The following is a 1,153,433-nucleotide window of genomic DNA, read 5'->3' as shown; positions in this document are numbered from 1 at the left end:
CTCGTGTCTTGCTTATTAAAGACACATTTGGATTCAATTTTTTTTAAAATTTAAGCTGCTTGTGCCTTTGTGGGCATGGTTAACCCATCACTCAGTCTCCAGGAAAGAGGATTCCTTGTGTGTAAGGAAAAAATATAACAAAGAGCATAGGGTTCAAATGGTCATTTTCCAAGGGAGTGATGTTACTGTATTTTTAAGTTTGATATTTGTATAATTTGATACATGTGGGCTAATTTAATAAATCTATGTGAGATATATGAGGATAAAGAAATAGAGAGAATAAAAGGATCATCATGTCCAAGGAAACATTTTTCCACCAAAATCTACATCTTCAAATTAACAGTTGGAACTACATAAGCTGGAGAAACTCTAGAGTGTTTGAAATTTGACAGACAGCTTCTGATTTTTATCAGCAGGGCAGTGTTTGTCATAATCATATACAGACAAGTTTCTTTTTTCTTTGCATTTTCTAGGTTTCTTAAAGACATCAAATATGATATGAGTTGCTTAGAATAACCTCTCATTAGGAATATCTCCCTAGCTATATATATACACACACGAGTCAACAGAGTAACTTTTGATCTAGGTAAAGGATTAGGACTTGTGAGAGGAGATCCAGCTGTGCCATAGTGTTAGAGGGTAATGTTGTTTAAAATGATGTCTGAAAGCCAATAATTAGTGAGCCAGCAAGGTGCTATGAGGCTATTGAGAAATTTTTCTAAGTCTTGATTTTCTGATTAATTCAAAGAATTGGATGTAGAAAAAGGAAAGAAGAAAGACATATTTTTGTATGGTCTTGAAAGCTCAAGTCATATGAGAGAGCTGTGGTCTTGGTTCCACTGGTAAAAAACAAAACAAAAAAAAATTGTGGCACTGCCTATAATATTTCTCTATTTCTTGTATGACTTTTTAAGAAGAGTTTTATTTTAAAATTAGTTCACTGAAAGTTAATGGAGAATTCCAGGTAACATTCTACCACTGATTTATATAAAGAGCATAACATTAGTCTGCTATAAAGATGAACTGGAAAACTTTTTAAATGTATGTGCCCTTTTTGGTAATATGTAAAGATGGCTTCTAATTTGTTATTCTGGTAGTAGTTGGGGGAAGGGGTGGGGAATTAAATATGTCTCCTGACATCTTCCCTGTTTTGTTTTTTGAGAACTCTCTGGGGGACAGGAGGAAGATGGTGACACCATAATCTGCTGAAAGCTGAGCAGTAAAATGAAGGAGAAGTACACTGCTTCAAGTGACTATCTTAGCTGAGAATATGGGACTAAAAACATGAGTCTGAGCTCTATAATGGATGTGAAACTTCCTGTGGATATTTCTAGAGGTGGATCCATTCTAAAGTTTACCACTGCAGACTTGAGCTGCAGCAGTTTGTGGCACACATGAAGCAATAAATATTATAGAAATTTATTCTGAGTATCTTGTAAGAGGGGAAAAAATCTTTGGACTTCTTTTAGTTGTTTACTTTTTACTGTGCACTGGAAGGGTGTAGAGTTGACAAGTTAAACTCCTAGGTAAAGTGTACCAATTAAGAATTCAGAGTAGCAGCTGTGTTAGTCTGTATTCACAAAAAGAAAAGGAGTACTTGTGGCTCTCCAATTCTTCAACCTCAGCCTGGACCAGTCCACACAAGAGATCCACTGCCTGGACACTATGGTGCTAATAAGCGATGGTCACACAAACACCACCCCATACTGGAAACCTACTGGCCGCTATTCCTACCTACACGCCTCCAGCTTTCATCCAGACCACACCACACGATCCATTGACTGCAGCCAAGCTCTACAATACAACCACATTTGCTCCAACCCCTCAGACAGAGACAAACACCTACAAGATGTCTGTCAAGCATTCTTACAACTACAATACCCACCTGCTGAAATGAAGAAGCAGATTGACAGAGCCAGAAGCGTACCCAGAAGTCACCTACTACAGCACAGGCCCAACAAAGAAAAAAACAGAACGCCACTAGCCATCACCTTCAGCCCCCAACTAAAACCTCTCCAACACATCATCAAGGATCTACAACCTATCCTAAAGGACGACCCATCACTCTCACAGATCTTGGGAGACAGACCAGTCCTTGCTTATAGACAGCCCCCCAACCTGAAGCAAATACTCACCAGCAACCACACACCACACAACAGAACCACTAACCCAGGAACCTATCCTTGCAACAAAGCCCATTGCCCACTGTGTCCACATATCTATTCAGGGGACACCATCATAGGCCCTAATCACATCAGCCACACTATCAGAGGCTCGTTCACCTGCACATCTACCAATGTGATATATGCCATCATGTGCCAGCAATGTCCCTCTGCCATGTACACTGGTCAAACTGGACAGTCTCTACGTAAAAGCATAAATGGACACAAATCAGATGTCAAGAATTATAACATTCAAAAACCAGTCGAAGAACTCTTCAATCTCTTTGGTCACTCGATTACAGACCTAAAAGTTGCAATTCTTCAACAAAAAAACTTCAAAAAACAGACTCCAACGAGAGACTGCTGAATTGGAATTAATTTGCAAACTGGATACAATTAACTTAGGCTTGAATAAAGACTGGGAGTGGATGGGTCATTACACAAAGTAAAACTATTTCCCCATGTTTATCCTCCCCCCACTGTTCCTCAGACGTTCTTGTCTGCTGGAAATGGCCCACCTTGATCATCACTACAAAAGGTTCCCCCCACCCCCGCTCTCCTGCTGATAATAGCTCACCTTAAGTGATCACTCTTTTTACAGCATGTATGGTAACACCCATTGTTTCATGTTCTCTGTGTATATAAATTTCCCCACTGTGTTTTCCACTGAATGCATCTGATGAAGTGAACTGTAGCTCACGAAAGCTTATGCTCAAATAAATTTGTTAGTCTCTAAGGTGCCACAAGTACTCCTTTTCTTTTTGCAATTACAGAATAGGACTCTATTTGGGCAAATTGATAGTACAAATTCTCCAGACATATCCATTGTATTTTTTCTTGTTGCTTATAAGTATTTAACAAATGACAATTTGTTCAAAAGTTATGACAAACAGGCTGGAGTTATAAAAGTGAAGCAATGCTAAATTAAATTGGAAAAATTTAACATCAAGGTAAATTAACATCTGTCTGGTACAATAGTTTTTCTTTACCTTTTTAACACAGCACATCACGAAAAATCAAGTATAAATATTATATTTAAATAAATGACTGTATTTCTAATTCTTAACATTTATGAACTACAGAAGCATCAATTTGCATTATACACTACACAAGAAAATATCAACTGTATATTAATTCATAATTTAAAAAAAACCACCAAACAGCACTTCATTAATTCAACAAATTGGCTGGACTTTTACCCACACACAAGTCATGAAATTCAAAATTTAATTTCCACATGAACCACAACTCAGCCCCCTCACACAATAATGGGCCAAATTCTGTTCTCAGTAACTCATGTTACCCCATACTTTTCATGTCTATTGTTCTGGTCAATTTTTATTAAGATGAAAAAAGCTTATTGTCATATAAGGTAAAAAGCTGGCCCTCACTTCAGTGAGAGTTGTGCATGTAAAACAATACCAGAAATGGGGGCATAGAACATGCACCAGAGGGGATGAAGTCTGCTCTCAGTAAATCCCTGCAACCCCACTGAAGAATATGTATTTGGCTTTGACTTTTCAGCAGCCTTGGAAATGTGCCCAATAAGAGAGAGAGGGAACTGTCCTTGCAGTTTCTGCAGGCTGTTTTTCAAAGGGTCCATCAGTGAAGCTAAATGGCTTTGAAGGATTAAACCAGGTGCAGATGCAGAGGAAGTTTTTTGGACTATTAATTCTTATAATTTAGGGACCAGTACTAGCCCAAACTCCTTAAGATGTTAGAGAATAAACAAAATGGAAAATAATTTAATGATAAATGTGTAAGCCAGCCAGGCTGAAATATTAAAAACAAATAGCCTATGAAAATATGAGGAGCACAATTGGAAGACTGTGAGTACAGAACCCCATTTAGTATTTAAAGTGTAGGTTGGCAAAGATTTGCAATCAACTAGTAGACAGTGCCAGCTGGACTTATACTATACTTGGAAATATGCTCTAACAAATGTTATGAATTGTTTTATGGTGAAAGAGTCCTTCCCTCATACAAATCTCTGCTGTCTTTTACAATAAATGCTCATCTTGGGAAGAATATGAATAAATGTCAATTTTAGGGAATATGAATATGCATAAATCTGTCAATTTTAGGGAAACTTCACAAATTCCACAAAACAATGAAAATCTCATGAATTACATGAGGAAGTTTTCAAGTAACAAAAGAGTCTGCACTCAAACTGAATAGGCTGCAATGTTTCATTGACTCCTCTCTCTAGCAGAAAGGATAGACAGTAGATGAGCAAGTAAAATACTGCAGGTACTGGCTCACACAAAACCACTGACGACTCTCCAATTCAAAATATTATCAGTTTCAGAAGTTAGAGGAATATGAAGCATCTTACCAAAGTACCACTCGCTGTAACAAGACTACACACCGAATTGTATCTGTGCATGAGATAGGAGCAACCTCATATGATATGAGCATGTATAACCACACTGATTTTTTCACCATGGTTTCTAATTGGGGCTGTGCTTAAGAAAAGCTGACATCATTTATCGGTTTTCAATTTCAAATAGAATACATTCCCCAGAGAAATGAGGGAACAGGAAGGATGATGAGTGTTCCAGGAGTCTTCAAGAAAAGAGAGCTGTCAGTATTTATGTAAGTATTAGTTAACAGGTAATAGGTATTAGTGAATACGTAAGGTTCCAGTAGAGGACACTCATGAATATGCAGCATTGTTCCTGGGTTTTGTAGAACCAGTGAAAATTGTATTATGCACTGCAAATGGCTTCTTGTGTCCTGTTCTTTGTATGCAGTTCTTAACGAAGAGGACCTGTCAGGCATTTAGGGAAAGATTTTCAAAGCTATCTAAAATTTTTCTGAAGTCAGTGGAAAATGTGCTCCTAAATCCTTAGATCCTTATGAAAATGTTCCCCTCAGTGCAGAACTCTGGCACTACCAAAAAGGCCTGAGTACTCCATATAGAAATAACTTTGCACAATCATTGTGCAAAGTCATTCTCTAATTACAAAAGAAGATGAGAATGTTGTGCAGGAGGTCAGACTAGGTGATCATAATGGTCCCTTCTGACCTTAAAGTCTATGATTTATATTGCTGAAGAAGGGAAGACAGATTGGAGAACTTCTACATAAAAATAAATATCTGCATAGTTATCTTTGGCCTTAGAAGTATGCAAAGATCTTAGACTAAGTGTGTAAGCACACAAAGGACTAACCTACCTTCCCCTGCAGAGGTAACAATCTCCACCACGTCTCCAGCACTGCCTATTCATTTCTTCGAGATTTAAGCTAAAACCTGGGGATTGATCCTGATGGGTCATACCTCAACCAGTATGGAGGCCACAAAGCAGTTGTATCACCAGAACAAGGGAACCAAAATGTTCTTTTTTTTATCTTTTATGACACCCTTCAGCTTGATTTCCAAAAGTTCCAATTTAGGCATCAAAATATTAGTGGCTATTTGAGCTCTGAGAGTGACTTCCTCAGTGACTTCCTACTAGATAGATTAGGGGTGTCCACCCTGTGGCCCTTGAGGCTCTAACACAGCCACAATTTAAGGAGACAGTTTTTATTTGATTCTGAACAGACAATGTGTTTCCTGAGCCATGCTCTATGATTTTTAAAGTGAAGAATCTGTTACTATCTTCCCCCTCAGACAACTCCCACCACTTCCCATGCAGCCCCACCAGCAGCTTTGATGTGAGCCAGGAGTTCTCTGAGCAGTTGCTAGCTCTCCCCTATGGCAGCTGTTCAGCATCTCTCCTGCTGATTGTCTGGTGTATTGTAGGGGATGGAAGAGGAAGTAGTTCCAGCTGCTCTATTACCTGCTCCCCGACAGGTTGTGGGAGCCCCATGGGGACCAGGTTAGGAGTTGGGTGCCCTTTGCTTGAGCCTACGGAAGCACTTAGCAAAGGAAGGGTATTCTCCCATATACAGCCACCCAAAAAACTCTAGGAGAGAGAAGAAAGGAGAAGTTAAGAATCACAGCTTTTGGATTCTTTGCTCCAGCCCTTGTTCAGGTTAGACCCTGGGGGCTGCTCTAACTTGTGCTAGTTTGCAGTAGTCTCCTAAAGACCATGTCACAGCTCAAAATAGACTGTCCATGCCCCCACCCCACACTCAACACAACCCTGCTCCACAGGCTATGGGGATGAAGGTATAAGTACTGGCTATACCAATTTAATTTCACACCCATTAAAAAGTGGCATTTATCCAACAGCTGGAGCAAATACAATGGGTGCGTGGGTTGCACCCACTGCATTGTTCTTCTCTTGCCACACACAAAGATCTCTGTTGGAATGGAGTTAGTAAGAGCCCCCGAAGCAGTGATCTGGGGTTTAACTCCACATGTACATACAAAAGGCAGTTCTAACCTCTCAGAGCTATTGTTTCAGGATGTATTCTGACTCAGGCAGGCACCACTTCCTCGGTTACGCTTTAGTCACATTTTCAAGCTTTTATTCCACAATCATGAAGGCTAGAGACTTTTTTAAAAAAAAAAATGAAAGTAGAGATTCAGATTTCAGGAAATGACTCCAGGAACTGAGCCTTAACCCTGGGGCTTATGCCTTAATCTTGCTGTCACAGGGCACCTCCACCACTATCCAGTGTATTGCACTGCACTGCTCAGCCAATTCATGTGGTCTCCTGGTCACAAATATACACCAGGTTTTTACTCTTTCACCAAATGTGCATTTAGTCTTCTTTTACAGCACATCACAATGTTATTCAGGCTTACAGCAAGAGGCAGCTTCCCTAGAGCCTTCACTCCTCCCCCTCCAGGCTCACCCTCTCAGCTTCCCCTTGTTTTCTTTTCCTTCCACTCATGTCCTCCTATTCACATCATTAGCCGTGATTACCACCCAGGTGTTTATAATCCCCCATCAGTGTTTAATTGCTCATAGTTGAGCCTGTAACGTTCTTCATGCTTCAGCAGCATCAGTGATCTGGGTGCCACTCATAGTGCCCTGCCACACTGGCCCTGCCCTTTCTCTCCCAAAATATATGTAATGGCTTGTTAGAGATCATAACCAGATGCTTTGCTTGAGAAAAGAAAGAAGGTGAGTTTCGTTCATGTGACATGAAGCTATCCAAGATATTTATTTTTACATAGCATTCATCCATTTTATCTCCACTTCTCAGTTGGCCCACGCCACTATCAAGATCATTCACAAGTCTCCTGTCCTTAACAAAAATGACTGCACCTGCGGGGCCAGGGAGGGTTTGTCTGACTGGCAGAATGGAGGCATCAGTGTTTTATAGCTGGTTGAGGGAGGAAGAGGTCAAATTGCTGCAAAAGGGGACAATGGGACAGCATGGCAACACTGACTCATCCCATTGGAACCAGATGGGCAGAAAGGTTTAAAAGGGGACAACCCTGTACATGAAGCCTCTTTTACACAGAGCAGTCTGAGGCAGCACCCACCCTCCCTCCCTGTTAGGTGGTGAAATACCAGGTGCTGTGGGCATTATGCTAGCTGCTCCCATTTACGGGGGCTGGGAAGGAATTTTTCCCTTACCACCAGATTGGCCTAGGTGGAGTTGGGATTTTTTCACCTTCCCCAGAGCGGTTTCAGGGAAGGCTTTTTTAAGGGAGTTAGGCTATATGTAGCAACTCATTATGTAAGTGTGGGGTGGATGTTCAGTGCAGGTACTCCATGGGAAAGGAATACAGTGACCAGATAAATGGCTTGGAAAAAAGACTTAAAAAGGAGGTGTTGGTTAAAGGAACAGGTGGGGGGTTCCTATGATTGGTACGCCAGGGAGCCAAGCCTTTTTTTATAGCCCATCTTAACCCTCCTATGAGGGGGGATGGAGGGTAAGGTCCCAGCAATGGATTGCCTGGGGCCCTGGATGGAAAAAGGGTGGGGCTGGCGGAAGCCCCCAGGTAGTTATTGAATGAATATCGGGTTACCTGCACTGTACACTTTTATCTGCCAGGAAGTACCAGACATCTAATAATAAAGTTGCAGCTTGATTAAAACCATATCAAATGTCTCCTGTCCTTCTTTCTGTATGGCCGGACAATGTCTTTTTCTACTATGCTCTGTCTGGTTTTTCTACTTCTTTCTTGGCCTGCATCCCAAGCTCATGCATCCTCTCTGCATCACTTTACTTAATTACTTATATTTGATGGCTACCTCTGTCAGCCGCATGACTTATTGTCACTTGTGAACTACTGTGAAATAAGGTGTTTGTCCCTTACCCCAAGGTCATTGCTAGCCCTGTTTTCATTCGGTTGTATTCCCTATCTAGTAATATTAATGATAGTATAATATGAAACATTTTCAGCTCACACTGACCCCATGTGAACAAGCAATGTATATTCCCCTTAAGTTACTTCTGCTGAATAAGCCTTTAGTTCTTAGCAGCGCTGTGCTGAGAATGTTAACTGTAAGTCATCCCAGTGAGCTGTGGAGCCACATAAAACATCAGTTGCTGTAACTTCTGTACCCTAAAAGGTGACATTGGTTGATTTTCCTGAAATTGTTGTTGCTTACTGCTAACCTTTTATTTCCATTGGGTCTTGCAAGTGGAGGTAAAACCATTGTGTCCAGTTCATGAATGGCTTTATGACATAATCCCCTTCCGTTGATCTAAAAGGATATTGCTCACTATTACATCCTAGGGGGTTCATCTTCTTATGTTTGAAGGGTATGAAAATAGTAATTCTACTTTGTCTTTGGCCATCTTAAAAGCTGATTGTTCAGTTTTGGAGACTTAAACTCCCCATAGCAGTCATCTGCTTTTATTCTCTTTCCGCACTCCCTCTGTACTCAGTCCAAGCTGCTTATCTGATTAACCCTGGCATGTCCTTCTTCTGTGTGCATCTGCATTCTGTATTATATGCAGCCTCCTACTCCTGAGACACACATCCTGAATTCACATGCCACGTGTCCACTCTTTCCCTTCTCTAGCCTATCTTCTTCAAGGAGAATTATAAAATGGTAGGCCTGACTCTCCTCAAGCTTCATTTAAACTATTCCTGATTTACACTGATGTAAGTGAGAGAAGAGTCAGGACCACAGTTTTCTGTGTATTAACAAAACAGATAAGGTTTGTAACCCTCAAGATGCATATAATACCCATCCGAGCAATGCTAGGGCCCAGTGGATAACACATTGGACTGGTGCTCAGGAGACTGGAGTTCCTCTTTCAGGCTCTGCCACTGGTTTGCTGGGTGACTTTGGGCCTATCACTTCCCCTTTCTGTGTCTCACAACTGATCTACACTAGAAAATCAGATCAACCCAGCTAAGTCACTCAGGGTGTGTGAAAAATGCACACCTCTGGGCAACATAGTTAAGCTGATTTAAGTCCCCATGTAGACAGCCATAGGTCAATGGAAGAATGCTTCTCAGGGAGGTGGATTAGTTACACCAATAGCAGAGCCACTCCTGCTCGCATAGTTAGTGTCTACAATGAAGGGCTACAGAGGTGCCACTGTAGCATTTTAAGTATAGACAAGCCTTAGTTTCCTCATCTGTAAAATGGGGTGAAAGGTATTGACTGTCTTTGTAAAGCACTGTGAGATCTACAGACAAAAAGTGCTACATAAGAGTTTGGTAGTATTATTGTTTATCATCCCCCACGCACTTCTCCAAGCCCTCCTGATTTTGCAATCTTCTCCGATGATTCTTATCTTACCTTTGGCCTTCTCTACACCTGTGGTAGCATGTAGGGTACATGTAATTACACACCACAGTGAAAGGCAGGCTGTGTCCACACTTTGGTGTCTAGCTACGTGCGGCAGCGAAAGGCTTTGGCAGCCAGGAGCTGTTGGAGCCTTTCCCCACTGCCTTTCTCCTCTATCAGAGCCTTTCACGGCAGCACTGAAAGTTACTGGCAGCCAGGAGAAAGCAGGACACTACACTGCTAAAAATAGCTGTGCAGGTGTGGAAGGCACTGCTTCAGCACATATAGAGACATGTCGGGTATTGTCATAAATATAAATGGAAGGGTAACTACCTTTCTGTATACAGTGCTATAAAATCCCGCCTGGCCAGAGGCAAAACCCTTTCACCTGTAAAGGGTTAAGAAGCTAAGGTAACCTTGCTGGCCCCTGACCCAAAATGACCAATGAGGGGACAAGATACTTTCAAATCTCGAGGGGTGGTGGGAAACAAGGTTTGGGCTGTCTGTGTGATGCTTTTGCTGGGAACAGATCAGGTATGCAAGCCTTACCACTCCTGTAAAGTTAGTAAGTAATCTAGCTAGAAAATGCGTTAGATTTTCTTTTGTTTAATGGCTTGTAAAATAAGCTGTGCTAGAGGGAATGTATATTCCTGGTTTTGTGTATTTTGTAACTTAGGTTTTGCCTAGAGGGATTCTCTATGTTTTGAATCTGATTACCCTGTAAGGTATTTAACATCCTGATTTCACAGAGGTGATTCTTTTATCTTTTCTTTAATTAAAATTCTTCTTTTAAGAACCTGATTGATTTTTCATTGTTCTTAAGATCCAAGGGTTTGGGTCTGTGTTCACCTGTACCAATTGGTGAGGATTCTTATCAAGCCTTCCTCAGGAAACGGGGTGTAGGGCTTGGGGGGATATTTTGGGGGAAGACGTCTCCAAGTGGTCTCTTTCCCTGTTCTTTGTTCAAAACGCTTGGTGGTAAAAGCATATTGTTCAAGGACAAGGCAAAGCTTGTACCTTGGGGAAGTTTTTAACCTAAGCTGGTAAGAATAAGCTTAGGGGGTCTTTCATGCAGGTCCCCACATCTGTACCCTAGAGTTCAGAGTGGGGAAGGAATCTTGACAGGTATGTATCCTAGGGTTCTGGTGTGTCTGTACTCTAGTCACCTAAGCAGTGTCTCACCGTTTACACTGCTATTTATACACATGCAGGCTGGGCTGGCAGTGTCTATACATGCCTTTGTAAGTGTAGGCATACCTTTAGAGTGCAAACATTTTTTTATCAAGGAATCTGTCCAGATTTGTTTTGTAAAGTGCCATGCATATCTATGAAGCTATATATATTAAAGTAAATGTTCTTGGTTATAAGAGGCTCCAGACATATCTAGAGGAGGAATGTTTCACTCTTTTTATGTTAGATGACATTATAATCTTGGCAACATTTGATGTATTCACCACAGCCTTGAGCTCTATGTTCTGTAAATATGGATTACTTCCAGAATATCCCTCAAGTAAATGTATGAAATCATGTTTCACTTAAGACCGTTTTATGTTTTCCATACACAAAAAGCAATTATAAACTTTCAGTCCTAAAGTTCACACCAAATCAAAAATGAGGGGAAGGGAGTATTTCACTGACAGAGCTTAACAGAGTGGGCCCATGATTAGGGCTCCTACATGCTATGGTAATACTACTGCTACTACTAATAGCAATAATAAGAAGAAAAAACTGAACTTCCCAATTAAAAGAAATTGTTTGGGGTTTTTTTGTTTTGTTTTTTTTTTTAATTGTCTGACCAGTTCTACTACTGACATATTTTAGGTAAGGTAAACAACAAAAGAAAACAAGAATGAACAAAGATTAACTCTTTGACACAGCATAAGCTCTGCCTTTAAAAGTGACAGCTAACCCGCTATGGAGCCAGGCACCAGAAATATTTAAAAGTGCAGTACACAGAACACAGCCATACATAACTAAATGTACCAGGAACTGTACCACTTGTAGAATTGCTATCACTTACTAAGTCAATTCCTGCAATTGCCAAAAAATGTGAAGAGCAGTCACTGGAAAAAAAGGGTTTGGATATTTGTATTTTATTTTGGGGGGAAGGAAGGGGAAATAAGGTGCTAATAAAAATAAATATTATCTACCCACCACCTAGGAGGAAAAAGCACCACTACACAGGAGTGACTTCTGTTTGCAAATAGTTCTTGAACAGATTGCTTTTCTAAATGAATGGTTTCTGTTAATAATCTTTGTTTTAGCTCATTTGTGACAGTTACATTCAATATTCAAACTTCAAGCTGTTTGGACTGGACACATCACGACTTTCTTGATTGTGAGTTGCACTCATACTGAAACAAGTTTCTCATGTGTATACTCTCACTGTGAAATTTGCTTTCTGCAACCATTTTGCAGTACTTACTGTTTCAGTGAAGATTCTTGCTACACATGTTGTTGGCAGAAAATGAATGCAAAGTGAATTAATTTAATAAATAAATATTTGCAGAAAATGCATTGCAGTATTTTCCTGACTCAGGAAATTATTATTCCAATTTTAGTGCAGGAGAAAAGATGACAAGAAGGTAAAATAATATGTCTCACACTACAAAAAGAAATGACATCATAGGCAGATTAAAATTCAGGATTCATTGAATTACACTCCCATACTCAGGCCACTAGACCACAACTTTGTTTCTAAAAATGCACTAGGTTCTGTCATAGGTGTATACAATGATTACAGGGAAAAAAAGGTACAAAGGAACCCTAATTCCAGGGTATGCAGTTGATGGTCTTAAGTAATATTGGAAGTGAATTAACCTAAATCACCATAGGCACATGAGTAAGAGAAAATGGAATTGAAGGTTCTGAGAAAAGGTATACATGAAGGCCAACATAACTGAAAAAACGGTGGAGCATCTTTAGAAAATCACACTGGAGATACAATATTAAAAATAATTTTAAAATTTAGGCGGGCCTCTGCCTTCCTTTAACTTCAATCATTGGTTAATATAATTCTCCATTTAATTTGATTAAAATCTCAGCACAAAAATTTTGTGTATTAAAATAACATTCATCTTTTATTTTATCACTTTAGGCAGATATTATTGGATAATTTCATCTCTGCTAGAAAGTTTCCATTTAATTAAGAAGGAAAAATAAAATTCTGAATGAGACAGAAGAAAGGGAAAAAAACTGAAGGTAGGACCAGATTTTTTCCATAAACCTATGGTCCTTCACTTTGCTGTAAGGTGTTTGAAGGTTGGCTTCCCTGCCCACATGGGTCCCCTGTTCAGGAGGGCAAAACTCTCACTCCTGGAAAGAGTGACAAGCATGTTCCATAGAAGGAGGAATTTCTGTGGGAAAAGAGAATTTAGACCACTATTAGCCACCCTAGGAAGACACTATCATGTGCTATGCAATTCGTGATGGGCATCCTAATAGTGATCTAAATTAAAAGATCAGCCATTTCAGCTGAAGTGTAAATTAATTGGTTAAATGACTAGTGAACAGACTTGATGAAAACCAAAGGAATGCTCTGTAACACGGAATGTTATATGTGTATCTGTGGATGCAGAAAAATGTTCTGCAGCTTCTTCATTAGGGTCTAATTCAACACTTCTGGTTACTAACTTTTCATAAAATATATATAATTGCTGACAATAGTAGCCATTTTCTTACATAAGTATTAAAAGAGGGGCTGACAAAGACAAAAAGTTAACCACTGCTCCACTTCCTGTCTGAAGTAAGAAGCAAGGCTGAAGACAATGTACTCTAGAAATCCAAGATGTGGTTTGGCCAACCATCCTGCAGAAGCACACATAGCAGCTAGTAAGGGTGATGGAATAAGCATATATAGACAAGGGCTGTTGGGGAGGGCCAGCGGACAAGAGAGAAAGATGCATAGCTACTATGGTTATGGGACAGAGGCAGGACCTAGAGGGAAAGTGGTGGGAAGACAAATGGAAGAAAGATCAGAGTCTACACTTCAGTGTGACGTCGGTGCAACTGCACCACTGTGGCACTGTCTGCTGAAGACGCATTATGCCAACAGGAAAGTGCTCACCCGACGGCACAATTACTCCACCTTGGCAAGAAGCAGAAGCTTTGTCAAACTCCCTGCTCCAAAGAGTTTACAGTCCAACAAACAGAACACAGATAAACCCTGCATAGTTTCTATTCCTCTCTCCAATTCTTCTTGTGTATTTCAGGGAAATCTAAAGTTTTACTCTCACAGGTTTCACTTGAAACACAAGAGCGTCTCCTGCCAATATAGCACCAGCGTGGCCAGTGCAAAACTTGTCTCTCAGGGGGTCTTTTTCATATCCATGAGCAACATAAGGTAGATCAAATTAAGCGGTAGTGTCAACCTGCCTCCACTGCAATCAGGAGAGAGAAATAGAGGAAAAATAAAATACACAAATGAAAAGAGATAATTGACAGAAAGGAGGGAAAAAATAAATGATATGGAGATAAGAGGTAACTAAAGTAGGAGGTAAAATAAATTAATAAGGATATGGGAAAAGCATTGAAACACATACCACATCAAGGTACATGTATTAATGTATCTACATTTTATTGTATTTCTTTGGTCAAAAAGGAAAACTGAAATGAAAATCAATATGCAAATTAGCTACTGTAACCTGACTCCTGGAAAGTTGCCAATGTTGTCTTCATTGCCACAGGGTTGGACAGCTCTGTTTGGTATTGGTAAACAATTCTGATACAAGTTGCATAAATTACTTCTGTGCATAAATCCATAGCTTGTGGATATGTTTCCTGAGAACCTATTGTATCACATTTGCTGATGTTTCCATTTGAGATTCATTCCCATATTACTCGCTGCTGCACATTTCAAACTGACACATGTATGTAGTGATGTCAATGCCAGTTCCGGTGTTATAAGGAACTGCATGGTGGCTCTGTATTTTTGGATTAAATCAAGACGCAATTACACTTCCCTATCTTAGACCATTACTCCCATTAAGATCTCATTAGTCAATCAATTGCTTCATCCCAGATAATGTATTAAAGAAATGAGTGGGTCATAAAATCATCATAACCATTCATTTGCATAGTATGCCAATGTATCTTTGCAACAGTATAACAGCTTCATCCTCTCTGATTAATATCAGCTCATATTTTAGCTGCACATATTTGCTAATTCAACTAAAACAAGGTCTTTTTAGTTTGAAGTTTATTTCTTACGTCTCCATGAAATTTTAACTAACAGTTTGGACACATTTTAACGTAGCTCTATCCAAGCAATCAGTATTAGGAAACCTGAATGTTTATTTAAAGGAAAGGTAGGTTCAAGGTGTTTCTTTAAACATAAGCCACCTCAAACCAGTGTATTACAAAATGTCAGGAAGCCAATGCACCAAACAACTATTATTCTAATGTATGAGTATACTGTGGTAATACTTAGAGGCTCTAGTTAGGGTCCCATTGTGCTAGGTGCTGTAAACACACACAATGTAAGAGGACACTCCCTGCTCCAAAGAGTTTACAGTCCAACAAACTGAACACAGATAAACCCTGCATAGTTTCTATTCCTCTTTCCAATTCTCCCTGTGTATTTCCAGGAAATCTAAAGTTTTACTCTCACAGGTTTCACTTGAAACACAAGAATCATGTGAATATCTTGCCATAAGAAGTTCCTGCTTGACTGTGGTGTCTGTATAGTATTTTTCAAAACCTTCATCGTTCTAATGATTTATCATTTATAGACCTGATTTTCAGAAGCACTGAGTCCTCAAAATTCAAAATAAAGTTTGTAGGACCTGAGCCTGTAACTTAAACATATCAATTCATCTAGTCCACTAGTCTATCTCCAATACTTATCTATACCAGATGTTCCAGAAGGAAGAGGAAAAGAGTCATGATGTATCCGCACAAGTTAGAAGTAGTACTACACTGTGAAACATAAAAGAGAATGAGAATGGGAAAAGTAGTCAAAAGTAAGGAGGGCAAACGAAAATGAGTTTGAGAAATTAATTAAAGACAAGGGAGTAAAATATGAAAAAGGGGAAGGAAACAGCAAATATCAAAATACAGATAAGATAAGTGTCCCCAGACCTCACCACTTTGAGAACTAAGTGGAAAACCCATTTCTTTGACTAAGCTTTTCCTCAGTAAGTTCCTCAAACACACAGCACACTCTCTCTCACACACATTTTAAAAAACTAATCAAGCCATTCTTCCAACATGCTGTGAATGGAGAAAGATTGTTATTGATATTGATACTTTAAATTTCTTGGGAGGTAATCAGATACCACTGTGATGAGGGCCATGTGAATAACTGAATAGATTAAAATCAGAGGGGAAATATTAACCAGACACAGAAAACATTCTAGCATTCAAAAGCACAAGATATTTTAAAGTTGTTTTTAATTGAAGAGGGTGCCAAATAAACATAGACTAAACCTATGTTGTCACTTCACATAGCGGGGAGGATACAAAAAATACAAGTAATAAAACCTATAGTGGAATAGAGAACCATACAGTCACCATCACTACAGTGGAAAGCCTCCAGGATAACAGCGCTTGCAAAGGGTTAGGCTGTTTGCTTCTAGAACACTCCCATCACCTACCAGAGTGATGACACTCAGAATAAAAACAAACTTATCTATCTTTTATAATAGTGCAGAGCATTGCCAGCTGAGCCAATACGCTGCCAAAGAGGCCACCAGTATGCCAGACTTGTTAAAGATATATTTCTTAACAAACTCTTCTTTCTCTTCTCTATTAAGATTTTACATGTATAGTTCCAGATTTAACCTTGAGACCCAATCTTTTATTCTCTCTTAGCATAACTTCTAGTTAAGCAATATCTCAATGTGTACTTTTGCAACACACTTTAGAGTACTCAAGAAAATATTACAGATTCCAGCAGGTGCAAAATACATTTTTCTAATAAGCATATATCTAATGTTTAGTGCACATTCTAATCAAATATGTTTTAGTTTTATACAAACTGAACTTTCCACAGATCAATAGCAATTTAAATGTCATCCTTTCAAGTAAAAGCACTATTCTTTTTATTTCACTAGTCAAATTATTTTCAAAATGAATGTGGAAAGCAATCCCACTTGTTTCTTTGGAATTAAATGGTACACGTGTGTGCGTGGAGAGGAGGGGGAGAGAAACAGCCTGTCTTTAAACGGTGAATCTGCTAAGATATAGCAAGTCTCACCAAGTTATAGTTTGATGTTGATCTGTTTAGACATGGTTTATAATTTAATTCCACTACAAAATTAACTCTTAATGAGAGATGTTACGAGCAGATGGATAGGCTCACCAAGTTAAACATTCCTATCTGAGAACTACTTTCAGTGATGGTAGAACTATTAAAATGAAAAATAGGAGCATGCGTTTGTAATATAGATATATGCTGAACATATGAATATATCTTATTGCCCTTATCAAAGATCCTCTCATAATATGTATGTGAAAGGGGGGAGAGTTAATGTTACCATAGAAATTGTATCTCTACATTTTCTGACATTTCTGGGTTTAAACTCTCCAAAAATTTTGCATTCACTTAGTTTGTTGCACTGAGATTACATTTTGGTTACAGGAAAAAGGAAAGTAGGTGGGAAAATGATTTTTTTAAAAAAATAGCATTCATAGTTATTATTTTTGGTTCAGAACATATCAGTCCTATATTCCTTATATTGGACTCAACAGTTGGAAATAGTATATAGTTAAAGAGTCAGAAACCTATTTTGTGTGGGAGGTCTTTAAAATCTTCCTCATCTTCATTTAAGACCAAAGATATATTTTCCTGTTTATGTACATATGATATATAGGAAGACAGTATTGCTTTAGCAGATAGAGCACAGGACTAGGGCCCAGGAGATCTGGCTTCTATTCCTGGCTCTACCACTGACCTGCCCGGTAACTTTGGATAAGTCGCTTTGCTGCTCCGTGCCTCAGTTTCCCCATCTGTAAAATGGGGATAGTGATACCCCCTTTGTAAAGCATTTTGAGTTCTACAGATGAAAATTACTGCATCAGAGCTAGGTATTATTATATGGAAAATAATATATACTTGATCTTAAATGAATCTGGATAAATGGAATCTTTCATTTTTGCAGCTGACCTAGACTCTGTTTCTCATTTATTCTCTTTCTAGCACAAGCAGCCATTATTTTATTTATTTATATATATTTTTATTTATTTCTGAACCCTCAACAGTGTGCTGTGCCATGGAATTTGCACCATCAATGGCTGATAATTTGGAGACAGTCCTGAGAAATTCTCCAAAAGCCTGAATCTCAGCCTAAAACAGTGGTTCTCAAACTTTCATCCTGGTGACCCCTTTCACATAGCAAGCCTCTGATTGTGACCCCCTTATAAATTAGAAACACTGTTTTATATATTTAACACCAATGTAATGCTGGAGGCTAAGCGGGATTTGGGGTGGAGGCTGACAACTCACGACCCCCCAAGAAAAAAACCTCACGACCCCCTGAGGGGTCCCGACCCCCAGTTTGAGAACCCCTGACCTAAAAGGAGGAAGCAGGTAAACTGTGGTCTTTCTTTTTTTCTGGAGGAAAAGTTACTGTTAATCGCAAGTCCCTTCCCCCAGCACTCTGCTTCATGTGTTTTTCTATCCCTTGTTCTCAGTGGCTTGAGTGTGTGTTCATTCAGTGTGCTATCCAGCTCTGCACAGGTAGCTAGTTCAGCAGACCTCAATAGTACTAACCAGTGTAGTTAAGTGCCGAAAACTGGATTATTGTTGCCTCAATAACACTGTTCAGTCTGCCAAGGGCTTCTGCCCTTGGACCTCCAAATGTTATCACTTCTAACAGCAGATAAGGCATCTTGCTCATTCAGCAGAGCTAGATATTACTATAAAGAAAGACCACAGGCTCAGTTCAGTGGCAAAGGTGTTTGGCCAGGTTTATTGTCAACAAAGCACGGTACTAGGTCCCTGGATCAATGTCTGCAGTTACACTAACACATGTGTGCTTGTTACAATGGACTCCGCTCAGTCAGTGGCAGAACTTTCTACTGCCCCCTAAGCTGGACAAATTGTTAAGGTGAAGTGCCCTGTCATTTATAGTCTTAGTCAAACAACTGGAATACAAAACTTTCACATCACCTTAAATATTTTATGACATCTCTTTGTTACCTCCCATTGTTCCAAATCTCTTGGACAAAACATTCCTATTCATTATTTTGTCAAAACGTTTTTAGATTAAACTGTATTTACACAAACTAAAAGTTAGGTCGACATAAGCCATGTTAGGTCGATTTAATAATGTATGTGTCTACACTACTGAGTTCATTCCGCTGACCTAAGTGGGCTGTAAAGTCGATTTCTGTACTCTATCTCTGCCAGAGGTATAGTGCTTGATTCAACATCCATGGGTCGACATGGGGATAGTGTTGACACTGCATTGTGTAATCCAAATGAATTGGCCTCTAGGAGGTTTCCCACAGTGCTCCGCTGTGACTGCTCTGGGGAGCACTTTCAACTCCACTGCACATGAGCCAGATACACAGGAAACAGCCGCTCCCCTGTTAAAGCCCCAGGAACTTTCAATTTTTCATTTCCTGTTTGATCAGCATGGAGAGCTCACCAGCACAGCTGATCATGGAGACTTAAGGTGGCAAACGCACTCCAACATGGAGTACAAAAGAGGCGGTGGATCTTATTGCTGTGCGGGGAGAAGAGACTGTGCAGGCAGGGCTCCGATCCAGCAGAAGAAATGCTGACATCTATGTCAAGATCCCACAGGGCATGGGGGAGAAGGGCTACACCAGGGACATGCAGCAGTGCCACATGAAAATAAAGGACCTTCAGCAAGGGTACCAGAAGACAAGGGAGGTGAACAGTTGCTCTGGTTCTGCCCCACAGACTTGCCGCTTTTATGAGGAGCTGCATGCGATTCTTGGCAGCGACCCCACCACTACCCCAAAACGCTCCGTGGATATCTGCCAGGAGCCCCGAGCAACCTTGAGCAACAATGAGGAGGACATTGTTGACAAAGAAGAGGAGGAGGAGGAGAATGTGAGGCAGGCAAGTGGAGGATCCATTCTCCCCAACAGCCAAAAATTATTTTTAACCCTGGAGCCCATCCCTACACAGGACCAGTTGCTGGTGGAGCATGATGCCAGGGATGGCACCTCTGGTGAGTACACCTTTCCAATCAAACTGTAGGGTTACATGCTATTACTTTTTATAGTTAATCTGAACAAAAATGTAGGTGTAGTGGGTATTGGTGGCCACTCCAGATGCAAAGAGGATGCTCTCTGAAAAAGACTGTTTATGTGCAGGAGATGGCCCGCGAATCTGCCATGGAGATCTCAAGGAAGGTTTCATGGAGGTACTCTGCAATCCTTTGCAGAAGGTTTCTGGGAAGGGCTTCCTTATTTCGTCCACCACAGTAGAACTTTCCCACGCTATTCCAGCATTAACTCTGCTGGCATCATTGCAGCACAGAGCATTGCAGCATAAGGCCAGGTCTGTAACCAGACGCTTGCAGCATCTGTTACACTCAGGAGAGTGATAATGCATATGGCCACCTAGGGGAAATGGGGGAAGTTTTCAAAGCTAGTCCTTAAACTGCAAAGTATTCAATAAGTAATCTGCCCCTGTTTGGTGAAATCTGTGTCACACAACCACGCTTTCCCAAATGTGCCATGATTATGGTTGGAAGGGGTCACTGTGTATTGCAACCAGTATTTAAAAAATAAAAGGGGGTGGCTTCCTGTTTGTCTTCCTTCCCCCACAACCCATTGCCGCTTTTGTAAAAAACAAACCATTTGGGGGGCTTTACACTGTGGCCTGTCCTCAAGCACCATCTAGGTGGCTAGGAGAAAAGGGGCTTTTCTGAAGCTCCAACCAGTGATTCCAAGGATGTCTTCACAAAAACTGCAGTTGAAGACTTCTCACCCATGCCTTGTGGCCTTACTCACCATGGCTGAAACAGTAAACCAACCCTTGTAGTAGCCAGCAGCTGTGATTACATTGTGGCTTGCTGTGAAGTACATTGAGGGGTGTTTTTTTAAAAAAAGAATTAACCTTGCACCAGAATCAATGTATGTACTGTCAATGCTACTCTTGTGCTTTGTATTCTTTGCAGTTGAAACCTTGTCCGTCAGCGCATCGTCCACACCGGGACAGAGACTTTCCCAGATTAGAAGGTGGAAAAAGAAGACTCAGGAGGACATGTTCAGTGAGTTAATGCACGTCTCTGAGAGTGACAAGACGGAGCTCAGAGCATAGAGGACACACTGTGTGAGAACCTGGACATGGACAGAGAGGACAGGAGAGCATGCCAAGAACAAGAGTGTGCCATGCAGGAAGAGATGCTGAAGATTATGAAGGAGCAGTTAGACATGTTGAGGCATCTGGTTGTGGTTCAAGAAAGGCAGATTGATGCTAGAGTCCCTCTGCAACCTAGGCTGAACCTGCTGCCATCATCACTAAGTTGCACATCCTCCTCCCCCAAACCTCCTATGAGATGGGGTAGGGTGGGGGAGTCCAGTATCCCTTGCACTCAACCCCAGGAGAGGGTAAAAGAGCCAGAAGGTGCCTATTCTCTCATCTTTATTTGTTGTTGCAGTGCATCTGTAAGCAGGTTGTCCTTGTTTCTCCCCTCACAGAGTTATCAGCCCTTTTGCCCCAGGATATCTTACTTTTCTTTGCTGTTTCTATGTCTTTGTGTGCATAATAAAAATTAATGGATTGAGGAGAAAAGGCTCTTTATTTATTCAACACATGGTGGTTAGTGGGAGTGGAGTTTACAGGGGAGAAAATGCATTGAAGGGGACAGTTTGGTAAGGAACAACACAGATAAGAGTCACATTTCTCTGGCTCATTGCTGAAACTAGTTTTCAAAGCCTCACGGAGACGCAAAGCCCCTTGATGTGCTCTTCTTATTGCCCTATTGTGTGGCTGCTCAAAATTGCCTGCCAGGTGATCTGCCTCAACCCCCCACCTTTCCAGAAACTTTTCTCCCTTTGTTTCACAGATATTATGAAGCATGCAGCAGGCAGCAATAACAATGGGGATATTGCTTTCACTGAGGTCTAATCTAGGAAGCAAACAATGCCAGCGACCTTTTAAATGTCCAAAGGCACATTCCACCACCACTCTGCACTTGCTCAACCTATGGTTAAACCAATCCTTACTGCTGTCCAGGCTGCCTGTGTACAGCTTCATGAGTCATGAGAGCAAGGGGTAGGCCGGGTCTCCCAGGATCACGATTAGCATTTCAACATCACCAATGGTTATTTTGCAGTCTGGAAAGAAAGTCTCTGATTGCAGCTTTCTGAACAGACCTGTGTTCCTAAAAATGCACCCCTCATGCACCTTTCCCAATCATCCCACGTTGATGTTGGGAAAATGGTGTGATGGATTTGGTCACAGAGACCACCTTGGGACTGTCACCTGATGTGCTGAGACTAACTCTGAGCCCATTTTCTCTGCCAGTTTGGGCTTCTAGAACTCTGCCTTGTCAAGTCAGACATGCCAGCTCCAACCCAGACCCAGCGTCTGAACCTCGCCCCAAAGCTGCAGACTTAACTGAAGACAGCTTAAAAAGTGCTCTTGTCTCTAGCACCCAGACACACTGCTCCCAATGGGATCCAAACCCCAAATAAATCCATTTTGCTCTGTATAAGGCTTATACACCATAAACCAGTCAGAGAAGACTTCAATCTCTCCGGACACTCGATTTCTGATCTCAAAGTGGCTATTCTTCAACAAAAAAACTTCGAAAACAGACTCCAACTAGAGACTGCTGAATTGGAATTAATTTGCAAATTGGATACAATTAACTTAGGCTTGAATAGAGACTGGGAGTGGTTGAGTCATTATACTAAGTGAAACTATTTCCCCTAGTTTATTCCTTCCCCCCCTCACAACCCCCTGCCCCCCCCCCCCCCCCCCCCACTGTTCCTCAGACATTCTTGTTAACTCCTGGAAATGTGCTGGAAATGGCCCACCTTGATTATCACTTCAAAAGGTTTTCTCTCCCCCCACCCCACTCTCCTGCTGGTAATAGCTCATCTTAAGTGATCACTCTCCTTACAATGTATATTTTTTCATGGTCTGTGTGTATGTATAAAATCTCCTCACTGTACTTTCCACTTTATGCATCCGATGAAGTGAGCTGTAGCTCACGAAAGCTTATGCTCAAATAAATTGGTTAGTCTCTAAGGTTCCACAAGTACTCCTTTTCTTATTAAGTACTATGGCATCTTTTGAAAGATAAACTTATGACAGAAGAATAGAAGTACATTGATTTGATCACATTTAGTATTTATTTCTTGAGTCAATGCATTAACAGATAATTATGGAATAGAGAGGTACATATGAACTGTATTAATGGTCTGGTGAAATAGTACTTGAGATTCACAGCATTGTACCATGACAATTTTCTGAATTGTATTTCTTTGGTCTGACAAACTGCTTTCTAATTGCCATTTTTTTCCTCCTTTCCAATAGCTCATTCCACTTTTTTCATTGTTTTTGTTCTTTTTTCTGATTTTTCTTAACATTAGGTAGTACATAAATGTAAAATATTATTCTAGGATACAATTAATATAGCTTTGTAATTACCTTCCTTTGTATTTTTTGGTCTTATTTCATTGTGATTGTTATGATTCTTTTTATTTTCCTTATATAAAATATTATTTTAAACAAATGAAATAAAAGCCCCCTGATAAATCAATTTTTTTAAAGTATTATTCTTAATGTTTCTCTTCTTCCTTTTAAATAGACAGTTTGTTATTCATTCATTTAAATAACTTATGTTGGCAATAAAATCAAGAAGTAGAGATGTAAATGCTAGTGTAATGCCCAAGGGAATATCTAGTTCAGTTGTGAAGCAATAAAATTTCTTTCTTTTATAAGACTGAGATTAAAGGTTTGCATGTTTTTGTAAAACAGCCATGAGTAATGCATACAATAATATTTTCACTGCATTAAGATTCTCTTCTAATCCACATCTCTTAATTCTTTTAGATAATTCACTCAATCAGTGTGGCACAGGTAGTAGATCACATCGTTCTTGGTTTTAAACAGATAATCAGTACTTCAAGGCAATAAAATTAAATGTTTTGAGCTTTATTAAACTTTAGAGATTGCTGGTGAATAACCAGAAAATAAAACAACATTAAAATTCAATTAACATAACCATTGCAGCAAAAAACGTGCTTTACGTTCTGCTATTCTGCTATAGTACTGTATTATAAAGCAAAAAAAAAAAACTTGGAATAATGTGAATATTATATATTCATTTAACAGAAAAAGTGATAAGATGCAGAGTAAGGCAATACATACCAAATAAAAATATAGTACTGGTCACATCAATTAATTGAAAAAAAAAACTCAACATGCAACACTGCTTCTCATTCCCCCTTTACATTTTAAAAATTTATAGAAGGCTAGATCTTGCAAGGTACCTAGCTCTTTCATTCTAGTACGACAAATCATGTTGAGTAGTCCCATTGACTTTAATTAGATCATTCAATGTGCTTAAAGTTAAGCACATACTTAAGCACTTTGCTGGATTCTCACCAGTGTTCAGCATTTGTACCTATGAACCCTTAGAGTAGTTACACCTCAGATAACTTTCCTTAGTAGTACTGCAAATTGAAAAATGACAGAATAATATGAGTTTGTGTTAGCATAATGAGTGTGCATTTGTTAGAAATCTGAGGTGAAATTGTGGCTGCACTGAAGTCAATGACAAAACCATCCCACTGTTTTGATTGAAACTGAATCTGAACTGAGTTAGCTGTCTTAGGTTCACAAAGATGAAAACAATCGCTACTAAAAGTTCTGTTATTTATGATTCTGACCTTTAACTTTATTGTCTATTGTGTAGTAAAGCTTTCAAAATAGCAGTAAAATGTCAGAAGACATTTTTAGCAAGTTTACTTCTGCTGTTCACATCCTGAAGAACTGAGGCTTCAGAATGACAAATATTAACCTGAATCAAATAGGATACAGTCCAAAGCCATTGTATTGACAATTTCTTTGCACTTTGTTTGCACATCTAGCTTCTGAAAATGCACAACTGTACAAGAGATATATTTATCCACATCCAGCCTGTGCAATACTGTGTAAATGACGATACTTATAATCCCCAATGAAAAATATGTGTACAGCTCTCAGGAGATGAGAAGTATACAGAGGATTATAGATTCCTGGCTACATTTCACCTAAATTATTATAAAAGCTGAAGTTATTTTCATGTTTTACTTTCTTAGATTAGTTAATAGTTTATGTCACAGGATGAAAGTACAGGGTTAGCTTTAAAAGAACAGTTGAAATACATTCAACTGTCAGATTACATTTAGCACTTGAAAATTTTCCTTCCAAAACATTTGATTATTGCTGTCAAGATAATCATACAGGTTTCAATCCTATTTCCACTAAAGGCAATGGAAGTGTCCAGCACTGACTGTGATGGTAGCAGGATTAGGCTTTAAATCATTTTAGATTTGGACGTCTCTTTTTAAAAATGCAGTTTAACTCAGCACACGTCATTCCATGACAATTCTCCCTATACAACAACCATTTTTATTTAAATGGAGATTTTTGGTGCAGTGAGAATTGTTCAAGCCTGGCAAAGTTTTATTTTTGTCTTTAGTACTGTTTAGAATTTCATTCAAGGGTTTATCAGTTTCATTCATTAGTCATTTCATCAACTCCAGTGTTATAGGTTGATTAGATTGCATTAACCTTAAGCTTGTGATATAGGTCAATCCATGAAAACATTCATTTACCTCAATGTATAAAGTGTTGCTGCAATTTGAAATTGACAAAAATATACGTAGAAAAGTATTGCAAATTAAAAGATATCAGAATCCACTTTGCTTGTACTGCTGTATGGCAGTTAAGAATGTATCAGCCATTCAATACAACATTTCTATTTCTTCAGAGTACAGTATTACATAATGTATGTCCCAGTAGAATAAATATTTAAGCATATACATAATTTTAAGCATATGAGTAGCCCCTTAGCAGCAGGGCTCATTGTAAAAATTTGCACTGACAGTTATTCACTTTTTTCCTGTATTTACTTCATACTGTGGACCTATTGAAATTTAATTTGGGGTTGAAGCAGGAGGAAGAGAGGCAAGGACATATGTACAGTCTGTTTCCCTATTGCGCTTAACAATAAATAAATAAATAAATAAATTCCCACAAGCAGCGGTTTAAAATAAGAGAAACCTCACCAAAAAGAATGGCGCTACAACTTGTTAAGTGATGTAAATGCGTGCTTTTCCCTGCAAATTTTCTCTAAGGAGGGTCTGTCTGACTAAGTCTAACACCTCAGAGCACAGCTCCTTTGTGATGTGATTCAGCACAGCAGTCTGTTCCTAGCTTCTCAAGGGCTGAAGTGCTGTGCTCATACTCTGGCTCTCCTTTCCCTCAGCAAACTGTGACTACTGCATCTTGAGACACAGAACTCTACCTAATTCTCCCATCAAACACTTAATGCACAAGCCAGAATCCCAGGATCTTTTGTTCAGAAAGAACTTTTATTTGCATTTCACACATCAGGTGTAGCTCACTCCACAGTGTAAAGTTTCCCTTTCATTTTTGCCCTGGCTTAGTAGTTCAGAACCTCTTGTTTCAATGGGAATGTGTGTTTCCTTCAGTACCTGGGCTTCAGCCTTCCCTACCCCTGCTCCTCAGTTCTAGGTTTCCCTCCAGTTTTCTGCTGAAGCCCAGGGAGCTCAGCCTCTGTTAGCTAGACACAGGGGTGAAAGTAACTTAAAGGACTTACTGGTACTCCAGAATCCTGAGCAGGGGGGCATGGCCTCGATTGGAAGAGGCATGGCCTCAACTGGAAGAGGTGGGGCCTTTAAATACCGAGGGCCTTTAAATCACCTCCAGAGCTACCAGCTGCAGAGGCAGCTGGGAACCCCAGGGCACAGGGGCGATTTAAAGGGCCACAGGCTCCGGCCGCCACTACCGCAGCGGAGCTCCGGACCCTTTAAATCACTGCCGGAGCCCTGCCGCCGCTACCCCAGGGGCTCCAGCAGCTGGGCTTGGGCGACACTTTAAGGGCCCGGGGCTCCGGCTGCTGCAGGGAGCCCGGGGCCCTTTAAAGTGCCAGCCTGGGGAAGCCGGACTGGTTCGGCACGGCGTACTGGCTCTTGCCGGTACACTATACTGAATTATACCGGCTTACTTTCACCTCTGCCTAGACATGAACTCATGTTAAGTCTCTCAATTACCAAATATTCTCCATCTCTCTCCTCCTGGCTCATCAATGTCAGGTTTCCTTTCAGTTTTCTTTGAGCCTTTCTCTGCTGTAGTTCTCCTCTCAAAGGAGGCAGGTCAATGGCTTGCCTGCCAAAATTCTCCCTCATTAGCTTTCAGGTCCTTCCTACTGCACCACAGAGACATTATGGGTGTTCTCTGTTTTAGAACCCCTCAATCTGTGCCCTAAAACATGCCTTTGAGTTTGTTTTGGGTAGGTTCAAGAAGGGTCTGTAACTCTCCCATCTCAGAATTTGGATTTTCAGCTATTTTGGCCTCCCAGAGGCCAATGGGCTTTACTTTCCATCCTCACAACCCAAGTTTTTCAAAGCCCTCTCTTTACGGAGACCAGTTATCACAGATATTACCCTTCAGGTGTCTTCTCTTCTCCACAGTCTGAGGTCATGCATGAAAAGTTTCCCTGCATCTGTTGACTATGACAAGTTCTGTGAATCAGCCTGACTTGTGAAAAGATGAGACCACCTATGAAAGGAGAAAGGAGACGCTCTTGGGGGTATTTCCACCTCCTGGGGCAAGAGGTTGAAGTGACCACACAGGAAATCTGTGCCATCCTTGCCTCGCACATTCATCACATAACTTAGATGCCAGAGGCAAGCTTAGCTCATAAAATTTTTGAAGGGCCTCTTAGTTAAGCTCCCCTCTTTTTATGGGTCTGCTTGATTGAGTTGAAACTCCCACGGGAGAAGAGAAGAGGTGGCTGAATGACAGGTAATTCAGTCAGGCTTATCCTTTCTCCCCTTATGAAACTGGGGAGTCTATGTAGGAGGGGAATTTTCAGATTTAAATCTAAGTAAAGGGGAGGGAGTGGGAAGGACGTCTGCAATTATTTATCCTCTGCCTTTTTCCCCCCTCCTTTTTTCCCCCTCATAGATGGTGCCATTATGCTTATTGTCTGGAATCTGCCACAGGATGGTGGAGGGGGAACTCTGACAATGTGAATTACCAGTGAACAATTTTTCTTTAAATTTTTTATAAGGGGCTTTTTTTGTTTTGTACCTCTGTTGTTTCCAGCAAGGAAAATTGATTATTAGTTTATGTAGTGAAAATGACTATACTCAAAATAATGTCAAATGCATCACATAAACAAACTAAAAAATGATTGTTCATTTTCTTTGCAGTTTCAATAATCTTAGATGTTACTTGTAACTATAGTGGGTCAGAAAGTTCCAGTCAGAAATTTGATTTGCAAGTTGATAGGTTCCTTTGAATTTACCACAGATGCTCAAGTCCTGCTATCATACACTTCTGTCTATGAGTCACTGTGTGACTGCAGACTATTTAGGAGACATTTCTCAAAAAAAGTCCAACTTCAGACACTGATAGGCCTGACTTTCAGAGACACTGAGAACCCACACTTCCTGCACAGCACCTTTGACAAGTAAGTCGTAGGTGTCTCAAGCTGGTCATTTAGAAAAGGAGGCCCCCAAAATGTGTGGACATTTTTGAAAAGGTAAGCCTTCACTTGTGTCTGAGTTTTTTCTTTTGTAAAACGGGAACAATAATATCTCCCACTGTTACCGGGTTACTAAGTATTAATTATTTCATGACAGGTCTTTACAGATGAATGGGCAGGAGTACGGAACAAGCACACAAGGAGAATTCACTATGATAGCCTGCACAAAGGTCCGTAATAACTGCAGTCCCTGAGTTTTAGGGAGTGAATAGACTGTTCTTGTGTGTGCCTCAAAGCTGGTATAAAAGGGCAGGGAGGAGGCAGGGCCATGGCCTCAATTCCCCCTCCATATTGGTCAGTAGAGCTTACAAACACCTCTCATCTATAATTCATGAATAGTCTGCAGCCATCAAGGCAGGGATATCAAACTTACTCTGTGGAAAGGATCAAGTTCAATTTTTAATTACAGTCCAAGCACCAGGGCATAAAATTAGTCCTCTCATCCCAGAGAAAACCTTGGGCCACAGAGCAAAGACAGGAGTGCACAATGATTAAGGATGGAATGTGGCCATGATAGAGTAAGGAACTTAAGCAGGTGCCTAGCTTTAATAAGTGAGGAGTCCCTTTGACCTGAATCAATCCTGAACCAATGTCCCAGCATGCTGTTAGAGGGGCACTGTCCTTTTTGAGATGGCAACTGTAAGATGAAACATACAATCAAAGTCCTGACCACTTGTGGGCATTAGAGTTATATAAGCATTTCACAACAGTAGGGTACTAAATCCAGTTTATTAGTTATTTCTGACTCGGGTGATTAGATTCTGCCACCCTAAATTGTCCCTGTTTTGTTTTGTTTTTTAATGAAGACTTTTGTTCTATTTTCACTTGACTCTTACGAAGCTCTAAAACTATACCTTTGTTTTACATGTTCCCAAACAAATATTCCTCCCAATTTCTTGTCCTATCCATCTGGGTAAATGGCAGATTCTTGGACACTGAACTATTGGATCATGCACTTTCAAAAGGCAGTAAGAGTAATATCAACTGCATACAGTGTAAGCTATTTAAAATTATATTGATTCTTGTAGCTGGCGATCCAATAGAATTAGGTAGGTGCATGTTACTCCCATGAAGGTACTCAGTGATAGTCCAATTCTGCAATTCTAATGCAAAAAAGCATGCACTATACTTCCCCAGGTAGTCTCAATGAAGTCTGAACTGTCTTGCAAAATTGTGGCTCTGCAAGAAATAATAATATTTAACACTTACGCAGTATTTTACATGTTCAATATTTGACACTTAAGCAGTAATTTACATGTTCAAAGCACTGTCCAAACATTAAAGTTTTTCATATTTGTAACAGTAGATCTCAAAAAGGGACAAAAATAGATCTGAATATTTTTATTTAATTAATTTATTTATTTCACTGTTTGGAATAGGTAGATACTGAACCTATTTATGAATGTAAATTCTGCTGACCTTTCCTGAAATAATTTATGCTCCTGAGCCTTCTCAAATGCATAACCAAGAGGGAGTTATATGGCTACATGAAATTTTAGACATCTAACATAGAGATCAAAATATTAAATTGAGCTTTGAGGGACATATGTGGGCTTGTGATACTCCCTTATGGACTTTGGATCTATAAAACAATTATTAGATTACAGTGATGCATAAATGGAGTATTTTCAGTGGTTCCCCAGTTCATTTCTGCATGAATTTTTAAGTGTTAGTTTTAACCCATGAAACCCTGAATGGTTTGGCTTCTGTCTATAGGCCTGATCGAAGTCAATAGAAAGGCTCCTATTGGTTTCAGTGGTCTCTGGATGAGGATCTTTGAGAAATACCTTCCTGGGTGTTACCACAGCAACTATGATCACTCTCTTGGTTTTAAAAGGAGAGTACTGCTACCAGGGCATAATTGCTAAGGGGTCCTTGGCTCAGAAGTTCCCACATGGGATATACAGAGACAAGATTGGTTGCATATTGCAAAAGTGCCCTCTTCTCCAAGGATTTCTTGGAGGATGCTGTTTGATTGGTGTTATTCTGGGGTGGGTGCTGGGAAAGAATTCATTTTGTTTTAAGACTGGAGAGATTTTTTTGAAGGATATTCCTGATATAATGTCACTGTGTTTGTATTCTATGGCAGCTGCAGCTTCGGGGTAGTTGTTTTGTTTCAGGTCTAGGTAGACTCTTTGGGGAAAATTCTTTTGTTGTCTTTTTTGACATATTTGATTTAAAGTATTTTAGTTGCAGGGGCAGGTGGGAGTTAAAGCATGAAGGGGTAGAGCTGGTCAAAATGCTTAATTTTAAAAAAAATTCACAGTGTTTTGAAATTGTCCAATTTTTCAACAAATAAAAAAAAACATTGTTTGTTTTTCCCTTTCTCTTCTTTTTTTCTTCCCTCCCCCTTTTCAGTAGCAAAATGGGAAAAGGGAAGGGGGAAAGGGAGAGAGAATAAAAAGGGGGAAGGAAAAAAGGGAGAAAAGGTGAGGAAAATGGGAAAGCACTTCAAAAATGTCATTGTTTTGCTTTGCTTTTTTTAAATATAAAAATCAGAATCTTTCAAAAAATGAAAAGGTTACACAGAAAATTCAATTTGGAACAAAAGGCCATTTTCACATTAAAAGGAAATTTCAAATGAAAAAAAAATCAGTCAACTCCATATCGGAACACATTTTGTGAGAGAATACAATAGAAAAGAATCTCCTTATACCAAAAAAAAAAAAAAAAAAGGATTACACATTGGCCAAATATGCAGTATTTTTTGGTTAAATATATTTTATGCTTGCTACGTTCACAACTGAGGTTTGAGAGCTGAAGCAAATGTTCTTCGGAATCTATATCTGTCAATGGTAAGACTTCTACCAACTTAAAAGGATGGTGGTTGAATACACTACAAGACCTTTCCATGTAGTTTATCCAGAACACTTCATTCAGTTCTGGAAGACTACTACATCCAGTTCTCTGGGATCCAAAAACCTCTGATTGACTTCAGCCTGTTGTCATGCTGTCTGGAGTGGTTTACAACAGTGAGTGCCAAACTCAGAGCAAACTGGCAAAAAGCAGGGCAGACAACCCAACTAGTTGCATGTTCTATAATTAGGTTTCACCAACCCAGTAACAAATGTAGCACTGTAGCACTGAAGCACTTTAACAGTCTTACTATGGAGTCACAGACAGTCTTCTTGAGCACTTCAGTCTATCTTGCCATGCAAGCAAGCTGGACTCAGTGATTGATGGTTGCCATACACCAAAGATCAGAAAAGACAGGTTGTTTCCAGTCCCAAGAGACCAGTCACTTATCCCAGGTCAATTTGTATTCAGATCTCACACCAAGACAACACGTGAAGCCAATACTAACCAAGGATTTATTAACTATGAAAAAGAAATGAGAGAGTTATTTGCATGTTAAAGCATACAACATATATACACAAATGAGTTACAGTCTGTGGTTCCAAAAGGTGACAGAGTTGTATTAATCTGTCAGCACTGAATGTGTTTTAGCGCTAATCCAGGTTGACACTGGGGATCTTTGCTTTTGTTTCCTAACTCAGCCCTGTGAGAGTGAGACAGCAAAGAAATATGAAGAATTTTCATGTCAGCTACCTTTATTTCCTTCTTCCAGAATTCAGGCCTATAGGACAAATTTTCTTGGCTGTAGTATCTTCATGGGTGTCTAGGGGGTTGTGGCCGTCCCTCCCCATCAGTCTCAGAGAGAGACCATGTCCCCCCACTATGATGTGACTATAAATGTAAGACTAAATAGGGGGATTAGTGGTCAAAGGGACTCTGGCCCTCTGGCAGGTCAGAGCCATAAGCAGTTTTAGGGGCTCAAGCCCTCTGACAGGGCAGAGCAATAAGTAGTCTATAGCCCAAAGGCTCTTGGTTAGAGCAGACAGCAAACCAACAAAGGCCATTTAGCCTAAGGTGAGCAGGCTTCCACCCCAGGGGGTATCAGCAGCAGGGATAGGGAACCCAGGCCCATCCTATATCAGCAGGTCCCAGCCCAGGGCCCTGACAGTGGTGGAGGGTTCCGCTACTGGGTCAGTAGTGATCCCACCAAAACACACTGACCTGGACTCTGGCAACACAACCAGACTAATGTCTGGTGTCCCTGGGCTACTTCCTACTACCCCTCCTAAGTGTACCTCCATCTCCTGGGGTTCCTCCATCTCCCCGGCATTCACAGACAGCAGCAGTCAGTAGCTCCTCCAGGTACAGGTCAGTTGGCAGTCCCGGCACCTCTTCTGGGTCCTCAGTGCTGTAGAGCTCTGTCTCGGGTGCAGGACTCAGCAGCAGGTGAGAGATGTCTGCTTCCTGCTCTAGCTTTCGCACAACTGAACTGCAGGCCTGCCCTTTAAAACTCCTGTTCCACCCCTCTGCTTCAGGTCGGGAGTGTGGCTTGCCTGGCTTTGCCCACCAGGGGTGGAGAGTGGTTCTCCCTGTCAGTCTCAGAGGGAGCCCACACTCCCTCATTACAGGGTGTAAGAGGGCCATCAACCCAGTCTTTATATTGAGATGTTTCACAATGGCTCACTCAGTTTTGATAGTCTTTCCTGCCTGGGTTCACAAATTCAGAGCAGGCATTTTACAGTTATAAAGCAAAACTTACATATTTCTTTATAGCATATGATGCCTATCTTGAACAATACTAACATACATGTAAGCTGGGCTGGTTTCCAGCTATGAAGTTGTCAATGCTCAGGTGATGCCTGCAGCCTTGGCAAGAGCTGGCACCTGGTCTACCAACCTCACATCTGTCACTCAGGTTACTTTATTAGGCATATAACAGCTCTTTGCCCATGCTGGCTAAGCCCAGAATTAGGTGATTTAGGTACAGGGTGATACCACCATCTCAATTCATGTCAGTACACAGTTTACACACCTCTTTTCTAGCTACTAATATCTCAGGACCAATCACTTTTCAAATTGTGTAAGGCAAACTTATCGTTCAGGGTTTTCCTGCCTAGTTTGTTTACTATAAACATACCCACAATAGTTAGTTTAGTTCATTTCTACCCCCTTTATTTACTATAAACATATTCACAGTTGATTGTTTGGGAAATTACTTGTCTGAGCTTATTCAGCAGTTACTTGTTCAGGCTTATATTGTCTTAACTTGGGCCTGCTCAAGTCAGCTAAGTTAGCCCTACATGTGGCATGTGACAGGGTCGGGCCAGATGGCTACAGGAGAGTAATAGAAGCAGATATATTAGCCCCAGGCTAAGTAGGCCCCTTTTCCCTGGGTAAGGTAAGAGGGAAGGTTCCAGAACAACCAGGAACCTTCTGGAGACAATTAAGACAGGCTGATTAGAACACCTGCAGCCAATCAAGAAGCTGCTAGAATCAATTAAGGCAGGCTAATCAGGGCACCTGGGTTTAAAAAGGAGCTCACTTCAGTTTGTGGTGTGCGTGTGAGGAGCTGGGAGCAAGAGGCACTAGGAGCTGAGAGTGAGAACGCGGACTGTTGGAGGACTGAGGTGTACAAGCATTATCAGACACCAGGAGGAAGGTCCTATGGTGAGAATAAAGAAGGTGTTGGGAGGAGGCCATGGGGAAGTAGCCCAGGGAGTTGTAGCTGTTGCACAGCTGTTCCAGGAGGCACTCTAGACAGCTGCATTCCACAGGGCCCTGGGCTGGAACCCGGAGTACAGCGTGGGCCCGGGTTCCCCCCAAATCCTCCCAACTCCTGGTCAGACACAGGAGTCGTCAACCTGGACTGTGGGTTCATGAAAACGGCCAAGCTGAGGGCTGCTGTGAAGCTCCAAGGCGAAGAAATCCGCCAATCAGCGCAAGACCCACCAAGGTAGAGCAGGAACTTTGTCACAGGCACTAACAAGGTAAATGAAAAATTGCCAAATTTCTTTGTCACAATGTCATTGAGCTCACAGGCAGTAGCAGAGTCATAAATCTCTATACTTGGTCTAGCCATTAGTGGGTAACCAACAGACATTTGTTAGCCTGTGTTACACATTTCTCCCAGTCAGGGGAACCATACCCCAAGCTTCAGGGGGTTTCAGCAATTCAAATTCCCACGCACAGCTTCTGAAATCCTTTAGTGTTCTAGTAAGCAGTATGTCCAATACATTGTGTTGCTCTAAACCCTCTGTTCAATCTGACAGCATGTGTAATGCTATGGGAAAGTTAATGGTAGAAAGGTGTCTTTTGATTAGTCAGAAAATGACAGAATCACAATTTCAATGGGCAGCTTGGCAGAGGACACTCATTGCACTCCGACCCAGTCCCCAGCTCTAGGTCTTCCAGTTGGTGGAATTTTTGTACAATGCCATCAGAAATGGGTCAAATTGGATATCATTCAAAAGCCCTTCCTTCCATGAACACAATGGTACCAAATATGACAAACCTGGAACAATTCTGCAGAGATACACTTGAAACAATGTTTAGAAATCAACATTTTTTAAATACACTTTAACACAGGCATGTCAAACATGCATCTCTCACAAAGTTAAATTGTGGCCCTAAACTGACAGTACTGTGTTATCAGTTAATGCTCAGAACATGATACCTGATTAATTTTTTTAATGTTACAGATTACCATAAATGGAAGGAGTGTTTAAAGTCGATTTGCCATCATCAACTAAAAAGAAGCACTTCAGTGGTATTGGTTATCAGCTTTGTTTACTATGCCAAAAGAATTATAATGAGGTGTAGGCATCAGCATCCAGCCAAAAATTACTGGAATCCATCCACAAATGGTATCTGCAGAGTTATGTAAACAGTGTCTGAATGAGTTCTCCCCTGACATCTAGTGATGAGCCTAGGAAGAGGACTTCAGGAGCCAACCTTGTTTGCATGGGCACACCCAACCTGCCTAGATGCTCAGCGTGATGGGACTGCTTTGGCTGGTGTTGGATAGCAAGTCACTTCATTATTGGGGTGGACTACTAAAGGGTTGTTATCCTTATTGTGTGACTCAAGGGGGGCAGAACTGTGCTTGGCATACCCTGATCGAGGGACTCACTCTCAACTAAATTGCACTTGCTAGTCAGGGGTCATGGATGTCAAAGCCCAGTGGAGTTGAGAAAGGTTGGGGACAGGTACTTATACCTGGTGGTGTGGGCCCTGCCTAAGGGTCCTACACATCATTTGACCCTTCCTCTCTCTCTGTGTAACAACAGAGCTGATTAAGACTCAATTGAGAGTCTTGTTATACACCACACAGCTGAAATCACTGATAACCAGGTCATTAGACCTGCTTTGGGACTGTGTCTCTGAAGCAAGAGGCTGATCAGTGGGCACCAGCAGTGAGGCTCCCCCACTAACAGCTGAAATCAATGAGTGCTGACATCACAGAGCTGAAATCACTGAGAGCTCTGCTAAGTGGTGGGACCTGAAGACATTGTTGAGTAGGGTGGCTGACGGAGAGGCAAGCAGTGAACGAGTGCCCAGACTGTGGAGTGAGCAAGGTACCTTCTCACAGCCTGGGTGGGAGATGAACTCTGAAGATGCACTGACCAAGGAAAACAACTGACCGGGGTGCGAAGAAGGGAGGGACACGTTGAAGGAATATTTAACCTGAGGCAAAAGGATACTGCCCAACATACTCTGGAGTGGTCTTTTTCTCATGGTTTTGTGTTTATGAATCCTGCTTGTGGTGTTTCCCAAATGAATGCCAGGTTACTTCCCTTCTTTTATTAAAAGTGCCTTTTCTACGTTCAGACTCTGTGCTTGCAGGAGGAGAAGTATTGCTTTTTAGAGGTGCCCAGGGGGTGGTGAGTAATTGTCCCAGGTTACTGGGTGGGGGCTCGAGCCAGTTTTGTGTTGTACTGTTAAAAAGGAACCTCTAGATATTGAACCTGGCCCTCATGGCTGACAAACTAATTGGCAGAAGGGCTAGAGCAGGAATCAGCAACCTTTGGCCCGCGGCCCGCCAGAGTAAGCACCCTGGCAGGCTGGGCCTGTTTGTTTACCTGCCGTGTCCGCAGGTTTGGCCGATCACAGCTCCCACAGGCCGCAGTTCACCATTCCAGGACAATGGGGCTGCGGGAAGCAGCATGGGCCGAGGGATGTGCTGGCCGCGGCTTCCCGCAGCCCCGATTGGCCTGGAGCCGCAAACCGCGGCCAGTGGGAGCTGTGATCGGCTGAACCTGCAGATGTGGCGGGTAAACAAACTGGCCCAGCCTTTCAGGGGGCTTACCTTGGCGGGCTGTGTGCCAAAGATTGCCAATCCCTGGGTTAGAGTTTTATAACATACATTGTATAACATAATTAATTAACACCCCAAAGTAATTTTTACACAATCCTTGTTTTTACTTTGGTCTTGATCATTTTTAGGCATCAATAGGGAGACAAAGTATACCGATTAGTAGCTGACTCTTTGGAGAATATCACTGCAGGGGATCTGGTTAAACACAATGCTCGATGGCACCTTATATGCTATAAGAAGTGCACACATAAACTGATTTTGGCAAGGTAGGAAAGGATGTTTCCTTTGTTTCCCATATTGAGCATGAGGAAAAAGCTTAAGATGCCAGAACAAGTGCCAGGGTTGGCAATACTCACCTTATACTAGATCTCTTGACATGTGTTTCAAGAAGAAAACCTGCTTCTTCTGCAGTGAGCTGGAAGCCCAAAGGCATCCATAAAGCATAGTTTCAACACAAGAGAGGTAAGAAACTGTATGAAGCAGTCACTCTTAGAAGGAACTTAGCATGGAAAATAAAGTGGGTGCATTGACCAAAAAGATATGCACAGAATGGGTGACATTGCATATCACATCACGTGCTACACAAAGAAAGGTCAAAAGGTAAAAGCAACAGAAACAAGCACTGTGTGACTCAGCTGGAGTTCATAAATAGCCTCGCAGAAGCTCTAATGCAGTGGTTCCCAAACTTTTTACCTCACACCCACCTTAGCTCTGTCCATGACCCCGGCCCCAGATGGAGCCATGCGGGGCTGTGGCTCGAGGAGGGGATAAGGGGACTGAGTCTGAGTCCACAGCTGGGGGTTTGGGTTGGGAGCGGACCTTCATCCGGGGGTCAAGGCCTGAAGCTGGGGATGGGCATCCGGGACCCTGAGTACAGGGCTGGCAGCCATGGCTTTGAGTGGATCCCCAGGTACGAGGCCGGTAACTGGGATCCCGGGTCCAGGGCAGGCAGCTGGGACCCCAGGCACCGGACAGGCAGCCGGGGCTGAGGCCAAGAGTGAACCTGGGTGGCACTCCCTCCCCACCCCTGTGAGATCTGGTCTTGGCCCCAGCCACGCTTCCAGAACGTTACTCCCACAGATTGAAGATCTCTGATGTAATGGATGGGAGAGTGTTGGTGATGGTCAATGCAGAGGCTAAGTACAGAGAAATATGTACTTTGAATGGGACTGAAGAGGACCAGATGCTTAGTAGAAAAGCTCTTAAAACATTTATTGAAGATGAACTGTGGGATATGGGTGTAGTTTCTGGCAATCCTGTCTACAGAAATTAATCACAGCCCACACCCTCTGAAGCTGCAAAAGATGTGGCACTATCAAAAGCAGAAGACAGCCCTAATATCAACAGTAAGATGAAGACTTTGCTTGCAGATGCTGAATTTTTATGGAAAAACATTTTGTCCTGAAGTATGTGGGAGTTTCAGGGGTCCACAACTGATGCCAAACCTGAAAAAAATAATACCATGTGACATTTACTTCAGTGGTGCATTGGTGGTTGCAGTGATTTCAGCACCAGCACATATGGCAGCAAGCAAATGGAGCATAAGGCTGCCATTTCATCATAATGCCGCATATACGAGTACTTGAATGAAAGGCGGGTTTCCAACACATGCATGACAACTGTGCAGCATACACATACTCAGCCACTACAAATGGCTGTTGGTTTAACAATTCATTCCAAAACCCATAGCAAAATCCTTGTGCAACTTATGCAGAGCATTCGCTTCTTCAATGAGTACAACCATGTATATGTGCTCTGCCTATAGACTGCAATTGCAAGGTAAGTTTTTCACAGCATGGCACTGAAGGACAGGTTGTATGTTTCTTCAGACCTCATCAAGAATAGGTTTATATGTTGTAGTGGCAATAACTTAGACTTCCTTGAAGATACAACTGATGGCAAAGGTTCCATTCATGCTACTGTTATGATCTGCTGTCAGGAGTGTATTAATGGGCACCAGACCTGGCCTCAAGTGTTGTCTGGACCAGCAAAAACTGTTCCTTGAAGGAGCTTTCTGACTTCATGATTCACTTACTTTCTTAGCAAGGACCAAAAATCCTGAAGCCAAGAAGTCCAGATTCCAATGTAGCAGCAGTTAAATCAACTATAGTAGAGCATTCTACATTCACTACCCTTGACCTCATTTGGTTATTGTGCAAAAGTGGAATGCACTCCAGAGGTGAAAAATCACTGAGTGTGGCTTGAGTTGAAGAGATTTGATGATCTGGGCACCATAACATTTCAGGAGAAAGGTCATGGTTCAACAAGCCAGTCTTTAACTCGACACTGCATGAGGTGCTAAAGTGAATGACCCATGTATGCATCCTGCCAATCAGACCTGCTAGCCCCACTGATCACTCAGTTCAGTTAACATTCCTTATGCAGTTGGAATGCATGAACAAATACATCTGTGGAACTGAATCAAAATATGTCATGACACTAGATATGGGCCTTTACAGACCTGTTCAACAGCTAATAATGGCCCATGATCTTCATGGATGGTAGATTTTATGTCCTGGACAACAGCACATTTTCTTTAAAGCAACACATACAATCAGCTGCTTTGTTGATAGCACTGGTATTCTTGAGATCTGGGGTATTTTGTATAGTGACAGTACTGTAAACCAAATTCTTGCAAGGAAAATATTGCAACATGCTATTGAAGCATACACCCAAACACTTGTTGCCCTTCAAACATGCTACCAGATGTCTTCTTTGAAAAGCATATTGATGTGTTTGAATTCATCTCCCAACAGGTCTAAAGGACTTACAAAACCAGTTCCACACATCCAGTGTACATTCTGCTCTCAAAGACTTATTGCACACAATGGAGATCTATAATATCACAGAATGGATCAAGCGATTTGATGAGGTTGAATCAGTGACAAAGCCAACTTTTGGGATGGCACGGTGATACATGAAGATGGCTGCGTCTTTGTTGTTCCTTATTTGATCTGTCAAGACTGCTAATTGGAATTTGAACCTCAGAGCACTGATTTTGTGAAATATTTTTTGCATTAGATGTAGATTTGACTGATACGTCACTGAAATAAGAGGTGTATGGGACATACGGGAGGAATTTAGAAAACAAATCTGGATTTTTAAAAGGTCCCCAGTTCCCTTCCGTGCACATGGTTTGAATGAAGCCCCAGAATATGGTGGGCATAACACAGCATTCAAATGCTCTTTCCTAATTTTTTCCTGACAACCCAAGAGCTCTATCCAGTTTTTAACAAAACATCAAGCATGGCTGGGATCACTTCCCTAGAAGTAACCCAGCACCATCTAGACTGATTAGGTCCTGTTAAATGCCAAGAAGGGGCAATTTTAAAACTAAAGGATGAGCTTATTCCCACTGGCAACCTATTTGTGTATGATGGGCCGGAGTTTATTAATATCATGACAAAAGCAGTCTTCAGTGACGAGATAGCTAAAGTTGTCAGTTGAATTCATACTTTGGGTCATGACCTTTATGAAGCCTTCAGACCCCAAAGAATTATCCAAGACTCCAGTCAAGAAGAACAGACAGAAGTGCTCAAACGCAAAGAATAAAATTAGAGTGAAAGTGGTGGGGACTATTACAGAGCTAACCTCAGACCGGCCATTGTTTGCTTGTCTCTTGGTTGTGTCCAGATCTCATGATGAAGTTGATCTATGTAAGACTTTGGAAAAGTATAAGTTCTCTGTAGTAGTATGATCAATGTTCCAATACAATACACATGTGCCAGGAAAAAAGCAAACTAATGCATATCTGGAATGGTCTTTCTAAGCCAGCACCTACTAACAATGTGACTGCTACTTTCCAGTGTAGCAATCATAGATGGTATGGCTGAGGTAAAAGCTTTCAGCAAACCAGAAACTATTAATACCTGCTGAAATTTGGCTGGACACTTAATTATGAGGCTACAGAGGAAATACTGGACCAATGATGAAGTCTACCTTGTGTTTGACATGTATGCAGAGGAATCAATTAAAAATAATTACCAAAAAAAGAGATTCCATGGTATTGTGCCTGTCCAGTACACACTTATTAAGTCCAAAAACGTTGCCAATGTCACAATCAAGAACTGACTGTCTTATACTCACACAAAGGATGAGTAAACCACATTCCTTGTGGAAAAGGTAATCCAGCATGTGAAGAATTGCTTGAAGAATTTTGTCATTGCATGACATAATGAAGCTGCTGCCTTGCATCATTCAGTAAGGTTTCTTATAGTTCCCCATGATGAGGCTGACACTAAAATTATCTTCCATGTCATCAGTGCCACAGAGAGAGTTGCTATTAAACTCTGGATTTTTGCACAAAACACATATGTTCTAGTGCTGTCTGTGAGATGCTATCCCAGACTTGCACAAGATTCTGGTTTTGTGCCGGCTGCTGGGAAACAGAATCACTGTATATCCCTCAGAGATGTGTTTCTATCACTCAGACCATTAAAAGCTGACACGCTGCCGGGTTTCCATGCCTTTTCAAGATCTGACACTACTGGAAGGCTGGCTGGAAAGTAGGTCTGTCAAGCAATTAAAAAAATTAATCATGATTAATCGTGATGTTAAACAACAATAGAATACCATTTATTTTCAATATTTTGGGTGTTTACTACATTTTCAAATATATTAATTTCAGTTACAACACAGAATACAAAATGTGCAGTGCTCACTTTATATTTATTTCTGATTACAAATATTTGCACTGTAAAAAACAAAACAACTTTTTTTTTCAATTCACCTCAGACAAGTACTGTAGTCCAATCTCTTTATCATGAAAGTTGAACTTACAAATGTAGAATTATGTACAAAAAACTGCATTCAAAAATAAAACAGTGTAAAACTTGAGAGCCTACAAGTCCACTCAGTCTCACTTCTTGGTCAGCCAATCACTCAGACAAACAAGGTTGGTTACAATTTGCAGGAAATAATGCTGCCTGCTTCTTGTTTACAATGGCATCTGAAAGTGAGACCAGGAATTTGCATGGCACTGTTGTAGCTGGTGTTGCAAGATATTTACATGCCAGATGTGCTAAACCCTTCACATGTCCCTTCATGCTTCAACCAGCATTCCAGAGGACATGCTTCCACACTGATGATGGGTTCTGCCTGACAATGATCCAAAGCAATGTGGACTGATGCATGTTTATTTTCATCATCTGAAATGCCAGCAGCAGAAGGCTGGTTCTCTCTTTTGGTGGTTTGGAGTCTGTAATTTCCATAAGAATATAAGAATGGCTCTACTGGGTCAGACCAAGGGTCCATCTAGCCTAGTATCCTGTCTTCCGACAGTGGCCAGTACCAGGTGCCCCAGAGGGAATGAACAGAACAGGTAAACTTCAAGTAATCCATCCCCTGTTGCTCATTCCCAGCTTCTGGCAAACAGAGGCTAGGGACACCATTCCTGCCCATCCTGGCTATTAGCCAATAATGGACCTATCCTTCATGAATTTATCTAGTTCTTTTTTGAAACCTGTTATGGTCTTGGCCTTCACAACATCCTCTGGCAAGGAGTTCCACAGGTTGACTGTGCGTTGTGTGAAGAAATACTTCCTTTTATTTGTTTTAAACCTGCTGCCTATTAATTTCATTTTGTTGACTCCTAGTTCTTGTGTTATGAGAAGGAGTAAACAACAGTTCCTTATCTACTTTCTCTATGCCAGTCATGATTTTATAGACCTCAATCATATTATCCATATGATATCCCCTTATCCATATCTTTTCCAAGCTGAAAAGTCCCAGTCTTATTAATCTCTCCTCATACGGAACCCATTCCATATCAGTAATCATTCTGCATCAGAGTGTTGCTCTTTTGAGACTTCTAAAAGTATGCTCCACACCTCGTCCCTCTCAGATTTTGGATGGCACTTCAGATTCTTAAATCTTGGGTCGAGTGCTGTAGCTATTTTTAGAAATCTCACATTGGTACCTTCTTTGGATTTTGTCAAATCTGCTGCGAAAGTGTTCTTAAAACAAACATGTGCTGGGTCATCATCCAAGATTGCTATAACATGAAATATATGCAGAATGCAGGTAAAACAGAGCAGGAGACATACAATTCTCTCCCCCCGCCCCCACCCCAAGGAGTACAGTCGCAAATTTAATTGATGTATTATCTTTTTAATGAGCATCATCAGCATGGAAGCATGTCCTCTGGAATGGTGGCCAAAGCATGGAAGCGGCATACGAATGTTTAGCATATCTGGCATGTAAATACCTTGCAACACCAGCTACAAAAGTGCCATGTAAATGCCTGTTCTCACTTTCAGGTGACATTGTAAATAAGAAGCAGGCAGCAGTATCTCGCATCAATGTAAACAAACTTGTTTGTCTTAGCGATTGGTAGAATAAGAAGTAGGACTGAGTGGACTTGTAGGCTTTAAAATTTTACATTGTTTTGGTTTTGAGTGCAGTTACGTAAGCAAAAAAAATCAGCATTTGTAAGTTATACTTTCATGATAAAAAGAGTGCACTTCAGTACTTGTATGAGGTGAATTGAAAAATACTATTTCTTTTATCATTTTTACAGTGCAAATATTTGTAATCAACAATAATAATATAAAGTGAGCACTGTGCACTTTGTTTTCTGTGTTGTAATTGTAATCAATACTGAAAGTGTATAAAAACACCCAAAAATATCTAATAAATTTCAACTGGTATTCTATTGTTATAAGTGCAATTAATCGTGATTAATTTTTTTGAGTTACTCGCGTGAGTTAACTGTGATTAATTGACAGCCCTACTAGAAAGACTTTTTAAAATTACCTTACTGGAAGGCATTTGTTCAGCCATCAAAGATTCTCTCCTTACTCTGAAGGTGTCCGGAATGCAGAGGCAATCACTGATGAGGTCATAAATGCACTGGAGGTGTTCATATGCCGAGTTTACCATTTGAAGACCAACATTACAACATTTCCAGAGCTATGTTGCTGGATGTTTTCCAAGAAACAGACAAACAGAGAAAAAATGCCAGCTGCAAGGCATGCATTTATACCTGCTATCAAGAGGGCACATTATTACCCTTTGAGAAGATCAAGTACATCCAAACTACCCTACGCTATTATTCATGGATTGGTCCTGGGAGATCAACTGATCACACCAGTTGTATGTAAAATACCATGCAATTCCAAATCAATCCGTCAGTTAAGAGAGTGCTCATATGCAAAGATCAGATGCTCACCATGCTACAAATGTTTGGCCAGCAGCCTATCTTTTACAGAGATGTGCAAGTGCAGAGAGGATGAAGATCAGTTTGAAAACATGTCTAGCGGTGGTGCCCCTAGGTGAAGATGACACTGATGATGACTTTGATGTATTAATATTTTCTGTCCTTCTTGTCAAGGCTAACTTCACTAGGATTACCAAAGATCAGTGTCTTTTTACGTAAGCAATGCATGCTTGTGTAAAGATATAATTTTTAAAAAATTGGTTTTTAAACACTTTCTCAAATATATATCTACATATTTTTTCTCAATTTGCCATGCTTGATACCATTGTGTTCATGGGAGAAAGAGCTTTCAACTCATGTCCAACTCAACCCATTTCCAATGACCTCGTCTTATCAAAATTTTCACCAACCGGAGGACTGGAAGCTAGGTTGGGGGACAGCAAATCCGCCCTGCCATGCCACAGTGGTGATTAGATTTTTATGAATCAAATTACATCTTCATCATCTTTCTCTAACTAACTTGCCCACAGAATGAAATTTGACTACATTTTGGTCCCAGACTAGTTCTGTTACTAAACTCCTATGCTGTCACCATAGCTTTTCCCATCAGTAGTATCGTGTTGATGTACCCTTTAATCAACACTCAAAATACTAATTTTTAAACCTTAATAACTATTTATAGAAAGCATGTTGCAACTTTTAATAAATATTCATCCCAATTTGTGATAGCAAAACATCACACACATCAATTTCATCTGAAGCTGCTCATGTACATTTTAAAAAGTGGTCTGAAGAAAACAGTGTCTGCTACAAAGTTTTTGATCACATGCTTTCTGAAGTAATTAGTTCTAACCTTGTACTAGGTTGTTTCCCCTTCAAAATGTCCTAGAACATTCAAATTGTTCATAAACTACAATATATATTTCAAATTGATCTTCCAGTTCAAAAACAAGAGATTGAAAATGTTTTAGCCCTATTAAAATAAAAATCTAGGTGCAACCTTAACTATGGTGGTGTTATTATGTCAACATAATACAGACAGATTTTCCTTTCAATATTCCTATTAATATTCTATTAATAATCATTAAGTATAGTTTGAAATTATGTTTATCACTGGATAATTGCCAATATTGCTCCATAAATACTGATATCAAATTTCATTTTCATATTGGTACTGCCAGAATGCTTCATGACTTTTCAGAAATAGTTGTCAGTTGTTAAAGTTAAGTTCATTAACTAATTCCCTTAAGACCCCAAGATGAATATCATCTAGAATTGAAGACTAGTATAGATTCAAGTTTCCTGTGTATTTCATGTCAGCTTTTCAACAGCCTCTCTATTGACAAGATACTACCTCCTATTGATTGTCTGCACCCCTTTTCTGTCTGTTGTCTCTTAAGAACAACTTAAAAAGGAGCTTAGTAACTCAGCCAGTTTAGAATCTTCATGTTTCTCTTCATTTACCAGTGGAACACTTTTCTTTCTAGTGTTTCATTTTCCCCTGCTACATATTTTTAAAAGCCCTTATTCCCTCATTACCTCTTTGGTTAGCACTAACTCATTTTGCTTTTGTCTTCCTTTATCTTTCCTCCCACAAACCTTAACTAACCAGATATTTGATTCTTTCACACTTCTCCACCTTGTATCCATGGTCATTTTTAACTGTGATCTTTGAACATACCTTGTTGCAACACATTGGACTGTCCTTATTACGTGTGTGTGTATTTATTTTTATTTTTTTTTAAATATCTACAGCATAGAGTACCCAATCAAAGCTCAACATTTCCTTGACATACATTTAAAAACACAGTACTAGAGGATTTATGATATAAATAATCCAAAGTGGCACCATTTCTCCTTCACTCTATTCCACCTCAATCACCCGTCAGCAGATCACAGGAACTTAAAACTCTCACAGACTCATGCATTTCCACCACGCAGATGTAAGGAGAGTCAGGATGAGCTCCACCCTGACATCTGGTGGTGAGGTGTGGCAAGTTGTGGAAAAGAACTTCAGGGGCTGATCTCATTTGCATAGGCACACCCACCCTGCCTAGAATGAGGCCACAGCTGCCCAAAGGGTCACTTTGGCTGCTGTGGGATCCCCAGCGTCTCTGTTATTGGAGCAGGAAGAATAAATTGTTATTACCCTGATTATGGGAATCAAGGACAGTGGAACTGGACTTGGCCTTTTGTTATGCCGGAGGGATGCTCCATCAACTAAGTAGCACTTGCTAGGCAAGGCCAAAACTCTGTGAATTGAGAGAGGCTGGGGATAGGTATTAATACTTGGTGGCATGGGCCTCCTGGTGAGGGCCTTACATGCTAATTGCACTTCTTCCTCTCTCCACTGTGGAATATCAGAGCTAATTTTGATTCCATTAGGAGTCTAGTTACAGGCTGCTGAGCTGAATTCACTTGGGGCTAATGGTGCACCACCACTGAGGCTCCCCTACTACAAGCTGCAATCACAAAAGAGCTAAATTTACTAAGAGCTGAAATCACTGAGTGTTGTGTTAAGTAGTGGGGGAGCCTGAAAATATATGGTGGAGCAGTTTGCAGGACGGCGAGCAGAGCAGTTTGCGGGATGGCTGGCAGAGCAGAGCATTGCAGTTTGTGGGACGGCAAGCAGAGCAGCTTCTGGAGCAGAGCAGTTTGTTGGATGCCTAGAGCAGCTCATGGGGCAGCTGGCAGAGCAGAGCCCCATGGAGAGGTGGGGCCATCAGCTTTGGACCACGTAAGGTGCCCCTTAACCCCCACCCCCCAATCTCCATCCAGGTTGGGAGGTAAAGCTCTGCAGATGAACTTTCAAACTCTGGGGCTGCCCTGACCAGGGACAGAGACTTTTAGGTCATTGGACGTTTGGGACTTTGGGTGATTTTGGGTTGCTGGACTCAAGAACCAAAGGGAAAGGACACGCCCCAATTTGCTTGGGGTGGGTTTTTTGCTCATGGGTTGTGTTATGAATCCTGTTGGTGGTGTTTCCTCAACATAATGCCACATTATTTCTCTCTGTTATTAAAAGGCTTTTTGCTACACTCAGACTATGTGCTTGCAAGAGGGGAAGTATTGCCTCTTGGAGGCGCTCAGCGGGGTGGTATATATTTGTCCCATTTCACTGGGTGGAGGCTCGAGCCGGTTTTGCATTGTGTTATTGGAATGGAACCCCTAGATACTGAACCCGGCCCTTGTTGCTGCCAACTCTGACAGGCAGAAGGGTTACACAGAAATCACACCCTCATCTGCTTCAGTCCTCCATTTATTCAGCTTAAACAAATGGTTTTTGCAGCATGCACAGGTCAACACGTTTGGCCTGGGATTTTAAAGGAAAGTGATATCCACAAAGAACACTCAGATTCTCTTAGGTTCCAACAAGATTCCAGCTTGGGAGTCCCCACTGATCTTAGCTACATGACTATGGCATTGGGAGAAAGGCACTCTCTCAGACCAGAAGGTCCCAAGACCCTTTAGGTAGAAACCAACATCTTGATCTCTGTTTGTAGACAATCCAGTACAGATCCCTGCATATAATTCTAATGTGCTCACAGCAGGAAATCAGGTTATCAAGGGTGCTGCTGCATTCTGCACTAGCTGCAGGTTTCAAATAGATTTAAAATGTAACTCCATGTAGAGCACAGGGCACTAGTCCAATATAGAGGTGTCAAAGGCAGGAATCACAGTGACAAGTTCCACATCTGAAAGGAAAATCTCCAGCCTCCTGAGCAGATGCAGATAGAAAAAGCAGTCTTCATTACCTTTGCTATTTGATCATGCACAAGCAGCTAGGGCTATGCACAGTTCCCTCCCTAAATTGTGGACTGTGTCACAAAAGTCAGTCATACACCTTCAGGCGGAGAGCTGATAAAACTTTTCTGACTGCTTCCCCCAATCTACTGCTATTATCTCAGTCTTCTCAGGCAACTCGGCCAACTCACTGTAATCTATACCCCAGTTGCACCCAGACACTGGAAAATTCATTGGACTGTATTCTCTGGACCAGCTGAGATTAAGTGAGAAAGCTGGGTGTTATCAACATTGTCATAAATATAAAGGGAAGGGTAAACCCCTTTAAAATCCCTCCTGGCCAGAGGAAAACTCCTCTCACCTGTAAAGGGTTAAGAAGTTAAATGTAACCTCGCTGGCACCTGACCAAAATGACCCATGAGGAGACAAGATACTTTCAAAAGCTGGGAGGAGGGAGAGAAACAAAGGGTCTGTGTCTGTCTATATGCTGCTTTTGCCGGGGATAGACCAGGAATGGAGTCTTAGAACTTTAGTAAGTAATCTAGCTAGGTATGTGTTAGATTATGATTTCTTTAAATGGCTGAGAAAAGAATTGTGCTGAATAGAATGACTATTTCTGTCTGTGTGTCTTTTTTGTAACTTAAGGTTTTGCCTAGGGGGATTCTCTATGTTTTGAATCTAATTACCCTGTAAGGTATCTACCATCCTGATTTTACAGAGGTGATTCCTTTACTTCTATCTACTTCTATTTCTATTAAAAGTCTTCTTGTAAGAAAACTGAATGCTTCTTCATTGTTCTCAGATCCAAGGATTTGGGTCTGTGGTCACCTATGCAAATTGGTGAGGATTTTTACCAAACCTTTCCCAGGAAGTGGGTGCAAGGGTTGGGAGGATTTTGGGGGGAAAGGCGTGTCCAAACTGCGTTTCCCAGTAAACCCAATTAGAGTTTGGTGGTGGCAGTGGATATTCCAAGGACAAAGGATAAAATTAATTTGTACCTTGGGGAAGTTTTAACCTAAGCTGGTAAAAGTAAGCTTAGGAGGTTTTCATGCAGGTCCCCACATCTGTACCCTAGAGTTCAGAGTGGGGGAGGAACCTTGACAAAAATACTTAATATACTTCATCCCATAGCTCCTCAGTCACTCTCCTATTTAAAGCTGATCAGACATTTTCTGAAAGAAGATTTTTTTCATTGGAAACTGCCAATTCGTTGAAATGGAAACATTTCACGGAAATGAAACCACGCTCCTTGGCAGCCCACCTGGCAGACTGCCACAGAGTTGGAATCCAGGGCTTCCAGGGCCATGCTGCTGGACAGACCATCATACTGATTGCTCTAGGGTCAGGGGACCCAGGACTTCCAGGTTTCTTGCCACAGTGCTAGAAGTGTGGACACCCTGTGGATTGTGAGCTTCCAGGCTTTCTGCCAAGGAGACAGGAGCCCACCAACAGTGAAGCCTTGGGAGCCCCAGCTCGAGCTGTGGTTCTCACAGCTTCTAGGCTCTTTGCCAGCCATCAGGGAGCCTAAAAGATCTGGGAGCTATGGCTGAGCTGGGAGACTCCGAGTTTTATTGCCTAGATGGAATTTAATTTTCAATTTCTCTAAACAAAGTATTTTACTTATTGTGAAACTGTTTTTTTTCAAAATGTCTCTTCCATGAGAAATTTCAAAATATCTATTTTTTTTGTTCCCAAACAAAACCACCTTTTTTCCCCCAACTTTTGACCTGCTCTACTCCTAATGGTCTCATATACACATTGGATAAAAGTGGTGAAAGAGTACATCACCATGGTACTGTATTCTGAAATCATTCATACCAATTGATGGTGGTTGTAAATCAGAATGGTACTGTATTACTTCCACTTTGGACTAGTATATATGATTACACAAGGCAGTGCAGAATGAATGCCTCTATTAGCTGTTACCTTTTAATTGCTCTCATTTTTCATATTTTGACTACCACAAAAATGGTTTATTCAGGTCCTTCCAGTTTCGGAGCTGCATAAACTCATTAAATAATTTTACCTTAAATGTGTACGTATACTGTAAGACCATAAATTATTTTTTCTATTTTTTCTTTTTTTATATATTATGTAACCCATGACTCTAAGACACCTAGTTCTGTTTAATGTGGTGGTGTCCAACTGTAGATTTTGTCTATATGTAGCATTACATTGTACCATTTCCCTTCAGGGTTTCTTCTTAATTTTTCTTTCCCTTCCCCCTTTATTTTCCATTGCACTTTCTGTCAAACCATCACTAGCAGAACTGTCATTTGGGAAAATCTACGAACACAAACTTAGGAACAGGTCCAACAAATCGTATTGGCAGAGCTCCAAGATTCAGTTTTATACTTTGCAACAGTTCTTCTGGTTGATTTATCCAGCAAGATACAGTTGTAGAGATGTTCTTCTGTCACTTCCTTTACAGAATTCAACAGTCTAATATATCTCTCTGTCAGCAGGTTTTAATGATATTCAGTTTAAATAGACCTCTTGTTGGGGCCCTTACTTCCAGGAACAAAGGAAAGTCTTCACTTGTGGAATCCTTGGCTCTGTCTGTGTGGAAGGAGGAAGTTCTGGGAGGGCCAACAATATTCTGCTGAATTCTTCCTTCAAACAACCTAAAAGAACATAGCCAACCAAGCAGGAAAATTGATGACATTATGCATCGAAGGGGCCACAGTGCGGATGCTGCTTGCCTTTGGTGGATCTCCAGGGTTCTGTGAAATTTATGGGCCGAACTTTTTCTATCACTTTGTTGCAGGTGAACAAATCCCATTTCTCCCAGAGAAAAATTAGGAGGAAATGCAGGCCACGATTCAGCAAAGCACATGCATAAATTTTAAATGTGTGAGTACTGTCAGAAACCGAAATATGGAGGGTCAGGTCTAGTGGTCAGTGAGATGAAAGCCAGGCCAGGAACTGCAGCCAGAGGTTGAAACCAGAGTCTGAAGTGGGTTCAGAACAGCAAGAAAAGGACTGAGAGCTGGGCTGGAAACAAGGCTGGAGCAGACTCAGGTCTTTGGATTCGGTCCCCATTATCAGGCCAGGAAGAGTTCCAAGGCATGAAGTGATGTTAGGCAGACTGAGCTCCTGTGAGGCTTAAATGCCTGCCCTGAAAGTCACCAGACTAGTTCCTGGCTTGTGGATTGGCTGTAGATTGGCTGTAGCACAGGAATGATTTATCACCACATGTGGCTTAATCAGGCTCTAGTTCAGGTATAACTCATCACCTCACAAGTAGTACCTGTGAAGTCAATTCATTTCAAGTTATGCATGTGCGTAAGTGAAGTACGGAGTGTAACACTGTCAGATCCATGAAGTTTCCTCTCATCAGAGAAAGCATTCCAATGCTCTAATAAACCAAACAACCAAACAAAAAAACTAAGCACTTCTGTCTACAGCATCACTACAGTCATCATTTGGTCTAGCGTATCAGTCTTCATTTTTCTTTCACTTGCACTTTACATCAAAAAGATGCCAAAGAAGATCACCTGAGCTCACCCCATCTCTTCCCAGGCCCTCAATATTAATCTTTATTCTATTGAATTTTTGTTCACCCATGTTATTGGTAAACAATATAAGTTACATAAGCACTATACTTAACATAATTTGCTGATAATAAGTAATCACACTAATTATTAAAATACTGCCTCATAAAAATATTCTTCTTGGAAAATGAAATAATTTTCATTTGGATCATGCATAAAAGTTTACACTTTGGACATTTCCATACATATGTCATAATTAGTGTCTGACCTAAGCCCAATAAAGTCAAAGGGGAAACATTCTCCCAACTGTAAATCAGGTGCTTACAAGGTGTACATATATTAGGAGAGCGCTGCATTAGGCCACTACTGACTATATTTCATTTCACACAAATTTGTATATAACTGTTTACCTAGCTACCTAGAATTGCATGCTTTACTGATTACGACAAGACAGAAAAACGTAATGCTGATAGATGATGTTCATAGTTTACTTTACAACTTCCACAGATGTTATATGTCGCCAGGAACTACAATAAGGAGTTGTCCTCATGTTCCAAGGACAAGATGGAAATAGGCATCTGTGATAACATACTGACCTTGAAAACTACTCCAAGATGAAAAATTCGAAGATAATTTCCATGAGTAAAAATAATGAAACAAGGAGATTCTTGCACATCTAGAAAATATGAAACTATTGTCTTAGACATTTAAATGTAAGATGTATATTTCAACTCTGAACAATGAGAACTATCATGACGATATATCATTTATACTATTCTTCATGATGGGTATAACATAGGTAAGTGGCAAAACTTTATAATATATATTGTATAAGCATATGCATATAGATATATGTGTATATACACAGAGACGTTATTATACTTGGCGTGTTTTGTTAGTTTAATGGTTCATTTTTATTTATTTATTTATTTGTTCTGCCTGCATCGAGGAATTATCCATAGAGTGATAATTGATCAAGCAATTGCATTTTAACTGTGGTAATAGAGTGATTGTGATTATTTGTGATTCTTCTTTGTTTTGTTTCATTTCAGAGCAATAATATTAGCTCAGATGTTTAACCATCCACCCAGTTTATCTGTTAAACCACTCTCAGAGTTATAATTTGTTAATTCTTACAGAATTCAAAATAGGAATGACAATTTCTTGCTTACACACAGAAATTCCTTAACTATTGTTAGTTACACCATGCTGAATTTGCACATAAAGATTCTGCTATTTTTGTTAAAGCCACAGATAATATAGATTTATTAAAAAATGTCATTGTTGTGTTAAATATAACAGACTTAATTCTGCTCTCACTTAAACTGATAGGAGTATCTTCAGGAGTATCTTCACTGAAGTTATAGGAGTTACACTAGTGGATAACCAATGTAATTGAAAGCAGAATAGCACCCAGACTACTAAATGTTTGCCTTCTTGTGCAACTCCATTGTTTCAGTATGGCTGCATGTAAATGTGGGCAGAATTTGCCCATAGTAACCACTTGTGTACAGTGTTTTTTAAAAAATAATTGATTCACTCTGAATTAGAAACAGACATATTTTTATTTCTTCTCCATAGACTGCTTTCTAATGGCCATGGTATATAACAGATTATACTTGCTACCCCTAATAGAATAATGCATCTGTAAGGTAAGTCTTTTGGATGACATTAAATGTGTTGCTATAAAGGAGACTGTGATTAGAGAAGGATCAAAAAATAGTTTTGACACTGAATATAACTAACTGTATTTTATTAGATGCAGTGTTAGAATAGGGAGACCTACAGTGACAATGAAAATACTACCACAATGGATGCAATACATATACATATTGTGATGAGAACTGCATTAACCTATTTCGCTGTTAATCGGTAACTAGAGATAAAATAAAGCAAGCTGTATTGTATTTGCAAATTGAGCATTAAAAATAAGTAAGTAAATAAATAAATTCACCAACACACAACTCAGAGTATAAACAATTAAATTGTGGTTCCAACAATGACGTAAGCTGTAAGTTAGATTTGAAATTCAGCAATGAGACCTGGCTTTGAAGTAACACTTCAAAGTAACAAGGGTTACTGATGCAAAAAGTACTGATCCTCCACTTCCAAATTAGAGTCCAAAATAATTCAGATAATGTGTTTCAGATACAGTTGATGCTCAAAGTACAAGCTGAATAAAGATAAATTTCTCAGTATTTTCCTTTGTTTTGTTTTCATTTGTTTTGTTTACACATGTCTGTTGAAATTATGGGCTGATTGTTGTTGACCTTATTCTATGCATCACTTTCCAGCATCATTCAACTGTAAACTGCAGACATAATTTGTAATTAAATTCACATTTACAATGATTGTACACAACTGAAGTACAAGGAACATATGTTGTTGCACACTTTGTCATATCAATAAGAATTCTAAATAAGACCTTGTGAAGAGTGTACTCTTGGCCAGAGAGTTCCATCTCTTGTTCAATGGTGGGCCAAGGAATAATTTACAAAGTATTTAGGTCCTTAAATATGCAGTCCCTCAAGACATTAATTAACAGGGTTTCTTTTAATTTTAAAGAAAGCATCCCTTTATTAATAGTCTTTTCTAGAGAACTATTCTTTAAAAATGGAAACATACATTGCTGGAAAAAGCTGGTCACCATACACACAAATAATTTTAAATCTCCTTGATTTGTAATTTGCATGACTAATATGCCAATCTACACTGAAGCTGTTGGGAAGGTAGCATAGTAATTAATTACAAATGTTTAATTTATTGGGACAACGTTAAAATCTTTAACTATTAAAATTATGCTTTCATTTTTAGATTATTTTGGCCTATGTTACTATTTTATTAATACTTAAACTTGTTTTAGCTTTTACAAATCAAATACAGTAAGTCTATTTAGATGTGTTGATGGGTTTGATTTTCAGCTAGGATATATTACTTCAGTGTGTTCATTTCTTCGATCAAATAAGAGAAATAATGAGTACTTAATGAAAAATGAATCAGCAATGTATTTGCATTATAAAATAAGAGCAATTTAAAATTATTTCTTAATTATTGGTATTCTTTATACAAACTAAATCTATTCTTAATTAGCACTTTCAAAGTTAAATTAAGTTATTTTCCTCTGGAGAAAATGTATTTTTTTCCTTCTTGCACAGGGAAACAGATGTGCCTTTTAAAAGCATAGGAAGAGGAAGGCCTGGGTAAGTGGAATTCAACACATAATTGATTAATTCCAGTAAATAATTTTAGCTATTAGGGAACGTATGACTGATGGATAATCTAGACAGGGAAGGGAAAAAATTTCCAACATAAAGCCAACTTGTGTGAATACTTCTCTGCAAATTTTCCTTTGAAATCCAGCAGATTTCCCATACCCATCCTGCACAGTTGTATTGAAAAAGCAGATATGAAAGGGGAGATTGCATGACATCCATTTAATGTGGCTTTTTCTTGGTTAACCATTGCAACACGTATCACAATACCAGAGGTAACGAATCAATTAAACAAGATTCCCCCGCGTCCTCTTCCTCCCCCTTCTCATTCCCCTCCAAATCATTCCTTCCCCAAAGCTGCTTGCATATTGCTGCTGCTTTGTAGTTTCTCAGAGACAGAGCAGTAGGACCCAGGGGCCTTCCACAGCCACCAATAGAAGCTCATACTTGGGTCTATTTGTATGCAATGCCTTCTGCTCTACGCATTAATAGTAATACAGATAACGGGTCTGAAAGAATTCTCTTCTGAAGAAGGATTTGATTTTCCAGAGTCCTGATATTGGGAAGAAATCCGGTTTCATCCCCCTTTATATTTAAAAGTCTCTTGAGCAGCTTGTTTTCTTAAACTCAAAAAAAAAAAAAAAAAAAAAAAAGGTCTTTCTATGCAAGGAAAGTTACAAGGACTGAATCATGGAACTGCTAGTTTTCTGAAAATCTTATCTCACAGGGTAAGTCCCCCAAATAACAAAGCAGCGGATGATATTAAAGACCCGCCTAGAAGTTCAAAAGGGATGCAATTGTTTTGTAGTTATGCTGCATTCAGGAATAGGTTTAAAAGAAGTCAACAGTTTCTAAAAGAATTGGGGAATGATCAAAGAGGGAAACCCTAATGCAAAATGCACAATTAGTACAATGAGCAATCCAACAAGTTTCTTTGCAGGTACTGTAGATTTGTTTATTGTCTCTAAAGTTGTCAGGTTATTGTGGGTTGGGATTCTGCGTTATTGTCACTGTTTTTTACATTATTATTAACAACGAAGTTTTAAAACTGTGCATTCTTCATCCCTTGGTGTGTCTGAGTGGGAGCGCACGGGTTAAAACATCTTTTTAGAGCGATTTCACGGTGCATTTCAGCTTTGCCTTTCGCCTTCATCTCGCTGTTGCTGCAAAACGGGGACCCGATGCCTTGGTTGCTGATTGAGTTACAGGCTCTCTGCGTTTGGCGGGGTAACTTTGCAGAGGTCTGCGCCTGTTTAATGGTTTGTAGGCGAGCGGAGTAAACAAACGGGATTAGCAAAGGAAGGCTAGCACTACTGCAATAGAGCTCTGCAACTTTGAGCAACATTTGGGGGGGGGTGGGGCTTCCTTGTACTTTCCCTATTCGGACAGTTTGGTGTGTGCCCTGTGTGTACGTGAGCAAGAAATTGTCTCTAGTAGGTTTCCACTAATTTCTTTCCTCCTCTTTTGGATGTCAGGTTCGAGGAGAAATACTGTGGTTATAAACTCTGCTTCCCGTCTCCCTGACAGTCCTTGTGCAGTCCGCCGCTTTGTGATGGGCAAGAGGAAAATCATGCAACCCTTTGTAACCCCGCGGGTATAAAAGGAGAGACTCTCTCTACACCCCACACACACTCTCCGCCTTCCCAATTCCCCTTGTGTTGGCTGGGAATAAAACGCTAGGTAGCGTTCAGCTGGGATGGAAGCCCGGCGGCGTCTGAATTATGGATGAAGGGCTGTGAGCTGCTGTCGGGGCAAGCGTCCCCCTCTCTCAGGAGGCCGAGGCGGCTGCGGGTGGCGGGGGCGCTGAGTGCTCCGCTTGGGTCTGCAGTGCGCGCCGCCGCCGCCCGCCGCCGCCACACACAATGGAGAGAGACCCCTCTGGGCTGGCGCGGGGGGAGGGAAGGAGGGAGGGAAGGAGCTCTCCGGCTCCGCTGCTGCAGCTGCTGCCGCCGCCGCTGCTGCAGTGCCGCGAAAGCTCCCCGTGGGAGGCCATCCATTCGCGGCCCTGCCAAGTGCCCCGCGGCGGGCGCTCGCTAGGGAAAGCCGCTCGGCCGGGGCGCGCTGACAGCGTGGGGACGAGGCGCGTGAGGAGAGCGAGAGATGCCGCCTCACGAGGGGTGGGAGCGGCGAGCGCAGGGCGTTTGTGCTCCCCCCCCCCCCCAACCCCGCTGCTTGGCTGATAAAAGTAATTGCCCTAAAACCACCGAGGGCGCAGAGCAGCGCAAGCCCCGCGCTGGAGTCCCCGCACTTTGCACAGGCGCTTGTTCCCCAGGGCGGGCGGGGAGCAGGTGCCGCTCGGGGAGCTCGCGCCGCCTGTGCTAAAGTGGTTGGAAGTTTGTCCTGGTAGCGTCCCTGCTGCGTCTTCCTCTGGGGAAGCAACAGCGTGAGGGGGGCGTCTGCGCCCTGGACTGGGGCACCAGGTAACCGGGGAGCGCGCTTCTCCAGCGAGGGCACTGGCACCTCAGGAAGGTCTCAGAAACGCCCCTTGTTTGTATGCCGAGGCAAAGGAGGACATCAGGGCACCCCCCTAAGCCGCCTTTGTGGCGGGTTGAGTTTAATGAGCAAGAGGCAGGGGAAAGGCGCTGGGGGCTTCTTGCTGCGCGAGCAGGTGCAATGCACCATTTGACAGAGCCTGTGAGGAGGCGAAGGTCCCACCCGAGGCTTCTCGGGATAAGGGGGGCGGGGGCGCAGACTAGCGCTGAGCTCGTTCCCACCACTCTGACCGCAACAGGGGGGTTTGCCACCTGGCGGGGATTTCAGTGGCTGAGGCAGTTTCTCTGTAATAGTTGCAAGCCAATTAAAGCGTAATAGTAAGTATTATGACCTCGTAATTGAATTGCCCTGATTTTAATTTGGCCTTGTTAGTACATGGAAGGGAGGCTTCCCAGGAATGCCGGGGTGCTGTGTGATGACCCTGGCGACTCATGAATGGCATTCTCCCTTAAGGCTGTAGGGAGCCTTTACTGCAGCAAGATAGTGGAGGTTCCACCTTTTGCATAAAGGACAAGTCAGGATCATTTGTTGTCCTTAGAGGTCATATAGTTTTGGGTTGTATTTTTGGGGAGGGGATTGGAATAATCTTAATATTTTGGCCCAACTCAAATTTGAGTAGTTAGAGCAGGGGTTGGCAACCTTTCAGAAGTGGTGTGCCGAGTCTTCATTTATTCACTTTAAGGTTTCATGTGCCAGTAATCTGTAAGTAGTACCATTTAAAAAAAAAAAAAAAGGGGAAATTAACACAACCGTTTGTTATCCTAAGCACTGAAGAGGTTGTGTGGTGTGGTTTTTTTGTTTTGTTTTTTTGTTTTTTTGCAAAGAGAAACAACAACTTCGTATTATGTACTAAGTGCAGGCAATCTCCTAGCGTTCTGCAGATGGAAGGAGTTGGTCATCTGCTCCCAGACTAGCTGGCAGAGGTTAAATCCAGGCCTCTGCAGGCAAAATGCACTGCATTACAAAAGGTTCCTTACATTTAAAGCTCATCTTCTGCCACCTGGGAAGTATAACATTTTGCGGGAACCAGTTTGTAAGTGAAAGAAAATAAAGATTTTCCTGCTGTAAATGGAGGAATTAAGGCTGGCTTACTAACAAACAGCCTGATTCTTTCCTGTGTTACATAAATTTTATACTGGGGTAACGCTATTGAAGTCAGTGGAGTTACACTGGCATAAACCTGGTAGAGAATTAGGCCCAGTGTTTGGAAATGAGGTGGGGGGGAAGGAAGACAATAATGCGGATAAAGCATTGTAAACTGAAGTCTTTGAGTGAGTGAGACTTCATCAGACAAAAGTCTCTCAACAAACAAGATTAGGTTGCAATTCAGACGCTGTTTGTGTGTGCCCAGATACCCTAGAAATACTTACAATAGTAATATGTCATTTAATGTTTGAACAGCAATCTTCATTGATTTCAGTGAGACTGCTAACTAAAAATCAATGACATAAGACCCATAAGAGTCTAGATCCCACAACCAATCTGAAAGACAGTTTAGCTGCTGCTGTTTGACTTTCTAGTTACAAACCAACTTTTTTATTCTTCTTTATAAAGGGGAATAATCACCAGTTGTAAGTTGGCTGAAACCTCCCCCATCTCCAGACATCCCACAGTGCAATCACTGCAATGAGTGCAGGCACCTGTGGTCTGTCTCATGCTGCTGTAGAAAGAGACAAGAGATTTAACCCCCTCTCTGTCAAATACTGGATGAGGTCTACACTCCCTACATGCTGTGTAGAAGGGACTGACTTGATGTCTTAGCAAATGGGAGATTAATTGGATGCTTCCCTATATGGCATGCTTGGCCTTCCCTTGTTGAGTATTATTATTTATTTGTGCACATCCTTTTATTTTTATTTGAGATACACTAAATGTGAGAGTCTCTCTACATAAATTCTTCATAGACTCCTCTATAGATGATCTAAGATGTTCAGCAGGTCGGTGGTGGACAACAGAGTCACAGAAAGGTAGATCCTCACATATATATCTTTTGTTGAAAGGAAGAGAGAGAAATTATTAAAAAGACTAAACATAAGTTTTAGTTTCTAGGGTTGGATAAATCTCCTCCAGAGACTCTGCTTTAGATCTGACTCAGGCCAAAAAAGGAATGTGTTCAGTCAATATCAGTCTGACCATATTTATTAAAATTAGAAAAACATGCATATGGTTTTGCACAATTTAGCAGGCCTGGTCTTTCCTGTTCAGGAGAACCTTAGAATATCAGAGTAGTTGCACTTCAAGACTGGCACAGTTATATTGGCATTGGTGCTCTTTGAGAAAGCTCATCATTGTGTATCAGACTGCTGCCATGTGTTGCTCTTTTATGAGGGTTAAAATGTAATGGTCATGCAAATTTATCTGTCTTTTGGGGAAAACAATTCAGAAAACGTTTGATTCATTTTGAAAATAAGTCCCCATTTTTGGTAAAAATGAGTGTGCACTAACTGGATTGCATTTATAGGTGTCTGACTTTTTTCATGAGATTATGTATTTGAATTCTAACAATGTTTACTAAACATTTTAAAGTAAATAATTATAGGCAAATTACCTATATTCAGTAAAATAGTAGAAATAATAGTATTTTATAAGATTATATTCAAAATCTAGTCATTCATATCCTCCATTGCAAAGTAGTGACTGCACCCCACCATCAGCAGCATCTGAACAAAGAGCCAGTGTATCCAGATCTGGAATGCCCACTCTTCTTGCACAATGTAACGGGAATCTGATGGTGGTATAAACTCAGTGTAGAAGATTCTATGCCATCTTCCACTTTCCTGTTGCCTGTATAAGAGGAAAAAGGGATGTGGCCAGAGGCAAGCTGGAACAGCCATACATAGTAACAATTTCCAGCTGTGGTTTTGTTATTTTAGGGCTGTCAGCAGCTGTCTAAATTAGACCAGCCCCTAAGCAGGTTTAATTTATAGCTGGAGACCATCCCTGCACTCAATGGCATTAAGTTTGAGAAAGCACAAAGATGAGTTTTCTGCTTTGCACTGTCATACTTCAATCCTAACTTGAGCTGCATGCTGCCTGCATAATGGATGGTTTCCCTGAATGGGTAGATACTAAATATTTCTTTATTATCCTCATAATTGAATGTGTGTCCCGATACACTATTTACTCCACACCATTCAAACCCTGCACGGATTACAGAATTATGAATTTCCTCATGGGGTTTACTGTGGCACCCATCTCCATAGTATCTGACTGCTTCACAAACGTTAATGAATTTATCTTTACAACCGCCTTGTAAGGTGAGGTGGTATTGTTGTCTCCATCTCACAAATGAAGAACTGAGGCATTAGGGCCCAGATCCAAAAAAGCATTAGTGTCCTGAAATCCTTAATCCCAGTTTTATGTGCCATTGTGATCCACAAAACTCCTGCTCAGTTGCTGGCTAACCCAGCAGGTACCTTAGACTCAATTAGAGACTAGTTTCCCCCCCCGTAAAAATCCCTAAGTGCCTAAGTTTCTGCTCCTGGACACGTATAACCCACGCATCTCCTGGGTGTGGTGTTCTGTCCCCCTGTAGTGGCACTGAGAGCACCTAGAGATTAATGAGTCTGCTACAGCCTAAGGTAAGAACTATGTGGCTTTTAGCTCATGCAGTACAGGCTCATGCACTAAGCTTCAGAGGTCCCAGGTTCATCCTGCCCACTGATGACCAGGGTATGTGGGTATTACACATGCACACTGCTGCCTCAGTCTAGGTGCCCGGGGACCTGTCTCTCAACAGGGTGATCTTCAAACCGGGGGAAGATACACATTGCCCTGCCTATCTTGCCTATGGGGCCTGTCAAGGTTCCTTCCCCTCTCTGAACTCTAGATGTGAGGACCTGCATGAAAACCTCCTAAGCTTACTTTTACCAGCTTCGGTTAAAACTTCCTCAAGGTACAAACTATTTTACCTTTTGCCCTTGGATTTTATCGCTGCCACCACCAAACATCTAACCGATATTTTACTGGGAAAGAGCCTGTTTGGAAACGACTTTCCCCCCCAAAATCCTCCCTTACCTTTACACCCCCTTTCCTGGGGAAGGCTTGATAAAAATCCTCACCAATTTGCATAGGTGAGCACAGACCCAAACCCTTGGATTTTAAGAACAATGAAAAAGCATTCAGATTCTTAAAATAAGAATTTTAATTGAAGAAACAAGTAAAAGAAATCACCTCTGTAAAATCAGGATGGTAAATACCTTACAGGGTAATCAGATTCAAAACATAGAGAATCCCTCTAGGCAAAACCTTAGGTTACAAAAAGGCACAAAAACAGGAATCTACATTGCATTCAGCACAACTTGTTTTCTCAGCCATTTAAAGGAATCAGAATCTAACGCATATCTAACTAGATTACTTACTAAGTTCTAAGACTCCATTCCTGTTCTGTCTCCGGCAAAAGCATTACACAGACAGAGAGAGGGGGGCTTTGTTTTTCCCTCCCCCCAGCTTTTGAAAGTATCTTGTCTCCTCATTGGTCATTTTGGTCAGGTGCCAGCAAGGTTATCCTGGCTTCTTAACCCTTTACAGGTGAAAGGGTTTTTCCTCTGGCCAGGAGGGATTTTAAAGGTGTTTACCCTTCCCTTTATATTTATGACAGGGCCTGATTCAGTAGACATGCTCTGGGTATGTGTATGCAGTCAGGCTCCATTCATAATCTGGAGGAAGAAAACTTTTAGCTCTTTGGTTAGAGGGCTCACCTAGAATGTGGGAGACTCAGGTTCAATTCCCATCTCTGCTTGATGGGGTGAAAAGAGTTGAACAGGTGTCCCCCTCTTAAGAGAGCGCCCTAATCACTAGGCTGTGGGATATTCTGATGAGGGTCTTTCACTGTCCTTTTGAAGATGTTCCAATTTGGTTAAATAACTAGTCATTAGAGCAGGGGGACTGGGCCCTGGGTCATCCATGTCCCAGGTAGATGCACTAACCATCAGGCTTATAAAGTCATTCTCACTTTCTTTTCTGGCTCAATTACTGTTTAAGTATTTATCCAAAGTGGAATCCATTTCCTAACTTTTGAATGCTTGAGTTTGCAATTTTAATTTTCTTTTTAGTGATATTTAATTATATTTTCATATAACTTACTAGCTTTTAGATATTCAAATTGAATTACATCATGTGATACTCTACTGACCACCATAGGCTTGGAACCTTTAGATCCACAATACTGTCCCATGCCACTGAAGCTAATGAAGTAACTGGTAGCAGTAATAGGTTGTTTATCTGTTATGCAGATCAGCCTCTAAAGGAAGTTGAGAGACACTCTTGGTCAGTGAGGCTCACAGCTATTTTCCAGACAGCAGAAGAATGTTGAGTTTCAGGAATTGTGGGTTTAATATTAGTTTCTGGAGGAGATTGTGCTCTAATGGTTACAAGCCCTTCTGTCCCTGTCTTCAAACTCAACCAAATTTTGGTGAACTTGACGCCTGTCTGACCCCAGGGCTATGTACCTGCCAAATATCAAGTCACTGCTCTGAAGCATGGAGGTGCAACAGCTACTCAATGAAACAGTTATGAGAATCTCTGAATATTGGTTAAATAAAATTTTCTCCATACCTCTTTCTTAGATATAAAACATTTATGCTGAAACTTTCCAAAAAGTTCAGCTGAAGGCAGACATCTGGCATAGAAAATTTCTGCCTGGATGATTAAATTTTGGCCAAGATAGTGAACATAGTCTTATAATAGAAAATGCTGGGCAGTTTTAATTATAGATCTTGCTGTCAGCTCGACCTATAATATGCTGAAAGGATCACTAAGCTGTGAGCTACTGTCTGATCCGTTGTTAAGTGAGGATTCAATAATCCACCGTAATCCATCCTTACTAAGTGGAGAAAAATCAATGATGCTGAAACAGTGGATGGGAAAAGGTATCCTATTCATATCATGTACAAGCCACAATAACATATTAAAGATGTAACAAAAGTTTGGCTGCCAAAAAATAAAAATTCTAGCAACACCTATCAATTAGACATTACGAATAATGCAATTTGATTGACTCCATTAAATTTGTCGGGGTTGGGGGAGGGGAAGTGGAAGAGGATGCCACTTCTCAAATACAAATGGGCAGTCAATCAATTTGACTCCAGAATGTTCAACCTTGGTAAAATTATTAACAAAGTGGGCAGAATGACAGATGTGCCACATCAATATACTTATTTAATGAAGGTCAATGGAAAAAATTATGGAGGCCACCTCACTTTATGCAATAGAGTTCTCCTGGGCCACATCAAACTATAACAAAATTGGTACTCCAGCCATATGTTCAAGGTGGACATTAAAGGTACTCATATGGATTAGAGATAGGGAGAATTTCCTGAAGCTTTGCTACATATTTTACAGTGCCTTTGGGAAGTGGTATATATAAGAATTAATATAATAATAGAGGCTTCTTTTGTTCAAGGCAGTATGTAGAGGGGCGCTCAACAAACCAATGATCAAAATGACTGATTCACAGGAATCCTGGTTCCTATGAACCTTACTGGTATCAAAATATCCCACATTAAAAAATTGAAAATCACTTATAACTCCCAGAATAACTTGTACAATGGATTAAATGACATTTCAGATGCTGAAAGAGTATCCTATGTAAAAAGGAGAGAACTTCACTCATTTAATTATGCTGAACATTCAATTATTAAATTACATTTCCACATCTGATTTTGTCGGCTGTGGGGATGCATGTCCCAGAAAAGACTATGCAACAGTATACTGAGTGTAAAATTTGAATCCTCCAACCTAGACCTATCACTGGGTAACAAAGTTGTGAGGCTCTGAAATGCTGAGGAAAGGCAATAAAAATATGAACAGAGACCTGTGGGTCCTTCCTTAAAATTTGTAAAAAGAAAAGGAGCACTTGTGGCACCTTAGAGACTAACCAATTTATTTGAGCATGAGCTTTCGTGAGCTACAGCTCACTTCATCGGATGCTTATGCTCAAATAAATTGGTTAGTCTCTCAGGTGCCACAAGTGCTCCTTTTCTTTTTACGAATACAGACTAACGCGGCTGCTACTCTGAAACTTAAAATTTGTGACATGCCAAGTGGAATGTCATGTATTTCAAAAGATTTTAGAAAACAGCAAACCAGAAGAACATAAATGGAATTCTACTTGCTATTTATTTGCAGTTCTAGAATAACTGGAGATAAATTTAACACAAATTATGCAATGAAAATTTGAGATTTCAAAACACTGTCATCAAACACACACAGAACTAGAAAAACACTTCACTCCATTCTCCACTCTAAAAATCCATATATCCTCTGTTCCACCTGAACCCTTAATCCATACTGAACATGCCCAGTCCCCTTCATCCATCAATCTCTTATCTGTCCTCTGATCCTCTGTCCCATCAGTTCTGAGCCCCCAATCCATCTATTGCCCCCCAACACCATCAATCCTCTGCCACAATTAATTCTTTCTCCTAGAATCTTCTCCAATTATTTATCTGCCCCAATCCATCCTCTGCCCTACCTTCAACCCCCAGTGGTGCTTCTGCTCTTTCAGCCTTATCAGTCCAGCATTGCTTCCATGAGTCCATCCTCTATTTCCAGTCTTGTATTCTCTCTGCCCACCTCAGGCTCATCACTCAAATGATTCTTCTCCCTTCCCCTACTAGTTCCCAATCAAATTTGTTCCCCAGGCCATCCCTTTACTCTGTCTCCCCAAGCAAATCTCTGATTTTCAATCCATCCTCTGCAAACCCCCTACTATACTCATCCTCTCTCCCCATAGTCAATTCATCCTCTGTCCCCAGCAAACTAATCCACCCATGAAACGATCCTCTTTCTGCAGCAGCCTCCTCCTAGGAAATTGACTTTTTCTGTAATTCCTCTCTCCAGCAGATGGATTTCCTCCTCTCATCCCAAGCAATTTGGGCATCCTCCTCCACCTCTCTGTCCCCTTCCCCACCACGAGCAAATTGGTCCTTCCCAGGCACTCAATTTATCTTCAGTCTACAGTATCCCAAGGCTTTCTCTCATTGGATGGGGGCATCAGGGTGTTTCCCATCTCTACACTCAGTGGCAATGTGAAGAGGTGAGACATTCTGTGTTGGACCCCCCTTCCTTAGTCAGCCAGGTTATATAAGATGCAGTTCTGCACCCCTTCATCCTCCTTTCAATAATTATTGCTGATCAGGGCAGCAGCTCAGGTGGCCATTGAGGCCCCGGTGACCATTTACAACTGGAGAGGTACAGAGTACTCCTTCTCACACAGAGGGATCTTCAGGGAGAGGAACCAAGTGGACGGGAAGCAGTGAGGATGGGATGCAAAGCTGGCATTCCCTACCTCCTTTCCATAGCAACAGGTCTATTCCAACCTTTAAGTTAGCATGTGAAAGAGTCTAAAAGGTCTGGTGACCTAGGTTTCTGCTCCCTACAATAATTTCCTAATGTCTCTTTAGTTCATCATGCTCTCTGAGCTGCAAAACCTAAAAGCAAGAGAAATTCGATTTCTATGTGTGATAAAATTATTATAACTTCAAATAAATACTCTGGTACACTTATATGACTGTGTGATCTCTGGATGTACAGTAGCATACACAAATGTTCAGAGACCTTTTTGCTTCTTTAATTTTAAAAAGAAACCATGGAAATGGAATGCAAAAATGTCATTAATGCAACATACTGGCTGAGACCATACATGCACAAAGTTATTAATATTATTTATTATTGGTATTCCCATAATGCCCATAGTGCCTAGAAGCCCCAGTGTGCCAGACACTGTACAAATGCATTGTAAGAGACAGTCTCTACCCTGAAGAATTTACAGTCTAAAGAGACAAGACAAACTAAGGATGGGAGGAGAAACAGAGATACTGAGAGGTGAAGAGACTTGTCCAAGGCCACGCAGCAGGCCAATTCTCCTGACTGCCAGTACAGTGTGATATCCACTGCGTTGCCTTTTCAAAATAAGAAAATTCAAATTACAATAGCTATAGCATTTGTAACTCATCAATGTTCCATGTATAGTAAGACGTTAAAGTGTGGTTCTACTTTGAATGTTGGTTTGGTAAAAATGGCCTTGTAGGCTCACTCTGATTCCGTATAAAAAGGTCTTAGCCAGTCCTGCACACTCAACCTAGCATCTGAAAGTCAAGCTGTGTCCTTTTCTTTTCAGTAAAACTGATCCAAATCAGATTGTCTGTAAGTGTACATATCAAATGCACCCCAGTTGGGTCAGGAGTATTGGTAATGATGAATGAGAATGAAAGCACACAGCTAACTATGAACCCATGTTGAGTTGTCACAACGGCCTGTTGGAGAGAGAGAGGTTGGTTGTTTTTGGTACATTGAGCAAACTTTCTATGAAGTCAAAAAGAAGTAAATAAGAAACCACATGAAATTAAATTTGCAAACCCACTTTTCATAGTTACACTGTATGTTACAGGTAGTACCATAAAGAGAGAGACAAAAAAACCTTAATCTTATGTGCAAAGGGGCTGGGTTATGGTTGCCATGGAAACCTTAATTTAAATTGCTGACTTTGAGTATAAAAATCTCAACCATAATTGAGCATAAAGCCAAATTATGGTCTCATAAATTCTCATAGCCGTCCTAGTGCAATTAAAGGAAGCTGTAAGAATGTTCTTGAGAGTATCTTTTGGCCAATAGTTTGTGTAATTTTAAAAAGGCAACTTCTGAATATAACATAGCAAAACAAAAGAAAACAAAGACCCTATATTATATTGTTTGCAATATGCACACACGAACTCAAAAGAAAGAAAGCTGAAATGTACCACTGCTTGCAGTTCATGCAGTGAAGGAATCAATCAGTGAACTCCTGCAGGGAATATAGCAAAAATTTGCATTATAATTGTTTCGTGCAGTTTCCGGTTCAGATTAGAGTGTGCAGAATCTGGAAGAAAACAATGCAATTTTTTCAGCTATAGTCATCTATGCACAGATTATGAACAGATAGGAACGTTTCCTCTGAAACTAATAAAAGAAGAGAAGGAGAGAATGGGAAAAAACCCTCAAGATATATCTTATCTTACACCATGATTTTAGACTGCAAGACAGTCTCATATTTGTTCACTGTATTCTTTTGAGTGATTCAGTGTTCACTGTATCTATTATATATTAGTGTGCCTTAATATAGAAGGTAGCTATAGTAACGATAGCATCAATTAGTAAAGATTTTGCAAAAATCTTTTGAAAAACTATGCCAAACTGGAGGAACAGCAGAACTGTGACACATCCCCTTTTTGTTTTTTTCTGTTGAGAAACAATACTGCATTATTTTTCTTAACCACCTAATCAGCAGTACCTTCATGATGACATCCAGAGTGGAACAGAGAGAGACTCCTGATGCCAAATGTTTGAATCCCCTTTTATGTACTATCGAAACCAATCTGTATTTTTTCTTTTCTGATACTGAAACATGGAGGAGAAACTTCTGGCCCTAGCCCTTTTGTAGCAACTCTTTTGGCTATGTCCAACGAACATACTTCATTAGAATGATGGAAGCATCTGCCCTTAAAGAAATCCCAAAATAGTATTTTCTGTAAATGTGCATTTAATGCACCCAGACAACCTTATCACTATCATTTTGTGACACTCTGAGGGAGAAAAACACATTTTTTCAAATGTATCAGAGGAGTAGCTGTGTTAGTTTGTATCCACAAAAACAACAAAGAGTCCAGTGGCACCTTAAAGACTAAGATTTATTTGGGCATAAGCTTTCGTGGGTGAAAAAACACTTTTTTCAGATGCATGAAGTGAAAATTACCAATACAAGCATAAATATACTGGCACATGAAGAGAAGGGAGTTACCTTACAAGTGGAGAACCAGTGATGACAAGGCCAATTCAGTCAGGGTGGATGCAGTCCACTCCCAATAATTGATGAGGAGGTGTCAATACCAAGAGAGGGAAAATGCTTTGGTGGTGAGCCAGCCACTCCCAGTCCCTGTTCAAGCCCAAATTAATGGTGTTAAGTTTGCAAATGAATTGTAGCTCTGCAGTTTCTCTTTGAAGTCTGTTTTTGAAGCTTTTGTCATAGAATCATAGATTATTAGGGTTGGAAGGGACTTCAGGAGGTCATCTAGTCCAACCCCCTGCTCAAAGCGGGACCAATCCCCCACTAAATCTTCCCAGCCAGGGCTTTGTCAAGCCTGACCTTAAAAACCTCTAAAGAAGGAGATTCCACCACCTCCCTAGATAACCCATTCCAGTGCTTCACCACCCTCCTAGGGAAAAAGGTTTTCCTAATATCCAACCAAAAACCTCCCCCACCGCAAATTGAGACCACTATTCCTTGTTCTGTCATCTGGTACCACAGAGAACAGTCTAGATCCATCTTCTTTGAAACCCCCTTTCAGGTAGTTGAAAGCAGCTATCAAATCTCCTCTCATTCTTCTCTTCTGCAGACTAAATAATCCCAGTTCCCTCAGCCTCTCCTCATAAGTCATGTGCTCCAGCCCCCTAATAATTTTTGTTGCCCTGCACTGGACTCTTTCCAATTTTTCCACATCCTTCTTGTTGCAGGATGGCTACTTTTAAATCTGTTTTTGAATGTCCACGGAGATTGAAGTGTTTTCCTACTGGCTTTTGTATGTTACCATTCCTGATGTCTGATTTGTGTCCATGTATTCTTTTATGTAGAGACTGTCCAGTTTGGTCAATGCACATGGCAGAGGGGCGTTGCTGGCACATGATGGCAAACATAACATTAGTCGACGTGCAGGTGAATGAGCCCCGGATGGTGTGGCTGATGTGGTTGGGTCCTATGATGGTGTGACTAGAGTAGATATGGGGACAGAGTAGGCAATGGGGTTTGTTACAAGGATTGGTTCCTAGGTTAGTGTTTTTGTGGTGTGATGTGTAGTTGCTGGTGACTATTTGGTTCAGATTGGGGGGCTGTCTGTAAGCGAGGACTAGCCTGCCTCCCAAGGTCTATGAAGGATCATTTTCCGGGATAGGTTGTGGATCGTTGATGATGTGCTGGAGAGGTTTTAGCTGGGGGCTGTACATGATGGCCAGTGGTTTTCTGTTATTTTCCTGGTGGGCCTGTCCTGCAGTAGCTAACTTCTGTGTACCCATCTCGCTCTGTCAATCTGTTTCCTCACTTCCTCAGGCAAGTATTGTAGTTTTAAGAATGCTTGATAAAGATCTTGTGGGTGTTTGTCTCTGTGTGAGGGATTGGAACAAATACGGTTTTATCTTAGGGCTCGGCTGTAGACAATGGAGCGTGTGATGTGCCCTGGATGGAAGCTGGAGGCATGTAGGTAAGTATAGCGGTCAGTAGGTTTCCGGTATAGGGTGGTGTTTATGTGACCATCACTTATTTGCACTGTAGTGTCCAGGAAGTGGATCTCTTGTGTGGACTGGTCCAGGCTGAGGTTGATGGTAGGGTGGAAATTGTTGAAATCCAGGTGGAATTCTTCAAGGGCCTCCTTCCTGTGGGTCCATATGATGAAGATGGCATCAATGTAGCGCAAGTAGAGGAGGGGCGCTAGGGGACGAGAACTGAGGAAGCGTTGTTCTAAGTCAGCCATAAAAATGTTTGCATACTGTGAGGCCATGCAGGTACCCATAGCAGTGCGGCTGACTTGAAGGTATAAGTTGTCCCCAAATCTGAAATGGTTGTGGACAATGTCACAGAGCTCAGTCACCAGGTGTGCCGTGGTCTCATCAGGGATACTGTTCCTGACAGCTTGTAGTCCATCCTCATGTGGAATATTGGTATAAGGAGCTTCTACATTCATGGTGGCCAGGATGGTGTTTTCAAGAAGATCGCCGATGCATTGTAGTTTCCTCAGAAAGTCTCAAAGATAGCTAGGCATGCTGGTAACGTAGGGTCTGAGGAGAGAGTCTAAATAGCCAGATAAACCTGCTGTCAGGGTGCCAGTGCCTGAGACGATGGGGCATGCAGGATTTCCAGGTTTATGGATCTTGGGTAGCAGATAGAATACCCCTGGCGGGGCTTTAGGGGTGTGTCTGTGTAGATTTGTTCCCATGGTGTAGCAGGGAGTTTGTTGAGCAGATGGTATAGTTTCTTTTGGTACTCCTCAGTGGGATCGGAGGATAGCAGCCTGTAGAATGTGGTGTTGGAGAGTTGCCTGGCAACCTCCTGTTCATAATCCGACCTGTTCAGGATGACTATGGCACCTCCTTTGTCGGCCCCTTTGATTATAATGTCAGAGTTGTTTCTGAGGCTGTGGATGGCGTTGCATTCTGTACGGCTGAGATTATGGGGCAAGTGATGCTGTTTGTTCACAATTTCAGCCTGTGTACCTCTATGGAAGCAGATGTACTTCTATGTAGAAGTCCAATCTGTCATTTTGACAATCAGGAGGAGTCCACACAAAATTCTTCTTCTTGTAGTGTTGGTAGGAGTGTTCCTGTGGATAAGTGTGCTGTTCAGTGGTGTGTTGAAAATATTCCTTGAGTCGGAGATAGCAAAAGTAGGCTTCCAGATCACCGAAGAACTGTATTATGTGTGTGGGGGGTGGTGGGGCAGAAAGAGAGTCCCTGAGATAGGACAGACTATTCTGACGGGCTAAGTGTGTGGTTGGATAGATTAACAGTGTTGCTGGGTGAGTTAAGGGTACCACAGTTGTAGCTCCCTGTGGCATGTAGGAGTTTAGATAGTTTACTGTCCTTTTTCCTCTGTAGAGAAGTAAAGTGTGTGTTGTAAATGGCTTTTCTTGTTTTTGTAAAGTCCAGCCATGTGGAAGGATGATTTTTTATGAAAGTCTCCAGCTTTGAGAGCTCATTATTGATCTTCTCCTGTTTGCTGTACAGGATGCTGATCAGGTGATTCTTCAGTTTCTTTGAGAGTGTGTAGCACAATCTCTCACCATAGTCAGCGTAATATGTTGATTGCAATGGATTTTTACCTTCCATCTATTTGGTATGATATCCATCTGTTTTCACTTGGATAGGAAGATTATGTCTGTCTCTATCTGTGCAAGTTTTTCATGAAGTTCATGGATTTCCACTTCATAAGGCTAAATTCAGTGCCTTGCATGGTGTCAAGTATCAGGGGGTAGCCATGTTAGTCTGTATCCACTAAAACAATGAGGAGTCTGGTGGCACCTTAAAGACTAACAGACTTATTTGGGCATAAGCCTGGACATTCAATAACAGATTTAAAAGTAGCCATCCTGCAACAAAAAAAGTCAAAAACAGACTTCAAAGAGAAACTGCAGAGTACAGTTCATTTGCAAACTTAACACCATTAATTTGGGCATGAACAGGGACTGGGAGTGGCTGGCTCACTACCAAAGCAATTTTCCCTCTCTTGGTATTGACACCTCCTTATCAGTTATTGGGAGTGGACCACATCCACCCTGACTGAATTGGCCTTGTCATCACTGGTTCTCCACTTGTAAGGCAACTCCCTTCTCTTCATGTGCCAGTATATTTATGCTTGTACCTGTAATTTTCACTCCATACATCTGAAGAAGTGTTTTTTTTACCCATGAAAGCTTATGCCCAAATAAATCAGTTAGTCTTTAAGGTTCCACCGGACTCCTCGTTATTTTTTCAGATGAATACTCATGTCAAACACTATAGTGCATTAATAAAAATTGACATCACTACAGGGCAGAGTTAAGGTTGTTTGGGTGCATAAATTGTGCATTCCCCCCCCTTACCATGTTTGAATTTCTTTTAAGTTCAGTCTTAACTTTGATTTTCCTGGGTTTCTATTGCCTGTTCTTGGGTAAGTACAATATTATTTTAAGTTACTGACATGTAGTCTCCCAGGCTAACAGGATTTTTTGTCTGAGATATAACAGAGGGCCTAATCCAGCATCCATTCAGGTCAAAGGCAATACTCCTAAAGTCTTCAAAGGGAGCAGGAACAGGCTGAGCATTAATTATTCCATCAGTAATTCTGTAATTTTTTAATTGATTTTTTTAATTAACTTAAACTACTGTACATTTTTTCTTTGTAAAAGGACTCTTTTACTGTAGTACCACTAAAATCTATACTAAGCCCTATTTATCAGTTACAGTGTTTTATAAATATATTTTTATGGAAAAGCCTACGTTAGCTGCAAATGCTTAGTGTCTCCTAAATTTGTCTAAGATGAAAAAAAAATACTCTCTACAGCATAGCTTTACTTGGGCTATTTTAGTGACTGACATAATCAGTATATATTTGTTTCCTTTCACACATAGCTGTGAATACTATCAAAAACATTCTTCTGCACCTACTTGTTTATTCTACTGCAATAAAATTATTATATTTTATGTATCTACTAACAATAAGCAGCATTTTACAAGGTTATACTAAAGATAAAACATGTCCTGATCTTACCAGTGCTAGACGAGACCAGAATAGACAATGTTATAGAGTTGTCAAGGAGAAATGCATCAATTTCAGTGTTGTACTTTATATAGGGCTAGATTGTGAGTTTACAATCCACGCTGAGTACATTGTTGCACTGCTCCAGAGCATCCCCAGAGGGTTGCCACAGAGAAGGAGTAAACTGTACTGGGTCTAAAACTGGCACAGCTTCTTTGCCAAGTTCACTGAGGGGGGTGGAGACAAGGCTCTGTCCACTTCCAATAGAGCCTGCTTCTCTTCCCAGGTTGTTTTCTTTGATACGAATACCTGGCTCTCCGTACTCTATGCTAGCCAGGCCACAATTTGGACTATACTAAATTGCTGAAAAAGACAAATTACTGAGTGATTTGTGTCTTTTCAAATTGTATATAATCCCCTTATACTTGTTTATAGAAGTGATTATTTTACGGGTATATTATGGAAACTCTGATAGTGACTCCATGGTTAATTGAGCATCAGAATTTTCCCCAATGGGAATCTTTACAGTCTTCTAGTTCTATCTGTCTTGAATATCTTTGGGGGAAAAAGGTATTTGAAATTACAAATCTTAGTATGTTTGAACTGTTTAAGGTACTATTGGGTTGAAAAGTTATATAGTTATTAAATTACAGTGTTCCAAAAATCACTGATTTCAGATAATCTGATAAGGAGTCTCACCTCTTTTGGCACCCTTTTGGCATGCAGATGGCTCAGTATGTACCCACAGCAAAGAATTCAAATTATTTAATACACTTTGTCCCTTTTCATAGCAAATCAATCACAGTCAGAAAGACCACATCAATGAGTAGAACTAATTCACGATGGGAATGGACTGTTTACGGGAACTGACTGTGAGTGTATGTGTAAGAATCTGACATAGGTGAAAGTATGATTATGTGTTTGCATTTATTATCCCTTAGCAACTCACAGGATTTTCAACAAGTGTTTTTTATGTTTGAATAATAAAAAATCAACCAAGAAAGGTCTATGTGAAGGACCATCACCTACTTAGGTCATGTCACCGAGTGGCAAAAACATGGAAACTTTGTATTTTGTAACACTGAAAAGATCCTTCATTCACATTCATTACCATTGACAGTTCACTGATTTTATTAAAACAGTCTGGGAGACCATAGCTGGCCTTTTTGCTATCCATGTTACATAGTTTCTGTAGATTAATGTTCTGTGATGTAGTTTAGCAATAAAATCTTTAATAGATTATGACTTCAGAAGGTGTCCTTCTCAACTAGCTGCACATGTTAAGTCACAATTTTGAACAAGGACATTACATAACAGTAGTGTGGTAAGTAGATTTAACAACACTGGAGGCACAACCTGCACCTCAATACCTTCATGAAATATAGAGAGAGACATTAATAACTTTAAAGTCTATTATTAGTTATTGATTTTGCAAATTGGTCAGTAAAAGTAGTAGAAATACAATAAGAAAGTAAGGCTACTGCATAAAGTGAAATGCATTTTTAAAATTTATTTTAATAACTCTTTTTGCTCTTGGTTTGTTTTATATTGGTATGTGATTAGGTATAATTCCTGTAAAGTGTGCATTGTATCCTCCTCTAGCGGGTGGTTCACACATAGGAAAACAGCCTACTACTGTTGCCAGCTAATGAAATTATTCCTTTAGCTCAGGCAGTAGGGGTCTGCTGGTAACTAGGATAAAAACCCTGCGGATGTCCTGTAGCTGGGATTGTTAAAATATTCTTTACAATATACAGTTAAATATACAATAGTTCAATTTCGTAAAAACAATGCAGCATAAGAAATGTGAGATTTACCTACAGTGTTGTCTGTGCTATTACATTTTTGCTAAGAGGTAGCAAGTATCTGCCAACTTTTGTGCAGATAATAATGTGTACAGATTAATGAGGTTCCACTCTTTTTTTTTTTAAGCCCTGATCTTGCAATTGGCTCGATCTTGACAGACCCCTGTCTCCTTGTGGAGCCATGTTGACTTAAATGGAACTCTGAATGAGCATAGGGATTCATCCAAATGGTCCTTAGTGCAGGATCAGGGCCTTGAATTGTAAGCTCCTTCAGGTCAAAGGACTTTTTCTTCTTATGTCTGTTCTCCACCTAGCACATTTGGAGCACTACCATATTTATTATAGATAATTAATAATATGTCAATGTATCATGTAAATTGATTGAAAAATTAGCAGTAGTCTGATTTGCCATTGCACTGTGTTTATTATATGTATCTCAAAAGAAGACAATTGCAATTCTAACACCTATAGTGTATATCTCTCTGAGTGTAAATGCACCTACAGACCTTTTATTATAGTCTAACTAGAGGACTGGTGAATAATCTCAGCATGGTTGAGCAGCAAATGTTGGAGGATAATTGGATCTGCAGGCTAAGATAGTATGAATGTTGAAAGTATCATGGGGAAGATTGATAGGTAGCTATTTTACATTGTGTTTGAAATCTGCTTTTTGTTTTTGTGTTCCTTTAGTAGACATTTAGTTTTTTAACTTTTAAGGTAACTTTAAAATTTTGGCTTAAATTAAATATTGATGTTAGTGCTTTCTAAATTATGTCTTTATGAGCACATGGGTCAGTAAGTAGAAAGTGTTGAGAAATTAATTGGGGATACATGAGGAATATCTTAAATAATATCCATTTTTAAAAGAGATTCTTTGAACATAAAATTAAGACATTGGATTAAGTCAGATATGTTCTTTACAAATATAAATTATTCAAAGCAGTAAATTAGCTTAGTGTTTTATCGCAATTTTCTGCTAAAGTGCTATTTTTATAAACTTATTGTGTATTAAAGCCTTCCAAAACCCAAGACAATCTCAAAACAAACAAAAAAAAGATGGATCCAATCCTGCATCATTTAAGTAAGCAACACTGCCATTGTCTTCAGTGAGAGCTTTGCCTGATCAAGAACTATTCCATCTCCATTCACTCACTGTTATCCATCCTTCCATTTCTTGTCCTCTCCTGATAAGGTCTTTTTTTTTATTTGTCTGACTTTATTCTTTTGTTATTTATCATAAACACTTCAGACTGAGACCTGTTTTCTTGCTTCCTTGAAAAGTGTCCAATAAACCTCCAGTAAGGCACTGTCTAAGGGCATGTCTACACTACAGACATAAGTTGACCTATTTTAGGTCTCACCAGGAGTGCAAACATCATCTGAAGAGGGACGCTGTGAGGGGATGAGAGCTAGAGCTCTTGGTGCATTTCCCTACTGGAAGCCCAGCTGCCCCCAGGCTCTTGGCTGCCCCCTCCCAGCCAGGAGTGCAAGGCAGCCACCTGAGCGTCTTGCCTCCCCACTGGGACTGGGGGGAAGCTGCCCAGGCTTCTGTGCTCCTTGAGCCGGAATGGGGAGCCAGGTAGGTGCAGCCTGGCTAGGAGTGGGGAGCTGGGCTTTTGCTGCCCAGCTTTCTTGTCAATTTCAGAGCTCTGGCATGGGGGCCCTGAAATTGACAAGACAGCAAACAGCCAGTGTAAATAATGCAGTGTCTATGCAAATGTTGCGTCACCCTAACTATCGACATAAACCCTATGCCTCTTATGGAGGTGGAATTATTGTGCTGGTGTAGTAAGGCATTTACATCTGTGGGAAAAGGCTGCAGTGTGTACATTGACATCATTAGGTGGACATAAGTTGTGTAGCAGGGTGCTGGTGCAAAAGCACCTAATAAGCCCGTGCCCAGTCAGCTCCAATCGGGAAACAGATTGGGGCTGATGGAAAAGGCCTGATGGTGCCCTGAGGATTGGCAACACCTGCTGGCCTGACAAGCCAAGGGCTATAAAGGCTGGGAGGGAGCCAGAAGGCAGTGGGCAGCCAGGGAAAAAATCAGTCAGGGAGCTGGAGGCCTCCTAGCTGAAGGCTGACTCTGCCTGTAAAAGAGGTTGACTAATCCTGCAAGGCTTGTATATAGAGGGAGGGAGAACTGGTGGAGGGAGAACCTTATGTAAATAAAGACATGGGTGTTGCACAACCCTAAAGCCTCTTTGAGCCTTATTGGGGGCAGCAAGCGGGCCACAGGAAGAGGGGCAGGTTGTGAACCCTGTTACATGTGGGGGCTTGTCCGGGATCCTTTGCCAGAGACACAGTTTGGTGACCCGGAGATGGAGGGCACTCTGCAGTGGCTCACAGAACAACATGGGGAGATGCAGAAGACACTGCAAGCCTTTCAGCACCAGCAAACTTTACTGGGTTGGCAGGCTGAGCAACAATGGACTTTGCAGGGCTTTATCAAGGAACAGGCAACACTGCAGCAGCAGCAGCAGCTCCTGTAGAAACTGATGAGTCTTGCGGGGGGAGATGGCACCTGGCCCTTGGTCCTTAGTCTCTGTAAAATGGCCCTGGCGGACAACCCCTACGCATTTTTGGGCACCTTTGAGTGGGTGGCCCTGGGTGCAGGATGGGACAGGACAACCTTGGCCCTGCGGCTAGCTCCATATCTTGCTGGGGATGCGCAAGTGGCGTATATGGCCCTGATGGATGCCCAGACTAGGGACTATGACACAGTGAAGGCAGCCATCTTGGACCACCTGGGGCTTTCGTCAGAGAAATAGCGGCAAAAGTTTTGAGCAGCCCGGTGGGCAGGAAGCATGCGGCCCCAGGCCTTTGCCCAGAGATTAACAGACTGGGCAATGCAGTGGTTGAGGCCTGACACCGAAACAGTGGGGCAGATTATGGATCAGGTGATTCTCGAACAGTTTGTACAGTGCCTCCCAGATAGCATGCGGTCTGGGTGCGGCAACATCAGCCTGCACCGTAGAAGCCGCTGTCAAAAGGATGGAGGAATATACAGAGGCAGACTTCTTGGACCCTGTGAGAGGCAGAGGGAGGCAAGAAATCCCGTGAGCACCCTGCTGGGAAACCGGTAGACAAGCAATGGGAGGAGCCCATGGAAACCTCTAGCCGCCTGGGACAGCTTGCAAGCTGGTGCTGTGAACAGCCGGGGCATAAGAGCTGTGACTGCCCAGTGATGGACTGTGGGGTTGCTGAATTCTGTGGTTGGACCAAGGTTGGGGTGCAGAAGAAGAGGCGTGGAATAGCCACCATCCCCGGGTGGGGAGAGAGCCCCAGAGTGGTCTAGTGGATACAGCCTCAGCCCGCTTCCTCATACAGCGGCGCTTGGTGAAGCCGTATTGGCTTATCCCTGTAGAAAGGATGCTGGTGGAATGCATCCACGGGGATGGGGAGTATTGTCCCGTGGCCCAGGTACCCCTGGAGGTGCAGGGAAGGTTTGCCTAGAAGTGGGTGGAGGTAATAGAGGGGTTGCCCTACCCGGTCGTCCTGGGGTTGGACTGGAACCCTTCCCCAAAAGGGAAAGAGGGCACGGGGAGGAACCAACAGAGAAAGCAAGAGAGAGGACCCTGGAGGGAGGGGTCCAGGCCCCTATGGGGGCTGACCCTGAGAAAGGGGAGTCCCCACAACCTCAAGGGGAGAAAGATACAAACCCTAGACAACACAGTCAGGATAGGGACCCTACGGGAGGGAACTATGAAGGAACAGACATCCCAGGGTGGGACCACCCAGGGGAGGGAATCCCTGTGATAGAGGCAGAGGAGCTAAAGAAAGATCAGAGGGTAGAAACCCAAAACGGGGAGGCCCAAACTCCAAGAGGCAGAGGCCCCAACTGGAGACAGGGGGTAGCCTTGGGGCAGTTGGCTCTGATCCGTCTCCCCCACCAGGGAAGGAAAAAGAGCGTCTGGGGTGACCTGCCCAAGGTTGTGACTGGTGTGACAACCTCTGGGCAGAGATGGACTTGCGGGGTGGCCCACCTCCTACCTAATGCACCTTCTGTGGGTGGGGCATGCCAAAACCCCACAGGGTTCAGCCCAGGGATTACCCCACTGGGCAGGGAGGCCACCCCCAGAGTAAAACCCTAGGCCGAGGAAGATCAGGCCTGGCATCGGCTTAACGGGGGAGGTATGTAGCAGGGTGCTGGTGCAAATCAGATTGGGGGCTGGTGGAAAAGGCCTGATGCTGGCCTGAGGATAGGCAACACCTGCTGGCTTGACAAGCTAAGGGCTATAAAGGCTGGGAGGGAGCCAGAAGGCTGGGGGCAGCCAGGGAGAAGTCAGTCAGGGAGGGAACTGGAGGCCTCCTAGCTGAAGGCTGACTCTGCCTGTAAAAGAGGTTGACTAATCCTGCAGGACTTGTATATAGAGACCCAATGGTGGTGGGAGAACCTTATGTAAATAAAGACAAGGGGGGTTGCCCAACCCTAAAGCATTTCTGAGCCTTATTGGGGGCAGCAAGTGGGCCCCAGGAACAGGGGCGGTTCATGGACCCTGTTACAGTTGCCTTACATCGACCTAACTGTGTAGTGTAAACCAGGTCTAAATAACTCTTCCCCTGTAAGTGTGGGAAACACCTTACACTATTAATGAAAAGTACACTCGAAGCTTTAGGTTCCATTGAGGGAGTCTTATCTAATATATTTTATCTGAGGCAGTAATGCATAAACTTAATGTGGAAGAAGAAAAAAGTGATTTGTAATTTAATAGGACTAGGGAATGATTTAGGCTTTGTTGGTAATGAGCTGGGATTGTCTGTCTGGAATTGAGTCACAATTGCTGTGTTCCTGGTGCAGTGCAGCTATGTGCTGCCTCTTACTTGGGACAGTTTGCAAGGTGCAGTGTACATTAAGGGGTAATGAAATATTTAAAGTGTGACTGGTTAGTTGAATAAAGTGGGCAGGCTTTTGCTTTTAGTACTGCAAGACAAGTGAGATGGAATATAGTTAGCTGTTACTACCCATTATTAGCAGCTTAAATGGGTACAGTGAAACTTAGAGAAATTCCAAAATGAAAGTGTTTCTGAAACTAAGTCAAAATATTTCATTTTGGAAATACTGTACTGAGTCGAACTGTTTTGATATTTCCCAATTCTGAAACTATTTGCCAAAAGCTACCTGAATTTACAAATAGTTTTGGTTGACCAGAATCTGCATATTTTCAACAGAACAAAATACATATGTGAAAAATTTCACCCAGTTCTCCTGAAGACAGTAAAGATAGGCAGGACCTTTCAAGATGTTTATCCGGGAGTTAAACAACCTGGAGGTGTTTAACCAGTAATGTCGTATGAAACTGTTGTGAATCCTTGAAAACCTTTCTGATCTGGTGGTTTGGTATCATGAATAATAAAGGGAAAACTAGGATATCGGACATGATGATTAGAGTGAGGTTAATGGTTTTCATTTTGTTGGTGCAAGATTAAAAGTCTATTCATTTGTGAATTGCTGGGTTAGAAAGGTCCTTTTGGGAAATCTAGCCCATCCCCTGCAACCAGGAGAATATTCATACATTTCTGAGGATTCCCAATGCGTTCTACAAATAACTTTTGTGTTGATACCTCAAAATCCTTTAGGACATTATTCTATTGTCCAAGGCCCAGATCTGGCAAACATCATGTTTAATGAGACTGAGCTTTGCTTTCAGCACACATGTAATGTGTCTATTCATGTGCTTAAAGTTAAACATGTGCTTAAATGTTTGCAAGATTGAGGATGAGGAGAGTTTACTATTATATGATAGTTACTTGTATTTATCCTAACATTTCCCTTTCTTAACTAAAACTCATTGCTACTTTTTGTATTTGTGCGTTCTTGTTAAAATATCACCCCATGACACTTTTTTTTTTTTTTTGTCAGTTTCTCACCCTGAATCTTTATGTGGCCTTTTCTCCATCACAAGTTAAACAGGGAATTTGGTCAGGTAATCTAAGTGATTAGTGGTATTTTGGCATCTGTGCTCCAATTACTGTAACCTTAGGAACTTAAATTTTCTAATTCTTGGATTTCAATCATTTAAACTTTCATGACCAGAAGGGAATTTGGTAACTATATTTGTCTTTGAAAACTCACTTGCACATCTGTATTCACCATCTATCCACAGATACACTGAAGCTAATTGTGCCACCATGAGTAAATCTGTTTGCACTTACTTTGAAATTATTTTGTCTGTGAACTTCTGGTCCTCCCAATATTTATGCTTAAAGACTGACAATTATTTTTTTCTGTATTCATTGCTTACCACACATTATATTTTGACAAAGATAGCTGGGGAAATATTAGCAACTGATAGTTGCTGTCACCTTAAGGAGCCTTTCAATGTATGTCAGCTGGCTTTGTAGATTTATGAAAATTTTAAATTGAGTATTCATTTACTGTTATTGTATTAAATCTGTTTCCTGTGTATGTTGGCCTTTATTAACAGTTCTTTCAGGGAACCAATTCCTAGTTTCATCATCTAAGCAGAAGACTGAAAGCAAGCAAGCATTATTGAGCATTTCAGCCCTCTGTTATTTGAAGGACACAATTGATAAGGTTCTTCAATGCAATCCAGCTGTTTGGATTCAATCAGAATTTCAGCAGAGAACTCCTCTAGTGTTGGGGAAATTCCTGCTCGATGAAACTGGGCTGCAGCTTGGTATGTACTTCTGCCCTACACCTCCCTCAGCATGGAGGGCATGTCACAGGAGAGGACATAATGGGTGCTGGAGGGGTGTAGCTACATCAATCCTTCACTGGTGTAGGATGCATTAAAGGCTGCTTTTAGTGAATAAACTTAGAGCTGCCCAGCAGCAGATGTAAGTGGTATCAGGACAGCTTTCAGAACCAGCTTCTTGATGCCTCTAGATCAATGCGTGCTAAGGGCGAGAAGGAACTGGAAGTTAGAACTCCTACTTTCTATTCCTTAATCTGTCTTGGGCTCAGAATGGGTACATCTACACGTAGGTTAGCGTGTAGAGTAATGCCCAGTTAGCATGGGTAAAAATAGCACTGTAGAAAGTAAGGCATGGCTTAGGTCAGTAGTGTCCTACATGCCTGAACCCCCAGGTTATAATATATATAACAGCTCAAGCAGTGCCTCCTGCAACTATACTACTGTATGTAGCAGCATAGTGTCTTTTCTGGGGAAAGGCTCTAGCAGCGGGAAGCAGCTGCAAAGGGCTCCTGCAGTAGGGGAAGGCTCCAACAGCTTCCCACTTCTGGAGCCTTTTCCAGTTGCCTCTGTTCTCTTGGAGTCTCTTCCCACCACAGTCAAAAGGTATCAGAAGTGGGGAGCTACCGGAGTGTTTCCTTGCTACCTCCTTCCTGCCAGAGCCTCTCCTTTGTCACAGTGAAAGGCTCTGAAAGTGGGGAAATGCTGAAGCCTTTCCCTGCTGGCTTCCCACCAGTGGAGTGGTTCAATGCAGCATGTAGCTACGCTCTGTAGTGACACATAAGGACGCAGGCTGCCTTTCACCCTGATGTGTAGCTACAAGTGAAGTGTTGGTAGTTTGCACACCACCATAAGTGTGAACATAGCCTATGTGACACTAAGCAACTCATTTAACTTGCTCAGTTTGTCCAGCAGTGTAAAGGAAACAATGCTGTTGAGTTTGGTGCCTAAGAGCTTTTGAAAAATACCACCAAGCGGCTTTCTCTATCAGTGCCTACATACCTTTAAAAAGAAAAGGAGTACTCGTGGCACCTGAGAGACTAACAAATTTATTTGAGCATAAGCTTTCGTGAGCTACAGCTCACTTCATCGGATGCATGCAGTGGAAAATACAGTTGGGAGATTTTATATACACAGAGAACATGAAACAATGGGTGTCACCATACAATGGGTGTTACAGTGTGTATGGTAACACCCATTGTTTCATGTTCTCTGTGTATATAAAATCTCTCCACTGTGTTTTCCACTGCATGCATCGGATGAAGTGAGCTGTAGCTGATGAAAACTTATGCTCAAATAAATTTGTTAGTTTCTAAGGTGCCACAAGTCCTCCTTTTCTTTTTGCGGCTACAGACTAATGCAGCTGCTACTCTGAAATCTACATACCTTTACAAATCTTATGGGACTAATTTTCAGAGGTGCTGAGCAACCACCGCTCCCCTTGACTTCAGCTGGAGATGTAGGGAGTCAGTAAGGCTATGCCTACACTACAAAGACTGTGTTAGCATAGGTATGCCAGCATAGTCTCTCAGTGTAGATGCAGCATACTCCCACAGAAGGAGTCATGCCAGTGTGGAAACACCATCTCCCTGAACAATGCTAGCTATGCCAACAGAAGCACTCTTCTATCAGCATAGCTGCGTCTATGCTGGGGGGGGGGAGGGGGTTGTAGGCATAGCTATATCACTGGGAAGTGTGTCCTTCCCCCCCCCGCCCCAACCCTGATCTATATAGCTATGCCAGTATAAGTTTTAAGTGTAGGCCAGGCATAACTTCTGAAAACCATGAGACCTCAAAAGAGTAAGGTATCATTATTTATATGTTGAAACATTTTCCTTGGTATATGCCCCGATACACTTACGTAACCTTATTTTATTTTCTTTGGTAATAGTTTATTATTTAAATCAAGGATCAATAATGAACGTTTTAGCAGATGTTTTATTATAAGCTACTGGGGAAAATAAAACAAAACAAAACGTTTCTGGGTGACCTTTGATTGGTTCCTTTATAAGTTTTTCTGCTACTAACCACTCATGCTTCCTAGGAAGCTAGTTTTCCTTCATATAAGCATTAACTATTTAGTGAATGTTAACTGCACACAGGCTGGGCTCTTCTCCCTTAGTCAGAAATGTCAGTTAACACTATCAACTTTTCCACATGCTGCTGTATGCAATGCAGGACATAATTAAGGCCATGCAATTTGGCTTTGGAGCAACCCTCTTGACCCTGCTGCAGTGCCCTCTATGGACTTCCATTGATGTGTGCAATGCTCATTCACATTGATAATATAATCAGCATCACTCAAGCAGTATTTGAACCTACAACACAAACATTTATAGATTGTATAATCTGATAATGGAGAAGTAAAGTTGGTATGTGATTTGTTAAGAATGAAAATGCAACTGATAATAAGAATAGAGATAGGAGGTGGTCATTAAAAGGACTCCAATGTATAAATCAGATGATACTATTTGAAGGTTTCAGAGTAGCAGCTGTGTTAGTCTGTAGCTGCAGAAAGAAATTAAATTTGCTAGTCTCTAAGGTGCCACAAGAACTCCTTTTCTTTTTACTATTTAAAGGGTACTCTTTCAATTTCAGACAATTCAAGGTGACAAATTTAAATTCGCAAATAAATCTCAAAATTCCTCAACTAACCATTGTAAAAGTAGTTGTCACACATTTGCAGAATCTCTTTGTCTAACAAAAAGATCATAGTTGTTTTAATATTTTTCCTAAATATCAAAAGCTATTAGACTATTTTAGGAAATAATCATTTTACAAATTAGATTTTTAACATTAAAGTAGGCAAATAAAATGGTGCCATAAAATATTTCAGTAGAAAGTCTAACGAGAATTAATCATTACATTTAGTTCAGATGAATATAACACATGACATACTGCAAATACTTATTATTAGGTGCAAACAATTCCATTGTGATAAGCACTCTGGCCAGCAGTGAGTGTGTACAAGTTTGTGCCTTATTTTGTATAGCATCTCTCATATTCCAAACCACTTTACGTAGTTAAAAAATGCAAACTAGTGAACAGTATGTGGTATAAATTACAGGAAACAGTGTAAAGACAATATACTGAAGTCTCAGCTGGTGCAAATAATCATTTGATTTTAATGAAGCTATGTTGATTGACAACAGTTGAGTATCTAGCCCTTTGTATGATCTTTAAATTAAGCTTATATAGGCAAAAACAGACATGGAGCTAAATTAAGAGGCGTAAAGACAATGAATATGGGTTCATCTTAAATCAGCAGAGACAGAGAGATCCAGAGTATTGTTGCAAATGATTGGAGATGCAGCGGAAAAAGCACTTACACCAAGAGTAGTTAGATAGTGGCCCTCATTCTCCAGTGCCTGCCACCTCATATAATCATTCCTGCCTGTGCAAAGTGGGCATAAAATGCTACCAAACTAGAATTATAGTATTTAGCTCCTGACTTACCTAGATGTAAATGACTATACAATGTACAAAGATGTGGAAAATCAGGCCAAAGTCCTCATTATCAGTGACATCTCTAGGAGTATGAGCTGCCTGAAGGTAAGGAATCTTGAACTAGATGCTGAATGAATATGAAGCCTATAGAGGTATTTATGGGTGTATTTTGGCTGTCTGTGCAAAAAGTTGATAGCACTCTATACACACACACACGCTAGTATCTAGAGAGCTGTGACTGGAGGAGGTCCAAGAGAAAAGAGTTGCAATAGTCAAGGTGAAAATTGATAAAGGTTGCTAGCAGGTGTAACAAAAAGACTGATTAAAAATAAACATAGTTACTATTAAAATCCCCTACAGTAAACAATATTGTAAATATAGAATAGATTTGTTGAGCTACTGCAAATCTTATATTTCAAACTATTGTATTAGCAATTATGCGATTTTTGGTTCTGTGACTTTGACCTTTATTTTTGTTTGAGAGCCCCCCAAAAGTTTTTGTTGTCAAGTTACTCTAGTGTAAACAAAAGTATGTATGTGTATGGAGAATCTTTCACTACCCATTTAAGTTGCTGTACTTTTAGCTTCTGTGTCAGTGATGCCAATGAGACCACTCATAAAGCTGAGCGTGTGCATAAGAGTTTGCAATATCTGGACCTAAGTGTCCAAATGTTGTTTTGCAGTATCAAAATATATTGTGTGGTTTAAAGCATCTGTGGAAAAAGTTTTCCAGTTATTTAAATCCAAGGACATATTTAACAGCTGTAGCATAGTACACTAGTTTACACAGAATCTGTTGAAAATTGATCCTAATTATTATAATTAGGATTGAAAGAATAGAAGATAAATATGGTAATTGATTACATTATCTGTATTGACACAAATGGAAAAATCTTAGACTAAATTATTCCACTTTTTCAGGTTTAAAACATGAATAAATGTGAGAGTCAGTTACTTCTTCTGCATTCCCTATGCTGCACCACAGGCTTTATTGATTGGTTTCAATTAATATATGCCAGCAAGCAAATTAACATAGAACCTGAGGCATAATTCTCTTGTGGATCATGTACACTGATTTTTACCATGCTTGCTGTTTAAACTGCTACTGAGCATATTGCTGGGAGGTACAATATTTTTCATTCTGGACACGGACATTGCCCATGACTCTAATGACAGGTCATTTACAGCAAACCCATGTTTCACTCCAAAGATGTCTCTTTAAGTGACATTTTATCAATGGCAATTCAATTAGTCAGCCCTAAGACTTTGAGATGTATCCTGCATTGTGTCACCCAGCACTCTCTGGTTTGCAGTTCAAATGTTAGTTTGTACCATTGTTATACTTTTAATTTTAATATACATGAATACAATTTTTCATCTCTCATGTCTTCAGTAAAACTTGGTGGAAAGCATAGCTCTCCTTACAGTCCATTACCTTCATGTATTATTGTGTATTCATTGTTGTCAGCAAAAGACTGGTGGATTTGTACTGATTGCAGGAATTTTCAGTGAGGACTCCACAGTATATCTGTGTGATTTTTGTAGAACAATCCTTCATGATGATAATGAGGAGAAGAACCTCAGCATAGGCATCTGAATTTTTCAGCTGATTGCACTGACATTGTAAATTGGATGCCATGTGTAGGAATGCATAAATAGAAGAACAAATTTGTTTCTGTTGGTGCTGTTATAAATTAGAAACTAGATTATGTCCAGCTTTGTGTGGATATGCAAGCAGTGAAGACAGCTCAAGAAACCATGGTCTCATATCATATAAGCCAACTGAACGCCTTATGGAAGAGCCCACATTGCACCCCATAAAAAAAGTGGTGCACTCTGTATTCCGAGGACTCCTACAGAAGTCTTTAGGCCCGAGAAAGCATAACCCCTTCTGGAGTGCCTGCTATGGCACTTTGCCCTTACACTGTTCCCCAAGCAGGGCTGCATCTTAAAAATCTCAGCCTGAAGTAATTATCTTGTTCAGAAAAAAAGACTTAAAATGTAAAGACAAGATAACTGTCAGTTTAACATTCTGTGCCACAAAGTACATCTGTAACCTGTCAATATGCATAAAGGTAATGGAAGGAAGATTGTGAGAAACTGTGAGCAACACAACTTCATTTCAAATAAAAAAAAAAAGTTATTACTTAGCAATTACTATAGATGAACATACTTTTCCTGTTAGAAATTAAGCAAAAAGCTCTACTGGAAATGCATTCTTTAGGAAAGATTTATGAATAATATCTCTGAATATGGTTAGCAACGTTAAGAAATTGTTGCAAATTTTCCAAAATGAATGTCAAAATGTTGTTCAAGAGACACACAGATCTCAGAGCTAAGGGAAAGCTTATAAGTCTGTGGGTTCATGTAGGTTTTCAATATGTAGAGGTTTGGTTTCAGAACACTATTCCAATCTTCACCACCACATTTTATTTTTCCTGAATTTCCTAGAATGGGGAAAAGTAAGCTATGGATAGGCTGTTGTATGCTTGCTTGATGCATATGAGTTGGGGTAATCACTGGTGGAGCTGCTTAAGACTTTCTCTATGAAATCGCTTTTCATTAAAAAATGCCAATTAGTCTTCAGCTAAACTTTTTCTGGGAACATGTGTTTCAACAAAAAATCATTAGAGAGGTTCCTTGGCCCAGGATGGAATTTCTGGTTAAAATGAGAGCAATATAGAGGGTGATCTACCTCAGAATAGTAAGAGCACTCACCTGGGATGTCTGAGACCCAGGTTCAAGTCCTTGGTTTGCTTGTGTGTACTTGCTCTCTCTGATTTTTCATGACAAATATTGAAAGAGCATCCTTTTATCTTAATGTGGAATTGACATTTTTTTTGGACAAGAACCCTGTTTCCCACCCAGCTCTGATCTTAGATTCATATACAAGAAGCTTTATTTATCAACAAATATATTATTTCTATCCTGTTTGTTCTGAAAGATTTTCGTAACTGAGAACTGTCAGTCAAGGACAAAATCCTCCTAATTCACCTAGAGTTTTGCCATTGACTTCAGTGAGCTCAGTGTTTCATGACAGCAGTTTTATTACTCACAAGAACCTTTCACTGAACAGAGTTTCAGTGGAGATGTTCAGTGTCATAAATATAAAGGGAAGGGTAAACCCCTTTGAAATCCCTCCTGGCCAGGGGAAAGCTCCTCTCACCTGTAAAGGGTTAAGAAGCTAAAGGTAACCTCGCTGGCACCTGACCAAAATGACCAATGAGGAGACAAGATACTTTCAAAAGCTGGGAGGAGGGAGAGAAACAAAGGGTCTGTGTGTCTGTCTATAGTCTTCTTTGTCGGGGATAGACCAGGAATGGAGTCTTAGAACTTTTAGTAAGTAATCTAGCTAGGTATGTGTTAGATTATGATTTCTTTAAATGGCTGAGAAAAGAATTGTGCTGAATAGAATAACTATTTCTGTCTGTGTATCTTTTTTGTAACTTAAGGTTTTGCCTAGAGGGGTTCTCTATGTTTTTGAATCTAATTACCCTGTAAGATATCTACCATCCTGATTTTACAGGGGGGATTTCTTCATTTCTATTTACTTCTATTTTTATTAAAAGTCTTCTTGTAAGAAACTGAATGCTTTTTCATTGTTCTCAGATCCAAGGGTTTGGGTCTGTGGTCACCTATGCAAATTGGTGAGGCTTTTTATCCAACATTTCCCAGGAAAGGGGGGGTGCAAGTGTTGGGAGGATTGTTCATTGTTCTTAAGATCCAAGGGTCTGGGTCTGTAGTCACCTAGGCAAATTGATGAGGCTTTTTACCAAACCTTGTCCAGGAAGTGGGGTGCAAGGTTTTGGGAAGTATTTTGGGGGGAAGGACGCGTCCAAACAGCTCTTCCCCAGTAACCAGTATTAGTTTGGTGGTGGTAGCGGCCAGTCCAAGGACAACGGGTGGAATATTTTGTACCTTGGGGAAGTTTTGACCTAAGCTGGTAAAGATAAGCTTAGGAGGTTTTTCATGCAGGTCCCCACATCTGTACCCTAGAGTTCAGAGTGCGGGAGGAACCTTGACATTCAGTAAGAGGAAAATTTATGATAAAATTTAGAGGGTGGATTATTTGAATCAACATTTTAAATACTCCAAAGTTATGGGTTTGTAACTAATATCTGGAGGTTTTCATTTGGTATGTTGTAAAATTTGAAGCTATTTCTGAAATTGGGATTTCAAACCCCTTCAACAATAAGAGGTGTTTGGACTGAGGAATTTGATTTGTGCCCATCTCAGAATAAAATATAAATGGCCAGTATATTCAAACCTAGATGTTGTGGAAGTTACATTCTTAAATCCATATTTAAGTACTTAAATCAAAGTGGCCTGATTTTTTGAGGCGTTGAAGCCTCAGCTGGTGTAAATTGGTATAGTTTCACTGAATTCAGTGAAGATAGACACATTTACATCAGCTGGTGATTTGGCTCATCAAGGGTGGTCCCAACAACCCTCCTTGAATTTAATGGGAGCTGCAGGTGTTCAGCACCTTTTGAGAATCAAGGCTTTGATTCCAACATCTAAATTGATTATGGAACCTAATCCAGGTAATGGGTCTAAGATCTAATGTTATATCCAAATTACACAGAGGTGCTTGTCTGCCTTAATTTTAGACTATGAGCTAAATCGACAAAGGGGACTTAGACTCAGTATTACGATGCCAACTTTAAGGCGCCCTATGGCCCAGTGGAATCTGCAGCCCTGACTTGGGTATCCAGGCTCCCTATACAATGCATGGGGAGAATTAAGCACCTAAGAATGAGACTGTCAAAAACCAGCACGTTGAGCAGAGAGCTGCCTAAACTACCCCAGAGGAAATGCTGAGGAGATGGGCCTAAGCCACACCTCTGAATGGGAGTTAGACACCTAATGCAAGGTTCCTCCAGCTGCTTGGGATTCACAGTCATTAACTCTCTCCTGGAGTTAGGCTCATATGCAAGGATGCCCCTTTCTCACAAAAATTAGTGGTGGTGGTGCCCTCATATGCAATAGCTCAGTGGCTAGGGCATTCACCAAGGGTGAGTGAGACCTAATCTCAAATCCCTACTTGGCCTGATGAGGAGCATGAACTTGAGGACCGGTCTCCTATTTCCTATCAGTGAGTGCACTGATATTTGGTTTTGCACTGATATTTTGTTTCGTACTTTGGTGCTTGAGTTCTCTTTTCTCTGGAATTGGTGTATGAAACTTGGTTCTGGATGCCATTGTTCAGCATTCAAAGCTGCCAGAATAATGGAAGATTTTAACTGGAGTCTAATTGTAGTACCACTTTTCTGAGACAAGTTTTTCTGGCAAAGAAAAATTAATCAGTAAAGAGCATTAAAAGATTTTTAGCCTGGTTACACTGAACTATTAAAAGAAAGGTTAACACTTTATCATTGCACTGAACATATTAGTGATCAAAAAATCAGGTGGCCAAATTCATCATGTTGTAACTTCATTGACATTTTGACTAAATGAGTCAGTACTAATGATACAAACCTTGATAAATAAGAAGATGAGTGCATATCAAGAGGGAGGGGATTATTTTTATTTTAGAAACTTACTTTCATTTGAAAATCAGTGGGGACAGTGTTGCTCTAATGTCTTTATTATAGCCTTACAATGTTGATTTTATTTCAAAATGACTGTTTTTTATCCAGTCTCTTCTGATCTGCTTTCGGGTCTGAATTTATAGAGGTCAGAGACAAAATAACTGAGCAATATAAAAAAGAGTAGTTATATTAGCATATGGTGATATGTTTGGGTAAGCATGATAAAGAGGTGCAAACTTCCAAAGTGGGTTTAAATAATATATTTACTTAGTGACACTGAATATAAGCATAAAACACTATGTTGCTGCCCAGGACTGGTCTATGGCAATCAGGCCTATAACTACACAACAACATGGGGCCTCCTGTTGTGCCGTCCCTGCTGTCTGGCCCTGAAATGATGCAATGGCTTCAGGAGCTGGAGCCCTAGGCACAAGCCTAGACCCGTGCTTTGCTCCTTCTCTAGTCCTGCCACCACATTTTACCCTAATGGTCCATCTTGGAAACATATATAGTTATTATTCTTATGTGTGATCCCACTGGGGTCAATAGAACACTATTTGGGAGTACATATGAACCAGCAACCTTAAAATTCCACTTCTACTGCAGACAATTTCCTTCTCTGAAACATGAATTCTATTAATAGAGTTCCACTGTAAAGGACACAAGGTATGTAAGGCTTTCAAGCTGTGTAGGAGCATGAGTTTATCAAGGGAGCAGATCAACTGCAAAGAATTCTTTTTAGATTTTGGTTTAGGTGTTGTGGTTATGGGTGTCTTTTGTTTTTGCTTTTTGCCAGTTTTAAAGTATAGATTGTGTTGCATTTAAACATCTACAAAATGTTATAATTGTTACTGTGCTGGAAAATTCTCTTTTTAGTGAAATCCATTTGATTAAAGCTGGATCCCAGAGGAATATTAACCCACATGACAAAATCATTACTTAGTTTGGCAGAAGTATAGCACAGTTGACAGAATCTGCTTAGGGAGAGCCTCAGGACAAAGCTAACATGGGGAATAAATTCACCTTTGACCTCAAGCAAAAGTGATTCCTTTAGGAGTTCGGAATGAGACCATCGTCATAAAACATTCCATCTGTTCAAACACTGAACATCCTAACATTTGCCAAGAGCATGCTAAAATCTGGAGCTTTGTTAAAGTATGTGATAAATTATAATAGTAATTATATTTTAAAAGAGAAATTATGCAGTTATTCCCCAATCCTGCAAAGATTTGCGCACATGCTTAACTTTGTGCGCCGTGAATAGTCCCACTGATTTCATTGGAATTACTTGCAGTGTAAAAAATTCAGTGTAACTGATGAGTGTGTGTTACAAATGCCCCTGTGCCCTATCACAGATGAGGAGTATGTTAGAGCCCCAGCTGGAGAGCCTTGGTTGTAGCTCAAGTTGTAGCAGCCTAGGCTGTTCATTCTAGAGATCCCTGCTTCAGTCCCTGATATGGTGGTTATTGCATAAGTGCAAGCACAACATTTTGTGGAATCAGAGCCTTAAAGATTGTTATTTACAGTATATATGCATATTTATTCATTATATTGTACTATTAAACATTAAACCAGGGGGAAGGATGTTATCCAGCTCAGTAGTCCACAAAGGGCAGTTCAAGGGACTCGAGTAGCCTTCTAGTTTGTGATGTATCCTTACACAATACTCAGCATTATAATCTCCACATCTGGGCTTTCTACACAGCTTTTGATTCATAGCCTTCCAGACCAATACTTAGTCCTTTCGTGTGTGTATGATTAATATTTTACTGATTTTTATAAATGGACAATGAAGAGTACAAAAAGGTATATGACTTGCAGCTTGCTTATTTTAAATTTCTACTCTCATTGCTGTAAGTAAATAGGGACAAAGTACAGAGAGAAGTCCAAACAGAACAGGGATAATTGTTTCACCCTTAAAGGAAATGTGGGGTGCCAACTACATACAATGTGATGGCAAGTAGAGTCAGTGGCCTGAGGCAGCAGCATGGTGACAGTGAGGAAAATCAGTCTTGAGTCAATTTGTTTTTGTTTTTTGCTTTCCTTTCCTTTTCTGTTTGACTTAGAGTTGTGTTTCTCAAACTTGGGATGCTGCTTGTTCAGGAAAGCCCCTGGTGGGCCGGACCGGTTTGTTTACCTGCTGCGTCCGCTGGTTTGGCCGATCGCGGCTCCCACTGGCCACAGTTCGCTGTGCCCGGCCAATGGGGGCCGCAGGAAGCGGCGGCCAGCACATCCCTTGGCCCGTACTGTTTCCCGCAGCACCCATTGTCCTGGAGCAGCGAACCGTGGCCTGTGGGAGCTGTGATCGGCTGAACCTGCGGACGTGGCAGGTAAACAAACCGGCCCAGCCCGCCAGGGGCTTTCCCTGAACAAGCGGCATCCCAAGTTTGGGAAACCACGACTTAGAGGATTCATTAGGTACTCAAGTGACCACCATAAAGTAAATCTTTTGTTAGTAGCCTCCCATTAGATACTGTTTATTTACAAACTCCTTTGCATGTCTTTGAAGTGCTTGGATGACTCATGATGATTTCCATATGTTTTTTTTTTTTTTTTAAAGGCCCTTCTTAAAGGAAAACTTTTTAACTGGGGTAATCAGTCGTTTCCAGCTCCCTTTATAAACTCATATGCCTGCTGAAAGTCTGAGCTTCTATTAAATCTATTATAATCTTCAAATAATTTCTTTTCCCCGACCTAAATGGATACAGCTCTGGGGGAGATTAAATTGTTTCATGGACCCTCAGAAATTTCTCCAGTATCTGTTTCCATTTGTAGCTCGTATTTTAAACAGAATATGAAACAGCAAATTCTTGCAGGGTGTTTCTAGAATTAATAGTTCACATATTTCATGATGTCTCCTACATATTCTGCCATTTACTTCAAAATCTAGTAATAGGTATTTAGAGCTGGTAGGATGTGAGACTATATTCATTTGGAGAAGGTTGATCTTCAGGTCCCATTTTGAGAGGACATTGTCATGTGAAATACCTATTTTTATATAAAAATTGGGATTATTTGGACAGTGGCCAGAGGTCTAGGACAATGATCAGGTTGTAATAAACTTGTGACCTACTGAGAACAATATCCTAGAAGCTGTATTGCTCTTGTTCAAAGCCCACTTCTAAACCTGGGGATATCCCAACGACTTATTTATTATACACATTCCATTTGCATAACAGATTATCCTCTGCTTATTTCTGTTTTGCACCTGACACTGAAGTTTATAGCTGTAGTTCTGTTTCTTGCCTTTTGTCACCACGTTCCCTGGATGGACACGGTTGGACTCATACCTAAGTCTTCCTCTTCCAAAAATTCCAATCTCCATTTGTGTTTCTTATTCTTGAATATCAAGTAATTTACAGGGGCCACAAAGGCTGTATATACTTGAAGTTAATCCAAACAAATCACTGGGAGTAATTTTATCAAGCTCCAATACCTTCACTACACAGAAATGTATGTAATGGTGTTCCCTCTACAGTACGAAAGCAGCCAGGAAATGCTGCCCATATTAATATGTGTGACAAAGTTCCTGCTCTACCTTGGTGGGTCTTGCACTTATTGGCGGATTTGCTTGCCTTGGAGCTTCACGGAAGCCCTCAGCTTGGCTGTTTTTCTGAACCCACAGTCCAGGTCGACTCCTCCTGTGTCTGACCAGGAGTTGGGAGGATTTGGGGGGAACCCGGGCCCACCCTCTACTCCGGGTTCCAGCCCAGGGCCCTATGGAATGCAGCTGTCTAGAGTACTTCCTGGAACAGCTGTGCGACAGCTACAACTCCCTGGGCTACTTCCCCATGGCCTCCTCCCAACACCTTCTTTATCCTCAGCATAGGACCTTCCTCCTGGTGTCTGATAATGCTTGTACACCTCAGTCCTCCAACAGTCCGCATTTCTCACTCTCAGCTCCTAGTGCCTCTTGCTCCCAGCTCCTCACACACACACCACAAACTGAAGTGAGCTCCTTTTTAAAACCCAGGTTCCCTGATTAGCCTGCCTTAGTTGATTCTAGCAGCTTCTTGATTGGCTGCAGGTATTCTAATCAGCCTGTCTTAATTGTCTCCAGAAGGTTCCTGATTGTTCTGGAACCTTCCCTGTTACCTTACCCAGGGAAAAGGGGCCTACTTACCCTGGGGCTAATATATCTGTTTCTGTTACTCTCCTGTAGCCATCTGGCCCAACCCTGTCACACATGGAATAAAACTACCACTTCATTTCCTTCCTTCACTTTTAAATCTGGTTAAGGAAGAGAGAAAACAGCTGAAGTATCTTATTTTGGAAACAGTCATAGACGATTAAAAAGAGTAAGGATATCCTGTTCTGAGGTTGACCAATCCAAAAAATGTGGACATACTATGGTTGAGATTTTCAAACTGTACACAGGATTTAGCCATAGTTGTTTATTAAAATTATTGCATATTATTGATATAGGTCATGTTAGTGGAAGTATGATCCCCCAATAAGTCTCAAAAAACAGAAAGTTGTTGTTAAAAGAATATTCTCTAGGGCAGTGTTTCCCAAACTTGGGACGCCGCTTGTTCAGGGAAAGCCCCTGGTGGGCCGCGCCAGTTTGTTTACCTGTTGCATCTGCAGGTTCGGCCGATCGCAGCTCCCACTAGCCGCGGTTCACTGTGCCCGGCCCATGGGGGCTGCGGGAAGCGGCGTGGGCCGAGGGACATACTAGCAGCACTTCCCGCAGCCCCCATTGGCCGGCCACAGTGAACCGCGGCTAGTGGGAGCTGCGATCGGCTGAACCTGCGGATGTGGCAGATAAACAAATCAGCCCGGCCCGCCAAGGGCTTTCCCTGAACAAGCGGCGTCCCAAGTTTGGGAAACGCTGCTCTAGGGAAAATAACTTGAGGCTAGATTTTCAGTGGTGTAAATCACCAGATTTATCTTATTCTGTCTAACTAACAACCAGCATATAACAATCACAATGGTATTTTCCTCAGAAATTCTTAAGGAAAACTACCTTTTATTACTCTTAACTGAAGAATAGTTTTATGAAAAATTTCCATTTGTTGATGTTTCCAGTTTTTTTTTCTTGTCAAAAATATTTCAGCAAAAATATTCTGGTTTAAAAAAAAATAAATTCCTTACTGAAAAAAAAATGGTTTTTAATGTAAAAGTGGAAAAATGTGTTATTTTTCATGAAAGCTGATTTTTTCCCCCCTCAAGTTCTATTCCCAAGTCTCAGAGACCCAACATTGAAATCTCTACCTTCTGGCAGCTCTGCAATGCCTATTTAGGCATATGGTACTGTTTTTTGAGCTGATTCTTCAAGGGAATGATATTGGGGGATTCCATGTACCATGCTCAAGGCATCTCAAGCTAGTTGTTCCTTTGCTGACTCAAGGTCTCTGTTTGTGGTTCTCTGATAATTGGATTGACACGGAAGTGGCCCCCCACGTCAAAGATTAATCTTTTGTTTCAGAAATAAGGAGAGTTATAGATGATAAACCATGAAAACATTCCTGAAATATAGGGAGGAAGCTCCTCCCAGCAACTAGCCATTTTACATAAATCAGTAGTGTTGAAACTGTGAGGCTCAGCTGTGCTGAAGTTACTCTAGTCTAAAGATCCATTATTTCATTTTTACTGTTTTGTTTTCATAGTACAAAAGGTGCGCACAGTACTTTGCAAAACACATAGGGCCAAATTCATTGGACTTAAACCTGTTGGTACTAAATTTGGTCCATAGGTTGCAATCAACATTGGACAGGAATAATATAGACCTAGAATAAGCCCCAAGGGTGAGCATGATGGTAGCAAAGAATTCATCTATGGAAGGCTTGACTGAAAAAAAATGGTTAAGTAAAGAGATGGTAAGAAAATAAGGGGTTTTCCCATGGAAAATTGCAACAATTCCTCCTCCCCCCTCCCAATTTTTGTTGAAAAATTTCCATGAAAAACTTTGACTTTTCTGCACAATATCAAAACCCAATATTTTTTATTCAAAATAGTGTCAGTGCCACAAAGGAATTGTAATTTGGGTACTTTATGCCCACTATATTCTCCTCTATGAGTTTTCTACATCTCCAATGATGCTCCACTTTCTCCACATCTTTAGAATTCCTGGACATGATATGTAGTGGGAGTAGTAGTCCAGCCAGAGATTCTGGCCCATACAGAAAAATGAAAGCATAACACACCTAAACTATACGTTCCATGAACCTCCATGGCACCATTTTAAAATAAAATATTTCTGTTCTAGCTAAAAACGTTGTCTCTTTTGGGACACTTTTTGGAGAAAATATTGAAATTATACACACAAAACATAATTGGAAACCTAATTTTCAAAAACAGTTTTGATGGAAAACTTTCAAATAGCCCTGGTTTTAAGGAAAGATTTGCAGGAGGAAATGGAGACTGTTCTAAGTATATGGAATACAAGAAGTTTAGAGTGAGGAGGGACAAAGGAGGAATTAAAGAAAAAAAAACCAAAAACCTGAGGTGAGTATATCACTTGAGCTGGTGTGAAAAAGAAAATGAGAACTGTGATTTAGGCAAGTCCTGCAAAGAACCTGAAAGATAATGAAGAGGAGCTTGAATCTAATATAGAGAAACTTTGAAGGTATTCAAGGAATTTGAGCTGTCAGGTGAAGAGGAAGATGATTCAAGCCTGAGCATTGAGGGGGAAAAAGAACATAACTAACCATAACTTGCTCCCTTATGGGCTCCTCCACTCTCAGTTAACTTTCACTTTCTGCATGATTATTGGTGAAATTTTCCAAAGATTGAGGGCTGGGAGTATTTGAACATAGAATTAAGAAATGAGGTTCACTTTTTGTTCAGGAGTTTGATGAAGGTGAACATTTCATCTGCATAATCAGCTTATACGAAAGAATCTGTTATGGGAGTAGTCAAAAATTGTTTTCAAAATTGTTTTTGATGGGAAAATTTTTCAACTTTTCATCAAAAAAATTCAAACACCTGAAATCCAAATGTACTTCTATCAAAAAAAAAAAAAAGCGGGGGGGGGGGGGAATTATTTCAAAGTCCAACAGCTGTTTCTTTTGCATCTTAAGTGAAAAGGAGAGAGATGTATAGGGAGAGATAACTTGGAGTGGTTTTGCCCCTCGCTTTTATAGTCCAGTCCCTGTTTGAGATTATTTTTCTGAAGGTTACCCATCACAGCAAATTCTATTTAAACCGTAAAAAAGGTGACATGGTATCTGCCTGGTAGTGAAAGGGGATGCATGCTGTCTCTTCCATTTCAGTTTGCTGAAAGGCACATTTTTCTTATCTCTTGTCTTCCCCTTCTTGCTGTCCAAGGACTCTATTTACAACTTTTTATGTAGATTGAGGTAAACACTCCTTTGTTTAAGACCTGCTGGACCAGTTCTGCCTAACTGGGCTATCTGGGTTTGAACATGTGCTACCAACATCATTTAGAGGGAATTCATAACTTTACATATAATGTTGCTGCACCCATTTAATCATGATGCTATTGATCAGTGAGTTACTAGTTTTCAAATGATATCTCACAAGGCATATTTTGCACAAAGTTCGTTACAATGGTGTATAGGGTGTGAATACAAGGGTGCATTCAGTCACAGTGGTATTTCCAAATTTTTAGTTATAAACCAAAATTTTTGCCTAAAAACTGAAAACCAGTTTTTTTGACTTTGCCAAAAAAGCCAAAACTTTCTGTGGAAGCTTGGAAAAAATATTTCAACAAAAATGAGGAAAAATCATTCCCCCGCCCCCCAGCACTATTCTGCAGACTTCCTGTGTTTCTATGGCTTGGAAGACTGCAGACAACAGGTCAAATTCATTGCTGGCATATGCTAGTGCTACTTTATTGAGTGAATGACATATCCTGGTTTGGGCTCCAACTGCATTATATATATATATCCTCTCTGTGCCTGTCTCTGGGATTGGGGTTGAGGATATAGCGAGAGAAAATATTTACAGGCTTTCTAATATCTGTTTTGATATCTAGAAGCTGTTCATGTGTATATATGGGTTATAGAAAACTCTCTCTCTCTTTCTCGAAGGAACCAGTAATTCTCCGTCCTACACTTTTTGGTTTAGTGGTTGTAGGATATATACTAGAATAGTAAAATTTTGGATTCTGCACATTCCATTGGTTAAATTAATAGAAAATTACAGGGGAAACATTTCATAAAAACAATGACATAAATACTTAAAACTGACAGTATACTGAGATCAGCAATGGCTATTCACTCAGATAATAAATATAAAGAGAAACTTTTCAGGTAGCTGGATAATCTGTGCATAGAGATTTTGTGTTCTACTCAGTATGTAATCAGTATATCTGGAGAGACATATTAAGACTTCATGACCTCTTTCCCTGAACATGAGTCAACTTTGATTGGACTAAGCAATATCATCTTCTAACAAAATCAGGGAGTATGCATGGTCTGAAAATACCAAAACAGCATCTGACTGATTTATAATCTTGATCTACATGTATGGTAACTAAGTCTATTTCTCCTCTCAGTCAAATTAGCGTAAATGGGAGATGCACCAGGGTAAAAGAACTGAACTGTGTCCTAGAAACATAAATGCTGATTAGAGCGAAGTAAAAATCACAGTGCTTCTCCAGCAACTAATTCTGATATTTCAACTTTTTATTCTGAATTGGGTTGAAAACATATCTGGGAATATCAATTTTTTTCATGGAAAAAAGTGTGACAAAATTTTAGTTTGGAAATATCAGAATATTTGATTGAAAATATTTCAATATTCACAAATTGAAATGTTTCATTTAGAGTCAGTTCAACATGAAGCTGCATCTAAGGTGCTTCATTGCCTCATGGGAGTTGTAATTCAGGTGTCTGATGCTTCCATTCTCTTCCATTGGCCAGACTATATTTCTCATGATGCAACTGTAGCCAGGTGACTCCCATGACAGGCCACATGATTTGATAGAAGGGAGACTATAGGGCAGCACTGGAAGTGAATGTAGTCTGGACAGTAAATCCAGCCCATAAGAGAAAAGGGGGTACATGAGCCACCTATGCTATAACTCCCATGAGGCATGGTGGCACCAGACTGAGATGGTGTTGAATGTTGAACTGCTTTCGTACTAAATACTTTGGGTCAGTTCAACAAAACAAAATATTTTGATTTGGGCTGAACTGACTGGAAAATAAATGCTTTGTTTTTTCCCCAAAGGAAAAGCAAAAAAGGCAGTGAAATCAAAATTTTCCCATGGAAAAATTGGCTTTTGCAGAAACTGCATTTTCATCAAAAATATTTAAATGGAAAATACCTAAGGTCATCTAATGCTTCTGTTTCTCTAGTTTCATATTTTATTAGGGATTCTCTGTCATAAGATCTCTGCTTCAGCAAAATTTGTCCTTTTTCAGTTTACATTAATATTTTGTTCACTGCAGTATGTCTACAGCTGTATTTGAAGAAGCTAATGTTGTAGAAGCTAAAGTAGTATGTTTGACAGTTCTCCTCCTACTTTTGTGCACTGTGTGAGTTAGCCTCATAACATAGTCACTCAATTTCTGTCACATCAAATGTAATCTATTTACAGTTTGAATTCTCTTTCAGAATGCCCAGGATCTGTCTAATTTTTTCATTTAATATCTAATGTATGCTTTCCTTTTTTTCCTTATGCTATGGATCCTAGTACCTGTTTCAAACGAACAGGCCTGATTTCATAATTCTCACTTGCACAAAGTGTCGAATCAAAGTTAAGGGACTTGTCATGTGAGTAAGGAGTACTTAGTTCAGTAATGGTCAAAGGAGGTATTGATGTATGCCCCTACTGTACTTGCACTTCATTGATGACATCTTCATCATCTGGACTCATGGAAAAGAAGCCCTTGAGGAATTCCACCATGACTTCAACAATTTCCATCCCCCGCATCAACCTCAGCCTGGACCAGTCCACACAGGAGATCCACTTCCTGGACACTATGGTGCTAATAAGCGATGGCCACATAAGCACCACTCTATACCGGAAACCTACTGACTGATATGCCTACTTACCTGGCTCCAGCTTTCATCCAGACCACACCACAAGATCCACTGTCTACAGCCAAGCTCTACGATACAACCACATTTGCTCCAACCCCTCAGACAGAGACAAACACCTACAAGATCTCTATTAAGCATTCTTACAACTACAGTACCCACCTGCTAAAGTGAGGAAACAGATTGACAGAGCCAGAAGAGTACTCAGAAGTTACCTACTACATGACAGGCCTAACAAAGAAAAGAACAGAATGCTACTAGCCGTCACCTTCAGCTCCCAACTAAAACCTCTCCAACGCATCATCAAGGATCTACAACCTATCCTGAAGGACAACCCATCACTCTCGCAGATCTTGGGAGACAGGCCAGTCCTTGCTTACAGACCGCCCTCCCAACCTGAAGCAAATACTCACCAGCAACCACACACCACACAACAGAACCACTAACCCAGGAACCTATCCTTGCAACAAAGCCCGTTGCCCACTGTGTCCACATATCTATTCAGGGGACATCATAGGGCCTAATCACATCACCTACACTATCAGAGGCTCGTTCACCTGCACATCTACCAATGTGATATATGCCATCATGTGCCAGCAATGTCCCTCTATGTACATTGGCCAAACTGGACAGTCTCTACGTAAAAGAATATATGTACACAAATCAGATGTCAAGAATTATAACATTCAAAAACCAGTCGGAGAACACTTCAATCTCTTTGGTCACTCGATTACAGACCTAAAAGTTGCAATTCTTCAACAAAAAAAGTTCAAAAACAGACTCCAAACGAGAGACTGCTGAATTGGAATTAATTTGCAAACTGGTTACAATTAACTTAGGCTTGAATAAAGACTGGGAGTGGATGGGTCATTATACAAAGTAAAACTATTTCTCCATGTTTATCCTCCCTCCCCACTGTTCCTCAGATGTTCTTATCAACTGCTGGAAATGGCCCACCTTGATTATCACTACAAAAGGTCCGCCCCCCCGCTCTCCTGCTGGTAATAGCTCACCTTACCTGATCACTCTCATTACAGTGTGTATGGTAACACCCATTGTTTCATGTTCTCTGTGTATATAAATCTCCCCACTGTATTTTCCACTGAATGCATCCTATGAAGTGAGCTGTAGCTCACAAAAGCTTATGCTCAAATAAATTTGTTAGTCTCTAAGGTGCCACTAGTCCTCCTTTTCTTTTTGCGGATACAGACTAACACGGCTGCTACTCTGAAACCTGTCAGGAAGTATTGTAGTCATCATTGTAGTAACAAAAGACCTGATTCAGCAAAGCATTTAAGCACATGGTAAGTTCTTTGCTCAATTGGGGCTGAAACACTCCTTACAGAATCATATAACTTATATACACATAAGGATCATTATTTCTCTCGCCACCATCATTGGTAAGAGTTTATTTAGTGTGGGAAAGTTAAGCTGAGGTGTATTTTTCTTCTGACTGTAAAAAGGCTGTGAAATAGGTTTCCGGGCAGAATCCTGAGATTTTTCTTTTGAGCACAGTGTATTTACAGTGCAAATTGAACCCACTGGTAAAGTAGTTAAGCAGGAAAATTCTTCCCAGTGGCATAGACACTGAACCAGCATACTTTTGGAGCCAACACCTTGAATTCCCTACAATAATTTTCTGTACGTGCCATATTGTGATTATCTCCAGAGAATATAAAATAAAGAGATAGTGAAACAAGTTCTAATGGCAACCTACCAACTATAATCGCCTGTTCAAATTGCCAATGAAACTTGTGTCCCTGTGAAAACTCTTTTGTATTAAACATATTGAATGTAATTTTAAACAAACTAAACCTTTTTAAAAAGATGCAATACATAACACTCTACCACCACTAGCACTTCTTTGATATCCCCAATAGGTTAGCCTCTTCCTTTACATTAACCACATAAGCATAGTAATGTCACCAGCCTATAACATGGTAGGGCAACACACTGAATCTCAGCAAAAACCAAAACAAAACTGGATTGTAAACCTACTCTGAAAGGGGGAAAGTTTGAAGTCAATCTATATGCTACATTGCTAAATTAGTCTTGCCGTTTGATGTATTCAGCCTTTAAATGTAAAACTGATGCAATTTTTTTATGTTTATTTGAAAATAGCATGAATATAAACTTTTCTGTTACGACAGCCCATACTTTGATCCATTGTAGTTCGAACTCAGGCACAGTAAGCCCCTAGTGTTATGCAAAAATCTTTATGGGAGTATAGTCCTGATGATATTGGTGTAATCTGCTCTCTCTAGCTTGGCAAGAACAGGCATTTTTTTTAAAAAAAAATGTTGGTTAGATTAGAAGACGATGACTCCAGAGTTCTACTGTAGAAAATACTGCAAATTTGGTGTCCCGAGCACCATAAAATGGGACCTCTCATGGTTGTCTAGGAAGCTGCTCACTCTTTCATGTACTTTAATATCTAAAATATATAAAAAACCTTTTTGTCCATCCAAACATTTAAACCGTGTACTACAGCAAAAATGTTGTATCACTTTTATTTACTGCCTGGCTTAATACTACAGGTAAAGCGAATACAGAGGCAAGACTATAAAATTATGTTATCTTCTCCTGCAAAGTGACCACCCATAATTTTTGCTCCAATACCTTATTGTTATAGTTGCTATGAAAGAAAGCGCTGCCTCAGAAGTGCATGGTGGCAACCAGTGTAGCAAAGAGTACTGTGAGAGGGCAAGTGCCTCCCTGAACTTGCTGAATGTAATGATATTTCACACTGAGACATGCTTTTCCCCTGTGCTTGCTATCTTCTCTCTTCCCATCACAGTGCTCCCATATTTTCCAAATTTTACTCAGTCAACCCTCTAATTTTAATCTATCACTATTATGTTTAGGGTTTTTTTTGTTTGTTTGTTTTTCCCATGTCAGATACACTTTTTTTGGTCCTCATTACAGAGTAACTCAAGCTATTGGTTTATGGCACAGTATGTGTGAATTTAAGAGCTGACTCTTCCAGGTATTTAGAAACATGCAAAACTGTACTTATACTTAGTCCCAGTGAAGTCAATGAGGCTACTCACTTGTGAAAGTATCTTGCTGAATCAGGACCTTAATATGAAAACAGAATTGTGAACCTCTTACCACTGGTGAGAAATTACTCACATTAATGGTCCCATTAACATCAATGAAATGGAATATTGATAGTCTGAGTAACTGCTCAATAATGTGAGTCTAGGGCTCAAAATCTAGCCCAGAGCTATGTGTGCGTGTTAAGAAATGTTATGGATCTAAAATGTTTTCTTTTTTTCCTAACTTCACTCATGATTTGTTTTACCCAAATCCAGATGCCCCACGTTCTGTCATTTAGGCACAATTACAAGCAAATATTTATTCATTTTTTCTAAAAAAATCTCCATACTTCCCAGATTTCTCATTTCATCTTAAGCAAATTTCAAATTTGTTAACTTCTTGAAGCAATCTTTAAAAAATGTTCAGGTTGTTTCTAGGGGTCAGTCTTTACACAGGGGAGAAAATGAGAATATACTTAATGGGTTCCTGACTCAGATGTGCAATCTTAAGATGTCATTACCAGTATTTCTAGTAACATCAGTACATCATTGTTTGGAATAGCTTGACTTTCTACATTGCCATTTAGAAATTTTAGGGTTTAATTCAATGATATTTAAGCTAAGACAGGTACTAAGACACCTCCCCCCTGAGTCTTGTCACCATAAATATGGCATGGAACTTTTTATTGATTTAATTTGTATTTGGCACCTACCAAAGATTCTAGCCTACCCACAAATCACACAATTATCTCCCCAAACTGAAGTTTGTTAGGACATAACTTTCAAATGGGAAGGCAGGTAGTTCTGGTGGTTCATTTCAGCATACAAGATGTCAGTTTGCATTTTACTGGGTATTTATTGCAGGTTCTTTTCTGAGTGCTGGTCCCTATGTGTATTCCTATGTGGGCATGCATGCCCCCAGTATGCCCGAGGCCAGAGAATTCTAGCACGTAGTGTCTGTAGGTCCATGCCTGTGCCCTTGCTCTCCAGTTATCCCATGCTGAGGGTATAAAAGGTGGTGCAGACCGATTCCTCTCCAGTTCATTCTTGCCACTACCTGGCCTGCATCAGAATTGCTAGTATCCAGAACTGATCCTCTTCAATATTTTTTTTCCTGTGAGTATTTCAAAGTTTTTGTATAGTTAGTTGCAATAATTGTAAGTTTAGATAGTAGTTAGTTAGAATCTCCACCCCAGGTCATCCACTGCTCTCCTAGTGTGGGACTTAAAAGCCTAGAAGGCTGGGCATAATCTAAGAATTGTTTTTCCTACTCCCACTTCTTTTTGGTCAGCGACAACCACCAGCATTGTCTCTACTGCCTCTGAGAATCTCATATCTGCTAAGTGCAGAATCTGCTGCTCTTTTCCTACCCAAATACAGCAGGTGTAAGAACTGTCATTTTGAAAGCACTCAGTCAGATCAAAGCTGGGGAGACACCTTGTACGTTGGCCTGAGACATGGAGTGCACCTTCTAACTCAAGGTCTGACTCAGAAGCCAGAACAGCTAGACAAAAGGAGCCTTCGTCTGGGCCTTCTCATTAGTCTAAAAAGTACTCGCATAAGCATAAAAACAGATCCCTTCCTAGATTTAGTAAAAGAAGGAATCCCTCCCTGACCCCATTGCAGGCCCTCCAAAGCTTTGTGGCTCTGATCAGAAACCTCATAGGAGCAAAGATCCTTCAGTAATGCAGCCTACCTTATTATTGACACTGACCATGGTACTGACTAAAACAAAGCACTGAGAGCAGAAGGACTGGGTACCGCCAGTACTGATGGTGACCATGTAGTTGGAGGCTCCTTTATTACACCAACTCCAGTGCATGAGGCTATGAGATGTAACCTCCTAAGACTCCTATATCCTACACCACTCCACAGGATATCTTCATCCTCCTAGACCCATATTGTCCCTTCTTGTCATCAAAGACCCTTACCAGGGAGATTCTAACGTTAGGGAGAAGCCCATTTTCCATTCCATCCATTAGCCATAGCTTCTCAATATTGGGACTGATAGAACCAGACCTGATACTCATCATCAAAAGAGATGGACATACCATTGGAACCATCTTCCCATCCACTGAGGGAGTTCAGCCCAGAAAGGGGATCAAGAGTCTTCTACAGCCAGTCTTGTTTGTCCAACTGGGGACCCATTCCTCAGGACTGATGGTACCCAGTGCCTTGGGGACTATCACAACCTACTTTTGACCCCTCATATTGGCTTTACTTGGGGCCATGGGACCCATATGCAATGGTCCATGTCCTCCAATAGGGACTCTTACCACCTCTGCCCTCCAAAAGGGTCAACTAGAGCCTCTGGAGCCTATGCAGAAAGACTAACTGGATATGTTGGTACCACTGGTACAAATAGATATTTCAGCTTCCTCACCCAATGATGCAGTTGCTCCAGCCTGGTCATCTCCTCTGGACAACCACAAATTGTTCCAAGACCTGCTTTGGAGAATAACAGAAGAGCTCTGTAAATGGGACTACAAACACCATACTGAACGTAGACAGAGGGGAAAGAGATTCTCTCCGTTTTACAAACAAGCAGCTTGATCACAACCCCACACAGCTGCCAATCATGGAGACCAGCACCCACACCTGCAACCAATAAAGGAAACACGGTCTGCTATATGTGAAGGGCCGACAGGCTTAATGAAAGGTGAGGGTCCAAGAACTGACCTGATTAAGAGAGAACTTAATCAGAAAAAGATGAGGTTCCTCATGAGAACACCCCAACAGGCAGTGACAAACTCCAGATCCCCTTAGAGAAAGTCCAGGGCTCACAGCACATGCTCCTGGATATTCTACAGTTGATGGGATCTAGCCATATAGAATTCACAATCAACAAAACAATACTGGAAGTGGCAAGAATTGTCTTCTTACAGGCAGGTCATTTCTAGAAGTCCTAAAATTGTCTTTGTCACAGCTCTATCTCCTAGCATCCCTGGTAATAACTGAATATGGAAAAGGCTACTCTGATTCTGACCCAGGCTATAGATATCATAAGAGCAACCTTAGACTCAGTCAGAACAAAGGCTTACCCCCTATGGACAGATTCCAAGTCATAGGCACACTGATAGATCAGGTTATACACAACCCTTGGACACTGGTCTGGATTTGCCTCACTATTGTGGTGACATGGCATCACATATTTATGTAATGCCTTTTGCTAGACTCCTGTTCGGATGACTGCAGCTTAGCTTTGAACAGTGTGTGTATATACACACACCTAGAAAAAAACACAGCATGAACACTGTAGTTCAATCCCTGTCTAGATAAGTGTTCTCTGACTTGCAGGGAAGATCCTGCGCAAGTCTGCTTGGGCATTCCTTTTCTATTCCACTTACCTGACAGGACAATAATCACAGATGCCTATGTTCTAGGTTGTGGGGGCTCACGTGGATGGTCATGCATCTCAGGCTACTTGGATGCCCTCGGAAACCAGGATTCAATCCTCAACCTTGGAGCAGTCCAAGAAGCATTCAAGGCATTCTAACGATTAATCCAATCTCATCCACATTCTTATAATGTCCGGCAATAAAACAATTGTATTCTACATGAACAGGGAGAAGCAAGATCCTCTCTCCTGTGTATAGAAGCAGTCAATTTATGGAACTGAAGCATCAAGAACCACATCAACCTATTGGCAGCTTACCTCCCAGGAACCTGGAATTTGCTGACATACATTCTCATCAGGCACTTCGTAACTTCTACTCATGGTAAGTGGCACAGCCCAGTAGCGAACAGCATGTTTGCTCAGTGGGGAACTCCTATCTGGGATCTGTTTACCTCCCAGGTAAACAGGAAGTACAGCACATACTGTTCCAGGGGAACCCAGTCCAGTTCTGCAGAGACAATGTTCTCCTGTTCCCTTGGATAGGCCTTTTGAATTATGCCTTTTCTCCTATCTCTCTGATTCCTTGAGTACTGCAGAAGATTCGCCAGGAAAGAGCACAAATTATTCTCATTGTGCCCAAATGGTCCAGGCATTTGTAGTTCCTAGGTCTCATGTATATGTCAGCCTGGCCACACATCAGCATTTATCCCTTCCTAGCTCTCTTGACTCAAAAGAATGGCAGGACCTGGCAACCCAACCCAGAAGCTTTTCACCTCACAGCCTGGCATTTTGGTGGGTGTTGGAACTAGAACATTCCTGTTCTAAAATTGTGCAAGTTATTCTTATTAATAACAGGAAGGACTCCATGAGAAAAATGTCATCTAGCAAACTGGAAATGTCACCTAGTCTTCTCTATCAGGGCCCAGGAGCTCCATATGGCTCCAGAAACAATGGGTTTTCCTGATATTTTGGTTTTCTTCCTTACCCTCAAGACAATGGGTATATCTTCCTTTGGCTTGATATGGGTTCACGTGGCAGCAATCAGCATGTGCCACTCTTTAACAGATGGTTACTTTGTCTTTACTCACACAATTACCTCCTAGTTCTTAAACAGCTTAATTGGAAATTTGCCCCTGGCAATAAGACCAATGCCTCAATGAGACTTTAATTTAGTACTTTCAACACTTATCTAGCCACCTTTTGAACTCCTGAAAGCTACCTGTTTGATATTTCAGCGCTCTAGGAAGGTTGCTTTCCTCATTGCCAACACCTTGGCTAGGTGGATAGTAAACTGGGGATGCTAATGGTAGACCCTCTGTATACAATATTTTATAAAGATAAGCTCTCACTACAACTATATCTGAAATTCAACCCAAAGTAGTTTTGGAATTTCACATAAACCAAACTATCCACTCACTTGTGTTCTTCCCAAAGCCCGATGCCTCCATTATAGAGAAGAGTCTTCATTCCCTCTGTGAGATGAGGATTGGCATTTTACCTACAGAGAACAAAAAAGATCAGAAAGTCATCTCATCCGTTTCTGGCTATAGCAGAATGAACTCCAGGACAAGCTATTTCCTCCCAGAGCACCTCCAAGTGACTCTCTGGCTGTGTCCTACTGTCATGTTCACCTTCCTTCTCCAAACAGAGTGTGGGCTTATTCTACAAGAATGGAGGCAGCTTCAGTGCATCACTTCAAGGAGTACCTCTGCTTGTAAGGCAGCAACATGGAGTTCCATCCACACATTCATGAGACTTCATGCCTTGGTCAAACCCTCCTCCTCTGACACATCCTTTGGGGCGGTGGTTCTTCAAGCAGCCATACCATCTACATCCTTACACTCTTTGAGTTTGAGTACTGCCTGTCAGGGACCTGCAGTGGAATACACACAGGTAGTTGAAGAAAGAAAGAAAGTTAGTTACCCTTTGTAACTGGAGTTCAAGATGTGTGGTCCCTATCCATATTCCACTATCTAGTCTCCACCCCTCCGCTTCACATCCTCTCTGATTTGCAGTAAGAGGAGGAACTGGAGAGGTGTCAGTCCACATCACCCCTTATACTTTTGGCATGGAACACCAGGAGAGCAAAAGCACAGGTGTTGACCAATGGTCTGAGGCACATTGTGTGCATGTGTACCCAAAATGGAATACAGGTAGGGAATCACATCTTGAAGAACTACACTTACAAAGGGTAAGTAATTTCCTATTTGGCTCATTGGAAATATTCCTGTGGAGATTTACTCAGAAATCTTCAGTAGGGCCTAGAAAACCATATTCTTCCTTCTCCCTTTTCTTTATGAATATTGTGGGTCTCCCATGAATAATTATTAAAGTATGGTATTAAGGTATTTATGGTTGCTTCAGTGCAAATATTATTAATCCTCATGTTTTTTGATAAGGGAAGAAAAATACCTTCTTGAAAACTACTTATTTTAGATGAACAAATTAAGCTTTCTAAAGACAGCTGGAATGTGTTACCAGCAATTGAAATATTACAGCTAAATGAAGTTCCTAGTGAAGCTAAGTGAAACTGAGATTTTAAATCCCAGGTGTAGTTTTGATTGTCTAAAAAGCAGAGTAAAAATTGTAATCACATTGAATATTAAAGGGGGCACTTTTGTTAAATTCTTCTTAAGTGTTCCTGTAATCTAGTTTACAAAACATGCATGCACATATACACACAAACCCCAGAAAAAAACCCCAAACCTTTAACATCTTAAAGGATAAAACAAACCTAAGACTTTTCTAGGTAATAGTTATGAAGACAGTTGTAGACATTCTTGAAATGTGGACTGTTATGGAATGTATCATCTCTGTACGGTTTCCTTCTTTAGTCCCACATTAGGCAGTAATAGAGGTGAAGAACAACTCAACACAAGGGGAAAAAAGGGCTTGCCACAGTAACGGGTGTATGATTGTATAGCTGTAATAGAATAAATAGAAAGAAAAATGAAAGGGTGGAGAGACATCCCATCATGGCTAGTTAGAACAGTACCCTGTATACTAATGTTATATTTTATGGTTATTTATCCCCTGGCACTATTTAACACCACCAATTTTGAAGATCAATGTAGTAAAAGCATTTTTATCGTGCTGTTATGAAAATGTGCTTTTAATAGATTTAGTTTTTCTCCAGTCATAGGGAGGAAATAGAAAGATTTTTGCAGATTTCTAAAGAACCATATTATTTACAGAGTTTAAAATGTCATAAAGCAATGTGAAACACTATAGGGAGTCTGTGCAGTAATTGGAAAAATGTTTCATGCGAATGTTTGGATTGCATTAGTGTGCCATTAGCATACATTTGGTGATAATAAACAAGTCTTTGCTTAATTGTAATTATAGCACTGGCTTTGGAAAAAGGTACTTTGGTCGGTATGGGTAATGACATTTTAATGCATTTAAGACAAAGAGAGCTGCCCTAATAACTGAATCTAGCTTGGATAGACTGTTAACAGACCAGCTAGATTTTTTATTTTAAAATTACTGTTGCTATAACAAGGTTGATTTTTTTTCCCTTACTGATAAAATACTGTGGTGGCTGTAATTCTTCACTTCTTTACGCAGGCTAAACTCCCACTTGTAGACCGTGCGGTCAGATTCCAATACCCTTACTGAGTTGTACCATGCTCTGACTGGTCTCATTGATTTCAGTGGGGCTGTTCATAGAATAAGGTGTTAATCAACATAATAAGGGTAACAGAATCTGGCCCCCTGGGAATTTTATATGGGTAAGGAATACAAGTTTTTAGACCTAATTATTGTATTTCTTACGTCCTAACCAAAAAAAAAAAAAAATCATAATGAAGTAGATGGTCCTAAGCTATGGAGTTCAGATTTGGATTCAGATATAAATCTAAATTTTCCTAAAGTCCCTGGCTATCTTGTTTCAGCATTCCATTTCAGTGTGTTATAGAATCAGCCTGAATCACAAAGCTCAGATTCTGAGCTGGAAGCAGATGTGAACTCCCCCAGTACTGCTTGGGTGTTTACTGTGAAATCCGAGAAATAACCTACTGTCCTCTTGTTGCTTGCTTACTTTTCGATTTATAGTTTAATCATTTAGTAACAGCACTCCCTCCTTTGATCAGAATCCTGTGGAGCATGATTGGATATGACAACAAATGTATCTGTAGCATGTTTTGGGGGGATGGAATCTGTAAACACCAGAGATCAGTAAATATGAAAAATAAGGTATCTAAAAGTATTTTTTCAGCTGTGATGGATATCAAGTTAGGTTGTGGATGAAATGCAAGAAACTTATCAAATTCTATAGCAGTATGCCAATACACCTCACTACTATATCAGGACATCTCTGAATAGTGGCCTAATCCTGTACTCCATTCAATAGGATTTATACACTGGAACTTGGCCCTAATATGGGGAGAAATTGGGGAATTAATTTACTAATTTGAAGATGGTGCATGGAATTGAAAAATCCTTACAATCTGACTATTTGAGTATGCTTGTCATTGCTGCTAGATAAATAAGAGTTGGCAAGGTCTGACAGAGCATGTGTATGCTTCAGAGAGCCAGGTATTGGAATGGGAAAGATAATGCTAAACGGAAGAAGATCAAACCATCCCTTAGAGGAGCTCCTCAAGAGAAGCAGTTATAGCAGCAGCACTACTTGGACTTAATAAGTAAGGATGTTTAGCGAACTGTTTTGCAGCAATAGAATATTAAGGTACAGGCTTCAACAATGAAATAAGGTGGAAAGTAATGATAGTGGTACTTTGCTTCATAAAGCATAGATTATTTTAATAAGAAAAACGAGACACTGAGCTAAAAACATTCAGCAAGAAAAAGTTAATGTTTCAAATATAACTAACTTAAGTAAAAAAAGTACTCTTTTTAAATGAACAAGCACAGCATTTACTATATGAAAGCAGTAATTGCTATGATTAAGAAACAAAATTACCAATAAAAGTCACAACCATTGTTTAAGACTCAGCAGCCACTGGAACGTATTGCTTTACCTGTGATAGTTTAAAAGGATATCAGCAAAAAAAACTGACTAATTTTAAAAAGAAAACAAGTTTGTAATACACGCTTTAACAAAATGCTCTTTTATTTTTCCTTTTACAAAAAAAAAGTCATTTAAAAAAGAAAAAAAAAGTTAAAAACCACAATAGCACAAAAAACCTCCATCGGGTATTTGTCTGCCTTTTTACTTATATTTTAAGGGACTCTGAGAGTTGGTGGACATAAATGCAATATAACTAAACCTCTCCCTTATCCTGGAATTGCACACACCTGCTATCTGCCTCTTGACTTTCAGCTTTGTCTCTGCTGTTACTGGAGCATAGCTTGCCCATGTGTTTCCATCAGAACAATGTATTAGAGTGATGATGTCATACCAGAGACCAGTGGTGGGCAACCTGTGGCCTGTAATCCACTGATAATAGTAATCCACTGGCAGGCTGCAAGACAGTTTGTTTACGTTGACCAGCAGTTCACTGTTTCTGGCCGATGGGAGCTGTGGGAAGCAGCGGCCAGTATGTCCTGCGGCCTGCGCTGCTTGCGGCCCACCAGTGGGTTACTCTGGTGGGCCGCAGGTTGCTCACCACTTTCATAGACCAGCTACAAAATAGTGAAACTGACTGTACACAAAAGTTTGGATCTACAAACTGACTTAGATGTTGCAATGCCTAATTCTTTTAGAGGCCTAGAAAATCACTGGAACAGCAATATAATCCTAGCCATTATGTAAGGCAGGGAGCCCCCTAAACTAGCTAATGCGAGATGCTGAGGAGAGGTGTGTCCTAAACTCTGCCCCTCTCACTGATGGAGAGAGAGGATTTGAAAAGGGGTCTCCCATTCCAGTCAGGAGAGTGCAGTAACCACTGATCTGGGGGTTTTCTGGTGTTGGGTCTCTCTCAAGATCTCTTGTTGAAGCTGCTGCACTTTGCATAAATACATAAATAGTCACTGGGTGAGAGACTGTGAGTGAGATGGAGTCCATAGTACAGTGGCTAGGGCACTCATGTGGGAGGAGGGAGACCCAAGTTCCAGTCCACTCCTGCTCTTCCAAAGTGGAATAGCTTCAACAGGACGGATTAAGGGGAAAATTCCTACCCCATCATAATGTCTTTTCCCAGTGCCTAGAGCACTCCCCTGAGTTGTGTGGGAGACTTTTATTCATATTTTTTCTCCCCATCAAGTAGAGGCATAATTGAATCCAGGTCTCCCACATCCTGCGTGAGTTCTAACCACTAGATTAGAAGGTGAATGGCAATAGCACCCCCACCTTCTCCTCCTGGATTTAGAATAGGACCAATCTGGTAGGTGTGCTCTAAGCATGTCTATTGGATCAGGCTGTGCAGACAAGAGAAAGTTCTCTGCCCATCTTCATGTTTTTAGTGGATTGTATTGGGACTTAGGCATCTGAGTGACTAGATGAGGCACCAGTGTGCATGCCCAGAGGCAGTATCTTAGCTGCCTAGGGAACACCTACACAGTTTGACAACATCTGAGTGGGGTTTTGTGGATGGCAATGGAGCCTAAACCTAGAACTTTGACCCAGTTCCAAAGGCACTTAAATGCATTAACCCAAGATAGAGGTGCCTAAGTCCTAACAAATGCACAGAATGAAAACTAGAGGATAAAAATGCTGTCTGTCCGTTTTTAGATTTGATGTGGCCTCCCCATCACCATAATATCGGAGTGCAGTCTCAGATTTTGGGCCTTATGTGCTTTCAGATGTTACTTGTAACAATAGTAGGTTCAAAGTTTTTATATGGAGATGTGATTTTTTTTTCAAGTTGGTTGTGTCTTTGACACAAATCAGACTCCAGAGCAACAAATGGGCTCACAAGCTGTTTAACCCTTGTCATTTAGTGAGTACTCATCAAATGAGTACTGCATATCAGAATAATGTTGTCTTAGTGCCATAACCATAGCTAAGTCTGAAATATTTTTATCAAACATCCACAAAAGCACAGATAGGATAATTCAAGTCAGACAAGACAAGCAACTTACATTTGAAGATTAAAGCACATACTAAGAGATCAACCTGAACATGAGATGGGGTTTCACAAACAGATGCTAAGTAGATACTCCAATTAAAACTCTAGGGACTAGTTTGATGGTATCTACTCCCAAACAATTCTAAAACAACTGATTTGATCATTTATTGGTTCCCTGAATCTGAAAATAAAATTTAAAAATAAGGGAAATGTAATAAGCAAAACAGTAAGTGTACAAAGGACCTCAGAGAATTGCTTGAGACCTGCTGTGTGAGGAACTAATAATGTGGAACACATTTCACAAGACCCTACCTTACAATTAACATGTATGTAATGTTATGAGAGGCTCTTTGAAATCCTCTCCTTTCCCTTTAACATTTTGTGCATGACATAAGCTTGGGATTTTATGAAAAATTGTGATTCTAGCAGTGTGAAACCATCTCTGCTTATGTGAACTGGGCCTTAGGTCTCCCAGATGGATGCCCTAATGGAGTCCTTCTCACTTTCTGTCCCAATGACTATTTAAGTATTTATCCACAGTGAATAGTCATTGAACTAGAGAGAGAGAGTGATTCCAAAGTCCAGTGGTAAGGGCACTCAACTGAGAGGTGGGGAACCAAAGTTCAAATCTGTTCTCATTGGGCAGAGTAGGGAAATTAACTAGGGTCTCTCACATTTTGGGCGGGTCACCAAAACACTAAGCTAAAGGTAAAAAAAGGAAGTCTGCTCCGCAGTTTTGTATGGAGTTTTTGGCATGCGTTGCTGCCATTGTTGCAAGAAACAGCTTAGTGTCTCACTAAAGGAGAGGGTTCACACTGGATCCCAAGTTGAGATAGGTGCCTATTTTAGGGGGATGACTAGCTTAAGTGGCTTCCAGCCCAGCCTGCTGGCTTCTGTACATCCCATTCTTTGTCATCTCTTTCTCCCTTTGCACTGAGTAGGGAAACTAGGTGCCTAACCCAGGGTTTATGGATTCCTCTGGGTGGCAAGGTGACTAAAAGTTAGGTGCTGCAACACCTAAGTGTCTTTGTGTATTTGGCCCAGAGATATTAACCAACTTACCCAAGCTCAGAGAAAATCTGTGGCAGAGCCAGGAATAAAATTCCCATGTCCTAAGTCCCAGTACAGTGTCCCAATTACAAGACTATGCTGCTTCCTGTCTTTGCCTGGTGTCATTGCTTTTTGTATCCTGCTTTATCATATCTATCTTAGATTGCTAGGACAGGGACACACATCTTTATTCTCCACGTTAAGTGATATGTGCCCTTATGATACTATACAGAAAAGTTCAATTCAAACTTTGGTGTTTCTGTTCTTGGTAACACCGTTCCAGTGGATGAACCCCAGCTTCTGTATGTTACAACTAATGATTCCTTTCCTTAGTCCCATGTATATGCAGCAGAACACAGGGCCAGTTTATTCAGACTTTGCTCTCTCTTTGAGAATTTCAATAATAATTATGTTCTGCCTGAGTGACAACATGTGGGAGTGTAATCCATCAAGATTAATTGATCGGAGAGGAGAAAAAAAGTATATACTTGGATCCAAATGTGAATTATTAAGTTGTACTCTAATGCACATGCTGTTGACTTTCAGAGCACATAATAAAGTCTCTGTAACAAAGTGCATACTGGTTTTAATATACCAAAAACTAATCTGAGTTTTGAAATGGCAAAACATTTTAAAATCAGTATAGAAGATAAAATAGTACCTTTTGCTTCCTCATTAGTAATCATGACTGTTTAATCAGTATTGGGCACAAGGAAGTAACACAACTTCATGGCTCCTGAAACAGACAGGCAGTGGATGTTTAAATGTGTTTAAAAACCATTTTGCATACTCTTCTCCTTCTTGTATTAAAGGCTTGGGGAAGGCTGTCTTACTGTATAATGATAAGTTTTATTGAAAGGCCACTTAAAATAAAAGCAAACTTAAACTTAGGGTTTTCTTTTTGCCATACACAGGACAGAGATGGGAAGGTGCAGTATATGCCTTGCTCGTATAGACACAATACTAAATCCTCATTTTCCTGTCTGGTCCTGACCCAAATCCCAGGGAAGCCATTGGGGGACTGTCCATAAGCTTTGGATCAGGTTTTAGCCCAGAATTATTGGACAGATAGGTTATCACCATAGTCTCCACAGCAAATATCATGTCTGAGTCTTTCCATCCCAGTGATCTCCCCACTGGGACTACACCATCTAAACCTGGCACTTTATACCAATGCAAATGTCTCCACACAATGGGGTTTACACTGATCTAACTAAATCATTTCTTTTAAATCCATTTAATGAATTGTCCACACACAATAGTTGTACTAAGGCCTTTGAGACTCTAAGGTTCTGTCTATACTGCAGATAAAAATCATGCAGCTGGCCTGTGTCAGCTGACACAGGCTCCTCCTGGGTCTAGGGCTATGGGGTTGTTTAATTGTGATGTAGACTTCCAGGCTTGGGCTGGAACCTGGGCTCTGGAACCCTTCCCTCTTGCAGGATCCCAGGCACAGGCGCTAACTCAAGCATGAATGTCTACACCATAACTAAACAGACCCCTAACCCGAGCCGGAGTCAGCTGACCAGGGCCAGTCACGGCTGTCTAAGTGCAGTATAGACTGCCCTAAGGCACAGTACAGAGCTGAAGAATCAACTGGATAGCTTTATATTTAATTGAAGCTTGAAAAGGATAGATGGACAGATAGTGTGCTGCATCTCTTGAGAGAGAAACAGCACAAAAAGCAAGGCATACCCCAGGGGAAGGAGCAAAGATAGGTTTTTTTTGACATTCCAGGCTACTGCAAGGGCAGATGCAGCCCTTGAACTCAGTTATAGAAACTCCAGGAGCTGCCTTGTTTTATGACATCCTGGGATGTGCTTCCAATGGGTTGCATGACAGCCCAGAATCTCTATACTTCATGCTAGAACTACTCCCTCCCCCACCCCTATGGCTATTGCTACCATGCTAAAAGAATTTTTACCCATCCATTTGTGATACATTTACAGCTCTTATGATGCTCTGGAGTAGACGCCAGAATTGGCCTAACAGTGTGCTGAACAGCTGGAGTCGCTAGTAGCTACTGACATGTTAGAAATTCTGGGACAGTGTACGAGACAGCGGCTGTTCTTGTTGATTTGCATTCCACTGGCATGACAGGGGAAAGAGGCTAATAGACCAGTCTGATAGCTGGTGAGCTAAATAAACTCTAACTAAAAGGAGTCATAGCTTATGATTTGTGGGTTAGCCTTCCCCTGAGAGAGAATATCAGAGTGAAAAGATGAACAGAAGTAACCCCAAAATGGTCAATAGGACAATTGAATATTGCATGATGTGGAAGAGAGGGAGATGCAGAGGCCTGTAACCTGGATGAGAGTAGTGGAAATGGGAAATAATGAGTATCACTCAAGAACTGGGAATTCATGCAACATAAAGCCAAATCACTCAAGAGAAAAACAGGATGTCACTATGTGGAAGGAACTGTCAGGGGGCCAGTGTGAAAAAGGAAGGTGTAATTAAATCTATCCAGGAGAATACTAATTAGAGCATTTTAGTCCCATGCTGGAATTAGGAATGATACCAGGTGGACGCAGCAGGTTTAGACAGCCTAGATACTCCAGCTTAAATAAGGCATTTATTCAGCTTTTAATTTTTATGAAGGGCCTGAAATTGTTTGCTTGTATGTAGCCAAGAGTCAGTACATGCACTGAGTACTTTTCTCACTTTCGCATGTGCCCCATTTGGCATTGTTTGTGCTGTGCACCTATTGGATAGAAATAAATGCAAACAGATTGATATCTTGTTGCAATCTACCTAGTTGATTCTGTGTCTAAATGTGGATACAGAATTGGAGCCTTCTCTCAGCTGCTGAACCAACTAAAAAGGAAAATGTGAAGTTGCATATGTTGGTGTACTGTTTCCTAAACTCTTTTGAAATTTTTAAGTAAAATCACATAAAGAGTCACAGAATGAAAAAGTAAAAAGTTCCAGCAGCAAAATTAATTTAGCCATATTGCTTATCACTTCTGCTTTACAGTACATATTTTAAATACATCAAACTATACAGTTAAGCCTTACTGTGTTGCAAACAATTACGCATAGCTGTAACTTTAAACATGTGAGCGGTCTATTGCCATCGATGGAACTACTTGCGTGTAAAATTAAATATGAGTGCATTTGTGGTGATGGGGTTTCTTTTACATTTTCTCTTCCCTTTTTCTTTTTGACTAATACCTTCCTATTTCATCAGAATATTCTTCAGAGCAACTCCTGTTTGTAAAGCACTTTAAGATCCTTGGGGGGGTGGGGTGGGGGGAGGGAGCCCAATTGAAGGGGAAATTATTTGATTCCTATTATAAACAGTGGTCAAAGTGTTCTATTATTGTTGCTAATATGGCTGTGTGAATTACTCTGAGTGGTTCCCCCCCCCCCTCCTTAACCTAACATTCTCTAGTTTGGGACCATTATGCTGAGTGTACTTTGCCTTATCATGCATTAATGGGTTATAATGCAGTTAGGAATGTAAGAGACTGTGTAACAAGGCTAGGGCAGAAGCCAAAAAGCTCTCCTCTTCCTCCCTGTGCAGGGTGAAGGTTACAGAGGATGAGAGATTTCTCTTATACATTGGTGCTGTGTGGTTTGTTTAGTATTTGATCTGTTTTGTGGCATAGCTGGGTTTTCTTTAACACTGATTCTATTAATTATGGCTTTAACTGTGAGGGATTATTAGAATATAAAAGGCACCTTTTGTGGAGTGTTAAATCCAAATAAATATTAGAAATAGTATACATTGTCTCAGCTGCAACATGGAAAACTGGAATTTGTATTGAGCATTGGAGAAGGACTTAACGTTTAAAATAATTATTCTTGTCTTTTAGATTAGGCTTTTTTTCTTGGTAATGCTCCTCTTTATGAAGGCAAACCTTATGCTAAAGTCAATGGGATCTCAGGAGCAGATCCCAGTTTTGTTGAAGTGGTGGCTTTATTATTTTATTGCTGTAGAAGTGGGGAGGAGGCCACCAGTCACGAGAACTTGATCTGTCATTCCACTTCTCTTATTGGCTTACCTGGGACAAAAGGAGCCTGGACAAGAAGAAAATGTAGTCTGAAAAACGAGAAAGTGTTTAATCTTATTTGATGTTGACTCTTCCAATGCTCAGTCCAAATACTTATATAAAAACAAATTTTGGCTACTTTCTTTTCAAAATCTTTTCTGCTTTGCTTTAACATGTCAGCAGCCAGTTTTATAATGATTTAAAGCCAATCATAATGGTGTCTAAACAAAAAAGTGATCCAGCATTTTTATTTTCCAGAAGCATTTGGGATAGGTTTTCTTTTGTTTCTGTGAGGAGTAGGATATGAAACCAAGAGAAACGTCTAATTTACCAAAACCAGCTGCAGCTTCAGTTTTTCATTTGTAATGTTACTACCTCAGAAACAAACCAACCACCACCACAAACAAGTCTACACTGTTTTAAAGAATATCAAAACATACAAAAGCCAAGTGCACACATTCAGATAAACCACTGCTGTTTCCAGTTGATATCATATTTGTAGTACACTGTATTTATGCTGTGATTTAGTTTGTTTTAATCTGTCTACTTAAAAAAACAACAACCCAAACCAAAAAAGCCTCCCTGCTTTACATATCTGATACCTTTGCTAAGTGTGTGTGGTAGGGTGTGGGAGGGAAAGAGAGAGTGAAACCTACTTATTCAGATGATGTATAGCATCTATAAAAAGAAGGCTAATTAGGATTTGCTAATAAAAATGTGGAGCCTAACCTGTACATTTGACTTTCCAACCCTTCTACACAGCAGTGATGGTTATGGGACTACTTTAATCAATAAGTGCCTATTAGTGCAAATAAGTGTCACGCAATCAGGCCATTGACAATATAAAGTAAAAATAAAATGAATTTGAGTGTTTATAAATTATATCAATACAATGAAATTAAAACTACATTACAGTCTATAAGATTCTTCCTGATATACAAAGTTTGTCTCTTTATGAAAAGCTGTTTTGTCAGTCTGCACTGAAAAGCAAAACAACCCCCTTGGAACTGCCCCTTCCCCCATTGAAGTCAATGAGAGTTTTCTTCAGTGGAAATTAGTCTCCTTGTTTGTGTAAACACCTCAGTCAGGTTAATACTCAAGGCAGTATTATAGTGCTATAGTAATACTAAATATTGACTATAGTTCTGATTTAAAGACGGGGGGGTTCGTTGTAATAGCCAAATATTAGGCAAATGTATGTTCTGTAAAATAACTCTTTTTTGCGTGCAATTTCTCTACTCATTCTTAGCACATGGGTAAGGGTTTTGTTCTGGCCTCTTCTGCCCCCGCTCCTGGGAAGAGAATTTGCTCAGCTACTTTAAATTATCAGGGCATGAAGAATTATGTTCATGCTTTATAAAAAATGTTCAGATATGTATTGTGCTTAGTATAATACTCAAATAACTTACAAATTTACACAGGGCAGATGATGAGCAAATCATAGTCTTCAGTGAGGAATGCTATTTAGCCAGACTCTGAAAGAAAGTATTGCATAAGAAATGAGAAGGTGATAAGCATATGAAAGTCAGGGATATGCACAAAAAAAAACACAAAACAAAAAACCAACCAACTTAGAACTTACACCTGGGACATGATTCCGACAGCAACATAGGAATTTCCATACCTGTTCAGAGGTCCAGCTAAGACTTGTTTACATACACAATTGTGGCGTAAAATTGTTTGGCGTAAAATTGATTTAAAGCCTGATTGAGTTAACCAGTGCAAATGCAAACCTTTCAGTGGATGCACACATTGGTTTTAAACTGATTATAGCTTGTGACTGTCAATTTAACAACACAACCTAAACCAATATAAACCAGAACTAATCCAAATTAAGAGTGTTAATTCGGAGGTTTGCACCAGTTTAACTAAATCAATTTAAAAACACACTTAGTTAAACTGGTGCAACTTTATGTACAGATTAGGGTCTAACCCAGTGTCTTGTCTCCAACAGTGACTAGTAGCATATGTTTCAGAGGAAGGTATGCTATAATCTTCCCCCAAGGAAAGTTTCTTCCTGACCTTTAATACTTAGAGTTTTGATCTCTTTTATTTACAGAAATTCAGGAATAATACCACAGAATTGCCCAGTATAAATTTTGAATCAGACCTCTCAAATCTTTCGTTGTCCTCATAACTAAAGATTTAACGATCTGCTCCTCCGTCTCTCTACTGCACTTCTTTCCTGTTCTTACTACCCACATCCAAGAGTAGGATATCCACTTCTGGGATTCAACCAAGGTCCCCATTGCTACTCTATGGTGTCTTCACAATGACAGTAGAGCAGTCAACTCACTATCATCCAAAGGGGTGATTTTTCTAGCAACTTTTAGTGCTTCCCACCATGGTGCAGCTGGACCCTACTAAGCAAGGCTGCTTCCTGACTGCATCCAAATGTTTTATGTTTGTGTAGTTATACTGAAGAGGGCTGTGGGTTTTTGTGTCATTTTACTAAGGAATCAGTAGCCATTACATGAAATTTAGGTGACAAATTACAATAAAAATAGCAAATACTCAAAGCAAAAACCATTATTAAGATTTTTTAATGTGATTAGTTATTTTGGGTTCCCAGTTTCAGATACTTTAAAGAGGCCTAATTTTCAAAGGCCAGGTGTTCGTCTTTCTCTGAAAATTAGGCTCTTTAAGTAGTAACAATTCAGGCTTTCACAAATTTCCTGAGATCAGTAGTAGATCATATTGACTACTTTATGAGCAACACATAAGAAGAAATATTTGCATAAATTGTTCATTGGATAATTTCAGATGGAAAAAAAGGGGCTAACCTCATCTGATTGATTGCTGCAAATAGCTTGCCCAGCTGTAGTCTGGGGTACTTTAGAGCTCCTACAAAGTACTAGGTTGTTTGTGAACTATGGCATTGATCTTGCAGCTGGAGCAGTGTGGTGAAGCCCTGTGCCTAAGCAGGGCCCCTTTGACTTCAATGGGATTCCACACTGGTGCAGAGGTCTGCCATTGTGGATTGAGTGTCATATTTTGGGGTTCAACTCAGACCAGTTAGAGGTTGTCACCGCTTGTCCTGTAACCCTGAATGCCTTAAAATGCTCTGATGCTGTAGCTCCCTGTCTGGACATTCTCTGCATTCATACAAGCATGCACTGAGTGTCTGTATGGAGCAGTCGTGGATCAGCAACTCTGACTCATGCAGCTTGCTTTTTACACCACAGCCACATTCTGGTCTCCACCAGCCTTGTTTACTATGAGCCCAACACACACCCCAGTCCTGAATTTCCCCAAAACTGTCTGCCCTGAAATGTGCAACCCTCTCCTGGAACATTCAGAGGAGTAATAAGGTCCATTGCTCCTTTCAAGAAACCAAAACACAGCAGCTTAATAATCATTTCACTTCAAACACAGTTTTCGGTTGACTTAGATTAAAAGTAAAACAAGTTTATTAACAGAAGAGAGGTTATATATCATGACAATAGTGTGTTAGGTTGGTGAGTGTGTCAGGCCTAATAAGAGTTTTTGGCACAGAGTAGTGAACCACCAATGGGCCTCTGTGTCACACCTATCACTGCATTATTGACTAAACATGAAACGAAAAGCCCCCATTACTGTAGTGGATGAGCATACCCTATTGTGCAGTAAGGAAGTACTATTACTACAACAGAGAGAATAAGGGCCAAAATATATAATAATAATAATAATAATAAATGCTACTCACTCTTATATAAAGCCATTTTCTATCCTTTTATCAGTAGATTTCAAAGTACTTTACAAAGGAAGGCAGTATTATTCTCATTTTACAGATGGGAAAACTGAGGTGTAGGAAGGTAAAATGACTTGCCTGAGATCTCCCATAGATTTCAATGAGTTAGGTGCCTAATTTACTTAGGTGCTTTTGAAAATCTCAGTAGGTGTTTATCTGTATCTTTAGATACCTAACTATCTTTGACAATATGTCCTTAAGTGACTTAACAAAGGTGACACAGGAAGTCTGTGGAGGAGCAGCTCTCCTAAGTTCCAGGCTAGTGCCCTAACCACTAGCCCATCTTCCTCTCTAAGAAATAAAATGTTCCTTTTAATGTTTTGTCCTTTAGAAGCTAACTGAACAAGACAACAGGAATGCTAGCTCTGAAATAATGGAGAAAAACAATGTTTCATTTTTAAAATTTGGGAGTGATTTAATTTCCTGGACTGGATTATTTTATTAGTTAACAGATAGATTTGTGGTTTGATTATATCATTGCAACTGCCTGTTTCAGTCATTCTGGGCATCATTGCCACACCTGGTTTGAGTGATACTAAACTTAAGCAGACTTGTAAGCAGTTATGAGGAAAAAATGCATTAATAAAGTCAATTCGGAAAGTTCCATAAGACCTCTCAGAGTCCTATGGCCAGTTCCTCATCTAGTGTAAATTGACAAGGCTCCATCAATTTTAATAAAGTGACACTGACTTATACTAGCTAAAAATCAGGACCTTAAAATTCATCAAATGTTTGCTTTCTCTTTTCCCGCCACCCCATATGGACATGTGTGTTTAGGAAAGGAAGTTCAGTAGAAAAGGGAAGAGGACAGCAATTAAGTATATTGCATTACTTAAAGGTGACCTGCAAATCAATTTGACAACATTTTATCAACTTCAGAAATACATGCTTAATGCCCCCAATAATAACCAGATTTCAGTACATTATTATTCAGCCTCACTTGGATCACTGGCTTCCACTCATACAGTAGTCTGCTCACGTTGCATCAACCCTGTTGAACCATGAAACAAGCTAATGGTTGGTCAGGTAAGTGTCTCATTACATTGCACAGTTTTGCAAAGCATTTATTATCTTTATCTAAAAGCTTTGAAAAACTGCACAACATGGAATGAGAGAGGCACTTACTTCTCTCTAGTCCTGCTTGCAAAAGCTACAGATGTAGTCTTTCACACTTAAAAACTGTTTAACTAGTGGAAAATTAGCATATGTATACAATGTAGTTGTCTCAGGAAGCCAAGCAGGACAGGGCAGGTGAGAATTCTGTGCACAAGACCTGAAGTGCAACGGAGGGAGACAGAGTTGTTTTTAACTTATATACTGTTTTGTTATTATCTTTCCTTGTTCTTATAAAGTTTCTTCTTCAAAGATGAAAGAAAGTCTCTCTCTCCCCCTCTCCCCTCCCATTGTCACATGAGATGAAAATACTAGCATGGCCCTGAAAATGGTCTGGGAGTATAATTTAAAATTGGCTTCAATGGGGCCAGGATTTCATCCCAGAGGCTGTGAACCAAGACAAACCAACTTTTAAGAAGACTGTGTTAGGCCAACTCCAGCCTTGTCCTATGCCACTAACTTCAGTGAGAGTTGTTCCCACTGACACCAGCAATGAATTTTATCTGTTTTTCAGACTATCGGTACTCGCGCCATATATTATTTCGTATTAAAGCTTCTTTTCTAATTGTTACATCTGTTAAGAACCTAGGAGGTATTAAGATTATCTTTCTGCAGGTAGCCTTTTATAAATAAAACTGGTAAATCTACTCTTCTAGTTTGCTATTTTCCAAAATCCCTAATCTGAGAAACATTTTATACTCATTAGAAAGTACTAGTACTCTAAATTTTGCACCGACAGAACACAAGACCTGAGTCTGTAACTAATTTTTTCTTTGGAAAAGTTTCAGAGTAACAGCCGTGTTAGTCTGTATTCGCAAAAAGAAAAGGAGTACTAGTGGCACCTTAGAGACTAACCAATTTATTTGAGCATAAGCTTTCGTGAACTACAGTTCAAATAAATTGGTTAGTCTCTAAGGTGCCACTAGTACTCCTTTTCTTCTTTTCAAAAAAGTCTATTGAGAACTAGAAGGAAAGAGATTCATTGCAAGATGGAAGTACTGTTTTATACTAGGAACTTTTGAAACAGAGGTATGTCCTGGAACTGACTCTGTTAAGCTTCACTCAACATTAGCTATAGCTTTTTTCTATTACCTGAAAGCCAGTCTTTGATTAAATTTATACAGCAGGCTCGTGGACTTAGAAATGATATAAAGTGTTGAAGGATCACTGAATGTAGCCTTGAACCTGCTCTTATATTTGGGTCAAACTCTTTGCACCAGGAAATAGGACTGAATTCTTTGTTTGTAGAATTCCATGCACTATAACTCAAATTTATTTGCTTTCCAAATTTTTGCACTCTGTTTCTATTTTTTATTGTATTTAAATTTTTAGTTTTCATCTCAGATTTTAGATCCTTTAATAAGTTAAAACCTAACACTATTTGACTGATCAAATTTGATATTATGCGGTTTATTTATCACAAAGTAAGATGCCCATTCATAATAACAAAGGTTATTAGCTTTATTCAAACACCAATGGGAGTTTTTTCTATTTACTTCAGTGGGTTTTGGATCAGGACCTACAACTGCAGATCAGGCATCTGACTTACCAATCACCTCTGCCCGGGAAACTGTCTGCACTTTGCAGTATGCCTAGAAGGTTAACAAATCTGGGTTCCAGTGGACAAATGAAAATTGAAGTCTAGAGCCTCCCTCACTGAGGATGTCTGGTTAAAAGGCCCCTTGCCCCTCCACCATTTATTCCAAGGAGAATGCACAAATTGCAATAGTGGCAGTATTGCCTAAAAGAAAAGATGTGCAGAATTGTCCATGGATCTGCGTAAGCTCAACTCTCTTTTACCAACAGAAGTCGGTCCAATAAGAAATATTACCTCTCCCACCTTGTCTCTCTAACATCCTGGGACCAACACAGTTACACCAACACTACAATGAACAGAAAAAGTGGTTCTTATTCTTATTTTATCAAGGGTTATCTACCTTCTATACTTGCTTATATGTTGATGGGCAAATAAAACTCTGCTGGCATGTTCTGTGCCTGGAGCAGATATAACCTCCATTTTCTTCTAATTGGATTGTCTGTCTCATAAACCGCTCAGAATGAAAAAGCCTACACATCTGAATTATTAGGGAGGATGCACTGTACTAATGAATACTGTCCTTTCATTTGTATATTCAATATTTCATTTGTATATGCAATGTCTTAAATGTGTAGTTCTGGTATCTCTTCCCCCATCCTCCTTTACATTATTCGTATTGAGCCATTGGTGAAAAAAATAGAATAAGGAACAAATAATCACACTTTTTTTTAATTGTATTTGATCAAAGTCAAGTAGACTTTGATGGGACTTTTTACATAGGTAAGGTTGCTGGATCAGGCTCTTGATCATATGTGATCTGTTACTGAACTAAGGCATGGACCATCTGAATGTTAATATTAGTATGGGAAGCCCAGTTTCTAAACAAAGGCACTTTATTCAAATTTTGCATTTAGATTCTCAAAATAGATACTTGAATGTATAAATGCCCATTGTATGCCCCTAAATACCACTACTAAATAATATGCCCTAAGTACTGATTTGCAGCATTTGGGTATAGTGTAATGATGCCCAGGTGTGAATGTTGAGTTTCAAATGTGTAGTAATACGTTACATATAAAAGTCCTGTAAATATATAGCTGCAAGAGTTAAAATAATACATTTTGTTCAGAATACATGTTATTTCTGAAAATACTAAAGACCTGTGACACCTTATGGAAAATTTAAAACCTTAAATTTAGAAAAACACATAATAGGCAACCAATTGGGGAGGATGGGCTTTTTTGGTTATTGTTTTAATCTCGATACCAAGTATGCCAGGGTTAGAGGGGGAAGGGAAATCACCGTTAGTAGAAACCTTGTATGCAAAGTTTCAGTTTATAGCAACATTTTATAGTCAAGTTTTTAAATTCCTTGACATGTCTGTGTTTTGTAATGGAAATGCTAACATAACTTTAGCTGTTGTAGGGCAAACAGTGTTGCAATAATAAATAGTGGATAAAATGGTTTAATAATTTGAAGCAAAACATTTCATGGGCCCAGTGAAATTTTATGACTAAATTATATGGGCAGGAACCGATCAACAGACATGCTGCATAAATATCATAAATAGATGGACTTGGAATATGTGCTTATGTTGGTGAGACTCAGATTTCTGTGATTCAGAACTAGAGTTGTATGGAACTGTGAGGTGTCAGATGGAACCCTTAAGTAAATTAAAAGGCAGAACAAATGATCAATGTGTTAGTTTTTAATCAATGGCTATTATCTCTAGAGCTAGTGTTCTGTAGAATGTCTCACTAAATCTACTCAGTCTCCGAATATGAATGTTTTGGTTAATGATCCATTATGTGACACACTGTTAAAGCTTTGTTCCTTTTAATTGTAAAACACAGTCATTTTCTCAGTTGTACATGCTGAACTAGGACAATGTAGAATGTACATGTGAATATTTTTAGCTCTTTTTCCTACATAGGAATTGTCATTCTGGATAAGACCCATATAGTCCAGTATCCTGTCTCTCACAATGACATGGAGAAGATACCCCACAGGAAGTGATGTGGGATAATCTGTTCCTCATTTTTAGGGCTCATCATGATTTCTAATACTTGCGCCATAAATTTGTTTTCACAGCTTTTTCCTCAAAATTGGAAGGGGTCTCTGTCTTTATGAAGATTAGACAGCCTGTCTAATTAGAGGCCCGATTCTCAATTACTCCATTCCTGTGCTTAGGACAGGTACAGTGTGTGATGAGCAAGGCTACGATTTAACCACAGGTATTTTTAGTAAAAGTCGTGGACAGATCATGGGAAATAAACAAAAATTCACAGCCCATGACCTGTCCATGACTTTTACTAAAAATACCTGTGGTTAAATCTTGGCGGGGGAGGAGGGCCGAGAAGGGGAGGGAAATGCCCAGGGCCAGTGGTCCCAGCTGCTGCAAACCGCAGCTGTTCTGTCTGTCTGGCCAGGAACTGCTGCCCAGGGCCGCGGTCTGGGACCACTGCCGCGGTACCGCGGCTGCTCCAGCCCGCCGCCGCAGGACCGCTGCCGGGGCCACTGGAGCAGCGGCTGGTGTGACTGTCCTAAGGGCCACCTGAGCAGCCAGCCCCAGAGCCAGCTGATTAGGCAGCTCTGGGGTCAGCCACAATGGCCCCCGCAGAAGTTGCAGAAAGCCATGGAATCAGTGACTTCCACGAACTCCATGACAGACACAGAGCCCTAGCGATGAGGGAAAAGGTAGCTATAAGCCATGTTTTTGTCCCTGTTTTTGGGAGCCCAGAAAGAATCTACAAAGCCTTGGTAAAGCCCCTACGCTAGCAAGAGAAACAGGGACTTTTCTCACGGGCCTCCTTTTGCCCATTCTCATGTCCCTTTATGCTGACAGCGCAGCATGAAGGGATCTTGATGTTGCTGAGAATCAGGGCTTAGCATTGTAATAGCGCCCCCCCTCCACATTTGGGTGATTGTTAGTATCCTGCCATTGTAGGGCCAAGATTTCTAAAATCTTGCTCATATTTTGCAGTCCTATAACGCTCCTCTTTTGAAAATGCCATGAGTGCTAATTGGCCAAAACTGGCCCTGAGCACTCAAGTGGGACATGGTCAAGGACATGGAGGCTTATCTGTCATTTCCATATGCCTCAGAAGATCTCCCAACATGCCTAAACAGATGCTGCACTTCTAGTCATTTCTAACTCAAGAATCTCAATTAACATAACTCACATTCTCCCATAAATTCTCACAGAAGCAACACATCTGCTGACCTCATTGCTGATTACAACCCCCCAGAACATGCTGCAGCATCAAAGATGCACAAAGGAACCACCCAGAATAAGCATGGATTGTAATGTGAGGGAAGGAAGAAGAATGGGTGAAACCAAAGTCCCAGCCGGCAGTGTTCACGCCTGAGGAGAAGAGCCAGTATTTAATGGTCCTGAACCCAGAGACACAAGTGGTGATGGGTTATTCTGTCCCCTCTGTTCTTATGGTGTCTTCTATAAGTCTGTGTGTATTTCCCACTAGTAGCGTCTTCTACCATATTTCTCCATTTGACTTTGAGAATGCTGAGTCATATGTCAAAGTATGTACCACTTTCAGACCAGATTAGCTTTTTCTGAAAAAGCTTTATTCAAGTTGTGCTCATGTCTGGGGCAGGGGAAAAAGAATACGTTGCCAGAGCAAGTTGTGATGCGTCAGACCCCTTGGGAAGCCATCTGATGTGCTGAGATACCACTGAGTCTACCTATTCTGTCATCATAGGCCCCCTTTAACCTGTCTTGCTGAGCCAGACTCTTAAAAACCTCCTCTAACACACACACCCAGGCAGGGCAACACCCAGCTGCATAGAGAGACAGATCTGTTCTGAGAAGGCTCAGCTTAAGAAGCTTGCTACAGCACCCAGATATCCACCCTCCTTTAGAGTACAAACCCAAAATTGTATGAAATCTGCCTTTTTCCTCTATGTGGAGGAGAGCATGCACACTTCTTATCCCCCCCCCCCCCAAGTTAGAAATCACATAAACGGTTTATATTGTAAACCAGAAATAAACATATTAATTAAAACAGGTGCATTTTAAGTGGTTAAGGAGGTAGCAGACAGAAAAAGGCAGATTACTAATAAAATAAAACAGAGCACGCAAATTAAGCTTAATACAGTAAAGAAACTGGTTACATGTAAGTTCTCACCCTACATGTGCTTCTAATAATCTTCTTCACAGGCCAGATGCCCTTCCTGCTGGAGTCTAGTTCTTTTCCCCAGTAGTTTTTTCCAGCAGTCACCTTGGGTGGGGTAGCCAGGGAGAACAGATTACATGGATTACCTCACTCCCCACCCTTAAATAGGATTTGCCCTAGTTTGACACCCCCGCCCCCAGCTTCTGGTGGAAAAGTACAGAATTCTAGATGGGTTCCAGTATCAGGTGAAATGGTCACATGCCTCTATAGGGCCCCTGTAGCCATTCTTCACAGGCTGTTCACAGGAAGACTAAGCTCTTTTTTACAGTCCATTGTCTCTTGCTGATGGAGCATCCGCAGTGTCTGGCTTTTTCATTGTTGTACCTGAAGTATTAGCATGGGTCGTCACCCAAAGTAACATAGTTGAAATACAGATACATAGTCAATATTCCTAATTTCAGATACAGAAATGAAACATGCATACAAATAGGATAATCACATTCAGTAAATCATAACCTTTCCAATGATATCTCACATAAGCCATCTTGCATAATGTATCTGTTATGTCATATTCATATCATAAGCATATTTTCATAAAGAATATGGAATGACATGTCACACAAGTAATGCTGGATATGTATTTTCAAACCCTCTTCTGTGCCCCAGATTCCCTCTGAAAGTTCTTTTCACTTTCACAGGAGCCAAAACAGAACACTTTCCCCTCTCCTCTAACAGAATCTTATCTGCATTGAATATTCCCCTTTTAGATATCTAATAATGAAGCATGGTAAGCATACCATAAGCTGTAAGGCAAGTTCTGGGGGAATTTACAGCATCTGTGTAGTGGATTACTAGTAAACACACACATAGTTAATAGAAAAGGAAACTTTATTGGACCTCTCATAAAGGAAAAAAGGTACAAATATTAAAGACATCAAATATTACAGCCAGTTATAGTAAAGGGTATTCACAGGTTTTTGGTCTAAACTCAAAGCCCCTGAGATAAAATGCAGGAGGGTGCAAGGATAAATTTGCTCCTCAGAAATACTTAGATCTATCAACTGGGATTGCCTTTGAGGAATTAGTGGGGGCTGTGTAACAGGATGTGTTGTCCTGTGTGCTGAAGAGAGACTAGGCTAAGCCAACCTGATTGTAGAATGAGACCCATCTGAGGGGAATCAGACAGTTCTCCATAAAGAACAGAAGATTGCTACAGCAAAGTGTGAAAGGGTTAAGTGGTCATAAAGCCCAGTTAGGGGAAAGAGTGGGGGATAAAACCCAGATTGGAAGCTGAGAGTAGCAAGGAAAGCTCTCGAGGTAGGGAGGCCTAGAAAAAACCCTGATTAAGCAGGGAGGAGACTGGATTGGAGGCAAAAATGGTAACATAGAGGAAGGAGCGGACTTAGCTATTTGGTATAGGGCCTTGGGCCAGGACCCAGAAAAGAGCAGAGCATGGCAGGGGGGCTGTGTCCCCCTACTGACCCTAAAGAAAGGGGTATACTTGCCCATTGCAAGGGTTGTTGAACCTAATACAGGGGCTGCAGATTAAGTCCTGAAGGAATGGCCCCAGAAAGGGCAGAAACATTTTGCTTGTGTCAAAGACCGTTTGGAATTCTTAATTCGGACAGCTATGACCCCAGAAGTGGTGGACTTAAGATGGTGATCTGGCCAGCAGGCTGAGTTACTGGAAGAGGAGCTACTGGAAGTAAGGGGCCGCTATAGAAGTGAGCATGCTTCTAAACCACAGCTGGCCACAAGAGTGCCTAGTGGTGAGTGAACTCTCTTCATGGGCTGTAACTGCATGGTTAGTTGACAGCATTTGTGTGGTGATAGTCAAGTTGGTTCAAAATCACCAATCCTATTGGATTCATTGCTGTTCTAGGAATTCTGTTTAGCAGGGGTCCCCTGAAGTGTTTCTTTTCATCTTTGTGGTGATTCCAGTCCAAATGCAGATTTTTACCATGGTTTCCTATCCCTGTGTAAACTAGATTACAATATTGCTGTTTGCATGGGCTACTTTTGAAAACTCAGAAGTTTCAGTTATAGCAGAATGTTGCTGCTTGTGTTTTATAAGGGTACAGAGATAAAAATATATTACACCAGTGTTTTGTACTCTGTATTGATGTTTTGTTTCCAAGTGTAACTTAGTGTCAGTTGCTATTTAAACAACCTTAGTTGGTCATAAATCATTTATCTCCAAAACCACGCTGCCCCACTTCCAAATATAACAGTTGAAATCTGCTTGGTCACTAGGGTGACCAGATGTCCTGATTTTTATAGGGACAGTCCTGATTTTTGGGGGCTTTTTTTTTTATATAGGCAGCTATTACTCCCCACCCCCTGTCCGGATTTTTCACACTACCTATCTGGTCACACAATTAGTCACTTACGCTGTAGATTACTAGAGGAATGGGCAATTAGTTCTGGAATTCATTTGCACTGGTGGTCTGCCAGACATAAAGACATGCAACTTCTAAGACACAGTGCTGGTATAGATCACTTCTGTCATGCTTTTCTCCTAATACAGCTGTTGGTATCTTCTTGGTCATGTGCTTTCCTTTGCTGGTACTTTTGACATAAAAATGGGTCAGACCAGAGGTCCATCTAGCCCAGTATTCTGTCTTTTGACAGTGACCAATACCAGATGCTTCAAATAGAATAAACTGAACAGGGCAATCATCAAGTAATCCACCCCAGGTTCTCCAGTCTCAGCATCTGGCAGTCAGAGGCTAGGGACACCCAGTGCATGGAGTTGTGCCCCTGACCATCCTGACTGATAGCTATTGGTGGACCTATCCTCCATGGAAATTGTCTATTTTTTTTTTTTTTATCCAGGCACAGTTTTGGCCTTCACAACATTCCCAGGCAATGAGTTCATAGGTTGACTGCACATTGTGTAAAGAATATAAAGAATACTTTTGTTTTTTGGTGGGTTTTTTTTTAAACCTGCTGCCTATTAATTGGGTGACCCTTGGTTCTTGCGTGTTAATGAAAGGTGAATAACGCTTCCTAATTCACTTCACTGTCTTCACACCATTCATGATTTATAGACCCAAACATATCTCTCTCCCCACCCCCTCCCCCAGTAATGTCTTTTCCGAGCTGAAAAGTCCCAGTGTTTTTAATCTCTCCTCATATGGAAGCTGTTCCATATCCTTCGTAATTTTTGTTGCCCTTCTCTTCCTTTTCCCATTTCTAATGTATCTTTTTTGAGATGGTGTGACTAGAACTGCATGCAATATTCAAAGTATCGGCATACCATGGATTTATATAGTGGCATTATAGTATTTGTTGTCTTATTACTTATCCCTTTCCTAAATGTTCCTAACATCCTGTTAGCTTTTTTGACTGCTACTGCTGCACATTGAGCAGATGTTTTCAGAGAACTATCTTTTTCTTGAGTTCAAGTTAATCTTTTTCTTGAGTAGTAACAGCTAATTTGGACCCAATCATTTTTATAAATATAGTTGGGATTGTTTTCCAGTTTACATTCCATTCCATTTATCACATTGAATTGCATCTTTAATTTTGTTGTCCAGTTACCCAGTTTAGTGAGATCCCTTTCCAACTCTTCAGTCTGCTTCGGAACTTTACTGCCTTCAGTAATTTTCTATTGTCTGCAAATTTTGCCACCTCATGTGTTCACCCCTTTTTCCAGGTCCCTTATGAATATGTTGAACAGCACAGGTCCCAGTACAGAGCCCTATGAGACACTAATGTTTACCTTTCACCAGTCTGAAAACTGACAATTCCTACCCTGTGTTTCCTGTCTCTTAACCAATTAATGATCCCTGAGAGTATCTTTCCTTTTGTCCCTTACTAAAAGCTCTTAAGCGGGGTAAGCAGTCCTGGAATCTTGTCAAAGGCTTTCTCAAAGTCCAAGTAAACTATATTCACTGGATCACCCTTGTCCACATGTTTGACTCTCAAACAATTCTAATAGATTGGTGAGGCACAAGCTGTGTTGACTCTTCCCCAACAAATTCATCTATGCGTCTGATCTGTTTTTTACCATAGTTTCAACCAATTTGCCTTGTACCGAAATTAGGCTTACTAGCCTGTTATTGCCAGAATTGCCTCTAGAGCCTTTCCTCAAAATTGGTGTCATATCAGCTGTTGTCCAGTCATCTGGTACAGCAGGTGATTTAAATGATAGGTTACAAACTATACTTAGTAGTTCTGCAATTTCATATTTGAGTTCCTTCGGAACTCTTGGATGAATCCTATCTGGTCCTGGTGACTTATTACTGTTTTAATGTATCAGTTTGTTCTCAAACCTCCTGTACTGACCCCTCAATCTGGGACAGTTCCTCAGAATTGTCCCCTAAAAAAAAAAATGGCTCAGGTGTGGGGAATCTCCCTCACATCCTTTCCAATGAAGAGTGATTTAAAGAATTCACGTAGCTTCTCCACGATGGTCCCGTTTCCCTTTATTGGTTCTTCAGCATGTTCATCATTCAGTGGCCCCCACTGATTGTGTACTTGGCAGGCTTCCGGCTTCTGATGTACGTTTAAAAAAAATGCTGTTAGTTTTTGAATCTTGCTAGTTACTCTTCAAATTCTTTTTTTGACCTGCCTAATTAATCTCTGGCAAGAAAAGTGTAAAGGTACATGCTCCTTCCTATTTTCCTCAGTAGGATTTGACTTCTGATTTTTTTTGAAGGATGCCTTTTTGCCTTATGGTTGAGGGTGACATCTAAAACCATTTGAGTAATATCCTGCCAGTATTCCAACAGAAACCCCTAAAAAGCAAGGCATTACTCAAGTTATGAGTGTCTCTCTTTATTCTACCGTAATGTACACACTGTCCACTTCCATTGATGGTGACCAGAATCACTATATACAACCCACTAATCTTTCACAGTACAACTTGAGTTTAGTTGTGCATTCTGCAACATTAGTAAATAATCAGGGCTAACATGCTCAAGTAGATATTGTCATGTTTGTGGAGGGGAGGTATGAAGGTAGAGTAGGTGGCATAGGCGCTGGCTTCCTCTGGGCCCCAGGGGTGCTCAACCCCCTGCTCCTCCACGCCTCTTCCCACCCAGTTCCATCCCCTTCCCCGAGTGAACCCTGTCACTGCTCTTCCCCTCCTTGCCCAGCGCCTCCTGCACCCTGAGAAACAGTTGGTCGCAATAGGCACTGGGAGAGAGAGGGAGGCAGATTGATCGGCCGGGTGGTGGGCTAGAGGTGCTAGGGTACAGGGAGAGCTGGCGGCTGGTGGGTGCTAAGCACCCACTAATTTTTTTCTATGGGTGCTCCACCCCTAGAGCACCCACAGAATTGGCACCCATGGTAAGCAGACTGAGTGTATGCTATGTGAATCTTTACTCTTGCTAATTGCTGTCACAATGGTGACTGCCTGTAAAGTGCTGTATCTGTCCCATTAGGCAAGCTATGGTTCTTCAGAGCTGAGGAACATCTGGCAAAGCTGCAGTGATTCAACTGAGGCTGGAGAGCTCCCAGCACTAGAGCTTATAATTGTTCTCCTGTGGGAACCCAGGAGCTGCTCACCAATTGAATGACGGTTCACAAAATTTACTATGCTTAACCACAGCGCATAGGAACTGCCCCATGGGTACAGCTTGGGGCTTCAGCACCACTGGAAACAAAAGCCACTTTCATCTAAAACGCAATACCCTTCAGAGCTTTGCATGCATCGTGAATCAGACCTCCAGTTTGAGGGAGAGAGAGGAGGCAAGATCTCTATCAAAATAGCCTAGGGTACTGGGGAGCCTGAGGAATGTGCGCTGAGCTAGGGGATCATGAGCTGAAATTTCACCTGCTCAACTTGCTGCTTTTTATGTTTGTGTACTTCACAGCCTCTATTGAGCATCACATCCTAACATTATCTTTTGGAGGTAGCTCTGAAAGAAGGTCAGACAAAAAAGAAAAGGCTCTTCAGTTCCATTTAAATTTTTTTTCAAACTAAACAAAAATAGCTGAAACTCCCCAGAATATTTAGTCTTTATGCACATTGTGTGCTGTAAATTTGGGGAGTATACACTGAATTATATTTGGGGAATATACACTGAATTAAACCAAAGAGTTCAAATTCTAGCTTTAAGTGGGGGAACAAAAAATGTGCCCAGTCTTATTACAGAGGCATGGTAATACTTCTTAATTTCTACATTCTTATGTGTTAATTATGTCAGAAATAAAATTGGCAATATTGCAAAATATTGTAAATTACATGATCAGCCTGCTGACCTAGGCACTGCTAGGCAAAGTTCTTATATCACGCACCTGTGCATGATAGGAGATCTGTAGTAGAGAGCCCCTTCTCTTGTGCACATTAGTTGTGGTAGCCTATTGCTGCCAATGTGAATGTTTTTGGTTAAGAACAGCAGGAGATCTGAGGGCTACCAGGTGCCTCAGCTGCTAGCCAGTTCTCTACAAGTTCGAATGTGGCTTAGATTTTTTTTTTCTTAGAATGGTAACATGGAGGCAACAGAGGAATGGAAAATTTGCCTAAAATTTGTCAGTGTATGCAGATTCTCAGCTTGGGCGGGGCAGAAAGTTGCTGCTCTTCTCCTGCTGCATCTTTTGTTATCCTCTCACATCTTTCTCTTGTCTGTCATGGCTTCACCGTCTACACCCTTTGATCCTTCTGCCCCAGTGAGTTTACCCTTCTTTCTACCCTATGATATGTAGTCTGATCTCCGTGGTATTCATTTGGGTTTACACCAGTGTAAATGCAATCCAAATGTGGCCCTAAGTATCCTGCAATGTTTCCTCATCTGACCTTGTAACTCCATCCATCTTTCTTTCTCTAATGAGTTTTCTCTGTCAGTTGCTGTGGGTTATTCCCACATATCTTTGTCTGTCCAGCAGTGTGTTTTGCCTTTATGTCCTTTTCCCACCAGTGTCTGTTCTTGGTGTCATGTTGGGGAGAGTGGAGACTCTTGTTGCTTGATGCTGGGCTGGCTGCGTGCTCTCCTCATCCACTCTGAGAGCCTGGTGGATCCATACTTTAATGAGTTTTCTGGTTACATGGTCCAAATGAGACTATTTTTGCCTTACACAGTCTGTGAAGGTACCCAAAACCTGCAAATACATTGCATCTTCCCTTGCGTAATAAACATAGTTCCTCACCAAGCCACACAGCAAGACTCCTTACTAGCAGCAACATAGTATAGTTTTCTAATTGTGGATTTGTAAATACAACCCCTGCCCCATTTTTTTTTTTTAAATATAAAATAATACTCCTATCAAAGCCAACAAACTAGGCCAGAGAGAATCCATTCCACAGGAACACTGTCATCCACCTGAGGGCAGAGTTAAGATTTTCTCAATGTCCTCTTGGTGACAAATTACAATTGATTTTACTAAAGGAATGGCATGCGAGTGAGAAGGTATATATTGCGGCTTTACTTGGTATCCCCTAATCTTAATGTTTACAACATAACCGTTTTAATGACTTTATTTTTAGTGTGTATTTTATATTAGCATACTGTATTTATTATGTGTATTTTTGCACCTTTGAATTCAAAATGTACAATCAAGACAAACAGTCTTGGCCTTCTGAATCTCTTGCCTTTCAAGAAAGCATTTCTTTTTTAGGAACTTCTTTTTTCCACAGAATAATCTGCAAGGAAGAAATGCTGAAAGACCTTGCCATATAGCTAGTCAGTAAATGCGTAGGATTCCCATCCAATAGAATACTTTTTTGGCTTTTCTTCAAAAAACCCAAAACCAATAAACTCTCTCTTTGAGGGGAGGGGGAAGAGAAACAGAACAGTGAAATATTCTGGCCCAAACCAGTTGAAAACTGAGCTTTTGGACAAAACTTGCCAAAAACTAAACAATTTTCAGTGTTCAGGTTTTCTTTCAAAAATTGAAATTTTGAGGCAAGCAGACACTTTTTTTTATCTACATTTTCATTTAATAGAAAATTCAGTTTTCCATTGGTGAGAAAAGTTTGGGTGGAAATGCTACTTTACAGTTCTGGTCCTTTTTTTAAAATGCAGTTTTGATTAATTTAAACATTTTTCTTCTGTTAACAGGTTTCATGTTATACAGGCAGACTGGAAAAAGAGATATAGGAGAGACTCCTTCTCTAAGGCCTTATCCTGTTTCTGTTGAAATCAGGAGTTTTGCCACTAACTTCAATGGGAGCAGGAGCAGACCCTCATTGGATAGGGTCTGATCCAAAGCCCATTGAAGTGATTGGGAGGCTTTACCTTGACTTCAATGGATGTTGGACGAGGCCCATAATGCCCCAGCAGCATCAACAGATGTGATTGTTTACTAAGGAAGCATTTGGCATTGTTTGCTATCAGAGGTAGCTTTGTACCAAAGATATCTTATTTTCTGCCTTCTGCGGGCTGTCACTATAAACTTATATTTAATTGGCACCTATGCACTGCTGAAACTGGCATTCTACCTCATAAATGGGAAAATGCAACAATAACAGATGGGCATGAGCGCTGGCATGCCCGAGAGCCAATATTTGTATCATTTTAGTGTGAGGGGCTAGATTTCCCTGTAGGAATGTTGAACTGGCAAACCTGAAGAATTTTTATGTTTAAGGTGAAGGGAAGATGCCATTGCTTCCCAGCTCAAAGGTGGGTGAAAGTAAAAATACAGTGATAGTATGAAAAATATTTTGTTCTGGTGAAACAGGTTTACTGTTGTGCAGGAGGAGGGGAGAAGGAATATAATAGTTTGCACCGTTGAGCAGCTCTCCATGTGGCACACCTGCAAGTCCCTTTAAAATTATTTCTGTGGAAACTGAAAGCTGACTTCTATTATTTTTCTTGAAAAATTGCTCCCTTGAATATAGAAGCCTGATTTCTGCCCTATGCCTTTTTTGTAGAATCCTGTGTATATCTGTTCCATTTTGAAGAATGGGAATATAATTCAATATCTATTTTAATGTAGGTAAATGGATTTAAAAACCATTTAAAAATCAGTAAATATGTTCTTCTTATGCTGTAGCATTTAATATACATTTCAATACTTCATTTAGTATTGCTCTTCCTTTCTTCAGGCAGTTAGCTGTTAAGATATAAACATAATAAAAGCTCAAGTATACAAGAGAGGGTTTTTTCATCCTTTTGCTAATGCAAGTGCAGACTTTAAATCTAAACCTGAATAGTCTTCACAGATTGACAAGGGATGTATTATTCTAAGTCACTCTGTATTATGTGTGAAGAGTGTCCCAGCTGTGTCATTGGTGAGGTTAAAAGGTGTTAGAGCTTGCATCTTTTAAATGAGAATAGTAAATGAAAGTGAACAATTAAGTAAGAAATTTGGCTTACTATCTGTGCATGCTGTGCTTTATTGTGGTGTTGCCAGCTTCTCTGAATGAAAATACAAGAGCAAATTAAACAGCTTTATGAACTCCAAGGAGGAGCAGTTGTTCTAGTGGCTTTCATACAAATGTCTAATTCTTGAATTAACACAAATTGTCCTTTTGTGATCTGTGAATGGAAATTTGTGAGGGAACCTGTGCAGATGAAACTAAGTGAAGGGAGAACTGGGATTTAATGATTAGCTGGCAGTTTGCCGTTGCTGGGGCCAGCAAATTTTCGTTATTTTTCTCATTAATACTACATTTGTAAATTAATGAAACATTTGGGTGAATATATTATAAGTAATAAAGGCATTAATGTTGTTTTTGAACACATAGTTATGCTAATTGGCATCTGTTAGGTTTTTTTTACCAGTGTATATTTGTTTGAGAAAATCCTAACGTTAAACCTAAAAAGGTTTCAGAGTAGCAGCCATGTTAGTCTGTATTCCCAAAAAGGAAAGGAGTACTTGTGGCACCTTAGAGACTAACAAATTTATTTGAGCATAAGCTTTCATGAGCTACAGCTCACTTCATCGGACCTAGGAAGTAATTTAAAAAAAAAGTCAGTTTCCTAAGCAGTGTTGGATTAAAACTAATTTTGTGATGCCATTTTGTGTCCTTTGGTGATTTCAAGAAAAGTATTTTTACAGCCCTGTCATCCTTGCTTATGATCTCTAGACTTTTTTTATTTTTAAATGGCACAATTTCAGTGCATGCAAACTCACTATTCAGTACAAAAAAAGTATTAAACATTTCTTTAAATATCAATATAAAATGATCACAGCAAAAAATCCATTAAAATTTTCAAAAATGAGCTAAAGTTCATAAATTATCAGTTTATTTTTATGGTGATTGTGTGCCTGTTAAACATTAGCAATATTGGTCTTGACTTGTTAACATGTTACTCCATTGGCAGAAATCTGGATTAACACAGTGAATCAGACCTATAGTATCCATGCAGTTTTATATATACACACACTTATAGTAATCAGTAATATTATTCCTGGGGGAATTGTCACTGTGTAATGCAGAATTTTGCAGAAATTAACGTTGTGTGCACAGAATTTCCTTTTTTCCCCACAGAAGTGGGCTGAAGAAATGTTGGCTGCCATTGGGAGCCCCTGGACGCAGCAGACCCCAGCTTGTAAATAGAAGACAAGGTGGGCGGGGAGTGGGAGGAAGGGAAATGGAGGTTTCCCTGCAGTTGCCAGCACTTCCTGAAGGAAGGAGGCAGCAGCGTGCAGGAAACTCCGTGCAAGCCTGGGACCCACCATCAGGCTGTTTTTTCCCTCTGGATCCCTGGGGTCTAGGAGAGTAGTGTCTGGGTTGGGTGGGGCCTGCAGCTGGCCTCGGGGAAGGATGGCGGGGGTGGGGGAGGAGACTGTCTGGCACCCTGACTGGGCTTGGGTGGGGGTGGGGGCAGAGAAGCAGGAACTGGGGTTATAGGGGTTTCTCCTTGGGGATTTTTGTGTGTATCTGTATTGTTACAGACATGCTGACATTAATTTTGAAATAAATTACTTAAATAATTGAAACTGGCATGATATAATGTTTTGACAAAATTTCCAGAATTTTAAAATGTGTGCAGAATTTTTAAATTTTTGGCACATAATTCCCCCAGGAGTATAATATGTAGACTACTGCACATCATACTATAAAACCACTTCTCTTCTCCTGAATTTTCAATTCTGTCCACTATAAATATAACACATGGTTTATTATTTATGTAGTTCCTTTGATTTCAGAGCACTTTACAAATTACATTTCAAAGAGGCTGGATGTAGATAGCAATCAGCCAGTGTATAGCATGCAGGATAGTCATGGGCTGAAGAGACATCTTGGGAAAGAACATTAGGGTTAAGTTGAAGTCTTATGAAAAGTACTATAAACTGCATGGCTTGTTCATTTTTGGCTTTTCATTTTTTGGCTTGTTCACACATTATCTTTGCTATGAATACTTTCTTGTAGGCTCTGCCTTAAAGGAAAGTGGGTTGAGATTATCTAACCTGCTAACCTAAACTTAGTCTGCACATATGCAAGGAATAAGGTCAACTGCTCATGCCTTGATTCAGGTGATCGAGTTGTAGCCCAGGTTACATTTCATTAGGGCTACATCCATTTTCACCAGCTGAAGATCTGGTCCATAGTGTGGACACAGTTTATCGTTAGAGCATATCTATCCACTTATACAGCAATTTTTAGAATAATCCACATTGCTCCCTTTCCAGATAGAGCCTTTGGGTAGAAACCAAAGCAAATAAATAATTGCTGTACATTTTCCTGGTAATCTCTGGAATGCAGCCCCAAAATAAGATTAAATGTTATAATATTTTTAAACAGGGAAAAAAAAAGAGGAGAAACAGCCATATCTTCGGGAGCAGAGATTTGTTTTTTTGTTTTTCTTTTGGGGGGGGGGGTGTAATTCAATGCTTGAAAAATGAGACCCTGCCCCATGTGTGGGGATTCTAGTGGACACTGTAATACAAATAATGATTTAATAATAATAACTTAACAGGTAGATGGCTTAGAGTATGTGATCATGCATCACAATGTGTAGTGGCTCTCTTCCTCCCCCCCCCCCCCCCACTGTTCATAGACTAATCCTCCCAACATCCCCATGAGGAATTGTAGGGAGTGGCATTATTGCCATTGAAACTGAGATACAGAAGATTTAATCCTCAGAATAAATCTGCATTGCTCTACTGAAGTCAGTGAAGGTACGCTGATTTATACAAGCTAAGGCTCTTCTCTTGAAACATGAAATGTTTGGACAAGGCAACAAACATAGTCTGTTTTAGGACTCGGATTAGACCTCGGGAATTACTCCATTCCCAGGACCGGACCACACATTGTCTGTACTAATAAGATCACCATGTAAATCATGCCAGTATATAACATTTCAATCGAGTATTTTGTTCAGTAAAAGAATTATACCAATGCATAAGGAGCCAAATTACAACTATTCTGACAGTGTAAAACAAATAGGAAGAGAGATTGGGGATTGGTCCTGCTTGGAGCAGTGGGTTGGACTAGATGACCTCCTGAGGTCCCTTTCAACCCTGATATTCTATGATGAGATGCCAGAACTGTGGGTTACATTCATAACCAAAATAAAGATAGACTTAGTTCAGTGTTTGTTGTCAAAACCATAAGAACTTCCTCCGTCTAGTTCAGTGGTTCCCAAACTTTAACAGCCCGCGAACCCCTTTCACTAAATTGTGAAATCTTGTGAACTCCCTCCTAAAAATGAATATTTCCAGGGATTTAAGTTTAAATTTCCTCTGCACTCTGTGGGGCTCCTGCTGCTGGACCCTGTTAACCACCCTGGGCAACTGAGCTCCACTGAGTTTGGGCTGCAGGCCCTGCTGACTGCTGGGGCTTGAGCTGCCAGCCCCAACTGCCCGGCCTCACTCTCCCTGGGGCTCAGGCTGCCAGCCCGTGTGGAGTGCTGGGGTTCAGGCACCTGGCTCCTCCACTGATGGGGGCAGGGCTCGGGCTGCCAGCCCTGCAACCAGGTCCCACCTGCTGCTTCCAATGCCTGGGGTCCTCTGGCCACCATTAGTGAAATCTTTCTGGCGAACTCCCTGTAACATTCTGTGAACCCCCAGGGGTTTGGGAACCACTGGTCTAGTGCCTTTCTGCTACTGGAATGCTGGATGTGAGCAAGAGTGTGACCGTTTAAAAAATTCTGAAAGACAAACACAGAATAATTGAATTTGTGTTCCTTGATTTATGTAAACCTGCTGTTAAGAATGTGCGTGAATTGGCACATAGATGTAATGACTGACTCAAGATGTAGACAGTATTGGGGAGGCTAGGATGTTGTCTAAATCACTGCATCTCCCAGTGTTTAAATCCAGTCTTTCACTTCTTCCTAGGTTGAGGGGGGTGGGGGGAAACATATAGTGCAATGGGTAACAAATTTATAAATAATTGTTTCTATCTCATAGGCTCATATTGGCTGAGTTCTAATGTCAGATGTGCATTCTTAACCCCAATGAAGTCAGTGGGATTTGCCCATACATATCTGAGAGAAGAATTTGGCCCAAATCCTGTAAAGCGAGTCAAAGCAAAAGTTACATTACCCTATAATAGCACTCTGAAAATAGAGGTAATTGTTCCCTGTCACACTGTCATACAAGCAGTACCTTGAAGTTTTGGAGACATCAGAACAGAGATGGTGGTTTTAATATAGTTCAAGGTTTTAGGTTTTTGTTCAGTCATTCTCTGACAAGTACCACCTTATGTGGTATAACTAATTCTATATAACTCCTTCAGTTTGCTGTCAAGTGCTTGCTAATGCACTGTATTATTTTCTGGGACCTGTGATTTGCTTCTGATCTCCCACAGGGCTGTAAGTGACAGCTCTGTAAAGACACTTAATGCTTCCCACAGCTGCAAGTCAGCTATAATGCACTGTTTTGCACTTTTATTCAGTAACTGTGGTGTTATTGCATAGCAACATCACTTTTTACAAGATGTGCAAAAAGTCTGTTGTAGCAACGCCTACTGGGAGCTATTAGGATCTCTTGGAAAGCTTTAGTAAAGGTGCAGGGCACACACAAGCAGTGTTTACAGAGCCTCTGCCATGGCATAGCTGTTTAGTACTGTAATCCCTACTAAACTCTAATAAATATGCTCAAGTATTATCAGCAGTACATATTTTGACAAAATAATCTTTCATGCTGATTAGAAGCCGGTATAAATGGTAACTTGTAATGTAATCAGAGGTATATCCCAAAGTAGCTTCCCTGCCTGGCAACCAAATCAAATCTGATTTGAATGAAAGGTTTCATTATGTAAAAACAGATACCATGCATATTAAGGACAAAGCTTATTGGGCCAAATTCAGACCTAGTGTAAGCAATAGGGCTGTCATACGATTTAATTGTGATTAATCATGCTGTTAATAATAGAATACCATTTATTTAAATATATTTGGATGTTTTCTACATTTTCAAGTATATTGATTTCAATTACAACACCGAATACAAAGTGGACAGCGCTCAGTTTATATTTATTTTGCATTACAAATATTTGCACTGTAAAAAAAATAGTATTTTTCATTTTCCCCCATTGCAAGTAATGTAGTGCATCTCTTTATCATGAAAGTTGAATTTACAAATGTAGAATTGTTTTTTAAAAAAACCCTTCATTGTTTTGTTTTGGAATGTAAAACTTTAGAGCCTACAAGTCCATTCACTCCTACTTCTTGTTCAGCCAATTGCCCAGACAAACAAGCTTGTGTACATTTGCAGGAGATAATGCTGCCCACTCCTTGTTTATGCAGGAGGCATACAGTTCTCCCCCAAAGAGTTCAGTCAAAACTTAATTAACATATTTTTTTTTAACAAGCATGATCAGCATGGAAACATGTCCTCTGGAATGGTGGCCAAAGCATGAAGGGGTATTCGAATGTTTAGCATACCTTGCAGTGCTGGCTACAAAAGTGCGAATGCCTGTTCCTACTTTCAGGTGACATTGTAAATAATAAACAAGCAGCATTAGATCCCATAAATGTAAACAAACTTGTTTGTCTTTGCAATTAGCTGAACAAGAAGGAGGACTGAGTGGACTTGTTGGCTCTAAAGTTTTACGTTGTTTTGGTTTTGAGTGCAGTTGTAACAAATGTAACAAAAATCTACATTTGTAAGTTGCACTTTCATGATAGAGGTTGAGAACCACTGCTGTAGTGCAAACATTTTTTTTTTCCGTGGACCACTTGAAAATTGCTGAGGGTCTCGGAAGACCACTTAATGATCTTTCCGAATGTTGTTTATACCATTAGCTAACTATTGTAAAGCGCTTTGGATAAAAGTGCTATATATTAAAAAAAAACAAAAACAAAACAAAAACAAAAACAAAACTTTTTTTTTTGTGCTACAAATAAAAACACACCACTCATTTTCAAATCAGTAGTTTTACCTTTCTAATGCAATGAATGTGCCCTCTCTCCCCCATCACAGCGGCCCCCAATCTGGGGCTCGGAAGGAGGGAGGGTCTCTCACCAGCGGGGGCAGCCCTGGAACTGGGGAAACTCACCTCTTTCTCTGGACACTGCAGCCCTGTACATCCAAAATCCCCCCGACCCCACCCGACTTCTCACTCCACTGTCCCCTCCCATCTACCCCTATTCTCTCCCCTCCCCTCCCCCCCCCCCAGGCCACCACCTCACCTTACATGTGCGACTTCTCCAGGGTCCAGGCAGCTAGTTAGTGGAGCCATGCCTGCACGACTCCACTAATTAGGTGGGTGGCCCTTCGTTCTCTTGTGTGCAGCTGCCCAGGCATGCACCTTAGAAGGAACTATCTGCAGACCACCTTAATGGTGTTCATGGATCACCGTTTGAGAACCTCTGCACTACAGCACTTGTATGAAGTGAATTGAAAAATACTATTTTATCATTTTTACAGTGCAAATATTAGTGATCAAAAAATATAAAGTGAGCAATGTACACTTCATATTCTGTGTTATAATTAAAATCAATACATTTTGAAAATGTAGAAAAACATCCAAAAATATTTAATACATTTCAATTGGTTATGCTATCGCTTAACAGTGCGATTAAAACTGCAATTAATCATGGTTAATTGTTTAATCCCAATTAATTTGAGTTAATTGCATTTGTTAAATGCGATTAATTGCAAGCCCTAGTAAGCATGATGCATCTGAAGAAGTGGGGTTTTTACCCATGAAAGATTATGCTCAAATAAATGTTAGTCTTTAAGGTGCCACTGGACTCCTTGTTGTTTTTGTGGACTAACACAGCTACCCCCTGATACTAGTAAACATGTGCAACTTCTGAGAGATCAGTGGAGTTATACTCCCTTATGTTTGATCTGAATTTAGTCCCAAGTCTTTGTAAATGGGCATTTCCTTAAATGAAAGAGTACTGGTGGAAGCAGCTGTAACTCCATGGAAGCCAAGGAAGTTCTGCTTGACTATGCCAGGTCTAAACCCTTTTGCAGGAAATTTAAACTAGTGCTCCTGCTTAAGAAGCTGGGCATGACTACACTGCTGAGAGATTAATCGTGAGAAATGATTTGACGTTTTTTGCTGCTCACTATGACCATTTTCAAAACTAAAGTCAAACCTGTTCTAATTCAGAGTTCAGAGAAGTTCCAAAAAACATAAATCATTGCAGTAAGTGTGAGTAATGGTATTCAAGGTTATTTCACAGTAACTTTAAAGGCCACTTTCAATGAGTGAAACAATTAAAGCGTTATCACAAAAATTCTGCCAACTTCATCCCTGTGAGTAGTCCTTAATTGATTCTACACAAATAAATTTTTATAAGATCAGCATGTGGTATCTGAGTTATTCAGTGTGAAATATACTAATTGTCAGTGGAACTTTGTAGTGGTTGCTTTTTTTTCCAAGTTTCTGGGTAACATGGTCACACTAGAAGTATCTGAAACTTCAGTCTGTGAAATGATTTTTATTCAAAGAATAAAATTCACATACAGATCCCAAGGTATCAGGCTCTGTATTGCTGTTCCAGCTTTTACATAAATGGCTTGTAAAGACCCATTTAATAGAGCTGATAATGGGTTTTGAAATCATACAGTAAGGCAGGATGGTGAACTTTTTATGTACCATGTGCCAAGAAATTACACAAACACTCCCCATCACATGGAGGGCTCTAAGTGCAGAGAGAGCTGTCTAACAGTCAGTGAGATTTCTTCTGTTGAAGCTTTTGAAGGCAGATTTTTAACTTTAAGCTTAAATTTTGCAGTTTTCAGTGCCATCCAAGTTTCATTCACAATGTGCACCAGTTGATTCTTGATTTCACACTTGAAGTTAATATTTTGAATACAGTTCACTGTGAAACCATGCTGAAACAAAGACTGCAAGCAAAGTTAGGACTAATTTATTTTCCCCAAGACAAAGATTCAGGTGCTGTGCTTTTCCCCATCTCTTCCTGTCACTTTTTCACTCTTCCCTCTTCAGACTTCTTTCCTATTTCCTCCAGAGATAAGGCCACTTTCATTTAGGTCCATTCTAGAGCTGATATGAAAACTACTATTTCCTAATTCTGATTTTCAATGACCTAATCAGGAGCAAAAGTCAAAATACAGAAATCTTTCATGGAATGAAAAGTTCTGGCACACTTTCATTCGTGAATGTCTAAAGGCTTGTTGCACTTTGGTTCATGATTCTTCATGTCCCTGAGACTCCCATTGTGCATTCTGGTGGTGCAGCCAAGGAGAATACTATGTGGTGTATCATGCAAACTGTAGACCAGGAAGAGAGCTCTGCCCATAGGTGGATTTGAGGTACTCAAACTATAACTCGCATGGGGCAACATGGCAGCTCAGGAGAATGCAGATTCATTTCAAACTGCTCCACAATCAAATGTTTCAATTTGGGGTGACCTACCTGAAATAAAATACTTCTAGTTTACATTTTGGAATGTAAACTAGAAATCTGAAGAAATTCAGCAAAATCAGCACTTTCCTACAGGAAAATATATAAATTTTCTGAAAACCACATTGTCTGATGGGAAAAACATTTTAGTTGGAAAATTCCTGACTGGTTCTATTTCATCTAGCCATTTGCTCTAGGGCCTGCTCCTGCTGCTGGGAAGAGTGAAGGAACAGCTCTGAAAGCGCTAAAGAGGGCAGTGATTTTTAGTCTGCAGTAGTGTGTAAAAGAGTGGAAGCTAGCCATATCTCTGTTGGCAACCTTGGGTTCAACATAGTTTCACAGTCAACTGTAGCATTTTAAAGTGGTTCATCCAGGGGTGAAAGTAAGTTAGAGGACTTACTGGTATGTTGGAGTCCTGAGCAGGGGGTGTGGCCTCAATCGGAAGAGGCAGGGCCCTTTAAATCACCCCCAAGCTACCAGCTGCAGAGGCGGCTTGGAGCCCCAGGGCTCGGGGGCTATTTAAAGAGCCCAGGGCTCCAGCTGCTGCTACCGCAGCAGAGCCCCGGGCCCTTTAAATCACTGAGGAGCCCTGTGGGCTCCTGGCTGCCACCGCTACCCCAGGGCTCTGGGCTACCACAGCGGAGCCCCCAGCCCTTTAAATCCCTGCCCGAGCCCTGGGGTAGCGGTGGCTGGGCTCCATCGGGGATTTAAAGGGCCCTGGGTCTCCAGCTGCCGCTACCACCCCGGCCCTTTAAATGCCCGCCAGAGCCCCAACACCGCTACCCCAGGGCTTTGGCAGCAGGGCTCCAGCAGGGATTTAAAGGGCCGGGGCAGTAGCGGTGGCTTGAGCTTCGGGGCTCTTTAAATCCCCACCAGAGCCCCCACACCCCTACCCCAGGGCTTTGGCAGCAGGGCTCCAGCAGGGATTTAAAGGGCCGGGGCAGTAGCGGTGGCTTGAGCTTCGGGGCTCTTTAAATCCCCACCAGAGCCCCACTGCTGCTACCCCATGGCTTTGGCAGCAGGGCTCCGCCAGGGCTTTAAATTGCCCTCTCGGAAAGCCGATCCTGGTACGACGCACCGGCTCTTACCGGTACACCATACTGGGGTGTACCGGCTTACTTTCACCTCCTGCGTTCGTCCCTTCCTTTTATATAAAAGGCAGCATGGGGGCTGCTTAAGAAAAACAGACCATTCCCCCACTAGGTCCAGTTGCTGCAGGAGGTGTAACTTAAATTTATTGGCACCTTAGAGACTAACCAATTTATTGGAGCATAAGCTTTCGTAAGCTACAGCTCACTTCATCGGATGCTCTAGCTCACAAAAGCTTATGCTCCAATAAATTGGTTAGTCTCTAAGGTGCCACAAGTACTCCTTTTCTTTTTGCGAATACAGACTAACATGGCTGTTACTCTGAAACCTTAAATTTATTGTAGAAGATCTAAGCACAGCCTTAAGAAATGTCTTGTGGACATTGAATACTTCACACCCCATGTCTTTATAAAGTCATGAATCACAATTTAATTCTACTTGGAGTAGAAAAGCAATGTGCCATGCCACTCAATATCACACTACAATTTTTTTTGAACAAACTGGTTCAGCTTTTGTGTTCCTTGAGTCAGCAAATTGAGGGCTGCTGTGTACAAAGCCTTGTACCAAACTAACTAAATGTTTTTAATTCATGCCTCCTTTGTAATTTCAGTGCAAATCTATTTGGAAATGTGCAAATTTAGCCCAGTGGCCCCTCCCCCAGATTTGACCCTGCCACTTCATTATGATGATGTCAGCAAATATGTTTTAAGGCATTTTCTTAGTATATATGCACTTAGTCTCAAACTTAGACAGGAAGGCCCCAATCCACAAAAGGATTTCTTTCCCCTAAATTCTTCTGAGAGAACGGGAGGAGTACAGGATGTTTTTCCATATGCATTTCTTTTAATATAGAATCCTCTTTCAAAATGCCAGGTTAATTGATTAATTCCGGAAAAACATTGCAGTCTTCGCTCTGTTCCTATTCAGGCAAAATTCCCTAAGAAAGGGTTGAGGGTCTGATCTTTCAGTATGCACTTTGCCGAACTGCCATTGACTTCTGTAAGTTGCATGCCTAAGCAAGTGTTTTCAGGATCAGGCTTTGAGTGCAGATATGGCCCAAAGTATTTAGTGACCTATTACACCTAACTACAATATCTGTTTTCCAAGGATTGAAATTTAACTTCATTTGTCTTGGCACATGTAGATTAAGGTGCTCTTTGCTCTGTCAGCCACAAGAAGTAGTGTCATGCAAAGAATGCTGACTCAGCAATTTTAAGGGCATTGGAAGGTACTAGCATCAGTATAAATTTTGTCATAACCTTAAGGTAATTCAGAATGCCAGAGTAAATGAGGGAATCCATGAAAAAGTCTTTAGCTATGGGATGGATTACTTCATCTACTGGGAGAAGAAAGGCAAAAGCATGATGCCAGTATTCCCTATTTTATATCCTCAGTCCATGTGCCTAGAAGACACTTGCCCAGACACACCCTGGTGGGTTTTGCTGAGTCACTGGATTGGGCAATCCCATGGTGTCCTCTTGTGCAACTGACTCATAGAGTTGAGCAGTCTCCATTGTGGGGTGCTTGCTCAATTGTCATTGAATTGTAAATCCCATGATTACAATTTCCCTGCTGATTGATGGTAATTGAACACCTCCTGGTGTGGCGATCACCTCATTTGCTATTGATTTGCGGGCAGGGGGCAGAAGGAGTGAGGGAGGAGAAGGGCAGCAGAAAAATCTAAACTTGAAAGCTTTTTCTGTTTAAGGCAACTAGAAATGTGTTCAGACAAAATAGGTGTTTTCTGTTCCAAACTTATCAATGGAACATTTTCAACCAACTTCAAATATTTCAGTGGATAACAAACATCCGTAAATAAATGAAGTAATTTTTTTGCTTCTTTCAAACATTTGTGCTCTTTTCTGTCCCTATATAAAGTACAATTCCATGCCCATGGAATTTGCTAAAAATCCATCCTTGTTGTGGAATTGTACAGGATTTAATATTTCATCTTAACAAGAGGCCAAATATTTCAAACAAGGGTGACCAAAATGAGACTCCTAAATCCGTAATTAGTCACCTTAAAAAGTAGCTTGTTTTCCAAAAGTGCTAAACTCCCACAGTTCCCATTCACCCGCACTGCCTGTTAATGTCCTCAGCATTTCTGAAAAATAGGCCACAATGCTATACTATTTCCCACATATTCCCAGGTGCCAATAGTCCCAACTGTTCCCTGCACAGCTGCCAAAAACTCATGCTTCCCTCTAACAAATGCAGTGATGCAGCTATTCATTTTCAGTACAACATCCTGCAACACAACACTAAAAAATTAGGGGCAGTGTAAAATTAATTACATTTAATAATATCCACAAGGAATATTGTACTGATTATATTACTCAGCTTCATATTAATATAGTGAAATCCTCTTTTGAACACTTTTTTTTTTTTTTCAGAAACTGCAGCATAATTTTGAATCTGCTGCGCTGGACTGCTGCAGAATCCAGTTCCTGGCCAAAGCTTTTAAATCAAGCTTCTTGCAGAGTAAATGGGCTCTGCTTACTATGGCTGGTTTTCTCCATCAATCTTCCTTCCTTTAGTTTTTGATGTGTTTTCGTCCTTCTTTTTCCTTTGCTGTGCCTATTTGTCTTCCACCTCTCCTAAGGTTAGCCTGACACTGTACAATTTCCCTTCAATAAGAGGCATTGTGGAGTTGCACTGCCCTAGAGGCATAACAGGACTGAACACAGGAGGAAATAAACTTCACCTGCCTTCTTCCTGCTTCAGCTTATTTCCCCCTCCGCACCAGTTTTGTAGCACAGGCACAGGGAAGTGAGGCTCCATCCTGCAACTTGCTTGCAAGAGGAGGAGTAGCAGCCCAGCGGTAGCGGTTCTTCCCTTTATGTAATGTGGATAGTCCATTCAGGGTATTAAAAGGCACCTTCATGCCACCCTAATCTCCTACTTAAACATCTAGGACAGCTCATGGTTGTGCCCACAGGTGTCAAAGTCCTAAGGAAGACTTGGTATAAATTGTTTCCTCTTCATTCTGGCTGTTGGGGTTCCACCATTTTACACCATCTTTGAATTTGTTCCTGACCAACATCTGCTGGTGTTTCTTTATTCTTACCACTTTCCCCTCTTTCTCTCCTGTTTCGTTCTCAGATTGCTTTGCTTTTAAATAGTCTCGTAGCTAGATACCCGCAAAGTACCATGAAGTGAAGTGAGGACCGGGAGAAAGAGGAGGAAATTTCAAATGAAACAACTTTTCCATACAACTAAAAAAGTACAATAAACCTGGGATAAAGAGGCATGAAAGTAAGAATCCTCTTATCTTCAATCTCAGCAAGATATTCAATCTCAGATCTTAGAAAACAACACTTGGGAAGAAATAATTCATATGTATCCCTACAACAAACAGAAAATTGACAATGGAGGTTCAGGCATGGGTATCAAAATAAGGCAATTATCTATGCAATCATGATTGATTAATCAAGAATAATAGTGGGAGCTGTGACCTTAAAATCAATGGGCCAGATCCTCAGCTGGCAACCTTGGTGGAGCTATACTGACTTACACTAGTTTAAGGTCAGGCTTAATATGTTCTTGAAAAATTACCCTGTATATCATATAACATTCCAATCCATTTTTCATCCCGTTCCAAATTCTGCCTCAATTGACATTCAGCTTAAAAATCTATTAAAGATCAGCCGTGGAACAGTGTAAAAGCACAGCTGTAATATGGTAGCTTGAAATGAATTATTTCTATCTCATTTTGTAAGAAAGTGAAATGACAACTCCTTCAAGTCTTTCTGCTGTATCTTTGAGGCTGACATAAAATGGAGCAAAGATGCTTTCCAGCTGCCGAACTTCTTATTGGAATGTTAACACCAGAGGTGTTCTGTGGAAGTGAACAGGTTAACACTGTAGGGATCAAGATTTTTTTTCCACTAGGATATAATGAGAATGTGGATATTCTCAGCATTTCTACATTCAAATCTGCATAATAATAAATTAGCTATTTTATGTACAATTTAATCAGCCTGAGTCAAGAAAAATATAATTATCTAGAGCTCAATCTGTTTTGTCATTTTTATACAGAATTTGATTAAAAAGTATATTCAAAGCTGGATTCTGACACACGCATTCTAATTTAGTCTGACCTACTCCACGATTAGCCCCATGGACTTCATTCAGATTTGTCATGGTATAAGGTACTATTCAACATCCATAAAGCCAACGGAATATGGCTGTCAAGCGAAGGCCAAAGAATTCTAAGATTCAGTATACTGTTATCTCAAAACTGATAGTTTTAAAATGGTAAGACACATTTGAACCATCATTGCTTGGGTATAATATACCTCACTTAGGATCTTTCAAAACCCGGTGCTTCACAGCAATCCTAAATATGTTCATTTAAGCAGAGTGTCTGTATCTCTTTGTCACAATAACTGGTTAAAAATTGGGTTAATATTCTTACCACCTGCAGTTTATTATTCTGTCTATGCAAAGTAGTGAGTTTTGTGGATCAGATGTATAATGAAGTAGAACTCAAACACCATATCTGATTTTTAGGATATGTTTCAGTATTTGGTTTTAGCTTCAAAGATAACTTTTCTCATATTTTATTGCTTTTAAAACGAACAGTTAACATTTTAATTTTATATTAAAGTCTCAGACATTTCACAAGGCATTTAACGCTGATGTGGTGGTCATCCTAAGGGCCCCTTCAGAGAGCTGTCATTAAGAAAATTATTATCTGGTCTTTTGACGGTTTTAAGACCATGTTATCTGCATTCCCATTAAGGCATCTGCTATGAGTAGCAGAGATCAGTTTCTGAGACTTTCAGAAGCCAACAGTAGATCTTTCTTTATGTACTGTCTGCAGCAGGACAGCTAAAAGGCATATCCTAAGGTAAGAGGTTGTTCAGTAATGTCAAATTAATCCCTGGAGTCTTGCACCCTGTCATATTTTCTGCAGATGTTGACACAAATGAAGTGAAGCATTCGTTTTTATTCATATACTTATGATAATAGGATAGTGATGGTAATATATATGAATTGTGTGTGTACACACACACACACACACACACACACACACACACAAATTTACAGTTTTATAAAGATTGCTTTAAACTTGTGGAGTTTGGGTTTCTTTTTCCCAAGATTGCTATAAGGGGCTAAGAAATAAAATTTTGCTTCTTCATGAATATTGGAACTATCAGTTTTAGATTAGACTTTGGAGATATAACCCAGGGGCTATATTCTAATTTTAAGCGTGTGTGTGTGTGTGTGTGTGTGTGTAAAATATAAATCTATGCATATACAGTAACATGGGACAAGCTGTGTGACTAAATCAGATAATTAGTGTTGCAAATGTGTTGAGGCAGGAGCAGAAGACAAGCTACCAGAGAAATGTTCGTATATATTCTGAACTGGATTACTTGAAGTGGTCTTGATACTGGTTACATTAAGTGCGAGAGAGAATTCAGATGCCTGTCTCATAGAGGAAACCTAAGCCCCACAACTCCCATTTCAGTTAAACATGCAAATACTTTATGATCTAGTACCTTCACTCTCTGGGAACACACCTCTGTTTACAGCACTTAGTTCCATATAGACATTAAAATGATTGAGATTGATTTGCAGAAGGTGCCTAGCAGCCATAACCCCCACTTTAGTTATGAGGAGCTGTGGGTGCTCACACCTTTGCAAATCAGGCCTCAAAATTTTAATTTTTTTAAATGTCTTTAATTCATTTTAAAAGTTCTGGTTATTAAAATACTACAGAGTACAGGAGAGTTGTTGATTCCATCTGTACTGGTAGATGTTTTTTGGGGGGGGGCGAAGGCTTTCAATTGTTAGCTAGCAGCTTATAATGGTGTGGGTTGTAACTATTCTGCCTCTGGCTGCCAGCTGCTATTTTGCCTCTCACTTCCATGGAATTGGACAGGCTGGATCTGTTAGATGGGTTAAACTATTTAAATTCAGTTTCCTTTCCTCCCCATCCCACTTTCATAGATGTTTTAATTTGAGGGAGGGTGAATTGGCTAACTAGCTCTGATCCGTGTGCCATTGAACGTTTCAATATCCAAAGGCAGAATATCCCCTATTCAGACTGATGCATTGAGACCCAATGCCCAGTTTATTTACAGGTCTTTAGATCTTTCTCCCTCCCCATCCTGGCTTCACAAGTCTGTTTCAGCCATTCCTTGCCAGCTTGAGAAATAGACAGAAAGTGTACTGTTGCATTCTGTCCTTTTGTATAATTTTCCCTGAAGGTATAGTCCCTGGCACATCTAATCTGGCTATGTTGCAGACAGTAGTATATTTGTTGATCCTCTTTCACACCACTGTGAAACACTGTGGAGCTATTCCATTCATAGTTTCAATAGAGTTTCAGTATAGTGGCATAGGAGTTTGTTTGAGCTTCTTGATGGAACAATTCGTTAAGGATGTTACAGGAGTATGAGAGTAGTAATAGATTGTGAACCTGACTCCCTATTGTGGTGGTCTAGCTTTACTTCTATGTAGCTCCACTGAACTCAATGCATTTTCACCAGCATAAAATTAGAGTAATGCAACAGTGAATCAGACTGTGTTTTTTGTTGGTGGCCTCTGCCAGAGCAAACTATGTAAAAGATGTTGTACCATTCTGGCGTTATTGTCTACACCACAAGTCCTAGTTTTCACATGATCTATAGCTTCCTATGTGACTTAGCAACAAAGCGCAACAAATTTGCTTCTACCTCCTTCAGTAACAGTTGCTATGCTGCAATTAACCATCTCTGCACTGCTAACAATAGATCCTTCATTGTTTGTGCATATGTAAAAATGAGTCACCAGGAAAAAAAGAACTAGCATACTGCGTAATCAACAGAACACATGTTTGTTGACTTGCACAATGAAATAAAGTAGGAAAGATCAGCAGGGACCCAGGGTCTCATGGTGGGGAATGTTAATAAGAGAACGTTTCACTTCTAGGTCATCCGTTCAAATCCAGCCTCGTGCCTTCAGCCAAGGAGATGAAGGGCAGAGTGAGCTGACCACCTGTCCAGTTCCTTCCTTACTTCTGCATGGCCTGGGTTGGAACCTCCAGTGTTCAGAGAATGAAGAATCAGCTTGATTTATTTTGTAAATTATATGTGTATATATTGTAAATACTTTAGAATTTTACTCAGTAGTTTTTAGCTAAAGTTTTTCTTATAGTTAATTTGCCCATCCCATGGCATTTACCACTTCTCTTCCCCCTCCCCGATATCTCCAGAACCCTGTTACAGGTACTGGACTCTGGGCTTCAAAATCTTTGCTTGTCCACACTTTCTCTTTCAGTGACAACCATCAATACTGCCTGTACAGCCTCGGGGAAGCTCACATCATGACAAGGTGCAGCATCTGCTTCTCATTCCCCAGTCATACCTGAGAGGAGCAGAACTTAGTCTTCTCCATCAAGTGCTTCTTAAGGTTATGAGTCTGCAATTAGATCCAAGCCAGGGGAACCACCCCCACCCCTCAACATCTGCCTGAATCAGCAAGAAATGCACCTCCTGCCATGAGATACAATTTAGGAGTGAAGGAATCTACTCCCACAGATTTCCCCTATCAGGGTCTTCTCAGGAGGCAGAGTGCATCCTCAAACACAGGAGCAAATCATCCTCTAAATACCCTTCAAAGAAATAAGAATAAACCCCTGCCTAAGTTGAGCAAGTCTTTGCACCCAGGCTAGAAGTTAGAACACCCTAAGTCGCAGGGCCATGACAAGACAGCCCACACATCTAGGACTCTGTAGATACCAGGATTCATTAAGGCAGCCAATAATGACTCTGGCACCAACTAAGCCTGAACTTCAGAAATTGACAGCACTGACAAAAGGTAAGAAAGAGATGCAGCTAATGGGAGACGTCTCCCTCCCATTCCATTGTCCACTCAGGTTTCCCTCTAGCAGAACTGTCCGTATCACCAGTGGATCCAGAATAAGCACTTTCTGTCTGAGACAGAACCAGTGTTCTCCTCCTCCTCCTAGGTGTGCCTTCTCAGACAGATGACCTCACCCCAGTCTGGACCCAACTTTCACCTCAGCACCTGTCTCAGAACCATTGGCACCCCATGTCATGGAGATCTCCACAACCATCCTTTGACCCATCTTACCGAGGACCATGGGATCTATCCTACCTTTGAGAATCCTCATGATCCTCTAGGTCAGGGGTGGCCAACCTGTGGCTCTGGAGCCACATGTGGCTCTTCAGAGGTTAATATGCGGCTCCTTGTATAGGCTTTGACTCCAGGGCTGGAGCTACAGATGCCAACTTTCCAATGTGCTTAGGGCGGCTCACTGCTCAACTCCATGCTCTGCCCCAGGCCCTGCCCCCACTCCACCCCTTTCCCCAAGGCACCTGCTCCTTCCTCTGAACCTGCCATACCCTCGCTCCTCCCTCCTCCCCTCCTGTGCAGGAGAAACAGCTGATTGCGGGAGGCATGGGGAGGAGGAGGCGGCACTGATTGGTGGGGCTGCTGGTGGGCAGGAGACACTGGGTGGGGGAGCTGATGGGAGGGCTGCTGACATATTACTGAGGCTCTTTGGCAATGTACATTGGTAAATTCTGGCTCCTTCTCTAGCTCAGGTTGGCCACCCCTGCTCTAGGTAGTCTGTCCACCCCTCCTGCAAGAGGACATCCAGAGCTTCCTCCTGAACCCAAGGAGGAGGAAGATTGAGTGAGATTCATCCAGAGGGGCAGAATTTTTCTTTTCTCATCCTGCTCCTAACTCTCTGCTTGTCCATGGTGCCACAGTGAGATCTAGATACAACACTAGATCTACTCTGATTGATTAAAGGTTTTATTAGAAAGAAAAGTTTTCACTTCGACTAAACTTCAAGCACTGTTGGCTAAATAAGACTACCTGGACTATTCCAAACTCATGGACTTAGACAAGGTTCCCCAGCAAGATAGAGCTCAATTTCAGGTTCTCATTGAGGAAGGCAAGTTGGTTGTCAGCACTGCTTTTCAATCAGCGGTAGATGTGGCAGACATATGTAGGGCAATGGCTAGTGCCTTTGATGCACTATGAATCAGGACTTCGCTCTTCGGTGTTTCTCTGTGGGGTCCAGAACACTATGGAGGACATGCCATTAGATAAATTTCTTTTTTTCTCACAGATTGAAATTTTGTACAGTCACACTGGCATCTATAATCCCAGCCCTGGAAAATGGCAAATGATTTACAGTTCTCAATATGAAGGACACATACCTTCACATGGTCATTCACCCAGCTCACAGACTTTCTCTTATTCATGGTGGCTCCTGACCATATCCAATACAGAGTGCTCTCATTCAGCCTTGCTACCTCCTCATCAGTGGTTCAACTCCTGCCTTCCCTAGGGAGTCAATGTCAACTTGGAAAAATCTGTCCTTGCTCCAATGCAGACTTCATTGGAGCATCCCTAAATTCAGTCAAAGCCAGGGCTTATTTGACGATTGACAGGTTCCAAGCAATCAGCTGTCTAATCTTCCTCCCCTACATGGGGTGCAGGCTCATTCTGAAAGATTGCAAGTGATATCAATTGCATTGCTTGGAGTACCACCTGTACTTGACACAGGCAAAATGGCCATGTAGAGTTCCATCTACACATTTCCAAGGCATTATGCTTTAGTACAGAAGTCCTCCACTGATGCCTCCTTTGGGGACAGCAGTTCTTCAAATGCCTCTTTTTTTTGCCTCCATCCTCTTTCCCTCCTACTTCTTGAGTAGTGCTGGTCAGTCACCCACCATGGATTATACCTGGGGACCAGCACTTGAAGAGAAAGTTATGTAACTTGTATAGTAACTGGAGGGTCTTTGAGATGTATGGGCCCTACCTGTATTCCACTCTGTATCCTCTACTACAAATCCAAGAATCAGCTGAAGCAGAGAAGGAGCTGCAGAGGTGGTTGGTCTGCTTTGCCCTTTATCTCCTTGGTTGGAGGCACAAGGAGACAGAGGGCTCCTACAGACCAACAGACACTGCTTCCTAGAATTCTCCAACTGCAGACACTGAGTGCATGCCTACCCACAGTGGAAAACAGATAGGGCCCACACATCTCAAAGACCCTCCATTTAGTGTAAGTTGAGCAACCCTCTCTTCCTGAGAGGGCTCATAGAGAAGCTAGCCAAAGGCTAACTACAAGCTCATCTAATTGAAGCTAACATTCTAGATGTGGCGCAGACTTGATTCAGGCCAGGACATGGAACTACAACTACCTTAGTGTCACTGATGGATGATCTATCAATGGCTAGAAGGGAGACTTGCATTCTCATCCTTTTGAACCTCCCTACAGCCGTCAGTACTGTTGCCAAGAGATTCTTCCAGGTGAGAGGGCAGAAGTGGCAGGGATCCAGGGTAATGCACTAAAGCAGTATGAGTACTTCCTGGAAGGAAACACCAAATTAAACTTCAACTCCACCACTAGACCCCTCACTTGTGGATTTCCACCAGGATCAATTCTGTCTCCAGTCCTTTTCAACATTTATATGCGACCACAAGATAAACTGGTCAGATAATATGGACTCAAGTGCCCGCAATATTTAGATGTTATAGCTTTACCTATCCTTCACCACAGATAACCACACACTACCAATAAAATGGCCCAGTGATTGGGTGAGATCAGCTTATAGGTGAATAGCAGCTGGCTGAAGCTGAACCCACACAAGACAAATCTGATATATGTAGGTGGGCAGAGGATATATTATGAAGAGATTTCAATCATTGTGAGAGTCTCCTTTTGGTTGAATGTATGCACGCAAAATTGGTCAATTCAGTCTGTAGTCTAAGATTACTCTTGGATTACCTGCTGACTCTGAGCTCTCACATAGCAGTATCCATGATTATCACTTTCTACCATCTAGTTGAGTAGGAGACAGTCCCATCCTGGTGGATGAAGACTTGGTCTCAGTTACTCATGCCTTCGTCACCTCTTGGCTGGATTATAGCAAAGCACCTGGGCATGGAACTGTCAGCACTTAGAAAGTCCAGCTAGTACCGAACACTGCAGCACATCTCTCTTCAGCAGTACAGGCTACTGCAAGCACATCAAATCTGTCCTCTGCTCTCTACAGTGGCTTCCCACAGAATTCGCAATAAAGTTCAGTATCAATTTTTTTTATTTTGATTTTTAAAGTGTTCTGTGGCCTGTGCTAGGATAGCTAAAAAGTGTCCAAAAGTTCTAAGGTTCTAACCCATGGTCGATTAAATGCCAGAGGAGTCGAATTACTCTTCATGGTAAGAGTAAAGCTTGTCTGTGTGGGAGACTGAATTTTCTCGGGAGGTGGTCCAAGACTGTGGAATGAACTTCCTGAATAACTGAAGACCATCACAGACTTCACCATCTTGTGCTGCAAGTGCAGGATACGTTTCTTTGACCTCTTCTTCTCTGACATAAACACACAGCAACAGGTATATTTAAAAAAAATATCCCAAAAAATGCACTCCATAGCACACCTTTCTCCTCCTGGGGAAAAGACAAGATAGTAAACGACAACATGTGACAGATGTGTAGTCATGTTGTTTAATGCACTACTGGAAGGAGCTCAGATACTATGGTGATAAGAGTGATACAAGAACCTATATAGAAAAGCCCATAGTTACCAGCAGTGAACTTGTCATTGAGACAGTTGATATTACTGTGTTTATTTTGAGCGATGTATTTTAAGGTAAGGCATACAGTGTCTGAAAGGTCATCCATAGAAGGTGAAATATTTCGTTTGGAAAAACTGAACTCCAAAATATGGTGTTAAAAGTGCTCTGCTTCTGTTTAAATTATAAAATCTAAAGATGAAAAGTCTCAGTTATGTTATCAATAGTCTATTCCATCTCCCAAATCAAGCTAGAACTATGGTTACCTCTTATAGTTGTATTTTATTTTAAAATGTCGAATTTGTCGCAAATCTTTTTACAACTATTTTTCTTGATTATCTGAAGTCATAAGCTCCTGTTTTCAGAGGTGCTGAGCAGCTGTACCTCCAACTGACTTTAGCTGGAGTTGTGAATACTCAGCACCTCTAAGATTGTCCTTTTCTCTGAAGAGCGCTCCATTTTAATCAGTGAGAGTCTATTTTGCTTTTTAGAGCATTTCCTAAAATACTCCTTCAGCTTAATACATTCCCAGCCCAGTTGCTAAATTTAGTAAGGATTATTTTGAAGAGCTTTATGATATGTATAAAACCTAAATGATGCATCTTACAGCAATACTTTAAAGGGAAAGAGCACATTCTGTCTAAAATGGTAGAGTACATTGTAGCAGCTGCTATTTGTATGTAATTAGAAGCCAGCTGTGGTGGAAAGCTGGTCATTTAACAGTAGTTAACAACTGATTTTATTTCCCTCAGCTGAAAATAAAAACTTACTTTGTTAGAGTTAAAATTACAACTAATAAGTTAGCAGAATATGCAAATGATGGGTGAGCATTAACCAAATTTGATTATGATTTTTTTTTTTTAGCTACAGTATATTTTCATTTACCACATTTCATGAACCACAACCATGTTAAAGTGTGAACTCTTACGGTACACTTCAGCTCCGTAACACATTTGCTGAAAGTCTTGGCATAATGAAAATAGTATGTTTTTCTAAATCTGTTTTTTTTATCCTGTGAGTATTTAGATTACCTCTAATTCTTGTACTGTATTTTGCTATGTAAATAAAACTGGCAATGCAGAGTAAACTTAGTCTTAAAACATTTTATTAAAGGTCTTGCTTTTTTTGCATCTGTGCTATAGTAAGTGACCTTTGCCTTCACTTGAAGTTCACCAAAATATACTGCAAATATACATTACATAATTTGGACAGCATAACTGGTTGTTTGTATTTTGATAGTGTTATGGGGGGAGGGAAGGAGGGCTGTTGTCGTCCTATTCACCCAAAAAAGAGATTTACCTTTTGCTGCTGATTCTGGCTGGGTCATCGGAAGTAAATGATGTCTCTTATTGAACTCAGCAGAAGACCATTATAATACACAAATTTGCATATGCAATCTGATAGGTTAATGTTGGTATAGTCTTCAATGTTATGTTGACCTCTGTGGATCTAAAGAAAGTATTGCTTAATCTCTTGACTCTTTAGCTAATTGTGATCAAGGTTTTTTTTCTGGAATTGACCATACTTACACTAATGTTCAACTTTCTTTTAGAAGAAGGTAAAGAAAAAGTTCAAAACAACCACAATCTGCCCTCATATTTTGATGTTTACTTAGTTTTAGTAGAGCACTTGTCTGAGTTTGGAGAATTGGAAGTTGCAAATATAATCAAAATGATAGCATTATGCTATTCAGCACCTTGGAGAAATATCTTAAATAATGTGAGTAACTAGGTTGCACATTCTAAAAGTGTTGAGAATGCAGTTCATAGCCAGTTTGTGAATTACTGTACAATTTTATTTGAATTCTAGAGCAAGTACAGGATTCAGGACTTGAAGTAAGAGATCTTTTCACATACCAGATGCACATCAAATGTTGCAGAATTTCTTTTATTTCAAGTCAGCCTATTTTCTGAGTTCAGGTTGGTAAACAAAATGATTAATAAAGGATAAACTTTCAGGCTTTTTACTTGCAAAGTACAATTGCTCACAAGTATATCAGCTAATTTTAGTGATAGCTTTTATTTGTCGTGGTCCAGTTGTGTTTCTTGTTTTTCTCTGTTCCACATCCCTCAAAGGAACACCAAGGTCTAGCAATCTTCTAATAGTTATAAAACTCTTTAATGCTATCATAACTTAGAATATCAGTTTCCACTAAATATACCTCCCCTCCTCACAAATGTTCAGCAACAGGCTAGCTATTTATATAATTTATTCCTTGTAACATTGTTTTAAAAAGTGTACAATTAGGCAACCTGCTTTTCATACACTCTTAATGTTACACAATTTATACATAATCATATAAAGATTGTTTTGATAGACACTGGATAATTTTTCTGAGAATATTATGCAGAGTGTAGTCCTGAGACCAAAGCAGGTGAAGACATTAAAATGTTAGTACTTTGAGAAAGTTAAAATGAGGAATAGTTTTAAATTCTAAATGAATACTTTTACTAGAAATTAACTCCGTTTTTCTGATTTGCAAAACTTTGCAAGTGACTTTTTTCATGACAGTAAAAATTGACTGCAACCATGAGAATTCTTTATTTGCTTTCTAATTTGGTTAGTGTAACTAACGAATACATTTTTAATCTTCCCTGGTAATGATTCGAAATTCTTGGTGTTTTTTTTCCCAGTATAAACACACACTTTCCCATTGCAACATAACCTCATAAGTCTTAAACATAATATAGCTACAAATTGAAGGATAATGAGGCCATGTAGCTGCTCTTAAAATAAGTAGCACAGGGTTGGAATAGAATATGAATGCAAGATATTCATGTATAAGCCCTAATGATATATAGGGAAACCAGATCAATGGGGCTCTAAAGATTGTTAAAAATGAACACTGGTTTGAAAAATATTCAAAGGTTGTGGGTTTTTGTTCGTTTGTATTTTAAATTGGAATAGACATTTCTTAATATAACCTGTATTTGGCATCCATTGAATATCTAAGACCTTGGATGTGGGTTTTTTGTTTAGTGTAATTGCTATAGTATATCTGCTGAGGGATTGTGGGGAGGGTGTAAGAGATTTTGTATTGCCTCTTTGTAGCTCCTTTACAGCCCCAAAGAGTAGGGAGAAGGGAGGGCAGAATCTGCTCTGAAGTTAATGATTCTGGTTTATTTGGCCCAAGTACTAATGGATGGATAGCTCCTTCTGCATTCAGTTAGCTATGTTGAAACTATTAGGAAGTTACGCTTTAAGTGCCCCTCTAGTGACTCTTCTTCACCTCTGAAAATCAGGACAGTTATTTAGGTGCCTACACAAGGGATCAACAGGCTAAATTTAGGGACCCACATTTGAAAATTTTGGCCTTTTAAAAAATATATATAAATATAAATGTGTTCTATGAACAACAGACATGATTCAGCATTGGTAAACCAAAATAAATACTCAGCCCTATACTCCACATCTGGAGTATTGCATTCAGTTTTGGGGCTCCCACTACAGAAATGATGTGGACAAATTGGAGAGAGTCCAGCAGAGGGCAACAAAAATGGTTAGGGGGTTGGGCACATGACTTATGAGGGGAGGCTGAGGAAACTGGGCTTATTTAGTCTGCAGAAAAGAGTGAGGGGGGATTTGATAGCCACCTTCAACTACCTGAAGGAGGGTTCCAAAGAGGATGGAGCTCAGCTCTTCTCAGTGGTGGCATATGACAGAACAAGAAGCAATGGTCTCAAGTTGCAATTGGGGGAGGTCTAGGTTGGATATTAGGAAAAAACTATTTCACTAGGAGGGTGGTGAAGCACTGGAATGGGTTACATAGGGAGGTGGCGGAATCTCCATCCTTAGAGGTTTTTAAGGCCCAGCTTCACAAAGCCCTGGCTGGGATGATTTAGTTGGGGTTGGTCCTGGTCCTGCTTTTGAGCAGGGGGTTGGACTAGATGACCTCCTGAGGTCTCTTCCAACCCTAATATTCTAGGATTCTCTAATGACTATATACTCTACCAGTCTGGCAAAGGCCTGCATATACAAATGGGCTTTAGACCATGCCATGAAGCTCAACAGACTCGGTTTTTATTTGGATCAAAGGGGAAAGTGAATTACCCATTTGAGAGCCTTCCACCAAAAATGTATAGAAAATACCTTGCCATGAGATCCCTCACATTCAAACCTAGGGAGTACAGGAGCTCGTCAGCTATTCTCCACTTTCACAGCAATTCATGGAGAAAGGGTTTACTTTTCAGGTAGTTAGGAACATGAACATAGCCTGTGCTTTTAAAGATCAATATAAACAGAAGTTGTATTGACTTGTATTTGTTTCCGGGTTTAATTTGTTGCACTCTGTAATATGTTCCCTATGGCCCAACTCACAAAGGACTAACATTACAAGCTTTTTCTAATGTGGTTGAAGATCTTATGTACGCTTCAGTGGGACTGTTCATGTAAGTGCTCACCAACTCATAATCTAGTCCAAAGCAAGCAAGCTTCTGTATTCTGTACTAAATGAAGCTTCTTAGCGGCTTGCAAGGGTAGCTCTTTGCACAGCAGTAATGTAACTAACAAGTCACAAATGCTTGGGTAAGAGTAGCAAAGTCAATATAACAGAATAGTAGTTATGCTAAAAGGAAATGAAAAATGGCACCTCTGGTTATTGGTGCCTGTGCAAGGGCCCTTGAGTTTCAGGGCTCATTGGCAAAGAGGCATGTAAAATATTTTCTAAAGCATTTTAGTGAAAGTTTTGGAAAAAATGCAGTAATTTGAGGATTTTCATATTCATACCCACTTTTTCGCACTCCAGCCATGATACATGAATGAAGCAGGAGTCTGGGTTCGCACACATACATGCAAAGTCAAATTAATACTTTATAATGTGCAACTTGGAAGTAAACCTTGAAAGGGGTTTTGCGTTTGGAATGGGGTGAGCCTGTAGGGTCGTGTGTGAAAGCATGGACTTTGTGGATCTAAAAAAAGGGGCAAAAATGAATGTTGTGGCTTTCATGCTAAAAAAAATAAATAGAACCTTTCTAAAAGGAATGTTGTGTTCCTTTTTAGCATTCATATCAAATGTTTTTAAAAGAACTATAAGTTTTAGATAAGCTATTACCAGCAGGAGAGTGGGGTGGGGGGAGAGAAAACCTTTTGACGTGATAAACACCCATTTTTTCATGGTCTGTGTGTATAAAACATCCTCACTGCATTTTCCACTTTGTGCATCTGATGAAGTGAGCTGTAGCTCACGAAAGCTTATGCTCAAATAAATTGGTTAGTCTCTAAGGTGCCACAAGTACTCCTGTTCTTTTTGCGAATACAGACTAACACGGCTGCTACTTTGAAACCTATAAGTTTAATGTAATAGAACCAAGGTGATACTTCGGACAGGTATGCATCCCGAAATGTTTTTCTGCATTACATTTTTTATAATATATGTACTTATAAAGAGTTTATAGCTCTCTGATTTAAACTTTTTCACTAGTTGACTTAATTAGATTCTTTGCTCCTTAAAATCTGATTTGAAGCTCAGGTATTGACACATTGCTTCAATATTCATGCTAAGGTGATGGAAAGAAGCAGTGAGCCCATTCTGAATGACTTAAGGTGGAGGAAGCCATAAAAATTATCTATCAGTATTGCATGCATTTAATGGAAAACTCCCCTAGTACCAGGATATTGAATGTACTATAGGTAACAGATATATGCAAATGACTAGATAGATACCAGCAGGCATACAGATTGAGGAAGACACAGGATAAGGTAACTTTTATATCTATCATGCAAAGTATACAATATTAAATAGTCTATATACTCTGTGTGTGTGTGTGTGTGTGTGTGTGTGTGTGTGTGTGTGTGTAAAATATATATAAATTAAAATGAGAGAAGTAAGAGTAGCAAGGAAGATAATGTTTAAACCACTTTTAAAGACATGACGAATGAGCATTCGATGGAGCTATTTCAAATGGAGAAAGACGCCTTTCCAAATGTGTGTGACCTATTGACCATACAGCTAAAGAGTAGCACTGTAAAGCAAGATGTCCCTGATGTTACATTAAAAACGATTAATCTTTCTTTGATTGCATTTATTTTTGAGAAAAATGACAAGTGAGGAGGCGTGCAGTGTTGCTGCAGTTAATCTGGCAATAGTTTTCTAGTGCCTAAGACCTTTTGTGGATGCTGTGCCTGTCCGCTTCATACATTCAGTTTCAAGTTATTAGTATTCTCATTCTTTCATGAGCAAACATGAAACAATCTTCTCTCACCCTCACTGGTTTCCCAAGAGTTAGTGACATTCTCATATACATATGGGACTGATCTATAAACCTCGCCCCAGAATAAGATAATGCAAACAGCTAAGTCAAATCCATATATGGTAGCTTTAGCTAAGAGAACCACCATTGCTACAAATGTGATAAACAAATTTGTAAGCACAACGTTTGTATGTATGTTTTATATTTTTTAAAAAAATTAAACATTTAATTTCCCATTCCAGCTGTGATTTCCCCCATCAAAATATGGTGGTAGTGCAAAGCTTCTCAGGTGAGAATTAAACATAGGGGTTGTTCCTCAGCTGCTGTAAATCAGCATAGTGGTGTAAAACGGCCTAATTAGCTCCAGTGATGCCTATTTACACAAGTTAAGGATCTGTGCCATAGTATAGAATGCATGAAGAGTAGAGGAAATTCTTCTGCTTTTCTCCTGGGTAGAAAATGATCCCCTTATTTTAAATATTGTGTAGTATACAGACGTTACCTGTTGAGGTAGGGAGCTTTTTGCTTTTGTTTCTGTTTCAGACATCAGATCTTGAAAAGCTAAAGCCAGCATTTGTTGACTTTATTTGGTCAGGTGAAAAGCTGAGGATGAATAAATTGAAACTGTATGAGGGGCAAGATTACTTTCCTTTATCTTTCTACAAATAATAGCATGTTAGATGAAGCATGCCCAAAATGGGATATTTGGCAACTCTAGTATGTTTGTTTGTTTTTCATTAGAAGCTATTCTAAGTGTCCTTATTTCTCTTGCATGTATATGCCACTGTATAATTTCACTTCTCTCCATTTAAAGCTCAACCATAAACTTTCACTTGGTCTGTGTTCCTGGAAACTTTAGTCTGAATCTAAGGACAAGATTGTGTTTTTAATCTGGAGTGAGCCCTGGTGCTATATAGCTGTGCTGTCCCTGTAACAGTTCAAAGAGGGAATTTTGACAGCCACAATTACTTTCCTAGTTCTTCCCTGGAACAAAGGGGAAATAATCTGCTACTGTCTGAAACCAGTAGCAATTTCACCTCCTTCTGGGCAAATTCAGCTGTGCTCACTGGAAACTTAGAGTAGGTGGAGCCAAGGCTCTGCCCTCTCCTCGTCTCCCCTGTAACCGTGTCTTTGTGGGTCACAACTGAGAATACCGAATTCAGGACAAACTGCTGAGAAACAGGGCAAACACAACAAAAAACTGGTGGTTATTCTTCCATAAGATCTACCAGACCAGCATCAAAAGTAAACTTCTGTTTCACCATGCTGGCTAACAAGAAGTCGTAAAAGCAGTTTCCTTAGGCATTCCAGTCCTTGTATCACCCCCAAAATACTAGACTTTGGTTTTAAAGAACCACCCATCTCAGTCTCGTCAAATAAAAGGTTCATCTGATCCCAAAGGACCAGCCACACACACAGGTCAATATACCACTCGGATCTTACCCAAAAATCACGCTGATGCCAATCCTTTAGTATCTAAAATCTAAAGGTTTATTCATAAAAAGAAAGAAGAGGAGGGGAAAAAGAGGTGAGAAATTGGTTAAAGGATGCAATTATAGTATGTAATAAATTATTGGCTCAGGCTTGTAACAGTGATGGAATATGCTGCTGGCTTAATAAGTCTCTGATTGCTTCGAAATCATTGGAAGAACCTCAGTCCCTTGGTTAGAATGCTCCCATTAGTATAAGTCCATAGTTCAGAGGTTTGAGCAGGAAAGAGGCTGGAGTAGAAAAGAGGCAAAATGGAGGGTTTTCCAGGGCCTTTCATAGCTTCTGCTATGTGGAGGGAAACCCATTGTTTCAAACAAAGCCCTCAGCACAGCTAGTGGAAAATTACAGGTAAAAAGATGGGTGTTTGGAGTCATGGGGCAAGTCACGTGTCTCTGTATAATTTTGCTTGGTCATGGCAGCAAAGTCCATTATCTGTAGATAGGCATCTCCCATAGTCCATTATGAGTTAAGTGCCCCTTGATGAGCCACTTAATTTGAATAGTCCCTTCAAGATGTGCAGGCTATAAACTTTGTGGGCATTACCCCAGGGGCAAACATTTGAAATCCAGGTATAGAGCCAATACTCATAACTTCAAATACAAAATGATACATGCATACAAATAACATAATCATGTTCAGCAAGTCATGACCTTTCTATAGACGTCTCACATGCCGCGTTTTGTACAAGATTTGTGGCAAATATATAACAGTGGTTGAAACAATGATCTATATGGTCATATTTTAATCAGATAACATCACACACACCCTGTATCTGTGGAGGCGACAGGAAAGTACTGGCCTAACAAAGCTTCCTTTGCTCTCTGCATATAGACCAGCAATGCTGGGAGGACACATCAAGAATAAGTATGTACCTTTCAGTCTTGCCTGATTTCCACAACTTGATGTTATGAGAGGGTTTTTAGTCCTTTCCAGAAATGTATGGGATTTTTGTGGTTTCAAGTCATATATGGAGAGACTTAAATATCAAACAAATAAGACCTGTGAGAAAACAACCTTATGCAGATCAAACCAAACAGTGATAATGTGTCGCTTCACTGCTTGTTAGTCATTACATCTTCCAAAGTTGTAGCAATAAAATCTATATATTAACTTATGTTTCTTTCTACAGATCTTTATCTAAGTGAGTTGTATATTTGCCTCACTTTTCCTTCTCCAGTTCATAGCCATACAGCTATCCCAGATTTTAGAGGTGGTTAGTCTATTCTGTTTGATCTGTAAGGCAAGGGAGAAATTCATATGGACTTGAGAGAAAAACAAAAGTTTTCACTCCTGGCAAAGAGAAGAGGTTACTTCTAAATTGGTCAGTCTTGTCCCTGCCAACCGTAAGAGTGGAATATTTTTTGGTTGATACTGAGAAGGTGGCTCTCTATGACTTTTCTAAAATTACTTGATGAATATAGCTTTTTTTTTTTAACCCACACACCTTTTAAAAATATGCACACAGTCCAGAGAGACTGAAGCTTGAACTTCAACTATTGCAGGAAAGGGCCCAACACCTGTACATTCTGCTGCTGGCACTTCAAGCATGATGCCAGTCTCTGCCAGAGCAGTAGTAGACTCAGTCGTTGATCTCACTTGACACTGAATCTTTCTTTCATAACTGAGTATTGAGGTCATATGTAACTTAGTTTTTGCCCAAATCAAGTGATGTAAAATTCAAGTATTCCCCAGCAGATAACTGTTCCATATAGCTTTGTCCTGTTACCTTTTGTGCTCACATTGTCCAGTCTGAGCACAGATATTCTGAAACACCCTAAAATTGAACACCCAGTCAAAACTCCTTTTTGGATTCAGGGTGTTCAGACCAGAAAAAAGATTGTGGATGCAACTTATGCACCATGTTATCTCTTGAATGAGTGTCTGCAAGCGTGAATCCCTGGAAAAACTTGGAGAAGTCTGAAAAAAATATAAATGTCAGTCACATGTATTCCATTAAAATAGCCTTTAACACAGAGCAATACAAGGACTGGCATGCATGCATACATGCAACAGGAAATAAAGACGATAAGCATTTTGCCACATTACAAAATATCCTGGGAGATAATGTTCATACACTGAAAATCTTGGCATCGCATATTAAATTAAGTATTCCAGAAACAGAATATTACCTGGTAGCTTTGCTGTAGGAAGTTCTTTCTCAGAGGCACCATTATTCTGTAATGTGTCTCTGAACTATGCTTTCCCATTTCTTTGATATGGTTGACTCTTTCCAAAGCCCCAATCCCCAGGCATCCATTGCCTCAACTGCAGAGATTCGTTTTCTCTTTCTAGGTGGTAGAAGAGAGGCTATTTCCTCCTCCCCCTTCCAGACTGTTAAATATGCAAACATCTAATTGGCCATTATGGTCTAGGTCTGAACCTCAGATGTTTCTTGCATTATCATAACTTTGTTTCCACAGCATCTCTTTGAAGGTCGGAGTATAAATGCACTTAATTATGTTGCTTTTACTGGTTTGGAGATGGCAAACATTTCTCCCTCTGGTTTTAATCCTTTCACTTTATTCAGTAACTTAATCACTTTTATGTCTTGTATGTGACACTTGTTTGGATTTCTGCCACCGTATTTTAGCATAATCAGTAATATTTGAAACAGAAATGCATATCCAAAATATTGTGAATGAACATGTAAGTATTCACACCTATATATTAATGTTAGGGTTTATCCTCTGAATGTTGCAACCATTAGAAGATTATGGGCCTGCTTCAAAAAATATGAACAAGAGCAAGGGGAGAAGTAGCAAGAAGGGGGGACAACAGCAGGAGCCAAGGATGGGGAAGCATGGGAGTACGGGGTGGGAGGAAGGCCCGAGTCACAGGGAGGAGGATAGATATAGAGGGAGGAGGGCAGGAGCTGGGTACAAGGGCAAGAACAGGGCCAGCAGGTGAGATGGGTAGGAGTTGAGAAGGAAGATGAATGGGACAGAACTAAGAGCGGGGGTTAAGACCGGGAAAGGTTGTGGGTGATGGGAAAGAGACTGTAACCACTAGAGCACGCTCCCCTAGAGAGCCTGGAATTTAACCCATTATTCCTGAGTCTTAACATTCCTTTGGGTGTAGTAAATGGCAAACAGTGGCAAAGTGCATGTCTCCATCCTGCTGTAGAGGCAGATCCATATAGATTACAGCCTTCTACTGTTACTAGTTAGCTCAAGTAGCAGAGCACTATGCTGATGACCTAAAGATCCCAACCTTGCTGATGATTCAAGTGGAACCAAATACCATTTAAAAAGCTATGTTAAAAGAATGTTAAGGTTGAAAATTCAGGCACCCATAAGTTAGGAAATGCCTGTTTTAAAGGTGCCCTAATTCAAGCCATTGTGTATATTCATTATGGTGATTATTATATGTGAGAGATCAGACATAATCTTGTTGGTGGACTCTTTTGCATCTGGGCCAGGAAGCCTTGCATGTGCCAAGCCTGTTCAACTAGCTCCACCTGTGCCATAATTAATGGCATCTTAGCCAGAGGCAGCTGGACTCATTAGGGTCACGTGATAATATGTAACACTTGAGCCTCATGAAAGGGCTAAGAAAACTCAGTTTGAAGTAGGCATCACAGGGAGCAAGCTGGGCTTCTGTGGAAGGTCCTGAAGTAGGGTCTGAGAACTGAGGGAGACTCCAGAGAAGGAACTGGGGAGTCAGGGCTCTATCCCAGAATCAAGGAGACTTATAGGTACTTGGAAGTGGCTGGAAACTGAGCCTAGAGGATGATCTAAAGAGGAGCTTGAGCAAGGTAGAAGACACTAGGGTTTGTGTGAACTTTTGTTTGACTTCTGTTATCCCAGAAGGGATTTGGACTGGATGTGACTTAGCCAGAGGGCTATCATGGACAGAAACAGGTCATCACAGGGTCAAACCCCTGCAATGCCTTACCCTGATACCAAGGAGAGCTTCAGTGCTGAGTGGAACCACTTATAGTCACAAAATAACCCATCAAGTACTGGAAAATCTATTTGATCTGTCTTGAGTTGGATTAGGTGACAAAACTGCTGCGTATAGATGGAAGTATAAGATCATGATGCCTTCACCTGAGGTGGCATGAGCGTTGTAAATGAAAACAGCCTACTTATAATGAAGTTTGTGAGAGTTTCCATGAGCACCACTTCACATTCTGTACACACAAAACCTGTACTGAAAACTGTTGACTAAATGGAGAACGAAGCATATTAAAAGGCTCTAATGTCGGGAAGTGTCGTCAAAATTTAAGATTTTGGAGTAGACAAGTCTTGTGGAAATCCAGCGTTTTTTTGATATAAGAGCCATAGAGGCACCAAACTGGCTTATTGCTTTCAAGCTATAGTATAGCTTGTACAGTGTGACTTACTGCATTTAATAAATATTAACAAAAGAATAGGAAAACTGGAATGAGGGAGGACCTCCTTTATTACTCTTAAAAATATATGCACTAAAAGTGATCTTTCATGCAACCTTTATGTGGAAAATTATGAATGTATTTATTTACTATACTTTGCTTGGATCTTGGTAAATAACATTTTTTTTTGCTTGCTTATGTTTGTGTCATCTCCTATCTTTTAGGTATAGTCTGCAGAAACATGTTTAACATGGTTATTTTTACACTTTCACACAACATTTCAGAACTCTTAAATCCTAAAATGTGTTGCATTGTTTCTTTGAAAACATTAATTCTGATGGTCTTGATATTTATTTATTGGCTTGCCCAAGAGCTGCAGCAGCAGGAGAAAAGCAGCAGGTAACCATAGATTTCTCTGTATTACACATCTCTCTGGTTAGAGTACAATGAGCATGACCACAAGTAGAACCAGAACGGTCACTTGTGCAAGATTGTCATTTGAGTGATAGAATATATCCTGCAAGGAAGTTTGGAAGTGGAAGGACGAAGAAAAGATGAGACATGGGAAATTTTGGAAGGAATGAGTAAATGATGGAGATGGCTAGGGAAAGGGAAACTGAGGGGAGAATGAATTCTAAGAGACAACAGAAAAGAAAGTGAGGTAGCCTGGGTCACAAGGGAATGAATGTGGGTATGAGAGGAGAAGAGTGTGAGAGGGAAAACAATATTTAGATGGGAGGTGATGAGAGTGAAAATAAGATGAAAGTGGGAGAGGAAGGTGACAATGAAGGGAAAGAAAAAGAAAATGTAAGAAAAAACTTATTGACAGGAGTGTTTAAATTATTATATTACTACTGATTTTTCTGATGTAATAGTCTTGGTGTGATGGGAGCAGGCAGGATACGGAAAAATATGGGGGTGTACACTCTGGAGAGAACTGCAGTGGAAAAAATTTGGAATCTGTCTAATTACCCCGAACACATTTTGAAAAGCTCATCTCTTGTTTTTGTGAAGTAAACAGTATAGCTTCATGAGTTTTCATTCAGACTGGTTCTTCCTAATAATGAAAATGTACTCTTTTTGGAGAGTGGCACTTCCACAGCATTGCCTCATTATACTTTTACTGTATAAAATAATGTAATTTCAAAATATAACTTCAGAATTCCTTTCTGAATCCTGCTCTTGATAGCATGACTCCAGTGACTGATGTCCATTTTCCCTGTAATTGAGAACCAAACAGATTATGAATGACAATTTTTTTAAAAAAAATCCTAACAGCTGTAAAACTTCCATGAAAATGAATACAAATCTGGGAGGAAAGAGTAGCAGAAATTGGGCACATCAGAAAATTGGGCAAAGGCAGAAGTGATCACAGTGGGAGGAAAAATCCCCTGAAACCTCTTGTCACGTGCACCAGAATGCAGAAGGAAATGTAGGTGTTACGGGGGCAACTAACTTAAATTAATTTTGAGAGAAAGCTGAACAAATTTGAGAGGGACTGTCTGACTGGGTTACTTGTGATGTTAGGGGGGAGGACTTGGCAGCCCCACATGTCCCTTTTTAGTTTCTCCTAAATCTCTTGCTTCAGGACTGTAGTTGGTCACTTGCAGGAAGGGATTCCTTTACCCTGTCCCTATATAATCTGGGTTTTTTGGTTTTTTTTTTCATTTTGTTCCTCTGAAGCATCATGGCTTGAGGTGGGACACTGGATTGGATAGGTCAGTGATCTGAGGTGGTACCAAACGTTCTCTCCCTTTTAGGTGCTTGGCTGGCTGGTCCTTGCTCGCTTGCCAAGGATCTAAGTGTGGGACCAAGAAGGAATGTCCTCAAGGTCAGACTGGTGGTGACGGTTGTTTGTTTTTGTTTTGCCTTCCTCTGCAGCATGTAGGTACAGGTTACTTGCCAGGATTATCTGGATATATCTAATGTAATCAATTCCCTGCCCTTACAGGGGCCTCGACATTGGTGCATCTTGGTCCCTCCTAGCTCTGCGTGTGGCACGTAATTAGGGCCCTACAAAATTCGTGGCCATGAAAAACGCATCACGGACTGTGAAATCTGGTCTTCCCCTGTGAAATCTGTATAGTATAGGTTAAAAGCACGCAAAATACCAGATTTCACAGGGGAGGCCAGCGTTTCTCCCTGACCTTGACCCAAAAGGGAGTTGTGGGGGAGGGGTGTTTGCTAGGTCATTTTAGGGGGGTTGAGGTATTTGCCCCCCTTATGTCTGCGCTGCCTTCAGAGCTGGGTGGCCAGACAGTGGCGGCTGCTGACTGAGGACCCAGCTCTGCAGGCAGCAGCGCAGAAGTAAGGGTAGCAGTACTGCAACCCCCTCTACAATAACTTTGCACGCTCTCCCCTACACAAATCCTTTTTGGGTCAGGACCCCTACAATTACGGTACTGTGAAATGTCAGACGAAATTTATAATTTTTAAAATGCTATGACTGTGAAATTGACCAAAATGGACTGTGACTTTGGTAGGGCCCCACACATAATAGTCTAGTCTCCTGTGGACTGTAGTGTTTTGGTGATTGGGTTTAGTGTGCAGGTGGAGATGGGACACTGGATGCCGTGGTGGTGGCTTCTAATATATAGAGGGTAAAACTAGATGATCTGGTGATGCATTCTGGTCTTAAACTCTGTGACTCTGTAAAGCTTAGTGTAAAGGAGTGGTCTCATGAGAGACTTCATCTGTGACGCTGGTCAGGAGTGACTAAAAATAGCATTCTCCTCAGTACAAAATGACACCTTCCCATGAAAGTGCTAGAACATTTCTTCATGCTTAAATCGTGTCTTGATGAAAGAAGGATGGGTACCTTTTTTTCTGTGATTCCCCTCTTCTCTCCCCCCCCCCCAGGATGGGATATAAAGATATTTACTGGTCACAAATTGGCATCTAAAATTGATGGGTTGGAGGGAGGCAACCTCTAGGAAGAGTACCTTCAATCTCTGATTGCTCAATCTTGTCTAGTGACATGTTGATACTACTTTTTAGCAGAAATGGAGCTTTCCAGGCAGTGGAGCCAAACTTTGTGCAGGCCTGGGGAGGCAAAAGTGACTGTGCATCATTCTATGGATTTCCTCAGTCCCCAGGTGTTTTGGGATGCTGGTTACATCTTCTGGTCACAATTCCCAGGGAGTGACTGAGCCAGCTGAGTATTGCTGAAGTGCAGCCGCACTCAGGCCCTGCCTCCCCTCTCTTGTGCCAAGGTTTGTCGTAGAGTTGCACTGGCTGTATGCCACCTAGAGATATCTCCCCTTTACGGGAATCCTCAGTTATCTGAGCAGGGGGGCTATCCCCTATGTGTCATCACAGCAGCTCATAAATCATGTCCGTAGTTCCTTCACTATGGTGGTAGTTGTGCACCTGTTTGTTCTCTATGATGGAATGCTCTTTAGACCTGTTGTGGCCACCATTTTGATCAGATTTAGAATAAGAGGTTTTCGAGAAAAATTACCAGTTTTTATCAGGCCATGCATTCATTTTTACAACCTGTACCCAGCTCAACTGTGATTGTCAGCTAGCACAATTGTTTCCCCATTCTTTTTTTTTAATCACACAGGAAAAGCATGCATAGAGACAAATTTCAGCACATTTTCAATGAGGAAATAATTTCCGCCACAAATTTCTTATGCAGTGTTGCTCTAGCCATGTTGGTCCCATGATACTAGAGACGCAAGGTGGAGTGAGGTATTGGTATTTTAGCCTTTAAATTTACCTTGTGTGAACTGTTCTTGTCCGCATTGCTATGTTTTTTCTTGTACAGTATACTTAATGCACATACCAAATAAGACAATTACATATTATTGTTATAAGTAAAGCTCTGAATTCTGAGTTTTGTTTTTCTTTAATCGTATGCAGTAGGTAATGCATGATTTAATAAAATTGCTTCAGCATTCCCTTCTGAGCAAGGATCGTGGTAGAATAATACAAATGATTTATGTTCACTTCCTTTATGGTAAGCTAAAAAACTGATCATGATATCATAAAAATGAAATAGCATTTTATAGCAGCAGTCAAAGTTGAATGAAAGCAAATGAATTGAGGGTAAAAGTTTTTAGTGCACACTTTAAGGAAAATTCCAAGATTTTTATGGTGCGGATTTAGATTGTTTCTAACATAGGGTCCTTTTAAAGTGGTAACTATTATGACAGTTCTTGCTGTCACGTTTAAGGAAAACATAGAAACAACATTCTTCAAAACAGGATTTATTCAATAGGATTTAAAGATTGTGATTAAACAGTGCTTGATTTTCAGGGAAGGTAACCAATATATATAAATTGCAGAATGAATATAATATATATGATTGATATAAATGACACGTGCACTTTCTTTTGAGACACTGCATTATATAAAGGGTCTTGGGAGAATCTGATGGTGCTTGAACTTGCTTCTCTAAAAATGTTTTCACCTATTGTTTTCAGTGTTCCTTTTCTTTTCTTTTTTTTTCCCCTGTAGATTTTTCACACTGGGTTGTAATAAGATTTGTATGAAGTCAGGGGAGCTACACTGATTTATGCTAGCTGAGGATCTGGCTCATATTATTCTAAAATGGAATCTTACTGCAAATTTAGATAGATCTTTAAAAGACCTGTCATATTATATTACACTCTCTTGAGAAAATCGCAAATTCGTGAAACGTACTTTTAGTGTAGTATAAATCTTCTAAATTTAGTGGAAACTCTTCTAGTTTGTTACATAAGAACACTAAACAGAGGTGTAATCAAAACACTCCCCTTTAAAGAAATGAGAGAAAATTAGCATCTTAAACAACCTTTAGAAATGTAGCACCCTCCTAGTTGATCCCAAAGGCCACAGAGTGGTAGAGTCTCCTCACTCTTATATCCTAAATTTCTGTTTGGCCCTCTTTTTTTTGACCAATTGTCATTTGGTCTTAATTTTGTACCTTGTGTTGACTACAAGTCTCAATTGGTAGCCTATCGGCCATCTTGGAACAATCCAGATTCTTGATGTGTGTTACTTCTACCTAATGTTGGATGAATACATGAATACACAATATACCTATCTTCTCTAGGATGATACAAAATCTTATGCTCGCCAGTAGTCAGTGATGAAATGATTGTAAAAAATAAACTAACACTTCATTCAAAAAAATGATAGGGTGAAAAATAAGTTAGGAATCCAGGTAGAAACAAAGGTATAACATGACCTTTAAATAGCTCACTTTGAAAGTTGGGTGCTATATATCTAAGAATTTAGCTTCTTCAGAAAGATAATGCAACAGTTTACTGTTTCAATATTTATATTGCAGAAGCACTCAATAGCTCCAATCAGGATCAGAGTTCAAAGATGCTAGACACTATACATACATAGTTCCTAACCCAAATTCCTTACAATCTAAGAGAATTGGGCTATAATTGGATACATGCAATTCTTATGTACACATATACATTTATTATTACTATTATAAATACAATATCAACTACCCTATACCTAAATCTCATTTTCAAGAGGCTTTAGTCATTTAGGAACTCAAATACCATTAACAGTCAAAGGGATTTAGTCTCCTAAGTACCCAAATCACATTTGAAAAGAGTTTGGGCTTCTGAATTAGTTAGTCATTGCAGTGTTGAATGCAGCAACACTTAAATAGCTTTTAAAAATCTGGGCCTTAGCGTTTAGGTCCTTTTGCAAACGCGATTTAGGGTCTGATTTTTGAAGGTATTTAGGTACCTAAAGTTGCAGATAGGTGTCTAGTGGGATTTTCAGAAGTGCCTAGATCCCTAACTCCCATTGAAATCAATCGCAGGTAGATGTCCAGGCACTCTTGAAAATCCCACTAGGGGCTTATCTGGGCCTTTGTCATTTAAGAGCCTGACTCTTAGGTGGTTTTGACATTGGAGCCTATGTGGTCCGAACATAAGGAAGATGAAAGTAAAAGCTCAATTTTGAATGAGTTGAAAGGGGTAATGTGATGTGAATGAGGCTACAGAGAATGAAATGACAGTAATGAAATGAAAGATGAGCTTAAATAAAGGTATTGATTGTGTAGGCAGAAAGGAGAGGAAATATCTTAAAAGTATGGGGGTGGGGCGTGAGATTTGTATGTCTTGGATATGCAGAGCTAGAAAGAGGAGACAAAGATGACCCCTAGGTCATGGGCTTGAGTGACAGGGAGGCTGCTGGTAGTGGAAGGTTTTGGTGGAAACATAGAGTTCAGTTTTGGCCTATTAAGTTGATGGCTCGCCAGCTAGGAGATGTCTGAGACAGGCTGAGATGTGTTGTGTTTTTTTTTGTTGTTGTTGTTTAAAGGTGGGTGAGGGGAGTCAGGAGTGAAGAGAGATCTGTGATTAATCACTGTAACTTAAGCAATGTAAAAGAAATGTCTTATTAAACATGTTGGACTTATTAAATCAGCAAAAAGAAATGGAAATGCAAAGATTAGTACAAGGAACTAGCTATTTCAGAGAGGGGCTTGCTCCACTTTTATTGCCTTGAGACATATCTGCTGCACTAAGTCACTCTCTTCATGTGCAAGAGGTGTCTTTTCTTACTGTATCAACATGATTGATTTATGTTTGAATAGAGACAGTGATTCATTAAAACAAATTTTCTGTAGTGTTTGCCTGGCAGATCAGATAGTCTGCTTCTCTGTCTTTGATGCATAAAATTTAGTGTTTTTAGACTGTTATACTGACACATTGTGTTAAATGAAACAGCAGTTAAATTGTTTTGTCACTTCTAAGGCTTTGTTACATCTCCCCTTTTTAATATTTTATTTTGATTTTTTTTAATGCCATACTTGCAATACAATGTAGTTTTCTACTACAGATGTTCATACAGGACCTATATTTTTGTGTAATGTATTCCCCTGTTAGCAAAAAACTAAAACAGAAGAGCTTGCCAAGTATGAAAATAAACCATTAAAAGAATGAGATATATTTGGCTTACATTATATGAAAATGTGAGTGGTGCTATTTTAGATTAGTGCAGCTAATTGGTAAAAGGGAAGACTTGTAATATCAGCATTTGAAAATTGGATTCTGAATATTTAAAAGGGGGTATCCACCCATCTGGGAAACTGGGAATATCTGTGTCCACATTGTCCATCATGATTTTCTTATCATAAATTCAATTTAGATTTTTTTTTATTGTAGTCTAATATAACCTTGCCCTGAAGTATATCTGCAACTTGTCAATGAGCAACTGCTTTGTGGGTGTATTTTATGCTTAAACAGAAATGTTTTTTTACAGAGAAAAAATCAGTCTGGGTGCAGTGATCATACCTGAAGGCAGAAATTTGACCCACTGTGTTGAAAAAAGATTTGTTCTCACCTGAAACATGCAGCAACCTGCTCCCTCCCCTCTCCTGGTCTGCATCTGTTGGGGCACTGCAAAAATAAGATGTCAGCAGCATACTATAGAGGACTCCTCCTCCCTGACTGCTATTATCAGAAGTGCCTCTAACTTTAGCTATTTGCTCTTTTCCATTTGCCAATTTCACCTACACTTCTCCTGTTCAGAAAAATCATGGTATGAGATACTGTTGTCTCAAAACATTGATCTTTTCTGATAGCCACTTCATCTGTCTTTGATAGAATAAAAGAAAAAAATGACTAATGGTACATTATTTTAGCTATTTCTATAGGTACAGTTGCTTCAATTGAAAGAAAAAAAGGTTCAAAGAAAAAGATAATGCTACTTATGAAGCAGTCTAAAACTCCAGTGTGTTTAAAAAATAACCCCCAAACCTACTTTTTAACTATTCAGCTAGCCACAGATAGAAACAGCTAAATGAAAAACACTTATTAAAACATAAATGCTCTAACTGAATTTTGGAGTACTGAATATTCCAGTTTTGTGTTACTGAAGAGGAAGGCCTGGAAAACACTTTTCCGAACTTGTTTACAGGTGACAAATTCATCAATAATGTTTTGTGTGTATGCATTTTAAAGTGCCCCTGGTGTAAGTATATCTATAAATTAATTCATGGAAACACAACTTCAAGTGACACAAAGTAATCTGTATATAACATATCTAACCCAAAACCTCAGAAATGAAACAATACATGCTCTATTCTTCCACCCAGAGGCACAAACCTCACAACTAGAACAGTCACCATACACCACAGACTACATACCACCTGAAATCTGACCCACTAGGCCTGTCGGCCTGTCAGCCTTCTAGCATCCACCACCATGGCCACACGATGAGACATCCATTTTTAATATCAGCTATACTCAGTTCCAGAAAATCTCTCATTTGAGGAATTGGATGCTGGAAGAATATGTACTGTTAAGTGCCTTAACACAAACTAAGGAAATTAAAAATTTAGCTATGTGCATAGGCCAGTTTCTGTGTTGTAGATGATGATAAGGTGGTTAGGGAACTAGCTTAGGACTCGAAAGATTTAGATTCAAGTCTCTGCTTCACCAGATTTCCTGTGTAAACCTCAGGCAAATTGCCTATCCTCTCTGTCTCATTTCCCTATTTGTAAAATGGGGATGACAGTACTTCTCTACCTCACAGGGTCTTGGGAAGATAAATACATTAGACTGTGAGGTGCTCAGATACTCTGGTAATGTGGTCCACATTACCAAAATACACCAAATGTAACTGACACAAAATGTAATATTTTGTTTCTGGGTTTTTTTGTTGGTTCATATCCTAGTTATTCTGGATTAAGAAAGGGTCTCCAACACAGTGATGGCTACTTTCATGAAAACCAGATCTTTGTGAAATACATAGCTTGTGAAGAACTTTAACTTAAGATCTTTTTTAGTGAAATTAGCTACTTCTCTGATGAAGATCTTTGTCTACAATTCAACATAACTGGTGCTGCAGCAGGAAAACCTGTTTCCCTCCATTGCATTATGCCCTCCATCCAAAACTAAGGCCTATTACCAAAGTGTGTGCCAATAGGCAAGATGGTACTTCTCTAAAGTGTTCTGAAATAAACAGTTTGACACTTTTCAGATATAAAACTTTTTCATGTTCTCCGTCAACTAACTGTTATACATAAGGATTCAGTTATGGCAAGAAATACTAATGGATTAAGAAAAGCTCTGACAAAGTAGTAGCCCTCTGAGGAGGAGCAGGATCTGTTCCTGAGGTAGGTGGCAATTTCATGTGGACCCTGGCATTTATGATAATATCTGCTTTTTGAAGATGTCATTCTTCATGAAATTAGTGAGCTGGCTACAGCTTTATTCCTGAACTGGATGAACAATTTCAGGGAGCTCCTGTGTCTGTCCAAGCAACAGCTACTGTATAAAACATTCAGGTGTTTCTAAAATGTTTCAGGCCTGAGCTACCTAAACAATTTACAAAATCCTTATTTTTGATAAATTATCCCTTCCTTTGTTCTCCAGTGCCATACAAATGCCTCTGTTATAGCTACCCATTCCATATGTCCCCAATTTCAGAGGCAGCAAACTTTTTACTGTAGGGCATATGGAAATAAACTATGGGAAAGTTCTATTCCTCTACTGTGGGGGGTAAGAATACATACTATGTTGGACAATCACATTCGCTGTTGAATTACAGGAGTACATAAAATCATCATAAGCAAGGCTATATTCCCTGAAAAATCACCAGACACAAGTTTTAAACATTTTAAAAGTTAATTTTAATATAACTCAAAATAATTATTTTATTTAAAATTCTCAGAAAATGCAAATTTAGGTTATGTCCTGAAAATTTGGGGCATATAAAAACACATGTTGGAAATCCCACTTTAAGTGCAAAACATAATGCAACCTTTATTGTGTCACCCTTATCACTCCTCATCCATAATATGGATATTCAATATAAACAATTGAACAATAAAGCACCAGGTCCCAATGGCAAACCATCTGAAGTACTAAAAGTGGGGGGAGAAACACTGACTAACAAGCTTCATTTGCTGCTCCTCAAAATCTGGTGCACCAAAGAAATTCCTGCTGACTACATAATGCTAACAACATTATCATCATTTTCAAAAAGGGAGACAGGGCCAACTATGGCAAGTATCGAGGCATTGCCCTCCTCTCCATTGCTGGGAAGATTCTTGCTAGAATTTTACTGAATCGCCTGCTCCCTCTTGCAGAGGAAGTATTTCCAGAGTCCCAATGTGGCTTCAGACCATCACAAGGCCAAACCAACATGATTTTTGCAGCCAGGCAGATCCAGCAAAAATGTCAAGAACAATACCAGGAACTATATATGGCCATTATCGATCTGACCAAAGCCTTTGACTCTTGTCAACTGTGAGGCTCTGTGGAATCATAGAATCATAGAATATCAGGGTTGGAAGGGACCCCTGAAGGTCATCTAGTCCAACCCCCTGCTCGAAGCAGGACCAATTCCCAGTTAAATCATCCCAGCCAGGGCTTTGTCAAGCCTGACCTTAAAAACTTCCAAGGAAGGAGATTCCACCACCTCCCTAGGCAACGCATTCCAGTGTTTCACCACCCTCTTAGTGAAAAAGTTTTTCCTAATATCCAATCTAAACCTCCCCCACTGCAACTTGAAGCCATTACTCCTCGTTCTGTCATCTGCTACCATTGAGAACAGTCTAGAGCCATCCTCTTTGGAACCCCCTTTCAGGTAGTTGAAAGCAGCTATCAAATCCCCCCTCATTCTTCTCTTCTGCAGGCTAAACAATCCCAGCTCCCTCAGCCTCTCCTCATAAGTCATGTGTTCTAGACCCCTAATCATTTCTGTTGCCCTTCGCTGGACTCTCTCCAATTTATCCACATCCTTCTTGTAGTGTGGGGCCCAAAACTGGACACAGTACTCCAGATGAGGCCTCACCAATGTCGAATAGAGGGGGACGATCACGTCCCTCGATCTGCTCGCTATGCCCCTACGTATACATCCCAAAATGCCATTGGCCTTCTTGGCAACAAGGGCACACTGCTGACTCATATCCAGCTTCTCGTCCACTGTCACCCCTAGGTCCTTTTCCGCAGAACTGCTGCCTAGCCATTCGGTCCCTAGTCTGTAGCGGTGCATTGGATTCTTCCGTCCTAAGTGCAGGACCCTGCACTTATCCTTATTGAACCTCATCAGATTTCTTTTGGCCCAATCCTCCAATTTGTCTAGGTCCTTCTGTATCCTATCCCTCCCCTCCAGCGTATCTACCACTCCTCCCAGTTTAGTATCGTCCGCAAATTTGCTGAGAGTGCAATCCACACCATCCTCCAGATCATTTATGAAGATATTGAACAATCATGAAAATCATGTCAACGTTTGGCTGCCCAAGCAAAGTGATCACCACTGTAAGACTCCTCTGCGATGAGATGACTGCCTCCATCCTGGGCAGTGGCTCTACCTCTGAGCTCTTTGTCATCTGAACTGGTGTAAAGCAGGGCTGTGTACTGGCACCCACTCTTTTTTTTTTTTTTTTCCCCTCCATCTTCTTAGCAGCTATGAAAGCATTAACCCAAGACCATCTACCACAAGGCATTGGCATTCAATATTGGACAGACAGCAACCTCTTCAACCTTTATCTCCGTGCCAGAACTAAAGTAATATCGGCAACAACATCTGAACTCCCGTATGCAGATGATTGTGCAGACTCAAAGGAGGATCTTCAGATAGCCCTTAATTGTTTCTCTGAAGCTTACAAAAGCCTAGGGCTAACTCTGAACATCAGCAAAACAAAAGTTCTCTACCAGCTAGTCCCCGGTCAATCATCAAACCCAGCAAAGAACTGGAAAATGTAGAATACTTTGCCTATCTTGGCAGCCATCTCTCACAGAGGGCAGATATTGATGTAGAGATTCTGCACAGAATTAACTGCGCCAGCCTTACCTTTGGCAGACTGTCTCGTAAGATGTTCAACAACGACAACATCAGAACACATATTAGACTTTCATTTTAGAAAGCAGTGGTAATCCAAGTCTCAAAGCCGTATGGAGAGTTGGGGTGACCAATAGAAAATACCTGAAAAACCTGGAGCACCAGCACTTTCTTTGGAAGATCCTCCACATAAAAAGGGAGGACTGTCGCACTAATATTAGTGTCCACACAGAGACCAACATCTTCAGTGTTGAAGCCCTGATTATCCTGCACCAGCTGAGATGGAGTGAACACTGTGTGCGCGTGCCTGATATATGCTTATCAGAACAACTGCTTTACAACCAACTCAGAAAGGAAACAGGGAGGCCAAAAGGAAATGCTTTAAAGATACCCACAAGTTAAACAGCAAGAGTTGTGGCATTGACATCACACACTGGGAGGCAGCAGCCCAGGACAGGGATAACTGGCAAAGACTTGTCAGAGAGGGAACATCCACTTTTGAGGAAAATTGCCTTACCTTGCTCACAGGAAAAAATGCCATAAAAGAAAGGAAAGACCACTGTCATGCAGCAATCGTAGCCCAACCCTATCTTCCAGCACCACCTGCAATGTTTGCCAACAAGCCTGTGGCTCAAAGATAGGACTCCTCAGTCACCAAAGGACCCATGAAAAATAAAACCTGTGAAAGAGATAATCCTTGACCTCGAGGGATCACCGATGCTGCTGCTATGAGGCCCACTGATTCTGTTAAATTCTCCATCCATCATCCTTAATAGTATCTACTATTTCATGCAAGTTTATTGTTCATGATAAACCACAAAGAAATCAAACTGAAATGTGTCAGGTTATTTTACTTAATATTTGAGGAGGACACAAGTACAAAAGGTCAGTTGCTGATGTGCCTCCCAGTTAGAAAATGACATGTAGGAGATGATTTTCCATTTGAATCACAAGGCAGTATTAATAAACTTCTTGAAGAAAACTGTGTCACTTAAAAGGACAGTAAAATAGTGATACCCTAGCCAAATTGTTGATTGGAAAGCTGCTGTTTTCAGGATTTTAGTTGGAAAGAATGTCAGTGCAGTTCTGAATATCTTAGTCAGTTTGGGCAATATGCAGGTTTGACTGAAGTTCCCTCAGTCCATTTTAACTTCTCAAAGCAGCCTTGAAAGTAGATTAATTGGAAGGTATTCTGACTTGAGACCAGTATCCATAGTTGATAAGGAAAATGACTACCAATAGGTTAAAAGCTTGTCTACTCTTAAAATGTGGCAGTGGTGCAGCTACATGGCTGTAGCACTTCAGTGAAGATGCTACCTATGCCAATGGGAAGGGTTCTCCCATTGGCATAGGTAATCCACCTCCCTGAGAGGTGGTAGCTAGAGTTGACTGGGGTGGGATAGGTTGGTTTAACTGCATCGCTCAAGGATGTGGATTTTTTACACTTCTGAGTGACCGTTACACCAACCGAATTTCCTACTGTAGGCCAGGCCTGACATCTTACAACAGTAACTAAAGATTTCACTTTGATTGTTTTTAAGATGGTTTGTTAGTTAACATTGGAAAATTCCAGCTCTGTCAAACTCAAGAAAGTTGAATAGCTTAAGCTTTAGTCCTTGAGGGTGTAAGGTCTATGAGTTTAGCTAGTTGACCTGTTTAGATTCTTGCTTCTGTGACTCGAATTCAGTGCTTCAGTATGCTGCCTGGGTGTGGGGTTTATGTGCACATGCACAACTCACTGGTTATACAGCAGTTCCTTCATTAAGAAAGGCCTCCCAGTTATGACAGGCGCATGCATAACTTAAAAAAAATCTGTTTCATAGATGTCCATTATATTTCTAGGGAATGGCAGACTTGTGAGCATGTGACTATGCATCTGACAGATGTAAATAGGGGTGAGAATCAGCACTGGAATTAGAGCTGTCCAAATGCTGCCCAGTGAGTCTTCATTTTAATGTAAAATTTACTTTGACAGAAAAAAAACAAATCTGATTTTTTCTTCTTTTAAGCACGTTTCCAAAAGGTAACAGGAAAATGTGAATAGGCTGTAGTGTTTGTTAGGCTGTCTGAAGAGTTGCTAATGTGAGTGGTTGTGGGTTTTTTTTGTTGTTGTTGTTGTTTTGGTTTTTTTGGTTGTTCCTGTATAGAAAATGTTAGTTTCAGGTTTTCATAAGTATTTAACTCAGGTTACATATCCAATGGAAAAGTACTCTGTGGGACATGAAATCTGTGCATGCTAACTGTCCCTATTTGGCCTCCTTCCGTTCGGTTTGTTGAAAATACTGATAAAATGCCTCGATTTTAAATGAAGCTTCTGTCTGTTTTTAAAGAGATGGTAAAAAAATCAGGAACCTAGGGAAATTGTTAGGAGACAAATTTTCAAGTGGAAAGCTCCAAATGTTATCAATAAACTAGAGTTCTTTAGTGTTAGCTCTCTAACAGGCAACTTCAGGCATTAGTTTATGCTTCAGATCGGCTGAGAAGATGAAAACCATACTGCAAGGGATTTCCTCTCTGAAAGAAATCAAGATAGAAAGAGTGAGCGTGTGTGACAGAGAGTGTGTGTGGGTTGGTTTGTTTTTAAAAAGTAGTTGTGTATTATTTTACCTCTTGAGGATGCAGGAATCTGACCTCTCCTGTCCTTGGTAAGATTTTTTTTTTTAAAGAAGTTATCTGACACTTTACAGAACAATGATTATCAGAATAAAAAGAGGTTTCAAAAGCTTGCATTCTTACCAGGATCTTAGCCCAAATTTCGTCTTACAGGGAATATACTTTCATACTTGCTATAGTGCCATGCAAATGACCACAATGAAGGAAGTAACTTATCAGAGATGTCTAATTTACTTGTAGTTTTTTTAACCATGTAGGTTAAGTAAACTGCTTTCTTCTCCCGTGATGTAGAGAGAGAATAGGATTGATTCAGAGGTGATAGAGTAGCATTTTTTTTATGTAAAATTCCATGAGACTTGTTTTTTTTTTTTTCTTTTTGGATACTCTGTCTGGGGAAGGCTGCAGTTTAAAATATTTGTCCAACAAAAAACATTTGCTCTTGGAAAGGGTCAGAGACAATAGAATTCCCTTTACTTGGGGAGCACAAGGGCTGCTCCCTGTAAGGTGTGGGGAAGCCAGGGTTTTCATACAGCACAATCCTTCCCCAGACACCCCTTGCAATGGCATGGCTCCACAGTGCTCCCTGCTCAGGACTATGAATAAATGCAAGAGTCTAGGCAAAGAAAGCAGATGAAAGGGTTGCTATTAACAACCACAGTGACTTTATCAGATCAATCTGACTTTCAAAGGGATTATGCCACTCTTCCAGTCTCATTATGAAAGCTGGAATTCTCTTCAGCCCTCTCCCTTCCTTTTCCCCAAGGAGTTAAGGTTTTCACAGGACTCTACTAGGGACGGGGGAAAAAAAGAATAGATAATGTGTGAAGTACTTATTGTTAGTTTACCCTTTACAGGCAACTCTGTCAGGAGGAGAACTGCTTTATCTTTTTGGAGATTAATATATATTGTTGTGGTTGAGTGTGGTCACTGGTGGTGGGGCCATGTTTGCAAGTACAAAGAAATAGGCTTTTGTATCTCCCTGCTTATTGAGGGCAGAAAATAAACCTTTCCTCTCCTCCTCAGGGCTAAGTCTTTCCCCAGGAAAGGCCTGTGAAACATTCATTTTGCTCTAACACTTTATTCTTCAATGAACTTTTTGTCTCCCTCCTCACTGTTTCTAACTGTCTGCCCAAATGTATCACTACAGGATAGCTCCACTTGCGGGGTCACACACACATCTCCTTAGGATGCTGCTGCAGTGGCTACCTTCATGAAGTGTCATGCCCTCCAGCTTGAAAATGTGGGGAGTGCTAAGCAGGAACAGTACCCCTCCATCTCAAGTGACACAGGCAAAGCTGCTACCAGGCTTAATATGATGGAGCCTGCACCCAAGGAAAAGTTGTCCTTTACAGGAGGATGTGTTCATTGGCCCTTCCCATCCTTAGTGTCAGTAAATTGAAGTTCTTTTTGGAGTGATATTTCAAAGATATGGCAGCCTCCTTTTCAAGGCATCAGTAGTATTGACATGCTTTGCCAAAGGAATTCTGGCCTGGAGAGAGGACCTTTTCAAAGGTCAAACATTTTAATATCCATATTTAAGAAGTCTTGCTCTGGATACCTCTCTCATTCTTATGCGCAAAGTCTTATGAATCCATACAAGCAATGGCTTGCAATGCTGTCTCAAGAAGATACCTATTGCCAGTTACTGGCTAAGGAGGCAGTGAGTCTCTCTCATGTTTGCCAGACCATTCTACAGCACCAACAATCTATTCCCCTGTGGGAAAGGGCCTACTTGGCAAGGACCCAGTGTTGTATCCAAAGCTTGCTCATCTCTAACTAATAGGTTGGAAGCTGAACAGAAACTAATAGACAAGGATAGCTGATTTTTCCATGTTACCACAATGCTACTTTATCCAAAGAAGAAATTCACAACAGGTCTTATTCTAGGACTTATTCTTATTTTGGAGGAAGTTAATTTATTACAAATACTGTCACTATTAGCAAAAAGAAATGGAGTACTTGTGGCACCTTAGAGACTAACCAATTTATTTGAGCATGAGCCTTCGTGAGCTACAGCTCACTTCATCAGATGCATACTGTGGAAACTGCAGCAGACTTTATATATACACAGAGAATATGAAACAATACCTCCTCCCACCCCACTGTCCTGTTTTGCGAATACAGACTAACACGGCTGTTACTCTGAAACCTGTCACTATTAGCAACATTTCCATGAGGGATAGATTTTCTTCAAGATGACCTTCTCTTGGTTTAATACCCAGTTTATTATAGTGATATCAGAACAAAAGGTTTAATTTAATCCCAAACCCTTGTGAAATAATTGTTAAAGTGGTAAAAACCAACCTAAACTCCATAGACTCTGTGGAATCTAAATGTAGCCATTTAGGGTTTAGTCCATGCAAGTTAGACTTGTATTGGAGAGAGCACATTTTCTCAGCACCACCCCTTGCTCTTCTCTTAGAATTTTGTTTGAAATCTTAAGGTGAGGTAATAGTGCTTAACGTTGTATTACTTCCCTCAGAATTACCTCAGCACATGCGACTCCATAGCTCATAGGTGAGCCAACCAATGGCAGTACAGCTTCTGCTGAAACTATACTGCTGAGCAAAGGCAGATGATGCAATCCAAGAAGCATCTACAAGGCCAGTCCCTAACAGAGTTCAGAAAAGGCTTCCCAGCTCTGTGGGTCCAAATAATTTGGAGGTGATGTGGCCTCCAAGCATGGAGCTCAAGGAAAATTCTATGAGGAAAATTTAACAGACTTTTCCCTGTACCCTCTTCCACAAAAAGATGGCAATCTGGCTCACACAGCATAAATGCGCCAGGTTTACATTAGCAACGTTGACTAAGCTATATCACATGTAGTGTTTTGTATCCTTGCTTTTGGATAAGGGTGATATTTTCAAAAACACTCAACACTGACCTAACTCCACTGCCAAATGAAGTCAATGGTAAAATTTCCAAATGACTTCAATGGGAGCACTTGAGTCAGCCTGTGTCCAATTGAAAATAGCATTAGGAATGTTGCTTAATATATTTGTTTGTTCTGTTAAAGAACTTCCGTAAAACATGTGAGATATGTAACTTGTTCAGTTTAATATTGTTGGAACCTTACCATTAACTTTACTGTTTCTTCTCTGACACTTAACTCTGCATTCTTAATGTAATGTATTATGCCCTTTCTGCCTCCATTCAATATGTGTATTATTGGCTCACTTCTGTCAATCCTCCATGCACAAAAGAGCCATTAAAATCAATGGGAATTTTGGGTGCAGCAAGATTAAAGGATTGACCCACAGTTTGTGTCTGGATGGAATTTTCAGCACCAAAGATACTATATAAAAAGTATATTTTGAATAAAAGATTGTAATTTAACTTTTGGATAATATGGGGTTTTATTTGAGAAGTGACTGCTTTACAAACACAGTTTCCCCATGAGATTTTCCAATAATTTCTTGATTCATGGCCTGTGAGTACACTTTGGGAAAAAAAAAAAAAGGATTACTGCTTCTAGTGGTATTCCCCAATCAGCTGATACCTGCAATATTCATTATACTTAAAATTGGGAACTTCCCTGGGAATGGTAATAACTCTAAATCTAGAATTAAGTTTTAAGTGTACAACTAGGCTGTGATGTTGATTATAAAACTTTCTGAGGGGAGAGTTATAACTGGAAATGGATATTATTCAAGGTGCACAGAAGTAAAGTAGTAACTGAATTAGAATGAAGCCATGTAAACTTGGTCCAGTTTTGAAAACTGTAGTATACTTTCAAAGTATTTCATACTGTAGACTTTGGAAAGTAATTGTTTGTACTAATCAGTCTTGTTTGCAAACAAACGTTGTTTGAAATTGCAACCTTTTATTAATATTTTGTTTTCTCCAGACGTTCCATGCACTACGTCAGCTGAATACATGAAGTAATTCACAATCCTACTGGCTTAACTATATTGATAGCTTTAGGGGACCTTGTCATTCCCTGTAGCCTTCTCTCAAGCCCAGCTGTGTGGCTCTGAAATCACTTGGCTGGTAATTAGGTATTTATCAGATTGTTCTGAAAAGGGCTGAGACAGTTATCTGACACAATTATCTTTGAAAATTGAATCCCCCCCTTTCTGGTCCTGCTGAGGACATTCAAAGGTGCTGTGACTGTTTAAAGCTAAATGCCTTTGAAAAACCCTCGCCTTTTTATATCCTATATAACAGGAGTCAAAATGCAGTCAAAGTGATTTTTTTTTAACCTTTCAGTGGCTGGACTTTCTTCTCTTTAGTTCTGCAGTGATAAGATGATGTTTCGTTATCCATCTGGCTCTGTATTTGGAAGTACTTTTAACCATAAGCGCTTTACTTTGTCCAATATCCACAAGCTAATAGCTTTCTAACAGTGACAGGAATTCTTAAGAATAATTCCTGCAATGTAAATTTAATATTTTGGTCTCTATGGGGGATTATTCATGAATTAATAATAAATAGGTGATGGGTTTTTGTCCCAGTTTTAACTTTCTATGTAAGGAAATATCAAAAATATGTTTTCTTTCCAAGAATCTTAGCTAAGATTTTCAGAAGTGACTGGTGATTTTGGGTGTCCATTTTGAATCCTCAGCTAGAGACACTTGCAAGGTTTTACCCAGCTCATAACAATATATATCTAGCCCAGTACATAAGAGCTGTTCATCAAAAACTAAATGTCTGATCCAACTGTCATTGCAGTTAATGGGAGTTGATAACTAACTTAAATTGGAGCAGGATTAGACTCCAGGTTTTCAGTGGTTTATGTTGAAATGAAACTACATATTTGTAGTGAGGGGCATGTTCTTCAAAAACATAGCTGTCAGCAGGATTCAAACTATGTGAACTATGTTACTTAAACAGATGATACTTCATTCTCAAAACAGCTTATCCACTTGAAAAAAGAAGGTTCTTACTACTTACACAAATCTCATTGCAAATTAAATGAGAGGAAAGAATCCTTTGGTGTGGCAGGATTAAGATACTGTTTATTATCCCCTTCTAATTGCATTATGCAATAATTCCATACTGAAGGGAGCCTTACTTTTCTTCAGTTTGTTCTGGTAATTCTTTTGAGTCTTGGTCTATACTAAAAAGATAGATCGAAGGAAACCACCTTAAGTTGACCTGTTAATGTATGTGTCCACACTACTGGGTCCTTTACGCTGACCTAAATCGCCTCTAATGTTCGCTTCTATAATGCGCCTCTGCCAGAGGCATAGCCAGAGGTGAAAGTAAGGCAGTCTGGTATGGTACGGTGTACCGGTAAGAGCCAGTACACAGCCAACCATACCGGCAGCGATGATGTAAAGAGCCTGGGGCTCCCGGCCGCCACTACCCCTCCAGCAGGCGGTGCCCTGGGCCCTTTAAATCCCCGCTGGAGGCCCAGGGTAGCGGAGGCAGTGGCCAGGAGCCCCGGGCCCTTTAAATCGCTGCCAGGCTGTGCTGAAGGGCGGGCTGGCTGGGGGAGTCTGGCCCCATCCCTACCCCTTCTGGTTAAGCCACCCCCTGACACACCTTGCTCAGGACCCCGGCCACCCTGAGTAACTTGCACCCTTGGGCACAGTGCTTAATTCGATTTTCATGGGTTGACTGCGAGGTAGTGCAGATGCAGCATTCTGTAATTTGACTTAATTGACCATCAGGTGGTGTCCCACAATGCTCATCTGTGACTGCTCTGGAGATCATTCTCAACTGTGCTGCACTGCAGCCAGGTACACAGGCTCCTCCCTGTGCCCCTCCCCTGCTAAAGCCCCAGGAATTTTTGATTTCCTATTTTGATCAGCACTGGGAGCATGCCAGCTTGAGCACAGCTGATCATGGAGACTACACGCCCCAAACGCGCTCCAGCCTCGCTCCTGAGGAGGAGGAGAATGGGAGACAGGTGAGCAGTGGATCCGTTCTCCCTGAGAGCCAGGAAGTATTTTTAACCCTGGAGCCCTGTGGGTTGCAGAACATCACGGTGGCCAACTGTGATGCTGGGGAAGGCACCTCTGGTGAGTATACAATTACAATGAAAGTCCAGTTAAACTTTAGCGGGCATACACATTCAGTGGTATTGCATGTTTACTGTGAGGAAAAAGTGAGGTGCTGTGGTTTTCTGCTTACAAGAGGCCACTCAAGCTACGCAGTGGGTGGCCTCTGGAGAAAGACTGTTTATGGGGACTGGGATAGCCTGGGAATCCTCCATGGATATCTCTGGGAAACTTTCCTGGAGGCCCTTTGCAGAAGGTTTCTGGGCAGGGCAGCCATATTTCTTCCACCATGGTAGGACGCTTTCCCATGCAACTCCTCAATTAATTCTGTTGGCATCATTGTGGTACACAGCATAGCAGCATAAGGACCAGGTCTCAACTCAGATGCTTGCTGCATCTCCTTCCTTTCCGCTCCTGTTACCCTCAGGAGACTGATACCACATAGAATCGCCATGGGGAAATGGGGGAAGTTTTTCATTAAAAGTGCTCTTTAAAATGGCATGCAGACCCCCCGCCGCCCCCGCCACACATCTGGATCACCAAACCACGCAGCCGCTAATCTGCCTTTACTGTGCTCAACATGGGTCGGCAAGTACTTAAAAGTGGCTGATAGGGGACTAGGGCCCCACATGAGAGATTCCACAATTTAGGAATGAAAACTCCCCCCTCCGCCCCTCTCGTAAACTGCTTCCTGTGGTGCTATGGAGAAGGGCCATTGTTTGATTCTGCTCCCGACATGAGCCTGCCATAAACGTCATTAAAAGTGTGGTCACCAGGAGGGCATACTCACCATGGCTGGAGCAGCAAAACGGCAGAGTGAACAGTTATGGATTCTGATTATGTTATGGCTTGCACCTAGTATAATCTGTTTTCTTTATGAAAACAGCCTTGCTATGAAAACATTTTATTAATGTACAATGTCTCCTTTATTTTTTCCCATGACTGAGATCTGGAAATTTGTCCTTCAGCATGTCACCAACATCTGAAAGCAGATTTTCACTGATTAGTAGGAGAAAGAGAACGCGGGAGGACATGTTCACGGAGATAATGAATGCCTCTGGGACAGCTGACACAGAGCTGTGAGCGTGGAGGATTTCACTGTCCAAGAAGTTAGACATGGACATGGAGAGCAGGAAAGCTTCCAATGGGCAAGAGTGTATGGCGCAGGATGATATGCTTTGGATTATGAGGGATTAAGCAGGCATGTTGAGCATCTGGTTGAACTGCAGGAACAGAAGCAGAAGAGTAGAATCCCTCTGCAGACCCTGGTGGACAGCCAGCCAGCATCACCTGGTGCAGAATCACCCTCCCTAAAACATTCCCTGAGGCATGGGCAAAAAGTCCATTATCCCTTTCACTTAACTCAGGGGGAGGGTACAAGGAACAGAAGATGCCCATTCAGACCTTTGATGGTCTGGAATGCAGTGTTATGTTACACAGCTGAAAATGTTTCTCCCGTTCCAACTTTACAACCCCTTTTCCCCAAGGTTGCCTTTTATTCTGTTCTCCTTTACCTATGTTTGTTAAATAAAGTAAATAGATTTGAGAAGTAAATGTTCTTTGAGTAGATGCAGTGGGCTTGGGTGGGGGGTTGGCTTTACAGGGACCATGATACAAGGCAGGTGAAGGTTTCGGAAAGCACAATGCAGACAAGCAGCTCACATTACTGTGCCTCATTACTGAAACAGCTTTTCAAAGGCCCACAGATATGCAGCGCCCCTTGCTGTGCTCTTCTTATTGCCCTGGTGTCTGGCTGCTCAAAATTGACTGCCCCTTTTTTTCACAAATATTATGGAGCACACAGCAGGAAGCTATAACCATGGGACGTTCTCTTCACTAAGGTCCAGACTTGTTAGTAAACTTCTGCAGCGCCCTTTCAAATGACCAAAGGCACATTCAACCACCATTCAGCGCTTGCTGAGCCTATAGTTGAACCATTCCTTACTGTTGGTGTCCAGACGGCTGGTGTATGGCTTCATGAGCCATAGGAGCAAGAGGTAGGCTGAGTCCCCCAGGATAACTATAGGCATCTCAGTGTTACCAATGTTTATTTTGCAGTCTGGAAAGAAAGTTGTGGATTGCAGCTTTTTGAACAGACCCGAGTCATGAACCTTTCCTGACCATGCTATGTTGATGAAACACCCTATAATCCACCAGGGCTTGCAATACCATTGAAAAGTATCCCTTTTGGTTTATGTGGTTGGCTATTTGGCAAGGTGGTCTGGTGCCAAGATGGGGATATGGGTGCTATCTATTGCCCCACTAGGAAACCTCATTGGGGCATAACCATCCACTATGTCCTGCGCATTTCCCAGAATCACTACCCTTCATAGCAGAAGTCGATTAATGGCCCTGCACGCTTGGAGCACAGCAGCTCCCATGATTGATTTACCTATTCCAATTTGATTCCCCACTGACTGGTAACTGTCTGGTGTTGCAAGCATCCAAATAGCGAGTGCCACTTGCTTCACCATGGTCAGAGCAGCTCTCATTCTTGTGTTGCTGAACTGCAGGGCAGGGGAAAGCATTTGAAAGTTCTGCAGCCACTGCTAGTCATCCTATACTGGTGGGACTGCATCAATTTTCAGGTCAGTGCTTATTTCACCAGAAACGGCGCTCAACAGAGTGCAGCTGCTCTCTGACTGCCAGCAGCAACTGTGAATTGATTTTTTTTTATTTTGTTTTTTGAATGGCTTGCAGCAGGGCTGCTTGCATGAAATCGCTATGTTCTGCTCAGCGGACCCTACTTTGGCTCTGGAAATACTGCAGGAGAAAGTGCAAGGTGTTTGAGATCCTCACAGCAAGAGTGCACAACTGAGCAGGCTCCATGCTTCTGGGGTTATGGCATACGCGCAGTGGTTTTAAGGCACGAAAACCACGGGGTTGGATGCCGATGCAATGTTCCCATTCTCCCCTGTGACAATGTTTTTGTCCCATGAGGCATTGCACAAATTTCCAAAACACATTGCGGCAAGTTGCACTTTGGGATTGCGACCCAAGATGCACTGCTAGCGAGGATGCACTCCATCGAGACAATGAGCATGATGTGGCCACACACAATTGACTTAATTCAGAGGCTCAAGGTCAAATTAGATAAAGTCAACTTAATTTTGTAGTGTAGACGAGCCTTGACTTTTGAAAAGAATGGAAGAAATAACACTGGTGGTGATGAAAACTTGTTGCTTTCTTTCAAGCACAGAGCAGTCAAGTGTAGTACTTGATGTTTAACGGCATTGCACATTTCGGTTTAGTGTCAGAGAATTTCAAAGTTACTTTACTATAGTCTAGCTACCACGTGTTAAAGTTTGGCAAAGCGACAAGGAACTGAAAATAGGATCTTGTAATGGAAAATGTCAGGAAACCTTATCCATAGCTGGTACTACCAGCTCTGCTTATAATAAATATAGGCACTTTTATCACTTCTCCATAGAATCAGTGCCATTCCAGATTTAGTTATAAAACTGATTGGTGCCTTTGTGTCAGAACACTGGTATCTCAACTGCCTCCTCTGTTTATGCAACTGAAGGGGGTAATCTTTTCCTGAGGAACTCTCCTGGTGAGTGTGAAATGGGGCAAAGGCCACCTTTATGGAATCATGACCACTTCCTCCCTAGGGCTGTATGGAAGTCCATCTCCTCTATTCCTAAAAGTTCAGTGTTCCATAGAATTTTGGGTCAGAGCCAGAAGTGGGAGGGATGGAGCAGAGGACTATCTTCCTACTCTGATAAAGAATCACAGGAAGCGTAATTTTATTCTCCAGTTGAACTTGATTGGACTAAAGAAAATAGAATTGTTCCTAAAACCCCTCCTCCTCACCCTCCCCTCTCTGCTGCACTGTAGAACTTCTGCTTAGGACCTCTCCTGGTTGACTTCTTACTCGCCTTCTAAAGAGACCATAGAAGACCTTCATATCTTCCCTCCACTTTCCCCATGTTTTCCCATGTAAGAAATATTTCAACAAGAATTAATATAGAACAAATTATAGATTCAGACAATGCTTCCCCACTCATCATCTGTACTTGAGTAGGGTTTTGTCCAATTGATTCACTTATAGTGACTCTTGCAAAGTGTCTGTTGCCTCTTTTGGGTATCTTATGTTCAAATAGCCAACAAAAGCTGCCTTCTAATCTAATGCAATACTATAATCTTCTGTGAACATTTTTTGCATGTTAAACTCTCAAATGTTATACCTAATTTTATCAGGATTAATTCACCAGGACCTATGATGAGATCAGGCAATCTACAATACTGCATGGCATAATTTAGGACTATTCCATCTGCAAATGCTGCTCAATAATCAGATTATTACAGCAGTCTCTCTTCTTTCTTTGAATTCTGTATACAATATGTGTTCAGTCCATCTAGCTGTTACTGGAGCAGTGAAGTAACAGCGATATAGGCTGCATGAGCCTGTCCAGAAACCTGGATAATTATTTGGGTGACTATCCCTTATTGAAGCCTGTGCTGTCGTAGCTTCACTACTCTTGAGCTACCTAGATTAAAGCTGGCTAGGGTATGTCCCATTCTGCGATAGGGTAGGTCTACAATCCAAAGTGAGTCATTAACAGAGGTTTTTGGGCCACCGCTAAGTGAACAAATATTCCAAATAGAGAAGCAACCCACTTGATCTAGTGAAGCCACGAAAGCTATAATTAATTTAAACAGTGTGGTCACCACATCAAAACAATGGGAAGAGATTTCTAAAAATAAAAATGAATGGAGTTTCATAAGAGTTTTCCCCCCTCTATTATTTTCATTGCTAACTTCTACTACAAGAGCATTTAACTGGTTTCCAAAGTGAAACATAAATTCATATAATCTTAGATTCCAACTGGAGTGCTGCTATAGGAATTCTTATGCTAGTCATAAAATAGGAAAATATTTTCAGTGCAATTTGAAGGGGCAATGAAGTGAACTTTAATAGGTGCCATGTGTCTGCTTCCAAGAATTGCATGCTGAAAATATCCCCCAAGAAATTCTGGACCAGATCCTCAGCTGATGTAAAATCAGTGTAGCTACCTTCATATCAATGAAACTACCAGTTTATATCAGCTGAGGATCTTGTTGCATTTCTTTTTCAAAATGATATTAACCATGTATCATACCTGGCCCTTGAAGAGAGAGAACTGAGTCAACGCACAGAGATGTTTTCTTCTATGTCTCTAGAACTCTAAAATAAATCAAGCCTATCCAAGGCAAGAATTAAGTTTTAAAGTAGTACAGTATGGTGATTCATTTTGTGTTGTATAACTTTCAAGATGGTACTGTACAGGAAGAACAAGTCCAGAAATAGTGTTAGTTTAAACTGAGATTACCTGATACCCTGAGTCCCACTAATTTTCATCAAATGCTGAAATGAAATGATTGAAAGTCTAGTAAGTTTCACTGGATATTAGAAGGCTTAATAGTTCTCCCTTCCCCTGCCCGCCACCATTGGGGAGTACACATGAATTGCTACTCCACGGGCCAGTTACTCTGCTGGTGTAAATTGGTGTAGCTCCATTGGCTTCAATGGAATTATGCCAATTTATACCATCTGGGTCTTGGAGCTAAAATAGGCAGCATGTCAAAACTGGCTCTTATCTCTGTAGATAAGGTTGATGGTATTATGCAGCAGCTTATTTGCCAAAGTTCACAGCTCTTATGAAAAGAGGTTACATCATCTTATGAATCTTATGAGTCCCTTAATTTCCTTATCTTTTGAAGCCCTCTCTCTATTCAGCATGCTGTAAAGTATACATTTTATTATCTTGAAAGGCTGGTTGCTAGCTCTGAGGCAGACTACAATAATAATTTAAAAAATAAAGAAAGGAAAAAAGTAACTCGGGTAAAATCAGCATTGATTTTTGTTTTTTGTCCTGATGTCTTTACCTCTGCAGCTGCTTGCTGCATTAGCCATATGGATAAATAGCAGTACACTTAAGGTTCGAATCATTTTTTTTCTCTGCATTTACTGCACTGTTTCTTCCCCCTCTGGGTTTGTGCAGTTTAATTTGCCATTGATTCTTTAATGATTATAATGCAGTAGACAAAGTAGTGTTTATCTTCATCATGCCCTGTGGATGACACATGGGGCCTAAATTCTTCTCACTCTTACTGGTGTAAATTAGCAGTAATTTCATGGCAGACAATGGAGTTTAACTGGTATAAAGAAGAGGGGACCATTAGGCTTACTTTTTAATGTTTGTTTGCTGTTCAATCATTCTGATGACATAGTATAGCCAGTGGGGATCAATCCCCTTCCTGCGTCATTTATTTCTCTATCAGAGCACTTCACAAAGGTGGATAAATGTAAAGTGCTATCTTTAAGCAGCTGCTATCAGTAAGTAAACATGAAAACTCCCCAGCCTGGGGTTCATCACAGTCCTATGAGACTTAGTTTGGGGCGCTACTTGGCAAGTAGTCTACCCCTTTCTTCCCCCAAGCAGCCTCATCACCCTTTCCCTGATAACTTGTGCAAGACAAAAGGGGATCTTGCGCTGGAATTAACCCTTGTTTACTGGGAAGCAGGTAGCTTGTCCCTGTCATTATGCAGTTGAGGCTGGCTTCACATTTGTACTTGTTCGTTACCAATTGGTCTCTGCTGGAGGTAGTACAGCCAGGTGGGAGAGGGACTGAGGAGTAGGCGTAGTCCCGTGACTAGTTGTCATGGCAGTGATGGAGAAGGTGGGGAGGGAAGTGGAGGAACGTTTTTGTGTTCAGCTCAGAAGACAGAGGATGAGTATTGCCTGTGGTTGTGATAGCAGGACCATAGCGAGCACTTCTGCCATAGGTGGGGGAAGGGCAGGAGCGAAAGGGAGGAACAGGATTGCTGTCGCTGCTGGCTGTCATGGTAGCAGCAGCGCAGTTAGAGCAAATGTAAGAAAGAGGGAGGCAAACTGGAAATATTCATATTTTTAAAAAAAAAACCTTTTCAGTTTTTTTGGTAATATCGTCAGATAAGATTATAGTGAATATTCCCAGTGCTGGACTGGCTATTTTTCAGGCTTTGACTATTCATTAAATATATATTCATTGGATTGAGGCTAGTAATGGAAAATAATGGCTCTGCAGATTGAAAAAGTGACTTACAGAAAGGTCTCTTTTTTTTCCTGTGTAATGATTGTAGGCCTGTGTTTGTATAGTTTCTTTTTGAGTGAAAAATCTGAGATTAAAAAATGCATGTAACTACCAGAATTGACAATATTGTCAGAAAAGTAAGAAGTGAACTAACATAATTAAGAGATCACAAGCCCCACTTACTGGTTGAGCATGATATTCCTGTCTACTTCAGCTCCGCTGGTACATTTTACATTTGGGCACCATCCTGCTCCCACTAAAGGCAATGATTGACAAGAATTAAGCAAATGTGGACATTTTTTACAACTTGCAAAATGCCTAAAACATGGCACCCCTGGTCACAAAGGGAACAGCCCTTCTCTCAGAAATAATGCAATATATGATATAAAAGATTCAAACAAAGAATTGATTTGGTCAGCATGGGATACTTGAAAAAAAATCCTCATTTTTAAGAAGGGATTTGAAAGAGATGAAGTGTTACTTGGTGATCAGGAAGTAAAAGTTCCTGCTAAAAAAGGGCTTGGTGTGAAAAGGGGCACAAAAGGGTGAGTGAGATGTAGGAAAAAATGCTATGGAGTGAGAACACAAGCTTAAGATTGACTAGGATTGTAGACTGAGCGAGATTCAAGATACTAAGGTCAGAAGGGACCATTATGATCATCTAGTCTGGCCTCCTGCACAACACAGGCCACAGAATCTCACTCACCCACTCCTGCAAGAAACCTCTCACCTATGTCTGAGCTATTGAAGTCCTCAAATCATGGTTTAAAGACTTCAAGGAGCAGAGAATCCTCCAGCAAGTGACCCATGCCCCATGCTACAGAGGAAGGTGAAAAACCTCCAGGGCCTCTTCAATCTGCCCTGGAGGAAAATTCCTTCCCAACCCCAAATGTGGCGATCAGCTAAACCCTGAGCATATGGGCAAGATTCACCAGCCAGATACCCAGGAAAGAATTTTCTGTATTAACTTAGTTCCTACCCCATTTAACATCACAGGCCATTGGACTTATTTACCATGAATATTTAAAGATCAATTAATTACCAAAATCATGTTATCCCATCATACCATCTCCTCCATAAGCTTATCGAGTTGAATCTTAAAGCCAGATAGGTCTTTTGCCCCCACTGCTTCCCTTGAGATAATTTTAAGAAGGGGATGGGGTTGTGAACAGCCTTGAACTTGTAGTTAACGTTAAAAAAAAAAAAAAGTGGAGCTAAAATGTGTACATTTTTACTCAACGGATCTGCTCCCTACAAACAGGCTTCACGGAATTTGTTTTTTTTTTTTCCGTTTTGTGATGGGTTGTCACCTCTCGGGTGCAGTTTGGGAGCTGTGGGAACCGGTGTGTCCCTTTAATCGCCCAGCTGGGCTGGCCTTTCCTGACACTGCTCTATTGGTGACCCCCCAACCTCTTCAGGCCCTGTGGTCACTCAACATGACAGCACGTGGCACCACACACCCAAACTGAGCTACCTGAGTGCCTTACTCCAAGAGAGGAAGGAGACAACCTCCGATTTCCCAGCTCCTCCACCCTGTAGCCTTGCTGGGTATAAACCCCAAATTGTACAGTCTTGCACTGCACAGGGATCTGTACAATGTAAGTTCATAAAGTTCGTCCTCCCCTTGATGTGGGAAGGGTATGCACATGATGCACAAGGGTATGCTTGTGTTAACCAAATTGAGATTTTTCCCCAGATGCTTCACTCAAAGGTGCACTAGCTTAGATAAAGCAACAACAAGTTTAACAACTACAGAAAGATAGCTCTTAAGTAACTATAAGTGATAGCAGACAGATCAAAGCAGATTACCTAGTAAATAAACAAAACCGCAAACTAAGCCTAAAATACTAGAAAGACTGGCTATGAATTGGCAATTTCTCACCCTGACTGATGATACAATCAGGCTTACAGATTCTCAAGGCACAAGCTGCATTTGCTTTGCAGATTGGGCTCCCCACCCGTGTTCCAAGTCCTTTTTCTTTTGGAGCTTCTCTCAGGTTTTGAGTTGTGGGGGAGTGATTAACAACAGATGATGTCACTTCCTGTCTTATATAGCTTTTCCATATGGCAGGAACCCTTTGTTTCAAACCTGATTCCCAGTTTGTGGAAAAATATTGGTACACAAATGGAGCTCAGAGCCATGTGGTCTAGTCACATGTCTTTGCAGAGTCATAGCAGCCATTACTTACAGGCTAGCTGAAATGTTTACAGCCCATTATCTTTGTTGATAAACCATTAGCACTGTCTGGCTTCTTCATTGTTGTGCCTGAAAGGCTGGCTGTGGGTTTTTTCCAGAGTAAGCTGATTTGAAATACAGATCCATAGTCAATATTTATAATATCAGATACAAAAATGATATATGTATACATGCAGGATATTCATAGTCAGTAAATCATAACTTTTCCAATGACACCTTACATGACCCATTGTGTACATAATGCATCAAAATTATGCCACAATCATATCATATATATAACATTACTATGATGAATATGGGATGTAGTCACCTGTTTTTATAATTTTGACAGATGATATCAATGTTTACTTTAAGCATTTTCTTAGATTTTAAATTATTTACATTTTCACAGTTGCAAGAAATTATTGGAGGGGGGAAGAGACTCAGAAAACTATTTAATGACAGAGTTGAGATTCAAAATGTTAAAGCTTTATAAATGGTGAAAACACAAATTGTATATTTTGACATGTGATGACAAGGAAAAGATCCTTAAGTCAACAAGTCATGACTGTTTTTACTGTTCATTCATGAGTCCATTTGTAACCAACCTAATTCAAAAGTCTAAATCACTGAACTTTTTCTCTAAGTTCTTAAGCAGTATTTTTCTTGCTTTGTCTATCTTTACATGTTGATAGTCAATGGAAATATATTTTCATCCATTTGTGGATATGTGTAAGTGATTTAACAGGTTATCTCGGAATTACCCTTGAATAAGTGGTATAGATTGGGTGGAATAGATTAACAAAATCTCTACACTACTTTCATATTGCTCCTCAGCACAGGGAGCATAGCTCAGGAAAAGGGTATGGCTGAGCCACCTCTGGCTATTCCTGACATATAGAATGACCCTTTAGGGGGTTGTGGGTGCCTTTTGGGCTGCTGTAACTTATGCCAGTACTGGACTAATTCCCCATGAGCCCCAGAATTTTGGAGGAACAAAGCTCAACACTCTTAACACTGGAGACCCAAGTGAACTATAGGAAAGTGAGCTGGATTCTTTTCTGGCTAATACATCAATAAAGTTGTTAAAATTTTAGTTTTAGCATCTTTTATTCCTGGTGAAGATGTACAAACCAGAGAGAAGAGAGTTTGACTTTCAGATACTGGATTGAATTTACAGTGTAGTTGATCCAACTAATTCAGAACTCAAGTTTTGCACTTATTTGGTTCCTTTTCAGTTAATCTCAGGCTTTGAACATAAAAAAATGTTTCAATGGGAGAGGTAGAACAACATTATCAGGTGGCTTACCATTGGCACTGTAAGTGAATGGAGTTCCCACCCTGCTCAGAATCTACACAGAATGGATGTGATTCTACACTGCTTTGCACCCTGAATGCTCATTCTGATTGGGTAGCATTTTTCATTAATTTTGCTCAGGTGTTAATTGCAAGGTAGTGGAGAACAAGTCTTGGTTTATTTAGTGCAAACTACCCCATTCCTACAGTTTTGGGCTCTACTGGTAAATAACATAAAACTTTTTAGCCCAAGGATTCTCCATACATGTGGTCATTTGGAGAATTCCCCTGGGAAGACCTTTTGTTCTAACCCCTAATACCTCCATAGAAGGAAGCTCCTAGCTCCGTTTTGTTGAGGATGGAGCCTCATCAAACACAATGAGACAGAATCCTAAAAACAGCTAACACCTGCCAACAGGGTGGTAATAAGAAAATCTTGGCATTCCCATGCAAGCAAGTGTACTTTTGAACCAGTGTTGCCTAAAGTTATAAACATGCAACCTCCCTTCTTATTCTGAAACTTACTTGGTACAGAATATTTATCAACCAAACAAGAAAGAATTGTGCACTGAGGAATTTCCTCCCTGTTGTGTGCCTAAATGGCGTGTGTGTGGCTTTTTTAATATAGTGATATTTTTCTGTGCAAATAATGGGATTCCTCTAAAGTTACTTTGCGGTGTATTAGCTTTTTCTTTAACCAGTGCTTTGGTGTGATATTCACACTCAAGGCCAATTGTGTTATTACAAATCTGATTTTTTTTTTAAATATCTTTGTTTCCTTTGTGTATTTGCTATTGTAAAACTGAAAAGGTCCTGAGAACAGCATCAAAAAGATTAGAGGCAAGGAAAGAATTCATTATGAAAAAAGATTTAAAAGATTAGGGCTTCTGTGGTATGCCAAAGAAGAAGAAGACTTGTTGAACTATGTAAAAGAATGGACAATACAGAGAAGGTCATTTGTGCTTTTCTGTTTACCAAAATGTAAGAAAGCATTGCTTTTTATCAAGGAACCTGGATATCTCATTGCCACAAGACAATGAGACCAAGAGTTTAGCAAGATTCAGAAAAGGAATAGGCATACACATTAATAAGAGGATCATAGGCTCTTGCAAAGGATGAGGAAGTACCGCATACCCCGGTAGGATAGTAACGAAGCTATGTGGAGCAGAGCCTGCAGCTGGGCTCTGGGGGAGGAGGGGTTTCAGGTGTCTAGACCAGGGAGGGGCCTTCAACATCTTCCAAATACCTCTTCCCAGTACATACACACGTGCCCCTCCAGCACTCCTAAATACTCCCTCCACACCCCCTAACTGTACCCCTCCATCCAGGTCCCCTTCCCTCTCACCCTACCTGCAGTAGTGTCCTCTGAGAACCTGAAATATAGTAATCCTATGGGGACACGGCAAAAAACCCAAGAATCTACTAAAAGACCAGAGTGGCCAAATTTTCCCTGCATGATTTGCCCAGCTGGCACATATGACACATCCAGACTGAGGCACCTAATAAAAGCGTAACAGAGAAACAGGAACTGGGTTGTCGTGGGGGTTTCTTTCACTCTCTACTCTTGGGGGAATCTTTTTTTGTTGTCTATTGTTAGACATACTTGCTGACAGATATTTTGAAATAATAAATTACCAAAATAATTGAAACTGGTGTGATTATATTGTGTTATATGGACAAATTATGCAGAAATACATAAAATACTGTGTGCAGAATTCTTAATTTTTTTTAGCACAGAATTCCACCAGGAGTGGATCCTGCACCATAGAAGCCAATGAGAGTTTTGCCTTTTCATAATGAAATGGTTTGCTGAATCCAGTCAGAGTGCTCAGTACCTTGGCAAGATTGATCCCTACAGCCCTTATTCAACAAACCGTACCTAAGAAAAGCAGTATGTGTTACTCTAGGGATTTAAGTATATGCTTAAAGTTAAGCATGTGTTTTAAGTGCTTTCCTGAGCAGGGATTGTTTTAAACCTCAATTCAGAAAGATTTTTAAGTATGTGCTTAAGTTCTCATATACAGTTTACATGTTAGCTCAGCCAGCCAACAGCATTAAATAATCATACATTGTCTATAATGGGGTTTCTCATTCCTTCCTTCAATGCATCTGCCACTGTTGGTGCCTGGTCTGCTGTAGTATGGGGATTCAGGTTTGTTCGTATTTGACAACCAACTACTTATTACAAAGAATCAAAAGTGCTTGAATAAAGAACTATATTGAAATCCGTGAATTTGACAGAGATGTACTAAGCTAAAAGTGTTTTAAAGCTCTTCCAAATTGCCAATGACTATAACCTGTCATCTTAGTCTACCTTCTTTCCACTTTTGTTGCAGATAACACTTAAATGCTGCTGAGCTGGTGTAATGCAAGGAAGGAAACATCATGAAATGGGAACATTATCCTTTTTTTGTCATTGTAGCTGTACTCAGCCTGTCCAGGTCCCACCAGTTACTGGGTCAGCTTATTCCAGGTAGGTACTTACTTATTTTAATTTACTCTGAATATGCATCTTTGTTCTTCAGAGTTTATTTTATGTTGGTATGAATGCTTCTCTGTGCATGCGCATGTTTCTAAAGTTCAGGGTTTAGTGAGAACTCTAGGGTCTACGTGGCATGGAATTGCTCTTTTTGAATATGAAAGAAAATATGTAAGGAGTGGCTTTAAGATATAGTTACTAGAAGGTTAAGGAGGCTTGGTAAAGGATTCCTTTGTTAACACTGCTGGGGCGGTGGGGAAAGAAAAAAAAATACAAAATGCAAAAATGAACTTGAAGATCAAAGAGAATACTAAATCCATAGAAAACATCACTGAAGAAAGGAAATAGCAAAATACTGAAAGTATGAAATAGCTGAAATACAAATATATACTATAAGTGAATTGCCAAAATGCACTGTGCTTGCACTCCATCTAGTTACCATTGTTTTCAGTGACGTTAGAAACATTTTCTTCTGATAGCTGCATAAGTCTCCTAAAGAGAATATATAACAGTTAAGCATCCTTGGGAATGGAGTTTGTTCGTAATTCCTAACAAAACATTATGGTGGTTCTTTAAAAGTTTACAACTGAATATTGACTTAATACAGCTTTGAAACTACTATGCAAAAGAAAAATGCTGCTTTTAACCATCTTAATTTAAATGAAACAAGCACACAACCATTTTCTTTCTCTTGTCAAATATTTTTTTAACTTTCCCTTTATTTTTTAGTAGTTTACATTTAAACACAGTACTGTACTGCATTTGCTTTTATTTGTTTGTTTGTCTCTGCTACTGCCTGATTGGGTACTTCCGATTCCAAATGAGGTGTGTGGTTGACTGATCAGTTTGTAACTGAGGTTCTACTATACTCTTTAGCACAGTTACAAAAATACAGTTTATTTTGTGAGAGCTCAGTAAATCCTGTGCTGTCATACTTGGTTAAATACTCCACATAAGCCTTAAATTTTGGATGGGACAATGAATATAAAGCAAAATCTAGCAAATGAGATTCAGACCATCTGCATTGTTAGAAGCTGTTCTTACTGGTATACTCTTTTTCTTCAATGTGCAACATTATAAATAAAATTAAATAAACATATGGTATTGAACTTTACTATAAATAGTAGTGGCACCAACAGTAGTTCACAAAGTAATAGTGATGCTTTTTTAAATTTTATTTTACTGATAAACGATAAATTACACTGGTTCTGACAGTTCTATACTGAATATGATTGCTAATATTACTATATTAGGCATGTGATATTATGGTGCCTGCACAATGCACGCAGGACCAGATTCAAAGTCAATGAAATTAAAAATGGGAACATCTCTCAGGAAATTCCTAACCTTATGAAAAACATTTATAATAGTACAACAAAACTGCAATATTTCCCTTTGTTCATTTTTATGCCATACACGGTTACATAGGCAAACTCCTTGTTAGATAATCTGTTTCTAGATACTAATGACAAGCGAATGAGCTGAATAACCACATTGGCTCCTTTTAAGCTAATCAGAGTTCTTGCAATGTATCATGATTATTTTTTACATTTTCAACTTAAGAGGTCAATGATTCAATTCTGGATTATTGCTGAGATTGTTGCAGTTGGACAACTATTTCTATAGCAACCTACTCCAATGTAGACCCCCTCAGTGGGAGAAAAAAAAAGACAGTAGGGAAAAAAAAAAACCTCTTTATAAGTTTCTTGACCTATAGTGCATATGGTGTATGGAGAGGAAATGAAGAAATGTAGATTACTTTTGTTTGGTACATATTGCATAGTCTAGCAAGTGAATAAAGACTCCAGCAAAAGTATATTAGTTTAAAATTCTTGTCTTAAAAAGTTTGACCTCAGATTTCAAACATCATTTCAGAGCAATTTACCTGTCAGACACAGACCGCCAGTTTTAAAAAGAACATCTGCAGAGCCCAACTTATTTTCACAATACCAATCTCTGTCTTTTGACATTGGTTTCAATCTAGTCAGACTTTAGACTCTGTTAAAGAGGCTGTTTGCATTGTGTTGCTCTTTCCATCAAATTAGTTTTAGCATAAAATCACAGGTGGCATTTTGATTTTGTCACTGCTTTGTAATTTTCATCAGACTTCAGATCTGAACCAAGAGATTACTTTACTTGGCCAGACATCATAGCGTGTTCAGCCTCACTGGCAGCAGGCCAGATTTGCAATTATCGCAGAGGATCAAAAAAAAAGCAAGATTTTTCTTCTAGTAGTTCATCCCATTCATTTTGCTTTGCTTCAGATCTTTTAGATTTTTTTTAAATGATTTGAAGAAAGAGATCGGTAGAAAATCACAAACTTACCCTGTCATTTAAAAAAGGGGGGGAATAAAAGCAATAATTCTTCTCTGGAACTCTGCTTCATATTTCAACACTGCTAGAACCATAGATAACTGCTCTTTTTTGAGGATTGCTAAAAAGCACATAATAAAGGATAGCAATTAAAACTGCCATTACCCTGGAGATTACAAAATCAAGTGGGTTATTCATTATATCGAAATAAAAATCAAACCACACTTTCAAAATAACAGGAGCAATGAAATTACTTTTAGACAAATGCTAACCACACCGTTTTAATTGCCTTATAATATGTACAACTATTTTTAAAGGAAATAACTTTTTAAATTGAGCCCTTCAGTTCTTTATCCTGTAGTACTTTATATCACAAGAGAGGAAATTGTTCTAGATATTTTTTGTTGTAATGGCATGTGATAAACTCACAGAAATGTTAGTCTTGAAGTTAGAATTCTCTACTACAATAAAATGCAGATGAATTTTAATAGAAATCTCACAACTTTGAAACATGTATTCCTGCTTTTTGTTGAATCTTTTCACATATTCTAGTTGAGTCCCACTCCTTTGCATATAGAGTCCACAGGGAAGTACTGTCTCCTGCCTTTATTAAAATCACTGCTGAGCCTTTCATCCTGTGTCATTACATCTTACCTCTAATTCACACACAAAATATACTCTCAATTCCACTCTGGTTGTCTCCTGAGGCATATAGGATCTCTGCCATGCCACCTCTTCACTGAACATAGGCTTGAAAATTATATGACAAAGATGTGGTTTTTTTTCTCTTAAGTGCTGTATTTGTTTAATAATTGGATAACTTTACCTGTTCATTTGTAAGTGCATTGATCTAGGAAAACTAGATATTTACTAATTTTATGATGTGTGTTGTTGTTCTCCTTTACGTTTTGTTTTACTTAAGTCACTGAAATGTTTTAAAGTTACCAGATATTACATTAGCAAGACAGCTTCAACAAAACACTGAAATGATCTAAAAAGGACAAAAAAAAACCCTCCTATTGTAGTAGGCTATTAATAATTTAAGGCTAAATGCTACTATCAGTTTTTGTCCAGAGGGGATCAAAAAGCTGCAGATTTAGGGCCTGATCCAAAATCCGTTAAGTCAATGAAAACACTCCAATTGACTTCACTGGGTTTTGCATCTGACCCTTACCACAGGGAGTTGTGGAAGGAGGGATGCCTGTTCCTTGGCATGCTCCTTCTTTCCTTCAGATGCTGCAGAACACTTTCTGCTGTGTGGGGTTTAAGCTCTGTGCGGGCTGCACAGACCACTACTGTTCCCGATGACATTCTTTCCTACCTGCATCCAGCATAGAGACACAGGACTTTGTGGATTGCTACTTGCTTCTAATGGCTCCTATGACCGGTGGAGTTTTGTAGTTGAATTCCCTGTAGCTTTTAATGAGGGCAGGAGGGAGAGAGAGAATCCCCTTGCCTCTACCCCCTCAATAGAAGAAATGGGAGGAAATAAAGCCAAGGGCACGTTGAGTAGTTTTTGTTGAAGTCTCCAGACACGTACGATAACTAAGCAAATTGAAACATTTTTTTTAAAAATTGTAATTCTGATTTTCATTGCCCTCAAAAAGGTAGTGTTGCTTTGGAATTTTCTTTATAATGTGTAAATAGACACACCAGTCCATTATTTCGGCTGGACAATAGCTTTTGTTCTGGAGAAGCCAGGCAAAACAACAAAATATGACACTGTGAAATGTGTCCCACTGGGGTGAGTGTGAGCCACATACGTGTTCTAGGTTATCTTGAAAAATGTATCCGTGACATAAGATCTCTATCTACCTCTTTTATAGAAATTGACATTGTAAATTGTTTTATAAAAAGTGACACTTACTTCACACTTGCTTGGCTTTAAAATGACTGAACAGATTTTTATCAAACTTTCCAAATTACCTCAGTGCTGAGATTTGAGCATGAAATAGTTCAAGGTAAGAGTTTATTTTGAGAGGGAAGGTTAAAAATGAAATGGCTACCCCTTGGCCTGAACCATAGCTTTACCTCTGTATCTGTGTACACTTCTTGTCCTGGTGACTCTCTCCAATCTGTAGTAAAGAGCTGAAGCATCCAAGTGAAGATACCTTAACTGAGGCCTCCTCTTAATGCTTTATGAATTCCTTGAGATGGAGGTCTTTATCGTGTGATGCTTACATGTTGAGCAAGCTAGGTGGTGGAATAGAGAATCATCATTATGAGTGTTAGAAAATGCATCCCTGTGACAATTTGGATAATAAACCTTAAGAGCAGGAGACCCTAATGTCTATAATGGATGTGGATTTTTTTTTACCAACATAATGTCGTCTTATTTTACTACGATATAACTAGCTCAAATACATGGGATACCAAGGACCATCTTAGAAAACCTCACTGTGTCTGTCAGTGAGATCCTTGGCTTTCAGAAAGTTGATGGTCCATCCTCCTTTTCCCCAATAGGGAATTACCCTTTCTTAGGATCCTTTCACCTCATGGTTTCCTGCTAGCTGGTCCTTTTAAATATGGAGAAAGAAGCAGCACCTCCAGAAGGGCCACCTTAATATGGCTGTACTGTTGGCAAGTTCCACCTGGAAAGTATTCAATTTGTTTTTCCATGAATTTTACTCTTTTGAGTGAGGTACATCTTCATAATCCCAAACTAAAGCATTTTTAACAAACTTCTTTACAAGTTGTTTTATAAAGTGGTAGGAGTTTAATGTTCCAAGTATCCTAACTTTAAAAGTACTGATCTGATTTTCTTCAAACTTAGCTAGCTTATCAAGGTTCTATAATACCTACAAAGCAAGTCAAATTTGAAGATTCTACCATTCAGCATTCAATTGTCAGAGAAATCCTGCTCCTATTGAAGTCAATAGGAGTTTTGCCTTTGATTTTAGTGGGGCCAGGATTTCATCCCAGATTACAATAGAATAGCGAAGTGTGGGGTTCCTCCCCCTTCGCCCCTTAAACAGCTCAGAGTTGTCCGATAAATTATTTTCAAATTGCTAAATATAGTCATATTCTGGCTTTGACCTATGAGGGAGAATTTTATCTGAAAACAAACTTTTTTTTTTAGAAGATTGAATAATTGAGGTGGAGCAAGGGTAGGGAATTGACAAAGGAAGCTGTTTTAATTGTTTAGGTACTTCATATGTGCATATAGGTGAATGATGACTTGACTGCAGAAATATTCTCATGAAAGGGTGTTTCCTTCTTAGTTGCAAGATAGTCAGGTTATGACTGTTAGCATTTTTAACAAAATACCTTTAAATATTTTGCATTTATTTGAACTGTGTTATTTAGTCACCAGGTTTAAATTATGAACGTTATATTTTTCCATAATGCAATGCAATCTGTGCCATCAAGTAAACATCATATGTCATTCTGCATCATTCATGTGATGCTGGCTTTGCAGTCAAGAGCAGAAGAGATGATGATTTCATACCATTAGAAAATATAAGCTATGTAATAAATGTCTTGTATATTATGCAGTGGTTAGCTAAAATTCACCAAATTCTAAACATCTGCATAGTAGATTTTGTTGGATGAACTGGGATTTTTTTTCTCACTGACCCGAACTCAGTATTCTACCTACTGATCTCTCTCTTTCTAGTCAGCCCTGTTGACAGAGGTAGAAATATGTAGCTCTAATTGCTGCTTTGGAATAACATTTTTAAACTAGAACTTTATCTGACACATGCAAGATCATTTTTTCAGGAGTAGTTTTGCTACTCACTTTTTTTTTTTGATTGACACAAACAATTTTTCAAAGTTTGTTGATTGTTTTATGTTTCTTAGCTTTAAGAGGTGACCTTTGTTTATTCTTTGCCTTTTTGTGTGGATGACAAAGGTTTGGAAATCCTATTGGTGAAATGTCATCCCTTGAAAGAGGACAAATATTAAAAAAAAAAAAATCCCAGCAAGTGCCTTGCCTTCTAGAGATTGTCACAGTGTACACTGAGTACTTAATAACTAAAAAGATTGCCAGCTGTACTTCAATTTACGGTTCTTTTATTAGCTTTGGTTTTCCAGCACGAGGCTTTATTTAATTGTCTGAATAGATGGTGACAAACCAGGAGGCACAGTCAGCTTCAAGACACTTAATGAAGAAATCTGTATTTTTAATCTAGCTGTAGAGCACATAACTATTCTGCTTTGATGATCTGGCCTTTGTGATGAACTTGACTAGAAAACCACATGTGCTACACTATCTACCTAATTAAGTCATCAGAATGCATTGGAGCAAGCTGAGTGACTCACATACACTAGTGTAAGTAATTTTAGTTCCTCTATTGCTTAGTTAATAGAAAGTGGCACTGTTCTAGATTATGACTGATAGAGGTTAGGTGGTACAGCTGCTATAATAGTGACTCCAGGTACAGCTCTTGAAAACAGACATCTCTTTTCCTACAAGAAACGTGGTGTTGCTTTTGTTTTGTCACTTTTCATTTCTCTACTTTATTAGGAAGGGATCTTATAGACATCTTGCTCCAGGTGCTTCTTTGCCAGATCCTGCATGCCCCTACCTTACATTCTTTATTTTAAGTGCACAGTATAGAGGCTTAAATAAAATGATTTAACAATTCTTCAAAACTGGTCTTGTACTTGAAAGGATACGGGGGGTTGGCTTAATTGCTACAGATTAAAAATAAAAACACTCCAAATAGGCAGTACCAATGACAATTAATGTTCAAAAAGAATCTGATAGGAATCCTCCTAACACACTTCTGAAATGAACTAGATTTGTCTTTGTTTTGTCCGCTGTGGGCCAGATCCTGACATCTTTACTCCTGTGGTGTAGTCCCTCACCTCCTGAGCAGTCCCAATCAAATCAATGGGACTACTTGAAACTATTTAATGGGAGTAGCAGAATCTGGCCCTAAATATTTAGCAGTACCCTGGTATAATCTTACGTAATTGTGTAAACTAAATCCTACTTCAGTAAGCTTGTTGGCATTGCAGAATTGATATGAGGTAATTTGACTGATTTTCACCTAAAAATGAGTAATGAAATTTATAATATTGCTTTTCTTTTTACATTGAGGTCATGGTCATTTTGTGTGGTAAATGAAAAGATTGGGATAAATGCTGTGGGTGTGCACAATAAAACATTTACAAATAACGTGGACACAATTTGGACATTTGTAGTTGTGCATCACTTAAAACTAATAAGAATAAGTGTTTCTCTGCTGTTCCACATTTTAGTAATTGTCTTGCGGTCTCTCTCCATAGAGAGAGTTACAGCTCAAATGTGCAGATTTTTCTATAGAAACTAACATTTATTTGGAAGGATGAATAAGTTAAGGCCAAAAAACTATTTTTGTTTTTGTACTTGATGTTAAAGAGATTAATTTCAGAAACACAAATGAACAAACTATCACTTACAAGAAAGTGTCTTTGTAATGGGGTGGGACTCACCCCCGTGGTACCTCCTGCTGGCCATCCTGGGAATTAACTCTCATTTCAGCAGAGTGCTCTAGTGGTGTCTTGCCAGTCATTGCTCTCACCTCCACCTCTAGGACCCACGTTGCTCCCCAGACCACAGTGTCCTCTTCTGGACACAGCCCTCTGGTTGTGCCCCACTCCGTTCTCCCCAACCCCTTCATGGGGACCTTACAGTCCTCGGTCCCACCACTCGCCTCAGTGGCAAACTATAGTCCATGCACTGGACTCCCCTCAGTGGTGAGTGGAGGGGGGCAAAAGGGAAAGGACCCAGGCCCACCTGCTACTCCAGTGACCAGCCCAGGGACCCTATAGCTAGCAGCCACATACTGACCCTCCTCCTACTCCCCCATCTGTTTCCCTGGGCCACTTCCCTGTAGCCCTAGCACCTTCTCCACCCTTGTATCAAGGCTTCAGTCTGAAAATGGTCAGTCTGGAGTTCCCTCTTGCTCCCTGACACTGCTCAGCACTGCTCTGTCCATGGTGCTGTCTCACTCAACCCTCTTACAGGGCAGCCAGTCCTTCTCCCTTGGTCTCCAGGGAGAGACTGCCTCTGTTCTGCTTAGCATCCCTTCTTACAGGGGCCAGCCTGGCCCTGATTGGCTGCTCAACTAAGCCTTTTCCCTATTGGCTGGCTCAATAAGTCTTCTTCTAATTGGCTGGGTTCTCAGCAGCCTCTCTAAGGCTGCTTTAAACCTTCTGCCTGTGTGGGGTAGCTGCACTACCACAGACTTACATTTACAGCTTCTCAAAAGGTTAGGATTGGGATATTAATATGCAAGGGCACATGCTAATTTATTATTGATACTGTAAATTTGGGTATCTAAGATTTTTGTTACCAGAATGTTTAACAGGTTTCAAACAGATCTTAGTTTTGATGTTTTCATACACAAATTTTATGTTTAATTTAAGAAAATATATATACTATATTAAATAGTATCCTTTTGAGTCTATTGGATTTATGTTTGTTTATATGTTTTTGCTCTATTTATATCACATGCAAATGAACAAAAATAAGATACAGTTTTTAACTTAAAGTCAGATTTGTGTGTGTGTGTCCATGCATTATATTTAATGGTTGCCCTACTTTTTCTCAAGCTTCATGGGGAACTTTGGGCTGAGTGAATCTTCAGCCTCAAAGGAAAAGCTTTGGAAATTTTATGAGCCCCAAAACAGGTTTAGATTTAAAGTGCCTTCTAACCTAGTGATATAGGCTCTTACACTGTGCCTATCACCTGAGCACTTGTATGGGATCTCATTAATTTTGTTACAGGTGATGATTAAGATGAAAGATCCTCCAAGGAGCATTGCAAAACACATCTGGTTAGCCTTTCACTATGTCTCTGGGATTCTGTCTCTTCCCCCCCCCCCCGAAAAGTAATCAGTTTTGCTTATTAGGATTTTCTTCATCCACAATATACCCTATAGAGAGATTCCTAGTAATATTAACCAGTTCCTAATGTACTGCACTTCCATTTTGAACTGTATAGTTTGTTTACATATATAGGGCTAAAAATGGTGATCTTGTTTATACATACAACGAGTTTGGAACATATATTCTCGTATATTAACACACATGGAAATCTATCGTCAATACTTTAATAATTAGGATCCTAAAACTTAGGCTTCTAAATCCCTCATGAAGGCATATAAGCACATGCCTAATTTTAAGTACATGTGAGTGGTTCTACTGAAATCACTGGGACAGCTTACATGCTTAAAGTTAATCGGGTGCTTATGTTCCTTGCTGAAGTGGGACCTTAGTCACCTAAATAAATGGCTGATTTTCAAAAGCGCTGAGCACCTATCAGCTCTTACTGACCTCTCAGGCATTTTATTGTGAGTTTTGTTAGCTGCATCATCATCTCCAAGGAGTCCAGAGTTGTCTTGAGTTGTGAATGGTCACTGATGTAGCTGGGTTCTGACCAATTAATGAACTCAAAGTATTTGTGATATGCTTTGCTATGAATGGTTTGTTTTCCTGGGTGCAGATTTCTGCACCAAAAATCACCTATTTTTAAACTTAATAAGAACGTCATTAGATCTAATCTAAGGCAACATTTGGTTTTGTCTGCTTGCTTTAATCAGATCTCTGGTTACTGAAGAGAGAGAGGTTTTATGTATGGTGTCTTTCACATTAGCATTTGTTTTGAATGAGGTAGTTAGGATTCAGATCATCAGTTAATCCTCATATAGTCTGAGTTACATTTACCTCTCGCTGTGCTTTTTAGATTACAGGATGCTGATCATCTCATAAAATTCTTGCTCTCTTTAGCAGGCTTTTATCGGTCTTCACTGTTATGTTGTAAACCACTTGCTTTTCCATTTGAGCTATAGAATTTTATATCAGCTTACTAGAGCTGTTCCAAATTTTGATTATGTTTTCTAAAGGAGGGAGGGGGGAAATTACAAAATGATTGATTGCAATATTACCCCATCTCCTTATTTTCATCAGGTCTAGAATTGTGCAAACTCTGATTCCTCACTTAGAATTATCAACTGTGTGATTCTTATCCAGGATCTCTGTTATGGGGAAAGCTGGAATAAAATTCCCAAGGAAAGGCTTACTGGTTCTCATAGGTTTCTTGTGTGGCAAGTCAGAAATTCTGTGTCAAATTTAAAGAAAATTCAAAAGTGGAGGTTTTCTTGATGAAACTGTATAATGCAATCAGTAAAATAGGCTCTGCATTATCTCTATACCTCTGCTGGGAGAGAGAAAAGTGGTCTTTCCAGTTCTAAATATGTTTCTTCTGCACTTAGACCAATCATCTCCTCCTCCAGACAATTAGCATTTTTTCATGCTAGAATTCAAGTAGGAAGATAGGTCAAGAGAAAACTGAGAGTGGATCTACCTTTTAACTCTTGATTTCTCACAGAACTCCTTAACAAAGAGAAAAAATGGCCACCAGAGTAAAAAAAAAAAAAAAAATGCTCGCTCTTGGACTTGAGGTTGTTTCTCCCCCCTCTGCCCACCCCAGTCTTCGGTAGAGAAATTGAGGACACTGAACTATACCTTATAGTAGTTTCCAGAAGGCTCTCTTACTGTAACCGCCCAATTTGCTAGATTTTGGTTTCTATGGAAAGTACTTGTAACTTGATTAATATTTAGTTACTTCAAAAGGCCTTTTTACATATACAGCATGAACATTAATCTTCATCCATCTTCTTTCAAGCACTGAAGCAATTTTCACAGTATCTTTGCTGTCTTGAATTGGTGGAATTGCTTCTCTTTGGAAGATTGACTTCTCATTCCTCTGTAGTGAATTATAAAGAAATGTGATAAAATTAGCTTCCATCTCTTGTGCCGCAAATACTTCAATACTTGTTGTTCTTTCCTGTGTTCTGTGAGCTATTGTATAAAGTCTTTCTAAAGAAAGCTGAAGCTATTTAATAAATAAAACTGAAAGGACTAAAAACAAAAATATAAAGAAGAAATTGTTGCATCTTAGCAGGAAAGTGTGGATCATTTAGTATTTCAACGTAATTAATCTCAGTGAGAAAAAAGGATGGTCTGAGATCAATCACAACTTAAAGTATTCAGTCTCCAGTCTGGGATTCAGCTCTGGTTTGAAATATTTAACCTTTCTATTATTGCAGAAACTCCAATCAATCTGTTACAGTTACCTTGCAAGAAATAAGTGAAATCTGTCGGTCAGCATTTAATTTGGATAAGGTGACAATTTTGGCAGTGGAAACAACAATCTTAAAGTCTATCCTGCAGACGCAATAACTTGTGTTTTTGGTTTTTTTTTTAAGAAGTGCACAAACAGTGCATGCACCTGTTAAATTTGTCCTTTCATTGATGTTAAGATACCTTTCCTCTCCACACATTTTCTTTAACAAATGGCTGGAATATGTGAAGTGTATTAACTGCTCCATTCGAGGTCCATTATATAAAAATCTGTTTCTGATTGATAATGATATGAGCTCAGGTGCTTAATCTATGTGACAAATCATACTCAATGTCTTACTGTTATAGTGCCCAGGTAGCAAATGTCTTATTTAATCAGGAGGCCACAGTACACTCCTAGGCACCATTAGAACTTCGTAATGAATTGACTCCTGTCAGTTTAAAGAGTTGAGTGATCTGACTTTTCATATATGGTAATTCTTAATAAACTTACACTTTTTTCCTTTGACATTTCATGTAGATTTATTCAATTTAACATAATTAGTTGCCTGATGTACTTGGTCCATCCTTTCTCACTCATACTCCACAAAAGAGTTGTAGCCTTCTCGCTGCAGATTCCCGCACTGCTGTATGGTGGTTAGTTTTTGCCTGTTTGCTGTAATGTTTAATTAGGTCTTCCTTCATCTCCAGCAAGCTTCACGTATGTGTATAAAAGTAACCTCTTCAGCAGTAGTCTGTGTGCCATTCTAATTACTTGCGTTCTTAACATCTTTTGTGTCCTTTTCAGCTTTAGACACTTTCAGTAGTATAATGAATTTCTTTGATCACTCTGCCTTTTTACCTCAACCTTTAAGCAATGATTATGCAGGTAGCAATGCCTATAATTAAACTTTCCCAACACTTCCCATTAAAACCCTATTTTTCAGTTGCTCATATAATTTGCCAGACTGTTTGGGATGAAATTAACTATACAGGGAGTTTACCTCAGGCTCAATTTTTAGGAAAACTTGAAACAAAATGGTTCAGCCATTTCTCAGAATGAGGTTTAGGGAGGATATGTTGCTTTACCCATGATAACAAATTATTTAAATTGTTTTTGTGAACTCGAATGTGTCCATGTGAATAGGGACTTGAAATTTGATGCTATCACTGTTGCTATTCCTGTGAAAATCTGCCCACACTTTGGCCAAGTTATGAACCCTAGAACCTCATTTTGCATATGTTTGGTAGAAATTTGTCAGGATTTAGCACTAAATTCTCCAAAGATTCAGTCTGTATTTGAGTATGCTCCAGCCCAAAGTTTCAAGGACGAAGTAGGACTTTCCCTGCAACCCTCCTTTTGGGTGCCAGAGGCCAGGCACAGGTAGTGAGAATAGGGAGACTCTCTTCTGTGTCCTCATTGCTCCCGCTGCTAGTGTCCTGGCAGTGAAGAGGAGGTGGTGGTGAAAGCTCTCTGATTCAAATGCAGGTTGGTGAGGCATTGGGCCTGAAGGAGCAGGAATTCTGGATCAAAGAGATGGGCAGACTGCGGCAAAGAGCTGAGCAGGGTGAGGATTAAGATGAGGAGCTCGAATGCAGATCAGGGGACATGAAAGGACTGCCACTGAGCTGGGAAGCCAGGGTGGTGTGGAGATATGGGGATAGGAGAAGGACAGACTGAAGAGGATGGGCAGAGGGATTTGTAATCACAAGAGTATAGGTCCCTCAAAAACTGGAGTTTTAACCCAGTTTTGAGTCTTACCAATTCCTCTGCTGTGAAAGTGCGTGAAAATATCATTTTTCTTGAGTGACTGGCCTCTTAGAGAATGACAAACCTGCAACTGCTGTCAGTTATGCCATTAGCTCAAGTGGTAGAGGACCGACTCTGCTATGCATCTCACCCTGGTTCTAATTCTGTATGAATCAATGTAGTTCCACATAGCTGGCATTTCTGTTGTCTTCAGTTTTTTAAGAAAATTTTAGATTGCACATAAATTATAAAAACATTGTTTGTGAAGGAAGGCGTTCAAAAGTTAGGAAATACCAGCTATGAGAATGCTCTGTGCCACTTAAATTCACCCCTTTTGGACAAATACTTTGTGATGGTCTTTAATTGCATGATCATGTTCTAATTTTTCCTCACTGCCTCAGCTCCAGTGCACAGGCAGATGGTGCTCTGGGCATGAATCGGTTGTATAGTGAATGAGATTGTCTATAGGGCCATTGCCTCATTTGTTGCAGCAGCTGGAAGATGTGTATCATGCTGCCTAGAGAGACGCTCACAGTCGTGAACCAAAAACAGGGCAGACACCTCAAACTGGTGAGATGTTCTGTAATTAGATTTCACCAACTCAGTAACAAATGTGAACTCATGGATCACTAGAACAGTCTTACCATAGAGTCACAGACAGTCCCCTTGGGCACTCCGGTCTATCTTGCCATCCAGGCAAGCTGGACTTAGTGTTAAATGGTCACACCAAAAATCACAAAATATTCAGGTTGTTTCCAGTCCCAAGAGACCAGTTACTTAGCCCAGATCAGTTGGTACCCTAGTTCTTACACCAAATACAATGCCTGTAACCAATTCTGTAATAAACTTTCTAAAGCTTTAACAGCTAGGAAAAATAAATGAATAATTTACAGGTTAAAGCAAGCAAACATACCCACACAAATGAGTTACCATCCCTGATTCCTAAAGATGTCAGACAGGTGGTAGTCTGTCAATTCAAAATTTCTTTCAGGATGGAGTCAGAGGTAATCCCTGGGGATCTCTGCCTTACTTTAGTGTCTCTGGCCCTCTGAGAGTTCAGACAACAAAGAGATGACAAATTTTCTTGTGACCTTGTTTTTATCTTTTCAGTTTGACCTTCCAGTCCATGAGACAAGCTCCATTGCAGGTAGCATTTCCAAAGTGTGTGATAGGGCCACTCACCAATCCGTTGTATTATGATGTTTCTTAATTGTCCTTCCTTAATAGTGGGTTGCGGGGACAATTCCTCTCCCTGGGTTCACAAGTTCAGAGCAAACATTTTCAAAGTTATAAAGCAAAACTTGCATATTTCTTTATAGCATGAGATACAGACATTACAAGTGAGATTAATGCGTGCAGCAACTTACAGGCATTTTATAGAATCTAAACACTAAATACAGTCTTAGAAGACTAATAGCTATTTTGAACAAAACGAGCATATGGGTGAGCTGGTTTGGTTTCCAGCTGTGAGTTTCAGTTCTTAGCTAACACTACAGCCTTGGCCAGAGCTGGCACTTGGTTTACCATCACAATGTGTAATGAATAAGGCAAGGGGTTGCAGGAAAAGACAGGATGGTCTCATGGCTCAGGCAGTTGAATGGTACCCTGCAAAACTGGACTCGCTTTCTGCCTCTGCCACAAAGTTCCTATGTGATACTGGGTAAGAGACTTTAAGCAAAATTTTGGCAGATGGAAACTAACTGTGAGTGCCTCATTTTTCTGGGTTGCCTAATTTGACCCTGAGCCCAGATTTTCAGAAGTGCTGAGTGCTCACAATGGCAACCACAGTCAATTGGAGATCTGCTTCAAACTACTGTTTATAAAAGTGCTAAGTACTCTGAAAAATCAAGAGCTCCATGTCTCAAATTGGACACCCAAAATTAGTAACTGTTTTGAACCATTTTGGCTTTGATCTCTCTGTGAATCAGAGACCCCCACCTGCAATATGGGGATAATACTACCTTATCCCACAGCAGTGTTGTGCAGATGAATGTATTAATGGTCCATGAGGAAGTTCAGATACTCTGTAAGAGTGTGGTAATATTATGTAGCATTCCTTTCTTTCCTGCATCTTACCTTACCTCTCTGTAGAACCAGAGGGCAAAGTTTTGTTGTTTCAAGGGAAAAAAAGTATTACAAAGTTAAACCTTAGAGCTATGATCTGCAAACCCCTGAATATAAGTGTTAATAACAGCTGCCAGTGAGGCTCAGAGAGAGAGATAGAGTGAGACTAGCATACAATTTCCTAGTGAACAAACATTTAATACATACACAAACATTTTCAAACAGTATTAGGAATACTTTGAATAGTTTTTTCAACTAAACTGTTACATGGTAAATCTTCTGGTGTTCTTTTTACAAATGTCCCCGCTTTGTTGCTGTTACATATATTTTAGCACAATGTTTCAACAGAGCATATGCATTTTCATACTTTAGTGCACACACAGATATATTTCCTTCTGATCTTCTCCTAGAGGCAATTTCTTAGGCCATGTCTACACTAGTGAGCTTATAGCTGCACAGCTGTACCTATGCAGCTGGGCCACTGTAAGATCACTCGTGTAGCTTTTCCTTCAACATAGTGCTGTGCACACAGCCACTTAATTTTTGCTGGCATATGTTGTTCAGGTGGGTGGGTTTTTTCCACATATTTTTGCCAATATAAGGGGTGATATAGACATGGCCTTAGTGTCTACCGAGGTGTAGACATGGCCTTAGTCTCTACCATGTATGGATGTGTCACTTGTGGAGAATGGCAGCCTCTTAGTTCTGCTCCAGAAATCTCCAAAGATCAGCAAACAGTTCAAAGATCCTTTCAGGCAGAAGCAGTTGGAGTTCCCAAGCCAATAGCTAAGTCTGCTCACTTTCTAGCAAGTTCAGAAATCTGTAGGCTTTATTTAAAACTGTGCAGGTATTGGGGGAAAGCCTTCACAGTAGATGCATCATCTCTTAGTCTTGTGTGGATCAGCTGCTGAGTCCACAAGGCTGTCTACAACTCTGCTGTTTATAACCTTTCCCGCTTGAGTTCCCGTTGGCTCAGCTCTCAGACTGTGAATGTGAGGAATCTGAAAGACTGCTTTTTTCTGAATGGAAACTGCACAGCTAACAGACAGCTACTGAGCATGTCCAGTACAAGCTACCTTTCCCATCTTCAAGATTTCTCTGTGCCCTTCTCTGTCTTTTTTTTATTTCAGGCAGTCCAAGTTTCCCCATACTACATCTCCTTTTCGTATATTGCTCCTTCCCCCCCTTTCCCCTGTTCAGCTCTCCCACTGCTTCCCAACCGCCCCTTGTCCAGCCAGTCCCAGCTCTCCCTTCTCTCCAGCTACTCTGGTCTCTCTCTCTCTTGTGTAGCTTCTATGTCAGAAAGCGGGAGAACGGAGTGCTGCAGCACTAGGAAATAACTTTTCCTCTTAAACTGCTTTTTGTTCTACAAAAGTATAGTTATTTTTGGTTTTCTTTAAAACAAGCAAAAATTAATTCTTTTGTTTTAGAATGGCATTTTAGTTCTATTGCGTTCATTGAAAAAAAATGCAATTCTGATGTTTTGAAGAAAGTGTGTGTGTGAGGCTTATGTATACCTGCTGTGGTCATATCAAGATTGGTGCTCCAGGGAAGAACTCCAAAGAGAGCTGAGAAAGAAATAAAAACATTTGGATATAGTAATTAGAAGCTGCACACCTAATTTAAAACACTGCATAATTGATTCAATTTAAATTGCAACTGAGACAGAACACACAGGAAATATTATTCTGCTGTGTGATGTCTCACATTCCCATGGCAGAAATGACATCCTTCTAATTTCAAAAACATGGAATGCAGCGACATGATATTTATAAATTTAAAAAATCAGATTATGTCCACATTTTGGGCAAGTGAGAGGATTCTCTTGCATAATTTTATTTGTTGACAGTGCATTCACATAGCAGGTTCTCTTATATCACTTTATCGTGCACTTTTCTTTTTTATTTTTTTCCTTTGCAAGCAATCTCTAAAACATTGACATATTCTCAAAATTCCCCATCGTCCCAGGTTGATTTCTCAGATGGATTATCAGAGGTCTACAATCCTTTACAAAACCCACTTTTGTAGAGATATTCTTTTCAGTGGCTCATGAAAGTGAACTGGAGCTCATAAATCTATTACCTTTCAATAGTTGATTTTGATAAACGTTTCATTCCATCAGGAAACATACAAATAGACAGTGGCTTATCCCTAGAATTACTGTGTACTCAAGGAAGGTCACAATCCTTTACAAGTTATTGCTAGTCATAAATTGATCTCATCTTCTGAATAATGGTTCAACATGTTGATCAATATTTTATTGCTGCTTCATTTTTTAAAATCACACTGAATTATACAGTCATTATCACCCAACATTGCAAGAATATATACATATTATTGCTCTGTGATACTCTTTATGAAACAAGCCTCTGTATGAATGATTTTATTTCTGTGTTATTAAAAGCCTTTTTAATTTATAGGTGGAACAGCCATTGCCCTGGTATGGTTCACATATTATCTGTTCCAGGCCAGGGTTGTAACTCAGTGTAGTAGTTCACTGTAGCAATGACCTTCCATATCTAAGGATAACAAATCTGAATTTGTTAATGATTCTGGGAGCCAGCCTGCACAATTGATATGTCAAATTTCAAAATCTCATTTGAATAAGAGAAGGAAGATAGCCAGTTATCAGAAAGACTTTGCTAGTACTGAACGAGAAAAGATAGTTCAATGTCAGTGTGGATGATTTGCCAATTTCAAAACCACCCAGTAGCCCTTCTCTCTATCCTTCTGGTTTTAGTATAATAGGCATATATGAACATTGGCTCTGCTGCTTTGTTATTAAATGCAATGCATAAGCATAAAATGTACTATTTAAACCTCATGATGAGTTGCATGGGTGAGTGAGAGCAGAGCAACTGTAGGCACGAGCTTCGTTCATTTGGTGAATCTTTACGAAGATCCAGTGGTGGAAAAAAACGCTACTACACATGGTAAGGGGAAATATGCTGGATGATGAAGTGACTGTATAGCAACCCCGTCACCTTCTCTTAGGAGCGTGTGGTCAATCACATCTCATGTACTTATTTCCCTACACACATCCCAGTTCCTGAGGCTTTGTTTGAGAGGTTGTGAAGAACCAAAATACAATGTAATGGTAACTCTCAGATGATGAAAACAGAGTTAATCTTGGCACCTCCGTGCCACATGGCAAAAGGTGTTTGGAGCAATCAACAGGCATTGAGCTTAGCACATGTAGGAATATGTTCACAGTATTTATCATCCACTTGAAAATTATAGATGTAAATGTGCCAGTTTTTCTTAGGGTTGCCAGTTGTGGTTAGACGTATTCCTGGAGGTTTCATCACATGACATAATCTTTAATTAAAGATTAATTTTTAATTCTTGGAGACTCCAGCACTACTCCTACTATAGCAGGAGCCTGCTGCCTGTTTGTTGATAAAGTTAATCCTGTAGGGTTGCAACCCTAGTTTTTCTTCAGAACAAGACCTGACTCTCCACTTGTGAGAATTAGGTACTCTTTTTGCTGATACCTGTAACTGTTTTTCTCTTTCCTAAGAAAGTAAAGAATCTGGAAAAGGAACTCATTAAAGAACATATAAGAGAGTGCATGGACTACTCTTTATGCTGTAGGAAATTTAAAAGCCACTTCAAATCAGGAATGGCAGGAAATGCAAAATGTTAAGGCGGCATGTCTCTTTAAAGTGCTTTCACAATTACAAACTCCAGGATCAGGTTGAAAACCTGCTGAAAGGCGAATCTCCTTGATGGACAAGCGGGTTCATACAAGCTATATCAGGGCCTGGGCAAAGTGGTAATGGAAGTAGAGATGAGAAAGGGAATATGAAACAAGTACAATTTTTTAAAAGACTCTAGAGGTGACCCTGACAATTACAGGCTTGCAAGCCTAACTTCAGTACCAGTCAAATTGGTTGAAAACTATAGTAAAGAACAAAATTATCAGACACATAGATGGACATGAGATGGTGGGGAAGAATCAAGATGGCTTTTGAAAAAGGAAATCATGCCTCGTCCATCTGTTCTGACTCTTTGAGGGAGTCAACAAGCATGGACAAGTGTGATCCAGTAGATATAGTGTACTTGCACTTTGAGAGAGCATTTGATCAGGGCCCACAACAAAGTAAGCAGTCATGGGGTAAAAGGAACAGTCCTCTTGTGGATTAGTAACTGGTTAAAAGACAGGAAACAAAGGGTAAGAGTAAATGTTCAATTTTCATAGTGGAGAGGGAAATAGTGGGGTTCCCCAATGACCTGAATGGGACCAATGGTGTTCATCTTATTCATAAATTATCTGGAAAAAGGGGTAAACAGTGAGGGAGCAAAGTTGGCAGATGATACAAAATTACTCAAGATAGTTTAGTCCAAAGCAGACTGAACAGTTACAAAGGGATCTCACAAAACTGGGTGACTGGATAACAAAATGGCAAATTAAATTCAATGTTGATAAGTACAAAGTAATACACATTTGAAAACATAATCCCAACTAAAATACAAAATGATGGGGTCTAAATTAGCTGTTACCACTCAAGAACAAGATCTTGGAGTCATTGTGGATAGTTCTATAAAAATATCCATTCAGTGTGTGGCAAGAGTGTTTTAAAAAAAAAAGTTGACAGTGTTAGGAACAATTAGGAAAGGGATATAAAATACCACAATGCCACTATATAATGCCACACCTTGAATTCTGCATGCACTTCTGGTCGGCCTATCTCAAAAAAGATATATTATTATTATTGGAGAAAGTGCAGTGAAGGGCAACAAAAATGATTTGGGGTCTAGAACAGCTTCCATAGGAGGAGAGATTAAAAAGACTGTGATTGCTCATTTTGGAAAAGAGACAACCAATGGGGATGTGATATAATGAGATCTATAAAATCATGATGATGGGGGCGGGGGAGAGTCAACAGGCAAGTGTTACTTCACATAACACAAGGCTGCTTCACATAACACATGATATTAATAGACAACAGGTTTGAAACAAACATAAAGAAATACTTTACAGAATGTATAGTCAACCTGTGGAACTCATTGTCAAGGGATGTAGTGAAGGCCAAAAATATAACTGGGTTCAAAAACTAATTAGATAATTTCATGGAGGATTAATTCATCAATGGCTGTTAGCTAAGATGTTTAGGGATATAACCGTATGCTCTTGGTGTCCCTAGCATCTGACTGCCATAAACTGGGACTGGTTGACAGGGAGTGGATCACTTGATAATTGCTCTGTTCTGTTCATTCCCTCTGAAGCATCTGGCACCGGCCACTGGCAAAAGACAGGATGCTGGGCTAGATGACCATTGATGTGACTCAGTATGTCCATTTTTATGTTCTTGTGTAACACAAGTACTGGGAGGTTTGGTCAATAGTAGCATGGTAAAGAAGCAGTAAGGAGGAAGTATAGGGGTGTTAATGAAAAGTCTGGAGGAGAAGAGGAAATCCTATTAAAAGGGGGAAAGGACGGTTGCAGAGATGGAAGCTGGGAGTTTGTAGCTAGGAGAAAACAGTGCCTGTAAGAAGGTGTCAAGCATGACATTTAGAGCAGAGGCCTGCTGGAGTGATTCTGTAGCGAAATGAGAATCCTAGCACTAGGGAGACAGAAAAGAGAGATGGAGCCAATGAATCAAACATTTGTTTTGCTATGAAAAAAACTAGGCAAAAGAGCCTTACTAAAGAATTCAGCTTTGAATGGTGATGTATGTTGGAGACGTGATTTAACCTCCTGCTTGCCTATGAGACAGATTGGAGCATAACACAGTACAATTCAGCTGTCACTCAGCTCAGTAGAATGACTGTCTTACAAATCATTATTTTTTTTCATATTGTACATCAGAAAGGTAATGCACATTAACTCAAGCAACTACTGTACACCCAGGCAAGTGAGGACATAGAGAAAGTAAGTCTGAGGTGTTTGTGTGGCTACTTCACTAAACATTGTTTAGGAGAAAAGCATATTTGTTACAATTCAGGCTAAATTATGTACTATGCTCAAAACACATTTACTACAGACATGAGGGACATATTAAGTTCCAAACCTGATAAATGGCTAATATTAAAACCAATGTGTTTCATGTTTACAATGGTACCATGCAATGCTAGATGCCAGTTCAATGAGAAACAAGATGATACATGACCTCACTGTAATTCTACTTGGTTACATGTTGAATTATAAAAAGAAACTAACGATTCTTTGCCCTAGGGGCTGATAACTAGACCTGGGAATGTTTATGGAAAAATTGCCATACTGCCAAAGGATTATTCCTTGTTTTAAAACAAACAAGCAAGTTGATTAATTGATAAGCTTAGGGAGATATTAATATGTAAATGTGTAGCCCAAGGTCCAGTGTGCTTCAGCAGCAGTCACGGGAACTACAAATTGTGAACTACAGACTGCTGCATGTTGGGAGAACTTCCTTGGTCATTCAAAGAAATACTTTCTTCCCTCTCAATGGGAAGTTTTTAGCAGTGAAGATGGGAGCATGAGGCAAGCAGAGAGGTTGCCACTTAACTGTAATCCTGTTCTGTTTCCTTACTCAATATGACTTTGTTACTGATTGTTGGTCTGAGTGGGTCTGGGCTTAGGTGAATACGTACTGGCACACAATGCAGAGCAAAGGGAAGAACTTCAGGTCCAGTCCCCCAAAGTTGTGAGAAGAGCCACAAGGCAGATCTACCCGTCTTTAACAACCTCACAAAGGGATGGGGAACTAAAGGAGGGTTACAAGTAAATATCCAAGAAAGTCGAATATCACTTTAAAGGAGCTAACTTCAGTTTTGGATTCACAAACTCCAATACCTTCTACACTTCAGTTTTCATGCCATGGTAAGGGTCTGCTCCAAAATCCATTGAAGTAGATGGTTGTTGCTTTTCCCGCTGCCTTTAATGCATATTGGATCAGACTGTGAATCTGTAAATTTTTACAAGTGAACTGTCTAGAGTGTGTTTACCAGATCTCAAAGCTTTGATAAACAGTGAGGCTGGTTGGAAAAAATCCAACTAAACATTTCTTTACAGGAATTTGCCAACTCATTGAAATCTTGTTGAGATGTTTTAGAGTAGCAGCCGTGTTAGTCTGTATCCACAAAAAGAAAAGGAGGACTTGTGGCACCTGAGAGACTAACACATTTATTTGAGCGTAAGCTTTAGTGAGCTACAACTCACTTCATCAGATGCATGCAGTGGAAAATACAGTGGGGAGATTTTATATAGACAGAGAACATGAAGCAATGGGTGTTACCATACACACTGTAATGAGAGTGATCAGGTAAAGTGAGCTATTACGAGCAGGAGAGAAAAAAAACCTTTTTGTAGTGATAACCAAGGTGGGCAATTTCCAGCAGTTGACAAGAACGTCTGAGGAACTGTGTGGGGGTGGTGGTGGTGGAAATAAACATGGGGAAATAGTTCAACTTTGTGTAATGACACATCCACTCCCAGTCTTGGAGTCTGTTCTTGACGTCTGATTTGTGTCCATTTATTCTTTTACGTACAGACTGTCCAGTTTGACCAATGTACATGGCAGAGGCGCATTGCTGGCACATGATGGCATATATCACTTTGGTAGATGTGCAGGTGAATGAGCCTCTGATAGTGTGGCTGATGTGATTAGGCCCTATGATGGTGTCCCCTGAATAGATACGTAAAAGAATAAATGGACACAAATCAGACGTCAAGAATTATAACATTCAAAAACTAGTCGGAGAACACTTAAATCTCTCTGGTCACTCGATTACAGACCTAAAAGTTGCCATTCTTCAACAAAAAAAAATTCAAAAACAGACTCCAACGAGAGAGCGCTGAATTGGAATTAATTTGCAAACGGAACACCATTAAATTAGGCTTGAATAAAGACTGGGAGTGGATGTGTCATTACAAAAAGTAGAACTATTTCCCAATGTTTATTTCACACACATTTCCCTCCCCCCACTGTTCCTCGCACGTTTTTGTCAACTGCTGGAAATTGCCCACCTTGATTATCACTAAAAAGGTTTTTTTCCTCTCCTGCTGGCAATAACTCACCTTACCTGATCACTCTCATTACAGTGTGTATGGTAACACCCATTATATCATGTTCTCCGCGTATATAAAATCTCCCCACTGTATTTTCCACTGAATGCATCCGATGAAGTGAGCTGTAGCTCATGAAAGCTTATGCTCAAATAAATTTGTTAGTCTCTAAGGTGCCACAAGTACTCCTTTTCTTTTTGTTGAGATGTTGTCTCTGACGGAAAACAGGATGGGGGGTCCAATGGAAACCTGCCTCGTATCCTGTAGGCTTGTCTACCCAGGCTTTCAGGGTCTGTGGCTCTGGGGTAGTCTGCTAGGTAGAGTGCCCTGGAGCAGCAGCTCCATTCCTTTTTTTAGAGACTTTTTTGAAAATTTGGGGATTTGTTCCCAACTGAGCTGAAGCCAAATTTTGAAATATCAAAATCGTTGTGAAATAGAATTACCTTTACTCTGCAGAGCTCTAATAAATACCATGTTGGAGCTTAGTGTTCATCCATAGCAGAGTAGGCATAAGGGTGAAGTGTATCTCATTGATTCCTGTACAACAGTAATACCATAAATATTTCTGGAATATGTTGTTTGTGTATTACATTGTATTTGTGTTGGTAATGAAACAGCATCCTATGTTCAACTTTGCATTCATACGATTAGTGGTGATGGTGGGACATTTTCCAAGATTATTTGAAAAGCATTATCCATCATATTTTAAAATAATTGGTTTTTGTATTACCTGCATCTGCAAAGGGCATTTCGTTGCTACTTTAATTTATGGATATTCCTTCAAGTGCAATGATGCTACTTACTTATTCCATTTTTGTGGGTTTATGTGTTTTATATTCTTTGATCCGCTCGTTGTATAGATTATGCAGTATCTGAAAAATACAAAAAAACAAAACCTCAAAATGGGCAGACCACAGAATTCACCATGGATGCACTATACAATTCCCTTTTATTTAACTACACAGAAATAGCTCCTGACATAAGGAACAGAGGAAAGGAGATTATGATGAAGTATTATGATTATGATGCAGACCCAGTATTAAAAAGCACAAAGTACGAAATAATTTGATGAATCACACTAACTTGAAAGGAAGGTTTTTGAAACACTTACAAAATTGCCAACATCATCAACTCTATAGAAGAATACCATTTTATAATAAATCAAACACAAGTAGTACCTTTTGTTTATTTTGCATATAAACTGACTTGGCTTTTAGATTTTACTCCTCTGTGCTTATATTTCAACCTTCAATCTAATTTCAGGGCCAGAATCTGTAGAAGACTATTCACTTAGTGAAGTACACCTGAGAAAGGATATCAGAATTTGGCCCATTGGTTCTAGTCTGCCTCTTTTGGCAATGTTGAGACATCCTCTGTGAGAGGATCATACCTCTTAGATGCTTTTCCATCTTTAGGATACATTATTCATTATGCAAAAAGAAAAAGAGGACTTGTGGCACCTTAGAGACGAACAAATTTATTTGAGTATAAGCTTTCGTGAGCTTCAGCTCACTTCATCAGATGCATTCAGTGGAAAATACAGTGGGGAGATTTATATACACAGAGAACATGAAACAATGGGTGTTACCATACAGACTGTAACGAGAGTGATCAGGTAAGGTGAGCTATTACCAGCAGGAGAGCGGTGGGGGGAAAAAGCCTTTTGTAGGGGTAATCAAGGTGGGCCATTTCCAGCAGTTGACAAGAAGGTCTGAGGAACAGCGGGGGGATGGGGGGGAATAAACATGGGGAAATAGTTTTACTTTGTGTAATGACCCATCCACACCCAGTCTTTATTCAAGCCTAATTTAATGGTGTTCAGTTTGCAAATTAATTCCAATTCAGCAGTCTCTCGTTGGAGTCTGTTTTTGAACCCCGACCAGGGGTATTCTAACTGCTACCCAAGATCCATAAACCTGGAAATCCTGGACGCCCCATCATCTCAGGCATTGGCACCCTGACAGCAGGATTGTCTAGCTATGTTGACTCCCTCCTCAGGCCTGACGCTCCCAGCACTCCCAGCTATCTTCGAGATGCCACTGACTTCCTGAGGAAACTACAATCCATCGGTGATCTTCCTGAAAACACCATCCTGGCCACTATGGATGTAGAAGCCCCCTACACCAACATTCCACACAAAGATGGACTACAAGCCGTCAAGAACAGTATCCCTGATACTGTCACGGCAAACCTGGTGGCTGAACTTTGTGTCTTTGTCCTCACCCATAACTATTTCACATTTGGGAACAATGTATACTTTCAAATCAGCGGCACTGCTATGGGTACCCGCATGGCCCCGCAGTATGCCAACATTTTTATGGCTGTCTTAGAACAACGCTTCCTTAGCTCTCGTCCCCTAATGCCCTTACTCTACTTGCGCTACATTGATGACATCTTGATCATCTGGACCCATGGAAAAGAAGCCCTTGAGGAATTCCACCATGATTTTCAACAATTTCCATCCCACCATCAACCTCAGCCTGGACCAGTCCACACAAGAGATCCACTTCCTGGACATTACAGCGCTAATAAGCAATGGTCACATAAACACCACCCTATACTGGAAACCTACTGACTGCTATGCCTACCTACATGCCTCCAGCTTTCATCCAGACCACACCACACCATTGACTACAGCCAAGCTCTACAATACAACAGCATTTGCTCCAACCCCTCAGACAAACACCTACAAGATCTCTATTAAGCATACTTACAACTACAATACCCACCTGCTGAAGTGAAGAAACAGATTGACAGAGCCAGAAGCGTACCCAGAAGTCACCTACTACAGGACAGGCCCAACAAAGAAAATAACAGAACGCCACTAGCCATCACCTTCAGCCCCCAACTAAAACCTCTCCAATGCATCATCAAGGATCCACAACCTATCGTGAAGGACGACCCATCACTCTCACAAATCTTGGGAGACAGGCCAGTCCTTGCTTACAGATGGCCCCCCAACCTCAAGCAAATACTCACCAGCAACCACACACCACACAACAGAACCACTAACCCAGGAACCTATCCTTGCAACAAAGCCCGTTGCCAGCTGTGCCCACATATCTATTCAGGGGACACCATCATAGGGCCTAATCACATCAGCCACACTATCAGAGGCTCGTTCACCTGCACATCTACCAATGTGATATATGCCATCATGTGCCAGCAATGTCCCGCTGCCATGTACATCGGTCAAACTGGATAGTCTCTACGTAAAAGAATAAATGGACACAAATCAGACGTCAAGAATTATAACATTCAAAAACCAGTCGGAGGACACTTCAGTCTCTTTGATCACTCGATTACAGACCTAAAAGTGGCAATTCTTCAACAAAAAAACTTCAAAAACAGACTCCAATGAGGGACTGCTGCTTGGAATTAATTTACAAACGGGATACAATTAACTTAGGCTTGAATAAAAACTGGGGGTGGCTGTGTCATTACACAAAGTAAAGCTATTTCCCCATGTTTATTCCTCCCCAATCCCCCGCTGTTCCTTAGACCTTCTTGTCAACTGCTGGAAATGGCTCACCTCGATTATCACTACAAAAGGATTTTTCCCCCATCGCTCTCCTGCTGGTAATAGCTCACCTTACCTGATCACTCTCATTACAGTGTGTATGGTAATACCCATTGTTTCATGTTCTTTGTGTATATAAATCTCCCCACTGTATTTTCCACTGAATGCATCTGATGAAGTGAGCTGTAGCTCACGAAAGCTTATGCTCAAATAAATTTGTTAGTCCCTAAGGTGCCACAAGTACTCCGTTTCTTTTTGCGGATACAGAATAACATGGCTGCTACTCTGAAAATTATTCATTATGATATAAGATGAAACCAAGCATTAAAAAAACACCTAATGGAAGTCCAGTGATGGTAAACTGAGAAAAGGATGAAGGGGCAGAAGGTTACAAGCACAGAGCAGCTAAAATAACTTTATCTACCACAACCCAAACAATGTTTAACTAGCTATGACTTGACGTGCCTTGGGTAGTGCACACTGAGAATGCCAAGATCAGGGCAGGCTGCAAAAAGGAGAGCAGGTTCTCCCCAAACTGCTCGTTAACGCTGTAGTTAGATTCACCAACTAGTCACAAAATGTGCTTCTGATTTCTCGCACTGGTTGTCAAGAAGCTGGAGAAAAGAAATCCCACAGCCTCCTGTATTGCATTCTACTCTCTGGCTCCCAATCAGCTCGTAGGTACAGTAAAATGAGAAGTTATTTAAAACTCTGTTCATTATACAAAATGTTCTTCTCATTCCCAAAGGGCCAGCCACATTACCAGATCAATATAGTTTGGCCCTTACCCAAAATACCATGCTGCCAGCCAATTCTTTAGTACCTAAAACTAAAGTTTTTATTATAAAAGAAGAGAAAGGGAAGAGAGTTGTTAAATGGTCAAAGCAATCAGATACGTGCATATGATTTCAGAATCCATATATTAGGTTCTTAGCAGCATTTGTGAGTTTGCTGGCTTGTAAAGTCCCTCTGGAGCACATCCAAAGCTTAGATGGGTCTATCGGTCCTTTGTTCAAAGCTTCAGTCTGTAGAGAAGTTACTCCAGAGGTGAGAAACAGGATTGAAGACAAAATTGAGAAGATGAAGCTGCCTTTTTATATCCTTTGCCATGTGGCTTGTACATCCTTTGTCCCAAACGCAAGCTCACAGCACATGGGCATGGAAAAGGTCTTGGAGTCCCCTGTCCACGGACATGTCCCTGGCTTCTCTCATTGGGTTCATTGTAAAAGCTGATTGCCCTTGATGGGCCATTAAGCAGCCTGAATAGTGCTGATGCCAATCTGTAAGGGGGTGTCACCCAGAAACACAGCACAAGTTTGATATACAACTATACCACACATTTATAATTCACAATACAAAGATGATACATACATATAAATATTATTATATTTAGAAAATCATAACTTTCTACTGATACCTTAAATAGCATATCTTGTAAGACTCATGGTGATTCTATAATATTGGTATCTATAATATAAATGTTCACCCATATTCCATACAGCATCACACTAGCCTTCAGACTCCTCAAATGTGGATGTATCTTTCGGGCATAGGGGAAGGGGTTTGCTTGTGAAACCTGCTTTATAGTTGCGTGGCTGACTGTTGAGATGGTGCTCACCTTTGCCATGAATGGTCCATCAGCTGTTTGGCTCTGTTTCCACCAGTAAAGCTTTCCTCAGACTGGCAGGGCTGACCTGTAAGATGGTTTGATGAGGTTTTGTGATTATGGAGCAGCAGGAGGAGAGGCCTGGGTGGAGACACTGGGATCTTTTCCTAAATAACATTCCAGGCCCTAGATTCATAATAGAATCTGAAACTCAATGGAAAACTTCGGGGAAGGAAACCCACTCTCATAGATACCAATGTGCAGGTTGATATGGACCCCTGTAATACTTACTTGCACTGCATTTATGTTTTTTAACTTAAAGGTCTGGGGATAGAGAATTTAATTGAGAGTTGTAACGCATACAAATATTATCACTGGGGAAAATGAGGTCACTCCCTAACATCTGCTTCCCAGTGAGCACATAGGGGAATAAAAGAGGGGAGGCCCCCTTGAATACAGCACCACAGAGGGGAAAGATAGGGGAAATTAATCTATCGAAAGAATAGTTTGCAATATTGGAATAGAATCAAGAACACCAAGGAAGAGATGGGTTCAAGATGTGGCTGGTCAGTGGTGAATCTCTCTGTGCTGTGTGTCCTCAGGGGTGTGAAAAATCTACATCCCTGAGAACTGTAGATATGCTGACCTATCCCCTGGTGTAGACAGTACTATGTCGACAGAAGAATTCTTCTGTTGACTTAGCTGCTGCTTCTTGGGGAGGTGGATTAACTACAGTGACAGGAGAACTCTTCCAATTTCTGAAGTGAGTGTCTACACTGAAGTGCTTCAGCTGTGCTGCTGTTGTGTTTTAAATGTATACATACCCTCAGTTTGAACTTTTCATATAAACAGAAGCATCTTCCCAGCAGGAATAAGCCATTTCATTGAGTATATTGATATTCAAACAATTCCTGAAAGACACCAATCATAATAAAGGTATGCGCTTAGCTGCATGTCTTTTAGAGACATGTCTGTACAATCTTTCCATCTTCTTAAAACTGTTAAGACCCTGTTAATATCCTACTGTAGGTAACTGAAAACCACCTGAGTGACTTTTTGGGACCATTTTATTTCCTTAATGAACCTACACACCACAGGTGACAACCCTCTAACTTACTTGCACTAGCAAATGAAATTACAGGGGTAATTGAATATTACAGTTCACCTATGCTGTATAGCTCAAACAAAAATTTAATTAAGGATTTAATATCTGTTTGCATGGGATCTAGCTCTCCTCAGTTACATGCAAAACTGCATGCATGGCAAGGTCTTACAGACCTTTCTGGTTTCAGAATCCCTGAATAAAAGGGGAAATCCAAATGACAGCATTAGCCCAGATAGTCCACACATCTCTAGTACTGCAAGTTGCATGGATCCCTCCACCAAGAGAGACGGTAAACTGCCCTGTGTGTGTTGAGATGCAAAAGGTGGGTGAAGTAATATCTTTTACTGGACCAACTTCTGTTGGTGAGAGAGACAAGCTTTCAAGCTACACAGAGCTCCTCTTCTGGTCTAGAAAAGGTAATAAGAGTGTAACAGCTAAATACAAGATTGAACAGATAGCATAAGGAGTTAGCATGTATTGCAAGGGACCATTCAAAGTAAAGTGGCCCATTAACACCCCTTTTAGTCATCAGACAAAAAGGGGTCAGTGGATTACAGATTGTTATAAAAGCCATACGTCCAGTGTCTTTATTAAGACCTGATTTTTAATGTCTACAAAGTTATGAATTTAAACTCCCTGCCTCATCTTTTGAAAGTGTTGTGCAGGTTTCCTTTGAGAATGAGGAATATTATGTCAGATATCAAGTGATCACTTTGTAAAAATTGTTCACCCACAGGTGATAGGGTGTCTTTGTCTTTTATCATTTTCCTGTGTTAGTTCATTCAAGAGTGTGGTGATTGATTTCACTCATATAATTGTTATTGGGCATTTAGTGCACTGGATGCGGTACACCACAAGTTGTAATAGATATGTGTAGGACCTTGCAAGGCATAGTGTTGATCACTGTAGCAATGGTGATATGTTTGCAGGTTTTGCACCTTCAGTTCTGGCAGGGTCTGGTGCTGATTTGAGTTGGTGTGTACTGATCTATGGGGAGCTTGCTTCTGATGATGAGGATTGTGGGGTGGGGGGCATGTTTGAAGGGCAGGGGATATCTCAGATGGGTTCCAGTGTGGGGTTGTAGGTGACAGACAGAGCGTGCAGACAGAGGGTGTTTTATTTCTATTTGGGGTGGTTACTGGTCTATGAAGATATGTATGGTGATATGTGGATTTCTTGTGTATGGGTTGCCTGTGTAGGGTTCCATTATTGAAGCTGATCATGGTGTCCAGGAAGTTGATGCTCGTGTAGGAATGTTCCAGAAAGAGTTTAATGGACAGGTGGTTTGTTGAAGTTGTGGTGGGTGTGGTAGAAAGCTATGAGGCAGTTTGTTGCCTGTCCAGAGGATGAAAATATCATTGATGTGACTCAGGTATATCATTGGTTGCCTAGTGCATTTGTTGAGATGGGCAGAATTAGTGGTTAAAGACGTGCCACTTTCTATGTCTATATTGTTCGTGTTGCAGTTACCAGTATGATGATGGGCACTTGTTTTTCTCCTCTCACAATGATGGTATATACAGTGGCTCCGGTAAAAGAGTAAAATTTCTATTAGTTCATCCAGGACTCTGGGAGTGCATGCTTCATTGACATCTCTGAATCTAGCCCCACACTGAAGAACTGCTCAAACTGGCAGTATATCGAAAAGACTAACAGACATAATCTTACAGGGTCCTGTTCTTGCCTGATATTTCAGAAGATTGCCCTGTTTAAAGCCCAGTCACTGAATTTCTTCACGTACCTGAAGCTCAAATGAAGAGCTGCTTGTGTTAGAGGTCTCTGCTAGTCTGAGATTTGGTACTGGACTGAAAATTTATTTTGCCAATGTTCCCAGTACCTCTGATCTGGGCCAACCGAGCTTGTATACACTTTGACCTGCATTTAATACTGAATTTGACATTGCTGCCGTGATTACTGAATAGACCATATAATAAGCCTCTGAATATTTTATATAAAATCAGAATGCTTTAGACTTCAAAGGAAAACCAGACAGGCATGTCCTGTACTGCTCCTCATAATAACCATTTAACCATTTGCTGGAATGATAACTGTATGGGGCTATTAAGAAGACAGCAGTCTTAATTTTTAATTGTACTTTAATATTTGCTGGTCAGCTGTCTCCATTTTGAATAATCTCCAACTCTTCTTGGAATTTGACAGGTTCTCGGGTTTTCACAGATAAAACCAGACTTATCTTTGGTAATATTAAAAAGAGCCTTCATGGGACTAAAGAAAACCTTCCTAGTTTTACAGTTAGTGGAGTAGTGTTTCAGATCTTTGGAATTTCAGACCACAAGCAATGGGATGAACCTTCTGAAGAAAGTGTCATTAATGTAATTGATTTTTAAGAAAAAGTAGAGCATATGTTGATATGGAACCATGTGGTCTAGTTTCGTAGATTTGATTATAATGGGAAGATTTTTTTCCCTAGGCACAGGTACCCGTTTTAGGTTTTATCTATTAAAATTCCCCACTATATTTTTTTGCTTTGAAACAGAATATTTTTAAGTTCAGATGAGCAGGAGGAAGTGCTAAATTTAAGATAGATATTCTGATCCAACTCAAAGAAAAAGGTGGTATAGACCTTTTTCATATCACTTTATATGACTCAGCTACTGACACTAAATGGCTAAGTGACTGATCTGCAATTGCAAGGAAAAAAACTGGATTGAAATTGAAAACTAGAATCTTAGCAAGATATTTTAACAAAACTTACTTACCAGTTAAATTTCCCATATCCCAATCTGCATCTAACTCATATATTCACTAGAGACATCATGGTTACAATAATCGGTGTTTTGCAACAGATTCTCAGATGTAGTAAATTGATTCAGTTCCACTGACTTCAATTAAACTACATCACTATACACCAACTGAGAATCTGGCTCTTTAAGTTTATATATGATGATAAACTGTCCTGTCTTTAAAAATCAAAGCAAACTTTAACTGAGATTTGAGTACAGGTGATTTAGTCAATAGAACAAATTAGTAATAAAAGGCAATTTTATTATTAGTAAACACCTTCAAAAATATCCAACCTGTAATATTTTCTGGTAAGAGTATTTTCAAGTTAGGCAAAAAGAGAACTTAAACAATAGTTCTTTTTTCTACATTAAGGAAGGACCTCAGTGCTAGACATTACAATGCATAAAGGACTTCTGATTATGTGGCCTGATTAAAAGGCAAGTTGTTTTTCCAGTCCCCAACTCATCACCTGCTTTTAGTACAGAATACACAGTCATTATGGAACTAATTTACGGAGTGATGTCTTCAAGGTGCTAAGTGCCTCCTGAGATGGGAGGACCTTCAATCTGATTTAAGTTATCTGGGTATCATTGTCTTCTCTCATTTGTTAGGCGTTCCTCTCCCTCACCCCTCCAGGTCCAGCTACAACATTGTAATTAATTATTTCTTTGTACGGTATATTGTTACCTAGAAGCCCGAGCTGAGATCAGGGCCCCATTGTACATGTTTGCACGATACAAACATAAAGTAAAAGAGACTCCCTGAGCTGACGAGTTTACAGTTCAAACAGACAATAATAAATAATAGGGGAAAGCATTATTTATTGTCCCCATTTTTACACTAGAGGAACTGAGGCACAGAGAGATTAAGTGGCTTGCTCAGAGTGAATGCCTGTGGCTGAGTCAGGAGCTGAATCCAGACATTCTGAATCCCAATTAAGTGTCCTTGTCACAAAATCTTCCTTTCTCTCTCAATTTACACCTCCCAGTGACCGAATCAAATCTAAACTACTTCAAGTAAGTATTTCAGTACATGTAAGTGTCAGTATAAATAAGAAACATTATTGTGGTGGCAGTAATGTACGTTACTGTGTGAATGACATATGCCCTACAATTGCGGTTTGCAAACTGCACAATTGACACCCTTCAGGAGCATACATATAGGGGGAAAGTGGAGTTCAAGATGTGCTGGAACCAGCCATAATCTCAGTTCTCACACTCCCTACAAGGTAATATATTGTGATTGGGGATGGGAAGGCGGGCTCAAGCTGAGCTGAGCCACTGAAGGGAGAGAACATAAATACGCTTTTCCAAAAGGTTTTGGAGCTGCTGCTCTAATATGCATACCACCATAAGTCTCTCAAGGAATTCTGGGTCTCCCATTGCATCATGAACCATGACTAATCCACACAAATGAGACCTGGTTTAAAGCTACAATCTGGATCAAAGAGTGTAAACTGGATAATTACATCCTATTATTACTATCCTGGTGCATGTAGGCAGATAAACATCCCATATGACGTTTATGAGTCAGTTGAACATTTCTATTGATAATACATGTTTTGTGATGTAAAAATAGTAGTCTATCAAAATATGGCCAGTAGTCACACATGGTCTTTTCAGAACAAGAATATAATTTACCAAAAGGCTCATGATATATTAGTAGCTAATCCAGGCATTTTTGATTAAAAAATAAGTAACAAGCATAATATCTGTGGATAACAACTACATTTTGATATACAGGATTATCACAGTATATAGTATTTGTACATCAGAATGAACTGAGGGTATAGCGGCTTACTACTCAGTTACCATGAATCACTTTCTTTTGTTCATGCTGTGAAATTAATTGGTGCAATACCACATCCTTTAGTCTACCTAGTGTGGCCACTCTCACATACTGTGTGTGGGGGCGGGGGAGGGAGTTCTTTTCATCCTTTCCTCTTTCTTTTCATGCTTTCAAGGATATTTTGAGTAAGAGATGCGTTTGTTGGTTGCTCACAAGCCCCAGTCTGTGGCTGTTGACAGTAAAGGAAATTGCTGTTGCTGCTTTTTCAACCGCACTATATTTTATTGTAGACCTGAATGTGGTTATTTTTGATATTATTCTCCTTCAAAATGCATCTATTTTTATCACTAATTAATTAGAATTCCAAATAGCTGTGTTTAGTCTTATTTGTGTTGCATTTTGTTCTCTTTCCTGTGACTTTTCATGCAAACAGATTTTGTTTTCATGCAGATTTAAGGAAAGTATCCTCTTCATCGAATACCTATGTTCACACATCTATCCACTATTTGTACTAAAAGTGCTCTCCTCCCATTTATAAAGTTTTAATGATCCAATCAATGGGCATAAACAATACTGTGCAATTTAGGTGACATAAATAATAGCTGAAAAAAAATGGTGAGCAAACAACCTGTAAGCTAAAATGTTTGCTTATTATTTGTTTGTTTGTTATTTACTTTAGAATCAGATTTTCAAAGGTATTTAGGCACCTAAAAATTCAGACAGGGATTTTAAAAAACAGTTAAGCCTAAATGCTTAATATCGGTTGGGATTCGGCACCCTGCTTAGGCATTTTGAAAGTCCCACTAGGTGCCTATCTGGCGTGATAGGTGCCTAAATATCATTGAAAATCGGGCCCTTACTGTTTAAAGGTCCCGGTCAGGATAGGGGCCACTGTAGTCATGGAACATTCTGGAGGGACTGTGAAAATGTACCTTATCTGTATATATGGTGTTTAGTTCTGCATGAATCCTATGATAAATCATCAAGATATAATTGACAGCTCTAAATTGTTAGTGTTTATTCCATGGTCTGAATAACTTTCTACTATTGATCTGACAGAAAATCAGCATGACTGTTTACTGTTACTCTGGGAAAATCTGCTGGCAGGTGCCGTCCAGTTAATAAATTAAAAAACTATATTCTCAAATATTTGGAGTTGGGTGTGCAGGAGTGGTTAAGGATGGATATATATGAAACATCGGGATGTAGTGTTTACATCCACAATGTGCCTTGGGGAATAGAGAATATGAACATCACAGGACCTGTTACAACATGCATAACTAATATTTATAGTGTTGGGTGTTTTTTGTAATGGTTGTGAGGTAGGGAACTGCAATTGAAATAATTAAATTCAACACACAATCTTAGCCTCATCTGAGAGGTGGTGAAATGTCTAATGCTAACCGTGTTGTGAACTACCCAAATCTATGAGTTATTGCTACATTGTTTACAGTAATACTAAAACTACAAATCACCTCCTATGTTATAGTGGATTGAATTGACAAGCAGCATCAGACAGTATTAATCTGTTTTATTTGGTGGGGGGAAATTTTCCTGCCCTGTTATAGGTAATAATTTCAATATTGCTGATGTTTAATACAAACCATTGCTTTCTGAAATAGTTAGCTAGACACATTTTTCATTATTTTATTTTTATTTTTGTAAAATGGTCAAAAATTATGACTTGATTCAACACCACCTGATTTGGATTATAACTGCCTCAACAAAAGAAGGCTGCCAATGGATGCATCATAGAGAGAAAGTGGAATCTGACCTCAGGGATGGTAGAGGTAGGAATAGGTAACATCTTGGGCAGAAGGTTTCTTCATGAAGGAGTCTGTTGGTGTTGTGTGTTTTTTTGTTTTTGTTTTTTGTCCCTGAACAGTGCCATAGAGGGGCCTTCAAGGGACATTGTACACATTTTTTAAAAAAAAAATTGAATAATCCTGGAAAGTACAAGTCATTTCTCACCTTTCCCTCAATGTGAAGGACACCTTCAGTAAAGCTATGAAGTAACAGATTTAAAATATTTGTAAAACACTAATAACTTATTTTAAATATATATTATCATCTGGATACAGAATTTTTTATATCTGATCATTTTCTATATCTTGTATATTTGCTTTATTTTAAGGTTTATCATTTCTAATAATATATTGTTAATGTGGGCTTCATTATTGTCTTTTTTGTTTTGTTTTGTTTTGTTTCTGTTTAATTTAAATTGAAAGCAGTTTTATTTGAATTATTATTATTGACTGGTAAATATTAAATTTAAAAATGGAAGAGGGGGCAATGGCACACAAGTTATGGTTACAGTAGCAAACTATTGATTAGCGCCTGCAAACAGCTATACACAGACCACATAAGCCAGCGAACTAGTGGATTTGTCTGTTTTGTCTATATAGACCCCAGTCTTGGAAACACTTACGCATATGCTTAATTTTGTTACAATGAATAGACTCCTTGAAGTCAAGGGGACAACTTGTGGTACTGAAGTTAAGTACATGCATAAACATTTGCAGGATTTCAGGTTTAGACTGAAAGTTCTTTATGGCTGGGACTGTTTCTTATGGGTGCCTACCACAATGAGGCACTGATTTTAGCAGGGTCCTTTACTATAATAAAAGGGCCCCAGTGAGGAGGCCACAATGACAGCTGATCTTCCATGTCGCAGAAAAAGGAAGCGAATAGTAGTGGAGGTTGATTAGAATATGAGACGGGGAAGGAAGTGTGATTACTTAACCAAATGATTCAAAAAGTTGAGGTTCGGTTCCTGTTTTGCCTGAATCTGCTCACACCTATGTAATTGGGACTTGGGTTGCTAGCATCTGCAGAGTGGGGAACAGATATGCTGTTTTTTGACATTCCAAAGAAGAGTAACCAAGAATTTCAATACTAACAGGAACAAAACAGATGCTGCACTATTCTTTATTTTTATGAAAGATCATAGTATATAATTTAGCATAATGTGCTTTTTCAATTTAATCTTTGGTGGTAATAAACAAGAGTATAATTGATAATCACAATGAAGTAAATGACAATGCAGAAAACCCAGAAATCCTCCAATAATAACTATTATTCAATTATTCAATAACTACTCATGTAGAGACAAAAACAGACATTAATACTAAATACCACAAAGGTTTATTAGGGCTCAAATGGTATTAGATTTTCTAGTTTCAAGATATATATTAGATTGTATAAAACTAATAAATGGTGCCCAAAGGCAAGATAATATGGATTTTTTTTTTTTTACTTCAGGCCATAAGTATCTTCATTTTAAGGAAGCTCCATGCTTTAGTGAACCAGATTCTCATATGTAGTCTGAACCCAATGCCCATTTAAGTCAGCAGGAATCATTCCACTGACTTCAGTGAGCTTTGTGTCAGTCCCAGAAAAAAAAATGGAGTTTATGGGCTAGATTATAAAGTTACAATCTGCCCATCATAGGAGGAAGTGCATAGTTGTAACCCCAGAAGCTCTTTCCTTGCTCTACAGAACTGGGGAGGAAGTAGATTACTTCATACTTTCTCATGGAGCAGTTGAATTACTGCTGTGCCCCTAGCTAGTTACACTGGCTACTGAGTTGGGGGGCAGGAGAGGGTGAATCAACGATGAATCCTCTTTGCTCCCCCCACTCATTTGTTTTTATCTGGGAGGCACTGCTTGAGCAGCCCCTGAATTCCCCATCTCTGTTGCCAGAATCACTGCCTGAGCTGGGGAGTAAAGTGCGGGGAGGCCACTTACTTCCCCATGAAGCCAGGTGAGGTCTGTGACAATCTAGCCTGTTGTGACTGGGCAGAAGTAGAAAGTCTCACAACTGTAAAAATAAAACCAAAGGAGGGGGCAGTCATTTTTTAACAGAAATATTGCAATCATCATTTTATGAATGTGTCTGTTGTAGTGTATGTACGTATTTGCATACACAATACATTCCATAGTGAAATTATTCAAAATATTCACATAGGTTGTCATAAACATCTATATATTGCAGCTGCAGTTAGCTTACTTTAAAAGGAAATACAGATGGAGTAATAGAAGGAGTGATTGACACTGAGTATAACTCCTTTTAAGAATCTGGCAAGGCATTTGGTGGAAAAAAAATATGATCTGTGTTGACACAACACTTAGTTTCCCATTGAATAAATATCCCAAATTCTTGACATAACAGCAGATTACAGCTGGTCTCAATCATTCTTTGGCTCATTAATTCTGACAATGCTATTTCATTTTATGTATTCAACTGATGTACCTGAAATGTGTTGTGTTTCTTCTGTAAAAGTTTACAGAGCCAAGCTTCCACTGGAACATGTACATTTGCCTTCTCTGGGTTAGGTTTATTTACATGTTTATGTCAGCAGTGTAAACAAGATTCATAGTTCTACTCACATGGAACTAGTCTAATGCTAATTGTAGATAATTTTGCTTTTCATTGTGTTGTGTTAACGTATGTTCACACCTCCCTGGAATTTCATATGTAGATGTTGAGGATTTCCTCTTCTTGGGGGGAAAAAAAATAGACAAGCAAGGCAAACCAAAACTGTGGGTAGGATAGATTAAATCTTCTGCCACAAATGGGGGAGGGAAAAACTCTGCTATATTTCTAAATTTTAAGAGAAATGTCTGTTATTAAAATAAAAACAAATTGGTTTTATGCTAATATCAAGAATAGTTATTTCTAGTGTTAAATTATATAAAATATTTGAAACTAGCATCTGCCAAGTTCTTAGTCACAGAAGAAAGTTTATAACAATGATTCTGAAACTGCTGGCCCATTAAGCACTTGCTGCTAGTCTTCAGAGAGCTGGCAGATCACCTGTTACTTGTTCTTTTCCTTTTTTTTTCAGATCTTAAATTGAATTACCAGAGGCTCAAAATTATCACGCATTCTTGAAAATATTTGCATTGAAGTTAGGATTTATATTGCTAGTAAGGCACCAAAATAAAGTACCTGTTTTGTTTTTTTTTTGTTTGTTTGTTTGTTGTTTTGTTTGTTTGTTTTCAGTACAACTCCCATTGGCGGGAGTTGTGAGGTGCTCAGTACATTTGAAAATTGGGAAATCATAGGGTTTATGTTAGGCTCCTAAATCATTATTTGAACTATTTATTTTATTTCTTATGGTTTTATAAAAGTGGTACTGAGATGTTGTACTTGGTAAATCCCAATAATTTAAAAGATCTTTAGTGGGAGGTGGTAATGTTAATACAAAGCATTTAAGAATAGAATTTGAAAGATGACACATTTATTATTCTGTATGTCTCTAATTATCTGACCCAATCCCAGCATATGCCAACTTAAAAAACTGGAAATGTCTCCACTTATACCATTCTTCTTAGGGCTAGGAACTTTCAAGTTATTAAAAATAAATAAGAAATTAATGCACTCCCATCACTCAACCTCAGAGGGCTACACACTTTACAGCAGTTTATACCAAGTATGCTTGTGTGTGTGTGTGTGTGTGTGTGTGTGTATATATATATGCATGTTTATATAAAGAGAGAGAGGAAAAATTATTGTAAACATAAAAATGTTAGTTGGATATTTTTTACAGTGATTCACATATGAAATCTTGACGCTTTGTCACAGGAAGCTATATAATCATTTCAATTTTTTTATAGATAGGTATCTTCACTTATTTGATTATAGAGAAGCCTATATTTACTGTAAGAATTAAAAGATTAACGAGGCAGCAGGCTAAAAGTTTTTTTTTTAATTGTTAATTAAAACCAATAGGATGATATATAAATATTAGTTTATTTCTGTTACACCAAACCTGTTAAAATGAGCTGGAAAATAAAAAAGTGATAAGTTGAACTGATGTCTTTATCTGAATGAGCCACATGTGTAGAGCTTCTGATGCCAGAGAGATAAAAAGTAAGGGCACTTTTCACTTACAGGACATTAATCCTAATCATACAGGCATACGGTTTTTGCTCAGCTGCAAAACATAACCTAGCAACTCCAGGAGTCACCTTTCTCTTCTCCCCTTCCCCCCCATCTCCCATACTGGTTTGTTGTAGCTGAGTAGCAGTTTTTCAGAATTTAGTGGCTACTATGGTATTATATAGCATTGTGTATATCCTACTGTAGCAGCGTTTCATTGCTTTACAATGGATCTGAATTTACACTTGCCAATTTCTTCATTTTTCAGTATTTTCCACTAGTTTCATGTATATGCGTATTCAAGATATTTATAAGCAAAATACTTATGCCATTGGCAAAACTCGTATTTACTTTTGTGACTCGAGTAAGACCAAAATTTGGCCCAAAAGTTACAGTGCTAAACTGAAGACTAAACTGATCATCAGCAGGCAAGAGCAAATGGAACAAATGCCCAGTTTTGCCAAAAAAGTGGGGTGTACTCCCTTTAGGCATGGAGGAATTTCATGGGGTGAGTGTCGATGTGAGGTGCAGGGTGGCAGGCTCGGGTGGTCAGCCCTTGAGCAATGCCAGGTTGCTCGGGTGGCCAGCCCCGTGCAGTGGGCTTAGGCATGTGGCAACGCCAGGCAGCTCAGGCCAGCACTGCACCGTGTCCCATTTTTTACTTTGGGAAATAGGGTGACCATAGCTCCACGTGAATGGTCTAATGTGTACTTAATCTTGTAAAAATAGCATTTAGGAATTTGTAAATGTCTGATTTGTGTCCTTTTGTAGCATTGACATCATTCTGAAGAGCTCATATTTGAAAACTGGGTTTTGTATGGGACTCAGTAGGTTATATTGTTGTTCCAGGAGACCAAAAAAATGGGTCCTTGCACTTTGGGATAGAAGTTTTCTGTGAATTTAAAGTTAAAGATGTGTAGAAGAACCCCTCTTGCCTCAAAAAACAAAAGCAGAACAACAACAAAATGTCATATCAAAACGTAACTCCACTGCATGCTCTTCTCCCTCTGGGAAGGAGATGAGAGAACAAACACCACATGGCTGATGTTCGTTGCGTTGCTTAATGGACTATTGGAAGGAGCTCAGATATAGCAGTGTTGATCCCAGTATAAGAACCTGAATAGAAGAGTTGTCTTTTTTTTTCCAAAGAGCAACAGATAGGTATTAAGGGGAATATGTCTGAAAAAGCCATTTCAGAAATTAAACTGCAGTATATATTTGAAGACCGTGTGGTGGGTTACACAATAAAATTCTTGTGATTTTTTTTTTTTTAAGTTTTCTATTTTGCTGCACTTTTAAGGAATACACAGTTGTTCATTTTTGGAGAATGAGATCATTTTTACTTCAGATTTTTAAATATGTAAGCTCCGATGAATCTATGAAAACTTGCTTTGACTTTCTGAATTCAGTTTCACTTTCTGAATTAGTTTACTCTTGTTAAGTAAATCAGATGGAATTTAACCTAACATCCATCTAAAATAATCACAGAAAATTAAATAATACCTATTTAGACTTTAAGTAAACTAAGCTTCTCATATAATTGCACCAAAATAGATCTGAATAAAGATCTTGCTAAATATTTTTACCATTTCTTAATAAATAATAATCAGAAAATAATGTCTATATAAGATCATTGACACTTTCTTCAGATAAATTTTAGCCTCCAGGATATAAATGATGAATACTGCTACATATTGAATTTGACAAGTGAAAGGCAGTTAATATAATAATGTTGTGTCCTACATGTTTCAGCAGACTGAAAACAGTGGGAGTTTTTCCATTAATTTCAGTGGACTTTGGATCAGGCCCTTATTTATCATGTATCACATTTTCAGTGGAACTAATTAATAGCCAATGGCTATCAAGCATGAACAAGTAGATTTTCCACTGAATTCTACTTTTTCCCATCAATGAAGACATGCAATGTTTTTAAATGGTTATCATAACTGCTACCAGTTTGTTTAAGGAGTTAACCTTGCATTTGTTAATAATAATAAAAAAAATTCTAATTAGAATCCTTTTGTTGTACGTTTCCTGGTGTCCTCCTCCTCCCCTCCAAAAATAAAAAAGCACATCAAGCACCCATGAATGAAAAATGCATACGTACGTAAAATGTTTTGGAACTAATGTAAATTATGTAACGAATTTTGCACAAACAGCCAGTAGCTGTATAACCAACCATGGCTATGGTAGAAAAGATCGTCCAGTGGTTAGGGCTTTGCCTTCAAGTCCTTACTCCATCACAGAGTTCCTGTGTGACCCTGGGCAAGTCACTTAGTCTCTCCCAGCTTCAGTTCCTCATCTGTGAAAAGCGGATAATAGCACTCCCCTATTTCACATGGGTGTTGTAAGGATAAACACATTAAAACATGTGTGGCATGCTCAAATACTACAAAAATGTGGGCCATATAAATACCTTGCACAGACATTCACTTTCCTTGTGTATTATATTGTACATGCACTCTTTATATTGGCTATTTCAACCCTAATCTTGCAGTCAAGTCAGTATAAGAACCCATATAGCCCCACAGAGGGCCTGTGACATCAGTGAAGTTCAAATTGGGTACAAGGGTCTGGCTACACAGATCCAGTTTCAAGATTGGGGCCATAGACTGGAAGTTCTTTATGACCGAACCTGTCTTACTATCTCTTTGTTGCTCCTGTCACACTTTGAGGCATTGCATAGATAAATACCAAACAGAGGAATTTTTAAGATCCAACAGTAGTTTCAGAATAGGTATAAAGTGGTAAGTTCATGGAGGTGAATAGTTGCACTATACATTTTTAGAGAAGCAAGCATTAATCAATATAGAATTCTGTAAATCAGCTCTTAAAGGTGCAATTTGCTCACTTGACATCTATGACAGATGGAATTTATTTTTCTATACTCTAAATGAGGAGTTAAGCTTCCTGGAGTAAGAAAGACATGCAAAAGCTTTTGTACCTTAGTAGCCCTATAAATCTGTATATTTTAAAGTCTTGCTAACATTTTGTCCTTGACAGATTTCTACATATTGTACTTCAGCTTCCAAAAGTGAAGCTTGTAACTCAGGACTAAAATAAATAATAAAATAAAGAGACCCCTCATTGCAACAGGTAAGTTGTCAGCATCCAACTTAAAATTTTACATTAAGAAGAAATGTATTTGAACACCAAATCATTAAATGTCAACGTGTCTTGGATTTATTTCTCACCTACCTGAAAGATGGAGAGAGCACTCATAAAATCAGTGAGGAAGGAATACAAATCAGTTATAGTCTGAGAAAATGGGTTATCAGGACTTGGAAAGTTAATTTATAGTTGTGAACAACCTATTTCAAAAAGGACAGTAGGTAAAATCTACCAATGTATATTTTTTTTAACTCTTTTTTTGAAACCCTCTTTTTAAATTGTTTTGGTCCAGGTCCAAAGCTGGTGTAAATCCACGTAGCTTCATTGATACAAATGGATCTATGCAGATTTTACACCAGCTGAGGATGTGACTCGTCATATTTAGCCTTATTTTTTATGGCTCCTTCTTAGAGGAAAACACTCCATTCTCAACTGTAGTTACTTTGTATCATGCACGAACTCCTGACAGCAATGAAATTATCTCAATAGCCTGTTGTTTGTTTATTGGAAGGATGTCTAGTGAGGCCCTAACAAAAAGGTCCGTTGAAGTCAGTGAAAGCTATAGATGCTCAGCACTTTTAAAGATTTGGCTACTTATATAGGTGCCTAAACAAGGATTTAGGAGCCTTACTTTTGTAAATTTTGCTCCTAATATTGGGTAATTTTAAAGTGAAACTTATTAAAAACAAAGTATTTAAAATATAATCATAACATACCAGCTGAATAAAGATTTCACCTAAGGTACTCACAATTAACTAGTGATTTTGAATTCCTTGGTTTTAGCGTGCTTAACGCAAGACCCATCCCAGGCATAGATGTTTTGGTGGGTGGGTGCTCAGTGCTTTCTAAAAAGCAGGCCCCCTGTAAATGTGTCTCAAGTTGTGCACCCAATCACTAGTCACTTCTGAAAATCTTGGGCTTCATCTATTTAAATGGATATATTATTAAATGTAATAATGATATGGAAGTATACTGCAGGTAGAGGGGCCTTGAATGCTTGGAAAACTCTATGAATGATTTTATGATTGTCTGTTAAATTTTCAGAGGGGGATTTAATTTTAAACACACCTGATCTTTATCAAGGAACTAATTTACGCCATTTAGACGTACATAATCATAAAAGAAGTAAAGATGTATAATTTCTAAATAATGATGTTAACCATCAGAACACATTTTAAAATTTTTTAAGAGTAAAATGTTTTCTTGAATGATAGACTACTTTGTAATTATCATGCAAGTTTTTTATTTCAAGCTGATACTGAAAAGCATTAGCTCTGTGTTCATATTAATAAAAGTCCCATAAATTTCTTACCGCATTCCCTATTCAAATTCATTATTACACAATGACAGCGAATCAACCATTGATTGGACACTTGAATGAAGCACTCACAAATCTATTAAACTTTATAGATGCAAAATGCTAAAGCCCAAGATTGCTTATCAAAGATGAAATTTAACAGACCTTTATGTCAGTGTCATTTGTCATGCTGTCACCATTTGTATAACCCTGGAAAAATAATGTTACATAGGAAAAGCAATACAGTCCTTTGAAGTTAAATGGTTCCATAAAACCACCTAGAGAAAACAACACTGAAAATCAATGTTTGATCATTTAAAAAATATATTTTTGTTTTCTTTATACTCAAGTTGGTAAAAATGACAGAAGAGTTTCCCATCAAAGTCTGTTCAACAGAAATTTAAATGTAATGAGGAATCAAGTACTTTTTGATTAAATTTGATGGGAAAGTTTTGAATCAATTCATTTTGATTTTTTCATTGTAGTAATTTTTTTTTGCTTTTCTAATTTTATACATTTCAATAATCTTGAAACAAAACACTTTCAATGTTAACAAATCAAAATATTTCAGAATTCTGTGAAATATTTTGAGGTTCTCTTATTGTCCTGATTCAGGATGAAGATATTTTAAAAATGTCAGTATTTCCCGCAGGATAGAAATTATATTTTCTGGACAGCTCTACCTAATTATGAAACCAATGAATAGTGTTGTTAGTTGGTCATTGTATTTCATGCATCTTAAAAATGACTTAAGTAATTCACCATCAATTGAAAATGACACTAAGGCAAGGTCTGGGTATAGTAAGTCTGTTACAAAACCTGCTATATTGTGGTGCCTATTAATAAATAATAATAGTGTGGTAGTACCTAGAGACTCAGAACAGAGCCCCATTGTGCTAGGCTCTCAACACATATAATACAACTACAGCTGAATAACAGTCAGTGACCTGCAGTGGATCATTCTCCATAGAAATAACAGGAGTTCCAGTTTACAGAATAGCTGTTACACTTCTGTAAGCAGAAACTCCTAGGGTTTGTCTACCTGAAAAAGTTGCACCAGTTTAACTTAAGTTGTGATTTAAAAAAATAATCAGCTTAGTCAAACTAGTACGAACATATGTGTGGGTATTCTTATTTTGGTTCAAACCAGGAGTATTCCAGTTTAACTTAAGTCAATTAAGTTTTAAAAAACTTCAAGTTATACTGGTGCAACATCAGTGATAAGACAAGGCCCTAGATGTATCAAATCATGGACATAAGGAATACGTAAAAACTATATTTTTCATGTCAGCCAGGGTTATCTTTGTGTGCATGCGTGTGCACATGCAACTCAGGCATATGGGAAATAGTGCAAGGAGCTTTCCTGTCTCCACTCCACTTGCACACCCAATGCATCGGCCAGAGGAGTCTCAGGCCCTATGTTCTGCTTGCAAATTGCCCCAAGTAGTGGGGTGGTGCAGAAAAAAGACAATACTATGTTCCTTCCTTCTGTGCCACCCCACAGCACTTTCTCAGGGGGCTGTCTGACCACAAATTGTGGAGCATTCTGCCATGGGCTGTGTAGTGTCCCTGTACTCCCTAGAGCTCAAGGTAAGAATTGTGCTGAGGTACAGTCCTTCCCAGAGCTTCCCTAGGTATGGGTGGCTGCTGCCTACCACTCAAGGTGGTGGCTGAAAGTCAGAATCTAGCCCTAAATTAGGTAGAGCCAGATTTGTAAAGGTATTTAGGTGCCTAAACATGGGATTTTTCAAAAGCACCTAAATGCCTATCGTGATGGGTTCTCTCCCAGGTGCCACTTGGAACTGGGGTATCAGTGAGTCCCCTGACCTACCACCCTGGGCTCCCTTTACACTGTACTGCTGTGACAGGCCTGCACTTTCACCAGCACACATATAGATAAGAACACACTCAGCTGCAGTTACATGCAGACACTGTGATCAGCTCTGCATGGGAGGGCTCCAGCAAAGGAACTTCCCAGCTACTCAGGCATATCTCCCCTCCCCCAGAGTGTAAACCCAAAATTATATCGTCTTGTGCTGCACAGGGAACTGTAAAGCATAAACTCATGAAATTCATTCCCTCCCCCAAGGTAGAGAGGACATATACAACAGCTTTCTGCCCCGAGTTATAAGTCCCACATACACTAGTTTTAGATAAAGCAAAAACAAGTGTATTAACTAAAAAGATAGATTTTATATTAGATTTTAGATTATAAGTGATAGTAAACAAATCAAAGCAGATTATCTAGCAAATAAACAAAACGCGCAATCTAAGTTTAATATACTAAAGAGATTGGATCTGCTGCAGATTCTTAAGGCGAAAGCTGTACTGGCTTGCAGCTTAGAAACCCCAGGTGTTCCATTCTTCACAGGCTAAAAAATCCCTTTAGCCTGGGTCCAGCACTTCCCCCAGTTCAGTCTTTGTTCCTCAAGGGTTTCCAAGTGTCTCTTTGGCTGGGGAGTCAGGGAAGAACCATGATGATGTCACTCCTCTGCCATAAATAGCTTTTGCATAGGGCGGGAACCCTTTGTTTCAAAGCTTGGTTCCTATGCCAGTCAGTGGAAAAACACTGATATACCAAGATGCAGTCCAGCACCAGGTGACCTGGTCACATGTTCCTGTAGTGTCACAGCACCCATGAGTCGGAGGCTGTTTATAGCGCCCTCAGGAAGCCTGCCCCTCCTCTGCCCCCTCGTGGGAGTTAAGCTTCTTCTAAAGCCTACTGTTTTTTCCTAATGGCTCATTAACTCGAATGGTCCCTTGCCAGCGAGCCAGCCAGCTAGACTGAGAGCCTTTTGCCTAGTGCGCATTTCCCAGGTGTAAACACATTTATAATACAGATATATAGTAAATATTCCTAATTTCAGGTACAAAAGTGGTACATGCCTACAAATAGGATGATCATATTCATTAAATCATATCCTTCCCAATGACATCTCACATGACTTATCTTGCATAAAATACATTATGATTATGTCATAATTATATCATAGTATTACTGCGAAGAATATGGGGTACAGTGTCACACCCATCTGTTTCTTTATACCTTTAAAAATCTGGCCCATAGTTCTCAAAGAGTAAGTGTTGCAGTTATATTTTTCATGGGTTTCAGTGACTTCTGACCTAGGCTGCCCTTGGACAAGTAGCTTATCGCTGGAAGGCTTTAGAGCCTGAGCATTTTGGTTCCTCACTACAGAAGATCTATTCTTATATTCATATTATATTCATTGTGGACCCCAAAATCTGAAACAAACATGAATAGTAGTCTCTGTCACCGTTTGTGTACCACCCTAGTAAAGTGGTAATATTGACTCGCATGCGCATCATGAGAATGCCATCATAGACCCATGAAGGGGAAGTGAAAAGAGGCTAAGTAGGTGGTGATCTGCACCCTGGAGCTGCTTCCCTCCTCTGCAAAATATCTGAGTCCTAGGGCCATGCAGAAGAAGTGTTGTGACAATGGTCAGAATAATAGGCAAGCAAAGTGATCTTTGCAACTATAGTTAGAATGGACTCCAGGAGGGTCAGGAGGTTTGTTTTGTTAATTTGTTTTTGTTTTGTTCTTGTTTTGTCTTCATTTTTAGGCAAAAGAATATTAAGTGAAAATGGTTCATATTATTCATTTCTGATGCTAACAAAAACATATTTTTTTTATAAAAAAGAATTCATGTGGTAAAGAGTAACCAAATTTCCTCTTACTAGTTTTTATTTTAAAAGACACATTCTCTTCTTGATGTATGGACCAGAATTCCCATAGGAAGTAAGAGTAGCGGTTGTGTTTAAGGCAGTAGACTGAAAAGACCTGTGCTTGTTTCCTGGTGTGACATTGGGCAAAGTCATATAATATCTCTGTGCTGCAAATCCTCTTCTGTAAAGTAGGTCATTTTGTTGGGACTAATTCAGTCTGTCTCCCTTTTGCACCTTTTTACATCACATTTATTGTTACATGTAATTGGAACATTTTGTGAACTTTTATCCACTTTTGCACAGTTGAGCACACAATTAGGGTAAATTTGTAGGCCCTGTTATTACAACATGCCCAAACCCTGTTCCCCTTGAAGTTAATGGAAAAACTCATTGACTTCTGTGATGGTGGATCACGACCTAGGAAAAGAGCTCAAGATAGTTAACTCCCAGGCAGATTGCGAAGAGCTACAAAAGGATCTCTCAAAACTGGGTGACTGGGCAACAAAATGGCACATGAATTTCAATGTTGATAAATGCAAAGTAATGCACATTGGAAAACCTATATCCCAACTATAGATATAAAATGATGGAGTCTAAATTAGCTGTTACCACTCAAGAAAGAGATCCTGGAGTCATTGTGGATAGTTCTCTGAAAACACCCACTCAATGTGCAGTGCAATCAAAAAAACGAACAGAATGTTGTGTATCATTAGGAAAGGGATATATAATAAGACAGAAAATATATTTCCTCTATATAAATCCAACTTCTTGAATACTGTGTGAAGATCTGGTCACCCCATCTCAAAAAGAGAGATATTGAAATTGGAAAAGGTACAGAAAGGGCAACAAAAATGAATAGGAGTATGGAACAGCTTCCATATGAAGAGAGATTACTAAAACTGGGACTTTTCAGCTTGGAAAAGAGATGACTAAAGGTGGGGATAGGATAGAGGTCTATAAAATCAGACTCGTGTTAAGAAAGTAAATAAGCAAGTGTTACTTCTCATAACACAAGAACTAGGAGTCACCAAATGAAATTATTAGGCAGCAGGTTTAAAACAAAAGGATGTATTTTTTCATACAATGCACAGTCAACCTGTGGAACTCTTTGCCAGAGGATGATGTGAAGGCCAAGACTATTACAGGGTTCAAAAAAGAACTAGATAAGTTCATGGAGGATAGGTCCATCAATGGCTATTAGCCAGGATGAACAGGAATGCAAAACAGCGCTTGGAGGTATCCCTAGCCTCTGTTGCCAGAAGCTGAGAATGGGTGACAGTGGCTGGATCACTTGATGATTACCTGTTCTGTTCATTCCTTCTGAAACCCCTGGCATCAGCCACTGTCGGAAGACAGGATACTGATCTAGATGGACCTTTGGTCTGACCCAGTGTGGCTGTTCTTATTCCATTTCTGGAGATGGATCAATGTCTGGAAGAGAGTATTGTCAAGTGGTTAGAGTAAGAACATTGCAGCCAGAAGACATGAGTTTTGTCTCTCACTTTGTCACTGGTTCACTACGTGACCTTTGGCAAGCGTTGTAATTTCTCTGTTTATATGTTTCCCCATCTATAAAATGGACATAATACATAATCATCTTTGAGATCCTCAGTTAAGTTTTCATATTTTGATACCTGTTTGGTCAAACACAGAGTTGAATTTACTGTTTTGTTACATGATCTAAGAATATATTAAAATGTTCTTTCTCCTATTGTTGTTGAACATAAGTGTATGTCTGTAAATGGATTTCAAGGATGGGATTTTGAAAAGTGCTACCTGAGTATTTTAACACTTTTCTTCCTTACTGTTCAGAATAAGGTATAACCACCATTCAAAACAGCACCTTGTAATAGTTCTGTTATATATTGTGCCTTTTCTAGCTGGATGTAGAAACTCAACTACTTATTTAAGTGCGAAATACTTATTTAACACTCTTATTTTGTTGTTTTTGTGATATTGAATGTACATCATTGAATAAGGTGCTTATGAACTCCGTAATGGAAAGAAAACAGCTATTTTAATCTGATGAGAAGAAATAATCTGAACTGATGAAGCTGTATACATGCTGTTTGCTCAGTATAAATTCAGTATCTGTGTCAGAATTACTAAGCTTGAAATCTGATGAAAGATGAGAATTATTGAAAGATGGTGTGTTAGGAGTGGAATTTCTTCTTTGACAAGTCAAGACAAGATTGCAATAACCTTGACTTGGCCGAGGAATCAGCATGATTACAGCCAGTGGAAATTTCAAATCCACTGCCTGACAATAAATAAATGGAGGTGTCGAGTCCCATTTTGATCACCTTCAGTAATGACCTTGAATGCATGCAAATGTGAAATTTACTCAATGGGGACTCTCTGGTTATTCTGTGATTCAACTGTGAAATTACAGTAGCATGTACTTAAAATGGAATTTCACACCCGCTGAACCAGCAGAGTTTATATCTGAGTTACAGTAGCTAACCATTTTCTAAGGCTATATTTGCCTTTGTTTATATGAAATAACCATTTCATTGGAATATGCTTTGTTTATGTACTAATTAAATCAATTAATGACAATACTAACAACCAAACTCAGTTATAGGTACTACTCCAAATAACAGGACTGCTGGATTTTATTTGAGAAGTTTCTTCATTGTAAATATTTTTCTGACATTTCTTTAGAAATAAGTATTGAAATCTACAGTGAATGCTATGAAGATGAACATTATGAAAATCAGCTAAAATTATAAAAATAGCCCTTTGTGCTGTGCTTTTTTCAAAAACCAAAAACCTGCTCTACCATGACTGGTGCGTTCAGAGCTAAAGGGATTATATAAAGATTAAGAATGTTTTGTTGCTGAGGTTGAGAGTGGCAACAGCATATTTAATTTAATATGTTGGTTCTAAGTATTTTTCCATAAGCTGCTTGGTTGCTGTGGTATAGATGGAACATACTGTACAGTACAAGATGATACCATACTGTATAATGGAAGACTGATATAGTGCCATTCATCCCTGGAATATCCCAGAGAGCTTTGCAGAGTAATCAATTAAATATTAGCTGTATAGACAAACATGGCAGCCAGTGTTATAATGGCTGTCGATTACAAATAAAACTGGACATCAGAAATTGTTTTATTCGGAGGTAAAAATGACACTTTCTGGTTACATAAACCATTCTGGAATTATATCATAGGAATAGTAACTTCAAACTTGATCACCACTAGAAAAGGGCAAAATGTCTCATTCAAAGCTCCCCATCCAGTCCACCTCATATGTATGGATAAATTACAAAAATTAAAACTACAATGGGTTTTAACTAAACAACAGCAACAACAACCAACCTTGTGGCCAGTCTCCCTAGAGAGACAACAGGTTTCATTGACCCTAGAAAAAAAATCTATTCTTTCATAAGAGATTGGTCCACAAATTAAATCTGGATCTGAACTTCACCAAAGTTTGGGGGAGGAATTCCATTCACTGCCACCTTCCACTCCCATCTCTGATGTTAAATCCTTCAGGGTTGTAGTGGAGGTACATTGATCGTACAGTTCACGGATGTTTGAATTGCTCCTGCCCATGCTGTCTATGGCTTATGAATAAAGAGAAGACTTCTATCCTCAGGTCTATCAATCATCTTTAAATGATGCACACAAAGCAGTTGATTAACAAAAACGATAATTGAGAAATGGATCACATTTCATAAGGTCCATATTCCTTTAAAAACTTAATAGGTTGATGAAGTTTCCCTCACAAATAACTGGATCTAAATAGTGCATGCAGCTTTTCCTCCTTATGGAGACTTTTGTTGGAAATAAGTAGATTACTCCACTGTGGACTTTTCACACTGACAGGGGGATACATTTATAAAGATGTTAATTGCTGAAGTGTCTACCTGGAAAGCGCCAGAATAGTAATCTTCCTTGTGAGACTTCAAAATCTCACATTATGGAAGTGATAAAGGCTGAGCTAGTATGTGGAATGGCCCCACTAGTGCCACAGGATGGTTCTCTGTATATTTTGGGGTGGGAAGTTATAGAATGGGGAGGTAGGCTGAGAAAAGAAGCAAATTGTTAGGAGGCAGTTTGAAGTCTGTTACAGCCAGGAAAGAATGTGTTTTGTTCTGAGCCCTAAATAAGGAAAATGATGATCCATCTGCTCCCTACAGCAACTCTGTAGGCCTGTAGTAAGGTGAAAGCACTTTGAAGAAGGCGTGTGAAGGTGAATGTGCTGAATAATTTCTCGTTTCCAGAGACTGAACAAGAACCTGAACATATTAGGGTACTGAATACATATTTTATCTTTTTCATAATTGGTTACAGAGCTAGTTCATCTTCTCTGGTCGTCTGTCTGAGTTTGATGTGTATGGTGATAGACTTTTGTTCCTTTTTTATTGTGTGCAGATTAATCACTCTTGTTTTATATTACTGCGTATTGGAGCTTTGTATGTATGGAATTATACAAAACATGAAAATACTATTTTCTCTATGCTAGAGACATGCTACCTTAAAAACAAAAACTTGAGAGCTATTTTGGAGGTCCACGGTGCTTTGAAAAGTTAGAGCAGAAGATGACTGCTGATGTAATGGTTGCACTTAAAGTTAATTCTGTTTGTACAGTTATGAAAGGTTTCAGATTCCCTGTGTTTAAAATGATGACTACTGCTAGGTACAGTAATATCTCTAGAAACTGAAATACATTTTTAAGCATTTCCACTGTAATATACCGGCGATCTGGCCCATAAGCAGATTTTGGACAGTTTCCTTTGTTACCAAGATCTCATGGTGGGTCAGTGGGTAGATAGGTGAGCATTCTCTTTTTTCTTGTCAGTTTTTCAATCACTACTCTCATATCCACATATACAAGAGTGGTGATTGAGCAATTCCCAATCAGAAAGTGGAGAAGGACAGTTTAAATTCACAACCCAACTTTGCAATTAATTTTTATTCTGAATTTGTGACACTATTTAAAAATATGTACAGTACAAGTAATTCTAAACTGGGACATCGCAAAATCTAAATCTGCTGTTCTTGTAGAATGCACATAGTGATCAGGGCTGTGGTGCATATTTACATGAATTTCTCATTAAGAATAAATATGGAAATGTGATCATTTAAAGTTATTTTTTCCTACTGTGCAAGAATGGCTGTTGAGTGTAATCTGTATAGTTAGGCTGATTTAATAAAGAGAGTAATCGCTTGCAAATTGAATTATTTTCCATTAGAGAACTGTTAGGGATAATTTAGCTGTAAAGGTACATTGTTGGTAAATACATTAAAGACAACTAAAGGGGAAATGTGGCCAACCACTTCAGAGTGTATTTAAAATATGAGCAAAATGGAACTTTTTTGGACATTGTGAACTAAATAGCAGTATCGCATCCCACAGATTCTCCATCAGAACATAACAGATGGGAATAGATTGATGATATAGCACAGTGTGATAGAACTGCTTAAAGATAATCCATTTTGTTGTTGTTTTTGAAGCTACCATTTACAGTATGCTGCACTAACATCTGCTATTTTTGCTATGTATTCCAAAACAATTTACATTCCTCCCGCCCCTCCCCCGAATTAGTAAGACAAGTGCACTTAACACTATCAGGTTTATGTCTGCAGTTATTTTAGAGCTGCTGCAAAAACAAAAATGAAAACTGTAGTCGGAGAATCAATTATGGAAACCCTTAATACCTAAGTATCTAATATTTCGGTAGTGGGTTTGCGTACCCTTTCTTTTGCCATTCAATGATCCTCTAATTATTAGCTATGTATATAATTCATCTCAAGATGAATCTATTGTGTTTAGTTACCTATGATTCATTGCCCCAGTCTAGCAAAGTACTTAAGCATATGCTTAACTTTAGGCACATGACTAAGCCTATTGACTTCAATGAGACTACACATATGCTTAAGTGATTTGCTGGATTGAGGCCATAGACTATCATTGAGTTTGATTGTTATCTTTAATCATTCTTTCATTCATTTAAATTTTTCAAGCATTTTGTTCTTTTATGCATAATTATCTTTGTTTAGTGCCATTAGTGTCCTAACATAATTATCTTTCATACTTCATTAATAACATTTTAAATGCATTCAGATATTCCTGCATAATTTCTGCATGTTAATTTAACTTCTCCTGGTTATTTGAATTCATTTGATATGCTTAGATGTGTTATCTTTATGTATGTCTGTTAATTATAGAATCAAATCAGAAGATTATTTTATAAATATGCATATGTTTGTATAGTACCTAGTTATAGGGAGTAGTGTAGCGCTTACTTGTTTCAGTGACACCTTTGGATACTGTCTGTGTTGTAAAGATAGAGAAATAATTATGAATGAAACTTGTCTATTGAAACCTGTCTTTCTGAAATATTTTTCTAAACTACAGTAGATTGTTATGTCCTATTGACTTTTACTGAAGACTTTAGTTTGCATCAAGATCTGTTGTGACATGAAGGAAAAATCAATCAACCAGTGATGGCTAGGCTAAGCAGCAGTTAGTAACTTGATGTTGTTTATGTACAAAAGGGTAAAGAAAAAGTTATCTGGACTTTCCAAGGTGTGCACTAATTTTTGTAACCATGCAGTCATGTATCATTTTCATCCCTTTCCTCTTATTTGTTATAATCACTTGCCTCTTGTTTCCAGTTAGTTTGTAAACTCTTTGTATATCTATTTGTACAACACCTAAAAAGAGGGTTCTAATCCTGATCAAGGTCTGTGGCTGCTACCTGCAAACAAATAATTGCATCAGAAAATTGAACACAGTTCAGTGTAATCAGCAATTTCTTCTTAAGAGACTGAATATTATGAACACTCTGGTCCGGGATTTAGGTATACAAGCTTTGATCTAGCACTGTTAACGTCAGTGGGAGCTTTGCTATTAACTGCAATTAATATAGGATTAAGCCCAGAGTCTGGCTGGAAAATGAAAATGTATTTTAATGAGAAGAATTGACATGTTGAAATTTGTTTCCATTTCAAAGTGTTTGAAGTGGCCTATTTTCTATTTTTTATTTTTTTTATAGAAAACATTATTGATAATATTACTGAAATGTGCAGAACTTACTTTGAAATTGTGTTAGTAATTTAGTTGTTGTCAACCTTTTTTGTGTTTAAGTATTTGCAATCTCATCAACTTCCTCAACTCTCATTGGTCCTGCTCCTTTCTCTAACCATCACACCTAACCCTGGCCCAAATTCTTGTATGGTCACACTTTTATAGGTTAATCAGTTGTAAATAACTGCAGTTAAACATTTTTCTAATAGTCCTAGTGCCTACATTTCTGGAGCATTGTGAGCCGCTTCCCCCACCCTCCAGATTGGGACATGCTCATAAGGGCAGCCATACTGATTCAGAAGCAAGTTGCTATAACTGTCTGGAACCTGGCTATCCCAGACTGCTACAAGTCCATTGCTAACCAGTTCAGAACTGGAAAATCACCCACATGTAAAGTGGTTGCAAAAGTTTTGGAGGCAATCAGTCAGTCATATATTTTACCAATGTATTTGAGAAATTCCTCATATGCTCGTAACATATCTCTTCCAGCACTCTTTAAAAATACTTACCAGGTCTTGCATTTTTCAGGTTCTTCAGCTGAATAAATACAGATGTAGATCCAAATCCTAGCTTCAGGCTGTGTGTTTACATATGTCCCAGGAGGAAGAAGGTGGGACACAAATGTCCATGTAATGAGCCACTGAAGGGTGTTCTGAAGCTTAGAGTTCAGAGGGCACGGGGCCAACAATTTAATATCTTTTCCCTGTTCTCCTCTCAGCCTCTACAAACTGCTCATTCAAGTTACTTGGGTTCCTGATATGGGAAATCTGAGTGGGCAACTGTACAGGGCTTTGTAAAATAGTCACTTTCGGCTGACTAAAGTATGCACACAAAAATGCTCTCTTCACGGTTTTTATTTGCATACATTTTGGGGCTGAACTCAAAAACAGCTAGAATTTGACCCATACTGAGTTGTTCTGTCAATCAAATATAAAATGCCCATAAAGAGGAAACATTTTTGGTGTTTCTTTTACTTCACCTGAATTATAAATATGCCTGGGCAAATGGCTCGTCTCTTCAAATCTGAACCCAGGTAATAAAAATGAGGTTGTTTCTGTTCAAATAATACTAATGCCTTTGCATGGATTAAGTTCAGGCTTTTTCTGCTGAACTGTTCACTCACTTTAATCGTAAATCAATTTGGTGACAGTCTAAACATATCAGCAACTTTTCTGTGGCACTGGTATCCTCTCTTTCATAGCAAAGATAAAATATTTTACAGTGCTGCTTTCTGTTTGTATCTTCTATCCTCCCTTCATCTTATGAATTTAAAGGTACATGGTCAACCAGTAGTAATAGAGTGTTTCAGTGTACCTCATAAATCAACTTGAAGGCATTATATGTCCCGTTTACTGCCAGAGGATTGTGCAGATGGAAGACAGCAGTGGTTGTTGGGTGTAAGGCTGAAAAGTGCCAAAAAACCCATAGTTTTGAGTTTTGTTTAGTGTCAGTGTCTATATTGCCTGTTATCTCTGTTAATATGGTAAGCAAAGCACCAGATCAATATTGTTCCATGGACTTCAGTGGAGCTACACCTATTTATATGAGCTAGACCTGGCCCCAAAATGTTTTCACAGTTCTACAATAAGATGCTCTTTCATGGAATTATAATCAAAGACTCTTATTTTTCTGCTTCATTCTAGTATTGTCTAGGCATTTTCTTTTTATATTTTCATTTTGAAAATACTCTCCAGTAGGAAACAGAAAGGCAGGAGGTGAAAGTTTGGCCAGAGGTGGCATGGTGGGTAGAGGGGAAGTGACAGCGGATTAGGTGTGCTACTATTAGAGCTGTTGTTAAAGAGGAATGGAGGCAGATGCGTAAGACTGTGAAAGAGAGAGAAGCAGTAGTTACAGCAGTGGGTCTGAAGATATGGTGGGTCTTTATACTTGTCATTGGTACAAGATTAAATATTGCCCTGCTGGGTCTTGGGACAGTATTATATGTAAAGGAAGAAGGCCTGTGCAATTGTATTCATGTTCATTTCCAAGTCATAGACAGATTAAATTCAGTTGGGGCGATACTTAGAATAGTACCAGTAAAAACTTCTAAAATGCTTCTCAAATATTTTTATTATTCTGTATTCATTCTATACAGAATACATGATGGGTTGTCAGAAAGGTTTACTCACACTTCTATGGAATTATCTGCACAACTCATTGAATTAGATACCTGTGACTAATGTGACAATCCTAAATTCATGCTCATAAACCTATGTGTCAAACCATGCTATCATATGTCCTGTCTCCCCTCCCACCTGCCCTCTGGGTACATATGGAGATGATGTCAGTGTGATCAAATGTAGAACCCTGGGAAAAACTAAAGAACCACGTGTCACAGAGCAAGTCAGGTGTCCCATTATTGACCAACCACTGGACTGAGGAGAGGGAAACCCAAGCTTTTGAGTCCCTGGATTCCTGGCAGTTTTAAGTATCTGGGGCCTGGATGGAGTCCAGCCACTGATCCAGTTTTGGAGTCCTTAGGAACGCTGTCTGAGTGAAGACTTTCTATCTGGCATTCCCCTGGGAGAGCTAGAAACCGCTGTCCAGCTGCCTAACCTCTGAGCACACTGGTGACCCTTCATGCTCCCCCATACTTAAACACACTTCCTCCCAGAACTCCACCCCAAAGGTTGGAGCCTTCTGGTTTACAATTTAATGCTCTCCAGAGGCACACACTAGTTGTGAAACTTGTAACAAACACACACGCTTTTTGGCACAAAAGTCAAACATATTTGCTCTTTATTTATTCATATAAAGCACAAGAGAGTACAGACTATAGACAATAATAAAACCTACATGCATTTCCCTGCCTCAGTTTCCTCACCACTCCAGTACATTCTTTGGGCTGAGGTCAGAGACATGTTTCAATGCCTGGCTTGTGGGCTGAAACACGGAGCCTTTTTCCCCTAGCCCAGCTTATTTCTTTTGCTCTTGACCATTCTAACTCCTTTCTTCTTCCTGCCCCCATCTGCTTTCTGCTCCTGTGTGGCTCTTTGTTTAAACCCCACTTCCAACACCTGGCTTCCTTTGCTCTGTCTTTTGGGTAACTTTCCACTGCTCTCTTTTTCTTTCAGAGAGTTATGATAAAACTGGTTTTCCAAGGATGCAGCCACAAAGAAGCAGTTCTGATACAGCAGTTTTGTTAGTAACACTTTGTGATAACGGCACAATATCAACCAGAATTTATAGGCTGTGTGGACAGGTTTCCAAATCATCCCACAGTGATAAATTGCGCGTGTGCGCACACACACACGCACCATAAAAGCAATGCATTCAGAGCATAAGATGGAGAGTGCTTCTATAATGTGCATCCATTCAATATTCTGCTTTCCCCTAGTTTTTGAATGGGTGGCCCTATGCCTTATTTACTGCACACTATTCAAACCCTGCTTTGCCAACAGAATTATTAATTTCTTCCTGTGCTTTTCTATGGTGTTCATCTCTGTGCTAGCTGAGTGCTTCTCAAATATGAATGAATTTATTTTCACAACAACCCTGTGAAATGAAGAGGTATTATTCTTCCCATTTTATAGAAAATTTTAAGGACAAAAGTGTCATCTAAATTTGGTTGTCCCATTTAAGACATGTAGGATCTGATTTTTTCAGAGTACTTGGCATTATGTGGAACTTAATATGTTCAAAGCACAGCTGTCCTTGACTTCAGCCATTGCTACAATCCCTGAGTTTCAAGTTAGGCATCTCTAAAATGAAGAACACAGTTAGCGACAGCCTGTGAAAAGTTTTGGTTTAAGTGATTTGACTAGAATCACATAGGAAGTCTGTGAGAAAGGCAGTGATAGAAACCAGTTTCCCAGGAGAATATTCAACTGCCTTAACCATGATTTTTTTTCTCTTCCTGCAGTACCCTGACTCATTCCCTGCACGCTTCCAACTTCTGCAAAAGATGGACAACCGCGTCCTTACATTGCTACAGACAACAGCGTCCTTAATTACACAATTCAGATTCACCCCTAGAGCAATTCCATTCTGCCAATGAATGAGGCAGGGGTCAAATGAAAAAACAGTATGTGATCATATAATTAAAAACTGCATCATAACGTACACACACAAGGGGGAAAATTAAGGTTGCGTAGTTTTCCAGTGGGGTTGACAAATCATTGTTGACAGCAGAAGAAAGATGAGGCTCAGCAATCTTACATTCCATTCCAGGCTCTGGAGGGGAGTGTACTAGTCTAGTGGTTCTCAACCAGGCGTACACATATCCCTGGGGGGCACATAGAGGTCTTCCAGGGGTTACATCAACTCATTTAAATATTTGCCTAATTTTACAACAGGCTACATAAAAAGCACTAACAAAGTCTGTACAGACTGAAATTTCATACAGACAAATGAGAAAGTAAGGAATTTTTCAGTAATAGTGTGCTTTGACACTTTTTTGCATTTTTATGTCTGATTTTGTTAGCAAGTAGTTTTTAAGTGAGGTGCAACTTGAGATACACAACACAGATCACACTCCTGAAAGGGGTACAGTAGCCTGGAAAGGTTGAGAACCACTGCTGTAGTGGGCACAGACTCTTCTGCCCATTCCCCCCAAGCGTGACTCCTGTCATCTTCCTTCCAGTCTAGACCTGTCTCAGTTTTCTCTTCCCCAACCCTGGCTGCTTGTCCCAGTTCTATTCTCCTCACCTAGCCAGTGTCAGTCCTTTTGCAGGTTCCCCATCTGGTCCCTCACCCCCTGCCTTCCAGAAGGTCATTGTCCCAAGTCTCCTTGCCCAGTCAGTCTCTGTTCCACCCATTCCAGATCCTATCTATCTCTCTCCCACACCCCGGCCTTCAGTCTCCCAACCACCCACATTTCCTGTTCTACTGGCTTCCAGTCCCAACGTTCCTCTCCAGATTCCTCATCCAATCTGTGTTCCTCCCCAGCTCTCAGGACCAATCTCCTCTCCACCCCAATTCCAACCCTCTTCTCCTCCCTGCCAGCCTCCAGTCTCAGTTTTCACCCCTTCCCCCAATCCACCTCCTTTCCCCCATAGGTACAGCTCTTGTTCCTTCTTCATTTCAGTCAGGAAGTTTCCTTCTCCACAACATTTGTCCTAGGAGGGGAGGGCAGGTCATTGACAGCACAAGAGATACAGGCATCATGCTCTTGGTTCTGGACCCAGCACTGCAATTGCAGGGAAAGTTCTTCTCAGCACCATGCTAGAGCATTCCCAGTGTTGATGATTTTTTCTGTGAATTTAGCTGCTATAATCTAAAATTTGTCTCCTGAGCATGTGCAAACTGAGATTTTTTTTTAAAGTTTATAACTTGACCAAATTTAGGAAGAAAATTATTGCCAGAGGTCTTTCCCTAGTTTTGTTCTTGGAAATGATTGTACCATTTTGGCTGAAAGTTTCTATTGGCTCATGCTGAATATGAGTCAATAATATGAAACTGTCACAAGGAAGGCAAATTTCATTCTGGGATATACTAACAGGAGTGTCATACGTAAGACACAGGAGGTAATTGTTCTGCTCTACTTGGCACTGAGGAAACCTCAGCAGTGGAATACTGAGCCCAGTTTTCATCACCACATAAGAAAGATGTGAAAAAACTGGAGATAGTTCAGAGCAGAACAACAAAAGTGCTAAGAGGTTTAGAAAACCTGAGCTATGGAGGAAAAGTTGAAAAACGGGGCATGTTTAGCCTGGAGACAAGAAGGCTAAGGGAAGACATAAGTCTTCAAATTTGCAAAAGGTTATTATAAAGAGGATGGTGATCAATTGTTCTCCATGTCCACCAAGGGTAGGACATGAAGTAATCAGTTTAGTCTGCATCTAAGGAGACTTAGGTTAGATATTGGGGGGAAAGTTTTCTAACTATAGAGAGAGTTAAGCACTGGAATAGGTTACTTAGTGACTTTGTGGAATACCAGAAATTGAAGGTTTCTAAGAACAAGTTAGACAAACATCTTTCTGGCATGGTCTAGGTATACTTAATCCTGCCTCAGTGTGGGGTATGGTCCTCCCAGTTCTACATTTCAGTGATTCTATATTGCAACCAACACATAGCTTGTGGAGGGAGGTGAAATTTCTAGTCAAGGACATTATGGAGACTCCCACTCAAGACAAAGGCTATGGGCTATTTTAATGTCCATCCACCCACGCATGGAGACACAGAGTTCATTCGCTTTTAAGGTCTTATCCAACTAAAGGAGGCTGTAATTGTGGTGGTATCATTAAACTGAAAACTAAATGAGGGAGTTTGTGTAACAGATTGTCTTTCTGCAAATTATGTTGTTTGTACTCTCTCCTTTGGGGGAAAAAAATCTATCTCTTTTTTTTTTTTTCTTGTGGGGCTTTGCCAGTTTCTGCTAGACTGAGAAAACAGGGGTGGGGCATCCTTGTCCTTTTTTGTTTAGTTCATACTTACAAAGACAGAAGAGAGCCTAGATAAAAAGCATGCATTAAGCATAGTGTTGCCAGGGCAACTAATGTATTATATACAGCTGCACCCCTAGGTTAAGTCTGTCTGAAATGGATGTGGTGCCATTTCGTGGGAGCAGGTTTTCTAACACACCTGAAGCAGGAAATTAGTAAGAAGCAGTAATTCTAGTAACTTTGATAATTAAGATAACTAATTAACAATCCCACATAGGAGGAGGAGGCAGCGGCATGGCAATGAGGGAATACAGAACAATATTCTCTTCAGTTCTGGACTATGTTTGGTTAAGCAGTAGTGTGTCTTAGAAACAATACTCCTTGCTTCTGGGTGTCTATGTATCATTGTTTTAAATAGCAAAATTATAAGGTATGTTAAGGAGATTAATTGATAAATTGCACAACAGTGCGAATGGAGTGGCAACTGTCTATTTCAAAAGACAATGGTGTAAATGCCACAGCAGTTCACTTACTATGTGTCATGCTGCAGCACCATGAGTAGCTGAAAAATCCAGTTCTTGGAGTCCTTGCCACAGATAATGCAGATGCAAAGCGCAGGGCCAGAAGATGAAGTCAGAGCACTAGTTGTGCTTGAGTCCTGCGGCACTTTGCTCTCTTCACTCTCAGCCACCTCCCATCAGACAGACTCCCTGGTACACCACAGTGCCCAAGTGTAGCCTGTTGCTAGCCACATCTTCTCAGCTTGTGGGGTCAGGGTTGAAAGTTTTCATGTCCCTCTTACAAACATTCTTGAACCCGAGTCTAGGTCAGCTCAGTGCCCTTGCAGCAACCATACTTTCTCAGTACAGGAGATACTTTGGAATGAGTCCATCATCCATACAGTGCAGATGACCAAGCCAATGGAGATGTCTGTTTTTGAGAAGAGTGATTAGACTTGGTAATTTCACTTTCTCAAGTACTTTTGTGTCAGGAACTTTGGTTTCCCACTTGTTATATAACTGTGAAGACAGCATGTGTGAAGGGTGTTTAGCATTCTCTCGTGTAGGTGATTCAGGTCTCATCTCCATACAGCGGCTTGCTCAAAATGCACATCTTATAGACCCCTATCTTGGTGTTCAGTGTCAGTTTCCTGTTAACTGACATGTACTTGATCAGTTGGCTGCATGTGGTGGCTGCCTTTCTGATGTGAGCTCATTGTCAAGAGATAGCACAACTTCTAGCATGGTGCTAGCTGTTAAATCTTCTGATGCAGTCAACACGCCTTGTGCCATAATCGTCTTATTTAGACTGATGGTTAGTCCAAATTCATCACCAACTAGTGCAAAGCTATTGCAAAGTTGCTGGAGGTCCTTTTTTACTGTGTGCAATACGCATTGTGTTATCAGTGAAAAGAAGATGTCTTATCAACAGGTCTTTGCATACTTCAGATCAAAAAGTAAAGTCAATCTTGTAGAGTTTTCCATCTGATCTTGTGTGGAGTTATACATTCTCAGTACTATCTGAGAAAGCCTGATGAAGCAGCAGAGAGAAGAATATTCTGAAGAGTATTGGTGACAAAACACGTCCCTGTTTGACACTACTGTGGATTTCAAAACTATCAAATTGATCACCATCATATGGGAATGTATTCTTCATGTCAACATGGAAGGATCGAATTAAACTGAGGAGGACTGGGGGCAACGAAAAGTCTGCTTCTGCTGACCAGGTCAAAAGCCTTTGTATGATCTATGAAGGCCATGTAGAGAATTTACAAGCCTTATGCTGCAAGTAACAGTGCAAAGAATCGCTCTTGAAGTCTGATAATTGAAGGTGTAGAGGATTTTCATGTAACTTGACATAGTTATGCCAAAGAACTCGTCCTTCTATGAATATTGAATAACTTGGAACAGAGGAAGCAGAAAACATGAAGATAGATTATAGGAGCCTGCAGTATGGTCAACCGCAAGCCTTAAAAAACCCATGAGACAGGCTCAACAAAATCATGAGAGTTTTTAAGAAGATTTAGATTCTTTTTATTTGCCTTCTCATTTTGAGCATTTGGAGTTCATATTTTCAAGCTTTTCTTTACAACCAAGAGGGTTAGATGTATTTAAAAAAAAAAAAAGCTGACATTCTCATGTAATCACCTTACTGCAGAAGCTGAGGCTTTAAAGAAAAGACTATTTTTTGACTAGTGATAAAATTACAAGAGTTGAAAATGCTGAGCCTGAATCTCCTCTGATTCACACTAATGTAATATCATTTATTTCAGTGGCTTTTCTCATAACTTATGCTTACCTCAGTAAGAGAAATATCAGGCCCAGAGGCGGAAGTGTTGTTGTGGAAAGTCTGGTGAGAGTGGGTAATAGAATCAGTTTTGGATGTGAGGATCGTGGGGTACTCTGTAGAAGATGTAGATTGAAATATAGCTGAAATCAGGTCTAGGGAAGGAGTTGGGACAGGAACATGCAAAGGCATTCCTGTAAAGTTTGAACCCAGTTTTATCAAATATGAAGCTTCTCCCACTCAAATCTCACAGATTCTCTGCAAGTGTGTCAGATTTCTGCCTGAAAGGAGTGTACCCACCAAACTCATAAGCAACTGAAAACAAGAGTTGGTATTTTGAAAGTTCCATCTCAGCCTTAACTTAATGCATTGTTCTTACTGTGATAACAGCATGATGGTAATTGCTGATTTAAAGTAATGGTTAGATGCTGAAAAGCAAGGTAGCTGGTATTTGCATCTACCACAGTCCATTTAACTTATGACTATGTGTTTGCATTCCAATGGCACAAAGTGGATGCTGAAATGTAACTTTGATTTTCTGTGCAGATTGCTTTGGGTAAGAGACCAATTTCTTGAACTGTTCCTCTCAAGAAGAGAGAAAATAGAGGGATAAAATTCCAATGTAGTGTTAGTCAGGCAGCTATCTCATCACACCAGAATAACAATTGCAATTGGTTTGGGATTCATTTTACCATATAGAAGACTATTCAATCATAATTTCCTAGTTTCTACAAAACTAGTCTCCAAATCCTTCAGTAAAAAGAAGTCTGTAGCTCAGGCAAAAGCAACTCAAAAGGAGAAAATGGGTAATATATCAAAAGGGTTATTTTTTTTCCTGGGAGACACATGAAACATGTTAACAAGAAGTTAATCCATGAATTCTCTGTAACCAGAGTCATCATATGGGCTAAATCCAACACGATGGCATGTATGTACATGCTATAAGGGCCGTCAAAATGGATTGCTATAATAATTTTCTTTGGGGGATCTTTCAGCTGTTCTCCAAGTGAAATCACAATTTCTTCTGAGTTATGAAAATGATACCCATATCAAGAGATTTACTTTGCTATAGTTTGTTTATTTATTTATTTATATTTTATCTAACAGCTCCTACAATATTCCTTCTGCAATTTATCAAAAGTTGTTTGAATCACCAAAAAAAAAAAAAAAAAAAAAAAGAATTTCAGTAACCTCAGTGAGCTGGAACTACAGCAAATAACCAAAATGTCGAGTGACCCATTACAACTTTTGAATCTGGGTTCTACTCCATCTCAGTGCCAAACCAGAAATCTTGTGATATTAGCTGATACCTGTAAATCAGCAGTCATAGAATCATAGAATATCAGGGTTGGAAGGGACCTCAGGAAGTCATCTAGTCCAACCCCCTGCTCAAAGCAGGACCAATCCCCAATTTTTGCCAAGAAGAATCATAAGAAATACAGTTGCATCACTCAGTAGATTTGGTGCATAGAAGATCTTTTTTTCCATCTCTCTGAACCATTAGGCCCTGGCCACTTACAGAATGTCAGAATAGTTTGGTCTGATGCAGCATGGGAAATCTTGCGGCCTGGAAATTACTTTCAGGCAGGCTTTTCAAGATAGAAACAGGAATAGTCTGAGTGTTCCTTGTGTTGGGAGCAGGGTTTGCCCCTTTGCAGGATGTTCAGGCCCTGAACACAGGGACTCTTTAAAGCCCTGTGCCATTCAAGTAGAGATGCTGTTTCTTAGCTCTTCCTGTTGACCCTATGGCTGCATGAGTGATGTGAAACTGTACTTGCATGAGTTGTCCTACATGTCTCCTGTGGGATGTAATGAGGGTCCATAGGTGCAGAGGGAGCAGGGGCGCGTGCACGTGTATATACACACACACCCCTGCTCCCTCTGCACCTTCGGAATTAATAACACTCCGAATTCCCTCAGGCTTGAGGCAGTGGGACAAAGCCACGGGAAATGGACAGCTCCCTGGCTTATCCTAGCTCAGCCCACTTGCTTTCAGCCCTGTCCCCAAGATGCACCATGGAGTTGGTGAGAGTATGCTAAAGATCTGGCACTTCATCTTTGTTGTCTCTCACTTCATATCAGCTGATTTGCCTTACCTCCTGCTTTCAGAAACAGAAGGTAGCATATGGCTCTTTGTTCTTAGGGAGGGCTAAAGGAATATAGATTCCCAGACCCAATTCTTCTTAAATCACAATTGATTAAAATTAGTAAAGTGCTGGTCCTACTTCCCCAGGCATAAAATTAATCAAATAAAGAATAAGATGTCTTTATTTTGTTTTTCATTTCAATCTAGAGCCTGAAAATTGTACTTTTTATATAAAGTCATTTATATTTGGATTTTGGTCTGTATTGCATTGGTCTGGCAATTACTACTAAAAATTTGGAATATATTATGTCTCTTTCTTAATATTTATCACCAAGCGAATCTCTTGTAGAAAGAACAAAATTTGTCTTTAGCTTAAAAAATATGATAAACCTGTCTACACATCCTAGACGTAGACAAATATCATCAATATTTAGAAATAGTCCTCTCACTAACAAGTTTAAAAAAAACCCAAAAGCACAGCTGGCAATGAAGCCTATTTCCACACTGGAGTAATTGATAATTTGTGAAATCTTTTTTGTGATGCTTGCAAGACAGGCAATTCCTTGGCGTATTGCAGTGGTATGCAGTACAGATGTAAGGGAAATCTTAAGTGTCACTCAGTAAGGAATCTGTTGGTATGATTGACACACAAAGCAAGATCTTTTGCCATTCTGATGTGTGCTTTCTTGTGGAGGGATATCTCAGAGCCAAATCTTTGGAGTAATCCCTCCCTATTGTCATCTGTTAAGGAGATTTTTATTCTAATGAAAGCAATCTGTCTTGTGTGCAAATACTAGCCTTTGCTGTTTGATATGCACAGAAATTCAATCAGATGCTTAATTACATCTTAACATGGGTTCCAAACAGCTGGCTAATTCCCTTGTTTCTGATTAAATAGATTACAAAAATAAAATTTAACATTGCATTTACATACAGCTCTAAAAGGAAACATTTGCACATAAGATTTAGTCATTTAGGAAATTCATGTCTGTTCAGCACTAGGGATCAAAGCTTTTAGTGTGATGAATCACAGAGTGACAGAGATTAAAAAAAGAAAATAGCAAATGGAATGTGTCAAATGTTCTGCTTGCTGATTATGGCAGGCTTTAGCTACAAATTGTAGGACCATAGACTTCTGCTGGTTTTAGAAATATTGTTTCATACTTGTTGTAATGCTATAGGAATTGAGTTTAGTTACTAAATCTTCACATGTTCAATGAACTCTGAGATGATGTCTTTTTAAACAGATTCCATTTGGAATAGACACTATTTTTAAAAAGTTGATTTGTTAATATACACAGAAGAAGGATTTAACATTTTTCACCCTTTCCCTAAATTTCAACTGGATTAACAATTCCATTTTGTATTGAAGAGTATTAAAAGTAGGGATAAATGGTCATTTCAATGCTTCAAGGTTCTATACTAGTCCCAGCGTTGTTGAATATATGTATTAGCAATCTAAACAGGGGAATGAACAGTGGGGATGACAACTAATTTTGTGTCATCTATAAAATTTTAAGTCCAGAAAAGATTGTGAGGAACTTCAGAGCTACTTGACTAGGCTGTGTGAATGGGCAGCACAAGGCAGATAAGTCAGTGTTGATAAATGCAAAGTAATGCACGCTGAAATTTAAACTACTCACACACTTCACAGAATTCTAAATGAACTGTATCAATTCAGGAAAAGGGCTTGGACTTGACTATAGGCAGCTCCGTGAAGACCTCTGCTCAGTGTGCAGCTGTGGTCAAACCCATAAACAAGATATTAGGATGCATAAGGAATGTAGTGGAGAATAATACTGAAAATATTATAACTCCATTATGTCAATAAAATATTAACCCTAACATGGAACACTGTCTGCTGTACTGCTCATCTCAACAAGGATTGCAGAAATAGAGTATTCAGAGAAGAGCAACGAGACTGCTTAGGGACATTGACAGACTCTCAGACAAAGGAAGTTTTTGAAAAGATTGAGTTTGATCATCGAAAGGAGACAAATCAGAGGTGTCATGATAGAAGTCTGTGAAGTAATGAATTATATAGAAAAAGTAGATTGTAAGCTTCTGTTCTCCCTGTCTCATAACTAGAAATGGTCAAAGCTTGGAATTTACATTCCATGGGGATCTGACATCAAAATTTCCTTTCATCCTGAATCTGAATAAAAAGTCAATTTCAAAAATTGCCATTAGAAGAACTTCTGAAAAAAAATGTTTAGAAAAGATCAAAATGGTCTTAAGTGCATCGTTTTGAATTCTATTTTAATTACAAGTATATGAAAGTCAAAACAATAAAGCTGAAGCAAAGTGCTGTGACTTTGTTGAAATAAAGTGCTTTGATATTTTTGTCAAAAAATAACAAAATGATTGGTTCCTATGATCCATTGCAGTATAGCCAGATAAGCATTTTATCACAGAAAACTCTTCTATCTGGAAAAATTCCAATGAGCTCTATTCAGAACACATGAAGGCAAGAGATATGCAACTGAATTGAAAGAAAGGAAATTCAGAACTGATGGAAAGGAAATGCTTTTCCAACAGCATGTATTTAGAACTCATTGCCAGAGGATTTTGTTGAGGACAAGAATTTAGCAAGATTTAGAAAGGGATTGGACATCGTATAGATAACAAGAATGTCAAGGTATAGTAGTTCATGCTTTTAAAAAGTTTTGGAAGGTATATAAACTCTTACCCTTTCAGGTTAAAATTCTCTCTCGCTATTTAGGGATTAGGATGAGACTTTCATGGGGGACTGTTTACTCTACATCTGCCTACTCTGGAATTTCTGTGAAGCTCCTTGCACTGGAATCTTTCAGAGTTGAACTACATGGCCCATGAGTCTGAACCAGTATGACCTTTCCTAACCTGAGAATACAGTATTTAGGCAGGTAAAACATCCAGTGAGGTCCCATTTTTGTTGAAGCAATGAGAGTTTTGCTGTTTTAGGAATGCACAATTGGGCACATTAAATTTGTCTTTATCAGGTATGGCGGGAGGGAGGGTGCCTTTTCCTAGGGTGAATTCAGAAATCTTCAGGATGGTTATTATGATGCTACCCATCTCTCAAACCAAACCCAGGCTGAAATACATTTGAAGAACAGGAAGGATTTGTTTAAATGGTAGGTTTCAGAGTAACAGCCGTGCTAGTCTGTATTTGCAAAAAGAAAAGGAGTACTTGTGGCACCTTAGAGGCTGTTTAAATGGTAGGCATACATATTTTGTAGTTCCACACACCAGTGACTGCTCACCCCATCACACCTACAGGGCAGTATGTCTGTAGAAGCAGCTGGTCACTACCTCTGCTGAGAAGGGTAACTTAAGGAGGAGATCTGTTTTGCCTTTGATGAGGGCAAGTGGGCAAAAGGGGGCAGCTTGATAGCTTTTTACTCTCCTATTGAGAGTCAAAGGGAGTAAAGAGGAAGGAAGTAGAGGGTGGAAAGTTTAATTTCAGCTTCTTGTGCTGCATCTGTTCACTTGCCTGCTCATAGCACAGCCACTGCTTTGGTTTGGTCTTTCAAGGTTTTGTTGACAATGTCCATGAACTCATAAATATGTTAATCCAAAACATTTTTTTACAAAAAATACTAATATGTTGTCAGATGAATTATATCTTTGCATAAAATGGAAATTATTCCTTATATTTGATGTCAGAGTTTCTTCGTGAAAGTCAGTTTCTTTGTAAACTGATGGGATATTTGAGAAATAAAATAAAAAGAGAGATCTTTTTAGCCTGGGAAAGATGTGCCATATATTTTTGCACCAACCAGAGACTACAGCTAAATTTTGTTTCTAAAATGGTTGTGTGATTAAAATGTTCTATAAAAAATAGTTCTCCAACAATTCTGAGTTATGCTCATAATGAACAAAGGGCTTCCAAATATGCTCAACTCTGCACATGTTGCTCTGTAGCTAATACATTAGTCTCCTGTGTTGGTACCCTGGAAAATTCAGTCATTGTTGGCTTGTCTTACAGACATCAATCGTGTTCTACTGCACTGGATATACCTCCTAACTAGGGATGATGTGTAATTGCATATGCAAACTGGCATAGTTACTGCTATTGTGATTAGTGTAGAGCAGCAGCTAATAGGTGTATGTCATTGAAAAATGTTTTGGGAAAAAATGTATTTATTGAGTCCTGAATAATCACAGCCTTCACTGAGAGCCTCGTGAAGCTACTGTTTCTGTACAAGTTACTTCCCTTGAAATTACAACTCGAAGAATAGTCCCAAGCATTAGATAATGATCATTGTAATTATTTAACGGAGGCCCTGTAAAAATAAATTACAGCATAACTAGTGCAACTGTATAGTTCTGGTTGAGAAAACATTTCTATTATGAGCCCCTGTTTTTGCAGAATAAGTGAAATTAAAGATGGAAAAAACATGGTCATCTAGCTTGTCCAATGGGAGTCAGTGCAGCATCGTGCCCCACATAGCATTTTCTAGTTATTTTTTCAAGTGCTAATAAAAATTTCAGATAAAATAATAATAATGATTAATAATTACCCCAGGCAAAAATGTCTCATGCTCAAATTTGATTACAGAGTGAGGGGGGATAGACTTTTTTTGTTGCTAGTATTGGCTAGCTGGAACAAGGAACCTGTTCCATTAAAATAGTCTGGTGTTAAGAAACTTATTTCTAGCCTGACAAACTTTACATCCTAGTAAAGCTAATGATGATAACTAATGCCTCTGGTGCTTAGTACGGAGGGTTCAAAAGAATGTCCTCTCTAATCCTGCTGTGTAATTAATAGATTGAAAATCATCAGCTATTTGTATGAACAGCACTAGGTTGGGAGTAAATAGTTTGTAGAATTTTTATAAAAAATTTGCTCCAAAACTACATTTGTTTAGTATGGTACATAAGCACCCTAAACTATTAGACTTTTTTTTTTCCAAACATCTAGGGATTTGGCAGGGGGTGGTCCAGTTCCTCTACAATGAATGCTTCAGCTTCAGTACTGCTAAACTGAGAAAGTTACTGTGTGCTTCAGAATCAGTTAATGGTATATTAATAAATTGCTTGCCATGTAGTTCAGTTACAGTACACTAGGTAGTCATTGGACTTGGCTTGATTTTTAAGGTTTAATGAGATCTACAAAACAAGTCAAGTATGAGTATAATGAACAGGGAAAAGTATGGATAGCGGCAAGTGTCAAAATCTTGCTCCATCTGAACTACATGAGAGGTTTGCCATTGACTTAATTGGAACTTGGATTTGGCCAAAGAGAAAAGCTGGAGCAAGGTCCTTCAGAATCAAAAGAGGAAGTTTTGAACTCTGTTTGGAAATGAATTGGGAAGGGTGAGGGAATAGTCAATTTGACTGGGGAAGTGAAGGATATGGCTGAAATTCTTTGGATAACATTTCAGTTTCAAGAGTTTTAAATTAGAAAATGACTAGTTTGTGAAATGGTCCCACACAATGTGCACTCTAAAGATCTGATAACCTAAAACTAAGAAAAATTAAATTGATTGCATTTTCAGTGTTCTTACTCTGAATATAGAAAAATATACCACAAACACTGCATGACAGTGATAAATGCCATCACTTTAGAGGCATCCATTATAGTTTGTGGTGTTATACAAGACAAAATTCAAAAATAGTAAAGATAATGAATCTTTAAAATTGCACACTAAACTCTCTCTCTCGCTGTCTATCTTTAATTCTGAAATTTCCTAAGCAATTTGGACTTGCTGCAACTCCCATTGTAATCAATAGAACAGTTTTCTTGTATATTTGTGTAATCTATATGGACAATTGAAATTTCTGTAACTGCACTAGAAGTATCATGATTGATTGGCTAAAAATGTACTTTAAAAAAAACCCACATGATAGATGGTCAATCAAATAATCATATACTTTCTTAAAACTAGTATAAAATACAAAAATGCCTGATCCAAAGCCCACTGAAGTCAGAGAGTCCTTCTGCCAATCTCAATGGGCTTTGCATCAGGCCCCAAATACATTTCAGAGATTTTTTTTAAATCCCCTGATAAAGGATTCAAACTAAAGGATTATGTTGAAGTAGTTTGTATATCATCATGTCTGAGTGTTGACAAGCAGTCAAGGAAGCAGGAACACTGGAAACATAAATTAGACTACTTGAATCAAGCAGGTTACAAAGTACACCCAAACATATTGTATTCTGTAGCTGTATAATTTCAACCATATGCTACAGTACACGAGGCAAAGTGGTATTTTCTATTGTTAATTGTTTTAAACATTTTTAAAAGGTTATTCTGATAAGAGATTGCAGTATTGCCATACGGCTATAGAACTACTGGGGAATAGCACAAAAACATTTAAAGAGTTTATACCTTTAACAGTTTGTATTTTATTGTAATTATCATATCATATATATATATAAAGTAAAAGCTTTAAAACTCTATTTATAACATAAATCGCACCAAAATGACTGCCCTACACCTTTAAGTGTGGGGGGAGGGGTGTAATTTGGCTGACGGGCCAAATGAAGGGAACAGTGCTTTATGGCTGGGACAGGGGGAGAGATGAAAACTGCAGCACAAGGGGTCAGCATGGTCACTGACTCATCCCCTAAGAATGCAGGGTTTAAAAGAGGCAGCCCTGCACTTGAAGCCTCGTAGGACCCACCCTCCCTCCCCTTTATGTGTTCAAATACCAGGTTTGGTCGAGACCTGCTGTGGGCATTATGCTAGCTGTCCCCTTTTTAGTGGGGCCAGGAAGGAATTTTTTCCCTTACAACCAGATTGGCTTGGGTGCCTTCCCCACAATAGGTTCAGGAAGGGCTTTGTTCATGCATGGTGTGAAGGGCAATAGTCGTATGTCGGAACTCATTATTTAAGTGTAAGGCGGATGTTCAGTGCAGGTACTCCATAGGAAAGGAATACAGTGACCAGATAAATGGCTTGGAAAAGGACTTAAAAAGAGGAGTTTGTTAAAGAATCGAATGGTGGGGGGGTAGGGCTTGTGGATTCCTGTGATACGTATGGCAGGGCCCCAACCCCCCATTCTTATAGCTCACCTTAGCCCTCCTACGAGGGGGGTGGATGGTATGGTCCCAGCTATGGATTTGCTGGATGGACCTGGATGGAAAAAGAGGGGGAGCTGGTAAAAGCCCCCCAGGTAATTATGGAATAAATGTGGACTTACCTGCACTGTATATTTTTATCTGCCAGGTAGTCCCAGACATCTATGTAATAAAGTTGTGGCCTGATTAAACCCATGTCAAATGTCTCCTGTCCTTCTTTTGGTATAGCCAGAAAATGTTATCAAGTGCTCTATACACTTCAGGAAGGAACTTAAGTCTGGTAATGTGTTAAGCTGAAGTCCTGACCCTCATGAAGTTTTGCCATTGACTTCATAGCAGCCAGGATTTCACCCTCAAGTTAGCCTTATTTCATGTTTGGCCTCTTTATTGTTTGTCCTATTTTTATTACCTAGCATTCCCTTCCACCTTTACTTACTTACACAGTCCTTCAGGTTCACCAAACCAGTAGTTCAGTATATGTGGGCTCAAGAATATTTTCTCTAGCAGCATCATTTTAATAATGGAAAATGTTAAGAATTATGCATTATGTACCCAACCCATCCTAGTCTAACTTCTTGGACTGACCCTTCTGTCAGATAGGTCATGTAGCATCTCTCAGGCAATGCATATACTGACCTCTTTATGTGTTATGGGAGTTCTGGTGACATTTTAAGCCAAGACTATAATAAATAAATACCAATAAGTTGTTTTGCCAAGGGCTCAGTCAGCAGTCTTCAGAAGTACAGAAAATTAAATTAGAAACTATGAATAATATGTTCTTAAAATCGTATCCAGTAAAATACATGTACTATCCTATTTTTCTGAAGGAAGCCAGTAGTTTTAGAAGTTAGAATACAAATCCTTAACATGATTATAAGCAGTATAGTGCAGTTTTGTCAAAGATGTAAATGATAAAATATTATCTAGGCTTCTTTGTATCACAGTAATACTTTTACTTAGAAATATTTTAAGCTTTAATATAAAAACGTGGGAATCTCATTCCATTGAGAGTCAAACAGTTACTCATAAAATGACTCTAATACTGCAAGGTAATCTAAAAAACTGGAAAGCAACAAAAGTGATTAGAAATTAAAGCATTCTATTATTATGATGTATTTCCTCAAGCAGGAATCAAATGTATGCAGAGGGAAAGGCATCATCTAAGGCAGTGATTCTCAACCAGGGTACATGTACTCCTGGGGGTATATGGAGGTCTTTCAGGAGTACTTCAACTCATCTAGATATTTGCCTAGTTTTAAAACAAGCTACATAAAAAGCACTAGTGAAGTCAGTACAAACTAAAATTTCATATAGACAACTTGCTTATATTGCTCTATATACTACACACTGAAATGTAAATACAATATTTATGTTCCAATTAACTTTTTATAATTAGATAATAAAAATGAGAAAGTAAGGAATTTTTCAGTAATAGTGTTGTGACAATTTTGTATTTTTTGTCCGGTTTTGTAAGCAAGTAGTTTTTAAGTGAAGTGAAACTTGGGAGTATACAAGACAAATCAGACTCCTAAAAGGGATACAGTAGTCTGGAAAGGTTGAGTGTCACTGATCCAAGGGTCTCAGGTGAAGGTGGACTCTAGGGACAGTCATATATCCAGTTTGGACATAATTTCCACTATGGCTTTTGGCAAGTAATTTCACATTTCTACCTCATGTCTCCCTATCTATAAATGAAGATTATAAAAATACCTACTTACCTTATAGAGTGTTGAGGATTAATTATTGTTTGTGGAGTGCTTTGCAAATGGTGGGTGTGGTATGTGTTAAATGGTAGTATAATAATAAATAATCTTACTGCTAAGAGATTTGATTTGCAAGAAGGATATGGTGAGAGTCTATGCTTTGTGCCTTTTGTCCTTAGTCAAATCTCAAAAGATTATGACATGCTCTGCCACTGAAGGAGAAGAATAAGGTCCTATGGGTAGGAGATAAGAGAGCATATGTTTCTTTACCCTATATGGCTAATACAGATATGAGGTATCTGCCCCCACTCCATTCTTGCTGCAGATGTAGCCACTTGTGCACCTCATTATAGAAAATCTCTTAGTCTTGTCATTTTCAGCTCTCCTGTCACTTGTGGATAACTATCCGCCTCTATTTCTGAAGCACTAAACTACCCCATTACTCCTTTTGTTAAGCTTTGTCTCCTTGGCTTTTATGAGGATGCCCATTTCTTCCTATCTTTAAAAAAAAATGGGTCCACATTTATTTAAACAAAACAGTTCTACTGAGACACTGGAAATATCTATAGCCCTCCAAAACTGAGGAATGGAAATCATATTTAACATTTACCCTGATAATGGGGTAGGGGGGAATGCAGAAGCAGCCTAGACATGTTCTCCCAGGGCATGATCCAAAGCCTATTAAAGTCAATGGAAAGAATCCCATTTACTTCAAGAGATTTTTGATCAATTTACCAGTACTTGAAAAATCTGCAAAATATTATCATATTATAATAGCACTTCTGAGCTCACATCTCAGTGTAGAGTTACATCACATACATTTGAGGGTTCTTATCCCCATCCCGCTATGCCGCATTCTATTCTTTCAATTCTCTTCCTTTCTGCCTCAGTCTTCATTTCCCTCTTGTTCTCTTCATTCTTATTTTTAGTTTCACACACTTTAACAAAGTGTTCATTAATTAGTATGAATCTGCAGTCCAAGATTTCTTTCTTTCTTTCTTATAATGACATGCACTTTCAAAGACATTGTAACTATTAGTTTCCCCATAGTTATGTACACATGTTCTGAGAGAATTTTCTGTGTATGGATTTTTTTATCCCACAATCCATTTCCTTTGTATATTCCATTTGTATATTTTACAGTGTGTTTGACAAAATAATAATAAAACAAAAATATACAGAAGAAATCTGAGGTAAAATTTTCAGAAGTGTCCAAGAGACTGGGGAGTTTAAGTCCCTCTGATGTTCAGTGAGACTTAAGCTTTTAAAGGTCTCAAGACCACATTCTTCAAGGTATTTAGGGGCCTAAATACCTTGGAGGATCTGACCTTTAGACCTTTAGGTGCCTAAGGACTTGTCCACACAGTGGGGTAATGGGCACTATGGAGGTGTGAGTTCTGATGCGCACTAATGAGCTGCGCATTAATTGGTCCATGTAGACCTTTCTGGTGTGTGCTAAAAGATCCCTAGTGTGCTTTAACATAGTATTGTTACTATGTTAATGTTGTAACTATGTTAACATAGATTGTAACTGCATTAAATGCATGAGGAAACTTTTAATGTGCACCAGCAGAGTAGACACAAACTAATTAATGCACAGCACATTAGAAATCACACACCCATAGTGCCCATTTTCCCATTGTGTAGACAAGCTCTAATCAAACTTAACATTGCAAACCCTAATTCACTTAGGGTCCTGAGTGGAGCAACACTTCAATACCTTTAAAAATCTGGGTCTACGTCTCTTTTGAAAATGGGTCTTAAGCTCCTAAGTAGGCACTTAGGTACTTTTGAAGATATTGGTGCAGTAGTCAGAACCAATCAAATTATAATAAAGATCATTCCGTATAGCGGAAGCAGCTTTTAAGTAGTTAACATTAATTAAAATAGTCTAATAGTTAACACAGATAACTATTATCATAGATTAAAGAGAAATAGAACTTCAAATGCATTATGGGGTTGGCTCTTGTGAGGAAAACTCAAGATCTTATGCAGTTTATCTCCCAAGACTATATATTTATTGTGTCTCAGTACTGCCATCTATGTTCTTGCATGTATTTTTGTCATTGGCAAGTATTTGCTTGTACTGAGCAAATAAAGTCTTTATGAGGACACTGTCAATAGGTGCTGAAGTATTCCATTTTACTGATAGAATGTTGAAATGGATCAAGGAGAATAACAGGAAAGCTCAAAGGTTTGCAGGTGGGTTGATTCTATTGTCTGTTTTTGAAGTCACAAATAGGGTACAATCTCTTATTTCCTTCCATGTAGTTGTGTGAATCTATACTCCATATACCTCATGAATCCAGACTCTTAATCTGTGCTAATTGTCCCATTGAACTTAATATAGCTACGGAGGATTAGGGTCAGTACTGAGGCCTTTGTACTACAGGTCAGGCCCACATATGGTAAGAGATCCAGAAACCTGCTTATGTTTGTTAGAGGAGTTTTGTTATGTGAATTAATTAGATACGTGTAGACATACATGAATAGCTGGATTTTATCTCTTTCACTTTTAGAATGTTGTTGTATGAGCAGCTTTGAATTCATGAAGATACTGCATAATTAAGTGGTTTATCTATCTCATTCATGAAAAAAACAGCAACAATAGCAAAAGAGACATCAAATAATAAAAAAAAAATTTGAATTACATGAGTGCCTCACCACCATCACCAAATTGTTCTGGGCATGAATACTACAGAAATTCAATGAGCTAAAACATAACAAAATGCAATCTTCTTAAAATGTAAACCCAGAAGAACAAATCAGGAAGTCCAGTTAAATAAAACATCTAAGAATAGGCTGAGGGGGAACAATAACCAGAAAGAGAGATGGGGGAAAAAATGCGGAGGGAGATAGCTTTTACTTCTTCACAGCCAGAAGGAGAGAGAGGAGTTATACGACGAATGAAGTAACAGTAGGCTGCAGAATCATTGTAATGTTGTATGGCCACTTAAAGACCCAGAGTCAACAAAGCACTTAAGTACACTTGAAGCCAGTGGATTTAATCATGTACTTAAGAGCCCAAGCTGTAATATTGTATTCTAGTATTTCTTCAACTTAGCTGGTATGCTGCTTTACAGACTGGAAAAAAAAAAAGCATAGTTGTTAGATGACTTGACTTGTCCACGGTCACACTAGGGGCTTGATTCTTCACAGCTTTGCACTTTTTGTCATTTACACCTTTGTAAAATGACTGTAAAGTGCTACCTAATCAGAATGTCAGTGGTTTCCACTACTTTGTACAGGTATAAATGGCTACACAAATTACTAGTGGTGAAGAATCTAGTCCAAAGTTATTGGCAGAGTTGAGAATAGAACTAGTTCTTCTAACTCCCACTTCTGTACCACACTGAAAAAGCAAGTAGGTCTTCCAAGGAGAGCAGTGGAGGCAAAAAATCTAGTTGACTTCAAAACTGAACTAGATAAATTATGGAGGGGAGGATAGGACTGCCTACAATGGTGTGTAGCCACTCTGTGACTGCCAGCAGAAAATATCCCCAATGGCTAGTGATGGGACACTAAATAGCAAGAGTTCTGAGTTGCTAAAGAAAATTCTTACCCAGGTGTCTGGCTGGTGGGTCTCGCCCATGTACTCAGGGTCTAACTGATCATCTATTTGGGGTCAGGAAGGAATTTTCTCCTGTGTCAGATTGGCAGAGACCCTAGGAGGTTCTGTAGCGTAGGGCACGTGTCACTTACATGTTTAAACTAGTGTAAATGGTGGATTTTCTGTAACTTTAAGTCTTTAAATCATGATTTGAGGACTTCAATAACTTCAGCCAGAGCTTAGGGGTCTATTACAGGAGTGGATGGGTGAGGTTATGTGGCCTACAATATGCAGGAGGTCAGACAAGATGATCATGGTGGTCTCTTGTGACCTTAAGGTCTACGAGTAGTGTGATAGGGTCGGGCCGGATGGCTATAGGAGAGTAATAGAAGGCAGATATATTAGCCCCAGGTTAAGTAGGTTGCTTTTCCTTGGGTAAGGTAACAGGGAAGGTTCCAGAACAATCAGGAACCTTCTGGAGACCATTAAGACAGACAAGCTGATTAGAACACCTGCAGCCAATCAAGAAGCTGCTAGAATCAATTAAGGCAGGCTAATCAGGGCACCTGGGTTTAAAAAGGAGCTCACTTCAGTTTTTGTGGTGTGCGTGTAAGGAGCTGGGAGCAAGAGGCACTAGGAGCTGAGAGTGAGAACGCATTCTGTTGGAAAACTGAGGAATACAAGCATTATCAGACACCAGGAGGAAGGTCCTATGGTGAGGATAAAGAAGGTGTTGGGAGCAGGCCATGGGGAAGTAGCCCAGGGAGTTGTAGCTGTCGCACAGCTGTTCCAGGAGGCACTCTAGACAGCTGCATTCCATAGGGCCCTGGGCTGGAACCCGGAGTAGAGGGTGGGCCCGGGTTCCCCCCAAATCTCCCAACTCCTGGTCAGACACAAGAGTAGTTGACCTGGACTGTGGGTTCACGAAAATGGGTAAGGGAGGGCTGTCGTGAAGCTCCAAGGCGAGGAAATCCGCCAATAAGCGCAAGACCCACCAAGGTAGAGAAGGAACTTTGTCACAGTAGGTAAGCTTAGAATCCCTGGGCTTGATTCTCCATTGCCTTGAACCTTGTGTAATTAAAGCACATATAAAACACTAACCACTCTGCACTAATTTGGCACACAGATAAATAATGAAGCATGGTTCAAGGCAGTGCAGAAATAGGCCTCCGTGTCTGTTGTATGTATGGTCATTAGAGTGCTGCAAGGATGAATGAAAATTTACAGTAGTATATTTCCCTTAGAGTGAGGAAAACGTTTCTGATATGAAGCCTTTCCCTCAGATAGTTTGGAAAGTGTATCTTGCCCCTCTAGTTTTACCGTCCTGCAGGGGCATTCACTGTCAGATTGTTTACACAATCATCCGACAGAAATTGCTTTTTTTCTTTTTTGTTTCCTTTTGCCTTGAAGTCCACTTCTTGAATATTCTGAAGTCTGACCTGAATATTTATTGTATAGTAACTATTAAAAACTAGGCTATACTGCTTCCTAGTGGCTAGTGATGGAATCAAAAATCCATTCGTATTCTGTGAAACTTATACTTTTTTAAATGTGATCATTCATTTTTAGTATTCTTCAAGCTGGGGCTGTAAAGCTATTTTATGATAATGGTTCCTTGCTTGGTGAATAATCTGCTTCCCAATATGAAATGGCAGATTCTGAGAGAATTATTGTAACTGTGCTGTACATATCAGGCGTCAGAATGACTAGTGACTGGGATATGTTGGTGTTGGTCCTGCTTTGAGCAGGGGGTTGGACTAGATGACCTCCTGAGGTTTCTTCCAACCCTGATATTCTATGATATGTACAGCTGCAGGGCCCTGCAACTGATTTTTAAAGTGAACTTTAATATTTGAGAAAGGGGTTATGTTAGCCCTGGAGGCTGAAATCCTCTATCCATGCTACAGCCCAGGCAATAGCAAGGGTGATACTTTACTGTATACTTTGAGTATAGTTTGGAGGAGGCCACCTCTAAGGAATAGTGAATAGTTGAGCCTCTTTATTAGTTCTCAAGATTTGTCTATGCTTAGAGTTAGCTCTGATTACAGCCATTAGTGTGTACCTGCACCAGTACAAACCTCTAGTATAGAAAAGGAAAGCTGCAGAGGCAGGGCTTACCTCTGCTTGAAACCAGGGTTAAGCTCCTCCAACATGGAATTTATGGCTCTATCTGTCTACACTAGGCTGAAGACTATGGCCGAAATGAAATCGGGACCTGGGGTTTAGTCAAAGCCTTAGTCATGCTGACATTGCCAGCAAACATGCTAGTACTAGTTGTTGTGATGTGAGATAGTCATTTGCTCACATAGGTTCTGAAAGATATTAAGATGGTAAAGAATTTTTGCCACATGAGCTGGATTAGAAGAGGTGGCTTTAATGTCCTTTTATAAAAATACATTTAAAAGTACTGTGCTATTTTGCTCTAGTGGCCGTTAAATGTCTACTACAGATTACAAGAGTGATACTGTAGTGTCTGAAACTATTAGGACCTGATTCTCCTCTTATTAACATTTGCTTTATGCCTGTGTAACTCCTTTGACTGTAGTGGATTCTCCTGATTTACACCAACATAGTTAAGAGACTCAAGCCTTTACTGTCAAATGCTTTTTTTTATAAGAGGTGTCAGCTGACAGGCCACGGTTATAACCCAAACACTGATTACCTTTCTGGAGGCTACAATCTCTCCTGGAGAGGCGGATGTAAAATATTCTCTGCCTTTAAGTTGATGGTAATACAGCTCTCCAGAATATTGGTTCATTCCTTTAGATGAGGAGGGAGAGTAAATAGAGGTAGCCCAGCAAGGACAGAATTTGTTAGGACCTGTTATGAAACAGTTATCACATTAAAATGGGCCTGCAAAAGACAGAGAATGTTGATTTTTGGGTCATTTTATTTTTGGGAGACTGATGAACTCTGAGCTATTCTGGAAAGGGAAGCCTGTGAACTCTGGGAGGAGAAGTGTAAAGATAGTCTTGCAGTTAAGGCACTGGACTGGAACTAGGGAGATCTGGGTGCAATTATCAGCTCTGTTATCAACTCATAAGTTTCCCTTATGAGAACTGGGGAAAATTTATTAAATCCTCCAAGCCTCAGTTTCCCATCTGTAAAACCGAGCTAATGCTGTTTTTTTTTCTCCCACCTGTTGTTCTTGGATGCTTAGGGCTAGATTCTGATACCCTTAACTTATGTCCCATGTTCCATGAGAACTTCCCATTAACTTGAATGGTTCTGCTAATGTAGCAAGGCGTTACTCAGTGAGAGCGTGGAGACCAGAATCCAGAGCTTGGATTGCAAGCTCTTCAGTTCATAACTGCTTCTTCTTATGTGTATAATCAGCATCTAGCACAATGGGGATCATATATTTCTTTTGGAGCCTCTAGATACTACTATGCAACATCATCACAATTCAGCATGATTCTGCAAGATGAACAATTTGTTTTCTCTCGGTCTGTGTGAAACAATCACCTAGAATTTGAATCAAATTCTGAATTCAAATCAAGGTACGTACAAGTTTTAGAATTGTCCACAAGCATCAGCCCAGATACTGTACTACTTTTGAGGCTGTTCACAGATCTTTTCTGTCCCAGCCACTTCCTTTCCCCATACTTTAGCTTCTGGTCCCTCTACCTGGCTATGGACTGGTAAGACTAACATAATTACTACTTCATAATAATTCATCTGAGATAGCTGGCAGTCCACAGACTAGGAAACAGCATGGCTGGTTGCTTCAGGTCAGTAACCTCCTTTTTCAGACCTGTGTAGTAAGCCGGCTTCAGTTTATGGACATAGGATTGGTCCAGACTCACATGTTGAGTTCTGAGACATACTTCCTTGTTTTCTCTGCATAGTCAGTCAGCTGTTAAAATACAAGTAACTATGCCAGACAAAACAGATTTTAGGATATCTTCTACCCTGGGTGCACAGAGGGTTTTGCTCTCACAATTCCCATTACCATTAATGGGAGTTGTATGTTTAACTCCCCTGTGCATTGAGTAGAAAATAGATCCCACTGTGTATAAACAGAGATATATCCAGTAGCAGTGTTACACAGAGCTTAGAATTTCATTATGGGAAACTAATTCAGCCTACAGTGTGTCATATTTTACTGATGTGAGAGTTCAAAATAACCCATGGCATATCTATGATCGTGTATGTATTTGCAGTAGCCCATAAAAATCTTGAAGTAATTCTGGTTTTATATTGAGTGTTAGTAGGCAGTGACTCATGCATTTCCCTCTCCAGAATAATATTTTAATTACATCTTGGCAAAGTGGATTTTGCTGAAGTTATAAGGACATAGATTTTTAAATTTATTTTTGCTGAAAAGCCATATATAGCAAATATTCATCCACACAAAAGATTTTACTGTAGTTTTTCCCCATATATATGGGGAGAATGTGGAGGTGGGGGGAGGTGACAGAGTAGACAACACCAGGGAAATTTGGCTGGCTCGGAGAGAATGTGTTTAGAAGCTCTGGGAAGCAAACAGAAGAACAGGAGCATTTGGCATGCTTGGGAAGGATGTTATGAGCACTTTCTTCTGTCCTGCCTCACTGCTTTGTGTGGTTTGCCACTGCTGCTGACACTAGTCCCTTCTGATCCTTGCTTGCCAGGCATACAGAGAATAAGACTGTGGTAGACTTTGTGTAGAATTCTAAAGGGGATTGGGAGGAAGAGCTTGTGGCAACCTCATCTCCCCCTGCCTTGCAACAGTCTAGCCCTTTATATGAAATTGGAAGTTTCTTCATTACAAGAAGATAATCACCCTGGGTCAGATCCTCCCAGCCTCACTCACTCTGAGTCGTGCTTTATTCTGTGAGTAGTCCCACTGAAACCAGTGGTGCTACTTACGGAATAAGCTATTGACCATCATGAGTAAGACTAGCTGGCGGAATCTGGCCTTTTGTGTTTTCCTGTCTAAGAGCAATAGAAAAGATTTTCTAAGGGATTTGGATTCTTATTATATTTATTTATAGGCACTATTTCTGAAATTTGTTTCAGCCTGAAATTTTCCAACAGAGCTGAAGGCCAGAGGCAATTTCTATAACTACAGGTGAAAAGAGATTTCCTTTCAAAACAGGACAGTGAAACTTCTGTAGGTAAATAAAATGAAAAAATTGCTCTGCTATTTGTCAGAAACTACAAACAGCATCACTGTAGATCTATTGAGTGAATTTTAGTTTAACTAGTTGTGTGTGTGTGTGTGTGTGTGTGTGTGTGTGTGTGTGTGTACAGACATACAGAATTAAAAGAATACAAACTAATTCATACAAGGACCAATTCTGCCAATTTGTATAATACCTTAATCTCTTAGAAGTGTCATTGATTTTAAGGGGACTAGTTATGGTGTATGGTACTGTACAATATGAGTTAGAGTGGCAGAACCTGACCCACAATTACGATTTATTTTAAAAAGGGACATTGGGTTCTATTTCTGGACTGTATATGTATATACCCTACATAAGAATGGCCATATTAGGTCAGACCAATCGTCCATCTAGCACAGTATCCTTTCTTCCGGGAGCAGCTAATGCCAGCTTCTGACTATTACAGGCTTAGGACACCCAGAGCATGGGGTTGCATCCCTGATCATCTTGGTTAATAGCCATTGATGGACCTATTCTCCATGAACTTATCTAATTCTTTTCTGAACTCAGTTATACTTTTTGTCCTTCACAACATTCCCTGGGAATGAGTTCCACAGGTTGACTGTTAGTCGTATGAAGAAGCACTTCCTTTTGTTTGTTTTAAACCAGCTGTCTATTAATTTCATTGGGTGACCCTTGGTTCTTGTGTTATGTGAAGGGGTAAATAACACTTCCTTATTAACTTTCTCCACACCATTCATTATTTTATAGACCTTTAACATATCCCCTGTTTAGTCATATCTTTTCCAAGCTGAACAGTCCCTTTTTACTCTCTCCTCATATGAAAACTGTTTAATCCCCCCTACTCATTTTTGTTGTCCTTTTTTTTAACCCTAATCTTGGGTGTACATTTTGGGTTAAACCCTGTTCTCCTCTTTCATGTCTGTAGTCCTGTTTGCTCACCTTACCCCCATGAAGCTGAATTTAGCTCTAACTGTCCATGCAGTTTTAACCTCTCCCTCTTCACTGTATCTGTTTATATTTCTAAAAGTTTATCAATATTTATTATTTCTATAGCACCATAAAATGGAATAGCCCCTGACAGACAAATAAAATAAAAGGGGATAGAAACTCAGCTGATGTAAATTGTCATAGCCCATGACCACTTGAACCAGCTGAGGATCTGCCTCAAGGTCCCAGTGTTGAGAAGTTTGCAGTCCTGCAAATATTTACTACTAGGTATAGTAAGAGTGCTCCCAGTAGTGAGTACTATGCTTAGTGGGTTAGTGTTTTCAGGAGCAGATGCTAAATGCTGTAAAAATGCACAAAGGATGTGGCAAGGATGAGAGATTTTGCCTGAACTAGCTGGCTAGCTTGAGGGGAACGTTATATTGAAAATTATCTCGAAGAAAATTTTCCTTGAAAATAAATCACCCACATAAAATTGTGTTCCTGTTATTTCTTTCTACCATCAATTTTTTAGCAGTTCACACAAGAAAATACACTGTAGCTTGTATGTATTAGTAATTATAATTACAATTTATTTGTTTCCAGCAGTGCCCAGAGTACTAAGCAGTTTCCAGACATAAAAGATAGCATTGTCTCTGTGTAGGCTTGATGAGCTTTGCACCTCTGCAAACTGAGTGCAAAAGTGTATGTAAAATGCTACCAAATGAGGAACTCCTACTCGCTTTGCAAAGACTATGCAAGAAATAGGGCAGTAGAGAATCATCCCAATATTTCTAGACTCTTCTGCTTTGGTGTTGTGTCCCCTTCTTCCCCATTACCCCTCCATCAAAATGCCATTTCTAGGGGTCTTAGTTTGGCCCATTGTGTAAGATTCAAAATCAGTAAGAGAATATATTTGGAGGTTTATACCTTACCAAACACATTTCACTTTTAAAATAACACATTGGTAGTAAAAGTGAGTCCAGAATTTTACAACAGAACCTGTTTCCATAGAAAATGCTGATTTGTCAAAAATGAAATGCTGGGTGTCAATTTTGATGAAATTTTATTTGTAACAAATTGAAAAAAATCATCATTGCAATAAAGTCAAAACAGACCATTTTGTCTGTATTGGAATGAGACAATTTGTGTTTGTTTTTTTTCTTTGTCTCAAAAAAACGTTTTGTTTTGAAATGTATTTTATTCTACATCAAAGCGGTACATAGAAGTCCAAGTGCTGTTGTGCTAGGCGCTGCACAAATTTATAACAAAAAAAGGCTGCTCTTGTTCTGAAGGAGTTACTATCTAGTATCATGAGAGAAACAGGTGGATACAACACATGGACAAGAAAAGCACAAGGTAACTGAGACAGCTGTAATCAACAGGACAACCAGTGTTCACAGCACACCAGCTGTCTAAAACTCCCCCTACTATAATCTTTGTACAATACACAATAAAGTAAAAGAGGGATTTGAAGTAGGACAATGAAGTGGCTTTGCAAATGTTTATAGGGAGATATTTCCATGCATACTGCTGTGCCAGTATGGGGTGCTGATGGACATGGGTTGCATGTAATGGTGGCTGGGAGAGGCTAAGCCTCCCCAAACACTGCACTGCCAGGAGGAAGCGGTGATGGATTTGGGGCCCCTGAAAAAATCTCCCCCCAGCACAGTCCGGGGGCTTGAAGAGCTCTTGCACAAAGCTTTTCTGGGCTGCAGCAGGGGGTGGGGAAGGAGCGACCGGTGCCATGGGAGAAGGGGAGGACTGGGGCGGGGCCACAGGCATAAGGGGCATAAAGGGGGAAGAGTTCCAGGCTTGGAGCTACAGCCAGGGCTCAGAGCTCTGCCATGGTCCTGGCAGAGGCTAAGAGCTCAAGCCCAGCGGGGGCCGAGGTCTCTGCCCCTACCCCAGCAAGGGCAATGGGGAGGAGACTGAGAGCGGCAAGAAGGGGCATGGCCTCGACCGGAAGAGGCAGGGCAGGGGCTAGTCTCCCCAAGAGGATGCTCCATTTGCCGCCCATGCTGATGGAGGAACTATACTGTAGTACATTTAGTTGTGTGGGAGTCAGTGGTTCTATTACAGACTGTTATTGGTTAAAATCAGGAGAACACCTGGGATGGGTTATAACAGACTATTGGATGACAAATGCGGATTCAGGCCAAAATAGGAGGTGTGAAATTTAATGATTCATCTTTACAGGATCTTCAGTATGTGGATGCTGTTACCTTACTTGGAAAGACTACTGATCAGCTACAACTAATAGTAGAAGATCTGCGTAAAACTGCAGAATCTGTTGGACTTAAGATCAGTAGTAATAAACCCAAACTATGGATGTTTCCTATAAAATGGATATGAATGACCTGCTGACATTGCATGTAGATGGCAGTGACATCAAATGGGTGAAGTTTTATCTGTCTGGGTTATTGGTTGGCAGCAGGAAGTTCTATATCCAAAGTCACATATCTGATTTGTCTTGCATCAGTGGCATTTCAGTACCTTCAGAGGCCTCTGTTTGGGTGGTGGGATGTCTGTGACAAATAAGATACGAGTGTTCAATCCAATAGTGATGACAATTCTGTTATATGATTATTAAAAACAGCTGAGGAGAGGAAACTAAACAGTTTTTATTGTCTAAAGTTATGGCATATTCTTCATGTCCTTTGTTTTGATTGTATCACAAGAAAGGAGATACATACATGATCCTGGCAAGCTGCAGTCTTGCACCAGTTGAGAACTAGATGAGTGCAAGTGTGGGGTTGTGTCCAAAGTGCAAAATAATGTTTTACAGAAGGTTTATAGAGTTGAGGTGGAAGAAAGTAGAGCATGAGGCCAATCACAAATGAGGATGGAAGATGCTTTTTTTGAGGAATTTGAGAAACCTAAATCCTCCCATGCTGATTCTTGGATTAGAAAGAAGATTTGCCAGGGACCGTTCAAGATCGAAGTCCATTCTACATGATACCGTTGCTACATCATAGCCATGTGAATCAGCTGCTGCTTTCTATGCATAAGGGGAGTGTGATGGGTTAGATCAGAAAAATCCCATGGGGGCTGCCATCTGATGTGCCAAGACTACTTTTGCTCCTGCTTTCCTGCCAGGGCACCTTAGGACTTCAGTGCCATGCCTGGTTTGAGCCAGACCCGCTAGCCTGCTCTGAACCCAGACTCCGGTCTGAACCACATCCCCTAACAGCTGTAGGCTTAATTGAAAGCAGCTTACAGAAGTGTGCCTGTCTTTAACACTCAGATGCCCAACTCCCAATGGGGTCCAAACCCTAATAAATCCATTTTACCCTTTTTAAAGCTTATACAGGGTAAACTCATAAATTGTTCGCCCTCTATAACACTGATAGAGAGATATGCACAGCTGTCCTTCCTCTCCCCCCCCCCCCCCCGCCCCAAGTATTAATACTTAACATACTCTGGGTTAATTACAGAAAGTAGGATTTAAGTGGTTCCAAGTAGTAACAGACAGAACAAAGTGAATTACCATCCAAAATAAAATAAAACATGCAAGTCTTTCTCTTGTGGGTGGAGACCCCCTCCTCTCTCCTATGCAAAGTCCAGCTCCAAGATGGAGTTCTGGAGTCACGCTGGCAATTCACATGTCCATGCATGACTCACAGTTTTTACAGGCAGAAGCCATTGTCCACATGGTATGTTGAATGTCTCCAGGAAGTCTTCTTACGTGGATTGGAGCATTCCAAGATGCATTGTTACTAAAGTGCTTTTTGATTGGGCACTTAACTTTGCGAATTCCTTTCTCCAGGAACTGACCAAATGCTCTACTAAGGTTATTTAGAAATCAAGCCAGCACACGGCCAATATTCAGAACTTCAAATACAAAAATGATACATGCATACAAATAGGATTAATAGATTCAGCAGATCATAACCTTTACGTAGATATGTTACATGGTGTATGTAACATAGAACATATTCCAGTTATGTCATATATATTCATAAGCATATTTCCATAAAGCCTTATGAGGGGCACCGTCACAGGGAGACATGGGGTAAAAGGAAGGTGCTTGATGGAAAATTTAACAAAATATTATAAATGCAATTCCTTCTTCACCTACCTGATAAGCCCTGATTTTGAGGTTCTGGGCCATATTTTCCTCTCCCTTACACCAGTTTTACGCCAGTATAATTTTAGTGACTTCAGTGGAGTTACCTCCAATTAACACTAGTGTAAAAGAGAGGCGAATCAGTCCCTCTATATTTGCAGCAATTGCTATTTTACATATTTGTGATTAGGGATGAGTAAATACCATTGTGTTAGTGGGTTTGCAAACTTCCTGAACAGTTTTTATACACACAAACTACTAAGGGTACATCTTCACCGTAGAGTTAGCCTGGGAGATTAGTAACTGGTCTGAGCATCTGGGTTGGCCTGACCAAGGTCTGAGCACCTAGGTTTGAACAACCTAATCCTAAATTCATGTGTCCTCACTGGTATTGGAATCACCCATGTGTGGTGTTGGGACTTCTATTGGCATATCCCCTGGTTCTTAGCACTGCAGTGGGGCTAAAGTAATCTGATTCTTTCCTAGGGAATTATGGGAGACTTGTCCATCCTTCTGGACACAAAGGGGGAATTGTGGGAAGCCACTGGAGGACTATCAGTACTTGAGTGATTTAGCTTGCCTCCTGCAAAGTGTGTAGGTTACCAAATTGAATAAAAGTGGACTCCAAGTTCTAACCCACACCCCAATCGAGCTAACTACCCTGAGTTGAAAGTAGCACGTAACTTAGATGAGAGGTTTTTATGTGTGGCCGGGAGAGGGCCAAGAGCAACACCGGAGTTAAAAGCCTGGGCTAACTCTGCAGTGAAGACATACCCTAAAAGATTGTATGCGCTTCAAGCTGGAAGTGTAATTTCCAGTTCAGATACAAATACTTGCTCGATCTTTGATTGCGCTAACATGCTACAAATAGAAGTGTAGCTGTGGCAGTGCAAATGGCAGGAGGGTGTAACTGCCACCCTGGACCCACCCAGGATCACAGGCACTTACTTGGCTAGCTACCCTGTATTGCCACCTGCACCTCCATGGCTACACTTGTCTGTTTAGCGACCTAGCTTAATCAAAGTTAGCATGTTTACATCTACTCTAAGAGATAACAAACTATTGCTATAGTTTAAACTCATGCTTTTACCCATAAGGATTTTAAAACAAAACAATTTAATCTAGCTAAAGCAGTGATCTCCAGCCTGTAGCCCAGGAACCATCTATGCACCTTGAGATTTGAAACAGAGTTCCTCAAGGAAGACTATGGTAAGAAGAAAATATGTATTTAATTATGAATTGAAGATGTGTTCTGTGAGCCAGACCCTGTGATTTTGAAATGTAGGATTTTGAATCAGCCTTTTTACTACAGGGAAGCCTTAGGGTTCCTGCAGCCCCAGGAGCAGGTCTGGTATGAACTGAGTGCTCTCAGGGTATGTCTACAGTGCAATAGTTAACCTTTTACCCCCAATTGGAGATATTGCAGACTCTGTATTCCTTACGCCATCCGATCCTAAATTGCACTTTGCACCCCTTGATAATCTGTACCTTATTCCCTGATAACCAGAAACTTCTACGCTTAAACTCTGTACCATTTTTTTTATTTTATCATCTTAATAAAATTATTAAATCTGAAAAGCACCCGTGGCTGGCCCATGTCAACTGACTTGGGCTGTGGGGCTATAAAATTGCAATGTAGACAACCAGGCTCGGTCCCAGAGCCCACGCTCCAACCCGAACCTGGATGTCTGCTTCTCTATGAGACCTGCAATGAGTCCGGTGAGACAGACATATACGGAGTTCTGTCAAAAACCAGAAAAACTGAAGTTGCTTAAATATAAATCTAAATAGAAATATGGTCATGTCACATCCTGTCTCAGGTGCAAACTTCTGCAGAAGTTCCAGCCTATGAGACTGTATTACTCCTCTCGGCTGCAATGGATACCATTTTACTAGTGATACATAATATGTTTATGGTGGTGGTTGTTTCTTTATCAGCTACCCAAAATCAATGTACAACATGGGTCAAGTTTGGGCATATTATCTGTATTCCCTAGTTGCCAATGAATGCTGTTTTCCAAGCTTCCATTCACAGTAGCAAACATTGTACAAGCACCTACTCCTGCATAATGCAGCCAGATATGCTGTAAACATGAACCTGAAAGTAGCAATTACAATTACCTTGGGTGGTGATGTGCCTAGAGCAGGCCCTGCTTTCATTATTGTGTTTAGGTGTGTTTTGTTACCTGCATTTTATTATGTCTGATACTGGGCTGTCAAATAGGTGTTCATCTAACCTATTAACTTTCTTTGAAATCAGTGTTGCTTTTGTAAAGAATGATACACAATTTCAGGACAATGAGTAGGTTTCTTGTTTTTTTTTTCTCTGTGCCCTCTTATGTTTGAATATGTAGCATTTGTGTGTCAGTATAGTTTTCCTGTATTTTGCCGTTAGTTACGTTGGTACAATTAGGAGACAAAACCTCCCTCCGTGTGTATTGCAGGCCAAATCCTGAAGTCCACATTCAGTTTTTACTCACTATTGACTCAATCGTAACTCCCTTTGAAGTTAATATGATTTGGCCCTGTGGTTCATTAGTTCACATTGTGCAATAATTCTTGTTGACAGAGCTGGGATTTCTACTCAGGGTTTGTGTGCAGAATATGGAACAGAAATCACCATTGTGAGTAAGAGTTGTACAGAATGAATAAGGCAGAAGAGCTTTGCCCAAATATTTTATTTTTTAAAGTGCATATTTTTATATATATATATGATAAACAATTGTTATAGCATATGCAGATGATTTTTATATGCGCTATCATTACATATTGATATTTTTTCTGTAAAAATACAGTGCAGAGAGTTATTAGTTACCTTTTTAATGTTTACAATATATAAATACACAATCATTTTGTTTTGGATTTGTAGAGACCTTTATAAAACTGTAATTACTGCCTTACTCTGCCATCTAGTGTTTCAAGTATCAAATTTCAACTACACCAACAGCTGATCATTTAAATGTATGTACCTGTTTGGGAGAAAACTTAAAATCTTACATTTCAAAATAAAATAGTATGGTAGGAAAACTACATAGTCTACACAGAAATAAGTACTACATCTAATATAGATATGGGGCACTAAAATAAATTATTATGCAAATATAGTTCTTCACATTTACAAAAAGCCTTAAATATAGCTAGCTAATCCTCTGTTCCTCTGTGAGATGGGTAAAAGTCATTAGCAGAAGTACAGATTTCAGAGTAGCAGCCATGTTAGTCTGGATTCGCAAAAAGAAAAGGAGTACTTGTGGCACCTTAGAGACTAACCAATTTATTTGAGCATAAGCTTTTGTGAGCTACAGCTCACTGCATCTGATGAAGTGAGCTGTAGCTCACGAAAGCTTATGCTCAAATAAATTGGTTAGTCTCTAAGGTGCCACAAGTACTCCTTTTCTATTAGCAGAAGTAGTAGTGATTACAAGCAGTGATTATTATGAGTTTAGACCTCCTTTGGTTGGCTAATTGTTCAAGAACCAGTTCTTTAAATGTATTTGTTATCCATAAGTATTCACTGTTGTTCTTCCAGTGTTTACTTTGACTGTTTGATATTTATTGTTTCTATTGTGTTTGATCATCTAAGGTCAAATGGCATTATTTGTGCACCATGACTGAATGACTAATCCTTTTAAAATAGGATAACCGATAACACTATGGAAATTATTTATGCCTGTATCTCTAATTTTCACTCCATGCATCTGAAGAAGTGGGTTTTTTTTTACCCAGGAAAGCTCATGCCCAAATAAATCTGTTTGTCTTTAAGGAGCCATCAGACTCCTCATTGTTTTCGTGGATACAGACTAACACAGCTACCTCTCTGATGCTATGGAAATTATATATTTACAGGTGAATATTCATTCATGTTGTTCCTCAGTCTTGTCCAAGACACAGAGTAGGGGACATTTGTTAAATGTATATTTTTGGCATTGTATGAATGTAGTTCAAGATAGAGAAGGTGTAGTTTGCACACTGCTGAGTCTTTGGTTTGGTGGGTACTCAGCGGACGTCTGGGAGAGGCAGAACTGAAAGCTGTAGCATTTGGTGTGTACTTTATTTTTTGCTTAGCATTTTATGGATCCTCCTACCCTGCAATTCCAGTATGTTCCTGTGACTGTGAATAAAGAGATAGATGGTTTGGCTTTTTGAAAGCCCTCTTCCTTCTTTGTGCATATGGTGGCCCCTAGCAATGCTGGCATTCATCACAGGTCTTTTATATACAAGACCACAGACTCTAGAGCAATAGCTTATTTTTCTGCCATGGTACTCTGGTCATTTGACTTTAAAGTCTATAAGTCTATGAAGTATGTATAATGCACCAGCAAAGTGCGTGTTGTATTTCCCTCTATTGTCTGGCTCACCAAAAAGATAAGCACTACCAGCAAATGGAGTTACTCTTTTAGCTCAAATAGTAGAAGTCTACACTAGGTACTGAGGTCCCATGTTCAAATCCTCCTTTCAGAGGGTTATTACACACACACAGCCCTAACCAATGTGGCCATCAATAGGTGTCTGCCAACAGATTCCCACCTTCAGTAACAAGCAGTCTTCTGATCAGTGATGGAACAGGAAAGGGATGGGGGGAACCAAGAATAAAAAAAGAACAGAAATAAAACACACCAAGAAAAGGAAAATTATAAAGATGGGAAGGGGAAAACGGATGTTGGGGAGAGGGGAAAAAAGGAGAGGCAATGGCAAATTTGCTAGGACATGTCTTCAAAAGAGATAAGAAGGTGGAAGATAACAGTCACCCAGCCAGCAAAAAGGGTAGTAGATACCAACAAGTACTGATTGGGAACCACATTAGTAACTGGTAATTAAAGGGCTTTCATATGCCTGGTTGGGTAGTTAATATAATGAAACTACTGATACAAAACTTAAATAACCTTTCCCGCAATTTTTTGTGCTATTTTAGTTATGTGTTGAAAATATAACAAGACCTGGATCCTACAAAGACTTATGCATGTGCTTTCCTTTACCTGCTGTGTGTAGTCCTGTTGAGGTCAGTGGGTCTATCTGAGATGTATATGCTTAAGCACATGTTCATGTCTTTGCAGGATCAGGGCCTATTTTGGCTGCTTAAAGGGCATTTCCAATCAGCTGCAGACTTATTCGTAAAATATTCATTTAAAGGGACACATGAAAAATAAAAGGTGTAAGCAAATGCGTTTCTTTGCCTATGGTATTAAAAATGCCTGGGGTTACTGAGAGGGAATACATTTTTAAAATCAAGTTCACTTGCCTCTACTATACTTTTTGTTTGTATTTTTCTGAGCATAGACAATAAAAAATCAATTAATTCAGTTTTATCATGTTTTCAAAGCCTAGTCCTCTGTTGTTATCTACGAGTGCAACTCAACTGACTTCAACAGAAATGTTGATCTGTACCAGCTGACGATCTGGTCCCCAGTTTCTTGGCACTGCAGTGATTGGGTTTCAAATACAGTTCATTTGTTTAAAAAAAATCTGTTATCATTGGTCTTTTCTGTTAGTTGTAAAAACATTTGTATTGCTCTTAGACTTTGCAAAAGCTTTCTTTTCATACATTTAATGGGACATAGCGCCTTTCAAATCAGAAAACCTTGAAAACACAAAGATAATTTTAGTCATAACAAAAGAAATCCCTTGTCATAAATTGTTTTCTTATAAGAGCTCATGCTTTCTCAAAAAGGTGAACGAAGACAGAATGTACTAGCCTTTACAAGAGCAATGCTTCCAAATTGTTAATAACTTTCTCTGAAATATTAGATGTGCAGATCCATTGAACAGTCAGAAAAGATAAAAATTGTATCTTATGCCTCATTTAATTCCATGTTTGGTTTGTTTGCTGATATTTCTTTTCAGGTTATTTGTTATCTTCCATGAAGCTCTTCCACTGTCTATCAGAATTTCACAGATCAGTAATCAGAAATGAGATTTTGATGTTCAACTCTAATTCTGCTGCTAGACATTAAATATTCTATGTGAAGGTCAGGTTAGAGTTGATTCATTGTATCTGATACAAATAATCTTCTATTTCTTTTATTCAGAGGTGTTTTTTTTTTTAATAACTGGTTGTTTATAATGCGGAGATCTGTTTTTCTCCTTACTGCATTCAGGCATAGTATATTTTTTCCTAAGGAACCTCTCTTGAAACATTTAGATTCTGTCTACATGAGGGAAAAGGTACTTTCTCCTCCTTCCCCCTCCTACCCTTCCTAGCTGAGATAGCTGAAGTGAGTTAGCTTAACCCTCCTTAACCACAGAGGCACAGTTTAATGCCTTTTTCATTGTGTTATTAGATCATGTTGTAGCCTACAGTCCCACCTATGCTACAACATGACCAGCTAATAGGATTGTAAAGGCATTAAACTATGTCTTCACCTATGCTGAAAAGGGTTCATGTTAACCTAACTCAGTGGAAGAAAGCACCTCCCCCCCCCCCATTAGAGAGTGTTTTAGATCAAAATCTTGTACTTATAAGGTGCTGAGTAACTGGAATTGAAAGTGTTCAGTACCTTGTGGGAAGCGCTCCATTCAGCACCTTATTGGATACAGTCCTAAACTTGTTTTTATTTTAGATGAAGTGTGAAGTGCAGCACTAAGGTCACAAAAGGGTTTCTATTTGAAGGTGTAATTTTTCGGTTGCTTTTACTTCTTTTCATTTAATGCCTTTCTGACAGCTTTGTTCTCAAAGCTCTGGGAGCAAATTTTTTAGGAAATTTAAGCCAAAATGGCTCAACCATTCTCAAGATCAGAGAGAGTGAAAATAAATATTTCCCATATCCTAAAAGATAAATGTGCTACTTTTAACAGTTCCACCATGCCAAGGTAGATGGTAGAAACTTGAAATCTTGCAGGGGGAGAGACAGATTTTCTTTTTGTTGGTCTGTGATGTTTCAGAGTCCTAGTATTTTTAAAAAATACTCTTTGTGCATGTGCACTGTATTTTGCAATGTGTTACATAAACTGTCTGTCAGTGTTCTGTTGATAGTCTGTATTGTAGCTTGGAAAAGTCCGAAAGCAGTGCTTAGTTTTTCTCTGATTGGTGAAGGTGTAAGGAAGGAGACAGAGCTCTGATGGACTGCTCAAACTTAGCTAGCTGGCCCTCTCCTGAAGAGACTCTTATGCCATCTGAGCATAACCAGGGCTGAGTGGGATATTGGAACAGAAACTGGGTACTCTAGCTGTATGCCAGCAGAGAGTTCCTTCATGATGGGGAACTCATAGCCACATCTAGCTGCCTTCTATTCTTTTTGTGCCTCTTATTAAAAACAGTAAAGAAAGGGATTCCAAAAGGTGTATTAGTATTTACATATTGTTTTCTGTGCTTTCCCCTTCTCCACACCAGTCAACAGAGGCAAAAACGTGCAGACAGAGATCACAGAGAAGGAATATATCTGTTAGCCTTACTGGAAGAGAAGCAGAGCACACAACAACCAAAAGAAATCCAGAGATATCTTTGGGCAAATTTAATATTAAGGTCTATTATGCTGAAGGAGTTTATAAAATACTGAAGAGGGGTTGGAGAGTGTAAGAGTTTATTGTAAATGGTCTCTTTGAGCAATTCTTTTCTTTTTCTTTCCCTTTTGGATTAGCCCATAAAAGATTTGGGTGAAATCCTGGACCCACTGAAGTCAATGGGAGTTTTGCCATTGACTTTCTTAGGATGAAGATTTCACCCTTTATGTTCCCAGGGAGGAGATTTCTATTTTTGAATGAAAACCTTGTCAGAATTCCTCCACCCAGAGAGCACTCAGTGTTGCAAAGCTCCATTAGCAGTCCAGGCTGCTACTCTATTACAATCAACTAAAGTGTCCTGGAACCCTGTTGTGCGGATGATGGTAATTAGCAGGTTGGGGTTATTGCAATCTGTACACATTCACAGTGCTTCTCAGCTAAAGGATTTGTATTGTGTAGCTCACCCTCTCCATGAGTTGAGGCTTTGCTCCCTGTGATGGGATATACCTGCCCTGCACTGGATTGGAAGGGATTAACCCTATACTATGGACTGAGGAGGACAGGCCTCGTCTCCTCTGCTGGGCATGCTCCAGCTGGAACCACAGTATAAAAGGGAGCAGCTTAGCTCAGTCTGCCCTGACCAGAGAGGAGAGAGGACATGCATTCCAGGCTCCTGACTGGGAGCTGTTGAATCCCAGACCGCAGAGGCCAGGCATGCCAAGACTCAGGCGACTCCCTACTGTCTGCAGAAACTCATGAGGGAAAGGACTTGCTAGGAACTTTGCCTGCCTACTACCCCAGAGAACCTGTGGACAATGGAGCAGGAAGACCGGGTAGAAAGTAGCCCAGGGGAACGAGATATGGATCTGGTTGTGGTACCAGGAACAGAGTCAGTGGGTTTCGGAAAGATCCCCGCTGACCCAGTGGTGGATGGGCTCACCGCTGATAGGGCTATGGGCTGCGATGAGTAGAGTAGAGAGGAGTAGGGAGTAGGAATGGAGTAGGGAGGGCCCATGTCCCCCTACCCCTGGGGGGGCACCCCATGTCTGGCCACCAGGCCACACTGCCCTTCACTGAAGGGCAGTCCCGTTGATTCTGTCCGCTAGGCCATAACAACCTGCTTTGAAGGGCAGTCCTACTGACTCCGACCACAAGTCCATGTTGCCTTATGCAGAAGGAAAGTCCTATTGATTCTGGCTGCTTGGATTGAATATCAGGACAGTCCCACTGACTGGCTACTGTGCCATACTGCCCTGATTTACAAGCCCACCTCATAGATGTAGGTCACTAGGCCGTGCTGCCCTGAATCTAAGGACAGCCCCTCTGACTCTGACCATTAGATTCATACTGCTATGAGAAGAAGACTGGTTTATTTGGACTTGACTGCAGGGCCATAATGTCCCAAGGGGTGATGGGGTATACCCATCCTGCGACATTCCCTGAGATTATATGGATATCTGTTGTAAATGATATAAAAGAGCACTTATAGAGCTCTTAGCTGACAAGGGAGGATCAAAGTTGCCCACAGCTGCTGGCAATACGAATATAGCCGGCCAGACCATAAATTATGGTATGCCAGAAATCTCAGATTTCAACCCTCTGAGAAAGGGAAAGAAGGAAGGCAAGTTAACCTTTGAAAGGCAAAGTGCCCTTACAGACTTGCCTCACTCATATCTAAAATACCAATACCCTAAGGATGTGGTTAAACTAAAAGTCCATGTTAAGGAAAACCCTAAGATAAAGAAAGAACTACAAAGGTTCAAAAGGGGTATTGAACAAACTGACCTACAAAATGGTCAATCTAAACAAAAGGCTTGGCATGACAAAAATAATTGTGATTGTACATTTGTGATAGAATTGATGTTAATATTATTGCTAATGTTAACTCTTTTAACTACTTCATGGCTGATGCCAAAAACTGTAAAAATGCACAATGTGTATGACTTATGGGAAAAATCCTCAAACATGCTGGAAATGGTACATGGAAACAAACTATGTCATAGAAACCCATATAATTGTGCTGTTTGGTTCAGGAAGAAAACACTTTGCATTAGAAAGCCTAATAATGTTGAGGTTTTATAGCTAATGCCTATGCACAATCCTGAAACTTTCCACAGCAGAAAAACTGTTACAAGCTTGGACTCCTGTGCAAGGAGGGAAACTGAGGTACAACACCTCCTAGCCTTCATGACTAGATATCAAAGTAAGTGCTCTCTGAAAAACATTGTCTATGTTAAGTTAACATATAGACCAAACCCTGAAATCACTGAAGTGCTTCGCAAAGTATGGACTAAGTTTTAACTTGGGCCAGAGCAAGTAATTTGATCTTACAAAGAATTCAATATAAACACAGCTCATATAAATATAGGGAGGTCCTTGAGGAGTATCCAGGAGCTCTATTTACTCCCTTCTAAACCAATCTCACATTGGGGGAGTGACGTTATCTGATTAAAATATGACCATGCAAGTCATTGTTGCTACCACTGTTATATAATTGCAACAAATCTACAAAGTGTGATCCATGGCCAGAAGGGTTAAGCATCCTGTAGGCTAAATGGCCCAGAGTCAACGTGTAGAGACATGTTAGAAAAGTATATAAATGGTAATTAGGGCCATTCCATGGTAGATAGGCTAGGTCTTTGAAGTGAAAATCTATAGTATTAGAGAATTGGAGATGATGCTAATTGTATGTGCTTACATACATTATGGATTTGATGGAAGAATAATGTACAACCGGAAGGATTATATATTATAGGAGGCACAGGAAGCAATGCTTATAGTTAAGATTTCCCAACAGTTTCCATTTTAAGACCCTGTTTTCAGTTCTTAATATCTTTGTCAAAGTTGGGCTGTTTGGGTTGAAATTTTCTTTCTAGGCCTCTAAGGCTTTATTATTATTATTTATTTGTTATTATATTTATTATTTTGAATAAAATATCAGTTCAATGATTCAGCAGTTCACAAACTCTCTGAAAAATCTCAGTTCACACATGTTCCTAACTCAGAAAGTGTTGCAGCCAACATGGGGAAACTCTGGCCTGGTCTTACACTAGTGAATAATGTAGCTGAAGTCAGCGTACTTAGATCTACTTACCGTGGTGTCTTCACTGCGGTAAGTCAATGACTGATGCTCTCCCGTCAACTTCGTCTGCACCTCTTGCCCTGGTGGAGTACCAGAGTCGATGGGACAACGCTTGGCGGTCGATTTATCGCGTCTAGATTAGACACGATAAATCAACCCCTGCTGGATCGATTGCTGCCCGTCTATCCAGTGGGTAATGTAGACAAGCCCTCCGTATTAAAATTTGTCCTAACAGATAAAGAGGAACTGATCACAGAACTAAAAGTTAATGGTAGCTTAGATACAAGTGATCACATTTATAATGTGCAAATAGAATAAAGTCCAGAGCAGTGACATGGATACTTAGTGCTTTATTAGGGGCAGTTTGACAAAGCTGAAAACAATTATGAGCCAGATCAGCTGGGAGGAAGAATTTAATCAAAAATGAATATTGGGAATCATTTAACACCTTACTATATGCCACAATTGAGGAAGGGGAAGGTTGTGCTAGTTAAAAAACCAACCTGATTTAGAAAGGACGTGAAGGCAGCTGTAAATACATATACACGCAAATGGAAGAAAGTGTAAGTCCATAGTAATGAACACAAATCAGAAATTAAGAATTGTAGAAAAAAAATTAAGGGACGCGCAGGGACACAAAGAAAAGTCTATTGCTAGCAGAGTTAAGGACAATAAGGAGGTGTATTTTTAAATATTAAGAACAAAAAGAAGTCTGACAATGGCACTGGTCCACTGCTAAATGTATGGCAGAATTATCAATAATAATGCAGAAAAGGAAGAGTTCTTCAATAAATATTTTTCTTCTGTATTTGGAAAAAAAACAGATGGTGAAGTCTCATCATATGGTGATAATCTTTCCAACCCACTAGTACCTCTAGAGGATGTTAAACAGAAGCTAGTAAAGTTGGACATTTTTAAAGTCGTAGGTCCAGATAACTTGATTCCAAAAGTTTTAAAAGAGCTGGCTGAGGAGCTTTCTGGACCATTAATGTTGATTTTCAATAAGTTTTGAAGTAATGAGGAAGTTCCGGAAGACTGGAAGAAAGTGAATGTACCAATTTTTAAAAGGGTAAACGGCATGACCTGGGTAATTGTAGCCCCATCTGCCTTACATCGATCCCTAGCAAGATAATGGAACAGCTGATAATGGGAGTCAATTAATAACTAACTAAAGAATGCTAATGTAATTAATGCAAATCAACATGAGTTTATGGATGTGGGAATAGCAGGTTGGATGTGGAGGGGGTTTAGAAGGCAGGGAATGGGGCAGAAGATGGGGGAGGATTGGAACAATGGGGTGAGGCAGAGGGGCAGGAGGTGGGGGATGGGGACAATAGCAGGAGCTGAGCAGTGAAAACAGGCACGATATGGGGGGTAGGAGCAGGAGGGGTCAGGAGAGCCTTGGTGGGATGGGGTAGAATGGTCTGTAACCAATAGAGAATGTTACCCTGCAGTACTGGGAATTGAACCCAACAGGTCACAGTCTCAACATTCTTTTGCATCTAGGAAATAGCTGTGAAACTGATAGCCAAAGTGCATGTCTTAATCACCTTCTAGTGTCAAGGGATCATAGAAGATGATAACCTTGTACTGTTACCTGTTACTCAGTTATCTCAAGAGGTAGAGGACTGTTCTGTGGATCTAAAGATTCCAACTGTGCCGATGGACCCATGTTGGGGCTCAATAGGGTTGCACATGATTAAATTTAATGTCTTTAAGTTTAAATTTGGGGAAAAAAAACACTGTAGGAAATTACACCCAAATAACTGTTGAAACAACTTTAAGGTTATAAATTCAAGAACTTAAAAGTTAGGAAATGCCAGAGATTAGTTTGTCCATGCAACTTTTATTTGGCCTCCTTGTGCATATGTGTTATGATGCAGAACTTAGTTACATGATTACAGGAAATCAACATGCACCCCAGTCATCACAATACTCTATTTTCGTCTTCCCCCTACCACTGTTGGTGGTGGCAGCCTTGTTTGTTTCAAAAGGGAGAAGGTGTGTAGTGAATGAGATAGGGGACTTCAAGAAGAGAAAGGGTGGTCTCATGATGAAGGCACTTGAATGCCATCTTATCGAACTGAAATCGATACTTGCCTATACCAAACAACTCCTTTGTGAAATGACACAAATCTCTTAACCCAGAGTTTCACAGGTGGTCACTCTGTGTTTTCCATTTCTCTTGGTACCCAACTTGACACACCTGATGCCAGATTTAAGGAAGTGCTGAGTGTTCCTGAGTGCAGCTGAGCTCAATGAGAGCTCTGCTCAGAACTTATAATGTATTTTAGGGTGCTAAGTGCTCTTGGAAAAAATCAGGGCCTGGGTGTCTCAGATCAGAGACCCAAAATTAGTTGGCACTTCTGACTTCAATCTGTGTGTTTACATTCCTGATGTGTAAAATAGATGGCAATCTCACCTAACCTCAAAGTGGTAGTGTGATGATAAATTAGTGTTTGTAATGAACTAGGATATTATGATGACACCACTGTAGAAAGGCCCTTAAAGGAATTATTTATTAGTTCTGTATTCAGATCAGAGGAATAGAAAACCTACCTTGTGAGAGGAGACTCAAGGAGCCTGGCTTGTTTAGGCTAACCAACCAAAGGCTCAGGGGAGATATGATTGCTCCATATAAATACATCAGAGGGATAAATACAACGGAAGGAGAGGAGTTATTTAAGTTAAGTGCCAATGAGGACATGAGCAAGTTGATATAAACTATCAACAAGTTTAGGCTTGAAATCATATGACAGTTTCTAACCAGAAGAGGAATGAAGTTCTGGAACAGCCTTCAAAAGGGAGCTGTGGGGGCCAAAATCCTAACTGGCTTTGAGATTGAGCTTGATAAGTTTGTGGAGGAGATGGTATGATGAGACTGTATACTATAGCATGTAGCTGATCTATGCTTGCTAGCAGCAAATATCTCCAGTAGCTCGTGATGGGACATTAGATGGGGAGGGCTCCGAGTTACTACAGAGAATTATTTCCCTGGGGACTGATGGGTCTTGCCAAAATGCTCAGGGTTGAGCTGACCACCATATTTGAGGTCAGGTAGAAATTTTCCCCTAGGTTAGATTGGCAGAGATCCAGGATTTCTTTTTGCCTTCCTCTGCAGCATGGGGCATGGGTCACTCGCAGGTTTAGACTATTGTAAAGGTGGATTCTCTGTAACTTGAAATCTTTAAATCATGTTTTGAGAACTTCGGTAACTCAGCCAGAGGTTAGGGGTCTATTACAGTGATTGGGTAAAATTCTGTGGCCTGCAGTGTGCAGGAGGTCAGACTACGTGATCACGATGGTCCCCTCTGGCCTCAAAGTCTATGAGCAAGGTTTGATCATGTGCAGTAAAAAATGCATGGGGTCATGCATTGAGCAATAAAAATAAGAGATATTGAACAGCTACCCATTCATATTGAGCATTGTCTGCCCTGTGAATTGAATGATGCAGGGATACTATGGAAAATAGCACGGAGTCATGTAATTGAAAACTGTGTCATAATGCAGCATTTCTTTAGCAACCAGAGGACCTCCATTTTGATTTAAAGTTTTTTGGCTCAGGGCTGGGGCAGTGGTTTGGTGTGTGGGTGGGTGTGCGGGTGTAGAATCTGGGAGGTGGCTCAGAGCTGGGGCAGAAGCAGGGAGTTGGGGTGCAGGAGGAGGGTGATGGCTCCGATTGGGGGTGTAGGCTCTGGGGTGGGGCTGGATGAGGGGTTTGAGGTGCCGGAGGGGGCTCCAGGCTGGGCAGGGTGTTGAGGTGTGGGAGCTCTGGGGTGGGGCCAGGGATGAGGGGCTTCAGGTGCAGAAGGGGGCTCCGGGCTGGGCAGGGGGTTGGGGTGCAGTGGTGGGGTGGGTTCTAGGGTGGGGCCAGGGATGAGGGGTTTGGAGTGCAGGAGGGGGTTTGGGGTGTGGGGTCCTGGCATCGCCTATTGTGGCTCCCAAGAAGCGGCTGTCAGGTCCCTGCAGCCCCTAGGCTCATGGGCGGCCAGTGAGGCTCTGCGCGCTGCCCTTGCTCCTGGAGGCTTCACCCCCGTGGCTCCTGTTGGTTGCGGTTCCTGGCCAATGGGAGCTGTGGAGCTGGTACTTGGGCAGAGGAGGGACACGGAGCCTCCCTGTCCGCCCATGTGCCTAGGGGCCTCAGGGGCCTGGTGACCGCTTCTGGGAGCAGCGTGGAACCAGGGCAGGTAGGGAGCCTGCCTTAGCCACAGACCCGTGCTGTGCTAGGAAGGAGAGGGAGGAGTTGATCAGAAGGCCTGGAGTAACCTCATGGACCCCAGTTTTAGAAACGCTGTCATAATGCATATGCATAAGGGGGTTGTATTAAGGTTACATATATAACTTTAATTCTGTCATTTTCTAACTTTTGAGCACTTGACTTTGCAACGTGAACATTTGAATATAGATTTTTTTTAATGAAATTTGGTAAGCACCTTCCCTTTATGTTTTTTTTTTAAATATGGTAGTTTTAAAACCAAGAGAATTAAGGGATTGATAGACATATGAAAGACAAGGCGGAAGTCAGGCTGAAAATCAAACCTAACTCAACTGCAGATTCACTTCTGCTGGATGAAATGAAATTCGATATTAACAAAGTATTAAAATGAGCACCCTTTCATTTTGATCAAACTGAGATCTAAATTAGTTACCACTCAGCAGAAATTAAGATGTTTTTACTACACTAAAATAAAGCAATGTGGAAACCTATGAACAATCTTCTGTTTGTGCATTTGTACAAATGTTGCTTTTTTTGTTTCTCATTTTAAACTTCCAATTTATATTTTTCCAAGATGCTAAAAATTAGAATACACTTAAGTCATTTTAGGTGTACGGAAACATGAATTTTAAGGTAATCATTTTTGTGGAGTCAGCCTAAATATTATTTTTAGCTGTGGCAAAAATCCAAAAAAAAGAAGGAAAAAGAAAATAACATACCTAACCTCTCTCACTCTGTTTTCTCAAGTGAATAATCACTCCCTTCATATTAAACAGAAGTTGATTGTAATATTTTGAATGTTTACATATTTTTCATGATTCATACATTTTCTTTAAAAAACTGTACTCTGAAGCAGCTCTAAATTTAATTAATGAGGATTGTTTTTCAATTCTTGTCTGTTCTAGAAAGCATTTAATTGTTTCTCTGAGAAACTGTTTAAATGGTAAATTTAATAAATCATTACATTCCATGCATTAAAATGTCACTGAAAATTTAAAATCAACCAGATAAAAAGTTGTACTTTTGACAATATTCCACTAGAGGGCAACACGTACCAGGCATTTGACCATAACTGTCTGATTAAAAACCTTTCTCTCTCGCAGACTTGGATGAAGTTCATTGATTTTGTATTTAGCGTTCTTCTATATTAATTTGTACTGTTATCTATACCTTGCACATTGATAAGTGTTAACAGAAACCAATCTGGTTTTATATGGTAGTGAACATGGTTCTTGCTCTGTATACTTTTAATTACCGCGTTATATCCGAATTCATGTTATATCAGGTTGTGTTATATGGTAGAGGTGTATTTGGAAATGTATGAAAACAATCCAAAAATATTTATAATAAATTTAAGTGGGTATTCTATTATTTAACAGTGCAGTTAAAACTGCAATTAATCGCAATTAATTTTTTTTAATCGAGTTAATTTTTTGAGTTAATCCCTTGAGTTAACTGTGACAGCCCTACAAGATAGGTGTAAAATTAATATTTAAAAATTTAGCAGAAGTTGGAAACATATTCCACAGGACCATTCAGGCAAAAAAATTGGAAGTTTGCTAGTTTGCATACAAACTGCCATGTGAACATTTTTTGCAGCTCTTTGTGAAATAATGCATCCCTTTACCACTGTTTTGGTTGGTGCAATACTAGGCCATTGCATCCAATCTAACTTTGAAGTATTTCTATAAAAAATTTTATAAGTTAATGTTGTAGTGAAACAGGATAAATAATGTTATGCACCATGATAATAAAAATAGAATATTCTGAGATTTCAGCCATGACCTTTAGAATTTGTAAAATGTATGTACATTAACATTGTAACTTTGAGGTTCTTACTGTAGAATATTGAAAAAATTACAAATAAATATGAGGTTTTGCAACATATTCATGTTTTTATGGGGGAGAAGTCTGACTTCCTTGATATTTTGCATACGTGTACTGAACAATTTTGCTATAATTTAGACCATCTATGTTCCTTGATGTTTGTAATCAATACTTAGGAAACAAGATATCCTTTTTCCTCCTTCTCTTACCTTACTGCCCCTCCTTCCCTTCTCCCTCTGCCTCCACCCCACATTGACATTTATTGACTTTTGGCCTCAGCACCCAGTAAGAAAAAATCTGAAACCGAAATTAAACCTTTCTATCCATAGCTCTGCAGGGTATCATATCAGGAGTTCTCATTCCTTCTCCTGATCTTCCTCCAGTTTGTCTCTTACTGGCAGTGATCATCATTAAAAAGTCAATATTTACCCAGTTACTATGCAGTAAAACCCGAGATAGCACAAAATGTCCTTATACCCACGATAGGAATTAATTGCTGTGTTTCAGATGCCCGTGCATGCTAACTTTGTTATATTTGACTTTTTGGATCCAATTCTGCTTCACTTGAAAAGAGGTTTGCTGAGTACATTAACGTCAGTGAGAGTAAGATCAGACCATTATTGGCAACTAATGTTACTTCTCTGCATGGGTGTAGACAATTGGGGTCCTGGCATGGCTTTTGCCTTCCTAAACATTTAAGAATTACATTAATAAGTAAAGGAAACAGTGAGATTGGAACAGAAGCTAATTTATCTCACTTTAAATAAAGTGGACAAATTTTAGTTATGGTTCAAAACTACTCATTGAAGTACATTCAATGGCTATATTATTTATTAATTCTAGCCATCCGCTCACTCTCAAATTTTAAAAAAAAGTTATTTATGCCCCTGTCCTCAGGAGACTTGATCTTAAGAGGTGCTGAATGTCATCCAAGTTCCTCCAAGTTTCTGAGTGTTATCAAATCCCATGGGTCCCAGAATCCCTAAAGTAGAAAGTAAGTGCTTCCTCCCCAATTCCCTGAAAGCTGTTCCCTATATGTATTGGTGTCCCTTGCTTTTGAATCTTTTTATCTCAAGGATTGTGGCTGACTCTGTGCCATGACCCGTTACTCTTAAAACTCTTGTCTCCTGAGTCAGGCCTAAGCGTGTGTGTATTTTTAACTTGAATATGAAGATAGGCTTGATGTTTTTGTTATGTTGCGATTAATATTTTTCTGCTCTATGTGTGAGTATTTGTGTGTACTATGGAAGCATCAAATGCAATTCCATAGTTAAGTTTGTGTTGAGTTTTTTACTTAAAGCAGGGATTTAACTACTTGGCTATGAAATGAAAAAAATAAAGTGCCTACTTCCCAAAATTACAGCATTTTTGAACACATAATTGATTTTCAGAGCATTTACAAAGTAAGTTGATTTGATTAATTAGAGTTAAAATTAATAACAAAATGGCGCCCGTACGTTATTTGGCATTGACTGTTTTTGCCTTAATAACAAAATGAAACAGACGTTGCAAACTTCTTTTAAATTCCACGAAATCTTGTGCATAGCCTACATTTGAAGACATTTTATTAGGATTAACGGTAATTTCCCTTGTTGTTCTTCGTAACTGAAAGTGTGTTCTTCAGTGGGGGCTGCTGCTCTGGAGAATTCCATGTGGAAATGCCTTATTTCAAAACAGTTGCCATCTCCCATTGTTCTCAATACCACTGAAATAATATATTGCCCAGAGATAGATGGCCATTTTGAAATGGGTGTTTAGGTTCCATTGTTCTCAAGAGAACTGAGGCCTCATGCTGATCTTAACAAAGATTGCTGCTGTCTTCACTCTCGGTTGAAACAATGGGAGGCAGTGGCTGGTATGGCTTCAATTCCATTGAGAAAAATGGAAGATGGCAGCCATTTTGAAACTGATAACTCCTCAAGATTTTTACTCACCATCGTCTGCTCGCAGATAAGCTTTCAGTTATAAAAATGAATGGTAAAAATTACCATTAATCATAAATATTGCTTTTCAAAAGCTACCTATTATTTTGCTACATGTACTCCACAGGGATGACTGGAGAGGGAAAATAGTGTGAATATGTGGAGGAGAGAGTGTGTGACGTGAGAGAGGGAACTGGTGTGCGTGAATGTGCATACTCAGGAGGGAGGGTGGATTTGGGATGTGTACAGTGGGAAATGAAGGGAGATGCAAGAGAAAGGGGGGGATCAGAGACTAGAAGGGAGGAATGGCTCAGTGGTTAAGGAGTTATGCCAGTTTCCTTTCTCACAGGATTGTTGTGAGGACAAAGGCATTACGGTTTTGAGGTGCTTAGATAATATGATAATAGGGATCCTTAAGAGTACCAAAGATAAATATAATTTTGGAGTGCAGGAAGTAAGGGGAATCTAAAGTATATACTCCAGTTCTATGTGCTGTTCTAGTGATACAAAGCAGGTGTAAACCCAGTTAAAAAGCTAGAATACTTGGGCTTCCCTAGAGTGGCATGAAACAAACAGAGCATGCTGGTGAATATGAATTATCCTCAAACCAAATACAGTTAGGTCACCCACAAAAACTTTACTCTGCCCTTTGGTGACTTAATGCAAGGATGAAAGTAGCAATTTTACTTTTCTTCAGTTTTTAGGTTATTAAATATATTGCACATTGCATGATGCAGAATGTACATTTCTATATCTGAATGAAACTGACAACAATCTTATATTAAAATGCCAACACTGAAAATATGTCTGGATGTAAGAAAATTATTTGTTTTAAGAAATGTCAAAAATAGGGTGTATTTTGACCTAAAAAACCCCAAAAAACAAAACTTGACGGCACACACAGTAAGCATCATTCAAAGCCATTTGCTCAGATACATGTATTAAAATGAGATTCAAAATAAGAACAAATTAATGCGTGCTAACTGTTAATGTTCTTTGAGCTTTTCTGGAAACCTCTGGTCAGAGAAACAATTGCCTCAGCATATTGAACAAAGGATTATCCCATTGTGTACTGTAAATTGCAGTAAGATAGCTGAAAGAGTTCACCCAAGCAGCAAAGGTTGCCACATCCTTGACTATAATCAGTAGGAAGGAAACAGCAGCTAAGAATACATACAAATTTAGCTAGTCTACAGTGAAAAAATCCTGTTAGTAATATTGATTTAGAATATTCAAGGGCAGTCTCTGTTGATTTGGTTGGGGAGTAATCCTGATTTACATGTTGAACTGCTGAGGGTAGCTAATTTGAAGAAAATAAATACATTGTACAGTCCTGAGGTTTACCTTGAAGAATATGCTATATAACTGACAAATAGTAGAGTAGCTCAGAAGAACTAGCATGCCTCTGAATAGTATAACACTTTAGAAATGTTGAATTTGTACATATTTTCAAATAAAATAATAGAGCACCTCCTGTTCCTGTGGTCTAGTGGATTGGGTGCTTCACTGGGAATCAAGTGTTTTGAGTTCCATTCCTGCCTCTGCCACTGACTGACATACTGTGTGTCCTTGAGCAAGTCACTTCCCCTCTCTGCTGCTGTTTCCTCTTCCAGTCTTTGTGGCAGGGACTGTCTCTTCTATGTGTTTTTGCAGTGCCTAGTTCAAAAATCTTGGTTTGGATCTCTAAGTATTCCTGTAAGAAATACATTCATACAACTCACTAACTTTACAGAATTGAAGTCTTTATGGAAAACTGACCCAGATCCTCAGCTGGTGTAAACTGGCTTAGCTCCATCAAAAGTAGCAATAAATTAGCTGTCATTGTTGATGGTTTAGTTGTTAGTGTATAATATAGATTACTGATGGCTTGAAATCTCTCCTCCTGCATTGTTGGATCCAAAAAAGCATATACTTTGGGTCCTAATCATTCAGGTAGGGTCCATCTGTAATTTAAATTCACACTGCAATTTTATTATTTTAAAAGAAGTTCAGGAAGAAAGTAAGCATTTGGACGGGATAGGTTATAACGTTCTGAACATAAACATGTGAAGAAGAAACAGAGTGGTTTCAAAAGGGCCAAGGACTAATTCCATATTCACTGCTGGAATTTTGCTTGTGCTTATCAAGAGTGATAGAGCATTGGTAGAAACCATAGCAGCAATTGGTGGTATAGTAGGAACTACAAAATATAAGATTGTCCTTAATCTTTCTTTTATAATTAAAAAGTATTAACAAGGATAGAAATTAAATCAAACAATAGAAGATAAATAATAAGCTGTTAATTTACTGTGCATTTTCAGGATGAAATATATAAAGCATCATTCAGTTTCAACTTAATACCTTAATTGGAATTGGACCTTTAATTCTTTGTACTGGAATTTTCCTATTAGATTATAAAATAGACACAAATGAGTAGTGTCTCTGGAATTAGTTTATTTGCCATGTGATGTCCAGGTTGTCATTGCAATGGAGAAAAACAGACCGAATAACCACATGCTGTAGAGCCGTCTTTTAGTAAAATGGTTTACTGTAATGCTTTCTGGGGGGTGAGGCACTTTGTTACCAGCTATGCTTCTTGTGAGGGAGTCTTGTCTCTTCCTGCTGTGGATCAGTCTCTGACTCCACCAGTCTCTGACCATACTAGCACGACCTCAGCAGGCCTCACTTTCTCTGTAGAAGTCAGTGATAGGCACAGAGCAACCCCGGAGTCCTCCAAGCAGCCCTCTGGCATTCCCAACCTGTTCCATTGAGCTCTCAGATTTGCTACTCACAAAGGCATAGTACACACCAGTTACTAGATTTAACTCCGGATCACTGCTCTGCTTAACACACAGCACTTTGATAATAAAATTTCTTCTCGTATTTCTATCTAAGTACAGAGATACAAATGATAGTAAGAAAGAATATTGGAAACAAAGGTTACATATGAAATAAAATCACATGCTTTCTCACAGGACCTTCTCCTGTCTGCTACAGGCTAGCTCATCCCAAGTCCTTTCCCCAGTGTTTTCGACCAAGATGACTGAGATTCCCGTTTCATAATGGCAGCTTGTCTTTGCACAATGAAAACCAGGGTTTCTCACTCTACGTCCAGATATACTAGACCAGACCTTTGATCTTCACCTGAACACAGGCTTCCCCTTTGCACACTAATGGTTTACCTCTTCCTGTTAATTTCTTTTTGAAGTCTTTGCAAGCTCTTTGTTAGCATTTGACTTGGCATGCTAATATACTTCTGTTGTGAGACCCACAATACACAGTGGTACACTAGAGAGATAAGTGTGTCTCATCTCCTGTCTGGAGAAGTTTGTCTCAAGGCATACTACCTTTGAGTGACCTACCTTTAACTACAAAGTTTAGAGAGTATAATTTTCAGCATATATACATAACTCCTCACACATTTTCTGTACATACATCTCATAATGATTATGATGACCAGGCTTTCATTAAAGACTTTACATAACACTCTTTTGGTGAACCAAGGGTATTCCTGTACCCCTATGTATCCATATGCCTCTACCAGTTGGCATCAAGAGGTCCTTGGGTAGCAGATTACTGTTCTATATAAGGGTGTTGCAGGGTACTCCACCTTCCTACCTTTGAGAAGATGAAATGGTCATTAGGATATCCTGATATTTTGACAGTATTTCTGCAGAAACACACTAAACACTATTTTGATTATATTATGGAAGGAATACGACATAGTGGATATAGGTGGTAATATTTCTTAGTGTATGCCATTCTACTTTCAAAATCTACTTTTTCTCACCAGAAAACTTATATACAACACACTGGGACATGAAAAAAAACCCACAAAAGAGCAAACCTTGGCATAAGCACGAAACATGATCTAAATCAGATTGCAATTACATCTCCGCTTTCATGATAGTTCTCTCAGAATTTTTCTGTCTCAGTAGTTTTTAAAGGTAGGGAACAAAATGGAAAACAAAACTACTAACATGAAACAGCAATCAGCTCTACCCTGGCACACCGCAATAGGTGTCAGGCTTGAAAGGAGAGATTAAAAGGGGAGAGCCCAGCTCACTTAGGGGCTCACAAGGAAGGAAAGCAGACTTCCATCTCTTTCTGTGAGAGAGTCCTGGCGAGGGCAGATTGAGAGACTGCTGCCTGCCAGAGCCTCCCTGAAGAAAGATAGGTCTGATGTGAGACTACAGTTTGCTACTATTACCTTGCTTATTGCTGTGGGGTAAAACCATGGCAGGTGATGCCTTTCCTGAACAACAAGATAAACCCCTTTTTGTTTTGCTACCCTCACCATGGTGTCCGTAATAGTTTGTCTTGATCGCTGGAGCAACCCTGGTCACAGTAAACATTGTGAAAGTTATGCGAGCCAGATTGACACATTTGTGGGCACTCCCATGGCAAATATCACAGTGAAAGGAAGATGCAGCAAAAGAAAAAAAACACATTCAATTATTCATTCCTTTCCTCAGTCCTCCAATCCATCACCTTGTTATCCAGATCCTTAGTCTCTCTTTTCAGCTTCCATTAATCCCTATCTTTTTTTTAAAATCCCCTTTTTTTTGTCCTTATTCTCTCTCCTCTGCTCCCTCTCACCATTATGTGTTCAGTTTTTTTATGAAAGTTTTATGGACTTGCAGGTGGAGATTGTTTGTTTGTTTTTGACTATAAAACCTAGAACTTGCTTACATGGAAAAATGTCCCCTCTCCTCACAGTTTCCATGTCCTATTGCCAAAATTTAAATCACCTTGCTTGGTGTATAAGAGGAGGAGGAAGATTCTGGCATGGTGTTCTCCAGAAGGACCTCTCAATTTTGGAATTCACTCTCCTGAAATAGCCAGACTGCTGACCTTATCTTTTTAAATAAAGATGTGGAAAAGGCGGGTGTGTGTGTGTGTGCGCATTTTTATTTTTATTTTTCAGAATTTAAGGTTTGGGTAGCAGACATGCCAAACCCATGAAAGAGGGGAAAAAAACAATAACGCAGAAATTGGGCTTGTTTTTGGCTTAATTGGCTTGTGAGTTGCTTGCTGGCTAGTTTTGGGGTTGAAGCTTGTTGCTTGTTTGGCTTGTAGCCTTGTAGCCTTTTTTAAATTGGTTCCCAGCAAGCAGGGGCAAAGGTGGGCCAGCAGGGGCAATGGACAAGCAGGAGCAAGGTGGGGATAGAGTCAGGCGGGGGCCGGGGGGGATCTAGTCACATAGATTGTTGGAGTTCTGAGGGATTGGCTTCTTTTGAAATGGGATTAGCTTGATTTTTGGCTTATTGTGAAAGTTGGGGTGCTTATTTACCATGTGAAAGTTGGCAACTGTGTAGCAGAGATCTACTCGGTAATATTTTCATGCTAACAGGTGGTTGCTTTTAGGGGGATGTGCTGCTGTTTTGTAATACTATTCTATATGGTGTGACAAAGTTCCTGCTCTACCTTGGTGGGTCTTGTGCTTATTGGCAGATTTGCTTGCCTTGGAGCTTCACGGCAGCCCTCAGCTTGGCCGTTTTTTCTGAATTCACAGTCCAGGTCAACTCCTCATGTGTCTGACCAGGAGTTGGGAGGATTTGGGGGGAACCCAGGCCCGCCCTCTACTCCGGGTTCCAGCCCAGGGCCCTGTGGAATGCAGCTGTCTAGAGTGCCTCCTGGAACAGCTGTGCGACAGCTACAACTCCCTGGGCTCCTCCCAACACCTTTTTTATCCTCACCATAGGACCTTTCTCCTAATGTCTGATAATGGTTGTACACCTCAGTCCTCCAACAGTCCGCATTCTCACACTCAGCTCCTAATACCTCTTGCTCCCAGCTCCTCACACACACACCACAAACTGAAGTGAGCTCCTTTTTAAAACCCAGGTGCCCTGATTAGCCTGCCTTAATTGATTCTAGCAGCTTCTTGATTGGCTGCAGGTGTTCTAATCAGCCTGTCTTAATTGTCTCCAGAAGGTTCCTGATTGTTCTGGAACCTTCCCTGTTACCTTACCCAGGGAAAAGGGACCTACTTAGCCTGGGGCTAATATATCTGCCTTCTATTACTCTCCTGTAGCCATCTAGCCCGACCCTGTCACAATGGATTTATTGCTAGTGCATGGCAATGGGGCCTACAGCATGGAGTAGGCATTCTTTGGTTTTATCTTGATATATTTCTGAGTCATGCTGAATGTGAAGTCCCATTCTTCCTTTGCAAATATTGCTCAAGCTTGATAATGAAGTTGGGAGCTGTTAAGCGTAGAAAGGAAAAGTTAATTGACTCTTAAGCATGAATTGTGTACTCAGTACTCTCGGAAAACAGCTCAGTTAGCATTTTGATACAGGTCCATCTTGAAGATATGTCAGAGGAAAGTGGTACTTACAGAGACAATAGCCTGACAGCTATGTACATTTATGGGTGGTGAGAAAACATGTTAGACCAAATTGATATTCAAGTAGGAAATTCTCACCTAGGCTTTAGATTTGCAAGGTCAGAGGTACGATGTAATGCAGTTGTTAACTTCATTTTAATCCTTCAGTTTGAGGCTTGCAAACCAGAGCAGACTTCATAAAAGTAGTCTAGTTAAAAACAGGCTGTGCTGTGGTACACTTTTCTGGGACAATGAACGAAGATATTCTTTGAGCTGTGTGTCAGAGGAGGGAAACAGTTTCTTTGCCAGGGCATAGGTAATACTAGCATATGCTGTAATTTAAATTTTTATCCAGCCTAGTGACATTTTTAGCTATTTCAGTTTAAGGCACACTTGTGCTCAATTTTTATTATTTTTTTCTCTCTCTGTTTTTTTTTTCTTTTAAGACAGCCTGTCTTGGGTCTGTGAATGAAAGGAGAGAATGAAATTGAACTCTACTCTCAGGGAAGTAGGTAACATCTTTAGCATAATGTCGGTGGTATGATTTCACTTCTAAAGATGTGCCAACAGGAGTCTAATCCACACCAAGGATTCTATCCTGTAAATCCTTCCTCACACGTGTGGTCCTTTTACACATTAATAACATTGAAATCAGTGGGACTACATGTATGACTAGATGGATACTCAAGTGATGAGATTCTGTAGGATCTGGCCACTGGCCATCTATTCCTGTTTTGTGATCATACTGTTTATATATCAAACCACTTTGTCATAAGATAAGTAATTGACACTGATTTAAAAAAAACTATTTTAATTTACAGTAACTGTGGGTTAACCCTATGGATATTAAAACATACATAATCACATTCTTACACACCATCCTGAGCATCTGTTTGTATTCCTACTTAAGGGAAACTCCTAGCATCTCTAAAATTAAAGAATGAAAAAGGTTAAATTTGTACTTGTCTATATGTTTTACTTTCCATTTTTAAACGCCCTTTGGCAATTTTAAAACTTAATAGGGAAGACTGATTTTTATGTATGGAATAGATTGATGTGTACTCAGTGAGCTTACTTAGAAATCAGATTCTCTTCCTAATACAAAAATAATAAGACTGAGTACCAACATTCCATCCCTTTCTCTGGGACTTATAGCAGAGCGTGACACAAATGTCTGGCTTTGCTACTAATACAGCAGCTATGAAAATACTTTTACTTGAAATGTATACTGGCTTGCAAAATGTATTGTCATATTTCTCAGTCTTACAGTTGGATTTAAATAGGAGTCATTTTCTCTTTTACCTTTTCATAGGGAAACCATGCTTTATCTCATTAGGCACTACCCATCTCCAAGATGCTTTGGATTGCTTAATCGAGTAATATTATTTCACTGACCTTAACATATTTTTATCTATAAAGCCCTTCAGTTTATTTGTGTTGTGTAGTGGAGTTTTTCAATATTTAAACAGTAAATCCTGTTTGATATATTAGAGGGCAAATAAAATATAATGAAACCTAATGGGACTGTCCCTTTCAATTACAAAGATAAAGGAATCAATGGAGCTCATTTCACAAGTTAAATGAGGTGGTTATTAAACACTATAATGAGGGACAATAATTAATGATAAATTACAAGGGAAGTCCTGTTGGATTATGAATTACCCTACTCATAGGGGTGTTGAGGAATAATTGGTTAGGGCCCAATCCTGAAGGATGCTGAGTGTCTCCTATAAGGTGTTGAGCATCCTCAACTCTGCTAAAAGCATCAACTAGCACCTTATAGGACTGGGCACTTAACATTCACAAAGCACTTGGAAGACAAAAAGTCTTGTAAGTAGTAAAGAGACACGGTGGGTGAGGTAATATCTTTTATTGGACCAACTTTTGTTGGTGAGAGAGAGAAGCTTTCGAGCTTACACAGAGCTGGAAAGCTTGTCTCTCTCACCAATAGAAGTTGGTCCAAAAAAAGATATTACCTCACCCACCTTGTCTCTCCAGTATCCTGGGACCAACAGAGCTACAACAACACTGCAAACAGCAATGGAAGAATTTTAACTACAAGTATGTTTCAATTATTACCCCTGTAAGAAAAATGGATGTGCTGTATATAGATGGATCATCATTTTTTTAGTGCTTCAGCAATACACCAACATTACTATAAAATCAGGAGTTTTATTGTTTGAAGATAGAAGGAGGGCCTACAGCACAGAATATGTATTCTTGTATTTTCTTTATGTTCTGGTGAGTCACTCTGCATGTAAAAGCTGACTTTTCATTTGCAAATATTGCTCAAGCTTGTTAATGAAGTTCAAAGCTGTTAATCGTAGAACTGTAAAATTAGTTTTTTCCGGTTCTCAAAATAAAAGCTCTACCACTTTGTTAAGAAGAGGCATATTCAGTGGAACTATTTATTTTAATGTTTATTGAAGCTTTGGCATTGATAGACTGACCACAGTCACATTTGATTATTTGCACGTTCCTAGCCAACTTCTGCAATTAAATGCTGTTGTTTATCTGTTGTTAGAAATTATTACTATGAATTAATTTTCACTGATCTTACAAAAAGGAATTTTATGAAAATTAATTTACAGCAGATAGTCCTATAGTACTTTACCGACAATGCACAATTTAATCTTTCAAGAAATAGTGTACCATAGTAACTTAATTAAATCAGAGGGTTCAATTCTTATTTACACAGAGCCTGCTTTACATCGCTGTGTCAATGTAAATGATTTACACCCACTTTTAGGCTCTTTTACATGGCCAGAATGTTGTAAAGGAACTTTTAGCCTGTTCTATGTGCAGATTTAAGATAACTATTTAAATTAGGGGATTGATTTTTTTTTTAAACAAAATACTAATACTGGTACAATCCCAAGTGTGAACACAATTGTACATCTATAAAGCTGCCTTATTCTAGTATAGCTTATTTCCTTTCCTGTATGTGAATATATATAACTAAAAGTAGAAAAAAAAACCTTTATCCTGCTATAAGTGCATCCTCACTAAAGGGTAGTACCACTTGAATGTAATGGTTTAGTACAGTGGTAAAACTTGTGTGTGCAAACAAGAAGTCTTCATGTAAATGAGAATCAGATCCAGAAATTCTTACTCATTGAAGGCATGATCCTGCCCCACTGAAGTCAAGTGACAGTTTTTCCATCATCTGTAATAGAAGAAGATAATAATTTTGGAGAATAACTACCAAATGACTTACAGTATTGCCTTCTAATGAGCTTTTACACATTGTTAGGGCCATTTTGAATCTTTACTTTTTCATCTAAAACAATTTTTATCTCCACATCTTCAATATTTTTAATTCGTATTTAACATATATTACACATTCTCTCTATACAGTAATAGTATAATATCGTGGTTTATCTGTTTTTAACTAAAAGCATAATTCCAGAGTATTAAATATCTAATGACTCACCTTAGTAAGGAAAGTTAGAAATCTGGCAATGAGCTAGTGCCACCTCTAGACTAGTCTAATGATAACGGGAGTCAAAACAGATGGTGAATGCCGTAAAATGTTTCCTTTTAAATGACATTTTAACAAAAATGTGACAGGCTCACGGATCCCCTTGGTTCCATGAGACCTAGGCCTGTCCTTATTGAAGTCAATGGGAGATTTACCATTGACTTCAATAGAATCAAGACTTCAGCCCTGGAGTCAGAGGGTCAGGTTCTGTGCTGTCCTTCAAAGGGTATGTCTACACTGCAATTAGATAGCTGCAGCTGGCCTGTGCCAGCTGGCTTGGGCTAAGGGGCTGTTTAATTGTGGTGGAGATGTTTGGGCTCAGGCTGCAGCCCAAGCTCTGAGACCCTCCAATCCTAGAGCCCAGACTCCAGCCCAAGTCCGAATATCTACATCGCAATTAAACAGCCCCTTAGCCCAAGCGCCACAAGTCCAAGTCAGCTGGCATGGGCCAGACACGTGATTTTAATAGCAGTGTAGACTTACCCTAAGAGGCACAGTAAAGAACTTGCAGCCTAGGGAGATAGTGGAGAGCGAGACTAAGTTAGCTTTAAATCACTCTGTGGCCTCAAGTCGTGGTCAGCTCTGGGGGCTGGAAAGCCTTCTGGCGTAATTTAGGCATCCTTTTTAAATTGCAGCAGACTCTTAGGGTCTTCCCTTAGATGCAGCACTTCTTCTAGCACATCTTGTGTGCCAGAGCTTGCAACAGGTCCTCAGAGCAGAAGTCAGCCTTATGGCTGTTTCTCCTGTGCCTGCAACAGTGGAGACCTTCCATGGGTGCAGTTGGGGCTTTTAGGGCCATTTTATACCATTCTGGCCTGTTTATGTGATATGACGAGTCAGAGGGTAAGTATCTTACGTAGAAAGCTCACCTCACAAACAGTTTATTGGTCCATTCGGGAAAGCCAGACACCAAGCAAATATTGAAGCCAACAAATGCCAGTGTAAGCCAGACAGGCTTTGTTTGGGCAAACTCCTCATTACCTCTTTGTTCCATTCAATATATTGCTTGCTCACATAAATGGTCCCATCAGTTGGACTCCTCATGACACTAAAGACTACGTGAGTAAGAGTTTGCAGGATATAGCCTCATCGTTTTCAGAATGATATTCATATATGTGCCTAGAGTCCAGTACATGTGTAGCGAATGGGATTGCTCATATGCTTATGTACTTTCCTGAATTGGGGTCTGAGAACCAAGCCTTTAAATGCACATGCATTACTTTCCTCACATGAGTGGCCCTGTTGTCTTCAGTGGGACTGTTCACATGAGTAAAGTCATATACCTGTCTAAAAATTTGCAGGATCAGGGCCTTAGTCTTCACCTTAGGGTGCTGTATGGTGTTCAGGCATATGTGGGAGATTCCAAATAATATTGCAAATCAAATAGTGTGTCTCCAACACAAATGTGAACCTCCAAAGTCAATGCAATTTTTTTTAATGAATTTAACATTTGAGGGAAGTAATAGCATTTTTGTACAACATCAAGACTTTCATCTTAAAAATATATCTGTTTGGATTTTCCATAGATTGAATCTGTGCCCGAGATCAAGATCAACCACAGTTGACTCAGATCTACTTAATCCCTGAGATTGAAACAGTGCATTTCAACCTTTTCAGAACAGAACATTTCAGTTTTCTGTAATGAAATGACTTTTTCAATTTCCTTATTTATACTATAATATACAATTAGCATATTCTAGGGTGCAATCCAATTCGGCGCAATGTGGGGTTGTTACCACTTGCCCCACAACCTTGGGTGCCTCATGGTGCTTTTGTCATGGAGCTCCCAACCAGGGCCACTCACAAACAGCCTAAAATCATGCAGGTCACATCCTGAGTGTCTGTGTATGGCTGTAGCCATAGTCCCGCAGCTCTGATCCCAGCAGCCTGTCAGTGATGCTCTAGCCACACTCTGGCTTCCAGCAGCCTTGGTTACTACTTGCAGGGTGACCCCAACACACTCCCAGTCCCAGTTTTACCCAAAATATGTGTTCTGCACTGTCCAGTCCTGTTCTGGGCAATTCAGATATCAGAGCTCTGTTGCCCATGTAAAAGGTCAACATGCAAGAGTTTTATGCTTTAACTGGAGTGTTACCAAACAGTTCAGTTTAAACACAGCACTGGATTGATTTAGACTTAAAATAAAATGAATTTATTTAACTATAAAGAGAGAGCTTTTAAGTGAGTACAAGCATAAGGTATTAAAGTCAGAAATGGTTACAAGAGAAATAAAGATAAAACATTTTCTAATAGCTAAAACTTAACAAGCTAGACTTGATTTATGGTAAAATCCTTACCTCAGGTTCTCAGCAACATAGCTGATCTAATCCTCAGGTCAGGATCTCCCCACAAAGACAACAGCCTTGTTCCTTTGTTTTCTTTGGTAATGGAGAGAGAGAGAGATTGGGGTGTTTTTGTCCCTCACTTTTCATAGTCCATTCAACCTTTGAAATGCATTTCCCTAAGGGTTACCGCTAGATAAAATTCCTTCCATCTGTGACATGGAGTCTCATGATAAAAGAGGTTCCACGTTGTTGTTTGCTAAAATGCAGATCAAACTGTTCCTGCCCCCATTTGTTGCCAATCAACTTTGATGACTTCTAGTTAGAAACATCAACTTGTCCTTTGTCTTTGAGAAACCTGTGTACCCCTTCACTAGAGTTGTCTAGCACAGTGGTTCTCAAACTAGGGCCTCCGCTTGTTCAGGGAAAGCCCCTGGTGGGCTGGGACAGTTGTTTACCTGCCGCGTTGACAGGTTTGGCCGATTGCAGCTCCCACTGGTGCAGTTTGCCACTCCAGGCCAATGGGGGCTGCCGGAAGTGGCGTGGGCTGAGGGATGTGCTGGCTGCCCTTCCTGCAGCCCCCATTGGCCTGGAGCGGTGAACCGCGGCCAGTGGGAGCCGCGATCAGCTGAACTGCGGACACGGCAGGTAAGCAAACCGGCCCGGCCCACCAGGGGCTTTCTCTGAACAAGTGGAGGCCCTAGTTTGAGAACCACTGGTCTAGCAAACGCATTTTAGCCATAATTTCACCTTATGTTCATAATTTTTAATACATAGTTGTACATATATTACATAAGTATATTAATTATCAGTGTGTTGTTTTAAAATGATGCCTCACAAAGCATACTTCATATAAAGATTATTACATTATTATTATTATGTGTAGGGTGTGAATACAGTGGTGGCCTTGGTCACTATAAGCATAAAAAGTTGAAATTGGAGCAAAACATTTTGGATTTGTCAAAACAGAACAATTTGGTCAATGCAATTCTTGTTCTAAATATTAGATCCCAGGAAATTTTTTTTTTTGTTTGTTTTCTTTCCATTCTGGAATGGAAGACATTTTTAACATATGAAATACTCTCTGAAATGAAACACCCCGTTCCCACAGAGCTCTAGTCAGAAGGGAATGACCAACCCATCTTTGAGGAGACCATACTTGAAAATCTGGCCTATTGTGGCTCCCAGACAACCTAGTATCTTTTCCCCCATCACCTTGGTGTTCTGTTTTCCCCTTGTGAGTAGCATTGATGATAATGAACTGAAAAGTCACTTCTGTGTGCTGTAGACTTGTGCACTTGCATAAACTGTTCCCAGGCTGTGACAGCTCAGGGAACTGTGATGCTGTGAGGGAGGGAGATTTTAGTGAAACCTAGAACAAAATCCTCTTATCAGAAAAGTAATACTTTAACATCTGCTTTAAAATGAATCCAAATTAGCAAATCATTTGGGCAGCTCTGATGCATTTTGCAACTTTGTAATTTTGCTTTAAAAAATTGGGCATATTGATCTCACTTTGAGTCTCATAAAAGTTTTTAAAGGAAATTGAAGAGCAACTTAGTCATCTAGTCTATAATAAATTATGCTACCCTGAAAAGGACAGACTGATGTTAAGTGTTGCACATTACCCGGTTCTTTGAAATTATTGCTAAATCTGAGAGTATAATTGCAGGTCACATTTATTCTACTAAAGTAGTTTGAAGGAACACCACTTTTCACACTTTTTTTTTTTAGAGTCTAATTGTATTTAATCATGTTCTTCAAGGTAAGATCTGAAAACCATATGGAAAAAAAATCAGCTAAAGGAACGTGTTCTCTATGAATGTTCTTCAATTCCTAATAACATTTGCTTTCCTTTATAGCACAATAATTGTTGCCCAAGTTGCTGAATTGAGGAAAGGGCAAGGAAAGATGATTATTTTGTTTTGAGGTTTTTTTATGCTTACAAAAATATACATAGATGCTCATCTCAAGTTCTGAATGTCCTGACAATTTAATAATTAATTGCACAGTAAAATTTCAAATGTGACAGACCATTCTTACAAATGCAAAATGCAAATGCAAAAATACAACCTGTACCAAACAACAAAACTTCCCCAATTCTCAGCCTTATCCTTCGGGTTGAGAAGACTGGTCTTGCCACCAACCTGAAAGGTTAACAATTCTAAGCTTAGTTGCTAAAGCTGAGTTTCTCCACAGAGAACATCCTAGCAGAAGGCCCTTTTTTCCTTATGATGAGGTATCTTGAGTGATACATCATGAGGGAAAAGCCAGTTTCTCAGTTTACCATGCCCCAAACTATTTAGGCTTTGTAAATTAAAATCAACATCTTGAATTTTACCAGCAGATTCATTGGCCACCAGTGGACTTCGTAGAACACTGGGGTAATGCACACCAGGCATTAAACTTGGTTTAATCAGCTGGCTATGGTATTGTACACTAGCATACTTTTCATTTGGTCTCAAGGTTTAACCTCATAGCAAGCTGATCGTGAAATGACAAAGGCATGAATACTGGTGACAAGCTCTGTATTAACAAGAAAGGGTTGCAATTTTCTGAATATGCACAAACAATTACCAGGGGAATATTTGAAACATGGACTGTTGATCTAAGGCAGGGGTCGGCAACCTTTGGCACATGGCCCATTAGGGTAATCCTCTGGCGGGCCATGAGACATTTTGTTTACATTGACCGTCAGCAGGCACAGCCTCCCCAGAGCTCCCTGTGGCTGCGGTTCACCGTTCCTGGCCAATGGGAGCTGTGGGAAGCATGTCCCTGCAGCCCACTGCTTCCCGCAGCTCCCATTGGCCGAGAATGGCAAACCGCGGCCACTGGGCGCTTATCTACACGGTTCCACAATCTGGACTACAGAGGTGTGACAAGTGGAGCGCTCTAATGTGTTCTGCTTTAACTTCCCTGTGTAGACCCTGCTGGTGTGTTTACATTTCTAGGCCTCCTTCAAGTGATTTGTTTGTTCACAAGAAACTGGGCACCACATTTCAGGAAAGATGTGGACAAATATGGGAAAGTCCAGAGAAGAGCAACAAAAATGATTGAAGGTATAGAAAACATGACCTATGAGGGAAAATTGGAAAAAAATGGGTTTGTTTAGTCTGGAAAAGAAAAGACTGAGGCGGGACTTGATAACGGTTTTCAAGTCCATAAAAGGTTGTAACAAGGAGGAGGGAGAAAAATCGCTGTTCTTAACCTCTGAGGATAGGACAAGAAGCAATGGGCTTAAATTGCAGCGAGGGAGGTTTAGGCTGACAGGAAGTTTTTTCCTAATGTCCAAGGTGGTTAAGCACTGGAATAAATTGCCTAGGGAGGTTGTGGAATCTCTATCATTGGAGATTTTTAAGAGAAGGTTAGACAAACACCCGTTAGGGATGGTCTAGATCAGGGATCGGCAACCTTTGGTATGCAGCCCCCCAGGGTAAGCCCCCTGATAGGCCAGGCTGGTTTGTTTACCTGCCGTGTGTGCAGGTTGGGCCAATTGCGGCTCCCACTGACCGCGATTCACTGCTCCTGGCCAATGGGGGCTGCGGGAAACGGCGGCCAGCATATCCCTTGGCCCATGCCGCTTCCCGCAGCCCCCATTGGCCTGGAGTGGTGAACCATGGCCAGTTGGAGCTGCGATAGGCCAAACCTGCAGACGTGGCAGATAAACAAACCGGCCCGGTCCGCCAGGAGGCTTACCCTGGTGGGCCGCATGCCAAAGGTTGCCGATCCCTAGTCTAGATAATACTTAGTCCTGCCATGAGTACAGGGGACTGGACTAAATGACCTTTTGAGGTCCCTTCCAGTCCTATGATTCTGTGATTCTAAGAATGATTGCAGAAAGTGAAAGTCTCAGGAATCCTTGTGTAAACATGTATTTTGTAGCTTTGTGCCAGAAGTGTTTGCACAGCCATCTTGAAATCTTTTTAAATTTTCCCTCTCCTATTTGCAACAATTTCTCAGTGAATCAGGGGACAGAAACAATGTGTGCCAAACACCAAGAATAATGAATAAGCAAAGATTTGGTTACAATGAAGGAGTTCAATAATCACACACACACAAAATTATCTGTCACCATGGATAATTCACAAACGAAACAGGACAAAATTTGTTGAATAAATTTTACCAATAGTCTACCCAAAAATCAACTAAGCAGTGAGTGAGCAAAATCCTCAGGCAAAGACACAAGATATTCTGTGAGCAGAAGAAAACAAATGGATACAAAGTTGGAGATTTATTAAAGTGATTTGGGCTCAATTATATTAAAGTTAAAATACCAGCTGAAAAATCAAGTACAAAATATTTTGTGCATAGCTCTCTTTCTCGGGCATTACTACATAGGGATTATAGATTCTGACTTCACATTTCAACACACCTTTCTATTTTTTCTTCACCTCTGTGTGACACATCTTTTTATCCACATTGGAACATATTCCAGTGTGCTTGAAATAGCCTGACAGTTGACAGGCAGGTTGAATAAATTGCAGCTGTATGCCTGGAGTCTACATTTCCATATTATTTTATTTTTGCTTTTCATGGGTTTATAGCTGTAAATCAAAGTCTGTGTCAGTTGTTGAAGATCTCACTTTTTAATGTGTAGTATATAATGTGTTTAATAGTTATCCAGACAATATCTTCCTCGTAGTCCTGCTGTGCACTTTACATAGCACCTTTCACCCAAGAAAAAGAATAGTAATTATTATAGAGCAGTTTACAGCTTTAAAATTCTGGGCAAATATTTAGGGTTGTATTCTGAAATTTATTTTCAACGCATCAAACTCTATTCCTTGCATAATCCTATTCATGTCAATAGTACTACTTAAGAAGTAGGGTACGAGTCAACTTCAGCAAGTCTGGTAGAATGGGGCTAATTTATGAATATTTCAGCTCAGCAGTTCTCCTTAGTCCTCTGTATCTGCCTTCTCCACAGACTTTCAGGAAATGTGGGCCAGCTAGGCTGGGTTTGCAAGGAATTTCCCTGAATGGATGTCTAGGACTCCTTGCCCCTTCCAGTCAATCATGGCTTGGCTTTATGCTGGAATGTGTCATTGGTCACACCTCTGGCTTTAAGGGAACCCTTTCTTTGCCAGCAGAAAGGGCACTGAGCTGGAAGGAACAAAGTGCCATTCAGAGTCCCCTCCAGCTTCAATAATTTCTCTCTCACTCACCCATGCACTTGGAGGCAGGTTGAATGGCCATTCCTTGTCCTTGGTAGATTGATTTGGCATGTAATTGCTGAATGTATGTTGTAGTTATGATGATTTACCAGGGCATTTTCTATTCTGTTCAAGTCAATTAGCATGTTCAGGTTTCCACAAGTCCTAGCATATTGTTTGCAACTTTGGGGGTAAACATACGCTTTGCAAAGATGTAATTGATTCAGCTGTTAAATTTATTCACTGTGCTTTAGGGCAATAGGTGGAGAGGGATATATACCTTCTAGAATTGTATGATACCATTGAGTAGCTTGAACAGAGTGACTCACTGGCAAAAACTGTGTGGATTCTTCCCCACTGGCATCTTTAATCCCCTGTAGAGATAGATCATAGTTGGGTAGCCATTTTGATGTTTGGATCCATCATTCAAGATGTACAGTGACTCAGTCATCGCTGTAGCTACTATGTATTGCATAAGGCTATTTTTATAACATTTTTTCCTTTATTTGAATTCCTATTATTTCGGTATTAAACTTTTGGCCTTTGTGTTAGAAATTATCCCTTGCTTTTGAAGTCCTCCAATTCTCACAACACCCACATACGTAAAAAGCGTCCTCCACAAGGTGCCAGAAAACTGTCATAAAATGTTGTGAACAAAATGCAAAAACATTTTTAAGCTCACTTTTTACATAGGGGTAATGTTTACATACTTAGTAATGTGCTTCTGATGGTCCACCATCTCCCATCAGATACTGGAGAATAAGGTATATGTTAATTCTTCATAATTCAGCATGTTAGAAGCTTTCTCTCCAGGGATGCGGAAGATCCCGTCTTTCAAATCCTTTTACACAAGTATTAATTGGCTTTCACTAATAGAGTAGAAATAGCTGAATGATATTCTTTATTATTTCAAGTCTTTAACAGATTTTTATCCCCTCATGTTTCTATTTCATATGATTCTCTGGAAAAAAGGACAAGTGTTGTGAATTAATTATTTTAACTCCTCTTGCATTGAAGATTTTCAAAGGCACATGAGGGAGTTTGGACCCAAATCCGGTTAACTTTCAATGAGACTGGTGTGCCTAAATCACGTATATTTTTATTACTATTACCATTGTGCCTCTGAGCCCTAGTTATGGACTAGGAATCCATTGTGGTGATGTACAGGAACAGAGCAAAAAGATGCTCCCCGCCCCAAAGCGCATAGTCTAAATATAAGACAAGAAAAAAAGTTCAATATAGACAGATTGGGGAGTATAGGGAAATAAGGAGACAATATTGGTCAGTGCATAACAAAATTGGCTGGTGCATAACACCAGCAGCCTAGCCATTGTCTATATTTTTATGCATCCCAGGAAAGGAGAGTTTGAAGGAGGATAACAAGGGAGCATGTTTATGGGTAGTTCTCCCAAGCATGAGGGGCAGTATGGGGAAAGCATGAAGGTGCTTGTTGGAAAATTTTACAAGAGGGTGATGGAGGTTAGCATCATCGGGTGAATGGAGGATGGAGTTAATGTCTTGATAGTGAATGAGAAATGATAGGTAGAATGCGGTTAGGCAGTGGAGACGTGCAGCTTTTGTTTAATAGGATAGAGAAGGAGGAGCCTGTAAAGGGATTCAAAGCAACAGGCTAAGAGAATGATCTTTGCAGCAGCATTCTGAATGGACATGACTGGGGCAAGATAGAATTTGGCAAAGTCAGAGGGAAGTATGAGGGGCTGTAATTGAGATGCAAAAGGATGAGAACTTGGACAAAAGTTTTCAGCTGTACGGATGGACAGGAAAGGCTTAAGGATGTTATGCAGAAAGAATCAGTAAGATTTGAGGTGCTCCTAGGTGTTTAACTTTATGCAGCTATTTTTGAAAATCTTGCTCTTTGTTCATTATGCAGGAAATTTTCCAAGGCATAGGGGAGTGTACCTACTTGTTGTCCTATTCAAGGTCAAAGGGAGTTGGGCACATCTATCCTAGATGTGTTGGTTCCTTTCTCCCATTCAATGACATTTTGGCATCTTTCATTTTCTAAATTCCACATTTTAGCCTGCCGATTACAGATGAGCGCATGGCTTTTCATTTATTGAAGGCTGTTAGGGAATATACTTTATCAGAAGATGCTGGAGTTGGGAAGTGTCCATAGTTCATTTACTTCTTAATTGATGGATTTGAGTCTAAAATATGCATTCATTTGATATTGGAGGGGTGAGTTCATCTTTGAGCATATCATATCCAACTGTGTGAGGCATAATATGGATGAAAGTCATGTAATCATATGGTATTTACTTAAGAACAGTGAATATGTTTGCTTTGTATTTCTTTAGAATCTGATCTTGTGAGCCATTGAATGCTTCCTGCGAAGTGCTGCTGGTGCTCAGCTCTTTACTAGGGTTACCATATTTGAACATTCAAAAATGAGGACACTCCGTTGGGGGAAGGGTATTTGCTCGCACCCCCGGCCCTGCCCCAACTCCACCCCTTCCCTGCCCCATTGGACCCCTTCCCCAAATCCCTGCCCTGGCACCGCCTCCTCCCCTGAATGCGCCGTGTTCCCCCTCCTCCCTCTCCTTCCCAGCTGGGCGAAACAACTGTTTCGCGGTGCAAGCGCTGGGAGATGCGGGATAAAGCGGGCACTCTCTCAAGTGATCAAAATTCATTTTCTTTCTCGAATGATCAACGTTCACTCTCTTTCTTGAATGATCAACTCTTCTTTGGGGAAAAATAATAATGGCAAAATCCCGGACGTTTTTAGATATTTAAAAATTCCTCTGGGACGGCGATTTAAGAACCAAAAACCAGAGTCAATCACAAAGTCTTAAAAGTACTCATTTAAACCCTTCATTAGACCAGCATAGTGCACAATTGGAGCATAGGAGTTATTCTCATGAAGGCTATTTATGGATCCAGTTACTAGCTCTTGAAATATTTAGACTTCTGGGTGAAGAACAGTGGCATTAGCTTCATGCTCGTAAGAGTAATCTTTCTGATTAGGTTGGTCTCATACGTTTTTGTATTTCAGTTTTAGTTCTTGCTGGATTTTGCATCTTGTCTTAGAGACAAAGTACTGGGTTGCCTTTAGTTGATTGTTTCTTTCAGTGTTTCCATGACAATAAATGGTATTCCCCTGAAAAGATGTACAATTGGTTTTGTTTAAAATTGGACTGTCTCTTGCAAACTCCTTTTCACATCTTTTGTTGTTTTTTTCTTTGTTTCTGAAAGTGAATATGTGTGTGTATGTATATGTGTGTATATATATATTTGTGAAATTTGCTTTTCGGTAGATTTTACTTCATATTATTATGACGTTGTACACGTGGGTCATCTGCCAGGACATTTGCACCTTCCCTGTTATTGTTATGGCAAAATTGTATAAAATATAGTAAATAATTTACATAGATTTATATAATCCATTCTCTGGATTGCTATAGAATTGCTATATCATTGCTATAGAATTCTAGAGTGGTTCAAGGAACCCATACACGGTTTACTATTCTTGATAAAAATGCGGTTGGTTTTAGATTAATTTCTATTAGAACCCTATTAGTTTTATCCCTTTATATTGAATAATAATTAAGTTTTAGTTTTAGTTTTATCCCTTTATATTGAATAATAATTAAGTAGATAATATACCGATAGTTTTGAAGTCTTATGGATTTGGTGGTATATAAATCTAATAAAAATGACTTGATGAGTCACGCTTAATTTGCACTGACTGGATTTCAGGATATAATAGTTTAGGATGCATCATCTCTCCTATGTATCTAATCTGTTTTATGCATATCAACTGCACCAATCACTATGGTATCTGATTTATGCTAAAAATTACATTGAACGCCAGCACTATGTCACTTACATTCTGCCATATTAGAATGTAGTGGTGTTTCTAAAGTTATTTCAGATTTCACTAGATATAAAGTCAGACTCTGAATGTTGTGACAGCATTGATGTTTGCCAGTCATTCTGAAGTCTACTTCTAAAACTACTATTCTCCAACAAGAAACATTTGTAGAGTCAAATTTGTTTATATAAATCCTCCACTTCGTTGCTAAGGAATTTAAAAACAGCATGTATTTATATACGGATCTATACCAAAACCATTGTTTTGGGAGCCTTTTTTCCCCATTTAGTCAAATTTGTAATGACTTAGAATGAATTTAATTTCTAATAAAACAGAACTCCAACTCCAAAAATATACTATATGCTACTAGACATCCATCAGTATACAGTTACTGACATTTTATTATCATGTAAGATTGTATTTTGCTGCTGTAATATGTGTATTGTACTCTTCAATAACTAAAATTTAACTTTCTTGTTTTAGAGAAAATAAACATACAATGCATTCTCCTCTTTCTGTATTAAACTTGTTTTTTGATCTTGTTCACGTTTAACAAGATGCCTTGAAGCTTCTTCTAGAAAATGTCAGCTGTAACTTTTTAGTCCTTTTCCTTAAATAGGCACAATAAGTATAGTAAGATATTCTAATTAAAGCAAAATAAAATACTTTCAGCATATTTGAATAATATACTGTAATTTTGATATAATTATGCACATTTTAATGATTCTAGATAGAGAACATTAATTCATTTTATGTTCAACAAATACAAAATTGTTAAACATTACATTATAAATTACATAAGAACATGTGTTTGGTATGCTAATAATATAAGATATCTTCAAAGTGATTAGATATTACTTTAATATGTTTGTTATGCATATTAAAAGAGGGTAAAAATAGTTGGCATTTATTTTTTCAGAAAATGTTTCAAAGTATGTTTTTGTTACTCTGCTGGAAGGGACTAAATATATTTTGGTAACATTATATAATGGTTTTTTAATCAACGCTGCAGGGTTAGTCAGTATTTCTATAGTAGCTGCATAAATTTTCAGAGACGTAACTTTGGGCCAGAACTAGGGGTGTGTGGAGGGTTTTGTTTGGGGTTTTTGGTTTTGTTTTGTTTGTTTTTTTCACTGTTGGTTTAGGATTCTTTTGAACTGATTACACATACTCTTCAAAAGTTTGTTCTATCTCCTCCTAAAGTCAATGATAAAACTTCAATGGGATTGAGCCTCCCAGGAAGTAAGATTTTTGTAACCTTGGACAAGATACTTCACTGATTTGGATGAAGCTACACTGATTTACACCAGCTATGGAGCCAGTTCCTTTAAAAATACTGGTATACCACTTTTAAAGTGAAGCAAATGAGGATTTGCTTCAATGATTTATAATTTACATCTGGTTCAATAGTATGAAGTCAGACATATCTTTTGTAGAACCATTCTCTTTGAAGTTCAAAATTTCTAAAGTTTTATTGTGATTTTATAACTCTGCAAATATTTTAAATTAAAAGAAAAATATGGAATAGTATTCGTTTGTAGCACAGTCAAATTGCTTTTGGTTTTGTGGCGGGGCGGGGGAACAACCTGAAAAAAAATACTGCATATGTGTAGTTGGTGATATTTAAATCTTATCTCAGCTAAAAATTTAATTAGTTTTATTATGTGCCTAAGAGCCATATGATACCAGCAGATCTGCATTTCAGATATTTGATATCTGGCTTCACTTATATGTTTAAGGGGCTGGCAGCAGTTCCCATAGTTAATTGAAGATCTGCCGGTACACTCTCATTTTCCAAAAAAAGGGTGGGCCTTCAGAGCTCCAGGTCTTCTATGATTCTGTTGGAAAAACTTCACAAAACGATGTGGTGTGACCATAGGTCAAAAGAATTAGCCCAAAACAATATTAAGCAATACAAATAGTATTAAAATGAAGGTACATCTGCAGAGAACCATTGGAACACAAGTTAGAACTGGAATAACTTGCCCTCTTCCGCATCCACCACGGGGTACTAGTAAGAAATCTTCATATACTGTTTGTTTTTTTTTTTTAAATAGAGTTTAAAGTCTATATACACTGTCACTCATGTTGAACAGATCTTATTTCATGAACAATTCCATCGAAATCAGTGTATCCATTTGTGGACTCAATATAAGTAAGGATGGCAAATCTGGACTGAAAGCAAGTTCATGGCAAAATGCATCCAATTCTAAAATAAACAAGTTAATAATATTGGGCACACTAAAATTTAGTATACAGCAGAGGCATGTTTAGTGTGAAAGGTCTTACTAGATAACTGTGAAACGTTATAGTATCTAGGGCTGTCAACTGATTAAAATAATCGCAATAGCAAGATTATAAAAATCATGATTTAATCAAAGTTTTAATTGTACTGTTAATAATTGAATACCATTTATTTAACTATTTCTGGATGTTTTTACATTTTCAAATGCATTGTTTTCAATTACAACACAGAATAAAAAGTGTACAGTGTTCACTTTATATTATTATTTTGATTACAAATATTTGCACAGTAAAAAAATAAACAAAAGAAATAGTATTTTTCAGTTCACCTCATACAAGTACTGTAGAGCAATCTCTTTATGGTGAAAGTGCAACTTACAAATGTAGAATTTTTTTTTTTACATAACTGCACTCAAAAACAAAACAATGTAAAACTTTAGCGCCTACAAGTCCACTCAGTCCTGCTTCTTGTTTGGCTAATCGTGAAGACAAACAAGTTTGTTTACATTGATGGGAGATAATGCTGCTTGCTTCGTATTTACTTGTCACCTGAAAGTGAGAACAGTCGTTCGCATGGTACTTTTGTAGTTGGCATTGCAAGGTATTTATGTGCCAGATATGCTGAACATTTGTATGCCCCTTCATGCTTTGGCCACCATTCCAGAGACATAGTTCCATATTGATGACCATTTTTTTAAAAAAAATGTGTTAATTAAATTTGTTACTGAACTCCTTAGGAGAGAGTTGTACATCTCCTGCTCTGTGGTTTTACCTGCATTCTGCCATATATTTTGGATTTTGACAGTCTCGGATGATGACCCAGCACATGTTGTTCAATTTAAGAACAGTTTCACTGCAGATATGACAATACACAAAAAAGATATTAATATGAGATTTCAAAATATAGCTACAGCACTTGAACCAAGGTGTAAGAATCTGAGGTACCTTCCGAAATCTGAGAGGGATGAGCTCTCTTGCTGTCAGAAGTCTTAAAAGAGCAACACTGCAATGCAAACCTACAGAACCTGAACCACCAAAAAAGAAAATCAGCCTTCTATTGGTGGCATATGATGAAAATGAACATGCATCAGTCAGCACTGCTTTGGATCATTATCGAGCAAAACCCATCATCAGCATGGAAGAATGTCCTCTGGAATGGTGGTCAAAGCGTGAAGGGGCATAAAAATGTTTAGCATATCTGGCACATAATACCTTTCAACGCTGGCTACAAAAGTGCCTATTCTCACATTGTAAATAAGAAGCAGGCAGCATTATCTCCTGTAAATGTAAACAAACTTGTTTCTCTTAGCGATTTGCTGAAAAAGAAGTAGAACTTAGTGGACTTGCAGGCTCTAAAGTTTTACATTATTTTATTTTTGAGTGCAATTATGTAAAAAAAAAAATTCTACATTTGTAAGTTACACTTTCACCATAAAATGATTGCACTACAATACTTGTATGAGGTAAATTTAAAAATACTATTTCTTTTGTTTATTTTTTTTACCATGCAAATATTTGTAATCAAAATAATAATATAAAGTGAGCACTGTACACTTTGTATTCTGTGTTGTAATTGAAATCGATATATTTGAAAATGTAGAAAAACATCCAAGTATATTTATAATAAACTTCAATTAGTAATCTTGTTTAACTGTGCGATCAAAATTGCGATTAATCACAATTAATTTTTAATGGAGTTAATTTATTTTGAGTTACCTGCAATTAGTTGACAGCCCTAATATCATCTTGTACCAAGGAAATACCCTAGCGTAATTTTGAGATATTTTGATATTCTGTAGTATATCTCATGCAACTTATTCCTGTCTATTGAGTAAGTTATACACCTAAGTACACAAGCATATAGGTTAATTTGTCAAACATAAATCACTCCAAAGTCCTATCTGTTCCAGTTTGAGTAAATAATAATCCTTTTAAACATTACCCTGGTTCACACAGCTAAAATAGTTAGATGCGTTATTGTGATAACTACAATAGTCAATTGTCACAATATTTCAGAAGGACGTCTTGCTTTGTTATCTCACAATTATGTGAGGGATTATTTTAAAATAAAGCTTTTCTAAACAGTAAACAATAAATATTACGTTAAAGATGTTATGCAAGTTAAATGCCCAAAAAGAGAGACCCATTGTGCAGACTAATCTCCAGGCTTGGCAGTCCTTCAACAAATAAAAACAAAAAATACTGCACACCATAGCTTTTTATCTTCCTTTAATTTACACTCTGATAGAAAGGAGAGAAGCCCAAATCACTGATGGTCTGAGAAGCAGACACAACTCTACTGACTCCACTGGAACTGAGGCCAATTATTGGAGTGGTGAATTGGCATGGAATGTCAGACTAGCATTCGACTTACCTTTGAATGTTTTTGGTTTTGTCTATTCCCCAGCTTTGTGTTCCTCCACCTTTTTAGTTGAAGCGCTTCCCTGGAATGACTTGCCAGATTCACACTCTCCCAACAATGCAAACTGATACCGTGGTGTGACGCAGTTGCCATGGCTCTAATTTTTCAGTCCATTTTCTTCTACTTTTCTATGTTATTTTATGTTGTTGTCTTATCTGTTTGGTGACAAAGGAAGAAAAGTATGACTTTTATTCTCTCTCTCTCCTGTTTCCCTTTTCTGCTCTGGTAGCTACAATGTTCCTCCACGTTCCCTCTGTTTTTGTTCCACTTGTAAAATGTGTTAATAGATTATCAATAAACATATGTTAACTAGCACAACTCTAAATGCTAATGCCAGACGCTTCACAAAAGTTTATTCCAGGACACGTTTGTTTCTCAGCCTAGGGCAAACCACAAGAAGGAACAAATGTTTGTGTCCTGGAACAAACTTTTTCCTAAACATCTGTGTTAATACTTTTGTAAATACTCGCTAAAGTGTTAATAGGCAATCATTATCCTGTGTTGCAACACAACCAAATACTCATCTAGACAAAGACTTTTGTATATCTGATTAATCCTCACTTTCTAAAATGTGTCTAGAAGAGCCATTTAAATGGCAACAGAAAACTAAACAACAAAGCAAAGAGTTAGCAAGAATTTTATGGGGGTTTTAGAGTATTTCAGCACTTTAGGAAGGAAGAGGCAGGGACATTTGTTTTACAGTCTGTAGGTTATATGATCAATCTTAATGTGCTCTCATGCTTTTTAGCATTAATTCCAGCTAAGCGCATGGGTCAGAATGTAGTTTGGTTTATGTGTTTTTTATCCACCAGGTATAGTTGGAAATTGTTTACAGTTCATTCCAAACATTTGTTTGTTAAAGTTTGAGTAGTTGCCTTTTTTGCCAGTATCAGTTAGCATTTGTAATATTTTCTTCTTTGCTATGACAGTTGCAGCAATGGGAAGAACTCACCACCTGTAGTCTTCATGTAGCTCAACCAAGACAAACCAATGTATTCCGCAATACAGTCATTTATCAGTACTGGACTGGTAGGAATCCTACAAACTATTTATTTTTTTTCCTTTCAGGAACAAATGTCCTCCACATTTTTTTTGGAAGTCATCTTTTTAAGCCCAGTGTGATCTGCATGAGTTAAGTCCATGAAATAAAATTTTGACCTCCCCCAGTAGCAGCAAATTTTATGGGCTATTGCATCACTCTGTTAAACTCTGAGCCACTTATGTTGTGGTTACAACTTCAATCAGTTTTGAGGTAATCTCCGTGGTATACATATATGCTTTTAGAGCTTCCTTCCTACTTCAGGCTTTTTTTCTTTTATTATTTTACAGCACAGTTCTACAACATTCTTTAGTGAATCCCAGTTTCTGCACTCTGACATACTGTACAATACGTCCAGCATTAAAGATCCATTTGATAATATATGAAATAATCACCATATTCAATGCATGTCTGAATTGTAATTTAAAGTATATCTTAAAAACAAAACAAACACTAATACATACTGTTAACGTAGTCCTGTTATTAGATGTCATACTGTACTGTCTTGCTGTATAAATGTGCAAACCCTAACTCATCAAACTCAGCAGCTGGTACCACAGAGTGATGTTTCAACCCAACATTGTAAACGTAGAATTATGCCATTTGACATTAAGGCTGATGTGCTAAACTGCAAAGAAATGTTAATAAACCCACATGTAGCTTTATACCTCCAATTTTAAACATTGCTGGTACTCAGAGGAAAAAATGTCACCATGAAGGGATTTTATTTTTCTGTTTTCTCTATTTTTTTAATTAATTTATTTGTTATGACATTGACACCTATGTATGAGATTAAAGAGAAAAAGGTATCAAGTGTCCAAAAGAATCTAGTTCATTATGTTGCACAAGAGTCCCATGAACTTAAGTGTGATTGGAACAGGATCATTAGTTACCCAGGGTTGAAATTTATTGTGAAGATCCCCAGAAAATTAGAACAAAGTGAAAGCTCCCAGCAGGAATGGAAAAGCCTTTAATTCAATTAAGTGACAACCTTCCCTGTGCAGAGAGCCCTTAGAGAACTGAGCCTGGTATGCTCATTTATAACCTGTCAAGCTCATGCTGTACAAATGGGGTACTTTAAATAAACTGAACTGAGAATCCAGAGGTGTCAGATGACTTGTCAGAGATTTCCAGAATGGGGAGGGAAAATGGGGCTTATGGGAGTATATATATAGTGCTCACCAAAAAGAAAACGCCATGTACTTTCTTTTATTGGGATTCTCTCTCCCTCCTAGCCTCCAGATGTCACAATGATTTAATTAGATCCCTTAACAAAAATAGTGTATTTTAAGTGTATCTTTACTATTTCCTTTGTATCTAAGTGTTTGGCATACTCCATTTCACTGTAATCTATTGACAGGTTTCCAATAACATATTCTATGTGGCTTTGTGCTGTAAATAATATGAATAAATATCATGGGTCAAATTCAGATCTAGAGTCAGTGAGCATAATGACATTGACTTCAGTGAATCTCACTTACACCAGAGCTGAATTTGGCCCCATGTCTAAAATCTTCTTTGACTGCATTATAATTATTATATACCTTTTCAATTAATATATTTTTTCTCCTACATATATATATTCAAAACCAATAACAATTTAAAATTATAAACTCTGCCTTCTATGTCTTAAGAGGAGATGTCTATCACATCCACACAGATACCTAACTAAATCCTTACACATCAAAATCAATATATCCCTAAGGCACTCTATATTTCATGTTTATATTATAAATGTTGTTCCTCAAAGGAAAAATAAAAGATTTCACAGTTGATTTTCAACCTACTCAATTCTGTTTTTTTTCCCCTTTGAGCCGAAGTTTGCCACATTTATTTCACACTTAAACAATGACTGTCTGATGTATTTCTCAGATTTCTGCTCTGAGTGAGTAATTTTGGATGCAGTCTGAGATATTTTTAAAGGTGCATATTGTCACTGAGAATTTCTGAGGAAACATGCCTGAATTGTGTTCCCAGACACGAGGAGATAATTTCATGACTAGACCGTGAAATCCCTGTAGAAAAAATACCACTGTTTGTATTTTAACAATATTTTAAAAATTGTAGCATCCACAATAATTTTGGTGCTTTAGAGAACCATATGATACTGGCCTTTCAATACTAGAATTACTACTAATATGACAGAGACTTGAAATCTCAGAATCTTTGCACATTCTGTCATGCAAACTAGAAACTTTAGGGAGAGAGGGAGAATCCCTGAAATTTGCTGATTTTTGAAAATGAGTTCCATGGCACCAGAAAGATTTGAAATCCAAACTGAAGTCACTTCAAAAAGGAGCCCATAAGAACATTCATTATGGCAACCTAGGAGCGTCCACTTGACTCACAAATATAGCACGTTGACTTTCCTGTACAGAAGACAGTGAATATTATTGAGCCGTTTATAGCTCTTAATTAGAGCCTTTTGGGATGGGGAAGGTGAACTCGATGAGTGGCAGTGACTAGAATCATCAAGCGCCCTTAGAAGCCCACAGTCGGCATGATGCCTCCAGATGTACCGGGATACTTGCTGTACTTCAAATAGAGATTGCCAAACTGGATTGAAAAGAAACAAGAACAAGGGTGAATCTTTGCCCATTGCTCAGAAACCTTTTTCACAATTGAATCAATTTTGAAAAGTACCCCTTTCCATAATACTTTCCTTTCCTTGTGCAGTGGACTTCTGGACAGTGGACGTCTGGCTTCCTCTCCCTCATCACAGTCTCTTCTCCCCTCACAACATGCAACTTTCCAACTGGTCTCAGATCCCTCACTCAGACTCTAATTCAGCAAAACACTTATGCATGTGCTTAACTTAAAGCTAACTTATGCTTGTCCAGACAAGCCCAAGGGCAATCTTTGGTGCTGGAACTACGACTCAAACGGTACACGTTATACATGTAGAAGGAAATATACATTCATTGGAAAGGTATATAATAATTTGTCCATTCATGAATTTCAAGGAAGATAAATAATAGTCTGTCTTCTTAGTCCATATCTTTCCATTTCAGCCAGCATCTGGCCACTTACTCCATTACACTAGTCACTGATTTATTAAATGTATTTTGATTTCCACAGTAGCTTTTACAACATTTTCACATTTTTATTTTATGCACATATTAACAAAATAGATATCTATCCATTAACACATTCCTGAGAAATGCTGAGTGCTGCTGTTCCCATTGAATTCAGTGGGAATCAGACTGATACCTAGGTTTGATATCCAACTGTTTTTTTTGTTTTTTTTTTAATGCTGGTTGATGTTAGACAATTTCCTAGTAATGTGAAATCCCAAGTTAAAGCTCCTGAGTCTTAACGGCCCATCAACCGCCCCCACCCTTTCTCTTTCTTCATATCCTTAATGAAAATCATTATCCATGAATATATCTGGTAAATGAGATTTGAATGGTGGCTACTACTACTTGACTTTTTGTCGTACCAAATTCTGTGGTCAGCCTTTCCAGTCTACAGACTGAAACCTTAGTTGAGAACCAGTGTTTCAAATACAGTTCTTGAGACCTTTGGGAAACTGAAGCTGATCCAGAATGAGCTACTAAGAAGAGCTTTATGGTGAGAGAGCCTGGCACCAGTGCTTCTTGTCCTACGCAGGCTGTTTGAGGGTTTCTAGGCAGAGTTTAAGGTGTTGAGTTTTTTGTTTTTTAACAAAGAAAGCCCTAAATGGACCTAGTTACTTGAGAGATTTCCCCATTCCGTTGCAATATCACCCCAATTACAGTCATGATCAGTGGAGTCATGTGACTGAGAATACCCGTGAAGTACCCGGAAGGGTCCACTGGCAGACTTTTACATGAAGAAACTTTGACTCTTAGACCTCCTTTTTCATTGCAGTGTTCAGTGTAGCTGTACCGTCAAATTACTAAAGCACTCCATCACCACTCTTCTTATAAAAGACTGTTTTTTTTTATTTTTTTAAAAATGTCAGTCAAAAACAAAAGTTTTACTGGTGGTGGGTTTTTTTTGTTTTGTTTTGTTTTGTTGTTTTTTTAAAGAACAGCGTCAAGGTTAGTAGCCCCAAATTTTACCTTCAAGAATTATTTCTTTAAAATATTATTTGTGGAGCCCGAATAGTTACTTTTTTAAAAAAATTTCACAAAACAGATTATTCATTGCTGTTTTTAATATTAATTAATGACGAGAGCCCAGGACTCATGATCAACCTTGAAGTTGATCCAGGCACATGAGACTGGAAAATTTTTTTGTTATCAATGTTGGTTGGTCCGTTTGTGTGCCTTCTCTTCCTTGTGCTCCAAATCAAGGGTATAAAGGATAGTTTGCACCAATCTCCTCTCCAGTGTCTTTCTACCACTGCATGGTCTGAGACAGAACCCTTAGGTATCCACTAAGTTGATCTTGAACCCTGTTCCTGTAAATATTGTAAATATAAAAAAAAATCTAATAATAGTGTTAACTTTTATAGTATATAGTTAAGATTTGGGGGTTCCCGCCACTATCCCCTGTCCATCTCATCTCCTCCTTCCAATTCCTCTTATGAGGAAACAATTGTGCCCAAGATCCCGGGCTTCAAAAATTGGACTTCCTGCCCCCATGCTTTCTACGTCATCAGAAGTGCCTCTACTATGGGGTGGGCAAAATTTTTGGCCCGAGGGCCACATCAGGGTTGCAAAACTATATGGAGGGCTGGGTAGGGAAGGCTGTGCCTCCCCAAATAGCCTGGCCCCCAACCCCCCCATACTCCTTGTCCCCTAACCACCCCCTTCCAGACACTGCCCCCTATCCAATGTCCACCCTCTCACGCCTATCCAACCGCCCTGCTCCCTGTGCCCTGACCGCTTCCCCCAAACCTCCACCCCATCCAACTGCTCCCTGTCCCCTGACTGCCCCCCCGGGACCGCCTGCCCCTTATCCAATGCCTTCCCCCTCCAATGAACTCTCTCAGCACCAAAACATACCTCCCTCAGGACAGATATCAGTCCATAAAGAATCTTGCTACTTGACTCAGACTGAGCCCACATACATTGATTCATTCATGCCTCATTCTCCTAGTCTGCATGCTGTCCTGCATCTCCATGACCACTTTTCATAAGACTGCACTGCCACTGCCTACAGCCTTGGCTTTGGATATTCTAGGTACAAAGCAGGCACAGTGTGAGATTTTCTGACTTGATGGGAGAGCAGAGACTTTGTGTGAGTCCCTTTCACTTCTCCTCCAATTGAGAAAAAAATAATCATAGATGCCTCATTGTTGGGGCTGGAGTGTGTTGTGATAACTTGGCCTACCTCAGTCATTAGCCTCACTATAGGAAAGTGGATGGAAGTTTTAAAATGGTTTAGTCAAGTGTTAATAAATGTCGATGGGGAAAAAGGTAACAAAGGTGCAACTCAGACTGTTACATATGATTGTTTGCAAAAATGAAAGACAGAGGCTGAGTTAGTCTACACAAAAGGGCTCTACTGATATAACTCAAGGACTGTGTTGACATGGTAAACAAGGGAAGTATGGGACTGAAACTTAATGGAGTAAAATTGGAATGTTGGACGTTAGGCCTTATTGATGAACAAAATAATGAGATTGTCATAAATATAAAGGGAAGGGTAAACCCCTTTGAAATCCCTCCTGGCCAGGGGAAAGCTCCTCTCACCTGTAAAGGGTTAAGAAGCTAAAGGTAACCTCGCTGGCACCTGACCAAAATGACCAATGAGGAGACAAGATACTTTCAAAAGCTGGGAGGAGGGAGAGAAACAAAGGGTCTGTGTGTCTGTCTATATGCTGGTTTCTGTCAGGGATAGACCAGGAATGGAGTCTTAGAACTTTTAGTAAGTAATCTAGCTAGGTATGTGTTAGATTATGATTTCTTTAAATGGCTGAGGAAAGAATTGTGCTGAATAGAATAACTATTTCTGTCTGTGTATCTTTTTTGTAACTTAAGGTTTTGCCTAGAGGGGTTCTCTATGTTTTTTAATCTAATTACCCTGTAAGATATCTACCATCCTGATTTTACAGGGGGGATTTCTTTATTTCTATTTACTTCTATTTTTATTAAAAGTCTTCTTGTAAGAAAACTGAATGCTTTTTCATTGTTCTCAGATCCAAGGGTTTGGGTCTGTGGTCACCTATGCAAATTGGTGAGGCTTTTTATCCAACATTTCCCAGGAAAAGGGGGGTGCAAGTGTTGGGAGGATTGTTCATTGTTCTTAAGATCCAAGGGTCTGGGTCTGTAGTCACCTAGGCAAATTGGTGAGGCTTTTTACCAAACCTTGTCCAGGAAGTGGGGTGCAAGGTTTTGGGAAGTATTTTGGGGGGAAGGACGCGTCCAAACAGCTCTTCCCCAGTAACCAGTATTAGTTTGGTGGTGGTAGCGGCCAGTCCAAGGACAACGGGTGGAATATTTTGTACCTTGGGGAAGTTTTGACCTAAGCTGGTAAAGGTAAGCTTAGGAGGTTTTTCATGCAGGTCCCCACATCTGTATCCTAGAGTTCAGAGTGGGGGAGGAACCTTGACAGAGATGATGGAGTAGTCTGCCCATCACCCCTCTTTTGAGAGACTTTTGGGAGAGGGACTTCTAAACTCACTCGGGGAATTCCTGGAGCAGGGGGAAGAACTTTCAGGCCTTTGTTTCATTCCACTCCAGAGATTTTGTCCTTTGCCCATGGATCCCAAAGGTAACTGCATGGTCTTGAAGTCCAGACCTCAGCACGCCAGCGGGGATACCTGGTCATCATTGTTGCACCAGTAGCAAACTCCAGCCAGTGACATGTGAGAGACTGCTTTGCCTCCCCTTTCCTCATGTGTTTCTTTCTGCCCCACTTTTTTCCTTCTGTTCTCTCTCTCTCTCTCTCTCTCCGCTTTCCCTCTGATCCTGACGTCAGTTGTATCACATGGCACCAGCATAATGAGACAAGGCAGCCCATCTAGCTCTTCCCAGCTTTACCTAGCCTGCGGGGGCCCAAACAAACCAGATGATGTTCCAGTCCTGGAAATGAGCCAGAGCGCAGAGCACTGCTGTCAATCTAACCTGCCAACCCAGAACATCCATCTGTGACTAACCTGCCACCTGGAATCCCAAGAACCTCAACAAAAGTTGTATTTCCTCCATTTTTACTATCCTGTCTCTTCCCTTTTCCTCCCCCCGCCCCATCCCCCCAGTGTTTCTGGCAAAAGCAGGAAAAGTAACCATCATTTACATCTTGGAACAGAGCAACCGAACCAATCTTTTCCTCCACACTAAGAAGGGTTGCCCTAGGTACTCTAACTGATATCCTATCTTTAATAAGGGACTTTGATAGGTGTTGGTCAAGTTTGTCTCATATAGTTTATTTTCAGTGTTAAACTGCTTATACCTTCTTTTTGTTTTGTTTTTCCCTATCATAGTTAATACATTCCTTAGGTTTGGCATGAATTTCCTAGTGTGCTTACCATGAAACTAACAAAGTGTAGTCTCTGTATATCAAACCTCGTAACTGTTTAATATTGGATGGTTGCAGGGTCATGTTAACAACTTTGATTCTTTGCCCCCCCCCACCTTTGCTCCGTCTAAATTAATACAACAGGCACCCATCTAGACAAATATAAATCACAAGGAACATGGACTTCCTAGGAGTCCACGATGGGCATAAGCCACTTAGAAGTGAGGGTGTTCTGAGAGGCTTGCCAGGCCGCTGATACCACTAATAGAAGCTCAACACATTCAAGTATTGTTGGACAACATGACAACAGTTTTCTTCATCAGCAAGCAATGGAAAACAAGATTTACCAAACACCCCTCTTGCACAGAAGTGTGCCTGTTTTGCTGCTACTGCCACCAGATGGAAAAATACTTTGGCAGTATACTTTGATCTGTGTGTTCATTTTCTGAAGTCTGTTTTACGGCTTGAGATCCATACATTTTTCTAGATCCATGTTATCTTGAGAGTATGAGGAAAGCTGGCAAGATACAGAAGGCACATGGCCTGGAGAAGTTCTGTTATTGCTTCATTAAACAAGTATTGCTTTTAAAGATAAACTTTAAAGAGCACCGTCAGTCTTAATTGTACTGAATAAGGGACTTTAATGCAAGGCTGGTGGAAGTCTGATGGGAGCAGTTACTTAAAAGCTTCCTGAAGAGCAGTTAATGAAAAGCAAGGAGTATTTATTTTGGAAAAATAATTGTTGTAGCATTGGGATCCCTCTCTCTCTGCACATATACATTATATGAATGTGTATTTATGTATGTGTGTATATCTGTGCTACTGTCAATATGTTTATTTTCCTCTAACATTGAGGGACTTTCTGTTAAAAACTTAATACAATCTTAGGTTGGGTATGTAAATGCACAATAGACAGGAATTTTTTAAAAAAACAAATATGGCTCCCACAGCATCATTAACTTAATCATATTGTAAATATATGTTGAGACATAGATGTGATAAGATCCATGTGGACCATAACCCATATCATTTTATATGCTTAGACAGTGATCTGTACAATGTTGGTGTTCAATAAGTAAACAATCAATGCAGTGGATTGAATTATCAGAACTATACCTTTTGTAATTTTCTCTAATTTCATGCCTTTTAATTCTTAGTCTTAATGTTGTATTAACATTGATTGTTGCACTGGCTATTAAAAATTCATTAAGTAAATGACAAGTTTGAATAAAATCTGGTGGGGAGCTCTCTGCGCTGTGTGAAGCTATTCAAGTCTGGGGGTTTGGTTTTGTTGTACACATATATATCAAAGAAAAGGATAAGAAAGCTGACCAAGATGGTCTATGACTTCCAGCATTTCCTCCAGGCTTCAATGGACAAAAATAGTAGGGTTTGGTCTCTAACCGAATTGGGCAAATTATGTGAAACTCAAGCATAGAGTTTAAGTCCAGAAGGAACTGCTGAATCATGTTATCTGACCTCCTCTATATCACAGGCCATTGAATTTCACCCAGCTGCCTCTAAATTAAGTGCAAAGTCTTTAGTTAGACTAAAACAGTTGAGTCCTGAGGATAACTAAACTGTGCGACTGGCAGAGAATGGGGGAAAGCAAGGTGCCATCAGTGGCTGAGAGCCCTGCAATAGCAGGGAATTGGTTAGGTGAAATATGCCCAGATGATCCCAGAAGATGATCCCATGCCCCATACTGAAGACGAAGGCAAAAAAAACCCCCAAAAATAAACAACCCCCATCCCTTCTAATCTGACCTGGTGAAAAATTCCTTCCCAACCTCAAATCTGTCTATCCGTGTGATCTTGAGCAAGAAACGTTAGCTAGGCATCTAGAAATGATACTTTGTGCCTCCTCAAAGTACTGGTCAACCCAGTCTGTTGTCCTGTCTCCACCTTTTGCTAATTTCTGACACTTCAGAGGAAGGTATGTGGAGGGGAAACCCAAAATACATCTAATCAATTGTGAATCAGGGAAAAAATATTCCTTTCTGGCCTCTCTGTGATGACCAGCTGAAGTCCTGAAGCATAAGCTTTGATTATAGTCATCTTAAAGCGTAGCTGCAAGTCTTATGAGCATGTTGAGGGAGGGGAGGAACAGTGGGACTAATAGAGTCACAGACTCGGGTGCCAGAAGGGACCACTTCAGCCACCCACCTACACACAGACAGGAGAATTTCTCTTTGAAACTGGATTAAAGTGTATCTATTTTTTTAAAAAGATATCTAATTTCATTTTAAAGACTCAAAATGATGGTGACTCCCACACCTTCTCTGGTGAGCTCTTCTAAGGTGTGTTTATCCGCACTGCTAGGCAATCATATTATTTCACGGTTGAATTTGTTTAGCTTCAACTTCAAGCCATTGGATCTTGTTATGCCTTTGTCAGCAAGTTTGCAAAGCCCCCCGCTCTATTTTTGCATGTGTAAGTACACATACACCATGATCAAGTCACATCTCCACCTTCTTTCCAATAAGCTGAATAAATTGAGCTCCTGAAGTCTCACGTCATACGGTTTGTTTTTCTGTCCCTGAATGTTCCTTGTGGCTCTCCTTTGAACTCTCTCTAGTATTTCCACATCTCTTGAAGTGTGAACAGTAGACTAATAGCAGTCTTGCCAATGCTGTGTACAGAGACAAGATCACTTCCCAACTTGTACTTGATATTCTCCTTTGTATACATCCAAGGATCACAACCTGTTGTATAATAGCATTCCACTGAAAGCTCAGACTGAGGCTGTTATCTATGATGGCCCCTGAATCCTTCTTTGAGTTGCTGATTTCCAAGAGCCTGCACTGCCTGTAGGTATAACCTGCATTCCGGGTTGTATTACCTTGCATTTGGCTATATTAAAATGCATTTTGTTGTGACCTTGTAACCAAGAGAATCAGATCACTATATAACATAACCTGTCCTCCTCATTATTTACTTCCCAATTTTTGTGTCATTTGGGACTTTAACAGCAAAGATTTTCATGTCTTCTAAATTGCTGGTAATTATTAAATAGATTTGGACCAAGAACCAATGCCGTGGGGCCCCATTCAAAATAGCCCCACTCATTGATATCTCCCAATTAGCAATTTGAGATTTGTCAGTGAGCCAGTCTTTAATACATCTGGTGTGTGCTCTGTTAATTCCATGCAATGCAAAATGTGATGTACAATTAAGTCAAATTCCTTGGACAATCCAAATATACTATATCAATACAGTTGCCTTTTTCAACCAGACCCTGTAATACTCTGTGTGTGTGTGTGTGTGTGTGTGTGTGTGTGTGTGTGTGTACACAATGTTTGACCGGCCCTTAACTTCCATGGAAACATACTGACTGGCATGAATTATATTTTTAGTCTCTAGTTTCTTGTTGGCAGTGTCCAAAATTAATTGGTCTGTTATTTTACCCGAGAGCGATGTCAGGCTAACCAGTCTATAGTTTCTTGGGTAATCCCTTTTACCCTTTTTAATATTGGAACTACGTTGGCAGTCCTCCAATCCTTTGGAATTTACCCAGTTTCCCAAGATTTGTTAAAAATTAACATCAGTGGTTCAGGGAGCTCCTCAGCTATTTCCTTTAAGACTCTTGTTATAAGTTATTTGGGTCTATGGTTTTGAAAATAGTTAATTTTAACAGATGCTGACTCTCATCCTCCTTTGTTACAGATAGTAAACGTTCTATTGCATTCACAATATGTGGGAAGAGTATATCCTCCTGCTTCATTCCAAATACAGAACAGAGATATCTATTAGATATTTCTGCTTTTTCTACATCACTGTTTAAAATTCTGTCATCTGCATCTACAAGTGGACCTAAACCTGATCTAGGGTTTTTCTTTTTCTAATGCGTATTTTAAAATGACTTCTTTTAATCTTTAACCCTATTGGCCATTGATATTTCATTGATTCCTTGGCTTGCTCTGTCAATTGCCTACCTTTTTTTTTTAACTCGTAGCTTACATTCATTGCCATTTTCTTCCTTTTTTTTCAACATTTATTGTGTGTGTGTGTGTGTGTTATCGCTATTATCACATCTTATTTTTAATCAGGATGGCTTCTTGCTCAGTGTATCTTTTTTCATGTCTTAGGAAATCATAGCTTTTTGGGGCCTCCAGGAGAACGTCCTTGAACAATTCCTAGTTTTCATTAATACTTCACATCATAATTGTTTTCACGGCAAGCATTGTTCTGTCTCCAACAGAGCTGAATTGAATTCCCCAGAATTGCTGTCCTCCAGGGTGTGACACACAGTGAAACTCAAACAGGTCCTTAAGACAATGTAATTTGCAGGTTTATAGTAACTATTAACCTGTCGTTCCATGGGGCTCTGTGCAAATCTCTCACAGAAACTCTCCAGCAGACAGTCCATGGAAAATCACAGCAGCCCTGAATCTGCTCTAACATACGTTTGTGTGTGAGCAGGTCCCTATGTAAGGCTAGAGTATGAAAGTCCCTCCTTCCTCACCCCCACTTCTGTGTCGAACATAGCTCAGCCAAAATGGACAATTGGGGCCTTTGTTTTTCTGGTGCTCCTCCTGCTTGTCTGAACACATCTTAATTGTCTGTTTTTGGAGGAATTCTGGATGATAGCTGAGGACCATGGGAATTGCATGCTGCAGTGACAGGCCTGCCACAATTTAAATAGGTGAAGTGTTTGTTCTCCCTGTGTTTAGCCAATGCCATAGAAGCATTGTGGATTTAAGGCCCTCTCTTCCCTCTGCTGCCTCTGGACAGCTAGCATAATTGGGTATGTATACATTGTGATGACAGATGGGCTAGAAACATCAGTATGTATCCAGGGTTCTGAGTGAGCTTGTACTGCCCGCACTGAAGCTTGTGCTACCATGTCTTCACTCCTATTTTTAGCCAGGCTAGATAGATTAAAGCTAGTGCGGGTGTTCCAACCCATGCTTCAATCACACCTCAAACTGCAGTATAGCCATACCCCCTGACAGTAATGGCTCTAAAGTTAAACTGCTTCAGGTGATCAGAATGTATCTGCTTACTATCCAGTATTTTGGTAATATCCACTGATCTCAGACCAAATGACATAAAAGAGGACTGTGACAGCAACCCAGTTATGAACACTCTATAATTGCATGTAGCACTAATAGTTATTATCGGAGACCTCACACAAATATAGGGGGTGTATCTGTGTAAATATAAATGTGTATTATTTAGGTTCAAATGCCTTCTTTTGCCTTGGTCTCTTTGTGTTGTGTTAAATAGTGCCAAAGCATTAAATCTAGTACTTTATTCAAAAATCTGTTTAAATTTTGGTATTAACTGTAGCGTATAACCCAAAGCATAATGCATAAACATCCAATGCAGAAGGTCAGTCTCTTGAATACTAATGCCTGACTCTTCTCCTAGCAAACAAAATATTTTAGAATTGTGTAAGTATTACAATTGTAAACATATTTGAAGCTGATCTTTATAATCCTAAAGGACTAGACTTCTCTGCCAGACTTTATTCTGTAGCACGTGATTTTGGACTTGATCCTGCTAGGCACTGAGCACAAAAATTAGGTGCTGAGTCCTCTCAGCTCTCATTGTCACGTTGGGATTGGAGGGCATCCACTATCGGTTACAACTGCTTCGCAACTTGCCGAAACAAGTCCAAGAAGAATATAGGTCAGGATTGATTTCAATAATATAGTGAGGGTTAAAATCTAATTGTTGCTGAAGTTCTATTCTAAAAATATTTAGCATGGGAGTCTTTAAGGTAGTCAGGATATTCTTAAATTAATACAAGAACAAGTAAAGAGTTAATTGTGAAAACAGTGATGTCCTAGTGGAATGTTGATTTTATTTAGATGTTTTGCTTGCAAGATAAAAAGTCATTACACAACATGCATTATGTACTGAGAAGTGTGGTATGCATTTGCAAAGCTTTTTTTATATATATTGCAGTGTAAATTATCTGTTACATTCTTTCAAGCTCTACGGAATTAGATTTGGGTGGGAGGTGATATTACTCACTGTATATTATATCTCTCCAATGATAGAAACTGTAGACATGTAGGTTAAATAGAAGAAAAGTACAGTTATTTACCATCAACTTTTTAAAAAGGTATTTGCTTCCTTTTTTTTAACCACACCCCTTCTCTGTTGACCTGAATTTAATGAGTTAGTTTAATTGCTCGCCACTCATCGTATGTGACCAGAAGATTTATAGGTTCTTATCCAATTCAGACTACAAAGTTCGAGAACTCATTGAGTTCTATAACGGGAGAGGATTCTCAGGGTGCTTGACAAGAACATGTACACTGAAGACAATACCAAATTGATATAATCTTTATTGGAATTAACATAAAAATAAGAAATGCAACGAAACTTATAACTGCAAAACAGTAAAAGAATTCCAAAACTCCTGGTGGTAACATTTCTAAGTACCTTAACCTAACATACTCACACCCTTCCTTGAGGACACAGTAATAGGAGGTGAAGGATCAGCCTCACTCCTGGCATGCCCAATTATGCGATGGTGCTGGCTTCCCCAATTGTTAGGAATGTTGAGTAGTTATACTATACTGCACAAACTGAGCTAATAGCATGATAGACAATAGAATAGATAGATAGATAGATGAGAAGAGTATAGGATAACTGAATGAATGAATCAAAGGAAGAATTTTAGAATAGAGTCGACTCCCAAAGAGCTCTCTTACAAGGTATTTTACAGCATCCTGACCTATGAAATTTAGGCCCAACTTACTATACCCAAATCTTATTTCTGTACCCTAAGAATTTTATGGGTACCCTTCTTCTATAGATTCATGGATTATGACACTTACTTTCTAAATATATTAATAAGGATTATCTCATTCCGAAAACTGCCAATCTAGGCTCTCTTGATGACCTCAAAGTTGTGGTGTACCCTGCGGTTACCAAGCAGTTGTAGAAGCCAGATAAACCTGTGATGTGATATGATGTGGATAGTTCCTCCCTTTGGTTCCCCAAAGTTCAGGGACCATTCTTATCTGTGCCAAAGGTTGCTAACTTTTATGCTGACATATTTATAACTCATTATACTTTTTGCTATATAGCAGATCTTACCGGATCTTACAGACTGGTAGGCTTCTTGCATTTCAGCAAAACTTATTATTAGGAAATACATGCCTCAACACATCTTAAATTCCAAAGAGTTAATACTGATAAAATATAAGAATGAAAGAGATTAATTTCAGAAAAAGAAACATATTAATTGATACTGCTGGCTGGATTAGTAGGATATAATAGCTAGCAAAATAACCCTATGAGCTACATCTCCTTCAGCTCTCTCCCTAGAGGTGCCACCCCTTTCTTAAATTAGGGGATGAAGATTTATAAATGAGAGTTTGCTCTTATCATAAGACATAGTGAGTTTTGAGTACCAAAATTAAATGTTCCCTTTCAACAGCTCTGGAAATCTGCAGTGAAATCTGCAAGCCAAGGAGTGGTGGGGGGAGAAAGACAAACTCTGAGCCTGGCTCTGTCCTTGTTTTGGTGCTGTGTGGAATTTTGATAAAACATTTGGAGGAACTGAGAGGTGGCAGAAGCAGGTTAGGAACTCGTGGTTGCTTATAGACTAAAGCAGACTAAATTAATCTCTTCTGGCGTCTGAAGGAAGCCTTTACATCGGTTCTATTTTTATATTCTTGGTTACAGCAAATAAAAAAACATGATGGAAATATAATTTTTTGCAAATATTTATAATGAAATATGTTTTACATCTCCCTCTGCTGAATAGAAAGGATTGGCTCCAATTATTCATTCCTAGTGAAAGTAATTCATCTCTATCAGTGCTTCAGGTAGAGGTTGTTTTTTTTTTTTTATTTTTTTTTTTATTTTTTTAAATCTATTATGGTTGTGCTGACACTGGTGCTGCTGCTCTGGCTAGTAGAAATAACTGCTGCTGTGGACATGGCAGCCAGAATAAAAGCAGGGTCAAGGTGGAGAGGAGAAAAGAATCGTGAGTAATCTGGGCTTTTTTTCTCTTCTCTTCTGCACTCTATTTCAGGAAATGTGTTAGGCCTCATTTAGCTCTGTATTTCAACATCTCCGGGAAGTCATTCACTAATATCAACTTAAAACTCATTTAATTTCAGGTATTTAAATATGCATGCAGAAAACATGGTCCATACCGTCTGTATCCTCAATTCAGCTGCAGTAAATTCCTGTATTTCACTGGAAGGTTTTACAACAGCCTGTGACGATTAACTCCTATGCTTCCAGAGAGTTATAAGACTCTTTGTAGACTACAATCTGCTTTGCACTTTATATATCTAGCCTTGGTTATTTGTGTAATATTTCAAATGCTGATATTGATCATAGTGGCATCTCTTTTGAGCATATTGATCATATTATGTAACATTATAGCCACATTGATTATATTAGGTAACTTCATTGATTGTATTTATTGATCATATTAGGTAGTCTTATAATCACAGCAAAAGGGATGTAACGCAACATTGAATGTTTATCAATGTTGTTCTTAAACAGAACATTAATACTCACATAAGAAAATAAAAGTGAATGAGTCCTAACAATTACTATTTGAGTATGAGTGTTGTAGGACTTCAGATGCCTTGTATAGTGGGTTATTGACTTAGATAGCCAGTTGATTTTTCATCATAAAGTGCAAGCATCTAATTCTCTGTTTTTGGCTGACAATTCAAATGCACTTTAGCTCAGTATGAATCATGTACCTGTATTCTGCTTTCAATAAGTGTCATGTTTTGATATACTCCCTCAGAAGTGTGCCAGTGGGGGAGGAGAATGAGAATTGGAGATGGGATGGGGAGGATTTCAGTCTGAATTAAGCTGAACGACCAGAAGGTAAGTGGGGTAGAGGTCATAAAATATTAAATTGTTTTTTGTCAAAGTCTTGTGGATGACTAGCTCTCATTGATATTGTCTGAAAGTTGATCTGCATGGAGGCCCTTGTGAAATAAGGTCTAGTTCAGGGATTGGCAACCTTTGGCACGCAGCCCGTCAGGGAAATCCGCTGATGGGATTTGTTTGCCAGCAGCATCTGCAGGTTTGGCCGATCACAGCTCCCACTTGCCGCGGTTCACTGTTCCAGGCCAATGGGAGCTGTGGGAAGCGATGTGGGCCTAGGGATGTGCTGCCCCCTCCCCCGAATAAACACACACTTACACACTTTTTGCATTGTTTAGTCAACTCCGAGGCAAACCCTGAATTTGGGATGTAGACACAATATCACAAGGGGGAGTTTCAGGACTGAGACATGTATCCCCTCACTATTCATACTAGAATTAAAACTGTACTAATACAATTTAGGATGACTATTAATAACTCTGTAGTCCCTGGTTATAAGACCACACTTCTTCTGTTCTCAGGCTAACTGGTTTCAGATTGCAGGGCTCATAATCCAATCTTTCAAAAGTACTATAATTCTGTTTTTTTTAAAAAAGGCAATATGTTTTTGCAAATGATGTAGACAGAGGTCTGAACAAAATATTTCAAATATTAATATGCTGAATCCTACTTTAATTACTTTGAGAAATGTTGTGGTGGGATGTTTAAGCAGTATGGGTCTGATCTAAAGCCTGTTGAAGGGAGTGGAAAGACTCCCAATGGTCTTTGGATCAGGCCCGATATGTCCATCCTACTTAAGCAGCAGTATGTAGAATTGTTTGCACCAAAGACTAGAGCTGTGTGAATAATGGAGTTTTCAGTTCACTAGCAACTCTGAAAAACTGAGGGAAAAAAATGGGGTCAAACCAAAAGTAGAAAAAAATTGTTTGAATTCAAAATGAAAAATCTTAATTTTTTGTTTCAAAATGTTTAAATGATTTTTTTTTTTCAGAATTTTATTTAGGTGTTTTTGACCAAAACTTATTTGGCAAAACTGACACAAAAATTCACAAAACGTTACATGTTTTGCCAAATCCATGTTCTTTGCAGAATTTTTTTTCAGACAAAACATTTTACATGGCTCTACTGATGACCATATTTGACAAGAGTGACTGTAGGAACTTCCTCTGCAATATATTCCATTTTTGTTTAGTATCCATGACAATGAAGTTTCCTGTAATAGCAAAATGCTTACAGTAATGGCTCAGAATTATCAACAAAGTAAGTGTCAGTATAATATAGAAAGCACATTCCTTCTGAGGAAGGTGGAAGCCAAAATGTTGGGTAACTATAGTTGCTTCATTGTTTAGCAGTTACAATTGGGATCATCTGTCGTACACTGATTTTTATTGTGTTTGAGGATGTACTTGGTTTTACTTATTGCATCTCACTGTGAAACTAACTTTATTTACATTCATATTTATGTGCAAAGAGGGTTGTGAGTTCAATCCTTGAGGGGGCCATTCAGAGATCTGGGGCAAAAATTGGGGATTGGTCCTGCTTTGAGCAGGAGGTTGCACTAGATGACCTCCTGAGGTCCCTTCCAGCCCTGATATTCTATGATCAATATAATTCTGAGCCTTATTGAAAATAAGAAAAAAGTATGCCTAGAGCAGAAAAAGAAAAGAAGAATCATAAAAACTATAAAGCAATCCAAAATCTTTACTTCAGTGTAGAAAGGATTGAAAGATTATGAAGTTCACAAGAGAGTTTATAATACATAGTAGCTTTCTGGTTTCAGTATTATTGAGTAAAGTATATTGTCACTGAATCTGGATAGATTTTCAGAAAATCTATCTGTAATTTGGCTGGGTTATTGATACATTTCCATGAAATGAATACTGACAGTGCAGATTTCAGATGCAACAAAACTGGCTGTCAAGGAACCGTAACTAGAAACAGAGTTGTCTGGCTATCTCTTTCCCTTTATCCCTTTTGCTGACTATACATCATTCATGAAGATTCAGTAGAACTGTCTTTTCAACATATTCAGAATATTAGTTTTAACTTCTCTGGTGAACCCTAGAAGATTGGAACTATATCTTGTGGTCTGATTCCTGCAGAAACCCTGTGCCTGTGTAGAGCCAAGCCCCACATACTTAAGTAGGATTCAAGTGAGTCACAGTCAAGGAGTCCCACGTGGGCATAGGAATTCACACGCAGTAATCAGATTGTGGGATTTGGCCCTAACATATTAGAATTTGGCATCTTACAATGCAGCTCTCAACAGAAGTTCATACAATTTAAAAATGAAAAAGACCTAGATCCTTAAGATATAAACATAAGGGCAGGATAATAGCCCCCAGACAGAGGATGGGTCTAATATTAAATGGATATTGTACATGGCAACTATTACATTACAATATAGCATTTGTTTACCTTTTTAGTTTTTGTTTTGTATTTCATTTTTCATGTTTTTGCTAAGGTATCATTTCAATACCTTCCCTCCCAAATTATAAATATGAAATATAACCTCCAATATGCAGGTTGGGAGTAGAAAGGTTATAGATTATATAGTGTTCCCTAGGGGAATAAATCTTCAGGCATTATGAAAGATAACAAAAACATATATTGTTATGATACCCATCTGTATCACAGGAGTGCAATCTGCAATAAAAAGATATGTAATCTTCCACATCAAATACCTTTTCCCAAAAGAAAAAAAAATAGAAGATAGTCATATTTGAGAAGTTCTGACTTTGGACAAAAATATCCTGTATAACAGAAAATGAAAAGGAAAGACAGCAATGATAGAGCTATCATCTACAGAATAGATTAAGCCAGCAAAGGGGAGGGAAGAATTACTACAATTCTTCCTTCCCTTTGCTGGTGCACATACTCTTGCGCTCTCGCTCTGTATGAGAGCTGTGAAAGACTTATTAGCTAATATAGTCCATCCCTATGCCAGTAAAAAAAAAATGCTCCCTACAGTACATTTTTCTAGTACTGTGTCCATACTCCTTTAAAATCCCAGTTCTTTCTGTGGTGGGGACAAAGAAAACGAGAGAAAAATAAAACATGTGACAAAGTTCCTCCTCTACCTTGGTGGGTCTTGCACTTATTGGCGGATTTGCTCGCCTTGGAGCTTCACGGCAGCCCTCAGTTTGGCCGTTTTCGTGAACCCACAGTCCAGGTCAATTCCTCCTGTGTCTGACCAGGAGTTGGGAGGATTTGGGGGGAACCCGGGCCCGCCCTCTACTCCGGGTTCCAGCCCAGGGCCCTGTGGAATGCAGCTGTCTAGAGTGCCTCCTGGAACAGCTGTGGGACATCTACAACTCCCTGGGCTACTTCCCCATGGCCTCCTCCTCCCAACACCTTCTTTATCCTCGCCATAGGACCTTCCTCCTGGTGTCTGATAATGCTTGTACTCCTCAGTCCTCCAACAGTATGCGTTCTCACTCTCAGCTCCTAGTGCCTCTTGCTCCCAGCTCCTTACACACATGCAACAAACTGAAGTGAGCTCCTTTTTAAATCCAGGTGCCCTGATTAGCCTGCCTTAATTGATTCTAGCAGCTTCTTGAATAGAACAGCTGCAGCCAATCAGCATGTCTGTCTTAATTGTCTCCAGAAGGTTCCTGATTGTTCTGGAACCTTCCCTGTTGGGAAACAGAACGTCCTTTGCTTGCTCCTCAGCTATCTGCTTTCTATTCTTTCCTAAAGCCCCCTGGCCTGGATTTTTCTTACTTTTTGAACCTGCCTTAGTCGTCCGTCCCCTCCCCCGACCGGGCCAGATGCTTTTTGCTTTGTTTTGATTTTTGTTATTTTTTTCTTCTTGCCGTTTACATGCTGGTCGGCCTTCAGCTTGCCGCCAGCACCCGCCCCCCTCCCCCACGCCTGCTTTCGGGCGCAGCTATTTGCCTCAGCTGAGCCCCCCGGAGGAGGGGGAGGAAGATTGCCGATTTTGCTATCCGGAGGGGGGAGTGGAAACCCCCAGACCCAGCCATTTTGCTGGCAGCTCGGATTTTACATTCTCAGCATGCCGGAAGCCTTGGAACACAGCCAACACAGCTGGAGAAGAAGATTTCAGAAGACAGGAGAAATAACCCAGGGAAGCTACAAATCATCGTGAAGGGGGCCGTAAGACTGAGTAATTTTCTGAATTATACTCTCCTGGGGGGGAGTTTCACTGTGGTTTACTTCCGTTTGTGGCGGCACAGGGGGTGTGGTGCGGAGCCCTCCCCCGATCCATCGGTGCCCACCCCCCCACCATTACTACAACTGTCACGGCCCCCCCGCCGTCCGTCCCTGCTGGCAACGTGCCATCTCCCTTCGGATCCAGCTGTTCGCTTTGAACTTTGCCTTTCGGACCGGACATAACAGCCGACCAAACGAGACTCTTTGGATAAACGTGCGTGGGTCTGCACCCCCCCCCCCGGATTGCTTATCCCACAGCTTGCCCCTATTACCGGACCCCGATTTGTCCCCCCCCCCATAGTCCAACCCCTTCGGCATTCCCCCCCCCCCCGCCTGCAGCCCAGCAGGGAGGAGCGGTTACTCTGCTTCCCCCTCCCTCCTCCTCCTTCCGGTGTCTCCCCGTCTCTCCCTGCTCACAATGGCGGGGAATGAGAGGGGCAAGGCCCCTCCAACAAAATCAGTTGTCCCTCCCCCACCTCCCCCCCGCCCGACCCCCAAGGCCCCCCCCCACTATTGTTAAGATACTTGCCACCCCCCCCCGCTGGGGCACCGGCGGCAGGAGGCACCGGGGTGATTGCTGCTGCTGCGCCCACCCCCCCCCCCAGATTTTAGGAACCCCCCCCCAGCTGGCCAGAAGGGCCAGGGCGGGAAGAAAGGAAAGGGCCCCGCTAAAACCACTAAGCCCTCCATGGCAGGGGCTGCCCCCAACGCTGTGGCCTCGTCATCAACCGTGGCGCCCCTCCCTGCATTTCCCTCCACCAGCTCTGCGATTGTCCCTCCCCCGGCTCCCAGGGCGTATGCCCAGGCGGTGACAGGCTCCCCCCTGCCTGCCGCCTCATCATCTCGCCCCCCCCCCACCTCCACTACCATCACCAGCGGCCGGGGCCCTTTCCCCGCCTTGACCAGGAAGCACGGTGTCCGTTGCCTCCTGGTGCCCGCCTCGCCCCATGTGGAGACATACGTGCAGGCGTTGGCGAAGGTGGTAGGACCCACGGCTATTGTGGCAGCCTCCAAGATGTATGGGAAGGTCATTTTTTTCGTAGCTTCGGAGGCTGCCGCCCAGGAGGCGGTGGAGGGGGCCTGGCGGTGGGGGGGGTGTTTGTCCCCCTAGAGCCCCTAGAAGACCTGGGCGTTCGCCTCGTCCTCACCTCCGTTCCTCCCTTCTTACCAATGTTGCCCTGTTACCCGCTCTCTCCACTCTGGGGAAACTTGTCTCTGTCATCAGCCCTCTCCCGTTGGGCTGCAAGGACCCCACCCTCCGTCACATCCTTTCATTCCGCCGGCAAGTGCAGCTTCTACCGCCAGCAGGGGCGCATGACGAAGAGGCGCTCGAGGGGTCTTTTCTAGTCCCCTACCAGGGAGCCCGCTATCGGGTCTTTTACTCCACCGGAGAGGCCCGGTGCTACCTCTGCCGCTCAGCGGGGCATGTCCGCAGAGACTGCCCTTTGGCCCGGGGGGGGAGGGGCATCCGAAACCCCCGAGACCCGGCAGGACATCGGCCCCATCGCTGCTGACGCCCCTGGCTGCCCGGCACCTGAAACCAACCCTCCTCCTACTCGACCCATCGCTGCTCCCGTCCGGGCCCAAGAGATACCTTTCCTACAACACCCGGGCGAGCAAGGGAGTTCCACCCTTGCTATTACCAATCCAGCAGAGCCTATGGAGGAGGGTGTGGCAAGGATATTACCGGGTATAGGAGAGGGCCCACCCCAAGGAGAACCCCCCACCCCTCATGCTGCCTCACCGCTACCCCCCCGAACCCCTGAACCATCGCCTCCGCCCCCGACACGACCCCTGCTAACCAACCCCCAGATGACGCTATGGAGGGCTGGACCCTAGTCCAGGGGAAGCGAGGCAAGCGGAAGGCTCGAGCTCCGCTGCATCCATCTGACACGGAAGTCCCCCGGAAGACCAGGAATGGAGGCACTGATATTGAGCCTCCCACTACGGCCATGAGTGAGATCCATCCGCTGGTGTCGGGAGGGGAAGACGGACTGCCATTGGAGGGCAGAATCCCCCCTCCACGGGAGACCCTCCCCTCCGAGACTCCTGAGGACGCCCCTTCTGCCTGGATACCACCCGAACCCCCCGCGGACCCCGAGGCGACCATTGAGGCGGGCCCTAGAGGAGAGGCCCCCGGGGTGGCAGGAGCTGGCCTCTCCCCCGTGTATGCGGAGATTGAGGCCCTAGATTTGACCCCGGTCACCCAGGGAGAGGATGATCTGCTGGCTGGCCTCGAGCTGGGCAACCTTACCCCAGCCCCCCTTTCCCCATGCTCCCTCCCCCTAATTGCCTTCCCGGGCGAGCACCCTGCAGAAGGTGGTCCACCACCTGATGCCATGGCCGCTAAGACCACCATGGAGCCAGTGCCTAGCATTATTGGGAGCCCCCTCCCTTACCCCTTAACCCTTGACTCTGCTCAGGAGGCACTTTCCTTTAGCTGCTTGCCTCCTGAACCCCAGAGCCTTACCCCTGCCCCTGCCCCCACCCCTGTCCCTGCCCAAGTCCCCTCCTCCTGCAATGCTAATGCCGCCCCTGGGGTTATTTCCTTCCCACCTTTCGCAGATTCCCCCCAGGGAGCAGTCTTTGCACTTTCTAGTTGTGACCCATTAGGAGTTGCAATTTTTTCCCTGCCATCCCCCTCCACCCCAAGGCGTGAAATGAACTTAATAACCCCAGCCTGTCAGACGCCCCGTCGGTGGTCCGCACCCTGTCTACCCGCCTTAGCGGACCACGAGGCTGTATTAAAAGCGCCACCAGCGAATACCCCAGAAATCGTAACCCCACCCCCCCATGAGCTGCGGCATGCACTACGGAAGTTCCTAGAACACACCCGTGGTGCCCGCAATAGGGTACAGCTGGCTCTTCAGCTATGGGGGGACTTTGACCAAATCCTCCAGGCCACAAGGGCCCTTATACAGGAGGGCAGGGGGCAAGGAAGGCGTGGTGCTGCAGCCTACAAGCGAGCCCGCGGCTTCCGACACAATCTACTCATCCACGGGATGGGTCACAGGTTGCTGCGCAACCCGCCGGGGGCCACGAACACCCCCACCAACAAGAAACCCCCACCCCCCCAGCCCTCCGCATGACACCTCTTATTATTGCGACCCTGAATACCAGGGGCTGTAGGATGGCTCTCCGCAGGTCCCAGGTGCTCTCTTACCTTCGGGAAGGGGGGTGCTCTGTAGTTTTCCTGCAGGAGACCCATACGGACCCGACCGCCGAGGACAGGTGGCGGCTGGAGTGGGGGGACGGGGCATACTTCAGCCACTTCACGACTTGGCAAGCTGGAGTGGCGACCCTGTTCTCCCCCAACCTACGGCCCGAGGTGCTAGGGGTCACTGAGGCTGTGCCAGGCCACCTGCTGCACCTTCGAGTCCGTATGGAGGGGCTCGTGGTCAATCTTGTTAACATCTATGCCCCACAAATGAGCTCACGGCGGCCACAATTTTATCAGCAGGTGTCCGACTTTCTTGGCACCCTAGATTCGCACGAGTGCCTGGTCCTGGGAGGGGACTTTAACACCACCCTCGAGGAACGGGACCACTCAGGGGCCGAGCCGAGCCCGGCCGCCGCGAATATTCTCCAAGGGATAGTTGAACATCACTCCCTAGTGGACGTCTGGCGTGACCATCACCCAGATGACACTTCCACGTTCACCTTTGTCCGGGTGGAGGCCCATCGGTCACACCACTCTCGGTTGGACCGTATTTACTTATCCCGTTTCCATCTTTCACAGGCCCACTCCTCCGCCATTCGGCTGGCCCCGTTCTCCGACCATCCTTTAGTCACCATAACGGTCTCCCTCCATGCAGAGAGACCTGGGCCAGCCTACTGGCACTTTAACAACAGCCTGTTGGAGGACGAGAGCTTCGTGACGTCTTTCCGGGAGTTTTGGCTGGCCTGGCGAGAGCAGTGGCGTGCCTTTCCCTCGGTGCGGCGATGGTGGGATCTCGGGAAGGTGCGCGCCAAGCTCTTCTGCCGTGACTACACTCGGGGCACCAGCCGACGGAGAAATGCGGCGATAGAGCAGTTGGAACGGGAGGTCTTAGAGATGGAGAGGCGCCTGGCCGCCAACCCCGAGGACCCGTCCCTCTACGGAGCGTGCCGGGAGAAGCGGGAGGAGCTCCGTGCCCTCGAGGACCACTGGGCCCGAGGTGCCTTCGTTCGGTCCCGCATCCGCCTCCTTTGGGAGATGAACCGCGGCTCCTGCTTCTTCAGTGCCCTGGAGAAAACGAGGGGGGCCAAGAAACACGTCACCTGCCTTCTTGCGGAAGATGGCACCCCCCTCACGGATCCGGAGGAGATGTGTGGGAGGGCCCGTGTCTTCTACACAAGCCTTTTCTTCCTGGATCCGACCGATCCTGGCGCTTGCGGGGTGCTCTGGGAGGAACTCCCCACGGTCAGCGTGGGCGACCGAGACCGACTAGAGCTGCCTCTCACCCTGGCTAAGTTCTCGGAAGCCCTCCGTCGCATGCCCGGGCTGACCGTGGAGTTTTACCGCGCGTTCTGGGACATCCTCAGCCCAGACCTAGTCACCGTCTGGGCTGAGTTCTTGCAGAGCGGGGTCCTCCCTCTGTCGTGCAGGTGAGCGGTGCTCGCCTTGCTGCCGAAGAAGGGGGACCTCCGCGATGTACGAAACTGGCGTCCCGTCTCACTCCTTAGCACGGATTACAAAATCGTAGCGAAAGCAATCTCGCTGCGGCTAGGGTCCGTGATGGCGGACGTGATCCACCCAGACCAGACCTATACTGTCCCGGGTCGCAGCATTTTTGACAACCTATTCCTATCCGAGACCTTTTGGAACTCGGGCGGAGAGATGGTCTGTCGTTCGCTTTCCTGTCTCTTGATCAGGAGAAGGCATTCGATAGAGTAGACCATGGGTACCTCCTGAGCACTCTGCAGGCATTTGGATTTGGACCTCAGTTTGTGAGTTTTTTCCGGGTGCTGTATGCCTCCGCGGAGTGTTTGGTTAGGCTCAACTGGACCCTGACTGAACCGGTCAGCTTCGGGTGAGGAGTGCGGCGGGGTGCCCCCTCTCGGGCCAGTTGTACGCTCTGGCGATCGAGCCTTTCCTCTGTCTCCTCCGCAGGAGGATGACAGGGTTGGTGCTGCGGGAGCCGGAGCTGCGGCTGGTCCTGTCGGCGTACGCCAATGACGTACTCCTCGTGGTCCAGGACCCGGGCGACTTGGCGCGAGTGGAGGCATGCCAGGCCATCTATTCGGCAGCCTCCTCCGCCCGAGTCAACTGGGTCAAGAGCTCTGGCTTGGCGGTGGGGGACTGGCAGCAGGTAAGCTCCCTCCCACCCGCGCTTCAGACCATCCGGTGGAGTGCGGGTCCACTGTTCTATCTCGGCGTTTACCTTTCCGCCACGTACCCTTCCCCGCCGGAGAACTGGCAAAATTTAGAGGGCGGGGTGATACAGCGGATCCGGAAATGGACGAGGCTACTCCGATGTCTCTCCCTCCGAGGGAGAGCACTGGTGCTTAACCAACTAGTCCTGTCCACGCTCTGGTACCGGCTCAACACCCTGGACCCGGCCCCGGGTTTCCTGACCCACCTCCGGAGATTGATTCTAGAGTTCTTCTGGTCAGGAATGCACTGAGCCCCTGTTGGAGTTCTTCATCTACACCTGAAGGAAGGAGGGCAGGGCCTGAAGTGTCTGCACACTCAGGTCCGCGTTTTCCGCCTCCAGGCCCTGCAGAGGCTCTTTTATAGTGCAAGTAGTTCGGCGTGGAGCATACTGGTGCACGCCTTCCTGCGCCACTTCCAAGGGCTCCGATACGACCAGCAGCTCTTTTATCTTTGTCCGAGGGGTTTTCCGCGAGACCTCTCCGGGCTGCCGGTCTTCTACCAGGACCTCCTCCGGACCTGGAAACTGTTTTTAACGACCAGGTCCGTGGCAGCCACCGTGGGAGCAGATCTCCTCACGGAGCCCCTGCTACATAACCCCCAGCTCCATGTGCAGGTGGCGGAGTCCCGCTCGGTGCGCCAGAGGTTGGTCCTGGCGGAAGTCATGAGGGTCGGAGACCTCCTGGACTACGACCGGAGAGACTGGCTGGATCCTCTGACGCTCGCTCGGCGCATGGGGCTCTCCAGCCCCTGCACGCCCCGGCGCGTACTTCAGGAGCTGAAGGCCGCCTTGACCCCTGCTGCTCGGGCTTATGTCAACCGAGCTTTGCGCGAGGGCGCACCCCGCCCATCCTCTACCCAAGGCCCGCCGGACCTTTCCATTGGGCCCTACCCCGTAGATCCCAACAAACCCCTTCACCCTTTCACTGCAAGCCGGATGCATTAACTGCAGCCGGTCAGTTTTCAAATTGCACCACGGAAATATTTATATACACTCACGCTTCACACCCTTCACGCCCACACCCTGGTGTCCCGCCCCAATACAAAGTGGCGGGACCTCCTGCCCCCTTTGGAGGGTGAGCAACCTCGATGGGCCAGCCTGTATTCCACCTTGGTCCCGAGGCCCGTCGGGGACATCAGTTGGCGGCTCCCTCACGGAGCTGTGAGCACGGGCATGTTTCTGACATGGTTTACTCCCATCCCGGATACTTGCCCTTTTTGTAATGTGAGGGAAACCCTGGTGCACGTATATTTAGAGTGTGCCAGATTGCAGCCCCTTTTCTGGCTCCTCACAAATATTCTATTGCGCTTCTGGCTTCATTTCTCCCCTCACCTTTTTATCTATACACTTCCCATCCGTGGCCACACAAAATCGCGAGATCTCCTGGTCAACCTCCTCCTAGCCTTGGCTAAAACAGCCATTTATAAAACCAGAGAGAGGAGGTTGGCCCATGAAACGTCCTGCGATTGTAGGGCCTTTTTCCGATCCTCAGTACATTCACGTATCCAAGCGGAGTTCCTCTGGGCGGTGTCCACCGACTCCCTTGACGCTTTCAAGGAGCGGTGGGCGCTGTCCGGGGTTCTCTGCTCGGTGACCCCGTTCAGTTCCCTCCGTCTGACCCTTTGAGGGGAAGAGCGAGAGACGCCAGCCCCAGCCATTGCCGCTGTGGATACCATCATTCCTGTCATCTAGGAGGGGTCCTATAATACATGGGTGTCTACCCCCCCCACCCCTAAACCGCCCACCCTGCAGCCATGCCCATCTTACCAGGCGCTCTCAGGAGAGGGAGGATCGGTGACACTGGGCGCAGCACTAGGTAACTCAAGGGGGTGGAAGACCACGAGTGTCAAGGAAGTCCCCCCCGCTCTGGGCCCAAGCTAGCCTGAACACTTCTCCCTCCTGAAAGCTACTGTGTTATACCTTCTGTTTGCGTTGTTTTGTTGCATAGCTGTTTTGTTTTCTTTGGTAATTCTTGTAAGTGTTACCAATAAACTTCTTTTCTGTTTCAAAAAAAAACAAAAAAAACCTTCCCTGTTACCTTACCCAGGGAAAAGGGACCTACTTAACCTGGGGCTAATATATCTGCCTTCTATTACTCTCCAGTAGCCATCTGGCCTGACCCTATCACAAACGGGAGAATATTTTTTTGATTTCTAAATTATGTTTGTGAAAGTTAAGCATGGATTAATTTTGTAGATCCACTAAATTACATGTGAATTGATGTAGCAAGCACATTTACAAAACAAAGAAAATACTCAAGTTTCCATTGAGACCTGAAAAAGATTAGGGGAGGGAAAATATCCTTTTCAGAGTCAGTGATACATAGGGAAGAAAGATTAATTATATTAAGGCTTTCTGATATGGATAAAATGATTCCAAAGCTCTCTTTTGTATATCATGGGTTATAATCAAGATTATGGAAATCACCATTTGTCTTAATACTACCAGTATGCAATATTCCTGGACTCTGACTACTGCTTTAGGAACAATGTTGGCAGTCCTCTGTAGTCAGATTTTTGGTTACCAAAGAGTATTTTTTTTCATCAAAGAGTACACACTGCCATTTGAAACCTAGAATATATAGCTAAGACTCAGATAATCAGGCATTCTTAACTTTCATTGTGGATAACATGCAGCACCACTCTACCCTGTTCAAAGCTTTTTGGATATCCAAAGATTATATTGCCAATGGAGCATCAACAACCTTCTTTAATTTAGGCAGTTAGCCACAAGCCTGAAAATGGTCATCATATGTTTTGTATTGAACGAAGCCAGTTTTTCAAGGCACGTTAGCTCTGCCAATATTGCTCTGAGGCTTTATGGCACAGGTTTATCTACTATTCTATTACTGATCTATGTAATTAACTAACAGTAAGTGCTTCCCCATTTTAGAAGGTTAGTGCTAGATATATTGTATAATATATTTAAATATAATGAGAGAAGGGTGTCCCCAGCTGTTAAGAGTTTTACTATATTTTTAATGTATAATTTATTTGTGAGTGTATTTATTAAGGGATTTGATTCTCAAATCACATGAATAACTTCCATTAATAAAGAGACAACCACCTGATTCTGCTAACACACCATTCAATTATCATTTCTTATTGAGTTATCTCAGTGTCAATTTAAGGCAAATCAACATCAGAATGGACATAATATTGCAAGTTACTGTATGGTTCAATATTTGATTATCGAAGAGAATGGACAGTAATGTGTCTTTGAAAAGGCCTGTTGTCAGGAGGAGTAGAAATACATGGTATCTTAAGATGAGGGGACCTGTATTTCTCTGCGGATCCAACTCCTACTCAGATGAAGGATTTGATTACTTGAACCGATGTATCACTGCCTAAATGTAAGCAGCCTAGAATGAAATAAAAATCAAGGATAGTATTATAATCAGTTAATCAAATAATATTGTGCATCTAAAACTCATTTTTGAAAAATAACTATGGCTATTGATAATATGTTAAAGTCAGCTGACATTCCTATTAAAGTCAGAGGGTGCTTTGATGCTGACTTCAGTGGGAGCAGAATAGGTCCCCTAATGAATTAAAATGGCATTTAAAATACTTTCTTCATTTATAATATTTGGTGTTTATATTTCACTCATCATTTACAATGGAAATGGGTCAGTCAGTCAGTTTCATTTAACCTTATAATCCATTTTACTTTCCTAATTTCCTTTATTTTAACACCGTGTTCCTGTTGTTCTCACTCTACTTGGGACCAATTATATTATATAAAAACTCTGCCCATTTGAAATAAACAGAAGATGATGAAAACATTTCTGCCGTATGAAGTTTTGCAGTGGTGCTCCACCTAATGCAGGCTTGCCAACTTTTGCAATTTTATCATAAGTCTCGTGATATTTAGCCCCTGAAGCCTAGATGGTTCTGTGAGAATCAGAACTTTATAAGCAAGTAGCTAGCACTCATGGTTCTGGAGAACAACTTGAAAATGGGACTTGGGTGCACCCTCAAGGCTGGGAAACCAGAAAACAAATTTTAAAAACTTTTTTTAAATCTCATGATTTTTAAGGCAACCTCATGATTTTTGAAAGTTTTGAGGTGGCAGTGCTGCTGTTGGCAGGCAGGCAGGCAGGCTTGGAGACTCAGAAACTATCCAACCTGTTGCTGGCTTCTCATTCTGCACTTGCTTCAGATACACCTGCCTGATGGAGGATTTACTAGCAGTGAAGACACAGGAAGATCCCAACCCCCTATTAAAGGTGAACTCTCCAAGCCCAGGACATAGAGAGGAGGTACCCTCCCTCTGGTTTTAGCAGGGTAGGCATATGTTGCTGCACTCCCACATGTTAATCCTTACTGTAAAAATAGCAGCTAACATAAGCAATTTTTTTAAAAGTGAACTTTCTGGTATATGATATTGATGTGTTACTATAATTCACCAACCTGTTAGATTTAAGTATACTTAAGGAAGAATTTACAAAATCCTTGCTTTAGCAGATGGTATAGGAAGCAGCTCAGGAATTTGAATGCATTTGTCCTCCTATTGGTTCCTCACTCAGGGGCCAGAGGGAAGGAGGCAGAATCTACTAATTCCACCTTTTCTCTTCAGAGAATCCAGGGGAAACATACTGGGTTTGTCAAGTCCCTTTCTCCTCCTGCCTAGGGTTGCCAGACATCCAGTTTTCGACCGGAACACCCGGTCGAAAAGGGACCCTGGCAGCTCTGGTTAGCATCTCTGACTAGGCTACTAAAAGTCCGGTCAATAGTGCAGCGGGGCTAAGGCAGGCTCCCTGCCTGCCCTGGCACTGCGCAGCTCCCTGGAAGTGGCTGGCAAGTCCGGCTCCTAGGCTCCAACTCCACAGCTCCCATTGGCTGGGAACCATGGCCATGACTGCGCTTCCACCTAGGAGCCGGAGAGGGGACATGTTGCTGCTTCCAGGGAGCTGCCTGAGGTAAGTGCCACCCGGAGCCCACACCCCCTCCTGCACCTGAACCCCCTGTCCCAGCCCTGAACCCCATCTCACACCCAAACTCCCTCCTGGAGCCCACACTCTGCACACCCTCCCACTCCCCAACCCCTACCCCAGCTCAGAACCCCCTCCCAAACTCTGAACCTCCTTGGCCCCAGCCCCACCCCAGAGCCTGCACCCCCAGCCAGAGCCTTCACCACACCCTTGCCCCAGTACGGAGCCCCCTCCCACACTCTGAACCCCTCATTTCTGCCCCATCCTGGAGCACACACACCCAGCTGGAGTCCTCACCCCATCCCGCACTCCAACCTCCTGCCCCAGCCTAGCGAAAGTGAGCAAGTGAGTGAGGGTGGGGGAGAGTGAGCAACAGAGGGAGGAGGGACAGAGTGAGTGGGGCCTCAGGGCAGGGATGGGGCAATGATGTTCGTGATTAGAACACTGGCAGCCCTACTTCTGCCACTCTGTGGTGGCAAAGGTAACTGGGAATACAGTGGTATTACACTGATGAACACTCTCATGCATTCACACAAGGCATATTTGTTTGCCTGACTGTGAACTTAATTGGGGATATGGACTACTTTCAAATCTGTTCATTTCCTTTTCTCTACGGTCTTCCTCCTGCCATCATCCATCTGAAAAAATGATGCAATGTCACTTCACAATATAATTTCAACACCCAAGATTACATAGAATCACCCAAACTTGTGAGTTCCCTACCCTATTTTGGTTATGTTAACCATGGGGTTCAAAAGTTTGGTTCAAGCCCGTCCCTGTCATTTACTGAAATTTGTTTCTGGTTGTCATGGGGCAAATACATTCTTAATTCATTTATCATAATAAATTAACATTTAACTTTCAAGGGCACAGGATATTTTTTCCTCTTATCTTTTTCTAAAATGTTTCCATTATATAGGAGATTAGCAATACAATACAAAGCAATACAAAGGTGTGTCCTGAGAAGGCTCACATACAGTTCTTTAGCAGTTTCTATTTCAATCGTAAATTCATTTCTCATTCAAATTCTTCTTCTTAGAAACTATTGCAACTTAAATGCTTGAATCTAATAAAATGTATTATTGCAATTGTTTCTGTTTTACCCACACTGGGAGGCTGAATCCTAGAGCTGTGTTTGGGGTGGTGGCGGTGGTTGGATTACTCTACTTTTATGCCACTGGTTCCTAGATCCAGTTGAGAACTAGGCCCCTGGTGCAAACTAGAAAAGTCAGAGGCCTACTTCAAGTTGAACTGGCGGGCAAAGTCTTCCATGGGGCCATTCCACCTGCCAGGAATCTACCTGGTATAAGCAGTGCACAGAACACTGTCTTTCCTGTGATGCACCCTTAATGCTGGATCAGAGAGATGAGGCACCTCTGCTGCCTCTTTGCTACTGCTACGCTGAGATTCCTCTGTAGAAGGGACGTCCCCAACTGGCTGTTTAATAAGACTTTATGCTGCTTGAGCAGCACAAACCAGTTGGAATAGGAGGCAAGGGTCTAGCCCTAAAATTTAATGAAATGTTAGCTCTGATGTTCATGTATAGACAATGGAGGTATTAATGAAGGTAACATTTGGAAATTGTTTCCTGCATATCCATGCATGGGAGGGTTGAAGTTGGTCACTTCCATGGCACCATTAGTGCAGATTTTGCAGAGTTTACTTCTGTATTCCTCAGCACCAATGGAGCACCCATCACTGGGGATTCCAAGGCAGCCACTCCCAAAAGTAGACCAGGCGATATGATTCCGTGGACAGCCATGTTGGCAGGGAGCAGAGGATGGCTCTGAAGGGCCCTAGAGCCAGTTCAGAGGCACAGGGCCTCCACGAGTATAGACCTGTGCCTCTTCCAGATTCCCTGAGCTCTGAGGGGTTTGGGTTCTAGATCCCCAGTTTTGTCTGTGTCACGGAAAGCCCTGATGAAGGAACTCAGGGGAAAATTCTGTGAGGAGAAACCTGAAAGACTGTTTCGCCTGTGGGCCAATCCAATGGGCTTTACAATAGGAGGTCATAATCTAGCTCATAAGAATGTCGACTGGTCCATCTAGCCACATATTCTTTTTCTTACAGTGGGCAGTACCACATGCTTCAGAGGAAGAAAGTCTCCACAGTGGACAATTATGTAGTACCATGTCCATGAGTGAAATTTTGTCTTAACCTCAATGAGTAAATGGTTGGTTTATGCCCTAGAAAATGAGGGCTTGTGCTGCCTAAATGCTTTTTTCCTAGCCAATATAACTGTAAATAGAAGTATCATTCATATAAATGTCTAGTCCTTTTTTGAATCCTATTGAGACTTTGGACTCAGAAAAAGTACAAATACACGGTAGCTGGAGGTGTAATTTCAAGCTCAGGTAGATATATTTGATCAAGCAAGAGTGCTAAAAATAGTGTTGTGACCCTGGGGATCAGGGTGATGACATGTGCTTGCTGCCCAGTAAATGACAAGTCTGAGCCACTGTAGCTCCAATGCTATACTTCACGTGAGCTAGCATACGTACATCTATCCAAACAGGAAATGACGCCTCCAGCTGCAGTGTAGATGTGTATCCTATAGTTTCTTATAACGGTGGGTTCCACAATTTGTTTTGCATAAACAGTGCTTCCTTTTATAGGTTTTAAATTTGCTGCTTGTTAGTTTTAGTTGATACTCTCTTGTTCTTGCATTACCCTCTCTCGTAAGTAGGAGCTCCTGAATGTCTTTTACAAAATCAAGAAAAGTTTATTCATATGATTGTTTCATAAGAGGAGGGAAACATCTCTCTAGTAGCTGTGACTGAGGGAGATGGCAGAATGAGATGCCCTTAGGAACCACTAATGTCTTTTTTAAGATGGCATGCATACATAAAGATCAGTCCATAAGGTTATTATTTTTGAATTTGTTGATGCAGCAGATTTCTATTTTTTCATCTTATTTTTATCCCCTTTTAGAACCAGATAAACATGCTTGTTTTATAGTTAATTATATGAAATGTTTTAATTTTGATCCTGTTCTGGAATTATGTACATTACATTGAGGGCTGTGGGGTGGGATTTCTGAAGTCATTCACAGAGTTGTGAACGCCAAACACTCAAAAAGTCATGAATTAGGCCACAAAATTATATATTAAAATAAAATAAATATGGGGGCTTTCCCCCCTTTTGTTCTATGAGCCACTAGGGTTCATGCTTTCAGGCTTTTCTCAGCTATTGCAAGGACAAGAAATTTGCGTCTTGTTAAATGGAAGCTGAGATTCCATAATCATCTCACTTCAGGAGCTGGGCCTTTAAAAAGAATGCCAAATATCACAACATTTGTGATAAAATTTCACAAGTTGACAGCACTACAATCGACAAGTTTCTTTTTTTGTGATGGTGTTCCAAAATTAGGAGGAGGATTAAGCCACAATGGCTGCTGGTGTAGAGCTGCCAAATAGTGTTTGTGAACATTACTTTTTCTACATGGCTGTTAGATCTGACTATGTCAATGCCATTTTTTACTTGTTTTTTTGGGCAAAAAAAATATTCAAAGAGTTTTTTTGTTCACATAACAGTTTTTAGGGAATAGCTGTGTTATGAATGAATACTCATAAACACATGCAAACCCAGGGATGTTTGTGTATGAAAAGTACTCACTATTTGTTGTTTGTCATTTGTTATTCTCCTGTTTTTAAAGTTAGTCATCCAGCTAGGGAGCAGAAACAATAATGTGATTGGGTGACAAATCACCAAAATAAATGTTGATTACTTTAAATGAACATTGTGGATTATTATATATAATAAATGCATTTGCTGAAATAAGGATTATTTCCTGAACAGACAAAAGGGACCTGCATCTGATACCTAGTCAAATTATTCATTGTGAATATGTTATCATTTCTGTCGTCTGAAAAAATTGATGCAAAATTCCATAAAACAAAACCTGTATCCTAGTATGGTATGATATCATATATTCTGTTTTTATTCAAAAGTGAATACCACGTCTACAAAACGCTAGAAAGTGTGTAACTTTATAATTTGCCCTGAACTTGTGGTGCTACATAGCTACACTGTCCCAGGGGCAGACCAGGGACCAGTATCTGGATCAGAAGCACAATTCCTCCCCAGCTTCTTGTTTGCTCTATGGGAATAAATTACTCCATACCTTGTCATAGAGCTTACACTATGTACTGACTAGGCTCTGTGGTGGCTGAACTTATACTCCTCCCACTCCTTGCCCCTCGATCTGAAGGGGGAGTTTTGGAAAAATAGCCCCTATTTTCCACTCCTCCCTTCTCTCCCGTCCCCAACCCACATGCACGGGTGGTCAGTCACAGTCTGAACTGGGCTGGGAACTAAGCAGGATGCCTTACTCCCTGTTGCTCTTCTGAATAAGGGCTATAATAATCTAGCTGGAAGACTATTACAAAATATAATACTTCATTTAAGAGCAACATACATTACAATTTAAAACTTATAACACACCAGGAGTTTTCTAGGGATTAGAGTAATTAATGCTCTGGAAAATAGAAAGTGGATTTACAGTGAAGGAAACCCCTTGCATGAGGACACTCACTAATGAATTTAGCAGAGAGATGTGGTCAGTCAACAGAAGGCTTTATTTTGTATGGCTGCAGGATGCAGTGATCTGAATTAACCCTGCTCCCCCAATTGCAAATCTTTGCATCAGCTTCATAGGGCCGTCAGTAGATTCAGCCTCTCCCATGCACTGGATTTGCAGGCTAGGGAGTATGGAGTATTTCCTCTGATATGCTAAACGTTCGGACTCAGGCTTTGCTGAGAACCAGTCTCTCCATTTTTTTCTTACTAGGCCTTACCAAGAAAAATTCCCTCCAAAAAAAGTCTTTTTGGAGGAATTTCTCTCCTTGATCACTTTGTCGTCTGGAGCCTGCTTCAAGTGTCAGCCAAGACTTGCTCTGGCAATCAGTAAAGAGATGCCTAACCCCATCTTCATGGGGTCCCCTTGATATCATTCCCAAGCACTTGATGAGGAGCAATGTGAACTCTGCATACAAAGGTGTACAGAGGAAAAAAAAACCTGTTTTCTAGTAACTGATGATTCTTATTAACAGTGCTGGATCAAAGTCCAGGTGTCCCAGCTAATTTACACGAATCTGTAGTTAGGCAACCCATTTTTATTGAAGAGCCTTGTCTGACAGGAACATAATGTACTAGAAGGGGAAAAAAGGGTATTTAATGAGAAACAGATGTGGTCTGTGTATTACTAATGAACAAAGACTACTGTTTATATAAGGAGAAGCCAGTATGTAAAAAGAGGAGTAAAACTGCATAGATTACAGGACATTTTACTTAGTTTTACAGTCAATATTTTAAATATTGCCTAAATTAATATCATCCACACATAATATATGATGCACTCTGTATGTTTGCTCTTGTGATAAAATCACAGATGCTAATGACTAAACTATTCCAGATTGAATGTTTTAAGTATCTCAATATCCTTTTACGTACATATCCTTTTTCTCCTGAAACATTAGCTGTCTATAACAATATCCAAAGGTAGTATTTTTGCCACAATCAAGCCCTGATTACTTTAACATTTGTTGATATTATTTATTAGTTTTTGGGCACCAAATTAAAGTAATTTTTTTGAATGTTCTAGTAACATGAAAAGGCTCTAGCTGTTTGTTCCCACTAAAACAAAGTCTCACTGACTAAGCCTCTCTCTCTCCTTTCAAGGATCACTGGGAATATTATGGTTTTATATCCAGTATTTGATTTAAAAATTGCATGGCCCTGAATAGCAGTGTTCTGCTAGTTTAGCAGAGCCTGCTTAGCTTCATATAACACTATGACATTAATTTATTCTTTTAATGACTGTAAACATTTTAGTTTGCATTTTATATGCATCACCTTTAACATTAATTGGACACTTGATAGTCTGTGTACATAAGAGTCCAGTAGACAATGTGGAAATTAAGAAACAAGGAGCAATGATACCTTTGTGCTGCTGGGTGCAAATTTCAGCCAGTTTTGTCAGATAGTCTCCCAGAAGTCTCTGCTATTTTTCAGAAACTCTTTTGATGTGAACTGTTAGAGAAATATGATGAATCAGGTGCCAAAGCAAACCTTTGACAAGGTTTGCATCCCACCCATATTGCAAGGTTTTTTTAAAAAAAAGTAGCTAAAATGTTAGAGTTTAACCTTATTATACAAGCCTAAGCTTTTGATATGTATGTTTGAATTCCCAGTTATGCTACAGCTTGTATACTTCATTCTTATGAAGCAGATTCTTAAGGCTACACTAAGATTTACTTTTTTCTGCAGTTTGATCTAGGGACAATCTATATTGTACCTGCTTCCAGAGGAACAAAATCCACTGTTGATTGCATTCATCCCTAGAAGTCTCCATCTCTGTCTCCTTCACTATCTCACTCACTCACATATGTGCTGTCTCTCAGGGCATGTCTACGCTTACCTCCAGAGCGATTGATCCAGCAGGGTTGATTTATCGCGTCTAGTGAAGACGCAATAAATTGACCTCCAAGTGCTCTCCCGTTGACTCCGGTGTAGTCCACCGGAGCGAGAAGCATAGGTGTAGTCGCGGGAGCGTCAGCTGTCAACCTACCGCCATGAAGACACTGTGGTAAGTAGCTCTAAGTATGTCAACTTCAGCTACACTATTTTCATAGCTGAAGTTGTGTAACTTAGACCGACTTAGCTCGCCCCCCCTCCACCCCCCAAGTGTAGACCAAGCCTCACACCCAGTATTCCATCTCTGCTTTACACTTTTTTGTATGTTGAGAACAGAACAGCTGTCCCTTTCTAACTTGTCTTTATCACTCCCTTATTAGCTAGGAGAATCAGCACTGGGCAAGCCTAATGTGGTGAGACAACAAGATGTGTAGAGTTTGTTCCTAGGAATAAAATTTCAGAGGTTACATTCCCACATGCACATTATTAATTTAACACTGATGTAGCACTTTTCAACATGCAATATTTAAATAAGAAACCATTAGTTCATTAATGGTCAAAACATCACTATCAGACTTGTTTTACAATTGAGGATAGACAAAGAGTGTGAAAGACTTGGCCAAGGTCACACAGGAAGTCAGTGGCAGAATCAAGATTAGAACTCAAGGGTTCCTGGCTACTGATTCTCTGAACAGCTCACTATATCATATTGCCTTCAAAGAAATCTCAGATGATTCTATATATTATATAGGTGGTGTGTGTGTACAGGTTCTGTGCTTTACAGGATTTTTTATTTTGTCATTACTAACAAACTTGGGAAAAATATATATAAACCCACAACTGTGTTAAATTTGACAGATTAGTCTTGGAATGCAATGAATATTATTCAGTGCCCCCCACCCCCAAAAGCATTGTACATTGTTTTGAAATGTACCATATTGTGTTTTGTCTTTATTTTTTTCTCAAAAGCTCTTTGCATCATGCTTTGTCATCAGTATACCCTGGGCTGAGAAACTATCTGGCAAAGCCTCTCAAACTGGTTCCATGTTGTTGCATCAGCTGACTTTGCCTGCTTACTAAAAACAGCCATTAACAGCTCTGTTTTCGCTGGTATAAAAGTGGGATAGAAAGTTGTTTTGTTAGGAATCAGCTAGGTCAAATCTCACTATTACCAGTGAGAGTCAGAGTCTAAGGTTTTATGCAACATGTTTTATATCACTTTTAGGATTAGTTGGCCTTTGTGGAAGGATAAACCAGGGAGGCGCGGAATAGTTCATACAGTAGTGTAACATTACAGCTGCTACAAGTGATACCATGTTGTTACATATGGCTCTATTCATCAAAAATTGCTTTTATCCAGCTTCAGCTGTGTAGCCTGTGTGACCTTGGGTTTCCCTGACTTGACTCCCACAGAGACTAAAATCCTGATTTTGGTCACAATGTTGGATAGCCATGGACATTCACCTTAGAGGTTTATTACACCCCTGCAGTAGCATTGAACCGAAAGGCCCAACTCTCTCCTATGTGGGGAGACAGGACCATATGAATGACCCCACATATGCTCCTAATTAGATGCAGAGAACTTGCAAATTGTGTAGTGTTAAAATAGATATTATGTTTTTTAATAAAAATAAAGATTTAAAATATGGTACCCTTATCTGTGATGTACCTCTCTGAGGCATTGAACTTAGTAATTATTAAAACGTACCCAAAAGTAGCTAACTGTGTTAATTATAGCTCTATGAATAAGCCCTTTAAAACTGTTGCTGAGGTTGCATGATTGAGTACTGTAAATTCAGGAAATGCTAGAGTGTAGAGTGCAAACCCAATGTTTACTCTGTTCCTCTATGTGCACGCTTTATCAAATGACATAAATTGCATACTTTTTCTGTATTATGTACACATGTATACTATTTTTTTCATTCTTTTATAGTTGCACTAATAATATTGTCATAAATGTCCAGTACAGCTTATATTTTGACTTGGGCCCAATCCACTCAAAAGCCAGAAAAAGCAGAGATCAGATTAAAAGGAGTATGAGGCTTAATTAATATTTTCAAAGCTCTTTGGGATTCCTGGACATATTTATATAATTTAGGACACTTTTAAATACTCAAAGAAGGTTTTTCTTCAGTCCCAGAATTTTGATTTTAAAGTCAAACAAGTTTGTGAATCTGAAAACTTGGAATGAGAAAATATTTCATCTTAGATCCAGGCCATTCAAGCAGCTGAGTGAGTGTCACTTGCAAGTGTTACGCTGGGGCTTTGAAATTGACTCATCATGCTTCACATATGACAAGACATTCCGCCTAATTTACAAAATGTGCTTGCACAGAATGTGAGTTTGGATTTCAGAGAATTGTTCAAATTAATTTAGATAAGCTTTAATGCACTTAATTAATGCATTCATACTTTTAATGCAGGTTATATGTAATATAAAGTTGCAGTATACATTTCATTTCATATTGGATATGTATTTAAACAGCTCAGTTTAAACATTTGAAATAAAAGGACTTCAAGAACCCTCCTGTTGAAAATCTCTCACTGTGTTTTAGTTTTATGGGAAAGGAGACCAGTGCTTTTATTCAAGAATATTATTGTGTGCGCTAATCTAAAAACGTACAAGGCTACAGATTGTTCTATGTTAGATTATTGTGTGCTACATAATCTAGATAGAATTCAAGTGATCATCCAGTCCTGAATTACGTTTTTGTTTGTTTGTTCTTTTTAAATAGTTGACAGTAATTAAATGTAAAAGTTCTTAGATTTCAATGAGTGGAAAAATCACACAATGCTGTTTATGTACCAATAGGAAAGACTCCTGTTATCCTGTCTGAGAGTGGGATGAGTGTTTTGATACACGTATGTAGTGTATAGAGTCCATCTGTTGTGAGAAATAAGTGTAAAAATATACTTCAACTAAAATATTAAATCTGTTTTTAGAGCCCAAAAGAGGCAGCTGGTCCAAATAGCTGTCTAAAATATTGTCACAGATCTTTGCATATTTCCCTGTTGAACTGCCTTGTAATAAAAAAATATATAAAGTCAAGTGCCATGCAGAGTGGTGGCCATTTATCTGATCAGAAGTTTAAACTTTTCTAGTGTAGAACTTGTTGCATTTTACTTGACAAATGAACAAATTAGTGAAACATACTGTAACTAAGAGCGTGAAAATAAAAGGCAATGGACCACAGTGGCATTGGAACATTTTGTATAATGGGGGTGCTTAGAACCATTGAACAAAACTGTAAACCCTGTATATGATGGAAACCACTTCAAATCAGGGGGTGCTGCCACACCTCCAGCATCCCTAGTTCCAGCACCCTTGATAGACTAGATGTTCAGATGATAGAAATCACCTTAATACTAGACTGATTTGCACTGTTGGAGGGAGCTAGGCTAATAATGTCATAAGAGCATGATTCTATTACATGTATAACAGCGAAATTGTGTAGTGTAATACAAACTAAAGCGTGTGGCACAGTGGCCTCACAACCTACCTTTCAGGCTGAAGGAAAAATGCTAAGGTGGCAAATGCCACAAAGGAGAATGAAGTAGCTAGTAAGAGGGAAGCAGTAGCACCAGATTCAAGTGTGCCCGTTTTGGTGTGTCAATGTATATTATTCAAGAGAGGATGAAAAATAACCATGTATCAGCATCCTAGAACCACTGAATTCTAGAATGTATAATGTGAGTCTATTACACAGTGATAGGGTAGTTGTGAAGAATGTGGGAGATGTCTGTGTTGATTTGGTGGAAAATGTGCATATCTCTATTTTTGTTTGATGATTGCGGTGTGGCTGGCTCTGTGGAACTGTGATGTGGTGTACAAACCTCCCCGCTGGAAAGAAAGAGGTTCAAGACCTACTCTGGACCCAGAAAGTCCCATCACTGCACCTGCAGTGCCTGCACACCCGGGAGGTGGAGCTTAAAAAGGGGAGCAGAGTACTCAGTAGTTGGCAGACAGTGGAGGTGACCTGACTTACATCTGAACTCCTGAGAAGGAGCACTACAGGAGCTTTTGCTGCCTGAGGCTGGTGTGGTGATAGTGACCTGGCCAAGCCAACAAATAGTTATTGAAAATGTATTCAATAGAAAAACTACAGTACAATGTGATGTGCTAAAACTGAATCAGATATTTTTAACTCCCTGGCAAACAAACCCAACTAGGCTGTCATTCATGCATCTAGAGACCTATGTCTCTACTATGTTTTTTACAAGGTTTGTGAATCTTTTAACTTGAGAGACCATATTATTCTGACACAGAGCATGTCATGGAGTCAGTAGAAGGTGAAAAATGAGAACCATAAGGATGGGGCCATTGTGGAGACTGAGAAGGATAGAGAGAATCTGAAGGTAGAATGAGAAGCATGCATGAGTCCTGGCTTGAATAAGAGAGATACTGGACAATAGTAATGGGGGAGCAGTTAATTACCTGATTTTAGGAGCTCTGAATGTGCTTATGCTGGATTTATTAATTCCCCTCTATCAAGAATTCCATGCATTACAACCACTCTGAAAAGTAATATATAAAATATTATCCAATATCCTATAGTTATTTTAAAAAAGAAATGCTTTTCAAATACATACACATTCCTTTCAATTCCCTTTTTGTTTCTCTTATGAATAAGCTTCACTGTAGAATAATGTGGGGATTTTTGGTTAATAGAGAAGCAGTTGAGAGAATATACCCAGCAATTGTAAAATACCATGTATGACCTTCAGTAGCTGCATCCTCACTTTTTGAAGAGTTCTGATTGTCCAGAATCACCATACAGTTTTCAGTCTCTATAAAGAACACTTAGATGTTGTATAAAGATCCTTTCTTGATGTTACACACTAGAGGACAGATTTTCTGGTCAGTTCTACTCCCTTTGCACTTCTCAGTTGATGTAAAGGGAGTGGATACCACTAGCAAATCCCATGCTAGGGATTCCCATGATAAGGGACAGTTCAGGTGTCCTTAGTTGGCTCCTACATCTCCCTCACCATAGCTCCTGGTACAGGGGAATGGGGTAGGGAAGAAGCCAAGGAGGGGGTAGTGCTTTACCTGTCCACCGCTGGCTATGTTCTCTGGTGCAGAGTAGACCAGCGCACAGGGAGCTGTAACTAGTTTGCTGAAAGTCCCTTTCCACTGGGCATAGCAGAGAACTTAACCCTAAGCATTTAGTTTTATAAACATTATGCATGCACTGTTTCCTATTATTAAAGTAGTCTTTTTGATTTCCGTGGGGTTATTCATAGTATAAGCACTACACCCAGGAATGTTTGTAGGACTTGGCCATAATCCTATAAAAGGGAAATTGGTTGTTTTCCCCATGACCATATTTATGACAGTTAAAATGCACGAGTTTAAAATAGCCCTACAAGAGCAGGGGAATACTGGGGGAGCAAAAAGCAGAGCAAGGGGATGGTTGGACGATCCACAGGAAATCTGGAGTTTACGTACTTTAGTGCAGAAAATTGGAATGATGCCCTTAATGTTCAGTTTTCAACCTCAGTTACATGTTCAGGGAGAAAACCTATTTTCTCTTTTTGTTGATTAGAACTGACTTTTTTAAAGAAATGAATTGGTGCGTGATGGACAGAGACCCCTGGAGTCTGAAGTCCTTCATTTCAGTACCATTACAGAAATGGAACGGTTACATCACAGGGTAGCCCCACTCCAAGCTTCTCTTCCTTCACTTTGTTGTTCCCTGATTTCTGAGTGCTTAACCAGGCACCATCAAGATTCTTTTAACATAGATTGTACGACAGAATTGTATTGTACTTGCCTGACAGATCTCTTAAGTCTCCATAACTTTAGTGGAAAATATGGGAAGGATGGCTCAGCTGTTTTAGCACATGCAGTATGCTAATTGTTTTAACATTTCTGGCGATCCTAGATTCCATAGATAAATAATTGAAGAAAAGTAGAGAGAAAAAGAATCTAAAATTTACCAGAATGTGCACACAGTCCCCAGGGGCTGATGGTCTAGTGGCCTCTGGAACTCAGCTTGCTTGCAACATTATCTCTTGATAATTTTGTTTAGATGTTGGCACAAGGAGCACAGCTGTGCTTTTCCAGTACAGAAGGATGACAGTGGTCTCATGAGTCCTACTTCTAACAACATTGATGAGCTGAGTTTGGAAGAACCCAAACAATCAGTTGACTGTCTTTTTCAAAAGTCCTAAAGCCACTTTTCTGCATAGTGAGGTGGTTATGTTGGAGAATTTGCTATATTTGTGGAATGGGGGACAGCATTTTATTCATAGCCCTACCCCCAAATAATAAGGGTAGTTCTAATAGTTGTATTGATTTTTGTGACGTGTCCACCTGTCTGTTAGGAGCTGGACTCAGACTACTGACAGCTATCAGATCTTAGCATTTCTGGTCATTAGGGTTGCTGGACAGATTTGAACTGACAATCTTTAATCAGCTGTAAGTTCTGTAGTTAAAATGCTAAAAGTATTGTCTGAATACCGAGGAATTGTTAATATTCATGTAAAAAATGTCAAGACTATAGCATCTGACAAGTCATTGCATCTGTAATTCTTTATATATCTGCAGAACAGCACCTGTCAGCAGTATGGCATCAATTAAATGTGATCATAAAAGTATTTTTTCACATTTGCCGCTCACTTAAAAATAGCAAAAAATATTTTGGCTGTGCGCCTTATTATCCACTGCATAGAAGAACCTGTTGGAATGACAGAGTAAGTTGTGCTGTTGGGGAAGTAGCACTATATGTGAAAGAAAGCATAAAGTTTAATGAATTCTGAAATGAATTAAACAGTACCATGTAATCTCGATGCATAGGAATTTGATACTTGAATAATAAGAGTATAGCAGAAGGTATATACCCCTGACCAGGACGGTGACAGTGATTGTGAAATGCTCTGGGAGATTAGAGAGGCTACAAAGCCAGAAAATGCAATAAAAATGGGGGATTTCAGCTACCCTCATATTGACTGGGTACATGTCACCTCAGGAAGGAATGCAGAAAGAAAATTTCTAGACACCATAAATGACTGCTTCTTGGAACAGCTTGTCATGCATCTCACAAGGCAATTCTTGATTAAATCCTAAGTGGAGCACAGGATCTGGTCCAAGAGGTAAATATAGCTGAACCCTTGGTAATAGCAGCCATAATGTAATTAAATTTAACATCTTTTGGGAGAGGAGGGGAAACGCCAAATAAACCCACCACAATAGCATTGAACTTCAAAAGGGGGAACTACACAAAAAAATGAGGAAGCTCATTTAATAGAAATTAAAAGGAACAGTCACAAAAGTGAAATACCTGCAAACCACATGGAGACAATGTTAAAACTCCATAATAGAGGCTGAAACTAAATGTTTACCCCCAATAAAAAACACAGTAAGAGGACCAGAAAAATGCCACCATTGCTAAACAGCAGATTAAGAGAGGCAATTATAGGCAAAAAGATATCCTTTCAAAATTGTAAGTCAAGTCATAGTGAGGAAAATAAAGAGGAGCATAATCTCTAACAGTCAAGTGTAAAAGTATAATGAGGCAAGCCACAAAAGAATTTGAAGGGCAGCTGGCTAAGGACACAAACCAACAGCAAAAAATAATTTTTAAATTCACCAGAAAGCTACCAAACAGTCAGTGGGGCCACTGGATGATTAAAGTACTAAAGGAGCACTCAAGGTCATTGTGGAGAAGCAAAATGAATTATTTGCATTGGTCTTCACTGTGGAGGATATGGGGGAGATCCCATACCCAAGCCTTTCTTCTTAGGTGACAAATCTGAGGAACTGTCCCAGATTCAGGTGTTGAAATGTTTTGTTCGGTTCATTCCCTCTGAAGCATCTGGCACTGGCCACTGTCAGAGACAGGATACTGAGCTAGATGGACCATTGGTCTGACTGAGTATGGCCATTCTTGTGTTCTTAAGGGAATAAATGCTTCAGAAAAGATGTGTATTTTTAAAATTTCTTGCAGATTGCTCAGGGTATCAAAACAATGAATGTTTCATTATTACCACAATCGAATAAAACATCTGGAATAAATAATGCTGATGGTTGTTTGTCATGGCATAAAGTGGGTTTGTTACAATAAATGCAGGTTAACTGTCATAAAACAATGATATCATAAAAAAAAGAAGTAGGGTTTCATTTCTCAGAAATGTGAAATCATGCTGGTTGGGAACTTTGAGAAGTTTGTTTTTGCAGCTGGAACTGTCAAGTATCTAGGAATTATCATGTAGCTAGGAATTGTCATTTCTGTGGACAGGAAAAATTAAATGAGCTCTGTTACGCTGTCTTGAGTGGCTCACAACCGAGAGTGCCAACTTCAGGGCAGACTGTTAAAAAGCAGGGCAGAAACCTCAAACTTCTTGTATTTTCTATAATTTAAATTTCACCAACCAAGTAAGATGTGTGAACTCCTAAATCACTATAGCAGTCTTACCAAGGAGTCAGACTGGAAAGCGCAAGGGGACTGTCTATCTTGCCCCCAGGCAAGCTAGACTATGTGATCGATGGTCACTTTACACCAAAAATCAGAACACAATTCAGGTTGCTCCCAGTCACTTACCCCATGTCAGTTTTACTTAGATCTCAAGCCAAAAAAACACCTGCAGTCAATCTTGCAATAAACTAAATATTATTAACAGGAAAAAGAAGTGTGTTATTTACACGGTTAAAACAAGAAACATACACACACAGCTGAGTTACAGGCTTAGATTTAAAAAGTTAATATAAGCAGCTCTATATGTCCGTTAGGGTTGACCCATGCTAAGTAGCATGGGGATTTCTTGCTTATGTCTAGGAATCTTTGCCCCTCAGTCCAGACAGCATAAAAAACCCCAATTCCTTCGGGTCAGGGATTCTTACCACCACCTCCCTGGAGTCCAAGATGATGGGATGATCGCTTCTGCAGGTAACTTCTTTAGGGCTGGGCGGGGGAGCAATTGACAAAGTCTTCGCTCCACAATGGCCCATTTGGATTGAACAGTCCCTCCTGATGGGCAGGAGGTAACACTTACTTTCTGTAGGAATCCAGCATTTTGCATTTGGTGAAGTTTTCTTTTTTCCTGTTTGGTGAGTTAGAGTTTCAGAACAAACATTTTACAGTTAAAAAGCAAACACTTAAGTATGACCTTTATAGCATGGGACACAGCTATTAGAAGTAGGATTAGTACATGCAACATCCTACAAGCATTCCATAAAGTCTAAAGACTAAACATATTGTTATAACACTAATATCTATTTTAACTATACTAACCCACAGGTGATCCAAACTGGTTCCCAGCTATACATTTGTCACTGTTCAGTGAGGCCTAGAGCCTTGGCATGAGGTGGCATCTAGTCTGAAAGCATCACAAGATCTACAAAGAGAAAAAAGTTAGCATCACTAGTAATCTTCTTTCTCCTTGACTTTGAATTGTTCCATTAAGCTCACAAAACACAAGTAATGTTCAACAAGTAGCACAGATAATGTACTTTGTACAAGAATGAGTTTTGCTGACAGCAAAAGATGGTTGTGTGTGAAATACATTCATAGAATCACGTTTTAAGGCCAGAAGAGGCCATTAGATCATGTATTCTAACCTCTTGTATATCACAGACCATAGAATGAGTCCAGTATCTTGTGTTTGACTAAAGAATATCTTCCAGGAAGACATCCACTCTTGAATGCTGTTTGTAGCAGGTTCAACTGTTCCCTACATGGGATCACATCAGTTTTATGTATTTGCCCCAGCTTCGGAGCAGTGAGTTCAGATTTCATGAGTGCGTTATTTTCCCCATTAAAAGATAAATGAGATGGCTTAGCTTTTTGCTATCTCAGTGTTAATTTATTTGTAATAGTTTTAAACAGACTACATAGTAAAAGCAAAATTTCACTTATAAATCAGATATGACATGACTCCTGAAAATAGCACTAGGTTCAGCTTCCCAGCCTGAGTGGTTCTCTTACACTGTCTCAACTGCTGTGTTCAACTCCTCTGACACACTTTAAATCCACCCCAATCAGTCACCTGATTGGGTGTCAGTCAAAATCAGACTAGAGCTGCAGATCAAACAATCTTGGTTTTGTTCTGCAGGTAGGCAAGTGTTTACAGCTGTAGGCAACGCAAAAAAAGCTTGAATTTCGTGTGCCTCGTTCTTAAACACAAGAAGCTGGATTCTGATCTCAGTTACACCAGTGTAAATATGGAAGCACTCCACTAAAGTCACTAAATCTGTGGGGGGTTGGTTTAGTAACTTAATCCCCAAGACAACTCCAATAAATCAATGGAACGACTCCCACTAGGAGTTGTATCAGGTTCTTAGTGTGTGCTCTGTAGAACCCAGACTTGACTCAACCAAATCACCATATTGATCACTTGTATCTGAACAGGGTAATCTAAGTGTCACAATGGCCAGGCAAGTACTGTAATCTGACAGAGGCAGCCAAAGCAGTCTTCTCCTTTTGCTGCCTCGTCCCTTGATTCTGTACACTGAGACTGAGTGTTATTTTGAAATCAGCTGATCAGGAAAACTCTTTTTGATCAAGATGAAACTTGATTGTGAATATTGGGATGTGCAAGTTGTAAAGGCCACCTTAATATTGTTTAAGTGTGACTGTATTCTAAAACTCATACCTGGGTAGGTAAAGGGAGGTCACAGATACCTAGAGAAGGAAATATGCTGGATCTCACCCCCCACCTCCTCTTGCCAGGACACGTGGGAAGATGGTAGGTGGGAAGAAGCAGTGAAGGTTTGTATTTGCCTCTGACAAGGAAAGAACACAAGGGAAAGTTCTGGGCAGCCAGGAAAAGAGAGGCTCTCATTTTGGGGTGGCTTTGTAGAAGTGAGAAGATCTGGCAAGCAGAAGCTGGTTGTCAGTGGTTCTTCCTGTTGATGCTGGTGAGATTACGCTGGTTTCACCTCAGAACTCCTAGCCCCATCACCCCAAGGGTCTGCGACACCTGCCCCCTCCATTCTTGGGCAATGCTTTGATTTCCTTTGTCTTCTGACTTCAGCTGAGCAGTTTCCTCTCAAGCCCTGTTGCAACAGTAAGTGAGCCAGTGCTGGATTCACTACACTCTGTCACAAAACTAAACATTTAAAATGTTAAAACTTAATGAACCTCAACAGAGGTCTGTTTTGCACTAGCCTCAATATCCTCTTTGGTTTCCTGGAAAGCATTTTGCATAAAAAATCTGGTGATATGCATGTTTTAAAGAGAAGGGCAGGAGAAGACAAATTTTAGGACCCTATCTTAGATAATGCTAAGATGCCCTGTTTTTCTGTATGGTGTTCTAATGCTCAGCACATGCTAAATACATAAATTAAATAAAAAGGAAAATAAAATAAAAATGATCTGAGCTAAGTTCTATCCTTCTGAAAATGTAATGTATTTTGCAGACGCATTCATGATGTAAAGGAGGAGTGAAATTTACAGTAAACAGATTCTTGATCTTCAGATCTTTAAATCTAGTTCTGAGTGAGAATTCCTAGTTCACACATCTACCCAACCTGGCTGAAAATCTGTCCGTGCTGATATTCTGCAGTCATTATTGACTCAGTGTCACTTTGTTGTCTAGAGTGTCCACTGAGAACTTCATGGCAACAGCAGAGACTCCTGTTTAAAAACCATTGGAACAAAAGGAGACATTTTTGTAGCTCTAGCAGTATCAGAGGCTATAAAACCTGGCTAAACATTTCTGATTGCATGCAACAGAAGGCACCCCTGTGCACATGGATACATGCGCACACACATACACTCAAGTGGAGCTCAGGATCTGGATTACTATCTGCTTAATCTGTCACAGATGGAAAGACTGGGATACATGGATGAGCGTAACACACTCATAGGTTTGTAGACCCAAAGGCCTCTGGGAAGTATTGCAAATCCATGAGATACTTTTGGTACTAGAGTTTGTGGTTCAATCTCTGATCTAGCTTAAATGTATTGTTATAAGACGGATGGAACCTTGTCATGGATTGAGTTAAAACCCCCACCTAAGACAAATGGAGTCTGTAAACCCACCTGGAGTCTGTGAACCCAGCTCAGAGCTTTTGGCTGAGTGTTGTTTTGAATAGGTATGTGTGGTGGGGGGAAGCAGAACAGAAAAACTGGGGGAGAGACACAGAGAGAGACACAGCCTAAAGAAGTTGAAAGTACAGTGACTGACTTTGGAGGAGGTTTTTTGGTTGGGGAGCAAATTGAAAAGGATGTTCCTGGTGCTGTGAGCAAAAGATGCTTTTCCCTTCTATTTGATTCCTTCTGTGTTCTGAGACAGCACTTCGAACATTCTTTGTCAACAAACAAAACTGAATAAAAGAAAACATCCGATTTCATTGATTTCTACTTCTAACAGGAACATCCGCAGAACCCCAAAACTTTTGACTGGCCACTCAAGTAAAAAATGGGTGACAATATGTTTTTAAAAAAGTACATAGGCCTGCTACCCATTGACTAACTATAATCCTTAATTAGAGTTTGCTGTTGGAAATACAGAATATGTGGATCGGAAGAGAACTTTGATTTTTGTAAAATAGCATGATCTCAGTGAGTCAGCAATTTAACATAAACTCTTCTGGCAACACTTCTCACATACCAGTAAACTCTTCCACATTTAAAAGAAAATCAACCCTATCTCTGTATGCTGTTTCAGCTACTTTTCAGGGACTTTATTTCAGTTGGAATTGGGGATGATAAAGTACATCGTAAGTAACATTTATTATAGGACTTTAGTCTCATACTAAGCAGTCTGAATGATATCTAATGTGTATGTGATGTGCAGACACAACAGTCTGTGTGCATTCTAATACAGCAGGGAGCAAAACCAATTACAGCTAAGGTTGGCTTAGGGCACTCATAACAGGAAGATTCTACTCTGCCTCCCAAAACTGTAAGATTAGTTCTCTGTACTTAAAAAGAAAAGGAGTACTTGTGGCACCTTAGAGACTAACAAATTTATCTGAGCATAAGCTTTCGTGAGCTACAGTTCACTTCATAGGATGCATTTCACTGAATGCATCCGATGAAGTGAGCTGTAGCTCACGAAAGCTTATGCTCAAATAAATTTGTTAGTCTCTAAGGTGCCACAAGTACTCCGTTTCTTTTTGCGAATACAGACTAACACGGCTGCTACTCTGAAACCTGTTCTCTGTACTTGGCTCCCTTGAAAACCATTTCCTGTGATATTTTCAAGATCTAGATAGAAACATTGTATAACAGCTGATTGTACTTTTTTACATAAGACCTCATACTGGGGTCATTTGCAAACCAGACATTTAGAATGAGAACTCTCAGCCTTGGAGAGAGTGGACTACCACAGTTTAAAGTTACCTTTGTGCCCTCCTAGTCCTGGAATGCTTCTGGAGGGAGAAGCCTCTAGATAGCTTTGGGGGCCTGGCTACACTATAAACTTATGTCAGAATAACTAGGTCACTTAGGATTCCATACCCCTGAATGATGCAGTTATACTGACCTAGCAAATGAGAAGGAATTTTCTCAGTGACCTACAGAGGGCAGAGTAATATAACAAATGAGAAATGTGCTTCCAAATTATTTATTAAATACCAGAAGCAGAATATGCTCTTTATTTATGAAGACTGTGGCAAGGCATCTCCTTTGCTTCATCAGCCTGAGCATTTCTTCCTCATGCAGTGCGGGGCCTGAAGTAAATCAGTCCTACTCCCGTGGCTTTTAATTCTTCACATTGGTTTTGTTTTTTCAGTATTTATAAAGTAGGTCTCTTAAGCAAAACAAAAAACAGAAAACCAAACTCAACACAAAATGAATACATTTTGTTGCCCCCTCCCTGAGGTGTTGCCTTAGTACACAGGCTTCTGGTTGCCAGTCCTTCCCCAACAGAAGTTAACCTGATTGTTTCTCCTTTAGGGAGAACAACAGTCTTCTACCTTTTCTCCCTACTGCCCTTAACCTCGCTGCAGCTTGTTTCTCATCCCTCCCTTCACTCTTTCATCAGAAGAGGGGATTTTAAAGGTTTAAGGGAAGCCCGCACTTGGACTCAGGTGTCTCTCATTAACCTGAGGTAACCAGTTTTCAGTTTGCAGAGAAAAGGGCCTTCACCATGCTAGGGCTGATAAACCTGCCTTCCTCCACTCACTCACAGTGGTCAGGTCTGATTTTGTCACAAGACTCACTTGGAAAAACTACTCCAACTGGGTCATCGTAAAAACTGGACAATATTCTGTAGTTTCTCATTCTACTTCAAAATAATGTTTGCGATACTAGTATTAGCTTTCAATTAGTTTTAAAAAAAAATCTGATTCAGGTTGCAGTCAGTACTCCAAGATAACATTCGGTAAAGGATAGCTGCTATGGGACTTATTTTCCCAGTGATGTCATGAGGACTATTGGGACAGATTTTCAAAATTAGTAGTGCACAATAGCACACATACATTTCAATGCAATTAGCTTATGCTTACAAATAATCAACGTTCATATGAAAATGAGGCATAGGTACTCCACTGTTGGGAATCGGAGATGACCTCAAAGACTCAATTTGTTTGCTCAAATTAGATGCATGTAAATGTTTGTGCATGCCTAGCTTTAAAATTTAGGAATAAGAATGTCACTGGGGTTCCTTTGGATAGCTTGTCTATGCAATAACAGGAGGCAACTTCCCTGTATAGATCCCCTATATGGGATCCTCCTCGTGCTGTCAATTGAAGAGGAAAAATGTGGTGTTCGTGCTGTATCAGTTTTTTTTTCTTGTGTATGAATTTCTCACCCATGACAATATACAACATAGTTGATGTACACAGTTTATTATATGAGAGACAAAAAGGAAGTGTCTTTTTGTATAGAAAATGTGAAATGTCTTGAAGAAACCATGAGTTCAAACTGTAACTTCAACTAGAATGCTGATACTGAACAATATAGAAAGAAGTCTGTCACAATCACATAAAATCCTTTATTTACTGGGAATCATACCATGCCGACTACAACCTGTGAGGGGAAGTTACTCCCCTCTCTGCATGGAGTATTTTATAGTAGGACTGACCATAAATAACAATTCAATTTTCCTTAAAAAATGTTGAGTTTTCAGAATTTTTCATTATCACAGGGGTGGGCAAACTTTTTGGCCTGAGGGCTGCATCGGGTTTTGGAAATTGTATGGAGGGCCAGTTAGGGATGCTGTGCCTCCCCAAACAGCCAGGCATGGCCCAGCCCCCACCTCCTATCTGACACCCCCCACTTCTTGCCCGCGGGATCCTCCTGCCCGGCCCCCGAGCTCCTAGCCCAGGAGGCTTGCCCTCAGCCCCTCCCCCGCTGTTTCCCCTCCCCCGCAGCCTCAGTGCACCATGCCGCTGGCACAACATTCTGGGCGGCTGGGCAGCACAGTTACAGAGCTGTAGCCTGGGCCAGTGCTCTGGCTGGCACGGCTGGAGCGCCACCAGCCACCGGTGCTCCAGGCAACGCGGTAAGGGGGCTGGAAGCAGGGGGAGTTGGATAGAGGGCAGGGGAGTTCGGGGGATGGTCAGGGGGTGGGGGTGTGGTTAGGGGTCGGGGAGGTCAGAGGCTGGGGAACAGGGGGGTTGGATGTGGCAGGGGTCCCGGGGGGGGGGAACAGTAAGGGACAGGGGTTCTGGGGGTGGTCAGGGGACAGGGAGAAGAGGTGGTTGGATGGGGCAGGGGCCCCGGGGGAGCTGGAGGGGCAGGAGTCCTGAGGAAGCTGTCAGGGGGCAAAAAGCTGGGGGTGGGGGTCAGATAGGAGGCAAGGGCCAGGCCACGCCTGGCTGTTTGGGGAGACACAGCCTCCCCTAACTGACCCTCTGTACAATTTTGGAAACCCGATGTGGCCCGCAGGCCAAGAAGTTTGCCTGCCCCTGCGTTAGATGACTCCTGAGAAATTTACCTAATCAGAATGCAGAAGTCAAACAAAGAAATTACATGGAATTTTAAAACACTTCATAAAGTTCCAAAATCTCTTTTTACATGATTTGAGCAACTGAGTAATCTAAGGTCGTTGCCACTTTAGCAAGTCCAGCAGAAAACATACAGCCTGATGATGTTGCAAAGACAGGCGGCCGTAGTTAGAGCCATCAGCAATAGTTGATCCCCACTGTTCTTTTAAAGAAAATTGTCCTTTTTTTCAGGGGATGGGGTGGGGTGGTTGGTTTTATGTGGCCCTAGATATTAAACCAAAATACAGACATTACCTAAAATGTTGTTTGTTGGGATACTTTGCTGTTCGCAGTGTCCTATGTTTTTGGGTATAGTTCTGATCACTCTTTCTTGCATCATGAGCTGACAGTATGACTTCATTATTTCATATTTAAGTTTTATATGTGGGACGGTTGGTACAATTAGTATTAATGCCATTAAATTTAATGTTGGATTATATGGTTGGACGTTATTTTATGTTCCATTGCAGTGTTTCTTTAACTGAGAGTTTCATTGTGCTTCTAGGTGTGTGCAAATATAACACACTGTTTAATCCTGTGCCAAAATAGTATCATTTTAATATTTGATTAACAGTCAAAGGAAGATCTGTCTTTTACCTGTAATTGATAAGACTTTGTGTACAAAAAATCAGGATATGAGTAATTTTACAGATGCAGGAAACTAGTTTTGCTACCACTAAGTATCTGGAGTTTCAACTGTTGGCGAGATTGCTTACAATCTACATTCTGATTTATATAAAAAGATACATTGAAACCATAGAAGAAACAGTATTATATATGTATCTGCCTTTGTTATGGAAAATTCAAATATAAGTATATTAAAAAGATGTCACAGCAGGATATAATAATATTTCATAAAAACGTGAATATAGATAAAATATATAGCATGAAAACATTGTCATTCGCTGCTACAGGTAGCCCAAGAACAAGAAAAATAGGTCAGGATTCAGATTCAATGGCATATTTTTGTAAGGAAGTTTGCAGACAGTCTGAACATAATATCCCTCTCTCTAGACACTGCTCATAGTCCCTCACTTCCATAAACACCAAATTCCATCACAAATGTTTCTGAAGAAATTAACACCAATAAGAGATTTTTTTTTGTCCTTTATCTCCAGAAGCTGAATGCATAAGTGTTTAATTGAGTAATTCTTTTGATGTTTCACAATTATGGTGTTAAATTGTATGTCATTTAGTTTCCATTAAGTGTTTTTAGCAGATTAATCTATTTTAACATGCTGAATAGGCAAACAGAGAATTCCCTCATTCCCAGTAGTTTTACAATTACATCAGCAGGATGAATAAGGAAAATAATCTTATACTAACTCAGAGGATACAACCTTCTGGGCATTGGATTGAAAGGGATTGGAAATCATTGTACTGTGTCTCATATACCTCTGTATACAGATTTTTCTATAATATATCCTTGCGTGATCAAAGTTTCGTTCTGGAATATACTACAAGAATCACAGAAGCTTTTCTTGTGTGGCTGTACTATGGTTTTGAAAATGTAATGACAAGGTCAATTTGTATTGTCTTGCATGGTTATAATGTCCTTGAATGTCCAGTTTCAGATATTGCTCTCAAGTGCTATTTCCTGTAGCCGCAGTATTTCTGCACACTTTTAAAGCTACAATTACATAGCATAATGAAATCTAGGAATCTAAAAACTCTTGTTAGGTAATCAGGTCTACCCTATTGGCAGTTCAGTATTGTTCCCTATTGTAAAAAAGTGCCCAGTGATGGAGTTGTTACCACTTTCCTTGGGAGACCATTTCACAGTTTAAAATATCTCACTGTCAGGATGTTTCCCTGGTATTTATCCTAAACTCTTCCTTTTGTAATTCAATCTCATTACTTTGAGTTACACCCTGATTACTGTGATATGTAATTTCTCCTTCTCTCCTTAGTGTTTGCACTCATGAAGTAAGGTGAGATCCTATTCTTGTGGGATCTTGACAGCAGGAACTCTGCTGAAATTTCTCTTTGTCTGCAACTCTGATCTGACTATTCAGATCTTGCTTTGGTAAAAATTTCCCAAGCTGCTCTACTCAGATTGACAGTCAGCTTTCCCCAGTAGATAGCTCCATATCTGTCAGCTGGAACAAAGCACTAACAGTGTGTTCTTAAATCTAGCTCCAAGTATCCGGCCATGTTGTGCCACTGATTTTAACTCTCTGTTGGTTTAAGTATGGTTCATAGAAGGGACTGCATTTTTATTCCCTAATGTGCATGAAATGCCATCCTAATTGGGACAGATTATGTAATGGTTATGTTTGTACTGGAAGGATACAGCAATCACAACAGCTAATGCAAAAGATTTTTTGTTTTTCACAGTGGAATCTCTCTGACCAGAGGTTACCAACTGTAGTCCGTGGACTTCTGGTGGTCCAGATAACATAGGGCTGTGTCTTCAGTTGCTAAATTTCATTAAAGGACAGCTAAAATGATTTAATCCTTTTCTCAGTGTTACTTTTCCATGTCAGCAATAGCTGTAGTTATTGCAGGGATGTTGTCGCACTGTGAATGGGAGAAGACAGGGACTGATCATGGGAAGGGGGAAGTCATTGAAATGGACCTTGGATCAGGGCCTTAGTGAATCATCTCCAGATAGTGTCAAGGGAAAAAAAGTGGTTCTCAGGCTTCAGTTTGGTCACATCCTATTTAATAGAGTGAAATTGGTAGGATAATTAAAATGGACTATCAGTGTAGGGTAAAAAGAACAGCATTTAATGGGCATTTAAAATGGGCCTGATTTTACACAAAGAATTGTTGCTAAATTTGATGCATTAGTCTAGCCTTATCAGATTTTCTGCCAGGTGATTCTCCCAGTCTTATCCCAAAGCATGGCTGAAGATTACATACCTATTTAAAAAAAATGATTAACTCTCCTGCGAAGAATAAATTCATAAATACTTAGGCTCTAGTATGCTAGAATGCAAAATTCTGGAGTTCAGTTTGCCATATTTGAGAATTATTTTAAATCCCTCCAAAACTCATAAACCCTTAGAAAATATATGGTAGAGACCTATACTGTTCTTTCAGGGAAATCCACTGGATTACCTTATAGGGCTTTTTCATCTTCAAATTTTATTATTCTAATTGTAGTTATAGATGCAATTAATATTTTACCAGATAATCTGTCAATCAGAATTATTTTTTTAAATATCCAGTTAATTACTTTGCCCTAAATTTTAGTACAAAATATGTACTAGGAGGGAAACGTTGTTCTTATTTAATCTGAATATTAAGAAGATTGTACAAAATTCCTACCTTCAATCGACATGATGCAAAGTCCATTAAAGTTGATGGGGAGACGTTCATTGACTTCAGTGAGCTTTGAACCAAGACTTAAGGGAGTAGTTCTTTCAAATATATTTAGGATCTTCTACCTTGGAAAGAGAAATAACTAACTTGAAAACTGCATGCAAGCTTTTGTTGGTGTTGTGTTATAGTCAACCATTTGCTTGAGCACCATATTTTCAGAGAACCAAAATCAAAAAGAGAGGGAGAAGAAGGAAAAAAAAGCAATTGGCCCTGCAGACCTCACTTAATAACCATGTATTGTAACAGGAAGCCACTTGCAACTGATGCAGTCTAGCAAGAAGGGGCAGTGCCTGAAGCTGAGATGACCCTATTCATGTGCAGCCACCTGAACCTCTTCCCTCAAATTTGCGGAGTGGGATAAACTAAAAGATAAACTTGATACGTTCAGCAAGATGCTGTGCTATGTCTTCCCCTGAGGTTTGAGAAGGATAAAGATACAGAGGACAGCCAATGGGTCCCTTTTTTTGACCCACAGAGCCCTGACCAGATGGTGGTCTTGTGGAGAGGCTTACACAGACTTCTGGGGGCAGTGTGGGGGGGGAAGCATATTTGGAAGCTATCATTCCTCTATTCCACAACTTTGGGAGCAGGGAGATATATCACTTTCACCTTTGCCATGTGCTCTCCCCACCCCTTGCTTTGTCATCTGACAGTGGAGGGAAACCTACCATATTCTTACAGCATCTCATATTTTCAAGTGCTAAAACAATTCTGTATCTATATTTCCCCAGGGGAAACCATTTCTCCAGAGTAAATATTGTGCTAATACCTGAGTAACCTGACCTACATTTATAAATATACGTACCGTGTGAAGAGGAAGTAGAAATACATTCTTTTTATTATACTGCCAAATGATGACCTTACATATATTATAACTTTTGGAGAGCAATGGAAATAGCATTGCAAGCCAGACAGACCTAAAAATAGTTTGGGTTTTTTGGTTTTGGTTTATTTTTTCTTCATTAAAACTTCATAGAAGCTGTGCTCTTTGGACTAAAGTCTTATGGTATCTAGGTTAAACTAAAATCAGAAATTTAAGTAGTAGGCATATGTCCAAAGTTCTGTAGTGCAGTACTTACTACTTTTACATTCTCGAAGATCTATTACAAAATAAATAAAAATGTAAACTATTCCAGTAAAAAAAAAAGTGAGAAATATACTTTTTATAGTTTTGCTCTCATTGTTTTTAAAAAAAAGCCTTAGAGAATTTTAATTTGTTTTTTGGTTAAATTATTGCTGAGATGGAAAATATAACTTTGGTACATATCTGTGGTTTGTTTTTTCATGAAATAGATGTTATTACATATTTCAGAGAAAAAATAATTCAGTTTATCCCATTCCTAAAATTAAAGGGATTTAAACCTTCAGCCGTTGCTCTAAAACAGCTACTTAAAGCCATAATCTTGAGGATTAAATAGTATGTGAAGGTGATGAAATGGCCTCACCTCATAATCTGGTTAATTTAATATTGATATTGATTAGTTTATCAGTAGCACTTCACTTCCCCTGGATAGAAAAACAGCCGCTTGTGTTCATTAATACAAAGGACTGGTGATTAGAGTACTATGCATTAGTTTTTACTACTAGAAGATAAGATCTCTTTTTTGGTTATTTTGGTCCCATATTTTTTCATGGTTCATTTAATTTACTAGGAAAAATTGTAAGTAACATTCATTAATAAAAGTGGCTGTTGACAGGCACAATGGTCTTGTGGTTAGAACACAGGAGTAGGACTCGGAAACTCTAGGTTCTTTCCTAGGGCAACTCTATTTGTTATGGTGAGATTCTCCAACACAAGACCATCTGAACCAATTAGGGCCTAATGGACAAACGTTGGTCCTACTAAAGAGAACAGAATGAGGATTTGGCCCTTAATGTAGCAACCCGCATTGGACCTGGAGAGAGGCGCATGGTTGCAGAAGGGACGAGCCTGGCAGAGTCAACAGAAAGTCAGCAGGATTGCCAACCCCCAACACTCAAAAATCATGGTTTAAAAAGGGAGACTGGTTTAAAAATGAGACTGTTTTTTAAAACAAAAAATTGGGGTTTTTTTTGGTTTGTTTTTTGTTTTCTTTAATTTACCTTCTGGTTTCTGCCTCAGTATGGTGTACTTGGGTAACGTTTTCAAACTTTTCTCCACAGTCATGAAGTCTAAAACCTTTCTTTTATATATAAGAATTGGCAACACTGAGTCTGTATACTGATTATTTGGAATGTTAAGCTACAGCTGGTGAAGTCCTGAAAGAGCCAGTTATTTTAATAATAATGGCGTCTTCTCATGTTGTTACCCAGCATGCAGTACATGAAACAAATTGGATTTTAAGTGGTGCAGGAAGGCTTTGCATTGGGGTTATAACTGAGTTTACCAGACTTTTAGCAACAGGCCCCATATCCAACATGGTCTGTTTCTAGCTTCCACTCAGAACAGTGGAACTGTGAGAGGAATTGTTCTCTGGGCAACAATGTGGACTACAGGCTTGAGAGCAAAGCCTGCTGGGTAAGTAGGCTGGAATATAAGTATCCATCCTCACTTTTTTTGGTATGGGAGAGACAAAAAACAGTGATGGGTTTTTCTTCTATGTGAACTTGTGAAGAAGCAGGTTATGGGTATTTCTACCAAGTTGGGGGAGACTGGGAAAGGGACAGGAACTCTGACTGCCTCTGTTTAAAGCTTTTATGGGTTTGGGAAGAAGCCTATGAAAGGGCCACAGGAGGAGGCATAATGCATGTGAAAGGGCCAGGTAGAAGACTAGATGGTAGGGTAGGAAACCCTAGGGAGAAAAGAGTTTATGCAGTATATGCAGACCGCAAGCATTCAAAAATCATGAGCTGATTATCCCTTATTTTCCCTTTTTAGGACCCTGTATTCTGCCTAACCCCCTCAGTGTCCTCTTGCCCATCTTTAAACTACTGTCTGCTCACCACATTCTCCAGCAAAACTTTCTTTCTCCCTTCCTGTATTCCACATACAGTTGTAAGCCATGTCAGTCTCTTTCCTGCAACCCGCATTCCTGTGCCCCTCGCTTTTCTGATCATTCCACCTCAGAGTTTCCTGTCCAGACCCCTAACTCTAGGCTGGCAGTCATTTTTCCTTAAGGACAACTTGGCTTTAGTCTCAGTAAAGAAAATGGAAGTTGGTGGTCATCTTTACTAGTGGGAACTGCAGTTCCATATTCAAAGACTAGTGAAATTATGGTCAGTTTAGTACAGCGCTGTTAGCCCTCAGTCCTATTGAAAATAACGGGAGATAGAAGTTTTGAAAATGAGAACATTTTCAATTTGATGCCAAGAATCATGAGATCATGGAAAGCAAACGAGCGTGAGATCACAATAAAATTGCAGGAGTGGTCAATTTTGTTAATGTTCACTGTGGTAAACAGAGTTAAACGATGGTAATGGAGTTAAACTGATGTAAGTGACAAGAGAATCAGGCCCATTCTCACAAAAGATGCCTCATCACTTTAAAGAAATAAATGATTCATGACTATTTTATCCTTTATAAATATTTTTATAAGACCAAATGAGTGTACAAAGCCTTGAATAGACTTGCAACTGTATTTTTACAATTAGTATGATGGCTACTTTGGGAAAAAGATACCAAAGATTTTTGATTTTTTTTTTCATTTGAGAAAAACAATTACATGCCCACATGCTGTTTGGCAATCATATTTGCATTTTGAAGTTATTTATAGCATTTACTCACTTAATAGTACCATGGTTCCCCACGTATTACATATTTATCAATTAAACATTTCTTACAGCCTTTGGTTGGATCTTTTCATATTTAAACATTGTTGTTAATTTCAGAAAAAGCTAGTGGTATAGAGAGGTGGTAACTATTCTGAATAAGGAGGAATGGTGTATGCACTGAAATGACAGCTGTGGGTAGTGATACTATAGTAATGGATCTTCTAAATCATTGTAATACTCATAGGTGTGTGTAAATTACAAAACATGTCAGTGTCTTAAAATGTATTCAGTGACAACTACCAGACTGATTGCTCTACTCACTATATTTGTCTTGTTTTTTCAGGCCAGGAACCCAGGAAGGGTCACGATACCTCATAAAAGTTCAAAACTTTGTTTCTGTTCACTGCAGACGGATTTTCCATTGCCAAAAATCCTAGCAGTGTATTCCTCCAAGGAGTAAACATAGGGGAACTATTAGTGATCCAACAGATAAAAATGCATTTATGAGCTGCAGATAAATTCAGTCTGAGACATTCCTTGATATATGGAGACAAGTCCCGGAGCTCATAAAATTCCCCCAATAGTCACACCGCAAAGTTTAGGAGCACAATCTTTGGACCATTTGATAGCTCAGATGATATCACTTCCTAAGAAGAATTAAGCAGCTAACAGGGACAGCAGCAGTGGGCCTTCTTAACTTTTACCCTTATAGAATACTATGACATGAAGGTGAATGAATTATAGAACTTTTACCTATGGTAACAACTATTGATTCTTGAAGCACGTAGATAGCTATGGACATCTGGGTCACAGATCTGCTCCTAAAGGTGCCATGGCTCTCTCCCCAAGACTGTGATCAGCCTGCCCTACAGGCACAGTATTTTAAATTAATCTCCTTTTTTTTCCAGACAAAATAGGCTCAAATTACTGCTTCCTTCTTACTGATGAAGTGCTATAAAACTTGTGTTCAATTTTTAACTGAATTCTTTGAGTTTCAGTGACCCCTAAAATCTAAACAAATTATAGGAAGAAAAAAAACCACTGGATGATTCACACAACCGAAGTATGATACCAATTTCAGACATAGGATGGACTCTTCTTGTTCAGTACACATAAGGATAGCTTGTCTAGTTTTGTGCAGTACACATAAGAGTAGCTGGGTTGTTTTGTACTTGTACCTCTGTTACTCTCACTGGCCACTAACTTATTACTTGCCCCTAAAATTCAGGATAGAGGATTTTTCAGAATCTAAATGACTTTATCTCAGCTTGGAAATATACTCCATATTAAAATTGAAGTCAGCAGTAAGTGGAAGCACAGATCAAAGTATAAGTAGCTCAACAGATACTTTTAGCGACTATATGAAACGTCTCTGTATTTTCAGCTGATATACTTTGGACCAAATTCTCAGGTGATACCTGTGGCTGATTTGTTCCATGGTGCCAGTGAAATTTGGCTGCAGAAACAATGTAACTGTCCATGAGAGGACTGCTAAAGTGTAGGGTTCTTCTGGTGGTGAGGAGCCAGTGTAGCGGGTATGACCAGAGCTAAGAAAAAGAGGCAGAAACTTTGCTACATGCTACCTATCATGTTTGCTGATTTGGTGCATTGAGTTCATTGACAGCAGATGTGACTTAGAGCAGCTTTTCAGGCTGCTCTAATTTATGCCAAGGGACCAGATTGGCACACAGTGGTTTTAAGAACTGAATAATGCAAAAAGTAGCTTTATATGAGCTTTGCACACAATCCTCAGTTCCCACGATCTGCAGTGTGTGCTATAGGAGAGGATCTAGCCTTCTGTGTTTACAAATAGATTTGAAATTTAGTGTATGACAATACAGAGGCTTATGTAACACACAAATGACTAGATGAAGGAAAACTTTACAACTTTTTGTATTTTGTATCTTCTCAAATTCATTTGTGGATGTTGTTCTCCCAAAGTGTTAATACTGGAGTTCAATAGAAAAAAAGAATAATACAAAGGAAAGTTTAATCCATGAGAGAGAAATACTCATCCCAATGGCCAGTGCTTCTCAAAATGTTGTTAGATGGATTGTAATATCCAGATGTTGCCTCAAGAGTTTATTTAACTTATGTACAAATACTTCCATTAGTAATTTAATATCACAAGAAACCCTCTTAAAAATCCATAAGGTAAGGTCTAGCTCTTCTTTAAGTCCTGTGAGAGGATCAGTTTTTAAACTGTCAGTCCAGAATTCTTCCCCTTGCAGAAATAGAGAATTCAGGTCAGCATGTTTTCCTCCAATGGAAACTTAACTCCTGTGATAGTCATCTAACTTTGTGTTCTTAACTGATGAAGTGTTTAGCCAGGGGACATTTTAACTCTCCCTTCCAATTAGACTATTATATTGTCCAAATCTTATTTTCAGATCTCTTGTAGTATTATATACAATGCTATGCCATTTAGACATTTGTGTATTAAAGTAGCATAATGCAGAAGCATCCTGTTGGAAGTGCCTAAGTTGTTTATGTGTAGGGTGACCTATTTTCCTATGTTGAATATGGGACACCTGGTAAAATTACTCATATTTAAGTGAGTTTAATGGCAATCAATTAGAACTATGCAGTACAAACATTCAAATTAACATCAAGTGGACTGCGCCTCCATTAAAAAGAAATACTGCATAGTTGGATTCTTTTTATTTACCTTCTTATCTTTAAGGATTTAGGGCTCACACAGGGAGAGGTAACACACACACTCCTACCCCCCCACGCACACACCCGGGGAGAGGTGACCCCCGTACACCTCTTTCACCCAGGGGGAGTGAGTGACCGACCTGACTCTCCCTGCCCAGCTCTCTCTGGCCTCCATGCCTAGCTGGGCCCCCGGGACGGATCCGCCTCTCCTGGTACCTGGCACTGCATCTTCCCGAGGCAACACGTGTGTGTGGGGGGAGCAGGTGCCAGGCAGGGTCACATGCCCCCCTCCCCAGATTTCTGCCAGGGTTCACACCAGAATGGGGCCAGCAGCAGTCTTTAGACACTGTGCAGGAGGGAAGGGAACTGCGGGGGGGGAAGACATGATGTGGCTCATGTCTTTGCAGAGCTCATCTCTTCTCCTTTCCCCCTGCCTCCCTTGGCTGGAAGCAGCTTGTCCCTTCTTGCCTGTACAGTGTCAAAAGGCATCTAACACCTCCAGGCTGCTGCTGGCCAAGGACATAACCCAGCCACCTCCTGTCCCCCCAGGCTACAGTGCAGGCAGGAAGGGGTTAAGCCCTAACAATGCATTGTGCACCAGGGCCCAGGGAACCTGGCTGCAGGGGCTTCTGTGAACCAGGCCAGAGAGGTGGCTCAGAAGGGGAGGGTGCCCCAGCTCCCTGCTCCCTGCCAGGACCCAGAGTGGGGGAGGAGGAAGGGGGTTTGAAGAGGATGCTGAGCCCCTGCCGGGGGCTGTTGTGGAGCCTGCAGGTTCAGGGTGTGAACGGATGGACATTGCTTCTCCCCTCCTCTCCCCACCCCCGAGCTTAGCTGAGGGGTGGAGAGGCTTCCCCGGGGCAGTGCTGTGTGGGGCTTTGGCACATGTAGGGCTTGGCTTCTCCTGGCCAGTGTCCAGGGCTGGAGGGTCTTGGGCTTTCCTGGGGCACCAGCCCAGCCAGAGGTGGGGGGGAAGACAGAAACCTGCCAGCCAGGCTGTTGGTGAGCTGAGCACTCTGACTAGGAGCTGGTTCTCTGCACAGCGCTGGGAGTGGGACACACCCTGCGGGGGGGGGAGGGGGGGGAGGGGTTGGGAGAGGGATATGGAGTAGCAGTGGCATTAGAGAGGGCAAAAAGGAAAATCAGGGAGAGGACAGTGAGAGAGGGAGCACTAAAAGGACTGATGGGTGGGCAGCAAAGGTGACACATAACCAACTGTTGCCTGGCGCCTGCCTGCACACGCCAGCTACCACAGCTCGCAGCATGCAGCCAGTGCTGGCTGGAAACGGGTCAAGGGGCCGGGTTCTGCTGTCCAAGAGGCGGCTGCACTGATGGACCAGCAGGGGGAGTGGCCAGCCCCACGCTCTACATCTTTACCCCACCACTAGATTTGCACACCCACCCCCATTGTCGGCTACTGGACTCCCCCCCCCCCCCCGACTCGCTGCTGGTGGGAGGGCTGCTGGTCAGCAGGATCCACCCGTGCTGATGGGGCGGGAGACAGAAAATATGGGACAATTTGCCTGTTTTTAAGAAAAAGTTGGGACACCTGCCAGAGGGCTTAAATACAGGACTGTCCCTTTAAAAATGGGACATCTGGTCAGCTAAATGTGATATGGCATGAAAACTGCTCAGACCACATCATGCTATTTCAGTGCTCACTACATATTGTAAGTGGGATGACTTGCCCAAGGTCACACAGAAAATCTGTAGCAAAGTCAAACGTTAAACCCAGATCTCTTGAACACTAGCCCAGTGGTTTAACCAAAAGACCACTCTTCCTATGACCACATCGGGTTGTGTTACTCCCTCCATGTGATAAGATGTCATTCATATGAAGTAGAAGTGCATTATTGGCCGCTTCTGAGTAGAGAGACAATATTTCCTGCTCATCTTGTAGGTGGCTTTGGGTTTGCTGATGAAATGTGGCTGGCTCTGCTTTAGACTGTTTTATGAAACTATCTTAATGGTTTCCCATAATTTGGTTGCTACATAGTGTCATTTTGTATTCTATGAACTCTGCTGTAGAGAGACTGGCTTAAATGGGTTCTGTTGACCTTATCCCAGTACTGCATCAGAAGGGCATTATTTAAGATACTTTACTGAAGTATTTTTGTCAGTTTCACACTGTATTCTGAACACAAGCTGTAGTGATGTAAAATTTCCAGACCAGGCCAAGCAGCCTCAAAGCCTTATTTGCTTAAACATTTTTTACTCCTACTCATTTTGTCTTCCCGTACACTACTAAGCATTTATTTCTTGTATGTATGACGGTTCATAATACTGATATGTGCAATGTTTATTCATCATGTAATTAGCTGTGCAAATTCTTTTGAGTAAAAGATTAGAAAATAATGCAGGGCTGGAGCAGAGAATGCACATCGACCCTCTTCAGCCAAGTGGAGATGCAGTGGAAATGAAAATACAGGCTTGGGCTGTATTTCCATGGAACTTCACTCCTTATCCTCCCCCCAAACCCCCCCCCCCCCAACCCCTAGCATCTAAAGAAAGCCCGTCCAGAAGGATCCTCTGGTAACATGTCTCCAGTAGACTGATGCTACCAGGAACTCAGGGGACTGCCGAAGAGAATCCCACAAAGTGCAGGCTTTGGGAGCGGATTCTGACTCCCTGTTTGTCATGCCATTCATAGGTGCCGATTTCCCCTCTTTCCCATGGGTGCTCCACACCCCTGCTGCCCCCGGCCCCACCCGCACTCCACTCTTCCATGAGGCCCCACATCTTCCCACCCCTTCCCTGCTCCCATTCCAACCCCTTCCCCAAAATCCCTGCCCCAACTCCGCCCCGTCCCTGCCAATATTCCAACTCCTTCCCCAAATCCCCACCCTGGCCCCGCCTCTTCCCCTGAGTGTGCTACATTCCCGCCTCCCCTCTCCCCCTCCCCCCCCCGAATATGCTAATGCTGCCAAACAGCTGTTTGGCGGCGGCGGACAGGAAACACTGGGATGTAGGCGGAAGAGCTGAGATGCGGCGCCCTCGGGGGAGGAGAAGGAGGTGGAGTGGGAGGTGGGGGGAGCTTAACTGCTGGTGGGTGCAGAGCACCCACTAATTTTTCCCCATGGGTGCTCCGGACCTATGATGCCATTTTATTATGAGGGCTGGGGAGTAATCAGAAATACCCATTCAAGGGATCAAAACTTGTGGATACTGTGAGTAATATGCAATGCACAAAACTGGTAAATGTATGGCAAAGTCTTTGGGATGGGGATATAGAAATTAGAAGAGCTAAATAAAAGAATCTGTAATTGATACATTTCTTATTGAAGATGAAACAGATTTTGTAGAGAAAATGTTCCCAAGTTGAATTCATGCCAAATTTAAGACTGTAGTGAATATTTAAAACTAAGGTATAAATAATTTAACCTTTTACATGGGAGTTAAAAACAAAACAGATTCATCTCTAAATATTGCAGTATTGTTTGGCACAGTCATAAATAATCAGGCAAGCTCATATACACACTTCTGTTCCCAAATACTGCAAAAGAGTGAAATAAATGATATTGTGTGCAAGACCAAATTGTTGGTCTAATGTTAATTTCCCAGTGTATTTAATCTCCCATTAAATTTGGATTTACATTTTTATTGGTTTGGAGGTCATTATGTGTGTATGCTGTGGCATCAGTTTTGTAAATTGCATCTTTGTGCTTTCAAGCATAGCAGTTTTCATTTGAAAGGGGATATACTGATAATACACTGAACAGTGCCAACTGTTCTACAATGCTTTCCAGGACATCTTTTCCAGAAATTAAATGTTAGTCCTTTCATTTGATCTGGAAGAACCAAAGGAGCAAAATGGCAATTTTTTTTGTCTAATTATAGAGCTTTAAATGTTTTGCACACACACAATTTGTATTGTGTGATGTTTTATACTGTTGTGGGGTGGCTTTGAGTAAGATCACTTAAGTTTTAAATCATTGTTTGTATCCCTTACAACCTGAGCCAGATGCAAGCCCCGTGTCTTCAGAGGTGAAAGGCCAGTGTAATAATTTTGCCATTTACGTTCAGACTCCAAATAAATGAATGAGTTTGGATTCACTGGTTTCTATTTGTCCCCTTTGTGCTAGATGTTAAGACTCTGTAACATCCGTTAGTGACCATTAGATCATAGACGGCTGGGATTTGTGGTTTATGTTTAATTTATTATTTCACTATTAATCCACCTGATTGTCAGAGAACTGTCTCCTTCTCATAGTTTCCAGAAGTTCTTATATTTATGGACAGTTTAATTTCCCTCAAGATGAGATCATTTTGCCTTTAGCCGTAAATTTACATAGAAGATGCTTGGCATCAATATTAGGATACTACCACCAGTAACCAGTGTTTATAGTAAAATATGTGCCTATGTTTAAACACATGGATGCTGCCTTTACTGTGGGTTTAACCTGAATATTTTAAATCATCAACAGAAAAAAATAAACAAGTGTTAAAGATATCTTTATGGTGGTAGAATTACTATTGTTATACTATATTATCCTCACCAGTCCATAATATTCATTTCAATGGCTTCTTCATTTAAATGTGTTGTCTTCTGTTATTTTTTCCATCCATTACAATACATATAAATATTGAACAGACATTGTCATCAAGATGGGACATTGCATGCTGTTTGTGTACATTTGGTATCTCTCATTGTAAATACTTTTGACAAATAATATTTTGCTTTATTGACTAAAACCCTAACCCTGAAACCAAGTAATGCCAGTGAAATCCATGGGGCTGCGCACACCTCCCTCTCTGCACCTAGGTCTAGTTTCACAAAGGAATCTATGTGTGGGACACTTAGCATCACCTCACCTAACTTTTAGGTAACTAGAAAATTACTGGGATTCAAGAAGCGTGAGTCAGGTGCCTAGGCTCCCTATACAATGAATTGGGGGCGAGAGATGCCTCAGAAGGGATTCACAAAAGCCAGCATGCTAGATGGCTCCTCTCCTAAATTAGCCAGTGGGAAATGCCAAACTGAGTGGTGTGTGCTAAGCTCTGCCCCTCTTCTGGAGATAGGCACCTAAGTCTGGGCTGCAGGGATGTGCATCCCTCTGCTTAGAAGTCTCAGCTGCAAACCCTCTCTGGTCCCTGTGCCATTTGGACAAGGAGGGGCCCACCTTATAGCTTTTAGCCAAGTGGTTGAGGAACTCACCTGTCATGTAGGAGACACCCCCCCCCCCACCCTCCAGTTCAAGTCCCTGCTCCACCTGAAGGGGAGAAGGGATTTGAACTGGGATCTGTCACCTTTCAGGTGAGTGCCCTAACCACTGGGATATAGAATAGGATGATGTGGGGCACCCTCACTCTCTTTTGTTGCATCTGTTTCACTGTGGATAAATAATGAAAGACTTATTAGGCCAGAAAGAGAGCAAGCATGAGAATGACTCTGTATCCTGGTGGTTAGAGCATTCTCCTGAGAGGGGGCAGATCTCTCAGGTGGAGGATGGACTTGAACTGGGGGTCTCTCACATCCCAGGTGACTGTCTAGTGGGAGGTGGGGCAGGCCCACCCACTATTCTGGGCCTAGGGACCCTGCAAACAGCAGCTTCCTGCTGCCTCTTCCTTTCAGCTCACTATCTCTACTCCCTGGGATGCTGCCCCGCAGCCTCAGTTCCTTCTGCTCCTGCCTCTGGCTCCAGCTCCTTTCCCCCCTTCCCAGGGCCTCAAACCTGTAAGTCCTGGCAGCCCGTTGGGAGCTCTCCCTAGCTCCCCCACCCTGCTAGCACCTGCCCTTCCCCAGGTACTGAATCACAGAATCATAGAATCATAGAATAACAGAGTTGGAAGGGACATCTAGTCCAACCCCCTGCCCAGAGCAGGACCAATCCCAACTAAATCATCCCAGCCAGAGCTTTATCAAGCCGGACCTTAAAAACTTCTAAGGAAGGGGATACCACCACCTCCCTAGGTAACACATTCCAGTGTTTCACCACCCTCCTAGTGAAAAAGTTTTTCCTTATAGCCAACCTAAATCTCCCCCACTGCAACTTGAGACCATTACTCCTTGTCCTGTCATCTGCTATCACTGAGAATAGTCTAGATCCATACTCTTTGGATCCATCTTTCAGGTAGTTAAAAGCAGTTATCAAATCTCCCCTCATTTTTCTCTTCCATAGACTAAACAATCCCAGTTCCCTCAGCCTCTCCTCATAAGTCACGTGTTCCAGACCCCTAATCATTTTTGTTGCCCTTCGCTGGACTCTCTCCAATTTCTCCACATCCTTCTTGTAGTGTGGGGCCCAAAACTGGACACAGTACTCCAGATGAGGCCTCACCAGTGTCGAATAGAGGGGAACGATCACATCCCTCGATCTGCTGGCAGTGCCCCTACTTATACAACCCAAAATGCCATTGGCCTTCTTGGCAACAAGGGCACACTGTTGACTCATATCCAGCTTCTCGTCCACTGTCACCCCTAGGTTCTTCTCTGCAGAACTGCTGCCTAGCCATTTGGTCCCTAGTCAGTGGTGGTGGATTGGATTCTTCCGTCCTAAGTGCAGGACTCTGCACTTGTCCTTGTTGAACCTCATCAGATTTCTTTTGGCCCAATCCTCCAATTTGTTCTAGGTCCCTCTGTATCCTATCCCTACTCTCCAGCGTATCTACCATTCCTCTCAGTTTAGTGTCATCCGCAAACTTGCTGAGAGTGCAATCCACACCATCCTCCAGATCATTTATGAAGATATTGAACAAAACCGGCCCCAGGACCAACCCTTGGGGCACTCCACTAGATACCGGCTGCCAACTAGACACGGAGTTATTGATCACTACCCGTTGAGCCCGACAATCTAGCCAACTTTCTACCCACCTTGTAATGCATCCATCCAGCCCATACTTCTTTAACTTGCTGACAAGAATACTGTGGGAGACCGTGTCAAAAGCTTTGCTAAAGTCGAGGAATAACACATCCGCTGCTTTCCCCTTATCCACAGAACCAGTTGTCTCATCATAGAAGGCAATCAGATTAGTCAGGCATGACTTTCCCTTGGTGAATCCATGCTGACTGTTCCTGATCACTTTCCTCTCGTCTAAGTGCTTCAGAATTGATTCCTTGAGGACATGCTCCATGACTTTTCCGGGGACTGAGGTGAGGCTGACCGGCCTGTAGTTCTCAGGATCCTCCTTCCCTTTTTTAAAGATTGGCATTACATTAGCCTTTTTCCAGTCTTCCGGGACTTCCCCGGATCGCCATGAGTTTTCAAAGATAATGGCCAATGGCTCTGCAATCACATCCACCAATTCCCTTAGCACTCTCGGATGCAACGCATCCAGCCCCATGGATTTGTGCACTGGTCTCTCTATAGCCCTCCAAGAAGCCAGACATCTTCCTAGAGCTGCCTGTAGGAGATCCCTTCCCCCTGGTCTGCAGCTTCCTTTTATATGGGCTGGCTGGGCTCAAGTTGCCTGGTCCAGCCACTGCCCTAATTGGCTGTGCCCCTGCAGCCACTCCTTTGGCTGCCTGCTGCTCAACCTCCCTAGGCTGGTTTTAACCCTTTCTGTGCCAGTACAGGGCAGGCGCCCCATCACACTCACCTACAGGGGCCAATCTGGTAGACAAGGTCTTAGCACGCTTGTCAGACAGGGCTTGCAGGTGAGTTAGGCACAGGAACCACTATCTTCTCCTATTTGCGCATCGCACTGGGACTTAGGCACCTAGATGCCTGGCCTGGGCGTGCAGTGCACTTGGTCAGATGCACAAAACTTAAGCACCTAGGGAATTTTTACAGCAAAAATTCAGGTGCCAAGCAAGTTTAGGCACCTACAGGGTTTGAAGGCAGCGGAGTGGGGGATTTTGTGAATCCCAGTGGGGCCTGATTCTGGGATGTAGAAGCATAAATGGACAATTAGGTGCTTAAATTTTTTGATAAATCTAGCCCCTATCCACACCTTTTAAGGCTGCCAGACATTGCAGAGCAGAAAACTACAGGATTTAACACTGAGGGCCATAGCATGCTGTTGATATTAGAAGCAGAACTCCTTGTTGAAGAAGACAGAGTGATCTGCTTAAAATTGATAACACAATATGACCTAGTGTTAGTATTTAATTCCTGTAGGTAGGGTTTGCACAGGAATTACGCCACCTACAGCAATTGTGGTGTTCATCCGTCACCTTCCCAAAATACTTGCAGAGCTCCAAATGCACATTGTTCATGAGAAGTCGTGTTCATGTGCTTAAAGAACTGCTGATATCCTACTGCACAGAATCCCAGTCCCTTCCCGCTGACAGTTTATGGAGCATGTTAGGAGAATTGCTACTACTTGTGGCCTCTCTGTACCTAAAAGAGGAGGGACTAACTCACTTTCCAGGTGCTAGGTAAATACTGAAGGTATTTATGAATCCTCCATCTCTCTCTATGTTTTAGCAAATGATTACATAAAACACAGAGAAATATTTTTGGGACATGTAGATCCTAGTTTCAGAAATTCAAGGAGGGATGAATTTTCCTTTCTCTCTCTTGCCCCACTCATAAAGAAATCTCTGGGATAGAGTACAAGGCAAGTAAAATAATGCTAGGATACAGACTTAAATCCATTCTCATCTAATAACTGCTATGCATGTGATTAATTTAGTAAAGTGTTTGATGCCAGTCATTTTTTTCATAAAAGCAGAAATTCCTAGATGCATTTCTAACATTGTATTAGTACTGCCAAAGTGCACAATCTGGCATTCGTTTTGTGGCAGAAATTCTGTTGGATCAAGCTCCAGTAGAGGTTCAGGGAAATAATCATAGGGTGATTCTCTCTCTTTTATAGAGGGGCTGGATTACACACTCCAAATACAAATCTTCCTTTCTTGCAAGGGGTCAGGTACCTCCATGATGCCATTCCTCACTAACCCCTGCCCAGGACCTTGCACATGTAAGCCAGGGAATAGTCCCGTTATTGTGGGGAACTTTCCTGGTTTCTGCACTACCCCGGTGAAATGGGCTAGCGAAAGGATTTGAGTCCTTGCTCCCACTTCCTTTACCCAGTGGCCTCCCTGCCCTTGAGGACTCCCCTTCCACTCTCCTGTCTGGCAGAGTCCTCGTAACCCCAACAAGGCTGGGCCCAGGATTCCTGGGGGGCTCAACCCCCAACCCTGCTGTGGTCACCTAGGACAGAGGCTAGGGTGTCCCCACTCTGGGGTACTCTCTCTGCACTGGGCACTTCTCTGACCCACTGACCATTATGTACAATTTAAAGCAAACGCAAGTTATTTAATCAACAATTAATTTTAAAAGAATAAGGAAAAATGGGAAAGGTTAAAGGAAACACATCACCCCGCTCTGAGGCAGGGAACATCACAAACAGTGTCTCTGGAATGTCCGGGCAGTTCAGTCTGTTCCTTGTAAGTCCCAGGCCTCCTTCTCAGGCCCTGGCTATGCTACAGGGATGCTGTGGGTTGGACACTTGCTCTGGTGGTGGCCACACGCTCTCAGGCCCTAAGTGGTAGGACCCTTCTTCCCAGTGTCGCCCCTGCCCTGTCGGGGTTACAATCCAGGCGTGGCCTGCAGAGCCTCTTGGCTGAGGCGTCTCCCTGTGCTGGGCCCGCGGCCCAGGGCCCCCCTCGCTCTCCCCAGCTCCAGACTTCTCCAGCCCCAGCTCCACCACTCTGTCTCTGCACTGCTGCTGCTGCTCTGCCTCCAGCTCCCTGGGCTGCTTCTTTGGCCCCTCTGGCTCTGGTTGCTACAGCTCTGCTCCCAGGACAGGTCTGCTCTGCAGGCTGCTTCTGTGACTCTGCTCCCAGCACTGACCTGCTCCCTGGGCTGCTTTTCTGGCCCCTCTGGCTCTGGTTGCTGCAGCTCTGCTCCCAGGGCAAGTCTGCTCTCCCTGGGCTGAGCCTCTGGCTTTGGGGCTGCAGCTCTGCTCCCAGGACAGGGCCTGCTCTCTCTGGGCTGCTTTTCTGGTCCCTCTGAATCTGGCCCAGCTCTGCTCCCCAGCTTAGCTTGGGCCCCTGCTTTCTCCTTAGCTTGGCCCCACTCTGTCTGACCCAGGCAATTCCAGCTCACATGGAGGACGGGCCCTCCCTGGCCTCCTGACTCGCTGATTAGCCTGCCCATCCTGTCATTCAGGCTGATGTGGAGCATTGGCCTCTCACCATTGTTCCTGGGGGCTGTCAGTCTCAGGGTCCTGATTTCCCATAGACCCTTCCCCTTTTAGTACTGGGAGCTAGCAACTAAAACACCCCCACTGAATGTTAGTAAGGGGGCAACAGTCCCCTTACACACAGAATGGGATGGGACAGGATCAAGATGGGAGGTGGCAAAAACACATACCTGTCTGGCAGCCAGTAGAAACTGGGGCTATGAAAAGATTAAATAGCCCCAGCATATATTACCTTTTCAGTGACCTCCAGGGAGTGAAATATTGCTTCAGGTGGAAGAAACTCTGGCAGTCTGGCTCAGTCTGAGTTTCTGTGCCAAGCAGCTGTCTAGTCAGCAAGATTAGCACCCCCCTTTGATGGATCTCTCAAGATCTAGGGATCTGGGAGGCTGGACCAGCTGCTGCTTTCAGAGACAAGGAAGTAAACCTCACACCAATAGAAGAATTTGGGCAAACAGGGCCTTGTCTGTTAGGTTTTACTGAAGGACATGGCCCAAAATAACGACTTGAGCAAATATTAGCAGCATTGACCAAAGCAAGGTCTAGATGATTACTTTGGTAGAAAGAGACATGCCTGTAATGTTTAGTTGAGAAAGCGGCATAATTTGGGATTTATTTTCCCCTTGAAATTCAAGCATAATCATCACTGATACCAAATGGGAATTACACATGTGCAGTGAAAGGAGAAATCAGCCCACTTGAAAGTAAATCAACATTTTAGTATTGTAAATGTTTTAGATGTGATTTATGAGTGACCACGCATGAAAAGTTTTTATTTCCATTATCTCCCCAAAGGTATTCTACTACGCTCTAATAATTGCCACCTACATAGATAATCAAATAACAATAGTAATCAGTTCCACGTAATTGTGACACAAGTAATATTCAGAACATACCATATTACTGCCTAGAAGTAAGGAAGCTCAAGAGTTAAAATTTCAATTATCTGCTGTGCTTCTGAACTGATTACTTTTATAAGCCAATGCATGCATGGACAAGTGTGCCAACAATTAATCTCTGTGTTGAAATGTATTTTTAGTAAATTAAAGGTATGGTTAATTTCTCATATTAATGGGAAATTAGTGATGATATACTACCTTCACAAATTATGAGTTATTGTACCTTAAAAATCACCAGAACTTTAAGCACTTAAGTATTGTCTCAATTGTATTAAATGATGTAGGAAATAAGGAACGAGTCTAAAACATTACACTGCTGAAATTAAACAGGACCCAAAGGAATGTAAATAAATCAGCTAGAAAACTCCAGTACAATATTATATTCATGCAATAAAACCAAATAAAAAATCGCTGTGATTTATAACTCAGAGACTCATTATTTTTATTTACACTTTTTATTACACACAGCACATTAATCATTGAATACAATTTGCATGAAAGGGCTAGTGTTATGGTGATACAGTATCGCATAAAATATTGAAAAGGGCCCCATCTTATTGCGCCAGCCTCACAGAGTGAGCTCCCACTTTAGTTTGGTAAGTTAGTTATCTTTTGACATTTACTGCTAAATGTTGAAATATCTGTGATCCCTTTGTTCAAAACGTAGTTATGACAAAAACTAGTGAGAATTTACAGTAACTCTTGAAGAGTTTTATAGTGTCCGTGGAAGCTGAGCACTTAGTTACTTATGTGTCTCTATTTTAATTAGGAGCAAACACATCCATTGATGTGTACACACAGAATGATTTGTATTAAAATCTTTGCAGTTTTACTTTTGCAAATAGATAAGATTACTCTGATTCCTTTATTTAATACTTAATAAATATTATAATAAAATTAATTTACTTGCAAAGAAATTTGTGAAGATTTTAGTTGTGCTCACTGTAATACAAGTAGGATTAAATTCTGCCTTAAATTATGCATGTACAACTCCCACTTAAATCAGCAACCAAATTGTAATTACTATTTAATATATCTACAGCACCTGAGATTTCCATAGTTCTTTGCAGACTTACAAGAAGACAAGGTCTCTGTCCCACATATCTCCTTCTTCTGTTCTTTCCTTCTCTGGTGTAACTCCATTGAAGTCAATAGGGTTGTGTAAAGTGAGACCTGAATTTAGCACATAATGTGATAACTTAGTTTTTGCACACAATATTAATGTCTATCCTATGTTTGCACTGAATATCTTTTGTTGCCAGCAAAAGGATGTATCCATTTTCAGTTCTTATAATGTGAGGATCAAATTACTGCAGTCATTAATAAAAGCAGGAAGATGCATGTCGACTAAGACACTTTCTAAAGGAAACAAAACTGTACTGGAGACAGGTCTAACCTTTCTAGTCTGAAGTTTGTTGAAGAAAAAGAATGCACCTCCTATTCCTTTTATTCTTGTCATTTAAACACTAAAAATACACAGAAAGGAAGTCCGGATTTGGAGCCTTAAATATGACACTATCACACCCTGATACAGAAAAAGGTACTATGTAAACCTCAGATAAAACTATGCATTGAATACATGATTCCATCTGCAATGAACTACAGAGGGTGATGAGATCTTAATCACACAAGAGTCAAGATATTCTGAGATAATGTTCCCACAGCAACCATAACTCTATCCTCTTGCCTGTACACAGTTCAATGAGGAATTGATAGGTGCTTGAAAGCCAAAAGCTAGGTTTAAAAAAAGTAAAAGAAAAAAATAGCAGGAGGAAAATACTCTTAAATATTAAGTTTGTTCCCCCCCCCCCATCAACTTTTAAAAAGAGGAAATTAAGGTTTGATGCAGATATTAGAAATGAGCCAAATCCAGACCATGCATCCAACAATCTCAGGGCTCCCACAGCACTTTTGCAGTTTAGATAAAATAGGATCTCTATCGGCGTCACACCTGTTTCTGGCTTTACAAAACCCAAACTTGACTGCAATGGTTTGCAAAATCAACCCATCTTTGGTTTTGGCTATGTCTAGTTCACAGTATTTAATCAAGGGGAGAATTAGATTGTGCATCTTAATCCTTCATTTAAGTCTTCTCATAGACAGATGTCCTAGCAGCCATTTTTCTGATTAGAGTATGACTTTCAGGTGTAAAAACAACATGGGAAGTCTATAAAACTGCTTTTAAAGCTTTTTGAACTAATGGGAGTTTCCAAGATATCATGCTGGCTGGCAGGGCCAGCTCTACACTTTTTGCCGCCCCAAGCAGCGCGCCAAACTGCTGCCTGAAGAAGGGAGCTGCCACCGCAGGTGGCCAAAGAAGGGGGCTGCTGCCGAATTGCTGCGGCGGCAAAAAAACCTGTGCTGCCCTAATGACACATGGACTGCCGCCCCTTTAAGATTGCTGGTGCCTGGAGCCGGCCCTGCTGGCTGGAGTCTCCAGCTCTGTAGAACAATGCATGCTGTTTGGTTCAAGGATCATGTCTTTCTATATGGTTTCTGCTGATCCCTATTATTTTCATTTGGAAAACCAATAGACCTGTTGCTGTATTCTGAAGTCCAGGTTGGCCAATTGAAACTAGTAGGAATCATGTCTGACACTTTCCACTGGAGTTGTGATACTTCTACTGAAATCCCAATCTTTCAGTCTTTGCACACTTTTTTTAGATTGCAGTTTTTATTGATATTTTACTTTTCAATACCATCATTACAATGCAAATGTATAAATAAACTTATAATTATTGCCTGTAACATACAGCATAGTATTAACATACATCTACAAAAACTATTTTTAACAACCTTAATATTAAATCAGTATTTTAAAACTAATAGGGGGATTGCATAGACAAAGTGGTGAGGGCAAGTATAAAAGCAGGGGGCAACATATGGGGGGAGAAATCAAGGAGGTCTGAACAAGCCCTTGGTTGTTCTTCCCTAGTCAAACATGTCTTAAAAATGGAGTCCAGATTTCTTCAAATTGGTGTAGTTGATCCCTGTAACAGAAGGTGATCCTTTCTTTGGTCTCTAGATTGAGAGGTCAGAATACCATTGTTCTAGTCTGTGCATTGATTTACTGTTCAAAGTCACTGAAACGGGGCATGTATAAGTGCTGCAGGAATGGGCAGCACAGCGTATTGATAATGAATTATATTGGACATTCATTTTACTTACCTCCAGATCTTAACACTCCTAAACTATGAGGGAAAACTCAGATCAGATGCAGATCTAAACGCCAAAGCTCAGTCTCTTCTCTTCGCTATTTTAGGGCTCAGTCTCTTCTCTTCGCTGTTTTAGAGCCTTGCCACTATTTTTTTGTGGCCAGATTGCCCTCTCTGCAATAAAGCCCATGGAAGGGAGCCCAAAGGAGCAGAAAAATTCTATCAGGAAATCCTGTTTGCCATGGCTGCTCTGAGGATGACCCCTTAAATCAGGAGTTCCTCACAACCAAGGGAACACCAAAGAATAGGTAAAACTCCTCAAGGCTTTATCAGGTGATCTCTGGGTAGATAAGATAGTGTGGTTGTCCATTGGTTTGGTACAAACCAAATCCAGTGTCAGCCTGCCCATTCACTGCTCCCATCCTTTCCAGTATCTGTATGTACTTCCCAACCCCGTGGTTCACAGGAGAACTGCCTCTTCCATGTAAGAGGAATGAAGACATGAGGGTGTCCTCACTGAGGTCCTTCGAAACCCACTGCTAATACCTGAATTTTCTGACTAAACTGAATAAAGCAGCAAGTTTTCCTCACCGCATTTATTTTGTTCATTTGAATACTCTAATTTTAGTTTGAATAACTTGTAGTAATGCTTCCTGGTATACTCCGGCGATGTACTGCAGCACCTTCAGTAAAGAGTGAGAAAGTCTTAGTAATATGAGATCATGCTATGGTGAGTTAAACTTTGCAGAGAAATTGAGAGAGTATGTGGAAACTATAGGGTATGAGGAGTAGCAAAGTGCAAAATGATGAGGTTAGCTATGACTGAAAATTTTGAAACAAAACCAATCTTTGAAATTACTGTAATGGATTTAGCATTTTAATCCATTCGTTTATGATGTTTTAATATACAGCCCATGAGGAAAAACTGATGCATTGTGTGATTTGAAATACTGGACATGTATGCACCCACACACACACAGAATGTTGGCATTATTTGCTAATAACTCAACCGGTATTCTACTGTACCACTTTAATTTTCTGTAAAGAGAATTAAAGCCACTTGAAAGGCTTTTGTGACATTAAATCCCTTAACTTTTAATGATATTAATCATGTTCAAGTATTCATACATATCATAGGAAGCTCAAGCTGTAGAATATATGTTGATTGATTAATTTTTGAAACCTGCTGTTTGCTGAACGGCAAAGCCAACATTTTTGACTGCATGATTTGAGATATGCGAAGAGTGGTTCTTCTGTAGAAAACCATCCTTGGCACTGCCTTTTTTTGTGCTTTTAGTACCTAGAAGAAAGGAGCTAAAAACCAACATAAGATCAAATTAAACAAGATGGGTGGCTATTTTTATTGCCTTAGGGGGAAAAAGTGTTTTTCCTTCACTGTGGGCCTAAACATGCAGCCCTTACATTGGTAAACCTTTTGTTAACTTCAGCAGAAATTTTGCCTGATGATGTATTACAGGGAATGGCCTTCATCAGCACTATTTTAGTTACTTTGTGTAACAGCAAAATGGCTGAGTTGTCTTTTGAACAGCTGCCCTTTCCCATGTCATTTTGTTTTTGTCTCGCTGTCTGTCAGTGCAGACAATAAGCAATACATTTCCTTGTAATGTGATTTAGCCAGTAGCTGTGGATTTGGCTGTCAAGTTTAGTGTTAACTACTGTTGAAAATAATAGTTAGCAATTTGCATGATTCTCTTTTCTTTCCCCCACTCCTATATTATTTTTAAAAAGATGCAATCAGTAGTCATTGTAGAGTTTTCTTTATGAAATAATGAATAGTATTAATACTCACTACCTAAATGTCATTCATTTTGTCTGTAGATCTCAAAGGACTTTATAAAGATGGGAAAGCATTGCTCTCCCCCCATCCCACTTTATAGACCGAGGCAGAATGTCTAAGGCCAATATTTTCAAGTGCAAATAGACATTTGATTGCCTATCAACTCAGGTGGGAATGGGGTTCCCAAAGGATTCTTCATAGCTATTGTGTAGTCACACCCTACTTGTCTGAAAGCCTGCTGGTGGAGCATTCCAAAGGGATAACCTTGAAGCATGATCAGTGGTTTTCAACTTGTGGTCCATGGACCCCCGGGATTCCACAGACTATGTCTAAGATTTCCAAAGGGGTCTGCACCTCCATTTAAAAATTTTTAGGGGTCCACAAATGAAAAGAAATGTTGGAAACCACTGGAATGGATGCCAAATAGAATTTTTTGAAGTGTACTCATGGGCTGCTCCAGATGCTCAAATGTTAGTCATGCTTCTCAGGAGGGACAGGTTAAAATACCAAGCAGCAGCCCATCACTTACTGGTCTGAAGTCTGTGGACTCTAAAACAGTCAATGCACAGAGTAGAATTGGACCACATACACCACACACATTTGAGCGAGACAGACACATGGGTAGAAAAAAAAAGGAGAGGATTTACTGAAGGTGTATTGAATTAATATAGAGAAGGAGGAGCAAAGCTTAGATTAGAGTAGGTGTGAAGAGAAGCAAGGAGTGGAGAAGATTGGGGCTCACATACCAGGATTTTGGAAGAAAGTGGGAGTGAGAGGAGGAAGGGGCTGCATAAGAAAGAGGCTGTAGTATCTCTCCTGTCCATGTCTCAGAGCAGGAAGGTCTCAGAGCAGGAAGGGCACTCTTACTTTGCTAGCAGAGTATATGAGCCTCAGAGGACCTTCCTGAATCCCCTTGAGGGGGAAGAAGGTGATTCTATTTAGAAATAGGGAGAACAGCTGTATCTGGACAGAATAAAGGGAAGTTTTGGAAATCCCACTGATTGATTATTCACAGAGCTTCAATCTACTACTCAAAGCAGATTTTCAAAAAGCAAGCACCATCTTCATTTTCCTTTGAACATTCTCCACGGTGTTTTAGTGGCCAAATTCTTATCAGAGATCCCAAATGAGGCCTTTGGAAATTCACCTGTAAGTGACTTGCTCAAGGACACAAAATATGTTAATAGCAGAGGCAGGAAAAGAACCCATGTCACATGACTCACAAGTCATTGCTCTAATCCTTTGACCATAATGCATAGCAGAATCTGCCATTAGACCACTACCAATAAACATTCAAGAAGAGAATGTAACATCCTGGAAGAAGGCTAAGAACTCTGAAAGCATAAATGAAATTTTTTTAAAGCTGTATACGATGCCCAGGATTGGCATCCCTTTCAGCAGATTTATGTGGTATCCTCTTTAATAAATGATGATGATGATGGGCGTTCACTCGTTACTGAGTATGATCATCTTCCATGGGAGTTATGGGTCCTTAGGTGGCTAATAAGGCCGATCCTTGAACCACAAGTTCTATTACAATGAGGGCAGATATTTTCAGGCTCAGCAGGAGGCTGTTGACTATGACTGGAAGCCAGTCTCTCCTTCCTCCTGCACCTCTTGTCCTCTTCAGCTTGTCAGCAAACAAGTTCAAAATGCAAAGGACCATCACGCAGGACTTCACTCCATTTTAAGTGATCCTGGGCAAGTGTTTCCCAAGTGTCAATGTCAATATTACACTCTTTTAGGTTGTCCTTCAGCAAGTCCTTATAACACATCCATTGTCCACCCACATTATGTTACCCTTCTTTCAGCTGAGAGAACAGGACCCGTTTTGGGAGGCAATGGTCTGGCATCTGGACAACGTGACCAGTCCAGCGGAATTGCTGACGGATGATCATTGCCTCGATACTGGTGGTCTTTGCCTCTTCCAGAACACTAATGCCCCTGTCTTCGCATTTGATCTTCAGAATCTTATGAAGCCAGCATTGATGGTGCCTCTCAAGGACTTTCAAGTGGTGTCTATAAGTTGTCCAAGTTTTGGACCCATACAACAGTTTTGGGAGAATAACGGCTTGATGAACAAGAAGCTTGGTGTTTGTTCGAATGTCATGATCTTCAAAAACCCTGTGCCGTAAATGAGAAAAAGCTACACTGGCACTGCTCAGGTGATGTTGAATTTCTGCATCAATACCTGCCTTGGATGAAAGATGATTCCAAGGCAGAGGAAATGTTCGACATTCTCCAGTGCACTCCATTGATTTTGATAGATGGGACATGTAATACCTCATTTGAAGAGGGGTGATAGAGCAGTTTAGTCGTCTTGATATTAAGAGTGAAACCAAGACATGCATAAGCATCAGCAAACACATTCAAGATAGTTTGAAGATCTTTCTCAGAGTGGGCAAAGATTGTGTTTTCATCAGCATACTGAAGTTCCACAATAGATGTTGTGGAAATCTTACTCTTGGCTTTCAGCCTGCTTAGCCTAAACAGCTTTCCGTCCAATCTGTAAATGATTTCAATGCCAGCTGTAAACTTCCCAGTAATTAGGTAAAGAATGACGGCAATAAAAAGTGCAAACATGGTTGTAGCAATGATACAGCCCTGTTTGACTCCTGTTTGTACTTTGAAAGCTTCACTCTGGGAGCCAGTGCTGCTCAGAACAGTCGCTTTCATGTTATCGTGAAGCAATTTTAGGACATTGGATGTCCTGATAAATACATCAGTCTTAGAAAGTACAGTCCAGAGGGCACGGCGATTCACTGACTCAAAGGCTTTAGTTAGATCAATAAAAGCCATGTACAGTGATCGATTTTGCTCCCGATACTTTTCTTGCAGCTGCTGTGCTGTGAAGTTCATATCCACAGTTCCACGACATTGTCAGAAACCACTCTGTGATGCCAGTAAAATTTCTTCTGACAGGGGAAGAAGGCGGATTGCAAGGATCCACGCCAAAACTTTGCCTGCAATGGCTAGGAGAGAGATACCAAGATAATTTCCACAATCCACCTTATCCCCTTTCTTGAAGAGGGTGACAATCAGGGCATCCCTCATTTCACTGGGTATCTCCTCCTTTATGCGGATTTTGTATGCTCCAGTATCCTCGTTAGTGGATTAGTAAAATGGTACTTTCCCAGAGGAAGGAACTGATGGCAAAAAAATACCTTCAGTTTTATTCTAAACACATCATATCAAAGGAAAACATAAAGACACAACTATTTCAAATAATGTAGGCTATAACTTTGAACTTCTGTACTCTGACATGGGTGGGGGGAGGGATAGCTCAGTGGTTTGAGGATTGCCCTGCTAAACCCAGGGTTGTGAGTTCAACCCTTGAGGGAGCCATTTAGGGAACTGGGGCAAAAATTGGGGATTGGTCCTGCTTTGAGCTAGATGACCTCCTGAGGTCCCTTCCAACCCTGATATTCTATGATTCTATGATACTTAACTTTCAAACTTGGGATTTAACTCCCTCACTAGGACCATTTTTTGTTTGAGAACCTCTGCTTACAGCTGAAGGTCCATACTGTGGGTTCTCTCTCTTTTATGGAATCATTACCCAACATACCTTTCAGGTAGCACTCCCTTTATACCTCTATATATAGAGAGAGCAGCAGCTGAAGTCCTCAAGTGGCCATTTTGAATGTGGTTGTTGCTTGCTGTATTTCACTTAATTCCAAATGGTAAGTATTCTTAGCTGCTACTGCACTGGGTTTTCCCCTTTCTTCTTTTCTTGAGGAGATGGTATATTCTCACAAAAGGAATCAATAGGAGCTTCAGGCATCTCTGTGAGGACAGAATCTGGGACTTAATTTTTTAAAAAATGTATTATATTCTGTAAGAATTTAAGAACAGCCATTCTGGGTCAGACCAAAGGTCCATCTAGTCCAGTATCCTGTCTTTTGACAATGGCCCATGCCAGGTGCTCCAGAGGTAATGAATAGAATAGGCAATCATATAGTGCTTCAACATTAATACACTTTTTCTCACTATTTTAAATAGCAATGAAACTTTAAAATTAGATTATTTTCCTCCTTTTCACAACCAAGATATTGCAGGAATTACTTGGACATGGGGATAATGTGAAACTGACTAGTCTGTTTTTATTTTACATGCTGAATAAAATGCAACAAGTAAATTGCAATTTTCACATTCTTTTTAAAGTGGTATTAATAAAAAAAGGTTATAGACTGTGGCAGACCCAGACCAGTGGGGTACAGTAGTCTGGAAGAAGGCAAATATACTGGCCACTGGATGAATAGTTTTCTGTTCCGTGGTGACCAGAGCAGGGCCTGCGCTAGAGTAATCAGGAACCTGCTAGAACCAATTAAGAGAGGCAAGCTAATTAAGACACCTGGAGCCAATTAAGAACATACTGGAATCAATTATGGCAGGCAGACTAATCAGGACACCTGGTTTAAAAAGGACCTTCCATCAGTTAGTGGAGGTTGTGCAAGGAGTGAGAAGGCGTGCTGCTAGAGGACTGAGGAGTACAAATGTGATCAGGCTTCAGGAGGGCGATCCTGCAGTGAGGATAAAGAAGGTGCTGGGGGGAGGCCCTGGGGAAGTAGCCCAGGGAGTTGTAGTTGTAGCTGTCATACTGCTGATACAGGAGACGTAGACAGCTGCTATCCGCAGGGCCCTGGGCTGGAACCCGGTGTAGAGGGCAGGCCCGGCTTCCCCCCATCCCTCCACCTCCTGATTGGACACAGGAGGAGTTAACCTGGTCTGTGAGCAACACCAGAAGGGAAGGTCTAATTTGGAAAGGGATCTGACCTGTCCCTGACCCACTAGGTGGGACAACAGAAACTGTGGAGATTGTTCTCCATTTCCCCCACGCTGGCCAGTGATGAGGTTAGCCTAGTGAATGGCAGGTTTGAGCCTCTAGCAGAAGCAGCCAAACTGAGGGCTACCGTCAACCTCTAAGGTAAGCAAATCTGCCAAAAAGTGCAGGACCCACCAAGGCAGAGGAGAAACTTTGGCACAAGACATTTTGGTTTTGGACTTAAGTAATATTTAATCCGATTTTGTCCCTTTATGTTTGTCAAGGTTCCTTCCCCACTCTGAACTCCAGGTACAGATGTGGGGACCTGCATGAAAACCTCCTAAGCTTACTTTTACCAGTTTAGGTTAAAACTTCCCCAAGGTACAAACTATTTTACCCTTTGCCCTTGGACTTCCACTGCCACCACCAAACATTTATCTGGGTTTATTGGGAAAACCTTGTTTGGAAACGTCTTTCCCCCCAAAATCCTCCCAACCCTTGCACCCCACTTCCTGGGGAAGGTTTGGTAAAAATCCTCACCAGTTTGCATAGATGGCCACAGACCAAAACCCTTGGATCTTAGACCAATGAAATAAGCATTCAGTTCTTGAAAAGAAACATTTTAATAGAAGAAACAGTAAAAAGAATCACCTCTGTAAAATCAGGATGGTACTATACCTTACAGGGTAATTGGATTCAAAACATAGAGAATCCCTCTAGGCAAAACCTTAAGTTACAAAAAAGACACACAGACAGGAATATTCATTCTATTCAGCACAACTTAATTTCTCAGCCATTTAAAGAAATCATAATCTAACGCATATCTAGCTAGATTACTTACTAAGTTCTAAGACTCCATTCCTGTTCTGTCCCTGGCAAAAGCATCACACAGACCCTTTGTTTTTCTCCCTCCTCCCAGCTTTTGAAAGTATCTTGTCTCCTCGTTGGTCATTTTGGTCAGGTGCCAGCGAGGTTATCCTAGCTTCTTAACCCCTTACAGGTAAAAGGATTTTTCCTCTGTTATCCTAATAATCCTCATTTGTGTCTTGCATTGCATGTGCTGTTGAGTCCCAGGAATCTGGCTATCTTGCTTACACTGGGCCATACAGAACATTATTTCAAATATACTTGTGTAGTATCTGTGGACATATGGTGGGTGACTATTCCTACAGATATTATCAAGGATGACTAATATTAGTGCTTAAGGTGCTGAGGACCTGCAATTTGCATTGAAGTCAATGAGAGTTGAAAGCCATCAGCATCTCCCTGAAGATGCTCAGCACAAGGCAGATTGATCTCATAGTTTGGGATCAAAATGTGACCTGTGTTGACATAGCTAGAATTTGATGTCAGGCGTCTACTGCAATCAGTCTGTATCTCTCTTTCTCTTATAGACTCACACACACACTGCATGCAATTACAGTTCATAACTCCATCACAAATGTGTTTATTAGGATGCAGTTTTCTGTCCATTTCTAGTGTGGATGTAGCCAGTGTATGACAAACAGTTTCTGAGGTGTCATCTGTGTTGTGGCTTTAGCTAGGAAATTTCAGCTCCAAACTATGCAGCTCTGTTAACTGAGCTAAAGGGAGTATTTCCATCAGTACATGTTGTAGTACTGATAGATTGTTTTCACTCATTGAATTATTTCACAGTGAGACTGTTTAGGGACTAGTCATGTGAGTAAGGGTTGCAGGATAGGGCCATAACTAAAAGAGTCTATTCCCACGGTCCTACTGATAGAATCAATGATGCTGATGTAGCAGAAGCAAGCAAAAAATGAAAGAAAGTCATTTTGTCTTATGCCCCATAAGAATGAGACACACACAAAAAATCAATGTTTGCCAAACAGAAGAGGGCAAAACCAGTAAATGAAGACATTTTTATTTGCAAGCATCAAGGGTGTTTAAAAACACTGGAGATGCACACGCAAATGGATACACACACACTCAGACATACACACACGCTCAACAAAATGTTAAAAATAAGAGGACTTGTCAATGTAATTAAGAGAACATTTCTTAAAGTATATACAAACTGAGTGAAATTCATTTGCAGCTGTAACTTATACTACCAGAGTTACCTTTGAAAATGAATGTAAATTTGCATGGTTTTCTATAAATAATACCAACATATGTGACCTTCTGACATTATTGGTATGTTTTACTGGAATTTTGTATTTTTTCAAGGCGTAATTTACTGCCACAAAGTAAATGTGTATAAAACTATAATTCATTGGATGAATACAATGTGATGTGCTTCCATATTGTCCCTAAAACAGTTAAGATTCACCTTTTTCTCTTTCCCCATCCTGTCAGTAATTACTGTAGCAGCTTGCATTGTTCTGAGAACCAAGTGGGGATACACAGTATTACAAGTCCCAGTGTCCCAAGAGACGAAGGTGTTGCAAGGCACAGCCTTGCAGTCTGATGAATAAGGCTCTACAGTGTCAGCAGCTGCCAAACAGATGAGCAATTTTTAACTGAGTAGGGTTCACAATGAGATTTGGGCCCAGAACTAATCAGATCTAATTAAGACAGACATGTTATGGTCCAGTAGTGTTGACAGGGTCAGTATTCCTGTAGCTCTAAATGGGGCATGTTAAAATGAGCATCTAATTGAAAATCTGGAAGTGCTTCAGAACCTTTACCCTGCAGGGCCTAAAAGAAAAGTTGCTCTTTGGGTCCTGTTGTGTACTTTATTATATTGTTAATGCTCAATTAGACAGTTATATAAAAATTAAGTAAGTATGACAGGAGTTAAACATGGTTCAAAGAATTCCCAACATCTGTTTGGATTTGACTCAAGGAGATATATTAAATCTACATAAATAGGAGTTCACTGTATGTTGCATGTTTGTTGTTCTGTTCAGAGCTTATCTTGATATACAGCAAAGCAATGTAGTCATGGATTATTTTACCATGATTGAAAAGTATAATACAGTTTTTCAAAGTGTCTTCAGTATGGTGTATGAGGTTTGGAGGCCACATTTCCCAGCCCTAATCCGTCACCATCAAGCTATGAAAGGACCGTGGATTGGCTGTCTCATTCTATAGCTGTGGTTCCCCCAGCTTCATTGTGAGTGTGACAGACATGTGGTCTTATCAATTGTCTTTACTCTGTCCCAGAATATTTGTTATATGTATGGTTCCAGTTTGCACTTTCTCTCTAGTCTCTCAATTTTTTTAAGACTCTGTGCTATAATAAATCTTTATTTAAAAAGTAGATCTTCTTGTCCTATCTTTGCATTGTATTGCATTGCCGCTTGTAGAGTCTCTTATCTAAATACAAAGAATGTTGAGTGGAGAATTCTGACTTGATATAGTTTTTTATACACTCTGCACAGGTGTAAAGGACTACATAAACTGCAAGGCTTGCTACATAGTTCCAGCACCTATAACTAAGGCTACATTTATGTCAAGGAGGTCACGGAAGTCACGGAATCTGTGACTTCCAGAAACCTCCATGACATTTTCTGCTTCAGTCCCAGGGGCTACAGGACTGTAGCTGGCAGCCAGCGGGAGCCGTCCTCAGATTCCAGCGAGGGGTGATAGCCTAGCGTGGGGGGAAGGCGAGGCTTGGAGGAGTGGCCGGGGGGTGTCCTGTTTTCTCTTGGGGAAATATGGTTACCTTGCAGCTCCCAGCTGCTGTGGGTGGAGGGCTCCCTGCCCCTACAGCTTCCAGGTGCCACAGACAGAGGGGGAACCCCACAGCTCCTAGCCACCATGGTGGTGGGGGGAAACATGGAGCCGCATCAGCAAAAATCACAGACTGGTCATGGCTTCCATGTATTTTTGTTTATTGCCCATGACTTGTCTGTGACTTTGACTAAAAATAACCACAACAAAATTTTAGCCTTACCTATGAGTATGTTTGATTTTGTGCTAATAGCCATGATTAAACAAAGTTATATAGAGAGTGGTTTTCTGGGCTACAGTGGATAGGGATTATTTTTCTGAGACCTCTTACATTGTCCCTTTTTCTGTATTTTGGCCTGGGTCCAACAAGTAGCAGGGAAGGACCTTTCTAGTATGCCTTTAGGGAGTCTAATGGTGTTGGTGCTAATGTGATCCTCTCCCCCTGTCTTTTCACACCCACACAGAGCAAGCCACAGTCTGACTGTTCAGCTTTGCCTTTTCTCTGTGAAGATGGCCTGTACAAGAAGAAAAAAGAACTAGTGCACAGATTCCTCCTGAAGGCCACAATTTAGCAAAACCTCTAAGCATGTCTTTAAATCCATCCATATTCCTCAAAACACATAAGGATGTGCTTAAGTCCTACAGGAGTGGATAAGATGTAAGCATGTGTCTAAAGTTAAGTATTTGCTTAAGTGCCTTGCTAAACTGGGGGCCAGAGATAAGTCATAGTAGGATGGAGAGAATTCTTTGTCCAGTTATCTTCAATCATTATCATGAAATTCCAAGTGATGGTACTATTCACTTTTGGGGTAGGGGGGAGGTTGGTTGGTTGGCTCAGTTGGTTGGTTGGTTTGTTTCCCAAAATTATCTGAAAGTAGCTTGATTTAAAAACAAAAACAAACAAGCAAAAAAGCCCTATCCATAAAGTATAATTGGAAACTGTGTTTCATTTTCTCGAAAATCCATTAAGGCATACTTTATTGACAGAAATGCTTTTTTTCTGTAAAATATTAATTTAAAAGTAAAACCATAATTAAAGTGGTTTATTAAGAACATTGTTGTATACATCTATAGCTATATATCAATTTGCAGTGTATCATATTAATTGTATGTGGTTCCCAGTTACTTCTATGGAATCATTAACATTTTTTTTTCCAAATGAAGCTCGGTAATTTTTTTCCTTATGCTTAAACTTAACCCCCAGCTAAATAATTTTGTTTAGTAGACTGTGAGGCTATTTTTACCCACTCTGGCAATTTAATAACATAAAAACTTAAAGAATTGCATAAGATGTTTGAAATATAAAGATTTAAATATACAAAAGAAAGGTGAGATACTTTATGTTGTAAACTACACAAGTGATAAGAGTTAGGAGAAAATAATAAAACTATATTAATACAACAAACCAAAGAAAATGTCTAGTCACTTCCTGTAAAATGAATAGATATTTCATATAAGAGACTGGAGGAGAGGGTAAAAGGAATTCTATACTAATAATTCTGTGCAGGGACTTGAAGGCTCAGGTGACTGGCAATGACATGGGGACCCAGTAGGTGGATGGTTCAAAACTTAACTCTGTGTCCAAAAGTCATACTACCTGATGATTGTTCAGTGACCTTTTGTGAAACATGTTGAAGATCTCATTTTAATTCATAGTGAACATCACCAAAACTGACACTCACTGGCACTTTTGTTCAGGGTGAGGTTAAGTTTTCAATGGGTTTGGTGACTGAACTCTTTCAACCCGTGGAGTTGGTTCAATAAGCTCAGGGTTGAGACACACTGCCTGGACAGTGTGGAGGAACTCTGCATGGCTGCTGCCTGTGCTAATCCTTATCTGTCTGTCTGCACTTATCCAGTACCCTCTTCTGGTCACTGAATTCACTAAGGGTCAAATCCAGCCCCCAACTTCAGTGGACACCAAATTGCCCCTAGCAGTGATACTGGTGCAGTTTCACAGCACAAGCTAGGGCAGGGAGAGAGAGGAGGGAAGCTCAGATCCCGAGAGGATTGTGGGGCAGTAGTGCAGAAGAAGTGAATGGGATTGTACATGGGTGATATGGGAGGATCTTCTGGGTGAGTTAGGGATTGAGAGAGCTACTTCATCCACTTGTGAATTGCTTTTTCTCAACCCCTATCCCCCAAGGTTACACAGTTTCCCAGTGATAGTGGGTGCTGGGTATCTCCTCCATAGCAGGCCTTTACCTTCTTTTCATTCTGGGTTTTTTAATGCACTTATGAGTCTTTATGAGACTCATGATGAAGGATCTCTGTGCTGTGCTTTATCACTGAGGTAAGGTTGTGGTGAGAACAAAAATTTGTGCCTAATGTACTGTTTCTTCATTCATTAAAGAAGATACCTTAAAAGGTATTTTAAATAGAAAAGACAAAATAGTTTGTTATATGAAATTATCAAACAATTCATTGTTATACAATACAGAGGACAGTTTGTGTTATGGGCTTTCTCTAATGAAGCCTTGGTGCCTGACAGACTAACAGCTCTTGGCTCAAATATCAGCCATATGCTGCCACATGAAAATGGAGAACACAGATCTTCACAGGTTTTAGGGATAAATGCAGTATAAACCTGTTGACCCAGGTTCATTCAGGTCAGATTTCCTCCATTTCTGTGGCAGCTGGCCCAGCTGTGGAACTCTAGGTAAGGCAGTGGTTGCTCATGTTGGTAGATTCTGTCAAGATGGCCGTCTGAACTGTACTGCATCCTCAACAGCAACCTAGTCACAGACCACATGGGTTCCCTAACACTGCCTTGGACCCAGGCACTCTCAAAGTAATACACTGAACAAATGTATCAATCATGATAAGGCCTCTACAAAGCAGACCTTTTGTCATCTTTTCATTCTGGGTTTTTAAATGCACTTATCAGTCCACAGATCAGTTAAAGGATCTCTGTGCTGTGCTTTATCACTGAAGTAAGGTGAGTACAATAATCTGTGTGTAATGTACTGTTTCTTCATCCATTAAAAAAGACTGGGTTATGCCTAAGGATCGGTCCTTTGCTGACCTCCACATCTCCTGCACCCTTATGGAGCTTCATTGAACTCAATGGGGCTCTCCACATGGAAAACCCTCTACCCCACATGGGGGCAGTTACAAGGCCTTAGTTATGATCTCCTTATCCACTGAGGACAGAACCAGAAGTAATGGGCTTACATTGCAGCAAGGGAGATTTAGGTTGGATATTAGAAAGGATAGTTAAGCACTGGAACAAATTACATAGGAAGATTGTGGATGCTCTCCATCCTTGAAGGTTTTTAAGAACAGGTTAGATAAACACCTGTTAGGGATGGTCTAGATAAAACTACGTCCTGCCTCAGTGCAGGGGACTGGAGGAGAAGACCTATCAAGGTCCATTCCATTCCTACATTTTTATGAATCTGACTTCAGCAGCATCAATTTGAATCTTGTATATAAACCAACACTTACTAGGTTTACTTACAAAAAGAAAAGGAGTACTTGTGGCACCTTAGAGACTAACCAATTTATTTGAGCATAAGTTTTCGTGAGCTACAGCTCACTTCATCGGATGCATTCAGTTCAAAATACAATGAGGAGATTTATATACACACAGAACATGAAAAAATGGGTGTTAACATACACACTGTAAGGAGAGTGATGACTTAAGATGAGCTACTACAAGCCATTACCCTCTGATCCCACTGAGGGTTACCAAAAGAAACCACACCATTTGCTCAAGAAACTCCCTGAAAAAGCACAAGAACAAATCCTCACAGACACACCTCTTGAACCGTGACCTGGGGTATTCTATCTGCTACCCAAGATCCATAAACCTGGAAATCCTGGATGCCGCATCATCTCAGGCATTGGCACGCTGACAGCAGGATTGTCTGGCTATGTAGACTCCCTCCTCAGGCTCTACACTCCCAGCTATCTTCGAGACACCACTGACTTCCTGAGGAAACTACAATCCATCGGTGATCTTCCTGAAAACACCATCCTGGCCACTATGGATGTAGAAGCCCTCTACACCAACATCCCACACAAAGATGGACTACAAGCCGTCAGGAACAGTATCCCCGATAATGTCACGGCAAACCTGGTGGCTGAACTTTGTGACTTTGTCCTTACCCATAACTATTTCACATTTGGGGACAATGTATACCTTCAAATCAGCGGCATTGCTATGGGTACCCGCATGGCCCCACAGTATGCCAACATTTTTATGGCTGACTTAGAAAAACGCTGCCTCAGCTCTCGTCCCCTAATGCCCCTACTCTACTTGCGCTATATTGATGACATTTTCATCATCTGGACCCATGGAAAAGAAGCCTTTGAGGAATTCCACCACGATTTCAACAGTTTCCATCCCACCATCAACCTCAGCCTGGACCAGTCCACACAAGAGATCCACTTCCTGGATACTACAGTGCTAACAAGCGATGGTCACATAAACACCACCCTATACCGGAAACCTACTGATTGCTATTCCTACCTACATGCCTCCAGCTTTCACCCAGACCACACCACAAGATCCTTTGTCTACAGCCAAGCTCTACGATACAACCGCATTTGCTCCAGCCCCTCAGACAGAGACAAACACCTACAAGATCTCTATCAAGCATTCTTACAACTACTATACCCACTTGCTGAAGTGAGGAAACAGATTGACAGAGCCAGAAAAGTACCCGGAAGTCACCTACTACAGCACAGGCCCAACAAAGAAAAGAACAGAACTCCACTAGCCGTCACCTTCAGCCCCCAACTAAAACCTCTCCAACGCATCATCAAGGATCTACAACCTATCCTGAAGGATGACCCATCACTCTCACAGATCTTGGGAGACAGGCTAGTCCTTGCCTACAGACAGCCCCCCAACCTGAAGCAAATACTCACCAGCAACCACATACCACACAACAGAACCACTAACCCAGGAACCTACCCTTGCAACAAAGCCCGTTGCCCACTGTGTCCACATATCTATTCAGGGGACACCATCATAGGGCCTAATCACATCAGCCACACTATCAGAGGCTGCACATCTACCAATGTGATATATGCCATCATGTGCCAGCAATGTCCCTCTGCCATGTACATTGGTCAAACTGGACAGTCTCTACGTAAAAGAATGAATGGACACAAATCAGATGTCAAGAATTATAACATTCATAAACCAGTCGGAGAACACTTCAATCTCTCTGGTCAATCGATTACAGACCTAAAAGTTGCAATATTACAACAACAAGACTTCAAAAACAGACTCCAATGAGAGACTGCTGAATTGGAATTAATTTGCAAACTGGATACAATTAACTTAGGCTTGAATAGAGACTGGGAGTGGATGGGTCATTACACAAAGTAAAACTATTTCCGCATGTGTATTCCCCACCACCACCACCCACTGTTCCTCAGACGTTCCTGTTAACTGCTGGAAATGGCCCACCTTGATTATCACTACAAAAGGTTTTCTCCCCCCCCTCGCCCCCCGCTCTCCTGCTGGTAATAGCTCATCTTAAGTGATCACTCTCCTTACAGTGTGTATGATAACACCCATTTTTTCATGTTATGTGTGTATATAAATCTCCTTACTGTATTTTCCACTGAATGCATCTGATGAAGTGAGCTGTAGCTCACGAAAGCTTATGCTCAAATAAATTGGTTCATTCTAAGGCGCCACAAGTACTCCTTTTCTTTTTGCGAATACAGACTAACATGGCTGCTACTCTGAAACCTAGGTTTACTTAAAAATCCAGACAGATCTCTTAGGTTAAAGTGTGTAAATTCTGTACATTAATTGTCAGTTTGCAGCCTGTAATGGGAGCTCAGTGGAAACTATTATATTGTTTTCTGAAGACAACATAAGCTGTTGGAATTTTGTTTATTGTTGGATGGTGGCTAATATTTCACCAGCTGATAAAGCTGTTGTAGAAATGGAATTGTTTCTGAAGCTTTTGTATTTCATTAAAGAAATAGAGTTGTGTTCACTTGCACCCTTCAGACAGTAGAACTCTCCTCCCAACTCTGTAGAAAGTCCTAATTAATGGTTCATGCTTTATTGATTAATGATTACTGGTTTTCTACGTCATAGCAATTGATAGTCAGGAGGTGCTTTGTGAAGCTCTATCCTTTATAACAAGAAATATAATGCTGAGTTGGGTGGAAATAGAAGGATCCTTCTTCTATGAAAGTCATTCCATATGCTGTTTTGCCAATCTGTTAGTTTTCTATGCACAAGAAATCCTCCTTTCCTCCACTCTCAACAAATTAACCAGAGCCAACTGGATGGTTAGGTAAGTGGGAAACAGGAAAAGGATTGGCTTATTTCACTACCTTAGAAACTGGCAGCTTAAGCTTTGCTGCCTTTCATGCACTTCAAGCTGAGCGACCACCAGCATCTGTACTCTCTGACAGAGTAGCCCTTTGATTTGCCACCAGAAAGGAAGAGGATATATGACTGTGTACTGGCCTACTATCCCTTTGGAGTGATGAGCCTTGCAGAGTGGACCAGAAGGAGAAAATGGTTACATAGTGCCACTGTGGCACCAGTAATAGCAGTAGCAAATTAGTGCTCTAAGAACAAAATAACACACCATGGGTCGAGGAGGCCCCATTTTCTGGCCTCTTTGATTTACTTATTTTTAAAATCTTGAAATTCTGTGCTGCTTTGTGATGTTCCCTGGCTGCAGGGCCAAAGTGTGAGGACCACATAATTTATAGTTTTGCCTGTCTGTCAATAGTAGAAGTGTCTGAAGCTTGTTGTTACATGTGCATTAGGCTTAGAGCTGACCAAAAGGAGGAGGGAGTTTGACTTGAATTATGTCAGAACCTTTGCAGCTGTTTAAGTTTAGTAAATAACTCATGTGCGCTTGTTTTATTTGCCTGATCTGTGCACAAGGAAGGTATTTGTCAGCTGCCCAATATATATGCTGTCCTTAAGTTATTCAGTGGCAGCCTGCTAGGACATGTTTTCTCACAAAGCTGTTTCTGACCACTGTCTCTTTCTACTTTGACAGTCACATGTGACTCATACTTGTTTTCTCCTCTCTCTAACCTACAAGGTACCTCTGCCCGACTTTTCACCACCATTTTCTTCTTTTCTATTTCTGGCCATGACAGTAACAGGATTGCATACCAGCCATCCTTTCTGAAAGCCAAACTTTTCAACAGAGACTAAAAGGATAGTGCATGACTAATTTACTATCCATGTGGCTAATCCTTCAGAGTAGATTTTGAGCTATCTGTCCAACGAAGGATAGTAAAAGTAAAAAAGCACTGCCTCATGTCTCCATGGGCTGCCATGAAAGATTTAAAGTGACCAAGTTTGTAATACATCATTCAATTTTCCTTATCAGAGGCTTGCAGAAAATTTCAGTTTTTCTACTTATTTTTTTTAACTGTTGCCTTAGACATTTTTACCATGTATGAGGCAACAGTTCCACATGGTGATCTCAAATATCTCAGGTATTAATTATGGTACAGCGGGGTGGGTTAAAAACAAACTATGGTATTTCTGACACCATTGTGTGGCAACTGATGATTTTTTAACGGTGAGCATGTTGCCTTTCCTGAGAAAATTATATCAATCTTAGATAAAACTGTTAGGAGATGCAAATTTTCCGATATTCTACATTGCTGTCTGTTCTGCAAACAAAACAGGTAGTTGCATATAGCATCGAAAAGATGATTTCATAAGAGAATATGTACAAGATAGTGTCCTGAGCTTATTATTTTATTTGTATAAATAAATACTTCAGCAGTGTCTGTCATCATTTCCTAAGGCACATTCAGCCATTTTCCTTCATCCTCATTTTAGGACATTAAACTGGTGTGCGGTTTTTCTCTCTCTGCCTCACACACACACAAAAATTTCTAGTATTTTCTAAAAAGTTGTGAAAGTTCTGTTTTACATTCAGTTTTAGAAAGAATGAAATACACTTTCTTTTCACCCTGTCATTTAAAAGAACCCTCTATCTCCTACAAAGTTTAGCATTCTAGAGCCTATTAATTTGCAATATTTTTCTGATTTACAGATTTGGCAATCTCACCTCTTACTAAATGTGCATGTTTTTAAAATGAAGTACAAACCAACCATGAACAGCATCTGATGTAAATACTTTTCTAGTAACTAAAAAATGTTTCATTCTCTTTTTATTTTGAGTCATAATCACTGGAAGCCTGAGTTGTGTTCATTCCCACATTTTCCCCACTCTCATTTGCATCCTACATGTCTCCTGTTTCATTGTTCATCAGGAAAAAAAACTAGAGTTTTGTAGGTGCATATTAAATTATATATTTTAGAAATACACTTTTGCAACCTATTTCATTTTAACCTGGATTAAGATTGCAGTGAAACTGACCCCTGGTGTTGACACAAAATTTTAGTCTGTCAACTACAGTAATTCCTAATTATTCAGCATGTGCATGTGTCAAGTGCTGATAATCTTCAACATTAATTTTTTTTCCACATGAGTTATCATCAGTATTTTGTGTGGGCTGATAGGACATAACATTTGCTTTTCTCATTACCTTTCACTATGGTTTGCCTCACCTCCATGATTAGAGTACAATTTTAAACTACAGGTTGAAGACCTTGACTGACATGAGAAACATCGGAACGTTGCCTATATAATATCTTTTCTGATAAATGAAACTAACATGGTATTCAAGTATGGGCCCTAGCTTTAATGGTGCTGAGCACCTGGGGTGCTGGAACAATTTTTATAGTGGGGATGCTGAGAGCCATTGAACCAAACTGTAAACCCGGTATGTGATAGAAACCACTTCAAGCCAGGGGGTGCAGTAGCACCTCTCGTTCCAGTACCTATGCTGAGAACTTCCTGTGTGGTGGGGAACACCTTCCAGTCGAGCTTCAGCAGGAATTGATTGTATGCAGCGCTTTGCAGAAGTGCAATAAATGGTATAGGATAGTATCTATGTGACTATGAAGTGACATTGCTGCATGTAAGCTAGCCTGGTAGTCTAGCAGCAATTCTCTGTCAGACAGCAGGGACCAGGAGTGTTGCAAGGGTAGCACGCTAAACCCATAAGGATAGATCAGGATAGTACTACATCACATAACTTGCCGACCACCCCCATTGGCCAACACTTGGAACATAGTTAACAGTGTCTGTAAGAAGTCACATCTATCCAATGCTCTTCATCCACAGGAAAGTTTGCCAAAACATAGGGCCATTAAGTGGGATGGCCCTGGTGAATAAATGAAAGAATAGAGGGATCTTAAAATATTTTACCTTACAAAAAGCTTCCTCTGTATTATTTAATTTTTGTGAAATATGCTCTATTTCTATGTCAGCAAAAACATCTGGGATGAATGACTTCAGTTAGATGTGACTGGCCTATTCACTGGGGAACAGTGGAAGCAGAAGTAAAATTACTTTGCTTCCACTATAGTAACTAGTACTGAGTAACAGCAGAATCATAAATATTATTGTAATAGCCAACCTGGGATGGCATGATAAGTAAAATATTGAAAAATTAAGCTACACTCACAATTTAATATATTCCCTCTAAATAAGAAATGGAAGATTTGGACGATACAGAGAAAAATGTCTGATAATCCATGCTTGTTAAAATTCATATAAAATATGCCATGACAATGAGGGAGTGCATGCAAAAATATTGTTTGCTTTTTTCTCTTTTCTTCTTGGAGGAAAAGTGAACATTTTAACACTGACTGTAACTTTAAAAAAATTACAAGCCTTGGCCTGAATAGTGGTATTGATGGTGGCGGTGACATCCTTGGGAGAGTTCAGGAAGGATTCTGTTCTGGGGAGGCAATTGCCTCTCCAAAAAAACAGCTGTGTAGGGGGCTGGATTGTCCTTTAGGATTGTGGTGCATGTTCTCCTGAGCCTAGCCCACACTGCCCCATCCCCACATTCAAGCACATCCACATAACAGCCATTCAAACAGGCTTCTACTGTGTATCAAAGCTCCAGGTTAATAAAGAGAGGTCATGCCCTCTCCTCTTCTTCTTTGAATAAAATCTAGCTGAGTTTGCAATGTTGTTAAACCCAGGCCTTAAATCATTAAAACAGGGAGTTATCTCACTTTCAACAAATCCTGATAGCAGAAGAATGCAAACTCCCCATCACGTTAGTAACACTCAACTTCCTTGTCACAGACAGGGGCCAAATTATAGCAAAAGTTTAAAAGGAGACCACATAACTTTTAACTATTAGTACTGTACTTCTGCTTAAGCCATCTAGGAGCCAGCAAAACAAATGGAAAGTGGAGAGAAGATGTCTCTTAAAAGAAAGCATTTTGGATGCTTAGATTAATCACTAATACTTGTATAATGTTTCGTTCCTGTTCAAGAATTCATTTCCTGGAGTTCTGTCTGGCCCTTTCTTTTCATTCATGATAAACAGAAATAACGCATGTGTAATGTACATTTGCTTCTCTCTGTACTTGCTGTTCACTGTCATCTCTTCTGAGTGGTATCCTGCAGAGTACAAGTGAAGAGCAAGAATATGCACATTATTACATTGCTCAGTGTGTATGTGTGTGTGAGGGAGAGGGAGAGAAAGAGATTCAATTCCTGCTGCATGAAGCTCTAAGATTTAGAGGTTTTACTCTTTGAACTTCAAGATAAATGTGTTTCCCACTGAATCTAATGTACTGCATATTTTGGGCCCATGGTAAATCTAGCATCTTCCCCTGAACAAAATGTGTTGCACTATGTTTTGACTACATTAGCTTAGGAAGCAGACATATCAATCCATTTTTGAATTTGATTCCTTATGATTGCATTATCTGCAAGCACAGGGCTTGCTTTTCCTTACTTATTTTGCTCTGATAATACCCTTTTGTATTTAGCCACTCTAATATCATAGTTCAAGAAAAGATGAACAACAACATGCTGCTGTATATTGGCTCCCCCCATCCCCCAGTTCCCTTGCAGCCAGCAAAAGGATTTGTCTGGGTAATATGCTTTAAGGAGCCCTTGAAGTAAGTATACTGACTATGCACTCAGAATCTAGTTTTCCTTGGCCCCTGAGGAGACAGTCAACGTACATATCATCCCCAGAGTAGTAACAGAAATGTATATAAATAGAAATACATATTAAAAATATGGTCCTGATTTAGGCCTCATTATCCTTTTTCTAAGAACAGCCCTTCCTCTCATCCTTCACATCTGCCAGTGTGTGACACAAGTCATCAAAATGAGTGACAAATGACAGAAAAGTGGAACATATCTGTTTTGTTGTGTATCATGCCATAATTGACAAATTACAATTCCTTTTAATCTATGAAACCTGTTTTAATGATTTTTCTCGATGTTTGGTTTAATAGACCTCTTTTTTTTTAAATAAGAGAGTTGAAAAACTAATTCCGTAATGTGCAACCATAAGGATATGAAAATGTGGTGTTAACAGGGTTCGAACCCTGGACCTTCAAATCCTCAGCACACACCTATAACACATGAGTAATTATCCTCTTTGTGGACCAACTACTAAAATGGACTTGACACAAAAACTTTTCCAGTGGCTTGTGCACTCATTAGCTAAACAGCTAATAGAGGAAAGTCTGACCGTTCTTCTGGTCTGTGGAATATCACCTGCCCTGATGGTGCAGTGGAAAAGGCAGCCAGATTCAGGTAAAATGCAGAATGTCCCTCAAAAACAGGTATATTTGAGGGCTCTAAGAATAGCCCAATATGGGAAGATGAAACATCATGAGATGAAACTCAGTTTCCTAGGAGTTCTTCTGGGGAAAGCAGGAGAAGCACTCCAGATTGGGAAAAAACAAGAGAAGCCTGTGGATCAAACAAGATCTCCATGATTAGGGGATTCCTTAGAGTGCAGGACCATGCCTACTTGAAACCTTGACCATGCCCACTGCAAACCTTGAAAATACTTCCCCACCTCCCTTTCCCCAGGCTGCTCAGTGAAGGGGGGCGGGGGGGCAAATGGAATGAACAGAATACTGTTGTTTTCCCATACATGATGGGAGGGATGTCAGTGTAGTCCCCTGTCCCTTCATGGAATTAGAGCCCCATGGAATCCTCACAGACAGGCTTCTGTAGCATCAGAGGAAAGAGAATTGTGCCACAGAGACAGAACTCTTCTCCTGTACTCTGCAGGCTTAGGCTCCACTCCAGTGTGCAACGTGAGGGAAATGTGTGGATGTTAATTTGTAACCATACTTATTGTAACATCCTTTCTTGAATTTAAATTTAATAATGCATTGTACCAACATAGCATTTCCCATCTAAGGATCTCTAGTCACTTACAGACATTAATGAATGAAATCTCCCAATTCCTGTGTTATGATGTGGAAACTAAGACACAGATATTGAATGACTTTCCCAAGATCACACAGGATGGCTATGACAGAGCTGGAAATTGAACTCGGATCAGTCTTTGTATGGTACTTATATGGCCCCCACTGGTACAGTATCTGAGCAACTTGCTATCTTTTCACGTGTTTTTCTTTTGCAATTCCTGTGTGAGGGAGGGCAGTATTGTTCTCCCCACATGACAGATGGGAACTGAGATACAGAAAGATTCAGTGATCTCTCTGAGGTCACCCAGGAAGTCTGTAGCAGAGCAGGGATCTGAACCTTGGTCTGCCAAGTGCGAGGTTAGTGACCTAATCTTTGAGCCATCCTTCCTCTCAGGCTCATCCCATTCCATCTTCATCTCCTGAGTCCCCATCCTGCTCTTTAGCCACAGGATCGCCCTCCTCCTCAGAAGGTACAGCCACTTTTTAAACAGGTCCAGTGTTTCATTTTTGTATTATTTAGCTTTGCTGATAGCCATTTCCTTTTCCTTTCTTATTTATGTTTGTATTTTGCAAGAAAAGGAAACTAAAACATGCCTCAAGTTCAATTCCCAGTCCCAGTGATTCACAATCTGCATAATTTACTTTAAATCCCAAGACTGCACTAAAGTCTTTAATCTCCTTTAGCACATTGGGGAAGGAGACAATTGCATTAGCAATCATTAATAAAACATCCGCATAAAGTGGTGCCTCCTGCTCCCCTGCCCTCATCCCAGTCCCTTTGATATCTGTATTTTTCTTAATTCTCTATGCAAATGGCTCCAAAGAAGAGAGCAGGAAGAGGACATCTTTGCCTATTACCACTATAGAGGAGTCAAAGGCATCTTTTCAAATCATACTAATCAAACGTGTCAGAAGTTGGGCTCTGTTCAGTTTATCCCTGAAATATTCTCAGAGCAACAAATGGGTTTTGGAACAGAGAGTGCATAAAAAGGTGTGGAATACTGCAGTATTCATAGACCTAATCTACAGATCTATTGGTATGTGGATCTTTATACAGTCTAACACATCTGTATGTTACATAAACTATTAATAATCAAATTGCCAAGGTGCCACATTGTACTATAAGGGCTCCCTCAGAGTCGTTACAATTCATGGTGTTGGTATATTGCAAGGGTTGCCAAATTTACAGACCCTCTGAGCCGCATATGATAATCTTCAGAAGTTTGAGAGCCAGGGCACACCTGCCAGGGCTCAGGGCTTCAGGCCCACTCCTGCTGAAGCCTGAGCCCCAGCAGGCGCACCCTCCTGGGCAGAAGCCCCTACCCCACTGCAAGGCAGAGGTCCCGAGTTCCCCCCACTCCAGACTAGTAGGTGGAGAATGGTGGAAGGGACCTGATGGGAGGGGTGGTGGAGTGCTCCACAAGCTTCACTTTAGAGAGTTTCATGTGGCTCACAAGCCACAATGTGGCCACCCCTGGTATATTACTTAAACACTAGAGACAGTGTTACCATTCATAGAACATTTCTACTAAGCATTGCTTATTCTGATATGAAACCAATCACTGCAGATGCCAACAAAAGTGACATTTACATAAGATAATAAAGGCACTAGCTTGGTTATTTACAGTTTTAGGAGGAGGAAAGAAATAACGTGGGTGAGTGCTTCCTATTTTTGTCTCTTTTTGAAAAGTAACTAATTTGTTTGCTGCAACACAACAGACATATCTTCAATGAAAAATCTTCTTCTTATCTCCTTATGCTTTTGTACCTTTAAAAAAATCGAACTGGTTGAAATTGAAATCCTGTAAATAATTGTTTCCTGAAACTCTGTACTGAAGAACAAAATGCAAAATTTTAACATTACAGGGACATGGTCAGTGATCTTACATTAGTGTCCGTGGCCTCTCAATTATCCCTCTGCAGAGTATTCTGGCAAATGTTTCTTCATAGCTGCAAACTGGTTGATCATGCCCTTATCTCTCCCCAGATCTTGCTTTGCCCCCCCTTCTCTATATACAAATCCTGTAGAGAGAGAGACTTCATGGAGCATTTCTCCATGGCACTCAGTGTGTGCAGAGTTACCCTGAATGTGCTCTCTGCAACCTGCCCGAAACCATGAAGCAGAATCTCTTCAGTTCCCTTGTGTGTAGTGTTCTCCATGCCTATGATACCTGGGTGTTATGATTCTGCCCAGTGACAATTTTTACCATATGCGCTTTCATAAAAATATGCAGCAGAAAGTCAGCAATTATTCAGTCACTGTGACAATGGCTACTAACATACTGTCAGCAATTATTTCAGTCATGCTAATAGATGACTCAGTCAGATGTCATTCATAGTGATGGCAAATACAGCTCTGTATTCTTTTCCCGTTATCCCAGCCCAGGGCCCTTTTGACTGGAATAAGCATCGGGGAGGGATTCTTTTTTCCAAGCCACAGAGCAGCTGTGAAATCTCTCTGTGGAGGCTACTCCAGCCCATTTGCTGACAACATTTTTGGGTACTTTTGCACTGCCTGTAGGGTGTCAACAGAGAGCCTCTGGAGGATATACATGAGGACAGGTCTCAATCTTTCCCAGCTCATCCATGTCTGCCCTACATAAACTCATTTGCGCGCACACACACACCCCTATCTCCCCCCATCCACACACCCCCCATACAATAGAATTGCAACATTTCTGCTGCAAATAATCCCTGTGTGGTCACAGATGAGAGGGCTAGATTTGCCAATAACTGAATATATATATTGTTTTAGTGATTTCTGTTTTTTCCAATATTAAGATATTATGAATATTTTATCATGAGGAGTGGTAAAAAGGTCAGTATATTTTGAAATAGATTTTTTTTAATAGTGCTGAGAGAAATGGTGTCTTTGAAGACAAGTGGTGTTAATTTTTCATGGAGTTGTTCCCACGGGAATTAACATAAATCAGAAGAGCTCAAATGTTCTTAATTTCAGTGTGGGATCAGCAGCTGTTTCCCAGTTGCTAGACATGAGGGACTTTGTGAGTCACAAGTCAGACAAGCAAAGTCAGATATATCCAGTTTCATACCATGATATACTCACTGTACATATGCCCATTAGAGATTATGATAACAAAAGAATTGTGTTGGGCTTCAAGAAGTTATGCATTTAAGTAAACAGTTATGTAATTGTCCCTATAGCACTTCGTAAATCATGATGACCTAAAAATGCAATCCATTAGTGACAAGCTCTTTGGGAATATTCAGTAGTGAAGAGGCATGAACATGAGCTATTGAGCAGCAACCTACTCATGTAGGAAACTTCATGTAGGAAAATTGTTTTATAAAATATTTTAATTGGCCACTCCCCGTCTACCTGCTGCGATTAATATTCAGGCTCCCTTACTCTTGTGTGCTTACAGTTAGGGAAGAAATCCCGGCCCTACTGATATCAGTGAGATTTTATTCTTGATTTCAGTAGGGCCAGGATTTTCACCTGAGGTCTGTGTTGTCCATGCTGAAGGATAAAGGTGTGTGTGTCTTCTTTTCCTTACATCCTTGCCTGGATACGTGTTCTGGCCCCGATTTTAGCCCCATATTTGAGACAAAGAAGGTTCACCTCAATACTTGAATGCCGTGGACTCTCCCAGCTATTTAATATAAGAGATACTGTTTGATGATCTAGTAGGTATTTTAGAAATCACTTCAATTAACAGTGCTTTAGAAAATTCACCATTTGTTTAATATGAACCACACATTTGTTTTGCACAAAATATTTTAAAAATAAAATAACTGAATTTGAAACATCTCTGGAGGCCAGAGTCTTCCTCGCGTGTTGTTCATCTACTGGTAGTCCTTCCCTTGTCACAAAGTGAGGGTAGAATGTGGCTGATGACGTTTGTTTTTAAGTCTTTAGGCCTGACTTAACTTACATGCACAACAGTGCTCTCAAAACTAGGGGATTATCAGAACACCTAGTTGTAACGGGACCCTGGTGGCTCTGGTCAGTAACACGGTCAATGGGAGCTGCGGGGGCAGCGCGTACAGAGCCAGTTGGCCACGCTTCTGCCTAGGAGTCGGAGGAAGACGTCACCGCTTCCAGGAGCCACCTGAGGTCAGCGTGACCTGGAGCCCACAGCCCTCACCCCTTTCTGCACCCCAATCCCCTGTCCCAGCCGTGAGCCCCCTCCCACACCCTGACCCCCTAATTTCTGGCCCCATTCTGGAGCCCTCACCTCCAGCCCAGAGCTCATACCCCCTCCCACACTCCAACCCCTGCCTCAGCCCAGAGCCCCCTGGTGTACCCCAAATGCCTCAGCCTTAGCCCTACCCCCAATCCCGGACCTCCAGCTGGAGCCCTCACCCCCTCCCACACTTCAAACCCTTCGGCCAAACCCCAAGCGCAGAGCCCCATCCCATACCTTGAACCCCTCATTTCTGGCACCACCCCGGAGCCCTCAGCCTCTGCCCCACCCCAGTGAAAATGAGCGAGTGAGTGAGAGTGGAGTGAGCGGGGGTGGGGCCTCAGGGAAGGGGCGGGACAGAGGGCAGGGCAAGGGTGTTTGGTTTTGTGCAATTAGAAAGTTGGCAACCTTAGAGAGACATCAGAACAATTCAGATTTATCGAGATATTAAAACAGTGACACACATTTTTAAAGCGCATCTTAAATTCTGTATCTATTATATTAACATATAATTATATTTAAGAATGACAAATTTAGCTTCTTTAAGTGACTGATCTTTGTTTGCAACCAAAGTTCTCAGATTTTTTCCTTTAAGAACACATTTTACCTCCACTTATAAGGAAAAATTGCTCCCAGTTTCTTACTTCAATCCTAATTGGAATTTACTAAAGATTTACTACATTAGACCAGCAGGTTCCATTTGGCTACTTCATTAATATGTCAGATTTTCCCTTATAGCATGAAATTGTTATTTTACCTTAATTCACTGAATATTTTTCTGGACAGTTGAGCTGCAATGGCTTTCTGTTTTCTAGAAGCGTATGTTTGTGCAATCACCATTTTTATTTTTTGATTTTGTATTCCAAATGCAATTTGCTGCAAGATGTAACTGATTAATATAGGAATAAGGTTAGTCAGACTTCACTTGTACTGACTTTTGCCTTTTGCCTGATAGATAGATAGATAGATATAGATATATAGGGATATTTAGCAATGCAGTTTGGGTCTAAAAATTAATTTTCTTATACTGTTACTTAAATCTCTCTTCCTTTTCCCCTGTCACCATATACCAACATAAACCATTCAGCATTCAGATTTGAGTTATGGTAAACTGAGGGAGGAGATTTAAGCAGTTGATATTATATGGGCAAATTTATCTTGAAAAATCATCTTAGCACAAAGTCTGACTACAACAAGCATACTAAGAGGGTAAACTTTGTGTCATGCTCTTAAAGACAGTAAAAATCCACAATTTGTAAGCATTTTTCAGCTAATTAGAATGAGCAAAGACATAGACATATCTATGTTAGGACAGCAGGTTTATCTACCAGTCTTTTTTTTAAAATAATGACATTTGAAGGGATGAAAATAGTTACTAATGATGACCTTATGTAATATGTAGTTTTATAACACTCTAAATATATATGTTACTTTATAAAAGCAATAAAGATGAAGGGTCAGAACTTCAGTTGGTGTAATTTGACCCAGTTCCATTGCAGTGGAGTTAGACTGTTTTGCTGTAGTTGAGGCTATGACCTAGAATCTCTGCATGTAACCATGAATAGGTTCATGACTAGTCCAAGTAAACCCCAGTCTTCGCAAACTATGTGATTGGGCCCACTAAACGCAAGATCCAGGATTCAGTGTCTCACCTGCCCCCAAGATCCGATTCTATGTCATCCTTGGAGGATAGTCAGGGAAATATTAGGAAACGTTTCCAGAATTGTTTACTATTTATTTCAATTTTGAAAGAGCCTATCCTTACTTCCAGGCATCCTGGCATAAACAAGAGATAGCAAAACCATTCATCTACAGTTAGAACTGAACCCAGCCCTTCCCCATGGGATTTGAAGGTTTCTTTTTTTTTATTTTATTTTGCCTCTTCACATCCCGTTTCTGGCTGTCCCTGGAAATAGGCAAGCTGAAAAAACATGAGAAAAATCGTTCTCCCTACATTTAGCCAGGCCAGTAATATAGAAAGTACCAGATCTCACAGGAAAGTGTTTTCTTATGAGAAATCCAAGTCCATTTTTCCAGACCCAAGAGGTTTGAATATAGTATTTTGGAGAAGGTTGGGGAAAGTATTCAAAGTTCTTGATACCAATCTCCAAATCATATTTTAAAACTGATTGATTTGCTTTTTGCTAATACTAGCCCACAGAGACATCCACATCTATTTCAAAGTTTGAGGTAAATGTTTGGAAGCTGAAAGTTGGTTTCTTTAATTACCTCACTCTAACAATACCAGTTTTTGTAAAGAGTACCATGCTGGTACTTCAGTTTTCTGTCTCAAGGATCTGATCACAACCTCCTTGAAATCTACATTTAAAAAGATGTAGATGTCTCTGTGGGCTAGTATTAGCAAAAAGCAAATCAAAGAGACTTCAATAGGACCAGGATTTTACCTTATTATCATGGTTGCTGGGGTGTCATCAACCATCATTTTTGTCGCCTCCCACAAATCCTGCACCCCTAAAGTCATATTTTTCCACCATTGGATTTATGACGATCTACCTAAAGCCTTAACTGTTGTTAACTATTATTTATAAATAGGGTGACCAGATGTCCTGATTTTATAGGGACAGTCCTGCTTTTGGGGTCTTTTTTTTATATAGGCTCCTATTATCCCCCCACCCCCATCCTGATTTTTCACGTTTGCTATCTGGTCACCCTATTTACAAACACCTTGCTGATTAATTCCAGCTTGTTGTTAACTCTTGTGCAATTCTGTAAAAATAAAAACAGGTACCAGTAACAAGTCTATTTAATATAATATGTTGTATGCATTGCTGCTCTAATAATTTTTTTTCATAGAGTATTGTTGCTATTTTTCCTAAGCATTTCAATAAATGTATACTTTATAAACAGGCAACGTTTTAATACTATAACAATTTTCAAAATAATTATTAAACTCTTGCCTCAATCTTACAAAAATAAGTTCTTATTAAAAAACCTGACAAACTATAACTTTAAAGGGACAATAACAGGTGATAAGAAATGAAGGATGCAGTGTTAAGAATAGTTATAATGCTAAGTAAGGCCGGAGGTTGAAAGTCAGGCTCACAGGGTAGCTGTGAAGTTCGAAAGGAAGCTAGTTCAATAAAAGAGAGAGTGAATGAAAAGAAAGATTGATTGCCAGACAGTAGGATCAAATGGATCTGTGTTTAGTAGCTCATGAATTGTATTAACAATAAACTATTCTATTCTGAACTATTTTGTTTCATTATATCCTATGTGAGTAAAGAATTCACTGGTTTGTAAAACACACACACAGACGCGCAATTATGTATCTATTAATTCCTTGGAATTTTTTCACCCATCCGGATAAAAATTGTTCACAAACAAAATTTTATTTGTGGTGGCTTCCTACTAGCATGTTAGCAACATCACATGTTGGAAGGCAATAGCCTACAATGGACGTGGAGAGTCAAAATGCTGCCTTTGCAGAGTCTCCTGCATGAGGAGTCATCCATCTACCCCAGCAACTTCTGCTGGGGAAATAAGCCAGCCTCTTCCGTAAGCAAGAAGAGCTGGCAATCTGCTCCAAACTCTCTTGCTCTAACAGGAGTTACTTTTACTTGCATGTAAAGACTCCTCCACAGAAATCTTTATGCTGTGAAATCCTATGTTTCTGCACATACACTTAGGTACAGATTTTTTTTTTGAAAAGGATAACAAATATTTACCTTCTCCAGGGGGGTGTTTGTGTGTTTAAAATCTATATCTACCTATTCATGTGTTTTAAAATATAAAAATAGCTATTTATTAGAAAATCCTGAGACTAGAATGTATTTTGCCTAAATTCAAAGGTTGAGACCAAGAGTCAAAGTAGACTGTATGCAAAGCAGTTTAATCTCAGGAACTATTTTTACTTTTGGACAATATTCTACTGCTACTGTCATACAAGTCAGTCAAAAATGTGTGTACAGTTTTATTTGTCAATCTATTCCAGTGCAAAGAATACCAAGACCCTTATTCTCTCCTGGATGATGCTATATATTCAGACATGCAAATGCCAAAATGCAAGAAGTGACCGTTTCTTTCCGTTGTAATTTTAGCAAAATGTGTTAGAACAGAGTTGTGAAGCTGTAACTTGAGTTAATGACAGCAATAGCTAGCACTGAAAGGCAAAGCATTCAGATTTGGTATTTTAAAATATGCTTTGAATTAATGTGGTTTGCTTTTTTTAGTTTTCAAACAAACAATGCTTCCCCTTGAAGATTCCTCAGAATGTTCTATAAAGATATTTGAGCATTCCCAGAAGATTGTTTTGATGATATTTTGCTCTAGGGTTAGCAGGTGTCGGAGAACGAAGTATCCAAGACTTCTGCAATATTAGGTGTGATCCTTTTTAAAGGAGTGAGACTAAAACTAGAATATTCAATACACCTGATCATTTTAAAATGTGGAAATACAAGTTAGCAACAACAAAGAATCAGTAGTATCACCTTGAGATGGTTCCTGTCTGGATTCGACCCGTCCGCATTGCCATCCCCACCATAAACTTTGGGAAAGTTTGGATCCCAGTCAGAACTTCATGTGTTGGGCAGGCTCGGTCTTTGCTAAGAGTGGCTGTGGTATAGACTGAATTAAAAATCCCCATTGTTCATTAAATTTCACATATTTATAGAAACCGTTCTCTTTAACCCTCACATTCCTTCAGTGTCTTGCAAAGGCAGAGCTATGTCACAGTCCAAAGCAATCCTTCACTTGAAGGGTGATGGACTGGGTGATTTAATAGTTATTTTTCAATCTAACCTCAATGAATACTATATATGCAGAATAGTTGTGACAGCCAGGTATTAATTAGTAGCCTCTCCCCTAATTTATTTATCTCTTCATTTAATAGCTACACTGCCATATCATCCAGAAGATTAGGCCCCTGAGATGCCGGCATTGAACAAAATAATACAAAGGCATGGCAACCTTGAACCCAGGATCTTATGGTTGAAGAAAAATGACCCACATAATGTGGGGAAAGGGATGTTATTAAACATATATGTTTTTGATATACTTTTCATTTTTAAAATTAAACATTTTTATAGATGCCAACTATCGCCATCTGGCCATCTCTAGTTGGCTGATTTCCTATAGGAATCATGGCAGAGGTAAATCTTGGAGATATGCTCAGTGTGGAAGAAGGCATAGACATGTTTGTGTGAGACACCAACAAATGAACAGAGGAGGCTGCCTTCCTTGGCATATTGTCTATATATAATGTATCCTATTTATAGAGTATCTATAATGTAGTGCACTCTTTTTTTCATATTATCTTCATAACTTTGAAAATATTGAAGCATTAAAAATAACAGAATTGTTTGCCTGCATGTGTGCTCTGGGCAGGAGTTGGGAAAGGTATTTTTCATTGTGCGTTTAGTCTGTTTCTGTAGCTGTATTGTTGGTTACCTAGCAAATAACCATGGCAAGGGAATTAATTGGTTGTGCTGTCAGATGTAAATAGTAGATTTGTGATTCTGATGCATGCATAAGTAAAAACTTGTCAATCTACATATTTTTAATTTGAAAGATAACATTAGGTTGGTGGAACATCTGTCTTATTTTCACTCTTTGACCAATTGATGGAATCCTGGCTACAGTATTCATGCAGGATATAGGAATCCTAGCTCAGAAATATGAAAAGATGATGTGACCTTTTCATTTTCTATTGATGATATTGATGTATATGATGATAATGATCAGGATGATAATGATATACATACTTGATTGGTGGAGCAACAAGTTGGAAAGTCCCAAAGTAAGACCCCATTCCTTTGTCTAAACAGTTCATGTAACAGACTTTTATTACTGTTTAGTAAATTGACAATAGGTTTAGAATTTTTAAATTTAAGATATTTTCTGGGGATTTTTTACAGCATTATCTTGAGGCCTAGAGTACTCTTTCACTTCTTTTTTAAAAAGGAGGGAGTTCTTATTGCTTGTGTTGACCATACGAATGAATGAAGCTCCCTGTGTATCCAAGCCATAAAAAAAATTACAGTTTAGGAAAAGGTTCTTGCTAGTCTGTTCTGCTGAGATAACCTCTGGGATTGAGAGAAGACTTTGTTCTCTTGGCTTATTTATGGCTTCTCTGAGACAACAATGGTGCCAGCTGCTGCCAATTGTGGTGTTAGTTTTTATGATGTGGACACTAGTTTACTAGAAACCGAAATATAACAGCACCACTACAAGGGGCGCCAAACAGCTGTCATATGCAATAATTTTATATTAACATTTAATAGCAAGAGCTAATATGTTTTTCTTTCTTTATATATATTTTTAATTTATTTTGATTTCAGTGTATCGCTTTTGCAATATCATCCTGTATTTGAAATCTGGTAATCAGGTATTTCCCATATAATATGTGGACCACTTGACTAATGACCCTTTTGCCCAATAGCGGAATCAATTTTCTAGCAATAAAAATGCATTTTACTACTGCAAAAATAAATCATCTTCTGACAGACGACACATGATTTTTAATAATAATAAAAACCCCTCTCTTGATTCCTCTATGCACAAAAGCAGTTACATATTTTACAGAGTATGCTAAAGTGCATGCCCATGTGTCTCAAATTGAAACTGAGTCACTATATAAGCCATCAGTGTGACTGAGTCTTTTTTTATGTCATAGTACTGTACACATATATAAATTTTTTTATGTACTCTATGTGTAATTGTTTTTAAAAAGTACTGTTGCTTTGTTAATTACCTATGAAACATTTGCAATAGGTTATTATAAAGATTTATGAACATTCTTGCCATGAACTAAATTCAGGGACACACGCTAAAAATATTTTTTTTATATTCAGCAAACCCCAAATAAGTATTGCACAAGAAGCTGTTGCCATATATTGGGGAGTGAAGAGGGTTGTTATTATTCTTACTATAATAACAGTTTTCTCCAGGGAAATCTATGGTACTGGGATAGGGTGTCAAACCAATAGTGGATGATGATGTATTTCTAAAATGTTTAAATATATTTTAAAATGTCAAATGATCATCAAGGGTATAGTTTAACACAGAGTAACATATAGTTCCCAATGGAAAAAACAAAAACCAATTATACATGCAATATTACTAAGACACACTGATTCTTCTGGAATAGTAGAACATTTCCACATCCCTCAAGTTTCAGATATATTTGGCAATTATTAGCAGAGCTAAGAAATCAGATGATTCCCAAGTTCTCAATTACACTGCACTTCCTTTGCCATCACTCTAATTATCAAGAGTTCTCTCTTCCCTTCAGGTGGAAGTCAAAGGTGTATAACATGATTGGGTGATTAACATAATTCATAGTGGTGTTTAAATGCTAGCTTCAGTAGTTCATTGATCTTTGGGGAACACTGCCAGGCACATCTATTTGAGTGGGCTGTCATAGAGGATCGGGTTTTGTGGGAGGGCTGTTTTGTATTCTCCTGTCGTCTTCTTTTTATCTGGAAACCTGTAATGTTTGATAGAAGCCCATTTTTACATAAATCAAAATCAACATAAACAGATTTAACAAAGAATTTTGCACTCTAGGCTTATTCTGATTTATGCAGAATAAATTGCATAGTTCTAATCACTTCAGTACTACACTTGGAAATCATAATATATAGGTAAATGAAAAATGTAGTGCATTCATTGTGTTCTCATGATGTCATATTGGCCAGATCCAAATCTCAGTGATGTCAACAGAATCTTTCCATTGACTTCAGTTGGCTTTGGAGCAAACTCATTGGGTCAAGTTACATGTTTCCATAGTCTGTATTATATTCTGTATATGAGCTAACTAGATCTGTAGATGGACTGGTTCAATAAAAACATGTCCTGAATATGGGTTCAAGAGCTGTGCTGCACGTCAAGTGGTACTACGAAAATTGTTAATTATATAGTATTCTTTGCCTTCAAAGCTCTGGCTCATAAGTTGAAAGCAAAGTCTGTCTAATTACTAAATAATGGTGTAAAACAGTGATTTTTTTTTAAAAATGGCACACTGTGTATCAGTTGAACTATAATACAACTGTGGTGGAAAAATACCTTTTAAGAACACTGAGGTATTAGCATCTCCATCGGTGGGGCTTATTTAAAATAGATTATAATGTATATATCATGTTAAAATAACATGTACATTTCTGTGGTAGTGGTGGTGATAAGTTGCATAGGATCATTCATCAGCTCGGTTTATATTTATTTAGCTTTGGGATTTGTTAGATTTTGATGCATGGTACCTTAGGGAGAAGAAGAATGTGCTAGGTGTCCAGTGATGCCATCTTTTCTATTTCAAATAGAGGTTACAGACTCTGGGAAAGGTAGTAGATTGACTCCAAATCACAGAGTTTACTTTGATAGGGCTGGAAATGCCTTTGAATAAACTATACATGACTCAGCCAGTTTTTTCTTTTTATCCCACAATGTTTTAGTGTTAGTTTGAGTCGATTCTAATTCAGTTTTACACAGATTATCCTTTCATAAGCTTAATTACTATTCTTTTCCTAATGTGCCCCCAAGGAGCAGTTATTTTACTGCAATTATAGAAAATGAAAAGCAGAGAAAAATCTAGCTCTACAGAATACTAGTCTCTTCATCTTTACAATTATTTTTTGCTCTGCTGTATGGAAGACAGCTGCAATGATACTGTCATTTAAGTGATATGATCTTAGAAGACATGAGATAAAATTCTTCCTTGGTGTAATTCTATTGACATAATCAGAGTTATACTAGGGTTGTGTTTGACCTGTTTGTTTTTATTTAATATGGTATATGCATGATACCTTTTCAAATACCAAATATTAAGAATGCATATTTGATAATTCATTGTATTGCCTGAGATTTTTCTTAGAAATAATGTAAGTAAAAGATCATAAACTGACATTCGTAATGGTGCATTCATGGAAAAAATATTTAAAATATTTTTATTTAAGGATAACTGGTGGGTGGAGGAGTAGTTTGTAAATGAAAATGGGCATATGTTGCACATGCATAGTTTTTAATCTAACTATTTCTTATGTACTCATTGCTGAGATATCTAGACACTAAATGAAGAATTAAACATCACACTGTATTTGTCAGAAAAAAATCCACTCTCCACTATTGTTTCAGCTGTTATTTAATTTTCATTAGCATTTGTAAGAGATGTGGTCAGACAGTTATTTCTGCCATTGTTACGCAGAGAAGACTTGCATGAAAGAATGGCTCTTGCATTGTGCCCTAAAAATGGTCAAGTTCACACTCCCGATCCCAGATGATAAGGAGTTCCAGAACTGAAGGCCTTCCCACAAGAATAATCTGCTCCTGGTTCCTGAACATTTTACACTCTGCTCAATAAGCAGTAATGTCCCCATGGAGCATAGATATTGTGGTGAATTGCAGACATTGTGAAGGATTCTAGAACCCAGCGTCTTGAAGTGGACCAAGAAACAAACAAGGAGCCAGTGGAATGTGCAGAGCACCATTGTGATATGCTTTGGTGAGTCTTTTCCACCTAATTGGTTGGTCTATGGCATGTTGAAACAGCTGGAGAGTCCATGTGTCCTTCAGCCAAATATATAGCTCATTGCAGAAGTCTAACCTTGAAGATCACTTTGGCTAAGTCCTCATTCAACAGACATAGGGAAATGTCCAGGCCAGCTGGAAACAGAAGAAAACACTTGTGATCTGTATGTGAAATAACACTGATGATGAAACTGTAGCACCCTGATACATAGCAGGAAGTCAATGCCCTAGATCAGTGGTTCTTAATCTTTACTGTAGCTTGCACCCCTTTGGTTCTCAAAATATGTTCTCGCACCCCTTATAAAAAATGATTGAAGTAGGTCAGTTCTTTAAACCTGCTTGTATATTACAGTAATTATTAAAAATGCATAACGTTAATACATAGGTTTGATGAAACAAAGTAGTTGTACTTTCGTGCCTGTGCTTAATTTGTCTTTTTGATGATTTACCTTCTAAAAAAATCTGGCATGTCTCACACCCCCAGAAAGGGCATCTCACACCCCCGGGGGTGCGTGCACCCCAGGTTAAGGACCACTGCCCTAGATAGCTCTCCCTTCCAGCATCACTTGTCTCTTACATGTGTGATGCATAAGCCTGCTGTTTCTCATCTATATGCATATTTCTCTTGTGCATTGGGTCATCTAGAGGATGATATTGATCACATATTTTGAGAAAGAGATCACATCTTTTGAGAATTTTCAGTGAGCCCTCCATAAGTATCTCCATTCTCTGTGCCTAAGATTCTGAAATCTCCTGATCACACGATAACAGTCTTCATTCCATCTAAGGAAAAATGCACCAGTGTTGGCCATTAAGGTAGTTAAAGAGGAAGAGAAGGTTTTACATCCCAGCAGCGAATTAGTACTGGAACTCTTTAAACTGTGCTGCATTTGGTACATGTGATTCACAGACTGAGGCGTGCAGTTTGGTTAGTAAGGGCTGACACCAAAACAATCCTTGCAAATCTGATTAAGTTTCAGGTTGTTCATGAACCAGAATCTCCATGCAAAATGTTCATCCTCTTCCCTTCCAGCATTGGGATTCCTCCAATACCTATTGTTGTCTTCAGAAGGTGAGGATAGCCAGTTATTTCTACCTTTGTCACCAAATAGCTCTCTCTTTTCTACCCTAGACCTTTAAACAGAAATGGATGTGTGCTTTCCTTATCAGTCTTTGGCTGCCTGTTAAGGACAACCAGTTCCTAAGGGGTCTTTTGGGAGCATCTCAACTTCTCATAGGTATTCATTCATCCACATTGTGTCATTAGAGCTTCTGAGGCTATTACAAGTAAAAAATATCTTTCTTTTTGTGGGGTGAGGAGGGAGGGAATCACATGATATGTAGAGAAGATGGCTGCCTAGCTCCTGGCCTCCTCACCGACTAATCTTCATCAATTAAGGGCTCTCGGGTATCTAAACCATAACTTTTCTATCAGAAATTTGCTAATTAGATGAGGGGGACCCTTTCTGTTGTGATGTGATGGATTCTGCTGACAAAAATAGAAACACCAAGCAACCCAAGTCTGAGTCTCCAAAGCAAGGTAAGACTGAGGAAATCCAGCAGTCTCTCACACAGAACTTTGTGGCTATAGAGTACTTTCTAACTACCAAATTTGATCATTTTTCTTAAGAAATCTGTGAGCTCTCTAACAAGGTGGGAGAAGTCAAAGCTCATTTGACCCTATTTAGATATGAAATTATTATGAAAAACTACCACAGAACCAATCTTGAGGTGAAACAAGAAGATCTTGAAAATAGATCACACAGGAATAGTTTGTGATTAGTGCGGGTCCCTGAAGGGCTGGAAATTAAAAACAAAAACAAAAAAAAATAGCAACAACAATTTGCTTTCTCCAGAATACACTCTCTGAGTTACTAGGATTGGATCCCAGTTTGCCTTCCCTGGAGATTGAAAGAGCTCAGAGAGTGGCAGGGAAGAAAGCAATAATAACTACAAACCCATCATCTTCAAATTGCTATGATTTAATGACAAAGTTAAGATGATGTCTGGTGCTAGGCAAAAAGAAGCTCTTAAGTATAAGGCTTTAATTTAAGCAAGAAGACAGCAGCACGTAATGTCATCAAATGAGCTCTTGGTATCAGATATTAAATACAGTCTCAAATACCCTGCAATCTTCCTAATGAAGATGACAGACTCTGTAAAATACTTCAGTACCTTGTCGGATGCTGGCAAGCACTACAGGAATTGAGATCAGATCTCACTAAGGGTAACAGCATGATCTTCTCATAAAGGAAAAGAAAATGGAGAGTATAAGCCCTCAAGAAAAGGATCTGTGATTGAGAAAACCAGGAAACTCATGAACATATATTTTACATATTTGAAATATTTTATAGAGTTATAACATATGAGTACTGTTAGACAAGATATTTAGAATAGCTTGATAATCAATATTTTCAATATATTGAAAAGCCCACATAAATATATCTATATATTTATAATAATTATATGACTCTTATTAGAGAAATAAGGCAGGTCAGGTAATATCTCTCTCACCAACAGAAGTTGGTCCAGTAAATATATTACCTCACCCACTTTGTCTCTCTACTATCCTGGGACCAACATGGCTTCAACAACACTGCACGCAACAGTGGAATATATTACTCTTATAACATTTCTACTTATATTTTATCTATATTTATAAATCTACTTATAGGTTTATAAAATATACATGATGCTAATGTATTTATAATTATTTGTGTGTTATTTGTGACTACCTGAATCATCCTATATGGGCATTTGCATGTTTATTTTTATGTTTCTACCCATACTTAAAGTTTATATATTTATTATATGTGTATGGTGGTGGTAATCATATTTATTTGCATACATATTATCATTTGTGTCACTTTATGTTTACTTTTTTCATTAGTCTATTGGTATAAATATTTACATACCATGTGCTTATTAGAATTTATATACTATACTATTATGCATTCGTATCTATGAAGCAATAGGCTTCATTCATTTATATACATTGGCACAAGGTATTTTGGCAAATATAGGTATATTTCCAACAGATTCATAATAAATGTATATTGTGGAGGGGGAGGATGTGTGCTGGTATACTCCACCTGGGAACTGAATGTGCCCATGTTGGAAGTTCAGGATGTTAATGGTAAAATGGGTGGTATATTTTCCTTTTGCATGAAGAGGTACTTGAAGGCTGTCAATCTATCTAATGTCAATTAGAAGCTGAACAGTCACTGCTTTTTTTCATGACCCCTCCAAGAGAATCAAAACACTGAGGCACTTAAAATCAAATGGATGTCATATAGCTTTACTTCAAGAGACCAAGGAATGAACATGCAGACAGAATTTAAAAACCATGAGTGAGACTTGAATATACCTGCTCTTTAAACTCCAGAAGTAGGAGAATAGCAATACTAATCCACAAGAGCCTAACTTTTCAATGTATTCAGTCATGGTCAGATCCAGAGGGCAGATATATAATAATTGACGGCATGTTCAATACGAAGAGATTAATTTTGGGGAGTGTATATAATCCTAGTGGTAGGAACATACCCTTTATTGAAGAAATAACTGGCATTATTTCCAACAGAGTTGATATGTCCCAGTGGTACTAGGAGGAGATTGGAACACTGTCATTGATGATATCCTAGACAAATCTCAATGTTTTTGGCAAAAATCTCAGGCCTTTGCAAACTACTCACTATCCTTACTGAAGAATATTGGACTGGTGGATATTTGGAGAATAAAGCATCCTTCAAAGCATGACTACACATATTTCTACTTAATTAATGACTAGTATTTCAGGTTAGATTTTTTAGGATATCGAAGATGCTAGTTCCTGCATGTCTGGAGGAGGAAGCTGGTAAATCATCTTTGATCATGCTCCAATTTCTCTTCACATAGAACTTGTCATAGTGCTACAAGATCCTCAAGCTGGAAGTTAAATGCACATCTACTTAGAAACCCTAAATTTCTTCATATTATTGAAGCATCTATTACCAACCTCTTGAAGGAAAATTCAAATACTGTCTTCTCTACTACAACTTTATGGGAAGCACTACATTCAGGAGAGAATGTATACAATTCACATCTGAAAAGAATAAAAAAAAGGAATAAATTACTTAATTCTTTGACGGAGGAGTTTGATAACTTTGGGCGGGGGGAAATAAAGATCCTCAGAATAATGAGCTGATGCACTCTCTCATTATTTCAACATAGAAATACAATGAACATATGAATTTATTGCTTAACAGTTCAACAGAGGAATTATGAATTGTGGGATAAAGCAAGCAAACTCCTAGGGAGGAAAATTAAAATGGCTTCATCCAATGACACTGTATCCTCTTTTCTACAAGACAACTAATTTTCTGTGTACTAGAATCTGTTAAAATTAACAGCCAGTTCAAAGACTTTTATGAATCCCTTTACTTATCTCACGATCAGTTCAATTCCAATATATTTGACCAATTCATGGAGGGACTACCCCTAAATACATTATCAGTACGCCCATCATCATCATCATCTTCAACACTTAGCCAGACAGTCGGCCGTAGTGATCGTTCGCCATTTGGTCTGTTCCTGTGCAGCTGCAAAGACTTGACCATCTCCCCCCTCGGTTGGTGGAATTTTATCCTGGATGTTACAAGTCACCTGGAGAACGGCGTTCACTGGAACGTCTTTGCTGGCATCCTTGCGACATGTCCGAAAAGCATAAGGTGTCACTTGTGGACAATGGCCCGAGTAGTCTGTAGATCCAAATGACCATAAACATCTGCATTCCTGATGAAGTCATTCCACCTTAGGCCCAATATATGACATAGACATTTTGTGTGGAAAGTACCTCCATCTGATTATATGGAATAAGATCTCTCTCTCCAGAAGAAAACTCTCTATTAGAAGTTAAACAGGCAATTGGCTTACTCAACTCAGGCACAGTGCCTAAGTGTGATGGCTTTCCAGCAGAATTTTATAAGACATTTATCAATCAGTTAGTACTGATACAGAAGTCTACAATGAAATAATATCATGAGATATGAGGACGGCAATAATTACCCTAATTCTAAAGAAAGAAATGGACGGTCTTCATTGTGGAGATACCGCCCCATCTCTCTGTCGAACACAGATTATAAAATACTGACAAAGATTCTTGCTTCCCACTTAAGCAACATTGCTCCATCAATCATTCAGGAGGACAGGTGGGTTTTATTTGTACCAGATCAGTGGGAGACAATACTACAAAGGTATTCCACGTAATCTGCCAGGCACAAACAACTGATGCTCCAGCTGCTCGCTTATCCTATTGTTATATGAAAAGGTTTTTGATCAAGTGGAATGGCCACATATACAAGCAATCCTGAGAAAATTTGCATCTAAATTTCTCACCTGGATTAATATTATTTACAAATGATTCCTTGCCTCTCTTCCGACATATAGTTATCTTCTCCACTTTTCAGTTAAATTGAAGAATGCATCAGGGATGCCCTGTATTACCTCTACTATTTGATATAGCCATGGAACTGCTAGCAGCATATATCAGACAGACACCATCCATTGAATGAATTACTATCTGGGATAAAAAGTAAAAGATTAGTCTATACACGGATGACATTCTGTTCACTCTCAAAAATCCCTCATCTTCAATTTCGCTGCTAGGATCTGTGGTAAACTACTTCAGTGAGAGAGCTAGATTTCAGATAAACTGGAATAAGTCTTGATTGATTAATGTTTCTTGTAGACCAAATACATCTCATATACAATCATTGTGCTTTCACAACCTCTTAGGCATCAGGATATGTTTTGATTTATCAAAAATATTATATGAAAACATGTATGTCATACTCTGAGAAGTGCAAATGACATGGAGAAATGGTGTTCACTATCAATATATTTATTGAGAAAGGTAGAAGCTATTAAAATGATTGTAGGACCAAGATGTATGTATATGTTTAGCTTAATTCCACTTAAATTTCCTGCTTCAACTTTCAAAAGAATAAGTAGAGTTGTACAAAATTTTTTATGGATTATGAAGATACCACAGAAATCCCACAAAATATTTAAGAAATCCTGTCCAAATTGGTGAGTAAGATTACCTGATTTGTATTTCTATCACGTGGCTTTTCAGTTAAGATTTTTAATAATTGTCCTACCAACTCTTCTGTCCAACCAACTCTTCCCAAGCCCTAATGTGGTTTGAGATTGAAGAAAAATTAGTTAACCCTGTTGCTCTCTGTCTCTCTGAACTTCCATTTTTAAAATGGTTGCCTGCACCTTTAAGAAAAAAACACAGTATTTACCTCCTCTTGGAGAGTTCTTCAGAAAATCAAGTCAGTTACCACTTCTAATCTCACCAACTCTACTTACATGCCAAAATAATTCCCTATTTAAATTTGGTAATAGCTAGAAACTGAAGGCCACCTGGCTATCCAAGGGCAAATTTAGACTTCTTCACAGACCTTCAAGGTAAATAACAGCAACCAATAGAACAAGGTCCTTTCTTCAGTAAGCTTTAACTCAAAATTATAAAGGAGCTGTGGAACTGTTAGCAGGCCACAAATAACGCTTCACTTGAAAGTGCACTTTAAAAGGTATGTTAACCAAAAAGCATTTTGTGAGTAACACATACAAATGGCTGAACTCCTTGATTTATCTTACTGACTATACCATTAAAAAAAAAAAAGGAGAAGGAGCGAAATAACTCCATTTCCTCTGACAGGTAGGATAATATCTGACACAGTGTATGTAGAACGTCCAGTTCTCTCTCCTTGCTTTTCTTTCAGAGCAAAATTCTAAAAAGATGTTATTGGACTCCTGAGCGAGTGCATAAAGCTGGACTCACCCCTCGTAGTAAATGCTAGAGAAGTGACAGCTTCAATGCAAACCTGTCTCATATAGTGTTTGAATGTCATAAAGTATATCCACATTCTGGAAGGAAGTATGTAGTAACCAGGATAGAGGCATTCCTTACGTCAAGCCTCTAGGTTTTAGGCTTTCTAGATTATGTACCCTGTTGGAGTAATGCCAGGAAATGAATTGTGCAGCACTAACAGTGGACAACACTCATTTGATGAAATTGAAAATCTGCTATTCCCCCCACATTCTTTGATTGACGAACTGGTTAACTAATGGGGAAAACGACAATCTACAGAAGCACAGGATCCAACTATGAAGGTACTTGGTCTTTCATGAGAGCATTACAAATTGACTCCAGGTATATTTGGCTTCTCATGCTTCTCTCTTTTTTATTATTTTTTCTATTTTTTGAAGGGGTGTTGATAAGGAATTATCTATCTTATAACACTCAGGAGTAGTTATCTATGAATATTTCATACTGTGTTATTGTTAAATCCATACTCCTGCTGTGTTTTCTTTGTCATAGTATTTGAATAAGTCTATATGGTTGTATTAAAACTTCTGAAAAATAAAATTAAAAAGTATATCCTTTTCCTAATGCTCAATTTGTGATAGCAACAGTCAAGTCAGGAAACTAAAGTAATAGTCATTTACTGTCTAGTTCATTAATCATTTTGTTGTTCTTATGTGTTTTCCAAAAGGATAGAAATTTTGACTTTGCAAAGCTTTCATTTTCAGTACTTTAATGGCCCAAACAAATTTGTTGAATGATTATTAATAAAACAACAGTAGTTCAAATTCTTCATGATATTTTAGACTCCACTTCAGGAAAGCACGTATGTGCTTAACTCCATCTCTGTTCAAGAAAGTCCTTAGGCACGTGCTTAACTTGTGTGTGTGTGTGTGTGTGTGTGTGTGTGTGTGTGTGCACTCGTATATATACACACAGTAAAGATAAAGATAGATAGATAGATAGATATAAGTTAAACATATGCTTAAGCCCTCATCCTGGATAGAAGTGCTTTCCTGAATCTGGGCCTCAGGGGCTAAACATTTCATAATTCCTTAGAAAACTGTATTGAGTAAAAGGCATTCAAAATAGGAAGATATAGATCTCTTAACTGCATGCAAAATATACAGGGCAGTATTTAAAAAAGTTTATACATTTATTTATGAACTTTACCTGTTCAAATGAAAACCATGGATGAATCAAAATCAACATAAAATTTAGAGTGTCAAAAAACATAATGCTAAGGGGATGGTCTGCATTTTCTCTTCATTACTATGGTTTAAACCATGATTAATATAGTAATAATCTTTACTATTAATATTACTATTAATATTAATCTTTTCCCAGAATGATATCCCCAGTCACACAACAGCTGAAACCTAAAATGTGTTGTTTCATTCACTCACTCTGACTAAATTGTGTGTCTAGAAAGCTGACTGCAAATTTTTTCTACCAGTTCTTGCAGATGCTCCTCTGAGGACCTTGATCGTGAGCATGTGGACTTGAATTCTGTAGTGCTTCTAAGTAAAGTTAACACAGAAGTATCTTTTTTCATTGTCAGAGACTCTTCCATTAAGTAATGACATTTTGTTGTGTTGGTGCCAAATTTAAAATTTGTAAATTTTCCAACTAGAAGTATTAAAAACTACTGTAGTAAAACCCTGGAATGAGAAGCCACAAGTCTCCTTTCTTTGAAGAATATTATATCATCGCTCCTCACTCTGTCTTGGAATGATGCACATGCCATCTGTATTTTTAAGGAAAAAAAATACTGTAAAAGAGAGCAAAGAATAGAGCTTTCAAACATAATGGCTTGTTCATCCTGTGTGCATGGTAAATGGGATATCATTCTGGGAAAAGAACTTCCAGGCCTGTATCTAAAAATCCTGTTTTGTGCAGTGCAAAGCACAATGGGGCTTTGGCCTCCATATTCTTGTGCAAAAGAAAAAATATTGCTCAGGCATGAAGAAGTGAAATCAGGAAGGCCAAATCACACTTGGAGTTCCAGCTAGCAAGAGATCTTAAGAGTAACAAAAAGAGTTTCTTCAGGTATGTTGCAACAAGAAGAAGATCAAAGAAAGAGTGGGCCCCTTCCTGAATGAGGGAGGCAACCTAGTGACAGAGAATGTGGAAAAAGCTAATGTACTCAATGCTTTTTTTGCCTCTGTCTTCACGAACAAGGTCAGCTCCCAGACTACTGCACTGGGCAGCACAGTATGGGGAGGAGGTGACCAGCCCTCTGTGGAAAAAGAAGTGGTTCAAGACTATTTAGAAAAGCTGGATGAACACAAGTCCATGGGGCTGTATGCACTGCATCTGAGGGTGCTAAAGGAGTTGGCGGATGCGATTGCAGAGCCATTGGCCGTTATCTTTGAAAACTCATGGCAATCGGGGGAGGTTCACTCCCTCTGGGGTAACCTGGCATTGTATCCTGTCAGGATACTGGGCTGGATGGACGTTTGGTCTGACCCAGTCTGGCCATTCTTATGTTCTTATGCTCTTATTTATGAGGAGAGGCTGAGGGAACTGGGAATATTTAGTCTGCAGAAGAGAAGAATAAGGGGGGATTTGACAGCTGCTTTGAACTACCTGAAAGGGGGTTCCAAAGAGGATGGATCTAGACTGTTCTCAGTGGTACCAGATGACAGAATGAGGAGTAATGGTGTCAAGTTGCAGTGGGAGAAGTTTAGGTTGGATATTAGGAAAATCTTTTTCATTAGGAGGGTGGTGAAGCACTGGAAAGGGTTACCTAGGGAGGTGATGGAATTTCCTTCCTTTGAGGTTTTTAAGGTCAGGTTTGACAAAGCCCTGGCTGGGATGATTTAGTTGGGGATTGGTCCTGCTTTGAGCAGGGGGTTGGACTAGATGACATCCTGAGGTCCCTTCCAACCCTGAGATTCTATGAAATAAATAATAATAATTGTCCTAAATTTTGTTAAAAAACACTGATAATTATTTTATAAACAGCTACAAAATGCCTCGGGTAAATTCACCAAAGTCCTCAAAGTTCACTTTTTCAAAATGACTGCACTGTACCATTAAGCGAGCGGGGAGGAATCTGTCTGACTGGATGAAGGGAACAGTGCTTTATGGAGGAGGGTGTGGCAGAGAGGTCAAACTGCTGCAAAAGGGGACAAGGAGCCAGCATAGCAACACTGACTCGTCCCCTGGGAACCGGATGGGTGGAAAGGTTTAAAAGGGGCAGCCTTGTGTGTGAAGCCCCTTTTACAACATGGAGCAGGCTGAGGCAGCATCCATCCTCCCCTTTAGGTGGCAAAATACCAGGTGCTGTGAGCATTGTGCTAGACGCCCACTTTTAAAGAGGGGCTGGGAAGTAATTTTTCCCTTACCATCAGATTGGCCTCGGTGGAATTGGGGGGTTTTCATCTTCCCCATAGCAGGTTAAGGGAGGGCTTTGTTGACAGTGTGGCATGAAGGGCAGTAGACTGTATGTCACAACTTGTGTGGGGCGGATGTCCAGTGCACGTACTCCAGAGAAAAGGTATACAGTGACCGGATAAATGGCTTGGAAAGGACTTAAAAAGGAGGTGTTGGGTAAAGGAACAGAACAGACAGTAGTTGGGACTCCAATTAATGGTACACCAGGGAGCCAACCCTCTTTCTTATAGCCCACCTTGACCCTCGTACAACAGGGGTGGATGGTAAGAATGGGGACCTGGATGGAAAAAGAGCTGGTGGAACCCCCCAGGTAATTGACTGAACATGGGGTTACCTGCACTGTATGCTTTTATCTGCCAGATAGTCCCAGACATCTAATAATTAAATCTGATTAAAACCATATCAGACGTTTCCTGTCCTTCTTTCAGTATAGCCGGACAATAAGAAACACAAGTTGAAGTTACAGCTTCCATATTAAAGACATGAGTAACATTTTCAAAATGTGTAATTAACTTAGGAGCCTACATCCTATTTTCAAAAGGACTTGGGCACTTTTGAACTTAAGTATCAAGGTAAATCAACAGTCTTAAGTCCCTTTTGAAAATGTGACGTGGGCTCCTAAGTTAATTAAGCATTTTGAAAATGTTTCTCGTGTCTTTAACGCAATAGATTTTGTATTTCACAGTCAAATACATATCCTGAGTGGTTAAATCTTTAGGTGTGGCTTAGATATGCTTGATACAGCTGTGTTGGTGCAAAGGGGATTTTAAGATACCTTTGCACTTCTCAGAATCTGGGGCCAGACGAGGATCAGTTTTGACCACAGTGTAACTTACAGCAGCCTATGAGTTTCTCTAAGTTCTGCCTGGCTGCCTGGGGCCCCAAGGAGCCATATTGGCAGCCAAGGACTGCTAGGGCATAATGATGCTCCAACACATACCCTTCTCTTCTGGAAGACCCAATACCCTGGGAATCAGTATGAGGGTGGCTAAACTAGCTCTCTACTGTCAAGGGATTCACCTTGCACAAGGGGAAATCCTTTGGGAGTCTTTGCAGCTGCTTTACGCTGCTGGAGAAACCCTTGATTAGCTAAGTATGTGATGAGGAAGTAAAAGTCTGGCAAACACAGAAAACAAAAGGGAAGTTGATGCAAATAAGTAAGACGTGCAAATTAACACGCCAAAGATAACCCTATTTTTCAGAAACTTGTGAATACAAGTTAAAGCTGTTTCTGGACAGTTTTACTTATGTATCTGGTACTTATGGAAAAAAATAATTCAACCTCCAACTCTCCGTGGCAACAAGGCAATCTTTACATAAGGGTGAACTGCTCCTGAACAATTTCTGCAATGTATCGGGGCAAGCTTTTCTGCAAAATCAGGCCTGCGTGTCTTCATATTCCAGTTCTTTGATTCTTGTATAAACATACCAATGTGTGACCAATGTCAAGAAACTCTCACTCTCTGTTTCTGTTTGATTTCTGTTTGATTCCCTCTATAATGTTCCAAGGGATTGATGTAGTGCAAGATTTTGTTCCTAACATATGTTTTGCTCTGATTTGATTGATTTTGAATACCCATAAAACTATACAGACACAGAGCAACTTTATGCTGTTCTTCTTCTAATGATGCAGTTTCTATTGGACATTGAAAATGAATTTCTTTATCTTGCTAGATGACACCCAGACCCAAATTCTCCCCTGCTGTAACTCCATTTCAATCACCCAGGACTACATTTAGCTTCCAGAATTTGTTCTTTGACCCCTGAGAGGGAGAGTGAACTGTTCTTAGGTCATCAAAAATGGCAGCATGAAAAACCTTAACATAAATAGACTTGCATTGGGTCAAGTCAGCAACATATGCCTATGAAACCAACCAAAAGGTTTACTCCCTTATAAAATATAGTCAGTCATCTATCTTAAGGTTTATCTTATATTGTCCTATATGATAAAGAAAGTTAGCTGAAATTTTAACTCTATCCACAATATTCAGAGTGCCAATAAATCATAGTATCTAATTATAAAAAACAAATATTAAATAAGAATGTTTAAAACAGCCATATTTAAACATATTACCCAAATGTCTATAAGCTGCATATTTTGGATACAACCAATGAACATTTCCACTTGCAGAAAAAGGAATGTGTTCAAGAATCCTGTTCTTTGCATCATCTAAAATATTGTATCAATAGTGTACATTCATCCTTAACTTCTACTTGTCTTCCAAACACTACTCCATAAACTTTCTTATACATATGAATGCTGACTGAACTTGGCTTTAACTGTAATTAATAATGAATAATCCAGTCAAACCTTTAAAGATCAAGTGCATGTGGGAAAATATAATCCATAATCACTTTTCAATTAAAAAATAAAACCTAACAAATCTACTTTTGCATTTAGACAAATGTACAAAAAACATATTTATAAAAATAATTGGATTTTTTAAAAAATAACAGGAATATGATTTGTAATGACTTATGCCCCTTTAAAAAAATGATTCTTATTTATGTTTCAGATGTCCAATGCAACATATATGAAAACTATGACAAGCTCAGTCAGTATTTGATGAACGTTTAATGTATTAAATTGTACCTTCTGCCACAAGAGGTAAATTGATACAAAATAAGTGATTAAAATGGCAAATAAAAAGAGGAATATAATTTCATGGTTCAATAGGAATAAAAATATATAGCAAAGAAGAGGTACATAATATGAAAGATACAAAATCAGCACAAAGAAAGATGATTCATGAATTAAAACCTTAAGAAGCATTAGTTTTCAGGATCAGCATTTCTGTGGCAGATTATGAATGTATACAATGGACATATGCTGTTTTATGCAGTGTTACAGAAGTACAGCTATTTGGAAAGTTATAGTTCTGTATAAATGACTATTAAAATTAGATGACAGGTAGACACATATTCATTCTTACAACATCATTCAAGTATATCTTTTACTTCCAGCTATGTTTTTTTTTGTACGTTAGTGGTGAATAAGGCTATTGCTGTCTATTATTCAATCATGGATGAGATTCCTGACATGACATGTGTTAATGAGATCTGCCTGGATGACATTGCAAGAGTAGTTATTATCTAAATTTAACAGACAGTAGTCAGTTAATTATGAGCAGAGAGAGGGACTGAAGGATGTGGTAGCTGCATTGGTTAAATTTGAGTTCAAATGTGCGTACAAGGTCTCCCACTCCAACAAAGGATTGGTCAGAATGTGTGCACACATTGCAGAAGAGTCCAGATAGGGCTAGAAAAGATCAGAGCTAGTATGCAAGAGGCCCCTGATAGCCTGACCGAGTTGACAGTTTGTATCCCTTCTAGTGTTGGACTCACCAACGCTGTTTTCCTTAGCAACTTAAACGTCCACATGGATGCTGACTCTCTAGGTTAGTGCAGAAACTCATAGCCATGATGAAAACTGAGATAATCTCAAATAACTTCAGACTCTGTGCATATAGCAAGTCATGCTGTGGATTGGAATTGGAGACTTAAGTCTAGCTGTGTGAAGATTAAATCCTTACCATGGTTAAACCGTTACCTGTTCTGTTACCTTAAAGTTACGGCACACCTAGGATCCCTTTGGGTGGAGAGACTATTTCATTAATCACACTCAGAGTTTAAAGAGCTGAATGGGTTTCAGAGTATTCTGAGGGGAAACTACTACACATCTAGTAGGAATCTTTGTTGATGACCTCGTAATGTATGACCTCATAATTGTGTGTTCTTCACTGGTCATATGTTGGCTCCTAAACCCTTCCTTAGTAGATTAAGAAAAGTTTGGCTTGGTTGGTTGTTTCTATTTTTTTTTTATGGCGGAGGGAATTTTCTTAGTTTAAAAAAAAAAAACCTTGTTCAATAAATTGCTCAGTGAATGGACCTTGCAAGATGGGCAGTGATGGACCCAATACCTTCCCACCTTGCTTCCTACCACTACGTGTCTTCCTCCCGCACTGTCCAAACCTTATCTCCAGTGTCCCTTTCCCTCTCCTGCTTACAGTTCTCCCAGACCTGATTGATCTATCCAGGCCCCATGTAGCTTCCATAATTGCAGCCCGCAACCCCACAATAGCCATATGCATTACAAAGTGCATGTCAGGCCAAGGACTACTTTATAAAGCAGAAATCAGCCAAACTAGTCAAAGATGTGACATCAACCTCCCAAAAGAATAAAGTAAATTTAGTGCTTCGAGGCCAAGTTATATTGAAGATAAGAGTGCAAAAACAAACACCACTAACACCACCACCCAAAACAACACATAGAAAATCTTCCAAAACTGAAACCCACTTCACCTTTTTGACTACTCAAAGGCATACACTGGAAGTAGCATCATTGCTTGCCGGTCAGTCAACATGTAAACTATTAGGAATTTGTTAAGACTTGCTCTCCCTCCATAGGATGAAAAGAAAGAACAGCTCTTTTCTCATGTTTACAATGCACTCTCTCCAACTTTGCTATAAAAAAAACTAGTGAAGATTCCAATTTGCTGATTCATATTCGGACAGGTTCTTTAATGAATAATAAGCACCTGGCTACGAAGCACTTATGCGGCTGTATGGAAGAAAAGTAAAGCACAGCATCCAGCAGTACAGGATAAATGGATACATACATAAAAACCTTTTACCTAATACAGAACCAAAAGTTCCTTTTGAAAATGCCTGCTTTCAACATCTTCTAAATCTGAATAAATAATGTATGGGCCCTTTTAAAATTTCAATTACTTTACTGGAAATATTCCTGGTTATATAGACTGCCATTTGTAAAAATAAAATAAAAAATTTTAAAAAAATCCTCTCAGAAACTAATGAAGACTCAAAACCAATTATTTCTTTAAATTTGAAAATAGATAAATTAAATTATCTGCTGCTATATTTGTATTATCTGTTTGCATTTATTATTATGTTGCTTTTCTTTTTCTATTCTCTTGAGTTTATTAACTTCTATTGCACGTGTCTAGACCTAAAACATACATTTTAAATTAGATCTGAGTAATGGTAGTTGTCACATTCAATGAAAACTTCAGATGAAATATAGTTAAAACTTGAGATGTGTTTACACAAATACAATAGGGATAACAACTATTTGCAGTCATCAGTAAAGCAATGTATGGGGGCCAATTATCTTTGGAACTTTATCTTAAATTGATTCCAACACATACTATATGCTCTCTTATTCCAATCTACCTATCTGGGGACAAATACTCCAATTGTGCCTTAAAAGGAGTGTTGGGGAGGCCAGATCTACAGGCCCTGGGCACTACCACTTTGGTCCATAGCTCTACCTAGGAGGTGGGGCATGTAACGGAGCAGCATTGGGAAATGTATGAGTCCATTTTTCACTGGCCTTGGATGTGCTGGGTACTTCCTTTGCTTCTCTCCAGGCAACTTGATTCCTGCTGTACCTGATCTCTCTTGTGTACACAGAACCACTCTCTGGCTCAAGTGATATCACTGGAGAGAGAGTCACTGATAATCTTAGCATGGTTTAAGCACCAAGTTCATTCCCAACTGACTTCAAGGATAACATGTATCACAGAATGCTATGGGTACAATTATTCCTTTTGGTCATGTTCCCCATAGATGTGTGTAGTGTGGCTCTATCATAGTGTGGCTCTATCACGCTGTGGTGAGGGTTTTATACCCAGTTGCTGACTTTCTGCTCTATGTCATCCCCCTTGACTGTCTTCCATGAGATCTGGGTCTTTTAGTTCCCGTCACCCTGCTCTATATGTCTGTAACAACTCTGAGGAATGCTGGTAGATCACTGATAAGAGTTAAAGTCAGGAACAGATTTCCAGTGGAAAACAATTATTTTATTAAAACAGTGACCTTATGAACAATTTTACTTAATCTTACATAATAGTAGGTGAGGCTTTTTATATTAGCTATCTACATATATACAAAGATTTCTGTTGTATGTTGCACTCCCATAATATTTTTTCCATTATGTTTTGGTGAAATTCTGACGGACAGTTAGACACAGGCATAACGAACCAGAAAACAGTTGTGTGTATACACAGTGTGATAGTTTGGTGAATCTCTCTGTACAATTCCTGAACTCTGTGTGAGACTATGAATTCTCTGTACATATTATGATAATATGATATTATGATATTATGATAGTAATATGATATTTATGATGATAAAGACTGTATACTTGGCTTCCAACATAATCCTTTGAGGTTCCTTGGTTGTATAATTATGTTAGATATAAATTCGATTTCAGTAAAATCAGATGACTATTTCAATAAAGCAACTAAGGAGAAGGCTACATCAAAAGGCAAGTAGATTATAGACTAGAAGATTATTAAAATTTTGTGTTTGTCTTTTCTAACTATCTATTTTAAAAATCAGTTTACCATGCAATAAATAGGAAAAGGTGGAGATAGGCTGGACAAGCCTTTGACCTGCAGTTGGCTAAACCATGCATTTGCTGACTGTAATAAAGATGGATTACACAATCATTGATGAAGATATTTGAATATTGCACTCTTATTGGATTACTCCTCACTGTGAACATGCCACGGCTGGTTCAAATGTTTAATTATCCAATAGCCAATAAGTACAATAAGTATAAATGTGTTTTAAATAAATCTTTAAAAATGAGTTTCTTAGGTTAAATTAATGGTACAATAGGTGTTTTGGGTTCCAGATTTTAGGTCATGGGAAAGAACAGAGTTATCACAAGTGAGAATTTGCCAAACTAGTTTGAGAGAGTTTTGTACAGTAAAATAGGATTATTTGGAAGCCCATATGTAGATCTGGGGGGTGTGTGTGTGTGTGTGTATTTATCCACTCTTAAGGTGTATTTTTACCTCCACATGGAATTATAACTTTTCTAGTAATATTACCTGCCTCCTGAAGCTTCTGCTGCATGCACTTTCATTGGCAAGCCTACAGCACAGGTTGACTAACACTGTGATATTGTGCCCATGTTTTAAGAGACAAAACTTATTCTGCCATGATAGACAGACATGGTAGGCCATGATTGGCAAATCTAGCAAACTAGGTAATTCCCTCCCAGTCCAACTCTTTTTCAAAAAGGCAGTGAAAATCAACTGTTTGTTCAACACAGACATTACTCTCCACCTTGCTGTATTTGCAGCCCCGATCAGTTTTTCATTCATAAGTGAAGTAGAGTTTCACTCATGTTAAGCTACCTAGATTTAATAACCAATTTATGACATTATAAAAAACACTTCAGATAGTAATCTAGGGGACTTGCAGGTGATACACTGTTAGTCAGCCAAGAAAATATACCCCTCCCTCCAGCACGGCATTAATTGACACAATATCCTCTAGCAGTCCCATGAGCCTCATTGCTCTGTAAAGGCTCTGCCACTAGCAATACACAGCCACCTCAAAGACAAAAATTCATCTTTGTAGGGAGACCAACCTCTCTATTGGCCACCCAGGATCAAAGTGGTAGGGAAAGTTGTGGAACTCTACGAATGAGCCAATCATGTGCTCCCCACTAAAGCCCTGCAATGGGAATGGGACCCCATGGATCCCAGAGGACCCACTGCCAAAATAGCATGAGCAGGTAAAATGTATTTTGTTGCAGGTGGGATTGAGTGGGCAAAAAATCCAGACTATGGTAATTTGCAGGAAAACATAAATCTCTCATCAGTTTGTCATAAATAGAATTTCAGCAAGGTAAAGCAAGTTTTTCTTTTTTTAAAAAATAAAGGTTTTAATACTTAAATTTAAGCAAGTGATAGAAAGAGATTTGATGTCCATTGTAACTGGAGTTAAAGTATTTTTACATGGTTTAGGCAAGATTTGTTTTATTCTAATGGTAGAAAATTATGTCAGAATTCCATTTATTTATATATATATATATATATATATATATATATATATATATATAAACTGACCGGTTGGGGGGGGAGTTGTTCTGTTGTGGGGGTTTTTTTAGTAGTATGGGGGAAAGTGTCTCTCTTGCATGATTTATGGGATCTAAGGTTTTTGTGGGTGAGAGCGGGATTAAAAATGCAAGAAACAGTGGGATTTTTGCCATTGACTTCAATGAGGTCAGGAATTCATACCTGGTGTGTAATTTATGTGAGAGTAACAGGATGAAATTTAAGGAAAGGAACATTTTGTTTGCAAAAATGAAGAATGGTGCCCAACTGTGAGATCTGTTAGTCTCCCAGTGGGAACTTGTGGAAGCCCCCATTGCTTGCACCATGTAAACACAGTCTGACCAAAACACTGGAAAATACGTTGTATGGAGCAATCCTGCAGGAAAAAGGAAATGTATTAGAGTATCTAAAACTTTTCCAACTCTAATTTTCTATCCAAATTAGCCATGGTGGCCTGACAAGATTTAAGAAGCGGTAGAGCTGCTTTCTGCTGGTAGGAGCCTCAGACAGATGTTGTCTTACAGACTTTGTTTTTGGGCGCTTAATTACTTTGTTAAACAAGAATGATTAAATGTTCATTTTTCACTATCAGCATCTATTGACTCTCCTGTCCTTGGGGTAGTGTAAAAATGTACTGCCATTACAAATTAATATTGATCAGAACTAAGGTGGTGGTCAATGAATATTAAATTAAGGAATTTTTATCCTCACAAGGTTAAACTAAGATTTCACCCTGTATAAATTGTTGCATCATCACTATTCTGCTTTGGCTTTGTGCCAGATCTGTTTCATGTTTGCAGACACAGTGCTTTTAAACTACAAGAGCAGATGCAGCTTTCTGCCTGACTTGGGATGTGCTTTAGTGATTGATGTTTCTTTTTGAGCTATTCTAATGAAAACAAAGACTATAGTTATACACACTCTGCCTCTTGTCAGACCACAGCCTGGTCTTCACTTAAAAGGTTTCCTGGAATAGCTATGTTGGTCAGGTTATTAATTTTTTTTCTTACCCCTGACCAACAATAGCTATGCTGGCAAAAGCCATAATGATGTGGATACAGTTAAACCAGCATAAATCCTTTTGCCAGCATAGTTCTCCATTTGGGCAACTGGAAAAGAGCTTTTTTATACCAGCAAAAGAGCTCATTTCTAACAAGGGGTTTGCCAGCATATCTGTATATCTGTACCAGCAAATCATTTCAAGCGTAGACAAGGCCTAACTCTCACCATTCTTGCATGTGTGTTTTCAGCTTTCAACTTCAATACCAGTATTAAGTTGTTGAGATGGGAAGGGGGAAACTGAACAATTTCTGGTAATTTTTGTTTGTTTTTGTTGAGAGAACTAAATCACCACCAGCAAGTGCAGCACTATGTAAGGAAGATTAACTTCATTGTATTATTATGAGCTATTAAATACATTTTGGGTGTAAGCTGAATTTTAGCCTGTTGATTCATGATGTGATATTTTTGGAGGGAGAATAGTGGATGGAAGGGACTGCCATGGCATGTGGGAGCTGCACTGCATTCTCTCCCCTCTATATAGTGTATACTGTACAAGGGGGGAGAGCAGGCAAGAGAGGGCAAGGGGGAGGAAATAATGCAGCATGGCAGGTCAGCACAGTGCGTCCTCTGCTTCTCATCCCCTGCAGGCCAGGCCAGTGAAGGCAGTCCCTGCATTTCCCTCTCTGGGCTCTTTCTCTGAAATGCATGTCATCAAAGGGCCCCCTAGGTGAGGGAAGGAAAAGTGGGCCTCAGCTGTACCATGCAGCTGTGTTGATAGGCTCAGCAGAGAGCGTGCAAATACCTTGATTTAGCACAGTTTTAAGACAGAAATGGCATTCCACTTCTGACAAAATAATTCCCCAAGCACTTTTCTTCCCAGGTTATTTTTGTTGCAGGAGGTTGTTAAGGGTATTTGTAGTTCTTTATGCTGTAACAGGCTACAGCAAATGGAAAGTGCAGCTGTGAATTGCAAGTACTCCCTTAATTTACCTCAGTACAAACTCTTTTTTAAGTGTCTTTATTACAGAAAAATCTGCTGGGTACCATGTAGCAAAATATGAAAATTGCTATAAATAACTATTAATGGCTCATTAGATAATTAGCATGCAAAGGTTATTATATGAATATTTCCTGTAGAAAATGAAGTGCTTTATCCTGCTCAGAAGTAAACGCTACTTTGAGAAGAAATGAAATAGTACAGGCCTGATTCTCCTCTCTTTTTACACCACCATAAATCGGAAATAGCTTCACTGATGTAAGTAGCATCACACTAAGATCAGAAATTGTAAGGTCAGAAATTGACTCTTTTTTTGACAGACTTTATCCACCTAATGTAAAATCCATGTAAGTAGATCACTTACTGGCATACAAGCTTTGTGAAAGCTGTCACTTCTACTGTGAGAAGTGGTAATACAACAGGCTCTATAGTCTGTGCTTCAGACAGAATTGTGCAGCATCCTGTCTTAGTCATGATGGCATCAGAAGTATAATGCTATAAACTTGACTGTGCATTGATATTGAAAGCATGGAATTAGAGAGATGCTCTAGGAGTTATACTTTGGGAAAGTTCTATGGCCTGTGTATTACAAGTCACACTAGATGATGAGAGTGGTGGTCTCTTCTAGCAATGGAATCTATGAATCCTTCCAGATACCACTAGAATGTCTGCATTTGATTTCCAAAGCAATATAATGTTTTTTTTTCTTTTTCTGCAAATAAAATGTAGGGTAAGTGTTTTTATTGTTTTCTTAATATGAGATCCATTATGCCTAACCTTAACTAAAGTACTGAAGATGGTGATTGTTTGCACTTATATACACCAACAGCACTGAGTCTAGGTCTGTGTGTTTTTTACAATATTAAATTTTGCAATGAGGTAAGTACTATCCCCTTTTTATACATAAGTTCACTGAATCACAGACACACTGTGGGCACATTTAAACCAATAACAGAGCTTTGTTCCAACCACTAGGTAAAATTCATAGTGATTTCAGAGACTTTTTAGTTAGCTGGATGATTACAGCCTACATAAATTGTAATTTTGGATAGTACCAGAGCATGTTTCTGCTCTTGCCTCTGGTTCTAAAACTGCACCAGCAGTCTGGTGTCTTACAAAGCCCTACAGTCACAACTGATTTTACTGCATCTGTAATTAGTTCTTGAAATAATGTTTGGAATGCTGTTCATGTTCATCAGTGTTGCTAGGGCATAGTGCAGTTACGGTGATTCCACAGGCCTACTCTCAAAGTCAATTTTTTTTTAAATTTTGATATTTGTCACAGTATCACAAAGTATCTCTAAGACTGGTTCTAACCCAGTTATAACTTCTCCATTGCTCACAAGTTTTTGTATTGCTCTCCCAGGGGTGAAAGTAACTTAAAGGATTTACCGGTACGCAGGGCTGGGGTCCTGAGCAGGGGAGCGGGGCCTCAACCAGAAGAGGCAGGTCCTTTAAACCTCTGGGCCCTTTAAATGGAGATTTAAAGGCCTGGGGCTCTGGCTGCAGTAGCAGTGGCTGGGAACCCTGGCCCTTTAAATCACCGCTGGAGCCCCATGGTAGCAGTAGCTTCAGAGGAAGATGGATGACACCAGACAATAGGCAGTTCTGGCATAAGCTATTCCCAGGGAAAGCTTCCTTCTAATTTGTATTTGTTAGAGTTTGTTTTAAGACTTGAATCATGAAGATTTATATCCCTTTCAAAACTCCTATTTTTTTGTTTTTGGTTGGTTGATACTACACTATTACTATTATAATTCTGGGAATCCTTGTTTATAGTACACACAAAAACTCCAGTAAAGGAATGTTAAGGTTTCAAAATGAAGCACTTCAAATTCAAGAAATGTCAGACATAAAGTTGCCCATGCAACCTGAATTTGCATACATTAGGTGTTTGCATTATGTTACAGACCTTAATTATATGATCACAGTGCACAGGATGGACCATAATCACTGAATGAGCATTATCAAGAATTTATTGTACGTATGGCCCCATGCTTTATTTACTGCACACTATACGTACTCTGCCTTCAAGAGAGATGTATTAATTCCCCCTGGGGTTTTTTCTAAGGTGCTCAGCACTGTAGTATCTGAGGACTTCACAAACATTAATGACATTATTTTCACAGTATTCCTGTGAGGTCAGGTTATATTACTAGCCACATTTTTAGGTGCCCAATTTGAAGCACGTTGGGCCTGATTTTTCAGAGTACTTAGCATTATAGAGTACTTTATAGTCTCGAAGCACAGCTCCCATTGTCATCCGTTGCAGCTGTGAGTGCTCAGCACTGCTGCAAATAAGACCCTGGGGGCTAAGTTTGGACACCTAGAAAAAGAGGAACATGCAGTTAGTGAACACGTGTGAAAAGTTTAGTTTAAGTGACATCACATGAGGAACTCTCTGGCAGAGACACAGTTACAGTGCAATTCTCTAGGGCAGCATTCAACTGCATTAACCATAACTATCCTTTCTGTTACTGCATCAGTCACTACCCACTAAAGCTGAGATCAGAAATTTTCCAATGGAAAGCTTTTCTGTAGGAAAATTCCAATTAATCTAAATTGAAGCATTCCATGAGACTGTGTCGATTTCAACAAATATCCAATGGAAACTAGGCAGGTTTTCAATGGAGCCATTCTTGCTAATCCTCCTGCCCAGCTCCTCAGTAGCCTGCTTTGCAAGGTGCTGGGAAACCTGGGCTCGCAGCACTTCCAAGCTTCCAGCTGCTTGGCAGCCCAAGTGGCAAGCTGATGGAGAGTCAGGAGTCTGGGAGCCCTGGCTGCCAGGATCACAGTTCCTTGGCACTCTTGACTCCCAGTTCCTGAGCTCTGGGACAATCAGCCAGGCAGGCTACCTCAGATCAGGGTTTCCAAGCTCCCAGCTCCTTGGTAGCCTGGAAGCCCTTGGAGCCAGTGCCCAGGCTCTCAGAAACACTTCTAGAAGGTGAAAATAAAATGTCATTTGCATTTTCTAAACAAAATTTTGGGATTCCCTTTCCACAAGAAATTTCAGTTTTCATTCCGTTTTGAAACTATCTATTTTAATTTGGGAATGACAATTCCAGTCTCCAGCCAACTCTACTACAAACCTTTTAACCTCTGCAACACATGAGGCAGGGGTCCTATGGGCATATCTCCTTCACTACATAATCTTGATTCGTCCCAGGAGCATTGTCCACCCTGTGCATTGTGTAATTAATTTTTGTGTGTAATTTCATAGACTTTGAAAGCAAGCAAAGTAAAACAAAACTTCTATTACATGGAGCCATACTGACACTCACACAGAGTCCTTATGAAACTTGCCTTCATCCTGAGGCAGATAATTGGCAAGAAAAATCTTAGCCTGAATGGTTAAAACTTTACTATGTTATAAGCAACTGAAAGCAGGGCCTTACAATGGGAAGCGTCCAGCAGTCTCAACTATAGATGACACTACTAGGTCTGCCGATAATAAAGTACTCCTTTTCCGAACCCTAGTAAACTCAGGGCCTCAATTATATTTTGTGGCAGTGAGATCCACAGTCTGATTATGTATTGTGTGAATAAATATTTTCTTTTGTCAGTTTTGCATTTGCCATCTTTCAATTTCATTGACTGTCTCCTTGTTCTTTTATTATGAGACATGATGAGTAGATCCTACACCACCCTCTCTATACCATTCATTATTTTACGCATTTTCATAATGTCTCCTCTTCTTCCTCTCTTCCCGAAGATAAACAGCCCCATTTTTTTCAATATAATCAAGTTACTGGACACCCTTTTAAAGAAAATGGTACACTTTTTGTTCCACGCAGCCGTCAGTAAACTCTCATGTTAAACTAGTCTCACCATGTATAATAGTAAAAATTACAATAAAAAAAATATAGGGCATCTGGTGTGGGAAGTAGGAGGTGGCTTTATGAAAAAAATTAGCTTCCCAAATTGCAAGCCCCATGCGACTGCCCACATCTGTGCATTGTCAAGGACAGTTGGGTAGTCAGTTGTAATCCTAAGTGTGTAAACACATGCTGGGCAGGGGAAAGAAAGTCTGGTGCATGCTCCAACCTATTCTCCTATATACAGTGGAAATCCTTCTGCATGATTTTGAGGGGAGGCGGCCAGTGGGAGGAAATAGTGATCTCTTTGTGGCATGCTCACTCAGCAGATTTCTGCTTGGAAATGTGCCCTTCAGGAACAAACCTATGTTGGGGAGCATGCAGCCTTAAGAAATTAATTTTCAAATCAGAGTTTTATTATTAAAAGTGGCATTTTGGAATTTTTTGGTGGTGGTGAACATCATGCTGAAAACTCAGATTTTTAAACTCTTCTAGCACTGAAATCCCATTGTAGGAGACTTAAAAAGAAAAGGGGGGGAGGGAGCATGCACACCATTTCTGTCCGGCTCTAGTAAAGGTTGAAGATCAAAATAACATAATGAATGTTTACTGTTGGAAGAGAATCCCGTTTCATTTTGGTAAGTCCTTGTTGGGTAAAAGGATTTGATAATTTGAAGATTTCCAGTAGGGAACCAAATTCCGGTGTTGAACATCTACTCATTGAGTCTATGTATACATTGCTAAGAGAAGCTTATTTACTCAGTGAATGTGGGTTTCCAGTTAAAAATACAGTCTTTCTGCTTCATTACTGTGTCCACTTGTATTTGGTGTACAAATTGTTTTTTCATTGATTCTATGCTTTCACCTATTACTTGAAGAACATGTCACAGGGCTTACAGAAGATTCAGGATGGCTTGTGAGCATTGTAGCGCAAAGTGCTGAATGATTATTTTTCTTTTGGAATCAGTGTTGAAACTTAAAACAAGCTTTCCAGGCATTTATGAGAGTTGTTGAAAAGCTTCTGTTGTGAGCATAGCCTGAAAAAGAAAACATGTCGGTGGTTACTTGAGTTTCTCCATAACTTTTCCCTCTACAACCTACTTTTAACTGTTTATTTTATGCTGGTTAAACAGACTCTTTGTTTTAACTGCACTTCCTTAGATATTGTTTCTTTTGCAAACTTTGCAAGTGCCAAAAATAACGTACTTTCTCCAAACTTTCGGCGAGCACTAACCTGCATTTTTGCTAAGCCATTCCCACATAATCTGTAAGTAATAAATATCAGGTGCCATTAGACTGATCATTCTGGCATACGGGGAAAATATCTGGCCAGCTGGAGCCAGGTTTCCATAATTTGAAGATGAGAAAATAATGGTTTACTGAAAGAAATGACTTCATGATGTGTCCAGCCCACCTCCCTTCTATTTTCCTTATTGTCTCTCTCATCCCCTTCCATATCACAAACCTCATGAAACAAAACAACACACCGGCTGGACTCCTATTGATTGTTTGGTGTCCAAAAAGAGATAAAGAAGCAGAAAGATTTTTATAATGGAAAGTGTTAAGCAGCCTTAACTATATGCAATATTGTCAGTTCCACCTAGAATAGTACATAGGTGAGAGGAACCAGATGATGTGACAATCTGGTTGAAAGTTCTTCAGGACAGGAACAGTCTTTTTGTATATGTTTTATGCAGTGCTTAGGACAACAGGACAACTGTAAAATAAGCATTTAATAAGAAAGGGCCAGATTGTGATCCCGTTGCTCACACTGAGTAGTGCTCATCTCCGTAGGACTGCTGGAGAAGTAAGGAAGGTATTACTCAATGTGAATAAGGAGATCACACTCCAGCTTAAAAGTTTAATTTGGGCTCAACCTGAGAACATGCTGAGCATTCTGATCTAGCCAAGTGGCTGTTTTTAACTGTGAATTAGACGTGCAAAGTTCAGAATTAGAAGCACAAACTAACAAGCAAAATATTAAGCCATTTTAAAGTTATTAACCTCCCCCCCACACACACATTTTTTACTTCTAATGACCGGAAAAGTATATTCCAATCTCCTCAGATCCTCCAATTTCTTAATACCAAAATGGCTGAGCAGGTTTTTCCGTTTACTTTATATATAAATATATCTTTCCCCTTTGAGCTTAGACAAAGCAAGAACTATTTTGGCCCCAAATGATAATTCTTTAAAACCTTCTTAGTCAGAATACAGGAGAATAAAATGAAAGCCAAGTTGTCTGCTTTATTCTACCTACTTTTGGGTGATGCACATTCCTCTGTGCTCACTGAAATTAGTATTTATGTTTATGATATGCCCAACAGAAACCCACACAAGGCTGCAGAAGCCCTGACACATCTTCATTTTTTTCTGGCTTCCACAGCACAGTAGACCAGATTCATTCAACTGTTTGTTTTTTCAACAGCTTCTAAAGCAAGAAATGATATACTTAAATCATTCTTAGAACTGCATGCAAGTAGTGGCTCTCATTCAGATAAGTCAACTGAACTCACTACACAGAGCTTACAAAGTTTAATTTCATTCACTAGTCCAGTCAGAGGGAGACATGCAGTTAAAAGAGATTTGGGATGGAATTTTCAAAAATGTTCCATGTTGGCCTAACTCTTCTCCCATTTTAATCAATAGTCGTGTTACCATCAACTTCAGCTGAAACAATGTTTGGCCAATGTTTGGAGTTCTTTCTAAATTCCCATCAGTCATAACCAGGAAATGAAATATCTCAACTACCAGAAGTTTACCAGGAGTAGTGAATGAAATGGTCAAATTTCTTTGAAAACCTAAAATCACAGGATTGTATACAACCTGTATTTGGTACCATATTCTTTATGATACCATGTTGTACCAGTATCTGGTAACTCCAGGGCTACATCCGTGGTATTCAGTTCCTTCTAATATATAATATGAGAATATTAGTTCTTTTCCACAGAGAGACAATTCATTTATTAGAGTACTTTTTATAGGAGAACCTACTCAGTACAATGTGTGTGTGTGTGTGTATTCATGTAAATATTTCTACTTTACAGAGAGTAGCTAGGATAAATCAAAAGTCAGCACTTTACTATTTGTTTATAACTAGCTATTTGTACAAATGGGAAAGCTGGCATATTTAGAAGCTCAGTTCTTAGAACAATAGATCTTGGAATATTGCAGGAATCCTTTGTTTAAATCTTTCCTTCCCTACCGCTAGCTTGTGGGAAAAGGATTGTTTTTTTTAATTGTCTAAGCCAGAGGTGGCCAACCTGTTGCTCCAGAGCCACATGCGGCTTTTCAGAGGTTAATGTGCGGCTCCTTGCATAGGTGCTAACTCAGGGGCTGGAGCTACAGGTGCCAACTTTCCACTGCTCAACCCCAGACCCTGCCCCCACTCCACCTCTTATCCCAAGCCCCCGCCCCCTGAGCCTCCCTGCCCCCTCCCCTGAGCCTGCTGCACATTGCTCCTCCCACCTCCATCCCAGAGCCTCCTGTACACTGCAAAACAGCTGATTGCAGCGGACAGGAGGCACGGGGAGGGAGGAGGAGGTGCTGATCGGCAGGGCTGCCAGCAGGCAGGAGGTGCTGGGGGAGGGCTGATGGGGACTACTGATGTATTACTGTGGCCCTTTGGCAATATACATTGGTAAATTCTGGCTCCTTCTCAGGCTCAGGTTGGCCACCGCTGGCCTAAGCTCTACAATCCTCCTTTGTATTAATGTGACTATCTAGTCTCTACATTGCACTGAGTAGGCTCTCCTACAGGAAGTACTCTAATAAATGAATTGTGTGTCTGTAGGAAAGAACTAACATTTTCTAATACCACACACAGATGGACTGGCAGACCAAGAGCAGCAGGAGTAGAAATGGTAATAAGAACCCAGCTAGGGAATGTGGATCCTCTGTTCATCTCGGAAGAGGATTGCGGAAGGACTTGTGTTCTTAGGAGTCAGGGCAAGTAGTAACAGGAGCACAGTCAGTACAGGGAGAATCTTAAAATTCCTTGAGGGAGGCAGTGTGGTCCAGTGGATAGGACACTGGACTTGGAGTCAGGCTTTCTAGATTCTATTCTGGCAGTATCCCTGAGCTACTATGTGACGATGGGGAAATCGTTTCACCTCCCTGTGCTTCTCTTTCCTATTTGCAATATAGAAATAATATTTATCCTCCTGTTCAAAGTGTTGTGAGCTCTCCAGGTAGAGTAGTATGGTTATTTTCTCTGAAACTGTCTATACTTCTAGCTGGAGAGGTAAATTCTACCTCAAGGAGACATTTCCATGCTAACTCTGATCAAGCTGGTGCAGTAAAAACAGGATAGCTGCTGCGGTGCAAACAGCAGCAGGGTTTAGCCACCCTGAGTATAGTCTTGGATGGGTAGCTACTTCGGACGGCTTGCCCCACTCACACCACCACTTCTATGATCTATTTTTAGAATGCTAGCTTGCTCACTAGAGCTAGCATGGATATGTCTCCCCAAGATGGGAATCACACCTCCCACTCAATATGTAGACAAAGCCTGAGGGTTTGAGAAGAGGCAAGAGAGGAAGCTTTGAATGTTGTGGATTAGATCTGGGGCTGAGGAGGGACAGCATCATCATCAGCATATATTGGAATGAATGTCTTTTATTCCTCAAGGTATCAAAAAATAACTGCATATCTCAGTATGAAGGATTGTTTTTAACATGCTCAATAATTAAACTATATTGTAAGCACCCTATTGAGAAGATTGTGGTAAGTTAATATTTCTCTGGGGTTTCAAATAGTCTGGATGCAAGACACAAGTATTTTGCTTTACATTCTGAATTTTTTTCTGAAATGCAATATTTTGGAAGAGTTTGCAAAATTCAGGGGAAAACCTGCATTCTATAATTCAGCGTGCTTCTGTGAGTGGAGAAGATCACTGTCCCATTTTTTAGTATAAAATAAATGTCTCAAATATTATTTATATTAGTTGCCGTATTCTAGATGCTGTACAATCATATACAAAGAGATCGTTGCTGTCTTGAAGAGCTTCCAACCAGATTGTTATCACACATTCCCTTTCTTCATTTACTCTTCTGGTCATAGGTTGGGCTGGGCAGTGTTGTCTGTAGTTAAGGCTGCTTAACACTTTCCCTTATAAGACTCTGTTTTTAGTTGAATATAACTTTGCCGGACTTCAACCATTTATATAAATATATCTATCTATATATATTCCTTTTTATATATAGTGTTTTAGAAGTTAGACTCTCTAGCTTCACCAATGATTTGGGATTATTGGGCTAGTAACTTTAGAATAATTTTGGGTCTGACCTCAACTGATGTCAAGGCATGGCTCATTGATCTGAGCCTTTATTCCTTGTTGGATACAATAAAGTAGAAAGGAATGTAGCCAGTTTCTTTAAAAGGTTTGTGAAGTGGAAGAGAATGAGCTAGACAGTGAGGCAAGTAGAAGGAAGGAGTTTTGGAAATACTACCCTCATCTCATGAATTCATTTCTTTCAATAAATTATTGTTTTGGCTTCTCCAAGTTGTACAGCCATGTATGTTCCATTTGATCACTGCCAGCTCTTCTGATAATCAGGCCCAGATTGCTTCCTTCTGCAGAAGAAAATTTGGGGAGGGAGAAAAACTTCAAAAATTAACCTGTGCACTTTCCTCCGAATTCCTCAACTAGATACTCTTGGGGGAATTCTGAGCCAAAAATTTAAAAATTCTTCAACAAAAATATTAAAAAATCTGCACACGATATTTTAATATTCTGCATATTTTATTTGTCAAAATATCACAGTATAATCACAGCAGTTTCCATTATTTTTATCATTTATTTCAAAATACCTTTCAGCGAGTATGTCTGTAACAATACAGACAACCAAAAAGATTCAGGAAATGTTTTTTTGACAAATAGATTCCTTACTAGGCATATTAATAAAGAACTCTGAGTAACAATTCATTTAAACTACAATACAGAACCGTATTTCCTGCACCCCTCAAAAGCTGTGCAAAGGCTGAGGTAAAGGAGGAGCTGAAGGAGAGTGAAGTAAATTGCTGGGAAGGACCTGGGTGTGAACTTGGAGGGTTGTTGAGTATGGGTGGGAAAAGTATGGAACAGGTTTTTTGTGGGGGCAGGGGGAGTTTCCCTCATGCAGACCCTGGCTGACCCCTAGCCTTCCGCATTCATTCAGGCATATCTGCTCCCGTCGCCATGTGTTCCTGCACCCCCATGTGTCTTTGTACCCCCTGTCCACATGTCTCTCCACCTCCACTGAGACACCCACTCCACCATCCCCATGTGGCCCTGCACCCCTCCCCCGTCCCCATGTCACTTTGTACCCCCTCCCCATCCCTATGTCTCTGTGCTTCCACACAGCCACTCCCCTGTCCCTATGTATCTCTCTGCCCCTACCAAGCCACTCCCCTGTCCTGATGTAGCTCTGCATCCCCTCCCCCATCATCATGTGGCCATGCACTCCCTCCCCCCTGTGGCCCTGTGCCTCTACTCCCTTTCAGCCCCAGTCTATCCTCCCCCACAGCACATATGAGCCCATGTCTGACCCCCCCCCCCCCGCCCCAGCACCCCCGCTGTCTGAGCCCCTATCTTCTGACCTGGCCCACTGTGAAGAAGGTTTTGCAGGCTCTTTCTCTTCACTCGCTGGCTGAGAACTGCTGCTATGTTCTATCATCACAGTGCCCTCTGGTGGGCAAAAGGTGGAATTTCAGCAACATTTTGGCAGAAGCTTTTTTCTGCACACAAAATTTAAAATATGCATGGCTCATTAATTTTGCATTGCTCAGTAGTGCAGAGTTCCCCAAAGAGTAACTAGTGGAGTAATGGAAGAATTTTTCCTCCTTTCCTTTCCCCCCATCCCATCACATCATGGAAGAAAGATGGAGTTTGTCCCCCAAACCCCACTATTCCTTTGTGATCTAAAGGGGGCATAGGGAAATCTGTTTGGAAGCCTTATGCACTGCTTTCTTCCCATTCTGCATGATTCCAGTGAAGCATCTGACCCCGTAGGGATCCCATATGCATATAAGCTATGCCATCTTTAACAGAGGATTCCCTCTCTGCATGGATATTGTTGATTGACAGGCACATATATTATATGCAGTGTTATTATAGCCATGTCGGTCCCAGGATATTAGAGAGACAAGGTAGATGAGGTAATAATATCTTTTATCGGACCAACTTCTGTTGGTGAGAGAGACAAGTTTTCAAGCTTACACAAGAGCTACAATAACAATTTGGCCTAACACTCTACTTTACCTATGTAAACTTTATAATTCAGCTCAGAATTTTTATTACAGAATTTTTATTACAAAATTTTATAAAACAGCACTTGTTTTATAATTGTGTGCCCTCCTTTCAAGCTTTTGACCCAATTTACAGCTCAATTGACCATGATACAAATAAGGTCAAGTATCTTGCTCAAGGTCACCATTAGGTACAGCTCATATTAGAACATAAGACTATTTTGACTCCATGTCTTCCTTCGCTTAGTGTTTTGCGTATGGGATGCTTCTGTTTCATCAGTGTTAGAGCTTCTTGAAAAAACGGGGGAGTGGGAATTTCTGCTAAAACTTTCTGTGAAAATGGGAGAAAGTCCATAGTGTTTTATCTAAATTTTTTGTCAAAAAACTGAAAACTGAACATTTTGGCCCAAAATTTTTTTATTTCATCTGGAAAGGTTTCAGTTCTTTGGATTTTTTGATAAACTGGAGACATGTTTCACCAAAAATATTGCTTAACAGAAAATCTAGTTTTCCATAAAAAACAACTTTGATGGAAAATTTTTGACTAGCCCTCCTCCATACAACCACATGCAATACAACATTTCAATGCACCTGCCTATTGACTAGTATTGATTGTGCTGTATTTCTGAAATTCAGGCCAGTTATATTTACGTGCATAAATGTGCTTTCCAGGTTTGAGTTTTTGGCCAGTTTCTTTTAGCCTTCTTTCTCATCCCTCAAACTTTCAGTTATTCAAAATGCCAAATGCTTGTTTATCATGGTTATTAGTATCTTGCTATATACATTAATGTATCTTTATAACATATTTAAAACCATTTTCAGATCATAGATCATGAATGCAATTATTGGATTATGATTTGAGCCTCTCTTTTTATTATCACATTTTACTAGAATAATAGAAACACCTTCTACTGTACCGTAAGATATTTCAGAGAGTTAATAGTTAATGCAGAGAGTCTCTGTAATAAACTGTATTTACTTAATTTCTAGTATTTCGCTGAAGGTGTCAGTATTTTCAAGGAGAATCCAATGAGTTTGAAAATGTGGCAGCTTTATGTGACAATTTTATGCAGCAAATGCAAGGGCTAAATTCACTTACAATAAATTACATTAACTTACGTGTAAAATGATCCTTAAATTAAAGTTAAGCTTGCTTGCCTGAGTTTTCTGTAGGGAGCATATAACTTAGTAATGAAACAATTGTTTCATGTTTCTTTAAATTTAGTTAAAGCTTAGACATTTTGGGCTTGATCCAGCAGCCCCTTAGTTGCATGAGTAAATCTTATTCATGGGAGAGTTCCATTGCTTCAACAGAGCCACTTGCAAGTTTGGGTCCTTAGCTTTTATTCTGTTGTTCTGGTCATTACTGTTCAGAAAGCACTTTGTTGAATATTGAGCTCCTTCTATTGGCCTCAGAATAGACATCTTATTTTTAATTTAGCATTCAAACTTTTTCAGTTGTGGCCTCACTCTCTGTGAAATACATTTGTCTTCATGTTCCTATTTTTTAAACTGTGAGAGACACAATTTCAGTCATTAGGGCTGCTTGCCAAAATCAAATTTCATTGCTGAATACATACTTATTCAATACAAGAATACAAGTTATTCTCCGTACAGGTGTATAATTCAAGAGGAAGCACAATAATGTAAGTCTCTAACATAAAATATTTTAACTTTGCATTTTTACAAGATGTATATGTCCTCAACCCTAGTGCAGTCTAATGATCCACTACAAATCTTATGTCCGGTGGAAACTCTGAGAATGTGGCTACACCCCAAATATTTTCTCCTATGAAAAATATTTTCATTTGAAATTCTGTACTGAAGATTAAGTACAATATCTGGACTAAATTATTGTGGTTGAAATCTGATGTCCTCCCCAGGAGTAAATTTCAAATAAAATGTTTTCACTAAAGAATAACAAAATATGGATTTCCTTTAGAAGGTAGATATTTAAACTTTTACAATTAGTGTTGGGTTGGATTGAAACTTTAATGGTAACTTCAAAACCAAACTTCAAAGCCAACTTCAGAAACCAACTTCAACAAAAACTTTCCAAGACAGTTGCATTCATATTCTAAAAATGAGAATATAAAGTTGAAAGTGAACTGCTTTGCAAAGTTATTCTGTCTCTGATTTTCTCTTAACAGTTATAGGCTCTAATTTAGCAAAGCATTTAAGTAACCGCTAAAATCCCATTGAAGTCGGGGGATTTAAGCACACGCTTAAGTGCTTTGCTGAATTGTGGCCATCAGCAACGAACAGAGCTCTAATGTTAAGAAGTAAAATACAGGAATGAAGACTTTTTGTTGCTCAGAATGATTGCACTATGGTTAGTGATGTTGACGAATCTGATATAAGAAGACAGGAAAATGACATGCACTGATCTGAGTTAGATCAGATCAGTGCTATATAATCCCCATTTTAAAGGTTTTCATAACAAAATGTCAAATTTAGGGTTCAATCAATCTCTCTCTTCATCTCTATGAAGGTTATATAGCCACTTTGTTCCAGAATAGCCTGCCAAAACTTTCTTAATAACGGAAGACATTGAGAATCTACTAGCTCATAGTCACTTAGGACATTTCAGCTCTTATTGGAATCTCTGTGGTTTATCTTCGTGGGTGCGTGAGAGAGAGAGAGAGTGTCTGTGTGTGTGTGCGTGTGCACGTGTGGGAGAGGGAGAGGAGTGGAGAGGCTGGGAGGAGTTCTTTTCTAGTTTATTGAACATCTGTCACTAGGTAAGCCATTTAAAAAGGGACCAAACCTCAAAGTGTTGGTATTTCCCAAGTTGACAACCCCTTTAAAGGGGGAAGCCAGGAACAGGAACAGTGACCATGTAACCAAGATTAACTTACCATTGCCTATTGCCCATAAAGTGTGATGGGAGTGAGAGGCATATTGCCCCACTGACGAAGCTCCATTGGGGTGGCCCGCTGTATACTCAGAGTGTTTCAGAAAAACCATCCTGCCAGACAATAGATTTGCTTTGTGTCATCCATGCATTCAACTGTGCCCGCACCCCACACGCACGACCCGCAGGACACAGAAGGTAGTGTAACCCCAGTGTTGTAGTCACGTGATTTAGTTGGGGACAAATTGTCCAAAGTATCTGGAGTACTGTATCACAGAAGAGTTCCTGTTTACAAGTTTTCCTAGGCATCTTGCTTCTGTGGAACTTTTTGTTTGCCCATTCTTTTATTACTGTCCCCCTGCCATGGATAGATTGGCCAATTGTGGCATCATCCACATCCTTCTGTGGCTTGTGTGGTTTAGAAACCCAGAAATATATTCTGCTGGGCTGAATAATTTATTGTGGCTTTCCATGATGGCTGAGTGTACAGTGTTTAACCCCTCCCCACACCAGGTAATGATTTTGAAAACGTTTAAGAATGGGGATTTCTGGACCTAGAGGCTCCTGGCTTTAATTGGCTTTTCACCAATTTGATTCCTCTATTAGGCATCATACTATGATCAATGAGAGTAGTTTCCATTTGGTCTTGTCCAAATGTCCTCTATTTATTCACCCTTAATATATAAAGGATGTTGATTTTTGAAGATAAATTCCTGATATTGTATTAATAAAGAAATCTGAGTGATCCAAATAATCCATGCAACTACATAGAGAGCCTAAAGCCTCAATCATTGGATCTAGCTGAGCTGGTAGAATGCAAAACAGGGCTCGAGGCCACCTTTGCAGTTCCCTGATTCCTGGGGTTGCTGGGAGCTGGTCCCACAGTAAATTAAAGTATCCTTTCTAAATTGCTTTGGCTGGTAACAGTTCCCAAAAGGCCAAGATCTCCAGAGCACAGCGGCACTCAGGCTACACCTCACAACATGCCCTCTATGGTGGGGATGTTGTAAGAGCAATTAGGCAAACTCTGTCACAAGGGGATTCCTTCATTTGAGGGAATCATCCGCTGCCCAGTTGGACTAGTCTATAATCCCTTGGAGCCTCCAGAGCAGCACAAAATGGCTGCATATTAGGCCATGATCTGGCTGTAAGAGTTCCTGGAGGAAGCCGTCCAGGAGAGATGGGGCTAGAAGAAGGGAGCAAGATGACTGATTTGATGTACAGAGAAGAGCTGACATGCTGACTTTTTCTTTATCGTAAAACTACTTGCTTATATTATATTTTGGGATTTCAACTCCCTAAACACACACAGATGCGACACACAATACTAGTCTTTTCAAGGTTATTTTAGGTCAATGGTCTCAATTACATAAAGGATTTTTAAAAATCTTATCTTATGACCTGTCTGGGAATCTGGCGAAAATGTGCACTTCTTGTAGCTGTTGTTCTCAACTGCAACCCCTGCAGAAAGCTTTGTTTTGCTACCCAGTCATTTTTTTTCACTTTGTTATGCCTGATGGCAGTAGGAGATTGAAAAGAAGCATTTTTATTTTCATGTAATAAAAAGAAATGCAAAAGACACACTTTACTCTGTCCGTTCACAGTCTCAACAAAATAAAAAAGGAATCATACCTTATGTAACTGGGAAACTGGGATCTTTGCTCACAGAAGGATTTACATATAAAACATCTAGCACATCAAGATGAGAATATCACACCAAGTTATAAAATTGCTTGTGAAGAGAGTCGAAGTGTGAAACTTAGAATAAAGGTTAGCAAACTGAAAATTCATGCAGCTGTACATAGAATATTAAAAGTCATTTTTAAGCAGCTATATGACTGGTTCTACAAAAGGGATTATGTAGTTATGTCAGTGAGGTGTCCCCAACAATGGTAAACTCTAGAAATTGACAAAAATTACTTATTTATTTATAAAAGTGAAAGGGAATATATCTTCCTCACCCAGGTATGTTATGCATTTGCCTTTTTTAATACTGACAGTTAGTTGGCCCACACTTCCTATGAATCTAATGTCTGAGAATGATGACAGCTGTTAAAGTATTAGAATGCTCAACCTTCATTGTGAGCAACACTGACCTAAGACCCCAGAGGAGTAAATTAACTATCCTTTGATGCAAGGCAGGTTTTGAAAGAAAACTTCAGCATCTCCTCCTGTTTTTCCTATGTTTTGATATAAAGTGAGATTTATCTGAACTATTTTTATAATAAGTGCGCTTGGCAATTCAACTCATACCAAGCATAGATCAGGACCTTGCCCTAGAAAATCACTTGAAATTCCAGGTGATTATGCATGCAATTATTATGGCATTGGTCTTTGTTAATGCTAGTCAATATGATTGATTGCTTTCTTTCATGGCAGTCAGTTCAGCTTATTGAGTATTTTTAGTCAGTGAGTTATAGCTCAGTAAGAAAAAAAAGTAGTTTAAAATGTCTGCCAGAAACACACTGAAACTGAAATAATGTATATTGAATTTAGCAATTGTATTCAAAAGCCCCGTGAAACAATAAATCATGGCACATTTTTGGGGTGGGACATACTAAAAAATTTAAACATCCTGACTGGAAAAGATTGATTTCTATTTGTGTAATTTATAGGGGGTTTCAATAGACATGATTTTGGTTTTTGAGTACTGGTCTTTTACAGGTTGTGCAGGGTTATAACAAAGTACAAAAAAAAAAGGTTAAACTTTATATAGCACATTTGTTAGGAAAAAAAATATAATATTGTCAGGTAACGTTTTCAAAAGCACCTGAGTAAAATTCACTGGGATTTAGGCACCCAACAGGTATCTGTGCTTTTGGAAAATCTACCCGTTAGGAACTGAAGTTTTGCTGAATTTTGAAAATCAAAGGGAGTAAGAGTGTGTCTATGCCACCCCACTGTTCAGACTATGGGGGTGTGAATAGCAGTGCACACTAAAGCATCATGCTGTAACTCACCTGTGTGGATGCTGCAGGCATGAACGAAAAGGTTCCTAGTTCACATTCATGTAGTGCTTAATTTGTGCCCAGGCTTGCCAGGGTTGAGCCCCGGCACCTCTAGGCTTGCTACATCAGTTATGAATGTAAAAATATTGCTTGAGTCCCAGCATTTTGATCATTACAGTTCAAGCACTGCATTAACATTGTCCTTTTCAAACAGGACTACATTAATGGGAAGTTGGAACCTTTTAGTTCATGCCTGCAGCATCCACACAGGGGAGTTACAATGCACACTGCTATTCACAGTCCCGTAGTCCATGCTGTGAGGTAGTGTAGACATGCCCTAGTGTCCTTAGTGACTTAGGGGTTTAGTGACTTGAAGGGTTTTCCTAAAAGCTGAAGGCTATAATAGTTTCTCTGTTTTGTTGTATGTTTAAAGTAAAGCATTATTCAGTCCATAAGAGAGAGACAAGATGGATGAAGTAATATCTTTTATTGGGCCAATTTCTTTTGGTGAGAGAGAGAGAAGTTGGTCCAATGAAAGATATTACCTCACCCACCTTTTCTCTAATATGCTGGGACTGGGGTGGCTACAACTACACTGTATGCATCAGTCCACAAGTGGTCAGTTTTGGTATCCTTGCAGTCATTTGTTTCTGTATCTCAGATAACTTTAGACTGGTATGTTTTGGGATCCTAAGGTAGTTAGGTGTCCAAATCATATGACATTCAACTCCCTTAGGCTCTTTTGAAAATCCAAGTTTTAATATTTGTTTAGACAGTCCAGGCCAAATTCTCTGCTTGTGTCCTCTGTTCATTGCTATGGAGGGACACCAACAGAGAATTTGCCTCCTCCCACTCTGGAGTGGATAACAATGATTCCACTCAACCTTAGGACTCAGCTGACATAAGAAATGTGAAGTGTAGTGAAGGTTGTAAAGTAATTCATTTTAATTACCTTTAATAAAATGTAATTCATTAATGTATGTAAAATGCTTTGAGGTCCCCATATGCAATAGAAATACAAAGCAGGATATTTGTATGTTGTTATAAATATGCCAACAGTAGCTGCTGTTTCCCTCAGAATTAAAAATGAAGACTCTTTGTTACCTGAGAACTAGTGATATTAGGAAATAGAGAGAGGACAGTCTAGGGAGCACAGTCCCCTATCAGTTTGACTTCAGTGTGCATTATGTGATCTTGTGGATAAGGCACTGGACTTGGATTCTGGACACCTCCACTGAAGTTCTGTTCTGCAGTAAAATAGTAGTATGATCTTAGGAGAGTTACTTTCTCTCTGTGGATCATTTTCCAGTCTGAAAATTGGGGATGACAATATAGTTCTTACTCCACAGGACATTAATGTTTTGTGAGGCGTTCACATACTGTGTTGATGAGGATCATATAAATACCTAGACAGATACTCTGTTCATGGAACATCATCTGGAGGAAATGAAAATCTTTCTACAGAACTCTTAAGATAATTCACATATTGCAAAAATGAATATGTTCAATGTGTTTACCTTTTCTCAGCATTTTTCAAAGGTGAAAGAATGGAAATCTGCCACTCTTATACAAACATACAGTCAAATGAAACCTACAAATCAAGATTAAACTAAATGGGTTCCCTTCCCACATTCATATGCTCTTTTAGCCTCTTCCTAAGTGCCAAAAATTAAACAGACTAATGCACAGTGATGAGCTGCCAAAATCCTAACAACCGGTTCCCTCCTCACCCCACGAGGGGGTCGTTGCCAACCCCCGCCCCCTGGGACTCGTGCCCCATCCAACCCTCCTGCGTTCCTTGACGCCCCCCCCACCAGGACCCCTGCCCCATCCACCCCCCTCCCCTGTCCCCTGACTGCCCCCAGAACCGGGCAGGAGGGTCTCATGGGCCACCGTAGTGGGTGCCAACCCCTAAGAGCCAGAGGCCCCTGTTGGGGGGCGAGGTGGGGAGTCCTGGCAGTGCTTACCTGGGGCAGCTCCCAGGAAGCATCCGGCAGGTCCCTCTGCCTCCTAGGGGAGGGGAAGCATAGCTCGGGGGGGAACAGGGGGAGCGGCCGCTCCCGCACTGATCACATCAAAAGTGGCGCCTTAGGTGCCGACTTCCTGGGTGCTCTGGGGCTGGAGCACCCATGGGGAACATTTGGTGGGTGCAGAGCACCCACTGGCAGCTCCCCACCCTGCGCCTGGCCTCAGCTCACCTCACCTCCACTCCGCTTCCTCTGCTGAACGCGCTGCCCCGCTCTGCTTCTCTGCGCCCCCTCCCCCCCGCTTCCCGCAAATCAGCTGTTTGGCGGGAAGCCGGGGAGGGCTGAGAAGCAGGCAGCAGCTTCCCGCTCAGGCCGAGAGTGGCGGAGGTGTGCTGGGGTGGGGAGTGGTTCCCCTGCCCCCCCCCCCCCCCGCCCTGGGTTACCTGCTGCAGCGTGGGCAGCCCTTCTCATGCCGCCTCACCCCAGCTCACCTCCACTTCCCTGGGCCTGAGCGGGAAGCCGCCGCCTGCTTCTCACCCCACCCCATTTTCCTGCGCAAACAGCTGATTTGCGGGAAGCCGGGGCTGGGGTGAGGAGAAGCAGGGCGGGGCGATGCGTTCAGGGGAGGAGGCGGAGCGGAGGTGAGCTGGGATTGGGGATGGGGCGGGGAGCTGCCGGTGGGTGCTCTGCACCCACCAAATTTTCCCCTTGGGTGCTCCAGGGCTGGAGCACCCACTGAGTTGGCGCCTAAGGTGCCACTTTTGACCAGTTAAATTTAGAAGCCCTTTTAGAACCGGTTGTCCCTCGTGGAACAACCAGTTCTAAAAGGGCTTCTAAATTTAACAACCGGTTCTAGCAAACCGGTTCCAGCTCACCACTGCTAATGCACCAATCATTTCCTTTTTCATAAATTATGGGAAAGTGGTGTGCATATTCATGAAACAGTCTGGGTTGTTCTAGCACCAATTAATATATTTTCCCATATACTTTCCTTTTTAACATCAAACAAAACGAATGAATTTTCTGTTTGGCTCAAGATACACCATTACATGCCAAGACTTGTATTCTCCCTGGACCCTATACCTTCATGTCAAAGATGGGGACATCCAGGGTCTTCATTGTCAAGTTCCACAGTATACACCTTGGTCCCCTGACTTAGATAAGAAACTACCAAAATAGCTGTATATGATTCCAATACATGTGATAATTTCCAATGAGTAAATGTCACATATAATCTTAAATTCTTATAAAAATAAATTCATGTTGTAAATAGATTTATAAAATATGTAGGCAGCTGCTTAATTCTCCTTTTTTTGTATATTATTGCAATGATTCCTAGGTTAGAAGAGGGAGACTACAAGGTTGCATTAGAAAATTCTACATTTTCTCCTCTGATTTAGGCAGAAATGCATGGAGCACTTGTCACTGTTCGATTCTGTAGTTCAATGACCTGTACAAATCAATAGACGCCTGTCCAATAGTTGACAGATAAATATGGATGAGTTATGTGCCATCAGTCAATTGGGCTATTGCTAATGCGTATTTCTGATTGCTAATACATACCATTGAAGAGAGGGACTTACCTCTCAGTACATCCCCAAATTCTTCCTTTCTGTCTCTAATTCCTATATTTCTAGATATATCAGATCCTCTAAACTCAAAGAGAAGCAGGCATGATAGCTTGATGATTTTCTTGTGCCTCCTTTGATGATGAGGCTTGTGATTATACAGCTATAATGAGAGGTGGTGTTAATCTAGAACTGCCTTAAGAGGCAGGGCATGTTTTCAGCTGGAGATATTGCTCTTTTTGTCTCCTTCAAATATTCTTGAGTCCTGACCACCCCTTGCATGCAAACTTGCATGTTCTTGCTAAAAAACTGTGGGACCATGGTGTCTCCTGCTTTTGATGATTACTTTAATTGCAAGTAAAAGGGGTTTATTTACCCTTCCCGGTAATTAAGCCAACATTTTCAAAAGTGGCCTCTGATTTCGTGTGTCCAGGTGAACGCATCCTAGGCTTCATTTTCAGAAATGTTAAATATTTACAACACCATGTGGGAGCTAAGCTTCTGAAAATCAGTTGCAAAGTGTCTCAAATTGGACACCGAACTTTGAAGGGCATTTTTGAACATTTTGACCCTAGTGTTGTGCACAGTACTTAGACAATCTTAAGCACTTTGTAAATGCTAAATACTAAGATGATTGGAACATTTTTTGATTACCAACTCTTCCCCTCTCTGAGTACTGCAATGCTGCTAAGGACAAAGGATTCTGAGACAGAAAGAGGAGAAAAGATTTGGGCTTTACAGTTCTGTCAACCTCTTCCATCTATGAAGGCATATGCACATTTTCTGCAATTGAATTTCCTGGCAAATTTCTACTATATCACTGTATAAAATTATTTGTATTAGTTGCTGCAGGCTATCACGTTCCTGGACTGGTCCTTAAAGACATTCTGTGATTCTGATACTGTGTCTCCTAAAATGTCTTTTGGGCACAAAACGTACTGTATGATGAAAAATAATTCATTTGTGCAAGTACTTCTTTCATATGTCTTAAAAAGAGCAATGTTAGCGGTCCAAGTCTACGTTGGAGATCCAGTTGATTTCTTCAGGTGATGCAGAATGTGTGGCAGAAACACCACCCATATATGATCCTTTGGGACATTGGTTGATGAGTTGTTCTATAGTTTGAAGTCTGCTTCTGCAGTCACTAATAGGATTATGTTTCCATCCCCATTTATGGAGAAGATAGGCACATCTGCCATATGATGTGTGAATGCAGTTCAAAGTGGACCCTGTTTTCACAAAGAGTGAAAAACCACTGGGTTCTTTGGTGGGTCCTTGTTGAGGTGTTTTTATTAGGGACATTGTTGTCCTTCCACATTGCCCACCATTGATCTTTGGGGGAAACCCCTGAGTCATTGAGCACTTGCGCTACAAGCCAAAAAGGTTTTCTAGATTTGAGCTGAAATCTCAATATGTTATTTGTCTTCACATATTGGAAGATCTTTATTCCCTCAAATGTGATGGAATTCCTGAATAATCCTGATGTAGTGACAGATTTGGAGTGGGTGGATGTGTGCCAGTAAACGAAGCCACAGTTGACTTTACTGTGCTTGTAATGATCTGCATGATGGTATAAAGTTGAGAGTCGACAAGCATGTGTGGGAACTGTGTCCAGACAGATGAGCAGTATTCTGAGGCAGAGTAGACGAGGGCCAGTGAGGAGGTACATAGAGTTTTTGCATCAGTTTCCCAGGTTGTTCTTGATGAAGTTTATATGCATCTTTATTTTGTCATGGATTTTTTTCAGATTCTGGTGGTATGTGAGGGTTTGGTCTATTGTCACACCAAGATATTTTGGGTGGGATCATGTCTTATCTGCTGGTCACAGAAAACAATGTGCTTAGATGAAATGCTGGTGTGATAGTCTTAGTGGGGTTTGGTTTTAGCCACCAATTTAAGAAATATTCTGACATGATTTTAGGGTCCTTAGTTAGGATTTGTTCTGTGTTAAGTAAATTCCAGGCCTGTGTGGTCAGAGCAATGTCATCAGCATATACAATATCTGTGGTGAGTGACAGGGTAGGTTATTGGTGTGGATGTTAAACAGGATTGATGCTAGGACTGATCCCTATGTTAGGCCATCACTGAGAGTGCATGGTCTGCTGAGCTGTACTAAAAAGCCAACTTAGAAAAACTAGTTACTCTGGTGTTATAAATGATTGGTTATTTATATAGTGCCATAAAAGTGCATGTGTTTTATGAAGTATGTCAGACTGGTTCCCTGCTTATAATCTAAGCCACGTAAAGACGTGATAACTTAGAAAACAGTCATGCCAGAAAAAGGTTACCTGTTTAAATAGCCAAGTAAAACAAGACCCAGATGGGACTCACCTCCCTTTTTTGGGGGAATTTGGGAGCGGAAGACCAAGCCAGCCATAAGTGTTGGGTTGTTTAACTTGACTGTGTAAAGGGAAAGATCTCCAAAACTTGGGTCCCTTACATATGAAATATTTTGGTTCAGAAATCTTCAATTAATTTTGCTTTATACAAGTGGGGAGAACTAATGCTTTTGTATTTGCATTTATGGAAAGAATGACAAACGACATACAACAAAAACACACAAGACCAGCAAAATTCATGGGAACCTGAGAATGAAAACATCCAGTCACAGACAGTCCATTTCATTGAATGAAAGGGAAGCATTTCCTTTGACATAAAATATGTAACGTTTACTACAATTTCAGAGAGTTAATGTGAATAGTACAATATGTGTATGTACAGAACCTTGAAAATAGCCTCTAGAAGACCCCAAGACAATATTTCATTTAAAGCAGCTTAATCCTCTAGATGCTGCAAAATTATATCCATACATTCTCCAAAGGATTCATTAAATTGGCAAACTGAAAAAACAACAACAGCATTTGAAGGATTAATGCTGCAAAAGTCACCTCAATACGTTCAAATAAGACCAAACATAAGAACAGCCATACGGGCCAGACCAAAGTTCCATCTATGCCAGTATCCTGTCTTCTGACAGTGGCCAATGCCAGGTGCCCCACAGGGAATGAACAGAACAGGCAATCATCAAGTGATCCATCGCCTGTTGCCCATTCCCAGCTTTTGGCAAACAGAGGCGAGGGACACCATCCCATACTAATATGTTTTTAAACTGCCCACCAGTCTGGATGTTTCAGAGTAACAGCCGTGTTAGTCTGTATTCGCAAAAAGAAAAGGAGTCCTTGTGGCACCTTAGAGACTAACCAATTTATTTGAGCATGAGCTTTCGTGAGCTGGATGTTGAATGTAAAGTATTGAGAGAACAGTATAGCAAACATGTTGAGATGACACAGTAACTTGAAGAAGAACTTTGGATCCTCTGTTTGCAAATATATCATACTCTGGGCCCCATACAAACAAGAAATTCAGGCATTTCATGGAGAAATGTTTGACACACACAAACATGGGAAAAAATCATTCCCTTCTTATGTGCCATATCCATGATTTGAAAAGATATACTATGCTTGCAATTGTTATGGCAAGTATGTTTCCTTTTGTATCCAGCACATTAATGAATAGGTATTCAAACGCATTGACCAGCTAAAACCATGCTTGGGAAGTCATGAATGCTTTAATATTTATAACAGGTTTACAGATTTATTTAGGTTGAAAGGAGAATATCCAGACATGCATGCATAATACATATGTGCAGTATAAATATAGGGGTGGGGGAAGAGCAGAGTAGACAATTATAGATATTCTGCTAAATGGTTTATAAATCATCAATGCATAAATTATTGTCTGCTTGCTCTTAAGCTGTAGTAAGATGTCTTCCCCCAAATGGTTCTCCAAATGGATATACATACATGATGAATAAAGGAATACATTTTTACTGAATCTGTTCCTGTTTTGACTTGCATTCCCTAACCTGTACTGTTGACTGGGATCCTTGAGTGGCTTGGAAAATATTTTGTAATGTTGAATAATATATTTCTCATCTTGCTGTATACATAATTTTAAAATCTATATTTCATTTTCCACGCAGATGGCCAAATAATTCAAACATAATAGAACTCATCTCTGTAGGAAAAATAGGCATCATTGGCACTGTCCTTGTTGCTTTGTAGTTAAAGAAATATTTTTTAAGAAATCATCAAGGTTGATGTTGGAGTTTGATGGCATCATGAAAAGTAGCCATTCTGATTAACCATCAGGCCATTTAAAGTGTAATCTTTCAGATCATCTCCCTAAGAACTAGCAGCGCTGAATCATGCAGTCATGAGAAAATGAACAGCACTGTTCAAAAGAGCTGGGCAATTAATTAAATGATACGCTTGTTCGTCTTGCAGGTCAAACACTTAATTGTGCCAAGAATTGCTTTGAAATCATGTATGCTTCAACTTAGACCTCTTGGCTCCCAGGAGAGATCTCAGGTCAGACTACATATTACGCTGCTTCTGGATAGCAGACTAATGCTGGCTAATCCTGTTAGTATACATAATGGATTCAGGGATATCTAGAAATCCACATTTACATGTAGTAATTCTACACAACAAATGAAGGATAAGTTACAATCTTTCTTTACTTTATCTGACTGAAATAGGTTTCATGTTTAATATTAGTGCCCTATGTGCTAAGACTTCATGGGGCAGGGGAAGAGGTGGACATTAGCATTATTGAGTTTTGATCTTTCAACTTTTCCCATTTTATGTATACAATGACATTTTGTTGGACTGATCACCATGCTTGTCAGCATTCAATCTTATATGGATCAAAGCATGCTTTCCCAGTGCCCCAGTGGAATTTTCCTGTTGATTCTGATGTTTTTTTCTCTTTTATACAGATCAGACTGGCATTCTTTTATAAGGATCAGATTAGAAAGTAATTGCTTCATTTTTTGGCATTGTTTGGTAAAATATGAAAGTATTTCAGAGTTTTCTGCATGCCACTCACTTTCAAATAAAGAGAGTTGCAGATGACCTGGCTTAGCCGAAAAAGGCTTGTAAGATTCCTTCATTCCTTTCAAAATAGAGGGCCTTATCCTGACCTCAGAACTCAAGCAGAACTACAGCTCACATGGACATATGAGCTGGGAATCATACCTTCCAGCTCACATGTAGACCTAGTGAGTAACTGACAGCCTGTGCTCCAGAGCCCTGACAAAGCCCTGTATTAACAAAGCATCCAGAGAGTAGGGGCGATTAAACCATGTTGTTGGTAGGAGGTGGCTGAAATATGTCAGATATTTTTCATGGGAAAGGCTTAAAATACATTTTATTCTGAAACTCCTCATGAAAATGAAAATTTGATGTTCAAAAACTGTCTTCAGTTGAAAAAGGTCATTTTTCAATAAAAAAAGTTCAGTTTTTGAAAACGAACACACAAAAATCGTTATCAACACATTCTCTATTTTAATTTTTCATTTAAAAAAACAAGCAAATTTTGAACAAAATGAAATTTTACCAGAAATTGTTCAAAAAACTACTTTTGATTTAAGAAAAACAGTTTTGAGGAAAATATTTCAATCTTCTCTAGTTATCATCCCCATTTTACTGAGGATGAGGCACTGAGGAACTGAGGCACACAGAGATACTAAGTGATTTGTGCATGGTCACACAGAAAGTCGATGTCCAAGCCAAGGATTTAAGGCAGGTCTCATGAGTCCCATTACATGGCCTTAGTCACAAGACTGTCCTCCTTACCTCAGGAACTATTCTCCTAAGTACCCTCCTTATGTCTGCCATCAGCAGAGATAAATTCTGCATAACAACCACTAACCCATTCCACAAGTTTCTGGACATTTGAAGTTGTGTTGCTTACTTCTTTGTTCCCTGTCCCATGTAGCACAGGAGACCATTTGGCTCCAAATTAGTGTGTGCAATGTGACAAACGTTGCCAAGATCATTTAGTGTGTTAGTATATAGGATGCATATTTAGCACTCAAAACATAAGGGAGAAGGTTAGTGTACTGGTGTTCATATAATTTTTTACCCTTTGTTCAACATTTTCAGTGCAGTTGATTGTTATAATAGAGAGCATATTTTGCATTAAGTGCCAGATCAATGGGAGCTTTACTTTTGATTCTGTGGTTACAAGTTCAAGCCCTAAGAGCATCTAATCAGGCATGACCACCTTTGGAGCAGCGTGCTCCTTCTTTGTCATTTGGCTAACAGAATGTGTAGTAGTATCAGACTCAATAGATTATTATTGGGTGTGTCCTCTATCTCTTGCCTTTTTCATCTGTGATGGACTTGATATTATAGGTATTTTCCATCTCTCTATCTTCCTTGTGTGTATCCAAATATATCCCATTTTTGCAGAGGAGAAGGGACTCCAGTCACAATTCATGAAACATTTAAACACATATTTATGTCTTACTGACTTTCATGGGACTTAAGCATATGCTTAAAGTTAAGCATGCACTTAAATGCTTTGCTGAATAGGGAGCATTTCCTCAAATGGGGTCTCATTGAATTACAGTCCCATTCTGTCTGTATTTTGAAAGACTTGCTCACTTCTTCTCTGAATATTTATTCTGTTTTAGTTTTGTTATGAATAGAGCTCTTTGTTTCCTGTGCCTGGAGTTTAGTCTAAATAATGACCTCCAGTGAAGTGCTTCTGTAAGGTCACCAATGCTTTTCAGACACAAGCTAAAATAAACACCCTAAATAATGATATTTTACTTTTTATAGACCTCATATATCATTGACAAATATTGTAAGTTCCCCAGTAAGGGAATGGTAACAGGTTTCAACACCTCAAGTTCATAGACTTGCACCCTGGCCTTGTGAAAGGTTTGTTTAACAGCAAAGGAGAAAGCTGAATTCTGAGCATTCACTCTCAACACATGTAGCTGGCTTAAAGCCAAAGTGTTATGGGTTAAAGATGTTAAAATGTGGCGATTCTGTATTGGTAAAAATTCCTCAACAGAAAAATCTGTAGAGCTTTTAATTTTGAGGAGCTTGCTTCCAGTTCAGCCCTGGAAGAGCTGACGCTAGGCATTAACAGACAAAACAACTGCTTAGGGCCCCAAGCAGCTCGAAGGGGGCCCCCTATTCACTTTTTATTGTGTGTTGTGTGGGGAGGGCAGGGAATATTCCTGCTTAGGGCATCCTATGGGTTAGTACCGGCACTGAGCTCCCTGGGACCTCGTTCCACAGGACCAAATGGAAGAGCTTCCCTTTCCCTTTAGGAAGAAAGATAGGCTGGAATCTTGAACTGAATGTTATCTGATACCATCACTGGGAAGGCCTGCAGCTGTTCATATTTTCTTTCCATAGCACGTGTCACTGTGGCAAATGGAAAATATTTTCATCCTCTAGGATTACAGAGTTGCTGAAAAGCAATAAACAAAAATATAACTAGAATTGTGTATATAATTGACAGTTAATGGGCCCTCTCAAAAGAAAGCAAGGGTGGAAAGGGAGTATTAATTTATACATTCATTTATTCTTTCATTTCAGAAATAATTTCTTAACTATGAGGAGATTATTTAATGTATACATTTATTTCCTTATTTGTTTTCCTTGTTTTTAGCAACAAAAAATCGAGACACTTTGCAAATCTCTCTCTCTCTCTCTGTGTGTGTGTGTGTTTAAAAAATAAAATAAAGAAATCCTTTCTGCTTCAATCTCCAACCACATTGGGCTGTAGTATCTATGTCAGATCCTTATATGGCCCCCACTACCCTCATATCTAAGCATCTCACAACCTTTAAAATGTTGATCCTCACAACACCCCGGTGAGGCACGGAAGTGCTTTTCTCCTTATTTTGCCAATGGGGCCCAGAGTATGTAAGGGTATGTGTACACTGCAATAAATAAATAATGAAATAAATAAATAACCCCATGGTAGCAAGTCTCAGAACCTGGATCACGCTATGGGGCTCAAAATAGCAGTGTAGGTGTTCCTGGTCTGGCTGGAGCCCAGGCTCCAAAATCTGGCAAGTGCGAAAGGTCTCAGAGCCAGTACTCCCACTCGAGCGGGAATGTCTTCATTGCTTTTTTTAGCCCTATAGCATGAGCACGAGTCAGGTGACCTGGGCTCTGAGACTCACTGCCATGTTTTTTGTTTTGTTTTTTTTTTGTGTTGTAGTTTTCAGTATAGATATACCCAAAAGAACTTGCTCAAGGTCATGTAGGAAGACAGTGGCAGATCAGGGACTTGCACATAGAACTCTCAATCTTAGGCTAGTGCCCAGAGCACTTCAACCATCCTTCCTCTCCTATTATGAGGATTAACTAATGTCTAGAAAGTGCTTTGCAACCCTAACAATGCTGTAGCTCTGGTAATCTACAAGACTGCCCATCTTTATCGGGGCTGTTAATGCAACTTGTATATTTGTTGATCTTATATAGCAAAATAAACTAGCAGATCTCATGTGGAAAATCATCTGGATCTGGTTCAGTCATGTGCCCAAAAATATGGATGTTTCCCTGAACTGTCTGAACATCCTGGGACTGAAAACCTGGGCTCATGTTCTCATGGGAAGACTCTGTCTCAGGAGGCATGTTGGGCTTGAGAGATGGAGGAAAATAATCAGACTTTCTCAAAATAATCAGACTTTCTACTTCCAGGCCCCGATGGATCCAAGAATTGCAGAGGTGCTCCATGAACAGAGAACTTAACCAAAATGTTGGGCACCTCAAAGTGTGTTCAGGCAGTGGTTAAAGCAGATTGAAACATAAGAGGGAGTTCACACCACAGCAGCCAAGCACATAGGGGGAACTATAAGAAAGTGCTGCTTACTCAACGTAGGGAGAAGAGGTAGAGCTCTCCCTCTTCTGTTATCAGAGTGTTATCAGAGTTCCTGCCCCGCTGCTTACTTTAAATCCTTTAGGGCAAATATGCTGGTGTGTGTTATTTTCTCCAAACTAATCTGGCATCTCAGCAAGACTGGGCATTTTGACCAGTGCCCCTTAAAAGTGGATTTTCTCAAGATAAAGATCTAGTAGCCTACATTGCCCATTCAGAGCAACCTACCTTTCTGCACTCCCGCTGTGTCAGTCATGTTCAGCAGGGCTGCTTATGGAATTCAGTAGCACAGAAGCTGAGGTAAGGCTGAGCTAGCCTTTCTGTCTTGAGTGCAGTGACTCCTGCACAACATTTATGTAGCAATCTCCCAATAAACCATATCCTAAACCACCTGCCAATGCTCTCTCTTGGAACCAAAGAACCAAGATTTGAGCACTTTGCAGTAGTTGTTCCTGAGAAAGGAACAAATAATGGTTTATCTAGATGCCATGATGATCAAAGATGTCTATAGGTAAAAATATTTCTTACTTTTGTTTGACACTACAGTGCAAAACTACATGGTATGGGGGAGTCAGAAATCAGTAAGCAGCTAATCACAGTATACTATACATTATCTACTGATTTTCTGTCCATCCATAGGCCCAGATATTGGGCTGCATCTGAGCTGTACTCAGTGCAGTTTGGGAGGGCAGGAGAGAATCAAATGTGGCAATAAGCAATCTTTACCGTGCCCCCCCCCCCATTTTCCCCAATACCACCACCACCAATACTAGGGTTATCCTGTGGCTGAGTCTGTTCCTGGTGTGAAGCATAGCAGCTGCCAATAGGCCAACAGCCAGAGATCCCAAGGGTGGAGGGACACCTTAACTGTGCCCGGTTCCCCCAATCATGACCTCATGCTGGGGAAATGTATAGAAGGCTAAATTTGCCAGATTTCTGGCTGCTTTATGTTGGGGAGTTGGCATACATCACACTCGATGGACCCAAGAATTGTGCGCTCTTATGTGTTTTTACGATAGTGATATCAGTTGCAACTATGAATAGCTTGAAAATAATTAGGCCTTTACAGAAAGCCTTATTTATCTTGGCTACATACTGTTTGCTAATGTACTTCTCCTGCCTTTTTTCAATTATTAGCGCTAATCTTTTGAAAATACACTCAAACAGATATCCGGGCACAGAAACAACAGCATCATTTTGGGGGGTAAGACTTTTGGCCTTAACATATAAACTGTTTAATCAACAAAATGTAGTACATCATAATGTTGAGACTGCTTCAAAAATAATCTGATAAATAAGACTTAGTAGCCAGCTGGAACTGAATATTCACTACCTTTTTGGGAGCCCCATAAAAGTAACAAAACTGGAAAGAGGATTTATTTTGCTTTTTGCCTGATTGTAAAGCTATAATCAGCAGGATTAAAAGTGACCATTTCCATCATTTGACAAGCTGTACTTTTAGCATCAATATCTCTCTCCTTCCTAAGGTCATATTTGTGAATACAAGTGTTTGAAAATGCATTTTTATCTGTCAGAAAATGCATTTCTCTGAATAAAAAAAAAGCTTTTTTCAATTGACTTCTTAAAAACAATACAATATTAGCAATGATTTGAAATACGTGAAGTATTGACTACATACTGCACACTGGGATTTTTAACATCTTTACCATTTCTGTTATTCGGGGAGAACTGGAGTGAAAGTAATGCTCACTGAGCTGCCAAGGCGAGGGGCGGGAGGGACAGCAGTGTTACTTCCCATTAGTGAAGTAGGGAGCTTTTAAATCCTACTGCATGTGCTGGAATCACAGAGAAAGGGGAGACTTAAATGTCTAAAGCATGTGAATGGGTGAGGGAGGGATGAGAAACTTGGGACATGTGAGAAAGAACAGTTGCAAGTTCAAAGTTGGGTCACGGAAGGAATTCTCTGTTCCTCTGGTGTACTGGATATCCCTTAGTGTTCACATAGGGTATGTGTCTGTGTTCCACTTATTTACATTAGAATTGTCTTAAATGAAGATGCACTCTGCTCTTCCAGCTTACTATACTGGATCAGTCTCTCTCATGTGCCAGAGCTCCAGTTAGCACAGGCGAGAGGGAGTGCACCGGGGAACCAGTTCCAGGAACTGGCTTCATGATTCTCAGTGCCATCCCCAGTTAGTGCTGCTGCCAAGCCACTTTAAATTCCACTTGCAGGGCAGGTTCCTTTATGGACCCTGCATGAGTGAATGGTTGCCATGGAGGAGATATGCCGCAACCCCTGGTGCCCTCAACACACCCATTATGCTGACACCAGTGGGGCTGGAGCACAGAGCCTAACTGTGATATGGTGCTCAAGCAGGGAGGGCCCATCTAACAAGGGAATTCTCTGTGGGACATTTGCAGCTGGATTACAACCCCTTTATGCCTCCTGATGTCACAAAGGAGGCACAACCTAGCCTGAGAAACTGGCCCATACAATCCAGTGGAAGGGTGAAAACCTTCTGGGCCTAGCGGGAGCAATGCAAGATGTCTGACAGCTAATGACACACTTTCCTCCTCTCCTGTGGGTATTACAAGGATCACACACTCTTTTTTTTTTTTTTTAGGAACTGGCCAGTTTGAATATGGTATTTTGTGACAATTACTAGGGGCAAGTCAAGAAGTAGTACCATCTTCAATAAATACCTGCCGGGTTGGGCTGCTTCCTAATGGCTTTCAAGAAGGTATCCTGGATGTTTGGACTGAGACAAATGGCTCTGATTGTCATTCCTTAGGAAGAGCACAGTCAAGTACAGACAGAGGACTTGTCCTCTGAAGGTGATATCAGTGCAACTACTACTGCAGGGTAGAGCAGTTTGAGGTCATGAAACTCCGGCTATTTTAATGGATATTGGATATTCCCTTTTAGGGGTTAAAAGGCAGTGTGAAGACCACACAGGCCTGGTACTGGCTACTTGCATTGTGCATGGTTTTGTTCAATAAAGATGTGGCCACTTAAAGCCAGTCTTCACCACATTAGATTCTCTTGTGTATTTTTTGCCTGACATAGTTTGTATCCTCAGTGGGTTCACTTCTACCTTCCATTGAAGTCATTTGGGTTTCACAGATTTAACCAAAGACACAATTATGAACCACTGTGTTTGTTCTCATTCAATTGTCGAGGAAAACAGATAAGAAAGTATTGAATCCGGTGTCATGAGAGAATAGTGGGATGGCCAAAAAAACAAATTTTAGGAAACTGTTGTGTCTGATGTATACAATACCTTTCCAGTTCAATAGGAAATTGAACTGGAATTATATATTACAAGCCAAACTATTGTCTACATTTGGTTTGAACAACTTGTCATGCCAGACATCTTTCTGTTTGTCTAAGTGAAGATAATTCTGAAATACGTTTTCCAAACTGCATCCCTCTCCCTCTCTTCTCTTCTTAATATGCAAAATTCGAAACCAAAACAAATTCTCAGGAAACCCCCCAAATTCTAGTTTACATTGATTGCTAGCAGAATGGCACTGAAACTAGAGAACAACTTATCATTTATGTATCCCTTTTGAAATATAGGACCATGCATGCATTTTACACTGAGAAGGGCTAGGCAGACATCTGAAAATACTTACCGAGGTGAGTGAATTTCATGTTCAAAGTTTACATGAGGCTAACATTCATTAAGCTAACAGAACAAATAGACCACTGAAGCAGGTGGTGGTTCACAAGAATTACCCCAGCAGGGCTCAGTTTATATGGAAATAATATCTTGTGCACCATTTTAGTTATGCCTATACAGTTTCATTACAGATGGCAGTAGCAGTTCCCCAGCAAGGCTTTTTAAAGACTTCAATGATTTACCATAAAACAATTGGTTTATGTCTTCCCCAAGGCACAAGAATCAGAACCGTGCCTGAGGAATTTGAGAATTTCTTTATAGTCTCAGAAACATTGGGGTTGTATTGTAATGTATCTAAAATATTGCTTTCCTGTAACTCAAGCCTAATTGGAAATTATTGTCGTATGGTTCAGTCCATTGTGTTTTGGTGCCAAATGCATTAAAATGTGAGCCTTAAACATATTTAATTTTTCTGTTAGTCTATATGATTTACTGCAGCATTTGCTTGGTAGCAAATGCGATAGTTATGTTTGGAAAACAGTTTCTGCTGTAACTCTATCTCTTCGCTCACAACTTTAAAAAAAACAAACCCTACCATTTTCCTATGATACTTGCTTTTCTCATGTCGGTCTCAGGTGAAGATCAAGATTTTCAAAAAAGGTGCTTAAGGCAAGGCCCCTACTTTCGTATTCAGGAACTTTAAAAAGTGGCCTGATTTTCAGAAGTGCTTAATACTCAGCTTTTCCCACTGAAGTCAGCCGTGATATTGGGTGCTTAGCAGTTTTCAAAGTCAGTCTGTTTAGTTAAATATCTGACTTTGGACTTAACTTTAGATATCCATTTTCAAAAATCTTGCTGAAGTTCTTGTGTAAAGTTTGAGGAAGTGATTCAGAAGTTTTTGATGCATGGTCAGGGAGTGGGGCGAGGAAAGAGGGGGAGTTGAATAATAAAGTGGTTTAAGAATACTTCTGAGCGTGACCAGTAAGCATCTGCTAAGATTTTTTTTTTGCAGCACCTAATGAAGCCCCACCTGCTTTGTGAGATCTCTGCACATTCTCTCTGCCCAGGCTGCCTTGCATGAGGGATGTTGCTGAGACAATTTGCACGGGAAGATTGTGACTATTTCACTGAAACTCTCTCATAGTATAGTCCTTCAAGTAAATACTGCCATTGCATCAATTCCTTGTGCCCTCCAGTCCCTTATACAAGTAAGGGCTGGCCAGGTTTTGACCCTCATTAGGAAGAATTCAATGATTACTGAGCTTTATATTTTGTCAAAAAGTGGTTAAAATCCCAATTCTTACTATATTTGTTAAAATTACATTCTATTTAATACTATTTTTGTACTCATGTTATTAAAATGAGTTTTTAGTTAATGGGACAGATATTTAGCTGGTGTAAACCAGAGTATATGTATTATAGACAGTGGACCAATGTCTATTTCTATCAGATGAGGACCTTGATCAGTGCTTTTACGAGCTAAAAATGACTGATTATTTGTGATTAGATATCACATAGTTTTAAAGGAATATATGTGTTTCTTTTACAGTCATTTGAAACTAGCAATGTTTTAGTTTTGTTTATATGGTGACAATTATTTTCAAGCATTTCTCCAGTACTGCGTGGGTTCTAATTGGTGATGTGATTTCACTGAATTGGGTCCTTTGTCAATGTTGCTGGATATCCAGTGACATTCTGTAAATTAGATTAGTGAAACAAAGTAGTCAAAACTGACTGTTTCCCTTGAAACCCAATTTTATCTTCTTCACATGACATGGAAAGAAAAAAATAGTTCCTGTTTCAGTGAGATCATCGTAATGTCATTTGAATTGTTTGAAAAGCACATTCTATCATCCATAACCGCTCTGACTTTGGGAGACAAATCCCTCAGATGAGGCCCCCTGTGTTCCCCTGATGCTTTCCAGGACTCAATGTTAAAGGAATTCTGTGGCAATTTTTTAGTAAATTCAACACCAGTGATAAAATGTAGCTGTCTAGCATCCACAGTTAGCTGCTAAATTCCAGGAGCCTATGGCATGAAATAGTTCTATGTCCATGCTGTTGCTCATGAGATGTACTTGTCCATATGAAAATCGTTGGGTTTACAGTATCTGCTGCAGATGTCTTGACTAAATGTGAAGAGGAATGGTGTGGGGGGAGGATGAGGCGCAGTATTGTGTGTAGCACGCAGCAGCCTAGTGTCTTTTTATGATCTTAAATCCTGGAAAAAAATATAGAATGTACCCAGTATGGCAAGCGCATGAAAAACAGCATTGACATTTAAACTCAAGCTGTGCTGGACTCTTGGTCTGGAATTCTATTATGTTTAGCATTCAGAAAGGGCACACTTAGGCTGAGTGAGTCATTTCCCCGCCCCCCCCCCCACATCCATCACCTCAGCACTAGCTTAGCAACACAAAAATAAAGAATGTACCAGGAGGGTTGAAATAATGCAATCCAGAGCCTCGGGCACACTGCGCATGGGACCCCATAGCCTCACCCTTGCTTAGGGTGGCAGCAGTTTTCACAGTTAAGATGAATGGGGAAGTTTATACCTCCTGGAGCTATTCTTTCAGGCTGTCTGCAGACTCCGGCAGGGATCAGTTATGCTTTTGTTGTATGTTCAAGTTTTTTCTTTGCATTTACGAGGGCCAGAAACGTTTTTTTTTTAATTAAAGCTGAGAGTCCAGATTCATCAAGTGACTCCAGAAGCTGAGATCTTAGGCACTGACCTATAGTATCTATTCCTGTAGATCAACAAAGACACTATTTTGGAGCCATGTGTGAGCATTTCTTAAAATCAGACCAAAGGGTGAAATTGTGGCCCCATCAATTTCAATATGGGCCAGGATGTCACCCTAAGTGTCTATAAACTGGGCATTCAACATTATAAGCTCCTTTCAAAATTTTGGGTTTTGTCATATAAATATATAAGTACACAGCCAAACTTACGTAAGCAAATATCTCCAACGGACAAAGATGGCACATTAGATGGGGAGGGCTTTTCTGAGTGTCTGGCTGGTGGGTTTTGCCCACAAGCTCAGGGTCTAACTGATCACTATATGTAGGGTCAGGAAAAAATTCACCCCCTCCCCCCCACCAGCTCAGAGTGGCAGACTGTTAGGACAATGGAAATAGTGTAAGTATGCCAGAATGAAAATAACTATATACAGTATTTGTATTTAAGGCTTCAGAAGAAAGTGTAGTATTCTTTGATAAATGGAATGTGAACATGTAATTAAAGACTGCATCACAGTGCATCTGTGCATAGGGCAGAGTTAAGCTTGTGTGTGCAAGATTAACTGTGGCAGTTTTTGCCTGGAATGCTTATTTAAGAAATATTAGTGTCCTCAGAGTAGTCTGATGCAACATATATGTGTTTGTTTGTGTGTGTATACACACACCCACACACACACACCCTGTAGAAGCTGCAGAAGCTTTTTTCTGTAAAATATATTTCGTTCAGTCTGTGCTGTACCTCTAACCCTTGAATATACTTGTACACTGGAAAAAGTGCCTTCCCTGACAGCTATTACAGTCTAGTGGAGCTGCCCCCAACACTAGTCTCTCACTAAAACCTGCTCCTTGTGCAAATATTATTGCTTCAGCTAGGACAGCTGAGAATAACACTGAATAGTTTGACACTCTGTGTTTGTGTGTATGCATAGTGGTGTGTGTATGTGTGTGTACACATGTACATAATCTACAGCTGAATGTTATAACAATAAAGGTTAGATGGTAATTTTTAGAAAGAGTTTATAATCCTTTGCTCAGATAACCACATCCAATTGCAGCCTGCACAGTAAAGGTGAACCATCTCATATTACTCCTTGGAGGTGTAGAGAGATTCTTTTTGAGAATTGGGAATTGTTGTGGACAGGCAAGAGAAAGCTCATTTGCACAAGGTCCATAACTCATAGCCTGGGGCCTAAGGATTTTGTTTTGTGTCAGGACATCTCAAGAAGGCTTACCATTCATCTGTGAATTGATTGGCTTGCTGCAAAGCCAAGGTCAGGAGTCCCCTGGGGACTGCTCAACTCACAAGGCTGTGAAGGTATTTGTTGCATTGGTCCCTTATTGCTGCAGTATGGCAATTTACACTCTAGAGTTCTTTTTGTTTGGTTCCCCCCCCCCCCATGAATGCAACAGGTTAACCTTGAACCCGTAGCTGACTGATTCAGACCTGAGGTCAGAGGAGTTCCACCTGCTCACATCAGGACTGAAATTAGCACTCAGCTGTTTCTTCCCAAGCTGGCTCTGTGTTTTGCGCTCTCTGGACAAATGCAGAAGTGGCACAAATTGGTAGGTTGGTGTAGCTATGTGCTAAGGGGTAGAAGGGCAGTGCCATAGCAGGAGGCAGCCAACAGTCAGGTACAGTGTGTGTGGAAGGAGCGTTTTTACATTACACCTTCGTGTTAGCTGCTTTTTCTCTACAGCCACTGCCTGCTGTCCATCTCAATTTGTAACTAGTATCACCTCTGATTATGGCCTATGATATGTATGTTGTTTTTTCTAAATTAGTGCTTTTTTAGAAACTTCATATTCCATATCCTCAAAAGTCTGGACTTATACAAGAATCAAAGATTCATAACATTGATGAACCAGCTGAATCAAAGGCTCTGATATATGTTGAATCATCCATTTATTCTGAATCAGGTTCTCTGAACTTGATGAACTAGAGCAAGTATACTTTTCTATCAGATAATTCTAAAAGTTTAGAGAGAAGTTTTAAAAATTCTGTTTCTTTTACAACCTTATTTTTTTTTTTCATGATGGGATCTTTTGCTAAGGTAGCATTCTTAATATGAAAATGCTGTTGTTTACAAAGCAAACATTTTTTCTGGCTGTCAGATTGTTTGTTGTCCAGGAGGCAAATGTATCCAAGGATATTACATATATTTTGAGTGTATGAAAGCAAAATAAATGAATACATTTAAAAAAGAAGTTCAGACTCTCTGGCGGGAACTCACTTGGGAGCCGTAACACATTTCCAGGACCTCCCCTAGTGAGACTTCTCAGATATCAGAGTAGCAGTGACTCATTGACTGCATGAGAAGCAAATGAATTAAACCTAAAATATTTATGTGTCTGAATCACTCAAATTGCAAAACAAATATGGTCTGATTTGTAGGTGAGATATCTGCATTTCTCAGGGATAGTTGGAGTTGGTGTTTCCAAAGCTTTGACAGTCCAGCAGTGTTTGCATTTAGATTTTGAAAATAGGTCTTTTTTGTTTTCAGACCAAACATTTTTTCGGGGTAGAATTCCCAGATATAGAAATATAGAAGTGGGAATATTTCAATGTAATCTTTTTGTCTGGGCTAGTGTAACTGACTGCATTGCCGCAGAGGGGACCTGGATTAGATAATTAAGCGTGTCCCTCTGCCCCCTGAACCTTTGGTTTCAGATTGCTGTGGAGGCCTGAGGAAAAGGGAACTGTGAACACTGACACACCAGAATGGTAATATTTTATACTGCCTTGGCATAGAAGTGAAGGAATGTGAAGAATCAGGCCAGAAATGGGTGAAGGAAGAGCTGTTGTCACTACTGCTCAGAAGAAGCCAGCTTCTGCCAATCCCAGAGGCCAATAGTAAAAGCCAGCCTGTTGGTGGATTTTTTTCCCCTCTCTCCTCAGCGGAGGATCTGGTTCTCTGCAGCAGGCTGAACCTGATCCTGTGAATTTGTATCTGTATTCCATGGCTTGGCCAAGTTATCCTAAAAGACATGCTTCCTACCCATTCCAGTAGCTGCTCAGACGTCCCGCACCTCTCAATCAGACCCCCTTCATCCTTCCAGAACTCGACAATTGGAAGAGAAGGTTGTGAGGTGAACTTAGCTTAACCCTGGAAATGTTGCAGTAGCTCATGCTTGCTGCTAGATTGAACACTAGCTGTTCTGCTGCTCACCATCCTGGTCTAAACATCCCAACTTCCAACCTACCTTCAAATAAGAAGGGCAGGAACTTTTTGTAAATCAGCAAGGAGTGATATGCTTCATGAGACAGCGTGATGCTGAAATTTAAAGTGTTTTTCTTTTTACCATTGTGATTTAACCCAGATCAGCACTAGCTATATTCACTTGTGGGTCTTGGAAATATTTATAAAGTTGGCCAGAAGGATGACATTGAAGTGTTCCAGTTTAAATTCCACATTGCTTTCTCTTGTATATACAGTTTGTCCAGGTGCAAGTCATAATGTAGTTTTATCATGCTCCGTTTCTGATGCTAAATTGCTCTCTTGTGCATTATATGCTACTCATACCTCTTTTCTGGTTGTGCTACAGATGATCTAGCAATAAAGTATAAAATAAAAGTAAATTAAGTTGGATTTGTGGTAAGTATTATGCTCTTTGAGGAGCTTCAGTTTTGCAAATGCTTTGAATTAAATGCACATGAGAAGTAGACCTCCTGGGTTGTAGTGGTCAGTGTTGCATAGTATGGCACCTAGGATGAAGTGAAATTCATAAGTCATTTTAGCCTGCCAGTTTTTAAACAATCTAAAGTAGATTTTAGGACTAGATGTTGTCAGAATACTCAATCTTATTTCCAATATGGAAATATTTAGAATATAATTTCATAAGAACCCTCTCCCCCCACAAAAATCTTTGACTACTAATTTTCTGAAACTGTTCTTAAAAATGTATTGGTGTACTGATTCCACCATATTATTTATTTTGCTAAATTCTATCATGCTTACTGCTACGCCAGGTAGGTGCTTAACTGTATCATAGTAAAACACAAAACAAGAATAGTTCATCCAGTGCAAAACAGAAAAAAATCTGATTTACAGTTTGCCATGAAGGTCCCAAGAAAGACTCAGGCTTTCCAAAGGGAGCAAATTACAAATACAGCAGAAAGAACAAAGCTACAGATGTGAGATTCATATTAGAGATGAATATCCACAATCTCCTGATTAGACAATCGGTGTAATGTGTTACAGTTCACCAATGTCATCAGATTACCCAAAGTAATAATGGACCCAACAGGACCCCAAGATTGTGTACTATTTGGGCCAAAGTCAGACATGTACTATAATGTATAGATATGGGCTATACCCATCAGAGACCAATACGTGGGTGATTGTGCCCAGTAGTTGGAGCAGGTGTCTGTAGCCAGGAATCAAAGCTCAGAGTCAGATGCCAGAGCACAGGGTCAGAGCTGAAGTCAGGAATCAGAGGCAAGGGTCAGAGCTAGGTTATCTGGAGAGAGGCAAGGCTGGAACAAGGTAGAGCAGGGGTCAGCAACCTATGGCATGGGTGCCAAAGGCAGCACGCGAGCTGATTTTCAGTGTCACTCTGCTGCCAGCCTGGGGTTCTGTCCGCCAGCCCGCTGCCATCCAGGGTCCCGGCCACCAGTCCCGGGGGCTCCGGCCACTAGCCCCTTGCCAGCCGGGGCCCTGGCTGCCTGCCTGGATGGACGGAACCCCAGGCCAGCAGAGGGCTGAGCGGGGCCAGCGGCCCGGACCCTGGCTGGCATTAGCCAGTGAGCAGAACCCCAGACCGGCAGCGGGCTGAGCTGGGTTTCTGTCCACTCGCTCCACTCAGCCCACTGCCAGTCTGGGGTTCCAGCCACTGGCCCCTTGCCAGCCAGGGTCCTGGCCGCCGGTCCCGCTCAGCCTGCTGCCGGCCTGGTATACCAGCCGCTGCCCCCTGCCAGCCGGGATTGGTCTGGAGTTCTGTCCGTCAGCCCCTGCCAGCCGGGGTTCCGGCTGCTGGCCCTGGATAGCCCGCTGCTGGCCTGGGATACTGGCCGCCGGTCCCACTCAGACCGCTGCCTAAAAACGTTAAAATGTATTACTGGCATGCAAAACCTTAAATTACAGTGAATAAATGAAGACTTGGCACACCACTGCTGAAAGGTTGCCAACCCCTGAGGTAGAGGCAAGGCTTGGAACAAGCAGATACAGGAGCTGCCACCACCATAGGTAAATTTCTTGAGAAGCTGTCAAACTGCTGTTGGACTTAAGAGCTGGTCTGTTGACCTGTTCCACTGATCAGGTCATGTAGTCAATCAGGCAGCCTACTACAGGCCAGCTACACTAATTTGGTTGTTTGGGGACCGGCTCTGCTGCAGGCCCTGATTCCTGACAATACCCACCCTTCTGAACACGGTTCCTTTCTGACAAGCATTACTTCTATCTCATCTAGGAAGAGTCACAACCAGTCACCTTTATCCAAATCACTATCATAATCAGACATTGGGAGTGTAATGGGACTGCAGAATCTGAGCTCAGTGTAAGATGGCAAAGATGATTATTATTCATGCCAATAAAGAATAGAATGTTTCACAAATCCCACTGCTGGTTAAGCGCTGCAATTATACCTTTCACCTACAGGGGGCTGTTGTGGCATCAGAAGAGACAGCAGCGGGCTTACCACAAGAGTAGCCAACTGTGGAAAGGGAGGGAGCACTTTGGCCTTGGCCCCACCACTTCTACAAAGGTTCTGGCACCCTCATGCATAAGTGCCCAGAATTATGCTCTGGGACCTCTGAGAAAATGCTCTATTATATGCCACTGAAGTGTCCCTCTCTCTCTTCCCATAAGAGCTCACAGACAAGTCAACATTTCTTTTTTGTCAGTAGCATCAAAAGCAACTGACAGACAATATTCGTGACAGTCTCCCCTTGTCCACTGCTGTAAGGAGATCAACCACTGATATCAAAACTGTTTCAGTTCCATACCCATGTTGGAGCCCAGACCGTTATAGATCAAGTAAAGGTGTGGAATCCAGCTGTTGCTGGAGTTGACCCATCATCATCTTTTCAATGACCTCCTTTAAAATAACTGCTAAGGTTTTTAACATACACAGTATTTTTATTTATTTATTTATTGTTGTTTGAGCAAGGGCCTAATCAGTGCTTGTTTTAACTGTGACTGGAAACTACCTCTCCTTTCCTATAATGCGCCACTACCTCTACCTTGATTTTTATTTTTTTTATTAGCGGTTACAAGTCTACCGGTGAAGCTGGTTTTAATTGACCACTAGAGTAACCAGCCAAAGTTGTTTACTAAAAAGATTTTCTTTAACTAAAGGTCAAATAAAATTATATTAAAAAGCCCTGGGATTAGTTTATAGGGGTTGTTGAAGATGGCAAATTGGGTAGTAGTGGGGGGAATCTTTAATGTACATTTAATTGTTTTATTACAGTGCTGACAAACAAAATAATAATTTTAACAATGATTTCCAAATGAGAAGTTTGCTTCTGAGAGACTGTTGAAAGTGGTCAGAAATTTTTGCCCATATTGTTTTTATGGCTATTTTTTAATGACATAAAGCCATTAGTCTTCTTTAGGGTTGTTGGAAATATAGGTTAGATGAATTGAAGTAATATATGAACTACTAATCTGAATAGATCTCTGAGATTAAATAATAATGCATGTCCAACAGTCATACATCATATTTAAAAATCAACCCACAGATATAAGAAAAGGAAGAGAAATAAATATTTATAACATATATATTTTGTGGAATGACTTGCAAATGTAATTGATTTTTATATATTTGGTCAACTCAGCACTATTAAAAGGTAAATGTCAATTCTTCTGCTCTTCTTGGCAGACATATTTTAGATAATCTATTTTTAGTGCCCTACTAACTTTTGACAGTTCTAAAATTGAAGTTCCTGGATTGATCCACCTAGAAATATAACTTAGTCGTCCATTCTTTAGGCTTCTAAATGTTATGGAATTCTCAGATACTACAGTAAATACATGGAGATATATGTATGTGTAATGTAATGCAAAAAAAAATGGTTTGGTTCCTGTGTAGTGAATATACACTTCTACTATCTGTGCTCTGTCACTGGACTCAACTATCCTCTGGACAAAGTTTACTTGTGAAACCACTCTTTTAGTAAGATCATTTAAATACTTGTGTTTTATCCCATGCTTGCCGTCATTTTTAAACTAACTGACATAAAAACCTGACTAAAATCCCAAAACATGCATGGGGAGGAGGGATTCGGGGAATATTTTTTGCAGCACGCAACTCAGTCAAAGAATAAGGAAAACACAGCAATTGGAACACCTGTGCCCTATGTCCACTGTGTTTTGCTGATGTGTCTGATGTAGTTTCTACAAACTGAAGCAGAGTTTGCGTTTGCCTAACACCGTTTATTATCTCCACTCGGCTGTCTCCTTTTCTGGCACAACCATGTTGAAGCATCTTCCCTTCACAATTTAATGTATACATGTTCATTTTGGGATTTCAGAACAGCTGTCCCATGGGGAGAGTCAACTGTACATGCAAAAGAAGTGGATTTTTGAGAAAGGTCTAGTTCAACAGCCTCATGCTGTCAAAAATAATTTGGGAGTTGCATGAAATTCCAGGAGTTCAGTGATTTTAGAATTCCCCAATTCATATCACAGCCAGTTGCAGAATGAAAAAGCTTGTTTGCCTTACTTGTCCCTTTTATTACTCCATGGGTTGACAAGAAGAGTGCCTGATTGATTCAAAGATAGAGGTAGCAGAGACTCATGAAGGGATTTCTAACCAAGGAAAAGCATGGTAGCATCCCTCCCCAATCAAGAGAATCCATATATTTGGATGGGCCTACCTAGTAATGTGGATCTCTGCATTTCAACCAAATCTCACTCCACACATGGTTGGGAATAAGGTAATGTTTAGAAGCTCAGGTGATGGCAAATGACTGAAGAATTTCTGAATGGAAAAGGCCACTTCATCAAAATGCAGCCCAACAGGAACAGTAGTGATAGTTCCCTGAGTAGCTGTTCCAGAGACTTGTTAAATTAGGGACAGCACTCCAGCTGCAGTTGCGTATTCGGTCCCAGATGGGCCCTGATGGTGACTCTGAGACCTACGATTGAGAGAGTAGCTGCTGTTGCTGCTCAGTGGGAGAAGGAGTTCTGGACAACACTTTCTAGCTCCCTTTTTAAGAAGAGGGGACAAGCTGCATATTGAGTCCTTGTACAGCCGACCATCCAGTCTGGCTGGGGGTTTTCCCAGTGGAAAATCGTTGGCAACCTCTTTTATTAGAGATACAACCATGCACCTTTGACCAGCCATTATCCAATCGGTCAGTTCAGTTGCTCTAGCTGGAATGTCAACCAGTAGGAGAACAGTTAGACTTAATTGTTCTCAAGAAGTTTTTAGGAAATATGCATATGAGGGGTCTATAATATATGGATCGTAAACTGCAGTACCCAGAGCACCTGTTTTAATACATGGTGCCTGTGTTGTAGACTTGCCTATTGGAGGGAAAAGTAGAAGTAATGACCTAAATCCGTTTAACTGGCAAAGATCCCCAATGAGAAGAGAGCATTCTAGAAATGTGCATTCCACATATACTTTATAGCAAGGCAAAATCTTGAGCAAGATGTGATAGTGGGTGTAAATATTCCAACTGCTGAAAGCATGGAGAACCAATACAACAATAGGTAGGAAGAAATAGAGCATAACCAGTGATTGAGCTCTGCCTTTGAGCAAGATGCTGCACCTGAGATAACAATTTGCCATTCAGAAGCCGTCGACACTCCGGAAGGTGAGAGGTGGCCATCTGAGAAACCTGTGTGTGTATAAATATTTTTAGCATAGACAATGGATCCTGTTCATTAGTGCTCTCTACAGAAACATGAAATCTGAGCTATTGTGATCCTAATCGCCATGTAACTTTCACCTATAAACAGACTATTGTATTTGACATCTGTATTAAAATCTGCTTACCACTCTGGCATTCTGTCCCCTTGGTTAAAAGTTACTAAATCATCTCAGCTGGGAAAGTAACTTTAACTGATACAGAATACAAGGCTGAGTCCACAGAGCTTCATTATTATGGGGCTACTAAACAGCCAGGTGTAGTATAAGCCAACATGTTACTATATTTTTTCTAGCAGCAACCAAATATATTCTTGTAGAGAGGAATGAGAACAAAAATATACCAATATGAAATTAAATATAATACATACAAACATACACTGCATCAAAATGAATGACAAATGCGGAACCCCATTCTGGACACTGAAAGTGATGTAAACACCCTCTTCCCACAAATGCAGATACATGGTAAAAGCAGCATTAATATGCAGTTGGATTCTGTCCAGCAGCAGCCTGACACACAATCCGCAACTAATTATTGCAAGTAGCGAGGATAATCAGAGTGGGAGCTGTACACAGAGCCATTGAAAAGTCAGGTTGGTCCATGAGATACACTCACTGATCTGTGGTCACAGTCCAGAAGGGCTTTTGATGATCACTGACACAGAAATCCGCTAGAACAGGCTTTCTCTGAGTTGGAGGTGCTACGTCAGGCCGTCAACTCCTGCCCTGGACTCACCTTGCAGAGTGCAGAATTTCTATTATGCTGGAATCTGACCCTTGGAAAAGGTCTGAGGGTAGCTTTTTTTCATTTTCTTTTCCTTTGTGCTAAAAACAAGTAAGAAATCCCTGTTACTTTATAAAGATGCTCAGTCTGTCTTGTGATTTTCTTAAATCATACTATTTTTTGTGACACTTTCCCATTTTGGGGGCTCATGTCTTTCAGCAGCACAATCCCATGAGGTGGCCACATGTAAAAAGATGTTAGAGTTGGCTGATCTGCAACAGTCCTTCTTGGAGAAATTAGTAAATAAAATTATACATGATACCAAGAAATTAGTTCACTCTGAAAATGGCATAAATCTTGGGTATTAATATTTTATAGACTGGATTCTCACTGTCAAGCTTCACTTAGTTAATGACATACCAACCTCTTCTCATAAATGACAAAGATAATCTAATTAGGTGCCTGGACCCTGGAGAAGATGCACATGTAAGGTAAGGTGGTGGCCTTGGGGTGAATAGAGGGTAGATGGGAGGGGGTAGTGGGGTGAGAAGAAGTGTTGGGGGGAATTTGGGACGTGCAGGGCTGTGGTGGCCAGAGAAAGAGGTGACTTTCTCCAGCTCCAGAGCTGCAGCTGCTGGGCAGAGACAGCCCTCCTTCTCAGCCTCAGCACGGGGGCTGCTGTGGCAGGGGAGAGAGGGAGAAACTCCCCCACCTTCCCAGCCCAAGCTCAGGGGCTGCCACGGCAGGGGAGAGGGCACATCCATCGCGTTAGAAAGGTAAGATTACTGATATTAAAATATGAGTTGTGCGCTTTTATTTGTAGAACCGAAAACCTTAATTATTATTAAGGTTTTATTTAATATAGTGCTTTTATCCAAAGCTCTTTACAATAGTTTTCTAATGGTACAAACATTTGGAAAGATCATTACGGGGTCCGCCAAGACCCTCAGCGATTTTCAAGTGGTCCGCAAAAAAGAAAGTTTGAGAACCACTGTTATGGGGAACTCACGAGAATTTAAAGTAGAGGCAAGGTGTTGTGCTGACCTGTCAGCTACTTTCATAATTGTAAACTAATCTCATGTTTCAGGGCACAAAGAGATGTCTACAAGTTACACAAACTCAATTATGGTTTCCTCCATGTCCAGCATTGTCCAATAGGCTAAATGCATTGAGATCTTCACCTTCCTCTGAACACCTAGTGTGGGCAGAAATCTGGAACTGATGGACCCAGTGGCCAGATCCACTATGGCAAAACTTGTGTTCCAGCATCAATTCTCAGTATGACAGTATGTCAGAGAATAATGTTGTGCTCCATGCTTTATCACTGGCTCACAGAGGAGCAGGTGTTTTGCACCCTCTTCTCCCATCCCTTCTCCTCTGTCCCTGTGCCAGAGATGTATTTAAATTAATTTAATTTGCAATTAGATTGTTCAGTTATGGTAGCTGTGTGTCAGGAGTAACCTTGTCTATTAGTAGTCTGCATAAGCAGCCCATTAATTGCGGCAGTTAACATCTTCTGTCATCAGAGAGGTATCTAGCACTCATTCAGAATCATGCAGCATTGAAGTGGTTTGAGAAGAAATGTTGCCAAGTGCGTGCAACCATTCTGTGTAGCAAAAATAGGCCCCTATTAGCACCACTGGTCACGGGTGGTGGTGCCATTTAGTTTGTCCTTTGTATAACTCCTACTTTGCATTTTTGCTAGCACCTTGTATATCTTTAAGTGCATTACAAATATTTATAAATGGAAACTCAAAGTACCTTGTAAACTATTATTCCCACTTTATAGGTGGGGAAATTGATGGTACAGAGAATGAAAGTGACGTACAAAAGACACACAGGAAAATCACTGACTAACCCAAAAGTAGAACACTGGAGTTGCGTGCTTTAACTCGTAGACCACTGAGGCAACATATGTACTAATCTCCACAGTAATTGAAAAAGAAGACTGCAGCAGCATGGACCACTCAAGCTAGTGCCATATGACTCCAAGTGAGAGGAATAATGGAGTTACTGAGTTGAATGAGGACAGGAAAGTGAAAATCCAGATTAATTAATTCTAGAGGTAAATGGCTGAGATGTCCATAACAAGACACAGAATATAGATGGTTGCATTATATTGTGATAGTGGAAAGTTATGTTGTTATTCATAGGAAGGTAAGGGTCCATAAATATATGGTTAAAAGCCCACTGATGGGTTAATCCAGCTTCAAGAATCAGGAAAGAAGAAGGGAGCTCCTGGCAGGGCTGGATTAATGCATAGATAATCTAGGCAGATGCAGTACACTCCTTCTGGCTGGCCTGGCCATGCTTTGAATCCGCTGGGATTGGCTGCTCATCGTGTTGCTGCTTAGAGTGCCGCTTACTTGTGATGAAGGGCCGCTCAAAAAATACGAGTGGATTAGAAGCCGGTCCCAGTGTATGTACAGCTTGGCCAGCCTGACTGCAGCAAGTGTACTGTATGGCTGTTTGTTGGGCCCCAGGCTACCCCCATGCATTTGGGTTCTAGCCATTTGCCTAGTTTGCATATGCTTCAATCCAGCCCTGCCAGCAGCTCCCTTTTTCTTTGCTGATTCATAAAGCTGGGTTTCTCTTCTCACCCCTCCTCCCTGAATTGTTCCCATGACTGTATGCAGGATCAACACCCACAGCATGTATAACAGGGATAACATTTCCTTGAGTAACAGAAGTAGCCACAGCAAGAATTTTAGATAGTTACTCCTGGGGAGATTCTGTGTGACAGCATGCCCACAGAAAACGCACCGCCCACCCCTTTTCCCCCCACAGATTTCCTGTGTTTCCCTGCAGAAAATGTCAGAGAAGCCGTGTGTGGAGGAGAGGGTGGGGGTGATCATGGGTGCATTTTTTGGGGGGGGATTGCCCCCTCCAAACAGAGGCGAGGAATGGGGGGCACACAGTGTTACATGCCACTGCCCCACCTCATTTTGCAAGCGCAGAGTTGCCCAGTGGAAGGAAGCTGTGTCTTGGCTTCACTGACTCTGCAGCTGAATGCTGCCTCCTGGGTCCTAGTGCCAGTTGTGCTCCCCTTCTGTGTGCTGGGAGCCTACCTGTTTTCTGTGCAACAGGGAGTGCCCGCAGTGGGGCTGGAGAAGTGGGGATGAGGGGTGGGGGAAGAGACAGTGGGGAAGGAATGGGGGGTGGAATAGGGCAGTGGGAGGGGAATGTGGGAATAAAGGGAGAGGGATGGAAAATAAAAGGAGATAGGGGAATCATGGGGGGAAGCAGGAGCCTGGCATGCAGCATTCCCTCGGCAATAGCTGGGGCTCCCCCATTAAGCAGGTCTATCGAACTCTCACCCTGACAAGCCCTACCCCCTACACCTGGACTCCTCTGATGAGCCCCCCACCCCAATGATCCCCAACCAGCTGAACCTGTACCCCTACCCCATCAAGCCCCACTCACCCAGCACCTGGACCCCCTTACTGAGCCTCCCACACCCAGACCCCCCCACCGAGCCCCATTTCCACACACCTAGCTTCCCCCCTCCTGAGCCCCAACCACCTTCACCTGACTCCCCTGCAGTGTCCCATTGCACCTGCACCCGAAACACCGCAACAAGCCCCTGTGCATCCAGATTTCCCACTGAGCCACCCACACCCTGATTGCCCCACACAGAAACCTCTCACCCCACACCTGGATCCCCCACACTAACCCCTCCCCCCCCAGACTTGGATCCTGCTGAGCTGAGCTGAGCCTGTCTGTTCGCACTTGTCTGGCACAGGGGGACAGGGCCCTGGGGTGTTTCTGGGGCAGGCCCAGCCCTTGCACTGTGTTAGTGTCAGGTGCAGCCCCACTGCCGAGTCTCTGTACCGGGGGAGGTGGGGGCTTCAGGGTGATCTCCCACCTCAGTGCAGTCAGTGACCTGTTCTCCCCACTGCCATTTATTGTCAAATAAAATGTGCAGAATTTTAAAATATTATGCACACATTTTTTTAATTTTTTGGTGCAGAATTCCCTCAGGAGTAGAGAGTGGACTCCAGTATGTATGAACTTATGCATATGGGGCATATGGACAATGACTTTAGTAAATGCTCATGCCACATTAGCACTCAAAGACTGAAGGCCCTTTTGTATCCACAGAGAGCTACAACATGGATAAGGCACTGTAAGCTTCCTTACATACTGCCCGGCATGTGCCCTCCCAATACTGCTCTGCAAGAATCCCCTATGTCACTAAGAGAGTAATTCAGTCTCATGCTTATTCTGGCCTGTCTGATGAGAATGCCGTTTGGTTTCCCATTAGGAATTGTTCTGTTTTAGAAGCTGTACTAAGACCTACTCAGGTTACCAAAGAGCCATTGACTTACTTTCACTACAAATCTGATTGAATTTGAACCAGTAAACTATAGGTGAAACATAATGTATTCTATCTCCAATTCTATGAGCTATTTTATCTAGCCACTAGCTAGTGCATATTTATAGGCTAAGGATGAATAAAGATTCTCCATGTGGCATTGGACACTTTTGTATCAAAGTACAAACAAGTGTTTTCATACAACCATTGTGGAGAACTGCAGGTATTTTCCAAATTCCTCTCTCAAACTCTAGCATTACTAAAGTTCCTTAGATCTCGCCTGTGCTTTATTCAGCCTCAAAGCTCCAGGTGACTAGAAATACAACCGTTTTTGTTCCATGGCTGGAGCTGCTCAGTCTGCCTTTAAAGAGACAGGATTTAAACTTTATCAGTATCACTACACTCTATCAAGTACGAATATTGACAGATTAAAATTCCAGGTTGAAATTCTTTGCTTTGCCTCTAAGAGGGCTGCCCAGAGACAGAAAGGCTTCTGGGGGTGCAGTCTTCATCCTCCAATTGTTAAGTGGTCATCATAGAATCATAGAATATCAGGGTTGGAAGGGACCTCAGGAGGTCATCTAGTCCAACCCCCTGCTCAACGCAGGACCAATCCCCAACAAAATCATCCCAGCCAGGGCTTTGTCAAGCCTGACCTTAAAAACTTCTAGGGAAGTAGATTCCACCACCTCCCTAGGTAACACATTCCAGTGTTTCACCCCTCTCCTAGTGAACAAGTTTTTCCTAATATCCAACCTAAACCGCTCTCACTGCATCTTGAGACCATTACTCCTTATTCTGTCATCTGCTACCACTGAGAACAGTCCAGAGCCATCCTCTTTGGAACCTCCTTTCAGGTAGTTGAAAGCAGCTATCAAATCCCCCCTCATTCTTCTCTTCCACAGACTAAACAATCCCAGTTCCCTCAGCCACTCCTCATAAGTCATGTGTTCCAGTCCCCTAATCATTTTGGTTGCCTTCCGCTGGATGGTTTCCAATTTTTCCACATCCTTCTTGTAGTGTGGGGCCCAAAACTGGACACAGTACTCCAGATGAGGCCTCACCAATGTCGAATAGAGGGGAACGATCACGTCCCTCGATCTGCTGGCAATGCCCCTATTATACATCCCAAAATGCCATTGGCCTTCTTGGCAACAAGGGTACGCTGTTCACTCATATCCAGCTTCTCGTCCACTGTCACCCCTAGGTGCTTGTGGCCCAATCCTCTAATTTGTCTAGGTCCCTCTGTATTCTATCCCTACCCTCCAGCGTATCTACCTCTCCTCCCAGTTTAGTGTCATCTGCAAACTTGCTGAGGGTGCAATCCACAACATCCTCCAGATCATTAATGAAGATATTGAACAAAACCAGCCCGAGGACCGACCCTTGGGGCACTCCACTTGATACTGGCTGCCAACTAGACCTGGAGCCATTGATCACTACCCATTGAGCCCGACAATCTAGCCAACTTTCTATCCACCTTCTATCTTCTTCCCCTTGCCTGCCTGATGGCTTTGTTTACCTTACGTTTAAATGTGTCTTTCTTTGTCTTTGGTCATGCTTTGCTTAATTTACATTGGCGACACAGTCAAGCCTGCAAAACAACATTCCTTTGCCTGGGACAGGCTGGGTTTAGGAGCATATTCCCAGAACACATCTATAATTCTTTAGGCACCACCCATACATACATCACACAATAATATTAAAGTCCAGCGTGTTTCCAGTTTGCATATGACATCTTACATGACACCTTTTACATACGGATTATGACAACAGTGAATTGGGCAAATTGGTGCGTCAGGCCTGATGAGAGTTATGGTATGGTGTGCCCTCTGCCATTGCATTGAGGGCTCCCTGGATTACAGGAATTATTAGCACAGTCAAAACTGGTTATAGTGGAATGAAGCTGAACTAAAAACAGAGTGAAAATTTATGAATATGCATTTAAGAAATTTGGCTTTTTGACCGCTCTATACAATAAGTGGAGTTTCACTACAGCAGTTACAAGTGTATTAAGACCGATTCCTAAATCAAGTAGGCACTATTGAAAATCCCATCTTAAGTCTGAAAAACAACCCTCTATCCAATACTAGAAACCTTTGATATGTATACAGTTCATAACTAAAGTTGGTACATGTTTTTGTTCGCTGTAGACTACATTAATTTATTCTGTTATCAAATAACATCATTAATAAATTTACTATAATATTTATACCATTCAGCAGTATATATTTTTCGACCTTGTTTAAAAGATCTTGTATAAAAGGTTTTCCCCCATAAAGTCACTTGAAATGGTGTGATGTGAGACAGTGTGAGACAGTCACACATAACTGTATATTTTGTATATCAAGTTGATTCTAACACAAATACTCAAGGAATGATTCATCAAACAAAGGATCAGGTGAAGCATGTATATCTTAAGTGTTGGCATTTTTCACTGAAGGTGTTGAACTGTGAATGGCTATTATGAGCTCAGTCAATCAGTGTCTTACTGGTGGAGTATTGAAAGAACACCCTCTTGCCTTTAGCTGCCACTTGCTCTTTAATCCGCTCTGAATTCAACTGACATGACAGACGTTAGCCAAAAAAAAACCCAAAAAAAACCCCCACCCACCACCACCACCAACACAAAATTGTGCTTCATGTTTTCTGTGGTTCTACTGGCACAAAATTGGTTGTGGAATGTCTGTTTGGCCACTAGAATTCACAGTTGTCTGTAGAATTGTGGAGAAAAAGAGAGAAAATGGGGTTTATTTATGCTGTCAGCTTCATTCAAAAGGAATCTGACATTTTAACATTAGGATGCAAGATGATTTATTCTGTGCTCCCTTTCAGCAGTAATAGCAGCAAATAACAGTGCAAGATTAAATAATGAGTGTTGGTTGTAAGGATTGGATAAGGATTTAACTAGGATTTCTTGACTTTTGAATGCTTGTGTTGGTAAAATATGTACTTTAGCAACTGTAATTTTTAGCAAAGTTAGCCAAAGAGAATTCCTAAAGTTTCTTAAGAAGTCTGTATCAGTGTTGATAGTTATCTATATGGATACCTATCACTGTTGGTTCACATTCTCCTCCCTTTGCATCTGCTGCATACTACCAATATCCCACCTCTGGTCTTCTGCGCTACTGAAATCATGCCTTATTTCCCCTTGCAAAGTTCCATTTCCCCATGTATTGGCTGGGTTGCCCCATGGCCTTCATAATATTGTAACTGAATACAATAACTTGTAACATTAATATTTTTCATTGATGCATCTCCACCTCTTCTTTTCCCTTACAGTTACCTTGGCTTCCAAATTTGCATTTGTTTTTTACAACTAATTATTGGCTTACACTTTATTGACTGAGCGTATTATAATTAAACAATTATGCTGCATTCAATAGTGGCCAAAATTCAGCTCAATTTTGTAAAAATGAGGTGAAAGAAAACATTTTTTACTAAAAAAACCTCCCGTGGTGTACATATCTTTATTGCAGATCTGAATATACTACTCAGGGTCATCTTGATTAATACACTGTGTCTGAATGACACTTGAACATGTATTGAGACAGAAACCTTCTTACAGGTAAGGATTAGGTACATGTGTAGTTGCAAGCTAAAATGAAATAACCGGTGAGAGAAAGGGGAAACAATCATATTACTGATGGAACCATTCATGAAAGAAAGCAATCTCAGGGGTAGAGTTGTGTAGCATCTGTCTAAAAAGCTGCAAATACTTGGAAAATCAAACATGCCCACTTTAACTGTATTGCATGCATAGTGCTTTATTTGAGCTCGTGCGTCACTGGTTTGTGCCCTTCACATTATGTTAGTCTGTATCATAAATGAAGACAAAAAAGAAGGTAACATCTAGCTGGATATCTGAATTATTGCCTGTAATAAAGCATTTTGCTTTTGTGGTTATACTGCAAGTAAGAGTCTGATCCAAATCCCAGTGAGGTCCGTGGAAGTCTTTCTATTGACTTCAGTAGGCTTTGGGTCAAGCTTGATGTCAGAGTAATATTTAATCTGTATCCTAAAAACTTGTAGCTGTTATCTCATCATTCATGATAACTGCTCATTGTTGATGTGAGAGAGCAAATATCAGACACTTATAGCAGCAGGAAAGTTGCAGCTGATCAAGTCCTAGTCAGTGCTCTCTGAGTATGATTAAGCATAGTGAAAGGAATTTGGTGTGGATTCAGATGATAAGCTAAAAATGGCTGTACAAAAATATTTGGATTTTTTTCCTCATTGAGAACATATTTGAAGGGGGAAAAAAGCACGTAGCCTGATAGCCAGTGGAAATGAGAGTGCTCATTACATTCCAAGATCGGGCCCTGAATGATTTTGTTTTTCATGATTTTCAAACAATACTATTCCTATATTGTCATTCTTTGATGATTATTTTTTTTCACCTCTGCTTTTGAATCACCACTTTGGGAGGAAAAAACATCTGATGTTCTTTGCCTTCTTTGTTGAAGTTCCACTGAGTCATTCTGAGATAAATGGAATTTTCTTCTTCAATCCAGGGCTTAATTATGGTAATTAGTCTGTGCAATTTGTAAAGTTTGGCAGTCAATGCAGCTCCTAATATGCATAAGCCTCTTTCTGTTACAAATTGAGTAGGTTTAATCAGTTTTAAAAAGACAGTGTCTTACTATGCCTGCATGCCATAGCCTTAGATTTTCAGATTGGACGTTATTCCAAACTCTGCTACATCATTAGCAGTTTTGATATTTTTAATATTCATGAAGCTTTCATTTTAGCATTAATCCGCAGCATCTGTGATTAAGATGGGCACTTTTGGGATCTGTCTATTGTGTCTCTACCGAGAGTGAAAGGCTCAGCAATTCCTGGCGGTAAATTAACCCTCACAATGCCAGTTGATGCCAAATGCCTTTTGAAATGTTGCCTTCTGCTGTGTTCCTTTCTGTTCAGATTTCACACTTGCATCTGATTCCCTGAGCACACACAAGCTTCATTTCATTCTGACAGCCATCTGTGGCACTAAGAATTCTTTCCCCTTTTTCATTCAAAGAATGTATCTTTAATCATGTGCCTTTTTTTCTAGAATGAGTATGTTAATAGAATGAGGGGGAAAATAGCCCAAAATACAAATTTGTGATTTGGGAGAGAATATGCAACATGAATGTATTTTTTTTTCAGAGACAGGGAAGAGGGAAAGAACTTCCTATTTCTGCTATTATTGAGAGACTTTTTGTGTGTGTGTGTGGTAATGGAAGAATCCCAGTCTAGTTCTTAAAGGTATCTGATAGCTTTTATTGATACCATTACTGATAGCTAAAAGGTAGTGACAGTGTTGTGTAGTGGGTAGAACACAAGCCTAGACATCAGGAAGGTTAGGTTCTAATCCTGTCTCTGCCATTAATCTTCTGTGCAGTCTATGGCAAATCACTTTACCACTCTGTGTCTGTTTCCCCTCCTATCATTAGTGTGCCTTGTCTATTTAAATTAAAAGCGAGGGGTGGGCAAACTATGGCCCACGGGCCGGATCCGGCCATCATGGCTTTGGATCCGGCCTGCGGGATTGCCAGCCCCATGGCACAGTGAGGCTAAAGCAGGCTCCCTGCCTTCCCTGGCCTTGTGCCACTCCCGGAAGCGGCCAGCACCATGTCCCTGCAGCCCATGGGGAGGGGTAGAGGGCTCTGCGCGCTGCCCTCGCCTGCAGACACCGTCCACTGCAGCTCCCGTTGTCGGGAACGGGGAACTGCGGCCAATGGGAGCTTCGGGGGAGATACCTGCAGGCGAGGGCAGTGCACGGAGCCCTGTGCCCCCCTCTCCTCCAGGGGCCGCAGGGATGTGGTGCCGTCCGCTACCGGGAGCAGCGCGGGGCCAGGGCAGGTAGGGAGCCTGCCTTAGTCTCGCTGCGCGCTGCTGCCACCCTGGAGCTGCTCTAGGTAAGCAGTGCCGGGCCGGAGCCCGCACCCCAAACCCATCCTGCACCCCCACTCCCCTGCCCTGAGCCCCCTGCCACACCCCTCCTGCACCCCAACACCCTGCCCTGAGCCCCCGCCGCACCCCTCCTGCACCTCAACCCCCTGCCCTGAGCCCCGTGCTGTATTCCGCACCCCTCCTGCAACTAACCCCCTGCCCTGAGCCCCCTCCCACACTCTGCACCCCTTCCTGCACCCCAACCTCTTGCCCTGAGCCCCTTCCTGCACACCGCACCCCCTCCCACACTCCCTCCCACACCCCAACCCTACATTCATGGCCCTGCATGCAATTTCCCAACCCAGATATGGCCCTCGGGCCAAAAAGTTTGCCCACCCCTGCTATAAGCTCTGTGGGACAGGAATTGACTCTCACTATCTCAGTGGTCCCCAAAACTTTTTACCTCATGGAGCCAGGAGTGGGGCTATGGCTCTGGGATGGGGACGCTGACATGGGTAAGGGGGCCAAGGCTGGGGCCACAACTAAGGGCAGGGGTGGGAGCAGACCATTGGCCAGGGGCTGAGGCCTGTAGCCATAGTCCTGGGCACAAGGCAGGCAGTTGGGACCCTGGGCACAGTTCCTCAGGCCTGGGGCTGACAACCAGGGCCAGGAGCAGATCCCTGGGTGTGGAGCTGGCAGCTGGGTCTAGGGCCAGGAGTGGAACTGGGCAGCGCTCCCTCCCCGTCCTCTGTGGGGGTTGATCCGGGAAGTGGAGACAGTAATATTGTCAATAGCCATGTAAATCGCATACAGGCTTCCTGCTTTTCAAACAATTATATGATGGGTGATTTAAGACACAATCAGAACTTTCAACAACTTGGTTCAAATGGCTTTCCCTTGCGATCCACACATCCATTTGGCCATTCAGTTGTTCCCCTGATGGATTCCTATGATTTGTTTTCTTATGATGATTTAAGTCATTTATATCCTTATAACCACTCCCCCCCACCAAAAAAAAGTTATTGCAGGCCCCTCTGGGGGGAGGGGAGGTGCCCCACAGATTGAAGACCTCTGCACTATGTGTGCATACAGTGCCTAACACAATGGGGCACCAATCCCAGCTGAGGCCTCTAGGCACTACTGTAATACAAATAACATATCACATACCATAACATTTAAAGTAATGTCCAATGACTTGTCATTTTTTCCGTTAATTGCTTTTTGTGAGTCATTTTTATTCACTGTGGGTCAGATTCACTCCCACAGGTGCACAGGAGAAGTGCACCTGCAAATTGAAGCCTTTGCTCGAGATGTATCATTTCCTGCCTGTCTGGAAGATACAAGCCAGAGAAAAAAAAAACTCCACTGGAGTCCCTCTAGCACAGACTGCCCTGGGTTCCACTGATTCAGTGTTTCTCTGCACTAGCTTGGCTCAGCCTTTGTGGGCTACATGAGCTAGCTGAAGGTCATTTGACAGAGCTGCAGTTTTGCTGTTGCATCCCTTCATCCAGACTGGAATTGGCCTAATGTGCTGTGAGTGAGTTCTTTCCCCTCCTCCATGTTATGAATAAAAGGGATTTCCAGTTATTGCATTCCTGTGTACTTATACCAAATGGCTTTAATGATAGAGTTTTAAAGAAATACAATTGTGGGTAAGCCATTACTCTCAAAGATAATGTGTCCATCATTAAGAGCCATGTACTGCCCTAATTTCTAGTCTAACACCCATTGACTTTAATTGGAGTCGTGAGCTTATATCTGCAACACGGCATAGTCTTAGGCAGTGAGCACTCCCACCGATTAAAATAAAAACAGAAAGCTAGGCAGACAATGCTAAAATAAGTAATGATTTGAATAGACACAGGACTTAGACTGTGATGTCCTGCCTACACGGAGCTTTTTTCGTATATTTTCCCGTCATTGATATAGCCCTGTTGCACCTCCATCAGTGATTGCAATGAAGGGAATGCTACTCTAGACTGTCCACCAGCATTTTTACCACCATTTTGTCCATCTTTGCTAAAAGCAAGGTTAGACATCATGGTGATAAAAATAACAGCCTCTCAATGCAAGCATTCCCACTGTTGCTAGCAATTTTTGGTACTGTTAATAAGTCTTTTTTTTTTTTTTGGCTGTTCAGATATTTAAGTGGAAAGGCATACATAAACAGCTCTGGGCTAGATTGCAGGCTTACTTCAGTAATGTGCTTGTGCTTTCAGAGTCACAACTTGGTCTCTGATTCCTCCCTGGGTCAAGTAAGCACATCAGGCCGTTTCTGAACGCAAGAAATGAACCCACCTTTCCTGTAGCCCAACCTTCTGCCTTAACCACAAGGCCATACTGGCTTTTCATCGTGTTGACTATGATGATAAGAAATGAAACCGGCTTCTTCCAAGTGACACATGCCTTCTAGCACCTTCCTATGTACAAGGTTCTGAGAGGCTAATTTGTTCTCTGGGCTTTCAACGTAGCATTGCTTGCTGTGAGCCTTTCAAAGATAAATATACCCCACTTTCCCTCACTTCTCTCCAAGTTGTCTTTATTTCTTTAACAGGATACCCATTGTGAACTGCTTTAACCCAGTCTTGACTCAAGATTTGCTGATACTTGATCAGACGCACAGAAATCATAAACGTATTAGGTACTTGGAATGGAATTTAGCAGAGGTTCAGTTTTATGACAAAAGGAATGAGAGCCTTGTAATCTTATAAATGAAAGAAAGGTGACAGGACTGGAATTTGATTTAAGGAAGCAAGACTCTAAAACATAAATTCTTTGTGTGTAATTTAATAGCTGTGGTGGAAGTACAGGAACCTACAGCATGAGGTCTGTTAATCTAATTAATCTAAACTGAAGTTTAAGTCATACAAGTGACAGCTATCAGTAGATCAAGTTTTGGTCAAGTTTTACTGGGCCTGTAAAATCTAAAATATAGGAGGATGCCCAGACTTACTTATGTTTGCATTGGAACAATCTCAGCTTTACATAGTGCTAGACAGACACACACACAGAGGAGTACTTCATATAGTATATTTTCATTTCTGTTTGCAAACGTAACACACTGTGGTTCCAATGCTAGTTTTCATGATCCTGAATGTCAGTGATAAAATAAATAAATTGTAATAAATAAGGATAGGCAAAGTGCAGTTTTCTTCCATTAAAGACAGGCTAACACTAGAACCTGGATTCTGTAGCCTTTCAGATTTTGAGGTGGATTTCTTAGGGGACAGGCCTCTCAGTTGTCCCTCATTTTAGGTCTGTGTCATACGTTGTGCCCTACAATGTTGAGAAGTATGGTGAGAGAGGTCCGATTTGAATCCACTTTCTGTTTTGGGGAAGCTCCAAAACCTCTGCTGTCGTCTTTCTTTTCTGTTCTGAGGTGCTGTTTGGTTACAATCAAACTTTTGCAAGAACAGATATTCTTGCAATACTTTGTCCTTCCAAGGACACCTGATCTCACAAGACTTCCTAAAAGAACAGCTCATTAGATCTCCCACCATCCAAATCTAAACCTTGGTCTGACCATGACCCTGAACCCCACACCATGTCCTAAAACTAATCCAAATCTCAACACTACCAGCTCAAACCATATTTAGTTAAAATAAGAACCAATCTGGACCTGTATAAATTTGCCACGCACACGCACACACACACAAAAGTTTGGTTAATGGAGATTTTCCTGCTCAATCTCTATCCCCAGCTTTATCCATCTAAGCCCAGCTCGGCCACCCCAGCTGTGTCCATGGTCTTCACCAAGTCTTCTGCATGTCTAACAAACAACTACGAAATGAACAACAGACATTCCTGATCCCTGCCCTCAGGCTCTTCTCCATTTGAAGGTGCTCACAAATACAGGAGTATTTCTCCTACTGCTACCAATCTGAGAGGGGAATTTCCAGAATGGGCCTAAATATAGAGGAAAAATTTGGGAGGGGAGAGAAAGGGCAGACTGCAAAGGAACTGGTATATTAAATCAGGCTCAGAAGGATCCACAAATTTTTGGTTGCCCTCTCCTTTCTGAGAGTGGGACCCTGTGCTTTTGTTTAAGATGGACTGTGCAACCTAAGACAATTCATTTATCGCTCTGTGCCTCCGTTTCCCCAACTGTAAAGTGAAGATAATGTGAAGCACATTGAGATCTACTGATGAAAAAGCACTATATAAGAGCTAGACTTGTTATTATTTATTATAATTAATATTAAACCATCTCTCAAAATTGAAGTCGGATTCCTCTATTTCCACAGCTCCTAATCCAAGGAGCATGTTTGACTGGAAGAGGGTTTTGAAGCCCAGGATGTGAAAAGGGTATGGCTGCAAGAAGGGGAGGAGAAGGATGAAAGTCAAAGAATGGACAAAGTAGGGATAAACACAAGCTCAAAAATTTCAGATAAGCACTCACATTTTGGGGAAGAGGCTTATTTAAACTGAAGCTATAAAACATTTTCTGGTTCACCCCCTCACTAGCAATACAGTAGATCGTTTTCTCTATGACATTGAATAATGTATTCTTAGTCAGATTAATTTTGATTAGCTGTAGCTTAATGCAAACAGATTTGCAACATATAAAGTGAAAACCTAATTGAGAAATTCAGCAATATTCATAAAATGAGGGACAGGGAACTACCTTCAGTGCACAGACCCTGAAAGTTTTCCTGTAACACAACATGTTGTAAAACTTAGGGCTAGACCCCTGACTATGACAGAGGAGCTTACATAGGAAATTGGGGGTGGGGAAGGTGTGCAAAGGTGGCTACTGAACTGCACTGCTCTGTAAATCAGTGGGGTTAGATACTATAATTGCTGTACTCTCTGGGACCCTCTCATCCTTTAGGGCTTCATGACACAGAGAGAAAACCCATACAAGTTATTACAGACTCAAGGGCTGCTGGCATAAATTGTCAGAGCTCCATTCATTTCAACAGAGCTTCAACAATTTATACTAGCTGAGGATCTGTGCCATGTGTCACTTTGTCTTGGTGGGGTTTTTTGGGGGGAGACTCAAGTGGGAAGTAATAGATCATCTCACCGTCCTGCCCACTTGGATGGATAATTTAACATAGAAAGCAGTAAGGGTCTAATCGAAAGTCCACCGAAATCAATGAGAGGGTTTCCATTGCCTTCAGTGGGATTGGATCAGGACCAAAAATGCACAGGAAAGAGTTAAGTTAGAACGTACTGTGCACTGAAATATTTGGGAAAGCAAATTTTTGAGAGTGCACATGGGCACATATTCTTAATGCATTTGTGGTGTTATTAGAGGTAGGCATTAAAATGAACATAGTAGATATTTATTGGATAACATACTGACTCTACAAATTCAGACTAATAAGTATTTTGGGCTCCCATTGTGTTACTAAACCTTTGGCATAAAATGTTTAGAAAACTTTGTTATGATTTTATGGGTGCATTCACCCGTGTCACTTACAGAAATTGACCTTGCTTTAGCAAATCAACACATTTCTTTCTTCTGCCAAATGTTATTGGCAACACGCGTGGAGCACACAGCAGTCAGGATCCCACTCAAAGGCATCAGATAACTGAATGGGTTGCTTCCTCCATTTAACCCAGCTTGTTGACTTGGCAAAGAGCCTTGGTCAAGTAATACAATCAGTGCTTCTGCCATTTGTTAATTCTACATAATTAAACACCAATTATACAAAGTGTTGTTTTGTAGCAGGCTCCTCAGCTGGCTTTTCTTTATTGTGGTTCCATGCCCATTTACTTCCTTATTACCCAAAATGACTTCTTATTTGTTATTCTAATGAGGAGGTTTAAAAGAAATCATATTTTTCTAAAGAGAGAATAGAAAATGATTATACAAGTTGGTGCTTCATTTCATAGGAGACACATTACATGTAATAGGTGTTTTCCCTCATTTGCCTGAGTGTACAGTGTGAGGACTCTACTATATAATATTAGGGGTGTCCCTAACATGGGTCTAGTAGAGTTCATATACTTATGAGTGCAAGCACATAAAAACCACACTGAGTTAATTATCAGACTTAAGGCTAATATTTTAATAGGCCTTGACTGAGTAGGTCATCCTTATTCAGCAAAACATTTAAACACATCTTTAACTTTAAGCACATGTTTAAGTCCTGTTGATGTCTGTCACAGACTGCATAACAAATGCACCCATTCTAGGTTCCAGGCTCCTTAGCCACACATTCTTGCGGGTGGAAACATTCATTTCTTTCCCTGTTGACCATGTTGTTTCCAATTTTCACAGTTCCTTAACTGCCCGCCGTTACATTACCACATAGCTCTTTCTAAGCAAGCACATCTATTCCTAAGGAAAAAGTATTACAGAGAAAACATATTAAAGCAACAAAAGAACCTGCACACATGCTAACAAACTTACCAGAGATCACCCCTATTCCAACTCCAACAAGGGCTCTGGCCAGTGAACAGTCCTTCAAATGTCACCCAGTGATTTTTCTGTGGTCACAAGTTCATAACAGCTTCAGCTCGGAAGTGGCACCCTCATGAGTAAGCCAGTTACTTCTTTATGCAGTTTGTCTTTGAATTGTCCTCAGGTGATCATCAGACAAAAGGTCTGGGTGAAGCTTCCAAGTGTGAGTCCATAGGAGGAATTTGCAATCCCCTCCTCCCAAGTACTGCCTAGGAATTCAGCTTCACATGTATTGTCCCAAAAGATCATTCCTCTCTGCTACTTGTTCAACACAGTCTTTTGAACCTCACAATACTTTCCAGAGATTGCATTACTCCTGTCTTCCTCCTAAAGAATTTCCATACAATCCCACAATAATACATAAATGTTTGCATTTTTAATACAACAAAGTCCTAAAATACTGAAGCTTAATTCAATAAGGTTTAATTTAATCAGTAAGGTTTGTCCAGGATATTGCAGAACGTTGCCATAACGTCAATACTCAAATTAAGTACTTGCTTCAATGCTTTGCACTATAGAGACAGACTTAAATGTGTCCAAATGCTTTGCTGAACTGGAGTCTTAATGCATTTCATATGGCATGTCAGATTACAGAGTGCTCTGAGACCTCCTAACACAAGAATGTGAGGCTATGCGTGCATTAGACTTTTTTCCACGAAAATATCCCACTGTTGTTATTGCTGATGTTGTTCCACTGGCTGTAGCAATGATGGGGAATTTTAGGGGAAAAGGCCTTGCCTCTCATACTGAGGTGCAGTGGAGTCAGATGAGCAGAGTTGGAGCCCTAACTTTGGGTTTTGTAGTTTTTGAACAGTCCCTTGGTGTTAATGAAGTCATTCGTTGGTAGACACTTCTCATTTGTTTTATTGTTTACTTAAAGATACTAAAAATCATACCTAAAGAGTTCAGACAGTTTGTACAAAGTTTCTTCCCCCACCTTCCGCCCTATGGCTAATATGGTGGTGATATAACCAAAGGATGTCTTATATCTTGCAGTAAAAATATGTATCCAAAGCATCTAGGGATTTAAAAATGAATGTTAAACAACCCATAAACTTTATTGGGGGCTTAAAAATAAATAGAGTACATCTCTGACTTGATAATCATTAGAACTTCACAGCTCAGGGGAGAACTTTATCGTGTCTATAGGCTCCTAATCTGTAGATTATTCAGCTGTCAAACGTGCTTATTAAACCCATATTATGCTGAATATCCTTATGAAAGTTTTACTGAAAAACAATGCTATTTGTGAGCGTTAAGAGCACATTTTCTCAACAAAAAATTGCTTTTTTGCTCTTTCCTTCCTTTTCCATTCTCTCTCTCTCCCCAAACCTCCCACCCCACTCACAGTTATTGCTTCATAGTTTGGACTGCTACCTGGCAATTTTTAATATTACAAATTAAACAGACTTTGAAATGTTCCGCTTTAAACTTGATGTTTCTTGAGTTGCTAGAGCACAAAGATGTCTGATACCACTAACTTCTATTTCAGTAATACTTGACAATATAAGGTTTTGAGAGGCTTATTCACATGCTTAACTTTAAATACCAGGAGGTCCCACTGACCTTTTTGTAGGATCAGGTCCATAGTCTGTTATAGAGGCAGGAATTGAATCATTCTAAATTAGGACTCTCAATAAATCTCAAGACACCTACGGATTGCCTTGTAAAAGAAAAGCAGATGGTAAATTATTTTCTGATTATTAATATGCACTTATACTTTGCAAACCATTTTGATCCATAAACTCAATTAGATAAAGAGTGCAGCTCTGTCTCATCTGAAATTTTCCATTCTGGCATCTTCTCTGGTCCTTCCATTCCTATTTCCATGTTTTCTCTTTCTGTCGCTGTGGCATACATTTTTGTTTTGTTATTTTTAAATGGAGAATCTAGTGATTTGTAATGGTCATTCACAAAAATTCCATTGATGCTGCATCCACCAAGAGCTTGCAGCACTCTGTCTCTGCAGCCACAACAAAAATAATGTATTTAGACACCAGCACAGAATTCATTTCTCACCACAGACTAACTCTGTTTGGTTCTCAAAATGAAGCAACTCTTTAGAGGGAGAGCCACAGGGAACTGTTTCATTGAGCAACAGGAATCTTCACGGGGAACGGGAGATGCGACTAGTGGAAATGAACTCCCACTGAGAAAGAAGGAGGAAATATTTCTGACAGGTTGCTCTTTCCTTCTTTTGCAGGAGCTGTTTGAACCTGCTCATTAGTCTGGAATGTTATTTATTATTGTTCTGACAATTGTGCCCCAAATATGGCAGGTGTTGTACAAAAATTATAGGAAGCCAGGGCCTCTGCCTTGAAATTTTAGCAATAGGTCCAGAGGAGTTGGATTAGTAGTCCCATTGACTTCAGTGGGATTAGTTGCAGGCTTTAAATTAGGCATGTGGTTAAGTATTATGCTGAATCAAGGCATTAAGCAGTTGCTTGAAGTTAAGCACTTAAATCACCCCTGCAATAAGCAGGGTATACATCAGGAGGTCACAGATGCCTGATAAATGCGACTTGTCACAGGGATATCTCCACCACGTGTGTGCATTTTATATATACATTCTAGGTGCATAGTGATATCTCATCGATCAATTTCAGGACAATGTGATAAATTGCATTTATAATGCACCTGGGACTGCCTCCTTGCAGCCTGCCCATTAAAGCAACTCCCCTGATGTTACTGCTAATAGTCTGTCCAGGCTCAGTAAGGGGTTGAAGGTCAGCTATCTAACAAACCATGAAAGTTAGAAATGGAAGCTTTAAACCATGAGAAAGGATTGATTCCCAGCTTTGCATTGGGAGAGCATTTGCCTCTAGCCATGAAAGGTCCCAAGATATTGGACCTTAATAATGTTGTAATTTTACGTACGGAATAGCTATTTCAGATCAACACTAGAGACTTTATCATGATTTTTCTCATCCCTGGACTAAGGACCTGGCTTTACAGGAAAATGACAGGGGGAAAATATACATTTTACAAAGTATGGTATATCTAAAACATTTCTGCAACAGTTTTGCTGTAAACAAGGGACATGCGCAGAATGTACGTGTGCTGTGATATAAAGGTTTTATTGGCACTCATTTGTGCTGACCTGCATAACTTGATGCTTGTGAGTAGCGGAGCTATCCCAAAATTCATGCCAATAATACTTTCAGGCTACACATCTCTCTATATTAGAAATCTCATCTTAAATCTGTTTTGTCCTTGGTTAAACACCAACCACTTTAAAATATTTTGTAATATTTTTCTCAACCAGCAGCCTGTCAGGAGCTCTTTCAACCTCAGCTGGTCCTGGCAGGGGAGGGTTGTCACATGACATAGTGGAAGACACTCTCCCTGCAATAGATTCTTAGGTTAGCCCCAGTTTTATGGAAGAGGTTCTGGAAGAGCATTCAGCCAACAATCCAAAGCAGATGCTGTTGCCTCTCATTAAAATTATGCCCAAGTTGTATGGGTTTTGGTTAACTTAAACTGGTGAGTTTCATTCTCAGGAGTGTGGGGGAACCACTGGGTTTACTGGAAGTTTAAGGTTTTCAGGAACCCAGAATCCCATTGCAAAGTGTTGCAAAATGGGTTGTTCAAATTTATCTGAATAGGAAATCCCACTGTGTTTCTACTGTTTGGGTATCAAAATATTATACTCTACTTGCAGAAATGGCTGTGAGAAAGCCAGGTAGTTAATAAAAAAAGACAATTTAAGAAGCATACTGTTTAGAAAATCCAGTTCAAGCTATTTATCAATATTCTCATTAATTTATACTTTAGGACTCTCTTACTAAGAAAATTAAGTTTCTAAAACTAAACAGAAACTTGTCTGGTGAAGACAACTACAGATAACCTTTTCAGCACCTATCTATTGTTGTTAGCATTTTTCTTCATATTTGGTTATCAAATAACCCACTGTGCCTTTGTTTTGAAATGTGTGCAATGTAACTTGACGCAAATTATTTGTCAGTCAAATTTACGGCTTGTATAAGCATATACAACTCCACTGAAGAGCCGACTTTCATAAGTGGTGGTGAATTTTGATCTAAGTGCAATGTAACTACAATGACAGTAGTTTATGTCTCTAATGTAGGGCTGTCAATTAATCGCAGTTAATTCATGCGATTAACTCAAAAAATTGTGATTAAAAATTAATCGTGATTAATCGCAGTTTTAATCACACTGTTAAATAATAGAATACCAATTGAAATTTATTAAATATTTTGGATGTTTTTCTACATTTTCATATATATATTCTGTGTTGTAATTGAAATCAAATTGTTTATTATTTTTATTACAAATATTTGCACTGTAAAAATGATAAATAAAAGAAATAGTATTTTTCACTTCACCTCCTACAAGTACTGGAATGCAAGCTCTTCATCATGAAGGTGCAACTTACAAATGTAGGGGTTTTTTTGTTACATAACTCCACTCAAAAACAAAACAATGTAAAACTTCAGAGCCTGCAAGTCCACTCAGTCCTACTTCTTGTTCAGCCAATCGCTAAGACAAACAAGTTGGTTTACATTTGCAGGTGATAATTTACAATGTCACCAGAAAGTGAGAACAGGTATTTGCATAGCACTTTTGTAGCTGGCATTGCAAGGTATTTATGTGCCAGAATCGCTAAACATTCATATGCCCCTTCATGCTTTGGCCACCATTTGAGAGGACATGCTTCCATGCTGATGACACTCGTGAAAAAAATAATGCGTTAATTAAATTTGTGACTCCCTGGGGGAGAATTTTATGTCTCCTGCTCTGTTTTACCAACATTCTGCCATATATTTCATGTTATATCAGTCTCGGATGATGACCCAGCACATCTTGTTCATTTTAAGCACACTTTCAATTCAGATTTCACAAAATGCAAAGAAGGTACTAATGTGAGATTTTTAAAGATAGCTACATCCCTGAAATCAAGCTTTAAGAATCTGAGGTGCCTTCAAAAATCTGAGAGGGACGAGGTATGGAGCAGGCTTTCAGAAGTCTTAAAAGCAACTCTCTGATGCAGAAACTACAGAACCTGAACCACTAAAAAAAGAAAATCAACCTTCTGCTGGTGACATCTGACTCAGTCTGCACTGCTTTGGATCATTATCGAATGGAACCTGTCATCAGCATGAACACATGTCCGCTGGAATGGTGGTTGAAGCATGAAGGGACATATAAATGTTTAGTGTATCTGGCACAGGGGGAGTAGGGGGGGTTGGATAGGTCAGGTTGGATAGGGGTGAGGTCCCAGGGGGCAGTTAGGGACAGAGGCTCCCGGGAGAGGGCGGTCAGGGGACAGGTAGCAGTGGGGTTGGATGGTTCAGGGTTCTGAGGGGGGCAGTCAGAGGGTGGGAAATGGGAGGGGGCGGATAGGGGGTAGGGGCCAGGCTGTTTGGGGAGGCACAGCCTTTCCTACCTGGCCCTCCATACAGTTTCTCAACCCCGATGTGGCCCTTGGGCCAAAAAGTTTGCCCACCCCTGATCTAGATAAAGAGATGATCTAGTGAAGGCCCAAATGAATTAATGTTCTAACGTAATACTATCCAAAATCAACAGGCCTGCGAGCTTTAGATGTCATTTGTGGCCTTTTAATTTTAAGGATAGTGATGGTAGCTGACCTGAATTGTGAGGACATTTTTTAATTTGGTTTTTATATTTGGATAATTTTGACAGTTAATATAAATGTTTAGGATTTTTTCTATATTTATCATATACATTTTCACAGTTATGCAAAATTATGGATTTTAAGCATTTGCTTAGATTTTTATCACTTCAAAGTTGCTAGAATTTATCAGGGTGGTGTCAGAAAATAATTATTTAATTATAATAGATGTTGAAGTTTAAAAAGCTGAAGCTTAATAACTATTCAACATAAATTCTCAATATTATCTGTCAAACTCAAGATATACAAAGTAAATAGCTTTAAATCAAATTTGAATAAGTTCTCAAGTGGCATTTTTCCTACTTCGCCTATCTATATATTCGGATTATAATCGATGGAAATATTTGTTTTCTTTAGTTTATGTGTGAATGGTGCAACCTCTATTTATTGACATTTACCAAGAAAAATCTAATCATTCCAAGCCTAGCTATTTTTAATAGTGACAATCAATAGCATCAGTGTATAGATCTGGTGTTGCTCCTCCTCTTATCAATGATTTCGTCTTCTGTGGTTTCTTTTCCACTTATATGTTTATTTAGTTTTTAAATCAAGTGGAGAATCACAGCAAACCAAATTTTCCAATTTTGGCACCTACATCTGATTGCAGGTCCCAAGTGAGCAGCTGGATACCCTAAAAGGTTATTTGGTACCTATGTTCACTTGAGCATGTAAAGTCAGATTTAGGTGCCTAACTATAAGTGCTTAGGGTTCAAAACTGGGACTCTTATGCTAATTGTGGTAATCATCCTTGTTCTGATTGTTGCTGAAGGAATGTTGTTTTATTATTTATATTACAATAGAGCATAGATGCCCTAATGAAATTGGGACCCATCAGGCTAGGCACAGTACATGTAATATATATGGATGTGACTTCTAGTACTGTTAATGATAGAATTATTTCTTATTCCTTGTTTTAAGGTGGCTGATTTTAACCATGATTGATGATTGTTGCAGTGACACAATAAACAGAAGTGAAAACAAACAGAAAAATGGGGCTTGCTAAAGAAATTCCTCCAATTTTGTCCAAGTTCTGTCCCTTTTAATTTCCTGTCCAAAATTATGCTTGAATTCGAGGAACATCATATCTGCTAGTACCATCACTATATTTTGATAGACTCTCCACAGAAATTTATCAGCTCTCTTTGACACCATGTATTCTTAGTGAGCCTGTACTGGAGAGTTGTCTGTGCTTCCATTTCACTTAAATAATGCACTCCTTCATCTCTGATAAATAATTCCAATATTCTTCTTGGCTTAGAAGTCTGATTTATTGGTCTCTAATTAATAACCTCTCCAATGCTACACTTCAAAATAATGGCAGCGTAGCTATCTTCTTCCATTCATTGCTTACCTGCCCTGCATCCAGCAGCACAAAAAATAAATATGTTTTTATTACAAAAATGAGGGACACATTATCTGACACTATGTCTGAGAGGCTCCAATGTGCTTATGACAATTCTGTGGGTGCACATTGTCCTCTGCAAGTTTGCAGTCCAGGCTTTGATTTAGTTGGTATTCTTGACCATGTCTAACATGCTTCATACTTTTAGCCATCAATTTTTGATGGGTTTTTTTGTGTGTGTGCACATTAACTGAACACCTGTATTGTTCTCTTGGTATCCTTGTGTGGTTTAAACCATATCATTTTTCAAATGTTCATACTTTATTGTTTTGGGCTTTGTCTTTGAATGGTGCTCTAATAATTTCTGGGGTTTCCATAGATCTACTGAGGAATCCATTTAGTTTTGAAATTACTGCCTCTGGCTAATAATTCCCATGTTCAGGTTACACAATATTACAAATTGACAATACCCAGAGATATTTGTAGTTCCCGGTAAATCCTGAATGCATCTTGCTGTGTTGCATGATTGCCTATCTGATATTAATTTTGTAGAGCTTGAATTTTGACGAGATAGAACAGTTATTGATTGTTGTTTTCCTTGGCTTTTTCATTTCATTGTGACTTTATTCTTCCTGCTGTTTGAGTTCATAAACTTAGAGTAATTTTTGACCCTGTGCTTTCTTTTGAGGTTCACATTAATCTCACTAAGAAATGAGATCTTGAAATGAAAGATGCTATGGAACTGCTATGAAGTATTACATGAACTTACTACCGTTTGTATGAATCGTTAAAAGTTAAGGCTTGTGGCTTTTAAGTTGGTTGAGATATATGTATCGGTTTCGTCATGGCCTAGATGATTATTGCTAATTCTTCATTAGTCTCTCTTCCTCCCATTTCCCTGAAGCATCTGCAGCTTCACTAATAGAATTCTGAATATGCACAATGTAAGCATTTTGATGATTTATAGAGAGAGGACTTCAGCCTCATACAGAATTTTACCAACAAATGGGTATATGTCCAATAATTTATTGTTTAAGGGATCTGACTTTTACCAGCCAGCCAACCGTTCAGGGAAACACATGAAGTATAAAGTTGCTCCTCTCTCAAATAAATCCCACTAAAAATTCCTCATTTATAGCATACATCTTACTATAGCATATAAAAACCTTTGCTTTTAAGAAGAGTCTTGTGGAAAGAAACACTGTGGCCAGGTCTACACTACAGACTATGTCGGTATAATGACGTCGCTCAAGGGTCTGACAAATCCATGTAGTTATACTGGCCTAACTCCCGCGAGTAGATAGTGCTATGTTGATGGGAGGGCTTCTCCTATCAACATAGCTACCGCCTCTTGGGGGGTGGATTAACTACACTGACAGCAGAAGCTCTCCTGTCAGCATAGTAGCGTCTTCACATACAGCGCTACATGGCACAGCTGCACCGGTGCAGCTATGACGCTGTAGTGCTGTATGTGAAGACAAGCCCTGTTAATAACAGGAGACAAAGAGCCTTTCAGCAGCAATTACCACGGCTTCCTACATTAAGCATGTGGGTGCTTTGTGTGGATACACAGTTTTGCACTAAATGTGAGAATCACTGGATAGCTCTAAGTAATTCACTGTTTTGGAAGCGTCACAGGAAACGTTAGCATGCTCCAACTTTTGAATTGACATGTTCTTGTGGCTTACTGTGAATCTACTCATGGTTGTGATTTACTGATACAGTCCGTACGTGACTGACTTGCTCTTAATGAGGCATCAGTTTGGATGTTTGTTGGCAGCACTCTTTGCCTTTAGTTTGCAGTGCTCACTTTAGAATTGTTACACTGCAGGAATGCATTAAGTTACTTTTCTCTTAGGCACTGGATTGAGTCTTGTGAATGAATTCAAAGCTCTCATTTAACTTGCAAATCATTTTTATATCTTGGAAAGATAAGTCTTGTCCACTTAAAGGCCCACATACTCCTCTCTCAGCTATGTGAGGGAAAGGGGGAGCAGAGAGCAAAAGAATGCATAAAAGACCCCAAATCTATAAAAGAGGGAAGAGGTCCTTCTACAGTCTGCTTTGTCTACTCATCTCCGTGTGATATCTACAAAGCTGGGACTCTGTAGGCCTCTGGGGATATTCTGAATGTGGAGTGGAAAGTAGACATTGAGGAGCAGCCACTGAATCTAGCATATTGCCCTCATATATTGCCCAGAAGAAATTCATATAGTAGAACTAGCAGAAACTCTTCTCCATGCCTGCAGCCCCTCTTGGAGATAGGGATGGGATACTAACACTGAGGCCATAATTGATGGCAACATGGCTCCAAATGGAACTGTGTTACTAGAGGGACGAAGGTGGTCAGAGGCGTATGCTGAAGAAGTGGCTTCAGTTTCTAATGATTTTGCACAGATTTCCCAGCAGGTATATTGGATTAGAAGCCAAATTTAGGCTGGTAGGTAAGAGATTCAAATCTAGGACCTCTATGGTAGCATCCTTTGAAATGAAGTACTGTCCCAAATTGATGTGTCAACAGAAAAGGTTTCAGAGCAAATTCATAAATGAAACAGTTATAAGTCACCAGAACCAGATGGTATTCATCCAAGAGTTCTGAAGGAACTCAAATATAAAATTGTAGAACAACTAATTGTCATATGTAACCTATCACTCAAATCAGACCCCATACCAGATGACTCCAAGGAAACTAATTAACACCATTTTTTTTTAAAAGGGTTCCAGAGGAGATCGTGGCAATTACAGGCTCGTAAGCCTGTAACTTCAATACTGGGCAAATTGGTAGAACCTATAGTTAAGAACAGAATTATCAAACATATAAATGAACATGATTTGTTTGTTACAGCTTTTGTGAAGAGCAGTCATGCCTCACCACTCTATTAGAATTATTTGAGGGACTCAACAAACATGAGGATAAGGTCGATCCAACTGGTATAGTATACTTGGATTTTCAGAAACTCTTTGACAAGGTCCCACACTAAAGGCTCTTACGGGAATTATGTAGCCACAGGGTAAGAGGGAAGGTCCTCTTGGTTGAATGTATCTGGTTGAAAGATTGGAAACAAAGGGTAGGAATAAGTCAGTTTTCACAATGGAGAGGGTTGACCAGTGGGGTTCCCCAAGCATCTGTACTGAGACCTGTACTTTTCAATATATTCATTAATGATCTGGAAAAGGGGTGAACAGTGGACTGGCAATGTTTGCAGATGATACGAAGTTATTCAAGAAAGTTAAGTCCAAAGCTGTCTACAAAGAGTTATAGAGATCTCACAAAACTGGATGACTGGGCAACAAAATAGCAGATGAAATTCAGTGTTGATAAGTGCAAAATAACGCACATTGAAAAAAGTAATCCCAACTATACATATACGATGATGGGTTCTAAATTAGCTATTTAGGAAGAGATCTTGGAGTCACCATGGATAGTTCCCTGGAAACTTCTGCTCAGTGTGCAGCAATGGTCAGAGAAGGCTTAACAATAAGTTAGGGACTATCAGGAAAGAAAGAGAAAATAAGACAGAAATGATCATAATGCCACTATATTAATCCCAGCGTGCCCATACTGTGTTCAGTTCTTGTCTCCCCCTCTCAAAAAGAATATAGTGGAACTGGAAGAGGTTCAGAGAAGGGAAACAAACATGATCAAAGGTGTGGAACATCTTCCATACAAAATGAGACTAAACAGATTGGGGCCGTGTAGCTTAAATAAGAGATGACTAAGGGGGATATGATTGAGTACTATAAAATAATGAATGGCATGGAAAAAGTGAATAAAGAAGTGTTATTTACCCGTACACATAATACAAAAAACAGGGGTCAATCAATGAAATTAATTGGTAGCCTATACTCAGGGCAACCCTAAAGCTTTGACTTCCAGAAGCCAGGAGTGGAAGCCAGGAGCGGATCACTCCATAACTTACCTGTTCTGCACACTCCCCGTGAAGCTCTGGTATGATCCACTGTCAGAGACAGGATACTGGAAAAGTTAGCACGTGGTCTGACCCCATATGGCAGCTCTTATGTTCTTATTTATCAGTCACGCTTGGCTTATGCACAAACATGTTTCTGTGAAAGGGAACATCACCCAAAATGTTCATTTTCATTTTATTTGGAACCACCCAACCATTTGCCTTACATTAATATAATTAATCTATGACACTGTCTAACTTTCACAACTTTTGCAATGTATGTGTGTGTGTGAGTTAACACTTTATTTTTATATTTGTTTTATTGTAGAGTCACTCTGGTGAAAATCCAGTGTCATGGAGTGTTGAATCAGGACAGATATTTTCATTAGCTGTCTGTAAACAATACCATATTATAATGGGAAGTTCATAGGTTTTTCTAATTACACGTGATGAAAAAAAAGAGCTTGCTTAACTGTATAAAAAAACTGAGCGAGGGATGGTTAAGTGGGAGAGTAGATTCAGCAATAGTTCATCTAAGAAGACTTTGGTTCAAGTCATACATTATGTTAAGAGAAACTGAACTTGTTTCCATCTTGCCCTTTAGTGGGCACTTAACCACATAACAAAACAGTCACATAATGCAACTTTGCAACAACACGTTGCTAAAGTAGTAGAAATGGACTCACTCCTATAGCCCTTAATCACAGGAGCAGTCCGTTTGACGGCAGGAGACATGAGTAATGGTTGCAGGAACAAGACAAGTGTGACTGATCAGAATTGCGGTGCACCTGAAGAGAGGAGTAGGGGGAAGCTTGCATAGCACCCTTCCAGAGTACATAGGCTGTAATTGGTATTATTTAACTGTCATTACCAATCATTTTGATTACTGAGGGAATTATCATTTAAAATATATGTAATATAAGGTGATTTTAGGTAATGTTAAAAAAATCCTGAGGTAGGATAGAGAGCTTGTTTTGTTGTATTAACAGCCAAAATAGTAAAGTTAAAAAACCACACAAACTATTGTTATGCATATGATATAATCTGCACATAGTCTAGATGTTTATCATGCACATCACCAAATAGCCTATTTATTTTGTATCTTTGAAGAAATTTTGTTTATCTTAGAGAAGGAAATGCTGTTATAAATCTGTTTGTCCATCCCTAACACATGGTTCCTTGTCCTAATTAATCACGGTGCCTTATGTAGGATAGCAAAGGGGGTCTATCTACCCATGCAACTAAAGCAGCTGGGGCCACCACCTGTTAACTAACTTCAAGCACCACTTAATTAGCTGGAATTGCTGTTACCTCCAGTTTTGTCTGGAAGAGAAAGAAATGGTGGCAGATGCAGAGCATATGAGATCTAAGACTGGTGAATGCCAATGTAAAGGGCTGGGGAGAACAGCTAAGAGAAGTCAAGGGGTAGGGAAGATTAAAGTGACAATTAAATAGGTTAGAAGATATCACAGAGTGTTCTTGCAATTCATGTTTAAAGCAGTGCCCAATATATCACCAAGTGTTGCAATTTAAATCCTTCTATCTGAAATCTTTGCTGTATAATTAAATGTTTACAGTGTTCTTCTCCATGCCAATTGTTTGCAAATAAAACATGAACTTGTAGAATTTTAGAGTGCATAATAAAGAATTTGTTTCCAGAAGAAATATAACTGATGCTGCACAAGTAAGTACCTGGTGAGTATATGATGAAGCTGCTGTCGCCTACAATTAGCCATTATATTTGTATTTAAAAAATTGGATGCAAAGGGATAGCTTGCTGAAAACATGCATTAGCATAACTGGAAACTTCCTCTTCGTTTGTAATTAATTTAAAATCTTTGGCTTGTATTATAATGCGAAATTAAAATGAAGAGGGAAAGGAGTTTAAAATCGTCTCCACCCTAGCAGGATTTTCTTCACATGTCGTAATCTTGTTTTCTAAAAACAAAATATTAAATCTAATAAAAAGCTTTATGGTAGCATGTACTGTTTTAATGGGCCAGATCCTCATCCAGTATACATCAGCCTAGCTCTATTGCCTTCGGTGGAGCTATGTTGAGCAATCTTGTCCTAAGTCTTTTACTGCATTAAACCAATCAATCCTCATCTGAAAATTGGCTGTTCTGTCTGTTCGATAACTTTCCTGTAACTGTGTTTACAGGCATACACATCCACGCAATTTTGATAAATGTACTACTGAGCTGATAGACAATGTTCACTTTAGGTGTTTGTAAAGTTGATTTGTTGCTTTATATATATTTCAGTAGTGCCCAACCTCCCTTTCCCTGTCCCGAAGACACCATTTCAGATACATCTTAGAAAAGGATGCAATCCAAACAGTGTAAACATGCAGGGAGGAAGTTTCCACATAGAGGCAAATCCTCCAGCTGGTGAAAACTGTTGAAGTCTATGGAGCTATGACAATTTACACCAGCTCAGGATCTGACAAATTATAATAGTGTCTTTTGGAACAACTGAACTTCTTTTGTAAATCAATGTTTAATACTATGTCAGCACGGTTAATTAATATGGCAAGTGCATCACGAACTAGACCAATATTTTTAGGTGAAACTGGGTTATAAACAGAGTTTGGGTTTTACGTTAACTTCTTTGTTTTGTGTCATAACCTTACCATTACAAAATGAAATAGAAATATATGATACTTTGGTAATTCCTCATACAGGTCTCAGTTTGATGTACTTAATGCACTTTCTCTCATGCCTCTTCCCTGCATTCCTTTAGATTAGTAGGATGGAATCAATGTGAATTGATCCAATTTGTAGAACACAGTTCTAATATTGATAGTAATTTATATTAATTTGCTTTTGCCTAATCTTTTATTAATAGTCATCTTCAAAATGTCAATTAAGGCTGTTGCCCAGAAATTTTGTAGCACAAGCTTGATAATGATAACACAACTCTACAATAAATAAATAAATTCTAGATGCTGAAAAGAAACTAAAAAAAAACTTTATACGAAGTAAAATGAAGCCATGTGCTTAGTGAAATTTTAGTATACCCTTTTCATTACAGGGGGCTTATAGATACTACTGATATTTAAAATCTCTCCATTCACAAAAAAAAATGTTATTTTTTAACTTTTATCTACTGTGCAAGCTAGCATATAGTGATGGAAAGTGTGGACAGAAACTGATTTGTTTGGTAAATGTAGTCATGCATCTTGAAATAACGTGTATTGTGAAGCAATGACTAAAATGGCATTGCTTTCTGCCATGTTTTACAGTACATTGCTAACATCTATGTTAATTATAAAGTGAATAACAGGCGATAATTGAACTCAGATATCAAAATTGTTTTACATAAAAATAAGTTTGGGATGCACCCAAATGCTTAATTTTGATATATGCCTAAATGTGAGTAATATTCAGCTCAAGCTAAATTAGAAGCCAATTTGTATTTAGAGCAATAGATACAATTCTTAAGGTATTACAGCTTATTGTAATGAATGATGGCTACTCTTTGTGAACAGAGCTTCCCTATAAGCCCTCCCACCTCAGCCCAGTCTTGGGGCCAATCTTAGAAATGGCCCTGCTGTACGTATCACAATACATGACACCTGAGGAGGCAGGACATGATTGGTATTGGGTTGAGGGAGAGGCGGAAGATGGGCAGCAGCATAAGGGCTTTGTGCTTTCAGTGAGAAGGAACAAGGAGAAAAGGGTCTGTCGGTAACTGGCACTGAGGAAGAATGGAAACCAGCAGCTGAGCATTAGAGCAGGTAGCTGGGAGAGAATGAATGTGCCTCTTCCTTACTACCCGGCCTCTTATTTGAACAGCTACTCCCTGTAACATCAGAATGTTGGCTTAATACCTGATCACGGCCTAACTGTTCAACTAAGTAAATATATCTTCAGCAGATCATTGAAATACAGCACACAGAACAGTATAGCTCTTCTGCACTGGGGGGGATCTTACCTTCAGTGAACTGAAAATGGTAGAATTCAACCACACCTGGAACTGAACTTTACTGATCATCATAAGTGAATGGTGATTCCTGCGCAAAGACCATATAGCAGTGGTTCCCAAACTTGTTCCGCCGCTTGTGCAGGGGAAGCCCCTGGCGGGCCGGGCTGGTTTGTTTACCTGCCACATCTGTAGGTTCAGCCGATTGTGGCTCCCAGTGGCCGTGGTTCGCTGCTCCAGGCCAATGGGAGCTGCTGGAAGCAGCACGGGCTGAGGGACGTACTGGCCGCCGCTTCCAGCAGCTCTCATTGTCCTGGAGCAGCGAACCGCGGCCACTGGGAGCCGCGATCGGCCGAACCCGCGGACGTGGCAGGTAAACAAACCAGCCCAGCCCGCCAGGGGCTTTCCTTGCACAAGCAACGGAAGAAGTTTGAGAACCACTGACATACAGTAATCTCCAATGTGTTGATTGAAATACCATGTTCTTTGTGACTAAGTCAAAAAGCTCGCATTTCACAAAAAATGGGATGATGAATAATGTTCATTCTTGTTCATTAATTCAATAATGTTCATTCATTATGAATGGTGATGGCCTAATCATTAAAAAATCTGCTAAATACCACATTGTTTTTTTCTGGTATAACTAGAAAAGAACGCCTAACCCACTCACTTCCACTGGTGAAGATAGATGACTGAGGGCAACATTTTCAAATATGTATGACTAAAGTAATGCCCCTAAATAATGTCAGCCTGGTTATTAGAAGGGGTGGGCCCCCATCTCTCCCCTTTGGTTCATTCAATGCTCAGCACCTCTGAAAGTCAGATTGCTTTTACTTAGGCACCTAACTGAACTCACATTAGTTTAAAAATGTTAGCTTAAGAATTAGCATGTAGTGTTTATTACTGCCCATTTTTAATAGTCTGACATACCATATGTCCTTCTAGAATGGGAAAAAAGTGGTTTAATTATATTGTTTTTCCATATAAAGATGTGTGCTAAATTGAAACATACCTACCCTATAGCTGAATAGTAGCCAGCCGTCCATCACCCACTTCTTTTAATATCACAAATCCTAAGATGACTGTGTTGGATAAATCTCCAAGAAACAATTATTGAAGTGAAAGGAATATCAGCAGGTTGGCTGTGTCAAATCACAGTATGTGTTTATTTTTTGTTTTTTTAGCTGGGTGCAGCTTTTTGCCTGAGCAGGCGCCGTAGGCGTGGAATCTCTGCCTCTTAGTTCATCAAAAAGTGCCATCCTACTGTTCTTTATGGCTATAATGTAAAACTCTGACCTCATCAACCCCTGCATGTAATAAGTGAAGAACCTGGAGCAGTAAAATTTTGATGCTCTCACTGCGCTGCCACTTTCTGAGCAGATTTTAAGTGTACACTTGACATGGGTCATTACTGAGCCAGCAAAGATGAATGGATCAATAAATGAACATATTTTGCCTTTTGCATCTGTTGTTAAAACAAGTTTTATTTAATTATTTATTTCCACTATAGCTGTTTAAAAATGACAATATTTTAATTGATTAATTTTAAAGAAGTCTGATGGAGTACCCTTAAATAGTTTGTCTTCAATTTCATTTTTTAAATTCCTTCTTCAAGATTTTTTTTTTTATCGTCCGTTGCTTATCAGGATCTTTTCAAGAAGAAATTGAGTATCTGTTTTCATTGCATAGCAGAGACATGGCTTTTTAAGAAGTGATATCAAATGAACAAAGTAAACATCCTGAGAAAACAGAGAGAGTATTTTTACTAACATATTTCTGGTTTAGCGATCATAGGTGTTTTCTTGTAACATCAGCAAAATTTTTAGATAGAAATATAATTTTTAAATTAACTGTATCAATCTTATTATATGACAAACTTTAATATCTGCTGACTGTAATAATCCAGGAAGTATGTTAATGGTAAGAAATGTTACTCTTGTTCAAGGTCTTTAAAATACTTAGGTAATTATGATACACCTATCAACAAGTACTTACAGTAGAACACAGAAGAGAACAGTAAGTCAATAGTCAGACATACTTTCTACTGTACTAGTGATATTCCAAGTACAGTATTCACTGATTGTATTCCAGACCTGGCTCCACTTATAAACAGCAACATATTCAATATGTCATTATTTTTAGCCATTCCTAATACTTCTCAATTTGCTATTTATATCAAGAGAATAGAAATAAACCTGCATACCATTTAACATTCTGTATCATGTAGTTGTACATAAAGATGTGATATAATGATATTGATAAAGTAGAGAATTCCTTTGTGTACTGCCAAACCACTATACTGTGTGGTTTTGTTTTCAGAGCTTGTGTGATTCTTTTTATTCCTTCTGTTTTGACTCTTCATTATTATTATACCTTGTGTCATGAAATTTCAGACTACTGATTTATCTTATGAAGTATTAAAATGTGATTTCTCTGGTTTGGGATTTTTTTTCCACGTCATTGAAATTGAGTGTTTCTTTCAAGTGCCTTTCAGTCTAGGAAATGTATCTTTCTTATGATGATAAACTGTTGCCTTTTCGTAGATGAGATCTGGCCCCTGCCCTCTCCTCCAGAGTAGGTATGGTACTTATATTAACCCTCCCCCCTGTTTGACAAGGCACTGTCTCTCCTCCCCACCCCCCTCCAAAGAGGTAAAGTCCCCTGAGTCCCTAATTTCCAGGAGATGCAGCAATGATGGGGAGTGATCACAGTCAATAGCTTTGATTAACAATAAGGTAGAAAATTAGCAATGCTAGCATTCAATCACCCTGCCTACTCTTCCCCATATGCTCACCACAGGCTGTGCTGGCTGTTTCTCAGAGTGTAGACTGAGCACTTCACAAGCTGTGAAGTAAGAGAAAAAGGTGCAGTAAAAGGATTAAACTAGGGGAATAAGGAAACAGAACAGAAAGGGAATTTGGAAACTAAAAGCAATGTTACTGAAGCTGTTACAGTGTTTGACACAACACAGGTTGTGGAAGGATAAAGTATTCTGTGTGTTGTCACTGTGTGTCTTTCTGTCATATGTGGATTTATTTGTATCTGGACATGTTTTGATGGAAATGGCAACTACTGTTACTACTGTGACCCCATCAGCAGCTCTGGTGTTATTTCCGACAGACTCTGATGACCTAGAGAGGGGGAACGACAGCGGGACGCCACTTCCCACCTCTGATAATGATGACAATTCGCTGGGCTACACAGGTAGAGTTTATCTTTCCAAAAATATTAATAGTTCCATATTGCTCACACTTTCCCACCTGCATCTTCCATTGCCACCTGTATGCAATTCTTTAACCATCTCTGCTACTGAGCTATCATCATCATCATAGAACATCGGCATTCATACCACTCTGCAGATAATGTTTGGATATAACAATGCTGTTTAAATACAGAAGACAACTGTCTTCACTCCTTTTTTTCTTTCAGTAGGTTCAGATTGTTTATACATTTGCAATCCTTTGTATTACTGGGGATGAGGCGGGGGGGAGGGAATGGAGCAGAAATCTCTTACAAATTGTGTAAACTATTGCATGACAAAAAGAGTCATCCCCGAATAATTTGCTCTGCAGACTGATGCTCTTTCTCCGTGTGTTTACTTGTTATAAACAGCAACAAAATATACTGAAATCGAAAAAAAAAATAACCTGATGATTAGAGAAGTTTCTCTGACTTTTGTTTTGCATAACTACTTAACCTTTAAAGAAATATGTCTGTTGGTCAGGTCAGGAAGGCAAAAGATAAAGTAGCACCATTGAGTGCAGTGCAGCAGAAATCACTGAAGGGTCCAATTCTGCCATCCTTATTCACACTGAATGGTGCCTTATTTCAGAGTAGTCCTGTGGAGCCAGATTTTAGATCAGCTACAGTGGTGTAAACGCAGAGTTGCTCTAATTCTGACTCACTTGGATTGCTCTTGGATTACTCAGCGTTAGTCAGGATGGCAGAATCCAATCCTAAATTATTATGTGAAAAATGTGAAAATCAGGTGTGTGTTTATTATTTGCATTTCACTCTTGGGTTGGGAAGTGGGAAGGGAGGATGGGAAAATGAGCGAGTTATACATTTAACTGTGTTTAGGGATGGACTAATACTGAAATGTCTTACCTTGTACACTTGGCTTGTAGTTAGGTAACTAAAAAAAAAGGTGACTCAAATATTTTAAAATAAAACTTAATCTGTACAGGACACACAAAGGGCAATGTGGGGGGAAGAAAGAGAGAATAATATACTATCAATAATAAACCTTCAAATCTATTTATACAACACTTACAATGATTACTGTTTGCATTACCTGTCCCTAGCAATCACCTGTGCCTGGCAATATTAGATGTAAAGCTAGCTTTGTAAAACCTATTGTGTTCCTTTCTGAAATATTTCCTTCTGAAAAAGGGAAAAAGTGAGGCAATATAATTAGCTACTAATCTCCTGAAGGTGCAGAAACTAAACTAAATAAAAGCATATAGAATGGCTTGAACATCCTTACAGGTTTTCCATTCTATTATACCATTATACCCTGCAGGATACTATTATTTCTCCATTCATGACTGGTGTATGTGCATATTTGAAGGCATGTTTGCACCCTGCAAATGTTCCTGAATAGATACACCTTCGCTAAATCACATTGTGCTAATCTACTCTGAAAATTCAGAGCATAGTCGGCAGCAGTATAAAGTATTCAGTCATAATGAAAATATCTTAAATAATATTTTACACTTATTTTAAGTGCATGTTTCTTCAGGGAAATAATGCTGTTTAGTGGCTAGAGCACAGGACTGGGAATTGCAATTCCTGGGTTCTGTTTCTGGGTCTGCCACTGCCTTTCTCTGCGTCATGGGTTAGACAGATTTGAAAAAGGTACTTAGATCCCTAACTCTCCTTGATTCCAATGAGAGTTAAGTGTATATGTGCCTTTAAAATTATGGTCCTTAACCTCTCTATTCCTCAGTTTCCCAATCTGCAAAACAGATGAAATAATGATTATTCTACAGAGATATGTATACTTATGTGTAAAACACTGAGCTTCCATGATGAATTGTATCAAATAATAGCAAAATATTGCTAATTATTACTGCTTTCTATTATATGTGACATTATATTCATCAATACTTTCAAGCCATGGCCTGCACATCACATTAGCAGATGGAACATGTCGTTGCAAAGAATTATTATTGGGCCAACTATTTAAGTACTTTTTATACAGCTCCCATTACCATGGTATGCAAGCACCTCATAAACCTTAATTGTTTTAGCCTCACCCCATGAGATAGAGAAATATTTCTCCATTTCGTAGATAGGAACCTCCCACCAAGAGACTAAGTGACTTGCCCAAGAGCATACCGGAAAACTGACAGAGCCAAGGTTGAAAGACAGATCTCTGGAATCCCAGTCCAGTGTCTTAATCACAAAGACATATTTTTGTGGGGATTTTACTGAGAGGTATAAAGACACAATCATGTATACAATCCAGGCAGACAACAAAAGGTACAGAAGGGGGGATTTTTTTGGCAGGGAGAAGGCAGGGTCATGCACAGGAATAAAAATGTGATGGCTTTTGGATTTATAACTCCCTGCAGCCCTGGCACTGGAGAAGCTCACTCTCTTCACTGTGGCCCTGGGACCAGAGGAACAGTAAGTTTCCCTGGGGCAAGAGGAGCTCATTCTCCCCGGAGGAGGCTGATTATTGGAGGGGTACATGCCCCTGCTTGCTCCCCCACCTTGTGGATGCCCCTGGGAGGAGGGTAAAGATTTTCAAGTTTAAAGGTATTATAATAACTGATTGCTGTTTCTGTCTTATCCCATATTCAACACCATTGTACCGGCACACCTCTCTTTATGGAAAAGCCCTATAGAATTTATTAGGCAGAAAGCTGCTAGATATAGAAATGTAATACTGTTCTATAGAAATTAGACTCAAAGCCTTATAATATAATAGAAAAAGATATCCCTTCTCTAGTTTTTTTTTTTTTTGCGGGGGGCATCCTACAGAATTTAACAGAAAAAGTTATTTTCTACTGAAGTTTGAAAGGGTCATTTGCCATGATATCTCTTACCTGAAAAATTCCATATCCAAAACTGAGCTAAACAGTACCATGTGTACTGAAAAGTCTTCCATTTACCTGAAACTAAAATCATCCAAAGAAATTCCATTTCCTCTGTCCCATTTGGATAAAACAAGGTTTGTTATATTATTTATTGGGTTATTGTTTGTTCATGTAGTATGTTTATGGAAACAAAACAAAGCAAAATCAATACTCTTAACCACATATAATTACCAGAAATTTACACAAATCCCCACTCACGGATAATTAAATTCCAACTAATTAACTGAGCAGTGAGTATCTTACACGATCAGCAAATCTCCCAGCCAGCAAAAATGTCAAGTTGACCAGATACATCTTGCAGCAGATCCTGAAGGTTTCCACAGTCAGGCTTTGGTGGAATGTTAGTAGAAATGATTCAGCCACTGACAGTGTCACACCATCTATCCCCATATCAGTTCAACTCCAGGGGTGGGGGGTGGGGGGGCTAAACAGGCAAAGCATTCTTGCTGTTTGCAAGTGATCAGGTGGTAGGTTGAGGGTTTTGTCATTCTCCTTGCCCTTTGTTTCTCTTTCCAGAATACAGCATTTCAGGGTGAGGATATGCAGCTCTTACATATTGCACTTAAGGGGGGCATGTTTATATATATTATATAAATTATAAAGTGCCTGGCCATGTTCCTATTAAAATTCATTGGAGTTGTGTCATTAACTCCAATGGCAGCAGGATAAGTTAATTACCTTGGTGAATATCTTGTTCAGAGTACTTTTTTTTTTAGAAATGGAGACAGAGCAAACTCTTGTAGGGGAATCCAAGCGTGTCTATTCCCAGACATATTTTTTGAAAACACATTTTGGCAAACACTAAAGTTTAAAGTACTTTTGAAGATTTTTTTTTGTTCTTGTTTTAAAGGAGCCAGGGATTAAAATCACACCTTTTACATTTGGTTAAGTAATATCCAGATTTGGGGGACAGACTACACTAAGACAAGAGAATTCAGTTTGCATGTCGATGATAAATCAGTAAAAGAATCTTTTGTAAGTCAACAAGTCTCCTTCAACCTCAGCTCTTATATGCAAAGCATTAATTAGGCCAACTATTGTGCAATAAGAAAGGCAGCAGAGTCTAGTAGCTAGCTCATAGGGTAAGAGGCAGAAGACTAGTGTTGAATCTGACACAGCTGTGTGAACACTGATTTTTTTCAGTTCTCTGGCAATTCTGAGAAGTCAGAAATAATTCTTTCAAATTAAACCAAAACCAATTTTTTTTGTGAATTGAAGTCTGAGAAAAATTGTTTTGGTTTGAAAAAAGGTTTCACTTTGTTTTGGGACATTTGTAACTATTTTAAAAAAATAAAAGCAAAGGAAATGTGGAAACAAAGGATTAGATTCACAAAGGGACTAAAGGTATGTTTACATGGGGGCGGTAGGTCCAGAGCTCAGGCTCCAGCATGAGCCTAAATGTCTACACAACAATTCTTAGCCCTATGAGCCGAAGACAGCTGACACAGGCCAGCCATGGCCATGCTGCGGGGCTTTTATCCCTAATTAGACATATCCTCAGACATCATTCACAAAACCAAAGAGAAGGAAATGATAGTGCCCCCCTTATAGTCCAGAGCCCAGTGGTTAGAGCACTCAGCTAGGAGGTGGCAGACCCAGGTTTGAATCCTTCCCTGCTCGGGAACAGGGACTTAAACCAAGTCTCCCCACTCCTAACCAACTGGCTATTCTGGTGTGGGTTTCACTCAATCTCTCCTATTGCAGCTGTTCTACTTTGTATAAATAATTAACTATTTAGAGGGAGACAGAGAGAAAGGAAGACTGGTGAGAGGGGGAACATCCCTGCAACAATAAATATTTATTTATACAAAGTGGAACAGTTTCAGCAAGACAGATTGAGAGTGACCCACCCCAGAATGCCCCTTAGCTTAGTGGCTAAACTTCAAAGTACGAGACCTGGGTTCAGGAAGAGACTCTGCAACAGACTGATAATGAGGGCCTGGATGAATATTTTTGGTGTGTGGATATTAAAGAGGCGAGGTCTCAGAGGTGTGGTGCAGGAAACAGTAACAAGGCTTGGACACAGCCTCACTGTGTGGGTCTAGAAAGACTGTGGAATCAAAACTGATGCCTAGGTTACGGGCTTGAGTGACTGGGAGGATGGTGGCATTATCCTCAGTGATCAGGAAAAGTGTCACAGCACAGCTTGTTTATGTTGAGCTGAAGGTAACCCCTGAGGAGATGTCAGAGAGACAAGATAAGGTTTTGATTTGGACAATGTCTAGAGTGGAGAGTCATCAGCATAAAAGCATGTTTCTGAATAACATCACATGGAGCCAGAGGGCATCAAAAAAGGGGACAAGGATGGAGCCCTCTGGATTTCCCACTGAAAAGCAGAGGAGGTATGAGGAAAATCCACCAAACAAGATGCTGAAGAAACATCAGTGAAATAAAAGGAAATTCATGAACCATGGGTGAGGATAAGATTTCAAGAAGAAAAGCATATGATCAATGATTGGTGTCAAAAGCAGCAGAGATGAATGTCAACAATGACACTCATTAGTAACTATTGCCTATTATTTTGGGGGGGAGAAGGACCATACTCAAAATAGTATAAGCCTAGATTATTTTCTCCATCTAATAAATGGCTGTGAAGCAATTTCTAGTATTGCAGTGTAGTGTGTTATTAAAATATGCTTGTGCCTTATATACCGGGAAGTAGCATATTTCCTGTTTAATCAGCTGTGATAAAAATATTGGGGATCATTTAACAGTTTACAGACTATAGCTTGTGTTAGAGGGACTGGTATGATGACCTCTAACATTAACACTATATGCAGTCATTCATTTTCAGATAAGGTTCACTAATCCTCATTAGACAGATGGGTTTTTTTTTAAAAAAAGAAACTTTCCATACATTCTTATTTAGCATGGAGTTATTTAACCCCAATTTCACAGCTTCCTTGTAGTACAACCCAAATTCAGCCACTTGTTTTCCCTCCCTTTCGTGTTTCAAAGGATTGCTACGTGTCCCTTCCTTTTTCTCACTTTGCCTTGTCTCCTTGCTATTGGAAGTGGGTGGGCTGCATTCTCTCCCTTCCCCTGGCCACTCAGTGGTCAGGAGGCCTATTCTTAATTCATTATCAACAGCTTAATATCAGCATTAGCAAAGACGGCAGGTCTCCATTGTCACTTCTTGAGGAATGATATTTAATGAAAAATATCTGCTCCCTTCTTAGCCATTTGTACTTTCTGAGACACCCCCCTCCACACCAGTGATTTTACTTGGGTCAGGATGAGTGCTATATTGTCCACCTGTTTTGAAACGGGCATTTTTTAAACACATTGAGTCAGTCAAGGAGATTTTGCTTGAGATTTTTAACTTCCAGGAGTGAGAATCTATTGTAATCCTTGTCCTTGGAAAACAGGGAAATTCTCCATACTCTCTTTTCCCTTTTTCCGGTGTTAGGTCAGTATAGGGGTAGTTAATCCACAGAGTCCCTTGCTCCCCTCTAAAGGGGAAGAAAGGGTTTACATTCTGCAGCATCTCTAAGAAACTGGAAGAGAGTAGATAAAATATTAAGATTAGTGACAGGGAAAAAACAAGAGAGTATGTTAGGCAAAGTTTGGTGCAGATTATTTCTTGCCATATTCTCTTTGAAGAAGTGAGCAAGATCCCAGGCAAAGAGAGAGTGGAAGGAGAAGAGGCCTGGAGAAAGGCATTGGATTCAGTAAGGAAGAAGGGAAGAATAACTGTTTTGCAAGATAGATTGCAGAGTGGAAAAAAGAGAGGATGACTTTTTTTGTGTTTGAAGCTAGCATGGTCCCTGGAAGCATGCACAAGCAGGGAAAATGGATATGAGGCAGTACTGGAATGTGGTTGGGTGGACTTTGGGGGAGGAGTGAGGGGCAAAGAAGTCAATGAATGAAGGATTGTATGGATTTAGATATTCAGTCCTTGATTTGGGAGGGATGGAGAGAAAGGGCTAAGAACTTGGGGAAATTGATGGAAAGAATAAGAAGGTGAAGGCCTGGACGATGTGTGCACATAATACCGACAGAGATCCGAGAAGAAATCAGTGAGAGAGAGGTCAGTGAGGAAGCAAGGCTCAGTGAAGACAAGGTCCAATGAGTGACCATATTTGTGCACAAAACATTCTTTTTGGTTCATTTGCTTATTCCACACCTGAAGTCACAATCTTATGTTATGGTTGTGGTGGATGTTTTTCTGATGTCCTCAGATGGAGAAGTTCTGGCATGGAGCAAGCAGGAAACAAAACAAAGATCTTTTTACCTTATCAATAGTTCTAGTAATCTGTCGTCATATTTGGAATTTGTATCCTGTATGTCATATCCAACAGCGTAAAGAAAAGTTAGTATCTGTTACACCTGTTAATGCTGCAGAGTCAATATAGGTATGAGGAAGTGAACTGATTTGTCCCTGACTTGTTTTGTTAACTAAGAATTATTAACTAAATTAAATTACAGAATCTCTATTACTGGTAGTGATGAATGAGCTAGAAAGAACCTGGCTTGGCTTTTGGATCTCAGGGTAAGTTTTTAGGGCTGGCAGAACATTTGTTTTTTCTTTCTCTCTTTTTTAAACTTGTTAGCTGAGCAAATGTGATCAGGAGTCATTGATATAATGAACATAGCACTTTATGATACCAGTGTCTCAAAATTACCTCTCAGAATGCATGTGCACTTTAAATCTAGGAATGGATAGATACTATGATGCTCACTTTAAAAAAAACTCTCCTCTGCTCTTGTCTATCAACAATGTATCTCTGTCCTCCATGTCATGCAAAATCACCAGAAAGGTCCTTACAGTTTTGGCAGCCTCTGTGCTCTTACTTGTTAGCATTCCAATCATGAATAATCATGGTATTCAATTCAATTCAATATTTGACTTCCCATAAGTAAAAGTGCCCCTAAGGAAGGAAACATCTATTCCTGAGAACAAGAAGAAAATGTTTTATAGCGTAACACCTCCCCTTTCTTTCAGATAGCTAAGACTTTCTGCACACCATGCAGAAAAGTATTGCCCTAAAAAAAAAAAAAATTAACATCTTGATCTACCAATGAAATGCGTTCAGTCATAACATGTGTGTCAAGTGCTTTACAAGTGCTGGTTACACCAATGGAGAAAAATCATAAAAATAAATTTTGTTTGATGTTGGCTGAAACTAAGCATTATGGTACCAATAAATATCTGCATTTTTGTACCTAGAAAACAATTTTCATGTTCGATAGCTTCCTCCTTCAGAACACAGAACACAACAGCATTTGTATGTGCACTCTTTAGCTCACGTAGGGCCTGAACCAAAGCCCAGTGAAGTCAATGAGAGTCTTTCTGTTCACTTCACTGGGCTTTGGTGGAGGATCTCTAGTGCCACAAGTGATGCATGCTCCCTGTCTCTGAGATATCCTGTGGTGCACTTCTGCAGCTGCATGAATGAAACATTCAGACATCTGTTGTCTATCCATTGGGGTGCCCCTTTTCTGAATGCACCATAAACATCAAAAGGCACCCAAAGGAGGCTTTAAAATCATTTTTCAATAACTTTGTTTATTTACAGAAACACATTTTAGACTGACTGCTATTAAATTGAGGGAGCAAGGTGGATGAGGTAATATATTTTATTGCACCAACTTCTCTTGTTACCTCAACCACCTTGTCTCTCCAGTATTCTGGGATTGACACAGCTACAACCACACTGCATACATATTATCAAAGTAGATGCCAAATTTTCTTTGAATGAGTACTGTAGGAACTCCTGGGAATAATGAGAATGCTGTCTACAATACCCCCCAAACCCGCCATTGTAAACACAAATCTCTGTTGGTGAGCATCTGAAATTCCTCACTCGATGACTGTACTTTTATGCAAAATTTGCCATTTGTATTTTTATACGAAGTTCAGATATGCATGAATAATAAAATTGGTTCTACTATTTTAATTATTGTTCTGGCTTTAGTAAGAATTACTTTTCGATGAGATTATATCCATAACATCATCAAAAAGGGCCAGATGGTACACACACAAGAAGCAAAACAAAAATTCCCAAATATAGCATTGCATATTTTAAAGGTGTAATTAATGTTGCTGTAACAAGTATCACTGCAATCATTTTTACATATTTTTTGGTTTATAATTAGAGGAAAAAGAAGAAATGAGCTGAAAATGAGGTGCATAAAATTAATTATTTGTTCTTCACATTCACAATTCTTCAGCTCAAACAGCCACCTGATGGAAATTTTTTAACCTCAAGTATGTGTCCTCAGGGTGCATAAGCCAAAAAAGAGTTCAATCAGCCCAAAGGAAAGTTTTGCCATCCTAATGGAGAGGTCTCCATGCTCACAAAGAAGCATACGCCAAAGTACAGGTGTGCATTCTTCTTCTTTAAAAGCAAGATTAACCTCCACATATTGTTAACAGCTGCACCACCATAATGATCGCTTCATTTCAGTACTTTATCTTTGTGAGCTAGTTTTCTAGCTTATCAAGAGCAGACAATATCAGGCTAAAAGTTCAGCATACCTTGGGTAATAAAGGTCTTACAAGTTGGGACAGATTAACAGGTCAGGAAAAAAATAAGACCCTGGTCCAAAACTTTTCTCATACTTAGAACAATTTTAAACCAAATCTTCTGTGGTTCAAAAATGTTCTCTCCCAGAAACACACAGGGGATGTCCAACCAACCCTGGCTTCTTACAAATTTGTTTTCTGCTCTGTCCACTTGGGGGTTATGAAAGAGCTCAATGGCTTCTACTCTATTTTGCATATCTTTATCTTTATCAAAGCTAATGTGCTCAATGCTTTTTTTGCCTCTGTCTTCACTAACAAGGACAGCTCCCAGACTGCTGCGCTGGGCATCACAACATGGGGAGTAGATGGCCAGCCCTCTGTGGAGAAAGAGGTGGTTAGGGACTATTTAGAAAAGCTGCACATGCACAAATCCATGGGGCCGGACGAGTTGCATCCGAGAGTGCTAAAGGAATTGGCGGATTTGGTGATTGCAGAGCCATTGGCCATTATCTTTGAAAACTCGTGGCGAACGGGGGAAGTCCCAGATGACTGGAAAAAGGCTAATGTAGTGCCAATCTTTAAAAAAGGGAAGGAGGAGGATCCTGGGAACTACAGGCCAGTCAGCCTCACCTCAGTCCCCGGAAAAATCATGAAGCAGGTCCTCAAGGAATCAATCCTGAAGCACTTACATGAGAGGAAAGTGATCAGGAACAGTCAGCATGGATTCACCAAGGGAAGGTCATGCCTGGCTAATCTAATCGCCTTCTATGATGAGATTAATGGTTCTGTGGATGAAGGGAAAGCAGTGGATGTATTGTTTCTTGACTTTAGCAAAGCTTTTGACACGGTCTCCCACAGTATTCTTGTCAGCAAGTTAAAGAAGTACGGGCTGGATGAATGCACTATAAGGTGGGTAGAAAGTTGGCTAGTTTGTCGGGCTCAACGGGTAGTGATCAATGGCTCCATATCTAGTTGGCAGCCGGTGTCAAGTGGAGTGCCCCAGGGGTCGGTCCTGGGGCCGGTTTTGTTCAATATCTTCATAAATGATCTGGAGGATGGTGTGGATTGCACTCTCAGCAAATTTGCGGATGATACTAAACTGGGAGGAGTGGTTGATACACTGGAGGGCAGGGATAGGATACAGAGGGACCTAGACAAATTGGAGGATTGGGCCAAAAGAAATCTGATGAGGTTCAATAAGGATAAGTGCAGGGTCCTGCACTTAGGACGGAAGAACCCAATGCACAGCTACAGACTAGGGACCGAATGGCTAGGCAGCAGTTCTGCGGAAAAGGACCTAGGGGTGACAGTGGACGAGAAGCTGGATATGAGTCAGCAGTGTGCCCTTGTTGCCAAGAAGGCCAATGGCATTTTGGGATGTATAAGTAGGGGCATAGCGAGCAGATCAAGGGACGTGATCGTTCCCCTCTATTCGACATTGGTGAGGCCTCATCTGGAGTACTGTGTCCAGTTTTGGGCCCCACACTACAAGAAGGATGTGGATAAATTGGAGAGAGTCCAGCGAAGGGCAACAAAAATGATTAGGGGTCTGGAACACATGACTTATGAGGAGAGGCTGAGGGAACTGGGATTGTTTAGTCTGCAGAAGAGAAGAATGAGGGGGGATTTGATAGTTGCTTTCAACTACCTGAGAGGTGGTTCCCGAGAGGATGGTTCTAGACTATTCTCAGTGGTAGAAGAGGACAGGACAAGGAGTAATGGTCTCAAGTTGCAGTGGGGGAGGTTTAGGTTGGATATTAGGAAAAACTTCTTCACTAGGAGGGTGGTGAAACACTGGAATGCATTACCTAGGGAGGTGGTAGAATCTCCTTCCTTAGAAGTTTTTAAGTTCAGGCTTGACAAAGCCCTGGCTGGGATGATTTAATTGGGGATTGGTCCTGCTTTGAGCAGGGGGTTGGACTAGATTACCTCCTGAGGTCTCTTCCAACCCTGATATTCTATGATTCTATGATCTTTGGAGCATGTCCAGAAGTTCCTTCCTCCTTTCATGGCATATCTGCCCCTAAGTGCTTTAGAGGCTTAAATGCACAAGGACAAGCAAATCATTCTTGGTCCCATTGTTTGGGGTGCAGGAAGGAGTGTGGGGTGTGTGTGTGGGGGGTGCGGTGTGCAGGAACGGGCTCAGGGCAAGGGATTGGGGAAGAGGAGGGGTGTGGGGTGTATGAGGGGGCTTAGGGAAGGGGGTTGGGTGCAGGAGGGGTGAAGAGTGCAGGAGGGGGCTCAGGGCAGGGGTGTAGGAGGGGTGCGGACTGCAGGAGGGAGCTCAGGGCAGGGGGTTGCGGTATAGGAGGGGTGTGGGGTGCGACAGGAGGCTCAGGGCAGGTAGTTGCGGTGCAGGGTGCGACAGGGGGCTCAGGGCAGGGAGTTGGGGTGCGAGGTGCAGGCAGGGGGCTATGGGCAGGGAGCTGGGGGGCAGGGTGCAGGAGCGGTTTGGGCTCCGGCCTGGTGCCATTTACCTAAAGTGGCTCTGGGGTGGCAGCAGCGCGCACCAGGGCCAGGGTAGGCTCTCTGCCTGCCTGCCCTGGCCCCACGTTGCACCACTCCGGGAAGCAGCCGGCACCACATCCCTGTGCTGCCCTTGCCACACCTCCAGGTACCTCCCCCGAAGTTCCCATTGGCCGCAGTTCCCCATTCCCGGCCAATGGGAGCTGCGGGGGCGGTGCCTGGAGGCAAGGGCAACGCACAAAGCCCTGTGCCCCTGCCGCCCCCCGGGACCCCAGGGACGTGGTGCCAGCTGCTTCTGAGAGCAGCGCGGGGCCTGCAGCACCACAGGGGGTAATCTTGCGGCCGGATCCAAAGCACGTGTGAGCCTGAGGCAGAGAGTTGCCGGGAATGTTGTGGAGGAGAGTTTTGGGACACTAGTGAGAACTGAACTGAGCTTTAACCCAAATGCTGAACTGTTGCGGTTGACACATCTATACTTACAAAGGAAGATTAAAAAACAAGGTTTTGGTTAGTCTGCAGATTAATACTGACACAGGGCAGGGGAAAAAATCATGTAAAAGAGTGTGCAAATTTGCTAGCTAAAAAATGATCATCTGTGGCAAATCCTCATTTTTAATACACCATTAAAACTAATGAGAGCAGACAAATCTTGAAATCACTACAACTCTTATGAAAATTAGCTTCAGTATTGGTTGAGTTACAATTTTTAAATGTGAGTAATTAGATTTTGCTTTTTACGCATTCTTCTGCCATATTGTGAGCCAGTTATCTCAGGGTGAAAAAAACAAAACTTGTGTTCAATTAAGGTATTTTTAGCAACAAATAATTTGCCAAACATGACTTGAGTTGAGCTCTCTGGGCCTGCTCTGGCTCCCTTTGGGACTTCTGCCACTGACATCAATGGGAGAAGGATCGAGCCTTCCATCTGGCAGGGGAAAAAAATCATGCTACATTAATTTTGAGCTGTGTGATTAAAATTTAGGCTAAGAATTTGTATCAAACTGATGCTATTTGAAATGGCAGTGTTAGCATATTCCTTGAACTGTGTGTTCAAATGCTGATAGACTCTACCGTGGGTCTCACAGATGACTGTAGAAAGTGCTGTGTCAGCCAAGACACAGCTTGAACTGAATATAGTGAGAAGTCATGGTTTTGCTGTCCATGTTAACTTTCCTTTAGCCGTGACACTTCTGTTCATATAGAGACTAATCTAAAGCCCATGAAAGTCAATTCATTGATTTCATGAGGAAGATAATTCAGTCTGTAGTGTTTATGGGGAAGCTTTTCAAAGTGCCTAGGTGATTTAGGAGCACAAGTCCAACTGAAAGTCAGTGGAACCCACTTATATTCTTGTCTCTTTGCCAAGGGGTAATGTATTTTGGAGCCTGGCAGTTTCCCTTTTGGAGCAGACACTGGTGACGATGAGCCTATTTTTTCGTATTGTTATATATTTACAAAATGCACTGAAATGCTGTTTCATGAAACATCCTATGAATAACAATAAATAGTCATTGGGCCAGGGAGTGAGAAATGACACCTAGCCACCTTTATAAATGCCTGAAAAATCCATTTCAGGTTGAACAAAACATGTTTTGTTTGCCCCAAAACAGATTTTGTTTTCACTTTGACCTGAAACAATTTTATTTTTCAAAAAAAAAAAAATTTTTTTTGGAACTACTAGCAAACCAAAGAATCAATTATTCCCCCAGCTCTACTTATAAGTAAGAGTGCGATAGTTTGAATGTTTTCTATACTTTTCATTTAGAGAAAATGAAGTCCAGTTAGAATGTTCACGAGTTCCATAATTAGGATGATACAGAATAATCGGTCTAAAGAATAAATCTAGTTTCTTTCAAGAACTTTTATGCTTAAAACTCCTATACATATAAGAGGCTAGACTGTGGCATGCACTCCCATGTGTGGGAATAAAGGTGTGTAATTCATCCCCTTATTTCCCTAGGTCAGCTACCCATACAGGGTGTGAGGGAGAGCACCTCTGTTGCTACATTGCATCTCCCCACATCCGTCTGAATCAGAGTGAGTGGGAAGAAGTGAGGAATGGTCACAGCCCTGGCTCCACCTTCCCTCCCCTCCTTTTAAGCAGTATCTAGCTCAAGGACAAAGGACACCAGCATGTGAGAGAATATATGCTGCACTGGGTGTAGGTCTGGCACAGCATATGTCTCATTTGTAGCTACCTAGATGCAGAGTCACAGTTTGTTTATTGCGCTCTTAGTATAATGCAAAAACACCCTGCCCCATCCATGGCACTCATGGTAAGGCCACAGCTGAAACCAGTGTGATTAGTGAAGGTCTGTGATTTAGTAGTGCAAACACATGGATCAGAACCTTTTTATAGAAAAAAATTCTTTCTGTATTTAGTCAAATAGAACCACACCTTTACACACCATTTTTTTTTAAAAAAGCCATATTCTTAGCGTTAAGTAGCACGTGCTAGTTCTCACTGAACTGACTAGCTAACATTTCAAATGTGAAAAGGAAGCACTGACAAATACATGTTGTGTCCTGTTTTCTGACATCAGTGAAAATATTGACAAAAGACGTCTCTTATTAAGGAGCCTATACTTACATGTAGCTTATTAAAAAAAGGAAGCTCATCAGCAAGGGTGAAAGTAAGATGAAAGACTTACCGGTATGGGGCAGGGCCTCAGGTGGACCGGGCCATGTTGGGGGATCATCTCCCCCAGCCAGCCCCTCCACAACTGCCTGGCCCGTGCCACCCAGGGCTCCGGCGGCATTTAAAGGGCCCGGGGCTCTGGCCGCTGCTGCGGTAGCAATGGCCGGGAGCCCCGGGCCCTTTGAAATCGCTGGCTCCAGGGTAGCTGCTCCTTTTACGCCCCCGTCTGTGGCCTGGGGGGAGGGGCAAAAAGGGACAGTGATGTTAAACTGCTGCCGCAGCATGCTGCCACAGCAGCACTTTGAGAGCATGACGACACGTGCAGACGTAGGGCGCTGTGAGTTAAACCTGCCTTCGGAGAGCGCAGCAGGGAAAGCGCTGCCATCTGTCCACACTGACCGCTGACAGCGCTCTGGCGTGGCCACATTTGCAGCGGCATTGGGAGTGGTGCATTATGGGCAGCTATCCCAGCATGCAAGTGGCTGCAACGTGCTTTTCAAATGGGGGGGGTGGAGTGTGACAGGGAGTGTGTTGTGTGTATGTGGGGGGGAGAGAGCGTGGGTTTTTGGGGGGCTGAGAGAATGTCAGCATGCTGTCTTGTAAGTGCAGACAGCAGCAGACCCCCTCTCTGTCTCTCACACACAGCATTCCACACTAATGGTTGCTTTGTCTTGGAGGAGATAAGTAGCGGGCTGTCAGAAACGGAGCTTTCAACGGGCATTCCTACAGCCGATTACAAACAATGACATGAGTGGCCACTTGACTTAAGGGGATTATGGGACGTTTCCGGAGGCTGATCAGAGCGCAGTAAAGCAACACCTTGTTCACGCTGGCGCCGTGGCACTCCAGGGGGGGCGCAACAAACGTTATTCCACTCGCCGAGGTGGAGTACCAGCAGCGCTGTAGCCGTGGAGACAGAGCGCTCTCCGTGCCTTACCAGTGTGGATGGGGAGTGAACTTGGGTGCCCGGGGCTCCTTTATTGCGCTGTAACTCACAAGTGTAGCCAAGCGCTAAGGAGGGTCCTTAAAGCACTGCTGCAACAGCACTTTAACGTCGGCTGTGTACGGGCGGGTACTGGCGGCCACTTCTTACTGGTACGCCGTACCGGCTCAACCCGGCCCACTTTCCCCTGTACTCATCAGATGCTTTGAAGATCCCCAAATCAAAACAGGCAGTAACAATTACTTCCTCTAATGATGCACATTGTTGTGTGAGCTGCCATGTTAACTCCCTGCTGTGTTTTCAAGCACTGAACAGACCAAGGCATATTAACAAAACTATTTATGAGACCACCTTAACTAGAGAATGCCTCAGACCATATTTTATACGGTCAGCATGGAAGAAATAGGTCACTAGCCCACTGGGTTTTGATCAAAAAAGTTGCAAACCTCAAATACATTCAGTGCTAATGAGACCTAATTTAAATATTACTTTAGAGAAGATTGCTTTCTTTTGGAGATAACATGATCTTTTGCTAATGCTTTCTGGGCTTTATCACATATGTATTAATGTAGGTTCTATGCTGTTATATTTTCTTTAGTGGTTTTCTTCTGCACTCTGGCAAGAAAACTAGATTAACAGATCTGTTTAAAACAGACTGCTGCTAACACAGAGTTGTTCTTTTGACCCTAGCTGTTTTTAATATATTCCATAGAGTTCAATTATATACGGACACTAATCAAAAGAAAGGTTGCTTCACCTTTCTATAAAAGGAGGTCTATTCAGATTAGCACTAATGATTGCCATCAAGTAATATAGCATTCAGAGATGAATACTCGACTGACCTTGGCTTATACCTGAAGCTTACATCTAAATTAATTAAACATTTTTGATTGTTTAATGTGCACTTTGTTTTCTTTCCTAAAAGAATGACTTCTTTGAGAACATTGAAATGATAATATAAGTAATTATTGAAATGTATAAGCTATGACTGTGAAACATTTAACTTTTTATAAATTTTTATTGTAGCTAGGTTGCTTTTATTTTTAAAGACAACATAATGTAGCATATTATAGTGCATATATTTCCTTGTTTTTTTTTCAAAATGGCTAATTAAAATTCACAAAAAAATGCATCTCTTTTATTTAAATGAAACTCACAGTTGCAAGGAAATTAAAAACAATGTAAGGTATGTCACCTCATTACAGAAATGCCTTTATGTATGAAAGGTCATATGGTCCACTTCAGAATTGTTTTAAATGTTCTTGTGTTTGTAGGTTTATCTTGACACTTAACCTTCCTTTTACACAGCCTTATATGACTTTAGAAAGAGATAACATCAAACACAAGCAGAGGCGGCTTAAGCTTTTGTGAGGCCCTGAGCAGGGCAAGTGGGGATCCTTTGCACCCCTTCCGACTGCAGTCTTCCCCCACCCTCCGCCCAGTGGTCTGGCCAGAGAGTGAGTTCAGGGTACTGGGACTTCTCCCATTCCCTGGCAGGAGCTCCGGCCAGGTGGGCAGAGTGGGGCAAGCCCAAGCATCCTGACCCCATTCCGCAGCAGGAGCGCTATGTGGCTGAAGTGGGTCAGGGCGTGGGGGCATCTATTTTTCCTGGGCCCCCAATTAGCTGGGGTCCCTGGGCACAGGCCCCATTGGCCCAGTGGGTAATTTGCCACTGACCAGTCCCTTGGGAGTGACCACTTTAGTGTGCCAGACCCCAAGAATCTACATAGTTCTTTAAAGGCAGCCCCATGCCTCCACAACTCTTTTGGATGCCAGTGACCTGTCTCTCTCTCTGGCTGCCTGCAGTACATCTCGCCAAGCCAGATTACTGTGGGAATCTTGTTCCTTCACCTTCAGGGTGCAGTGCTCTCAGTAAGTATATACAGACACAGCCAGTATCCTTTTCGAAACAAGAACATCTATTAGTCCCCTGGCATACAGAATCTGAAAGACTGTAGGTTAGCATAGAAAAGCAAAGGTTGAGACAGAATTCAGAATAGCCAATGGCAGGGCTCTCTTGAGCCATGCTGCAATAGAAATCATATCTTCTTCCTTTCTTTCTCTGTTCCTTTGCCTTAGGGTACATCTACTCAGGTTCATGGGGCTCATGCAGTGAGGCTAAAAATCAGTGTAGACGTTCAGGCTGGAGCCTGGACTCTGAAACCCAGTGAGGCAGGAGGAACTCACAGTCCAGACTCCATCCTGAGCCCAAATGTTTACAGGGTTGTTTTTAGCCCTGCCGTGTGAGCCACAAGAACATGAGTCAGTCGATCCGGGCATGGAGACTCACTGCTGTGTTGGTTTTTTTTTTGGTTGGTTGGGTTTTTTTGCTGTGCAGAAATAGTCCCAGATGGGAGCCCCTGTGTCTTTGCGTATGTCTATACTGCAAAGAAAAACTTGCCAGCTGACTCATGCCAAGTGACTCTGGCTCTCAGGGCTGGGGAGGAGGCTGCAGGGCTGTTTCATTGCAGTGTAGACTTCTGGGCTTGGGCTGCGGCCCAAGTTTTGGGACCCGTCCATTGCACGGGGTCCTAGAGCCTGGAAGTCTACATTGCAATTAAACAGCCCCTCAGCACCAGCCCCATGAGCCCAAGTCAGCTGCCACAGGCCAGTCGCATGTCTCTAATTGCAGTGTAGACATACCCTGAGAGATTAACTCTTAACACAGCATCGGACACCTTTCTCAATTGTTCTCCAGTTCAGGGCCTTTAGTCTGCTTCCCTGCAGAGGTGGGGAAAATCTCCTTCCTCTTAACTGTTGATCTCTAGTTGTGAATGGCGAGGCCACTGGGGTTTCCATTGTCTCTTCTGGATCCTCCAGTCACATGTGTAGACTTCATTCAGTTTGTTAATGACTTTGGTCTCCACCAAAGCAGCTATGTGCATCCAGCACCTCAGCCCTTGTCTTTACCCTCCGTGTATAGCAGTACAAATCAAAGAGGGAAGCTGAGGCATGCATAGTGATCTTACAAATATTACCAAAATTACCACATTAATCACAGATATATTCCAGGATTAGCATAAAATCAATTAATTAAATGTTTCTTCCATGAATTAATAGACACTATGGAATAACAGAGCATCTGTAATTGGTGCAAGGACTAAATTTGAAATAGAGCCTGAATGAACAAACTCCCACTGCATCTGCATGTGTTGTAGCATACAGGCGTGATGACTTTCCAGCTCTGGTGTCTCACATAAGAAAGGACATTCTCTTTTTCAGACATTTTCCTGGACATGTTCTGCTCTTTGATTGCTGCCTTTACACTTCACAATGTGGGAATGCTCCTCAATCAGTTTCCTCACCACTTGGTCATCCTCTGATGGACATTCTGCTCCAACATTGGCCATGTGGTAGGAGCAGAGGAAAAAAGCATGAGTCAGGGAGTGAGAAGAAGGTTTGGAGGGGTGAAGGACCCAGATATGATCAAGGAGTGAGAGGTCTAGAGGATTAGGAAGCTAATGGACAGAGAGATGAGACTGAGGACAAAGAATTAATAACACAAAAGGAACAAAATAAAAGGAACCATGCATGAGATAGTGCTGGGATTTCGAGATTCCCCCCGCCCCATCTGGGCGCTGTGGGGCTTCCCCTGTCCCACCTGCCTATGCCCGGTGCTTTTGGGGACCGGGATCGGGGCAGCACTGCTGCTAGAGCTTCCCGTGGGCTGAGTGGATAATCCATGCCTGACAATGAGCAGCTAACTAAACTGTACTCATAAGAAGACCATAAAAGTGCTGATGAAGATCCTGGTTCTGATATTGTATGAGACACAGTAGCTTACTAGACACTCCTTGTATCAATCTGCAGAGTAATTGTATTTTTAATGAGGTCTTTCTATATATGGATAGAAATGAAAAGGGATTTGAAATAATTAGCTTTCCTTAAAAGGATGAAAATCTAATGAAACCCTGGGAATATAACATTAAAATAGCAAAAATGAACTGGACCAATAGACTCTAACAGCATTTCACAGCTTTATATTTTCCAGAGGGATTTGATGCATCTTGTATGCAATCTGCATCTGATTTACAGATATAAGTACCTCTTAACTAATAAATTAAGCAAATACCTTTTTGTTCCACACTGTATGGTTCTTAGTGTAATATGATGGAAAATTCTAATTCACAGAAGAGATTTTACTAAAACTCTTGATATACATATCCAAAAGCTCTTTAAAAAAATCATTTTCTGAAATGATCCCAGTACATGTTTTCATTGCATTTTAATGAGCACAGTTAAAAGGCACTTTATTATTAGTAACCACTTAGTGTGACTGTTAAACGTAAGGACACAACGATTCATCTTTTTAGTAATAAGAAAACGGTTAGGGTGTTTCTGTTCCTTTTCAAATGCAGCAACATAGAGTACAGCCAGTAAATAAAAGAAAAAATAATCCACTAGTCTGACTAAAAGCTAATCAGGCATGATGTAACGCCCACTAAAGTCAATAGAAAGACCCCCATTGGCATCACGTGGGCTTTGGCTCAGACCCATTGGCAAGATTGTTGCCAAATCCTGCCCTAATATACTCCATAATAAAAAGTTGAGGCCCAGATCCATAAAGGTAGGTAGGCACCTAAGTCTGGGGTTTAGGTACCTAAGTCCCAGTTTTAGGCTCCAATGTGATTCCTGAAATTCCTGTCAAACCCTGTAGGCACTTAAACTCACTCAGCACCTAGGTTTTCAAGGTAAAAGTTCCCTAGGTGCCTAGGTTTCTGCCTATGGCATGTGCACTAGTGTCTCACTCTAAAGAGTGATTGGAGCAGGTGGGTGCCTGAACCACCAGGCCATGGTCTCTCTCCCTCTTCCTCCCTGGTCCAAAGACTCTTTAAGCATTTATCCAAAGTGGAGCAGCTTCAATAGGAGAGATTGAGGGAGCCCCACATTTGAATATCCCATAGCTCAGTGGCTACAGCACTCTCCTGAGAGGTGGGAGACAGCCTTCAAATCCTTTCTTTCCCTCTCAGGCAGAGGGTGTGTGTGTGGGGCGGGGGGTGTGGAGAATTGAATCTAGGTCTCCCACATGCCAGGTGAGTACTCTAACCATTGGGCTACAAGTTATAACGGGGCACGCGCACACAGGTTTTGCGTGGAGTGAGGCAGACACCTAACTCATTCTCACAAGAAACAACTTAGGTGCCTAAGCCTCCTGACTCCAGGAGAGGTGTTCCCAGTTGTGAATCACAAGCAGAGATAGGCACCTCCTTGCAGTTCAGACTTAGGTGCCTAACTCCATGAGAGGGGAGCAGTTTAGGACACACCCCTCTGATTTGTATCTTCTATTGGCTAGCTTCTGTGACTCTTCATTTAGCATGCTGGCTTCTGTGGATTGCATTCTTAGGCATGTATCTTTACCCACGCATTATACAGGGAGGCTAGACACTTAGGTCAGGCTTTGTGGATCACAGTTATGTTCCAGTGATTTTCTAGGTGCCTACAAATTGGGCATTGCAATGCTCAGCATTGCAGCAGCTAAGTTCATTGTGAATGCATTATTATTGTTGTTAAAAGTCTATTGATGCTTTTAACTTGGAATTTAAAATATCAATTTGATGACCTGGCAGCCTAAGAAAATATGCTTCTTCAATCCACGGAGGCCAACAAATCAGAGAGGTGGTGCCCCAAATTGTATATCATTAACTAGGTCCTTCTCCAGTTATGACAGTGCCATCTGCCTAGCTCTTTCATTCCTAGTCTGAGTTTGGATATAAAAAAATTGGCACTAGCCTCATTTACATCGGTACCACCTGATACACTGCCAAAATAGTTGCATTAAAATTAGACTAACCCTCTTGCCAGCTCACTAAGTGAACATCTCATTAACTCTATAGCACTGAGGATTCTGATGTCCTTGTCTCCAGTATGTCAAACCTGTAAAGTGCAGATGGGAGGGCAAAAGTCTGAGGCTCTCAAAAAATGTCTTGTGGTGTGATTGCCTGACTCTTGCTAGCAATGTGCTCAGCTTTCAGATAGTAAGGAAATTTTTGTAAGTTTTGCCCTCTTAAAATGTGCTTTTTAAAAAACAAATACAAAAGGATAAACATATACCTATATTAATACTCCCTGAAAGACAAAATCTTTAGCTCATTTTGAACAGGCTAATTTTCTTACCTGCTCTTTATTATGACACTAGGTAACAACATTATTGGTTCACCTCACTAAGTAAATGGAAGACTGAATTGAAACATGGAGAATTTTCCAAATGACTGAGTTGCAGAAACAACTTTCAATTGATCAGCTGTAAACATAAATAAACAAAAATCAATGTTGAAACAAACATAGAGTTTCTTTCATATATGGGACTGAGTGGATATATAGTTGTCTTGGTATAGACAGCACTACAGTATGTGGGAAAGATTTAACTATCTATATTCAAAGTAAGTGGGACATTTTTCATAGTCAATGAGAGGAATACCCTGAGTGGCCCAAATAACCTTTCCTTAGTCCTTGTCTGTAACTTAAAGATCAACAGATTTGCTGCTTTTACCACCACAAATGTGGATCAAATGATCAAAACTAAGAATAAATCTTTCAAGTGAAACAAACACCAAGGATTACCTCCTGTTTCTTTGACTTCAATGGGAGCCAAATTAGATTCCATATACTTTATAAATTTTACCAGTCGTGACATTTGAGAACAAACAATATATATGCATTTTTGCTGTATTTATGTAAAAAATTAGATAGATGGGTGCCTAGCTATTTGATTCACATATGTAAATACCAATTTTTGTTCACATATATGGTGATTGCGTGGTCAAAATGAGATGTCTCTTCATGACTCTGTTGTTGTATGCATGACTTAGTGTGTAATTGACATATTAAATTGTTTAGCTATATAGATGTGAAACAAAATACTCATGGTCAGTGAATTGATGAGTTTTCACAGGGCATTAAGTAATTATTGTAGGGAAGGCTAAAGAATACTTTTGTTCTGTGCCTTGTTTGAGAGACTGAATTTATAGTGTTTGGGTTAGACTGATCAAAAGCAAAAGTACTTTTAGAGCTTTTTAATGACTTGTTTGTTGATTATATGGGTATGTTACTTTCCAGTCAAGTTCATAAGACTTGCCTATGCTTAGCTTAAGGTAATATATATTTCAAGACTTCTTTCATTCTCTAAAATTGAGAGCCATTCTAGTGTACAAAAACTAAGGTCAAGTGGTAAAAGTTTAAAAAATGATCAGTTGTTTTCACATAGAAAATCTGGAGAATTTATCTGTAGAAAAAAATTAGTGAGAATTCAGTACATTAAATATTCAATTAATCACTGGTCTACCTAATTTTAAAAAGCCATCAGTATTCAGATTAGATTCAGTACTGGTGAGGCAGCCAGTGAAAGAGCTCTTCATTCAGCCTTTAGAGCACAGTACTTTGAGTTCTAATTAGATAGGACTCAGCTCTGTGAGCAATGAACTGTGTTGGTTTATGAGAAGAGCTTTTTTTATTATTTAATTCAATTATAGATACTTCAGTTTTTTCTAAATTAATAACATGGATACATTCACTGGAATAAAACAGAACCTCTCTAATTCACAGTAAGAAGGGAAGACCCATTATGAATTATTAAATATTGTGTATTGGTGAATAAATGAAATAAAAATTCAAAGATAATACATTACCAAATGTAATTCTTATATTTTGATAACTATAGCTAGTTTTAATTGCTTAAAATGCTTTGAGAGATGCTAGTAGTGTTCAGTAGCATGTTCTGTGAAAATAATGAAGTCTTAGTAACATGGCAACAGACTTTAGACTCTGCTGTTAAATCTTTGCAGAGAGGTGAGTGAAGAGGGCCAGATATGTAAGTGTTGTGTTTCTGTTGGTTTTGGGAGGCGGGGGGAGTTGTGAAGATTATAGTGTGTGGATCAGTTTCTAGAGTATATGGGATAAAATATTAACCCAAAACATATCAACCATCTTAGGCAGGTGAGTTAAAAAAACCAAACCTTCATTTGTTAAGATAGTACCTGCCTAACATGTTAGGTCATAGGGGGTCATATAAACACAGTGGAAACAAATATGTAAGTTCCTAGGGGAAAGGGATGTCTTTATTTTTGTTTACTCTACACCACCAAACAAATGGACAGTACTGAAAAAACAAGATGATACATCTCAGTGACAGTATGTTATTTACGAGACATCGAAAATTTTCATCATCTTAAGGAAAAGTAAGTTACCCTATACTCACTCCTGGAGCCTTAAAATTCCTCCTACACTGTGAGAGGACCATGTCTTTTACAGAAACTTAATGTTACTTAATGAATTCACCCTGCTATGCAGGGAATTCTCTGAGAGACAAGGGAAATGTCAAGGCTCCAGGATTACCCGCTATTTTATCGCAGGAGAATGTATTTTCTCCACTTACAATAAGTAAACTCTCCTTAAATAAAAATTTGTAAATCATAAATTATTTATCACAATACAACAGCAGCGAAGTAGAAAGCTAAGTAACCTGACAGCACTAAAAATTTAATTGTGTACATATGGTCTGCTTACTGAAGCACAGAGGATATTTCAGGTTTCTTTATCTTGTTGACATATTTACGAAACTTGGCTTGCCTACTGAAAGTAGGTGGGGGTTAGGTGTTTTTTGTTTTTTTTTGCTGTTAGTTTGTTGTTATTTCGCACCTCATTCTACAAGATTCCTCCCAATGGACTAGGACAGGTGATGATCCTATTGTCAGTCAGTCATACATCAGATTTATGTGGTAGGAAAAAATTAATGTGGATGAAGAAAACACCGTAATTTGTAGGTTTTAAAATTAATGGAGCTCAGAACTTAATTAGTAATGCCAAAGGTGAAGAAAGTCAAGGCAGGTAGAGTTGACCTAAGTGGGAATCATTACTTTAACAAACATATTGGATACAACACATATGGTCTACCCATAGCTAGAGCCATCTGTCAGGATGGCTTGGTGCCTGCTCAGAAACTGATAAGACCCTTTTCCCTGCAGTATGGGTGCTAACAATGGGCTCACTCAGCCAACCTACTGAATCCTGAAAATGAAATCTCATCCTAAGGGAAGCCCCTCTTCTCTGCCAGTAGTGAAGACTGGGTACCTCATGATTCTTTTCAGTGGATCTCAGTTACTTATTAACAATAGGCCTCTCCTGATTCTCACTCTTCATTCTGCTTCTTTGCTGGACATTTGGCTCACTGAGAAACACAATCTATAATAGTAAAATAAGATTTGTGGGCCAGGAGCTATCTTTTTATTCTGTCAGTACAGCACCTATCTCAATGGGGCCCTCATTTTCATTAAGTCCTTTGGGTGATACTGCAATACAACAAGTAATAATCATTTCCCTTTCTCAACATGAAGGAACGGTCTGAACAAAAGTTTGAAAAAAAAATTCCAAATATATATATTTCAGGGCAGTTGTGAAAAATATATTGCTATTTATCCATTGGCCAAATTTGACTAGGTTTGAATGGACAAATGCACAGTATGGCAAAGGCCAGCATGGATGTCTATTCTTGCCCCTTTAAATTGTATGTGTTATCTGTGGCTGTGTTTATATAATTTATTTTCCATCAGTGGGGTCTTGGTAGGTGGTATCAGTCTATCATGAGGATATCGTGATAGTTATAGCAATTACCCAAGTAGCTTCCAATTCCTATAATAGTGAGGAAGAAGTGGAGAATGGCAGGTTAAACCTGAAAGCTGGCCATGATCAAGCTACCTGTCATAACTGGTTGGTACCACTGATGTTATATCCTTTGAACAGGAAGAAAGGATCCTTTTACCAAGCAGCCTGGGATCACCAAAAACCAGGTCTTGAAAAGTGCAATTTAATGATGTCCACTAAACAGGTTGCTGGCCTACACACAGATTTGCTGGGTGAATTAACTATCTTCATGTGTAACCCAAGCCAGAACAACAAAACTGGGCTTCAGCCCTGTTCTGCGAGGGACACAAGGCCACATGCATATACTGGGCACAGCCATCATTCATTTTCTATCTATAGTCCTATTTGCACATTGCTCCTGGTACCCACTTCATGTAGGGATGGTCATCAGACACCATGGAATATCACAAACAGGTGAGCCATATTGGAGGGGGTGCAGGGAGACAGTAGCTGGACTTATTGTGTCTCTTCCTTCCTACCCTCCTGATAATGTGTGTTTTTCTCTTTCTGTTGTTCATGTAGTAGGGAAATTCTTTCCATTAGTGTCTGCTTCTAAAACTGATGACATGGCACTTTCCAAGGTGGTTAAATAAAGCTTTTAACCCACTAAGCTTCCTCAGTGAAAGCTATATTGCTTGGGATGGAATTACTCTTTATTTAATAAGATTGAAAAATTCCATACTAAGGAGTGCCCATCCACCAGAACTCAGAGGATGACATAACTCTCATAACACATGCTCTGTGTTTGCACAGGGCCTAGCACAATGGGGTTCCGGACCATGACTGTGTCTTCTAGGCATTACCGCAATACAAATAATAAACAATTAGAAGAGTAGATATTCAATCAACCTTATCTTAAAAGATAGCAGTAGTAGGAAAACAACAAAACCTACTACTACCCAAACCTTGAGGCAATTATAGAAAACTAAATGAGAAATTGACTGTCTTTGGATGAGTTATTTTCTCCCACTCTCTCTTTCCTGCCCCCCCCATCCCACCCCCATGAGCAACAGCGCAAAGGAGTTTGAATGAAAAGCAGCAGATGCTAGAGAGACAGCGAGCAAGATTACGCTAGCAGGAAGATCTTGAACTAGTTCTTCCATGTGCTGCCATCTGGCAGCTCTGCTACCAGCTGAGATATCCAGCATGCTTTCAGGCTGGGACAATTTTATAGTTAATAACCAACACACATAATTAGGAGGCAAGAATATCAGGTTGTCGCTCCATGATCATTTTGTGGCAGTCTGGAGCCTCGTTAGATGATGAAATTAGCTCTTCAAGACTGAATCCCATTTGTGTAAGGAAACAGAATCTGGTTCCTACCCAGAATGACACAATGCATAGATTAAAGAACATTACCCATAATGGGGTGCAGTAAATCCTATCCAGTCCTTGTAAATGACAGGGAGGTGTATACCACAACCATAGTTTGTTTCTCATTATGATGAATCTGTTTCAGTAAAGTGGTTAGTCAGGCTCTGACAAATAGAGCTATAATCCTTCCTCTGACTCTCCCCCTCCCCATTTTGAATATTTTATTAAGTCTGGTTAGGAGCCTGAAAGTCTCTTAAAGTCCCTATGAACAGTCTTTCATCCTTGCTGTTAACATCAGCTGAGTATTAATCAATCCCTTTCACTATGATATATAGACAGTAAGGGAGAGTAATCTGAATTCTAGAATGTTTGAAGACCTTATACTTCTGTGTGTTCAGTATATAGATATCAGATTCCAGTAGAATATCTGCTCTTGTCTACATGATATACAAAATGTTTAGGAGCTCGAAGTGGCATAATAAAGAACTTTCTTTAAGAGTTTGAATAGAAGGAATGAAATCAGACCCTCATGAAACAATACATTCTCCCTAGAGCTCTGAGCAGTACTTCATTATTCATTCACAAAAGCAATGAAAACAAGAATTGACCTCTTGATTAATATTTAAGTAATAAATAGCTTAGTGGATTAATGCACGGGCCTTTTACCTCAAAGACCTAGTTGAAAACTGACCTTGACCAAAAAAATCAATATAATTACATGATACTTAAATTACAAGTGCCACTAGATGAAGGTTTCTGTATACACAGGGCTGTACATCACATAATTATGCCAAATTAGTATTTATTCAGTGCTTTCTATTTTTTTTAAATGCATGCGTGTATGGTGTGTTAAAAGAAAGCAGGCTGCCACCTGCCACTGAAATGCCCCACACAGCAGCACCTGTCCTTGAAAACTGAAATATTTGGTTTAAATGTAAGCAATCTGAAAACCAACACAGTTCCAGTATCACTTTCAGCTAGTTAACATTCATGAATTCTGAAAAAAAATCTTTGAAATTGACTGTTTTCTGTAAAGCACAGCAACTCAAAATTTAAAATTGTTTCACATTTAGATTTGTGGGAACTACCTTCATATTTTTGGTGGTGAGAGGGGTCAGGCGAGATATCCTTAAGTATAAACTAGAGACTGACTGAGAGGGTGGTATCTGGATGCAGATAATTTACAATGAGGTTTGGCTTGGAAGGTTAGTCAAGGATAGAGTTTTGTTATGACTTCAATAGCAGAGAAATATCATGAGCTGTTCTCAGGAAATTTCTTCCCAAAATCTCTTGAGATTAGCTGTTCCTTTGAGTTTTCTCCGATTATGGTCTGAAATTCTAGGAGAACAGCTGGCTGAACCAGATCAGGAAAATAGGCCACATCCAGTTTTGTATATGACCCAAAAGCAAAATCATTAGGTACTTCTCGCCTATGATGTTTATACCTGGATCCTCACTGTGATATCAGGAGATGTGAACTGAACCTTTCATTGAGATTTGAATGGGTTTTTTATTCCAAATTATATCTGTTATAAAGAGTACCATGCCAAATTCCACTCTCTCTCTCTCTCTCTCTCTCTCTCTGTGTATATATATATAGAGAGAGTTACTCCTTTGACTTGAGCAGTTAGGCAATATTTGGGGTCTTGTAGGTTGTTCCAGTCAGGAGAAGAAATGGGTGAAAACCAGGTATTTCACTGCTGTAATTTTGTTTATTTCTAAAGAATTTACAAAGTCCCATTTCCCTGAACACAGGAGGAATCAAACACCAGGGGACAGTGTCTTTGCTCACAATTCCAAGCCTCTTTCAGCCAGCACCCAACCCAAAACCTCTCTCTAATTTTCTCCTATGGGCATTCACCATATTCCCAGTTTGTCTCTGGAGCTTCTGTTTGGGTAAAATCCTCACCCTACTGAAGTCAATGGGCATTTTACCTTGGAATTCAATTGAGATAGGATTTCACCCTTTGAATTATGCATATAGAATACTCACAGCAATAAGCTAGCGAACAAACTACTAAATTCACAAAATGTATTCAGTAAATCTTGAATAAGGAATAAAGTTGACAATTTTACAAACTGATTGTGGACAATTCACTACGAAAGTGGCAAAATTTATCTAATAAATTCTTTACTGTGATTAAAGTTGCTTACATAAAAGTGACACAGAGTAAATTACTACCTTCCACAGAAGAACTGTGAACTGATCCAAAAGTCACAAGAACTTGGACTGAAGAAAAAAATAGAAATGTTAATTGTAGCATTTAATTCAACCTATATGGAATTCCTAACATATTTCTTTGAGGCTGAATGGATGTTTCAGATTTTCCCTGAGATAGGCGTGTTCTATAATTGCTTTTCTTTTACACTGTCTAAAACCAATAAACTACCCTTGTTTTATAAAATGGTCCTAAAACAACATACCAGTTGGAATTGAAAGATAATGTCAGGCTGTGTGAAAATACTTCCCATCAAGAATACGTTCAAGAGGAGGAGACAAAAGTCATTTTCTGCTTATCCTTGTTCCATCTTCCAATGACCTAAGGCTCGACCCTGCTATATTTGATGCTAGTGGCAATACTCCCATTGATAGCCATGTGTTCAGGACCAGGCTTGTAATATTAATATAATCCAGAAGGAAGGTAGGCTAGTTTTTTAATGAATAGTTTTTTACTGTGCAAGACTCAGTAGTTTTGGTTTCCCAGGAGTTTGTGAGGCTTTTACCATGGTGTGCTTTTGCTTCTCCCTGAATATTCTCTGAAATGTGCGTTGAGATAAAAAGTCAAAATGATGGTGTTTCACCTGGCTTTGCACTGAAACCAGACAAGACACACACCCCCGACACACACACACACACACACACATACACAATCACATGTAAGATAACTGTGATGAAAAGACCAGAAATCAATCTAGAATCACTCATAACTGGGCCCACATCTGCCCAAAGCGTTCATGAATCATAGCCACACTTTTATTTGTATGTGTTCAGCACCTCTTAGATTTGGGCCTTTATTGAGAATATTAATTTTCTGGAGATACTTATGTTAACACATTTTAATGTGTTGAAATTTTATAAGGTAAAGTAAATGACACAACCGGGCTGCTCAAAACAGTAAGCAAAACATTTTAAGGCAAAGTAGAGGTATGGGAATGTTTTTTGTAATGCTTGTTGCACCTTTCCCTTTTTTTCTTCTTCCCTTCTATTGCTGTCTGTTCTCATGTTTAAAATTAGATTATAAATTCCTTATGGGAGGGACCATAATTTTGTTTGTTCCATAAAACACGTAGTACATCTTAGTTGTTATATATATTATAATGTTGGTCATTTTAAACTTTCAAATACTTGCAAAGAATCCTGGATAATCTCACAAACCACATATCGGGAACCTATCAACTTTAACCCGGCTATTGTACACTACAACATCTGCACGTATGGAATGCTTGAGGAAGTCCACAAAAAGTAATACATCATTTAAAAACTCAATTTTCATATTAACTGTAAATTACTGAAGACTAGTGTAGAGTAGAACACACAATCAGGTCGCACATTTAGATTTTAGTTACTGGAACTCAAACTGTTCAGTGTGTTCGAATAACATTTATGGCATTATAACAACAGTTGAAAGTGTTAGTGCTCATAGTCTCTGTTAAGAAATTATCTGTCACCTATGGAAAAGGAATCCTTTTTGGAAATGGTATTCAACATGACATACCTGAAAAAAATATAGTGTGAGTGTTTTGGCAGAACATAAGTGGATAGAAATCCAAAACAATATTATCCTTTTTAATCTCATGCCAAGTGACTCAGTGTTGTGGTTTAAAAGTTGTACAGGTGTTAGCTCTCTCTCTCTTGTGGGAACAAAGACATCACCTTATTACTGGCTGTTTAGAATGTTCTCATCTTCACTTGATATGGTCTATATAGTTAGAAAGATTAAAATAGGATTACATCTTTAATGAGCAAAAATGTCTATGTATTAAGGCCAAGTAGTTTATTGGATAAAAGTGCTGTCATATTTCTGGAGCTGCAGTTCAGATTCAAATGCCAACTTAATTATGAAAAGAGTTTGCATCTTGGTTAATTCATTTTGGAAATCAATCCATATTATCAAATCACTTTATATGGAAAATCTGGCAGGAATGACAGTCTCTATTAAAGGGAGGCCAAGAAGCAGGATGATATGCTGAATTAATTTTGTGGTACATCAAAGTCGAGGTCGTTCACAGGACAAAGTATATAAGAAGCTCTCAGTACTGCTGCCTGCACTGTACCTCTGTGGCAAAAATAAGAGACTTCTACATGCTATATTGCTAAGCCCAGTCATTTTGAGTCATATGTAAAGTATTCGCAGGTCAGACGATAACATTTTGTGAATGCACAGTGCATATCACTGTTGAACGTGAAATGTGCTGCCTATCGTTTCATGACAGAATAGTGAAAATTTTACTGCTCAGCCTTCTCTGAAAAATTAGAAATATTATGCAAAATCCTGGCCCCACTGAAGTCAATGGTTGTTTTGTCAATGGGGTCACAATTCAACCCTTCATTTTTAAATCATGCTGGCCTCTCAGAGACATGGCTTTGAGAGAACCCTTTGGGTATGTCTACACTGCAAAAAAAAAAAACCCATCAAGGCCGGGATACTGGAACAATTTGTACAGTGGGGGTGCTAAGAGTCATTGAACCAAATTATAAATCCTGCATATGATGGAAACCACTTCAAGCCAGGGGGTGCGGTAGCACCTCCAGCACCTCTAGTTTCAGCACCTATGCCCCAAGACAGCAAGTCTCAGAACCGCCAGCTACAGACTCGGGCGCATGAGCCTTGCACTATGGCACTAAAAATAGCTGTGTAGATGTTTCCGGTTGGGCTGGAGCTCAGGCTCGGAAACTCTGAACTCTGAAACCAGCAAGAGAGGTGGGTCTCAGATCCTGACCTTCAGCCCAAGCAGGAATGCTTACACTGCTATTTTTAGTGCCGTAGTGCAAGGTTTTCTGAAAGCAAAGTTTTCTCAACCTTCCTCTGAAGCATCTGGTGCTGGTCACAGACTGAGAAAGGGTTCTACACTTGACTGAGCTCAAGTCTGATCTGCTATAGCAGCTCTTATGTATCCTAGCCATACTGTAAAATCCTAGCTGCCCATAAAGTGATTTGAAACTTTTCCTGGTGGAGAAAGGCTTCCTCTTTTCCGCAAATATGCAATTTCCCCCTAAAATTACACCTGATTTAGACACAAGATGGGCAAGTTTCTGTCCCAGATTGGTGACAGGTTCTCTACGTCTCTGGATTTATAAGCAGGGCAATATGGAACTCAGGCATTCCTAAAATTGTTTTTCTACAACATATGTGGCATAGACAGAAACTTGCTGACATAATGTAACATTAAGGTTATATCAGCTCTTCTTTGAGATGACCAGTATATTGTGTTTATGAATGTGAAGATCCTAATTGTGACTATCCCAAATTCCATGACAATAAAATCTTTTGTACCACACTCACCTGTCATGTACTCCATCTGATTTTTGTGGCACAGACGAGATAAACAGATGTGTATATATACACAACCTATTTAAATATTGTATGCATAGTGATCTTTGCCCCGGTGCAGTCACTTACCCACTTTGTCTAGGTGTGAAGAATGCTGCCATTTTGATTAGGCAATATTTTACTTTCACTTTGCACAGGTATAAATGACTACTCAGCAGGCAAAACTATGTAGAATGAAGCTCATTGTATATATGTATGTATAGTACTTCAACACAAAAGGAGCAGAGTTACATTGATCCTGGTCTCCTTCCTCAAGTGAGAATAAGGAGGACTCCTGAGAATGTTAGAAATTTGGACCCTAGGTAAAGTATAGGGATATTATCCTCTTAATGGGAATCATGCAGGCACATCAATAGAAGAATATATCCCTAAGCATATAACTAAAATACATTAATTAGCGGAAGGTGTGAGTCCTGGGACATTGCATGATTCCAGGCTTGTTTCATTGTCTCTTTCTTTTTTATTAAATATACACACTGAAAAGAGTTACACTTATAATTTTGCATTCTTACAACTAATTCTACATTCTAAAGCCTAATATGATTTCAATGGTTTCTCCCTGTTTATATGAGTAGCTGCCCTCTCTCTCTAGGCATTGATAATCAAGACAGGCTGAAACCAATAAATGCAGAACACTTGACATTGTTCAGTATTTCCTTGTGATGCGTGATTTAGAATAGATACAGTGTAACTATAAATATTAAGAGGGGCCAAATATCAACATGTGATATTGTATTGCTTACATTTTTAATGAACAGAAATTGAAGTTTTATTATTTGTATCCAAAAAGAGGATATAAACAAACAATTACAAAACAACAAGTCTTAATAAAAAGCAGTTCAAAAGTGAGAAATCTGCTTACAGTTTCAAATATGAAAAAACCTTTAGTATACGAAAAATAATAATAATATTAATAATAATAATAATTTCCTTTGCATACATTTATTGTTGTGAACTATTTGGAAAATAGGTAGAGGCAGCTTTCTGTTTGATTATGATTCCCTAAACACAAAGTCATCCAAAGAGGCCTGCTTAAACAGAAATGTGATCACTCTCCTACGCTTGTTTTTTAGATACTGAAAGAATGTTTATTCTGCTTTTTAGTGACCTCCCTCTAGTGGAGACCTAGAAAACAGCATATGATGTAGCACAATCACTTTTTTTTCCATAACCTTCTGTGTAGACATGGTCATACTACCTGGTGCACATACTGTACAAACATCTGTTTTCATTAATCCACACAAATGTTACCAGCCCTTTTGCTGTCAGGGAAAAGCAGAGTATATGGCATTTAAAAAACACTACGGCCTGCTATTTCAAGAATCACGAAGCCTTCAAAGTCTATGGTCTATCAGGTTTCAGAGTAGCAGCCGTGTTAGTCTGTATCCGCAAAAAGAAAAAGAGGACTTGTGGCACCTTAGAGACTAACCAATTTATTTGAGCGTAAGTTTTCGTGAGCTACAGCTCACTTCATTGGATGTAGCTCACGAAAGCTTATGCTCAAATAAATTGGTTAGTCTCTAAGGTGCCACAAGTACTCCTTTTCTTTATGGTCTAATCAGTGAATGATCACAAATGTGATCTTGGTTATTTGCTAAATACAGCCCTCACTGGTTGCAATTGCAAACAATGTGTTAGAATTTTCACTTTTTTAAGGCAAATGGACATATAAGTATGGGCCGGTTACTCTCTGGTGCTGACATCAGTGCATGTGGAAGGAGGGAGCAAAGGTCTGAACAAATGTGTGCAGAGACTGCCCTTTCCCTAGTCTCTCAACATTGCACAGTGCTCTAAAGTGGGCAGAGAGGAGATGGAACCATGGTCTCACCTCCCCGCTCCCCACACTACCCCACATCATGGGTGTAAAAGGGAAATAAGCTGCGCCCAATTAAGGGGTGTTATAACAAGAATTCCTTTCCCCTTGTTTGGGGGGCTCAGAGAAGAGTCCTGCCACCCTAAAGCTGAATATCTTCCAGTGCTCACCTTAGGGTGATGTAACATTGTCACACCAGCCCTTACCTTGGGCTGTGCCTAAATGGCATGATCTAGTGCCTAAAAAGTGTGGATACTGCATGAACAAATAAATAAATGTCAAGTGTACACGTTATACAATACATCCTTATCTCTAAGATGCCAGATATATATGAACCTAATGAGCAAATGTGATGCACGCTCACAAATTACAACTGCCAACCATATTAAAGAAGATAAAGAAAATACAAGACAATAGACGATAGGCCAGATATTAAGAAGATTAATCACTTATTTCATTGGGAGTAGGTTATTAAAACATAAAATAATTAATGATGGTATTATTAGACTTAACCAAATAAAACTAATACAGCTTTGGACTTTAGCCAGAAAAGCATCTTATGATTGTTACATTTAAGGGCTCTGATTTTCATCTGATCGACAGCAGTGTAAATCAAGAGTAACTAGGAGAGGAGAATCAGTCCCGTGTATTTACATTAAAAAAACAAACAAACACCTTTGGCCTCAGTGACTTGCCCAAGCTCGTAAAGGAAGAGCTGAGGCACAGCCTGGAATCCTATTGCTAAACCTTAATTATTATTATGGTATTAAAGTAGTGCCTGACGACCCTATCTGAGATCAGAGCCCCATTGTGTTCAGCACTGTACAAACGCATACAAACAGTCCCTCACCCAAAGATCTTACAAGCTAAATAGACAAAAAGGTAGGAGGGGAAACAGAGGTCCCAAGAGGTGAAATGACTTGCCGAAAGTCACACAGCAGAAATGGGCCTACAACCCAGCGATCTGACTCCCGAGGTAGGGCACTTCCCATAAAACCTGTGTGGCTAGCCTAAACTTGTACCTTTAGAAGGGAGGTGACCTCTCTTTCATAAAGATGGGACAGGGGAAAAGGATGGACAAAACATAGGTCAGATGAAGCACCCATGCTGCAGAGTGAAAGGCCAAGGTGGAGGGTGGGCGCAGTGCCATCCCAATGGGGGTGGGGGACTTCAACAGTGGGAAACCATTGCGTTAGCCACAAATTCACCCTCCTCCTCCCATGGTGATTTAACCTTACCATGTGACTTTCAGCTATCTTAACTTTCTTGACTTGTCTGTACTTTTAGTGCTCCATTTCAGCATTTACAACCAGAGGTATGCAGAGAAGCCTTAAGTGTGCCATTGCACCAGCTAAGTACCGGTGGCTGGAAGTGTTTTGCCTGGCTGTGGAAGAGACTGACAGAATGTCTCCACATGCACCAGGTCAGACGTACTAAAGACTGGTCTACGCTTAAAATGTTACAGCACTGCTGCTGTAGCGCTTCATGGAAGTCACCGCCTGTATCAACAGGATGGCGTCTCCTCCCATCAGCGTAGATACTCCACCTCCCCTAGAGGCAGTAGCTAGGTCGAGAGTAGACTTCTCCTGTCGACCGTGCAAGGTCTTCACCAGGGGATATGTCAGTTTAACTGCGTCACTCAGGGCTTTGGATTTTTCACACCCGAGTGAGGTAGTTATACCGTTGCTAGTGTAGAACAGGCCTCAGAAGCAGCACTCTGATTACGTCGTTTTACTAGGCAGCTTGTGCTGCTTTTAGTACCAAATAGAAGTGTATGCAGGTTTTTTTGTTCAGCATTTTGAGTTGTGGCCAAGCCAAAAAGTGCCCCTTATGCACCAATTCATTTCCACACTCTCCAATAACTCGCAAATGCTAAATAGATTGAACGTTTAGGGAGGGTAAAATCACCACTGTTCTAACTCCGCCAAAAGACACATGCTTCAGAAAGCTATAAGCAAATGAAGACAGATGGTTGTGAGGAGTTACTGCACAGCTTTTGCTATTGTGTATACTTGTTTCTACAAAAGCTATAATAATAAGCAAATTGATCCCACTGAGGACTGTAAATTCAATCAGCATATAATGAGTACTGTATTTAACATATTCAGTGTATCAAACTGTTTAGTATTCACACAGTATAGTTTTCCTATTTTTTAAACTGCAAAATATGCTTATTTTCTGCATATTACCTTCTTCTGAATATACTGATACTGTCTAAGGAAACATGTTGGCAGGTGAATACTCTCCATGAGGGGAGAAAATATGTCCCTTTGGCCATCAGCAGAATTATGGCTTTGTTGCATTGCATCTCACATTTGACTTGGTCTCCCCCACCCCTTTTGCATCCTTTCACTGGCTTCCTCAATGTACACTGCATCCAGAGCTTGTCCTTGCATGACTTTGTCCCTCCCTACTTATCTCCCCCTTTTTGTTTTCATGCTGCTCCCTCATCCCATGTGCTCTGCCAAATATGCTATCCTTTACATGTTTGTTCACTTCTCTCACAAATATCTCCTTCTATACATGGAGTTTCCTTCCTGAATTAGTCTGCATTCAGATCCCTCCCGATTAGAACCACTTCTGACTGTCTACTACAAGAAAATAACTAGCTGCATATGGCAAAGATTTGGGTACTTGAGGACTAGACTGACTAATTTTCAAGTTACCTGGAGGTATCTCTCTAAAGAGATCACAACATACAAGTTACTATGCTTTCCTGAATACAGCTCCAGGTAACTTAAAGATAAAGTTTCTGGTTCCCATCATTCATGCTTCTATTGATTTCCCTCTATTCCTTCTCCCATCATTGTTCAAAAATACTGGATTGTAACACCACTGAAAAAAATCACTTAGGAGAAGCAGGCTAATTCTAAAGAGGAAATCTTTTGATTTGGCAAAAATGCCTTCTAGTAAGCCCTACATGAGGAGGGAAATGCAGACAAAATAGAAAGGATATGTTAGTGAGATTTAAACAAAATGATATTTACAGAGTGAGGTGATAAACCTTTAAAGCTAAAGAGTATCATACAGTGTGCCCTAACACCCTGGAGAGATGGGGGAGGAGGGAAGATAGACATCATCCATTTTATTACTTTACACCTTTTCTTTTGCATTAGAAAAGAAAACTGTGAATTCTCAGTGCTTGTCAAAGATGTCAGTCTGAAGCACTAGAGACTGAATTCCTGTGTTTAACTACAAAGCAGATATAGCACAGGCAGCCATAATACTAGCTTCCCCACATCCTTCCCTACTCAACCATCTGTTTGATGGTGGATAGAGAACAGCCATGGAGTTGAGATCCACAGTGGAGAAGCTGCCCTCTAGTCACGCACTGCTCGCTGCACCAGTTCCACCACCAAGGGGCCCTCCACACCTACCAATGAGGGGACAGAATTTGCTCATCATTGGACAATGTTTCTCCATAAAAAGGCTACCTTCATGTAATTTGATATGTGTAGTGTAGTTTCAGTTGTCTGATGATAATTCATAGGGTTCTGGGACATATACTGTACTGTAGTATGATTTATAAATCTGCTGTAAAACACGCTGCTAGAATGATACTTCTCCCATGAAGGCAGCTGGGGTAGAGGGCTACTGCTGTTTCATGGCTGTATTAGTATCTGTGAAACGGTTCCCCAGCTGCTTCACAGCTTCTGAACAAAGCTGAAGGAGAAAGAAGGTGGATTCCTTCCTGGATCCATCCACAAAGATACTGAATGGGAGGACTTGCAACAAACTCCCTAATTCACAAAACTGAGTAATTCACAATGGGGCTCTCACTCATTCTGAATTAGTGAGGTTCCACTGGAGTTTAAAGTTTCCAGAAATTATGTATTTTGTATTACTGCATTGTATTGAATAGCTCTTGCTTTGCACACAAAGCTCACATTGCCCATGGGATTGGAGTCCTAGCACTAATCTGTGGAGGCAGGGTTAACAATGTCAATAAAGCTAAGTTTGCTGGTGACTAGCCCTAAGAATATTATTTATTTATTGGTGGAAATGATAATACTTGTTTTGGCAACCACTGTTCATTTAATAGAACACAGATGCGTGAATGTAGCTGTGTTTACATTAGTACAGGGATCTCTGTAATTTATAACTACCAAGGGGCTCGCTCCATCCACAGAAGTCAGAGTAGGTTGGAGAATTTGGCTTCACATGCAGCCAAGCCACCGAAGCCTTTCTGTTCTGATGCACAGATCTGGGCTTGAGAGAGCCAAATAAAGAGGAGATTTCAAATAATGAATCTTCCTATCTCCACTTCCCCACTTTCTTGCCTGATACATGAGGATCCTAAACCAGCCGTCTGAGGCCAAGTAACTGTTTTATGCCATAAATTACGTTGTAAATGTAGATGAATTTCCCTCTGCAAACCAAAGAACAGATTCCACTTTTCCACACTTGGAGTGTTCTCTCCTACTTTAAATACCCCAAATATATTAGCCTCTATGTCTGACCATCTTTCTGACTGAGAAGACACGGGGTCTGATCCTTCAGTCCAACTGAGCTATGATCAGAACGAGACCTAGGCAAGAGGGATAAAGGTGGCTGTGTGCACCCTTTATACCCTGTGACTCTGGGACCATTTAAACCAAGTATAATTTAGAGTAGTCTCAGGGCCAATTTATTCCTAGCTGCCATGGCCTTCAAAGGGTCATTCTGGCAGCCAGGGAGCACAAGAGTCCTCCAGCCACATGTGCTTCCCCTTCACCAAGCACATGACACACCTGCTATATTGGCGGCTGCAAGTTCAGATGGCATAAGACTAGCTATACTGGATCTTTGCCATTTGAGGATTTTCTTACCCAAGTGAATCTTCAGCTGTTCATTTGCTCCATTTTGTCTACTTTGCACCCCCAGAGCATCACAAAGCAGACTTGTTTGGGGAACAATATCTAGTCCCTAGGCCAAGTTTGGAGCTCATCAGTGCTGCTTCCTATCCAGCTGGAGAAGTCACTCTTGGGTAATACGAGATATTCCCTTGTTTAGAGGCTGACCATGCAGCTTTCTGCAACACTGTTAGATCAGGCTTACCTGGGGAGTATTAGGGTTTGGCCCCTGGGCCAGCCTGGGTATTTTGTAAATTAGTATTGTATTCCATCAGAGGTGTGTGTGTGTTTTCATCCTTTTTCTCCAACCGCAATAGGCTTAAATCATTGTCTTTTTAGGTAAACGTATTATTGCTGATCTCAGGTGGTGCTTTGAATAGGCTGGAGTGGACCATTTGTCTGCTGTCATACACATTCCATAAAACACTAGGGAATGGTTGGCTTGAGCCTCCATGTAAGGACTGCAGGGGAAGAAGGGAAGTGTAGAGCAGTTGGCCAGGTTTTGAACTGCATGGAATTGCTGCCATGATTCCTGGGGAAAATCAAATCAGTTCACTTGACAGTACAGAAAATCTCTGAATGCTGAGCCATAATAAAAGAAATTTTACTTGACCAGAAATACAGGGAATTAGCAAAACAAAAATCCTCTAGAGAAAGGCTGAGTTGAATTTGCTCTATTGGCTTCCGGATCTCAGCATCTTCTGGGTTTATTTCTGACTAAATAAAACCCACTTGTCAGAGTCTGTAGAATACCAACTGTCGCCTTTCCCTTTTTCTACTCATCGTAATCTTGCTCACATGAGCCCTTTAACGTCGAATGGGTCAATATGAGGTGTGTAGATGGTAGAGGATATGCAGTAAAAGGCATGCTGATATTTAGATACTATAAATCTGGTTCTCTTCTAATACCAGTGTAGCTCCATTGTCTTCACCGAAGCTACGTATGATTTACCCCACTAAAAATGAGACTTGAGACATATTGATGTAGGTGTTCACAATTATACCACGCCAATTGGTAGCCCTTCCTGAAACACTCTGCACCCAAAGCATGTTAACAAAAAACATTATCAGCATTTTACTAAATTGGGTCATGAATCTAGCTCATGACCGATGGGTGTAAATGCAACCTCTCAGCATAAATTCTCACCTGCATGGCTATTTTCAAGAGGCACAAGCTGATATGAAAACAGATTTGTTGTATAGCAGAACATGCTTCAGAAGAAGTTAAGCCCATGAAGTTCATTTTAGCTAGAGAGGGCCCCAAAATACTATAAACAGGTTTAATTTAATGCTTCCAGAATAACTTCAATATATATTTTTCATGGCTGTAATCTGATCATCTTGTTTTTGTTTTGGTCAAATGAGTAAATATGTGTGAGATTCCTCATGAGACTGAAGGAGAGTGCATTCGCAAAAAGAGAACAGACAACTAGTGTGCTTTGAAACCTGCGGCTGTGCTGGAGCTTGTAGGACGTTTGATAGTCTGTTATTTATGGTTCATACATTATTTGATAAGAAGTGCTAATATGAAGAGATAAATGTACTGCTTATCCTAAGCTACTGCAGGAAAAAGCACACAACCTGCAGCTCTTGAACCTGTCCTCTTGCCCTGGCGCTCTCGTTAGCACTTCAGCTGCAGCTGCAGTGCATTAATCTTTGAATTTTTTAAAACAACAATTGAGGAAAAACAGGAAGAAAGAGTGAGAGAGGGAGTGATAAGGAGAAAAGAAATGATGAACACACATACAGCCACACACGTACACACAGATTGGGTGTTCAGTCTCCATTCCCATCACTATAGAAAGAATATTGTGAGACCTAGCAGAAAATGTGATTTTTGCTCATTGTGGCCTCATTATGCTACAGAATGCATGACCAGTAAGACTAAGTACAGTAAAATACTTTGTTAGGTAAAGGAAAGTCTTGTGCTTAGAGTATAGTACTTTCATATGTTAAGTTTTATCTTGTTCAGCAAGTCCCTCACTTCTTTGAGAAGTTTCTTGAATAGAGTTTTGTTGTCTCATTTAAGTGTTCCCATTAACAGTAACATGACAGTCAAACTATTGGGCCTATACTCTGTATTTGTATTATTGCATATGTTTTAATATCTCTGCCCCCACATTTACAATTTTGTATTTTTTATGCTTACCAAAGACTTTGCACAACACATAACAGAGAAAATGCCAGAATATTGAAAATATCCATCCTATTGTAGAAATACAGAAAGCAGCAGCCCTCATTTATCCTCAAACTAAGCATTAATAGTCTCTTCTCCTCTAACTTCCACCAGTTCACAGAGATATAACTCTGCTACATCTGAATTTACCCCTAAGTATTAATATATACTGACCTTTTTTAACATACTTTCACCAGTAGTAGTCCTTAATTAAAGTGTAGTATATTTTTTAAAGTCAGCAAGAACATACAGGTTTCTGTCTGAACTGTATATTAAGAGGAGAAAACCCAGAAATCCCACAGTTCATTAAAGATGCATCAGGCTTTATTATTATTCAAAAAAATCAGTGAAGAGGCCATCCTCCGCACTGTGAGAGAAGCTAGACTCTTATAAAACAAGCCAAAGAATTAGTTCCTTCTCCAAAGAGTGACATGAAACCCTAGCCATGGTAGCTGTAAAAACAGTTAAAGGTCTTCTTTGTGCTCATTAGCACCACTGTGCTAGCTTTCTGTGTTGGCAGCTTTTGGTTTTGCCGATGTAGTCCCAAAGAAAGTTGTTACCAGCCTATATTCTCCAGTTCACAGGCTCTCAAAAAGGACACATTAAAACAGTTAGAATCCCCTGGGCAAATGAGGAGATTAAGTAGCCTTCTCCTTCAACAGTAGCCCCAAGCAGACAAAGCTTGGTATTGTGTATTCAGTACACTATCTCTTTCTAGGACTGAAATTTACTATTGTCCTCCCAGCTTCTAGTTTACAAAGTGTTTGGGGGGCTTTGAGTAACGGTTCACTGGCACCACCATTGACAGCCATCTGAGTGTGGGAACTTTTTTTAAAAAAGGACATGATGCCCCCAAAATGATTGGCCTATTATATCAGTCCTTAAGCAGACGCCAGTGGCAATATTTTAGTGTGGGGGGTTACGTCTGAGTTTTCCTGGAGTCTCGTCTTTCAAAGGAATACAAATTCAGACAGGGAAAGCAAACATGTATTACTTGTTTCCTAGCATATCAGTCATTTTAGTTTTTTAACAATTGCACTATACCACTGAAGAGAACATCATACAAAGAACACCACTCACCTTTGAGCTTCAGACGCTTTAAAGGGGTTTTTTAAACCAATTTTTGTGCTAGGCTGTGTTGAAGGATGTAGGTTGTCCAGAGATTTCATATGTACTTCCCTTCATTTATGCGATAGATTTGAAGCGGATTATTGCAATCCTCCATTTAAGAATTTGTTGTATTGTTCTGTGAATGAGCACCAATTTCCCTCCTCTAAAACAAGAGATTATCAGTCTGTGATGAAAAAAAAGCAGTGTATCAACTGTAAATGTGTAGATGTGTGTGGCTCTCCCACACTGTCTTCTCTCAGGGAAGCGACACCTCTTTGCTACACCTGCTTCTGAAACAACAAGCTAAGTACAGGGGGAAATTAGCAGTCTCCGGCCCCCCCAAACCGTAGGCAGGGTAGGGCCATGAATAGTTCAGGGGCCCAGGTCCTCCACCAGGGCGGGGCACCCACACAGTCGAAGGCTTTAACCCTTAGGCAGAGTAGCTGTGAGTGGTTCAGGGCGCCCAGGCCCTCAGCCAGGGTGGGGGCCCCAGCAAGCAGTCTAGGGTTCCGGCAGGGGGTTGAGCGCCCAACACACTCTATGGGGCTTAGGCAAGGGGTGAGCACCAACTATAGTCTATGGCGCTCTAAGGAGCGCCGGCCTCCTAGCCTAAGGAGGGGAGTACTGCCACCCCAGGGCTGGGGTGGCAGGGAGGACGTGGGCCCACCCACCTCCATTGCGTCCCAGCCCAGGGCCCTAACAGCAGCAGAGTGGTCTGCCACTGGGTCAGTGGAGAATCCACCCGCAAGATGCTGACCATGTCTACAGCGGCACCACAGACGGACGGTAGTCTGGTTCCCCTGAGCTGCTTCCTATACTCCCCCTCGGATGTACCTGCATCCAAGAGTCGTCCTCTGTTTCCCTGGGGTACAGTGAAAGCCGTAGTTCCAGCAACTCTTCAGTGTCGGGTGTGTCAGGCAGTCCTGGTACCTGAGCAGGCTCCTTGGGACAGCCGAAGTCTTCTGTGGGTTCCAGCTCCAGCAGCAGGCTGGAAGCATCTGCCTCCCTCGGCAGCTCCTCCTCAGTTCAGCTGCAGGGCCCACCTCTTATACTTCCTGTTCCGCTTCTGGCGTGGCGGCCTAGGCCTAGCCCACCAGGGGATGTCTGGCTCTCCCTCGCTGTCAGTCTCTGAGGGAGGCCACGCCACTTTGCTATACACCTCCCCGCCCCCAAACCCAGCTCTCGGTCTCCCGGTCCACTTCCCCCAGCCACGACAACGCATCTGTGTTGGCGTGCTCCTTGCTGGCTTGATGTTGTATGGGAAAGGTGAATGGCTGCAAGGCTAGATACCATTGTCATTGAAGGTGCCCAAACTGGCTGCACGTGAAGCAGGGGCCGATGTTGGTGGACGCTGCTTGGGTCCCGGGTACCGATGAGGGTTCTGGAGGGCCTGGCAGTAAGGGTTTCCTTCCCCTGCCACGGCCCAGGGTGGGGATGGGATTTCCGTGGGCAGGGCAGGGCAGGGCAGGGCAGGGCAGGGCAGGCCTGAGGGCTAGGGCTGGGACTGTCTCTGTGTGGTAGGCTAGAATTAGCGGTGGCTCGCAGGAAAGCAGGCAGGGCTGGGCGAGTGGGGGCCTGAGCCATTGTGGCGGCCCTGGGTGGCACTGGGCTCTCTGCAGCCAGGAAGTCTTCCATCAGGCGTACCGTTGCACTCATGGTGGTGAGGTGATGCCACATTACCCATGTCCTCCCCAAAGGGGGAAGGATACATAGGAACTGCCCTGTAATGTTCTGTTCAGCTTCCTCTGTGGCGGAGCATCGCTCCAGTTGCGGCCACCGCCAGCATGTGTCTCTCAGTTCCTGGGCCGTGATTTGGGTTCAAGCCCCCGATGGGTAGATTTTTCCCCAAAACAGACATCAGAAGGTTTTGGGGGTAATGTCCAATGTGTCTAGGATTGCTGCCTTTACAGCCCGATAATCATGTGCCTCCTCATTAGAGAGGGCGCAATACACGGCGTAGGGTGCCCCTGTTAGATAAGGGACCAGCACAGTGGCCCACTGAGTCAGGTCCCAGCCTGCAGCCGAGGCGACACACTCAAACATAATTAAGAACGCTTCTGGATCGTCCTCAGATCCTACTTTCATGACGTAGAGTAGCATCGAAGGGGTTACTGTCACTACTGGGCCTCCAGTGGTGGGACTGGAGAGGCTGGGCAGTAAAGTGGCCAGTTGCTGAGCATATTGCCCCTGTTGCTACTGCTGCTGGGCCCCCAGCTGCTGTATAAGCTGCTGCTGCTTGGCTCTCAGGGTTTGTAGCAGTTGCTGTTGCTGCTGCTGCTGGAGCTGGGCAGCTTGCTCTTGTTTTTGACTCTCGGCCCACCATTTCACCAGCTTGTTGAGATCCATGGCTGCCTCTGCTAGTGGTGGGTCGACAATGAATGCAGTCCCCCTTTCTGTCAGAGGGTGGGCCTTTCCCATGTTCTCCACGTGTAAACGTGTAAGTGGGTGTGGCTCTCCCTCACTGTCATCTTTGAGGGAGGCCACACGCCTTTGCTACACCTGCTCCTGAAACCTCAGGCTAAATAAATGGGGAAATTAGCAGTCTCTGATCGCAACCTGTAGGACAATATTAGCATGAGAACAAATAGTACAAATTGGCCAGGAACAAATTCACTCTGGAAAATGGAAAAGGTTCCCAACCATCACAGAGGTGAGGTTCTTCAAGTGTTTGCTCATGTCCATTCCATGCTAGGCATGTACAGTTGCCGGAGATTTTTCCCTCAGTGGTATTCACTGGGGTTGTCTCTACTGCCTTCTGGAGTCGCGCACATAGGGGGCGTCTCTGGCCCAGCACCCTCTCAATTTTCCTTTTTACCATCCGTGATGGTTGCTGGAACGATCCTTCTTGCTGTGGCAAGGCTTCTTCCCCAGTTGTTTGGACTCTTCTCTGTTCATAGTTATTATAGTTAGTGTACATAGTTCTTATACGTAGTGTTAGTGTACACAGTAGTGTGAATAGTTAGCCCCTGTCATCTAAAGGACTCTTCACCCCAGGGGCTAGGCATGCCCTGATTCCCAGGTTTCAAGCCATGTGCATCTTGCAGTAAACCTGTGCCAGTGAGTGACCTGCAAGCCAGCTGCTTAAAGTGTCTGGGGGAAACCCAAGTAAAGGACAACTGCCAGATCTGCAGAGACTTCAGACCTCACACTAAAAAGTCAGGAGCATTTGGCTGAAGGGCATCCTCATGGAGGCCACCCTCAGACCTGTATCAGAGCCGAGCCATTCTAAATCGACACCAAGCACTTTGACACCCGTGCAAAACGCTCCCCTGGCACCATGCTCTTCCTGGCACCATTCTCCATCTCCAGTGCTGAGGAAGAAGCATAGGAAGCCGTGCACAGAGAGGGCACTCACTGGCACAGAGGAAGGATAACTGGGGAGAGACCATTACAGTGAGACCTGTGTTGGGCCACTCTTCCTCCCTGAGCCAGAGATGGCACCGTTGACTCTGCCTAAGATGTTGAGTCCAGTGCGGAACCCTCTACCGACCGCTGGAAGCTGCCGCGGTGCCAGTGGTCTGACGGTCCTTTCAATCCCAGAAGCTTTCCAAGTGGCGAAGGACATCTTCTCTCTCCTGTTCCTGACTACTCCAAGGGGGCACCCCCCAGCCAAGGCAATTGGAAGCAGAAGGGAACAGGGAGAGTTGGGCTCCTTCCCAGCACTGGCAGCCCTGGCTCCCTCTAGGTGTAAGCCTACCATGATCCTGGCATTGTGGTCATTGACTCATCACCAGACCCTGGAACCCCAGCACTGCATGGAGGCAGAAGTGGGTACAGTTCCACCATGGTCCCCAAGAGACTCCTCTTCAGAGTCTGAAGGAGAATCTTTTGCTCCACCCAGGGCACATCACCGGTACCCAGCCTATGCACCACCAGACTCCAGTACCAACTGCGCCCCCCCATCCAACCTTCCTACTAAAGGTTGTGCCACAATTCCACAACAACGAGACAACAACTGTCTTCTTCCCAAAGCCTCACAAAACCTCTGAGTAATGTTGACTTCGTAGACCCTCGCCTTTTATATTAAGAGAACTAAAACCTTCTGCCAGTCTGTGCAGCTCTTTTTAGCAAGAGTGGAAAGGATGAGAAGGCTACCCATATCAACCCAAAGAATCTCGTTCTGGATAACAACTTGTATCTGAGCTTGCTATGAGCAGATAAACCTTCCGCCTCTGGCCATTGTGACCTCTCATTCCAGAAGAGCCCAGGCTTTGGCAGCAGCGTTCCTCACCCACATACCAATCCAGGATAGATACAGAGTCACAACCTGGTCATCAGTTCATACCTTCATGTCCCACTATGCCATCACCCAACAGGCCCGTGACGATGGCAGTTTTGGGAGAGCACTGCTGCAGTCAGCACATCCATGGATTCCGAGCCCACCTCTACTTGTACTGCTTGTGAGTCACCTAGCATGGAATGGACATGAGCGAGCACTCGAAGAAATAAAAACAGTTACTAACCTTTCATAGCTGTTGTTCTTTGAGGCGTGTTGCTCATGTCCATTCCATGATCCATTCTCCTACCTCTCTGTCAAGAGTTACTGGCAAGAAGGAACTGAGAGTGTGCAGGGCTGGCAGCACCCTTTATACTGGTGCAAATGTGTGCAATTCCAGAGGTTGCTAGAGTCAGCCCAAGGGATACCACTAAGGGAAAAATCTCCAGCAACAGGGCACACAGTGCGCACACATCTAGCATGGAATGGACAGGAGCAACACATCTCAAAGAACAACAGTTACAAAAGTTTAGTAACTGTTTTTTTCTGGAACAGCCTCCCAACAGGAGTTGTGGGGGCAAACAACTTAATTAGTTTTGAGACAAGAGCTGGCCAAATGTATGAGTAAGATTGCATGATGGGTTTGTTTGTATTGGTGAGGGGCAGGGATTGAGAGCCCTGGGGGTTCCTTCTAGTTTTTGTTTTATGTTCCCTATGCTCAGTCAGGATTCTTCCTTCCTCTCCAGTGTATTCTGGCTTTTTTGTGATTTTTTTTGTCTCTTTGGTCTGAAGCATCAGACATGACCACAACTGGAGATAGGACACTGGACAGGGGTAGGCCAGTGCTCTGAGGTGTCACCAAGTATTCTCTCTCTCTTATGCTTAGCTGGCTGGTTCTAGCTCTCATGCTCTGGGTTTAACTGATTCCCATATGTAGGGTCAGGGAGGATTTTTCCCCCGGGCCATATTGGCAATGACTTATGGAGGAGGCTCACTTTCCTTTGCAGCATAGTGTTCAGGTCACTTGCTAGGATTATCTGGGTATATCTCACTTAATTGTGAGGGCATTGGTGCACTTTGGTCCCTCCTATGCTCTGCCTATGGACCACATTGGTTTAGCCTTCTGTGGCCTGTAATATTTTGGCTTAATTTTGGTTGTTGGGTTTAGTATGTGGGTGCTGAGTGGGAGGTCACACTAGATGATATGGTAGTCCTTTGTGGCCTTAAATTCTCTTACTCCCATTGACTTCAGTGGGCTCTGTTGGGATCAGAATCCAGAGAGGGCCTAGAATGTGAGGTGAGTAGATCTGAGGGAGAGATCCTCAAAGTAGCCAAGCTTGGGTGGACTTAGTGTTTCATTCTGAGTGCCTTTTGTGCACCAAGCCAAACTCCAGAAAAACTGTGTGGATTGTGTTTGGAGCTGCACGGGGAAAGCGGGCACATTAGTCCTTACATGTAAAATAAGTTTCTGTGAACTACTGTGATCTCCACAGTCATTCAGCTAGGTTCATATGTAGGGTGAGGGAGGAGAGATTTGTGAGATCCTAGTACTTTAGGAATAATTTTGTACATTACATTCTAGACATGGATTGCTTTTGGAGATACTGAAGCTGATGGTTGCTGAGGAAGGATTTGTCTAGTGTTTAGAGCTGGGTGTCTTGAAGGTCTGAATTCCAGGTGTGCCCCAGACTTCCTGTGTGACCCTGAGAAGTTACTTCACCTCTCCCAACCTGTTTTTCCATAAGATAATAACAGCAGGGCTGTTGTGAAGCTTAAAATAATTTTTGTAAAGTGCTTAGCATGGCCTGAAACCATGTTATCCTGAGAAACAACGAGAAATTGAAGCTCCATCAAAGCAGATGGGCTGCATTGCCCTCTTATGGCCTCCCTCACATTAGGCATCACTGCTTCTAAAGAAGCCATGCTGCCAAAAGAGTGTATGGAGTAGGTATTAATACTGCTGGTGGTTCTGCTGACACTATTCCTGCTAGGAACATGAAGTGTAAAGTCACTATTCCTTGCCTCCCTCCAGTTTGCCACAGATTCCCAAATTCCCAGATGCTGTGGTATTTGGAGGAAAAATAGTACATTACTACTGAGAATACACTGGAGAGCATGAACTGGCTGTATGCTTTGGGGGAGGACGAACTCAAAGTAGTCATTTTAAGGCAGGTGGTGGTATTGTGGACACAAGTAAAACCACCAAATGAATGCTTACTCTAGTATGTTTTGAATGACTTAAGACTTTCCAGGCATCCAACCATTATGTTCCCTGTCTTTACAAATTTTTAGACTGTAAAACCTGCATATACTCTTGCCTATTGCTCAGTTTTAAGCAAACTATGATTTCTAAATAAGTGTTTACTCTCCAGAGGGTTATTTATCTATAAATATGTTAGGAAAAAATGTCTTGGTCCTGTCTGTTGACATCCCCTCTTCTTTTATACATGTTGCTTTGAGGGAATATTCATTTATAGGCTCATGAATAAAAGCTTAAAACTAGCATTAGTTAAGGGGAAAAAATGTCACCTCTGATCTTGAAACTAATTGCTTGTATGAGCCCTGCGTAATTTGCATAAATTTCCTCAGCATGATGTCGTCTTTCACTTTAAAGAAAATAAAAAATCCTTTCAATATTGAAAGGAGTTTAAAAATAAGATTTCAACCAATTATAGGAGAGATACAGTGAAAATTAGAGATTTTCTGCAATGCACAGTGAGGGCTGGTGTTCAGAAATAAACATTGTACCTGGTATTACACCTTGATTAATTGAGCATGGTCTCTGTCTTATCCCATTCACCTTGGCAAAAGTGTATTCTGTGGCACCTCGCCTACCCTAAGCAATAAGTAGAGAAAATAATCTGAGTGGACAGTCTGCATTATAGTCTGCTCTTCTTACCCTGTTATCTCGTCCATATAAGCCTCTCTCATTACGGCTGCATTCACTACACTGACCCTACAGCTGAGAAAGTAACCTCCACCAAGACTGCAACAACATAAGACATTTATACTAGATTTACTTTGCCTTGTACATATAGCATTGCCCACCATCCAATGGAAAATGCCAAAACTTCTTATTTGCATATGAATCAATCTATGGCCTTGCAGTAATACTTAGCAATTCCATAGCACTTTTCATCTTAAAATTACTACAGATGTATTAACTCGCTAATATCTGACTGCATATATGTGGGATAGGGAACAAAATATACAACTTTCACTTCAAAAATCTCCCACAGGGCTTTACTACTTGAGTTGAAAAGAGATCAGCATTTGCTACCAGTAGTAATAAGATACGTATGTGTGCTCTTTCTAGAGCAATCCACTATAAGATGATATAGTTAAACCCTCTTAAGTGCTGATTGTATCCCACAGAGAGTGGGGATAGTCAATTACACATGCCAGTTCCGTTTACTGTCTAGTGAAGATGCTCTTCTAGCTAGCTAAGAAAAGGCCTTTGTTTTTGGCAATGAGCTCTGTTCCCAATGCTACATATTTGTAATTAGATGAGGACCATGGTGTCAATATGACTGCTACAATGGAAACATTACACTTGTTTTCCTGAAGGCTCATAAGCAGCTGAGTATTACTCTGCAGTTATCCTAGATTTCACTGGTCCAAAGGGCAAATAGTGTCTCTTTTACACCTGGTTCCTTGCATTTTGAGCATTACACTCTGTCGTCGCATAGCCACGAATGAGAACCTCATTTGTTTTGCCTCATTTGTAGGCAGAAACAAGGTATTGAAGAATGTGTATTTTAAAAAAAGACACTTATGGAAAATATTTATACACAAAAATGTTGGTGGGTATGAAAATTACAATATATTGTTGTATATAATGGTGTTAAGAGAGCTCTGATTAGAGCATATGACTGAAAGGTAGGAACTCTTTAGCTGTAACCCCAGTTCTGAAACTGACTCCCTCTTTGGCTACTAAGATTAAATGGTTTACTTTGTCTTGGTAAACCATTTAATATCTGCTACAATCTCCCTTTCTGTAAAATGCATCACTGGAATGTTGTGAAGGTGGATTAGTGAATAGTTGAAAAGCATTATGTAAGTTCAAAGTATTACTATTAAATTTTGAAATACAAGCATCGTGATTTAAACATTAGTCTACCAAAATGAGAGAGAAATTCCATTGGTTTAAATCTGACTTGGTGTTTCTGTCCAGATGTCATATCGTCTGTCAAATGCGTTACAGACATTAGAATTTACCTTGGATGCAATGAAGAAATGATGATCTTCCAGGTGTTTCCTTGCCCTGGATAGGACATTTTGCTGGCTCTGTAAAACAGCTGGGCCAAAAAGGGTTAATATGTCACATATCTGGGATTTCATTATACATTAGCTGGAATGAAAGCTTCAAGTGAAAAGGTGACGTTTACTGGCAGCCACTCAGCAGATGGATACATCTGCATATGCAAACATGTATTCGGGGAATGTTCTGATCTCACTGAAAATATTGGCACTGAGAACATTATATGGATTTAAGACAATTCTTGCAAGTTATCACTCCTATTCAAAGTTGTTTCACAATTTGGAAGAAGGATAATCTTGCTCACACAAATTTCATGTCATCTGACCAATACAAAGAAATTTCAGAGACAACCAGCATCTCTCAGCACGAAGAAACTCGTGTGTGTGTGTGTGTATATATATATATAATATATATTCATTTTGTACTCTTTTCAAATTAAAGACTGAAGGGTACAGACTCTTTTTACTGTTTAAGACTATGTATGAGCAAACAACAGAAAAGACAGTTAATTATCCATACAACAAGTGAGAAATGGTTTCTTCAGTAATTCTAGCTTTTTTACACTGTATGTATCTCAGTGAGGTAACAATTATGCAGCTATACCTTGGTGGGGAGGTTTATTTGTTTGCTTTTTGTTTTTTTAGTTTTTGTTTTTCTATTGCATGATACCTACTATATGCCATAAATTCAACCAAAATTGATATCATGTAACCTAACTCACATCCTGGAGCTGAAAAGCATCTGTGTGAGATGGTGTCACTATGCTGGGACACATGCATGATGGTGTGATAAGCATACAACAAGTCATTTGTTAAGCCAGTGCTTGCCCCCAAGGAATTTATAGTCTAAATGACAAAGATGCACCTGGTGACCAAGAGTTTCTGGTAATTTACAACAAATGATTTTTCTTTGCACCCACTCTTCGCCCCCTATCTTTCAGTCTCCCTTTTATAATGAGGTGGAGGATTGGCTGATGTGGAATTTGTGAGTCTTTAAGAGCAATTTCATTGAGGGGAGGAGTGACGGATTGGAACTGGGATTTTTTTTTTTTTTAAAAGATGGGCAGCATAGAAGGAAATATAATGACAGTAATGAGAGGAGATAATGTTGATACTTCTCTTGTTAAAGGCCCAGCCTTTGTGAGGTAGTGAACACACAACTCCCATTAAAATAAATGAGGGCAGACTTGCTCAGCACCTCCCATAATAGGGCCTTAACTATTGAGTTCAGGAGGAATATTGTTGGCTGCTAAGAGCTGTAATGCATTTTTCAGTCGCATCCCCAATGGTGCAGATTTCTGATGAGTTGTAGCTAACATTTCTGTCATAAAACTGGAATGAGAACTCAGGGCAAGCTGTTGCTAAAGATTCGCTGCAGACACTTCCCAGTTCTTAAAAACCCTCATGAGCTTCTATTGAGAGGACCAATTATTTAGCTTGATGGCATCCAGTCTTGATGTGAAGTCTTGTTTCAGCTCCCTGATGTTATTAGGTTTCTCAGTGTTAGTCCAATGCTACTAAGATTTTCTCACTTGTTATAGCTAGTCTAATGCTCTTCACTTCTCATTAGTGCATCCTTGTCACATTTCACCAGCCTCTCCATACGCCCGTCCCTCCGGTACTTGTGGCATCTTAGAGACTAACAAATTTAAGGTGCCACAAGTCCTCCTTTTCTTTTTGCGGATACAGACTTGCACGGCTGCTACTCTGAAACCGGTCCCTCCAGCGTATTCCATCCTAGTTGTCTGCTGCAGTGTCCCTTTGCCTGAGTAATTTCTTTTCCTGTGAGGAGTTGTGCTTCATGCGGTGCTATTTCTGTTTTATCTTTTTTCCAGATGGCATACCTTGAAACGTCAACACTGGCACAATTTGTTTTCTCCAAGATCTCCTTGCCAATAGTATTTGTTGGGGGAGTGGAGGGAGAGCACTGTCTGCATGGGAGATACCTACTGTAGTTTTTATACTGAATTAAAATATAGTGATTGATTTGCTCTTTCCTGGAATACTTTTTTAAATTACCCATGCTTACTATACAATTTGTTAGAATATTCTCATTTACTCTGATTGACTGGCATTCTATCTTCAGGCAGAAATTAAAGTTTGCAAACCAGAGGAGTCAGTATTGAGACTTACCAGAACTGCAGCTGAGCATACTGGCTGTCTATTTCTCCTGAATTTCCCTAGGTTTAATTAAGGCAACATTGGGTTCATGAAGGGGAAAGAAAATGTTTACAGCTAAATGTTAATATTTCCTAATTGCCGTTTGACCCAACAACTTTTGATCTTCTGTGCCTGTACTAATGCTGAAATCCCCTCGGATAATGGAACACGTTTTAACATGACATCATAGATCCCAATGCTGCAATTTCTGCCAACTGGACCTACGAAGAGTTATATTGAAAGCAGGTAGGTTAAGCACAGGCGCAAAAGCCCACCTGTGCCAAATCACTTCAGAATGGAGGCTTAGTTTCTACAGTTTAATACAAAATACATAGATTCCATTACATTTAGTTGCTGTGGCACTGCAGGTGGTGGTCTGTTGAGAAATGATGAAAGTTGTCCAGGTGCACTATAGCTATTATTTTTGTTATAGTTTCCAAACGGTTTCAGAAACTCATTAACATACCTTCAAACACAATTACAAATAATTTATCTGAACAGCACATCACTTAACATTCCATTTATAATGATCAAAGACACACGATATATGTCTTAACATAAAAGAACAGAACTCTTAAATCATTTTAAATATAGCATCTGTTTTCTTATGAGATTAAATCTAACTTTTGTGTGATATCCATATCGTGTGTGTCTAATAATTACAGAAAGTAATGAAATATGTTGAAATTGTTTCAAAGAAGAAATAGAAAGATTGTAAAAAATATAACTGAAAATATACACAACCGATAACAGAAACCCCATCCTCATCAAAGAAGGCATGCAATCTGCGCAGAATTTCTGCATAGAAATCTAACTGCTAACACATCAGCCTGTGCATCACATCCCCAAGGGTATGGCATGGATTAGGGCCAGTGGTTAAAATAGATGAAGACAAGAGGAGGAGTTTTCAATGTTATTAATCATGTTTATTATGGTAGTGCCTAGGGATGATCCAAGATCAGTGCTCCATTGTGCTAGGCATTGTACAAATATATCAGACAGTCCCACATCAGCCAGAGAAAAGGGGGAACTCTCCCTCTGCTTTTAGCAGAGGAGAGGCTTGCACTTCCCCCTTCTCATCACTTTAACTCCTGCTTTCAAGTATGTATAAATTACTAGTTGGTTAATGTGCATGTGCACAACTGAGGAAGAATCCAGTGCGTGATTTTGAAGAAGCATGTTTAAAACAATGATAAACTGTTTTTTCCCCCCAAAAAAAGGTTAAAATGGAGAGGTATACTTCCAAACAAGAACACCAGGTCTATTAATATCACCCCTATTCACTGGCCCTATGGCATTATTCCTTGACTCGTCTAGATCAAAAGTTACAGTGGAAATTTTTTATTGAAAGAATGATTAACACTGTCATGTTCTCTGTATTCTTTAATACATGTATGGAAAAAAAGGTGGTGTGATTGAGACTGTGCATTACTTAGAAGGAATGAGCTGTAAAATTCTACCAGATAGAAACCAACTATCCAGAATGCAAGAACTGGTGTAAGGCGAAATTAATGATTTAACTTCATTCCAAATTTCTAATGAATGAGGATGTCCAGAAGCTGGCCACACCTGTAGCATCTGGAAGATACTCCATGAACTTGCATTCCCTTTGGGTTGATAAATGCCCCAGCGGCTTCCCAGTATTGAATAACTGATATATGCATCCCGTTTTTAGATAACAACTTGGTTCATAGCAAGGCAATCAGCATGCAGAAGAGATAAAGAAAGTTTTTAAATGTTTGTGAGAAATTAAAAACAAATTATTATGTTGAACCTCTTTCCAAGAGAGAAATCTGATATCTATGAAGATTAATATGAAATCAAGTGTAATGAGCTAACAACCATTCAGAATATGAAGTGAAAAAGACCAAAAATTGTCTAAGGGATACAGAAGCTAATGGGTTTCCCAAGGTACTACTGTATGCTCATTCAGGACTTTTCTTGTCTTGTTAAATGACTTTTCTTTATATGACTTTTCAAATACATTTAATGCACAGGGAAAGAGGCCTACGTAAGGCAAAAGGAAATTTTACCACTTATCTCAAACTCAGAAAGTCCACTGGACTGAAAGCATATATAAAGCATATATAAAGCAGGTTTTGGTGAAACTGATGGATAATTTATCTACCACTATCCATAATGGTGTATTCCCAGTTGGCCAGCTATTTCTTTTGCTCATTTACACTTTGACCGAAGGGTGAGGGGGCAATATTTTATCAGTGTCAAGGAAATTCATTGTCAGCAGAACTGGTCAAACATTTTGATGGCAGAATTCTGCCATCCGAAGATCAAAATGTTTCATGGGACTATGTCCATTATAATTAAAGTTTTATATGGTAAAAAAAGATGAAATTTTCATTTCAGTAGTGTAATTTGAATTTATATCATATTTAATATAATAGAAAAGCTACAAAGAAATTAACTGAAAAGCCACTATCAAAATGAAATATGTCAATGGTCCTGAATCTAATTTTTAGGGACTTTTCATGTAACAATTTTTTAAAAATTGGCTTTTTGTTTCCAATCAAGCAATTTTATGTTTAAATATCACAATTTTCCACAGAACATAAATTTCAGTTCTTGAACAAATCTATTTGTGAGTAATAGGCTTTGAGTCCAAACCCTTCACCTCCCGCCAAGCAGAAAAGAACTATTATTCACATTCAGAAAAGCTTTAATTCCTGACTTTGAAATGGGCTATCACTTAACAGTTCAGAGACTACTTGCAATATGCTGCATGCTACACCATTCTACAGTGACAGCAACCCACTTATATAAATCATGCATGTAGCAAAAACAAAAGCCACAGGATATCAGTGATAAAGAACTTCCCCCATGCGACTTCTAAATATATGTTACAGTGCATCCAAAAATATTGAGGGGATACTTTCTAGATGAATCTAAGATTTTTGTTCCTTGGTTTAAAGATGAATAAAACATTAAGGCCATGGTGTTTAGAATCATCTCAACTTCACATTTAATTTTCTGTCTGCAAATTCATTGTAGAAAAAATAATTGTGGAAGCATTTTATAGCACCTAAATGCCCAACTACCTGATTGTGACTGTCTGATTAGGCTATCAGCTGGATCTGCAGTTATTTTTGCCCCGTTATTTCTGAGCACAGAAATGGAGAGGAGCCACTTCTGAACATCAGCACCTAAATTATTTTTTCCTACTTTTAATTAAGGTTTTGGAAAATAAAGCTGTAGGGCTTGTTAACCCTAGAAATGAAGGTTGGGCAAACTCGTTTTGCCTAACTTCTAACCTACTCAAGGCCCCTTTGTATTTTACAAATTTAGCTGTGGCAGGAGATCTGGTTACAACAGTTGTTCCTCAGCACAAATCCAATCTGCACTGTGGACAACATTTGCCATCTTTTTCACTGTAGCTCAGAGTCATTCTGAAGTTTCACACATATCTGCATTCATGTAGTCACTTTTTTTAAATTAGAAATATTTTTGTTTGTTTTTCATTTTCTTCATTCTCCTCCATTTTACATCCTAGTTTTTCTACTGGATTTCTTCTTCCCTACTGCTTTTGTCACAGTGTCCAGTAAGCAGAATGTGAACTCAGTTTTATTTGACTTCGAGTTGAACTTTCAAACACAATCTTTGGTCCTTTCTACTGAATAAATTCAACCTGATATCATTAAAGCTCAGCTCCATTTTGCAGAATGAAAAAAAGAGTCATTGGAAAAAGTCAGATGTAAAAGGTAACAGAGTGGGCAGAGTGCAGAGGAATCTGGGATTAAGGTGAGGAAGGGGAAAGAAAAAATTAAATGAAAAATAAAACATTGTATATTTACCATTTGTGCCAATCTGGATGCTGGTGGTGATATGTTCCATTCTAATTCTAGAACAGAGCACTGAATTCCATATAGTATGAAAAACAAGGATTTGTTTTAATAATGATAAATGGATTCATCCTGGGAATAAAATATGTGTTGATATTTCAGTGAAAGAAAGGATTAGGGATTCTAATTAGTTTTTTATACCCAAATTATAGTTTAAAAGGTTTGAAAACCCTCAAAATCTTTGAGGTGGTCTCATCACTACTGGTAATGTAGAATATGGTTTTGTGATCTATAGCTCCTTATCTACTTGACCGTGAACTCAGTATAGCAAAAGACCATATATACTGAAAGAAATTTTGCTATCCTTTCTTCTTTCATGCATCAACAGAACAGAAGAGTGATAAATATATTGCATGTAACATTCTAACATCAAAATTGTATATTGAAAAAAAAATTATGCATGCACCCATTTATTTAGATGTCAAGCTCGGAGAAGGCCCAGTTTTGGTTTATGGAGGTAATGAAAACATTGTATGAGGAAGTTCATAGTAATGACTCCCTATGATCCTTGTAGTAGCTTCAATTTTTGGTGAATTTGTACAAATATTGTTAATAATAGAGCTAGCTGTGAATTTGCTCCCAGTGTTTTGACAGAAAATATGGTTTCCACAAAGTCAACGTTTTCCTTGTGAAAATGCCAGTTTTGCCAAAATTACTTGATTTTTCCTAACAGAAATGTCTTAGGTCACTTCGCCCCAAATCTAAATGTTTTATATGGGGTGAATCTGACACAAATCTGTGATCACCCCTCTAGCTGAGCTGCTTTAGGGCATCCTGGGAGATAATATCCTTCTGGAGAGCCTGGCCAATATGGGAGAACGGATGCATGAGGTACCCAAACTACAACTCTCATGGGGCACCATGGGAGGTCAATGGACACAGATTAATGTCAAACATTCTAAAACCAAACTTTTTGACATTCCCAATTTGAAATTTTTTGTTTCTTGTGAAGTTTTGATATTTTGACTTTTTATCCCAAATCATTCCAAAAAACAAAGTTGAAATATCAGAATTTCCTGCAGGATGGAAATTCCATTTTTGATCAACTCTACCTGACATTGAAGTCAAATTAGTTTCCGTTTCCATAGATCTACCAATCTCCTCTGCTTGAGGTGTAAGCTTCCTGTACTATTCAGGTCATCTGAGTTCCACTGAAAGGTGAATGAATGCCTGTAGCGGATATTCTGTATCACTTAGATGTGCTGCAGGAGCATAGCTTCAGAAACACACTCTCCTGTGTAGCTCTCATTCTGTTGCGCACCACTGCTTTCCCTTGTCTCACTTTCCAGGAAAGTAGCTTGTTGAGGCAGCTGTTGTCTCATCCTGTGAATTCCTTTGGTCCCACTGGAAGCCAGTTTCTTAGTAGATGGATGTTGCCTCCCAATTCAATGGTTGTGGAGATTGGGGGGGCGGGGTGGGGGGTCAGAGAGGGCCCAGGTCTGTGGGGTCGTTGGCCTCCCTATGTGGTTGGGATGATTCTGTCCTGTGTGAGAATGCTCCTGATCCTGCATCCCCTTGCATTCAGGTCCTGCTGCAAGTAGAAGCAATATGCGTGACCCCACTCTGGGCTCTTGGCCTGGCAGGTCGCCTTGGACCTGGCATGATGATGACAGTGACAGCAACAGTAAAATCTGGGCCCTGCCAGCGTGGGCGAGTTGCTCCCTGCACTATCGATGGTAGGTGCCAAACCTGAGCGTCACTGTAACCCCATGCACCAGCTTGAAACACCATTCATTCAAATTTGGCCCAGCCCTCTCCCTGTCATGACCGAGGTGTAGCTGAGCCAAACCTGAGTGGTGCTGTGAGCTGGTACATGGTGTCACAACAGCACTCATTGAAATCTGATCTGGAATCACACCTGCCTGACAGAGGGGTGGTTTGGCTGAATTTGAGTGAGTGACATTGTGTGCCTTGTCAGAGCATTGTTCAGGTTTGACCTGGCCTGATTTGTGTGGGTGCAATTGCAGCCATGGACCACAGCTAAAGCTGCCCTGGTTTCTCACCTCACTCCTCTTATACTTGCATGCCCCCCCTCATTTGCTTCAACAGCTGCATCTGCTTGCATCCTGGCTCTAGTAATATGGGCCATATTCTGCAGTCCCTGATTTCAGTGGGAGCTGTGCCTGAGTAAAGACTGCAAGATTTGGCCTAGCAAGAGGCTGGGTGGCAGTAGAAATCACTGTAAAGAAGGAAGCAGAGGTGTACCATGTGACCAACAAGAGCTTTGTGGACTACTAGTGGCCTATGGACCATACTTTACATATGTCAGGTTTAGAAAACTATGGCTTCTCAAGAAAAGTAATGATCTTGGAAAACTTTCCACCAGGGCATACACTAATATTCTGTATAAGGAAAGCCAATTACAACAGAACAAGCTCCCATCTTGGCTCTGTGTCCCCACTTGCAGAAACAGATGTGTACATTATATAGATTAACAAAGGTGACACTAAATATGTTGACTGCACACAGTTACTCCTCAAAAGTAGAACTGTGATTGAGACCTCATGCTCATTTACCACTGAGATTTTACCCATAAAATCTGATTGTAATCTCAGAATATTACGCTCAAGCCTTTCATGGATTTTACTTGCTTTAAATTTTATGCATTGGCCCAGTTATCTGCTATGCTATTAGCAAAGCCATTCTATTTGATTGTGCAGAAAACAAAAGCTCTCCCTGGTGAGAGCAGCTTTTATTTTTTAATACCTCTTTACTTCCCATGCTTTCTAGCTTATCAGGACAGTGTATGATATACTATGCCGACTTTTCTCTTAGGTTTGGGATTTTTTGGGGGAAAAAACAACACTGATTTTTAGGGCACGACCCTTCTTTCATTGAAATGAATAGGACTTTTTCCACTGATTTCAATAGGAACAGCATGGTAACCTTAACCAAAAACACTAGTATTTTTAACGGATGCTAGTTTTACGTATGAAGTGTAGTTTCATTTTAGAGAAGCAACAATTGTTCCTAAGCATCGAGTGAGGTGAACCACGTCAACACATCCACTGCTGTTTTTATTCATTCTTTTTCTAAATCATATATTAAAATATTCCTTCCCTCCCCATACTGAAAATTAGCAATTTGAGAGAAACCATTTCTATTGCTCTAAAATAGGGGGAGATGAAAAATGAGCTATACCCTATGAATATTACTTTGATTTAACTTATGAATTCATAAGCTACTGACAGAGGAGTTCTTTCTTTGATAGTTTGGCAGTAGATTGGTAAGTATACACATTTCTATGCATAAAGTTTATCAACACAGCTTGAGAGCATAAATCAAACATAACGATATAGAAATATAAACAACTGTTAATGTACTACATTCCAAGAAAAGGTTTCTCTTTAGACCTTAGTCTTTAGAAAGTTTTAGCTCAAAGAATATAGAATCTTAGCAAAACCAAACATTACCTGATGTCACTTCATACTTCGAATAGTCCAACTGGACACCCTGTTTGGGTTATTCTTAGCAATGATGGAGATTTTACCCTGAAATGACCTCTTTGGCTTTGCAGTGAATTGTTTTAATAAACAGAGACTAGTTTGACCCAAAGAAAAAAGGAGAGAGAAAATATTCATTTAGATCTGCAAATCATTTCTGTAAATGAGAACAGTACATTGTAAATGCCCGAGGCTTCAAATCTTTCAGGAGTTGAAGTTCTGCATGAAATTGGGTTGTTAGTGTCTTACCATTATTTTAATGTGATTTATTCTTTGTATCCCATTAAGGTGCATACCAGAAACTTTAATGATGTTTTTCATGGAAACATTTGATATGTTGCATTTGTTTCACTTCATCAGCAGCCTTGCTGAGCAGTGTGTAATTGTATTCAATATTTTGTGGCAGATATTTCATTAAAGGATTTGTTTTCCAATACTTGTAATCAACTGAAGATATTACTCTGTTGAAAGATATGAAAATGCTCATAACTTTTCAAAGCAAGAACATAAGCTTAGTCTATTTTTGTAGTAGTTTAAATACAGTAAATTAAAGATGTGCTGACGTATAAACTACTTCCCATCTCAGGGACTATTCTATCCAAAATGCAAGTGTTTTTGTATCTGACCTCACATTTATCTATAGAACAAATATATGCCTTTTACAAGATATAAGTTGATTGTACAGATACAGCTTCAAAGATATTATATATATATAAAACGTTTGAAAGTATTGATTATAAATTAATTGCTCTTTGAGTCATTAATGTAATGAGACAGATGTGATATACACTACAAGAAAATAAAATAATAATTTTTCTACAAACATTAGCTTAAAAAGTTGATATCTGATTTCAAATCTGGGATCCAAGTAAAACATTGTACTAAACTTGTCTATAGGGGTTTTGTGTATGTGTATCTATAGCTATGTCGATAACTAGCTATATTTGCCTGGTTGTTACATAGGTAGATATACCTAGTGTAAAACCTACTCCATAGTACTTCCAAGATGTGATAGCCTGATCATTATTGTTACGAAAGTCTGCCTTCAGGACTTCATGGAGTTAAACTGACGCTCTTTTATCTCCACATGATATTTATACCACTGATGTTTTGAGACTGTGAATGTTTTGAAAAATGAGTGAACATAACTTAAAGGGCTTTTTTCATTTTTAATTCTAGCATTATTAATACAAGCCACAGACTGAAATTAATTTGTAATTGTTATTGTTTATCTATCTCTTAATACAGCTTCAAACAGTTGTGCCCTTTTAAGTAAACCTTTTGATCTGCTGCTCTTTTATTACATCTTAAACTGTGAGAATCAATGAAGATTGCTATAGTATGTCTTAAGAAAAAGAAAAATATCAAACTTGTCTTCTTAATGAAAAATGTTGTCCATCTTTACCTCTTGAACAGTTTAAGTTCACTGTGGACCAACTAAGTTAATTAAGAACTTGACTATCACCCTCTGCACTAGAGGGACATAGCAAGAATGGAAGCATATAACAAAGAACGTCATAGGTATGTCTGCACCTAAAGCTAAATCCTACTGTCAGAGATCCACAGTTGTCTGTACATTGGCATTGGAAATCAATCTAAATCCTCTGCTGTCTGTAATGTAGGTCTCCTGGTGCAGATCTGCCTGTTTCCAGTTTTCAACTTTTCAAATAAAGTGGTCAGTGTCAAATAATAGCTACCCTCATATTCAGGGGGTGATTGAAGAGTGTGATGGTAGTTGAAGTTGCCTTGTTGCAGAAACATAATAGCCTCCTTAGTAATTATGTTATTTTGATTGTATCTGTAATATATAAAGGGATTAACATTATCTGTGGTACATTTTAGGTCTTAGAGGGGAAGACTAGGGATAAGACACATTTCAAAGATTGTTCAGCAGTAGATTATCTCAGACCATGTCTTCCAGAAATGCTATACAGGAGATCACACAAAGATGAAAGATGATATAATTCCATCAAGTTCTCCATGGTTTTAAAAAAAGAGTAAAGTTCCCAGTTAAAGGGAAGCAAAATTAAAAGGAAATTAACGCATATCTTTTAAAATTTTCCCTCCCTTTCAGGTCTAGTCTAAATGGCACTGATCATCAGCTGTAGCAGATCAGTAGAAAGTTTGAAAAGAAAGCAGATGGACTTCAGTATACTGGCAAGTTCCATACATGTCTGAAAAGTGACAGGCCTGTCTTAAACACACCTGTTCTCTGGCTGTGAATTGTCACCTCAGACTACTGCTAGTTTAGGATATGGCGATCCTAGGAATTAAAACCCTCCAGGGATTACCCTAAATCTATACATGGTTTTAAGTGCTTATGTTTGCCTTGTAACATGTATGTCTCCAGGCATGTTTGGATCGACATATATCCATCATTTAGATCTGTATCCATTTTGTCACCTAAAGGGTAGAATAGATTTGCCAACTGAAATGCTCTTAATTTCACCGTGTCAGAACAGTAAAAATATGTATCATTTAGATAACAGTTTGCATCATCACAACATTTTATCCCATTGAAATACATATTTCTGATCCGCTGAGCTAAACTGACACCACCTTCCCCCCTCTTTTTTTGCCATATAAAGCACGTCTTCTCTCCAGCATGGAAGTGGTAAGAAGCCATCATAAAATTACTTGAACAAAGCAAGTCTCCAGAGGAATACATGTCCATATTGTAACTGAGAAAACCCTTTATGTCTACTGTTAATCTGAGATCTGACCTCAGATTTGATGGGAATATTTAGATATTAGAGTGAAAGTCTCTTTCAAGGGACTCTTATTAAACGTTTAAGGGTGGGATTTTTCACAAAACACCTAATGGAGCTTAACTCCCTTTGACTCTCAGTGGGAGTTGAGCATCTAGTTCTGCTAAGCACTTTTTAAAACCTTAGCTCAAGCCTCCAAGAAATATATCTGAAGACACCAAAAATTTATAACTTAGTGTGACTGATTTATATTCAACACTAGCTGTACAACATAAAATGTTCATTGGATGAAAAGACAATAGGACATTTTCTTTGACACAGTGAAGACATGCAGAAATTTTAACTAAAACATACTGCAAATTAGAAAGTTACTTTAGAGAAATGCTATTGAACCAAACTTACTTGAGTGTGTTTGTATCCATCTGTTCTCTTTGATCTTTTACTTAGATTGTGAGCTCTTTGGTACAAAGACTGACTTTTTTGTTCTGTGTTTTTACAGCACCTAGCACAGCGGGGTCGTGGTCCGTTAGCAGGGCTCCTAAATGCCACAGTAATGCAGATAATACATTATATATCATATTATATAATTATTGTTTATTATTTGTATTATCTTAGCATCAAGAAGCCCTAGTCATTAAGATTGGCTGCTGTGTTGCAGGAGAGTTAACACTTTCAAAGAATTAAATACTCATTAGGATTGTCATGGATTTAAAAACAAAAACTAAGGCAACTGTAAATTTTCTTTTTCCACAATGAAAACGTATATAGTATCACATGCTAGGGAAAAAACAAAACAATTGATTTTGGTTTTAAATATATCATCTTTTAAAGTATTCACATCATAAATAATGATTTAATCTGGTTTCTTCTATATGCAATCTTGTTTAATTACATAGTGTATCACTCTTATTTTTATGAAAGTTTCAAATCACTGACCAGAAAGATCATATACAGTTAGTCATGGTGCATTTATACAATAGTTTTACTATAACAATGGCTTCAGGTGAACATAGTTGTGCGTGTTTGTAAGTGAGTTCTGTACACAAGTAGGGTGGGGAAAATGCAAGCAAATTATTGAACCCCTTGTTTTCAATGACCATTGCAATTCCTGCTGAAATACTGGAGTCTAATATGATCATCCTAGTAAAGTTTTCATAAAGTTTTGATTTGTTCATGCAGAGGGTGTTAGCTTGAAGTAAACGGATGGTATCAGTTAATACCCAAAATATTCCAGCTATTTAGCCCTGGAAATAAGTTTGAAATACTTTGGTTAACAAATTTTGAAGGTGTTGGAGGGTTTATGGAGAATGGATGCCATTTATAGCACATCACTTTTTTAGAAACAAGTCTGCTGGTTTCGTTCCAGATTGATAGCATAATGTCAGTATTTAGTATATTGCTGAAAGTTAGTGGTGCTTTTACTCTCAGATCTCAATATTTAATACATTTCCCCACCCTCTACGAGCTAAGAAGATTTTACCAGCTTACTACCAGCAGAGGGCATTACAGCATACAGTAGTTCACTAGATATCAATGCTACCTTGTGAAAAGGAGCCCCTTTAAGAACAACAGCTCAAGCCCCTCAAAGATCTGATGATTATTTTAAAACATAATTTTGCAATAAAGTTGTCATAAATATAAAGGGAAGGGTAAACCCCTTTGAAATCCCTCCTGGCCAGGGGAAAGCTCCTCTCACCTGTAAAGGGTTAAGAAGCTAAAGGTAACCTCGCTGGCACCTGACCAAAATGACCAATGAGGGGACAAGATACTTTCAAAAGCTGGGAGGAGGGAGAGAAACAAAGGGTCTGTGTCTGTCTGTATGCTGTGCTTGGCCAGGGATAGACCAGGAATGGAGTCTTAGAACTTTTAGTAAGTAATCTAGCTAGGTATGTGTTAGATTATGATTTCTTTAAATGGCTGAGAAAAGAATTGTGCTGAATAGAATAACTATTTCTGTCTGTGTATCTTTTTTGTAACTTAAGGTTTTGCCTAGAGGGGTTCTCTATGTTTTTGAATCTAATTACCCTGTAAGATATCTACCATCCTGATTTTACAGGGGGGATTTCTTCATTTCTATTTACTTCTATTTTCTATTAAAAGTCTTCTTGTAAAAAACTGAATGTTTTTTCATTGTTCTCAGATCCAAGGGTTTGGGTCTGTGGTCACCTATGCAAATTGGTGAGGCTTTTTATCCAACATTTCCCAGGAAAGGGGGGGTGCAAGTGTTGGGAGGATTGTTCATTGTTCTTAAGATCCAAGGGTCTGGGTCTGTAGTCACCTAGGCAAATTGGTGAGGCTTTTTACCAAACCTTGTCCAGGAAGTGGGGTGCAGGGTTTTGGGAAGTATTTTGGGGGGAAAGACGCGTCCAAACAGCTCTTCCCCAGTAACCAGTATTAGTTTGGTGGTGGTAGCGGCCATTCCAAGGACCACGGGTGGAATACTTTGTACCTTGGGGAAGTTTTGACCTAAGCTGGTAAAGATAAGCTTAGGAGGTTTTTCATGCAGGTCCCCACATCTGTACCCTAGAGTTCAGAGTGGGGGAGGAACCTTGACATGGTGGCATAGTGGTGGGATTAACCTGAAATCATTTTGAGATCCAGTTGAGATTTTTTGAACTAGAAATACAGATTTTAAAAAGGAATTTTTTTTTCCTGTGGCTTTGAAGCAGCTTTGAAACTGAAAGCAGCTTGGGTTTTCCCTGCTTTGTGGCCAAGCAGAGACAAAAGGGGATTATCTTTGTGAATTGCAGGTTTTCTTTGCCTGGAGGCAGGGTACTTAACTCCTGCAGGGAAATTCACAGTCTTCCAACCCAGAGTTTTTTTTGTTTTTTTTTTTCTTTTCTTCCAAAAAGTAAATAGGGGAGGTGTGCTCTACCCATTTGCCTGGAGACAAAAGTGGCAGGGTGTTTTTTTTAGGATTTTGATTTTTTTTGTTTTACAAGGAGCACAGGTTGGAAAGGGAATTTTTTTTTTCTTTGGGCTGGGTAAGCAGGTTTCCAAGTAGTTGGAGGTTTTTTGCTTTAATTTGGGCCCAGAGCAGAGACAAGGGAATTGTCTTTTTCTGTAGGCTGACAATCACTATCAGAGAATAGGTATTCTATTCCAGCACAGCAAAATTTTACAGCCAAGTTTTGTTTGTTTATTTCTAAACCTCGGGTGTAAAGTTAGTTAAAAACAGAGAGGTTAGAATGACCAAATCCTCAGCTCGACTACAGCTGGAATTAGCCAAATTTCAGGCTGAGGAAAGACAAAGGGAACATGAAAGACAGATAGAACTCATGCAGCTGAAGAAGGAACAAGAAAGGGAGGCAGCGAGAGAAGCAGAACAACACCAAGCGGCTGCTCACAGGAGAGCTATGGAAGCGAGGGACAAAGAACTGGAGGAGAAGGAAAAAGAGAGGAAGTATGTGGAGGAGATGGAGAAGATAAAGGCTCAGCAGAATATCCCAACAAACCCTAGTAATCCTTCTCCAAGTACCACTTCCCATCCCAGAAAGTTCCCCACCTACAAGGCAGGCGATGATACTGAGGCCTTCCTAGAAAACTTCGAAAGGGCCTGCCTTGGGTACAACATCTCTACTGACCAATACATGGTAGAGCTGAGGCCGCAGCTCAGTGGACCCTTAGCTGAGGTGGCAGCTGAAATGCCTAAAGAACACATGAACAAGTATGAACTGTTTAAATCCAAGGCGAGAGTCAGAATGGGGATAACACCCGAGCAGTCTCGTCGGAGGTTCAGAGCCCTAAGGTGGAAACCAGACATGTCATTTACCCGACATGCCTACCACATTGTGAAACATTGGGATGCCTGGATATCAGGAGCAAGTGTTGAATCTCCAGTAAATTTGCCCTTCCTAATGCAAATGGAACAATTCTTAGAGGGTGTTCCTGAGGAAATAGAAAGATAAATCCTAGATGGGAAACCCAAAACTGTAATCGAGGCAGGAGAGATTGGAGCCAGATGGGTGGAGGTGGCAGAGAAGAAGAAAACTGGTCGCAGTTGGAGCGGAGACCAGAAGGGACCACCCCAGACCACACCCTATTACCGGGGGCCGCCCAAGGCCCCACCTACCTCCCAAAGAACCCTCCAGACCCCTTATCGTCCTGCCACCCCGTTCTCCAGCAACCCTCCTCGCCCCAGTGACCCGTCAGCTGGACGATGTTTTAAATGTAACGAGCTGGGGCATGTAAAGGCCAACTGCCCCAAGAACCCCAACAGATTACAGTTCATTGCACCGGAATCACACCAGAGGTCCACAGGCCCAGATACCTCCCAGATACCCTTGGAGCGGAGGGAAACTGTGAGTGTGGGCGGGAAGAAGGTCACCGCGTGGAGGGACACCGGAGCACAAGTGTCAGCTATCCATGCTTCCTTAGTGGACCCCAATTTAATCAACCCAGAGATCCAAGTGACGATTCAACCCTTCAAGTCCAACTCTTTCAATTTGCCTACAGCCAAGTTGCCTGTCCAGTACAAGGGCTGGTCAGGAATGTGGACTTTTGCAGTCTATGACGATTATCCCATCCCCATGCTGTTGGGGGAAGACTTGGCCAATCATGTGAAGCAGGCCAAGAGGGTGGGAATGGTCACCCGCAGCCAGGCTAAACAAGCCGTGAGGCCTAGCTCTGTTCCGGAAACTTCTATCAGGACCCAGTCAGAGGTGATGGACCCGGACCCCAGGCCAATGTCTGCAACAGCAGTAGTGGATCCAGTCCCAGAGACCCAGACGGAACCAGTCCCGGAACCAGCCGAACAACCAACACCAGACCCCGTGCCAGCACTGAATCCAGTACTTGCAACCTCAACACCAGAGGGCCCCACCGAACCTGAACTGGCAGCAGCCGATAACCCTACACAAGAGGCTCAGCCGGAGCCTGAATCCCAACCTAGTGCACCAGCGGAGAGCGGTTCACCGTCAACAGAAACAGCTCCATCCCCTATATCGCTTCCAGAGGGACCAAGCCTAGGTCCACAATCCAATGAGGAACTGATGTCCCCAGCATCAAGGGAACAGTTCAAGACCGAACAGGAAGCAGATGAAAGCCTCCAGAGAGCTTGGACGGCGGCACGGAGCAACCCACCGCCTCTCAGCTCTTCTAATCGATCCAGGTTTGTTGTAGAAAGAGGACTTTTATACAAGGAAACTCTTTCTGGTGGACACCAGGAAGACTGGCATCCTGAGAGACAGTTGGTAGTTCCAACTAAATACCGGGCCAAGCTCTTGAGCTTAGCCCACGATCACCCTAGTGGCCATGCTGGGGTGAACAGGACCAAAGACCGTTTGGGGGGGTCATTCCACTGGGAGGGAATGGGCAAGGATGTTTCTACCTATGTCCAGTCTTGTGAGGTGTGCCAAAGAGTGGGAAAACCCCAAGACCAGGTCAAAGCCCCTCTACAACCACTCCCCATCATTGAAGTTCCATTTCAGCGAGTAGCTGTGGATATTCTGGGTCCTTTTCCGAAAAAGACAGCCAGAGGAAAGCAGTACATACTGACTTTCATGGATTTTGCCACCCGATGGCCGGAAGCAGTAGCTCTAAGCAACACCAGGGCTAAAAGTGTATGCCAGGCACTAGCAGACATTTTTGCCAGGGTAGGTTGGCCCTCCGACATCCTCACAGATGCAGGGACTAATTTCCTGGCAGGAACTATGAAAAACCTTTGGGAAGCTCATGGGGTAAATCACTTGGTTGCCACTCCTTACCACCATCAAACAAATGGCATGGTGGAGAAGTTTAATGGAACTTTGGGGGCCATGATACGTAAATTCGTAAATGAGCACTCCAATGATTGGGACCTAGTGTTGCAGCAGTTGCTCTTTGCCTACAGAGCTGTACCACATCCCAGTTTAGGGTTTTCCCCATTTGAACTTGTATATGGCCGTGAGGTTAAGGGGCCATTGCAGTTGGTGAAGCAGCAATGGGAGGGATTTACACCTTCTCCAGGAACTAACATTCTGGACTTTGTAACCAACCTACAAAACACCCTCCGAACCTCTTTAGCCCTTGCTAAAGAAAACTTACAGGATGCTCAAAAAGAGCAAAAAGCCTGGTATGCTAAACATGCCAGAGAGCGTTCCTTCAAAGTAGGAGACCAGGTCATGGTCTTAAGGGCGCTCCAGGCCCATAAAATGGAAGCATCGTGGGAAGGGCCATTCATGGTCCAGGAGCGCCTGGGAGCTGTTAATTATCTCATAGCGTTCCCCACCTCCAACCGAAAGCCTAAGGTGTACCATATTAATTCTCTAAAGCCCTTTTATTCCAGAGAATTAAAGGTTTGTCAGTTTACAGCCCAGGGAGAAGATGATGCTGAGTGGCCTGAAGGTGTCTACTACGAAGGGAAATGTGCTGGTGGTGTGGAAGAGGTGAACCTCTCCATGACCCTTGGGCGTATGCAGCGACAGCAGATCCAGGAGCTGTGCACTAGCTACGCGCCAACGTTCTCAGCCACCCCAGGACTGACTGAACGGGCATACCACTCCATTGACACAGGTAATGCTCACCCAATTAGGGTCCAACCTTACCAGGTGTCTCCTCAAGCTAAAACTGCTATAGAACGGGAGATCCAGGATATGTTACAGATGGGTGTAATCCGCCCCTCTGAAAGTGCATGGGCATCTCCAGTGGTTCTAGTTCCCAAACCAGATGGGGAAATACGTTTTTGCGTGGACTACCGTAAGCTAAATGCTGTAACTCGCCCAGACAACTATCCAATGCCACGCACAGATGAACTGTTAGAGAAACTGGGACGGGCCCAGTTCATCTCTACCTTGGACTTAACAAAGGGGTACTGGCAGGTACCGCTAGATGAATCTGCCAAGGAAAGGTCAGCCTTCATCACACATCTCGGGCTGTATGAATTTAATGTACTCCCTTTCAGGCTGCGAAATGCACCCGCCACTTTCCAAAGACTTGTAGATGGTCTCCTAGCGGGATTAGGAGAATATGCAGTCGCCTACCTTGACGATGTGGCCATATTTTCGGATTCCTGGGCAGACCACCTGGAACATCTACAAAAAGTCCTTGAGCGCATAAGGGAGGCAGGACTAACTGTTAAGGCTAAGAAGTGTCAAATAGGCCTAAACAGAGTGACTTACCTTGGACACCAGGTGGGTCAAGGAACTATCAGCCCCCTACAGGCCAAAGTGGATGCTATCCAAAAGTGGCCTGTCCCAAAGTCAAAGAAACAGGTTCAATCCTTCTTAGGCTTGGCCGGTTATTACAGACGATTTGTACCGCACTACAGCCAAATCGCTGCCCCACTGACAGACCTAACCAAAAAGAAACAGCCAAATGCTGTTCAGTGGACCGGAAAGTGTCAGAAGGCCTTTAACAAGCTTAAAGCGACACTCATGTCTGACCCTGTACTAAGGGCCCCAGACTTTGACAAAGTGTTCCTAGTAACCACAGATGCATCCGAGCGTGGTGTGGGAGCAGTTTTAATGCAGAAAGGATCTGATCAAGAATTCCACCCTGTAGTGTTTCTCAGCAAAAAACTGTCTGAGAGGGAAAGCAACTGGTCAGTCACTGAAAAAGAATGTTATGCCATTGTCTACGCTCTGGAAAAGCTACGCCCATATGTTTGGGGACGGCGTTTCCACCTGCAAACCGACCATGCTGCACTGAAGTGGCTTCACACCGTCAAGGAAACTAACAAAAAACTTCTTCGGTGGAGTTTAGCTCTCCAAGATTTTGATTTCGACATCCAACACATCTCAGGAGCTTCTAACAAAGTGGCTGATGCACTCTCCCGTGAAAGTTTCCCAGAGTCAACTGGTTAAAATCGTCCTTGAGATGTGGAAAATATTGTTAGTCTTTATGTACTTGGTAGTATATTTAGAGATGCATGTGTCTTATTAACTCTGTTTTTCCTAGAGCTCCAGGAAGAAATCCCAGCCAGTGTTTCACCCTAGCTGAGATTTGGGGGGCGTGACATAAATATAAAGGGAAGGGTAAACCCCTTTGAAATCCCTCCTGGCCAGGGGAAAGCTCCTCTCACCTGTAAAGGGTTAAGAAGCTAAAGGTAACCTCGCTGGCACCTGACCAAAATGACCAATGAGGGGACAAGATACTTTCAAAAGCTGGGAGGAGGGAGAGAAACAAAGGGTCTGTGTCTGTCTGTATGCTGTGCTTGGCCAGGGATAGACCAGGAATGGAGTCTTAGAACTTTTAGTAAGTAATCTAGCTAGGTATGTGTTAGATTATGATTTCTTTAAATGGCTGAGAAAAGAATTGTGCTGAATAGAATAACTATTTCTGTCTGTGTATCTTTTTTGTAACTTAAGGTTTTGCCTAGAGGGGTTCTCTATGTTTTTGAATCTAATTACCCTGTAAGATATCTACCATCCTGATTTTACAGGGGGGATTTCTTCATTTCTATTTACTTTTATTTTCTATTAAAAGTCTTCTTGTAAAAAACTGAATGTTTTTTCATTGTTCTCAGATCCAAGGGTTTGGGTCTGTGGTCACCTATGCAAATTGGTGAGGCTTTTTATCCAACATTTCCCAGGAAAGGGGGGGTGCAAGTGTTGGGAGGATTGTTCATTGTTCTTAAGATCCAAGGGTCTGGGTCTGTAGTCACCTAGGCAAATTGGTGAGGCTTTTTACCAAACCTTGTCCAGGAAGTGGGGTGCAGGGTTTTGGGAAGTATTTTGGGGGGAAAGACGCGTCCAAACAGCTCTTCCCCAGTAACCAGTATTAGTTTGGTGGTGGTAGCGGCCATTCCAAGGACCACGGGTGGAATACTTTGTACCTTGGGGAAGTTTTGACCTAAGCTGGTAAAGATAAGCTTAGGAGGTTTTTCATGCAGGTCCCCACATCTGTACCCTAGAGTTCAGAGTGGGGGAGGAACCTTGACAAAAGTAATGTAGAGTCTGAAATGAATTAAAATAATAGGATCCCAATGTAACTGGAGATTTTTCTATTATAATTAGTCTCCATGTCTCAGGATTTTTTTTAAAAAGTCCTCTGCATCTTTAAGACCTAAAATCAGTGTTACAATAGTAATTAATTAAAACTCTATAGACTTAAGCCTACTTTCTACTATGCAGATGCATTCTACCCTTTGTAGTCAAACTGGATACTACACATGTAGGCAATTCTTATTTGCAGTAACATGTAAAGGACAAGATTTAGCACATTTATTTTTTAAAAATTTTAGAAGAAAATTTAAAATTTTACAGTTTTAAAAAGTAGTACACATTTTAGCTAATACATTGAACTGTACAGCATTTGGAGTCCAATCCTCCTTAAACCCATGTTCATTTGAGTAGTCTCATTTACTTAACTGGAAGAAGCCCTTGAATAGAACCAAGAGATACTTTCATTGCCAACTCTTGCAATGTTATTGTGAGTTTAAATCCCCCAGTTCCTGGAATCTTGTTATTATGTGAGAATCATAACTACCAGTAATTTTGTTTAAAAAGGAAGATTCTAGCTTCTTAGCTGAGAAGAAAACCTTGGAAATATGAACTCTAAAAGCTTAAAAGACAGAAAGCAAATAAAAAGAATCCCAAAAAAACAAATTCTGAACATCTCTCCCCCCCCCTTTCTTTTTTTTTTAAAGCCTGACTCATGATTTTTCTATCCTGATACATCTGTTCCTCCTCTTCACCTGGGAATTACAACATGAATGGTTATAAATGGGGAGGGAAAGACCACGGGAGGAATCCTGCCTTATTGAAATCAGAGTGTATTTTCCCCATTGACTCCAGTGGGGCAACAATTTCACCCCAGATTCCTAGCCAAGCTGCTGTTATGCTGCTGCCTCCTTCCAGCTTTAATGCTTAGGGAGCGGATCTGCTCTTATTTCAGTACTTGAAGGCAGCCATCATGTCTATACAGCTCTGCATGTGGTCTTGGGCTAAGGGTAGAACATTTACCTGCTCCCAGTTCTGCTCCCTTTTGCTGTGCTGGCTATATAAGCTAGACAGGCAGGATGCTCCTGAGTCCTCACTGTTGAGGTTGGGAAGTAGGAGAGTTGTATGATCCTCTCCTAAACTGCTGTCTCACTTGGGAAACCCCAGGGGAAGCCTCCCCCACTGTGTTGGAATAAAAGTGGTGCTGTGAGCCACTGGAGGCAGGCAGTATTTCATAACCCTTTCACACACACAGTGTTTTCCAGCATCATCAAAGGGAGGCAGCTGGTAGCTTTTAATTTAAGTAAAGAAGTCTCTGGAGGGAGAGCTGAGAGACCTGTCCCTTCAACAGTTGTACACAGACAAGGCTCTCATTTAGAGCACATCGGAGGTTTGCTTTGTTTTTAAAGCTGCGCTTGGCTGGGGCCTCTCAGGAGATTTGCCCATACCCTGAAGGCCTGTCTGACCTTGGGTGGAGGAGCAGGTGCAGAAAGGAGACAGACTGATGCTCTCTGCTGCTTCCTGGCATGAACTACAAGCAACAGCTTTAAAAGAAAAAAAAATAAAATAAAAGAACACACATCCCTCAAGTGAGCTGTTGTAAATTCCTTGATAAACTCATGTCCAGGGCGGGATTCCTTCTGTGCCCCCCAGCAGCAGCACAGATTTGCTCCACTGATTCCATATGTTAGCAATGTTTTATACTGACCCTTATAACGTACATCAGACTGGTGTCCTATAAATGGTGAGGAGATCTGTGAGATTAACTGAGGACTCCTGTTCTTTTTGAGTTATCATAAACATTTGAACATATCTTCTATTCTCTGTCTACTATTCTACCTCCCTCATTGCAATTACAACATCGAGAGCATGGAATCACTAATATATTTTAGCAACATGCTTAAGACTACATAGAAAACTTGAGAATCCATACAAATTTGCAAAATATTGAAGTAATAGTATGGAACAAGCCCGAGGGTTACCACCCAATACAAAATGCAGAGTGGCCTGCTTCCACCTTGGAAAGCAAAGGATCACTGCACTTGGTGGAGAATGTGGGCATCACCCCCTCCCCTGAGATAAGGGGACGAGCCAAGGACAGTGCTAAACAGAACCCTATCACCCTCCCCCAGTTTGGGAACTGATCAAACGGCTCACTGAGAGCCAACAGCAACAGCAGGCAGCACAGCTCCAGCAGCAGCAACAACAACTGCAACAACTAGGGAATCAGCAACAGATTCGAGAACTGGGTGCCCAAAACCGTGAGCAGCAACAACAGTGCTTGCAGTAGCTTGTGATGCTTGTGCCAATCCCAGGTAGCTCCAACACTAGGGATGCAGCAGCTCCCGCTGACCCCACAGTGCCAGTGCGCTTGGCGAAAATGGGCCCGGAGGATAATCCAGAAACCTTCCTCATCATTTTTGAGAGGGTCACCTCAGCAGCCAAGTGGACCCTGGAGCAATGGGCCACCCTATTGGCCCCGTATTTGACAGCCCAGGCCACCTATTGGGGGCTCCCAGCAGAGGAAGCCCAAGACTATGGTCGGTTGAAGGCCGCAATCCTTGATGCACTCGAGATCACACCAGATACTTTCCGGCAGCGTCTCTGGGAGAAGAGCTACCCACCCAGGACCCGACCAAGGGCAGTAGCCCAGCAACTGAAGGATGTGTGCTGGAGATGGCTACAGCCCGAACAGCATACAGAGGTTGAGTCGCTGAACAAATTGTTCCGGAGCAGTTCATACATATCTTCCCAACACGGGGAAGAACCTGGATCCTTCACCACCGGCCGGCAACCCTGAGTGTGGCTGTGACCCTCATGGAGGGCTTTTTGGCCACAGAGACTACTGTTGGACTGGGGCTTGGCCCTTCACCCCAATAGCAGTCAACCCTGGGAAGAAAAGACCAAGAAGAACGAAACCCTACCCAGCCCAAGGTGCCCTGATGGATGGGATATCGTTAAACCCTGATGTCCACCCCCTCTGCAATCCAGGGAATGCGTGAGGATGTAGCCATGGTGGGGAAGCCCCAGAATGCAGAGGAGCCAACGCCATCGCCCAACTCTACAGACTGGCTCTGACATCCCAAAATCAGTCCTTGTTTTACCTGAGGCCGATTTGGGCACCTTTGATGTGAGTGTCCCATGATGGACTTCAGTTCTGGCCAAATCTGCTGTGGGGACTCTTGGGCCCTGCAGTCTCAAGTAGCCCTCGAGGGAGAGCCCTGAGAACCCCGACTAGAAGGACCATAGAACCAGAGTGTTGTGGATGGATTCCCGCTGCCCCAGCGGCAGACCACTCTGCCACTCTGCCTCTGGGGTGGCAGACTCCCCACCTTAAACCTGTAGGCCTGTGTGAATCTACTGTCTGTCAAGCTAGGATGCTAAACTCTGTTGATGCCCCCTCCCTTCCAGAGCCCCTGTATTGTGAGGGTGGACTACTCAGCTCTACCTGAACCGAGTGTTTATTGGCTGCCTTAGCCAGAAAGCTTAGGCTAAAGCCTGGTCCCTGCTCTGCCCCGCCCAAAGTACTAGAGCTCCAGACTGTGTGTTTGCTGGCTGCCTTAGCCCACAAGCTGAAGCTAAAGCCTGCTCAAGGGGCTAGAGTCTCAGACTATTAAGTGCTGCCAGTCCCAGCTGAGGGGCTGCGAGCTAAAGACTACTCAGTTCTTTGCCCCTCCCGAGGGTGTGGACAAGAGCACCCAGCTATTATTTCTTGTTTGTCTCTGTTAGACAGGCCCAGACCTAAAGACTACTTACAACTCGGCCCCGCTAGTGTGACCCAAGCCCGAGGATTACCGCCCAATACAAGAGGCAGAGTGGCCTCCCTCCCCACTGGAGAGTGAGGGATCACTACATACCCTAACACAACCAATAGCATAATATAGCCCTAAGACTATGCTAAGCATTTTTTGAAAGGAAGTTAAATATATGTTAGAAGATAGGCTTTCAACACACAATTGTAAATTGTACTGAGCAAGTAGGCTGGTTATTTTAAACTCATAACATGCAATTGTAAATTGTACTGGGTGAGCAGGCTGGTTATTTTCAGTTGCTTGGCTTTCTTCTTTACATTTGACAGAGTTAATTCACTGCAGGCATTCAGCTCTTAAATGGAGTCTGCTATAAGCATGTACAATAATTCAGTCAAAAAAATAAGATGGATAGCTCATGTAATTCTTTTTTCCAGATTGCTAAAGTTAAGATTAACTATCCAAGGATTATATATACAATAATCGCCCTCCACCATATTAATAAATTTATTATTACAGAACTCTTGTTTCCAGGCCTGTTGATAATCATAGAACATTCTCCTAGAAGATAACTGTACAGTATATCATTTTATTGGATTTTTAATGAGACAGAGGCTTTTCTTAAATAAAAATTGTGTGCAATTCATTTAAAAATGGATGTCCTTAGGAATATTAAATTCATGCTATCTGAGCTGTGAATATTAACATATTTTATCTTACAAATGTTAGGTGAATCATTTTGATAGCCTTTCTTCAGTGCCAATACATTATGTGACATGAATGGGGTCTCAAAACCAGATATTATGGAACAATAATGGTCTGTTGTAGCTTTCACAATGTCTGGGGGAAGGGGGGAAACCAAATCAAACAAACAAACAAACCAAAAACCCAGCAAGACTACTTTTCATTTTATTGTGTTTGCCCTTTTAATGCCATTCAGATTTCAGCGATCCACTAGGTGACAGCCTAATACTCCTTCCTATACGATGCATGGAAACAAGGAGATAGTTCATTTTGAATGGTTCACTTGGTACACACAATAACCAAACACTGAGATTTCAGAGACAGGTCACTCTTTATTTAAACAATATCTGAGATAACACTGATTTTGCAACAATTATTATGTTGTTTTGTATATTACATATTAAACAGATCGTTTTGTCATTACAGAAACCGATATGTGGAACAGAAGTTTTAAAAATAATTATAGGAGATATTGTTCACAAGGCATTTTGAGCTACAGTCTGCAGATGCTGAGTAGACTGAATAGACAATATGCTTTTAGTATTTTGTATGGGAGAAACAGAAGTATATATTTTCAGTGAGTTTTTTCCACCAGGATGCGCTATAACATATCTGAAATATACCTAGCATTATAACAATGAAAGTCACATTCATTGTTAGTGTAAACAAATAAATAACAGTTACATCCCAGTGTAAAACCGTTAGTGACAGCAGAATCGGCTCCAAACCTTCCATTCAAAAACCAGGAACAAAACAATAGAAACAAGTAGGGCCCACACCTGCAAGAGTTCTATACATACTTAGCCTTCTGCCCATCCAAGTCAAAGGAAAGACTCCCATTGGTTTAAAGGGGATTGACTGAGACGCAGAGCAACCCAATAACCTTTCCAGCCTCTCCCCCAACCCCAGGATTATCCTAGCTTTCTGGGACTGTCCCAGCTCATTATACTGAAATATATGCATTTTCAACTCTTCAATATCTATTCAATTTCCCAATCCAATTCCATCTTTCAGCTACCAGAAACCCTCTCTCATACCTCATCCCAAACCACTCCCCATGGTTTTAATATTGAGATATACCATTTTTCTATTTAAATAATCTGGTTTGCCTCTATTCATGTAAAATTCCCATTGACTTCAATTGGGGTTCTGCATACAGATCAGGCAGGGTTGGGCCCATAATACATTGGATGACCAGCAAAAGATGGGGTTATCTTAAACTGCAATCCTCCCCCCCCCCAACTTATTTATTCAGTTTGATTTTATCCTTGCATTTTGGCATTGCATTTGATATTTAAATAAAAGCTATTAACAATTTTTTGCTCCTAAAGGTATGAAATTATCTCACAATATTATCTTATTAAACAGGATATAAAAATAATCCTACTATGTTTTATGCAAAACAAAAAGTCTGGAAACTTATCTATCTGATAGAAGAACAGAGCATAGGACAGGGGTTCTCAAACTGGGTGTCGGGACCCCCTCAGGGGGTCGTGAAGTTATTACATGGGGGGGGGGGCACGAGCTGTCAGCCTCCATCCCAAACCCCGCTTTGTATCCAGAATTTATAATGGTGTTAAATATATTTTAAAAAGTGTTTTTAATTTATAAGTGGGTGGGGGTCGCACTCTGAGGCTTGCTATATGAAAGGGGTCACCAGTAAAAAAGTTTGAGAACTACTGGCATAGGAGGAGATTTGAGGGTTTTTTTTCTCCTAATGCTGCCCTAGAATAGTAAACAAAATTAATAAGTGCCCAGTAATACTGCATATTAATACTGTAAATGACTACTGTAATTTAAGACCTATTTTTTAAAAAAAGTTCACAATCATTTACATGTTGCTTAATAATAACAACTAAGAGCTTCTTCATAACAACTAGGTATCAGGATGCACATTGTTGCGGGTCTTGTAAATGGGTGTGTGCCCAATAGCAATAGGTGATTGTGTGTGAGATGTGAACCTATATTTTGATTATGCAAGAGCAAGCTCAAATCTAAATACAGTACCTCCTCTTGACCAAAATTTTATTTTGCTTTAACTACGAAAACAGTTGCAAAGTGTACTTATTTTTGTTTTAACTAATCTATATTGGATATTTGCCATATTTTAGTGTTAATATTAATAAAATCTTAAGCCTGATCCAATTATCATTGATATCAGTAGGAACTGAATTGGGCTTTGAAGAGCAATATTGCTTACTGATCTGTACTTATTGCAAGCCTGAGAATGCTTTTCAGACTATAAACCTTATATATAAAGTGGTACCAATTTCACTCTGACCTAAACTGCAACTACTTCTTTGGAGGGATGGCAGTTTTTCTTTGGTGACAGTTATTACAGAATCAGCTGCACTACGTAACAGTTTTGGGATCCAGAAGGGAAGAATATCATATTCAGTTAAAACAGAAAGGAGTTTAGATACGGAGAATGCTATTGCCTCCATACTGGAATAAATCCAAGACGCTGAGCGCATACCCTTATTCTTTGAAAAGGTGCCATGGGATCACAAGAGGTCAGGATCTTGGTATTTTGTTTAATGTGAAACAAAAACACCTAAATGTTTCCTCTAACACATGCCTAAGCATTGGTTCAGGAGTCTCACTGAGGGAAGAGTGCCATCTACTGAATCACCAATACCATTTCTACAGCACCTTCACTTTTCCAATCAAGAGTCCTGCTTCTGCAAACACCTAATCACGTGTGTAACTTTATATACATGTGAATAGTCTCATTCGTTTCAAAGTTATGCACATAAGTAACTTTGCAAGATTAGGGCACGAGCAAGGACATGCTCAGTTTGTGAGATGGGACAAAATCTCAGCTGAAGTTAGTATGACTGCAAACCAAAAAATGGCAACAACAAAGAGGTATGGGAAGGAAAGAGGGGGGGGGGGGAAGGTACCATAAATAATTTAATGTAATATAAAAGCAATTTTAAAAAATAAGTCACTATTTGTTATTGAACCTTCAATGTAAAGTGATCTATCCAATTCTATCCATTCAAAGCCCATGAAAGTGCATTCAAAGCCCATGAAATAACACTATGTACAGGGAATCTCTAAAAGACTCCATGAGCACTTTTAAAAGATTGTGTATAATTAACTCACTTGTCTATAAGAGAGGCCAAATCTAAAGCCTAGATCTGAGTACTCTGAAACGAAGCATGAAACTCTTATCTAAAAAGAAGACTAAAAAGAGAGTTGAAACCATTTTTCAGTTTGAGTGGGAAATAATAAACTCTGTGCTTTCATATTGTTAAGCATATATGTTATTGTATATCCTATGTAAGGCACCAGAATTTCCCCAGGGCTTTAAAAAGTTACCTAAAATTTCCACCGATACATAAAGAAAGGCACATAGGTAGGATAATTTTTTGCATCAACACAGTATCCTCTTAATCCATAGCTATTAATTAGAGTTGAATATATAGTTGTGACACTTCTGCCATGCTTTCAGATGTCACCAGATGCCTCTACTTTATATTACATTATTAATGCTCACTTATTTGTGCATGCCATGTTACAGAATGAACAGAGCAGGTAGGTTTAAATGCTACTGCATACTGAAAAGGTATTACCAAAATTCTGAAGAGACTAATATCAGATTTCTATTCCTAAAAACATTACTCATAAGTTTCTTTTCTTAACTATCAAGGAGACTAGAGATTCTCAATGTTAAACATTTCTGTAAGAACATCTGCAGAATTAAAGATGATGCAAATTACTTAAAAGATATTCAGATGAACCTCTGTAGGCTTACAATTTGAATTCACTCAGCTGTTATGTATTATTACTGTTTAAATAAAAACAATTTGAGCGGTATACATCCAGTCCGAGTAATTATTCTGGAATAATACTGTGTATCTGTTTACTCAGCTAAATGATATGCTATAAGTTTTATTTGTGTATTTGAAAACAGTATGATCTGGACAATTCTTGAAAGATTCCATTGTATCTTCTATTCTATAAGAAATATCCATAGTTCCCAAAGGATTTCTATAAAGGTGAATAAATATTACATATATATTTTACAGATGGGGAAACTGAAGTATACGGGGGTTAAGTTACTTTGTCCAGGGCACAAAATGAGTGAATGGTAATAGAAACCAAGTCTCTTGAATCTTAATCCATTGCCATATTTGGTAAATGTTTTAATTTAAAATCTAAATAAGAAAATAAACCTCCAGAATACATAATAGATCAATGTATTACAAAAAAGTTTTGCTGGCACACTTTGAGAATGACCTAAATATAACAATGCATTGATCTGGGGGACTAGTCTTCCAGGGATGTATGGGGGATGGATTTAAATGTATAACTCACAAAGTGAAATACTAAGGTAAATCTCTTACTCACCGTGAGGACAAAACACTTCTCTTCTCTGGACATCATACGTACTATCTATGGGTTACAAATTCAGTTCATTCATGTATTTTGAGACAGCCTGTAAGCATCACCTCACAGCAGTGCATTAAAAAAGTGATTTGTTTGTGCCAAAAAAAAAAAATGCACAGAATATAACCAACTTTATTTAAAATAAGGTTATGTCAAAATAACATTTTACAAATCCATGTAAGCGATCTTGTTTTCAGGTGAAATTCACATTTTTTTATGTACTAAAGATTGGTCTGGTCATGGACTTGTGGTTTTGCTATTCCTAATTCATGTAATAAACTAAAATACACATTTTAAACACAGGAAGTCTCACTCTCATACACATGCAAGCTATATTATTTAACAAACCTTAAAACGGAACAAAAAAAAAAGTATCTTCGTAATTATGTTCTGAGATAAGTAGTCAAAGCCTGCAGAATAAACAAGGTCGTCTTCATTTAATTTATTTAAATGTCAGACTGCTTACTGAGGTATAAGAATTTTCTGTGACCTTTCCACAGTTTTGGCCATTCCACTCTGTGTTTTAATTCTAGAGAGGAGGGATGATAATATGACTGTGCTTTCATTAAGTGAAAGATGGCATGAGGTCACTGACTGCACAGGTTGAGAAATTGTTGTGGAATACATACTGTTCTCAGAACACTGACTATGTGTCAACACAGGAACTCCAGGGGTGCCTGCCAGTGACTTCATAGTTGGGATTGCTTTCTAAAATGGGTTTAAATTTAGGCATAGATTGCTGTTTTCTTCTTAGAGTAGGCAGACTATTGCTATGAAATTTAACACACAATTAATTTTTATAACCTTTGAATTTTCTATGTAGTTTTTATTTGTTCGTTTTTTTTTTGTTTGTTTTTCCTGGGAGTACGCAAACCTGATTGGTTGATGGGGCAGGGACACAAATTCTTGGTCAAGAACTAAACTTTTTTCCTCAAATTTTATACAGCAACAGAGAAGGTCTCATTTGCAATTGCGGTCTCATAAAATGTTCTCATTTTCAGCTAAACTTCTATCCACACCTCATCCAACCCCCACACTTTAATTTAGCATTAAAAACTTAGAAACTGAATACACACAAAGCTTTGTTGTGAAGCAGTCAGGAACACTACACACACAACTTACCTGACAAAAGCAAGGACTTGAGACGTTAAGCCATTTAATAGTAGATATTCTTCTCACTCACCCACAAACACACATCATTACTATAACTGTCATACCATGCACCACATCCTTAACTTTGCCCTCTGGGGATGCCATCCTGTCACGGTTCCCTTTAATTACCCTTCTGTACACTACCCTTTACCAAACTACCCTCTCTCCCAATTACTATTCCAAACTTCCACAGCAGCTAGTGGGGAGAGGGGAAATAATCTAGTAAAGGGGGATGTGCAAAATGGTGACAGAGGGACAGAGGTGAGATTACCATGCATGGTTTGGTGTGTACAAAAGATGTGTGCCTATATGTGGAAGAAAGGCTAGGTAGTGTTACAGTACTGCCAATCACAGGTGTTCAAAAATCATGAGCTAGCCCCCTCCCGCAAAGATTTTATGTTCCATGTGTTTTTTTAACCTTTGGGGTGCAGTTGGGTCATGTTGTCAAGCTTTTCTCTGCAGCTCTGAGGGTCAGAAACTGTTGACTTTTTTTTAAGTGAGAATCACAGTTTCCATTTATTCACATGACTCAGGGAGCCAGTGCATTAAGAAAATCATCAAATATTTGTCAGCCTTATGTTAAAATCAGGAGAGCTGGCAACAATTCGCTTACCTTTTCATTCCCATGCTTTAGTGGGTGTTCGCCGGCCATGTTGTGTGTATAGCAACCCCAACTACTTCACAAGGAAGTTCTTTGTGTATGCATGATGTATAATTATCACTTTCTGTGTATTTATTATTAATTGGTATAGTGGCAACAGCGTCCTTGGTGTTTTGGAGGCGGAACAGCAAACAGCAAAACCAGTGTTTGTTTTTAAAACATTGTACTACAAACTTAGTTTTGCACGACCCCAGGCTACTACACTTGAGTAGTCCTCAGGAAATACTTCACATCACGTGTATAAACCTTTACATTATTTCCTCTAACTTTTTTTGTTTTTAAGTAGCCAGCTGCTTGCTGCAGGGTTGCGATGCCAATAATAACTGTCTTTCCCGTAGCGTGTTCCTTTGACTGTGGGTTCCTTGCTTGCTGCGTGGGTAGCTGCACGTTCCCCAGAAATAGAGTGAAACTTGGCTCAAAGCCCACCCAGGCATTACTCAGGGCCGGGGTATTCGGCTCCTGCGTGTCCCAGACAATGCGGCTTCCTTGGAAGGCAGCCCACGCAAAACCTTTCCTGCTCCCCTCCTGAGCAATAATACACCAGACGGCTGGAGCCAGCTCTGGCGCTTTGCTTTGCAGCCTCGGTGCCTTTGGCAGCGAAGGGTTAAGCGATTGGACCCGGGAGGATTTTTGAAGCCCTAGACCGGGAAGTTCCATTTGCGCACGGGGGGGGAAAGAGATAGAGGGTGAGACGCGGCATGTTCCATTCTCCGCGCACACCCAGCCCGGGCGCTCGCTGGTTACCTTTCGGTGGCGTTACGCTCTGGGGCTTCACCTCTGGAGCTGCGGGGAGCCCCGGGCGGCCCGGTCCCGTGCCACGCGGCGCGCGCCTCTCCGCCTTGGGCGTGCGGGGCTTGCCTGGGGGCGGCTCCTTTAAGGTGTCCCCGGGCGGCATCAGCCCCGCAGCTGAAGCAGGGACCAGGGGGACCCACGGCGGGCCCGAGCCACCAGAAACTTCAGACGCTGCTGAGAGCCCCGCAGAGACTCCGCGGTGCCCAGCCCCCGCCGGCTCCTGCTGCCCCCCTGCCCGAGCAGGGAGGGAGGCGAAGGAGCGGCTGCTGCTGCTGCTCCTCCTCCTTTCGCGGCTGCACTAGGGGGCCGGGTGGGTGGGTTGGGGGCGGTGGCCCTTGGAAGTTTTGCGCTCTCCTCTCTGTTTTGTGTCCGGCTCCGGCTCGGGGAAAGGAGAGGTCTGCATGCCCGCTTGCAGGGCAGAGGGGGGAGATGCAGGGCAGGGCGAGGAGTTGCTGCTGGGGTGACCCTGCTGCTGCGCGTGACTCCTGCAAGGCTCTGTTGCTCCCTCCGTTTCTGGCTCTTTGCCCCAAGTGATGGGAGCGAGGGCTGCTGCTGCTCCACCTCACTCTTCCCTCCAGCCTCCCAAAGGCACCGAGCCGGGGCCCTCACCCAAAGCAGCCGTCACCCCTGCGCCTTCCTCGGATGCCCAGTGACTTTGTGTGGCTCAGGTCGTAGCAAGCACTTTTTTCCCTCTCTCCGCCTGCCAGGGTGCTGCAGCGGTTTATGGTCTCGGAGGGGCAGTGCTCTGTTGGGATACTTGCAAGTGGCCTGGGTGCTGAAGGCGAAGTCGCGGGCTGGAGACACAACTTGCGAACAGGGCACAGAGAATCCAAGCTGCAGAAAATTGCGGATCTTTTGTTTTCTCCTTCACTGTTGATGGTCCCAGGAAGTGTCAGAGCTCCTCCTAGGAAAATCCGGAGCAAGGGAGAGAAGATACAAGATTTGGGGCGCTGCTGACAATACCTTCTGCTCGCTGTTAACTCCTGGAGGATTAGGAAACCTTGCTTATATTAAGCTTCTGTGGATTTACATTCGGAGGGGGCATTTAGTTTGTATTCCTTCCCCCTCCCGTTTGGCATGAGACTATTTGCAGGCGCCACCTGAGGACAATGATCGCGGAGTTTGCTCACTTTTACCTCTTTGGATTAATATGTCTCTCTTCAGGTAACCACCAAAAAAAAGAAAGGAAACCTTTTAAATGCCAAAGTTTAGTAAGGAGCGCTCTCTCTTTCTCTCTCTCTCTCTGGGTTCTCTTTGCACAGCGCTGTGCTGGTTTCACTCACTGAAGATGCTTTTTCCAGTCTGTACTTTGGCGCTCCAGCCTCTCTCTTACCGATTTAAATTAAGTTTGTTCTTGACCAGATCATGTGTGAGAAAATGCTTTCTTTTTAAGGGGGAGGGGGAGAACAGCCTAAATATTTTTTCTAGTCTCAAATATTTCTAAATAGGTTGCTTTGTAGACTGCCTGTGATTGAACCTGGAGTCTTAGGGACGGGGAACAAGAGGGAGGGGAGGAGAGGGCTTGTGTCTGAACAAATGGCCTTGGATCGCCCAGGATCTTTTAGCATGGACTTTTCTTCCCCCTCACCCACTCTCGGCAGCAGCAACGGGCTATTAGTTGTTTGATGTAACCTAGGGTTGTAATTAAAACTGATTATGAAGAAACGGCAGGAAATAGCTCACATCCTACAGTAGGAAGGAACTATTTGTTCTACTTGGTTGGATTTAGATATAGATTATAGGTATTACAAAGGGGGAAATTAGTGTGTGTTGAGGGCTTACACAGGACACGTTTTTTCTTGCATCATTAATGAGCTAGGTCAAAGTTCTCTCTTTTGAAAGGGCGATTAACAGTTAATAGATTTGTTATCTCTCGTGAATTTCTGTAGGAAGCTAATTTCGGACCACCCTTTACTGAAATATACAAGTATTTTGCCAAACAAAGCTGATGACTGTGCTTCCAAAGCAGTGTACAGTATTCCTCGTGTTAGCTACCTCCCAGTGCTCAGCTTCTTTCAAAAAGTTAGATCCTGCTCTCGTGTGGTAACTTTTAGACGAGCTACAACGTGTATCTCGAAGGCTGTGGGATCTGTAGTTACACGAGTGGCCCAATGTATAATAGCCGTAAATAATGCGTGGTTGTTAACTCTCTTCACGTTGCATGGCCAGTATTTCTATCCAGTACCCTTTGCTTTGTGAGAGAGTGGCTGGAATCGTGGCATACATGTCACAATCATTTCGTCTAATTACTGAAATTCTTAAACAATTGCAACTGCGTGAAATCTAGCCCCCGATCAGAGGTGACACGAAGCACCCTGGAGAGGAAAATGAACCATTTCCTATGTGCTGTCGGGAAATCTCCGGCAGCCCGCTGCTGTGTAGACGTTCAGATTCTGGTTGGAGCTGAAGCTGGAGCCGGGGCTCTGGGACCCTGCACGGGGGGTGGCTCCTTTAAAATCGGGCAGCTGGGGGCAGCTCTGTGGGAGCTGAGCAGGTGAATGGGTTAAACCTCAAATTCCATGGCTCTGTTTCTCTCTCTCTCACTTGGATAATGTAGCCATCCTAACAGTTTGCATGTCTACTTGATTGAGTGCTCTTTGCCACCAAGCTGGATGCAAATTGAAGGCACCGAGAACAAATCGCCCCGCTTGCCGCCCCCCCCCCCCGCGTTCTCAACTTTAATTTATAGCCTTAGATTGCTTTGAGATTATTTTTGATTCACCTTCTCTGTTAAAGTTTATTCACGTGTGTAGGGTGAAATGTCAGTATGATAAATGGAGGAAGGAGAGCACTGAAGAGATAGGGGGATTAATGATCATTAGTTACTGTTTGAGCTAGGTTTATGTGTGTTGAGGTATTGTATCATGCCTGTAGATTAAAGATAGGATTATACTAATAGGGTATCGTTGATAGCAATTTTTGTTCACTTTCAAATTCTCTATCTTTAAGTACCCCATGAAGCGGTCCTGGAGAATATATTATATAGCCTTTGTTCATCATCATTACTGTGGACTTTACTATGATATTCACCTATAATTAGTGTTTGTACCCCACCTGGATTTGTAGTTTTAAAAATAACTTCAATTTTTTTTCTTCTCCAATGAGTTTACCTATTGTTTTTACCAACTAATGCTTAGACCACATTTGTCTGTCTCCACTTTTAACTTGCAGCTCCTTTCATTGTATATCAAAGTATCATCATGAAAGTGCAAAATGTAATGTATCAAATTCAGCTAAACCTTGTCCTCTAGTTTAGATGAATACTAACATGACCAAGTAGGAGCTGATAATTACGCAATTGAAGAAGAGCCCGATGAGTGAGTAAAGTTATGGTAATACAAGGCACCTGATCTGTCAGTGAATGAATACACTTTTGAAAGATTTAAATTAAATACAGTGCCTGAAGAATTAAACCTTAATTATGTCACTGAATGTAATAAGTTATCTTCTAAAATGCTTGTTTATAGATCATATAATTAATTGAACTATTACAAGTTGGCTGCTAGGTATTATATTTTCTTGTACTCTTTTTAATGCGGAAAGGGAGGGACTCTCTGTATCCCACAGCTGTTGGCTTGCAAAAAAATGTTGTTGCTCTCTCTAGTTTGGATTTATATGCCTTATTCCATGTTAGCTTCTTCAAGGAAGAGATAATTGGAAGGAAAAATGTTTATGGTTCTTAATAACTTGTTCTGCATAGGACTTCTCTGCCAGCTGTCTATACCAGGCCAACTTACTTTCATAAGGATAAATTGGTGAGCTGAGACTGTACCTGGATGAGTCCTTTATTCCAAGTTAACTAGCAGATTTTCCTGTCTAGTTTTTGTCCCTTCTTTTTCTCCCACACAAAATTCCCTGCATCTGGAGCAGCAGAATGAAATTAACTTGATTGGTTGCAGATTTTTTTTTTCTTGATTTTTCATGCTGGAGAAATGTGAAAATTAGAAGAACTGCATCCCATCTCTACTTTGGGGACTCCAATATTTAGGGAGACTTTTTCACTTGTCACTAGTGAACAGGAGATAATGTTTTCTTTAAGCTCTTTGTTTTTTAGATACAGTTAGTCAAAGAGCAAGATTTTTAAAAGGCCCATCTTTGTGGTTGCAGGTATAATGTGCCTGAAACTTAGGACACTTAGACATCTAACAGATTGTGATCAGGTTTTTGAACATCAAAATGTGGCTGTAAAACTGAAAACTTAAAGCCAAATTTGAAAATGTGGCACCCTAAGTTCTACTTTCACATAACCAGTGGGTTCCACTTATGATTTTTCCCTCCTCCATCCAGGCCCCCACCTCCCTCTCTCTCTCTCTCAATGGAATCCAGAAAAGGTTCAGAAGTAGTGGGATTTTTTGCTTGTTTGTTCCTCCTCTCTGTCATTACAGGAAACTGTTTTTTTTTTTTGTTGTTGTTTTGTTTTTTCCCCCTTCTAAATCTGCTCTTGCTCCCACTGAAGTTAATGGACTAAATCCTATTGCCTTCAATAGAAAAAGGAATGCCTATGTGGAGCTCTCGAAGGCTAGGGACTGAAAAACTTGTCATACTCTTTTTAACCAGAAGGATGGTGTGTGGTGGAATCTACTAGCCAATGGCCAATATAAAACTGGGGCGACATAGGGTGAGGGGAGAGATTCCCACTAGAAAGATCAAGGTGCAGTTTATTGGAAAGAAGCACAGGTGTTGGGAATGGTCCTGGGATTTTAATGGCCATGTAATCTTTTCTGTAGCTCCTCCTTGCATATCTGCCTGGGGCTAGTAGATATTGGCTACACTTGAAATTTGAATTAGTCTGAGTGCTGGAATGGAGGAGCTCTTCTCCCTCACACCTCCATCTCTGTGGTTTAGTCTCTAGATAAAAGGATGGGTTTAAGAGATATGGCCATTGTTTTGAGTAATCCCATTCCCTAAACTTTGCACACCCCACCCCACCCTTATTTTTGGGTGATCGCTCCTAATAGCTCATAGAATTCTCATATCTTTCCCTACCAGGAGTAGGAACATCAAACTGATATGACTAAAAATTAAAGCTTTCAGTTGTGGAGACTGATTGACTGACTCACCGTACACTCTCTTGCCAGGAATCAATTCACACAGTTCTGTTTTTAAATTCTTGCTCAAGCCTTTAATCATCTCCTGGGCAGAGAGAGAATTTGTAACTGGCTGGATTCATGAGTCTACAATGAAAATCCTTGCATTCCTACAGCATGCTCTATTGCCTAGCTTTCCAGTGCATCCCAATTTGCTCAGTATGCTTTCCCTCTCATTACCTGGTCATTGTAGGATATACAAGTTAGTACTCTTCAATTAGGGTTGGTAAATTTGATGAACAGGGATTTTTTTTGCCTTTTGAAACAGCTTTATGTGGTTAAGAGTTTCCTGTGCAGGCATGGTTTTCATTGATAGTTCTAGCTAGTAGAGGGCAAAACTGGTTCCTGTATTCCATTATAGGAAAGTTTTGTTTGAGGATTGATAGAACAGGTGGAAGAAATCTAAGAACCCAAAAAGTCTGTGCCAGTTGGTGGTCTACCCACTGGATGAAGTAAACCAACAGTGTTTAGATTTTTTCTGCTACTTCAATAAAGAAGATGCTGACAAACTTCCCAAAATGCTTCTGACAAATGATTTTCTCGCCTTGAAGCTCACAGTTCTCTATCAATATCATAGGAAGAAGTAATTTAAAAAAAAAATAAGCTGTATCTCCGAGGATAACTAGATTTTAAATGTAGATTGTCTAATGACTTGAGTACTTTAGAAAAAAATGTAAGAGAATTTGTCAATTTTAAAACTATTGCATCTCTTTAATACCTGAATGATAGTAAAAGCTTATCTATTTTAGTAAATAGAATTACAGTAATTCTTTCAGAGGAGGACCTGAGAGGGTAGAGCTAGCTTTAGTGTAGTCGAAGTTGTCTGCACTAGCGTTGTGGTTGAAGATGCAATGACTCCAGCCTAAGTATGAGGAGACCAGTCACATGTTACTAAATTCCTTCTTCATAACACAACACAGCTTTAAATACCCAGTTGACCATCTGGTTGGAAACCACTTATTCATAGCCAATAACTCTGCTACCTGTGGAGATTTTAAAAAAACGTAACAAAAGAGCCCTCTTTTCTTTTCCAGTTTGGATTAGTGTGGTTTTTGTTATGGTTCTGTTATCAAGGGAGAGACAAGTTTTTTGATGTGGCTTCAAAGATGGATTTTAGGGTCAGCGTGACTTTCAAGATACCTTTTAACAGAAAGGAGTATTTCAAACATCGGAAGCTTGGCTGCATTCCTTACTGCTGCACACAGACTTTTGCTTCATCTCAGTTACTGCTAGCTGTTGTATAGATTCTTACTTTTGTCCACAAGGACAGTGATTTCTCTCTCTATCAGTGCTCAAATGCCATTGTTGTTCCCCTGTTGGCTAATATGTTGATCAGGAAAACCATGCAACTAACATGCTTTAACCAAAGAACACTTTGGTAGTGTGCAGAACTCTTTCCAGCTCAGGGCCAGTAGGAAGTAAATATTTCCATGCACTTTGACTAAAAGCTACAAAATCCAGGTACAGAACGGGTACTGTCCTCCTGAAGCTACTGCCAAATAGTCTAATTATTATGGTTTAATATGACACTTCAAAGGGAGAAAACAATAGCAAAAAAACAGAAACTAATGACAACTAAGTAGCAGCCAGGTTCAGTGTCTCTTGTAAATGTGCTGCATCCATGCCAAATGATTGTTAGGATTAACCATTTAAGGGATGCTTGTTTTTGAGCGCGTAATGGATTTCTTTGGCTATCTTATTTTGTTAGTTTAATGGTGTTAAAACTGAGAAGAGGTTTCTAGACTACATCCTATTTTCAACTGTTCTAATCCTTTGAAGCTGAAGTTTTTCAGACTCAGTATCTGTTTGAAAAAGAACCTTCTTGGCCAAATCTGATGAAACCTGATTCTCTTACTTCTCAGTATATAAGAATGTAGAAAGTATAACAAACAGTATTTTGATACTTAATTTGCTCAAGTAACTGAAATGGCTTTTATTTCACAACCCTAAACGTGGTGTAGCAGTTGGCCCTATTAGGGGATGATTGCTTTGCCAAATTAGTTTGTACGTAATGCTGGAGCTAGCACGCATCCAGTCACTTGTTGAGCTCATGCAGTTTGTTAGTTTTGTGTTGTGTTGTCAAACTCTTTCTTTTTTTTTTTTTTTTTTTTTTTTTACCAACATGAATCTAAAAATGGCTGCCTGATTTGCCATTTCAGAAGTTACTTTGGGGTAATTTTCAAAACATTTCATACTCATCACAGAGGTGTCATTATTCATGTAAATCATTACTGATTTAGGAATTTGCCATTATTTATGGAATGGCTATAAAATTGTTTTGCTGCCTGAACTGTTGATATTTCTAGTTTTTCATAATCAAGGAATGGGTAGAAACCTGGCTCTTTATAAGCAAGAAAAAGGACATTTATAAAACTTCCTATACTTAAGGATGTGAAAAATTTTGTGTGATCTGCTATATAGCCTTGCCCAGTCACTGATGCTTTCCTGGAGCCTAGATTTAGGCAGCTATCTCTGACAAAGGGGCTGGTCTAGGTACATACCAGTCTTATTGGCATCTCCCATTGGCTAGCTTAGGTGGCTCCCCACCTACTGTGTTGGCTGTTGTGGACTATATTCTAAGGTGTCTATCTCTCGCCATTCATTGTAAAGGGAGCATAGGTGTCTAACTTAGTTCTGGAAATACAGTGTTGTTCCTATGTTTTTTAAGTGCCTAAAAGGTACGTGCTGTGATGCTCAGCATTGCAATGATTGAGTTCCTTTGTGGATCTTAAGCTTGAATGAGAGGCAAGTCTATTGTTACAAATGTGTGCTTCCCCTTAAGAGTAAGAAGCAGAACTATGGCTTTAGAATCTGAGTGTTTCTTGTTCAGCTCCTGAATAAGGTAGGTATCACATAAAATGAGAAATGTCAAACACAAATTAAATATCTCACTTCCTTTATTAACTTTACTAGTGAAAAGATGAGCCTCAAAAGTGGCTTCTGTTGCTATGGAAAAGTGTGTTGAGCAGAGGCCTAATCTAGCAAATAACGTAAGAGATCCTTCCTTCCACCCATTTCTTCCTGCACCCTTTGACCAAAGCAACCATGTGGCTTGAGGGAGAGGCAGGTGTGTGACTGTCTTTCCTCTCCTTCCATTTCTTATTCAAACTTTCCTTATTTTAGTTTTGTGGGGGAAATGGAGCAGTGAGTGAATGAGCAGCTAATGCTGTAGATGTTTATAAACCCCATTACCGCAGGTGGCTTCTGAAAGACACCCCACCCCGCCATCCTGAAAGGAAGGGACCTGTCTCCAAAGGATGTGGAAAGAGGAGAGCTAGCACTCCCTTTGCCAAGACCACGTCAAAGAGGAAACGTTCCCTGACTCCATCCACCGCATCGGTAGTGACCACGCTACGGCTTAGTACCTTTGAGTTGGCAGGGACCTACGGTACCAGCGGTACCGTTGCAGCTGCAGATCCTAACTAGGCAGGCTCTAAGAAAGAGGACAGGCAGAATACAGCCTCGTCCTCCTCCACAGCACAGACAAAGCACTGTGTACTGAGCGACTCTGCAGTACAAAAGGCAACAGTGTCACCTGCTGGCCGTATGTTGAATAGCACAGCACTGTGGATTGCCACGCAGTTCTTGGCATGCTCTTTGTTGGCTCCTTTCCCACTGGCACTGCAAGGTTCCCTGGGACTGCCACAATTCTCCATTTTGCCTTTCACACAGGGAACTCCATCAGTACCTCAGCCTCAACAGTTTCTTGCTCCAAAGGACCTGAAAATTGACCCACTACCAGAATCACCTCTCCTCTGTATCGATACTGCTTTGGTACCTTTGCTACCGCTCACTCCATCAACGACAGCTGCTCCTTCTTTCTCTAGTGAGAAGGATGAAGATGAGGAAGGGGACTCTTTCTCCTCCCAACACTCTTCACCTGTGCAAGGCAGTGTTCAGTCCGCACATCATGAGCGCCCTAAGCCTCTGCCAGGGTCTGAATTTCAAGGTTGGTATGATCATCTTGCCCCCGCCCCCCGTCCTTCCCACCTCAGTGGGCATTCTGGGACCCACTGGCAGCTTACAGGCAGTTTTACCCCAGACTCCTAAGTGGCACCACGGAGGTACATAGATGCTCTTCACCATGATCCACAGTGCCACCAACTGCCCCTCCCGAACACAACATTGAGGAGGTGAAAGAAGTTTTAGCTCAGAAGGCGGCTCCTGCCACCTACACTTCATTCTCACCAAATGAGACTATTATGCCCCGTATACACAGCAACCGAGACAATATGATAACCAGAGGCATAGACAGTGACCAACCAGAGGTGTAGACCGAGATCACCCAGACGCAGACCATGATCCTCCCAACCCACCACAACTTACAATCAACCTCTAAACAGCAGAGTTGAAGGTTTGGTCAAGGGCTTCCAGACCTCCCCCAGCTTTTGCTGCCAACACTATCTCCCAACAACCATCCCTTTACCAATTGTCTAATACCGTTCTATCCAAACTGGTTAACCATCACTTCCAACAGATGGGTACTGGAAATCATCAAGACTGGCTATGCCATCCAGTTCCTCTCCATCCCTCCTACCCACTCTTCCTCCCCGTCCCTTTTCAGGGACGCCTCTTACAAGCCCTTCCTGGGACAGGAACGGGAGCATCTCCTACAACTGGACGCGATAGAGCCAGTTCTGGCACGGCACAGAGGGAAGGGCTTCTATTCCCATTATTTTTTTAACCCTGAAGAAGGATGGAGACCTATCCTCGATCTCAGGAAGCTAAACAAATTCATCATAACACAATGATTTAGGATGATTACAGTCAATCCAGCACTGGAACAAGGGGATTGATTTGCAGCCCTTGACCTGCAAGATACACATTTTCACATTACTAGATGCCCTATGTACAGGAAACGTCTTCGGTTTGTACTGGGACAGGACCATTTCCAATATACAGTACTACCCTTTGGAAAACACCTGGGGAGCTATGGAGAGGCCAAAGTCCTTGCTCTGGCAGTGGCCCACCTTCGCAATCATGGGATCGTGATATAATGTCCCTACTTAGACGACTGTTTGATCAAGACTCACACTCGGGCAGAAACCGTCACAGTCACGCACCAGACAATATCACTCTTCACCAGTCTCAGTCTACAAATAAACACCCAAATGTCCACACTGATGCCAGTCCAGAAACTGAACTTCATCGGAACGCACCTAAATTCTCTAGAAGCAACATCATCATTACCTCTTCAGAGATTCACCACTTTAACGAACTTCATCAATACCTTGATACACAGCCCAAGGATATTGGTCAGGACCTGTGTTCAGCTACTAGGTCACATGGTGACAACTATGTACGTGGTGAAACATGCCAGACTGCACATGCGCATGCCAGACTGCACATTGTAGGGTTGGCTCAGGACTGTATTCACACCACACAAACACAATTTGAACAAACTTCTGAGTATGCCAATGAAGGTTAAGTATTCATCACAATGGTGGACTCACCTGCACAACATCTGCACTGGTGTCCCTTTCCTTTAGCGTCCTCCCAAGTTGATAATTACAATGGATGCCTCTCGATAGGGATAGGGTGCCCACCTAGGCAAGCTCACAGTACAGGGAAGATGGTCTCGTTCTGAATAACAGTCCACATCGATGTACTGGAATTACAGACAGTCTGCAATACCTGTACACATTTCATACCTCTGATCAAAGACAAAAACATAGAGATCATGATGGACAATGGAGCCTGCATGTTTCACATAAACAAGCTGGGACGAGAGAGATCACACTCCTTATGTATGGAGGCCATAAAACTTGGACATTGTATGTACAGCATATCAGCCACCTACCTGCTGGGGTATCAGAATATCATGGCCGATGCGTTAAGTTGAAGGCTCTCGAATGACCATGAGTGGGGAAATCAACACCTGCATGATCCAGAGCATATTTCAGCTATGGGGTTTCCCCACGTTAGACCTATTCGCCGCAAAACAAATGTCCAGCTTTCCGCTCTAGAGCGGGTCTGGGATCAGGATTCAGCGGCAACGCATTTTTCATTCCGTGGCACACGCCCCTCCTCTGTGCTTTTCTTTCTAACCGATTGTTGTCCAGGGTTCTGCATAAGATCAGAATCGATCAAGCCAAAGTCATTCTGAGAGCACTAGCATGGTGCAGACAAACCTGGTACCCATACCTGAAACAGATGTGGTCATGCCCACGCATCTTCTCCCACTTCTTCCAAATTTCCTCTCTCAGGACATGGGCCAGACTCTGCATCCAAACCTGGAGTCTCCCCATCTTGCAACCTAGCTCCTCAGTGGTTCCAAGGTGAGGAGATAACTTGTTCTGAGGATGTTAAAGACATCGTGCTGAACAGCAGAAGGCCCACTACACAGGCTATGCACCTGCATACATGGAAGAGATTCCACATGTGGTACCTAAACAAACAAATTGCCACCACCTCTGCGATACCAATGGTCCTGGACTACATGTTCTACCTTAAGAACTCCAGCCTTTCAGTGAGTTCACTGTGGGTACATTTAGAAGCCACTACGACATTCCATGTGGATGGCGTTTGTTCATCCAATTACCAAAAGATTCCTCCAGGGAGTGCACAGCTTCCACCCAGAGCCCCAAGGCCCCCATGAGACCTCACTTTAGTGCTTTGATCTCTCACAACTACCCCATTTGAACGTCTGGCCACATGTTCTCTTCTACATCTTTCCATGAAGGTGGCCTTCCTAGGCACTATCACGACTGTGAGATGCGTGGGAGAAATTGGTGCTCTTATGGCTGGACCACCCTATATTTTTTTTTTCTCAAAAACAAGGTCACTCTCAGACCTCATCCCAAATTTTTGCTTAAGGTACCTTCCTCCTTCCACATCAATCAGCCTATCCATCTTTTCCACATTCTTCCCTCAACCTCACAAGGACAGGCAAGAAGCTATTTTCCACACCCTGGATGTTAGATGAGCACTTGCCTTTTATCTTGAATGGACCACATTGTTCAGGAAAACTCTTAAATTGTTCCCCTCCCACCACGGACCACTCCAAAAGCAAACTCATCTCTAAGCAGAGACTTTCCAGGTGGATTTCAAATTGTGTTCAGCTCTATTACCAACAACATGACCTACAACCCCCATCCTGGGTTAGAACACACTCCACAAGATCTGTAGCCATGTCAGTTGCCTTCCTGTGTGATGTGACTATTACCGACATATGCATTGCAGCTACTTGGATATCTCCTCCTATTCATTCAACACTTCATCATTGATCAGGTCTCATTCAGACCCTAACTCCGGAGCCCCTCCTTTCCCCTGAGGGGCACTGCTTTACAGTCACCTAAAGTGGAGCAACCACAGAGACTCACATATCGAAGAACCTCAGTTACTGCACAAGGTAAGTAACCCTCTCTTCCTGGGAAGTTGCATACAAGGGGAGGAATACTCCCTCCACAAGATGCAGAGCAGATCTAACTTCTGTTCTACTAAGTTACGTGGAATATATGGGCTTAAAGGCGTTAACATAACCCAGTAACGGTCTAACATTAAACAGCGTTCAACAAGGTCTGGGGTTAGGCATACAAGAGATCTCAGTGTGCTTAATGCCATGGCAAACACCATTTACGAATCCTTTTTAAACCTGTTAGTAAAGATATAGAAAAGAAGGAAAAACAGTACAAGTGTTTGAAATGTCAAGTATTAAGTAAGGCTTTCATTTTAACAGCATCCCTTTTCCATTTCCCTTTAGCTGGAGAGGTTTTTAGAAGGGGAAACCCCCATTTGACAGTCTCTTGGATGGTAATGACTGTCCTTTTGGGGAAAATAAGGTAGTTGAGATGGGCTAGAGCTGTTATTAGTAGGCTGATACTGTTTTATCCCAGGTGGTATTTAGGATTCACCTGGAACTGGTAGAGGTGGCAGTGTCATCTGGGTCAGTCTGGTCAGGATATCTCTTGGGATCAAGATAATGAAAGGCCAGGGTCCCATGAAATGATTGGGGGTGGGGCAGCCATGATGGTGAAACTCAGTCCAGTAGCCAATTTTTCTTCAGGGACCCACAATGAGAGTGGTGAATGAAATAACCCATTCCTTTATTATTTTGTCCACCAGTTAGGCCTAGTTTCTGACACACCAGTTTTGGGTCATTGATTTTCAGTTCCATGCTTTTCTTGTTTACCAGGCATCATCTTAACCTAGTCCTTGAGTTATATCTGTATGCCTTTCTGTTAAGACTAGTTCAATATTTGTGTCCTTTTCATATCTTTTCCCGTCAACAGTTGTTGTGACATCTTATGCACTTTCACATACTTTTTTTCCATTGAGTTCACAATTATAGTAAATTTGTAGGCCCAGTTGTTATAACACTCCCCATTATCAGGGCCAAAGAGACTACTCTTGCCATGGACTACTCTACATGGAGAGGACATGATGATCCACTTAACAGTGGATCTGTCAACCCTTCCCTTTCAAAGGAGTGCTGCACAGGGGACTGGGCACCCTCTATCTCCTTCTTTGCAGTGTGGAATAGCACTAATTCTACTTCCAAGGACAGCTCTGCACTTGCAGAGAAGTGGCTTTGCTGCTAACCAACAGGGCAGCCTGGATTTGCTGCTAACCAATAGGGCATATATGTATAGACCAAAATTAAAAACAGCTAAATTTCAAAACTTTTTTTTTTAATAACTGTTTTTCTCTCTTCTTCGCCAAGACTGGAGTTAAAGCCTTCACAACTCCAGGTTTTCCCCTTTATAGTTGATGACATTGTTAACACCCAAGGCTCTTTCTAGTTCTTGGTGATATATGGTATCAACTAATTGTTGCAGGAGGAACACCAGACCTGAGGGCATGAATTCCAGGTTTTGGCAGGTAAAATTTGTTTTAGTTCATCTTTGAAAAAATTAGAAAAAAATAATTTTAGTACATGTATTCTAGTGATATAGCTTGGGATCTTTGCCCTTCTTTCCCCTTACTCCTCCCATTCTCCACCCCCCCCCCCAACACAGTATGTTTCAAACTTAACTTCGGATGCACAACCTGCATTTTGTGCATGAAACATCAGCTTTTTATAAAGGTGGCTTGATATATTAATCACTCAATTAAAATGTATATTTTTAATTTGGATCTGTATTTCACACACAGTATTATGAAATGCTTTTTATGAAATGCTTCCATCCTATAGTCTCTTGGCACACACCCATTATTTTTAAAACGTTGAACAGGTTGGTTGATGTTGATGAAGACTCTCTCTTACCCTGTTCAAACACAATAAATAACAATCCCCTTGATTCAAACACCTAGGAGAAGAGAGAGGTCTTCAATGTTCAGCACAAAGTGTATGTAACTAATGAGAGAAGTCAATACCAGAGCGTAATGCTTTCCACTCAGAATAACCTGCTACCAGCCTTTAAACCTTCATATCTATTGACAGTGAGAGCACGTTCATTGACCAAAACTTACGCCAGTAAATTAGGAGTCAAATCCTCTTGAGCAGCCAGGATCCAAACCATACAGGGCTTTTTAGGTCATTGTCAGTACCTTGAATAGAACTGTGAAAGAAATTAGTTGCCAGTGAAATATTTGGAGAACTAGAGTTGTGTTAGCCCTTTGTCCATCATTATGATGATCAGGCTGTAACTACAAACCACAGAATGGAGTTTGGGGTAGCTGTGTGTAGATATCACTGTAACTTAGCCTGGAGATAATTAAGTTATACATAAGCATGCCAAGGGTCCTAGAAAAATAGCAATTTCCTTGCTAGATTTGGGTACTTTTGTCCCTTCATGTCATCTAGCAGTTTAGGAGCAACTGGAGATTCAACTGTTATCCTTTTGGATAAAAGACGTTTGGAAATATTCTACTTTGAGGGTGTGTACACGTAAGGCATAGAGGTTTGGCATGCTTCCCTCAACCAGCCGGTATAACTTTAAACTTTTCTGGATTGGACCTCAGCCGACTCTCATATGTCCAACACCCTGGCTTGACTGCACATTGGTCGGGAGGCGGGGGTAGGGAGGAGGTGGAGAAGATGACAATCACATGGCTTTTAAAAAAAAAATAGAGAGATGCACATCCATTGCGTGCTGATGGCATTGCAGCCCCAAATTTTCAAGCCTCCTCAGCAGCCTCACATGTTTTATTGCACAGGAAGAGTGACAGAATAAATTAGCCCATGTGATAGCCCTTGGGTGGACAAGTAATTGCCACCACCATCACCGCCACCACACTATAGTATATAAGTGAAAATAATGAACCATTGGGGCTGATCTAGTTTACCCCCTTTGTGTTGAGCCAATTAAACCTTGTCTTTTTCACTATTAAAAGCTGCTTACAGATTTAAAAAAACAAAAACTGTGTGGATTACTGCCTATCCTATGGAAAAAGCATCAACCAAGAAGCATAGCACATCCTGTGCCATATTAAAAGTAACATTTAATAAGCTTGCAATATAAATAAATGACTACAAATGCATTGTAAACTAGAATAACCCATTCCATAATATTACTAAAATGAAATGCATAATTTATGACACACTTTGGACAGAAAACATGATTGTTAGCTTTTATTCAATGTCCTTGTGTATCTAATCATATATCCTATCAGCATCACCAAGTTGTCCTGTTTCTATACCTAAACACTTTTTTAACCCATAGTCAAAAAATATTTGTTGGAGAGTGTGACATCTTTTTGGAGGTGTATGCTAATATACTGCAATAATGTTAAAACCCAGCAACATAGTACTATAACTGTGATCTGTTTTTATGTTGTGGATTTAAAATCTTAAACTTACATGGTAAATAAGTAGCCATCAGTTCTGGAATAATTTTGTATTCTCAAATGGTTGTTTTTGTTTTTTTTTTAAGAGGACACGAAACATTAAGGAATTGTATAATCAATATTCTCTTGTAAGATGATGATTTAATTTTGTAGCCTTTGGCTTTGACTCATCCAACCCCCTTACTCATAAATCTGAATTGGGGTTCTTTGGGATTGTTAAATATTTTCATGAGTGAGCTTGATAGTGTTACGCTACAACTTGCTTAGCTAGCATTTTTGTGAATTGTAAAATCTGCATATCCCCAGGCAAGATATTTGTCTTGCATTCTGGGTAGTTGTATTGCCTTTTATCCAATTACTCAACTGCCTTTATATTCAAGATCACTTACCTATAAAGCAGTTCACTGTTTTAAGTTCATATGTATAAGATTCTTCACCTTACTATTAGCCTCTACAGTGGCATAATAAAGATCAAGTGCTCAGCTTCATAGATGTTAGGGTATAATGTCCCATAGACATGAAGACTTATCCAAAATGGAAGGATTTGTGTTCTTAGAAGCAAATATATACTCTGGTCAAGATTTAAAATATATATATATATATTGTTACTTAGTTTTTCAATGCTCAATTTTAGACATCTTAAAGCAGCCTGACTTTCAAAAAGTCAAATCCTCACCCTCTGAAATTTAGACCCCATTTTTGGTGTTTTGAGTTGGGCACCCAAAACCTGGGGCACCCAAAATCACTAATCATTTTTGAAACTTTGAACACTGAGGCAAAGATTAATGTGGTATTTTTCAAAAGGACTTTACACTCTCAGTTCCAGTTCTGGTCAATGGGAGCTATTGGTGCTCAGTACTTCTGAAAATCAGGTCATGGTGAACCTTTCTTCAAGTTTAAAAGAAGTGAGAAACCATGTAAAATGGCTTTATGTGTGTGTGTGTGTGTGTGTGTGTACACATAGCCTGTAACATTTTTTTCTTATTTTGGGTATAATATGTATCAGTTGCACTCTTAGCATGTAATTGTGTTCTGCTACTGCATGATTTCATGCTCCAGAAACAGGATAGTGCATCATCCCATTGTAGGTCACTGGTAACATTACTTATTGTAGATATCTCTTGGTGGTGGTACTTCTAGTCTTAGACACTTAATGTCCAACTCCTGATTGCTTTGTGGCCACTTAATCACTTCATCTTGAGCACAAAGATGCCCTAAATATGATGTAGCAGGCCAAAGACCAGTGTATGACGTGTGCTTGGTAGAAGGGAGTGTAGTTGAGTTATCCCTATTTTTCAACAATCTCCAATGGCTTTATCAGCACTCAGAGCCTTTTGGCAGCTGGCAGAAACTCTAACAGCCCTCTCTGTTACTCTAGATCAGGGATCGGCAACCTTTGGCACGTGGCCTGCCAGGGTAAACCCCCTGGCGGGCCGGGTCGGAAATGTTTACTGGCCATGTCCACAGGTTCGGCCTATTGCTGCTCCCACTGGCTGCAATTCACCATCCACGGCCAATGGGGGCTGCGGGCAGCGGCACGGGTCAAGGGATGTGCTGGCTGCTGCTTCCCACAGCCCCCATTGGACTGAGCAGTGAACCGTGGCGAGTGGGAGCTGCGATCGGCCAAACCTGTGGATGCAGCAGGTAAAGAAACCAGCCCAGCCCGCCAGGGGGCTTACCCTGGCAGGCCGTGTGCCAAAGGTGGCCGATCCCTGCTCTACATTAATGCTGGGGGCTTGCCTGGCACCTAACTCATCCAGTATTTGGATCCTCAAATACTTCCCCTTCCTAAGTTGAGGATCGGGCATAACACTGTTGCTAAAGTCTCATGCTAAAGAACCGTTTATGGGTGGGAAATGACTGACATCTGAGAAGTGGGGATTCAGAGTGCAGAAAAAAGGAAGAAGAAAGAAAAGGACAATACAGGCAAGAGAAGACAAGTTATCCTACCTTTTGATACCAAAAGACCTTCCACTAGAAAACCAACAAATAAACCTTCTGACATGGAGAAGTAGAAGTGATAGGGAAAGGACACATCATATGATCTAATGTAACGACTCAGTTCTACGTAAGAGTACCTTAAGAGAGACAACTGTGTATCATCAGATATTGATGGTAGTCTATCAGGTCTAGAAATGATGTTGCTAGAAGGCCTTATGTAAGGATCTCTCAAAGATCTAGCCTATGAAATACATCACTCAAGGCATATTGTTCTCTCTCACGTGGGACTGATTGTTATCTAGTAGGACTTGAACCCCAGGGCAGCTACAGATACATCAGTGATCAATGGGCAATTTTATCAAAAGCTGCTGAGGCTCAACATGATTAAAGCAGCCAACTCTACTTTTATCCGAGAAGGAGTTCATGCATGACTGATAAGCATGGTTTCAACTCCAAAAGAAGGGAAAGACTTGACTGGAACATATAATTGGTGTGTAAGTACACCTGGAATTGAATGGCTACCGCCAGTTAAGTTCTTCAGTGCAGACTAGGAGTTTAGATAGGCTCATTGCTTAGGTTATATAAGGGCAAGTCTACGCTATAGCACTACATCGGTGCAGCTGTAACGCGTCTGGTGAAGACGCACTATGCTGACAGGAGAGTGCTCTCCTGTCAGCATAATTATTTCACCTCCGCAAGAAACGGAAGCTATGTCAGCGGCAGAGCATCTCCCACTGACATAGTGTTGGTGTGCACAGTGTGAAACTTGCGGGAGGAGGGGGCTTTTTCACATCTCTGAGCGACGTAAATTAGATCAACTTAAGTAGACCTGCCCTAAGACTTTGTGGGGGAAAATGAACAAATGAGATTGGAAGGTTTAAATTGAAAATGGGACTAGAAACAAAGCAGAAAGGAGGAGGAGGTTGCTGCTTTTGGTTTCTTTATAGACAAGAAGGAAAAAAGGTCTTTCCTATACCTTGATTTGAGAAAAGATATGATCGCTACTTTTGTTCTTCTAAAGCAGTGTTTCTCAATGACTGATCTGTGGACCAGTGCTGGTCCCTGAGATCTCCCTGACATGGGTTAGGAAGGAAGGAAGCCAGTCCCTGGTATTGAAAAACTTGAGAAACACTACTCTAAAGTATAGAAACTGGGAAACAATCTTTCTGAAGATCTGAGGTTTAAACATTCATTTTGTTACTTCTAAAAACAAACACAAGCAACTTGAGCCTCAGAATAGGAATTGATATACAGTAAGAAGTTTTATTTGCTTTTGAGTATCTTACCTTTTTTAATTTAGAAAGACTTTAGAAAATAATCCTCTCTGTATGTGTCATCTTCACTTACAATTTTGAAGTAGTTCCCTTTATTGTAATTGGTTAATGCCACCAAAGAATGGTTTGTTTTTGCCAAGAAGGGAAAGTGAAATATTTAAGGGTACACTGAGGCATATGAAATTGAGACACATGGACTACTTCTAACTAAGTTTGTCTCCTTATGTTTTCCTTCTGGTAGTTGGGTAGCAATGGCTGAGCTGAATATTTATGCAACTAGGATTTAAGGAATAATAATTTTTTTTCCAACTGCTCAGAAGGGCCATAGTTCCCTGGATGGGTGATGGAGGTGACCTAAACACACTTTTTGTCTTTCTCCCAAACTTTTAGAGAAGGGAGTGGGGAAGCCAGTGAAATGTTTGTTTTTAGTAATGTAATTTTTTTTAGAAAAATAAAAAACTAAATTGCTTATGACATTATTGTTAAAAGTGCAGGGGAAGGCTTTCAAAGCAGCAAATCCAAAGGGGTAGAAAATATATCAGAGCTGCTACCCTCAGGAGTTTTGAGGGAAACCCTACACTCTTGAGGCTTATTCTTGCTGCCAAACCTCAAGACAGAATTACAGCTTTAATATATGTATATTTTAGGGAGGAAGGTTTCTTAATAGGCTAGCTGAAAATCTCTCCTCTTCCTCTACTTTTTTGTTGTGCTCTGTCTTCTGTTTTTTATTTACATTTCTGATCCATCAATCTATAAATGTGTATAGTCTCCATGATCATACAATGGAATACCTCACAAATGTTAATGTGCTTGCTCACAACACCCTGATGAGGTGGGGAAATATTATTTTCAGTTTATAGATGCGGGAACTGAGGTACATAGTTTAAGCTCACACACATGGTCTGTTCCTAAACTCTGCCAGATTTTTTGAGTCTCAGTCCACTAGATTATCACCAGTGAACAACACTGATATAGACACCTTTGTTTTCCTTTTTCCTTCACAGTCTTGTATATTCTAAGTCTAATGGGGATGTAGACATGCAGACATGTTAATTTTGAGAGGTGGTGATGTGTTTCAGAAAACTCGCTGTCAGAGTGTATGAGGTCAGAGACAATAACATTATTCATAAAAGTCTGGCTTGATGTTGCAGCCTGAAGCCTCATGTCAGCAGGATCAATATTCATGCCTCTACAAGGCAAGACCTGTTTGCCTTTTATTTACCAATCCTACATGCACACACATTACAAAGAAATGTTGCTTTCTTTTCACTGTAACTCAGTCTTACAATCTTAAGAAGAAGAAGAAAGCGTGGACAACTACAACCTACAGGTAACTGGAATTACACTAGATTTTATAACTCAGCCATTCCATCACAACTCCCAGATCGTTTTGACTTGTGTAAAACTGAATCTTGTTTTAGTTATCTTACTCCACCCAAATGAAAGGCCAGATCAATTTGATGAAGCCTTTTTTCTGCAATGAACTGAACATTTGTACTATGATTCTATAGCATTAGCTGCTTATATGGTAGGCATGAAAGTGGTGACATCAACAGCTGTGAACTGGATCAATACACTGTGTTTAAGGGTTCTTATTCCACCTGAGTGTGTCATATGCAGGCTAGTGTTGTCTGATATACTTGTTAAAACCTGTTGAAAAAGAATTTAAAATGTTATTTTAAAAGCTATAATAAATAAGGAAAGAATAAAAGTAGTGATATGGTGGTGAGAGTCTACTTTGGTAGGGGGAGGAGGGAATAAACTTGCTCCTCTGAGGATTTTTTGGGAGGAGGCAGGGAACCCACAGTGAGTGAAATCCTGGTCCCATTGAAGTCTGTGGCTATACTCCTGATTTCATTGGGGCCAAATCTCACCCTCTGTTTTTAAGTCTGATTGTAAAGTATCTCAGTATCACAATGATACACAATTTTAATTAGTCTCTTCTAAAGAAATCCTGAAGACTTCCATCAAAATGTTCCTATCTGAGTGCCTTTCAGCCTCACTTTTAATTATTTTTCTCATTTATTTCAATGATAATTTTATGAATTTTGTTGTCGTTTCCCACAATCATTCCTCTTTTCTCTCTCACCTCTCCCCGCTGTTTTTGGAATTGGACTTCTTGTTTTTTGTTTCATGGATATACTTTTTAGAGGATTGCCCCACCCCCACCCCCGAACAAATGCCCATATTGCTTGTCGGTTGGGGACGTATTGTTGGAAAGATTTATTAAATAAAATTATGTTGATATTTTTTGCTTTGTATGTCCTATATCAGGCTCCCTACATACAGCAAATATTTTAACTATATCTGTAGCACAGATTAGAAAATTGAACTCTGGTCTGGTACCACGTTGCAGAGTAACAAAAGATTTGAAGGGAGACCTGGCATGCTACATGCAAAAGGCTTACTTTACAGACCACTGTTTAAGTCAAGAAACTACTACAAGTTTCTGCTTACACACTGAGGTCATACCTCAACAAATTATACAAACACATATTAAAGTCTTGTATTCTTTATTTTTTATTTATTCAGATTTTTGAAATACAGCTATCATTAAGCAGATCTTTCTATGTGTGGTTTCTGTAAAACTATTGATCAGAAGCCCAGTAGTATGTGCTGTGGAATCAGTAATTTAATCTGAGGAGACTTTAAATTCGTGTATTTACATCTTTCATAAGTTGTAAATCGTATGGATTTTCTTATTGTTTTCCCCTTTTGAAACAATTAATATTGAATAGTCTTGCTATTTCACTGCTGATTTAAGATGCTGATATATATGTATTTTTCTTTGGGCTTTTAACGGCTCAAGCTTAAGTGGTAGATCATTATTCTCTGCATCAAGAGCTGAAGGGTGATTAACTCCATCTGGGTGCACCCAGTGTAATTTACAAATGTTGTTACAAGTCAGGTTAAGGTTTAAAGGTGAAAGTATAGTGAAGTTTGGCTGAATGACTTTTACAGCTTTGAGTTAATGTACACAAACAAAGAAACTCTTGTTTTCAATCCATTATGTGTATATGGAGCTCATGGTTTGCACGGTACACAGAGGAAAATGTGAAAATTGGTCAGTTGTGCACTCAAGTTCAAACTGTATGCATTCTTTTATTTCAAATTGAAAGTCTCATTAAATAAACTCAGTTTAGATGTAGGCACTTTATCTTCTAAATGGGATACCTATTGAAGTGATAATGGCTTTAAAGTATGTGGTATTTTACTTACAGCTTAACGTTTAGACATGAAGGCATTTTACATTTCCACATGTACCATTAAGTACATTTGAAGAACCTGTTGAGATAAAAACAAGTTTTTACAATCCAGTAGATCTTCACCAGTGTGTTTAAACTTCCCTTCTAGATAGTTCTTCTTTAAAATTGCATAGATAATTTTATTCTTTTTCCCTCAAGACTCTGATTTGATGTTGAATTTAAATATATGGGAAAAACCTCTGAGGGACTGAGTGGGTTTTAAGTGTACCCGAGTTTTGAGCGTGACAGTGAAATAGGATAGAAAGGCTAAAGTTTCCTTTAAAGATATAATCCTGATCCACCCTGCTTAAAGTTTGAGGGAGAAATGACACAGTGAAAGAACCTCTTCATAGCCATTCATTTAACTGTTCTCTCTTCTAAACATCTGTAGAAGAATAAGATGGTGCTGGGCGTTTGTCTGCCTGACAATGATTTATCTTATTTTCAACAAGAATAATATACAGTAAACCTTTCTTTTTGTAGACACTTGTATTACTGTGAGTCTGACACGGGCATATGATTTCTGATTACTAATCCCAAGGAATTATTAAATCGATTGAAACAATATAATATAGGAACGATTATTAGTAACAGCCAAAATAAACAGATTTTACTTTTGGTAAATTATATTCCTAAAACATAGCGGCCCCATCTGACATTATTAAAGTGGTAAGGACTGGGATAGGCTGAGTAGGCTGTATTCTCTGAGGTCATGATGGAACTGAGGAGGTCAGGGCTTTGCACTTAGCCTTATATAAACAATGTCATGCCCTAGTAGGTCTAAGAATTGGTTTAACAAGGATGACCTAATTTTTTTGTGAATACAGATGCCTATTTTGTGTCAAAACTAAACCCAGGTCATAGTATACACATTTAACCAATTCATGGGGAGGAGCTAGGTATGGAACAGTGGGAGGTAAAAGTGGCAAGGAATAAAATGCTGGAATATTGAGCACAGACTGTCTGTTGGATCCCTTTTGGCATCATATATTTCTTGACCTCCACATTAAACTATGAAAAACATCGTTTCTCTAGTGTATCCAGAGTAGTCTAGACCAGTGTTTCTCAACCTTTTCAATACCAGGGACTGGCCTGCTGCCTTCCTCCACTGTGTCAGGGAGATTTCAGGGACCAGTGCTGGTCCACACTGGTCTGGACTATTGGAAGGAGACAGAAAATGTTCACCAAGACTGTCGTCAGTTTTTGTCTCCCACATGGAACAACAGCTAGTTCCTAAAACAGACTTTTCTCAGTTCTTTTTTTGGAAATCCCTACTCAACACTCCTATTGCAGCAAAATGGACTTATTCTTTTTTCAACCTTGGACAGAACAGATGATATCTGAAAGAGGCCTAGTCCCGTCTTAATCTATACTCTTGGTCCCAGTGGTTAGCTGGATTATGAATTCAGGCCTATCTTTCTGCTTTGTAGTAAAGAAATACAAATGCACCCTGGTGTCCTAACAGTCTTCCCTTCTGCATTGCACACTTTTTCTCCCTTTTTCTCTGCTGCACTTCCAATCCGTCTGGTGACAGGAATCCTGTCATTATGGTATGATGCCAGTCAGGACGAACCACACACTCCAGACAGAACATGCCTCAGATAGTAAAAGGGACAGTCAGCACAGTTTATACTGATTCCGATGAGATGGGATTTCTGTAACTTAAATTCTGGCACTCACAAAACTTCACTCTGCTCTCAGAGGTTTCTTTGAAGCAGATAAAGCAATTTTTCAGGCTTTCACATGCTTTCCCGCTCGTCCAAGGGCTTGAAAAAGCTCTCTGATCTATTGGATCCCATGCTAAGGTTTTTCTAACTGTTTGTTTGTTTAAGCAACTAACTTTTTATCAGCTGCAGCCTAAAATATTCTCTTTTCCTTTTCAGGGAAGAGGGAAATACAGTATTCAGGACAGTTACAAAATAGGTTTTATTGTGGCTCTTCCCCGAAACACTTTTTGGTCAAGATTTTTTTTTTAAATGAAATGCTTGATTAACAAATGAGAAGTTGGCCCATTTTAATCAACGAAGCTCCATTGAAGCCAATGGAGTTATGTCAATATATATCAGCTAAGAATCTGACCTAAATAATTGAGCAACTGGCAGATTCAAAAACAAACACTCTACAAGTAGTAGTTCAAACCAGTGTGGTGGTCTTATGTCTCTCCCCTCCCACCCCGCTTTTTTTTTTTTTTTTTTTTTTTTGAGGAGGGAGGTTAACATTCTTAAACAGTGGGCATAGTTCTTGCCAGTGAAGTCTTATTCTTCAGTGAAAAGTCTGTAAATGGTTACTGTTTTGAAAATAAAGGAATAATAGGTACTCTAGCTTTTCATTCCAGATCCTCTAGTGCCAATAAAATGGGTTGGTGATCTCAGCTCTGGGAAACAATAGTTGAGATCGCAAAACCACCACTCATCCTTCAGCATGACTGGCATAATTAGCAGCTTCCACTCACAAGAGACTAAGGATTGCTTATAATGGAGACTAAACCTCCCCCACAGCATTCCATTCACAGAACTGAGGCATCCCACACATCTCTGAAGTCAGGGTTTTGGCTTTTGATATTTCCAGGGAAGAGGAAATAAATACCTATTATACCTGGGCTTCAGGTAGAAAATATTTGTTTCACTACTTTTGCCTCCAACACTTGTGTTTAGAAGATGTTCCATTAAATAATATAAAGAACAAAGTAATTTCTGTCCTAGACAATATTCAGATGGAGGTATTCCCAGTTCATTCAAAGACTGAATTTCATCCGCCTGGACCTTGTGAATACAAATGGGGACGTGGGTATAGGTTATGAAGGGATGCAAGAGACAGGATTTAAAATTAGCTGAGGCCCCCTGTGTAATACTTACATTTCAATAAAAAATTCAGTGTTAGGGCAATTTTAGTTAGTGAGATGACACTGATGGAGTCCCAAAAGCCAAGTGGAAGCTTTCCAGTATTTGCTTCCTGCCAGTGTTACCATCAATGAAGTCATGATGGCTACAAAAATGGGTGTAAACAATCTCAAAGATAATCTCAATAAAAAGTGGGTTTGGTACTATCAACATCTAATGGTGCATGTTTTAACGAGGACCTTTTGGGTGGAAAAATATTTACTAACATTTATTCTCCTTTTGGGTATTATCTTCTAGTAACCTTTTATGATATGGGGGATGTGTGCGTGCATGTATGTATGTATAATATATAGTTTTTATAGGCAAAATAAGTGTGGTTTTTATTTAGTTTGACTTTTTGCAATAAGATTTTAAAAAGGGTTTTGTTTTCAAAATAATCTGCTTCTAATGAAGGAATCTAAAGTTCCAGCCCTGCAGACATAAAGCATGTGTTTAGCTTAGAGTGTATGAGTAGGGCCGCTGAAGTCAATAGGACTACTTGTCTGCTTAAAAGTTAGCTTTTGCACAAAAGTTTGCAGGATCAGAACTTCTGTGTTGCAGAGGAAACTTAGCTATTTTTGTTCACTGAAAGGTTGAATTACTATTGTCCACTGCTTTGCTTCTTCCCTGCAAGTAGATGATCTGTAAATTATTGACGTTTCTTATGTCATGTTCTTTGTAACCTCTGCTTTTAGTGTCCAGAGTAGGGATCATGTCTATCTTGTGCAGTCATGTAGAATGTTTAGTATTTAATTTATATTTCCTGTGTCTTTCACCAAACTACTCTGAAACCAGAGCAAAACAGAATATTTTACTGTTTGTGTACGTTCATAAAGAAATTCTATAGGTGTGGGTAGAAAAGCTTCAGTAAGCAAAACAGTTACTATATGCAGATTACTAAACTATGATCACTTAAACCAGGATTATTTGGTACTCTGCTTTCAAATATTCAAATATCAAATACTGGGAGGTTTTCCAGATATTTCCAAATTAAATATCAACACATTGTGGCTTTTTGCAGGTGACATTGGAGTCTTAACAGAGGACCCAAGTATGTCCTGGCTGTGGCTTATAAGATTAGTTGCCGTTTATAGATGAAGTTCACAAATGGAGCTTTAGGGCCTCAAATGGTGCAACTGGGAGGTGGAGCAATCTGGGGGACATAAAAAGACACACAAAGATTATTCCAGATTAATTTCACCAAATTATAATTTAGCTCTCTTTTAGGAGAAAGCTAAGACTCATAAGTGTGTGTGTGTCTGTTGGGGCAGCACATCTGAATTTCCATTGTTATGATCTGTAGATGCTACTGTTCAGAGTATTCTTGTATGCAACACTTTCATTAGCAGTTCCACCCTTCCTGCTCCGAAATTCCCAAGCACCTGGAGTGCCACAGAAGAGCACTACAGAATGTGTGGTGGTCTTTTTTTAAACCTGCTACTCTAGTATGTCTGTCGTAGGTTTCATTTAAGTTTTTTAACGGTCCACCCAGATGCCCTGCCTGGCTTCGAGAGGTTATTTTTTCATTTAATTACAGTTTTGAGTTAACCTTTCTTTGAACATGTTAAGTTCTGTTTTTACCATATTTATTTAAAAATAATTAAAGTTAGAGATTTATGTAGCGTATTTAGTGTATTTTGGAACATATGTAGTTCCCTGGCAACTCTTAAATAAAATTACATGCTTTGACATATATTAAAGCATAGGAAATTATTGTTTTACTCTTAAATTTCATAGCCAAGATATTTTTTGTAAATATGAAGTAATGCCCAGGGGGAGAAGGTAGGATGAAAAGTCATCTCTATTTATGTTAGTTTAAATACAGAACATTGTTAATAAAATGATTTATTTTTAGTTGGTGAAATGACTTGGTGGTCTGAGGGAGTTATTGGACAGGGCTGTTTTTTTACACTCCCCTCTCCCTTCCACAAGTTTAAGCTTAATGTTTATTGTACCAGTGCACCAAAGTCTTTACAGACCATGTCAAAATAGTAAAGGACCACTAGCCTCCAGGGGCTGAAAGCAGCCAAAGGAAATGTGTTGTTTCAACAATTCAATTGTGAAGTGTCTGAAAGCTCATACACGTGTTCACCCTCTTCCCTGTGCCCACCCCCATTGTATATAAAGTTTCTTCATTTTAATGGATGTGGTTTAAATCCTGAAGTCACTAAATTTGACTTCACAAATATACACACTTAAAAAAATAAATAAGCAAAAGATGAATGGAGAATATGAGAAGGAAACTGCACTCCAATGGCATTTTGTCTGAATTGGAACCTCCTGACTAGAGAACCAAAATCTTTACAGTTTCTTTTACAAACTGTACATTTCAACAATTATTCAGTTCATTGCTTTCGCCACCTTTTGTTAGCTTATTAGTGTACAGAAGACCAGCACGGCTGTAATGTGAGTAAGGGCCCTGTGCATTTTAATTACCTTAAACCCCAGAGACAGATAAAAGTTAGGATTTTTGCCATGCTTTTATTTCACATTGACTGATTAAAGATGCTTTTGTGTGCTGATCTGGCTGGACCTAGTCTAAGTGACCACCCATTTATGGGGCTGGAACTGTAAAATCTTCAGTTTTTTTTCTGAAAGGGATTAAGAAAGCACTAATTAGCAAGCAATGAAAGCCATGAGGCATGGAGAGGAACACAGCACCCATCCTTAAGAAACAAATGCAGTCTGGGGAAGCATTCACCAGTTGGGCAAATTAATGCATGCATACATTAGGCGCTTGGTGATGTGTTGGCTGACTTTAATTACTTACCCTTCAATAAGAATCTGATGCTACTCAAGCTGTACTTGTTGATTTAAATAAATACTCAAGCATGAAGAGGCATGTCGGAGAACTTGAAGGGTACTAACAGGTTTCTAAATAGCCAGAGAGTGGATTTCAAATCTCTTAAACTTCAGTCTTGGGGCGTGTTGGTGGAGAATGGCTGCACTCAACAAAATGTAAGTATAGGCTTTATAGTTTACCTAATAATGGGTTTGTTTACATTGTGAATGAATAAAAAGGGAAGTAGGTCCTAGAACTGAAAGAATATTATCCTAGTCCTAAATAGGTTGTAAATCCTTTAAAAATAAGAGCTAAGTTTTTTTTAACTGAATTTGTGACCTCTGCTTTATATTTTTAAAATTCTGACTTTGTAATTTTTCTTTTTCTTTCTCCCTCTGGCGTTCGCTGGTTGTATTGGACTACTGGAGCAGAGTACTGACGGGTGTCAGATATTCTGTCCCCCTTATCCTTTCCCTTCTGTCTGTGTCGTACTAGACTCCAATGGTGTTTGATTGCTTCAGTGCATTGTTCCTTATTTCTATTCCATTCTGAGGTTCAGCTACCCCAAAGAATAGCTCTCTTTTGTCATAAGAATACCACATTTGCTGTTGGAATTACAATATGCACTACTATTACCAGTAATTGGAATCGGTCTTTAGTTTCTCATGGCTCTGTTCATGATACCGCTTCCAGTGCTGTGAAAATCAACCACTGAGTATAAGGAAAGTAAAATAAGAACTTAAACTCTAATTTGTGTTTGAAATGTACTACTATTAACCAAATTAGAGAGAGCTTTTATCACAAATTTTCCAAGTAGTTTGGACTGTTTAAATAGTGTTTTCCCAACAATTGGAAGAAAATAATGTTAAGTGTTAGGAATTGAGAGAGAAAAGAGTCTGTTTTTATTTACTTAATAAAACTATTTTTATTCTTGCTGGATGAAAAGTTTGTGACCACTTCGACTGGAAAACATAAATATTGTGATTATATTTTAGGAATCAACTTTGTGTATACTTTGCTGTTAAAGATTGAAAACTAGAAACAGCAAGCATATATTAGATTCTGAAAATAAAGTGTTGTTGTTTTTTCCTTCTCCACTTTCTGTGAAACTGTGTAAATGAAAACAGTTTGCCATGAGAAGGGATTTCAAAATGAAGTTGGGGTATAAATTTATAAATTAAATGGAAAAGTTTCATTGAATGCTTTTTTGAATAGTTGAATGAGAGGTTCTACATAGCAGTGCCCAAAAGTATGGAAATACTTCTTGCACTCTGATCTTTCAATATAGTGTCAAAATCAGAGAACAGGATTTGGGGGACAGATAAATCAACCATTCCAATACAATAAGTGTTTCCAAAATGAAGAATTATTAAACCATCTGTCTGGTTGAAGATTTTTAATTTTTTTTCTCTTAACATTAACAAATAGTGTAACCAAATCTTGCATCCTTCATGTCTTTCAGGTCTCCCATAACTGCATTGCTTTACAGCAATGACTTTTCAGTCTTGAATAGATGTGAGGAATCTCAGCTGTCTTGATTTAGCTGAGAGGCGGGGGGAGAGGAGGCTACCTTACCTGAATGGCTCCTGAAGATCAAGTTCATGTTTCTTAAATCCAAAACTGCTAGCCTCAAACCCTTGCCCTTTTCTGGATAGTCTCCCTCATCCTTTGCTTAAAATAATTTTTTTTTATTGGCACAGTTCAGAAGAAAATAAAGAAAAAATACTACAAAAATTTGATTAAAGTATGAACATGTCTTGTAGTACACAGAGCTAACTCAGCCTACAACTTAGTTATGGAGAATAAGTAATAAACTTAAAGCTCATATGTAAAAGGCAGTTTATAATCCTACCAAGTACCCATGACTGTGTCTGTCATCTGTTCTCTTCTCCCTCCCCGTGTTTGTGCATCTTAGTCCAAATTCCTTCACAGATATAGGGGAAAAGATTAATTTGTTCTTCCAGAGCACATTTTGCCCTTTCTTCTGTTTAAGGATGTCTGGTTATCCATTTTGAAATAGGCTCATCCTTGCATAACACATAGGGATATTAGGCTATCTCATTGTTTGGTTACACTCATCCAAAATCTTATGCATAGTCAGTGGTCTTAACAATTTTCAACAGCACATTGGAGACAGGCCTTTAATCCCTTACAACTGCCAGTCCCCATCATTAGAAATACGCATTTAGGGACGCCAGAGAGTGGGAAGGAGGAGAGAACAGTTTTCTTAAGAGCCATCCCCATATAGAAAGGAAATGTTTTAGGAGCTCATTAAAATATTATAAACAAGTGCAGCTAGCAATCATAACTTGAAAAGAAATTTGGGGGAAGGGAATTTCATCCATGAAGAAATTTGTATGTGTTTTCAGGAAAAAAAAAAACCTATGGAACTCAGTTACTTCCAGTGAATTTATTTTCCTGTCATGAAAACAAGCTAACAACCCCTTTTCCCCATCTCCCCCCAATGAAGATAAATTACAAGAGAAATTTCCTGCCACTGTTACTGCCCCCACCCCCACCGTATCTCTCCTGTCTCTGTCAAAAGAACAACAGCCCTTGGCTGTTTTTCTCCCGTTGTTTTTTGGGCTGCAGCTGTTCTACGAAGAGGCAGCACTTTTTCCCTACTCCTTTCTCCTCTTCCTAGGAAGTGCTGTTTCTCCTGGCTCACAGCCCCTTTACCTTTGGGCTGCCACTGCCGTGTGACCAGAGAGCAACAGTGCTTCTCTTCCCTTCTCTCTTTCCCCCAGCAAATACTGGCAACCAGAACAATATTGAGCTATGTGAATGAATATGAGGCCAACTTGCACACAGGAGACTAGTTTTACAGTAGTAGTTCTATTTGAGTGTAAGCTTTTGTGATGCATCCAATGAAGTGAGCTGTAGCTCATGAAAGCTTACGCTCAAATAAATGTGTTAGTCTCTGAGGTGCCACAAGTACTCCTTTTCTTTTTGCAGATAAAGACTAACACGGCTGTTACTCTGAAACCAGTAATACTTCTACATCCTTTCCTACAGAGCAGAATTGAATGCCAGCAACTACTTTCCTTGTGTTTCATGGATTGTGGCATGGCAGTGGAAAGTGTGTTCTCCTTCAAATAAAAGACCATGTCATATTTCTTCCAAACAATGGCCAGATTCTGAGTTGATTCACAAGTTGAATAAAAATTTACAACCAATTGGTTATTGAATTAGTTTTGTTCATGGATGAACCCATCTGTAGCACGAATCCTAGATAGAATAAAGAATGTCAGAGAGGAAGTTCCTTCTCTAAGGGTATGTCTACACTACACAGCTTTTAGCGACATGGCTGTCTCGCCACTGCTGTACCGTTATAAGTCACACAGTGTAGCTGCTGTTTGTCGGCTCTCCTGCCAACAAAAAACTTCCACCCCGAATAAGCAGCGTTCTCGTTGTTGGCAGGAGAGTGCTCCTGCTGACAGCATGCTGTTCACACTGGCACTTGCTGCAGCAAAACTTTTGTCTTTCGGGGGGGTGGGGTGTGTTTTTTAACACCTTTGAAAGACAAAAGTTTTGTCATTCAATTGCCAGTTTAGACATAGCCTTAATATTAAGTAGTTACTAAGAAGACTTTGAAGGATACAAATATTCAATTTCTTTTAAGGTCGGTATCCTTATTGTTTGACTAACCTTAAGTCTGTTGTGAGTGCAAGTCTTATTGATTTCCTTAATGTGAATGGATGATAGGATTCTGGAACGGTCCCTCTCCAAATGTATGATTTACAGCAGTGGTTTTCAAACTTTTTTCTGGTGACCCAGTTGATGCCAGCGACCCAATGGAGCTGGCGGTGTGGGAGGGACTCAGGGTTGGCGTGAGGGCTGCGGGGTGGGGCCAGGGTTGAGAGGTTTGGGATGCAGGAAGGGGCTCTGGGTTTGAGGGGGGATCAGGGCTGGGGCATGGGGTTGGGGCTTACCTCGGATGGCTCCTGGTCAGCGGTGCAGCAGGGGTGCTAAGTCAGGCTTCCTGCTTGTCCTGTCACCATGGACCGCGCTGCACCCCAGGAGCAGCCAGCAGTAGGGCCGGCTCCTAGGTGAAGGTACGCAAGTGCCTCCGCACAGCTCTTGCCCGCAGGCACTGCACCCCCCCGACCTCCCATTGGCCAGTGCGCGGAGCCCCGTGAACCCCCCTGCCTAGGAACCAGACCGGTTGCTGGCCATTTCCGGAGTGCAGCGCGGTGTCAGAACAGATAGGGACTAGCTGCTTTAGCCGGGCTGCACCGGCAATGGGACTTTTAATGGCCCGGTTGGTGGTGCTGACCAGAGCCGCCACGACCCAGTACTTTACATTCTGCGACCCAGTGGGTCGCGACCCGCAGTTTGAAAACCACTGCTGTAGAGTCTTTCAGAAACATTTGCACTTTTTAAGGTGTCAAAAGGCAATAAACAAAATGGAAAAAAGTATCATAAGATGCAACATTTACGGTAAAGGCTGTTCACAGAAACAAGCCAAAGTAGGGATAGTTGTAACCAGTGAGCCTTTCACAATTAAAACCCAACTTTTATGGCTCAGTCTTTGTGCTACAGATGTGGAATGCTTTGTTGTGGGTAATTTAAATTGCAACATCCCTACTCCTTAGATCTGTGGCAGGAAATAAACCTTGACCAACCTATCTTCCAATGAGTTTTTCCAGCACGTTAGTTTCCTGTAAGAAGACCGTGTGTGAGCTTTTTAAAGAATTAACTTTTGATTGGACTTTGTGCTCCATTTATATTAAAAGTGACCAAATTAATACATCTAGTGGCAAAAGTCAATAGGATAATATATCCTCCTTCTTCTGCTCCAAACACTTTGTATGTTAAACAGTTATCTCTGCCTTTTTTTAAAAAAAAAAAAAAAAGCTCAAATATTGTTTCTGCCAGTTAAACCTGTAGGTGCCTTGGTTGAAAGTAGGGTAGCTAATGACTCTGTAATAAACCCCATTTTCTAAGGTAAGTAAGGGACTTTGGGAGATTCTTTCCTGAAAAGAGTGGTAGTTAAGTTAATGTTTGTGGCTCTAGGGTTATGAAATGCTCTCCTTTTTTTTTTTTAAAAAAAAAAAAACAAACTATGGATGAGCACAGAATTAACCCTAGAACTCATTTGTAGTCTTTGAACATGCACATTTTTATTCTAGAAGTGATTTGACACATAAGTTGACTTCTCTGGTTTACAATGTTCAACTTTTAAACAAACTTTGTTCTGCATCTGTTCATTGAATTTAGTTATTAAATCTGCATTTGGTAGATGGGTAAATTCTGTATATTTAGGATGCTTTTGCTTGTAACCTATGAAGCTAATCTATCAAGGTGTAAATATGTTTAACCATCCGAGATTCTATGAATAAAACTATGTAACAGCTGTAGTTTGAGAATTGAGCAGTCTGGCTTATCCTGTAAGACATCATCTCAACTGAAGTTAATTCAGTTGGTTTCAGAGATGGAAAGTGCTCTGAAGTTCATATGTTTTTCATTTAATAAGGCTTCAGTTATGACTCTGGTACCATCGACAAGTATTGGAAAGTAAGTTGAGGCTATTAAACAAGTTAAAGAGAAGGCATTTAAAAATTAAGACTTGATTATTTAAATTTAAAATCACTTTAATAGGAAGCAGAGGCCTTGTTTTTATTGGATCAAACAAGCCTTCACCTTACTAGAGACCTAAAGCCTTAAATAGTATGCCAACAAGAAAATGGGACTAAATGGTGTCAGTACCTACAAGAAAAGCAAAAACAAACAAGAACAAAGGCTTTGTTAGCAAAGCCATTAGATCTGATCTGTTAGGCTCAGCTATCCGTTGTGGGATTCAGCTTTTGTTTTAAGAACTTCATTTCTACTGGAGTCTGTAGAGGAAACTATAAACTCTCTTTGACAGTAACAGTAGCTAATTTTATAAACTACGTGGTGAGGAGTGTTGTGTATCGGGGCAGAATCAAGTTCTTAATGCATTTCTCTCATGTAATATTGAGTTTTGGTGGCATTTTACAAACCACGTCATGATGTGTCCACTGCCAAACTGACTAATAGACTAATCTATTGACACCATCTGTCTGAGGAATCCACAGCCGCTCCTTCAACCACTGGTTTAGTTTTCAATAGAAATGCATTCTTTATAGGGAAGGCATGACCGTCTCCCTCCCCCCACCCCCACCCCCGCATCCCTCCAGAGTCTCAAGTGGTGATTCATGTTGGAATTTCCCATAACTTTTTTCTCTTTTGCACATCCGGTAAATGTTTCTGTGTAGAGTGAAGATAATTAAATGTGCTGTGTTGATTGTCTAGTATAATCTGATATGTTGGAACATGTTGTGTAGGCAATATGGAAGCCCCAGGGAAATCTAGTCAGATATAACACTTTGGTAGCTCATTTTACAGATAATTCTCTTAACTATTCCATTCTTTTGGAAAACCATTTGATGTGGCTGGGTGTAGATTTTTTAAATAAGTGAGTAGTACATTTAACTAGATTTAAAGTATATCTGTTAAGTGCCTCAGTTTAAACATACCTGTTTAAACAAAGTAGAATTAAATTCTAAACATTTCATATAAATATATGAAATATACTTTATTATGCTACTAAAATTCTGAATAATTTTATCCATTATTGTAGAAGACAATGTATAGTGCAGAATATTTTGGGAGGGAAAAACATGTAGGTGCAACTGTGGTGTCACAATAGGGACTAAGGTCGTGCATTCTCTCACTGTTTGGCTGTGGAAGTAAAGCATGAGGTTCTAGTTGTTTTATGTTGAGAAGGGAGGTAGCCTGGAGAAGATGTTTTAAAAAAAAAAAAAAGGATCCAGTCAAGATGGGAGAAGATTATGCTTACCTAAAGACACTGTGTCTTTTCCTTTGAGATGGCAGCTTGCAAATGAAGACCTAGCTGTAAGAGAAGAGAACAGCTCAGTATAGACCAGATGAAGAGGTTTACAGTGGAAAAGGTTCCACAACCAGTTGATGATCCAGGCTCGACCAGTCCAGAGAACTGTTGTCTGGGTGTAACTGAGGTGCTATAACCTCAAGTTAGTGCTATGTGTGATGGTTGGGGGTGGGGAGGGGGACTGGTGAAGGGTCTGGGGCTGATCTGTTAGATATTTAGGAAGGAAAAACCAAATGTGCAATATAAAAGGGGGAATAACTGGCTAGGTGGTAGGATCTGAGGTTATAGTGATTCTGAATTTGAATGAGAGTCACCAAAGGAATGCAGTTGTCAAAAAGACTAATATTCTGGAGTGTATTAACAGGGATTGTATGTTAGACATGGGAGGTAATTGTCCCACTGTGCTCGGTTCTGTTGAGACCTCAGCTTCCAATTCTGGGCACCCCACTTTAGAAAAGATGTGGCTAAATTGCAGAGAGTCCAGAGGAGAACAACAAAATGATAAACGGTTTAGAAAACCTGATCTAGAAGGAAAGGTTTAAAAAAAGCCTGGACAAGTTTAGTCTCGAGAAAAGAAGACTGAAGGGAAACCGAATTAGTTTTCAGATATGTTAAGGGCTGTTACAAATAGAAGGGTAGTCATTTGTTTTCTATGTCCATTGATGGTAGGACAAGACGTAATCGGATTAATCTGCAGCAACGCACATTTACGTTAAATATTCGGAAAAACTTTCTAACTACAAGGGGAGTTAAGTTCTGGAATTGGCTTTCTTTAGAGATAGTGGATTCCCAATCACTGGAAGTTTTTAAGAACAGGCTGGACAAAGACCTGTGAGGGATGATCTAGGTTTACTTGATCCTGAGGCCTCAGCACAATGGGGTGGACTTTGACCTCTCGAGTCCCTTCTAATCCTATATTTCTGTGGTACTTTAGGGGTAGGTATTCTATTTCTATTATACTATCAACATGCACTATTAATTGTCATGTGTGAAGTGTCTAACTGTAGGGGATGTTGAGCAAATCTGAGGTTCCAAGTTATAAAAAAAAGTACTCCTATTTTAGAGTGTCTTCGAATTGAACCAGGACATCTGAGAGCCGGAAATTCATTTATCCATTGTTACGCAGCCAGTCAGGTAATTTAATTGTCTTACGGTAAAATAACAAGCTTTACATCAATATAGATTTTAAACTTTAACACAAAGGTAGACCATGCTGCACACATCACTCTCATGAATTGATGGATACCAAGGATAAATAAAAATTGTTTCCCTGAAAAAAAAATCATTCAAGATATAATTGACCCATTTTTATTTTAAAATTATATATAACACAAACATTCTATGGCAAGACATGTCAAAACACATCTGTATAATATTTCAGGATTGTCATTCTAAAGCCTAGAATGTCTGAGCCAGTGTGAAGCAATAGAATCTGTCATGAGCATGGTTGAGAGCTCTTTTTTTGTTTAGAATAACACCAAAATCAATCAGCCATGGGATTTGGGGTCTTTCTGTCCACTTTTTAAGTTCTCAGCCACTTTTCAATGTTTTTACACTTCATGAATTGCCCCCGTTTGCCAGCAGAGGATTTCACTCAGTAGGCATTTATAATATGAATAGATCATAAACTAGTGAATAACAAACATTTCAACATAAAACAATGTTTCAAACTAATTTAAAAAAAACTAAACCCCATACATGTTAGGTAAAGATTTTTTTTTTTAATTTCACCCTTCTAAACTGATTAACCCTTCTAGACTGTTCTTTTACCCTTTACTTAACCTGGTGTCAGACTGGGGAGAAAAAAGGTAGTGGTGATCTTCTAAGCTCTGTCCACAAAATAAATAATAATGTGCTTACATTAAACTCCACCCACAACAGACTATGTAGACATTCAACATATATTCACATATTCTCTGGGGTCTTTTGGTTTAGCTGTAAGTTCTGTTGACTTCTTGAGCTTGAAGTGGGGGTTCAGATGCCCTCGTAGGTTCTGGTGGGCTCCTTGGGATTGCTTCCTGCTTATATTTTTTCTTTGTTGGGGGTTGGGGGTGGGGAATGGGGTGGAGGAAAGGGGAGGGAATGAGCATACTCTCCTGAACTCACTCATGGTTCAAAATCAGCAGTATCTTACAGTAGATGGTGCATATCTTCACAATTGAATGCTCCCTCTCTTCTACATGTGTTTATGAGCAGTGAAAGCACTGACACTTAAACTACTATGAGTTAGTATCCGTTATAAAGAAGGGGGCAGGTCACACCTATCAGTCATTGTTTCAGGTTCTGCAGATGCAGGCAAAGTTCACTATAGTTTTATATATAAATTATAGCTGTCTCCACATCTATAGGAGCTAGAACCTTGCTCTGTCCCCCACACTTTAGTTTTTTAAATGAAATGTTAGATTCTGGAGAATAAGGAGGCAGCATGAAAAATATATTAGTACACTGTACAACCACATAACTCAATCCAAGCCCTGATTTAACTTCTATAAAAGCAATGGAAAAGCATCTGATATTGGTGTTTTGAAAGTATACTAAAGGGGTGTGAGGATACAATTATAGAACTCAAATGAAGGACTTATTCAGACTTACTTTTGTCCACCTCAAGCTGTATATAATGTATTGACCTAAAGTTTTAAAATGAGTTATATTTTTTGCTTCCTCAGTCTGCAAGTTTTATGAAAGCAGTACATTTTATCATGGAAGCTAAGGAAGGGAATGCCTTGATTTACTCAAATGCTATCCCAATTCCTCTCTGAAGTCTACCCTTCCCCCTTGTTTATGTATTTATAAATCCTCTACTTATTTATCTTCATAGCTTTTTGAACAGAAAATATAATATTCATAGAGGCCCTAGTTAAGCACAGCATTTAAACATGCATAAATGCTGTGCTGAATTGAATTAAGAGAGTCTGATCATGACAATCACATGGAAGTTTTTGAATATTTGAAGAATCCCATCAAAGGAGTATGAAAGTACAAAAGTAATTACTTAATACCACTGAAGAATTTTAAGAAAAAATCAGTTTTAACCAAATAAACTAAGTCACAGAAATTACAGACATTACTCATCACAGAAATTACTCATGTGAGTAGCATATTTGAAGTCATCCTGATTGTTTTACCCACTTGTTGCATCATGTGTTTAATGGAATGAAAGGTATATGGGCAGTGGATTCTGTTTTTACAGTAGTCTCCGATTCTCATTGGGGTCTCTAAGCACATCCATAATATAAGCAATGAATATGATTGCTAAAGTAAGGACTACTTGTGTGAGTAAGTATTTGCAGAATCAATCTCTGTTAATCAACTTAGTGTTGTTCAAAACATTAATATCCAATGTTCACCATCTAAAACTAACAAATAATCTACCAGTGACACTTTAAAAAAAATCACCAGTTTTGGTTCATGTGACTCATCCTGTATTGGAATTCCATGTGCAGACTGTTTTACTTTTAAGGAATTGTTAATTATCGTCCAAAAAAGAGACTTCACAAACCAAATCTAAATTTTGGACAGAAGAGAATTTGGAATTTTAAAAGCATATGGCATCATAATGAGAGGAAATAGCTTTTATTCCAAAACAATTAAGACCTTTTAATGTAAAATACTAAAGCCTATGTTCCAGTTAGAATTTTTTTCAAACTTTTCTTATTGTCATTTGAGTGTGTAGAAAGACTATAAGAAATGTTCATACTTTTTGTAAACAGGCATGGGTTTTTTAGCCATCATTTTCACTAAGACCTGATTATGAGCAACTACAGCCATTGCCAGTAGCTGAATCAAGAATTTCCCAACTTTTAAGGAAAATTTAAACAATTTTAAAGAAAATTACTTTATCCAAAAGCAGTCCTGTGGCAGCATAATTGCAAAATACAATTGCACATAAGTAGTAATGTTATGTTCAACCTCAGGCTCTGCTATGGTCTTCCTGTGTGTAGTGTGGCCAACTTGCAAACTGAACTTACGCAATTTCTAGCAATATTATAAATTGCTTTTATAAAGTACGTACTGTGGTCTGTCAAGCTTAACCACGCTGCACTCTCACTCTTCACCTTTTTGTCTTTTTAAGAAGTGTATAGTCTGAAAAGACAAGAATGTCTATTGTGTATCTAGCAATTCTAAGACAGAATATGTAAAGACCATTTATATGCATCTGTCTATATTCCATTAGGCTCTTCTGATGCTGATGTATTCTATTTTTAGTCTTCTAAAGAAATCTTCTTGTCTCTCACTTGTGAGAGCAAAAAAGGTTCCTGCATCCTTGCTGTCATAGTGTGGTGTTGAAAGCTTAACTTAGTTTATTTTACTTGGAAGAAATGGGAAAACCAACTTTGCTGTTACATCTCATTGGTATGCCGGTGTATTCAGAGTTTACTTTAAATGATTTACAGAAGAGCATAGATACACAGATGAATATTCAAGTTAGAATAGCTTCTAATAAAGTATAAGCATTTGTACCCACATTGTTCACAATGTGTTCCTAAAAGAAGAAACTCTGTTCTATAATTCCAAATGTAGAGGTTGTTAAACTTTTATTAAATGTCTCCAGTGGTTTTACCCTTAATTACTGAAGTTTGTCAGTTTCCTTATTTGCACGTTATGAAGGTGCATAATCCATGAGAGTAGATTCATTTCTCAGATATTTTAATTCCAAGACATTTGAGTAATTGTCCTTGCCTGTTCACTCTGTAACTAGTAATAAGAAAGGTGGAATATTCAAAACCAGATCTTTTTGTAATAAAATAACTGTTTTTTATCAGACCAACATTAAGTTGGAATAGCGTTCCGTTGCAGAGGAGATACAGTGCATTGTAGAATGATAGGTCTGGATAAGGATAAAAGTTTTCATAGAAAGATAGTATAGTAATTAAGGGAAGAGAATACAGAGAGAAAGGGAGCTACCGTACACACAAGCTGATAAGTATGCAAGGCTTTAGGTGCTTGCATTCACCCAGTATTTTGTGGAGAGGGCCTCTGTAGCTTAATTCCCCTTTTCCCTCCCCCCTTGCCCTTTAATTTATTCTTGGCATTATGAGAGCTTTTAACGTGAAAGTGGGGATTTTCTACTAATTTATTCTTGGCATTATGACAGCTTTTACATGAAAACAGGGATTTTTTCCTGACAAAAATATACCAGAAAAAGCTTTTCTTTACTGATGTTGCTGAACTGTATTAGGGCTTGATCCTGCAAGATCTTATTCATGTGAGTATTTCTAACTCTCTCTCACACCAGTAGTCACATTGCTAATAATCAAAGGGATGTCTCATAGAAGAAACGGTTAGCCAGATGAATCTTAGTTTAAATGGAAACCTAGTACAAACCTGTGAATCCAAGTTTTATTTGGGGAAAAAAAACATTCTGTCAAACTTCTGTGACTTGTATTTGAAAGAAGGGGAAATTAATATTGTTAAGGAATATAATCAATTTTGTTACAAAAGAAATGAGACTGAAGAACTACAATACTATGCTTGTTTACTATTAAATATATGGATTTTCAAAGAATTTCACTGACCTTCTGACATCATTTAGGGAAAGGACGTCTCTTCCACTTCATCAAATGAGGAAGAGCCACCAATCTCATTTTGCTTTTGGCCAATGTCACAGAAGGATCTGACAAATCTAGGTGAATAGGCAACACAATGCCAGGTGAAATTCATTGCTGACAAATGGAAACTAATAGTCATTAGAAGACATCATTTGAATTACTCATATGGATAATTTACAACTTAGTAATGTGTAAGTCCTTAGGAGAATGCATCAGGGTGTCACTACTGAGACAGGACAATAAATAGGGTTAGGAAAAGTCATTTAGGTGGTGAATCTATAATGGCCCATTACAGTATTTCTTGCCATCTCCTCTAAAGCCTGTGGTACTGGTCACTCTTAGAAACAGGATATTTGACTCAGTGGACCAGCGGTCAAATCTAGTATGTCAGCTCTTCTGAAAGAGCAAGGAAAGGATGTTCCCATGGAAAATTTCTAAAATATAGGGCACAGAAAAATGTTGGTACCCACAGTTTTGCATTCAGTTTAAATCCCTGAAATGCAAAGTAAAGTCTTTTGGACTCTCAACCTACTCTGTTTTCCATAAACATTGAGAGGAAAAATCCATTTTCTTGTAGGGTAGGTGGCTTTTAATTTAGAGAGGAAATTACAAACAAAACCCAAATAGAATAGCAGAAGCTGCTGCAAGATCCTCATGCTGCAATGTCCACAATCTGGAGTCCTCAAGTAACTCAATTAATTAAAAAATGAAGCCCAAATGCCTAGATTACCCTTCCAGTCAGACATCTAACACATAATGATGTAATCTACAGAAGACAAAATCATAGCTACAAATACCACAGAGAATGGCTGGAAGATTTGCTTTACTTTTTTGTGCAATGATTGTTATTTACTACTTCTAGCACCAATAATCTGCTAGGCACTTTCCAAGAGCCCACTAATGGAACCCTTAGTAATGTTGGTAAACAATCACTCAAGTAGTCCCATTTGACTTACTCATATAAGTAAGCACTCTCTAACTTGAGTAGAGGGTTCAATAGCTGGGCCGCAAATTAGAAGAAAGTGTGATCCCTCTATAGAGGAGAAAGTGATCGGGAGAGGTGAGCAAATAATTATTCTTTGATAGCCACTAGATCCTAAGGCTGTCGATTTTCAAAAGCGCCTAAAAGAGTTAGGCACCCAACTCTCATTGAAATTAATGGGACTTGGCATCTAACTCCTCATAGATACCTTTAACCCAGGCAAAAACTATAAATTGAAATGCTCAGCATAATACCATGAGCCATCAGCACATCTAATTCTTAGTTCCATAAAAAGTTGTACTGTGAATGCGACTGCAGAAGCCCAGACAATGAAGGCTGTAATTGTTAAGAATGGATATGATGAGAGTCTGTAACATAAACATTAAGTACATTTTAGAAAATTGTTGATGGTGGTATATATGAGGCACTTTCTGAGAGGTACAAAAATCAGATATTGTGAAATTTTGTGGGCTTTTTTCTATTAGTGCAGCTTCCAGTGTTAAAGAAAAACCTCTAGTAAATACTATGTTTTCTCAAAGAATTTCACAATTGTATGGTCTTGAATCATTAAAAGGGGCATAGCTGGCTTTACTTTAAAATTACTTATCCCAGAGCATCACCACACTTCTTGTCTGTGGGTAATAGTTTCATAAGTGACTGAGAAGCACAAGTGCAACATGGATTCCTAAATTACTTAAACACTTTGAAAATATTGCCCCGTGCCTTCATCTCATGTCGAAGGTGCAAACTCCTCCAACTCAGATGTTCTGAGCTCACCTATAGGGAATCAATTTATTTGGCTGTTTGGCAACCATCAGAACGTAGTTCTTATAGCTGCTGCAGATAGTAGTTTGCCCTTTTCTGTATGGTGGTTTACCTTCTTAATTATTTTTGTCAGTGCTGCATTTTTTTAGTCAGATTCAGGGAGGATCTATAAATAAAATGTTCCCCCAGTCAGTCCCCCTCTTTTGAAGATATTTCCTCCACAACAATATTGAAATCTAGCTGTCTATTTTATTCTTCACAAGCGCAGTGGTAAAGGATAGCGTCTGTCCTCTGAAGCTTGGCGTTTTATTATCTGCTTTCTATAAGGTCCTATAACTGTGAGGGTTTGATGTTTTTTAATGCAAATATGTCGGCTGTCACAACCTGCAAATATTGTGCCAGGAGGAGGCAAACACAAATAAGTTGCGAAGAAGTTAAAGGTGGAAGCACCAGCAAAGCATAGATAGCTAACACTTTAGTATTGCAGTTTCTGAACAAAAAGGCAACAACCTATTTAAAAACAAAACCAAACACTGCAGCAAATGAATTTGTGTTCTCCTGCAGACACCAGATTAAGTTAATTTCATGTTTCTTTAAAATCAGCTACAAGATGAATTGTGATCAAATAAACATGCCTTCAAATTGATATGTGCCCAGCAAAATCTACTGATTAGCCATGTAATGGCACATTAGACCAGGAAAAAGAATTAGATTAGTACTCTGCCTATAGAGGATAGACAACTGATACTTGTTAATAAACCCCTAGATACGCTTTTGATTCCTAGTATTTGCACAGGGCACCAGGGAGCGGCTGTGAGACTGAAGGCCTAGTGGCTCCATCTAATTAATCCCCTGAAAGCATTCAGCCTTTCCTGGAAGGCTTATTTCAGGTTGAAGACTTGTTTGTTTCGGGTAGTTGTTTACATGGAAAGCATCTAAATATATAATAATACATTTCTGACTTAACAAAATATGCACTACTTATGTTCTTGGTATGGAATGGCAGCACCTATTTGCTTTTAAAGCCTAATAGCAGAAACTTGATTAAATATATGTTAGACAGTGCTCAGCAAGGGTGGAAACAAATCCTGTAGCAGTTTGTGTCCATCTCTCAAGTCATGGCTGATAGCTTACCACAGCTGTAATAGAGATGGATGTTGCTACTTTAAAAGCATGAGTTTCTAGTGAGATTAATGTGTGTTGGCAATAAAGATTCCAGCTCTACTTTTATCTTGCTAGAGGGATTGGACTAATTCTTGTGATGTAGTCTAGGAGGGAAAAGAGGGTAATTAAAATGAGTCTACTGTGTAATGCATTTGAGGGGGATGTGCAAATTTAGTACATGGATAACTTAACTCCAGAATAAGAAACATTACTTCTGAGTTGTAGATGAAATTTGGTTTTTGAAATTGCTACATCCTTATTCTTAGGATAACTTGGAAGTTATGAAAATTCATTAGGTTGTTTTTGTTTTGTTTTTTAAATCTAACAAATATATATTAGAACTTTATAAGCAAAAAGGAAAACTTGCTATCCCATGTTAATTTTTCAACAGCTTTTTAAAATCTAGGTGTAAATTGTCTATACATTTATTTATTATTCTTTTACTTCTTTCCTCTGTCTACTTGTCTGTCCATAGATTGTGAATTCTTCATAGTAGGAACTTTTTTTCTTCAGTGTTTGGAAAGCACGTAGCACACAGTGGGTGCTACTGTAAATAAAATCATGCGTACATTCTATAAATATAACTATATTGCTCAAAAGCTTATGGATAATTCTCCCCAACTCATCATGACAGTCCCCCATCTCCATTGTAGATGATCACCATGTTCTGTTCATTCTTTCTTTATGCCATCTCTAAAACCTCTGTCACTTGCCTCTCTGTTCCTACCACTAAAAACACTGGTGGACTTTGGCCCAGATCTTCAAACAAAATTTAGGCACCTAACTCCCATTATTTCAGTGGGAGTTTGGCCCCAATCCTCAAAGGAATTTTTATACCTAACTCCCACTGAAGTAAATGGGAATTAAGTGCCTAAATTCCTTTGAAGATATGGGTCTTTGTTCCTGTCTTGCCTTGACTAGTGTAGCTTTCTCCTCTTTGGCCTCCTTTTTCATTTCACTATCGTTTGGTCTGTCTGTAATGTTGTTGTGCTTTATTTTCCTCTTCAGTAGTGTCTCTCCCCTATTCAAATCCTTTCTTTGGTTTTCACTCATCATTTTCTTTTAATTTTAAGCAGCTGGATCTTTCTTTCAAAGCGGTAAACAATTCTGCTATGGCCTACATCTCTTCCCCCATTTTTTGTTAACTTCCACTTATGTTCCTTTCACTTCATAAGCTTCAAGGGTTCGTGCTCCCTTTGTGTCTTGCTCCCACTCGTGTTCATTCCTTCTTTCCTTTTTCTTGGAAGTCTATTTTAAGCTCCATTTGACCTTCATTTCTGTCTTCCAATACCACCTTCAAACACCATTCTGCTCTGAAGCTTTTCAACAATAATCCTCAGACAGATGTTAACATTTTCAATTTTATGTAATTTTGTAAGGAATATGCAACACAAAATGTACCTGTATAGAATACTCTTTGTTAAATAACTAAGTCCCCAAGTTTAGTTTTTTCTCCTATTAATAGACCTCTTCACTGCACTTTCCAGCCTCTGTCCAACAGTCATAATCTGTCGTCTTTGTATTTTTCACTTTGATTACAAGATATAATAAACAGGGACTGTGGCATTTTATTTACTTGTAAGATTCTCACACTTAAGGTGCTATGTCAGTTGTACGCATTGCCTTCATTAATGCTCAGGATATGTCAGAATTGACTCTTAAGGTTTAAAAAGACTGAAGTTGGCTGCATTCCTTTAGGGATTTGTTACTAATCCTTTAAAAGGCTATTTTTGTTTTCTGAAAGTATAAATGACTCTAGACAACGATCGTTAAAATTGTGGTTCAGTACTTCGTCTTGCAGTAGTTAATAACTCACCAAAACCAATGCTTTTTAAATATTTTGCTTGAGTGCGACTATTATATAGTACAATTTAAAAACTTCATATTGGATGTTTAAATAGACTGCTGAACACTTAAGCAATTAGCTGCACATCTTCTGAGAACTGCCATGAATACTCAGGAAAGCAATTGATAAATTGGTCTTTGTTTAATATCTCTCTGGGGAAAAATATAGATAGATTTGATTTGCCAGTGTGTACAGTGGATACGTTTTTTTTTCTTGCTTATAAGTTTTGCACATATTAATGGGTATTAAAAGAAATCTCACTAGTATGCTAGAAGTTCAAAGCATCTTTACTGAAGGAGCTTTAGCCGTAGATTCAATTTGAAACTCGTTGTGTTTTACTTTAACACAATCACTGAATAAACATTTTTTTAAACAAAATCACTAACTACCTAGAGGTATCTGGCTATGAGTGTACTGTAGAATTCCTTTCTATAAGGGAGAGGCACAGATCATGGAAAAATTTAAAATCCAGTTTAGCAAAATTGCAATGGATTTGGGTGATTCCTGGTATATGCCTGGGTCAAAAACTCTGAAGAACTTACTGTACAAGGTCTATCTGTCCAGATATTGTGTTCATCACTGTGGTAATTGAGTGCTTTCCAGAGGTTATATAAAGTAAAAATGCACTTTTTGTTTTTTTTCCCCTCCCATTAACATACATGGAACCTGTAGGTAATTGGAGGATAGATGCCCTTGACAGGAGAAAATATGATCTTGGTTAGTTCTCAGTTCTTTCCACTGTAATCATTTTCACCTTAGCTGGATTTAGTGTCAGCCAACGTCTCGTCTAGGTACTGATCTTGCTTCAATATTTGGATAGCTGAAAGATGATGCAATCTGCACTGTGGTCTTTTTCAAAGATGGAGCTGGGTGGTTTCTCCACATGGCTTGAATTTAAGCCTCTGTTTCCTGATTTTTTTTCCCCAGTGATTTTATGAAAATATTAAATTGATAGGCTAGGAAAGCGGTAAAAGGGTGGAGCATTGCAGCACTCAAGATGCAGAGGTATACCCACTCATAATGACCCACTAAGACTTCTGTGATAAGTATCTGAACCAGATCAATGCAATTCCTTCCTGTCCTGCTAGGACTTTGAGGTGCATCAGCAGTATTTCCTGGCTGAATATGCTGAATGCTACTGAGATATCCTGTGTGGATATTTTCTTGCTTCCTGTCTCAAGGAGATGTTCCATCAGCATGATCTGCTCCATCTCTGTGCCATGACCAAGTCTAAAATCCAGTTGGAAAGGATCCAAAGAGTGGCAGAGGCCTGACAAAATTGGAGATGTTCTTTGAGCTAGCTTTTCAGTTGCCTTGCTTAGGGAGAGAGACTAAAAGCTTTGATATTGACAGTATCAGCTGCATGCTTTGAGTTGGTGAGGTCAGTTTCATTGAGTGATAGTCTTCTAAGAACTTATTGACTATTGTATGCTTAAGGGTGTGTGGGGAAATTGCTTTCTTCAAATGAATCACTGACTTCTTCTGCAAGTGAATCAATTGTTAACATTTTAATCTGTGCATTCCACAGAGATGTAAATAGATGGGTTTAAAAGAGCTGGATATGGAGAAGATTCCTAATTTTCGCTGTAAGTTTAAGAAACTGAGGAAGCTCTTTAAAGATACACCAGAATCTGTTTTTTCTGAGCTGCTGGGGGCAACAAACATGCTCAGATAGCTGGAAGTCAGTAGTCAAGGTGTCAGAAAAAGAGGGGACAGCATTGGCAGCTCACTAGAACAGAAGGTTTGGATGGTGGGGGGGACTGGATAAATGGAATTCCATTGTAGTGTGCAAGTTCAGATCTCTTTACATGTCACGCTATTAAAATGGTAAAACAGTTTTATCCTAGTTGTTCCCCTCCCCCGCAAAAGGCAGCCATCTGCATTTAGTATAAAATACATATCCATGCTAATTGCTGTGCTGTACAATTTGACTTTTTAATATACAAGTAATTTGAAATATATCCTCAAAGGATGTGATTAGCCAACATTTTTATGGCTAGTATAATATTTTATAAGATGTCTGAAAATACTATATTAGTTTCGGCTTACTCCAATAAAAAAAAACCTCTCTTCATTGAGAGTGCACTGACCAATGGACTATTCCCTTGCTTTGTAACTTAGCCAACAATATCCTTATGTATCCAACAGATGTTTCACTTCTAGGCTTGTGGGATCAGAGACCGATTTTTTTTCCTCTTCCTTTCAAATACCAGAGAACTCATGATGGAAATTTATTGCTCCGCACTAAAAGCGTTTTATCTTTCATGCTACATAATTTAGTCAGTCGGTTTTAGATTTGAATTGAGATAATTTTGGAAAGATGTTTTAATGTACTGATAGATTTTAAAATGTTGCTGAAAATTTAGGTTTACATACATCTTTAAAAAAAAGCCCACTAACTAATATTAGTAGGAAGGTGTCTATGCAGTTTGACTACTCAGTGAAAACAGCATTTTGTTTTGGATTTAAATATTCCACTATTGTGTGTGCAGCTGAAACAGGGCAACGTTGTGTTTAGTACAATAAAAAGCAGGAACTGAAACTGTCTAATCTATTATTATCCAAACTGAGTGCCAGGCCAAAAGTAAAGTCATTATAAAGAAGGAAAGGAAAATCAGAATTGTATTAAATCCAAATTTTTAATAGCTCCAAAATATTAACAGAAGTAAGGAGATATGACCTCTTAATGGTTTTTAATCTGACACTGTCCTTTACCTAATTATGTAGGCAGTTGAACTTCTAAATCCTAACTTCCTCCTGTGCTGATGCTCACATCCTGTTAATATGTAACTTTAGGATCATGACGATATTTTTGACATTTCATTTACCTTTGCAGGGAAACAAACTGAAATTTGTCTTAATGATAGAATAATTGTCTAGGACTCTTTTGGGCTTCTCAGACCTTCCTTGTTTTAATATTAAAAACAAATTATACTCTTAAATGAACCACCAAGATCTCCATGTGTCTACCCTGAGGGCTGGTCTCCACTACCAGGGAGATTGATGCTGCTGCAATCAATGCAGCAGGGATCGATTTAGTGAGTCTGGTGAAGACCCACTAAATCGATCGCAGAGCACTCTTTGGTCAACCCTGGTATTTCAGCACTCCGAGAAGAGTAAGGGAAGTCGACCAGAGAGCGTCTTCCGTTGACACAGAGCAGTGGAGACACCAGGGTAAGTCGACCTAAGCTACATCAACTCCAGCTATGTTACTAATGTACCTGAAGTAGCATAACTTAGCTTGACTTACCCCCATAGTGAGGGCAAGCCCTGAGTAACCACACTGATATAATGCCCTTCACAACCTCAGAGGTGATGGAAGAAATGTCATTGTCTGTGCCGGTGGTGGTGTGGGGGAAGAACTCTTGGCCCTTTTTAAGAATTGTAACATGCACATCCCTTTCCTTATTGGCTTCAGGAGAAGAGGAGGAGTGGGATTCTGCAACTCATTGGTTGTACAGAAGAGTGGAACATAAGGCTATTGACTTCCTGGCACCCAGTGGGATAGCTCGTAAGCCCTTCGCCCTGCCCATAGACACTCTCCTGCACTGGGAAATAAAGCTCCCTACCAATGCCTTTGAATAGGACTGTATTTTAGGATCCTGTTGTGGGCTCATGCTGGTTGCCTTTTGGAGCTAGCAAGAAATTTCCTCTCACTGTCTGGTTGGCCAGGTCTCCAGTAAGTAAGTTAGATTATAAAATTAATTTTGTCATAGTTTAGTAGATCTCCAGTTCAGGTACTCATAAAATGAGGGCTTCAATTTCCTGAAAAATTGAAATTGTAATTGGAAGCGGATTAAGAGAAAGGATCCTAAAGAAGGTAGGGAATGTCTGGTGCAGTGAGGAGACAGCCCCCTTAATATTTTTGTGTGAGGTGAGCGTGATGGGGTCCTAGAAATAGTGCTAGGAACAGAAAAATAGGAAGGGGAGCTGACAACAGCCATCCACCAGTTTGAATGAATTACAATAGGAAGGTTAACCTGTGCTGGACAAATTATTGATGAATAGTTCCAGCTATCCGTCTTAATAAAGTTGCAGTCTAGTTAAATCACATTCCTGGTCTTTTTCTTCATGCAATGTCTAGGGCAGTTTTTGTTTGTTCCCCTCATTCATCGTGTCCCACCTAAAACTTTAGGCCTCAGTCCTGCAGTCACTTCCACATATGCCTCACTTTACGCGGGAGAGTCTTCCCATTGACTTCAAGCCTGACTACTTGTGGGATAGAGGCGTGTGAATGGTAAGCTCTTCTGGGTAAAGGATCCAGTTTCCCTAAGTATTCAGTGGAACACCAAGCACGTTTTTGGGTACTATAAAGTAATTAATAAAATTGTTATGTCATTTGCTTTGATCTTGGTTTAAAAACTGCTTTTTCTATTACGTTAGACACAAATCAACACACTTATCCACACAACCAGCATATACGATAATCCCAAATACACGTTGCCCCTGATCGCAGCACACAGCCCTCATTCACCACCCACACAAATCCACACAACACTCCGGTGCATAACAAATCAGCATAACTAGCACACACAATAATGTCCAAAACACACAGCCACTCACAGGAGCTCAGACTCCTCATTTTCCATCAGCACGGATTTCCTAGCACCGCCCCATCTGCATCCACACAACACAACTAGTATACATAGTACTGAAAGAAGCATAGTTGACGTTTACTGTGCAACTATGAGTACACAGGGCTAGAACATCCAAGAGAAAATTTTGTAGCTCAGAAAGTGTCTGTATGTTCTGTTTGTTTGTTCTCCAAAATGATGTACATGACAAAGTTATAAACTGTGGAGTAAAATGGCCTCATGTGCCACAAGCAGCCTGTAAGCAGGTGAAAACCCCAGCCCACTCCAAATAAAACTATCCTCTCAAAGTCAAAATAAAGTCAGCTCTTCTGGAATCTTTCTTTTTTGTTTGTTTTTTTGTTTTTCTTTTAAACCACAAGGGTACTTCCAAAATAACAACCACCCCAGGCTGCCTTATGTTTGGCTGCTCCTTTTGATTCCTTTACTCCAGTTCATGGGTTCTCCTCTGCTTTGCAGCACTTTGGCCTCCTTCCTTCAAGACTTGTCTGTTTTTTGCCAAACTTTAATTATTGCTACTTGAGGGCTGCTCCACTGGGTCAAAAAAACCCAGTATCATTTTTACTAGGATCCTCCCCTGCTAACAGGGTGTAGTTTTCAGTAAAAATCAGCCTATAACAAAGTCCAATATTAATGTTGTTTAAAATTTATATTCTGGGAATGCCTAGTGGCCAACCAAATCAAGGTCCTTTTTTGCTAAGTGCAGTACAAACCTATATTATGGTAGCAAAGCTTCACAGTAAAGGTAACTTTCTCGAGACTCAATGATTTGTTCAAAGGCAGTGTTACAGGTTGGCTTGGTATGGTGATCCTTTAATTTGGGATTTTCTCCTGAGTTGGTATGTTCTTGTCATGAATGTATTGACAGTGAATCAGGTCAATTGTCTTTGTAGCTGAAATGGCCAACGGTGTTTGTTGTTTTTCCCTACCACTGCGGTGAAAATGACCAATGAAACCTTGTGAAGGGGCCATATAGGCATGCTGATGGCAAATGTAAAGTTGATGCCTAGAATGTCTAAACATTATCCAAAACAGCTAAAGCCATCCTACAAGCAGTTGAAAAGCCTGAACTTTGAGATCTGTGCTTTTTCGGAAGTGGGCTGGCTAGGAAATGGTGACAAGAAAATTGAAAAACACAGGATTAATGCTTTTAATTCTCATAGTCGCCTTCAGTTGCTTCATAGCCACATTTTACTTTTGGGAAGTTCTGTGGCCTGTATTATACAGGATGTCAGACTAGATGATCACCATGTCCTTAGGATCTATGAATGTATGAAGTAGCAAGACAAGATCAGAAATGAAGATATTCAAAACTGAACCCAGCCAGTGCCTCAGTTAGCACTGGTTCGGTGTGGGTGGCTTTCTTGGCATGGAAGTATTATGAGATTGAAAGAATTCTGAAGTGATTATACCAGGAATGCTACTACAGAGCTGGCAATTTTGGGTGCCAGAAGCTTCAGTGGTGCAATAATATTTCCAGTGATGGCCATAAACTGAGTATACACCTAGATTACTTTAATCATTTTGCTCAAGCACAATTGAGGGGGCCTCCAATCTGCAAAGAGGCAAAATCCCTTTGGGATTTGACCTGATGATGATGATGATGATTCTCATAGAAAATTAAAGGACATATCTTCTGGTTGCCATGTTGACGGTGCTGGGTTTTTTGTTTTTGTTTTGTTTTTCCTTCATGAAATGTGATAATTTCAAAGAGTTAGAATGTTTTAATTGCTTCTGGGAAATATGTTTTATTGTTGTATTAGAGAGAATACACAGAGTGTTAGTGTCTCTTCAGCCTGTTTTCTGTCAATTTTTCACTCATGTCACATAGGTATACTACTAAAAATATTGAAAGTTCCCAAATTAAACCTTTCAATACTCTCTCTAAAATTTAGTTTGATTAAGGATGCATAGACTGTTGCGAGCCAAAATGCGGCCAGATTTTGCTCACTAATGAGACTGATACGTATCCTCAAAATTAGTGTGATGTAGACAATGAATAGGGAGCAACAAAACTGTACAAAAAATAATCCACTGATTCATATAATTTTGCTTTCCCTCTACTATTTTCCACATTACAATCACTTTTAGCATATTGTGCCATCTGAATTTCTCCAACACTGAATGGTTGGGCTTCTGGTCTCCTCAGTGCAACTGCCAGGCAGCAGGATCAGTCTGGATTTGGAGACTTGAGGGTTTTTTTAAACTGGAACGGACAATCTTTTGCTTCAGGGAAAAGACAGATATAGCAGAGGCAACTTGAGACTCCCTGTGGTTACTTCTTAGTTTTTTCAGCCACAAGTATATAGTAAGCGATTTGCTTTTGACATCTTCAGATGGTGTGGTAGCTCTAACAGAAATATAATTAGGTCGTGGTGTCTTAGCAACATAACACACTTTAGGGTTACCTTTCAAAATTAGGAAAGTGTGATTGGATGTTACAGACCTTCTCTGGTCCATGCTGCCTACCTCTCTCCTTGCCTTTCCCTGCCAAGAAAAGCCACTGAAGCTCAGGTACCAACAAGTCTCAGTCCTCCAGCAGCTAGAAGTGCTGGGAGGAGGCAATAGCCTATCAGGCAAGATAAGAAGGTATGCCTGCTTCTACTACAGGCAACTGTGGGTGAAACTGGCACAGGAGACGAGGAGCTTGAGGGTCCTAACCCAGAGCTCCAGGCCCAGGTCAGGGCCTAACTGTCAGTCCGTATCTTCAGTTAAGCAGTGGGAAACTGATTATTTTGCGTTGAAGTTTATAGTCTGAGGCAGCCAAATTTTGAGTTTAGCAGTTAAATGAGGTTAAAGGACTAGCTAAAAGCTCACTGCATAAAACACCTTTTGCAGCCAACTTTTGATAGGAAGACCTTTCAAATATCCCTTCAACCAGCTTTAGAAGCCATGACCGACAGAGGATCCTTTTACATTCTATACACTTTTTTTAAATTGAGATTTTCCCACTGGACTTCAATGTCCTTTATCAGGAGTCATATCTTAATTACAGAGGTTGTAGGCAGAACACCTCTTTTTTGCTGATCTTCTCACTTCTTCGATGATAAACTCCAACACCAACTGAAAAAAAAATCTTTCTGATATAAAGATCTAATCTTCCTGGCTTATACTTAAAGAAGATGACTTCTGTTTTCAGGGAACTTACTGAAAGTTTTGCATGCGACCAAAGGGGAAGGGATAGCCGTTAGAGTTCAATATTGTTTTCTTTTACCCAGAGTAGCTTCTTCTTTCTTTTCCTGTGAATACTCAAAAAATATGAGAACATTTTGTTGCCAGTATATCAATTGTTAAAAATTGCAGTGGTGCACCTCCTAGTTCTCTCTCATACTTTGAAAGGTCTAGTTGCTGTCTTAAAAAAAAAAAAATTTCTAGGAGATTGAGAAGGATTGGACCTATTTCCAATTTAATGGCTAACCCATAATGTCATTAAGCACATCTTAAAAATGGAGTCCAATAACTTGTTTTCCTTGCTTGGCATTAATAGATGTATGTATCCAATTGTGTTACAATCCAATTTCATGTTGTCTCTAGTTATCTAAAATGTCTGCTGGGTGACAAGAATCTAGCAACCTCCCTGAGGTGGGCTTTGCGCTGATTTTCATGTGAGCAGTGTCCCTTTAAAGTACTTAAGGAGTCAATCAGAGGGTATGTCTACATTACGGAATTAGGTCGAATTTATAGAAGTCATTTTTTTAGAAATCGGTTTTATATATTCGAGTGTGTGTGTCCCCACAGAAAATGCTCTAAGTGCATTAACTCAGCGGAGAGCTTCCACAGTACCGAGGGAAGCATAGACTTCCGGAGTGTTGCACTGTGGGTAGCTATCCCACAGTTCCCGCAGTCTCTGCTGCCCATTGGAATTCTGGGTTGAGATCCCAGTGCCTGATGGGGCTAAAACATTGTCGCGGGTAGTTCTGGGTACATATAGTCAGGCCCCCGTTCCCTCCCTCCCTCCCTCCGTGAAAGCAAGGGCAGACAATTGTTACGTGCCTTTTTTCCTGAGTTACCTGTGCAGACGCCATACCATGGCAAGCATGGAGCCCGCTCAGGTAACCATCACCCTATGTCTCCTGGGTGCTGGCAGACGCGGTACTGCATTGCTACACAGTAGCAGAAACCCATTGCCTTCTAGCAGCAGACGGTGCAATACGACTGGTAGCCGTCATCGTCATGTCCGAGGTGCTCCTGGCGAGCGCCTGGGCAGACATGGGCGCAGGGACTAAATTTGGAGTGACTTGACCAGGTCATTCTCTTTAATCCTGCAGTCAGTCCTATTGAACCGTCTTATGGTGAGCAGGCAGGCGATACGGATTGCTAGCAGTCCTATTGCATCATCTTCTGCTGGGCAGCCATGAGATGTGGATGGCATGCAGTCCTTCTGCACCGTCTGCTGCCAGCCAAAGATTTAAAAGATAGATGGAGTGGATCAAAACAAGAAATAGACCAGATTTGTTTTGTACTCATTTGCTTCCTACCCTCCCCTGTCTAGGGGACTCATCCCTCTAGGTCACACTGCAGTCACTCACAGAGAAGGTGCAGCGAGCCATGTATCAATCAGAGGCCAGACTAACCTCCTTGTTCCAATAAGAACAATAACTTAGGTGCACCATTTCTTATTGGAACCCTCCGTGAAGTCCTGCCTGAAATACTCCTTGATGTAAAGCCACCCCCTTTGTTGATTTTAGCTCCCTGAAGCCAACCCTGTAAGCCATGTCGTCAGTCGCCCCTCCCTCCGTCAGAGCAACGCAGACGATCGTTCCGCGCCTTTTTTCTGTGTGGACGCCATACCAAGGCAAGCATGGAGGCCGCTCAGCTCACTTTGGCAATTAGGAGCACATTAAACACCATACGCATTATCCAGCAGTATATGCAGCACCAGAACCTGGCAGAGCGATACCGGGCGAGGAGGTGACGTCAGTGTGGTCACGTGAGTGATCAGGACATGGACACAGATTTCTCTGAAAGCATGGGCCCTGCCAATGCATGCATCATGGTGCTAATGGGACAGGTTCATGCTGTGGAACGCCAATTCTGGTCTCGGGAAGCAAGCACAGACTGGTGGGACCGCATAGTGTTGCAGGTCTGGGACGATTCCCAGTGGCTGCGAAACTTTCGCATGCGTAAGGGCACTTTCATGGAACTTTGTGACTTGCTTTCCCCTGCCCTGAAGCGCATGAATGCCAAGATGAGAGCAGCCCTCACAGTTGAGAAGCGAGTGGTGATAGCCCTGTGGAAGCTTCCAACGCCAGACAGCTACCGGTCAGTTGGGAATCCATTTGGAGTGGGCAAATCTACTATTGGGGCTGCTGTGATGCAAGTAGCCCATGCAATCAAAGATCTGCTGATATCAAGGGTAGTGACCCTGGGAAATGTGTAAGTCATAGTGGATGGCTTTGCTGCAATGGGATTCCCTAACTGTGGTGGGGCCATAGACGGAACCCATATCCCTATCTCGTCACTGGAGCACCAAGCCGGCGAGTACATAAACCGCAAGGGGTACTTTTCAATAGTGTAGCAAGCACTGGTGGATCACAAGGGACATTTCACCAACATCAACGTGGGATGGCCGGGAAAGGTACATGACGCTCGCATCTTCAGGAACTCTGGTCTGTTTCAAAAGCTGCAGGAAGGGACTTTATTCCCAGACCAGAAAATAACTGTTGGAGATGTTGAAATGCCTATATGTATCCTTGGGGACCCAGCCTACCCCTTAATGCCATGGCTCATGAAGCCGTACACAGGCAGCCTGGACAGTAGTCAGGAGCTGTTCAACTACAGGCTGAGCAAGTGCAGAATGGTGGTAGAATGTGCATTTGGATGTTTAAAGGCGCACTGGCGCAATTTACTGACTCGCTTAGACCTCAGCGAAACCAGTATTCCCACTGTTATTACTGCTTGCTGTGTGCTCCACAATATCTGTGAGAGTAAGGGGGAGACGTTTATGGCGGGGTGGGAGGTTGAGGCAAATCGCCTGGCTGCTGGTTAGCGCAGCCGGACACCAGGGCAGTTAGAAGAGCACAGGAGGGCGCGGTACGCATCAGAGAAGCTTTGAAAACCCGTTTCATTACTGGCCAGGCTATGGTGTGAAAGTTCTCTTTGTTTCTCCTTGATGAAACCCCCCGCCCCTTGGTTCACTCTACTTCCCTGCGAGCTAACAACCCTCCCCTCCTCCCTTTAATCATTGCTTGCAGAGGCAATAAAGTCATTGTTGCTTCACATTCATGCATTCTTTATTCATTCATCACACAAATAGGGGGACGACTACCAACGTAGGCCAGGAGGGGTGGTGGAGGAGGGAAGGAAAATGCCACACAGCACTTTAAAAGTTTACAACTTTAAAATTTATTGAATGCCAGCCTTCTTTTTTTTGGGCAATCCTCTGTGGCGGAGTGGCTGGTTGGCCGGTGGCCCCCCCACTGCGTTCTTGGGCGTCTGGGTGTGGAGGCTATGGAACTTGGGGAGGAGTGCGGTTGGTTACACAGGGGCTGTAGTGGCAGTCTGTGCTCCAGCTGCCTTTGCTGCAGCTCAGCCATACACTGGAGCATACTGGTGGGTCCTCCAGCAGCCTCAGCATTGAATCCTGCCTCCTCTCATCACGCTGCTGCCACATTTGAGCCTCAGCCCTCTCTTCAGCCCGCCACTTACTCTCTTCAGCCTGCCACCTCTCCTCCCGGTCATTTTGTGCTTTCCTGCACTCTGACGTTATTTGCCTCCACGCATTCATCTGTGCTCTGTCAGTGTGGGAGGACTGAGCTCAGAGAACATTTCATCACGAGTGCGTTTTTTTTTTTCTTTCTAATCTTCACTAGCCTCTGGGAAGGAGAAGATCCTGTGATCATTGAAACACATGCAGCTGGTGGAGAAAAAAAAAAGGGACAGCGGTATTTAAAAAGACACATTTTATAAAACAGTGGCTACACTCTTTCAGGCTAAACCTTGCTGTTAACATTACATACATAGCACATGAGCTTTTGTTACAAGGTTGCATTTTGCCTCCCCCCACCGCGTTGCTACCCCCTCAACCCTCCCCGTGGCTAACAGCGGGGAACATTTCTGTTCAGCCGCAGGCAAACAGCTCAGCAGGAACGGGCTCCTCTGAATGTCCCCTGAAGAAAATCACCCTATTTCAACCAGGAGACCATGAATGATATCTCACTCTCCTGAGGATAACACAGAGAGATAAAGAACGGATGTTGTTTGAACGCCAGCAAACATACACTGCAATGCTTTGTTGTACAATGATTCCCGAGTACGTGTTTCTGGCCTGGAGTGGTAAAGTGTCCTACCATGAAGGACGCAATAAGGCTGCCCTCCCCAGAAATCTTTTGCAAAGGCTTTGGGAGTACATCCAGGAAAGCCGCGAATGCCAGGGCAAATTAATCCTTTCGCATGCTTGCTTTTAAACCATGTATAGTATTTTAAAAGGTACACTCACCGGAGGTCCCTTCTCCGCCTGCCGAGTCCAGGGGGCAGCCTTGGGTGGGTTCGGGGGGTACTGGTTCCAGGTCCAGGGTGAGAAACAGTGCCTGGCTGTCAGGAAAACCGGTTTCTCCGCTTGCTTGTTGTGAGCTATCTACAGCCGCCGCCGCCTCCTCCTCATCATCTTCATCTTCGTCCCCAAAACCTGCTTCCGTGTTGCCTCCATCTCCATTGAAGGAGTCAAACACCACGGCTGGGGCAGTGGTGGCTGAACCCCCTAAAATGGCATGCAGCTCATCATAGAAGCGGCATGTTTGGGGCTCTGACCCGGAGCGGCCGTTCGCCCCTCTGGTTTTCTGCTAGGCTTGCCTCAGCTCCTTAAGTTTCACGCGGCACTGCTTTGGATCCCTGTTATGGCCTCTGTCCTTCATGCCCTGGGAGATTTTGACAAAGGTTTTGGCATTTCGAAAACTGGAACGGAGTTCTGATAGCACGGATTCCTCTCCCCATACAGCGATCAGATCCCGTACCTCCCGTTCAGTCCATGCGGGAGCTCTTTTGTGATTCTGGGACTCCATCATGGTCACCTCTGCTGATGAGCTCTGCATGGTCACCTGCAGCTTGCCACGCTGCCCAAACAGGAAATGAGATTCAAAAGTTCCCAGTTCTTTTCCTGTCTACCTGGCCAGTGCATCTGAGTTGACAGTGCTGTCCAGAGCGGTCACAATGGAGCACTCTGGGATAGCTCCCAGAGGCCAATACCATCGAATTGTGTCCACAGTACCCCAAATTCGAGCCGCAAGGCCGATTTAAGCGCTAATCCACTTGTCAGTGGTGGAGTATGGAAATCGATTTTAAGAGCCCTTTGAGTCGAAATAAAGGGCTTCATTGTGTGAACGGGTGCAGGTTCACATCGATTTAATGCTGCTAAATTCGACCTAAAGTCCTAGTGTAGACCAGGGCATAGAAGTAGCAGCAGGACTATGATAAAAAGATATATATTGGTAGTCACCTATCAAAACTAGGTGGCAACTGCAGCAGTAAATGAAATTTTTCAGATGCTAAACAAGGAAGGATTGGTGGTCAATTATGTGGAAAAATACTCTTGTCTCTGTGTCTCAGGTGGTACAAGTTAAAAAAACTCTCGCAGGAGAGAGTTTCAGAAATGCAATTTCCGCACACTTTTTGGCTGTTCTTCCAGGCTGTTGTACTCATGCCGAGAAGCAGTTCCAAGGGCGAAGCTGCTGTTCTTACTGATCTGACTTTTTTGGAAAAATCTGAAGACTTATGTGTAGTTATTCTTCCTTCATTCTTTGTCTACTGTGGTGGATGGGAGACTACAACATTTTGAAAGGAGATTTTGGGATAGTTGCTGTTCAAAACAGACACGATTCCAAGTGGGCACTTCCCCTGTTCTTTGTGTAACACTTTGGTGGTGGCAGCTTTTAACCTAAGCTGATAAGAATAAGCTTAGGGGTTTTTTTCATGCAGGTTCCCACATCTGTAGGCAAATTGAAAGAGTTGGACTTGAAGGGTTGAATTGTCACTTGGATCTCTGGGTCGATAAAATTTGGGTCCACTAAGGAAGCATGGATAGCCGACACTTGTGCTCCGGTGTCCCTCCACGCAGTGACCTTCTTCCCGCCCACACTCTGTTTCCCTCTGCTCTGAGGGTATCTGGGCCTGAGGACCTCTGGTGTGATTCCGGTGCAATGAACTGTAATCTGTTGGGGTTCTTGGGGCAGTTGGCCTTTAGGTTAAAAGCTGCCACCACCACAGTGTTACAAAAAGAACAGGGGAAGTGCCCACTTGGAAACGTCTCCCCCCAAAAAATATCCCCCCAACCACTACACCCCCTTTCCTGGGGAAGACTTGATAAAAATCCTCACCAAGTTGCATAGGTGAACATAGACCCAAGCCCTTGGATCTTAAGAACAATGAAAAAGCAATCAGGTTCTTAAAAGAAGAATTATAATTGAAGAAAAAGTAAAAGAATCACCTCTGTTAACTCAGGATGGTAAATACCTTACAGGGTAATCCGATTCAAAACATTAGAGAATCCCTCTAGGCAAAACCTTAAGTTAGAAAAAGACACAAAAACAGGAATATACATTCCATTCAGCACAACTTATTTTGTCAGCCATTTAAACAAAACAGAATCTAACGCATATCTAACTAAATTGCTTACTAACTTTTTACAGGAGTTCTGAGCTGCGTTCCTACTTGGGTCCCGGCAAAAGGAACACACAGACAGAGAGGACCCTTTGTTTCGCGCACCCCCACCCCAGCTTTGAAAGTATCTTGTGTCCTCATTGGTGATTTTGGTCAGATGCAAGCGAGGTTATCTTAGGTTCTTAACCCTTTACAGGTGAAAGGGTTTTTCCTCTGGCCAGGAGGGATTTAAAGGTGTTTACCCTTCCCTTTATATTTATGACAGCAGTAGATAACTGATCCCAGTTTCCATTTTTCTCCATGTTTTGTTTTTCCTTCAATTCTCCTTCTATGACAGATATGACACATTGCAATGTATCCCTTAAGTTTTTATAATGAGTGATTAGCACTTTAAATCTGCTTGTTTCTGAAGAAAATCTAGCTGTTGGAGGAGACATATTGACTTTCAAGTTGTGGACTCCTATTCCAACAGTGGGTTTCAGTAATATAGCTGACATTCAGAGGTGGGCCATAATCTGAACGAATCACTCAAACCCCACAACAGAATTTAGGGGTTTCTGATAAAATTGAAACTTGGACCTGAACCACCTGAACCAAATCACTTTGGTTTTCCAAGTCCAGTTCCGCTGACAATAGTATGCTGAAGAAGGTGGGTGTATTGGGGGTTGATTCTATTGAAAACCAGCAGGGAACAAAATGTGATAATTAGCTTTTCAGACTTTGAGTATGCCTGCATTGCAGTCCGAGGTATGATTGCAGCTTGTGTCTCTCCACCTAATAATAGCAGTAAAGACGTGGCAGCGTAGATGCCAGGGCATGATAGGAACATGAGTGTGTGCCCAGAGTTCCAGGTGGGCCTATGCAGCTTGCACTGGAGTCTTCTAGAGTAAACCAAGGTTGGGTATGCCTCCGTGAGTTGCAATCACACCTCTGATTGTAAAGTAGACATGCCCTTTGAGAGTCTAAAAACAGACCTCCCAAGCACACAGTGTCAGTTGGGAAATCTCCCTTGAACCTAAATATGTCCAATTACAGTATGCATTTGAAACAATCCCATGAGATGTTATCGGGGAGGTATGCAATTTACCTTTGTTAGGCCCATTGTGGGCAGGGGGTGGGGAGGTAAAGGGAAAAGTAAAGGTCACACTCTTCCACACCAGCTGTGTCTGTCTCCATATAAGCAGAGGAGACTCAGATGGGATTAGAGTAGGATTCAAATTGTGTAGTGCATTACTTGGTGTAGTTCCATTGATTTTTATTGAGAGTAGTTGCATAGCAATTTAATGCTCAGTGTAAGGGTGGCAGATTTTTTTTCCCTGGGTGAATGAATGTCCTAGCTTTCCTAAATACAATTATAGCCATGTGGTTAAGTAAGTAAACAGGGTAGTTCCTGGCTTGTTTTAATCTATTCATGGTTCTTTTCTTTTCATTTTTTGTTTTGCTTTATAAAATAAATGCAAATATATTATTAAGAATTCTTGATTACATCTTACTTCTGCAAAACCTCCGTGGTTTTCCCAGGCATTTTGTGTGGTCAGATACTGGGTGAATGGTAGGAGAGTCTTAGTTTGAGGGTGTTTGCTTTTATTTTGATACAGTGGTCCAATCTACATAATGTGTAAATTTATATTTATATTTTGTATACCTGCCAGACCTCTGGATTTTTAAATAAAACAAAATAAATATTGAAGGCGATATTATCTGATACATAGTACCTAAAAGAGAATTTATCCTTTCCTAACAAATCCATGTGATCCTATCAAAGCAGGCAGTGTATACAGCACAAACCAGTGTTTATACCAAAATCTTAACGAGAGCTGGGTGAATTTTTTTGTGTCAAACTGTTTTTACCAAAAAATGCAGATTTTTGTCAACTGAAACATTTTGCGAATTTGTGCCAAATAGTTTTCATCAAAAAAGGAAAAGAGAAATTCTGAACAAAAATTTTCAAAACAAAATATTTTGACTTTTTTCCACTTGAAATTAATTTTCATTTTGAAATGTACTTACATTTTATTCAGAGAGGCTCACAGATGAAACAAATGGTTAAGCTTAAAAGGAAATGATTTTACTTTTTCATGGAAAAATTTGAAAATTTTCAACATGGCTAGCAAAAAATCAATTAGTCATATAACTCTAATCCCATGCTCAAAGTGAAGAGGAAGAGTATATTACAGAGCTACAACACTGAGTATCTTTGAGAGCTTCAGGATGGTCACTTGGGTGAGGTCTGATGGACACAACATTGAGAGATCTGGTCTTCTGAAAAAAGACCAAGCTTTTTACTTATCCTTACCTCTCTGGGCTAGCCGACAATGATGATAGCATGGGACTGCTCTACAATTTCTTCAGTATGATGATCTTCTGTTCTCATCTGTCCAAATTCCTCTTTTTGCTGTATAAAGAACACAAGACACCATAAATAGCAGCAGTTCAGATCTGATTTTCTCAATGAAAAATAATACTTCATTCAGAGTAAACACATTTCACTTTAAATGCTCGGTTTATGAAACGGGAAGAATTAATCGGGCCAGCAGGTTTTTACAGGCACCTTCCTAAAGTCCCAAAGTCAGTTACATCAGGAGCTTTTTACAGGATTTGGGTGGATTCTCTCATGGATCTTTAGCTGAAGGAAATGTTTTCTTTATGCATCTTAATTGAAGTTTCAGAATTTTTCTGGGAAGGTTTTAGATATGGTCTTTACTTAGAGCTGTTTCATGTGTCAAAGAGCCATTTTTGGAGACATAAGGAGCATGGTGATATGGTTGTGTGTGCTGTGGGTTTTTTTGGTGGGTGAGCGGGGTTTTGGGTCTGGACTTGGAACTGGATAACATTTTGTTTTGATATCAAGACTTTTCAGATTGGCTTACACTTAGGAAGGAAAAACATCTATTTTGTATTATTTCATATTTGTATATTGCATTAATAGATTTGATGGTGCATTAAGGAGAGAATAAAGGCAATATTTGCCCTAAGGAGCTTAACAGTATTTATCTAACCTTGTGATCCTCCTTTTGATTCTTCACATCTGTTTTCCCCAAGGTCTGAATTCTTGTAAAAAATAGCTGTGGTACAATCTAATAAACTGGAAACATGATTTTTCATAATATGGTTCATTTAACTAGCCGTGTGAAAGTGAATCAGTATGGCTCACTCTAATAGGAGGCAACCAACCTGTTGACTTCTGATATAGGACTTCAGTGATACTAGAGTAGGGAACGCAAGTTGGTTACAGCCTCTAACCCAGTACAGTCTGATTTGGAAAAAAATGTAGCTCAGCTGTGCATTTAGCATCAGATACGATGTGCGACTAATAGGTGCTGTGCTTCTATATTTACCAAATATCCCTTGTGGGGTAGATTTTTTTTTACATGAAAATTACAGGATTGGTGCCCACTGTAAGATTTATGTTGATAATTGAAGCTGCTTCTACTCAATAAAACATAAATGGAGCTTAAAAACAAGGGTAAAGGAAAAGAAATATTAAAAAAAATAGTATGTAGATACACAGAAAGATTATAACTTTGTTGTCAAGGCCGTTTTATCTCCTCAGACAGTTGTCACTAAATTTGCTGTTAATGCTCATGTGTCAGTCAGCTACTCCTACAACTCTTGTCCCCTTGTGCTTCAAGGAACTTTCCAGAAAAAGGTTACTTTATAAAGCATCAGCATAGAAATCTGTTAATCTGTTAATGGTTGGTTCTGTCATTTTAACTTCTCTATTATTACCCATCAAACAAGTGTAAAGAATACATTAAAATTCTTAAAATTTCCTGAGAACTTGACCTCATGTGAGATTCTCTCCTCCCCCTCTACCCTGATCCGCCACAGGAAATCAGAATGTCTCAATTTTCAAGAAAGTTTTGAGTGAGGTGTTTGCACTGTTGTTGCTTATGGTAAAGTACAGTGCATAAGAAGATCATGGAATATATTTGGATTGAGAGCTTGCTTTCTTGTATCTTGGGCCTTATTGGTAGTGATAATAAAGAAGGCTTGAGTATGGTATTATGTGTAATTTTTAAATTAGGTGACTAGTGTAATCCATTAAATATAGAATAGGTAATGTACCCAAAATCTATGCAAGCTTTTGCCTTTTTAAAAATACTTGAAAATATAATACATTCAAATAGATGAATTTAGCATTTTTAGATCTTCTAAATGCTTTATAAGTGTTACAGTTACCTTATTTTGATCCCTCATTTCTATTTTTTTTCCTTAAGGGATACAGGAGATATGAGTTCCTTTGCAAACGGACTAAAGTTCGGGGCGAGATTCTTCCCTCCCCCAGCTTTGGCTCCTAGGTAAAAGGGCTGGAGTGGAGTAAAGAGTCTCCAGTTTTGGGTGGGGGAAGATTCAGCCCAGGCACTGTGGAAATAGCTATAAGGCTGTCTTCCAAGGATCCCCTATAATTGTGGTGTGGGAAATATGGCAGGGGCAGGGCCAGCAGATGTGTATCAAGGGTGTGGGTGTAGCACTGTAGAGATTCTGTGACCCATATAGTAGCTCCAGGGGCATGTCATAATTTACACAGACCAACACAGCTGTATTTTTTTGAGTCCAGAATTTGGATGGTTCAACAATGAGTGAAGGCCATCTTAACCCCAGGTCTGTGAGTTCTGTGCTCTGCCTCGGAGGATATGTCTACACTGCAGTTAGACACCTGTGGCTGGCGTGTGCCAGCTGACTTGGGCTCACAGGCTTCTGGCTGTGGGCTGTTTAATTATGGTATAGATGCTCAGGTTGGAGCCCAGGCTCTGGGACACCCCCACCTTGCAGGTTCCTAGAGCCTAGGTTCCAGCCCAAGCCTGAACGTCCACACCACAGTTAGACAGACCTGCAGACCAAGCCCCATGATCCCGAGTCATCTGGCACAGGCCAGCCACATGTGTCTAATTACAGTGTAGACATATCCTCCAAGGACTCCATATGCTTTATGAAAATATGCTTGGAATGTGAATATAATGTAACTGGAATATGCTATATGTAAAAGATCTCTTGTAAGGTATCATTACAAAGCTTATAATCCATTGAGTGTGTTCATCCTGTTTGTATGTATGTATCGTTCTTGTATCTAAAACTAGAAATATGAAGTTAAATCTGAGGTCCTATTGTAATTATACAAAGTGTGGGCCATTAATGGTGGTTTAGAATCTTGATGGCACCCATTGACAAGGACAGTTGGCTGGAGATGGTTTATTTATCTGAAGCCTTCTTGTGGACATGGGGGCCAGCCTGTGGGTAATGGAGAATGAGGTCTTACAGTGACATGTGACTGTGTCATCTGATACTGGAATCCATCTTGAACCTGGTGCTTCTCCATTTAGAAGGAGGGGTGGGAACCCAGAGAGACAAAGGATTCCTGCCTTGGGCCAAAGCTATAAAAGGGGGTGGAACAGAACAAAGGAGGCCAGTCATGAGAAATCCCCTAATTACCACCCGAGCTGGAGCTAACAAGAACTGTACCAGGGAAAGGATTGGGCCCAGACTAAGGAGTCTAGTCTGTGAAAGAAGCTTATTGGAACATCTCTGAGGGTGAGATTTATGTGTATTCAGTTTCTTAAATGTATTAGGCTTAGACTTGCATATTTTGTTTTATTTTGCTTGGTAACTTACTTTGTTCTGTCTTGTTTGTACTTTGTTATTACCTGAAACCACTTTAATCCTACTTTTTATCCTTAATAAACTCACTTTTGTTTATTAATTAACCCAGAGTAAGTGATTAATACCTGGGAGAGCAAACAGCTGTGCATATCCCTCTATCCGTGTTCTAGAGGGTTGACAGTTTGAGTTTATCCCGTATGAGCTTTATACAGAGTAAAATGAATTTATTTGGGATTTGGATCCCATTGGAAGCTGGAGACAGGAATACCTGCTGAGTGGTTTTCAGTTAAAGCCTGCAGCTTTGGGGGCATGGTTCAGACCTGGGTCTGTGTTGCAGTGGAGTAGCATGTCTGCTCAACAAGACAGGGTTCTGGAGTCCCAAGCTGGCAGGAAAAATGGGCTCAGAGGTAGTTTCAGGTGACAGTCCCAAAGGGGTCTCTGTGACCGAACCCATCACAATCATACCCTGAGTGTCTTGTTCAAAGTCAACCAGTAATAAAACTGGATAAGAAGTCGGGAGTTTTCTGACTTCCATTCTCCTTTCATTCCTTAAACATTCATCATATTTTTGTGCTTAGCCTTTGTATGTAAAAATTATATAGAATAAATTTTGTGCTTATTTTTCTTGCTGAGGTTACATAGGTTTGGGAGGCTCTTTCGTTCTGGAACAGAAATGAGTGGCTGCAGAATTGAGCAAATAAGCTAAAGATCCTTTTATCCAACTGGAATTTTCTGGTATAGTTAGGCTCAACATATTTTTATATTTAATACTTTAATTAATTTCTTAAGTTGTAATGTTAATGCAAATATGTTCCAAATATTTTCTATGAACATATGAACATACTATAGTGCCATTCATCAAAGGACCACAAAGCACATTTGATTGGTGGTTGAGTTGATATGTATTTACTGATCACACGAGTTCATAGAAAACTATCTTGTTGCATTACCTAAAGAGTGCAAATCTATTTTTAATGCAGTCAGCCAAAGCCCCCAGTCTTAGGATTGTGCGCTAACTGTTGGCTAATTAGTGTGAAATTTAATTTACACTAACTAGCCTGAGGTGAGGAGAGTGTGAAATAAACGTTGCATGTAAATTCTGCATTTTACAGTTATTTTTGTGTTTACATTGAAAGCAGCACTCTCTCTGGGATCCTTCTCTTCTCAGTTTTCACACTACTTTCATGGTCTTGTAACTGGTGGTGAATATATCACATATTTCTATCTATTGTGTTTCATAGCCATTCAAAATACACAACACTCTAATAATAGAGAATTTTGACTTTTTACATTTTAATTATCAAGAATTATTAACCCCAGAGGCTAACTTTCACTGTGGTAAAGTTGTATATCAATAAAGAGAGAAATAAAGAAAATTGTGAGGAGGGGAATGCAGTTATGAATCTGGAAACCTTTGTAGTCTCACATCTATACTGTAGAATGGTTCATATATGAATGTTATGTAGGGCTCTCTAATTTATGTTGTCCTGTTCTCCTGTGGTATATACCTGTCTAACAGGTGGTTATGATTGCTCTTGGCCATATGAGAGTGTGCAATGATGTTCTGAATTTTGTCATCCTCTATAAGAGGAGCTTGTTAGTTCACAACTTTCAGTTCTTTTGGGTCAGATGGTGGAATAGTTCCCAGGGTGAGTGATATAGAGAATGAGGGAATAAACACCCCAACGCTGTAATGAGTTGCAATATAGTCCTTACTGACATTACCTTCTCTGTAGTTTTCCTGGCACAGAAAGTTTTTGAGAGGTATTTTCATTCCATGATGATCTAGTTTCTCATGCTCCTAGTGCACTGCCTAGTCAGTGTCCAAAGCAGTTTACAGTACAAGTAAAAGAAAGTATCTTTGAGGTCAGTAGATGTCACACTCTAATGCCCTTGCATAAAACAGAGGAGTCTCCAGCTTGCCACTCAGGCCAGCTTCAAATCTACTCTTCATGCCCAGAGCAACACTACTCTTACCAAGACTCCCCTGGTATCTGTAAAGGTTTTAAATCTTCATACTGTAAAACAGTAGATCTGAATTAATAACTTAGTTGTTTCATTACATGAATAAGATATCAGAAGACTGTTGTTTGCCCAGTGCCTACTTAATTTGCTCAATTATGGGAAAGCACTTTAGTATTGAAATCCATAAAAATTTGAGCTAAATTTGAGTTGTTCATAGCTATCTTTACTATAATACCTGACCACTGTGAATTAACAGTCAAATTGTCATATTACAAAATGCTGGGTTCCATCAGTGACTGTGTATAATCATGAGCTAATAAGAAAACTCTGGTTTCTTTATATTATAGGTTCCCGTCTCCGTCAAGAAGATTTCCCACCTCGGATTGTTGAGCACCCTTCTGATCTAATTGTTTCAAAAGGAGAACCAGCAACTTTGAACTGTAAGGCTGAAGGCAGGCCAACCCCAACTATTGAATGGTATAAAGGGGGTGAAAGAGTTGAAACTGACAAAGATGACCCTCGCTCCCATCGGATGTTGCTGCCCAGCGGATCTTTATTTTTCTTACGCATAGTACATGGACGCAAAAGTAGACCAGATGAAGGAGTCTACGTCTGTGTTGCAAGGAATTACCTTGGTGAAGCTGTGAGTCATAATGCATCGCTGGAGGTAGCAAGTAAGTAAAGTTTTTCACATTTTTATGAATAGTCGCTTGTCCAGATGTTGGCTATTACGGTGGAAATTTAAGAGAAAAAAAATCACTTTCTCTGAGACAAAAAATTGACTTAAAATAAAGGTAGGAACTATGTAGTTGAATTTATTTGTACTACATACATATATATGGGAAGGAAACGCAGATGATTTTGGAGATTTGGACTTGTTGGCCAGATGAATCTTTATTTTTCTATGAAGTTCTGGTTTTTTGTTGGCTGTTGAATGTTGCATGCCTGATTCAAAGATTACTGATACTTTTTTCCACTACATGTCATATCAAATGCAGTTTACTATTACTGGTGATAGAGTAAAGGTTTGATGTAGCACAGCACAGATGCAAAGTGTTGTGTATATAAATATAAGGCAAAAAATTACTTAGCATGACTGGGTGCACAAGAGATACCGGTCCTGCTCAAGTGAGTGCTGGTGCGTGGCCCATCAGCTGCCTCTGGCTAATAGCAGGCATATGGCCAAAGACAGGAGCAGATAGGTTTGTTGTTCATTTACATTTCATCACGTGTCCCTTCAAACATGCCCCTTTTCTGCTCTGAAGAACAGAGTTAAAAGTGGCTATGCATGAAAGAGTCTTGAGACTTAGTGGGGAGGACTATACCTAAGTCAGAAATTTCAAACTCCGATATTTAGGCAGTGAAAGTCAGATTTAGGAACCTAAATAAGAGTCCTGATATTCACACACACTCTTTCCCCCTCCCCAACCCCGTCCCCGCCCCTGAGATGAGCATCCACAACTCCTATAGAAGTCTATGGAAATTGTTGTTGCTTAACAGCCCTGGAAGTCATGCCCCTTTTTTTGGTCCTAATGCCCATGCTTCGTTTCCACTCCATGTTTTCACAGGAGCAGAAAGTCCTTCTGCTTCCTGATGTACACTCTGCCGGGACTTGAAGGTCGAGTCCCATTTTTGAAACATCTAAGACAGGGGCTGGCAAACTTTTTGGCTTGAGGGCCACATTGGATTTTGAAAATTGTATGGAGGGCCGGTTAGGGGAGGGGCTGTGGCCCGCCCCCCCCTCCATCCACGCCCCTCTGCTTTTTGCCCCCTGACAGGCCCCGCCCCCAGGACTCCTGCCCCATCCAACCACCCCTTACCGCCCCGGCCGGGATCCCTGCCCCTGACTGCCCCCCCTGCTGCACCATCCAACCCCCCCTTTCTGACTGCCCCCTGGGACCCCTGCCCCCATTCAACCCCCCTGTTCCATGCCCTCTGACTGCCCCAACCCCTATCCACCCCCCCATCCCCTGACCACCTTCCCCCACCCCCACACACACCCCTCCGAACTCTCCTGCCCTCTATCCAACCTGCCCTGCTCCGTGCCCCCTTACCACGCAGCACAGAGCACCAGGTCAGGCTGGGCTCTGCAGCTGTGCTGCCCCAGGAGCTCGCAGCCTCGCCGCGCCACCCGGAGCATTGTGCCGGCAGTGCAGTGAGCTGAGGTTATGGGGGAGGGGGCACAGCGGGGGAGGTGCCCGGGGATAGCCTCCTGAGCCAGGGGCTCAGGGGCCGTGAAGGAGTTTGCTCACCTCTGATATGACATTCTGTTTAAAAGCCATTTTTATATGTTTTTATTGCTGAATTACAATAATTACCATCTGAGTACAGATGAAAGCACAGTGTATGCCTAGCACTCCTACAGCCTTGATTATATAGTATATATTTTGTCATAACATTGAAATGAATTAATCTACCAGATCCACACCTGAAATCCTTTCTTGAGGAAAGATAAGAATTTGGCTCAGTAACTCATCTAAAGTTCTTGAAACTGCTTTAAAACACACTTGTTGTCTGGTTGTTCAGTGGTTTTTGTAAAGTGTCGAGTAGCTGTAGCATTAAGCGCTTTATTGAAATCAGCAGAGATTCCTGTGGCACCTTATAGACGAACAGATGTATTGGAGCATAAGCTTTCGTGGGTGAATATCCACTTATTCACCCACGAAAGCTTATGCTCCAATACGTCTGTTCGTCTACAAGGTGCCACAGGACTCTTTGCCGCTTTTACAGATCCAGACTAACGTGGCTACCCCTCTGATGATTGAAATCAGGTTCTCTTGTCCTCCAGTTTATTATTACTTCCTGTACAATTTAGTTCATAAATGTTGAATGTGTTTTAAAGATTTGTGTGTGTGTTGCAAAGGATATTTATAATATGTGAAGCATTCAATTAAAATCCACTGTTCATTTGGTCCATAACCTACAATGTAGTATCTTTTAATAATGTCTTAAAATGCACATGGTGTCAAGGCCACTATATCTTGTGTATGTAAAAGTATATCTATATATTCACCCCCACAATTTCCCATTTAAAGTCTAGGAGCTAGGGTTAGGCCTACATCGGTGGAGCAATGTTGCTGCTGCCAATTCACTTGGCAGTTTCTAAATGTGTTTGTGACCCCCTGTCTCAATTCCTCTTGCTTAGATTGCAGGGAGAACCTTCATGACAGGGTCTGGACATGTATGTAAAACATGAATGCCACCACAAGGTTTTTCTGGTGTCTTAATTCTTGAGACAGGGATAAGAGATAAGTATCTTCTAACGGAGCTTCACATATTTGCCACAGAACAATAGCCTAAAATTAACTGCTAATCCAGTTCCAATCACACTTATATTGATAGTGAATCTCAGAGTTTTGAAATGTGAGTTGAGATTTGCGGGGACTTGATTGATTGAGTGTTAAAGTCGACATCAACACTTAAAAGGGAAAAATCGCTAATACGTGTGTTAGCAAATGAGATTTTTAGCATTGGTAACATGGTATTTGAAAGGATTTTAACAAAACAAGCAATGATGTGAAAATGCAAAACCAGTGAAGCATTTTAAATAGCACTGAAAAGGTAAAGAATCAGATATTCTAGGAAACAGGGAAATAATTGAAGGCTACTGGAATAAATTTACATTAAATTTAACATCTGTGAAACATAGATATAACACTATCATTATAAACTACAGTTAGGCTTGTAGTGGTCAAAGAGAAAACTGTTTTGATTCACTTGTCATTGCACCCTCTTTCATACAAACAGTATTATCAGATACAATTGCTACTTTAAAAATCTTAAATTTTAGTTTTGTCTTTCCATGTTTACACAATAAAATTGCCTTTATTTAGTGTGCATTTAAGAAACACAGAAGAACATTTTAGCATATTCATTTTGTTATGTTTTAATGTTACACAATTAGTTCAACTGAAAGACATTTGTAAAAAAAAAAAAAGTGAGGGGAACAAAAGCTTTTATGTACTGTAACTGGTAGGTATGACTGGAAGCGACTCTTGTCTATCGCAGTAGTTTGCGTTTTATAAAGCACTTCCTTTTTTGTCAGTTCTGATTGTCACAACTTTATTTAGATTTCAGTCCTTTAGTATCCTGTGAATTTGTAGCCTACACATCAGATCAACAAATAGTCTATTTACTTTTCCAATAAACACTAAATAAAAATTTTTAGACCAGTTACTCCTCCTCACCGCATGTTTTCAAAACAAATTCACTGCTAATTTTTTGAGATAGGACAAGGAAATACTGTTTTTGTTTTTTACAATAACACAGGGATATTACTTAGTCTTTTCTTTGTTCTGTGATACATATAAGCTTTAGAGTCTCCAGTTACAAAAGAAGTAGTTAGGGTGATATGTCAAAACTCAGTAAAATCTTCCAGGATGTGAAATATTAACATTAAAGGTTTTTTTAATTCTACGAATATATTTTTAGGTACATATGAAATTTTATTCTATGTATCAGATTGACAGCCCCAGAAACTACAATCCTGCTTGTATACACAGAACAGGTAGAAAATGAGGAAGCAGGAATGTGCAAGCTTACTCATTCTCTACTTCCCACTCCCATTAGGCCCACCGAAGGGGCTAGATATGTAATGTTATCCAACATACGCTGTATCTGTCTCTTCACTTATCTCCCACTGATGTCTATCTTTTAGCTAGCCAGGGCCATTTGTCCCTTTATGAATAGCATCGATCTAGCACTAATAACTGTATGGTATCTTCAGAAAACTGAATCAAGGAAACCATTTCCCTCGCTACAATCTCTGCTTCTCGTGTTACTTTCCAGTTATGAGCTTTATGCATTACATTGTTGGGCTTGCTTCCTGGTGTCCTTGGCATTGTTTAAAAGTACTTTATTCTCTTATTTTCATATGCTTTTCCTGTATTGATTTCCTGTTATTGGCCCTTCTTAAACAAACAAACAAAATAGCAACATGATCCCCGAATGTGGCGCTATGCCTGTAATAAATGTATCTTCCAATATGGGGTCTCTGCCCTTAGTACAGCATAGCATTGCTTATCTTATCCTGAGTCTCTTCTGTTTGTTCAGGTTACAGGGTTGTGTTACACTAACTTAGCCAAATCACAAGTCACTTGATATTTCTTGACAGGTTTCAGAGTAGCAGCCGTGTTAGTCTGTATTCGCAAGAAGAAAAGGAGTACTTGTGGCACCTTAGAGACTAACCAATTTATTTGAGCATAAGCTTTTGTGATCTAAGAGTGATCAGGTAAGGTGAGCTATTACCAGCAGGAGAGTGGGGGGGAGTGGGGAACCTTTTGTAGTGATAATCAAGGTAGGCCATTTCCAGCAGTTGACAAGAAGGTCTGAGGAACAGTGGGGGATGGAGGGGGTGGGGGGGATAAACATGGGGAAGTAGTTTTACTTTGTGTAATGACCCATCCGCTCCCAGTCTCTATTCAAGCCTAAGTTAATTGTATCCAGTTTGCAAATTAATTCCAATTCAGCAGTCTCTGGTTGGAGACTGTTTTTGAAGTTTTTTTTGTTGAAGAATTGTAACTTTTAGGTCTGTAATCGAGTGACCAGAGAGATTGAAGTGTTCTCCAACTGGTTTTGAATGTTATAATTCTTGACATCTGATTTGTGTCCATTTATTCTTTTATGTAGAGACTGTCCAGTTTGACCAATGTACATGGCAGAGGGGCATTGCTGGCACATGATGGCATATATCACATTGGTAGATGTGCAGGTGAATGAGCCTCTGATAGCATGATGTGATTAGGCCCTATGATGGTGTCCCCTGAATAGATATGTGGACACTGCTGGCAATGGGCTTTGTTGCAAGGATAGGTTCCTGGGTTAGTGGTTCTGTTGTGTGGTTTGTGGTTGCTGGTGAGTATTTGCTTCAGGTTGGGGGCCTGTCTGTAAGCAAGGACTGGCCTGTCTCCCAGGATCTGTGAGAGTGATGGGTCATCCATAAACCTGGAAATCCATCATCTCTGGCATTGGCACCCTGACATCAGGATTGTCTGGCTATGTAGACTCCCTTCTCAGGCCCTACGCTAACAGCTCTCCCAGCTATCTTTGAGACGACACTGACTTCCATCGGTGATCTTCCTGAAAACGTCATCCTGGCCACTATGGATGTAGAAGCCCTCTACCCCAACATTCCACACAAAGATGGACTACAAGCTGTCAGGAACAGTATCCCCGATAATGTCATGGCAAACCTGGTGGCTGAACTTTCTGACTTTGTCCTCACCCATAACTATTTCACATTTGGGGACAATGTATACTTTCAAATCAGCGGCACTGCTATGGGTACCCGCATGGCCCCACAGTATGCCAACATTTTTATGGCTGACTGTTCCTCAGATGTTCTTGTCAAGGGGAGAGGGATCAGTGGATTGAGCATTGGCCTGCAAAACCCGGTGTTGTGAGTTCAATCCTTGATGGGGCCATTTAGGGATCTGGGGCAAAAATTGGGGATTGGTCCTGCTTTGAGCAGGGGGTTGGACTAGATGACCTCCTGAGGTCCCTTCCAACCCTGATATTGTATGATTCTCTGAACTGCTGGAAATGGCCAACCTTGATGATCACTACAAAAGGTTTTTCCCCCCCGCTCTGCTGCTGGTAATAGCTCACCTTACCTGATCACTCTCGTTACAGTGTGCATGGTAACACCCATTGTTTCATGTTCTCTATGTATATAAATCTCCCCACTGTATTTTCCATTGAATGCATCCGAAGAAGTGAGCTGTAGCTCACAAAAGGTTATGCTCAAATAAATTTGTTAGTCTCTAAGGTGCCACAAGTACTCCTTTTCTTTTTGATATTTCTTGACATCAAAAGCTAAAAACCTATCAACCATTTTGGTGGGCAGTAGTGCAAAACTCTAGAGATGTGTGGCACTGTCTCAGTTAGAGAAGTAGCTTTGTAACTGAATATTGGGTGATATAATTTTTATATAGTTTACTCACAAAGGAGGTATAAAATATATATAAAAAGGAGCCACAGCAGAAGGTTCAGTTACAAGACAGGTTAACAGAATATTGTTCTCACTTTCTGAAATGGAATCTGCTTACATATCTTCAGACTTTACTCACAACTGAATGAGGCTTCTGTGTACTAGACCAACCAGTGAAGGCAATGGGATAATCAGGCATTGGTAACCAGTCATCCGTCAGAGACTTCATACCGCTACAAGTCTGTTTGCCTCTCTCTTCTTGACTTCCTGAACTCGGCCTTTTGATCACCGGAGACATACTTAAATTAGCTCCATCTTTTGTTTTTGAGGAATGTAACTGGTTTCGGATTACCACGTACCAATGACACATTTCCTGGTGGTGAAAGGTCCTAAAGAATGTGATAAAGGGCATGTCAAGACTAAATGGGGTAATTCTTACTATAAATGTCAGTTTTTACAGGTAGGAGCACACAGTTGATCAGTGTTTTGCTCCTCCAAATAAGTGGTCCAGACAAGCATCTGTCCATCACATGAACAACTTAGAAACAAAGGCTGTTTCTCACCCTGAAGGAAACAAACCTCTCTCATATCTCCAACAGACCAGGAGTGTACTATGGCTGTTTCATGCTGTTGAGTCCCTGAAGCTTCTCTGATAAACAGATGCACCTGATCAAGATCAAATTCATTTATTTGGCATCTCATTGCACAGCAGACTGACTCAACAGTTAAACAGTGCATCCTTTCGATTTCCGTGGAATTACTCTTTTTTTTTTATTTTAAGCCAGGAGAATAAAGATGGTTCTCAAGTTGTGTGGCATTTATTCACAACCAAGAGTGGTGGTAGTTGTGGCAGGCAAATGCCCATGGTCAATACCTTTTTGCCTTCATCATTTCTGCCCCCCACCCCATTCTGAAGATTCTGGGGATTTTAAGGAGAACCAAAGTGCTGGTGTTTGGTAGACATCAACCTCATACATCATCATTTTTAAATTGCTTCTTGCTTAGATGACAGCTATAATTTTGCCACCCGTGTTCAGGAATAATACTTAAATTCTGTAATGACAGGTTTCAGAGTAACAGCCGTGTTAGTCTGTATTCGCAAAAAGAAAAGGAGTACTTGTGGCACCTTAGAGACTAACCAATTTATTTGAGCATAAGCTTTCGTGAGCTACAGCTCACTTCATCAGATGCATACTGTGGAAAGTATAGAAGATCTTTTTATACACACAAAGCATGAAAAAATGGGTGTTTACCACTACAAAAGGTTTTCTCTCCCCCTACCCCACTCTCCTGCTGGTAATAGCTTATCTAAAGTGATCACTCTCCTTACAACGTGTATGATAATCAAGGTGGGCCATTTCCAGCACAAATCTTGGGTTTAACAAGAACGTCTGAGGGGGGTTGGAAAAAACAAGTGAAGAAACAGATTGATAGAGCCAGAAGAGTTCCCAGAAGTCACTTACTACTGGACAGGCCTAACAAAGAAAATAACAGAACGCCACTAGCCGTCACCTTCAGCCCCCAACTAAAATCCCTCCAACGCATTATTAAGGATCTACAACCTATCCTGAAGGATGACCCAACACTCTCACAAATCTTGGGAGACAGGCCAGTCCTTGCCTACAGACAGCCCCCCAACCTGAAGCAAATACCCACCAGCAACCACATACCACACAACAGAACCACTAACCCAGGAACTTATCCTTGCAACAAAGCCCGTTGCCAACTGTGCCCACATCTATTCAGGGCCTACTAACATCAGCCACACTATCAGAGGCTCGTTCACCTGCACATCCACCAATGTGATATATGCCATCATGTGCCAGCAATGGCCCTCTGCCATGTACATTGGTCAAACTGGACACTCTCTACGTAAAAGAATAAATGGACACAAATCAGATGTCAAGAATTATAACATTCATAAACCAGTCGGAGAACACTTCAATCTCTCTGGTCACGCAATTACAGACATGAAAGTTGTGATATTACAACAAAAAAACTTCAAAACCAGACTCCAGGGAGAGACTGTTGAATTGGAATTCATTTGCAAATTGGATACAATTAACTTAGGCTTGAATAGAGACTGGGGGTGGCTAAGTCATTATGCAAGGTAACCTATTTCCCCTTGTTTTTTCCTACCCCCTCCCACCTCCCCTCCTCAGACGTTCTTGTTAAACACTGGATTTGTGCTGGAAATGGCCCACCTTAATTATCATACACATTGTAAGGAGAGTGATCACTTTAGATAAGCTATTACCAGTAGGAGAGTGGGGTGGGGGGGAGAGAAAACATTTTGTAGTGGTAAACACCCATTTTTTCATGCTTTGTGTGTATAAAAAGATCTTCTATACTTTCCACAGTATGTATCCGATGAAGTGAGCTGTAGCTCACAAAAGCTTATGCTCAAATAAATTGGTTAGTCTCTAAAGTGCCACAAGTACTCCTTTTGTTTTTGCGAAATTCTGTAATGTTAGAGTCATGTGGGTGGAAAAGATTTGAACAGAACTGGTTCCTTTCTTTCCTCCAAAGTTTCATACACAGGAAAAAGCAGATATCATCAAAAAATTTAGTGAAACTATATCCACAAGCAATGGCATTAACAAAAGTTGCTTGAGGCAATACAGGTTTCATAGCACAGTTGTTGGTAATGCTTTTAAAAGCATTACCATCTATGCTGTATTTGCCTCGAAACTAAGTGTTATGGTACAGCTGTAACAACAAGTGAAGTCTTGGGTTACTAGAAGCTGTCAACTTCTAAAGCATTTTTAAAAAGGGATGTAATGTCATTTAAAATCTTTCTTCCAACAATGATAACACGTTTGTTTGTGCCTGCTATTTGCAATCAGTATGTGTTGACTGTACTTCAGGAAAGCAAAAGTGATTACGTTAGCTTGTTATCTTCGGATAGCTTTGGATTTTTTTAAAGTATTTCTTTAGCCTTTCTAGTCAATAGCAGAACACGTTATCGTTGAGAGTTTGAATCTTTAGTTCTTTCCTTTACCTCATTCACTTAGTTCTTGAGGGGAACAGAGAGCCTTACTTTGCTTTGCAATGAATTCTAACTCCTTCTCTCCCTCTCCCCAACGTCCTATGTAATTTGGCAGCAGAATTACATTGGTAGTAATTAAAGCTGAAGTAATTCTGGGAGCTTAGGAGTAAGGAAATCCCATCTAACTATCCTTGGCATAAAACATAGTTATCCTAATGAAAATGGGAGAAGTAATCAAAAACAGGGGAGCAACTAGCCATGGCTGGGGGTGTGGTGAACTAATTTCCTTGAAACTTACTGTTACATTTCTAAATTCTGATACATTGTATACGTAATTGAGCCATTATATTTACAGCACATCCCTGGAAGTTTGAGAGGTGATTATTGTACTCCAGAGAAATAAAACTATCCTCCTTTCAGATCTAAAGAGGTGTTGTGTATATACACACATGCATAATTTGTTTTGTTTTTTTTGTTTTTTTTTAAGAAAAGTAAAACTCAGAAATAAAATTCAAACTTTTTAATTAAATGGCTTTCTCAAATGCTGTTGTGGATTGATTATGGGTTAGGCCTACATAAATGAACAAATGTTTTATAAATCAGGGAGTAAAGACACATTTTAAAATATAATAATTCACCATGACCTGTAAAATATCAATTGGGGGCCAGATGATTCTGTCTGGGGGAAAAAAAGTTTGCCCTACCCTTTTCTACTATGGAATTTACTTACCTTCATTTTTTCCCCCCATGTCACACTTGAGGAGATTTGTTGTTCCTTCACATCTTTAATGGCAAGCTCAGCAAAAGAAGGGTCTAGGGTAGGTTCTAGAGTGAAGTTCTACATTGAACTAGAAAGACAACGTAGTTTTATTCTGATACTTGTTTTCCTTTTCCAGTAACATTCCCAGTTCACTGTTGGGAAAAGTTGACTTTCTGTGATTCTTCCCTATTGTCACTTGCCATGGTGTGTAAATCTCTACCCTCTAGAAGAATTTCAGTTTGAGACCACAGCATGGTCGAACAGCAGAATCAGTGCTTCGCTAAAATGAAATTTAGCACAGAATGTGTCGAAATTTAGCACAGCCCATTCATTTGTGGACAAAGTGAAGCTGACTGCAGATTCTGAAAGAAGTCTAAGCTGTAGTTGAAGTATCACCACTAAAATGTATCCAAACTGATGCAAGTTTCTGGAATGATAAAATTTCAGAACTAAATCATGTTTAATCTTTCCTCAAAAGAAGAAGCACTGTGTGAATCGCTTAACATATAACCTTTGTGGATCTGGGATAATACACAAGAGCACGCTTGAAAGATTTAAAAACACAATTGACCGCATACCTAGTACTGGCATTTTATGATCCTGATAGCTGGTAGCTACGCCAGGTACATGGATATGTTTGGAGGCTCATCTTTCCAGATGGCTTTCAGATATTGAGAACGGGCATGCCTAAAACAGAGAGAGCATGTTTGGTGAGCATGTCAGTTTCAACTTGCTGCTGCTTGGCAATGCTATGAGCAGCAATAGAGATGGCTACTGTAGTTCTTTGTGGGAAAACAAGACCCAAAAAAATGGTAGCCGGAGAGGGCTACAGCAGCAAAGACATCCTTTTTCCTCTTCCACATCTTTGTTGCAGGTAGAGGGCCTTGAGGAGTGGGGAGAGGTGGCAAGGAGGAGAAGTGCCTAATGAGAGGCATTTTCAACAAAACTTTTTTTTTGGTCAGAAAATGCCAGTTCAGCAAAACAAAAACTTTTTTTGAAAATGCATCATTTTCAAAGAAAATTTTTCATTGGGAAGGTTTCTCAGGTTCAGGAGTGAATTTCTGGTCAAAATGAGAGAGCGTTACCCCAGAATAGCCAATAGCCTTGTGGTCAGGGCACTCATCTGGAGCATGCGAGAGCCAGGGTCTTGAGCCAACATCCAAGGTGAATGCCCTAAATACTGGATGATTCCATTGTTCTGGGGTAGGGATATGCCTGTTTTGGACCAGTATTTTTTTCCCAAAGGTCTCGGTTTCGTCCCAATACAGGAGATTTATTTATTTTATTTTTTTGAAGGACAGAAAGCCAGTCTCTGTGACAGATACTTTTTACCTCTCTCAGCAGGCAGAAGGATTTGGAGGGGGAAAGCAAAAATTTCTTTCCCCCTTGAAGGCGCGGTAGGTGTGGTGCAGCTTCATATTTATCAAACACTTCCAAGACAGAGGCTTATACAACAGATGGAGTCCTAAAGCATGGTTCACAGACAGCAGTCTGATAAAAAAAAAATTCCAGAACCCTCTCCTTCCTAGCATCTAAAGTCAACAAAGCAGGCTGACTTCTCCTGGATATTGCTGGTAGGCTTCCTGTTCCCAAGGAGCTTTTTTTGTATCTATCATTAGCTAGTGGGTATGTGGTAAATTTTTAAAGCCCTTCCTCATAGCATGTCATTTTAGGCAGAGCTGTGGGGCTAGCCTTCAGAATCACAAATCTCTGAAATTTTTCAGAAACAGCTATCTGCTGAACTAGTAGCCTGCCGAGGGAGAGAGAGAAAAACACAGAGCCCACTTTTTGATCATGTACCAATTTCTGTCCACTTTTACCGTTCCCTTGCATATGAGAAGTTACTGGCAAAGATTATGAAGGGCTAGATGAACAAAATGCTGCCTTTCTGGTCCTCACCATTGATTATCTATACCCTGGTTCCTCTCAATCCTACATTTTCTAATATATTTTCCTGTAGTACTGAGGAATCGGCATGTTAACCAAAATTTAGGAAGATAATTATGTTAAGTTTACATGACTGAAAAACACACCCTTTTTGCCTGTCAAAACAGGGACACAGATTTTGATCAATATTTATGGGAATGGTATTTTTATAAGTCATTATTCACCTCAAAGAGAACTAGGTGTTCTTAAAATAGAAAATAATCTGTTTATTGTCTTTAGACTCTAAAATTTCCTGAAACAAAATTGCACTGGTTATAAAGCTTTGCATCTTTGTGTCTGTGTAATGTTCAGATGACAATCATCTGATCAAACTTGGTTCCAGTATGTAAATTGATTTCAGCTGACTGCATTGAATTTGAAAGAAATTTAATATGGAAACTTCCTCTGCGCCTCTCACCATGGTTGTAGATGCTTCTCTACGTCATCTGTTAAGCAGTGCATAGTCAGCATATGGCTCTTTCTCTCCTATTTAAACTGTTTCCTCCTGGGAAAGGGAAATTCCCCTCAGACCAGACAGACATCTGCTGACTCTCTCTCCTACCAGCAAAGCCACAGAAAAGATATCTTTCCTGTGATTAAAAGAAATACGTCTGGAGGCTTTTAGTTTTCATTCAATTAATCAAAGATTAAACCCATGTGGACTCTCTGAACTGAGCTTCTTTGTGCTTTCTCTAGTGCCGCTGATTGGAACCCTTCTGCATATGTTTTGACTGAAATTTAAGATTTTACCCACATAAATGTTTTAATGCAAAACTAATGTGTCTTCATCAGGAACAAGTAAAAAAGTTTAATAATAAGTAGAAAATAGAGTATAAAATGCTACTACTGAGTTTCCTTTCACATTAACTCATAACTTGAAATGCATATTTTAATTAAAAAATAAAATGAAAGGTAATACAGTGCGCAATGCTGTATATTTTGTCAAGTCTATGTTTCTCAACAAAAGCCTTATAGATATATTAGAGGTGCACAGTTTAAGGCCATAAGTGACCAGCAGCTCCTTTAGTCTTGCATTCTATACATCTAATCCATATATTTCCATCTGTAAATCATTTTAAAAATAGGGCTACTATGTATTATAAACATTATTTACACTAAGAATGTCGGTAGCTTCTACCTTAATTCCTCATCCCAATGATGTACTGCAGATGAAACATTAGATGAATGTTTCAGTCTTGTAGGTTTTTTTTCCCCCTACCTCAAAAAGTGAGTTATTTTTCTTCCTAATGTTTATAAAAAAAATGTTGACTGAAAAAGTCATTTAAGAGCAGGATCGCAATAATTAAACAGATTCTCTGAATACTAGTGAGTCTGTTTATAGAGACTATTTATCTGAAGATAATTTGGTTGGCTCCAGTTTTATTAGTGGAATTAGTTCTTTGTTATAGTCTGTGGCGTGGTTTTGAAACAGCAGAGACCCTACTGATAACTTGACTTTCTGAAGATATTTGTACACAGCTGTGCTTTCTCTTGTAGTGTTCTGACTAATTATTCTATGTTTGGGTAATGTATTGATTGATTTTTCTTTAAAATGTATTTAAAATATAGTAGCCGTCTAATTTTCTGAAACGCTATGAATCCTGTAATTAAAATACACATACAGGATAAAGAACTACCCTTAGATATATATCCACCCAACAACTTTTTTTCCCCCGGCGGCACATTTGATAGTCTAGCAAAGATTTTGAATGTGGATTTTCATGCAACCTTTTATTTCTAAGGAACTATCAGATTTCTAGTTTTTATGCATTATTTTTAGGTTATGCTTCTACTGCTGATTTTGACATCATCCCTTATCCTTTTGTGTATCCAAAATTTCCGCTGAAGTCCGTGGTAGTTGTGCATGTGCACAGAATGTATCTTGTGGATGGAAGTAGTATAAGACCACAGATGATAGGATCAGACCCTTAATGGAAAGATAGGAAATTTGTTTAAGGTGTGGCCCCTCAAGATGCATTTAAAAAGCAAACAAAATAATCCTAAAAAAACTTGAATCAATGGATGTACTGTTATTGTGTGTGTGTGTGTGTGTGTGTGTGTGTAATCCTCATTAAAGATAATTGGGTTTTATGATCATGCTTTCTTAAAGGGAATATCTCCATTTTTCTAGAAAAATACATTATGCGATGTATCCAGATGACTTGTATATGAAAAAAGTAAAATTTGAAAATATACCTTTTTAATAATTAGCTTGCTATTGTAAAAGGGAATTAATTTTACAATGACTATATATCACACTCTTTTTAATAATAGAGGGCCAGGTCAAACATCCATTGATGTCATTGGCAAAATTCATACATTCAGTGGAGAATATTTTTACAGATCATTTTGTTTTCTGATTCCAAGGGAGTGTTTTGGATATTTGGGTATTGTCCATTTACTCATAGACTTGAAGTCCAGAAGGGACCATCGTGATCATCTAGTCTGACCTCCTGCACATTGCAGGCCACAGAACCTCACCCACTCACTCTTGTAATAGACCCCGAGTCTCATAGGGAAAGTCTGTCCAGAGCAGAGCAATCAAAATTTAAAGGTGAAAAACTAAAAAATTACAGCTCTGGCTGTAACTTATGGAAGGTAGTGAGCAATGACCATGGTATCCCAAACACACTCACTGGGTAATTATATAGTGAACAGATTAAAAAATAGTCACATAAGTGAAAGGCTGGCTCAGGTTGGGACGTGATGGTTGTTCTTCACTACTGGTAAAATTTGCAGATGACACACAAATTAGTAGGAGAGGTAAAAAATTATGGGGACAGGTCAGGTATACAGGCTGACCTCTATCACTTGGTAAGATGCCCTTATTTGGGAATATGTGTTTTAATAAAGCCAAATGCAAAGGACATACGTCCAGAAACAAGGAATGTAGATCACATTTACAAGATTTTGGAACTCTGCCCTAGAATCCAGTGACACTGAAAATGACTTTGGAGTTATGGTAGATAGCTGTTTTGAACATAGCCATCAGAACGATGCTGTTGCTCAGATGGCAAACTCAGTTCTCAGAACTATCAGCAGGGGATTATCAAGGAGGAGGTGGCATTAAGGTATGTAGTATTAGTGAGATTGGAATAATGTGTCCAGTTCTGGTGTCCATACTTCAAAAAGAATGTTGATAAATTAAAAAGTGTTCAGAAGAGAAGTACAAGAATGATTAAAGGAAAACACGCCTTTGTAGTGAGAGACTTAAGAATCTCAATGTATTTAGTTCATCCAACAAAAACTTTTAAGAGGTAACTTGAACACTGACTACAAGTGCCTACCCAGGGAAGAGATTTCTGACATCAGGTGGATCTTTAGTCTAGCAGAGAAGGGCATGAGATCCAGTGGCTGGAAGTTTAAGCTAGAAAAACTGGGACTAGAAATCAGGCGCAGATTTTTAACAGGGCAATTAACAATTGAAAAATTTTACCTGTGAATATGGAAGATTCTCCATCACCTGAAGTCTTTAAATCAAAATTGGATATCTTTCTAAAATACATGCCATAGGTCATACAAAAGTTATAGGCCAGATGCAGAAATTACTGGGTGAGGTTCTATGGCCTGTGTTACTAGACGATTATGAGTACTTGTGGCACCTTAGAGACTAACAAATTTATTTGAGCGTAAGCTTTCGTGAGCTACAGCTCACTTCATTGGATGCATTCATTTTTTTCCCCACTGATTGCATCCAATGAAGCGAGCTGTAGCTCACGAAAGCTTAAGTTCAAATAAATTTGTTAGTCTCTAAGGTGCCACAAGTACTCCTTTTCTTTTTGCAAATTCAGACTAACACGGCTGCTACTCTGATAAATGATTATAATGATCCCTTCCGGCCTTAAAAATCTATTACTCCTGAAAGGGAAGCAGGCTAGAGCCAAGTCCCAAAACTTCCTTGTTAAAATGCTCAGTGTATTGCATCTCGCTAGCTTCTTTCTCCATATTAACTTGCAGTGTATGCATAGAATTTAAATAAAGCAGTGTTAGGGTTTATTTCCTTATTGTCATTTACTTTTCGACTGAGTGCAGTAAAATGTGCCATAGGAGGAGGAAGTAGGTACCCAATTGCCTTTCAGAACTGTTTTTGCATCCTAAGTAAAATTTCTGTGTAGAGCAAATGTATATTTATGCATACATCTCACTAATCAGTAAATCCAAGAAAGGGAGGAGAGAGAGTTCTTACTGAAGCATAAGAGACACAGCTTGTCGGAAACCAGCAATAGTTTCCAATGCATTTTTTGATGACAAATATAAACTCCTCAGATCATAATGTAATGGTCTGTAAAATGGGAAGATAATTAAAAATAGGGTGATTTCTCAACCTGTACAAACCATTCCTAAATAGGAATTGGGATGATGATTGTGTGTGTGTATATCTATATCCGTATATCTGGGAGAGATTTCTGTAACATAACTTGGCTTTATATTTGTGAACAAAGTGACAACTAGAAGGGATGACTAGCTGTCATGCATACATGTGAAAACTTTTTTTACCATACTTCAGTTACTGTCTCTCTCTCTCTCTTTTTTTTTTTTATTTTAATTCAGTCTGATGGCATTCTGTCAATTTGTAGACCACCAAAAAGGCAGGAAACATGGAAAGCGGCAGGTCACACATTACAATCATGCATAGCAGGTTTATTTTAAAAAGGCTCTGTGCCTTGGGTGCATGCATATTAAACAAAAAAGAAACCTTTTATTCTTCAGGCACCTTTGCCTGTGGGTGCTCAACTGCATCAGATGTGCCAGCTGGACTTTTGCAGAGGATTAACGTTCTTTTGCCCAGCAGCAGAAGCAGCCAAGCACTGGAAACCTTTTTTGCTCTATTTCATGTAGTGCTGTTTTCAAATCAGTTTTGTTCCTATGCTGCTTTAAAAAATGTTGCTTATTTTCTATATTGATAAGAGATTCCTTTCAGTGTCTGTAGTCCTTGCTTCCTTAATCAGAGGTCTTCTGTGTCAAAATCCTATCCAGTCCTTCAAGCATTCAGTAGTCTTCAAAATCTACTAACCAGACTTTGGCAGCTTTACTGCTACAGTCTTTAAACATACATCAGCTCTCTTCAGATAGCAGCTTGTCAGAGGAAGGTTAGGCAGGGGAATTCCTGTTTTAAGATTTTCTTGGAATCCCTAATGGCAGCTGTAGCCTTGGCCTACGAATAGGATCATTACCAACAACAAACCAGAAAAGCTATTATTTATGGATCTGTCTCAGTGAGATAAAGCCTTGTCCCATCCATTATTTCCGAAGATATATTGTTTAATTTTGTTGAATGCCCTTATAGAATGCAATAACTACTTCCTATGTGAAAGCAAACCGAGGATTTTTCGTGCAAATGTATCTTGTTGATCATAAACTCAACATTGTACAGTAGAAGAATCTTGAAGCACAGGAATTTAAATTGACTAACTTTCAAGCCACTCTTTATTCCATTGCTTAATTTGAGTTTCTTGGCCTTCTTTTAAATGATTCAGGGAAACAGAAATGACTTCCTTTTAAGAATATTACACTAGTTAAGATGATTTGTTGAGGCATATGGATTAGTGTCACTAATGCATGATGCTTATTTTTATCTGATTGACTCTACTACAGTTATATCTGAGACTTTGATGGTTGCTGACTAGAAAACATGTCTGAATGATGTACTGCATAGTGGGAAGAATGAATTCAATAACCACGGATGTATTATTGTGAACCATTTAATATCCCTGCTTGTTTACCTGTCAAAACTAGAGACAGATAATGCCTTTCTGTCAGTAATCCTGGCTCTCCAGGTCACTCTGTTTTGCAAAATAGGTGGGGTGCAGGACTTTGGAACTACAGTATACACCTCAATTCATTTTTTAAATTGTGATTGGAAGCAAGTCCTGGTGGTTATCGGGGGGGGTTGGGTGAGAGGGACTGGAGTGTGTGTGTGTGTGTGTGTGTGTGTGTGTAATGTAATGTAATGTAATGTAATGTGTATAAACTGTCTTATTCTAATATAAGCCCAGTTCTGAGTGTAGCGCCGTTGCCAGCAGTAGCGCAGAAGTAAGGGTGGCAGTACCATGCCCGCTGCAAGGCTCTACCCCGCTGGGTTTTTTCATCATTTTTTCTGCCCCCTCTCCCTCCCCTGGCTTTGAGCCCTGGATGGCTGCTTCATTCACCCCACCCTCGTTACAGCCCTGCCTCAAACTCTCCAAGATAACTTAATGTACTAATAGGGGAAAAAGCATGTGTTGCCAACCTCAAAATATATGCAAAATTGTGAACTCTGCTAATTTAAAACAAAATTGCAGTGGAGGCTTAATATTGCCACAATATCATGAACGAAGTAGGACTTTATTAATGATGAAGGAGGACTGAGACCCTCCCTGGAATTATATATAAGGGTTACTTCAGCATTGGGCTCTCTTCCAGTAAGATGTGACAGCAAGGAAGCAGAGCTGCTCTCCAAAGTTGGGGTAGGTGGACCAGCCTATCTCAGTCAGCCTGCTAGAGAAGCAGCATATGCAGCATTTTGAGACTTTTGCATCCCTGAAGTCACTCTCCACTTTTCTTTGCTTGCAGCCCTTTCTCTCTTTATTTTGGGCTTGTTTATATGCAGAGTTGCAGCAGCTTAACTTAAGATGTGATATTTAAACTGATTTAGTTAAATCGGTGCAAAAGGTTGTATGGACATTCTTATTTCAGTTCAGATCAAGCTTGTTCCAGGTTAGCTTAAATTGATTAGGAAAAGCTTTAAAATGAACTGAAATAAGTCTCCACATGTGGGTTTGTACAACTTTAACTAAGCTGTTGTCATTAAATTGATGCAAGTTTGTGTGTAGAACAAGGATTTACTTCAATGTATAGTAAGTAGTTCATTAGGGGTGCACCAAATCTTCCTGTTTGCCATTTGGGTTAGGATGCCTAAAATTAGCATTGGACTTGGCATACACATATATGCTAAATGGCATGGCAATACTGAGGAAGAGTGCTATTGATCATAGGTAACGCTGTGAGTTTGTCACAGAGGTCACAGATTCCATGACTTTCGGTGACCTCTGTGACTTCTGCAGGGGCTAGTGTGGCTGGCTCCAGGGCTGTCTGAGCAGCTCAGGGAGCCCCTGGGCCAGTCGCACAGGCTGCTGCTTGGGTGGTCTTGGGCCACTGCCCCCTACCTAGCTGCAGGAGGGGTTTGGGCGGGAGGCTCAGGCCTGGGGGTTGGGGTGTGGGAGGGGCAGTGCTTACCTTGGGGGAGGCTCACCGGAAGCGGTAACACGTTCCACGCTCTGCCTTTGCCCGCAGCCACTGCCCCGCAGCTCTCATTGGCCTCTGTTCCTGGCCAATGGGAACTGCAGAGCTGGCAGCACGCGGGGCTAGGAGCTTAGGGAGGGACATGTTGCTGCTTCCCAGAAGCCGGGTAGGGAGCCTGCCAGCCCCACCAACCTCTCAGCACAAGCAGTGTTCCTGGGCTGCTTGCACCCACGGTGACCCCCGGACCGCCCTCCCCCCCCCCCCCCCAACACCTGTGCCCGCTCTGCACACCTGCGGCGCCCCCAGGCCACACCCCCAAGGACTTAATGCACCCCCGGGCTGCCCCCTCTACCCCTGAGCACCCACGGCACTCCCAAGATTTCATCAGGATGTATAGTTCAAGTCATGGAAGGGCCATGGGCCATGAATTTTTGTTTATTGTCCAAGTCCTGCCCATGACTTCTACTAAAAATACCTGTGACTAAAACTTAGCTTTAATAATAGGCATAATAATATATTGGAGATGCACTGCTAAGTTTTTTGTATCACATATGCAGCAGTGTTGTGGTGTTTTGATGATCAGATTATTTTGTTATGAACATGATAAGTAAACAGGACATTTTTGATTTTAGACCTGTGGTTTTCAACCAGTGGTTCGTGGCCCCCTGAAGATTATGTCTAAGGGATCCACGAAAGGTTGTTGTAACCATAGAACAATGGGTTTTTAACCTGTGTTCCAGAGACCCCTGGGAGTCCGCAGACTATGTCTAAGATTTCCAAAGGGGTCCACACTTCCATTTGAAAAATGTTAGGGGGGTCTGCAAATAAAACAGTGGTTTTCAACCTTTTTTCAGATTAATAGAATGCCTTGGCTAATAATTGCTATTTAATCAATATACTTATAGGAATTCCTGGTCAGGGATGGTCTGTACCCTGATTCATACAGAGTTGTAACAAATGGGCATCCACTGTAAATAAATTCACAATTCTTAATTTTAGTTTTTCAGTAACTGCCCAACTTCCCTGTAAAATGTCCTCCTTTCATTTCATAATGCATCAGCACCTCTGTGTGTGTGTGTGTCTGTGAATACATACAGATTTGACAAATAACATCCAAACATTTTGCATGTTTTTAACACCAAATGCAAATCCTGCTATTAAAACAAAAACACATGAAATACTTCAGAAAGAGAACCTATTATACGCTAAGAACAAAAACCATGTGTTGATCATGGTACGTGATGTCTAAACCGAAGGATAGATACTTTTATATTACTTTTTAAATATCAATTTATGTGTCGGAAGGTATATTACTTCAAATAGGGTTAAAGGTTATATTTTATTTTCGCACTGTTTTCTGTCAATGCAGTTTTTTTACAGCTCTGGTGTGGGTCTGTGTGCACACATACACCAAAAAATAACTTCGAAGAACAGTGTTCAAAACACTGAATCATCTTTACAACTTTAGTAGAAGTAGGTTGCCATATAAAGAAATGTGATCAGAACACTACTGAGAGAACAGTGTGTTTTATTGTAATTCAATGTCCTGCAGTTGCTTTCTTTCTGTCCCAGTAAATTACTTAACTTTCCTTTTCCAGTATCTCTTTCAGTAAAATAAAGATAAATAATACTCCATCTAAAGGAATTCTATCCCATTTAAAATAAAGTTGGTACTTTATACTTTGAGAGTAAAAGTGCCATGTGAATGCTTAATATCATTATTTTAGCCAATGCAATAACTCTAGTAGAGCAATTTTGGTATTAATATGTTAGGTACATACAATATAGCAACATTATTACTATTATTTCTTCAGTGTTTAACTGATATGTCTTAAGTTACCCTTCTGAGACATTTCAAACTTAGGGATGACCACTTTTTAAAAAAAAATATTGAATGTGTTGATATTTATTTAAGAAGTTTTAAAAATATTATCTGCCTCCCTGTTATACCTTGACAATTGAAAGAAATGGGCACTTTGGTACCTTACTCTCTAGACCGGGGTTCTCACAACATATTTTTTGGTGGCCTCAGGGTGTGGTCATGAACTCTTGCTGCTGGCCACTCTGATGATTTTTCCTAAAATACTTAACTTTTGGAAAAACAAATAAATATGCACATATACAAGTCCATTGTAATTTACGTATGTATGTATTTTTTTTTTGCAGACTTAATAAAAATAATGTACAGTTGTCTCTATTCTTTACTGGACCTAAACAGAATAGAAACAAAAATAAGGTGCTTTGCATGTTTTGAGATATATTTTAGATTGCTAGTTAGTTAGAAAGTCTGCTCCTGTGAAAAGTGATATTTGTTAATATCACTTTTCACAGCAGACTTACTCAGCCCTGGCATGCTGGGGGACAAATTAAGCCCTAGATGAGGAGGTGGGTAAGGAGGCGGGGGGTCAAGGGCTATGGGGGGCTGGAGGAGGCAGGTGGGGTCAAGGTGATGGGGGGGGGTGGGGAGGGGTGAGTCCAGGGATGGAGCCCAAAACCCTGCATTTGGGGGGGACAAAGCCCACAACGCATGGCCAGAGCCTGCTGCCCACCACCCCAGGGCGGAAGCCTGAAGCCTGAGAGTCACTACACCTGGGAATGTGGGGAACTCACACTGGTTGCCCGCTCCTACAATGTTTGTGGTTCCGGAAGGGGGTAGAGACCAACCCTGCAGGGAAGAAGCTGCTGCTTTGACACCTCCCCCTCCCAAGTCACAGCCCAGGAGACTGTGGCTGCTAGAAAAGCCCCTGGTGGCCGCAAGCGAGAAACGTTACTCTAGATGTTTAAAAAGTAGGGATCTCTTTCAAACTATGCTGAAATCACAAACTAAAGTTCAGGATCAAGGAAGACAGAAATCTTAACATGTTTCATATATGTAGTCCTTGCCTTTCGTGAAAGAAGTATACTGACTATCCACGTTTTTCTAACTGGAGTTGGTACCAATTATGTAAGGTAGGAGATTTCCAATGTTCAGAGTGAAGTGGTTCCAGTCTTAGATGAGGTACATGAGGCAGAGTAACAGAAAAAGTGCAACAAAGACTTAGATTGTTTATTGCAGTTTTGGTTAATGTTGCCTTTATGTGTTTCACTCTTTTTTGCTTCCCATGAATGGACCTTTCAGAACAAAAGTTGCTTTGGAGTTCCAATAACTGTGAAGTAGTAATGCTGAAATGAGTCTGAAGCAGGAATTTCATTTAATTTGGAAACTTTTGGATGAGGAACTTGAAAAAGCAACATGTACAATTTGTTCTTTGTCCACCAAAATACAGCCATGTTTTTGGTTAGCCTATAAAACCACAGCAATTTGTTCAAAAATGAAGTAATGCATTATTTTCTCATGAATAATTTCTTCAGGCTTCTTTCTGATATTTATTTTCATTTAAAAAAAGAATATTGGAACTGTGCTTGACTGTAGGCATACTCTAGCCTACTACTTTACTAGCCTCTAGCCTAAACAAAAACAAACAAAACTTGTACGCAGATACAAATTAGGTCCCCAGACTTGTGTGTGTGTGCACGTGCATGCGTGCTTAAAGTTAAGCACATATGTACATGTGTGCAGGGTTGGGACAACCATTACAAGGTAAAAGTAAAGCTAATGAACTGGTGTTGCTCCCAAAGGAATGCAGATTTTTCAAATGCTAGAAATGAGTTATCTTTTCAGGTATTGGGGGGGGGGGGGAAGGGGAAGGGGGAAATAACTTGAGAAAATAAAAAGTAAGGCTCTTGAACTGCAAAAATAAAATTACCCTTGCTTGCATTTATTTTCTTAGCATTTAAGTTAATAAGTCATATCAAAATATAAAAGGTCTTTCATGATAGATGAGCATTTGCATCCGATTTATCTTTATAAAATTAAAGAAGCTTTTATGAAGATACACATTTAATTAACTTATTGAATACATACTTTGGGGGGGGATTTATGAGGTGGTGCCAGATTTATTCATGTAAAGCATAACGAATCATTTGTGGGGAATTTAGATTCACTCCTTTCCCTACCTGGAATGAGAAATCCTCTTGTATTTAAAAGATTACATAGACTTCAGGGGAAGAAATATAGGAAAACAGGTGTATTATTTTTGGCTTTTTCAGTGTGCCTTTAAGCTCGCTGTGATTAAAAAATGGGTGTCTCGGAGAAACATGGCTCTCTTAACTCATGCTATACCAGATAGGGGAAGTTACAAACAGCCCTTGAGAACTTATCACTTTATTTATATAGTGCCAGTTATATATAAAAGAAGGATGGTGGGTGGTAGTGGAGTCTTCACAATCAATCCTACACATATGCTGTCCTCAGAGAGCAAAAAATGATACTTCATTTTTTTTAATTGCGCTCCAAGTGTTTGGTGTAAGGGAAAGCCCACAGCGAACCTTTCACTGAGAACGATGCGATTTGTCAGAGAAGATGATTCATTATAATCTGACCTTGTGACAAGGGGCCTGGCATGCTGATAGTCTTTGTGAATGTTGTTGAATGGTATCTAATACATCCATTGTGTGTGTCTCTCTCTTTTTTCTGTTAAGTATTTCATTTGATCAGAATAGCCGTTGTACATTACATACAAAGTATTGAATATAAAAATACTATTAATACCAGAAATATGTTGTGAAATGAGTGTTTAAAGATGTACACTTAGCCCTCTCTTTATTTTCATATTTGTATAGAAAATACTGTATAGACGATAGTCATTGTAAGCACGAATAAAGCACCCCTTTTAACCTTTTCTTAGTTTACTTGATAACTCTTTTTGTCTGGGAGAATGAAGAAGATTCTTCTGAAAGGTGCGCTGAGCACAGTCCATATCTTTTTAGGTTATTTTTTTAAAACTCTGCCCCACCAGGCTTTTGTTAGTGGATTCTTTTATGAATCGGGGAGTGGTGAGAAATAGGAGAATCCATTGTAAGTGGACAAAGAGTGTGTTCTGCCTTTTCTGTTAAAGACATATAGTCTTGACTCATCATTCCTGTATTGTCTCAACTAAGGGAGTTAATGATATATATTTCAAAGAAGCAGTATATATTAACTGTTTTGTATGTTTTCCCTAAATTGTTCCAGGCACTCAGATCTGAACCCCAGTAAGGCTTACAATTGAAAATGAATATTGTATTTTTTTTCTTAAATAGACATTCATAAGTCAATTTCTTATGGAGTTTTGGTAAATATTGGTTTGCTTCTAGGGTCTTGTTGCTATCTTGTTCCAAGAAGCCATACAACTCTATTCAATAATAGTTTTGTTTATCCTTGTAGCAACATTATCTAAATATTGTCTCTGCGCATTTGAGTTCACATTCAAAAAAATCATAATTTCCCCACAATGATATCTGAGATACTACAGTTATTTCTTTTCTTAAGTTTAGTGAAATGCTGCAGTATTTCAGATACCAAAGCAGGAAAATGCTGAATTCTTAATGTTGACCACTGTATGGCTAATTGTTCTTCTCATGTATTATTATTTTAAATAACTTCTATAGTTTTGGAAAAAAAGCACAGAAAAGGGAAAAAGCTAGAGGCATAGATTGTGGATAGGTGTTATGCAGGGAGAAGGAAGTAAGGAAACAGTCTCCTTCCCCCTTATTTATGTTGCCTGCGTGCTTCAGCCCCTGTGCTTGCAGGATCACAAAAACTCCTTCCAGCTTGGGAACAACTCACTGGAAAGAGAGCAGTAAGAGGTGGAGAACATCCTGGCCAGACCATAACTCCACTCCCTGTATGCAGGCCAGTGTTACAGAGATTATGCTGGACTCCTTACAAGGCTGTAGCAAACTTCCCCCTCAAGCAATAAGTAGTGAGCTCCTGGAGGCATTGTGGCTCTCCGGGATTATCTTCACTGCAGAGTTAATGTGAGCTGTGACTTAGGCATTGAACCTAACCTAGTTCCTATTCTCTCACACAATTCTCTGGCCTGATTGTGGAGGTGCTTTACACCTGAGCTAGTTGGTCTGTCCTGGGCACACAGACTAAAGAATAGGTGCTTCTTACACTTGTGCTGTTTGCACTGTGGACTCTGGACTTTGAGGGTTGGACTAGATGAAATCTCACGGTCTCTTTCAGACCTAATCCTCCATAATTCTTCTCTGATTCTAAAACACTTGAGTGGCTTCCCCAATTCCTCCTCCTCCCCCAGCTGTGTGGCTGTTCACACCTGAGCTAAGGCTAACCTGGGTGATCCAAACCAAGGTGTGCATCAACTGGGTTAACTCTGCAGTGAAGACATAACCTGTGATACAGGAACTTCATGATGCCAACTGGCAGAGGGCAAAAGGGGTGCATAGGTGTTTACAGTGATCCTCTCGGTTTGATGTCTACATAATAGTGCACCAAAGGGTGTCATGTGAGGACTCTGTCAACAGTCAGTAACACGCTGGTTATCTAAATCATTGCAAGATGTATGCATGGATGATATTTATGGATTTATTTATCTATACTGAAAACTATGTTCTTAAGATATGTGAGTTAAGACAGATCACCAAAAGGTGATACACGGGTTTTGTTCAGGCACGGTATAGTAGACACTTATCTCCCTGGCTGAACACTGTTTATTGCTTGTCTTACAATGTAAGTCTATTTCCATATGGAGCCACCAGCTAATCAAGACTGCGAAGTCAACAAGAGATCACAAAATCTGCAGGAAGGAACACACAACAGGAGGGTGTCCTCTTTGTGGCTAACATCAAAGAATTAGTCTGGTATATCCAGAGAATGCAAGGGGACACACGGCATCCTTTGCCTAGGGAACAAGCTGCTAGTGTTCTTGTTTTATGAACAGAGGGTCATAGCCAGCCTGATGGTTAAACGCTGGGGGGGGGGAACTTTGGGTGAAATAACCTTTGAGACAGGAGAATGTCCTGTTAGTTAAGTAGAGGCTCTGGAAGGCATGTTAAGATTTTATTTTACATGTAACCAGTGTGTCTTCCTACTTGCTATTATTTTAATTTTCTTTTCTTTGTTAAATAAATTTATACTTTTTTCACTATAAAGAAATCTAAGTGCTATGAGCTGAGCACAGAGGTGAAGTTGGTAAGCCGAGGTGTACTGTTCCTACGGGATCAGTGGGTCTGCAAATTATGAGAGGATCCAGTGGATAAGGGGCTGGACACCCCAGAGGACACTTGGAGGACTCGGGGGTTGGAATGTGCCTGTTGCTTACCTTCAGAGAGACAGCAAAGCCTGCGTAGGTGGAGAAGGGAGTCAGGGAGCTGACCCCTGCTGGCACAGATGTGCCATTGTGCTACGAGCAGATGGAAGAGAGGTCCCTCACAACCCTGGGTACCACTGAGAAGGACCACAGGCTCTGAGACACAGTGCCTCTGAGCTCCTCTCCTTGTAGCCCCATTCTGCTCCTCACAATGAACCATACCTTGCAAATGAAATTGTTAATACATGTAATAATTAAATATTTTAATAGCTATTAAATAACAAACAGTCCCCTTCTGACCCACTCTCAAACTCCTCTCTTCAGGCAAAATCCTGAGAAAAGAGATGGGTCATTTATGGTACCCAAAAGGGTAACAGACTTGGACTGTTTAGATCTAGTGAGGGAAGCACATTCCAATGTCAAGCATTTTTCACTGAGAACTCTCCAGCCCCCAGTCAATTAAATCCTAAGGTCTGTTCACTCAAGCAGCTCAACTATCATTGTGGATAATGGGGGGAAAGACAGACAGCCAGACAACTGGACAGATTTATGGAGCTGAATACTGTAGCAATATTAATTATAGTTTATCAAAAATTATAGTCATGCACTTAGGTAAGGGATATTTTAAAATGTACTTTTATTCTAAAGAAACAAAAATCTTTTTAATTAGTCTCATTATATTTGTTTTTGATTCCTTCCTCCATTGACTTTCTTTATAACTTAGCTAAAGATAAATGGGAATTTAAAAGGTCAACTCTGAGATGTTTGAAAAACAGAAAATGTAATTTTTAGTTGACCCATCCAAAAATCACCTCCCCTACTTGCCCTATTTACAGAATCTCTTCAGTTATCTGACATAAGGGTCTAATCAAATTGCAACACACTCCTCACTGCATGGTGGCTTTTATCCACTGTAGAGAGAATACTTAAACTATAGAGTGTGTTTATTTATAAGGAGATCTGCCATAGGGAGAAAGTTTGTTTTAACTGACTCGTCTAAGAAAACGTCAGTATTTAATGTAGAAACTAACCCAATAGATTTATATTTACTTTGTGTACAGCTTAGTACGATGCAATATCCTCACCACTCCCAGAACGTAGGTAAGATATTAGCTTGCTTTACAGGAAAATTGAAATTGTTTGAGAAATAAAACCTTATTACATACAGTATATTAAACTTGTCAAATAACATTTTAAAAGGTCAAATCAATTTTCTGCTTTCAAAAATGGCTTTAGAAAGGCAAAAAGAGTATGCAGCACTCCTTAATGTATGTAAAATTGTTTACAGTTTCCTGTTTCTGTAGTCCACATTTTGTATGCTTTGATAATAACCCAGTAAGTGATCTCTTAGTAGTGGTATACATTTTCTGGGTGGTATGATGCAGTGTAAGTAAATTTTTTCTATCCTGCTATAGAAGAACTTTGCTGCAACTACAAAAGCTGACATTTGGAATTTGAAATGAAGTGGTAACTTTGATACTTATGTACTATTAATGCTGAAACATTAGTATTGCAACAAAGCAAGCTGAGGGCTTTCTAAAGGACTCTGTCTGCGAGGTGCAGTACCCCCTCAGTTCCCACTGAAAACACACTGATGGTGAGAGTTGCTGACACATGCACCTCTCCTGCTCAACTGCAGTGTTTTTTCAGACAATAAAGGTGTGGAAAGGTTGTCTTTATTTTTTGTGACTGACAGGCTGAGTTCCTGTTTGACTCTATTATTCTAATGCAGCTGGGATTTGAATTATATTGCTAAGCGTGTTAAAGCATAGAACCTTCCATAGACATTTTTTTGTCTGAATAAATAAAATATATTGTAGATATGTGATTGATGTGATCCCAGTGTGAGGTGATTCCTCAGCCAGAGCTTGCGATGTCTCATTCCTCAAGTGTGCTGCAGCAGCAGCCGCCAATCCACAAGCCAGGACTGGGGCAGATGACAGCTATTTAAGCCTGTCTGCCTCATGGTGTCACAGACTGCCCAGGTTCCAGCCTGCTCCTCTTCCTCTGGATTGCTCTGACTAGCTGGCCCTGCACCTGCTCAGACTGGATCTGCCCTGGTCTTAGTGAGTCACCCAGCAACCACCTGACATCCAGCTCTGAGAGCCACCAGGCATATTCCTCTGCTGATCTCAGCCTTCAGCACTCTCCTGCCATGGCTCTTTGGCCCAGGGAAGTTTGAAGGACACCTCCATCTGCTTTTCTGACTTAGCTTTCCAGTGGCCTTATCTGGATCCACTACTGCACCAGGGATCCATTACTGCACCATTTCTTCCTTCAGTGGCGTCACCTCCCTGAAGCTCTGGGCTCAGTTCTGTTCCTCTAAGCTTTCTTTTTCTCCGTACTCTCTCTTGCCTTTTGGCTAACTCTCTCTCTAACTCCCAGGGCAGCCCCACCCTCCTCATTACACCAAACTAGGGCACACCTGCACTGGAACAGGAGAGCTGGGTCTGATTTCATTTAATGGGCCAGTTACCCTGTTACAGACCTTCCCATTCTCAAAAGTGAGATGAGAGGCAAGAGAGAGTAGGGGGAACCTTTTGCAAAGGCAGGTCTTTTTCCTTATTTTTCTAACCTTCCAAACACCTACCCAGGCTACATCATATACACCCCCAAATAAAACACATTTCCTTCAAACATTTCACCTGATACATATATAACCAAGAGTTCCCCAAATGCCTCCAAGTTCTCAAACTAGTCCTTGAGGAAGACAAATCTCTCTTCTCTCAGCTCTGTGATATAGCTAGTCTCCATTCCACTGGGCCTTCAGTTCTGTTAATTCCCTTCTTGATGTGTGTGGGGGGGGTCACATTAACCTTCCAAGTATGCCATATGTAAACCTGGAAACAAGGTAGCTGGCCCCTTAGCTAAACTGAAGCCGCTCTCTATGGCAGTGCCTCAAATCAGGCCATCTTTTTCACAGAGGGTTTTCTACTATTCTGCCCCAATCCTGGAGAAGTTGTAGATTTACATTTCATCAGGTGGCTGCAAACCTAGTTTTGAATACACTTTTAAACTCACAATCAAAACAATGCCATCTTTAATGTGAGACTTTTGATACACCATTTCTCAAATTCGAGCTTTGAAAGTCTCCCGAAGTATTTACAGAAATCTTCTCAAGTAGCTAGAATAGGATTTTGGGAATCCAGAGACCTCATTTTATAATGTTAACTATGCCACTGATGCTATTTATCTTCTCTTCTATGCCGCTGTTTCCCTCCTTATAAAATGGGGATAATTATACTTAAGCGCTTCAAGATCCTTGCATGAAGCACACTTACATGCAAAGCATTCCTGTTATAACTACTGATAATTCTGTTTTATTAATTCAATTAGATTCTTGTTTATTCTTTTAGAAAAGGTAAAACAACACCAGGTCAGAAAACTGTACTTATGGTTCCATTGCTACTAAATATCTTATGTCCACCAGTTTGGAGAATATAAGGAGTCTTGAGCTAATCTTCAAGCTTTGGGTCATAGTAATTGAATGGGTGACAGGGGATGAATCACTTGATGATTACCTGTTCTGTTAATTCCCTGGCAGTGGCCACTGTTGGAAAACAGGATACTGGGCTAGATGGATCTTTGATCTGACCTGGTATGGGCATTCTTCTGTTTTTAATAAAGAATACTAAATCTGGTATAGTTTAAGTAGGTCTCATTACCTCAACTCAATCTCATGCAAGGCTGTAATAGTGATAGTGGCAAAACTACTGAGAACAAAAACCAAATCTGATAAGGGGATATATTATTTTAGAATTTTTATTTAAAACATGGACGAATGCAGTAGTATGATATTCTTAGTCAGCTCCTGAATTCATCTAAATGAATATTTACTACAGGTAACTAAAACCGGTTGGAGGATGGAAGGCAAAACTTTTTCAGATACTGATAGAATCCCTGTTGAAATGGTCTTTTTAATAAAATAAGAAAAGTAAAATATATAAGGTATATTGCAATGTATTAGGTGCCATGACAATAACAGGGAATTGGTCTTGACAGGCTTCCAAGACCACACTTAACCTGCACTTCTCTTCTATACCTAAATTATTTCCACTGGTCACTGCTGAGAGCATATTACAATGTATTAGGTGCCATGACTGTAATAGGGGGTTGGTCTTGACAGAAGTCTAAGACCTAATTGTTGACTTGAGCCTGCAAATGTGTACACGAGTAACTTTAGTCATGTGATTAGTCTGTGTGGAGTCAGTTGCTGTATTTAGGCTTAGGTTTTGTTTTTATTATTATTTTTGCCACATTCTGTTTGTATGTATAGTAAATACTAACTTATGTTGATTTATCCATCTAGTTGTTTCTTTACAAAACCCAGGCTTTTAAGCCAAGTAAAGTTTTTATGATTTATAACAAAGATACCGGAAAACCAATATAGCACCAGAATGTGGCGGTGTTGTGATGTAAAACAAATACATGGGGCTACGTCTGGCTGGAGCCAATTGCAGGATTGGAGACTTATTGACCTCATCAGAGAGGAAAACTATTGAACTGGATGATATAACTACTCAGTCCTAAAAAGAAGGGTAGTAGTAATATGATTAACTTTCTGAAGATCCCTTTCACATTCAGTAGAGAACACTCAGAGAGCAAATATGAATGTTTAATAATGTAAAAGAGTGATCTGAAATTCCTGTTTTGATTGGATGTCTTCAAAAAGATGTGAAATGAAATGGACCTAAGTCTGTATATACAAAGGCTGGAGTGGGAAATTTCACTTCCAAACATAAAAGTAAAGATATTTTCAATTTTATTTTGTATCCAAGCAGATCGTTAAGAATGGTTCTATATACATTTAAAATCGAATTTAAGAAAACTATACCTCTACTATATTATGGGAAATAAACCTAAAAAAGACATTTAAATTCTATTTTATTGTTAAATGTTCTTTCCTGAGCAGATGGAACTTTATTTAAAAACAAACAAACAGACCACAGGTGCAAAGTAAATGCATCCAGTCATTATGGGGAAAAAGCCTTGACTGACTTTAGCTGACTGTGAAAGAAGATTTCAGCAGCTACCAACGAAACAGAGGGTAATTATATAATTTTGAGCTGGTTTGTTAATAAATTGTGCATCTGTGGCATGTTGGGCTACATTCTCTGAAGTATTTTAAAAATTCAACATATTCATTCATTTAAACTTTTAAGAAAGGGGAGTTAATTCACAATAACGTTTTCCAGCTGAATTAGTGTCATTTATAGGTTTTCAGGATTCCTAAAAAGAAATCAGAATTCATTGTTGAAAATCAACTTGTTTGTGAGTTATTTTTTGGCTCTGCCTAATTTGAAAATTCAGCACCAGTGAATATGCAGGCTACGAAGGTATTAAAATTACATCAAAGAGAAATATGCAGTGTTATTTTAAACTTGTTTGCAGTATTGCTAATAAAAAATAAAAGAGATTGAAAACTAAAATTATACTTATTTTATAATTCACTACTTCAAAATCATATTAGTGACTGCTATTGTATAGTGTTTGTTTGCAATTGTCACAATTTCCCCATTTCAGCCTGCTTCCCAGGCTTGAGTCAATAAAATAAGTTCAAGGTTTCTAAGTGGGTGACCAGAGTTCTAGTGAAAGTGTACAAATACTTCAGGTCACTGGAATTTAGAAAAAAAAACCTGGCTTTTTAATATCGTTTGTAAACCAAATCAGAATGTTTGGATTCTAGATTATGGGTAAAAACCACAGTACAGTGTCTCAGACATTGGAATAACAAGCAGTTTTGACCTTAATTATACTGTTTTATACAACATAATTATTTCAACACTTTTTTCAAATATCTAAACAATTGTTGTAAAAATTGGTTAGTTGGAACACATTCACCATTAACATAAGTGGATACAACTTAGGTGACTTCAATGAACTGGGCCTGTTTACACCAGAATTTGGCACTTTTATAACTGAGGTGTGTTTTTGTTTTGTTTTGATTTGCTTTAATCCTGCCCAAAATATCCCTGAATTGTAAATGGGATATTCTGCTACAATTGTGATATATATGTTTTTCTGACTGCGTGTATTAAATGTTCATATGTTATTATTATTTTTAATCTACCACAGCATGAACTATACTGTGACTAAAATGAGGTTTCATGTACTGCTGAAATGGCAGTGGAACTACTCATAGAACATAAAGCTAAGCGTGTGCATAAATCTTTGAAGGCTTGAGACATAAAGTAGTTTTGCACTAAAATCCCAAATGCATTTTTCTCTTTGTGTGTGTGTCTGCTTACCATCCTCTGTCTAAAGTACTGGTACTGACATAATATACTGTAGATTAAGGTTTCAGAGGGCTAAAGTAAGCTTGAAGCTTCGCCTCTAGCTAAATACTACCATTGTGCTAATCTACAGTTTATAGTGATCCATCACAAATATTTACAAGTACGCAAAGTGCAGCTCAAAATTAAATAGCATATGGGTACAGTTATCCCTGTTAAAATGGCCAACGTGCCTTGTATTGTGTATGAAAGATAACTGGACAGGTGGTAATCTGTCTTCTCTGAGCAGAGACAGCTGGTATTTTCCTTGGGCTTCAGTAGTACTTTTCAGTGTAGTGTCACCTACCAGCTGATATCCTGCTTGTTAGTATAATCTAAAGTATATATTAACCCTTCCATCTATTCGTCTTTAATGTCTTGGATGATGTATCACACTGTCTGTCTGTAAGCACTTTGATTTTTTTTTTTTTTAAATACTGACTACATATATCTTATCATGTACTCCTTGTCATATCATTTACAGTGATAATATTCAGCAGCTTTCGGCACCAGATATCAGGCAAAATGTTATAGGTTATAAATTATATAGTTTTCATGCCTCACGATATTTGAGTGTGAGAGAATGTTTCATAATGACTCTTGTTTAACCCTGTTTAACCCTTCACACGCAAACACCCCACCACCTTTTACTCATTGAAATCTGAAAGGACTAATACAAAATTAAAATAAGGTTGTGTTTTGTTTGTTGCATGTCAGCCAAATTTCCTGAAACTTTATATTTATTCATTTTTTTCTGATTTGAGCAGATCTTTGTTCTCCTCAGCTTGATTCAGAAGAGTTCTATATCCTTTCCTTCAACAGATAACTAGTAGCAGCCATTATCATGTAGTGACTCCTTTTCCTTAAAACTCCATTACCTGCTCTACCTAGTAGCCAGATGGTAGTAGGTCTTAAGGAGTGGGACATCTGTGATATATCTGAAGGATTCACTCGCCCTCTTTTTATTTGATGGATGGGGAGCAGACTAATGACCCAGAGATAACTGGCTTCAGTTAACCTGGTGGAGTCTCTGAAAAATGAAATGATTCCATCATGCTTTAATTCTGGCAATACCTACAGCTAATTATGACCAAGAAAAATAAGACTGTCAAGTCAACTCCTCATAGTTCAAAGAAGTAGTGGTAGAGCCACCAATTCAATTAAGTCAGGTTAGCGGAGCAGACTATGCCTGCAGGCATTAATGGCACAAACTTCACAGTAGGCATCCCTCACCCAATTTGCATGAATTTTCTATTTAGAAACACTAGCATTGCCATTCAGGGTCAGAGCAGTGATTCATCTAAACCAGTAATCTGACTCTGTTAGTGGCCAGTACCAAATGCTGCAGAGGAAAGAGCAAGAAACCTTACTGTAGATAGTGATACTTGTCTAAGGCCTGGTGTACACTACGAGTTTGTAGGATTTAGTAGCATTAAATCGAATTAACCCTGCACCCATCCACACAACGAAGCCATTTTTTCGACATAAAGGGCTCTTAAAACCGATTTGTGTACTCCTCCCCAACGAGGGGATAAGCGCTGAAATCAACATCACCATTTCAAATTAGGGTTAGTGTGGATGCAATTCGAAGGTATTGGCCTCCGGGAGCTATCCCACGGTGCACCATTGTGACTGCTCTGGACAGCACTCTGAACTCGGATATGCTGGCCAGGTGTACAGGAAAAGCCTCAGGAGCTTTTGAATCTCATTTCTTGTTTGGCCAGGCAAACTCATCAGCACAGGTGACCATGCAGAGCTCCTCACCACAGGTGACCATGCAGTCCCAGAATCAAAAAAGAGCTCCAGCATGGACCGAAAGGGAGGTACTGGATCTGATCACTGTATGGGGAGAGGAATCCGTGCTATCAGAACTTATGTTCCAGAAAACAAAATGCCAAAACATTTCAAAAAATCTCCGAGGCCATGAGGGACAGAGGCTTCAGCAGGGACGCAACACAGTGCCGCGTGAAACTTAAGGAGCTCAGAGAAGCATACCAGAAAACCAAAGAATCAAACGGACGCTCCAGGACAGAGCCCCAGACATGCCACTTTTACGCTGAGCTGCATGCAATTCTAGGGGGGGCCACCACCACAACCCCACCCCTGTCTGTGGACTCCGATGATGGGGTACTTTCCGCCATGCCTGAGGATTTTGCGGACAGGGAATATGAGGAGGAGGAGGAGGATGAGCTTGAGGAGAGCACACAGCACACCATTCTCCCCGACAGCCAGGATCTTTTGATCACCCTGACTGAAATACCCATCCAACCCAACAAAGCTGGAGAAGGGACCTCTGGTGAGTGTACCTTCTTAAATATAATACATGTTATAAAAGCAAGCATTTTTTATGATTAAGTAGCTCTGACGATTTGGGATGCATTCGTGGCCAGTACAGCTACTGGAAAAGTCTGTTAATGTGTCTGGGGATGGAGTGGAAATCCTCCAGGGACATCTCCATGAAGCTTTCCTGGAGGTACTCTAAAAGCCTTTGCAGAAGGTTTCTGGGGAGAGCAGCCTTATTCTATCCTCCATGGTAGGACACTTTACTAAAACATGCTAGACACCATGCTAGTAGCAAGTAATCTGGTATCATTGCATGACAAAGCCTGGCAGCGTATGGTCCCCGATATCCGCAGGAGAGAGAGAGAATTTATGGTAACCTGGTTGAAATAGGGGAATTTAATTAAGGGGACATTCAGAGGTGGCCATTCCTACTTCGCTGTTTTCCTGTGCCTGAAAAGAAATCCTCCCAGCAGTTAGCCATTGGTGCAGAGCTGTTTGTGTTTGGCTAGCAGGGATCTTTTGTGATACTAGCCAGGTGGTGGGGGAGGGGTAAAGTGATCATCCCAGAAAATTGGATGGGGGGTGGGGTTAGTTTGGTTTCTGCTGCTGCATGTTAACAGGAAAACCACAACAGTAAATGGCCAACTCAACATGCATTGCTTGGTAGGAGAGAGGAGGGCGCTGCTGTTATGAAGGTTGCAGAAGCCGAAAGACTATGGCTTATCATGGCCGCCTGCAAGCCGAATTCTGTTGCCCAGCACTGTGTGTGTGATCTCTAACACCAAAGCCGCAGGCAGTCAATATAAGGTGCAAAATGCAACCTTGTACCAAAATGACATGTGCTATGTAATGTGAATAGTGTTGTTCACCGTGAAAGAGTATAGTCATTGTTCTGTAAAATGTACCTTTTAAAATACTTCACTCCTTTTTTTTCCTCCAGCAGCTGCAAATGTTTCAAGCCTCCCTCCTCTGTCACAAAGGCTATCTCAGATAAGGTGGCGAATAAAATGCACGCACAATGAAATGTTCTCTGAGCTCACGCAGTCATCCGACACTGACAGAGCTCAGCAGAATGTGTGGACGGACACAATAGCAGAGTACAGGAAAGTGGCCGATGAATGTGAGGAGAGGTGGCGGCAGGAAGATCAGAGGAGGCATGAGGCAATGCTGGGGCTACTGCGGGATCAAACGGACATGCTCCAGTGTCTTGTGTAGGTTCATGAACGGCAGCAGGATCACAGACTGCCGCTGCAGCCCCTGTTTAACTGCCTTCACTCCTCCCCAAGTTCCATAGCCTCCTCACCCAGATGCCCAAGAATGCGGGGGGGAGGCTCCGGGCACCCAACCACTCCACCCCAGTGGACAGCCCAAGCAACAGAAGGCTGTCTTTTAAGAAGTTTTAAAGTGGCCTTTTCCTTCACTCCTATCCTCCTCCCACACCCCACCCGGGCTACCTTGTGAGTTATCTCCCAATTTTTATAATCAATTAATAAAAAATACATGTTTTTTAAACGATAGTGACTTTATTTCCTTTGCAAGCAAGCTGTGATCAAAGGGGGGAGGGTGGGTGGCTTACAGGGAATTTAGAGGTAACCCGGGGCCGGGTTTTTATCAAGGAGAAACAAACAGAAGTGTCATACAGTAACCTGGCCAGTCATGAAACTGGTTTTCAAAGCCTCTCTGATATGCAGCGCTTCATGTTGTGCTCTTCTAACCGCCCTGGTGTCTGGCTGCGTGTATTCAGCGGCCAGGCGATTTGCATCCACCTCCCACCCTGCCATAAATGTCTCCCCCTTACTCTCACAGAGATTGTGGAACACACAGCAAGCACCAATAACAATGGGAATATTGGTTTCGCTGAGGTCTGAGGGAGTCAGTAAACTGCACCAGCAACCCTTTAAATGTCCAAATGCACAATCTACCACCATTCAGCGCTTGCTCAGCCTATAGTTGAACAGCTCCTTACTACTGTACAGGGTGCCTGTGTACGGCTTCACGAGCCAGGGCATTAAGGGGTAGGTTGGGTCCCCAAGGATAACTATAGGCATTTCAACATCCCCAACAGTTATTTTCTGGTCTGGGAAGTAAATCCCTTCCTGCAGCTGTTTAAACAGACCAGAGTTCCTGAAGACACGAGCGTCATTAACCTTTCCCGGCTATCCCATATTGATGTTGGTGAAACGTCCCTTGTGATCCACCAGTGCTTGCAGCGCCATTGAAAAGTATCCCTTGCAGTTTATGTACTGGCTGCCCTGGTGGTCCGGTGCCAAGATAGGGATATGGGTTCCATCTATAGCCGCACCACATTTAGGGAATCCCATTGCAGCAAAGCCATGTAGTATGACCTGCACATTTCCCAGAGTCACTACCTTTGATAGCAGCAGCTCAATGATTGCATTGGCTACTTGCATCACAGCAACCCCCACAGTAGATTTCCCACTCCAAATTGATTCCCAACTGATTGGTAGCTGTCTGGCCTTGCAAGCTTCCACATGGCTATTGCCACTCACTTGTGAACTGTGAGGGCTGTTCTCATCTTGGTATTCTTGCGCTTCAGGGCAGGGGAAAGCAAGTCACAAAGTTCCATGAAAGTGCCCTTACGCATGTGAAAGTTTCAGAGCCACTGGGAATCATCCCAAACCCACAACACTATGTAGTACCACCACTCTGTGCTTGTTTCCTGTGCCCAGAATTGGTGTTCCACAGCATGAGCCTGCCCCAGTAACACTATGATCTCCAAATTGCTGGGGACCGCGGTTTTAGAGAAAAATGTGTTCCTGTCCTCATCACCATGCTTCCATCGCCTCCTCGCCTGGTTTTTTAGGTTCTGGTTCTGCATAAACTTCATGATAAGGCGCGAGGTGTTTGCAATGGTCATAACTGCTGCGGTGAGCTGAACGAGCACAGCAAGCATGGAGCCATGGCGTCTGCTCGGGTAATCCAGGGAAAAGGGCGCAAAATGATTGTCTGCTGTTGCTTTCACGAAGGGAGGGAGGGAGGGTTGACTGACGACATGTACCCATAACCACCCGTGACAAATTTTTGGCCCCATCTGGCATTGGGAGCTCAGCCCAGAATTCCAATGGGCAGCGGGGACTGCGGGAACTGTGGGATAGCTACCCAGAGTGCGCCGCTTGGAATGTCGACACTTGCCATGGTACTGTGGACGCACACCACCGAATTAATGTACTTAGTGTGGACGCATGTACTCGACTTTATACAATATGTTCCCCAAAATCGACTTCTGTAAAATCGGAGTACTTTCATAGTGTAGACATGGCCTAAGAGATGTAGGATTGGATAGAGGAGAATTTCTGTGTTCAGTTAGAGCTAGGGAATGGAAGAGGGGAAGCCCTGTGGGACACCCTCACCAAAAGTGGATGAGGAGAGGAGGAAGACCCACAGAAGGATCAATAAGACAGGTAGGATGAGAACCAGGGAGGAGAGAGTCACAGAAAACAAAGGTGGACAAGATTTTGAGACTGAGGGCATAAACTCCCTATACAGAACTCTAACTAGAAGGCCTAGACTCTCCTCCTCACTTGGTGAGTGCCAAAAATTTAACGTATATTTTTGTTAAGAGTTAGTTAATAAGAGTCTCATCGTTGTGGCTGCATTTTTCTTAGTAACAAACATGAATATAGCCAGTTTGAAAAGGAGTATTAAATGGACAAAATTAATTTTTTTATCAAGCTCAGGGACATGAACTTTATGAAATTTCAGCCCTAATCAGTCGTAGGCAGAGGACTTGTCAAGATTCAGATTTCCAATAAACATGAACATTATAAGGTAAAAGTGAACTGTTCAGAGATTCTGTCAAATTAGCTTTAGGAGTAGGAACATTAATATTAATCAGGAAAGTGGTGTCACATTTGGGAGTCCTTGTTAACAGCCAAATGAAGCATATTATAAAAGGATTGAAATATGTGTTTTAATGTCTTAGTACTGGATAAAATGATTATCATGGGATTCAATAAAGGAGAAGATAAAATTAGATTGCTGAGAAGAATTAACAAGTTTTGCCAACGTTTTACCTGGTTAATTGCCAAATAAGTAAGGGCTATGCTTGCAAAATAGAAGAGGTAGAAGCATGTTGAGGCCAAAGAACTGCTTAAAATAACCTTCACTTGAAAGTTTCTTAATCAAAGAAATTCCAGATGACAAATCTTTTGAAATCTAAATATTTTTTTGCTTGTAGCAAATTTGTGTTTTCTGTTTGTCTAAATATCTTCTCATCGGAATACTACATAGGCTATATATAAAAAACATACAACACTTTTAGAAATAAATAGTTGACCCTGTTATTATGTTCTTGGGATTGGCCCACAGTGTTATACAGTCTCTCCTCCAGTGTATCCTTCTAATGAGCTCCTCAAGTTAATAGGCTCCAGGACATTAATCAACTGTCTCTTTAGGGACATTTTAGGGATCATATTTTTTTCTGTATGATCACTGGTCCAAGAAACTTTTATCTGGCTCTAAGAGCATTTGTACTGGTCTGTTAATGTGTTTGCACCCATGAGATATCAGGAGATATCAAGCTTAAAATTGAAGTCCTTTTTATTTAAAAAAAAATCCCCTCTCTTTTCTAGGTTCCCAAGTTCAATACTGAACTTGTTAATATCCAATTTTTCATGAATCACTGAATTAAGAGGTTGATGCTCTGTAGTATTTGATAGCTTATTCCAGAGAGAGAATACAACAAGGCTCTGGTGTACAGGGGTAGTAGTTTTCATTATAATGGCTACAGAAATCCTGTTGCAATTCAACTGATGGATCATAACAAACTAATAATCAGAATGACACAATTTTAAGTCCTGGGAAATGCCAGATCTAGAAAAAGGGCAGTGTGCCATTCGAAAGATGAGATTCAAAAGTCCCAATGGTGTACATCCTTAATTTCTAGCTCTGATGAATCAAGACTTGTCCTACTTTAAATCTGTCACTTGTCCCTTGTTCTATCAGTACCATTCTGGCATTGGTCTAGTAGCAAATCCCAAAATTTGGACCAGTGTGATTTTTACTTCCATCACTTGGCCTGCTGCCCCCTCTGAATTCATGGGGGGAGAAAAAAGCTAGAACAGGTTATAAACAGAAGAAAATATGAAAATCTAAACTCTGTATAATAGTTAAATACTTTTTCTCATTCCTTTTTTTGTGTATACATTGTACGGAAAGAATTGTTAGACCATGCAAACTTAAGGAATTATTGAGGTTTTTTTTTTTAAATTAATAAAAGAATATTTCAATTCTGCAGCATGTTATGAATGTCCTTTTTAAATTTAACAATTGTCTTGAATGGTTATTTTGAAGAGCAGCAGATCTCCTATATCGTGCAAATCTTGTTGTTGATATGCTAATTTGGGTTCACAAGTCTCAAATGGCTTGTATACAAAGACAAACAAATATCACTTTAATAGCAATGCCAATAATATAGTAGCCTCCTTTTAATTCAAAAAGAATAAGGCTATACCTACCAGAGTAGTAAAAATATAAACAACTTTATTCTAAAAATTACAGTTGGTTTTAAAGATTTTAATACAGTGAAGCAGAGGGAAAGATACTTAGGTTTAACCATACATCCCGTTTTGGCCAGGACAGTCCCCTTTTCATCAGTTGGCCAGAGCAAATGGAACAGATGCCTAGTTTTGACAGAAAATTGGGGTGTGCCCCCTTAGTGGGGCATGGAGGAATGTTGCGCGGGGAGGGGGAAGTGGCAAAGCTAGCCCCGCATGGCCTGGCTCAGGTGAGCATGACACAAGGCAACTCATGCCAGTCCTGCGTGCAGGGGATGGGAGGCCTTAAGGCCAACTGTATGCGGGGGGTGAAGGGGAGGCTTAGGCGGGGCTTGGGAGACCAGCTCGGGCAGTGTCTTGTTTTCCCTTTGGGAAATATGGTCACCCTAAAGATAGTCTTGTGGCAAGTACAGGTATGGAAGAAGTTCTTCTATATCTGACTCTTCCACAGACTTCCTGTGTGACCCTGGACAAATCATTTAATATCTCTGCTTCAGTGTTCACAGATTTACAATGGGGATAATACTTAACTCTTCACAGACTGTCATGAGGCTTCCCCTGCCCCCAATCAAGTGCTTTGAGATATCTGATGCCAAGTGCTATAGAAAGACTTGCAAGAAGTTGTCTGTGTTTACCCAGTAGTGAAAAATTTATCAGGCCTCAAAAAGCAGGGTTGCAACAGTTTTTTAAATAGGATCCTCTAGGCTAGGCCACTGGCCTGTAACTGCAGTTTCCGGCAAGAGGTTCATCACAGACCGTTGAGTGCATAACATGATTGCCCTTCTCACCAACTGCTCTATTCTAGTGAGATGACAAGAGATTGTATTTGACAAGATTCCTGTTCTTTAGAAAGAACATGTTCGTTTTAAATCTTGTGCATTTTAAACTTCCCCCTAAATGCTGGAATAATGGCAGGAAGTGTGGAGGATGAAGGAGACAAACAATAGGGTAAGTGGCAGTGGTGATGGGGTTAGTAGCTGAGGAAAAGACAAGTGAATTGAATTCTCCTCAGGGAGTGTATTTGATTCTGTCAGTTACAAATCTGAGAAAGTTAATTGGATTACTGAATTGGTAGACAAAGGAAACTCTGAATTAAACCTTCATATTTCCTCCACTTCTGCATCTTAAATTTTAGAATCTCTCTATTTTGAAAGAGTGGCAGGCAGAGACACCCTTTTGGTAACACAAAGGTAAGAAGTAAGTGTCTACAGACCTCATACAGTAGATGCAGCAGCAGTCAAACTTCCCCACTCTATCCTTCCAATGAGAGACAATTCTCTTGTGTTGGTGCCACTTCTGAAAGTTTGAGAGGGTAATTAGTGTCGCTGCACATTTAGTCTTAGTTTTAGCAGCTTCAGAGATTACAATGTCAGTTAACATTGATATTGTCTCCTTTCACATGTACTATCAGAGAAACCTGAAATGCAAATAACTGTCAGTCCCTACCAGGTTGAAGACTGATTCACCACAATGTTACTTCAGCCACATACTGGTGTAAATCCAGTGAAATGAATAGAGGTGCACTATTACAAAACTGAAGTAATGCAGTGGTCACTTAGGCTTCACGTTGGTAAAAACAAGAAGTCAGAACCAATGATTTTGAGTGAACACACTGTATCTGTAAATGCCATTCTTCTGAACCATCCAGCCTCTTCTCTATTTGGGCATCCTTTATCCAAGAGTTTTCTGCTTCAAAGTAAATGAAAGTTATGATTTGCTAGAGTACAATGAGACCACAGTGTATTCCAGGTAAGTTTTATGAGTGGACCTGCTATCTGTGGAACTTGACGAATCATTGATGCTTTCATGAAGTGTGTGAGAGGGAAATGAAATCTCAGTCAGTAACAAGCTCTATGTTGTTGCTATCCATAACAAGCATCTAATGTATTCCATAACATTGTTATTTCTGAGTCATAATCTCACACTGCAGCTACTGACAAGAATCATCAGTTATGTGCATTGTATTTTGCAAAATTGCATATTCATAATACACCTCTCTCTTCAATGGCAGCAATGGTTAGTAGCTCATTTAGCTTTTGGGTTATGCCTTCTGGTCAGTAGATATTGGGAGAAACAGTCGGCCAAATTGATTGCAGGCTTATACTGGGGAAAATAAGCAATGCAATGTAACTAAAAGGAAACATAGTGAATAACGAAGCATTCAGAATAGAGTTTCATCAACTGAGATGTTAAAGTGATAAATTAAAAAAGCAGTAAAAATAAGTTCAAGCTTATGGTTCACCAATGGGAATCAAAATGTTACCTACCACGTTAATTTTCATACCTCTACTGTTGTTTTAAGCGACTTAAAAGCAGCAATTCCATTGACTTTTGAAGAAAAATAAGGACGTCTGTAGATGGTTCTGCACATTTGCCTCTGAATGATAGATTTCTTAAAATACAATGCAGTAAAGAATGTACAAGGAGAGATGCCATATTATGTGTTGCACATTAGGATGCTTCTTAATATTGTTTTGAAAGAGAGATGTAAGAACTGAAAAATAGTGGTGAGGCTGTTTGTATATTTTAGCAGATGTGGGGCTGGACTGGGAGAGGGTTTGGGGACTTGGTCAGGAGGCAGGTGGGTGGGGTTATCTTTCTTAGGAGCCATGGGAGTTTGACAATTTTTATTAATGACTCGATTTATTTATTAATTTTTAGTAATGACTTGGATAATGGAAGGGAGAGTATGCTTTGAAAATTTGCAGATGATACCAAGCTGGGAGGGGTTGCAAGCACTCTGGAAGGAATCTTGAGAACAGGACTGGAATTCAAAACAACCTTGGAGGACTGGTCTGAAATAAACAAGATGAAATTTTGTAAAGACAAGTGCAAAGTACTTCACTTAGGAAGAAACAATCAAATGCACAGCTGTAAATAACTGGCTATGTGCCAGTGGATCACAAATGGAATACGAGTCAATTTGTTGTGGTTGTGAAAGAGGACAATATCATTCTGAACAAGTGTATCATATGTAAGACACAGGAGGTAATTGTCTTGCTCTACTCAGCAGTGGTGAGGCCCCAGCTGGAGTATTGTGTCCAGTTCTGGACAGTTTAGGAAAATGTGGATAACTTGGAGGGAGTCCAGAGGAGAAAACAAAATATAAAAGGTTTAAAAAACCTGACCTATGACGAAAGGTTAAAAAGAAAAGAGGACTAAGGGTGACCTGATACGTCTTCAAATATGGTAAGGGCTGTAATATAGAGGGATCAATAGTTCTCCAAGTCCACTGAAGTAGGACAAGAAGTAATTGGCTTAGGAAAAACTTTCTAACTATAAGAGTAGTTAAGCTCAGGGATAGATTTCCACAGGCGGTTGCATAATCCCCATCATTGGCATTTTTTAAGAACAGGTTAGACAAACACCTGTGAGGGATGGGTTAGATTTATTTGGCCCTGCCTCAGCCCAGGAGGCTGGACTTAATGACTTCTCAATGTCCCTTCCAGCCCTGCATTTCTGAGACTCTCCAATATTTTGTGATGGGGTTGTGATTTTTGACCCTAACAAAGTCCCCCCCCGCCAAACCCGCTGTGGGGAAGACGAACCCCCTCCCCCCACCATTCCACTTTGGCCAATTTGGTGGTGGGATTGGAAACAACCCAGACTGGCCAAAGAGCTAGTGCACACAAAAATATAGTTTAAAGCAGTGGCTGTGATGAGCACAGATCCTTAATTGTAGTGGGAAAGCCTGCTGCATGAAGCAGAGATGGAGACTGCAGGAAGGTGGGGAAAGTCAGGTAGATGAATGAAATAGAAGAAAACTTCAGGTGCAATATAATCTGCTCAGACTCGATGGTACGTCACAAAATGACCTTAATTGGGATGGGGGGGGTGTGGATGGTGTGTTTACTGTCTTGCTGGGAGAAGGGGTATATTGCTCAAAGGGATCGGGGCAGGGGAGGAGTTATGGACGGTGCTGCAAAAGCAGAGCAGGTTACCATGGTGATACTGACTCATCTCCCAGGACTGGAAGGTAAGGGAGTTGATAGATGGCAAGCCCAGTGGGAGAAGCCTCCTTTTCCATGGACCAGGCACAGTAGCACCCACCCCCCCCCAACTCTGGGAAGTGGCAAAATACCAGGTTTGGTCAAGACCTGCTGTGGGCATTGCGCTAGCTACTCCTTTCTCAGGGGGCTGGGAAGGAATTTTTCACTCACCACCAGGTTGGCCAAAGTGGAATGGTGGGGTGTTTTTTTTTTGCCTTCCCCACAGCAGGTTTGGGGGGGGCGGCTTTGTTAGGGTGAGCAGGGAACAGAAGTTAGGCTATGATGTCGGAACTCATTAGGTAAGTGTGTGTCAGACGTCCAGTGCAGGTACTCTATAGGGAAGGGGATACAGTGATCAGATAAATGGTTGGTTAAAAGATTTAAAGGAAGTATTAGTTAGAGGTGTGAAACGGGGCAGTTTGGGGTGCCTGTGACTGGCAGGGAGCGAACACCCCCATCCTGTATAGCCCATGTTAACCCTCACTTGAAGGGGATAGGGATGGGATGGTCCTAGGATGGAAAACAGTAGGGGGGGTGGGGGAGAGGGGAGGCTGATGGAAACCTCTGGGTAGATATTGAAATGATCATGGAGTTATCTGTATTGTTCACTTTTATCTGCCGGATAGTCCCAGAGAACTAATAAACCATTAATTAAACCATCAGATGACATAAAACCTAATGTCTCCTGTTGTTCCGGTATCGACAGAAAATTAAGATTTTGTCCTTAGCTGCAACTGGTCAATCTATAGTATTTTGGTTAGGGAAAATTGAGAGAGTATTACAAAAACATTCCAAGTTTGACCTGGTAAAAGTGTGTTACAAAGGAATTGAGTTTATCTGTGTTATATGATCATTACACTAGACTAAACCATATCTATAATAGAAATTGACCCTGCCCTGTCCTAGTTTGTCCTTCCTCAATTAGATCTGAATTTTTGTACAAATGATTTAGTGATTCCCCAAGGGAATGTGTGTCAGTGAGTCTTTCTACCTTTGATTGTATTTTGTTTCAGTACCACAATAAAAGTGGCAACCAGGTTACATTACCCAGAACATAGTTATGTCTAAGCACAATCCTACAAATATTATTTGACAGTATATACATTGTAACATTAATTGCCACACTTAATTATAACTGATTTTAAACCTGACGAAGCTCATAGTAAAGGGATCACAAGAAGTATCCAACCTCCAAAACAGATTTTGCCTAATTTTTCTACATATAGCAATAAATGTTCGGATGAGTATATATTGCAAAAATGTCTTCAATCAATTATAATGCAATTAGCTATTTATTTTTTTCAGATGAGTTGAATAATTACTGTAGTTTCTCCTTCCAACCCCTTCTATTTTATTTCCCCTATGATATTGCTGTCTTTTCAGTCAATAGGTTGCAGATTCCTATCTCGACTGCAGTTTCAGTCTGCATTTATTTGTGGTCAGGTTTAATGTTCTTTTCTGCTATTCAGTTCTGCCATTTTGGGTAAAAGGTTTGAATTAACTGTTCAATGGCCTATGTGAAATGAGTAGCTGAACACCATCCATTTTTCTATGTGCAGGTGTCATAGTTGCATAAAGCGGTACAACAATTGGAGGTAATTGGCTACCTTGCAAGCCGTCTCTATAGAGAGGCCAAGAATAAAGGCCCAATTTAGCAAAACATTAACGTGCATGCTTAAGTTCCAATGAAGTCAAGAGGACATAAGGACATGCTTGATTTTAAGATGAACAGGGATGGATTGCTGAATTGGGTGTGAATGAGCCTAGAAATTGAACTTACTGTATCCCCTTAATTTTTACAAGACCCTCTAGAACAGTGGTTCTCAAAGTCAGTCCACCACTTGTTCAGGGAAAGCCCCTGACTGGCCAGGCCAGTTTGTTTACCTGCCGCATCCGCAGGTTCAGCTGATTGCGGCTCCCACTGGCAGCGGTTCACCATTCCAGGCCCATAGGGGCTGTGGGAAGTGGCGTGGGCCGAGGGATGTGCTGGCTGCCCTTCCCGCAGCCCCCATTGGCCTGGAATGGGGCCAGTGGGAGCCACGATTGGCCGAACATGTGGACACGGCCAGTAAACAAACCGGCCCGGCCTGCCAGGGGCTCTCCCTGAACAAGCGGCAGACCGGCTTTGAGAACCAATGCTCTAGTATGTCAAGTCATGGCTCAGACACACTGGTGAGAAAGAGAGAGGAATCTTACACTGCTGCTTCCCGTATTGCCCATGTTAAATGAATAAATAGAACTTCTCTCTCCAGGTCTGTTAATGTGGCACATTTTACAAGCAGTAAACTCACATTTTTTTAAATAATGAACACATGTATTTTTGTAGGAGCAGAGGGTCTCTATGAATGAAATTACATTTTTAAAACATAGTGTAAGCTGCTGATGGTGATGGTTATTTTTGATCACAGCCTCTGCATTATACAAAATCATAAACTATTTGACTTACACAAAAAGTTATTGGCTCTCAAACATTCCTGTCATACTGCAGAAAGTTGGAAGAAAGATTTAGAATTTCAAATTAAATAGGCTTTTTGGGATTATAAGAAATTTAATTGTTCAGTAAGCAGTAGCAAGGGCTGACCTGTAATAGAAGAGTATTTGCTGTAATTATAACAGGACAGCACACAAAATGATATAAGTTTTAATAATTATATTTATCATCAAGACCAGAACTAAACTTTAATATAATCAGTTGTTATTAAGAAAAATAATTTTATTGTACAGATTGCATAATGATAATTCCAATTAATATGATTTACCTTTTTATTGTGTTTTTGCTGACACATTCCTTACAGGAGGTATTTCTTAAGACTACTGTTTATAAAATAGATATTTCTTACAGTCTGTTTTCTCCTTCTCTTTTTCATAATGATAATTTTCCATAGACTCGTAGGCCTGGAAGGGACCTTAACAGGTCTTCTAGTCCAGTCCCCAGCACTCAAGGCAGGACGAAGTATTTTCTAGACCATCCCTGACAGGTGTTTGTCTAACCTGCTCTTAAAAACCCTCAGTGACAGAGATTCCACAATCTCCCTAGGCAATTTATTCCAATGCTTAACTACCTTGGTAGGAAGTTTTTCCTAATGTCCAACCTAAACCACCCTTGCTGCAATTTAAGCCTGTTGCTGCTTGTTCTATCCTCAGAGGCTAAAGAGAACAATTTTTCTCCCTCCTCCTTGTAAGAACTTTTTATGTACTTGAAAACCATTATCATGTCTTCTCTCAGTCTTCTCTTCTCTAGACTAAACAAACCCAATTTTTTTTTTCAATCTTCTCTCATAGGTCATGTTTTCTAGATCTTTAATAATTTTTGTTGCTCTTCTTTGGACTTTCTCCAGTTTGTCCACAACGTTCCTGAAATGTGAGGCCCGGAACTGGATACAGTACTCCAGTTGGGACCTAATCAGTGTGGAGTAGAGCAGAAGAATTACTTCTTGTGTCTTGCTTACAACACTCCTGCTAAAACATCCCAGAATGTTGTTTGTTTTTTTGCAGCTGTTACATCGTTGACTCATATGTAGCTTGTGATCCACTATGAATGCCAGCTCCCTTTCTGCAGTCGTTTCCCATTTTGTATGTGTACAACTGATCGTTCCTTCCTAAGTGGAGTATGTTGCATTTGTCTGTATTGAATTTCATCCTATTTATTTCAGACCACTTCTCCAGTTTGTCCAGATCATTTTGAATTTTAATCCTGTTTTCCATTATTGAAGATATTGAACAGAACTAAACCCAGAACTGATTCCTGCCAGACCCCACTTGATATGCCCTTCCAGCTTGATTGTGAACCATTATAACTACTGTCTGGGAACCCACCTTACAGTAGCTCCATCTAAACTGTATTTCCCTAGTTTGTTTATGAGAAGGTCATGGAAGACGGTATCAAAAGCCTGACTAAGGTCAAGAGAAACCTCAGCTACCACTTTCCCCACATCCACAAGGCTTGTTACGCTGTCAAAGAAAGCTATTAGGTTGGTTTCGCGTGATTTGTTCTTGACCAATTCATGCTAACTGTTTACTTATCACCTTATTATCTCCTAGGTCTTTGCAAATTAATTGCTTGATTATTTGCTCCCTTATCTTTCCAGGTACTGACATTAAGCTGACTGGTCTGTAATTCCCTGGGTTGTCCTTATTCCCCATTTTTTACATTGGCACTATATTTGCCCTTTTCCAGTCCTCTGGAATCTTTCCCGTCTTCCATGACTTTTCAAAGATAATCGCTAATTGTTCAGTTATCTCCTCAGTCAGCTCCTCGAGTATTCTAGGATGTATTTCAACAGGCCCTGGTGTCTTGAAGATATCTAACTTGTCTAAGTAACTTTTAACTTGTTCTTTCCCTATTTTAGCCTCTGATCCTACCTCATTTTCACTGGCATTTACTATGTTAGATATCCAATTGCAAACTTTTTTCATGAAAACTGAAACAAAAAATTCATTTGGCACTTTTGCCATTCCCACATTTTCTGTTATTTCCCCCCACAGTCACTGAGTAACAGTTTCTTTGGTCTTCCTCTTGTTTCTAAGGTATTCGAAGAATATTTTCTTGTTTCCCTTTTTGTCTCTAGCTAATTTAATCTCATTTTGTGCCTTGGTCTTTCTAATTTTGTCCCTACATACTTGTGTTATTTGTTTATATTCATCCTTTGTAATTTGACCTTATTTCCACTTTTTGTAGGACTCTTTTTTTTTTTTTGCTTTTCCCGTTTCAGATCATTGAAGATCTGCTGGTTAAGCCAGAGTGGTGATTTGCCATACTTCCTATCTTTCCTATGGAATGGAATAATTTGCCCTTGTGCGCTTAATAATGTCTCTTTGAAAACTCTTGAACTGTTTTTCCCCTTAGACTTCTCTACCAGCTAACTCCCTGAGCAAGTAGAATAAGAAAATAGGTTTTGTGAAACCTATTGAAAAGGGTTGTCTTTCCATAATACCTGAATTTCATGACAATAATAGAAAATACTATAAATGCAAATGGGCTTATGTTTAAATATGGTTTCAATTCAGCAGAAAATTAATTATAATTATGCAGATCTCTTAAGAAAACAGTAATGTAAAGCCTTAGTAAAAATATGTTATCCCAGACTGGATAGAGGTTTAAGGTTATCCAATGTGTATTGAAGCCCACAGAGGATAAGGAAAAGGAAACCAATTATTTGTACTGATTTTATAAATCTCTCTTTATTGCCTAACCTTTTCAAACAAGAAATAGATTTATCCTCTGTGGAGACAGTAATATAAATAATGTCATTCTTTGGCCTGAAATGACTCTAAAGTCATTCTTTGATCTGAAATAGGGTTGCCTACTTCTAAATAATCCTATATTGTCTGGGCTTACCCAAAGAAAGGCAGCTCTGCTTTGTGGTTGGGGGGAAGGGGAAGGAGGAAGGTCAGAAACTGCTGCCAAAGGTGCTTTGTAGCAATGACTCCCCCCCAGCCCCCAGTAATGGGCATAAAGGTACAAAACCTGGGTGGGGCAAGTCTCTGTGTCCAAGCAACAAGAAGCCAACACCCACCCTCCCTCCCCTAGTGGAGATGAATGGCAGGCTGGGTTAAGACCTGCTGTGGGCATTACGCTAGTCGCCCCTTTTAAAGGGCGGCTGGGAAGGAATTTTTCCCACACCACCAGAATTGGCTTCAGTGGAGTGTGTTTTTTTTCGCCTTCATCATAGCAGTTTTGAGGATGGATCTTTTCTGGTGAATAGAAAAGGTGGTAGGCCATATGTTGCAACTTATTGTGTAATAACTGGGCAGACGGTCAGTGCAGGTATTCCATAGGGAGGGCAGCCAGTGAACAGATAAACGGCCTGGTAAAGGACTTAAAAGGAGGTCCTGGATAAAGGAACAGAATGAAGGAGGGGGTCAGGGACTCCTATGATTGGTACGGCAGGGAGCCAACCCCCTCCATTCTCATAGCCCTCCTTAACCCTCTTACGAGGCTGATGGATGGTAAGGTCCAAGCCATGGGTTGGCTGGGGGACCTGGATGGAAGCAAAGGGGGGCTGGTGAAAGCCCCAGAAAACTGAGTTGAATAAGCATGGATTAAACAAAGGGGGCTGGTGAAAGCCCTGGAGAATTGATTTAAATAAGCATGGATTTGCCTGCACTATACACTTTATTTTCCTGGTAGTCCCAAACATCTATATAATAAAGTTGCGGCCTGATTAAAACCCATAACAAGTCTCCTGTCCTTCTTGCGGTATACCCAGACAATGACTGCACCACAACTAAAGGTGGGACAAAATCTCACATGTGTATTCTACCTAGATTTTAAACCTAGTCAAACAATTTTTCTTTATTTCAGTTTAATAGTTATAACTCGATACAGCTGATGTTTCATTGTCATTTTTGATGCTATTTCAGTAGTTATGAGTTTTAACTTCTCTTGGCCTTTTTAATTATATAAAAATATATAGGCACCTAGAAGACCTTTGAAAGCAGCAATAAAAGGTTATTAGCCTGAAATAATGGGCAAGCTGCTTAGTTTGTAAAGAATGGAATTTGGTGGCAATGGACTTGCAAATTATTTTGTGAGATACATGTAACCTTGGATAAAGAAATTAATCTAACAATATGACATTTGCTTGTTTTTCTCCAGGCCTGACTATTAACTGTTTGAACTTTTATTATTAAACATGTCTTCTGAAAAAAATGACATAAAATGGAAGAAAACAAGCACAAAAGTGTTCACTGTAGTGGAAAAATGGAGCGGTCACAAAAGTTATTAATATAGACACTTGATGGGGTCTAATCTACCCAACGTAAAAGTGTATTCTGTCAAGAAATGATAGCTAATGCATCTTGTATATATCAGAAGACAGCAGCCAATTTACAACTGTCAGTCCCCATTTTTCACAATTTTATATAATTTCTACTGCAGATATTTTACTTCCATCCTAGCAAGGTTTTTCCTTCATTGCCAAATTCCATAGTGTTTTTTTTTAATTCTTTAAAAACATTCTATCCATTTAAAATAACATTTTTTACAATAAACTGTAGTGCTTTTAAATCCCTACTGAATGTTGCAAATTATTTCCTGATTAGATTTTAAGTTTTAGTATTTTTTAAGTTTTTGTTATTTATTTCTTTTATACAAGAAATGCCTCAGCGAAAGCATTTTTAGTACTCTGGGTGACTTTTTTTAAAGTCAGTTTGTCTAATTGCACAGTTAACTGTGACCAATGTGAGCTGGGCTTGCTTTATATTCAGATTATAATTTAGGCCACTAGAATGAGGCTCTCTAATGAAACTTCATTGGTTGATTAACTTTCTAAAACTCAGAGGTGACACTGGCAGTTTCATGGTTGTCATGACATAATGAAACTGTATGTGCGTGTGTGAGAGACATCATGGGAGTGAACATTTCCAGTATCCATTGTTTTTCCTACAGAAACAATAGCCTCTGGTTACCACAACCCTAGCTGACACTGTGTGCAAAATGCATCCTATGTTTTGCCAGCTGGGATAAATGCGTGCGTTACAGTGTTGATGCAAATTACAGTTTACGAAATAATTATTTCTATAATAAATAAAACATTTCAGCTTCATAGCATAACATAAACTAGAGGGAAGCACATTGGGGAGGAGGGGAAAATGTCAGACAAGCAAGTGCTGGACACATTGGAAGGCCTCTCATCAGTGTATGCATTTGTTTTATTCTCTTTCACTTTGTATATTGGGTTAAGTAAACTCTGCACATGAATTTTTCTCCCATAATGTGCATGTAATCTATTTGTAGCTTTGTAATTAAATATACGTTTACACTAATTTATGAATATTTGTTCATAGTCTGTTCAATTTTTTTATAATCCTTTGGAAACATGAAATCTAAATATGAATAAATAGTGTGTGGTGTTTTCCCCCATTACATGAAAACACTGTTCTTCTTGCTTATCAATGCAGTGCTCTGGCTTTTTTGTCACCATTACAACAGACATCTGCCAACCCAAGAGCCATCTGTAACAAGTCAATTTGGATTATTATTAGAATACATTTAACATTAAATATGCTGCCACCAAGTACATTCTGTGTGGCTTGTGGATAAACTCAAGGTTAAGGTTTGTCTCCTTGATCCTTTTAAGATAGAGTATGTATGTATTCAGGGCAATCAGTTTAAAATCCTTTTTCCAATGTTTTTTAAACAGCTGATAGGAAGAGGGGGCAACTTTCTCACCACCAATATGACATAAACAAAACTATTAATAAATGTAAGGAAAACTTTAAGTATTTGCAGGTAAAACAAGATTGTCAACAAGAGGATTGAACTAGGCATTCAATACAGCATATGGAAGAACATCCTTTATGTACAGGAGGCAAATACTAAAATAACCAGAAAATAGAATTTCTGTTCCTGATCTGTTTTTAGAATGAGATCTTGCCAAAAACCTGTTTACAGAAACGCATTTCACTTCAGTTCCTGTAATAATTTCAGGACTTTGAAGATAAACTTGAAATTCTGGCCTAGAGTATGGCAACTCAGTGTCTCGTCTTTCCCACAAATCTTTTTTCCTCCTCCAGTCAGCACTCCAAACTCAAGTCCAAATAGCCACATTTAAACATTCTGTGCAACTTGATCCCAATACACTCAAACCAGGACAAAGCACACACTCTTTCAGCGTACCTTCACATCCCCTACTGGAACTCAGGCAAAAGATTTTTGAGGTTGTATCGCTCACATGTCTACACACAAATGTTATGCTATTTAAATAGGTTTAAAAACTGATTAAGTTAATGCATTGCAGTGCATATTGCATAATATGAGCACTTATATTGGTTTAAAACTGGTTATATTGGTTTAGCTCGGGCCTGTAAATTTACTGATACAAGCTGAAGTGAATAAGCCAGATTTAAATCTGTTTGTGATTACACAAAAGTTGCATTAGTTTAGCTAAATCAGTGTATCATACCTTTAGTGAAATTGGTGTAATGTAAAAGAAGTCTTATCTCAGTTACTGTTTTAAATAAAACAGAAAAGAAAAAAAGATATTTAAGGGGTGACACCATAAAGAAACCATGTCATGAACTTTTCAAATGGCTATATATTTTGCCTCAAAATTTTGTGTTCCAGCCATAACTGTCTCCTTAATATAGGGCCTCTTCAGACAGCACTTATGCACATGCCCAGCTTTAATTTACTTGAGTGGTGATAGGCAGTTGCTGAAATAGGGATGTTTTCCTGAATCATGTTCTTAATTATCAGGGCATTACAACAAACTGAAAATGGTAACCCCTTTTAATTTCCCTAATAATATGTTGTTTTATGATAACATTATTTTAAAGATATATTAAAATGGTTTGTGAACCCTAACTTTCAGTCTAGTAGCCCTAGATCTCTGAATTAAATCATGTATGCCAGTACATAGCTACAAGAGTTTTGTTGTTCTCAAGCGGAATGCTCAGCTGATTAAACAAAAGATTAATTAATTTCATAATCATATGATTTTTCTATTCAGGGTGTGTATTCATATTTATTTCTGTGAATGTTGGAGAAGTCATGGAGCTTAGTTTGTCTTAAGATCCTTGTTGGGAAACGCTATGAAATATTAATTGAACTGTTACTTGTAGGTTTGTGTGGTGATACTGATTTAATTTCTAAGAGCCACATTATGCATAACTAAACTTTGAGTTCTTGTGGCTGAGGTTTAAATTTCCATGTCTTCTGGTTTGCTGTGTTTTCCTGGGGCTCTGATCACATTTCTGTCTGCTAAAGCCCAGAAATAATAGCCTTATACATTTCCAGAAACTCCCAAGGGCCTCTCTCCTTGCAGGCTACATAGACAGCAACTGCATTTCTTATACGAAGGGACTCTTTAAAAAGACCTATTTGGGAAAGACCAGTAGTTGTCCTTGTTCTTTTAAAAGATTTTTTTAAATTTTAATTTATTTCTGTATTTCTTAAGCATAGAAATGTCTTGTGAGTCTGAATTTACAGGCAATTGTTGTGATCAGTCTTGCAAGCCTTACTACAGAAATAGTCCCGTTAAAGTCAGTGTGACACTATCTCTGTGTGTGAGAGGTTCATTCATGTGGATAAAACTTGTAATATTGGATACTACATTTGCAATGAAAACAATGAAGATTAAATTGCAACCCCTATCCGTTCAAGAGACATTGATTTCAGAAACAATAACAAAGCATATTACTAGAAGATGCAAGGTACTGTGCAATTATTTCTAAAAGTGATCATGGCGAGCCATAGATGTATGTCATATAGAGAGGTGATATCCATGTGATGAATTGTAGAGGCATGTGAATGATGAATTTCTTGCACCATTGTCTGCCTCACCTCCTCTCTGTTCACTAATCCATGTCCTTGAGACATATTCAGACATTCTGTATCCCTGAGCAGCTTCAAGCAACTGGCAGAGAAATGTTTCCTCCCTGCAAATATGGAATCTGCACCCCCCCACTGCCACCACACACACACACACACACACACACCAGGCTGAGATCCAAGATGGGCAAGATCAGTCCTTGACCAGTTAGCGGTTTTCTCAATATAAAAATGTTGATCTTTCAAAATTTGATCTTATGGTTTTATACCACTAGAAGGAACATTCCCAGAATGTGTTTCTAGCCCCGAAAAGGTCTAAGACAAAAAACATTGTACCTTTAGATACAAGGTACTTATTTTGAGTTATTTTAAGGGTAGGCGGGTTGGTTGGTTGGTTTTTGTGGTTCCCTTTAAACCTTATATAATTGAATTTTTGGTGACTAAGCTACTGTACCAGCTGTATTTAAGGCAATGGCATCAGGCGCTGAGGAAACAAGTGAAGGGATGTAATAAACAGTCTCTTTAACAACAACAAAATCTTTGTTTCAAAAATATTCCTAAAATGGTTTTATGTAACACATTTCAGCATGTACAGAACACATAATAATTTGTTTGGATATAAATTTTTTTATTGGCACGTACCTGAAATCAGAGGCACAACTCAGTCAAGTAATTCCATATACAAACTCATATATTTGGATATTTCATCATGTTTATCATCATTGACATATGAGGTTCCTGATCCTGCAAACACTTATGCTTGTGCTTAACTTAAAGAATTTGAGTAGTTTTATTGAAGTTATTGTGTGTTTGTAGGAGTGAGTTTATTGTTTCTGTTAAACAATTGACCAAATCTGTCCTCATTTACTTGTATTTATACTGTTGTACCATCTTTGACTTTGAGTCATTTTGCATTTAGACTCTGGTAGTTGAAATGGAATTTTGCCTGACATTAGAGATGTAGTTGATTTTCTTTTAGCAAAATACTGCAAATACGTAAAATTCCTTCAACTTGAACATGTTGTCATGACATTAGTTGACCTGTCTAACATCTTGTCAAGTATAGTCTAAATGTGTGCGGGTTCAAATGTACCTTTTGAAGCAGACCTAGCTTTAAGGCTTTTAAGGCTCAGAAAAGGTCTTGTGTATCATTCAGTAACAATAGGTCACATATCTTCAAAGATTCTTCTAGGGCCTCAGCCCTGTTAAGGAGATAACTCTATGAAGAAATGGGATTTATAGCATCAGCAGATAGGATTAAATGAAAGGAGTTTACATTGAAAAGTAAACTTAATCCCATTTAGGAATAACTAACTAACTTACATTGAGCTTTTTCCTTTGAAACTGGTTTCTGAACTAAATAAATTCTGCAGAGAGAATGTTAAGGTGAAAAGTTCACCTTCAGGTTTTTAATTTTAGTATCTCTTTAGAAGATTATTATTATCTGTAGGATTATTGAGACTGTTATTTCAGAAGTTTGATGTAATTAAACATTTGAAGGATAGTATCCTAAGCAGTGGTAGCTGCATAAATAATACCCTGCATACGTAAAAGTAAAGAATGGGTGAGTAAAGTCAAAGAGTGTGTTGAACTTTTATTTTTATAGATGAGGTATTACTTTGATGGTGAATGTTGGTTGAGAGTAATGTCAGCAATATGTATTGTACTGTGTACCATGCATGTCTTAAAAAACATTGTACTAGATGACACAATAAGATAAATCTGTCTGTTCTTATATATTTATTGCTAAAATAATACTCTCTGAGTGCTCTGTCACTCTCTCACTTTCACTTCTTGATGTCCCTTGATATAGCCCTTCCTATTTGGAGGATAGCCTATGTTGTAAGTAAACTGTAACCATCAGACTTTAGCAGTGTAAGGTAAACTAGTTTAATACATTTAGTTCAGAAACAATATTTTCCCCTTTATCCAGTATATCCTGGTTCATGGCCTACTGGTCAATGAATGGAATTTACAAGACTTGAAATTTATTCCTCGTTCTGCAAATGTGTCATGTAATCTTGAAGAAAGTGCTTAAAATTTCTGTTCCTCTGTTTGCTCATCACAATAGAAGTATTTTACCGTCCTCGCAGGATTGCTGCAGGGCTGAATTATTGTTAATTAAGTGATTTGATTTTCTCTAATGAAAAGTTATTATTTTCAATAGTGCCTAAGTCCTGTGTTACTCTGTGGAACTGTTAGTCATAACACTATTCTGAATTATGACACTGTGATAAATCTTGAAGAAGCTTGCTTCTTTTCAAATTCTTCTTTAGCTCACTAAGCATTCTATTGTTGGCCTTTTACAATCTGTTTTTGATCTAGTCATTCCTCCAAGATAGCCTTCACTAACATAATTAATGACTTGTTGTGGCTAAATCCAAAGGTCTCACTTTTCTTGTTGACTTGTTGACATCTTTCTTGACTTATTGGTTGCTTTTGACAGTATAGATCACTCTCTTCATCATCACCACCTGAATGCACATGGCTTTTTTTTTAACTCTGTATTCCAGTGATTTAAATCCTACTTATCTGATAAATCATTCAATCTGTTCTTAGATTATAATCTTTCTTCTTCTCATCCTTTCTTAGTGGGTATCCCCTGAAGGCTCTTTTCCAAGTCCCCCATTTATTTTTCTGAACACAGGTTCTTCTTCGAGTGATTGCTCATGTGTATTCCACAGTAGGTGAGGTGCCGGAAGTTTTTCTCTTAGCAGTACCCATATGGGGGAGCACCGCTGCGACCCTTGGAGCGGCACCTCTATATCACACAGTAAGGGGAGCTGCGCACTCCCCCAACCCTCAGTTCCTTCTTGCTGCCAGTGAAGTAAGGCAGAACGTCTTCCTCCAGCTTTGCTGCAGCCTTTTCCAGTGTTCTTAGTAGTACCTAGTTCATGTTACTAGTTAGTAGTTTTTAGTTGTTAGATTGGGCTCGGGGTATGCCCCTTGCCCCTGGCTTCAAGTTGTGTGGCTCCTGTCGCCGTTCCATGCCAAGGAGCGATCTGCATGCTGAGTGTCCCCACTGCTTGGGCGAAACTCACGTGAGTGAGTGCTGCAAGATCTGCAGGTCATTCAAACCACGTACTAAGAAGGAGAGGGACATCAGGCTTCGCGCGCTCCTTATGGAATCGGCGCTGGCCCCAACTCCGGCATGCCAAGCGGATTTGGCACCTGGCACCATGTCTTCGGTGCACAGTGAAGTCCTCTCCTCCAGCCGGCACCGCTCCTCCTCCAAGAAGTGGGGGAAGAGCTCTGCCTCGCAGCGGCGCTGAGGGAAGGAAAGGGGAGAGGCTGGTCCTGCATCGGGCAGCCCTCGATCCCCCCCCGGGCCCGAAGCCTCAGTCTCGTGATGAGCGGAGCTGACCGGTATGGTCCGAGTGTGCGTCTCCAGCAGTCAGGATGCCATCGACGCTAGAGGCGCTCCAGGCTGTGCGACACATTTTGAGTTTGCCGGTACCTGAGGCGCCACCGATAACAGGCCCCTGGTCCTGCGGCAAGCCGCCACTGGGTGCCCACCAGACCTCCCCGGCACGGCACAGCTCCCACTCTGAGGACTGCTCTCTGCCTCCGTCGACGCGCAGTGGCCGGTCATCTCACAGACCACACCCACCCTCGACGAGCTAGGCAAACGGGTTTGCTGCCCGGGTGGGAGTCTCGAGGTCCCTCCATGCCGCACAGTAGCGGACGCAGGCACCATGACAGCCGCCGCAGATGCTTCTTCTTGCATTGCAGCTAGCACAGCCGATCCCAATACCATCGACGTTGGCGCTCCCATTCGAGTTCCTGCCTTACCAGACATCGCACACGGGAGTCTCCTCGCGATTCACTGGCACCGCGCCGGGGCGAGTACCGGAGCACCACTTCTGACGGGTACCGGTCCTCGACGTCGAGGTCCCAGTCCCGCAGAAGGTGGCATCACAGGCACCATCGCTCTCACCACTCCTATGGGACCGTGCGTTCGACAGTGACTTCAGCCTCGGCACCCAGCCACCTATCGCTGGGTCGCGGGGCTCAGCCCGACCAGCTGGCGCCACCAGGGCCCTAACTTGGACAGTGGCAGGGGGCCCCGTGGCTGCAGATGCCCGCCCAGATGGAAACCCGTTCGGTGGCCAGGGTATCCTATGCCCCATCAGCCTCTCCATCTCAGCCAAGGGACAAGTCAACAAGTCACAAGTCAGCAGCCCCTCGCCCAGATTCTGACCTGGGGGTCAACTCCTCGGTACCGCTAGAGGCCCATGGCTCCCTGCCAGCCCTCTCTCCAGCACTGGATGACGCCATAGCGGCACCACCGCCCGTTATCCCACAGGAGGATTTCAAGGCGCATCAGGACCTGTTAAAGTGGGTGGCGTCCAACCTCCAGCTGCAAGCCGAGGAGCTGGAGGGCCCGTCTGACACACTCTTTAATGTGCTGTTGTCTTCGGCTCTGGGCCATGTGGCCCTACCCCTCCACCAGGGAGTAGCCAACATTTCCAACACCTTGTGACAAACTCCCTCGTCCTTACTCCCTATTTCCAAGAAGACTGAGAGGAAGTACTTTGTGCCGGCTAAGGACCATGAGTACCTCTATTCCCACCCGACACCCAGCTCTCTGGTGGTGGAATCTGTAAACCATCAGGATTGATAGGACCAGCCCACATCCACCTCCAAAAACAAAGACTCCAGGAAACTGGACTCCTTTGGTAGAAAGGTTTATTCATCGGCAAGTTTCCAGCTCAGGGTGGCCAATTATCAGGCCCTACGGAGCAGCTTTGACTTTAAATTATAGGGGTCTCTGCCAAAGTTTGAACCACTCCTCCCGGAGCAGGAGAGGAAGGACTTCAAGATTCTGGTGGAGGAAGGGGTGGCGGTGGCCGAAGCAACCCTCCAAGTAGCATCCGATGTGGTCAATATGGCAGCCCGTTCGATGGCTTCCGCCATATCCATGCGCAGAGCATCATGGCTCCTCCTGTCCGGGCTGTCGGCGGAGGCCCAGTCTGTCACGCAAGACCTACCATTTGACAGAAAAGCATTGTTGGCAGATCAGATGGATGTCCGCCTACGCGGGCTGAAGGATTCCCGTACCACCCTGCAAACATTGGGACTCTACGTGCCTGAGGCTAAGGACAAGGTCAAGCTGCAAACATCAGCTCAACCTGTGCGGAGCAGATATGAGCTGCCGTAGAAGAGGCCAAGAGACCAGAAGCGTCAGTCTCAGCATCAGTCTTGCTGTGCCCCACAGCCCGGGCCCTTGAAAGGCAAGAAGCAGGAAAAGAGGCGGTTCTGACTCCCTGTGGGGGGGGGGGGGGAAGGGGGCGGTACCGGGGCAGTTGCCAGGGAGACCCCCCATTAATAAAGTTGGTGTTCTGCAACCATTTGTCTGCTTTCCGCATGGCATGGTTCTGTATAACATTGGACCAAAGGGTCCTCAACACCAGGGGCTACATGTTGCAGTTCGCCTTATCCCCACTGAACCACCCCACCCCCCGCCAATGGGCTCAGGGGACCCAGAACATGCCCACCTCTTAGAGCAGGAGGTGGAACAGCTAATGCACCTCGGGACAGTGGAAAGAGTACCAAAAGAATTCCAGGGGAAGGGTTTTTACTCCCAGTATTTCCTGATCCCCAAGGCAAAAGGGGGTCTCAGACCCATCCTGGACCTGCGGGGTCTCAACCATTTCCTGGTCCCTTCCAAGTCCCGCATGGTGTCCTTGGCCTCTGTCATCCCCTCCCTAGACCCGGGGGACTTGTACGCGGCCATGGACCTTCAGGACGCTTATTTTCACATTCACATTTTCGAACGGCACAGGCACTTACTCCACTTCCTAGTGGGGTTAGACCACTACCAGTTTACGGTCCTTCCGTTTGGCCTATCCACAGCACCCAGGGTTTTCACAAAGTGCATGTCCTCATCGCCTTGGTCACGGGGTTCCCAGTGACAATGGCAAGAGCGTGCCTTCGGATCCTGGGACACATGGCAGCATGCACATATGTGGTCCGCCATGCCAGGCTACGTATGAGGCCTCTCCAGCTCTGGCCTGCCTCCCAGTTCTGCCAGGCCCGAGACGGGCTAGACAAGGTTCTCACGGTCCTGTCCCCGATACTTACCTCCCTGGTCTTACCCGAATAATATGCTGCAAGGGGTTACCATTTGGGAGGTGACCTCATCATTAGACGTGGTGTCTGATGCATCGGACTTGCGCTGGGGAGCTCACACAGGGAGCCTGCAAACCAAGGGAGGTGGATGGCCTTGGAATTGTCCCTCCACATAAATGTCAAGGAACTCAGGGCAATTCGTTTGGTGTGCGTAGCTTTCAGCTCGCACCTTTGCGTCAAGGTGGTCACGGTCCTTATAGACGACACCACGGTGATGTACTACATCAACAGACAAGGCGGGACTCGTTCATTGGCCCTCTGTCTGGAAGCCCTGAGCTGATGGGAGTTCTGTATAGCCCATGAACTCTCCCTGTGAGCTTTTCACTTGCCTGGTGTCCGCAATGTGCGAGCCGATCGCCTCAGCAGGATTTTCTCCCCCCAATACGAGTGATCGCTCCACTCGGAGGTCGCTCACCTGGTCTTCCTAGAGTGGGGAGCTCCCCAGATCGACCTCTTCCCAACCCGCTAGAACCGGTGTTGCCCCAAGTTCTGCTCCAGGGGAGGAGTGGGGAGGAGGTCGATATTGGACACCTTCCTCGTACAGTGGTCAGGCCAACGCCTTCCCACCATTTTCCCTCATCGGCAAAGTCCTACAAAATGTAAAAACGGACAGGATGCGGGTCATCCTCATAGCCCCAGCGTGGGCCCGCCACCACTGGTATGGGACCCTCCTATACCTCCTAGCAGCCCCCCCGAGGAGGTTGCCGCTTCTCCTGGACCTCTTCTCCCAGGACGGAGGCCATCTCCTCCATCCCAATCTAGCTGCACTCCACCTGACAGCATGGCTGCTCAGTGGCTAGGTGAAGAGGAGAGGAGGTGCTTGGAGGAGGTCAGGCAGGTCCTCATAGAAAGCAGGAAGCCGTCCACATGCCAGGCATACCTGGCAAAATGGTCCAGATTTTCCAGATGGGCAGGGGAGCGGGGAGCCTCTCCATTGTCCACATCACTCCAGCTTATCTTTGAGTACCTCCTGTCCCTTAGGACCCAAGGGCTGGCACCCGCCTCAGTCAGGGTACACTTGGCAGCCATATCGGCCTTCCACCCGCCCGTGCAAGGCCACTCGGTCTTTTCCCACTCTATGACCTCTTGCTTTCTGAGAGGCCTAGACCATTCATTCCATGCTAGATCCCTCGTACTGCAGTGGGACCTAAACCTGATGTTCTTCCGTCTCATGGGACCCCCCTTTGAAGCCCTGGCCACGTGTTCCTGGTCTTACGTCTCATGGAAGGTAGCATTCCTTGTAGGAATCACGTCGGCCCAAAGTATCTTGGAGCTCATATATAGTCTTCCACAGGGATAAAGTCCAGGTTTGCCCACATCCCGCATTCCTCCCGAAGTTGGTCTCCGCCTTCCATATGGAGCAGGACATTTTTCTTCCAGTGCTCTGTCCTGAGCCCCATTCCTCCAACGAGGAACCCTGCCTTCATGCGCTTGATGTGCGTAGGATGCTGGCCTTTTATCTAGATTGGACCAAGCCCTTCTGGAAATCCTCGCAACTGTTCGTTGCCTCGGCCGAGCATATGAAGGGGCAACCCATTTCCACCCAGTGCCTTTCTCGCTGGATCACCTCGTGCATACACACATGCTACAATCTGGCAGGGGTTCCCCCACCACCGATCATCAGGGCGCACCCTACAAGGGCTCAGGCCTCGTCGGTGGCCTATGTAGCCCATGTCCCTATCCAAGATATAGGTAGGGCTGCCACTTGGTCCTCAGTCCACACGTTTACATTGCGTTATGCGATCATCTCCCAAGCTAGAGATGACGCCGGGTTGGGCAGGGTGGTGCTGCGTCCCGGGAACTCATAAAGTCCTACCCACCTCCAACAGATGTAGCTTGGAGTCACCTACTGTGGAATACACATGAGCAATCAGTCAAAGAAGAAAGAACAGTTACCTGTTCTGTAACTGGCGTTCTTCGAGACGTGTTGTTCAGGTGTATTCCACATCTCGCCCTCCTTCCCCTCTGTTGGAGTTGTCCGGCAAGAAGGAACCTAGGGTGGGTGGAGAGCGCAGCTCTCCTTATAGCATGATATAGAGGTGCTGCTCCAGGGGTGGCAGCGGTGCTCCCCCATACGGGTAGTGCTAAGGGAAAAACTTCCAGCTCCGGTGCACACCTACTTGGGGCAACACATCTCGAAGAATGCCAGTTATGGAACAGGTAACTGTCCTTTTCTTGGTGATGTTATCTCTCTTCAGGCTGTCAATTTCCTTTGTACACTGATGGCTCTCACTCGTGCTACTACTTTCCTCCTTTTTCTTCCTAGTTCATGCCTTTTAGAAATACCTGAGTGAGATAAATACTGTAGCCAAATGGCACTACACCAATTGATACCAGGTGAGGCGGTAGTGCACCTACGTTTGTTTCCATTTAATCATGTAAGAAATGGCAAGTAGCATAAATGAAATATGACCAGGGTAGACATTTGTTTCCCCTTATCTCCAATCTTTCCATCTTCACTGTCCACCAGCCTCCACAATACTTCATAGTTCTGGTTAGTGCTCCCTAGAACCTTTTGTGTTTATCGTTGACCAACAACTTTTTTTTCTTCTTACCCTTTCATCTGTTAAACCTCTTTTATAGTTCCAAGTTTCTTCAGTATCTTCTGTCCCCACCCCCCTTTACTGAAATGAGTATGCGAGGAACTCAGTTTCTTCGTTTTAATATAGAAAAAAATCCTTGCCCAAGCATTTGTGATTTTCTGCCTCAGTTTCTTCAAACATCAGTTTTCCAAAATTATTCATTTCATCCAGAACCACATAATACATTTCGTTTTAGCTCTGTTTTTCATTTCTTCTATATGTGCTCTGTTCTACTGGATTTCTCATCATCAGCAAATCTAACTATTTGAGGCCTGTTTACGTCTTGTACTTAAAAGGTCAAAACTTTGCTCTGATTCGAGAACACAAATTCCATTTGTGTCTTACGCTGAAGTTACTATTATATTTTTCAGTTGCTGTACACTTGATTTATCGTTCACTTGACTTTTATATCAAGATGCTACATAAATACATTTAAAAAAAAATGCAATGTAAATATTAACCGGACTGTAGGATTCCTTGTATTCACACTGGGTGAAATTTTCTTTAGAAATTTATAATAATGTAAAATATTATTTTGTTAGGGTAATTTTAGAGCATATCATAAATTTGTTTATGAATTATTTTTTCTTTGGGAGTATTTTAATTCTTTTGGTCAATTTAAGGAGTGTACTGTACTCAGATAGCTACTGTAACTAGTATTGCAAATTGCCAGTTAGGTTTATTATACTTTTACTGTCACGAAGGGGAAAAAGATAGTCTATGTATTGTGTGTTTATGTAGTATTCCTCCATGTGAAACTTAAAGTAAAAATGGCCCCAGAGTACAATTGTAGTTTTTTAGGGGTTAGAATATATGGATTATAAATGGTTCTTTACTTTGCACTATAACACCTTTGAAAATGTTAAACAAGTTTTCAAATGTTCTAAGACAGATTTGCTTAAACTTTGTACTGTAAAGTAATTCCATAAATTGTTAGTAACATGCAGTATTGTAAGAGTACCTAACCCTGAAGCTCATGCAGCTTCTGTTGGATGGAAGGGGTCTGCCAATCTGGTTTAAATGGTCTAGATTTTTTTAGGAGATCCAGCAGATCTGAGGCATGTCCAATTAATTTAATATTAAAAGGCTTAATATTGTACAGCCAAATGGCTGCATCTGATTTTGCCATCCACTTTCAACAAGCAAGCAAGATATTGAGTCTTTCTTTCTTTCTTTCTTTCTTTCTTTCTTTCTTTCTTTCTTTCTTTCTTTCTTTCTTTCTTTCTTTCTTTCTTCATGAAGGTATTTGAATTGTATTTACATTGGGGCTATCCATAGTATTTCCTTCTAAGAAATCTATTCTAACAATCTTGGAACCCTTTTACTCATTGAATATAGACTGCGTACTAAAATTTCTAGAAGTAGAAGACAGAGTCTAATTGTCCATAAAATTGTGATTTTATTTCCTCTCAGTTTTCAGCTAGATAATGAAAAATATTTACATTTGCATGCATTGCACAGATGGTGCATTGCAACGTGTCTGTGTTAGGCTGTTATCAAAGCCTTGTTGGATGCACTTTTACACTTGTGACCCCTTCTTATTACCATCGACTTGTTTTTCCTATTGAATAATTTCTTTATATTTTCAAAAGCGCTTATATTGATGATCCTTCCTAATTGTTCTTACATGGAATTTGTAATATTATTCTCTGACTATACTCATATTAATTTAAACAGCATGCTGAAAGCCTAAATGGTACAGTACTTCATAGTGGTAATTTTTATTTTAAACAGAACCCATACGTTTTGAAATAAAAGTAAAATATTTAGGACATTAATGTGAACTGTCATGTACCAAAATTAAATTATAGTTTTTATTTCAATTCATTGCACATCGAAGAAAAGAATAGGTTTGCATCTTTTTGAAAGACTTCTGCCCTCCCATATTCCTGATTAAAATTTAGATGGATTGAACTATTTCAAATGTATAGGATGCTGCTCTGTGTTGGGATTTTTGTTTGGAGATCTGAGAAGAGCTAAGATCGAACCATTTTGGTCAAATCTTTAAATAAAACTTTCATTTTCATTATAAAATTGAGACTCTTTGAGACTTTTTTCTCCCCTACTAAACACTTTATCTGAAGAAGAGTTTTTCCCGAATAGCAGAACTGTCAGAACATGCTACACAACTTTCCTTTTTATTTTATTGATTTATAGATGTATAGAGATCTATTTACTTATTTTAGAAACAGTCATAGCCTTAAAAGTAGGCTGGTTTTGGAAGCAGTGTGTAAGTCCCTTAATTTAAAACCTCAATTCCATGCATATTTGGTTGTTTTTAAGAAATATATGTAGTGTAATTATTTCTGAGTGACTGCATACTAATTTTCTGAAGTTTCAGCCATTCTACTATTCTGCTAATCAGAATGAGGCACTTGGTCTCTTGGGGCCTTAGATGGATATTTGTAAAGGTGATTGTCACCACTGGGTTTTTTCCCCTTCTCTGTCATTTGAATAGAGCTGATTTGTGTCTGCTTTAATGCATCCTCCACCCCGTTCCTGTCCTTCTGTCTGTTGGTGGCAGCTTCCAGAGTACAAACTTGTTCCATGTCAAATGCATGTTGGGCCCTGTAATAAATCACTGATGAATAGCCAACTCTCTATTCCTGTAGTGCAGCCCCTAAACATTGATTAATGTGGCTCTTCGGTAATGGAACAATGGCCAATGTGCAAATGCACATGAAAAGCTCTTCCGTTGCAATAGATACCTTTGTCCTACATGCTGCATCCCTTTTTTAAATGCTTCCCTTCTTGGGCTTAGCATGGACCTCAGCTAACTGATTAACAGAACTTTAGGTAGTCTGTATTTGGCCTAAAACTGGGGTGTAATGAGAGGCTTTGAAAGGTCTCTGTCTCATCATTGGAGACTCCAGTAGGCACATATGTCAACTACAATGCTCAGAACGGCAAGGCCTCTTACAGTTAGGAGCTGTCAGTAGCATTTCAAGCAATGTTTGACTTTGACACCACTTTTTGTCCAAGTGGATGCTGAGCTGTGCTTGTCAAATGTCATATAAGACAAAATTTAGAACCAGCTATTTTTTTAAACTGTTTTTATTTTGGGATTGGGGGTGGGAAGGAGAGGAGGGATAGGGCAGGTAACGGAGGGGAGCAGGTTACATAAAGTAGACAGTTTCTTTTTCCTTGTGATAATGTTCTTAACTACTGGCTGTTTGCAGACTTTAAAAAAAAAAAATCAAAGCACTGTGACAACCCTCAGTCCATCACCCTCAATTAATGTGCTGAGCAAACTTGTACAGTTCAACAAGCTAGTGGAACAAAGCCAGGCCAACACAAAAGAGTATTGTAAATATTTAAAACTTTACTGTGGTTTCTGCTACCCCAATTTTGGGTTGATTTAAAAGTTAGTAGAAAAATACCAACAGAATATTAAATGTAAAATTGTTACTGAAAAATAATTCCTGTGTAGTAAAAACACCTTCTTTAGTTGGAAATGTAGTTGGGTTGCAGATGACCAGGTGGTTCAGGCTCCAGGAAATATAATATAAAGTATTTTTCACCTCTTGTTTACCGGGTCACCAGTTTACATCCTTGCCATTGGTACTGAAAGTTCTCTTTTGATTGTGAAATAAATCTGTGGTCTGAGTGCAATTGTTAGAAAAAAAGTGTCCACATCACAAAAATTGACCCACATTAGGTACTAATAGCAGCCTTGTGGGACAGAACTGTCCTGTAACCTCTAAGAATCAGGCAGTGTTAGGAAGCTTTCACTGCTTTACCCTGTGCTTGCCCCTGTTTTCTGGATAAGTAAAGGACCTAATATTTTGGTGCTACTAATCCACTTCATCCACTGTAAATTCACCTTTTCTATAGGACTGTGAATTCTGATGAATATTATAAGTACCATGCTTTTCACAAAATCTCTTTAAATATTTCAGGCTCTTTAAGTGGTGCAGCTTCTGTTATTTACTGGCTGGTGCATATGCTTTTATACTTTTTTGTTCCGAGAGAGGCTTTTTATTTATCCATCACTCTTATGAAGGATATATGCCAAATGTGTTGTCTCTTTCCTCCTCTGTGAGAGATAATTGTGATAGTATTTTTTTTACTGCATCCTCATGTTTTCACCACTTCATGGCAATCATGTTTCTACCTTAAATCCCTCTTCTCCTTTCCACATTACCTTATCATGGCAGAGCTTGCACATTACATAATCTAACAGCTGCTATTATTTCAGCCTCTAAAGTCCAAGAGTCTCAAAATTTCTACAGTTTGGATATTCATGGCAGGATAAATAACTAGCTGATAAATTTACATGTCTCATGACAATCACACATAGCTAAGACAGTGCAAAATTTTCCCCAGGGGAAATAATTTACCCTGGCAGTACTCCCCAATCCCATCCAGTTTAGTGCAAAAACTGTGGGATTTGGTGCAATCTATAACCACAAATAATAATTCCTCTTGCCTTTTCTTGGGCTGTTTTCTTTCAACTTCTCTGTGGGTCCTGTTCTGTCCTCTTAAAGCTTATGTTGTTTGTATGGCCTCTTGTAGGCCCCATGGAGTTCTAGTGTCCCTGGTATAACCACTGTAACTTTGCTAATATATTTTTCAAACCACAGAACAAACTTAGTAGGATTGTGTAATTAAAAATCTAATACATATGTGTTAAAATGTTCATGTAAAATACTACTGTAACAAAATGAGAATTAAGTTGGTTGTACATTTTTTTAAAAAATGTGAAATTTAGGATGGTGTAGACCCACAATATGCACTTTCATACTCTTTGTTTTTATCTGAACCATGACCTAGAGAAGGCCATTTCTGGAGGTGAGAGGGTCATTCATACTACATGCACGTTTGGTTACTCTGTACCTGTAGATCCACCATTCTGGTCTGATGGGATTCATCAGGCAGCAATAAAAAAGTATGAAACCATTTTTGAACCGAAAATTTGATGGTCTCCCCTTATCTCACAAATTTAAACATTCTGCATTCAGCCTCAGAGAGAGAAACCATTATAGTGGCAGGTTTTCCCTTTTTAAAAGAATTGTTTTTGAGGCAAAAATGAACTGAAAACACTTGACGTAAAGAGAAGGGGGAAAAGTAGACAAGAAAGACAAAGAATGGTCCACTTGAGGGAACTCTCTTCAAGCCACTCTAGTAGTGATTATAATGTATGCCTATTATACAGCAGTTCTTTAATGTCCGTTTCTGAGGAAATACATTGAGAAGAGGCTTCAGTCTGAAAACATAGTCAAAAGAGGTGACCACCAACCACCAAAAAAGACCTATACAGGCATTCTGTGCATAGCAATTATGAATAGATAGATACTGATTTGCAAAAAAAAAAAAAAACCAAAACAATTCTCCACTTGCCATTATCTTGGTTGGAAACATTGTAACCCACTCCTCTTGTACTCCATCCCCTTCATTTCCTGCTTGATCGCTATGGTCGTTGGTAAAGTAAGACCATCTTCTGTTCAATCACCATCGACTCAAATCGGGGACCATCTCTCTGATAGCTTCTGTCATGGAGTGTGGGGGAGTCAGGGCCCTGCAAGCCCCACTTCCTGCAATTCACTGTGACTCTCAGCTAGCCAGTAAAACAGAAGGTTTATTAGACGACAGGAACACAGTCTAAAACAGAGCTTGTAGGTACAGAAAACAGAACCCCTCAGTCAGTTCCCTCTTGTGGAGTAGGGAGCCCAAACCCAGTTTCTGGGCCTTCCCCTCCAAGTCCTCCCATCTCCCCCAGCCAGCTCCACACTGAAACCCCTTCTTGCTGCCTCACCCATCCACCCCCCGTCCCCTCCTCCAGCCTTTGTCCAGTTTCTCGGGCAAGTGTTACCTGGCCCCAGCCCCCTCCTCGGCTCAGGTTACGAAGGGCAGCCACCATAGTTTATGTGCTAACCATCAAGTATCATCCCTCAGTGAAGTCACACTGTTATTTCCCATGACCATCTAGTATTGGTGCAGTACCCCAGGGAAACGGAGGCACACCCTGTGTTAGCAGAAGATAGTAAACTAGTAAAACTCCCATGCAACGTTACCAGGTTAATACTCCATACTCCATCACAGCTTCATCCACAGCACCATTTAGGAGGAGCTGCCACAAAGCATGACTAAGGCAGGAGAAGGTTGCTATTGAGTTAGCAGCTGTAGTAAGAGGCAGTGTTTTTTTTGTTGTTTTTTAATATTGAGAACGACCCAAAGGAGGAAATTTCTCTTACAGAAGGCAAAGGGAGAACACAGGGAGAAATAAAACTTCTGACTCCTGTGACCCTAATTTCTGTTATAAATGTTCCTCTTTTCCTCATATCTTTCTCCCCTTACATCCTGCAAGGAAGAGTAGATTCCTAGTAGTAGTGCTAATAAGACAACTGTGCCCTACCCTGTGGATATCACTGGCCTGGTAAGAATACAGGGCCCTGAAGAGATCCAGTTAACAGTGGTACTACTTCTTTCTCCCCAAGTGCTATAATCATCCAGTATCTTTGCTGAATATATAGGGGAAGTGACAGAACCCTGCAGAAAGGGCTCTTCTATGAAGAATTCCCTCTTGTGTGATATGAGTGCAAACTATTAACATGATGGAGCACAAGACTCTTGGCTTTCCGTTAATGAGATGGCTAGCTTTCAAGTGGCTAGAAAGGGGACTGGTGGAAACAGTAAAGGATTCTGAGGCTGTGTCTAAAACTAGATCTTCTGTATAATAATATATTATGCTACCTTCCTTAGCTGTCATGTAAATTGTTCTTTCTGTTTGTATATTTATATCAGTTTGCATTCCTTGAAGGATTTAGAATATTGGATAAGATAAGTTAAAGTTTAAACTGATACTTAACATGAAAACATTAAAAAAAATCATGTAGACTCAGTGGCTGAAGACAAAAAATGAAAAACTTAGCTACACTGTTAGTTTCTGTGCCCAGACATAAGCTTCATGCCTCTCCTAATTAACTCCATGCTGTTGAGCAGATTGGGAATGGCTCTAGTCAGTGCTAAAATGCCTTAGAAACATGCTGTTTTATAGCCTTATGCAAAGATGCTGAAAAATATTTTTTAAACCACTGCCAAAAAGCCACGAGACCTAGATACATACACTTCATGCTAATTACAAAATAATAAGGTAATTGATATTCAGCAGTTTCAAAAAACAAACTGAGCACGTGCTAAAAGTCTGTCTGGCTGGTTTTAATTAATACCATTGGCCACTGTTAGATGTAGGCTGAATGGAACCAGAAAGGAAATAATAACTTGGTTTTGCATGAGAAAAGACTTTTCTGAAATGTTGATAAGGCATTCAAATAACTGCTCACGTGTTCAAGAAGACAGCTGAAGAACTGTAATCCTTTTCTCCTTAGTTACAGTGATTTTGAAAGACCAACTTTACATGGGAAGAGATATTAAATACTTTCTGTTGTTTCACATGAATGGACTGCAGTGTCACATTTCTAAAACCACAGTAAGGAAGACTTGTTGGAGACAGTTGGAAAATGGTAGTTCAAGTTCACTACTATTCTTCTGGTTTACAAAATTGATTCTTCCTGCTGAAGGCATATCAGTAACTGTTCAAAGGGTAATCATTTTGGTAGCATATTTTACAAAGCTAATTCTGTTTTTTTATATAATTTGAACTTGTTTAGTTTTCATGAACACTATAAATATTACTGAAGGATATAAACTGAGGATAGAGCATACAATACAACATAAGCTTTTTGCTTTTTATGTACCCATGACAGTAGTATGGACTTTTTACTTTTTAGTAGCTATGTAGTAACTTATTAAATCTCCTAATGTCATGTACTTTTAAAATAGTTGATAACTAAAATCTTTGCTTGTGAAGCCAACTTTCTTATTTAGTAATATAAACCACTGTAGATGCATATGAGTGCCATTTTATGTCTCTTTCTGACTGCATTGTATCTACTACTTGGGACTGACTTTCTTTTCTTTCAAACTTTTTTTCTTCTCTTACAGTTTTTTTCCTCTAGGCCTCAAACATGCATATGATCACAGTAAACCAGAAATTGCACTTCTAAAGCAATAAGCAAGCAAAAACAAATTGTAACAGTTAACAGCTGGGCATAAACACTTTAGAAAGATAGACTAATATGGCTATGAGATTTCTGTACATTCTAGCAGCACCATCACACAAGTACTCATTTTCTTGAGATAAAAGTAAGATCTTAACAGCCAAAGTAAAATTCCAGTAAATGGATGTAATATGTTTGTGTGTGGTTCCCATCATCTCTGTTGAGTAACTGCTTTCTTAAGGAAAGCAGTTTAGAATTGTGTTTAGGTTGTGCACAAGGGAAGCTTTGAAATGAGAGATTTGTATTTTGAAAAGGAATATATATGCTGCATTCATTTATTTCTGTAGATGCTCCTCATCTGTATGACAAAGAGAATATTTTGGTTTAGGCCTTCTTAGATTTTCTGTATTTTATATGTAAAAGTGAGGATTAGCATATTTCAGTGAGAGACTACTGTGGCTTCATTTGAGTACAGAAGCTTTGGAGGCAAAGGCACCAAACAGTACATTTCCAGGAAAGAAAATATTTAGCACTCCAGATTCTAATCTCTCTTTCCATTTAATAATCCATCCAATATTAGGTATTTTCCAATCTAAATTCTAATTTTCTGCTTGACTTTATTCAGTACAGGTATCACTCTTATTTTTATTTAAACATGAGGATTAATTACCACCAGTCCTTCAAATGTACTAACAACTTCAGGCAGTTGTCAGTTGTAAAATAGTTTTGTCAATGGGGATTATTAACTCTTGGGAGAAAACTGTTGTAACTCTTCTTGCAGAAGCGATTTTTCGTTAGTATAAAGTGCCATTGTTTACTTCTGAAGGTGTCCAGGTAAGATTGTCAAGTACAAGTACAGGTACAGGAAATAGCAACACAAGGGCTGTATTCAAGACTTGTCATCATCATGAAATAGACAATTTATTAAAGGATTACTTTAGTTTTTACATAAAATATATGCAATAGCCAGCATCTTGATCAATCCAATCAACTGTAAAACCAGACCTTACCTACTGATTTTAGGGGCTTATTGATTTTATTCCAAGAGACGTGTATTGGTGACCTGAAATAAATATAGGCCTGATTCAGCTTCATTTACAATAGAGTATATCTGCAATAAAGCCACTAAAGCCCAATGAGTTGTGGTTCACTGGTCTAAAACTGATGTGTGAAAAGATGGGCCTAATCATACCCTATAGATTTACACGCAGGTTCTAGGATTTGTGCTGGATGAAGAAGTGGAGAAGGAGTTGTCCCACAATCCACTCAGGACAGAAAGATAATACAATCCCAAGATGTATTACCTTTCCACAGACCTCCCCAATACATGGAGGAAGCCCCAACTCAGCCACCAGCAGGATTTTGAAAAACCTAGGGGTTTTTTTTTTTTTATAGTTGCTTGGTTGTTGGGGGAAGAAACCCAACTCACTAGGTGTTTTTAAAATCAGGTGAGTACTAGGCTTCTTGGGAGGGGAGGGTAGCATTTCTTCAGTTTTTGAATTTTGTCCTACTGAAATATTTAAACGAGCACAACGTGCATTTGAAAGATTGTGATGCTAGATAAATTAGGTTCTAGTTCCAATCTGTGAATGGAAACTTTATTCTGCGAAGTTAAGAGGGCAGTAATGAGAATTTGAATATTCTTGTTACACCCATGAGGAAATAATATGGAAGTAAATAGAGCTGCCTAGAAGGGATCAGAAATGATGGAGAGCTTCTCGTGATACATGAAGACATATTTCATATTTATTTACATATTTACTTCCAGTTTCTAGCTTATTCCATAAATCTCTACCTCGCCCCCATACTCTGCCACACACTCACACCTTGGTATGTGAAATTTTACAAGATGCCTAACTACCACTCTATTGCTGGTGAACCATAATGTTGATTTGTAAAATGCTTGCTATTCTAGTCAAAAGCTCCTTCTGAGACAACAGTACCAATTATGCTAAATATTATAAAATTCTGAGGTGATTTTCTAAGGTACAGTTATCCATCTGGGAGTGAATTTAGTCCACCAAAATTATTCCATTTATAAACTAAGTCATATTAAAGCTAGCTTTCAGAGGTGAAACTATAGTGTACTAATCCCTCTGCACACAAACATAATTTGACAAATGTGACAAAAATTGTGAAATTTGAAAATTTTGCACTTTCCTTAAGTGAATGTTCATGAGTGGGTCAAACAGTGACCTCTAGACCCCCATAATCTGACGGGGTGACATAATCATGGGAGTAAAAGGCTAAGAAGGCAACTCTCTTCTCACTGATCAGAGTGAGAGAAATTGGCTGAATATGTTCAAATTTTGTCTTATATGCTGCTTAATGGTCAGTGTTGATGGTTCACTTGCCAGTTCTGGACTTTGTAGGGTCCTCTCAGATATTCATATTGTCAACAGATGCTACGATGTAATTTATTCAGTTGCCAGTGGAAGTTTGGTGCTTCAGGCTGCAGTAAATTAATCCCTGCAGAACCAAGTTTGATTTGCTTCTCCAGCAGTATGAAAAAAATATGGATGAGGTGATTCTGAGTAGGACTAAGGACAACAGAGCATTGGAGACAGACTTGGAAAGTCAGAGCTTGGAGGGAGTGTTACTGATACACTAACACAGCTGTTACTCTGAAACCTGTCTTAAGTCTACGTTACCTTTGGGTATTCACCTCAAACTTTCCTCTTTCAGCATTAAACGTACTGCTCTTTGCTCTTCAACTATTTACACAAAGGAAGATTGGGAGGGTGGGGGGAAACAGACACTTCTCACCTCCTAACCCACTCCACAAACTAGCAGAGAGCTGAAAGAAATTATCTTTTCAGCTAAAGCCCTTTCAAGTGGATTGGTAATTTTAGGAATACAACTTTTGTATGGGCTGTTTTGTTGTCTCCAGTTTTGCTGATCATAAAAAAAAGACAGGCCAGCTGTTTTGTTTCCATTTCTCATTCCACATCTTAACTGAAATGGCTTCCCCTGCACTAGCCTTTGCACTGCTTGGCTGATTCTGTTGGAATACAGGCCAAGGCTACAGACTAGAGCTATTATGGCATTTAAAAGTAAAAGCTTTCCTCCGTCATGCTGAACTAGAAAGTGCTCAATAGCGAACTCTAGCTAACTGTCTAGCCCCTCCATGTTTTGTCTGAGTTTTTATATTACTTTAATCAGTTACTAATTTGTCTAACACCACAAAGAAACTATAACAGATTACGCACAAAAAAGCTCAGCACATAAGTATGAATCTTCTTTACCTCATGCAACCTATAAAGGAAAAGTCATCATTACAATTAATGCTAATTGAGATACAAACACAGAAAATTTGCAGTTTCATCCTTCATTGGAATTTTCCTTTCTCAAGATAGACATGAATCTTCTGCAACTGAGTTAAATGTCATACCAAAACTGCATTTTAGTTGTAAACTTGTAGATATTTTGGGTCCTGAAAATCTTACAAAGCAGTGGCAATGCTGATTCAAAATTTCCAGTTTCATTCTGAGTTTGCAGCTTTGCCAAATGGGTTCAGAAAAAGTCAAACATCAAACAACACTCAGTGAATCTGAATCCACGTCAACCAAAACTAGTAAAATGGGTTGATAAACTCAGAGGTGAAAAAAATAAATAAATAAAATAAAACAAAAAATAACAAAACAAAGATAAGATCTAGTTGCAATAGAATTTCAAGGCAAATGATTGTGTAATATATTACCAGTTTGATCAGAAGTTCCTTATATTTTACATAGAAAATACAACTACTAGGGCTTGATATATCCATTCACCCAAGAAGAGTAGATTTACTGGACAAACATATATAAAACTTCTATTGAATTTTATTCTTTTTAACCCTTTAAGATGTGTGTGTGTGGAGGTGGGGGAATGGTCCAAATGTGAACTGGAGCATAAATCTGAAACTTTTCATAGCTTTGCCAAACATACCTTTCAACTGGCCCTGATATGAGGGATGTCGCTCACGTTAAACCAAAAATTAACTATGTTCCCCATAAAGTAGTATTACTTCACTTTTATTGCTGACAATTATTTACAACTGAAATAAAGAATACAAAAACTGAGCTTCGGGGAAGAGCTATTCATGCTAAAGGAAAGCAGCATTTTATGTTTCCTGCATGAATAGGTTTTGTTTGTTTCCCTGATTTTAGGTGTTTGTCATTGCATCCAACAATGCATCCAACATTTGTGCTTCTGCAGGTTGAGAAGTTGGTTGTCAATCAGCACCAGAGTGAAAACTTCCCAGTCTCCTCTGTTTTCACTCCTCCTCAAAACCCTATGCTAAAAGCAATAAAATTGACAGAAGTGAGATCAATTTCTCTTTGCTACTGATAGATGGGAAAAGTTGTGAGCAGCAGAAGATACAGGCACCTGATTGGGGTAAATAGTGGAAACACACTCCTTACTCCACCTTTGTAGTAGCCAAGACATTGTGGGATTTGATCGGGGGAAAGAGAGAATGTTCCTTCTCCTTTCTATCAGACAGAAGGGACTTGGCTGGAGGAAGCTGTGGGGATTCAAATTTATCAGATAGCTATTAGATGGAGACTGATGAAGTTTGGGGTTTTGTTCCTCCACCTTTTTGAGGGGTGAATTATTAATTTTAATTAGTTGGTTGTTAGGCGTCTTGTAAAATTTCATATACCAAGGTGTGAGTGTATGGCAGAGTATGGGGAAGAGGCAGAGATTTATGGAGTAAGTTAGAAACTGGAAGTAAATATGTAAATAAATATGACACATGTCTTCATGTGTCACGAGAAGCTCTCCATCATTTCTGATCCCTTCTAGGCAGCTCTATTTACTTCCATATTATTTCCTCATGGGTGTTACTCTTATTTAATATGTATTCTACAGTAAAACTTAGAAGCATAACCATGGCCTAACTATTAATCTAAGGCCTTCATTTCTAAAGTATCTGAGTGCCTAACAATCATAAATGTAACATCCATGAAACGTAGGGAAGTACTCTTATCCCCATTCTACAGAGAGACTAAGTGACTTGCCCAAAGTCACATAGAACAGCTGAGACAGAGCTTGGAATTGAGTTCCACAGAGTTGTGGTTCACTGGTCTAAAACTGATGTGTGAAAAGATGGGCCTAATCATACCCTATAGATTTACACGCATGTTCTAGGATTCATGCTGGGTGAAGAAGTGGAGAAGTAGTTGTCCCACAATCCACCCAAAGGCACTCAGGACAGAAAGATAATACAATCCCCTATTGCAGTGGAGGCCATCTTGCTGAAGACCTTAATACATCTTGGTGTGTCTGAAACGAACAATGAAATAACAAACAAATAGCTATTTATTTATGAACACAAATGTGTAAAATTTCTCTTTTTGCGAAGACAAGTTATCCTTAAACTCAAATGAATCAGCTCTAGGCAAAACGAAGATGACCTTATGAAAGCATAAAGAAGCAAACAAGGCTTTTAAAGATGTCGCTCATATCTAAATTTTCCCTACGTGGTTCTTCTGTTAAAATTAGACCCCTTTTCAAGATTTACTGTGTCCTATCTGGATGTATCTTATTGTATCGAAGATTTGATAATGTATAGTTTTATTGCAAAATTCCCATTCTACCATAATGTCTTCCAGTGGTGAGGGGAAAAGGAATACAAAGCTGAAGGAAATTATTTAGCTGAGGTATTTTTTACTCCCCCACATAAACATTAAGGTATAAATGACCTGTTGAAGCTTATCATATTATAATTCCCCAATAATATCTTTCCTCTTCTCATTTTCTTGAATCGGAGAGCACTTTTTCCCTTGTCCAAAGGAAAAAAAAATGCCCAACTGACATAGAAGAAGGGTGCTATTGTTACATAGCTGATTTATTTTATTCCCTTTTTTCAGGGAACTCTGGTAGCTGTGTGACTTTCAGAAGGATTTATTGTGTCAACTGAACTAGGATGTCCCTCTGGAGATATCAGATTTTGCTGTCTCTCTTCCTCCAAAAGGGAAATAGATGAGCTAGCTAAGTTGTTAGATCTTATTTCTGAACTTTCCATATTCGTTGTCCATCTATTGAAGTCCTCTCTGCAGCAATATCCAAGACCAGGTCTGCTTCTTTTCCCAGGCTACTATGCAACAATGTGAATACCACTGGGAGTATTAAATAATTGGGTTGAAAAGTAGAACAGCTTTCCATTTATTCCTTTTATGTTTATGCCCAATACTGATGGTTAAGAACACACGAATGGCCATACTGGGTCAGACAGTGGCTAATGGCAGGTGCCCCAAAGGGAATGAACAGACAGGTTATCATCAAGTGATCCATGCCCTGTCACCCAAGACCAGCTTATGGCAAACAGAGGCTAGGGACACCATTTCTGCCCATCCTGGCTAATAGCCATTGACCTATCTTACGTGAATCAATCTAGCTCCCTTTTGAACCCCATTTTAGTAATGGCCTTCACAACACCCTCTGGCAAGGAGTTCCATAGGTTGACCGTGCGTTGCGTGAAAATATACTTTCTTGTGTGTTTTAAATCTGCTACCTATTAATTTCATTTGATGGCCCCTTGTTCTCTGAGGAGAAGTAAATAACACTTTCTTATTTACTTTCTCTATACCACTCATGATTTTATAGACCACTGTCATATCCCCCCTTAATCGCCTCTTTTGCAAGCTGAAAAGTCTCAGTCTTATTAATCTCTCCTCATATGGAAGCCGTTCTATACCCCTAATATTTTTTGTTGCCCTTTTCTGAACCTTTTTCAATTCCAATATATCTTTTTTTTTTTGAGATGTGGCAACCACATCTGCATGCAGTATTCAAGGTGTGGGCATACCATGGATTTATATAGAGGCAATGTGATATTTTCTGTCTTATTATCTATCCCTTTTTTGATGATTCCCAACATTCTGTTTGCTTTTTTGACTGCCGCTGCACATTGAGTGGATGATTTCAGAGAGTCATCCACAATGACTCCAAGATCTCTTTCTTGAGTGGTAACAGCTAATTTAGACCCCATCATTGTATATGTATAGTTAGGATTATGTTTTCCAATGTACATTACTTTGCATTTATCAACATGAAATTTCAGCTGCCATTTTGTTGCCCAGTCACTCAGTTTTGTGAAATCCTTTTGTAGCTCTTCGCAGTCTGCCTGTGACTTAACTACCTTGAGTAGTTTTGTATCATCTGCAAATTCATCATTCACATTTAATATCCGAAACTAAAATATAGGGAGCGCTGGTCAAAGTGCTTCTGAGTCAACAAAATCTCATCTCTGAAACATTGAGATCTTTTCTTTGCTTAGTGTTGGAGTCCAAAAAAAAAAAAATCTGTGTGTACTATTTTTTACATATAACAAGCCATTTGTGCCTATGAGTGCATGGCTCTAATGTGGCAATACATTTGCAGCATTTTTTTCTATTTCTTGGATTTTTGCTATTTTACCATTAATGCCATTTGAAAGGCACACTATAGTTCAATGACAAAACACTGTTTTTCTTCAGAGAAAAAACAAAAATAAAACAAAACAAAAAAACCTCCTAAAATTTTCTCTCAAAGACTCAGAAGACTGCACAAAATATACTATACTGAGCAGACATTTTAAATCAACACTGCTGTTCTGGAATACTTTTAACAGTAATTACCATGTGATCTTGTGGAAGCAGAAACTTCACGGGGATTTTCACTGGGTGATCTGAAGTGGAATCAGACACCGGACATTATGTCACGATATCTACTTCAGCAGCACTCTACATCCCATGTATTGGTGCACAACATGATGAAAACACCGCATATAAGTTTTACTATGTCCTGCCCTTACCAGCGTGTCTCTCTCTCTCCATCAGTAACGTGATCTTATCTTTTCCCCTCTTTTTCCCTTCTTGGCTGCTAAAAGGAAGCTCCTCTCTCCTGTTCCACCATTCCTAACTGCTGTAGTTCAGACCTACTCTTGAAGTCTTGTTTTGTGTGTGATGTACAGTTGGAAGAGCAACTTTGATCAGCACTCTCTGCTCTACTTGAGACCAGTTAGAGTTTGCTTTACTTGAGTGGAAGCAGCTCAAAAATTAGACCAATGGGCATCATAAATAATGCAGGCAAGAGCCTCAGACTGAACAACATTTTGTCTCATGTTGTCTGGTATGGTCCTTCTTATAGCAGTGCAAAGTTCATTGTGATACTCCTGAAGCCCACACTTTTCAAATGACCCTAATTACAAATTCCTTTAGGACCAAATATACCTTAGTTTTCATTAAAACGTGATGTTACTTTTATTGTGGGATTTACCTCATAATATGACTTTAAAGCCAAAAGGGACTATCATGATCATCTAGTCTGACCTTCACCTTTTGCACATCGCAATCCACAGAACCTCAATCACCCTCTCCTGTAATAGGCCCTTAGCCTTTGGCTGAGTTACTGAAGTCCTCAAATCTTGATTTCAAGTAACAGAGAATCGACCATTTACTCTAGTTCAAATCAGCATCTGACCCTTGCCCCACACTGCAGAGGAAGGGGAAAATACCCATGCTCTCTGCCAACCTGACCTGGGGGGTGGGGAGGGGGAATTTCTTCCTGATGCCAAATATGGCAATCGGTAGACTCTGAACATGTGGGTGAGACCTTCCAGCCAGACACCTGGAAAAGAACTCTTTGCAGTAATTCAGAGCCCTCCTCATCCAGTATTTGCTACTAGCAGTTACAGATGAGCCATAAGCCATTGTAGGCAATCTCATCATACCATCTCCTCCATAAATTTATCAAGCTCAGCCTTAAAACAAATTAGGTTTTTTTCCCCCACTTCTTCCCTTGGAAGGCTGTTCCAGAACTTCACTCCTCTAATGGTTAGAAACTTTGTCTAATATCAAACCTAAACGTGTTGATTGCCAGTTTATATCCATTTGTTCCAACACTGGCCTTTAACTTAAATAACCTCTCCCTTCCTGGTATTTATCCCCCTGATGTATTTATAGAAAGCAATTTTATCTCCCCTCATCCTTCATTCAGTTACACTAAACAAGCCAAGCTCCTTAAGTCTCTCAGAATGTAGGTTCTCTAGTCCTCTGATCATCCTAGTAGCCCTTCTCTGCACTTGTTCCAGTTTGAATTAATCTTTCTCAAATATGAAGACCAGAATTGCACACAGTATTCCAGATGATTTCTCACTAGTACCTTTTATAATAGTAATAAAAGTTCTCTATCTCAATTGGCGGTGCCTTGGCTGATTAATCGTAGGATTGCATTAGCCTTTTTCATGGTAGTATCACAATGGCAGGTCATAGTTATCCTGTGATCGATCAATATACCCACTTCTTTCTCCTTCTCTGCCACTTCCAACTGATATATTCCCAACGAACAGCAAACGTTCTTGCTGTCAGTCCTTAAGTGCATGATCTAGCACTTTGCACTATTAAATTTCCCATTAAAATCCCATTTCTATTCTTCAGTTTTCAAGATCGCCCATATTTTCTTGTATGATATTCCCTTCCTCCTCTGTGTTGGCAATGTCTCCCAAGTTGGTGTTCACAAATTTTATTAGTATATTGCTACTGGCTCTCTTTCACCAGTTTACTATAACTACCTCCTACTCTCTAGCATTCCATTATGCAATTAAACTATAATCTTTCTTTCTGACTATTTCTCACCCTTATCAGCTCTGTTCATTGGCGTCTGCCTTTTTTTGCTTGAAGTTCAAATTCCTCATCCTTATGTTTAAGTTCTGTATAGTTGTCTGCATCTCTGGTCTGATCACTCTCTCCCTCATCCCCTACACTCTGCTCTCTAAACTTGCAATTTTGTTGGCTGAGATGGACTTCCCTCATTTTTTCCCGAAATGACAGCCCTCTTCCTGTTGTCCTCTTTCCCTCCCTACTTCTTGCTCTACTTCCATATCTACATTAAAATACCTGAATCCCCCAGAATGTATTAGAACTGAATTCACATTTAGGTTTTGTTTTATTCTTCTTATTATTCCCACCTTTTCCTTTTGTTTGTCTATCTTCATGTCCTATGTTGGTATGCAGCAATTTGTTGTGTTTGTGGTTTTTTTTTTTTTGTAAATTCTTTGGCAGACTGACCAGGTCTTTTTTATTTGATACTGCAGATTTTAGTTCAAAGTAATCATGTATATATTTGGTATCAACAACAATGGTAAAGCTGTAATTGGTAAATTCAATGAAATAGTTGAACAAGGCAAGTCTCAGTTTTCATGGTGATTCATTTATGTGTTGTTCGTTAGGTCAACAGAGGACAATAAGGGAAAGTGAAAAATACCATCACATATATCTTTTAAAATTAATAAATTTTCTCTCAAAATAAAGCAGTCCCTTATATAACAGATAAAAAAATGACTGCCATTCACTCTATCCTAATAGAGCACTTCATTTGAAAGCAGCCCTCACTTATGCCCTTATTCATTAATTCAGTTTTCCAAAGTGCTAAATTACTCTGTGGAAAACTAGTTCTATTATATAATATTTTACATCAGTATTTTCCGTTTTTTTGTTGTCATTTTGAAGAATTGCTGGCTATTGAAAAATGGGTTCAAAAGTAAAGACCTACTGTAAAATACTATAGTTTGATTGTAAAGGTTGTGTTTCACTCATGTAAACCCGATACAATTTTGCTGTTAGTATAAAGTATCAATGAGGACAAAAATGTTGCTGTCTCAGAATGCCCTGAGAGTGCAGTGAAGTTTTCTGTTTTGCATGCTACAGAGTGATTTAGTAAGAACGACTGTATTTAGATTGAATTTCACATTTGTTTTCAACCAGTGGTCTGGCCTAAATACAAGGTTAGGAAAAATGCAAGCAAAACCTAAGTAGCATGTTTGATCTTATAAAAAATCATGAATATCGTTACCACATGCTCTCTTTACACCCCTCCCCCAAAAGTCTAAATACCATCTGTGCAAGATAGTCTAATTAGGGGATTAGGACCACGGAAGCTCTCTTAGCTCAAGCACAGGCACCCTTGACCACTTAAGAGAAAATAAAAATGAAAAAGAAAAGAAAATGGACAGCAGCATCCCCTTGGATTCTGTATAGACTGGAGTTAACTAAGCCAACAGAATTTAGCTGTCTGACTTGCCCATGGGACATTGCTGTTCTTTTTTCTTGATGCATAGGACTGGTCCAGCATAAGGTTTATGAGTAAAGTTGGCATCACATGAATCAGATTTTAATAAGTTCAAATGGAATTCTGCAGCAGACTGGTATTTAAAGGCTGCAGCATACTATGGGGACCAATTTTTTTCCGGATTTGGCACCAACAACAGAAACATCAAATGATAAAAGTACATAAATAGTTCTTAAACAAAATAAATGAGGTATAAACATCAGTAAAGACTGTGCCCCAAATATATAAAAAGGTCCTGTAATGCCCATAAAATTCCAGATCCATTTTTGAATCAACTAATTCTAGAAAGTGAAATGATAAATGTATAAAACGACCTCCTATAAAAATAAAGTAATCAGTTAGCATACTTCACCATCAATCTAAAACTGATTTTGTTATGCCACATCATTTTTCTTAATCACAGTATATTGTATGTATTTGCTAGTAAAACCATATAATGACTTTAACCAAAATCTTTAAAGAAAAATGAGATCTTGGCATATGGAACGTTAATACTGACAAGTTTCAATAGCTTTGGTTAGTGTTCTCCTTCTCAATAGGACAATACATTGTAGAGCTAAGCAAATAATCCATGATAAATAATTTATTCAATGTATTTAGTCTTCTGTCCTGCTTACAGAATGCCCACAAGCAGATCATCTTTATATGTTCATCTTTATTCAGATTAGATTTTTTGCCTTTTTTAAAATGGTCTATATATTGATTGCAAACAGATTACTTTAAGAAGGTGATACTCAAACTGTGAGGTTAGTTGTGATTGGTCACATAAGCCACATGGTTCTTCCTCTGTTCCATGATTGGCTAAGTGTAATTCCAATAACTGAACGCTTTTGAAGTGCTTGTGATTTTAAAATCCACATTCTGAAAATAGCTGTGCATGTCAATCATACGTTTGAAACTCGCTCTCTGTAAAGCTTTGTGAGTGAAACATGATTGCTTGAGTTACTCTTATTTAATATGTATTCTACAGTAAAACCTAGAAGCGTAACCATGGCTTAACTATTAATTTAAGGCCTTCATTTCTAAAGTATCTGAGTGCCTAACAATCATAAACGTAACATCCATGAAGCATAGGGAAGTACTACTATCCCCATTCTACAGAGAGACTAAGTGACTTGCCCTGGGTCACATAGAACAGCTGAGACAGAGCTTGGAATTGAGTTCCACAGAGTTATGGTTCACTGATGTGTGAAAAGATGGGCCTAATCATACCCTATAGATTTACACGCAGGTTCTAGGATTCGTGCTGGATGAAGAAGTGAAGAAGGAGTTGTCCCACAATCCACCCAAAGGCTCTCAGGACAGAAAGATAATACAATCCCAAGATGTATTACCTTTCCACAGACCCTCCCCAATAAATGGAGGAAGCCCCAACTCAGCCACCAGCAGGATTTTGAAAAACCTAGGGTTTTTTTTTTTTTTATAGTTGCTTGGTTGTTGGGGGAAGAAACCCAACTCACTAGGTGTTTTTAAAATCAGGTGAGTACTAGGCTTCTTGGGAGGGGAGGGTGGCATTTCTTCAGTTTTTGAATTTTGTCCTCCTGAAATATTTAAACGAGCACAACATGCATTTGAAAGATTGTGATGCTAGATACATTAGGTTCTATTGCCAATCTGTGAATGGTTAAGGACTTGAAAACTAGAATTTTAGTCAAAATATTTTCTAGCCTGTAAAAAATATACAGATCACTTCCAAGAGAGAAACTGATGTAGAAGAAAAAGAAAAATATTTTGTGACTCCTATGCAATTGCCAAGGAAAGATCATAAACACCATACAATAAGAGTAGAGGATAGGATTTTCAAAACACTCAGTGTTGGTCTAACTCTGTTCCCATTTCAATTAGGAGGAGCTTTATTATTGACTTTAAATAGGAGCAAACTTAGGCCAGCACTAAATGCTTCTGAGAATCCCACACAGATACTTTTTCATCCTATTCAGTAATCTAGATACTTCAAAAAATCATCAAGTTGCAAGAGAAGAAGTTGTCAGAAAAACAGAAATGGAAAGGCCAAAGAAGATTTATTAAACTGCATAACTGAATTTTTCAGAAAGCACCACATGACTTGCTCTCAGATCCTGTGAAGAGGCCCAGTTATACAGAAGGCTTTCTGTCCCAGTGAAGTGGTAACATAGAATTATGAACTGAAGGTCTAGAGAACCAAGCAAACCAAAAAACCAATTATTCTTCAGATCCGTCTTTCACTTTATACCAATGGTCTAGTATTCTGAGCATAGGTATAATAATAAGTTCTAATCTGTTAGTATATTGACTTCTTTGTGGCATTGGGGAAGTCCCTTAACCTCTTTGATTCTGTTTTGCCATCTGTAAAATCAGGCTGTTTATCTATTTTTCTTGGAATATAAAATATTATATTTGTTGTCAGGTTGTATACTATTACTTATGTCACTCAAGGAAATATACAACTTAATAACTGTGCTGGCATTCCTGAATTAAATGGTCAGAAAGATGTTGATTTTGTAGGAAAATGCTGAAATCTATTATTTCTTCAGGACATTTTGAACGTCAACTGATGTGGCAAAATTTTATCTTCATATTCTTTTACCAGCATGATATAAATAATTCCTTAGATTTTGTTTACTTTCAATTTCACTGTAAAACTTTGGACAAGCAACAGCTCTAGGAATATTTGCATAAATTCTAAGAGTTCCCATAGCATTAATAACTAGAGGAGACAGTTTATTTTAAGTATTATTTATTACATTTAAGAAATTAGAGACAATTTTTGCCTCGAAGTGCTTATGGTTTAATATTAGATGAGAAGTGATGAATGAAGGCAACAGACTGTAGAGAAGGGAAGAGATGAGGAAGGACAACAGTTACCCAGATCATGCAGTTGCATAGAGTAGGCAATCTGATGGTACAAGTAAATGATCTTTGTTGTATAGAAATGAATATTGACTAACATCAGGTATATAAAATCATGAGTGGTGTGGAGAAAGTGAATAAGGAAAAGTTATTTACTTGTTCCCATAATATAAGAACTAGGGACCACCAAATGTAATTAATGGGCAGCAGGTTTAAAACAAATAAAAGGAAGTTGTTCTTCACACAGCGCACAGTCAACCTGTAGAACTCCTTGCCTGAGGATGTTGTGAAGGCTAGGACTATAACAGGGTTTAAAAGAGAACTAGATAAATTCATGGAGGTTAAATCCATTAATGGCTATTAGCCAGGATGGGTAAGGAATGGTGTCCCTAGCCTCGGTTTGTCAGAGGGTGGAGATGGATGGCAGGAGAGAGATCACTAATGTTGTTCTACCCTTAACAGAATCTTGTTCAGAAAAAAAGGTAAAGGGAATCGTCATATGTAGTCACTCAGTGAACAATATATTTTGCTGCAATTACTAACCTTAATAGATATGTTGGCATGAGCCTTTTGTGATATGATGGAACTGCAAATATTTTTACTGTCAGTGAACAAAATGAATAGGTAAAATACAGATAAAACAGTGATGGCTCAAGACCAGACTAAGTATTGGAAAGTATTTCCAATGGTAGATGATAGCGTTAATGACATTCTAGTAACAGAGAGATAATTAGTAATAACAGATATTCTAGTCCAGGGATCGGCAACCTTTGGCAGGCAGCCCACCAGGCTAAGCCCTTGGCAGGCCGGGCCGGTTTGTTTACCTGCCGTGTCTGCAGACATGCCGAACCTGCAGCCACGGCAAGTAAACAAATCGGCCTCGCCCACCAGGGGGCTTACCCTGGCGGGTCGCGTGCCAAAGGTTGCCAATCCTTGTTTTAGTCTCTATTCTACTGAGGGTAAATCCAGAGTAATTTGATTGAAGTCTGCTGAGTTATTTCATCTTAATACCGATGTGTCTCTATGTGGCAATTCTGTTCAACATATTGTAAGTACTAGATCATTTCCAAAAGACATTTGGTCTGCCTCATTAATACATATCACAACTTGTGCAATACAAAGGAAAAACATTGTGCCCTAGAAATAGAAATAAATATCGGATGCTCCTTTTGTTTTCTTGCAGGAGAATGTCAGGTACCTGAAGGAGTAATATACTGTTGCCTTTTAACATGTCTCTGTTTATTTTTCTTAGTATAGCCTTTGGTCCCTAGTTCAGGCTGAGAATGGATAATTACAGGTAATGGCAGACAGCTGTGATGTACCAAACATACTTTTTTCCCTTTTATCTTTTGCTTGAATGGATAAAATCTCTGACTCTGAAAGCTATAGTTAAAGTTGCCACTTAGCTGCCATTGTAACCCTGCATTTTCATTCACTCATATATTTCTCAGAACCTTTCCCCCCTTCCCCTCCCCCTATAAAAAAAATCCTTTGGAATTTAATCTTGGAACTAAAAATATTTTCTTGTTTTTCCTCTTGTTTTGCTTTTGGAGAATTTGCAGTTTTCCCAGCGTTGTGGTAACATAATTTGATTAATAATAAAGAAGTGGGCATATCCAGAACATAAGTGTCCATGTTACTATAATGAATTTTGCATGATGGGGATGGTTCTTCATTGAAAAGGGCAACTGCAATGAGAATGCCATACAGTAGATCCTCAAATATACGAACACCAGAGTTATGGACTGACAGGTCAACTGGACACCATGTGAAACAAGAAGTAATCAATCAGGCACCAGCAGAGACAAAAAAAAAAAAAAGGCAAATACTGTACTGTTCCTGGATTGCATCTTAAAGGCAGGCATGTCTGGGCTGCCTGTCCTCACCCCACCCCCATGTGTGGGGCGGCCACTTACAGCAAGATGCAAGGGCTGCCAGACCAAGGTAGCCAGAGCCAGCCAGCAGAGCAGGAGCAGCGCTGGGGTCTGCACCACTTTCACTTGTTCCTCCTCCCTGCTGGGATGGGGACACGCTGTTTTTGCCACCCCTCCCCGAGCCAGGAGGGGAACACGCTTTATTCTTCTTCGAGTGCTTGTTCACGTCCATTCCACATTAGGTGTACGCGTGCATGAGAGTCGGAAAGTTTTTCCCTTCGCGGCTCCCATCGGGGCCCCCCAAGTGGCACCACTGCGCCGTGCATATATACCCCTGCCAGTCCGACCCCCTCCAGTTCCTTCTTACCGTCCGTGGCGACGTTGGAACAACCTCTCTCTCTCTCTCGTAGAAGAGCAGTCCCTTAGCCTTCAGAGTAGCTGTTATCAGTTAGTTAACATACTTTTTTTGTGGACACTTAAGTGATTAGGTGCTTGGATGCTTCCAGCACCTGCCCCGGGCTGCGGGGCATGCCGCAGGTCCATGGCTTCAAGGCTTGCGCCACGTGCCGCAAACCTATGCCAGTTAGTAACCCCCATGATTCATGTCTACATTGCCTGGGGGATGGACATCAAACCGAATGGTGTAGGATTTGCAAGGCGTTTAAACCAAGAACAAGGAAAGAAAGAGACTTTTTCGATTAAAGCAGCTGTTGATGGAGGCCGCATTGCAGCCACCGGGCCCGGAACACCCAACGCTGGCTCAGGCTTCCTGGGTACGTAGTGCCCCGGAACCATCGAGAGACCTGGCACCCGCTAAGCACCGTAAACTATCGGCCCCAGAGTGCCAGACTAGGCCCTGGCACCACACATCCTCCCATGTACGGCCCCCGGCGCAGCCAAAAGGGAGGTGCGGTCGTTCCCCACACAAGAGGCCGGTGCCTCCCAAGGCCCCAAGCGCCGATAAGAGCGGGAAGGCTGCAGTACCAGCGGCGACACCGGTGGTCCCAGCAGCACAAGCCCCAGCGAGCCCAGACCTAAGTGAGCTCAGTGCGGACGGTGGGCTCGAGGGCATAACGGATCAGCCCTCCACGCCTGGCACCTTTGAGGCTGCAAAGGACCTCATCGATCTGTCGGCGGCAAGCCCCCTTCCCGTATAGGGAGAACCCTCCGGCACCCATGCCTTGGGTGCCATCGAGGGGTAAGCAGGCAATGGTGTGCCACTTGAGGACACCGTCCCGGCACCACTCCTGGAGTTGGTCCCAGTTGAGCTCTGACTCTGCGGACTCACAGTTGCCAGCGGCCCAGAAGGAGGTCGCGGTGCGAGGAAGCACTGGAAAGGGCACACTGCTCTCCAGCACCACCCAGAGACCAGCACCGGGAGGAGTTGAGACGGCCCTCGACAGAGGACTCCCACAGATGGTCCCAGTCCAGGGAACACCGGCACCAGTCCCTGTCCAGATCTCAGTCCCGGTCCCAGGGATACCACTTCTGCTCCTGCTCAGCCAGGAGCCGCTCGTTCTCCCGCTGGCGCAGATCGTTGGCACCGCCGTGGCCTTCGTGATCGGCGTTGCCGCAGTCCGGCACGGACTCTGGCCGCTATAGCTACCCGCACTGGGCCCCGGACAGCAGGGACGCTCAGGTGGGCTGGCAACCCCAATGGGGGCCGCCAGGCCATTGGCCCTTCTGGATCCCCTGGGCCTATCGGGAGCACCAAGGGGCCCTGTCCAAGGCAAGTTACTCAGTGCAGTGGGACCCAGTCCCTGCACCGACGCTAGACGGTGCTGGAGGCTACATTATCCAGGCCTCCAGCATCCCCCCAGGATAAACCGGAGAGACTGGCACCGAGTATGGTGCCGTCCCATGGCCCCCCTGGCCCGAGCCGGAGGCCCCTCCCACAGGAGAAGGAGAGCAGGAGGCCCAACTACAGGGGGTCGAGCAGCAGCTAACCTCCTCGTCATCCCCGGATGAGGCGGTCGCAGGTACAGAGGTGTCTAGCCCTCCACCGATAGACCATAGAGCCCACCAGGAGTTGCTACGCAGAGTCGCCCAGAACTTGGGGTTGCAGGCCGATGAGACAGTTGCGCAGGAGGACCCCATGGTGGACATTTTGAGCCCCAAAGGTCCATCCAGAATAGCACTCCAGCTCATTAAGACCATTTAGTCCAACTATAAGACCATATGGCAGACCCCGGGCTCCAGCGGCCAAAGAAGTGGAGCGTAAATACTTTGCCCCATCTAAGGACTATGAGTTTGTTCTGCCACCCAAGTCCATGCTCCCTAGTGGTCTCAGTGGTAAACAAAAGGGAGCGCCATGGACAGCAGGCCACGGCCCCTAAGGCCAAGGATGCCAAACACCTGGACCTTTTTGGCAGAAAGGTGTTCTCATCTGGGGGCCTTCAGCTGAGGATTGCGAACCAGTAGGCCATCCTCAACAGGCACAATTTCAACTCCTGGGCAGCGGCGGGGAAGTTTAAGGACAACCTCACGCAAGGTTCCCAACAGGAGTTCACGGCCCTGGTGAACGAGGGCAAAGCAGTAGCCAAGACCTCTCTCCAGGCCTACTTGGATTCAGCAGACACGGTGGCTAGAACAATCGCATCAGGGATGGTCATGAGGTGCTCGGCGTGGCTCCAGGAGTCAGGCCTGCTGCCCAAGGTCCAGAATACACTCCAGGACCTCCCCTTCGAAGGGTCCGGGCTGTTCTCGGACTAGACAGACACGAAGCTGCACGCCTTAAGGAGTCGCGAGCTACGCTTAAGTCACTGGGTATGCACACCCCAGCGACCCAGAGGAAGCCCTTTACGCTGCAGCCTCCCCCTGAACGCCAGTACCAGCCTCATCATAGGCACGAGCCTTACCGTAGGCGAGGCAGGGATAACAGGCAACGGCGCAACAACAGTAACTATAATGCCCTGGGCTAGAACCAAGGCCAGCACAAACCCCAGCCAGGCACTAAGATGAAGGTGCGCTCGAGGACAGCGCACCAGACCAGTCACTGGATCCGTCCCTTTGTTTCTTGAACTGCCTATCCTGTTTCTCCCATGCGTGGTCCAACATTAAGTCAGACCGTTGGGTCTTACGCACGGTGCGGAACGGGTACTCGCTGCAGTTCGCCTCCTTCCCCCCCTCCCCTCCCTCTTACCTGTCCCTCTTCAGGGACCCCTCTCCCAAGCATCTTCTAGAGAAGGAAGTCTGCTTACTGCTAGAGGCGGGGGTGGTAGAGGCAGTGCCACACAGCCTTAGGGGGGAAGGGTTCTACAGTACTTCCTCATCCCCAAGGCCAAGGGGGGGCCTTCACCCAATCCTAGACCTGCACGGGCTAAACAAGTTCCTGGTCAAGGCCTGGTTCCACATGGTCTCTCTGGGCACCATCATCCCTTCCCTGGATCCAGGAGACTGGTACGCTGTCCTTGACATGAAGGGCGCATAATTTCATATCGCCATCCACCCAGCACATTGGCAGTTCCCATGCTTCACCGTGGGCCAAGAACTTTACCAGTTTGCGGTTCTACCATTCAGTCTAACCGCGGCCCCACGGGTGTTCACGAAGTGCATGGCCGTGGTGGCAGCCTTCTTACGGAGGCAGAGAATCCAGGTGTACCCGTACCTCGACGACTGGTTCCTGGCGGGTTGATCCGAGGTGGAAGTGCAGGGCCATGTGGAGGTGGCCCTGAGTTTGTTCCGCGAGCTGGGGCTCCTGGTCAATGTCCCTAAGTCCACACTCGTACCCACACAGAAAGTGGAATTCATAGGGGCAGTCTTGGATGCAGTGCAGGCCAGGGCAAGCCTTCCAGTATCCTGATTCCAGGCTATCCAGCAAGGGGTGGCCTCCCTGTGCCAGTTTCCAATGACAACGACCAGGTGCTGCTTGCGGCTGCTGGGCCACATGGCAGCGTGCGCGCACGTGGTCAGGCATGCCAGACTGACACTCTGCGGGCGTGGCTCGCTCCAGTGTACCGCCCAGGCAGGGACCCCTTGGACTTCGTAGTGACAGCCCCAAGGGACATGCTGGACTCCCTGCTGTGGTGGCAGTCCCAGCCTGTGGTTTGCGAAGGCATCCCCTTTGCCGCCCCACAACCGGACCTGACGCTGGTGATGGACGTGTCAGACCACGGATGGGGGGCTCACCTGCGGGAGCTCATGATGCAGGGGTTGTGGTCCGGAGCAGAGCAGTCGCTCCATATCAATGTGAAGGAGCTCAGGGCGGTTCGTCTCGCCTGCCAGACCTTTCACGCCACTCTGAGTGGTCAGTGTATGACAGTTCTGACAGACAACACTACTGCCATGTTTTATATAAACAAACAGGGCGAGGTTTGTTCCTCACCACTCTGTCGCGAGGCTCTACTCTTCTGGGACCTTCGCATAGCCCATACAATTCACCTCGAGGCGTCCTATCTCCCAGGGTACAAAACAAGCTGGCGGACTCCCTCAGCAGGTCGTACCGCATGCACGAGTGGATGCTCAGGGCGGACATCGTGCTTTCGCTCTTCCACAGGTGGGGGTTCCTCCGGGTAGACCTGTTTGCCACCAGGACCAACGCCCAGTGCCCGTGGTTCTGCTCATTCCAGGGCCGCAGCCCGGGCTCGCTCGTGGACGCGTTTGCGATCCCGTGGAGAGGGGGCTTGATGTATGCCTTCCCCCCACTCTCCTTGGTACACAAGGTCCTACTCAAGGTGCGCAGGAATGGGGCAGTGGTGATCCTCATCGCCCCAGCCTGGGCCCGCCAGCACTGGTACACATCACTCCTAGAGCTGTAGGTGGAGGCCCCAGTAGTCCTGCCCCTACACCGGGACCTCATTACGCAGGATGGCAGGCGGCTTCTCCACCCCAAACTACAGTCACTGCACCTGACGGCTTGGAGGCTCTGTGGCTAAATGCCCTAAAAAGCCAGTGCTCCCTTCCTGTGCAGCAGATTCTGCTTGGCAGTAGAAAGCCCTCTACCAGGGCGACCTATATGGCCAAGTCGAAAAGGTTCTCGTGTTGGTGTGAACCTCGACAGGTGTGGCCATGCCAGGCCCTGGTGCAGGCCATCCTGGAGTACCTCCTGTTCCTCAAGCAGCAAGGGCTAGCCCCGTCCTCACTCAGAGTACACCTGGCAGCTATCTCCTCCTTCCATTTGGGGTTCTCGGGGGGCTCAGTGTTTTCCCACCCACTTGTGGGACGGTTCCTTAAAGGATTAGAGAGGGTATTTCTGTACTTCCGCCCCCAGTCCCTCCATGGAACCTTAACCTGGTCCTCTCTAAACTCATGGGACCCCCTTTCGAGCCCCTCGCTTCCTGTTCTCTCCTCCACCTTTCCTAGAAGGTGGCATTTCTGGTTGCCATTACCTCGGCCAGAAGGGTGTCTGAACTCAGAGCCCTCATCTCTGAGCCACCATATACAGTATTTCACAAGGACAAGGTGCAGCTCTGGCCGCACCCCAAGTTCCTCCCTAAGGTGGTCTCCCAATTCCAATTGGGCCAGGACATTGGTCTGCCGGTGAACTTCCCGAAATCTCATATGGACCCGACTCACCGCAGCTTGCACACCCTGGATGTGCGTCGAGCACTGGCGTTCTATTTGGAGTGCACCAAGATCTTTCGTAAATCCCCGCAGCTGTTTGTGGCTGTAGAGAATGAAATGAAAGCCCTCCCAGTGTCGGCGCAGCAGATTTCGTTTTGGGTTACAAGCTGCATCCGGGTGTGCTATGAGCTCCCAGGTGTTCCGGCCCTGGCGGTCACGACCCACTCGACCAGGGCGCAAGCGACTTCCACGGCGTTCCTGGCACAGGTCCCGATCTGGGAGATCTGCAGAGCAGCCACCTGGTCCTCGGTGCACACCTTCACGACCCACTACCCCGTCAACCAGCAGGCCAGAGAGGACGCGGCGGTTGGTCCTCCAAGCAGTTGTTCCATGACTTCTACTCTCCTCCAGAGATAAGCTTGTGATTCACCTAATTATAGAGTTTAAGGCCAGAAGGGACCATTAGATCATCTAGTCTGACCTCCTGCATAATGCAGGCCACAGAATCTCACCCACCCACTCCTGCAATAAACCTCTCATCTATGTCTGAGCTTATTGAAGTCCTCAAATCATGGTTTAAAGACTTCAAGGAGCAGAGAATCCTCCAGCAAGTGACCCGTGCCCCACGCTACAATGGAAGGTGAAAAACCTCCAGGGCCTCTTCCAATCTGCCCTGGAGGAAAATTCCTTCCCGACCCCAAATATGGCGATCAGCTGAACCCTGAGCATATGGGCAAAATTCACCAGCCAGATACCCAGGAAAGAATTCTCTGGAGTAACTCAGATCCCACCCCATCTAACATCCCATCACAGGCCATTGGGCCTATTTACCACGAATATTTAAAGATCAATTAATTGCCAAAATCATGTTATCCCATCATACCATCTCCTCCATAAACTTATCGAGTTTAATCTTAAAGCCAGATATGTCATTTGCCCCCACTGCTTCCCTTGGAAGGCTATTCCAAAACTTCACTCCTCTGATATTTAGAAACCTTCGTCTAATTTCAAGTCTAAACTTCCCAATGCCCAGTTTATATCCTTTTGTTCTTGTGTCCACATTGGTACTAAGCTTAAATAATTCCTCTCCCTCTCCGGGATTTATCCCTCTGATATATTTATAGAAAGCAATTATATCTCCCCTCAACTTTCTTTTGGTTAGGCTAAACAAGCCAAGCTTCTTGAGTCTCCTTTCATAAGACAGATTTTCCTTTCCTCGTATCATCCTAGTAGCCCTGTTCCAGTTTGAATTCATCCTTCTTAAACATGGGAGACCAGAACTGCGCACAGTATTCCAGGTGAGGTCTCACCAGTGCCTTGTATGACGATACTAACACCTCCTTATCTCTACTGGAAACACCTCGCCTGATGCGTCCCAAGACCGCATTAGCTTTTTTCATGGCCATATCACATTGGCAGCTCATAGTCATCCTGTGATGAACCAATATTCCAAGGTCCTTCTCCTCCTCCGTTACTTCTAATTGATGTGTCCCCAGCTTATGACTAAAATTCTTGTTATTAATCCCTAAATGCATGACCTTACTAGTGTGGAATGGACGTGAACAAGCACTCGAAGAAAAAACGGTTGCTTACTTTCTCGTAACTGTTGTTCTTCGAGATGTGTTGTTCACGTCCATTCCACCACCCACCCTCCTACCCCTCTGTCAGAGTCGCCGGCAAGAAGGAACTGGAGGGGGTCAGGCTGGCAGGGGTATATATGCACGGTGCAGTGGTGCCACTCGGGGGGCCCCGATGGGAGCCACTAAGGGAAAAAGCTTCCGATGCTCGTTCACGCAGTGCGCGCACACCTAATGTGGAATGGACATGAACAACACATCTTGAACAATAGTTACAAGAAAGTAACCATTTTTTTTCTCACTCACTCACACCCACTCCAGCCACCCACCCATCTGACTTCTCTCTTTCTCTCTCTTTCTGTCGTTTCAGAGTTACAGACAACCTCCATTCCCAAGGTGTCCGTAACTGAGGTTCTACTGTATAACTTATGTGCCTGTTTTGTAGCATAACTCACAATATCTTAGACTTGTTTCAGTTGTCAGTACACCTATCTACACCTTTTATATAGTCTAAAATTATTGCTTAAGCTAATTATTTTAACTACATTCATTCAAATATTTATATTGCAAAAGCACCCAGAGACACCACCCCATGTTGAGGCACCGTTATTAAATTTGATGATTTGGTCTCTGCTACCAAGAGCATATGATGTAAGGTACTGATCCTACAAAATCTTATGCATGCACTTACCTCTACCATCATGAATAGACCCATCAATTTCATTATTTCATTGCCTTAAATGTCTTTATTATTGCTGTGTCCTGCGCAATTAGCGCTTGAATAATTAATTGTTCAAAGTGATTTCAATGGAAACACTTTCAAAAGTAAAATTCATTGTTTGTAGGATCAGGGCTTGGATTATAAGGGACCTACAAAGGCTGGAAAAGAAGGACAATATTTACAACTCTTTTACATCTTAAATCTTTAATTTGAAAAAAAAAAGCATGTAAAGAAGAGTCATCTTTCCTCTGTCTGTCAGGACTAACCATCATTCATTTGCTGATTTATTATACTTGTAATCACAGGCGCCGGCTTCCTCCTTTCCCTGGGCGTGCTCAAACCTCGCTTAGCCCCAGGCCCTGCCCCCACTCCACCCCTTCCCCCAAGGTCCCACCTCTGTCCCACCTCTTCCTGCCCATTTCCACCCCCTCCCCCGAGTGTGCCCCATCCCCACTGCTCCCCCGCCCCTTAGCACCTCCTGCCCACCATGGAATAGCTGATTGCTGTGGACCGGAGGTGCTAGGAAGGAGGAGGCAGGGCCATGGGCAGGGAGGAGGTGATGAGAGGGAGGGGGAAGCTGATCCATGGGGCCGCTGGTGGATGCTAAGCACCTACTGTTTTTTTTCTGTGAATGCTCCAGCCCTGGATCACGCCTAGAGTCAGCACCTATGCTTGTAGTAACAGAAAGAAGTCTTGTTTAGGGAATCTCTCTTTTTGATCAGCATTTTGTATAGCTCAAGCAAGAGTGCATCTGATTGGAATGATTTTTTCCAGAGGAATCTTAATCTTGTACATGATTCTTTGTGTGTGTACACATGTATGTGTGCGTGCGCATATGTACATATACATGTATACGCACTGCAGAGTGCCTTATGTTGTGTAATAATGACCTGAAAAATTCATTCTAGATTTACAGTCAGTTGCCTGCTGATTCTCTTCTTTTCTAAATGATTCCTGAAAGCAGTCAGTGTGACTCTTCAAGGAGTTTCAATTAAAGGGGATATACATTATTTTTTTTCATAAAGCTGACCTACAGACAGGTATCTGTGGTGTACCCTGGAAGATGAGCATTCGCTATAGGAGGACACTGATAGAGGAAGATGGAGAATTGCTTGTCAAGGTGACAGTCAAGCTAAATGTGGAAGATAGAGATACGAAAATCAGTAGCACCTACTGAGCAGGTGTAGTGTGCTTGCTAATTATCACCCCCTAAAGTAAGGAGAGTCCTCTACTAGATTGACATCCACACCCTGATTTTTTGCCTTTCATTTTGTTTATTTTCTTAGTCACAGAAATGACTAATTACAGCATTATTAGAGAGACCAGCAGATAAGTTACTAATAACCATTCGCTGCAGGGGAATAGGAAAACAGAAAAAAGAATTTAAGAGAAAGGGACTAAGCTCAACCCCCTTCTTTATTTTTTTTTTATTATTATTATTTTTGTGTTTTTCTCCAAGGAGAAGTTTCAGCAAGCAATGTGAACTAAAAAGCCCTTCTGGCTGATTGCCAGGCGACACTGTGTGGTAAAGGCAAAGAAGCCATATGTATTACATCTGAGCATCTATGATGGTGCTGGACGTAACCCTTGTTAACAGTTAATAATGGAATGTTGTATAGGAGCTGAGTCCATCCAGATGCTAAAAAGGGAATACAGTCTGGATACAGTGGTCTTCATTATCTTCATTTTCTGTCCTGTTTCATCACACAAATGTCCAAGAGTTAAATCCAGTAGCCAAGATTTGTATCCAGCTAAATCCCTTTTCACTGTTTGTATGTCAGCTGCACTGACCTTGAGTTTTCCTGTCAATGCCCTGACACTTTTCCTTCAGTTCCTTAGTCAGACCTTATTTGCTGATACATAAGCGAAGGAGGAATTAAGAGTGTCTCATTCAAAGTCAGCCTGTTTTTTTATAATTTATTTTTGAAGAGGTGTAACTCTATTGTTAATTATGTAAACATTAATAGCAGTCAACACTACAAGACACACACGGGGCGGGGGCGGGGGGAATCCCCACCCTGAAGAGATTGAAAGTAAACAAGAAGACAAATCTCATAGAGAGACTTAGGTGTAAAAAAAGTTAACTCATATTGATTTTTCTTAAATTACCTTCCTCACTACTATTGATGGATGGAGAGCATATCCAGGAGTTAGCTTTTGTGAATGTCATGGCAGAAATGTATTTAAAAGGGATTTCAATGAGAAGATGGCAGTGAGCCTAATGCACTGGGATTTGTCATCTAGTTTCAGGAGGAGGGGAGAAGTATGGTTGAACATACAGAGGTGAGAGAGGAAGTAGGACAGATTAGAGGATTGAAGTTGGCACTGTTATGAAAGCAGAACAAAGGAACATGATAAAATATGAAATCTGAGATTTTTGTCTGGGATGGGGATGTAGTACCATTGTATTATTTAAATTGAGCTGAAGAAGCATAAAGATTTGGTTAATGGTCTGGATGTGTGGGGAAAGCAGAGTCAAATTTGACCCCGACATTGTAAGCCTAAAGCAAGATGAGGCGTTGTCAATTGCAGGACAGAATAGTGAAAGTGGATAGAGTTGGGGAAAAAAAATGAAGTGGTAAGTTTTGGTCACGTTAACTGGAGCTGTTGAAAAGTCTTCTGAAATGGACAATCTGATATGGAGGACTGAAGAGAGGGAAATTATCATCAGGAAAACTCCCCATCCTGTTGAAACTGTACATAACCTTCAGACATTAGCATAAACAAACACATTTTTTTCAGCTAGTCCGCTATTTGTTACAAGTGAAAGCAAATAGGGTTCTTTCTTAATAGTCACATAATCTGCCCATGCTGCTTGAGCTCTTATGAGATTACTGGAAAATCATTGATTCTGTGCACAACAGTAGGAATCAGTCAGATGTTTCTCTTCTTGTCTGCTGGAAACAATTTTTACCAGAGTTGGCTTTTAGCATTTTAGTAGCAATTTCCAGGAATATGATATCTAATGTGTTGGCTAGAAGGGTGATCTGATTTAGTTAGCATCCTAGTGCAATGTCTAAGAACTTCCTGACCAGCTTTGTCTTCAAGGAGGAGAGATTGTTTTGGTGAAGATGTCATCACAATTCACACTAGTAATACAGGAATTAAAAAAAAAAAAAATCCAGCAAGGCAAGAATAAAACAGAAACATCAACATTTTGTCACTTGCAGTGGAAGGGGAGAACTGTTTTAATATTGGTTGTGAATGGTTTAGTTAGGAAGAAATATTGTGTGTGATTGTGTATACATATGTAACTATTCCAGACATCTCTCACTAAAATTAACTTATTTTCTTCTTCACAACTAAACCCTTCACAATAAAAGGGGGGAAAAACAAACACTTTTCTTCTTCCATTGCAAATGACAAAATTATAATTTCATGAATTCATGCCTAGCTAGTGTTTGTTTCTCAGTGTCTTCCAGATTCTTGATAAGACAATGGAAAATTTCAAAATATTCACCATAGGTATCATTGGTAAGATTTCCACAGGTGACAAAGTACCATAATTTGTTACACCATCTATTAATAGAAATATTTGGGGAGATTTCCATTCAGTAGCTATCACTATTGTATCAGCTAATTTTTTTTAAAAAAAATGGTCCGGGGGAAAAGAGTTTGTGTCAGCCAGTGCTTCATTTTACTCAGTAATTGCTAAACCCCAGTACCAATATTAGTGAAGTAATATTAATCTGTAAATTCATTTCACGCTGGGGAAAAATTACTATGGCTAGTTGCCAATATCATCATGTCCCTATCAAGATAAATTTGAAATGGGTAACTTTTAGGGCTGACAAGTGATTTAAAGAAACTAATCGTGATTGATCGCTCTGTTAAACAACAATAGAATATCATTTATTTTAAATATTTACGGATGTTGACTACATTTTCAAATATATTAACTTCAATTACAACTCAGAATACAAAGTATACAGTGCTCACTTTATATTTATTTTTATTACAAATATTTCCACTGTGGAAAACAAAGATTATTTTTCAATTCACCTCCTACAACTACTGTAGTGCAATCTCTTTATCATGAAAGTTGAACTTACAAATGTAGAAATATGTAAAAGAAATCTGCATTCAAAAATAAAACAATGTAAAACTTTAGAGCCTACAAGTCCACTCAGTCCTACTTCTTGGTCAGCCAATCACTCAGACAAACAAGGTTGGTTACAATTTGCAGGAGATAATGCTGCCTGCTTCTTGTTTACAATGTTACAATGAGAACAGGTGTTCATATGGCACTGTAGTAGCTAGTGTTGCAAGATATTTATCTGCCAGATGCGCTAAAGATTCATATGCCCCTTCATGCTTCAACCACCATTCCAGAGGAAATGTGTCCATGCTGATGACTGGTTCTGCTTGTTAATGAACCAAAGCAATGCGGACTGAAGCATGTTCATTTTCATCATCTGAATCAGATGCCACCAGCAGAAGGTTGATTTTCTTTTTTGGTGGTTTGGGTTCTGTAGTTTCCACATAGTATTGCTCTTTTAAGACTTCTAAAAGCATGCTGTACATCTCATCCCTCTCAGGTTTTGGAAGGCACTTCGGATTCTTAAACCTTGGGTCAAGTGCTGTAGCTATTTTTAGAAATCTCACGTTGGTGCTTTCTTTGTGTTTTGTCAAATCTGCTGTGAAAGTGTTCTTAAAATGAACGTGTGCTGGGTCATCATCTGAGACTGCTATAACATGAAACATATGCAGAATGCAGGTAAAACAGAGCAGACGACATACAATTCCTTCCCAAAGAGTGCAGTCACAAATTGAATTGACACATTATTTTTTTTAACAAGCATCATCAGCATGGAAGCATGTTCTCTGGAATGGTGGCCGAAGGATTAAGGGGTACTGTATACGATTTTTTAGCATATCTGGCATGTAAATACCTTGCAATGCTGGCTACAACAGTGCCATATGAACGCTTGTTCTCATTTTCAGGTGACATTGTAAATGAGAAGCAGGCAGCAGTATCTCCTGTCAATGTAAACAAACTCATTTGTCTTAGCGATTGGCAGAATAAGAAGTAGGGCTGAGTGGACTTGTAGGCTCTAAAGTTTTACAATGTTTTGTTTTTGAGTGCAGTTATGTAACCAAAAAAAATCTGCATTTGTAAGTTACACTTTCATGATAGAGATTGCACTTCAGTACTTGTATGAGGTGAACTGAAAAATACTATTTCTTTTGTTTATCATTTTTACAGTGCATATACTTGTAATAAAAAATAATAATATAAAGTGAGCACTGTGCAGTTTGTATTCTGTGTTGTAATTGAAATCAATATTGAAAATGTAGCAAAAAATCCCAAAATATTTAATACATTTCAATTGGTATTCAATTGTTATAAGTGCAATTAATTGTAATTAATTTTCGAGTTACTGTGATGACTTGACAACCCTAGTAATTTTTAAAACCTAAATATCAGATTTAGTATAACAAACACTCATTATAGACTCTGATGTTATCTAATTGGATTAGGAAAATTGAACTTATCTGGATACAAAGTGCAGGGCCTGATTGTGTCCTTCCAGAATATTTGGATCTACTCCTGTTCTGCACTGAAAGTGAGGCTAGGTGACTCTGATGTAGCATATTTTCCATCAACTGTGTTCCCCTACAACCAGTGAGGGGCTATTTTATTGCAGCCTCAGAGGTCAGTCTGAAGAGGGCATACCATGTCCTTATTGCAGCAAAATTCTGCAAGATAATATTCTATGAGAAGAATTTTACCAAGTTATATTATTTGAGAGGAATATCACTCAGTTGATATAAATTGGGGATTTGATTAGTGATTTGGGATTAAAAAAACAACCCAAATCCCATTTTCAAAAGCTATTTAGGCAATGAGGAGCCTAAATTCCATTGATTTTCTAGTTGACACTAGAAAGTTTTTCCACTTTAATTATAATTAAAGTGGCAATCTCCCACCCAATGTGGATGCAGCAGTACCAGTACAAAAGTTATTATACTATTACTAGTCTAACTTATTTTGGTTTGGGAAGGGAAATAACTGTACTTGTATAAGGTACCTTTACACTGGTGTAACTGTGTCCACACTAGGGCTTATCCTGATAGAACTATATTATTAAAAATCATACCCCTAACTAACAGTTATACTAGTATAACTTTTCTAGTATAGACCAGGCCTTAGTCTCCTAAATCACTCCTGAAAAATGCACTTAGGCACTTAAGTGACTTAGGAGTCTTTGCAAATATTGCCCTTGAACACTCAAGTTTTTCACTTACTGAAAAAAGGAATACATCTTTTTAGAATAGCTTTGGTAGGTTGAAGAACTGGGTAAAGTTTTGGGTATGTCACTACTTTTGTTGACAGTGAGAAATGAACTATGTACTGGTTTAATACTTTATATGTGTTCAGGGACAACGAGATTGACACACTATACATCTAACAAGAAAGAAATTATCAGGAAGTTAGTTGAAGCACCGTAGCTGCATATATTTGAAAAAATTATATACAGTGGTAGTGGGGACGATGTACTGGGATTGCTGGCAACATGTAGTCTTACCAACGACCTCTAACAGAGACCTGGGTCTCTATGAAGACATCCTCTGTTAATTTTGGGAAAACTTCTAATGCCGGTCCCTTTATTTGCCCAGATAGTCTCAGTAAGAAGAGAGTTATCGAAGAGCCAACCTTTTTATTAAGCTATTGAGGAATTCCCAGGTTACTTTTATCACTCCTTCCGTGTCCCCAGAGAGTAAGAGCAACCAAACATTCTCAAAGTTGGTTCCCAGTATTAAACAGGAACTTGGAAGGAGTTCATTCCTGGATAAATGACACATGGCTGTTCTTTCAAGTATTGGTGTGCAGCTGTTGTGTTGGCCCCAGATCCTCCCCTTGTGTGAACTGGAATAGTTCCTTTGACTTTAGTGGAGCTGCATCAATTTATACCAGTGGAGGATCGAACCATAAGTCTCTGCAGCGCAGGGGTGGCACTTATCTTCATCACAGTAGATATTTCTTGTAGTTTTCCATGGCTTGGATTTTAAAACCTTCCCTGGCAGAGCATTATGAAAATTTGTAAGATCCAGCAGCGTGCTATTTATTACAATAGCGTGGTCGGTCTCCTTTTACTGGTCAGTGGTGTTAATCTATAATTTGTATTCATATAGAGGAGTCTAGATTGTTAGAACAAATGTTTTCTTCTATCCCTCTCCATGTCTCATATTTTCCTTAACTACCTAAATGACCATTTTTTCTAAAAAAAAAATAAACAAACAAACATTGTCAAAAATTGAAGTCCATGATTTATGTAAAATAACGCAAGGAAGACACAGCTGAAATGTGTTCTTTTGCCACTAAATTCAGTATTTTTTGTGTCTGCTCACTGAGCGTGAGATAGAATTTTCAAGTAGCAATTTCAGATAAAGTTTCATTTTGCAGAACTATTTCCTATGTAGTGCTAGCAGTTCGGAGTGCAAAATTTGGTTGTGCAGCTAGATATGATGGAACTTGATATGATGGATTGTCAACCTAGTAGTTCGCTTGGTATGCTATCATATTTAGCGTTGGAGAAGAAAGTATCGACTTAAAGAAAATATTTGAGTGTGTGTATATGCCCTTACGAGTGAGTGTTTTTTGCCTGTGCTAAATTCAGCTCCCAAGCTGCCTTGTCATTTTTACACTTGACTCAACTTTTTCCTTTGTGTTTGTTAAAGCACTTCTCTCTTGATTGAATTTTTGATTTCTCACCTTTTGGAGAATGAAAAGACTTGATATATCTAAAATGTATTGTTTACCACAGGTATATTATAGTTTGGTTTTCTGTGTCTGTGTTCAGTGATGTACATGTGCAAAGAAGCTGAACATTATGCCTTGAATTCTGATAAGCATATAAAGTATTAAAAAATTGGTGCTGCAAATGCAGCCCTGAATCATAGTAAACTAGCTTCAGTTGCAATCCCTGTGCTGTACGTGTGCAATTTATTGAGACTGGCTTCTTTCTTGCTTGTCGTTGCTCACTGCAACAAACCGGAAAATATTGACCTCTTCTGACCACACTTGAATGTTAAAGAAAGCCAGGTCATATTTGTTTTATTTGGGAGGAGAACATCTACACAATGTTAAAACAATTTGAAAATTATATGTAACAGGCAGATAACAATATGGGCCACTTATCTAGACTCTTCTAAATTAGTATTATACTAAATGGTATGTGCTTGAGTCTCCACTCACTTATACCAAAATAAATCATGAGTAACTCAATTGACTTAGTGTAACATTGGTGTAAAAATAATCAGGTTTTATATATATATATATATATATATAACCTGATTATTTTTACACCAATTTTACATTTTACATTTTATATATATATAATATATATAAAAAATCGGGTTATATATGTATATGATATTTAGGTATGTTTAAATTCCATGGAAGAGATTCTAAAACTATATAAACTAGCTTTTTGTTTTTGTAATTTCATCTGACAAAGTTAAATTACACATTGTCATAGCAGCTTTTTTCCATAAATAACTATATTACACAGCAAAACGTGCTAGTCTCTGCAAAGATGTTGCTCTGTTACTGTCATCATTTTTCTAATCATTAAAAAATCTTTTAAACATATTTCAAAAATTCTTTCACTTTGAGACCAAACGTAAGTAGTTTTTTCCTCCCTGTAATATTTTTTTCATTTATTTCAGAGTAGTAGTTTATGCAAATGTAGTTACCAAGTACTGGCAAACAACAAGCGAGGAAAAAGAAATTTGATTATTATGCAATTGCTACCAACAAAATATACTATAATTGTGAATGACTATGGTGTCGTACATGTAGCATCTGTACCCTGTGTTGACTACATTTCAAATCTATAGCACCCCTGGCATCTAGAGCAAAATGTTTTGAGGTTTTTCGCTTGGTAGATCATTTGAATGCCAATTATTATCACTTATTTATTTTTTGTTATGTGAGATGGGCGAGTCTTATTAAACAATAGTCAGTGCATGGAAAAAAATGCAAATTTTCCTTTTTCCTGTACGTCACCTGAGGTACAAGTCTGAAATGTTACTTCTGAACTTTAGCTCAGCTATACTCTGATGTCAGAGACTCAGCCACTTGAGATGCTAGCCTAACCAGTCTGACTTTGACACGTTAAGAAAAATGCTCAAATAAATTGGTTAGTCTCTAAGGTGCCACTAGTACTCCTTTTCTTTTTGCGAATACAGACTAACACGGCTGCTACTCTGAAACCTAAGAAAATGTCTGCACTCTAGTCTACCATAAGCAAGGCAATATTCAAATCTTAGAATTTCACTATTATCCACTAATCCAAGCTTTTCCTATTAAGCCTGCCAGATGAATTAGTTCTGCATGGTTTAAAAAAGTGAACTCTCTTACCTAATAATAATTTGAAATTTGATTAAACAAAGACATTTGAAAAATATGAGCCTCGTCTCTCTGATCCTGATTGATACTGGAAAATATAGCTTTTCACTGGATGTCTTGATGCTGCTTATCAATCACAGGAACATCCCCAAGATATAATCATATTTTGATATGTCAAGGCAGAATCTACACGCAAACAGAATATAATCTTAGGTTTAACTTGGCACTTTTGCCTCAACCCTTTCACCATTAGAGTCACCTTGGTCCCTCATTCTTTCCCCTTCACCCATATTTCCTCGTCTCTTCTTTGCCTGTACTGAGGTTGTTGAAATACATGTCTCTTTAGCAGGCACTCTATACAAAATATTTTTCTTCCTCTGAGCCTATAGTCTGAGCCTAAAATATGAATGAGTCAGTACTATCAATAACTAGAACAGGGCCATGCTAGATGAAATTTTATTTTCAAATCATATTGTTCTCATTCTGTGTGGGTAAAAGTGTACTAGATAGCAAAAACATGAAGATATGGATTTATCTGAGCATTGCTGTTCAGTACGTTAATTTTGAATATCATCTTCTGTATGTGTTGGAAAAATTTGATTTTTTCCTTTTTGTCATAAAATATACAAAGCACTAGGAATGCTACCAACTTGAGGCTCTAAAAGCTAGTGAGAGCGAAAACTCTCATACTGCAGTGCTTGTAGCAATCTCTGCTCCCAAGGGAGCAAGGCGAGCAGGTTTTTTGAAGGAGGTCATATTCTGTTCTTCCAATTAGACAATATACTGTAAGGCTTCAATGAAAGTGCTCAGAATTCAGTTAGACTGTACAAAACATATACTTCAGAAAAACACACACGCCAACAACATTCCTTTAACTGTTATTTTGTACTCATTGTGTTAATAAAGGAAAATATTAGTAATGAAATAATTCCTTTTTACACAACTGAATATCAACAATGTGCAGAATTATGCTGCATGTGCTGATTTTTTTTATCCAGGTATACTTACTTTTTCTTTAGTGTTATTTCTGATTGTAGGTTCACCCCGACAGATGAGAAATGTTTCTTTTAACCTGAAGTTGAAAGTTGCATAAACAGAACCAAACTAATTTAATTGTGTGAGTATGCCACTTTGGAAAACTAGGTGGATGTTCATAAATAAACAACCTTCATACAATATGCACTGTACTTCACACGGGAGATTTTCAAATCCACAAATGAGTGTTAGGCATACAACTCCCATTGATTTTCATTTTTTTTTTTTCAAAAAATAAAATGTAAAGACAGTCGTGATGATTATTTAGGATTTTCAGTGTCATTTTTCATAATCATTGCTTCTTAATGGTTATTAATGTTGTCACTAGAATGCCGAGAGAATGAAGGCTTAGCATTTTTTAACCATTGTTTGGACTCTGGTCTGAAGGCTCCATTTATTTTTGGGAGCGTTCCCTTGGGTCTTTCAAATACCTTCTCTCCATATGGAAACTGAAAAATACAGCAGATGCAGCCCTCAGAGAAATTATATTTTAGTGTTTCAACTAAAGTTTGGAGGATCACATTGATCTGAGAATAGCTTAAAGTCTGAGCATGAGAGAGAGGAAACAGATTTGTTTGCCCCCAAGCTAATAAGACATGAGGTAAGAAAGCATTTAATGTTTCAGTAGCAAAACTTTTGAACTTGCTGGCAACTGTGATAAGAACTGAAACATAGACTGGTACATTTAAATATGATTTAATCTCAAATAAAGGTATTATCTTTAAATATTCATGGTAAATAGGCCCAATGGCCTGTGATGGGATGTTAGATGGGGTGGGATCTGAGTTACTACAGAAAATTGTTTCCTGGGTATCTGGCTGGTGAATCTTGCCCATATGCTCAGGGTTTAGCTGATCGCCATATTTGGGATCGGGAAGGAATTTTCCTCCAGGGCAGATTGGAAGAGGGCCTGGAGGTTTTTCACCTTCCTCTGTAGCATGGGGCACGGGTCACTTGCTGGAGGATTCTCTGCTCCTTGAAGTCTTTAAACCACGATTTGAGGACTTCAGTAGCTCAGACATAGGTGAGAGGTTTTTCGCAGGAGTGGCTGGGTAAGATTCTGTGGCCTGCGTTGTGCAGGAGGTCAGACTGGATGATCATAATGGTCCCTTCTGACCTTAGTATCTATGAATCTGTGAGTGATAGTATGGCATTTTCTGATAGTGATCATATTGTAGTTCACTCTGGTGTGCGTGTATATGTTGTGCTCATGGTTTTTTGTCTTTGTATTGAAAATTCCAGCTTAGTTAACTAAATCATGAACTTGAACTGTTAACCAGTTAACTGCTGTTTTTTCCCAAATAGCTCTGAGATGTTTTTACATAGTAAATGGTTGGGGAACAAGGGGGGAAAAAATTGGCAGAACTGTCTGTTTTTCAGTATCTTCATTCTTGGAAATGGCTGAACCATTTTCTCCAAAATATTCCAAGAAAATTCAGACTGAGACAGGCACCTGGAATGGAAAATTTCATCCTGAAAGGTTAAAGTCTTGGAAAAAATAAGTAACTTACAGCAGGGACTCTTAATGGAAAGTGTTAGGCAACCTTAATGAAAGGCTTTGTTTCCTGTCCTTCCTGTAGTTTCAGAAGACATCCTTAATAGTGACATTCGATTTCTAAACCCACTTCCCTTACATGCACTGCCTGACTATAATCAATGGGGCTACTCATGTGAGTAAGTGAATCAGGATTTGGCTTTATATGTATTTTTCAGAAAAATGGAATTTTCCTTCTGTCTATAGACTATTGTGTAGATTAAAGTGTTTAATCAGCAGTGAAAACATTCATGTATCTGCCAAGAAAATTTTTACCTAAGCCGATGACCATATTCTCACTTCAAATTAACAAAAACTACCATATAATTTGTTAATGCCTTCTGAGTGTGGGTGTTGGTGTGTATTTCACAGGCAGAGAACCATTTTAATTGCTGTGCAACAAAACCTCAGAAAGTATGAAAGGGCCAAAATGAATGAAGACGAGCAGTTAGTTTAATGTTATCAAATTGAGACCATCAGCGTTTTTTTCCAACTGCATATATAGTATTAATTTACAAAAAATGAAAAGTGTGGGTATGAATAACTCTTCATAATTGGCTTAAGAGAATTCAAAGAAGAGAGCAACGTGGTTTTGTTTTGTTTGTGTTTAAAGTATGGGCACATGTAAGCTGTAAAAATGACGAGGAAAATATTTTACTTTAGTAGAAATTGGCTGTTTATATTTAGCCTATTTTAATAATAATCTATAATTATGTAGTTCAAATATGTACTTGCTTGTTCTTCAATTATTGAACTTTTGAGGTGCATTCAATGTTTGTTTTCCTTTTGGCAAACTCTTCCGGTATAAGTCATTTTTGGCTACAAGAGTTAACGAAATGATCATCCAATACAAACTGAGTTCACAGGAAGGTAAACTACTTACTGCATACACTGCAAGATACATTTGCCTATTCAATTGTATTTTGAATAATATGGATTTATTAACAATGCCAGCTTGGGAAGGTTTCATTTAGTATACTGTTTCTTGCTGAGAGAAGTCTAAGTGAAGCATATTAATAATGTTCAAGTAATAGGTGAGATGGGAAATCAGTCAGCTGAACATTAACCTTTCATTTGTGTCAAGTAGAGGCAAGTGAAGCTTCAACTAAGGTTTTACTCTCATGAAAATAAACATGAACTGAAATAAGTATAATTTGCTTGCCTGTGCTTAGAATAGAATAGTACAATGAGTAGCAGGTTTTTAATACTATTTTTTTTAATGAAGGCTTTTGTGGCACTGATTTGTGCTTTCTGGTTGGCTGTCTCCTTCCCCATCCCCACAAAGCAATCCACAAGGAATAAGATAAAGTGCACCCATACTAGTTAATGCTAATTTAAATGAAAAGGTGCATTTTAGGAAAGTTGAACTGATTAACATCTGATCATAAACTCCTTTTGTTGGCATGTCTTAGAAAACTAGGGTAAGGTGGATTTTTTTTGCCTCAGTTATAAAGAGTAATGAAGTGTTCAAATAGTAGTAGCCCTTTGTACATTAGTTATAGTTTTTTCCATCAGTTTTATGTCCCATGTCTTCACTATTCATTTAATCACAGATGGTGATGTTAGGCTACACCATCTAGATTTCTTCCTTTCTAGTTCAATACTCAGGTCTATGCTACAAACATATACCATATCGGGAGACTTGCTTTAAGTCCTCATGTCAACAAGATAATGTTGAACATATGGACAAACTAATACAATACAAAATGTTCAGCCTTTTAGTCCCTGTAAGTAGTAGACTGTGAACCTAACATATCAAAAGCAGTCATCAGATACAGGAAAATATTGCATGTGGAGTGCACATACTGTAAAGTTTTAGAAAAGAATTTCCATATATATTATATATAAATAGGTATTTATTATTTAGGTGCTAATACTGTGCTTGGTAATATTTCTCTCCACACATCACCTTGAACAATGAGAAAATAAGAAACAGTTCTAATAAAAGTCTGCAAAAAGTTACTTTTACACAGTGTTCAGACCCATGTGGAATCTTTTTATGGTCTGTAATAGTAGTTGATATTATGAAATATGCATTGTCTGAGAACATCAGAGTCAGAGTGATTAAATGAACTCTTTTCACTGAAAAGACATTAAAGGCTGTTGATCATTTGATATGTTAGCACTCAGTAGGTCCAAAACATTTGGGGTCACTGCACCCTCAGTAGATGAAGATGTCAGAATAACTGGAGGGGTTGCATAAATTATTGTTTCTACAGTAGTCCTTTTGAAGAATTAATGGCATAGCTTTACAGTGTGTGTTGTACAGGATTTAGGGCAGTCAGATAACTTTTGAACTTTATTGTGATTTTTCCTCCTCAAATGTTTTAAGGCTGTTCTAATAGTTTGTGGTGAACTAACAGGATGTTTCATATCTTTTGCCTATTTTTGGACCACTTTAATCAATATTTGAATATTGCAGAAATTAGTTAAATTTGTTTGGTGATTAAATGAAAGTCATCAGTTTAGGCTATATCCAAATATTGCAGAAATGAACGATTTTAGTATAATCTCAGATCAGAATTTGTTTACAACAGAATGAATGTAGTTGCCATTTTAGAAATTATCTCATGGTGTTGGGGAGTAAAAGGAGAGAAGGTTATAAAGGGAGGAGAGAGAAGGAATTATAGAGGAGGAAAGAGTGTGGGAGGAAGCAACAGAGGAAACTCACTGGAAGACAGACTAGGATACTGGGATTTTCAGGCAGTATAACTTCTCTTTGAAAACCAGTGTAAAAATGGGTTCTGCTAAGCTTACTGACCATGTGGAGTAGATATAGCGAATCAGGGAGCTGGAACATATGCTATGTGACTCAACTCATATGCTTTATCCCTATGAACTCAGCACAAAATATATTAAAAGAGAGAGAGAGAAAAACTAGAACATTTTCATTTGAACATATTAATGAGAATTATTTTAGAATTGTTAGGGTTTTATTTTTTCTTCCATTTAGAGGTAATTTTTTGCCAAACTAGTTTCTGTTTTGCAAATTAACAGAATCTGAAACTGGAAAATTTTGTTTGAAAAATACAGTATATATAATCTTTACATGATGCTGACTAATCTCTACTTTAAATTTTGCTTTGGTAGGGTCACAGTCTCCTCTCCAAGTGCCTGATTTACTAACCAAAAAGATAATTCCAAAATAACACTACATACATCCCCTCCCTCCCAGGCTAAGCCATCTAAACAGGCTTGGCTGTTCCTGATGTTCCTTCTCCCAAGATTTCTTTGTACCAGACTCCAGCTCGTTGTCCCAGAGGGGTTATACTCATGTTCTTTATTTTCAGGGTGAAGTCTAAGGAACTACATCTGCCCTATTGAGTCAGCAGTAATTAATTTACAGCGCCCTGTAGGATTCCAACATCAGCTCACAGATAGGACAATAGGAAAATCCTGCCACCAGGTTGTAGATATGTTATAACTTGTTTTCTTTCAACAGTGGCTTGGAAAGTAAATGATAATTTAAACTTTTTGCGTGCTTAGTATTGTGCTTGGAGCACTTACAAAGAAGCTGAAAACATATTAATTAAAAAAAATCATCTTGAGTCTCATTTCAGCCGTTGCAAACAACATACTCAGATTTTATAATCTTTAATATTTTCTGATGTAGATTAGCTGTTAAATATTAAACTGATTATGTGTGATTAGTAGAACAAAATCTATCAGTTACCAGGATGGAGTTACATAATATGCAGTTATTGTGTAGTATGTTCAGTGTTTTAAAATTGCTCAACTTCCTTTTTTTTTGTATTCTTTCTTTTGTTTTACTATCTTCCTTTTCCAAAGGCAAATACATTGTTTCCAGAACTGTATAAATGTGTTGACAATATTTGTGTCAAATGCCAGTTAAAAAAAGAACCAAGCTAATGGCAGGCTAGATTTGTTTACTGATATTCATGGACTCTTAGATGCCATTTGTTATACAAGACCAGTCACAGTTAAGATACATGCACAATGTACAATGTGTAGCATGATGTTATGCCAGTTCAGCTTCTGAACTTACATAGTGCATGTCTGGCAGAAAATACAGTGATGTGCAGCCAAAATGCTAACAAGGAGCATGCTGTCTCTCTTTCCGATATTTTCTGCCTCAGTCAGTGATCCACGTGGCATTCCCTGATTTTAAATGCTTTGCTTAGCCAAAATCCATTAATTCTATATTTTGGACCCCAAATATATCTCTTCCTCGACCCCTTCCCCCCCCCCCCCGAAAAAGAAAAAGCACAACAATTTTTCTACACATCCCTGCACTTCATGAAAGCTCCTATAGGCAGCAATGAGGACAGGCAACATGTATTTGAGTTTCTGGTACGCGGCATCAGGTGGGTTGTCCAGCTGCCTCTGGTTTTGGTGCGGTTGATCTGTGGTATAGCAGGATTCTCCTGGTGGCAGTCTGAGTGGTCAATAAAAATGACCCTTTTTTTGTCCTAACGGAAAGTGGATCTCTCTCGAGTGTTGGTAGTTTTCCTCTAGGTGGTGTGAATGGCCATTTCTTACTTAGGACTTGTTTTTAGTAAGATTCCATTACACTGTTCTAGCACTGAAAAGGGGCTGCATGATGGGTGTAAATGCAACCAGAGCAGTATGAAGGGACACTAGTGCAGGAGTGCTGGAATTAGGGGTGCAGGGGGTGCTGCCACACCTCCTGTCTTTTAGTAGTCTCCATCATATACAGGGTTGACAGTTTCGTTCAACTCTTCCCCTCTCTGAGTACTGCAATGCTGCTAAGGACAAAGGATTCTGAGACAGAAAGAGGAGAAAAGATTTGGGCTTCACATTCCTGTCAGCCTCTTCCATCTGTGAAGGCATATGCAAATGTTATGCAATTGAATTTCCTGACAAATTTCTACTAGTGTAAAATGATTTGTATTAGTTGCTGCAGGCTGTCACATTCCTGGACTGGTTAAGACATTCTGTGATTCTGAAACTGTGTCTCCCAGAATGTCTTTTGGGCACAAAATGTACTGTATGATCAAAAATAATTCATTTATTCTTCTACTACTTTCATATGGCTTAAAAAGAGCAATGTTAGCTGTCCAAGTCTAGGTTGGAGATCCAACTGATTTCTTTGGGTGATGCAGAGTGGATGGCAAAAACACCACCCAGCTATGATCCTTTGGGACATTGGTTGCACATTAGCCACGCCACCAGGGGCTTGTTCACCTGCCCATCTATGAATGTGATATATGCCAGCATGTGCCAGCAATGCCCCTCTGCCATGTACATTGGCCAAACCGGACAGTCTCTATGCAAAAGAATAAATGGACACAAATCTGACCTCAGGAATCATAACATTCAAAAACTAGTAGGAGAACACTTCAACATCTCTGGCCACTCAGTAAAAGATTTAAGGGTGGCAGTTTTGCAACAGAAAAGCTTCAAAAACAGACTCCAACAAGAAACTGCTGAGCTTGAATTATTATGCAAACTAGATGCCATTAACTTGGGTTTGAATAGAGACTGGGAGTGGCTGGGTCATTACACATATTGAATCTATTTCTTTAAGTATCCTCACACCTTCTTGTCAACAGTCTAAATGGGCCATCTTGATTATCACTACAAAAGTTTTTTTTCTCCTGCTGATAATAGCTCATCTTAACTAATTAGCCTCTCACAGTTTGTATAGTAACTTCCAACTTATCTGTATGTGTGTGTGTAATATATATATATATATATATATATCTTACTATATGTTCCATTCTATGCATCCGATGAAGTGGGCTCTAGCCCACGAAAGCTTATGCTCTAATAAATGTGTTAGTCTCTAAGGTGCCACAAGTACTCCTGTTCTTTTTTCAATAGGATTATGTTTCCATCCCCATTTATGGAGAAGATAGACACATCTGCCATATGATGTGTGAATGCAGTTCAAAGTGGACCATATTTTCAAGAGAGTGAAAAGTCACTGGGTTTTTTGATGGGTCCTTGATGAGGTGTTTTTATTAGGGACATTGTTGTCCTTACATTGCCCACCATTGATCTTTGGGGGGAAATTTTTTAGTCCTTTTTAGGAACCTCTATAAATAGCCGGATTTGTCTAAAGTGCTGAGGATCCAGCCATTCTCAATAAAGTCAATGAAAACTAATTGGTGTTCTGCCTTTTAGAAAGTCATGTAATTTATTTAAGTCCATAAATATAGGTGTAAGAAACTAATTTTAGGCTTCCCCTTTTTATAACTTGACCCAAACACCTGCCAGTACAAACCCATCTAATTAAAAAATTGATTAAGTGTATTAAGAATGCAAGAACCTCTGAACCCCATTTTTCCCTTTCTTTTACCTTTATATTAGCTAAAGCTGGGCAAAAACATTTAAACTAAATTCCATTTGATCATTCACTTCTCTCCCAGCTATGACCATATGTGACATGTCTAAGCAGAGAAGAAACTTTCTTATAGCCAAGTTATATTCTCTATAGTATATATTAAAATAGAAAAAGAAATCCACATAAAAATTCTGCACAGTTTACAGTGGAAACAAAATTATATTAGCATTATGGGTGCTACTCTTATTGTCAAATACCTGCTTATTCAATAAGCCCCTTCTTTCCTCATCTTTTTGTTTCACTCCAGAGCATTGTTATAATACAATCAGTTCAGTGTTCTCCAGCTTCACCTAATGCATAAGGGAAACATGCAAATGAATGCTATTCTACAATGAAACATGCCAGCTGTCACTAAAACATTAATACTTGTGCATGTTATCTTTTAGGGAGCATGTTTGCCAGTTTGTTCTTGAGGAATTCTCTAGTTTTAATAAGGTTTTACATTTCCTTTCTTTTACTGAAATATTTCTTCCTTAGTTCATTTTTGCAAGAGTTTATCCTCTTCTGTTGCTGTTGGTGTGACAACAAATTTACTATGAGATGATCAAATGCAGCACCATTCTTTGACTATTACTAACGTTCCCAATTATTATATATTCTTCTACAATTACTGTGCATTTTGATGCTTCATAATTTCTAAGCATTCTAAATTAACTGATAATGACAATCAAATGTTTGAGTGTCTGCATTCAAGTGGAAACAGAATTCACAGCATTTTTACGTTTACTAGGGAAGAACACACAAGTCACTTTGGCCACTGGCCATGAGATACATTATAATTTATAAGAAAACACTGTTGTACAGCTTTTATTTAGCACTATACCCTTTCAAGTCTGTCTGAGTTTTCTGTATTTTGCTTAGAGCTAATTTGATCAGTGCCACAATAGTCCCATAGATATCAATCCATCCAAGTACTTTTTCAGCGTTGCCGACCCCTAAGGTTCAAAAATCGTCTGACCCAAACATATCATAAGATTGACTTCATAACAATGTGATTTATAAATTAATCACATTGTACTTGTACTGCCTTTAATATTTTTTTCCCTTTTAGGGAGAAGCCACCCGTCTTGAACGTGTGCTTTTCAGGGTCAAAATTCAACCAAACATGTGGTCTCTCCTGGAAGTGGAGAATCCCCCTACTTTCTTCTATCCCTCTCTATCCCCCACTTACTCTCCCTTCTTCCTCCATGTTCCCCCACAGTTTCCTGCCCCCACCTATCTTCTACATTCAGTTGTCTCCCATATTTCTCCTGATCATATCCTCCTTCTCTGCATCAGCACAGTCCCCTGTACCTCTTCAATCTCTTCCGGCTCTTCACATTCCATTGCACTCCCCTCCATCTGCACCCCGTGCTCCCTTGCAGCACCTAAATCTGCCACCTGCTTCCTTCTCATTCCTCTGATTCCTCATAGTTTTCTGTCCTGTTTTGTAACAAACTGCTAAAATAAGACAATGTAGTGGAAGTACAATGTAGTACTCACACCACATACGCATATGTATATGTCACTGTTCAAGTCCAAAAAAAAAATGGCTGGACTCAGCTTCCTACTCTGGAAGGAGAGATGTTGGCTCAGTAACCTGAGCAGACTCCAGGAGAGCCGAGATGACTCTAATTGCATGAAGATGCATGTATATTAGTACGGTATTAAACAGATAAATACACTTTGTGAAATAAACCACCAGCACATTAAACTATTTTTCCTTTCAATATTCTTACTTTTCTCTATTTGTTGCTTTTTTCTATCCTTCTATCCCCCAATACTAATGCCAATATAGACCCCAAAAACTGTGAAGTTGGGGTTTTTTGCGCTTGATTTTCAGCCATTTTTAGTTTTATTTTTGTAATAAACACTGATAAATGACCAGGAAATTTTAAACAAAATAAAAAAGTGAAAATGAGGGTCCTTGTCTGTAACACATCCCTTGATGCCTCCACAGTCTCATTCCATGGATCTTCACATTTTTCTGTGTACTGCTTAGACATCACACGTCAGTAGGTGAAAAAGGGGCAACCATCTTCTCTGAGGGCAGCATGACTGGTAAAGAATGGGAGATGGCATTCATTTTGGCTGAGAGCAGCCTCACTTTCAACCAGAAAGGTTAATTCAACATCTTGACCCTCTTGCTGAGGGTAATCACCTCACTCAGGGAATAGCTGAGGAATTGGCTTCATTCCCACAAACGGTTATGAGAGTTGGTGGCCATTTTGGAAAGGTACAGCTTTGCATGTAGACTGGCGTCCAGTAAAATAACTAAACTATTTACCAGTCCTACTTAGTCAGAAAATAAGTTTCTTGTTTTACTGCCTATACAGAGAAGATTCTTTGGGCATGCACATTGCTCATGTGTGTACATATGGCATCTGCTGGACGTAATTATATCTGTACTATAATTTGCATATATTATTGTACTGAATAACAACTTGAAAGTATGTTTTAGGCACATGCTATAAATGTTTTTGGTCAAATGTAAAACAACCCTATCTGAACATAGCAGAGTTTAAAATGAACAACATAACTTTCTTTACCCTTGCTATATAATGCAGTGTGAGTATTCTCCATTTTCCTGTCTCGTCAGTATGCTTATCATTACTGTTTCAGGTTGTATAAATAATTGACAGTACACATCAACCTTGGATGACTAAAATATTAACTTAGTGTTGGTCCTATCTTCAGGCATTTACCTTAAGTAGTTATTTCCAGAGAATGAAATTCACCCTTGTGCGGCCCCTCTGCACAATGGAGAATTTCACCCTGGTAAAGAGAATAGTCTAGAGCAGTAGTGCCCAACCTCGTTATTTGGGAGGGCCATTTTGGCCCACACAAGGTTGTGCTTAGGTTTAAGAGATTCTACATATTTAAATAAAATGTAAAGTCTCCTGTATTGTTTTATTTTTTAAGTTCAGCTTTTTTCGTATGTATTTAAAAGGGCTGTGTCTATGTACAGTATTGTCTGTTTACACACTTGTATAAACTAAAATGATGTAAACATGATGAAAAATGCTAATGAATTGACCATTTGTATATTGTATTAAAGCAAGTTGTGGGCCTTTTGAAATGCTCTGGTGGTCCATGTATGACCTGCAGGCTGTAGGTTGGGCACCCTGGTCTAGAGGAATAAGAACAGGCTTGGGAATCAGGATCTCCTCAGTTACAATTTTGGCTCTCCTAGTCATAGGCGCTGGCTTCTGGAGTTTTCAAGGCGTACTTGACCCCACTCCACCCCAGGCCTCGCCCCCAACTCCATCCTTCCCCACAAGTCCACACCCCCACCCCGCCTCTTCCCACCCCACCCTGTCCCTTCATGCCCCTGCTCTGTCCCCTCCTCCGCCTCTTCTCACCCCCACTCCTCCGCCTCCCCCTCCCAGAACTTCCTGCATGGCACTGAACAACTTATTGCGGGGGTGCGAGGCAGTGGGAGGGAGCGGGAGGAGCTGATCTGCGGGGCTGCCAGCAAGTGGGAGACCCTGGGAGGGGAAGGGGGAGGAGATGAGCACCCACTATTTTTTTCCCAGAGTCAGCGCCTGTGCTGCTAGTGATTTTCTATGTGGACTGGAACACTTTAAACTCTTTTTGGGTTTCCATTTACCCATTTGTAAACTGGAGATATAGTAGGAGTATTGTGAAGATTTAATGTTTGCTCTGTTTTTTGGATATGTTCAGTGCTAAGCATTCATGTTAGTTTAAATCCAACTATGTTGGCAGGAAATATAAAAGAAAATTGCCCTTGTTAGGACTCTTATAATAACAGTACAGCTGTGGTCTCTCTACTATGCACCAACAGTAAACACATAGACAATGATATTCTACCAGCATGTCCCAAGAACCACAGACAGAAGATAAGTTTGTGGCAGAGGAAGACCAAACTTGGCTTTTCATCACCATTGTGTAGCACTATCCTGCACCTAGTTCTGGGATCAGCTGTGGACCAGTTCATCATCTAGTGTAAGGTGGAACAGCCTTAGGGGTGCTCTAAACTATGACAAGCTGCCAACAGTGCTGATTTATGGATGTCATTCCATCATTCATTGTCTTCATGTTGAAAAGCTGAAAATACATTTGTGATTCCTTAATTGTACTCCAAATTTGGCCTTGCAAAACGCATAACTGCCCTACAAATTTCAAGATGTGTTTTAAATTTCAGGCTATTTTCAGTGTTTGAGTGTAGCCAAAAGAGATTACAGAACATTATCCATTGTCTCTTGGCCCATATTTTTAACGTTTAGAGTTCTAAAAAGGGATTAAAGATGGCACCACAAGAAAAAGCTTAACTACGCTACTCTAAATTTCAGTATCTCTGTACTTATTACAAACGTGGAAATGGGCCCATTTTGCAATATAAAAGTTTAAAATTTAGGATTCTTTTGCTGAGGGAAATAAGCCTGTTTTAGAATGTAACACTTGGTCGTATTTACAGAGCATAATGTCGAATCTTTGCAGGATCAAGGCACAATGATGCTACAAAAATATTATGGTAATGACGGGAATTCTCTAACTTGCAAGTAATTATTAAGTATACATTGCTCTGAGTGAAGGAACTTAATGATACTTGGGTTCTTTGTGCCAACAGTTTGCAATTGTGTTTATCTGGAGAATGGTTAAGGAGCTTTTTGGTCATGGGTGGCTAGCAATGAGAAAAGAGGTTATCTCATTTGTCAGGTTTTCCGTTTGTGGTAGCTATTGTTGTAGTTAGCAGAAGAATATTGAAAGAAATAAAAATAAAATATAAGTCTTAAAGTACAGGGATTTTCCAAACTTCCAGTCAAATTACATGCCTTATCCAAAGACTTTAATGAACTTTTATGGTTAGAATAGGATATTAATGTCAACAGTCTACAAAGGGTTCATTTTACTTGAGAAAATATCATTCTTAAGTTTGTGTAAGGAATAAGACTTGTGTTATACAGCATTACAAAAAGTTTCTTGTAGAACAAAGATAAAGGAAACAGCTAAAATAAATTTGGAGATTCAGAGTGTTAATGAATCTTTCTTAATTGGAATTTACTGAATCAGTCAAATACATATCAGGGTGGTGAAATATTGTTTTCATTAATCATCTTTTCAACCCTATCTAGAACATATTAAAACACTTTTCCTAAACATTAATGCTCCATAATCCTAAATGTGAATTTTAAATGGCTTCATGGTTGGTTACAGATTGATAGAAAAAAATTAAAAAGCTGACTGCCTACCAGAGGTGGTGTTTCATTTGCCAATTCCTTACCCCAAATTAAAATACTTCAGTGAATTGTAGCAGGACCTTTCAAGTTGCTACTCTACAAGATTAGGCTTTAGTCCCTTTGTATTACATTTAGTGTATTGAATTAATTATAACATTTATAAGAAATACATAGCTATAAAAGGAACATGCTCATTTAAATTTTTTATATTTCTTGTGGCTAGACCTTACTTTTTTAAAAGGAAAAAGTTATGAATTCCAAATGTGAATCATTAAGATGTTTTGTGTTTTAGTTCTTTACATACAGTTTCTTTCTGAGATGAGATTTTTTAAAACAGTCTGTGGTCTTTCAGCTGGTTTCTGTACAACTCACTAACTTTGAGGCAACATTACTGTTTTTGTGGCCTCCAGGAGTTCTCTGAAATTATTTTAAGGATTCTGGGCAAAGTTTACTGCAGCTCCAGGTGCTCAGACATCTTGGAATCAAGCCTATCGCACTATTTTAGGTAGGTGGGTTTGAAAGAGAAAAATGTGGCTGACGTACAATTATCATAAAACTGCTTTTCTCCTGACATTATCTTATTTGAAGCTTTTTACCCTAGCTCTAAGTGCACGTTTTTGAAGTGCAATAATAATGTCTTTAGTAAATTGGCTTTGTCCTCTTCACTTACTTTTATAATCTATTACGCTTAATAGATTTTGAATGAACACATACAGCAGTATAATGAATTCAGATCCTATAACATTTCTAGTCTTGACATCCATTCAATTACCCTCACAGTTATTTCATTGCACTCACCTTCATAGGCAACTGTTTATTACACAAATTTGTGTTGTTCATGGGTTCTTTTGGAAAGGAAGCCTTGGGAGCATTCCATCTACAGAACAGTGCTGCCTTGTTTGCAAAAGAAATGGTACTTTTGTATCTAAAGCTTGAAAAAAGTATAGGGTGCCTAGACAGCAAGTGTGAAAAACCGGGACGGGGGTGAGGGGTAATAGGCACCTACATAAGACAAAGCCCCAAATATCGGGACTGTCCCTATAAAAATCAGGACATCTGGTCACCCTAAAAAAGTACTACACACATACTACCAGTAGTAGACAATACAGAGAGAAGTCTAAATAATAAGATGGGTGAACTAGAGTGCCTCACGTTAAAGGAGGATATTGATATAATAGGTATCACCGAAACCTGGTGGAATGAGGACATTCAATGGGACACAATCATTCCGGGGTACAAAATATATAGGAAGGACAGAACAGGTCGTGCGGGGGGAGTGGCACTATATGTGAAAGAAAATATAGAATCAAATGAAGTAAAAATCTTAAATGAATCCACATGTTCCATAGAATCTCTATGGATAGCAATTCCATGCTCTGATAAGCCTATAACAGTAGGGATCTATTATCGACCACCTGACCAGGACAGTGATAGTGACGATGAAATGCTAAGGGAGATTAGAGAGGCTATCAAAATAAAGAACTCAATAATAGTGGGGGATTTCAATTATCCCCATATTGACTGGGTACATGTCACCTCATGACGAAATGCAGAGACAAAATTTCTCAACACTTTAAATGACTGCTTCTTGGAGCAGCTGGTACAGGAACCCACAAGGGGAGAGGCAACTCTCGATTGAGTCCTGAATAGAGTGCAGGATCTGGTCCAAGAGGTAACTATGACAGGACCACTTGGAAATAATGACCATAATGTAATAACATTTAACCAATAGCATGGCACTGGCATAATTCTTGACAGTTTCTTTGATGCCCACAGGGTTCTGAAAAAGCCAGAGTGAAACTACCAGAATGTTAACTTCACCCTATTGATGCTTGCAAAGCAATGAACAGAAGATGTACTAGTGCTAACTGCCTGCAGACTCAGGAAAATATTTCTACTTTATTTTAAAACAAAAAAATTAATTCTGCAGAAAATGTTGGCTTAATCCTAAATGAGGCAGGGAAACTCTGGATGTAATGCTCTCTTTTGACAAGGCCCTTCATAATAATACTTAAATTTGTGTCCTTTTACAGGCTGTCTTCTGCATTTGTTCATGATCCTGCATCCCTTACATGAATACTTTCAGTACACATGTGCAGTCCCATTTAACCCTTGTGACTAGGGTAGCAGAGTTCAGTTCTTAAACCCAAAGAAATATTGGGGGAGTTATAATGTATGACTTAGTAGAGCAAATGGCCAGCCGTGTAGACTACAGTTATTTGACCAAGATATGTTCTTTTGTATCTTCAGCCATGAAGTCCTTACTCCAGTTCTGTTTCTGATCTTTCTGGAGGTTCTAGTTGTCCTCGTGCAAGCAAGATTCTTTGGGCCAAAGGTTGCACTAACTTGTACACCATGTCAACCCCGCTGACTTCAGAAGTTATAAGTTTAGATCACTTTCTTTAGGAATCTCATTGTTTCACAAAGTGAAAAGAAATAGTCCAAGTACACTTCGGTAAGTTAATTTTAAAAGGTAAAAATAACAGGATTATGTAAATACAAAAAGGAGGAGGATTTCTCTGTTTTAAAACTATTCATCGCCACTTTGCTTCAAGCAGCAGTTCTTTCACTGAAAATACCTTGGGTATTATTTTTTGTTGTTGTTGTTTTATAATTCCAACTGGTATTCCTAAATTGTAACTCTCTGCTATATCTCAAAGGTCACATCCTAAAAAGTAGGATGCAGTTGCTTTAAAAAAATCCAAGGGAAAACATATTGATTTTTGTTAATGCTTGTAGGTTAAGTACTCTATTATGTGATGCAACTCTGGACTCTGCAGAAGGAATATAAAACTTAAGTATTCTGCTAAAATAAAATAATCTCAATAGCAATTTTTCAAAGCTGTGTCACTGTTGAGGAACACCCAAGGACCTGTACTAACACCAGTCAGTTTTATTTATATATACACGCGCGCGCGCACTGGCCACAGCCAGCTGCATTTTGATTGTAAATGGGACTGGAATCGCTTCTGGAAACTAGAAAAGAGAGAGAATTATTTTGAGGCATTTCTCTTTTAGCTGTTCACACAATAGAGTGTAAAATCTACATTTTTTAATATTAACTTAGACTTCTAGGTGCTGAGCACCAGCAGCTCCCATTGCTCACTGCACTCAGTGCTTCTGGGAATTAAAACGTTTAGCTTTTGATGTTTATTCTTCACTCAGGGATTATAACTGACTGGATTTACAGAGTTAAATGACAAACTGAAAAACTATATATATTTTTAAAGTTCATGTGTGTATGCACAGTGACTTAGGGTTCTGGTGTCTATTGTTAGGGAAATTAAAATCATGATAATTTAGAATGGATGGTATAATGCTTTCTTTGGTGACTTATTGTGTTGTGAGGGCTGCATGCTCCTTCAGTGGAGGTTTAACTTTCGCATCTCCATTGGAATATCAAATATATGGCTACACATTAACATGTTGAGTAACCTGAAAAAATTGTATCCAAAAATTCAGTAACAGATTTCTTTAAAAGGACAGTAATTTGAGTCCAGAATAGGAGTGGAGGTTGTTAGTCTGGTAAAAACATCTCTGAAATTCTGGCCTCCCTGAAGTCAATGGGAGTTTGATCGTCAATGTCATTCAGGCCAAAATTTCACCTCTAATTTTTAAGCAAATTACCATTTCTCTCTTACTTCTGCATTCCTTTAAATGTTGGTCATTTTCCCCCCCGACTCTGTTTTTCAATATAAAATTGCAGTTTTGTTTTTGCACCATAAATATATGGGAACATAGGGACTGATGACCCCTCTCTAAATATAGGCTAATAAAAAAATAAGTAAATAAACCACTTCCTACAACCCAAAACCAAAAGGTTTAAGTATACCTCTACCCTGATATAACGCTGTCCTCGGGAGCCAAAAAATCTTACCGCGTTATAAGTGAAACCGCATTATATTAAACTTGCTTTGATCCACCAGATCACGCAGCCCTGCCCTCCCGGAGCACTGCTTTACCGCGTTATATCCGAATTCGTGTTATATCGGGTCGCGTTATATCGGGGTAGAGGTGTACTTGCACCTGACACTTGAAAGCATATCATTACCATACAATATTAACTACCATGCAGAGTTGGTTTTCTTGTGCATTTAGTGTAAAACATATGTAACCCTTCTGCAGATCTAAAACTCTTCCAAAGCTTTCCTGTAAAATTATCTAAAGAACAACTGGCTCCATTTTACTGCTGGGTACCAGCTTTTCTACAGAGGAGGAGAAAAACTGGTTTGACTTCCTGGAAATTATTTTTAAAACCTGCTTCATGAAGAAAAATGAGGTTAGATATAATTCAGCCATGACAGATATCATCTTCAGGCTGTGGAATTAAAATATAGCTGAAAATTTTTGTTTAGAGCTGAGCACAGTGCATAATTAAAAACATATGAAGTTGTGTAGTTTTTGCTATAATAATAGGTGTAGATGTTATGCAGTTATCTACTGTTTGGAAGGATTAAAGGTCTGTTTTTAAGAGTTTTTTAAAAACACGGAACATACTGTAGGTTGGTTAATGTTATTTAGTTCTTAAACTAAGTTATAATGAAATATGAATGACAGTTCTACCAAATTTCCTTTCTTGTTTCATAACATAAATTTCTCTTTCGGCAAAAATACTAATTGCACTACACTTAAAAAACCCGAAGTATTGGAAAGCATTTCTGTTTTCTTGGTTGTTTAAAAGTGTGGATTTCTAGTTTACATTCGCTTCAGCTTGTCCAGCTCAACATACATAGAACTGACTATCTGGTTGTTAGCAATTATTTGCTTCCAGCCTTTTCTTTCTTGCAACAGGTTATTTTTCAATAAAGTATGGCTAAGGAGTTGGTGGACAGTTTTTTTGTTTGTTTGATTGTGTTTTGTGAATTCAGGGTGTGCCAAAAGTAAATAAAGAGTGATGAGTGATTTTAAAATGTAGATTACTTAACACAGCTTTCTTATGTGAAAATATTTTGCTCTTGCTTTGGCTGTTGACATGGCATCAGTCAGTTTTGTGTTATATCAATTATGTTTTAGACTGCTGAAGAAGAGTAAAACGTGTTCTTTCAGAACTGGCTCTTGGGGCACAGTTTGTTGCTTCTAGATGCAAAACCTATTAACTAGATTGGTGTAACAGCACCAGCCGTACAGTTGGTAGGGGGAGAAGGGTTCCAGGTCTCTCTCTTTGTCTCTGACTGCATGATGGAGGGCCATCCAGGTTAAATTTAAGCAAGTGGCATTGTAATCCTATGCGTCATGGTGCAATGCCTCTTACTCGCATTTGACCCAGCCAGCCGCCCCGGTCTGGACAGAGGGCCATCTGGGCTAAATTGAAGTGAGTGGGATTGTGACCTGATGCATGGGGTGGTAATGCTACTCAAATTTGGGGTGACCAGGTAGGTAATTTGGGCCGCTTCTGGTTGTCCCTCTGAATGGCACCATCATCTTTTAAATGCATCGCTCAGGACTTGTCTACCTAAACAAAGCAGGGCAAATCAAACCTGTTAATGTATGTCAGCAGGGTCACATGCACAGTAAGTGGGGCAGCAGGTTTGTACAGGGCAGAGTCACACTTCAGCTTGATGCAAACTCAATGTATGTGTAGACAAGCCCATGGTTATAAGAGTAGGATAATATTTCTGTCAGGCATGAACTTTATTCCTGTGATTTTGATTAAAACATAGGGTCAAACAGTTTATATATTTGATTCCTCGTCCTAGAAATAATTCTATTAACTAAAAAAAAAAAAAATCCAAACACTTTTGAAAATAAGGAAAATTAATAAGGGCCAAACTTGAAGTTCATTTTCCTTTATGAATCTGTGTTATATAATTCACAGAATAAACATACTGCTCCCTGTGGAATGCAGTTTTATTTAGATAAAGAATTCACTAGCCTGATTGCATAACAAGAATGCAACACACCAAGGCTCAGATTTGCAAAAGAACTCAGCTCCCATTTAGGCTCCTAAACTGAAGTAACTAGATTTTTTTTAAAGTGCTCAGCAGCTCTCATTGTTCTCAGCAGCTGGGAACTGAGCTCTGTTGAAAAGCTGGCTCTAGCAGTCTTGAGTTTTGGTTTCATGGTTTGCCCTTTGCTCCCTGGCTGGCAAAAGTTACATTAAGATTCAGGATACGAATAATTCCATCCAAAATAATATGAACCTCTTCATGCTGAGTCCAGGAGGCTCACATAGTTGAGTTCACACTGCCTCTAACACTTCTGCTAATATTTCATTTTAAATCCAGTTCTTGTTTAAAGTCAAATACCTTCAAGTAGCAATGTGGCTGCAGTGATATGAACAGCATAGGACATTTGTTTATACTTTTGCCAAAATGTATTAAGTATATACCAAATGGACTGCATACTTTGTTCAGAGGCCCTAAAGGGGGATGTGTACTGCTGCAAAGCTGCAGTGAGATCAGAGTTTATCAAGTGCAATCAAAAGGTCTTAAAGATAAGCTGTACTTTCCATTTAATGTTTCTGTATCTATTTTATTTTAAAAATTGTCCTGCATATGCTATAAAAGTCCAGGTCCATATGTAGTTATATTAATTGTTTGTCGAGGATCTTACAATAAAACTATTCCAGTGGTGTTTCATTTATATATGTTTCTTTTGCATTTCTGCTTCTTCACTATGTTGATAAAATCCATAAACATTTGTGAGATGACAACATCTCCTGTTCTGTAAACTTACTTTAAAAAAATCAGTTTTGAGTAATACCACTGGCAATTTTGAGTAGATGTACTAATTCAGAATTCAGCAGAATCCTTTTCTGTAAACATAGCCCACTTCAATTTCCAGAGTTAAAAGTCTAGTGTTTGATTAATTGACTTTTTGTTCTATTTAGGGACTATTTTTATTAATGCATTTTTCAAACTGAGACACAGCACATTATCGCCTTCTCGATCATTGTAGTAAGTGTTGAGATCTGAGAAGGCCAGCTGTAGCAGCTGTGTTTCCCCTTGAATCTCAAAGCTAAAAAACTTTCATCTCTGTTGCTGTCTCAGCTGCTGGTCTCAGGCTGTGGCCTACTCATAACTCAAACCAATTTCAAAGCAAAGTAAGTAACCTCTTTGGAATGCTTTTGGAAAACCACAGGAAGGCTTTAAAAATGAAAGAAAGAAAATACAGTGCCTGTCCATTTTAAATGGATGTTTCCATTTAAAGGTAGTGCATGATACCAGTTGTGAACAATAGAGAAAAGGTCTTTTGTTTAAAAAGAAAAGTGAAAAATGCATTGTTTTCTACTAGCCACATTACAGGTAAAGAAAAGGGCTGTGGGTTGAACAGGTCTATTGAATTTTTTCAAATGGTTGTATGAAGAGCATGGCCTTCAAGTAAAATTACATATTAAATTACATTGCATATGCTGGCATAGTTTGGGGATGACCTGCTTGTATATGAGTGTGAACAATTTTTAAAACATAAAGATAAACCTCTGAGGGGAAATGGTATTTTCCCAAAGGATTTATCTTTTAATTTACCAAAGCAGTGGAGAATAATTGTTTTGTTTTGTTTTCTCCAAAAGCCACAATCATAGTAAGCATAGTGAAAACAAAGAGGAAGACATGGTTCCTGTGCTGAAGAACATCATTTGAGAAAAGATGCAACAAATTGGTGCAACAAACAATAGGAATGAAGGTGGGAGGGAGAATGGGAGGATGCCTGTAATAAGACCACCGGATAACATAGGCTACCTACACTATTTGATGATTCTGACAGAAGTAGATAGCTAGAATTAACTTCAAATTTAATCTCTTCACACACACACCTAAAAAACATCTTTATAGCCTAGTTCAAAATGCTAAATGTTACCCTTCCTCAAGAACTGACCTCAGCAAAGTATAAAATAATCATAGAGAAAAGTGAAAGAGAAGAGGTGAGCTTCTCTTTAGGATCCCAAAATGTGATTGACAGTGTGAAGTACTGCAGTAAGCCTGTCCTACAGAGCAGTGGCAGACTGACTTGAGGGCTCTTTCAGCGACAGTTGAGGGAATTGGGTGCAATAGGAAAGGAGTAGCTCAGTGCAGTTAATCAGAATGCTAAATCAATAGCAAGCAACTATTGAAATTAATGGAACTTTAATAAGATCAGCAGAAACAATCAAAAAAGTACTTTCATCCTGAATGAATTTGTTCACAAAATCAGCACTGTGACAGCAGATCCAGAGTTATACCAATGAAACCACCAGTCTGATGATTCTCAGAAAGTTATATAATTAAATATTTTACTCCTAGGATTTATTTGTAAGAGTTTTATCTAATTGTTATTGTTTGCTACACCTTATCTCCAGATGATCAGGGTGGCTACCCATACGTCTGTATTCAGGAGGATTTTTGTGAAGTAGCTATCACTTTTCTCTGTAGATAATGAGTGTTTCTCTGACTTGCAAAAGGCAGTCAGAGCTTCTGCAGCTTTATCAGGACAATTTTTGTTTTTGAAGTAAAATCTTCCTCCCAGTGCTAGACTTCTCTTCTCATTTCACCTGGCTCAGAACACAGCTAATGTTATATTTGGGCAGAAATTTAGAAAATATTGGTTGGGTACACCTGATGTTGTAATTTATCTCCCACCTGCCACCTGGGTGATTATTTTGCCATTGGTTACCATCCATCCCTTGTCCCTGTGTAATTGCAGCTGTATCATAGTGCTAATGGCTCACTTCAGAAGTGTATTTCTTCTCTAACCAGTTTAGCTAAAACATGCTTGAGTTTCAGACTCTGTCCTCTTACCTTCACTTTCTGGCTGTTGACCCATATCATAAATATAAAGGGAAGGGTAAACACCTTTAAATCCCTCCTGGCCAGAGGAAAAACCCTTTCACCTGTAAAGGGTTAAGAAGCTAAGGCTACCTCCCTGGCACCTGACCAAAAGGACCAATGAGGAGTCAAAATACTTTCAAAGCTGGTGGGGGGGGAGACAAAGAGTTCTCTCTGACTGTGTTGTTTTTCCTGGGAACAGAGCAGGAATGCAGGTCAGAACTCCTGTAAAGGGCTAATAAGCAATCTAGTTAGGTATGCGTTAGATTCTGTTTTGTTTAAATGGCTGATAAAATAAGTTGTGCTGAATGGAATGTATATTCCTGTTTTTGTGTCTTTTTGTAACTTAAGGTTTTGCCTAGAGGGATTCTCTATGTTTTGAATCAGACTACCCTGTAAGGTATTTACCATCCTGAGTTTACAGAGGTGATTCTTTTACTTTTTCTTCAATTATAATTCTTCTTTTAAGAACCTGATTGCTTTTTCATTGTTCTTAAGATCCAAGGGCTTGGGTCTGTGTTCACCTATGCAAATTGGTGAGGATTTTTATCAAGTCTTCCCCAGGAAAGGGGGTGTAGGGCTTGGGGGGATTTTGGTGGGAAAGACGTTTCCAAGTGGGCTCTTTCCCTGTTATATATTTGTTAGACGCTTGGTGGTGGCAGCAATAAAGTCCAGGGACAAAAGGTAAAATAGTTTGTACCTTGGGGAAGTTTTAACCGAAGCTGGTAAAAGTAAGTTTAGGGGATTTTTCATGCAAGTCGCCACATCTGTACCCTAGAGTTCAGAGTGGGGAAGGAAGCTTGACAACCCATTTAGTAATCTCACCGTGAATTCCAAATTAACTGGTATCTTATGGCCTTAGCAATCAGCCTTTCAGGCCAGCAGGGACTGGCATGACTCTCTTAATTTCTGGTGTCAAGGAGCTTCTTGAGTTTACTGATGACAACTTTCCCCTTATTGTTTATCATTTCATCTTTCTATTCACAGGAACAGTAGCTCAAGGCAGGTGCGCTTTGTGAGTAGATAATGATAAAGGGGTCTAAGTAGAAGGTTTTCCTACTGTTCCCTGAACCTTCTAAATGATTTGACCTTTGCCCATAAACCTATCACTGTGGTCAACACAAAGCCTAGCATTGATTTACAGAGCAGCCAGTCTGTCATTTCTGAGCTCAGGTCCTTTGACCTTTTATTTGTTGTGACAAAAATAATGATACATGTCTCAGATCTAGTATTTAATAGCCCTTTCATACATGAAAAGCCAAAGGACTCATTTTGAATATATCAGGCAATCTAATAATTCTGTCAGAAGTGAAAACAAATTGTCAATAATTAAAGGTCAATAAGAATCTCTGACAATTCGAAAATAGAAAAATAAATAAAATCTCTCTGAGAGTTGATTAGTTGAGTTTCTTTTGAAGACAATATGCAGAATTATTTTAGAAGGATAATTTCCCTCCTCCCTCACGCATTTTTTGTTTTTTACCTATGGAGGGTCTCTGCGCCCATGCCCATGTTGACCATGGAAAAGTTAGACAATGTCCTGATCTGCATATTTCACCATCTCTAAGCTGCCGCTTTCAGACTATTGCAAACCTTAGTCACATCTTCCATCTGGAAGGAATGGATTGGACTCCCCCTGGGACTTATCACTTTTCTTCATATTTCAGTGTAGATGAAGTATAATGCAAGGCTCACCCTCCACTCCAGGACTAAGTGTACCAACTCCACAGCAGTTCCAGCCTCTGCCAGATGAAAGATAATTTTTCAGTGCTAGGATGTCAGATCACTGAGTCAATGTTTACACTGCACCATAGTGTGGCTGTACTATTGCTTATGTAAGACAAATATGCTGACTGACCATTTAATTGTACAGATGGTTTCCTTTCTAGCATATTTTGTTTATATAAAAAGGCTTGCAAAAAAGCTGTTAATGGACATCAATATGTATGGTATGAATTATGGTAATTTTTTTTTTTTTTTAAAAAAAGCAGCTTTGTACAGGATTATAGTGAATAGCAGCTGTTTGTTCCTGGAAACTAGGCTACAGTGTGATTAAATTTAGTATATGTTTATATACATGGCCATGTGTATAATACAGATTTTTGTGTCAAAGCTGTATTATCTTCCATTTTATGAAAATGTTCTGACATCTCCTAGTTTTTGATCTATATTTGTATGGAATGAAGGGATAGTACTTGTCATGGTATAGTGCTAATAAGGTTGTGCTATTCAAAGGGAACTTGCGTTAAGTACTTATTTTCTAATGGCTATAACGTTTTGGCAATATTATCCTGGGAGGGCTGGGCTGCAATATTTCATATTTATAGACATCCCCAATATGAATGTGTGTAGGGATGCTAGAACAATTTTTATAGTGGAAGGTGCTGATTATGGAAACCATGTATTTGGGTGTGTGTTATTCATTCTTCAAACCAGAAGGTGTGGCGGCTCCTCCTCCCCCCATCTCCTAACCACCTTGTTCCGGCACCACTGGATGTATGCTTTTGAGAGAGAGAGAAAGTTTGACAAAACAATTTTTGATCTGACCATGAAAAAACTGTTTGTTTTTTGGTGGTTTTCATATAGCTCTGAAAAGGAGTATTTTCAGGCTTTCCATGGAGCTAGGCTCTGATTTTTAAAAGTGTTTAAGGCAGCTGACTGTTATGGGACTTAGGTGTCTAAATATCTTTGAGGATCTGGATCCCAGTCCTCACTGAGCATTCAGTGCCAGTTCATAGAATCATAGAATATCAGGATTGGAAGGGACCTCAGGAGGTCATCTAGTCCAACCCCCTGCTCAAAGCAGGACCGATCCCTGACTAAATCATCCCAGCCAGGGCTTTGTCAAGCCTGACCTTAAAAACTTCTAGGGAAGGAGATTCCACCACCTCCCTAGGTAACGCATTCCAGTGTTTCACCACCCTCGTCGTGAAAAAGTTTTTCCTAATATCCAACCTAAATCTCCCCCACTGCAACTTGAGACCATTATTCCTTGTTCTGTCATCTGCTACCACTGAGAACAGTCTAGAGCCATCCTCTTTTGACCCCCCTTTCAGGTAGTTGAAAGCAGCTATCAAATCCCCCCTCATTCTTCTCTTCTGAAGACTAAACATCCCCAGTTCCCTCAGCCTCTCCTCATAAGTCATGTGTTCCAGTCCCCTAATCATTTTTGTTGCCCTCCGCTGTACTCTTTCCAATTTTTCCACATCCTTCTTATAGTGTAGTTCTTGTTTTTTGCCAGCTTTAAGATGCTAACGTCCTTGCAGCTCCTCAAAAACCACCTCATGTTGCTGAATCTGTCACAAGAGTGGCTAAACCTCTTACAATTCGTATATAACTAACTTCTGAAAAATCAAGCATCAGCAAAGAAAACTACTTCCATTAAAATCTGAGTAAAATTTCCTGGAAACTTGGGTAGCTGACGTAGAATGGCATGGAACATAATTTAAGAGCAAAGTTGAACTCTTAAATCCATCTGGGAATGGACTCAGAGCTACATTTTGGGTTATTTAAAGTTGTTTTCTTTCTGGAACGGGAAAAACACCATTAACACTTACGTTTACTTTAGTAAAGCAAGAGGCTTAAGTAGATGTGAGGAAAAGATAAGGAAGATGTCCTTTTGTCATCCTTGGTATTCGGTTTAGGGGGGTAAAAAATGTGGTCCTGTTCCAATCAAACAGAATTGCCAGTTTTTAATGGCAGTCTGTTAATAAAATCCCATATTTTACTACCCCCTATGCTACCCATAGGGAGTACATTTTGAGGACTATTTGTTGGCCAAAGGAAGGTTCTTCTTGCAGGCCTTTGTCCCTATATCAGGGATTGTCTGCCACAATCTCTGTCCCTGGGATAGATAAATAAGATTCCATCATCCAAACAAAGGTGGCAAAAAAAAAAAAAAAAAAGCCCCATCCAAAGGGACCAAATGCCTGCACATCAGTTAAAATACTACATCATACAAAAGGCTCATCCAGTCAACCCGAAAGAGAAATCACTGTTAGAACAGTAGAGCAAACAAATTCCACATTCTGCCTCCAGACCCCATTTTCTAATTTTTCTATGTCTTCTCAAATATAGAATCAGGGCTATGGATTTGTAACCTGTTCCAAGAATTACAAATTTAGGCTATTTCAGACTATTGAAAGAACATGTTGAGTGGGTAGACTGCACGCTTCCTGCTCTACATATAACTTCAGGTTTGTCAAATTGTTCGTTCATTCTGACCTGGTTTCCCCATAGTTTGGTAAGTAAGAGACTCTGGTGAAGTGGATGGACCTAAAATGTTGTTTTCAGTTTTAGAGATTCCCAGTGTCAGTGATGTTCCCCATAGTTATTGCTATTAGTTGCTATTTATTATTTATTTGTTGTATTATGGTAGCATCTAAAGGCCCCAATCAAGGACTGGAGTGCATGCATGTGAACACACACATCATAAAAGGCTTACAATCTAAGTATATGATAGGAGATGATAGGTGGCCACAGCAATCCACAAGAGGAAGCACCAGATAACAGTGAGATAATTATGATAATCTGCAGTGGTCACAGCACTCCCACAAACTGGTTATTGTTGAGATGTGTATAGACATTGCATCAATGGTGAGTTTTTAGGAGGGATTTTTAGAAGGAGAATGTAATCGCTTTGTCGATTTTTATGAAGAGCTCTTCCTATGCATTAGGGGTGGCCTGAGAGAAATCATGGAGATTTTTTGAGGGAAAACTGGAGTAAAGGGCAGTTAATCCTGGCTGTACCCGTGCCTCAGTGGGTCACAACTGAGGATGTCAAATTCAGGAAGAACTGCTGAGAAATAGGACAAACACAACCCAAAACTGCTGGTTATTCTTTCATTTGATATACCAAGCCAGATAGTGTTTTGAGTCACATGGGCAAGTCACATGTTCATGCCCAATTTTCCAAAGTCATTGCAGGAAACCATTAGCTATATTCCAGACAGCACGTTTATAGGACAGTCCACTCAGTGTAGATGGACGTCTCCCATGGTCCATTGTGAGGTAAATGTCCTTTGGATGGGCCGCTCAATTTGAATAGCCCTTCCAAGATGTGCTGGCTAACTACTTCATGGGCATTACCTTGGGAGCAAACATTTGAAATTCAGGTATAGAGCCAATATTCATAACTTCACATACAAAAATGATACATGTATACAGATAGCATAATCATAACCAGCAAATCATAACCTTTTCATAGATATCTTACATGCCACATTTTATACAAGATTTGTTGCAAATATATAATAGTGGTTGCAACAATGGATCTATATAGTCATATTTTAACCAGATGACATCACATCGGCATCACTGGTGGAATAGGCATTGGGATTGACCTCTTTGTAGAATACAAAAGATGACAGGTAGGGAGGGTCTTAAGCCATGAAAGATCTTGAAAATAAAGATTAGAATGGGGAATACCACAGATACTATCACTGGAAGCAAATGAACTTTTCAGTTGTCTGACTGAACTAATAGGGGTGACATGACAAGTTCCTCCTACGTTTCTATTTTCAGTTCTGCATAGTCTTCTCTAAAAGTTGTGTGTTTTAGGCTAATATTTAATGTTCTTGGTCTTAGCCCAGATGCAATTTATTTTTGTGTTCCAAAAAATGTGATGGAACTCCATTCAGGACTGCACTATGGAGACATGAAGAATATGGGGTTCAGGGAGGAGGAATATTGCAGATTCTTTTTCAGATACTATTTTGTGCTTTTATAATGTGAAAAGCTCTGTGTTGTGTATGTAGTCATGAAAGAAGAACATATGCTTTTTTTTTTTTTTTTCGAAGAAATTTGATTTTAAAAGAAGGTACAGAACTTTCAATATGGTGTTCTGTGCATGGAAGATATCTTTCTTTAACTTCAAGAAAACATACCAAAGTGTGATGCGTAGAATGTTTATACTCGTGTCTTTGACCATTCCTCACCCCCTTCCTATAATAATAAACCTTCTTTACTTTTTAGTTGATCATGTGCAAAGCAATGTATGAGTTTTTAAAAGTGCTGACATAAAGAGTTCAAATAATATTTCAAGTTGTACAACTGCATCCTAGGATGAGTATATTATGAGAACCACAGTAAGTTTAGCCTTGTGCTCTTACTGTAGTTCTTGGTTGCTAGAAAGGAATTACTGTTGTGGATAGGGCTGATCCCTCCTGGTTTTAAATGCTAGCGGGGTTTGGGAATGTTTAGTTCATGGGTGGGTAGCTAGCTGTGAATATTTGGCCATGTTGCTACTTTCTTCTATGTGATTGCAATGGCTCCTTTTAATGATTGTACACATACAGTGCTTTTGGGCTGAAATGTGATTGGAGGCCTCAGATGGGATAACTATGATAGGAAAAGTAGAATCTCCTGGAGATTAATAGTATCATTTTGGATGGTGTTTTATTTTATCTTTTTTATTCCTATTCTTTTTGAACTTGTGTGCTTAAGAATTAAACATGGGATTTTCAAAAGCACACAGCAGTGGCCTAATTCTTCTCCCACTGAAATCAATGGGAAATCTCTCAAGGCTAGATTTGATGGAATTAAGCCGATTTACACCATATGTGAATCTGGCGCTCATTAACTTCAATGGTAGCAGAGTTAGCCAACACTGAGTGCTTTTGAAAATCCCACCTTAATTTGGGACTAAGTGCTCTGGAAATAGAAAACATTAAACGCAAGTAACAGTAAAAACAAGACAAATACAAAATCTGGCATATATTGGCAGAGACGCAGTGCAAATGTCCCACATCTCTCAAGAATTGCCTTTCACCGCAGCAGTTAAAGAATATCTGCCATGAATAGGAAATGATGTGAAGTTCAGCTTTGATTTTTGGAATCACCTTCATTTCTTGGTTCGGGGATTTTTTTTTCAAAAATATGAACATATGGTTATTTTTTGATCTTGAGGAATTCTTTACTAAACCAGTATATGATTACTGAAATGTAATGGATTTATTATCCACTTCACTCTTTGTAATCACTTTTTTTAGTGGTGAGTATTTAAGTGGTCATTTATTTATTTTTTTAAAATAAACACTGTAATTTAAGTGAATTTCCCCCACATTTTGAGAATTGCACCATTGAAAACTCCAGCTCAAATTGAAGACAACATAAAGAAGCAGTGATAATTTTGCTCCCAGTTACTCTGGTATAAATGTAGAGTACTTTCAGTTAGTTATTCCAGATTTAAACAGTGTAGCTGGGAGCAAAATTTATATCAGTTCTTTTGCTTTTTATGAACTAGTAAACAAACAAGTTTCATATAAAATATTTAAAATTCCATGGCTATATAGTTGTCTGGGTATAAGTAACCTACTTTAGTAAAGAAAAACTTATCTTTAACTCTGCTTAGGTTATCCTAAATAGATTCATGTGCCAGAAAAAAAGCCTCTTTCAACTCCTAAATTTTCAAAGACATAATTGGCATTTTAGCAACAAAACTTGCATTGAGTTTGACAAGAGTCATATGACTAAAATGCTGCAGTTCTTTGAAAATATACTCATTATTGTACTGGAATGAGCTCTGTGTTTGCTCAAATAGAAAACATGAATTTTTTGCAGCTTGAAATAAATTTTCTTCTCTTGACAAGTTTTTGTATCTCAGTTTTTATCTTAAGCTTTTCAACATGAGATGAAAGTTGCTCATATATAACAATAAGATATTTTAAAATCTAAATTTCTGCTGTATAATATCTTTCAAAGCAGGCAGCACTGAGATTTCTAACCATCAGAGGAGCGAAGTTCTGGAACAGTCTTCCAGTGGGAACAGAATACCTAACTGGCTTCAAGACTGAGCTTGATAAATTTATAGAGAGGATGGTATGAGGAGGCTACCTACAATGGCATGTAATGATCTGTGACTGCTAGCAGCGAATATCTCCTGTGTCTGATTATGGGACACTAGATGGGGACAGCTCTGAGTTACTACAGATAATTCTTTCCCAGGTGTCTGGCTGGTGGGCCTTGCCCACATGCTCATGTTCTAACTGATCGCCATATTTGGGGTAGGGAAGGAATTTTCCCCTGGGTCAGATTGCCAGAAGCCTTGGGGTTTTTGCCTTCCTCTGCAGTACGGGTCATGGTTCACTTGCAGGTTTAAACTAGTGCAAATGGTGGATTCTCTGTAACTTGAAGTCTTTAAATCATGATTTAAGGACTTCTGTAACTCAGTCAGAAGTTAGGTGTCTATTACACAAGTGAGTGGGTGAGGTTCTATGACCTGCAGCATGCAGGAGATCAGATTAGATTATCACGATGGTTCCTTCCAACCTTAAAGTCTATGAGATGTGTCAAGAGATTTACCACAGTATTTCAGGTTCATAATATTTATCTAAGTGATGTACAGAGTGTTTGTCATGATGGAATCTCTGAACTGTTTGAGAGAATTATAATATGCAAATTAAATAAAAAGCTGCTACGAAACAATAATATCATTAGCTACAACTGGTCAAAAAGTTTCCATGCTGCCAAGAAAAAATGAAATGATCCTTCTTCATGACCTACAAAATAGTGTTTGAGTTCAGCTATTACATTCCCCTCTCACATATAATCCTAAAAGAATGTGAGTTTAGTGCCTATTAAATCACACAAAAAATGACACCATTCATTTTGTTTGCTTAATTACATTTAAAATGAAATTTAGCATAAACATACTTGGGTGATGTGAAATGCAGAAAAAGTACGGCTGAAATTCCAATATTCTTTCACAACATGCTGTTGCAGCATTTGTTATGATGTATGTGGTCACTCACTATTCTGAGATCTCTACAATACCTGTAGGTTGTAAGTGAGGTTTCAGCCTTAAGACATTTGTCACTGGTCTTTAGAGTGGACCTGAAATTGAATGTTGTAGTAAAAAATGCCCTTTTCCAGGCTCCAGTTGCTAATTGATGTTGAAGGTGTCAAACTAATAAGTCAAAACATTTTTCTTTAGAATAAAACAATATAACATGACAAACTGTCATGATTTACTGCTTTTAATTATGAAGAATGCAAAATTCTGCTAAACCCACATTTATTGTGATATGCCCTCATGTAATTGCATTGCAAGGGGCTGCTAACCTCTCTCGTTGCCCCATCCTGGTCTCATCTTTATTTCATTTGCCCTATGATTTTCCAAATAATTTACAGTGCATGAATCGCATAAAATGGTTATATCATTAAATTTCAAGACGTTGTTACAGCTTTATAGGTTTGATGACGGTGTTTTTGAGAAGGTCAGAAATGTCTTATGTTTATAGAACAGTAACTTTGAACAGCAATAGTCTCAAGGACTCATGTAACTGAGCCTCATATAGCAACTGTAGGAATGGGGAGGAGCATGTTCTCTCAGTTTCCACTGGCAAAAACACAGAAGCATTACAAAACGATAACCTTGACATTCTAGAATAGTACTCTTCATGCTGATATCAATAGTTCCAGCTGTTAAAGTTCAGATCCTACAGACAGTCACAAGGAAAGACTTTTTAAAAAAAATGTCTATCAAAAAGAAGCATAGCCCAGACAACCCTGGATCGTTAAAATACCATCTACTGTGTAGGAAGGGAGTGCCTCTTATACAGGACATCACTGTTACTAAAATTCATCCTGCAGGTCAAGAATAGTCTCTGCAGCACAAGTAAAATATTGAGCATTCAGACTATTCTATTCTATGCATGTTTTTTATACAGCCCACATCACTATAGTGTCTAAGCACCTTCCAGTAAGCATTAAGTGACATAGCTAATGTATGGGGGATTTCTTCTCACTTCCTCTCTCTAGAGCAGGGGTCAGCAACCTTTCAGAAGTTGTGTGCTGAGTCTTCATTTATTCACTCTAATTTAAGGTTTCACGTGCCAGTAATACATTTTAACATTTTTAGAAGGTCTCTTTCTATAAGTCTATAATATATAACTAAACTATTGTTGTATGTAAAGTAAATAAGGTTTTTAAAACATTTAAGAAGCTTCATTTAAAATTAAATTAAAATGCTGAGCCCCGTGGACCGGTGGCCAGGACCCAGGCAGTGTGAGTGCCACTGAAAATCAGCTCACATGCCGCTTTTGGCATGAGTGCCATAGTTGCCTACCCCTGCTCTACGGGGACAATTCTGTGTGTGTCTTGTAGTGTTTAGTTCTGATGTACTGGTGATGAGGTCTTTTAAACAGACTTGTTGCTATTATGTGTTTGTATTAGAAAACACAATATCAAACAAGTTTCAGAGTGGTAGCTGTGTTAGTCTGTGTCAGCAAAAACAACGAGGAGTCATTATGGCACCTTAGAGACTAACCAATTTATTTGGGCATAAGCTTTTGTGGGCTAAAACCCACTTCATCAGATGCATGGAGTGAAAAATACAGTAAGCAATATATATATATATATATATATCACAGCATATGAAAAGATTTGAGTTGCCTTTCCAAGTGTGTGTGTGGGGGGAGGGGGGTTTAGTGCTAACAAGGCCAATTCAATTAAGGTGGAAGTGGCCTATTCTCAACAGTTGACAAGAAGGTGAATATTAGGGTGACCAAATGTCCTGATTTTATAGGTGGATGTTGCCCATTTCCAACAGTTGACAAGGTGTGAGTATCAGCAGAGGGAAAATTACTTTTCCCCTCTGCTGATGGGTGGTGGTTATTTGCACTGTAGTGTCCAGGAAGTGGATCTCTTGTGTGGACTGGTCCAGGCTGAGGTTGATGGTGGGGGTGAAGTGAACTTCAAAAACAGACTTCAGTGAGAAACTGCAGAACTGGAATTAATTTGCAAACTGGACACCCTCAAATTAGCCCTGAATAAAGACTGGGAGTGGGTGGGTCACTACAAAAAGTAATTTTTCACTCCATGCATCTGATGAAGTGGGTTTTAGCCCACAAAAGCCCAAATAAATCTGTTAGTCTCTAAATTGCCACAAGGACTCCTCATTGTTGTTGCTAATATCTAACAAGTGCACCGTGAGGTTGGAGCAGAAGGTGGTGAGTTTTACAAAGTTCCTTGGTTCGTGTAGGTTTCCCAAGATCTAGATTCTTAAAGGCAATGTGGTCCATAGATAATGCTCTGGACTGAGACTCAGAGAACCTGAGTTTTAATTCTGCCTCTACCACTGACATGGTTTGTGATTCTGGCAAATTACTTAACCTTTCTGAGTCTCAGGTTCCCCAACTGCAAAAGAGGGATTAGCACACCTTTTTAAAGTATTTTCTGTTCCCTGAATGAAAGACACAATTTAAATACAAAACATTATGATGATTTTTATTTATTACTTCTAAAGCTTGTCTGTATAACTCTGAGGTTCTACTGTATATCAAAGATGCACTGAACTGTAACATCCACAAGCTTTCCAGTTGTCAGTCTACTATTGTTTGATGGGAAAAAATAGTGTTAAACCAGCAACTAAAGACATTCATGTTACACAGATTAAAATTTATATCATATATGCATAATGATTATTTTTCAGGAGAGAGCCTGAACTAACATCCATGTTCAGTAAGTTCCTTAGCTAAAGATATTAAGAACAATATTATTATGATTTATTTAGAGTGAGTTAGTTAGTTAGTTTTGTTTGTTTATTTATTTATTTGTGTGGAGCTGGTAGAAACTTCTTGTAAATGTGAGTTTTTGATTATGTTGTAGGTTTTTGCTGAAAATTTGAATTTCGATTTAAAAAAAAACAAAACACCTGAACACTTTGGACAAAATACTAATAAAAACATGGGTTTTTAAATTAATTATAGAGCTCTGACAAAGTCTTGACATGCTTTTTGGTAAGCTGTTTTTGTTTGAAGAATGCCTTGCACATTCCAAATTCCTACTTCAATCCAAATAAATAAATAGAGGAGATGAAGAGGAATCTGCAACATTCCTTTTTTGAGCAGCTATCTGGAACTCCAGGCATATATTTGTCAAGGAGGGCTGCTCAAGTGGGCATGAACTCGTGTTCAATAGTGCATTTTTCCCCCCTAAATAAACTTGTATGCCTTCCCTTTTTGAATATCTAGGTTGTTTTTCAGTATGAAAACCTAAAGTTAGTTTCCTAAATCCCATATTGAGGTTCCTAACTAAAAATAACCTCTGTTTTTCATAGGTGCTGATTACATATAGCTCCCACTAAAATCCCTGGGATTCATAGGCCATTGGTGCCCATTGACCATCAAGTCACTTATATTTGGGTGCATAAGTATATGTTCAGGACCCATCCTTCAGATACCCAAATTTGGAAGTTTTGGCCTGAAACTTTTTATATCTTATTTTCTGAGGTTGCTTTTTCTCCCATTTCTTTTGTAACTAGTTCAAGATTAATTATCTAAATAGAAATGGTAGTTTCTAGACTAGAGATTCTCAAACTTCGTTGCATCGTTACCCCCCGTCTGACAATAAAAATTACTAAACGACCACAGGAGTGGGGACTGAAGCCTGAGCCTGCCCAGACTCCACTGACCTAGGAGAGGCAAAGCAGAAGCCCAAGGGCTTCAGCCCCAGGCTGGGGGCCTGTAACCTGAGTCCCAACACGCAGGCTGAAACCCTCCGGCTTTGACCTTGGATGGTGGGGCCCGGGCTTGGGCTTCAGCTCTGGGCCCCAGCAAGTCCAAGCCAGCCCAGAGGACCCCATTAAAATGGTGTTGCAACCCACTTTGAGGTCCCAACCTACAGTTTGAGAACCACTGTTCTAGAGAGTTTAGACTCAAATTAGCTTCCCGTGACTCCTTTAGCTGGGCTATTGGTTGGAGAGTATATCAGAAGAAGTCCAAATCATCTGCAGGAATAGAATAAAATTATTTTCAGCCGTACCCAAATTGGCGTAGGCAGTAGCAGTAAAGAAATTGACATGGTAAAACAACATTTCTCATTCAACACTTAATTGATCTTTTGGAACAGCTTATGTTCTTTATTGCTAATTGCCCTAAAGGGAGTTTGGCTTAATCAGTAGAATGCTTCATTTAAACAAAATGGCAAACTGTAGGTGAATTCTCCTCATTGCTTTGTAGTACTTTTAAAAAAAAAAGTGGAATTCTAAGAGATTTAAAGCGAAACTTATTGCATATGTCCTTTGTCCTTAAATTAATTATCATTTTCCATTTCATTTGTATTCCTAATGGATACGTATGTATGTCTTTGTCTTCCTAGCAGGGGATAGCTTTAACATAAAGCCAAGGTATATAACTAGGTTGTTCCAAAATGTTTAATTTGACTGTCTCACTAAGTCGAAATGCAGAAGATTAATATAACATTTAGAAATATAATGAAACATACATTTCCGAGTTAGTTAAATACAGACAACTTGGCATTCTTAAGTTGGTGTAATTAATCTGTTAGACATATTGCCTCTATAACACTCAGGGTGTATCAATTTCCCGGTAGGAAAATTATTGCTTTGTAAGGTAATGCTAAGTGGTCCCTGCAGAAAAATTGGAAGATAGTATTGCAGTGTGAACAGTAGAGATCACTATTTCATAGGTTTTGTTGTATATTCTTTAAATTTAAAGAAGTGTTAGCAAAGTTGAATATAAAGTATGCAACATTTAGTCACTATCTTAGAGGCTAGCAAGCGGATGAGATTTTTGAATAAGTTACAAAGTTTATCACAGTGCACTCTTTTTTTTTCTGTGCCCTCACTAGAATCCTGTCCACTTGTTCCGTGCTTGAGTGATTTACTTTTCTATTCATTTTGCTAATGAACAAAGCTTTTCCTTGACCTCTCTGGAAAGCAGAACATTCTTATGTTTTTAAGACTATCAAATATAAATTGCATAGATTCCACTGGCATTCAAATGAAATAAATTGTTCCAGTCTCAAGCCATGTAATACATATAGAAATAACAAGAAGAAACAAGACTTTAAACAGCCTATTTTGACTATTTTGTGCCTAGTTAAAGTAGAAAAACTTATATGTAATACAGAATTTGTATACGCTTCCACATACATGACTGATTCAGCCATTTGTTATATTCTGTAGCCTTCCCAGTAAGCTGTTCATACAGATAGTTTGGTAAATAATTCACCCAGGTAACACTTTATATGGAACTGCAAGAAGATGAATAGCCTATTCTTAATTGTCATTATATTTTAAATTGTTGTTTTCTGATCTTAATTTTATTTTAATATACATCATTTGAAGAATAATACTTTTCTTTATGAATTTATCATAAATAAAATAAAAATGTGTATACTCTTGAACCATTATACTACTATAAAACTATATCATGTTCTTGGAAATGAAATACTGTATTTTTTGAAGGCAGGGGTCGTTGTTTTTTTTTAAAACTTAAGGTTACAATAGAATGACTTCAAAGAGTTTTGCTATTTCAGCTGATAACAGAGCAACTCCCTTAGGCCATCTCAGTTAGATAGGTTAGGGATGATCATTCAGTAGTAGATAAGAAAGCCTGTGAAGTTTAATGAGCAAATCTGACTCTGGAAAAAAAAATGCTTTTAATTTTTATTCTACGACAATTGCAGCTTTGATATTTTAGTTACTTGTAAACATTGTGGAGGAAGTAACATTAACATTGCAATTATTTTAAAAGACATGACAATGCCATTGCATTAGCAATAGAGTATTTTAATATTGTGTCATTGTTACCAAAAAATCATAAAAAGAAAAGGAGTACTTGTGGCACCTTAGAGACTAACCAGTTTATTTGAGCATGAGCTTTCGTGAGCTACAGCTCACTTCATCAGATACATAAAGCTCATGCTCAAATAAACTGGTTAGTCTCTAAGGTGCCACAAGTACTCCTTTTCTTTTTGCGAATACAGACTAACACGGCTGTTACTCTGAAACCTGTCAAAAAATCATAGAAAATACAGATGAGAGAAGCTTATTAGGTCACCTAGCCATCCCATTGCCAATGCAGGACTGGTCCCTAGAGTGTTAAAACAAGTCCCGTTTCAAATTACTCAACCAATGGGACTTTCACCACTTTTCTTGGCAGAGATTCCAGCGTCTAATTGGATGCTATCTGGATATTTCCCCTCAAATTCAGACTAATTTTTTTTTGTAGTTAATCTGACCACTCTTAGGCTATTTCTTTACTGCAGAGTTAATTTGAGTTATTTACACTTAAGTCAGCCTAGCTCAAGTGAGAACAGCCACACTGGGAAAATAACACTGGAGCTGCACAGAATGCTTGTTTTAGCAGTACAGAAGGATTGTGGCAGCAGCTAGGGTTGCCAACTTTCTAATTGCAGGAAACTGTACACCCTTGTCCTGCCCCCTACCCTTCTCCGAGGCCCGGCCCCTGCTCCATCCTTCCTTCCTCTGTCGCTCGCTCTCCCCCAGCCTCGCTCACTTGATAATTTTCACTGGGCTCGGGTAGGGGATTGCGGTGTGGGAGGGGGTGAGGGCTCTGGCTGGGAGTGCAGGCTCTGTGGTGGGGCCGGGGATAAGGGATTTGGGGTGCAGGAGGGTGCTCCGGGCTGGGGCCAAGGGGTTCAGAGTGTGGCACATGGCTCCAGGCTGGGGCAGGGTGTTGTGGTGTGGGAGGGGGTTTGGGCTCTGGAGTGGGGCCAGAAATAAGGGATTCAAGGTGCAGGAGGGGACTCCGGGCTGGGGCAGAGGGTTGGGGTGCAGGATGGGGTGCGGGATCCGGGAGGTAGTCTGGGTACGGGGGGGAGAGGGGTGCATGACTCCCAGAAGTGGTGACGTGTCCCTCCAGCTCCTCAGTGGAGTGGGGCAGCCAGGGAGGCTTGGCGTGCTCCCCACTTCCCCCCGCTCCCACAGCTTGCATTGGCCACAGTTCCCACTGCGCCGCAACTGAACTTTTAATAGTCTGGTCAGCGGTGCTGGCCGGAGCCACTAGGATCCCTTTGCGACCGGGTGTTCCAGTCAAAAACTGGACACCTGGCAACCCTAGCAGCTGACTCGAATTTTAGCCTATACTCTATTAACAGGTGTTTTGAAAGCACCATCACACTTGAGTTAAGGATTTTTGTGTTTGGATGGAACTTGAGATAGGGCAGCCCTTGAATTACAACTCATGTTAACTCTGCAGTGAAGACAAGCCCTTAGCAGTACTCTCTGAATTCCCTTCCATTTGTTGATATAATTTTTTATAACAATATATAGTAGTCTCTGTCATCCCCCAGCACTATAGAGAAGATTAAAAAGTAGCTGGTCTGTGAATTGATATCTTTATATTAATATTAAATTTCATTTTATTTAAAGTTAATAGAAACAAAAATGCAAACTCATCTGGTAGGTGTTTAATGTAGAATGAAATCATTTATCATGAATTACGGTGTTATATTTATTTAAACTATTGTGCAGATCAAAAGGAGCTGTAAATTGAGATGATGTCTGAGTGACACAAAGGGCAAATATGTTAAATCAATACCATATTTTTCCACAAAAGAAAATACCTTTTAAAATGAATTTGGGTCTTTGAAATGTATTACCATATTTTCCTATTTTTATTAAAGTTGTTATAGTCTTGCCACATGGGGAAGAGAGGGAAATTATCCTCTTCCATTTGGAAGAAAGAGAACATAGGCTGTCTCTTCATATTCTTCATATTCATATTCTTCCATCCATCCTATCTGGAAGAATATACATTGACTTCAGCATTCACAGAAATCAAATTATATGTCACTTATTTTTAGAGTGGTTTTCATCGCAATACAAATCTATAGAATTAAAGGCCAGAAATGACTCTTCTGATCATCCAGTTGGACTTGGTGCATAACACAGGCCATAGAATTTCATCCAATAATTTCTGCATCAAACCCATAACTTGTGGCTGAGCTAGACCATATGGTTTAGAAGAACATCCAATCTTAATTACAAGATTTCAAGTGATGGAAAATCCACCACATTCCTTGACTGTTAAAAATATACAACCTATGTCCAGTCTGAAATTTGTCTTGTTTTAACTTTCAGTGATAGGATGTTATGTTTTTATCTACTAGATTAATGATTTTTTTTCTCAGAAATTTTCTCCTCATGTAGGTATTTGTTTATGTGGTGCATTGGTGCTATAAGTTTGATATACTGCACTTACGGCAGGTCAGTGTCAAAAAATATCAAATAAGTACACAATTTAACTAGGTTTTTAATAGTTTTTCAATAGTTTACAAGGCAAAATCAGTTATTTTCTCTTTTTCTCCTTATTTTTGCATATATAAAAGTACAATGAGAGAAAGCTTCAAATATATGTTGATAGAAATACTATAAGCAATTTTAAGCCCTGTAATATATAATGTAAGCAACTTAATTTCTACCTTCTAAAACACTGGTGGGCAACCTGAGGCCTGCAGGCCGCATGCAGCCCATCAGGGTAATCTGATTGCGGACCGCGAGACATTTTGCTGACATTGACCATCCGCAGGCATGGCTCCCCCACAGCTCCCAGTGGCCATGGTGTAAGGATAAGCACTGTAAAGGATTGTGGGAGTCAGGGGTAATGGAGGTGCTGAGGGAGTGGGAAGAAGCCTTGGAGTGAACCTGGGGGGTTGTTGGGTATGGATGGTAGAAGTATGGAACAGGTTTTTTTGGGATGAGGGGATTTTTAGGGAGTTGGGAAGCCTCCTTCATGCGGACCCTGGCTGACCCCTAGTCTGTCCCATTCAGACAGGCACATCTGCCTCTGTCCCTCTGTGTCCTTGCCCCCACCATCCCCGTGTGTCTCTGCAGCCCCCTCCCCTGTCTCCATGTGGCCCTGAAGCCCCCTCCCATTCAGCCCCTGGCTCAATGCTATCACCCCACTACTTCCAGTCTGTCCTCCCCACTAGTCCTTCTGAACCCCAATCTATGACCCCCCAGCAGCCCTGTGTGCCCTGTTTTGTCCATCCCTTGTCTCCTCACCCTGGCCCTGCTCTTTCTCCTTCCTCTCCGCTGGCTGCCTGCCTTCTCTTCAGGCACCACAGCAGGTCCTGGTGTGTGAAAGGTGTAACTGCAGTACCTCTGCAGCAGAATCTATGTTCTGCAGAGAAAAAAAAAGTGTGCAGGGGGACATGAATTGTGCATGTGCACAGTGGCACAGAATTCCCCCCAGGAGTAGACAGTGCATTTGTAGAAAACACAGCTGAATGTGTAGCAGACAGTTACAGCTTAGGTTTAACATAAACAAACATGAAGGGAAATCTCAAAAGATATAGCACAGACTAATTTTTCAATGATATTGCCATTTTAATATTATGTATTTGGTTTTATGTTTCTTCTACACATCTTAGAAATGCTGCCCTTTTCATATTTAATGAAACCGTATTGGAACCTCTGGTTTGTCTTCATCTTGAAACTTTTCTGATGAGCTTTGATAAAATCCTCTTGATTATTTTTCTAATAATAAGCCTAGATTTGGGGGCCAAATTGTACTCTGCTACATTATTGTAAATCCAGAGCAACTCAGCTGATGACAATAGATTAATTACAAATGTACATGAGTAAAAGAGAGCAGAATTTGGCGTAAGTATGCAAGAGTTTTAATGGCAGTAGCCAGCAGCTACTTTTGAAAGGTACATTATTAATTCTTCTCAGTAAGAGAAGAATCAGGCAGCAGCAGAGACAAAAAACAAACAAAAGCCCCCAGATACAGTATAGTACTGTGTTAAATGTAAACTACTTTTTTTAAAAAAGGGAAAGTTTAAAAAAAAAAGATTTGACAAGGTAAGGAAACTGATTCATTTATATTAAGATGGTTAAAAACAGCATTTTTCTTCTGCATAGTAAAATTTCAAAGTTGTGTTAAGTCAATGTTCAGTTGTAAATTTTTGAAATAACTACCATAACATTTTGTTCAGAGTTGTGAACATTTCAATTTTGAAGAACCGCCATTACTGAGGTTTTCGCATCTCTGAGGTTCTACTGTACTAAAATTCACAATTAATAAGACTCTGAAAATATTTCTGGGGGACATGGCATCGGTCACTCTCGGAAGACAGGATGCTGGGCAAGATTGAGCTTTGGTCTGACCCATTATGGCCATTCTTATGTTCTTATATTCTTATTAAACTACATAATGGTTTAAATGTCCCAGCATTATGCTTCATATTGTATTTAACATAGGGACAAATAGTTTTTGCAATACATATTCAGCTGTTTAATTGTAAGATAATGTGCTTGATTCTTTCTTGTGGGGGGAGGGAGGAGAGAATTTAGTGTTTGACAAGTGTGAGCTTGACAGGCTTGGAAATAGAAATTCTCTATTTGTACACAACAGAGAATGCACACCAGGGTTAGTGACTGTGCAAATGTCCCCAGGCTTCCTTAGTGGTCTTAATCGAGAGCAAGACAGGCCACCTGGACTTAAAGACTGTTCCTTTAACTGTTTGGTCCTTAGGCTCTTAGCTGAGGCTGCAGATAATAGTACCAATTAATGAAAAATATGGTAGAGTTTTTTGTCTTGTGGACAGGATGTCTGCCTTTTGACAAATATAATGAGAACACCAAATTCAACCATCAAATTGTAAAAGCAATTTAACAGCCATCAGATGGTAGGAACTTTAAGCAATCTTACCTCTGATCAGTATGCAAAATAGTGAGTTTGAAGTGAAAGCCTGTATATACCATTTTGAATTATCTCAGAGACCAGACATCTTATAGTGTGTTCTGTTTATGCTTTGTTTCTGACTTTGGGCAGTCCAGGATGTCATATGACCCCTTCTGTTGTCTAGTCTGCTGCAATTTAATAACCATGGTTTATCCTTCTTTGTGATAGCTTTTTATATCTTGCTGTTCCAGTGCAGGGCTCTGTGCAACGGGGTAGGTTAACCATTATTCCATGGCTTTCTCTATCCATGACTCCCGTAAGTCTCCCATAGATGTAGACCCTACTGTAACAAACCCTTGACCCTGTGTTCCAAATAGGTAGTAATGTGGCACCAGGAGGATATATAAGCTAGAAAAAACAGTCTTAATGAACATAACTGTGTTTCTCATAATGGTAAAACAAATCTCCAGATGGTTTCTTTGATTTCTGTTACATCCAGAAAATTATCTTCATTCTTAAAGGCGTAGCTTAGCATAGCACAAGGATGAATGTACATGGAAGCACACAAACACAGAATGTTTGAAACACCCTTAGATATTTGACATTAACCATCCAAACATATAAACGTATCTTAATTGAAATGACTGTTAATAGCAATGAGCAATTTTGATCATGTAGTTGTAGATGTTTTGGAACTGAACATTGGATCTTTCTGGACATACCCTACAACAAACAAACAAAGTTTGACCAACTAACTTTGCCCTTTGTATTAATGTTGGACCATACTGAGATCCATTGCTTAATGCTATTTTCAGTGTTGTTGTTGAGGTTATCTGTAGGACACAGTTCTTCAAGCAACTATCTGCAGTTGGAGATGGATACACCAATATATGAGGTAGATAGATATAGGTATCATAGCTAGCAGCATTGTGAAAGGTATGTATGCAGTGCAGATAGGTCCTCTTCCTGTAGGAATACCCCACTTCCCAAGCAGAATGCAAGGCCTCCATGCACCCATCAGTTTTGTGGGCTAGGGAAGACTCCCAGACACTTGGGAAGCAGCAGCCAGGAATAGCAAAGCAGCACACCTAACCCCTAGAATCTCAATGACCTCATAGCCTATATTGTATAATTTGATTACTGAATATGCTGCTGTTTGGATTCGTACCCCCTGGCCAGCAGCAGAGGGAGTAGAAAGACCCTTTGGAGCACCAATCCCCAACTGCACCAACTGGGGCAAAGCTCCAGAGGGGAAGGGGACCTGTACACAGATACTCATGTCAGAGGAAGGTTCGGTTAGCAGGTATGCACTGAGGCCCCAGTTTGTGGAACAAGAGAGGAGGGTGAGGAAGCAGAAAGAGTTGTAGTTTAAGGATTACTTTGGCTAGATAGGGATTTCAGTGTTTTAACGAAGACAACAACAACATAGGTCAAAAGTAACACTGGGCTTAAAGGAAAAGGCAACTGGATAGGGGCTGTGTTGAAAGTTTAGACTATATTATTTAGCTGGTTGGGAATATTTTAGGCATTCATTGGTTACAAAATTGAGGTTTTTTTCATCAGGAATTTCTAAAATAGTTTACAGATAAAATTGCTCAGATGAGTAATGAGTGAAATGAGGAGTACTTGTGGCACCTTAGAGACTAGCAAATTTATTTGGGCATAAGCTTTCGTGGGCTAAATCCCACTTCATCAGATGCATGGAGTGTAAAATACAGTAGGAAGATATATATATACACACACACACACACACAGAGAACATGAAAAAATAGGTGTTGCCATACCAACTGTAACAAGACTAATCAATTAAGGTGGGCTATTATCAGCAGGAGAAAAAAAAACTTTTGTAGTGATAATCAGGATGGCCCATTTCAAACAGTTGACAAGAAGGTGTGAGTAACAGTAGGGGGAAAATTAGCATGGGAAAATAGTTTTTACTTTGTGTAATGGCCCATCCACTCCCAGTCTGTCTTCAAGCCTAATTTAATGGTGTCCAGTTTGCAAATTAATTCCAATTCAACGAGAAACTGCAGGAGTCTGTTTTTGAAGGGTTTTTTTTGTTGGAGAATTGCTACTTTTAGGTCTGCAATTGAGTGACCAGGGAGGTTGAAGTGTTCTCCGACCGGTTTTTGAATGTTATAATTCTTGACGTCTGATTTGTGTCTATTTATTCTTTTGCATAGAGATTGTCCAGTTTGGCCAATGTATATGACAGAGTGGCATTGCTGGCACATGATGGCATATATCACATTGGTGGATGTGCAGGTGAATGATCCTCTGATAGTATGGCTGATGTGATTAGGTTCTATGATGGTGTCCCTTGAATAGATATGTGGACAGAGTTGGCAATGGGCTTTGTTGCAAGGGTAGGTTCCTGGGTTAGTGTTTTTGTTGTGTGGTTGCTGGTGAGTATTTGCTTCAGGTTGGGGGGCAAGGACTGACCTGTCTTCCAAGATCTGTGAGAGTGATGGGTCATCCTTCAGGATAGGTTGTAGATCCTTGATTATGCACTGGAGAGGTTTTATTTGGGGGCTGAAGGTGATGTCTAGTGGCGTTTTGGTATTTTCTTGGTTGGGCCTGTCCTGTAGTAGGTAACTTCTGGGTATGCTTGATAGAGATCTTGTAGGTGTTTGTCTTTGTCTGAGGGGTTGGAGCAAATGCGGTTGTATCACAGAGCTTGGCTGTAGACAATGGATCATGTGGTGTGGTCTGGATGAAAGCTGGAGGCATGTAGGAAAGTATAGCAGTCAGTAGGTTTCCAGTATAGGGTGGTGTCTATGTGACCATCGCTTATTAGCACTGTAGTGTCCAGGAAATGGACTGCTTGGGTAGATTGGTCCAGGCTGAGGTTGATGGTGGGATGGAAATTGTTGAAATCATGGTGGAATTCCTCAAGGGCTTTTTTTCCATTGGTCCAGATGATGAGTATGTCATCAGTGTAGCTCAAGTAGAGTAGGGGCATTAGGGGATGAGAGCTGAGGAAGCGTTGTTCTAAGTCAGCCTTAAAAATGTTGGCATACTGTGGGGCCATGCGGGTACCCATAGCAGTGCCGCTGATTTGAAGGTATACATTGTCCCCAAATGTGAAATAGTTATGGGTGATGACAAAGTCACAAAGATTTGCCGTGACAGTATCAGGGATACTGTTCCTGACGGCTTGTAGTCCATCTTTGTGTGGAATGTTGGTATAGAGGGTTTCTACATCCATAGTGGCTAGGATGGTGTTTTCTGGAAGATCACGAATGGATTGTAGTTTCCTCAGAAAGTCAGTGGTGTCTCAAAGATAGCTAGGAGTGCTGGTAGCGTAGGGCCTGAGGAGAGAGTCTATATAGTTAGACAATCCTGCTGTCAGGGTGCCAGTGCTTGAGATGATGGGGCATCAAGGATTTCCAGGTTTATGGATCTTGGGTATCAGATAGAATACCCCTGGTCAGGGTTCTAGGGGTGTGTCTGTGCAGATTTGTTCCTGTGCTTTTTGAGGGAATTTCTTGAGCAAATGGTGTAATTTCTTTTGGTAACCCTCAGTGGGATCAGAGGTTAATGGTCTATAGAATGTGGTCTTAAAGAGCTGCGTAGCAGCCTCTCGTTCATATTCTGACCTATTCATGATGACCACAGCACCTCCTTTGTCCGCCTTTTTGATTATGATGTCAGAGTTGTTCCTGAGGCTGTGGATGGCATTGTGTTCTGCATGGCTGAGGTTATGGGGCAGGTGATGCTGTTTTTCCACAATTTCAGCCCGTGCACGTCGGCGGAAGCACTCTATGTAGAAGTCCAGTCTGTTGTTTCAACCTTCAGGAGGAGTCCATGCAGAATCCTTCTTTTTGTAGTGTTGGTAGGAAAGTTTCTGTGGATTAGTGTGCTGTTGGAAATATTCTTTGAGTTGGAGACGTCGAAAGTAGGATTCCAGGTCACTGCAAAACTGTATCATGTTCGTGGGAGAGGCAGAAGGAGAGGCCCTGAGATAGGACAGACTCTTCTGCCAGGCTAAGAGTATAGCTGGATAGATTAACAATATTGCTGGGTGAGTTAAGGGAACCACTGTTGTGGCCCCTTGTGGCATGTAGTAGTATAGATAGTTTAGTGTCCTTTTTCCTTTGTAGAGAAGAAAGTGTGTGTTGTAAAAGGCTTATCTAATTTTTGTAAAGTCCAGCCACAAGGAAGTTTGATTCCAACTAAGAAACTACAGAATTGGAATTAAGTTGCAAACTGGGCACCATTAAATTAGGCTTGAATAATGACTGGAAATGGATGGGTCATTACACAAAGTAAAAACTATTTCCCCATGCTGATTTTTCCCTACTGTTACTCACACCTTCTTGTCAACTGTTTGAAATGGGCCATCCTGATTATCACTACAAAAGTTTTTTTTTCTCCTGCTGGTAATAATCCATCTTAATTGGTTAGTCTTGTTACAGTTGGTATGGCAACACCTATTTTTTCATGTTCTCTGTGTATATATATCTTCTGACTGTATTTTCCACTGCATGCATCGGATGAAGTGGGTTTTAGCCCACAAAAGCTTATGCCCAAATAAATTTGTTAGTCTCTAAGGTGCCACAAGTACTCCTCGTTTTTTTTTGCTGATACAGACTAACACGGCTACTGCTCTGAAACCTGTCAGATCCATGATAAATTCATAGTGACAAAGCAAACAAAATAAATTCTGGAAGTATGGGAAGCACCTAAAACCATCATCTGTAAGTTAGAACTATGTCTTCCTACCTGGTTAATGTAGTGAGGAGGTGCTGATTCCATTGTTTTGAAATATGCACTACCTCTCTGGGAAAATAAGATGGCATATGTTTCAAGCATGCAACCTCTGCTTAAGACTGTCAGTGGATACTAGCAATCTTTCTACCGAGTGACCTGTGTCTGACCTCCCATTTTTGGGAAAGGTAATTGGGAATCCAGAATTTTCTGATTTCCTGAATCTGGCCAGTCTGGTTTTAGATCCGGATATATCACTCAAACAGCATTGGAGGCCACCCTCTTACTAGGGAAGAGAATAAGGTATATATATTGATTTTTATTAGATCTTCTCATCTGCCATTGATACAGTTGACACAACGTGTAACTTTGCAGATCTATCGATCCTAGAAGTAGAAAACAGGAATTCCTTAGGAGTGGCTTCACTGTTTTTCGACAAGAAATGCCAGTGGTTATTCAAGGTTCATTGCTTACCAACATTAAGTGTGCAATCATGTGAGATGCAGTAAGATGATGTCCTCCTTCCCATTCAGCTTGTACATATGGTTATTAAGAGGATTAGTGAAGAAGTATGGTTTGCATGTTGTCAATACGTGGATGACATCTAGCTCTAAATTTCCATTCTTCCCTTTTTAACTGCAGAGCTGTCATTTTTAGCCATTCCTTTGTCTGACTAAGATCAGGTTATTGCATTCTGCTTTCCATAGGATACCTCTTCAAACCATTCAGAAATTGCAGCTAGTGCAGAATGAGGGGCAGCCCACTTAGTAAATACTTCTTCCTAATAATATATCAAACCTGTGCTCTGCCTCCACGACCTGCTAGATACTTTCTAATTGGATTTCTTCAGGTCAAGGTGCATCTCTTTGTATAGATTTTTACAGCACTTAGCACAATGGGCCACGTTCATGCTCCTACAAAGATTTCTAATACTTAATTTTTTGACAGATGAAGTCCTAACTCAAGATCACCTATCATCCTCCTCTGATACAGACAATCAGGTTTTAACCAACATATCACTGGTGGCTTAATTTGAAGGGGGATGTAGCAAAGGTGCTTTCTGGAAATTTTCCACAAATGGTCCTGTTTTCTTGTCACAAGTAATCTGGGTTGCATTTGCACCGAACTAGAGGAGGAAGGCCCATATCCCAGTAGTAAGTTCCTTGAGACATCTAGACATTCGTGCATACCTTATTATTGTGATTCTTTTTTTTAGAACTGCTCATTTTTAATATCCATTAATTCTTATTTTTGTGCCAGTTTTCTGTATTTTTCAGTCATCCTGTAAGCTTTTGTCTTTTCTGTTAAGGTAGATACATAACGGAGAATCATAGGCATAATCTATGACGTGGGAAGAAGTAGCTAACATAAGGAGCTGAATCTTCATTATTAAAGACATGTCCAAAGTAGCTTGATTAAAGACAGCAGTATTGAGTTTTTGCCATTAGAACAGAAAGACTGAATTGTTACTGAAAAGTTGTGAAGTAGGGGATTCTGGCATTTGTGGTGAAAGGAAATTGAAAAGAAACAGAACATTTGGATTCATGTTTCATGAAATAAAGTGTATGACAGGATAGGAAAGCAGTCTAAAGGAAAACTGGCATCATTTTTTCCTAGGACTGGGAAAGGCCAGATAAATATGTCACTATTAACAAATGCACTGTTGTACACTTAGAGAAAAAGATTAAGAACAATTTGTAAATATTAATTTGCATTGGATTTAAAAGAGCATCTGTTTCATGACATATAAACATGAAGCTTTTATATAAACCTTTATAAGCACATGTTAATTATAGACTTTCTTTGAATGTTCTGCAGATATGTAACAGCAGTTGTCCATTCAGCTTCATGCATTTTAATTGTAAAGGTCCAAAAATATTTTCCAAACTATTTTTATTGCAGCCACAATAAAATGCTAAAGTCCAAATCTCCCAGATGTAAACCTAAATCTGGCCCTTCATCAATTCTGGTCATTTTTCTGTTATCCTGCAGATTCAGTCCTGGAAATTTACTTTACCAATGGACTTCTCGTTGACTAAGTGCGTGGAAGAATTAGCAGCTCTCTTCTTTCCCTTTCGTTGCCTTTCACAAGGAAAAAAAGTACAGTGGCTCTTTGCAATGAATTAGTTTCAGCTCTGGAAGTAATCAAAGTAGCCAGAAAGAAAGAGGAGTTCTGTGCCCTGCTGAGGGGTTAATTCAAAAGTCTGGTTTCTTTTTAGTTGCTAAATGCCTAACTTGTGTAGGAAAAGGGAATATTCACCAGTTTGTACTGGTACTTGGGTAAAAGAAAGGATAATCATATAAGGGATCCTCCTTTCCGAATAGTTTTAATCAGTTATTTGTATATTACCCCATGTTATGAAAATAGCAAAAAGTAGATAACATTACAAAAAACATTATGATGACACTAGCATAATGTAAAGTATTCATTATACTAGCTGGCATAAATTTTAACAGTGTGTAATTTATAATTCAGATTATGCCCCTTGTATTTGTTCAATTTGTGTCTGTGAATATGCTGGTTAATGAGTGAGAGGTAACAAAAACACATGCAATGTGTTCCTACTCTTACTAAGAGAATGTGTGTCAGCCGTAGTACAAAATATCCCCTCCGCCATCCACCTATCTGCAGATGCACAGATATCATGTAATGCATCTCAACAATGGAAAAGTTACCTTCATTTGGAATGTTGGCATGTTTAGGTTAATTTGCTGTTACCATAAATAATACATTTTTTTATATACACTCTGCCTTAGGTAATGCATTGATAACTGTCTCATTGGTGCTCTGTTATTACAACCACACAGCATTTTTGTTCTTGTTACAATAAGAATTAGTTTTTGGCAAATAGCCCATAAACTGGTTTTGTTTTGTTTTTTTCAAACTCCCAGCTAAATTAATGTTCAGGAGGAGATATATAGATATAGATATATGTCGGCAGTCTCCAAAGGACAAAGAATGACCCAATCAGTGACAGCCAGGAGCATCCTTTTAAAAATATGTTAGTCATTAGTAATGCTATTTTGAAAAAGCCTATGTAAGCAACAGTTTAAGGTATGCTGAAGCATGTTAATTAGTTTAGTTCTACTTATACATTCAAATTGACTGAAAATATGTAGTTGACAACATAATTGTTAGGTTTACCCAGACTTTCTCCATATGATTTCTTTGAAGACATTATAACTGATTGTGAAAAACCTAGCTTAAATTACCACATAGATGCATCTGGTCATAAGTGAAATAGAAACGGCAAAGTGAATAAGGTCCAAGATCTTTGAGAATTTCCTTGTCTAATCCGAGGGTTGGGAAAACAGAATTCAAAGCTCATTCAGATGAGGGGAAAGACTGGAGTACACATATCACTTAGACTGTCTTCAGGTAGAGCATTTGGGAGGCAATACTATCAATTTTATTTTCTAGACCACACAATTGGTGAAAAATCATGCTTAGTGCTCTTCCCACTAAGTTAGCTTCAGAGTCCAGGATTCAAATTTAGAATCTTATGTATGTTTTTGCAGATTATGTTTTAGTGATGTGGGCTTCCACTTTCCACTGCCTGATGTTTATCAAAATGTTGTCTTTGGTGAAAGAGTACTGTTGAACTGAGTTTTTGATGCATGTGTAAGCGGGGGAATAGTCCCGCTATTATAGGGAGCTTTCCTGGCTTCTGCACTACCCTGGTGAAATGGGCTAGCGAAAGGATCTGAGTCCTCGCTCCCACTTCCTTTACCCAGTGGCCTCCCTGCCCTTGAGGACTCTCCTTCCACTCTCCTGTCTGGTAGAGTCCTCGTAATCACAACAAGGCTGGGCCGAGGTTTCCTGGGGGCTCGACCCCCAACACTGCTGTGGTCACCTAGGACAGGGGCTAGGGTGTCCCCACTCTGGGGTACTCTCTCTGCACTGGGCACTTCTCTGACCTACTGACCATTACATACAATTTAAAGCAAATGCAAGTTATTTAATCAACAATTAATTTTAAAAAAAATAAGGAAAAATGGGAAAGGTTAAAGAAAACACATCAATCCGCTCTGTGGCAGGGAACATCACAGTGTTCCTGGAATGTCCGGGCAGTTCACAGTCTGTTCCTTGTAAGTCCCAGGCCTCCTTCTCAGGCCCTGGCTGTGCTGCAGGGATGCTGTGGGTCGGACACTTGCTCTGGCGGTGGCCACACGCTCTCAGGCTCTAAGTGGTAGGACCCTTCTTCACAGTGTCACCCCCGCCCTGTTGGGATTATGATCCAAGCCTGGCCTGCAGAGCCTCTTGGCTGAGGTGTCTCCCTGTGCTGGGCCTACTGCCCAGGGTCCCCCTTGGTCTCCTCAGCTGCTCACCACACCCAGCTCCAGACTGCTCCAGACCCAGCTCCACCACTCTGTCTCAGCACTGCTGCTGCTGCTCTGCCTCCAGCTCCCTGGGCTGCTTCTTTGGCCCCTCTGGCTCTGGTTGCTACAGCTCTGCTCCCAGGACAGGTCTGCTCTGCAGGCTGCTTCTGTGACTCTGCTCCCAGCACTGACCTGCTCCCTGGGCTGCTTTTCTGGCCCCTCTGGCTCTGGTTGCTGCAACTCTGCTCCCAGGGCAAGTCTGCTCTCTCTGGGCTGAGCCTCTGGCTGTGGGGTTGCAGCTCTGCTCCCAGGACAGGGTCTGCTCTCTCTGGATCTGGCCCAGCTCTGCTCCCCAGCTCTGCTCCCCAGCTCAGCTCGGGTCCCTGCTTTCTCCTTAGCTCAGCCCCACTCTGTCTGACCCAGGCAAATCCAGCTCACACGTAGGACGGGACCTCCCTGGCCTCCTGACTCCCTGATTAGCCTGCCTGCCCTGTGATTCAGGCTGACGTGGAGCATTGGCCTCTCCCCATTGTTCCTGGGGACTGTCAGTCTCAGGATCCTGATTTCCTATCAACCCCGCTTTTAGTACTGGAAGCTAGCAACTAAAACACCCCCACTGAATGTTAGTAAGGGGGCAACAGTCCCCTTACACATATATGAGCCCTAGCTGCACAACCCATGTAATTATGAGCATGGAGACTTCTTTAAAGCAGATTTACTGAGACTTGTTGTGAAAAGGCCCTGTCCATTCCAATTATACTTGTAAGAGCAATGATTAGATATTGGATAGATCACTTTTAACACTATTCTCAGAAGTGCTTGTCAATGCTGTAAAACGCAAAATTGAAAATAGTATTTTGTAATTAGTACACATGCAAACTTAAATTTTAAATTATTAGAAGCTACTAGCTTAATCATTTTACCTTTTATGTGAATTCAACATGTGGGCTCTTTTTATTTCCTTGATAACTTAACTGAATAAGTTCTGTCAGTCATACAGCGTGGTTAGATGAGATGCAGTGAACTTTCATTATCAACTTAAATGTTCACAGCAAAAGGGTGGATATAGTAGAAATGTGCTGTTCAAGTTTTGTTAAATTGTATTATATCTCAATGAGGCAGCAATGTCTTAGAATTTATATTTATAAATATGTGTGCTATGATTTACATTCTTTCTTCACACTTTTATTCCAGTCAGAATTGTTACAGCAGAGCAAAATATCTCTTTATGAAAACCAATTTTTCTTTAACTTTTCAAATTTTTTTGTATTGAAACAGGGGGGATCATTTTGGAATAGTGGCACAACTATTTTGTGAATGAAGATTTTTTTTCAAAAATGGTACAAATGAATGCTCTGAATGACATGTTTTTAATGTACAAGATTAGAAGACATTTAGCCAACACTGGTTTTGCTGCCACTGAAATCCACCCAGTGACAAACCTGCCTCTTTAAAAACTTTATTTTATAGTAAATTCCACTGTTTTTAAAAGAGAGTGGTGTGGTGGTGATTGTTGTTTTTGATGTTGTGTCTCAAGTGTATGCAGATTTTTTAGCTTTGGTGATTCTCATTTATTTTTTTTCTAATGAAACTTTATTAGCTTTGTTTTGTAAAGAAAACTGAAACTGTAAAGAAAACTGAAAAACAAATCAACATTGTACACCTCCAATAATCAGCCACAAACAATTTGTGGGAAAGTAAGTTGAATGTAAACTGAAGTTAAAGCAAAATGTTCATTTTGTTATAAATGGTCTCTTCTACTGCTTTTGTACCAATAAATAAAAATCCTTCTGACTACACGGATAGGGAGAGACTAATCTTAATTCTTCATCAATGCTAGAAATTTCCTCCCTATTAGCTCTAGGACATTATGTCACACATGGCAAGTAGACCACAGTAATGTAAGGAGGACTCCAATGTGTGTGGTTACTGAGTCCAGCAACTTCCTAATGTGCTTGCCACAACCGAATGAGGTGGGCCTTTGTCTGGGCGGCAGAAGGAAAAGGTGTTGCAGCTCCTTTAAATGTCCCTGCTGCCCTGGGTTACAAGGGGAAGGCAAAAACTCAGCTTCTTAATCTGTTTTTTGAGCCTCAACCTTGTTCTTCAAAATCTGTCTGTGGGTTTTAATTATGTCTTTCTCAAAATGAGCATGCAAGGACTGTGGAGCGATTCTTGCTACATCTAGTGTGAGTTCAGTTCTCCATTCATAGAGCTCCTTCAGTATCAACAGTGCTCTGCATGGGCACAAAGAGGTCTGTAACATGGTTCTTATTGCAGGATCAGAGACATAGGGAGCACTAGCAATGGAAGAGTCTATTTTATACTATTGTATGTAATCGAGGATGAAAAAAGTCTGGGTATTGTTTCTCAATCTGTCATTAGTGAATCTTCACTGTGAAACTGGAATCAGTTCATGTACCTTTGGGACATTTTCTGATTTCCATTTCCTTGTGATATGTAAAATTTCATACATGGAAAAAATATTCAGTTTGTCAGAAGGAATCTTCATTTTCAGCAGGGAGAGAGAATCATCTTTGGATACAGTTGAGAATATTCATTTTGTTTCAGCAGTTGTCATTATGTCTTATATATGTCCCCAGAATTTTTGTAGTCTTATACAGTTTTTTGTGTGTATTAAGTTGGCATTCTCTAAATTACATCTCCAACATTTGTTCATTTTTTATCATTCTCTCTCTCTCTCTCATTCTCTTTGGCATTTAATAAAGATCATAATTTAAAAAAACAAACCACTCATTGCTAAATTTTGTATTGATGCACTGGAACACTCTTCAGTGCTGCCCTTTTTTGTGGTTCAGATTTTTTTTATCAATGACATCAGTAATTGCACTGTAAATACAAGTAACAAATTTGCCTGCAGCAGGGCTTCACATGGACGTTGTCGTCTGACAGCATGCATGCAGTCAACTGCAGAACTGGGGGGTTTAGTTGCATTCTGTGCATTTAACCTATAATAATCTTTCTCCTTAATCTATTTTACTAATCTTTTACTAGATTATGATTGATTTTTTTAATTTGTGATTTATGTTAAGTTGTATTTTGATGGAAATTAAAATCAATTCAAATATGCAAAAACAGCATTTTAAATTTTATCAGTAGTAACAGTAGTTAAATGAAACCTTAAATGTGCAGGATATAGAAGAAAAAAATTATCAAACATGTTTTGCATTTAAAATTAACTTATTTATGAAATAAAGGAAGAATTAATGAACTCTAGAGTTAGTGAATTGAACTTATTGTTTCTGATCATTTCCTTCAGCATTTTAGAACTAGTAGATCTCATCCTCTCATGCCTAGTTTTTATTCACAGAGTGGAAGAGAAAAACAAGCTTTCCTGCTTCTTCAACATCCTTTTTTTTCTTTTAGTTTAACTTTGAATGAAATAGTCATTGCACTGAACTAGTTGAATAAACTGAAATGAGGAACATATTCTCTCTGCACCTACAGAAGAGGCTACTGTTGCCAAAAGCTAGTTTGACACTTCAGCAAACTCTGGTTCCAGATTCTTAGCCAGTGACTAGTACTGCCAACCCCAAGACATCAAAAGTAATGAATTGGAGTCCCCTCAAGAGAACAGAAATCACGAGTCAGACTCTCTCCCTGACCCCAAGTATGAGATTTAAAATGCCATCAAAACACATTTTTACTCTGTTTTTTGAGGTTTTAATTTCCTTTTATTATCTCTGTGTGTGTGTGTGTGTGTTTGTGTGTGTGTGTGTGTGAGAGAGAGAGAGAGAAAATTTCAGGCTGAAAAGTCAACTTTTAATGCCCACAGAAATGCATGCCTTTCCCTGCTCAGATGTAGACTCCACTTACCCACAAACACCCCCAAATCGGTAGAGTTATGATAAAATTTTGAGAGTTGGGAATACTGCATGTCTCCCACCAGTTCAGTGGTTTGCCTTTCTTAAGAATTTAGCAGCAAACATGTACTGCTTATTATTATTTTAAGTAATTTAAATGATTTTAATAGTTTAGGCCTTAACATTGGTTGTCAATTCAATTTTAATTTTAAGAAGGATTATTTTTTAAAAAAGCTATTTTTTAAAAAGCTGTTTGATTTTTAAACATCATTTTTTATCCACCCAATTAAAATAGATCAGCTATAAAATTAACTCTGCCTACTTTCCATTTTTTTTTTTAAGGTTGCTTAAAAAGCTGCATACAAGGTACTTTCAGGATACCATTCTGGCAGGCCCAATTTTTGCTTGTTTGTTTGTTTGATTTGTTTTTCCAAATACATGTGTATGTGTTGGGAAATATATTAGAGAGACAAGTTTATCTCTCTAATATCCTGGGATCAAGACAGCTACACGAACACTGCAAATAATGCTGGGAAAGTTGTGGCATCTTTTTAATCTTTAAAAAAAGAAAAGGTACTTGTGGCACCTTAGAGACTAACCAATTTATTTGAGCATAAGCTTTCGTGAGCTACAGCTCGCTTATGCTCAAATAAATTGGTTAGTCTCTAAGGTGCCACAAGTACTCCTTTTCTTTTTGCGAATACAGACTAACACGGCTGTTACTCTGAAAACTTTTTAATCTTTCTCACTATTTAATTGTTTTAAATACTACTTAATTCTTCTGTATTCTTACTTAACTAAATTTTCTCTTCCCAACTTCTGACCTAATTTTTAGCCATAGATAGCACTTCTTCTTATCCACAAGGCTCTCCCAAATTATCTCTTTCTAGTCTTTAAAATCCTTTTCCTGTTTCTTTTTTGAGGGTTCCAAATATGGTAGCAGAGCGTCTGTATTTGTTAGTGCTAGCTAGATCAAATCCTCTATATAGGATGCTTACTTAATGTGAAAAATCCACTGTTGTAGAAAAGGAAAAGCCCATTCCACTAGAGCTGTGGCTTTTGTAGGCAGAAAGAGGATGAAGCCTCAGTGGAGAAACTGTGGAAGTCAGGCACATGACAGTCTCTGTTTATCTGTACTAGGTAGTTTACAGGCTCATGCTTGTAGCAGCCAATACAGCATTCAGCCACACAGTGCTTAGAGCAATGATACTAAAACCACCAATGTGGGATCAACAGGCTCTGCTGATTTTTCACTTTCCCCTTTTCTATTTCATTTCCATGCTGTTTTGTTCCTCTATAGAGCTGTCGTTTGCCTGTATCTTTAAAAAAATGCTACCTAGAATGTCACAATCAACACTGGTGGAAAGCAAGTAACAACCAAAAAAAAAATATTCCTCACCTGCTAATTTGTTTAGAGTGACTTGATTACAGTACTGCAGGACACACGTGCACACAGAGGAATGATCCTGCCAGAGAACTGAGGTGGTGACATCCAGAGGTAATTGGGAATGTAGGGTAGGGTAACAGCTGGTACTCAAGTGGATTTGCTGGTGGAAGGAATAATCCTTGCCCTGAGACTATTAAAATTGTACCATATGATTGGATGTGACTTCTTTAAATAGAAGATTACTGTGCCTCACATTCTGCGCTACTGTAGCCAAGTCACAGGAATCAAATCAGAAAAATCTTGTTTTCATTACATAGAAGTTTAATAGCTGTTTTGATTAGTGTAAAAGCAGCCAACTATGCTGTCTCTGCATTAGGTTTGATATACTGAATCTTTGCCTTGTAGAAAAATTACATTTGAAACCAAATCCATCCTTCTAAAAGAAGTGGATTGGAGGGAGACAGTATTTCAGGCATTAATTAAAAACTTAAGTAGCTGGCATTGCCCTATGCACTTCAGCTTCTTTGTGGCAACATGTTTTGTGAGGAAAGCCTCTCCAGTGCCCCAAAATGAAAACAATGCTAGATAGAAAGAGGTAGATGGCAGTTGGCTGGAAGTGGACAGACTGGGGTGGGGGGGGAGGGAGTCCCAAGAAAGTTAATAGCTACAGCCACATCTGCTGCTGCTTTTTTTTATTATTATTATTGAAAGTTTCACATGAAAATCAGTTTGCAAGCTGGCGTTTGGAAAAAATTTCTTTACACTGGACTGTGACTTCACTGCAAAAAGCAATTAAGACCATATGTATTACTTTTGGATCCAAATTTCCATTTGTCCCACATAGACCTGAGAGTGTTATGTGTAACCTAAATGCTGAAATATGAAACTAGTCAAAAAAAAATTACTTTTACAGTGCATTTTAAAGAATGATTTGTACATCATATGCAGTTGCCTGCATGGAGTTTTGTCCTTGGTTTTAAACAGTGTGAAAATCCTTGCAACGCACTCACTTTTGGCTTTTCTATGAGTGGTTGTTGACCTTAATGGGATTTAATTATTTTAAAATGTCAGTCCTAAAACACACGTTCTATTATTTAACATCTAATCACTCAGTAGGAAAATGAGCACTGATCTGTGTGGCTATGAAAACCACATGACTGGAAGGCAATCAAATTGTTCACCTCAGCCAATTATACTTGTATAACACATGGCTATCCCATTTTATTCACTAATATACAGTAAAGAAAGCTGACACTTAATAGTTGTTACATGATGAAATCTTCTTTGCTTGCAGGTTTGATACCATTGCGGCGAATGACGAGTCTTGTAATGTATTTAACAATCTTTTTAAGAATACAACTGTGAGTTACTGAAACTAGTAAAGAAATGTTGGCACAATTCTCAACGTTTGGTTGAGAAGTAGCATTTCCCTGCCAAATGCAATGTTTGAAATGATCATTTACTTGGATCCAGCAATACATATTTAAAAGAAAACTGTTGACAAGGCTGCAAATATTTTGAGGAGTTATAGTGTGATCAGATTGTTTCTGACTGAAAGCCTCATCGATTAATCAGATTCCCCGTTTTAAATTTATTTATTAGCATTTGTTGGGTGAATTTATCATGGCACGCATGGAAGTGAAGGACTTATAGTACTGGCTCAAGTCAGCCACACAGTGCTGGCAAATCTATTCAAACTTAACTATACTTGCATTCCATTGCATCTCAGTTAAAACTTGAAGAAACTTACCTATTGTGGTATTGGCCTTTCTGAAGCAGGATTTGCCAGCACTGTTAAATCAATATCCAGATGCAGACTAACAACTTAATTTAACTTGAAACATAACTGGATTAAAACTCAGACTGCAGAGCTCGAAGGGTTAATTCCTTGACTCAGTATCACTTACACTGATTACCTCCTCCTTTATGATTCTTCATTCTTCATTTTCAAAATGATTTTTAAATCATTGAAATAATTTACTAAGGATGAAATCCCTATTGTCACCCTTTGATGCACCATGTGCTTTATACGAGGAAAGAGACCACCTCATCCAAAATGTCAGGCCTGTTTGTAGTGAGTCAAATGCTTTCTCATACACTTTTCAAGCATATATATTTGTTCTGATATGTTTCAATTCTAGCCTTCTCTACAGTGACATGACTATCTTTTGCTTCTCTGTGAGTTGACCATCAATAGGGTTGCCTACCCGCCAAGATTGGCCTGGAGTCTCTAGAAATTGAAGATTAATCATTAATTAAAGATTGTCATGTGATGGAATCTCCAGGAATACATCCAACCAAAATTTGCAACCCTAAGCCCAGTAAGGGTACTGTTACAGTTTATGTGGCTCAGTCACTTCGCCTGAAGAAATGATCAGGAAAGCAAACATCCCTAGGCTCTTTCTAAGCCTGCATGTTCCATCCTGGTTGAAATAATGCATTCTAGCAATGCCACCCTCCCTCTAAAAGTGGAGAGAAGGAAAAAACGTGTTCCTGATTTAGCAGCAGTATCTCTGGAAAGGTTGGTAATAGTGAAAGAAGAGGGGTAGTTAGTACAAGTAAATCATTATTTTATTCAAGACTATTCAAGCATCTGAAAATCATCAGTTTAAGGTTTTGTTTCTTAAACTGCTTTCTTATTGCTGTATTTTCTTGGAAAATATCCATGGCTTTACCTTGGTTGGCCAGTATGAAGTCCTAGTTCATCAAATCTTATCTGTGGCATTTTAGTAGAATGCAGTCTTCATTATCTTAGTGACTGTGGCAGGGTGGGTCATTGTTATGAGCGGTCGGACGTTTGGAGAAGTTATCCAACATAGTGGCCTAAAAAGTGAATGATATATTGTGATCTTTGATATGAAAATATCCTTCACACTCAGATCTCATTCTATATTTATTTTTCTAATCCTGAACCAATAAACATCTTTGCAGGACACAGCAGATTTGAAGAGTAAAGAAATAATCCATTAATTAAAGATGAGTTTACTCTGCAACCTTTGAAAGATTTTTTAATAAGAGGTGGAGGTGACAAAGAATGTAGTCTGAAAAGGCAGGATATAAACTGTGGTGCTGTACTTTGGATTCAAGCTAAAAGAGAGTTTCAAAGTAGGGTAGGGGAATATAATGGAATTCTGTCTAAATCCTCTAGATCAGTGGTTCCCAAACTAGGGGCATCGCTTGTTCAGTGAAAGCTCCTGGCGTGCCGGGCTGGGCCGGTTTGTTTACCTGCCGCGTCTGCAGGTTCGGCCAATTGCAGCTCCTACTGCCCGCGGTTCGCTGTTCTCGGCCAATGGGGGCTGCGGGAAGCGGCGCGGGCCGAGGGACGTGCTGGCCTAGAGTGGTGAACCGCGGCCAGTGGTAGCCGTGACCGGCCGAACCTGCGGACGCGGCAGGTAAACAAATCGGCGCAGCCTGCCAGGGGCTTTCCCTGAACAAGAGGCGCCCCTAGTTTAGGAACCACTGCTCTAGATGGCTTTGACAGTCTCAACCAGAATTTAAAAGGATCTATATGTAAATTAATTAACAAATGTAGTTTAGGCCACAGTTCAGCAAGATGCTTAAACACATGCCTAACATAAAGATCAATAGGAATACTCACACACTTCAAGCGTGAATAGTCCTTTTGAACTTAGTGTTAGGGTTGCCAACTTTGTAATATTTTAAAAAAACAACATTCCAGCAGTGAACCTGCCCCACGCTGCCTCTTCCCACTGAGGCCCTGCCCCTCCCTCGCCTAGTCCCCCGAGGACCCCCATTTGCTCCTCTTCCTGCCTCTCCCCGTCACTTGCTGTTTCCCCCCTCTTTCTCCTGCCCTTCCCCCGTCCCCTAACGTCCGGGTCAGAAGGGACTTTCCTGTAGAGCCAGGTCTGGGAACTGCAGCTGCCCAATGCAGGTAGCAGGCGGCCCCAGCTGAGTGATGGGTGATGACCTGATGCCTCCCCCACCGGCAGTAACCAGACTTTGCGTGATCAATCAGTAGATCTGACACTGTCAGGTCCTCTTTCTGACCAGAGTTCCTGGTTGAAAACTAGACACCTGGCAACCCTAGCATGTAATTCAGTTGCTTGCTGAATCAGGGCCTTAAATGGTTACAGAGAAGAACTTTGTAAGTAAACATTATCTTAGTTTAGCAGCTCTTATTGAGCTTATGGCTAAATATGGGATATACCTACCAATGAAACGGGTGCTTCCAGAACAAGTGGAATTTTGTTGTTCTAAGTGGAAGGGAGGTCAGTATTTAAAGTGCTGTTATACTCTGAGAAGTGAGTCTGTAAAACCTGCGAGATTTATTTTATCTTAGTGATTCTAGAATAATTATGATTCTAGATCAAATATGCTAAGCTTACAATAAATAAAATACATACAAGTGAAAAGGTTTATGTTCCTCTTGCTCATACATCATCGTCAGTAATACAGTTTCAGTAATGCAAATGCTCCCCTCAGTTTCACCTCTTCATGGTGGTTACACAGGTGTAACTGAAAGCAGAATAAGGCTCCAAAATTGGGATTCAGTCAGCAAGTCTGTAGGTGACATTTGAGTCTGAATAGAACCCAGTTCACTTCTTTTGTACCTGGCTCCTGAACTGATAATAGGCATATAAATTGTCACTGGGGTCAACAGATGAGACGCAGAATATACACCAAGTCCATATTTTTTAAGTAGGGAGGTGCCGTATCTGTGTAGATCCACTCTTTTTAAGATGAAAGGCTTGTCTGCATTACATTTCCAAGGCTTAGAAGCCTTGCAGGAAAAGAGAACAGAATCTATCCATATTGCAGAGCCTACTTCAGACTGACATCTGTGGAATCTGTCCACCAGATAAAAGTGAACAAAGCTGATGCTCACCCCTACACAGTCTTTTAAAGCTGGAGCCTACAAAAGATCTTGGATGTAGTGCTGCCACTCAATCGACGGTTAGATGGAATAGAGCTGCAGTGCTGAGATTTGCACACCAGATTGATGATTGTTGGAAAGGAGTTCTCACTAAATTGATGCCAGAGGGAGCTCAGAAGCCAGAATAGCATAGAAAAGGGAAGAGTTGTGAGAGAACTCATAACTGTAAGATTTTGACACACGAATCAAAGTAAAAAGGTCTAGAGATCTAAAGAAGGCGCACTATCCCAGAGACATCTGAGCTGTCCGCAGCCACAAATAATTGGAAGGTCTCCGGGGGAAATGCTGTTGCCAGAAGCAATCACCAACCAGAAACTAATCAGGAGACAAGGGCTGGGGAACTGATCCAGGATATACCAGATCCAGGGGCAGATCCAGAATGTCGGACTGGAAGGGCTTTTTAAAAATAACTAGTTAGTAAAAATTAGAACTTCATTTTATTTGTTTCATTTTTAAAGTGGAAATAAATGAATTCATCACTTCTTATAACACAGGAAAATATGGAGGAAAATGTTTTGATGCAATAAAAACCTGTATATAGTTGCTGCGCAGAAATATTATGCCTGATCAGATTCCCAGTTCTGCTGCATCTGTTTCAGAATGCAAGAAAGAAATAGGGAAATAGCGATTTTGTCTTTCCCTGGCATAAAAGAAAAACGTCACATTTGGAAAGCAAAACACATCAGTGGGAGAGTTTATCTAACAGTGGTGCTTGTATCAGTATTGTCACAAAGATGCTATAGGTAAGAAAAACCTTACTAAAGATTTGAGAGGGATAGACAGTTATCTCATGAACATATTCAAATAGAGCAGATATATTGTTTTATCTTTTAAGTATAAATGTTATGCTTGTTTTGACAGTGGCATGCTTACACCTTTCCTTTGAAGGGGACTAAACAGTGATGAGAGAAATCTGTGGAGCCAATGAAGTGAGAAGAATACATATTGTAAAATAGTTCAGATGACTGAGCCACGTAATAATAATTGTGCTGGCATTCACCAAGTTTGTATTGTACCTGTATTCTGCTTACATTCCAGAAACTGAGAATTTGGATTATGTACAGTATTCCATCTATGCATGTGTGGCATTTGAAGTGATTTTTGCTGTTGTCATGGGTGTGAAGGGAAGGATAGACACCATTAGGGTCCCTCCTGGCCGGAGGAAAAACCCTTTCACCTGTAAAGGGTTAAGAAGCTAGAATAACCTTGCTGGCACCTGACCAAAATGACCAATGAGGAGACAAGATACTTTCAAAAGCTGGGGGGAGGGAGAAACATAGCCCCTGTCTCTGTGATGCTTTTGCCGGGGACAGAACAGGAATGGAGTCTTAGAACTTAGTAAGTAATCTAGCTAGATATGCGTTAGATTCTGTTTTCTTTAAATGGCTGAGAAAATAGGCTGGGCTGGATGGAATGGATATTCCTGTTTTTGTGTCTTTTTGTAACTTAAGGTTTTGCCTAGAGGGATTCTCTGTGTTTTGAATCTAATTACCCTGTAAGGTATTTACCATCCTGATTTTACAGAGGGGATTCTTTTTACTTTTTCTTCTATTAAAATTCTTCTTTTAAGAAACTGAATGCTTTTTCATTGTTCTTAAGATCCAAGGGTTTGGGTCTGTGGTCACCTATGCAAATTGGTGAGGATTTTTATCAAACCTTCCCCAGAAATGGGGGGGTTAAGATTTGGGAGGATTTTGAGGGGAAAGACGTTTCCAAACGAACATTTTCCCAGTAACCGGTGTTAGACGTTTGGTGGTGGCAGCAATAAAGTCCAGGGACAAAAGGTAAAATAGTTTGTACCTTGGGGAAGTTTTAACTTAAGCTGGTAAAAGTAAGCTTAAGAGGTTTTCATGCAGGTCCCTACATCTGTACCCTAGCATTCAGAGTGGGGAAGGAATCTTGACAGCTGTACTCTGGTGCAGGTATTGTGCATTCTTAATGTATGTGTGAATATACTGTTGGAGGTAGTTGAGGGACTTTGAGCTGTTGTGTCATCAATACACAGATGACATGCCGCTCTTAATTTCCTTTTTATCTAACCCAGGCAGTGTGGTGTCTTGGCTTTCCCAGTGCCTGGCAGAGATAATGCTCGGATGAGAGCATTCTGACTGAGGTGTACTCCATACAAGAGAGAGAGAAATATGCTAGTTGGTTAAGAGAAGCAACCTAAAAGTGAGCCAAGGATGGTGAAATGGTGGCTGCTCCTAGAGTTATTAAATGTTACTGCTGCAACTAATAGTAGATCCAAGAAGCACTGTACAGAAGTACAACTATTAGTAGTCGTCATTTTATATTTGTTTGCCTATTTAATTACTTATTTTATGAATTCTTTATTAACACGCTCAGCACATCACCAGACTCGCACCTTCATTAAAGTGGTTCAAAATATAGGAGTATTTTTGAATCCCTGTGTTCTACGTAATGGTCAATGAGTGCTTTTTACATCTATGCATTTCTCTCTCATGAGTCTGTCATCCATGCTTTTTAACTTCCATACTGGATTATTGAAATGTGTTAAGCATGGAGCTTCTCTTGAAGCTTCTCTTGAGCAGTATCAACATCAGGATATATGTGTAACAAGAGTAACTGTCCTGTTTGCATCTGAGTAGTACCATTAGAGATGTTGATCTACAGATCCATTTGTGGTTTGGGCCTTGATACATGAGAGGTTGTCTGTTTCTGAGCACTGCTGCAGAAGATGATAACAGATAACCCATTCTATATTGCAATTTTGAAATTGCCATTGGAGGTATAATGGGGCAGGGTGTTTCCAGTGGGTGGGCCTTTGACTTTGGTCCTCTTTCATGCCCAAGCTTGTTAATCTTCTGGTCACTATGAAAGCACATCTGTGTCTTTTAATGGCTGGTGATTTGTGGAACGGGTGTGGGGCTGTGGAAAACTGTGGAAAGCTTTTAAAGATGTTTCTGATATTGACTGAGATTATTTTCTGTCATACTTATTGTAGTCGTAAATTTGGAGAGTGTCCAAATATATATAAAATTGTGCACAGAATGTTAAAAATGTTACTTTTGTAAATGTACCCTGAGACACAGGGAGAAATCCTGACCCCATTAAGTCAATAACAAAACTTCCATTGACTTCATTGGGGTCAGAATGTCACCCAGAGCAAATAAGAATATGCCTTTTATAAACCTAAATCAAGAAATATATTCATAGCTTAATTATCTTCTTTACCTGAAGCACTTGGCATGTAAATATTTTGCAACCCTACAGGATGTTCCTTCCTGGGTGTTTTGATCTTTTATTTGCTTTGTGAAATTCTCATGCAGCTGCTTTTCATGTAATAGCAATGTGTTAACAAATGCTATTACTATGTCATTTTTTATATTTCAAGATATCTGTTTTCTGTTTTACAAATATTAACTGAGTGTTTTTATTTAATAATATTGCACATGAATTAAAGTTGTATTTAGCAATATAATACTATGATATTTATATGTGGAAATATTTTATGTTTAGAGAGTAAAAATGCATAATCGTGTGGTATAAAGATTTTATTTATATGAGCTTGGGATGCCCAAGTTAGTCAGAGGTGAAGCAATGAATGGGTCATACAGATCATCCCAGGAAAATGTAAGTAAAACCTTTTTTACTGCACTATACCAGCATGCATTTTTTTCATGGGAAAAATAGTTCAGTAAAACTCACTAAAGCAGTTCTCATTTCTATTGATATTATTTCTCATCTCTCTGTCTCTCGCTGTCTCTTTAAAGCTAAACTCCCTTAATAGAATGAGTCCATCTATACAAGCCTCAATTTTAAAAACCTTTACAAATTTCCTAAAATTGCTATTCCATAAATAATGTAGTCACTTTAAAAAAGCCTCTGTTTCCAACCCTGATGGGCTGTGAAATATTATACTTTAAACCCGTCAGTGTTCCAGGACTGACTATTGTCTGTCCTAGGCCTTCAGGAAGTGTAATTTGAAGTAGAGGATGGATGTTTGGGGATGAGGGGAGGATGTGAATTCCACAATGGAGGAAAAGAAGGAAACATTTCCTGGTAGGGTTGGTGTGTGTGCGTGTGTGTGTTTGTTAACATTGACTGTTTTGAAGCTTTTGAAATGTCTGGAATGTTAGAAGTGGCTTTAGGGGAGATTGATTAGTGGACAGAGAATGACCGTACTGCACCTTTAAGCAGGGTGGAGTGCATTGTCCGGCTTGCTGGGGGAGAGGGAATAGCGCCTTACAGCCAGTCGGGGGAGCGAGGCTCAAAAGCTGCAGCACCCACCCTCTCTCCTCTTGAAATGGCAAAATACCAGGTTTGGCAGGACCTGCTGTGGGCATCACGCTAGCCTCTTTAACCCTTGTTCTAGGGGCAGATGGTATGGTCAAAGCAATGGGTTGACTGGGGAACCTAGACAGAAAAAGAGTGAGGCTAGCAGAAACTCTCCCATGTACAGGGGTGCTGGGACAGTTTTTACAGTGGGAGTGCTGAGAGCTATTGAACCAAACTGTAAACACTGTATATAATGGAAACCACTTCAAGCCAGGGGCACAAGCACCTATGCTTAGGTAGATATTGAATGAACATGGAGTTACCTGCACTGCACACGTTTATCTGCCGGATAGTCCAGACATCAAATAATAAAGTTGCTGCCTGATTAAAACTATATCATGTGTCTCCTGTCCTCCTTTCAGTATAGTTGGATAACAGGGTGAGGTGGTCAACAGTGCATGATAAAGTAAACTTATCAAATGATGGTGTCTTTGACCACAAGATTCTTGTGTTTATTATGTACAATTACAATGTATTACTCTTTTTAAAAAAAACAACAAAAGTGCACGGTCATTGAGGCAGGGAGTATGCCTCCTTTTGTGTTTGTACAATATCCAGCTCATTATTGGTGCTACAAGAAACAAATACTACTATTAAAGATCTCACCAGAACAAGTGTTTTAGTGGTAAGCTATGTTTTATATAAATAATACAGAATATATATTGTGTCTGTGTGTTGTGTATGTGCGCATAAACATTTTTATATAATATTAATACATATATAGATGGTGTATGTATACCTATGTGTAATATAACTGTATATTTTATGTATATAGCACATGTGTGTATTGTGGACCAAACTTTCTCTAATTGAGATTCTGCTGGTGTCCTGTAATGTTGAAACATTCCCTTTGAAAGTTAGAAAAAAATGCCATTTTAAAACAGGACATGGTTTAGCTGGAATATATCAGGTTTGACTGCAAGATAATTGCAGAGTATAGTTTCAAATATTTCTCTCTGTATGCAGTTTAAGGTGTGGCAAGAGAGAATATTAACATGAAAACAAGCAGCACAGTCATGAGTATCTCATTTATCTGAAAATCACCAACTGGTCATATCACTTGATGTTTTGACAAGTCTGTGTTTCTGTATGTTTGGCTGGTAACAGATCCAAGAAGACATGATGAAATTGCTTTTGAACTCAATTGCTGAACATCTGTAAAAGTTTACTTGGCATGCGGTAACAATTTTAACTTGTGTGCGTGGCAAACATATGTATGTGTCTGTGTACACAAGTTAAACTGGTGAACATATTATGTTTGTCCTCTTACCTTTTATTTGTCCAACTTGTTTTCTTTAAAAGGACACAGTCAAGTTAAAAAAATCTTAAATTAAAAATAAAGTTTCCTTAAGTGTAATTGCACTTTAGAATGCTAATACTGAAATAAGAGTCTAATTTATCTTTGGTATTTTGTTTGACCGAGGTGAACAGAAGTCAAACAATGAGAATAGACTTACTTGTATTTGTAACTGTAGTCTTTTTCTAGTCAACTTCACTTTCTGTATTCCATGCGCTACTACAAGTGGCAATGTTTAACTGAAAGCACTGCAGGGAGAATATTTATATCAAAATAAATTATATCTTCATTTTTTCTTACTTTAAAAAAATCAGTTTAAACAAGCTTTGTAAAAACTTAAAAATAAATACATTAATACTTTTTTAAAAACGGGGCCTGAACTACTGGACAATGTTTCTTTAAGATCTTTTTTCGTTTTTTTATTTCAGACTATTGTTCCACACAAACATGCAGATATTTCTGTCATAGCAGAGGTCTGATTATTCCCTTGAATAAAGTAAATGTAACTGCTGCAACTGATAAATACAGGGCTACCCTTGGACCCATGTTGAACCCTAGTGTAATCAGTGTGGCTCTGTGCACGTGCGTAGGACCTCCTGTATAGAAAAGCTTGCAGGATTAGGGCCCTGGCTGTATCAGTACGGGGTTTTTTTTCTATTGCAAAGCATAGAAAATATACATGTACTTTCCAGAACTCCATTATATTGTGTAAAAAACACATAACTTTGCTCCGGCTGAGTTCTGTGGTGATCCCCATATTGCTAGTCCAGAGCACGTGCGGGACGTCCCAAGGAGCAGTAGCTAGTGTTGTGTCTTTGGTAAAATTGACCAACCAACAAAATACCAATACATGTAAATTCACTGGGATGTTCCCATGTCTTTGGGCCATTCCACATCTATTATTATTTAGTCATTTGGTTATGGTAGATTCCACTCTGAGCTGGGCACTTTCCAGACAGTCAAGAAGGTGCAGTCCTTGCTCCGAGGAGCTCACAGTCCAAGGACTGGCAGACAGATAGACCTTTCCATTAATATACATGTCAGCAAGATTCACTCGAAGCAGCACAGCCCAAATGGGTCTTCAAAGGAGACTTAAATGTAGAAAGGGTAGGTGCCTCACAGATGAGCTCATGAAATTTGTACCATGCATCAGAAGGAACACGGAAGTAGGCATGGAGGTAATCATATGAGGAGTTGACAAAACAAGTGGTCGGAGATGGGAATATTGTAGAGCAAAGGGAATAGGGATGTAAGCCTACTTTAGAGATGGACAAATAGGCTGAGTTTGGCTCCAAGTCTGCAATAGGTTTAGGCTAGGGCTTGGGTTTGAATTCAATGGTGCCAAAGTCTTGTGAGCTGTTAAATGAACAGTTAAGAAATACACCTCTCATGGCTGTTTTTTTTAATTGAAATACTGCCGCTGGATGAAGATAATTTGTTTAGAAATGAAGAATAAGGTCTTGATTCTGATTTCCAGTAATTACTTGGAATTTATCACCAAGTGTCTTTTAAACTATAGCAATTTGTTTCCACATATCAGCTGTTGGAATTGGTTGCCAACTATTTTGGTTACTTACAGACAGTGTCTGTAATGCTGGTTTTAATAGCTGGTCCATAAACAAAACTAGTGCTTAAAAATTTTGTGTTGAATTTACTACCCTAGGTTAGTAGTAAATGTTTACAAAAAACATTCTTTATCCTGTGATCATTTGTTATGCTATCATATTATAGAATTTGCCAGGACTTTATAGAAAGCTTTGAGATTCTTCATTGCATAGTGGAATCTGTAAAAGACTTTGTGCTTATTCTGAGTGAAAAATACAGTACACTTCCTACTTCCTCCCTTTGGGGAAAAATACACTTCAGGTCCTTGATATGATGTTCTGAGAGAGGCCAGTATTTGCATTAGGAAATACTTTATATCTCCTAGTGGGAATAATTAAATTGGATTCCTGTGGTGTGAATAGATGCCATAAGTTTTACTGTGCTTCATTTTTCTTGTGTAATTGAACAGCTTTGTAGTAGGAGAACAAAGGTTAAATCTGTGCAGGCTTATCTGTACTAGTTTTAATTAGAGGGTACGTCAGATTGCCTCTACTTTTTTCCAGGCTGAATATAGCTTGTCTTCAAGGAAGTGTTCATTTACCACTCTACACTACAGTAATATGGGTTAGAATTGTTTGTAGTATGCTAGACTTATTTGTAGCTGTTTTAGTTATCTGAGGAACACAGTAATCACAGGCTCAGTGCCATTGTTAAAATGATCTCAGAGAAAGTCATCACAGATAATATTTTCTTTATTATGATCATACTAGCACATATATGATACTGCTGAAAATCTCCAGAGAACACATCAGCGTATCATTCATTGGACAAAGATGTTCAGCAGTTGCACTTTTAATATGTCTTATAATTATATTAGACCACTAATGTTTTTGATGCCTTTAAAACAACCTTTGAAGATTTGATAGATCACAGGAAGATTTCTAGCTTCCTTTGTGGTATATGGTCAATAGCACTACTTATTCCCAAACAGTCTGACGTTGCAAATCATCTGTCATTAATAATGGTGCTTGCCATTTTTTTTTTTTTTGCGGGGGGTGGTACTGTTTCCTTGGAGTCTGCAACTGTTGCACACAAGGAACAAAACCAGGGCTTCTGCCCTTTTACAGTATTTCAGCAGAGTATAACTTGCCTTCACCCTGGTTCAGCACTTAAAAGCCTTCTAGTATGTTTGATTTGTCTTGCCACCTTGACATGTTACACTTCCTGTGCCATACATGTCAAATATTTTTGAAACTCCATCTAAACTATAGAAGAATAAAAGATTAAAATTTCATCACTACAAAACTTTCCACCTGAGAGAAAAATAAGACAGCTAGAATAAGTGCAATATGAAAAACAATCAAGTTATAACTGTTTACAGAAAATGAAACTAAATAGTAAGTGTATTATTTATTTACATGAAGAGTGAGTGGGAATTCTGAGAAAATGTATTTGTTCCTAATCTGTTTGACAATACTAGATATAGATAACCTTCATTATCCTTCATATTACTCTATAACAAAAAGGCACTCAGCATTTCTCTGCCTATCTCCCTTCACCTCCCACATGCAAATATTTTGCTACGTATTTGCTGTAGTAAATCAAGCAGTGATAATGGTTGGAAAAGGTATCCATGAAACAATACAATGCTGGTTTAAGAAAGTGACTTTTTTTGTAAGGGGAGAGACATCTGAAAGGATTCAGCTGTATGCTCTTCTGGTCAGAATCTAAAGGGAAGAGCACAAATGTGCAAGACAGATGTTCCACTTTTGTCCCTGGGTGTTGAAATACAGATCTGAGTCGTAAGTGGATTTCCATGAAACTTGCAAAAAAAAAAGAAAGAAAGAAAGTAATCTTCCTGTTTTCCTTTTCTAATTGAAAAAATGCAATAAAATATTCTAAATATCCAAATCTGTATTTTATTAGCTCAGAGTCCTCTGATCCTCTTGTAACTTGACCATCACCATTATAAGATTTTCTGTCGTTGTGACTTTTCTTTCTTAGAAAGAGTTTGATGCAGTTCCATATTGAGACATTCAGCGTTTCTTTTGAGCATTTGTCAACAGGTGTTCATCTCTCTGAAGTGGGAGTGAGGATAATACTTTTATGTACCTTCCCATAGCTCTCGAAGCCGAATCTGTATTTTACAGATGGGGACACTGAGGCACAGAGTTTGTGACTTGCTGAGGTTATCCCAGTGGGTCAATAGCAGAGCTAGAAATATGGCCAGATCTTCTAACTCCTAGCCTAGTGTCCTATTAACTAAACCGCACCACCTCCCTATAATTGCCACACGGGATTGGAGATGAAATTCTTCGTCATCTGTGCTGTGTAGCACTCAAAATCCCTCAGGACTTGAACACTAATCTTCTGTGTGACAATACTCAGATACCAGGCTCACAGATATTGAGGTGATGAGTGTGATATAAGTGCTTGGATGGATACAAAGAAAACACATTGATAGGTTGGTTCTAGGCTTTTTTTTTTTCCTTTTTAAATGAAAAAAGTTCCCAAACAAAAAATAATATGTGTATACATAACAAAGGGATTATTAATGGCAAGTATGGTTCTTGCAGGATGTTAAGATAGTGGTATAATAAGTTTGTGGTGTTCCTTTTAAAAAATTAAACTAAGTAGCAACTTGCTCTTATTCATTCTGTCCTCTTGGGACATGCTGTCTAGTGATGACTTGTCGAGCTCAGCTATGTGTGGTCTAATTCACTTGATTTGCCAAGATCAGTCAACACTTATTAGAAATAAACTTCAGCACTTTGTTCAGGTTCAGTAAATAGGTTTATTATTTTGGGTAACAACAGATCTTTCTGCTCTAAGTACTCAGCCTCGCCCTGATGAGATTAGCAACACAGAGACAAGGCATTCATAAATCCTTTTTCTTCTTAGTGTCACTGAAATGGATATCAGTTCTATAAATCACAGTTCTGCCTTTTGGTTTTCCTTTCATTGAAGTTCTGCTGTGGGTAGCCATCAGACACTGGAGGCACTCATTTGACCTAGCTGTAAGCATTGTTTTGGCCCACGTAAGTATGCTGAGGCATTTGCATAAAAACTGTCAAAATAACTGAGTTTAAACCCAAATTTAGAGCGGAGTCTGAAGCTTTATCAACCTATTATATTGGAATTCATATAATTAATTAACAGACTTATACTTGATCAGGTAATATTTGGAAAGTACCTTTAACACAAAATGGTACACTACAATAGTTAGATATTAAGCACATTATTACATACAAGTGCAGTCAGCAATGTAACCATGAACAGGTTTTTAACCTCTTTTTAAAACCATTTCAAGCTACAAGCAAACAAACTCTGTAGCTCTGGATGGATTCAAACAGTGTGAAAACTTGATACCACCTGTGACCTACTACCCAAGTATGTGACCTACAAGAAGCCAGATATAAGGCTTCCTACCTGTTAGGTAGAAACAGTAGATAGAAGACAAGCAGGGTCAAAGGAACAGCCATTGTGGGTCTCTCCATATTAGCCAGGAAGGATTTCTGAAGGGGTAGGCTCCCTTCCAGATGATGGAAGCTAGAGAAGTGTAAGGTGGTTAATGTGTTCCTATTCTGGAACCCTTGTGTCAGATACAGCAGCCGTGAAGAAAGGTCTTGGCCTACTATTGACAGCTTTATTCTACCTTTGCATGCCCTTGTGTTTGACCACTCATTTACTCAGTATTGCCAACTGCTGCAATTTTTTCACAAGTCTTGCAATATTTGGTGACTTTCTTCAGCTCCCAGCTGCTGAGATAACATGAGATAGCATAAGAATCTCCACTTAACCTTACATTAAAAAAAAAATTAATCAACCTCATGGTTGAAGACAAAAAAGCTTATGAAAACATGGAGTGCAGCCAGAAAGCTCAGAAATCAGGAAGCAAATAAAAAGAATAAAAAACTACTATATTTAGGCCATCTCATGATTTTGGGGAGCTTGAGTCATGATTTTTGAGTGCTAGAGATTGACAATATCGAAGTCCATTTTGCAGTAGTTGCATGGGGGCAGTGGGAAAGATATCTTGCCTGACCTTGAGTGAACAGCTCGCATCCTGAATCAAATCAAATCAGGATTTACATGTAGGAACGAATGCAGATCCCAGTGCTATGACTCTACAATGTGTGTGGGAGGGAGGGAGGGAAGGGAGAGGAGTACACCTGCATGAACCTCATCAATTCCTGTAGACTGGTATCTATTGTAGTCAGGATCCTTCCTCCATGGGAGAAAACAGTGCACAATTTACTTCTTACTGCAAATGAATAATGTTTGATACAAGAGCAGATTGTAGTTTCAGTCATGGAAGGGATTATAGAAAACAGTGACTTTAATTAAACATATTTTAAAATGTTAGCATTGTCTTTTAATGGAAATAATTAAATTTAAAAATTAATAATTAATATCATGTTACCTAAAATAATCAAATCCAGGCATTATGGAAACATCCTGGTATCTACCAAAGAGCTCCGTGCTTGTTTATAATCCATCCATTGAATATATTAAATATGAATATCTTTCTCTTCTTTTTCCTGTACTCTTCTTTGCAGTGATCACTGAACCTTAATTATTTATTTGACTTTTATTTCAATTAAAATGATTAATTGTAACTTCTAAAGTGGCACGATAATTAGAGCATGCACAATCTAAGCAGAGCTACAAGGAGCTCTTTAAATTGTAATTCTAGTTAGTGCACAGTTGTAACTCTGTAATCCAGATTTATATATGCTGACAGCCTCATTATCCAATAAAAATTGGTGATGTAAAGTTTTAATATATATTGCCCCAGGAACTGGATAGCCATTTACTCTGCAGGCCTTGATAGTGTGACAGCAATTGAGAGAATAAACTCTAAACTATTGTACTATTGTTCTTTTTAAAATCTGCATTTTTCATTAGACCCTGGTTCACATTGTGATGGGCCAATGAATAATAAGAGATCCATCTCATGCGTACAGTCCTGATAATGCTTGTTAAAATTAAACAGAAAATCTGCCATGTACAGCTTCAATATGATTTTGATCCCTTTAAGTACCAAAGTGTATACTTTGGTGTTTTAAATTAAATTAAACATATTCAGAAGGATTGTGTTGTCACTGATCTGTTACACTATAGTATGCTGAGGTATGTTCAAAATTAGATGGATCTGCATGTTTTTTAGCAGCAAAAATGTGACCTCAGATAAAGAAAGCTACTGACATTGTCAGTAGGATGGAATTTCTTAATACATTTCTGTAGGACATTTATATGCATCATGGAGGGTATGGAAGGGGTTTTAAAAAGTTAAGCATTGTCTTTAAAAATGGGCCCAAACTGCTCTGAATCCATTCACAATTTGGTGATGTTCATATATATCTCTTGTTGTTATCTGTCTCTCACAGGTATTTATGTGGCCCACTTCACCACAATATCTGAGTGCCTCACAATCTTTTATCTATTCATCCCATTTTACAAACAGGGAACTGATGCATAAAGGAACTAAGGTCTACATTTTGGGACTTTTGGGACTTGTGTGGGGGCACATAGGAAATCTGTAGCAGAGCAGGGAATTGAACCAAGCTCTCCCCAGTACCAGGCTAGTGCCATAACCACTGGACAATCCTTCCTTTCTTGGCGCCGTTTCTAATTTTATTAATTTTGCAAACTTCCTCAATACCAAGTTAAACTGCCTCAGTAACATCAACTGCCTGCTGAAGTCCAAAGGAAACCGAGGGATCTGGGGTAGATAGGACAGTTGTATTTATGCTGTCAAATATTGGATTCTTGATCTTTTTAAAAATGATTGTAAATAGAACAATTTAAAAAATTGGGCATGACTATGGCAAAAAATGCTGAAATGGAAGGAAGCCTACCAGTATGGTATTAGGCAATTCAAATACATATGTGCTAGATGCTGAGAACTTCTGAGTGCCCTCAGCTTCTGTGGCCTTCAGTAAGAGTTTGAAAGCACCTGATACCTTGAAGGAGCTACTCAGAATTTGCCTGATTGTGTGCTATATTGATAATGACCTTAGCAATCTGACTCTCAAGTACTAATTACTTTGATTCTTCATAACTGTTCTGAAGACTCTTTATTGATTGAGCACCTTCTGATACAGATAAATTCAATTGCATACATTTTTAGCTGTTCCCATGTGAAACAGCATCAACAATTTAGCCTATGAGCCATGGTCAGAAGTTTCAAGATTAACTACAAGCATTACTTTCCATAATACAATCTTAAGATGTTTGATGAAGGAAACTATTTTGACAGTATCAGTATAAAACAGCCCTTTTGTTTTTTAACCAGACAAGTACAGCAGTTTGAAGCCTAAAACTGTTATGTGTACACTACCCAGAATTACACAAGTATTCTGCCTAATTCGTTTGCAGGAAAGAGTTTATGAATAAGGGCAGAATGACAGTGATATGAAATTAATAACCTGACTATTCTCTTGGAGTTGTCAAGCCATTGCTACTCTGAAAGGTACCTATGTTTCCTCCACTTTTTCACGTGCTAGTAGGCGATCATGTCCATACACCATAATGACCAATTTTAACAGTGACGATAGAGGTGGTGAATGCAAGGAAAAAAACACTTTCCTGTGTCACAGAGATAGCAGCTAAAAGCTCTATACCATAGAGTTGTTTGTAAATGGGGAGAATCATTACGCAAACTCACCATCTGTTACGAGGAACGAAATTCTTAAGTGGTTCTCTACTCCTTCCTTTCCCCTCCTCACACCAGTCTTTCTTAGATATAGGCTCAGGGAATTTCCTCCATAGTGCTCCTACTCTCTAGGTCAGTCTTTGCCCTTCCCTTCATACTCAGCTACCTACTTCCTAACTTTTCTTGCTCCTATGAGCATAATCAGGGAATCTAGATGAAGGATAGGTATAAAAAGACTGGGAGAAAGTCCAGGAAGAGGAGCAGGCCTTGACACTTTCCCCTGCTGAAGCATCTTATTCTGCTTGTCACAGTCAGAAGATGGTGAAAACGAGAGCCTAGCTGTAGAGAAAGACAAGGGTGGTCAGCTGCTAGCAAAGACTTGACCATTGCCAGTCAGAATGAGATTTGAGGGCAGGACTCTCCTTACCATTATATCCCATTGCAACTGGTATGTGTGAGTCTTGGATCAGGTTGTGCTGTGCTCTGGTGACTTTTGTTGCAATTCCAGCTGTATATTTGGATCAAAAATGGATTTAGGTCTGAAACTACAGATCACATCAAGAACTCAAAGTTAGTAAATGAACTATGGTGTCATAGAACAAAACTTTCTATTTGATCATTGTCTGGAATATAATGATGAGAAATTTCTATTTGTAACAGGATGTCAGGAATCTTTCGGTATTTTCTTTTTGGGCCTTGCATAAAACTTGAGTTAGTTCTGTTGACCTGGAATATATAAGAGGTGAGAGAAGGTAGTAGGAACCCAGCAGAAAGGTGATTTTAGGTAGAAACCATAAGGATATCCAGGCTCAGGGAAGTATCTTAGATCAAAATGTATGTTTTGTTGTTGTTTGAGTTACCAGTAAAGCCAAACCCCAAATAGAGGGTGTACTTAGCTTCTAATTTGGGGCGTGTGCTCTGCAGAGGAAAGGTTCAGTTTGTCCATGCTAATCTTCATTTTAAAATTCTCCTATAAAATGCTGATTACCAGGGAAACAACTTACTTTTCCCATATACAATATGTAATTCTGTTTGTTAGAAGTTTGTTGGTTTTTTTGTTTGTTTATTGTTTTAAATAGCACCATGAATAACTCACATACATATCTGTGATTAACAGCAGGATGATATCCCACTCATGGATACAGATAATACAGTAATATGCATATCTAACAGTATGTATAATTGTTTGTTCTGTTCTCCATCAATATGCAAACCCCCTGGAGCAAGAGAACCCTATGACATGTGATACCAGACAAACAAGGCAGACACACATTAACTGAATAAGACATTAAATATGTATCCCATAAATGTGTTATAAAAAAAACCAGATCCATCTGAGCAATACCAGAAGGATCAGCCATTCAATAATGGAAAGATCCATGACTGAAGTCAGTCACTTCCTGATAATGTTACTGATTTTCCCCAGTTTTTTAATTCCCGGAACAGAAACGCTTATGCCAGTAAATATGCCCCAGAACTTATTTTTTAAGTAGTTCATTCTGTAGAGGAAATAGACTTTAAACAAATCTTAAGTAACTTCCTGTTTAGAATTTGTTTATTTGCATTATTCTGACCTCTTGACACAAAACACTGAAATGAACTGTATAATAAAAACTATTACATAAAGCAGTCTTTTCCTTGCAGGAGTTTCTCTCCTTGTTAATTAAGAAATATGTCAAGGATTCATAGTTTTTTTTTGTTTTTTTTTTTTTTAAGGCCAGAAAGGCCCATTATGACTGTGTAGACTGACCATTTGCATAACACTACATAGAATTTCACCCACTGATTTCTGCATCATGTCAAACAACGTGTGGCTGACTTAGAGCATGACTATTACAAAGACATCCAGAATAATGTGCGCCACAGTTCAGGGCAACTGCACAGGTGTTTGCCCTTCATGGTCCAGCAAGGGCACCACCTCTTAGGTTTCTGGCTCCCCAGCCGTCATCATCTTTGGGTGGAGACACGTGTATCTCTCCCTCCTGACTGGGGTATTTCTAGACTGCACAGCTCCTTGCCTACACTCTGAATTCTCCAAAAAAGTCAGATTGCTTAAGCAGGCTGGCTTTACTTTTCTCCTCAGAAACGATATGCAGTATAATTGCCACAGTTAAGTTACCACATAGTTCTTTCTAAGCAAGCACACTTATTGTTAAGGTGAAAGCATTTGAGAGAAAACACATTGAAAACAGCTACTAAGCTTATCAGAGATCATCCCTTCACTCCAACAAGAGCCCTGTATGGTGATTAGTCCTTCAAACCTCACCAATAGGTTTTTCTGTGGTTACGATTTCCTAACCCCTTTTGCTTAGAAGAACCACCCCATGAATCTGAGAGTGACTCCTTTATGTTGTTTGGCCCTTTTGATCCTGGGAATAAGTAATTCATAAACAAAGTTTCTTTCTCTGGGTAAAGATTCAGAAGATTAGGTCTTAAGGGTGGGTATTTGCTTTCCCCTCTTCTGAAGTATTTCTAAGAAACCTACTCAACTCACTGTTCATTCTTGTTCTTGTTCATTCTAGCCCATTACTTAAGAGTCCTTTGATGCTCACAAGATTTACATTAGCCATGTCTCCTAGATAAGTTCCACACAATTCTGCAATAACACATAAACATTTGCATTTTTAATATAATGATCTCCTAAGATACTTAAAGTAATTCAAGAAGGCTAGTCCAGGATACTGCAGGAAATTGCCTTACCTGTCACATGATCAATGGAGTTGAAGTTTGAAACATACAGTAATGCTTGTCCCCTCTATGTTTTATATATGGTGAGTAAAATTAATAGCAAAAATGTAGCCATATACACCACACTCACAGACTCTGTCCTGTGCCAGTGAAATTAATGGGAGTTTTTCCATTGACTTGAATGAGAGCAGATTTGAACTCCAAAGCACCATCTTTGGAAAGGTAGCCTGTTTGGTTTTCACTGTGTTCAACTTAATAGTCCAGCAGTACTGATTTTAACAAGTTGTTAACTTTGATGACTGGAATAATATTTTGGGGATGTCACTTTTCACAAACGGGAAGGGCAGAGTGAATGAAGAGTCAACATTTGCCATCTTTAAGTGTATATATAAAATGTATGTATAAAACATTTTAGACTTCTTCACCTTCCCAAATAACCTGTCCTCTTTTATTCCCCCTCCCAGAAGCTGCTTTTTTTAAATTTGTTTATTTAGAACCATTTATAAAATCACATCACCTGTTTAGTGGTTCTGGGCACTTTCACACAATAGTTAAAACATCATATCAAAATATATTTATCAAATGACTACAACAAAACGTAATAGACTAGGCTTCCACAACAATTTCTAATACAAACAAATATAAATAAAGCTTCTGCCAGTTAGCAACAGTGTGCATCAAAATGAAAACCCATTAACCTTCAAATCATTCCTTCTGTAAGCACCTGTGCGAAACTGTATCCAAGTGGGTTCACAGATCTGGCCTCTGGCTTACCGGGGGAGAGAGCATTCCAAAGCCAAGGGGCCTCACAGAGAATACTATACTATTTGCTCCCTCCTGCTTTACACTGAGGGTGTTCCAGCCTGAGTTCTTCTGCCAGCTGCAACTGTGATAATGGTGATGTCACACCGGGCGAGGGGATCTCTAAGTAACCAAGTATCCCAAACACTTAGGACTTTCAAAGAATAAAACCAGCATCCTCAAACTCCAGCAGGAAATTTAAAGACTGCCAGTGCAGCTTATGGATCACCAGTGTGTTATGTGAACTTGGCAGGAAGGCCCATGCAGTAAGAAGTCAGGCCCATCTTCAGCTTCTGAGTGGTCTCAAGGTACAGGGTGCTTTAAAGTAATCTAATCTCAAGATGACAAAGTCATGATTCAGTGTAACAAGGTGTGCATCTGAAAGAAATGCTATGCTAGGGACAGATGAAAAACTGTTCTTGGCAGTGCCTGCCATCTGGATCACAAGCAGCAGCCCCAGTTCTTGGAAGACCCCTAAATTGTGAACATGTGCCACAAATGGTTGCTGCATCACTTCCATCAAGGGAGCTTATATAATTCTCCCAGCTTTTTTCCAGTTGTTTTCCTCAACCTAGCAACATCACCGTGTTCTTGCGAGGACTGACCCTCAGCCAGCTACTCCTCATTCAGTCCCCAGTCTCATGCATACACTGTGTCATTCTTCCCTCTCTACCAGCAGGATCAGACGTGACAGAGACATATGTAAGTAGGGAACTTTCCTGGCTTCTGCACTACCCTGGTGAAGTGGGCTAGCGAAAGGATCTGAGTCCTTGCTCCCACTTCCTTTACCCAGTAGCCTTCCTGCCCTTGAGGACTCCCCTTCCATTCTCCTGTCTGGCAGAGTCCTCGTAACCCCAACAAGGCTGGGCCCAGAATTCCTGGGGGGCTCGACCACCAACCCTGCTGTGGTCACCTAGGACAGAGGCTAGGGTATCCCCACTCTGGGGTACTCTCCCTGCACTGGGCACTTCTCTGACCCACTGACCATTACATACAATTTAAAGCAAATGCAAGTTATTTAATCAACAATTAATTTTAAAAAGAATAAGGAAAAATGGGAAAGGTTAAAGGAAACACATCACCCCGCTCTGTGGCAGGGAACATCACAAACAGTGTCTCTGGAATGTCCGGGCAGTTCACAGTCTGTTCCTTGTAAGTCCCAGACCTCCTTCTCAGGCCCTGGCTGTGCTGCAGGGATGCTGTGGGTCGGACACTTGCTCTGGTGGTGGCCACACGCTCTCAGGCTCTAAGTAGTAGGACCCTTCTTCACAGTGTCACCCCTGCCCTGTCGGGGTTATCATCCAAGCCTGGCCTGCAGAGCCTCTTGGCTGAGGTGTCTCCCTGTGCTGGGCCTACTGCCCAGGGTCCCCCTCGCTCTCCCCAGCTGCTCACTGCACCCAGCTCCAGACTGCTCCAGCCCCAGCTCCACCACTCTGTCTCTGCACTGCTGCTGCTGCTCTGCCTCCAGCTCCCTGGGCTGCTTCTTTGGCCCCTCTGGCTCTGGTTGCTGCAGCGCTGCTCCCAGGACAGGTATGCTCTGCAGGCTGCTTCTGTGACTCTGCTCCCAGCACTGACCTGCTCCCTGGGCTGCTTTTCTGGCCCCTCTGGCTCTGGTTGCTGCAGCTCTGCTCCCAGGGCAAGTCTGCTCTCTCTGGGCTGAGCCTCTGGCTTTGGGGCTGTAGCTCTGCTCCCAGGACAGCGTCTGCTCTCTCTGGGCTGCTTTTCTGGTCCCTCTGAATCTGGCCCAGCTCTGCTCCCCAGCGTAGCTTGGGCCAATGCTTTCTCCTTAGCTCGGCCCCACTCTGTCTGACCCAGGCAAATCCAGCTCACATGGAGGACGGGCCCTCCCTGGCCTCCTGACTCCCTGATTAGCCTGTCCACCCTGTCATTCAGGCTGACCTGGAGCATTGGCCTCTCCCCATTGTTCCTGAGGGCTGTCAGTCTCAGGGTCCTGATTCCCCATCGACCCTTCCCCCTTTTTAGTACTGGGGAGCTAGCAACTAAAACACCCCCACTGAATGTTAGTAAGGGGGCAACAGTCCCCTTACACATAGAGATGAATGTCTCCAGTATACTGAGTACACTGTTGTCCATGTCACCTTACTAATATTCCCAACAGCCTCATTCATATACATGTTGGACAAGAAAGATCTATATCAGCAGTAGCATGTCCCAGGCAGCAGCAAGGGGGGCAAAGAGGTTGCTTGAGACAGGTGACTGCTGCTTAAGATATATAGAAGAAGGAGCAACATATGTTCCCCTCCCCAGGAATCTGGTGGCCAAGGTATCACATGGACAAGCTCTCCTGCACCCCTTCCATCTAAAGACAGAGAGAGCTGGAGGGCGCGTGGGGGGAGGGATGAGGCCCCAAAGCTGTGCCCCACCCAAGACATCTGTTAACTTAGGTGCACTTTACCAGTCCCAACTGCTAAATTCTTTGTCCTGCTTCTCCCCCTATGCAAATGTTTTTGTGGGTGAGAGATGGAGTGGCAGGGGAGTGTAAGGCAACACAATTCTCTTCCTAGCCTCACTCTAATCCCTCCAGGCTATGAGGTGCATTGGTGGGTGGTGAGAGAACTTGTAGCCTGATGTTTCTCTCTGTAGGTGGAGGAAAGCCCTGTGGCTGTCACTACTACTCTTGGCCACCAGATTTTTGGGAACTGGCAAAATTTCTGTGCTTACTCTTTCACTGCCCCTGTATATCTTAAGCTGCTGTTCTTGATGGAAGCAACTGTGGTCTGTTATGCAGCAGCAGTTCTGTTGTCTTCTACCTTCATGCAACTTCTGCTGTCCCCCACTCGTGTGGCTGTTCCTTCCCCTTGCTTGCCTTATCCCTCCCAACAACAGAGGGCACAATCTTGAGCCCACTGAAGTTAATGGGTTTTTGCCATTGACTTAATTGAAAACAGGAGTGGGTTAATAGATAACAACACAAAGCAATAAGCAGGGTATTCTAGAAAAAAAGGGGGAGCAGATTCAGCAGAATTCCCCCCCCCCCCAAATAACACTGCAAAATAATTTTGTTGATTATATATGTTAGTTAATTGTGAGAATGCCTAACGGCTGCAACCAGGTTGGGCCCCACTATGCCAGGTAATGTACAAACATAATAGATGGCAGTCCCCATGGGTAGGACCCTACCAAATTAATGGCCATGAAAAAAGCATCATGGACTGTGAAATCTGGTCTCCTGCCATGAAATCTGGTCTTTTGTGTGGTTTTACCCTATACTATTCAGATTTCATGGGGGGAGACCAGCGAATCTCAAACTGTGGCTCCTGACTCAAAAGAGAGTTGCAGGGGGGTCCCAAGGTTATTTTAGGGGGGCTGTCATGGCATTGCCACCCTTATTTCTGCTCTGTCTTCAGAGCTGGGTGGCCAGAGAGTGGCAGCTGTTCTGAGCTCTGAAGACAGCACCCCACCAACAGCAACACAGAAGTAAGCCTGGCCACCCTTACTTTTATGCTACTGCCTTCAGAACTCGGCAGCTGGAGAATGGCGGCTGCTGACTGAGGGCCCACCTCTGCAGGCCATGCCATCCTTACTTCTGTGGTCCTGTTGACAGTATCTCTGTCTTCAGAGCTGGGGTCCTGGCTAGCAGCCTCCACCACTCTCCAGCTGCCCGGCTCTGAAGACAGTGCCACTGCCAGCAGCAGTGCAGAAGTAAGGGTAGCAGTACCGCAATCCACCTACAATAACCTTGCGGCACCCCCACAACTCCTTTTTGGTTCAGGACCCCTACAATTACAACACCATGAAATTTCAGATTTAAATAGCTGAAATCATGACATTTACGATTTTTCAAATCCTATGACCATGAAATTGACCAAAATGGACTGTGAATTTTGGAGGGCTCTACCCACAGGGCTTGGGCACAGATGTTTAAGGTTAATTAAGTGTTGCTGCACACAGTGTTGCAACACCTAACTGATTTAGGAGCCTAAATCTCATTTTCAAAAGGAACTTAGGAGCCAAAATCCCATTGAAAGTCAACAGTGTTTTGGCTCCTAAGGGTCTAATTCCCCTTTTAAAATGAGTTAGGCTCCTAAATCAGTTAGGCATTGCTGCTATCAGCAGAGTTGAAGATGTTTTAGGTGGGATGAGACACACAAGCGGGGGGTGGTTTGCGGGACGGGATAACACATATCATAGGGGTGCACAGTCCAAAGCCACTGATAGTGAAGACAGCTGCCCTCTTGACGACTAGCCTTCATCTAAGAAGTGTGGTGAGTTATTTCAACTGGTCTTTAAGGAGGGCTGGTAAATGTAACTAAAAATATTGTACACAAGCTAGACTGATTCTTTTTCACACCCATTCTTTCCCAGCAGACTTCTTGAGATCTGTATAAGAGTATAGACCAAAGTCTGTACTCTAGTGGATTCTCTTCTGTTTTAGTACTGTAATAAGATTCATCCTAGAGCACTCGATTTTTCTACCTACATTCAGTCTGTCTTGAAAACCTCTCCAGTAACTCTAAATTAGTCTAATATAACATATGTCATTTTTTTTCATTTCATTCCTTCATTTGCTAGCATGTAACTTTGGGGGGGGGGTGTTCATGTGCTGGTGTGTTTTGAACACTTGCTCCCCTTATGTCCCCACTGTTTCCTTAAATCTGAGCAGACACCCTTAAGTCTCCCCTGTTTAAAAAAATGTATTCAAAGTTCACAATTTATTTTAAAAAGTAGCAAATTTTAAATAGAACTCAGTATGGAGCAGAATTTTTTTGTTTTCTTTCATTCTGTCTGGTCAACTGAAAAAGAACATCTGTACCATCATCCTTGCTGTAATTTTCCACCCTAGCAATTACCCACATGAGCAAAGATCATGTGCTGTTTTAGATAGCAGGATATAATTGTGCAGGGTTTCTGTTGATCTGGGTAATTTAGTGGAAAAACTCTGATTGGACTAAGCATGTCAAAGGGTAGTAAGGGATGCATTAGATAGTTTACCTATAATTTAGCTTTGTTTTAGGTTAGGTACAAATTGACATTGCGCCTATAAAAAAAGGAGGGCATTAGAAAAATGTATTATTCATAGATAGAGTTTTTTTGTTTGTGCATAATTCATTTTCTCTGGAGCAAATGAGTACAATATTTCACAAATGTCAAATGTATTTCAATATTGCAAATTTCATTGTTGCTTCTTTTAGTAATATTTTTTTGAAAATGCATTCAGCTTTGGGGTTCTTTTGAAAACACATCTTCTAGTTAGCAGTTGAATAATATATTTATCTGGCATGTTGACCTCAAGATGCAAGATCACTGCAGTGTAATTCTTTTCATAGTGGTTACAGAATGAGGTCAAGTTCAAAATTTGCCATTCATTCCTACCCACAAAGCAAGGTTACTGGCAGGTCGCCTCTTCTGAGTAAATAGGGAGACATTTAACTTTGAAAACAAGCGAAGCTGCTTTACTGAACTTTTCTTAAAATGTTGTTGTGTGTGCAACAGAAGTAAATTACAGCAATAACTAAATTACAGTATCAGCATAATCTTCATTGCAAGCTACAGTAAGCACAGTGGGCCAGATCCAAATACTATTAAAATCAAAGGAAAGAAAATGTGGCTTTGGCTTGGGCCCTAACATTTTCCAGGGGCTAAGAGACAGTTGCATCTCAAATGCCAGTTGTAGAGCTTGCTTCTGGGAAAAGGTTAGAACTTTACTGAAAATATCCTGTTTCGGATTTTACACTGGAGGACTGGGGTAACACATAGGAGACATGTAAGCTCCCTGCCAAGAGAGATGGTTTCAAAAGCATGTTACCACTTTCTTCAGCAGCCCTGTCTCATTGGCATTTGCCTGTCAGGTCTTAAATAGAACCTTTAAATGCAAGGACCGAACAGCTCCTGGGTAAGCTGGAGGAGTTTCTCAGTACAAAATCATGCCCCCATTTCTCCCCCCACAACCACACAATTATAATCAGCAGTGTCCCTTTCTTAAGGAACAGTGATAATAGCAAGAGAACAAAATAAAGTGAGATAAGCAAAATAACAAAAACAAAAAAACCAGACAACTCATCTTGGGTTTCAACCTCTGTCCTTTTACATCTGGAACCCTGAGTTTCCAAAAAGTCCATCCAGCTCCCCCTCCTACATGACTTAAGCAGTCCCTCTTATAGCCTTTCCCCTAAGGACCTGGGCAAAGTGGGGAGAGAAGCTGAGTGGAATAGACCAATTGTTTACCTGAGACCGGGCACTGACCGATGTGCAATCCACTTCATGTTTTTCTATATTGCCAAACTAGCTTATCCATCTGCTAATCCCTTTCTAGCCCAATTAAACCTGACCTGATTCTGTGCTCTGTGGTGCCTGCTCTCAGGAAGTCATGGGGGAAAAATATTTTACTATATTTCACTGTTTAGATACTGAAACTTCAGTTGACACTTCTTTCTGTCCATGGTTTTGGATCAGATTCTCTAGTGGTCTGCAAATTGTATAGTCATATACAACTATGCAAACGGACTGTGAAATATGACAAAATCAGCATAGTAATGGTTTACACTCCCTTTGCACTGATGAAAATGACCGCAGGGCAATGGAGAATGTAACCATTACATTTGAGTGTTTCTGGAAATTCTGCAGATGATACCAATGTGTCTTAAATTGATGATTTATTAGGGAAATATAACTATCTTGGAACCCTGATTTTTAACTGCTCACATTAATTCCCTGCTCATGACTATTATCCGTTTTTATTAACTGATAGTTATGGGTCTGATTTTTAAAAGCATGGTCACAGAAAACTCCAGTTGAAGTCAGTTGAAGTGCTGAGCACCACTGAAAGTAGGCCTCTAGGTGTAGTTATTTTCAGCAGTCAAATTTTGGTCTTCTATAAAGGACCTTATTTTATCTTCAAATCTAGTTTCTGAGACATGCCTGAAATGAAACAGATTCTACTGAACAGTAAAATGCTGTTCAAAATCCAGTATAATGTATACACTCTTAGGATATTCATAGACATTATCTTTAATATGTGATTCTGCTGCTGAATGTCTTGGGTCAGTTTGTTTCTCCTGTGTGGAAAACCAGAGAAAAGATGACTTCATTTGGTTCTCCCACTCTCAAGAGCAGTTCAGATAGTGCCGCCAAACCTGCAGCTGGGGGAGGGGGAGGTTTTCATTGAGCTTTCACCAGTGATACCTTGGTCATCTTCCTGAGAGGCATAAATTCATGTAGACTGCATAAATGTGTATGAGTAGTTCCAGATTGATATTTCCTGTGTGTTATCTTGCACTTGACTACATTGGACTTTGACTCTTGTTGTGTTGCACAGTTCGTGATTGCCCTTTCTCTCAATCACCACACAGCTGGCATAGGAGAAGGCTGTGTGCTTGTATTCTGGGGCTGAATAGTGAGTCTAATTTTGGAGTAGCTTTGCAGAGAACTCCAGCTTTTGTTGAAGCAACTCTGGGGAGGAGAATCCACAGCATAGAGTTAATGCAATACACATTTAATACATTTAAGACTTAGGCTGTATTAAGATCCTAGGGAATCCCCAGTTCCTTTGAGTGAGAGCAATAACTGTAGCGTATGTAGGCCGTACACTAATCCAGTTCATTGCTCCCCACCCCCATCCTGAAATTCTGTGGATAGTTCCATGTAGTCTGAGCATGTCACAGAGGTTCTTCTCTTGTTCTGCAACCCTCCTGTGCAATTATTTCCTGGCCTCTGATTTTTAACCCTTCGCACTTAGACCAAACTTTTTCAAACTGTACTAGCTAAATGTAATATTTCTCTTGGCATCACTGATCATTTTTTGTTGTAAGAGCTAGTAGCAGCATGTTTAATGTACATGTGCAGAGGCAAATTGGACTGAATCTACTGCAGTCTAGAATAGCAAACTCCTGTGCCTTTTGGATATTGTCTTTTGCATGTACATTTTGTTGTGTATTTATTTAGTTGTTGTAACATTTTCATATTCAAGAAAATGCATCCCACCGGGAAGTTAAATACTCAACATTATCTGAACAGGGCAACCTAATATGAAATATTAAGAATTGGTAGATAGAGAAAAATACAGAAAAAAATGGGGTTTGTTTTTGTTTAGACATAACAAAAAGACATTTGAAAGGCAATTGTTACATTCAACTGTCTTAAGGAAAAGTTCTTGAGGGGTTTAGGAACATTTGTGCAGAAACATTTGTAATCAAAGTAGTATTTGTTGGGTAAAGATTAACCAAACCATAACCATAAGTAACTTTTTCATTTGAGCTTCAGTCCAAGGCTTGAGAGGAGAGTTATGAATGTAAATAAATACAAATCAATAGGAGCTCTGTTTTTATTATTTCTCTGGGAATTTCTGTACACTTTGAGAGCAATTTGTTGCAAGTTCAGCAGATTATTAAGTTTAACCTTGATCCTGAGCCAGCTAGATTGGCTTACATTCTATCAGCAAGGGATTTAAATTTACTCAGACACATTTTAATTGGCATTTATACAACGTGTACACACAGATGCTGAATTCATTGAGAAATCTTGAATGCCATCTGTTTGACTAGCTTTGCCCTCTATTAAAATATACAATAAAATAAGGCCATATCCTTTTGGCTTGCTCAACTATTTATCTTGCAAAATACAATATTTTCAATTACCCCATTAATAATGGGATATTTTATACTAGACATTAATTGCCCAGTTTAATTACAAGTAACCTTATTTCACTTGCCCTCTTGTATGGCTTCTTGCTCAAGAACGTTTTTGTTCAGAATTACAGGGCTTTACTTTTACATCTCGGACAGACTTCTTTGAAACATACCCTGGGTTTTAACAATTGCTGAAATAGATGTTACTAATGTTGACTCGTGTAAATAATAATCAAGCTACTGTATCTAAATAAGTTTTATGCTCGCTGTTCAGCATGAAAGACAATACGTATCTTCAAGCAACTGGGATAATAAACTTAACTAAAGCACAGTGTTCATCTTCACAGTGTTCATCTTCAAGCAACTGGGCTAATAAACTTAACTAAAGCACAGTGTTCATCTTCACAGTGTTCATCTTCAAGCAACTGGGATAATAAACTTAACTAAAGCACAGTGTTCATCTTCACAGTGTTCATCTTCACAGTGTTCATCTTCACAGTGTTCATCTTCAAGCAACTGGGGTAATAAACTTAACTAAAGCACAGTGTTCATTTTTGTATTACATTAACAATACATACATTTTATATTTTTCATATGCTAAATATTGATTAAAAGACAGGGTCCCAGTTTGGGGTGATTTTCATTCACTGTTTCCCCCTTGAATATGAGGTGGTATCAGTGGTTAACAATGTGTTTTCTTTTTGTTTTAAATTTCTGGTATGTCTGGTCATTGCCACATCATTCAGAACTGGACGACCTTCTTCGAGTGCTTGCTCCTATCCGTTCCAGTTCGGTGTGTGCGTGCACTGCATGCACAGCTCTCAGAAGTTTTTTCCCGAGCAGCTACCCGGCGGTGGAGCCCCTTGAAGGGGCGCCGGTTTGGCGCTCTATATACTGCCCTGCCAGCCCAACCCCTGCACAGTTCCTTCGAACTGCCAGTGGGACAGTTGTTGGAACAGTGGTCTCTTGCTTTGCAAGTGTCCCACTAATCCCTGGCTCCTCTGTTATTCTCTGTAAATAGTTCGCCTTCTTAGTTAATTGTTAACAGTTATTAGTTAGTGGTTAGTCTCACTACGTAGCGGGTTCGGGGGGGGGATCCCCCTCCAGCACGCACCCCACTGTGGACTCAGGACGTGCCGTCTCAGGGCTTCAAACCCTGTAATTCCTGTGCGAAGCCTGTGCCCACAGGCAACCCCCACGACTCCTGTCTTTGGTGTCTGGGAGAAGCCCACCAGTCAGACAAGGGGGAAGCTATGATGCCTTCCACCCTGGACACCTTTGAAGCCGCTAGGGGCCTCATTGAGATGATGGCACCTAAGTCTCCCACTATGAAGGACAAGCCTCCACTCCCTCAGAGTATGGCACCGCAAGCCTGCCACGTTGGGTCCATCAGTTCCCCGACCTGAATCTCCGCACCACTCTGAGTCCCAACGCTGCACCCATGCCCCACGCCGGTCTGACCTGTGGCACTGGTCTGACTCGCGGCGCTAATCCCATAGCCCCAACCCTTCGAGCCACTCCCGTTCGAGGTGCTCGTCGGCATATAGGTCATGGTTCCGTTGGAGGTCCAGGTCCCGCTCTGTGACCTCGTGGCACTAGTCCCTGCACCGGTCTCAGTTTGCGTGCCGCTCAGCTTCCAAGCATCACCACACCGTGGCACCGCTCCCACTCACGACACCATTCTACATCGGGACACTGCTCTCTACCTCGCCACTGTTCTTGATCGCAGCACCGCTCCACACCCCGGCATCGTTCCCCACCATGACACCACTCTGCATTGCGGCACAGCTACGGCTCATGGCAATCCCATCCATCAGAAAGCCATCACTCCCCCTCTCAGGAGGATGTACCTCCGATGCGGTCTCATGCCACTCCCCCTTGGCCGTCCCACTCAAGGTCACCCTCCTTTCGCTCAGGCAGGGCATGGGGGCATCTGAGGGAAGGGTCCAGGATCAAGGCAGGACACTTCAGCATCCCAGTGGCCACCGCAAAGGCAGGTTTGGACCCCATAAGCATACCGTCAGTCCCAGGGTGCCCCACCCAGAATCCCTCCACCACCTTGCTCAGGACCTCGCCTCCCAAAGGCAACTCTTAGCCGCCCACCCCAGTACCCTTCCTAGGACCCAGCACCAGCGCCACATTCACCGACTGAGGCTATGCCCAGTGCCCATGGGGACCCAACCCTACCGGTGGCTTCCTCCTCATCCCCCCCAGTGAGGCAGTGGCAGGCACCTCAACATCTGGGCCACCACCCATGGATTATAGGGCGCTGCAGGATCACCTCCATCGAGTAGCCGTAAATATATGACCTTCAGGTAGAAGAGGTGGTTGAGCAAGAGGACCCACTGGTGGACATCTTGGCACCAGAGGGCCCCTCTAGGGTGGCTTTACCCATCAAAAAGACCATCCAGTCCAATGCCAAGATGATACGGCAAACACCTGCCTCCATTCCCCCTATGGCCAAGGGGGCTGAACATAAATACTTTGTTCCCACCAAGGGATATGAGTACCTTTTCACCCATCCTCCCGCATGCTCTCTTGTAGTAGAGGTGGTGAATGAAAAGGAAAGGCAAGGTCAGCAGGCCCCCGCACCCAAATCAAGAGATGCTAAATGCCTTGATTTGTTTGGCAGGAAGGTTTATTCCATAGGGGGTCTCTCTCTCAGGATTGCAAACCAGCTCGCGATTCTGAGTAGGTACAATTATAACTCCTGGTCCTTGATCCTTAAATTCAAGGAGCACCTGCCATCCGAGTCACAACTGGGAGTTGGGAGCCATTGCAGAAGAGAGTAAAGGAGTCACCCGGACTTCCCTCCAAGGTTCCCTTGATGCCGCAGACTCTGCAGCATGTACTCTGGCTTTGGGGATAGCGATGACATGCAATGCTTGGCTCCAGTCCTCTGGCCTTCCCCCGGAGGTCCAGCAGACTTTACAGGACCTCCTCTTTGATGGGCAGGGTCTGACAAATTCTAGGCTGCATAGCCTAAAGGACTCCTGGAATACAAAGAAGTCCTTCGGCATGCACACTCCGGTGACCCAAAGAAAGCCCTTTAAGCCGCAGGCAACTCAGAATTGGTCCTTCCCCCATAGACCCAGACAGGACTTCTCGTGTAGGAGAAGCAGATACAGCTGGAGGAAGCCATCTCACTCTCCATCTGGGCAGGGCGAAGGGCAGTCCAAGCCTCCCTTGGGCCCCAAACTCCCCTTTTGAAGGTGTGCCCAAGGACTGAATACCAGTCGACCTCCCGGTTCCCTTTCCTCCCTTTTTGAACCGTCTATCCCGCGTCTACCATGCATGGTCCCTTATCACATCGGACCAATGGGTGCTCCACCTGGTAGAGGCGGGATATTCAATCCAATTCTATTCTTCCCCACCTTCCCACACACCCTTGCCCCTCAATTTTCAGGGACCCCTCTCACAAGCAACTCCTCGTCCAGGAGGTCAAGGCTCTTCTTGCCATAGGAGCGGTGGAGAAGGTCCCTCAGGAATCTGGAGGCAAGGGTTTTCACTTCCAATACTTCCTCATCCCCAAAGCAAAGGGGGGCCTCAGGCCCAATTTGGACCTGTGGAAACTCAATAAGTTCATAGTCAGCTTGAAGTTCCGCCTGGTCTCCCTGAGCACATTCATCCCTTCCCTAGACCCGGGAGACTGGTACGCTGCCCTCAATATGAAGGACGCCTGTTTTCCCATATCCATCATGCTGGCTCACAGACAGTTCCTTCACTTTGTAGTGAACAAGGTGCACTACCAGTTCACGATCCTTCCCTTCGGGCTTTGCACAGCACCTTGTGTCTTCACCAAGTGCATGGCAGTTGTTGTAGCAGCTTTTCTCTGTCGCTGCCACATACATGTCTACCCCTGCCTAGACGACTGGCTCCTCCAGGCCGCTCCCGTCTGCAGGTGGAAACATGGGTGAATATAGTCAGAGACACATTCGATCAACTAGGTCTCATACTCAACGTCAGCAAATCCATGCTCACTTCAACTTAAAGAATGGAGTTCATTGGAACTGTTCTGCATGCGACTCAAGCGAGAGCATTCCTGCCAGAGACGCGTCAGCAGCCTCTCCAGCTTCCCCACGACCACAGCAAGGCAGTGACACAGTCTGCTAGGCCACATGGTGGCCTGCACATACGTGGTTCAACACGCCAGGCTGTGACTCAGACCCTTGCAAGCGTGGCTTGTGTCTGTGTATCGCTCAGGCTGCAACAGTCTGGATACATTGTTAACCATTCCTCGGCGCACCCTCAACTTGCTACAGTGGTGACTGAATCCTCACGCGGTAAGAACCCGAGTTCCTTTTCACCCACCCTGACCTTAATTACAGATGCGTCAGCGTTGGGCTGGGGAGTGCACCTCAGGAACCTAACAACTTACGGCTTGTGGCAAGTAGAGGAACTGGCACTACATATCAACATCAAAGAACACAGGGTGATCCGCCTCTCCTGCCAGGCATTCTTGTCTCGCTTGCAGGGCCATTGTATAGCGGTGATGATGGACAACACCACGGCTATGTTTATCTAAACAAGCAAGGCAGAGCCCGCTCATCTCCCCTCTGCCAGGAAGCTCTACTATTATGGGAGTTTTGCTTAGACCACTCCATTCTCCTCCAGGCTTCATACCTGCCAGGCGTTCAGAACGGGCTGGTGGACAGGCTGAGCAGACGCTTCCACACACACGAGTGGTCAATCCGCCCAGACATCATCCACTCCATCTTCCACAGTTGGGGGTTTCCCCAAATCGACCTGTTTGCCACACGGGCCAACAGGAAGTGCCCAACCTTTTGCTCCTTCACGAGTTACAGTCCAGGCTTGATCGCAGACATGTTCATGATCCCATGGAACGGGCAGCTGCTATACGCCTTCCCACCATTTCCAGTGATCCACAAAGTGCTCCTCAAAATCTGCAGGGACAAGGCAGATATCATTTTGGTGATTCCAGCTTGGCCTCACCAGTACTGGTACCCCACCCTCATGGACTTGTTGGTCGAGCTGCCAATACGGTTACCTCTCATTCCCAACCTCATTATGCAAGAGCATGGTCTCCTCCTTCACCCAGACCTTCAGTCTCTCCACTGCACAGCCTGAAGGATCCGTGGCTAAATCAGGTGGAGCTTGCCTGCTCGGGTGAAGTGAGGCAGGTACTTCTGGAAAGCTGCAAACTGTCTACTAGGGCCACAAACAGGGTGAAATGGAAAAGATTCTCCAGGTGGTGAGCCCAAAGGCAGGTGCTCCCATCCCAGGCCTCCATTCCTTGTATCCTGGACTATCTCATGTACCTAAAGGACCAGCATCTTACATTTGGTTCTTTCAAGGTCCACCTCGCGGCCATCTCGGCTTTTCATCCAGGTAATTCTGGTGGTTCAGTGTTCACCAATCCCATTGTGGGACATTTCCTGAAAGGCCTGAAGAAGGTACGTCCCCCGATAAAGCACCCCATCCCAGCTTGGGATCTTAACCTAGTCCTCTCCCGCCTCATGGGTCTTCCCTTTGAGCCCATAGCTTCCTGTCCACTTCTTTACCTCTCTTAGCCACCAGAAAAGCTACTTTCTATCATCTCGGCACGACGCATGTCTGAGCTGCGGGCCCTCACCTCAGAGCCCCCGTACATGCTTTTCCATAAAGACAAGGTGCAGCTTAGGCCTCATCCAGCTTTCCTTCCCAAGGTGGTATCCCATTTTCATATTAGCCAGGACATCTTCCTGTCTGACTTTTATCCAAAGCTGCACAACAGTTCTCAAAAGCAAAAGCTGCACTCACTTGATGTCAGGAGAGCGATCACTTTTTACATCGGGCGAACAAGGCCATTCCCAAAGACAACTCAGTTGTTTGTTGCAATAGCAGAATGGATGAAGGGATCTCCTCCTGGATCACCGCTTGCATCCGCACCTGTTATGACTTGGCAAAAGTTCCTCCGCCTGCTATTACAGCTCACTCCATGAGGGCATAGGCCTCGTTGGCAGCCTTTCTAGCCCAAGAACCTCTCCATGAAATCTGCAGGGCTGCGACGTGGTCTTCTGTGCATACTTTCTCGTTGCACGATGCCATCATCCACAATCCAGAAATGATGCGGCCTTCGGTAAAGCAGTACTACAGTCAGCAATATCTTGACTCCGACCCCACCTCCTAGGTAAGGTTTGGGAGTCACCTAACTGGAATTGATATGAGCAAGCCCTTGAAGAGGAAAAAACAGTTACTCACCTTTTTTAACTGTTGTTCTTCGAGATGTGTTACTCATATCTATTCCATTCCCTTCCACCTTCCCCTCTGTCGGAGTAGCCGGCAAGAAGGAAACGAAGGGGGGTCGGGCCAGCAGGGTCATATATAGAGCGCCATACCAGCACCACTTCAGGGGGCTCCACAGCCAGCCTGACGGGTAGCTGCTAGTGAAAAGTTTCCAGCAGCCGTGCACGCGGCACGCGCACACACCTAACTGGAATAGCTATGAGCAACGCATCTCGAAGAACAACAGTTACAAAAAGTGAGTCACCATTTGTTCTTACAGTAGTCCATGTCTTTGTCTTCTCGATTAAATTCTTACAGTATATTCTGAATGGGCTATACCTGGAGACTACTTGGGAGTTACAGATGGTATGAAATGTGACTGCCCACCTGTAAATCAGTATAAGTTAGTGGAAACAAATAACACCAATTCTGGGTATTATTCAATGTGTCCTGTTTGATCCATAATGTCTCATATGGCTTGGGTCCTTCCCTGTCTTCCTGCTCTCTAGATTTACTAGCAAGACCACGGGTGGGTTGGAGCCTGATCAGGAAAGCATTTAAGTGTGTGCTAAGTCCATCCCTGTTCAGCAAAGCAGTTCAGCATGTGCTTAAGTGCTTTCCTGAAATGGGGCCCAAGAAGATGTCATGTCTATCCAGCGTTCATTATCCTGTCTATGGAATACTCAAAGCAAGTGCAAAACTAGTGAATTCTAGCTCCCATTTTTAAACTTCTAAATTTTCATGTATTAGTCACTCGTAATTTTGTCGTAATTGCAATATTAGCTGTTTGTTTCAGATAGTACAGGCAATAAAAATTCTAGGCTCCATTTATGCACATGCAACACATGCATTCTTCTAGCACTAATGCAACACACCTGTATGCATTCTTCCGGTACTAATACCTTGACACACAAGCAATACTGTTTGAAAGTGCAAACTCCAGTTGTCCGAATGGGTTTGTGTCTACAACTATTCTTAACTGCATATGCAGCTATTAATGGTAGAAAAGGACACCCACAAAAAAACCAAAGGTCTCACTGAAAATTTAGCCTTATAAATTTGTGAGAAATATGTTATGACAGTCTCCAGATTCTAGTAAGTTTCTGTGTTGGTGAATTGACTTCCTAAAGTTCAAAGCCTTTAAGAAGTTGAAGTAATCCAACAGCAACATACTAAGGTTATAATTGTTTACTCTGACTGATGTCATTAGGTTTTTTTAAATATGTGCCCTATTTTCTAGATGAATAGACAATCTCAAATATCAATAGTTAATAGGGAAAAGAACTTCTTATCTGTGTATTTTCTGGTTTGCCATTCACTTACTAGTTTCTCAGTTGGTTTTCAGATTTTCTGGTTGATTTTAGATTATTACTTCAGATCAGTTTTACAAAGTAAATGTGAACTTGCTGTATGTTGATATGTAAAGTACATAAAGAGTAAAGTGAATTTAACATGTCTTTATGTTTACTGAAGATCAAAGATATAAAGTGACTTCTATCTATGAAATCAAATATCTTCTTCATAATCCTATCCATGGCTTTGTTTTCCTTCTAAAATTTCTTCTCAAAGATGAGAAAGCTGATATTAGAATGTAATTGTTGAAGTTATAAAGATGGTGTGCAAAGTCTCCTGTTGTTACCTGTGTAATATGTTCACCTTTGCTGATTTGTTTGCAGGGCTATCTATTATGTAAAGCTTGTTCCAACACTGTCTCAGCTTTCATCATTTCTCTATGGTACAGTACATTCAAATAATAACAACTCCCTTGCATACTGTGCAATTAGCTTTGCTAGATGATACTGGATGTAGAGATTCAGTTTCAAAGGAAAGGTTAAGACACCGTGTGAATATCTTTTTCCCTTTGAAGTATGCTGTTGAGACTTCATTTGGGAAGAAAAGGTATGGCTTCTCCGGCAGTGGGGACCAAAAGAACACCCACTTCAAATACTAGCGAATCATATTGTTTCAATCTGTGTGCAAATAATGCCCCATCAAAATATCAGAGCTTCAAAGGGCTAAAGAGCTAATGAGTTCAATGTTGATGGATCTAGCAGATTAACTTTCCAATCACACTCGTGAAAATTCCCCTATCTCCTATGAAAAGAAAACATATAAAATATATGCAGGTAATAGAATTTCCTTGACACTTATTTCCATTTTTTGCTTATTACCATCATTGGTGTATTCCCACCCAGAAGGTTTAGTTTTTATTTTCCACATTTTTCACTAGCTTTTATTATTCAGTCCAAATAGGTGGTTGTGTGTGTTTCAAATGGTATGTAGATTAATTTCAGTTGTGGAAGTCTTTAATTAGTTATACTGTTTTGGAATAATGTGCATTTCCATTGTTTATAGCACTGTTGTTTTTGATTATGTATCATTGGTCTTGTTTTATTGTAAGGTTCCTCTGTTAATTAAAACTCCAGATATTTTGATAATGGGCTGTTTCCATAAGATGTATGATTCTATGATCATTGATGGAATTTTCTGGTTAAGATATTTTTTTTTTAAAGAGTGCTTGTAGAGCTATCACTTTTAACCTTTCTTTACTTTTTAATATGAACAGAATCACCATAATATTGTCTATTGAACGGTTTTGTGGGGTTTTTTAATTAATAAATATCTAGATATTATTCACATAGAGATACGGTGAAGCCAAGAGTTTGGCACAAAAGAATTAGAACTGATGATATACAGTATTGTTGATTTCCATTTGTTGTCAGAAGCAATCACATATTTTTTTGTTTTGAATTACATTCTTTTCCTTAGTGATGCTGGTTTTAGATAAATTGGTTTGGTAGTGTAGTAGATGGTTGATCTATAATTATGTGGCTGGGCTGGTGGTCTTTATTCCAGGTCTCTGATATGAACAGAAAAATATTCTAGAGAAAAAATTAAAATATGCATAAATAGTTGTTGAATTCAGCTTTAATACACTGGCTTTTTAAAAATATATTATACATACTACTTATTTCATTTTTAATATGAATAATCAGAATATCAGACATGCATTTCATTCATTGTGAAAAAAATGTTCAAGTGAATAAAGAAAAATTAGTAATTTTAGGCTCTTTACAGTTCATATAAATTTCAAGGGCTCTCTACAGAGAAGTATGCTGTATAGGAATTAGCTGTAGGGTCTCAGCTTGAAAATTCAAGAAAGATTCTAAGCAATCACTTGTAATTGTGAAGCACTGGAAGAAGCCAATCAATCTCATTCAAGTAAAGAGCAACAGCCAAGCACTTTCTTAAGCAGTAAGAATTTTTCCCTGTGTTTTAGAATCTGATATGCAAACAAATGCTTCATTTCCACAGGGTTTTTAACAGAGAAGCTGAAACTAATGTTCAAGTGCTATTGTCCTATGTTTCTGTATCCACTGGAGCTCAGGATTTTTGTATGAATGTTATTTCTGTTGCTCTTCTTGCTAGAACTGATGCTGTTATGCATAAAAGAGAGGCTCTAATAAACATTTAGATATACAGAATACGCAGCCTGGAAAATAAATAGAAATGCTGGCAGTATCAACAGAGTCCACACACAGTAACTAAGTAGACTGTGTGTGAGAGAACACAGTGGGGAAAGGGAGTTTTGAACTGCTAAAGATGACTTGATGATGATAATACCTAGCTCTCTTATAGTGCTTTTTATCAATAGGTTTCAAAGTGCTTTACAAAGGTTAGTATCATTAGAATAATGACACTTTTTGACTACTAAACTATAATGATGTTATAACAAAAAAGGTATGATTTTTTTTGTGATACACAAGAAACATAAGTACCAGGATTTTGGTTCCTGCAGGTGTAGGGGCACATGTGGGGGAGGAAAGAGCTTTGTTTCCTCCTGTCCCTTTACACACTCACGTGTAGGCAGGTAGGATCTACCCATCATCTTTTATGTATGTATGTATGTATTTTAATAGTCATAACTTCAGATCCCCATTCACCAGAATAGACTCAATGTTTTTGTTTTCAAAAGCTGTCCTAAAAAATGGGGTGTTATTTAAAGTAATACTTAGCACTTACATACTGCTATACAGTGCTGTGTAGATGGATCTTCCAACCACTTTACAGCACTAATCCTCATAACAAGTTTAATCTTAGTATACTAGCATTTTTTATAAGAATGCAAAAAGAGCCCAAGCCAATGGTCTGCACGCCCTGCTAATATACTTAAAATCACAGTTCAGAGACAAACTGATCAAACAAATACCACGTCATATCTTATAACATATCCCATCTGTCTGTCTCCTGCTTCTCCTCAAAAGCCCCCAAAACATATCAGCCCTGTGACATGCCATGAAAGTTAACTAATGTGGGCTGCTTTGAACTAGAGGGAATTGAATTCCAGATTTGAGTGGCCCTGATGGGGGGCCAGCACTCCACTCCTGCTTGTCCTGGGAAGAGGAATCCAGCTTATGTTCTTCTGCTGATTGCAACCAAGTTAGTGTTTAATGAGGGGGAACTATGGTCTTTCACCTAGGCTAGTTCCATGCCATTTGGTGCTTTACCAAAACCATTTTGAGATTTAGGTCAACAAAAGCACCTTACAGAGTAGCAGCTGTGTTGGTCTGTATCTGCAAAAAGAAAAGGAGGACTTGTGGCACCTTAGAGACTAAGAAATTTATTGGCAACCTGTGCAAATTACAGAGCTTTAATTTCATGTGCTCACACTAATCAATGTTCTACTTATCAAGCTGACAGTCAACTTCTGTGTGATTTTCAGCTTCAATATAGGCTTGAGTTGTAGGTATATGTATAGCACAGTAGTCTAAACCTGAAGTGATACAGGTATTGGTGATGGTTGATCACCAAAATCCACATGTGTAAAATAAGGCAGTACCAATCTTGGCTTAACTCAGCTGATACATCATCAAGTGATCAAGAAGGTGTTCTAAGCAGCTCTGGGACCAGCCAAGCCTCCAACTTACAAAAATGACTTTATGATGGCAAAAGTACGACAGAGATCCCCCACCCCAACATCCAGTCTTTTGATATTGGACTGCCACATTCCCAGGATAACAAATGAAGTCACTTTTTACTCACAGAGACTTAAACAGAGGGATCAGAAACACAAATATACTTATAAAAATAAAAATATACTTTACTGATTGTTTCTAGTATGAGATGTTCCCTTCCTCATGAACTTTCAGGCTGTGGAGTTTGGTATAATGGGTTTTTTTAAAGAAGTCCAATTGTGTTGCAGTTTCTCACATGACATTAAGTGCAGCTTAAACTGATGCCCGCCTACCACAGAGAGCCATGATTCCTTTAGGCTTTCTTAGGGTTGCCAACTTTCTAATTGCTGAAAACCGGACACCCTGCCCTGCCTCTTCCCCCAAGGCCATGCCCCCTCCCCACCACTTCCCCCAAAGCCCCTCCCCCATTTGTCTCCCCCTACCCAAGAAGCTGGTGTGATTCAGCAAGATGGAGCTGATTCATGAGACCTAGAACAGCATGAGGTTTAAAAGAAGCATTTGTTCTTTGCCTTTTGGAAAACTTTTTTCTGATATTTGATTCCTTTCTACAACAGAATTCTCCACAGAAAAATCAGGTAGAAAAACCCTCTAGCCTTAGGAGTGTCATTAAATGTCTCACCTGCTCTGTAGCTACGCTTTCCCCACACACTTTCTCAAGGACTTTTTTATTTTTAAAAGGGAAAACTGATTGCACATTCAAATGGAAGCAAACCTAATGAGCAGATTCAGTGTGGTATTATACAAATACATATTGACATTTACCCAATGTGTATCTGTTTACAATTGTATCCTCCTAATACTTAGGGCTTGTCTATATTAGAAAAGTTGTACAGTCTTAACTAAATTAATTTGAAGTCTGTGTAGTTAAATAGGTGATTAAATCCATTTAATCTTTGTTTAGCATATACTAGTAAATTACTTTTAAATTAAACTAAACTGATTTAAGTGAGGGTTAAAGAGGTTTAAGTGCATCGATAAAAAGTGAGAAGTACCACCACCACTAATATGCAATAACAAAGTTTAGATAGCTTCCTATAACTTGGTTAAAAACTCACCCATCTCTTTTCTATGTGTTACTACACACCAAATGATACAGGAATGTGAGTTTTTTTCTCAGGGTTATGGCGAATGAGAAGTTCCCCAAACTTAGAAAAGGCAAGTTTCAGCTGTACAAACAAGAATGCCTGGCTAAAACATAATATCCCAAGATAATGCCAAACAAACCCGGCAGCATATGTAATTCTGCTATAAAATGCAGCACCCATTTGCCAGGCTGCTGCTAGCTACCCGCCCCATTTTCCATAGTCCTAATCATCTTGTCTCTGTTTTAGAATCTTTAAATTTGGTACAAATTCTGTGGTTTCTGGCATGTTATGCACAGTAAGATTTGTTTTATAGAAACTAAGTCTTTTTAGGTTTCTAAATAATTGTGTGAAAAGCTGGCAAGTGCTTTTTGGCTGGTTAAGAAAGAATTATATTTTAAATCAAACCTATTTTAAAAATTGTCACTAGAATAAGCATCTGAGAATATTGTTTGAATAGAAATGTAGTAATCCACACTTGATAACTCACAAAAAAGTACCCTTGCCCCACTTCCCAAAGATGCGGGGGGGGGAGCAGAAATTGGCAGTGAGGGTGCTGGGATTGTAGAGGCACTAACGGGAGGGGGGGCGCTGTGCGAGGCACTAGGATTTTGGGGAGAGCAGTAAGTGTCATTGAGCAAGTGTTGGGAGTGCGGAGGGAGCAGTAACTGGCATTGATGGTTTGTGGGGGGAGGGCTAACTAGAATTGAAGGGGCACGCTGTGGGTGGGTGTACTAACTGGCAGACAGGGAGCACTGGAGTTGGGGGACAACGAACTGGCAGCAGGGGAGGATGTGGGGTGTGTGAGTGTGTGGGGTGAGGCAGTAATGGGCAGCAGGGGGGGCATGCACTGTTTGCAGTGTAGGGGGGACCCCGCCCTGGAGTGGGGAAATCAGGGCACAGCGGGGCCAAAGGGCAGAAGACAGGATCCCTCCTGGGCTGGGCACCCCTCTGCTGGAGTGGCTGGTGCCATGTCTGGGAGCCAGCCAGTTCTCACCATCAGCAGCTGCTGCTCTTTCACCTTCTTTTAGTGTCCAGTCAGCAGTCAAAAACCAGACACCTGGCAACCCTACTTTCATTTCCAGTTCCATTATGTCATCTTGGTCTGTCCAGAATAGGTTAGAGCTTCCCTTTTTTTTTTTTAAAGAGATTTAACAAATCTTAATATCATTCATTAATTATTTAACTTGCTGGTGACAGCAGACACAGCATGCTGTATTATTGGCAATAAGATTTATGCCAGCCAAATGTGACTCATGGCATTATTTGGTGGAACAACAATGCAAGCCACCTTCTCCTCTTTTGTTATTGTTATGAAAGATGTTATCTTTAGCAATAACACTGAAGTTATGCAACTTAATTTTCTGTATCTATTAAAATACTAATGAAAATACAAGCTTTGAAGACAATGAAGCTAATATAATATAAACAGAAGTATTAAATCAAAATTAAAATCTTCAGTAATGAAATCTGGTTATCTGCATGTATATTTGTATTCATGCTGAGCACTTCTCTTTGTTTCCTTTTATTAATTCTGAATCGGACTGCTCGCTGCTGTTTTACTACACAGCGTAATCCAAAATTTATTCTGCTCCTCTCTGCTTAGAATAAGGAGTCTTGTGCTAATAAAAATGCTGCCTATTTAGTTGTCTTCAGTAGCATTTGTTGCACATTAAATGCTAGCATACTGATTGATTGGCGGGTTGCCTCTGAATGTTTAGTAGTAATGGAGGCCAGAATAAAAATCCAGCTGGAGTAGAACTTTTCCTCATGGTTTTATTGTCCTGTACCATTTGCCAAAGGATATAAATGTGAGCGGGTCACAATTCTAAATTCAGACTTGGTGAGTTTGGTGATGTCCAGTGCATGATAGCACAGTTTCTTGTTGTTGCAGCTAGTGACTTCACTGCTTGTTGCAATATACTACACTGATCCTTATAAGTAGTAATGCCTCAAATTAATCCCCTTTCAAGATGATTGGGTTTAAATTTAAGGGTTTTTGTTTTAAATAATGAAGATGTTTGTTCACATATTTTTCAATTTTTGGACAATACTAAATTAAATGCATCAGACTGAGCATTATTTCTTTACATAGAAACACCAAAGATTCATACCTTAGAATATGACTGAGTGGAACAAACATTCTTCTGGACCATTTGGAATCTAGTGCAGAACAGTTAATTGCATTACATGGGGGCTTTATTTTCTCTAGCACAAATATTCCACTCTTATCTGAAACCTGTATAAAGACATATCTTCCATTTTCTCTGCAGACTCTGTCTAGCCCTGTGTACTTAGCATCATGCAATGTCCCATATGAGTTTTGGATGAAATGGAAAGATTTCTGTATAAGTACTGTAATTTTTTGATAGATTGCCCATCTCTTTAGTGTGTATATATGTAGGTTAGAAGATCTTTTACTATTATCTAAACCAGCAAGAAAAAGAAATTAGACAAAATCCTTTTTTTTCAAACTTGGTATAAAAAGTTGAAAAAGTACATGACATATTTGACATAAATGACTTTGACACAAGTTTGTCTAATTGTTTTCACTGAAGGATTTTTCTTCGGCCAATTGTTGTTAATGTACATTTTTATGAACTCAGACAAAAAAACAAGATAATACTACTATTAGAATGACAATGTGTCCATGCAATTGGACTTTCCTGTTTATAAGTGAACTAAAAGTCTGCTATAGAACTAAAATATTTTCCGCTAAAATTGTCCACAGCTGTGATGAGAAACCAAAGACTAGTGGGATTATTAGTCCCCTGTAATAGACAAAACTTTTAAAATGAGAAAGTAACAGTTCAGCAACATTTCTGAGAAGTGTCGTCTGACCGTAGTACTAAATGTCAAGAACATCTGAATTCTAGTCTTAGCTCTGCCATTGACATGTTGGGTGGTTTCAGACCAGTCATTTCATGTGACTTTCTGAAACTTCCGCTTTTTGATTGACATTTTAGGCTCGATCTCTGGCTAAAGATGACATGGGGAAAGTTTGAGCAAAAGTATTTTGGCTGCCTGAATATGCTAGTGAAAATATACTTTCCCCATTATATTAAAGTAATAAATATAGTATTTTTGGACTGCTTTAGCACCAGAATGAAGATAGTTATAATATAGGATGGAAACAGTCCTCTTTCAAGAAAAATGGCATTGATCATAGTGGTATAAATTGCTTTTTATTTGGTGGAATTATGAACAACTGAAATTTGCCCACTGAATTTAAGTACAATGCTCTAATGGCTGCAGAGTTAAAATTTTTGTGAACGCATTCAGCGCATGCGGATTGGGCTTCTTAGTATCGTATCATAATGCATATGCACAAGAGGGCAGTTAGGGCTGCCCAGTGCAACATTAATTTTGTCATCTCCTTGCTTGTGAATGCTTAAATGTTCTTTCATAACATGATTTTTAATGCTTTGTTTTAAATAGAATTCTGTATAATGCTTTTAGCTCCTTTAGGATAAAAGGATAAATACACATGTGTTGATAAGTAGACCTACTGCTTGAACTACTAATGTGCAAACAAAATAACTCAAACTATCTAACTATACCTGAGAATGCGTAGATAATCCTCACTTTCCCTTTTTTCCTAGTGGCTTTGACACTGTTGTTTTCTCACATTTGTTCTAAGAGATTTTTTTTCCTTTTTATTAATAGTGCAAAATACACATGTATGATGGTGTTTCTGTTGGGAGCCCTCATCCACTCCTATTTCTCACACAGAAGGTGCTCTTTACTCATGGAACTGGCCTTGTGGAATGTGTAAGACAGGCAGTGCCATCTTGGTGGCACTCCTCTTCACCCTTTACCTCTTTATCCTTCGGTAGCCCCATCTAATGGAGGGGGCAGGACTGGAGAGGCCTTCAGTAACTTAAGCTGCTTCCAAGCTTGGACCTCTTTCTCTCCTCTCCCTTCCTACTTTGATGATAGTCCAAGGTAGCTAGCAGTTAGTGAAGAACTTGGTGTCTGAGATCCTACAGGAGCCATGCTGTGGAGAGGGGCTGTGGGAGGTAGCTGGGCCACAATTCGGAGGAAGAATGTCCTTTTTTGAGGAATTCCCAAAGATCCTTTGGTTGTGGGGGTGGAAATCCTGACTTCCTTAATTGTCTCAGAGGATACAAATCCTGCTCCTTCCTAGATAGGAGAATTCACAGGAAACTTCAAGTTTCACTTCTTTGTATGGTTTATGCTTGGGGCCCATTGTTGTGGCTCAATACTTACTTTCCACTATTTAAACCACCATAATCCTTACCCTCCCAAAAAAGTGTAAATTGGCCTTCTTGTCAACTTGTCTGTTTATGGTCACAATGAAAAATGTTCTCTTTTGAATATAAAAAGATACAAACAATACAAGAATTCCAAAAGAAGCTTTGTAAAATAAATTAAATTACCAATTTTACAAAAAGAAAGAAAATAGCAACCCTAGATATTAAGCCAAAGTAAGGGCAGTCTTTCCTATGCTAGATCGTAGAATGTGGCGGTATTGGAAGGAATTGCATTTTAGATTCAGTCAATCAAGTTAATAATCAGAGCTGTACTCCTTATCTATTTTCTGTTTTTGTCATCGACCTAAGGGATTTGTCTCTGTATGCAGTCCCTTGCCCCAGGCATCACAGATACTTCGGTGTTTAATTAGGATTCCCACTGTTACAATATGTCTTTTTCAGCACATCAGGTATACATCTTGCAGGGGCTATATCTGCTCCTTATATGACTTCTCATGCATGGCCATTTAATTGGCTCCCAGTTCATCATCTAATTGATTTAAACATTTTGATTCCCACACAGTGGGATAGTACCATCTTATTTGTCCAAAAATCTGTCTGGACAAACTCAAAGCCTCAGTGTTCAAGTAATATCTAAGACCAGACTGACCTGTTGGTTGACTAGGTACTATTGTGTTTTGTCTCCCATCATCTGGAACTTTCTCCCAAGAATCTTACAAAAAGTCCACTGGGTATTTTTTTTTGAGAGTGGGGTTCAAAGTATTTACCCTCTGAATACCCAGAATATTCAGGGTGGTTGTTCTACAGTGGCATAGATAAGGTATGTTTTAAATTAGTAGGTGTGATGAACTCCTCCTCACCTGTTTCTTTGGGACATTCTTCATGTAATACTATAGTTAGTTTATATTCCAGCCCTCCCCACAAATACGTACAAATCAATTTTAAATTAGTAGTAGTGTGCATTTATCATAATGCTATATTAAACATTAACAGTATTTTTAGTATTGTTTTCTACTTCTGTTGGGAACTGACAAATTTGCCAGCTGTCATAGCCTCTAATAACTGGGAAGATTTGCCATTACTTAAGCATGTTTATTTACCCTGTGCTTAAAATAAAAAATAATTTATTAATTGAAAATGATGGCCTAGTTATGGTAACCATGAACAGTACTGATGATTGATAAACAATACATAATATGGTTTGTATTCTTAAGAGTAATGATTTTGGATGTCTGAGTTTTGGAGTGCCTGATTTGAGTCACCTGACTTTGAGTCGCCTTAATGAAGTCTGATTTTCATAAATTTATAAGCACTCATCCTTAGAAAACTAGATCCCTTTAAGTTGTTCCAAGTTGGTCACCCCAAAAATGAGGTACCCAGGCCCTTTTGAAAAATCTGGCTTTGATTTATAAATGCTGTAGTTCTGCCACATTGTCTAGAAAATTAGTGTGTGTTTGTTCATATTATACATTGCTAATAACAGACCCTAAAACATTGTGAGTTTTTATATCATTCTATGCTAAATAAACTTCGCCACAGCTCTAAGGATTCCATTTTGATTGAGTAAAGGGTTAATTGACCTATACTAGAGCAAGTACTTTTGTATACTAAACCACAAACTTGTTGCTTGAGCATCTGCACTGTGAAGAAAATTTATTCTTTTGTTGAATAATTGGCGAGTAGGTACATTTCTCAAGGGAGTAGCAATTAAAGCTATTGTACCATTTCCCCAAACTATATGATATATAAAAGCTGAAATAATACAATACATAGAAGCATAACACTTAGGTCTGTAAAGACTTAAAAAACTACTAGTATTTTAAGAAAATAAGTGATCTTACTATATGCACATTATAATTTCTACCAGAATTTTAATGAGGTGTAATTTAAAGTTTAAAAATAAAATGTTGCATGTTATATGAAAGGCTGGAGTGGAAAAGGATATAATTATAGAAGACAGCTCCTAAGTTCGTTCAGCATCAAATTCGAAAGAAAATTAGAGCTCTATTTGAAACTCTTCTTGTATTCATTAACCCTAGAATTTCTTCCATAGAGATACCATGGGTGAAGTGTTTATGAACCAACTGTTTAAACTGAGTTGGTTGGCCACTGTGGTGGCAGAATTGGAAAAAACCCGATATGGTGTCTTTTGCTGCTGCAGTATGTTTCAACTTTGACTTTATTAGCCTGAAGAACAGTCTTTAACTAAAACATAAGCTTATACAGTGATCTGGTGGTGACCCTGCTGCTGTCAGTAAAGATTCAGCATGATGATATTTCTAATTCATATTAAGAGAATTAATATGTCTGAATACCAGTCAGATGTTTGTTTTTAAAAAACTTGAAGTTTGATGTTGTGAACATAGCTTAAAAATTGATATTCTATAACCAAATAAAATAGATTCTCTTGCAGAGAGAGAAATGGTTTTGCAAACCAACTCAGTGTGAGCTCCTAATGCATTGATGTGGCAAAAAGGGCTACCACAATCCTTAGATGTATATAACGGGTGATATTACCTCTGTAGGTAATATTAGTGAGCCCACAGATGGAATTCAGGTGTCCAGTTTTTCAACCTCCTTTTTGAAGTGTGGAGAGGGTTCAAAGAAGACGAGTGTTCCGGAAGACACACCTTTATCAGATATCCGATAGTAGAGTGCTCTCTAGTCCTGCTTCCAACTGCTGGAAGTTGAGGTCAGAAAACTTCAAACTGGAAATAAGATGCACATTTTTAATGAGGATAATTAACTACTAGAACAGATTACTACGTGATGTGGTATTTTTTTCTTCACTTGGGCTTTTTAAATCAACACTCTGTCTAAAGGCATGGTCTAGTACAACGACAAGGTGTTGGACGTAAGAAGAATCACTAGGTAAAATGATGTGTTATGTAAGAGATCATACTAGGTAATCATAATGGTCCTTATAATGGTCTTAAAATAATGAATCACTAATCAAACCTTTTCCTTCCATTCCATGTTAACAACCATGTCACACAATTAATTTCAGTGAAGTCACTCCCAATTTATACTGCTGTGAAGAGAAAAAAAAATCCACTGTTACATACTTCAGTATGTCATTTCCTGCAAAATTGGAATGAGATTTTTTTTCCCATACACTTGAACAGCTCAAAGGTTTCAAAACTTTACCCCTTCTCATTTCCCTTTGTTTTTGAGGGAGTTTTTTTTCCCTTTAACTCTCTGTTACTGAAGGGAACTATCCTTGTAGTTTAGTTTCAAAATATGATATTCCCTGGATTTTTAAATGTCAAACTTTTGGTCAAAATGGGGACAAGTGACTAAATTTAGGTTACGACTATTTAGGATTGTGAAATGCTCTAGACTTCTTTTTGCCAACATACGCAGAGTTTCAAAGGTGCTAACATGTGACCTGGGGATCTCACAACTCTGGTAGTCTTTGGAATTCCTTCGATGCATTGCACCTTATTTGTAGTGACAAACAATGCAATAACATGCAAGACAACAACTTTCAGCCAGATTCACCAAGGAACCTAAACGTGTCTAGCTCAGAGCATGGGAGCAGCCCCATCGAAAAATTGTGTTAAAGTTGTGTGTGCGTTTAAATACCCTTGCTGAACTGAGATCCTGAACTCTGGAGGCACCAATAGGTGCAGCATCTGATTTGAAGTGCTGCGGTACCTGACAAGAGTGGTGTCACGATGTATTCAACCCAGTCAGAAATGACACCTTTTGGGGTTCAGCAGGCTGGAAAATTAGCATAGTAAAACATTCAGTAGGTAGGTAGGTAAGTGTGGGGATCATTGCTGGCCCCTAAGAAAGGAAAATGGGGGAAGAGAGAGGTGATTGCTCTCCAACCTAGAGAGTGTCTAAGGGAATGTCCTCGCTGGTAAAAAAGTTGAGTTTTTCACCTCAAAGTAATTAATGTCCATTAGCAATCCAGAGGTAAAAACACAGTGAAGACCAGGCACTTTAGTTTTGCTGTGAAGTAAACAGCCCTATACCCTAGCCAGGGGTTGACCTTGGCAAGTTACTCCCAGTAGAACTTAAAGTGCCTTATCTTCACTGTTTTTTTACTTCAGGTTAGCTAAGACTCGTTAATTACCTAAGGTGAAAAACAGCTTTTTTAGCTGTGAAGACAAATCCTTAAACAAACAAAGATAGATCACATATTGACTACTCACAATGGACTGCTCATAAACAACCTAAAAACCAATAACTGTTTGTAGAAATTGTTCCTGAATGATTTTAGATACTGATACATTTGAGAAAATTGCAAGATTCTGGTGCAAAAGTTGAAAACAGATTCAAAATACTCAGGATAAATAATTGATATTGGATTTCTCAATCCTGATTATTATTAATCATTCTTAATGAAGTTATCTGTTTAAAAGTCTTGAGCATTGTACATGTTTACCTTCTAAGAGTAAATAGATTTTCTTAATCTTGCTGTATTTTTTCCCATTAAATTATGCTTGTTTCTGACATTTTATTTCATGTAGTATTTTATCATTCCACATAAGAGGCAAAAAGAAACTACTTTTGGTAATACACATATATACCAGAGTTTTATCAGAAGAAAATGTAAAATGAAGCATTGTTTTTAATGTTACAAGAATAAAAAATAAAACAATGAAGACTTTAAACATCAAATTCATACTTCGACAAGCTTTATAAAAAAGCCATGTTGACACAAAGCAGTGTAATGGATTTTTTAAATTGTATTGTTTGGACATAGTGAAGCTTCTTTTAGCACATTTTTGTCTGAGCTGAGGAAACCTGCTTGTTAGCTGAGATCTGTTTCTTTTCAAAAGCATTGGTAAGGGAGTGACCAATTATTTTAGTGAAGAGAAATTCTCCATGTTAAATTGCCAAATGATTCTTAAATAATCCAAAGCAGACTTCTATTTTTGTAGGAACATAGGATGATTTTACAAGGAAAGCAAAATCATATTAATCAGGAATATGGATTATGATTTATATTTTCATAATTTAAAATCAAATTGTGGATTTTGCCACAGTAGAAGGAACTTTTTTTATAGTGTCCACCTTGAAAGAGATGAAGTCATTAGGATCCTTTCTTTTGTTGTTATTGTTAAGAGATATTTTTGCTATGAGTAGAGGACTTGCATACCAAGTAGCATTTCTGAGGGATCACACCTCCCATCTCCTTTGTAATCTATTCCGACCACTGTCTGCCCTTTGGTGGCAGAAGGGGGGGGCAGGACATATTGGTTGATCCGGGCATCCTGAACCAATCATGGCCCTTTGCCTTACACAGGGCCTGTTGATTAGTAGTTCCAATGTAAGGGCCCACTTATTGGCCAGTGGCCTAAGAAGGCTGCATCCTATGTTTGCAGAATAAGCATGAGGTTGGGAAGATTGTCCACCTGCCAAACCATGGATGATGTCCGTTGTTTATAGTTGGTGGTTTTCTGTGATGCTGCAAGTTCTTATCAATTTGTTCTTTGAACTAATCGATCGTAGTTTCTTTTTATTTTTTTCTTCAACTAGGTAACAGTGAATTGCTACAAGTGCACAGGTATTTGTTGATGTGGCTTTGTCACAGTCTTTCTTAAATGGTCACAACACATATATATTCACCCACATCTTTAATATGTGTTTGCAAATGTTGTAATGGGTAGCTCCAAAAGAGTCAAATTCAAGTCAAATCAGGCTTTAAATGAAGGGAGGTGCTTCCCAGCATGGACCACTTGATGATGAAGCATTACTATGCCATGGGACATTAGTTAAACCCGCCAGTAAAGGATGCTTCCTCTAGTTCTTTGAGAGTAGAGTATTAGCCACTTCAGGTCTGAATCAAATGGCCAGCACTGGGATGACAAATGTCGTTTTGAAGTTTGGACTATAATTAGGAACCACTGGACTATTGTTTAATTTGTTTGGAGGAGGCTATCTACACTCTAGAAAACAATCTCAGACTCATTTCATTGTGTGAACACCCTACATACCATTTTCGCTATTAATATCACACCCCCCTGCTTAGTATAACCAGTAGAGCTCTGTTAGTATTTTTTTTTTGGGGGGGGGGCGGTTGGCTGGCAGTTTTAAAAATCAGAAAAAAATATTAATTTCAGGTTGACTGGAAAATAATATTTTTCAAAATTTCTAATGAACTAAAAAGCAAAAAAAAATGTTGTTTCAAATTAAATGTTTTTCAGGTTTCATTTAACCCAAAATACTACATTACATTTCAAATGTGAGTGTTTTGATTTTATTAAAAATAAAATTTAAGCACATTTCAAAATTAAGTCATTTGAAACTGAAAAATGGAAACATTTTGATTTTTTTGAAAATTTTTACACAATTTAGTGAAGCTGACATGAATTTGCAAAAGTGTTGCCAAATCTACCTTTTTCACCAAAAAAGATTTGGAATGATTTTTTGGTCCAGCTCTAGTAATCGGAGTAAAGCTTGAGAAGAAAATAATGGGTGATGTCTTTGGGACCTACACAAATATATTATGCCTCTACTTACTGTGTTGGCTGTCAATAAAAATTTACCCTCAAGTGCTTCCTAATTATGTTTCTATTGGTTATGCCAGAGGATAGATTCTATACAGGAGGTGTAATTGTTTTGTTGACTACAAAATACAAGATTTTTGGATTTGTCTTGAGACTAGACTTGTCAAAGCAGTTCCTGTCACTGATTAAATTCAACAAGTAACTTCAGAGAACCTCATGCTGTCCAGTGAAGTCAAAGGGAGTTATCTTGCTGTGCAAGGAGCACAGGATTACAGCCATTGTTTGTTGTATTTAACAAAATGTTGAAGTACAATATGAATGAAAATCACCAATAATGTTTCTTAAATTCTGGCATGTGTTTTTCTTCATAAAGATTTTACATGTTAATGTATTAAAATTATCTCTCTGTTTCAGTTTAGTCATTTTTTCCCAAATGATTTTATTCTTGGAAATTGAGATGCACATGGTGAAATTTGACCCTTTGATAACTGAAAGCACATATTGTACTGGATTATAAAGTATACTGCTAATATATCTTCAAAAGGAAATGTATTCTCAATTTACAGTGAGCCATGACTGTAAAGGACAGTGAAGAAAAATTGCTTTTTCAGCAAGAGATGAAGTCTTTAAATTTATAACTTTATGCAAGATTGCCAGGACCTGAGGCAAAACTGGAGTATGTATCTACTTTACAGCTGCAAAAATAATTACATGACCGCTATCTGTGAAGTAATCTTTAATGGATTACTTTTTGTTAGCTTTTCATTATGTAATGTTAGAGCCAAAATAATTCATAGCAAATGGAAAAAAATATTTTGATGTTTCTATGGCCTGGACCTTTGATGTCCTCCTAAGGTATTTTATTATGTGTTGGTTAATTTGTGAGAAGGTTTCAGTTTACAGAGAAGGTACTGCACTTGTAAAGCTGATCTAAGCCTAACAAATGTAGAAAATTACTCAAGTAATTTGCTTTTATTAGGCAAGTATTGGACTTCTTTGTTGCTTCAAAGGTGCTAAAAGCCATCCAAGGTGCTATGTAATAGGTTTTCATCTTAGATTTATGAGCTCCTCCAGACTTGAGAAGCACTTAAGGTTTGTCAAGATCATTTCACTTGATTTTTTTTTATTTTACAGCACATACGTTTAACTATCTCTTCACTTTATACTAGTGATATAGTCTTGGGAACTAAAAAAAGCCTCCATACTGAGATGCTTAGTACAGATCTTATATTACCTCTCAGAAAAGATATATTGGAATTGGAAAAGGTTCAGAAAAGGGCAACAAAAATTATTAGGGGTATGAGGAGAGATTAATAAGATTGGGATTTTTCATCTTGGAAAAGAGATGACTAAGGGGAAGGTATGATAGAGGTCTATATAATCATGACTACGGTGGAGAAAGTAAATAAAGAAGTGTTATTTACTCCTTCTCAAAACACAAGAACTAGGGGTCACCAAATGTATTTAATAGGCAGCAAGTTTAAAACAAACAAAAGGAAGTATTTCTTCACACAATGCACAGTCAACCTGTAGATCTCTTTGCCAGAGGCTGTTGTCAAGGCCAAGACTATAACAGGGTTCAAAAAAGAACTAGGTAAGTTCATGGGGGATAGGTCCATCAATAGCTATTACCCAGGATGGGCAGGGATGGTGCCCCTAGGCTCTGTTTGCCAGAAGCTCGGGAATGGGCTACAGGGGATGGATCATTTGATGGTTACCTGTTCTGTTCATTCCATCTGGGGCACCTGGCATTGGCCACTGTCGGAAGACAAGATACTGGGCTAGATGGGCCTTTTGATCTGACACAGTATGGCCGTTCTTATGTAATAGAACTTTGGTATAGCAAATTAACTCTTCTGCGTTTTCATACCTTGTTGTTAATAAGGGCTATAAGTTAGTTTTAATTTAAAAATTGTGTAACTTTTTGTTTCTTTTGCCTTATGGTCCTTTCTTTGGAGAGGTGGAAAAAAAAGCAGGTTCTAAAATGAAAAGTGACAGAGGTCCAGATTCACCTCCCATTAAAATAATGGCAAAAATTCTCATTGATTTCAGCAGTAACAATATCCAGCCTTAGTCCATTACACTGCACATCTAGTGTGTACAGAAGGTTTTGGGTTATGTAGGATTTTAAGAGTGAATGCTAAACAGCTTCCGAACTCCTGCTTGCCACATTCAACCCATCATACACTTCAGCTTTTACACCATGCTAATAGACATTTTGGTGCTTCCATAACCTAGTTCTGATTGGTGGAAATTCAAATAAAAATAATCAGGGTGTTATGAGGGGCAAAGAAGAGAAGAGGTGGCAGTAAAAGCAACTGAACTTACTGAAGGTTTACCATCATAAAAGTTGTTGGGAGTTGGAGAGGAGATAACGAGCTGCTCTAGAATATCAATCCTTGAATTGCGATTTTGGACAAATAAAAATGACCTGTTCTTCCCCTGAAAACAGATAGCTGTAACCTGGGTGAATTTTTATGTAGAAAAATTGTGACACTGTTTCTAAGTCCACAAAGAGAAAATATCTGTTTTAGCTGAACCTTATGGGAAAGGGTTCTATCGATTTAGGCCAAGTATGCTTTCTTGGTTCAGACTGACGAACACGGTAGTAATATCTCTTTGGAAATCCACTTTCTAGACTAGATAAGACTTTGACAACAGAACAGATTCAGCCAATAGATTTTATTGTTTTCTCCTTTAAACAAATTGTCAATCAAATCTGAAAAGCCAGCTAAAAACACTAGCCATTCTTTGCTTCTCCATCCCTGAGCATACTACGCAGAGGAGGAAAGCAGCTATGTGATCTGTCTTCCCATTTACCCTCACTCTACCGGATATAGTCATCATGGTCCACTCATTAAAAGCTCTGTGAAGCCTGAGAGTGCTCAAGAAAGCAATGTAACCAGAATGCCTTCCCCGTCAATTCTCTCCTCCATACACACACTAACACCAGAGTATAAAACATGATTAGTAAATGCTGCATGAAGTAGCATTAATTAATCCTATACTCTCTGTAAAGTCACTCAAGGTGTCACAGAGCCTAAGTCCTAGGTGGTAACCAATGGCAACATATCTGGGATTCATGGGTTTTGGTGCATGGATTTCTGCAGATCCTTCTTTGGGCTTGTCTACACTGCCCACAGTTCAGACTGTGGGAGAGTGAATAGCAGGGCATGCTAAAGTGCTGCATTATAACTTCCCTGTGTGGACACTCTGATCACAAACTAAAGAGGACTGTACATTAACACGAACTAGGAATCTTTTAGTTTGCACCCACAGCATCCACACACAGGAGTTACAGCACAGCACTTTGGTGCACACTACTGTTCACACACCTATGTTCTGAACTGCGGCGCATTGTAGACATAGCCTTGAGGTCCTGTCCTCTGTTGACACTAGATTACTTCAAATAGAGTGGAACAAATCCACTGTCACTGCCACAGAGTTCTTTGGTTTTAACGTGCTTTTGCATAACTTTGACTGTGGAAAGTATGCTGAAACTGTGTTAGTTGGAATGAGTTTTAAAAATGACTTCACCAAATATGGATATTCACCAGTATGGATAGGGCTTAAGGTAATGGGGAGAGCTGCCAGTGCAGAAAAAAACATCATTGGAGATATTTAAGTTTAGATTAGACCTAACACCTATCTATCATAGTTCAAGAAGAGTATTATTCACTGGAGAGCTCCTTGGTAGCCTAAATCATTGCATGATTTAATTGTTTACAGCCCTAACAAAAACAATGACTTGTTAAAGTGGCCATTAGAAGCCAAAGGCCTTTGCTGTCTAGTGTGCACTGATGTGTCAGTAATGACTTTTTTTGTCTTTACTCTTTCAGTATTACGAGATGACTTCAGACAGAACCCTTCGGATGTAATGGTAGCCGTGGGTGAACCTGCCGTGATGGAATGCCAACCCCCAAGAGGTCATCCAGAACCCACTATTTCATGGAAAAAAGATGGGTCCCCACTGGATGACAAAGATGAACGAATTACAGTGAGTGTAAAAACCTGACATTTGAGAATACTTATCCCCTTTCCATTCACATAATTCCTCAGTGAACAACACTTATCTACCCATTTTCAGTGTGCTGAGCTGCAGAACTTCAGCCCCTCTGCACTCCTGCCCCTCTGTTGCCTCTCCTAAATGTTGCATCTCATTTGCACAAAGCTGGAAATGTATTCTGTCTAACTTCAGACATACACTGTCTAACTGTGGGCTTTGCATGTCTATTTGTTGGAATGATCATGTGCAACACACTTCATCCCCCTGCTTGAGAGGAGAGCTGGCCAGAGAATGAAAATCCCTTCCTAAGAAAAATGTTGCATTTTTGAAAACAATTTTCATTCCGAACTGGGATTAAATGCCAAAACCAGAATATTTTTCATGAGAAAGGAACGTGCAAAGTGAGACTGACACGACTCTTCTAGTCTGGATGCCAGAGAAGTTAAGTTCCCCATCTCTCTGCTTCTGTGGGTGCCAGACTTGTGAGAAGGCTGGGAGGCTGAGTCTCTGCGTTCTGTACCACTCAGGCTGCCAGAGCTGAGAGGCTGGTGCCTAAGTGACCTCACCATGGTAGCTCACCCAGATACTTTCATCAGTTTCAGTCTCTGCAGGTGGACAGCCAGGGAGCTGCCATTTTGATTTGCTCAGTGGAAAATTGAAAATTTTCAACAAAACTCAAATTTTCCTGTAGAAAATTTCGGTTTTCAGAAAAAGATATTTTTGTCAAAAAAATCTTTCTAAAGGAAATGTCTGACCAGTTCCACTTGAGAATTATGTTGCAATCTGTAGCTTGTGAAAATAAAATTGATCACATTTTCCACTGTCACATAATCTTTCTCTCTTTTGATTACTATTGGTATCTAGGCTCCATAGTGTTTTCTTTCAAGCTAAGTAATACTTCAGTTGTAAAGGTGAACCATTAGTAGTGTAGGTGAACCATTTTTTAAATTCCTTTGAAATGTCTCTGCTATACTTCCCACAGCAGAGTTATGGAATGGATTAGAAAGTATAATAAGGCTTTTGGTACAAAATCATATTTCTTTAGGGAGATAATAGCTTATTCTGCTTTCTGGAGGTAAGCTCTCTTCTCATTAGAAGTGTTTTCATATGCCTGTGTAGGCTGAAGCTTGCAATGCATGGGTTATTCTCGAGTATGGTAAAAGCAAATCAGAAAGCTATCATTCTTTTAATTTTGACATGCAAAACCATAAACAATTGAGCCTAACTGGCTTTTACTAATGCTAATGCATAAAGAGTTCAAAAACCATTTATATGCTGCGAAGACATCACTCTGTATGGTTGGAAATAGCAACATCTAAAAATGTACTTATAAGATCATCTCTGCATTGTGTGAATTACTACTGTTAAGCTGATGTAAAAAAATGGAGATATGCTGTTTATACCTTAAACACCTGCTGAAATGAATGACTACTGTAGGAAATGAACACACAAAACCCCAGCAACTAAGGTTCAAAATGACTGCTCCTTTTTGAGATCTAAATTGTTTGTTTTTGTTTTTCTTCTGTATTTAGTACCATAGATATACAAACCATGAAACAGCTGTGTATGATGATGGATGTTTTTCAACCACATAACTATAAAATTAAAAATACTTTATAGAAACCTGGGCTAGATTCACAAAAGGACTTATATGTCTAACTGCCACTTTGTGCCTGAATCCCAGACTCAGGCCCCACTGGGATTCATAACCCACCCCCGGTCAGCTGCAGCCAAATCCTGTAGGTCCCTAAAATGTTTGCATTTAAAGATCCCTATGTTTCTGCCTCTGAGCCTGTGCATTGCTGCACCAGGCCAGGTTTCTGACACCTAAATCTCAAGAGTGAAAACCTAACTGGGGGAAGATAGGTATTCCTGTGCCTGATTCGTCTACGGTCCCAATCTGGTAAGTGTGTTCAGGCTTTGTCTACTGTAGATGAACCCCTGTAGATGAGCTTACACAAAATGGCGAGGGGTTGGGGGTGGAGGAGCCCTTGACACCTCCCATTGATTAGCTTAGGTGAGAAGCCACCTAGCATTCTGGCTTTAGTGCAGCGTTTCTCAAATGTGGCCACTGTGGCTGCATGCAGCCACCAGGGTATTTTTTCTTCAGCCACTACAGCCTCCTGGGTGGAGATGGAGATGTGGGTGGGGCAAAGCAGCAGACCCTCCTTGCAGCACCCAGCTGTTGCTCCTGGATGCCTTGGTGTTTGCTGGTACCGCCAGCAGGAGATCAGAGGCCTGCACCACACAGCCTCCTGGGGGCTCTGGGCAGCACCTCTGCAGTCACATGGGGCCAGTGTGTGTACTCAATGGGATTCAGGCTCTGGGCTCCAGCTCTGGGCTTCAGCCCAGGCCAGCGGAGCTCAGTTTTGAAAAAAATTCAGAGCAGCCACCAGCAAGGGTTGGTGGCCACACCCTGAGGCCACCAAAACAATTGTTCTGAGAACCCCTGCTTTAGTGAATCCCATTCTAAGGCACCTATCTCTCCCCAGTCATTGTATAGGGAGTCTAGGTACCTAACTAAGGCTTTGTGAATTGCGGTGATTTTCTAGGCACCTGAAAGTTAGGTGTGGCAACACTTACTGTCAGCACACCTAGGTTTCTTTGTGACTCTAGCCCCATGTTTATTAGTTGTTTCAAAAGAAATCCCCTTAACTTAAAATGTGTGTTTGCATTTCCTTGCAGTGTACAGTCTATTGAATTTAGGTAAGCAGAAGATTAAAGCAATATTAGGTATCTCTGTGAAATGCATTCTAAGTGTGTATTGTTTATTGCTACCATTCATTCTGTTGTAGGAATTTCGGTGTTGTTTAATGTGGTGCATTTTCTTGTTGCACTTTAGAAGTGCAGTTCACCCACCTGTGAGAACAAAGATACACCCAGAACAAAGGAAACATACATTAATTGGCAACACCATCTGTATATTTGATTATCTTAAATCTGTGCTTGTTGTGGATGAATAGCACCTAAGTTTGTTTTTGCTTTTTGATGATTATATACTGTGCCTATTTAACTAGCATTCTTCCATCACTCCACCTGACAGAATCATTTTGTATTTTCAGTTTGCTTTTTCTAAAAACAAACAAACAAGAAACGGGATTTGATGTAGGCCTAGGAATAAACTTGATTCAGATACTGCCTTGTGCTGAAATGCTCATTTTGTATTCAGAGGTATAAATTAATGTTGCTGAGATGGCAAACTCCACTGAATGAATTTACATCATATTTACCAGGCATTGTCTTAACCAGCACTATTAATAACACGGCATCTTTCTCATATAGGCAAGAAGTTGAAACTACATTATAATTCAGATTCCCATTTCTATACAGCTGTAAAGGAGTCTTGACAAAAAGGATAAATACACATTCAGTCATATGTCTTAGCAGCTTTGCAGTAACAATGGATATTTTCTTTCTTTTTTCGTGCTATTTTGGAGACAAAGGAGAATGGGACCAGGAACGGACAGCATGCTAAATGAGAGAAGTAAAAGATTTGGAAAACTTAATTTAGTGAGGTACATATAAACCAGAATTCCTTATGTAGCATTATTTCATCCAAGAATAGAGTCAGAAAGGATGAAACCATTAAGATGACTAAAATAATGGCAAAGGAATAGGTTTGAAAGCAACATCTGAACACACATTTGTCAGGTTTAATTGGCCGCTTCTTACCTGGCATCTTATATTTGTGCTTCCACACATGTTGGGTGAAGTCCTGGATCCACTGAAGTCAATGGCCAAACTTCCATTTCACCCATTAAAATTTCGCCCATTAAACTTTAGAAGATTGGGATTACCTGCCACTTTTAAACACAGTGAAATTGCAGGCACATGGAAGCCAAAGGGTAAAATAGGTGGATGTGTGTGTGTATAAAGCTTATTAACTTGAGAACTTACTGAAACGCTGATAGTAGTGGCTCCATAGTTAAGTTTATGTCAAATTTTTGATATTGACAAGACTTTCAGAATTTAATAGCTTAAATCTCTTGCCATTTTAGGAGAACTAGAAGTGGGAAATACTGTTGCAGCATCTGAATTTTTGAAGTCATGGTATGTGCTGATAAGTGATTAAGATATAAACAGTCAAAAAAAATCACACTTTTTTTGGTTTGTGGGTTGGTTCATGTCACCCAGATGGACTGCCTCCAGAGAAGTCTTGACCCATGAAACAATCCACTTATTAAATTCCTCCAGAATCTGAAGAATTCTTTCTCTTTAATAACAAGTGCCAGGCCTGGGCTGGTTAGTGTGAGACTTCACAGCCAGCAACTCATACGAGGTTTGTGGGCGATGAAAGGTGAATAAGGAACACAGGCAGTAGTTTGGCTCCTGAGACAGAATCGAAGGCAAAAGACTGAGACACCCTACAGCCCTGTAGTGCAGATTCTGTTGAGTTTGTATTTGCACGGCTTAATTTAAATCTAATTTTTGAAGAAAAACAAAACAAACAGTTAAACTAGATCCAGGTTAAGGTACAACTTCCTGTAGAGCACAATAAACAGAAAATATTCTTTTGTCCCGATAGAATTAAGGAAATTGATACATTCGTTATGTAACACAAGAAAAATTGATGTTAGTAACCTTTGCATAATTTTGTCCATTTGTGTGGTGAGTAAATAGGTATTACAGTGAAATAATAATACAAGTTTATCAAGTCATGAAGTATAGTAAATGGAGCAAATATGAAAAAGATAAGGGTAGACTGAGCTATCAATGATGAATTATAAAAACAGACATCCACATTGACCACAAATGTATTGGGCTCTGCAGTTTCTGGCTCAGGTCAGCCTCTGTGTAGGCTGATCACTGTACACGTTTTGTGTGTGTGTGTGAAAAATCACAGTCTAAACATTTTGCTTACTTTATAAAGAAATATGACCAAAAGCAATTGTCTGAGTATTAAAGCTAATCATGATTTCCCTCAAGTGTATTCTTTACTCAGTTGTCTAAAAGCATCTGCTTATAAATCTGGTTAATCCATGTTTGTGTCTTCTGAATTGCATGTCCAATGTGTGGGGCAAATACTGATCTTTAATTTGTTGCATCAAAAAATGTTTGTCATGGTGTCAGAGCAAAACTGGTGATGTTTTTCCCTATAAGGGATTTCTTGGAAATCAAAAATCCTTCCTGTATCATTGGAGAGCCTAACAGCTAAACTTAAATACAGCTAGGTAAATAGCTGTGGTTTCACTTTCTGAACACTTTTAAAATACAATTTCCTTTTCCAAAGTTTGTCTTCACAAACATTCCTTGTGATTTTAGGAGAAACTATGTAAGCACCAGGATTTGAACACACACAATCATCTTATGACTAAAATCCTCACCCGTGCCCTATCCCTTGGGTAGGGAAGTGCTGTATCCTTGTTTTACCAGTGGGGAGCCAAAGAACAGAGAAACTTAAGTGTAGGCATAGTTTCACTTCTATATTTGGGCGGGCAGCACCAGTGAGGCCAATGAGGCTGCATGTGTGGGGTGGGAGGAGGGGCAAATTCCATGCCTGCCTGAGACTTGCAATTTGGGGGACAATGCCTTTGCCCTCTCCCAGACTATGCCCAGGAGACTAAATGACTACCCAAGGTCACACAGAAAGTCTGTGGAAGAGTAGGCTTTTGAACCCAAGTCTCCTGAGTCCAAGGAAGTGCCTTCACCACTGGCCCATGTTTCTTTTTGCTAACAAAACAATTCAGTTTACATCAAAATAGAACATTTTTACTCTGAACTAAGAGTGTCCACACAGACTTGCACCAAAATAACTAAAACTGTGAATTACAAACTATTTTGGTCCCAGTTTCCTTACAGATGAGCTCTTTTACCCATTAGGTTGTTTTTTCTGTCAGTAGCAGTTCCTCCTTAATTTATTAAGCCAGACTAAAGCACAGTGAAGTAGGGGTGAGTCTTATTATCACTTTTTTTTCATATGGTAAAACGTATGCAGAGAGGTTACTTGGTTGTACAAGCCCCCAAACAGGTCTGTTTCAGATCCAGGATTAGAGGTCAAGATTTTCCAGCTTCCGTTCATTTCCCACAACCCCTAGCCCAAGCCTCAGAAACACCCCTTAATTGTTCACATGAAATAAGAACGTGGATGGTGGAAAAAAGAGGGAACACTGAACATAAAAAATGTAATATGAAGAATTCCTTTACATATGCATGAAAGGGGATGGTAATACGTTAAAATACCTTTGTAATTGATTTTTAAAAAGCAGAGCTCTTTTATTGAAATTTGGGTGCAATACTGTGAATCCAGTTTTTCCCCTTTCATATTAACTCTTGTCTATCATTTTTCCTGAATCATCCTCGTTTGAGTTTTTGAAAGAAAAACTTTGAGATCTTATTCATGTTTCTGTGTTCAAGATTCTCAGCTTTTAAGATCAAAGTTACAGGATGAATAATGCATACAAGGTTTCCATCCCCTTTGTGTGTGGCTGCCTTGTAACATAAACGTTTTTGAATGACAAACTCTTGTTTTAGATAAGTTGTAACTTGAATTCTCTATTGTTGTTTTTATCTGACCCTTCGATAGCATATCAGAGGGATGAAACATTCTGTATGCTTTGAAAAATATTATTTTTCCATAACTGAGTGATGAAATCCTGATAGTATGCAAAAATATGCTGCTGTGGAATGAATGATTCCATCAAAGCTACCATCCACTCAGAAACATTTTGTTTGTTTGCCACAGTGTTCGTGTTAATTAATTAGATTACTGGAAAAGAGCCCTATGAATAATGTTTTGAGACTATTCACAGCATCATTGCTTAAACAGGAACAAAAATATATGAAGTAGCTGGATCCTAAGGTGATCTTTGTCATAACAACAACAAGAAAACATTATGCATATCAGTAAAAATAGATCAGTTTCTAATGTAGGGATCGGGGGGAAGAAAAGGCAGAAATTACTCCCATCTTTATCCAGAGGAGCCTTTCCTTCAGAAGATAAATTGCAGTCAGGAAAGGGGCATCAAGGAGGAGGAAACAAATAGATGGAGTAGAGTTTGTCGTTGTCTGTTTTGGGAGTAATGCTTTTAACCTGTTAAGTGCTAGGTTTCTGATACTGAGTGTTCCCTTAAGCTAAGTTTCTAAAACACTATTAGGGTGCAATATTATATTTATGCTGTGTGTACATGTCTCCTTTCCTTCACTCTCTCCCCTGTCAGTTCTTTCTCCCCCTCCCTCCTATCTTTTTATTCATTTCTTTAGAAATTATTTTCAGGAAGTTCTATTATCTGTGTTATGCAGGAGGTGAGACTAGATGACAGTGGTTACTTGTGGCCTTGAAGTCTATGAATCTGTGAATCTATTAGCGCCCAGAAACGTGTATGTGGTTTAGGGACTAGCCCCCAGTCCGAAGAACTTGTATTTCAGTGGTCTGGTCCTGCAAATGCTTACTCACTGAATAATGAAAACATTCACATGCAGAAGTGCTTGTGGGTTTAAGTCCTAAGTACATTAACAAACAAAGGAATGGGGCCAAGGAAATCACAAGCAAGTATTTTATTTCATCTTAATTAATTAATTTATTTATTTAGAAGGGCTTAAAGGGCAGGCATCAGTTGCAGATATACAACCATTTCCTGTTCTCCTGGTGCCTGTCTTCTCTTCCCTGCCTCACTATTTCCTTGCATCCTTCCTCCTAAGTCCCCCTCACATATACTTCCTGAAATGGCTGGCCCCTCTCTCCTCTCCATATCTTCCTTCCTCTGCTGATCGATACTTTTATTGTCTGCTTTCCTTGAGGATCAATGTTAATGATTTACACTTCTTCTTACATTTTTAACATTGCTTCTGCTGAAAATATTACAAAGGTTATGTCTGTTAATTTGTCACCCAATATAGACGGTGGTGGATTAATGATTTTGCCACCCCTAGGCCCAGAAATAATTGCTGCCCCCCAGCTCACCTCCGCTCCGCCTCCACCTCCTCCCTTGAGCCGCCGCCGGGTCCTGCTTCTCCCCGCTCCCTGCCAGTGCTTGTGTGCGAAAAAGCTTCGCGAAGGAGGCAGGGAAGGGGGGGAACACAGCGCGCTCAGGAGAGGAGGCAGGGTTGGGGTGGGGATTTGAGGAAGGGGAACAACAGGGGCAGGAAGGGGCTGGAGAATGGGGGCAGGGAAGGGGTGGAGTTGGGGCAGGGCCGGGGGCGGAGGGCAAGAACCAGCACCGGGGGAAGCAGCCTCTGGCTGCTATTATAAATTTGCCACCCCTGCAAGTTTGCTGCCCTAGGCCTAGGCCTTGTCGGCCTAGGCATTAATATGCAGCTGAATGTAGAGGAATTTAAAGACTGGAAAATAGTTTGGGATCAAACAAATAACAGTGAAGGTAGAGGAGGATGTTTCAAATCCTGCTGCTACATCTTCCATAATGTTTCCAAGATCTGACATCATCTTTCTGTCCACAGTGCTAAAGCTCTAGTTGAGAGTCATCATTATCTCTCATTTTTTGCCATCAGTTTGGGCAATAACTACCTTAATGCTTGTGTGGTCTGATATTCATTTTCCTCTTCCTGTCTCCCCTTTCTTGTTACATCTTGTCTCAAATTAGACCTTAAGCTCCTCAGGGCAGAGTTGACTTTTCTTCCACATTTCTATAGTATTTACCTCAAGTAGACTCCAATCCTGATTTGAGCCTCTAGGTGCTACGTCAATGCAGCTAAAAATAATGGTTGGGATTTTCAAAGAAGCTAAAGGGAATTAGGGTTGAAAATCTGAGCCAATAATAATAATGTTCTCCCCCTGCTGGTTTGCCTTTTTAAATTTTCTCCTGATTCTTATGATCAACTTTCTTTGACAGTTTAGTGGAGGGAAGGTAACTTTCTTGCAGTACTTTGGCACATTTTTTAAACAGGTACATATCAGTCTTAGATATTATTTCTGAATCTTACTCAGTAGAAAGAATTGCCACCATATTTAAATGCTCCGTTGTTCACTTTGAGCTTAATCAACAGGTTGTTGCATAATTTCGGACATGATAATTTCGGGCGTGATACATCACGTTAAAGAAGCGTTCACTAGGCGATTAAACACCAGCAGAGAATAACCAAAAAACATGAGACATTTCATCACGGATCTCCAAGATGAAATATTGCCATGTACAACTAGATGAGGAGAGCCTCATGATGCAGGACAACGTGCATCAGCATGGAGAGTTCATGAACTATGTGAATTTCGGGGTATTCCCTGCAGATTTTTACTGAATCTGACAAGGTCTAATTTTTCATTTAAAACAAAATTGACCTCCTAGGAACTCTAGTTGCAAAGATATGCCTTAACAATGTGACTCATTGTTTTTCCTAGTCTGCATTCAGACAAATTGAAACTGCAGCTTTAGGAAAAGTGTGAATTTCCTCCATGTATCGTAATTCAATGTTACATGAGAAGGCCAATTATAACTACTTAGCAGCTAACATTGTTAACCAGTAAATCACTTATTCCATGTGGCTGGATTTGTGTGTCACTTCTTCATTTATGGTGAGTTGTATGTGTTCCGTAGGCTACAGGTTTTCAATATGTAGTGATTGCATATTCCTGTGATTTCTGGATGACTAAGATACTTTCTCTTTCTTAAAAAAAATAGATTGAATAGAAGTAGTGACTCTGTAGCTGCCATCTAAAGTGGGCTAGACGTTTGTATTGTGTAACATCCAGTATATTGCAGTTTTTTTTCCATATTACTGTATTTGGTCCAGCAGTAACAAAAGTAGTTTACCAAGGGTCATGGTGGATTCTCCATCACTGACATATTTTAAAGCAAGATTGAATATTTTCCCCTAAAATATACACGCTAAGAATTATTTTGGGAAAGTTATCTGGCTCGTGTTACACAGGAGGTCTGTGTAGATTATCACAATAGCCCCCTTCTGGCCTTGGAATCTATTAAAAACATGCCATTTGTTAAATTAACACATATTTTGAACATTTCGTTTTACAGAGATATATAGCATTAAAATATAAAAGTAGAGCAAAGAAGAATGGGGAGAGAATAAGTTATCTTGCATATACTCTGCTTATATGAAAGAATTGTGAAGGTTCCTAATCTGAGCCACAGCTCTCCACAGATTTCTTTTGTCCCTGATCATGAACTAATAACCTAGATAAAGAAAGAAAATAAATGCCTGCAGCTTGGATTAGATTATGTAGCAAATAAAATATGTTAGATATCTGATCTTTGAGACTTGCATAGGACTTGAGAGTAGAGGATATTAGGATTTTCTTGTTAAAGAGGCTTATTGAGACTTTTGAAACTCAGGGACAATCTGAAATGATAAAATTGGGGTCTGGAAGAGGATTCCCTCTCTTATGAAGTTGAAAGAAACAGATGGTTGTTCTCTCAGCCTGGGTTACTTTGATACTCAGAGTATTGAAGATTGTATTTTGTGAATGGCCAGAAGCAAAGGTGATTTAATATGTCAAGAACTAAATTGTTTGTTAAAAAAATTATTCTCTCTTACTAAAAAAGAGAAGATTGTTTAGGAATTTTTGGAAAATTCAGGAAATTGAAAGGAGACTTTGTTTACATTATATACAGTCAGGCTGAAGACTAGTGTTAATAAGCACACCCAATGTATTTTCTACCTCCAAGGAAGCAAATAAATGTGTGGACCAGCATGTTAGCAAATCTGAGAGAGAAACAGGATAAGGGTAATACTGCTATTTTCTGTATCCAAGACTGATATATTATCTGAATCTAGAGCGTGGCTCTATTTGCCTGTGTAGCATGCTCAGAGGTATATACAGTATGATTAGATGTTGCAGGAGAAATATACAACCCTAAACTGTGGTCTTTATTTCCATTCATATCATATATCTATTATATATCTCCTAGGTACATTTAAAATTACAGTGTTTAAAAAAAATGCATTGACAAAAATGTTCACACTCAAAGTATTCTGCCTGCCCTATCCTTTACAAATGAAAAAATCTGTCTTTCTCAATCACAGCCCCACCCCACCCCACCCCCCCGTCTTTTTCAGGAAAACCTTGAGTGAATAGGGGGTTTTGTAATGGGCTGAGAAGGTCAGAAAACTGAGCTTTGTGTTGTACAAGAGCAGGTGTGAGTTTTGGACTCTAAATCCTTCCATGGAGAGTGCCCTTTCCCAATTCCTGTTAGGGACTATTGGATCAGGCATCCTATGTAACCACACTCAATTGTTGAGTTAAAGCAATGAGAAGAGGGACAATGTTTAAGGGAGCCACAAACCAATCTGTAAAGAGGTTTTTAGGTTAAAACAAACACCTTTAATTGCATGCTGGAACAAATGCAGAGCAGAGATGTAATGTGCTCTTGGCAAGATGCCCTGCCATACAGAATGGGCACCTGCATTCTGTCCAACAAGACCTCTGAGTGACTGCAGTGTAGGTTATGCTAGGTAAAAGAAGAAAAAAATTACTACGACTTTCAAATATCTATCATATTCTGTTACTGATTTGTGAATTTATTGTTTTGAAAATAGTATTTCATTTAGTCTTCAATATGTGGTTTGGAACTATGAATAAATACTGTAGGCAGAATCTGATTTGTGTTTTATTTGAATAAATCTGCTGTTTGGTTGTTGGGAGTAGTTTGGTCAAACTACTAGGCATCAGGTTGTGCTGAATGACTTAGACCTGTCATCTCTGCTATTCCTGTTTGTGACTTGGGAGTCCTACAAACATAGGCCCTGATTCAGGAGATTACTTAAGCACGTGCTAGACTTGGCTCTTGTTTTTAAGGGGGAAAATTTATTTCCATTTATACAGAAGTAGAGAGAGATAGCAAGTATCCAACAGCAGTCGTTATATTTAAGTTATATCTGCTATAAACTATTACCAGCAGGAGGGTGGGGTGCGGGGAGAGAAAACCTTTTGTAGTGATTAACACCCATTTTTTCATGATTTGTGTGTATAAAAACATCTTCTGTATTTTCCACAGTATGCATCCGATGAAGTGAGCTGTAGCTCACGAAAGCTTATGCTCAAATAAATTGGTTAGTCTCTAAGGTGCCACAAGTACTCCTTTTCTTTTTGCGAATACAGACTAACACGGCTGTTACTCTGAAACCTGCTATAAACTGAATCAACCAAAATCCTCATCCCATTGCCTTTCCAAACAGCAAAGCCCATTCCTTCTGGAAGGGATTTCTTTTTTTTTTTTTCCTTGAGCAAGAGTAGACAGTATATATTTGAAAGTTCTTGGCATTTTTGTTGTTCCTTGTCACTTACTGACAGCAGTGACCACATGTTGTCACTTAAAATGGGAATCTAAGATATCTGCTAACTGAAGCTTTCTTGCATACCCTGCTTTTTATGAATTATTTTTGTAACGTAAAAATGGCACTAACTTTAAAAATATGTTTTAAAAAACTTCAACAATCAATGTGCTGAGTTGGCAAATATTATGTCTAATAATCAAAAGAAGAAAAATATAAAATAAAAATAGAGGGATGACGGTTGGAGCCTGGAACAGATGTGAATGATTAAAGCTCCCTTGTTTGGATTGCTTTGATTCCCCCCCCCCCCGTTTTTTTTTTTTCTTAAGTTCTAGCTACTTCATTTTTCCTTATTTCAGCTAGTGTGAATAGTTTTGCTTTACCAAATCTCCAGTGATGCTTCTGGTCATATGAAAAGTCTAATCTAAAGCACAGTACTTCAAAAAATAATTTTTCAGTTCTTGAGTTTTCTTGACCCAGCAGTATACTTCTGTCTTTTCTGGTCCTAATACACTTAAATTACCTCTAGTCAAACTTCTGCCAAGAACTGAAATGTGCAATGTGCAAAAGCATGGAACTGACATAGAATTGGTTGGATGATACCCAAGACTCCTATGTAGGACTAGACAAAAAAAGTTGAGAGACTGTCACAAATTATATGGTTTGGAGACTTGGGTAACCAGGCAGAAGGACTTGTCTTTGCAACTTGAAATCATTATGTCAGAAAAATAATGAAAAATAGCAAGACATTGGAAAATAAACTCACCTGGAGCTGAGACTAAAGCCTGGATTGGAATGTGAGATTAATGGTATTTCTTGAAAACATTGAGTGTGGGAATCCAGAGTAGCAGTTTGATTTTGATTTTTGTTTTGTCTCTTTATCTGAGTTTTTGATTTTTGCCATGTCCCCGAATTTAATATCGGGTTAGCTGACTTCAGCATTTCCAAATGATACTTTCATCTTTCTAATGGCTACAGGTAATTTGTTTCTACTTGCTAGTACAACATTTAGCAGATGATTGGGAATTTTTTTCCTCCCAGGTTTCAAGAGTCACTGTCTACCCAGATTATATTGTGGCACATGGCAGGGCTGTGCAAAGAAAGGGGATCAAATGGTTCCAGTGAAACTGGGCCAGGGCTCTTAAAGGGCCTCTGTTTTTGATGCTGTTTGGTTTTTTTTGTGTTTCCTTTTTTTTAATTGCTCATTCTTTTCTTCTGTCATGGGCCTTTCCTATTCAGTACCCCGAATGATGTATTCAGGGCCCTATTTAATGCATTGTGTATGTCATTGACAGCCAGACCAAAACAGGGGAGGGTCTGTCTGGGAATATGGGTGCAGTGAAGGTCTGAAGAATTGGGGGTTCACTCAGATTTGGGAGTTTCTGTGGGGGTTGTAGTGAGATTCACTGGGATCAGGGGGTGTTTCTCTACGATTTGCAGGTCTCTTTGGCATATGGGATTGTGGTGCAGTGAAATTCCATGTGGTTGGGTCTCCCTGTGTCTGGTGGTTGAGGGTTCAGTGAGATTCAATGGGATGTGGGGTCTCTCTGGGACTGGGGGTGCAGTGACAGTGCAGTGAGCTAGTGGGTTGTGATAGTTCCCAAGAGGATGCAGGGTTATGAGGTACCTTGCTACCACTTGCCCTTAGCATGAGGTAGCCTTGTGTGTACTTATCAGGGATCAGCACCCTGACTTTCCTTGTCACAGGCAACACGATCACTCTCCTCTCAACCCAGGAGGTTTCTTTGTCCTTCATGCAGGTTAGCAATAGGGACGCACCAACCCCCAATCCTCTGAGCATCCCGCTGTGGTGTCCTTAACCAGTGAACACTCACAGAATTACCAGACCCAATGTTCCCAAAGGAACAGTACACCTCAGCTTTTTAGTTACACTTACAACAAAGTTCTTGCTTAACGCACAGCACCTACATTTATCTATAGAAAAAGCAACTGTAAGTTAATTTACCAAAGAATAGAGATTCATATGATAGCAAACAGAAATACTGGGAACAAAGGGGTACATATAAAATTATGTCTCATGTTCTAGGGCCTAAAGTTAACTAACAGAATGCCCTCTTATCTAATACGGTGCTGCTTACCTAAACTCCTTCTCTTTTTCAACCAGGATATATGGGACTTTTCTGTCATGAGCCCAAGCTCATTGGAGGCCTGTTTCCCCAGATGAAGGATGCTAGGGTGACTTTCTGCACTCCTCTATATATATATCCTTTGTTCTTTACCTGTAAACACGGTTTCCTTCCCTGTTGTTCATCTCTTCCATCTCGTCGTCTTTCGAAATCCCCACAATCCCCTAATTAGCATTGGCACAGTATGCTAATAGACTTCTATTGGACACAATGATCAGCTAATCTTTTGCAAAGATTATGATGACCCATGTGTTGTAGGTTTTCAGCTGAAACCTTACATGAGACTCTTTGGTGAACTAGAATGTAAATACCACACTCAGAGGATCTCTGTAACCCTTATGCACCCCGTTACCTCTGTCTTTGGGTCCCAGGGGTCTCTCGGGGTGCAGTGACAGTGGGGATGGGGCATCCTCTCTGAGTCTCTGAGGTCTGTGTCGGGGCTGCTGCCTTTACTCTCCCATCCCTGCTGCTCTTTGTCCCATCCCTCCCAGCTGGCCTGACTCAAAGCTTTTCTCAGAAGGTGCTGGGTGGCTGGTGAGAGAGAGTCCATGACTCCTGCAGCTTCTCCTGACCTCTCCCCAGCTTCTAGGCTGTGTTGGCCTCCCCCAGGGCTGTTACCTCTGCAGATTCCTACTGCTGCGCTGCACTCCTCCTGTGTTGAAGGATGGGCCACGGAGTGGGCAGGGCTTGCTCGTGGGGGTGTGGAACTGAACCTGGGCAGGTATATGAAGCAGCAGGAGCCCAGGGAGCTCTGTGCGGCAACAGCTTTCTTAGAAGCTGTGTGTGGGTCTCAGTGATTCATTTGGGATGGTGTTCCATGAAGGAGGAGTGCTGCGCAGAGACGGGCTCCATCTTACGAAGAGAGGGAAGAGCATCTTTGCCAGCAGGCTGGCTAACCTAGTGAGGAGGGCTTTAAACTAGGTTCACCGGGGGAAGGAGACCAAAGCCCTGAGGTAAGTGGGAAAGCGGGATACCGGGAGGAAGCACAGGCAGAAATGTCTGTGAGGGGAGGGCTCCTGCCTCATACTGGGAATGAGGGGCGATCAACAGGTTATCTCAAGTGCTTATATACGAATGCACAAAGCCTTGGAAACAAGCAGGGAGAACTGGAGGTCCTGGTAATGTCAAGGAACTATGATGTGATTGGAATCACAGAGACTTGGTGGGATAACTCACATGACTGGAGTACTGTCATGGATGGTTATAAACTGTTCAGGAAGGACAGGCAGGGCAGAAAAGGTGGGGGAGTAGCACTGTATGTAAGGGAGCAGTATGACTGCTCAGAGCTCCGGTACGAAACTGTAGAAAAACCTGAGTGTCTCTGGATTAAGTTTAGAAGTGTGTGCAACAAGAGTGATGTAGTGGTGGGAGTCTGCTATAGACCACCGGACCAGGGGGATGAGGTAGATGAGGCTTTCTTCCGGCAGCTCACGGAAGCTACTAGATCGCATGCCCTGATTCTCATGGGTGACTTTAATTTTCCTGATATCTGCTGGGAGAGCAATACAGCGGTGCATAGACAATCCAGGAAGTTTTTGGAAAGCATAGGGGACAATTTCCTGGCGCAAATGCTAGAGGAGCCAACTAGGGGGGGCGCTTTTCTTGACCTGCTGCTCACAAACCGGGTAGAATTAGTGGGAGAAGCAAAAGTGGATGGGAATCTGGGAGGCAGTGACCATGAGTTGGTTGAGTTCAGGATCCTGACGCAGGGAAGAAAGGTAAGCAGCAGGATACGGACCCTGGACTTCAGGAAAGCAGACTTCGACTCCCTCAGGGAACGGATGGCCAGGATCCCCTGGGGGACTAACTTGAAGGGGAAAGGAGTCCAGGAGAGCTGGCTGTATTTCAAGGAATCCCTGTTGAGGTTACAGGGACAAACCATCCCAATGAGTCAAAAGAATAGTAAATATGGCAGGCGACCAGCTTGGCTTAATGGTGAAATCCTAGCGGATCTTAAACATAAAAAAGAAGCTTACAAGAAGTGGAAGGTTGGACATATGACCAGGGAAGAGTATAAAAATATTGCTCGGGCATGTAGGAATGAAATCAGGAGGGCCAAATCGCACCTGGAGCTGCAGCTAGCGAGAGATGTCAAGAGTAACAAGAAGGGTTTTTTCAGGTATGTTGGCAACAAGAAGAAAGCCAAGGAAAGTGTGGGCCCCTTACTGAATGAGGGAGGCAACCTAGCGACAGAGGATGTGGAAAAAGCTAATGTACTCAATGCTTTTTTTGCCTCTGTTTTCACTGACAAGGTCAGCTCCCAGACTGCTGCGCTGGGCATCACAAAATGGGGAGTAGATGGCCAGCCCTCTGTGGAGATAGAGGTGGTTAGGGACTATTTAGAAAAGCTGGACGTGCACAAGTCCATGGGGCCGGATGAGTTGCATCCGAGAGTGCTGAAGGAATTGGCGGCTGTGATTGCAGAGCCATTGGCCATTATCTTTGAAAACTCGTGGCGAACCGGGGAAGTCCCGGATGACTGGAAAAAGGCTAATGTAGTGCCAATCTTTAAAAAAGGGAAGAAGGAGGATCCTGGGAACTACAGGCCAGTCAGCCTCACCTCAGTCCCTGGAAAAATCATGGAGCAGGTCCTCAAAGAATCAATCCTGATGCACTTGCATGAGAGGAAAGTGATCAGGAACAGCCAGCATGGATTCACCAAGGGAAGGTCATGCCTGACTAATCTAATCGCCTTTTATGATGAGATTACTGGTTCTGTGGATGAAGGGAAAGCAGTGGATGTATTGTTTCTTGACTTTAGCAAAGCTTTTGACACGGTCTCCCACAGTATTCTTGTCAGCAAGTTAAGGAAGTATGGGCTGGATGAATGCACTATAAGGTGGGTAGAAAGCTGGCTAGATTGTCGGGCTCAACGGGTAGTGATCAATGGCTCCATGTCTAGTTGGCAGCCGGTATCAAGTGGAATGCCCCAAGGGTCGGTCCTGGGGCCGGTTTTGTTCAATATCTTCATAAATGATCTGGAGGATGGTGTGGATTGCACTCTCAGCAAATTTGCGGATGATACTAAACTAGGAGGAGTGGTAGATACACTGGAGGGGAGGGATAGGATACAGAAGGACCTAGACAAATTGGAGGATTGGGCCAAAAGAAATCTGATGAGGTTCAATAAGGATAAGTGCAGGGTCCTGCACTTAGGATGGAAGAATCCAATGCACCGCTACAGACTAGGGACCGAATGGCTAGGCAGCAGTTCTGCGGAAAAGGACCTAGGGGTGACAGTGGACGAGAAGCTGGATATGAGTCAGCAGTGTGCCCTTGTTGCCAAGAAGGCCAATGGCATTTTGGGATGTATAAGTAGGGGCATAGCGAGCAGATCAAGGGACGTGATCGTTCCCCTCTATTCGACATTGGTGAGGCCTCATCTGGAGTACTGTGTCCAGTTTTGGGCCCCACACTACAAGAAGGATGTGGATAAATTGGAGAGAGTCCAGCGAAGGGCAACAAAAATGATTAGGGGTCTAGAACACATGACTTATGAGGAGAGGCTGAAGGAGCTGGGATTGTTTAGTCTGCAGAAGAGAAGAATGAGGGGGGATTTGATAGCTGCTTTCAACTACCTAAAAGGGGGTTCCAAAGAGGATGGCTCTAGACTGTTCTCAATGGTAGCAGATGACAGAACGAGGAGTAATGGTCTCAAGTTGCAGTGGGGGAGGTTTAGATTGGATATTAGGAAAAACTTTTTCACTAAGAGGGTGGTGAAACACTGGAATGCGTTACCTAGGGAGGTGGTAGAATCTCCTTCCTTAGAGGTTTTTAAGGTCAGGCTTGACAAAGCCCTGGCTGGGATGATTTAACTGGGAATTGGTCCTGCTTCGAGCAGGGGGTTGGACTAGATGACCTTCAGGGGTCCCTTCCAACCCTGATATTCTATGATTCTATGATTTCTACCTTAAAAAAATCAACTGCAAGGGGGTCTGCACCCACAGTGCACCCCCCCAACCCACACACACACTTTAAGCACAGTTCACTGACCTATTATGACCTTTCGCCTGATTTCTCCCAGAGTTTCACAGATATATATCTTTCACCCACTACCGCAGTAATTTAAAACCTAGCAATTCATTTGTGAAGTGCTTGGTGGGTGAATCCTTACTGAATTCAACTGGGATTTCTGCCATGAATACCTACAAGCACAAGAGTAGTGCTCAGAAGGACAGGCTGCACTAGGCCAATGATAAAGGTCAGAAAAGTGCAACTGGTCTACAGAGTTTCTTAAAACATACAAAGTTCAACTATGTTCCTGTGAACAATCTGTGGATGGTTCCACTATTTGCACTCTGAGCCATCCTTAGCTCATAAGGACTTTGATTAGGGTTTTTCAGGCTTGTTGATTCCAGCACAGAGCTTAGTGTTGAATTGTTGGACTCTGGGGTCTCTGATTCAAGGACAAAGAGTTGCCCTTTGGTTGTTAATATGATTGTTATGGATGTAGACACTGAAAGTGGTTTGATTATTGAAAGCATGGGGTAGAATTTTGACTTGGACAAGGCAGATCTGGCTACTTGGCCACAGGTGACGGATTCTGTTAGCTATCTTTAAGTAGAAAATGTTCCCATTGTTCGTTTGGAACACAACTTTTCACCCAGGAAACCCAAAGGAAGGCAAGTATTAAAATTATGGTTCTTTGTCAAAACTCCTAGTGAGAAGTTACATGAGTGGTCTTGGTTGATGTACAGTTCAACTCTTGCCTCCTTGTTCTATTTCTTTTGCTTCTTCATCTTCGTCTTTTCAAACTATAAAGCTGGGTTTGCAAACTTTTTCCATTTTAGCAGGCAAGTGTGCCAATATGAACATTCAAAAGAACACATGGAGGCAATCTGAATGTAAGTTGCAGAACTATTGGAAAAGGGTTGAACAATTGATAAAGGAAGGATATGAGATAGCAGTAGTTTGTAACATCTCTTGGATATTTTTTCTGTACTCCATTGAGAGGTGTTTAGCTTTGAGAGATTCAGACAAGAAATTAAATAGTCCTCGTAATGGTTTTTTGGGTTTACTTGAATTACTTGATAAGTAAGACACAGTGTTGCAGGATCATGTGGAAACTAGTAAGGCCAGTATTGCAAAACTTATCAAACTGAATTCAAAGTGAATTTATCAGTGGGATTGAAAGAAAAGTGTGGCAGGTTATTTTCGATGACAAGAAAGCTAAATACTTCTCTGTTATGTTTGAGTGCACTTCAGACCCCTCCCAAACAGAATAAATGTCTCAAGTATTAAGAGGTATGTTGAGGTTTTGAAAGATGGGGTGAAGGTTGTTGTGAACTTTTTAGACTTCATTGTTGTTCATGCCAAACAGGGGATTGGTATTTATGGAAATTATTTTAGAGGAGCAGAAGAAGACTGTTTAGATATGGCTGATTGCAGGGACAGAACTATGTGAATGGAGCAAACATGACTAGAGCATACAAAGGTGTGAAAAACTGAATTCAGCAGTTAAATCAGTTTTATCTTTTGTCCATGTGCTGCCCACTCACTGAATCTTGTTGGAGAAGCTGCTGCAGTGGTTGTTCCTCAAGTAGCTGTATATTTTGAAGTTGTCCAAAGACTGTATACCCTGATTTCTGCTTCTCCTAATGGTTGGGGTGTATTGAAAAAGCATATTAGCATTACATTAAAATGCAAAAGTGCAACAAGATGGTCAGCAAGGATAGAAGCAGTCATGTTGAGGGTGCTTTTGATGCTTTAGGTGGAAACAAAGCTTCACACAATGTTATGCCAGAACTTGTGTTAGAAACTAATAAAGACTTCAGAGATTTCAGTTCTTGTTTTGGCTGAGATACGGTATACTATGCTAGCTGATCAAAAATTAATATTGTGAGCAAAAAATTGCAGACTCCGGATCTTGACTTTCACTTTGTGGCCTTTGAGATGCTTTATCAGAATTATGGACTTCTGGGTTTGCTGCATCTAAGGAAGCTGCTGCATCACATGCAGAAAGGTTAGGAATATCCACCCAGTTCAAAGAGAAATGATCTCAAAGGAGGAACGTAATGCCAGGCAAATTTTCAAAGGAGGAAAGGTCATCAAATCCCCTCAAAAGTTTTTGAATGCTAGGTTTTCATTCATTCATATTAGACACAGTATTAAAATAATAGAATGATAGGACATGCAAATATTATGGAATCAGAAGAAGGTTTGTTTTTTGAAGAGCAAGAAACTGAAAAGTCTCAACAGCAAAGACATAGAGGCATGCTTGACACTCTGAGGATGTAAACTATGAGAATTCTGAGAATGAGATTTAGTTCTTCACCAGTATTTGCAAGCAAATCATTGAGGATGACTTAGAAAGAAAGGCGGGAACCCTTTGTTTCAAAACTTGGCTCCCAGACCAGTTTGTAGAAGAATACTAACATCCCAAGATGGAGTCTAGAGACATGTGGTCTGGTCACATGTCCTTGTAGAGTCATAGCAGCCATAATAACTTACAGGCTGTCTGGAGTGTTCTGAGGAAGACTCACCAGGTGGGAGATAAGCTTCTCCTCAGGCCTGTTGTTTTTCCTAATGGCTCATTGCCCTGAATAGGCCCTTCCCACCCAGCTATCTATCCTGAAAGCATCTTGTCTAGTGGGCATTACCCAGGTGTAACTACATTTGAAATGCAGATTCATAGTCCGTATATACAAAAATGATACATGTATACAAATAGGATAATATTCAGCAAATCATAACTTTTCTAATGATACCTTACATGACCCATCTTGCATAAAATACATCATAATTATGCTATAATCATATCATAATTATATCACTTTGAAAAATAGGGGGTGCAGTGTCACACTGGGCCCAGAACATTCAAAGATCCTCTTTCCAGTAAAGTAGCAATGTGAGTCTGAACAAACTATACCTGTGCCCAGCAGGACTGCTAATAGATTTGAGTACAGGTCATATAGTATATTTAAGATTTCAAGAGAAGTAATATATTTGTTATTTCTCAGGACAATATTAGTTTAAGGATAGGTTGGAACTTGTGTGTGGGAAGGCTTATAAAATGGACATGCTCTTCTTGGGTGACCAGATGTCCCGATTTTATAGGGACAGTCCCGATATTTGGGGCTTTGTCTTATATAGGCTTCTGTTGCCCCCCACCCCCCTGTCCCGATTTTTCACACTTGCTGTCTGGTCACCCTATGCTCTTCTGTTGGAACTTTGTGAATTACTCCTCTTTAGGGTTGCAGTATTTTCAGAATTGTCACAGACTTCACAGAAAACATTACAATGACTGTTTACCACGAAAAATGAAGTATTCAAATCTTCCTCTGGTTGCACGTGCACAGACGTGTGGGTGCGGCTGAGAGAGCAATCTTTCTGAAGTAAGGATGTGAGTACTGAAGGCATGTAGAGTGGGACTTGGCTAAAGTCCGACTGGTCAGCCGAGGAACTGCTGGCCCTGGAGACACTTATGAGGATTCAGCATTTGAGGGACACCAGAAGGAGTTGACAAAAGGAGTCATGAGGGGTGCAGTGGCACCCAGGTCGTATGAAATGACTGTGAAAGAGGGACTAGTGATCTGAAGGAACAGGAGGCACTTACAAGCTAGCAGACACAACATCCAGATAGAGCCTACAGAGATATAGTGGTCACCACAGAAAAGAGAGACACAGAACCATTCCTGAACCAACCCCACAGGGCATGAGGAGACTCCACAGAAAAAGAGTTTGCTAGACTCAGGAATAGGTGACAGAGACAGGTCTCTTCCAGTGTGATCCTCTGTTGACAAGACCAAACTATCTCAAAGATTATGTAACCAGCTGAGTCTGTGCTAAAGACAAAACTCCAGTTTGGCCGAAGGGCTAATAAACCTTTCATATTTGAGGGAAAACGGAATAAAACCTGCAACAAGTTTAGGACAAAAGAGAATTCCTCGAGACAATGGTACTATTAAAAATGTAAAGCTCTAAAACATGAGTGAAAACTTCTCTGGGGAATGTACTGAAATAATTCGAGCACTGGTTTGGTTGATACTGGTCATGCAGAGATATGTTTTGTTGCCCCACAGAATATGCAATTTGATTCCTTAAAAGAGTATACAGCCTTAATAATGACTTTGATTCAAGGTTACTTTATCTTGGTATTTTTGTTTTGTGTCATAGCTTTCCCAGTGGTGGCTTATGCCATATTATAATGAATGTTTTGAATGTTTGAATGAGAAGGAGGGATTTTTTGTTTGTTTGTTTGTTTTCTTTTTTATAACTTTTGCCTTTGTAGATGTCCAGATTTTATTAAAATTTAATCTGATGGCCTGTGGCTCCTTAAACCATTTTGAATTGTGGTGTTCAGTCTATGATCCTGTCTTAGGGTTAAGACTTGTAAGAGTCCAGCCTCAAAGGAGGGCTGATGAAAACCAGGGCTCCATTCAGCTTCGCCATATGGAAATGTGCATTGAGTTCAATTTGGAACTGTTACTTTGGATGCTGCTATTGAAAAGTATCTTGTTAGAGTCATTTTACAATGCATGCTAGCTGTTTCAGATTTTAGGAATGAATGAACAGTTTCATTTCTCTAAAGCCCTGCTACATAGCATAGAATTAAAATTTTGATGTCTCTTACCACAAGAGTGCAGATAAATTGAAAATGTGGTTTAAAAGTGAACTGCAAAGCATTTTTCTAAAGGAAAAATAGTTTTAGAGGCGAGGAAGGATGGTCTTGTGTTTGAAGCACAGTTAAGTCTGCAAATCAGGAAGCTGTATTTTTGTAGTTCCACCTATGTTGCAGTTATGTTCTCTGCAGTATGTTCTTCAACAAATCACTTAAGCTCTCTGTGCATCTGATTCTCCATCTTTGAAATTGGTATGATTATACTTACCCGCTTCACAGGGATGATGTGAGCCAGAGTTCATTAATGCCTGTAAAATACTTAGAGATCCTAGAAAAGAAAGTGCTACAGAAGTGCAAAGTATTATTAGTAAATCATAAATCATTAACAGATTCTATATGTAGACAGAGTGTTAAAATAAAACTGTTAAAGTCTACAGTTATATAACATGACCTGAATTGAGGATTCCATATTTCCCCTATAACAGCAGATGGAATTATTCTCTGAAACAGCATTCCCTGCACTATTGTTGGCATTTGTGATTTTACTAGTTTTCAAAAATATTTTATTTTGTAATGCAAGTATATTTGTGATATTGTAAGTTTGCATGTGGAATTCCCAACTTTGGCTCATGTTGAGCTCCCTAGTTTGTCTCATGTGAATTTTGGCTCACTGAGTTTAATATGATCACTCAAATGTGTAAATGTTTACAGGATAAAGCCCTTAGATTGTAAATGTTTTTAGATCTCACTTTACATTAAAAGAAAACATCCAAGTTTGGGTAGTTGCTCTCGTAGCTGAATGTGGAAGATTTAAGCGCACAGGTGTTCTATCTGCACTTGGAGTCATGGATCTTAAAAGTCTATTGCTTGTTCCTGGATCCTCTGTATGATTATAACTCCTATTGAACTCACTGGGAATTTTGTATTCAAAATGACTGCATGATTAGCTCACATTATAAAGTGGTTTTTTTTTCATATGTGGTGTATTCTCAGGGTGAAATCATGGCCTTACTGAGGTCAATGGAAGTTTCTCATTCTTAAATGTTAATTATCTATAAGACCACTACCAATCTGCAGGTGACAGTTGATGAGTTCAGGTTTATCCTTCCAAAATTGAGGGATTTTGTAGAATGATAATTCTTCCATATTCTTAAAAAATTCCTTACACATCTAAGAAATTATTATCTGATGGTTTAAGGCTCTTATTCTGAAGCTTACAAATGTAGATGATCACAGCACTTTGGAGGAAAAAAAAATTAATATATTAAGAAACTTGGAAATTTAAAGTAGGATATAGGAACAGCTGTTCATATTTGCAAAATCCTTTAATGCAGCTTAGTTACACCAGTCTAATATGCCTGGTCTGAAAACAGTAAGAACATACCCTTTGAAAATGTTTTAATCTTTGGGACTTCAATAGGAGCAGGACTGGGTCCTCCATGTTTTAGTCAGAAAGAGGTCTAAAATATAGCTAAATATGTGTGGTGCTGGTGGTGGTGTGTCACACACACACACACACACACACACACACAAGGGCCGTCAAGCGATTAAATGAATTAATCACAATTAATTGCGCAATTAAAACAATTTATCGCAATTAATGACAGGATTAATTGCACTGTTAAACAATAATAGAATACCATTTAAGTATTTTTGGATGTTTTCTACATTTTAAAAATACTTATTTTAATTACAACACAGAATACAAAGTATACAGTGCTCACTTTTTATTTATATTTGAATACAAATATTTGCCCCATAAAAAACAAAAGAAATAATATATTTCAATTCACCTAACACAAGTACTGTAGTGCATTCTCTTTATCATGAAAGTTGAATTAACAAATGTCAAATTATGTACAAAAAAACCCCTGCAGTCAAAAATAAAACAATGTAAAACTTTAGAGACTACAAGTCTACTCAGTCCTATGTCAGCCAGTCGCTCAAACAAACAAGTTTGGTTACATTTGCAGGAGATAATGGTGCCTGCTTCTTGTTTACGTCACCTGAAAGTGAGAACAGGCATTTGCATGGCACTTTTGTAACCGGCGTTGCAAGATATTTACGTGCCAGATGTGCTAAAGATTCATATGTCCCTTCATGCTTCAACCACACTTCCAGGCGATATGCATCCATGCTGATGACGGCTTCTGCTTGATAACGATCCAAAGCAGAGCAGACCAATGCATGTTCACTTTCATCATCTGAGTCAGATGCCACCAGCAGAAGGTTGATTTATTTATTTTTTTTTGGTAGTTCGGGTTCTGTGATTTCCGCATCGGAGTGTTGCTCTTTTAAGACTCGTGAAAGCATTCTCCACACCTCGTTGCTCTCAGGTTTTGGACGGTACTTCAGATTCTTCAACCTTGAGTCAAGTGCTGTAGCTATTTTTAGAAATCTCACATTGGTACCTTCTTTGCGTTTTGTCAGATCTGCAGTGACAGTGTTCGTAAATCAAACAACATGTGCTGGATCATCATCTGAGACTGCTATAACATGAAATATATGGTAGAATACAGGTAAAACAGAGCAGGGGCCATACAATTCTCCCCCAAGGAGTTCAGTCACAAATTTAATTAATGCACTATTTTTTTAACAGACATCATCAGCATGGAAGCATGTCCTCTGGAATGTTGCCTGAAGTATGAAGAGGAATACAAATGTTTGGGATATCTGGCATGTAAATACCTTGCAACGCTGGCTACAAATTGCCATGCGAATGCCTGTTCTCGCTTTCAGGTGACATTGTAAATAAGAAGCAGGCAGCAGTATCTCCTGTAAACATAAGCAAACTTGTTTGTCTTAGTGTTTGGCTGAACAAGAAGTAGGACTGAGTGGACTTGTAGGCTCTAAAGTTTTACATTGTTTTGTTTTTGAGTGCATTTATGTAACAAAAAAAATCTACATTTATAAGTTACACTTTCACAATAGAGATTGCACTACAGCACTTGTATGCGGTGAGTTGAAAAAAAATGCTATTTCTTTAACATTTTTACAGTGCAGATATTTGTAATCAGAAATAATATGAAGTGAGCACTGTACAATTTGTACACTTTGTATTCTGTGTTGTAATACAAATCAATAGATTTGAAAATGTAGACAAACATCCAAAATATTTAAGACATTTCAGTTAATTTTTTGAGTTAATCTTATGAATTAACTGTGATTAATTCACATCCCTAATATATATTGAGTGTGAATTTAGAGTCCATGAAAGAGGCCAGAGACTGAAGTTCCCTGTACTTGTAACAAATACATCATGGGCAGCAGGGCAAGCTTCCTCTTGCTGTCTTGTAAATGTGACCCAGTTATTACCTTGAAGGTTCACTTCTAGAGATACCAATTGAACTTTGACCCCGCTGTCAACAGGGTTAACAAATAAATACAATCTGTGATGTTGGTTTCTTTAATCTGGATATCTGTCCATGTTAGATCATTACTGATTTGGGCTGGATTCAACTACTGAGCTGCAGATGAAATCCTCTTTATCCCATTGCCATCTTATTCCCTCAGACACATGTTTTGATTGTTCTTAGAAGAAATATATTTTGTTCCTGTTTTGTACATTGATACATTAAAATGTGTGAGAATTTTAAAAAGGGGTTTGCTCCATCCCTTGTTTGTATTACACAGTCAACCTTCAAAATGAAATATTTCTTTATACTTTAATATACTTAGCTTATTGACCTTCTCTCCAGGTCCTATTTGTGGCAAATGTGACTCTTCATGGGTCACAGTGCCATTTCATGTCCAAACAGGCAGAACAACAGTGTTGCACACTGACAAGCTAGCAGGTCAGCAGTGCAGGCTTGGGGGTTGGTCAGACTTGCACTCGAGAACAAAATTTTAACAGTGACCTGGTAAGTGTTAAGGCACAATAACTTCCCAAAGGCATGGAATGTGTGATAGTCACATGTCCTGTTCATAAAGGCATATCAGGTCCCTGTGAAGGTTTTGCATTGCAGTGCAGGTTTGAAGTTGGGGTACCTATTCCTTTTTATTATCTGTTGGATATGAAATTCTTATGTATGGAGTGTTAGTGTGTTTTTGATAGTGTTGTAGGTAATACTAAGTTGGAAAGGAATGCATACTTTTTCACCTTACCTTCTTATTTCTATGATTTTAAAGTTTTGGGTGGGTGCCCCATCCTGAACTGTCAATAAACATAGTTTTTGTTTGCTAATTTTATGGAACCCAGTGTTTGTGGAAGAAGTTTGTTGAACATGTAGAAAGGTGCTTTATTGTCCGTTTGTAAAAAAAAAAAACTGCCATGAAAGATTCCTTTTATAAAGGAAATACAACTGTTTAAATATTAAAGCTGTGACACAGGCACAACAAAAGGAACGAAAAATTAGGGCTTTTCACCTTACCCACACTAGTGTGGTGGTTATTTTCCTTCATTGTGGTGTAAGTGAAAATATTAACTTTGAAGTTGATTGTAATCAGTGTTCTTGGTTTATGCTACAACCTATAGTTTTCTTTACAGTAGGGTTTTTATATTTTATCATTTAGGTACTGTTCTTACTTTGTTTCTATTGCTTTTATCATATATAATTAGGTCAAGTCTCTTTATGAAGCATCTTCTCTGCATGATATTAATTACTGTATTGATCTTATCATTAGGAAGGGAAATGAATAAAATAACTCAAAATGTATTTAAATGAAGAAGGCATATGATGCACTGAGTAATTAAATTTAATTTCACATCAAGTCAAGAGGACTCCTTTTGAACATGTAACATTTTTATTTCACAGCTTAATAAGTTAAGAAGATGATGTGAAATTTTCAGTGGTTTCTTAAACATTCAATTTCCATAGGGCAAAATAGCTGTCCTTGTTGCTTTGCAGTTAAAAAACAGGTGAAGAGATAAGTTGCTCCTTATGTACCTATACAGCCACGCCATGCAAAAGGATACATCATGAAGGACATCAAAGACATTAGTTAAGGACTAGAGTTCCAACTCCAGAACTGTTAACATCACTTCCCACAGCCCCTTGTTAATCATTTGAAAGTCTCCTTTCTGAATGCTAACTAGTCTTAGCCCTACTGTGATTGAACTCTGTTTACTTCTGCCAGCCCCAAATACAATTCTCTTCTCTGGGATCAGTAACAGGTCAAGGAAACTCTACCATGATAGACCATGTCTAGCCTGTCTTACATTAAATTTACTGTACTAATATTCATTATTTTAATACTTTTGTGTTTTAGAGACATGATTCTCAATAGAGAGATTTTTGTTCTGCATGTAAGGGCATACCTCCATTTGCATAACAATGGAATATTGAACAAAGTGTTGTTTAGAATAGCTAGCAATTATTATGTTTTTAAAGTCTATTTTTCAACAAAAATTGTCAGCCCATCACATTACTTTACTAACATATGTAATCAAACAAATAAAATCCGGTGACGTTCTGAGTTTGAAATGCCTGTCATAATTTTCCTTAAACAATGATTTTGCAAGTGAGAGAGAACAGACATCATCCCTTCGCACTTTTTAGGACATAGCTTTACGATAATATGGAGTGAACTTTTGACTGTAATGCCCAGAATTCATCAGGAGAGGTGTGCCTCTGCATTAGTAATAGTTAACTGATGTGTATCCACATATTGCAGGATGCTTAATTACATTGCTCTTGTGAGTGTTGAGAAGAGAGCTAGGAAGACTTGGGAAGCTCTTTTTATGATGTCTTTAATATGCAGAGAGGTTAACAAGGATCTCTTTTAAATAGTGACTTTCATATTGAAGATAATGTTCAAATATATCACACTTGCTTATCTGTCATTAATGCCTCTCCCTCTTATGTTTTTTCATATACTATTTAAGCTGCACTGGCAATGAGGTAGAAAGCGCTTATGAAAACAAAATTGGCTATGACACTAGAATAATGTCAGTCAAGCAAATGTGTTGTGTTTTTTTTGTAGAAATGTTTAAAACATTTTCTCTAGAGGGAAAGTCAGTCCTCCTTTTGATTTTGTAATCGCAATTTTTTTGAGTCTTTTCCATTTCCTCTCGACCAAAAACAAACCATCTCTGTGATTTATAGTGGCCAGCCAGGTATTTGTTTCATTTACATTAGAAATATTCATGAAAAAAGTTAGCTAAGATTTCCTTTTTCCAGCAGTTTCTCCCTACTCTCTGCCATTTTTTTTTTGTTGTGGTGCAGTTTACAATACCCTTCTAACAACAAGAATTGAGCCAAAAGTTTAAACACACCTTGGCATCAGAGAGAAACAGCAAGAAACTGCCTCAGAGGAAGCGATTATCCCAGTAGGCGTTCACAGGCCTTTCAACAACTTGGTCAACCACCAACTGAGAGCAGACAAGAGAGCCACTACAGATAAGACAAGACAAGGAGGGAGAGCATTCACTACTCCTTTAATATCTTCAATCTCTTCCACTATTCATAATGTAATCACTGACATTTACACATTGTGCTTTAAGCAGTTTGCTACTCTGAAGGTAAAGGCTCACACGTGAGGAGCAGACTTATTGTATCTTTGTTGTGTAAAGTATGTGTTATTAGTAAGAGTGTGGGCCCATGTTTCTCAAGTGATGATTTAGGTGTAGACCAGGCCAGAAACAGCTAAAACCAGTGGCCACTTTTGAATATTTAGGTCTATAAATTTAAGTATATTTTGAAAGTTAGACTGAAAGGAGGTGTGATCCAGTGGGTAGGGCACTGAGTAGGAGTCAGGAGACCTAGGTTCTATTCCCATCTCTGCCAGTGGCCAGCTGGCTGACCTTGGGCAAGTCATTTCACCTCTCTGTGCCATGTTTCCCTTCCCATCCCTTGTCTATCTGGTCTGCTTAGACTGTAAGCCCTTTGGGACAGGGACCGTCTCTTGTATGTGTTTCTACAGGGCCTAGCAACATCAGCATTGCACAGCATTGTACAGTGCCATGCAAGTCAGCAGCATTTAATCATATGCTTAAGCGTTTTCTTGAATTGGGGTCTAAATTTGCATTATACTTAATCTTAGTCAAAAGTCTGAGAAGCAGCAATTTTTTGGATGAATGTTTTATTTGTTCAGAGTTATGTTTTATAAAATATAGAAGTGTGCATATTGCTGAGTTGGTAATACTGGTGCTTCTGATCCTGAAGGAGAGCTGATTGGATATTTAAACAATAATCAGTGAAAGAATGGATAAATTTTACTCAAAAATTTAAAATAAAAATTGTGAACAACATTTCTATTTTTGGACCAGTTTTGTTAAGAAGATCCTGTGTTCAGTTCTCACATCAGGACATGGATTAATAACATGTGCTGACACTACAGTATAAAAGAGGTGCTGCACTTTTAGAAGTGTCATTCTTCAGGAGATAAGTTTAAGTGAAGTGTCTTCTCTCCATAATCAATGCCTTTGAAGGTGGAATCAGAAATCCATTTTCAGTTCTCAAAACCATGGCAGAAAACCCATGTATTGTAGCCAGCATTCCATCTCTTTATACACACTGGGCCTGATGCTTCATTGCACTATACATGCCATTTTTACATCACTGTAACTTCAGTGGAAAAATACCAATGTAACACTCATGCATGTAATGCAGTGAAGAATGAGGTCCACAGTGTCTAATGTACCAAAAAAGTCTGTCTCTTTCTCTCTAGTTCCTTCTGTCTCAGAGAAGTGGAGGGCAGTAGTATGCTGTTGACTACACAAGGCTGCTACTGTTGCTCACTCTTTCACTCGATTACTCAATTGAATTGCATTACATAACAAACAAAAGATAACTAGATATTTAGGAAAAAATCAGAAGGATATAGTCTCTGCTTCATGGTTTGCCATTAGAAATCTTCTGTGTCTTAATATGTGTGGCTTATTAAGCTTTTTTTTTCTGATACTTTAGGTTGATGTAATTAAAACCAGAAGGGATCCTGTGTATGGCTGAAAGAGATAATTAGGCCCAGTTGGTTTAGTATTTTAACCTTAGAGGTGTGTGAACAGCACTTCAGTAGAGATGCTTTGAAAAAATTCCTGTGTAACAGATACTTCAAACCATCTGACTTGCTTAAGGGTAGAGAACCGCAGACATACCAGACACGGAGTTCAGTTCAAGTTCACTTTTATTTCTGATGTCAGTCACTGATTGGAGCGAAAGATACATATATGACAATGCATCCAGAATATATTCATACAATGGGCTAAATTTACAGTCCTAATTTCAGTGCATACACATAGTGCTCATGGCAGTTATATTCAGACATTGAGGAAACACTATTTAGATATGCAGATTTTCAACAGTAGGTCACAAAAGACTGAGGGCTTCCGTACCCTAGAAAGTTAAGTCAACATAATTCAGCTTACGTTGACCTAACTATGGAGGTATACACACTGCAATGCTCCTCCTGCCGTTTTAGCTGTTATAGCAACATAATGAAATCACCTCAATGAGAGGCATAGCACTTAGGGTGACATAGAGCGACGCAGTGTCAGTTTAGCCACCATATTGCTTATGTCGCCCTTTGTGGCCTCCAGGAGGTGTCCCACAGTGCCCACTGTGACCTCTCTGGTCACTGGTTTGAACTCCACTGCCCTGCAGGCAGGTACACAGGTATGCACCCCTCCCCTTTTAAAGCCCCAGGAAGTTTTGAAATTGCTCTTCCTGTTTGCTCGGGGTGGAGAGCTCACATAGCTACTGCCAAGCTGAGCAGGCCAGCTCCACGCAGCAAATGCGCTCCTGTCTGGAGTACCTGGGAGGTGGTGGGTCTCCTGGGTCTGTGGGAAGAAGAGGCTGTGCAGGCATTGCTCCGCTTTAGCTGCAGGAACTTGCTCGGGGCATGAAGGAGAAGGGTTATGATAGGGACACGCAGCAGTGCTGTGTAAATAATAATAATCAAAGAACTGTGGCAGGCACAGCAGAAGGCAAATAGTCACTCTGTTGTGGAGCTGCACACATGCCGCTTCTACAAGGAGGTCACTGGGGTCAGGGTGGTGGGGGGCAGTCAGGGTGGGGCAGTGGGGGAATGTGGAAACGGGTCAGGGTGGTGGTACACAGATGGGCTCAGGGTGCTTAGACTCAGGCTGGGGGGAAAAGGGAACATGGTTTTAAGGAAGAATGAAAAGAAAAGAGAATTAAAACTTTCCCTGGACAAGTGAAAGTGGATACTACTGGCATTAATTCTTTCATATTGATGTAAACTGAGCAGGGTTAAATTACTGATGGAGGGTGGGAAATTGGTACTGTTTTTGAACCCCTACTGTAGATTATTCATTAAAGAAAAGAGATTTACTTCTCCTGAGGAAGGTTTTGTGTTAAAACAAAACCCAGTTTTCAAGACAGTTTTACTTTAGTAACACGTTACGTTAAAATAAACTGCTGTGTTGCATGGCTCAGTGCAGCTTTATTAAAAGTGAGTCAATGTCATGCGGCCAATACTATATTTCCATTACATTGCACATATTAAAAATTGGAATGAACTTTTGTTATCTGGACAATATGACTTGGGTCTCTACCTCCACAGTGATCACAGATGCACAGTGGTATCCTTTGGACTCTCACCTCTGCCAAGGAAAAGAGGGAGGTTTCAGAAAAGAACTGGACCCATGCCTCCAGTTTCAAGAATTTTTGTCTTTTCACTGCACCTGTGGTTATTTTTGCTCTGACATGCTCTTTTGCCTCAATTCTGTGTTGGAGTAGTAGTACTGAAATGAAAAGAGCTAGTAGCTTGCAACAGAGCCCATTGCCAACTGTGTCCACATATCTATTCAGGGGACACCATCATAGGGCCTAATCACATCAGCCACACTATCAGAGGCTCGTTCACCTGCACATCTACCAATGTGATATATGCCATCATGTGCCAGCAATGCCCCTCTGCCATGTACATTGGTCAAACTGGACAGTCTCTACGTAAAAGAATAAATGGACACAAATCAGATGTCAAGAATTATAACATTCATAAACCAGTCGGAGAACACTTCAGTCTCTCTGGTCACTCAATTTCAGACCTAAAGGTCGCAATATTGGAACAAAAAGACTTCAAAAACAGACTCCAACGAGAGACTGATAAATTGGAATTAATTTGCAAACTGGATACAATTAACTTAGGCTTGAATAGAGACTGGGAGTGGATGTGTCATTACACAAAGTAAAACTATTTCCCCATGTTTATTTCCCCCACCCCCCACTGCTCCTCGGACGTTCCTGTTAACTGCTGGAAATGGCTCACCTTGATTATCACTACAAACGGCTCCCCCCCTCCCCCCCAGCTTTCCTGCTGATAATAGCTCACCTTACGTGATCGCTCTGGTTACAGTGTGTATGGTAACACCCATTTTTTCATGTTCTGTGTGTATATAAATCTCCCCACTGTATTTTCCACTGAATGCATCCGATGAAGTGAGCTGTAGCTCACGAAAGCTTATGCTCAAATAAATTGGTTAGTCTCTAAGGTGCCACTAGTATTCCTTTTCTTTTTGCGAATACAGACTAACACGGCTGCTACTCTGAAACCTGTCATAAACATAGGGGATCAAATCCTTTCCTCTTTGGATAGGTGCACAAGTCCTGATATAACGAGAAATTGCTGTAGGGTGGCAGGGGGAGAGAATCACAAGGGAGTTCTCTGTACTCCTCATACTGCTTTTGGAAACTTAATTTATCTTTATTATTCTCCATCACATTGTGCCTGCTGCTAACATTCATGACAATAGTAATAGGTGCATGTGCACTGTTATAGTCGGGCACACACAGCAATCATTACAAGGTTCATAGTACAGTGCAAACAATGACAGACTCAGCGTACTACAACAACACACATTACTGTGGCTTAGTGTTAAAATGCTCCTTCAAGGTCTCCCTCAGCCAAATAGCCTCCCTGTTGAGCTCCTTTATAGCCTTGTGTTCATAACGCACAGCACAGTACTGAAGAGCAGTGCAGGACCCTTGCTTTCTGACAGAGATGGCTGGCTTGCAGGTTACTAGGGTGGTTGAAAAGTGGCTGGAAACCTAGTACTGTGCCCATGGAGTAATTCAGAAACCTGCATTATGTGTCTCTGAATCTGCCCACATGAGGCATTGCAAACCCTTCCCAAACTGTGGCCAGTTGCACAGTGGGATAGCTATCCACCCTTTACCCCACGGCCCCACCCCTGCCCCACCTCTTCCTGCTGCATTCCACCGCCTCCTCCAAGTGTGCCATGCCCTCGCTCTGCCTCTTCCTACCCCCACTCCTCCCTGTCCCCCCAGTGCCTCCTGCAAGCAGGCTGAACAGCTGATCACTGGGGAGTGGGAGGCGCTCGGGGGGGGAGAGGGAGGTGCTGATCAGCAGGGCCACTGGTGGGTTCTGAGCACCCACTATTTTTTCCCGTGGGTGCTCTAGCCCCAGAGAACCTATGGAGTCAGCACCTATGATAGCTACACATGGTGCACTTCTTTCTCTGTCAAGTGCAAGATGTGCTCCACTGACACAAGGAGTGTAGTGTGGACATGCAACAGTTTAATTACAGCGGTGGCTGTACGTCCACGTAACTGAAGTCAACTTAACTTTGAAGTGTAGATATAGCCTGAGTGTTTTTCAGCATTCACATGTATTGTTTGTTGCTCAGTAAACTACTTAACAAAAAGCAGACTTAGATCTTCAGAAAAGGATTCCCTACAATTTCTCTAAAGGTCTAGAGAGAGAGGACTCTTATATAGTGGAGGAGTAATAACATGGTTTTGTTATGCGAGGAGTTTTATTCATGGATTATCACAGCGAAAATACTGCATAGTAAATATTTTGTGAACATACCATCCACTGAGGTTTGAATAGTAGCATGAAAAATGTTTCACACAATTATTTGTCTAGTTCAATTATTTTCATATGAGCACCACTGTTTCTAAATGAGTTTTGGTTAGGGGTGGACTAGTCTGGGCTTTGTCATCAGTCCACGCTGCCTTTGTAATTCAGAGGAACCAAATGTAAAAGAAAGTTTAAGTAACTTTTGAATCTTTAATATTTTAAGCTTCTAAAAGAGAAATACACTGAGCTTTGGATTTTCTTTCATCAAGATTATTTATTACACAAACTGTGTCTCTTGGCTGCTTCCACTTTCTCTGTTAATCAGGAGGAAATACCAAGTGTTGGGGCAATTCTGATGTTTGGTGCCTGATAGTGTCAAGTGCTGACTGAGCACCTTCAAAACACAATTAAAGTTACCAAACAGCTCCAGGGACAGCTGACAGCGTTTAACACTTTGTAGATATTCATCTTCTTGCAGGATTAGACTTTTAATGAAGTTGGCTATAAGAGACAGTAAGACATTTTGAAGAGAAAAACTGAGCCTAACTCTGAAGCTCACATTTTTTGCACAGGCTGGGATGGATGCCAAAAGCACCATGTAGGAGCTGAATGTTCTTTCAATATCTCCACCCTCAAGACTATTTTAAGTAGAGCAGTTCTGCTATAGATAAGCCATTGTGCTCGTTATCAGCTCCACATCCCCAACCCACCACCATCACAGGGGTTTGTTTGTTGGTTTATGTGGTGGAGAGAGGTGGTTTACAATTCAACTCTTAGATTTTGCTATGAGCAAAAACATGGTATAAGAAAGATCTCAGTCCAAGAATGTTTTCTTTTAATCTTGCTTTCAGTTTGTGTGTGACATTTTTGGGAGAGGAGCATATTTTTGTCATGCAATGGGGGAAGGACTCACCTAGAGACTTAAAATCTTTCTTGGTCATTGTTATAAGGATATTAATTTGGGAATGGTCAGTGCTACACTCTGAGTCACAAAATCTAAAACAAAAAATGCATGCAGCTTTTTAAAGTAACATTGCCTGCTAAGGTATTCATATGTCTTCCCTGTCTTTCTCCAAATCTCTTTTTTAAAGCCCAATTCTTTTGCCTTTCTTCTGACACCTATCTCCTACAACTCTGTGGGTCCTCACCTTCATGCTTTAACCATTTATGTCTTTCTTTCCAAAATTAGATTGTAAATTCTTCAAAGCAGGGGCAACGGCTGACTATGCATATGTTGTGTGCCGCAGGCATGGTGCTAAACAAATAATAATAATGTGACAATACTGAAACACGCACAACATTACAATCTGCCATACATACTGTCAACAATGTTGTGTGAATTGAGGACAGAGTTTCATCTGTCAATCTGAGTTTTATTTCCTTCAGGATTTAAGTTACCCCTTAGCATTGTTTTAATGCAGTGGTTCCCAAACTTGTTCCACTGCTTGTGCAGGGAAAGCCCCTGGCGGGCCGGGCCGGTTTGTTTACCTGCCGTGTCCACAGGTTCAGCCGATTGCGGCTCCCAGTGGCCACGGTTCGCTGCTCCAGGCCAATGGGAGCCGCTGGAAGCGGTGGCCAGTATGTCCCTCAGGCTGCGCTGCTTCCAGCAGCTCCCATTGGCCTGGAGCCACGAACTGCTGCCACTGGGAGCCGCAATCGGCCGAACCTGCGGACGCGGCAGGTAAACAAACCGGCCCAGCCCGCCAGGGGATTTCCCTGCACAAGCAGCGGAACAAGTCTGGGAACCACTGCATTAATGCATTGTAGGTTTTATGTATTAAATAGAATGATAACTACGAGTTGTAAATCAACACATTTAGTGGTCTTTGTTGCTGGATTTCTCAAACATTTCTCCCGGGGTTTCTTTTCTTCCTTCATTCCCACACTTCGTAGACTTTTTTATTCTTGATATTTATATTAGGGCTGTCAATCAATAGCAGTTAACTCATGCGATTAACTCAAAAAATTAATTGTGATTAATCGCACTGTTAAACAATAGAGTACCAATTGAAATTTATTAAATATTTTTGAATGTTTTTCTACATTTTCAAATATATTGATTTCTATTACAACACAGAATACGAAGTGCATGGTGCTCACTTTATATTTTTATTTTTGATTACAAATATTCACACTGTAAAAGTGATAAACAAAATAAATAGTATTTTTCAATTCACCTCATACAAGTACTGTAGTGCAATCCCTTTATCGTGAAAGTGTAACTTACAAATGTGGATTTTTTTTATTGCATAACTGCACTCAAAAACAAAACAATGTAAAACTTTAAAGCCAATCGCTAAGACAAAAAAGTTTGTTTATATTTATGGGAGATAATGCTGCCTGCTTCTTCTTTAAAATATCACCTGAAAGTGATAACAGGCATTCACATGGCACTTTTGTAGCCAGCGTTGCAAGGTATTTACGTGCCAAATGTGCTAAACATTCAAATGCCCCTTCATGCTTCAGCCACCATTCCAGAGGACATGCTTCCATGCTGCTGATGCTCGTTAAAAAAATGTGTTAATTAAATTTGTGACTGAACTCCTTGGGGGAGAATTGTATGTCTCCTGTTCTGTTTTACATGCATTCTGCCATATATTTCATGTTATAGCAGTCTTGGATGATGACCCATCGGGTTATGAACACTTTCACGGCAGATTTGACAAAATGCAAAGAAGGTACCAATGTGAGATGTCTAAAAATAGCTACAGCACTCGACCCAAGGTTTAAGTGCCTTCCAAAATCTGAGAGGGACAAGGTGTGGAGCATTCTTTCTCCAAGTCTTAAAAGTCTTAAAGTCTTAAAAGAGCAACACACTGATGCGAGACAAACCACCCCCCTGCTTAAAGTGTAGGGCAGAGATTGTCTGAGCAATTGCTGAAGTAGAACTGAGTGGACTTGTCGGCTCTAAAGTTTTACATTGTTTTATTTTTGAATGAAGTTATTTTTTGTACTGAATTCTACATTTGTAAGTTCAACTTTCATGATAAAGAGATTGCACGAAAGTACGTGTATTAGGTGAGTTGAAAAATACTATTTCTTTTGTTTTTTTACAGTGCAAATATTTGTAATAAAAATAAATGTAAGGTGAGCACTGTAATTGAAATCAATATATTTGAAAATGTAGAAAACATTCAAAAATATTTAAATAAATGGTATTTATTATTGTTTAACAGTACGATTAATCATGATTACTTTTTTTAATCATACAATTTTTTAAATCACTTGATAGTCCTTATAAAATAAATAAATCTCTCTCTCTCTGTATATGTGTGTGTGTGTATATATATATAGAAAATATAGTGTGTGTTTGTAGTGAATATATGATATTGTGTAACTTTGAGTAATGTCTTGTGGTTTTGGTTTATTGGTTGAATGAATTGATTTATTATCTGTATATCTTTTTTGCTGCTGAGTGGTCAAAATTTATTATTCTAAGTTTAACTGAGAGGATTTCTATAACTTTTTGTATGGACATCTTTTGTTGTTTAATTAAATAAATAAAATGAAATTGGGATGGCTGAAGTACTCATGAATGGCAAAGTGACTTGTCAGTTAAAGGCTGTATAACATGCCATCATATCATGTATTCTTTATACACAACATATGTTACAGAAAAACTGCTTTTACGAATATTCTAGAACTGCTATAAAGCACTAGGCCACCTGTGATCTGCTGTGAGTCCACATCTTTTCATTGACAGTTCCCAGCAGTTGCAGAGCTGTAAACACTTTTAATGGGTCTATTTTGTATCCTCCACTTGTAAAGCCAGGTGTCTTTTGTTACCAGGAGTTCAACTGTAAAGGGCTTAGTCAGAACCGTAAAATTTTTTTTTAAAGTTTTGAATTCTATTTTCAATAAGTATAAAACATAATGACTTTTAAAATCTATTAATTTGGATCTTTCCAAGACTAGAAGCAAAACACTGGGTCTCACTGGGAAGTGGTGGTATAAAATATTTTGAAAACAGAGGCTATTATTTCTTGTTTGTCAGGAAAAAACTACTACTCCTTAGGTTGAAAATGGATCCCCTACTGCACAAAAAAATGCCCCGTCCTGTGGTTTGGGGTATTATATTATGCCGTTAGTTTTTTAACCCAAAGAATCATTTGGTACGCTAAATTTCAGATGATAGATATCTATATATAGATATGCACACACACACAATATGAGAAAAAGAGAGCTAAAATATTCATAGCAAAACCACTGACAACTAGTAAGTCTCTCCACTGATTTGAGTAACTTTAGTTTGAGTAATTTAAAACAGTTACTGCCCACAAAGGAGAGATTTGGCTCTTCGTTGCCCACCTTATTATATGGTAGCTTACAATTCAACAGTAACAGAAGAAATATGTTGGAAAATCTCAGTTTGTAAATTATCCCCCCTGCACAGACAGATCCATCCATGTTTTTCAGACATATACCTACAATTACATCAAATCCTTTTTTCCACCTACTTCAGAGTCTCCTCTCTGCCATTGCTCAGAGCTGCATGCTTGAGAGAAAAGGAGGGGAGGGTGGGGAATAAGGAATATAGGACACAAATCTACTGTAGCTACAGCTTTCCTCAGGCAAAGCTTTTTTATGTTAAAACACAGGGTGATGTAATATGTCCCCTTCAATTGGGAGTTGGCTAATAGCTAAAAAGTAATGGGAAACGTATGTAGTCAGTCAACAAAGGAAGTATATTTTCAATCAGTCAACACTGAATAATTCATTGAGGATACATACAGTACTCTGTCCATGTATGTGTGTACACACCATATTTATGGGGAGATGATATCTATGTGATAAACATATCATAAACCTGTGCAATTTTTCATATGCCTGTGATTGTATCACCTGCCCACTGAGCCAGCAACCCAGGAACTTACTCTAACATTCCTGACCTCTCTGCAGCTTCTGTCATCTTTAAAAACAAACTACCATACTGCCTGAGGCCCAGGAGATACAAAAATGAGCCTTGAGACTGTTACCAGCTTTTCTAATCATAAAAATGTCAGAGCTTTATATCTGATGTCTGAAGGTCCTTGAGGGTTAGAAAGTGGATCTTCATACATATATCACTCCTTCCTGTTGTGACCCAGCACTCATGTCTAACTGGGAAGGACCCAAGATATAGACAAGTGACTTTAGGTAATTTTGAGTTATTTTACTTATTTGTTTTAACATTTACCTCCAGTTGAACTTTGTACAATTAGATTCATGGGAAGAAACCATCTGCAAAGTCAGGTGTCTAACAAGAGATTGTTCCAATAACATTTTTTAAGCTCTCTAAACTGTTCCTAGAATATTGTTTTTCTGTAAATTATGGTTCATACAGAATGTATGGTGATATGTTAAAAAGGTTGATATAAAGGTGGGATTTTCATAAATGTCAAACCAGGAGCTCAAGTGTCATTCAAAGTCAATGGAACTTGTGCTCTTAAGTCACTGAGGTACATGTGGAAATCCCACCTTTCATCTACTTAAGTTTGAGATGAGTGAGTAGTTCAACTACCCTCAGGTAAGCCAATAAACTTTTATTTCACACGACCATATAGTCAATGTTGATATAGATATGGAGAGGGAGAGAGAGATGTGTGTATGTATATCTAGAAATAGTTATACAAATATGCACACATACAATGAATAATATAACACCTTGATAATATTTATTATTGCAGTCCTTTAAATTGTATGACTTTGGGGGATATGAAATGAAAATCTAGTTATGTACTTCATACTTTTCTCTTGCTGTTTAAGGCTATCAGCAAGTAAAAACACATTTACCTTACTTTAAAAAAAAATATTTACAGGTCACCTTTAATACTCCATTAGACATGCTTCAAATTCCAATTGAAATTTCATCATTGCTAGATAAAGGACATTGCTTTTTCTCTCTGAAATGATGTGCGCCAACGGCAAAAGCATGAAATTTGTATTCAATACTATCTACATTATAAGTGCATGTCCATCTATCTCAATAACTGACTATCATCATTGTGTGTATATGTCTTACAATGATAATAAGAGTCCAATGCCGCTCAAGATGTCAAGTTCTCAGGGATAGATTTCTAGCTGCAGGCAACTTGAGCAAAGTACTTCACATTGTGAACATTCTCTGGCTAGTCACTGATTGTATTAAGCCTTTTAATGTAACTTTATAGGCACCTTTTGTTTTTCCGCTACAGTTCAGCTTAAATTATTATCATATGTGATCTGAGTTTTAAGCCTATGCTAACTTACAAAAATCATTAAAGAATATTTTAGTGGCATTGCAGGCAACAGGAGATTTATTCAGATTAATGTATGCGTTCGTTCTGTTGTGAACATGTTTTGTTGAAGTTTAAAAACTTAATTAACCAAGGCTTTTATTAAATGAAGAGGGAATCAGATTTTTGGCTTATATTTCACAATCTATTTTAAGTAAAATGTAGCACTGTTCACTAGGAAACATCTGCGGGGAATTCTTTGCTTATACTGGTTCAACTCCATTAACTTGCAAAGAAATGAACTGGAGTAAATAAGAGCAGGAAGTTAGCTAACTAACTCCAAATATTGCCAAATATAGGCTCTGTATACCTCTACCTGAGTGCTCAGCACTTCTGAACATCAGACCCTTACTTATTTGTATAAATGTGGATTTAGGAGCCAAATGTTAGGCTTCCATTAAAACAAAATCTTGGTATAAATATATCTTATTGCTACACAGGTTGTGAGGTATGGTATTTCTATCAGGATCTATCCTAGGGAGAAGGCATCATTTATTTACTCTACCAGTACCAATAATGTAGGGCATAAGCAAGCAGACCCACGCTCTTGGTGGTGCATGTGAACAGAAGTCAGATTTTTTTTTTTAAATTGACAAGCAGTTTTTAAATAGTGATTTTCAGTTTTTTTGCTGAGGTACTTAACCGCTCTATGGTTAGTGGAATCTAATTAAATGTAAAGTTGTGATGCAGGTGAGAGGGGTTTTCTGATGTTGTAAACCTTTCATAGTTTATAAACAAGAAGACCACAACTCAGCGCTGAATGGCAAATTTGTCTCTAAGGTATGAATTAAATATATTTTTGTCACCAAGCAGAAAGACATTGAAATAATTTGTATGCAAAGACCATATTAGATGTGTCTAATTCTGATATATTAACAGTAGAAAGGAAATAGAACCTGTATCTATCAAGCATTAAACAGAAGCAAGGAACAGCCACTACTGGGTAGTAGACAGATTGAAGTGGAGTATCTTCTGGATCCATAAAAGTGAAGAGGTTTTAAAATACAGAAATAAAAAAGTATAAAGTTAATAAGCTGAACAAAATGCTTTTGGTGTCAAAGTTGTTAATTAGCCTTGTTTCTCCACCCAACCTCAAATTCCTAAAGCATGATCTCATACGGTTGTTTGTTATCCATAACTAAAAGGCTTTGGAGACTAAAACTTTCTAATTTTAGATGGAAGTCCAAATAAAATTTGCTCAGTATTCTGTATTTTATGCTTTCTATTGCTGAAATAGATGTGCAGTAAATGAGATGCACCAAGCAAGAGTCTACAATCAGCAATTAGAGTTTCATAGAATCATAGAATATCAGGGTTGGAAGGGACCTCAGGATGTCATCTAGTCCAACCCTCTGCTCAAACAGGACCAATCCCCAACAAAATTAATCATAATTTCATAATCATACTTAGCATCTACATAGCACGGTACATCTTTAGAACACTTTACAGATATTATCTAATTGATTATTTTAGAAGTAATTTTTATTATTCTTGACTTGTCCTAGATCAGAGGAGGAAAGCTCATGATTACCTACACGAGAAAGAATGATGCTGGCAAGTACGTCTGTGTCGGAACAAATATGGTGGGAGAACGAGAGAGTGAAGTGGCAGAGCTCACCGTTTTAGGTAAGAGAGACTCCATTGTGTGACACTTCATTAGTGAAAATGCCAGTATTTAATACAGCTTCAATTTTTGGTATGGGGAGAAGCAGTTTTATAGCAAGGGCTTTTTTTTTTTTTTGTTATCATCCAGCTCTTTTGCTATGTTAACATTGGGCGTGTTTTTGTGACAATCATGGATATCCGCCTCATGGCATATTCCAGAAAATAAATGATCAATATCGGTTCTTCAGCACATAATGGAATATCGTTGAAATAAAGAGGTTTGTTACTCCAGAACAGGATGAAAATCGAAGGGAAAGAGGAAATAATGAACACAAGTCAGCGAACTATGCTGATTTGTGAACACAAAATATAGGGTTTTTTTCACTTATGCAGTCAGCTCTGACTTAGTTTTCACACTGCAGATAATTCCAGTTTGCACTGACCATAACAGTATTTATAAATAATATCAAAACAAGAATTAACTTCAATTAACTTCAATAACAAGCATATGTATCATTTTCCTCTTCCACGAGGAAACTAATATAATCTTGGAAACTTTACTGAATCATTTATGTAATGAAATCTTAAAATATGGATAGATCTGTTATCTGCATACATATACGTTGACCTAGTAAAACAGGAGGTGGGCTACCACTTTGAGACTTGCTGAGTGGCATAAATTTGCTACCACACAACTAGCTCAAATAATCCTAGAGACATTACACCATGTCTAATCAGTCATTAAAGGAGATTTTCAGTCAAATCAAACTACCTTGATTGAAAAACCACACCTTTTTTGTCTTCGTAGACAAGACCCTATGATGTCTGCAGTGCAGCCTCAGAATATCTTTGGCATTTCATGGCTGCTTCAGGATCTTCAGTGCAATCCTGATTCTGGACTCTCAGTGTGAAATGTTGCTTCAGAGCAGTATAAGGCTTGGAAACAGCTTAACCCTGTTTATCCTGGGAACAAACACTTTATGACTGCTGGGTTTACACCCATGAGCTTGGAAACTTCACAGCAACATTGAAGTTTGAAAATAGCTGGATTCAGGTCAAGTTCCTCAGTGCTGGCCCTGTCTCTAGCAGTGGTATTTTATTCTGTTTGAGGCACTTCCTCCTCAGTGTTCAGTGGTTTGTTTTGTTTTCAGTCCAATTCAGATGCTGGACATCTTGAAATCCTGTTCAGTGTTTATGAGTGGTGGGGAGTTCCTTAATAAGTTGACAGTGTTTAGCATCTGAAACTATGTTGGCATCTTCTCAGCAATCGGCAAGACATTGTGGTGATTTTTTGGGGAAGCTCAGGATATTTTCCTGTATATTGCTGTGATATTTTCTATTTCAGATGCCTTGGAAACACTTGGTTTAGAGGTAAATTTAAGTCAAGTCAACTGTTAGGACTTCCATCTTTGTGAAGTCTGGAAATTACAAGCAACTTTGTTTGCATGAGTATGGTTCTTATATTAAGTGCCCATGCAGCTGCATTGGTTAATTACCCACACCAGTATCTTTTTACCATTATCCCAGGAATGGTAGTATTGATGAGTTATAGTTGCCTTATTGGAAAGTATTAGTTTGATTCTCCTTTCTGAAGACTTATAGGAAGAAGGAATCTTCAAGGGTTTTCATTTTGTTTTTTGTTTCTCTTTAATTCAAAATTTATCTCTGATTTTTGTCCTGGGGAACAAAAAAGATTCCCTTCTGGAGAGGAAGAATGGTGTATTGGTAGGGCACTAGCCTAGGACTCGAGAGAACAGGTTCATTTTCCTATAGATAGATAGGTAAGTATTCTCAACTGGAGAGATGACGTTTTTTACATTTATCCAGCCAAACTTCTCCTTTCCTTCTTATACATCCTGAAGTTATTTTTACTGAGCGTCTGTTATGAAAACGCCCTAATACCTATCTGAAGTAGGCAGAAACTCTTGGACTATTAATATATCATTTTCATCCTTAACCTTCCTATAGGATCTAAAGAACTGCATGACTGCCATGTTCACTGGTATTGCCTAGCAGTCCGGCATGTCACTGTTACTAGGTCAGAATAATTTTTCTTTTGCATAGTTTTGCCAAACATCATTATTAGACTCTTTTCCTTCAATAAATCTAGGCTCGCCATTTCCAGAATTTCATGTACTGGCTTCAGAGTGCTCAACAGGCTTCCCTGCAACCTTTTTGCACCTACATGCCTTGAGGGCTTTGGGGATTTTTATTACTTTCTAAATAACTGTGCAAGTAAACGTGTTTTGCTTCTGTTGCACCAATACTTTTTTTTATGCCAGTTAGCTGCGTTAAACCTGTTTGTGATGGTAGCTCCTTTGTAACATCCTCTGCCTATTGTTTGGGCTCTTGTAGAGGCAATCATGATAACTTTTACATTCCAGGAGTGAGGTTCTGTTATAATTTCTACTGTACGTTATAGAGAAAATATATTTACCTGTAAAGGGTATGTTGTTATAAGTTCACTCTCCTCTATCCACCTTATCCACAGAGTGGAAAGTGCATGTTTCAAATATATGAATAAAACCTTTTCAGCAACTTATATTTAGAGCTCAGCGAGGTGTTCTCTTCCACTTCATGTGTGTTGAGGTTAGCTGTGAAAAAATTCAAAACCTATAAACGTTCCTGCCTGATACGTAATATGAGCATGGACCTGTGATAACAGTGACTTCTGTGAACAAAAATTATACAGAAGTAATTTTCTTTTTTCTTTGTGCTGGTGAGAAAGAAAATGATCACTTTTCTCTTTGCTGCACTTGAAGTGATTCTATCAAACACAAACTGTTACTGTTGACAAGGTACAGTCATACCGACGATTCGGTGGTGGCTTTAACTAGCCTCAGAATATGTTCAGTACTTCCCCATTGCATCAGGGTCTCTGCGGAGGCAATACTTAATGTGTGCTTTCTGTCAAAGGTACAATAAAATAGTGATGCCCGTTGTCAGCTTTGGTGCCTTGCAGCAGATCTGTTTCTGTTGCTGAAGAGAAACTGAGGCCACTTAGGGCTAGTCTACACTACTGCGCTACATTGGTGCAGCAGCACTCATGCAGCTGCACCGCTGTACTGCGCCTGGTGAAGACACACTATACCGATGGGAAAGAGCTCTCCTGTAGACATAATTACTCCACCTCAACAAGAGGCAGAAGCTATGTCGGTGGGAGAGCATCTCCCACCCACAGCGCGTGGGTGTGGACACCGCTTTAAGTCAATGTAACTTATGTCCCTGGGGGGGGGTGTTTCACACCCCTGAGCGACATAACGTACATCAAGTTAAGCAGTAGTGTAGACAAGCCCAGAGTCAGGTCTGATGTAATTTGCATATCTACATTGTGTACCTGATTTTTGTTGTTCTTACAACAAAATTTACCTGGCTGCACACAAGTAACTCTGGAATCCCCACATCAGCCACCCTGAGGCACTGCAGGTGTTGCGGTGCTGTGCCTTTAGCTGTAATCCAGTGTTTCTTTCCTTTCCTTTAGAAAGACCATCTTTTGTGAAGAGACCCAGTAATTTGGCTGTAACTGTGGAAGACAGTGCAGAGTTTAAATGTGAGGCTCGGGGCGACCCTGTACCTACAGTAAGATGGCGAAAAGATGATGGGGAATTACCAAAAGCAAGGTGTAGTATGTTAAGTTACCTTTTGGATAAGATCAAGTGCGGGTATCAATTTGATATCTAAGAGGGGATAATTCCTGTGCTTGTATGGATGGGCTTGGTGATCTAATAGGACTCTTCTATTTCTGAATCCCGTGGTCCTCTGCTTACAGATATAATTCACTTGTGTTGAAAACTTAGAAACAGCTTGAACTAAAATCTTTCCAACGTACTACAAAAATAGCAAAAGTATCAAATTCAAACAACAATGTATGGCATGAATGAATTCTGTACTTGAAGTACCTACTGTAATTATCAAAACTACTGTAAAATGTCAAATAGATAATATAATTAGGCTACAGCACCAAGAAGTGGACAGTGGAATTGCAATTGATGCAAGATGCAGCCTGCTAATGTATAGTGCTGCTCTTAGGAGACCTGCTTTTTTTGTTATCAAGTCTCCAATTCACATCTCTTCCGCCATTGGCCTAACAGAGTGGAAAGTAAAATAGCCTTGTAAAAAGGAAACACATTTTATGAAGTTTTTTTTTTTTTTCATTTTTGCTTAAATTCCTAATCATCAGTTTTTAAAGTATTGGTGGTTTTTTTCCCTCGAAGAGGACATACTGTAACATTTGGGTCCCTTCATCTTCTACAGCCACATCTTGTTTCCTGTTAATCCAGTTTATAATTTATCTAAAAACTACTGCATATAGGGTAAAAGAGCTGCTTTGTAGGACTAGAAACACACTGGCTACATTATGCAAAGATGAGTAAAAGGCGATGAAATTGGAGAGAATATTATAAGGCTATGTTATTTCCTTATAAAACGATTGAATGAGTTATGTTTTAGCTTGACTTTAAGATGGTCTTTGGTTACGTTCATAAGAACAATGCTGCTTTTTTAATCTTTTAAAACCTTATAGCTCCTGATTTTTACATCTTCCCAAATGCAAATGAAGAAAAATATATGGATTTTTTTTTCTTTTAGAAATATCATTAAATATGTTTACTAAATGTATTGTAATTAAAAGTCTTTAGGCCAAAGTCTAATGTCACTTACACCAGATTTACCATTTACGATTATTTTATTAGTGATGATCTTGATTTTCACATTGTAAGTGAGATCAGATTAAGATCTCAAATATGTTTGTTTTGAAAAAAAATGTCCATAGTTCGAAGGCAATACACATGTTTCATGTATGGCTTAAATATGCTCATATCTCAGAGAAACATGAATTTGAAGGCAAAAACTTCTTATGCTTACTCTTTATACACTAAAGAAACTGGCAATATTATTTTCTATTTATACTGTCACGCTCATTTGCTGTTATATGTATTTAAGATATGAAATCCGTGATGATCACACTTTGAAAATCCGGAAAGTTTTGGCAGGAGACATGGGGTCTTATATTTGTGTTGCTGAAAATATGGTTGGAAAAGCTGAAGCATCAGCAACTCTAACAGTTCAAGGTAAGCTGTTTCTTTATATAATACTTAACCCCAGAAAAAGGAAAGAAATTTCATTTTCTATACAGTAACTTTAATAGAACCATAATTAATATTTAATGTGATAGGCTATGTTATAAAAAATACAGAAAAATCATTTTGGTTTGATTATTTGAGCCCTGTTAAACTACTGAAGCATTTCAATTATTTTTTTTCATAAGTGTGAAAAGAATTAATGTTCAGTGCTGGGAGGGAAGGGAATGTATTTTGAACTTCCATAGGAGAACTTTTTTATCCTTTCTGTGATTGGTATCATCTCAAATTGTTTTAACTGGATAAAAATATTGTGACTTCAAGTATCTGTTGGATTTTTTTATTTAAAGTAGTAAAGTTGACATTTTTTAGATTCCAGAATGTAAGATATTTCATCCACATCTTATGTGGCATCTCTGTTAGTGGAAGTTTGCAACCATGGTAGTCCATTCTGTATGATCCTCTGCTGATCTCCTTTTGATCCACCCAGTATACCACATCATTCATCCAAGATCTTTTTCTGCCTTGTGTTCTTCTGCTATCAGTTTTCCCTTCCAGTACCTGCAAACACGTCATGCCACTGACCCTTTTAAAATGTGCCCTGAAAATTGAATCATTCTTTTAATAAGATCTCTAATAGCATTTGCTAAATTACGATAATCACCAGTCTCATCAGATGTTTATTCTTCCAGATGTCTCTTTTGGTGTCTTTCTAGTCTGGTGTGACTTCAGAATCTGATCTTCTGTAACGATGCTTCCAAAGTAGCAATGATTTCTTAGTTGTTGTGTGGCTGTGTCATTCACTGGACTCTTACATGTTTTCCCAGGATCTTTGTCTAGTGCCATAGTTTTTGTCTTATCCATGTTCCACTTTAGACCATATTCTTTGCCATATTCATATACAGTCTCTACTAACTTCATGAGATCTTCCAAATCAGCCATCAGCACTGTCATCTGCATAGAAGAAATTATTCACCAATTTTTCCACTCATCTTAATACCTTCTTCTGTTGCCTGTATTAATTTAATTAAGCACTCGCTATAAATGTTGAATAAAGTTGATCACCTTGTCTCAGTTTTCTCTCTTGATCTCTATTAGATTTTTATTTTCATCTCCCATTATAATTACCTTCTGATTTCAGCATAATTGTTTTATTACTCAGAGTTTGTATCCATCAGTCCACACAGATCTTAATACATTGAGTAATTTGTATTAGTTTTACATTTACATTGAGTAAATTGTAAATAGAGGTAGATTATGTCAAGTGCTTTTTGGAAGTCAGTGAAACACAAGTATGCTGTTTTCCCCATTTCAATTGATCTTTCCAGTATGAGCTTCAAGTTCATAATGGCGTTGATCGTGCCCTTTCCACAGTTGAACCTGTATTGTTGTTTGCTTATTTCCTTATCAATTTTTCCTTTAATTTGGTATTGAGCAACTCACAAACGTATCTTAGAGGCATGCAATACTAGGTCAATTGTTCTATAGTTTTTACAATCCATAGTGGTGTTCTTTTTAAGGATTTGGATACCCAGTTAGGTTGTAAAATTTTCTGGCAATTCTCAAACTTATTCTTCATTACATCTGACAGAGCTTTGAAGCCTTCATTCCCCTATGCTTTTTAACAGTTCAGCTAGTATTCTGTCACAACCTAGTGCTTTTCCTTTCGGAAGTCTTTTTATTGCTACTGTGATTCTTTCATCCATTATTGACGGTCTTAATTCATCAATCCCTTTTTTAGGTTTTTGAGGGTTATCATCACCATATAGTTCTATGATGTATTCTCGCCATCTCTCTTTCTTATCTTTAGAGTCTATCAGAGAGTGTCCATTTTTTTCCTTAAGGGTCATATTGATCTCCTTTCTTCTGTAGCTAAAGGCTATTATCTTTTGATACATCTCACTTTGGTCTCTTTATCCTGTTGTTCAATTTCTTGCATTTCTATAAATGCATTTCTTGCATTTGTATAATTTTGATTTTGTCTTTGGTATTCCTCTCTTTCTGCTGTTGATCTTTGTGCTTTTACTTCCCTCCTTTTGTCTATCTGACCAATGATTTCATCTGTTCCCCATGGATTTTTCTTAGCTAGAAACTTTTTCCCTACATGTTTATCTGCAGCTTCTTTGATAGCATGTTTCAGCTGTTCCCAAGTCGCTTAGTAGTCACTTTTTCTTGGTAGTGACTTTGTATCACATGATTTGTCAGAGGTTCAAGGTTCCATCCTTGAGAGCTTTTGGCTTTCTGTAACTTTTTCAGTTTGATATTCAGATTTATCAATACCAATCCATGATCTGATCCAGAATCGATACTTGGCATAACCTTAACCTTCTTAACACTGTTTTGTATACCTACAGTTGAAAGTGATAAAATCAATTTGTTTTTTATACATCCTGTCTGGTGATTCCCATGTATGGTGAGATTAGTTACAGTGAACTGTGTTTTTCAGCTAGTGAACCACAGATGTGTGTGTACAGTATATGCATACATACATTTAATACACTAAACCAGATCAATACAATTTCCGTGTCTTTTTCATGTTAATAATCTATTAAAGCATACTGGAGCACTACTGTTCCTTTGAATGATAAAAATCAAGGGGAACTGAAGGAATTACTATGTGTAAAAAAAAAAAACTTCATTGCCTTTTTATACATAGTCCAGATGTTCACCATTGAGATAATCCCTCTCTTCCTTTCTCAGCTAGCAGACAGCCAATGATGCTTTTTTCCACATCCAAACTAGTGGGTATGATGTCCCTTCTGTCCTTTTCTCTGTTCAGCAGGAGGGAGTTCTGGGGAAATATGGGCTTAAAATATTTTAATCAGTAACAAACTCTTATTTTGACACATTTACCATAGCAATGAAGTTGTTGCTCATAAAGTGCTTAGCTTGTTCCAGTAGCTGACTCTAGAAATCTTTGGTGCTATCATCTTTTCTCAACACTGAGCCATCTGTGGCCCTTAAGCAGAATGCTGGCCTTACCATGAGGCGAACTGGGGTGGCCGCCTCAGGTGCCAGACTGGGTGGTGTGCCACTAGGACCCAGAGTGTAGAAAATTGTGTCTGCCGCTGGTGCATATGTATTCTCTCTGCTCTAGATGCACAGAGATGGTGGAGCGCTGTACTGGAGGAAGAAGGGCACAAGAAACATAACAGGCAGGCAGGAGAAAAGGTGAGAAGGAATAACAGAAAGCAGCAGGAGCTGCAGGGAGAGAGAGGAGGAGGAGCCTCTTATGTACCTCTCTAGCATCCCCAGGAGCCTTGCCTGATTAACACCAGCTTCTCAGGGAGCTTCCCGTTTCCTGCTTGCTTCCCTGAATGCACTTGAGGAGAACAGGCAGTCAACTGAAGTAGTAGAAGCCAGTTAGGCCCTTAATACGCTGCTATCTTCCCTCACTCAGGCCCTGCTACCAGCCTGCTTATTTGTCCCCTTCAGATGATTGTTGAGAGCCACTATAGCTGACACAGAACAGCAGTCATGAGTGAAAGAAGAAAACGCCCCTCTGGGCAACATTCAGAAAAAGAAAGAAAGCAAAGAAAGCTTTTCTATCTAAGCAGGAAGGAGCTCTCCTGAGATACATAGACACAAATGTTCACAGTAAGCCTTCCAGCCCCAGTGGGGATGTGAGTGGTGAGGAGATGCCTGATCTTCCAGTTAGTCAGAGTGCAGGTGACGTGGCAGCTACTACAGCATCTATGGATGTAACCATGCACATCTCAAATGGATGTAACCATGCACATTCCTGAAAAAAAGTGTAGATCAGAGAAGAGTATGGTGGAGGTGCAAGAAACAGCTGCTGCTGAGTTTAGTTCCTTAAGTCTAGATGATCCAGGACTGGGAACCCACTTGAGCAGTAGCCTGAGGGACTTCCTTGTACTGCATGGGCCACAGCAAGTGGAAAACTTCATGTTCCCCAAAGACAATGAAAACAGAAGTTTCCATCCAACACATTACTGGCATGAAATCCCCAATGGTGACAAAGTGGAGAGGCCATGGCTTATATACTCAAAAATGCAGAATGCTGCATACTGGTTTTGTTGCAAACTCTTCCAGTCTAATGTTCCAGCCACATTGGGTTCTACAGGAACAAAGGACTAGAAGAATCTGGCTAGAAAACTGGCATGCCATGAGAAGGCAGCAGTCACCAGAGAGCATTCCATAGGTGGAAAGAGCTTGAGATGAGACTAAGTTTAAAGGCCACCATAGATGATCAGCATCAAGAGAAGATTTCATCAGAGTCTCTTTACTGGCAAAATGTTCTGAAGAGTCTCATTGCCATTGTGAGAAACCTAGCACTGCATGGCACTTCAGATCAGCTGTATGTGCCAAACAATGGAAACTTCCTTAAAATTGTGGAGCTGATGGCTGAGTTTGATGCTGTACTCCAGGAGCATCTAAGAAGAGTTGCCACTCAAGAAATGTACACACACCACTACCTTGGAAAAACAATTCAAAATGAGATCATACAGTTACTGGTAACAAAAATCAAACAGAAGATTGTGGCAGATCTGAAGTCAGCAAGATATTACTCTGTTATTCTGGACTGCACACCTGACATCAGCCATACAGAACAAATTACTTTAATGGTGCGTTTTGTAACAACAACAGAACCTAGTGAAAATGTCCCTGCAATGGTGACTGTCAGAGAGCATTTTCTAGAATTTATTGACATTGATGATACTATAGGAGCTGGTATGACAAATGTGCTCTTAAAAAGCTGGAAGGTACGAGAATTGCGATAGCTGACATGAGAGGTCAGGGCTACAATAATGGTGCCAACATGAGAGGAAAGAACAGAGAAGTGCAGACATGGATCCGAGAGTTAAACCCTCAAGCTTTTTTTTGTCCCATGCAGTTCTCATTCATTGAACTTGGTGGTCAGTGATGCAACATCAGCTTCTAGTGAGGCTGCTGAATTTTTTTAATGTAATTCAAAGCATCTATGTAGTTTTCTCTGCATCAACTCATCAATGGCAAATTTTGAAGCAACATCTGGGAAATCCTCTGACACTGAAACCACTGAGTGCCACATGATGGGAAAGTCAAGTGGAGGCAATAAAGCCTATCAGACACCAAATTGGGAATATAGATGATGCCATAGTTGCCATTATGGAGGATAATGCTATGACAGGAACTGTTTGTGGGAGAACAGTGGCAGAGGGAAATTGAATCACCAGAAACATACATGACTTCAAATTTCTGTGTGGCTTAGTGTTGTGGCATGACATACTGTTCGAAATAAATGTTGTAAGCAAGATACTCCAAGGTGTTAACCATGATATGTCTCGAGCAATGGAACAACTGGACAAAGCAAAGTCAGACCTATGGTCTTACCGGTCAGATGAGGGATTTCAAAATGTTCTGAAGAGTGCACAGAAGTTGGCAGAGGAACTTCACACTGAAGCTATTTTCCCACCCATTCAAGAATACAAGAGTCACTGAAGAAGAAGACATTTTGATTACGAGGCACGGGATAATCCCATAAGAGACCCCAAACAACAATTGAAAGTTGAATTCTTTAACCAGGTGCTAGATTGTGCAATAAAAGTCAGTTGAAGAACGTTTCATGCAGCTCAAGGAACACAGCAGTATATTTGGGATTTTGTATGGTATTCCAAAACTCTTCACTATACACCAGCAATGCAGAGCACTAGAGACAGTGTTGACACATGATTACATGCAATATTGATGCGAGTGATTTAGGTGATGAACTGAAAGACCTTTCAAGATACATTTCAGCAGGAACAACTCCAACGGCTGTTCTGGAATATTTGTGCACAAATAAGATGACTACTCTCTTTCCAAGTGCTTTTGTTGCTCTGTGCATACTTCTAACACTTCCTGTAACAGTTGCCAGTGGAGAACACTGCTTCTCCAAGCTGAAGTTAATAAAAACACATCTATGCTCCACAATGACACAGGAGAGGCTGGTCGGCCTTGCAAGCATCTCAATAGAGCGTGAGCTGGCCCAGACTGTGGACCTTCAGGAAGCAGTTCAAATCTTTGCAACCAAGAAGGCACGGAAAGCACCACTTTGATTATTCAAACAGATAAAAATGCCAGTGTTTACTATGCAGACAAGAAAAGTTACATTTGTTGTTCAGGCGTTTGAAAGTTAAGTGTTACTTAACATTTTTGAACAAGGCATTTTAAGTTTCAGAGTAGCAGCCGTGTTAGTCTGTATCCACAAAAAGAAAAGGAGTACTTGTGGCACCTTAGCGACTAACCAATTTATTTGAGCATAAGCTTTCGTGAGCTACAGCTCACTGCTGTAGCTCACGAAAGTTTATGCTCAAATAAATTGGTTAGTCTCTAAGGTGCCACAAGTACTCCATTTCTTTTTGCATTTTAATTTGTTAGTTCTCCTTTATTGGGGTAGGTAGCAGACCAATACCATGAGAGGAGTAGAACAGGAAGAAGGCAGAATTGAGACCTTTCAAAGTTTTGACCCACGCGAGGGGGCATGGGGGCGTCATTTGAGCTCCCCGCCTCAGGTGCCAAAATGTTGTGGGCCGGCCCTGCTGGAAAGGGATACTTCTGCTGTGAAGTTCTCATACGAATCCCCCAGGCTTTTTGGAGGTGTTTTATCCTTCTGTACATCTTGGTACTAAGACAAGAAAATGAGATAAGGAACTTGATGTCCACAAAATCATTCACTCCTGTGTTCATTTTCTTTAATTAAGGACTCTCAAATTAAAAACAAAAACAAACAAAATAGTGAAAGAATAACGATTCAAATTATTTTCAAGACAATTTGTTAGATTTGATCCTAAGATCAACTGTTAGTCTTGAAACCAATGTTGCTACTATTAAAGCAGCTAATTTTGTGACTACAATTTCTGCTGCTACACTTTCGGAAATAATTTGTGGCCCCTGTTTTGCAAACACTTACGCAGGTGAATAAATGTACACATGTTGAGTATTCCTATTTTTTTCAGGGGCTTACTAATATGTAGAATTACTTAGTTGCATAAATGTTTACAAGATCAAAGGGGGATGGGTGTGGGGCTGTATTTCCAGAATACCATAATGCTTGTTTGGAATAGGCCCATAACCTAGGCCCTGATATGGCAAAGTTCTTAAGCATATGCATAGGTCCATCTATATTCAGTAAAGCACTTAAAAACATGCTTCAGTCACATTTACTTCATGGGATTTAAGCACATACTTCAAGTGAATTGTGTTTAATTGCTTCTCTTAATCAGTACAGCAAGAGTAAGAAAATTGAAATAAGTATAACAGAATGACCCTTTGTATTGGCATATTCACAACCAGTAGAGCCAGTGGAAGTGACACTGAAACAAAGTAAGTGGAGACCTACATAAGAGGGTGTGACTGCACAGGCTTCTGCCTTCTTACTACCTGGATGTCCCAACTAGGGATGGGTGTGACTACCTTTTAGATGCTTTTTTTATTCCACACACATACATCCAAGATCAAATCTGATTAGGTTTTGACCCCCTGCCTGTGCTTGGTGTTCCAGGGGACCATATCTGGCATTCTGGGAGGCCATAATTACATTTTCAACAGTTACCCAAACCATTTCCATCAGTTCCTTTAATCATCACTTTGATTCATCAATACAGCTGTTGGAAAAAGACTCTCAAATTCTGTTATTTGTTCATTTGTGGTTTACTGGGTTATCACAAGACACATAGCTGAATTATCACAAGATACATATTACTAGATTTCATAACCTTAGGTCAAGCATATATCATTCATGCTATCTTATGGTAATTGCATTCTTTACTATACTTTTACTTTTTTATAGCCAGCCTGTTTTCAATACTGGTATATATACGTACACTGTGGTTTCCGTACTTGCATTATAACTTTCATTATTATTTCTACAAGCATGCTTATCAGATAGATTTTTTTTAACCCAAAACTAGAGATCCTTCAAGATCAGGTCAGGGGTCAATGGTCAACACTCCACATGTAATTTCCATAATACATTGCACATCATTAATGTGACACTGGCTTTCAGTAGAGACTTTACATGGCCCCTTTTGGTGAATTAAGGAGATCCCTGTACCCCTGGGAACCCTTGTACCTCTGCAGTTGGCATCAAGAGGTCTTTGGATTACAGTCTCATATATCCAAAACAAGGATCCTTTGCATACTCATGTGTATCAGGTTTCTTTTGTCTCAGATGCACCCCAGAATCCTGTGCGCTCATCACAGAGCATCAGCTTTGAAGAACAAGTGCAAAGGATTCTAGAATACTAGTAAAGGTACTCAGTGTTGATGACTGGGCAGGAACAGCGATACTATTCTGGAGGAGTATGTGACTCTAGCAGCTCTGTAAGGTTGGTTAGATCAGGGATCCATTGTGTTTTTGCTTGTAGTGGCAGTTCACTTGAGGCTAACTATGATCCATGCTTCTATGCAAGGGTGATAGTGACCAAAACCTTTAGATAAACTGGGAGCCAGAGTTTTAATAAGATAGGGAGAAGCATCTTTGCTCTGTAGTCTCTCTCCCCCCTCGCCCCCCCCATTGGTCCAAAATAGGTCAAGTTTAACCCTCAAGGAATGCTGCAAAAAAATAATCATTTTGATAGGGATTTTGGAGGGGGCAGAGGACACAAGGAGTTTGCTGCTTTATTTATCAAATGAGATGTTCATTTTTATGCAGTTTGGGGTGATACTGAGTTTCATTGTAAATACAGTTCCTGTGAGGGTATCTCCAGCTCATGAGTTAAAATAAAAATAAATAAAATTCTGATTTTTTTAACGTGGCTTTAAAAATAGTGTGATATTTCAAACCCACTATTGACATTAGAGAAGGACCGAAACAAATCCCTGGATCTTAACACCCTTGAATTTTGAAGTTGGGTTCCTGATTTGGATCTAATCGTCCTGATTTGAGTCCGTAATTCAAATGTATTTTTCCTTTTGAAAGCAGATTTTTTTTTTTATTCCTAGAACTCTTAGGTCATATCCTGCCTATAATTCCCAATCAAAACACAGACAAAATAGTCAGCCACAAGTGAGTGTCCTGTAAAATGTAGTGATTCTTTATTAACAAATTTGTGAAAAGACAAATGAGGGAAAGCACCACTTGTGGTTTTATAGCTTAAGGAACAGCCATTTTACCCTTAATGACTGCCATAACTATGACAGCACTTGAGATTTCTATCAGTGATCTGTTGCCTCCACTATTTCAAGTGAACTGATATAAATCTTGAGAGAGACAAGGTGGGTGAGGTAATATCTTTTATTGGACCAACTTCTGTTGGTGAGAGAGACAAGCTTTCAAGCTTACACAGAGCTCTTCAAATCCATTTAACATAGCTTAATAAATAACCATTCCTAATTTTTAAAAAATTGCATTTTTGAATTGGGGCTTTAAGAAATTATGATCTATGATATTCTCAAACTTTTTCATGTTGTGACCCACATTTTAATAGATTATTTAATTAATTATCTACCCTACAATTCATGATCTTCTGGACCAGTTCCCTCTCAGTAGTAACTGCACAACATCTCATGATAGCTACAGCAAATGCTTACAGGGAAAAAGTAATGTTAGAAAAGCGTTTTTTGTTTGTTTGTTTGTTTTTTTTAATGTCAAGTCTCTGAATCCAAGTTAGCTACTGGAAACAGCAAAGGAAACCAGCTGCCTCTGAGGAAATCATTCCAAGTGCTGTGGACCAGCGGTGGTCCAAAGAAGTATTATATTAAAAATATTTTAAAGCTAGGAGTTTTCAGCTTGCCGATTTTTTTTATCAGTGCTGTAAAAAACATGAAAACAATGGCTTTTAATCACCAACTAAATAGAGCTATTGAAGACTTTTTCTAATAGCTGTAATTTCCTAAGCCTTACGGTTAGGAAAAAAATTGATAACTGATGTAATAGTCTTCATTGTTGCAGACTTTGTTTTGTTGCTCTTATTCTAAAGCTAGTGTTTAAATAATTTAATCAGAATGGATGAAAATATAATTTTACAATTCTCAATTTGCTCAATTTTTCTTCTGTTGGGGGATTTTTGTGTGTATGTATGAAATTGGTTAATAATGGGGTGACAATATTATCCAGTGGTTGGTTGGATCATAAACAGGTGTGTATATTTTATGTTGATTGTGAAATATCCTTGGATTATATGAAATTATGCTAAACACCAATATAAAGGTAATCTTTACTTTTCTGCTTTGTGTTCGACTCCTGATTGGTTTTTTACAGAAGATCTACAACAGTGTTTCTCAAATGTGGCCACCATGGCTGCATGCGGCCACCAGGGGCTTTTCTTGTGGCCATAGCCTCCTGGGCAGTGACTGGGGGTGGGTTGGGCGGAGCACCATCAGGGGGTGGGTCCTGCCCCCCTCTGGATCCACAAACGCAGAGGCAGCCAGTGAGTTCCCCACCTTCCTGGGGTGGTGAGGCTCAGACTTCAGGCCTCCGCCGTGGAGTGGTGGGCAGCAGGCTCCAGTCATAGGGCTTCGGGCTCTGGCCCTGGACTGGGCCGCGGGGCGGGCCCTGAGTTTACACTCCCCCACACGTTGCCCTTGGCCCCCACTGCGCTGTCTCCCTACCCACTTCCCCATCCAGGGCTTAATTTGTCCTCTGGCTCGCCAAGGCTGAATAAATCTGCTGTGAAACTTGATATTTGTCCGTTTACTAATATCAGTTTTAATAGCCTTCCAGCTAGCTAGTAAGTCTGCTGCTCTGAAAATTGATATTAACAAACATATAAATGTTTACTTTTCACAGCAGCAGATTTACTAGCTAGCAAGTCTTTTGGGGTTTTTTTGTTTGTTTGCTTGTTTTTTAAAGAAACCACAGCACAAAAACACAAGAATGTGCAAAGTACCGTATTTGTGTTTCTGTTGTCTGGGTACACCACAAGGAGGACAGGAGACTTGTTACGGGCTTTAATCAGGCCGCGACTTTATTATATAGATGTCTGGGACTACCTGACAAATAAAGTGTACAGTGGAGGCAAATCCAAGTTTATTCAAATCAGTTCTTCAGGGCTTCCACCAGCCCCCATTTGTTTCCATCCAGGTCCCCCAGCCGACCCATGGCTTGGCCCTTATCATCCACCACCTTCGTAAGAGGGTTAAGGAGGGCTATGAGAACGATGGGCGGGTTGGCCCCCTGCCGTACCAATCAGCGGAGTCCCTAACACCTTCCCCCATTCTGTTCCTTTATCCAGTACCTCCTTTTAAGTCCTTTACCAGGCCATTTATCTGGTCACTGGCTGTCCTCCCTACGGAGTACCTGCACTGAACATCCGCCCAACCTTACAAAACTTAGACACCATGTGTGCTAACTGGTGACAAATGCTGACTTTTCAACAGTAAACACTGCACTCTTATGTTGTTTTGCTAAGGAGCAGGTTTACTATACCATTTTGCTACTGGTATGTTTGGGCATTAAAATTCTCTTTCATTATGTGTTGAATAATAGCTAGGGAAGTTAGAGGGACAAATTAAGGATAAATACAGTACTCTTAAAAGTCTTCATAGTGCAAGCTACAGCATGTAGCTAGGCACTATGTCATGATCCTCCAGTGCAAGAAAAATCTTGTTGCTGCAGGCCTGAATGACGTACACTGCACATGTAAATTCTGCTTCTTGCAGGAGCAATATACTTACTTCTATTGGTATCCTCTTCTATTTGCTGTGAATGACTGCAAAGGTACTCCCAAGATTGTAGTCCAAACATTTTCCTTCTCTTTGTGGCACATGCCCCATCAGCCATGCACAATATATCCTACAAGATTCATTTGCCACTGCGTGATACTACTGAGGCTTGCATCATGCATCCTGCTGCTTCTCTTTCTCTTACTGGGTACCCCTACTTCTCAGTGCGAATATGACGGGCTTTCTGCTCTCATTCCATATTTCAAAGGCAGGTATGAGCCTTTTTGTATTGGCTTTTCTCCAAGCTAACTGCCAGCTCTCCCTGATGGCACTACAGGAGGGTCTACGGCATGTTGAAAGCCCGGGCTTCTGTCACTATGCAAATCAAGAGGTTCCACAGAGTTGTCTCCATGAATTCTCCTTTCTGGGAAGTATTTTATGGCCTTGTCTCTTCCCCTCCTTCCAGCCTACCAGTAGTTTAAGTACAGAGGGGGTCCTTTGACAGGAATTAAGGGAAAACATTGAGTTCCTAAGTGTTAGCACTCAATGCTGCCACTTTCTGAAATGCAGCTCAGTAAATCCAGGGCAGAAGTTCTGACCAGGCTAAGTTGATATATCCTGGAAACAGAGCAGTAGTAACTAAATCAAAGGGTTTTCTCTGCCCAAAGATGTGGTTTCTTCCCTGAGCAGCTCTTTTCTACCACGACCAACAGGAAAATAGCCAAGTTTTGTTGCTGATTCTGGCGTAACCAGGCTGGTTAATTCCAGATTCTTATATTTGTGTCACTTTTTACTATCTGTAATTAGAAGTTCCTGATAGTTCATGATTTGTTTTATGGGTTTAAAAGCCAAAACAACTTTGCAGTAGGTCTGCCATATGTGAACTCCGTTTTTTTATTTTTACTGATAGCAATGTTGGGTTTTTTTAATTCAGATCTCTTTAAAATTGTATCTGTTTCACTTAACAGTATTCCTTACCAGGTAACACAAACAACATTTTCTAAGGTTCAAACATTATTTCATGGTAGTGATTTACTTTCCTTCCTTTTTACTGAGTGTCTGTAGCCATTGATCATGGAGTCTTCCCCTGCTCTTCCCAAATAGCTTTAATGTATTGTCAGCATAAGGTTTCCATTTGTTAATCCGTAATTGTACAGTTTAGTTTTAGCTTTTGCAAAGGAGCCCGAACAGATTTTCTTCTGAAAGACAGAGAACATTTTCTATGGGTTTTAAATAATCTTTCCTAAGAAAAGAACTGTGGTGCCAAAACCAGATGACTGAGGAAAATTCAGAGTCCATTATCTCTTTAAAAAAAAACAAAAACATATTAGACGATTCCTAGGAGTTGTTCCAACTGCATTAGGCTATCATCACATCTTTTATACTCTTATTCAGTAAGCTTATTTACAGTTTCTGACTGGCTTTTTTTTTAAGGCATTAGTATTTACTTAGATTGTAATAGTAGCTAGGTCCTTTCTAAACACAGCAGAAGACATAGTTCCTGCTCTGAGCTGTGCAGAACTAAAACAAAATGCTTCATTTATGGCATTGCTTCTGTTTTGAAATGAATGGAGTGTAAATCTGGGGTAACACAGTGGGGATTCATGTCCTATCTGTGCTCCCTAAATTGTCACTGGTTTATAAAATGTTTTCTGCTAGAAATCTCTAATATGCCTATTTTTTGTCTTTTCTTTGGGAGAAAAACAGGTTGAAGGACTAGATTATCTCAAATATCCACACACTAACACACACACACACACACACACACACACCCTCCATAGTTCAGAGATTCTCCAAGGGGGTTTATATCACCCCCAGGCAATGACTACAGAATTTATAAACATTTTAAACGGAAAATCGTGCATGTTTTAACCTGAGAAGTGCTGACTTTTAGAACCACACAGCAGGTGGTCTCTCTCATTTTTTTTCTTAGTTTGTAATGAAAACCTTTTTAATCAACTTTTTTATTTCATAGTTGGTTTCAGTAAAGTCTACAATAGAGACAAATAGTTTGAGTAAGTTTCTTTCTCACCCTCCTCCCACAAAAGGCCACTTCACTGCAGTATTTTTCACCTGAATAGCATTCTTCATCTGAGGATCTCAAAATACTTTAAAAGTAACCTTCACAACTCCATATAAGGCAGATATTAATACAATGCTGATTTTACAAATAAGACACAGTCACACAATGGGGATGGGGCCAGATTTTAGTGCCCAGCACCCCCAGTTTAGAGGCCAGCCTTTCCAGGGCTCAGTCCCCGGTAGGCATCTATATGAAGTGACCAGATTTTTAAAAGAGCTCAGCAGCCAGTAACTACCATTGAAAACAAAATAGGGAGATTTAAATGATATGTCAGCCTTGTGCTGGTGTGTATTTCCTGTGCCAACTAAAAAGGCTGGTGACATCTTGGCGGTAACACCAACACAGAATTGTTTGTCACATGCATCACGGAGCTCCAGCTGCAAGTGTGTCTGCTGCTCAATGAAATGCGGAAAACAGTTATGAGTTTGAATCTTTGCGATTTAAATTGACCTCTTGTTACTTGTGGCTTCAGAGGTGATGCTGCTAAACTATCACAATATATGTGGTGATGACATACCGTGCAGTTTTGATAACATGTCCTAATAACCTACCCACACATGCATATTTCACACCATATTTGCAACCAGCTCTAGGCATAATTAAATTTTCAGCATTGAATTTGTACCAGTACAGTACCTGTCTTTCCCAAATGGTAGCATCAAACTTTTGCTTACCCCGCCCACTTCCTGTGAGACCGTGCTACTTTCCTGAGATGTCTCGATTACAGCACAGTCTGTGCGTATTGTGGGAGTAGCACTTTCAGGTGGAGCAGAGAATTCCAACCAATCCACTTTGGAGAGACCTATTCAAATGTCCATCTAGGAAGAGAATTTGACTAGTTGAGGTGTATTTATAACTTGAATGATATATGTTAACGATCTTGACAGCTACTTTTCAGTGGCATTTCATAGAATCATAGAATATCAGGGTCGGAAAGGACCTCAGGAGGTCATCTAGTCCAACCCCCTGCTCAAAGCAGGACCGATCCCTGACTAAATCATCCCAGCCAGGGCTTTGTCAAGCCTGACCTTAAAAACTTTTAGGGAAGGAGATTCCACCACCTCCCTAGGTAACGCATTCCAGTGTTTCACCACCCTCGTCGTGAAAAAGTTTTTCCTAATATCCAACCTAAATCTCCCCCACTGCAACTTGAGACCATTACTCCTTGTTCTGTCATCTGCTACCACTAAGAACAGTCTAGATCCATCCTCTTTGGAACCCCCTTTCAGGTAGTTCAAAGCAGCTGTCAAATCCCCCCTCATTCTTCTCTTCTGAACTAAACTTCCCCAGTTCCCTCAGCCTCTCCTCTTAACTCATGTGTTCCAGTCCCCTAATCATTTTTGTTGCCCTCCGCTGGACTCTTTCCAATTTTTCCACATCGTTCTTGTAGTGTGGGGCCTAAAACTGGACACAGTACTCCAGATGAGGCCTCACCAATGTCGAATAGAGGGGAACGATCACGTCCCTCGATCTGCTGGCAATGCCCCTACTTATACATCCCAAAATGCCATTGGCCTTCTTGGCAACAAGGGCACACTGTTGACTCATATCCAACTTCTCGTCCACTGTCACCCCTAGGTCCTTTTCTGCAGAACTGCTGCCAAGCCATTCGGTCCCTAGTCTGTAGCGGTGCATTGGATTCTTCCGTCCGAAGTGCAGGACTCTGCACTTGTCCTTGTTGAATCTCATCAGATTTCTTTTGGCCCAATCCTCCAATTTGTCTAGGTCCCTCTGTATCCTATCCCTCCCCTCCAGCGTATCTACCACTCCTTCCAGTTTAGCGTCACTTCCTTTTTTTTTTTCTTGCTGTGCATTTGAAGCATTATTGTTGAAATTGTTGGGGATTCCACCACTTCCCTCAGGCGGCTGTACTGTGCTACTAGATCTTACTCTGACAAAGATTTTTTTCTGATGGTGACTACTTATATCGAATATTATTATGCTAAATAATCCCCCTCTTTCTCTCCTTGGTCTTTATCCTCTCTCTTTCTTTCAGATTGCTATCCATCTTAGTCAGCACGTAAGATGCAGTTCATAGCAAGTAGAATTACATGTGGTTTCTCTATATAACCAAGATAACTTGTTCCCTTTAGCTCACTTAAACACTTTAGCTCACAATATGAAACATGAGGAAGTATTCAAATCTTCATAAGTATAATTACATCTAATCATTTCTCTAGCAGGAACTGGAATCACAAACACCATGTTAATTTAAGAAAGATACTACAAAGAAATGTGAAAACTCCTGCTGAACCACATACTTGTGTGTGTACCACCCATATGGATCTAGACTGTGATACTCTTACTCACAATGAGTAGCACCTTACCACACAAGGCACTCCATTGAAGTCAATGGGACTATTTATGGTGCAAGTTATTGTTCTTGGTGAGTAAGGGTATCCAATCAGGCCTTAAATGAAGATAATTTCTAACAGAATATTTGAAAAAAAGGTCAAATTATGTATGTATCTGAATAGCAATAAGCAGCAGTTGAAAATAGCATTTCTACATGGAGCCCAAAGAACAAGGGTGAAAAGGGATACCCTAATTCTTCTGTAATGTACCTAGTATTATTTTCGTATTTTCTTCCTAGTTGTGTTATACACACACATGAATGGCAGTATTTAAATTTTTTAGAGCGGGAAATGTTGGTAGTCTTTTATTGCTCTGTAGAAAATGATACTTTACACAAATGACTGCATGAGAAATGGTCAATCTTGAGGACACTAAGGGTTTCAAATTGCCTTGATAAGATCAGAGCAACTTACAAAGAGAAACCACTGGAGAAAAGGAATACAGCACATTGACTTAGACTACCTTTTTTTAAGAATACATGTATTAAAAAATGCAAGCAAAACAACTACGCAGTATTGGCAATCAGTTTGTAAAAAGGAAATGTTATGCTATTTACATACTGGAGTCTGTATAATTTAATTATTTAATTATTTTTAAGTTAAAAATAAAAAGTGTGTAATTATTTTGGACTGTTTAGTGATGTCAGGTTTGGAACATATTTCTGTGGGGTTGAAGCCCTTTTATGAGTAGTTACTTTAAAAGTAGTGGAAGGCCCCCTCGATTTTCCAAGCGTTTTTAGCGTTCAAGGCTCGATCAGCTCATTAAGCACTGACAACCCATCACACAGACTTTTCTATGCCCTTTAGTCCATCATTCCAGTAGTTGCTGCTGCTGTTTGGATTACCATGGGAGCCCTAGTCATGGACCACACAGTGTAGCACACTGGGAAGAACTGGGGGATCAGAAGTTTGCAACACACCCATCATACTGCAACACTTTCTTTTCAGAGAACTTGCTCCCCTTGGCCAGCTCTGCAGCTTCTCCACTATGTCCATTTCTTGTCTTCTCTCTGACTGGCCTACTGCATCTTAAATGCTCTGTGCCTGCTCCATTGCCTGTCACCCTACCTATCTACTTCTCCTTCCCAACCTACCTGTCTGCTCCACTCCAACATACATAAACACACAGCTGCCACTAGCATCCCATCTCCCATCAGTCTCTGTCCCTGTAGGCTTGTCCAACCTCTGTTGTTTCTCACTTGAAAGAGGATTAATGTGGCATAAAGTTAGTTCTTTATTTGATATTTAGAGGATATATAAAATCTGGGCAACATTCTGAAAATATTTTTTTCCCCTGCAACAGAAGTGGAAACCCCATTACCAGTCACTTGAAATTTTGACAGGCATTTACAAGTAAATACCAGTTCATTTAAAACTTCTTGGATTAAAGTTTTTTAGAAGCCGTACATAAATGAAGATTACAATTATTTGATTCCTATTGTATAAATTATATAGTTTTGAATCTTTTATATTAGCATATATAGTGCAATAGAAAAGAAGTGTCAAGAAGGTGATGAAGAAATAAAGATTTAAGTATCCATAAGTCTAAAGTTTTAGAATGAATTTTATTTGAAAGATCAAAAAAAAAAAACCCCAAAAAACCCTCAGAGCTCTGATCAAATAAATTCAACTTGCCTCAGCTGAATAGCAAGGTACCTTCTGAGAACCTGGCACTAATTCACAGTAATAGTTATACTGATAATTAATGAATAAGTAATATGATAATACATGGCACTTCTTTAGTGCCTTCCAGCATGAAATCTCAACAGCACATTAGAAATATAAATGAACATTTATCACCTTAGTCCTTTGTTTTGTGAGGTAGATAAGTATTATCACAATTTTCTGGAATGAGAAACTGAGGCACATGAAGATTGTGACTTGTCCAAGTCCTGATTGGGAAGTAAAGCCAAGCCAGTAACTGAGATTACCTAACTCCATGTCTTGAGCTATAACTTTTAAAATCAATCTAAACTAAAGACAATCAAACATTAGATCTATGTTTGCGTACACTTCTGTGGGGAAAATAACGTGCTATTTAGAAATGCAGGCACTACATCTGTGTATTTGAAGCTATTCTTGATCACATTTATACATCTGTCAAGCACAATAGTTGTTTCTCTGACATCCACAACTTGTACTTGTATGCAGCATTGGGGTGGGAACTAGCAAACTCCTGCTCTAGTGAGTAGACTTATTGACATCAATAGTCCCAATGAGACCGATAGGATTGATGGCATGAGTAAAGTATTAAAAGATTGTCATTAATCAGTAAATCACTTTGTTCACCATTTTTTGTTCATTTCTCTCACTGTAAATCTCACATTTTAAGAAAATAATTGTAACAGCAATAATGTTGCTACCTCTTTGTATTTAACTTTTAAATGCACAATTCTGTTGCAATGTGAACTTAATGCTTAAAAGACAGTGTTTACTTGAAAGTGAGTTAGTTTCAAAAATGTTAAAAAAAAGCTTCAGGTACCACACCTCTTCCTGAGTCTCTTTGCCAGTTTGTGTGGTTTCGCAGTAACATTTTTCCTATTTAAACACTAGTGTTTTCTTACCCTTGTTGATATGTGAAAAACCATCACAGACATAGTGGAAACTGACTCATTGAAAGCTATACACAAAGTGCTGTCAAATGCAAAACTGTAATAATAAAAATATCTTTTCTCACTTCTCTTCAGTTATAACAACTTTAACTATCAAGAGAAGACTAATAAAGCTTAGGAGTCCAATTTTTTTTAAGCACATGATGCCTCTTTAACAGACTTGCTTATATTTTTGATATGAAACTCACCCTTTGCCCTCACCACAAATTTGTAGCTGACATGATGCCCTGTTTCTAGAGGGATTTATTTTCATACATTAGTATCCCCTGTGTTTTTACAGGTGGGCAAAAACCTTCAGTTGCTTGATGGAGTTATTTTTGACATACAATAACAAAATCCTCTTGTAAAAAAAAGTTGGAATGTCAGCACTTATAAATTAACTTGATTTTTGGGAATGTAATTGACCAACCAAGACAGATGTGTATCTGTTGGAGGTTTCAGATGAACTTTACTGTGGAGAGCTTGATGGCTGGAACAGGCACTGGGCCTGGCAAGGAACAGGCCATTCTGCCCTTACCTTATACACATCACTGCTTGGTTTTAGTCCCAATCTCCCTCCTTTTTTTGGAGCCACTCCTCTTCCTGTGAGCGAGAGCTAAACTTTTCTCCTTTTTGGTATTTCTAAAGAAACAGAAAAGTGGTACTTCAGAGTGAGTTCCAAAGTGCAAGAATTTAAAGAACATTCATTTGAACTCTGTTCTTTTCTTTTATCACGGTCTTCTGATGTGGGATACGAGTTGTTGGGTGGTTTTACTAGAGATCCTCTGAAAATTCCAGAATGTGTCAGATCGTATTTTCACATGCTTTGGGCAGAGAGCTGTTCTGTTGAGAAAGAGTGTTGCTGTGTAGTGTAGTACAATCAAGAGTAACCTGAAGTTCAGCTTTTGAGATGAGGAGTGGAGCTGCATCCCAAACCCAGTAGGCCATCAGTTGGCCACTTCTGCCATAATGACCTTACCACACATGAAGCTGGTGCAGGGGGGTGAGAGGAAGGCATTGTATGGCTTGCTGGAGGAAGGTATGTACCTCTTTAAGGGCTACAGAGGCACGGAGTGAGTTTGCAGCAGCCACAGAGCAAGTCAGTGTGAGGATGCTGACTGATCCACCCAGCTGACTGGAAGAGAGGGGAGTTTATATAAGTACATGCCAGGCAGGAAAAGCTCTCTTTTACCAGGACCAAGTGGAGCAGCATCCACCCTCCCACCCATGGAAGTGGTGAAATACCAGATTGGTCAGGATCCCCTGTGGGCACTGCACTAGTCATTCCTTTCTCAAGGGCCTGGGAAGGAATTTTTCCCTCACTGACAGATTTACCTAGGCAAAGTGGGTATTTTTTTTCACCTTCCCCGCAGCAGGATCAGAGGTTTTTTAGTTGGAAGCAAACACAGGAGTTAGGCTATGATGTCGCAACTCAGTATGTTGACATGGGGAAGATAATCAGTGCAAGTACTCCATAGAGAAGGGATACAGTGATCAGATACATGGATTGTAGAGGATTTAAAGGAGGTATCTGTTAAAGGAGTGGAAATGGGGAGAGGGGGTTGGTGCTCTTATGATTGGTATAGCAGGGAGCCAACACCCCCTTCCTTATTTCAGCCCTCCTTAGCTGTAATTTGACGGGGGTGGGTTGTAAGATCCCAGCAGCAGGTGGGCTGGGGACCAGGATGGGAAAGGAGGAGAGCTGACTGAAGCCCCCTGGGTATATATTGAAATGATCAAGGAATTACGTGCACTGTACACTTTTATCTGCTGGGTACTTACTCCCATATAATTAATAATAAAGTTGCAACCTAATTAAACCACATCTAGTGCCTCTTCTTCTCCTCCTGGTATAACCAGACAAACCATTTATTTGCCTGTATAATGTGAACAGGATTATTTTTGTTGTTTACCTTTTGTGAACCCAAATATTAACGTGAAAACTACCATTCAGCTTATTTTCGCAAAATTGAAAATAAAAACTTGAAAACCTCAGTTCACACACCTCTCTTCATCTCTCTTCCACACCCCCTCCTAAAATGGTTATTCCTACTTATTTGCAATGTATGCTGTATTTCATCCAGTTTTGTTATATTCAGTTACAGCTTCCTGGCTATACCCTGGTCCAAAAGAGATACTGTTTGAATATGGTCTTATAACTGCATATTATGTCTACTTATTTTTCGTAGCACACCTGCAGTCCACAATATGTTTCATTTATTTGAGCAGTAAGCCCATGATTCCATTGCCTAATGAATTTTGACAGGCTGAATATTACTAGTTTCTTCAGTATGTTTCATCGGAGGATGGCATATTGCAGGTGTTTACTAGCTCATTATGAAAGTGTACTCATGCTTAACAGTAGTTATTTTTACTCTCTGTAAAAGGGTAAAACCAGATGAGAGTGTTGAAGGAATTGTGACTATATATATATTTTATGTTTTTTTAAAAAGGATATATATATAAAAAGGCCTTGACATGTATTGAAGATAATGCAATTATTCATTTTATAACAATTACTTTGTTTGGTTTGAGTCTTTTGTTGTTGTTTTGTTGTTTTTGTTTGGCTTTTGAAATGCCCAATTTTTTCTTTTAGAATACATCAGTAAATCAATTACTTGGTATTGGAGTTCCCCATAACATGCTTACTCTTTAATAAGTAAAACTAATCAGCCAGGCACTATACAATTTCTAGGATTATGATAATTTTCAAATATGAACAAAAAATCCATGTATGTGTTTCACATAATTGGCTGTTGATATCTATATTATTTTACATTAACTCTGTGCTTTGAATATGTTGATAAGTTGATAAAATGAGGGAAAAAGAGTAACAAGTGGGCTTTTTTGTATCTGTTTTGATTATCACATTATGTGCCATTTAGTTCACTTGCAGAATTTTAGACTGAGAATTATGATTCTGATGCATGCAGTCATTATATCTAAGCTGCAAATTGGGACAAAACATGCCACTGATTTTTAAGCAGAACTCCCTATTAATAGACATTAGGTTTAAAAAAGCCTTTCCCAGCTGTAGATCTCAATGTGCTGTAGAAAGGATAAGTATCCATATTTGCATTTTTGCTGATGAGGAAATTGAGAATTGAACCAACCTATTCAAGGCCATACAGAAGTTTAGTGGCAGAGCTCAGAGTAGAACCCATGTCTCCTGATTCATAGTTTACTTTAGTTTAGTTTCCTATCCATTTTACCAGGCAGCCTCCCCTTAAAAAGTTGATGGGGAATCCTGCTTAAAAATCAATGGGATAGCATAGATTTTGCATATTTATTCATATATCAGAATATATTTGTGCTTTCTAAGGTCCTGTTACTTTTCTTTTGTTTTACTTTTTGTTTAGTTTTATTTGTTTAATTTTATTTATTCCATGTTTTCTTTCTGTTTTGTTTTGTTTTTAGTTGTGTCTGGTAAGTTGAAATTTTATTGGCCATCTTCTAATCACCGTATCACTGTGACTGGAACTTCTCTTACCCTTTCCATCCATACCCTTCCATGTCCTTCAACCAATCAACTTCCATGTTTCACTTGTTATTGACAAGACAGACTGCACAGAATAGATTCTGCATGAAGTATGGGTAACTTTTTGGCAAAGAGCAAAGGTAATGGGTTGCTAACTTTTTGTCTGTTTTTAAATAATGTACAAGCTGATTCCTGATTTCATTCCCCCCATTACTACACAAGTCATACTTAATGTTTTCCTGTATAATCAATTCAATTTAGTTTAAAGATTCCAAGGACAGTAGAAGTTATTTTTCCTTAGTAGCTAACGGCTGCAGCGTTCTATAAAGATAAATATTCATGACATGCCACACATGTACATTTTACCCTAGTTAAGAAAGCAAACTTAAATTAATATTTTGTAAAGTGTTTTAATTTTTTTAAAAATTTTTCCAGTGAAGGAACACTGCGAGTGGGATTTCCACAAGCACTCAGCTGCACTCTAACTTTATTCCCATTGAAGGCATCAGGAGTTTTGCTATTTACTTTCATGGGAGTAGAATTGGAAGAACACCGCAAGTGCTTTTGTAAATCACACTGTAAATGACTGACCAACTGACTTTTCCCTTCTTCTCCCTCCATCTGTACAGTACTCCCTGAACAACTCTCCTCATAAGTTGAAATACAAGGACCCCACTGCCTCTTTGATGGGCACCATTGTAGTCCTTCCTTTATAATTATGTAAGCTCTCAAACACTATGTATCCTAGTGCAGCAGAATATAATTTAGAAACCCAGGGTTCTACTCTGTGTGGCATTGTGCCAACATCCATTAAAGAGGCAGTGAGGCCCTAAATATACCTTTATAGTAAGGAGGGTCAGTGCAGAGGATGGGAACCCAACAGGCAGGATAGGGAGACTGGAAAACTATAAGCAAGCACCCCCTAAAACTAGTTTCCTAATCTTTCCCCACAGCCCAGTGGCAAACTCCGTTTCCCAATCTACTTGCAATACTAAATTAAATCCCCTCTATAGATGTCAAAAATCCTCCAGAACCCCCGTTTCATGATATTAAATGTATCCAGGTTTTCTGTTTTAAAGGTATGGTGATCACTATGAGTCTATTATTATTTCTATTACTGGGACATCTATGTGGGGCTTTACCTTTTATAGCTTCTTAGTTAGGTCATTCAACCAATGTTAACATTTGTGTCCAAGTATAAATCACCCCAAAATTTTGCTTATAAATTCTGAAAAGGAACATTTGGTGTTTATTCTGATCTAAATAGGGAGCATAGTCATAGAATAGATAAATGGATAACTGAAAATATTGACCTGGATTAACAAAGAAAACAAATTGTCCAGAAGGGACGTTTTGCATCCATGGGTTTCATCTAGATATTCACAGTTGTTTTAGTCACAGAATATATTTTAAGCTGCACCACCTAAGTGACATGAGTAATTTAAGGTGTTTTAAGTGAAGAAAAAGCACTCAAAGAAAAGAATATAAAATTGTTAAAATGTCCGATTCAAAACATTCACTTCACTCTGAACTCAGACAAGAGGGGAGAATAATTAATGCTTTAGACAGCTGATGAGAAATGAATTTGAAAAATGTAAACAGTAAGTGAAAGGACTTTTCATTTAATGCAAATTTTTCCAGGTGTAAGACGACACCACCTAACAGACTTTATATTCTATTTTTTCTGGGCTAACCTCATCAGTGTATGTAATGCTGTCAAGTGCTCTAACTTATTTTTAATGTAGCTGACATAATTTTTGACATTCTGTTTACTACTAGATGAAGAGGCCATTTAAGTAGGTGTAAATCAAACAGTTTGGACAATGCTGGCAGCATTTATAATGTTAGAATGAGCAGATGTTTCAAATTTGCCTTCATTTACATATATATTTTATTTGAACATGCCCTTGCCTATGTAAATGGAGGAATTCAGCCCCACTGTTACTTTAAATTCATTCCTTTTCAATAATTGGATTGAAGGTTCTAAATGGTTATCATTTGCACAGTAGCATTTCTGGGGCCTTTGAGTTAAATTGAAAATTTTTGAGACCCTGACTTCATCAGATCATTCTTATAAAAGCAACTAAAGGTCGGTTTTTTTCTCCTGAGATTTCCTAAATCAAAGAGGGTGACTTTTGTATATGTAAACCTGAATGTACAGTTACTCCATAGCATTTAGTACAGAAGTGGACAAAGTGTGGCCTTTGAGCCGGATGCAGCCCAGAGATTTCTCCGTTGGGATCTGTGGCCCCTCTCCTCTGTTAAGACCTGACTGTGACCCCTATGATCATGCTGGTGAATGCTTATTCATGCAACTTGTTGACTTAAAACTCGCTTGGTTGGCTGAAAGCTCACAAACTTGAATAAGGAATGCACAATCAGGATCTTAATAGGGAGGAGCAGCACAAGAACAATCAATCTTGGGTCAAGATGAAGCACTGAATGTTGGGAGCTGCAGTCTCTTTGTGCCGCAGCTCCATAGTAAAGGTTGTTTATAACACACTACCTTTTTAAACAAATAAAATGTGGTGCTCAGGCACCAGCCAAGTTGCCACTTGGCTTTCAGTGGGGTGAACTTTGGACTGCAGATTTTAGTGTATTTTTATCTCCCTCAGAACCTCCCCATTTTGTTGTGAAACCTCGTGACCAGGTGGCTGCATTGGGACGGACAGTGACTTTTCAATGCGAAGCAACTGGAAACCCTCAACCAGCCATCTTTTGGCGGAGGGAGGGAAGTCAGGTAAAGCCAATTTTCTTTTCTTGTTTCATGCCAGTTTCTTTAAGCAATAATGCCAGATAGAGGATGGCAGTTCCTGCAGTTGTTTACCAGCTGAAGATAACTGCTAAGCCTGCAAATGCTGGACCCCATCTGCATTATTGTAATACATCATGTGAGTTTAAAAATATTGTATGTTGTGTACTAAATGGAAAGGAAAACTGTGTTCTCCCTACTGGACTTGTCTTTTTCCTAAAATTTAAAGGTCAGTATAGTAACAAGCTGGAAAGGATGAGTACATTCTTAGTGTCCTGTTAGATTCACAGTTTTCATTAATTGTTTCACTATTCAGAAAAATGATGTAATATCTATAGAATAATTAGAGATGGGACCAAACCAAAACTCTGCATCCAAAAGTCCCAAGAATTTGGATCCTGGCCTAGCGCTGTAGTTGGCTGAACCACAACATCATGTCCAAACACTAGCACATTTTGGAAAAAAAAAATGGATCTGGGCTTTGTGGCTTGCGCTCATCCAGAAAAATAACCTGCCGTGTTTATGTATCTTTGGCTAACTCAAATGTGTACAGTACTGCAAGTTGCTTCCCCTCCCTGTGCTGCAGTTTCCCTCTCTGTAAAATGGGGGGTAAAGATACTGACCTACTCTGTAAAATGCTTTGAGATGAAGAAAAGTACAATATAAAAGATATCAGGGGGTAGCCGTGTTAGTCTGTATCCACAAAAACAACAAAGAGTCCGGTGGCACCTTAAAGACTAACAGATTTATTTGAGCATAAGCTTTTGTGGGTAAAAACCTCACTTCTTCAGATAGTTATAAAAGATAGTTGTTATTATTCAATGCCCTAACATATCATTTTTAGGGGGGACTTTCGAAGGGAAGAAGTTGCATAAGGGATCATTTTCAGTGAAGATAGGGTATTTCTCATTTTTCTGTTACTGAGAGTATTGATTGATTCCTATTGCTCTTGGTGGGTAGTTACGCTTTTCTAAACAATAGTCAAAGTCAAGCAGAGCTTGGGATAGGCTCCTTTCTTTCTATTTGTTAAATATCTATCAAACTAAATGATGTGACTAGACAAAAATTGAGCTGGTTATCTCTAGTGTTAGTTCGTGATATAAGTAGGCTGCTACACTGGGTGCATTTTTATTTATTGGTTTTTCGGGGGGGGGGCAGTTAGTAGAGCTGTTGGTTTTTAATGCAAAACCTCTTGGTTTCACTGGGTCCCTTTTGACTTTACTGAGTGGCTAATAGTATGTAGCCAGAAATGGAGATGGAAAAGATTATTGACAAGTTTCTGCACTTGTATTGTAATTGAAGATTCTCTATCTTCTTTGTTTAGGCATCCTTAGGAAAAGCAAAATGTAGTCAGACAAGAGACAGCAATAAAAATAGTGTCCATAAAGTACAGAGAACTTCAAATATTTTCCCCTCAAAATGCCAAGCCATAGACAAAAATCTGAAACCGGTATTTGATGTAACGCATGTGTGTTATTTTGGTTTCAGCTCTGACTTTCATGGCCGCTGTTGGTACCATAGCATCTAACTTCAAACCAAAACTATGTCAAGGGAAACTTGCATAGGACTTTATTATACAATGTAGTACTGGTTATAGAACAGACACTATGATTAGTGAGACTAAAACATCTGTTTAAAAAGAAAACCTATAAAACATTTCTGTCTCCATTCTTTGGCAGTCTAAAGTTTAAACACAAATAAGTAAACTGGCATCTTTTTATACATTTTTGAAATAAAATCTAGTTCACTACAAGAAATGCTGCAACCTTGATTTTGAAAGATGGTTGTGTGAACATTTGCATGGACATTACTGTTGCAATATGCAGAAAAACCACAATTGTTTGCACAGTTATGGAATCTTTGGATATCAATACCTCTCCAACACCTATTTAAATTAAAGGAATGTCTGCTCTAGATTCCAATGGACGTTAGATCAGGCCTGTTAAGATACATCCAAATACGAGTTCACAGATGTGCCTACCTTTTTTCAAAAACAGGTCCCATAATTAGTATACAATAATAAAATGCTTTATATATATATATATATATAAAGATATATATATATAAAGATATATAAACAGAGATATTTTGTGCATAATGTGAATATATAGCATAATAAACTCACACATGTTTAGGCATATTAAGGTGAACATTGCAGATGTGTTACATTCTATCTAACCCATTTCTTTCTCTCCCTCTCCTAATTATATATATATATACACACATATATATATATATATATTCTAGAATCTGCTTTTCTCATACCAGCCGCCTCAGTCATCCAGCCGCTTTTCAGTCTCTCAGACTGGTGACCTCACAATCACAAGTGTCCAGAGGTCTGACGTTGGGTACTATATCTGCCAGACTTTAAACGTTGCAGGAAGTATCACAACAAAAGCATACTTGGAAGTTACTGATGGTAAAGTGAAGATACTTTTATTTTACAGTTATCAATTTTATTTAAAACCACAACGTCAGCAGTGGAAGAGCATGACTTCAGTATTGTCAGGTGGCTTGATCTGGTTGCCCAAGTACATACCCAGGGTCTCGTGGTGGGATTGTATTTAGGTGGCTAGCCTGAGCTGCTCCCCATGCTGCAGTGTCCACATGGCTATTTTTAGTGTGCTAGCTCAAACAGAGCTAGAGCTTGTCTGTATACCCACTCAGGGGAGCACCCTTCCAGCTGCTATTTTGACATATCCTGAGTGACAGGACAGATAAGGTGAAATCCTGGCCCACCTGAAGTCAGTGGAAGTTTTGTCTCTGACATCAGATGGGCTAAGATTTAACCCATGGAGCTTGGGTCAACTAACAAACTGAGTGAATGGCTACATGAAAAAATATATCATTAGAAAATCCTGATCGGTCAATAGCTGAAATTAATAAAGACATATTGATATTATCTGTGATATAGAGGTTTTTTTAAGTATTTTTCATCCATGGTGTCATATCAGGATATTGCCACAGCTGTTAACTATGCAAATACCAATTTATAATTTATTTTAAATTAAATAGCAAGTAAGGTAAGACCTAAATATAAAGCCTATAGATATATACATTATACAGAAAATTACCTCCAAACCAAATATAATAGCCTACATTTATGTAGCATCTTTTCTCCATAAGGTCCTCCGAACACTTTACACACCTAACAAATTGAACTTCCAACTGCACTGGGGATCATTTCAGCCATCTCCGGAGTGAGAGATTTAACAGTGTACTGCAACACATCAGAACAGGTTAAGACAAGGAAGTGAAGTATAAATCACACAATTGAAAATGCAGGGTGGCAATTAGGTATGCAAATGTAATTACCTGAGTTGGAATTTGGCCAAAACATCACTGTTAACACTCTTTGGTTGTGAAAAGTGTCATGGGATCTTTAATGATCACAAATGATCAGGATTTCAGTTTTATGTTTCACGCTAACAAACCAGGTTTCAAGTCACATCTGCTCCCGTTAGGCTGTTGAATGGATATTGTTTTAAGTTTCAGTTATTTTATAGTGTCAGCACATCTCAGGATATTATGAGCTAGGACAGGGATCGGCTCCAGGCCAATGGGGGCTGCAGGGAGTGGCGCACCACGGCCAGTGGGAGCCACGATCAGCCGAATTTATGGACGCAGCAAGTAAACAAACCGGCCCAAACCGCCCGTGGCGCACCACGTGCCAAAGGTTGCTGATCCCTGAGCTAGGAGGAGAAGCTACTGAAGTACAGTACCATAGGTTTCACTTCTGGGAAAATTGCTAATCTTCTGGTGCACACAACACATAGACAATGGTTTCTCCTTTGCATAAGTACTAAAAGTACTTTGTGCCATTATGTAAATACAGCGTTGAAATGACTCATCACAGATAGCTAATTTATGTTGAGTGTAAGATGCAGTAAAATTATTAGAAATACTGTGAAAGAGTCTTACTATGATTTCAAATCAGTACTGTCAGATAATTTTTCACAGAACTGAGTATAAGGAAATGCTTGCAAAACATTTTTTTAATTGAAAAAGCTGATATTTTTCCAGACAGCAGCTTTGTACTTATTCCACCCTACCATTAGTCAGCTTCATACTAGGAAACTGTGTGTCTGCATATTTGCTGAATTATTCCCTTCCCATCTGCCCTCTTAGTTATCTGTAAACGAATGTTCAAATTCCAAATCCCAAATTATACCGACCCATCGCATAGTAAGGTGTATATTATAAAGTAAAGAGTGTGCCTTTTCAAAGAAACTGAGAAATCCTTTTTTGTTTCATTATCACATCTAAAGACTATGGAACTCAGTGTGCCTAGAAGATGCCAACTCACAACTTCTGACACCCCTTCACCTCTGAAAATAATATATTGTATATCGTGTTAATATTCTGTAGCTGTGCATCATATTAATATACCCGGAATAATGCATGTCTCATACTTTAATTACTTGTTTAATTATCTTCAGTTTGTTTCAAAGCCTCAAGCAACGGCGGTTGCTTAGCTGATTAGAAAATTGCTTTCATTTGCAAAAATCCATTGCCTGTTGTTTCTTCTGGCAGTGATTGCAGACCGGCCTCCCCCAGTCATTCGACAGGGTCCTGTGAATCAGACTGTAGCTGTGGATGGTACGTTAGTACTCAGCTGCGTGTCCACGGGCACTCTAATGCCCACAACCCTCTGGAGAAAGGATGGGGTCCTCATCTCTACCCAGGACTCTCGCATCAAGCAGCTGGAGACAGGAGCTTTACAGATCCGATATGCCAAGGTAGCTTGAAATGGCAATGAATCTTTACACTGTTTGTAAAGGACCAAAAGCTTCAGCTCTGTAATATATGAAAACAATCTAAATCTCCACACACAAACATGCCACCTTAGTTCAGGATTTCACAGTTGCAGAGTAGTGTAGACAGCCAGAAAAACCAAAAAAGCCATGATGTTGTTGCCCTTACACCATATACATTCATAGCTACCGTGTTAAAAGATGAAAACTTTTTCTTCCAGATTCACAGGTAAAATTCAGGGTTTAGTTTCCTGTCCCTATATAGTACCTGTTCTTATGCTTTTTTTGGTTCAAGATTACACATGCATATGTGGTACAAAGTGTATGGAAGGTAGATCTTGACATATATATAAAATATTTAAAGTGGTTAATCAGCTCTGTGTGGATGATTTCCTTGGGGAATTGGAGCAGGATACCTGGCCAATATTTCTGTTCATTCCAGACAAGTTGTATGATGTCTTAAAATATTGTACTGCTCTAGAACATCTGTGGTTATCTGTAGAGTCTTTGTGCCTTGGTAAATCAAAGTAATAAAATAAAATCATTTGTAAGACTTCTCACCCAGCAGTGTGCTACCTGATGATGTCATGATTACCTGCTCACAGGAAACACCAATGCACTGTGCCAATGCAGAATTTGAACCTCTGACCTTTCGTTTCTGAGTATTGTGCGTGTTTTTTGTCTTTTTGTTTTTTGGTGCTGATAGTTGAGTATAGTCTCATTTCTTTGACCATAACTCTTTTGAATTGTGATTAAGTCACAGGTGGACAAATAATCCACTCTTCAGATTTGGATTATAATAGTATATGGGGATCCTAGTATTTGGTCTTCCACAGAGTAAAATTCACCCTAGTCCAGAGAGCCCAACCTGTACATGGCCCGGTGAACTACGTAAGCCCTGTTTTAAGGTTGAAATTTACTCCTGAGGCCCTGCATAAATCCCTAAGCACCACTTAAGTGGGAGTTTAAGTAGTGCATAGGCCCTTGTGTGGAGCTTTCTGAGTTTATTTCTCCCCATGGACTTCAGTGGGAGTTTGGCAGGGTAAGGAGTGATTTAGTGATTTGTCTGGCAGTTTCGTTCATTACAGAACGAGAATTAATACATTAAAAAGTGTTGGCATTTTCCTGTGCCTTTAAATAGAATGGAAGCAGTATGTACAGATTCTCACTTAGCAGTATGTGAAGGCCTGCCTTCTAACATGAGACGTTTCTGGTCGGGAAATTCTAATGTATGTATCCATATTCTTGGTGACATACTGATTTGTAGTTACTTTTCCTGCCCACCGAGTGCCTGATTGTTCCAAATATTTAGTTTCCTCTCTCTCCATTCAGCTCGGTGACACTGGCCGGTATACCTGCATTGCCTCAACTCCAAGTGGCGAAGCAACCTGGAGTGCTTATATTGAGGTCCAAGGTAAATCAATCAGGTTTTCTCTGCTTGACGAAAATCAGAAATTAACATGCAACATTTATCTAACTTGGTAATAAATTGATAATGCAGATGTGAACGTCATTGAACCCCCACCTACGTTCTATCCCTACTTAGCCTGTTTGTCCCTTTTTGTTAGAATTTGGAGTTCCAGTGCAACCGCCAAGACCGACTGACCCAAACTTGATTCCTAGTGCGCCCTCAAAGCCCCAAGTTACAGACGTCAGCAGAAATACAGTCACGCTGTCATGGCAACCTAATTCGAATTCAGGTGCAACTCCAACGTCTTATATAATCGAGGCCTTCAGGTATGAGGATTCTCATGTGACCTGGTTGTACTTACAGTTTATATATGGTTCAATTAGCATATTCTAACCTGCTGTTCTGTGTGTTTTATCCTTAGCCATGCAGCTGGTAGCAGTTGGCAAACTGTAGCAGAAAATGTGAAACCTGAAAGTTTTGCAGTTAAAGGGCTGAAACCTAATGCAATTTACCTCTTCCTTGTGAGGGCAGCTAATGCATATGGACTTAGTGATCCTAGCCAGATATCTGACCCAGTGAAAACTCAAGGTAAACCTATTTACTGAAGCATTTAGGCCCCACAGTGTCTGTAATGATATATTACAGAGCAATGTTAGATGTGGTGATCATATTTATGCGAACTTTAAAATGATGTCTAAAAGTCACTGCATCTACTAGATGGTAAACTTACATTGCTCAGAAGCTGCATTTTATTTAAAAGCTACTTGAAAAGGTTATCACGTTGACATAAGGGAACCCTAATAATTTTTATCCAAATATAGTTACACCTAATTGAGTGACCCGTCTTAGCAGCACTGTTAGTCTTTGGCTTTGTGAAGTTTTCACACAAACCCCCAAATTCTGTGGAAATTTCATAATTTTCATACTATCAATTTAAAAGGAGAGAGAATCAAGCTGCGGTTATGATTCACAGAGAGAGAGCATGTAGTATTATGTGCTGTATGTTGTACTGGGGAAGCAGAGAAATTAAAAATTTGGAGGATCAGGATACCACTTCACAAGTAAAGTGTAATCCTCAGCAAAATGCTTACTATTAAAGGTAAGTCCAGTGCGGGAAAAGAGACTTCAGTAAAGCCACAACCCCTATAGTGAAGCAGATGGAATTAGTGTCCCCACACTACTATAATACCATTGCATAAATATGAATAAGGAATCATCTGAAATACAAACACTATTCCTCGGGCAGATAGAAATCATGGGCCCAGTAATATAATTATAATAAATTGTAATAAATTTAGCTTAATATAGAAAACAAATGAAGTTGTGACACAGCACATAGGCACTGTGCAGTCAGAACTGTGCATTCATGGGTTTCCAATCTGATATTCATTGATATTGATTGATATTGAATTCATGAGAATCAAAGATTGAGAAAATAACACAGATGTGAAAAACTTCTGAAGGTGAACCAGTGCAGACGGGGAAGTTCTTAATCTGATGGCCAGTCTACCTCTAAACTCAGAACACTAGTTGTCACATAGGCAAATTACCCATTTGCCATCAGATGTTATAAAACAGTCCTGAGAAAATGCACATACATAAATCTAACACAATATGCTATTTATGCTAAAAGCAAAATTCTCTCTCTCCTCATCACCATATTATCTGAGTGCCTTTCAAGTATTTACTCCTGAGGGAATTCTGTGCCAAAAAATTAAAAATTATGCACACAATAATTATAGCCTAAGGCTCTGGAGGAAGTTTGGGTGCAGGAGGCAGTTTGGGGTGCAGGCTCTGGGAGGGAGCTTGGGTGCTGGGTGCAGGCTCTGGGCTGGGGCAGGGGGTTGAGGTGCAAAAGGGGAGTTGGGGTGCAGGCTCTGGGAGAGAGTTTGGGTGGGGCAGGGGTGTGGGCTCTGGGAGAGAGTTTGGGCTCTGGGCTGGTGCAGGGGAGGAGGGGGTGTTGGGTGTGGGAGGGAGTTTGGGTCCTGGGTGTGGGCTCTGGGCTGGGGCACGGGGTTGGAGTGCATGAGGGGACCCTGAATTTGCTGGAGCCCGGGCACTATGAGCCCATACAAGTCGCCACCCCTGCTAACCCTGTGTGCCTACCCCATGCCTTGCCTCTGTTTGGGGAGCAATCCCCCCCCCAAAAAAACTGCACATATGGTCACAACCCCTCCTCCCCACGGCGAGGCTTCCCTTTGCTTCCCTGCTGTTTTCTGCAGGGAAAAGCAGGAAATGTGCAGTGATGCCGTTTTCTGTGGGCGTGCCGTCCTGCAGAATCCCCCCAGGAGTAAAAATTTGTGTCTTTAGCCTGCCTTGTGCATAATAAATAGACACCCCCTCAATGGTGATCCTGCAGGCACGCATGTCCAGCGCCTTTCCCCATCTCAGAGACTGCTCCAGGCATGCTGGAACAGACGCACTGCCTGGGCTGCTGGAGATGAGGCATGTGTCCCCCTGCAGATCTTTTTTTGCATTTTTCTGCACGGGGGTACAGAAAAATGTGGGCCCTATAAATTCTGCACCCCCGCACTGGTGCAGCATCCCCCCAGGAGTAAGTATTTCAGAAGAGAATTAACAATGATAAACTCTCAATTTCTTACTAACCAGCCTACAGGAGAATTAGTTTTATTAGTTTGCATTGTGTGCGCGTGAGGACATGCATTGTTGTCCGTGAGTATATCTACACTGAAATTAGAGGTGTGACTGCAGAATGTGAAGACATACCTGAGCTAGCTTTGATATAGCTAGCTCAGATAATACCTGTGAAGCTGCAGTAGTGTGGGCTAGCTGCTGGAGTGCATATCCCAGGTCCCAGTAAGTTTTATACAACCCATGCTGCTGACCATGCTGCCACAACTTTGCTTCTATTGTTATTTGAGCAGCTAGATCAAAGCTGCTACATGTGCTGCAGTCACACCTCTGATTGCAGTGTAGACGTACCCTGTGTGAAGAAGTTCCTGAGGGAAAGCAAATCAAAGAAATGAGTTTTACATTTAATTCAGATTGCTTGGGTTTTGGTCATTCTCTTGTGCGAATTAATTACACAATTTGGCTCAAGCTCCTGCGAAAGTTCCATCCTCTGCACCCACAAGCTTCCCCTGTTGGATGACAGTTTCATTGTTCCAGTAGAGCATAGCCATCATGGGAGATCATGGTCACAGAGGGAGAGATGATCTCTCAAATAGTTAGGGCTAATCCCATGGATGGGTGTAAATAACAAGGCCGAGACCTTGAAGTGATTTCTGTGTTCTATGGGAAGACAATGTAGGGGCAATTCGCTGGGGTTTCGTCGATATGGCAACCCGTGTTGCTATGCAGGCAGGCTGCTGTGTTCTATACCAGTTGAAGTTTTTCAGGATTTGTGGCTTCAATCCTAAATCTGAGTTGTTATATCAAGCCTGAAACTCCCAAATGCGTATATCACTGGGGCCTAGTGTGCTTCTTATAAGATGAGACAAAATAATCGGGTTAATTGAAGATGGAAGTGTTTTTTTTTGCTTTTGTGGCTATTTGGATCTCTAGTAGAATTGAGGAGATCAAAATGGCATTAAACCTGTATGCCAAATGAACAATCTCAGAGCATATGTCTTCAGTTGTGGGAAATGTTATAAACGAGGTTAGTTCTTGAAAGCATTTCCCTCTTCCTCCCAGTATCACCTCAGTCTCACATGAATTCCTCTCAAGCCAGAATAGGTCAAAATTGTCTTCTGGTCATAGAGGCTGATTGCTTTGGAGATCTTGTGCTAAATATAGTTCAAATGTGGCAATCCCCTTCTCACCCTCTCACTCAGCCATTGCCATTTTAGTATTAGTAAAGTCTGAACAATGTGCTTCGGAGACAGAACGTTGACAGTCTTTGCTCTGGAAAGCTGAAAGTTGAAATGAGAAAGCCAAAGAGTAGATAAGCTGTACTGAGTAGTTCAAAGGTGTAGTTCACAGGTATGAATGACAAGGTTTGTTAACCGTTTATTATATTGTTGGTGACTCAACTGTTGTGCCATCTTCTGTTTAGGCTGCTAATTATTAAGATGACTCTCCCTTTAAGCTCCAGGCAAAAGGATGGTCAGAGATTTACACAAATCCAAGTTGCAGAAGTTACTGTCTTTAAGAGTATCAGAAGGAGGAAAAGATGCATGGATTTGTGGACAATTTGGCAGAATGTTTTTCATTTGGATACAGTAGCTGCACAATGGTGTATTTATTTTAAAAAGTCTTCATGGCTAAGCAGACAGATTTGTCACCCACTGGTTGCACATAGGCCACACGCTGATTATTTAGTTTTGAAATAATCCCACACTCTTGTGAATATGTTGGAAAAGCTGTGTGACAAATTGCCAGGTGGCATAGCTCTTACAGTCTCAAATGTGGACTGTGTTGCTGGATAAAGAATTTGTTCACATGCCAGTAACTTCATACATATATAGATAGATAATTTCTTAATTTGATGGTCAGTGAATTATTTAAAAATACACTGGGTAATGGGCTGGAAATGTAACCATCCCCTCAAAAGTTACACTTTTTTATGTGTCCCCTTCATATTTTATATAAGCAATTTCCATAGGGAGGTCATCAACATTCTGCCGCTCTCACTCCTCAGATGGACTCCTCAGATGGACCCACCTGTAACAAACTCATGGATCTGGCTTTGTTGCAGGCATGGATATGCACATACACCTTTCCTCTATGCCCCCTCTCTGGCCATTCTTGTGAACAGGCAGATATTGAAATTGCCAAGAATCCTACTGAATGTTTCAGAAAGAAGAATGCTTGTAGATTTCAGAACCTTGCCTAAACACTAGAAAAGATTAGACTGAGAGAGTAGTATCATGGAGCGAAGTGTGTGTAACATGCTCACACATATCTGTGATTGTTTAAAAAAAAAATCAGCAGTTTTCATGTCATGTGAATTTCCGAGCTTGAGGTTTTCTCTGTTGCCAACATAGTTTTTGTGTATAATGAAGTGAAAAAAAGGGAAATTATGAAATGAATATAAAAATACTGTACTCTGATATCCATGGTACACATACACTTCAGATATCATGGTGATGAGTGCACTATAAATGTGTCATATGGGGAGAGTCATTTCTTTTCAGACCAAGATGCTTTCTGAGAGTTGTACATGGAAAACATCCTCACCCCATTGTACCAGCTCAAATGATAGAACACATCAAATGGAATTCCTCTTTTCATATGTATGAACAATTCTTTCAACAATAAGAGACCAGTATTGGATTTGCAAATATCAAGGGAGACAGAAAGCAACTGCGCTTTGGCCCCTGTTCACTGAAGTCTCCTGCCCTTGGAAGACCTTGTATCTGTGTGGTTCATTTCCCCTCATTTAATTACTATACTACAGTTAATAGGTAATTAAAAACCAACAATAACACTTGCTAGAGTGCTACTGAATTTATTTTTAGACACACCTACTCTTCTGCCCCTCCTTGATTGTTTCCTGGTTTCTATGGTGTTTGGAGTGTGCTGTAGGAGATTCCCCTTCCCTGCAGGAAAGAGAGATTTGCATGATGAGAGGTGATGCTACTGCTGTAATTTACCATAGTTAACCCTGACCTTGTTCTTTCTTTTTACTCCTTGCTCCCAACCCACCTACCCACCCACCCATATCTTCCCTCTCCCCACATTGCTTCCACTGAAAAAGCAGATTGGTTTTGGCCATTTTGCTGTGGAAATGCTTCACGTAGTTCTATTTCCTGCACATTTGGGCTCTTCTAGTGGGTACTGTGATTAAGCCTATTTGTCAATCAAGTTATGTACTTGGAAGACTCAGTTCAGTTATAAGAATGGGTTCTTACATTGTTCCAGATGTTCCACCTACAAGCCAGGGTGTGGATCACAAACAGGTCCAGAGAGAGCTCGGGGATGTGGTTCTGCATCTTCACAACCCCACTATCCTTTCTTCTTCCTCAATTGAAGTTCATTGGACAGTAAGTAAAAGTTATAAAATGGGAGGTGGGTTAGGGAACTTTTATTTAAATCCCAATACTACACCGCACTGTTGATGGGGGAGTTAAACTATATCAAGAAGCTATGAAAATAGCTTGCTGTTGTACATGAAAATCACTTCATGTGTATTGGCACTTACAGCACTCCCCTGACTGTGCCTGTCTTAATCAGAACCTAGATTATCTTCTCATTCTACAGAGAGTGCTATGCCATATCCAGGGTGCTCAGCATCGTTTGTCAGGAGGTGAAGGGACTGATCCAAAGTCAAGTTCATGAGAGCCATTCCGTTGCATTCAGTGAGAGGTGCATCAGGCCCTAAGTCATGTTTGAGATAACACTATAGCTCCTCTGTCTATCAACCAGAGTTGCAGGAAGTGGTATGTGGTAGTTGCCATGCCCACCCACCCCAGATCAGATATTGAGAAATGCACTTCCTCCCACAGCACAGCAATTACTAGCTTAAAAGTGAACACACATGCGGTGGGAAAGAAAAACACAATGGGAAACAATCACACTGGTCAGTAGCAGTTAGGTCAGAAGTATGGAGGTTATGATGGAAGAGGAGGAAAACCAGGGCAAGAAAAGAAAAAGATACTATAGGAGTCCCCAAGGGAGGGGGTAGGAAGAGATACAGAGGAGGGACAAGGAGAGAGAATGAGAAGATTGGGGGCTTAGAAAAATTGAAGGAATACAGGGAAATAAATTGTGGCATGAAGGGGATGGATGAGGAGAAAGGAAAAAAGAAAGAAAGAAAGAGAGTACAGTATGAGAAAGGAATAAGTCTATTCAAGGAAAGATATAAGACAATATAAATGAACGAACGGCTGTTTTAAACAATATCAACTAGGTGGTCAGGAAAAGAGCGGGGCAACTCCACTCGTGGAGACAATTAATCCCAAGGGAATGGAGCTTTAAACTGTCATCTGGGCTACCTTCTGATCAACTCAAAATGTTGACAGGCATGATTCATAGATTCATAGATATTTAGGTCAGAAGGGACCATTATGATCATCTAGTCTGACCTCCTGCACAAGACAGGCCACAGAATTTCACCCACCCACTCCTGCAAAAAACCTCACACCTATATCTATACTACTTAAGTCCTCAAATCGTAGTTTAAAGACTTCAAGGAGCAGAGAATCCTCCAGCAAGTGACCCGTGCCCCATGCTACAGAGGAAGGCGAAAAACCTCCAGGGCCTCTTCCAATCTGCCCTGGAGGAAAATTCCTTCCCGACCCCAAATATGGCGATCAGCTAAACCCTGAGCATATGGGCAAGATTCATGATAATGAAGTGATCACAAGATGCTACAGCTAGCATGGCGTAACTTTGTAAAGAAAGCATTTTACATAGTCAAGAACTGTAAAGAAACTGACTGCTGTGATGCCCAGTATTTACAGTGAAACCTGCACTAAGGACCACCTGCAGCAGGCAATCTCCCGTTTCAACTGACCACTTAAAAACATCACCAAGCTTCCAAGCATAATTTTGTTTGACCTTTAGTTACAGAACAACCTTTTCCAGGCAGCCAATTTTTTTGGTCTCTTGGGTGGTCTCTGACTGCAATTTCAAAGATTAAGCATTACCTCAATTTTAGCGAGCAGCCATTCATCAGTCAGTTATTTGAAACAAAACATGTTGCTTGGGTGTTACATTGCAAACAAACAGTTTTATTATGTCACCAGATAAAATAGTTTAAATGGGACAAATCTGAATGTTTTTAAGTAGACGTTTTTATTTTCAAATTTGCCTATACATCAGAAATCATTTATCAAAGTCAGTGACTAAAATATACTGAAAGCTGCACAAGACACCGATTCTATTAGGTAACCTCCTGTCTCAAGTATCCCCAAATATATTGACCCTGGTTCTTATTTACACTAAGGCCTTTGTACACTGCCAAGTGACATAAAGTGGCTTTACTGCAAATGACAATCCAGTCAACTGAGTGCAGTTTTGATCCACCTTTATTGGTCGCTTCCTTCCTTTAAAAAGCTGATTTTTATTGGCCCTGTTGGTGACTGCTTAAAAAAGCACCAGTTCTACAGCACAGTAGCCCCCTGCTGAGTCACTGAGAATGGAGGAAATGTTTGGATTTATCTGGCCTTTGACAGAGTCAAGCATAATCATCAGAATGTAGATAGTGCCACTTGGCTGCCCTTTAAAATCCACTTTGTCCACAAGGAAGTGGGGAGGAAGCAAGGGTCATTTTGTGCAAGCTGGGAGGCTTCCACTCCTCAGGAAGGTTGACCTGTTTCTTTGTTTGATTTCTATATTCATCATCTGAACTATTAAAATATATACCCCAATCCGGCAAACAGATCCACCTAGACAAACCCCTGCCCTGCTTGGAGCCCCTTGGCATCGGGGTTATTCATTTTACAAAATATAGAACGTGAGTCACCGTTTTGTTATCCCTTCATTGATGTCTGTGCCATTATACTATCTTAAAAATGTATTAATGCAGTGGTGAATAAGGCCCATAATTTGCTGTAATTCCCAGGAATTTTTATCTGGTTCAGTAGCATTGTTTACTTTGGATAAAATAAATGGATAGTTCTTAGTATTTTGCATAATACTACAGGCAATGTTATGGTTTGTAGGTATTAAACAGTCCATTAGTCATTCACTAACATGTGTTTCTACTGTTCTGCTAGGTGGACCAGCAATCCCAGTATATTCAGGGATATAAAATTCTGTACAGGCCTACCACTGCATCCCACGGTGAATCTGAATGGTTAATTTTTGAAGTGAGAACACCAACCAAAAATAGCGTCATCATTCCAGAGCTGAAGAAAGGTGTAAACTATGAAATCAAGGCCCGCCCTTTTTTTAACGAGTTTCAAGGAGCAGATAGCGAAGTGAAATTTGCAAAAACTCTAGAAGAAGGCAAGTATCAGCAAGTCTGTCTTCATCTTTTCTTTTTGAAGGAGTATTTCGGCCAGTTTCTCTATGATACATTCATTATTTGATTTTGTTTGAAGTGCATACTGTATGAGAACACAGCAGTGCACAGCTGAGGAGACTGTCAGTGTGTTGGACTGATCATTATGTGACTTGTTTCATGGCACAGAAGTAAATATTTAAAACTTTGCATGTGAGAGAGGCATGTGCAGAAATCCCCTCCAGCACATAAAAGGGAAATGTTTTTTTTTTATCTCCAGTGCAGTGTGTTCTCCTCCCTGCTGAGTTCATGGTCTGGTCACAAGTGACTTGTATCAAATTCAAACACATACTTATCACTATCTAAAGTAAATAGCAGATACCGCAGAAATCATCAAAGTATTGTAGCTGAAGGAAGGAAACCACATTTTTAGGGCGCTTGTATATCTGGATCCATCACTGGTACAAAATGAAAAGATGATGAGTGAGAGCAACAAATACACTGGACTAAATTATGCATCTTCCTCTGTGCATGTGCTAGAAGGAGGGTAGGGTTCACAAAGCCATTTCCCTCACCATAGCATTTTTACTTGCAAGGTCAAACATAATCAAAATGCCTCAGAGTAGACATTTCAGTGCGTTGGTGGGGCCCAGACCTGCACCATACGTTTTGGCTGCACTAGTTGAACAGATGACCCTCACTGCCTTCCCTCTAGGCCTCTGAAGCAGCCTCAAAAGAGCAGCACCTGAACCCAGAGCATCTTAGGATGACTCTAATGGACCAAAAAAAAAAAAAAAAAGAATCTTCTCATTGAAAGTACCTACAAATAACAGGAGTTTAAGAAGTACATATTTTTATTTTATTTTATTTTATTTTATTTTACAAAAAAGGGGAAACTAAAGCTCAGGGAAATTAAAGCCAACATTTTTGAAAACATCCACTTTTTGGTGCCTACATTTTGAGTGTCCAACTTGGCACACCAACAGCCTGGTTTTTCTAAAGTGATGAGCACCCAAATGTCTTTGTTAGGTTAATTTTAGTGCTCAGAAGTTCTGAAAGGAAGGATCTACATGTCTCAGGTTAGGCACCAAAAATTAGTGGAATCTTTTTAATATTTTGATCTCAGTGTTGGGTCAAGGTGACAAAGTGAGTCTGTGGCAGAGCCAGTAATGGAACCCAGGATCCCAACACCTGTTCACATTACTAGACTATATTTTGTCTCTCACGTCCGTTTACCTTGACAGACAGAAACATCCTTAATGGCGAAACAAGAAATTATGATTACATTTGTGTAGTGCAGAATGGGCTGTTTATGTATCAAGCACTAGCAGCTTGTTAAAAAGCATTTGGCAACATTGTATTAGAAATACAACAACAAATTAACCATCTGGTTCTTCCCGCAAACAGCTCCTAGTGCTCCACCTCAAAGTGTTTCAGTGACTAAGAATGACGGGAATGGGACTGCAATTGTGGTTACCTGGCAGCCACCCCCTGAGGATACCCAGAATGGAATGGTCCAAGAATATAAGGTGACATGTAGAGTTCTTATTCACTGCAAAGTATTGACATGCTATTGATGGATAAATTGTTCGTGGATACTTGGCTCCATCTACTGGTAAAAATCAAAAGCATGTGGAATCAAAAAATATTCCTCAGTTTATTTTTTTTTATAGTACCATTTATTTAGGAATTTTATCTAGTCTGTGGCATCTTTACATGTACAAAAGCAATTATAACTGCCTACTAATTTGAATGGGAAGATGGTAGTGCAGGAAATTAAAGAAAAGGTCAAAATTCATAATTAAAATAAGCAACTTCATGTCTATGCTATAACATGAGAATTACGTACACAAAACACAAAGAAAAATGTACTAGTTTAAGAACCATTTTGTGATCAAAACAGGGAATTTGAGGAAATAAATGGGTCTAATCATTTGAAAGGCTTCGACATAATTTATTATGTAACATTCTGAGTAAAGTGTACTATTCTATTCATCTGGGATAGTTAAAAACATGGAAAAGCTTTCCATCTAAAGAGAGTTAGTGTAAGATTAAATATATTTATAGCAATTTTTTTTGTTTTTTTACAAATCTATCTTTGCATTCTAGCCTTCATTATACTATATATATTTTTAACCTATTAAAGTTCAGTAGACAGTTTTTATTATTTAAGGCCTCTGTAGCAACATACTGTTTTTATCTTAGAGTAATTTAAATTGTGAATAAATTACATAAAAAAGAAATGAAGCTAAAATTGCCTAAGCAAGGCTGAGATGTTGTAAGTGTCTAGTCATGGATTTCAAGGTTGTTTTATAGCCACTAGTGGCAGGATGGTTTGCTCTAGTCTGTAGCAAATTGGCATTGTTGAGAGAGATTTTTAAATCAGAATGTTTTAGCCTTTTTTTTTAAAGATAAAATACCACAGTGTAGGCATTTATTCCTAAGCATCAAAACTCATTCCACTCATTTCTTTCTTTACACTGTAGAAAAGAAAAAAGAGTGGAGATCACTTAGCTTCATGGTCAATTTAAAATAATAAAATGCCTTTCAGAACCTGATTGACTAGTACAAAATCATTTTGTGGCTTAGTTTCAGATGTAATTGAAAAAAATATTCACAAAGGAAGTTTTATTTAAAGGCAGTTAGACCTTGAACTAAAGAGATGGAATTATTCACCCACCAGAAACTGTATTAAAAGAACGTTAGGGTTGTGAGGACAAAACAATAAAGGAGAGGAAATTCACATTTGAGTGTGGAATATGCTATACAGTGTCTGCTAGCATCTGGGGACAATAGGTTGCAGTGAGCTATGAGCAGGCATCTCTTAGTGCCTATGCAGCGGTGGGGCTGCCACTGTTTTTTAATGTGGGTCAGTGGATAATTTTCCCTCTGGATCGAAAACAGGCATCATGAAAGCATGCATAATTGTATTTTCTGTTTAAAAAAACAAAAACAACTAGTCAATGTTAGGAACAAATAACCCGGAAAAAAACCCTGAAATTCAAATCCCTTTTTTTTAATACAAAAAGGAATTAATGATTATTCTATCATGTTATTTTCTCAACAAGTGGATTCTCTTTATTTTTTCAAAACAATTAAAACCCAGGCTGGCTGACACCTTGCACAGTAAGTTTTAGAATGGAGAAAATTTGAATGTATTAATAGGTTATAATGGAAAGGATGACACAGCTACAGAAGTATGAATAGCACTTTACAAAAAACAATAACGTTCAAATGAGTCCATTCTGTCACACCTCTGGCATAAAGTTACAGGGCTGCTTACAACGCTTTTCATTTTCTTTTTCCGTGATGCATCTGTTCAGGAGTGGCTTCCCTTTTGTTTCCTTAACAAGCATCTTCTATCTGTTCAAACTTCCCTATATAGATTGTATAATGGATCATTATCATATACTGTAGTCACTTCTATGTAAAGATCATGAGAAATTAAGCAGAAAACAAATTTAAACCATAACTATCTATTGCCCAGCATAGTTTTTATTCCTTAGTGTCACTTCCTTCTTGCTCGTTAAATACAGGTTGTTTGTGGGTTGTGGGGGATGTTAAGCTTTATATTCTGTGTGCGTCGTGGCACAAGGGTTTGTGACTGCTCTTGTGAAGGCTGCATAACTGTTCCCTTTCCAAATCCCTGTATTGACTTATTAATAGCTTTCTAAAACATGCAGTCTTATCATTTTTATAAGATCATTCTATAACTTTTCTGCAGGTTTTATGGATCATTGTCTAGAATTTAATGGCACTAATAAAAATGATATCATTTATTTAGTACTCATTTGTAAAAAGTGAGTGCTTATCCTATGCTCTGGGCATTCCTTGACCCATTTCACAATTATGTTTATTAAAATTGATTACTCCATTTACCCCTTATCTTTCCCCAGTAATCATATATAATAATCCAGCAAAATATCTTCCAGTTCTTTATAATTCTCCACAAGAGTCCTCTGAACCCCCTTACATCTAGGGTGAAGAAATATGTCTTGCCACAAATGTGTGCATGCTCACAAAGCCAATGTACTAGGAATATTTGTGAGTTCAAAGCTGAGGGTGGCCCCCTCACAGAAAGTGCTGTGCTAGTTGATTCGATCTCCCTTATGGCTGGGGTTCCAGCTCAGGCAGATCTCAAATGCAGAAGACTGGCACAGGGAGAGTGAAGCAGTCTTTCAGATAACAAGATTTTAGACTATTTATAGGTCAAGACCACAACCTTAAATTGTACCCTGTATTTAATAGGTAGCCAGTGTGGATCCAAAAGTACTGGTATCATGTGTTCCCAGAAGGACCTACCTCATAACAAACAAGCTGTTGAATTCTGCACCGTTTTTGATTTCGAGGTAGATTGAAAGAGTAGCTGCATGTAGAGCTCATTGCAATAGCTTGATCTGGAGGTGACAAAGACAGTTGCAAGTTCAGATCACAAAAGTAACGCAACCTCCTGGAAGTACAGATTGAGAAATAGGTGATCTAACAGTAGGTGCTACTGGTTACCTGCTTTTTTAATACCAATTAGGAGTCCATCCAGCCTACTCAGTTGTGCATCTACTCACAAATGGTGGGCAAGCCCCTTGAATCAGAGGGGGCAACATTATCTCCCATCTCATCCAGTTGTTTTCCCCTAACCAGCCAATATCACCTGAGTCTTCTCCAGATTGAGTCTCAGGCCCCTAGCTTTTACCTGTGCCGCATTCTCATTGTGACCTAACTCTTAGTTAAAAATGGCGTGTGCCACGTTCTCACTGTGACCTAACTCTTAGTTAAAAATGGGGTGTCACTGCATCATCCCCTGCATCCAATCCCTGTTTGGTTTACTATAATTTTTATTGCTTCCAGCATGAATACCTGTCCTCAGGGAAAAGTATGAATTCATGCAAATACAAATTTCCCCAAACATGTCTCTGAACAAAACCTAGCCTGACCAATTATTCAAGAAAAAGAGAGTTGCAAATATCATCAAATTTAATTCCCTTGTTTTAGTCATACTGAATGATTGAGAGTTCTTTCTCTCTTTTCCATTATCTGTGGAGTGCAACCAATGCTCATTAGTGCATTATTAGTGCTTATGTCTTGGATTGATATGTTAGAGGGTTAGAAGGGAGCTAACAAGTTATCTTATATTGTAAACTCTTTGTGGCAGGAACCATATTTTTGCTCTTTGTTTGTACAGCACCTAGCCTGTGACTGGGATGGCTTGGTGCTACTGCAATACAAATAATAAATAACAGTTATAATCTAGTTTGACTCCCTTTATGAAGCAGAAAGGACCATATCATATCATGTAACTATCCTTTTAGCTTTAACTTTTAACACACACATGTGCTATGTACTTTATTTACCTACAGGTTTGGTGCCTGGGCAATGAAAGCAGATACCACATAAACAAGACCGTAGATGGTTCCACCTTTTCTGTACTCATCCCCTCCTTAGTTCCTGGTATTCGATACAGTGTGGAAGTAGCAGCAAGTACTGCGGCAGGACCCGGAGTGAAAAGTGAGCCACAGTTTATCCAATTAGGTAAGCCTTCTGGTAAATTTGCGTATAAATTCAGTGCTGTGTTTATTTTTCCTTTTATGGATCCAGAAATATTTACAAGTCAGGCAGAATGCAGAGTGTTGCTTGAATTTTAACATGAGATTAGTATTTGTGTTTTTGGACATGTATTGGAACTGGATTCTAAAGACAGTGTTGTAACAGCATCTCTCAAAGGTTTGTTGTATAATGGTTGCTGCATTTTTTTTAAACAAAGAGTCACAATTCATTATTGGTTTTGGCTGTTGATTTTTGCGAAGTGGTTGATACTTAAGACTGGCGTAGGAAAAACACAGCAGTTTAAGATGGGCCCAAGCCACCAAGTTTGCTACATTCATATTAGTTCTGGCCTACCAGTATCAGGGCAAGGGATGCAACATTGATCTTTGCACTCCTTTTTTCCTCATCTGCACCAACCATTCCTCTGACACAGTTTAAGATTGGGGGCCATAGGATATGGATATGTCTGGAAGTGATGTGGGATTACTGCTGGTTTACAGAACAATATTTAAAATGCCTTGCAATATAGTGATGCTGCTCTTTATTAGCATGATGAAATCAAAACATGCTGTCCCATCAGACCAAAATAGAACCTTACCGTGTTCCTTTTGACCTTGTGCCCTTCTCTGTCTCCATCATCAAAAGACCTGTCCAGGTATGTGACTTTACAGTTAAAAATAGGTAGTTACTGAGAATGAAAAAAGGACCCTATTCTGAGTGAACAATTGCTGCAATACCAAAAAATTACATTTAGCCATTGAAATTAAGGGAACTTTCAAAAAATTGCTTATAATTTGGGCTTGTGACTCCCATTGATTGTAATAGAAATTGCATAGCAAGAATGCAGAACTTTTTAAAATGACTCATTAATGTAGTACCTATAAGTGCTCATTGGCATGTTCTTTTCTGTGCTCGTTTCCCATTCTCAAGAATCAGGGTTTTTGTTTCGCTGCTGATATTTTGAAAACCTTGAAATTTTAAGTGTTATAGATACCAGCTTAATGAAGAGGCCTTGATGTCTGAAACTGCAGGCTTGATATTAACATTTTTCCTTAATCCATCTGCTAGTAAATTAATCCTAAATAAACGCCAGTTTTACAAGAACATGATTTATTTAGTTTCCCTTCCTTGCCTTTCCAGTTAGCATATTTGGAAAAGGAACATAGTTGACCATTTGCCTTACCAGGACTGAGCAGGGCCACTAGCCTGATTCCAGCAATGGCATGTATGGACACTTCACTAGAAGGCAAAGGGCAGTTAGATACCCATGTCCTATTGAAAGTCAATAGGAATCAGGTGCCTCATCTTTGAAAATCTTCTCCTAAGGCTATTGATTAGTGCTTCACAAAATAAGTGGAACTTAGGCTCCTAAGTGCATAAATCATGTTTGAAAATGGGACTTAAGTTCCTAAATCAGTTAGGTGCTTTTGAAAATATTGCCCAAAGTCTCTTTCCTCCAGATCATATTTTCTGATTCAGCTGAGATCTACAGTAATCAAAAGTTATCATTTGCTGTTTAGTGGCCTCAGTGGTTCGTGATCTTAGTCCAATCCCTAGTGGACAGATGGTAACATGACAGTTAATGTCCTTAATGACATTCTCAGCAGAAGCCAGGGATTGAGCATTATGGCATTTTGTAAAGAAATAATTACACTGTATGAGAGGTCTAAAAAACCCTTCCATCTCACTCCCCAGAGCTAAAATGTACATTTCCCCTGTGCCACACAGCATGGTGGTAGTACATCATCCCAGGGGGAGGTCTCAGAAACACTGTTCCTGAAGTAAGCACATTGCCTTTGGGGACACCGAAGAAGCATTGACCCGAGAGTCCCTTGCTGTGACCTTTAAGTAAGCTGCCCAACACAATGTGTGTCTTTTTCAGGCCTGCAGTAGACTTTCAAAGGTGGCCTGCTTTGCCCACCCAAAGCCCCACTGATGTCAGTGAGGCTGCACATGGGCAGTGCACTGCACTTACATGCAGTACACTATGGAGCTCTAGCCTAAAAGTGGCACTTCTCCATTTATGACATTGTATATAACTAGAAAGAAGGCAAAAGAGAATATTCATAAGTTGATTTCTGACCAAAGAATTGTCTTTCTACATTATATATACCCACATTGAGTGGGGGGGGGGAAGAGGGAGCAAGTTATTGCAAAGTCAAGCACTCAGAAGTTAGGAAATGCCAGATTTATGGTTGCCCGTGCAACCTTAATTCTCACTTCCCTTTGACCAGCTATCTTGTGCACTGAATGAGGCAGGAGTCCTGTGGAACAGTACCTGATTGTACCATTAAAGACTGTATCTTAATGCATGCACATGGAGGCATTTGCACAGGTCACCGTGATTCTGAGATTTCATAATTCTTGAATTTGCATCCTAAATAACTTTATTTTAACATAGTGTTTTTGGATGTAATTTACTAGTCTATTTTGAAAAGGACAAAGAAAGAAACCAATTGTTGTGTGCAACTGTAACAACCTCGTATCTTATATCACCAGCATTTAAGCCCTGAACCTTCCACACAGCACTGCAGGCTGCTAGTACCTGAACTACAGACCTAACTACATTAACTGTCAGCAGGGAAAGTCTGTTATCTTGGGGCCAGGAAATATGCCAGTTCCAGGGAGTGAGGTAGTCAGCCTTCTCCAGCAGCTCCTAGGTATTCTCAGTACAATGTGTGCTTCGGCAGCTTTGTCAGCACTGTGAATGTGACCTTAGAATGTTCACAGTTCCTTATTATTTTGTATGCTGCCAACATTTACCTGGAGGAACCGGAAACAACAGCAGTGATATGGTGATTTTCAACAGTTTATGTGTCGGCTAAACCTGAATGGATTTTCATGGCACAAAGAAAAGGCATTTTTCTAGCCCAAGGGCTTTCTCCCTTTTCCCCTAATTTCAAAGGCCTGATGCAAACAACAAATTGATAGAACAAAAAAAAAGGCTGCAAGAATCTTTAATAATGGAAAGTGTTAGCAACATAAACACATGGGTCACTACCAGCTTCCCTTAAAATTAGTGGTTAGCTTAGCTTCTATTATTAAAATAAAGGAATATATAGTCATATACGTGTGTGTGTGTACAGATACGTGTGTGTGTACAGTTAAATGACTGAAGCTAAAGAATAAGAGAAAAAGAAAGTGTGTGTGTGTGTGTGTAGAGGTGTAAAATATATATATGAAAAATGAGACTTTGTGCAGGTGTAGCAGTCCACACATGCATAATGTATTTCAGGCTTGGTGCTTTAAATACAACAATTTATTATGATAATATACAGGTATTTCTAGTGGCTAACAGACTATCACTAAAGGCATGCTAATTAGTTCTCAAGTTACATCTCATAATGTGAGTGATTAGAAAAATAAAGGTTCATGGAGTATTTTGTACATGAGACATGCACTGTGTGAATAATGCACTTAACATTTGTGTGTATATATATATAAATACTACCACTATGTTTGTGTTACAGAATCATTTACATTGCTGGCTCCTTATGCACAGCTTAGGGCTTCATAAATTTTATTGATTCTATGCTGTAGTATTCTTTTTTTTTTTTTTTTTTTGGGGGGGGGGGGGGGGAGGGGACCAGGGAGAATAAGGTAACTTTTTCTTTATTGTAAATACTTCATTAGAAGTATGAAAGAGTAATATTTAAATAACAAAGAAATGTTAACATACGCAGAACAATAGGTGAACAGTGTCTCCAATGAAAATTCACTTTTCTGTCAAAGAAAACAATTTCAAATAATATCAGCATTTAAAAAAAAGTAAATGTAGTTGTTTTGAAATTAGAATGATATTGCAGTTTTCAATATCTTAATACAGCCTCAGCTGCTGTGAGACAAAAGATGAGACATAGAGTGGCAATTTTAATTCATTAGTCACAGTACACTTTATACAGTGAAGACCATCTGGCCACTTGCATGGAACCTCACTTGGCTGTCTCCATAAAATCTGAAGCAACCCAATTTAACCTTGCACAAATAGCCATGAAATCTATAAATCTAGGAGACACAAAGGGTGTATTGGTAAGAAAAGAATAGGTCTGCTTGCTGAACTTTCAGACTATGAGTGCTCTTAGGATCACAGAAGATAAAAGGGCTTGTTATGTGAAATAAAACTTCCAGTCAACAAACAGTCAAAGGTAGTGATTGCTTGTGAAAATAGGTATTGAGCCTGGATGTCGTGTAGAATAAAATCTGAAATTCTGTGGAAGAAAAAGCCAAGGGAAAAAAACTATTAATAATGTAACCATTTCCAATCTATAAAGGTGTCCCTTTCCCAGAGCAATTGTTTTTCTACAATATGGCTTGTTTTCCCTGTAGTCTATAGTGCCACTGTTTCTTTTATATATATTTATACTTTGGGGGGGGGGGACATGGGGTGTCATGATTAAGAGTATTAACCTGTTCACTGGTTAGTGCTGAGAGCATTAATGCTGTTGTGTTTTAAGTGAACTGATTTCCATTTCTTAGTCAGTATGCATTAACAGAATTTGATCAGGCCACTTGAACAAACAACATATTTTTCTCCTAAAAGGACCAATCTCAGGACCAGATTCTACTATCTTACTCACATTCAGTAGTGTTTAATTCTTTGACTATTTACTCTGAAATCAATGGGACTGATCAAAAAGTTAGGTATTACACAGTGTGAGTGATGTAAGGTATTTATACATTGTGAATGAGAGTTTCAGAATCTGGTCCTCAATTCGGGGAGCAATAATACAGATCTCTTAGCTCACAAATTTGCAAAGAGCACCTCTTACTGCTAAAAATCAATGTACCCGGATGATAAAAATCTAGCAAAATGTCTTCTTGCTGAGCAACCTCAAGGCAATTATAGGATATTGGTGAGTAGACCAGTCTGAAATAGTGTTAATATTTACAGACATAATATATGGAAAGAAAAATGAAATTTTAGGTTAAAATAATAAATACCCTGTATATTAAAAATGAAAACTCTTATACATTTAGTAATTAATGAAAACATTTTCAGCTGTCCTTTGTTTCTGTTCTGATTTCTAAATTGAAGTAGTTGATCAAGGGGCCTCTGCTTTTTCCACTACTAGGAAGGCCTATTGATTATTTTTAGTGCATTGTACCTTTTCTTGGCATATTTAATATCCCTTCTTGCATTCTCAAAGCTATAATTTTAAAGACTAGCTTGTCCAGCCATGCTAAGTTGGTAGAATCAAGTTACTTTATTCACTCTCTTCTTTAGCTAGTCTTGAATTTTCAGTCTTCTTGAATTGAGGTCAAAATAAGACTCTGAGAAAAAAACAGACTGTGTAACATGAGATACAAGTCGCCTGTCAGAAACTGCTAAATTTAAAAAACATCTTTTCAGTATCCACCTTCTATAAATGTGTTTTGAATTTGTAATGCTTCTATGATTTTCACTTCTGGGGAACTGTGTGTGTGTTCATGTAGCTTGTTTCTAAGCTTTAGTGGAATTCTGGAAACAGACTTCTCCAACACATTTCTCCTTAGTTTTCTGTGGTGATTTTGTTGTATTTTATTTTTAAATTTAATCTGAAATAATTTGATTTGTGTTATATTGCAGAAATGATGAAAAATTATTGGCCAAAAATTTTAAACCATGGACTTAGTCAGCCTTCTAAATCCATATTTAGTCACCTAAATAAAAGGGGCCTAATTTTCAGAAGCACTAAGCACCCACAATCCTGCTGAAGTTCACAGGAGTTGGGGCAGGGAGCATCTTTTTCTTCTGTGTTTGTAAAGCACCTAACACAATGGGCTCCTGGTCCATGCCTAAATCTGCTAGGTGCTACAACAGTACACATAATAAGTAATAATAATAGTCGTGTATTACCTCTGAAAATCAGGCCAATTTTATTTGGGTGCCTAAATATGGATTTAAAAGGCCAACTTTAGGTGCCCAGGTTTGAAAATCTGGGCCATAGTATTTTTAAATCACTGTCTACAATTATTATTACTTAGCAATAATAATAGTACATTTGGTTTTTAGAACTGCACATCCAAATTAATCAGAGATTTTTGATTCCTTTTTTTAGATTCCCATGGAAACCCTGTGTCACCAGAAGACCAAGTCAGCTTAGCCCAGCAGATTTCAGATGTTGTAAAACAGCCAGCTTTCATTGCTGGCATTGGTGCAGCCTGTTGGATTATTCTTATGGTCTTCAGCATCTGGTTATACCGCCACCGAAAGAAGCGAAATGGACTCACTAGTACTTATGCTGGTATCAGAAAAGGTGCCGAATTACAGCTCTTGATCTGTTAACTGTTGAATGCATATTTACTCGTCTTTTATAACTTTTTAATTAGAAAGATCTCGATCATCTCAGGCCCACGGAATACTTGGGGTGTGTCCATTGAATAATTAAATGGGCTTTGCATCAGATACCCCCAACAGAGAACACATGAAAATGTTGATAATGTAGTACTTGTGAATTTTCATTAAGAACCTTAATCAAAATACCCAGGCTTGCTTTTCATTTGTGTGTGTGTGTGAATGTAGTGCTGACAGCTGTCTCTATGTTTACAGAAGAGGGTAGCAGCAGGGCAAGTTTCCTCTTCCTGTGCCACATGGTTGACCTGAAAAAAGATTCAGCTGGATGGTAGTTCAGTATTTTTTTGAGTGCTTGCTCATGTCAGTTCCATTCTAGGTGTGCGTGCGCCTCCATGCGCGGCTATCGGAGATAGCCGTAGGGTTGGCTGTAGCACCTTCTTGAGTGCCATGCCCAGGCGTCGCTATATTAGGCGCCACCAGCCCTATGCCCTCTCAGTTCCTTCACCCATGGTGATTAGTTAGAGCACCTTTCCTTTGCCTCACAAGGGCGAAGGGTTCTTCTACTTCACTCTTTTAGCCTTAAGGCTTTGTAAATATTTTGTTTACAGTAGTTAATTAATACGTAGTTGTTAAGTAGTGTAGTTAGAGATAGAGTCCCAGCAGGGACTTTGCCCCAGGCAGGGCATGCCCTGGTCTCCGGGTTTTAAGCCCTGTTCTGAATGTAACAGGCCTGTGCCTGTTAGCGACCCCCATAGCAACTGCCTCAAATGCGTGGGAGAATCACATGTGAAGGAGAAGCGTTGCTTCCGCATCTGTAAGAACTTTCCTCCGAGAACACAGAGTGAGACATCCATTTGAGGGCCCTCCTCATGGAGGCTGCTGTCCACCCAGGTTCCAAGCTTTCCCAGCCAGACTCTGCCCTGAGTACGTTGGCCTCGGTACACAGCACACCCCCACCACCGGACTCTACCCAGTATCTCTCCTGGTCACCAGTGCCTAAGAAGAGGTCGAAGAAAAATTACTCCCCAGCACTGAGCAAGATGGGCAAAGAACCCAGTTTTGACCGACAGCCAACACTGGAGCCACATGGGGACACTCCCTCGATGGAGCCTCCTAGTCCCCTGAGGGATCCTCCACCTACTCCAGGGAGTGGTAGGGGACCCAGACTGGTGGCAGTGCCAACGCCTTCCCAGGTTCTCCTGATGCCCAGAAAGCTAAAGGCCTCTACCAGCGCCGCCGGCACCAAGTGTGTCGCAGGTCACGACAAAGGCTCCCACTGAGGGCGAGCCAGCTGTAAAGACCCTCCCAGGGGGCAGGTTAACGACACTGGTCTCCATTGACGAGAGAGCACTTCCCATCTCCGTGCCCCAGGTCTCTGTCTTCTGTGGGACGTGCTATCTCACAAGCACCAGGCTCCTGGTCTCCACCCGCTTGATGTGGGTCTCCTAAAAGAAGGCACCAGTCACCATATCACCGGCACCAATCATCCTCCTACCAGCTGCCTCCTTCCGCACAGAGTCCCGCAGTGGGAGCAGTCTTGATCATGGTACCGACCCCCCTGGCCCTGGCACCAGTTCTCCTACTCGAGGCACCGGTCTCATGCAGAGACGGTTAGTCGTGAGACGCAAGTTTCGACAGCCCCTCCATGACCACTGGAAAGTATTTCCTCTGGTTCAGAAAGGGAATTCAGCCTTTCACTGCAACAGCCCTGGCGCAAGCGGGCACCTGAGGCTGCGTTGACCTCCACGCTGCCATTGTGGCAGTAAAGCCAGTGGCTGGCGCAATGGCCCTATTGGAGTGCATGGGGCATGCCTGTGATGTCCATGTCTCAGTCAGTCCATTCCGTGGCCACCACCTCAGAGCAGCAACCAACAGCACTAGTGGCAGTGAGCTCAGTGCGGGTGACACACTCAGAGGCCGGGGTAGAGGAGCAGGTGCCCACCCTGAAACCCTTTTCCCCCATGAGGGATGACCCCTCGGGACCTCCCCCAGTGACCCAGTTGTTGTCCTTGGATGAGGGGGTGGTGGGCCCCTCCCATGCCAGCCTACCAGACAATTTCAAAGAACATCAGGCCCTGGTTCATAGGGTGGCTACAAACTTGGGCTTGGAAGTGAAGGAGATGGCCAAACAGGTGGACAGCCTGTTCAATGAACTCTTGGGCTCTACCCCCGCCTGTGTTGCACTACCAGTACATGATGGGGTCCTAAAAATAGCAAAAGCCCATAGGCAAACTTCTTCCATCCCTCCCACTTCCAAGAGGGTCAAGAAAAAGTATTTTGTCCCAGCCAAAGGGTTTGAATATTTGTATACTCACCCTCCTCTAGGCTCGCTGGTTGTCTCGGTGGCTAACAAGAAGGACAGATGGGCAAACCCGTTCAACCCCCAAGAATAAAGAGGCCAAAAGGCTGGACCTTTTTGGGAGAAAGATTTATTCGACAGCCAGCCTTCAGTTCCAGGTGGCCAACCACCAGGCTGTCTTAGGGAGGTACCAATTCAACTTATGGGACTCCCTCCATAAATTCAAGGACTCAGCCCAGGAATTTGGGGCCCTGGTGCAGGAGGGTATGATGGCTCCAAGGTGCTCCCTCCAGATGGTATGGGACGCAGCCGTTTCAGCAGCTAGGGTGGTCTCATCAGCATTGGTCATGAGGCATGGCTTCAGACTGCTGGCCTGTCCCAGGAGATGCAGGCCTCAATCCAGGATCTTCCCTTAAATGGGAATGGTCTCTTCATAGGACAGACTGACATGAGGCTGCACGGACTGACACTCGGGCCATCCTTTGCTTGCTGGGTCTGCATACGCTGTAGTCGGCGAGGAAGCAGTTCCAGCCCTTGACAGGGGAAGGCAAGGAGAAGGAATAGAGACAGGAATTTTGGTCATCGCCGCCTTTCCTTCTCCCGCTCCTCTGTGCAACCCGGCCCGTCAAAGCCTCCCGGGGGCCAGAAGCACTCATTTTGAGGGTGCACTCAAGAGTGATGCCGCAGTCAACTCCCCTGATCCGTCTCGTTCTTTCCTCAACCATCTTCGTCCCTACCATTCTGCCTGGTCGCGGGTCACCTTGGACCACTGGGTGCTAGAGATTGTATCTTGGGGCTACACCCTGCAATTCTGTGTCTCCTCTTCCCCTGTTCCTCTTTAGGGACCCTTATCACGAGCAACTCCTCATTCAAGAGTTCAAAATCCTCATGCAGCTGGGGGCAGTGGAGGAGGTCCCCTGGGACATGAGGGGAAAAGGGTTCTACTCCCATTATTTACTAATTCCAAAAGCAAAAGCAGGCTCTAAGGCCCATTCTGGACCTGCGGCGCTTCAACAAATCACTCAAAAAGTTGAAGTTCTGCATGGTCTCCCTGACCTCCATCATCCTCTCCCTGGATCTGGGAGACTGGTACACTGCCCTCGATCTGAAGGATGCCTATTTCCATATCTCCATCTTCCAAGGTCACAGATGATTCCTCCGTTTTGTGACAGGTGGGCACCATTTCCAGTTCACAGTGCTGCCATTTGGCCTCTTGTCTGCCCTGAGGGTGTTTACAATATGTATGCCACCAGTGGCCGCTTACCTCAGGCTTCGAGTGGTTCAGGACTACCCATATCACGATGACTGGCTCATCAAGGGCAGATCTGGGGAACAGGTGCAAAGGAGCCTCGATCTGATTCATTCCACCTGCCACGACCTGGGCCTGTTGGTAAATAAAAAGAAATCATCTGAAGGCCAGTGCAACGAAAAGCGTTCATTGGAGCGGTTCTTGATGCCACACAAGCCAGAGCCTTCCTTCCAGAGGTGCGTTTCCAGGCCATATCAGACATGATTTCCCACGTGAGACACTAGCCGCTCACCACTGCTCACACCTGCCTGCGGTTGTTGGGCCACATGGCCGCATGTATGTACGTGATCCAGCATGTCCAGCTCCATCTCCAGCCAATGCAAGCACAGTTGGCGTTGGTCTACATCGCCAACAGACACAATCTAGACTGGGTGGTCAGGGTGCCAGTTCACATCTGATCATCCCTGGATTGGTGGTTGAGCCCCGAATCGGTGTTGGAAGACGTTCCCTTTGCAGCCCTGCCCCATAGCTGACCCTGGTTTCTGATGCCTCAGACCTGGGCTAGGGAGCTCACCTGGGCGAGCTCAGCACGCAAGTCCACTGGTCACGGGACAATCTGTCGCTCCACATAAACGTCAGGGACCTCAAAGCGGTTCGCCTGGCCTGCCAGGCTTTCCTGCCTCATGTGAAGGGCAAGGTGGTACAAATCCTGATGGACAATCCCGCAGCAATGTATTACATCAACAGACAGGGTGGAGCCAGGGCATCGGCCCTTTGCCACAAAGCTCTGTACCTGTGGGGCTTCTGTGTGTGGCATGCTGTCCATCTGGTGGCCACACATCTGCCTGGAGCCAAGAACATGGTAGCAGATCGCCTCAGCAGGACCTTCTCATCTTGCCACGAGTGGTTGCTCCACCCAGAGGTGGTCAGTGTGATCTTTCGGAGGTGAGGGAATCCCCAGGTGAATCTGTTCGCGTCCCATCAGAACTGGAAATGCCACGTGTTTTGCTTGTTCCAGGGATTGGACAGTGCATCCCCATCAGACGCCTTTCTGCTTCCATGGTGAGGGGCTCTGATGTATGCCTTCCCACTGGTGCTGCTAATCCACAAGGTCCTTATGAAGATCAAACAGGACAAAGTGAAAGTGATCCTGATAGCTCCTGCGTGACCTCAGCAGCACTGGTTCGGCACGCTTATGGACCTTTCAGTAGCCGCTGCCTCTCTGGTCGGACCCGCTGTCGCAGAACCCCGGGAGTCTTCTGCATGCGAACCTGGTGGCACCGCACTTGACAGTGTGCCTTCCGCATGGCTAAATGCGGAAGAACAGGAATACTTGGCCCGGGTCCAACAGGTCTTGTTGGGTAACAGAAAGTCCTTCACCAGAGCAACCTACTCTTCCTACTCCAAGTGGAAGAGATTCAGGTGCTGGGCCTTGGACCAAAGTATCCGGGCTGAGCAGGCCTCACTGCAGGTGATCCTGGACTATCTTCTACACCTCAAGCTCCAGGGGTTGTCCCAGTTTTCAATCAAAGTCCACTTGGCCGCAACTTCAGCCATCCACTCTCCGTTCCAGGGCACATCGGTCTTTGCTCATGACATGGCGATCCGGTTTTTGAAAGGTCTGGAGCATCTCTATCCACACGTCAGGGATCCCATCCCTCCCTAGGACCTGAATCTCATACTGTTACGGTTCATGGATAAGGCTGTGTGTCTGTCACACAGGTCTCAGAAATCACAGATTTTGTGACTTTCCGTGACCTCCATGACTTCTGCAGTGGCTGGTGCAGCTGGCCCCAGGACTGCTGAGCCACTCAGGCAGTGGCTGCCCACTCGACTGGGGTGCAGGCTTCGTCAGCAGCCTTCCTGGTCCAGGTGCTGATTCAGGATATCTGCAGGGCCACTACCTGGTCATCTAGCCACACGTTTACATCTCATTATGTGCTCACCCAGCTTGAGACGATGCTGGCAGAGCTGTGTTGTAAGCCACATGACCATGAAGTCTGAGCCCGCCACCAGGGATACTGCTTGTGAGTCACCTAGAATGGAATTGACGTGAGCAAACACTCCAAGAGTTAAAAACAGTTACCTACCTTTCGTAACTGTTGTTCTTCAAGATGTGTTGCTCATATCCGTTACATGACCCACCCTCCTGCTACTCTGTCGGAGTTGATGGCAAGAAGGAACTGAGAGGGCATAGGGCCAGCAGTCCCTAATATACCGACGCATGAGCACAGCACTCAAGAGTATGCTACAGCCGACCCTATGGATACCGCTAAGGCAAAAATCTCTGACGGGTGCGCACGTGGGCATGTGCACACCTAGAATGGAATGGACAAGAACAACATATCTCGAAGATCAACAGTTACGAAAGGTAGGAAACTGTTTTTTCATCCTAGTCAGTCAATTGCCCTCTGCTGAGAATGCTAACAACGTCAGTTATAGGTGTTAGTTATAGAGTGCTTTTGTGCGTGCATGTTCCCCCACATTGTGGGTGAGAGGTAAGGTGGCTGTTTGAAGAAGCAGAATTGATGGAAATACATCTTCAAGAGTACTGCCTGCAGCCTGTATTCCAACTCACTGTACATCTAAAATGGCAGTATTGGCTCTAGCTTCCAGCCATGTTCACTTTCATGTTGTTGTTGTTGTTTATGTAGCATCATTAGGTGGGCACAGTGCTTTACAGTTGGACACTGTGATAGAAAATAAACAGAATACCTGTCCAGAAGATCTTCTGGCCTAGGAGTGTGATTTCCATTGACTTCAATAGGCTTTGGATTGATTGGTCCCTAAAGTTACAAGTAGGTACAATACAGTGCAATGCATTACAACTCAAAGCAGTGCCATTTAGGCAATTGCAGTCTGAAGGTCATAGAAGTTGTAATGCCTCTCTCAGAATAGGTGAGTTTCCGGTAGCTTTTTAATGGAAGAGAAGGAGGGCGCTGGATGTTAGATAATTAAAAGACTGAGCCAGGCCTCAAAGGTGGCATGAAAGTGGCACATTTAATTTATTGTTAAAGGTAGGCAAAAGATTGCATCTTCAGTCATTGCAGATGTGAATGTATGCTGGGGATGGGCAGGGAGGCAGATAACACAAACATATTTTTGAAAGATGGTAAATAAGTTATTGCTATGAAAAAATAGTGATTAAGATGATCAGGCATATGGAAATGGTTTGAGGGGTGGGAGAAATCAAATGTAAACACAGGCACTGTGGCCTCTAGCCTAAATACAAACATGGTCTTTTTTTTGAACACCTGTTTCTTACTGTCTTTGAGAAGAGATTGGCCACTATCATTTTAGAAATGGCTCTAGAGAAGAATTCTCTGTTTTCAGCAACACAGAGTCTTTGAGGACTTCCATGCTATTAAAGCAGTAGATTGGCAAAATTTAGGCTTGGTAATTTCAATGAAGATGTAGCCATGGAAATGAGGGTTGAATTTCACCTTTGATTTTGTTTCTCTGAGAATGTTAAACTGTGAGAGAATTGTATGCCCTAATGTATTAACCTGCTCTTTTTTGTTTTACTAATAGCATGCTGCATACGGTCTTTCCACAAATGCTTTCAAACTAATATCACTATGCTGTTGGCTGAATTTAGGTTAAGGAAAAACCATAACAATATAAATTTTAAAATAATAAAAATAATAATATTGGCACTTGGTGGTGTTCCAGTCTGTTGTGGATTATGAATTTCTGTAGAAATACCACATTTATAGTTCTCAGTACTTCGCAGAGGGGAAAAAAGCCTTTGATAGAAACGTTCAGAAAGGTAGGCCTCAAGTCTGTGTTACCAACTGCACTTGAAGTAAAACCAGCATCTTTGGAGAAATAGAAATCATGAGATAATCTACCACTCTGCAGTATATTGTCAAAAATGTTGAATGTGCACACTGAGTAATAGTGAACTTTATTAACTTTTTTTTTTTTTTTTTTTTTTTAACATTTAGCTTCAGGCTTGACATCTGTTAAAATACTTCAGTACCCACACATTTACTTATTACACGAGCACTGCTAGGCACCCAGAACTGTTTATTAATGGAAGCTCTAAGAATTAAGTTGTTCTTTGGTTTGCTAGCTGTAAAGATTTCATTTAATTTGACCTCTTTTCATCTGATCCTCAGTTCCCTAAAAACTAAGCTAGATTTAGTAGTTAGCTCACAGAAAAGTGATGACAAGAGCTATTCATCTTTTTCTCTTGTCCTTGTGATTGCAAATTAATGTGGAGACATTTCGTTCTTCCTTGAATAGCTCTGGTTTTAAATGCACCTTTTTTTTTAAATGAAAGCTTGTTACTATGGCCCTGTATTTTTTTTGAATGTAGCTAAATTACACTATGTGAAAAGGCCTACCTGAAAGAAAACACAATAGAATTCCTGAGATAAAGACAGCTGTGCTACAAATTAAGCCTGCAACGGGCAAAAATGCTCAGAGGTTTTCCGGTTTTATTCAATGTCACGTGCTTGGAAATAAATTGGCTTAGGAAGCGAAAAACATACAGCACACTCTAACTAATACATTTGGGTCCCAAAGAAACTCTGTGAATTCTAAAAAGAGAATTGAAAAAAGACATCAGAACTATCTGCAATGTAAAATTTATATTAAGCTGTTTGAGCACCTAAATCTCTTATCCAGCACGTTATCTTCGTATGGCAGGTCTGCTAACCAAATTCCAATCCTAAGATGTCTTTTAGTGAATATTCTATTGCATCTCTCATGTTTTTCTTTGTCTTCCTTGGAATCAAGAGGAAAACCTTAGCTTTTCTCTACCCATCAAGCATACAGAAACTATATGCCAGAATTCAACAGAAGGGGGAGTATGTCCTGTTGGGGAGAGTAGATGCTAGTGCACTACACTTGCATTAGAAGCCTTATTGATTCAATGAAGATTTATAGTGCAGTGAGAGTGAAGGTTTTCAAGGAGTGTTATTGTTCCATTGTTAACCTTTCCTGCTAAAGTCATGGGTTGAAAGGTAGAAAGGAGTTGCAATGGGAGTGCTAGCTCACGTAAATAGTGTGGGGGCGGGGGCGAAGGAATACATTATGATTTTTGTCTATTTCTTCCTTTTCCACAATAGCAAAACAATATTATATTACAGCTGTAACATATTGTAGTGCTGTTGTTATGATGAAGGGTGGGGCATTATTTGGTGAACATACACTAAAACAGTTATTTTGTAGTTCTCTTTGTTTCTTTAAAGGGCTATTGCTCCTTTATTGAATACTTAAGTGTTCCTATTAGTTCAGTGTAATGAGCATCTACTTACTGAACTGTAGATAAGATTCAAGTAAGATCCTGATAAAGCTTGTTAAAGAATTTATCATTCTGTGTTTTGAAATGATTAATAGTGTAGGACTTTTGTTTATATTAGGATTTCCAGCAAAACACAAGATATTAAACTGAGGGTCATTCAGAGGCTAAACCACATTCTGTTTCCCTCTTGAGTGTAGTAAAATGTTACACTTTTCCAAAATGGTACCTGTGAAGACAAGCTTCGTTCTGAAATTTGGTTTTATTCTTCTATCAGTATGACTGAACTACTGGGTTAGTTATTTGTTTTAAGTTCAGCTGTCTGCTTGATTTATACTAATGTGTATGTTTCCCTTTCTCTCTTCAGCTTAATAACCAATTTGTATTTTGTTTTGATTTTTCAGTCCCGTCTTTTACCTTCACACCAACAGGTATATATTTGCACTTTTCCCCCCTCCTTTGTTAGTTTGGCATGTATATGTGATACTGTTTCTGTTTTTCTGATATAACCAGCCCAGCTGTTCTGAAAACAAAATATTAACACAAATTATTTCTAGTGACAGGTATCATTGCAGTATTCTTTAAGATGAAGTAGTTTCCTTATTATTTTTCTTCCACGTATTTTAGAGATTATCACTGCTATGTGTAGTTGAGGTTTTGTCCATTTGTGGATGTCATTTCATATCCTGCAGTTTGACAGTGTATATAAGCCCACCCATAAACTTTCAGTTCTCACCAGATAACATGAGCTCCCATCTTGTAGTGTAGGGATCCAGTAGTGTTGACTCCCGCACTTAGAAGGTAGCCCATTAATGTTAAAGTGGCTACTTATTGGGGAGAGAAGGGGCAGAATTCCACACCAGAGGATCCTGACACAATATCAGGACGCTGGTCGCTACGTGGAAGGAAACCTCTGAATGGCATCTATTGCATATGCTGCAGAAAGAAATGTGGGTGAATCAATAGGGGATACTCTTTCCTCTAAACCAGTGTTGAACCAATGCTCCAGCATGATATTAGAAAGCATTATGTTGTAGGAGTTGCCAACTTTTTGGAAGAGGTGTAAAAGCAGTCTTTGATCATGGTCATTAATGATCTCAGAACATTTTGTTCATACTTATATTTACTTAATTCTGGTTTCCTAGCCAAATTTCAGCCTGGATAATTGTGTTTTGCCTCCCTAAATACCCCAGCCTCCCAGTGTCAACTGGCTGTGCCTTTCTTTGCTTCCTGTCCTGACCTATAATGTTGGCTGTACAGTGTTAACACTGATAGTTAAAAGAGGTTGCATTTCATGTGGGGAATAAGAAAGGATTTGACATAATTCTCTTTCTTTCGTTCTCTCTCTCTCTCTTTTGGAATTTATAAAATATGCCTATCACATAGGCCCTGATCCAAAGCCCACTAAAGTCAATGGGAATCTTTCCACTGACTACAGTGGGCCTTAGATCAAGCCCATAGTCTTTGAGTACAAGTGCCACGTTTACAACAAAACATACAGTTTAACAACAGCTATTGAATAGCTACTCAGCCAGCCATTAAACTGTGTATGCTCCCCTCAGCCATCTCCCTCAGACAAAGACCTGACTGAATACACAGGCCTTATACTGTGCCTTACATGAGAGGTGTGTTCTGAGACTTAATGAGTTAGGGCTACATTCTTAGGCCTTGTCTACATGTCAAGTTTCTGCACAATAAAGCAGCTTTCTGCATTGTAACTCCCAAAGCGTACGCACTGCCAAGCCACTTAGTGCACAGAAACTGCGCAGTTGCAGCGCTGTAAAAAAGCCACCCTGACGAAAGGCATGCATCTTTCTGTGCCGGGGCTACAGCCCCATGGTGCCAGTGTAGACACCCTGGTTGATTACAGCACTGCGATTGGCTTCCAGGAGGTGTCCCACAATGCCTGTTCTCACCTCTCTGGTCATGGGTTTGAACTCTATTGCCCTGCACTCAGCTGACCAACTGTGAGCCCCACCCCTTAAATTCCTTGGGAATTTTGAAAGTTCCCTTCCTGATTGCCCAGTGACGCGTGCAGTGGTTTCAATGCATCTTTCCAGGTGGCCATGCCTGCTCCACAGGCGACCCCCACTTGGAGCAATGACGAGGTGCTGGACCTCATCAGCATTTGGGGAGAGGAGGCGGTCCAGTCCCAGCTGCACTCCAGCCTTAGGAATTATGATACCTACGGACAGATTTCACAATGCATGATAGAAAGGGGCCATGACCGGAACACACTGCGGTTCAGGGACAAAGTGAAGGAGCGGGAGGCAAACCGCCACCCTGGTGCTGCTCCTACGAGCTGCCGATTCTACAAAGAGCTGGACGCGATATTCGGCGGCGACCCCACTTCCACTGTGAATGCCACTGTGGATACTTCAGTGGCTTGTGTGCCAGCCGAGAGTGGACTGAGCCAGGAGGAGGAAATCTTCGACGACGATGTGGAGGGGGAGGGTACCGAGAGGCAGAGGACGACTCAGAGGTCAGAGATGCATGCAGCCAGGAGCTTTTCTCTATCCTGGAGGAGGCTAGCCAGTCACAGCTGTCAGAGTTTGGCAAAGTGGAAACAGGAGAGGAGGCCCCTGGTAAGTGGCTTTGATTTTGGGAATCGCTGAAGTGAGTTGTTATGGGTACCAGGAGGGTTGCAGAAAGCAGGCTCGTGTCTGTATGGTGTGTATACCACCACATGCCTAGTCTGAGTGGCAGAACAGGGTGTTGACTGACTCCCTCACTTCATGGGAATCTGCCTCAGAGATCTCCACAAAACTCTTATGGAGACACTGGGCAAACCACTGCCGCAGGTTCTTTGGCAGAGCTGCTTTGTTTCTTGCCCCATTAAAGGTAACTTTCTTGCGCTACTCTGCCATTGGTGGTGGTGGTGGAGGAGGTGAAGGAACCATTGCTGCACACAGGCGAGCGGCATAAGGGCCAGGGCAGAAGCCTCAGTCTTGGAGAAGACCCTCCCCTGATTCGCTGCTCACCCTCAGCAACAAGATAATCTTCCATAATGAACACAGCCTGTGGAAAATGTGGGGACAGTAATGAGGCCCCCTCTACAGTGCTGGTTCTCCCCAAGAGCCATGTGCCCAGTGTACAGTATGGTCCTGGAAAACTGATTTCCCCTGCCCCTGTGGTTACTCACCATTTTGGGGGTTTTGTGGCTCGTGTGCTTGCCTGGGGTCAGTCAGTTAGTGACAGGTATGTGAATAGTGGCTGTGTTTTAAATCACTGAATCAATGGTCGGTGTGTTGCAAACAATACTGCTTCTGTAAAACATTGCATTTTGGCTTCATAGATACGACCTCGGGAGCCCAGCCTCCCTCTTTGTTACCACCGGCTGAACAGCGGCGCAGAATTAGAAAGCGGCCGTGAAAAACTAAAGAGGACTTCCTGCGTGATGTCATGATGCACTCTGCGTCCAAAAAACAATGCGCCCCCCAGACACCGCCAACGCACTCTTATCAACCTCCTGGCTCCAGTCTGCACCCGTGGCATTCCACAGTCCAGCACTGCGGACTCCCACTACACACTGCACTCAACTCTTTCCCATGCGCCCCCCAGACACCGCCAACGCACTCTTATCAACCTCCTGGCTCCAGTCTGCACCCGTGGCATTCCACAGTCCAGCACTGCGGACTCCCACTACACACTGCACTCAACACCCATCCCTCTGCAGTTTAGCCCTGCTGAAGTACAGTACCCACTGCACTGTACTCAAAAGGAGAAGATTGGATATGATACCTGAACATACACAAATCTTTAACCATTCCGGGACCTCACCTCCTCCTGGAACCCTCCCTACTCCCATCCCCCTCAGTGCGTTTTTGTTTTTTTGTTTGTTTTGTGTTTTTTTCTTTGTCTCTCTTCTCCGGTTGTTTTTTAAATAAAATAATTGTTTTGGTTTGAAAGCAATCTTTATTCCATTAATTGAAAGCAAACAGAGCCCTGCAAAGCAACAGGCAATTTTCTTAAACCTTCACATTGCATCGTCGTCACCAGTCACAATCACCTCCTAGCATTTCAAGCACTGTACTCCTGAGCATAGCAACAAATATTAGTAGCTTTCAGCTTCAATTTGCTGCCTCAAGGCATCTCTGATTCTTATGGCCCCACACTGCGCCCCTCTAATAGCCCTGGTCTCTGGCTGTTCAAATTCAGCCTCCAGGTGCTGAGCCTCAGCGATCCAGCCCTGAGTGAAGCTTTCACCCTTCTCTTCACAAATATTATGGCGCGTACAGCACGCGGCTATAAGCATAGGAATGTTGCTCCCATATAGGCAGCACCAGCAGGCCTTTAAATGGCCAAAAGCACACTCAACAGTCACTCTGCACTTGCTCAGCCTGTTGTTGAACTGCTCCTTGCTGCTGTCAAGGTGCCCTGAGAATGGCTTCATAAGCCACGGCATTAAGGTGCAGGCAGGGTCTCCCAGGATCACAACGGGCATTTCAACTTCCCCTATGGTGATCTTCTGGTCTGGGAAGAAAGTCACTGCTTGCAGCTTCCTGAACAGGCCTGTGTTCCGAAAGATGTGTGCGTCATGCACCTTTCCGGACCAGCCTGTGTTCATGTCTATGAAACACCCATGGTGATCCACAAGCGCCTGGTGAACCATTGAGAAATATCCCTTCTAGTGAATGTACTCAGTGGCGAGGTGGTCTGGTGCCAGAATTGGAATATGCGTGCCATCTATCTCCCCTCCAAAGTTGGGGAAGCCCATTTGTGCAAAGCCATCCACAATGTCATGCACGTTGCCCAGAGTCACAGTCTTTTGGAGCAGGATGTGATAAATGGCCCTGCACACTTCCATCAACACGAGTCCCACGGTCGACTTTCCCACTCCGAACTGGTTAGCAACCGATCAGTAGCAGTCTGGAGTAACCAGCTTCCACAGTGCAATCGCCATGCTCTTCTCCAACGGCAGGACAGCTCTCAATCTCGTGTCCTTGCGCTGCAGGGCTGGGGTGAGCTCATCACACAGTCTCATGAATGCGGCTTTTCTCATCCGAAAGTTCTACAGCCACTGCTCATCATCCCAGACGTGCATGACGATGTGATCCCACCACTCAGTGCTTGTTTCCCAAGCCCAAAAGCTGTGTTCCACTGTGGTCAGCACCTCCGTCAATGCCACAAGCGATCTCGTGTTGTAGCTACTACATGTGGCGAGATCAATGTTGAACTGCTCTTGCCTTTGTAGTTTAAAGAATAGCTCCACTGCCACTTGTGATGTGTTAGTGAGAGCGAGCAGCATATTGGTCAACAGTGCGGGATCCATTCCTGCAGACCAAAGAGGCAGAGCACACAGTACACAAACTGTTGAAAGATGGCACCAAATGCAGATGGAAGCACGGGGTTGCTGGGATGTGAAGCAATGCATCACGGGGCATTGGGACCAGACCCTGGATTCCCTGCGACCCCCTCCACCGTCCCACAAATCTTAGCGGCAGAAGAGGAAGAGATGCTCTGTGGGATAGCTGCCCAAAGTGCACCTCTTCGAATACCGCTGCAAGAGCCACAAGCATGAATATTGCGCAGGCAGCTGACAGTGTGAACACACAACAGCGGTTTCCCTTCAGCACTCTCTGAGCAGCGCTGTAACTCTGCCAGTGAAGACATACCCTTAGGTACATTGAGTAGTATCTTACATCACGACTAGTCCCACTGATTTCACTCACTACTCAACGTGAGGCTAGAACTGGCCCTTAATGTTTGCGCAGTCCTTGGACATCCAGAGTGGAAACACATGCAAATTATTATTATTTAATTAGCCTTACATACAATTTCTAGCACAATCACAGTGCAATATGCTACTGAAACTCTATGGTGTGTTTTAGATTAACTGATAGACATTTTTGCAGTTAGAAATCTAGACATTAAAAGAAAATATTAGAAAATATGGGTATTGCAAGTCATAGCTGCAAATTCAACAACATAAGGGATTTAGAAGAAGAAATCTGAAATACACAATGTAAAAGATTTTTAAAAATCTTTCCTTTTTCTATACATTAGAGTCTCAATAGTTAGTTCTTTTCAATTTAAATGGTAACAGGCCTTTTTCTGTAGCATTACCTTTAGTAAAAGATTTACCTGTAGCATTGCCTGCTAAGGTTTTAATCCTGTTATTGTAATCACTGCAAGCATTTATCTCTCCCTTGCAGACTCCCAGCTTGGAGTTCTTTTAAAGAGCAGAATTTGGCTGCTTTTTTAAACACATTCCTAGTTAGGAAATGCATAGCTATAGAATCCATCAGAATTTGCAGTGAAGCTAATCTCTTTAACCCTTTGCCTAACCCACTGCAAACTTGAAAATGGCAAATTTATAGCTCTTGAAACTATTGATTTATGCCTCTTAAAAACTAACTTTTAACCGTGATGCTTTCTGGAAAATACATGCCATTCGTATCAACACACATTTAAAAAAATGAATCTGTATGCATTCTGGCTATATTCCTGTTTATTCTTAGGAAGTGTTAGTACAAAAATTTCCTGCTAATTTCAAACCAGTCAGACAAACTGATTTATGTATTACAATGAATAAATTAAAATTTTAGATTTAAAAAAGTATGAGAAAAAATCCAATTGTAAAATTTTAGAAAATAATACATTTATAAGGACTTTTTAAATATGCATGATGCCTAAGTAGAATACGGTGTCTGTCAGTAAAACATCACACTCCATTTGGCTTTTTATAAGGATGAACATCTGAAAATCACACAGATCTTTAGTACACTGTTAATGTGAAAATACAACATGAGATTTTGCAGTAGGTTGTGATATAATGAACCATCATTTACACTGGAAATAATGTCTGAGCTTCAAAATCTTGGTACCCGCTTAATGTTAGCAAGATGATGATAATGTACAATAAAGCTTTAACATCTTTAGCATCATCTATTCATTCATGAAATAAACAAAGTGACATAAATTCTTCCCTAGAGTAACTTGTTTGAAGTCAGTAGAGTTACATCAGGGATGAATTTAGCCTGATGCATTACACCATTCTTTTCCATGTCTGAGACACAACAATAATTAGGTAGAACTGACATATAAAGGTTTTGTGGGGCTTAAAGTAACACCAGTCAGGTGACCAATGTATCGCGTATGGATTTGCAAATGAAGGAATGACTGTTGAAAGAGTGAGACTCAGTATTAAAACTTAACCAATCAAAATTTAGAGATTTGGTTAGGAGGAAACAAAAAGAGATTTTACAGTGCTATTTAGAAAGTCCAATATGACTATTAAATTATTTTCTGTTTTTATCTCTTCATATTTTAGTAACCTATCAGAGAGGAGGAGAAGCTGTAAGCAGTGGAGGCAGGTAATGACATGGTTTATTTTGCAGACTACAAGTTGGATATAAATAAACTTAGATACATTGAGTACATTTATAAGTGGTGGTATAATGACACATTTTAGGCATATAGGTCACTGATTTTACAGATTTCACTGAGAAGATATATGGCTTTTGAAATGTAGCTTTTGGTTCATTTTCAACATTAAATCTTAACCTTTTCAGTTGAGTTGCTTTGTTGATCTGTAGAAAAATGCACCCAAAAACAAACAGCAGAGGGAGCACTTTGACTTCAAAATACAAGGTTTACTGATTTAGCAGATGATTCAGGGAGTTAAAGTAATTAAACTGTGGCATTTATGAAGATTAAGAAATATAGCCGGTTCACAGATACCACAAAAGAAAAAAACATTCATGGGGAAAAACTTGCTGAAGACAGCAGCACACAAGGTGATTGTATTTAATCTTACAGTGAATGCAAAACAGTTAAATCATCACTTGTGAGAGAGAGAAATACATTGATGAAATAAAGAGAAATTGGTAGCTTATTAATAAATAATTCTTTGCTCTCAGAACCTAGTTCAGTTCCAGACTGAGGACATAACTGTAATGTGTTTGCCTGTTTTAGTTTATTGCCTAATGAATGTCAATGGAACACAAAATATCCCCAATTTCCTTCTATGTTTCTTCAGAGGACAGAGCAGCAGTGATGGCAGGGAGGCCATGTCATGCATGTGTCATTTCAATAACACAGCCTGTTTTTTAAATCATGCTCCAGCACACCTTTTCTCAGCATTAGAGTTAAGGTATTGTAGTGAGCCTTTAAATCTCAGCAAACATCTAGATAAATACATTCCCCTTCCTTCTGCTCCGGGCACTGCCCTGTAGTCCTTACCATGCACGAATGTACCAAAATGTGATAGAGATAAAGATTAGACATATGAAGACATGAAGATTAACATTCAGTTTTCTAATATTTTTGAATTGACAAGCCTGTAAATAACTATAGGCCAGATTGTGTGCTGCCCTTGCAGAGGGGTCCTCTCTTTTCCCTTGCATGACTGTTCAACACAATCGCAGTCCTTGCCCTCCCTATGCTAATAAATGTTATTGCATGCCTCTATAGAGCAAAGTAGCTAAAGAGCCGTGGGGAGGAGGCAAGGCAGTGTCTCTTCTCCCTTCTGTACTGGCCTGCAGATCTGGTCTGGCACATCAGAGACTATTATGCACATATACACGTTCTGGAAGCAGCACTGAGGAACTGTGTTTCTATATCGTATACAATCTCCCTGACGCTCCCACTGGAGCAGTGTGGCTCTGTGCTGCCCCAGTTTGGTAGCTAAATGCCATAACCTAAAATCTTGCTCATAAAACCTTCCCCTTTTTAGGGCTAGAGGTGCATCATACTTATTTTGATATATGTTCATCTCATCAGTTCAGATTTTACAAGTGATCGAGCCAGGAAATCCTGTCTGTGCCATATGTTCATTTATTTTGCTCACCTGAGCATATAGTATGTTGCACAATACTTTGGAGCATAGGAAACACATTTGATCAATTTTTGAAGCTGTATAGTTTCTGGCATAAAATCTTTACAGACACGGCCCCCCACCCACCCACCCCGACTTACGCAATCGTTCCATTACAGAAAGCCTTGCATAACTCGAATTTTGCATAAGTCGGAAACGTATACCCGTGCGTTACGCAAAAATTTCCGCAAATCCTATTTCTGGCTTATGGAACTTTTTCCGTAAGTGAATTTGTGTAACCCGGGTCTTGCATAACCCAGGGAGCGTCTGTACTCTGAATTCCAAACCTTCAGGCTCAGACTCCCACTTTCCCTGCATAAAATATATTTTTAAGGCTTTTGGGAGGCTCAGCATCCTCCCCCATCCTATACAGTGTATAAAAGGTGCTGTCTTCTAACATTCAGAAATAAACGTAACTCAATTTCCAGTTTTAAAGGATTAATATATTTTAGTTAAAAAAGCATTATATCCAATATTTTCACAATAGATACCTATTTTTTCTGAACTCAATGACTGACTTTTGTGCTGTTTACAGTGGTAGCCGTTAAAATTTGCCCATTAGGCCTGTGATAAATAGGTATGTTCCTTTTGTTTCTGAAGTCTTCCCCTCTAGTTCTGTATACCTACTGTAGGAAATAATTTGAACACAGCAATGACTGAGATTACCTAACTTCAAATACTTATTTAGTTATAAGAAGCAATTGTCAGGTTTTTAAGGGTCACTACTGTTTGTGAAGCTTTGTAATATGCACAATGTTGTCAGAATTAAAAATAGTATGTGGGTTGGAGATTCAACAAAACATTCATCAAAGTTTATTTAGTGCTCACTAGAAAACCTGCAATAACTTGGAAACCATGCAACTGGAATATAAATCTTTTAGCTGATGACATGATATATCATCCAATATGCAGCCAACATACAGCAGTGCAGACTTGTGATCTGATTTTCAAAGGTGCTGAGCAGTCACAATTTCTGTGGACTTCAATAGGAGCTGCTTGTGTTTTTTGAGAAATTTTCCAATTTTTCAGTCAGAACACCCCTGTTTTTGTCATTGTTGTTTTCCCTCCTGCTTCTTCCTTTTTTTCCCTTCAACAACCCCCACTTCTTTTTGTTTTGCCATTTCCCCTCCCCATTTTTTCCATGCTGCCTCTGAAAATTGGGGAAAAATTGAAAAACCATACAGTTCAGTTTTCAGATTTTTGATGAAAAATCAGAAAACTTAATAAAATTCTAAATTTTCCACAGAAACATTCTTACCCTTTCTCAACAAGGCCTACTGTTTGTTAATACCCATATGATGATCAAAACATTGTGTTGGTTTCTCTCTTCTGTAATTTACCAAAGAATATCAACACTTTATGGAAATGTCTGGGAATCATTCCATATACCAATTCTTCTTCTTCTTTCGTAAGGCAAGACAAGTGATTAGCAATGTTCAAAGAACTAAGTCCAGATTAGTGGACATATACCAATTAAAATATATGTTATAAGAGAGATTATAGGTATGAATTGCCTAAACCTTTACTACTCACAGTGCAAACTTTTTAATGTTAGACAGCCTTTTGAGGAGAGCATAGGAATCAGTTTAATAACACTGTTCCTTAATTTATGAAATTACCATACTTTGTTTTTTAAAGACCAGGACTTCTAAACATCAGTGAACCTGCCCCTCAACCATGGCTGGCAGATACATGGCCCAACACTGGGAACAACCACAATGACTGCTCCATCAACTGCTGCACCTCAGCCAATGGAAACAGTGATAGCAACCTCACAACGTACAGTCGACCAGGTTAGATACTTTTACTAGTTAACAAGAAGCCTGAATTCTTACAACCAGTCTCATTCATACTTCTACAGAGTTACAGTTTTTGTCCCTTATTATGCATGTTGTAGCAGACTGTGTCCAGAGTTTTATCCAACTGAGGATAGGCCATAAAATGCTATGTGTTGGTGTGACAGCTATGGTATTTGGCCCAGAGGTTGATCCTGGGGTCCTCTAGAGATAAAAGCATGAGCTTTTTGAGCTAAAGAGCCAAGACTCTGTAGCTAGCGGCAGTAACAACTTGTATTGGCATGGAGGAGGACCTGTTTTCACCAGTAGATTACAATACCACATATAATTTTACACTTTGTGTTATGTGCCAGCACAGTTCATTCTGTACAGCTGCAGCTGCTAAACCTGGTTTGGCTGATTTTCAAGATGGTTTTATTAGCCCAGTTCCTCTTGCTGCTACTCCTATGTTTGTCCTCCAAGTTGCCTCTCCATTATGGTGCCCCCAAAATCACTACACCTTAAACACAAGCCACATGGGTCTATTAATTGATACAAACCTGGTTTAGTCCATGGAAGACCTAAACTAGGTATGAATGAACTCATTCTAAACCAGGGGTTTCCAAATTTGGTTTGCAGCTTGTTCAGGGTAAGCCCCTGGAGGGCCGTGAGACGCTTTGTTTACCTGAGCGTCCGCAGGTACGGCTGCTCGCAGCTCCCAATGGCCACAGTTCGCCGTTCTGGCCAATGGGAGATGCGGGAAGCGGCATGGGCTGGGCCACCACTTCCCGCAGCTCCCATTGGCCGGGAACAGGGAACCGCGGCCACTGGGAGCTGCGAGTGGCTGTACCTGCGGACACTCAGGTAAACAAAGTGTCTTGCGGCCCGCCAGGGGCTTACCCTGAACAAGCCGCGAACCAAGTTTGGGACCCCCTGTTCTAAACAAATAAGAAACAACTTGAATTAGCTCCCCAAATTCAAACTGAACTCAACATTTCTTGAGTTTGAAAAGTCCAAATACATTTTATTTTTGGTGCAGATCTGCACGTCCTAATATTGGCTAGGACCATAGGTAGAAATGCCAACGTGTTACTGGAGAGGTTTTCATGCGTATTCCTGGCTGATGAGAAACAAAAAATGCCTTATCATATCAAAGTCTGCTCGTATGAAATTTCCAGTCTACTTTTGCACATTCAAACCTTTTCTTGTTCACTCACTGCTAGGCCAAACTCCTTCATTTGGGTGACTGGGTGTTGTATTTTTTGTTTGTTTGTTTGTCTGTAAAGATTATATTATAGAGAACAACTAATTCTGTTGAATCTGAAAAGCAAAATATAAAAAGCAGGGATAAATTGAGGCTCTTGGGAGCAAGGGCAGCACAAGGAGGGCAACAAAAGGATGTCAGTGGCTGAATACTTTAGAGGGAGACATTATGGGTGAATAATGCCTCCTGTTCTCCTGTGGTGCACGCTGGGTGGACTACACTGCAAAGCAGCACTTGCTACACATTTTAAAAAAAAATGGAACTGACAATCTCTGACCCAGTTAGTGCTTGCCAGTGAGTCAGAAGTGGGAATCTTGGGCCACTTCCCTACCCAAGTAGGCACATCCCTCTTTGGGCATGGAGCACTGCCAGTAACCCTGGTTGGCCTTCACTGTTTGCATTCCCCATCACTTTGCAGTCAGGTTATGACTGCCTGCAATGTGGAAGCATTGCAGAGACATGGTGTTCCCTCTAAGTCAAATGTAATTACTGCAAGGACAGCCATAAACTGATGATGGTCATTCATTTAGTCCAGTATACAGGGGCCAGTACCAGATGCTTCAGAGGAAGGTATGAGATTTCTAATTAGAGACTTGTGGAATAATGTGCACATGGATTACGTTATTATAAGTAGCTAGATAGGAAGGGGATTTCTGATAATAGAGGGTTCTTTAATCTAGCAGACAAAGTCATAACAAGGTCCAATGGCTGGAAGATGAAGCTAGACAAATTCAGACTAGAAATAAGGCACACATTTTTAATAGTGAGGGTAATAAGGACTGGAACAATTGACTGGGGAATGTGATGGATTCTCTATCACTTTATCGTTAAATCACAGTTATCTTTCTAAATCTAAATCTTTCTAAAATATATGCTTTAGCTCAACTGGAAGTTATGGGCTTGATGCAGGAATCATTTGGTGAAATTCTGTGGCCTTTGTTATACAGGAGGTCAGAACTGATTATCATAATGATCCCTTCTGGTCTTAATATCTATGAATCTTCTTAACCCCTTAAGTTTGTAGTTGTCTTATGCCCTGAAGCACAAAGGCTTATGTCCCTTATATATAAAAATGTAACTAATTACCCATGTATATTTCTAATATAATCTTATAAGTATAGTACTGAATAGGAACCTTACTTTATAGGGACAGCTTCTTTGTAAAAGTAGTGGGGAATATAAAATTCACATTTGATAAAATACATTTTCTGTTATATAGGGAAGCTGACATTTGTACAGATAGATACTTTCTAGGAAGACATCCTGATAGGTATAGTTTATGAATGGACCTACAGTAGTATGTATTATATTGATTATTGCCCTTCACAAAAAAATCAGATCCAGCAGAAGAAGAAAGCAACTACAAATATTTTTTAGAATGCCCTTAAAAGAAAATCAAAATAGAGGAGGAGGCATGAGTAATAAAGGATATACGGAAAGGTAACGAAGGAGACATAAGAAGGCAGAAGTTGCATGAAGAGGAGGAAAGAATGGCAGTATTGCTCTAAGTGATCATGAAAAAAAGTAAAGGGAAAGGCAAAAATGAAAAGATATAAGTAACAAAAGTCAAGAAGTTGAAGAGTATGTAGAGTGATAAATAACAGCTCCATGTGAAAGAAAAATAAATCAAAGGGTAATTTTTTTAAAAAAAATTGAAGCTGAAGGACATGAAGTTTGCAGTGAATAAGTTGTATGTAATGCCATGTAGTGCTCACATCCCTTAACCATTACAATGGGAATGAATGATTTCATTTTTGTATTTTACTGCCTTTACACAGAAATGTTTTCCTGAAAGAAGTGTAAATGTTAGAAAATGTTTTGGAAAAGTTTACATTTTCATTTCATAGACTCTAGAGGCTAAATCCTAAAATACTTACTTAATTTTTTACTCACTATTTTGGCTGGAGTTTGCCCTGACTAACGACATTGGGATTCGTCCCTAGGTTACCACGCAGCATTTATATTTCGTTAAAAAAGAGCAACTATCTTCTTGGTAATTATGTAATTATCATTACATATACAAATTGGTAAATGATAACACACATTAATGGTCATTCTGTGCTGGTTTCCTAATAACCCCATATATACAGGTCTGCTAACTCTGTTACTAGCACTCAACACGCTTCTGGTGGATTGGATATAGAGGGGAAACAAATGCTATGAAAGTAATGTCTATGCTAGTCACAGGGAAGCACATGGGGTTCCTGAAGGACAAGTATGCTAACCCAGCATTTAATACCAGAGCTGTGTTCTAGAATTGTGGTTAGAATGTCAGCACAAGCCTGGTAACTGTGAGACAGTCCCTGAGAGCTAACTTCTTGGCAAGGTAACTACTAGGAGGGTGAATTCACTTTTATTTATACTGAATAAAGTATGTATGATTAATAAGACCCAAATTATGATTAGCATGTTCTGCAACCCTTCCAAGAATGCTTTCCTATCTTTTTCTTTGAAGCTCACACATGTTGTTGTGCTAGAATCCAGTATTCTATTGAAGTCTTCCTAAACAGGTTTTGAGACCCCTTTCACACTGTACTGTATCTCTTCATTAATTATTTCTATCTCTGTAGAGCCATTGTTTTTTAAAAAAAACATGCACAGAAGAATCCATAAATAGCTCTTTTTCTTTTTCTGAAGTCTGACAGGGTTTAAAATGTTGTGAGTTGAATGCGGACATGAGACAGTTGTTTTGTATTTTTGCTCCAACTCTTAAGTGTTTTTATTTAAACACACAAATTGTCCTAAGTATGCTCAATTGTGTTTTTAGTTATTAAGATGCCAAAATTGTTTTGAGAATATTGCCCAAAAATTAATATGTTTATATTGCCAACCTAAGAGCAACAGAAAAGATATAAACATTATTGTAGGGACAAATTTAGCAAAACTGAATTTATAGAGAAGCCAAACAGAGGACTTTACTTTGGATCTGGAGAATTGTATAACATGGAGAAATAGGTGAGAACTAACAAAATTTTCTGAACCCATGTTTTTGTACAGTAACCTAAAAGGTAAATAAAGTTCAATAGGTTATTTATTTATAAGTTATATTATTACAACCCCATTTCTGCTTCACAGAATCAGGTCATATAGTTGTGCACAAAAATATTTGTAAAGCTTATTGCACATGAAGATATAGCGAGTAACTGAACAGAATGACCTTTTCTTTTTCCTTCCCCCTGTGGTTAGCTGATTGTATAGCAAATTACAACAACCAGCTGGAAAGCAAGCAAACAAACCTGATGCTGCCTGAGTCAACTGTTTATGGTGATGTGGACTTGAGCAACAAAATCAATGAGATGAAAACCTTCAATAGCCCAAATCTAAAGGATGGAAGATTTGTCAACCAACCTGGGCAGCCCACTCCTTATGCAACCACTCAGCTCATCCAGTCAAGCATCAGCAATAATGTTAACAGCAGCAGTGGGGATACAAATGAGAAACACTGGAAACCCTCTGTTCAGCAAAAACAAGAGGTTGCACCCGTACAGTACAACATTATGGAGCAAAACAAATTAAACAAAGGTGAAGAGCTTTTAGCTTTTTTACTCTTGTTTATTCATCAGATGATCGTCAGCCTTCTGGTGGTGGGAGTCCAAAGCTTGTCAGGACTAGTAAACGTAAACCTCTGTGGTGCTTCTAGGCTTTTTCCTTTGTAGATTTAGAAATTCCCAGTAACCAGTGTCAAAGAGTTAATTAGCACTACAATAACCTTCAAAGATTGAATTTATTATCACAAATAACTAGCTGCAACTTTAAAGAGAATTAAATAAAATATATTTTCATGTGGCTTTGTGATTAATTTAAATTTAATAGTAGGTGCTTAATTGGCTAGGACAGAGAATAAAATATCTTTTATTCATAAGACCAATGCATGGTAGTCACATTATATTCTACCTTAAATTTTAAATAGATCAACATCCTTTATCAGTTGTGGATGGAGGCAGGCTAATTAAATCTACATCTTCATGTAAACAAATGGAATTTTTGCACATCAAGCTGTGTAAAATTATATTGTGTTGTACACTGGGGACAGAAATGGACCAATCCAATTAATTTTAGCTTTATACCTAGCAAGCCTCCAACTCACATGTTCAGAGGGAATGCTATGGAAAAAAATTATGGATACTAAATTTCCTTTGTTCTGACTGCAGTTTGTGGGTTCAGAAGCTAAAAATAAATCGATTTCGGTGTAAACTTGAAACATCAGAATGTACTTTTGTGGCCTTAGGGGCACGTTTCTCCAATGTGATGTGTGGGGACTTGGAAGAAATAGGTATGTGATTTCTTGCTAATCTTCAGGCTACCGTGCAACCTGCTTTAATAACCTGATTTGCAAAGCAGTGCCCCTAGGAACTGGATCCATTCTAACTGTGAACTTTTTGAACAGATCGTTGTAACTTGTATGATCACATAGTGATATTGAAAAGATGTCTAGCAAAAAGACACGTTTCATTACAGAAGGTTGATTTCATCTGTTTCCTACCTGACCTACTTACCCACAGAGTAGTTGAGAGGGCCGTATAAAATGTGATACCGCCTTTTGACATAACCAAGTCAAAGGGAAAATTCAGTTTTTTTCTGGCTCCAAGCTGTCGTGAGAGGGGTTTTATCTTTTTGTAATTATGCGTATGCACTCACTTTTCTGTGGTGACCTCATGTATTACATTTCAGTTTCAGAATTAAAATGTTTGGATTTTACTACCAAGAAGACATTGTCTCTTTCAGATGGTATATATTACAGCTTCACATTTTCTAGCATATTGTGCTATGAAAAGACCCCATTAAAGCATTGTCCGCTGACAGTCATATATACATATTTCAGTGTTGATTTATTGTTTATCCTCTGTGTAAACAGACATGGAATGCAGGGCTTCATCATGAAGTGTGGAATGCAGCTAGACTACAGAATACATTCTGGTGTGGGATTTATGATTTTGCTCCTATTTTTCTCCCCATGCTTACATTATCAAAAGCATGTCTGCAGCAGATGGGGACTGGATTCTTAGCTACTCTGTGTGGCGATTTTTATGAGTCAATAGTCTGATCTTGGATTTCTTATTTCCTAAGTCAAAATCATCTCGCTGACAATTTTACCTATAGCTTTTATAATGAGAAATAACCATTTTGATGAGTTCCACGCTGTGCTTCATTGTCAGTACTTTATGTCCAATGGTTCTGTTTATGTCTTTATTTTATTTGGTCTATGAAGAGCAACTCATCTCCTTGCTAGTCTTCTGTAAATTATACACACTTCTTAAGCAAGAAAACATTATATTGTCTGATGAACATTTTATCCCTGAGAAATGTTTGTAGCTGTGATTGCCAAATCTAGCATTTAAAAATAAAATCCCTGTAATTAAATGTTCATCCAAACCTTTACAATTGGATAGGCCAGTTATTGTAGCTGTTAATAGTAAATACTGTGTCAGCACTATCTGGCAGTCTTCCTGGATACTATAGAGACATTGGACCATGTTCTCTGCTGTAAATTGACTTCAGTGGAATTTGGCTCTTGTAGGGTTAAACTCACTTCCATGCAGAAATATGGCATAAGCCTCGGTATGCTTTGGGACTTGAGTAGGGCATAGGCACTGTGCCTAGGGTTGAATTTCACCCTAAGTGTATGTCTAACTGCAATTGGACAACTGCAGCTGGCCCATGCCAGCTGATTTGGGCTCACAGGACTTGGGTTAAGGGGCTGCAGCCTGAGCTCTGGCACCTTCACGCCTCACAGGGTCCTAGAGCCCACTGGCTTGAGCACAAACATCAACACTGCAATTAAACAGTCCCTTAGCACAAGCCCAAGTCAGCTTGCAAAGGCCAGGTACAGATGTCCAGTTGCAGTGCAGACATATCCTTAATGACCATGGACCTTTTCTTGGTGTAGCTACTGAGTTGCCCTAAAACTCTGGAGACCTGTGGGTAATAGAAATTAAAGGAAAAGACAGGAGCAAAACAAATATGGGGAGGGTTAAAAGATTTCTCCCCCACCCATGCTTCCTCATAACATGTTCAGTGGGTCTTATTGTGTGTTATGAAGCAGGAATATACAGGAAATAGTTTATGTGAACGGAATATTAACTGTATTATTAAACCTACAGATTACAGAGTAAATGACAATAATGCTCCAACTATTCCATACAACCAGTCATATGACCAGAATACAGGAGGGTCCTACAATAGTTCAGATCGGGGCAGTAGTACATCTGGTGAGTATATTCATATCAAGCTACATTCTGCTAAAATAAAATATGGTTCTATTATTATTACCATATTTGATTAAACTGTATAAATATTCAGTACTAATGGCCTGATTTGCAGAACTGCTGCACATCCAGATCTCCCATTGGAGGAAATACAACAGCAACTCTATTGGGTCAGAATTAACTTCCATAGTCTATGGTTTCCTCCTCTTTACTACTTAAAATAAAGCATCAGCTAGTTGATTAATGCCATCTAGAATTGTGAAAGCCATATACTGCAGTATACTTTGGATTTCCTAACTTGGGTCCTCCACTGTTTGACATCTTGGCCTCCCAATAGCCAATTCTATACAAAAGTCTTTCTCAGAAATTTCAAAGAAAGCTGGATATAAAGCCGCATACTTCCCTTTCTGGAAAGGCACCAGACTCCCTTCCCATCCCTAGACACCAACCAAAAAACCCTACTTTATTATTGTATAGTGCACTTACTGAAAACACCGGAACATTTGTTTTATACCTAACAAAACTAGTTTCAGTAAATTTTGCATCTGTAATTTTTTAACTCTGATACCATACAATTTTGTTGAAAGAACTGAAAAAATTCCTCTGTTTTTATTTACACTGACTCAGTGAATATTTGTCAGAACTAATCTTACTGATAACTCAGATGTAGACAGTAGAGAATTAAAGAATTTTGTTTCTCACAGTGCCTTTCATATGCAGAGTATCCAAGAGCCCTTTGCAAAAGATTTCCTTGCAAAGAAACCTTGTTCTTCCTTAACTTTTGCTTTCGCCTAGGATGGCCCAATTGCCTTTTTCCTAACCTGTGTTTGATTTTAATCTAACTATCCTAACCTAACACTACTCTGTCAATGTAAATGTGTTTTAGTGTAAATGAGGCCTTGTATTTTCTGTCTTCAGGTAGGTCTGCCTGGTATTCTCAACTGTTTATTTGGGGTATAATGATATACCCCAGATAATAGGAAGCCTCTTAAACCTCCAGGATTCCCTGAAAGAACCTTCTGGGCATGGGCAGCTTGCCCAATTCTAGAGCAGCAGGATCTGCTGAATCTCAGTTCTACAGTATTCAGACTTGAAACGCAAAGCAATACCTCTCAGGGGATATGAACCCATGTGAATTAAGAGTGGGGGGGCATATTATTTACCGTGCTGACACTTAATATGTTTATTCATAACAATGACAAATTATAGCCCTACACCAAGGACTCCAGCAGGAATGAAACAAGGTGACCAGAGCAATACATTAATTGTGCTGAATCTAGTATATATACATTGGAGGATAAAGAACAAAATGCAGATTATGGTCTCCTTGGGACAATTAGGGTCTTGCTTGACACAATATGGTACTGATGTACCAGTAAAACAATAGTGAACAGCTAAAATATAATGGTACGTAGCAGTCAATGTGGAGCAATAACGAGCTGAAATATTGTCTATAGGAACACAATGTAGGAGACAGTGGCACAATTACACAATAACTTCAACATCCTTCATTATGTGAACAGGGTAAACTATGCTAGATATTAAAAGAAAAACTCTGCTTCTCCTAAGGAAGTTAATATGAAGAAGAATCATTTTAAAATTTCTATTATTTAAAAAAAATGAAACTACTAATTGTTTTCAAAGAGTTAATAAAAACGACAAAGTATACAAATTAACACACAGAAAATGTAGAGTTAGTTTTGATTACAGATAGTATTCTAGTCAAAATTCAGCACCTGAATAATTGATGAGTAAAGCTGGATTGTTAAAGCTACATCATTCTACTATAAGCCATAATTTCTCATTAACAGTGTCTGAAAACATTCACACCATACTTCATCAGGGTTTTTTTTTTTTTTTTAGTTATTTTAGTTCTCCCAGCAATTATTTTCAACTCCACCTGCCATTCATACTAAAATTAGTAATTTCATTGTGCCTAAAACATTTCAGTGGACATATACAAATTGAATATATTCAGTGACTTAATGCAACAGTGGAACTTTAATAGATCATATCTGTATCCTATTGTATTTTAGGTTCCAGCAATTAAATAACAGAAAGGCACTTTGGAAAATATGTCTACAGCTCATTTGGTTTAGATCATAATCTATAATGTAATTAATAGCTGTTGGAGGATCATTCTTAATGATATTGCTTGTAAAATTCATTTATGGCTTTTTTGCATTTTAGCTATTTATTAAGTTATGAATACTGTGTGTTTTGTCCTTGTTGTATTAAAGTTTCTGGTTAAAATTAACTGCAGCAAAATGTGGAATAATTGGTTTTACAATGCAACTGTAATTATGAGGTTATGTATGCAGAGAGGAAGGACCAGAACTTGCTCCCAGTCAGGTCAATGGTAAAATCCACATTGACTTCAATAGGAGCTGGAATGATCCTGATCCTCTCCCCCTACCCCCCACAACACACCCAGGGGAGATGTAATTAGGTGAAAAGAGATAATTAAAAGCATTTTTAAAAATATATTATTTATTCATTCTTAGGGAGTCAAGGACACAAGAAGGGTGCCCGCACCCCTAAGGTACCCAAACAGGCTGGCATGAACTGGGCAGATCTACTTCCTCCTCCCCCCGCACACCCTCCTCCCCACAGCAATAGTGAAGATTACAGTCTTTCTGTGGATGAAAGGTAAGAAAACCGAACAAATCATCCTTTTATCATTTTGCTGACAAGATAGCTCAAATTGATTTAATTTAATTTGTGCTCTGGCAATGTACTAATGAAGTTTTCCTTCAATCCACTTTGGATATTCATGAACTACATAAAGTATTATTAAAATACAAAAAAGGCTTTTGAGAGGATTGTGCCTCTGTCAGTGCATCTTTACCAACTGTTATTCCAGTTCTGAAACTGATGCTCTGTGTTGTTTGGATTTTAGCGTGTTTTTTCTTTTTTTCCATGGGGGAATGAAGTGGCTTGCATTGTACTCAATGAGGGGCCATATTTAGCAGTATAATACACAACCTGTTGAATAAATTCTACAGCACAGTAATCTTCAATTAGATTAGACCAGTTCTATATTTGTAGACAGCTAGAGATCTGGGAGGAAATCCTGGCTCCTTATAAAGTCAATGGGAGTTTTGCCATTGCGATAATAGGGCGAGGATTTTATCCCTTGAATTTAAGTAAACATACTCAATATTCTTAAAAGAATGAAAATTAAAAAAAATATTCCGGCGGTTAAATTGTTATTTTCTTGAAATGACCTTGCCTCGTTCTTGACACTTCGCCTGTAATTATAAGATCCAGCAAGCAAGCAGTTCCACAGTTTTTTATAGTTTGAAAATCTCTGACCATTTGAGCTAGAATAACGAGTAGTAGATGCTGTGGACCAGATCTTCATGTTTATTAAATTTGCGTTTAATACATCTGGTGGAATATTTTTCATCTGATATTTTATTTAACAAATATTGCAGTCATTTGTTAAATAATTTATCAATTTAATTATGTTTAGTAGCATCCAACCAGCTCTATAACTTGACTACTCTTCGTCAAATAAATTATTTGACGCACAATAATATTCACTGAATAATATATTCACCAAATATTATTTTTCTAGTCTTTGATTTGCCCTCGTACCCATTTTAGTCACCTAGCAGCTAATTTAGACACCTACAGATCTCATGGGACAATTGGGAAATGAAATCCTGGCCACATTGAAGTCAATGGCAAAGCCCTTTTGACTTCAGTGGGATCAGGATCTTTCCCCAGCCCTTTATTTTTATTGCATCAAACAAGTTTAATTTAAGCTACAGTCCTCATTTTTTTTAAAAAACTATTTCTTAGTTATGACCAAGAAATTCCATGTCCAGTGCCACCTGCAAGGATGTATCTACAGCAAGATGAGCTAGAGGAAGAAGATGATGATGAGCGAGGTCCTACTCCTCCAGTCCGAGGAGCAGCTTCCTCTCCCGCAGCTGTCTCCTACAGCCACCAGTCTACTGCCACTCTAACACCCTCACCCCAAGAGGAACTACAGCCCATGTTACAGGATTGTCAAGAGGAAATAGGACACATACAACACCAACCTGACCGGAGGTATGTTGCCGCAAATATGCAGAGATGACAGATGAAATTCCACTCCCACTGAAGTCAATGACAAAACTCCCATTGACTTCAAAGGGCCAGGATTTCACCCAACATATTTACTCTGCTTATATTTAATTTACAAATTGGGAAGATTTGACTATGTATATTCTTAGAGCTAGGTAATTAAGTTGCTTTAATATTGTAATATGAAAGGAAATGCAGTGTATCATCTTGTGTTACATACAATGCTGACACAAGTTAAATGCACAGTCATCAGGATACTAAAGTGGTATCGTTAACACAATTTACCATATAATTACAGTTCCATTGTTTCCAATAGATTTACTGCATTATTACCATAAAATAGCTTGCATTATTTCACAGTAACTGTGCAATTAACTTGTCACCAATGTGTATGAATATATATAAATATATAATTTATATAAGCTATAGGTTTTCCTCCTTTCATAAATCCTACTGCGGTAAATTACTGCTTGTGAAATTTCCTTCATGTTCCCACCTTCCCTCATTTTTTAAATAAAGACGGTCATTAAAAAGATCTATATTTGTTCCAGGGACATTTTGCTTCCATTCTGAGTTTACTGTACCCTTGCAGCTTCTCTCTATATATATATATTTAAAAAAACGTGAATTTTGACTAAATGTGACTATGGTTTAGCTTGCTGTTTTGTTGCAATAATAGAACTTTTGTCCCAGGAACATAGTCTTTGTAGATTCCTCCCCCATTAGCTTATATATATTGAATTTATGATAAACCATTAGACTTTTAATATTCCTGTCATTTTTTTTGAAAATTTTTATTATTTTCAAGAATTTCTAGGCTTATTGTTCCAAAGATCAGTTTAGCGCTTCTTAATTTTTCATATTTCTTATTCCTGGGCTTATTTCAAAGCAATATTTTTCTAAAGGGTCATCTTGCTGAATTAATTGCTTGAATTTGATTTTGTTAATGTAGCTTTTTATAGGTGTGTTTCCCAGAAAAAGAATGTCGAGTATCTTTTTTTTTTTTTTTAGTTAGCCCCTTTTTATTGTAAAGCCAAGCCTGGTACTTTAAACCTTGCTTTTTAAAAATGGCTTCAAATCTGCTTTTAACTTTATCCCCCATGTTTCCTCAGTGATCCCATTTCATCCTCTCTACTCTAGTATTCTGTATTTTTTTACCCTCTGTCATGTTCTGCATCTTGTCCTCTTTCTTTCTCCTCATGACGTTCATTCCTTCTTTCCCTTCCATGTACACCGATGGAGAAGGGGGGGTGTCCACTCAATCTTCCTTTGGGTGTCGCTTCCCAGACCCTCAGTTTCTCTGTTTTGAATAGTGTGGTGCACTGAGCGAGCCAGCAGCTTGTGTGCAAAGAAGAGGATGCAGCGGGCCACAGCCTGGCAGTTAGAATGTTTCCCTCAGCACAAGGAGTGGAAGGTGGCCACCACAGATGTATCACCAAACTTAAGGAAATATGATTGAATGTGGCTATAAGGATGCACCATTGAACTGCTAGGGTATAAGGATTTGCTATGTAAGGGATGGAAGAAATATCCTAAACATATTTTTGCTGTTATTAAAGGGGGTTAGATAAACATCACTAGCGGATAAATGCCATTGCCTCCATTCTTTGGAAAGCTGCTAGTGACTCAGCCCTAATAAGAAACACAGTGTAGTTGGGCTACCTTGGTTATGTGTCTTTAGCTTTTCCAGTGTTGTCTCTTATCTATTTGATATGTTCGTTTCTTTTATTAAAATAAAGCCACTGTATCGTATAAGTTCTCTTGCATGATCAGCAAGGCTTGCCTGACTGCATCTTCCACTCTACTTTGCTTGATGACAGGTTTCAGTGTAGCAGCCGTTTTAGTCTGTATCTGCAAAAAGAAATGGAGTACTTTTGGCACCTTAGAGACTAACCAATTTATCTGAGCATAAGCTTTCGTGAGCTACAGCTCACTTCATCGGATGCATGCAGTAGAAAATACTGCATGCATCCGATGAAGTGAGCTGTAGCTCATGAAAGCTTATGCTCAGATAAATTGGTTAGTCTCTAAGGTGCCACAAGCACTCCTTTTCTTTCCACTCTACTGGCATTGTTATGACATGTTATGTTTAGGAGTTGGCTGTTGTGTGCTCAGCACTTGAAATACATTCTGGAAGGAAGTTTACACTTGGAACATGGAGAATGAGAAGGCTTTCTAATTGAGAACACTTATTTCAAATGACACAAACTTCTGTATTAAGTACTAAGATTTCTTGATTAACTGAAAATATTCATTGTTACAAATAATAAAAGTATCTGACAGAGAAATAAGTTGAGCATGTAGCTTTGTACTGAAGATTATATCTAAAATGCTATTATCTGAAATGTATCTGTAAGGTTGGTAGAGCTTTACTCTCTGAACTCCAGTTCATTTGGAGGATGGAAAGGTTACTTAACAGAGGGGGCCATCTCCTCTTCCCTCCTCTCCAGTCTTTAATGCTTTCTGTAATGATTCTACAGCCATGCTCCGTGTTGTGGGCCCCAGGAACCAGGCAGCTGGAACATTGCTCTCTGCGATGCTGATTGTGTTCAGTAATGTTGTCTGTTCGGTCAGCTTGCCACAGTTGCAGCAGATTGAAATAGAAAGCTCTGCTCTGGAAGAATGTAAAAAGCACAGTGAGATAGGAGACACTGTGAATGTTAAAGCCAGAGTCACTGTAATCTAGTATGGGGCTGTGTAAAGTGGAAGAAATGCTGCTATATGTCCATGAATATGCCCATGTCCTCAGTGATACTACCTTTATGGGTTAGTGAGCAAGCTGAATTTCCAAGAACCCTCTCTATGTTTTGTAAATAGTTGCCTGTCTCTTGGTAACAAAATCCAGAGAACAGGAAGACTAGTAGACAAATGTACTACAAGGACACATCTTGCCAGGATCCCACATTAAACCAATAGAATTTAGCCAAGATGGGGCACTATATAAAGGCGAATAAAGCTTCTTTTCATTCAGCTATGGCCTCTGTCATTTCTATTAAATGATTATTTGGTTAAAATATCTCTAATTGTCACTGCTTCTGTGGCCTTCCGTAGTTAAGACAACCAGTAGAAGTGCGTGTACAATATTTTTAAGGAAATGGTAGATTATTCAGTTCAAGGATTTCTGCATTTTGTTGTGAAAGATGAGCACTTGCTTTATTTAAAAAAAGGAAATGTTTGTTTAGATACATAACTTTTTTTAAGCAAAACCTGGCCCATTTCTAGCAGTGGGTGAGTAAAACTAAGCCAGCCAAAAATAGGAAAATTAACATTTTTCAAGTTTGTAAAGATAGCCATTTTGCTGAAGTGATGATAAAGCAAAATTGATGGGTTGGAAACCATGAGAAATAGAAAACATTGGGAAATTTTTCAAACCAGATTCTGGTCAAAAGAGCAAACAGCAGATATCCTTTGTGATGAAAGAAGACAAAAGTCTGGTCATTCCCTCCCCAGGCATATCTTCCTTTTGGGTAAATGACAACTAAAAAGCACAGGAGACAAACTAATGACAATATCTGCAACATTAAGATAAATGTTCTGCAGATCAAAATATTAAATGAACCAAACATTGATCCCATAATGCCCAGACACAGTCCTTTAACTTTTGAATCTAGCAGCTCTGTTACTGATTATTTAGGAACAAGAATAATATGGATACATTTGGATACTCTCCAAAGTTAGATATAAATGATATTGAATAATTCTCTTTAACATTACCTTCCAGACCAGTTTCAAACCTATGTTTGGAATAAGTGGGGGAAAAAATTCTGAGAAGGATAATGTTTATGGAGCAGTCTGCTTGGGTGTAGATGCCTATTGTCTCTGATAATAGCACGCTTCAAAAGCAATATACAATCACACCTTTTGCTCACATTCACAGGTGTGCACTTCCTAATGTAATTCTTTAAGCTGTGTCCTAAACTGTCACCTCCCCTTTCCTAACTGAACATGAGCTAAATTATGAAACATAAGGAGATTTATACATAAGCGAGCACATTTTTATTAAACTGGAGTGAAAGGTACCATAAGAGATGGCCAATTTCTTTTTTTGGTTGATTTCTGATTTCATAGCTGTCGGTCATCTCTGATTATAGAAAAAAAGTAAAATCCTGCTACTTTCAAATCTAAATCCTGGGAATTTAAAATGGCAAAACAAATTGGTTAGCATGTCAAAGAAATATTCCACTGTTTTTTCTAGGATATTTTGTTTTGTTCTGGTTAGTTTGTGCAACTGAAATAACAATTTTTAACATTGTGTTTACATGCAGACGTCAGCCTGTGAGTCCTCCACCCCCTCCAAGGCCTATTTCTCCACCACACACCTATGGGTACATTTCAGGACCCCTGGTCTCAGATATGGATACTGATGCACCAGAAGAGGAAGAGGATGAGGCAGAAATAGAGGTTGCCAAGATGCAGAACAGAAGGCTCCTTTTGCGTGGCCTTGAACAGACACCTGCCTCGAGTGTTGGCGATTTGGAAAGCTCTGTAACGGGGTCCATGATTAATGGTTGGGGCTCAGCCTCAGAAGAAGACAACATCTCAAGTGGACGGTCCAGTGTTAGCTCTTCTGATGGATCGTTTTTTACTGATGCAGATTTTGCACAAGCTGTTGCTGCAGCAGCAGAATATGCTGGTCTTAAAGTAGCAAGACGTCAAGTGCAGGATGCAGCAGGAGGTGAGGTCTTATAAAGGCACGGTGTGCTTGGTTGGGGATGAAAAAAGAAAAACTGCCACCATGCCATGTCTTTTATCCAAAGGTTGTCCCTAAATTTCTTAAATAACTTAACAATGAATCACAGTCTGCTGTTCCAATTTGTACAAATTCAGCACGCTCAGAAAATTGACTTGCATGCCCTCATAATTATCTCCTACGCTCTGGCTCTTCCAGCAGGTAATGTATTATTCGTTGAAGTGAAATGGGAGGCAGTTAACGCTGCTTAAGATCTCCAGGTTGCGGGGTGAGGAAGGACTTCGAATTAAACAGTCCAATTCACTATATTACATTTAATTGCTGCTAAACATTGTTTTACATCAAATCAATTGTCGGAGATGTGGCTGTAAAAATGAAACCTGTGTGCTAAATCATGGGGGGGGTGGGACTCTAATTGATTTAAAATTCAAATACAGCTGAAATTATTATTGTTCTCTTAGGTCTTGTCTATACAGTTCCACGGTTTGGAATATGTGTGAATAGCAGTGAACACCAAACGGCTGCACTGTAACTTCCCCATGTGGATGGTGTGGGCATGAACTAAAAGGTTCCTAGTTTGCATTAATGTAGTCCTCTTCAAACGGGAGTGTGTAGATATGCCGTAGAATTTGGTGAAGAAGTGGAGGAATGGGAGGCAGGTCGGTGATGAGGATAAAGGCTCATGTGGACAGTGGTCTGTCAGAGGGGAAGAAAAACAAGAATAAAAACAACATTCATATTCTTTGACTGTTGTAACTCAGGCATGCGAATGTGCTCTGAACTGAAAATACATGCAGTTACATGAACTCAGTTTGGGAGCCATTTGCAAACTTAAAAATGGTTGAATAGTTTTGTCTTTGTTTTTAAATGTTACAGTATAAAGATGTAAGGGTATAATGTGTATCTAAGCAGTGAAATCAAAGATAGAAAGTTCAATCTTAAATTTCTCTGTTGTGCAAAATCACCCCTATGCACATCATATGTATAGGACACAGGAATTATCATACTGCACTAGTCCAGTATCCTGTCTCCTACAGTGGCCAGTACCAAATGCTTCAGGAGAAGGCATAAGAAGTCCAGAAGAAGCAGGCAGTTTGGGATAACATGTCCTGAGGGAAGGTTCTTACAATTGGTGTATTCCCTGAAGCATGGTGGTTTAGAACCTTTCAAAAACTCTTGTTTGTTTAGAATTTGCTATTATAACTCTGGATATTCTTGTTATCCGTATAAACATCCAGTTTCTTTTTTATTCTTGTTAAGCTTTTAGCCTCAATGACACCTAAAGGTTATATAAAACCGTGATTTCTTCTTACTGATTTTGAAATTTTGCTACCTTTTAGTTTAATTGAATGTCTTTTTTCTTATATTATGAGACAGGGTGAACAGAAGTTTCCAGCTGGCCCTTTCTCTAAAATGCATTATTTTGTATATTTTTCATGTCCTCCCTGTAAAGTACATGATCCCAATCTTTTTGTTCTCTTCATATGAGAGTTTTAGTTTATCCATGTCTACTGGAATGTGAAAAGTATAGTGTTTCAGCTTTAACACTTTATTTTCTAGGTTTTGTAAGCTTAAGAATACATTTAATCACATTTTAAGATAATTATTTGCCATTTACTATACTGGGGAACATCATCAGTCTCTGTTTGGAGCATAGTTGAGACAAACTGCCCTTGGCTTGGCATCATAATTTATAACCTGTCATTTCAGAAAATTCTTTTAGATTACAAACAAACTACACTTGGCTTTTCCGCTGGTCAACATTCAATATGTAATAAATATTTCATATTGGAGCACAAGCACTATTAGCTACCAGGATTAACTGAATATGAATAACCAGTGATCTGAGTAGGCTTCATGCTTACCAAATAGGTTAGTGTCATGTTTCAGCTGATAAATGGGACTGCTACAGTTCGAAGAGATCTGTGACTATCTTGCCAACCCTTTATAGCCACTAGAGCCAGAACACTGGGATTCTATTACTGTAGTTTTGTCTTCACCCACTCTACAGAGCTGCAAGATTCCTTTCTCATTTCTAATTTCCATTCTGACTTTTAGCATTCCTTTGTTTCAACATGGCTGTTCATCATGAAGAAAGAGAAGGGGAGGTAGTTTAGTTATTTTGAGTGAAATCTTGGCCTCACTGCAGTCAGTAGTAAAACTCACGTTGACTTAAATGGGGCCCCAATTTCATCCTTTTGTATAACTATTTGGAATAGATATTTTTACATACTACTGATGTAAAAAAAATTAAACTTAGCAACATTTAAAAGAGTATTATGAATTGCGGGTTTTGTTTTGTTTTGTGTTTGCATTTTCCTGAATACAAACACTGGAGATGTGACACTGCTCATGTACAAATGAAGTATTAGGAAATGCAAATCAGGGTGTCACAGGGACTGCTGGTCGGTCACCTCCTGTTTGCTCTGGGGATTAGCTGATTTCAGGTCTGACATCTCCTTTCCACCTCTTACCGTGTGCTCTGCCTTCTCTTCCTAGCTTTCCGTGAGGCAAGTTGCTCTGTGTCTGTGGTTTGGCCATCCAGCCAAAGTGCACACGTCCTCTCCTTCCAGCGTATCAGAGTCTCTGCTAACAAACAGGCTCAGGCAGCCTTCCCATTCACTGCCCAGCCAGTGCCACTTCTCCAGTAGCTGGTAGAGGAACGAGGCCCACCCTCTAGTCTGGGTCCCGAACGTTCTGTCCTGTTCTGAACCTTACTGCCTTTTTTCTGAGTCTTTACCAACCTTCTGGCTCCACCCCTTAGACTACTTCCCTGCAGCTCCTTTCTGTTGCTAGCTTCCTGGCTTTATCCTAGCCCTGCGTCTTTCTTCTCAGCTGTGCACCATCATCATGCAGGGGATTAATTAGGCCACAAAATTCCTTCTCAGCCTTATTAACCCCTTCCAGGCTGGTGTGGGGTGAACACCCCATCATACAGGGATTTGTCATATTTTGGATCTAGGAACAATTTGGTGTACTTCACAAATAGTGCTTTATTGTTAATGATTCAAGCAGTGTAGTGCTGTATGCATTTGTAACTAGGTCCTGCTCATTGTTCTGCCATGGTACATTTTTGAGTGAACCTGTGCATTGTCCATGCCAGAGGATCTGAAGCCCATTGTGAAAGTGATGCATTTTGTTGTTCATGGACATTGCTATTGGGCTGATAAAACATTCTATTCCTGCTTGGTCACAGAGTTCAGATTCCTGCAGGGCACCTACTAGAAACAAACAAGTTGTATAATTTCTGGGAAACTAAGTCCGCCTGTTTATTGATTTGAAGATTAATGTATCTCTTCAATTGTTTGTTAAAAATATGCTGTAAACCATATCACCAATAAGGATATTACAAGATTTAGGTTAATGTAATATTATAATTAAATAACTTCAGTTTTAGAATGGCTGCACATGATTCTCATTTTAAAAAGAGAGGGAATATAATATCTTATTTTGGAGAGAAAAATAACAACATTCTGTTGTTCTGTAATTATTTTTTTCAGGCCGTAGACATTTTCATGTATCGCACTGCCCTAGACCCACCAGCCCTGTGTCTACTGACAGCAACATGAGTGCTGTTGTAATACAAAAGCTCCGACCTGCCAAAAAGCAAAAACACCAGCCAGGACATCTGCGCAGAGAAGTCTACACAGATGGTAAGTCAGTCCATTGAAACAGGTGAAAGTGTCAATGAACTGCTCTAGATATATGCTGAGTGTGTAAAGGTTTTCCTCAGAGATAACATTCTGTTTTAAAAAAAACCAGTGATTTGTGTTTGCTATTGCTAAATATGTTAAGCAAATTAATCATTTCAAATTTCCATACTTGGTAGTCTTTATGGATGCCTCCGCTGCACCTGTTTTCTGTCATGTCCTAATAGGCTAATTGCTGCATTATTTAAGAGAAAAGGTAGCACATATAGGTAGGGTAGTTGAAAATAATGTGTGCCTGGGATTAAAATTTTCATTAAAATAATGGAACAATAACTCCTCCAAAGTGTCAGGTTTTTTTTCACAGAAACAATTTAGCATTCAGATGGTAACCAACAAAATAGCTGAATTTTAATCCGAATGCAAGTATTGTTAGTTACTTTGTGCACCAAAAGGCAAAATGTAATCATCTTCTCTCATGCCTTCACACACAATATCGACTCCTGCTGAAAAGGTAATGCTTGTATTCTCTGGGGAGTATAGGAGGATAATGCAAACATTGTGATGTTGTCTGGAGAGAGCCTTTAATGAAAATGCCTCAGGTGGCCCAGCTTTTATTAAACCACCGCCTTCCAGTTTTTATAAACAACTCAAGGGCTTTGTGGAAATTCATGTAAGATAAATTCTTGAAGACTTACCCATCTTGTCAAGTTTGCTAAATTCGCTAAAAGAGGAGGGGAACGAAGGAGTGTCAGAGGCATCATTCCCCACCTCCTGGTTCTCAGCAACAACAATCTGATTAGGACTTTCATTACTAGTCAGAAATTTTTCAAAGAGGGGCATCATTTGCCATTATCATATGAAAGCCTAATATTATAGATCCTTATCCAGGGTTACAAGAAGGGGTTTTTGAGCCACTTCTCCCTGTGAGTCTTACCACTTGACAGAAAAATTTAATACAAAGCTCACAGCATGATGAGCAGAAGTAATTTTGCAATGAGTGGTTGTCCGTGCTATTATCTGACATTATTCTGAGTATTTTCTCTCACTAGCATCCATCTGATATTCGACTGCATTAAATATTGGCATGACACAGTGCACCTGGGCCTCTTGGCTTCTGCCCAGGTCCCTTTTGTCAGTGAAACTGAGCTGTCAGAATATTATCTGATTTCAAGAGGTTATTTACAGTGGTTTTGTGCGTGTTTGCTTCTGTGAAAGGGACAACATAGGGTGTAAATCCCAAAACTATACCAGCAATTTTACATTTATGGGACCTCTGTAATGGCATTTTACAAGATTTTATGGACATTTTATCAGCTTTTATTATCTTGAAGAGAATGCTCTTAACTGAAAAATTGGCTAAACATCAAACCTTGATATAATCACATCTACAGTAGCTAGGACATCAGAAAGAAAATCTGGACTGGAGTTGTATGTGGCCATTTCTTTCTCTCTAGCACAGGAATAAATAAGTGAGGGATCTGTATTTGGTGTATTTTGTAAAAGTAATTATACTAAGTTAGACCATGCAGCACTGTGGTTAAAAATTGTAACAGATTTGACAGTTGTGATCAATATTTGTTTTGTATGCTCGAGCAGATGCTTATTTCAGCATGTTTTCTAATAAGACATGATTTTCCGCTAACCTCTGTGTTATAATTAATTTGCTATACATTGTGATTGGTCAGAGAGTAGGGATTTGTTCTATTTTCTGCAATACTAATAAAACCCAGTTCAGTTTTGTTGTATTATTATTTTTTGCCCCAATCCATTTGCACAGCCATATTTGAAGTCTTACTGAAAATTATAATCACTCATTTTAATAGGCACATATAGAAGCTGCTCCTTTAGAATAAGCTGTAAAATAATATCTAATAATTATTTTCCTTAAGTGGAGAACAGTGATATGTCGACATGAAAGAAACAATTGAGCGCAGTTGACCTTTCAAGGTACCTCTTCATTTCTTCCATTGGTTTGGTGTCATACTGTGATTTATTTCTTTTATAAAGCACTGCTTACTACTAGAGAAGCTTCTAGTTTTTCCCATAATGAGTGAGCAGCCTAGTTTACAGTGGAAGAAAACTAATGGTCTGAACCTGGACTTTTATCCCTGGTTGGAGCTGTTAAATACTAGAAGGGAGAAGAGATTAATTATTTCATCATTTCTCTATCTTTTCAATAAAACCTACATTCACAAGTGACTGCTAAACAACAGCTATTTCTTATGTAGCATAGAAGCATTTTTCACTATTCCCAAATTACTTGGCTACATTAGCTCAATAAATATTTTCTAGCAGTTTTATGAAATATCTGTGACATGAAGGATTTACACAGCTGGATGATAAAAAAAAATATGGAAGCAAATTCAGGTGTCAGATGATTGGTTGAAATTGCCAAGAATGTTGTCAGCAGCATTATATGCATATGCTGTAAAAATTCTGGTTTTGTTTTCTTTCTTCCGGCACGGTTTATGAAGTAGATTATTGTTGCTTCAGAGAGTTTTTATTCATAATGCAGCAATGAAAGGAGATGTGTTTGCTTTCCATTGCTTATTCTTAAACACAGGATGTTTTTTTAGTTTACTGTGCATTGTATAAGATTGAACAAGCTGAGGGTAATGTAATGACTATGTTATATCCTTGCCTGATACTAGTTCAGATCAGTTTCTGCTGAATGTAGAACAGACTTTCAGCTCTGTTGTTTTGTTCATTGACAGTCACCCAGATTGTGAAATGTTTGCCATATTTGTTGCTAAAAATCTTTTGCTGAGAAAGGAGGGTAAGGAGTAAATATATGTATATTTAATTGTTCTTTGTCTAGTCTTTCAGAGAGTTAAATACAAGCAAGCGCGTTACTAAAACCTACTAACAAATGCATTTCTCCCCTACCCAACTTCCGCTGATCTATTGACATACTTTATTTAAAAATCAAGTTTAAAAAATATTTTCTGCGCCGTACTTGTCATAAATTATACATTTGCAAGCCTCTTTTGAATCGTTTTGATTTGATTGATCACTAATTAGAAGCCCTCAGACTTGTAAGCATTTAGGTAAACGAAGTGAAAATCTTCTGCAGTGAGTTATAGTCTTTGGGATTTTCCATACAGATTCTGGCATTGGCAGTATCAACATCCGGTGCCTGATTTTTAAATCCAGCCTCCATTTTTGTTCCCACATTTAATGTAGGTAGCTAGCTAACTACCTGAAAACAGGTCAATAGCTCAGTGTTGTCATTTGCACCCACAATAAATGATGAGGTTATTAAAGCAACATTTCTCACAAGTGGAAAGGTGGCTGTGCCAGATATTGACATGACAAACAATTCCAAAATGTTTCCGACTCTCCCCACTATAGACCCACCTGTATCGTTGTGTCTCTCTGCCTTGATGATACAAAATGTCTAAACTGTGCAACTTCAGAAAGAGAGAAAAATTATAACTAATTTTTTTTTCAATTTCTACAAATTGCCAAAAATTGTTTTTTCTATAAAATGATGTTATAATTTGAACATTCAGTTTCTTGTGACATTCCAGGATAGAGCATTTTTGCATAGGACACAGCATCTGCTTCTATCCTGAGGCATCTGGGGATACTGACCTTAAAACTGAGACTATTTTGTGAGCTGAAAAGCTTTTACTATGTGTAAGTTATAATTATATAAACGTGCACATTGGAAAAAAAAAACTTCTCCTTTATATATTGTACTGGGGTTTTGTACATGCATTCGCTCAATTATTGTTCATGCAATTTAGCATATCATATCACATAGCATATCACAATCTTTAACTATCAACTGTTTTTCCCTGAGATATGATAGTAGATATCTTGGGCTTTATATGTTTAATTTTTTTAAAGAAGATTCCTAATAATATTTCATTCATCGTTACTTATGAGTGATCTTTTTTATGTTTATTTTCAGTTTCTCCACTTTAGTACAAAACTGGCTTAGTGGATTGATTATTTTTTCTGCAATTGTTTTCCCCATGATTATTATGTATGCTCTCATTTATAATCTTATTGAAAATTATAATCACCCTTTTCAAAAGGCACATATGGAAGATTTCCCCTGTAAAATATGTTATAAAATGGCAACTGTTAATTGTTTGTCTTAAATGGGCAATAATACGACACCTATATGCAAACACAAATGAAACAGTTGAGAGCAGCTGACCTTTACTAGGTACCTCTGAATTCCTTATATTGGTTTGATGTCACTCTGTTATTAACTTTTTTTATTTCTCGCTACAGAGGCCTCCATTTTCTTTTTAATAACGAAACATAACAGTTTGTACTAGAGGAGGTAGATTGAGTTTTGATTTTCTCTGTGATTTGAGCTGTTAAATAAACACCACAGGAGTGTAATAGTGTTGACCTCAGAAAAGTTTCCTTTTTCCTTTTTAAAGGATTCTTCTCAGCAAGGAACACTGTTATAATGAAGATTTTTATAGTTTCCCTGCAGGGTATGACAAAGCTCTCTCTGAAGAGATGATCACTTTTTCTGTAGTTATTCTTGTATTAATGCAATTTTACAAAAGTTTTTTATATGGATGTGTTTTCTCTTCTATTACCATGCCTTAATTCTACCTAAATAATCATTTTAATCATTGCCCACTTTAACTTGTAACTGGTTAGGATTTGGGGGAGAAAAGTTAGTTATACTTCACTGACTGATTTCTGAAATTACCGATGACTTTGTGTACATTTCTTAGTAATGTCTAAAAATGGTTGAGAAGTCAGAAGTCTCTGATGAAGAAGTTTATAGGGGCAGCCCATATTCAAATAATTCCAATTACTTTCCAAACTGATGCCCACAAAATTCCCAATGTTATGGCAGGGTAGGGTGACTAGACACCAAATGTGAAAAATCAGGATTGTGGGTGGGGGGTAATAGGAGCCTATATTTAAAAAAGACCCAAAAATCGGGACTTTCTCTGTAAAATCGGGACGTCTGGTCACCCTATGGCAGGGGAGAAGAAAAAAGATTGCACTTACAAAGATTCCCAGTTTATACTTGATGCAAATAAGGGGAACAGAGGGAAACATTTCCCAAAGTGACAGGTTTCAGAGTAGCAGCCTTGTTAGTCTGTATTCGCAAAAAGAAAAGGAGTACTTGTGGCACCTTAGAGACTAACCAATTTATTTGAGCATAAGCTTTCATGAGCTACAGCTCACTTCAGCTGTAGCTCACGAAAGCTTATGCTCAAATAAATTGATTAGTCTCTAAGGTGCCACAATACTCCTTTTCTAGTTCCCAAAGTGTGAGACTTGCCCCTGGAGGGTGCTTGGAAGATGTATAAATTAAGATGGACAGGTCTTTATCACCAGTGCATGGTGAGGCTGATGGGCATTATTGGTTTCTTTTACCTGAAGTATTCAGTTTTCCAAAGTTAGGAAATGTAGCTTGAACCACCTTTCTACTCCCTTGATTCTGGGCCAGCCAATGACTGAAATGAACCCAAGCATAACTTAAAGCAGGTGAAGGACTGCTGTGTGTTAGCCCTGCTGCAGTGATTCCACATGGACCACTGTGCCAGCTAAGGCTCAGGTAGAGCTTCTTGCACAATTCCACCCTTTCCCTCAGCTATGGCACACCCCTGCAATGCCCCTGAGAGGGAATCTTAAGTGGCCACCACAGGACAGCGTTCTGGTTGCTAGTGCCAGGAATATATCTCATCATCCCATTTACTTGTACTCAGGGCTTAAATTCTCAGAAATTATTTCCCAGGGTCCCCTACCCCCTTCAGCTGTGGAGTGCCGGAGCTCATGGCTTCTGCCCTGTGGGGCGTGCGGATTTGAAAATATTTACCAGAGATCCTTTCCAGACAGCTCTGGATGACTTTAAGCTCTGCTTTTATTCCAGTTTTTAGTCATCTTGAACTCATCTCCTTACTTTTGTTGTACCAGTTCAGTCAGTTTTCAGTTCAAATGTACATCTGCACAAATATACCTTGAATTATCTGAATGTACAGAGGTGATAGCTGAAAAATGCAGCTGCTCTGAGATTTTGAAAGCTCTCTCAGATCGTCTCAGAGGAAATAGTGAGAATGAATGCATTTCATTGCAAATTGCTGAAGCAGGGATTTTAAAATGTTCAGTGGTCTTCATTCTTTAATAGATGCACGCATTACTGACTCATTTACACCTCTCACATGCACATTTTCTTCACCTGTTTACTTAATATATGCCTATGGTTTGTTTCCTGTAGCCTTGATCCAAAGCAGCCTTGTATCCTAGTTACAGTACGTGAGCTTTTTAAAACTTTCCTTCACCTTTTATAATACAGTTGTGTGCTATTATAACTGACTGATAGCTTTCCCCTTCTATTTTTAAAAATGTTAAGTATTAATGTGGAAGAGAGAAAAATAGCATAGATGCTCCTTATAAATAATTATTGTTGCCGTGTTGGGATACATTCAATACTGCAGCACAAGCTAAATGGAAGAGAAAAGTTATAAAACTATTTTCAATGGACCAGTCTCATTAGTCTTCATGTTAGGTTTTGGGGCTTCAATTCTATGACTGTGCCGAGTATCTTCAATTGCTACAGACTTCTTCAGTACTTTGTTTAGCTGTCAACTATTTTCAAACATCTCTGAAATGTCTTGCAGGAAGCACTTAATATCTTGCAGAATTTGTGTCCTATTTGCATAATGCATACCTACAAGAAGAAGATCTGATCAAAAATGCAGATGTCACAAAGCTAGGAGGGGTTGCCAACACATTGGAGGATAGAGCTAAAATTCAGAGGGATCTTGATAAACTGGAGAACTGGGCTATAGATAACAAAATGAAATTCAGCAAAGACAAATGGAAGGTGCTACATTTAGGGAAGAAAAACAAAAATGCATAAATAGAAAATTGGGGACAACAGGCTTGGCAGCAGCATCGCGGAGAAGGATCTGGGAGTTGCAGTGGATCACAAACTCAACATGAATCAGCAATGCAATGTTGTTGCGAAAAAAGCTAATGCAATTTTAGGTTGCATTAACAGAGGTATAGCATGCAAGCCATGGGAGGGGATAGTACTGCTTTACTCAGCACCGGTTAGGCCTCAGCTGGAGTACTGTGTCCAATTTTGGTTACCAATGTATAGAAAGGATGTAGAGAAACTGGAAAGGTACAAGTGACAAAGATGACCAAAGGGATGGAATGCAGGCCATCTGAACAAAGGCTGAAGGAACTGCTGGGTATGCTTAGTTTGGAAAAGAGGAGATTGAGGGGGGTGGGGGTGATAGCAGTCTTCAAATACTCAAAAGGATGCCATAAAAAAGATGGAGAAAAGTTGTTCTCTTGCCACAGAGGGCAGGACAAGAGGCAATGGGTTCAAAGTACATCATAATAGATTTAGATTAAATCTTAGGAAAAACTTCAGAAAAATAAGAACAGTAGGACATTTGAACAGACTGCCTAGGGAAGTCATGGAATCTCCTTCACAGGTGGTTTTCAAAAGGAGGTTGGAGATTTAGAAACAACAAACCCTGCACCTTGGCAGAGGGTTAGACTCGACAACCATTGTGGTCCCTTCTAACCCTATGGTTCTATAATGCGATCTACTCAACTAGTACAGAAAGCGATCTTTAATGCAAAATCTGTTTTAAATACCCTTGTCTTTCAGGCTAGCTTGTATGAATGAATTGTATATATGCTGTGTGTAGCCTATAGGATGGTTTAGGTTAAGAAATAAGTAGAAATTAGGTTTTGGGCCGAAGTTAGCCTAATTTTCCAGGAGTATGGAAAATTGAAGTTGCTAACATGAGAAAGTCTGAGATAAGTTGGAGTCAGTAAAGTGGGAAAATTAAAGTTAGCAAAGACATGACCCAAGGTTATGTTGTGGTTATGTTTTGATTATAACTGGTTTGAGCAAGGTTTTTAATGAGTGTTTTTGAAGATTGTGAATGTTTGATTAAAATACTATCTATATTGAAAACCTGGGAAGGACATTAGTGCAGATGTTTATTTAAATAATGTGTAATGTAAAGAACAAATAAGGAGGTGGTGGAAATATAATTATGGTAAGGTGTAGTTCAGTGTTAATTGGTATTATAATAGATTATAAAAGAAGTAGCCTTGGTAAATTGCAGAAGAGTTCTAATTAACATCAGACGGGTACGGTTAGGTTTCATGATTATAAGGCTGTACTTCATTCTATTGTCAGTGGACTGATAGCCATTAATACACTATTTCATCTTTGAGTGTAAGTGATAATTGCATGCCTATTTGCTAAACTAATCATTTTTCTTTTGAATAAAGTTTAATTGTATCATTCAAAGTATCATCTAGCAGTCCTCTACTAAATAAATTTTCTGTAACCTAGAGTCTTGAACCTAAAAACTAAGTTGGTTTGTATCTTAATAGTGATATTAATTGGGAGCATTTCAATGTAAGGTTGCAAAAGGTTACATATGGCGTGCCTACAAAGACCAGGACTGAATATATTTCCTTTACTTGATGTTGGGTGAGCTATCCTATAATTCTGAAAAATAACAGAAATAGCTCAGACATAGGTGAGAGGTTTATTGCAGGAGTGGGTGTGTGAGATTCTGTGGCCTGTGTTGTGCAGGAGGTCAGACTAGATGATCATAATGGTCCCTTTTGACCTTAATATCTATGAGTCTATGAGTACTTCTAGATTACCTTTTTGGGTAGCCATCAGCAATGTTTCTCATATAATAGCCGTATTCCTCCCAAAGAACTGAGTACATTTCAGGTCCGGAACAACTATAGCAAAAGCTTGCTCTTCTCGTGAATGGACCTCAACAAGGAAGATGACTATCCACAAGAAGCATAGCCAAACTTTTAAAAATTGGGTGACAACAGTCAGACTCCTAAAACCACGTTTGGGAACCTAAATAAAAGTGGACTGATTTTCAGAGGTGGCAAGCACTTATAGTTCCCACTAAAGTCAGTAGGATTTGTGGAAGCTGGACCATTTAGGGGGATGCGGTGTGCATGGACTTTGGACTCTATTAATAAACACCAACTACTGAACATTTTGGTCTGTGTTGTTTTCATAAAATCTAATGACATTACCAATATTCATTACAATAATTCAACATGGAACTCCCTCAGAAGCTACAAGGTCTCTTTTAGAAGTCAGGTTTCAGAGTAGCAGCCGTGTTAGTCTGTATTCGTAAAAAGAAACAGAGTACTTGTGGCACCTTAGAGACTAACCAATTTATTTGAGCATAAGCTTTCATGAGCTACAGCTCACTTCATCGATGTAGCTCACAAAAGCTTATGCTCAAATAAATTGGTTAGTTTCTAAGGTGCCACTATACTCCTTTTCTTTTTAGAAGTCAATAATTTAGCAAATGTATTCTCTTTTTCTGAGAGATGTCTGCCACTACATCACATTCACAGTCATTGCTTCCGTAGGAAATGTACTTCCATCGCTTGGAATGCAAGAATTATTTTACACTAGCATACGGTCAAGAGCAGTGATTGTAATACTTCGCCATACATGAAATATATTTGAGAGCAATAGTATTGTTAATCTGAAAGTGAGCTTGTGAATGAGGGTTTGAAGTGTGTTGTAGGATAGGGCATCACAATGATAGCAGGGTTAATGTTGGAGATGGGGACTCTGATGGGTGAGTGTTGCCTTTATTTACTACTTTGCTTCGCTCATGATATTCTGATTTTTTTCAACTTTCACATGCTCTCTATTGCTGTCTTCCATTTTGCAGATTTGCCCTTATTCATGGGCAAATACTTTGACTTTGAATAGGGCTGAAATTAGGCAAATTAGCAACGATGTTAACTGTCTATATGTGAAAGTAAGGCTGCCCCTCGGACTTGTCTACACAAACATTTATTTTTGCAGCAAACTGGAGTATGAATTTATTCTGCTGTATAGTAACTGTTCACATGGACCCTGCTGGTGTGTATTAATTTATTAATGCACTTTGATTGGTGCCATTTCAAAGAGGACGAAATCTAAGTTCATTAACAAACTGTTCATGCACGTCAGCAGGGTCCATGTGGATTGTTACTCCATGACAGGCTATTGCAAAGTAGAGTCACACCCTAGCATGCCATGAACTAATTGTTTGTGTAGAAAAGTGCCTACTAAAGGTGGCCACCAGCACTCATTGTTTTCCTTGGGATTGAAGTCACACTGTCATCAAGGAAAATGGCTGCAGTTCTGTGGTTAGGGAGCCTTATAGAAAAGTGTGAGGAGACAGGAGAAGATAAGAAGCAGAAGAGAGACTGAGAAGCAGTAGAACTTAGAAGGAGATACAGAGATAGGCAGGAGGAAACTGGGCAGGGGAGCTGTATGGAGATGTGGGAGCAAGGTGGACTTAGAGGAATGCTGAGGATTGTGGAGCAGGAGGATGCAGAAGGGGAGTCGAGAAGACTGAAGGGAAGACAGGGATGTGGGACTGCATTGAAAACTGAGGAGGAGATAAGTATGGTGTGCAAGAGGGAGGCTGATGAGTTCAAGGGCTACGAGGATGAAGAGACAGTGATAAAGAAGCCAACGGAGAGGAATGAGAATGAACTCTCTCACCCCAGGGGTAGGAAAGAATAGGTGAAGCCCCTCTCTGAGCAGCCAGTTAGAAGCCTGCATTTTTGCTACTTTTAGGGTTGAATTTAGAACTGGAAATGATCTCAGGGTGGCTACTTCCTCCTACGGGCTCAAACAGCAGAAGGCAAAATTTTAACACGATAAATTTGTTGTTTTTTAAATAATGATTTCTAAGTTCATCTTGTGATTGGAGGGGGAAAGTCTGACTCTTGACGGTTTAATGCTTGGGTTGGCTGAACACTTGAGCAGTCTTAATTCTAAGTTAACGATTTTCTTTTGTGAGAAAATTGACCTAAAAATATGATGAGTTACCACAGTGGAAGTAAAATACTATTCCTTAATTTTGTTAATGCCTGATGTAATTTTTTTTTTTACTTTGTAGACCTGCCACCCCCTCCAGTGCCACCTCCTGCTATTAAATCTCCTACTGCCCAGTCCAAGTCACAGCTGGAGGTGCGGCCTGTCATGTTGCCAAAACTCGCCTCTATAGAACCGAGAACAGACAGGTCCACGGAAAGAAAAGGAGTGAGCTACAAAGGGAGGGAAGGGGCAGATGGCAGACAGCATTCTGATGTGCGGACAAATTCAGGAGAGCGGAGAGAATTGCAGGAACAGCAAAATGATGGGAAACTGCGAGGAAACAAAGCAGCAAAGCGAGAAGGCACACAAGCGAAAACTCATCTTCTCCAAGGTGATTTTGACATGCACTGAGTTTAATGAAATATATAACATAGCTAAGCAGGAAGATCTGGTCCACAGACCTCCCGATCAAATTCACAGCAGGCCTGAGAAGTTAGGCCTGGTCGATGCTATATAAGTGCTGAAACTGGGGATGCTGCCACAGCCCCTGACTTGAAGTGGTTTCCATCATATACAGGGTTTACAGTTTGGTTTAATGGCTCTCAGCACCCCCACTATACAAACTGTTCTACCACCCCTGTTACACTATGGGGTTAGGTTGACGTAACTTGCCTTGCATCTAATTATCTGTGGAAGTGTCTTCACTTAAATGTGGCTCTTGCTGACATAAGTGCCTCTGTATGCCAGTGTTGTAACACCACTTCCCCGCATGGCATAGGGTCACCTTCGACGTAATTAGGTTTATGCAGTACCAGTGTAGACACTGCGTTGCTTACATTGACTGCTACTGGCTCTCAGGAGCCGTTCTACAATGATCCACATGGGTAGTATGATCAATATAAGTGCTGTATGTGCATACCTTACGTTTTACAGCTACACCTGGAGAGGCATCCTTGGAGTGCCTTATGGACATTTGTCACTTGTGTGATCTCCTCCTGCCTCTGCCCCAGTTTATTAAGGGAGTTCAGTGAGGCTCAGGTAACCCAGATATTTAGTAATAATACTGATGAATTGAAGGTTGACTCATTTTCACCTTACATTTATAAAGGAAAAAGGTGCAACCCAGTTTTCAAAGACCACTTAGTCTTACTTCGATCCCCTTTAAAAAGTAGAACACTATAATGAAGATTAGACCAATAGAATTGGTTGAAGTTGTACAGGTTACAAATAGTAACCAGAATGATGTTACAAAAAAGGATCATGCTAGACCAACCTAATCTCTTATTTTATGGAGGTCAGTAAGGCTATCGATAAAGGGAGTTCATATGACAGTATCTATCTAGCCCTCAGAAAAGCTTTGGGCAAAGTATCAAGCAAACGCTTGATTCTTTCTTAGACTAGCTAGCCTGGATACAAAACAGGGGAATAGAAATTGGACAGTAAATTGGTTAAATGGGCACATAAGCAAGAGGTCATTGTAAATGGCAGTGGGTCACAATAAAGAGAAGTCATTAGAGGGTTACTTCAGGGGTTGGTTCTGGGGCTGTTGCTTTTCAATTTATGGATTAATGGCTTCGAGCAGGTGGCAAAATTTGCTGATGACAGTAAAATTGGAAACAATGTTAGTATTTAAGGGGCATCTCACCTTCAGAAACAGTTAAAACATTAGGGCAGATGTCTGTGTGTTGATTTATAGATATGTACTTGAGCTCTAAAATCATAAGGCAGCCTACGTGTGACTGAGTAAGAAAATGAAATTTACTGACAATAAAAGGAATGGAAGCATTCAGGTTTGCAGTATCTATTACTGATTCTAATTATTATTTACTTAATAAAAATACTTAGCTCTGGTATACTGCTTTTCATCCATATGTCTCAAACCAAAATCAAAAATGAGGGATAAGGAATTTTAAGGCCAAAGATTTCCAAAGTGCCAACTAATTTTGGGTGTGTCTGTTTTTCTGTGCCCGACTTGAAACCAACCCAAAGGACCAGATTTTCAGAGGTTAACTTAGCAGCTGCACATCCTGTTGACTGTAGTGTAAGCCTAGTGCAGTGATTCCCAAAGTTTTTACTAAGGCAACCCACTCACTACGTTTTTCTTTTTTTGCAAGCCACCATTACACAGATGTACCCTCTGCCCCAGCAGAGGGGAAGGGAGGACACAGTGTGTGAGTAGGAGAGGTTGGAGAGAGAATCTGCCCCACACTCACCCAATAGCAGTGGCTCCTGTCCCCTGGGGTTGAAATCAACACCCTGCTCCAGGCGTTGTGACCTAATACCTGGGGTCACACGCTTGGCCTCCTGAGTTGTGGTGAAACTCTGTGTACCAGGTTACAATGTCCAGAGCAGGGAGCTAGGCCCAGTCCTGCAGGGTGAGTGCAAGGCAGTCTCGCTGTCCAACCCTCATGGCCTCCCATCCTCATCAGGCCAAGAGAAGTGTGTGTTTGCCTAGGCCAGGGCCCAATGATGGGTTAATCTGACCCTGGGCATGGCGACTCCTCTAGCGCCTTACCACAATCCACTGCTGGGCCAGGACCCACCATTTGAGAAACAATGGTCTAATGGCTATGGAGAGAGGAGACCTGAAGTGCATTACTGAGTCTGCTACTGTTTGTAGGATCCTGGCCAAGTGACACAGGCCCAGATTAACAAATTTTTCCACTAAATTTGAGTGCCTACATTTTTGAATGTTCAGCTTGAGCTATGGTGCGCCTGATTTTCAGAGGTGCTGAGTCCCCACAAGTCCAGTAGAGCTCAAGGATGAATTGTCCCCTCCACTTCCAAGGTCATACCTGACAAATATACAGCAGAGGTTTTCTTCATTTCTCCATTTTCTGCTGGAATACAGAGCAGGGATCATAAGTTTCATGTCATAAGTGGACGTGAATCATGGATCACTCTTTCTGTTGCTTCTTTCTCTTCATTTCCATATTTCTAACCTCACTATTACCTTTTCTTCAATAACATGTTTTACTCTGTTATGGAAACAATTGTGAAGCAGTTCATACTGCTACCAGCCATCACTCTAAATCTCTGTGTGGCCATTTAAAAATTGCACACATTAAGTATGTATGCAGACTTTGCAGATGCACATTATACTAAAGCATATAAATGTACATAACAATGTATGTATTTCATTGCACAGAGGACATCTTACCATATTGTAGGCCTACATTCCCAACATCAAATAATCCAAGAGATCCCAGTTCCTCCAGCTCTATGTCATCAAGAGGATCGGGAGGTAGACAAAGGGCAGATCAAACCAATATAGGCCGAAGAAATGCTGCAGAAATGCAAGTACTGGGAGCATATGACCAAGGAGAAGAAGAAGAAGAATTAGAGGTAACTACAATGGCACTATTAGCAATGCATATGATAGACCCTTGTCACTGGAAAATGATTTGCGGACCTAGATAGATAGCAAGGTGAAAGCACATTTCAAAAGTGGAAATATTTAACCTAGGAAAATTATTTTAATTGTTCATTAAACATAAGAACGGCCATACTGGTCAGACCAATGGTCCATCTAGCCCAGTATCCTGTCTTCTGACAGTAGCCAATGCCAGATCCTTCAGAGGGAATGAACAGAACAGGGCAATCATCAAGTGATCCATCCCCTGTCGTCAAGTTGCAGCATCTGGCAGTAAGAGGCTCAGGAGTACCCGTAGCATGGGATTGCCTCCCTGACTATCTTGACTAATAGCCATTGATGGACCTATCCTCCATGAACTTATGTAGTTCTTTTTTTTAACCCAGTTATAGTTATAGCCTTCAGAATATCCCCTGGCAATGAGTTCCACAGATGGACTATGTGTTGTGTGAAGAAGTACTTCTTTTTGTTTGTTTTAAATGTGCTGCTTATTCATTTCATTTGATGACCCCTGGTTCTTATGTTATGTGAAGGGGTAAATAACACTTACTTTCTTCACACCATTCATGATTGTATAGACCTCTATCATGCTCCCCCTGTGTTGTCTCTTTTCAAAGCTGAACAGTCCCAGTCTTTTTAATCACTCTTCATTTGGAAGCTGTTCCATACCCTTAATAATTTTTGTTGCTCTTCTCTGTACATTGTTGTTATTCCCAACAAAATCCATCTTAAAATAGAGATACTGTTGAGAATACATATAAGGATGTTGTGGTTATCCACAAAACCAAGCATTATAAGCAGAGGAAATTCAAAATAAAGGTTAAGTTTAAAATAATACAAACATTTTCAGATATAGGGCACCCAAAACAACCTTAACTCTACCCTCTCATGACACATCTTAGAGTCTCTGGTCCTAGATTAGACTAAATAGATATTTAAAGACATATTATATATTTTGTTGTCATCCTCTAGTGTCAACCAAATCCCAGCCTTTGTCTTAAAATTCATGCACGATAGCATGGTTATATGTTGTTTGTGGGTAAAAATCTCTAAGGCTAGAATGAAAATACTTTCAACAATAAAAACAAGCTAACACCTAGCCAATTATTTTGATTTCTTACAGGAAACCGAAAGCTGAAGAGGACGAGAGATGTACTGTAACAGGCTTTGAAATCTAATCAGAAAAATATCACATAAGATGCCTCGAGTCTGATGATGTTTGATGCCAGAAATAATGTTCAGTGCAATCAGAGTGTACAAACTTTCATTTTTATTCATGCCATCAGAACGCTAGCCTTTATTTTACTATTTCTTTTTAACCCCTTTTCATTATGAACAGCCCCTGACTATTGCATAACGCTAAGTGTATCACCTTCTTTCTGCCCAGAAGGCAGGTAACCTGCTCTTCCTGGTGTGGATGCCAACTGTCACTTCAGGATTTGGACAGAAGAGGGTGCCAAAACCTGGGATTCCTAGTTTTCACCCTTCAGGCGGCACCAAGCCAGTTGATACGGCACCGGGTCAGTTGATAATCTTCTGTGTAATATAGCATTGATTAAAAATACTAAGTTGCATAAAGTGAAATTTGTGCAAAGGGTTCTTCTAATGTAGTGGCTTTACTATAGCCTGCAGTTCGTGCAAATGGTAACTTGCATTTCAAAATGGACTGTTCCTTTTATTTCCTGCCAGTTTCTCAATGACCCTTTGCAGCAGCAAAAGAATTACTTTTTAAAATGCAACTAGAAGCAACTTGGGGTAGGGTGGCTCATACTGTAAATATATACTCATTTTAAAGCCCCTGTTGTACTTTAATTTGTCTTCCCCATTTTCATCATTCAAGTACATTCTTATTGAAAATGTCCTTTGGGATAGGCAGGAGCCAAGCCAGTAGGAACTCTGGTGGTCTAGTCATGGCATGAATAAGTCTATTAGGAACTTGTTCTAATTTTCAACTAAAAATAAGCAAGGAAAATAATGGACATTTTTAATAATAATTGGGTAAGGACATAGTTATTGTGACTGGCCCAAATCTCAGACCTCTACTCGTAATATCAATTCACCTTAAAGAAGTGCCACTTAAAGATGTTTTGTTTGATCTTGGGGTTTGTTTGTTTTGTAATGCACTGCTTTTTTTTTTTTTTGGTTTTAAAAGCACAATCACTAAACTTTATTTGTAAACCATTGTAACTATTAACCTTTTTTGTCTTATTGAAAAATGTTAAGAAGCATTTGTTTGGGACTTTTTTCATCTTTTTGTTAATGCTTTATGTTTGTATTTGGAATATTTGAATGATGACAGATGGTAAAGTAACATACCCACACGTGGGCCATAAACAGAACACTTCTCACTTTTCCTGGACTTGTGGAACATTCTCAAGTTTGCTGTGGCCTATCTCAACATTGGATTTTCATAAAAGCTGAAATAGAGGCATTAGTTGTGTTGAATTTTGCCAAATGATGTCCTCTCTCTGTAGATTTTATCATCTTTTCTGTAATTATATGATTTCTTTGTCATTGGTGCTAATGGAAAATTGTGTGTTTGTTTATGGACAGCTATCAGGACTAGCCCCAGTGGGAAAAAAAAGAGTGTTTTGGTGTTTACCGAGGACTGAAATTTTTCATTTAGCTAATTTTTAAAAAAAATGGTTACATAGAAAGGATGTGCAGTACTAAGGGAACAATCCATGTGATTAATGTTTTCATTATGTTTATGTAAGAAACCTCATATTTTAGCCATAATTTTGCATACTGAGGATCCAATAATCAGAAAGTAATTTTTGTCACATTATTTATTAAAAATGTTCTCAAATACAGCATCTTGTCTTGTAAAGTTTCTTGTTTTACTCAAAACTAACTTTTAGAGTCTGATTATGATATGATTTATATCAATATACTTGAGATATTATTCCACTGAAGTCAACAGGATCAAGCCCTTAGACTTTTGCATAATAACTTCTGATAATCATAAAGATGCAAATACTTCAAAGATGCAAAGGTGCTTCATGAATATTTTAGCAGCTCTAATAGGGTAAACCATCACATCTCTAAAAGCATGCTAACTTCCAAAATGAGCTGAAGACAGAAGTCCAGTCCCTAACCCATGCACATATAACACTGTAGACCGGAGAAGTGAGACACATTTGTTGGGGGAGGATATGGATGTAAGAGTCTCCAAATTCAATGATAGGGAATTTCTTTGCTAATCTACTTCCCAGCCTTGCCAAGGAATTTGTTTGCTGGGATTCATTCGTTAGGGACTGCACATAGTACGGTGTGTCTGAGTGCATACTGCTGACCCCTTCACTCTGATGGTACGTCTACATTTGAGCTGGGAGGTGTGGTTTCCAACTTGTGTAGACATACATGCACTAGCTCTGCTCAAATTAGTGCACTGAAAATAGTATCCAGGGTAGCACAGGCAGTGGCTCAAGCTAGCTGCCTGGGGTCGAGACGTGTATGTATTCAGGCAGCTAGCCTGAGCTACTCCTTGTGCTACCTCGGCCACACTGCTATTGTTAGCATGCTGGCTTGAGCAGCGCTAGCTGGGAGAATTACACCTCCCAGCTCAAATGTAGAAATACCCTGAGTCATCCCTGTGCTACTGTGATGTCTACAAAATCCTGCCTGTGAACCATAGTTGGACAGTAATTGAGCTGTGACTATGCTTTTTTCCTCTTCTTTCATTTTTCTACTCTACTCTGATTACCCCATTCTTGCCATTCCTCACCCTGCCTCTTCTACCTCAATTTAAAAATATGAAAAATCAAAACCAGCAAAACCTGTAACTAATTAAAGCTATGCCAATTCTCCACCATATTCATTGTCTTGTATGGTATCTCCCTGTCTCCTAAAATTTCCTCCCTGAAGATTTATCCAAGTGGAGTAAAGAGTCATATTCTCTACACACAACACCATCACAACCCTGCTAGCTTAAAAGAAAGCTTCTGTTAGGACAGTGTTTGAGGTGTCTTTTTTTCTACTTGGTTCAGTGTTTAGCATGAGTCAGACCAATAGCATTAAAAGAGTTTTCTAGAACTGGAGAAACTGGAGCTTTTGGGAACTGAAGGATGAGTTGGCAAAGCTAAGAGTTGGAGGGCAAAAGGAGAACTTCATCTTTGATTGGACATTGGTACCAGATGTAACTGGAGCTTACTTCATTCCTCATTGGTACAGAGAAATACAAGAAACCAAGGACCAGTTCTTCAATTGATATAAATCTGTGCAGATAGATTGAAGTCAACCACCAGCTGAAGTTCTGGCCCCCAAATGTGTAAGTGAGGTAGGAAATTTTTTTCCCATTTAATTATTTTGGTTAGTAATAGCTAAACTGGTTTAGTCATTGTCCATAAAAAATGTCATTTGTTGTTTTATGTGGTCACATCTAGAAGTAATATAATGGTTTGGTAAGACTTTTTGATTAGTTTAAAGGCACAAACAATATAACTGCAAAGATTTCTTCTGTCTGCACTGCTTTTTCAATACATTATGGGCTTCAGTAATATTCAAATGCACAAAACAGTGAAGTGAAGAGATATATATTGCAATCTGAGCTTCAGAAATGGTTACTGCTGTTGATCCATGTTGAAAGATAATTGATCTCATCTTTCAGAATTCATATGTACTAAAACAAGGTCATCCTTGCATTGCTAACATAAATTGACAATTGTTCGTTGGCTGGGAAGTCAGCATAGCAGAAAAAAACACTTTTCAAAGGTTTTGGAATATTTTCTTGTGTTCTAAATTCAGTAAGAAGAAATAGTGCGTAAAGGTCAGAAAAAAATCCTTAATAGTAGTATTTAGAGTGAATGCCTTATGTATAGAAGTTTGACTAACCCTAAGGTGTTTTCTATGAAATTCTGTACTGAGAATAAAATGTCAAATTATCAGATAAAAATAATATTCCAATAGAGACATGAATGTGATATGAAAAATCAACTAAAACACTGAAGCTATCATAACAATTTTAAAAGATGCTTTGCTACAATTTTTAGCCTCAGATTTCCATTCATTTTCCTGTGACGGATTATATTTAACTATTAGAAAAATAAGGGTAGGGTATACTAAAGCAATAGCACATAAACATGGTTGTTAGAGAGAATCCCTTACGTGTATCTGAAAACAGTTTTTTTTTTCCACTCCTGAATTAATTGTACCAGGTGATTTTACACTGTTAATGAAATCTAAAATTATGTATTTCTTTATCAAATGTAAATATATTCGCACTGTTTAGAACCCTGACTCTTATTTTCCATCAACCACAATTTAAGTGATAAAATAGCTAACTAGTTAATTGAAAATTTACTGTCAAAATAGTAGTGGCATGAATTCTGTAATTATTTATTTGTTTAAATTAAGCACAGGAAGATATTTTACATGAAGTGCTGTCTTCATGATTTTCTACCACCAAATATAATGCCATAGGTTGTCATAAATAAAGTAAAAGGGGACCGAGATTTTACATAGCAAGCAGAATGCCAAGATGTAAGAATTTAAGACTATTCTTAACTTTAAAGTACAAGGTTTATTTTCTGGTGTAGCGAACGACTCAAATCTCAGTCCAGGATCACTGTGCTAATAAACCAGTGTAGTTATATTAGTGTAGTCAATGTCAGCATTGAATTCTCAGTTGTGAACTCATGAATTGTTTTGGGAGAACTAAGATAATGTCTGAGTCTGAGTGTAATATATGTAGGGCAACAGCAGGAGAATAGCAGATAGGTTGTGGCTTAGGAAAGGTTGGAGATGAAAGTACTCTCAGTTAACAGAATCTGTACACATATCAGAGTCTTTCAGGTTTCAGAGTAACAGCCGTGTTAATCTGTATTCGCAAAAAGAAAAGGAGTACTTGTGGCACCTTAGAGACTAACCAATTTATTTGAGCATGAGCTTTCGTGAGCTACAGCTCACTTCATCGGATGCATACCGTGGAAACTGCAGCAGACTTTATATACACACAGAGAATATGAAACAATACCTCCTCCCACCCCACTGTCCTGCTGGTAATAGCTTATCTAAAGTGATCATCAAGTTGGGCCATTTCCAGCACAAATCCAGGTTTTCTCACCCTCCACCCCCCCACACAAATTCACTCTCCTGCTGGTGATAGCCCATCCAAAGTGACAACTCTCTACACAATGTGCATGATAATCAAGTTGGGCCATTTCCTTCACAAATCCAGGTTCTCTCACCCCCTCACCCCCCTCCCAAAAACCACACACACAAACTCACTATCCTGCTGGTAATAGCTCAACCAAAGTGACCACTCTCCCTACAATGTGTATGATAATCAAGGTGGGCCATTTCCAGCACAAATCCAGGTTTTCTCACCCCCCGACCCCCATACACACACAAACTCACTTTCCTGCTGGTAATAGCTCATCCAAAATGACCACTCTCCAAGTTTAAATCCAAGTTAAAGCAGAACATCTGGGGGGGAGGGTGGGGTAGGAAAAAACAAGGGGAAATAGGCTACCTTGCATAATGACTTAGCCACTCCCAGTCTCTATTTAACTTAAAACTATTAATTTAGGCTTAAATAGAGACTGGGAGTGGCTAAGTCATTATGCAAGGTAGCCTATTTCCCCTTGTTTTTTCCTACCCCCCCCCCCCCCGATGTTCTGGTTTAACTTGGATTTAAACTTGGAGAGTGGTCAGTTTGGATGAGATATTACCAGCAGGAGAGTGAGTTTGTGTGTGTATGGGGGTGGGGGGGTAAGAAAACCTGGATTTGTGCTGGAAATGGCCCACCTTGATTATCATGCACATTGTAGGGAGAGTGGTCACTTTGGATGAGCTATTACCAGCAGGATAGTGAGTTTGTGTGTGTGGTTTGAGGGGGTGAGAGAACCTGGATTTGTGAAGGAAATGGCCCAACTTGATTATCATGCACATTGTGTAGAGAGTTGTCACTTTGGATGGGCTATCACCAGCAGGAGAGTGAATTTGTGTGGGGGGGTGGAGGGTGAGAAAACCTGGATTTGTGCTGGAAATGGCCCAACTTGATGATCACTTTAGATAAGCTATTACCAGCAGGACAGTGGGGTGGGAGGAGGTATTGTTTCATATTCTCTGTGTGTATATAAAGTCTGCTGCAGTTTCCACGGTATGCATCCGATGAAGTGAGCTGTAGCTCACGAAAGCTCATGCTCAAATAAATTGGTTAGTCTCTAAGGTGCCACAAGTACTCCTTTTCTTTATATCAGAGTCTTGTGTGCCTAGGAGTTAAGCCACATATCTGTACACGTATCTGTACACATAGTATCACCACCACCTCAGGCTGCCAAGAGAGTTGCATAGCATCAGCTTTACGATCACCTAAGAAAAATAAAACCACTGAGTTGAGTATATTAAACTTCCTATTGTGAACAATTAAAAAAATTGTAAGAGTCTAGTAGCAGGAAAAAACATCTTGCTATTGTTTATATTTATGTATGCAGACTAAGGTTGCCAGCTGTCCGTTTTTTGACCAGAACACTGCCCCCACCCCTAGTGCTAGCTCCGCAGCTCCCATTGGCCAGGAACCATGCCCAATATGGTGGGGGTGGCACCTGCGGACGGGGGCAGTGCTTCCGCCAAGGAGTCAGAGGGACACATTGCCGCTTCTTGGAGCCCCCGAGGTCAGTGCTGCCTGGAGCCTGCACTCCCTCCCACTCCCCAGCCTCCTGCCCCAGCCCTGAGCTCCCTCCCGCACCCTGAACCCCTCATTTCTGACCCAACCCCAAAGCCTGCACCCCCAGCTGGAGCCATCACCCCCTCCCATACTCCCAGCCCAATGAAAATGAGGAGTGAGTGAAGGTGGGGGAGAGTGAGCAACAGAGGGAGGGGGAATGGAGTGAGCATGGGGCAGGCCTCAGGGAAGGGGCTGGACAGGGGGCGGGGCAAGGGTGGGTTTTTTTGTGCAATTAGAAAGTTGGCAACTCTAATGCAGACTTTGACATCTGCAAAAGGAATGTGTCTGTGCATGTACAATTTTCCATGTGCTTAGATGAAGGTAGAGGCTAAAAATACGCTCCATACTCTCAGCTCCCCTCTTCTTCTTCAAGTTGTCCCCTGTAGGTGCACTTGTGACCCTGTGCTTCTGATCTAAGAACTTTGGAAGTAGTGTCCCTTAAGCCCGCACATGCGCTGTCCCTCCTCATGCTCCACCACAAGACTATTTAGCATGCCCAGGCTAACCCCCCTCAGTTCGTTCCCCACCCCCCACTGGCTAGAAACACCACCTCATAGCCCAGTCTCTCCAAGAGGCTCGCCGAGCTACCAAAGCTGCAATAGACTTGTTCACAGAACTGGGCCTGCAGATCAACACCCAGAAATCAACCCTCATTCCAGTCCAGCACCTGGAATCCATATGCGCCAACCTTGACTCATTACAAGCCAGAGCTCTCCTACCTCAACACAAATTCCTGTCTTTGGCAACCCTCAGACTGTTCAAAGCAACCCACAAATATCAGCCAAACACTGCCTCCAACTCTTGGGGTATATGACAGTGGGCATAGTGGTGGTTCCACATACCAGGATTCGCATGCAGTGCCTCCAGATGTGGTTCAGCTCAGTTTACAGATGAAACAGAGACAGACTACACAAAATTCTATTACTACCCACCAGGGTCAAAAATTCTTTAGACTGGTGGAAAGATCCAGCCAATGTTTCCAAAGGGATACCCTTCTCAAAGTTCCCCCACACACGTCATTGCTTCTCACCACTGATGCATCACTTATTGGGTGAGGCACACACTAAATGGCTTCATGGCACAAGGCAAGTGGTCATCCATGGAGATATCCCTTCATATCAACCTCCTTGAGCTAAGGGTAGTCAGGAATGCCTGTGCCTATTTCCTCCCGCTGATCAAAGGATCTCACGCAAGAATCCTGACAGACAACATAGCCTGTACATACTACATCAATCAACAAAGGGGAGCAAGGTCACCCTCCCTCTGTGCGGAGGCGATGGAACTGCTGTATCTCCCACAGTGTCATACTGTCAGTGGCTTAACTCCTAGGCACACAAGACTCGATAGTGGACAGTCTCTATCTAAAATTCCCACACAACCATGAGCGGGAGATAGACCCAGCACTACTTCACCTATTCAGGTGATGGGGGACACCAACCACAGAGCAGTTTGCGATGCACCTGAACAAGAAATATCCATGTCAAGGTTCCTCCCCCACTCTGAACGTTAGGGTACAGATGTGGGGACCTGCATGAAAACCTCCTAAGCTTATCTTTACCAGCTTAGGTCAAAAACTTCCCCAAGGTACAAAATATTCCACCCTTTGTCCTTGGATTGGCCGCTACCACCACCAAACAAATACTGGTTACTGGGGAAGAGCTGTTTGGAAAAGTCTTTCCCCCAAAATACTTCCCAAAACCTTGCACCCCACTTCCTGGACAAAGTTTGGTAAAAAGCCTCACCAATTTGCCTAGGTGACTACAGACCCAGACCCTTGGATCTTAAGGACAATGAACAATCCTCCCAACACTTGCACCCCCCCTTTCCTGGGAATGTTGGATAAAAAGCCTCACCAATTTGCATAGGTGACCACAGACCCAAACCCTTGGATCTGAGAACAATGAAAAAGCATTCAGTTTTCTTACAAGAAGACTTTTAATAGAAATAGGAGTAAATAGAAGTAAAGAAATCCCCTCTGTAAAATCAGGATGGTAGATACCTTACAGGGTAATTAGATTCAAAACATAGAGAATCCCTCTAGGCAAAACCTTAAGTTACAAAAAAGATACACAGACAGGAATAGTCATTCTATTCAGCACAGTACTTTTCTCAGCCATTTAAAGAAATCATAATCTAACGCATAGCTAGCTAGATTACTTACTAAAAGTTTTAAGACTCCATTCCTGGTCTATCCCCGACAAAAGCAGCATATAGACAGACACAGACCCTTTGTTTTTCTCCCTCCTCCCAGCTTTTGAAAGTATCTTGTCTCCTCATTGGTCATTTTGGTCAGGTGCCAGCGAGGTTACCTTTAGCTTCTTAACCCTTTACAGGTGAGAGGAGTTTTCCTCTGGCCAGGAGGGATTTTATAGGGGTTTGCCCTTCCCTTTATATTTATGACAATCCACATTACTGCTCCAGAGCACAGAAAGGACAACGCTCCACAAGCAATGCTCTCCTCTTCCCCTGGAACAGGGACATTCTCTGTGCCTTTCCCCCCTTTTCCCTACTGTGAAAAGTCCTATTTAATATAAAGAGATGGCTCAAACTGATTGCTCCCATTTGGCCAAGACAGACCTGGTAACCTTACCTCTCTCAGCTCGCAACATGCCCACCTGTCTCTCTCCAGTCCACTCTGTACTTCCTCTCGCAGAACAGAGGATGCACCCTGCATCGCAACTTGAAGATTTGTCTCCTCAAGGCATGGCTCCTTCATGGTTTCAATGCCTAGAGAACTTCTGTTCAAAAGACATACAAGAGGTATTACTATACAATAGGAAGTCCTCTACACATCATATTTACCTGCAAAAATGGGCCAGGTTCTGCCTTTGGTGTACCTCCCAACAAACCTCGCTGACATCTGTGGCTCTTCCACAGACCTTAGACTACGTACAGCTCTCTCAGAGTCTAGCAGCTTTCGCAGCCTTCCACCAGACAGTAGAGGGAAGATCAGTGCTATCACACCCAACTACCAAAAGATTCCTCAGGGGTTCAGTAAACCTTTTTTCAAAACCCCAACTCCCTACCCCCACGTGGAACCTAAACCTGGTATTGAAAGGACTAACCAGGCCTCCCTTCAAACCCATGGCTTACATACCTCTCAGTGAAAATGGCTTTCCTGACAGCAATCACCTTGGCTAGGGGAAATAGCGGCTCTGATGGCACATCCCCACTGAAGTGTATTCTTTTGGGACAAGGTTATGCCAGGGCCACATCCAAAATTCATTCCAAAGGTAACCTCCCCTTTTCACATGAACCAATTGACTCATTTTCCAACCTTCTACCCCAAGCCTCAGTGAGACAACAGGGAAGCTATATTACAGTAGATGAAAAGAGAGCCCCAGTCTTCTACTAGGACAGGATGAAGGATTTAACGAGCCCCTTAGGCTTTTCTTCTCCATAGTGAAAAGAGCCAAAGGCTCAGCAATATCAGCCTAAAGACTCTCCAAGTGAGACAGCACATGTGGAAGCCTAATGGACACTGCTACTGAAGTTCTCTGATCAGCAGTGCAAGGATGCAAGCACTCCCACATGGAGCACCTATAAGGACACACACCTCAAAGAACCGTTGCTACTGCACAAGGTGAGTAACTTCTCATGTAATGTTCAGCCTCACCATGGACTTCATCTTCCATTACAAGAAGGGTCTTTCACCTATTTCAAAAAATTCGTTTTTTTATAAAAATGCATGAGATTGGACATGCATTATTTTATTCCCTAAAATAATGGGAATGACTGGTAGGGCCTTAAAACTGCTGATAATTACGCCCCCATGGCTGCAATCTTTACTCAGGCTAAAAAAATTGAAAATGACTGTCTTGTGCCTTTTCTCTCTTTCCCCCCAACCCCCAAAACCCAGTTTTTAAGATAGCAAACTCTAGGCCCAGAAGGTGTTTAACAGGCCTATAAAGATTGATTACCCTGTTTCTGAAACAATATATTTCTAAACAAATTATCCTGGGTCAGTGTGTGTTGGCTATCAGAAACCATTTAAAACATTGTTTAAAAGATAGAGGAAAATGAGATTCACGATGACACTATACCTACAGGGTCATCTTAAATTCTATGATGACAGCACACAATAGACAGAGATGAGAAAAAAAATTACAGACTTAGGTGCAGAAAGATGAGAGGGAGTGGAAGGAACTAAAATACTCTATTATGAAAATCTGGGGAACACAGTGGGATAAGGGTGAAACTAATCAAAGTATTAGAAGGGGAAATTAAGACTGAAATTCTGGCCCCATTGAAAATGGCAAAACTCCCATTGATTCCAAGAGTTAATTACCTCTCTAATACTGGTAAACATAATAGACATCGCTGTGGGTTAAATACTGCCAAAGTGAACTGAATCCTTGTTGCATGTGTCTATTGCCCTATCTCTTTCTTAGACATAATCAAATGGGCTGTTTTCAGCTAGCAGAAGTGGAAGTAGGATTTTAATTAACCATGCCATTCAGTATTCTTGTCACATCAGAAAATAAGGATTGAGCCTACTCAGAACTAATCTCTATATATGACATGAAAGTGGAACCAAGTGCTTTTAAGATTTTTTGGAGTATGACAATCAAAGTCGTGATGATAATTGTATGTATTGAATGTTTTTTCCAGATCTAAGATGTTTTTAGCAACAGCAGCAGCATGAAATGCTTTTTTTGCCTCCGTCTTCACAAACAAGGTCAGCTCCCAGACTACTGCACTGGGCAGCACAGCATGGGGAGGAGGTGACCAGCCCTCTGTGGAGAAAGAAGTGGTTCGGGACTATTTAGAAAAGCTGGACGTGCACAAGTCCATGGGGCCAGATGCATTGCATCCGAGAGTGCTAAAGGAGTTGGCGGATGTGATTGCAGAGCCATTGGCCATTATCTTTGAAAACTCATGGCGATCGGGGGAGGTCCCGGACGACTGGAAAATGGCTAATGTAGTGCCCATCTTTAAAAAAGGGAAGAAGAGGATCCTTGGAACTACAGGCCAGTCAGCCTCACCTCAGTCCCTGGAAAAATCATGGAGCAAGTCCTCAAGGAATCAATTCTGAAGCACTTAGAGGAGAGGAAAGTGATCGGGAACAGTCGACATGGATTCACCAAGGGCAAGTCATGCCTGACTAATCTAATGGCCTTCTATGACTAGATAACTGGCTCTGTGGATGAAGGGAAAGCAGTGGACGTGTTGTTCCGTGACTTTAGCAAAGCTTTTGACACAGTCTCCCACAGTATTCTTGCCAGCAAGTTAAAGAAGTATGGGCTGGATGAATGGACTATAAGGTGGATAGAAAGCTGGCTAGATTGTCGGGCTCAATGGGTAGTGATCAATGGCTCCATGTCTAGTTGGCAGCTGGTATCAAGTGGAGTGCCCGAAGGGTCGGTCCTGGGGCCGGTTTTGTTCAATATCTTCATTAATGATCTGGAGGATGGTGTGGATTGCACCCTCAGCAAGTTTGCAGATGACACTTGTCAAGGTTCCTCCCCCACTCTGAACTCTAGGGTACAGATGTGGGGACCTGCATGAAAAACCTCCTAAGCTTATCTTTACCAGCTTAGGTCAAAACTTCCCCAAGGTACAAAATATTCCACCCTTTGTCCTTAGATTGGCCGCTACCACCACCAAACTAATACTGGTTACTGGGGAAGAGCTGTTTGGACGCGTTTTTCCCCCAAAAATACTTCCCAAAACCTTGCACCCCACTTCCTGGACAAGGTTTGGTAAAAAGCCTCACCAATTTGCCTAGGTGACTACAGACCCAGACCCTTGGATCTTAAGAACAATGAACAATCCTCCCAACACTTGCACCCCCCGTTTCCTGGGAAATGTTGGATAAAAAGCCTCACCAATTTGCATAGGTGACCACAGACCCAAACCCTTGGATCTGAGAACAATGAAAAAGCATTCAGTTTTCTTACAAGAAGACTTTTATTAAAAATAGAAGTAAATAGAAATAAAGAAATCCCCCCTGTAAAATCAGGATGGTAGATACCTGACAGGGTAATTGGATTCAAAACACAGAGAACCCCTCTAGGCAAAACCTTAAGTTACAAAAAAGATACACAGACAGGAATAGTCATTCTATTCAGCACAGTTCTTTTCTCAGCCATTTAAAGAAATCATAATCTAACATGTACCTAGCTAGATTACTTACTAAAAGTTCGAAGACTCCATTCCTGGTCTATCCCCGACAAAGACAGACTGTAGACAGACACACAGACCCTTTTGTTTCTCTCCCTCCTCCCAGCTTTTGAAAGTATCTTGTCTCCTCATTGGTCATTTTGGTCAGGTGCCAGCGAGGTTACCTTTAGCTTCTTAACCCTTTACAGGTGAGAGGAGCTTTCCCCTGGCCAGGAGGGATTTCAAAGGGGTTTACCCTTCCCTTTATATTTATGACAACACTAAACTGGGAGGAGAGGTAAATAGGCTGGAGGGTAGGGATAGGATACAGAGGGATCTAGACAAATTGGAGGACTGGGCCAAAAGAAATCTGATGAAGTTCAACAAGGACAAGTGCAGAGTCCTGCACTTAGGACAGAAGAATCCAATGCACCGCTACAAACTAGGGATCGAATGGCTCGACAGCAGTTCTGCAGAAAAGGACTTAGGGGTTACAGTGGATGAGAAGTTGGATACGAGTCAACAGTGTGCCCTTGTTGCCAAGAAGGCCAATGGCATTTTGGGCTGTATAAGTAGGGGCATTGCCAGCAGATCGAGGGACGTGATCGTTCCCCTCTGTTCGACACTGGTGAGGCCTCATCTGGAGTACTGTGTCCAGTTTTGGGCCCCACACTACAAGAAGGATGTGGAAAAATTGGAAAGAGTCCAGCGGAGGGCAACAAAAATGATTAGGGGACTGGAACACATGAGTTATGAGGAGAGGCTGAGGGAACTGGGGATGTTTAGTCTACGGAAGAGAAGAATGAGGGGGGATTTGATAGCTGCTTTCAACTACCTGAAAGGGGGTTCCAAAGAGGATGGCTCTAGACTGTTCTCAGTGTAGCAGACGACAGAACAAGGAGTAAATTGGGGAACAGCAGAGCAGCACACAGCAGGAGTTTGCCTGGGATTGGTGAGTATCCGAGTGCGTGTTTGCTGAGTAAGTATATGAGTGTGTGTTTGCTGGGAGGGCAGTGTGAGAGCCTGAGTGAGTGCCTGATTGGCTGGTAGCCTGCAGGGGGCGGGCATTGGGGCCATCTGTTTGTTTGTTTCAGGGAAGCTTGGCTGTTTAAAAATAGCCAGAGCTTCGCGAACCAGCTGAGCGGCGGGGAACAGCAGAGCAGCACACAGCAGGAGTTTGCCTGGGAGTTCGCCTGGAGTGAGCCCAGTGAGGCTTACATCTTGCCAACTTCTCTGAGGAAGCTCATAGTAGGAAGGTGATTGGGGGGGGTGTTTCAGCTGTTGTGACCTGCACTGGATGTGCCATGTTTGTCTTTCTTCCACAGGACAGAAGCGACTTTGTCTGTACAAAGTGCAAGCTGGTCTCCATATTGGAAGAGAAGATTGAAGGTCTGGAGCAACAGATAACGAGCCTGCATTGCATACGAGAAACTGAGGATTTTCTGGACAAAAGTCAGGATATGCTTCTACGGGCACAAAGCTCTAAAGATTTAGAGCAGGTTGCACAGCGGAGCCAAGAGGCCAGTGAAGAAGCTTGGCAACATGTGACCTCCAGAAAAGAAGGGGGAATGTCCGGGTTCCAGCAACGCGAACACAAGTAACTAACCGCTTTCATGTTCTCTCCACAGGTACCTTTGCGGAGAGTGGACCAGATGATATGTCTGGGGGGAGAAAGCAGAAGGAGACTCCACTGGTTGGAAGGCATGAGATGCACTGTCCTGAGATGGGGGGGTTCCACGACCACCACTCCCAAGAGAAGGAGGCGGGTGGTGGTGGTTGGGAACTCTCTCCTCCGGGGGACTGAGTCATCTATTTGCTGCCCTGACCGGGAAAACCGAGAAGTCTGCTGCTTGCCAGGGGCTAAGATTCGCGATGTGATGGAGAGACTGCCGAGATTCATCAAGCCCTCGGATCGCTACCCCTTCCTGCTTCTCCATGTGGGCACCAATGATACTGCCAAGAATGACCTTGAGTGGATCACTGCGGACTAAGTGGCTCTGGGAAGAAGGATAAAGGAGTTTGAGGCGCAAGTGGTGTTCTTGTCCATCCTCCCCGTGGAAGGAAAAGGCCGGGGCAGGGACCGTCGAATCGTGGAAGTCAACGAATGACTACACAGGTGGTGTCGGAGAGAAGGCTTTGGATTCTTTGACCATGGGATGGTGTTCCATGAAGGAGGAGTGCTGGGCAGAGACGGGCTCCATCTTACGAAGAGAGGGAAGAGCATCTTTGCGAGCCGGCTGGCTAACCTAGTGAGGAGGGCTTTAAACTAGGTTCACCGGGGGAAGGAGACCAAAGCCCTGAGGTAAGTGGGAAAGCGGGATACCGGGTGAAAGCACAGGCAGGAACGTCTGGGAGGGGAGGGCTCCTGCCTCATACTGAGAATGAGGGGCGATCAGCAGGTTATCTCAAGTGCTTATATACGAATGCACAAAGCCTTGGAAACAAGCAGGGAGAACTGGAGGTCCTGGTGACGTCAAGGAATTATGACGTGATTGAAATAACAGAGACTTGGTGGGATAAGTCACATGACTGGAGTACTGTCATGGATGGTTATAAACTGTTCAGGAAGGAGAGGCAGGGCAGAAAAGGTGGGGGAGTAGCACTGTATGTAAGGGAGCAGTATGACTGCTCAGAGCTCCGGTACAAACTGCAGAAAAACCTGAGTGTCTCTGGATTAAGTTTAGAAGTGTGAGCAACAAGAGTGATGTAGTGGTGGGAGTCTGCTATAGACCACCGGACCAGGGGGATGAGGTGGATGAGGCTTTCTTCCGGCAACTCGCAGAAGCTACTAGATCGCACGCCCTGGTTCTCATGGGTGACTTGAATCTTCCTGATATCTGCTGGGAGAGCAATACAGCGGTGCATAGACAATCCGGGAAGTTTTTGGAAAGCATAGGGGACAATTTCCTGGTGCAAGTGCTAGAGGAGCCAACTAGGGGGGGGAGCTTTTCTTGACCTGCTGCTCACAAACAGGGAAGAATTAGTGAGGGAAGCAAAAGTGGACAGGAATCTGGGAGGCAGTGACCATGAGTTGGTTGAGTTCAGGATCCTGACACAGGGAAGAAAGGTAAGCAGCAGGATACGGACCCTGGACTTCAGGAAAGCAGACTTCGACTCCCTCAGGGAAAGGATGGGTAGGATCCCCTGGGGGACTAACATGAAGGGGAAAGGAGTCCAGGAGAGCTGGCTGTATTTCAAGGAATCCCTGTTGAGGTTACAGGGACAAACCATCCCGATGAGTCGAAAGAATAGTAAATATGGCAGGCGACCAGCTTGGCTTAACGGCGAAATCCTAGAGGATCTTAAACATAAAAAAGAAGCTCACAAGAAGTGGAAGGTTGGACATATGACCAGGGAAGAGTATAAAAATATTGCTCGGGCATGTAGGAATGAAATCAGGAGGGCCAAATTGCACCTGGAGCTGCATCTAGCAAGAGATGTCAAGAGTAACAAGAAGGGTTTCTTCAGAATGTTGGCAACAAGAAGAAAGCCAAGGAAAGTGTGGGCCCCTTACTGAATGCGGGAGGCAACCTAGTGACAGAGGATGTGGAAAAAGCTAATGTGCTCAATGCTTTTTTTGCCTCTGTCTTCACTAACAAGGACAGTTCCCAGACTGCTGTGCTGGGCATCACAACATGGGGAGTAGATGGCCAGCCCTCTGTGGAGAAAGAGGTGGTTAGGGTCTATTTAGAAAAGCTGGACGTGCACAAATCCATGGGGCCGAACGAGTTGCATCCAAGAGTGCTAAAGGAATTGACGGCTGTGATTGCAGAGCCATTGGCCATTATCTTTGAAAACTCGTGGCGAACGGGGGAAGTCCCAGATGACTGGAAAAAGGCTAATGTAGTGCCAATCTTTAAAAAAGGAAGAAGGAGGATCCTGAGAACTACAGGCCAGTCAGCCTCACCTCAGTCCCCGGAAAAATCACGTCCCTTGATCTGCTCGCTATGCCCCTACTTATACATCTCAAAATGCCATTGGCCTTCTTGGCAACAAGGGCACACTGCTGACTCATATCCAGCTTCTCGTCCACTGTCACCCCTAGGTCCTTTTCCGCAGAACTGCTGCCTAGCCATTCAGTCCCTAGTCTGTAGCTGTGCATTGGGTCATCCTCAAGGAATCAATCCTGAAGCACTTACATGAGAGGAAAGTGATCAGGAACAGTCAGCATGGATTCACCAAGGGAAGGTCATGCCTGACTAATCTAATCGCCTTCTATGATGAGATTACTGGTTCTGTGGATGAAGGGAAAGCAGTGGATGTATTGTTTCTTGACTTTAGCAAAGCTTTTGACACGGTCTCCCACAGTATTCTTGTCAGCAAGTTAAAGAAGTATGGGCTGGATGAATGCACTATAAGGTGGGTAGAAAGTTGGCTAGATTGTCGGGTTCAACGGGTAGTGATCAATGGCTCCATGTCTAGTTGGCAGCCGGTGTCAAGTGGAGTGCCCCAGGGGTCAGTCCTGGGGCCGGTTTTGTTCAATATCTTCATAAATGATCTGGAGGATGGTGTGGATTGCACTCTCAGCAAATTTGCGGATGATACTAAACTGGGAGGAGTGCTTGATACGCTGGAGGGCAGGGATAGGATACAGAGGGACTTAGACAAATTGGAGGATTGGGCCAAAAGAAATCTGATGAGGTTCAATAAGGATAAGTGCAGGGTCCTGCACTTAGGATGGAAGAACCCAATGCACAGCTACAGACTAGGGACCGAATGGCTAGGCAGCAGTTCTGCGGAAAAGGACCTAGGGGTGACAGTGGACGAGAAGCTGGATATGAGTCAGCAGTGTGCCCTTGTTGCCAAGAAGGCTAATGGCATTTTGGGATGTATAAGTAGGGGCATAGCGAGCAGATCAAGGGATGTGATTGTTCCCCTCTATTCGACATTGGTGAGGTCTCATCTGGAGTACTGTGTCCAGTTTTGGGCCCCGCACTACAAGAAAGATGTGGATAAATTGGAGAGAGTCCAGCGAAGGGCAATAAAAATGATTAGGGGTCTGGAATACATGACTTATGAGGAGAGGCTGAGGGAACTGGGATTGTTTAGTCTGCAGAAGAGAAGAATGAGAGGGGATTTGATAGCTGCTTTCAACTACCTGAGAGGTGGTTCCAGAGAGGATGGTTCTAGACTATTCTCAGTGGTAGAAGAGGACAGGACAGGGAGTAATGGTCTCAAGTTGCAGTGGGGGAGGTTTAGGTTGGATATTAGGAAAAACTTCTTCACTAGGGAGGTGGTAGAATCTCCTTCCTTAGAAGTTTTTAAGGTCAGGCTTGACAAAGCCCTGGCTGGGATGATTTAATTGGGGATCGGTCCTGCTTTGAGCAGAGGGTTGGACTAGATGACCTCCTGCGGTCCCTTCCAACCCTGATATTCTATGATTTCTATGAAATATAAAATAAATATATTTTGTATTGACTTTTATTTTCTGGTTTCCTATCAGTTTTAAAACAGATACTTATGGTATGAAATCAGCAGCAAAGGGCTTCTCTGTTTCAGGAAAAGCTTGCGAGGAGAATAGAAAATAGGAGGGCAAAAAAAAAATCTTTCTACAACCAATAAGCAACAGGGTTCCCTAAAAATATCTGGACATTGTGAAAGTAATGTTCAAGGCCCTACAATTCCAGCGCCACAATATCCAGGCTATTACTGACATTACTTTACATTTGTAGCCTATATGGTTGCAAAGACAAATATTTAAAATCATAATTCTTTTGCTTGAATAGTTTTAAATGTAACAAACATTATTATACTTAGCCATCATGGTAAAATGCAGTGGCAGATATAGCAACAGCTGGTTGTTCTCAAGGTTTGTGGGGATGGAGAACTAAGAGTTCATCTTTACGCCCTGCAATTTTAACTATGTTGAAAGCTTCAACTGCCAAAAACCCAACTCACTAACCAACCTGTGAAAATGAAATGGAAGATGTCAATGAATTCCAAACATATAGGGGACAGCCACTACCTGATGCATGTAACCAATACAAGAGTTCCAAATGGCTTTAACTATGTCCCTTCTGTTCCTCAAGCTAAATACAGTCTTACAGAATGCATCTGGGAGAGACATGCAAAACCTACTGCTTCTGTCAGAGTAGCATCGTCTTTGTAATATTTCAATAGGATGCTCTGCTGCCATTAGCCTTATGAATTAAAAATAACTAAACTAAATAATGTTAAGGTTGCAAGTCTATGCAACTTTAATTTAGCCCTCATGTGAATGTGCATTATCAGTCTTTAATAACATGGTCACATGCTATTTTGTCACAAAACTCCTGCCTTATTCAGTTCACAGAATGGACAGTGCTCACATACTGAGCATCTATTCAATATTTTGTCTTATCCTCATTGTTCCATGTTTACTGCACAATGTTCAAACTTTGCTCTGAAGACAGAACTAATAATTTCCGTATTGGCTTTTCTTTGGTGCACATTGCTATCATCTACCTAAGTGCTTCACAGACCTCTGTGAATTTATCTTCCAAATACCCCGGTGAGGTGAGGTGCGGGTGGTAATATTACAGATGGGGAAGGAGTGAGAGACATTAATATCAAAAACATACTCTAATTTTGGGTGACTGACATGAGATTTTCAGAGATCTTAGCATTATATGGCACTTTATTTGTTCAGCTCAGCTCTCATGAATTGACTTCAGTTGCAGCTGTGAGTGCTCAGCACCTCTGCAAATCGGGCCATCAGGCACCCAGACAATGCCCGCTGTGGTTTAAGTGATTTGCCTAGCATCAGATAGAAACTCTGAGGCAGCAATGGAATCCAGTTCTTCGGGATGGCATTCAACTGCCGTAACCATAAGACCATCCTGTTTCTCCTTGCCGTTTCCTGCCTCAGGCACTATACACCTTTCAGTTTTTGTATCAAATGAGGTGTGCGTTTGGGGGGAGGGAGGAAGGGGTCCTACAGACAACAGCTTGACCCTAATACTTTCACAAAGTATCGTCCATCTCATGCATTCAATGGGGTAGGGTCCTGTGGGAAAATGAATATGCACAAAGGGGATTAATTAAAGTTGCACTGGCAACTTTGATTCTGGTATTTCCTAACTCTTGACTTTGCAACATTAAATGTTCTTTTTAACGTATTTTTGAACATAATTTCCAAGGGTTTTTTTTTATATAAAAAACCTGCAAAATCATCAGGTGGAACCCCTGAGCTAACAGTTACCAATACTGGTTCTTATCTTCTTCGTGGGTCAGACACTTCTAGAGAGGAAAAGGCACACATTTTGCCAGTGGGTTTCATGGCTATTTGCTGACAGTGGAGGAATGTTGAAACTCAGGATGCCTGGGTTCTATTCCAGATTCTGAATGGACTGGACTGTATTGCTTACTAATCCTTCTGTCCCTGCAAACTTCCCAACCATCTGCCCTAGCCCTGTGCCTGTTCTGTCCCTGGCATTGCTACATGTGCCTCCTGTATTTGCCATCCAAGTATTTTTTGCTATTATGTCTTTTTCTTTTCTTATATTCCTTGTTTAGATTTCCAGCCAGTTTTGTTTTCAATAGCAAAAGTGTCTATGATAAGCTCCTTATATATAAATTTCAATCACGTAGAGCCCAATTCCAGCACCTTTAGTACACCTGAATAGCACTTTATTCCATAAGTACACCTATTTGTTTTAATCAAGCTATTCAGAGTAAAGTGCTGCTCACCATGAATAAGGGCAGCAGACTTTAGCCCAAGTACATATATACACATGTTGTCATGGGTATATAATTTGAGTCCAGAAGCTTGTAAGCAAGAGTTTAAAATTACATATTACTAAATAATCATCTCTGTCTTGTTAATAACTTGCTTCCAATGATCTTCATTTGCTTGTTTATTTGGCTCATATCAGATAGCCAGACTGTAAAACACCTGACACGCATTGGTGAGCATTCTCATTATTTACATGGAACCCTTCCGCATTGTGGCTGATCTTTAATTGTATTTACCCTCACTACACACGAGTGATGTAGGGAAATACTATTATTGCAATATTTTCAGAATGAGACCTGAAATGTAGAGAGATTAAGAGACAAACTCTGTGGCAGAGCAGGGCATTGAACTTGAGTCTCTGACTGACACCATAATCATTGGACCGTCCTTCCTCATTTGAGGCTGTGGTTCTACTTCTATGAATAAGTGCTCAGCAGTGTGAGTCAGGGTTTCAGAGTCCAACCTGCTGACTGCAGGCTTCTTATTTTCCCTTGTGTCTTGTACAATGCTGAGCTCACTCCTGGTACTTCATAAAAGCTGGTTGAGAAGGAGATAGCTGACCTTTCTTCTCTTTCACCTCTTGCTTGGTGGTGTCCACCAAGCCTCAAAGGAGAAGTTAGGCAGGAGAGCAACTGCACAACCATAGTTTGTGGCTAGAGGGTATCGGGAAGAAGGGGACTACTTTGAAGTCAGAGGCCTGACAGGGAAATGTCTTTGGTTCTGATAAAATGTTTTGAAAAAAACATGTTTTCATTGTTGAATTTTTTATTCAGATGTTTATGGGTTTTCACTGAATAAACAATCACAAAAAACAAACTAGCTTTTTTTAAATTTGCAATTGCCAAAAACAAACCCCTGTTTTTTAATTAAAATTTCCCCCCAAAATTAATTGAAAGATGACATTCCTGTGGAAATTTCCGTTTTTGACAAAAATGATAAACTTTCAAATGAAAAATTTCAGCCACCCCTGATTTGTGGGAGTGGGCCAGCACAATTGTTAGCACACAGGTGTTTGTGTCACTTTTCAAAAGGTGGCACAACATTCTTGACAAGACTAGACTCTAGCTAAAAGGACAAATCTTAACTCTGCTATTCCTGTGACAAAAAGATGCGGTAGACACATATCTTTGTCAGTAGATATGCATCACAACATTTTGAATCTGTGACAATTAGAATTAAGATACAGTGGGATTAATTTAATATCTGTCAAGCATTCTGAATATGAAAATCTCTATCTAAGCCATAAATGGCAGCAGTATTTCTGACAATTTTGCTTTGTGATCATAGTCAAGATAGCTTCTCAGTAACTTTTGGAGAGCTTTTATTTAGTTAGTTAACCAGATCATTGAAGTGAAATAAATCTGTGTTACAAAAGCGAAAACAAAAAAAAGTGATTTTATGTGGATTCTTTTTTTCCCTCTCACTGCTTGTAGGCTTCATTTCTTGGATGCATGCACACTGTCACTACATTTTGACATCAGGCCCCTATTGTGGAAATGCAAACTTCCATATTCCAGGAAAAAATGCATGAAAATAAGCTTCCTTCTTTTTAAAGGGAAAAAAATAAATGCCAAGTGTTAGTCTAGCTGGCAGTAAGCACATATTATTAACTACAAGTTATAGGTGATATATTTATTAACTCAAAAAGGATTAATTCAAGCAAACAATCAAGTTTTAAAGAGGTCAATTCAAATTTTATTGTGGAATTTAGAGAATCAAAGGAAGATTGGGGAAAAAATAAGACAGATGTTCTCCTTAATTGTACTCTCTATAGATAATATTTTGCCAATCAGAAACAAAGGATTAAATTTTGACTCAGACAATGACTGTTATTAATGTCTAAATAAGTGTGTCAGAGAGAGCCATTAGAGGGGGTAAAGGCCTCTCTCCCAATACTGCTGAAGGTAATGTAGAAAATATTTCTTTTAAATTACTAGGGGTCTCATGTCACAGATCTTGAGACCATGACTTCAGGGTAAGAAGATAATTTCTTCTAGTTTGATCGTTGAAAATAATGCTTTGAAAAGTTGGACGTTCTATAGAATAAAATGAGAATTACAAACTTGTGCCTGCTCCCAGAGAACACTGAAGAAGAATATACTGAAAGGGTTTTTGAGACATCACAAAGCAATTTACTAACTCTTCATTTTTCAGCAACATCAGCTTTCCTTTGAATTGCAGGAAAAGCCACTTCTACCAGCCAGAACAATCTACATTATGTGTTCAGGTATAGAAAGAAAAAAACAAATCTTAAGAGCTATCAAGTTCTCACACAGTATTGACTACTGGAGCTCCCACATCGGACTACATGGGTTACAGACCCACAGTACTTGAGAGAAGACCACGCTTGCCCGAAACTAAAGAGAGTAGCTATGCTTTGTGAATACCAGTGATATTTTGAACTCAGATTACATTTGGAATAAAGAGGCCATTCCTATATCTTCAGATCATTTGAGGAAGCCATGATGTTCCTTATTGCCCAACAAGAGGAGATGTTTGTTAAAATAATAAAAGAAGCTGAGGTAAAGGTAAAGGTAAAGCTCACTTCAGTTTTTGTCTGATTTAAGTAATGTAACTCTAGTTCATTTGCTTGACATTATTTCAATGTGTAAAGGATGCTAAATTTGTGTAATATGTGCCAAAGCTATATAGATAAGTTATCTAAATACTTATATAGCTATGTCACTTTTCATATATATTTAACATAATAATAAAAGGAGAAGAAATGTGTTAACTTAAAATCCTTTAAAATGTTAATAAAATGGCTTTATCCGTGTTCCTTCAGAGATGAGAGGTTGCTGGAGCAGCTTCCAAAATTGCCTATGTGCTGCAGTGTCTTTCTGTTGATAAAGGGGATGGAGAACAATTTAAAATTAAAGAGGAAAGATGATCATGGGATTAAAATACTGGACTGGGACACAGAAGATCTGAGTTGAATTCCTGGATTTACGACATACTTCCTACGTGATTCTGGGCAAGTTTCTTAATCTCTCTCTATGCCTCATGATGGTCCCTTCTGACCTGAAAGTCGATGAGCCTCAGTTTCTCTAAAACAACACTTTCTTTCTTTCTTTCTTTCTTTCTTTCTTTCTTTCTTTCTTTCTTTCTTTCTTTCACTTTTCTATTTAGATTGTAAGCTCTTTTGGGCAGGGATTGTCACTTGCAATTTGTTTGAACAGTGCCTAGTACAATGGGCCCCTAAACTCAGTTGCAGCTGCTACAGTAATACAAATAAAGCAAAATAAGTAGTATTAAAATGAAAAGTTAAATCTGATGAGATGTTGAGCACAGGACCTCACAGGAACAGATCCTTAGGAAGCTGTGCAACTCCAGTGATTGCTTCTGCTGAAACAGGAGAATGAACGTCTTAAAAGAGAGAGAGAGAGAGAAATCTAGCTATGCAGCTGCCCTTTCCTCCAACCTGATTAACACTAACAATAGGGGAAGTGAGTATTTAAAAATGAAGCAATTGTATCTCTCCCATCCCAGCTGAACTGGGGCAAGGGAAATGAATGAGCCTTAAATATTGAAGCTGCATTAGCCAACTTTCAGACTGCTTCTATTTCTTCCAGGAGAAAATAGCTAACAACTAGTGCCTTGCAGAATGAGAGCATCAGATTTAAAACAGCATTTCATCCATATTTTTGTTAACTGAAACCTATTTCATTTATGAAATTTTCAACTGTTTCTTTAGGACTAGCATCAGTGAAAGGCATATTCAATAGACCGGCTATTTCAAGCATGTTTGCAGGAAAAATGGCGTGGGGAGGGGGAGAAAGAAAGACAGATTTACTGTGATCATCGGTGCTGGAATTAGGGATGTGGGGGGTGCTGCAGCACACCCTGGCTGAAAGTAGTTTCTATCACGTACAGGGTTTACAGTTTGGTTCAATGGCTCTCAGCACCCCTACTATAAAAATTTTTCCAGCCCCCCTGACTGTGCTCATGTAATTGAACATTTTGTGTGCGTGTTATTGCAAACAGAATTGGCCCTTGATACTGGAGGAAATTCAGAAATTTTGATACTCTACCTGGAGCTGGTCAAAATTACAATTTTTCAACAACGTAAGTCAAAATTTTGAAATTCAGTGAACTGGATGACTATTTCACAACAAAACAAAAAATTGTGACAAGGTTTCCCATTTTTCTACCAGCTCTAACTCTATCATAAACAAAACATTTCAGAAAAAAAAGTAACTCCCTCCTGTAGAATCAGAATTCTTAATGGCTGCTACTTTACTCAGTGATGGAGCAATGTGGGGGAAGGTAGGTCAATTTTTGATACATACTAGAAATGTGCAGTGAAAATCATCGCTCCCAATCATCTTTCAGAGTGTAACAGCTCAGTCAAACACTTTCAAAAACCCATTTGTTTGATTTAGAAAAAAGAATCAAGAAGAACTCTCACACTGTTCAAAATGCCAATATTGAACAACAATGGCACCAGAATGCAGCTGTGCCACCTCCCTTGGAAACAGGAAACCATACCACGTATCTACCATTAACTCAGACACAGCTTTCTGTTCCATTCTAGAGCTCTCCTATCTATGACATTATCGTCCCAAGGCTGCCGAGTCACCTCATCAGATGCCACAGGTTTGCTCGAGGCACTGAATCAGTGGCCTGACAGAAGTCTATAAAAAGGGCTGTCCATGGTTTATTAAATTCAGCCATTGTCTCAAAAGACACTGGTGAAATGGCCAGGTCTAATTTGCACTGACCGTCCCGGCCACAAAAATACATCCCTAATTTGCAACAGTAACAGAGACAAAGACCTTCTCTTGGACCAGCAATAGTGTAATACCTCTATAGTTGCTACACTTGGCTTTGTCCCCTTTTTTGAGCAGAGGCAGAATTACATTCTTCTTCCAGTCAGTGAGGATGATATTCGTGCACTGGATAGTCTGGAAGAGTCTATACATCCAGAGTACAATAGTACTCCCACCTGTCTTCAGCTACTCAGGGTGATGTTATAAACCCCTGGTGCCTTCCCTGCTGTCTGAATCTCTTCATAGTCAGAGGAAGGTGGCTCTACCAAAACTTCCTGCTCCAGTTCATGTGGAAAAGGACAGCAGGCAGCAGACAATTGGCGTGCCTTTCAATTATCTTCCCATCAGTACAAATGATCTTGCAGACTCTGGCTAATGCTGCCATTCCAATTTTTTTTTTTTTACTGGACAAGCTGGTGCCAGCTTTCCCCCACAGCCCCAGACACTGCAAAGTTGAATAAAGGCTTCCTGAATTAAAGGGAAAATAATCTTCCATTTTGCTAACTGGTCACAGTGGTATCTTAGATCAATTGCAGGTGTGATATCCAAAAGCTGTGCTATGGAGCAAACATCTGAGGGATCTAAGGGCTTATATCTATACATATTACTGGCAAGAGCTCTTTTGATAGCCATGTGCTGTACATTCTCAGATTTGTCACACACAAAAATCTTGGACAAGAATCCATTGAAATGTTAAAGCTTTCAGTTGAGAGGATCTAATATGGATTGATGTCTTTTGTCTTCCATTTCAGATGCCTGAAGTTCTGAAAAAGGTCATCATACAAGGCATGTGAGATAATATTTGAGGCACCCCTCACAGTATGTCTGGATATAAGCAATAGAGCCGAGATTTTAAATAAATATATAAATAAGTCATTTGGGAAATCTAAGCCTATCTATGAGATAAATTAATATAAAACGGGCTGAAGAAGGGACAAATGTTTCTGAAACCAGCAAAGACGTACATTACTTATCTATAATATTCTTACAAATACACCTTGTGCTTCCCAAAGACAATTTTGAAGATAACTTGTCCCCAGCTAGTCAAACTGTGAAGAATTATTCATACCATGTGTTTCACTAATAGGAATTCTCCTTTCAATCCACCACTAAAACTAGAAAAATTGAAGTATTTGTCCAAGTACTGCTTATCATGAGAAAAATGTGTACAGCAAATAAAACAGCAATGCTCCTGGCTTGAATCAAAGCACTTGCTACCAAAGCCAAGTTCAGCTCCAAGTTCTTTCTGGAAGTTAGAACATAACAACAATGTTAAAGACTTTGAACTTCTACAGTGCATTCCATCACAGCATCTCAAAGCAGTTTATAGACATTTATTACTATTAAGAACTGATGTAAAGAACTGCACAAACAAAAACATTTTCCATGACAAATTTTATGCATCCTACAAAATACAGGAACTATGCAATATATTCTTCAGCACCACTTAGCAGTATCTTATCTTTTAAGCATTTACATATATATAGCACTCTTGTAACAATTACTGTTTTTACTATCTGTATTAGTAATTCTCCAATCAGGATTGGGGTGCCATTGAGCTAGGTGTTGCACAAATCTATCTATCTATCTATCTATCTATCTATCTATCTATCTATCCAGATGTAATGCTGGTCTGAAGAGTTTAAAATCTAAAAGCTGACTCATAATACCCCTAATCATGCACCTTATTCCACGATGTAGCCTCATTGAGTTTGGTGGGACTACATGGTGGAAGGTATTATTCAACGTGTGTCACTATTCAGCAATCTGGCCCTAAGACATGAGCCATACAAAGGGTGTGCCTACATGGATACAATATAAACAATATTTACACATGCAATGCATTTGCAATTTTAAAAAAATGTAAACAAATCAAATTTAAACTAATACCGCCTCCACCCCTCATCCAAGCTAGCATTAAATGACTAGATATAAGGAAGGCCAAAGAGGAGGAGGTTATGGTAATCAAGAATGGCATTGTGGGTCTTGACGAGACTTCTGACTTTCCGGACCAAAAGAAAAAGACAGATCTTGGAAATGTTATAGAGAAAGAAGTAGCAAGTAGCAAGCCATACAAACCATACACTAAGCAACAAGGGGCTAAGGAGCTGCTCAGGGCTTAGCCAGCTCTGCCCCACCACACCTGCAAGAGATGCGCAGGCTGGAGGAGTTAAAAATGGGGTAGAACAGCTTAATGGTGAGCAATCTACGGAACAGAAAGGACTTTTACCTTGCAGCTCCCGAGGAAAGGGCTGAGGGAAGGCAGGATCTCTTCCATCCACAATTGAGTGAAGGTTCCTTCCTGAGGGGAGGGAGGACCTGCTTCTGCTAGACCCTGAGAGGGAGGCATTTCCCCCTCTCACATACTAACCCAACTTATTTGTGTTTGAATCCCTGCATTTTGTTTATGAACTAACAGGAGACTGTCCAAACAGGAGACTTGGAAGTGACCTGGCCCGAGGGCCAAGGCATGAGAGGAGGCAGCCACGGCCTCAAAAGTGAGAGAGAGATACCATGCCACGTCTGGCTGTGGAGAGGTGCCAAGTGGTAAGCTTACCCCCTTTCCTGTGAGAGATTGTGAACTGCGGATAATAGAGGGGTGGTAGGAAGTGATCCAAGTAAGGCAGCCTTATTGTGCGCTTGGGTGGAAGACCCTTTTGTTGCCCTCACAAGGTCTTGGACTGAAGCACTCTTGGTGGAGTGGGAGGGCCTGGGCTTCTGTACTGAAAGCTCCTCTCTGTATGTTGAAGGACCTAAGCCCCAACCACTAGGCAATACTCCCCAAGAGCAAAGACCATCACACTTGCTGGAAGCAATTTTGATGGAGCAGAGAGGGCATAAGCCATACAATAAAAGATCCAGGATGGAGTATCAGGAGGAAAAATTGAGTCAATGGTTGCAAATAACCTTTTAGATGAATTTAGAGACGAAGGAAGAGATAGCAGTAGTTGGAGAGGCAGGTGAAGATTGAGTAAATAATATTAAGTAAATAATTAAGTTAACCTCCCATCAGAACATCCCATCAGCTATGACAGGTGATATTATCTCCATTGTGTAGATGAAGGAACTGGAAGATGATGATGATGAAACAGAAAGTTTAATTGACTTGCTCAAGAAAAAATAAAATTGAGTCACTGTCAGAACTGGTAGTGGAATCCAGGACGTCTATCACCCAATACGCTTTTGTAATCATTGTTCACCATTTCTTTCTTGCCTTGTTGCAGTATCGGTAGTTTACTTTTCCTTGTGGCATGCATGATTCTCTTTCAACCCTGGTCTTTAGAGGTCATAGACTACTGTGTTAACCTACTTTATTAATTAGACTCAGAAGATAATTACTGTGTTAGACACTTGAACAAACCCTAAATAGTTGTTTGTTTAAAAATATTTTGCAACAACAGTCCCACCTTCTAACAACTTGGAGAAGAAGACATTGAGTCCGACATTTTCAAAAATGGAGGTGTATAGTTTTGCTCCTAGGTCCATATTTGAGCATCTAAAGAGGAGAACAGAATTTCAAAAGCACAGGGCTCTTAACGGATTCCCACTGACATCAGTACTGTAATAGAAGAGAACAGACCTTACCTTAATGGGAGCTGCTGCATGGGCAGCACTTTAGAAAGTGAGGCCATTTTATTTAAGTGACTAAATAGGGAATTAGAAACCTAACTGTAGTGTGGGCAATTCATTTTTAAAAGTCATGATCTAAGACTAGAACTTGAACCCAGATTCCTCTCGTTGCAGTCCAATGCACTAATTCAAGGCAACTGAGCTTATCCTCCAAATTTGTTATCTTAAGGCTTTGAACTGTGTTAGAGAATGGTGCAAATTGCTTTGATTCAATTTGATTAGGATTCAGTTCTTCGAGGTTTTACATTTTCCACATATGACACTAAATATAACTTTAAAAGAATAATGGGTAACCCTTCCAAAAGCACTTAAGTAACGTAGTCAATGGGCTTTAGGCTCCTAAATCACTTAAATACTTTCAATGGGACTTAGGCTCCTGACACCTTGTCTTCATATACAGGCTGTATCGCTTCAACTATATTAGTATAGTTAAAGTTATATCAGTATAAAGATGCTTAGCTTATTCCTATATGGGAAAGGGAAGAAGTTATACCAATATAAGATGATTTGATGCCCGTATAACTGCAGCCACTGTAGGGGTGTAGCAGTGTAAGTATTTTGGTAAAAATCACACCCCTAACTGAAATAGTTACACTGGTACAAAATCTCTGAGTAGACCAGGCCTGAATTGTTTAGGCACTTTTCAAAAATGTACACTATCAAAATGTGCTAATGTGTGTTTTCTTTCTTTTCCCATGTTTTTGTCAATAGCATCATAAGCGCTGTAGAATGAAAGATGTAAAGCAATTTAAGATGGCAACTCCACCATGCTAATGAGCTTCCAGTCCCTCATGTCTCTCCCCTCCCTCCCACCATATGGGATTTAGAGTCTGATTCATTCCACAAAAGAAACTATTACCCAAGGAGCCCCTACACAGATTTTTGGAAGAAGGCTTCTCTTATCAAGTCTTGGAGAAGTTGCCTTGCAGCAACATGAAAATGTTGCCAGGTTTGGCAGCTTGGCCTGAAACTGTAACCTTTTTTCACTTGACATATCTGGCCCACTGTCATTAAAAGACTTTCCAATTTCACTTTAGCCAACTGTGAGCTGTAAAGCCTCTGGCCCATAGTTTCCTTTTCTTTTTTTCAACATTTCTTGCTCTCAGTCCCTTTGTGAAACTCGTCTGCTGCCTGACATGCCCCATGTAAAAAGTAAGCCCTAATGACTCTACTCTTGTTCATACTTGGCATAAATGCAGTACTTGCAAGAGCATAGCTTGTAGCAACATGTGCCATATTTAATGAAATTGCAAAGTTACATCTTATGTTGTCCTTCAGGATAAGAAAAAAACAGAACACAAACTTGTCTAAAAGAATTATTCATTCCAGCTGCTCTGTTTAAGCGACCAACTGCTGTGTGTATTGGGCATATATATCATGCAAGACTCTTTCTTCTATTGGCATAAATGAAGCAATGCTTTATGGGTATGGATCTCTACTTTTTAGGTAGAACAAAGATATGTTTCTATGCTGTGTTGTTGTGGTCCATATACAATAAAAATTGATATACAGGAAGGGATTGTAGGGTTAGAATAGCAAAATTATTATTAATGTTGAGATGGTATTTCATGTCTGTACCCAAACTTTTACACTTGAGCATCTAAAGTTCTACATTTAAATTCTTACCTAGGCTCCTTCATGAAAATGGCCTAATTTACAGAGTTTATGGTCATGTGCTACTCACATTTGCCTTCATTTATATTAGAGTAAGTCGAATTTTTTTTGACTGAACAGTTTTCTATTGGAAAATGCAATTTTGTCAAAACTGAAACATTTACTGGTAACATGTCAATTTGGAAGAAGTTTTAGTCAGAAAAATATCAAAACAAATGGCTTTGACTTCACACTGTGATTCATTTCATTTTGACTTATTTCATGCTAAAATATTAATTTGAATATGATATATTATAGCTGTACTTAGCATTATATTAGCATGTGCATGTATATTTTGGCATGATTAAAGCAAAATGTTTTCAGAATTTCCATTTCACCAGAAATTTTGAAACAGAACAAAAAGAAATGGAACAGAAATTCTGTTTTCTGTCCAAGTTTGAAAATGCTGACTTAGAACTAAAGTGCTGACCATGATTTCAATGGAACTCTTCTGCAAGTGTCAGTATGAGCAGAATCAGGTCCCTTGTTGGAAGTTTGATAGCACAGTTTTTAGTCAAAGACCCAGGACTACTTAACTGCCAAAGTCTAGTTATGTAATATGCTCGCTGCAATTGTGTGCAATGGGTCCTTTGGCTGTCTGTCTGGGGTTATCATCACAATAAGGGTTCCCTCTGCAACTGGTGGCAGAATGGGAAGGAGGGGAAAGATTCCCTGGAGAGGACAAGAAGGAACAGGAAGTAGCCAGACCAGGAGGTGGGGGAGGGCAGTGGGGGGAGGAGGGAAGGGAAAAGGCACTGCCCTTTTAGGTAACTGGAAGAGGGTATATTTATACCCTGAGTAGTTTCAGAGAAGCTCTGTCTCACTCTGATTGGGCTAGCAACACACACCCCTCCACCCCGCCCCACGTAATCCGAGTAGAACTGATTTCTTCATGATCTACTGTGGGCATTACACAGTTGCACATTTTCCTTTGGAGCTGGGACGGAATGTTTTCCGCACAGTGATTGAAAGCGGCAGGGTGGGGTTTTTTGCCTCTTGTACTTGCACAGTGGTTCAGGGACTCAGTGGGATGGGCAGGGAGATTAGGTTAAAGTATCACAGCATAACTAAAAAAGAAAACGGTGGCAGATGTGTAGTGCAGGTACACATTATGGAAGGGACATGGTGACTGGATAAAAATGGACTGGAAGGGGATTTAGTGGTCAATGGACTGGTTTGGAGTGGGAGTCAGGGCTCATGTTCAGAGTCCGAATGCCAAACCAAAGAGCGAGACAGAGTTGGAGTCAGGAATCAGAGCTGAGGGTTGGAACTGGATTATGAGGATTCAGGGAAGGCAGGATCAAGGCTGGTTCTGAGGCAGGAAGGAGGCTGCGTGCAAGGCAGGATCTGGACTGCAGCTATGGAGGAGCAAAGCAGGAGAGATGAGCACAGGGAGGCATAGAATCCATTGGCAGGTACACTGAGCAGCCAGTGAGCTACTGTTGTAGCTGGGCTTAGGAACTGGTCTGCTAGCTTTCTCGGCGGATCAGGAAAGGCCATCTGTCAGGCAGTGTAGCTGATGCATTCGGGTGTCAGGAGTACAGAACCGGTGCAGTTGCAGAGCTTTACTCCAGCATCCCTTGAAGAAGTTGGGAAAGGGAGGTTTGGGCTTCTAATGTCAGCTAGCGTGGGAAGCTAACCCTACTTTCCCTCTTAATCCTTACACAAGGAGAGAGTGGCAAGGTCCCCGCACTGGGCTGGCTAGGAACAGCTTGGAAAGGGAGAGGGCTGATGCCCCCCCCCCAACAGATGTAAACAATTAAGGATAATAATGACCTGCACTGTTCAAGTTATTGCTGGGTACACCCAGATATTTTAAGTAAATAAAGTTGCAGCCTGATTAAACCACAGCCATTGCCTCTCGTCTTTCTTCCAGCATGGCCAGACAAAGACCACTATGACAATATTTCAAGCTTCCAGGAACTACCCTTCAAATTGAACTGAACTTTTTCTGTAACTGTTGATGCACTAATGCATTATTTTATTCTACTCCATGATCATACATCAATGCAAGAACCTGTGATAATACATACAGATAGCAGAGAAGCAGAGATTTGTACTGGCAAAATATTAGAGTAGTTAACTTTCTGATGAAAGGTAGCACGACAACTGGCTTTTAACATCTACTTGTTTTTGAGTTTAAATTTTAACATAAATAAAACTTTCTTTTCTAAGAAATATTGGGATGTGATTTTGTTAAAAGCTGGTGTAAACTTGGCAATTTTAAGATACAACTTTTCTGATAATTCAAATCTTAAACATTTCTTTATGCCATTCCTGACTTTTAGGGTATGTTCTAATTAAGGACTAGATGATATGCTCCTATCATTATTAAAGTGAAAATATATTCATAATTTTTTTGGCCAGTTTCTCAACCCAGTTTTCAGTTCCTTTACACTGCTCAGGTAATGCATAGCAGCCAGAATGCTGCCATAAACAGACAGCTGCAGGGGTTATGGAACAATTTTTGTCGTGGCGGGTGCTGAGAATCATTGAACCAAACTGTAAACCCAATACACAATGGAAACCACTTCAAGCCAGAGAGTGCGGCAGCACCCCTAGTTCCAGCACCTATGGACAGTGCAGAGTTCACTAACATTGGGAGATCCTTGGGTGGCATTAACAAGGCTTACACTACTAGCTACCCCACTTCCTGTTGAAGGGCAGGTATTGGTACAGGATGGAGGTGAAGGCAGTACTCTGTGTTCCAGCTCATCCTTGCTGGTGCAGTGGCTCCAAGGGCTATTGTTAGTGGTGTAAGTTAGAGTAGTCCTTCTGCACCAACTGGAGTCCCCAGGATCAGATGAGGGAAAGGTATCTTTACTGTTTCCGTAACTCAGCATTACCAAGCTGAGTGCTGATCTTTTGATCTTCTGGAAGGAAATTTATTAATAAATGCCCTGATATCCTGTTCTCATCTAATCCACCCCAGCACTATTTACTATCACTCAGATTTTTAAAGTATTTGTTTCTTCTTGCTGCTGCCTCCCTGCCTACATACTGTAGTTCTGTGTCCCACTAGTTCCTTATTATCCTTGACAGTTGAAGGATTAGTCGGTGCTTTTTGCTTACAGTCTTAATGTAGCTAATTAAAAGAGGCATTTGACACAGAATACTGAAACGACCATTTCATTGTTCAGTGGAACACTTTCCCATTGCAGCTGCATCTGTCTGTGGTTGTTAATCTTCACTAGTATATAAAATTTAATGCTTAAGTCTAACATCAAAAATAGATAATTTCCCACTAAATTATTAGTAGCAGTCTTTGGAACCCCCGATAAATATTTACAGCACTTTTATTGCAACTTTACTTTGAATCTGATGATAAGAGAAATGCAAAGTAGCTGTTAATATCTCTCACTATTAGATGTATATTGAATTTTAATTCTTTTGGTTGTATTGTGTGGGAGTTCCAAAGAATAGAAATTGTGAGATTAAATGACATAAGAAAGGTTTTTATTTTCTTCCAAAGCCAGTCATTAGAATTAGAAATGTTGCATTCAAGAAAATTAATAACCTGTAAATAACATTCTGCACAACACATAAGCCACTGTGTGGAAGACATTTTTACAATACACAACCAAAAAATGGTAAAGGTTGTTCCAAAAAATTCTGGAACTGTCAAAATCATTTTCATCATTCAGGTTTCAAAAAAGAATAATTTTTCATTTACTGGAAATATTTATAGAAATGTCTGGGGTTTTCATTTTTGGTTTCACATTTTCCCTCTGCCCTACCCACTTTCTCTCTGTGTTCCTCCTCCCTTTCTCTAACTTTTCCCCTTTTGTTTCCATATTTTCCATAATATGGGAGGGAAAGCGAAAGAAAAAAGGGGGCCAATCATCAGATTAAAAACAAAGCTGGGATTTTTTTTTTAAGGTTTCACGAAAAGCAACACATTTTGGGAGTGACCATTACAAGGCCATTTTTTTAATTGATTTTTTTTAATCAAAAACTTTCAACCAGCTATAATTGACCTCTTGGCCAGTTTGTCTTTTTCACCAACAGAAGAAGGTCCAATAAAAGATATTACCTCATCCACCTTGTCTCTCTAAGAGTTTGGGTCCACATGGCTACAAAAAACCTGCAGCTCTACAATATAACAGTTTCTGAACACCACACCCAAACCTGGCAATGTTAATCCTGCTAATTGTCATTTAGGCCACATTCCTGCTGTGTGCTGTGCGAAGACATGCCTATGTCCAGCATTCAAGGGATCAGTTTGCAGGTTCAGAGCTGTAGAGCCCAAACTCATTTCCTTTGATTATTAATGGGAGTTTTGCCATTTCAATCAATTGGAGCAGGATTAGCTTTTTAAAATGTTTTGTATAAGATAACCATTCCCACAAATTATAAACTATCACCATCCTGCAGCCATCTGTGTTCACTCTTATTCATTTATGTATTTTTCTGTTTACAAAAAATAGGCTCTTACAAACGTCTCTGGGTTCGCCGAACTCCATCCTTTAATCACATAAACAGCCCATTCCCTGTGCTCTATCTGTCAAATATCTGGGAAAACAGTAGGACTTTGCAATATTCCTGGAGGTAGGGTGACCGTATTTCCCAAAGGGAAAATGGGACACCATGTAGGGCTGGCCCAAGCCCCCTCCCATGGGGCTGGCCCCAGCCACTCACCCAAGGTGCTCACCCCCAGACTGTCACTGGTCACTTGAACTCTGCTGGCCCCCAGCTCAAGGCTGTCAATGGTCACTCGAACCCTACTGCCTACCCACGCTGGTTTGAGGCTGTCATTACTCACTGGTCACTAGAACCCTTCTGGCCCCTTGCTGGAGGCTGTGCCCAGGGCTGGCATCTCCATTCACCCCCTGCCTGGATCCTCTGCACCCCCACATTTTTGACAAAAGTTGGAACTGCTGGGACAGGGCTTAAAAAGGGTACTGCCCCAGCCAAATGGGATGCCTGGAGGGTAAACAGAGCCTCTTCCATCAGATGAATGAGGGAAGCAAATTTCTGAGTTGAGTCTCCTCTAATTAAAATGCCCTCCCACAAGCCCTCAGAGGTGTTCAAATCTAGACACTTGTAAACAGATCTAGGCAGTCATGGTGGTTTTCAGATAACTGTGATTCAAGTTATGTAGGGCTTTAAATATTAAAGTCAACATCTAAAATTGCACAAAGGTGTAAAAAAAGAAGCCAGTGCAGTTTTTGGTGCATTTGCACAATGTATTTCCTAGAGCCAGCACTCCCAAGCAAACAAGCTGCTACGTTGTGAATCACAGGATTTGGAAGTAATCTTTGGAAGCAAGCCCCATATGCAGAGTATAGTTTGACAATCTAGACAAAGACAAAATCCACATTCAAGAAAAAACATGGGATAAACACAGATTTATGGGAAGCATTCCTGGTCACTGATGGTACCTGGGAGTCAGAGGAACAATCAGGGATCCACAGTATCTCTAACCTGCACATTTCATTGCTGAGGATGGACAAACCTCCTCTTAATTCAGGGTCAGATACCAGACCATCATCTTTTCAAACTTCTTTCCCCAACCAACTAGCATCAACACCATTTTGGTGAGTCAACTTGCTTCCATCCAAGCTGGCAACTCAGTAAGGAAAGCATTAATAGGATATTGTTCAGGTTTGAGTAAAAAGACCTCAAGCTGCTTTCCACTAATGGTACTCGCAAAAAGAAAAGGAGTACTTGTGGCACCTTAGAGACTAACCAATTTATTTGAGCATGAGCTTTCGTGAGCTACAGCTCACTTCATCAGATGCATACCGTGGAAACTGCAGCAGACTTTATATATACACAGAGAATATGAAACAATACCTCCTCCCACCCCACTGTCCTGCTGGTAATAGCTTATCTAAAGTAATCTTCAGGTTAGGCCATTTCCAGCAAAAAACCAGGTTTTCTCACCCTCCACCCCCCCACACAAATTCACTCTCCTGCTGGTGATAGCCCATCCAAAGTGACAACTCTTTACACAATGTGCATGATAATGAAGTTAGGCCATTTCCTGCACAAATCCAGGTTCTCTCACTCCCTCACCCCCCTCCAAAAACCCACCCCCATACACACACAAACTCACTCTCCCGCTGGTAATAGCTTATCCAAAACTGACCACTCTCCAAGTTTAAATCCTTTTTCTTTTTGCGAATACAGACTAACACGGCTGTTACTCTGAAACTAATGGTACTGTAACCCAACGCATCTCACTACCTTCTTCAGTGGATTTACATATACAGTGGAAAGGAGGGGTTACAGAAAAGAACATTGGGTTACACATTATGAAAGAGCAGTTGAGGTAGTTGACTAATGACTCAACAGCCCCTTCTTGGATGCCTCTGAAAGGCCAGACCAGAAAGAGTAGGATGGAAAATAATACTAATGTCATTACATAAATCAATGGTATCTCCTTATCTGGAATATTGTATTTTGCTCTAGTCACTTATGGGCAGGTTATTCTATTTAGATTATGTGATTTCTTGCACCTTTCTCAGAAGAATCTGATATTGGCCACTGACTAAAAAACTCAACAACAGACACACCTAATATCTCTTCATCACTATGAATACAAAGCAGTGTCAATCCCCCACACATTCCTGAAACCTCACTGATCAGGAATAAAGAAATTCAAGGATGCAGGATGATACCAGAGTTACCGACCACCAGTCTAACAATTTCTGTTCCCCTGTAAATGCAAAGGTTAAACAGTTGAAAAAAATCATTAATGTCTTCAGATGGTTTCTGAGCAGGAAACTATTGACTGCTTGCTTCAGTGAAGCAGGTATTCTGCCCTTCCTTAGGGAAGCACTAGTTATTGCTACTAACAGACCCAATTCCCCTCCCTGCTTTCTTAAACTAATATAAAAGGATCTGGGTCCAACATATAAATTGCAGACCAAAGTGCTCACAGTCCCATGCCTCTTCAAGTGTCCCTCACATTAGTCTTAAAGTTATCTTAATTACATATACATTTAGTGTTAACGTTTATTGTTGGAAATAAAAAGAGTTATTAACACAAACAGAAGGAACCCCGTGCATTTTAACTTTCTTGCATAAATAATTTTGTGGAACCTTCATTTTGAGTCTTTGTTTCACATAACATCCCCAAGCCACGACTTGGCAATTCACACGTATGCTCAGTAAGCCTAGCATCATAGCAAGTAAATGTAGCTGAAATTCCACCAGAGAAGGCAAGGCTTTGTCCTCCTCCAAGCATGGATTTGGCTACATGGATGCAGCCAACTGACTCAGAATTGGAGTGATTTTATCTGCGATGATTGCAAACTACTCATATGGAAAATACTTAACTCTTCCAAGCCAACTGTAAGCCAGATGAAAAGGAGTACTTGTGGCACCTTACAGACTAACCAATTTATTTGAGCATGAGCTTTCGTGAGCTACGGCTCACTTCATCAGATGCGTGAGCTGTAGCTCACGAAAGCTCATGATCAAATAAATTGGTTAGTCTCTAAGGTGCCACAAGTACTCCTTTTCTTTTTGCGAATACAGACTAACACAGCTGTTACTCTGAAACCTGTAAGCCAGATGTTCGCAGTGGTCTAACTATCTAAAAACACATTCAGAGATAAGTAACATTTCACATATGTTTCTATGGAGATGGTGAATACTTTTTGCCCCGCACCAAACTCAGCATAATTTAAATAACTATCCTGAGACTGAGATGACTCAAGATACAGTATTCACTATTGTCAGCCATCAGGTGTTTCACCTATCCATCGCATGTCATGTGTATACCCAAGTAGATGAGGAGAGGACACATGGGATCAGTGCATTGATGGTCAAGGACAACTAAAAAGAGTGTATGGCCTGATTTTCAAAAGTGCTGAGCACACATAAGCTCCTACTAACTTTAATAGGGTTTTGGGTACTCAGCACCTCTGTATTTCCAGGAAAACTGTGCAGAGCAAGGGACTGTCTGTTCCTATCTATATGTTCAACCAGGCTATTAGCAATAACAGAATTATAGAAATGTAAGGCTGGATGGGACCTTGAGAGGTCATCTAGTCGAGTCTAGTCCATGCTGAGGCAAGAACAACTATACCTAGATCATCCCTGACAGATGTTTTCTAACCTGTTCTTAAAACCTTCCAATGACACGGATTGCACAACTTCCCTTGGAAGTCTACACTACAGTAGACTACTCTTACTACTCTTATACTTAGAAAGCTTTTCCTAATATATAACCTAAATCTCCCTCACTGAAGATTAAGCCATTTACTTCTTGACCTACTTTCAGTGGACATGGAACATAATTGATCACTGTCCTCTTTATCACACTCCTTAACACAGTTGAAGTCTGTTATCAGGCTCCCCTTCAGTCTTCTTTCCTCATGACTAAACTCACCCAACTTTTTAATACTTTCCTCTTAGGTCACCTTTTCTAAACCTTCTATAATTTTTGTAGCTCTCCTCTGGACTCGCTCTAATTTGTCCATATCTTTCCTGGAGTGTGGCACCCAAAACTAGACACAGAACTCTAGATGAGGCCTCACCAGTGCAGTACGTGGGACAATTATATCTGGTGTCTTACACATGACAGTTTTGTTAATACAGCCCAGAATAATATCTGTCTGTTTTTAAGCTGCAACACATTGTTGGTTTATATGCAATTTGTGATCCACTAAGCCCCCAGAACATTTTCAATGGTTTTACTGCCTACCCAGTTATTCCCCAGCTTGTAGTTAGGCATCGACTTTTTCTTCCTAAGTGTATTACTTTACACCTGTCTTTATTGAATTTCATCTTGCTGATTTCAGACCAATTCTCCAATTTGTCAAGGTCATTTTGAATTCTAATCTTGACCTTCAAAGTTCTAGCAACTTCTCCCATCTAGGTATTATCAGCAAATTTTATTAGCATACTCTTCACTCCAGTATCCAAATTGCTAATGAAAATATGAGTAGTACCAAACCCAATACTGATCTCTGTGGGATCCCACTAGATATGTTCTCCAAGTTTGACAGTGAATGATTGATTACTACTCTGCTCTTTCAGCCAGTTGTGCACTCATCCTATTATAATCTCATCTAGGCCAAATTTCCCTTGTTTGCTTATGAGAATATCAGGTGGGACTGTGTGCAAACCTTACTAAAATCAAAATATATCAGATAATAAAATACTGCCGTACAAAATAATCTCTAAGAAAGCTCTGCCAGTAATAAAACAAAAGGCAGCTCTTGATTTGTAATGCCAGGCAATTAACGAACAAACAAATGAATGATATAAACTACTAAAAAACTCCTGGTTGTCTTAATAGCCCTATAGAATGTATCTTGTATAATGCAAATGTAAATTGTATTAAACAATAGATACATGAATGTGTAACTATTCAGTGTTGTTCATTACAACAGCTCAAATGTGTTTTACTTATAACATAGTGCATTTTTCTCTTGTCTTTTTGGTTCTGACACTTTCTGAGGTCTAGCTTTTAAAGAAATCCTCATTTTTCTTTTCTTCTGGCCAGCACCTTATTCTTAGCCATTTCAAAAATACATATTCTCACCATTTAGTATTCATTCACATATGCTATAAATAGGGCCCTACCAAATTCAGGGTCTATTTTCGTCAGTTTCACAGTCATAGGATTTTAAAAATAGTAAATGTCATGATTTCAGCTATTTAAATGTGAAATGTCACAGTGTTGTAATTGTAGGGGTCCTGACCCAAGAGGTCACAAGGTTGTTGTAAGGGCGCGGGGGGTGTGTGTGGGGGGGCGGTTGTGGTACTTCTACCCTTACTTTTGCATTGCTGTAGGCCGTGGTGCTGCCTTCAGAACTGAGCAGCTGGAGAGTGGTGGCTGCTGGCCAGGAGCCCAGCTCTGAAGGCAGAGCAGCCACCAGCAGCAGCAAGGATGGCATGGCATGGTATGGTATTGCCACCCTTACTTCTGCGCTGCTGCCTGCAGAGCTGGGCCCTCAGTCAGCAGCCTCCACCCTCCGGCAACTCTGAAGTAAGGGTGACATGTTATGGTATTGCCACCTTTACTTCTGTGCTGTTGCTGGTAGGGGGCTGCTGGGTGCCCGGCAAACAGCTGCCACTCTTTGGCTGCCCAGCTCTGAAGGCAGCACAGAAGTAAGGGTGGCAATACCATGATTCCCCCCCCCCAAAAAACCTTGTGACCGCTCCCCCCCCCACAATTCCCTTTTGAGTCAGGACCCCCCAATTTGAGAAACTCTGGTCTCCCCCATGAAATTGGTATAGTATAGGGTAAACGCACAGAAAACAAAACACACAGATTTCATGGGAAAAGACCTGATTTCACGGTTCATGATGCATTTTTCATGGCAGTGAATTTGGTAGGGCCCTAGCTATAAATCAGTTGGGTTGGCAAAATAATACATATGATTTCTGGGGCTTATAGCTCCCATCAATAAAATTTTCATTTTGTGGTACTGACAGTCTGAATTTCTACTGTAGTAGTGAGTCTTCATCATGGCACTTGTTCTTCATTACTAAGCTAAATATTAAATGCATACAGACTTGATAGATCTGCAGTTGCCCTTTTTGCCTCTCAGCTTTTGGAATGAAATGAGGGTTCAATAAATTGTCCATCACCAGCAGTCTTTTGTTTGGATGTATACAATATATCTTTCCATATCTACAGCTTATTAATTTATACCGCATGTTTGATCTGTCTCACTGGCCACAAGGGAGATGAGGGAGGCTGTGTTATGGGCAGTGAAGGTCTAAACTGATGTTAATAGAAAAGTGGCCTACAGTAGGATTCACTACTGCAAAATAGGTTTGATCTGGCCTTGGGTTTTATTTTACTTTTAACCATTAAGGAGTAAATTTTCAGGCAGGCCAAGGTCAAGCGTCTTTCTTGTGGGCAGTCACAAATTATGCCTGCATTTCCAGATGATAGACTCTTCAGGGTCAGGACTGTCTTTTTTGTGTTTGTACAATGCCTTGCACAATGTAGGCAATCAACATTTCAGCAATGACAATCAACAGTGCAGGGACTCAGTCTGGCTTGGGGTGTGTAGATGCTGCCATAATACAAATTTTAAAACATATTAATTTTTAAACCTGCAAATGAACTGCAGCTGTGCATTCTAGAACTTGCAGATATAACTACATGAACCAATAATCAGGGAGTTAGATGTGTAAAGAATAAAATTTTCACCTGTAATACAGTAGGGTTGCAAAACATGTTGGATCCATTTTTGTAGATGCAGATTGTGCAAGCAAAACTTAAGGTCAGCCCACTGAAAAGTTTCCTCTCACTATTTCCTAATATTTTCAGTAGCAACTGGTGTACATTATGAAAAGGTGTCTTAACCACTTCTTGTACACCCATTATCCCCTCACTTCACAAACAGTCCTGGAGTTTGTTTTCCATTTGTTTTTGTTTTTTTCTGGCCTTGTCTGCCCTTTTGTGATGTGGTTGTGCATTATTACCCTCCACTTGTCACTATGTATCATTGTTACTATGTAATTTATTATCTATATAACACCCACTTGTAGTTAAGCATTATGAGTACCTGAAGCATACCACAAATATCTCAGCATATCAGTATCTTTCCTTCATCTTTTTCTACTCTGGTCAGGAAGGTTCCATTTCTGTTATTTCTCTCTCTTTTTCTCTTAAAAATTGTTGCAACTTGGTAACCAGAACAGGTTACCTCGGATTCACAATATTCCCTATTCTTAATAGCAAGGAATACTGGACAATCTGGAGGACTGTTAACCAATGGAATAATTTTGACCCAAAGATTTGTTGGGGACAAGGACTGACTCAGCAGATAATCTCAATCCCCATTTGTCCTTGGGCTCCAAACTGCGCTTTGTAAATCCCTCTGCTCTTCCCTTAAGCTGCCACAACAGCTCCACAAATTACTTTTATAACTGGATGTATATATAGAATAGTGGTTCCCAGTAAAGGGAAGCTGCCATGACACTGACATTAGGACAAGGCAAAGCATTTTCCAGCTCCAGAGTGTCATCACAATGGGCCAGATCCTCAGCTATTGTAAACAGGTGTGGCTCCATTGAAGTCAATGTTAAGATAATTATTTTGAATGGGAGGCATGTCAAGGCACCAAGCAAGACTAATTGGACTGAATTTTCCATTTGCTTCACCCTGGCTGATTGGACTCATTCTTGAGTGAGTTTAGACCTGCCTGTTTAACGACAACAATTGTGTATTAGCCTGACTGAGCTATATAATTATAAGGAAGCAGAAAAGAAAAGACAAGAAAAACAAGGACAAAAAGATGGTTATACCCTTACTCATACTGGAAAGGACCCCAGTACACAAGTTCCTTTGACTTAAATTCATGTCTTGGATCATTGGCAGTGTTCAAACTAGAACTGGATGATTTTTTTCAGACAAATGGTTTATTTGCCATGAAATACCATTGTGGCCAACCCAAAATGATTTTCAAATTTGTGTTGAACTTGCTGATAATTTTGGATCAAAAAAAAAAAAAAAAGAGCAGGAACTTAACCAAGATCACCCACGTAGCACTGGAGTACCCTAACCATCATGGTATTGTGGGAGCAGGCATCTCTCCATCTCTCCTGTTGATGATGTTACATTTTTCATGAAATATTTGAATATTTTGAGAAAGCGTGAGAGAGGGTGTGTGAGAGAATGACTGTATAGCCTGAGGGTTCGCGGATACATGGGGTCCAGTCTCTCCTCCATTATTTAATTCAGGGGTTCTCAAGCTGGGGTCGCGAGGTGGTTACATGAGGGTCGCAAGCCCAGCCATCTGTGGGGGCTGTCATCCCTGAGCCCCCATTAAATTACCCCCCCATTTTTAATTTATAAGGGAGAGTTGCACTCAGAGGCTTGCTGTGTGAAAGGGGTCGCCAATAAAAAGAAGTTTGAGAAGCACAGATTTAATTGTTTGTACAAAGTGGCTCAGCTTCAAGAGGGGATACTGAGAGAGACCCACCCCTGGATACTTCATTGGCCAGTGATTACAGCATTCAGCTGTGAGGCGGCAGACCTGGGTAGAAGTCTCTACTCCACATCAGGCAGAGTTGCTTATTCACACAGCTCCAGTTTGGACCTATAAATCCACAGCACAGACCTCCATCACTTGAGCTAACAGGATAACTGGTAGCAGTAGTCAGATGTTATCCTGTACGTGGACCATTCTCTAGGGATGGGAGGAGACACACACACATTCCCAGTGGGTTTCACAGCTATTTGCTGACAAGAGAGGAATATAGAGATTGTAGACAGCTGCGTTCAGTTACAGAATCTGTTGGAGAGTATTCTCTAGTGATTATAGGCTCTGTGCTACGGCCTAGCTGTGCTTTCCTCCTCCCACATCTACCCGAATCCCTGGCTCCTGTCTCACTCCCCACTATCAATCCCTGGCTCATAGAATCATAGAATATCAGGGTTGGAAGGGATCTCAGGAGGTCATCTAGTCCAACCCCCTGCCCAAAGCAGGACCAATCCTCAACTAAATCTATTAGCAGCAGGAGAGAAAAAAAAACACCCATTGTTTCATGTTCTCTTTGTATACAAAATCTCCCCAGTGCACTATCCACTGCATGCATCTGATGAAATGAGCTGCAGCCCCCGAAAGCCCATGCTCAAACAAACCTGGTAGTCTCTACGGTGCCACAAATACTCCTTTTCTTTTTGCGAATACAGTCTAACGCAGCTGCTACTCTGAAACTCCTCATTTTTGTGTAGTTCCCCTTTCTGAAATTAAATTCTACAGTGTTGGGCCACTGTGGTGTTTTTCCCGCCACAGGGATGTTAAATGTATTTATATTATGGTCACTATTACCAAGGAGTACAGCTATATTCGCCTCTTGGACCTGATCCTGTGCTTCACTTAGGACTAAATCAAGAATTGCCTCTCCTTTTGTGGATTCCAGGACTAGCTGCTCCAAGAAGCAGTCATTTAAGGTGTCAAGAAATCCTGTCCTGAGGTGATATGCACCCAGTCTATATGGGGATAGTTGAAATTTTTGAGTTATTATTATTATTATTGAGTTATTTATGTTAATAGCCTCTCTAATCTCCCTGAGCATTTCATAGTCACTATCACCATCCTGGTCAGGTGGTCGGTAATATATCCCATCTCCCATATTCTTATTATTCGAGCATGGAATTACTATCCATAGAGATTCTATGGTACAGTTTGGTTCATTTAAGATTTTTACTTCATTTGATTCTATGCTTTCTTTCACATGCCTCCCTCTTCTACTGCTCCCACCAACTTTACCCCCAAATTGGTTCTTACCCCCCTGTTCCTATGCAAACCCCACCCCTGCTCCTACTTCCTTCCTCTACTCCGCCCTCTGCTCCCCCCAGGATGCTTAATCACCCATCCCTTAGCACCTGCCCCCCTTCCTCTATGTACCTCACCATCTCCTGGCTATACCACCACCCCACTCCTTTGGATCCTGTTACCTCCTACCCCATTCCTCACACCACTGCATTCATGTCAAGTTGTTTTCTTTTCCATCTTGCTGCCTGGGTACCAGCAGGAGATCATTCAGAGCACAGTCTCCTTGCTCTCAGTTCTAGTCCATGGCACCAAAGCACTCCCCAGCAGCTGGTAGGAGCAATTTCAGGAAAAGTCCTGCTTAGCCTCTGCAGTCCCTGACTGGAGCATGCTCAGTGAGGACCGAATCTTCAGAGTCTTTAGCTGCCAACTCTAGAAAGTCTCTATTGAATATGTGTGAACTGAGATTTTTTGAAGGCCTATAACTTGACCAGTTCACTTCAAAGAAAATACAGAATTATCTGTTTAATGAATCCTGTTACATTCATGGAAGATGGCGCAAGTTATTCCTTGGCTACTTTTTAGGTTTGGCTGTTGACCTGGAGTGAGAGTAGAATGCTTCGAAGATTGGCAGCGTATACAGTGCAATTGTTTCTAGATTTGCAAATAACCATTAGGAGCATATTTGTAGTTTCTCTTTAACTACCACAACAGTTGCTTTCCCTGTCATCTCTAGATGTACCCTCTTTCCTCCATTCCCTGATAGATGCTTCTTCTCTAGTGGACTCCTTGGTCTTGTCCAGCTCCATTCACCTTCAATCTAGCTAATATCTTGGAGTTAGTTTCTTCAGTACATAAAATCTCTCTTAACAGGCCTAAGGGGGATCACCCATCCTAAAGATGGCAAGGAGCTGAAGTAAGGGCTCACTCATGTCACTTAATCTCCCTGCTACCAGTATAACAATGAAAAGGGGTCATTGCTAGGGTTGCCAAACCTCCAGGACTGTCCTGGAGTCTCCCAGAATCGGCATCAATCTCCCGGTAACTATTGAAAGCAATCTGGGAGATTTTAATAGGATATTTTACGAAAATGACATCACGTCATGTGGGGGGGGGATCTCCCAGAATAGCTTCATTTGGCAACCCTAGCACTGATGGAGAAAAGGCTACAAAAGCCCTGTGCTGTACCAATTTTGTTTTGTTTTCAGACCCTTGTGGCTATTGTAGCCAGTAGGGTGCCCTAGCACTGTACAGGGGTAATGGCCCTGCAGACAGCAGCATCAACACCAGGGGAGTGCAGAAATGATTTTTAGCTACGTTTACAGACTTCCACAAGACTCAGCCATTGTGCAATTAGGCCTCATCATACGGTTGCGAACTTTCTAATTGCACAAAACCAAACACACTTGCCCCACCCCTCTCTGAGGCCCCACCCCACTCACTCCATTCCCCCCCCCGTCATTCTCTCTCCCGCTTAGTTTCTTTCTGACTTATGTGTTGAGTCCCCTCAGACCAGTGAGTTTGGATTCCAAGGAGAACATTCCTGCCTTACTCAACTGCTGGGTGTAAAGTCATTGCCACCTAGGTCAGGAAGCATATTTGCCCCTATATAGAGAGTATTACACAACTGGACACAGTACATTATGAGACTTGTTCACCTTCCTGGTATCAGTCCCTAGAGCAGGCAAGATACTGGGCTTGATAGACAAATCACCTGCTTTTGTACTGCAAAGCCTGTAGTCCTATGCATTATGGCACATTAATTACTGTTAAAACAGCATTTTGAATGCTCTAAAGCTAGCAGGGCAATGCTTTTGTTTCACTACCACATCCTAACCTGTGCTTATAGGAAAGGCATATGCATTACCTACTTAGCAATTAGGTAAATGAGATTATTTTATTCTTAATGTGCTTGAGGAATTTCTATGTTGTCATGATATGTTAGGTTTATAATTGCTTTAGATTTTAGAAAACACCTGTAGACTCCTCTGTATTAAGGTAGGAGGCCTTTGTACTGTGCCTGTGTGTTTCTGGTATAAGGTTAAATAGAATAGTAACTAACCAGATTAATAAAGGTCACTAGAAAAAAAAAAAAGTGTAGCTGCAAAACACTGGATGACTTCTAAAAACCGAGCAGTACCCACACTAAACATGTCATCACAGAAGATATTCAAGGTAGGATTAAAACCTAAAGCAAAGAAACATAGTTCCCATTATTGCTGAGTTTGAGTTTAATTCTTCCCTACAGTAAGGCAGTGGAAAGCACTAGACGATACTGATCCTGTGAATTGTCTAGATATAAAAACAGAAATTTAACCAAGTAAAATAAAGACAAAAAATCATTTGGAACATTTTTTAGGGTGAAATTTCCATTTACTGCATCATTAAGTAATTATAAAATGGGCAAGAGCAACTGAGTGATCTGATGATCTAATGAGCATTCCAATCCCTGACTAATCAGTGCTATTCATGGCTCTGAACTTGCAAGCACTGAATAGTGCTGATTACAGTCACAGCTCAGAACCTCATTACTTAATTAACAATATAAATATATATTTTTTAAAAATATTAGCATTTTCTACTTATAATAAGGTGCAGCAGTGCAAAAATTGTGTATTATTAATTCAAGCCTAGTAGTCTTGACAGTACTTGGCCTCTGTCCTTGTGCTTAACACACTAGGCATAAATTAATACAACACAGTTCACACACTGCCATATCCTATTGCTTAATTAACCTATCAGAAATATGGGGGTAGGAGTATAGCAGGATTTAATGGGGTCCCATTAATGTCACTGAGCATCATGTGGCTAAATCCCCTTTGCAGCACTTCAAATATTTACCCCAGAGTATGCAATTCAGTTTGACGCTATGGTTACGTGTACTTCTGTTCACTTGATTTTTCCATCTGCTAGGGCAATTTTATATTTTCTCTGCTGCAGTATTATTTTAAATGGTTGAGATGACTGTATTATACCTAGAGTAACGGTTCTGTCATCATTTCCATTATAAATGCTGCCTTTCAAGGGTTTATGACTCAGCTGTAAAAATTTGCTCTAGGCTGAAACTTGGTATACAGTACAAAATCTCAGCCAGGAGGGAATTATATTTATTTATTCTGAATAAAACTGGTTTGGTCATTTTTATTAGCTAACTATCCATGTATTTGAAGGAGAAAGGACTGCTTTTGGTTGGCTGCTCATATTTTTTAATTAAAACTTGGCTTCTAATAATCTGTGGTTTAGGCCCAAATTTTCAAGCAGCTTCCGTTAACTCATATACAGCAATCTGAATGTGCACCTGGAAAATGCCCAACTACCTCTCTATGCATGCAGTTTTCTGCTCCCAATTATTTGTTTTGCACAACGAAATGAGGGTTTCTCATGTGCTAACAGTTGAACCTGCAAAATATTTCTGTTCTATTAACTATCTGCCATATAGTATCAAGGCTCCATTTTATGCATACAGGGTCAGTTTTTCCCCAGACTGGATTAAGGCATAAAAACTATAGCCCTATGCCTAGGTCCTAGCTCCTGGAGTCATGTGATTACATCAGAAGCTAAGTTTGTTTAAAGCGAATGTCTAGCATTCATGGTTGTGAAGTAAAGATTGAAAACATAACCTGACTATAACTAAGGAAGTGGGAGGAAATGCATGTCTATGGGGTCTTACATCTAAAATGTATCACTCTGTGGGCCCTACCAATGCCGCCCCCTCAGAGGAGAAGGAGAACAGTGCAAGGCTGTCCAGTCTACCCACCTAAGCCAACGCATTGCAAGTGCTGGGTTAAATAACTGCTGTTGAACTAAGGGGGGCCCTTTCTGACACTCCTTCTCCTCCTGGAGTGTAGAGAAAGGGACTCCTGCTTCCAAAGGAAAAGGACCTGCTGCCACTCCTGGGGACTGAAGAGGCCCCATGCTGCTGCCAAGCTCAGTCTTGGAGGAAATGTGTCCCCCCTGATACTCCCATTCCAAGTGGGGGGGCATAGCAATGGGGCCACCGAGGAAGACCCATGGAGTTCCACACCATGTGAAGACGCCATGCCATGTAGTTTCTAGAGCACCAGAGTGTCTTTCACTAAGGCAGGGCTGGACTGACTTCCTGGATGTAGACTGAGTCACAGCAAGAAAATCTCTGACAGGTTGAAATATCTCTGAAAATATTGTGTCTATGATCCACCTGTGATTTTCTTGAAGCTTAAGACGGACCAGATCCTAAGCCTTTGTATTTTTATTAAATACAATCTTCATGCTCCAAATTGTCATGATAGAATATAGTGCCTTCTTCTGAGATCCATGAAGCTAGGCTTTCACAAAGGGTTCCGATTTTCCAGGGCCAGCCATGCTTTTGAGACACTTTAAGCATCATACTTGTATTTTGCTATACCTTGAAATGTGGGACAACAGCTTTATGTAAATTTTTTCAGGCGTGTGGGTGGGTGCACGCTGCATACGCTAATTGATCCATCTCACCAACGTATTTTTGTCACAGCCTTAACTTTCAATTACTTTGCTTTTGTTTGTCAGAACTTCTACACTATTTTAATATGATTGCAGGTGGTGTATTAACACTAAGTGCCTTGTAGCTGAATATTGCAGCTTCCATGCTGAGCAGAATCAGTTCTGCTTCCAGGCAACATTTTTTCAGAGTGATTGACAGGAGTAAATGCTGGCGGAGGTTCCGATTCAGTGCTGAGGAGACATTAAAAATTGACATGCTGATGATTTATTATTGTTGATGAATAATTATGTGGAGGTTTGTGTTTCATGGCTGTGGTGATGGGTGGCTTTTGTGGAGCCATCACCACACTGCAATACTTCAGAAACACAACCCAGCATCTAGAGTTGAAAGATGCTGTCTTCCTCTGTGGGATACAGGAGATAAGGGAGTTGGAAATGTTTGTGGCTCGTTGCATGATAGTCCAAAAAGTAACCAGTAATGGATGCTTTGAAGCTGGGAAAACGTGCTCGTAAGAACTGGAAGATTATGTGCAAGTCTCAGTAGCAGGGTGATTTTCATTTGCTGGTGCTTTTTTAGATACAGCAAGTAGAAATTTAAAATCCTAAGAATTCAATGTAGTTGTAGCCTTATTTGCATTAATTAATGCAATCTAAAATATTGTGTGGGTGTGTAACCAGCACCGTAGTACAAAATGCCTTCACTGCACCTGAAATTAATGGCACCTTAGAGTCAGATATTTCTGTATTTGGAGTGGTTAGGATCTAAATTCAGATCGTGATCTCAGCTTTATTACCAATGCCTACCTCCAAAATGGGCTGAATTAAAACCCCACATAAGAACACCCCAAATCTGGGAAAGTTCGCATTCAGACTCAATTTTTTAGCTCAGATAACATCTATCTCCCACTCGTTCTGGAGCATTAGAAATAGCTCTAAATGGTGTGTTTATATAAAGTGTGCTCCAGGGACTCGGGCCTTCACACCCTTCCCCTCCCTCCTGCCCCATTTGTTTGGAATGGAGAATTACTCCTTGAAACTTAATTTTTAATGGTGGCTATTGCATACCCAGTAACTACTGTATGCTCAAACCTTAGCACAAGCAGTTGGGCTTCTCTTCTCCTGAAGCAGGATGATGGCAATTGTCAAAGATCCTTCCCTTCCTTTTTTTTAAATACAAAATGAGTTGGGAGGAGGAGGGGTGGGGTGGGGTGTGTGCAAAAAAATCATCTCAGATCCTAAATCTGGCTCAGTACATAATGATGACATCATGATGGACAGGAGTTGATTATATTTTGACAGGCTTGGAGGGGAAAAGCGAAGGCTATGGCAATCTCTGGAAGCCCCTGGCCAAAGGGGAGCCATGTGCACCGTGTTGTTGGCATATCCCTAAGACCAACTTTGTTGGCCATGATACTACTTGGACAAATGGCTTATCAGTGCCAATTCTGTGTAATTTGTAACTGTTTGTGATCAGGGGAGGATTAGGTTTCAGACCATCCTGGGGGTTGTCAGTGAACTAGCAGATACTCTGCTCAGTATGTTGTCCCACCCTCCCTCAGATTATCCCATGAAACACTTGAAAGCAACACTCATCATGATAAAATTTTACATTAAAGAAGAAACGTGTCAGCATCATATATCAATGGAACCCCAATGTCCTAGCGGCTCATTCATACTGAACAAACAAGCCAATCCCCCAGGATGATCTGAAACCTAATCCTCCCCGTGATCACATACAGTTCAACATTACACTAAAATGGTACTGTCCCAGTCAGCTACTGAGTGAAGATACGGTAGAATTAATGGCCCATAACTGCATACTTATTTCACAGTTATGTAGTTCCTTGCACAGTGTTTGGCTGAGGAGATCTGGTCTGAATAGTGACAGCATGATCATTCCTCATTCACCACAGTGATTATGCATCTCCCTTCACTCTGGTTACTGTCAGCCACTACACTCTGACTGGAACTTGCTTTTTAGTCTCCCCATTGAAATGCCCAACAGGCATGGCTTCCTCATGTTCTAAGGCGCTGGTCATTCTGTCTTTCCCCCTTACTCTACTAAAATATTGAAAAGGAATTATACATAGCAGTGACAGATAGGAAGCTCTAGTCCATCATCATGAGGCAAGGAGGAACAGGGTGAGAGAGAGATTGGGAGACTAGCATCAGGAGGTTGTCAGAGTGGAAATGGGTTCAGAAATTGAAGCAGGCATGTTTATCGTGGACATATGGATGGAGGTTCTGAGGGAAGTAGCAAGTCAGTTGATAACTTTCTAGTTGCCAAATAGAGAAAAGAGGTAAGAGAAAAAAGAACATTTTCAATTGTTGCCTTTACTTTTGACTTTAGTATGTATTTAGCCCAGGATGCAGTCATCTCATAAGCAAGAGAGTACCCTAAATTATCACTGAAAAGCAAATTAGAAATGGTCCAAATTTAGAGGGCTGTAATAATGTTTTGTTCTCTCCTCTGGCCACTAGAGAGCTCCAGGAGACTGCCTCTGGTTTTCCCCCTGAGGTGGCAACTCAGAGTCACCCCTAATACAAAGCTGATCCTTAAAGCACAGTCTTGCCCTGTATTAAGCAGGTTGCACAGAGAAAACATAAAAAAGTATTTGTGCATATATAAACACACTATTTTACATTCTGTCTGAGCAAACTGCTTTTCTGCCACATCCCCTCTCTCAACAAGCCTGCTTACCAATGGTACTTCAATAACCTAGATGCATCAGTTATCACAGCCACAGAGTCCTTTCACCTTCAGCTTGCATTTGTTTATATGCTATTTATCTCACTGACTTTTTATCCTCCCAAATCCTCTGCTGTGAGCTACTGATCTACAGAAAAATCTCTCTTGATGTCAAAGGAGAAAATGAATAGCCTCAGCTACTATTCTGTGTCCTCTTCAGATGCTTCAGGATTTCCTGGTTCATGGATGAAACGGAGTCTAAGTTAGAGGGGCATGTTCAATGACGGGTAGCCAGAAGAAAGCAAAAGGGTATTCACAAGCATAATTGAAGTGAGTTACAAGAAAAAAAAATGGAGTAATGGCTGCAGGAATGGAGACTTAATCAGCCTCTTGAAAATGTTGGATTTTCAGCCATCAGTAAGCGTCATGCGCCTGTAGAGTATATGGACTGGCTATAGAGCTTGCTTCTACATACTGACTATATTCATCATCAGATCCTTTAATGCTCTGCCAGGTATGGCTAAGCTTCGTTTAAATAAGGCCTTTTACACACAGTGTCACCTAGTGGCTGAACTGTATAGTACAGTATATACAACAGTGACATGAAAACACCTTTTCTCACTTTCAAATGACATTGTAAACAAGAAGTGGGCAGCATTATTTTCTGCAAATGTAAACAAACTTTTTTGTTGGGGCGATTGGCTAAACAAGAAGTAGGACTGGGTGGACTTGCAAGTTCTAAAATTTTACATTGTTTTATTTTTGAATGCAGTATTTTTGTACATAATTCTATATTTGTAAGTTCAATTTTCGTGGTAAAGAGATTGCATTATAGTACTTGTATTAGGTGAATTGAAAAATACTATTTCTTATGTCTTTTTATCGTGAAAACACTTGTAATTAAAAATGAATATAAAGTGAACACTGTACACTTTGTATTCTGTGTTGTAATTGAAATCAATATATTTGGAAATGTAGAAAACATCCAAAAATATTTAAATAAATGATATTCTATTATTGTTTAACAGTGTGATTAATTGTGCAATTATTTTTTTTAATCATGCCATTAATCATGATTGATTGTTTTTAATTGCTTGACAGCCCTAGTCTGTTTATAGATTCTAAGCTCCTTTGAGGTTTTTCAGGTTTGGTGATGTGTGGGGTACAAACCCCACACTGGACAATAAGGGGTTAAGGAACTACTCTGGGCTCAGTAAGACCCGCCCTGCCCCACCTGTAAGACACACACAGGCTGGAGAAGGAGTTCATAGGGGAGAAGAGCAGTTTACTTGTGGGTAGACCAGGGAAGAGTAACCAGGGAAGATCGGTAACTTGCAGCAGCTGAGGGAAGGCTATGACTGCCTGAAGGCTACTCCCTGATACAACCTGAGATGGAAGCATTTCCTCCTCTCCAATACAAACTCTGTTTGTGCTAGTTCCCCTTGATTTTGTTTATGGACTACCCTGGAATGGGATGGACTTGAAGTGACTTGGCCAGAGGGCCAAGCCAAAAAGAAGGCAGGCCACCGCAGAGGTGGAACAGCCAGTGGCCATAGTCCTTGGGAGAATGAGAGAGCTGTGAAGGCACACCTGACCATGGGGAGGTGCCAAGCGGTAAACTGACCCCTTCACAGGTAATTTGCTTTTGGTTTTGCTGTCTCACTAGTTCTGCCTGCTTTGCCATGTGAGTAACTGTGATTGGGGTTAGCTCTCTCTTCAGTTGTAGCTGCTGTGAAAGGTTTTTTTATCTGTTAACACCAAAATCAGCCTGTCTCTGATATTTTCATGGTTTGCATTCCCAAAATCAATGTTCAGACACCGTATACAGAGCTCTTATAAAACAGTCAACATTTCCCCCTGGTTCTTGAATTCTCTGGTGAAAATATGCTTTTTCATAAACCACATATCGCTGAGGTATAAAGTCATCTTTGTAGTCATCTTTGTGCCTGTCTTCAGTAAAGTCAGAGAATTTAAAAAATATGCTCTGCCTGTTTCCCCATAGCATAGGTTTAAGATGATAGCTCTATATCTCCAGTTTCTTTGTGGTGTTTCTTTGCAGTTCAGAATTTTGCAAAATACTGCTTCCAGTCTGTCCATTGTGAAAGTTTGTTATTGCTGAAATTGTCCGGGGCATTGAAGAGTGATATGTTGCTGAGATCCTGCAAGCTTTGTTGCTGTTTTCCTTCTGTTTCTGTTCTTAGTTTACTCCTGCCACCATGTCATGCTCCTGTACCAGGTATGGACTTTCTACAGAGCTTGCATATACGCATCAGATGTGTTCAGTGTAAGATCCCTTAGTGCTCTGCCAGATATGGCTGACATTAGTTTAAATGAGTTATTTTACAAGCAGTGCCAAATAGTGTCTTAACTGTATCATATTATTAAACATTTCATTACACTAAGCATTCAGAAGTATCCTGCAATTAGGGTGCCTGGGGAAAATGAGGGGAGGGAATGCTGTGTTAGAATTCTGTTGTAAGTGGAGGGAGGATGGTTATGTATGAGTGAGAGCCCTGGTTTAAACTAGCCTTATTGCTTTCATTCTCTTCCCACTTTTATGTCTCTTTCCTCCCATTCCTCTGCTGTCTCCCCTCTCTTCTTTCCAATCCTCTTTTTGTTCTGCTATTTTGTCTCTACTCTGAGCATGGTAAATCCTGTTTACACAAGGAAGCACGTACAGTACAATAAAAATGTCATTTTGACTCAGAAGTTCAGATTCTCAGCTGGTGTAAATAAATGTAGTTCCATTTTAGACACCAGGGACTTGATCCTGCAAGGTACTGAGCACCTTCAACTCCCACTGCCATCAGTGGGCATGAGGATGCTCAGCAGTTCACAGGTTCTAGCCCATAGCATGTATGAGGAGGTGTGAAACACATTTGCACTAAGATCTAAAAGAGAATCTTGACTTTACCTGCAGGGTCAATATAATCTGTTAATAGCTTTTTTTAAAATACATGAAGGAAAAAATATAGTAGCACAAAGAGGAGAATTAATAAAGCCTCAAGATCATAATAAAATTATTCTATCTGAATGATGATTGCTAGCACATTCCTAGGCAGTTAATGCAAAGACTAAAAACTGGTGAGTATGAGCTCAGCCAGCATGCTGTGTTTTTGTCAATTGTTCAGATTACGCATGAAAAACCATGAGATGCAATTTGTGACATGTAAACAATTCTGCACTTTGCCAATGTGTCAAGCCAATCAGTGTGCATGACAAATCATGGAAACTCAAACTATGAAATTTTATGGACTTAGTCAAGGTGTCAATCTGCTCCTGAAAACCCACTGCTGGTAGCAGTAATGCCGACACAAATGTATTGCTAAATTTATAATTCAGTAACAGACCGATTTTAATAGCAAATTATTCTAGCTCAATGATATACATACTACTGTAAGCCTGGTACGAATGTATGGTGATCTAAAGGTTTCAAACTCTGCTGATAACCCATGTGGGTGTCAATATTTTGCCATATGAGGAAATTTCTGTTTGTCTTTTCTAAAAATAGAAAATTGCAAACAATAAACTACATCAAAATAACATTAATAAGGTGGAAAAGTCAAGCATTCAAAAGTTAGGAAATGTCAGAATTAGGCTGCTTGTGCAATCTGAATTTGGCTACTGCTGTGTAAGCATTGTGAGGCAGTCTCTAATTACATGATATATTATTTAAAAAAAAGCTCATTCATCTCTTTATATTTCCCCTTGTTCTTTTCAACTGATTGTGTCATACTAGGGTAAAATCCAGACCAGTGAGGGACTATGTCACCTGGCCTGCAACCTTGGGTGCCTTACAATGCTTTGCTGCAGTAACTCCCCATTTGGTTGCTCACCTGTACAGCATGCAAGCCACATCCTGAGTGTCTGTGTGTAACTGCAGTCTGCCAATCACCTTTGGGTTACACTCCGGCTTTTGCCAGCCTAGGTTATATTGCAGCGTGACCATACACAATCCCAGTCCCAGATTTCCTTCCCAAAATGTATGTTTTGTACTGCCCAGCCATCTCCTTGACAGTCCAAATATATTAAGTCCATTTTTCCTTTAAGGCTTAAAGTTTAAGTGAATAATATACACCAACTTACCTTTTAAATGGAGTTACCCAGACACTTCAATTTAAATACAACAGATTAGATAAAACAAGTTTAGTAACTACAAAGAGAGAGATTTTGAGTACAATTAATAAGGCATAAAAGTCAGAAATGGTTGCAAGAAAAATAAAGATGAAACGCTTTCTAGTGCCAAACTTGAGAAACTTTGCTTTAAATCTAATATAGTTTGTTATCACATGCTTCCAACAGCGTTACTGACCAAACTCTTAAGGGCAGGACCTCTTCCCCAGAGTCTAATGGCTGCTTCTTTTGTGTTGTCAGGAGAGAAAGGAGATGTGTCTTGGGGTGTGTGTTTGCTCAAGTTTTAGTCTCCCTTTTTAAAACCATTTCCAGCTGAGAACCAGGAGACACAGAGTCTGTGTGGAAGGATGTTCCCTGTTGTTGTTTTTCCCCACATTAGTTTCTCCATTCCCCCTTCCTGCTTGATGACTCTGTTTGCTGCTTAAATACAAATTAAGGCATTTGATCACTAGGGTTTTAATGGCATTGGTATGTCAGAATGCTATGTTTGAAAAACCTCAGATATTTCTGAAACAACCATATTTGTACAGAACCATCCCTAGATTTTGTTGGGCCTCACAAATATGAAACTGGACAGGTAGGGCCCTGTGTAGCTCACTCTCGATCTATAATCATCACTCCAATTCTTTGTTCACCTGACTGTGCTAATAGAGATGTGCTGGCTGGCAAGCAGAGTATTGTATGCACATGTAGCACAGGATAAAGGGTGACAGCATATTTGTAACAAGCTATCTTTTCTACTCATATTATTGGTATTTACTTATTTCAAAATAATGTAATTGAAGCGCCTTTAAGGCTTTCAGCATTTGAACTCATTCATAATTGTTAATGTTATTCTGCAGTGGCTTCTTCTAACTTTTCCTTCATAATTAAAATAAAGTTGCACACAATAAAGAAAGACCAGGGCCCATTTTCCTACCACTTACTAATGAAGCTGCCAAAGCCTGTCTTAGTTGCCAGGAAGCATTCTTCACTAGCTCTTGTTACTGTGAGGAAATTTTTTTTGGTATTTTTTTTTTTTAAAGCTTGTCTGTTTTCAGCAAAGTCACAGGGAAATGCGCTCAGTTATAATTTTACACAGCATACATTCAATCCCCTTTCAGTGGTAAGCAGAATATATTATGCTATGATATTTAGAGGGCTATGATAATTGTAACAGAAAGGATAATATTCACCAAATAGTGAGAGAGGTTTTTTTTCCTCCTGAGGTTTCACCCATTTATAATTGTTCTCTGTCAATGCTGTAGATGTTAGTTCACTGGCTAGGTGACTGATTCATGCGTAACCTTTCTCTTAGGCTTTTGTGGAATACCAAGCCAATGACAGCTGTGGAGGTGAATGTTTCAAGCAAGCTTGAGTCAATGGGATCTTTAATTCTCCCCTCATGGCCACACAAACCATTTTCTGGCCTTGAGAGTTACTTCAGCACATTGGCCACTGACAAATAAACAGTTGACAGCATTCCCTTCAGATATGTCTCCAATTATATAACAGCAGGAGACACCATTTGGATACCATGCCTTAGTCCAGCCTAGGGGCTTATGTCAGAGTTGATAGCGGGAATGGTTTCAAGCTCTCTCTTGCACAGCCAAGTTCCCCCTCTTGTGATTTCTCCAACAATGAGACACTGGGTTAGTGCTGATGGCAGTGCTGCAGAAAGCAGTAGTAATGAGTGACACAGATGGGGGTGCATCTGACATTGCAGATTATTTTACAAGCGTACAATGATTGTCATTTTTATGTACACTATTATGAGGCCACCTGTACTCTGTTCTCTGCTCCTGGGCAACATGGAGTGGAGATGCATGTGGGTGTGTTGTGTATCTATACATATTCTCTCTCTGTGTATACAGTGATATGGGGGAGGGGTCCAACTTTCCTGTTTAGTTGTTGGTTTTAGAAATATTCAGAAAAAGATTTCATCACAGTGACTTGAAAAGGAGAGTATAATTTTTTAATATAGTGCTCTGTTGTGAGGAAAATGTTTGTTTTACCCTATGCCATCAGTGGTCACACTTTCATTTGTGTAATTAATATGGTCAAGATGGTAGGCAGTTGAGGGGAGAGTCTGTGCTGCATCAATTAGAAATGGAGCAGAGAACACAGATCACTCAGCCCAGGGGATGAGGTTGAGGCTAAGGTAGCTTTAAGCCACCTGTGTGTCCTCATGAATCTGAGCTGTCTAAATTATGGCAATCTCCCTGGCCTGTATATGGGCAACAGCGCTGCACGGACTCTCAGCAGCATTGTATGCCACGGCCCCATCTCTGACACTCATCCCTCCCCTAGCCTCACCCCCAGCTCCAATGTTTGTGAGGGAGTTCTTAGAGGATGGCCTGTGGCTCTCTTCCTCAGTTCAGGCATCAGGGAAATTCTCCTCTGCATGGATCAAAGGCTTTTAGTGAGGTGCGCAGATGCCATCCCAGGGCACCCCTTTGTGGCCTGGGGTAGTCCTTCATGTTCTCTGCAGCATTCTCCCTCTGAGACTCAAAATAATTCATATATACCCAGAGTCTTTAAAACAATATTTTCCCTTTCTTGGTGGTCTACTTAATTCAGATTACTAATCTCCAATTTTTGTTTCACTGGTTGCACAGCCCACCCTTTTGGGGCCTGTGTTTTCCCAGTCCAGGCCTTTTGCCTTTCTCCCTCTTTCAGGATTTTTCACAGCTGTCCCTCCTGGGGCTGTATATACTGCTTTCAGTCCTGGCCTCCCCAGGCTGAAACTCACTCCTCAAGCCTAGGGCTTGCACAACCCTGCTTCCTGAGACTGTGTTCTGGCTGACTTCTTTTTTCCCCTGCAGTTGCGTCTGACTGTCATGGAACTTCCTTTTCATTCACTTGCCTAGTCATCTAGTCAGTCACTTAATCCTTCCCAGATGGCTCTAATAAGCCCAAACACCTGTCTGTGTTTGGCTGGGAGAAAGCAGAGCCTTGTCTTATCCACTCTACAAGGCACTTGGGCTTTTCCTACACCTTCCCTCTTCCAGACACTAACTGTTTCCCGAGACCAAATTCCTGTCTCCAGATGACTGCTCATGGCCTTCATCCATTTTTTCTTGGGCACAGAGAACAGGGTAACTATCTCCTCAGGACTTAAATGGCCAGCGCCCTTTTACAGGGGGCCCATATACTGCTTTATCCAATCAGGAGAGGCAAAGTAGGCATGAGGAACTAAGATAATTGTTTTATTTCCCAGGGTGCCCTAAGTCACATGGTAAAAAGTCTTTTAGTTTTGGGAACTCTACAATATGCTCCCCTCTTTCTTCCTGCCACATTAAACACATAAGAGCAAAAATACTGATCTCCCATAACAACTGCAAAAGCTGAAAACTGAATTGCTTTTTAACTTTGAACTTTGATAAAATTTTCCTTTGGCATTTTTTTCTTTACACGGTTTACTTGTGTAATTCATAAACCTTTTGGCCCATACTAAACGTAAATCATATTTGTTCATATAAGCACAATTGTGTCTAGCTGAAACCAATTCTACTCCAGAAAAGATCTCCCAGCCTTAATTCCTCTGGCCACTCTGAAAGGCTTAGGAATGGAGGTAAGTCACGGAATTCTATGAAAAGGTGCTGACCTCTCTCATGCAGATCACAGGATAGTCAGGATAAAAATTCTAGGAATCACATTCATGCCTTGCAGCAGTCAGACAAACCTTTGTAAACTAAATCCAGCTCTCTGCTCTTAAACAAAGAAATGTCCTTGTTTGTTTGAACTTTCTGAAAAAGGGGAACCTCATGGCTATTTACAAGAATTAGAGCTCTTAATATGAGAGTCCACTGATCTTTGTGTTGCCACACTAATGTCCCTGAACCCTTGCTCTCCATTAGTGTTTAATAGGACTCATAGTTACAAATTTAAAGCTCTAAAGGCTCTGTGATGTTTCAGTGCAATATTTCTGCTCATTCACAAGTCACCAAAAGTGAAATCATTGATATATATATATTTCATCCTGTAATTTGTGGTTCCCATGACAAAAGACTAGCCTTAGTGATGGTACAATCACATTGAGGACAGAGAATTTTCTTGGGAAATGGAAAAAATGCGACTAAAAGAACAACAATCCAGAAAGAACATTAAAACCAGAACAATTAATATTCTCAATTGCTGTAAATCAGCACAGCTCCATTCAGTTCAATGGCAGTAGGCTGAATTATACCAAGTGATGATCAAGCCTTTAAGTGAAGTGGACTTCTCCCTAGGCAAACCCTTCATATGCCAAACACCTGCTTATAGTAGTTTAATCACTACACTGCATAGTGCATTGGCCCAGCATAGTGAGGCTTCTATTTTGTGGTGGTCTAGAGCAGAAATGTATTCAACTGACCCACATCCTACCCGTGAGAACGGAGTAAAAAACCCCTGAGCATATCTGAAATAGATGTCGCAAGTATTTATTTTATTAGTACTATAATTGTCACTCTACAGACCCCCCACAAAGCCTAAGGGAGTCAGGCTACAATCAGCAGCTAAAAATGGAGGACCTGCTTAAAACAGGACTGACAGGCAAATGGCAGGAGAGGCTATCTGCGGGGATGAAGCTGATTTGTAACTTCTGAGACAGATTTATCCAGATTTAGGAGAAGGGTCTAGATTGTGGGTAAGGCCCAAGTGGGAGCCCAGGGGCTCTGACCATTTTTCCTGACCAGCTCCCCAAAAAGGGAGAATAACAGCATTCTGAGAAGTAAGCTGGGAAGTACCCATTGACTATTTTGAACTATTGAGACTGATTGAGAACCCTCTGCTAGGGAGGGGTAGAGACCATGCCCCAATCCGAATAGAACATGGGGAGGTAGGAAGTGGCCCAGGGGAAGCTGGTCTGGTATATCAGCAAGAGGGGCCTGAGACACTTCTTGACCTTTCCACTCGAACCCTGGGCTGTGTCCCCCGCTCTTTCTCCCTGTTGTCCAACTCACCCCCACTTCCCCATCTGGCTGGGAGAATGTGTGGAACATTGGGAAATGATGGACTGTAACACAGTCACCAGACCCACAGAACGTCCAACAAGGCTATCCTAGGACTTTGAGGACTTTTGAGCTATGGCCTGCCAACTAGGCCTGCTACACAATTGTTAATTATTTGTATTGCAATCACACCTAGGGCCCCATTGTGCTAGGTGCTGTACAAACACAGAACATAACACTAAAGAGCTCACAATCATTCAGGTTATGAAGAATTCCATAGTGCTGTGTTCTGACTTAACTGTTTATCTGACTTAATGCAAAGTGATGGTTAGAGGCTTCTGTAGAATAAGATTTTGTTTCTCTTTCTTGAGAATTAAGTCCAGAATACTCTTCGGGAGTATGCACAGGGCCAATGGAAAGAGTGGATCTCTGCTGTGTGATTCTTCTGAGTTCCCTCTTTCTGAAGGAGAATGTTGGGGCTTTTGGAGATTAGAGTGCACCTCAATAGCCTTTTGGGGAAATTTCCTCCCAGACCAGATTACTTGGGCTGTGTGCTTCTGCCCAGGATTTGGGCAACATTGGGAGAAATCTCCTTTTAGCTAAAAGAGCTGTTTGAAAAAATTCTAATTTCAACACCCCCCCCCCCCCCCCGCAAAAAAATAGCAAAAGTTTCCATTGGCTTTGTTTTTTTTAGATAAACAGAACTTGACAGTCAAATTAGCTTTGTATGATAACCTTTACTGGAAGTACAAGTCATCTTTATCGTGTTCCTCAATTTTACTCTCACTGCATGTGTGGAACTCCTTTGGACATCAGTGAAAAATCCTCTCATGTTGGATTTAGCAGAAAATCAGAGCTGACATCTCTCATGCTGATCTGAGAGACGCAATATACCTCATATGAGAGAGTTGATGTTACTTCAGTGGAAGCTATTGAACTGTGCTTCTGTCTGGGATGGCCCTTTAAGGGAGGTAGTGTTGGCCCACCTGTGACTTATTAGCCACTTCTTACATGATGGGTCTGTGATAGCTTGCAGATCAGCTGATTCTTAGGTAAAGGGCCAAGGAGTTTCTAGAGACCTGTTGAGATCCGGTAGATGCATGCATGAGACTCAGGTCAGGAGAAAGGACAGAGAAGGGTCCAGGCAGAACAATATGGTTTATCTATTAACTGATATTGGACTGTTTTTGAGAAATAAACTGGCCCCTGAAGAAAGGGTCTGAACTCCTGCCTTTTGGGGGGTTATATTTGATGACCTGCCTGGTGAGTTGGGCCACCAGCTTATACTTCCAAAGAGTATCTGAGGGAATGCTGTATTATGTTTACTACTCTCCACTGCAGTGGAGCAAATCATAAACAACTCCATGCCCACAGCTGCCCTGTCTTCTACATAACTGACAGCTGTCCCAGTCTGGCTAGGGCTGCATCCAGTTTTCCCAAAGTAAAACCCACCACCTAGTCACACGGAGGAAAAACTCCAGGTGCAGTAAAAACAGACTCAGGCTGCGGCAAAGAGTCCTGTGGCACCTTGTAGACTAACAGACATATTGGAGCATAAGCTTTCATGGGTAAATACGACTTTGTTAGATGCATGTAGTAGAAATTTTCAGAGGCAGGTATAAATATGCAAGCAAGAATCAGGCTAAGGATAAAGAGGTTAGTTCAATCAGGGAGAGTGAGGCCCTCTTCCAGCAGTTGAGGTGTGAACACCAAGGGAGGAGAAACTGCTTTTGTAGTTGGCGAGCCACTCACAGTCTTTGTTTAATCCTGAGCTGATGGTGTCAAATTTGCAAATGAACTGAAGCTCAGCAGTTTCTCTTTGAAGTCCGGTCCTGAAGTATTTTTTTTACTGCAGGATGGCTATCTTTAAATCTGCTATTGTGTGTCCAGGGAGGTTGACGTGTTCTACTACAGGTTTTTGTATATTGCCATTCCTAATATCTGATTTGTGTCCATTTATCCTTTTATATAGGGACTGTCCAGTTTGGCCGATGTACATAGCAGAGGAGCATTGCTGGCATATAATGGTGTATATTACATTGCTGGATGTGTAGGTGAATGAACTGGTGATGGTGTGGCTGATCTGGTTAGGTCCTGGTGTAGATTAGTGGGCAGAGTTGGTTTGTTGCATGGATTGGTTTCTGAGTTAGAGTTACTATGGTGTGGAGTGTAGTTGCTGGTGAGAATATGCTTCAGGTTGGTGGGTTGTCTGTGGGCAAGGACTGGCCTGCCTCCCAAGGCCTGTAAAAGTGAGGGATCGTTGTCCAGGTTGGGTTGGAGAGGTTTTAGCTGAGGACTGTATGTGATGGCCAGTGGAGTTCTGTTGGTTTTTTTCTTGGGCTTGTCTTGCAGTAGGAGGCTTCTGGGTACACGTCTGGCTCTGTTGATCTGTTTCCTTATTTACTCATGTGGGTAACGTAGTTTTGAGAATGCTTGGTGAAGATCTTGTAAGTGTTGATCTCTGTCTGAGGGGTTGGAGCAAATGCAGTTGTACCTCAGCGCTTGGCTGTAGACAATAAATCATGTGGTATGTCCAGGATGGAAGCTGGAGGCATGAGGGTAGGCATAGTGGTTGGTGGGTTTTTGGTATAGGGTGGTGTTAACGTGACCGTCACTTATTTGCACCATGATGTCTTGGAAGTGGACCTCCCATGTAGATTGGTCCAGGCTGAGGTTGATAGTGGGGTGGAAGCTATTGAAATCGTGGTGTAATTCTTCCAGGGTTTCCTTCCCATAGGTCCAGATGATGAAGATGTCATCAATGTAGCGTAGGTAGAGAAGGGGCATAAGTGGATGAGAACTGAGGAAGTGTTGTTCCAGGTCAGCCATAAAAATGTTGGCATATTGTGGGGCTGGGCGGGTGCCCATAGCAGTGCCACTGGTCTGGAGGTATATATTGTCACCAAATTTGAAATAATTGTGCATGAGGATAAAGTTACAGAGCTCAACAACCAGTTGTGCTGTGGCATCATCAGGGATACTGTTCCTAACAGCTAGTATTCCATCTGTGTGTGGGATGTTAGTGTAGAGAGCCTCTACATCCATGGTGGCTAGGATGGTGATTTCTGGAAGATCACTCAACGCATTGTAGTTTTCTCAGGAAATCAGTGGTGTCATAGAGATAGCTGGGAGTGCTGGTGGCGTAGGTTCTGAGTAGAGAGTCCACATATCTGGACAGTCCTTCAGTGAGAGTGCCAATGCCTGAGATGATGGAGCGTCCAGGATTTCCGGGTTTGTGGATCTTGGATAGTAGATAGAATAATCCCAGTTGGGGCTCTAAGGGTATATTGATTTGTTCCTGTGTTAGTGTAGATGGTGCAGTTTCTTAGTGTATTCCGCAGTGGGATCTGAGGAAAGTGGCCTGTAGAATTTGGTATTGGAGAGTTGTCTGGCAGCCTCCTTTTGGTAGTCAGACCTGTTCATGATGACAACAGCACCTTCTTTATCAGCCTCTTTGATTATAATGTCAGGGTTGTTTCTGAGGCTGTGGATGGCATTGCTTTCCACATGACTTAAGTTATGAGGCCAGCGATGTTGTTTTTCCACAGTTTCTGCCTGTCCACGACTCAGGTTGGCAGATCCACCACTGCATCAGCCACTACAGAGAAACTGTTTTGAGAATAAACAGCAGCTGTTTGTTCAGTGGTCAGAGTTAGAAATTGACAGATGTCCAAGAAAAGGCAAAATAATCATCTTATCTGTCAGGGTTCAGCTTGTCTGAGGGAAAACTGCTTTCTGGCCAAAGCTGAGGGCAGCGATGGTGCATGGTGTCTCTATTTACACCCTACAAAAAGGTGTCCTACGAAAACTTGTAATATCTCTTTTTCCAGGAGCTTTGTAGGAAGAGGTATTTAGAAGTTCCCATAGGCCCTGATCCAGAACTCACCAGAGTCAGTGGGAGTCTTTCTATTGACTCCAGTGAGCTTCGGATCAGGCCCATAGTATGTTTTTATTTGTTTGGTGAGTGCCATATTTCAAACCAGAAGCTTTAAATTGCAAAAATTTAATAAAAGGTGAAATACAGGATATGTATATTGTTCACATGACTAGCATGTCCTTTAATAGGGTTGCTTACTTTAACCAGCAACTAGAAATCCTTATGCAATATTTGAAAGAGAGGATGCACTGGAATTTGATATTTTTCTTACATTGAACCCATGAGTGTTTGTGAAATTGTCAAGTATGATTCTTTAAATGTAAGATGCTTGATTCTTGTGTCTGAGCTAAACTTAGCCTTGATGTAAAGAGATGTAACTCCATTGTCATCAGTGGAGTTGTCCCTGTACACCAAGAATGAATTTGGCCAGCTGTCTTCATTGGCATTTGCCTTTTGTGTTACAGATGTTGGATCTCCAAATGTCACTATAACAAAGCCTCCTTTTAGTTAAAGGAGTTTAAATGTTTAAAATGACCTGTCATAGTTTCTACTTATTTAAACTTTAAAAATGATTTATCTAATTTTTTTAAAAAAATGCTCTGACTCTGAGATTCTATATGCTAAATTTCTCAATCTGAAGTCATATTTTCTGGCTGCTTTGCAATTCTATGAAAATAGAGGTTAACAATGAAAGTGATGGTGAAAGGTTGGCTGTAGTATCCCTAATCACCTTGATCAATCAGTCCTTCAGCCCTCCTATAGACGGAGGCGATCACAACATGTCTTCCATTCTTCTCGTATTCTGGCTTTCCTTCTCTATGTGCTGCCATGTCTTTTCACAATAAAATCTTCCCATCTCTTTGAGGTTGGCCAAGTCATTGTTTCAGTTCCTGTGGGTACCACTCGGCAACAGCTGCAGTCCATCGATGAGCCTTGGTATATGTCCGGCCCATTGCATTTTACCATGGCTGCTCTCAACAATGATGTTCTGCACTACACTCTGCTGTCTGATCACTTCATTGGGGACTCGATCGCTGATTGAAATTCCAGAATTCTTCTTTCCTTTCTGTGGCAGACAGTTGCTGCTTCTCTGTCTTCATCAGTGCCCATGTTTTGCTGCCGTAAAACATTGCTGGCAGTACTGTTGAGTTGAAGAGGCTGGCGCCTGTTGCCTTGTTGATTTTTTTTCCTTGGAGGACATCCTTGATGGAATTGAATGTGCACCAACCTGCTTTCTTTCTTCATGAGAGTTCACCTTCCTGATCATGGCGCATGTTCATTTCTTGGCTCAACTTCTTCTATTTGTTCTCCCTCAATTGTTATTTGGGCTTTTGGCAAGGTATCAAACTGCATAAATTTCATTTTGGAGTGGTTAATTTTCAGTCCGACTTGGCTGCTTTTTGTGTGGAGTTCTCGCAGCATTTTCTGTAGTTTGATAGTATTTTCAGTGATCAACACAGTATCGTCCGTGAATCTGAGATGGTTTGACTGCTCTCCATTGATATTGATTCTACCCTTCCAATTCATCCGTCTCATTACCATTTTGAGGCAGACTGTGAAGTGTTTTGGTGAAACCATGTCTCCTTGTTTCACACATTTCTCAACTGGGATGCAAAAGGGGATATCAAATAATGTTATATCTGTAGTGCAGTCAGAATTTGCTTCGTTTAATAGTTTGATATAGTTTGTGTAGATTCTCTGCTCTGTAAGAGCTTTCAACGTTGCATAGATCTCTAAGCTGTCGAATGCTTTTTCATAGTCGACGGCGGCAATACATAAAGGGAATTCGTATTCCCTTGAGCATTCCAATAGCTGGTTTATAGTGAAAATATGGTACATTGTGCTGAAATTCCTTCTAAAGCCTGCCAGCTCTCTTGGGGGCTGCTGCTCGTCTAGACTCTGTGAGAGTCAGTTTGTTATTATTTTGGTGAACAGCTTGTAGACATGTGAGAGCAGGCATATTGGGAGATATATCTTTAGATCTTCACGATCGCCCTTCTTGTACAGCAGAATGGTGTTGGATTCATTCCAGCTAGGTATCTTCTGCCTTTCCAAGTAACCACTAAACCTCTGAGCAAGGGTTTCCCAGAGGTCTTGGCCTCCAGCTCTTATCATTTCAATTGTCAGTACATCTTTACCTGGGGCTTTCCTTCCTTCATTTAGTGAACTGCATGTCAAACTTTGCTGACAAGGACAGGGAGTACATGTTCATTGGTCTGTTGACGTGTTGGTGCTGGGATATTTATCTGAGATGCGAACAGATGGGTGTAGAAATTGTTGCAGACTGCTTCCATCCCTGTTCTGTCAATTACTCATTTTCTGTCCCTGTTCTTCAGTGCCATTATGCTGACCGGTACAGTGTCAATTCCCTTTAGCATCTTTGAGGCTTCTGTGATCTTCAGCCGTCTTTAAGAGCTTTTCATTTCGGTACTACTTAAAGTCCTACTTTAGTCTTCTTATCAACTTTCAGAGGAGGGAGTACTCAAGTTTGTCACCATCATTTTGCTTCATATTCCTCCTCTGGCAAGTTCCGCTATTCCTCCAAGATTCTTCCTTTCACTCCTTTTGGTCTTTCTTTCTCAGCTAATTTCATGCAGTGCCTCAATTTATCAGTGAAGTTTTTATAATCCTCATCACAGTTATCTGTAAGACTCCAGTCTTCCTTGGAAATGTTTGCTTTCAAGATTTCCTTGTTGAATATTTTTGGCTGCTGTCTCTGATTTGCCATCTCTAGTGCTTGCTTCTCCACCTTTTTGTTGAAGTTGAGCCTCGCTCTGAGCAAGCGATGGTCACTACCGGTGTTAAATGATGGTACTACTGAGATGTCTTGTACAATGCACCACTTATCAATAAGAATATAGTCAATCTCGTTCTTGGTCTTTGCACTGGGTGCAATCCATCTCCTCTTGGCTTTCTTCTTAAACCAGAATTTATCAATGAACATTTCTTTCATCTCTGCCAGAGTTGCCAGTCGCTGTCCTCTTGGATTCTGTTCGCTGATGCCATACCTTCCCATGAACTTTTCATGTTCTTTCCCTCTTCCAACGTTCGCATTGAAATCTCTCATTGTGATTATATATGCGAATTTTTGAGCAAGGGTTTCCTTGAGCTCTTGATAGAATTCTTCCACATTGTCACCTTCACTTGTGCTTGTGGGAACATAGATCTGAATAATCTTGAGGGTGCTGTTTTTGTTTAGTTGAATATGTAGCACTCTGATGCGTGATGACTTGAACTTGTAGGAGATGATTTTTGGAGATCATTCCTTGTTGATGATGAAGCCAATTCCTCCACTGGTTCTCGCACTTTCTCCTTTTCCCAGTATGATGGTACTTTTGTCTCTCCTCTTCACTTCCATCTCCTTTCTTCATCATGTTTCACAGAGACCAAGGATGTTGCAGGCTGTCCTTGCCTTCTCCTCCATTAGATGGTTGATCGAATCATGTCTCATCAGTGTCCTGCAGTTATAGATGCGCACTAAAAGGGCAGTCCTTTTTCTCTTGCCTCTGAGATTCTTAACATCCTCTCATAACTGAACTCCCCACCACTGTTGTAGAATGGATTGAGGAATGCACAAGAAGTTGGGGCCCATTTATTCGTGTTGTTTTAGCCATTTCTTCATTTACCCGCTGGCTATGCTGTCAGTGGTGTGTTTACCTCCTCAACTTAGCTAGCACCCAACCTCAAGAAGAACAGTTGTCCTCCCCCTGGACTAGTAGTCTGACACCTTAATAACATGGTTGAACCTACTGAAGAATACACTCTGCTATCCTTGCTGTCAGACAAGCCAGGTTTACTGCTGCACCACTGTGAGGAGTTGAGGATTTTGCAGCAGTATCCCTAATATTACAGCTATAGTGGATTAAAAGTAGAATAGAATTTTCTGAATGTTTTTAGAAAATCCTTGCTATAAGACTTTATGCTAAGGCCATATCTGGCTTATGTTTAAAGTTAAACCTATAATCCTGTCTCTGTTTAGCTCAAAAACATGAACAAAATGTCTGAGTCTTCTTATCTCCAAAATTATGTCAACAGCCATAGCAAAATGGCAGCTGTTCTGTAGTTACCAGCATATCCATTATTTGATACTGGTTTCATTCTAGTTGCAAATAAAATGTCAGTCTCATGGACAATTGATTTGTGGTTTGTATGAGGTGTCTGACCAAGTTGCTGATCATATTTTAAAAACTGTTTAACAAGTTTACTTATTGTACTTATTTCAGAAAAGATAATATTTGTGTGGAATTCTGCATTACTCAAAGAAAGTGACGGTCTCTTTCCTAAAAATGAGCATCTGCTGTGACATTTTGCCAACTTTGTTCAGCCACCAGAACTCAGAGGAGAGGGTATATAGTATGGGAAAACTACCTACTGAATATTCCCTGAATTCAAGCACTGCCACTGCATGTATTTCATTTGAGGACTGTATTACTTATGCAGTAAATGTGCACTTAAGTATACGGGCACGTTACTAATATATTTGATTTGATATTTCTATGTTACGCAACAAGGGTGTGATCCTGTACCCATTGAAGTCAATGGCAAAGCTCCTATTAACTCACTAACATAGGATCAGGCTCAGGTACTGTATCTTCGTCAACAGAGGAAGCATTTATTTGACTTAGTCATTTAAACTAGTAATTTTAAAGCTATGCAAAATATTAATCCCAGCAATTAAAACATTTGAATTTCACTTGCTTTCATGTTTGTTGTGCTTTCACAGCATTGAGAATGAAACTTTCCATGCAAATGGAAACATTATCAAAGATGAGCCTGGAATTTCCCCGTCTATGGGTCTGATCTGCTAACAGTGGAGTCTCAGTAGGAGTTTTACTATAGACTTCAGTGTGAGGTGGATGAAACCTATGTAACAAAAGAGAGAGATTTTACTGCTCCCTAACAAAGAGTAGGGTGCTCAAAAGCAACAGCCACTGAATCCAATATCGCCATAAACTGTAGCAATGTTCCTGAGTCTTCCTTCTGCCTTGGGACTGCTCCTGAGCCATAATCCCTAGACCATGGACCAATGGCAGTGAGCCATCTGTCTATCCCTCTAAACTGATATGGTACTTGTCCTCTCGGCCACAGGTATTGTTGATGAGGAAAATTAGCACTCTCTCATTTGGCACAGTAGTTAGTCTATTTCCGCAGCAAATTCCTGCTGTCATCTAGCGCAGTGGTCTCCAAACTTTTTGGATCGTGCACCCCCAGGGCCAGCTCTAGGGATGCAAAAAAAAGAAGAGCTGCCGCCTGCGTGCCACCGAAGGCGGAGCGGGGAGAGCTCGAGTTGCCACTGGCGTGCCACCGAAGACAGAGCGGGGAGAGCTGAGCTGCCGCTGAAGAATCAAAAGTCCAGGAGCGCTGCTCCTGCTGCGCACCTCCAGGGATGGTCTTGTGCACCCCCTGGGGTGCGCGCACCCCACTTTGGAGACCACTGGAGCAGTGTATGACAGAGTGCTGGAAGCAAGAGGTGAGCAAGCACTCTGATCACTGAGGCACCAATCAGTTCCCCTGGTGGAGGCTGACTGGGAGGACAGCAACTAATTAGCTGATTAGTTAGGCATCAACTGGGGAGTATAAAAGACCTCATAAGAAGAAAGTGAGGTGGGAGGACCTGGGATAGTTGAGCCTAGTATGCACTGAGATCTCAAGAAAGGGGAGACCTCTGTTCCTCTCTGGCCATTAGAGAAAGGGTTATAGGGCAAGAAACACTGTATATACTTTGCTGCACAAAGCCATATTGGTGTTTGGTGGTGGGATATAAATACAGTCACACAAAGCTGCCACCTACTGATAGTGTCTGAGAGGTTTTCTGGGGCCTCAGATGATGGGAACAGAGGCCACCCCATTGCAGCATGTCACTTCAGAAAAACTGGATGGGGGAGGGGGAAGCTTGCTGGGATTTTTTTAGCCGAATAGTAATTTTGCTGAAAATGTGGTTACAGGGTAACTAAAACTATTCATGAATTTGGTTCAACTTTTTCAAAACAAACTATGTCAACATTTCCTTTTAGAAATGAACCATTTGTTTGGAAATGTTGTTTTGAAACAACATTTTGAAGTGTTTCATTCAGCATTAAATAAAATGTTTTCAGTTCTTTATTTTAGTTAGGGGTAAAAAAACACACAAAATTCAAATTTAGGTTCAAAAGGAATCTGCCCTCTTTTTGTTTTGTTTTGTTTGCAGTTCAGCCACTGAACCAAGAAATCCAATTGTTTGCTCACTTTAATCTGAAACTTCATCCCTTACGACAAAAAACTACATAAAATTTGAAGCCATTTCTTATGACTCACATAAGTAAAAGCAGAAATTGTAAGAGTCAGAGATGGTCCAGGTGAATTAACATGTTGTAAAAACTGTTTAGTGATATTTTTAAATGAATTTTCTCTTTGTTTCTCCCAATATTATGCAACAGAATGGCAAGTTACATCCATGAAAATTTGCCTTTAACATACGTGAGTATACTGCATACAGCTGGAAACTGTACAATGTGACAAATTAGGCTTTCAGTACCCTGAGTCTGTATTATGTTGACACTTGTCCTTCTAGAATTCTGGGAAGAGAAGTATGGAAGCAACATATGTTGATGTGGTTATATGTATATGGAATCTTTACAATCAGAATATCACTATAATTAAACAGAGGTGGCTGAAAAATGTGAAGACTGTGTGTGTGTGTGTGTGAGAGAGAGAGAGAGAGAGAGAGAGAGAGAAGGGGAATTCATTCAAGGTTTCTATATTTGAAAAATTACAATAACTTCCACTAATGTTTTATACCATTGAACATGTCTGGTTTCAAGGAAGCATTTTCAAACTGTTGGAAACAAAACAGGAGAATCAAAAATAATTTTTGAAAAAAATTGCCAATGTCCTCTTATTCAGAAAAAATGTCTTCCGAATTCCCAGATTTAATATTTTTATAAACAGAAATAGAGAGATGTGTTGAAGATAAAATTCCCCAGGAAAGATGCTCGAGCAGAGATTCATGTGAGGGTCTATGTACTTTATGGTATGGGGTCAACAGTTATATTGTCAAGAAAAACAATTATATTGTCACGAGGGAGACCCCAGTTATAGTGATATCTGCACATAGTGCTGCTCAAGAAAGTGATGTAATAAATCCCATTGCCCTAGGACAAGGAGTGATCCACCCGCTTCACTCAAATCTTTGAAGAAATAGCAAAATTGGTCCCAAAGGGCCATTCACACCCATTGGTGGGTTGTGTTTGCATAAATGAGAATAGAATTTGGACTTCAGAGTTGTCACTGTGAAAATTTTTAGCAATTATATGGCCATTTATAGTTTTATGTAATAACACTATATTTTTTAAAAAAGGCATGAAAAGCCCACTCTAAGAAATAACTTCTACATGTAAGTACTTTTAATATTAAAATTTATACCAACTTGGATGCTTTCCTCTGTGCTGTACACGCATACATGCACCACTGTCACTAATGATTGTTTGATAATCAATCTGTCAGTTATCAGTAATTCCACAAATCTTGTAATCAATCTGAAGACCATAGCTGATCAAATTCCATCTTGTAGTTATAAAGTAACTGTGTGACAATATTGATATATTATTTTGTGTATGCCCATATATGCAGTGCTCTATGTATCTGGGTACAGGCTGGTATACATAAATAAAATGAAATAGCAATTCACAATTAAAATTAAGCTTAAGATAAAGGTATAAATACTGGTTTTCAGACAAATAGTTATTTTTATTGAGGATACTATGTTTCTGTGAAGGACCTGTCAATTTTGAGGGCTATTTTAGGTTTGATTTCTTAATTTGATTTGCCTCCTTCTGTTGTACCATTATTTTAGCACGATAGTTATTTGAGATGGGGCTTTAAAAAGATAATCAGCTCTCACATTCACTTTTTACATTGCTATGGCTAGATTTTCCTACACATTGCCCTGAGAAGCACCTTACTCATCAAGTAGTCCTATTTATTCCAGTGAAACTAATTGTAGAGCAAAGTACAACATGATGTGACTAAAAAGCCAGAACCTGGCTGTTAGTAGTTAGGTGAACTTTTATTATTTATTTGTATTATGGTAGAAACTCAGCCATAATCAGGGACTCATTATGGTAGGCATTGTACATTAGAGCTGAATGAAAAATCTAAATTTCAACCCCATGGGAAATTTTGATATTTTTACATTTGTTTTCATCTTGAATCTGGATAACAAGTCAAAATAAGGAAATTTTTTCACAGAATGAAAAAATTCCATTTGGAAGCATTGAAATGTGTCATTTTGACATCTCTAACAAAGTGAAATTTCAAAATACTGAAGGAAGTATTTTGTTTTGGGTTGCTGGATTGAACTGCATCTGCCTAAGGTTTGATTCCGATGATATACATGCAACTCTGTCAGAGGGGAGGCCACCATACATGGGAGATGTTGTCTGGCCAAGGATCCTTGCCCATAGGGAAGAATGTAGACATATGGAACCTGAACTACAACTCCCACGCTCCTTAAGCAGATGTAGCTTTGTGTTTCAGTTTAGCTCAGTGAATGGAAAATTTTTGATTTGGTTCAAAAATAACCAACTTTCTCAATTGAAAATTAAAAACAATGGACAAAATTTTAACTTTTCCACAGAAAATTTTGATTTGGGGGGAATAGCATTTTTTTTTTGTCAAAATCATTTTGACAGAAAATCCTTCACCAGCTCTACCGTACATACATATAATAAGAGCCCCGAAGAGTCTGCAATGTAATAGCCAAGACAGACAAAGGATCCTGCTTAAATACCTATCATTCTGTTCTCATTTGTTCTTGGTCTCTAAAGCTTGTCTACGTGGGGAAGTTAGTGCTCAGCAGTTTAGCTTAGTACACTTAGTACTCCTCAGCTCTTCATTCTGCTTGGAGCTCATTATGCTTGTAGCTCTGTCTTCTTGTAAAATCAATAGTCTCTCTTTAGTTAATTCTTATAATTCTTAAGTGAAGACCCTAAATAATAAGCCACTAAAGAGAAGCCCAAATCCTCGGATAGCTTATCCAGAGTACCTCCATCTTATTAAAAATGTTGACAGAGCTTCCATTTTGGACTCAGCTGGCGTTTTATGTGTCTGAATTCTATTACCTGTGTCTGATTTAGAGGATAAGTACCTTAGGGCAGGGGCTGTCTTCCAGTGTTTGCATAGTGCCATGTACAATAACAGCAGGCAATCCTTCATAATAAATGAGGATGATAAAGCAGTACATTCCCTATCATACATTCTCAACCACACTGTCCTAACTTTAAATATCTCAAGTCATAGGTCTTTTGGCACCTTCTTTAAGGGAGACGATTCTGCCCCTGAATAGACTTCGCTTCCAGATAGTTGTTCTTTTATCCTGATATTGAGCCTACATTTTTCCCATTCGTGATTTGATCCTCTTATTTCTAGTTATTTGTGCAATAATAATTACTCTCTCTCTTCTGGATGTTTCTACACCAATCTGTAGATTCAGATGCAACACCAGCTTCCCGACCACCACAAGAAACCTTACACCCACCTTTTCCTCTTGGAGAAAGGAATGGAGAAATAACCACAAGTGCTTGTCCACTTGTTTAATGTATGATTGGAAGGCATCCAGTCACTTATACCAGTGCTAAGTGAGTGTAAAATGCAACCTATTGGAATGGTATTATTCTGTAATTGCTTTCCACTCCTTTTGTACTGGTTTAAATGACAACACAAGGTAAATGGCGGCTCAGGCCTATGCAGATGTTTTAATCTTTTCTCTCAGGGCTTGTCTACAGTTTGCAGCAAGGTAGGGTGTGATTATACCCTCTGCACTAGCCTGCTGTTATCTAACAGTCCATGTACATCCTGCTGATGTGTTAACAGTTTGCTGGAGTGCTTTGAGCTAGGCCTGTTTCAAAGAGGCGATGATATTGCTGACTCATCCATTCCTCGCTCTTCAGAGGCAAATAAATTGAGTGTCATGCTGCTCACTGCGGGGCCAGTCTAGCTCTCATTAATGTCAATGGGAAAACTTCCTTTAATTTAATTGAGAATGGAACTGAGCCTTGTGTGGTCCTTTGATAAGATCTGAAAAACAGAGGTCCTGTCTCCTTTCCGCGCACTTTAAAGATCCGATGATACTATGTTAAGAGAAGATAGTTCCTTTCGTCTTCATGACCAACATTTCCCCTATCTCCTATTTTAACTAACTCAGGATAAACCTCTTGTCTTCACTCTAGGGGTGATTTCTATATTATGGTGCTGTATGTCTATAAGACCGAATTGTGCTCTGTTGATTTGCAAGTGTGTGCCTAATGGGGGTTGGGAAAGCTTGCAGCAATAGCAGAAAACTGCAGTTCCTGTGCTCTCCAGATGGCTCACTGCATGCAGCCTTTGTGCACAAAACACTCCTAAAGGTGGTGGGGTAAAAGAGAGAGGAGCTAGTGCCATAGTCCTGCTTTCCTACTCATCAGCGAGCAGTTTTTCTCCTCTGAAGAAGTTCAGCAGCTAGTAGCTTCTCCTGCATGCTGGGCAGCAATGAGCAGAGTCCACTGAGGTGGGAAACCTCTGCTCCCTCAAGCCCCACAATATCTGTGTCTTTTGAATGAAACAGCCAATGTGAATGTTTGAGTTATTATTTGATTTCTTTATTTATTCCAATTTTTAGTTACAGAAAGCATACTTAAACCTTTCTCCCACAGCACATTACATAGGTTAGCCAGTTTTCTTGAAGTAAAACCACAGAGCATATGAAACCAAGGCTTTGGTTTCCATGATGTATCCACATTTTAAATTGGTAGGAAATGTTACACAACTGATAAATCATTGCCTTAGTTGTTGAGTTGTCTGATATGAAGATATTTAAAAGAATGGACTGTGGGGCCTTAAAGTCCCAAATGCCTCCGGCATCAATATGATTTTCTCTACTGAGTTTAGTTCTCCCTTCTAAATATAAATATTGAGAACAACTGTGAAGCAGATGTGTCCTGTAGAATCTCATTCAAGGATGAGAGTTCTGAAATGCTGCATGGGTTGTGTATACATTAGATTGAATGGGTTTTGTTTTAATTGTAAACAAGCCTATATAATTTTGTAAGGCATACATTCAGGGTTTAATGCAAGTAAGTAGAAAGAGTGCCTATTGATAGTAAAGGACATGGCATGCATAAATCTTGCATCAGGCAGGTGTGGTCCTTGAATTTTTCCTAATATTGGAAGAAAATTTTATAATCCGAATTCATTGAACAGCTATACATGTCCTACAACAGGGAAACCAAGGCATCTCTCATTTTCATAAGACAGGCAGCTATGTTTCTTCGTGGGTTGTTTACTAATTATTTACCTTTCTTTCTGAGGATATTAGCTAGTGTCATCACTCAGATCCATCTGTCTACCTATCTAATTTACACAAAAATCAATTGTCCATTTTTATCCTTCGTACAGATGAAGCTACTGAAAAGTCATAAGAGGAGGTATCTGTAGTGATTGCTAAACATAAGTGTGTGGGGGGGAACTATAGTAATCTCAAAAACCACTTTGTTGTAGTAACTGACCAATCCTGACTCTTTTTTAATGGTTACCACCGCATGTAGACAACACATTACAAGATATTGTGATGAATATTCATTTTGCGTATGCTATGCTTTCCCATCAGTGACAATGAGAGAATAACTAAAACAATGTTTTATTGCCTACTATAATAGTGAGTACATAACATTAATGAGATTATTAATGCAACTAGAAACTCTTTACAAACTATTTCAAGCCATTGGTTGTCCCATTGTAATTGATGGACTGCATTACATTTTAATTTAGTTTTGTTTTGAAGGCATAACACTCAGTTTCATTTAAGTTAATTGTATAACCCAATAAGGAAAGAAATTGCACCAGGAGAATGAGTAATGCAAGGATGGATTCTTCCTGATCCTAGAGGTATAATGAGATATGATCCGTACAGAAATTCTGTCCAAAGCCTTCCGGTTAGCATCATCTTGCAATTCATGGCAATAAGATGGAAGAGAAAAGACTAAAATAATGTACACTATTTGGATTCAGCAGTATGATATTTTTCTCTGCAAATGGAAATTAACATCAATTATTCAAATGTAGTTATGCTTTCAACCCTCTTAATTGTGAATTGGTCTCTACTTAATGATTAAACCCAATTCCCATACGATAATAGCAATTATATCTGTTGCTCAAGAGGAAAATACATCCTATCTGGCCCAATTTTTGGTTGCAAAATGTCTCCTTTGTGCTACTATTGTAGCACATAGGTGTTCTTAAACTGCTTTAGCTGTTCCTCTCCAGTGTAGGAGATATCCCTGGGTGGTATGAAACTGCAGACTTTGTCACCTTCCTTGCAGCTCCGCAATTGGACATTGCAAGGAAAATGTGATGTACTATTCTTTTCTGCTGGGATAGCCCTCTCAGGCTGTGGAAACCTGGGTGCAAGTTAGAGCAATCTTGAGGCTGCTCCAATTTATGTCTTTAGATTGTGATATGTGATAGATTATTCGTATTTCCACACAGTACATTGTAAGGAAAGAGTATCTGTTTTGTATATTAGTATGTAAGACCAGTAGCACTGAAATTGATTTATGAAAAATGGTACATGTTAAATTGTTATATAGATGTTTAGAGTAATCAGACTGTTGCATTGGAATACATACTGCACAATACAAAGTGTTCATTATAATAAGGAACTTTTTTATATTATTGGTGTAGAATGGGAGATGAAGTAAAAAGTCTGCAATATATGAGAAATTACTCCAGGGTTGGTAGCACAGTTCATTTGCCTCAGGCGTCAGTTGGAGGTAGGTGCCATATATTTATGTCATGACATAATGGCACACTGTAGGCTATTCTTATATATTCTCATTCCAAACTCATTTGTCAATTGTCTGTATAAATCCAACATCTTCCTCATTTGGGCAAGTTCATGTATCTCTTCTCAGTTGACTGTAAACAATTTGCAAGTGTTGGCTGGCAGGTGATAGATGGATGGAGGTGCTCAGGTTAGGTTCTTGCAGTCTAAGTGCAATGTTGCAAATCTGATTTTTGGAGAGATGCCAGGCTTCTGCTTTCTACTGGAAAGTGTTGGGTATAACAGCAGATGGTCACATCTAAAAAGGAGAGGAATAGGGTTCTTTTGGGGGTTGAACCGGTTAGTTTTATACTGAAAATGTCTAAGAATGTTTGCTTGATTTTGTTAGTCTTCTACTATAATGGCTTGCTCGATGCACACTGTATTAGATAAGCTCAAATGTAAAGAAAATGATGTTTAAAAGTAAAGCATTTAAAATTCTGATTTTCAGTTTATTATAAAATCAGAACTGTTAAATAGCAGTCCTGTTGTGCTAAGTAAAAGCCTCAGTTTCATGCAATGGGATTGGGGGCTAATGCTGGACTAATTTAGGTCTGGATCCTGCAAATGGATCAGTGTAGTCAGACCCTCTTTGACTTCAGTGTAGCTTCATGTGTACATAAAGATAGATCACACTGTATCATCGGGGCCTTTCTATATTATACAGGTTGAAAAATATGTAACTTTTAAAACAAAATGAACTTGGACCTTATTCTAATAAAACTCCTGCTGAAGTCAATGTAGGGCTTTCAGCATAGGAATCAGATACTTATTTTTGATTTAATACTTATTTTAGTTGTCTTTGAGTTGCTAAACTATCTATTTTTGCTTCTAAGCACATAGGACACTTTTTTCTAAAGGGGAGCAGTACATACTTATTACTTACTTATTTTGGGCTAGATTTTGAACCCTTATTCTCACTGGTGAGCAGTCAGTCATGCAAATAGTCCTACTGGTGTCAATTGTGGAATAAAGTACGACTCATTGGGAGCAAGGATGGCACTGGGTGATTTGGTAAGAAAAGATATTTGCCTTAAAATTCCAAGCTGCTGTGCACTGAGGAGAAGTGAGAGTCTTTATTATTTGAAGATTCTTCTATGCAGAATGCATATCACTGCAATCTAATTCACTCATCTCAGCTAGGAACAATTGTGACCTGTGTTACATTTTCCCAAACACCCCTTTGCTGCCCTGCACAAGGTTCCCATATTGTGGTTTCAGCATGAGAGGGGAGAGCAGCCTCCATTACTCCCATTCACATAGAGATGGAGAAGTGGGTATGCAGGGATAGAGGTTTGGGTAAGTTGCAGCAGATATAGGGCAGTGCAACTTACCTCTCCTCTAGAGCAATGGAGAAGCAAAGACCATATTCTTACTCTGACGGTAGATGCACTAAATCTTATTCAGAGTTTGTGAAAGCCCATAGTGAAATATTGTCAAGAACACAATACATAAAATATTGAGGCATGATGTAGACCCCTGCTATGTGACATAATTTAAAAAAAACCCTCTGTTTGTTTGGAAGGATATAATATTCTTTACCAACAATCTCTTCCTGATCTTCCTTGAAAGTACAAATCCCTTCTCGTATGTCCTAAGCTGTTGCATACTACTGTATGGTTGCTGTGTATCACCTAAATGTGAATGCATTTCAGTGGGGAGGGATGGGAAATTATTTCTATTTAATAAAATACAGATGTTTGTAATGTCTGGTATAATTAATTTCCATAGGCCCATTGTGACAGAACACATTCCTGTATTCACAGCCTACACAATATTGTAATTATCTTTTCACAAAGTATATCTTAATCATTTATCATTTGAAAACCTTTATAATTTGAAAAGCTTTATCATTTGAAAACTCACACTTTTCTGGTTTGTATCATCCTGGTAAAATGTGTGGCAACATTGTGTGTCAAGTTATGAGATTCCACTATATGGTGTTAACGCATGTTCCAAACCTCACAGTCCTGCTCAGACTGAGGTTGGCAAACAGGCCTGTCCTAAACAAAGGAATGTGTGCTCTACTTAATTTGCATTTAAGCAGTAATCTGAGTCATCAACTAGGAAAAGAAACAAATAAACAAAAAAAAAGCTCAAACTGGTGAGAAAAACACAAGAGGGACCATCCTTCCATAAAGACTTTGTCTCCTAGTGCCCAGCTGGAAATATTTTTCAATAGGGGGACTGAAACTGTAAAAAGGATGGACAAGCACCCTGAGAGAGACCCCCTTCTCTCTCCCTGCCAATCACATTCACTGCACCTGAAATCACAGAGGAAACATTGTTGATTCTGGGAGAAGGGGTCCTGACATACAGGATTTGGTCAGTAAGACTGCTGAAAGCATGTGGTGAGAAACTGCTTGAATCTTGTAGTTTGTTAGGTAATAGTAAATGTTTTATCTTTATTTTTCTTGTAACCATTTATGACTTTATGCCTCATTAGTTGTACTCACTTAAAATCTCTCTTTGTAGTTAATAAACTTGTTTTATTGTTTTATCTAATCCAGTGTGTTTAAATGGAAGTGTCTGGGTAATTACATTTTGAGTGACAAATTGTGTGCACATTATTGTCTTAAAGGAATAACAGACTTAATATAATTTGTATTATCCATGAGAGGGCTGGGCCATACAGGACAAACATTTCTGGTGGCAAATCTAAGACTGGGGGTGTATTCGGGCCACCCTGCAGCATAAACTAAGCTGGTCAGAGCCAGAATGTAACCCAAGTGTGGCCGGCAGGCTGCAGTTACACACAGACACTCAGGGTATGGCTTGCATGCTGGAAGGGCTATTCTGTTTGTGAGAAGCCTAGGTGGTAGCTACTTCAGCAAGGCATTTTTCGGCACCTGAGGTTGTAGGGCCAGGGTAATGCAGGTGGCCACAAGTATGGATTGTACTCTGGTATGTCACCCCTATTGGTTGGAATCTTGAAATGTGGAGTAATCATTCATCCTAGGCCACCGAGTGTAGAAAAAGTCCCTAACTTCAACTTTATCTTTTGGTGATCTCTTATGGAAAGGCCAATCAATCTCTTATTGGATTGCAAATATTCAGGTGTCTTTCTAAACTAGAATGAAAGGCTGAACATGGACAAAAAAGGGACTGTGTACTTGAAATATACAATTATGTTATATCAACATTGTACTGGACCCGCCATTGTAGATGATCCCCAGCAGGCCATGTTTTCAGCACTTTTTCTTGAGCATAGAGTCCAGTGCTATTTACAACTATTATTTTTTTTCATGGACAACTTACATTTTCAGTTCATATCCATTCCCTTTAAACTATTTGCTGCACAGAGTTCACCCACAACCAGTCAAACCAATTTTGTTTTTAAGTGTAACCTCCGTGTTTATATTAGGACTGTTGAAACAAGATTTTGATTATTTATCTCAAATACAGAAAGGACTAAAATGTAATGGCCTCAGTTCTTTTTTCCACTCTACCTCTCTGATCTTGAAACCGCTGAAAATCAAGACAGCATTGTTTATGTAGTGACCATTTTGTCTCCTGAAAAAAAAAAGTACATATATATTTGCATATCTTCAGATGACTAGAGCCAGCTATCCAATGGACTATGGATACATTATTTATTATGAGTTAATGATGTTA

General features: G+C 40.3%; 1 protein-coding gene across 1 annotated transcript; it reads left to right on the top strand.

Annotated features, from left to right (window-relative positions):
* Positions 1-203,757: 203,757 nt before the first annotated feature.
* ROBO1 (roundabout guidance receptor 1) lies at positions 203,758-1,072,732 on the top strand. The gene is made up of 31 exons (XM_077815450.1): positions 203,758-203,845; positions 549,542-549,625; positions 699,682-700,008; positions 918,326-918,483; positions 960,863-960,983; positions 964,444-964,582; positions 965,904-966,031; positions 988,072-988,080; positions 990,748-990,872; positions 993,132-993,303; positions 995,418-995,623; positions 996,971-997,052; positions 997,207-997,375; positions 997,471-997,637; positions 1,002,873-1,002,994; positions 1,005,671-1,005,902; positions 1,007,305-1,007,426; positions 1,011,252-1,011,423; positions 1,017,477-1,017,674; positions 1,026,913-1,026,939; positions 1,033,782-1,033,824; positions 1,036,965-1,037,119; positions 1,041,552-1,041,887; positions 1,044,467-1,044,574; positions 1,047,076-1,047,220; positions 1,048,379-1,048,630; positions 1,052,911-1,053,320; positions 1,056,836-1,056,988; positions 1,067,893-1,068,201; positions 1,070,959-1,071,155; positions 1,072,571-1,072,732. The coding sequence occupies exons 1-31, from the start codon at positions 203,758-203,760 to the stop codon at positions 1,072,730-1,072,732; spliced, it is 5,118 nt and encodes a 1,705-aa protein (XP_077671576.1).
* The last annotated feature ends 80,701 nt before the right edge of the window (positions 1,072,733-1,153,433 follow it).

The sequence above is a fragment of the Eretmochelys imbricata genome, chromosome 1 (genome assembly GCF_965152235.1).
Source record: "Eretmochelys imbricata isolate rEreImb1 chromosome 1, rEreImb1.hap1, whole genome shotgun sequence".
Lineage (NCBI taxonomy): Eukaryota > Metazoa > Chordata > Testudines > Cheloniidae > Eretmochelys > Eretmochelys imbricata.
The sequence above is the reverse complement of the archived record's forward strand: the minus strand, read 5'-3'. Positions and strand labels throughout refer to the sequence as shown.

What these genes read in the sequence shown, in the direction of transcription:
- ROBO1 (XM_077815450.1), top strand. Translation starts at nt 203,758, where the DNA reads ATGAAATGGGAACATTATCCTTTTTTTGTCATTGTAGCTGTACTCAGC. An exon ending in GGCGGAGGGAGGGAAGTCAG is followed by an intron (nt 990,873 to 993,131) that starts GTAAAGCCAATT and finishes TATATATTCTAG; the next exon opens with AATCTGCTTTTCTCATACCA. An exon ending in GCTGTAAGCAGTGGAGGCAG is followed by an intron (nt 1,033,825 to 1,036,964) that starts GTAATGACATGG and finishes TGTTTTTTAAAG; the next exon opens with ACCAGGACTTCTAAACATCA.